General features: G+C 43.1%; 5 protein-coding genes across 8 annotated transcripts; 3 read left to right on the top strand and 2 right to left on the bottom strand.

The window, feature by feature from the left end:
* The first annotated feature begins 78,067 nt into the window (after positions 1-78,067).
* On the top strand, positions 78,068-112,727 carry gtpbp4 (GTP binding protein 4). Its single transcript, XM_068007831.1, has 17 exons — positions 78,068-78,173; positions 80,899-81,069; positions 83,057-83,160; positions 83,988-84,124; positions 86,750-86,850; positions 89,407-89,499; positions 94,317-94,508; positions 96,117-96,182; positions 97,137-97,226; positions 97,920-98,030; positions 100,949-101,023; positions 101,103-101,154; positions 102,013-102,113; positions 106,299-106,499; positions 108,057-108,122; positions 109,153-109,296; positions 111,101-112,727. Exons 1-17 carry the CDS (start codon positions 78,126-78,128, stop codon positions 111,251-111,253), a joined length of 1,905 nt encoding a protein of 634 aa, XP_067863932.1. The 5' UTR covers positions 78,068-78,125; the 3' UTR covers positions 111,254-112,727.
* A 13,475-nt stretch (positions 112,728-126,202) lies between these two features.
* On the bottom strand, positions 126,203-135,649 carry idi1 (isopentenyl-diphosphate delta isomerase 1). The gene is made up of 5 exons (XM_068007825.1): positions 135,011-135,649; positions 133,938-134,107; positions 131,836-131,928; positions 130,733-130,863; positions 126,203-126,866 (listed from the first exon to the last, which is right to left on the bottom strand). The coding sequence occupies exons 1-5, from the start codon at positions 135,154-135,156 to the stop codon at positions 126,549-126,551; spliced, it is 858 nt and encodes a 285-aa protein (XP_067863926.1). The 5' UTR covers positions 135,157-135,649; the 3' UTR covers positions 126,203-126,548.
* Positions 135,650-149,965: 14,316 nt separating this feature from the next.
* LOC137334494 (leucine-rich repeat-containing G-protein coupled receptor 4-like) lies at positions 149,966-284,584 on the top strand. Its single transcript, XM_067999207.1, has 10 exons — positions 149,966-150,572; positions 185,975-186,046; positions 195,926-195,997; positions 209,000-209,071; positions 209,160-209,240; positions 237,451-237,522; positions 248,161-248,232; positions 250,118-250,192; positions 275,639-275,763; positions 283,252-284,584. Exons 1-10 carry the CDS (start codon positions 150,202-150,204, stop codon positions 283,788-283,790), a joined length of 1,551 nt encoding a protein of 516 aa, XP_067855308.1. The 5' UTR covers positions 149,966-150,201; the 3' UTR covers positions 283,791-284,584.
* A 17,074-nt stretch (positions 284,585-301,658) lies between these two features.
* Positions 301,659-430,951, top strand: wdr37 (WD repeat domain 37). 4 transcript variants are annotated; one of them, XM_068007790.1, is made up of 16 exons: positions 301,659-301,760; positions 314,568-314,735; positions 317,148-317,198; positions 347,954-348,050; positions 349,449-349,544; positions 351,364-351,428; positions 351,817-351,900; positions 362,552-362,687; positions 366,180-366,251; positions 367,041-367,085; positions 370,352-370,428; positions 373,440-373,677; positions 380,192-380,333; positions 410,642-410,776; positions 422,469-422,583; positions 427,672-430,951. In XM_068007790.1, the coding sequence occupies exons 2-16, from the start codon at positions 314,598-314,600 to the stop codon at positions 427,801-427,803; spliced, it is 1,623 nt and encodes a 540-aa protein (XP_067863891.1). In that variant the 5' UTR covers positions 301,659-301,760; positions 314,568-314,597; the 3' UTR covers positions 427,804-430,951. The 4 variants fall into 4 exon arrangements, with proteins under 4 accessions (XP_067863891.1, XP_067863900.1, XP_067863907.1 ...); XM_068007799.1 differs by lacking the exon at positions 317,148-317,198; XM_068007806.1 differs by lacking the exon at positions 351,817-351,900.
* Positions 430,952-511,327: 80,376 nt separating this feature from the next.
* On the bottom strand, positions 511,328-1,114,570 carry adarb2 (adenosine deaminase RNA specific B2 (inactive)). Its single transcript, XM_067999193.1, is given in 11 exon segments — positions 511,328-511,597; positions 530,413-530,591; positions 539,706-539,887; positions 594,547-594,715; positions 598,087-598,238; positions 623,266-623,434; positions 645,617-645,731; positions 758,398-759,350; positions 771,005-771,091; positions 833,289-833,405; positions 1,114,471-1,114,570. Coding segments are annotated over 11 exon segments (2,436 nt in total). The 3' UTR covers positions 511,328-511,384.
* Between the last annotated feature and the right edge of the window lie 29,444 nt (positions 1,114,571-1,144,014).

The raw sequence follows: 1,144,014 nt of genomic DNA, 5'->3' as shown, positions 1-1,144,014 counted from the left end.
GCATCTTAAAGGAGAAGAGAGAGGTAGAGAAGTGGAGAAGTTCAGGGAGAGAATTCCAGAGCTTGGGGCAGCTGAAGGCATAGCCGCCAATGATGGAGCGAGAGGCAAGAATTGGAGGAGAGCGGAGATCTCGGAGGGTTGTAGGGCTGGAGGAGATTACAGAGATAAGGAGGGTCGAAGCCATGGAGGGATTTGAAAACAAGGTTGAGAACTTTAAAATTGAGGCATTCCCGGACTGGGAGCCAATGTAGGTCAGCGAGCATAGGATGGGTGAACAGGACTTGGTACAAGTTAGGATAGGGGCAGCAGGGTATGAGCTCAAGTTTATGGATGGTGGAAGATGGGAGGCCAGCCAGGAGCACATTGTAATAGTCAAGTCTGGAGGTAACAAAGCAAATGGATGATGGTTTCAGCAAGAGATGAGCTGAAGCAGGGGCGGAAACGGGCGATGTTACGAAGGTGGAAATAGGGGGTCTTGGTGATGGAGTGGATATGTGGTCGGAAGCTCATCTCAGGGTCAACTAGGACACCAAGGTTGCAAACATTCTGCTTCAGCCTCAGACAGTGGCCAGGGAGAGGGATGGAGCGGTGGCTAGGGAATGGAGTTTGTGACAAGGCGGTCTTCCCAATATTTAGTTGGAGGAAATTTTTGCTCATCCAGTACTGGATGTCGGACAAGCAGTGCGACAAATCAGAGACAGTGGAGGAGTCGAGAGAGGTGGTGGTGAGGTAGAGCTGGTTGTCATCAATGTACAAGTGGAACCTGATGTGTTTTCAGATGACATCGCCGAGTGGCAGCATGTAGATGAGAAATAGGAGGGAGCCGAGAATAGATCCTTGGGGGACTCTAGAGGTAACAGTACGGGAGCAGGAAGAGAAGCCATTGCAGGTGATTCTCTGGCTACAGCTGGATAGATAAGAAGGATCAAAAGCAAAATACTGCGGATACTGGAAATCTGAAATAAAAATAGAAAATGCTGAAAATACTCATAAACGTATCCGTTAACTCTGTTTCTTTCTCCACAGATGCTGCCTGACTTGATGAGAATTTCCAGCATTTTCTGTTTTTAGATAAGAATTGAACCAGGCGAGGACAGTCCCACCCAGCTGGATGATGGAGGAGAGACGTTGGAAAAGGATGGTGTGGTCAACCATGTCAAAGGCTGCAGACAGATCGAGAAGCTTGAGGGGAGATAGTTTACCATGGTCACAGTCACAAAGGATATCATTTGTGACTTTGATAAGGGCTATTTCAGTCATATGGCAGGGCAGAAACCTAATTGGAGAGGTTAAAACATGGAGTTGCGGGAAAGATGGGCACAGATTTAGGAGGCGACAACACATTCAAGGACTTTGGAGAGGAAAGGGAGGTTGGAGATGGGGCGGTAGTTTGCAAAGACAGAGGGGTCAAGGGTTGGTTTTTTGAGGAGGGGGTGATGATGGCAGATTTGAAGGGGAGGGGGACAGTACCTGAGTTAACAATATCAGCTAACATGGGGGCCAGGAAGGGAAGTTGGGTGGTCAGCAGTTTGGTAGAATAGGATTAAGGGAGCAGGAGGTGGGTCTCGTGGTCAAGATGAGCTTGGAGAGGGCATAAGGGGAGATAGAAGAGAAACTGGAGAAAGATGTGAGTTCAGGGCTAGGGCAGGGAGGATCCGTAGAGGAAGTTTGGCTTGGCGGGTTAGGGGAAGGGAGGGAAGCATCAGAGGCAGCTGAACGGATGGTCTCAAAATTAGTGACAAAAAAGTCTATGAGCTCCTTGCACTTGTTGTTGGAGGTGGGAGCGGAGGAAGCAGGGGAGAGGGGTTTAAGAAGACAGTTTGTAGTGGAGAAGAGAAGCCGCAGGTTATCTATGCATTCCAGATTGACCTTGGAATAGTGAGCAGTTTTGGCAGAGGAGAACGGGACCCGATAGTGCTTTCTGTGACCCAGCCACATGTGGCGATGAATGGCTAAACCAGCTGTCCGCCATAAACGTTCAAGTCTGCATCTCTTGGACTTAAGGGAGTGGAGCTGACGTCCGTACCGAGGGAGCAACCAGGGTGAGAGAGAGTAATGGTTTTAATGGGGACAAGGGCATCAAAGTTGGAGGTGAGAGTGTGATTGAGCAGATTGATAGCTGCAGAAATGTCGTGGTGAATGGTGGGCCAAAGGCTAGACAGTTGGGAATTTGAAAATGCTGTTGTAAATGACTTGGAGGAGAGTTTTTTCCAGGGGCGGACACAGAAGGAAGTGGGGTTGGGAGGGGGAAGGGGGATGTGGGTGGAGAGGGATACAAGGAAGTGATCAGAGATGGCCTTATCCGCGATTGACACAATGGCAGTAGAGAGGCCATGTGAGATGGCAAGGTCGCGGAGCTGGCCGTGAACGTGAGTAGAGGAGTTTATATGGAGTACATAGTCAGTTATTTTCAGATGTATACATCAGAACCGTTGCAACTCGCTGGAGCTCTGGTTTTAGCAAAGTAAAAAAAAAATCCATTGTGATTGACCAGCAATTTTCTTATTTCCAACACAAGCCTGAGAGAGCTTTTTCTGAAATTAGGAGGAATTTCATAAATGAATGTCAACCTTCTCACATCAGACGCTAGGTTCACTTGAGAAGCACACCTTTGTCCAGAAAAAACGACAACAACTCACATTAAAATAAATTAGTGTCGACTGTGATTTTTCACATATCAGGGAACATTTCACTGAGAAAACTGTCTCAAAGTCCAGCTGTGTCGTTTGTGTGAAAAATGATGTGTTCACAACATATTTATGTGCTTATCCTCATCCTGTGGGTGAAAGAACATAGTGCTTTAAACTTATTTCTCAAGAATCCTTTATTGTATTATCAATAAACTTTATAAATAATTTCCTTTTGCTATATGTTGGGATTATTTTGAAAATGAGCATGGGAGGAATTGTCTATTCATGTGTCTACATAAGGGATAGCAAAATGTCAAGAACTGGAGAGTGCAGAAATACACGACAGGAGCTGCACCAGGCATATGTTAGAATGAGGTACCAATCTAGTGAAGCAACTATACAGGGTTACTTGCATGCTAAATGCCAAATGTAGCAGGGTACAGAAGGAACTAAGAGGTTCTATGGTCAACAGATCAGAACAAAGCCCTCTAGCCTTACTACATCCAATCAAGAATGATGGTGGGCAACCAGGTAATTAACAGAAGGAGGAGGCTCCATGAACATCCCCATCCTCAAACATGGTGGAGCCGAGCATGTGAGTGCAAGAGACAAGGCTGACATGTTTACAGATATCTTCAGCCAAAAGTGGCGAGTGTATGATCCTACTTGACCTCTTCCCAAGATTCCCATCATCATAGATACCAGCGTCCAGCCAATCTGGTTCAATTTGGCTGAGGCTATGGGCCTTGACAACATCCTGGTTGTAGTGCTGAAGACCTGCGCACCAGAAATAGCTGCTCCCCTAACTAAGCTCTTCCAGTATATCTATGATACTGGCATCTACCCGACAATGTGAGAGATTACCCAGGTATGTCTTAACCACAAAAATAGAACAAATCTAACACAGCCAATTACTGCCCTATCAAACTTCTCCCAATCACCCAGTAAAATGATGGAGGGCATCAACAATAGTGCCATCAAGTAAAACCTACTCACCAATAGTCTACTCGTTGATGCTCAGTTCAGTGGTTTCGCCAGAACTACTCAGCTTCAGACCTCATCACAGCCTTGATCCAGGCTTTAATGCAAGAGCTGAATGCCAGAAGACAGGTAAGAGAAGCTGACCTCAACATCTAGGCAGCATTTGAGTATGGCACCAAGGAGCCCTGGCAAAACAGTGGTCAATTGTGGGGGGGCGGGTCAAGGGGAAAAGCTTCCAGTGGCTGCAGTCACAAAGCAAGATGATCACAGTTGTTGGAGGCCAATTCTCACAGCCCCAGGACATTGCCGCAGGAGTTCCTCAGGAAGTATCCTTGGCCCAACCATCTTCAGCTGTTTCATCAATGGCATTCTCCCAATCATAAGGAGCTGTATGCTGACAATTCCACCGTGTTCAGCTAAGTGGCAGGTAACATTCATGCCACGCAAGTACCAAGTAATTACAATCTCGAACAAAAGAAAGCCCAGCCATTTCTCCCTTAATTTCAATGGCACCACTGTTGCCAAGACCACCCACCTTCAATATTTTGGAGATTAATATTGGCTGGAGGCCTAACTGGACCAGCCATATCAAGAGTCTACAAGAGCAGGGCAGAGGCTGGGTACTCTGTGACAGGTGGTTCATTTTCTGACATTTAAAGCTTCTCCACCATCTACAAGGTTCAAGTCAGGAGTGTGATGGCATACTCACCACTTGGATGGGTGCAGCCACAACAACATTCAAGAAACTCTACACCACCCAGGACAGAGCAGTTAGCTTGATTGGTATCCCTAACATTGGACTCAATATCCACCCCCTCCATCACTGGTGTACTGTGGCTACTGTATGTACCATCTACAGGATGTATTGCAACAACTCACCAAGGTTACTTTGACAGCACCTCCCTCCCCTGTGACCTCTACCACTGAGAAGGAAAAGAGCAGCAAGGTCATGGCAACACCACCACCTCCAAGTCACACATCTACCTGACTTGGATGTATAGCACTGTTCCTTCATCGTCTCTGGGTCCATATCCTGGAATTCCCTACCTAACACTATTGTGGAAGTAGAATCATCACAAGGACTGCAGCAGTTGAAGGAGAAAGCCTACCACCACATTCACAGGACAACTAGGGATTGGCAATAAATGTCACCTTGTCAGCCTTGTCCACATCCCAACACCAATTAAAAAATAGAATTAAAACTTTTTCTTCAACAGTATTAATGAGTAGATTCTTGCAAAGCATTGTATTCATAGTATGCAAAAGGTAGCTTACAAAAGGTAGGTGGGCAATATGCCTCGTGCTCACTGGTCTCCTAGAACATGTTTTGATTGCCTTTGGGGTAGGAAAGGAATTTCCTAGACTCTTTTTCCGATATTGGCCTAGGGTTTTTCTCTGGTTCTTTGCCTCTCCTTGGAGATTGTGTGGTCACTGGTGGTGGGGGTGGGGGTAGCTGGGGGGGGGGGTTGGCGGGCGAGGGTCAGTGGGGATCATGGTGCTCAGTTGCACAATGACAATATGGGCCAGGCTCGATGGAGGAGCTGGTCTGTACCCATCTGCCAATTTCACATGTTCGTATTTTCAGAAAAGTACCACCAATATCTTATTAGCCTCTTGTCAGTAAACTGCTGATTGGATACAGCAGTTGAAAATTATTTATTGACATTTTAGCTGATTACATGGCTGTGCTTTCTGAAAATATTACCGATTTGTAAAGTTCAGTGGATGCCATGGTACCTTGGTCCGCCAGGATGATGTTGATTGAATAGTCTTTGCCTTTTTTTAAATGCAGGCGGGAAACAAAAGCACAGATTTTAACTCCTGCGGGAGTCATGCGAGCGAGGGCCGAGGTGGACAAGAAACCCTGGAGGTTTTAACTAGGTGGGAAAAGCTAGCTGGCCGGCAGGCAAGGGCAGGATTTTAGGCAGCAGAAGGCAGGCGCCAGGGACCTGAAGGAAAAGGTCCCCAGCACTCAGGAGAAGTCTGCCAATTATAAGAGGGAGAGAAGCTGCGCAGAAGGAGACCCCTCAAAATGAATCCTTTCACTCTTTTCAAAGATGTGGAGATGCCAGTGATGGACTGGGGTTGACAATTGTAAACAATTTTACAACACCAAGTTATAGTCCAGCAATTTTATTTTAAATTCACAAGCTTTCGGAGGCTACCTCCTTCCTCAGGTGAACGATGTGGACACTACAAAGATTTGACAGGGTCACTGAATATTTTTAAGGCTGAGTTAGATGGATTCCTGATTAACAAGGGCGTCAAAGGTTATAATAGGTAGACGGGAAAGTAGGGTTGAGGTCACAGTCAGATCAGCCATGATCTTATCAAATGGCAGAGCAGGCTCAAGGGGCTGAATGGCCTACTCCTGCTCTTAATTCGTATGTTCGTATGTTAATTGTATGTTAATTCCACATCGTTCACCTGAGGAAGGAGGTAGCCTCCGAAAGCTTGTGAATTTAAAATAAAATTGCTGGACTATAACTTGGTGTTGTAAAATTCTTTTCAAAGAGGCAGCCTAAGAGATTCAAAGCAGGGGCAATAAGAAGAAAGCAGGAGATGGGGAAGTGGGAGGCCTGGTTCCAGCTGAGGGTTTGTGGCCAACTTTTCCTGTTCCTTTCTTCTTTACCTAATTCTTCACTCACTGAAACCACATCAGAAATTTAACATCAATTCTTTGTATGACATTGTGTAGGCAGCAGAGATGTTGTTGCCATCAAAGCTACATCCTTCTCTCTTCTCTTTATATAGATGTGCCACATGACATGAGGGATGGTGATATAGCTGACCGAAGGATGCAGACTTCAAGGGCCTAGCTTTGAAAAGAAGGATGGTCTCCAAGTTTGATTGCTGCAAGCATAGGAAAGTGTGCCCGAGCAGCTTTCAGCTCCAGTGTTGAGAATTCCAAAATGTATAGGTGTCAGCCGTGGCTCGCCTCTGAGTCAGAAGGTTACGAGTTCAAGTCCCACTACAAAGATTTGACAGGGTCACTGAATATTTTTAAGGCTGAGTTAGATGGATTCCTGATTAACAAGGGCGTCAAAGGTTATAATAGGTAGATGGGAAAGTAGGGTTGAGGTCACAATCAGATCAGCCATGATCTTATCAAATGGCAGAGCAGGCTCAAGGGGCTGAATGGCCGACTCCTGCTCTTAATTCGTATGTTCGTATGTTAATTGTATATAAATAAATTCCATCAATTGATGAATGATTAAATTCAGCTTGATTGAGGGCTGCATTGGGTGTAATATGAATCCTAGCAAATAAAGTTGCGAAGCAATTAAAAGTATTCAGTCCTTCACTGTCTGGCTATTCAATTCAAAGATTGGCCATACCTTCAAGGTCAGATACCTTCCCAGAGAAAGTTGCTTTAAACATTAGGATCAAATCACCTGCCTCTCTTCAGCTGAAAAAATATCACTGGGCCCAACTGAAGATGGGGATGGTCAAAACTAAAAAGAAAACACAGAAGTGTGGGGAACAGGACAGTAGATGTATCATAAAGTTATGAGGGGTTTTTTTTACAGTTAAGTATGAACTGGACAAGGTACCAATATACAGCATTTTGACTCTAATAGGCCCTGTCATTTTCCAGTTTAACATCTTGAATATTTATATCAAATAACCCTGATTTCTTGACAAGAACCTGTCTAGTTCCTTTTTGAAACCCATTATGGTTTCTTGTTCCACCAGTCGTGCCCATAATCTGTTCTACCCTTATAGTAAAAAAAAGTTCCTCCTGTATTCCCTATTTTCTTTTGTTGTCCTTGCTTTATAAATATGACCCCTTGTGCTTAAATTATGTACAAGCCAGAAAAGCTTACTTGGATCCATTTTGTCTAAACTTTTCATAATTTTAAATACTTCCATCATATCCCCTCTCAGGCTTCTCTTTTCAAGAGAGAGTAGATCCAGGGTAGTCAATCCCTCTGAATACATAATTCCCTTAAGTTCAGAGATCAACTGTTCAACCCCTCACTGTACCCCCTTCAATAACTGAATATGCTTTGTGAAATAGGAAGACCAAAATTGCATGCAGTACTCCAGATGTAGTCTCACCAGGGCCAAAGTGGTACGGTAGCATAGTGGTTATGTTACTGGACTAGTAATCCCGAGGCCTGGACTAATAATCCAGTGTAATGTAGTTCAGAATCCCACCATGGCAGCTGGGGAATTTAAATTCAATTAATTAAATAAAATCTGGAATTTAAAAAAAACTAGTATCAATAATGGTGGCCATAAAACTACTGGATTGTCATAAAAACCCATCCAGAGCCACAGCAATGTGGTTGATTCTTAATCGCCCTCTGAAATGGCCTAACAAGCCACTCAGTTGTACAATCTTGTTAAAAAAAGTCATAATAAGAATAAAACCAGACGGACCACTGGGCAAGGACACGACAAAGGCAAACCAAGCCCAGTCAACCCTGCAAAGTCCTCCTCACTAACATTGGGGGACTTGTGCCAAAATTGGGAGAACTGTCCCACAGACTGACATAGCCATAATCACAGAATCATACCTTTCAGCCAACGTCCCAGACTCTTCCATCACTATCCCTGGGTATGTCCTGTCCCACCAGAGGTGGAGGTACGGTGATATACAGTCAGGAGGGAGTGGCCCTGGGAGTCTTCAACATCGATTCCAGATGCCATGAAATCTCATGGCATCAGGTCAAACATGGGCAAGGAAACCTGCTGATTACCATCTACCGCCCTCCCTCAGCTGATGAATCAGTCCTCCTCCATGATGAGCACCACTTGGAGGAAGCACTGAGGGAAGCAAGGGCACAAAATGTACTCTGGGTGGGGGACTTCAATGTCCATCACCAAGAGTGGCTCAGCAGCCCCACTGCTGGCCGAGTCTTGAAGGGCATAGATGCCAGACTGGGTCTGGTGAGCAAACCAACACGAGAGAAAAACCTACTTGACCTCGTCCTCACCAATCTACCTGTCGCAGATGCATCTGTCCATGACAGTATTGGTAGGAGTGACCACCACACAGTCCTTGTGGAGACGATGTCCTGTCTTCATACTGAGGAAACCATTCAATGTGTTGTGTGGCACTACCACCGTGCTAAATGGGATAGATTCAGAACAGATCTAGCAGCTCAAAACTGGGCATCCATGAGGTGCTGTGGGCCATCAGCAGCAGAATTGTATTCCAGCACAATCTCATGGCCCGGCATATTCCTAACTCCACCATTGTCTACCAGCCAGGGGATCAACCCTGGTTCAATGAGGAGTGTAGAAGAGCATGCCAGGAGCAGCACCAGGTGTACCTAAAAATGAAGTGCCAACCTGGTGAAGCTACAAAACAGGACTACATGCATGCTAAACAACAGAAGCAACATGCTATGGATAGAGCTAAGCAATTCCACAACCAACGGATCAGATCAAAGCTCTGCAGTCCTGCCACATCCAGTCATGAATGGTGGTGGACAATTAAAACAACTAATGGGAGGAGGAGGCTCTGTAAACATTCCCATCCTCAATGATGGCTGAGTCCAGCATTTGAGTGCAAAAGACAAGGCTGAAGAGTTTGCAACCATCTTCAGCCAGAAGTGCCGAGTAAACGATCCATCTCGGCCTCCTCCCGATATCCCCACCATCACTAGAGGCCAGTCTTCAGCCAATTCGATTCACTCCACATGATATCAGGAAACGGCTGAGTGCACTGGATACAACAAAGGCTATGGGCCCCGACAACATCCCAGTTGTAGTGCTGAAGACTTGTGCTCCAGAACTAGCCAAGCTGTTCCAGTACATCTGCAACACTGGCATCTACCCGACAATGTGGAAAATTGCCCGGGTATGTTCTGTCCAAAAAAAGCAGGACAAATTCAATCCGGCCAATTACCGCCCCATCAGTCTACACTCAATCATCAGCAAAGTGATGGAAGGTGTCGTCGATACTGCTATCAAGTGGCACTTACTCACCAATAACCTGCGCACCGATGCTCAGTTCGGGTTCCGCCAGGACCACTCGGCTCCAGACCTCATTACAGCCTTGGTCCAAACATGGAAAAAGAGCTGAATTCCAGAGGTGAGGTGAGAGTGACTGCCCTTGACATCAAGACAGCATTTGACTGAGTGTGGCACCAAGGAGCCCGAGTAAAGTTGAAGTCAGTGGGAATCAGGGGAAAACTCTCCAGTGGCTGGAGTCATACCTAGCACAAAGGAAGATGGTAGTGGTTGTTGGAGGCCAATCATCTCAGCCCCAGGACATTGCTGCAGGAGTTCCTCAGGGCAGTGTCCTAGGCACCAACCAACTTCAGCTGCTTCATCAATGACCTTCCCTCCATCATAAGGTCAGAAATGGGGATGTCGCTGATGATTGCACAGTGTTCAGTTCCATTTGCAACCCCTCAGATAATAAAGCAGTCCATGCCCGCAAGCAGCAAGATCTGGACAACACCCTGGCTTGGGCTGATAAGTGGCAAATAACATTTGTGCCAGACAAGTGCCAGGCAATGACCATCTCCAACAAGAGAGAGTCTAGTCACCTTCCCTTGACATTCAACGGCATTACCATCGCCGAATTTCCCACCATCAACATCCTGGAGGTCACCATTGACCAGAAACTTAACTGGACCAGCCATATAAATACTGTGGCTACAAGAGCAGGTCAGAGGCTGGGTATTCTGCGCGAGTGACTCAACTCCTGACTCCCCAAAGCCTTTCCACCATCTATAAGGCACAAGTCAGGAGTGTGATGGAATACTCTCCACTTGCCTGGATGAGTACAGCTCCAACAACAAGAAGCTCGACACCATCCAGGACAAAGCAGCCCTCTTGGATTGGCACCCCATCCACCACCCTAAACATTCACTCCTTTCACCACCGGCACACTGTGGCTGCAGTGTGTACCATCCACAGGATGTACTGCAGCAACTCGCCAAGGTTTCTTCGACAGCACCTCCCAAACCCGCGACCTCTACCACCTAGAAGGACAAGGGCAGCAGGCACATGCACGTTTCCCTCCAAGTCACACACCATCCCAACTTGGAAATATATCGCCGTTCCTTCACCGTTGCTGGGTCAAAACCCTGGAACTCCCTTCTTAACAGCACTGTGGGAGAACCTTCACCACACGGACTGCAGCGGTTCAAGAAGGCGGCTCACCACCACCTTCTCAAGGGCAATTAGGGATGGGCAATAAATGCTGGCCTTGCCAGCGATGCCCACATCCCATGAACGAATAAAAAAAATACAGTTTTAAAGTTAGCTTTCTAGATTTGAATGTTATACCCCCTTCTATGCATACCAGCATTCTGTTTGCTTTTTTTAGCAGCCTGGGAACAGTGTGCTGATGGTTTTAGCAACCTGTCCACTAAAACACCAAAATATCTCTCTTGCTCTGATACCTCAAGTACAATCACATTTAGAACATAATCCATATCAACCTTCTCTCTGCCAAATCGCATAACTTCACATTTCCCTGTATTAATCTGCATCTGCCATTTCTCTGCCCACTGATCGTGCTTGTCAAGATCCTTTTGAACTTATTCATATTCGTCATTTGTAACTGTTCCCAATTTGGTATCAACTTCAAATTTGGACACAGAGTTGCTTCCTCTAAATTATTTCTAAAAGTTATAAACAGCAGCGGCCCCAACACTGAAACTTGTGGCCCTCCACTGGTAACTGGCTGCCAAACAGATACCTGCCTATGCACGACGACCCATTGTTGTCTACCAACCAACCATTGCCAATCCATTTTAATACATTCCCATCTATCCCATGGGCCTGGACCTTATGTAATCGCCTTTAATATGGAACAGTGTCAAATACCTTTGTGACATCCAGGTAAATCTACTCTCTTTCCCCCATCTACAATGTCTGTCATCTCAAAGAAATCCAATAAATTAGTCAAGCATGACCTCCCACTCAAAACCACGCTGACTGTCTCAGGTAAGTTCATCTCCCTAAGATGCTGCCTTACATTATGCCTCATAATACATACAAACACTTTTCCAACAAGGGAAGTAAGGCTTACTGATCTATAATTTGATGGTTCATCCCTCGCCCTTTTTTTGAAGATGTTACTTTCCAATTCCCTGGGACTTGGCCCTGATTCCAGTGAACTCTGAACAATATCCACTAGAGGACTCACAATTGTTTAAGCCAATACTTTCAGAACCCTGGGATGAAAATTGTCAGACCCAGGAGCCCTGTCTATCTTGAGCTTCAAAAACCTCTCCAATATGCCCTTCCTTGTGATTTAAAAATTTTTCATTCTACGCTCACCTTTAAACTATACCCCTAATATTGGCATTTCTTCCCATTATTTCTTTTGTGAACAGGGTTGAAAAATAACAGTTAAGTATTTCAGCAATTTCTCTATACGCGGACACTACTTCCTCATCATCATTTTTTGGCAGGCCAACCTCTCTTTGCACCCTAATATTTTACTGTTCTGCTTTATGTTTCCAGCTATGTTTTCCTCATGATCTCTTTTTGTAGCCTTTATCAGTTTTTTGGCATTCATCAGCCTATCTTTATATATCTTTCTATCCTGTTCCTTTCCTGAACATTTAAAAATTTGGTATGCTTTCTCTCTCTCCCTCATGCCTTTCACAACTTTGTTTGTAACCATGATGTGGAGCATGCCGGTGATGGACTTGGGTGGACAAATGTAAGGAATCTTACAACACCAGACTATAACCTGGTGTTGTAAGATTCCTTACATTTGTTTGTAACCCAAATTGGTCTTAGTCTTTTAATCTGTCCCTGAGCTATTTCAGGGAAAAATTCCCTTTACATCTTAAAAACTATCCTTTCTCTGTTGTTTTCTTTTCTTCTGGTAAGCCATAGTTGTAAAGTTAATTCTTACTTTGCATTTAATTTTAATTTTCTTCATTTTTTTAAGGTCCTTCTGCCTTTCAGTCTCCTGCATCCCTCTAAAATTAAAAAAAATCAGGTTCTTACCTGCTCCTAGATACCTTTTCTCCTGCTCCTGAGGCTTCTAGCTATCCTTTCCTATTTTATTTTAACTGTTATATCAATAATAGTAAAAATAAGTTTATTATATATAGTAGACCACCCTCCAACCACTGCCTCTGTGGGCTCTGGCATGGCAGTTGCATACCTCCCATCCCGGTACCTGTCCTTCACCCAGTTGCAGATCCCGATGCAGCTGTCCCTGTTATTAAATTGACCCCTGACGCCCACCCATTGAGTGCCTCCCCTCTACATCTTTATTTCAACCAGACCTCTGGCCAACTTCACCCGAACTGACCCAAGGTGCATCATCCCCCATCCATTATGTAGCATTCAATGCTGCCTTCCTGGAACTCCCCCCACACAGTGCAGTGAGCCCCAACTCCCAATACTTAGTACTTGTGTGGATAAGAATGAGGACTGCAAGGATGATGAGCAAACTGACCACGTCACCGTGGTATAAGGGGCCATTCAAGTGGGGGGAGTAAAAAGGAATTTGGTAGTGGTAGGGAATAGCATAGTCCCGAGGGCTATGTTGCCTACCTGGTGCCAGGATTAAGGATGTCTCCTCACAGCTGGCAAAGAACTTGGAGCACAATGGGGAGAATCCAGTTGTCATGGTCCATGTAGGAACCAACGACATAGGTAGGACTATGAATGAGGTTCTGCTAAGGGAGTTCGAGGAGCTAGGATCTAAACTAATAAGCAGAACCTCAAAGGTAATAATCTCTGGATTACTACCTGAGCCATGCACAAATTGGCAAAGGGACAAACAGATCAGAGAGTTAAATGCATGGCTCAAAGAGTGGTGAGGGGGGAAGGGGTTTTGATTCATGGGGCATTGGCACCAATACTGGGGAAAGAGGGAGCTGTTCCGTTGGGACGGGCTCCACTTAAACTGGGCTGGGACCAGTGTCCTGGCGAATCGAATAACTAGGGCTGTAGATAGGGCTTTAAATTGAAAAGGGAGGAGAGGGGTCAGGTGAGGGGAAATTTCGAAATCTAAAGAGAAAAGACAAGGCAATAAAGCAGTGTAGCAATTTGGGTAAAGATAAACATAGTGTGACAGGAAGGGACACAGAGCTTAACGGAAAAAGTGCATCAACGAATAAGGTCAAAGCAGGGAGTAATGATAAAAAGTTCAAATTAAAGGCTCTTTATCTGAATGCACGAAGCATTCGTAACAAGATAAACAAATTAGTGGGACAAATAGAGATAAATGGGTTTGATCTAATAGCAATTTCAGAGACCTGGTTGAAAGGTGACCAAGATTGGGAACTAAATATTCCAGGGTACTTGACCTTTCGGAAAGACAGGCAGAATGGAAAAGTAGAGGTGGGGGGAGGGGGTGGGTAGCCCTGATAATAAAGGATGACATAAGGACAGTAGTGAGAAAGGATCTTGGCTCGGAAGATTAGGAAGTAGAATCTGTATGGGTGAAGATAAGAAATAACAAGGGGCAGAAAACACTGGTGGGAGTAGTATATAGGCCCCCTAAGAGTAGCTATACCATTGGACAGAGTATTAGTTAAAAAATAATATGAGTTTGTAACAAAGGTAAAGCAATAATCATGGAGGATTTTAATCTTCATATAGACTGGGCAAATCAAATCGGCAAAGGTAGTCTGGAGGACGAGTTCATGGAATGCGTACAAGATAGTTTCCTAGAACAATGCTTCATGAAAACAACCAGGGAACGGGCTATTTTAGATCTTGTCTTGTGTAATGAGACAGGGTTAATTAGTAATCTCATAGTAAAGGACACTCTGGGGAAGAGTGATCATAATATGATAGAATTTCACATTGCTTTTGAGAGTGACATACTTAAGCCTGAAACTAGAGTCTTAAACTTAAATAAAGCCAATATATAAGTATGACGGGCGAGTTGGCTAAGATAGATTGGGAAATTAGATTAAAAGGTATGACGATAGATAAGCAGTGGCAGATATTTAAAGAAATATTTCAGAATTCTCAACAAATATACATTCCATTGAGAAATGAAAACTTAACAGGAAAAGTGATCCATCCATGGCTAACTTTGCAGACTCTTTGTGTCCTCCTCACAGCTTACTTTCCCACCTAGCTTTGTATCGTCAGCAAATTTGGATACATTACACTCGGTCCCTTCATCTAAGTCATTAATATAGATTGTAAATAGCTGAGGCCCCAGCACTGATCCTTGCGGCACCCCACTTGTTACAGCCTGCCAACCTGAAAATGACCCATTTATCCCTATTGTTTTCTGTCCTTTAACCAATCCTCTATCCACTCACCTGACGAAGGAGGAAAGCTCCGAAAGCTTGTGATTTAAAATAAAACTGTTGGACTATAACCTGGTGTTGTGCAAGTCCTTACATTTGTCCACCCCAGTCCATCACCAGCATCTCCACATCATGTTAATAAAGGATAGTATTAGATTAAAAGAAGAGGCTTATAATGTTATGAAGAATAGTCGTAAGCCTGATGATTGGGAGAGTTTTAGAAATTAGCAAAGGATGACCAAAAAATTGAAAAAAAGGGAGAAAATAGAATATGAGAATAAACTAGCAAGAAATATAAAAACAGATTTTAAGAGTTTCTACAAGTATGTAAAAAGGAAGAGAGTAGCAAAAGTAAAAGTTGGCCCCTTAGAGGCTGAGACAGGAAAAATTATAATGGGGAGTAAGGAAATGGCAGAGATGTTAAATAAATATTTTGTACCTGTCTTCACAGTAGAAGACACAAAAAGCATACCAAAAATAGTGAGGAACCAAGGGGCAAATGAGAAACAATTAATATCAATAGAGAAAAAGTACTAGACAAACTAATGGGACTAAAAGCCAACAAATCCCCTGCACCTGATGGCCTACATCCCAGGCTTCTAAAAGAGGTGGCTGCAGAGATAGTGGATGCATTGGTGGTGATCCTCCAAAATTCCCTAGATTCTAGAACGGTCCCAACAGATTAGAAGGTAGCAAATGTAACACCGCTATTCAAGAAGGGAGAGAGAGAGAAAACAGGGAACTACAGGCCAGTTAACCTGACATCAGTCATCGGGAAAATGCTGGAATCCATTATTAAGGAATTAGTAACAGGGCACTTAGAAAATCATAAAATCAACATGGTTTTATGAAAGGGAAATTGTGTTTAACTAATTTATTAGAGCTTTTGAGGATGTAACTAGCAGGGTGGATAAAGGGGAACCAGTGGATGTAGTAATTTGTTGAGTGTATTCAGGAGGAATTTCTCATTCAGTATGTGGATGGCCCGACTAGAGAGGGGGCAAAACTTGACCTCCTCTTGGGAAATAAGGAAGGGCAGGTGACAGAAGTGTTAGTGAGGGATCACTTTGGGACCAGTGATCATAATTCCATTAGTTTTAAGATAGCTATGGAGAAGGATAGGTCTGGCCCAAAAGTTAAAATTCTAAATTGGGGAAAGGCCAATTTTGATGGTATTAGACAGGAACTTTCAGAAGTTGATTGGGAGAGTCTGTTGGCAGGCAAAGGGACGTCTGGTAAGTGGGAGGCTTTCAAAAGTGTGTTAACCTGGGTTCAGGGTAAGCACATTCCTTATAAAGTGAAGGGCAAGGCTGGTAGAAGTAGGGAACCTTGGATGACTCGGGAGATTGAGGCACTAGTCAAAAATAAGAAGGAGGCATATGACATGCATAGGCAGCTGGGATCAAGTGGATCCCTTGAAGAGTATAGAGATTGCCGGAGTAGAGTTAAGAGAGAAATCAGGAGGGCAAAAAGGGGATATGAGATTGCTTTGGCAGATCAGGCAAAGGTGAATCCAAAGAGCTTCTACAAATACATAAAGGGCAAAAGGGTAACTAGGGAGAGAGTAGGGCCTCTTAAGGATCAACAAGGTCATCTATGTGCGGAACCACAAGAGATGGGTGAGATCCTGAATGAATATTTCACATCGGTATTTACGGTTGAGAAAGGCATGGATGTTAGGGAACTTGGGGAAATAAATAGTGATGTCTTGAGGAGTGTACATATTACAGAGAGGGAGGTGCTGGAAGTCTTAACGCGCATCAAGGTAGATAAATCTCCGGGACCTGATGAAATGTATCCCAGGACGTTATGGGAGGTTAGGGAGGAAATTGCGGGTCCCCTAGCAGAGATATTTGAATCATCCACCGCTACAGGTGAGGTGCCTAAAGATTGGAGGGTAGCAAATGTTGTGCCTTTGTTTAAGAAGGGCGGCAGGGAAAAGCCTGGGAACTACAGACCAGTGAGCCTGACATCTGTAGTGGGTATGTTGTTAGAGGGTATTCTGAGGGACAGGATCTACAGGCATTTGGAGAGGCAGGGACTAATTAGGAACAGTCAGCATGGTTTTGTGAGAGGAAAATCATGTCTCACGAATTTGATTGAGTTTTTTGAAGGGGTAACCAAGAAGATAGATGAGGGCTGTGCAGTAGACGTGGTCTACATGGACTTCAGCAAAGCATTTGACAAGGTACCGCATGGTAGGTTGTTACATAAGGTTAAATCTCATGGGATCCAAGGTGAGGTAGCCAATTGGATACAAAATTGGCTTGACGACAGAAGACAGAGGGTGGTTGTCGAGGGTTGTTTTTCAAACTGGATGCCTGTGTCCAGCGGTGTGCCTCAGGGATCGGTGCTGGGTCCGCTGTTATTTGTTATTTATATTAATGATTTGGATGAGAATTTAGGAGGCATGGTTAGTAAGTTTGCAGATGACACCAAGATTGGTGGCATTGTGGACAGTGAAGAAGGTTATCTAGGATTGCAACGGGATCTTGATAAATTGGGCCAGTGGGCCGATGAATGGCAGATGGAGTTTAATTTAGATAAATGTGAGGTGATGCATTTTGGTAGATCGAATCGGGCCAGGACCTACTCCGTTAATGGTAGGGCGTTGGGGAGAGTTATAGAACAAAGAGATCTAGGAGTACAGATTCATAGCTCCTTGAAAGTGGAGTCACAGGTGGATAGGGTGGTGAAGAAGGCATTCAGCATGCTTGGTTTCATTGGTCAGAACATTGAATGCAGGAGTTGGGATGTCTTGTTGAAGTTGTACAGGGCATTGGTGAGGCCACACTTGGAGTACTGTGTACAGTTCTGGTCACCCTATTATAGAAAGGATATTATTAAACTAGAAAGAGTGCAGAAAAGATTTACTAGGATGCTACCGGGACTTGATGGTTTGACTTACAGGGAGAGGTTAGACAGACTGGGACTTTTTTCCCTGGAGAGTAGGAGGTTAAGGGGTGATCTTATAGAAGTCTATAAAATAATGAGGGGCATAGATAAGGTCGATAGTCAAAATCTTTTCCCAAAGGTAGGGGAGTCTATAACGAGGGGGCACAGATTTAAGGTGAGAGGGGAGAGATACAAAAGGATCCAGAGGGGCAATTTTTTCACTCAAAGGGTGGTGAGTGTCTGGAACGAGCTGCCAGAGGCAGTAGTAGAGGCGGGTACAATTTTGTTTTTTAAAAAGCATTTGGACAGTTACATGGGGAAGATGGGTATCGAGGGATATGGGCCAAGTGCAGGCAATTGGGACTAGCTTAGTGGTATAAACTGGGCGACATGGACATGTTGGGCCGAAGGGCCTGTTTCCATGTTGTAACTTCTATGATTCTATGATTCTATGATTCTATATTTGGATTTCCAAAAGGCATTCGGATAAGGTGCCGCATAAAAGGTTGCTATGCAAGGTAAGGGCTCATGGGGTTGTGGGTAATATATTAACATGGATAGAGGATTGATTAAAGGAGAGAAAACAGAGAGTAGGGATAAACGGGTCATTTTCAGGTTGGCAGGCTGTAACTAGTGGGGTGCCGCAAGGATCAGTGCTGGGACCTCAGCTATTTACAATCTATATTAATGACTTAGATGAAGGGACCGAGTGTAATGTATCCAAGTTTGCTGATGATACAAAGCTAGGTGGGAAAGTAAACTGTGAGGAAGACACAAAGGGCCCGATTTTACCAGGGGTGCGGGTTCTCGGCGGGTAGGCCAGCGGGCGCATTGAAAACGCGCCCGGTGAAATTAGTGGGTTGCCCGCGCGATCGTAGCAAGCAACACACTAATTGGAGCCACTTACCTGCTCCTCCGGGTTCCCCGATGCTGATCTGCGACTCGGGCGGGCTGCGCATGCGCAGTAAGATCTGTCAGCTGGAGGAGCTCTATTTAAAGGGGCAGTCCTCCACTGACAGATGCTGCCACAAATAGACAAAATTACAGCATGGAGCAGCCCAGGGGGAAGGCTGCTCCCAGTTTAATGATGCCTCACCCCAGGTATCATTAGATGGGGTGAGGAGGAGGGGGAGGACAGAGATCTTCCCCCCGGCGGGCGGGAGGAAGCGGCCCACCTCTGCCACCAAGAAAGCCTGGCTCGAGGTGGCAGAGGAGGTCACCTGCGCCACCAACATATCGCCCACCTGCATACAGTGCAGGAGGCGCTCCAATGACCTCAGTAGGTCAGCCACAGTGAGAACACGTAGTCTTTCCCCTACACTCCGCCTGCCACATCACTGCCCCCACCCCACATCTCCATCGGCACTGCCAACACTACTCTGTCACATGATCCCTCATACCCACTCAAACCTCATCCTCATCTTACCTGCACCGACTCACCTCGCGAGTACTCACCCCGCCACTACCACGCAACCCAATCCTCATACAATCTCATGGCTCTATCCCATACTCACCCTCTCGTGCATCTCTCTCACGGCCAGCCTCACTCAACCTGCCACCACCTGTGCTGCAGCCACAAGGCATGCATCACATATGTGCAGTAGGCAGCGTAAGGCAAACGTGTCGTGAGCATGAAGGGGATGCACAAGGGTGTTTGAGGGATTGTCATGGTTCTTACTTCTATTGAATTAAAGAACAACACACATCACACATTATATTGGCACCACTACTGCCATGTCTTCGCGAATCCTGTCCGGTTTGTGCAATAATGCCCGCTCCTGGGTATCCCTATGAGGACCCACCACTGATGCCACCCAGTGTGTCACTGCAGAGTGGGTGTAGGTGTATTTGCAGGGCTCTTCTGCGCAGACGACTGAGAGACATCGGGGATGTCCCCGGTTGCAGCCTGGAAGGCTGTGGAGCAGAAGTTCGGGAGGGCAGTGGCGACTTTGACAGCGACAGGTAGGAAGATGGTGCAAGGGCCAGCCAGGTGCAGCTCGGCATGAAAGAGGCTGCAGATGTCCACGGCTACATGTCGAGTGACTCTGAGCATCCGTGTGCACTGCTGCTCAGAGAGGTCCAGGAGGCTGAGCCTCAGTCTGTGGAGCGTGTGGCGAGGGTAGTGCCCTCTGCGACGCATCTCTCTCTGCGGTTGCCCTCCCTCCTGCTGTACAGGTGGATGTGTCACAGCACTCTGTTGTGGAGCTCCACATGTCAGAGGTGGACGGCGTGGATGGCGAGGCTGGTGAGGCTGGTGATGCTGTTCGCCCTCCGAGGAGGTCATGACTGCAGCTACGGCGGCCCCCATCCGCAAGCTGTACATCTGAGGGGGTCCGCAATGTCTCCGGACCCCGGGGTAAGTGTGCAGGTTGGTGACTTCGACCATCAGGAGGAGGGTGGTGGAGGCCAAACTTTGTCCCAAGTGACAGAGCGGCCTCCTGCAATGGCTGAGGGTCTCCCCCCACCCCACCTGTCAAATGGACCTTTGCAGCTGCCACAGGCTGACAGCTGCAACACGTCCATTTCAACTGGGACTGTTTCCCCCAGTGTGTGAAACAGTCCCATGTTTATCCAAAATCACACACAGTCCCTTAATCAGGTCAGTTAATGACCTGAACAACCAAAGTAAATACACTCAAGTGGCATCCCGCTGGCTTTAATTGCCTGCGGGATTCCCACCAGCGGGGGCTGCGCACGCACCCCCGCACGTCAGCGCGGAACCCGGAAGTGGGCGGGATCGAGGCGCGATCCGGTCCCGCTCCGTGATTTCGGGATTTTCGGGGCCCCCCCGCCGAGAACGCACCCGGTAGCGGGTGCTAAAATCGGGCCCAAAGAGTCTGCAAAGGGATATAGACAGGTTAAGTGAGTGGGCAAGAAGGGGGCAGATGGAGTATAACGTAGGGAAATGTGAGGTTATTCACTTTGGTAGGAAGAATAGAAAAGCAGAATATTTTTTTAAATGGTAAGAAACTATTAAATGTTGGTGTTCAGAGAGATCTGGGTGTCCACGTACAAGAAACACAGAAAGTTAGCATGCAAGTACAGCAAGCAATTAGGAAGGCAAATGGTATGTTGGCCTTTACTGCAAGGGGGTTGGAGTATAAGGGTAAGGATGTCTTGCTACAATTGTAAAGGGCTTTGGTGAGACCACACCTGGAGTACTGTGTACAGTTTTGGTTTCCTTATCTAAGGAAGGATATACATGCCTTGGAGACGGTGCAACGAAGGTTCACTTGATTGATTCCTGGGATGAGAGGGTTGTCCTATGACTGAGGGTTGAGTAGAATGGGCCTAGGCTGTCTGGAGTTTAGAAGAATCAGAGGCAATTTCATTGAAACACGTAAGATTCTGAGGGGGCTTGACAGGGTAGATGCTGAGAGGTTGTTTCCCCTGGGGGGCATAGTCACAGGATAAGGCGTCGGCCATTTATGACTGGGATGAGGAGGAATTTCTTCACTCAGAGGGTTGTGAATCTTTGGAATTCTCTACCCCAGAGGGCTGTGGATACTGAGTCATTTAGTATATTCACGGCTGAGATAGATAGGTTTTTGGACTCCAGGGGAATCAAGTGATATGGGGATCGGGCAGGAAAGTGGAGTTGAGGTCGAAGATCAACCATGATCTTATTGAATGGTGGAGCAGGCTCAAAGGGCTGTATAGTCTACTCCTGCTCCTATTTCATATGTTCTCATGTTCTAATACCTGTCAACATCTCACGTGCACTCTCAACCCCTTCTATTTCCAACAGCCTGGACCCACTCAAGAGTGTGTATATATATATATATATATATATATATTTTAAAAATTTGCTCCTTCCTTTTTTCAACACTTCAAACTGTGTTCTTTTCGGATTTCATTTCTCTGGAGCAACATCTTTGTCCTTGAACCATGTCATTTATCCTCTCCCTTCCCCATCACCTTGCCCCCTGCTCTCCTACTTGTCATCCGTCTTTCACCCTACCTCTCCCCCTCCCCTTATCCCCTCCCAATCCCTCCCCGTTTTGGGCGCGATCCAATTTCTCGGCCACCATCTTTCTGTCGTATTTTAAAATGGTGAATGGTCTCAAGGTGCCAGTGGTACTGCACCTGTAGGTGGTGCTGTAATCATATTGTTTCTTGACTGATTGTTTTCATGATGTGGAGATGCCGGTGATGGACTGGGGTTGACAATTGTAAACAATTTTACAACACCAAGTTATAGTCCAGCAATTTTGGACTATTGCTGGACTTAATTGCTGGACTATAACTTGGTGTTGTAAAATTGTTTACGATTGTTTTCATGTGGAGAAGCGAATGTTACTTGTCAGAACCGAACTCAACCATCAGAAATCCCAATGTAATTATATTCAATAAAAAAACTGATTATGGTCATTGGAGAGTAAAATCGGACAGAGTGTAAAACGGCCGGATGATCCAATCCTGTCAGTTTTCCGCCGAGCGTGTAGATTAAAATTACTCCTTACATTTAATCTTATATCTATGTTCCATTATTCTAGACCCCACAGCCATTGGAAACAGTCTGTTTCTATCTACTCTGTCCCATCCTTTATGATTTTAAACACCTCCATCAATCTCCTCTGTTCGTTCTAACAAATACAGTCTCAATTTTTCAAGTCATTCTTCAGATTTGTATTTTCTCATATTGTGCAGCATTCCAGTGAATCTGCGCTGTACCCTTTCTATTGCCTCAACATCTTTTCTATAGTCTGGAGCCCAAAACTGTACATAGTTCTCTAATTGTGATTTTATATGGATTCACCATCACATCTCAAATTTTATATTCTATACCTCTTAAAACCATAAAACCTAGTATTCCATTAACTTTTTTATGGCCTTACTGACTTGAATTACTGCCTTTAATTACATGTGAACCTGAACCCCCAAATTCCTCTGCTCTTCCAACACAATCAAAAACAGATTTACTGTTCATTCATCTCATTTGTTGTTTGTAGGAATTTCCTGTGTGTAAATTGGCTCCATGTTTACCTACATAACAAGTCTCTGCATTTCAGAGTAATCAGTTGTATGTGAAGCACTTTGAGGAGTTTCGGAGAGACATGACAGAGTGTAATATAAATGCACACCCGTCTTTTTTAATCTACACAAATCACAGTATCATCCAGAAACAGTTCAAATAGTTTCTGAAACAACCGGTCACTGTAAAAACTTATCCAAATCATAGGTATTAGATATCTTTCCAAATGCAGGTGGTGAAAACTCTGTTAACTTAAGACGCTCAAAGAAGGGCAGAGCATTTGTCAATGATGTGTAATCTATTATGTTGGTCAGCAGAAGAATCATACAGATCAGATGTAAAAATGTTATCTGTGTATCAGCATTAAATTAGATGGCTGTAGAGTGGAACTATGATGAAAATAAGTCACAAGTCTAACATGCCACATACTAACCCTAAAATATCATTTTGACTCTTATTATGGCAATGCTCGTGGTCAACTAACTGATGAAACACACAAAATAGATTACTTCATTGTATTTTATGGAAGAGTAAAATGCCACGATCGAAGTTCAGATGTTACATTTTGGACTAGTCATAGAATCATAAAATAATACAGCACAGAAGGAGGCCATTCGCCCCAACGTGCCTGTGCCAGCTCTTTGAAAGAGCTATCCAATTAGTCAAATTCCCCTGCTCTTTCCCCACAGCCCTGCAACTTTTTCCTCTTCAGGATTTTATCCAATTCCCTTTTGAAAGTTATTATTGAATCTGCTTCCACCACCCTTTCAGGCAGTACATTCCAGATCATAACAACTCGCTGCGTGGAAAACTTTCTCCTCGTCTCACCTCTGGTTCTTTTGCCAATTACCTTAAATCTGTGTCCTCTGGTTACTGATCCTTCTGCCACTGAAAACAGTTTCCCCTTATTTATTCTGTCAAAACTCTTCATGATTTTGAACACCTCTATTGAGTCTCCCCTTAACCTTCTTTGCTCGAAGGAGAACAACCCCAACTTCTCTAGTCTGTCCACATAGGTGAAGTCCCGCATCCTTCACACTGTTCTAGTAAATCTCTTCTGCACCCTCTCCAAGGCCTTGACATCCTTCCTAAAGTTTGGTGCCCAGAATTTGACACAATACTTCAGCTGGGGCCTAACCAGTGTGTAATAAAGGCTTAGCATAACTTCCTTGCTTTCGTATTCTATGCTTCTGTTTATAAAGCCAAGGATACCGTGTGCTTTTTTAACAGCCTTCTCTACTTGTCCTGCCACCTTCAAAGATTTGTGTACGTATACCCCCAGGTCCCTCTGTTCCTGCACCCTTTTTAAAATTGTACCATCTAGCTTATATTACCTCTCCTCATTCTTCCTACCAAAATGTATCATTTCACACTTCTCTGTGTTAAAGTGCATCTGCCATGTGTCGGTCCATTTCTCCAGTCTGTCTATGTCCTCCTGAAGTCTGCTACTATCCTCCTCACTGTTTGCTATATCTCAGAGTTTTGTGCCATCTTTGAAATTATACCCTGTATACCCAAGTCCAGGTCATTAATATATATCAAAAATATTTTCTTTATTGTGGTTTGCTTCAGCAGTCAAGCATCATCTGAATCAATACAACTTCAGGACAGCTGCTAACATTGAAAATAGTGCAAGGAAGTTTGTTGTTTCCACATTCAATAAAGACGACCTGAAGAAACCGTTATATTCTCAAATTGTTATGAATCGTAAGCCTTTCAAATCCAGGTGATGCAGTGGAATGCTCATTGACATTTTATCTCCAGGAGCGAGTTCAAATCTAGCCCAAATTGATGAGTAAATCACCTCTCTCTTGGCTGTAAATGAAATGAGTTTAGTTAGTCTCACTCAAGTTTAGTAACAACAACTTTATAATAGACTGCATTTTATGATTGAGCACTCCCAGTACACCACTTTGCACGATGATAAAGTATAATGGGAATTCGGACATGGAGGTCAGTGCAACAAATCATGGCCTACATGATTTCTGTAAAATTTACCCCATAATGGAAGCAAAGTTGGACTCTGTTGCGTCCGATTTTTGATTACAAAATGGGAGGAAAAGCACCAATTTCACAGGGCAATGTGCAGGGCCCAAACAGTACTGGAAGTACGTCCATGCCATGTTGGGTCGAGCAGTATTTAGACACTCTGGCAGCTGCTTTGAACTAGTGTTAGGCCCCTTGCATATGGTGATGAAGGGCCTAATGTCTGATTCATGACCCCGCTCTGAAATTCAGCAGCACTGAGCGGAGCACATGCCAAGCATTCTCGTGTTCTTCTGCAAATTAACCAGCAGTCATAAGAACATAAGAAATAGGAGCAGGAGTGGGCCATACGGCCCCTTGAGCCTGCTCCACCATTCAACAAGATCATGGCTGATCTTCTACCTCAGCTCTACTTTCCTGCCCTATCCCCATATCCCTTGATTCCCTTTGTGTCCAAAAATCTATCGATCTCAGTCTTGAATATACTCAACAACTGAGCATTCACAGCCCTCTGGGGTAGAGAATTCCAAACATTCACAACCATCTGACTGAAGAAATTTTTCCTTATCTCGGTCTTAAATGGTTGACACCTTATCTTGAGACTATGACCCCTAGTTCTAGACTCTCCAGCCAGGAGGAGCAACCTCTCAGCATCTACCGTTTCAAGCCCTCTAAGAATTTTTTACATTTCAATGAGATCACCTCTCATTCTTCTAAACTCCAGAGATTATAGGCCCATTCTTCTCAATCTCTCCTCATAGGACAACCCTCTCATCCCAGGAAACAGTCTAGTGAACCTTCGTTGCAACCCCTCTAAGGTAAGTACATCCTTCCTGAGGTAAAGGGACCGCTGGAGGTTGCCAACAAAAACGTGGGCTGGAGGATATTGCAGTGATAGGGAGGAGCGAGGCTGTGGACAGCTTTGTAGTGAAGTACGGGGATGTACTGATGGATGGGGAGTCTCTGGTGATTAGCAAGGACAGAGGTAATAACGATCATTTCACTTTGAAAAATAGTGCATTGTGTGAAGGGCTTTAAGATGTTTCAATGTGACATTTAAAATGCAAATATTATTTATTTATTTTAGATGTGACAAATAGACATGAATCTAAAATTGTTTTTGAGTTGTTAGTAAAAGAAGGTGAATGTAAATGGGAGTTGAGCCAACTATTTTGAAATTAGTTACTGGTGATCTTATACCATTTGCCCGTTGCATGTAAGACATTGATTTAACATCACAAGAAGAATTACTTTCAGCTTCCCCCTTTTGTTGTCTTACCATCACACTGGAAGTTTCTTTGGCAGGTCATTTACGAGTTAATTTTCCATGGCATTGCTCATAGACAAAAATAAAAATGTGCATGAAATTGCCTCCCTACTTGTTTTGCACTTTAATTCTATGTATCTGGCCTTTACATTTGTTTGTTTTTCACTCTTTCTACCTTCCTCATTATTTCTCTTTCTGCCTCTATCACACTTTCTCTTGTTGTCCAGTATGTGTTTACTTACCTCCCATTATTTCTCTTATTCTTTCTCTCTGCCTTTTTAGTAATAGACTTCAAGAGGACATAGACTGGGCAGACACATGGCAGATGAAATTTAACGCAGAGAAGTGCAAAGTGATACATTTTGGCAGGAAGAAGGAGGAGAGGCAACGTAAACTATATGGTACAATTCTAAAGGGGGTGCAAGAACAGAGAGACATGGGGGTAAATGTGCACAAATCTTTGAAGGTGGCAGGACAAGTTGAGAAAGCGGTTAAAAAAGCATATGGGATCCTGGGCTTTATAAATATAGGCATAGAGTACAAAAGCAAGGAAGTTATGTTGAACCTTTATAAAATATTGGTTCAGCCACAAATGGAGTATTGTGTCCAATTCTGGGCACCGCACTTTAGGGAAGATGTGAAGGCCTTAGAGAGGGTGCGGGAGAGATTTACGAGAATGATTCCAGGGATGAGGAACTTTAGTTATGTGGATAGACTGAAGAAGCTGGGGTTGTTCCCCTTGGAACAGAGAAGGTTAAGAAGAGATTTGAAAGAAGTGTTCAAGATCATGAAGGGTTTAAATAAAGTAAATAAAGAGAAACTGTTCCCATTGGTGGAAGGGTCAAGAACCAGAGAACACAGATTTAAGGTGATTGGCAAAAGAACCAAACGCGACATGAGGAAAAACATTTTTACACAGCGAGTGGTTATGATGTGGATCGCGCTGCCTGAAAGGGTGGTGGAAGCAGATTCAGTGTGGCTTTCAAAAAGGAATTGGATAAATACTTGAAGGGAAAAAATTTGCAGGGTTACGGGGAAAGAGCGGGGGAATAGGACTAACTAGATTGCTCTTACAAAGAGCTGGCACGGGCTCGACGGGCCAAATGTCCTCCTTCTGTGCTGTAATTATTCTATGATTCTGTAAGTCTCTCCTTCAAGTGTCTCTTCTGGTGGCTTGAGGAAGAGGGAGGAAGGAAAGGACTCTACTCATTGGAGTTCAGAAGAATGAGAGGCGATCTTATTGAAACATATAAGATTGTGAAGGGGCTTGATCGGGTGGATGCGGTAAGGATGTTCCCAAGGATGGGTGAAACTAGAACTAGGGGGCATAATCTTAGAATAAGGGGCTGCTCTTTCAAAACTGAGATGAGGAGAAACTTCTTCACTCAGAGGGTAGTAGGTCTGTGGAATTTGCTGCCCCAGGAAGCTGTGGAAGCTACATCATTAAATAAATTTAAAACAGAAATAGACAGTTTCCTAGAAGTAAAGGGAATTAGGGGTTACGGGGAGCGGGCAGGAAATTGGACATGAAGCTGAGTTCGGATCGGTCAAGGCCCTGTGGGTGGCGGAGCGGGCCCAGGGGCTGAGTGGCCGGGTCATAGAGTCATAGAGTCATAGAGTCATAGAGTTATACAGCACGGATAGAGGCCCTTCGGCCCATCGTGTCCGCGCCGGCCATCAGCCCTGTCTACTCTAATCCCATATTCCAGCATTTGGTCCGTAGCCTTGTATGCTATGGCATTTCAAGTGCTCATCCAAATGCTTCTTGAATGTTGTGAGGGTTCCTGCCTCCACAACCCTTTCAGACAGTGAGTTCCAGACTCCAACCACCCTCTGGGTGAAAAAGTTCTTTCTAAAATCCCCTCTAAACCTCCCGCCTTTTACCTTGAATCTATGTCCCCTTGTAATAGAACCCTCAACGAAGGGAAAAAGCTCCTTAGTATCCATCCTATCTGTGCCCCTCATAATTTTGTACACCTCAATCATGTCCCCCCTCAGCCTCCTCTGCTCCAAGGAAAACAAACCCAATCTTCCCAGTCTCTCTTCATAGCTGAAGCGCTCCAGCCCTGGTAACATCCTGGTGAATCTCCTCTGCACCCTCTCCAAAGCGATCACATCCTTCCTGTAGTGTGGCGACCAGAACTGCACACAGTACTCCAGCTGTGGCCTAACCAGTGTTTTATACAGCTCCATCATAACCTCCTTGCTCTTATATTCTATGCCTCGGCTAATAAAGGCAAGTATCCCATATGCCTTCTTTACCACCTTATCTACCTGTTCCGCCGCCTTCAGGGATCTGTGAACTTGCACACCAAGATCCCTCTGACCCTCTGTCTTGCCTAGGGTCCTCCCATTCATTGTGTATTCCCTTGCCTTGTTAGTCCCTCCAAAGTGCATCACCTCGCACTTTTCCGGGTTAAATTCCATTTGCCACTGTTCCGCCCATCTGACCAACCCATCTATATCGTCCTGCAGACTGAGGCTATCCTCCTCGCTATTTACCACCCTACCAATCTTTGTATCATCCTGCTCCTACTTCTTGTGTTCTTTAGATTTGAGGTTAGGATCAGATCAGCCATGATCTTATTGAATGGCGGAGCAGGCTCGAGGGGCCGATTGGCCTACTCCTGCTCCTATTTCTTATGTTCTTATGTTTAAAGGAACATCGTCAGTCAGAACCATTGAGTGCTCCAGCTTCAGTATCTCTTACTCAGGCCTGAAATACTGAGGGCGATTTTAACCCTGCCTACCTGGCGGAAACTGAATGGATGGGCAGTTAAAATCGCCTGTGGAACTCACCCACCATAGTCCACCATCGATCCTGCAGGCTACAATTTTAACCTCCTCATCTGAGCAGGCAAGAAGCAGGCCCGCTGGAAACTGGCGGGATTCTTTAAATATGCAGATCAGGCTCGGATTATGTCATCAGGGCCCGACTGCTATTTTAACCAGAGGTCTGCGCGTGGAAGCCGTTGAGGATTCCCGCCAGGCCAACCTAGACGGAAGAGGCCATCGTGGTCAGAAGAGGCCCACAATAGGCAAGTTTTTTTTACTCTTTTTGACTTTCATTTGGGGCCAGGAGGAGCAGGAGTGTCATCTGGGCCCCACTAGAAATGTTATGCCTCCCCTGTCCTGGGCTCCCTGCTTCTCGATCGTGAGGCCATTCATAACCCCACCCAGCAACTTAATTGAGTGCTGGGGACTGTTCCTTTGGTCCACTGTGGAGGCCTCCTGTTGCCAGATATTGCGCTTGTTCCTGCCGGCAAACTACCACTTCCCGCCAGGTTTGGGCGGGAACCTGACTGAGGTTATTGCAGATTGTGGGCTTCAAAACCCCTTTAACAAAAGACTTTTGAAGGAAATGGTTAACTGTGCTCCTTTTAAACAAAGACATTTGAAAACCTGCAAACACAGTAATGTAGTAAAATGTGTTCTCGCAAATCCGATTTATCCTTCAATGACGCAGATGGCATCGGAGAGTATGAGTTTCGAGATTGAAGACATCGTACTGCGCGGATATATATATATATATAGATTAATAAATAAATAAGCTAGGTGGATAATATTGAGCTGAAAGGGTTGTCGGGCTTTAAAAACACATAGGCTTTTGGAAACACAAGCTTTTCATTACTGCAGGGGGTAATGTAAAAGAAAGTAACATATTGCATACATCAAAGGTTGTTTACAAATAGATATACATCGGGAAAGCAATTATACGTGTGAAAAGGCATGAGGACTCTTACATCTCTCTGGTAATCTGTTCAAAGAGCTGGGATTTGTAAAACATCAAATAGTGTTGCATCCAGCATATGATATACTATAAAGGAAAATAGTATAAGAAATCTATTTCAAACCATTGAAGGAATCAAAATTGAAGACGACAGGACCATTAAGAATGTCTGTGAATAGAAATGAAAGGGGTGATCTCTGCATGAAAGGCCATAAATAAGGGTGGTGAAGCAGCTCCCACATTCCATGGTTCGAGCACATGGTCTTTTCTACATCAAAGGAGCGACGCAGTCCAGTCACATGATCAAAGCCTAAACTGTCGATCATTTGGGCTATGCTAATGATTGAGGCGTAGCCACAGGGAGCGATTGGACAAAAAGAGTGACACTCTACGTCCTATTGGTAAAAACAATATTAAAATTAGACCTCAAGAGAAGATCGGCCTCTCCACCACACGGCAGTCACAAGGAACGCACACTGCAGTCGAACATCGCGCAAGGAGGCGAGGACCTTGTGAACTGAAGAGTTGATCACCTTCAGGCCTTGATGAGCAAAATCCTTGGTTTAAAGGTTGTATATATTACATGATTTGCCTGATGTGTGTATGAATTGTTAGGCCATTAAATAATAATGTTGTGAATTATTAAGTGTGTAACGGGATTTTGTATAATGGAATTATTAAGTGTATAACAGTACAAGGTCCTTTGCTTTTTATGGTATACATTAACGATTTGGACTTAAACGCAGGGGGCATGATTAAGAAATTTGCAGATGACACAAAGATAGGCCGTGTGGTTGATCGTGAGGAGGAAAGCTGTAGACTGCAGGAAGATACCATTGGACTGGTCAGATGGGCAGAAAAGTGGCAAATGGAGTTCAATCCAGAGAAGTGTGAGGTAATGCATTTGGGGAGAGCAAACAAGGCATGGGAGTACACAATAAATGGGAGGATACTGAGAGGTGTAGAGGAAGTGAGGGACCTTTTAGTGCATGTCCACAGCTCCCTGAAGGTATCAGGACAGGTAGATAAGGTAGTTAAGAAGGCATATGGAATACTTTCCTTTATTAGCCGAGGCATAGAATATAAAAGCAGGGATGTTATGCTGGAACTGTATAAAACACTAGTTAGGCCACAGCTTGAGTACTGCGCACAGTTCTGATCACCACATTTCAGGAAGGATGTAATTGCACTGGAGAGGGTGCAGAGGAGATTTACAAGGATGTTGCCAGGACTGGAGAATTTTAGCTATGATGACAGATTGGATAGTCTGGGGTTGTTTTCCTTGGAACAGAAGAGGCTGAGGGGTGATTTAATTGAGTTGTACAAAATTATGAGGGGTCTAGATAGCGTGGATGGGAAGGACCTATTTCCCTTAGCGGAGGGGTCAATAACCAGTGGGCATAGATTTAAAGTAATTAATAGAAGGATTAGAGTGGAAATGAGGAAATTTTTTTCACCCAGAGGGTGGTGGTGGTCTGGAACTCACTGCCTGAGAGGGTGGTAGAGGCAGAAACCCTTAACTCATTTAAAAAATACCTGGATGAGCACCTGAAGAGCCGTGACCTGCAGGGCTACGGACCAAATGTGGGAAAGTGGGATTAGGCTGGGTGGCTCGTTTCTCAGCCGGCACGGACATGATGGGCCGAATGGTCTCCCTCTGTGCTGTAAATTTTCTATGATGCCTATGATTTTAAAGCAAAGTCATATGTATGGTTTAATTTTGCTTTATGAATGCTTGTATGAATTATAACATCATTAAATAATTACTTTTGATGAACAAAATTACCATGAGTGAGGGTGACTTTCTTTGCTTGACTATTCATCCAGTTCCAAGAATCACAGGAAATAAGGATTACCCAACAAGGTGAAGCCGGTCACGTCTATTTCCACCACTGTGGTGGAACTGAGGTAATTCATTATTATCACCACAGGGAGTGGGAGGATAATACTCACTCACCCTTTGTCTGGAATGTGTAATTTGATCCAGTCTGTTGCAGAGTAATTCAAGTTCTCATTAATGTGTAATTTGATCCAGTCATTGTCAGGCAAGCTACAGAGTTCAGACAAGGCACAAAGCTAACACTACTGATTTCAGAGAATGCGTGCACCAAGGTTGTCTGCTGATGCACTAGAGACCTTGGTGCAAGAGGTGGACAGAAGGAGGGACATCTTATATCGGCAGGGGGCAAGAGGCCCTCCAAACATATGCTCAAAAGGCAGTGGGAGGTAGTAGGAGACAGTCGATACCAGGCGCATAGCACCACGCACATGGATGCAGTGCAGGAAGAAGTTCAATGCTTTGACACGAGTGGTCAGGGTGAGTGAGGTCAACTGTCAAGTGGCATCTTCTACCAACTGCACCACTAGCCGCACCCACTGCTCCACGCACTACACCCCCCATCACCCACATACCAACAAACTCTTTCCATCAGGACTCAACTCTGCCAATCAGATGCTTCATCTCACCCTTACACATTACCACTGTTGCAAGCCGCCCACCCACAACTCACAGGCCACACACACTGGCAGCTATTCAATCATGACAGGCACATCACCCAGACACACATCCTGCTTTCGACATCGTTCACCTGAGGAAGGAGGTAGCCTCCGAAAGCTTGTGAATTTAAAATAAAATTTAAAATAAAATTGCTGGACTATAACTTGGTGTTGTAAAATTGTTTACAAGATTTCAGAGAACAGAGAGCGCTAACACTACTGAGTTTAGTGAATGCACAGCGCTAACACTACCGAGTTTAGTGAATGCACAGCGCTGATACTACCGAGTTCAGAGAACGCACAGTGCTGACACTACCGATTTCAGTGAACGCATAGCACTAACACTACTGAGTTTAGTGAATGCACAGTGCTGACACTACCGAGTTCAGAGAACGCACAGTGCTGACACGACTGAGTTCAGAGAACGCATACGCTGACACGACCAAGTTCAGTGAATGCACAGCATTGACACTACCAAGTTCGGAGAACGCCCAGCGCTGACACGACCAAGTTCAGTGAATGCACAGCATTGACACTACCAAGTTCGGAGAACGCCCAGCGCTGACACGACCAAGTTCAGTGAATGCACAGCATTGACACTACCGAGTTCGGAGAACACCCAGCGCTGACACTACTGAGTTCAGATAGGAAGGGGTGAGGTCATGGAGAGATTGCAACATGAGGATAAGAATTATAAAATCAAGGTGTTGGTGAAACAAGGGCCAATGTAGGTCAGCGAACACAGGGGTGATGGGTGAACGAGACTTGCTGCGAGTTAGGATACAAGCAGCAGAGTTTTGGATGAGGTCAAGCATATTGAGGATGGGAGATGGGAGGCCGGCCAGGAGAGCATTGGAATAATCGAGTCTGGAGGTAACAAAGGCATAGAGGAGGCTTTCAGCAGCAGATGGGCTGAGGCAGGGGTGGAGACGGGCAATGTTGTGGAGGTGGAAGTAGGTGGTCTTTGTGATGGAGAGGATATCGGATCAGAAGCTCAGCTCAGGGTCAATAAGGATGCTGAGGTTGCGAACTGTCCATTTCAGACTGAAACAATGGCCAGGGAGGAGGGTGGAATCAGTAGCGAGGGAACAGAGTTTGTGGCGGTGACCAAAGACAATGTCTTTGGTCTTCCCAACGTTCAATTGGAGGAATTTGTAGTTCATCCAAGACTGAATGTTGGACAAGCTGTCTGACAACACAAAGGCAATGGAGGGGTCGAGAGAAATAGTGGTGGTGGAATAGAGCTGGGTGTCGTAAGTATACTTGTGGAACCTGACATCATGTCTTCGGATGAGAAGACATGACGTAAATGAGAAATAGGATGGGGCCAAGGATAGGTCCATGAGGGACTCCAGAGGTAACGGTGCGGGGGTGGGAAGAGAGCCATTGCAGGAGATGCTCTGGCTATGACTGGATAGGTAATAGCGGAACAAAGTAAGGGCATTCCCACACAGCTGGACAATGGAGGAGAGGCTTTGGAGAAAGATGGTGTGGTCAACTGTGTTTAAAAACTACTGAAATAAAGATGAAGAGGGAGAGTGCACCATGGCCACAGTCACAGAGGATGTCACTACTGACTTTGATTGGGGCCGAAACCTGATCGGAGAGATGCAAACAAGGAGTTGCGGGAAAGATGGCAGACAGGTATGGGACCAACCAACAGCAGCATTGCCTTCTACACCACAGCTGCAGTTAACGCACAGTGTCTTTTGAAATATAGGCAAAAACTATTCAGAATTGCAGGCAACTCAAATTGCACAGTGCCTCCTCTTCATTCCTACAGCTGCTCTGCCAGTTGGGTTATGTGTATCTATGAAGGCTGCTCATCCTTCTTCCACTGCTCCTTCTCTTCTTCATTCAAAATAAGATCACAAGATAATTATGGAGGAGGAAGGCCATTTCGCTTGCCTTGAATCAAGTGTTGGTCCCTCTTTGTGCGAAGAATGATTTCTTGCTATCATTCCTATGTTTGAATCTATGTTGCTTTCTCCTACACTAGCGATCCTCCTCCTTGTGACTTTTCTCTGCACTGGCCACAGCACATCAGTAGTTCCCTTGTGCCTCAGTGACCAGCACTGAACGAGAGAGTCAAGGTGTGGTCTGAGCAGCAGACTGTCCACAACTTCCTCTGACACAAAAGCCTAGACTTTCCTTATGAAAAGTACCCACTTCTGGGTGGTGGTCCAGCAAGTGAAATGGGGCAGGGCACCTCAGCCCAAACTCCACACCAGAATTGGTCACCTCGATTTCTGCCATGATTTCCCTCTCATGACCCCTCTGTGGCCCTGATCATTCTGCTGGCAGTGCACCCACCGGAATCAAATGAACAGGGGCGGGGGGAGGAGAATTGCTAAATCCAAACACACGGGCAGTAGCTGTTGCCACTACAGAAGTGACAATGGGCTAGAAATTGGGCCGTCTAGCGCCCAGTGTTACGGCGCTATGCGGCCTCTCGAAGTGCCAAGGTGGCGTCTTGGCTGCGTTCACACATTTCTAGCATGACGCCGGCAGTGTGAAAAGTAAGGAGAAAATGGATACAACCAGTGTGCAACGCTGATTTAAAGTGATAGACACCATTTTGGGATTTAACGCTCCACTCAACGCACAGTCTTAACCACGACCATCTGAACATGTCTTGGAGTGCCTGGAGTACCCCCACCAGTGCTATTTAAAGGGATCATGCAGGATTTACAGGTTAGTTGCTGGATTATTGCTTCTGGCTGCTGATGCATTTGTAATTATTTTTGGAGGCCTCCTAGACTTGAATGCTAGGACAAGCGGACATAGCCTAACATAGAGAGCCTGGACGTGCAGGAGTGAAGTTAGGAAATGCTTCTACATGCAAAAGGTGGGAGAAGTTTGGAACGCTCTTCTGCAAACGGCAGTTCATGCTAGCTCAATTGTAAATTCTAAATCTGAGATTGATAGATTTCTGTGAACCAAGGGTATTAATTGATATGGGGCTAAGGCGGGTATATGGAGTTAGGTCACAGGTCCACCACGATCTCATTGAATGGCAGAACAGGCTTGAGGAGCTAAATGCCACTGCCACTTGCTGCCTCCTGTTACGTGCCACCTTCTCCTGCAGAAAGCGGGATGTGTGTCTGGGTGATGTGCCTGTCATGATTGAATAGCTGCCAGTGTGTGTAGCCTGTGAGTTGTGGGTGGGCGGCTTGCAACAGTGGTAATGTGTAAGGGTGAGATGAAGCATCTGATTGGCAGAGTTGAGTACTGATGGAAAGAGTTTGTTGGTATGTGGGTGATGGAGAGTGTAGTGCGTGGAGCAGTGGATGCGGCTAGTGGTGCAGTTGGTAGAAGATGCCACTTGACAGTTGACCTCACTCACCCTGACCACTCGTGTCAAAGCATTGAACTTCTTCCTGCACTGCATCCATGTGCGTGGTGCTATGCGCCTGGTATCGACTGTCTCCTACTGCCTCCCACTGCCTTTTGAGCATATGTCTGGAGGGCCTCTTTCCCCCTGCCGATATAAGAAGTCTCTCCTTCTGTCCACCTCTTGCACCAAGGTCTCTAGTGCATCAGCAGACAACCTTGGTGCATGCACTCTCGCAGGCCTGGCACAAACTCAGATCGGCAGATTGGTGACGTCTGGCATGCAGATTTGAAGATGTGGGATTTAGTAGTAACCTTTATTCAATGTTTTAACATAACTCATCAGTTTGTAAACATAAGGATGGGACCTGCATCTGTCTTTTATATGTGCGATGTCTGATCTCCGTGCAGACAGCAGATTGTTATTTTCAGCAAATAACAGGTACCTGTTACCTTTAAGAGATTTTAAGAGACATCCTCCTTTTTAGAGATTCGGGCTCCCCCTGATGGTGGAAAGTGCACATTTCCTTGAATCCTCATGTCAGGCCTGGTTTTTAACGTTGCTGTCAGGTAAGTACTCAGTCCGGATGAATGTCTCGTCCTGCCTGGGCAGGAAGCACCGGGTGCAGGTTAGTCACGGATCATGCTACTCATACCCGATTATTGGCCTTGTCCAATTTAACCCCCAATGGCTCTTATACCCTCCTCCTAATAACTGGCTGGCAGCCACATTGATCTACTGGACTGCCACAGGAATAGGAGAAGGCCATTCAGCTCCTCGTGCCTGTTCCGCCATTCAATTAGATCATGGCTGATCTGTATCTTAACCCCATCTACCCTCCTTGGTTGCGTAACCCTTAACACCTTGCCGACCAAAAATCTATCATCTCAGTTTTGAATTTTTCATTTGACCTAGAGTCAACAGCTTTTTGGGGGAGGGAGTTTCAGATTTCCACTACCCTTAGTGTGAAGAAGGGCTTTATGCCGCCTTGTTCTGGACTCTCCCACCAGAGGAAATAGTTTCTCTCTATCCACCCTATCAAATCCTTTAATCATCATGAACACCTCAATTAGATCGCCCCTTAATCTTCCATACTCAAGGGAATACAAGCCTAGTCTTGCAGCCTGTCCTTATAATTTAACCCTTTTATCCCTGGTATCATTCTGGTGAATCTGCGCGGCACCCCCTCCAAGGCCAATATATCCTTCCTGAGGTATGATGCCCAGAACTGAATGCAATACTCCAGATGGGGTCTCACCAGAGCTCTGTACAGCTGTAACATAACTTCCACCCCTTTGTATTCCAGCTCTCTTGAGATAAAAGCCAACATTCCATTTGCCTTTTAAATTATTTTTTGTATCTGTCCACTAGCTTTTAGTTATTTCTGTCCTTGGACCCCGAAATCTCTCTGCTCATCCACAGTTCCTAACTTCTCGCCAATTAGATCTACCTTTCTTAGGTCCAAAGTGCATGATCTCACACTTTCCCAAATTAAACTCCATTTGCCACAGTTTTGCCCACTCACCTAATCTATCAATGTCCCTTTGCAACTTTCTGCTCTCATCTACACTATTGACTGTGCCACCTAACTTAGTGTCATCAGCAAACTTCGTTATACGGCCCTCTATTCCTTCATCTAAGTGATTTATAAATATAGTGAAAAGCTGTGGCCTCAGTACAGATCCCTGGAGGCCACCACTCAACACATCCTGCCAATTTCAGTACATACCCATTATCTCTACTCTCTGGCTCCTACTTCCTAACCAATTCCCGAACCAAGCCAATAGGTTGCCTCCAATTCCATGCGCTCTCATTTTTGCTAACAGTGTCTTATGTGGAACCTTGTTGAATGCTATCAGCATGATCTGTAAAAATTCTAATGAAACATCCCTGTCTGCTGGGGGAGTGGGGCCTCCACATTGCAAATAGCTGCTGGCAGGATTGCGCGGCAGGCATAAGTCCCACCCTACTACTTCACCAACACCACCCTCGTTGCTGTTTGTGGGACCTTGCTGTGTGCAAATTGGCTGCCGTGTTTTGGTTCCTTTATTTCTTTCCTTCCTTCCTTCTCTTGGTATAGCCCCCATCTTCACATCTGCAAGCCCAAGGGGCACAGGCTTGGGTATATCCAGTGCACAACACACTTAACCATTCATCACCATATCAGGATGGACAACATCAAGCGCTTTCAGGCCTCATGTTCCTCTGTCAAGACCGCCTACTAGTCCAGGGTCATCCTGGAGAACAACGATAACCCTCTGCTTCTTTATTGTACCATCAATCATTTCCATAAACTCACCCCTACCTACCCCTCACCTCCAACAACATGTTGAGAGGAACTCACTGTCGCCGTGGTACACTATCCCCCTCATCCTCAACCTCATGGCCCATAGTCATTGATCGCCATCGTGCCTGGGGACTAGCGTGGTGTGAAAGGGCATCTCAGGAGCAGCAGCAGATGTACCTTTGAATGGCCTCAAAACCGAATGAAACTACCATGAAGGCCTGCCTGCACGCTAAACACCAAAATAGCAAATAACACATAAATTTAGTGTCATACATGTTGGTAGGACCAACACAGATTATGCTATCATTTACAGAGATTAATACTGAAAGAGATTGCGAGAGAAAAAATGTAGATGTTATTGTGCACAGATCACTGAAGGTTCACGACCAATGCAGAGAAGCTGTAGCTAAAGGTAACGGTATTGGGTTGTATTAATAGAATCATTCAGTACAAATCAAAGGACCCCCTTCTGTCATTATACAGGTTGCTAGTTGGACCGCATCTGGAGTACTGCACCCAATTTTGGTTCCCCTCATATGGTGGGTGATATAGTGCCCTAGTTCAATGGAGAGCTATGAAAATAATTCCTAGCTTAAAGAACTGTAGTTACTCAGATAGGTATAAAGAGCTGGATCTATTTACTTTAGAGCAGCGTAGACTTAGATGCAACCTGATAAGAGGGATAGTGGGGAATGGGGGAGGGGAGAGAGGGACGGGGCAGGATAAATTGGGCAGAGTCAGGAACAGCAGCAAGAACATGGAGAGTGGGAGCGATGCCCAGAGAGGAGCAGCTAGTAAAGGGGTGAGTGAAACCTGGGGACCTTACTGTGGGTAAATAGTGAAAGATGATTTCCACTGGCAAGCAAGGCCCCATTCTATGGAGGGCTGAATGGCACCAATTTGTGCCAGTTGTTGTGAACCTGTCACATCACGCATGGCACACTATCAGCATGATATGTAAAAACTCCCCTATCTGCTAGAGGAGTGAGGCCTCTACATTGAGCAGCCTCTCACCTCGCTTTGACTCTGAAGACACTCCACGCCAGGCCAACTCAGCAATTGACTTGTGGGCCTCTACAAATATGTGGCCCTATGAACGGGCACTGCAAGATCATGCGTTTCCCTGAGGCTGAATTTGACAAATCTACAGCATTGACTATTTTACATAATTTGAGCTGCAAGGTTGGTTTCGTGAGGGCATTTCATTCAACGAGAACAGGTGAGGGTGATGTCATTGGAAGTGAGGTCACTAGCGGAGCTGTAGCTTTTTAGCATGCGCTGAGAGTGACGTCATTGGTTGGCCCGGTGCGTGCGCAGGAGGACGGCACGCATCGATCGAAAACCAGAAATACCCACACTGTCACAAATCACTCCGTCAAACTAAACTCGCTGGGAAAGAACTGCGGTGACTGATGTGGAATTGTGTGCAGGGCATGGATTGTTTTCAGGTTTATTGGGTATAAAGTGGAGGGGAGGGGTCACCTTTTACATTACAAAGTGAATAGTGACACTGCACCCAATGATGTCACTTGCTGTGCATGCGCCAGGCTTTCTGAGAAATCAACTCGCTGCCATTCATGCTCAAGAATGCGATCTAGGTCTAACGGGGCGGGGGGGAGGAGAACGAGATTCATCTCCCCATCTGGACCAGGTTCTCCCCATTTCCCCCCTCCCCATAGACCTGAAGCACATTCTCCCCCCCACCCCCCGACCCCATCCTCTGCTCCGTCTGGGCTCCTGTTTCACCACCCCCCCCCCCCCACCCTGGGCTCCTGCTTCACCACCCTGGGCTCCTGCTTCTGCTCCCTGGGCTATTACCCCCGAGCTCCTGCTGCCCCCGTGCTCTGCTTTCCCCCCCCCCCCCCGCATTATGGCTACCTGCATCGGCTGCATTTTTGGTGCGCGGCCTCCAGTCCGCACTATTAGTGAATGGCAGCGAGGGCAGTTGGTGACTTACAATGCGCATGCGCGGCAAGATCGCCGTCCCGTGCATGCGCAACATCGAAAAAAGGAAGTTCTCATTCACCCGGCAGTAGTGACAGCGGATGAAGCCAGGAAGTTAAAATCTCCCGGACCTCGGCCCCTTCCCACCCAACTCCCGCTCCAAGTTAAAATCTGGACTACTGTAAACTATATATAATATAAAATTGAAGTAAAGAAAGAAAGAGCTTGCATTTATATAGTGTCTTTCATGACCTCAGAATGTCTCAAAGCACTTTACAGCTAATGAATTACTTTTGAACTGTAGTCACTGTTGTATATTAGTTGACCTCCTGTGGCGTTGTACACAGTGAGTTCAGACCAACTGTAGTCTTCAGGTGAAGCAAGGTTGGAAGGTCGGGAAAATGGAACCAGGGATTGAACTGATGTGATTCATTCCCCTTTTTAAAGTCGTACATGCCGTCCTTATTTTTCTATTTCCAGTGACGGTACTGCAACACCTCCACTGGGGAGAAGGTGTAATTACAGTGTGGAAAGTTTACATCGGACCTTGCATTATAAATCTGGACAGGAACAAAAACAAAATGTCTTTGGTTATATTTGGTTTAAAATACTTTGTATTAAAAATGACTTCAGCCAGCTGTGTTTCTGGGACATGTCATGAAATTTCCCTTGTTCTGTAGCTAGGTTACTCTGTGGGTGGCCAAACCTCATGGCAGGAGGCAATGCAAATAGCATTTATCACTGTGACGTTAATTGAGAGCACTTTGTGTCAAAAGTCCATCTGAGTCATCCACAAGTTGAATTAATTAAACTACTACCTCATCAACTTTCTCAATGCAGATGCCTGACTTACAATGTATTTTTGTTTATTGTTTTGTGTTCATGTCTAGTTGCCCAAAACATAGGCCATTGTTTGTTTCAATGGCAAATTCTATAAGTGAGTGGCAATGTAAAAATATGGGGCAATCTTAACCCTGCCCTCCCTGCGGAAACTGGGCGTGCAGGCAGGCAGTTAAAATATTCCATGGGATTTAATCACTGAGGTCCCACACTCTTCCTGCAGGTTCTGATTTTAACCTGCTCTATTAAGCAGGCGGGGTCCTTTGTTAAATATGTAGTTCGGGCTCCGATGACATCATTGGGGCCGACTACTATTTTAACCAGAGGCCTGCACGGGGAAGTCTTTGTGGCTTTCCCGTCAGGTCAACCTAACGGGAAGAGGAGTCAGGCCCAGGAGAGGCCAAAGGAAGCAAAGTTTTTTTGAGCTCTTTTTGACTTTCCTTGTGGGGCCAGGAGGAGCAGGAGTGCCAACCGGGTCCCACAAGGAAAGTTTAGGCCTTCAACCCTCCCCCAGATCGCAAGGCCATTCTAAACCCCACCCCCCAAACCTCCAGGCGACTTACCTGAGAGACCGTTCCTTTGGACCCCAGCAGCAGCCTCCCGCTGCCCGACATCATTCAGCTCCCACCCACCCACTTCCCACCGATGTCAGGCGGGAACCTGACTGGGCCTACGCAGATGAGGCCCGGGGAATAAAATAAAATCTCCCAGGCCACATGCTGCTGAGGTCAGCTTGAAGTCCATCTCAGCGCCCGCCCACACAACTGCCGCACCAAGTTAATATTGGGGTGATAATTTCCAATCTTCATCCTGTGTTGTATGAGTCTAATTGAAATGTGTGAATGCTATTGAGAGGAAGCATGATTCTCAAACTATCATCTCATTATTTATTGAGATTTTAGTCTATTCAGATTCTCTTTGTTAAAGGCAATCTTCAAAGAGGTTGTGTTTTGTGGCAGTTACTATACCTTTTGCCATTAAGGATGGGTTGGATAGAGCTCTATAGCAGTGCTTATGTTTAGACTACCAGGAACTGTGGCCTCGGCTTACCATATGGGGAGTGTCTCTGAGAGGACGGGGCTTACTACTGCTTCAGAGATGCATGCCTAACCTTGGCCATTTTATTCGTTTCGAGGGTGCTCGCATGCTGGAGGCGGGCTCCCTGGCCTCTGCTGAGGAGTTTTGACTGGGGCCAGAGACCTTGCTGTGGCAGGCCTCAAGGGCCTTCTGCAGCGGGAGGAGAAAGGCAGCTTCCAAAGAGGCCAAGATGAAGCAGAGCACTTCCCCAGGGCACATTTTCTGCCCTGACTACCCCAGATTTCTTGGAAAACCATGAAAGCCTAGGCCTGTGTCTTTCTAAGAGTTGGCTGAGAAAAGCGGGAAGAACTACAGATTCTCTTTTAAAACATTAAAGAAAGAATTTACATTTCTATAGTGCCTTTCACATCCTCAGGACGTTCCAAAGAGCTTTCCCAGGCACCTGACAGTGGATAGATGGATAGTAATTATATTTGGTATGATATTGTGTTTCTGCTTATTAATAGTAAGGTGTTTTCCCAATTTTAGACTAAATTTATTATAGAGAAGAGAGGAGCCTATGTAACACAACATTGGATCTAGGTATCATACTAACAGGTAAGAAAGAAATGGAAACAACAAGTTGTAATAGAGGAGTAAGTTTGTCTGTGTTCTAGCATTGGATAAATAAACTACAGTATTACTTCTCAAACCAACTGAGGCACTTTGCAATACAATTCTAACCTGCCAGATTGGAGATTGTGACAACCATAATGGCTGAATAACAACTTTAAAGGTCGGTTAATGCTTAATTGGAGTCCAAATAGTTTTCAAGTTGGGGTTATTTGGGGATGAACTGTGGAATAAAGAAAAGAAAATTGCGTGTCATACAGGTTTATGGTTTTTTGATAAATGGTTCTGTCTTTTACTCAGATTCCAGAACAAAATGGTTGATTAATGGATTTTTATGCACCTGTAATGACCTGAAACTGGTAGTTGTAATGTTTTAATTGTCATATGCCAAGTGTGATGCTGTATGATTTATAACAGTAACGTTTGGCTTTTTAAAACTGGTATTATAATTAGTTCAAATTGTGTATAGTGGATGTGATCGAATGACATTGTGCATGGAGAAGGTGGGTTTTCTTCACTGATTCCCTCGGCAATGTGTTCTCCATCTCTGGTGGGGGTTGGAGGGGGAGGAAGAAGGATGAACCATATTTCTCCAGAGGTGGAGTGAACAGTACTTTTCCAACAAGAGGGAGAGAGAAAGCAAAGGGGAGAAACTCAAAAAGCAAGTCAACCCAATTCATTCTTAAACACCGCTTCGTGGCCATTTACAGAGTAGTACTGGCAATAGGCATCAGCATGTCATTCGGTCGTTTTTCATTGTTAGAGACCAGTACATCGTGCAGGGTGGCTGAAATAGAAAAAGAGCTAGAAATAGGAAGGAATATATTTGTTATATGTATACTAGTGGAATTCTCATGGCATTGCTTAAGGACATTTTTATGCCTTCCTAAAGCCCAGGACATGTAACAAGATAGCAGTCAACATGTATAGGGTCAGAGATAGATACTAAGATCCAGTGGGTCAGGCTGCCCAGGGGGTAGTCCAACATGCAAAGAGAGGAACTGAGGTGTTGGGGGCCAGGTTTTGAGCTAAGGAGGAAGTTGGGAGTGGGGGGGGGCGGCGGTTGGCATGCAGAATGCAGTGGGGTGAGATAGTCCGGGGCTCAGGATGAGGTTTGCGAGCAGAGCAGGGTGAGTGGTCTGGGGTCTGGGGCTACATTAGGGGGCCGGAGCTTGGGCAAACTCAATGGAAGTGAGTTCTGGGGACAACCCTTTGGCGAGCTTGGCAACACTCAGAGGGATGGGTCTGACACCATTTGGGGATGGTTTCAGTTTGGAATGACTCAGAGGAGGGCTGAGGCCTGGCAATACTTGGGAAAGGGGCAGATGATGCTTGAAATTAGCAGAGTTGGGGCTCAATACACTGCAGCAGACTCCAGGCCTGGGATGCTGTGGGAGAGTGTAGATTAGGAAGCAGTGGAGAATCAGTGGAGAATCAGACATAGCAGGAGAGTTGAGGTTGGGAGTGGGAAAGTCTGGGGCCTCATAATGATTTGAGAACAGGATCTAAAGAAGTGAGGAAGCAAACTGATGGGCTGGGGAGAGGGAAGGGTTTTTCTGCCCTTTGTATATACGTGACCAACACTAACTAGCGCTAAGGTCATGAATGCAGGGTAGAAAAACCAACACCAAGAGGTACTGATGTTACATGCTTCAATGGGCTCAAAAAATATTGGTTGATAAAGGATTCAAGCCCTGGGAATGGAGAAAAAGGCTGAGAGAGGGATGGCTTGTGTGTGATTTGTTGACTCCTGCTAGTGACTGTATACAGTCAATGTTAATAAGCTTTTTGACTAAAGGAGACCGACAATCATTATCATGTCTGATTCTGTATTCACCCACTGTCCACGCACAGTTCGAACTGGAATCACTGGATTGTGATCAGGACCAAAACCCCTGTCTGATTTCCTCCTTCCCTAGCTCCAGGACACTGAGGCCAATTGTAATGGCCTACTGCCCCTGCAGCAGAAACGCGAAATGAATTGTAAACGAGTTAAAATGCCAAGTCAGGCTACTTCAAGCATCTGCTGACAAGAAAGAAAGAAAGAAAGAATTTGCATTTATATAGCGCTTTTCACAACCTTGGGACATCCCAAAGCATTTCACAGCCAATGAAGGACTTTTGGATTGTGATCACAGTCGCAAAGTAGGAAATATGGCAGCCAATTTGCGCACAGCAAGGTCCCACTAACAACAATGAGATAAATGACCTGTTCTACTAAAACAGATGATCTGTTTTGTTAATGTTGGCAGATGGATAAATGTTGGATATGACACCAGGAGAATTCAAACAGTGACAGGGGATCTTTTACATCCACCTGAGAGGGCAGAGAGTTTAACGTTACATCTGAAAAACAGAACCTCTGACAATGCAGCACTCCCTCACTGGAAATGTTAGTCCAGATTTCTATTTCTAGGAAGCATCCCTGAAAATGGGTGAGGAAAGAAAATGCTTTTAACACTTATATGATGTAAATTTTTTAAAAATGTGTTCAACAAGCTCTCCCAGTGACCTGGTGGGTAAGATGTGGGTCAGATGCAGTGCAAAAATCACACAGATGACAAGATCCCAGGTTTAGTCCCCAGTCCATACAGAGTTGGCTGAACTCAGACAAGAAAGCATTGGAGTATATAATTGGTCTTTGTACACCTGGGGTAGGTTAAAAAAAAATGAGCCAGGATTTTTGCTCCTGTTTTCTATTGAGGAGCCCCTAGTGGAAAATAAAAATGAGTGGAGATCAGGTGAGAATAGGATTAGGATCAGCAGTGCTGTGCAAAATGGTCAAAGAGTCTGCTGACGCACACTCCCTGTGCTCAGACATGGAGAACGGCCACGAGCAAAGTATTGGGGAGCTGTTTAACCCCCCACCCCAGATCCAGCACTTTCAGGAGAGGAAAGGAGAAAAAGAAAGAAAATTGAAAAAATAAATTACAAACTAGTTTTACAATTCAATGCACATAATCTGTGTGGCTAGTGATTATGGTGGATGTTAAAGGTCCCATAGCATTATTAAAAGAGAAAGAAGTGAGTTCTTCTGGTGTCCTGCCCAACACTTCTCTTTCAACTCATGCCACCAAATAACTGATCATTCTTTGTCGTTTCTGGAATGTTGTTGTTGCAAAATGATTGCAGTATTCGCTCACACAAGTATAGTCACTGTGCTGCAAAAGTAATTTGTCATATAAAGTGATTTGAGATTCTTCAATGTCAGAAGGTGGTATATGAGTGAAAGTATTTATTTAAATCATTGCTTTCAACACCTTTGCTAGTGTAGTCTTTCATTGAGATTGGATTTCATTAGCGAGTGCTTTATAGTCGTTTTGCTAGTTGAACAACATGTTCCAAATAAATTTGAACATTCGAATCACTAACTTTGCAGCTTGTCACAGTTTTTATTTAAATTTGTCTTTTAGTAAAATAAAGGTTATAAAGAATATGCTACCATCTTCAGTACAACAATGAGTCCATTGAAAAAGTTCCAGACAAAATTGTTTTGATTCAAGCTCACTCTAAAAAACATTTTCCTCAAACCCAATGCAAACAGTCCACTTCCACAGACAAATCCTCTATCCCGATGAACCGAAACATGACCTTATGCATGAACTAATCTGGGATAGCTGCCCCAGTCGAACAATGAATCCATTTATTACCATTGGAGGGTACATGGGAATTCTACTGCGTTTCGTGTCACTTCGGAAGACACATCACATAAGTCATGCTAGACACTTTCATCAAGTAAGTTTATTAATGAACAGAGTTATTTAGGGAAGTGGGAGTATGAGCAAGATATTAAATCTGTTCAAAATCAGCTGTTTGGAGTCAGTTCATAACAGGTTAAACAAACAAAGATGAGATCATTTGAAAATTTACTTTCAAAACTTGGAATAAAACAAGTAATCTTCAGAGAAAGATAGTAATCTGTGTATTTTTTAAAAACAAACAAACGTAATACAGCTTTTGCAGCATTTATATACAGTAGGTGCATGCCCATGGAGTCAGATTCTGTCCCTGTGCCTCACAGGCAGACAAAACTGAACTGCTGAAACATGACATGTGCAGGACTTTTATACTTGTAGACCCCTTTGAAGACTGGCACTTTTTAAAACCAAAATGAATGATACTCCAAATGAGTAAGACTGGATAGACTTGGAGATGACTCTTGAGTTCCACTCTATAAGCAAGTGGTGGACAATAAGTGGGCACTTCACCATAGCGAAAGGGCAAATCAGAGCCTCCACTTACTCTTTCCCACAGTGATGCATTTGAGATTGGGAACTCAGTGTTGAAGAGTACCACAATCCAGCTTCTGCCATTTTGTATTATTGTCACTCTACGACTGCACCACGGTATCACCACAAACAACATCTTTGGTAGTGCAAAAGAAGAAAACTTTTTACTTTTTAAAAAAGGGACCTAATGGCAGCTGTCTCATGTGATGTGTGCTGGACAGGACATGCGTGAATACCAACAGATGAATAAAATTTACATGTGATAGGCAGTGGAGACTGTGTGACTGCTGATGCAGTCATCCAGTGCCTGTGGTGGAAGGGAAGAATCATGGTTGCTATAAGAACATAAAAAATAGGAGCAGGAGTAGGCCATATGGCCCCTCGAGCCTGCTCCACCATTCAATCAGATCATGGCTGATCTTTGACCTCAACTCCATTTTCCCGCCCAATCCCCATATCCTTTGATTCCCCCAGAGTCCAAAAATCTATCCATCTCAGCCTTGAATATATTCAATGACTCAGCATCCACAGCCCTCTGGGGTAGAGAATTCCAAACATTCAAGCCAGGGGAAACAATCTCTCAGCATTTACCCTGTCAAGCCTCCTCATAATCTTATATGTTTCAATGAAATCACCTCTCATTCTTCTAAACTCCAGAGAGTATAGGCCCATTCGACTCAACCTCTCTTCATAGGACAACCCTCTCATTCCAGGAATTAATCAAGTAAACCTTCATTGCACCCCCTCTAAGGCAAATATATCCTTCCTTAGATAAGGAGACCAAAACTATACACAGTACTCCAGGTGAAGTGTCACTAAAGCCCTGTACAATTGTAGTAAGACTTCCTTACTCTCGTACTCCAAACCCCTTGCAATAAAGGCCAACACGCCATTTGCTTTCATAATTGCCTGCAGTCCCTGCATAGTAACTTTTTGTATTTCTTATACAAGGACACACAAATCTCACTGAACACCAACATTTAAATGTTCCTCACCATTTAAAAAATATTCTGTTTTTCTATTCTTCCTACCAAAGTGAATAACCTCACATTTCCCCACATTATACTCCATCTGCCACTTTCTTGCCCACTCACTTAATCTGTCTACATCCCTTTGCAGACTCTTGGGAGTCAATTTTCGGATGGCCAAGCCGGTGCATTCGTGGCGGGGGGGCTCCTAAAATTGGGGATTCCCATAGTGGGTCCGGAGCCTGACTCCTATCTGCCCACTTCCGGGTTCCCCAATGACGCAAATCGGTGTGCGCGCAGCCCCCGCATGCGGGACTCCCGCCGGCAATCAAAGCCGGTGGGATCCCACTTAAGATCATTATCTGGGTATTTCAGATCGTTTACAGCCCTCAGTAGTTGGAGATTTTAGGAGGATTCGGATTTTGGACTACCCAGAGCATGTTTCCCATGCTGGGGGAAACACTCCCTGTTTATCAGACGTGTTGCAGCCAGCAGCCAGTGGCAGCTGCAAAGGTCCATTTAACAGGTGCGGGGTAAACCCTCATTCATTGCAGCAGAGCACTCTGTCACCTCAGACAAAGTTTTGCCTGCCACACCGTTGTCTCCACACTCCAAATTATTAAATCATACCCTAAACTCTGCTGTCCAAACACACTTACCTACTTTGTGGACCCCCTCACACTGACACCGTCAGGATGTGGGGGGGGTCCATTGCTGCATTCATCACTCCATTGGAGGACGAGCAACATCACCAGCCTCGCCAGGCATGCCATCCACCTCCGCCATGTGGAGCTACACAACACAGTGTTGCACAACAGGCACCTGCACAAAGTAGTCGTGCAACTACACATACACCCACTGTAGGGTGACCCAATGGATGGCATCAAGGGTGTTCATGGAGAACCTCATGAAAGGGCATTATTGCACAAGCCAGTCAAGAATGGCCAAGACGTGGCAGTAGTGGTGACAATATAATATGTAATGTGAGTTGATCAGAAAACAAATATAAGTAAAAACCATGACAAACCCTCAAACACCCTTGTGCATCCCCTTCATGCTCACGTCACATTTGCCTTACGCTTCCCACTACACATACGTGATGCATGCCCTGTGGCTGCAGCACAGGTAGTGGCAGGTTGGGTAAGGCTGACCGTGAAAGAGATGCATGTGAGGGTGAGTATGAGATAGAGCCATGAGATCGTATGAGGATTGGGTTGAGTGGTAGTGGTGGGATGAGTACTGGCGAGGTGAGTAAGTGCAGGTAAGATGAGGATGAGCTTTGAGTGGGTGTGAGGAGTGATGTGATAGAGTCGTGTTGGCAGTGCAGAAGGAGATGTGGGGTGGGGGCGGTGATGTGGCAGACGGAGTGCAGGGGAATGAGTAATTGTACTCACTTCAGCTAACCTACTTAGGTCATTGAAGTGCCTCCTGCACTGTATGCAGGTGTGCGATATGTTGGTGGTGCTGGTGACCTCCTCTGCCACCTCGAGTCAGGCCTTCGTTGTGGCAGAGGCAGGCCACTTCCTCCTATCCGCCGGGGATATCACCCCATCCAGTAGGACCTGGAGTGAGGCATCATTAAACCTGGGAGCAGCCTTCCCCCTGAGCTGCTCCATGCTGTAATTTTGGCTCCTTTCTGCAGCACAGTCAGTGGAGGACTGCTCCTTTAAATAGGGCTCCTCCAGCTGATAGCCTATGATGCGGGTGCGCGGTCCACCCGCTGCACAGCTTTCCAGCGCAAAACCCGGAAGCCAAGGTAAGTGGCTTCAATTTACTTACGATCGGGGGGGAACCCACCGATTTTACTGGGCGGGTTACCCACGCGCCCAGTGGACCCCCCGCTGGCAACCCGCCTCCCTCCTAATATCGGGCCCCTGGGCTCAATTTTCAAATTAAAAAATGGGTTGTTTGGGGTGGGGGTGGGGCATTGAGAATTGCCACCATTTCAGACCTGCCTCCAACCCGCCCATTTCTGGTTTTCACTGGGGAGGGAAGAGGGGTGGGTGACCAACCCGCTCCCAGGATGCGGGTCGGACCTTGAAGGAGGCTTTGGGCCTCCATTTTTCACTAATTCCCAATTTCAACCACGGGGCGCAGGATTCCGGGGCCTTCTGTTTTACACCTCATGAGAGGAGGCGAGAAGGCCCGAGACCAACAGGTAGGTGCCTAGAAAGGCACAGCTTGTGGGCCCGGAGGAGCAGGAGTGCTTCCCCCAGGCCCAACAAACCTACCTGCATCGACCCCCTAACGATCGCGGACCCCCGACCCCCGATCACGGACCCCCGGCCCCGATCCCCCGACCCCAATCCTCCCCTTGACCCCCGATCCCCCGGCCCCCGATCCTGATCCCCCGACCCTGATCCTCCCCCTCCAAACCCCGACCCCGATCCTGTCAATCAGGCCGGTCAGTCGGACGGGGAACCAACAAAAAAAAGACGTCCTTATGTCAAAATCGCAAGGACGTCCGGGAAACCCGGACTAATGGGTTTTCTGTCCTCAATTTGACCCCCCCGCCCCCTTCCCGGCTCCATTTTAAAATCACCCCCTTCATGTCTCCTCACAGCTTACTTTCCCACCGAGCTTTGTATCATCAGCAAACGTGGACACATTACACTTGGTCCCTTCATCTCAGTCATTAATATAGATTGTAAATAGCTGAGGCCCAAGCACCGATCCTTGCAGCAACCCACTAGTTACAGCCTACCAACCTGAGAATGACCCGTTTATCCCTACTCTCTTTTCTGTCCTTTAACCAATCCTCTATCCGTGCTAATATATTACCCCCAACCCCATGAGCCCTTACCTTGTGTAACAATGTTTTATGTGGCACCTTATCGAATGCCTTTTGAAAATCCAAATATACTACATCCACTGGTTCCCCTTTATCTACCCTGCTCGTTACATCCTCAAAAAATTCTAATAAATTTGTCAAACACGATTTCCCTTTCATAAAACCATGTTGACTCTGCCTAATCATATCATGATTTTCTAAGTGCCCTGTTACCACTTCCTTAATAATGGATTCCAGCATTTTCCCGACGACTGATGTCAGGCTAATTGGCCTGTAGTTCTCTGTTTTCTCTCTCTCTCCCTCCTTTCTTGAATAGCGGGGTAACATTTGCTACCTTCCAGTCCACTGGGACCATTCCAGAATCTAGAGAATTTTGGAAGATCATAACCAATGCATCCACTATCTCTGCAGCCACCTCTTTTAGAACCGTAGGATGTAGGCCATCAGGTCCAGGGGATTTGTCGGCTTTTAGTCCCATGAGTATGTCCAGTACTTTTTCTCTAGTGATATTAATTGTTTTAAGTTCCTCACTCTCATTTACCCCTTGGTTCCCCACTATTTTTGGTATGCTTTTTGTGTCTTCCACTGTGAAGACAGATACAAAATGTTTGTTTAACGTCTCTGCCATTTCCTTACTCCCCATTATAATTTCTCCTGTCTCAACTTCTAAGGGACAAATGTTTACTTTTGCTACTCTCTTCCTTTTTACATACTTGTAGAAGCTCTTACAATCTGTTTTTATATTTCTTGCTAGTTTACTTTCATATTCTATTTTCTCCCTTTTTATCAATTTTTTCATTGTCTTTTGTTGGTTTCTAAAACTCTCCCAATCCCCAAGTTTAGGACTTTTCTTGGCAACATTATAGGCCTCTTCTTTTAATCTAATACGCTCCTTAACTTCTTTAGTTAGCCACAGGTGGATCACTTTTCCCATGGAGTTTTTATTTCTCAATGGAATGTATATTTGTTGAGAATATTGAAATATTTCTTTAAATGTGTGCCATTGCTTTTCAACTGTCAAACCCTTTAATTTAGTTTCCCAATCTACCTTTGACAAGTCACCCCTCATATCTATTATTATGATCACTCTTCCCCAGAGGTTCTTTTACTGTGACATTACTAATTAACCCTATCTCATTACATAATACAAGATTTAAAATAGCCTGCTCCCTGGTTGATTCTATGATGTATTGCCCTAGGAAACAGTCTTGAATACATTCCATGAACTCGCCTTCCAAACTACCAATGCCAATTTGATTTGCCCAGTCTATATGCAGATTAAAGTCCCCCATGATGACTGCATTTCCTTTGTTACAAGCTCCCATTATTTCATGATTAATACTCTGTCCAACGGTATTGCGAATATTAGGGGGCCTATAAACTACTCTCACCAGTGTTTTCTGCCCCTTGTTATTTCTAATTTCCACCCATATTGATTCCACTTCCTGATCTTCCAATCCAAGATCCTTTCTCACCAATGTCCTTTATTATTAGGGCTACACCCCTCCTTTTCCATTCTGCCTGTCTTTTCTAAATGTCATGTACCCTGGAATATTTAGTTCCAAACCGTGGTCATTTTGCAACCATGTCTCTGTAATGGCTATTAGGTCAAACCCATTTATTTCTATTTGTGCAATTAATTCATCTATCTTGTTACGAATGCTCCGTGCATTCAGAAAAAGAGCCTTTAATTTTGACTTTTTACCATTTTTTCCTGCTTTGACCATACTTGTTGTTGCACTATTATTAGTAAACTCTCTGGGGGAAAAATTGGATAGGGCCTGTTTTTGGGCAGGGATAGCATGATCTGCTATTACCCCACGCCCAATTGCCCCTGTGCAGGCAGGACGAAACTTTCGTCAGGCCTCAGGACTTACCTGCAATCTGCGTTGAAAATTAGCGTTGAGCGAGGATTCCATGCGATTCGTGCTTTCCACCAGCAGGGCGAGCTCCAATCTCTTAAAGGCAGTTACAACTTTCTTAAAGGTAGCTGGTACCTGTTATTTGCTGAACTGAGTCTGAACGGAGATCAGACATCACACACGTAAAACAAAGATGCAGGTCTTGTCCCAATGGTTACAAACTGATGAGTTATGTTAAAACATTGAATAAATATGACAAAACACAGGAGATGTGTTGCTGCTGCAAAACGTGGGAGCTTGTGGACACTTTTGTCCAGGGCGACTACATCTGCAGTAAATGTCTGCGGCTCGAGGAACTTCAGCTCCGAGTTGAGGAGATGGAGTCTGAGCTGTGGACGTTGCGAGACATCAGGGAGGGAGAAAGCTACCTGAACCTTTTGCTCCAGGAGGCAGCCACACCTCTTAGATTAAATACTTTAGAATTGACACGTGGTCAGGGACAGGAGGGTGTGACTGTGAGTGAGGCAGGAACGGGGACCCAGGAGGTAGTATTGCAGGAGTCTCAGTCCCTGCGCTTGTCCAATAGATTTAAGGTTCTTGCAACCCTTGTGGACAAGTGCGGGGACTGCGGGGAGGACGGGCAAACTGACCACGGCACCGAGGTACAGGAAGCCGTTCAAGTGGTGGGGGAGTAAAAAGGAAGGTGGTTGTAGTAGGCGACAGCATAGTTAGGGGGATAGACACTGTTCTCTGCAGCCAGGAGCATGAATCCCGAAGGCTGTGCTGCCTGCCCAGTGCCAGGGTTAAGGACATCTCTTCTGGGCTGGAGAAGAACTTGGAGTGGGACGGGGAGGATCCAGTTGTCGTGGTCCACGTAGGTACCAATGACATAGGAAGGACTAAGATAAAAGTTCTGCTGAGAGAGTTTGAGCAGCTAGAGACTAAATTAAAAAGCAGAACCATAAAGGTAATCATCTCTGGATTATTACCTGAGCCACGAGCAAATTGGCATAGGGTAAATCAGATCAGAGGGATGAATGCATGGCTCAAAGATTGGTGTGGGAGAAGTGGGTTTCGATTCGTGGGGCACTGGCACCAGTACTGGGGAAAGAGAGAGCTGTTCCATTGGGAAGGACTACACCTGAACCATGCTGGGACCAGAGTTATAGCGAATCGAATAACTAGGGAGGTGGATAGGGCTTTAAACTAAGTAAGGTGGTGGGAGGGTTTTGGTGGAGAGAAATCCAAAATGCTAAAGAGAAAAGACAAAGAAGCAGTGCAGGAAAGTGATTGGGGTAAGGATAACCAGATTGTGTCAGGAAGGGACAGAGTGTACAAACAAAAGAGTGCACTAACAAATAGGGTCCGGGTAAGAAAAAAATGGTAATAAGACAAATAAGGCCATAGTACAAAAAAAATGTTAAGATGTCCAAAAATGATAAAAAGACAAATCTAAAGGCACTGTATCTGAATGCACGAAGCATTCGTAATAAGGGAGAAGAATTAACAGCGCAAATAGATGTAAACGGATATGACATAATTGCGATTGTGGAGACATGGCTGCAGGATGGCCAAGGCTGGGAGCTGAATATCCAAGGGTATTTGATATTTAGGAAGGACAGGCAAAAAGGAAAAGGAGGTGGGGTGACATAAAGGATGAAATCAGAGCAATAGTGAGAAAGGATATTGGCTCAGAAAATCAAGATGTAGAATCAGTCTGGGTGGAGTTAAGAAGCACCAAGGAGCAGAAAACACTGGTGGGAATTGTCTATAGGCCTCCAAACAGGAAGTTAGAGATGCATGTAACAAGGGTACCACAGTAATCATGGGTGACTTTAATCTACATATAGACTGGCTAAACCAAATTAACAATAATACTGTGGAGGATGAATTCCTGGAGTGGTTTTTTACACCAGTACGTTGAGGAGCCAACCAGGAACAGGCGATCCTAGATTGGGTATTGTGCAATGAGAAGGGGTTAATTAATAATCTTGATGTGCGGGGTCCTTTAGGGAAGAGTAACCATAACATGGTAGAATTCTTCATTAAGATGGAAAGTGAAGTAGTCCAATCCCAAAACTAAGGTCCTAAATCTAAACAAAGAAAACTACGAAGCTAGGAGGAGTGAGTTGGCTATGATAGATTGGGAAGCTTCATTAAAAGGCATGACGGTGGATAGGCAATGGCTAACATTTAAGGAACGAATGCATGAATTGCAACAATTATACATTCTTTTCTGGCGCAAAAACACAAAAGGAAAAGCGGCCCAACCATGGCTAACAAAAGAAATTAAGGATAGTATTAGATTCAAAGAGGAGTCATATAAAGTTGCCAGAAAAAGTAGCAAGCCTGAGGATTGGGAGCAGTTTAGAATTCAGCAAAAAAGGACCAAGAGATTGATTAAGAGGGGAAAAATAGAGTATGAGAGTAAACTTGCAAGGAACATAAAAGTGGACTGTAAAAGCTTGTACAAGTATGTAAAAAGAAAAAGATTAGTGAAGACAAATGTAGGTCCCTTAAAGTCAGAAACGAGATAATTTATAATGGGGAACAAGGAAGTGGCAGAGCAATTAAACAAATACTTTGGTTCTGTCTTCACGAAAGAGGACACAAATAACTTCCCAGAAATGCTAGGGAACCAAGGGACTAGTGAGAAGGAGGAATTAAAGGAAATTAGTATTAGTAAAAAAAATAGTGCTGGAGAAATTAATGGGACTGAAAGCCGATAAATCCCCAGGGCCTGATAATCTGCATCCCAGAGTACTAAAAGAGGTAGCCATGGAAATAGTGGATGCATTGGTTGTCATCTTCCAAAATTCTATAGATTATGGAACAGTTCCTGCAGATTGGAGGGTGGCAAATGTAACCCCACTATTTAAACAAGGATGGAGAGAGAAAACAGGGAACTACAGACCGGTTAGCCTAACATCATTAGTAGGGAAAATGCTAGAGTCTATTATAAAGGATGTGATAACAGGACAGTTAAAAAATATCAATGGGATTAGACAAAGTCAACATGGATTTATGAAAGGGAAATCATGTTTGACAAACCTACTGGAGTTTTTTGAGGGTGTAACTGGTAGAATAGATAAGGGAGAACCAGTGGATGTGGTTTATTTGGATTTTCAGCAGGTCTTTGATAAAGTCCCACATAAGAGGTTGGTGTGCAAAATTAAAGCACATGGGATTGGGGGTAGTATACTGGCATGGATTGAAAATTGGTTAACAGACAGGAAACAAAGAGTAGGAATAAATGGGTCTTTTTCAGGGTGGCAGGCAGTGACTAGTGGGGTACCGCAGGGATCAGTGCTTGGGCCCCAGCTATTCACAATACATATCAATGATTTGGATGAGGGAACCAAATGTAATATTTCCAAGTTTGCTGACGACACAAAACTAGGTGGGATCATGAGATGTGAGGAAGATGCAAAGAGGCTTCAAGGCGATTTAGACAAGTTGAGTGAGTGCGCAAAAACAGCAGATGCAGTATAATGTGGAGAAATGAGGAGTTATCCACTTTGGAAGGAAAAAGAGAAAGGCAGAGTATTATTTAAATAGTGAGAGATTGGGAAATGTTGATGTACAAAGGGACCTGGGTGTCCTTGTACACCACTAACTGAAAGCAAACATGCAGGTGCAGCAAGCAGTTAGGAAGGCAAGTGGTATGTTGGCCTTCATTGCAAGAGGATTTGAGTACAGGAGCAAGGATGTCTTACTGCAGTTATACAGAGCCTTGGTGACACCACACCTGGAATATTGTATGCAGTTTTGGTCTCCTTACCTAAGAAAGGATATACTTGCCATTGAGGGATGGCAGGACTGTCGTATGAGGAGAGATTGGGTTGACTCGACCTGTATTCACTCGAGTTTAGAAGAATGAGAGGGGATCTCATTGAAACATATAAAATTCTGACAGGGTTAGACAGACTGGATGCAGGGAGGATGTTTCCCCTGGCTAGGGGGTCCAGAATGAGGGGTCACAGTCTCAGGATACGGGGTAGGACATTTAGGACTGAGATGAGGAGAAATTTCTTCACTCAGAGGGTGGTGAACCTGTGGAATTCTCTACTACAGAAGGCTGTGGAGGCCAAGTCACTGAATATATTTAAGAAGGAGCTAGATAGATTTCTAGACACAAAAGGCATCAAGGGGTATGGGGAGAGAGCGGGAATATGGTATTGAGATAGAGGATCAGCCATGATCATATTGAATGGCGGAACAGGCTTGAAGGGCCGAATGGCCTACTCCTGCTCCTATTTTCTATGTTAACAGTTGTGCACTACCAAATCCCACATCCTCCAATCTGCATGCCAGACCTCACCAATCTGCCGATCTGAGTTTGAACCAGGCCTGCGAGACTGCATGCACCAAGTTTCTCCGCTGATGCACTAGAGACCTTGGTGCAAGAGGTGGACAGAAGGAGGGACATTCTATATCCGCAGGGGGTGGGAAGGCAGGCAAGAGGCCCTCCAGACATATACCCAAAAGGCAGTGGGAGGCTGCAGGGGATGAAGTCAATGCCAGGCGCACAGCATCATGAACATGGATGCAGTGCAGGGAGAAGTTCAATGCTTTGACATGAGTGGTCAAGGTGAGTGACGTCAACTGTCAAGTGGCGTCTCCTACCAACTGCACCACTAGCCGCATCCACAGCTCCACGCACTACACCCCCCATCACCCACATACCAACAAACCCTTTCAATCAGTACTCAACTCTTCCAATCAGATGCTTCCTCTCACCCTTACACATTACCACTTTTGCAAGCCGCACACCCACAATTCACAGGCCACACACACTGGCAGCAATTCAACCATGACAGGCACATCACCCAGATACACGTCCCGCTTTCTTACAGGAGAAGGTGGTGCATATCAGGAGACAGCAAATGGCAGTGGCATTTAGCCACTCGAGCCTGTTCCGCCGTTCAGTGAGATCATGGTTGATCTGTGACTAACTCCATATACCTGCCTTAGTCCCATATCCCTTAATACCCTTGGTTCACAGAAATCTATCAATCTCAGATTTAGAATTCACAATTGAACTAGCATCAACTGCTGTCTGCAGAACAGCGTTCCAAACTTCTTCCACCCTTTACGTGTAGAAGCGTTTCCTAACTTCACTCCTGCATGTTCTGCCTCTTATTGTTAGGCTATATCCTCGTATTCAAGTATAGAATCATAGAATCATAGAATCATAGAAGTTACAACATGGAAACAGGCCCTTCGGCCCAACATGTCCATGTCGCCCAGTTTATACCACTAAGCTAGTCCCAATTGCCTGCACTTGGCCCATATCCCTCGATACCCCTCTTCCCCATGTAACTGTCCAAATGCTTTTTAAAAGACAAAATTGTACCCGCCTCTACTACTGCCTCTGGCAGCTCGTTCCAGACACTCACCACCCTTTGAGTGAAAAAATTGCCCCTCTGGATCCTTTTGTATCTCTCCCCTCTCACCTTAAATCTGTGCCCCCTCGTTATAGACTCCCCTACCTTTGGGAAAAGATTTTGACTATCGACCTTATCTATGCCCCTCATTATTTTATAGACTTCTATAAGATCACCCCTTAACCTCCTAGGGGGTGATCTTATAGAAGTCTATAAAATAATGAGGGGCATAGATAAGGTCGATAGTCAAAATCCATGTTGTAACTTCTATGATTCTATGATTCTATGATTCTATACTTGAATACGAGGATATAGCCTAACAATAAGAGGCAGAACATGCAGGAGACCTCCAAAAACAGTTACAAATGTCTCGGCAGCCAGAAGCAATAATCCAGCCACTAACCTGTAAATCCTGCACGGTCCCTTTAAATAGCGCTGATGTGAGTCCTCCAGGCACTCTAAGAAACGTTTAGATGGTCGGGGTTAAGACTGTGCGTTGAGTTGAGCGTTAAGTCCCAAAATGGTGTCGATCACTTTAAATCAGCGTTGCACACTGATTATATCCATTTTCTCCTTACTTTACATGCTTCCGCTGTCTTGGCTGTGCACGTCACGCTGGAAACGTGCGTGTGGAGCCAAAGCGGCATCTTGGCACTTTGGGAGGCCGCGTAGCCCACAATGGACACTACACGGCCCAATTTAGCGCCTACAGTCCCTTCCTGCCACATTCTACTTATCTTTACCCAAGTCACTACGCTGTTGTATTGTCTTAACTTTTCTCATTAGATTTCTAAATTTCCCCTCACCTGACCCCTCCGCCTCCCCCCCACCACCCATTTTAGTTTAAAGCCCTATCTGCAGCCCTAGTTATTCGATTCGCCAGGACGCGGGTCCCAGTCCGGTTTAAGTGGAGCCCATCCCGTCGGAACCGCTCCCTCTTTCCCCAGTGCCCCATGAATCGAAATCCCTGTCTCCCACACCATTATTTGAGCCACGCATTTAACTCTCTGATCTGTTTGTCCCAATGCCAATTTGCACGTGGCTCTGGTGGTAATCCAGAGATTATTACCTTTGAGGTTCTGCTTATTAATTCAGACTCTAGCTCCTCAAACTGTCTCAGCAGAACCTCATTCTTAGTTCGACCAATGTCATTGGTTCCTATGTGGATCACGACAACTGGATCCTCTCCCTCATGCTATCCCTCTAAAACAGCCCAGCCACCTGATAGTGACTGTGCAAAGTAAATGTGGGCGTGATTCACGAGAGCAGCACAGAAGGAGGTGCTTCAGCCCTCAGTACTAAAGCCTTCACTTTTTATCTGTGAGAGCAATGCTACCAAATATCACTAGTCTCCATGTAAAACTGCAACACTATTAAAAACACAAAGTAATGGAGAACGATTAGCATTCCCTTTGATAAGCAGGTTAAGAATAAAAATCTATATCTATTTTCTCACTTTTGTTAACATTTATTTCCTTTCTCTTTTATTTCCTGTATCTTCGCACGGTGTACCATTCACTGGCTGAGACTCGCCCTCTGGTTTTCCCTTTTTCCCTGCAGGAAAACACCAAACATTGACTCAATACCTTCCTCTATGGCCAAACTAAGATTAGGAATCCACCATGTGGCCAATTAAATTGGAAGTGGTGTAACATATGATGCCACAGCCTTCTAAAAGGTTTTTTTTCTAGATTACTTATATTCTATTCTAAGATTTACTTTAAACATAATCTTAAGTGCAAAATAAAATGTCTGCAAGATTTAATTTTAGAAATGTCTCACTGGTATGAGACATTTTCCCTATAAAATAACAAGTGGACTTTGTATTAAGGTAAGTATTCATTGGAACAGTAAATATGATTAGGAAAAGTCAGCTACTATTATATATTATATAATAATTTCACTCAGAAATATTTGTGCCAGCTAATTAATAATATTTCAATTGGTAAGCAATCTGACTGATATAATTCTTTGAAACGTTTTGCATAATTTGTCAAAACAACTGATCTGCCAGTGTTGTTGTACATTCTTCATAAAATGGTATAAATCACCTATATTAATCTAAATGTGCCCATTGATTGATTGGCAACCCCTCCACAGTGCATGTGAATAAATTGCTGATGATCTTGGTTGAAAATAGAGTACTTTTGCATAAAAGTATGCTTTCACCAATTAAGGTAACTTGACAAATTTATGAGTATGGATTATTGCTCATAAATCTCTTCCTGGCTTGCCAGACTTCATCAGTGTCACTGGAAATACATTAATAAGTTAAAGTGGAACAGAATTAAGTTGTGATTCATGAGATAGATCAAGAGTGACACAGCTGCTCTTGCAGCACTGTGGGCATCATTTATTCATCCAGCCAAAAAAAAAATTGCTTGTGTGAGAAAGGTAACTGCAGTTCCTCATGTATGTTACTACCCTGAGTCAAAGCCAGTGCACATCTATAATCATAGAATCATAGAAATCACAGTACACAGGAGGCCATTCAGCCCATTGCACCAGTGCCAGTGGTAGCTCTTCAACTGGACCTTCTTACTCTAATCCCATTTCCCTACCCTTTCTCATTATCTTTTTATTGAATTTCTTTTCAAATATTTATCAAATTCCCTTTTAAATGGTGACCTATATATCGGCAATCATCATGCATGAACTGCAGTACACAACTACTTAACCTTGTAATCTGTTACTGCATCCAGAACCGAAGTCAGCCACAGGAAAGAACAGGTGGCGCTGCATCCAGTGTTCAATTGGGGGAAGCAGTTGGAAATACAGCAGACGCCCTATTTCCCTCATTAGCCCCTATTTCAATATTTAAGGCAGCTGCTCCTCAAGTTTTGGTTGCACTTCAGTCCCACGCTCCTGATCTTTGGCCACCTGGTGAGGAGGTGGCCCTGGAAAAGGAGCATGCGGTGTCTGCCAGTATGCTTGACCGGTGGGCACTGCAGGGACTGGCGTGCATCATTGACAAGGAAAATAAAATAATGAAATTCTTATTTAATTGGTTGTGGTGACTGACCAGTGTCATCGGTGGAGGGACTCGCTTGTGCCTAACCGGACCCCGCTCCCCACTTTTTTTAAGGGGTTTAAACAAAAAAAAATTAAAATTTCCCTCATTTAAATTTCCCACAAGGGCAGTGACATTTTAGGCTGCCAAGTATACCAAGCAGGAAGTTTCCACCTGCCTGTGCCCCATATCCACCAAAAAAAGAATGGTGGGGGATGTGAGGGAAATCTAGCACGGGAAATCTAAAGTAGGCTTTTCTCATCTACCTCCTGGTAACCAGCCAAGGTTGGCTCCAGCAACAGCCTGAGGGCAGGCCACCCATTCCAACTTCACAGATCCCAAAACATGTTGTCCGGGGTGGGGTGGGGGAGGGTTGCAATAAGAAGAAACAACATGGAAACTAGAACGTGCATACTCTCCAAAAAAAAGGAAGCTAAATTTGAATTTGGATTTTTAACTCAGGAACATAACCTATCATCGTAAATGGTTAAAGACTTTTATCTCAGGCAAAATCAGTTGCACCATCTGAAATTCTCCTAGGAACCTCACAAATTTAAATACACACATCTAACTCTTGAATTCTCAAGAGCCACAAAAAATTGAAAGAAAATCTTCCTGAACATCTTTAGGTGTACTTATTGAGAACCTATGCCTTCCAGTGACATAAATTTAAAGTGAAGATTCGTGTTCTGTGTTTTGGGGAATGCTTCATGCAGAACAACTCAAAGGATATTCCCCAGGCAGCAGCTTCAAGGACAAAAGTTTATGTCATGCCAGACTTCACAGGCTTAGATTTTCTACTGCTGCCTTTGCAGCTGCTAGTTCTGAATTAGCGTAAGGTGTAGGGAAATCACTTCATCAAGGAATGTAAAAAGAAAAGAAAACTACAAATGCTGAAAATAGAAAATTCAGGAAATAAATGGATCAATTACCATCTGAAAAGTTAAAAGTGTAGATCTTTTTTCAGTTATGAGGAAGCATCTAAATACCTTAGTATCACTGTAGGTACAGCACAGGAGGAGGCTATTTGGCCCATCGTGCCTGTGCTTTGAAAGAGCTATCCAATTAGTCACATTCCCCTGCTCTTTCCCCATAGCCCTGTAAATTTATTCCCTTCAAGTATTTATCCAATTCTCTTTTGAAAGTTACCATTGAATCTGCTTCCACCACCTTTTCAGGCAGTGCATTCCAGATCATTACAACTCGCTGTGTAAAAAAAATGTTTCCTCATGTCACCTCTGGCTCTTTTGCCAATCATCTTAAATCTGTATCCTCTGGTTACCAACCCTTCTGCCACTGGAAACTGTTTCTCCTTATTTACTCTATCAAAACTGTTCATGATTTTGAACATATCTATCAAATCTCCCCTTAACTTTTTCTGTTCTTAGGAGAACAACCCCAGCTTCTCCAGATAATTGAAGTCCTTCATCCCTGGCACCATTCTCATAAATCTCTTCTGCACCCTCTCTAAGTCCTTGACATCCTTCCTAAAGTGTGGTGTCCAGAATTGAGCACAATACTCCAGCTGAGGCCTAACCAGTTATTTTTTTTTAAAGCTTTAGCTTAAGAACATAAGAACATAAGAAATAGGAGCAGGAGTTTGCCATATGGCCCCTCCAACCTCCTCTGCCATTCAATAAGATCATGGCTGACCTACCTCAACTCCACTTTCCTGCCCGATCCCAATATCCCTTGATTCCCCTAGAGTCCAAAAATCTATCTATCTCAGCCTTGGATACACTCAATGACTCAGTATCCACAGCCCTCTGGGGTAGAGGATACCAAAGATTCACAACCCTCTGAGTGAAGAAATTCCTCCTCATCTCAGTCTTAAATGGCCAACCCTAATCCTGAGACTATGCCCGCTAGTTCTAGACTCTCCAGCAAGGGGAAACAACCTCTCAGCATCTACCCTGTCAAGCCCCTTCAGAATCTTACATGTTTCAATGAGATCAACTTTCATTCTTCTAAACTCCAGGGAGTATAGGCCCATTCTACTCAATCTCTCCTCATAGGACAACCCTATCATCCCAGGAATCAATCCAGTAAACCTTCATTGCACCGCCTCTAAGGCAAGTATATACTTCCTTAGATAAGGAGACCAAAACTGTACACAGTACTCCAGGTGTGCTCTCACCAAAGCCCTGTACGATTGTAACAAGGCTTCCTTGCTTTTGTACTGTATGCCTCGATTAATAAAGCCCAGGATCCTGTGTGCTTTTCTAACAGCCTTCTCAACTTGTCCTGCCATTTATAAAGATTTGTGTATGTGTACCCCCAGGTTTCTCTGTTTCTGCACCCCCTTTAAAATTGTACCATTTAGTTTATATTGCCTCACTTCACACTCATCTGCGTTAAATTTCATCTGCCTTGTGTCTGCCCATTTCACCAGTCTGCCTATATCCTCCTGAAGTCTGTTACTATCCTCCACATTGTTTACTACCATTGTTTGCTACATTTCCGAGTTTCGTGTCATCTGCAAACTTTGAAATTATACCCTGTATTCCCAAATCCAGATCATTAATGTATATCAAAACGTGTAGTGGTCCTAATACTGACCACTGGGGAACACACTGTATACTTCACTCCAGTCTGAAAAACAACCATTTACCACTACTCTCTGTTTTCTGTCCCCTAGCCAATTTTATATCCATGCTGCCACTGTCCCCTTAATCCCATGGGCTTTAATTTTTTATTCTTTCATGGGATGTGGGTGTCGCTGGCAAGGTCAGCATTTATTGCCCATCCCTAATTGCCCTTGAGAAGGTGGTGGTGAGCCGCCTTCTGTTGCTGGTGGTGAGCCGCTGCAGTCTGTGTGGTGAATGTTCTCCCACAGTGCTGTTACGTAGGGAGTTCCAGGGTTTTGACCCAGCGACGATGAAGGAACAGCGATATATTTCCAAGTCGGGATGGTGTGTGACTTGGAGGGGAACATGCAGATGGAGGTGTTCCCATTTGCCTGCTGCCCTTGTCCTTCCAGGTGGTAGAGGTCGCGGGTTTGGGAAGTGCTGTCAAAGAAGCCTTGGCGAGTAGCTGCAGTGCATCCTGTGGATGGTGCACACTGCAGCCACTGTGCGCCGGTGGTGAAGGGAGTGAATGTTTAAGGTGGTGGATGGGGTGCCAATCAAGTGGGCTGCTTTGTCCTGGATGGTGTCGAGCTTCTTGAGTGTTGTTGGAGCTGCACTCATCCAGGCAAGTGGAGAGTATTACATCATACTCCTGACTTGTGCCTTGTTGATGGTGGAAAGGCTTTGGGGAGTCAGGAGGTGAGTCACTCGCCGCAGAATACCCAGCCTCTGACCTGCTCTTGTAGCCACAGTATTTATGTGGCTGGTCCAGTTAAGTTTCTGATCAATGGTGACCCCCAGGATGTTGATGGTGGGGGATTCAGCGATGGTAATGCCGTTGAATGTCAAGGGGAGGTGGTTAGACTCTCTCTTTTTGGTGATGGTCATTGCCTGGCACTTGTCTGGCGTGAATATTACTTGCCATTTATCAGCCCAAGCCTGGATGTTGTCCAGGTCTTGCTGCATGCGGGCACGGACTGCTTCATTATCTGAGGGGTTGTGAATGGAACTGAACAGTGTGCAATCATCAGCGAACATCCCCATTTCTGACCTTATGATGGAGGGAAGGTCATTGATGAAGCAGCTGAAGATGGTTAGGCCTAGGACACTGCCCTGACGAACTCCTGCAGCAATGTCCTGGGGCTGAGATGATTGGCCTCCAACAACCATTACCATCTTCCTTTGTGCTAGGTATGACTCCAGCCACTGGAGAGTTTTCCCCCTGATTCCCAGTGACTTCAATTTTACTAGGGCTCCTCGGTGCCACATTCGGTCAAATGCTGCCTTGATGTCAAGGGCAGTCACTCTCACCTCACCTCTGGAATTCTGCTCTTTTGTCCATGTTCGGACCAAGGCTGTAATGAGATCTAGGTCCTTGCGAAACCCAAACTGAGCACCGGTGAACAGGTTATTGGTGAGTAAGTGCCGCTTGATAGCACTGTCGACGACACCTTCCATCACTTTGCTAATGATTGAGAGTAGACTGATGGGGCGGTAATTGGCCAGATTTGATTTGTCCTGCTTTTTGTGGACAGGACATACCTGGGCAATTTTCCACATTGTCGGGTAGATGCCAGTGTTGTCGCTGTACTGGCACAGTTTGGTACATATACAGCTATATTAAAAAAATCCAAGCTAACAGTAGGTGTGCAATACCACCAGGTCAGCACAAGAAGGAAGATAGATCACTTTACAAAGGGATAGGAAGGGTTTGTTAGAACAGGAAGTTATTTCAATGAGCAACTTCAACCAACCTAATATAAATTACGAAAACCAATAAATAGAGTCATGAAGTTATGCAAAACCTTTATAAATCACTGATTAGGCCTCAGCTAGAGTATTGTGTCCATTTCTGGGCAATGCACTTTTGGATGGATGTCAAGGCCTTGGGGAGGGTGCAGAGGAGATTTATCAGAATGTTACCAGGGATGAGGCACTTCAGTTATGGAGAAACTGGGGTTGTTCTCCTTAGAACAGAAAAAGTTAAGGGGAGATTTAATAGAGGTGTTCAAATTTATGAGTAACTAAGGAGAAACTGGAAAGTACTGCAGTACAAAGGGATCTGGGGGTCCTAGTGCAAGAAAATCAAAAAGTTAGTATGCAGGTGCAGCAGGTGATCAAGAAGGCCACTGGAAGGAGGGTCAGTAACCAAAGTTTACAGATTTACAATAATTGGCAAAAGAACCGGGAGGGAGATGAGGAGAAATTTTTGGAATGAATGCAGAAACATTTTAAAAGTGAAATCTAAGGGGCAGGGAGAGACCTGGAAAAAACATAGTTTCAGATATAAAATATAACAGTTCGAAAATCTTGCAGAATTTCTGACATAATAGTAAGAGGGCAGTCAGAGGAGAAGTGAAAACCATAAAAAATGCAACAGGCTGCAAGAGTGGAAAAAGACAGAATAACACATTTTGAATGACTACTTCTCCCAAGTGTTCATAAAGAAAGACACAAGCAACATGCTTTCCCGAACAGAAACAACAACAACTTGCATTTCTATAGCGTCCTTCACGTAGTAAAAAATCCCAAAGCGACTCACAGGAGTGTAATCAAACAAAATTTGACACTGAGCCACATAAGGAGATATTAGGACTGGGTTTTAAGAACATAATAAGAACATAAGAACATAAGAAATAGGAGCAGGAGTAGGCCAATCGGCCCCTCGAGCCTGCTCCGCCATTCAATAAAAGCATGGCTGATCTGATCCTAACCTCAAATCTAAATTCATGTCCAATTTCCTGCCCGCTCCCTGTAACCCCTAATTCCCTTTACTTCTAGGAAACTGTCTATTTCTGTTTTAAATTTATTTAATGATGTAGCTTCCACAGCTTCCTGGGGCAGCAAATTCCACAGACCTACTACCCTCTGAGTGAAGAAGTTTTTCCTCATCTCAGTTTTGAAAGAGCAGCCCCTTATTCTTAGATTATGCCTCCTAGTTCTAGTTTCACCCATCCTTGGGAACATCCTTACCGCATCTACCCGATCAAGCCCCTTCACAATCTCTCCTCATATGTCCGCCCCCTCATCCCCGGGATTAACCGAGTGAACCTTCTTTGTACTGCCTCGAGAGCAAGTATGTCTTTTCTTAAGTATGGACACCGAAACTGTATGCAGTATTCCAGGTGCGGTCTCACCAATACCTTATATATCTGCAGCAATACCTCCCTGTTTTTTTATCTATCCCCCAGCAATAAAAGCCAACATTCCGTTGGCCTTCTTGATCACCTGCTGCACCTGCATACTAACTTTTTGATTTTCTTGCACTAGGACCCCCGATCCCTTTGTACTGCAGTACTTTCCAATTTCTCGCCTTTAAGATAATAACTTGCTCTCTGATTTTTCCTGCCAAAGTGCATAACCTCACATTTTCCAATATTGTATTGCATCTGCCAAATCTCCGCCCACTCAGCCAGCCTGTCTATATCCCCTTGTAGGTTTTTTATGTCCTCCTCACTCTCTACTTTCCCTCCCATCTTTGTATCATCTGCAAACTTTGATATGTTACACTCGGTCCCCTCCTCCAAATCATTAATATAGATTGTAAAGAGTTGGGGACCCAGCACCGACCTCTGCGGAACACCACTGGCTACTGGTTGCCAGTCCGAGAATGAATCATTTATCCCAACTCTCTGCTTCCTGTTAGATAACCAATCCTCCACCCATGCCAGAATATTACCCCCAATCCAGTGATTCTTTATCTTGAGCAATAATCTTTTATGTGGCACCTTGTCGAATGCCTTCTGGAAGTCTACGTCCACTGGTTCCCCTTTATCCACCCTGTACGTTATGTCCTCAAAGAACTCAAGCAAATTTGTCAGACATGACTTCCCCTTCGTAAAGCCATGCTGACTTTGTCCTATTAAATTATGTTGATCTAAATGTTCCGTTACTGTCTCCTTAATAATAGACTCCAAAATTTTACCCACCACAGATGTTAGGCTAAGAAGCATCTTAGAGGAGAAGAGCGAGGTAGACAGGTGGAGAGGTTTAGGGAGGGAATTCCAGAGCTTAGGGCCTCGGCAGCTGAAAGCACGGTCACCAATGGTGGAACGATTAAAATCGGGGATGCGCATGAGGCCAGAATTGGATGAGCGCAGAGATCCCAGAGGGTTGTAGGGCTGGAGGAGGTTACAAAGATAGAGAGGGTCGAGGCCATGTAGAGATTTGAAAACAAGGATCAGAATTTTAAAATCAAGGCATTGCTGGACCGGGAGCCAATGTAGGTCAGCGAGCACAGGGGTAATGCGTGAATGGGACTTGGTGCAAGTTAGGATACAGGCAGCAGAGTTTTGGATGAGCTCAAGTTTATGGAGGGTGGAAGATGAGAGGCTGGCCAGGAGAGCAGTGTGACAAGTCAGAGTCCGTAGAAGGGTCGAGAGAGGTGGTGGTGAGGTAAAGCTGGGTGCTGTCAGCGTACATGTGGAACCTGACATTGTGTTTTCGGATGATGTCGCGAGTGGCAGCATGTAAATGAGAAATAGGAGGGGGCCAAGGATAGATCCTAGGGGGACTCCAGAGGTTACGGTCTGGGAGTGGAAAGGGAAGCCACTTCAGGTGATTCTCTGGCTACAACTGGACAGATAGGAATGGAACCGGGCGAGCGCAGTCCCACCCAGCCGGATGACTGAGGAGAGGCATTGGAGGAGGACGGTATGGTCAACAGTGTCAAAAGTTGCAGACAGGTCGAGAAGGATGAGAAGGGATAGTTTACCCTGGTCACAGTCACATAGGATATCATTTGTGACTTTAATAAGGGCCGTTTCAGTGCTGTGGCGGGGCGGAAACCTGATTGGAGGGGTTCAAACACAGAGTTGCGGGAAAGATGGGCACGGGGATTTGGGAGGTGGCAACATGTTTAAGAACTTTGGAGAGGAAAGAGAGGTTGGAGATGGGGCAGTAGTTTGCAAGGTCAGAGGGGTCAAGGGTGGGTTTTTGAGGAGTGATGACGGAGGGTGAAGATGGCAGATTTGAAGGGGAGGGGGACAGTACCCGAGGAAAGGGAACCGTTAACAATGTCAGCAAACATGGGGGCCAGGAAGGGGAGCTAGGTGGTCAGCAGTTTGGTGAGAAAAGGGTCGAGGGAGCAGGAGGTGGGTCTCATGGTCAAGATGAGCTTGGAGAGGGTGTGAAGGGAGATCGAAGAGAAACTGGAGAAAGATGCAAGTTCAGGGAGGATCCTTAGGGGAAGTTTGGCTTGGCGGGCTAGGGGAAGGGAGGGAAGCGGCAGAGGCAGCTGAATGGATGGTCTCAATCTTTGTGACAAAGAAATGCATCAGCTCCTCGCACATATTGTTGGAGGTGAGGGTGAAGGAGGCAGGGGAGAGGGATTTAAGACAACAGTTTATAGTGGAGAAGAGAATCCGGGGGTTATCTTTGCATTCCAGGATGATTCTGGAATAGTGAGCAGTTTTGGCAGAGGAGAGCAGGACTCGATAGTGCTTTATGTGGCCCAGGCAGATCTGGCGATGGATGGCTAAACCAGTTGTCCGCCTTAAACGTTCAAGTCTACGTTTCTTGGACTTAAGGGAGCAGAGATGAGGGCCATACCAGGGGGAATGACCAGGGTGAGAGAGAGTAATGGTTTCAATGGGGACAAGGGCATCAAAGGTGGAGGTGAGGGTGTGATTGAGCAGATCGGTAGCTGCAGAAATGTTGTGGTGAATGGAGGGCCAAAGGCTAGATAATTGGGAATTTGAAAATGCCGGTGTAAGTGACATGGGGGAGAGTTTTTTCCATGGATAGACCCCGAAGGATGTGGGGTTGGGAGGGGGAAGGGGGATAGGGATACAAGGAAGTGATCGGAGATGACCTTATCTGTGATTGACATGTTGGGAGCAGTGAGGCCACGTGAGATGGCAAGGTCGATGTGGTAGCTGTGAACATGGGTAGGGGAGTTTTTATGGAGGGAGAGATTAAGGGAGGATACGAAGACAGTGAACTCAGAGGTGTGATGGCACGATGAGTTGAGATGAAGGTTGAAATCACAGAGGATAAGAAGTCGTTTGGTGCAGAGGGTGAGGGAGGAAAGCAGTGAAGATATGAAGCAAGGGAGGAAATAGCAGAGGCTCTGACCATTTTTTTCCAATCCTCCCTGGCTACAGGCGTGGTGCCAAAGAATTAGAGGAGTGCTAACGTTGTACCGTTGTTTAAAAAGGGAGAAAAAGATAGACCGAGTAATTTTCGGCCAATAAGCCTAACCTCGGTGGTGGGCAAATTACTGGATCAATTCTGAGGGACAGCATAAATCATCATTTAGAAAGGCATGGGTTAATCAAGGACAGTCAGCATGGATTTGTTAAGAGAAGGTTGTGTCTGACTAACTTGTTTGAATTTTTTGAGCAGGTAACAAGGAGGGTCAATGAGGGTAACGCGTTTGATGTAGTGTACATGGATTTTAGCAAGGCTTTTGACAAGGTTCCACATGGCAGGCTGGTCAAAAAAGTAAAAGCCAATGGGATTCAAAGGAAAGTGGCTGGTTGGATCCAAAATTGGCTCAGTGGCAGGAAGCAAAGGGTAATGGTTGATGAGTGTTTTTGTGACTGGAAGGCTGTTTCCTGTGGGGTTCCGCAAGGCTCAGTACGAGGTCCCTTGCTTTTTGTGGTATATATTAATGATTTGGACTTGAATGTGGGGGGCTTGAACAAGAAGTTTGCAGATGATACAAAAATTGACCATGTGGTTGATAGTGAGGAGGAAAGCTGTAGACTGCAGGAAGATATCAATGGACTGGTCAGAAGGGCAGAAAAGTGGCAAATGAAATTCAATCCAGAGAAGTGTGAGGTACTGCATTTGGGGAGGGCAAACAAGGCAAGGGAGTATGCAATAAATGGGAGGATACTGAGAGGTGTACAGGAAGAGAGGGACCTTGGAGTGTATGTCCACAGATCCCTGAAGGCAGCAGGATAGGTAGATAAGGTGGTTAAAAAGGCATATGGTATACTTTCCTTTATTAGCCGAGGCATAAAATATAAGAGCAGGGAGGTTATGCTAGAACTGTATAAAATATTGGTTAGGCCACAGCTTGAGTACTGCGTACAGTTTTGGTCACCACATTACAGGAAAGAAATGATTGCACTCGAGAGGGTACAGAGGAGATTTACGAGGATGTTGTCAGGGCTGGAGAATTTTAGCTATGAGAAAATATGGGATAGGCTGGGGTTGTTTTCTTTGGAACAAAGGAGGCTGAGGGGAGATTTAATTGAGGTATATAAAATTATGACGGGACTAGATATAATGGATTGGGAGAACCTATCTCCCTTAGCAGAGGAGTCAGTGACAAGGGGGCATAGATTTAAGGTAATTGGAAGAAGGTTGAGAGGGGAGCTGAGGAGCAATTTTTTCACCCAGAGGGTGGTGGGGGTCTGGAACTCACTGCCTGAAAAAGTGGTAAAGGTAAAAACCCTCAATTCATTTAAAAAGTACTTGGATGTGCACTTGAAGTGCCACAAAAGGGCTATGGACCAATTGCTGGAAAGTGGGATTAAGCTGGATAGCTCCTTTTCGGCCGGCACGGACACGATGGGCCGAATGCTCTCCTTCCGTGCCGTAACGTTCTATGATTCTACGATTCTATATCTTGGTGAGAAAAACTTAGCCTGGTACTTGGGTGAGCGGTAGAGAATGAGAATTTTGAGGGAGAGGTGAGAGGTGTAGAAAAGGTGAGATGCTTAAAGGAGGAGAAGGTGCCAGAGGAGTAGGGGGACAGACCAAGATGTGATTTGGTGATAAGGGCCACACCGCCAACCCGGCGGACTGGGCGGAGCAAGTGGTGGAAGATATAGCCAGGCTTCATTAAGGGGAAAGATATCATCACCCGTCAGCCAGGTTTCCGTCAAGGCCATGGTGTTGATGCAATCATCCTCAATAAGCTCATGGACGGCAGGGGTCTTGTTCACAAGTGAACGGACATTCTGGAGGAAGATGTGAAGAGGGCCGATGATAGCTGAACCGCAGGCAGGATCCAGAGGGTCAGCGCTGGGAGGGTTGAGTTGGACCGGAAGGAGGTTGGCAAGATTAGCCCCTAGCGGGTGTGCTGGGCGGGTAGGTCGGTGAGAGATTCGGATGCGGCAGTTGGAGTTGCTGCTCGTAAGGAGGCATTGACAAGTGCCTCGATGGGCCCTTTAGAGGATGCCAAGAGAGGCACAAAGGGAAGTTGTAGGCTTATCTAAGAGGGTGTCAAACCTGGGACAGTGGCAGGAGAGTATGAAGGTTGAGGAGAGGTGTAGGGTTGGGGTACGGACTTGGGGGTGGGGGGGGCGCAGAGTAGACGAGAGAGGAAAACTGAAAGGAGGCATGGTGACAGGAGAGAGGGGCCTAGGAGGGGTAAAGAGAAAAGATGAAAAAAAAATGGAAATAGAAGTGATAAACAGAGTTATCCCAGGCAAAAATATTGACTTCAATATAACAGAGACTGGATAAATGGGCTCAGAAACAATGGGGGTTAAATTGGTTAACCCCCGAAAACGGACGCTGAGATCACAGTGCGCGATTGACCTGCGCCCAGTTGTTGATATAACATTTGTGTTGCCTGCTGATTTACATGATTGCTGCAGGTAGCCAGCCTGCAATGTTGAAAGGCTGCTCACCAGTGGCTCGCAGCACTTAAAGGCAGCCTGCACCTCTTAAAGGGGAGGTGCACTGTGGCTGGAAGTGGTGGAAGTCAATGGTGAAGTGAATCTGTGCTGCAATATAGTGAAGCATGGTGATGATGGGAATTCTGGAATTTTTAAGGAGCAACAACTTGGCTGCTCAAAGTTTACGGGACTCTTATATTTTCAAAATGTAAGATATGGGTCTGAACGGAGATCAGAAATCGCACACGTAAAACACAGATGCAGGTCCCGTCCTTATGTTTACAAACTGTTGAGATTTTCCAAAACATTGAATAAAGGTTACTCACAACTACATCCCACCTCCTCCAGTCTGCACGCCAGACCCTGCCAATCTGCTGATCTGAGTTTGTACCGGGCCTGCGAGAGAGCGTGCACCAAGGTTCTCTGATGATGCACGAGGCCTTGGTGCAAGAAGTGGACAGAAGGAGGGGCATCCTAAATCCGCAGGGGTGGGGGAAGAGGCCCTCCAGACATATGCTCCCGAGGCAGTGGGAGGCAATAGGGGACGAGATCAATGCAAAGGGCGTAGCACCACGAAGATGGATACAGTGCAGGAAGAAGTGCAATGATTTGACACGAGTGGTCAAGGTGCGTGAGTTAAACTGTCAAGCGGCATCTCCTACGAACTGCACCACTAGCCTCATCCACTGCTCTCCGCACTACACTCCCATCACCCACATCCCAACAAACTCTTTTAATCAGTACTCGACTCTTCCAATCAGACACTGCATCTCACCCTCACACATTACTACTGTTGCAAGCCGCACAGCCACAACTCACAGATCATACACACTGGCAGCTATTCAACAATGACTGCCACATCATCCAAACATTTTGTAGGGTACTTACCGACACACGTCCCGCTTTCTTGCAGGAGAAGGTGGCGTGTAACAGGAGGCAGCAAGTAGCAGTGGCTCCATGGAACATGAACCTGCTATCCTCTCTCAGGATGACAGCATTCCTGCCCCACCCCTGCCACTATGCCATTGCCCTTCCTGTTTCCTGTCAGATAGCCAGTCCACTCCCTATAGAGTATTGAAACTTTATTATAGAAACATAGGAACAGGAGTAGGCCATTTATCCCCTCAGGCCTGTTCCACCATTCAGTGAGATCATGGGTGATCTGTGATATAACTCCATATACCTGCCTTAGCCCCATATCCCTTAATACCTTTGATTAACAAAAATCTATCAATCTCAGATTTAAAATTAACAACTGAGCTAGCATCAACTGCTGTTTGCGGAGGAGAGTTCCAAACTTCTACCACCTTTTACGTGTAGAAGCGTTTCCTAACTTCATTCCTGCAAGTCCTGCCTCTCAGTTCTGTCTATGTCCCCTCGTTCTAGTTTGAGTCTCGGAGACCTCCAAAAGCAGGTACAAATGTATCAGCAGCCAGGAGCAATAATCCAGTAGCGGACCTGTAACTCCAGCATGAATTCTTTAAATAGTGTTGGTCGGGGGCCCTCTATGCTGTGCACAAACCCCTTTACCGAAATGGCATCCTGCGCGTGTCACTTCGGAAGAGGGAGCGCGCATCTCGGACGCCATTTTTGGTGCTTAGGAGTCCGCATAGGGCCTACATAACGGGCGCTACACGGCCCAATTTAGCCCCCCATAAATCCCCCAATGGAGGCCTTACCTTGGCCACTGATTCCATCCTCCTCCCTAGCCACTGTCTCAGGCTGAGCCAGACTGTTTGCCACCAAAATGTTCGATTTGTCCCCGAGTTTCAAATCCCATATCTCCTCTATCACAAGGACTGGCCACCTCCACCTCTATAACATCGCCTGCTTCTGTCCTTATGTCAACCCAAGTGTCGCTGAAATCCTCACGCATGCTCTTGTCTCTGCCAGATGACTATTGCAACAACAACTTAAATTTACATAACGCCTTTAATGTAGAAAAATGTGCCAAGGCGCTTCACAGAGGCATAATCAGACAAAAATTGAAGGAAGGACTTTTGAACTGTAGTCACTGTTGTAATATAGGGAAACGTGACAGCTAATTTGCACACAGCAAGGTCCCACTATCAGCAATGAGATAATGACCAGGTACTCTGTTTTTTGGTGGTAATGGTTGTGGGATGACTATTGGCCAAGACACCAGGAGAACTCCCCTTTTCTTCGAATAGTGCCATGGGATCTTTTACGTCCATCTGAGAGGGCAGACGAGGCCTCGTTTTAACCTCTCATCTGAAACGCTGACAGTTCAGTACTCCCTCAGTATTGAACTGAAATGTCAGCCTAGATTATGTGCTCAAGGCTCTGGAATGGGATTTGAACCCATAGCATTCTGACACAGAGGCAAGTGTGCTGCTATTGAGCCAAGGTTGACACTCTAAAGTGAAAAAATGCTAAGTATACCCACTCTTTAAGTTGCAAAGCTGTGTCCCATGCAACTTTCGGTGTAATTACTTGCTTTCACATGTCATAGACTTTTATCCAGGATATTTTTGAATCGTCACTTTTTGGATATTGCGTCAACTTTTTTGAAGCTGTTGCTAGGTTTCTAGTTTGGCATATAATGTGCTGTTTCGTGCATCCACATTGGGTTTGCCTCACTTTGATTTTGCCTGTAACTTTTTTCCCTGCCCGCATAAAATTTTGTCAAACTGCTTAAGTACAATTTAGACCTTTCTAAGGGCTCATAGAATTTTTGTTCCTGTATGCAATCACTTACCTTTCAGTTCTGCATCCCCTTCAATGTGAGCATCAGCCCTTTAAGAGCATGTTGGCTGGCTGGACAGCCCCTCCACACTTGAAGCATGCTCCCTGCAGCTGGGCCAATGAATTCATGGCAAACTTACAAATTACCACGAGGTTAGCTGCACTGGAAAAATGCTCAAAATGTGGGTACCGTGAATCCTAATGAAGAGACATGAAATACAGACTGTGGGCAAGTGGTGATTGATACCTCACCACATATAACCTAGAAAACTAGCAAAAGGTGACTGACGACTTCAAAAAAGTTGATATAGCCTCCAAATAGCTGAGAATTCAAAAATGGCCCTGAATAAAAGACTATGACGTGAAAGCAAGTAATTATGAGCAGTGCACTGGATGTGGATAGCTGTCCCTTCTAAAATATTCACTATGCCACAACAAATTGGTATCATCGCTACAACCACAGGGTGTTACCTTTTTTATTAGGGCACGAAGGAAGTAATCCCTGCATCCTTTGTAAACTATCTAAATACAAAGAAAGAAAAAATGAGGAAGAAGGAATTTATATAGTGCCATATCAAACTTCTCTCTACCTCTCTCTCCTCCTTTAAGATGCTCAGGAGGAATTTTTCATTCAGTATGTGGATGGCCCGACTAGAGAGGGGGCAAAACTTGACCGCCTCTTGGGAAATAAGGAAGGGCAGGTGACAGAAGTGTTAGTGAGGGATCACTTTGGGACCAGTGATCATAATTCCATTAGTTTTAAGATAGCGATGGAGAAGGATAGGTCTGGCCCAAAAGTTAAAATTCTAAATTGGGGAAAGGCCAATTTTGATGGTATTAGACAGGAACTTTCAGAAGTTGATTGGGAGAGTCTGTTGGCAGGCAAAGGGACGACTGGTAAGTGGGAGGCTTTCAAAAGTGTGTTAACCAGGGTTCAGGGTAAGCACATTCCTTATAAAGTGAAGGGCAAGGCTGGTAGAAGTAGGGAACCTTGGATGACTCGGGAGATTGAGGCCCTAGTCAAAAAGAAGAAGGAGGCATATGACATGCATAGGCAGCTGGGATCAAGTGGATCCCTTGAAGAGTATAGAGATTGCCGGAGTAGAGTTAAGAGAGAAATCAGGAGGGCAAAAAGGGGACATGAGATTGCTTTGGCAGATAAGGCAAAGGCGAATCCAAAGAGCTTCTACAAATACATAAAGGGCAAAAGAGTAACTAGGGAGAGAGTAGGGCCTCTTAAGGATCAACAAGGTCATCTATGTGCGGAACCACAAGAGATGGGTGAGATCCTGAATGAATATTTCACATTGGTATTTACGGTTGAGAAGGGCATGGATGTTAGGGAACTTGGGGAAATAAATCGTGATGTCTTGAGGAGTGTACATATTACAGAGAGGGAGGTGCTGGAAGTCTTAACGCGCATCAAGGTAGATAAATCTCCGGGACCTGATGAAATGTATCTCAGGACGTTATGGGAGGTTAGGGAGGAAATTGCGGGTCCCCTAGCAGAGATATTTGAATCATCCACCGCTACAGGTGAGGTGCCTGAAGATTGGAGGGTAGCAAATGTTGTGCCTTTGTTTAAGAAGGGCGGCAGGGAAAAGCCTGGGAACTACAGACCGGTGAGCCTGACATCTGTAGTGGGTAAGTTGTTAGAGGGTATTCTGAGAGACAGGATCTACAGGCATTTGGAGAGGCAGGGACTGATTAGGAACAGTCAGCATGGTTTTGTGAGAGGAAAATCATGTCTCACGAATTTGATTGAGTTTTTTGAAGGGGTAACCAAGAAGATAGATGAGGGCTGTGCAGTGGACGTGGTCTACATGGACTTCAGCAAAGCCTTTGACAAGGTACCGCATGGTAGGTTGTTACATAAGGTTAGATCTGACGGGATCCAAGGTGAGGTAGCCAATTGGTTACAAAATTGGCTTGACGACAGAAGACAGAGGGTGGTTGTAGAGGGTTGTTTTTCAAACTGGAGGCCTGTGTCCAGCGGTGTGCCTCAGGGATCGGTGCTGGGTCCGCTGTTGTTTGTTATTTATATTAATGATTTAGATGAGAATTTAGGAGGCATGGTTAGTAAGTTTGCAGATGACACCAAGATTGGTGGCATTGTGGACAGTGAAGAAGGTTATCTAGGATTGCAATGGGATCTTGATAAATTGGGCCAATGGGCCGATGAATGGCAGATGGAGTTTAATTTAGATAAATGTGAGGTGATGCATTTTGGTAGATCGAATCGGGCCAGGACCTACTCCGTTAATGGTAGGGCGTTGGGGAGAGTTATAGAACAAAGAGATCTAGGAGTACAGGTTCATAGCTCCTTGAAAGTGGAGTCACAGGTAGATAGGGTGGTGAAGGCATTCGGCATGCTTGGTTTCATTGGTCAGAACATTGAACACAGGAGTTGGGATGTCTTGTTGAAGTTGTACAAGACATTAGTAAGGCCACACTTGGAATACTGTGTACAGTTCTGGTCACCCTATTATAGAAAGGATATTATTAAACTAGAAAGAGTGCAGAAAAGATTTACTAGGATGCTACCGGGACTTGATGGTTTGACTTATAGGGAGAGGTTGGATAGACTGGGACTTTTTTCCATGGAAAGTAGGAGGTTAAGGGGTGATCTTATAGGAGTCGATAAAATAATGAGGGGCATAGATAAGGTCGATAGTCAAAATCTTTTCCCAAAGGTAGGGGAGTCTATAACGAGGGGGCATAGATTTAAGGTGAGAGGGGAGAGATACAAAAGGGTCCAGAGGGGCAATTTTTTCACTCAAAGGGTGGTGAGTGTCTGGAACGAGCTGCCAGAGGCAGTAGTAGAGGCGGGTACAATTTTGTCTTTTAAAAAGCATTTGGACAGTTACATGGGTAAGATGGGTATAGAGGGATATGGGCCAAGTGCAGGCAATTGGGACTAGCTTAGTGGTATAAACTGGGCGACATGGACATGTTGGGCCGAAGGGCCTGTTTCCATGTTGTAACTTCTATGATTCTATGATTCCTTAAAATTATGCTCTTTGACCAAGCTTTTGGTCACCTGTTCTAATATCTCCTTATGTGACTCCGTGTCAAATTTTGTTTGAATGTAAGGAACCTTACAACACCAGGTTATAGTCCAACAGTTTTATTAACAACAAATAAAACCGTTGGACTATAACCTGGTGTTGTAAGATTCCTTACATTTGTACACCCCAGTCCATCACCGGCATCTCCACATCAAATTTTGTTTGATAATCGCTCCTGTGAAGCGTCTTGAGACGTTTTACTACATTAAAGGCACTATATAAATGCAAGTTGTGGTTGTTTCAGAAACATCTTAAAGTGCTTCACTTCCAACAAACTTATTTGAAGAGCAGTGACTTTTGTTGTGCAGGTAAACAAAGCAACCACTTTGCTTACAGCAAGATTTCACAAATAGCAATGATATGAATGGCTAGTTAATTGGGCTAATTGTCCAAGTCAAAATTACCTCCAACCAGTTCACAATTTCGTTGCACAAAGCCCACAGATGTAATCTCATGACATTATAAAAGAAAATAAAACTAATCTCACGATGCAATGGAACAACTGCAGTTTGGAGACAATCTGGGCCTATAGCAACGAGCCAAGTTCAGAACAACAAACAAAAAAAAAAGCCCACACGTGAAATCTCCCTTGCGCTTGACGCAGGAGGACTGGCGGCGCTGTTTGTTCCTCCTCGGAGGAGGAGCGCTTGAGATTGTCCATCTTGCACACGGGCTGCTCGTTGGTAGTCCCCGCGCTCCAGCGGTTGACTGTTTGTCCGGGCGGCGGGCGCGTGGAGCAGGAATGGCGCTCTACAACTTCAAGAAGATCACGGTGGTGCCGTCCGCCAAGGTGCGTCCTTGAGGCCCCGGAGCCTGGTGTCTGATAGCCGCCCGGCGATCAATTCACGCGTTTAAAAGTCTCAGTCTGGCGGGGTTGTGCGAGCTGGAGTACGAGGGGTGAGCGGGGCTCGAGCCGGCAGGCCGCGGACACGTGTCTCTCCCCCCCCGTCCCGATCCGCTGCCAGAACCTTCTGGGGCGGCCTGGGGCGGGAGGGACCCGGGGCGGGCGGGCGGGCGGGCGGGGGGGAGAAGGGAAGGGAAGGGAAAGTCTCCCACCCTTTACATTAACTGTTCGCGGCTTGACCCCGGGAACGGTGTTTATATCTTTAAAAATGTTCACAAGCCCGCACCGGGCGGGCGCTCAGTTTCTCCGTTTGTTTTTTTGCGCTGAAAAGACGACGTTCATTATAGGATTTTTAAAAAAAAAACACAAGTTGTATAAGTTTTAAAAATATCCCGGTGCTGATGGCAGTGAACGATTTCAATGCTCAGAGTAACTTCACTTTACCCCGCCCCTCCCCGTGCTGCAGATTATTTCCCGTCGGATTGTTCCGGCCTCCAGTTAAAGGGACGTCCCGAGTGCAGAGACACGAAGGAGCTGACACCGGGCCCTTCGCGTGTTTAAATACCTCCTCCTCCTCCTCCTGCTGCGTTAATTTTCAACTTGCTTCGTGTGTCGCTTTCCACTGCGGTCGAGTGAATTTTTAAGCAGCTGAAAAAGTTAATCATTTGCCAGAATGATATTCCTGATACCGAATTCCAGATTTTGTTTTGCCTTTTTTAAAAAAAAATTGGAAAAAATGCACGTGTCTTTGTTGGACAGGGTTTGCTGGGGAAAAAAAGTTTTATTGTTTGGACTTGTTAACCATTTTATTTGCCTCATGACTGTCGTGCTTTACATTTTCCCTAAAGGAGAACATGTCCACATCATAAGTTTAATATGCAGTCCACTTCTCAATTGAAGGTTATTCAATTCTGTTAATTCAAAAAAAAAACTTGATGCTAGATTCCCAGTTTTTTGTTATTTATATTGTGTAATTTATATTAATTTTAAATTTGTAATGTACAAAATGAATCAGGTGCCCATAAGACTAAGAAAATTAGAGAAATCATAGCTACCTTGTGGCTAATTACTTGCATTCCATTTTCAGATATTGATTATTTTGATATTTAAGCTGAAAACAATTATAGCTGTTATGTAATGGATGTCAGTACAGTTAGTATTCTCGTGCTACAGATCATGTTATAATATCTCGAGTCCAAAAACGTTGATGAAATGTGAATTTTCCTTTTTATAATTTTCTGAATTTTGAGTTAATAACAGCCTCCATGGTCACAGTCACTGAGCACGTCACTTGTGACATCAGTTTAGGGTCGTTTTAGTGCTGTGGCAGGAATGAAAATCTGAGTGGAGAGATTCAAATGGAATTGCAGGAAAGGAGGTCACAGATTTGGGAGTTAGGGTGGTATTTTGCAGGGCAGTGGGTCAAGGGTGTTTTTTTTGAGGAGGGGGTGGCGATCGTTTTGAAAGCGAGAGGGACAATATCAGAGGAGAGAGAACCATTTACATCTTCATTAGCATGGGGGCCGGGAAAGGAAGTTGGGTGGTCAGCAGTTTGATGGGAATAGGGTCAAGACACAGGAGGTGGGTCTTGTGGAAAAGATGAAATCGGAGAGGGCATGAGGGGAGGTTCGAGAGAAACTGGAGAAAGTCTCTCATCCTCCACCCTCTTTAAACTTCATGTCATCCAAAACTCTGCTGCCTGTATCCTGTCACGCACCAAGTCCCGCTGACTCTTCACCCCTGTTTTCACTGACCTATTTTGGCTCCGTCCCTCAACACCTCAGATTAAAAATTCTCATTCGCATGTTTATATCCCCATATCTCTGTAACCTCCAAAAAGAACCCTCCCTCAAACTCTTCATGCCTCTTGTGCACACCCACCACATTCCACCATTAGTGGCTGTGGCTTCAGCTGCCTAACTCCCACGCATTACAATTCATTTCTTAAATCCTTCTGCCTCTCCTCCTTTAAATCTACCTCTTTGACCATGATTTTGTTTACCCCCCTCCAAATATCTCCTCCTTTGGCTTGGCGTCCATTTTTTCTGATTACACCCCTGTGAAGCACTTTGGGACGATTTGCTATATTAAAGGTGTTTGTTATAAAGCTACATAAAAATTTGTATACGTGACTCTCCCTCAGTGTTAATTTGCAGTATCATAAACATGATTTTCCGTGCTGTGTTTCCAATTTCAGCTGAATTTTCCAGGATGAGGTGTTTTTCCACTCGCATTTAAAACTTAACTGATAAGCTGCCAAAAAAAACTCCCCAATACAAAAAATACTGTATTGGTTGATCTGGAAGGCTGGGGGCAATGCACATTTTAAAATACTATACAGAACACATCTCAAGTTGTTTTCATGCTGTTGAAGAGGTGAAGTTTACATTGCAGTTAGAAATCCTGTGGTGTTGGTGCATTTTCGAAACTTACTTGCACTACATTGCATAGGTAGTAAGAAAGTAGTGGGAAATGCAGCCAATATGCTAATCCTAGAGAAACATGCTCAATAGCCTGATTTGCTGCAGGATGATCTTATTTTTATGCATTCATTTGAACGAGAGGCTTTTGGGATGTGATAAAATGATTTATGAAGTGCAAAAATATAGAATGTCACTGTTTTGGTCAGAAACTCTGCTATTGGTCAAAATTTTGTGTCTTTTTGTTTTAGGACTTCATTGACCTGACGTTGTCAAAAACCCAGCGGAAGACACCAACTGTGATTCACAAAAATTATCAAATTAACCGAATTCGTCACTTTTATATGCGAAAGATTAAGTTTACTCAACAAAACTATCATGATCGTCTAAGTCTGATTCTAACTGATTTTCCGAAACTTGATGTAAGTCAATTATTGTTGCGTGGCAGCTTTTTAAAAAAAAAGGCACAATGTATGTGCTGAAAAGTCATCTTATATTACTTCAATTACAATTCAGTTTAAAGCACTTATGTTTGTTTTGTCATATGCAGCTAACACTTATGGAATTGATATGTTGGTAGTTCATAGCATTACATTTAGTAAAGAGAAAGCCTTACTCTTGTATATTCAACATTTGAAAGTTGGCTGAAAAGGTTTGTTGTGATTTTTGTTTTAAAATGGCTTACTTTTGGGAGTCCTGGGTGTGAAATATTGTTAATATTCTTTTGTTCCATATAGTCAAAACATATGGTGAAAGTACTTTCAGATGTGGGCACAGTCATTGTTTAAACTAAGGCCATTACAAAATCTCACGGCAAAAGGTGTTTTTAGGTAGTGATGTACCTAATTAATCCTTAAGCATTGTTTGTATTGTGTTATGAGTTTAAAACCTCCTGTTCTGCTATTTTTAACACTCAAAAGCCAGAGGAGAATATTGGATGCCTAAAACCCCAGAAAAAAATCAGTATTTATTTGGAGCATTGGTAAGAGTCAAGAAAAGAAGCATGGGACTTAAACATAATTAAGCCAAATGTTAAGTTACAATTGCTTACACAATTCACAGATGAACTCTTTTACTGTAATTCCAAATATTCCAGTGACAGAAGGATTGTTTTCTTCTCTGACTCGTGCCAGGAACTTGCATTAACATGAGAATCACTGTACAATAAACAAATGTTATTTTAATTCCATTACTTGTGCACCTATTTCCTGCTTAAATAGTTTTCCTCTGAGACTTGTCCAATATTTTTTCTGCCTACCAAATACACGATAAATTCCACTGAAACACAACCGACTCCAACATAATGCTATTTCAAACAAGGTAAATATAACCGCATTGTACAGACTCAGCAATGTCAGTTATATTACTGGCCTCAAATTTGTTGTTATTGCACAACCCATACACAATTCTGACCTACTGTATATGGCGACTACATACACAGCTGACCTCCAGGATTTGTGTCAAAATTGGAATCAGAGAGACACATACACATTATCTGCACGATGAGAGGTGATCTTATTGAAACATACAAAATTCTTACAGGGCTCAACAGGGTAGATGCAAGGAGGATGTTTCCCCTGGCAGGGGAGTCTAGAACCAGGGGTCACAGTCTCAGAATAAGGGGTAGGCCATTTGGGACTGAGATGAGGAGAAATTTCTTCACTCAGAGGATGGTGAATCTTTGGAATTCTCTACCCAAGAGGGCTGAGGATGCTCAGTCATTGAGTACATTCAAAACAGAGATCGATAGATTTCTAGATATTAAAGGCATCAAGGGATATGGGGATGGTGCAGGAAAATGGCGTTGAGGTAGATGATCAGCCATGATCTTGTTGAAAGGCGGAGCAGGCTCGAGGGGCCGGATGGCCTACTCCTGCTCCTATTTCTTATGTTCTTATGATATCAACATGCAGTGCGTTTTGGATGCGATACATGTGCATTTTTGGACCCGATCTTTAGTATGAAAGATTTTGGATTCTCTTATTAAAAACCATAAATTTATAATAATTGGCTAAAAGATTTTTCATTGATGCTTATTAATCCTATAACCAATTGGGGGGTTCGCGAACTGAACTGATGTCAGTGAACGGGAACATTCTTTCAATAGAAATCTTTTGTGATACCAGTTGATTCTCAATGTATTCAATCCCGTACTAATACAATTGGAGATAAAATTGGAAAACTTCATTTTCAACAGAAGGATTCCCCAATTAATTGGCTTACCCATACTCTACGCTAGCAATGGCTGGAAATCTCTGGTAGCTCAAAACATAACTTGTCAGATAACCCAGTTTAAATCTGTGTGTCATTCGTAATTTGAAGCAGCTGTTTTAAAGAACTGAAGTGTCATAAAATGTTAGAAATTATTGCGCTTTTCAGAATAGTCAAACCATTCTTGTTTCTTTGTAGGACATACACCCATTTTATGCTGACTTGATGAATGTGCTGTATGACAAAGATCACTACAAGCTGGCATTAGGGCAGATTAACATTGCAAAGAACCTCATTGACAAGTAAGATTTACATTCATCTCTGTTTTCTGCAAGTAGTATGGCAGTGGTCCTGCACTTGCTATCCAAAATAGTTGGATTGCTGTTATGGATTGTGTCATTGTAGAATAGGGTGCTGTGCAGCAATCTTGATTACGCAAGTTTGATTCCTTGCTTCAAGTGTCACTTGATCTCTTCTATCCCCAGTGGAATGTTTTGTTAGACTTGCAGCAGTGTTCCATCTCAGTGAAGGAAAAAGAATTTTCTGACAGTCCTATTCAGGCAATGAAGCACAGCTTCAGCTGGTCTGATGATGGTTGTGACAAAATCTGTAATTCAGATATTCCTATCTTCCTTGATTTATGTTTAAAAAAGGAAATAAGGAGATAAAATTGAAGTAATTTTAAAGCCTTAATTCTTCCAATGCCTCAGGTCAGATGTTACGTTGCATGTTTGTATAAAAACATGTCAAAAATTTATTTGGTTGCGCCTGTGATGTGATTAAACATATGTGATAGTTATGTTGCAGTAATAGTTTTTGTTTCACTGTCACAGTGCACAAAAGCTTTCTTTTAAAAAAAATCCAGTGGGAAGATAATTTCCCTGGGCCAAGTTTGAGATTCTGTATATTTAACAAATTAGTGATGGAATAATGCAAATATTTTTAATGTCAATTTGATGCATGAATTAATGAATTGAATTGTATTTAGCAATGAACAATGGAGATTAGATTTCAATCAAAAATTGCTTTTGAATTTGTTCTATATCAGATTTTTTAATGAATTAATTTATTCTGAAAGTATTATTCCTATGTTTAGTTGGACCTAAACAAAAGTCTAATTTTCAACCAGTGTTGCTAAGGACTACGTACGTCTGATGAAGTATGGTGATTCTCTGTACCGCTGCAAACAACTGAAGCGTGCGGCGCTCGGGCGCATGTGTACTATTCTCAAACGACAGAAGCAAAGTTTAGAGTATTTGGAACAAGGTAAGTGCCAGACTTTCATTTACTCATTTATTAGGGTTCAAGATAATTTTGTTTAGAGATTTTTTTTTTAGATGACTCGAAATCTATAGAATCTGTATTTCAACACTTAAGCTTTTTTTTAAAACTGATTTGGTTTTATTGGTTTGATAGCATGGTGTTTGTGTATTTCCTGTGGTTCCTCATGGGAGACATTCACTTCCTAACAGTTTATCCCAGTTGGCAGTACTCTCACCTCTGGGTCAGTAAGTTATGCATTTGAACCCTGGTCTAGGACTAATCTCTCCTGATGCTCCTGCACAGTACTGATGGCATGCTCTGTCATCAAATTTGAGGTTCATCGGATGAAATCCCATCTGCCTGTTCAAGTGGACGTTAAAGATCCGTGGCATTGTTTGAAGAATACGAGGGAGTTTTCCCTCAACCATACAGTTTTAAAAAAAACAGGTTAACTGATTATTTATCTCTTTGCAGTTTGTAGGACATTGGTGTCACAGAATAATGACAGCAACGTCCTACATAAGAAATCACTGCACTTCAAAAGTAAATCATCTTGTGAACCATTTTAAGATGTTTCAACCTGATAAGGCACTAAATAAATGTAAATATTCACAAGGAAGAGAGTCAACTCAAGTATTTCTCAGACACTTCCTGGGGCAGTTATAAAAGTGTGAGAGTTGAGCAGACTTATTGTGGTTTTCAAAACGATGGATATGAATAAAGTCTATGGCTGGTAACTTCCCCAAAGCTGTTCCCACTCTACTGCCATTACGCCGTTGGATGTGTGGCAGAAACCTCGCTTACGGGGTTTCTGCTGCACGTTCAGTGAAGTTATGGCAGCAGAGTGGCAGCAGCAACGAGGAAATTTCTGGCCTATGTTTTTAGATTAACATATTCACCCACACCTTTTCAGAATTTTTTTGAAGTAAAGCTTCATTTAAAAATTTAGTGTATTTAAGTATCAGTGATTGCCTCTTACCCAACCGTTTAGGATTGATTAGACATTTTAAATCTTTGAATCCTTTTCTCCATGAATTGGGCTAAAACTCCTGCCTGGTCCTCAATAAAAATGAGTTTCAGCAGCACCTCCCATTGTTTTTTTTTTAAGTGATTCAAGTATCTGATGGCTTAGAATGTTAAATCCTCCCTGGCTACAGGCATGGTGCCGGAGGATTGGAGGACTGCTAACGTTGTACCGTTGTTTAAAAAGGGAGAGAAGGATAGACCGAGTAATTATAGGCCAGTCAGTCTAACCTCGGTGGTGTGCAAATTATTGGAATCAATTCTGAAAGACAGTATAAACCGTCATTTAGAAAGGCACAGATTAATCAAGGACAGTCAACATGGATTTGTTACGGGAAGGTTGTGTCTGACTGACACAATTTTTTGAGGAGGTAACAAGGAGGGTCATTGAGGATAGTGTGTATGATGTAGTCTACGTGGATTTTAGAAAGGCTTTTGACAAGGTCCCACATGGCAGGCTGTCAAAAAAGTAAAAGCCCATCGGATCCAAGGGGAAGTGGCAAATTGGATCCAAAATTGGCTCAGTGGCAGGAAGCAAAGTGTAATTGTCGGGTGTTTTTGTGACTGGAAGGCTGTTTCCAGTGGGATTCCGCAAGGCTCGGTACTAGGTCCCTTGCTTTTTGTGGTATATATTAATGATTTAGACTTAAATGTAGGGGGCATGAATAAGAAGTTTGCAGATGATACAAAAACTGGCCATATGGTTGATAGTGAGGAGGAAAGCTGTAGACTGCTGGAAGATATCAATGGATTGGTCAGGTGGGCAGAAAAGTGGCAAATGGAATTCAATCCAGAGAAGCGTGAGGTTGTGCATTTGGGGAAGTCAAACAAGGCAAGGGAGTACACGATAAATGGGAAGATACTGAGAGATGTAGAGGAAGAGAGGGACCTTGGAGTGCATGCTCACAGATCCCTGAAGGTTGCAGGACAGGTAGATAAGGTGGTTAAGATGGCATACAGGATACTTTCCCTTATTAGCTGAGGCATAGAATATAAGAGCAAGGAAGTTATGCTAAAACTGTATAAAACACTACTTAGGCCACAGCTTGAGTACTGCGTACAGTTCTGGTCACCACATTACAGGAAAAAAGTGATTGCACTTGAGAGGGTACAGGGAAGATTTACGAGGATGTTACCAGGACAATTTTAGCTATGTGGAAAGTTTGGATAGGCTGGGGTTCTTTGTAACAGAGGAGGCTGTGGGGTGATTTAATTGAGGGGCCTGGACAGAGTGGACAGGAAGGATCTATTTCCCTTAGCAGAGAGGTCAATAACCTGGGGGGAAATATTTTAAAAGTAATTGGTAGAAGGATTAGAGGGGAGCTGAGGAAAAATGTTTTCACCCAGAGGGTGGTAGGGGTCTGGAACTCACTGCCTGAAAGGGTGGTAGAGGCAGAAACCCTCATCACGTTTAATAAGTACTTGGATATGCACTTGGAAGTGCCGTAACCTACTAGGCTATGGACCAAGTGCTACAACGTGGAATTAGGCTGGGTAGCTCTTTTTCTACCGGCACGGACACTATGGGCCGAATGACCTTGTTCTGTTCTGTAAATTTTCTATGCTTCTGATGTGTTCAGTGCTTTAATATTCCTTCTCTTTCAGTGCGACAACATCTTTCTCGACTGCCAACAATTGATCCCAACACGAGGACGTTATTGCTCTGTGGGTACCCTAATGTTGGAAAATCCAGCTTTATCAACAAGGTGCGTGTTATTTAAAAAAAAAATGATTTGCCTATTGTGCCTTGTATCAGCTGTTAAAACAATCTGTCATTATAGACAAAGTACAGTGATAAGCTTATAATTAACAGAAGCACAAATAATCTAATTTCTGCCTGTTAAGTAGCATAACTAATCCAAGTTATTAATTTGATAAATGGCTTATGGCAGTAGTTCAGAAGCTGTTCTGGTTCTTTGATAGTTGATATGTTCAGTGCAATAATATTGTTATCTTGGGGATAGTTTAATGCCCACGGAGCTTTGCATTTAGGTTGCATTCATACTGGACTTATGAAGATACATGCAAGGGGCTCACTGAGCACCTGTCCCATATCTTTAATCACCCTTGAATGGATATTATTTAGACCTGGAGCCCTATGAATTTTGAGCTTTCCTCAATGACATCCACGATGACATTACAATCTTTTAATAATAATGCTATTCTATACCGAGAACCCCCCATCTAGAACTTAAGCATCATCTACAGGAGTATAGGCTGATGTGAAATAATCATTTAGCAGCTCTGCCGTAACCTGAGAATCAATGTGAATTTGCCCTACAGTATCCTTAGTGGCTCTATATAGTCCTTAATGGTCTTCTGATCTGATATAGCTGAAAAAGCTTTTGCTAGTACTGCCACAGTTGTGCAGCATCTTCTTTTCCAAAGATCTTATGGCTGCTCTTCTCTCTCTCTCTTGCATGGTACTTGTTTCTATGAGTTAAATTCCTTAAGTATGCAGAATGCCTTCTGTTTTGATTTGATTTGCCTCAGCACATCCCTTGTCAACCATTATGGCTCTGTTCTGTCATGTGCCCTTCCAGTAACCATTGGGACATACATGGCTTCATCTTGTTAGTGGTTTTAAATAGAACCCATTTATCTTCAGTACCTGATTGCCTATCTAGTAGGGTTGCCCGCTTTTGCCAGATCTTCAGCCGTTTTTGTAATATGACGTGGCAGTTCCTTTCCTTTTCCTTCTGTGTATGGAAGCTATGTGGCCTGACTCTTTAAAGGCTTTGGACAGACTCTGGAACGTTGATAAGTACCTTCAAAAAAAGACTTGGACCAAGCAGTTTCAAACTTAAATTTAAAAAATGCCACCACTAAAACACCTATTCAAATAAATCACAGATAATGTTTGTATTTGAATTGAATGGCTTGGTCCCTTGCTTGGATACCAGGCACAGGTAAACCCACTAAAATCTGTAGCAATTGTATCAAGTTATGCTGGGACATGATTTTTGTGGGTAAAGCTGGTCTTCAATTCTGCTACCATAACAATTAAAGAAGCCAATACCATGCTATATCTTAGATTTAAAATATTTAATTTTTGTTACACTACCTTTCTTCTGAACTTTAAAAGCAGCTTCTAAACTTTTTGACACTATCTTTGGTCACCTCCCCAACTTTGTCCCCTATTTTCTGGTTAATATGCATTGCTCCTTGAGATGTTTTGTTATGTGAATGGAGTTTTGTAAATGTAATTTTTTTATTATAAGAATATATTTTTCATAGATTCAAAACTTCAATTTGGCCAAATTATCATGAATCATAACACATGCCCAAGCTTGAAGAAAATGGTAAAGAATGTCAATGTAAATCAGAATTAAACAGACATCTAACCTTGTGTAATAATATATAGGTATACAATACCAACATTTATTACAGCTGTATTTAAGATATTTAATCCACATAATCATAAGTTCAAAACTGATTAAATGTATATGCATCATTGCGAGTCTATGACATTTTTAGTAATGATGCCTGTCCAGTGCTACAGTGACACTGTGTGCATTGCTGTAAAGTGGAGGAAGTCAATGCTCAGATCGTGCACATTCAGATTCTTGCACAGAGTTGTTACCTGCAGGGCTCTGTTATTGGATAGCTTCTAAGGAACAGTCCGCTCTCTTCAGTATGTAGAAATTGAAAGACTGGCTGCTGCATTACCGGGGCTTTTAAAAAGTAAAATCATGAACAGGATATATAAAATAATAAATTACATATAATAACCAAATTTTTATTCTTGTGGTTTTAGGACATGTGTGTTAAAATATCAAGATTTGTTTTAAATATTTAGGCAAACAACTTTTAGCTATACTTCACACATGATGTACTCTCCCACACTGACCTGTCCAATGGGGGGAGAATACCCATAAAATCTGTTCCTGGCTAACAACTCACTTTGTATAATTAATTTGCTTCTAAATTACAAATGTTTTTTCTGTATTTAGAATGTGCAAAGTTCTGTTGGCCAGAGAGACCATTTTGGGCTAAATAACTGGGTTCTTTACAGCACAATTCTAGGCACAGAAGCCCGTGCCAGCTTTGCTGATTCTGAAAGTGGAATAATATGCGGTAATGAACAAGACCCTCCATAATAGCTGCTGATGAATTGTTTTAAAGCAATCCTAAATTTTCTGTTTTGATGCAATAAATATGAAGAACTGTCTGCAACTTTTATATTCTATGTTCTGTTTTGTTACATTAAAATCTTGTATTTGCAATTACAGATATATTATTAGCTTAATGTTTGCTTGCAGATTACTCGGGCGGACGTTGAAGTACAACCATATGCTTTTACCACAAAGTCATTGTTTGTGGGACATATGGATTACAAGTACCTACGCTGGCAGGTTCGTGTTCGCAAACTTATAAAATATTTTCTCATGTATTTGATATAGTTATAGATTTCTATTATAAAATCCTATCTTGTGTATTGTATCTTAAAGGTTCACGTATACACTTGTGTGCTTTGAATTTGTTGCCATTTGTTACAGATGCAAAACATTAAGAACGATAGTCATTTCCTGCTGTTTTTCTGACCTTCAGAAGGACCCAGGGACATGAGGCTGCCACTCTAAAGAGAAACAATGGGGTTCATTTTAACCCTCCCAGGGCGGGTAGGGGGTTAATTTTTTTTAAATGGCAACCCGATTCCAACCTGCTCTCTTCTGGTTTTAATGGAGGTGGATTGGGGGGGGGGGGGATCGACCCACCAGGCTGCGGCTTCCATTTTAAGTAAAGTTTTATTTTTAACGCCATTTGTCCGGGTTTCCCGTCCACAAATCTTCTTTCCCTCCTTGGAGCTATTGTCGGGGCCAATGACTGTCTAATTGACCTCCGGGTGTGACTGTATACTGCAATTAGACCATGTGGCCTGAAAGGGACAGAGCTCCATCTTAACTGCAGAATAAGATATATTATAAAATAACACCGCAATAACACAAGAGGTCTGCTAACACTCTCTAAATATTTGAAGACTAATATTTCCTAGGTTCATAATTGTTTTGGTACCATAACTGTTGCAGATATATTTTAGAATCAATTTTACTCGTCAGCAGGACTTCATGTGTTAAACACTAATTATACAAAGCTGTCCCGATGACTTAGAGGTGAAGTTTTCATCTCAGCCATAGAGACCATGAAGTTCCCAAAATGATCCCCAGTTTATGCTGAGTTAGCTGATCTCAGTGGGATTGCCGTAGTAGCGCTGCAACTGGTCCAGTACCATTCGGATAGGGAGGGTAAAAATTGGCCAATGACCCTGTTCCTGCTTGACATCCCTGCTAGAAGTGCATGTATGTGGATACTGAGTGAGGCTGGGGTTGGACTTGCTTATTATGTCCTTCACAGACAAGTATGCTGACGTAACTTGCTGTTGATGTTCACTCATGAATAGTGGTCACTTAGCCAAGATACTGGAGGGTGGTAGTTAGTGAGGGAGGAAAACACATTATTGTGGACCAGAAGGTGGAGGCATTGAAAGGGAACAAAGCAGTCAACCAAATGATGTATCTTATAGCAGTACTAGAGGTATTAAAAATAGAGGAACTAGGAATGCAAATCCAGCTAGAGGAGTATGATATGGTGGCAATTGGAGACCTGGCTGCAGCCTGGGCAAGATTGGGAACTGAATATCCCAGGATACAAGATTTCTAGTGGGGGCAGGAGTGAGGGGGGGGTTTGCAATATTAATGAAGAACACAATCATGCTGCTGAAAATGAGTGGGTGGAATTACACAAGGAATAGAAAAGAATGCAAAACACTAGTGGAATTTTCTCGATGTGCTGACTTAAGAGAAATATGCATATCAGGGAGGCCTATAAGATGAAAAATGTAATAATGGGAGACTTCAACTTGTAGTTTGAGAGGGAAGTAGCAGGATAAGTAGAAACTGGAATGTATATTGAATGTTTTAGAGATCATTTCCCAAAGCAGCATGTCTTAAAGCTAACAAAGGAGTGGGCAATATTTGATTTAGATATTAGTTACAAACCAGTAGGGGAGCATCTTGGGAATAGTGATTATAACATGGTTAAACACACATTACTAGACTCAAAGGGACTTGTGCTGGCGACAAGTTCATTTAGTTCAAAAGTACATCTATAAAGTTAGTGGTACAAATACATTTCTGAACCTGGCAGACTTTGCAATTTTCATATATTTATATAGTACTAGTGAATCTCATGTGATGGTCAAAATAATATTCTATTATACAAGCACTGACTTGTTTTTAAACGAACATTGCTTTAATTCCCAACACCTAAAATATACCAGCAACAAGACATTATCCATTTTACTATGTAACCTTCTCCTTATCAAACAATGTGCATATTTGTACATAATGAAGTCATAGTATGTTCAGGCTCAAATTCAACTAACACTGCTGTGTAATTAAAAACTCAATTTCATTTATTCAATTGAAGTAAATCAGTGGCTGTCACAATATATTCTGTGTGCTATGGGGTAAATCAGCATATTTGACTCATGAGCAATACCATGGGACATTTGCTATATGTAAAAAAAAAGACCTACTTTGGGAATGGAGGGGAGAGATTCAGTTGATACGTGCTATTCTTGCCCCTAAGTTAGTAGTTTGGGTTCAAGCTCCAATGCAGGATTTGAGCACATAAGCTAGGATGTCAGTTCAGTACAGTGCTGAGGGAGTGCTGCATTGTCAGAGATTTCTGTCAGCTGAGATGTTAAATCGAGGCTCCAAGAGCCAATTCTTGTGGATGTAAAAGATGCTGTGGCAATAGTCAAAGAAAAGCAGAGTTCTCCAGGTGCCTTGGTCAGCATATCTCTCTCAAAAACATCAATGTTGGCTGGGCATTCATCTCATTGTATGAGAGATCTTTGTGCACAAATTTGCTGCCACATTTGCCTTCTGTATAGTAATTCATTGGATATTAAGTGCTTTGGGATGCCCTGAGAAATAAGATGCTATATAAATGCGAGTTTCTTTTATAAACTAAAATTGCAGATGACGATAGACAAAGATGTGGGGATGAGAGCAGAAAATTACAAAAGGTTAAGTGAGTAGGTGGGACAATGGAAGATGTGCAGATCAAAGTAAAGTGTGAGGTAATGCACACTCTATTCCCATCTGCTATTCTCACTTGCAAGGTAAACTGGGAAGCACTGGGGTGCGGGAAGATGATCCTGTTACACACATTGTTAAAAGATAGCTCAGGTGCAAAAGTGATTTTAAAAAAAGGAGTTAGTGAGATTCTGGGATTCAACACAAGAGGTAGCAAAAATAAGAGCAAGGAATTACGACAGCGGCTCTATAGAGTGCTGCTCAGACTTCGTTAGGACATGGGGACACAGGTTCAAACTAGTAAAAGGTAACTAGGACTGATATCAGGAGGTTCTTCATATCGAGAGTGATGAACATGGAATGGATTTCTGGGCAGAGTGGTGGAGGCAAAAAGTTTGGAATCTCAAACAATGATATATAACATTGAGGGGGGTGGGGTGGAATGTTGGGTTCTTCTGTATGGATGATTAAGATGGGCTGAATGGCCTTCCTTGTCTGTAAGGATCTTGTGAATATTGTGTTCAGTTTTGGCTAGTCCACCTCAAGAAGGATGATACACAGATGAAGTGACTTAGCTATGATGAGAGACTGGATAAACAGGTTACATGACCTGGAGCTAAAGAGTTCGAAGTATTTAAAATAATGAAAAGAATTGACTCGGCAGATGGGGAATAGTCCATCCCCAGCAGGGAAATCTAGAACAAGGAGACATGTATAATAAGTGAGTTAAAAGTGAAACCAGAATTTTTTTTTCACATGAAGGATTGTGAGAATGTGAAATGTGCTGCTGAGAAGGCCAAAGTGGCAGAAGATATCATTTTTTTTGGAAAAGGAGGTGGATATTTACTTGGAAAGCAAGAGCATTGGCAGACAATTGGGATTAAAAAGATGGAGCTTCCATGGCTAACAAACTGGCCGAGTGAGCTCAATGGGACAATGCTGGCTTCTCACGATCATGCAGGGCAAATGGCCTACTCCTATTCCTAATTTTGTATTTGCAATGGTTATAACAGTCTTTTGATTAATCAAAATGTTCTATTCAGAGGTGATTAGATTCCAAAATCGGAATACCTCGGACGCTGGAAATACTCAGCAAGTCAGGCAGCATCTGTGGAGAAAGAAACAGTTAACATTTCAGGTTGATGACCTTTTGCCAGAACTGGAAGAAGTTGAAGATTAAACAGTTTTTAAGCAAGTACAGAGCCAGGGAAAGGTGGGGAGGAAAGAACAAAAGGGAAGATCTCTGATAGGGTGGAGGGCAGGAGTGATTAAATGACAAAAATGACTAGATTCCTATTGCATTTGTATCTGGTGAAATTTTAATGTGGTGATGCAACCAAAGCAATGCAAAGTTGTTAGATCCGACTTTATATAATGAAGGGTTGTTATTGGGGGACTGTTCAACAGGAAATCATTTCTGGTTTTCAGAAATTGGGTTAATATTTTAGTATGGCAGTAATTTTAATGGAGGTCTTTTATCCCTTCAGGATTTTTTTCTGTTTGGTTGCTCTGAGAAATTCTGCTTGTGCTGTTTCACAATATCAGACATGGTAGTGCCCTATAATCAGTGTAAAGCTGAAAATTTTTCACAGTGTTACCCTTGTTCAAAAAGACCAGAATTTTACGTAAGTGTTTTCTGGAATGGTTAGTACCAGAGTAAAATGTTGATGTGCTTTTATTCAGTGACTGACTGGTGTACAATAGGCTCGTATAGGACATGACTGATGTCCATTGATTTGTGTTGACATATTCAATGTTCTAGTTAATTATTAAATGAAAAATAAAACATTCGGAGGAGCTACATCATTAGATAAATTTAAAACAGAAATAGACAGTTTCCTAGAAGTAAAGGGAATTAGGGGTTATGGGGAGCGGGCAGGAAATTGGACATGAAGCTGAGTTCGGATCGGTCAATGCCCTGTGGGTGGCGGAGAGGGCCCAGGGGCTATGTGGCCGGGTCCTGCTCCGACTTCTTGTGTTCTTTAGATTTGTGGTTGGGATCAGATCAGCCATGATCTTATTGAATGGCGGAGCAGGCTCGAGGGGCCGATTGGCCTACTCCTGCTCCAATTTCTTATGTTCTCATGAAAGGCTGCTACTAAAGATGGTAACCCCTTATCCTGGATTAGGTGGTTGATACTCCAGGTGTTTTGGATCATCCATTGGAGGAGCGGAATACCATTGAGATGCAGGCGATCACTGCGCTGGCTCACCTCCGTGCTGCTGTTCTGTATGTGATGGACGTGTCCGAACAATGTGGGCACACTGTGGAGGAACAGCTAGATCTCTTCAAAAACATTCGGCCCCTCTTTGCCAACAAGGTAAAATCTTCATTTGAATTTATAAAATTTAGTTGAAACACTTAATGATTTTGACAGCCTATAAATACATGCAGCAACCTGTATAATTTCATTGGGGTGAAATGCCTGTCTGATAATTTTGCTGAGAAAAATGATATCAGTATAAAACAGTGCTTGCTGTCTCTTTTGCTGAAATTAGAGAATTTCACTTGTGTTAATGCTGTTATAGATTTAATTTAGGCAAGTGTTTGCAGTTTTTTAAATGGTACACAAGCAAAGAATAGTTGGGTTGAAGTCCCACTCCAAAGACTTGAGTACAAAATCTAGGCTGACACTCCAGTGAAGTACTGAGGGGGTGCTGCACTGTCAGGTGCCGTCTTTCGGATGAAACGTTAAATCGAGGTCCTGTTTGCCCTTTCAGGTGGATGTGAAAGATCCCATGACACTATTTGAAGAAGGGCAGAGGCGTTCTCCTGGTGTCCTGGCTAACATTTATCCTTCAACCAACATCACTAAAAACACATTATCTGGTCATTCTTTCATTTCTGTTTGTGGGAGCTTGCTGTGCTCAAATTGGCTGCCGTGTTTCCTACATTACAGCCAATGAAATACTTTTGAAGTGTAGTCACTATTGTAAAGTGCCTTGAGACATCCTGAGGTTGTGAAAGGAGCTATATAAATGCAAGCCTTTCTTTCTTAATCTCGTTGTTTTCCTTTGACTTTGCACTTATTACCTACGATTCAGATACAATTGGATCAGTTTTCATTTGAACAGAGGAAATTAAGATGATTTGATAGTGTTTAAAATTATGACTGTCGATGGAAGCACAGTTTTCAGTGGTTGAAGGGACATAATTGTAAAAGTAAATGCAAGAGATTTAGGACAAAGAAACTTTTTACAAAGGGTTGTGAGGCTGTGGAATGCACTACCAGAATTAGTGATTGTGTTAACTTGTAAGAATAGGTTCTTTAGGTGGTTGAAGGAAAGAGGGATAAAGAGATTTGCGAATAGGGCAGACACATGGCATTAAGACTACCGCTTGTGTGAAGGATAAATACAGTCCCCACCACTTACACCGTCCGCACTCAACACGGACAGCTGCCTATATCGGGCAAATGGAGCTAACCATCTGTCGTTACCATAGGCGTCAATTACAAAGGTGCCTATTAAAACGTATTAAACGTGCCAACTATTGTGCAGTTCAGTACTTATTGATTTAAAAGCTCTGCTGATTTCAGGCAAAACCAGCTGATTTTGAAGCTGCTTGAAGTCTCCGCTTTCTGACTGCCTCCTGTCATGGATAACAGTTAACAGGGCAAACGGCTGATGGAGACTTCAGGCAACTTTATTCACCTGTTTGCACTGACAACGGGAAGCAGTTGGAAAATGGAAATTTGGGCAGCTTCATTCAGATGGTTTTACTATCCACCTCGCATAACTGGCAAATCGCATTAGCACGAACATGCCCGCTATATGCAGTGGGGACTGTACCAACGTGGACTGGTTGAGCCAAACGGCCCACTTCTGTGTTATAAACCTTTGTAATTCCACATATGATCTTTCGATCAGTGTTTCTGTATGGAAGAAAATTGGCTTGCTTAATTTCACTGATTACTTTTTCGTTTCAGCCCCTGATTATTGTTGCAAACAAATCTGATGTGAAGAAGATAAATGAACTTTCTGAAGAGCGGAAGGTCAGTACCTTATTAGGTTGGTGGTGTGCAGCATTAAAGCCGTCAATTACTGCACATATGCACCCCCATTTTTAAATAATTATATGATCCTTTTTTTGTGGTGCAGGTGGTGACTGGTCTGTTTCCTCCCACTCTGTCGAAAATATAGAAATGAAGTGTAAACTTGGAAACCCATGTAGAGAGGTCACTTTTATACACCCAATCTAAATTCTTTTTGATAAAATATACTCCAGGGTGAAGCTCCATAATTGGTATCCTATCCTTAGCATAATGTTACTGTAGGCCTGTATTATTTCACTAAGTCTAATTTAAAAAAAACACTTCTTTGTTGGCATCTTGATTGAAGACATTTTCCTGATAATTGTACAACGTTCTGTGCATACTTGCATTCAAAGGTGCGGTAGTGTCGTTATGTTATTAGACTAATAACCCAAAGGCCTGGACTAATAATCTAGAGAATGAGTTCAAATCACACAATGGCAGTTTGAGAATTTTAATTCAGTTTTTAAAAACCTGGAAAGAAAAGTCTGGTATCAGTAAAAGTGACAATGAAGCTATCAAATTGTTGAAAAAGCCCAACTAGTTCACTAATGTCCTTTAGGAAAGGAAACCATCTGTTCTTACCCAGTCTGGTTGACTCTTAACTGCCCTCTGAAGTGGCTTAGTACACTCTGCAGGACTTGATACTGTTTCTAAAACGTCCCTGAAAATGATCAGGGAGATTTGCCTGTCTGATTTTTGTGGTTAATGTTCAGTGGCCATTGTGAGACCTTCTCTCAGCATTTATAAAGCTGCCATCCACATTTGTATTCAGTTTCATTTTTAATCAAATGCTGCTTAAGATCACCCATCTATTGAGGACTGACAATTGAGGACTCCTGGTGTAGGATTTCATTGTTCAGACTGAACTACCATGACTATTTAATCACAATTAGGGTTTATCTGTTCTTACAGAAAATCTTTGCAGAATTAATGGCAGAAGGAATCACTGTAACAGAGACAAGCACCTTAACAGAGGAGGGGGTCATTAAAGTTAAAACTGAGGTGAGTCTTTGCTTCTGTGTTTGAATTTCTCATTTCAATTTGGGGTAAAAAATGTACATAGTAATTAGTTGGGTGCCAATGGCAGAAAGAATAAGTTTACTATTGTATCAAAAAAATTCAAGATTGATACAAAAACAAACTTGGGTGTTATTTGTAAAACTAACATTTCAGCTGGGTTGTATTGCTCGTGGGTGTAATGAAGCTCAAAGGACGTTTCCACCCAATTATAATTGAGTATCCTGTAAGGTAACTTGTTCGGGTTGGCCTTAACCAGGGGTATTACAATCTAAACAAAGTGCTTGAACTGGAGACTTTCTAGCTTCCTAGCTTTTCTGGGAGTAGGGTGAAATGAACTGACCTGAGGGGTTAAGGGAAGATGGAGCTATTAATCTTGGGATGGAGGGGGCAGGGGCAGCGGCAGCAGGATTTAAAAGTAGAATTGGAAAAAACAGTTGCAAGAGCTACTATCTGCCACGGGATGTTATTTTCAATTACGTTTTCAAAAACTTGAGTAAGCTGCCTCCGGCTACCTAATCCAGCAGATTAATTAAAATTAGTAGTCCGAAGGCTTGTTAACTAAAGGATGGAGTTTCTGGGTGAGCATTTAAATGTTTTTATTATATAGTTATTCTATACTTTAGAAAAAGCAACCTTCAATTTGTTAAAACCAATCTACAATTTACCTATGATTAGGCTTGTGATAGGCTACTTGCTCATCGTGTTGATATCAAAATGAAAGGAAAGAAGGTGAATGATTTACTGAACAGACTCCATCTAGCTGTCCCATCGAAGAGAGATCATAAGGTGAGTTAAAGCATTGTTCCTTTCTGTTAAATCATCTGTAATAGAGACTTCTTAATGATGTGTTGTACAACAGCTCTTTAATATAACTTTTTAAACGGATGGCTTAATTTTATGGAGAGGTGAACTGTGATTGCATTTGATATGCCCTATTTTACTTTTGGATTATATAAATTTTTCATTTTGTCATTTCTAAAAGTGACTTTTGTCGCTATGTATGTGAGGTCATCAATATAAAATAGTCGCCAATAAATCCAATAAGGAATTTAGGAGAAACTTCTTTACCCAAAGAATGTGGCCTGTGCAATCATAAGGAGTAGTTGAGGCAAATAGCATAGATAAGCACATAAGGGAGAAAGGAATAGAAGGGTATGCTGATAGGGTTAGATGAAGTAGGGAGGGAAGAGGCTCACTTGGAGCATAAACGCCGGCATAGACCAGTTGGGCTGAAAGGCCTGTTTCTGTGTTATAGTTTCGATGTAATTCGATGATGGAGAATGGTTTTATGGCAGCAGCAATCATCGGGTAATTCATCCAACTGGCCTTTCTTCCTGTCTGAGCTCAGATGGTGAGTGGGCTACACGAGTGTAGAAGTCATATTGTTTTCATTTGGTGTCCACACTTGCGTATTTCCCGTAGGGTAAACTGTAGCAGATATCAGAGCGTTTTTTTTTCTTGTGGACTTCCTTATCACCCTGGCTGAAGTATTACTACAACAACAACTTGCATTTATATAGTGCCTTTAACATAGTAAAATGTCCCAAGGTGTTTTACAGGAGCGTTATCAAACAAAATTTGACACCGAGCCACATAAGGATGTATTAGGACAGGTGACCAAAAAGTTGGTCAAAGAGGTACGTTTTAAGGAGCATCTTTAAGGAGGAGAGAGTGAGGCCATGAGGTTTAGGGAAGGAATTCTAGAGCTTAGGGCCTAGGCAGTGGAATGCACAGCCGCCAATGGTGGAGTGATTAAAATCGGGGATATGCAACAGGCAAGAATTGGAGGAGCGCAGAAATCTCGGCTGGAGGAGTTTACAGAGATAGTGAGGAGTGAGGCCATGGAGGGATTGGAAAACAAGGGTGAGAATTTTAAAATCGAGACATTCCCGGACCAGGAGCCAATGTAGGTCAGCGAGCACAGGGATGATGGGAGAACGGGACTTGGTGCAAGTTAGGATACGGGCAGCACAGTTTTGGATGAACTCAAGTTTATGGAGGGTGGAAGATGAGAGGCCAGCCAGGAGAGCATTGGAATACTCCAGTCTAGAGGTAACAAAGGCATGGATAAAGGTTTCAGCAGCAGATAACCTGAGGCAGGAGCAGCGACGGACGATGTTACAGAGGTGGAAGTAGGCAGTCTTAGTGACGGAGCGGATATGTGGCTAGAAGCTCATCTCCGGGTCAAACAGGACGCCGCAGTTACGAACAGTCTGGTTCGGCTTCAACTGTGGCCAGGGAGAGGGATGAAGTCGGTGGCTAGGGAATAGAGTTTGCGGCGGGGACCAAAGACAATGGCTTTGGTCTTCCCAATATTTAGTCGGAGGAAATTTTTGCTCATCCTGTACTGGATGTCGGACAACCAGTGTGATGAATGAGAGATAGTGGAGGGGTCGAGGGAAGTGGTTGTGAGGTAGAGCTGGGTGTCGTCAGCGTACTTGTGGAATCTGACGTTGTGTTTTTGGATGGTGTTGCCGAAGGACATCAGACCAGGGATTGAACCAGGAACCTTCTTGGTCTATGCAGCTTGTATTGTATGATGCAGTATGTTACAAATTGGATAACCCGGTGATGAATAGAATACTAGAGCCTGGTCTTCAGTTGCTTCCAAGCCTTTATTCACAGAGCTCCACATTACACGCACCGTACCCTAGATAAGCTCTCTTTTATATGCGGATACAAGAGAGCCCCAATTGATACACACCACCTTAGTACAATGAACACTAATTGATATAAATCACATGGATACAATTAACACAGTACATTGACCCACTAAAATTGATAGGAAATATAGGAACAGGAGTAGGCCATTCAGCCCCTCGTGCCTGCTCTGCCATTTGATAAGATCATGGCTGATCTGTGATCTAACTCCATATACCTGCCTTTGGCCCATATCCCTTAGCTATCTATCTCAGATTTAAATTTAGCAATTGAGCTAGTATCAATTGCCGTTTGCGGAAGAGAGTTCCAAACTTCTACCACCCTTTGTGTGTAGAAATGTTTTCTAATCTCGTTCCGGAAAGGTCTGACTCTAATTTTTAGACTGTGTCCCCTACTCCTAAAATCCCCAACCAGCGGAAATAGTTTCTCTCAATCCACCCTATCCGTTCCCCTTAATATCTTATAAACTTCGATCAGATCACCCCATAACCTTCGAAACTCTAGAGAATACAACCCCAATTTGTGTAATCTCTCCTCGTAACTTAGCCCTTGAAGTCCGGGTATCATTCTAGTAAACCTACGCTGCACTCTCTCCAAGGCCAATATGTCCTTCTGAAGGTGCGGTGCCCAGACCTGCTCACAGTACAACAGGTGCGGTCTAACCAGGGTTTTGTATAGCTGCAGCATAACTTCTGCCCCCTTGTACTCTAGTTCTCTAGATATAAAGGCCAGCATTCCATTAGCCGCCTTGATTATTTTCTGCACCTGTTCATGACTCTTCAATGATCTGTGTACCTGAACCCCTAAGTCCCTTTGGACATCCACTGTTTTTAACTTTTTACCATTTAGAAAGTACCCTGTTCTATCCTTTTTTGATCCAAAGTGGATGACCTCACATTTGTCTACATTGAATTCCATTTGCCACTATATCTTTTTATGTACAGTAACACTTTCCCAGTTTATAGTACATAAATTAGTGTTTTCAGATGTGTCTAGTTAAACTTGTGTCCAAAAAGATTACATTTTTTCTTGTACTGTTTCAGGAGAGGCCACCCTACATACCTGAAGGAGCTTCCATACGCAGAAAAATGGAGGTGGATGCGCCAAGACGTAAATTGGTTAGTGAGGGTTTTGGTTGTAAACAATTGATCCAAATTTCTTTGATTACTTTGTCATGTAAGATGCTTTCTTTGACAGGAACGAGACTTGGAGTTAGAGATGGGTGATGATTATGTCCTGGATCTCCAGAGTAAGTAATTTTCTCATTCTGTTTTCTAGTGTTTGGTAAAATGACAGCTTGTAAATTTTAAAAATGACGAGATGTACATTTAAGGAACTTTATTCCCATTAAAGTTTGAAAATTGCTGTCTATTAAAGGGTAATCTACAATAGATAAATATAAAGTGACAAAAGTTTTAAATAGGAGCAGATCCAAACGTTCCTGTTCAATAGTGATTTTAGGATGACATGTATGGTAATTTGTAAATAAGCGGAGTCAGGAGGAACTGGGTAGAAAGAAAGGCAACTTTTGTTGCATGTTCTGTATAGACCTGTGATTACTAACTTGTGATTTTGTAATTACAACAAACTCAGAATTCAGTCAAGCTTCACAATACTTTGTCATAACAGGCATTGGGCTCCTTTCATGTGGGCATGCTGGGGCTGTGTATGCTCAGTTATCCATTGTTGATGTGCTTGTCCATCAGATTGGCATCATAAATATGGCTGTCTCTTGTATTTAGGATGACAAGATATGTTTTGAGGGTCCTCTGATGACTGACAGGCCTGGTATCTTGGCACTTCCATAACATCACTTGTGTTAATGGACTTTCACCAAGCTTTACTTAAAGTTTGTATTTGAAGGCCTGGCATGTGGATATCTCTGTTGATGCTGCTTTTTGATTACTTTATTGGAAAGTGCTATGTGGGAAGGAATCCTTTCCAGACATTCCCAGCAACATTGGTAAAATTACTTTCCAGCTGAACACTGAGTACCCACGTGACTGGAATTTGAGCTTTGGCTTGTCTCCTTGTTGAGTACTGTTGTGGTTATCGAGCTACTGAGGTATCTTTACATCTCAATATATGGTGTCCTTTCACTCCTTAGAATACTGGGATTTGATGAATGAATCGGAGAAGCAAGATCGGATCCCAGAAATATGGGAAGGTCATAATGTAGCTGACTACATTGACCCTGACATTATGACGGTGAGTTAGAATTGTATTCTACAGTTCGATTTTAATTAGTTTGGTGTTTTGTCAAATAACTAGAACTATAATGAGGTTAATTTTATGAACAAACTAAAACCTATTTGGAAACAACAATAATGCTGTATTATTTTGCTATAAGTTGGGGCTTGTTTCAGTGATCTGCATATACTTCAAATTTTATTACCATTTTACAATCTAAATATCTGAAATTGGGCCACTTCTGTGGCTTTTAATCTATGGGGTTGGTAATCTATTCTCAATCACAATTACACTGTTACCCTTGTGGTCAACATAGAATAGAACCATAGAAGTTTACAACATGGAAACAGGCCCTTCGGCCCAACATGTCCATGTCGCCCAGTTTATATCACTAAGCTAGTCCCAATTGCCTGCACTTGGCCCATATCCCTCTATACCCATCTTACCCATGTAACTGTCCAAATGCTTTTTAAAAGACAAAATTGTACCCGCCTCTACTACTGCCTCTGGCAGCTCGTTCCAGACACTCACCACCCTTTGAGTGAAAAAATTGCCCCTCTGGACCCTTTTGTATCTCTCCCCTCTCACCTTAAATCTATGCCCCCTCGTTATAGACTCCCCTACCTTTGGGAAAAGATTTTGACTATCGACCTTATCTATGCCCCTCATTATTTTATAGACTTCTATAAGATCACCCCTAAACCTCCTACTCTCCAGGGAAAATAGTCTCAGTCTATCTAACCTCTCCCTATAAGTCAAACCATCAAGTCCCGGTAGCATCCTACTAAATCTTTTCTGCACTCTTTCTAGTTTAATAATATCCTTTCTATAATAGGGTGACCAGAACTGTACACAGTATTCCAAGTGTGGCCTTACTAATGTCTTGTACAACTTCAACAAGACATCCCAACTCCTGTATTCAATGTTCTGACCAATGAAACCAAGCATGCTGAATGCCTTCTTCACTACCCTATCCACCTGTGACTCCACTTTCAAGGAGCTATGAACCTGTACTCCTAGATCTCTGTTCTATAACTCTCCCCAACGCCCTACCATTAACGGAGTAGGTCCTGGCCCGATTTGATCGACCAAAATGCATCACCTCACATTTATCTAAATTAAACTCCATCTGCCATTCATCAGCCCACTGGCCCAATTTATCAAGATCCCGTTGCAATCCTAGATAACCTTCTTCACTGTCCACAATGCCACCAATCTTGGTGTCATCTGCAAACTTACTAACCATGCCTCCTAAATTCTCATCCAAATCATTAATATAAATAACAAATAACAGCGGACCCAGCACCGATCCCTGAGGCACACCGCTGGTCACAGGCCTCCAGTTTGAAAAACAACCCTCTACAACCACCCTCTGTCTTCTGTCGTCAAGCCAATTTTGTATCCAATTGGCAACCTCACCTTGGATCCCGTGAGATTTAACCTTATGTAACAACCTACCAAGCGGTACCTTGTCAAAGGCTTTGCTGAAGTCCATGTAGACCACGTCTACTGCACAGCCCTCATCTACTGCACAGCCCTCATCTACCTTCTTGGTTACCCCTTCAAAAAACTCAATCAAATTCGTGAGACATGATTTTCCACTCATAAAACCATGCTGACTGTTCCTAATCAGTCCCTGCCTCTCCAAATGCCTGTAGATCCTGTCTCTCAGAATACCCTCTAACAACTTACCCACTGCAGATGTCACCGGTCTGTAGTTCCCAGGCTTTTCCCTGCCGCCCTTCTTAAACAAAGGCACAACATTTGCTACCCTCCAATCTTCAGGCACCTCACCTGTTGCTGTCGATGATTCAAATCTCTCTGCTAGGGGACCCGCAATTTCCTCCCATAAAGTCCTGGGATACATTTCATCAGGTCCCGGAGATTTATCTACCTTGATGCGCGTTAAGACTTCCAGCACACCTCTCTCTCTAATATGTACACTCCTCAAGACATCACTATTTATTTCCCCAAGTTCCCTAACATCCATGCCTTTCTCAACCGTAAATACCGATGCGAAATATTCATTTAGGATCTCTTGTGGTTCCGCACATAGATGACCTTGTTGATCCTTAAGAGGCCGTACTCTCTCCCTAGTTACTCTTTTGCCCTTTATGTATTTGTAGAAGCTCTTTGGATTCTCCTTTGCCTTATCTGCCAAAGCAATCTCATGTCCCCTTTTTGCCCTCCTGATTTCTCTCTTAACTCTATACTCCGGCAATCTCTATACTCTTCAAGGGATCCACTTGATCCCAGCTGCCTATGCAGGTCATATGCCTCCTTCTTCTTTTTGACTCGTGCCTCAATCTCCCGAGTCATCCAAGGTTCCCTACTTCTACCAGCCTTGCCCTTCACTTTATAAGGAATGTGCTGACCCTGAACCCTGGTTAACACACTTTTGAAAGCCTCCCACTTACCAGACGTCCCTTTGCCTGCCAACAGACTCTCCCAATCAACTTCTGAAAGTTCCTGTCTAATACCATCAAAATTGGCCTTTCCCCAATTTAGAATTTTAACTTTTGGGCCAGACCTATCATTCTCCATAGCTATCTTAAAACTAATGGAATTATGATCTTGAAAATCCCTTTGTGGAAGAAGAATTAAATTCATAGCTCAAAATATTTATGTACTAGAGCAATGCACTCATGGCTGTGAATCGAGTTTTGCTCCATGATGGAATGATAAAGCATAATTGCTGATGACACTCTTATCATTGCTATTTGTCATTTAAAATCAATATTAATTCTTGCATTTTGAGCAATTAAAATTTTTTTTTAAGAATCAGCTCCTCAGTCATTCTTAACCTTGGGACTTGTTTCCACAGCATTAGGTTGTGGGGATAAACAATACATTTCAAACTTTCAGTTCTATCCCGGGGCCTCACTCTGAAGGGAAAAAAGCATAGAAGGAGGCCATTCGGCTCAGCATGCCAGTGCCGGCTCTTTGAAAAGAGCTATATAATTAGTCCGACTTCCCCGCTTTTTCCCCACAGCCATGCAAATGTTTCCTTTTCAAATATATATCCAATTCCCTTTTGAAAGTTACTATTGAATTTGCTTCCACTACCTTTTCAAGTAGTGCCTTCCAGATCATCATAACTCACTGCATTTTTAAAAAAAATTGTCCTCATCTTCCCTCTGGTTCTTTTTGCCAATTATCTTAAATCCGTGTCCTCTGGTTACCGACCCACCTGCCAGTGGAAGCAGTTTCTCCATAGTTACTCATAAATTTGAACACCTCTATTAAATCTCCCCATAACCTCCTCTGCTCATCAGAGAACAATCCCAGCTTCTCTCATCTCTCCTCATAACTGAAGACTCTCATGCCTGTTATCATTCTGGCAAATTTCCTTTGCACCCTCTCCAAGGCCTTGACATCTATCCTAAAGTGGGCTGCTCCCCAGCTGGTCTAAATCCACCAACGAGGGAGCAGTGTTTTCTAGTCCTCTGGGCTTGTGAAACTCAAAATACTGCTACTTGCGGGGGAGTAAACTTATAGGAATGAACAGGCATGTAGAAAGAAAAGGTCCAGAGCTTTGCAGGCCAGATAATGGGAGCTGGCAAGGCTTCAAGTACTCACTACCAAAATCAACCACCCAGTTAACATGGCCCTTTCACCTCACTGACTCACCTATCTAGTCCAGTATTAACCATTGTCCTTAATAATGTCTTCGTTTCTGTGAATTAATGTAGCCTCCTGTCCAAGGCCATAATCCTTTTCTTTTAACTTAATGATAGTCAGTCATCACATTTGTTCCCCCTTCCTTGACAGATTATCAATTGTACCTAATATCCCACAGCAAACATGCTTAATGTCTTAATTTTTCATGTAGATGCTAAAATTCTAATAATCTGCAATATTGATCTACAGTAAATCTCCCTCAGTTGTAAACCTGGAATTTAGTTCTTTGAGTCCTAAATGCTGCGGAGGGTTTTCTGTTGTATGTATTTATCTGTCGAATCTAACAGTCTGTGTTACTGTTTGTTGAATTGTCCTTAGATTACTGGTTAAATTGATCTCATTATTTTTATGGAGTAGAATACAAATGGTTAAAAAGGCCGAGTGATTTGTAATACTAATACCTTTACTATCCAAAGTATATTTTGGTGTAATTTTTTAATCTTTGTGTGTTAATTGTCAATCTTCACCAATTTTAGGATTTGGTGTCTAACTTTTAAAAAAAATGTAAATGCACCTTTTCAGAAACTAGAACAGCTGGAAAAAGAGGAGGAACTGAAACATGTAGCGGGTGAATATGATTCAGACTCCGAGAGTGAGGACGAAGAAATGAGAGACATTAGACAGTTGGCCACTCAGATAAGAGAGAAGAAAAAGATGCGAATCTTGGTGTCCAGAGAGAAACAAACTAAAAAAGGTCCCAAAATGCCTAGAACTGCTAAAAAGGTAAGTACTTTTGTCTGTGTCTTATTAAAATATAGGTTCTTAAATAACATTCATATATTGGCTTTTAAAGTTCCCATGTATGTCAGTGTACCAGTGGTCACTTAGTTTTCCCACCTTGCAGTAATGTCTGTGATCATCTGAGCTTACAGGACAAGTGCGAATGTCATTCTAAACGTGTTCACTGTATGTGTTTGTTATATTATGTATACCGGTAATGGAGTTTTGTGTTCAAATTTTTGTTCTTCAGTGTGAATGTTATTTTGCACCAATAATACAGAGTACCCTGTGCATAATATGTAGAAGTTTGAGTATACAAATTGAAGATCTATCATATACTGCAAATAACCACGGGTTGAATTGTAAATCCTTAATGTCTATGGTTTTCATTTCTAAAACATGTTAATATTGGTTTGTATACTGGAGAAACAGATTTATTTGGACTCATTTTCTGGGAGCTGTCACTTTTTTTCTTGGTAATTTTTCCCCCTCCTCTTAAGGTGTTAACTTCTTGCTTGGGTATGGTTTCACAGCCACCTTGCCCAGATAGCCATTATTAACACGTAGGCCAAGACAGAGAGTGTTACTTCTACCAATTGTACTTGCAGCCTTTGAGTGAGTTTGCCAATATATACCACATTCTAAGCCAATCGGTATCAAATTCTAATTAATTTTCAGCTGTAATTTTGTGCCTACTTGATAGTGGATTGAGATAACCAGTATAATTGAGTACAAAAGCAAGGAAGTTATGCTAAACCTTTATAAAACACTGGTTAGGCTGCAGCTGGAGTATTGTGTTCAATTTAGTGCACCACACTTCAGGAAGGATGTCAAGGCCTTAGAGAGGATGCAGAAGAGATTTACTAGAATGGTACCAGGGATGAGAGACTGGAGAAGCTGGGATTGTTCTTCTTGGAACAGAGAAGGTTATGGGGAGATTTGATAGAGGTGTTCAAAGTCATAACTGGTTTTGACAGTAAATAAGGAGAAACTGTTTCCAGTGGCAGAAGGGTCGGTAAACAAAGGACACAGATTCAAGGTGATCGGCAAAAGAACCAGAGGTGACATGAGGAAACGTTTTTTTACGCAGCGAGTTGTAATGATCTGGAATGCACTGCCAGAAAGGGTGGTGGAAGATGATTCAATAGTAACTTTCAAAAGAGAATTGGTTAAATACTTGAAGGGAAAAAAATTATAGGGCTATGGGGAAAGAGCAGGGGAATGGGACTAATAGGATAGTTGTTTCAAAGAGCCAGCACAGGCATGATGGGCCAAATGGTGGCCTCCTGTGCTGTACCTATTATGATAAATGTATGGCCCTTAAATGTGGCAGAGAGAAGACGGGCCAATGAAGCTATTATGGATACTTTACCCAGTTGTGAATTGGGTTGTAAAGGTCAGTGTGTTGGCCTGTTGCACTACAAGGTCCTTTGACCATTATAATGTTCATATTCTCAACAGAACAATGAATGGTGGTTAATGGATAAAGTGGGTGAGAAGAAAGAGCATTCTTAAAGCTTAAAAACAAATCTTTTCATAACATTTTGCCTATTTTCTCAGGTTGAACGAAAAACATTGGAAAAGGAGATGGGATCACTTGGTTTGGATATGGACAACAAAGATGAAGTAAATTTCTTTTTAATAATTACTATTTAAAATTGAACAGTTTATTTCAAAAAGAGAGAAACTTGAATGCTGTAACCCATTGCCAATTTATATCTATGTCTTCATTGTGTTGTTGGGGTTCTTGTAGAGATGCCCTGTGGAGGCGTGGTGCTTCCTCACAGGAAGGCAGGAGAAATATGAAGAATCCTTTTCTTTCATCTCCTCCCCCACTCAACTTAAACCCCACCACTCCAGTGCACTACTTAGCAGCTGATTCACACAGTTACTGTCCCAGATCATGGAGTAGGTCTGCCCCTTGGTTAGAGAATGGCTTGTGACACAGGCCTAAAAGATAAACAAAAAAAACTACCTGAATTATAAGTTTATATAATTAAAATCAGTGGACTATGGCTACAGTATTTGCTTTGAGTTGACAAAATATGGTGCTGGATATTAATGTCTTGTTCCCATGCATATTAGCTTCTGATATGTATTGTATTTTCACAGCCCCAGAGTAGCAGAGAAATATTCACAGCTGATATTGTCAGTAGAGTAAATAACAATATAGAGCTAATGTGACCAGCAGTGACGCACAGGGCAGTGGAGCTATGAATTCTCCTAGCTGTAACTCTTAAGATTATCCTCTGATATAGTGAGTCAAGTTCTATTGTGCCTCGGGAGTTATTGATAAATATATTATAGGTATTGAAAGGAAATAGTCGAAATTGGGCATTTATATCCCGTTTTGAAATCCAATAATTTGACGGTCACAAACTGCCCTTGAAAGTTGTGGCAATTTGTAAATTGGCTTATTGTGAGATTCCTTTGATTACATTTTTATATAACAATATGATTATTCATACACCACTGCAGCAATTTCGAAGTAAAAGTAACGTTCTTAATTTGGGTATCGCGTATATAACTAATGTGGCAAATTATTAGTTTATAAATGCATAAAATGTTGATATTTTTATTTAAAATATTTTAATGCTCAGAAACTACTTAAGTGTGCATTCAACTCGTATTTGTCTTTTTTTTGGACACTATTTAGACACACTATGCACAGCAAGCTCGACGATCTAGAAGCGTCACCAGAAAGCGCAAACGTGAAGAATCTCAACCACCAACATCTAAAGTACGCAGTCGCAGCACTTCTCGCACTCCACGTGATGTTTCTGGTGTGCGTGATGAAAAGGTTTGTTCCCATTTCACAACTAAATTTGTGTTTTGTTTAATAGCACAGTGTAAAGAATCAAAATGCTGTGGTGTGGTCCATCTCAATTCAGCAGAAACAAAAGCATATGAGTAACTTTGAGACAGCCATCATTAATTTTGTGCGCATATCTGCAAGAGAAATGTACTCAACACTGGTCATGTAGGCAAAGTACTGGAGAATTGTGAGCCAATGGTGATTAGTTTCTTGGATGGAATTTGATCAGCTTGAATTAAATTGAGACTTTGTCTTTTTAATATTCCTTAGCAGAACTTGAGATGATTGACTTGTTTGCAGAAGACTTTGACATTTTTTGCCTTAGATGATCTGATCTGTTGCAAAAAAAGTAATGCTCTGTTTCTGCTGTTCTGAATAAACATCAGCCTAGACTAGTGTTTAGCACAGTGGGTAAATTAGATAATTGCAGTTAATTTGGTGGATAACACATTCCCACAGAAGCATGCAAGTGGGACTCTTGCACGCGTGATAAGTGATAACCCCTAGCAGGGAATACAGTAATGAATATAGCAGGTGTAATTGCTTGGCAATATTCAGTCTGGTGAAAAGAAATATAGAGCGCCATTATTATTCTCTAATCTCTTGTCTGCCCAAGAGTGGTAGAGTTTCCTCCTCGTGCCTACTTAAGGGCTTGATTGCCATTCTTCCATCTACGGCATATCTTTGCCATTGATTATAGATAACCTTTTCCTTTGGAAGGAAAATACAGGTTTAGAAAGGCTATCTATTGTGGTATTTCTTTCATGTGCAGACTATGCAGCGATCTCTTCAGTTTTCGCTCAAACACTACCACCATTGGTTTCAGTAGGTAGGATCAGGGACGGTAGGATGTGTGGTTGGGGGGGTTGTCGGTGAGGTACCATGTCCGTATTCAGTCTTGTGCCTCTCTTCATTTATGGGCATGGATGCTGTAGAGGTGAGTCATGCTTCCAACATTTCTTCAGCATCTGTACTCGTGCCTTATTTTGGCCAACTTCACAAAGGACATTGAATCATTTCTGGCATTCTATTGCCATTCATGGAGGCATTGAGGTGACACTGACTGCCTGAGCTACCTTCCTCCATACTGCCTTCACCATCCATTCTTAGGGCTTCCTGTCTTCAGTGCCACAGAGCCTATCTCACCTTGCCCTTATCTCTGCCAACACTCACCTGACGAAGGAGGAAGCCTTCGAAAGCTTGTGATTTCAAATAAAGCTGTTGGACTATAACCTGGTTTTGTAAGACTCCTAACATTACCTCCATGGAAGCTTCTGAGATTCTTGGGGCTTTGATCACAGCAAATACCCCTGATGCGCCTCCTCCTGCCATTTGAATCCTCTTTGTCTTCTCACATTCTCGCACACTTTTCTGTGCATTTTGGGCCTGGACATTGCAGCAGGCTTTTAAGTGCTGCAGCTAAACTATATTTCCCTCCCTCCTTGCAATTCATTCAGGAAAGGGATACCTGATTTAAAGTCACCCTGCATGTGAAATTAAAGGCCCACCCCTCCCTCATATACCCGCTGGGGTCACGAGCAGTTCAACCTCGCTATTTTTTCTGAAAATCCAGGCCCAAATATTGGTTTTGTGTTGTGGATTGGTGTGCATGGGTTCGATCAACCTAAGTAATCGATACTATAGGGAATAAAAGATAAAGTCCTGGTCATTTATTAGTCTATCCTGATATTTTATGTTTGTATTGGTGGACCTTTTGTATGACACTGTTTCATCCCCCTCCTTTGTTTTTTTCCCCCCTTTTTAACTTTAATGTTTTTATTCTGCTTAGATGCTGAAGAAGGTTAAGAAGATGATGAAGAACTCCCAGCAGGATATGAATCGCATGGGCAAGAAAGGAGAGGCTGACAGACACGTATTTGATCTTAAACCCAAGCATCTTTTTGCTGGCAAGCGGAAAATGGGCAAAACGGACCGTAGATAAACTGGAAAATAATATTGTACTCCAGATCGCAGGACTGCTATGTTCAATTGTAATCCATCAGAAAAGGAGCTAATGCATCTTGAGTAACCTGTAGTATAAGGACGGAATGGTATCTCATTGAGATGAGATCTCGAAGACATAACAAACTCATCAAGCACATAATTGTGCATTTTGTGATTTTAAAAAATGAATTCAAATGTTAAATTCAAAAGGGTTCGATTTGCTTATTCGTGAACATATTTCCTGACCTCCAGTAAGAAGTATGTATAAGAAAAATGAGGCTAACAAATAATGTGTTTCAAAACTAAATTACAGTGCAATTTAGCAAGGAATGGTCGAACCCTACTTGGAAAAGTGCCAAATGGTATCAAGTGTTCTCTTTTGACGGTAATTTGATATTCTGCATAGGATTTTAGTAATATGTATTGTAAACCAGACTATCAACTCTTGCATTGCTAACTATAAGATTTCTTGTGTTCAGTGAATGGATCTGATTTTCAAAGTGGGTTTATTATTTGTTTTATGGTTCCATGATACCATATTTTTATAATCCAATCCACCATCAGCACAAAAATTAAAGAAAAAAACAAAAACTTGGTTTTAAATTTCTTTACATTTCTGCACTGTTTATTTACTTCAGTACAGATTTTGTATTCTGATGACATCATCTATTGATGCATATGCAATGACTACTCCACAGATCATTATGGGAGTTCTTGTCTTCTACTGCTTTTGAGGTGGTGCCCACATTATTTTGTGTTTCTTAAAACTGTAAGCAAACCTGTAAGTCTTATATCCGCCTTGGTGGTAATTTTTCCCACATTTTAGGGAAAATTTATTTTTTGACACTTCACCTTTTTCATTAAATGATTGTTCCCTCAAATAATTTTCTGTTGTGACTTCTACAACATGAAATGAGATTACAAAAAGCTGCTTGAACCTTTTTTCTATTAAAAAAAAGACTAAAATAAGTTATTTTCTTATTTAGTGCATTTTCAACGGTCTTTGCCCATTAAACTGGATAATAAAAATATTTAAAAATTGGGTATACATCTATAATTTAAAATGTTTTAATGCTTAAAATACATTCAGGTGTTCTTTCAAAGGAACATTTGCAACATTAAATCATGTAAATACTCTAAATAGTAATGCTGTTAATCAGCACTCTAAAGAACTTGCATTTATATGTATTCCGTCAGTAGTGTTGCAAGAAATGGGTAAATTTGAGGATTTCAGCTCTCATTGAGTTGGGCTTTTCCAACCAGTTCTGACTCAGTTAGGTAGTGATAGATTCGAGAACAGCAATCAACCCATCTCCTAACTGAGGAAAATTGCTTGGATATAGAGTGTAACCATAGTGGGTTTTTCTTTCCCCATCCCTGAGAGCGGGGTGGGGGCGGGTACTGTTAAAATCCTATTCTGTGCATGCATTCATGCACAGTTCTATCCCTCTTAAATAAAAATATTGCTCAAATTTGCTGTGTCTTTTGAGACTTTTTCCCCCACGTTTTAATCCTTAAACATTTCAGGTTTCCAGTGTGGGCTGTAGTTGACCATTTGTGTTGTATAATATCCAGATACTTTACCTCTATCTTCTCAGTTGATGAAAAGACTAGCCAGCATATGTGATGAATGGAACTTAAAGATGGTATAAATAGTAAAACGGTAGTCAAAGGAAGTGTGGGACTGATTTGGGACAAAAGAAATCTGTGGAGGCAGAGGACATGGCTGAGGCACTAAATGAATACTTCGCATCCATCTTCACTAGAGAAGAAGATACTACCATTGTAGCCATAAAGGAGGAGTTAGTAGTGGTATTAGTTAGGATAAAAATAGGTAAAGAGGAGGTACTTTAAAGATTGGCAGTACTCAGCAGAAAAGTCACCTGGTCCAGATAGAATGCATCCTAGGTTACTGAGGGAAGTAAGGGTGGCAATTTTGGAGGCTCTGGCCACAATCTTCCAATCCTCCTTAGACTTGGGGATGGTGCTGGTGGATTGCAAATGTTACACCCCTGTTCAAAAAAGGGGAGAGGGATAAACCTGGCAATTACAGGCCAGTCAGCCTAACGTCAGTGGTGGGGAAACTTTCAGAGACAATAACCCGGGACAAAATAAATTGGCACTTGGAAAAGTATGGGCTAATAAATGAAAGTCAGCACGGATTTGTAAAAGGAAAATCGTATTTGACTAACCTGATTGAGTTCTTTGATGAAGTAACGGAGAGGGTTGATGAGGGTAATGCGGTTGATGTGTATATGGATTTACAAAAGGCATTTGATAAAGTACCACATAATAGACTTGTTAGCAAAATTAAAGCCCATGGAATTAAAGGGACAGTGGCAGTGTGGATACAAATTTGGCTACGGGACAGAAAACAGATAGTAATGGTGAATCGTTGTTTTTCAGACTCGAGTGAAGTTTACAGTGGTGTTCCCCAGGGGTCAGTATTAGGACCACTGTTCTTTTTGATTTTTATATTAATGACCTGGACTTGGCTATAGAGGGTATAATTTCAAAGTTTACAGATGACACAAAACTTGGAAATGTGGAGGATAGTAACAGACTTCATGAGGACAGAGACAAATTGATGAAATGGGCAGATAAAATTTAATGCAGAGAAGTATGAAGTGATGCATTTTGGTAGGAAGAATGAGGAGAGGCAATATAGACTAAATGGTACAATTTTAGAGGGGGTGCAGGAACAGACCTGGGGGTACACATACACAAATCTTTGAAGGTGGCAGGGCAAGTGGAGAGAAGGCTGTTCTTATATATAAAAAAAAGCACATGGTATCCTGGGCTTTATTAATAATGGCATAGAGTATAAAAGCAAGGAAGTTATGCTAAACCTTTTATAAAACACTGGTTAGGCTCAGCTGGAATATTGTGTTCAATTCTGGGCAGCACACTTTAGGAAAGATGTCAAGGCCTTAGTGAGGGTGCAGAAGAGATTTACTAGAATGGTGCCAGGGATGAGGGACTTAAGTTATGTGGAGAAGTTGGGTTTCCTTGGAAGAGAGAAGGTTAAGGGGAGATTTGATAGAGGTATTCGAAGTCATGAATGGTTTTGATAGAGTATCTAAGGAGAAATTGTTTCCAGTAGTAGAAGGGTCGGTAACCAGAGGAGACAGATGTAAGGTAATTGGCAAAAGCCAGAGGCGACATGAGGAAACGTTTTTTTACACAGCGAGTTGCAATGATCTGGAATTGATAACGTAAATAAAGAGAAACTGTTTCCAGTAGTAGAAGTAGTATTACACACATTGGGGTTGCATTCTCTAGAGTTTAGAAGGTTAAGGGGTGATCTGATCAAAGTTTATAAGATAATAAGGGGAACAGATTAGGGTGGATAGAGAGAAACTATTTCTGCTGGTTGGGGATTTTAGGAGTAGGTGGCACAGTCTAAAAATTAGTGCCAGACCTTTCAGGAGTGAGATTGGAAAACATTTCTACACACAAAGGGTGGTAAAAGTTTGGAACTCTCTTCCGCAAACGGCAATTGATACTAGCTCAATTGCTAAATTTAAATGTGAGATAGATAGCTTTTTGGCAACCAAAGGTATTAAGGGATATGGGCCAAAGGCAGGTATATGGAGTTAGATCACAGATCAGCCATGATCTTATCAAATGGCGGGGCAGGCACGATTGGCTGAATGGCCTACTCCTGTTCCTATGCACTGCCCGAAAGGGTAGTGGAAGCAGAATCAATGGTAACTTTCAAAGTTTGAGCTAACATCTCGTACATACCGCACCCCAAGCTCCAATGATTTGAACACTATGATTTGTTTGCTGGAGGGGCTGGATTTTGACATATCTCTGCTCTTCTGGGTAGTGATCTTGGAGACCACGACTAGCTTTGCAATTCTGGAGGACGTAGCCCAACTACTCACTGGAGAACAAGGATCGACAGTTCTTGCTACTAGCTACAATAAGAACGTCTCTACTGTTACAATGTACGCCTCCTCAGGTGGCTGAGATCTTTTCCAATACAAGCGTGTGACCTGTGGTCTCCAGCTAGAAATAGAGAAATATCAAGTAGTCTTGGGTGTTCCTTGTTTAACACAAACTTCCTTCCCTCCCCCATAGCTGCCAGGGGACAAATGCAGTCTATAACGATACAAATCAACCCACAGACAGGCAGTGATCCCAATTAACAGGAATACTAGCAAGCAGCACGCTACTCTCCTGACACAACCACACAGCTGACAGCAAAAACAAATTGCTTCAACTCAAACATAAATTATCCCGAGTAAGCAACCACACTAAGAAATCTGCATGTCAATGCAAGTAGTGTAATGAAAATGTACAATGGCTTCATGAAATATGTTATGGTAAATTCTGTGGAAGTCAAATATACCATTATGGTTAGCTTATTACAGTGAGGATCTTGTTAGCACAATTTCTTTTCACCTCTGAAGCCCAGATTCAAATTTAGAGAGAAAGGATGAAAGCCACCTCTGTGCTAGCTACACGGGTCCTGTATGAAATGAATTGTTCTCAACCCAATTCTGGTTCTAGTGGAGTTACAGAACAAAACTGCCCTTAATTTTGCATTCTTAAAGATCACAATAATGGCAGTGTGGGAAAGAGTATCACACTGGTGTAAGTAGAGGGTGCTCCGCTGAACTTTACTTTGCAGCTTACTGTGCAAAGTCTCTCCTGGGGTTATTTGCTTCTAGCATTGGGTGTCTGAACCCATCAATTGTTTCATTCCCTAGTTCCCTGGCTGCCTTGGTATGCACAAAAAAATTGCATATTATTATCTCTTGGGTTTTGTTATGCTTATGATCGATAACTGTTCTCATACTATTATACACACAGTTCAGAGAAGCAGTTTTTCAGCAGTATAAAATAGTTTGTGTTAAATCCTTGCTATTTTCCCAAGCGAGATAAAAATTAAAACAGCAACTCTTAGTGTTGCATTAATTTGCACTAGGACTGACTGATAAATGGATGTGTGTGTATGTGTATATATATATATATATTCTTTATGTAGGGACAACACTTGGCCAAAAATTAGACATCACAATACAACCTTAGACACAAGTCTGAAGCTATTCCTCCTGGTTGAGAGATAAATATTGGCCAGGACACTAGTAAAACTGATCTTGTGGTTTTCCAAATTTATTGCATACAATTACACATAAATTCATCAGCCTCCACCCTCCAAATCGCCCATTTTTCTCCCTTTTCCCCCCACCTCTCTGCTGGATCTGGTCCTTAGCCACTGACTCCATTCCTCTCCCTGGCCACTATCTGAGGCTGAACCAGACCGTCTGCAACCATGGCCTCCTATTAGACCCTGAACTGAGCTTCTGACCCCATATCCTCTCCATCACCAAGACCGTCTACTTCCACCTCCATAACATCGCTCCTCTCTGCCCCTGCCGTAACTCATCTGCTGCTGAAACCCTCATCCATGCCTTTGTTACCTCTAGGCTCGGCTATTCCAATGCTGTCCTGACTGGCCTCCCACCTTGCACTCTCCGTAAACTTCAGCTCATGCAAAACTCTGCTGCCCGTATCCTAACTTGCACCAAGCCCCATTCACCTATCACTCCTGTGCTCGCTGACCTGCATTGGCAACGCCTTGATTTTAAAATTCTCATCCTTGCTTTCAAATCCCACCATGGCTTCGCCCCCTTCCTATCTCTGTAACCTCCTCCAGCCCTACAACCCTCCGAGATCTCTGCGCTCCGCCAATTCTGGCCTCTCCTGCATCCACGGTTTTCATCGCTGCACTATTGGCGGCCATCCCTGCAGCTGCGTAGGTCCTAAGCTCTGGAATTCCCTCTCAAAACCCCTCTTGCCTCCTTTAAAACGCTCCTTAAAACCTACCTCTTTGTCCAAGCTTTTGGTCACCTGTCCTAATATCTCCTCATTTTTCTCGGCATCAAATTTTGTTTGATAGCACTCCTGTGAAGCACCTTGGGACCTTTTACAATGTTACAGGCACTATATAAGCAGCAGGCGCATGCGAACACCACCACCTCCACATTCTCCTCCAAGTCACACACCATCCTGACTTGGAAATATATTGCCGTTCCTTCATCATCGCTGGGTCAAAATCCTGGAACTCCCTTCCTAACAGCACTGTGGGAGAACCTTCACCACACGGACTGCAGCGGTTCAAGAAGGCGGCTCAACACCACCTTCTCAAGGGCAATTAGAGATGGGCAATAAATGCCGGCCTTGCCCACATCCCATGAATGAATAAAAAAATATAAATGCCAGTTGTTGTTGGATCCAAAAGCAGACTAGTATGTGAGATGAGTGTATTGCAGTGTTAATAAACTAGCCCTTGCCTAGCTGTTAACGTAGCACTGTGCTGCCAGCCTCCCTATGTGAGCAAACGCATTTTAATTCCTGGCATCAGGTGAAGAAATGACTTGCATTCATATAGTGCCTTTCTCAAAGTCCCAAAGTGCTTCACCATTGAAGTGAACTCCCCTGCTCCTCCTTGAATAGTGCCATGGGATCTTTGTATACAGAAAGATGGCACCTTCTACGGTACAGCATTCATTCAGTACTGCATTGAAGTTAGCAATCTAAGGATTACTGCCAACACAGGAATAGCCAGATTAGGGAGGTAAACGGCCAGAGGAGCGGTGTACGAAGGAATGGTCGATATATCCTATCGCTTTGGGAGCAGTTCTGGAGCAGAAGGTTGCATACCAAAGGGATGACCTAAACCTGAACAGAGCTGGGAGCAATATGATGTTAATTATAGCTGTGGAGGAAAGTTTAAACTCAATGCAGGGAGAGGGGAAAGAAAGAGAGTAGAGCAGGCTGCTCAAAAGGGAGAATAAGCTTTCTGAGTGTATAACAACAGCAACTTTAGATGAGGACTATTATTTTAAATTGGATCTGTTGGAATGGGAAGCCAATGTAGTTAAGTGAGGCTGGGGTTGATGGACAAGCAGAGTTTAGCACAGGGCAAAGTTTTGGAGTTTATAGAAACTGGAAGGTGGGAGCGCATGGACAAGTCAAGTACAGAAATGGTTAAGAGTTGCGGTGGCTGCAGAGATAAAGTGGGAGCAACGGTGAGCAACATTATGGAGATGGAAGTAAACTTGGTGATGGATGGGATATGGGGTTTGAAGCTCACCGATGGGCTGAGAATAACACCAAGGTTGCGTGCAGCCAAGTACAGCCTCAGCAAACTGCCAGGAAAAGAATTGGAGTTGAGGCTGCAGAGTTTGGTGAGAGTGGAAAATTATGGTTTTGGTGTTGTAGATCTTCAGTTGCAGGAGATTCTGACATAACTACTACTGAAGGTCAGACAGGGAGTCTGACAGCTGGGGTCGCGGGAAGTGGTGGAGAGATAAAGTGGGGTATCGTCATAAATGTGGAAGTAGAACGAATGTCTACGGATGATGTCACCGAGGGGCAGCATACAAAAATGATGGGACAGGAAAAGACCAGCTGGTACATTGAGCCTGTCTCATACAGTTATGTTTCAATCAAACATCATGCTCCCACCCAGCAGCAGCCTTGTATTTAGGCAGAAGAAAAAGCCATCAGCCAATTCGGGGAAAAAAGAATTCTGAGAAAATCCTCTCCGACTTTCTAGGCCGATCAAAACATGTTCATGAGGCCACAATAATCATCAGGCATATCAAACAGCAACTCACCTACCTTTTGTACGCAGCGCTATCAGCCTCAGACAGGAACTCGTCAGCTTTCCTTTGAACGTTTGCAACAAATCCACACTGACTGCACGATCTGTCAACTTGTTCCAGAGGCTGATGATCTTCTACCAAAAGAAAAGCCTCCTGACATCTAACCTATCTTTGCTTATACATGTTATACAGATTCTCCTTGATCTATCTAATTTAAATAGTTTATCCTCAATCAAATCTTATCAAAGTCTATGCTCTTCTGGAGTAAGAAGACCCATCTTTCTAAACCTATAGTGATACCAGGGCTTTTAAACTAAGTGTCATTCTAGTGGGTCTCCTCTGAACCTTTGTCAGGGTCTCTATATCTCCCACCATGTGAAGGGACCAAAACTGGACACAATATTCTAAATGAGACCTAACCAAGGTCCTGTACAAGAACATTACAGTTTCACATTGGATCGTCCGAGCAAATACATCCAAGTACTTTATTAGCCTTTATTATAGCCTTGTGGCACAGATCACGGACCTTTGGAGACTCATACACTATAACATCCATATCTCTTAACATTATTTATCAACATTAAATGTCATTTGCCAGACGCTGGCCAATTTCCCCATCGCATCTAAATCTGATTGCAGTCTTTTTTTCCTCACCTGGGGTTTTAACAACAGTGCAAATCTTTGTGCCATCTGTGAATTTACTGACAGCTCCCCCAATGTCTTCATCCAGATCATTACATAGTGAAGAGAAACGGTCCTAACACAGACCCCTGTGGGACTCTCCATGCTGGGAAATTAGGTCAATTTTAAAAGAAGCATCTAGCACTTACTGGGCAGGTAATAAAAAAGAAAGCTGGGAGAAATGTAAAGATTATATAGGAAAGCAATAGAAAGGGAGATTAGAAAGGCTGAGTCAATGGAAAGGAAGTTCGCAGAAAATGAAAGGCAATAAAAAGGAATTCTATTGGCATATTTGTAGTCGGATAGTCAAGGTATGGATATGGCCAAAGATAAAGGAGGTAGCTTAAAATTAGACAGTTGCTTGAAAAAGAGTAATACGAGGGGGCGGGTGGGATTAGGCTAGGTCACTCATAGCAAAAAACTGACTGAAAGGCTTATTTCTGTACTGTAACATTCAGAGTCAGACGACCAATGTGAGGCAAAGGATATAGGGTTGGAGAATGTTACAGATAGGAATTTAAAGATGAGGCTGAAGATTTTTAAAATCTGTTGAGGGATAAAGTGGCCAGTGTAGGTCAGTGAGTACAGGGTGATGGGACTTAGTGCAAGACAGGTTAAGTACAGCAGTGTCTTGGATAAGTTGGAGTTTATGGAGAGTGATCGATGGGAAGCCAGCAAGGAGAGCAAGGGTAGTTGAATCTGGAGGTTACAAAGGCAGAAATAAGGGTTTTGGTATTAGAGGTGAGCTACGCTGCAGAGGTGGATGTGGTATTGGTGATGGATGGGAAGTAGAGTTTGAAGCTCAGTTCAGGGTTGAACAGGACACCATGTTATGAATCATCGAATTCAACCTGAAACAATGGCTCGGGTGGGGGATGAAGAGAACCGAGGTTGTGGGTGAGGCCAAAGACAATGACTTTGGTCTTTCTGATGTTGAGCTGCAGGAAGTCATGACTGATTCAAACTTAATGACAGATGAGCAGTCTGACAGCACAGATGCAGGAGAGGGGTCCTGAGGTAGTGAAGAGGTAGATTGGGGTGTCATCAGTGTACATGTGCAAGCTAGCCCTATGCCTGTGGATGATGTAACCAAGCAAGTGGTTGGTGTGGGAGATAGATCCTTAGGATATTCCACAGGTGGCAGCATGGGGGAGGGGAGAAAAGATATTGCTGGAGATGCATTAGTGGATAGGTAACAATGGCATCATGCAAGAGAAATGACATAGGAAGTGTTGTGGGAGGATGACATGGTCATTCAGCCACCAGGATCATTTTTGAACATGCAATTTTTTTTATTCGTTCATGGGATGTGGGCGTCGCTGGCAAGGCCAGCATTTATTGCCCATCCCTAATTGCCCTTGAGAAGGTGGTGGTGAGCCGCCGCCTTGAACCGCTGCAGTCCGTGTGGTGAAGGTTCCCCCACAGTGCTTTAGGTAGGGAGTTCCAGGGTTTTGACCCAGCGACGATGAAGGAACGGCGATATATTTCCAAGTCGGGATGGTGTGTGACTTGGAGGGGAATGTGCAGGTGATGTTGTTCCCATGCGCCTGCTGCCCTTGTCCTTCAAGGTGGTAGAGGTCGCAGGTTGGGAGGTGCTGTCGAAGAAGCCTTGGCGAGTTGCTGCAGTACATCCTGTGGATGGTAGGCACACTGCAGCCACGGTGCACCGGTGGTGAAGGGAGTGAATGTTTAGGGTGGTGGATGGGGTGCCAATCAAGCAGGCTGCTTTGTCCTGGATAGTGTCGAGCTTCTTGAGTGTTGTTGGAGCTGCACTCATCCAGGCAAGTGGAGAGTATTCCAACACACTCCTGACTTGTGCCTTGTAGATAGTGGAAAGGCTTTGGGGAATCAGGAGGTGGGTCACTCGCCGCAGAATACCCAGCCTCTGACCTGCTCTTGTAGCCACGATATTTACGTGGCTGATCAAGTTAAGTTTCTGGTCAATGGTGACCCCCAGAATGTTGATGGTGGGGGATTCGGCGTTGAATGTCGAGGGGAGGTGGTTAGACTCACTCTTGTTGGAGATGGTCATTGCCTGGCACTTATCTGGCGCGAATGTTACTTGCCACTTATCAGCCCAAGCCTGGATGTTGTCCAGGTCTTGCTGCATGCGGGCACGGACTGCTTCATTATCTGAGGGGTTGCGAATGGAACTGAATACTGTGCAATCATCAGCGAACATCCCCATTTCTGACCTTATGATGGAGGGAAGGTCATTGATGAAACAGCTGAAGATGGTTGGGCCTAGGACACTGCCCTGAGGAAATCCTGCAGCAATGTCCTGGGGTTGAGATGATTGGCCTCCAACAACCACTACCATCTTCCTTTGTGCTTGGTACAACTCCAGCCACTGGAGAGTTTTCCCCCAATTCCCATTGACTTCAATTTTACTTGGGCTCCTTGGTGCCACACTCGGTCAAATGCTGCCTTGATGTCAAGGGCAGTCCCTCTCATCTTACCTCTTTTGTCCATGTTTGGACCAAGGCTGTAATGAGGTCTCGAGTGGTCCTAGCGGAACCCAAACTGAGCATCGGTGAGCAGGTTATTGGTGAGTACGTGTCGCTTGATAGCACTGTCAACGACACCTTCCATCACTTTGCTGATGATTGAGAGTAGACTGATGGGGCGGTAATTGGCCGGATTGGATTTGTCCTGCTTTCTGTGGACAGGACATACCTGGGTAATTTTCCACATTGTCGGGTAGATGCCAGTGTTGTAACTGTACTGGAACAGCTTGGCTAGAGGTGCAGCTAGTTCTGGAGCACAAGTCTTCAGCACTGCAGCCGGGATGTTGTCGATGCCCATAGCCTTTGCTGTGTCCAGTGCACTCAGCCGTTTCTTGATATCACGTGGAGTGAATCGAATTGGCTTCTGTGATGGTGGGGATATCAGGAGGAGGCCGAGATGGATCATCCACTTGGCACTTCTGGCTGAAGATGGTTGCAAACACTTCAGCCTTGTCTTTTGCACTCAGGTGCTGGACTCTGCCATCATTGAGGATGGGGATGTGCACAGAGCCTCCTCCTCCCGTTAGTTGTTTAATTGTCCACCACCATTCACGACTGGATGTGGCAGGACTGCAGAGCAGATCAGGGAGTAAATTACAGTGCAGCTTGACCAGGTCTCCAAGATTATTTTCTGGTGCATTATGCATAGCTTTTCCACCCAGGGAAGCCGAACAATGGGGAAGGCAAATGAACAGGTTCACCCACAAAGGCAGAGCAGGACCCTGCTAATGACTCAGAAGATATTCCTGCTTTATATGAGAGAGTCTCATAAATGTAAATGCCTGATCTCCTCAATGCATATTCCAGTGGTGCAATGCACCTTCACCGACATTATCCCCTGCACTAAGTCAACTACCAGGAATGCTCATCCTTTGATCTGCTGTTACCATGGGCCAGATTTTGCTGGAGCAGGGCACCTCACGGCATACCCCATTGGTTAGACTTATTTGTGCACATTTAAATTTTAAAGTTTTTTGCCCACAAAGTTGCTGGAAGTGTGAGCTGATAAAGGGGCAGCGAGGGAAACCGGGCATCTGGGACCTTGGTGAACAACGGGACAAACAGTGTATCTCCTTAATCAATGAGATTTAAAGATTGAGAAATAAACAGAGGAAGGACTGAGAAGGAGGGTGAATTTGAGTGGGTGAATTCAAGGTCAAATCAGGTACAGAAAGAAAAATTAAGGAGAGGGAAAGAAAGATTGGATTGAGAGGGAGAGAGAAAAAAAGAGGAAAAGTAAAAATTTTTTTAAATTTGACATTTTTAAAATTTAAAACAATTCACAACCTAAAGGAATGAGTCTCCACTAGGCTAGTATCATGTGCTCCTGTTCTGGCTTATTCCACTTCTCACTCACTGACACACAGGCATACACAATATCATAGCACATAATTACTAACTTACAATTGTTTACATTCTGGGCAAGAGAGGTTTATTGACTATCATTAACAATTATGACATCATTAAAAGGGTCCTTGGAATGATAATCATTAGATTTAACTTTCTGTGGTGAGTTTAATGGGCAATTAATGTGCAAATGCAGCAACTTCATGAAAATCACAGGAAGGTTAAAAGTGTGAGATACCGTTTTCGCGAAGCTAACAGTGGAGCAGCACAAATCGGCCAGCAACCTGTGGCGATTCGGAATTTATGGGGTATCTCTTCCTCGCTACAAGTTGCTGGCTAATTTGCGTATTAATAACTGCATGCGCCATTCAGAGGTCGTTATTTTTTCAGCAAAATTTGGCCCCTTATTTTGAATCACTAGAAAAAAAACCTCTGGTCACAGTTCCCACCAGACCTTGTAGAGTGTTTTACGCTCTTGAATACCAGCCTTCTTTTTATTTGCAGCTTTATGCGGTCCTAATCCCTGCAGTGTCACCACTTCATGCATCGCCTCACGTGCAACCCCCTCAAGTTCACTATCCTCAAGGATGTGTATATAGCTGTTGGTGCTTGCAAATGTTAGCAAGAGGGTGCAATGTGTTGGTTTGTTCCAAGCCGACACTAACAGAACTGGAATGTGTTAGATTGCTGGATCCGAGAGACAGTTCCAATCAGAGTGTGAGTCAATGAGGGAGAAGGGGAATAAACCAGAACAAGAGCAAATGATACTAGCCCTGAACTTGAAGGTGTAAGGCATGAAACCTCCTCCTCCCCCCCAACACATTATGATATTGATTTCCTCAAATGGGCTTAAAGGTTTGTCATTTTGGACCCTTCAGTTTGGGTCTGTTAAAATTGTATTATGTGCCATCTTGTGCAGGATAGTAGCCTTGAGATGTTATATGATTCAGGAGCACACAGTGACAGGTGTGCCAAATGAAGCCTAGCCTTCAATAACTGACCATACAACTAGGTTGTGGTCAATGGCACTGTGCCAGAAGTTTTGGTTATAATATGCATTTTGAACATGTTGCCTGTTGCAATATGGCAGGGACCAGCAGTAAATGTGCAACAGGGTAACCAGCAACACTTCACAGCATACATACTTGGACTTCTTATATGGTACTGTTGGATAGCATTACTTTGGCAGCTTCATTGAAGTCTGGCAAGTGTATCTGCATCTGCCCTCAGGTCCTATGGGAGGTATATCCTGGCTACAACCTCCTGTCAGGCATGGTGCACTGCAAGGATACAGCAAACATGGCAATTTTTCCTCACACCCACCTCATGCTGCAGCACCTCCACTCCCCCCTTCCCTAGGATGGATGGATGGAAAAGAGAAGGAAAGTAAGAGAGAGAGTTCTCTACCTGTACCATTCCATTAATTGGCCCAACTCATTTTCCAGCCTCCAGCCATTTTTGATCCCCAGAGACCCATCTACCTTTCCTGGCATCAACGTTATTTTGTCCTCCAGTCGTCGCTTCCTTTTAAATACTAACTGCAGGTCTTCAAGAGTGCCAGATTTCCCACCTAGCCCTGCTGAAGCTCCCACGAGGTGCACAATTGAATGGTTGGTGCTCAAACTGCGTACGTAACAAAGCTGACCTTGGAAGATCTGCCTGAGTCCCTCCCCATCTCTGTAACCTCCCATAGCCCTACAAATCTCTGAGATCTCTACACTCCTCCAATTCTTGCCTCTTGCACATCCCCGATTTTAATCGCTTGACCATTGCCAGCCGTGCTTTCAGCTGCGTAGGTCCTAAGGTCTGGAATTCCCTCCCTAAACCTCTCCGCCCCGCTCACCTGCTTTAAGATGCTCCTTGAAATCTACCTCTTTGTACAAGCTTCCTGTCCTAATATCAAATTTGGTTTGTTAACAGTCCTGTGAAGCACCTTGGGTCGTTTTACCAGGTTAAAGGCACTATAGAAATACAAGCTGTTGTTGAGTCAGCACATTCTAGTTTATATATCAGTACAATGGTCACAGTGTGACGATCAGAACTTAAAGATACATCCTACAATCTCATGCAGGTTCTTTCTTGATATTGTTCAAGTACCTTGGGACGTTTCCTACATTATAAGTGTTAATGCATCTGGCTTGTACAAGTTGCTCTGACTGATACATTGTTGGTCATAACTGGTGTATAAAATTGTGTTGCTAACACAGAGGTGTACATTGTTCTAGAAATCCGGGAGGTCCAGTAACGTGATCTGCCATAAGTTGCTTAGCTGACACCTGACTTGAGTTAGTTCACTCTGGTGAGCGCTGCTCGTTATGCAACAGATCCTCCACTCCCACATCTAAAATCAGACCTGGCAGAAGGTGTCTCCCTTGCCTTCTCAAAACAATTTAAATAAATAATGACACTTCTCACTCACAAACAATTACGTTTTAGAAGTTATGAAAAGATTCCACACTTTCTCCAGTGTTTAACGTTGCAGGCAAATACTGTTCACAATGTGGCATCCAGTGGGAAAAAACCACCATGCAACTCCACTTCCAAAATACTTAGATAATGAAATCTCACCAGTTGATTACTGGACATTGCTCAATGATGAGAGATTCTGGCAAATTTTTGGTTGCTGGTAAGGAAAATAATCACACGCTTATCAGCAGAGTGCCAGAAAGCAGCACAACCAGCCACATTATTACTGAAATTAGCTTATTTGAAAAGTCATTGATCACTATGGAGTAGGACGAGCTAGGAGATATCAAAACAATGTTTACCTAAATTACAATAAACACATCATTTATTTAGGACCATTTTAATTTGTTATTTACACTCACTTTAGTCTCTACACAGAAGTTTTGGGGAAAAAAAACTATCATTTGCTACAGTGCCTCAATCTGTACAAATATTAAATTAAAACATGCTTTTATTTGAACATAAATTTTGAGACGCACCTCCCACCTTCAGTTTTCTGTTGTTCACTGGAGTAGTTCATCTTCATTGAAAGGTTAATTCTGGAACATCCATTTTCTCAACACTTCACATTGCAAATAGATTAGAGTGAAAGTTTTAATAGTGTATGAAAGATTATGCTCTTGGCAAGTCAAATTTTACAGTTACTCCATTCAGAAAACCAAAAAGCATTCTACATTCGGTGAATTTTTTCATGATTTATGAACTGCTTCAGATTATGTAGACTATCCCACCAGGTGAACAGAAACTTCTCAGCAATAAGTTTGAACCACGGTGTGATTTTCACTTCCTTGTTCTCTGCCTTTTCCAACAGATCCTTCAGTTCGTCTTTAGTCACATAGCAATAACTTTTGATCTCATTGGGGTCAGGTTTCAAAGTTACATCCTTCTGCATAAAGATTATGTAATCAATTTCATGTTCTCCCCAGATCCCATCAGACTGAGCCTTGTAGTGAATACGGGTCAGGTAATTCATCTCTTCCGGAGGGACCTGGGGTCAAACGCAGCCAAAAAAAAGGTTAAATATGGAAAAACGGAAGTATTAAATTGCTCCATAATCTTCAAATATTTTGAAGAGTGGATATCTGTTCTCAACTGCAGACTCATAATTGATTACATAAAATGTATAGCGCAGAAACAGGCCATTTGGCCTGTGCCGGTGTTCATGCTCCACACGAGCCTCCTCCCTCCCTCCCGACTTCATCTAACCCTGCGATCCTTGTTCCCTGGCTTTGTACTTTATAAAAAGTTAGTTCAAAGTTAGGAAGAGAGATTTTGTGCACTATCCCTACTGATCCCTGTACAATATTGTACTCTGTTGCAATCAGTGGGAACAGGCAGCACTGCCTGTTCAGTGCAGTAAAACTTCACAAGCTCACATCAAATGAGTTAGTTCTATGTAAAAGATCGGCAGAGAGCACCTCAAAACTCTCCATTCTTAAAGCATATAAAAGCACCAACATCAAGATGACACACAAATTATTAAGTATACAAATGCCCACATGCAGGTGATTTGACAGCTCAATACAATATAATTAGCAAAATTAAATGAAAATGTGAATTCTATCTGCAAAAAAAAAAGTAATTTCAACCTCCTTGGAGCCAGCTGATGAGAACTTAAGCCAGGGGGAAAGAGAGTAGCATAGCATGAGTACCCATTAGTACATCTAGGCCACTCCACTTGCAAATAAAAACTTGCATCAGTTTCATGTAGAGCTGTTTTTTTTCCCTCTTCTTTATGCCATTTATAAATCACTATCCCTTTAGCTTCATCATCACATATAACTGGAGATGACAGCCCATTGCACAGATGTTTTGTTTCCTCTGCTGACGTACATTACTGATTGAAGAAACACACAGGTCTCCTGTTGGTTTGCTCATGCTGAGTCAGAGTATATGTCGTTTTATAACAATAAGGACGTCATCAACAAAGTGCGAGTGATTAACTGTTACCCATACAGGACTTGCAAGTGAATCTCCTGTGGCCTTGTGTACAGTTAGTTAGTTGATATGGTACTTTTAGCCCCATTTGTTGTCAAAAGCTGAGAGAGATTATAATGTCAACACTGAAGCAAGTAAAAAAGAAAAAAAATTGCTCTTACATAGTGCCTTTAACATAGATAAACATTCCAAGGTGCTTCAGTAACAGGCCACTGCAGCGTTACCCACTGATTTGAATGAACGGGTGGGGGAAGGGGGCATGACAGTCGTGAAATCTGTACAAACTGACACCGCCAAAAAACAGACTCATTGACTGTCCCAACTAACTTGGTAATAGACACAAGAGGCATCTTGAAACCACGGCCACTCGCAAATAACGAACTACGGACCAAGTTCGTTTACAACTTGAAACACGGGACACACAGGTAAGTGCCAGGCAGCAGCGGGTGAAAAACAGCTTTTGTGGAATGGAGATCTCTTTACCCAGTGTCAATAGCGGCAGAGAAACCGCTCTATCTCCGGCACTAGATGCTTGCACGGCTCTATCCCAGGGATAGAGTGGTTTCTCTGCCGCTATGGATGCTGGGTAAAGAACTCCCCATTCCACCAAAGCCGGGAACTGCCTGCCCGGGGGTTTGGAGGAAAAAAAAGGGAGCTCGAAAGAGAGATGGAGAATGGTTTCCCCTTTCCCCTGCCCTCGGTTTTCTCCTCTTCGCTCGGTTACAGGTGGCTTCCTGCATCTTGGAACGTCTCACACAACAGCTGCTGGTGTGAAACAACAGATAAAGATTCTCAACTGCAGGGGACCCAAACTTTTTAAAAAGTAAATCCAACATTTGTTGTCATGAGGTCTGACATCCAGGAATACCTCCAACACAGTTGGCAACCCTACGCCACCAGTACTTCAGGCACTGGTGAGCTGCTAACAACCCCCTACCTACCCACCCCCCCCAGCATGGAATCCAGGGTGCCTTGGCACTTTGGATACAAAACTGGCTTAGTGGCAGAAGGCAGAGGGTGATGGTCGAAGGTTGTTTTTGTGACTGGAAGCCTGTGGCCAGTGGGGTACCACAGGGATCGGTGCTGGGTCCCTTGCTGTTTGTGGTCTACATTAATGACTTGGATATGAATGTAAAAGGTATGATCAGTAAGTTCGCTGATGATACAAAAATTGGTAGGGTGGTCAATAGCGAGGAGGGTAGCCTCAGTCTGCAGGACGATATAGATGGGTTGGTCAGATGGGCGGAACAGTGGCAAATGGAATTTAATCCGGAAAAGTGCGAGGTGATGCACTTTGGAGGGACTAACAAGGCAAGGGAATACACAATGAATGGGAAGACCCTAGGCAAGACAGAGGGTCAGAGGGATCTTGGTGTGCAAGTTCACAGATCCCTGAAGGCGGCGGAACAGGTAGATAAGGTGGTAAAGAAAGCATATGGGATACTTGCCTTTATTAGCCGAGGCATAGAATATAAGAGCAAGGAGGTTATGATGGAGCTGTATAAAACACTGGTTAGGCCACAGCTGGAGTACTGTGTGCAGTTCTGGTCGCCACACTACAGGAAGGATGTGATCGCTTTGGAGAGGGTGCAGAGGAGATTCACCAGGATGTTACCAGGGCTGGAGCGCTTCAGCTATGAAGAGAGACTGGGAAGATTGGGTTTGTTTTCCTTGGAGCAGAGGAGGCTGAGGGGGGACATGATTGAGGTGTACAAAATTATGAGGGGCACAGATAGGATGGATACTAAGGAGCTTTTTCCCTTCGTTGAGGGTTCTATAACAAGGGGGCATAGATTCAAGGTAAAAGGTGGGAGGTTTAGAGGGGATTTGAGAAAGAACTTTTTCACCCAGAGGGTGGTTGGAGTCTGGAACTCACTGCCTGAAAGGGTTGTGGAGGCAGGAACCCTCACAACATTCAAGAAGCATTTGGATGAGCACTTGAAATGCCATAGCATACAAGGCTACGGACCAAATGCTGGAATATGGGATTAGAGTAGACAGGGCTGATGGCCGGCGCGGACACGATGGGCCGAAGGGCCTCTATCCGTGCTGTATAACTCTATGACACTTCAAACATTAGCAGCTGCAGCACATGGAGGGAGAGGGTCCGTAGGACATTAATTCCTCCCCAATTTGGCTGGAATCTCCCAGGCATGGCCCTACAGCAGCCACCTTGCCATGTGCAGGCTGCCAACATAGCAGATCCCAGGGTCAGGACATCCCTCCCTCAATGCCATACCGGGGTCCTTTTCCAATGAACTGGGAAACCCAACGAACAGAAAACGAACTCAAATCACCTCCCGCTGGCAGAGCTCCGGAATTAGGCACGATCACCTCCAAGGGCGAAAAAAAGGAAAGCTGCAGGAGATACAGCCAATCTGGGATATTTGGCTCATCTGGTTTACTGTACATACAATGACCATTTTGAAAATAAGGACACCTGATGCAAGTCCCTTGGGTGTCCCTAATTTACAGGTTTAACCGTATCATCAACTAAAGAACACGGGAGTCAATACCATGTTATTTTTAAGGTCAAGCCGATTGCAGACAAATATTGTCTGTCAAGCATTTGAAGCCATTCAGTTAATTTACCCAAAACACACATTACAGGTCAGTTTCAGAAATGGGAGTCAGGCTGTGATAGTTAACTCGGTTATAGATTTGCTGTATGTCTTAACGATAAAGTTAATAGAATTACTTGCAAACACATCGCTATATTTCTCAGCACAGTAAACATTAATTATTGGTTGCGTTTAGTTTCTGGTAGCAAATTAAGTTCACGTAAAATAGTTAAAGCTGCCTAGGACAACATAGCTGGCAGGCCTGGTTAACAGAAGAGAGTCTTGGGCACGTGAATAATGTGACCAGATTAGTTCTGATGCTTACTTTATGCAGAAGGTTTGCAGCATTTCTTACCTCTTGCACAGGTATTCCAAACTCTTCTTTTAACCTGCGCTGGGCTGCTAGTCTTACACCGATAGCATCTGTCTCCTCTATTTCTGTTGCAGTGCTGAGAGGGTGGCTGCAGCAAGTGTTTGTAAAACAACCTGAAAAAAGCATCTCCTTAAAATGACAAATTTATTCAACTGCATTGTTAGCCCAAGATCCACATGAAATCAAGTCTCCATTACCAGGATGGCTGACAGCCCAATCCCAGACCTTCAATTGGCCCACTTTAGCCAACCAGGAAGTACACGGTACTAGTCAGGCTGGACACCCCCCATCATCCCTGGGAGGGGAGTGGGGACTAGACACTGCAGCTTTCACCCAGTATGGCTCAACAGAATGGGTAAGAGAAACCTGGACCATCTCAGGGCACTATCATGCACAGATCCGTAGAGTTAGCTCCAATACGTATATTGGAGATAAAGGTGTGTATACAGGAAAACAATTGCATGATTACTGCTAAAAACCAGTTATAAATAAAACTAATTTGCAAGACGTCAGGCTTGGTTGAGTGGTCGCACTCTCGTCTCTGAGTCAAAGTCCTGGGTTTAAACCTCACTTGAGACTTGAATGCATAATCAGGCCGACACTTCAGTGCAATACTGAGGGAGTGCTACACCGTCGCAGGTGCTGTCTTTCAGAGGAGACATTAAACAGACCACATCTACTGTCTCAGGGATTATGAAGTTGAGGTACAGATTAGCCGTAATCTAATTGAATGACGGAACAGGCTGAAAGGCCTATTCCTGTTCCTATCTTTCCATGTTCTTACACATCACCTTTCCCTAATGCCTCCATTCTGTTCTGCCATTCATTCAATCAGATCCAGGTATAGAACAAGCTCGAGGGGCTGAATAGCCTACTCCTGTTCCTATGATATCCCCGTATATATTATATTTACAATCGTGGGTAAAAGAATTGAAGCCCGAAAAACCCACGTAATTGAATAGAAACAAAGCGCAAGGACTGGAGAGTTTCTCTGACAATGAGCAGGGTTCTTTAAAAGATATTGGGTTAAGATACAAAGTTATTTTGATTTACAAAACACAGCAAAATGAAATGCTATATTGTACCTGGGAAAGTGATCTTTGCATCAGACCTCTGTTGCAGCAAAAGTTTCCCCTCACTGTTGAAGATGAAGACACTGAAAGCTCTGTGAAGTAAACCTAGAAAACCAAAGATGAGTTATCTGTGGCTCTTTCACTTCAGAGTTACGGTACTGGCTCACTCCCAACAGCTGAAAGCACTTGCACACTGACATATCCAGCAACTGCAGTGAAAATGAAGGCTATTAATCACATTAAGTGAGGAATAGGTTTAAGAAAATAACATCAGTGCAAATAATTAATCCCAGAAGCTGCCTTTATACTTGTAAATATTTAGTACAGTGATGTATGGAAGATTTAATGCTTGGTCATAAAGTTGCACAGATTTATATCCTGTTAAAACTACTCTTCTGCTCTCTTCCCCAATAACCTCCTTGCTTTTCTCCTTTTTGAAAAATGAATTTTCTTCCCTTGTTCCTCCCAAGTTTCAAAGTACATCATCTGACATCCCACAGACAGACGGTCATCTAAGCAGGTCCCAGGTCTCTGCTGATCGAGGAAGCAACTAGAGTTATTCAAGGTATAGAGTACAAAAGCAAGGGAGTCATGATGAACCTTTATAAAACACTGGTTCGACCACAACTAGAGTATTGTGTTGAGCTATGGGCACCGCACTTTGGGAAAGATGTAAAGGCCTTAGAGAGGGTGCAGAAGAGATTTACTAGAATGATTCCAGGGATGAGGGACTTCAGTTACATGGATAGACCGGAGGAGCTGGGGTTGTTCTCCTGGGAACAGAGAAGGTTGAGAGGAGATTTGATAGAGGTATTCAAAATCATGTAGGGTCCAGACAGAGTAGATAGAGAAAAACTGTTCCCATTGGCGGAAGGGTCACGAACTAGAGGACATAAATTTAAGGTGATTGGCAAAAGAACGAAAAAGGTGACATGGGGGAAAACTTTTTTTAAAAAAAAAAGTGAGTGGTTAGGATCTGGAATGCACTGCTTGAGGGGGTGGTGGAGGCAGATTCAATTGCAGCTTTCAAAAAAGGAACTGGATAAGTACTTGAAAGAAAAAAATCTGCAGGGCTATGGGGACAGAGCAGGGGAGTGGGACTAGGTGGATTGCTCTTGCATAGAGCCGCATGGACTCGGTGGGCCGAATGGCCTCCTTCCGTGCTGTAATCTTTCTATGATTCTAAGTGCGGTGATGGGGATAGGGGCTTTATTCCCACTCCCCCCGCTGTCCTGAAGTACACAGCGCTTTGTTGTTCTTCCCCCTCTCCTCCAAGACAGAGATTGTGAGCTCCACTATGGATGGATCTCACAAACAAACAACCTGCTATTCTGAAAGACTTGAGGTCAAATATTACAGGAGCACAGAATGGTACCACACAAAAACTGACCACTCAGGCCATCAAGTTGGTGACAGTGTTTTTCTCCACATTAGCCACCTAGTCTCCCATTCTCCTCACAAGTCAGTGAAGGATCCATTTTGTGTTGTGGAAATATAATTTACTACAAACTGAATTTATTTTTAAAAATTTGCCTTAAGAGACTGTAAGAGTAAGATACACAACAGTACCACAAGCAATCTCCATACCACTATATTCTCAATCTGAGCCGCACCATTGTAGAGAGGGGCTCGAGGTGGACAGGGGCTTCATTAACAAGAATTATTTCCAGACTGCACATGCTCACCCCTCCCAGCAGTACTGGAGGGTCGAGAAATGGCCAGGAGGGGGAGAAATTAACTAACAGATTGTAACCTCATTAAAACATACATAACTTCTGGCACATGCATGATGGGCCAAAGAGCCTCCTTTTGTACTGTAGCATTCTAAATCTTCTTCACCCAGAGTGGCAAGAATGTGGAACTCACTACCACAAGGAGTAGTTGAGGCGACTAGCGTAGATGCATTTAATGGGAAACTAGAGAAACACATGAGGGAGAAAGGAACAGAAGGAAATGCTGATAAGGTTAGATGAGGTAGGGAGGGAGGGGGCTCGTGTGGAGCATAAACACCGGCATGGACCCGTTGGGCTGAACGGCCTGTTTCTGTGCTGAACGTTCTATGTAAATCTTGAAAAACACCCGAAATGCACATTGACCAAAAACAGTTCATTCACCTTTATTGATGTTCTCATTAAGATGGCAATTTTTCTTAGTGTCTGCCCCAATTCTCGTATCATTCTCATCAATCAGGATGCACATTTCAGCCAGTAGCTGGACCTGTTTTTCATCCAGGTTGTCAGTGTTTATTTCTGGCATTGTTGCTGTGCTCTTACTTCCAATAAACCTGGGGGGGGAGGGTGGGAAGAAATAAAAAGCAAGGAAAGAAGTATCCTTTAATAGTACATCATTCTAATGATCCTAACTTTTAGTTGCAATATCTACACAGACCAATTGTTTCACAATTTAATTGGAAAAAAAATTACCATACTTAACAGGGATTTTTTTTGTTGTTGCATAATTTAGCATTAGATGAATTAAGAGTATCAAACTTTAAAAGCTTAAGTTTAGTTTCTTCTGCAGCATGTTGGTATCTCGATACTGTGCAAAGCATTAGCAGCCTCACCATCCCACTGTAACTTCCCAAATTCAGCCAGGTTATCAAAAGGCTAACAAGCCACTAGAAGAGGAAAAAAAGGGGACTGGCACGGGACGACAGCTGCATGGATCGTGTGACTTCTTACAAAAAGGTCACGTGTATCTCAAGGCAACAGCTTCTGGCTGGCCTAAAAGAGCGGGGTATTCTGGTGAAAAACTGTAGCCACTTTTGTACTGGTGCTCGTTCAGATTCCAGGAGACTGGTGCCCATGAGCCATCTCCTTTTTCCTGCCAGCACAATCGCAGACCTAGTTTTTCCAGTGGGAAAAATGTTTGGGAAGTTTGTGTGGCCAGACTGTAAAGACACTAAATGAGCAGGGACATTAGTAACAAATATCAATCAATCGATCGATAGATAGATAGATGCAGCAGGGCAGACTCTCTGACTATAAAACACTGTATATTAGATATGCCCAGCCCATGCACTACAAGCAGTGAGTGAGTTTGGCCCACAAAGCCCAAACAACGCAACTAAAACTCCGTCAGTGGCGGGGGGGGGGATCACAGGCTTAAATATAAACTGCGTCGATTATAATTGCGCGTTGCTGCAAAAAGCAGCCAATAATACACGATGTTATGAAGTGCGACTCACCAGGATTGCCGGTGCGGTACCAGTCCACCGCTACACACTGCCCACCGCTGTTTGCAACTGGTTTGTCCCCTTGCGCTCTCCGGCCCCGCCAGCTTCAGCCACAGACTTCCGCCTTGACGCACACGCGTCAACGCCGCCCGCAGCATCGTTCCAATCGGCCGCAGCCAATCCGCCCGTCCCCCTTCAGCACGCCTTCACCAATCTTTCGATCGACCGGCCAATCAGCGGAATGTGGTTCGAGTTTGTCACCGCACCAGGCGGAGAAACAAAAGCGAGCAGCGGGACAGCAGCCCGCCCGCCGCCAGCTGTCAATCAACCCGCGGACTCCGCCCAGGCATGGCTGCGTCGCCACCACGGAACGTTCCGATCGAACCTGAAATGTATCAGTCAACAATCGCACGCGTTCCGATCGAACCTGAAATGTATCAGTCAACAATCGCACGCGTTGTGATCGAACCTGAAATGTATCAGTCAACAATCGCACGCGTTCCAATCCAACCTGAAATGTATCAGTCAACAATCGCACGCGTTCTGATAATGTATTGAATTGAACCTGCGTCCGGACAGGATTCTTTGGCCTGTTTCTCTTTGATTTTCTTCAGTGGGGAATGAAAAAAAAATTCCTTCCGCGAGTCCTTTTCCACCCCCCCCCCCCCCGCCCTTGCACGGTCTGCTTACGTGCTGACGTTTCACGTTATACTGCACCCCACCTACTGAGGAAACGTTCTAGTTACATCACAGCGACGTTGTTGTATTTTTAAAATTATACCAGTTCCACCAATCGGTTACGATTATTTGGAGCATGAATTTTTAACAGAGTGGGTCCGGGAGTGTGGAAATTCCTACTCCTGAAGATTCTTAAATTCAGCCCGATGGTAATGCATTTAAAGAATGATTTTCAGAACAGCAATTAAGAAGCAAAAAGGTGAAAATCTGAAAGAAAAACAGAAATGACTGATAATACACAACGGGTCAGTCAGCTTCCTCAAAGAGAAAAAAACATGTTAACATTTCAGAACGGAAAACTAAACGATAAAGAAGCATTTTAGCTGGGTTGGGGAAAAAAGAGAAAAGTGAGTGTGAAAAACAACAACTTCAAACAGAGAGGGAATGATTTACAAACTGCTTAATAGGAAAGATCATCAATGAGGTGATGGAAAGACATTAAAATAACATACAAATGGGAGGGTAAAAAGACATGGGAGAGGCCCACCCAACATGCAGGGAAGAAAATGGGGGCAAGTACTAAAAAAAATCACAGCTAAATGACATTCAATTATTTTACCTTAAAGGTTCATATGTTGTTTGTTAGCAGACCTTATGTTTTTTTTCTCTCTGTAAGCATTTTGCATATATTTTCTCTCACGTATTACGTTTCCCAATGAGTCACTGCTTTTGTACATCTATCTATAGATTATCTTTATCATCCGTTATATAAAAAAAACTAAAGGTCTTCTGTATGCACCCACTTCCTGTCCACAAACCTTATTTCTGGCTGTCATAACTTTAATGTCGCACTCTAATGTCAACATTTAATGAATTGTCTATGTAAATAACTACAATGACAATCCCAATGTAAACATTTGCTTGTAACTCATTGTTGGTGAACCAAATTACTCAAAATTCTTTAAAAAGAATAATTTGCAATTTTTTCAATAATTGAAATTTATAATATCCAAAATAATGTTTTAAACAAAATTTAAAAGTCAAAATGACATATTTCACAATAACAATCAAATTTACCCTTTTGCATCCTTTAATACTCTCATTAAAGTTTTTACTCCATGTCCTCAGTTTCTATCAAAACCCCGGACTTTCAATGGATATTTTTACTTAACACCAGTTGGAAAGAGCTTTTAACCACATCTGTGCATTCTAAGCATGTGTAGTTTACCCAATTTCCCAGTCATGTCTTTTTCTATTATAAATTCCCATGTTCATATTTATAATGAAAGCTGCCTTTGTAAACTTGTCACACAGATTATACCCTTTTGCCAGTGTGGATGCTATATGGGGGCGGGGGGGGGGGGAAGTTCAGGTCAAAAAAATGGTCAGTGGGAGGCGGGGGGAGATTTTGAGGGGTTGAGGCCTCAAATCTTGCTCAGTGGTGGGGGTAAGGTTGAGGTCCAAAATCTTGCTTACAGTCTCGGGGCGAAGGGTTTGTGGGCCTAGATGTTGCTTGGTGGGAGGTGGAGAATGAGGTTGCAGACTATTTATTTGCTTGGTGGGGAGGGGTTAAAATGAAACTCAGGATGGGGGAGGGTTTAAAAGTCAAAAACTTGATCATTGGCTAGGGGGCCATGAGATCTGAAGTTTCGCTTAGTGATTGTGGGGGGGATTGGAGCCCATAAACTTGATTGTAGTGTTGTGAATTTGAGGACTTGCTAGGGGGGTTGTTTGATGTTGAAATCCTGCTTGGGGAGGGCAAGGGAGTAAGGGGTTGAGGACTGAAATCATGCTCAGTGGTGGTGGGAGTGGAGGGCAGGGTTGGAAGATGCAGTCCAAAAAATTGGTGCATTTAGGGTGGGGGGTTGAAAACTTGCTCAGTGGGAGGGGGCAGGGGTTGGGGACCAAAACTTGCTCAATGCAGACAGAAAGTCTTTTCAGTTAGGAGCTGTCTTGCACCGTTAAATCCGACTCCTTCATAATTCATTGGTCACATAACATTACCTTTAATCACCACCTCCAGATATCAAACCTTTGGAACCTTGAGACCACTCATCATTTCTAATATTTCATTGATGGCAGGATGTGTCAATGTTATTCATATTATTTATGCTATTTTTAATAAAAGATGTAATTTTTACTGGATACTGAGAAATAAATCTCTTCTCTATATTAAGTAATGATAAAAAGGGAGAGAAATTATCTGATTAACAATTGAGAAAAGCGTATCAGGTAAACCTGGCATAATGGCATGAAGAATGGTCGTCCTGCAGTTGGGGACAGTTTTTATTTAATTACTGCAAATGCTAGTGGAAAGGAGGTAGAGGAAGAAATATGTAAGCAAATATGTGAAATGAGTAAAGGGCATAGAATAATAATCATGGGAGTTTTTAACGACCCCAAAATAAACTGGCAAGAGGAGGTAAAGGGGTACAAGGAATGGAGTTTTTACAATGTGTGCAGGACTCATTTCTCACCCAGTATATAAAAAGGCCAACAAAAGAGGAATCACTGCTGGATCTAGTAATGGGAAATGAACTAGAACAGATAAGAGAAGTAAGTGTAGGAGAACATCTAAGCAATAGCGATCACAACATAATAAGGTTTAAGATAAAGATTGAGAAGGACATAAATAAGACAAAGACCAAAGTAATAAATTGGAAAAAAGCTGATTTTGTGGGGATGAGAATGGAACTAGGAAAAATAAACTGGAAAAATTTATTGACAAACAAAGAAATAGAACAGCAATGGGAAACGTTTAAAACAGTGATCAATAGAGTCCAGGAGAAATATATTCCACTAAAAAGCAAGAACAAACTAGCCAGTAATGACACACCATGGATGAATAAAGAAATAATGGCAAAATTGAAATTGAAGACAAAGCATTCACTAAGTATGTAGTCAACAAAGGAGAGGATGACAAAAAGGAATATGAAGAGGTTAGGAAAGAAGTCAAAAAAACAATTAGGAAGGCAAAAAAACCCACGAAATTAAATTATCAAGGAATATCAAAAAAATAGAAGTATTCTACAGATACATAAACAACAAAAGAAAAATCAGGATAGGGCCACTAAGGGATACATATGATAAACTCACAGACAATGACAGTGAAATGGCAGTAATATTAAATAATTACTTTGCCTCAGTATTTACCAGGGAGACTAATGTGGTGGGCATGACATTAGAAGAAGAGATCAAAAAAGTTATAAAGACATTTAAGATGGAAAGATGGGGGGGGGGGGCGATAATTGATAAACTAATCAAATCTAGAGAGGATAAAACCCCAGGTCCAGATGGATTGCATCCGTGCATATTAAAAGAAGTTGGGGAAGAGATAGCAGAGGCACTGTTATATATATAAAAATTCATTAGAAAAGGGAATAGTGCCACAAATCTGGCGGACAGCTAATGTGATTCCTATGTTTAAAAAGGGAGATAAAGCAAGTCCAGGGAACTATAGACCAATTAGCTTAACATTGATGGGAGGGAAGATAATGGAATCCATACTCAAAGATGTAACAGAGAAACATCTAGAAACCGAAAAGGTAAAAAAGAACAGTCACCACGGATTTCAAAAGGGAAGGTCATGCTTGACCAATCTTATTGAATTCTTTGAAGAAGTAACAGAAAATGTAGACAAGGTCAATGCAGAAGATGTAATATTTTTGGATTTTCAGAAGGCCTTCGATAAGGCAGCACGTAGTAGACTCATGACTAAGGTCAGAGCATGTGGAGTCAGGGGACAAGCAGCAGAATGGATAGCAAGCTGGCTACAAAACAGAAAACAGAGAGCAGGGGTTAAAAGTAGTTACTCAAACTGGCAAAAGGTGGGAAGTGGTGTTCCACAAGGATCGGTGCTGGGACCACTGTTCATTATATACATAAATGATTTGGACTCGGGAATTGGAAGTACAATTTCAAAATTTGCGGACAACACCAAATTGGAGGGTATAGTTAATACTGAGGGGAACTGCGACAAAATACAGGAAGACATTAATAAACTTGCAGAATGGGCGTGTAATTGGGAAATGAATTTCGATATAGATAAGTGTGATGTGATACATTTTGATAGGAAGAATAAGGAGGCCACATACTCCATGGAAATTAAGAGTCCAAATGGGGTAGAGGGGCAAAAGGATTTAGGGCACAGATACACAAATCACTAAAAGTAGCAATGCAGGTTAATAAGACAATAAAAAAAAGCAAATCAAGCACTGGGGTTCATTTCTAGAGGGATAGAATTGAAAAGCAGAGAAGTTATGCTAAACGTGTACAAAACCTTGGTTAGACCACAATTGGAGTACTGTGAACAGTTCTGGTCTCCACACTATAAAAAGGATATAGAGGCACTGGAGAAGGTGCAAAAAAGATTTACTAGGATGATACCAGAAATGATTAAATAGGCTGGGCTCTTTTCTCTAGAAAAGAGAAGACTGAGGGGTGACCTGATAGAGGTCTTTAAGATTAGAATCATAGAACCATAGAAAATTTACGGCACAGAAGGAGGCCAGCTGAGAAACGAGCCACCCAGCCTAATCCCACTTTCCCGCATTTGGTCCGTAGCCCTCCAGGTCACAGCTCTTCAGGTGCACATCCAGATATTTTTTTAATGAATTAAGGGTTTCTGCCTCTACCACCCTCTTAGGCAGTGAGTTCCAGATGCCCACCACCCTCTGGGTGAAAACATTTTTCCTCATTTCCGCTCTAATCCTTCTACCAATCACTTTAAATCTATGCCCCCTGGATATTGACCCCTCCGCTATGGGAAATAGGTCCTTCCTATCCACTCTATCTCGGCCCCTCATAATTTTGTACATCTCAATCAAATCAACCCTCAGCATCCTCTGTTCCAAGGAAAATAACCTCTGCCTATCCAATTTGTCATCATAGCTAAAAATCTCCAGTCCTGGCAACATCCTCGTAAATCTCCTCTGCACCCTCTCCAGTGCAATTACATCCTTCCTGTAAAGTGGTGACCAGAACTGTGCGCAGTACTCAAGCTGTGGCCTAACTAGTATTTTCTACAGTTCCAGCATAACATCCCTGCTTTTATATTCTATACCTTGGCTAATAAAGGAAAGCATTCCATATGCCTTCTTAACCACCTTATCTACCTGTCCTGCTACCTTCAGGGATCTGTGGACATGCACTCCAAGGTCCCTCATTTCCTTTACACCTCTCAGTATCCTCTCATTTATTGTGTATTCCCATGCTTTGTTTGCTCTCCCCAAATGCATTACCTCACACTTCTCCAGATTGAACTCCATTTGCCACTTTTCTGCCCATCTGACCAGTCCATTGATATCTTCCTGCAGTCTACTGCTTTCCTCCTCACTATCAACCACTATTATGAAAGGGTTTGATAGAGAAGATGTTTCCACTTGCGGGGAAGACCAGAACTAGGGGCCATAAATATAAGATAGTCACTAGTAAACCAATAGGGAATTCAGGAGAAACCTCTTCATCCAGAGAGTGGTAGGAACGTGGAATTCGCTACCACAAGGAGTAGTTGAGGCAACTAGCATAGATGCATTTAAGGGGAAACTAGATAAACACATGAGGGATAAGGGAATAGAAGGATATGCTGATAGGGTTAGATGAAGAAGGGTGGGAGAAGGCTCACACCGGCATAGACCAGTTGGGCCGAATAGCATGTTTCTGTGTTGTACATTCTTTGTAACTCTTTGCTATTGAATAATGTCAGATTTTCAAGTGCTTGACTTTCAATCAGATCAGATAATTCTAAGGTAATGTGTAAGTGGAGGAAAATAATATGGAGAATATGAGTTCTAAAACAGAAATTAAGAAAGAAAGAACTTGCATTTTTGCAGCATCTTTCACAACCACATAACGTTCCAAAGCGCCTTACAGCCAATGAAGTAGTTTTGAAGTGTAATCATTGTTATAACGTGGGAAACGGAACAACCAATTTGCACAGAGCAAGATCTCACAAACAGCAATGAGATAATGACTAGATAATCTGTTTTGGTGATGCCAGTTGAGGGATAAATATTGGTGAGGATCCCGAATCTTCTTCAAATAGTGCTGTGGAATTTTTTACATCCACCTGAGAGGACAGATAGGGCCTTGGTTTAACATCTCATCTGATGGCACCTCCGACAGTGCAGCACTGGCACAGTACTGCAATGAAGTGTCAGCCTGGATTATATGCTCAAATCTCTGGAATGGGATTTGAATCCACAACATTCTGACTCACATGTGAGAGTGCTACCACTGAGCCAAGGCTGACAGTTCAATTAAACAAATTAAATATAATCAGCTATAAAGAAAATTTAAATCAGACTCAGAGAATTTCAAATTAAATGTGACTTCATTATCATCAGTACATTGTTATATTTCTTAATAGGAGAACAGGCAGATATTTAACAACTGGTGATGTTCCAAACAATGTTTTCTAATATACATGTGCTGTTTTGTAATTATACCACTGTGGTGTCAGCAGTATAAAAGTCTTGTCGTTTTGTTTTTCAGCCACAGACCTGAATTTATATTCTTAATTTAGAACACAAGAACATAAGAAATAGGAGCAGGAGTAGGCCATCTGGCCCCTTAAGCCTGCTCCGCCATTCAACAAGATCTTCTACCTCAAAGCCATTTTCCTGCACTATCCCCATATCGCTTGATGCCTTAAATAACTAGAAATCCATCGATCACTGTTTTAAATGTACTCAATGACTGAGCCTCCACAGCCTTCTGGGGTAGAGAATTACAAATGGTAAAAAGTTAAAAACAGTGGATGTCCAAAGGGACTTAGGGGTTCAGGTACATAGATCATTGAAGTGTCATGAACAGGTGCAGAAAATAATCAAGAAGGCAAATGGAATGCTAGCCTTTATATCTAGAGGACTAGAGTACAAGGGGGCAGAAGTTATGCTGCAGCTATACAAAACCCTGGTTAGACCGCACCTGGAGTACTGTGAGCAGTTCTGGGCAACGCACCTTCGGAAGGACATATTGGCCTTGGAGGGAGTGCAGCGTAGGTTTACTAGAATGATACCCGGACTTCAAGGGTTAAGTTACGAGGAAAGATTACACAAATTGGGGTTGTATTCTCTCGAGTTTCGAAGGTTAAGGGGTGATCTGATCGAAGTTTATAAGATATTAAGGGGAACAGATAGGGTGGATAGAGAGAAACTATTTCCGCTGGTTGGGGATTTTAGGAGTAGGGGGCACAGTCTAAAAATTAGAGCCAGACCTTTCAGGAGCAAGATTAAAAAACATTTCTACACACAAAGGGTTGTAGAAGTTTGGAACTCTCTTCCTCAAACGGCAATTGATATTAGCTCAATTGCTAAATTTAAATCTGAGATAGATAGCTTTTTGGCAATCAAAGGTATTAAGGGATATGGGCCAAAGGCAGGTATATGGAGTTAGATCACAGATCAGCTATGATCTTATCAAATGGCGGAGCAGGCACGAGGGGCTGAATGGCCTACTCCTGCTCCTATGTTCCTACAAAGATTCACCACCCTCTGAGTGAAGAAATTTCTCCTCATCTCAGACCTAAATGGTCTACCCCTTATTCTGAGACTGTGATCCCTGGTTCTCAACTCCCCAGCTGGGGAAACATCCTCCCTGCATCTACCAAGTCGAGCCCTGTAAGAATTTTGTATGTTTCAATGAGATCACCTCCCATTCTTCTAAACTGTAGAGAATATAGGCCTAGTCTACTCAATCTCTTCTCTACAACAATCCCACCATCCCAGGAATCAGTCTGGTGAACCTTTGTTACACTCCCTCTATGGCAAGTATATTCTTTCTTAGGTAAGGAGACCAACACTGTACACAATACTCCAGGTGTGGTCTCACCAAGGCCCTGTATAATTGCAGTAAGACATCTTTTCTCCTGTACTCAAATCCTCTTGTAATAAAGGCCGACATACCATTTGCCTTCGTAATTGCTTGCTGCACTTGCATGTTAGCTTTCAGTGACTCATGTACAAGGACACCCAGGTCCCTTTGAACATTAACATTTCCCAATCTCTCACCATTTAAATAATACTCTACATTTCTGTTTTTCCTACCAAAGTGGACAATTTCACATTTTTCCACATTATATTCCATCTGCCATGTTCTTGCCCACTCACTTAGTCTGTTTATATCCCCTTGAAGCCTCTTTTCTTCAATTCACATTCCCACCTAGTTTTGTGTCATCAGCAAACTTGGAAATATTACATTTGGTCCCCTCTTCCAAATCATTGATATAGATTGTGAATAGCTGGGACTTTTATATTTGCTTTAGAATATAAAATAATTCTCTTATACTTCTTTGGTCAGGGTTGTTTGGGATGACTGACGAAGAGCATTTTGTACTTGGACCATGGTGGTTGACATATTGCAAGCTGCCCTATATAGGTCCTTCCATCATATTGAAGGCAGATGTCTGTCTTATAGTTGATGAGGAAACTGAGATTTGGGCTGACAGATGCTGGAAAGTGTTACTTAAAGGCCAAGTATGAGATTATATGGTGATAGTTTGCCACCTACCATGAAGGGGTGGCAGAGAGCCAACCTGCTACACCTCCAATTGGTGAAATCGGCATTCAATTGGGTATGGTGTATGAAGGATTTGGACTTTTCAATATGGACTTTTAATACCAGTTTTTAAAGAAAACTAAAGGATGGGCTAGAAACCCTGGATTACTTGCTAAAAGAGCAGAATTTGGTTAAAAGTATTAACAAAGAATAGAGCACAGAATTGTTAAACTTGACTGAAATCAGAAGGCATGCTGGGAAGCTTGACCACATTCAAAAGGCATCATGGATTATTATTATTGCTTCAAACTGTTGAAGATTAACTGCTGTGTTCAAGAGACTTGATGTACTTTCGCGGAGATAAGGGCGAGGTTAAAGATAAGACTGCTGCCAGGCTAGACCTTGGAAGACTGTGAGAAACTGTCATACACATTAGTAAGCTGTTTTTGCAGCAACAAGAAAAATATAAAAACAATCATTTTGCAATAACTTCTAGGAGACAAAGAAGGAGCAACTACAACAACTTGCATTTATATAGCGTCTTTATTGTAGTAAAACATCCCAAGGCACTTCACATGAGCATTATCAGACAAAATTTGACACCAAGCCTCATAAGGAAATATTAGGAGAGATGGCCTAAAGCTTGGTCATAGCGGTAGGTCTTAAGGAGTGTCTTAAAGAAGGCGAGAGAGGTAGAGAGGTTTAGGAAGGGAATTCCAGAGCTTAGAGCCTAGGCAGTTAAAGGAACGGCCGCAGGTTCAAAGAAACATATCAACAAAGAATTAACACCTCAGTCTCCTGAAGCCGAAGAATAGATCATTCGAATTGTACTACTGACTGAGGTTGTAAGCATCTCTATCTGTAAAACTGTTGTTTTTTAACATTAATAAAACCAATTATTTGGAAAAAATTTCAGCCACAGTTGATCCTTACCTTTTGGTACTGTAAAACAGTAAAGAGAGAGTTAAAACCCCTTACAGTGTGTGTGTGTGCCTGTCCTTTACTGTGGAGGATGGTGGCAAAGCATTCAAGCATTTTATAGTGAGTTGTGATTTGCACTATAGAATTATTGAATCATGGAATGATACAGCACAGAAGGAGGCCATTTGGCGCATTTTGCCTGTCCCGGCTCTTTGAAAGAGCTATCCAATTAGTCCCATTCCCCCTGCTCTTTCCCCATAGTCCTGCAAATATTTCCTTTTCAAGTATATATCCAATTCCCTTTTGAAAGGTACTATTGAATCTGCTTCCACCACTCTTTTAGGCAGTGCTTTCAAGATCATAACAACTTGCTGTGTAAAAAAAAAATTCTCCTCATCTCTCTGGTTCATCTCTGGTTCGTTTGCCAATTATGTTAATTCTGTGTCCTCTAGTTACCAACACACCTGCCAGTGGAAACAGATTCTCCTTATTTACTCTATCAAAATCCGTCATAATTTTGAACACCTCTATTAAAGCTCCCCTTAACCTTCTCTGCTCTAAAGAGAACAACCCCAGCTTCTCTAGTCTATCAACATAACTGAAGTTCCTCATCCCTGGTATAATACTGGTAAATATCCTCTGCACCCTCTCCAAGACCTTGACATCCTTCCTAAAGCAGAATTGGACACAACACTCCAGCTAAGGCTTAATCAGTGATTTATAAAGGTTTAGCATAACCTCTGTGCTTTTGTACTCTATGTCTCTATTTATAAAGCCAAGGATTCCATAAGCTTTTTTAATAGCCACCTTCAAAGATTTGCGTATGTTAACCCCCAGGTCTCTCTGTTCCTGCACCTTCTTTAAAATTGTACCATTTAGTTTATATTTCCTCTTCTCATTCTTCCTCCCAAAATGCACAACCTCACATTTCTCCGCATTAAATTTCATCTGCATGGATCTGCGCATTTCACCAGTCTGCCTATGTGCTCCTGAAGTTTACGATTATCCTCCTCACTGTTTACTACATTTCCAAGTTTTATGTCATCTGCAAACTTTGAAATTATACTCTCTGTACCCAAATCCAGGTCATTAATATATATCAAAAAGAGCAGTGGTCCTAATACTGATCCCTGGGGACACCACTGTATACTTCCCTCCAGTCTGAAAAACAACTGTTCACCACTACTCTCTGCTTTCTGTCTCTTAGTCAAATTTTGTAATTAAAATGTTACATCAATATTCTGCCTTCTTAGCAGGCATGGCACTTGCACTTTCTATTTCATGAGAAGTAGATCAGAACATAGGAACGGGAAAAACTCATGGATGAGAAAGACCATTCTGAGCATCAGTCTCTCATTTTGGCATTTGGATGTATTTTGAATGTCCCCAATGATTTTTCCTCCATTACCCAACCTGGCAAATTATTCCAAAAAATTATCATTCTTTTGGTAAAGACATTCTTCATATTGTCTGTTTAAAATGTACTTTTCACTAAATTTAATTGTAATTGCCTGCTCCTACATTCCTGGCTTGTTTTGAAGTAATATTCCTGAGTTTACTTACCCACAACATTCAATATTTTATATACGTTGATGTGGTCCTTTAACTGTTTTATTTATACACCACAGAACTTCAGCTACTTTACTATATACCAAAAAAAATATTCATAGTCAAAGCTGTTGCAAGGGGAGCACATCATTTAATATTGGAGCACCATAAAAATCTAAGCAGTGATAGGTGCAATCAACCTGACATGTGGGATAGTGATTTTTTAGATTTAAAAAAAACATAATTTTTGCTTCTACAAACTGTCAGATACCAGATTTTTTTTTATTCGTTCATGGGATGTGGGTGTCGCTGGCAAGGCCAGCATTTATTGCCCATCCCTAATTGCCCTTGAGAAGGTGGCGGTGAGCCACCTTCTTGAACCGTTACAGTCCGTGTGGTGAAGGTTCTCACACAGTGCTGTTAGGAAGGGAATTCCAGATTTCTAGCGACGATGAAGGAACGGCAATATATTTCCAAGTCGGGATGGTGTGTGACTTGGAGGGGAACGTGCAGATGGTGGTGTTCCCATGTGCCTGCTGCCCTTGTCCTTCTAGATGGTAGAGATTGCGGGTTTGGGAGTTGCTGTCGAAGAAGCCTTGGCGAGTTGGTGCAGTGCATCCTGTGGATGGTACACACTGCAGCCACTGTGCGCCGGTGGTGAAGGGAGTGAATGCTTAGGGTGGTGGATGGGGTGCCAATCAAGCGGGCTGCTTTGTCCTGGATGGTGTCGAGCTTCTTCAGTGTTGTTGGAGCTGCACTCATCCAGGCAAGTGGAGAGCATTCCATCACACTCCTGACTTGTGCCTTGTAGATGGTGGAAAGGCTTTGGGGAGTCAGGAGGTGAGTCACTCGCCGCAGAATACCCAGCCTCTGACCTGCTCTTGTAGCCACAGTATTTATATGGTTGGTCCAGTTAAGTTTCTGGTCAATGGTGACCCCCAGGATGTTGATGGTGGGGGATTCGGCGATGGTAATGCCGTTGAATGTCAAGGGGAGGTGGTTAGACTCTCTCTTTTTGGTGATGGTCATTGCCTGGCACTTGTCTGGCGCGAATGATACTTGTCACTTATCAGCCCAAGCCTGGATGTTGTCCAGGTCTTGCTGCATGCGGGCACGGACTGCTTCATTATCTGAGGGGTTGTGAATGGAACTGAACAGTGTGCAATCATCAGCGAACATCCCCATTTCTGACCTTATGATGGAGGGAAGGTCATTGATGAAGTAGCTGAAGATGGTTGGGCCAAGGACACTGCCCTGAGGAACTCCTGCAGCAATGTCCTGGGGCTGAGATGATTGGCCTCCAACAACCACTACCATCTTCCTTTGTGCTAGGTATGACTCCAGCCACTGGAGAGTTTTCCCCGATTCCCATTGACTTCAATTTTACTCGGGCTCCTTGGTGCCACACTCGGTCAAATGCTGCCTTGATGTCAAGGGCAGTCACTCTCACCTCACCTCTGGAATTCAGCTCTTTTGTCCATGTTTGGACCAAGGCTGTAATGAGGGTCTAGAGCCGAGTGGTCCTGGTGGAACCCAAACTGAGCATCGGTGAGCAGGTTATTGGTAAATGCCACTTGATAGCACTGTCAACGACACCTTCCATCACTTTGCTGATGATTGAGAGTAGACTGATGGGGCAGTAATTGGCCGGATTGGATTTGTGCTGCTTTTTGTGGACAAGACATACCTGGGCAATTTTCCACATTGTCGGGTAGATGCCAGTGTTGTAACTGTACTGGAACAGCTTGGCTAGAGGTGCAGCTAGTTCTGGAGCACAAGTCTTCAGCACTACAGCCAGGATGTTGTCGATGCCCATAGCCTTTGCTGTGTCCAGTGCACTCAGCTGTTTCTTGATATCATATGGAGTGAATTGAATTGGCTGAAGACTGGCTTCTGTGATGGTGGGGATATCGGGAAGAGGCCGAGATGGATCATCCACTTGGCACTTCTGGCTGAAGATGGTTGCAAACGCTTCAGCCTTGTCTTTTGCACTCATGTGCTGGACTCCACCATCATTGAGGATGGGGATGTTCGTGAAGCCTCCTCCTCCCGTTAGTTTAATTGTCCACAACCATTCATGACTGGATGTGGCAGGACTGCAGAGCTTTGATCTGATCCGTTGGTTGTGGAATCGCTTAGCTCTGTCAATAGCATGTTGCTTCTGCTGTTTAGCATGCATGTAGTCCTGTGTTGTAGCTTCACCAGGTTGGCACCTCATTTTTAGGTACGCCTAGTGCTGCTCCTGGCATGCTCTTCTACACGCCTCATTGAACCAGGGTTGATCCCCTGGCTTGTTGGTAATGGTAGAGTAAGGAATATGCAGGGCCATGAGACATTTTTGTGAGCCTTTAATTTTAGGGTCAAAACTCGTCTACAAATGAGTTGAAGTTTGCTTGCATATGAACCCTTCAATTAAATTACAGTTGAGTTATTACTCTCAGCCATCCGTAATTATGTATGTGTTTTTAAAATTATCTTGAAACTTTCCATCATTACAATATTGAATTGCTCATTTTTAAACATTTTTGCTTCCGAAGTAAAATGAATAGATATTTGTTTTCCATTCCAAGCACTGTTCCATTTGTTTTAGGTTAGTGCATTCCCGTTCACTCTGCTGTTTTTACTTACGTTGCAGTGTTATTGCAAATGAAACAGGAAACTATTGTGTGGGGGAAAAACAAGCATTGACGTTTAAGGAGCTGTTCTTAGCCGTATAGACTAGGAAAGTCCAGATTCATTCCCTACTCTGTGCTGAGTTCGCTAATCCCAAATCAGGACCGTGGTAGTTGATGTTAGAATTAACTGCAGAACCTCTGGATCAGCGGGGTGGAAAAATCATCCAGACTAATGATCGCTATCCCAGTGACTCCTACGAGATGGCCTGTATGTTGTGGGAAGGTGGGATCAGTGTCAGCTGTGATGTCCCTAATGTTTGAATAGGCCCATCGCACTGACTGTCTCGTCGTGCACATTTACAAATTGGGACTTGGTCCAGTTGTGGAGGAGCTTGACTAGTTATTGCCTTTAAGCAGAGGAAAATGGGCAGACGATTAGAGTATTTTTAAAAAGGACCGATCCTTTAAATCAATTAAAAGCAAAGACACTGTTTTGCATTCAAAGACAAATTGACTATATAGTTTTAAAAACCCAATTTTTCAAGACGGGAAAGATTAAGTGTGCGCTGATGAACCATTTTTCAAAGTGTTACACAAGCCAGCGTGGAATGAGAATGAGCGAGCGTGGCCGGGGCGCGGGCGCGAGGGCGTTCTCTTTGTTTTGATGACGCGGCGCTCGTCTCTAAGCGACGAGCCGCCCGAACAAAGGGGGCGCAGGCGCTGGGTGTCGGGGGAAGGAGGCGCCGGGACCCTCACTCACCATGGCAACGGCTGGCTTCTAGGCCGCAGGGACCGAAAGACCCCCTGCGTTTGCGGTCACGGCGGGGGGGAAAAAAGGAAAGCAATAAAAAAGAGACCCAACCACCTCCCCTCAGGGGCAACATCTTCTTTTAAATGTGTTTTATTTCCGTGGCGGGGAAGAAGAAAGGGATGAGAGAGTAGGAAATGTGGAGCAGCACTGGCGTTTTGACCCTGGCTTCGTGCCTTTTGCTTTCCTACTGCACGGAAACGAAGAAGACGATGGTGGTGCTGCACCACAACAGCTCGAGTGAAGTGGAGCACGCCATCTGCCCGACCCTGTGCCGCTGCTACATCAACATCCTCTCCTGCCACCCGGAGAAGCCGGTGGGCTCGCACTCCCACGACGAGACCACTAACCCTTTCGAAACAGGCCCGGCCGATGGGGCCACCAAGCCGCCGCACGAAGCATCCAAAAACAAGACGACGATGGAGCATCTCATGGACGCGCTCATCCTAGTGCCCGAAGGAATCCGAGGCACCATGTCTGGCAATGTCTTGACACGGTTCACCGTATTGTAGGTTTTAATAATGTTTCTTTTTGCAAAGTTATTTTTTTTAAAAATGGGGTTAACAAAAAATACGATTAAGTGGGATTGTTAAATTGAATGGTTAAAACATGTTTCTTTCAAATCTGGGTGTTAACAGCTACTTCAGTAACGCAATGTCCTCCCCATTTTGCATGGCTTAGAGTGCAGACCTTTTGCTGTGTGCCAGATAGAGGGAGAGAATCAGTTAAATTAGCGGCAGACATGTGCCAACATGCATGTCGGAAAAATGTATATGAGAATGAAAAGGCCATGTAACCCATCCAGCTCACTCCATTCTCAGTACACCTGTTTCATCCTATGATGTGGCCTGTTTCCTACCTCAAAACCATGTGCTTCTAATCATTAATTGGAAAACAATCGTAACTCCCGTTATCATGGGACTGCATTTATGTTGCCACTTTTGCGTAGTAGTTTTGCATAGACTACAAAAGTGGCTGTGTAACTTGGGAGATTACGAAGTGTACTAAAGCCCCGAGGTGTGAAGCCAACTCTTTCTCCAGAGTGCAGTATGAATCCAGCATTATTACTACCATTTGGTCCACTTTTACGGAACTGTGGTACTTTTATTGCACAAGTCAACTATGGAAAAGTTAGACGTTGAGTTTAGTTCATATCGTATATAGTTTACTGTTCAGTCCTTTGTTTTGTTTAACAATTCCTGTACTTATTTGTACACCTTGTTCATACATCTTTCTCCATGTACACATAATCCCGTTGTGTATCAGAATGCAAGGATGCCGCGTTGCCATTTTCAAACAGCTTGCTTTTAGACCAGAGGAATCCAATGTATAAATCTCACGCCTAGTGACCATTCATTAACTGTTCATCGCGCTGCTACAAGCATCAGTTTTGACAGAATTTCATAAATAGTTGCTTATGCATTATCGTCAGAGACACGGTATTTGCAGACGTTGGTCAGGAGGACCTGGAAGAGCAATGGACTCTTAACAATTTATGTCACACACTTATTATTCGGGTATGGCAATTGTTAATTGTTAGACCTGGGCAGAATGGCAGGGAGTAAAAGACACAAGTTTCAATTTATAAGAGGTCTGCTTAAGTAGATTCCTGTCAAGCATTTAACAAGAGAGGTGTTAGAAAAGTAGCCTTTGTCTGAAGATATCGTTAATGACTGGTAGAGATTTTCTTTCAGTCCTACAAAGGAATTATATAAATAATTAAATAATCTAATGAGTTTTAGAATAAGTAATACATTGATAAAGTTGGTGCATCATTGTACAAACATTTGGAATGTTGAAGTGCACGCTAAGTTTGTTGACTGCTATGGTATTGTATTTCATCATGCCCCTTTTGAAGGTTTGTCAGGTATCTCACATGTTATGTGTGGAATATTGTTATTCATTGTATGACCTTGATGGACCTTCCTCTGGAGTGACTGTGGACTACAAACTAACCATGAAGATTCATAATTACCATAAAACTAATGAAGATCAGAGTGGAGTGAAGAACAAAAGAAAATTATATATAAAGGATTATTTACAGATAATGCCCTACTATCCCTGTTTATGTGGAGTGATGGTGGAAGAATTGGAGCTTGGAACCTACATGGATTTATGGACCACTGAGTCACACTGGAACATGAGTCCAAAAGGTGGAATCATTTGTTCATGTAAAAAAATATGTTGGTAGTGTTCTACTACCTGTAAGTAGGGCACTTGATGATTTGCCTGCTGGAAAGTGCACTAACTACAGATCTAACTAAAATACTTGTCGTACATTCTCAGCTGAAAATCAGAGGTCAGCAATGTTACTGCTAGTAGAGGCTTTTTCTAAGTTTGTTAAAAGTAAAAGAATAATTGAAGAGAAAGTGGGACTGTTCAGGGAAAAAGGAAGAAATTAGTTGTGGAGGATAAAGAATTTCATAAGTAGCTGCTTATGCATTAGCGTCAGAGACATGGTATTTGCAGAAGTTGGTCAGGAGGACCTGGAAGAGCAATGGACTCTTAACAGTCATCTCCATTCTATCTATCTACCTATAATATTTTAAATTTATGTCACACACTTATTATTTGGGTATGGCCATTGTTAATGAATGGGCAGAATGGCAGGGAGTAAAAGACACAAGTTTCAATTCATAAGAGCTCTGCTTACGTAAATTCCTGTCAAGCATTTAACAAGAGAAGTGTTAGAAAAGTAGCCTTTGTCTGAAGATATAGTTAATGACTGGTAGAGATATTTTTCAATCCTACAAAGGAATTAAAAATATAATTAAATCATCTAATAAGTTTTAGAATAAGTAATAAATCTTATGTTTGCATTCACTTCCTGTTTCTGGCACTTGACTTCCTGTTGTCACAACATTGTCACATTTTTTGTCACATCTTTTTCCATTCTAAACCTCCATGTCCATCTTTATCAAGAAAAACATTATGTAAAATTGTCACTTGGATTCTGTAACCTGGCCACTGGGTTCCCACAGTTTTCTCAATGTTTTCTGAAATTTTTCATGTGCTTTTTTTTCCCCTCATAACTGAAATTTCCAATGTCCAAAATAAGAGTTTAAACAATTTGTAAAAAATTTACATTTTTCACAATAACATGATTAAATGTATCCAATTGTTGTCTTTTATGCCTTTTAATGCCTCATTAACGTTTTTACTCGAAGGCCTCTGTCTCCTCCAAAGGCTTGGGCTTGGAGTTGATAGTTTTGTGCAGAGCTGTGGTGCTGTGAGCTAAATTTGGATTTGTGCTTTAATTGGCTTGCAGAGTTAGTGAATTGAATGAAATGATTGTTTATAGGTTGTACATAATTTGGCATTCTACTTAGGTAGTTCTTTTGATTCTCTGTTTTCATTTGGGTCAAGAAATTGCCCCAACATTTCATTTGTTGCCACATCAGTTGCAAGTGAAGCATTTTTACTATTTAAAGTTTATATCCCCTAGGTTAAGTGCTGTACATCCCTAAGTTACTGTTAAAAATTCAGGTGTGCTGGAGTGGTGTCAGTCGTTCCTGTATGTGGATCCTACTCCACACCATTTAGGTGCCGGAGTAGACTCATACTGCTCTATATCTACTTATGATAGCGTCGTCCAGGAGTGTAACAATGCTACCCCGTTGTAATCTTACCAATGTATTTGTGTCTTTCACATGTGCCACCATGTACTCTCCAATCTTTTTGAAGGCGGACTGAGAAAACATTTTGTAGGACGGGGCCAGATAGACCTTGTTTATTTGAATTGAAATAAAGCAACTTATCATACAGCACCATGTTAATAATCACTCCCTTCACCACCGGCGCACCGTGGCTGCGTTAATAATCACTCCCTTCACCACCGTCGCTGCAGTATGTACCATCCACAGGATGCACTGCATCAACTCGCCAAGGCTTCTTTGACAGCACCTCCCAAATCCGCGACCTCGACCACCTGGAAGGACCAGGGCAGCAGGCACATGGGAACAACACCACCTGCACGTTCCCCTCCAAATCACACACCATCCTGACTTGGAAATATATCGCCGTTCCTTCATCGTCGCTGGGTCAAAATCCTGGAACTCCCTACCTAACAGCACCGTGGGAGAACCTTCACCACATGGACTGCAGCGGTTCATGAAGGCAGCTCACCATCATCTTCTCAAGGGCAATTAGGGATAGCAATAAATGCTGGCCTTGCCAGCGATGCCCATATCCCATGAACGAATAAAAAAAAAGCACAATATGATCTGACTCACTTAATTCCATCAGTATAACTTGTCTTAGTGTAATAATAGAAAAATAATGAACACACTAGGCGGTCCCCACATCATTGAACCATAGGAATAGGAAGGACTTTCACAACCCTTTGTGTGAAGAAGTGCTTTCTGATATCACCCTTGAATGGCCTAGCTCTAATTTCAAGATTATGCCCCCTTGTTCTGGACTCTCCCACCAGAGGAATTGGTGTTCTTTATCTACCCTATCAAACCCTTTAATCATCTTTAATACCTCAATTAGATCACCCCTTAATCTTCTGTATTAAAGGGAATTTTAGTCTATGTAACATGCCCTGATAACTTAACCCTTTTAGCCCCGGTATCAATCTGGTGAATCTGCGCTACACCCCCTCCAAGGCTGTTATATCCTTCCTGAGGTACAGTGCCAACAACTGATTGCAGTACTCCAGATGGGGTCTCAACAGGGCTCTGTACAGCTGTAACATAACTTCCACCCCTTTGTATTCCAGCTCTCTTGAGATAAACATTCCCATTAGCCTTTTTAATTAAACAATCTTCCTTGATTAAACAAAATAACTCCAGACTACCCTGATGCATTCTCCTTCTGAGCTTGGCGATAATTTGCATCCGCCACTTTCTGTTTAAAAACCTCATTGCCTCTGTTTCTATCTTTTTATATTGAGTTGAAAACCTAGGTGAGACAACCTCTGTTCTACAGCTGCTTTGTAAACATTATGGGGTTGAAATACCACAGGGGTTCCTGGCAGGAGACCAGCGACACAGCCAAGAAAATGGAGGAGACCTGGTTGTCCTCCGTCCTTCCATTACAATGACAGCCAGGGAGTGGAGCCAGATCCTGGGACTCCGTAAGGTGGGGATTACTGCTTCTAAGACTGGAAGTAGTTGAGGCAGGAGCGCTGAGTGAGTATAAGTATACTGGCCTCTACAGGGGCATATGAGGGCCACACACTGGAAAACCAGGCCAGGCAAACAGCCTGGATCCCTGAAGAGTAAAAAGTTTTCTTGAATTTTGTTTTGTAGACTCGCCCCTTTCAGATGGATCAGAGGTGGGGCGGTGCGGGCAGGGGGAGGGGAGGCTGGGCACCCCTTCCCACGGATGGATGGGTGTTAGAGTCTCCTGTAGGCATAGGTAGGTAGACACTCAATGTGCCTGAAGTGGCACTTGCGTCCGCCTGACCCATGCTAATGAGGTGCTCTCCCACTGATCCTCCAAGCTCCAGGAAGTTCGGGGACTATAAATTCAAAGCTGATGGATATCTCTCTTTCAACTTTGAATTGATCATGTTTACAAGGCTGTCACTGAGCAATCCTCTGTCACATGTACCAAGCATTACTGTATAGATGTGATTGCTCTACAGGATCATGTCTTCAGCAGGTCTGTCCTGGCAGTTGTATTATGGCTCTTGTTAAGGTGTCGTCTTCTGGAATTATACTACTCAGTTTTCTGGCTTGTAGCATGGTTTCTCAGTGCTGGATGGCTCTGAAACAACTCTTGAGCTGGTTTGACATGAGTTACTCAGGGACCTTCCTCATTAATGATGCCACTGGAATAGCCTAGTAGGGAGGGAGATCAAACTCAACTTTCTTCTTGGCAATCAAATTGGGGTTTTTACTAAAATGTCAGAAGAAATATTTGGTGAGACTTGTTATTTTCTTAAATGAGAAGAGGGAGTACTTTGAACAAAAGCCTCCCATCTTTCCTTCCCCTTTAATTTATCATGTCCATTATTTCTATATTAATTTTATGCATGTGATATAGGATTGATATTTCAAACATTTTTAAAACATACAACCATTGGTCTAATACTGGTTTCCTTTTGGAGCTGAATGCTTATCAAGCATAATAATTCAAGTTTGTTGTTTTCGCATCATTTGTATCAGTGAAATGTATTACAAAAGCTCTAAAATTTAATATTGACTGCTTCTTAATTCTTGCCAGTGATATTACTGTTTTCAGTCACAGCAATGCTGGCACCTGATATGGGGATTTTCCTAGAACAATATTAAATCTTAACTTTGCTTTATTTCTATTGATCCAATACTTCATGAATCTTATTGATATAGGTGAGATATTGATCATCTCAACATAGGAAGAGAAGCAACTTAATAGTAAGTCTTTTTAATGAGTCACCCATGATAGTTCAGTTTGTTTTTCAACATTACTTTCCTCTCCTTTAGATACCTTTTGGAATGCATATTGTTCTCAATTCATGAGGGTGCGAAGGTGACCGCCTCTTGGGCTTTTACCTGTATAATTAGGAGGTATTAAGATCCCAAGGCACTAATTGAAGAAGAGCAGGGAGTCTGCCATGTGTCCTGGCAAACAATCTTCCCTCAACCAACACCACCAAAATTAGATTAATTGGTCATTTATTTCATTTATGGTTTGTGGGACTTGATATTCACAAATTGGCTCCCATATTTGCCTACATAACATCACTGATTACACTTGAACAGTAATTAATTGGTTGTAAGGTGTTTTGGCATGTCCTGAGCACGTGATAAGGTGCTTACCTTTTCTTACTGTACTGCAGAGGTCTGGGTTGATTTGACCTCCAGTTTTTCCTCTCTGCCGTGAGGGTCACGTTGTTGTTAATCTATGCCTTAACCAAGACAGCCTAGCAACATGTGGGGAATTGCAGGCCCAAACCACGTCCTACCCATTGTTGTGAAATATGTTTGGTTTACCAATGAGCTGAGGCATTAGTTTGTCTGAATCACTCCTGTCAAAAACTGCTGTCATCACCCTACCTCAAGAAACCCACCTTCAACTCTGTCCTCTCAAGTCCTTAAACATGTTGTCAAATCTGTGCCCATCTTTCCCACAACGCTGTTTGAATCTCTTCAATCTGGTTTGTGCCCCTCCTATAGTACTGAAACAGCCCTAACCAGAGTCACAAATGACATCCTCTGTGATTGTGACCGTGGTGCATTATCCTTCCTTGTCCTCCTCACCCTCTCTGCAACTTTTGGCACCATCCTCCACCAACTCCTCTCCTCCGTTGTCCAACTCGGTGGGACTACCCTCGTATGCTTCCACTATTACCTATCTGATCGTAGCCAGAGCATTGCCAGCAATGGCTTCCCTTTATTATCCCAAAATTATCTCTGAAGTCCCCTGAGGACCTATCCTAGGCCCCCTTCTCTTCTTCATCTACATTCTGCTCCTTGGTTGTCATCATCTGAAGATATGGGGTCAGTTTCCACATATACACTGACGACATTCAGGTCTACCTCTCCACCACCTCTCTACTGCCTCTGTGTTCTTGTCTGACATCCAATCTTAGATGAGTTTCAATTTCCTCCAGTTAAACATTGGGAAGACTGAAGTCATCATCTTTGGCTCCCACCACAAGCTCCCCACCCTTGCCAACAACTCAATTTCCCTCCCCAGGCACTATCTGAAGTTGAACCAGACTGTTTTCAACCTTGGCATCTGATTCGTCACTGAGCTGAGCTTCCGACTCCGTATCTTCTCCATTACAAAGACTGCATACTTCCATCTCCACAAAATAGTCCATCCCTACCTCAGCCGACCTGTCATTGAAACCCTCATCCATGCCTTTGTCACACCCAGATTTGACTATTCCAATATTCTCTTGACCATCCTCCCATCCCTACTCTCGGTAAACTTCAGCTTATCCAAAACTGTGCTGCCCCTATCCTGTCCCACACCAAGACCTATTACCCCTGTCTTTGCTGACCTGTAATGGCTTCCAATACCCCAATGCCTCCAATTTAAAACTTGCATCCCCATGTTTAAATCCCATCATGGTCTTGCCCCTCTCTGCCTCTGAAATCTCCTCCAGCCCTACCCTTCATTCCCCTTCCCCCCGCCCCTCGAATTAATTGTTCCTCTGACTCTGGTCTCTTGTGCAACCCCTCCCTTCATCCCACCATTAGTGGCTGTACTTTAAGCTGCCTAGGCCCCATACTCTGAAATTCTCTCCCTAAATCCCAGTGCCTCTCCAACTCCCTCTCTTTTAAGACCCTGCTTAAAACCCACCTCTTTGATTAAGTTTTTGGTGACTACTTTTAATATCTCCTTCTTTGGCTTGTTCCTTTTTTTGATACCTCAATGAAATGCTTTGGGATGTTTTTCTACATTAAAGGTGCTATATAAATGCAAGTTATTATTTGTTAATAATTGACACATGTGAAATAACATTTGCTAATTAGCATAAGTCTTTTAAAGTAGGAGCTGCTCAGAATCAATCCTTGATGGTTATATAAACTCCGAGGCCCTTACAGCTAGGATCCAGTCTCTTGTCATCTGAGATAATATAAACATTTTCGGAAGTATGCCTACGCTTGTGCTGGGTCATCTCTTCATCTGATTTTACTTCCTCAATAAAAACAGCAAGCCAACACACTCTCGGTGTTTTGCAGCCTGCTAACTTTGAATCCAGCACCTGATAAATATCCTGATTATGGAGCAAAAAGATGAATTCTGATTTAAATAAGTTACAGAACTGACTCAACACATTTGACATTGATTCTAAATTATTAGAACTATTAGATAGAAGATTGTGTATCTAAGATGGAGATTCTAGCATACAGTCTGTTCTTTGGATGTAGTCAATTAACTGGGTTAAGCATATTGACAACATGCAGAAAAAAGGATGACATAAAAATCGTAGGAGTTGCAGTCTCAAAAGAAATTCTGGAACTTAATCGTAAAGTGGCTCCTTTTCTGAAGAGAATCTTAGATGAGTTTATCTCCCTCTCAGACCTACACCCTGTCCATCTTAAAGGACCCATCCACTTGGCCACAGACAACCAGATAAGTACAACTCATCTTCTTTTTAAGAAGATAAGGAGTACATTATTGATCTTGCTGAATCTGAAGACATTAAGTTGACAAGTGAAACAAATTCAAATGTGCAAGGCATCAATAAGGAACAAATGATTTCCATTTGGTTTATCTCATTCTGCCATAACAGGTATCTGGCTCTAGTGATTATGGGACAAAGGTTAAGTACACTCTGGTCTAAATATTTATAGAAAATAGTTTATCAAAGACAAAATAATCCTTTCAGAGAGCAGTAGAATAAATGTTGTCAAGCACTCAATTGAGGACAGGTACAGAAAGAGGAAAGGAGAATAACTTCTCATGCAAAACTGTAGTTAGATTACATCTTTTTAAAATTTGTTTTATGTAATATTCAAATAGTTTTGTACAAAGGACCAGGCATTGCTTAAACTATATTCAGTCACTCTAAAGTGGTTTTGAGATAGGGATGCACAGTTAAACAAATATTTGTACCTTTGAGTTACCATTTTCCTCTAGTGATTGTTTGATTAATTAACTTAAATACTGTCTGTTAATGGCATATTTGGCATGTGACAGTCTTAGTCTGACCTGAAGCTTGTTTAATACACAGCAGTCCTTAAGCTGTGTAGAGAATATAGGGTCTTTCTCCCAATGTCCAAAATCCTTACAGCTATGATTTAAAAAAAAGTTATTTATGGAATCTTACAGCGCAGAAGAAGGCCATTTGGCCCATGGTGCTTGTGCCAGCTCTTTGAGAGAGATATCTAATTAATCCCACTTCTCTTTCTCCCTGCAAATTTTTCCTTTTCAAGTATATATCCAATTCCCTTTTGAAAGTTACTATTGAATCTGCATCCACCACCCTTTCAGGCGGTGCATTCCAGATCATAACAACTCTCTGTGTAAAAAGGTTTCTTCTCATCTCCCCTCTGGTTCTTTTGCCATTTATCTTGAATCTATGTCCTCTGGTTACCGGCCCGCCTGCCAGTGAAAAGTTGACTACTTAAAGCTGACTACAGACATTTCCACAACATTCACCTGAGGAAGGGGGAAGCCTCCGAAAGCTTGTGAATTTCAAATAAAATTGTTGGACTATAACTTGGTGTTGTAAAATTGTTTACTACAGACAGAAGGCACTGAATAAAACATTTAATCGAACTTGGCAGGTCAAACTCCATAAAGCATTCAGCACTTATTCTCTAGGTGTCATTTGGTCAGGTGCATCCACTGGAGAAATGATCCCTGGGGCTCTCTCTGTGCCCATCTCTCACTAAAAGTTGTCTCAATACCAGGGAGCCAACAAGTGTTGTTGCTTTAGAGCAGCTGGTTAGGAATATGGAGGTCGATTCTAATCCGGAGGGGACAGGGTAAGGGTGAAATACACTCTCTAGCCTAAGTCACACAGTGTAAGTGTGTCACTGTGGGATCTGGGATCTGAGATCCAGTTGTTGGAACTATAACCAAACTACTTGAAAGTGGCCAATGCTCTGACATTGTATTTCATGCTCCTGTTTGTTGATTCTGTTACCAAGATGTTTCTGGAGTATTCAAAGAGTTAAAGGTAACATTGTTCGAGTTTGTGAAGGATGGAATTCTGCGGTTCCATGGCTATAAAATCCACTCCAGGATATTGCAGGAAACCAGTACTATCTGAGAATCATGAACACTGCCTCCTATACTGGATGACCCAGTAATGCTGAGAATAATGAACACTGCCTCCTCTCCTGGGTGACCCAGTAATGCTGAGAATAATGAACTCTGCCTCCTATACTGGATGACCGAGTAATGCAAAGAACAGCAAACACTGCTTCCTATGCTGGATAATGCAGAGAATAGTGAACGCTGCTTCCTGTATTGGATAACCCAGTAATGCAGAAAATAGTGAACACTGCCTCCTGTATTGGATAACCCAGTAATGCAGAAAATAGTGAACACTGCCTCCTGTATTGGATAACCCAGTAATGCAGAGAATAGTGAACACTGCCTCCTGTATTGGATAGCCCAGTAATGCTGAGAATAGGTTGCTACTGGAAGTGACAAATCCTTTTCCTCCTGGTCCATTTTTCTTCTTCCATCTCCCCATAGCTCTCCATGGTAATTTATTAAAATTAATATAATAGGAAAGCATTATTTTCCACACAGTGATCATCTCTTTATAGTCATTAAAAATGTCACTTTATTAAATATGTGTAAGATTATGTAACTTTTTGGACTAGGGAATCAATTTATAACAAAATCAAATAGGGTGAGATCATGGATACTCATTTCTGGCTTGCTACTAGACAGCATTTGTCCAGTTTTACTTTTTTGCTTGACTGCAAAAGGCATCAAATACTCAGGAATGAGTGCCAGATTGATCTGTGAAAGCCATGTGCTCAGAGCTTTGGCAAGACAGTGTAGGCCATTATAATAGGACTTGTATGAATTATGTTACACAGTGGTCAATAAGATCACTCTCTGGACCCATAACTACTTAGTGCTAACAAATATTTAGTCCCTAAATAAGTACTTTATGTGTGTTGTCCTGTTCTGAATCACTATATTTCCCTTTAATGAAACTATACGAATTATGTGATCTTGAAACTAATCTATACTCTTTTTATGTGTTCCCTACAGTGACTGAAGTCAGGTTGCTGCATCCTCAGTGTAGTTTTTTATATTTGTCCTTGGGATGTGAGTGACACTGGCAAGGCTGCATTTATTGCCCATCTCCAGTTGCCCTGAGGGCGTTAAGAGACATAGGGCTCAATTTTAAAAGTGAAAAACAGGTGGGTTAGGGGTGGGGGGGCATTGAAAATTGCCATCATTACAGACCCCCTTCCAACACGCCCATTTCCAGTTTTCATCGAGGCAGGAAGAGGGGCGGGTGACCAACCTGCTCCCAGGAGGCGGGTTGGGCCTTAAAACCTTTCAAGGAGGCTTCGGGCCTCCATTTTTCTGGATTTCCCGATTTCAACGCCGGGGTCGGGGGTGGGGGCGGGGGGAGCCGGGATTCCCAGGCCTTCTGTTTTATGCCTCGTGAAAGGAGACGAGAAGGCCTGAGACTAACAGGCAGGTGCCTAGAAAGGCACAGCTTGTGGGCCTGGAGGAGCAGGAGTGCTTCCCTCAGGTCCAACCAGTGTACCTGCTCCGATCCTCCCCCCCCCCCCCCCCCCCCCCCAATCACGGACCCCCGGCCCTGATCTTCTCCCTGCCCCCACTCCGATCCTCCAACCCCCGGCCCCGATCTTCCCACCCCTGACCCCTGATCCTCCCCCTCAACGATCGCTGCCCCCCACTGTGACACCCCGCCCCCCTATCCATACAAACAAAGACTTAGCTACAGACTTACCTGAGCACGTCCTCTCCCTGGCTGGTCTCCCGTCCGACTGAGACCAGCCTGTCAATCAGGCCGGTCAGTCGGATGGGAAACCGACAAAAAAAATAAGACATCCTTACATCAAACTCATAAGGACCTCTGGGAAACCCGTACTAATGGGTTTCCCGCCCTCAATTTGACCCCCTGCCCCCTTCACGGCTTGGTTTTAAAATTGAGCCCATAGTGTGGAACTGAAGTCACATATAGGCCAGTTCAGGTAGGGAGAGCAGGTTCCCTTCTCTGAAGGACATTGGTGAACCAGTTGGGTTTTTTGCGATAATCAGTCAACTTTCGTGGTCATTTTCTGGTGCTGGTCCAAAAATTAAAGAAAGAACTTGCATTTATATAGTGCATTTCATTATCCTCAATACATTCCAAAGCGCTTTACAGCCAATAAATTACTTTTGAAGTGTTGTTACTGTTGTTACGTAGGCAAATGCGGCAACCAATTTGTACTTAGTAATGTTCCATAACTGGCAATGAGATAAATGAACAGATGTTCTGCTTCGGTGGTATTGATCGGCTACCACAGAACCAAGGGTGACACTGTCCCAGATTTTTTACGTTCAATTTCAAAACTTGCCATGGTAGGATTTGAACTCCTAACCTTTGGTTTACTTTTCCTGTACTATAACCACTAGGCTAGCATTTAGCATCCTTTGGCACTGAAGTAGCCCTCTACTCTTCGAGCTGACGCCACAATGTCTGCAGCTGTGGGAACTGCCTTGTACTTTATACTTTCTGGCACGTATACAGTCACTAAAGAGGGGTGGTGGGAGGGTCTGGTGTTGAGCTGTCCAGAGAGACTGCATCCCGATCTGTGCTAGCTCCAGTCATGTCACTGCCGTTGGTCCCTGGCTCACCGTGCCCACTGTTCTTCACAACAAGAGCCATGATGACACCAATGATTGTTGAATGTGACCATCATCCCTGTACAGAATTGGCCTGTGACTCCTCTGCAATGGCCGTCAGCCCTTCCATATTGATAGGCACAGTGTCCTGACTACAACATGCTTCTGGCTCAGAAAGCATCCTTCTTTTAAAAGCAGGCCCTATGAAGCTTATCTCTCATGCCTATTTAGCTGTGGGAGGACATGAGCTGTCCCTCAGACAGTAGATTCTTACTCCTGCTTTGCATCCACCACCAGCTCTTCATGCTCATTTGTGCTTAGGGAAGCACCAGGTGACTCACAATCACTGTAACTAAAAGAATATCCAGGATGGATGGGAATGAGTAGCATTGACTGCTGTGAAGTGCTTGGGAGGTCCAGGGTAGTGGCCTAATGAAATTGTTCCACACATAGAAAAAGGAATGGTTAAGTCACAAGTGACAAAAGTTCCATGTCTCACATTCTTCTCCTTGTGTGTGTGCATTGGTAACATTGAGTTAGTAGATAGAGTGAGAATAAAGAGATAATAAAAATGGCACTAGCCCTAGCTTGAGTGGGGTTCTTTAAATTGCCCACCCTCACTCCCTCCACAGTCTCTGTGCCAAGCAGCCCTAGTATTGACTTATCAAAAAAAAAGTGACTGGTCATTCTGCAGCCCTCTTCCTGTAAGGATCCGTTATTGGCAGTTATGTACTGTTCTGTACTGCTGATTTAACACTTCCATATAAATGTCTATGACAAATAGCATATCATTACTGTATACTGCGTAAGACTTAATGCAAGTTTCTCCGTTTATATGATTGTGTATGGGATATATAGTACTTATAGTAAACTCTGTTCCAAAATGGCCGGGAGGCTGGATGATGCAGTTTGTTAAACACTGGCCTTTTGAGGCATAGGCTCAAATCTGTCCCACACTGGTGGGATGAAAGCCTGCTTGGTTCATTGGGTGTAAGATTTCTATATGAAAAGAGTTTGCGCAGTCCTAATCTAGTGGACATGGATGCACAGCACAGCACAGCACAGAATTGCCCCTAATTTAGTATTTGGTGTAATTAGACTGACTGGTAGCTGCAGTTAAGGTTTTGGTCTGGCAGTACCCTGGCTGAAATTTCAATTCTGCGAAGCTGGAGAGAGCTTAGTGGAAACATGCTTACACGCTGTGCAGAGATCCTCTTCCAGCAATTACATTTTAAATGTTTAGGGTGTGGATAATAATTTCCTCACTATCTAAACAGTTAAATTAATTGCTGGTAGTTTTAAAAGTGTTGAGAAGGTCCAAGTTTGATACTGCACTGGAAGTGTGCTCCATGGTGTCAAACCAAAGAAGTGTGTGATTGCCTCCTCCAGGGCATCTGTCACTGCTTTGTTCCAGAGTTGGGTCAGGTTCTGACTCCAGAAAACTGTACAGAAGATAACATAAGAAATAGGAACAGGAGTAGGCCATGCAGCTCCTCAAGCCTGCTCAGCCATTCAATGAGATCATGGCTGACCTTTTACCTCTACTCCACTTTCCTGCCCTATCACCATGATTCCCTTAGTGTCCAAAAATCTATGGATCTCAGTCTTGACATCTGACCCCTAGGCTGCAAGGGGTGGGTGTAACTATCTTTCATTGTGCCCCCAAAGGCTGCCTTTTTGGAGCAGAGACATGGCTTTAACATGTCCCACCACATTACTCACTCCCATCTGTCCTCGCCAATCCCAATTATGCAGCATCTTGCTCTAGACCCTGAGAAACTTCAAGGGCTTTGTGTGAATGGACACTAAACTGATAATCTAACTCGTAGATGTCACAGGATAGCTGATGCAGAAAATAAATCCCGTTGAAGTATCGGATGCTCTTCTATATTTGTGGATTACATGCATTGTTTGGGCTGATTATAGAAGATTTAATCTGATCTTCAAGTTCTTGATACTGGATGCCCAAAATGGAAAATGCTCCATTCTCCAGCAAGAACATCCTTCACCCAGTTAGCATAAAATTTACAAAATTTAATTGTTGAATAGAATTTATCTTACTGTTGTGCACAAAACCCACCAAATCAAAAAACAAGGTCCAAGTACGACATGAATACTGGTCTTCTATCTGAGGAGGCTCTTTTACTCCCTCTCTAATATCCTGTCCAGGAGTGTAATAAAACACTTATCTGATAGACAACCATCAACCCACCTCTCCTAGTTACAACTTTTATTGTGTCTCTATTTAATCAATACAATTTTAATAGGAATGCAGGAATAGAGAGACCTGGGCTTGCATATACACAAATCTTTGAAGGTGGCAGGAAGTTGAGAAGGCTGTTAAAAAAGCATATGGGATCCTGGGCTTTATTAATAGAGATATAGGGCCCGATATTAGGAGGGCGGCGGGTTGGCAGCAGGGTGCGTCGACTGGGCGCGTGGGTAACGCGCCCAGTGAAATCGGGGCGCTCCGCATGCAATTGCAACTTGATTGAAGGTACTTACCTTTGCTTCCGGGTTTCCCGTCCTAGACCGCATCACAGGCTGTCAGCAGGAGGAGCCCTATTTAAAGGGGCAGTCCACCAATGTTTTTCCTGCAGCAAGCAACCAATTTAAGAGCATGGAGCAGGCCAGAGGAAAGGCTGCTCCAAGGTTTTCGGACTCCTCACTCCAGGTGCTGCTCGATGGGGTGAGGAGGAGGAGGGAAATCTTTTTCCCATCTGATGGGAGGAAGTGCCCTCCCTCCACCACCAAGAAGGTCTGGCTGGAGGTGGCCGAGGAGGTCACCAGCAGCAGCAATGTGGCCCGAACTTGGGTGCAGTGCAGGAAGAGATTTAATGACCTAACTAGGTCAGCCAAAGTGAGTATACTTACGAATTCTCCCACACTCCATCTTCCACATCACCTCCACCACCACACAACCCCTTCTGCACTGCCACCACAACGCTCTTGCCACACTCCACACATCCACTCAACTATCATCCTCACCTTGCCTGCACGTAGTTACCGCCGCAGTTCCCATTCGAACACTACCACGCAACCCAATGCTCATACAATCTCATGGCTATGTCACACATGCACCCCCTCCCATGCATCTCCCTCACGCTCAACCCCACCCACACCAATGCATGCAGCGGCCACCATGCAACCATCACTCAATCATGCCTCTGTGTTTTGCCTTGATAGGAGAAGAGATGCCAGAATGCCCGGGAGAGGGCAAGGACCGGAGGGGGCCCACCACACCAGGTGGCATTAACAGATGCAGAGCAGCAGGCACTGGAGATAAGCCGCACGCTGGAGTGCCTGTCCGTGGCGGATGCCGAGACTGGGATTGCACAAGCGGCTGGTGACTGAAAGCTTACACTCAGTACTCATGATAGTGAATGATCTTAGCATCACTTGGCATCTGCAGCACCTCAACATCTGTCCAGATGGTTAATATTGCTTTCTGTTCTCTTGCAGGGCCATCTGCGACTGCCGTGACCGTGGAGGGCGATTCCTCGGAGGACCTGCCGGCCTCTGAGGGTCCATCGTCACATCTGAGCCATCCATCCACCAGGGCAGATACACACACCTCGTTGGGTCCCCGTCCTCACTTAGTTGGGCGTGCACATGGTGAGTCACCACGCACATGTGAGCACGAGCAGACCCTGGTGGCAGGGGCAGCCGTGGAGAGTCCGCGTCAGTGGAAACACTCTTCTCCAGGCTCTGCTCAGCTGGACCCAGATGCTGAACCCTGGGGGCCAGCCGTGAAAAGGAGAGTCATCGAGGGGCAGCAGCACATTGCCGAGGTACAGTTGCCACGCGCACTCTCCACAATCGCGCAGAGGATGGAGGAGTCCAACTCCTGCATGAGGGGAATGGTGGCACAGGTACAGGAGGGTATCTCCGAGATAGTGTCACAGGGACGTGAAGGCATCTCTGAGATAGTGTGGCGGGTAGGTTTGGGAATGTCTGCGATGGAGGAAAGGCTAGCCTGCCTCAAGCGTCAAGCACGGCTCAACAATAAGTCCATTCAAGCCCTGACAACGGCCGTTCGGATTCAGGGTGAGCAACATTCTACCGCCTTAAACAGGCTGACAGATACTTTACAACTGGCCTGCCAAGGCTTCACACAAGTCCTCCAAACTGTTGTCCAGCAGGGTGGAGGGAGTGATGTGGGCCTGGGCCACGAGTGGGATGATGGTGAAAGGGGACATTGAAATGGGGACGCCACTCAAAGTGCTCCCACGTCTCACCTGTTGCCCCCCTCTCAACCAGTACCCGCAATGCTGCCCCCTCTCCAGGTGGCCGAGTCTGCCCCTGCACAGGTGCAGGTGGAGCAGTCTTTGGAGGGGCACTCATGGGCACCGAAACCCAGAGGGCGTCTGCGCAAAGCATCTCATCGATCAGGGCATGGACAAGAGCAACCTGCCACTACCTCTGCTGAAGCCAAAGGGGTAGCACCACGTAGGGGTTCCCGTAAACGTAAGGCAAAAGTTTTGTGAGCACAAAGGGGATGCACAAGGGTGTTTGACGATTTGTCATGTTTTTTATTTATAATTGTTTTCTTCCACATTCACAATAAATTTTATTAGTATCACCACTACTGCCACGTCTTGCCCATTCTTGACTGGCTTGTGGAATAGGTCCCTTTCATGAGGTTCACCATGAACACGCACACTTAATGCCACCCATTGGGTCATTCTACAGTGGGTGTAGGTGTAGTTGCACCACTGTTTTGTGCAGGGGGCAGGGGATGGGGCTGGTGTGGCTACTCCTCTGTCCAGGTGATGAGAACTGGACTCTTCACACAGTCTGATGTTAGGAGAACTGTTCACATATCAGTGACTCCCTGGCCTCACAATCAGCCAGGTGAGCCGCTGTTCTGCCCATGGGTTGTTCCTCCTCCTCGTCTTCTTCCTCCTCGGCCTCCTCCTCCTCCTAAATATGGGTGGCAGATGTGGATGGCCTCTCCTCCAGTGGCACCCCTCTCTGATGTGCCGTGTTGTGCAGGGCACAACAGGCAACTATAATGCGTCTCACTCTGTGTGGCGCATTTTGAAGCGCTCCCCCAGAATGATCAAGGCACCTGAAGTGCATCTTGAGCAGCCCTACAGCCTGCTCAATTGTAGACCTGGTAGTGATGTGGCTGTCGTTATATTGACGCTGTGGCTCGGTGGTGGGGTTCCTCAGAGGTGTCATAAGCCACGTGTGCAGGGGATATCCCTTGTCCCCGAGGAGCCAGCCCTTGCAGGTGTTGGGTGAATGGAAGAGGGGCGGGACGGTGGACACCCTGAGGATGAAGGAATCGCGGCAGCTGCCAGGGTATCTGGCGCACACGTGAAGGAATCTCTTGCGGTGGTCACAGATGAGCTGAGTGTTCATGGAGTGATAGCCCTTCCTGTTGACGAACAGTCCTGGCTCATGTGGAGGTGCTCGTATTGCTATATGGGTGCAATCGATTACACCCTGCATCCGTGGGAAGCCAGCCACAGCGTGGAATCCCACTGCCCTCTCCATCTGGCTGAGGTCATCCATGGGGAAGTTCATATAGTGCGAGGCACTGCAGAACAAGCCGTCGGTGACCTGCCTTATGCACTTAACATAAGAACATAAGAAATAGGAGCAGGAGTAGGCCAATCAGCCCCTCGAGCTTGCTCCGCCATTCAAATAGGTCATGGCTGATCTGATCCTAACCTCAAATCTAAATTCATGTCCAATTTCCTGCCCGCTCCCCGTAACCCCTAATTCCCTTTACTTCTAGGAAACTGTCTATTTCTGTTTTAAATGTATTTAATGATGTAGCTTCCACAGCTTCCTGGGGCAGCAAATTCCACAGACCTACTACCCTCTGAATGAAGAAGTTTCTCCTCATCTCAGTTTTGAAAGAGCAGCCCCTTATTCTAAGATTATGCCCCCTAGTTCTAGTTTCACCCATCCTTGGGAACATCCTTACCGCATCCACTCGATCAAGCCCCTTCACAATCTTATATGTTTCAATAAGATCGCCTCTCATTCTTCTGAACTCCAATGAGTAGAGTCCCAATCTACTCAACCTCTTCTCATATGTCTACCCCCTCATCCCCGGGATTAACCGAGTGAACCTTCTTTGTACTGCCTCGAGAGCAATTATGTCTTTTCTTAAGTATGGAGACCAAAACTGTATGCAGTATTCCAGGTGCGGTCTCACCAATACCTTATATAACTGCAGCAATACCTCCCTGTTTTTATATTCTATCCCCTGAGCAATAAAAGCCAACATTCCGTTGGCCTTCTTGATCACCTGCTGCACCTGCATACTAACTTTTTGATTTTCTTGCACTAGGACCCCCAGATCCCTTTGTACTGCAGTACTTTCCAGTTTCTTGCCATTAAGATAATAACTTGCTCTCTGATTTTTCCTGCCAAAGTGCGTAACCTCACATTTTCCAATATTGTATTGCATCTGCCAAATCTCCGCCCACTTACCCAGCCTGTCTATATCCCCTTGTAGGTTTTTTATGTCCTCCTCACTCTCCACTTTCCCTCCCATCTTTGTATCATCTGCAAACTTTGATATGTTACACTCGGTCCCCTCCTCCAAATCGTTAATATAGATTGTAAAGAGTTGGGGACCCAGCACCGACCCCTGCGGAACACCACTGGCTACTGGTTGCCAGTCCGAGAATGAACCATTTATCCTTGTGTGCAGACGACTGAGAGACCCCGGTGATGTCCCTGGTGGCACCCTGGAAGGATTCGGAGGCGAAGAAGTTGAGGGCAGTGGTGACTTTGACAGCGACAGGTAAGAAGATGCTGCTCGGTCCATCCGGGAGCAGCTCATCATTAAGGAGGCTGCAGATGTCCGCGACTACTTGGCGACTGACTCTGAGCATCTATATGCACTGCTCCTCAGAGACGTCCAGGAAGCTGAGCCTCGGTCTGTAGACCCAGTGGCGAGGGTAGTGCCCTCTGCGATGCATCTCTCTCTGCGGTTGCCCTCCCTCCTGCTGTGTAGGTGGATGTGTCACAGCACTGTGTTGTGGGGCTCCACGTGTCAGAGGTGGACGGCGTGGCCGGCGAGGCTGGTGATGCTGTTCGTCCTCCGAGGAGGTCATGACTGCAGCTACGACGGTTCCCATCTGGAAGATGTACGTTTGAGGGGGTCCGCAAGGTAGGTAAATGTGTCCGCACACCGGGGTTGAGGTTCCAAGTTGGTGAATTGTAGTGTTAGGCGGAGGGTGGTGGAGGCCAAACTTTGTCTCAAGTGACAGAGTGGCCTCCTGCAATTAATGAGGGTCTTCCCCCCACCCCCCCCCCGCCCCCCAACAATCACTTGTCAAATGGACCTTTGCAGCTCCCACAGGCTGGTGGCTGCAACACGTCCATTTCAACTGTCTCAGTTTATTTGAAAATCCCACCCCTCCTAAAATATCAGGTCTGTAAACGACCTGAAGTACCTAGTTAATTACTTTAAGTGGCATCCCGCTGGCTTTAATTGCCGGCGGGAGTTCCACATGTGGGGGCTGCACGCGCATGTAAGTGTGTCACTAGGGAACCCGGAAGTGGGCGGGTTGGAGCCGGGCTCCGGACCCGCCCCGGGAATCCCGATTTTCGGAGCCCTCCCGCCACGACGCACCCGCTTGGGGGTGCGAAAATCGAGCCCATAGAGTACAAAAGCAAGGAAGTTATGCTAAACTTTTATAAAACACTGGTTTGGCCACAGCTAGTGTATTGTGTTCAATTCTGGGCATCACACCTGAGAAGGATATCAAGGCCTTCGAGAGGGTGCAGAAGAGATTTACTAGAATGGTACCAGGGATGAGGGACTTCAGTTCTGTGGAGAGACTGGAGAAGCTGGGATTATTCTCCTCAGAGCAGAGAAGGTTGAGGGGAGATTTGATAGAGGTGTTCAAGGTCATGAAGGGTTTTGATAGAAGCTGTTTCCAGTGGCAGAAGGGTCAGTAAACAGAAGACACAGATTTAAGGTGATCAGCAAAAGAGCCAGAGGCGACATGAGGAAACATTTTTTTATGCAGTGAGTTGTAGTGATCTGGAATGCACTGCCTGAAAGGGTGGTGGAAGCAGATTCAATAATAACTTCCAAAAGGAATTGGATAAATACTTGAAGGGAAAAAATGTACAAGGCTATGGGGAAAGAGCAGAGGGTGGGACTAATTGGATAGCTCTTTCAAAGAGCCGACACAGGAATGATGGGCTGAATGGCGGCCTCCTGTGCTGTACCTACTATGACATTACTGCAGCAAAAGTGAAGTATTTTTGTCTGATGTTATTAGCTGCTTTCTTTCTGTTAAGGTACATACAGGTTAAAAACCAGATGCACTTAAAGAAAATGGCCCAGCTTGCTTTGACACTGTAGCCCAGTTGGTGATGACTTGTACACAACAGATGTTTGTTTCCCTCGGGTATCTGGGGGGGTGGGGGGCGGCAGAGCCATTCAATTCAAATACAAGCATCCTGTGGACTTTGTTTGAAAATTATTTGACAGATCTATTTGAGTTTAAAGGGCACAGAATTAAATTTCTTGGTCCTGGTTACATTTTTAAAAGTATTTCTCAGTTCATCTTGTTTCAACTGAAGGTATGAAACACACACACATATACACACACACATATACACACACACACACACACACACGTGAGAGAGGCAGGCAAGCCAGAGCTGGTCAACAGGAAACTGCAACATAAAGAATAATATTGAAAGACTGTGCACCCAGTCCAGTTCACATTGAAGTTTAACATAGCAGCTGTTATCGTTACTTCCTATCTTTTGAGGAGAGATAGTTAAACTTGTAACTACTGAAAATCAACAATGTGTCTTTGATACTGTTCACTTAGTCGTTTACTGTTTAAAACACTTGTTTGGCAGTTTATAGCTCACGTCACAGGCTAGTGGAGTGATTATTCTGCCACCTTCTTAAGTCATAGAAAATCACGTGAGGGTATGTGATAGAACCAGTAAGCTGAAATACAGTGATTAGGAGTTTCTGTGTGACCCTTATGCTCACTGCAAATTATCATGATATTTGACAAGTAAATGCATATAGTTCATAAAATACAAGAGCTCACGGAAGGGTGTACGTGTTAAACCCAAGAACTATATCTGAAATAAAAATTCAGAAATGTAATACAGATATACTCATTAGTTTGTTCCAGTATGAATCGTGTGCTTCTAGTTGTCATATGGAAAAATACTGTGGTCAGAATTGAGAGATCTCATTTTCAGGAAGAGACATCAGGTTATTGAGGGAGAGGAAATATTTTAATTACCGGACAAGATGTTAAGGGACTGAGGAAAGTTTCAAGCATCCCCAACAACTACAGGGAAATTACGATACCTGACAGGGATCCTAATGGCTAAGATGTTCCCTTAATAATTCCTGGCAAAAGTTATCAACTTTCAGCTGATATACCTAGTCAAATGAATAAATAACACTTTCGTTAGGAGATGATGTTGGTAGTCATCAAGTAGAAGAAAGTAAACATTTTCTATTTGGAACTTTCTTGTGTAGTTTGATCATCTCTTCCAATTTAAATTATATCAGGAACTTTGGCAGCTCTGAGCAATCCAGGCATAGTTTTCATTGTTAATCCATACCCTATATTTATTATTCCACTAGCAATAATGTATCAGTAGCTGCTATGCCACAACAAAAGGCAAGCCAACAGAAGGGAAGATTTGGAGCAATCAAGCCTTTGCCATTACCTGGATTGATTTCACATCAGTTATTTGAAATTGAAGATAGCTATCCTGCTTTGTCAACTTAATAGTTCATAGCTAAAATAATCCTCATCAAAATGGATAATGGTACCATCATGCGCTGACTCAACAAGATAGGACCCTTTCTATGGATCGAGTTTCTTCACTAGGATTACCAAAAGAAAATAAAGTTCATTTGAATTTTTGGAGCTAACACCAGTGGGGCATAATTTTAACATGGTGGCGGGAACTCAATGGGGGTGGTGGTGGGGGTGGTGAATAGTCGCGTGGGAAACTCGGAAAAATTTTCTGTGCGTCAGCTCGAGCGATCGCGACTAAATTGAAGGCCCTTAGTGTTACTTCCGTGTTTCCCATCTCCAAGTTGCGCAGTGGACATACTGTGCACCCAAATGACATGCTGGGAACTGGAGTATTTAAAGGGCCATTGCAACCATGGATTTTGAAGGAGAAAGAAGGAATGTGCAGAAATGCGGCATCACAGGAGTAAGGCAGCACCACGTTTTAGCAACTCCTCTCTTGCGTTGCTACTGGCTGGTGTGAGGAACATTAGGGACGTTCTATACCCGGTTGACCAGAGGAAGCGCCCTGCTTCTGCCACCAAGAAGGTGTGGCTGGAGGTAGCAGAGGAGCTGAGCAGCAGGAGCATGGTGGCAAGGTTGTGGGTGCAGTGCAGTAAGTGCTTTAATGACCTAACTAGGTCAGGAACAGTGAGTACAGTTACTGATTCACCTATATCGTATGATGTGCATTACCCCCCTCTCACTTTGTCTTGCCAAGCCTACTCCATCACATCACTCCTCACACCCACTCATGTCTCATCATCAACTTGCCTTCACTTTCTGTGCACTTCCTCACCTCCCCATTTCTGAACCCACCACTCCCACTCACCCCAATCCTGACACAATGTGATGAATCTGTTGGATACTCACCCTCTGATGTTTCTCTTTCACTGGCAGCCTCACCCAAAGCAATGCATCCATTGGGCGACCACGTCACCGTCACTTACTCACACGTCTGTCCTTTCTCCCCTTGTAGGAGAAGAGAGCACAAAATGCCTGGGAAAGGAGTAGGACTGGAGAGGGGCCACCACAAATAATGCCCCTTACAGATGTGGAGGAGGAGGCATTGGATCTGAGATGCACGGTTCAATGCCTGTCCATCGGAGATAGCGAGACAGGCAACCCGCTGATTATAGAACTTTAACATCCTTCACACACATCATGAATTGATGCTATCAATGATTGACCTGTTGCACACCTCAGTACGCTCATTGCAAACTAACTTCTGTGATGATTGTTCATATGTTATCTTCCAGGGCCTTCAAGAACTGATGATAAGGCACGCTCCATGGAAGAAGGCAGTTCCTCAAAGGAGCTCAATTCCTCTGGGCGCACCGTCACATCACATCCAGCCATACACCAGCACAGATTCTGGCACTTCGGTGGATCCTGTTCGGCAGATAGTTGGGTTGTCACCTGGTATTCAGCACTCAAGTGTGCACAAGCAGACACTAGTGGTGGGGCCAGCTGTGGAGAGTCCGCATCGGGGGCGGGGGGGGAGGGGTGCACTCGTCTCCAAGCTCTGCTCAGCTGGACCCAGATGATGAACCCTGGGGAACTCGTTGAGAGTCAGAATGATTGAGGTACAGCTCCATCATTGCGAGATAATGAAAAAGCACACTCTGTATGATAGTGGATAGGATGGAGGAGCCCAACTCCATCGCTAATGGGTTAGTGGTTCAGGTAAGTGCGGGAATGTCTTCCATGGAGAGAGAGGAAGCCTCCATTGAGCTTCAGGCTCTAATGAGTCTATGCAGGTCATGACAACGGCCATGCAGATTCTGGATGTCAACATGTCTGCTGCCTTAAACAGGCAGACAGAAACTTCATCCATGGCCTGATAAAGCACCACATCTCCTTACCAGCCTGCTGCCCAGCAGAGTGTTGGGAGTGATATTGTGCCATCCCGGGAGAGGGATGATGGCGAAAAGGGACATAGAAGTGTGGACTCCACTCGAAACGCTCCCACATCTCGCCCATTGATCCCCAACCAGTACCTGCAATGGTGCCTCCTCTCCCAATGACCTGCACTGGTGCAGGTGGAGCAGTCTTTGGTGGGACCCTCACGGGCTCCAAAACCCGAAAGCATCTAAGCAGTCAGGGCATGAATCTGAGCAACCTGCCACTACCTCTGCTAAAGCCACATGGAATGCACCATGTAGAAGTGCCAGGAAGAGGAAGGCTAAGGTTTTGTAATCATCGAGGGTATACACAAGGGTGTCAGACGGAATATCATGTTTTTCATTTAGGTATGGTGGGTATAATGGGTATGGTAGCATTGTGGTTATGTTACTGGAGTAGTAATCCGAAGACAAGAGTTCAATTCCCGCTACAGCAGCAGTGGAATGTAAATTCAGTTAATTAAATAAAATCTGGACTAAAAAGCTAGTATCAGTAATGGTGACCATGAAACGATTGTCGTAAAAACCCATCTGGTTCACTAATGTCCTTTTAGGGAAGGAAACCTGCCGTCCTTACCTGGTCTGGCCTATATCACAGCATCTTGGTTGATTCTTAACTGCCCTCTGAAATGGCCTAGCAAGTCACTCAGTTGTACAATCCCGCTACAAAAAGTGCCTCACCATCACCTTCTCAAGGGTAATTAAGGATGGGCAATAAATGCTGCCCTACCAGCGACACCCACATCCCATGAATGAATTTTTTAAAAATTGTTTTTTGTTGAATGCACATTAAATGTTATAATTGTCACCATCACTGCCATGTCTTGCCCATTCTTGAGTCCCTTTTGTGAAAGAGCCCTTTCACATGGTTCATCTTGAACGCCAAGAATTGATGCCACCCATTGGGCCTTTGTTCATTGGGTGTATGCATGGTTGAAGGACTGTTTTGTGCAAACGGAGGGGGTGGGGGCTGGTGTTGGTGGCAATAGTTGTTCCAGGCCGTCAGAGTATGATGGTGGATAAGCATTGGCAAACATTTAAAAAGATATTTTATGACTCGCAACAAAAATATATCCCTGTGAGGAGGAAAGACTCCACAAAAAGGGTGAACCAACCATGGCTAACTAAGGAAGTAAAGGATTCTATCAGGTTAAAAGAAAAAGCAGACAACATGGCAAAGGTTACTGGTAAGCCCGAAGATTGGGAAAACTTTAAAAACCAGCAAAGGATGACTAAAAGAATAATAAAGAGGGAGAAAATAAATTGAGAGTAAACTAGCAAGAAATATAAATGCTGACAGCAAAAGCTTCTACATGTATATAAAAAGGAAGAGGGTAGCTAAAGTAAACATTGGTCCCTTAGAGGATGAGACTGGGGAAATAATAATGGAAAACAAGGAAATGGCATAGGAATTGAACCGATATTTTGTATCTGTCTTCACAGTAGAAGACACTAATAACGTACCAATAATAGTAGATAATCAAGGGGCAAAGGGGAGGGAGGAACTAAAAACTATCATTATCACTAGAGAAAAAGTACTAGGTAAACTAATGGGGCTAAAGGCTGACAGGTCCCCTGAACCTGATGGCTTGCATCTGAGGGTCTTAAAGGAAGTGGCTACAGAGATAGTGGATGCATTGGTTGTAATCTTCCAGAATTCACTAGATTCTGGAAAGGTCCCAGCGGATTAGAAAACCGCAAACGTAACACCCCTATTCAAGAAGGGAGTTAGACAGAAAGCAGGATAGACCAGTTAGCCTAACATCTGTCATTGGGAAAATGCTAGAATCCATTATTAAGGAAGTAGTAGCAGGACATTTGGAGACTCATAATACAATCAAGGAGAGTCAACATGGTTTTATGAAAGGGAAATCGTGTCTGACAAATTTATTGGAGTTCTTTGAGGAAGTAACAGGCAGGGTGGATAAAGGGGAACCATTGGATGCAGTATATTTGGATTTCCAAAAGGCATTCGCTAAGGTGCCACATAAAAGGTTACGACACAAGATAAGAGCTCATGGAGTTGGGGGTAATATACTAGCATGGATAGAGGATTGGCTAACTAACAGAAAACAAAGAGTCGGGATAAAAGGGTCATTTTCAAAATGGCAATCTGTAACGAGTGGGGTGCCGCAGGGCTCAGTGCTGGGGCCTCAACTATTGACAATATATATCAATGACTTGGATGAAGGAACAGAGTGCCTTGTGGCCAAATTTGCTGATGATACAAAGATAGGTGGAAAAGCAAATTGCGATGAGGACACAAAATGTCTGCAAAGGGATATTGACAGATTAAGCGAATGGCAAAAATTTGGCAGATGGAATATAAGGTGGGAAAATGTGAAGTCATCCACTTTGGGGGGAAAAATAAAAAAGCAAAATATTATTTGAATGGAGAAATACTACAAAATGCTGCGGTACAGAGAGATCTGGGTGAGCTCGTACGTGAGACATAAAAAGTCAACATACAGATGCAGCAGGTAATCCGAAAGGCAAACGGAATATTGGCCTTTATTTCTAGGGGGATAGAGTATAAAAGCAGGGAAGTCATGCTACAACTGTACAAAGTGCTGGTGAGACTACAGTTCTGGTGCCTTATTTAATGAAGGACATACTTGCATTGGAGGCAGTTCAAAGAAGGTTCACTAGGTTGATTCCGGGTATGGAAGAGTTGTCTTATGAAGAAAGATTGAACAGGTTGGGTCTATACTCATTTGAGTTTAGAAGAATGAGAGGAGATCTTATTGAATCATACAAGATTCTTAGGGGACTCGATAGGGTAGATGCTGAGAGGATGTTACACTTCATGGGGGAATCTAAAACTCGGGGGCATAGTCTCAGAATAAGGGGTCGCCCGTTTAAGACGGAAATGAGGAGGAATTTCTTCTCCCTGAGGGTCGTGAATCTTTGGAATTCTTTACCCCAAAAAGCTGTGGAGGCTCAGTCATCGAATACATTCAAGGCTGAGTTGGACAAATTTTTGATCAGCAAGGGAGTCGAAGGATATGGGGAAAAGGCGGGATAGTGGAGTTGAGGTAAAAATCAGATCAGCCATGATCTCATTGAATGGCGGAGCAGACTCGAGGGGCCGAATGGCCTACTCCTGCTCCTATCTCTTATGGTCTTATGATCTTGTGGACAGGAAATGTGTGCCCACCAGGCCCAGCCCGGAGCAGCTCTGTATGAAGGTGCGTGCAGATGACTGTGACCACCTGGCGACTCAATTTGAGCCTCCAAAGGCACTGCTTTTCAGAGATCCAGGAAGCTCAGCCTCTGTCTGTACACCCTCTCACATGGGTAGTGCCTCCTGCGACCTTGGCCCCTCCGTTGGTCCCCTCTTTGCTCTTCTGCAGGTTCTTGTGGCGCACCTCTGTCTTGTGCACCTGCACATCGTGCCTGCCACAAATGGTGATGTGCCTCCTCCTCAGATGTACTGTGGAATAAATCCATTGCACTCCCTCCCATCCTGATGTCAGTTTGAGGGGATCCAAAATGTAGGTAGATACGTCTGAACACAAGAACTCTGAGTGTGAACAAAGAAATCTCAGTCTAAACACACAGAACTTCCAGCCAAAGGTTTGTCTGAGAGAATTGATTGCTCCGCTGCAAACACTCAACTTTTATTCACATGTGTCAATCACTGGTTTAAAGGCCCAAATGAGATTAGCTGAACTCCCTTCCGTTTCCTTGGCATGTTTCAGAGACCTCAGGAGAAGTTAAAATGGTTTGTGTAACTCAATGCACAAAAAGTTAATCCTCTTAAGTGGTCTAAATGCCTAAATTGTTCCTTTTAAATATCAGCCCGTCGGCTTTAAGTGCCGACCGGACTTCCCAGTGTCAGAAGCGCGCATCCAAACGCATCTGGGTCAAACCCGGAAGTGGGCGCATTGGAGCCGGGATGTGGTCCCGCACCGAAAACTTCGCATTTTCACTACCAACACCCCCCCCCCCCCCACCCACTCGTTCTTGGGGGTTAAAATTTAGCCCCTCTGCTCCTGTATGGGAGCTTTATGTCAAAGTAGAATACTGGATCGTATGTCCAAATGGAGCATTTGTATAAAGCTATTTATGTCACAGGAGATCACTTAGTTCTTTTTCTATTGATTTGTACTTCACTCCATTTTGTCTAATAATGGAACATTTTTCCATTGGTTGAAGGATTCTTGTTCACTAGAAGATAGTGAAGCGAAAAAAACCACGATAACCTTCCTAGCTAGCTAATGACCTAGAAAATTTTGGACATGGTATTGTTTGATTATTGCTAAAACACTTTTTATTATTGTTGAGGAAGGACCACTTCTCTTATAATGGAAGGTAAATGAATCACATCCTGCCATATTTTGCTAATTGTGTGAATCTTGAAAGGATGTGAGAATTTGATTTATTGATTATAGCCGGCCTTAATTTTATCATTGTAATTTCTTGTGAAAATCATGGAATAGTTGTGATTAAAAATATCAACAGTCATGGAAATCATAGTAAAAAAAATCTTGAAACGTTATACACACTTTTGTAGTTACCAAAATACATTTTTGTAGTAACCAATGAAGTTCACAGCATGCAGGAGGGTATTTGGCCCACCATATCTATGCTGGCTCTTTGCTAGAGCAACCCAAAGTTTATCCCACTGCCCTGCTTTCTCCCCATAGCTCTGTATCTTCTGTTGCTTCAAATATTTATTAATTTTCCCCTAAAAGATACAATGGTCTCTGCCTCAACCACTCCCTGTAACAAAGCATTCAATGCTCCAACAACCTGCTGCATAAAGAAATTTCTCCCAGCTTCTCTTATTGATAATTTTAAATTGATGACCCCTCGTTCCTGACTCCTCAACTAGAGGAAGTAGTCTTTCCCTATTCACTCTATTAAAGTCCTTCATAATTTAAAAAAAGCTCTATTAAATCTCCTCTTAGCTTTCTCTGCTCCTGTGGAAATAGTCCTAGTATCTCCAGTCCAACCTTGTAACTATAGTTTCCCAACCCTGGCAAGATCCTGGTGAATCTATGCTGTATGTTCTCTGTGGCTTTACTATTCTTTCTATAATGGGGTGCCCTACATTGCACACAGTACTCTAACTGTGGCCGAAGCCATATTTTGTTGAAATTGATCATACTTTTTTACTCTTGTACTCTATGCTCCTTTTTATGGCTTTTGCTGTCTAGCTCACACTGTCAGAGAATTATGCATTTGAAATTTTCTGTTCATTCACCCCCAACAACAACTTGCATTTATTTAGCATCTTTAATGTGGTAAAATGTCCCAAGACCCCCTTCTGTGCCTTTCGAAGTGTAAACACCTGATAAGTGTATAATCAGAAACTAACAGATAGGGACTTTACCAGTGAACAACAATTTCCACCTGTATGGTGCCTTTAGCACAATAAAATGTGCAAAATACTTCTTAAGGTGGAAAAATAACCATAGACTGAGAAACGGAGGAAGAAATATTAGGGGTGATAGATTGAAGAGGTAGGTTTTGAGGAGACTTTTGAAAGGGGGGGAATGGTAGTAAGGCAGAGGATGTTTCAGGGTGAAGGGTTGAAATGGTGAAAGGTGCTGCAACCAAAAGTGGAGTGAAAAGATGGGAGGATGCAAGGAGGCTAGAATTAGAAGAGCTGAGAATTCATACAGAGGGCTGACTTTGGTTGCAGAGCTAGGGAAAGGCAAAACCATGGAATAATTTATAGTTGAGGACAAGAATTTTGAAATTGATAGATAGGCTGTGAAGGTACCATGGATAGGGACGATAAGGGAATGGGACTTAGTGTATAGGGTGAGGGAGGCAGAGTTTCAATTTGTGGAGGCTATTACTTGGGAGATCAGCAAGGAGAGCATTAAAGTAATTGGACGTAATTTTGACTTTGTGCGTTAGTCTAAAATGGGTGATAGCGAATCGACAGCCCATTTTATATCTCTTCTGATTTTTATTTCCATTTCATCGAAAATAAAATTCTCATCTTTAGGTTTAAATCCCTTTGAGGCCTTGCCCCTTCCACGCTCTGTAATCTCCTCCAGCCCGACAACCACAGACTCTTTGTTTCTTTGACTCTGGCCTCTTGTGCGTCCCCCCATAAACAGGGTTTCTTTCTACTGGCAAAGTTACGGCAGCAGAGCGGGAGTAACTCCGACGAAATTCCCGGCCTTGGAGTGTTCAGCCTTGAAGGCCACTGTATCTATATACCTTATTCAAAAGCTTGTGTATGCATGCACTTCCTGTAAGTAACTAACTACTTCCCGTTGTCACCATTTTTTGGCATGCTTTTATGACAATATGTAACATTGAAATGCCTATGTAAATATTATAATGGTTTTCCGTATGCAAACAGTGCCCGTAATGCTGTAAATGCAGGCTCTGGCTACCAGATGGGTCGGTGCAGCAATTTTCAATTTACTGATGTATCTCTTCAAAAACTGTCTCCATCTTGTTTTTCTCTTTCCAGATAAGAAAGCTTCCAAATCAGTTTTTAGCTTTAAAATGTTTATTTTTAAATGTAGATTTAATTCTCCTGATATAATTTTAAATTCCCTGCTTTCTGTGGGCCTTAGGCTGTCCGGCTTCCCCTCCCCATGGCTGACCTCACTCCATCATTGCAGCACAGTTCTAGCAATGAGCAGTTGCTGTTTATTCTCTCTTCACTCTTGGTCTGACTTCTCCATCCCACACCTTGTTATCTCCTCTTTCCACAGTTATTGGCTCCCCCCTCCCCCTGACTGATCGCTGCTCCCCTCCTATTTTTCTGAGCTTCCGGCACCCGTGGGCTTGCTGCATCCCAGACCATAGGCTTGTTCCCCAGTCACAGGCCTCATCCTCTCTCTCCCTCTAATGGTAGTCTGACATTTCCAGGTGTGACAGAGCAGAAAGGTTCATTCTTGGTTTGCTCATCTGTCATTTCCTTGGGAATGCTGAAGTGTTGCACATAATTATGGCATTTTTTAAGAAGCAAGAAAAGTTTTACTGGCAATAGATGGGTAACTATAGATTAGTTAGTCTAGTATCAGTTGTAGGTAAACTCTTAAACCCCAGTTTTAACTCCCGGCAGGAGTCGTGCGGGTGGGCGCTGAAGTTGACCAAAACCATCCGGCCCTCCTCAGCGTGAGGCCCTGGAGATCTTAACTCCATGGCTTTAACTGTATTGGCCCCATCAGTCTCCTGCCCAAACCCGATGGGAAGTGTTAGCTGGCTGATGGGCAGGAGCGGAATATTGGGTGGTAAGAGGCCACCGCTCCATCCCTGGCAGTCTGTTAAGTGGTTAGGAGGTGGGTCAGGAGGGCCTTGCAGTTGCGGAGAGAGGGAAGCCCCCGCGGGGCAGGGGAGGTCCAAGTTTTCTGTGTGGGATCAGAGGCAGACAAGCTTAAAATTGGCCCTTTAGAATCCATAATTTGGGATAAAATTAGTACACATGTGGAAGTGCATGAGTTAAGCAAAGACAGCCAACACAGATTTGTTAAAAGCAAGTCATGTTTGACGAATCTAATAGAGTCTTTTGAAGGAGTAACTGATTGTGGAAGGATAGATAAAGGAAATGCAATAGATATAGCAGATATGAATTTATAGAAGGCGTTCGATGAAGCGTCTTAAGAGGTTTGCTGAAAAAATTTCAGTGTATGGTGTAAGAGGAAATGTAGCAGCATAATAGAAAGTTGTTCTCCTGGCTGGCCTGCCATCCTCCACTCTCCACAAACTTCAGTTCATCCAAAACTCTGCTGCCTGTCTCCTAACTTGCACCAAGTTCCTCTCACATCACATCTTTCCTCACTGACCTGGATTGGCTCCCAGTCCCCCAATGCCTTTTAAAAAAAAATTCTCATCCTTCAGTTTAAATCCCTCCATGGCTTCGCCTCTCCCTATCTTCCTCCAGACCCACAACTCTCCCTTCCCTGTTCTGACTATTTCTCTGATTCCAGTCTCTTGTGCATCTTCACCTCCTTAAAAACCACTGCTTTGACCAAGCTTTTGGTCACCCCTCCTAATTTCTCCCTCTTTCGCACAACGTCTGTTTTCCTTATGCCTCTATGAAGTGTCTTGGGACATTTTCTATCGTAAAGGCACTATATAAATGCAAGTTGTTCTTGGCTGATGGACAGAAAACAGAGTTAGGATAAATGAGTGGTGGATCCACTTTTGTTCACTGTAGATATAGATGATTTGGACTCAGGTATAGGGAATGCAGTCTCGAAATTTGCAGATGACTTAAAAGTAGGAGGTTTGGCAAACAGTGAGGAATATTGTAAAAGGTTTCAGGAAGACATCAACAGGTTAGCCAAATGAACAGATAGGTAGTAGATGCAATTGAGTACAGGTAAGTGTGAGGTAATACATTTTAGACAAAAAATAAGGAATGGGAGTATACACTGGAGCAGAGAAGGCTAAAAGGAGATTTAATAGAGCTTTTTAAGATTATGAAGAATTTTGATGATTTATCAAGAATTTTCCCTGGTTGAGGAGTCAGTGATGAGGGTCAGCAAATGAAAATTATTGCTAAGCGAGGGAGGAAAGAAGTTAGGAGAAATTTCTTTACGCAGAGGAAGATGCTGTGGCATGGAATGCTTTGCCACAGGGAGTGGTTGAGGCAGAGACTAATGCATCTTTTAAGGTAAATTGGATAAATATTTGAAGCAGAGAAAGATACACAACTATTTGGAGAGAGCAGGGCAGATGGAGTAGCTTTCATAGTATTATTGAAAGGTTACAGCAGGGAAGGAGGCCATTCGGCGCATCGAGTCCGCGCCGGCTCTATGCAAGAGCAATCCAGCTTTCCCCATAGCCCTGCAGATTTTTTCCTTTCAAGTACTTATCCAGTTTCTTTTTGAAGGCCATGACTGACTCTGCCTCCACCACCCCCTCAGGCAGGGCATTCCAGATCCTAACCACTCTGGGTTGCTCTCGCAAAAAGCTGGCACAGATGGATGGGCAAAATATCCTTCTTCTGTGTTATGATATTCTATGGTTCTGTGGCTCTAAGAGACTGACAATAATATGAATGTCCACTGAATGGATAGAGGTCTTCAGTGGGCGACTGTAACATGCCCTGTGCAATTTACTAGTCGAGCTACATAACGAAAGATAGAAAGAACTTGCATTTATATAGTGCCTTAAAATATCCTCAGGATGCCCTAAAGTGCTTCACATCCAATTAATTATTTTTGAAGTGCAGTGACTGTTATTTCAGGCAAACAATATAAGATATTAAGTGGTATAGAGAAGGTTAATCCTGAGCGCTATTTCTGCTGGACAAGGTAACTTAGGTACAAATTGGTAAAAGGAAATCTTGGGGCTGATATCAGGAAACATTTGTTCACATAAAGAGTGATTAAAAACTGGAATGGTCTTTCTGGTAGGTTAGTGGAGGCAAAAATTCGAGTCATTCATGACACAGTGTAATGGGGTACCGTAGTGCTCTATGGAAAGGTGATATGGATGGGATATATTTTCACAAAAATATGTACAACTGAGGGAACACGGTTCTTGACCTTCCACAAGAATTGTGCTTCCTGTCCCAACTACACCCATAGAATGTTTACTTTCTAGGCCTAGGAAATAGAGTTCAAAGTGGCTCAATTTTATGATGATTCTGTGGTAGGGCCAAATAGGTCCTTAACCTTGGTCTGCATAGCTGTGGCACACAAACCTACCTGGCTCACTACTCCAAAATGTTGGACACTTCTGTCACAGTGAACAAAATTTTCTTTATCTTTTAAAGGAATCTGGTTCCCTGGTGGCCTGGTAGATAAGTGAGTCAAATGATGTGAAAATGAGCCATACAAACCAAGAACCCCCCAGATTTAAACCCTGTTCTATGCCAAATCAGCTCATCTCATTCGAGGTGGCAGAGGGAGTGCTATGGTTAGTTTGAGTGCTCCAAGGCTGGGGTGAGGAAGGGGGGAAATGAAAGGAAATTGGCCTGAGCACCTGATCCTGATGACTATCTAGTTCCCCTTCCCAGAAAGTGGATATGTGTGGATGTTGGGTGGATAGAGGATTAGGCTTGTCAGTGATGCCGAATAATGGAATAGCTTGTGAACACTCAATGGCCCCGATATTTGCGGGGAGGCCGAAAATGGACAAAGATCCCAGATCGGCAGGACCTCGTTATCAATTTTTGTTCCATTTCCCCCTGCCAGCCGGCCAAATTGATAGCCTGGCCGACGGCTGGGAGGGAAAACCAACGGTAGGAGGTCGCAGCCAGGGACCCTTGGGGATGGTCCTCGGCAATTGGGAGGGAGGAAAGTTGGCGATTGGGCCTGGGGGGGGGGGGGGCGGTGTAGAGTTAGGCCGTCGGGGCTGTAGGGAGAGAGGCCATCGGGGCTGTAGGGAGAGAGAAGTCATCGGGGCTTCAGTGGGGGAGGTCGGCAATCGGCAGGGGAGAAGACAAAGGCTTCCTTGAGTGGCCGGGGGGAGCACTCGTCCTCCTCCTGGTCCACATGGAGTGCTGGAAAAGGCACTTACCATGTGGAGCCGGCAGCTCCCGCCTCCCTTTCACTGCCGGATTTCCAGCCCCCTGGGAAACCCGTGCAGCAGCAGTGAATTTCAAATTGGGCTCCCAATTGTACTGTGGGAGCCTGATTTAAATATGTTAATGAGGTGTTCCACCTCTCCATGCCGGGACACTCGGACACCCAGATATCCACCGCTGTAAAAAAGGCGGTGGCACATCCACTGCGTGTTAGGGCTATGGTCCCCATGTTTAAGTCATTAACACCCTCCCCCCACCCCGACCCCCTCCCACCTGTCGTGGGGGAGTTAATATCGAGGCCATTGTCTCTGTTCACATGCCAAGAATAGCAAATTGGGTAAGGTACAGGAGCACGGCTGCTGATGTGAAACTGTTACCCTAGCAGGTGCCACTGCCTTGCACGGCTCATAAGTTATTTTTAAAGTAAGACAAATTATGTCTCGAATCTGAGGTAACTTTGAGATTTGTGACATGAGAGAAATGTAATAAATTAAGATAGTAAATTCTTCAACCAATTTTATTCTATATTGATGTTTGATCTGAGCTGTAATGTTTACAGTGTTTATTTTCACTTTAGGGATTTTCGTGATAACAACATTACAATGATATGGAAAGATAACTGGCTTCTTTATACAAGTGCAGAATATGTGTGAGTATGCTTGTGAGTTACACTAATAATAAAATTATTTAGCAGAAGCTATGTTCTATTCTTTGTTCCCTAACTCTGCCTGACTGTCAGCTTAAGAATTCAACACTAACTCTCAGTAAGAGTTGACGGTTAATGAAAAATCCTGAATAATTAATCCATTACAACACTGGGTTGTTTGCGTTGACTTTATTTTCAACCAATTCACTTCATTCCACATTACATTAAGAAACAGCTGAGGGTATTGAACACAGCAAATGCTATGGGTGTGACAACATCCTGGCAATAGTGCTGACGACCTGCGCACCAGAACTATCCGTCCCCTGGCCAAGCTATTCCAGTGCAGCTATGACATTTGACGCTTGACAAGGTGGACAATTTTCCAAGTATATAACGATCTGAAGGTAACAAAGGCATGTGAAGGTTTCAAAGGCAGGTGGGCTAAGATAGGGATGGAGGTAGGCAATGTTATGTAGAAGTGGGCGGTCTTTGTGTTAGGAAGGATATGGGGTTGGAAGCTCAGCTCAAGGTTGAATAGAATGCTGAAGAGTGGAACAGCCTGGTTCAACCTGACAGTAAGATGGAGTTAGTGGTGAAGGTATGGAGTTTATGGCAGGTGCTTCGGTCTTCCCATTATTTTAAAATAAATGTCATTGGGAGGCTGGTGAGCAGTACGCTATGGATGCTTTTAAGAACCATCCAGGGAGCCCTGACTTTACCAACTTCACGATGAGCAGACATTGAAAATGTTCTTTCCCTTGCATCACTATGGAACAGTTTATTCTTCATTATTCAGTGCAGTATAACCATGGCATTATTGGACTTGCTTCATTTAACCTCTTTATTTCTTCATGGTCTTTTTTTCTCTCTTTTTGTCTTCACAGCCACCTGGTTGCTAATGCTGATATTACAAGCTTTCTCTTGATGGAGAACTTTACTTGCTAATTAATTTCAGTGTTTTCTGTATCAAGAACATTTTAGTGTTCTTAGTTGAGTGATCTGGTTGTTCTATTTGACTTTCATAAGAACATAAGAATATAAGAAATAGAAGCAGGAGTAGGCCATACGACCCCTCGAGCCTGCTCCGCCATTCAATCAGATCATGGCTGATCTTTGACCTCAACTCCACTTTCCTGCTCAATTTCCCCATATCCCTTGATTCCCCTAGAGTCCAAAAATCTATCTATCTCAGCCTTGAATATATTCAATGACTCAGCATCCACAGCCCTCTGGGGTAGAGAATTCCAAACATTCACACCCCTCCGCATGAAGAAATTCCTCCTCATCTCAGTCTTGACTGGCTGACCCCTTATCCTGAGACTGTGCCCCCTAGTTCTAGACTCTCTAGCCAGGGGAGACAATCTCTCAGCATCTACCTTGTCAAGCCCCCTCATAATCTTATGTGTTTCAATAAGATCACCTCTGATTCTTCTAAACTCCAGAGAGTATAGGCCCATTCCAATCAATCTCTCCTCATAGGACAACCCTCTCATCTCAGGAATTAATCTAGTGAACTTTTGTTGCACCTCCTCCAAGGCAAGTATATCCTTCCTTAGATAAGGAGACCAAAACTGTACGCAGTACTCCAGGTGAGGTCTCACTAAAGCTCTGTACAACTGCAGCAAGACTTCCATACTCTTGTACTCCAACCCCCTTGCAATAAAGGCCAACATGCCATTTGCTTTCCCAATTGCCTGCTGTACCTGCATACTAACTTTTTGTGTTTCTTGTGTGAGGACACCCAAGTCTCTCTGAACACCAACATTTAATAGTTTCTCACCATTTAAACAATATTCTGTTTTTCTGTTCTTCCTACCAAAGTGAATAACTTCATGTTTCCCCACATTATACTCCTTCTGCCACCTTCTTGTCCACTCACTTAATCTGTCTATATCCCTTTGCAGACTCTGTGTCCTCCTCACTGCTTGCTTTGCCACCTAGCTTTATATCATCAGCAAACTTGGATACATTATACTCGGTCCCTTCATCTAAGTCATTAATATAGATTGTAAATAGCTGAGGCCCTAGCACCGATCCTTGCGGCACCCCACTAGTTACAGCCTGCCAACCTGAGAATGACCGTTTATCCCTGCTCTCTGTTTTCTGTCCTTTGACCAATCCTCTATCCATGCTAATATATTACCCCCAACCCCATGAGCCCTTACCTTGTGTAACAACCTTTTATGCGGCACCTTATCGAATGCCTTTTGAAAATCCAAATATACTACATCCACTGGTTCCCCTTTATCTACCCTGCTAGTTACATCCTCAAAAATCTCTAATATGCCCCTAGTTACCACTGACTCCCATTCCGGAAGGCCAAGGTTTGGATTCTAATAACAACTGACATCACCTTTTAAATTAGAAAACATTGCAAAGTGCTTTAATTGGGGGAAGGAGAAGAAGAAAATAAATAGGCAGAAGGAGTAAAAGAGTGGATGCCAAATCATAGTATGAGAATTAGGAGAGGTGACCAAAAGCTTGTTTGAAAAGATGGGTTTTGAGAAAGTTTTTAAAGGTGGAGAGGCCAAAGAGTATGGAATGAGGTGGGTGAGGAATTGGAGGGATTTCAAGATGAGGATTTTAAATTTAATGCAATGGGAGTCAGGAGCTAATATAGCTCAGTGAGAACAGCAGGGATGTGTGAATAGGACTTAGTGTGGGTGAGTTTAAAGCATCTGAGTTTTGGACAAATTTGAGGTTTATAGAGGATGGGAGGCTAGCTCGAAGAGCATTGGAGAAATTGAATGTAGAGGTAACAAAACACAGATAAGGGTTTCAGCAGTAGCGTGGGTGAGGTAAGGGCTGAGGTGGAAAATATTATGGAGGTGAAATAAAGTATTGGTGATGGATATGTGGTAGGGTTTACGGCTCAGCTCAGGGTTGAACAAGACCCCATGATTTTGCATGTTCTTGCGACCTCTACCACTTAGAAGGACAAGAGCAGCAGGTACATGGGAACAACACCACCTGCACGTTCCCCTCCAAGTCACACACCATCCCGACTTGGAAATATATCGCCGTTCCTTCATCGTCGCTGGGTCAAAATCCTGGAACTCCCTTCCTAACAGCACTGTGGGAGAACCTTTACCACATGGACTGCAGCGGTTCAAGAAGGCAGCTCACCACCACCTTCTCGAGGACAATTAGGGATGGGCAATAAATACAGGCCTCGCCAGCGACACCCACATCCCATGAACGAATAAAAAAAAAGCTTGAGAAAGTGGCCAGGGAGGGGATTGGAATCAGTGGTAAGAGTCTGTAATTTATGGCAGGCTCTGAAAATGATGCTTTCAGCTTTCCTGAAGTTCAATTGGAGGAAACTTTGACTCATCCACAACTTGATGTCAGACAGGCGCCTGATAGCACAGAGATGGGTGTGGGGTTGAGAGAAGTGGTAAAGTGGTAGAGCTGGTGTCATCAGCATACGTATGGGAGCTGAACTTTAACTGTAATAATTAACCTTTAACTTTGAATTGTAAAGCTTTTTGCTTGTCAGATGTCATGAGCAACTGGATACAGCTTTATGGTAAATACTATGGTGTTTGATCAGTTGTCTTTATTCCCACTTCACTAACATAACAATCCATTCATAATCCAGTCAGTTGCCTTTCCTAAGTGACTTGTTAATTCAGTTGCTTTTCTTACTCCTATTTTGTTTATTAAATGTGACTTAAAATGCCAGACCTTCATATGTTCGGAAAAAAAATCTTGTTAAATTGCAGTAGATCTTTTCATAACTGTCCGTAAGACCATCTACATGCATGTCTGTAGAAGTTTTTTGAATGGATTTGTATTTTTGACAGAAGTGTAAAAAATGCATCATATTTAACCAAGCCTTGGTTTCCACTCCAGTTTAGAATCATAGAATCATAGAAAGGTTACAGCACGGAAGGAGGCCATTTGGACCATCGAGTCTGTGCCAGCTCTATACAAGAGCAATTCAGCTAGTCCCACTCCCCTGCCCTATCCCCGTAGCCCTGCAATTTTTTTTCCTTTCACGTACTTATCCAGTTCCCTTTTGAAGGCCATGATTGAATCTGCCTCCACCACCCCCTCGGGCAGTCCATTCCAGATCTTAACCACTCGCTGTGTAAAAAGGTTTTTCCTCATGTCACCTTTGGTTCTTTTGCCAATCACCTTAAATCTATTCCCTCTGTTTCTTGACCCTTCCGCCAATGGGAACAGTTTCTCTCTATCTACTCTATCTAGACCCTTCATGATTTTGAATACCTCTATCAAATCTCCTCGCAACCATCTCTGTTCCAAGGAGAACAGCCCCAGCTTCTCCAGTCTATCCACGTAACTAAAGTCCCTTATCCCTGGAATCATTCTAGTAAATCTCTTCTGCACCATCTCTAAGGCCTTCACATCTTTCCCAAAGTGCGGTGCCCAGAACTGGACACAATACTTCAGTTGTGGCCCAACCAGTGTTTTATAAAGGTTCATCGTGACTTCCATACTTTTGTACTCTATGCCTCTATTTATAAAGTCCAGGATCCCGTATGCTTTTTTAACCGCTTTCTCAACCTGCCCTGCCACTTTCAACGATTTGTGCACGATTAATTACAGAAATATTGGCTGCTTTCACTCTTAGGCATACAGAAGTTTTGACTGGCCTCCATAAATATAAACTTGGCTCCAAGCTTCTGCTATAGGCCATGATTGCTGTGTTATTTGTTTTCAATTTCAACATTTTCTGTAAGAACCATATTTGGATCTGGATTTTGCTGGCACTATTTTAGTCTATTATATAGACCAGAACAGATGTGCTAACAATCCTCCAGTGAGTCACTGCAGCCAGCGCATTACAGAAAATATCTCTTCCATAACTGCAATACTCCTGTATGAGCAAAAGACTGGAATATTGTAGATGTTTATCTGGATCTGTTGTGTATGCTTATTGTAAACAATAGAATACAATTAGGAAGAAAGCCTTGAAAAATTGGGTCTTTTTTTGTTAGCACAACACGATTATGGAACAAAATGATAGAAGTGTTTAAAATTATGAAAGGATGGGACAGGGTGAATAGAAGCAGACTGCTTCTACATACTAGATTAAATGTAAGAAATTCATAACAGAAAGCAGGAGAAACTTGTTTACTGAAAGAGTTGTGAGGCTGTGGAATTCACTTCCAGGGCTATGTGGATGAGGCAGAATCTAGGTCAAGATTCAAGACTAGATTGGATACGTGGATGAAGGAAAAGGGGTTGAAGAGATATGGGAATAGGGTGGGTAAATGTGATTAGAACTATTTACTTGCGTGGAGGGTAAACACCAACGTGGACTGGTTGGGCCGAATGGCATATTTCCGTGTTGTAACTTCTATGTCTTTCTAAACCAAACAAACCAACCCTTTTTAAAAATACTGAACCATGGTTCAACAAATAAAGCAAAGCATGTTAGTGTTTTATTTAATACAATAATTATCCAACGAGCATACTTGAAGTTGTAATCTTGTACTTCTGTTATTTGTTTGGGTATGCTTGTTTGATATACTTACTAGAACCCGACATGCATTCTATGTTTAAGCCACATGTGTTTTCTGAAAACTTGATATTTTTAATACGTCCATTGTAGTGATGTAAGAACAAATAGGAGGGAGGAACTGGTGATGCAGTGGGATATCGTACTATTCTGGAACCTTGGTCAAATCTAGCCTGGCTAATTGGTTGAAGATCTTGGGGGTGATTTTAACTTCCTCCACCTGGCAGAAACTGGATAGTATTAGAGTTAAAATCGAGGTGATTGATTTACTGCCCCGTTCCTATTCTGTCATATGCATCGGGGCCTTCCGCTCGGTGGCCCAGCCTGAATCAGACAGGCACCTCATGAATCTATGCTAGTCGGGGTCCTATGATATACATAGAACCCTGATGAAATTTTAATAGCCTACTGGGCGGAACATGCACTGTGGAAATTCCATTCAGCAAAACCTGGTGGGAAAGTGGAAGTGGCCCAAAAAGGTAAGTGTTAAAATTATTTTTATGGGACCAGGAGTGCTTCTCTGGGCTAGACAGATTAATGCGGTTGGCCTCTTACACTGCCAATGGGCCGCCAGATGGTTTCTCTCATGTTTCTCCTGGCTGTAAGCATCCTGTGTGAATTGAGTTTGTTCGGTCTCAACCCAATTCCTTGTGGACATAGCCTCATAGCACAAAATTGCCTTAAGGTGATATTAATTGGCAGTCACATTGATGGAGAATACAAGGATGGAAGTATCACACAGTGGTAGGAATTATCTCTGAGGTTAATGCTAAGGCTCACAGACTGTGAAGAGCAGAGTGCGTCACTGGGTGCCCAAAATGGAAATGTGGTCTATTCCTCAGTGCTAAAATCTTTTGCTTTGAGGTGCACAAAATGTACCAAACAACCCCATGAACCTGTTTTTAAATGATTTTTTAAATAGTTATTCGCAGGATGTGGGTATTCTTGGCAAGGTCGACATTTATTGCCCATCCCTAGTTGCCTTGAGAAGATGGTGGCTGCAGTTGTGTGGTGAAGGTGCTCTCACAATGCTGTTAGATAGGGAGTTCCAGGATTTTGACCCAGCGATGATGAAGGAATGGCGATATATTTACATGTCAGGGTGGTGTGTGATTTGGAGGGGAACTTGGAGCAGATGGTGTTCCCATGCACCTGTCCTTCTAGGTGGTGGAGGTAGCAGGTTTGGGAGGTGTTGCTGAAGAAGACTCGGTGAGTTACTGCAGTGCATCCTGTAGAGAGTACACACTGCAGCCACAGTACGTTGGTGGTTGAGGGGGAGGATGATTAGTCTAGTGGATGAGGTGCTGATCAAGTGGACTGCTTTCTGTTGGATCATGTTGAGTTTCTTGAGTATTGTTGCAGTTGTACCAGTCCAGGCAAGTGGCGAGTATCCTATCACACTCCTGACTTGTGCCTTGTAGGTGGTGGAGAGGCTTTGGGGAGTTAGGAGGTGAGCCATACGCCACCGCATATCCAGCCTCTGCCCTGCTGTAGTAGACTTAGCATTTATGTGGCTAGTCCAGTTGAATTTCTGACCAATGATGATCCTCAGGCCGTTGATTGTGCAGGACTTGACAATGGTAGTGCCATTAAATGCCAAGCGGAGGTGGTTAGGCACTCCCTTGCAGGAGATGAATGTTGCCTGGCACTTGTGTGGCGTGAATATTACTTGCCACTTATCAGCCCAAGCCTGGAAGTTGTTCATGCCTTGCTGCATGCAGATATGGACAGCTTCATTATCTGAGGAATCATGAATGGAGCTAAACACTGTAATCATCAGCAAACAGTCCCACTTCTGACCTTATAATGGAGGGAAGGTCATTAGTGAAGCAGCTGAAGATACTTGGGTGTCGGATGCTGTCCTGAGGAACTCCTGCAATGATGTCCTGGGGCTGAGATGATTGCCTCCAACAACCACAACCATCTTCCTTTGTGCCAGGTATGACTCCAGCCACTGGAAAGCTTTCCCCCCGGTCCCCATTGACTTCAGCTTTACTTGGGTTCCTTGGTGCCTTACTTGTTCAAATGCTGCCTTGATGTCAAGGGCAGTCACTCTCAACTCAATTTTGGAATTCAGCTCTTGTCTCCATGTTTGGACAAAGGCTGTAATGAGGTCTGGAGTTGATTGCTCATGGTGGAACCCAAATGTAGGAGCGGTGGGCAGCTTATTGATAAGTAAGTGCCGCTAGATAGCACTGTTGACGACTCCTTCCATCACTTCGCTGATGATTGGGAGTAGGTTGATATAGCAGTAATTGGCAGGTTTGGATTTCTCCTGCATTTTGTGAACAGGACATAACTGGGCAAATTTCACATTCTCAGGTAGATGTTAGTGTTGTAGCTGTACTGGAACAGCATAGCTAGGGCATTGTTTGTTCTAGAGCACAGGTCTTCAGCACTACAGTTGGGATATATTAGAGACTTCTTAATCATGTGTTGGACAACAGCTCTTTTTAATATAACTTTTTAAACGGGTGGCTTAATTTTATGGAGAGGTGAACTGTGATTGCAGTTGATGAATTCCCCCCCTTGCATTTGATATGCCCTGCTGTTTTACTTTTGGATTATATAGATTTTCCATTTTGTCATTTCTAAAAGTGTGCCTTTTGTCACTATGTATGTGAGGTCATAAATCTAAAATGGTCGCTAATAAATCCAATAAGGAACTTAGGAGAAACTTCTTTACCCAAAGAATGTGGAATGTGCAATCATAGATGCATTTAAGGGGAAGCTAGATAAGCACATAAGGGAGAAAGGAATAGAAGGTTATGCTGATAGGGTTAGATGAAGTTGGGAGGGAAGAGGCTCATGTGGAGCATAAACGCCAGCATAGACCAGTTGGGCCGAATGACCTGTATCTTGCTGTAGTTTTGATGTAACTCGCTGTTGTCAGGGCCAGTAGCCTTTGCTGTATCCAGTGCACACAGCCTTTCTTGAAGCTATGTGGAATGAATCGAATTGGTTGAAGACTGACATTTCTGACGGAGACGGAAGAAGTGGCTGAGAAGCATCGTCCACTCGGCACTTCTGGCTGTAGATGGTTGCAAGCGCTTCAGCTTTATGTTTTGCACTTAAGTGCTGGGCTTTGCCATCATTGAGGATGCGTGGTTCATGAAGCCTCCTCCTCTTGTTAGTTGCTTAATTGTCTACTGTCATTCACATGTGGCAGGGCTGCAGAGCTTTGACCTGATCCATTGGTCGTGGGATCATTTAGTTCTGTCTATAGCATGTTGCTTTTGCTGTTTAGCATGCATTTAGTCCTGTCTTGCAGCTATACCAGGTTGCACCTCATTTTCAGGTATGGCTGATGCTGCTCCGAGCATGCTATTCTACATTTCTCATTGAATCAGGTTTGGTCATCCGTCTTGATGGTGATGGAGGAGTGAGGTTGTGAGATGTGGAATGAGGAGTGAGATTAACATGATGGAAGGTGTCCTCATTTTGAAGACGAGATTTGGTTCTCATTGTGTGGTGGTTACTCCTGCCAGTGCTGTCACCAACAGATGTGTCTATGACAAGTAGATTGGTGAGGACAAAGATCAAGTAGATTATTTGCTCGTGTTGGTTCTCTCAGCACCCGCTGCTAGCCCAGTCAGGCAGCTATGTCATTCACAACTCGGCCAGCTTGGTTTGAAGATGCGGTTAAAAAAAATATATAACTATCAGTAATGAGAAATGTGTCAACCTTGTGAGGCTGGCCAAAGCTCCTGTGATTGTGTCACTTGCAAGTTCTCCAATCAGTCTCAAGTGCAGGGTCATTTATCACACATTACTGCTGGCCATAATATAGTCTCTATCCCTGCAAGGGTCTTATCTCAAAAACATGAGGTAGTTGACTGTATAAGGCATCTGATTGCTGACAAACTATATTTATCCTCTGCGATAAGGAATCCAGTGCAAAGATCCGCGCACGGAATTTCCTCAGTGTTCTTCCGATCGGCCAATGTAACTTTGGCAGAAGATGGGCAGAAACCCTGTTTACATGTGCATCTGGGGTTACGTGTGCATCCGGGGTTACGTTTGTATCTTTTGCCCAAGTTACAGCAGTTACTTAGGAGCATCCCCGATTAAATTTCTGGTGTTGGTCTTTCCAGCTCCAGGAGTAAATGCCAGACATCTAAAAAAAAGTAGTATGAAAGCATTTCTCAGGAGCTCTGTATCAATGGAACCTGGTTCACAGAATTTAGGTGTTTCCCTCTTTGACCCATCCTTCAATTAACTTACCCTTTCACTTTACCTCTTGCAAGCTGTTGTGACAAAAGTAGTTTTGTGGAGCTAAAAGTTAATACAGTACCTCTGTGACTGCCACAGGTGAGTTTTAGTACTTTTTAGCATGATTAAAAACCATCCTATTAGACAGCATGAAGCTCATTGTAAAATGTATTAACTTTCAGAAATTTAAAGGGGAATCGTTTAACGGATCTGATTCCGGAAACCTTTGAAGGTCTCCCACATTTGAAATACTTGTAAGTTTCAAACTTTACTTACTGCTTTTGATGCATCGTGGGTTTAGTGATTTATGGCTTTTGTTTTCCAACAAGATGAGGATAGCTGCCCGTGTTACTTAAAGCTGCTTGCTACGGGTAAGATAAATTTCATAATTTCTCGCCCAAATATCTCATTGTAGTAGATTGTTGCACCTCGGGGAAAAAAAGCTACATTGTCTTGCTATTCTGCAAGTTAACTCCTGTCAGTTAACTATCGATTAGCATTAATAGTAATTGAGTGGACAAAGCTTGGGGTTGCATGATTTCCTAGTTGCAAGAGATAGTATAGAACTGAAATGCTAAATGAGGAGTAAAGATGAAAATAGAGTAGAAAATCTATCTGTAATACCGTCAGAAGAATCTATGAACAATGGTGGTTTGCTGGTAGTGTGTTTGAGATTTCACCTCTGTGACCTGGTACAAATCCAGCACAGACTGGTGGGGTGAAAGTGCTGGCTGTAAAAGTCCTGAGTAAAATTCTTAGAAAGTTCAACATGAGCTGTAACAAAAGAATTTTACATTTGGCAAGTTTCAATCAAGTTCCTAGTAAGCATAAGTCCAGAGGACAAAACTACCAATAATTCAAAACCAATTAGCACTAAATTGGTAGTTTCACTCAAAAGGTCACTATGATAGTTGGGATGTGAAATAGAAAATTCACACTGCTGCAATAGTTGTATGATATTGCGGCTAAGGTACATTGTTGCAGCAGTGCGTGGGAAACATCTGGCCATTCTTGATGCAGACAATAGCGGCTATAAATGAGAAACTGTTCCACTCTCCATCACCTGAAATCCTCGACATTGTTACGTGCAAAAATTCAAAAACAAAATAATTTTCAAGAATGTATGAATAAAAAAGGACAATTCAGTACATTGAGCTCATCTCATCATTTAGATGCACTTTCAATATTTTAAGAATAAAAGTAAATGTTTTGTAGCAGTATAATCAGATCTCAGTAGTGAAATATAGCACATTATAATGTTACATTGATTACATAGAACGTACAGCACAGAAACAGGCCATTTGGCCCAAACTGGTCCATGCCGGTGTTTATGCTCCACACGAGCCTCCTCCCCCCTCTTCATCTAGCCCAATCAGCATAACCTTCTATTCCTTTCTCCCTCATGTGTTTATCTAGATTCCCCTTAAATGCATCTATGTTATTCACCTCAGCTACTATTTGTGGCAGTGAGTTCCACATTCTTACCATTCTCTGGGTAAAGAAGTTCCTCCTGAATTCCCTATTGGATTTATTAGTGACTATCTTATATTTATGGCCCCTAGTTTTGGTCTCCTCCAGAAGTGGAAACATCCTCTCTATGCCTACCCAATAAAACCCTTTCATAATCTTAAAGACATATGGGCTTGGGCTGTATCTGTATCTTTCAGCCGGAAGATAATGTCCAGTGTGAATATTTTTCGTAGAAGTATTTCTATTCCTTATGTAGTTCCAGAATATACTGAACTCAGCAACAAAGTAGAGTAGAATGGGCCCACCATTGTTGTCAGCAAAATGTCAGCAAGTTACTGCTGATGGTGTAACTCCTTTTCTGTACATTATATAACTGCATTAGGCAGTGGCTGTATTATGCTTGTCATATTAAGTATATAATAATAAGTAATAAAAAGATAGATTGATTTGTGGCCCTTTCATTGTTGCCTTTATGTAATCAGATTGGTTTCTGTCACTTAACTACTAATCAGATTGCAGAAAACAGTTGGTGCTCGGTGAAGTGAACACTGAAAGCTTACATAAACGATCTGCTTTTTCTTTCTATATATTCTATTCTTTTTCCCCTTACTACTATCTATGTGAGAAATCATACAAAGCAAAATAAATTACGCTGACCGAATGATTGTCCCTTGGCCTTACACTAGCTTCCAGGTGCCAGGGTCCAGTCTCAGTTCCCTCAGCAGTGGCTCCTCCAGTTCTGCAATCTTGTTCCTTGCTGTAATCTGTCTTTTAAAAAAAATAAATAACTGGAAGTCACAGCGAGGTCCAAGTCTTTGCTCTCCTAATTTGATCCAATCAGTACATTCAACATTTATATACCTCCTTACACTTGTATAGTGTCTTTAACAGTGCATTCCAAGGTGCTTCTCAGGGGCAAAGGAAACTGAGTCTGACTTGGGGAGGTGACAAAAAGGGTAGTCAGATAGGTTTTGATAAAGCATTTGAAGGCTGGGAGAGAAGGAGCAAGGTGAAGAGGTTTAAGAAGAGAATTTGGGAGTGCGAGGTGATGATGGCTGAAGGCTCTGCCGCCAATGGTGGAGCGGAGGGGGAGAATGTACAGAGTCGAAAGAGGATGTGGGTTGGGACAAAATGTAAGTTGCAAACAAGGATGAATATTTTGTCATCAAAATTTAAAATTGTATTGCTCTAGTTTATTTCAGTTTCAGAATTATTCATTAAAATAATCAGCTCCTTTTAAAAAAAATAATGTTTTTGTGATTTAAGATTTAATTTCATTACCAGCTTTGGGATTCAAAATGTAGAAATTTAAATGAGACTTTAGGAAGTAATTTATTAAAAGAGTGCAAATAATTCTGCATATTTAAATTGGTTAATTGCAAATAGGGCTATATTCAAAATTTAAAGAAAGAACACATGGGTATTTTAGATTTTTTTTTTAGTTGGGGGAGAGAGGGAGTTGATGAAGGGAGCATGAGAGAGACAGATGCTGTTGAGGTGGGAGAGATGTTGTTAAGGGGAGGGTGATTGGGAGAGACATGTTGCTGACGACAACCTGCATTTCTATACTGCTTATATGCATGAAGACATCTCGGAGCACTTTACATTGAGGACAAAACAGAAAGGGAAAAATAAATGTTTAGGGTTGTGGTGTGTGAAAACACGGTCAAAGAATGTGTTTGAAAGCATGGAGGGACGAGGCAAAGCAGTGATCCAGATGAGAGGTAAAAGACCCTGTTGAGGGTAATGGGATGGGAGAGGGACCCCACTGAGTGAGAGGAGGAGAGATGGGAATAGAGAAAGATTCAGTTTAAAGGAGGAGAGAGCTTGTTGAGGGGTATAGTTTGAGAGAGAGAGAGAGAATAGAGAGATATCCTATTTTGAGAAAGGTTGTGAGCAAGATCTTTCCAACAGGTTGGGAGAGACCCGGCAGAGTGAAGGGGGAGGGAAGAAAAGAGTCGGGGAGAGAGACAAAGGTGAGCCATGTATTTATATTTTCTACATATTTATCCCTCTTACACCTGTCATACCTGTCAACCAGCAAGAGGAGGGAAAGGTCGTGGCCACGGCTGGTTATACAACTTAGTGTGATCTGGGGAAAAATGAGACCAATGTGGGTGTTTCAGACTGGTGCATCTCTGGCCCCAGGTCATCCCACCTGGCCTGTTCTTCCACTCCAATACCCATCCTTTAAGTTCTCTTGTACACCCAACTCTGCCCCCTCCTTGCCCAATTAAGGTACCTGCCTCAATCTAACATATATTGGTTGCCATCCTGCTGTGTGCCCTGGCCTTTAAAAAAGATAAGAACCACGTAAATCAATGAATGAACAGGTGTAAACAAAATGCAGAGACTGTTGGAGATTTTACAGAAGAGAGAGGAGACAGAAAGAACTTGTACATTTTGTGCAGTTGCCGAACTTACACTGTAGCATTGTGAATCCTCTCATGTAGTACCAGCTGTGGGGTGCATACTGCTGACACTTCTTACTGTCCTTGGTAAGAAGGTGTGGAATAAGAAAAGACCACTCAGTCCATTGCTTCTAATGGACCATGTACAATTTTCCATTTTTATGGTTTCTTTTTAACTTATTTATATTTCCTAAGACAGGTAATTAAACGGAAGTAATACTTCTAAGAAATATCTCTATCAGGTCACCCCTCAGCCTTTTGTTTTCCAGAGAAAAGAGCCCCAGCCTGTTCAGCCCAATTGATACCAGAACTGAGAGGATATCCTTATCAAGAAAGGCTGAACAGACTTTTTTCTCTAGAAAAGAGAGGCTGAGGGGTGACTTGATAGAGGTCTTTAAGATGATAATAGGGTTTGATAGGGTGGATGTAGAAAAAATGTTTCCACTTGTGGGGGAGTCCAAAACTAGAGGTCATAAATATAAAATAGTCGCAAATAAATCCAATAGGGAATTCAGGAGAAACGTCTTTGCCCAAAGAGTGGTAAGAATGTGGAACCTGCTACCACAAGGAGTAGTTGAGGTAAATAGCATAGATGCACTTAAGGGGAAGTTAGATAAGCCCAAGAGGGAGAAAGGAATAGAAGGATATCCTGATAGGGTTTGATGAAGTAGGGAGGAAGGAGGCTCGTGTGGAGCATAAATGCCGGCATAGATGAATTGGGCTGAGTGGCTTGTTTCTGTGCTGTAGTTTCGACGTAACTCAATGTAAATCTTTGAACTGTCTCCAGATAATATTTCCATGTCCTGCAGAATGTGCTTCTTTATGCTCCAACAATTATTTAATCATATATGCCTAAATTTATCTTTAGGCGTATATGCTAGTGGTGAGAATGTGGAACTCGCTACCAAATGGAGTGGCTGGGGTGAATAGCATGGATTTACTTAAGGGGAAGTTGGATAACTACATGAGGGAAAAAGGAATAAAAGGATATGTTGATAGGGTTAGATGAAGTAAGGTGGGAGAAGGCTTGTGTGGAGCATATACATCAGCATAGAACTGTTGGGCCGAATGGCCTGTTTCTGTGCTGTAAATTCTACATAACCTTAAATCCCATTTCTAGCCAGATAATTAGCTACCTCTTTTTTAAAAACAATCATTGGATGTTGCACTAACTTTGATGGAATTAAATTCCATACATTAACCACTCTGGAGAAGAAAATTCTATGAACTTTGAGTCCTGCATGATTTTTGACTAATGTGTATTTATGACCTCCAGTTAAGGAAAAAAAATCTGTTTGCATCTGTATCCAGCCTTTTCTTCATTTAAAGACCTGTATCATGTTGTCTCCCAACCTTTTTTTTCCTACATTGAAAATTTCAGTTCTGTCATCTATCCTTACAATTTAGAATTTTGAGTCCAGGAACATCCTTGCCATTTTTCTTTGAACCCTCCTCAATGCGTCTATGTACTTTTGCAGATAAGGTGAATAAAACTTCACACAGTATTCCAAACATGGCCTTAACAATGAGTTATAAAGATTTGAAATAACCTTTTTTATATTTGTAATCAATTGATATTGATATTGTTTCTTTACATAAGAACATAAGAAATAGGAGCAGGAGTAGGCCAATCAGCCCCTCGAGCCTGCTCCGCCATTCAATAAGATCATGGCTGATCTGATCCTAACCTCAAATCTAAATTCATGTCCAATTTCCTGCCCGCTCCCCGTAACCCCTAATTCCCTTTACTTTTAGGAAACTGTCTATTTCTGTTTTAAATTTATTTAATGATGTAGCTTCCACAGCTTCCTGGGGCAGCAAATTCCACAGACCTACTACCCTCTGAGTGAAGAAGTTTCTCCTCATCTCAGTTTTGAAAGAGCAGCCCCTTATTCTAAGATTATGCCCACCAGTTCTAGTTTCACCCATCCTTGGGAACATCCTTACCGCATCCACCCGATCAAGCCCCTTCACAATCTTATATGTTTCAATAAGATCGCCTCTCATTCTTCTGAACTCCAATGAGTAGAGTCCCAATCTACTCAACCTCTCCTCATTTGTCCGCCCCCTCATCCCCGGGATTAACCGAGTGTACCTTCTTTGTACTGCCTCGAGAGCAATTATGTCTTTTCTTAAGTATGGAGACCAAAACTGTATGCAGTATTCCAGGTGCGGTCTCACCAATACCTTATATAACTGCAGCAATACCTCCCTGTTTTTATATTCTATCCCCCTAGCAATAAAAGCCAACATTCCATTGGCCTTCTTGATCACCTGCTGCACCTGCATACTAACTTTTTGATTTTCTTGCACTAGGACCCCCAGATCCCTTTGTACTGCAGTACTTTCCAGTTTCTTGCCATTAAGATAATAACTTGCTCTCTGATTTTTCCTGCCAAAGTGCATAACCTCACATTTTCCAATATTGTATTGCATCTGCCAAATCTCCGCCCACTCACCCAGCCTGTCTATATCCCCTTGTAGGTTTTTTATGTCCTCCTCACTCTCTACTTTCCCTCCCATCTTTGTATCATCTGCAAACTTTGATATGTTACACTCGGTCCCCTCCTCCAAATCGTTAATATAGATTGTAAAGAGTTGGGGACCCAGCACCGACCCCTGCGGAACACCACTGGCTACTGGTTGCCAGTCCGAGAATGAACCATTTATCCCAACTCTCTGCTTCCTGTTAGATAACCAATCCTCCACCCATGCCAGAATATTACCCCCAATCCAGTGATTTCTTTGCTTTGTGCTGACTGCCCGAGGTTTAGATATGGAACCTTTCACTCATAGACAAAAGGAAAAAGAAGGCCCTAGTTCAAATTGCTGAATGATTTTATAATATAAGATTAAAATCTTGTTACAAGAATAAACTATATGCAGCATTCTGTTTGGGCACTACAGCCAGTCCAGTATCATTGTACTTAATGTAGATTGTCAAATAGCAATGTAATTTGGTGATTCCAAAACTCAGAATGGAAAGTTTTTATCCTCTGGAAAAGCTCTGGCACTAGGGCTCTTTTTTTGGAATTATTTCTTTGCAGTATGCTTTTAATAAGTCTTTCTACCACATTGAATAAGGTTTGCCCGGAGTATCTCCTCCAGACGTTCTCATCCTCCTGTTTCTGTAATTTCTGGTTTATACTTGCTCGTATCTGTGCAACTTTTTGCTAATTTGCAAACTTGCAGTTCACCCCAGAGAGCAGTGGGAGCTAGTATTTAGAGGGAAGAGGAAGGCTGAGAAACAGGAGCTGGCACTTGGGATCAGAGGGAGACAGAGCAGCTGGAACTGAAATTTATATAAAATTCTGGGATCTATGACTCCTGAAACACCCATAATAAAAGTACAGTCTCATTCATCACGAACTCCCAACTGTATCAGTCATGCATCATATCAATGAATATGCTATAGGATAAATATTGAATCTGATGAGTCTTCATATATCCCTTCTATTTATACTTGTCTTGAAGAACGTTTTCTGAGAAATTGGATGCAACCACACTTCAACTGGTTCTTTGGGCAATCTGCACCATAACATATTAATGATGAAGACAGAAATTCTACAGATGAACTCCAGTTCTAAGAGAAATCATGGATTAAATCAATATACTGGATAGAGACTGTCAAAGATCCTTTCTTGTGATTATTTCCAAAGGGGTGGCCACTTGGCAGCTCAAAAACCTGGGAAATTGGAACAGATCATTCACAAGTTACATAGGAACAGGAGTAGGCCAATTAGCCCCTCGAGCCTCTTCCGCCATTCAGTGAGATCATGGCTGATCTGTGACCTAACTCCATATACCCGCCTCAGCCCCATATCTCTTAAATTTTTTGTTAACCAAAGGTATTATCAATCTCAGATTTAAAATTAACAATTGAGCTCGCATCAACTGCCATTTGTGGAAGAGAGTTCCAAACTTCTACCACCCTTTGTGTGTAAAAGTGTTTCCTAGCTTCACTCCTGAAAGTTCTGGCTCTAATTTTTAGGCTATGTCCCTTAGTCCTAGTCTCCCCGACCAGCGGAAATAGTTTCTCCCTATCTACTCTATCAGCTCCCCTTAATATCTTGAAATCTTCGATCAAATCACCCCTCAGTTGTCTAAATTCCAGGGAATATGACCCTAGTTTGTGTAATCTCTCCTTGTAATTTAACCCTTGGAGTCCAGGTATCATTCTAGTAAATCTACGCTGCGCTCCCTCCAAGGCCAGTATATCCTTCCTAAGGTGAGGTGCCCAGAACTGAACGCAGTAATCCAGATATGGTTTAACCAGGGCTTTATATAGCTGTAGCATAACTTCTACCCCCTTATATTCTAGTCCTCTAGATATAAAGGCCAGCGTTCCATTTGCCTTTTTGATTATTTTCTGTACCTGTCCATGACATTTTAATGATCTATGTACATGGACACTTAAGTTTCTTTGGACCTCCACTGTTTTGAACTTTTCACCATTTAGAAAAATATCTTGGCATCCACTGCCTTGGGGGAGAGAGTTCCAGATTTATACTACCCTTTGTGTGAAAAAGTGCTTTCTGATTTTGCTTCTGAATTACCTAGCTCTAATTATTAGATTATGTCCTCTTGCTCTTGATTCCCCCACCAGAGGAAATAGTTTCTCCATATCTACCCTATCAAATCATTTTAATGTTTTAAACACCAAACAAATCACCCTCAATCTTCTATACTCGAGGGGATACAAACCAAGTTGATGAAATCTGTCCTCATAATTTAATTTAATCTCTCTTTCAAGATTGTGAAATATAGGCTCAAACACCTGGGGATATTATCTGATAAACTAGAAACCAAAACTGAAGCAAACTCTGCCCTTTATTAGCTAAGAGTAGGATAATATATGCATATTAGTGCAACTCCATGATCCATTAAATTTATCAGTTGATTGGAGGAAAGGTATGTATGCTGATGGCAAAATTCAATTTTCCTTTTGTTTAGTTTGAACATTTAACAACATCAGATTATGTTAAAGCTGTAATAACAGCTGGATCCTGATACACATTGGCTACAACAATGCTGTACTTCAGTAGCCATTCTGTAATCGTAACCTATTCCAGGGTAGTATTATCATTTTTTTTAGTATTTTGTATGTTTCTGGATGTTATTCCAGCTCCATATTAGACTAAAATGCTTCTGCTCCTCCCTTTTAGGATTTATTTTTATCTCAATGAATAATAACTTAAACTTATTTTCTCGATCAGCAATTTGCAGGATCTCTGGTAGCCATTTACCTAATGTGTTAAAACTCAGATCTTCATTTACACCATCCTGGTTTTGAAGTTCCTTTTGATTGATGAATTTAATGGCATTCTCTAAGCAATGCCAGAAAAAGAGTTGCTCAGCAAATCTCCTTGGAATTTGCAGACTTCGACACTTCACTGCACATCTCCAAATTACAAGCAACCAAATTAGAAATTTAATTTTATCCTGACTTGGTTCTTGCATGAGGATTCACAGGCTCTAGAATCTCCAACTCTGGTAAGTGAGATTCAAAAGACAGTTACAGAACTGTACACTGGTAATGCCCCAGGACTCATTAGGAAGTTAAATCTGAAATCTTAACTTGTATCTTCTGCAATTCCAATCCTTCATTAGAGTGATTAATTTGGGCATAGCAATCTTGTCGATTCTCCAGAAGATTGAAACTTCAATAAGATCACCCCAAAATCTCTTTTTCATTAAAATAGACCAATTATCTTAACTGTCTCATAACTTGAATCCTTGATACCTGGAATTATTTTTGTTGTATGCCCTTGTCCTCTGAATTGCAGTAATATCCTTCCGATGATTAACTGGCCACAACTGGCATTGAGTACTCCAGACAGGGTCTGACCGCTTATGCAGCAACAATACCACGCCTTTAAAATTGCACTCTCTTTCTCTGTTACACATTTGTTACACTATTCCTGGAGTGTCAGCAGTGTTCATGTAATAGGAGTCAGACCCAAGCCCATTTGTCACCTGATTGCAAATTCTTTTCGTCATAATTTGAGATAGTTTTCTAGAACAATATGTTGAAGAGCCAACTAAGGAACAGGCTATTTTAGATCTAGTATTGTGTAATGAGACACAGTTAATTAGTAATCTTATAGTTAAGGATCCTCTGAGGCAGAGTGATCATAATTTGATCGAATTTCATATTGAGTTTGAGAGTGATGTTGTTAAGTCTGAAATTTAAGGCCTTAAATATAAACAAAGCCAATTACGTTGGTATGAGGGGCAAGCTTGGCTAAGGTAGATTGGGAAATTAAATTAAAAGGTCTGACAGTAGATAAGCAATGACAAACATTTAGAGAAATAATTCATAATTCTCAACGAATATACATTCCCTTGAGGAATAAAAACTCCACAGGAAATGTGATCCAAACGTGGTTAACTAGAGAAGTCGAGGATAGTATTAAATTAAAAGAAAAGCTTACAATGTTGCCAAAAAGAGTAGTAAGCCTGAGGATTGGGAGGCTATTAGAAATCAGCAAAGGATGACCATAAAATTAATGAAGAGAGAGAAAATTAAATATGAGAGTAAACTAGCAAGAAATATAAAAACAGATTGTAAGTATGTACAAGTATGTAAAAAGGAAGAGATTAGCAAAAGTAAACGTGGGTCCCATAGAGGCAGAGACAGAAGTTATAATGGGGAATAAGGAAATGGCCAACACATTAAACAGCTATTTTGTATCTGTCTTCACAGTAGAAGACACAAAAAACATACCAGAAATAGTGGGGAACCAAGGGTCTAATAAGAGTAAGGAACTTAAAGTAATTCGGATTAGTAAAGAAAAAGTACTGGAGAAATTAATTGGATTAAAAGTCGACAAATCCCCAGGACCCGATGGCCTACATCCTAGGGTTTTAAAAAAGGTAGCTGCAGAGATAGTGGATGCATTGGTTTTGATCTTTCAGAATTCCCTAGATTCTAGAACAGTCCCCGTGGATTGTAAGGTAGCAAATGTTACTCCGCTATTCAAGAAAGGAGGGAGAGAGAAAACAGGGAACTATAGGCCAGTTAGCCTGACACCATTAGTAGGGAAAATGCTAGAATCTATCATGAAAGACATAGTAACAGGGCACTTAGAAAATCATAATATGATTAGGCAGAGTCAACACGGTCTTATGAAAGGGAAATCGTGTTTGACAAACTTATTAGAGTTCTTTGAGGGTGTAACTAGCAGGGTAGATAAGGGGGAACCAGTGGATGTAGTATATTTGGATTTTCAAGAGGCATCTGATAAGGTGCCACACAAGAGGTTGTTACACAAGATTAGGGCTCATGGGATTTGGGGTAATATATTAGCATGGATTGAGGACTGGTTAACAGACAGAAAACAGAGAGTAGGAATAAACGGGTCATTTTTGGGTTGGCAGGTTGTAACTAGTGGGTTGCTGCAAGGATCAGTGCTCGGGCCTCAGCTGTTTACAATATATATCAATGACTTATATGAAGGGACCGAGTGTAATGTATCCAAGTTTGCTGACGATATAAAGCTCGGTGAGAAAGTACGTTGTGAGGAGGACATAGAGTCTGCAAAGGGATATAGACAGGTTAAGTGAGTGGGCAAGAAGGTGGCAGATGGAGTGGAATGTGGGGAAATGTGAAATTATCCACTTTGGTAGGAAGAATAAAAAAGCAGAATATTTTTTTAAAATTGAGAGACTAAGAAATGTTGGTAGTCAGAGGGATTTGGGTGTCCTTGTACACAGAATCACAGAAAGTTACTCATTGTTAGAGGTGGGTGGGGGGGGGCGGGGTGCAATGAAGGTTTGCTCGATTGATTCCTGGGTTGAGAGGGTTATCCTGAGAGGAGAGATTGAGTAGCATAGGCCTATATTCTCTGGAGTTTAGAAGAATGAGAGGTGATCTCATTGAAACGTGTAAAATTCTTAGAGGACTTGACAGGGTAGATGCTGAGAGACTGTTTCCCTGGGTGGAGAGTCTAGAACGAGGGGTTATAGTCAAGATAAGCGGTTGGTCATTTAGGACCAAGATGAGAAAAAATGTTTTCACTCGGAGGGATGTGAATCTTTGGAATTCTCTACCCCAGAGTGCTGTGGATGCTCAGTCGTTGAGTATATTCAAGACTGAGATCGATAGGTTTTTGGACACTCAGGGAATCAAGGGATATGGGGATAGGGCAGGAATGTGGCGTTGAGGTAGAAGATCAGCCAGGATCTTATTGAATGGCAGAGCAGGCTCGAGGGGCCATGTGGCCTACTCCTGCTCCTATTTCTTATGTTCTTACATTCTTAATAGACCATCTGCAAGGCAGCTGTTAGTGACAACCCAACTGGCTTTGGAAATGACCTTTATTGGCATATTAAAAATCTAATGATATCATCCTGGTTTATCTCTAGGAATGGATACAGTGGCACAATAAGATGTGAAGCCTCTAGACACAGCTACTTCTTTGAGCTAACTTGGTCTTAACTATGACAGAATAAAAATACACCATGGCCAAAATGTTACATTTTGCCACAATGGGTATGATCCAAAATAGCCTTAAGAGACGCCACGTGAGACCTGCCCCAATATACATAATAAAAGTTTTGTATATAGTGTGTCTGTCACTTGAAAGTATCACATATGCAAAGTCTGTCACACTTGCTCCTGATTGCTTCATAAATATGATATTTGAGCCATCAACAAATCATAACTGAACCATTTAAAAAAAAATTAGTTAAGCCCATAATTTCTTAATCGTTTATGTGACCTTGATAATCTGCCCTCTCTCCAAGGGGATTTACAGCAGCTGCCAATCTAGAGAAATTTTCCATAGCCAACCTCAGTCTCTAATTGACCTCAAGGTGTACCCATTTAGAGGACTTTATTAGAAGGAGCGCACTTTGTGTTCTTAAAGGAGTAGGCTCCACTAAACTCCACTTTAGCAAGTAAACATCACAACTGCGTTCCAAACCCTAGCAAATTTGATAAATAAGCTCACACTTAACTTAGAGATATCACCATACTTGTTTATATGCAGTCACATTGTTGGCCTCCTTTGATATATAAAGACGAATGAATTCGGAAGATGGTTAATATTATTACTTATAAAGTAACTCGGTGAATGGCTTAAAGAAATCCCTTCTATTATTGCTGCTCTCCCCCAGTGTGCCGCCCATACCATATGTAATATTTATTTCTGAACCATTTATTATTCATCCCTGAATTCATGAACTGCTTCTACTGGAAGAGAAACTGATCTCAATCATTTATGTTCTTCAAATTCCTGTTGTGTGTTGGAACTGTTTAAATGCTAATCATGTTTTTTGCTGATGGTGTGTTCTATTTATTCAGTGGGCTAAAGGGCCACCTGTTTTATGGAACTGTATACTCCTTCATGTTCTTCTTTTTTTATATCGCAGGTTTTTATCTTATAATCAGATTAGGTTTATTGCAGATTATATGTTCCAGCCTACTCCAGAAATTGAACTTATGTAAGTTTAATTAAAACATTAAAAAAAATTAAATCATAGTATGGTACAAAAGACTTTACATATTAAAATGCATCCTTTCTTTCAAAAGTGATATAAGCAACAACAAGTTGTTTGCCGTACAGAGGGATCTCTTTAGGACAAAGCATGGATTACGCTTCCTGAAAGTCTTGTAAGTAATTTATAGAATTTTTTGTCTTTTTTCCAATTATCTCCTCCTAAGAGCAATGACCCAACCCAGGGTATGGTTTCACAGACAGCATTAGCCCTCCAGTACTCTGTGCAATGGACCATTCTTTTGTGAGTCTAGACAGTATCAGCAGGCTGTTTGGTGAGGAATTTAAACAAAAGCTGTTTCCTTTCTGAACATTGATTACAGCTGTATCCTAAATATTTTCATCTTTTTATAGTGTAATTAAGTTAAATATTCACATCATTTCCATGACTTGCATGTTGCAACCAAAACATCTGACTCTGAAACGGCCTCACTAACTTTAACAGTTTATTTACACAGAGGACATTTTTAAAATTTTAGCCAGTTGTGCCTGGAGAATCAGACTACACTCCTTGTGGGAAGGCAAGTAAGAGGTCCTTTCGGCTCAATATAGCTTCATGATCACATGCTTAGTGATGGAAATTTGAAACCAAGTTAACCCTCTGTGACAGGCTCAAGACAGGCAAGTCTGTAGCGTGCAGAGCATTGTTGATAATTAGCCAGTCAACCAGGGTCACCAATGGAACCTGGAGGGATACCCACTCTACTGCACATAATCCTGGTTGGACAAGCAGTGCAAACTTGCAGTGATCGGTGCTGGTAAGCTAAGCGATTTTAGCTGGTTGAACTCCAGCAGTATATCTGCACACTATGCAGGTCCCCCCTAATCCTTGGCTCTTGTCAAGCTGCACCTAAGTTTTCCAGACTTAGGTAAGTTTGGTGTATCCTTAAGGGGAAAATGTGTGCACCCCAGAAATTTTGTCTGGATGGACTTCTCACTCACTTAGTTTGGAGATTCTTAAACATCATGATGGATTTCTATGCATGTCAGATATCCAGCTAACCAAATAAAATGTCTGCAGAGAATGGCAAGAGACAACTCTTATGATATAATGGTGATGATCAAACTGTCCTATGCATTTTTAATAATTATAATTTAAATGAAATCATAACATTTTATTTTATTTCTGTTATCTTCCAGTGAGTTCACTGCAGTGGACATGTTCCAAAACAGTCACTTAATTTGGAGACTCTTAAACATTATTGTCTCTTTAAATATATTTTTATGCTTGTCACATTAGGGCATTGCACCTGTAATGTTTCACCACCAACCCCCAGTGTAAAGGAATACCACATTCACAGAACACAACTTTTTTTTTTCTAGCAGCATGGATTGAGGTACATCATGTGTTCATTTTTGATCAAATTTAGACTTAAAATGAATTATAATCAGTTTTATAAATAATTTGTGCCAGTTTTGAGTTTCTGTCCTTTATTTGGCACATAGGTGGAGAGTCAGTTGGGGAGTCACAATTTGTTGAAATAAATCTTTGAGAAACCGAGATTTGACCTTGAAGGACAAATCTAGCTATTGCATATTAGGTCACACTGGCAACAAGCCTAGGCATGGTTAGAAGTCCTTTGTAGTTTCACTTGACGTAATAGAGCCCAAACCAAGATCTTGCTAGCAAAGAATGAAGGCTGAATAGTCTTCCTATGTTTCAAAGGTCATTTGCAAATCCGTCTGAAAACAAAGGGTGAAATGGGTGTTCTCCAGTGTTACCATGTGGCAGGCAAGAAAAATTTGGACTCCAGGGACATTCCATTGAATCCAAAGCTGGTTTCACAAGATCACAGAGTCACAAGGTAGATTCAAACGAGGAAGAAAATTTGGCCCATCTCAGCTCATCTATTTGGGAAAAGAAAACAGTTCCTCTTTGTATGGTCTGCTTAAATCATTCCAGGGTTTTTATCTTCACTACCCTACGTAACAGTCCATTCTACACGTTGATCATTTTTTGTTTGAAGAAAAACGTATTGACATCATTACTTTGCCTCTCTCTTGTTTGAACCTCTACCCTTGTCCTACAGTCACAATTTAACTTAAAGTCGTGCTCTGGTTTTATCTTCTGTATATTCTTTACTGACTTGTATGTCTCAATGAGGGCCCCTTAGTCATAATTTTTTGAGGCTTAGTACGAAAGATTAAAAAGTGACCATAAACCTGTCAGATTGTTGTAAAAATCCACTGGTTCATTAATATTCTTTAGGGAAGGAAACCTGTCATCCTTATTCAGTCTGGCCTATATATGGTTGACTCTTAACTGCCTTCTGAATTGGCCGAGTGAGCCACTCAATTGTATCAAACCGCTCCTCAGCAGTTCAAGAAGACCCACCGTCTTCTCAGAACAACTTGGGATGGGCAATAAAAGCATTTTGAAGTCAGATTATGTCTTCTCTCAAATGTATTTTCTGTAATGAAAACATGTTCTGTGAGTGTCTATCCACAAATTTATGGAATAATCCTTGTAGTTCTTTCCACTGAAAACAAAAAAAATGTGGCTGGGAAGAGGTATGTTTCACAAATATCCTTGAAATGGTGGAAAAATGCTTGTTGTCCACTGCATTCTGCTTCAAACTGAACCCTCTACAACATATCAATATATTTTTGAAGGTGAACTGCCCAAGACTGAACGCAATATTCTAACTCTGGTCTCACCAATGATCTTTATATAAGGCCAAAATAACCTGTTTTGTCTCGTAATGAAATCATCTTGAGGTAAATCCGAGTACATGGTTATCTTGTTGATAATAGTTTAAATTGACTGGTTACATATAATGAATGATCCCATATAAAGGTGCTGATGCTGTGTCAGTTATCATATTTTTAAAAAGAGCAAGATTAATATCTAATTAGAAATCAAATTAAGGGTTACAAGTATAGGTAGAGAAAAGCAAATACTATGTAGAATGTGACAGTTCTTGAGAAAGAGCAACCATGAAAATATGAAGTTCATTTATATAGCATTCCCAGGACATCATAGAGTGCTTCACAGCCAATGAACTACTTTTTGCAGGCAAATGCGGGAGTTAATTTGCAGGCAAATGCGGGAGTTAATTTGCACACAGCAAGGTCCCACAAACAGCAATGAGATAAATGACCAGTTAGTTTGTAGTTGGTGGTGTTGGTTGAGGAAGGAATGTTGGCCAGAACATCGGGAGAACTTCGTCCTTCTCTTCACCAAAGTGCCCAGGAATCTTTTACATCCACTAAAGAGGTAGGCAGGGCCTTAGTTTAACATCTCATCTGAAAGACACCACCTCTCACAATGCAGCGCTCCCTCAGTTCTGCACTGAAGTGCCAACCTAGATTATGTGATGATATTCTGGGGTGGGCCTTGAACCCACAACCTTCTGACACACAGTGAAAGTGCTACCAACTGAACCAGTTATTGACCCAAAGATAGAAACTGGTTTAGAATTTTTCATGTTGGATATAACTTTATATAGGTATTTTGGAGTTTTGCTTTATGAACCTTTGGGTGGTAGGGAGAAGCTAGCTTTTATCTTGCAGGGAATAAGCCCGAGAGCGTGTTAAAGATCATTTCACTCATTCCACGGATGCAGCCTCAGCATCCGTCAATCCGATTACAATTGATAATATCTGTAAAGCTGCAACTCGTAGTAATCTTCACACATATATACTAAATATTACTGTTTAGATTGGACTTGTGCACACTTCTTTGGCCTGTTCTGGTAGCTGATGTTGCATTTCCTGTGAAGGGCCTCTCCTTCCTCAATTGTAGTACTCTTGTATGTTCCTACGATATGTAGAGGATGCTTATTAAAGATAGATTACCTATCTTGTAGGGGCTTCTTAATTCTTTGAATGACATGCATCCTCTACACATCATGATCCTACTCATTCCTCAGGCTCTGCAGGGATGTTAGTTTTTGGGACTAACAATGAGTAAGTTTTAGTTTATCTACAGACCAAAATGAACCGGTGTTGTTGTGCACAACCTGTGTTTAGGACATTACCTATCATAATGATCATATTTTTATGAGCACATAATGGGGGGGAGGTGGTTCCGCTTTTTCCCTATTACTTCGGTGGAAAAGCTGCGGGAACCCTGGAAAAATAGTCTAAACACCATTTCCACAACTCTTCTGCTGAAATTACAGCAGACAATCAGGAGAAACCCTGTGGAAATTCACTCCCATTGCTGCCAAGAACCTGTCAAACTATGCTTCACTGTTAAGGTGTACAAATTGTTCAAAGAATGAAGATAACTCTACAAAATAAGTGATCTATTTATTTACTTTTTGGGCTAGGTAATGGAAACACAGTGGTTATCAATGGTAAATGTTCTATTTGGGCAACTCTGGACCTGTGTAGTTTCCTTCGAATCTTTTGAGGGCATTTCTTATCCATTATGTGTGTTGTAAATCAGGTGCTGCTGATTAATCTACTTTCTTTAAAATCCACACTTAATAAAGTTAACTTCACAAACTAAATTAAAAGCAATATTTAACAATTTAAAAAAAAATTGTAATGGCACTTGAACAAATTTGTCTCAATGTTGAGTTCCAAGGAAGTCTTTCAGAACCACTCTATGCAGAGGTAAGTTCCCCACGTACCATCATAAAATCACATTGACCTTCAGAAAGGAATTGTAGTTAGCATATACATATATAGAAATTTCAAGATATCACCCTATGTGGGGAAGCAGGATATTCTGGTTAAGGATCTTATTTAGGAAGATGGAGGAGGATGACTGACAAATGGTATTTGATAACATTACTATAAATTTTCTCTAATAGAGCTAAAGATAGAAAATATTTACACAATAAGGGTAGATTAAATAAATACAAAAATGATTGGGTGTACTGCAATCAGCTAGATGGACCATTGTTTGTTTTTCTGATCCTGTAGTTCCTATTTCAATGCTAATTAAATGTTGCAAGTATTATCTTGTGGGACACCAATTGCCAAGGCAAAAATAATGTCTAGGTATATAAGTGCTACATGAGTAGAAGTGTAAAAAGTGTATACATATTATCAGACACTAATCAGACCATGCATGGGAGGAGTGCCATGTCTTGACTGATGGTAACTTTTCATCAATTTACTGCTAAGTGAACAAAGGCAGTTAAAGCAGTAAGACTACTTTGGGCAGTTACCATTGGTTCAAGAATTCTAACTAAGTTTAACTCAACACTAACTTTTATGAACTAAAAATACGAGTTGAGACAATTAGTGAAGGGTTTTAGTCATGCTGCAAATTCCAAGTAGTGCATTTACATACATATAATTAATATTCAAACCAAGTTTTAACGTACTCTACTCATTGGAGTTCAGAAGAATGAGAGGCGATCTTATTGAAACATATAAGATTGTGAAGGGGCTTGATCGGGTGGATGCGGTAAGGATGTTCCCATGGATGGGTGAAACTAGAACTAGGGGGCATAATCTTAGAATAAGGGGCTGCTCTTTCAAAACTGAGATGAGGAGAAACTTCTTCACTCAGAGGGTAGTAGGTCTGTGGAATTTGCTGCCCCAGGAAGCTGTGGAAGCTACATCATCAAATAAATTTAAAATAGAAATAGACAGTTTTCTAGAAGTAAAGGGAATTAGGGGTTATGGGGAGCGGGCAGGAAATTGGACATGAATTTAGATTTGAGGTTAGGATCAGATCAGCCATGATCTTATTGAATGGCGGAGCAGGCTCGAGGGGCCGATTGGCCTACTCCTGCTCCTAGTTCTTATGTTCTTATGTATGTCACTACACTAAAGTCAATATGATTGAAGTGTTTTTTATTAAATGTCATCATGTGTCAGTTAAAATGAGTGTTTACTTATACTGATGTATGTAGCCTACAATACTAGAATACTAGTGGTGCACACCTTAACATGTGCACCACCATTATACTTGACCGTTGTTCTGAATGCATTGTCGGACATTGATGCAAATGTAGTATTTATGTAGAGAAGACAATTTATCTGTTGTAACTGGGACAAGTCAAGATGCCTTGCATATCAATATATTAATAATAAAAGGACTCACAGGATAAAAGAGTGACATATGTGACTGAACATTCCAGAAAATGTTACAGTTACATCCAGGAGAATGAATGGGCAACATGTGAAAGGTTGCGTTCCACCTATAAACCAGAATTTGAAAAAGTGGCAAAGAGGGGACAAATGGATACTGGAGACAAAAACCAACAACAAATGTCATTTACTTCGCCATCAGAAAAATATTACAGGTGAATTCAATATCAGCTTGTGTTGTAAAACCAAAATATATTTTATCGGTGTAGTTACCTGATCTATTTTAACTGTTTAAAAAAATGATCTTGACTGCAAAAAATGAGACTGTCCTGAAACAATCTCTGCAGTGTTACAGTAACTATGTTCACTGCTTTCTTTTTTAGAAAATCTGAGAAACCAAGGTGATGAGCAAGGCCCGTAGTGCAGGATACCACGAAGTTTGAAAATAGTAGATGAGGCAATTCAGGAAATAGTGATTAGTTGATACTAAGCCTGGCTTTTAAAAGCCTAAAGATTGTATGAGAAAGGAAAGATTAAGATATAAGGGGCTTTGAGGAATGGGAAAGAATGAGTTAGGATAGTAGGTTGTGATTTCAATACCATAAGGATATAAGAAGGGGGAAGAGAATGTTGGAAAGTGTATTTACAGCTTATTAGAACAAAGGACGAAAGTCCTGGAGATCACTGTGCATATTAATATTGACAAAATAAAGACAAAAAATGTAATAGAGAGAGTGATTGGAGGCTATAAGTGAGAGAGGGATTGCATATCAGTCAACAAGCCGTTTCTTCTGCTTAGGCACGTACGAGAGATGTTAGAAGAACTGCTGAGATATTGGGAGAATATTGTAGAGTATTCTCGGATGGATTACAGTTTATGAGGCAGTGTGTAGGGTTAGGTTGAGGAATGAAGGAGATGTGGGATCAAAGGTTAAAAGGTTAGACTTGAAAGGCACATCCGGGTAATTTTAAATGAGTTGAGGGTTTCTGCCTCTACCACCCTCTCAGGCAGTGAGTTCCAGACCCCCACCACCCTCTGGGTGAAAATTTTTTCCTCATTTCCATTCTAATCCTTCTACCAATCACTTTAAATCTATGCCCCCTGGCTATTTACCCCTCCGCTTAGGGAAATAGGTCCTTCCTATCCACTCTATCTAGACTCCTCATAATTTTGTACACCTCAATCAAATCACCTCAATCAAATCACCCTTCAGCCTCCTCTGTTCCAAGGACCTACCTTTCACAAATCCATGCTGGCTCTCTCTGATTAACTGAAAATTCTCGAGGTGTTCAGTCACCCTATCCTTAATTATAGACTCCAGCATTTTCCCCACAACAGATGTTAGGCTAACTGGTCTATAATTCTCTGGTTTCCCTCTCTCTCTCTCCTTTCTTAAAAAGCGGAGTGACATGTGCAATTTTCCAATCTAGAGGGACAGATCCTGAATCTAGAGAACTTTGAAAGATTATAGTTAGAGCATCTGCAATGTGCTCACCTACTTCCTTTAAAACCCTGGGATGGAAACCATCTGGTCCTGGGGATTTGTCACTCTTTAGTGCTATTATTTTCTTCATTACTGTTGCTTTACTTATGTTAATTTTATCGAGTCCCTGTCCCCAATTCAACATTAGTTTTCTTGGGATTTCCGGCATGCTATCCTCTTTTTCTACTGTAAATACTGACGCAAAGTAATCGTTCAACATGTCCACCATTTCCCCATTTTCAATGACAATATCCCCACTTTCAGTTTTTAAGGGGCCAACACTGCTCCTGACCACCCTCTTTTTCCTAATATAACTATAAAAGTTCTTCGTATTGGTTTTGATATCCCTTGCAAGTTTCATTTCATACTCTCTTTTTGTAGCTCTTACTATCTGTTTTGTGACCCTTTGTTGATCTAGCTTTGATCTGGATGTATCTTTCCCATTCATCAGGATCTGTGCCATTTTTTGCCTTTTTGTATGCCCTTTCCCTACGTCTTATACTGTCCCTTACCTCTTTAGTTGACCATGGCAAGTAGAGTTCTTGCCCCTCAGGGGTAGAAACCGATTCTGTATCAGGTTAAATGTTTCTTTAAATATTTCCCACTGATCATCAGTCGTTTTACTCATTAACAGATTTGCCCAGTCTCTGTCTCTGTCTCTGTCTCATCCCATTGAAGTCGGCCTTACCCAAGTCTAGAATCTTCGCAGTTGACGCTCTTTTTTCCCTTTCAAACACTACATTGAACTCGATCATGTTATGATCGCTATTGGATAGATGTTCGCGTACAGTTAAGCTGTTAACTAAATCTGGTTCATTGCTCATTACTAAATCTAGTAAGGCTTGCCCCCTTGTTGCCTCTCGGACATATTGCTGTCGAAAACTATCCCGGACACACTCAAGAAATTCACTACCTTTCTGACAGTTGCTAGTCTGCTTTTCCCAATCTATGTGAAGGTTAAAGTCCCCCATTAAGACCACTATGCCTTTCTTACACGCTTGTCTAATCTCTGCATTTATACAATCTAGCACTTCAGAGCTGCTGCCAGGGGTCCTATACACAATTCCCACTGTCGTCTTAGATCCTTTCCTATTTCTCAATTCAACCCATAATGTCTCTGTTATCTATCTCCTTCTTGAATACATCTAATGACTTGACCTCCACTGCCTTCTGTGCTAGAGAATTCCATCGCTTCACCACCCTCTGAGTGAAGAAATTTCTCCTCATCTCGTTTCTGAATTGCATACCCTGTATCCTGAGACTGTGACCCCTGGTTCTGGACTCCCCAGCCATTGGGAACATCCTCCCTGCATCTGGTCTGTCTAGTCCTGTTGGAATTAGAATTTCCAGAGATGCATGACATAGTCAAGAAGATCACTAGTAGAACAGCCATTTTAAAAACTATCCTGGTAATCCTAGGTTGGACCAGACCTTTCATGGTGATGAATATTTTGAGAGCTGCCATAATTTTGGGAAGCACTGTTGCAAGGACAATCGGCTGTGGTTAAAAGGTATCACCTTTTTCGGGATGGGATGAAAATGAGTAAGGTGAAGGAAAGATATACTGAGAGTAAGAAGTTGAAGAGATAACCAGATAAATTCAGAAGCATGCTTCATAATGGTGATGGGAAGGATTTCATCAGAACTAGAGATCTTATTGCAGTCCATGGAGTGACAGACCTAATGAGGATAAATGGTGGGAATAGTGATGAAACAAAATAAGACAGAATGATGTTAGATGCTGCAAGATTCAATTTGGAGAAGTAAACTTAGAAAAGGTTAGCTGTGTCTTTAGGAGAGCTAGTGGCTAACATTTGGATGGAAGATGGTAGAAAAGAAGATCCATAGAAGTTACGAGAAACAGTTTCAGCAAGGACCAGAAGAAGCAACTGCTGGAGAAGCAAGAAGACAGCAGTAGATTTTTAACAGGTCTAGCTTTAAGAAAAAGTGACTGTCACTGTTGTAACTTGAGAGGTGATGCTGCTGCCTGGACATAGCTGCAGATTTTCACATGTTTATATGGCAGCTTTTCAAAACGTTGTTGACGGGTTCAGCCCCTTAATAATCAGGTGGCTGTGTATGGACACACATTTGACAACTGTACCCTTCAATACGAGCAGCCCTCCCAACACCTCAAGCATTGATGAAACGTCGCAGGAATAAAAGCAGGGGAACATACACAAGGATCTGAGGAATCAACAGGGGTGGGGGGAGAAACCAGCTCAACAGAATGATTATAAGAATGAGACAAAACAAATGTGGAACAAGAACAGTTTTATCAGTATATGATATCATAATGTGATCTTTTAATTAAAGTGATATAATTTTGATCGATTCATAGATTTACAAAATACTGACTGCTAAGCTTCTGGAAAACCTGACGCTGGAAGGATCCTCCACAGGAGTGGTGGAAGGAGGGGTTCACCTCAGCCACGTGGGAACAGGATGCTGGTCTCAAAATCTGCACAAAAATGCTCTGAATAGTAATATTCTGGAGAAGTGTGAAGAGACTTCTGGGCTGTGAATCAGTATGATGAGCAGCTTGATTAGAGAGCCAATCTGCTCTGTCAGTTTTGCCAGGCATGGATACATAATTAATGTTATGTACTATGATCGTGTCAGTGTACTTCTGGGTGTTGCAAGACTGCCTACTGGCATGAACATCGTTAATTATGAAGCGTACCCTCCTTGGCAAACTTGGATTCAGGTAGCCGAAGGCCAACTTCTGTTTCATGGGGGTGATGTGCTCCCTGGTGTGTTATTGGAAATCCTCCAGTTTGCATGGCGTACTCTAGCGGAAGTCCTAAAGAAGATCTGGTAACACTTAAAGATTTTTTTCGGTTTTCAGTCGTGCCACATGCACTCTTTTCCCTGGATGGCAGGTGCTTGGTGGCTGATGGGATTTGTTCATGGGATTTGGGCATCGCTGGCAGGGCCAGCATTTATTGCCCATCCCTAATTTCCCTTGAGAAGGTGGTGGTGAGCTGGTAGGTAGGGAGTTCCAGGTTTTTGACCCAGCGACGATGAAGGAACAGTGATATATTTCCAAGTCGAGATGGTGTGTGACTTGGAGGGGAACGTGCAGGTGGTGTTGTTCCCATGTGCCTGCTGCCCTTGTCCTTCGAGGTGGTAGAGGTCGCGGGTTTGGGAAGTGCTGTCGAAGAAGCCTTGGCGAGTTGCTGCAGTGCATCCTGTGGATGGTACACATTGCAGCCACAGTGCGCTGGTGGTGAAGGGAGTGAATGTTTAGGATGGTGGATGGGGTGCCAATCAAGCAGGCTGCCTTATCCTGGATGGTGTCGAGCTTCTTGAGTGTTGTTGGAGCTGCTCTCATCCAAGCAAGTGAAGGGTATTCCATCACACTCCTGACTTATGCCTTGTAGATGGTGGAAAGGCTTTGGGGAGTCAGGAGGTGAGTCACTCGCTGCAGTATACCCAGCGTCTGACCTGCTCTTGTCACCACAGTATTTATGTGGCTGGCCCAGTTAAGATTCTGGTCAATGGTGACCCCCAGGATGTTGATGGTGAGGCATTCGGCGATGGTAATGCCGTTGAATGTCAAGGGGAGGTGGTTAGACCCTCTCTTGTTGGAGATGGTCATTGCCTGGCACTTGTCTGGCACGAATGTTACTTGCCACTTATGAGCCCAAGCCTGGATGTTGTCCAGGTCTTGGTGCATGCGGGCTCGGACTGCTTCATTATCTGAGAGGTTGCGAATGGAACTGAACATTGTGCAATCATCAGCAAACATCCCCATTTCTGACCTTATGATGGAGGGAAGGTCATTGATGAAGCATCTGAAGATGGTTGGGCCTAGGACACTGCCCTGAGGAACTCCTGCAGCAATGTCCTGGGGCTGAGATGATTGGCCTCCAACAACCACTACCATCTTTCTTTGTGCCACGTATGACTCCAGCCACTGGAGAGTTTTCCCCCTGATTCCCATTGACTTCAATTTTACTAGGGCTCCTTGGTGCCACACTCGGTCAAATGCTGCCTTGATGTCAAGGGCAGTCACTCTCACCTTACCTCTGGAATTCAGGTCTTTTGTCCATGTTTGGACCAAGGCTGTAATGAGGTCTGGAGCCGAGTGGTCCTGGCGGAACCCAAACTGAGCATCAGTGAGCAGGTTATTGGTAAATGCCGCTTGATAGCACTGTCGATGACACCTTCCATCACTTTGCTGATGATTGAGAGTGGACTGATGGGGCAGTAATTGGCCGGATTGGATTTGTCCTGCATTTTGTGGGCAGGACGTACCGGGGCAATTTTCCACATTGTTAGGTAGATGCCAGTGTTGTAGTAGTACTGGAACAGTTTGGCTCGAGACGCGGCTAGCTCTGGAGCACAAGACTTCAGCAGTACAGCTGGGATGTTGTCAGGGCCCATAGCCTTTGCCATATCCAGTGCACTCAGACATTTCTTGATATCACGTGAGCATTCAATATCCTCCTGTACCTCATCACTATCTTACTCTAAGGCGTTTGCCACAAGAATACATGCAGCAGATGAAGATGACTAATCTGTGGATACATAAAAGAACAGTTTCTGTTAATGATTTAGACTACACTATAAATTCAAATGGTATGCTGCAGATGCTACAGAGGAACAGTATAATTGTAGTCGTTCAAGTACAGCTGAGCAATGCAAAGAAGGGACTTTATTCATTCAAATGAATAACTATACAAACTGATAATAGCAAAGTAAAATGGATAGTGCTTTAAAACTACTAGAATAGTATAGGTAGATTTTAAAAAAAATGCATTTCACACTTTTCAGACATGTAACATACTACAACCCTTGTAGATAAGATTGGAGATCATGCATTCAGGTCATCTAAATGCTTCTTTTTCACATGCATTTCGTGGCTTTTTTTTGTCTTATGGATGTTTATTTATTATATTCTATTTTCCTCCTTACCACCCATTTGAGATCTTTTATTTGCTTACAGGAATCTTGTGGAATTTGAGAAAATGTCAATACTTTGTTGAGACTGTATATATACTTGATCTTACTCTTCTATAACTCGGAGAGTTGATTTTGTTCTAAAGAAAGTGTTCTTTCATGTTTATAAGTTTAATCAAAATAAACAGTTGGGTCTCTGTACAAGATGGTTACTGTTACACTTCAGTCTTAGTTTTCTTAGTTTATTCTTTACCACTAGCAGTGCATGATATCACAAAATTTAGTAGCATTTGGCTAATGGCTCATTATTCACATTGAGGAACATAGGAACAGGTGTCTGCCATTCAGCCCCTCGAGACTGCTGCGCCATTCAATTGGCTGATCTGTACCTCAACTCCATTTACCCGCAATAGCTCCATTTTCCTTGATACCCTTACCTAATAAAAATCAATTAATCTCAGTCTTGAAAGCTCTAATTGTCCTAGCATCCACAGCCTTTTGGGGGCAAGAATTCCAGATCTCTACTCTCCTTTGTATGAAGAAGTGCTTCCCCAAAGCCTTTCCACCATCTACAAGGCACAAGTCAGGAGTGTGATGGAATACTCCCCACTTGCCTGGATGAGTGCAGCTCCAACAACACTCAAGAAGCTCGACACCATCCAAGATAAAGCAGCCCGCTTGATTGGCACCCCATCCACCACCCTAAACATTCACTCCCTTCACCACCGGCGCACTGTGGCTGCAGTGTGCACCATCCACAGGATGCACTGCAGCAACTCGCCAAGGCTTCTTTGACAGCACCTCCCAAACCCGCGACCTCTACCACCTAGAAGGACAAGAGCAGCAGGCGCATGGGAACAACACCACCTGCACGTTCCCCTCCAAGTCACACACCATCCCGACTTGGAAATATATCGCCGTTCCTTCATTGTCGCTGGGTCAAAATCCTGGAACTCCCTTCCTAACAGCACTGTGGGAGAACCGTCACCACACGGACTGCAGCGGTTCAAGAAGGCGGCTCACCACCACCTTCTCGAGGGCAATTAGGGATGGGCAATAATGCCGGCCTTGCCAGCGACGCCCACATCCCGTGAACGAATAAAAAAAAAAAGATTTCTCTCCTGAATGACCTAGCTCTAATTTTAAGATTATGTCCCCTCGTTCTTGATTTTCCCCCACCAGAGGAAATAGTTTCTCTGTATCTACTCTATTGAATCCGTTTAACATTTTAAACACCTCATTCATATTACCCTTCTGTACTCAAGGGAATACAAGCCAAGTTTATGCAACCTGTCCTCATAATTTAACCCTCTAAACCCCAGTATTATTCTGGTGAATCTGCGCTGCATCCCCTTCAAGGCCAATATATCGTTCCTGAGGTGCGGTGCCCAAAACTGAACACAGTACTCCATTTGGGATCTGACCAAGGCTCTATACAACTGAAGTATAACTTCCTCCCCTTTGTAATCCAGCCCCCTTGAGATAAAGGCCAATATTACATTAACCTTTTTGATTGCTTTTTGTACCTGTCTACTAGCTTTAAATGATTTGTGTTCTTGGACTCCCCAATCTCTTTACTCCTCGACAGTTCCTAGTTTCTCATCATTTAGAAAATACTGAAATTTATCTTTCTTACATCCAAGTGAATGACCTCACACTTTCCCACATTAAACTCCATCTGCCAAATTTTGCCAACTCATTTAATTTGTCTATGTCCCATTGCAACTTCTTCCTCCCATCTGCACTACCTACTGTCCCTTCTAATTTAGTGTCATCTGCAAACTTGGTTATACAACTCTCTATTCCTTCATCCAAGTTATTAATACATATGGTGAAAAGTTGAGGCCTGGGGAACACCACTTGTCACATCTTACCAATCTGAGTACCTACTCTTCATCCCCACTCTCTGTCTCCTACCTCCCAACCAATTTCTAACTTGTCAAAGGCTACCTCCAATTATGTGCACTTTCATTTTTGCCAATAATTTTTTGTGTGGAACCTTATCAAATGTCTTCTGGAAGTCCATATAAATACCATACATAGACACTCCCTTGTCTACCTTATTAGTGACCTCAGAAAATTCAACTAGATTAGTCAGACACGACTTACCTTTAACAAAGCCATGCTCGCTCTCTCTGATCAGCTCATACTGATTTAAGTGCTCAGCCATTCTATCCTTAATGACAGATTCTAGTAGCTTCCCCACGACTGACATTTAACTGACAGGCCTGTAGTTACTTGTTTTTCTCTCCCACCATTCTTAAATAATGGAGTGACATTAGCAATTTTCCAGTCTAATGGCACAATTCCCAAATGAAGAGAGCTTTGAAAGATTACGGCAGTAGGTTTGAATAATTTTAACTAATTTCTGACTGGTTGTCATAACTTACTGTCAGGGGTTGATTTAGAAGTTGTGTATCAGAATTTACAGGGTTTCCAGCTGGCAAATGTAACCACTTGCTGCCAGAAACCTGTCTAAAATGCCTAAATGTCTGCTAGTCTGGACATTGCCTCCTTGGAGTAATATCTACTTTTGATTTCCACATTTAAGAAAAAAGCGCTACAAAGAGCATGAATGGAACTCTACTGAGATCTATAAGTAATGAAGAGAGGCGAAAGGAGCTCCATCTATCCTCTTGGGCAAAAAAAGAGTGGGGAAAATGAGAGAATTGGTGTTAGATGGGGTTTTTACATGGAAAAGGGTTTTTTAGGTGGAACTGGTCGAAGCAGGGAATATAATTGTAAACTGGGAGCTAAACTTAAAAAAGCACTTTCATTAATAATTTAGATTTTAGGCTCAGTAGGAGAGGTCAAACTTTCTCATGTCACTCCTTGAGAAGTTGGAATTTTTGGTTTCTCGGAAACAGATGTATGAATCTCAGAGATTGAAAACAGTCATTTTTCTTTGTGTATAGGGAGAAAAAAAATGTAGACGGAATGATGATAAAATACAGTTATGAACATATTGAGAACTTTCACAGATGAAAAGGCCCAGCAAATGATGTAGACTCATTTTGTAAAAGTACTCCTCTTTGAGATTTAGAAAAATCATCTTCCCTGCCATAATTTCATTATGTGGAGATGCCGGTGATGGACTGGGGTGGACAAATGTAAGGAATCTTACAACACCAGGTTATAGTCCAACAGTTTTATTTGAAAATCACAAGCTTTCGGAGTTTACCTCCTTCGTCAGGTGAGTGAGTGAAGCTCCGAAAGCTTGTGATTTTCAAATAAAACTGTTGGACTATAACCTGGTGTTGTAAGATTCTTTACATAATTTCATTAAGTACAGTTAACAATTCTCAGCTGTTCTGCATGCCATTACAAATATATCAGAACTTTAAAGGTGTTGGAGAGGTCTATCTATTACACACATCTAACTGTTATGCAGAAGTAATTAAAGCAGTCCTTGCAGTTATTTTGGCTAATAAGTAAAAGCCTAGTTTTCAGTATGGTTTTTGGAATGATTCTTTTGTTAAGGAAATCAAAAATCTGCATGAAAAGAATGAGAACACAATTTTTTCCTGCTGATTTCCATTCTACTTGTCCCTAACTCTGCAGCTGGGAGCTGTAATTATCAGACTCAAAAATTAGCATATATTTTAGATACCGACTCCCTTTTAAATGTTATGATTTCTTTGTAGGTCATGATTTAGAAATCATAGAATCATACAGCATAGAAGGTGTGCCGGCTCTCTGAATGAGCTGCCAATTTGCCCCACACCCCTGCTCTTTCCCCATGGCCCTGCAATTTTTTTCCTTTTTAAATATATATCCAATTCCCTTTAGAAAGTTACTATTGAATCTGCTTCCACCACCCTTTTAGGCAGTGCATTCCAGGTCATAACAACTTGCTGAGTAACAAGATTTCTCCTCATCTCTTCCCTGGCTTTCTTGCCAATTGTTTTAAATCTGTGGCCTTTGGTTACCGACCCTCCTCCCAGTGGAAACAATTTTTCCCTATCTACTCTATCAAAACCCCTCATAATTTTGAACACTTCTTTTAAATTCCCCTTAACCTTCTCTGCTCTAAGGAGAACAATCCCAGCTTCTCTAGTCCCTCTACATAACTGAAACCCATCATCCCTGGTACCAGTCTAGTAAATCTCCTCTGCACCCTCTCCAAGGCCTTTCTAAACAGTGGTACCCATAATTGGACATAACATTCTAGTTGAGGTCTAACCAGTGACCTATAAAGGTTTAGAAATAAGTTGTAATTCGAGTAAATGTTGATTTTTTTTTTAATGAAACGGTATTTTGCCACCTTGCTTATTGCAAGTTCATAAAATTAAGTTTTTCCACTATACAAATGAAAATTCTATTTGGCATCCCTTGAAATTCAGCCACATGGAGACCCTGAATGCAGTCATGGGACAACACCGCAGCTTATGTATATAAATTTAAATTTAAAAATGTGAAAATTGGGTCCTATATTTTGACCTGCAGGTTTATGGATATTTAAAGTAGCCTATATATGGACAGCCACTGTGCCCAGTAACTGCTAAGTCACTTATACTACTACAAGGAGTAGTTGAGGCAACTAGCATAGGTGCATTTAAGGGGAAGCTTGATAAGGGAGAAAGGAGAAGGATATGTTGATGGGGTTAGATGAAGAAGGGAGGAGCTCTACCTTATTAGTGACCAGAGCATAAACACTGGCATGGACCTGTTGGGCCGAATGGCCTATTTCTGTGCTGTACATTCTCTGTAATTCTACGTATACTCAATGTTTGGATCCAGTGCTTTTCAACTTACTGTCAGTGGTAAGATGAGCTGTTCAGTAAGAAGTTGAAACAATTCCAATTTACTACTTCAGCAACTGGAAATGAGCCATTCAGGCTGGTTGTAAAGGATGAGAAATAATAATGGCAAGAAAGACACAATGCAGGGCACATTTTACTGAGACTGAATTGTTTATTATAGTAAAGAAGCACATAGAACAGAAACATTTATTCCTTGGGGAAATAAACAATGCCTACAGTGGAGGACTGTCAAAAGGTCTGGGCAATTATAGTGAATAAAGTGAGCCAAGAAGATTTTTGGAATGTGGAGGGCTGTAGATTTGGGTTTTGCATTCAATTCAATATAATACATAATAAAAGCTGCTTATTGATGGAGAAACACAAGTTACATGGCCTCTCTTCCAAAATTCTGCATGGCTATAACAATGATTTGACTGTTTATAATCTTCTAGGCAAGGGAGCAAATATGTCGTCTAACCCTTCCATTTCTGGTAAGTGATTTTTTTTCATTCCCAGCATTCTTCACACATTGTCGAGCTTGCTGGGAACGACCTTTGCTGCATAGAAAACAAAAGGAGCTACACTTAAAGACATTTTTGAATTCAATGATGTCATGACTTTGTAACAGCACCCATATGATGCTGCCTTCTCCTGCATGCTATAAAGGGCACACTCCAACTTGAAGACACCATTTTGTTTATTCGAATCAGAAAATATTCCTCTCCTGTGAATGAGGAAAGTTGATTGAGATTGTTGCCACAATTTCAGTTTTATGATATTGTTTTTATATTTCCAAGCTTTCTTCAGTCCCTTTTGGTAGGTTTTGAAACTTCCTTTTCTGGAATTTCTTTAGCAAAATTCTTTTAAGTCTACATTGTATGCTGTGGCTAGTGACTTCAAACATTGCACGATTTGCCTGTGTCTTATGATGGTTTTATTTGTTACCTGAGGGCCTGTTCTGTAAGCATGATATGGCCTCTGCCAAATATGCCTTGGTTTCTCTGCCTGTTTCAGGCAGGATTGGCTCCAACAGCTTGAAGTTATTATTGACGACAAGATGAAAAGGGTGAAAAGAAAGTGTCATGCTCATTATATACTGTTTATCATTAGTCAGCATCATGCCGCCTTTTCTTAAAATTGAGTCACTTGAGCAAAGAGCAAAGGCTCCGACTGTAGACATTAAAAGCTCACCGGCTTTGGGATTGATACGCAAATATATGATGACACTGCCTACACCTAGCGATACAAAATCTCTTTCAGGTGCCGCTTTCAAAAGATAAGCTTCCTAGTGGGACCTTTGCCTTTCCCTTGACTTTACAGCAGGCCCTATTGTTCCTTGGCTTTCTTAGAAACCTACTTTTTCCATTTCTGTAGCTTTTGCAGGATTTGCAATTGACAGGAAGTGGACAAGTGTACTTATTGCATAAACAGGTCAGTGACAGTCTAATGCCTCGAGGTTCCGACTTTATTAGTTTCTCGATATAAAGTTCCTCCAGCAACTCTGCAAACTTCCTTTCTTAGAAATGTTCCCACTCCTTCTTGGATATGGAGGAACAGCTGCCCAAGAGACTGCCAAGGCTCTTGAAGGTATTCAGCACCTTTAACTGCAGTGTGGGTTATACTCCAAATGTGGGCACCCTTAAAAACCTCAACCCTGGAAGTGGAGCCTTTGGTCCACATCCATGGTAACTCCATGTTTGAACCTCTCCAATCGGGTTTCCGCCCCTGCCACAGCACTGATCAAAGTCAAAATGACATCCTCTATGACTGTGACCATGGTGCACTAGCCCACCTCATCCTTCTCAAACTCTCTACAGCCTTTGACACAATCAAACCATCCTCCTCCAATGCATCTCCTTGTCTGGCTGAGTGGGATTTCCCTTGCCTGGTTCCACTCTTACCTATCCAGTCGTGGCCAGAGAATCACCTGAAATGGCTTTTCTTCTTGCCCCCACACCATTACCTCTGGATCTATCCTTGGCCTCCTCCTATATATCATTTATATGCTGCCTCTCGGCGACATCATCCGAAGACATGACGTCAGGTTCCATGTGTACGCGGACGACACCCAGCTCTCTCACACCACCACCTCTCTCAACCCCTCCACTGCCTATGTATCGTCAGACTGCTTGTCCGACATCCAGTCCTGGATGAGCCGCAATTTCTTCCAATTAAATATTTGGAGGATCAAAGCCAATGTCTTCAGCCCCTGCCACAAACTCTGTTTCCCCAGCATCGATTCCATCCCCCTTCCTGGCCACTGTCTCAGGCTGAACCACACTGTTTGCAATCTTGGTGTCCTATTTGACCTTGAGCTGAGCTTCCGACCCCATATCTGTTCTGTCACAAAGATTTCCACCTTCGTAACATTACCCGCCTCTCCCCCTGCCTCAGCTCATCTGTTGCTGCTTTTGTTACCTCCGTACTCAACTATTGCAGTGCTCTTCTGACTGGCCTTCCATTTTCCACCCTCCATAAATTTGAGCTCATCTAAACCTCTGCTGTCCCACTCACTCATCACCCCTGTGTTTGAACATAAGAACATAAGAAATAGGAGCAGGCGTAGGCCATATGGCCCCTCGAGCCCGCTCCACCATTCAATAAGGTCATGGCTGATCTTCGACCTCAACTCCACTTTCCTGCCCGATCCCCACAGCCCATGTCCTCCTCACAGCTTACAATCCCACCTAGCTTTGTATCGTCAGCAAACTTGGATATAATACACTCGGTCCCTTCATCTAAGTCATTAATATAGCAAGCACTTCCCTTGCGGCACCCCATTAGTTACAGCCTGACAACCTGAAAATGGCTCGCTTATTCCTACTCTCTGTTTTCTGTCCCTTAACCAATCCTCAATCCATGCTAATATATCACCCCCAAACCCATGAGCCTTTATCTTGTGTAACAACCTTTTGTGTGGCACCTTATCGAATGCCTTTTGAAAATCTAAATATAAGGGGTTACATTTGCTCCCTTCCAATCCACTGGGACCATTCAAAAAATCAGGGAATTTTGGAAGATCACAACCAATGCGTTATAATGAGGAATAAGGAAATGGCAGAGACATTAAACAAATATTTTGTATCTGTCTTCACGGTAGAAGACACAAAAAATACACCAGAAATAGTGGGAACCAAGGGTCTAATAAGAGTGAGGAACTTAAAGTAATTTGGATTAGTAAAGAAAAAGTACTGGAGAAATTAATGGGATTAAAAGCTGACATACCCCTGGACCTTCCGGTCTACATTGGCTCCCGGCCCACCAACACCTCGATTTTAAAATTCTCTGTGAGAAGCAAATTACGATTAAATGCTTTAAAACTAGTTGTGTAATCTTCAAAGTGCCAGACTTGACTCGGGGGTCTACAAAAAAAACGTAAATCGGAAATGATTTATGAAAGTAACAGTTCTGGCAGCTAGAGAGCCTTCTAACAGGAGGAGTGCTCATGTACTGAGTTTATTGGTGGCAGAGGTCATGAGGACAAAAATCATCTTTTTTGAACTGGCGGTATAGATTTCCCAATGTTCAAAGTTGGCCAACATTACAAGAGGCTGGCACAAATCAGCAGAAGGAACACAATCCTCAATCCAGCTACCCCAGAAGAGTTTTCCCACTCTTAATATTATAAAACTTTTGTGGGATGAACTAGAAAAAGGCCATCACGATGCCCACATCACTGCTTGGTTTACTATGTAGTTATGACAAACATTGTGCCATTGGCAAATTATGAAGTACACCAGACAGCTTGAGATGTCCAAGGTACAGTGACTGAGACAGCTTCCTTCCTCCAGCTGCATAGGTCAATGTGGATCCATGTGAGCAACTACTCCGTACATTCCAAATACCTTTTTTCAAAAAATTCTATAGTTGATACAGCTTAATGTTCTTTTAATGCCATACAGTCACAAGTACAGTGTTTACATAGCTATTAGGCATCTACATGCTGGGTAACATGGGCTGTCATGCTGGTGGAGTTGCATTTATTTTATAGTAATTTTTCATTGCATCATTGCCCCTGACAATTTTAACTCACAAGCAACAGATGTGTTCCTGTAAGGGGGAGTACCTGAATATGGAAAATGGATCATGTCCAGGTGGATTTGGCAGAGCTTATAAAAGAGGCAGTTAAAGAGATTATGCTGATGTGTGAGGAAAGCCAGATTCAGAGTGGATATTTGAAATGTAATTTTGGGAATGAGTGATTACACAAGAGGTGGTAGATGGAGTTCAGTTTAGCATTGAAGAGGTTGACCAGGGTTCCATAGAGGGAATGATGGGAGGTTAGCAGCAGCTGGATCTGGTTTTGGGCAATGAGGTGGGCCAAGTGGAGCAAGTGTCAGTGGCGGAACATTTAGGGAACAGCGATCATTGAACCATGAGGTTGAAATTAGCTATTGAAAAGGAGAAGGAGAAATCTAGAGTAAAAATACTGGAGGAGGGCCAATTTCAGTGGGTTGAGAATGGATCTGGCCTGGGTAAATTGGAATCATAGATTGGTAGACAATACTGTAATTGAACAATGGGCGGCCTTTAAAGAGATGATGGTTCAGGTACAGTCTAGGTACATTCCCACGAGGGGGAAAGGTAGGCCAACTAACGCTGGAGGTCCCTGGATAACGAAAGAGAAAGAGAGTAAGAAGAAGCAGAAAAAAGGGGCGTATGACAGATGTTTGGTTGATAATACAAGTGAGAACCAGGCTGAATATAGAAAATTCAGAAGGAAAGTGAAAAAGAAAATAAGAGAGGCAAAGAGAGATTATGAGAATAGACTGGTGGCTAACATAAAGGCAATCCAAAAGTCTTCTCTAGGCATATAAACAGTAAACGGGTAGTAAGAGGAGGGGTGGGACTGATTAGGGACCAAAAAGGTGATCTAGGCATGGAGGCAGAGGGCATAGCTGAGATACTAAATGAGTACTTTGCATCTGTCTTCACCAAGCAAGAAGATGTTGCCAAAGTCACAGTAAAAGAGGAGGAAGTTGAGATACTGGATGGGATAAAAAATGATAAAGTGGAGGTATTAGAAAGGTTAGCTGCACTTAAAGTAGATAAGTCACCCGGTCCGGATGGGATGCATCCTAGGTTGCTGAGGGAAGTAAGGGTGGAAATTGCGGAGCTACTGGCCATAATCTTCCAATCATCTTTAGATACGAGGGTGGTGCCAGAGGACTGGAGAATTGCAAATGTTACACCCTTGTTCAAAAAAGGGTGTAAGGATAAACCCGGCAATTACAGGCCAGTCAGTTTAATCTCGGTGGTGGGGAAACTTTTAGAAACGATAATCCGGGACAAAGTTAATAGTCACTTGGACAAGTGTGGATTAATTAAGGAAAGCCAGCACGGATTTGTTAAAGGCAAATCGTTTAATTAACTTGATTGAGTCGTTTGATGAGGTAACATAGAGGGTCGATGAGGGCAATGCAGTTGACGTGATGTATATGGACTTCCAAAAGGCGTTGGATAAAGTGCCGCTTGTCATCAAAGTTGAAGCTCATGGAATAAAAGGGGCAATGGCAGCTTGGACACAAAATTGGCTAAGTGACAGGATACAGAGAGTAGTGGTGAACGGTTGTTTTTCGGACGACAGTGGTGTTCCCCAGGGGTCGGTACTAGGACCACTGCTTTTCTTGATATATATTAATGACTTGGACTTGGGTGCACAGGGCACAATTTCCAAATTTGCAGCTAACACAAAACTTGTAAGTGTAGTAAACGGTGAGGAGGATAGTAATAGACTTCAAGAGGACATAGACAGGCTAGTGGAATGGGCGGACACATGGCAGATGAAATTTAACGCAAAAAAGTGCGAAGTGATACTTTTTGGTAGGAAGAATGAGGAGAGACAATATAAACTAAAGGGTACAATTCTAAAATGGGTGCAGAAACAGAGAGATCTGGGGATATATGTGCACAAATCTTTGAAGGTGGCAGGGCAGGTTGAGAAAGTGGTTGAAAAATCATACGGGATCCTGAGCTTTATAAATAGAGGCATAGAGTACAAAAGCGAAGAAGTTATGATGAACCTTTATAAAACACTGATTCGGCTACATCTGAAGTATTGTGTCTAGTTCTGGGCACCGTACTTTTGGGAGGATGTGAAGGCCTTAGAGAGGGTGCAGAAGAGATTTACTAGAATGGTTCCAGGGATGAAGCACTTCAGTTATGTGGATAGACTGGAGAAGCTGGGATTGGTCTCCTTAGAGCAGAGAAGGTTGAGAGGTGATTTGATAGAGGTATTCAAAATCATGAAGGGTCTAGACAGAATAGATAGAGAGAAACTTCCCATTGGCAGAAGGGTCAAGAACCAGAGGACATAGATTTAAAGTGATTGGCAAAAGAACCAAAGGTGACATGGGGAAAAACTTATTTACACAGCGAGCGGTGAAGATCTGGAATGCACTGCCCGAGGGGGTGATGGAGGCAGATTCAATCATGGCTTTCAATAGGGAATTGGTTAAATACTTGATGGGAAAAAAAATTGAAGGGCTACGGGGAAAGGGCGGGGGAGTGGGATTAGCTGGATTGCTCTTCCAGAGAGCCGGCATGGACTCGATGGGCCGAATGGCCTCCTTCCGTGCTGTAACCATTCTATGATTCTATAAAAAGGCTATTCATCGATGCTTTTAAACAGCATTCAGACTCACTATCATTCTAAAGCCATATTCCTATCATATCTTTATAGGTGATTCAGCTATTCATTAACAGAATGTGATGATATTAATATGTGTACAAGAGAATACACCTTATTTTTCCATAAGAGATTCTTGAGATTGAGATGGCCATAGTTCCCCAATACCAGCTGAGGCACAAAAAATCTTATTTTTCATACTTTCTTCTTGGTGAGTTCCCACTTTTGTTAACAGGAAAAAATTCATTCACATTATAAAATTTACTTTTTACTGAGTTTTTGTCTCCTTGCCCCTCATTGCTTTGGTCTCTGCTTCTCTTCCATTTTTCTGATTTTCTAGGTTTTTTTTGCTATTCTGTTTTTCTTTGCTTTCTATCTCTCACTTTATTTGCTTTCCTTGTGGCTTTTGTGCATTTCTTTACAAGATACGTAAAAATGAGGAAGACCATTTCGCCTATCTTAGCTCTTCATCCTACAATCCCCTCCATCCCGTTTTGGTGGTGCTGTTGGTTGAAAAAGGCATGTTAGCCAGGACACCAGGAAAACTCCATGCTTTTCTTCAAAAATTGCCATGACATGTTTTGCATCCACCTGAACAGGCAGATGGGGCCTCAGTTTAACATTTCATCCAGAAGGTGACTCCTCACCAATGCAGCACTCCCTTAAAGAAAGAAACAAAGAATGAACTTGCATTTATATCGCGCCTTTTGCGACCTTAGGATGCTCCAAAGCACTTTACAGCCAATGAAGTACTTTTGAAATGTAGTGACTGTTGTAATGTTGGAAACTGTGACTTCATTGAAGGGTCAGCCTAGAATATGTGCTCAAATTCTATAGTGGAACATTTTAGCATATAATCTAGGCTGATGAGGGTGAGTCGATCTCATGATTAGACTGATATTGATTCAAATACAGGCAATGTTTTAATTTAGAGGATAATATTCTAGTCCTTGACAACACTCAATCAATTGTTCTGGGAGACATTTGAAGGTTCAGATAGCTTTGATGTTTTATGCATGTCTATCAAATTTTAAATCGTAATTTTATTGATGCTTTAGCTAAGTGATTAGAGTACAAATTAATATTAGGACATATTTTGTTGCAGAATTGTGTACTTGTAAGTTCTGATAAAATAACTCTTTTTATATAATGAGACTTATCCTCCCAGTTTATCAAAGGATCTAATTTTAAATTTTAAATTTGTCAACTACAATCCAACTACAAGTCAATTAAGATTCAACCGGGAGGGGTGGGGGCTGCAGAGATTGCCACAAACTGGAGTAATGGGGGTTGACAACTTATTTACAGAGTCCTATACTTGGAAAGTATGAACTGTCGTTAGATTGTTTTTATCTTGGGCAGGTTGGATTAGTGATCCACGAATGGCATTCTAAAAACCCCTGGATGACATAGACACCTTTCTCTATCCAGACCTATTTTCAATCCATGGGTGACATTCATTATAGGAAATGATATTGTAGTTATGCTGAATATAAATATATTTTTATAGAAGAAATATAGAATTTAAGATTGGAAAGTACTGGTCCTCATTCACTCTTGGAAAGCTGTAATTTTGAGGTTTTTATCATTCTTGTCCATAGCTGTTTCAAGATAATCCCACTACATGCTTTGTCTAGCTCCTGAATTTATTGGGAGAGGGGCAAATATCTTCTGAAACATATATAAGAGGCATGTAAGGATGTTAATTTTAATAGCATGGATTTTGTACAAAGTGAAAAAAAATTCAGTAATCTTTTACTATTCTGGGATTAACTTATCATTTCCAGATCGAATATGTAGCATTAATTTTGCTACTTAGAAAGATTAAGATGATGAAAAAAAATCTATTTTAATGCCATGTTTTTTGGACAGCTATGTGGAAATCCATGTCCTGACTTAAGAGTCACCAAACCAAATTATTGAACATGCACAGACATAAAGGAGGTGAATTTCTGCAGGGGATCTTGCGTTCATCTGTCATAACTTCAGTGGAAGTGCTGGGAAACACTGGAATAACAGTGTTAATACCACTTACGCCATTTCTGTGGCTCTCCCGCTGAAGTTACAGCAGACAAGTAGAGAGAATCCTCGTGGAAATTCACTCCCAAAATTTCTATTTGGCTGATATGGAGTGCACACTTTCCTCATTGAGACAAAATTCGCTTACCTTAGCCCATAAAACTTAGATGCAGTTTGGCAAGTACCATGGTTCAGCAATGCCCAGTATGTGTTAGGGTAATGCTGGATTTTAACGGCAGAGAACACTGGTAAGCTTCCTACTGCTAGGATTACTTTACCTGTTGGGGCATTGATTTGCAAGATTATCTGGAGACATTTGGGAATAATCTAGGCTCCCTCGTGATCGGTCTACCTCGCCATGATCCATCAAACAGCTGGGCTAGCTGGTCTGTCATCAACGGTTCCCTGAGCTAACTGAGCTCCAAAGAGACTTGCTTACTCCCCCCTTCTCCCGAGTATAAAATAGCAAAGCACCATACCAGTTGTAATAGAAGTCCATTATAGTTTCCTTGTGAATTCTTTTAAGGATTTATGAGCTACAGCTTCAAATAATAGGCTCTGTCATGTGACAAAGGGAAACCGACAAATCTTAAAAAGATACAGAACATAGATCCAGATGTAGGTTGCTTTTTTACTTAACAGCTATCAAACCAATCGCTTTAACCTTCCTGCTTAAGTGAGAATTGGCAAAGTAAAATAGTCATGGGTCCGGCAATGAAAATTGATAACACTTTTGTGATAACACTTCTAGTAACACATCACCTGCATATTAGGAAAATGGAAGCATTTATTATAGTCCATGTGCATGCAAGTATTATAATCATTGAAACCCAAGATGTTGTGGAAGTCAGTAACGGCAAAGAATGGCTCTTGGCTCTCATTTGCTGCTGCTGGGATTTTAGGTTGGGAAGCTGATGCAGCGAGGTATACTCCTGAGCGAAGCACCAGTGATGTGAAATATTAATTTAAATACAGCTGACTGTTACCAACACTTTATCTGAAAGGATCTGAAAAGTTGTGGTTTCTTAGAAGGCGAATGTAGTTTTCACATTCACAAATTTCTTCCCCTGCTGGTAGGATGTGAGCTACATATTCCAACTCCTATTTTAATTGGTCATCCAGGATTTCCAAAGTTAGGTGGTTCAATCTGAATCGCATAAAAAGTAGGGTCAGACCAGACAATAGATACAGTATCTGTAAATTTGAGGAATGCCACTGTTTCTGAAGTCTGAGTGTTATTTTGAAATCCAGCAATTATTTTATAGGGTATTCTGTCATTTATTTGGCTGCAGAACAAAATCAGAGGCTTTAAGCTATTCTGTTAAATATTTTTGTGTGAATGTACATACATTCTATGGAAAAATGTTCCATAAATCTGCAAAGTGCAACAATGGGTCTTCACCAAAAAAATAAAATGTGGTGCACACACAACAATCAAACTCTTCTTGGTCATTGCTCAGTTTGCTGATCTCAGCCAGGGTGTAGTAGAGATTCTACAATTGGCCACAGCATCCCCTAATTAGGAAGGGGAAAATCGGCCAAGCTCCCTGCTCTAGGCTGCTAGCCAGCAGTACAATCTGAAAAGTATGCATGTGTAGATGTTGGATAAGGACAAGATTGGGCTCAGCTGTGATGGCTCGACTGCCAAATAGCTTGCCATCACTCACCATTACGTTCACACATAAAGAATGGCCACATAGCTGAGATACCAGAGAGTGTCCCTGGAATCGAATTTCAGCGGGAGTCAATGTTTTCAGGAGCTGAGGGGAGAAAATTGACAAACTAAAACCAGCAAAAATAAAATAGAATGCAGAATGTGTTGAGGCACTTTTTCTTTTTGGTTTGTGCTACTGTCGGTAAAGATAGCAGCTGGTCTTATTTCATTGTCTTATTTCTGCTGTCAGTGATAATTTCTGCTTCCTGAGTTTACATAGATATTATAGCCTTACATCCTGTCCTCAGTGGCCTCTGGCACCTATATGGGACTTAACTCTGGACATAAATTAGTTCCCTGTCTGTGCCTTTGCTTACTATAGGCCTGAAACTATTATCCGGGAAAATTACACTAACCCTAACTTTAGTTTTAAATGAATGATGTCAAGAAATTACATGTTCTAGTGCATGAACCACTCTCACTAGGTGGGGCATAAGGTCATGCTTCACGCAAAGTGGGACATAAAGTGGTGCTTCACATCTGAAATTCCTGTCTATGTAGAATATATAGTTCCTGAATTTGAAGAATGGGAACTACTAGACTAAAGTTGTATTTTCATTATCGAACATATAATGATGGGATGTATCAAAATACTCTGGGAAAATAAAAATAATGAAAGCATAAAATAATTTTAAAAAGATATATTTATAAACAAAGCATAAAAAGGGGAACTAATAATATTTCATATATTACCAAGCTAATGTTTTGCAAGTATTTGTTTGCCACTTATTACATATCAGTCATTGGCCACTTGGCTTTTTTTCCATTATGCAGGTGAGAATGATTTTGTATGCATATTTTATGTACTGAATCACATATTCTGTTTATGTTTTGCACCAGGGATCTGAGCAATAATAATATATTGGTTTTGGGTCCTGGCGCCTTTTCACAGCTATCAAGCTTACATTTCTTGTAAGTATTTTTCTAATGGTTTTGTGTTGAAACTGCTAAAACTTAATGATATTGAACTAAATGTTGGACCAAATAGCATACTTTGAAAATTTTGATTGTCATTGAGTGCCTTATTGAAATGCTCAAAATCACATTCCTCATGTGAAATTTTATTAGCACAATGAAGTTCCTTTACTCCTTTTCTTCATTGTTTCACTGAATTATGTGATTTAAACAAATAATGCAAGGGGTATTGCTGATTCTCACTAATGAGAATATCAATGGAGCAGTGCACTAAAGTAGTTAAAAAGTTACTTTTGATAACTGGCATAATAACTTGAACTGTGTATTTAATTTGAGTTTTTGAAAGGTACATACAGCTATTGTAACTTATAGCAACAGATAAAGAAAACTGCAATATCATATTTAACCTGATCTGCTTCAATAACTTGCAAAATTCATTGGAAAACATGATGAAAGTAAATCGATTAAAAATTAATTAATCTGCAAAAATAGTGTATTGGTAATTAGGGTAAAAACAAATATTTAAAAGAGGAAAAAATAGCAATTTATCAACTATTCTCATTGACATTATGAAATACAATATTCAAATTGAATTTTATGACTACTTACATGGAAGAATTATAGCATGGACGCGAGTCTAAGTTTGGTATTATCAGTAGAGTTAATTAAATATTGCATATTTTGTTATTTTTGTAGCCGAGAAAAGAGCATGAGTTAAAACCTATGTAAAAATATTACAAACTGCTGTATTGCCCTCGCTGCCCTTAGCTATTCATTTTATTAAATTTGTTCAGTAAATTATGGTCTAAACCGCAGCCTAATAGAGTATTTACTGTTCCACTTTTCGAAGTCTAGATGATCACAAGGGGGTTCGTGTCCAGTAAGCTAAATACAGTTTCTGTTTGACCTCTGGGTAACACTACATTACCAGATATTGTTCATGCAAAGCCATATTCTAATTTGCAGGGAACAAGGGCTTGCTTGAGTGCGGTCTTTGGCACACAGCACAAGAGAAATATCTAGGTAACACTGCAAGTTGTGAGTGTCGGTACAGGGTTTGCATCCTGGATCTCTTTTGTGACCCAACATTTCAATCTTGGAAATCCACGGATCCCTGGGTAGGGATCGGGATTACTAATTACCGCTGCTTTAATAATGCTTTCAGAATCTCTCTCTCTCTCTCTCTCTCTCTCACCTGCTCCTCATTTAATATTTATAAGCTACTTGCTTCATTGTCAGACAGAAGTGCAACAGCTCCCTGCATATGGAGCCAGTGCAATCTGTCAAATATTTAAATCAGCTGATCCAGTAACCTGATAAAGAAGAAAAAAACTGCAAATACTACTGAAACAGAAATAGAAAATTCTGGAAATACACAGCAGGTCAGTCAACATCTGTAAAGGGAAAAGAGAAGTTAATATTTTGAGGGTAACCCTTAGTCGGAACTGAAAGTAAGGTTGGAAAAAATATAGACAAACGGGAGTGGAGAAACAACTATTGCTCCAATCATGGGAGGGGGAAATATGACTTGCAAACTGCATAATAAAAAACTTTTAGTGATGTAAAAGTTTATCGGTGAAGCAATGGAAAGACATTAAAAGAACAAAAGACTATACAAATAGTTGGTTGAGTACAGCTCCAACAACACTCAAGAAGCTCAACACTGTCCAGGAAAAAGCAGCCCACTTGAATGGCGCCCCATTCACCACCCTAAACATTCAATCCCATCACCGCTGGCGCACCGTGGCTGCAGTGTGTACCATCTACAGGATGCACTGCAGCAACTTGCCAAGGCTTCTTCGACAGCATCTCACAAACTTGTGACCTCTACCACCTAGAAGGACAAGGGCAACAGGCACATGGGAACAACCCCTCCTGCACGTTCCCCTCCAAGTCACACACCATCCCGACTTGGAAATATATTGCCAATCCTTCATCGTCGCTGGACCAAAATCCTGGAACTCTCTACCTAACAGCACTGTGGGAGACCCTTCACCACATGGACTGCTGTGGTTCAAGAAGGCGGCTCACCACCACCTTCTCGAGGGCAATTAGGGATGGGCAATAAATGCCAGCGATACCCACATCCCATGAACGAATAAAAAAAAAGATGATGAAAAGATATAGGAGAGGCCCATATAAACACAAAGATGGGAAAATTAGGCTAATTGGTGAAAGAGGAAAAAATAACTGTGATCCAGTAAACCTATAATTTTTGCTTCTGAAGCCTGTGGTGCGTATTGCAGTGCCTAACTCCTGCTCAAAGCATATCAGACTTTCACACTCCAACATATCCTATCTCTTCTCCCTCACTCTGGCATTTCTCTCTATGGACACCATTATATTGCGTCTGGTCACTCTCTCACTTATGTGTCCACAGTCTCTATTCTACAATATCTTTCCAGTTCTTCTCTCGCTCTTTCCCTCTCTCTCCTCTTTTCTCTCTTGCCTGGTCTTGTTTTTGCTCTCACTTGCTGTCCTCTTCAGTTGTGTTTCCTTTTCTCATTCACCTCAGCCTCTCTCCCTCTGTGTCTCTGTTTCTGACAATGGAAAGGCAACTCATAACAAGGAAGAGTTGGTTTCCTGACCTGTTGAGGATGATAAATGGATACGCATTGTCCCAGATGCTGTAAGTTTTGGTGTAAGTTCTCACTGATAGAGATGTATTGATGCTCAAACTTGTTGTTGAAGGAGCTTATGGCAATGGTGAGCTGCAGGCATCTTTCCAGCATTTGACACAACTCTCACAGTCTCCCTGGATAAGTTTAGCCTACATACACACTGTTCATCGGACATGTTCAAGCAAGTCCACTGTATGTAGATATATGGTTACAGCGGGTGGTTGCTGTCCTCTGGTGCCATCTTGACTGCCTGGCATCTTCTTTGCCTCCTGCTCTTCTTCCTCCAGAAAACATAAACATGTTGGAATTCCCAGATGGAAAGCCATTATCCCAATTTGAAGGACCAAATCAAAATAGGGCAATGCCACAACCCATGGCAGAACTAAATGGCTAAACAAAAATGCTTGCAACAAAAACTGCAGCTTAGAAAGCTTCAAAACCACTTACTACTTGCACTTTTAAACCAATTTTTTATGAAGAATTTTATTCGATATTTAGGAAGGACAGGCAAAAAGGAAAAGGAGGTGGGGTGGCATTGTTAGGAAAGGATGAAATCAGAGCAATAGTGAGAAAATCAAGATGTAGAATCTGTCTGGGTGGAGTTAAGAAGCACCAAGCGGCAAAAAACACTGGTGGGAGTTGTCTATAGGCCTCCAAACAGTAGTGGTAATGTAGGGGATGACATCAAACAGGAAATTAGAGATGCATGTAACAAGGGTACCACAGTAATCATGGGTGACTTTAATCTGCATATAGACTGACCAAACCAAATTAGCAATAATACTGTGGAGGATGAATTCCTGAAGTGTGTACGAGATGGTTTTTTAGACCAGTACGTTGAGGAGCCAAAAAGGGAACAGGCTATCTGAGATTGGGTATTGTGCAATGAGAAGGGGTTAATTAATAATCTTGTTGTGTGGGGTCCTTTCGGGAAGAGTGACCATAACATGATAGAATTCTTCATTAAGATAGAAAGTGAAATAGTCCAATCCGAAACTAAGGTCCTATATCTAAACAAAGGAAACTACGAAGGTATGAGGAGTGAGTTGGCTATGATAGATTGGGAAGCTTCATTAAAAGGCATGACGGTGGATTGGCAATGGCTAACATTTAAGGAACGAATGCATGAATTACAACAATTATACATTCCTTTCTGGTGCAAAAACACAAAAGGAAAAGCGGCCCAACCATGGCTAACAAAAGAAATTAAGGATAGTATTAAATCCAAAGAGGAGTCATATAAAGTTGCCAGAAAAAATAGCAAGCCTGAGGATTGGGAGCAGTTTAGAATTCAGCAAAAAAGAACCAAGAGATTGATTCAGAGGAGAAGAATAGAGTATGAGAGTAAACTTGCAAGGAACATAAAAGTGGACTGTAAAAGCTTCTTACAAGTATGTAAAAAGAAAAAGATTAGTGAAGTCAAATGTAGGTCCCTTACCGTCAGAAATGGGAGAATTTATAATGGTGAACAGGGAAATGGCAGAGCAATTAAACAAATACTTTGGTTCTGTCTTCACAGAAGAGGACACAAATAACTATCCAGAAATGCTAGGGAACCAAAGGACTAGTGAGAAGGAGGAATTAAAGGAAATTAGTATTAGTAAAAAAATAGTGCTGGGGAAATTAATGGGACTGAAAGCCGATAAATCCCCAGGGCCTGATAATCTGCATCCCAGAGTACTAAAAGAGGTAGCCATGGAAATAGTGGATGCATTAGTTGTCATCTTCCAAAATTCTATAGATTATGGAACAGTTCCTGCAGATTGGAAGGTGGCAAATGTAATCCCACTATTTAAAAAAGGAGGGAGAGAGAAAAGAGGGAACTACAGACCGGTTAGCCTAACATCAGTAGTAGGGAAAATGCTAGAGTCTATTATAAAGGATGTGATAACAGGACATTTAGAAAATATCAACAGGATTAGACAAAGTCAGCATGGATTTATGAAAGGGAAATCATGTTTGACAAACCTACTGGAGTTTTTTGAGGATGTAACTGGAAAAATAGATAAGGGAGAACCAGTGGATGGGATTTATTTGGATTTTCAGAAGACCTTTGATAAAGTCCCACATAAGAGGTTAGTGTGCAAAATTAAAGCAGATGGGACTGGGGGTAGTATACTGGCATGGATTGAAAATTGGTTAACAGAAGGAAACAGAGAGTAGGAATAAATGGGTCTTTTTCAGGGTGGCAGGCAGTGACAAGTGGGATACCGCAGGGATGAGTGCTTGGGCCCCAGCTATTCACAATATATAACAATGATTTGGATGAGGGAACCAAATGTAATATTTCCAAGTTTGCTGATGACACAAAACTAGGTGAGATCGTGAGTTGTGAGGAGGATGCAAAAAGGCTTCAAGACGATTTAGACAAGTTGAGTGAGTGGGCAAATACATGGCAGATGCAGTATAATGTGGATAAATGTGAAGTTATCCACTTTGGAAGGAAAAACAGAAAGGCAGAGTATTATTTAAATTGGGGATAGATTGGGGAATGTTGATGTACAAAGGGACCGGGTGTCCTTGTACACCAGTCACTGAAAGCAAATATGCAGGCGCAGCAAGCAGTTAGGAAGGCAAATGGTATGTTGGCCTTCATTGCAAGAGGATTTGAGTACTGGGGCAAGGATGTCTTACTGCAGTTATACAGGGCCTTGGTGAGACCACACCTGGAGTATTGTGTACAGTTTTGGTCTCCTTACCTAAGAAAGGATATACTCTTCATAGAGGGAGTGCAGCAAAGGTTCACCAGACTGATTCCTGGGATGGCAGGACTGTCGTATGAGGAGAGATTGGGTCGACTCGGCCTGTATTCACTAGAGCTTAGAAGAATGAGAGGGGATCTCATTGAAACATATAAAATTCTGATAGGGTTAGACAGACTGGATGCGGGGGGTATTTTCCCCTGGCTGGGGGGGTCCAGAATGAGGGGTTACAGTCTCAGGATACGGGGTAGGACATTTAGGACTGAGATGAGGAGAAATTTCTTCACTCAAAGGATGGTGAACCTGTGGAATTCTCTACCACAGAAGGCTGTGGAGGTCAAGTAACTGAATATATTTAAGATGGAGCTAGAAGATTTCTAGACACAAAAGGCATCAAGAGGTAAGGGGAGAGAGCAGGAATATGGTATTGACATAGAGGATCAGCTATGATCATATTGAATGGTGGAGCAGACTCGAAGGGCCGAATGGCCTACTCCTCCTATTTTCTATGTTTCTATGTTAATTGCACCCTTGTTACAAATGTTACACCCTTGTTCAAAAAAGGGTGTAAGGATAAACCAGGCAACTACAGGCCAGTCAGTTTAACCTCGGTGGTGGGGAAACTTTTAGAAATGATAATCTGGGATAAAATTAACAGTCACTTGGACAAGTGTGTATTAATTAAGGAAAGCCAGCACGGATTTGTTAAAGGCAAATCGTGTTTAACTAACTTGATTGAGTTTTTTTCGATGAGCTAACAGAGAGGGTCGTTGAGGGCAATGCGGTTGATGTGGTGTATCTGGACTTCGAAAAGGCGTTTGATAAAGTGCTACACAATAGGCTTGTCAGAAAAGTTGAAGCCCATGGAATAAAAGGGGCAGTGGCAGCATGGATAAGAAATTGGCTAAGTGACAGGCAACAGAGAGTAGTGGTGAACGGTTGTTTTCTGGACTGGAGGAAGGTATACAGTGGTGTTCACCAGGGATCGGTACTAGGACCACTGCTTTTCTTGATATATATTAATGACTTGGACTTGGGTGTACAGGGCTCAATTTCAAAATTTGCAGATGACACAAAACTTGGAAGTGTAGTGAACAGTGAGGAGGATAGTGATAGACTTCAAGAGGACATAGATAGGCTGGTGGAATGGGCAGACACATGGCAGATGAAATTTAACGCAGAAAAGTACGAAGTGATAGATTTTAGTAGGAAGAATGAGGAGAGGCAATATAAACTAAAGGATACAATTTTAAAAGTGGTGCAGGAACAGAGGGACCTGGGGGTATATGTGCACAAATTGCTGAAGGTGGCAGGACGGTTGAGAAAGCGGTTGAAAAAGCACACGGGATCCTGGGCTTTATGAATGGAGGCATAGAGTACAAAAGCAAGGAAGTTATGATGAATCTTTATAAAACACTGGTTCGGCCACAACTGGAGCATTGTGTCCAATTCCGGGCACCGCAATTTAGGAAGGATTTGAAGGTCTTAGAGAAAATTTACCAGAATGGTTCCGGGGAAGAGGAACTTCAGTTCCGTGGATAGACTGGGGTAGCTGGTGTTGTACTCCTGAGAGCAGAGATGTTTGAGAGGAGATTTGATAGAGGTTTTCAAAATCCTGAGGGGTCTAGACAGTGTAGATCGAGAGAAGCTGTTCCCATTGGCAGAAGTGTCAAGAACCAGAGGACACAGATTTAAGGTGACATGTGGAAAAACTTTTTTATGCAGCGTGTGGTTATGATCTGGAATGCACTACCTGAAAGGGTGATGGAGGCAGATTGAATCATGGCTTTCAAAAGGGAATTGGATAAGTACTTGAAGGAAAAAAAGTTGCCGGGCTAAGGGGAAAGGACTAGCTGGATTGCTCTTGCAGAGAGCCGGACCCGACTCGATGGGCCGAATGGCCTCCTTCTGTGCTGTCACATATCTATGATTCTATGATTCTAATGCACACCTGCCATAGCTACTAGGAAATTACACGAATGTCTAAATTACATCATATCCATTTCATCATTTTACTATAATTAAGCTCCTGACTATTCCATCAAATCCTTGACCAGAAATACTGTGGTGTGCTTTATGATTATGTGACAAAATCTACAACTGCAGGTTTTGGCTGATGCCAGAATATGAGACTCATGAAAGCCATGTGTGGTAACATTCCTTCCATTATCAATCCTAACAGCACATGTCTAGATTGTTAAAGGATATTCACATTTACTCTCTGATGGAAAGCAGCTATTTGGAATTCAAGCGTAAGCAACTTGAATGACCCAAACAAGCATGAACAACAATAACATTATAGCATTTATATAGTGCCTTTAACAGAGTAAAAGGTCCTATGGCGCTTCACAGGAACGTTATCAGACAAAATTTGACACTGAGCCACATAAAGAGTTATTAGGACAGGTGACCAAAAGCTTGGTCAAAGAGGTAGGTTTTAAGAAGCGACTTAAAAGAGGAGAGAGAGGTAGAGAAGTGGAGAGGTTTAGGGAGGGAAATCCAGAGCTTAGGGCCTTTGCATAGGAACTTAGGTGCATAGGAACAGGAGTAGGCCATTTAGCCCTTGGAGCCTGTTCCGCCATTCAGTGAGATCATGGCTGATCTGTGACCTAACTCCATATACCCATCTTAGCCCCTTAATACCTTTGGTTAACAAAAATCTATCAATCTCAGATGTAAAATTAACAATTGAGCTCGCATCAACTGCTGTTTGCGGAAGAGAGTTCCAAACTTCTCCTACCCTTTGCGTGTAGAAGTGTTTCCTAACTTCACTCCTGAAAGTCCTGGCTCTAATTTTTAAACTATGTCCTCTAGTCCTAGACTCTCCAACCAGTGGAAATAGTTTCTCTTTACCTACCCTATCAGTTCCCCTTAATATCTTGAAAACTTCAATCAAATCACCCCTTAATCTTCTAAATTCCATAAAATACAACCCTAGTTTTTGTAATCTCTCCTCATAATTTAACCTGTGGAGTCGAGGTATCATTCTAGTAAATCTACGCTGCACTCCCTCCAAGACCAATATATCCTACCTAAGGTGCAGTGCCCAGAACTGAACACAGTATTCCAGGTGTGGTCTAACCAGGGCTTTGTATAGCTGTAGCATAACTTCTACCCCCTTGTAATCTAGTCCTCTAGATATAAAGGCCAGCATTCCTTTAGCCTTTTTGATTATTTTCTGTACCTGTCCATGACATTTTAATGATCTATGTATATGGACCCCTAAGTCTCTTTGGACCTCCACTGTTTCGAGCTTTTCACCTTTTAGAAAGTACTCTGATCTATCCATTTTATGTCCAAAGTGGATAATCTCACATTTGCCTAGATTAAAATCCATTTGCCACAGTTTTGCCCATTCACTTAATCTATTAATATCTCTCTGTAATTTTATGCTTCCATCTACACTGCTTTTACAATGCTGGCTATCTTTGTGTCATCGGCAAACTTGGATATGTGGCTCTCTATGCCGTCATCTGAGTCGTTAATAAATAGTGAATAGTTGAGGCCTAAACACAGATCCCTGTGGGACACCACTAGTCACATCCAGCCAATTTGAGTACTTACCCATTATCCCTACTCTTTGTCTCCTGCCGCTCAGCCAATTTCCTAACCAGTTCAATAATTTGCCCTCATTTCCATGACCTTCACCTTTAGCTTATAGTCTCTTATGTGGGACTTGATCGAATGCCTCCTGGAAGTCCATATAAACAACATCCATAGACATTCCCCTGTCCATTAATTTAGTCACCTCGTCAAAAAATTCAAATATGTTCATCAGGCATGACCTACCCTTTACAAATCATTGCTGCAGCTGAAGGCATGGCCACCAATGGTGGAACGAAGGAAATCGGGAATGCGTAAGAGGCCAGAATTGGAGGAGCACAGAGATCTTGCAGGGTTATAGGGCTGGAGGGGGGTACAGAGATAGGGACGGACGAGGCCATCAAGGGATTTGAATACAAGGATGATAATTTTCAGATCGTGGCGTTGCCGGAACGTGAGCCAATGTAGGTCAGCAAGCATAGGGATTCATTTGTTCTATATGAAAAGGCTCAGTCCCTATTAAAAATGCAGAACTGGCATCAGCTTAGATGCCAGCCTCGAAGAGTAGCGAATGCTGACCAATAACTTCCCAAAAGCTGACACAGCAGCAAAAAAGCTGACAACTCAAAAACAGCCATGAACGTGAGCTAGTGACATGTAGTTAGACTGAAAGTGCAGTGGAGCAGTGGTTTGTAATACCTTAAGCTGCAGATTACTTGTATAGCAGAATTTAGCAATGAAATTTTTTTTAGATTTTCCTTCATCTCTTGTTGAGATATTGTAGAGTAGTGTGGATACGTATTAGTTGCTGTTGCTAGATCTGATAAATTGGTTTAAAATTGCTTATATGGGTGTCACAATGTAATTGGAGGCACTCTTTCCTTCCATCTCCCTGCATCATGCCAGCACTCTTCTACCTCTACCTTCCCAGTTCTAGCTGACACTCACCTCCCCTTTGAACCCCCACCCCACATTGGCATTCTTCTTCTCCCTCAACCTACCAATTCATGCTGGTGTTTTTCTTCCCGTTCCACTTAATTTTGGCATTCTTTTTCTCCCTACAATCCCCCATTCATGTTGACAATCTTCTCCTCCCTTCCCAGTTCATACGGGCCCTCTTCTTCTCCCTCCCAGTTCTCTTCTTATCCCCCCTTCCACCCAGCTCACATTGATACTTTTCTTCTCCCCCCACACCATGTTATTGCTGGCACTCTTCTTCTCCCCCTTCTCTTCCCTGTTCACACTGGCATGCTTCTTCACTTCCACTCGTATGCTGGCACTCTTCTCCCCTCAAACGTCTCAGTTCACACCATCGCTCCTCCTGCCTGAATTCATGGAGGCACTCTTCCAGTTCCCCTCACCCCCAGTTCACAATGGCCTTGTCTTCCCTGCTTTTTTTCCTTCAGCCTTATCCGGAACACATTTGCAGTATGTGAATTTGCAAGATGTGTAAATGTCAGGGTAGAATTCCAAATGTAGAAGTGACATAATTCAGAGACCAAGTGGAGCTAGAATTCAGTGGAAAACTGCAAAGTTGACTTGAATATAAAGTGATATGAACACGCAGTGATGGGGAAAATCAACAGAGTAGGCCATTTTAATCCATTTCAAATAAAGCTATTACTTATATTAAGTCCATAATTAAAAAGATTATTTTTAAGTAAACTTAATTCAAAGAAAGTGATTGTATAAACCTTGAATATGGAGAATGTATACACCATGAAGTTACATGTTTTTTGAAATATTTAACAATTTATGCTCTTTTTTAGGAATATAAGTGATAATTATTTAAGCTTAATAGGTAAAGGAGCTTTTGATCATCTGTCTTCAATAATCTACTTGTAAGTATGTTTCTGATGTTATTATTAAAATCAAGATAATTAAATTGCTAATTTTTAAAAATATCTATATTTCTATATATGTGTGTGAATTACTTTAAAAAAGTTTTTACAGTTTTGTGCTTCATTGCTATCCTGTTGACTGATACATTTAGATGTTAAATTGTGGTTTTGAATATGTAAATTGAACTCTTAAGTTCTTCTGTGGCTTTGGAGATAAATGCACTGCAGATTGTAGTGCTGGACCATACAGAGCAGAGCGATCCCATGTTTTATCATTGAACTATGCTGAGTTAGCTGATTATATTTGGGTTAGTAGTACGAGGCAATACAGTTAGCTTCAGCGCTCCTGGGCTTGGACAGATAAAATCAAGCAGGATTCCTGCTCCTGATCGTGAAGCAATGGTGGAAAGTATGAAAGTCTGGTGAGAGCAGGATGGAGTTCAGATATGATATTTCCCAAGGTTGAATAGTCTGCTGATAGTCACTGTCTGGGCTCACATAGGAAGAATGGCTAATAGGGCAATAGGCTGGCACCCATTAAACCACACTCCAGCATGATTCAGTACTTTGTGGAAAATTAGGGAAATGATTGACTCCTTAAAAAAAGAAATAATTTTGTAAGCAACTTTGAGTTATTTGTTGGATTAGGACATACACATTTAGCCTCAAACTTATGTATGTCTATGTAAATTCAAATCTGTAAAATTGTCTCCTTGTGTGACTTCTCCATGTTGGGAAATGTGACCTTCCCCACAGTGCTGTACCCCATCACCAGTTCTTATATTTCTCTGCCGTAAAGCATTATTGAAATCCTTTATTATTGAGATTTTTTTCAATTTACTTTTATTATTAAAGTGTAAATTATTTAGCAGTTAGTTGATGGGCAGCTCTCAGATTAGGAAGTAGGGGAATAATTTTGACTTTGGGTGATAGTGTAAAATGGATGATATCGATTCAGCTGTCTGTATATATCTCACCATTGAAGTCAATGGAGGTGAAAATGGGGAGAGATGTATAATGGGCGGCTGAATCAATATTAACTGTTTTACACTATCACCCAAAGTCAAAATTACCCTGTAGGTATTTTTAAACCTGACTTTCCAGGTCTTTGACAATTCTGCCATTGAACCAGCCATAAATAGGTGCGGTTTAGTTTGATTTGCCGTCTAATTTTTCCTATCTTCCTTGCACAAAATTCTGCCCATGTAACATTTTATGTTGGAATGGGAAGACTGCCAAACAGCATTCATTACCTGCCACGTGTTGAAATTGCAAAAGGAGGAATGAGACAGATTCAGTTTTTTGCAATTGGTATACATGTTTACAATGCTATTCCTTAAACATCTGGCTCTAGTAAAAATTTTTTGGAAAAACAGGTTTTTGCATTTAGTAGTTATTTCACTTTAAAATTGAAGTGACATGTCGTGTTAGAGCACTAACCCACAATGTCATGGAGAGATCAAAGCCAGATTCATATATCCACTCTCATTTCCCAATTTTAGCCATGTAGCATTGAGAGACATCATACAGAAGGCAAACGCTTTCCGACAATGGGGGAGAGAAAAAATGTCGGGTGGGGCTGAGGGCAAATTAATCTAGCACTGCTGTCATGCACCTCCTTCCACCCACTCAGAGTTACATTTATGGAGGTCTTGGAGCAGGTTGCTACCTTCCCTCGTGGCTGCAGATGCTGCATTGCCTGGGATATCTGAATTAGTGGAGGGAAAAATAATAATAAAAAAGGAGGGAATATGGGAGTATGTAACTTATACACACATGCATACAAAATTAAAATGAACAAACATAAGCTATTTCTCAAGCTACTTATGATGTATTAAAAATTGGTCATATATTTGAAAGTATTATAACATTTGTTCATTTTTAGGGACCTTCGAGCAACTTCCATTTCTCTTGATGTTCTCAAAAATATTTTAGAGAACACAATAAATATCGTCAGCCTGTAAGTATACCTGTTTTCAGTAATTACTACTAGTAAATGTTTTTACTGTGTTCTGCATTAATATCAAATATTTACTATATACACACCCAAGTATATTTAACTTATCTATGTTTCAGCATTAGCATGTTGGGAGCTTTTGAGGCACTAAATACCAACTTATTAAATATTAGTGCACAGGCCAAGTAGTTTCATAAAAGTGCACAAACCATATACTGTCAAAGATGAATGGTGATTATCTTTATTTTACTATATTTTAGGAATCAAGTTTTAACTTTATAATCTCTAAAGGCATGATTTTAAATGGGAGAAATGGGTGGGTTGGGGGCGGGAGGGGGCAGTAAAAAATTTTTAAAATCTAAAACCCGACCCCAACCCGCCTCCAACCTGCCCACTTCCAGTTTTCACAGAGGCGGGACAAGGGGTGGGCGACCAACCCACTCTTAGGAGGCAGATCAGTCAGTAAAAGCTTTCAAGGAGACGTCGGGCCTCCATTTTGACAGTTTTTTTGTTTTTAACCTCTGGGGCCGGGATTCCCAGGCCTTCTACTTCACACTACATGAGAGGAGGCGAGAAGGCCCTAAACTGCAGGTAAGTGCCTTTATAGCACAGCTTGTGGACCTGGAGGAGTGGGAGTGCTTCCCCCAGGCCCAACAAGCCTACCTGCAATGACCACCCCCTCAATCTCCAACCCCGCCCCCCCGATGACTGAGCGCCACCTTCCCCCCGTGACTGACCCCCCGATGACTGAGCCCTCCCGATGACCCGCCCCCATCTAACACTTACTGTTAACGTCCTCTTCCTTCCTCTTCTCCGGTCCAACTGAAACCAGCCTGTCAATCCGGCCTGTCGGGCAGGAAACAGTCAAAAAAAAATTAATGATATCTTTACATCAAAATCGTAAGGATGTCTGGGAAACCCGTACTTCTGGATTTCCCGCCAGGAATTCCACCACCCCCCACCTCGATAAAATCATGCCCAAAAAGTTAGAATCAATTAAAAATTTAAGACACACTGATGCACTCTGCATATTGGTCTGTTCGTATATATTACTATTATCATACTACTGAAAAGATGTTGCTCAAGAGGTCGTGGGTTATAATTGGCCATATTTACAGCATACTGTATAAAAGCTGATATCTGTATTTTTAGTGCAGCTACAATTTTTCATCCCTCGTTCTCTGTTTATTACTTATTTGTTGGCTTCATTAAATAAGTGCAAATTCCACTGCCCTAGTTATATGGGGCATAACTTTTACTCGAAGCCGGGTACCCTATGTGACCAGATATTCGCATGGGGAACCCAGAAGCAAATTGAGTCCATCGCAATCTGCAATCGCAACTCAATTGAAGGTGAGTATTTGAGCTTCCGGGTTTTCCACGCACCAGGCAGCCCGATTGACAGGCTGATTGCCCGTTGGCAGTGTGGCAGTGAAAGGAGCTGCAAATCAGAAAGGGAAGGGGAGGGAGAGAAAGATTATCGGGCTTGGAAAAAAATCGGAGGGGTGGGGGGACGCGGACAACATATGGCGGGTCAGCCTGCATCGGGGATCGGTGGTGGGGGGCTGGCGTGGGGTCAGCCAACATCGGACATCGGGCGGGTCAGCCAGCATCGGACATCGTGGGGGGGGAGGGTGTGTCAGCCAGCATTGGGGATCGGGGTGGGGGGCTCAGCAAGGGACGACATCGGGGGATCCAGCTAGCATCAGAGATTGGGGAGTTGGGAGGGTCGGCCGATTGCAGGGGTCCTGTCGGCCAGGTGAGCTTGTTGGGCCTGGATGAAGCACTCCTGCTCATCCGGGCTCACAAATAGTACAATAAAGGAACTCGTGGATTCGGCCCTTCCCGCCTGCTTTCACCTGACGTGAATCGGAAGCGATGGGAAACCTGAACAGGTAAGGTTAAATTAATTTTGAGTGACCAATACACAAAATATTAAGTACCTCAAGTAGCTCAATGAGGTACATTGCCCTTTTAAGTATTGGCCTGCCGGCTTTAAGGGGGATCGGGACTTCCTGGTGTCTGCTGTGCTCACACACACAAATCTGCCTAGGTTAAACTCAGAAGTGGGTGAGTTGGAGCCGGGATGCAGTCCCGCTCTAAAAAGCTGTTATTTTAACCTCCCACCTGCCCCCAACCCACCCGTTCTTGTGGGGTTAAAATAATCCCATGATTTACAATCGACAGCATACAAATCACCCTTCTTTATCATAGAAGACAATGCTATTTCTGGTCGCTGTGTTTGTTAGATGCCTTGTAAGCTTCAGGTTTCAGTTGGATCAGTTAAAGTGTACTTATATCAAATTTCTAACTACTTCTCTGCACACCTAGGAAGAGCAATTTAACTCTGTTTTGCCCGTTTCTTAGGCATAAAATGAAGGACAGGGGGACAAATTTTGGTCGTGACCTCTCCCACCCTATCTGCCCTATAAGTGTGCTGGTCACCATATTAAAAGCGGGCACCTGCCTGAAACAGGCATTAGGAGCCTTGCATATGCAAATGGTTCCTAACGCTGGTTGTAGGACCCCGATGCACCATACAGTCTCTGCCTAGTTGTACCAGGTCTCGAGTGGCCCATTCAGCGATCTTTAATGGGACTGCAGAAGGCCGCTCAGGACATGAGCACAAACCTTTTTAAAGTCTACATTTATTTGGAGCTAGAAGGAGTGTTCCTTCTGGTTCCACAAAAATACTACGGGCCACTGATGGCCCGGGCTTGCCAGCCTCCACTTTGCATCCTCCCCCAGGACCTAACTGCAGGTCGGCTCGGTACTGAAGCCAGCCAGAATTCATCAGGCCCCGACCAGTGAACTGCATCGGGATGCCCAATTTGCACCCACAGATCACGTGTTTCATTCAAATGAGGTCCAATGCTGAATTTTGCTCGGGCTGGCAGGGAACAGTGCGGAAGCAATTTCTTTGCCAACTTGCCTTTTCGGCACAAGTCTAATTTTTCCACCTAGCCTTAATTGTAGAATGCACTCCTAAGACTGTTTGCAGGGTAATTTGTTTTACCCAGATTGTACTAAACCCTCATAGCCTTCAGATGCATCAGCTTTCATATAGTTTAAAGATGGCTATTTCATCACGAACCAACATATAATGTTAAATAAATTATGGAGAATCCGTAACAAATTCGCTAGCTGGTAAAATATCATAAAACATCAAAGGGTATATTTTATGAGTCCTTGTCTATCACCAGCATGTATCAGAAAATTATGGTCTGTTGACGATAGATTTTCCAATAAATGCTAGCAGTTGGTGAGGTACCTTGCCACTGGTGAGGACTTGGAAAATCTACCCTGGAGAGTAAACCTACAAGTGGGGGAATTTCTACTTTAGCAGCATTAGTTACACTGCACTGGAAAACGAGAAAAGCTGCAGGATATTATTTGCATACATTCTCCAAATATAATTTCAGCCATATTCTTGAAGTCACACTGTGGTTCAAGAACTGAGGCAAACATGATTCAAGACCTCGAGAGGTAATCTGCTTTTTGCACTGGCTCCCATATATTTGGGAGTAGGCTTGGGGGGGTGGGTGTGGATATGTATGAGAGATGCATTGGGTGTACTGTGAATCTCAGCAAATAAAGTTTATAAGCAACTAAAAGTATTCAGTCCTTCACTGTGGCTATTCAGTTTGAGCAGTATGTCCAGTAAAAGAACATTATTCCTCTTAGAGAAGAAGCATAGGCAGCTGGATTCGTGAAGTGAAGACATTTTTTACAATTTGCACCCCAGCTACCAAATACAATGGGCAGGTTTATCAAAGCAGAGTCATATAGATTTAATCTGTGATAGAATTGACAGGAGCACCATTCACAGACCCTCTACAAGATGCCCAGAGTAAGCCCATTTACGTGGCAGTTTTTCCTCATCCTCTCAACAATGATAACATTTCTCCAATTTCATTTTGATGATAAAGATGACCAAAGTAGTAAACTGTTCTCAGTCGTTTATGGATCACTGGAAATTCATTATTTAGTTTCTTGGGGGAGGGAAAGCGTACAGTTGATCTTAAACTTAAGTTGGGATTTCCAAAGATCAGAGGAAACAGCTTAGGTTGTTTGACTCTTGAAAACATTCCTGATAGATGTCAAGGATTCATACTGCCATGTGGCAGTTCAACCACAGCACTGGAAATCTTGAGGCTCTGTGTAAAATGGATTTGTTACAAATATAAGAAACTCCCCATCTCATTCTCCTTGACACTCAATAGTGTTACTGCCTGACCATGGAGTATGACCACCTGGTGTCCACCGGTTTGCTTGAAGCCTTCTGTGATTGGTGGGCATCGCAGGACATTGACCATTTATTTGGGCTAAATTTCCAGATTATCATTTAAGTTACTGCCATGCATTTTTTGGTGTTGTCTCTACACCTGTCTCTTTGGGGAGGAGCAGGTCAGCTGAGTCCTCCTCCAATGCAGGCATGTGTCATAACTCTTCCTCATCCTCTAGCTCCCTGAGGGAAAGAGGTATTCTCAAGTCCCATCTTCACATTGTGTCATATTCTAAGTAGGATAGATTAAGAACAGATCTAGCAGCTCAAAGCTGGGCATCAATGGGGGGTCATCATCAGCAGCAGAATTGTATACCACCACAATCTGTAACATCATGGCCTGGCTTATCCCTCACTCCATCATATTCAAGCCAGATGACCAACCCTGGTTCATTGAGTGCAAAAGAACATACTGGGAGCTGCACCTGAAAGTGAGGTGCCAACCTGGTGAAGCTACAACATAGGCCTGTATGCATGCTAAACAATGGAAGCAGAATGCTATAGACAGAGCTAAGCAATCCCACAACCAACTGATCAGGACAACGCTCTGCAGCCTTACTACATCCAGTCGTGAATAGTGGTAGACAATTAAACAACTAATGGAAGGAGGAGGTTCCATGAACATCTAGATCCTCAACGATTGCAGAGCGGAGCTTGTGCGTGCAAATGACAAGGCTAAAGCATTTACCATCTTCTAAAGCCAGAATTGCTGAGTGGATGATCCTTTGCAGCCTCCTCCTGAAGACCCCAACATTACAGATGCCAGTCTCAGCCAATTCGATTCACTCCATGTGATTTCAAAAAAACGACTGACTGCACTGGACACAGCAAAGGCTACGAGCCCTAACAATATCCTGGCTGTAGTGCTCAAGACCTGTGTTCCAGAACTAGTCATACAAGGTGTTCCAGTATAGCTACAACACTGGTAGCTACCAATGGAAAATTGCCCACGTATATCCTGTCCACAAAAAGCAGGACAAATCTAACCCAGCCAATTATCACCCTATCAACCTTATCCCAATCATCAGCAAAGTGATGGAAGGAATCGTCAACAGTGCTACCAAGTGGCAATTACGCACCAATAACCTGCTTACCAACATTCAGTTTGGGTTCTGCCAGGACCACTCGGTTTCAGACCCATTACAGCCTTGGTCCAAAGCTGGATACGAGCTGAATTCCAGAGATGAGAGTAACTATCCTTGAAATCAAGGTAGTTTTTGATTGAGTGTGGCACCAAGAAGCCCTAGTAAATCAGTGGTCAATAGGGAGCAGGGGGAAAACTCTCCAGTGGCTGGAGTCATACCTGGCACAAATGAAGATTGTTGTAATTATTGGAGGCCAATCATCTCAGCCCCAGGACGTTGCTGCAGGTGTTCCTCAGGGCAGTGTCCTAGGCTCAACTATCTTTGGCTGCTTCGTTAATGACATTCCCTCCATTATAAGTTCAGAAGTGGGGCTGTTCGCTGATGATTGCATAGCGTTCAGCTCCATTCAGAATTTGCACGCAGCAACACTGGGACAACATCCAGGCTTGGGCTAATAAGTGACAAGTAACATTTGCACCACACAAGTGTCAGGCAATGACCATCTCCAACAAGAGAGAGCTTAACCCCATCCCCTTGACATTCAGTGGTATTACCATTGCTGAGTCCCGCACCATCAACATCCTGGGGTTCACCATTGACCAGAAACTCAACTGAACCAGACATGTAAAAACTGTAATTCTTAGACCAGGTCAGAGGCTGGGTATTCTTCAGCAAATGGGCCACTTCAAAACTTCCAAAAGCCTCTCTACCACTCAGTAGGCACAAGTCTGGAGTATGATGAATCACTCTCCACTTGTCTGGATGGGTGTAGCTGCTTTAATATGCAAGAAGCTCGACAACATCTAGAACAAAGCAGTCTACTTGTTTGGCACTTCATCCACTAACCTAATTACCCATCTCCTCCACCACCGACGTGCCGTGGCTATAGTGTGTACTATCTACAGGATGCACTACGACAATTTGCCACTGCTTCTTCAGCAGCACCTCCCAACTCTGCGACCTCCACTACCTACCTAGCAGGATAAGAGCAGCAGGTGCATGGGAGTTCCTTCACCTTCAAGTCACACACTATCCTGACTTAGACTTATATTGCCGTTCCTTCATCGTTGCTGGGTCAAAATTCTGGAACATCCTACGTAACTGCATAGTTGGAGATCCTTCACCTTATGTATTGCAGCGGTTCAAGAACAAGGCCAACCACCACCTTCTCTGGCCACAAAGGGATGGGCAATAAATGCCAGCCTTACTAGCTAAGCCCATCCTATGCTATGGGATCTGTTCCTTGGCAGAAGCAACTGACCAGATCAGTAGGTGCATAATCAAAAAAAAGACAAAGATCAGCAGGAAACCAAAAACTGACAAAAACGAATGAAAGCAAAAGCAAGGTAACAATAACTAACCTAAAAGTCGAAAAAGGCTATTGCTCTGTCACTTGCAATAGCCAGACATTACCATCACAAGCTTCCTCAGGGAGGTTGGCAGAAACCCCAATAGATGCATAAACGGGGTTTCCGCTGATATTTCGCTGAAGTTAAAGCGGCCAATCTGGTGAACCCCTGAAGAAATGCCCGGTGTACAACTTTAACAACTCTTGAAAACAGACTTGCTGGTCTGCAGTATAAGGGTGCCGGTTATGTACAGGCGTCTCGCAATGACATTGCCCTGTTGGAACAAACCAGCAGAAAATGTGGGGCAGGGAAGCCCCACTCTCATTCACATATTTTTGTGATCTTTAATTAGGTTTGCGCACTGCAGAAGCATGAGCACCTTGAGCCTCCAGTGCTACTGGGTCGGAAAACAATAGGATGTGTGCTCCCAGCACATTTCTAATGCTCGGACTCGGTGTCTGATCTCTGCTTGGTGCATTTGTGCTTCTGGTATATTGGAGTGGAGAATCTCCCCTTAATTTTGTAGAGATGTAGATTGTTCAGCGTTCTTCAGTTCCTCCTGGTAATCTGAAGGCTGTTCAGAATAAATATTTCAAGTGAAATATTTTAGCTGAGAGAAGCAATTGTTTTATTCCAGAAGACCGTTCTTTCTAATGGCGATGTGTGTAGACTGAATAATTAAGTTATATATTGAATAATGATAGAACATTTACAAGAGTTGTTGCACCTCATGGCCACCAGTTCAGGTCCAGGTTTTACTCCTGCTGCCCATTCAGTTCCCGCTCCATGCTATTCTAATTTGGTTGACATCCAATAAAGGAGCTTAGGTGGGAGGGTGTCATGAAAAAATTGACACAAAATATTGGAAGTTGTTCTGTTAGCTAATCTAATTCACCAGTAGACTGACATTTAACATCTTGCGCAAGTTTATAGAGTGAAATGCTTACAGAGAACAATACATACAGGTTGGAGAGCCTAAAGTAGAAGAAAAGACTGCGTGAAGAATAAAAGAGAAGAAAAGAAAGACTTACATTTATATGACCCCTTATCATGTAGAATCAGATAAATTTTCAGCACAGGAGGCCAATTGGACCATTGTGTCTGTACCAGATCTTTGCTAGAGAATCACCAAAATAATCGCACTACTCTGTTATCTTTCCATAACAGTTTCCATAACACTTTATTGGCTTTAAATGTTTATCTACTTTCCTTTAAAAGATACAAAGATCTGCCTCAACTACTCCCTGGGTAAATAAATTTCTCCTAATCTCTCTTCTTGCTCTCTTAGTTGGCAATTTTAACTTGATGATCCTTCTTCACTGATTCCTCAACTAGAATAGTGCTCAAATTTTCCACAAATAGTCTTTCCCTATTCATTCAATCAAAACTCTTCATATTAAATCTCTTTATCTGTTCCATTGGAAGTAAGCCCAATACTTCAAATTTCTCCTAACTGTAGTTTCCCATCCCTGGTATCAGCCTCATGAATCTATGCTTTACAATCTTTATGACCTTTATGTTCTTTCTATATTGGGGCATCAAAAATTGCATGTAGTACTCCAACTGTAGGCTAACTATTAACTTGTGCAAATTTATCATAACTGGGTGTATTCTATAGACCACCAACTATTGCGAAGAATATAGAGGAGCAAATTTGCAGGGAATTACAGAGAGCTGCAAAAGCTATAGAGTAGTGATAACTGGGGACTTCAACTATCCTAATATAGACTAGGATAACAATAATAATACAAGGGGCAAAGAGGGGGAGGAATTTTTTTGAAATGTGTTCACGATAACTTTCTTAACCAGTATGTTTCCAGCCCAACAAGGAAGGAGACATTGCTGGACTTGGTTCTAGGGAATGAGGTGGGCCAAGTGGAGCAAGTGTCAGTGGGGAAGCAGCAATCATACTATCATAAGGTTTAGAATAGCTATGGAAAAAGACAGAGAGTAAAAATACTCAATTGGAGGAGGGCCAATTTCAGTGGGATGAGAACAGATCTGGCCTGTGTAAATTGGAATCAAAGATTGGCAGGCAAAACTGTATTTGAACAGTGGGCGACCTTTAAGGAGGAGATGGTTCGGGTACAGTCTAGGCACATTCCCACGAGGCACAAAGAAAGGGCAACTAAAGCCAGAGCTGCCTGGATGACAAAAGAGATAGTGAATAAGATGAAAAAAAGGGCCGTATGACATTTGCCAAGTTGATAACACAAGTAAGAACCAGGCAGAATAGAGAAAGTTTAGAGGGGAAGTGAAAAAGGAAATAAGAGGGGCAGAGAGAGAGCATGAGAATAGACTAACGGCCAACATAAAAGGGAATCCAAAACTCTTCTACAGGCATGTAAACAGTAAGAGGAGGGGTGGGGCTGATTAGGGACCATAAAAGAGATCTACGCATGGAAGCAGAGGGGATAGCTGAGGTACTAAATGAGTACTTTGCATCTGTCTTTACCAAGGAAGAAGATGCTGCCAGAGTCTCAGTAAAGGAAGATATAGTTGAGATACGGGATGGGCTAAAAATTGATAAAGAAAAGGTACTTGAAAGGCTAACTGTACTTAAAGTAGATAAGTCACCCAATCCGGATGGGATATATCCTATGTTGCTGAGGGAAGTAAGGGTGGAAATTGCGGAGGTACTGGCCATAATCTTCCAAACATCCTTAGATACGGGGGTGGTGTCAGAGGACTGGCGAATTGCAAATGTTACACCCTTGTTCAAAAAAGGTTATACCCAGCAACTATAGGCCAGTCAGTTTAACCTCAGTGGTGGGGAAACTTTTAGAAACGATAATCTGAGACAGAATTAACAGTCATTTGGATGAGGGTGGATTGATTAGGGAAAGCCAACGCGGATTTGTTAAAGGCAAATCGTGTTTAACTAACCTAATAGAATTTTTTGATGAGATAACAGAGAGGGTCGATGAGGGCAATGCAGTTGATGTGGTGTATATGGACTTTCAAAAGACGTTTGATAAAGTGCCGCAAGGTAGGCTTATCATCAAGATTGCGGCCCAGGGAATATAGGGGGCAGTAGCAACATGGATACAGAATTGGCTAAGGGACAGGAAACAGAGAGTAGTGGTGAACGGTTGTTTTTTCGGACTGGAGGGAGGTGCACGGTGGTGTTCCCCAAAGGTCAGTGCTGGGACCACTGCTTTTCTTGATGTATATTAATGACTTGGACTTGGTTGTACAGGGCACAATTTCTAAATTTGCAGATGACATAAAACTCGGAAAGGTAGTAAACAGTGAGGAGGATAGTGATAGACTTCAAGAGTATATAGACATGCTGATGGCATGGGCAGACACGTGGCAGATGAAATTTAACGCAGAAAAATGCAAAGTGATACATTTCGGTAGGAAGAACGAGGAGAGGCAATATAAACTAGAGAGCACAACTCTAAAAGGGGTACAGTAACAGAGAGTTCGGGGCGTATATGTGCACAAATCATTGAAGGTGGCAGGGCAGGTTGAGAAAGTGGTTAAAAAAGCATACTGGATCCTGGGCTTTATAAACATTTACCTGAGGAAGGAGGAAGTCTCCGAAAGCTTGTGAATTTAAAATAAAATTGCTGGACTATAACTTGGTGTTGTAAAATTGTTTACAATTGTCAACCCCAGTCCATCACCGGCATCTCCACATCATTTATAAATAGAGGAATAGAGTACAAAAGTAAGGAAGTCATGATGAACCTTTATAACACACCGGTTTGGCCACAACTGGCATATTGTGTCCAGTTTTGGGCACCGCACTTTAGGAAAGATGTGAAGGCCTTAGAGAGGGTGCAGAAGAGATTTACTAGAATGATTCCAGGGATGAGGGACTTTAGTTATGTGGATAGACTGGAAAAGCTGGGAATGTTCTCATTGGAACAGAGAAGGTTGCGAGGAGATTTGATAGAGGTATTCAAAATCATGAAGGGTCTGGACAGAGTCGATAGAGAGAAACTGTTCCCATTGGCAGAAGGGTCAAGAACCAGAGGGCATAGATTTAAGGTAATTGGCACAGGAACTAAAGGTGACATGAGAGAAAACCTTTTTACACAGTGAGTGGTTATGATCTGGAATGCACTGCCCGAGGGGGTGGTGGAAGCAGATTCAATCATGGCCTTCAAAAGGGAACTGGATAAGTACCTGAAAGTAAAAAAATTGCAGGGCTCCGGGCTAAGGCAGTGGAGTGGGACTAGCTGGATTGCTCTTGCATAAGAGCCGGCGATGACTCAATGGGCCCAATGGCCTCCTTCCATGCTGTAACCTTTCTATGATTTCATGATTCTATCAAGAACAAGACGTCATAGACAGAAGATTAATCGAAGATTTAGAACAGAGGGCAGGAGAAACGTCTTTACTCAGAGATTTGTGAAGCTTCCAGGGTTAGTGGATGAGGCAGATACTATGTCATTCAAGATCAGATTGGATAGGTGGATGATGGAAAAGGGTATGATGGGATATGGTAACAGGGTGGGTAAATGTGATTAGGACTATTTGCTTGCGTTGAGGGTAAACACCGATATGCTTACCCTCAACCACACATTGGGTTGAATGGCCTGTTATAACTTCGATGTATTTCTATGTGTGTATTCATGCTTTCAACTAAACATGGTGAGTAGCTGAGTGCTATTAGCCTAATTTTGCCGCCAGCTTAAATGGGTTTTGCTTGATTAATGAAAGAGATTTTAACTAAAGTCCCACCATGGTAGCTGAGACCTTGATGGGATCTAAAAAAATAATACTTTAATAAGGCTTACAATTGAAAATATTTTGTACATGCCAGATAATTAATCATGTGAGATTTAATCTGAGCAGTTTTGCAATCTGTGCTTGAAATTAAGCTTTATGTGAATGTACATTTCAGCTGTTTCGGTCTTTCCCTCCCCTCTGATGAAAGCTCAGTGGAGTAACTTAAATTTATCTATTGCTTTGAGAAGTGACTGAAAATGTAGCTCTTGTAATACTTTCAACACTGCATATATGGGACCTGGATTTGGTCCTAATGTATTTTCTTTCTGAACCTTTCTAGTCTTGTGACTTAAAGGGGATCTGTTTCATGGTCGTAGAATTGTCGTTGGGCTTGTAAATTTTAGGTTGCGATCTCCCATGCCCAATCTACCCTGTAAGAGCTGGACGCCATATTGGATCGGGTGACTTTTAGTCGTCCAGGGCGATTGCCTGAAAGCAGCAGGGGCCTCATGAATATATAAAAATTAGGGTCTTGTGCCTGTTTAAAGACCCTTTTACCAAATTGAACTGTGGGAGCACTGGATGCGTTTGGGAAGGAGGCTGCATCAATGTTATTTAAAGATATCCTCAGCTGCATTCAGACTTATAATGGGCTTTTAGGCTTTTTTTGGCTGTTCTAACCGAGATTAAAAGTTTAAGACAGTGACTTCATGGAGTTGTGGGATACATTGTTTGCGGGGAATTTTGCATAAATTTATACTCTGCCAATATTGGTGTGCTGCTTGGTCTGTCATTGGGGCTGGTGGATGAGGAGGAGCAATTCACAGTACAGAGACCTGCAGCTCCTGGGAGGGGAGGTTGTAGGAGGCCTTACACCATGCCTATGTACAAGAACAGAAAATCTTACCTGCACAATATTATGGAGCAGTGTGTCCATTGACTGCTTCAGCAGGGTGGCCGTGACAGAGATATGTCACCTGTTGCAGCACCAACTGCAGTCCAGCACTAGGTCGCACACACATTGCCTGTGGGTCTGAAGGTGACTGCGGCCCTGACTTTCTATGCCTCGTGGTCTTTTCAGGCTGAAACAGGTGATATTAGCAACGTTAGTCAATTTGCAGTGCATTGCTGCAGCAAGCAGGTGATGAATATACCCCTCGCTAAGCACAATGAATTCATACATTTCCCCATGGAGGCAAAGAAGCAAGAAGAAAGAGCCATGGGCTTTACCAGAATAGCAGGCTTCCCACAGATACAAGGCATCATTGACTGCACCCACATAGCCTGTGTGCTCCATATGAAGACCCTGAATTATTCCTAAACAGGAAGGGCTTCTACAAACTCAACATTCAGCTGGTGTGTGATGACAGGTAACGTATCATGCAGGTCTGTGCCAGTTTCCTCGCAGTTGTCTTGATGCCTTTATCATGCACTAGTCCTCAATCACCCACTTTGTTCCACCCAAACCATCGGTGTTCGACTGGCCGCTTGGGTATGCCCTGAGTACGTGGCTTGTGACACATCAGGAGTCCGAGCACAAGCACCGAGGACCTGTACAATGAATGTCACATCTCGAGCAGAGCTCTGATTGAGCAAATGATTGGTACTCTTAAACAAAGGTTCCACTGCCTGGATAGGTCTGGGGGTGTCCTACATTACAGCCCTGAGAGAGTCTCCAGATTTGTGGTGGTATACAGCATGCTTCATAATGTTGCCCTCGGGAAGAAGAAGTGGAGGGGTCGGAGGATGCAGATCAGCAGGAATCTGCGGATGAACAGGAAGAGCAAGGGCCGCCAAACCTGCCAGCTGCCAGAGCTCTACAGCAGCAAATCATTGATGAATGCTTCAGTTGAATTATCCTTCTCCCCGTCCCCTCCCACCCCCAACCCCCTCCACCAACAGTCCCTCCTACCATCACACCCAGTCCTTACACCCTTCAGATGAATGCCCTAAAATTCTACATCTGCAAAGGTTTTGGAATGGCATCACTTGGCATGGTCAAACAAACACCAATGTAAAGAAACTAAACAACAATAAACTGCTTCAGAACAGTTCATTTGAGAAATGTGAAAAACACATTTGAACACTGGAAATCACTCTACTGCAAACCCCTTGGGCTCAATTTTAAAAGGGTGGCGGGATGGCAGCGTGAGGGTGAAGATGCACGTGGCAAACCCGAGTTTTAAAAAAAACTGACCTTTTCCGACGCGATTGCGATGTAATGGATGGTGATTAAAGTTGTTTCCCGGTTTCGCGCCCAGCAGCCAGCATGATTGATAGGCTGGCTGCTAACAGGAGCTGCAACGCCGAAGGGGGTGGGAGGAAGAGAGAGAGAGAGATGTCATCCAGTGCTGGAACAGAGAGTGGAGGGTGCTGAAGATCGGGGGCAGATTGGAGGTGGGAGAGAGAGGGGTAGATTGGAGGTGGGGGAGAGAGGGGGAGATCATGGAGGGGAGAGGGGGAGATCGGAGTAGGGAGAGGGAGAAATCGGGGGCTGAGAGCGACATTGGAGAGGGGGACATCGGCGCAGGGGGGTGCAGGGGACATCGGTGGAAAGGTAGGTTTAATTTGTTTTTTAACTTTGTGCAATGGTTTTTTATTTAATTTATTTTGTTTATTTTTGCCTGATCCGGCCCTTCACGCCTGGTTTTACCAGGAGTGAATTGGAAACCGTGGGAAAGCTGCCCAGGTTAGTTAAAAATCGATTTAACTATCTCCTAGGTCAGAAATAAAATACCCTAAGTACCTCAATGAACATAGGAACAGAGGAACAGGAGTAGGCCATTCAGCCTCTCATGCCTGCTCCGCCATTTGATAAGATCATGGCTGATCTGTGATCTAACTCCATATACCTGCCTTTGGCCCATATCCCTTAATACCTTTGGTTGCCAAAAAGCTATCTATCTCACATTTAAATTTAGCAATTGAGCTAGTATCAATTGCCATTTGCGGAAGAGCGTTCCAAACTTCTACCACCCTTTGTGTGTAGAAATGTTTTCTGATCTCACTCCTGAAAGGTCTGGCTCTAATTTTTAGACTGTGCCCCCTACTTCTAAAATGTAGGTTCATTTGCAAAATGAGGTACAATTGGTTCTTTAACTATCATCCCGTCGGCTTTAATTGGGATTTTACTGATTTTCGCAGCAACCCCCCCCGCCTCCACCCCCACGCACCCGCAATTTCATTTGAAAATCGGGGCCCTAGTGCCTGTCTTAAGTGCTCTTTTGCCTAATCTGATGCTTCAACGAGATGCTACCCTAGTTGCTACAGCATGGAAGTTGGAAGGCTGCTGAGGGCACTTTAGAAGGCCATAGTGGGCAACCTCAAGGAGCTGTGGCCTTAAAGGGCCTGGCTATTACCAGCACAAATCTGGACACTCTCTTAGCTGTAATGTAGGACACCATCAGAGGGCCTGGCTGCAGACTGCAGCATCTTGGTGTGGACCAGGGCTGTCTGGCACCTACACAGGCGCCGATTGAGGGGCTGATGGAGAGCAGGCGTGCTGTCACCCTGAGAGAGGACAAAATGTCCCTCTCCCATGGCACCACCATCACACTCATGGGTCTGCACCTCAGTACTCCCATTGCTCTGCGCAACAGGAGTGATGTGACTCTTTGGAAGCCCCTATCCATGCTCTTCTTCATACTTTAAAAGTCGGAGGAGATATTGCCAATATGGCAGCAGTCTAAGCTTCCATCAAACCTGCCAGAGCTGTTACCAGGTGAGCAACTGAGGGCCCCGCTGCAGTGTTCGTAGAGCTGACCACACACTCTATGGTTGCCTGTATTGTTTCCGTACCCTGCACAAATACCTACACAAGTTGGAGCTGCACTCTTCAATACTCTTTGACATTGTGCGCAGGCTCCCTGGCAGGTAGTCCAGTGCACTGAGCAGTTGGTGGTGCACATCCATCAGTCTTCCTTTTTAGGCTGGGTCATTGAAGTCAGCATCTGAGCCCTCTGCAGCAGGGCCAGGTTGCAACCTTGGTTGGTTGCAAGCTGGTTCCTGGACCATTCTATCCCTTTGCCTTTGTTCCTGTTCACTTGTGCTCAGCAAATCTCCCAGTACAGATCTCTCTAACTGACCCTATGAACTATGTGGGGTGCTGATTTCTGAGCATGAGACTCCGGAAGGCAGGTCCTGCTCTTCCTCTGCTGCATCTACTTCTGACTGACCTGGAAAGGGAAAAGAGGGACAAGGGTTAGCTGTTAGTGGCAAGCGTTAGTAGAGACAGACTCAAAGCAGCACCACTGCATCATGCAGAATTTGTGAGGGAGAGATTTCAGTAAGGTAAGGAAAAGTGGGTAAGGTAGCCAAACACCCTGCAGTGCGTATCCTCCAGCCTCACCAGTTGCGACACCCTTAATGTGCCCTGCCTCTATTTCCAAGGCCGCCTCTTCTAATGGGGGACAGGATGTGGATGGACGGTGGCCCTCCTTTTGTCTGCACCTGCTGCCTGATATTGTGTGCTAGCTTCTCCTGCAAGAAGAAAGAGAGTGTATTAGTGTGTGGGCTGGTGAAAGGCTGTGAGGATGTTGTATCAGGGTAGAATAGTGTTGATGATGCATGACAGATGGCATAGGTGTGAGGAAATGAGAGACGTCAGTGCGAAGTGCAGTGTTTGCCAGAAGCAGCAGAAAGCGATTCAGTGAAGTGTGCAGCTGTGATTGGAGGAGGAAAGTGATGGGAAGCAGGCAAAAGGAGGTTTGTGGGTGCTGGGTTTACAGGTGATGCAGAGCTAAGTAGAGAGTAAGAGTAATGTGAGTTGGGAGACTTACCTTTGTATCCCCGGCCAGATCATTAAACTTCGTTCAGGGTTGCAACCAGGGCCTGAGTGGACCTGTTCAGCCACCTTTTTAAAAAAATTCATTCTTGGGATGTGAGCATCGCTGGCATATATTGCCCATGCCTAGTAGCCCTGAGAACATGTTGGTGGGCCTTCTTCTTAGACCTATGCAGTCCATGTGGTGAAGGTGTTCCTCCACTGCTGTTAGGTAGGGAGTTCCAGGATTTTAACCCAGCGGCGATGAAGGAATGCCAATGTAAGTCCAAGTCAGGATGGTGTGTGACTTGGAGGGGAACTTGGAGATGATGGTGTTCCCATACACCTGCTGCCCATGACCTTCTAGGTAGTGGAGGTAGCAGGTTTGGAAGGTGCTGCTGAAGAAGCTTTGATGAGTTGCTGTAGTGCATCCTGTAGATAGTACACACTTCAGCCACGGTACACTGATGGTGGATAATTAGGCTAGTGGACGGGGTACTGATCAAACGGACTGCTTTGTTTTGGATGATGTCGAGCTTCTTGAGTGTTGTTGCTATTGCACCCATCCAAGCAAGTGGAGAGTATTCCATCACACACCTGATATGCCTTGTCGGTGGTGGAGAGACTTCGGGGAGTCAGGATGTGAGCCACTCACCTCAGAATACCTCTGACCTGCTGTAGTATGGCATTTATGTGTCTGGTCCAGTTGAGTTTCTAGTCAGTGGTGATCCCCGAGATGTTGCTAGTGGTTGCCTTGGCAGTGGTAAAGACATTGAATATCAAGGGGAGGTGATTATGCTCTGTCATGTGGGAGATAGCCATTGCGTGGAACTTGTGTGGTGCAAATGTTATTTGCCACTTATCAGCCTAAACCTGGATGTTGTCCAGGTCTTGCTGCGTGCGGGTATGGATTGCTTCGTTAGCTGAGGAATTGCGAATGGAGCTGAATACAGTGCAAATATCAGCGAACAGCCCCACTTCTGACCTTAATATGGAGGGAAGGTCATTGGTTAGGCAGCTGAAGATAGTTGGGCCTAGGATACTGCCCTGAGGATCTCCTGCTGCAAAGCCCTGGGTTGCCTTCAACAACTACAACGATCTTTCTTTGTGCCAGCTATGACTCCAGCCACTGGAGAGTTTCACCCATTCTCCAATGACTTCAGTTTTACTAGGGCTCTTTGGTGTTCAAATGCTAACTTGATGTCAAGGGCAGAGTACTCTCACCTCCCCTCTGTGATTCAGCTGGTGTCCATATTTGGATCAAGGCTGTAATGAGGTCTGGAGCCGAGTGGTTCTGGACCCAAACTGAGCAGTGGTGAGCAGGTTATTGGTAAGTAAGTGCCGCTTGATAGCACTGTTGACCATTCCTTCCATCACTTTGCTGATGATTGAGAGTAGGCTGATAGGGCTTTAATTGTCCGGGTTGGATTTGTACTGCTTTTTGTAGACTGGACATACTTGGACAATTTTCCATTGGTAGATACCAGTGTTGTAGCTGTACTGGAACACCTAGTCTAGGGGTTTGACTAAATCTGGAGCACAGGTCTTCAGCACTACAGCCGGGCTTATAGAATGGCAGGATTCCCTAAAGGCCAAGGTGTCAATGATGGTAGTCGTAAAGCCTTGTGTGCTCCAGCATACAGGAGTGTCCCATACACAAACTACAAGAACTTTTGTTTTGTCAGTGTTCATCTTGTGTGTCACTACTTGCACCAGATATTGCAGATCAATGCCAGATTCCCCAAGACGTTTCTTGACTGCCCAACATGCCACATTATTTGCAGATACCCAGAAAGTCAAGGATACGTTCCTGGGATTGAGAATTTTAAATTTGAGGGTTTGGGGAACTGGGAACCAATGTAGATCAGTTAGGACAGATGTGATGGGTGAACGTGACTTGGTGTGGAATTGGATATGGATAGCAAAATTTTGCACGAGCTTAAGTTTATGGAGGGTGGGAGGCCAGTCAGGGGGAGTATCGGAGGAATTGAATTGAAGGCATGAATGAGGGTTTCAGTGGCAGACTGGCTGAGGTATGGGAGGAGACGGGTGATGTTGTGGAGGTGGAAGTAGGCGATCTTTGTGATAGAGACATTATGGGGTTGGAAACTCAGCTCGGGGTCAAACAGGATGCGGTCAATTTTAAAGAATCCGTATATACTTTTACAGATTTGTTAAAACTAATGCACAAAGGAATATATTGGTAAGATTTACTTTGAGTTGTGCTTGAGCAGCTCGTTAGCCACTTAAGATGTTGAAACTGACCATCGTTGCAGGTACTTGCTGATTGACAGTTTCTAATAGGCAAATTCCTATCGGACAAATGTGCCACTATTTGGAATAATGGATGTCAAAAACAACCAGAAACACGATGATTTCCATTTTTACCAAAAGAAAAATATACCCCAAAGTGTTAAAGACCAGGTAAATGCTTTATAACAGAAGATAAATAGAAATAAGTCTTAAATGAATCCTTCACATCAGTCTTCACAAATAAGATATGCATAAATTATAGATCCAATTATTTAGACACATAAATCTATATCATATTTAATGGCAACTAAAGCATATGTTATGAAGAACAGAGGGGCTAATATTTTGAGTGCTAGTAATTTTTGTATTGATTTTACTGCCACGTGATAAATGGAATTATGGCTATTTTGAACATTATTACTCAGAAAAACAACCTTGGGGGTAATTTTCAACTTTGCCTCCTGGGCAGTAACTTGGTGGAGATATCAAAGTATTTGCAAGTTATGCTCTTGCAGGAGTACTATTCGATCTGAACCTAAGGTAAAGTTCTTTCTGATTTGCATTTGAAGTAAAATTTTTTTAAAACGTGCAAATGTTTTTTCCCATTTGATATCAAGCTTAGTGTTCCCAACCAGCAGCAGTTTGTGCATTATATTTATCAATTATTTGAGGATGGCCAGCAAATATACTTTCAAATGGATCTGATCTAAATAAGTGGGTGTTTTAGGGCCCAGACTTGGTGCTGCGGAGGCAACGCACGTCCAAAGTAAGGGGCCCGAGGATTGATGGAAATTGGTCTTAGGATCTCATCTGAACAATTGGGCCGTGCCTCCACAGGCAGATTGCCCGACAAGACCTGTCAATTTCAGGCCGCCTGCATTGCTGGAAGTGGCCCTCAGGTAAACACTGGGAGTGTGGCGGTGGGGGGAGTTGTTGGAGCAGGCTAAAGGGGCACAGATTGTGCAGAGTTGTGGATTCCTTTGGTTGGCGGGGGGCCACTGAAGAATCTTGACATCTGCCCCACTCATCAATGCCAAACTTGTCAAAGGGGTTCATTAACAGGTGTTAGGCCTCTAATTTACATATGCATGGAGCCTAATGCCTGTTTGAGGTATCCTCCCGGAACGCCTAAAAAAATTGGCTTCACGAATTTGGGAGTGGGACCAACACCTGCGCACATTGGGCACAGGTCATGCCACTGCTAAATTGGTATGCCTTGCACCCGTTTTGCACCTGAAAAACGGGTGCAACGCATACCAATTTGTACCCTAGTTAGTGGGTGCACATAGCTTCTTTCAGCCTGGTCTTAAATGCTATGGCAGCAGCTCGCAATCAATATTGAGGATGGAAATGAGACTGTCACTCAACAAATTATTAAATTTGGTGAGTTTAATAGTCTTATTTATTTCATACTGTACTTGTTGATGTCCTTATGATGCCCACCACATGATTTTTGTTACCATATAAAAGACATTTTCCCAGGTGAATGAATCAATTTATTTTCTAAGTTATCAGCAGAGCTGCTGTCTTGTGTCAGAAAGTTAGCCATGTTACCTTCATTCTTGATTGTTTGTTTTGAATTTATTACCGTATATTGTGAGTGGCTTTCACAGGCCATAAAAGCATGAATGGGGGAATGCATTTATTTTGTTAACGACCACATCCATGCTGCTCTTCAAAATACAAAAAATGAGGAATAATTGCTTTGGTTGCTATGTGGAGGCGCATCATAAATGTATTCACGATGATTTCTTCTGGTCATTATTTCCAGCAAAATCATAAGTGTTCTTTTTGATTGTAGTTACGATTTTGCTATAGGTACTAACCTGAGGTAATCTTCATGAACACACTTACAATGTTGCTGCACACCTTCTCAAGGGCAATTAGGGATGGGCAATAAATGCTGGCCTCGCCAGCGACGCCCACATCCTGTGAACGAATTTTTTTAAAAAAGGTAGTTTTGGTCTTCGGCGGTCACTCGAAATGGGCAATAGCGAATCGGTAGCCCGTTTTACACCATGCGTGAATTTCTTTTGCATTGACTCCAATGGAAAATAAATTAGGGCGCAGTGTAAAACAAGATGCTGATTCACTCTACTGGCGAAGACCAGTTTCAACCCCAGAGTTACTAAAGCATTTCTTTCCCTCTGGTATTCTGTAAAATGTTTTGGCCTGAACTGGGCAGGATCATCTAAAAAGGTAGGAAAGAATTCCCGGGACAACAATAGTGATCTTGAAGGATGTATGTATCTCTTCAGGATAATTGAGAACCACTGCAATGTTCTCCCATTTGGCTGAGATTGGATTCTACAGCAATTCTGTGGACACTGTTCACTTCTGTGGACTCAGCTTTATGTCCTCAGCACTGGCTAGTTTAGGGAGTTGAGCTGGTCCTGCGACAGCTCTAGTGTGATGTGCAGGGAAAACTCAGTAGTGGTTGGTTATAGGCACAGGAGGAGAACAACGATATAGTAATGGATCAGCCTTTGGCACCTTATCAGCTGTGACTGGCAAGATCCATCCTCTCGCGAAAATAGAATTTTTAGTGATTTGATTCTTTAGAGGTAACCTACATTGGCTCCCGGACTGGGAATGCTTCGATTTTAAAATTCTCATCCTTGTTTGCAAATCCCTCCATGGCCTCGCCCCTCCCTATCTCTGTAACTTCCTCCAGCCCTACAACGTTCTGAAATCTCTGCGTTCCTCCAATTCTGGCCTCTTGTGCAGCCCCGATTTTAATTGTTCTGTCATTGGCGGCCGTATCTTCAGCTGCCTAGGCCCTAAGCTCTGAAATTCCCTCCCTAAACCTCTCCACCTTTTTACCTCCCTCCTCTTTTAAGTCGCTTCTTAAAACCTACCTCTTTGACCAAGCTTTTGCAAGTTGTAGTTGTATAGTATTTCTCTATCCTATTAGGTTAATGCTTCCTTTCCTGGATCTTAGTTTGGTTGGTTTTGCATTCCAGCTCAAGTAATCGATCCTGTTACTTTTATTATACCTCAAAACACATGTTTTCAAATTGAAAAGCAAAGTATTTACAGAGCATTATTATGCTTTGATACAACCAAACTCTTTCACTCTTCTGGTCAGCTATGTGTTTATACAAGTAGGAACAGTGGGTCACCTCATTAAGTGGATACATTCAAAATGGAGAATATTTTATTTTGCTATTCACTAGCAAACAAATCTTGTTGAATCCTTATTAAGGACCATTCCACTGGAGGCACTGCCTCATCCGCAGTTATCTTGACCTCTACGCATAGTTATTATGAAAGAGCTATGTAAATGAGCTGCTTTGACCTTACTTTGCATTTTTTCTGTTCTCTACACCTTCAACTTGGCTAGCCAGTTTTCATTTCAGTGCTCAACTGAGCCTTGTCACTGTATATGTTTGCTCCACCTTCTGAGACATGTTGCTGGGGTATTATTAGAGAGAGAGTCTGTCACATCTTTGGAGATGGGAAAGACCTGATCTGCATGGAATAATATTTGCCATAATCATTGTTTCTTTCTCAGATTCAGTAAATAATCTGTAAATAATTTACATTTTTGTTTTTAGAGCCATTCTTTTCCATCCCAATAAATGTGAAGCCACCAACAACTTCATTATTAAAGAGCATTATCATATTTTTACAAAATAATGTGGTACGAGGGTAATCATGAAGGCGGTGGAAGGCAGGTCTGTGGTCATGATTCCTTATATGGTGAATTGCTAATCTCTGATGAATCATTGTGCGAACAGAAAACAGGTGCTTTAGGGAGTAAGTACATAACTCTTCTATGTACAGAGTGACATTAGCAAGAGACAGAAAGTAAGTTGCACATCTACATTCTAAAATGGGGATGAATCACAGAAATTAAAGTACAGAAGGTAGACAATCAGCCTAAGGTGATACCTCTTCAAACAGCACTATCTGCTGTAATCTTATTTCCCCCATATGATTGTAACACTGTGAGATTAAGGAAGAAGAGAGACAAAAAATATAAAATAAACAAATGAAAGAACTGTAGATGATCTAAAAACTCTAATAGCTGTCATGTGGTTCTATGATCCCATATATTTTTGTAAGGGTCCTATATAGTGTTGAATGAAAATAAAAATCAGGCCTATGAAATCTGTCATAGTCGATACTGACGGAATGAAATTGTAATTTTTTGCTTTGCCACCCCAGGGACTTCATCATTGTGCGGTTAATTCTTAGCTTCAGTTTAACACTTCTGTTGTTTTTTTTTGCTGGCGAATGAGAGAAAGCAAAAGGTGGGCTTATCAAAAGCATGCTTAAGCCAAATGGCTCCATTGACATTAGAACCTAGGACAACCTCACCTCCTTAAGGGAAAAAGAAAAAGAAGCACAATTACAGCCCTTACAGTCAAGCAGGATGAAGACTTAAAGAAATACATTTATGGAGTAATTTTTCGCTGGCAGTGAGGATGTCAAAAAATCATGGGCAGCTGCCTGCGATTGCCCTTTAAACGGTAGCGATGTGTACTTGGAAAGTTAACATCTTTGAAGGATGCAGTGTCAGCTTTAATTTTGCAGCGATGCAGGCAGGAGCAGTATTTTCACTGCCTGCTTGCATCACTGTGCAGCTGGGGAAGGCAGGGATCCTTGTATGGCAACCAGACATATCCCTAATGCACTGCTCACTGACTGCTCGTTACCATTGTGATATTTAATAAGTAAAAATAGCTCACAAGTTAGTCAATGCTTTCAATCATTAAAATGTGAATGATGGTAGAGCAGGCCACTAAAATTTACTTTAAAAGTCTACCTTAATTGACAGAGCTTTGCATCAGCAGGTTTTATGCTCCAGTCAGGGCTTACAATTTCTAATGTGAGATCAGCTCTTCCAATTAGCTGAAAGCACTGCCTCTGAGCAGCCACATCAGCGCTTTTGAGCAGCCACTTCAGTGGTGACGGTACAGTAAACTCAGATTAAGTAAGAGTATTTACCTCTGAGCCTTTACCAGGATTGTTCAAAGCCCATTGTACTACATAGAGCATCACAGCCAAGCCAATACTGTCCTCTCCCAATGTGTGCATAGTGCACTTCCAGCAATGATCACTGGATAGAAGTGGGAATCCTGATTGATTTTCCCTTCCCTAACTCATGAGCTCAAAGTCCCTACCTCGACCCAGCCAAGATAACTAACTCAGTACAGATCAAGGATTGAGCCAGGGATCTTTCTACTCTCTGTGGCTCAGCTACTCACTAGACAGACTCACTGAGCCAATGGGGAACCTGTTTGCTGCTTTTAGCTTTGTTTCAGTGTTTGGTACGAGGCAAAGCTTTATGTATATGGCTGACTGCTGAATCATGATGAAAAGCCCTCCCTTACACAACTTTGATAAAACATTAAAACACTGGAAGTACTATTTTTTTTAAATGACTCCTGTTTGTTGGGCCAAAGAACTAAAAGCAAATAGAATAAATATTTATGCCTAAATATTCCCAAGAAAACAATGGCCTGAAATTCTGGGGTACATGCTCTGCCTCTGGAAGTGCGGCAGAGCAAGACACCCAGCCAGCAATGGCAAATGCCATAGACTCCCAAATCACAAGGAATTGGTCATTTAAATAGCTGGAATGAGCAGCCTGCGCCTGTACGGGTGTAACAGAAGCTGCTTCGATGGCGAAACCAGAGGCTGTTAAGAGACTGGAAAAAGATTGCAAAAAGTTTTCTTGCGTTCTTCGAAGAAAAAAGGCCAAGTGAATCTTTTGGGATCTTTGGCAGGCCCAGTACGGAATCTATGCCAGTCAGTCAGTTGGCACAGGTCCTGCTGGGCCTATGGAAATGTGATGGGCAGAATTCTTAGGGTAGCCTGGGGAGTTCCCCAGACATGCCCTCAGAGTTGTCAGTGGACTTGGGGAGGGTGGATGAAAGACTTGCCCAACCTCCCCCAACTGGAATTTGGACTGCACGATGCAAATGGAAGAACGCCGGCAGATCTGGGTTCCACCCTAAATTACACCCTGCCACCTTACTGGAATTTTGGGGCCAATAAAAGCACACATGATTGATTTACACAGTCGTATCAGCTAATTTTTTGCAATGTTGGATCGTTTTCAACAGAGCTTTTGTATCTTGTAGCAAATAAGCACATACTCACAACCCAAAACCAACAGTGGATTGTTTCAAACTTTAAAAGGGTTGAGGATATCTACAATCAGTACAGTGAAGAAACTTATAAAATGGAAGAGATAGAAATTAGAATTCAGCCCAGTTTCAATGAGTGAAAGTTTCCTGTTTCTGGTGATTGTGAAGGTTTAAGTGAATGAGCTGCATGCACATAACTAAAACGTAGTACACGACTTAACACTGGCAAACGTCAGGGATATGAGGGTCTAGCTTGCAAACATAGATTGGAGTCAGTACTCAAGGATAAATGTGTCAAGCAACAATGGATATCCTTCAGAAACATTATTGGGCGCAATTTTAAACTGCCAGTCACCCGTTTCTCGTCTGAAAAATGAGCAGTCGGCAGTTGAAAATGGGGTGGGGGAGCAGCTGAGCTGCCCTGTTGACGACCAGGCCCACCGGATGCAATTTTTAGGCATGCCTGTAAAATGGGCAAGCAGCATGCCTGCCTGTTTTGGACGTAAGGCTGTTTACATATACAAATTGGAGTCCTACACTGGCTGGAGATTTACAAGCAGCTGCCGATACACAGAAACCTCCCTCAGCCAATAGTCTCTAATTCATCTTTTGTTGTGCCTGTTTAGGCCACTTCTCATGGGGATACCTGATTACTTAAGAGCCAGGACAGATTAAATACAGCTCCATTTTTGCAACTAAAGAACGCAACCTGTGCTCCAGTCCCCAGATGACCCATGAACAATCCGATGGGTGGTGTTTAAAAAAGCACATACCCTGCAGCTATTCCGACAGACTTATTACTTATATTTTCTAGAAAAATTAATTTGAAACACTTTTTCTGTTCAGGCAAGCACAAGATAGATTTAGCTACAGTTTCAAGGTTTGTTTGTTTCAACCAGTATCACTACAGTCTTATTTATTTTTCATTCTGCAGTTATATATCCCATACTCTGAAATGCTGCTTATGCAAGTTTCCACATCTGAACAAGCTTATTCTTACAAGAAGAGTGGAGATTAACTGCAAGAATATTTTTTGCACTGTATCACTGATGCAATGTTGTAAGTTGCTTATGCCTGCTGTTGATTAGTTATAATTTTAAACACTAGAATACCTATGTCATGCAATAATGGGTACTTTAAACACTAATGTATCTTATCACATGCAATATTAATTATTATTGTAAAATGTATGTTTTGCATACAATATAATTTATTATTATTCAATCTCCTGTGGTGTTGCACAAAGGTGAAATGGGGTTGGAGGGTGGGGTATAGTTGGACCAGGGAATAGAGACGTATTTCAGAGCCCATTTTAAAGTTATACAATTTTGTATAATGCTTGAATCATAGAATCATAGAAGTTACAACATGGAAACAGGCCCTTCGGCCCAACATGTCCATGTCGCCCAGTTTATACCACTAAGCTAGTCCCAATTGCCTGCACTTGGCCCATATCCCTCTATACCCATCTTACCCATGTAACTGTCCAAATGCTTTTTAAAAGACAAAATTGTACCCGCCTCTACTACTGCCTCTGGCAGCTCGTTCCAGACACTCACCACCCTTTGAGTGAAAAAATTGCCCCTCTGGACCCTTTTGTATCTCTCCCCTCTCACCTTAAATCTATGCCCCCTCGTTATAGACTCCCCTACCTTTGGGAAAAGATTTTGACTATCGACCTTATCTATGCCCCTCATTATTTTATAGACTTCTATAAGATCACCCCTTAACCTCCTACTCTCCAGGGAAAAAAGTCCCAGTCTGTCTAACCTCTCCCTGTAAGTCAAACCATCAAGTCCCGGTAGCATCCTAGTAAATCTTTTCTGCACTCTTTCTAGTTTAATAATATCCTTTCTATAATAGGGTGACCAGAACTGTACACAGTACTCCAAGTGTGGCCTCACCAATGCCCTGTACAACTTCAACAAGACATCCCAACTCCTGCATTCAATGTTCTGACCAATGAAACCAAGCATGCTGAATGCCTTCTTCACCACCCTATCCACCTGTGAGTCCACTTTCAAGGAGCTATGAATCTGTACTCCCAGATCTCTTTGTTCTATAACTCTCCCCAACGCCCTACCATTAACGGAGTAGGTCCTGGCCCGATTCGATCTACCAAAATGCATCACCTCACATTTATCTAAATTAAACTCCATCTGCCATTCATCGGCCCACTGGCCCAATTTATCAAGATCCCGTTGCAATCCTAGATAACCTTCTTCACTGTCCACAATGCCACCAATCTTGGTGTCATCTGCAAACTTACTAACCATGCCTCCTAAATTCTCATCCAAATCATTAATATAAATAACAAATAACAGCGGACCCAGCACCGATCCCTGAGGCACACCGCTGGACACAGGCATCCAGTTTGAAAAACAACCCTCTACAACCACCCTCTGTCTTCTGTCGTCAAGCCAATTTTGTATCCAATTGGCTACCTCACCTTGGATCCCATGAGATTTAACCTTATGTAACAACCTACCATGCGGTACCTTGTCAAATGCTTTGCTGAAGTCCATGTAGACCACGTCTACTGCACAGCCCTCATCTATCTTCTTGGTTACCCCTTCAAAAAACTCAATCAAATTCGTGAGACATGATTTTCCTCTCACAAAACCATGCTGACTGTTCCTAATTAGTCCCTGCCTCTCCAAATGCCTGTAGATCCTGTCCCTCAGAATACCCTCTAACAACTTACCCACTACAGATGTCAGGCTCACTGGTCTGTAGTTCCCAGGCTTTTCCCTGCCGCCCTTCTTAAACAAAGGCACAACATTTGCTACCCTCCAATCTTCAGGCACCTCACCTGTAGCGGTGGATGATTCAAATATCTCTGCTAGGGGACCCGCAATTTCCTCCCATAACGTCCTGGGATACATTTCATCAGGTCCCGGAGATTTATCTACCTTGATGCGCGTTAAGACTTCCATATATTGAAATTGACAATATTTGTATAATACTTGAAATTGATATTATTATTTATAAACAGCAAAATTATGGCAATTTGGGAAGCAGGCCAAAGAAATAGAACAGCAGTGGGAAACATTTAAAAGGGTGATCGAGCCCAGGAGAAATATATCCCACTAAAAGGCAAGAACAAACTAGCCAGTAATGATACACCATGGATGAATAAAGAAATAAGGGCAAAATTGAAACTAAAGAGAAAGGCATACACTAAGTACATAGACAACAAGGGAGAGGATGACAAAAGGGAATATGAAAAGGTTAGGAAAGAAGTTAATAAAACAAATTAGGAAGGCAAAGAGAAACTACAAAATTAAATTATCAAGGAATATAAAAAGTAATAGTAAAATATAACAAAAGAAAAATCAGGATAGGGATAGGGCCATAAAGAGAAACACATGATAAATTCAGGTAATGACAGCAAAAATGGCAGAAATATTAAATAATTACTTGCCTCAGTACTTACCAGGGAACATCGGAACATAGGAACAGGAGTAGGCCATTCAGCTCCTCGAGCCCGCTCCGTCATTTGATTAGATCATGGCTGATCTGTGATCAACTCCATATACCTGCCTTTGGCCCATATCCCTTAATTCCTTTGGTTGGCAAAAAGCTATCTATCTCACATTTAAATTTAGCAATTGAGCGAGCATCAATTGCCGTTTGCGGAAGAGAGTTCCAAACTTCTACCACCCTTTGTGTGTAGAAATGTTTTCTAATCTCGCTCCTGAAAGGTCTGGCTCTAATTTTTAGACTGTGCCTCCTAGTCCTAGAATCCTCAACCAGCAGAAATAGTTTCTCTCTATCCACCCTATCTGTTCCCCTTAATATCTCATAAACTTCGATCAGATCACCCCTTAACCTTCGAAACGCCAGAGAATACAGCCCCAATTTGTGTAATTTCTCCTCGTAACTTAACCCTTGAAGTCCGGGTATCATTCTAGTAAACCTACGCTGCACTCCCTCCAAGGCCAATATGTCCTTCCGAAGGTGCGGTGCCCAGAACTGCTCACAGTACTCCAGGTGCGGTCCAACCAGGGTTTTGTATAGCTGCAGCATAACTTCTGCCCCCTTGTACTCTAGTTCTCTAGATATAAAGGCCAGCATTCCATTAGCCTTATTGATTATTTTCTGCACCTGTTCATGAAACTTCAGTGATCTAACATGGGAGATTAACATGGTGGCCATGACATTAGAAGAAGAGATCAAATAAGTTATAGAGACATTTAAGATAGAAAGGGGGGAGATAATTGATAAACTAATCAAACTTAGAGAGGATAAGACCCCTGGTCCAGATGGATTGCAACTGCGCATACTAAAAGAAGTTAGGAAAGTGATTTCAGAGACACTATTACATATATATAAAAAAATTCATTAGAAAGGGGAATAGTGCCAGAGGACTGGTGGACAGCTAATGTGATTCCTAAATTTAAAAAGGGAGATAGAACCAGTCCAGGGAACTGTAGACCAATTTGCTTAACATTGGTGGTAGGAAAGATAATGGAATCCTTACTCAAAGATGTAATAGAAAAACATCTAGAAACTGAAAATATAATAAATAATAGTCACCACAAATTCCAGAAGAGAAGGTCATGCTTGGCCAACCTTATTGAATTCTTTGAAGAAGTAACAGAAAGGGTGGACAAGGGTAATACAGAAGATGTAATATATTTGGACTTTCAAAGGCCTTCGATAAGGAACTGCATAGTCGACTCATGACTAAGGTCAGAGCATGTGGAGTCAGGGGACAAGTAACAGAATGGATAGCAAGCTGGCTACAAAGCAGAAAACAAAGAGTAAGGGTTAAAGGTAGTTACTCAGACTGGCAAAAGGTGGGAAATGGTGTTCCACAAGGATCGGTGCTGGGACCACTGTTGCTTACCATTTACATAAACTATTTGGACTCGAGAATTGGAAGTACAATTTCAAAAATTGTGGACGACATCAAATTGGGGGGTATAGTTAATTTCGAGGAGGACTGCGACAAAATACAAGACACGAATAAACTTGCAGAATGGGTGTGTAATTAGCAAATTAATTTCAATATAGATAAGTGTGATGTATTACATTTTGGTAGGAAGCATAAGAGGGCCACATACTGCTTGTATAATAAGAGTCTAAATGGGATAGAGGATCAGAGGGATCTGGGGGTACAGATACTCAAATCACTAAAAGTAGCGACGCAGGTTAACAAGGGCATAAAAAGGTAAACCAAGCACTGGGGTTCATTCCTGGAGGGATAGAATTGAAAAGCAGAGAAGTTATGTTAAACTTGTACACAACCTTGGATAGACCACACTTGGAGTACTGTGAACAGTTCTGGTCTCCATATTATAAAAAGGATATAGAGGCACTGGAGAAGGTGCAAAAAAGATTTACTAGGATGATACCAGACTGAGAGGTTATACCTATCAGGAAAAATTGAGCAGGCTGGGGCTCTTTTCCCTAGAAGAGTAGACTGAGGAGTGGCCTGATAGAGGTCTTTAAGATTATGAAAGGGTTTGATAGGGTCGACGTAGAGAAGATGTTTCCACTTGCGGGGGAGACCAGAACTAGGGGCCATAAATATAAGATAGTCACTAATAAATCCAATGGGGAATTCAGAAGAAACTTCTTTACCCAGAGAGTGGTTAGAATGTGAAACTCGCTATCACAAGGAGTAGTTGAGGCAACTCGCGTTTAAGTGGAAGCTAGGTAAACATATGAGGGAGAAAGGAATAGAAGGATATGCTGATAGGGTTAGAGGGAGTAGGGAGAGGGAGGCTCGTGTGGAGCATAAACCGGCATGGACTTGTTAGGCAGACTGGCCTGTTTCTGTGTTGTACATTCTATTTAATCGGAGTCTTTTTGCAGTACAGGCTGAGGAGGTTGCAGATGCAAAACTAGAGCACCACCACTGATAGGAGGGTGTAAATACAGTGTGACAAATTTAGGCATTGAGGCATGGGCAGTTCCCATTATAAAGGTGGACATAGGAATCTTTAAGGCACAAGGCAAGTTTAGTCCTCCCCTTTCCCTACTACCCCCCCCTCCCCCACCACTGCCACTGATCGCGAGGGCCTCCTGAAAACTACCTCCCCGCGGCTTGCCTGAGTACTAGGGATCGTTCCTTCGGTCCACGCCAGTAGCCTCCTGCCACCTGACATTCTGCTGCCACGGGCCAGTCAGCTGCCTCTTCCCGCTAGTTTCAGGCGCACAACTGAACAAGTGAATGCGAATTATGCCCAGGCATTAAAATTGCCCAGGCCTCACGCTGCCGAGATCAAGATGGCTGGCCGCCCGCCTCGGCCCCTGCCTGCCCGATTCCCGCTCCGAGTTAAAATCGGGGCTATAATATTATCGGGAGTCCGACTTTACTCAATGGTTCAGATAGTGAGATCATCAGAGGGCCATCTAGAGACGTCATACCATTAGAAGGTTATGACCACTCACTGGGGGCAATTTTAACTTGAGATGCATAACGGGCATGTGTGGAGTGCGCCTGGCGCACGCCCGTTGTTACTGCTGTGAGGCTCGAGCCATTTTGAGACCCAGGCTAGTGAGCTGTGGGTGCTCCCAGGCGACTCAGCAGTCAGTCGAAGCCTTGGGGAGGGGAAGGTGATCCCGCGGGAAGCCTTGCACAGGTTGGCAGTAGGATGGAGTTTTCTGTGGGTCCAGAAGGTGCACTTCTGCTCTTCCTGGCCCCACAAAAATAAAAGATAAAAAGAAACTTGGGCCGTTTACTGAGCGGCCAAAGGGACCGCTGATTGGGGCCACTCAATGTTGGTCCAAAGGGCAGAACGTGAGCAGCACACACCCTGCCAATTTGTAGCTCAAAATTGCGATTGGGGTCCTGTGTACATCATGGGACCCCAATTTGCACATTAGAAGTGGCCTTACGCTTGAAACAAGTGGGCGTTCCGGCCACCCTTCTCAAGACTCTACTCAAGATGGTGGTGGCTGGACCGCCAGAGTAAACGGGTGGAAAGTGACCTCGTGCCATTTTTAGGTCATGACCACCCTGTTTACACCAGATGGAGGCCCCACTGTTTTCAATATATAATAGGTATAGTTAATAAACTCTATTGTATCTATTGCATGCAATATTAGTGATTATTTTAAACACTAGTTAACCTATTGCATGTTATGTAAGTTATTATAAGTTATTTTAAACACTAATGTACCTACTAATTGCAATGAGTTAATTGCAATATGAGTTATTATTTAAACAGTAAAGTATTTACTGTGAACAATGTTAATTATTTTAAACAATAATATATTTATACCATGTATTAGTTATTTTAAATACTAATGCACTTATTGTATATAATATTAATTATCTGACTAACTTGGTTGAATTTTTCGAGGAGGTAAAAAGGAGGGTCGATGAGGGTAGTGCATTTCATGTAGTCTACATGGATTTTAGCAAGACTTTTGACAAGGTCTCACATGGCAGGCTGGTCAAAAAAGTACATCCCATGGGATCCAAAGGAAAGTGGCAAGTTGGATCCAAAATTGGCTCAGTGGCAGGAAGCAAAGGGTGATGGTCGACGGGTGTTTTTGTGACTGGAAGGCTGTTTCCAGGGGGGTTCTGAAGAGCTCAGGACTAGGTCCCTTACTTTTTGTGGTATCTATCAATGATTTGGACTTAAATGTAGGGGGCATGATTAAGAAGTTTGCAGAGGTTACAAAAATTGGCCGTGTGGTTGATAGTTAGGAGGAAAGCTGTAGACTGCTGGAAGATATCAATGGACTAGTCAGGTGGGCAGAAAAGTGGCAAATGGAATTCAATCCGGAGAAGTATCAGGTCGTGCATTTGGGAAGGGAAAACAAGGCAAGGGAGTACACAATAAATGGAAGGATACTGAGAGGTGGAGAGGAAGTGAGGAACATTGGAGTGTAAGTTCACAGATCTCTGAAGGTAGCAGGACAGGTAGATAAAATGGTTAAAAAGGCATACAGGATACTTTCCTTTATTAGCCGAGGCATAGAATATAAGAGCAGGGAGGTTATGCTAGATCTATATAAAACACTAGTTAGGCCACAGCGTACAGTTCTGGTCACCACATTACAAAAAGGATTTAATTGCACTAGAGAGGGTACAGAGGAGATTTACGAGGATGTTGCCTGAAAGGATGGTAGAGGCAGAAACCCTCATCACATTCAAAAAGCACTTGGATATGCACTTGAAGTGCTGTAACCTACAAGGCTACGGACCAAGTGCTGGAAAGTGGGATTAGGCTGGGTGGCTCATTTTCAGCCAGCGTAGACACGATGGGCTGAATGGCCTCCTTCTGTGCCATTCTGTAAATTTTCTATGATTCTATGATTAATTATTTCAAATATAAACACACCCATTGCATGCAATATTAGTTATTATTCTAAATGCTAATTCTGTTGCCTGCAATATTAGTTATTTTAAAAACATATTTACCTAATATATGCAATATTAATTATTATTTTAAACATTAATGTATCTATTGTATGCAACAATTATTTTGTTCTGCTTTTAAAATGTTGTTTCCAGAATCTTCTTTATTTTGGGGAATTTTGAGCTAGGTTATAGATATTAATGAATATTACCAATGCTACTTACAGATACAAAGGAAGTCAAAAAACAGAATTTATTAAAAGATAAAGAAAGAATTATTGAAGAAATGGAGGCAGTCAAAGCTGGCACAGTTACATCATTATCGGGAGAGAAACATGTTGATGGAGCTCAAAATAGGCTAATTCAGTTGGAACGTTCTCGACATCCTGAAGTACGTGTTTTGAATTCCACTCGAATACAACCAGAATTAGGTCTCGAAATTCTTAATAAGGATTTACAATTAGGTGACAAACAGGCGGAAATGAAAGATGAACTGTTGAACAAAAATACCAAGTTGAGGGACAAACTAAGGAACGAGGAATCAGCCAGGGACGCAGAAAGAGAGAAACTGAAGACATACAATATGGCTAAATTATCTTCACCTTCACATTCACAACGACCAGAGCTGCCTGACTTAGGAAGTGAAGAAAATACTTTGGGCAGACTGCATAGATTGAAAGAAGCTTTAAAGTCACTTTATCACTATGCTTCTCACCGAATCGCAAACAGAGGTGATGATCAGTTTACAGTTAAACTTGAGTCCTAAAACAATGAAGCATTACAGTTTGAACAGGACAGAACAGGAAAATCAAACATTAAATTGTGATATAGCAATTAACACAATACAAAATAATTCATTTTTTGTGATTAAGAAATAATCCAAAAATAAATTGGGGCCAACATTTAAAGTAAAGGTAAATTGATTTTTTAATGCTTTATGGTTGCCAGCCCACACAAAACAAATTTATCTGCACTGCAACATTATTAAAGATTTTTCTCTATGACAAAAATATTGCTGTTTTATATTTAAAATGAATTGTAGCATTTTTTTTACCAAATGTATCAAAACATTTAGAAAGTTACAATCAGCTTCCAGTTTAGGCAATGAATTCATCAATGCAATAAAGGAAAATGCTTGAAAATGTCTCACTGTTGCCATAGAAAATTTATCAACTTGATCCCATTTTCATCAAGCAATGAGCAAAACCAAATGCGTGCTCAAAAATAGCGACAAGGTAGAAACACGAAAACTGCCCAATGCAACAAATAAGGGAGAGATGGTAACAGCAGAAGCAAAGAAACATGGAGGAAGTACGAAATTATGGAAGATGAGGAAAATAAATAAAAAGACCTTTAGAATGCTATTTACATTATTTATGACACAGAGGACAGTTATATGTGTGCCTATAGATCAAGTGTGAATATAAATACATTTTGTGCATACTAGTATTATTTAGTTTAAAGTAAACCCAATAGAATATGCCTTTTTACTTTATAGGAAGAATTTAGGCATCTGAAATAATAAAAGGTCAAGAACACATTTCAAATAGATTTATCACAAACCCCATATATTTATATTTAAAATATATTTAAAAACTAAAGTTATAGATTTCCTAAAAGAAAATTTTGTCACCAACTAATTATCAAATTATACAGTATCTGTTTGGAGCATTTAAATGTTACACAGTTTACGAGATTTAGTTTTGTCCTCTGTTATTGCAAATAAACATCAGATTCAGAGTTTTTCATGGAGGTAAACATCATATCAAATCCTTGGAAAATATTGTTCACGATATATATATATATATGCTCGATTGTACATGTATCGACTCTTTATTCATACATTGCACACATTGTAGGTGGTACTTGTGCTTTTAAACAGATTAATAAAGCTTAGCAAACAGCAGAAAGTAAATTGTGTGTTCAGTGATTAAGCAGCAATTGATAAAAACAGCTATTTTTCTATGACAAAGTTTGAAGAATTAAACCTCACCAAAATAAACTTATTTAAATACCGTATGTGTTAAAAAAGAAATTATCCTTCCTTATTTCGGTCCTCAGCTCAGTTGAAATCTCTGAGTGTTTAATTTTGAATATCAAATGCTCATTTATCCAAACAAATTCATTGACTCTCGAACTGTTTGGATAAACAAATGTGTAATTTACAGCATCATAACAGAAAATTGGAATAGCCTCTTAGGGTTAAAGGTAAAGGAAAATCACAAAGTTAAGTACACGAGGAAGGTCATTCAGCCTATTTAGCTCATTCTTCTTCATTAGCTATGGAGCTTCCATTAACTGCCTTATGAATGATTCCAGAGTTTTTGCCTCCAACACTTGAAAGACTGTTCCAGGTATTGATCCCGTGTTGGTCCCAATTTTCATTCCACTTTTCGGTTGGGAACGGGGTGGCAACATGCTCAAAATCGCAATGGAATACTTACTGCCTGTTCCCACGGTATTTCTGTTAGGATGGGGCCTCCGCATAGTTGGCCATAGCTCCTGCCAGAAACAGGTGGGAGCCTCATTATACAATGCAAATTGGCATCATATGACATCAATAATGCAACGCAATTTTCAAGTACCAACAGGCAGTCCGCGGGCACGCTGCTCCAAACAATTGAGCAGATAGTTTTGCTCCTGCTGCCCCCACAAAAAATCGATCCTCTGGATGCCAGACCCTCCGTAGCCTTCCTCCAGGATCGCCTCCTCCGACACTTAAACAGACCTCGACCGTGCAGGAGCCATTCGATTTCCAATGCACCTGATCCATGAGCGGCTCGGAATGTGCGGGTAGCTTGCCACAAATATGGTAATGAGGCCTGACCATCAAATTGGCTCGCTCCGCCTGCCTCCTGCCCGATGGAAAGGATCACATCAAAATAGGCCCAGTCGTGTGAAGTAATGCTTCCTGATATCAGTCCGGAACTTGATTTTCACCAATTTATACCTATGTCCTGTTTTCCTGAATTTATGGTTTAACTTGAAATAAGGTTAACTTTTTCTATTCTACTCTACTACGAGGTCCCCTCTCATTTATGTCCTGTCAGGGCTGAGGAGTCCAAGGCTCTGATATTTACGGGGAGGCTGGGAGGGTGCGGAGGAGGCCAAAAACGGCCAAAGAACGGCCAGAGAGGGTCTAACCACCTCCCCTTGACAGTCAATGGCATTACCATCGCCGAATCCCCCACCATCAACATCCTGGGGGTCACCATTGACCAGAAACTTAACTGGACCAGCCATATAAATACCGTGGCTACAAGAGCAGGTCAGAGGCTGGGTATTCTGCGGCAAGTGATTCAACTCCTGACTCTCCAAAGCCTTTCCACCATCTACAAGGCACAAGTCAGGAGTGTGATGGAATACTCTCCACTTGCCTGGATGAGTGCAGTTCCAACAACACTCAAGAAGCTCGACACCATCCAAGATAAAGCAGCCCACTTGATTGGCACCCCATCCACCACCCTAAACATTCACTCCCTCCGCAACCCCGCATTGTGGCTGCAGTGTGTACCTTCCACAGGATGCACTGCAGCAACTCGCCAAGGCTTCTTCGACAGCACCTCCCAAACCTGCGACCTCTACCACCTAGAAGGACAAGAGCAGCAGGTATATGGTAATAACACCACCTGCACGTTCCCCTCCAAGTCACACACCATCCCGACTTGGAAATATATCGCCGTTCCTTCACTGTCGCTGGGTCAAAATCCTGGAACTCCCTTCCTAACAGCACTGTGGGAGAACCTTCACCACACGGACTGCAGTGGTTCAAGAAGGCGGCTCATCACCACCTTCTCAAGGGCAATTAGGGATGGGCAATAAATGCCGGCCTCGCCAGTGAGGCCCACATCCCATGAACGAATAAAAAAAACTGCCGAGGCCAGGGAGGTCCTGCTAAACTTAACGTTAAAAAGGAGAGGCTGAAGGCTTCCTTGAGGTGCCTGGGGGAGCACTCCTGCTCCTCCTGGCCAACAAGGACTGCTGAAAAAGACACTTACCTTGTGCAGCTCCCACCTCCTGATCCCTGGGAAACCCGCGCAGCAAGAGTCAATTTTAAATTGGGCACCTTATTGCAGCGTGGGAGCCCGGTTTAAATACGTTAATTAAGTATCCCGTCTCTCCACGGCGGGACACTCGGACGCTACGATATTCGGCACCGTAAAAAAGGCAGCGTGCGCGGCGTGTTGGGGATGCATGCCCCGTATTTAACTCTTTAACAACCCCTTCCCACCCCCAGTGACCCTCTCCCATCCATCGTGAGGGGGTTAATATCGAGGCCCAAATTTTTCTAATATTTCTTTGTTCTTCAGTCCTCTGACACTAGGATCTGGATATTCCACTTTTGAGGAATCCTGGCACATCTTTTCTGGGGCAGGATTTCCACCCGCCATAAGGATGCACCATGACCCCGTCCTCGGAGATCTGCCATGGCACGGCATCACCAGCAGCCTCTGTGCTACCCGAAGTGTTTTAACAATTGTACCATAGCCTGTGCAAATCGATCGTCCTTTGATCGCTTGCATAGTCCTTCCAACTTTTTTTTAATTCCCCCCTCTGCTGCCCATAACAAGCCTGGATACTAGGATTAGCATTGTGGCTTTTCTCTGCAAAGAAGTTTAAGGTTTGGATGTTTCCCTGTGCTTTAGTGACCAAAACAGAATGCACTATTTGAGGTGCATCCTGACAAGAGCACTATATAACTTTAGCATGACTGCAACAAACTTTTTGTGGCAATATAGTTCAGCATTCTGTTTGCTTTGTTGATTCCTGGCTGGATATGGTCACCATCGAGTCTCTTATGACTTCCAGATGTCTTTCAATTCTTTCCTGAGCAAGTCTGACACCTTTTATTAGGTATGTGCCTCATAATTTCTTTCAGTGTGGAAGACTCTGCACTAATCTGTATTGAATTTGATCTGCCATAGTTCTGCTCATTTACAAATATTGTCAAGGTCTTTCTGCAACCCCGCGGCTGCTTTGTTAGACTCTAGTGCCCAAGTCTAGTTTGTATTAGTAGCACATTTGACCAATTACATTAATATGAATAGAATCAGGTGTTCCATTCCACACTTTTGGCAATGTTAAAATTCTTTTACCTGTAAACCTTACTGGGTAGTTTTCATTCCGTTAGTTTTATATTAATACTCTAAAGCTAACAATTAGTTATTTAATTAATAGTAATTGGTTATTTAATTAGCCTGTTGTGGACTCAATTGGACTAACATGAGTGTAAACATTTCCATACTAATTGATCTCTGTCCCCTGGCCAGCTGACAGTGACATGGCAGAGATCTTAGCCTTCATTTTCCTTTTCTGGATCGTCACTTCATTATTCATTTTCCCAGACAGTTTGATACATATTATGTGTTAGTTGATCTCCCATGGCATTGCACATGGGTTGGCAATACCTAGTGCAGTATTCAGGTCAAGCAGGACTAGATGGCAGGGGAACAGGAGGTGAAAGAGGAAGGTGGGCAGGGGGGAAAGAGAAAGAGAAAGGATGGGTGGGGGAGGGGGAGGGGGCTTCCCTTCATTCTTCTGATGCCAGATTTTTAACTCAACATGAGAGTGAGGGGAGGTAAGCATTACATTTTGGCAGGCAGGGGTTTTACTCTCATGTCAATGGTGGGGGGAGGGGGTGTGATGCTTTCCTCTATTGTGTTGGGGGGGGGGCGGGGGGGAGGGTCAAAGCTGTCGAGCGAGGGAATCTGTGGTTCATGGCAACATCTTTTAGTAAGGCCGATGAAGACTACACAATTTATCCTTTGGGTCCAGGATGTGTTCTCAACAGGAGTGGAAGTGGTGGTAAACAATCATTTTTTTCTCTTAATCAGGAAAAGCTAGCAATGGGAAGAGGGAAGATTGAACACAAAAATCTTGGAAATGGGATAAATATGGGGCTGCAGCAGTCTGAAGTAGGATAGCAGGAGCAGAGTTTATTGAGTTGTGCCTTTGGGTAGGATCCTTGGAGTGTTCATGAGGCAGAAATCATGAACGTTCATGAACTGGGGATGGGCAATAAATGCTGATCTTGCCAGCGATGCCCATATCCTCAGAATGATTTTAAAAAATTCAGGGGAAGGTGATTTTTAGCACTTTTCCAGCTGAACCCTGGGAAGCATTTATAAGTTTTGAACCTTTATTATTTTTTCACTCTTCAAATTTGGCACACTACAAAAGACAATTACGTGATGTACCTGTACTGTGAAGGTTTTATGAGAGGAAAAACATTCCTGGTCAACCACCCAGTGGCTTTGCAGTGGAACCGCATGCTGACTCAGAATATCACCAAACTGTACCAGTAGTGGGTTTTGGAACCAAACGTTATGTGACAGGTCTTTTACATTGTAAAGGCCCTCACAGCACAGCCTGTAGCTGTAACTTCAGGTAATCGTTTACACTTTTAATATGGTTTTCCCATTGTCAAAGCCTAACGTAGAGGTTTTCAAAGTATTTTGAGACGAAATGTTGCACTCCGCTCATCATCTAAAAAAAATTACACCGTTGCATTCAGCTACATACCAGTTTTTCAACTGGAACCATTCACTGTTCACAGGTTTCAGTTACACATTGTGGCCTAACTAGGTATCACTTCTGAATCCACTGTTCAGCCATCAGAACATCTCAAGGATGATAAGTTGCACTGAAATTGAATACATTTTGGTAGATAAAGTGTTGACTTTTTAAAATTGTGGGGATGGAGAAGGAAACATTCTTCTATTTGCTATTTACAGCAAGGTTGTAAGCATGTTCTTTATACTCATGTTAATGATTTTGCTACAGATAGGACAAAACTCACCTGATGTTCACTTGCTCTGTTGGGAATTGTGGACACAAGGCCTTACCTCACATTTGTGATCTATTGCACTGGTATACCATTGCGTTGCTCCATTGTTTTGTTTTGGCTTGAATATATTTCTGCTCTGTATTGGGTAGCAGCTGTGGCTCAGTGGTAGAACTCCCACCTTTGACTCACAAGGTTGTGGTCCCACTCCAGAGACTTAAACATAAAATCTAAGCTGATGCTGCATGCAGTAGTGAGGGAGTGCTGCACTGTCAGAGGTGCCATCTTTCAGGTGAGATATTAAATCAAGGCCCTGACTGCCCTCTTAAGTGGAAGCAAAAGATCTCATGGCACTATTTCAAAGAAGAGCAGGGGAGTTTTCCTTGGTGTCCTGGGCAATATTTCTCCCTCATCCAATGCCTAAAAACAGATTATCACATTGCTGTTTGTTGGAGCTTGCTGTGTGCAAATTGGCTGAAGCATTACAACAGTGGCTACACTTCAAGAGTCCTTCATTGGATTCAACCATTTTGGGATGTCCTGAGGTCATAAAAAGCACTATATAAATGCAAGTCTTTACTTTTTTTCTTTTAGCACTTCTTGTGATATTATTTACAGTGTTTGTTATATATTAAAAATTGTCTTCATTTTTTTCAAGGGAAGACAAACAGCAATTATGTAAACTATTATCTAGGAATTTGATTTAAAATTCAATGTATTGCTAAAATAAGTATTAAAATTCCAAGCATAATAAATTGTTTTTCTTATCCCATTATTTAAATGTCTTTCTTTGCCCATTTTATTTGGTTTCCCTGTGACAGCCACAATACTCTAACTGAAAGGGTGAGCAGGCACACTGCTCCAAGGCTTTTGCCAGTGCTAACTGAACCAATTGGTTGAAAGTGGACAAGCACAGTGTAGGTTGAGTCGGGCTCAGATTTGTATTCCCTCCCTCAAGGAAGCACTTAATTCGCCTCTGTTCAGCAACTTCCACCTCTGCCCAAAAACATACAAAACCTCTTGCCAATACCATGAAATATTAACCAGCTGATTTCCCATGACATTGCTAATGGGTTGTTTATAAGTTGACTACAGAATATTTTTTATGGTTCTCGGATAGGATTGTTCAATGTTAACCGCATGCAGCAAGACCTGGACAACATCCAGGCTTGGCTGATAAGTGGCAAGTAACATTCGTGCCAGACAAGTGCCAGGCAATGACCATCTCCAACAAGAGAGAGTCTAACCACTTCCTCTTGACATTCAACGGCATTACCATCGCCGAATCCCCCACCATCTACATCCTGGGGGTCACCATTGACCAGAAACTTAACTGGACCAGCCTCATAAATACTGTGGCTACAAGAGCAGGTCAGTGGCTGGGTATTCTGGGGCGAGTGATTCACCTCCTGACTGCCCAAAGCCTTCCCACCATCTACAAGGCACAAGTCAGGAGTGTGATGGAATACTTTCCATTTGATTGGTACCCCATCCACCACTCTAAACATTCATTCCCTTCACCACCGGCGCACAGTGGCTGCAGTGTGTACCATCTACAGGATGCACTGCAGCAGCTCGCCATGGCTTCTTCGACGCACCTCCCAAACCCACGACCTCTACCACCTAGGAGGATAAGGGCAGCAGGTACATGGAAACAACCAAGTCACACACCATCCCGACTTGGAAATATATCTCCGTTCCCTCATCTTCGCTGGGTCAAAATCCTGGAACTCCCTGTCTAACAGCACTGTAGGAGAACCTTCACCACACGGACTGCAGCGGTTCAATGAGGCGGCTCACCACCACCTTCTCAAGGGCAATTAGGGATGGGCAATAAATGCAGGCCTTACCAGTAATGCCCACATCCCATGAACGAATAAAAAAAAAATTACATGCGTTAGTCAAGACCATTTAGAAACTAGCAGGAATGATACATTCATTCTTACAGACACAAAACATTTTATTAGTGAGATAATTTAACAATTCTCAAACCTTTCCAAGTCTGGCACCACCACCTTAAGCATCATGGGCTGGGTCCCAACAAAATAAATTCTGATAAACCCTTTTGTATCCCACTTGTAAAGTGTAAGTCATGTTTTTTTTTATTCATTCGTGGGATGTGGGTGTTGCTGGCAAGGCCAACATTTATTGCCCATCCCTAATTGCCCTTGAGAAGGTGGTGGTGAGCCGCCTTCTTGAACTGCTGCAGTCTGTGTGGTGAAGGTTCTCCCACAGTGCTGTTAGGAAGGGAGTTCCAGGATTTGGACCCAGCGACGATGAAGGAACGGCGATATATTTCCAAGTCGGGATGGTGTGTGACTTGGAGGGGAACGTGAAGATGGTGGTGTTCCCATGTGCCTGCTGCTCTTGTCCTTCTAGGTGGTAGAGGTTGCGGGTTTGGGAGGTGCTGTCGAAGAAGCCTTGGCGAGTTGCTGTAGTGCATCCTGTGGATGGTACACACTGCAGCCATAATGCGCCGGTGGTGAAGGGAGTGAATGTTTAGGGTGGTGGATTGGGTGCCAATCAAGCGGGCTGCTTTGTTCTGGATGGTGTCGAGCTTCTTGAGTGTTGTTGGAGCTGCACTCATCCAGGCACGTGGAGAGTATTCCATCACACTCCTGACTTGTGCCTTGTAGATGGTGGAAAGGCTATGGGGAGTCAGAAGGTGAGTCACTCGCCGCAGAATACCCAGCCTCTGGCCTGCTCTTGTAGCCACAGTATTTATATGGCTGGTCCAGTTAAGTTTCTGGACAATGGTGACCCCCAGGATGTTGATGGTGGGGAATTCGGCAATGGTAATGCCGTTGAATGTAAAGGGGAGACGGTTAGACTCTCTCTTGTTGGAGATGGTCATTGCCTGGCACTTGTCTGGCACGAATGTTACTTGCCACTTATGAGCCCAAGCCTGGATGTTGTCCAGGTCTTGCTGCATGTGGGCTCAGACTGCTTCATTATTTGAGGGGTTGCGAATGGAACTGAACACTGTGCAATCATCAGCGAGCATCCCCATTTCTGACCTTATGATAGAGGGAAGGCCATTGATGAAGCAGCTGAAGATGGTTGGGCCTAGGACACTGCCCTGAGGAACTCCTGCAGCAATGTCCTGGGGCTGAGATGATTGGCCTCCAACAACCACTACCATCTTCTTTGTGCCACGTATGACTCCAGCCACTGGAGAGTTTTCCCCCTCATTCCCATTGACTTCAATTTTACTAGGGCTCCTTGGTGCCAAACTCGGTCAAAGGCTGCCTTGATGTCACGGGCAGTCACTCTCACCTCACCTCTGGAATTCAGCTCTTTTGTCCATGTTTGGACCAAGGCTGTAATGAGGTCTGGAGCCGAGTGGTCTTGGCGGAACCCAAACTGAGCATCGGTGAGCAGGTTATTGGTGAGTAAGTGCCGCTTGATAGCACTGTCGATGACACCTTGCATCACTTTGCTGATGATTGAGATTAGACTGATGGGGCGGTAATTGGCCGGATTGGATTTGTCCTGCTTTTTGTGGACAGGACATACCTGGGCAATTTTCCACATTGTCGGGTAGATGCCAGTGTTGCAGCTGTACTGGAACAGCTCGGCTAGAGGCGCAGCTAGTTCTGGAGCACAAGTCTTCAGCACTACTATGTCTGCTTAATCTAGTTGAATTTTTTGAGGAGGTCACTAATAAGGCAGATAAGGGAGTGTCTATGGAGGTTATCTATATGAACTCCCATAAGGAATTCGATAAGGTTCCACACTAGAGATTATTAGCAAAAATATGAGTGCATGAAATTGGCGGTTGCCTTTTGACTTGGGTTGTAAATTGGTTGGGAGGTAGGAGACAGAGAGTCGGGATAAAAGGTAGGTACTCTGGTGGGATGTAACAAGTGGTGTTCCCTAGGGTTCTGTTCTGGGGCCTCAATATTTCACCATATTTATTCATGACTTGGATGAAGGAATAGAGAGTTGTATATCCAAGTTTGCAGATGACATTAAGTTAGGAGGGACAATAAGTAGTGAAGATGGGGGCAGGGAGTTGTAAAAGAACATAAACAAATTAAGTGAATAGGCAAAACTATGGCAAATGGAGTTCAATGTGGACAAGTGTGAGGTCATCCCCTTTGGACCCAAGAAAGATAAATTGGAGTATTTTCTAAATGGTGACAATGTAGGAACTGTAGAGGAGCAGAGCGATTTGGGAGCCTGAGTGCAAAAAGCATGAAAAGCCAGCTAACACATACAAAAAGCGATCAAAAAGGCTAATGGAATTTTGGTAGGAAGAATGAGAAGAGGCAATATAAACCAATTGTTTCATTTTAAAGGGAGTACGGGAACAGAGAGACCTGGGGGTGCAAATACACAAATTTTTGAAGGTGGCAGGACAAGTGGAGAAGGCTGTTTAAAAAGCATATGGGATCCTGGGCTTTATTAATAGAGGCTTAGAGGCCGATTTTTGGATGGCGGAGCGGGTGCGTTGGGGGCGGGGGGGCTCGTAAAATGGCAGAAATCCGGAGTGGGTTCAGAGCCCAGCTCGAACCTGTTGACTTCCGGGTTCCCCAATGACGCGTTCGGGTGCGCGCGCAGCTCCCGCATGCGGGACTCCCAACGCCAATTAAAGCCGGCGGGATGCTGCTTTACCTAGTCAGGCAGATAGTTGAGGTACTTGAGAGACCTCATTGAGTGGACATTTTGGCAGGGGTGCTGTGGGAAACACTCCCTGTTGGAGCAGACGTGTTTCAGCCAGCGGCCAGTGGGAGATGTCAAGGATTATTTGACAGGTGGGGAGAAAGCCTCATTTATTGCAGCAGGGCACTCTGTCACTTCAGACAAAGTTTTGGCTACAAGTCTTTTCACTCAAAATTCTTACTTTACAATTAAAATTCTGCTGTGCAAACACATTTACATATTTTGCGGACCCCCTCAAACTCACACCATCAGGATGGGGGGGGGGGGCGCCATGGCTGCATTCATCACTTCATCTGAGGACGAGCAACATCACCAGCCTCGCCAGGCACGCCGTCCATATAGAGCTCCACAACACAGTGCTGTGCCACAGGCACCTGCACAAGAGCACGGAGGGCAACAACAGAGAGAGCAGGAGGCACTACCCTCGCAATTTTGACTTTGATCCTCTGTACGCGCTGCTCCTCAGAGAGGTCCAGGAAGCTGAGCCTCTACAGACCGAGACTCAGCTTCTTGGACCTCTCTGAGGAGCAGCGCGTACAAAGGCTCAAAGTCAGTTGCCTGGTAGTCGCAGACATCTGCAGCCTTCTTCATGCTGAGCTACTCCCGGCTGGCCCGAGCAGCATCCCCTTACCTGTTGCTGTCGAAGACACCACTGCCCTCAACTTCTTCGCCTCAAATGGTTCCAGGGTCCCACCGGGGACATCGCCGGGGTTTCTCAGTCATCTGCACACAATTGCATAAGGCAGGTCACCGACGGCTTGTTTCACAGGGCCTCGCACTACATCAACTTCCCCATGGACGACCTCAGCCAGACGGAGAGGGCAGTGGGATTCCACGCTGTGGCTGGCTTCCCATGGGTGCAGCTGTAATCGATTGCACCCATATAGCAAATCGAGCACCTCCACACGAGCCAGGACTGTTCATCAACAGGAAGGGCTATCACTCCATCAACACTCAGCACATCTGTGACCTCCGCAAGAGATTCCTTCACGTCCGCGCCAGATACCCTGGCAGCTTCCACGATTCCTTCATCCTCCAGGTGTCGAACATCCCCCCCCTCTTCCACGCACCGAATACCTGCAAGGGCTAGCGCCTCGGGGACAAGGGATACCCCCTGCACATGTGGCTCACGATACCTCTGAAGAACCCCACCACCGAGCAACAGCGTCGATATAAGGACAGCCACATCGGCACCAGGTCTACAATTGAGCATTCTATAGGGCTGCTCAAGATGCAAATTAGGTGCCTTGATCGTTCTGGGGGAATGCTTCAATTCGCACCAAACAGAGTGGGACGCATTATAGTCAAGTGTTGTGCCCTGCACAACATGGCACAACAGAGAGGGGTGCCGCTTGAGGAGGCCCCATCCACATCTGCCACCCATATTGAGGAGGAGGAGGAGGATGAGGAGGACGAGCAATCCATGGGCAGAACAGCGGCTCACCTGGCTGCTCGTGAGGCCAGGGAGTCACTGATATGTGAACGGTTCTCCTAACATCAGAAAGTGTGAAGAGTCAAGTCCTCAGCACCTTGACAGAGGAACGGCCACACCAGTCCCCCCACCCCCCCCTCGCTCCCTGCATAAAACAGTCCTGCAACTACACATACACCCACTGTATAGTGACCCAATGGGTGGCATCAAGTGTGGGCATTCATGGTGAACCTCATGAAAGGGCCCTATTACACAAGCCAGTAAAGCATGGCCAAGACGTGGCAGTAGTGGTGACAATAATATTTAATTGTGCGTTGAACAAAAAGCAAATATAAATAAAAAACATGACCAATCGTCAAACACCCTTGTGTATCCCCTTTGTGCTCACAAAAACTTCGCCTTTCGCTTCCGACTACTCCTACGTGGTGCATTCCCCTGTGGTTGCAGCAGAGGTAGTGGCAGGTTGCTCTTGTTCATGCCCTGACCGATTAGATGCTTTGGGCCTACGCCCTCTGGGTTTCAGTGCCCGTGAGGGGCCCTCCAAAGACTGCTCCACCTGTACCTGTGCAGAGGCAGACTCGGCCACCTGGAGAGGAGGCAGCATTGTGGCTACTGGTTGACAGGGGGGCAACGGGTGAGACGTGGAGCGTTTTGAGTGGCGTTCCCACTTCCATGTCCCCTTTCGTCATCATCCCTCCCCTGGGCCAGGCCCACACCACTCCTACCACTCTGCTGGATGACAGTTTGGAGGACATGTGTGAAGCCTTGTAAGGCCAGTGCTACAATATCTGCCTGCCTGCCTAAGGTGGCAGAATGTAGTTCACCCTGAGTCTGAAGGGCCGTTGTCAGGGCCTGAATGGTCTCATTTGTGAGCCGTGCTTGAAGCTCCATGGGGGCTCGCCTTCCCTCCATTGCAAACATTCCCACACTTACTCGCGACACCATCTCAGAGATGCCCTCACATCCCTGTGCCAGTATCTCAGAGATGCCTTCCCTTATCTGTGCCACCATTCCACTCATGCAGGAGTTGGACTCCTCCATCCTCTGTGCGATTGTGGAGAGTGCACGTGGCACCTGTTCCAGTACCTCACAAATGTGCTGCTGCCCCTCGATCATTCTCCTTTTAATGGGTGGCCCCAGAGTTCAGCATCTGTGTCCAGCTGAGCAGAGTCTGGAGAAGAGTGCTCCCACCGATGCGGACTCTCCACAGCTGCCCCCGCCACCAGTGTCTGCTCGTGCTCACGTGTGTGGTGACTCACCATGTGCGACCCCAACTAACTGAGGACGGGGACCCACCGAGGTATGTGTATCTTGGATGGCTCGCTCAGATGTGACGGTGCCCCCTCAGAGGCCGGCAGGTCCTCTGAGGAATCGCCCTCCGCCGTCACAGCAGTCGCTGAAGGCCCTGTAAGAGAACAGAAGGCAATATTAAGCATGATGACAAATGTTGAGATGCTGAAGATGGCAAGACATGTTAACATCAATTGATATTGTGAGTGCTGAATGTTAAAGTTCTGACACCAGATGTTTGTCGAAACTATCGGTGTCCCCGACGGACAAGCACTCGAGGGTGCGGCTTATCTCCAGCGCCTTCTGCTCCACGTCAGTGAGGACGACTAGATGATAGGGTCCTCACCCTCTCTCGTGCATTCTGGGCTCTCTTTTCCTATAAGGGGAGAAAGTAGAGTGGCGTGAGTGAGTGATGGTGACGTGGCCAACCGATGAATGCATTGGTTTGGGTGAGGGTGACCGTGAAAGAGAAGCATCAGAGGGTGAGTATGAGACAGAGCCATGACATTGTATGAGGATTAGGTTGAGTGGTAGTGGTGGGGTGACTAATGGGGAGGTGAGGAAGTGGTGAGTAAGTGCAGGTTAAGTTGAGGATGAGCTTTGAGTGGGTGTGAGGAATGATGTGATAGAGTAGTGTTGGCATTGCGGAATGAGTTGTGGGGTGGGGGTGGTGATGTCGGAGAATGAGTAAGTGTCGGGGAATGAGTAGGTGTACTTATTTTTGCTGACCTAGTTAGGTCACTGAAGCACTTCCTGCACTGTATCCAGGTGCGGGAGATGTTACTGCTGCTGCTGACCTCGTCTGCCACCTCGAGCCAAGCCTCCTTGGTGGCAGAGGCAGGCCACTTCCTCCCGTCCGCCTAGTAAAAGACATCCCTCCTCCTCCTCATCCCATCCAGTAGCACCTCTAGTGAGGCATCACTGAATCTAGGAGCAGCCTTTCCCCTCTTAATCAGTCCGTTGGTCCTTTTTTGCTCCTCTGCTTTGATTCTCTCTCTTTCTGATCCTATTTGCCTTTTTTGTCTTTTGGCTGCTTTGCTTCTGTCTCAATCTCTCCTTCACTTCTGTGTCTTTCTTCTTCTTCGCATTGGTTTCTTGTTCTTTCTTCCTTCACTTCTGTTCTCACTCTCTCCCTGTTCTCTCTCTTCTCCTTCACTTCTGTTCCTCTCCGCTGTTTCTATCTGCCTTCCTTTTCTTCTGCTTCTTGCTGCTCTCTTCACTTTTCTTCCCTCCTCCCCTTCTGCTGCCTTACTGGAGGGATCTGTACAGCAAAATTTAGGGACTAAAAGAAAACAAAAAATAATGAAAAAAAACTTATGTGCTGGTGTCCCAAAACGCTTCACTGGAGGGGTGTGGCCATAAAGGGATTTAAACACATGGATTGGAGGCATTGGGGGAGCGGAAGGTAATGCAGGTCAGCAAGCACAGGTGTGATGGGTGAGCCGGACTTAGCGCGGGATGGGATAGGGACAGCAGAATTTTCATAGAATCATAGATTCATAGAAATTTACGGCACAGAAGGAGGCCATTGGGCCCATTGTGTCTGTGCCGGCTGTAAAGAGCTATCCAGCCTAATTCCACTTTCCAGCTCTTGGTACTGTAGGTTACAGCACTTCAAGTGCATATCCAAGTACATTTTAAATGCGATGAGGGTCTCTGCTTCCACCACCCTTTCAGGCCGTGAGTTCCAGACCCCCACCACCCTCTGGGTGAAAAAAATTCTCTTCAGCTCCCCTCTAATTCTTCTACCAATCACTTTAAATCTATGCCCCCTCGTTATTGACCCCTCTGCTAAAGGAAATAAGTCATAGAACCATAGAATCACAGAAAATAGGAGCAAGAGTAGGCCATTCGGCCCTTCAGGCCTGCTCCACCATTCAAAATGATCGTGGCTGACCGTCTAATTCAGTACCCTGTTCCCGCTTTTTCCCCACCTCCCTTGATCCCTTTAGCATTAAGAAATATATCTATCTCCTTCTTGAATATATTTAATGACTTGGCCTCCACTGCCTTCTGTGGTAGAGAATTCCACAGGTTCACCACCCTCTGAGTGAAGATAGGATAGAGTGGATAGGAAGGTCCTTTCTATCCACTCTATCCAGTCCTGTCATAATTTTATACACTTCAATTAAATCTCTCCTCAGCCTCCTCTGTTTCAAAGAAAACAACCCAAGCCTATCTAATCTTTCCTCATGGCTAAAATTCTCCAGTCCTGGCAACATTCTCGTAAATCTCCTCTGTACCCTCTCTAGTGCAATCACACCTTTCCTGTAATGTGGTGACCAGAACTGTATGCAGTATTCCAGCTGTGGCCTAACTAGTATTTAATACAGTTTTAGCATAACCTCCCTGATTTTATATTCTATGCCTCGGCTAATAAAGGAAAGTATCCCGTATGCCTTTTTAACTACCTTATCTACCTGTCCTGCTACCTTCAGGGATCTGTGGGCATGCACTTCAAGGTCCCTCTGTTCCTCTACACTTCTCAATATCCTCCCATTTATTGTGTATTCCCTTGCCTTGTTTGCCCTCATCAAATGCATTACCTTACACTTCTCTCGATTGAATTCCATTTGCCACTTCTCTGCTCACCTGACCAGTCATTGATATCTTCCTGCAGTCTACAGCTTTCCTCTTCACTATCAACCATACGGCCAATTTTTGTATCATCTGCAAACTTCTTAATCATGCCCCCTATATTTAAGTCCAAATCATTGATATATACCACAAAAAGCAAGGGACCCAATACTGAGCCCTGCGGAACCTCATTGGAAAAAGCCTTCCTGTCACATGAACACCCAATTTTGGATCCAACTTGCCACTTTCCCTTTGATCCCAGGGGCTTTTACTTTTCTGACCAGTCTGCCATGTGGGACCTTGTCAAAAGCTTTGCTAAAATCCATGTAGACTATATGAAAAGTGCTATCCTCATTGGCCCTCCTTGTTACCTCCTCAAAATATTCAATCAAGTTAGTCAGACACGACAAATCCATGCTGACTGTCCTTGATTAATCTGTATCTTTCTACATGATGATTAATACTATCCATCAGAATTTTTTCCAATAATTTGCCCACCACTGAGGCTAGGCTGACTGTACTTAGTCTATCCCTTTCTCCTTTAACAATGGTACAACATTTGCAGTCCTCCAGTCTTCCAGCACCACGCCTGTATCTAGAGAGGCTTGGAAGGCAATGGTCAATTTTGGATGAGCTGAAGTTTGTGAAAGGTGGGGTATGGTAGGCTGACCAGGAAAGCATTAGAATAGTCAATTTTGGAGGTGACAAAGGCATAGATGAGAGTTACAGCAGCAAATGGGCTGAGATAGGGGCAGAAGCAGGCAATATTATGGAGGTGGAAGTCTTTGTGATGGAGAACAAATGGGGTCGGAAGCTTAGCTCGGGACTCAATAGGAGGCTGAGGTTGCAAGTAGTCTGGTTCTACCTGAGGTAGTGGCCCAGGAGGTTGATGGAATCAGTTTCCTGGGTATGGAGTTTGTGGTGGGGGCTGAAGACGTTGGTTTCAGTCTTTCCAATGTTTAATGAGAGGGACATGCGGCTCATCGAAGACTGGATGCTGGAAAAGCAGTCTGAAAACACAGAGGCACTGGAGGAGTCAAGATAAGTGGTGGAGAGGTACAGCTGGGTGTCATCATCCTACACATGGAAGCTGACCCCATGTCTTCAGATGATGTCACCAAGGTGCAGCATATAGATGAGGAAGAGGAGGGGGCCAAGGATAAATCCTCGAGGCACTCCAGAGGAGACAGTGCAGCGACGGGAAGGGAAGTCATTGCTGGAGATGCTCTGGCTATGATATGACAAGTAAGAGTGCAGATCTCTATACTAGGTTGTAAGGATTCTGAAATGTTGAGTGCCTTGCCAGTCAATGACAGTACTATCCCCACGATGCAGATGTGCCTTGGAGAAATTGGTATAGATTTGTCCTTGACTCCATGCTGATCTAGAGCCTGTAGAACCAATTTCTCATGATGTGGAGATGCCGGTGATGGACTGGTGACGAAGGAGGAAAGCTCCGAAAGCTTGTGATTTTCAAATAAAGCTGTTGGACTATAACCTGGTGTTGTAAGACTCCTTACAATTTCTCATGGGCATTTGCAGGTAGGAATACCAGGGGCAGCATGTATTGTTTCAGTGCACAGCACCTTCACTACAAGGACTGCAGCAGTTCAAGGAGGCGGCCCACCTCCACCTTCTCAATGGGCAACCAGGGATGGGCAATAAATGCCATCGTTGCCAGTGACACATACATCCTAAGAATTAATTAAAAAATTCATCCTCATTAGAGCATGCAAACATTTTACAAAGCTAAAAATAACCGACTGATCGGAAGTGTGCGGTTGCAATGAATGAATGAATGAATGAAGTGAAACGAATGTGTAAGAGGTGCAGCAGTCTGGAGCCAGTGGGGAAGAACATGAACAGACACGGCTGCTTGGGAATTGATCTCCTGCGCTTGCGCAGACGGGCGCGAGTCTCTGCCGCCCTTTCACCTTTCGCAGTGACGGAGCCCGGATGAGTTTTGCAAGATGTCGTTTTGAAGGGAGGTGAGAAATGGAGAAAATTACAGAACCGCTGGTTAATGAGAAAAAGGGAGGAGAGAGGTGGGGAGGTGGGGGTCCGGGTCCGGGTCCACAAAGGGGCGGCCAGCCTGAAAACAGCTTCGTTTAAGTGTCGGCTCTGCACCGTTTAAAGAGCTCCGATGGCGGCCGTCAGGGGGAGAGGGTCAAGCAGCTCCTTGTATTTATCAAAATCTTCGGGTTTGTTGGGTGGAGCCGGTAGAGAGGAAGACCGTTGCAATTTTTATTTATATTTCGTGCATTCAGCATTGGAATAATTTCAAGGTCGGGTGGTCATACAACAAGTTTAATGTTTTTTTTTGGTTGTGAGGGAGGGTCTTACACCTGGAACATTAACCAGTCTGTTCTCTTTGCAGATGTTGATAGACCTGTTGTGTTTTTTTTGTTTTGATGACTGTGCTGAATTTTAAGGCTGCTTATGAGAGAGCCGAGCCCTTCTGCATGTTTGACAAGTTGCTGTTCACTTTTTCCCCCTCTTGCCACTTCTCCCTCAGGTCACTGTCTTGATTCTCAGAACGATTGACATTGCTGTTCGCCAGCTCCTGCAATCGTCAGTGAGGTGTTCCTTGCTGTTGACACTATTATACAGTTTGAGCTTGCCCTCGTATCTGATTTTCTGATCATCCTGCCTTTGCTTGCCCTCTTCCAGTTTGCTACACAGAATACTTTTTGGCATTCTTGCATCTTGCACCTAGTTGACATGCCCTGATCAGCATAGCTGTGCTTTTGTTAGCATCATCACAATGCGGATGGTCTTGGTGCATTCAAGGATATCACAGTTGGTAATTGCAGTTAGTAATTTTGTCCTGCCTTTAAATGCACATAAAAGGTATCATGAATTGGAGATGGTACTTGTCAAGCTGCTGAATATGATGATTTTAGCATGTCTAGGACTCATATCTATATAAACTTTCAGCTTTATTGTGAGCTTGACCCCAGACATACCTTTTCAGTCTTCCGAGTGGAGACACTTGAACTGTGGAAAATTGCCCAGCATCAACAATGCAACTATAGATTTTTCTCCCTTTGAATATTTTGAGCTGTATAATATTTGAGTAAAGTGTTGATGGATATAATTCTGTTACTAGTAGGCTGACTACCATTTACTCAGAATGGCACTATGCATCTAAAAAAGGGTGCGCACATGTGAAATAGGAACTATTTGTGCATGTACAAAATAACCTGCAAATGCAAAATGGGCTCATTTTTGTATTTGCAAGTGTATGACAAGACTGTTTTGTGCATATACATAGCTTCTTCTCAAAAGCCACTATTGAAAAAGATTTTTTTTTTGTCTGTTTTTCAAATGTAGCAATTATGACTGCCATGTCCAAAATTGGATAGCTGGTCACTGGTGGGGGTGATGGGTGAAATTTGAAATTTGTAATTGAGTATTATCAGAAGTCATAGAGTCATAGATTCATAGAGTCATAGAGTTATACAGCACGGATAGAGGCCCTTCGGCCCATCGTGTCCGTGCCGGCCATCAGCCCTGTCTACTCTAATCCCATATTCCAGCATTTGGTCCGTAGCCTTGTATGCTATGGCATTTCAAGTGCTCATCCAAATGCTTCTTGAATGTTGTGAGGGTTCCTGCCTCCACAACCCTTTCAGGCAGTGAGTTCCAGACTCCAACCACCCTCTGGGTGAAAAAGTTCTTTCTCAAATCCCCTCTAAACCTCCCGCCTTTTACCTTGAATCTATGTCCCCTTGTTATAGTACCCTCAACGAAGGGAAAAAGCTCCTCAGTATCCATCCTATCTGTGCCCCTCATAATTTTGTACACCTCAATCATGTCCCCCCTCAGCCTCCTCTGCTCCAAGGAAAACAAACCCAATCTTCCCAGTCTCTCTTCATAGCTGAGTATATTGCACAAATTAAAGGTTATTTAAAGGTGTATCTTTTGCCCTGAAGAATACTGGTACCAACATGTAAAGTGAGTCTGGTGACAACGCTGCGCATTCCTGCTGTGCTGTGCTGCTTATGTTTTAAAAAAAAACTTTTAAAAAGAGAACAGGACAACACAGCAGTTGCTTTTGATTTATTTTCTGTGCATGCAGAAAAAATATGTTTTTAAAAATGTGAAACAAGGCCATGCAGCCAATAAAATCAATTTCCTTCATAGACCATGCATAATTTATCATGGGACTCAATCTCCTCTGTTTGGGAACCAGCCACAGATAAACCATGGTAAACCAACTTTCTTAAATTTCTTCCCAGCTAATTGAGCAAAAATCCCAAATGTGAGTCCAACATTTTAACCCAAATTAACAACTATGACCATCTGCATTTCACAAGCATTCCCAGCAGCAAACGATTTGTCATGTTCCATGTAGTAGTTAATCATCTTTGTCTTTAATTATTCTTACTTTGACTATCTCTCTCCATGCAGCTTTTCAAAAAAGTGAATTGACACAGAATCAAGTGCTCTGTGAGGGAGGGTGTTTGCTGATGTTCTGTGATTGCAGTTTTAAGATACTCTACTAATGTCCACATTATCTATCCCTTTCATAATTTTTTTAAAGATCTAAATTGTGTCACCCCTCAATCTTTCTGTAACAACAAGGAAATTTCAGTTCAGTTATTTGTAGCAATAGTGTGCCATTGATTGCAGTTGTGCAGCACTCTTGTAATATATGGGAGACAAACTGCACATCTTTGACAACATCCAGAACCTGATGTTTCCCAGGTCCAAAGAGAGGAAGTGCAGAAAATGTGGGGCTGCTTCCTGTTGTCCCTACAAGGGATTGTCAGCACACTGGTAATTTGAAGGGAGAACAGTACTTGACAGTTGTGGATTTCTGCTTGAGCATTACTTTCCTGTCATTTTAATATCAATATAAAATTGCCTTTAGCTACTCTTTTCTGAATGCTGTCTAATGTATCAATATATTTTTGGAAATGGCATGTCCAACATTGCACAGAGCATTTAAACAACATACCAGTGAGTTGATTTCCGTTCAAGGTCACTGATTTAATTAGAGTTGAAAACATGTCCAACGCTATTACACAAATTAAATAATCTCTCATCATGCAACTGCTGTAACATGCAGTTTAAGACACATATGATAACAATGGTCAGTTACTCCTGCCACTTTTGATATTTTTATAACGTGACAGGAGTTGGTCAACTTAAGATTCTTTAACCTCCATTCCCATTGTTTAATATGTTGATAATGGCTCCTTACTTTACCACAGTGTGAGATTTAACTGAACGATGCAGAGGCAAGCTTTTCTGACTTTGCTTGATTCAATCTTGATTGTGCGTGTTAGGTTATTTTTCAAGATTTCAAAATCTTGTGGCCAGCTGAGTTGTTGTGTGAATAGAAGCTACGACCGTGAGAAGTGCTAGGTTCTACATTGGGAAAAGGTCAATTTTACTAAGCTGAGAAGTGATTTAACAAAAGTAGACTGGAAACAGCTACTTGAAGGTAAATCAGTGTCAGAGCAGTGGGAGGGATTCAAGGGGCCAAATCTAGATCCCCCTGGATGACAATGAGCAGACAGGGTAAGATAAGGCAAAAAAGGGAAGCTTATGTCAGACACCGAGAGCTCAACACTGCAGAAAGCCTAGAGGAGTATAGAAAGTGCAGGGGTGAAATTAAAAAGGAAATTAGGAAAGCAAAGAGAGGGCATGAAAAAATACTGGCAAGTAAAATTAAGGAAAACCAAAATATGTTTTATAAATACATAAAGAGCAAGAGGATAACTAAGGAAAGAGTAGGGCCTATTAGAGACCAAAAAGGTAAACTATGTGTGCAGGCGGAAGATATGGGTATGGTTCGTAATGAATACTTTGCATCTGTCTTCACAAAAGAGGGGTACGATGCAGAGATTGTAGTTAAGGAGGAGGAGTGTGAAATATTGGATGGGATAAACATAGTGAGAGAAGAAGTATTAAGGGGATTAGCATCTTTGAAAGTAGATAAATCACCAGGTCCACATGAAATGTATCCCAGGCTGTTAAGAGAAGCAAGGGAGGAAATGGTGGAGGCTCTGACCATCATTTTCCAATCCTCCCTGGCTACAGGTGTTGTGCTGGAGGATTGGAGGACTGCTAACATTGTACTGTTGTTTAAAAAGGGAGAAAGAGATAGATCGAGTAATTATAGGCCAATCAGTCTAATCTCGGTGGTGGGCAAATTATTGGAATTGATTCTGAGGGACAGCATAAATCATCATTTAGAAAGGCATGGGTTAATCAAGGACAGTCAGCATGGATTTGTAAAGGGAAGATCATGTCTGACTAACATGATTGCATTTTTTGAGCAGGTAACAAGGAGGGTCGATGAGGGTAATGCGTTTGATGTGGTGTACATGGATTTTAGCAAGGCTTTTGACAAGGTCCCATATGACAGACTGGTCAGAAAAGTAAAGGCCATGGGATCCAAGGGAAAGTGGCTAGTTGGATCCAAAATTGGCTCAGTGTCAGGAAGCAAAGGGTAAAGGTCGACGGGTGTTTTTGCGTCTGGGAGGTTGTTTACAGTGGGGTCCCTTGCTTTTTCATAGAATCATAGAAAATTTACGGCACAGAAGGAGGCCATTCGGCCCATTGTGTCCGCGCCGGCTGAGAAATGAGCCACCCAGCCTAATCCCACTTTCCCACATTTGGTCCGTAGCCCTGCAGGTCACGGCTCTTCAGGTGCATATCCAGGTGTTTTTTAAATGAGTTGAGGGTTTCTGCCTCTGCCACCGTCTGAGGCAGTGAGCTCCAGACTCCCACCACCCTCTGGGTGAAAAATCTTTTCCTAATTTCCGCTCTAATCCTTCTACCAATCACTTTAAATCTATGCCCACTGGTCATTGGCCCCTCCGCGAAGGGAAATAGGTCCTTCCCATCCACTCTATCTAGGCCTCTCATAATTTTGTACACCTCAATCAAATCACCCCTCAGCCTCCTCTGTTCCAAGGAAAACAACCCCAGCCTATCCAATCTCATCATAGCTAAAATTCTCCAGTCCTGGCAACATCCTCGTAAATCTCCTCTGCACCCTCTCTTGTGCAATTACATCCTTCCTGTAATGTGGTGACCAGAACTGTGCGCAGTACTCAAGCTGTGGCCTAACTAGTGTTTTCTACAGTTCCAGCATAACATCCCTGCTCTTATATTCTATGCCTCGACTAATAAAGGAAAGCATTCCGTATGCCTTCTTAACCACCTTATCTACCTGTCCTGCTACCTTCAGGGATCTGTGGATATGCACTCCAAGGTCCCTCACTTCCTCTACACCTCTCAGTATCCTCCCATTTATTGTGTATTCCCTTGCCTTGTTTGCTCTCCCCAAATGCACTACCTCACACTTCTCCGGATTGAACTCCATTTGCCACTTTTCTGCCCATCTGACCAGTCCATTGATATCTTCCTGCAGTTGATGAAAATTGGGGATGCGCAAGAGGCCAGAATTGGAGGGTTGGACCTCACAAATCTAGTTTGCTGGGAAGGTAGCATTAGGCACTTCCTTTTCTTCTGCTCCATGTTCAATACAAATTCAAGAGCATGCTCTGAAAAGCTTCACCTTTCTTTAAGCCATGTACAGTATTTCAATTGGGCATCTATTGAGGATCTCGAGAGAAAAATCTAGACTCTCTTATTGATTTGGCTCACCACCATCTTCTCAAGGGCAATAAGGGATGGGCAATAAATGCTGGCCTTGCTAGCGATGCCCACATCCCATGAATGAATTTAAAAAAAATTAATACTCTGAATTAAACACTTTTGCACTGTGAATGTTTCACAAGCTGCTTGCTTAAGCTGTTGTGTTCTTTGTCAAAACAAATTGCTAAAGGTAATTCTTTTAACAGTTTGGGGGATGAGCTGCAAGTTGTTGAAATATCTATTCTGAATTGAAACAATATTGAATTGCTTTGATTTTTGTTTAAACTTTGACTTGGGTGGATTAGTAAGTTTTTGTGTCTGTGTCATTCATGTTGTGACTTGCTGTAATTTGACAAGCAAAGATTGAGGATAAGTTTATACCAGTATATTTGTACAGGGCATATCTTGTAAGACCAATGGAATATGGCCATTAATATGACTATAATGTACTTGCTTATTTCATGACCGACCTTTCCCTCTAACCTGCCTCTTGAAAATCTAATTCTCAGGGACAGAAGTAACAAAATTAAGGAAGTAGAAACCTGATTGATACTTAATTTTAATAGTTGAAAGTGAAAGTGTATTTGTTTTTTTTAATAAAAGGTAGATCACACCTTATATGGGAGTGACTACATTTACAAGAACAGACATGTTGAAAATGTAATGCTGGTTGATTCAATTTCAAAATTGTAACATCTGGAAAATTACATCATGTAATGAAATATATATGATATGAATGCTGTTTGTATTTGGGCTATAATAGAGCCTTAATCTTAATTTGTCAAACATATCTTTGATGCTTATGGGTCTCTAATAGTGCATTCCGAGTTCATTAACACCCACAGCTTTGAAGATTCAGTTCAAAGCACGAGATCCCCAACACTATCATTAAATCAGTGAGGTTCATGTTCAAGCCCATCATGTGAAGCTGTATAGTGATCGGGTCAGACTTCATCATGAATACTGTGTTTAATTCTGGTCACCAAAGCAGAAAGGGAACAACCGAGCCCTAGAAATGGTGCAGAGAAAGGCCAAGGTAGATCCGCAGTATTAGAGGACTGAGTTCTGAGGAAGACTGGAAAAACTTGGATTCCTCAGCCTTTGATGGAGGCAACTGAGAGGAGACATTATAAAGGGACGCAGAAGTTTAATCCTGAGCACTGTTTCAAGTTAAACCACAACAGCAGAACAAGAAGATAATAGGTACAAACTGGTAAAAGGCAGCTTTAGGACTGATGTCAGGAAGGACTTCTTTGTCCAAAGAGTGATTAAAACAGGAATGGTCTTCTGGATTAGATAATTGAGACAAAAACTCTGGAGTCAGTCAAGATACAGTTAGATGTTAGAATGTGGGTATCATAGATTTCAACGGAAGGATGAGCTGGAAAGGCTGAATGGCCTTCATTGGATGAAGAAGGGCGGGAGGAGGCTCTTGTGGAGCATAAACACCGGCATGGACCTGTTGGGTTGAATGGCCTGTTTCTGTGCTATACATTCTATGTAATACTTATCCTTGTCTTTGAGAGACCAGAGAATGTTTTTTTTTGCTTCCACCAAATAGTGTGCATGTTTTGTACTTCTCAACATATTTAGTATTGTGCCAAACAGCTCTGTTCTAAAATCTTGCTAATAAGAGATTATAAGGTAATGTAACTAAGTTCTGATGCATGGAGCAAAATAGTAGTGGTCATGGGGGGAATATGGGAATATTATCCGTGGATCAGGGTAAAATAATGAATACAAGCTATCCTAGGGGATTTCACATGATTCTTTTTTGGTCAAAGCAAAACATCAGCATTTCTATTTGTGTTTTATCTGTGGTTACTTATTTCCTTCAAGTGATTAAAAATGCTGTAATATCCATGACCATGCAAGTTGTAAATATTCTGTTTTGAAAGAGTGGGCTCACTAAGCTGAGGTGTTTGTCTTTACGTGCCATGTGGTGTGTATATTAGGGCTGAAAAATCCTAGTATCTCTTGGCATTGCATTTGCATTGGATTTTTTGTAGCTGCAGGATTATTAGCAATCTGGGGATTTTTGTTGATGCATATTGTGTAAAGCGTTTTATCAGCTTAAATGCTTGTAATAGTTTATAACTCCCTGTTGGCACAGTTGAAACATATGCATCCTCTGTACCCATTCCAGCAATCAGCACCCAGGCAGAATCTGCTTTTCAGCTGATTCTGCTCCTACCTGCTCTCCTGTTTATTGTTCCCGTTTCAAGTTTCTTTTGAGTTGTCATTGAAGTGTCATGAACAGGTGCAGAAAATCATCAGTAAGGCTAATGGAATGCTGGCCTTTATATCTAGAGGACTAGAGTACAAGGGGGCAGAAGTTATGCTGCAGCTATACAAAACCCTGGTTAGACCGCACCTGGAGTACTTTGAGCAGTTCTGGGCACTGCACCTTTGGAAGGACATATTGGCCTTGGAGGGAGTGCAGAGAATGATACCCGGACTTCAAGGGTTAGGTTACGAGGAGAGATTACACAAATTGGGGTTGTATTGTCTAGAGCTTCGAAGGTTAAGGGGTGATCTGATCGAAGTTTATAAGATATTAAGGGGAACAGATAGGGTGGATGGAGAGAAACTATTTCTGCTGGTTGGGGATTTTAGGAGTAGGGGGCACAGTCTAAAAATAAGAGCCAGACCTTTCAGGAGCGAGATTAGAAAACATTTCTACACACAAAGGGTGGTAGAAGTTTGGAACTCTCTTCCGCAAACGGCAATTGATACTAGCTCAATTGCTAAATTTAAATGTGAGATAGATAGCTTTTTGGCAATCAAAGGTATTAAGGGATATGGGCCAAAGGCAGGTATATGGAGTTAGATCACAGATCAGCCATGATCTTATCAAATGGCGGAGCAGGCATGAGGGGCTGAATGGCCTACTCCTGTTCCTATGTTTCCTAGAAGAATTTATCATTTTCTACCGTCAGTTTGAACAAATTTGAGGGTTTTTTTTTAAATACATTTTTCCACTGAATGTCATTTGAACATTCAAGAGCTTTTGCAATACGCTGCAACACCTTAAACTTCACAGCACTATATGAAGGATACCTCAACGATGAAGGAAATATCTTAGCTATGCCAATATCAATGCCCAAGACCTCTGTAAAGGCAGATAGCATTAGGATTTTAGGGATATTGGGAATAGAAAAGCAAGACAGGACAAAGAATAAGACAAAGGCAACAATTGGGTAAACACTCAAAAGGAAAGTACCCTGTTCTATCATTTTTTGACCCAAAGTGGATGACCTCACATTTGCCACAGTTTTGCCCATTCACCTAATCTATCAATATCCCTTTGTAATTTTATGTTTTCATCTACACTGCTTACAATGCCACCAATCTTTGTGTCATCGGCAAACTTAGATATGAGACTTTCTATGCCTTCATCTAAGTTGTTAATAAATATTGTGAATAATTGAGGCCCCAAGACAGATCCCTGCGGGACTCCACTAGTCACATCCTGCCAATGTGAGTACTTACCCATTATCCCTACTCTCTGTCGCCTTTCGCTCAGCCAACTTCCTAACCAAGTCCATACTTTTCCCTCGATTCCATGGGCTTCTATCTTAGCTAACAGTTTCTTATGTGGGACCTTATCAAATGCCTTCTGGAAGTCCATATAAATAACATCCATTGACATTCCCCTGTCCACTACTTTAGTCACCTCTTCAAAAAATTCAATCAGGTTTGTCAGGCACGACCTACCTTTCACAAATCCATGCTGGCTCTCTCTGATTAACTGAAAATTCTCGAGGTGTTCAGTCACCCTATCCTTAATTATAGACTCCAGCATTTTCCCCACAACAGATGTTAGGCTATTCTATTCCCATTGCTATTGTCTTGGGAATCTCTGCTAGCAATTTGATAGCATTCTTCTATTTTTGTTTTGCACTAAACACCAGATGTCAAAGTACTGTAAGTTTAGAAAGTAGAATCTGAGTGCAAAAATTCTGTTATGTGAATGCTCTATTTCTAAGGATTTTAAAATTGTACTGTACCATATCAATGTCCTGTTGGAAAGTAGGAAAGCTGCTTTCCTATGACTGTCATTTAAGTAACAAAACTGATATCACTGTCATGGGCTTTGCATAGAAATAAGTCATCAATTTTGCAATTTTGACAGTGGAAGAAGATCTGCATAAAAATATGCATGCAGTATTTTTAGCTAGGGAAAAATCATCTGGGGCCTTGCTTCTGACTGCAAACAGTGACCCTGCTGGAATGTGTTTCTGTGGATGTTGTGGCCAGGACCGTACTCAGCTGTGGTGTCCCATCCCCTCCAATGGTCGAATAGCCTGTCAAAGCTCACTGGGCTGAGATTAAAAAATGGCTACTTCAGTGTTGTGTCAGAGGGCTGCCGGTGCCAATGGAACTGTACTTCAGCAAGAACTGATTCTCTGGGGGTTGGGGGAGAAAGAAAATGGATATTATTTGAGGTAAAAGGGACAACACTAGGACTATGTCAACGTTAATTTAACTTTAAAGCTTACTGTAAATTGACTAAATTTGTCCCAACAAACTCAAGTTGTTTATATTGCATATAGTAACATGGACTTGGATGTGTCTCAAACCATTTTGGTGTGTATTACTGTCTTCAGCTCATAGAGTAACCTCTATGATGCAATAAACTGGTAAAAATTCTTGGATAAATGTTTATACAGTCTCTTTCTGTTATGCTATTATTCTTACTTGTTCAGTTTCTGTTCCTCAGCTAGTACATAAAACTAGTACAATGATGTCAGTTAGTTAATTTTATGTATATTTTATCATACAGCCGATTCCCTTTATTTTTAAGTTTACCAAATCCAGGCGTGGGACTTGAATCCACAGCCTTGATTTGAATACGTAATCTAGATTGACATTTTAGTGCAGTACTAATGACGTGTTTCAGTGTTGAAGTTGCCATCTTCACAAGGGACATTACACCAAGCCCCTGTTTGTCTTTTTAGGTGAACATGAAGGATCCCATTTCAATTTTTTGAAGAAGAGGCTGAATATAGAAAGTTCAGAGGGGAAGCGAAAGAGGAAATAAGAGGGGCAAAGAGAGTATGAGAATAGACTGGCGGCTAACATAAAAAGGAATCCAAAAGTCTTCTATAGGCATGTAAATAGGTAGCAAGGGGAGGGGTGGGACTGATTAGGGACCAAAAAGGAGATCGAAGCATAGAGGCAGAGAGCATGGCTGAGGTACTAAATGAGTACTTTGTATCTATCTTTACCCAGGAAGAAGATGCTGCCTGAGTCTCAGTAAAGGAAGATGTAGTTGAGATACTGGATGGGCTAAAAATTGATAAAGAAGAGGTACTAGAAAGGCTGGCTGTAGTTAAAGTAGACAAGTCACCCGGTCTGGATGGGATGCACCCGAGGTTGCTGAGAGAAGCAAGGGTGGAAATTGTGGAGGCACTGGCCATAATATTCCAATCGTCCTTGGATACGGGGGTGGTGCCAGAGGACTGAAGAATTGCAAATGTTACACCCTTGTTCAAAAAAGAGTGTAAGGATAAACCCAGCATCTATAGACCAGTCAGTTTAACCTCGGTAGTGGGGAAACTTTTAGAAATGATAATCCGGGACAAAATTAACAGTCACTTGGACAAGTGTGGATTAATTAAAGAAAACCACCACGGATTTGATAAAGACAAATCATTTAGCCAACTTGATAGAGTTTTTTGATGAGATAACAGAGAGGGGAGATGAGGGCAATGTGGTTGAAGTGATGTAGATGGACTTCCAAAAGGTGTTTGATGAAGTGCCGCGTAATAGGCTTGTCATCAAAGTTGAAGCCCATGGAACAAAAGGGGCAGTGGCAGCATGGATATGAAATTGGCTAAATAATGGGAAACAGAGAGTAGTGGTGAACGATTGTTTTTCAGACTGGAGGGAGTGGTGTTCCCCAGGGATTGGTACTAGGGCCATTGCTTTTTTTGATATATATTAATGACTCAGACTTTGGTGTACAGGGCACAATTTCAAAATTTGCAGTTGATACAAAACTTGGAAGTGTCATGAACAGTGAGGAGGATAGTGATAGTCTTCAAGAGGACATAGAGGCTGGTGGAATGGGCAGACATGTGGCAGATGAAATTCAATGTAGAAAAGTGTGAAGTGATACATTTTGGTAGGAAGAATGAGGAGAGGCCATATAAACTAAAGGGTACAATTCTAAAAGGGGTGCAGGAACAGAGAGATCTGGGGGTAGATGTGCACAAATCATTGAAGGTGGCAGGGCAGGTTGAGAAAGCGGTTAAAAAAGCATACGGGATCCTGGGCTTTATAATTGGAGGCATCGAGTACAAAAGCAAGGAGGTTATGATGAACCTTTATAAAACACTGGTTCGGCCACAACTGGAGTATTGTGTTCAGTTCTGGGCACCGCACTTTAGGAAGGATGTGAAGGCCTTAGAGAGGGTGCAGTAGAGATTTACTAGAATGATTCCAGGGAAGAGGGATTTTGGTCACATAGATAGACTGGAGAAGCTGGGGTTGTTCTCCTTCGAGCAGAGAAGGTTGAGAGGAGATTTGATAGAGGTGTTCAAAATCATGAAGGATCTGGACTGAGTAGATAGAGAGAAACTGTTTCCATTGGTGGAGAGGTCAAGAAAAAGGTGATTGGCAAAAGAACCAAAGGCGACATGAGGTTTTACACAGCGAGTGGTTGTGATCTGGAATGCGCTGCCGGGGGGTTGGTGGAGGCGGATTCAGTTGTGGCCTTCAGAAAGGAATTGGATAAGTACTTGAAGGGAAAACATTTGCTGGGCTATGGGGATAGGACGGGGGAGTGGGACCAGCTGGATTGCTCTTGCAGAGAGCCAGCATGGACTTAATGGGCTGAATGGCCTCCATTTGTGCTGTAACCTTTCTATGATGCTAAGAGCAGGAAGTTTTCTGGCCAACATTCTTCCCTCAGTCAACACCTCTAATTTCATCTTATTGCTGTTCGTGGCATCTTGTTGAACGCAAATTGGTGGTCACATTTGCCTGCATAACAACAGTGATTACACATCAAAAAATAATTCAGTGGCTGTGAAGCGCTTTGGGTTGCCTTGTGAAATGGTGTGATTAATTGAGGGATGTTTACAGTGAATTAAAAATAAGTATGTGGTTGGTATTTGTAAATCGATGCATATGTGACATATAGTAAGTTCTTAAAAAAATAATCTTTGTAGGAGACCAGGTGAAGAGAGCACCAGGAAGTGATGCCTATTGAAAGTGGAAACAGTGCAGCTGCACGGCAGGTGAAACAGAAACGTAAATCGCATACTCTCTCTATTAGAAGGACAAACAGCTCTGAGCAGGAACGTGTCGCATCACAGCGCGAAATGCTGGAAGGACAGGTATTGTAAACTAATACTGGTTATTGGTAACTTGGAAATTTTGATGGTATTCGTGGCATGATCTGACCGATTTTAAACTCATTGGCTATTATGTTGATTGATTAAAAATGCATTTTTTTTTACAACTAAAATTAGTTTAGTTCCAAAAGGAAGAATTTAGTTACTGGCCAGACTCGACTCTCGCCTGCACATGCTGGAAATACACAGCAGATTACGGAACCATCTAAAAAGAGGAAGAAACAGGTTAAGATTTTGGGTTGAAACCTTTCAAGCAATCCTGTAACATTAACTTGTTTTTTTTCTTAGATCTTGAAACTGCTGTGTATTCCCAACGTTTTCTGTTTTTATTCCTGACATTTTTGTTAGTGATGTATGTTAAATAAAGCAGTATGCAGAAACTTAATGGAGTGACTTTGCAGCAGAATTTGAGTGTAATGCCTCCACCTATATTTAAGGTTAAAAAGCTAAACACTGTGATCTTGCTGTTGTGTGCTTTTGCTGTTAAGTGTTAAATGGGTTATGTGCATCCTCGCTGAAGTATGAAGAAAAAGTTGAAGTGTGAAATAAATACCAATCTCATGGTGATTACAAACAAATATATTTGCAATAAATGAATGGAAGAAATACTTACCCTATATCACAATTTACTGTTACTGCACAGAGAAAATATAATTATACATGAAGCAAAATTGTAATTTCATCAAATTATATATAAATTATATACATTGTATCAATATACAGTAACATAAGAACATAAGATAGGAGCAGGAGTCCCGAGTCCACCCCACCATTCAATAAGATCATGGCTGATCTTTGACCTCAACTCCACTTTCCCGTCTGATTCCCATATCCCTTGATTCCCCTACAGTCCAAAAATCTATCGATCTACTCTTGAATATACTCAACGACTGAGCATCCAAAGCTCTCTGGGGTAGAGAATTCCAAAGGTTCACAACCCTCTGAGTGAAGAAGTTTCTCCTCATCTCAGTCCTAGGGATGGGCAATAAATGCTGGCCTCGCCAGCGACGCCCACATCCCATGAACGAATAAAAAAAAAATGGCCGACCCCTTATCCTGAGACTATGCCCCTTAGTTCTGGACTCTCCAGCCAGAGGAAACAACCTCTCGGCATCTACCCTGTCAAGCCCTCTCAGAATCTTATGTTTCAATGAGATCACCTCTCGTTCTTCTAAACTCCAGAGAGTATTGGCCCATTCTACTCAATCTCTCCTCATAGGATAACCCTTTCATCCCAGGAATCAATCTAGTGAACCTTCGTTGCACTGCCTCTAAGGCAAGTATATCCTTCCTTAGGTGAGGAGACTGAAACTGTACACAGTACAGTTTGGCACAACATGTTTAATTTGTGAGCATGCACAAAAATATACCTTCATAGTTAAATATTTGGAGTGGCTTAATTAAATCTTTTATTCTAACCAAACTTGATAATTCATAACGTTGTAGAAATGAGTATAATCCACTTAATAGATTTTGTTACGTTGTATAGTCCTGTTAAGTCTAGATTTAATATAGGCTTTCTCAGTAAATGTAACTTTTTTGACAAGGAAACTTGTAATTGCACAAATTAAGACACAGGTCAGACTTGTACACGCGTGATTGTTCCCTATTTACGGGACTACAATTTAGGTTTTGTTTGATGGTTGAAAATGGGTGTTCTGAGCATTTTATACATAAGTCATTGTGGTGATTGGTTCTGTAGCTCACTCTGGGAAATTGTGCATACCTGCTGCTAGCCCGGTCCCAACCTCCTATCTGTTCTGGACTTCCAGCAACACTCGCCTCTCTCCTGCTCCTAGTTTTCTGCTCTCATTTCTCTTGCTTCTCATCTTCTATTCCCTGTCTGTGCACAGTGGTGGCAGCATGTGGAACAGTCAGTGTGCATGAAAGTCAAACTTCCTGCTTTTTGGTGACTGATGAGGTATCTTTTGCGTAGGTTATAACTTTATTTTTTAAAGGGGCATATGTGTGCATATGTGGCAGAATTATCATTATTAATGGTGAGAACGGAGGTAGAGCTGGTAGAACTGTACACTTAAATTTATCTATATATTATGATAGAAATGAGAGATTGTCATTTTAACAGGAAAAACAATGGACAATTAATGGGAGTAAATTATATCAGTGGGAATTTTAAGAAATGTTATGCATGAAATGGTATCTTTCTGATCTCATAACATTAAATAAAGCTTAATATGTACATAATGTATATTTGGAAAGTGATAAATACTTAGGAGTGAGTTGAGTCTAATTGGGGAATTTTGATATTTTAAACCAGTTCTGTATTATCACCGCCCTCTGATGGAATTTTAACCTTTCATTCCCTCCCAAGCTTTTGTTTACATTTTTTTTTAAATGTAAAAATATTGCCATTCGTTTTCTTGCTATTTGTAGGGAGCGATGATGTCGGCTGTCTGTGAGGAAGTCTGTGTGCAGTCAGTGGAGGTTGGTGTAAATGTACTGAACGTGGCTAGAGAGCTGTGGTGGTGTGCACGTTTTAATTTTCTTTTAATTCCTTGAAATGAATGACAGACGTTCGTGAAGATCATAATATACAAACGTTCCTCCTGATGTTTAGTAACCTAGTTTTTGACGACCATATGTATTTTGTTAGTTGCTGATCTGGGATGGGAAGAAGCCAAGAGAACGGGTGGCAGGGGTGAAGTATTAAACTTGGTTGATTACAGTAATGTATGGTGGTTTTGAAGTGTTATTTTTGAAGTTGCTTTCGATCTGATCTGTTCATTGGGTAATATAGTAGATTCACATAAATTTATTCCACAATTATGGGAATAGAGATCATTTTGCTTGTTGTTCTTACACAGTACAAAAAGGCCAGGTTACCACTGATCAAACCCTTGACCTGCATTTGTTACTAAGCAATAATCCTGTCATGAAACATTAAGCAATTACACTGCTTGGCAATAATAGACTCTCAATTGCACTACAAGTTCTCAGTAACAGCTTGTACATTTCCACTAAATCTGTAACACCTTTCTTTGCTCTGCAAAATAGGCTGTCCTTCTTCTGCTTCTCATCCAGCAGCATCTCAAATTGCTACTGTCACACCGTACGTGCAGTGGGTCCTTCATATAAAACCTCCTTAAGCTGCCCTAAAGGTAGTTTTTTTTTTTCTCAGCTCAAAATAGTGCACTGAATTTGCTAGCATCCTTGCTTGTGAGTCAGAAGGTTCTGAGCTGAAGCAGCTCTCCAGGACCTGAGCACATAATCTAGACTGACAATTTAGCACAGTATTTAGGGAGTTCTGCATTGTTGGAGGTGCTCTCTTTTGTGTAGGACATTAAACCGAGGCCCTGCCTGGTTGTTCATAGTACTTTTTTGAAGAGCAGGGAGTTCTCCTGGTGTTCTGACCAACATTCTTCCCTCAACCAAAATCATCCAAAACAGATCATCTGGTTATTTTTCTCATTTGCTGGTTGTGTGCAAATTGGCTGCCATGTTTACTTGCGTAACGGTAGATTATACTTCAAAAAGTAATTCATTGACTGTGAAGTACTTTGAGACGTCCTGAGGATCTGATAAGATGCTTTATAAGTGTGAGTTCTTTCTTTTAAAATCTGTAATCAGGCGACCTGACTGAGCTCAGTTTTATTTCTACTTGCACTCTTGTACCAAATTGTGTTTTCCTCGCAAGAACTCTAAATTTTCGATAACACCCAAGGCTTCCCAAGACTTGAATACTGCTCTGGAGAGGCCCTTCTGATATCTTTGCACTCCTAGACAGGATATAAGAAAAACCTAGTATTATAGGTGATCCATCTCCCAACTCTCTCCAGTCACACATTTCTTCTCTGTTTTGTTGATACCAATATGGTTATTGCTTCTCTGAACTTCCCTCTCTTGTTCCTCCTGTTCCTACACTGTCTTTATGATTTCTGTTATCTTTGCTGTGCAGAAATGGAGACTCAGTGCAGTCTCTTACTCCTAAATTAAACAGGAAATTAGAGAAGCATGCAATAAGGATACAACTATAATCATGGATGACTTTAATCTACATATAGATTGGTCAAACCAAATTAGCAATAATACTGTGGGGGGGGAATTCCTGGAGTGTGTACGTGATGGTTTACTAGACCAATACGTTGAGGAACCAACTAGAGAGCAGGCGATCCTAGACTGGGTATTGTGCAATGAGAAAGGATTAATTGACAATCTAGTGTGGGGTTCCTTAGGGAAGAGCGACCATAACATGATAGAATTCCTCATTCAGATGGAGAGTGAAGTAGTTGAATCCGAAACTAGGGTCCTGAATCTAAATAAAGGAAATTACGAAAGTATGAGGTGCGAGTTGGCCATGATAGATTGGGGAACTTTACTAAAAGGGATGACGGTGGATAGGCAATGGCGAATATTTAAAGAATGTGTGCAGGAATTACAAAAATGATTAATTCCTGTCTGGCGCAAAAATAAAACAGGAAAGGGGGCTCAACCGTGGCTTACAAAAGAAATTAGGGATAGTATTAGATCCAAAGAGGAGACATATAAAATTGCCAGAATAAGCGGCAAGCCTGAGGATAGGGAGCAGTTTAGAATTCAGCAAAGGAGAACAAAGAGATTGATTAAGAGGGGAAAAATAGAGTATGGGAGTAAACTAGCAGGGAACATATAAACTGACTGTAAAAGCTTCTATAAATATGTCAAGAGAAAAAGATTAGTGAAGACAAATGTAGGTCCCTTACAGTCAGAAATGGGGGAAATTATAATGGGGAACAAAGAAATGGCAGAACAATTAAACACATACTTTGGTTCTGTCTTCACAAAGGAGAGCACAAATAACCTGCCAGAAATGTTAGGGAACCAAAGGTCTAGTGAGAGGGAGGAACTGAAGGAAACCAGTATTAGTAAAAAAAAATAGTGCTAGGGAAATTAATGGGGCGAAAGGCTGACAAATCCCCAGGGCCTGATAACCTACATCCCAGAGTACTAAAGGAAGTGGCTCCGGAAATAGTGGATGCATTGGTGATCATCTTCCAAAATTCTATAGACTCTGGAACAGTTCCTACAGATTGGAGGGTGGCAAATGTAACCCCACTATTTAAAAAAGGAGGGAGAGAAAAAACAGGGAATTACAGACCAGTTAGCCTAATATCAGTAGTGGGGAAAATGCTATTTAATGTCTATTATAAAAGATGTGATAACAGAACACTTGGAGGGCATTAATGGGATTGGACAAAGTCAGCGTGGGTTTATGAAAGGGAAATCATGCTTAACAAATCTACTGGAATTTTTTGAGGATGTAACTAGTAGAATAGATAGGGGAGATCCAGTAGATGTGGTGTATTTGGATTTTCAGAAGGCTTTTGATAAGGTCCCATACAAGAGGTTAGTGTGCAAAATTAAAGCACATGGGATTGGGGGAAATATACTAGCATGGATTGAGAATTGGTTGACAGACAGGAAACAGAGAGTAGGAATAAACGGGTCTTTTTCTGGGTGGCAGGCAGTGACTAGTCGGGTACTGCAGGGATCAGTGCTTGGACCCCAGCTATTCACAATATATATCAATGATTTGGATGAGGGAGCTAAATGTAACATTTCCAAATTTGCAGATGACACAAAGCTGGGGTGGAATGTGAGCTGTGAGGAGGATGTAAAGAGGCTCCAATGTGATTTAGACAAGTTGGGTGAGTGGGCAAGAACATGGCAGATGCAGTATAACGTGGATAAATGTGAGGTTCTCCACTTTGGTTGTAAAAACAGAAAGGCAGATTATTATCTGAATGGTGGTAGATTGGAAAAAAGGGAGGTGCAGTGAGACCTGGGTGTCCTTGTACACCAGTCGCTGAAAGCGAGCATTCAGGTGCAGCAAGCAGTTAGGAGGGCGAATGGTATGTTGGCCTTCCTTGCAAGAGGATTTGAGTACAGGAGCAGGGATGCAGTTATACAGGGCCTTGGTGAGACGACATTTGGAGTATTGTGTGCAGTTTTGGTCTCCTTATCTGAGGAAGGATGTCCTTGCCATGGAGGGAGTGCAACAAAGGTTTACCAGACTGATTCCTGGGATGACAGGACTGACGTATGAGGAGAGATTGGGTTAACTCTGCCTGTATTCACTCAAGTTTAGAAGAATGAGAGGTGATCTCATTGAAACATATAAAATTTTAACAGGACTAGATAGACTAGATGCAGGGAGGGTGTTCCCGATGGCTGGGGAGTCCAGAACCAGGGGTCACAGTCTCAGGATATGGGGTATGCCATTTAGAACTGAGATGAGGAGAAATTTCTTCACTCAGAGGATGGTGAACCTGTGGAATTCTCTGCCATAGAAGGCTGTGGAGGCCAAGTCACTGAATATATTTAAGATGGAGCTGGATAGATTTCTAGACACACAAGGCATCAAGGGATATGGGGAGAGAGCGGGAATATTGTATTGAGATAGAGGCTCAGCCATGATCGTATTGAATAGCGGAGCAGGCTCGAAGGGCCGAATGGCCTACTCCTGCTCCTATTTTCTATGTTTCGATGTTCCTAACTCATTCTTTGTATAGACCTGAAAACTGGAAAAAGCCCTTATTACCCTTCATCTTCCCTTCCTCTTCCCTTCCTCTTGGACCTTCAGAATGCATGCCAACTTTGAAAACTGGCAAAAGCTGATCAACAGCTTAGAAAAAGCTGACGCAGCCTCAAGAAGCTGTGGCTACACCCCTGTTATCAACTGGCTCAACTCACATGCAGTTGACCATAATTATATATATTTTTTGTTCTGACTATTCCTCCCACCCCACTCCCAATTCATGAAGATGTTATCTCGTTGGCGTATAAAGCCATGGCAGCCTATTCGACTGCCTGGGCCACCAAGCCCAGGCAACTGTGCATTTGAAGCTTATGTTATTCACTTAAGATAAAGGGTAAAAAACCTAACCCTTTATTACTTTTTCCTGCCTCAAGGATGGCCCACTTTGTAGTGCGCATACTGCTTCTTGGCTGAGTTCAACTAACTCAACTTAGATAGGGGATCAAACCTGTGATTTTTCTAACCTTTGTTGCTTAATTACTCATAGCCTTCCCCGACTGACCATTGTATTTTCAAATGGTTGAAAGTGAGGTGACATATTATAATAAATAAAAAGGAAATAATTTTATTGACAGTGGATGTGTGCCAGAGGACTAGAGAGTAGGCAATGTGATATCCACTTTCAATAAGGGAGACAGAGCTGACCCGGATAATTGTAGGCCAGTTAGTTTAACATCTTTTTGATTTCTATTAATAACCTGGACTTGGCTGTACAGGGCATAATTTCAAAGTTTGCAGATGATGCGAAACTTGGAATTGTAGTAAAAATGTGGACTTCAGGAGGACGTAGACAGACTAGTAAAATAGGCAGACACGTGACAGATGAAATTTAACGCAGAGAAGTGTGAAGTCATTAATTTTGGTAGGAAGAATGAGGAGAGGGAATATAAACTAAATTGTACAATTTTAAAGGGGATGCAGGAACAGAAAGACCTGGGGGTGCACATACACAAGTCTTCGAAGGTGGCAGGACAAGTTGAGAAGGCTGTTAAAAAAGCGTATGGAATCCTGGGCTTTATAAATAGAGGCATAGAGTACAAAAGCAAGGAAGTTATGCTAAACCTTTATAAAACACCGGTTAGGACCCAGCTGGAGTATTGTGGCCAATTCTGGGCACTACACTTCAGGAAGGATTCCAAGGCCTTAGAGACGGTGCAAAGGAGATTTACTAGAATGGTGCCAGGGATGAAAGACTTCAGTTATGTGGGGAGACTAGAGAGGCTGGGGTTGTTCTCCTTAGAGCAGAGAAGGTTAAGAGGAGATTTGATAGAAGTGTTCAAAATCATGAAGGGTTTAGATAAAGTAAATAAAGAGAAACTGTTCTCTTTGGCGGAAGGGTCGAGAACCAGAGGACACAAAATTAAGGTGATTGGCAAAAGAACCAAACGCGACATGAGGACATTTTTTTTTAACGCAGTGAGTAGTTATAATCTGGAATGCGCTGCTGAAAGGGTGGTGGAAGCAGATTGAATCGTGGCTTTCAAAAAGGAATTGGATAAATACTTGAAGGGAAAAAATTTGAGGGCTACGGGGAAAGAGTGGGGGAATGGGACTAACTGGATTGCTCCTACAAAGAGCTGGCATGGACTCGATGGGCCGAATGGCCTCCTTCAGTGCTGTAACCGTTCTATAATTAGAAGCAGCCAACACAGATTTCAGAAAGGAAAATCTTGCTTGACAAACCTGATTTGTTTCCTCCTTTTTTGAACTGACTGTTAAGGTAGATAGAGGAAATGCTATGGACTATGCATGGACTTTCAGAAAGTTTTTGATGAAGTACCATGCAGGAGATTACTCGAGAAGATTAAGGAATTAGGGGGAGGGGTAGAAAATTGGATTAAAGATTGGTTAGATGGAAGGAAACAGAGACTAGGAATTAAATGCAGAATCCGAATGTTTGGAAGTAGCTAATGGTGTTCCACAGGGTCCTGTTCTGGGATTCCTTCTGTTCGCTGTGTATATCAATGATTTGAATTCAGGGCTAGAGGGAACGGTGTCAAAATTCGTAGATGATACTAAAATAGGAGGCATATGAAATACTTCTGAGGGCCACAGGAAGCTGCAAAAGGTCATTGATTAGATGGAATGGGTAAAAAAGTGGCAAATGGAATCCGTCGGTAAATATGAGGTGGCACATTTTGATATGGTAGCATAGTGGTTATGTTACTGGACTAGTAATCCGGAGGCCTGGACTAATAATCCGGAGTCATGAGTTCAAATCCCGCCACGGCAGCTGGGGAATTTAAATTCAAATAATTAAATTCAATTAATTAAATAAAATCTGGAATTAAAATACTAGTATCAGTAATGGTGGCCATGAAACTACCGGATTGTTGTAAAAACCCGTCTGGTTCACTAATGTCCTTTAGGGAAGGAAACCTGCCGTGCTTGCCTGATCTGGCCTATATGTGACTCCAGACCCACAGCAATGTGGTTGATTCTTAATTGCCCTCTGAAATGGCCTAGCAAGCCACTCAGTTGTAAAATCTCGCTAAAAGAAGTCATAATAAGAATAAAACCGGACGGACCACCCGGCATTGGACCACAAGGCACCGGACATGACAAAGGCAAACCAAGCCCAGTCGACCCTGCAAAGTCCTCCTCACTAACATCTGGGGACTTGTGCCAAAATTGGGAGAGCTGTCCCACAGACTAGTCAAGCAACAGCCTGACACAGCCATACTCACAGAATCATACCTTTCAGCCAAGGTCCCAGACTCTTCCATGACCATCCCTGGGTATGTACTGTCCCACCGGCAGGACAGACCCACCAGAGGTGGCGGTACAGTGATATACAGTCAGGAGGGAGTGGCCCTGGGAGTCCTCAACATTGACTCTGGACCCCATGAAATCTCATGGCATCAGGCCAAACATGGGCAAGGAAACCTCCTGCTGATTACCACCTACCGCCCTCCCTCAGCTGATGAATCAGTCCTCCTCCATGTTGAACACCACTTGGAGGAAGCACTGAGGGTAGCAAGGGCACAGAATGTACTCTGGGTGGGGGACTTCAATGTCTATCACCAAGAGTGGCTCGGTAGCATCACTACTGACCGAGCTGGCTGAGTCTTGAAGAACACAACTGCCAGACTGGGCCTGCGGCAGGTGGTGAGCGAACCAACACGAGGGAAAAATTTATTTGACCTCCTCCTCACCAATCTACCTGTCGCAAATGCATCTGTCCATGACAGTATTAGTAGGAGTGACCACCGCACAGTCCTCGTGGAGACGAAGTCCTGTTTTCGCACTGAGGACACCATCCAACGTGTTGTGTGACACTACCACCGTGCTAAACGGGATAGATTCAGAACCGATCGAGCAGCTCAAAACTGGGCATCCATGAGGTGCTGTGGGCTATCAGCAGCAGCAGAATTGTATTCCAGCACAAAGTGTCACCTGATGGCCCGGCATATTCCTCACTCTACCTTTACCAACAAGCCAGGGGATCAACCCTGGTTCAATGAGGAGTGTAGAAGAGCATGCCAGGAGCAGCACCAGGCATACCTAAAAATGAGGTGCCAACCTGGTGAAGCTACAACTCAGGACTACATGCATGCTAAATAGCGGAAGCAACGTGCTATAGACAGAGCTAAGCGTTTGCACAACCAACGGATCAGATCAAAGCTCTGCAGTCCTGCCGCATCCAGTCGTGAATGGTGGTGGACAATTAAACAACTAACTGGAGGAGGAGGCTCTGTAAACATCCCCATCCTCATGATGGCAGAGTCTAGCACATGAGTGCAAAAGACAAAGCTGAAGCGTTTGCAACCATCTTCAGCCAGAAGTGCCGAGTGGATGATCCATCGTGGCCTCCTCCCGATATCCCCACCATCACAGAAGCCAGTGTTCAGCTAATTCGATTCACTTCACGTGATATCAAGAAACGGTTGAGTGCACTGGACACAGCAAAGGCTATGGGTCCCGACAACATTCTGGCTGTAGTACTGAAGACTTGTGCTCCAGAACTAGCTGCGCCTCTAGCCAAGCTGTTCCAGTACATCTACAACACTGGCATCTACCCGACAATGTGGAAAATTGCCCAGGTATGTCCTGTCCACAAAAAGCAGGACAAATCCAATCCGGCCAATTGCCGCCCCATCAGTCTACTCTCAATCATCAGCAAAGTGATGGAAGATGTCATCGACAGTGCTATCAAGCGGCACTTACTCACCAATAACCTGCTCACCGATGCTCAGTTTGGGTTCTGCCAGGACCACTCGGCTCCAGACCTCATTACAGCCTTGATCCAAACATGGACAAAAGAGCTGAATTCCAGAGGTGAGGTGAGAGTGACTGCCCTTGATATCAAGTCAGCATTTGACCGAGTGTGGCACCAAGGAGCCCTCGTAAAATTGAAGTCAATGGGAATGAGGGGGAAAACTCTCCAGTGGCTGGAGTCATACTGAGCACAAAGGAAGATGGTAGTGGTTGTTGGAGGCCAATCATCTCAACCCAGGGCATTGCTGCAGGAGTTCCTCAGGGCAGTGTCCTAGGACCAACCATCTTCAGCTGCTTCATCAATGACCTTCCCTCCATCATAAGGTCAGAAATGGGGATGTTCGCTGATGATTGCACAGTGTTCAGTTCCATTCGAAAACCCTCAGATAATGAAGCAGTCCAAGCCCGCATGCAGCAAGACCTGGACAACATCCAGGCTTGGGCTGATAAGAGGCAAGTAACATTCGCACCAGACAAGTGCCAGGCAATAACCATCTCCAACAAGAGAGAGTCTAACCACCTTCCCTTGACATTCAACGGCATTACCATCGCCGAATCCCCCACCATCAACATCCTGGGGGTCACCATTGACCAGAAACTTAACTGGATCAGCCATATAAATACTGTGGCTACAAAAGCAGGTCAGAGGCTGGGTATTCTGGGGCGGGTGACTCACCACCTGACTCCCCAAAGCCTTTCCACCATCTACAAGGCACAAGTCAGGAGTGTGATGGAATACTCTCCACTTGCCTGCATGAGTGCAGCTCCAACAACACTCAAGAAGCTCGACACCATCCAGGACAAAGCAGCCCACTTGATTGGCTCACCATCCACCACCCAAAACATTCACTCCCTTCACCACCGGCGCACCATGGCTGCAGTGTGTACCATCCACAGGATGCACTGCAGCAACTCGCCAAGGCTTCTTCAACAGCACCTCCCAAACCCGCGACCTCTACCACCTAGAAGGACAAGAGCAGCAGGCACAAGGGAACAACACCACCTGCACGTTCCCCTTCAAGTCTCACACCATCCCGACTTGGAAATATATCGCCGTTCCTTCATCGTCGCTGGGTCAAAACCCTGGAACCCCCTTCCTAACAGCACTGTGGGAGAACCTTCAGCACATGGACTGCAGCGGTTCAAGAAGGCGGCTCACCACCGCCTTCTCGAGGGCAATTAGGGATGGGCAATAAATGCCGGCCTCGCCAGTGACGCCCACATCCCATGAACGAATAAAAGAAAATAAGTCATAATTTAGGGAAAGTTTTGAGGGGACATAGATATAAGATTAAAAGTAAAAGATTTAGGACAGAAATCAGGAGAAACTTTTTTACACATAGGTTTATGAGGCTGTAGAATACACAACCAGAGATCGTGATTGAACCGGAGCTGTGTCAACATTAAAGAATAGGTTAGATATGTGATTGAAGGAAAGGGAGAATAAAGGAATATGGGAACAGGTTGGGCACATGTGATGAGGACTACTGCTCATGTGGAGGATGAACACCACTACACAGGGGGCCAAAAAATCTGTCTCCATGTTGTAATTTCTATGTAATTATCTCTCTCTTTCTCTCCCCACCCCCTACAAATAACTCCCCTTCTCTCTCCTCTCCTTCTCCCTCCTGCTTTGTAGAACAAGAGGATACAGCCTGCACTTGCAGGGGGATAAATTCAAAACTCTCCTGCACAGACATTATTTCAGTGAGCGAATAGTAAATCTATGGAACAAGCTCCCGAGGAAGTTGGTGGAAGCAAATAGTGTTGATTCATTAAAATGCAAATTAGATTTTTCACTACAATATTGTGGGATACAGTATATGAGTAATTTGAGACATGACATATGGTAAGTGTAGCAGTTTGGGAGGAACAAATAATTTTGGACCTATCGTTCCCAAAGTTTTGTCATCTGGGTCTGTTGTCGATTAATTGACAGAGATTGATTGCGATGATTAGTCAATTTAGTCCATTATTGTAATATTATGCGACTATTAGGATGGTTGTTGAGCATTTCTTATGTTCCGATGCCTCTCTTGCCAACCTTCTTAGTTCCCTCTCTCTCTCTTCCCCCCTCCCCCTCGTCTCTCCTCTCCCTGTTTGAATAAGTTGTGGGATGCTCCTCCATAGATCAGCAAAGATTTTCAAGATAATCATGATTTGCTGCACATATGCACGGTTTTGCAATATGAAGAGAATGAGTTTGTAGCATGATTGAGGAGAACTGTGTTTCAGCAGAAATCAAGGAGGAAATGGTGAAATCAGTAGTGCATCCTGGTTGATGGGTACATCAGACACTGTTTTGAGTGATTGTTAGATCTGCCCTCTACATGTGAATTGCAGATGAATGAAACATCACACAGTGTATACAGAAACAAGATGCTGTACAGGTCCATGTACTACTTTTTTGCAGCATCCGGTGCTGGGTCATCAGATGTTACGGCTGGAACTATATCTGATAAAGCATCTGCCTGCTAGCTTTAGTTCATCAGTCCTTTGATGGGGCAGGCTGGATGGTATGCATTTGCAATCACCTTGAGAGGAAACTGCCTCATCTGCTCCTTTTCCATGCCAATACGAATTTCTGCAACCGATTACTCAGCCCGTCCACTGTGACGTTGAGAGACTCCTATAAGACTCGTAGTATTTGCACTCGCAGCACTTGAGAGGAACTGTTTTGGTTTGGTCCCTCTATCCTCGGGAACTCCTTGCTGAGGAATTTCCGGGACATTACCAGGCACCCAGGACATGTTTCAACAGACAGATCAGAGGTGCGTCCTTTCACCTTCACCAATCACTCAGGATGGTCGTCATACTCTGAAAAAGATAGCATCAAGTTTTTTTTGGTGGTTGATCAACCTCTTTGAAGGTTGCTTAAATATTTCCTTGGCTGTCACCTCCATCTACTCCTCACTTGCAATGGGCATTTCTTCTAGTACTACCTCTTGAGAGATGCCCAGAGCCATACCTTCAGAATGGGTAATCCCTTTGTGCAGCTGCTCCACCATCAATGTGCTCACGGTTGTATGCAGCCTTCTCCTGAAGCACATAAAAGACATCTAAATGTTAGAAATTGGCAGCACACTCAGAAAACAGGTGAGCAGACGACATCCCCGTCTGCCCTCTTCAATGAACGTAAAAGATCCCATGACATTATTTCGCAGAAGAGCAGTGGAGTTCTCCCTGGCGTCTTAGCCAACATTTATCCCTTAACCAACATCACTAAAACAGATGATCTGGTTATTATCATATTGCCGTTTGTGGGACCTTGATGTGCGCAAATTGGCTGCTGCATTTCCTACATTACAACAGTGACTAAACTTCAAAAAGAAAAAGTAATTCATTGGCTGTAAAGAGCTTTGGGATGTCCTGAGATCGAGAAAGGCACTATACAAATACAAGTCTTTCTTTCCTTGTGTGAGTGCAGTGCAGCATGCATGCATGTCAGTTGTGGTGGCAGAGTTGGTTGTAAGCACACCTTTCAGCACTTAGGCATCAGAGATCGCATTATTCGCGTGCCCCACTAAGTATGGCATGCACTTTTTTGAAAGAACGAAAGAACTTGATTTATATAGTGCTTTCCCCCAGGACATCCCAAAGCACTTCATAGCGAATGGAATACTCTTGAAGTGTAGTCACTGTTGAAATGTAGGCAAACGTGGCAGCCAATTTCATACAGCAACGTCCCACAAACAGCAATGAGATAAATTACCAGATAATCCATTTTTCAGTGATGTTCGTTTGGCAATAAAGAGAGTGTAGAAAAGGAGAATGGTTGTCTCCAATGGTTTAAATCCCTTTGGCTACTGCACTTTACAAGTTGGGTTTATGTTGTGAATGCTGGTCCCTTCCCTCTCAAGTCCTTGAACGTTTTGACACCACCCAAATCGACGCCCATTTTTCCCGCAACTCCATGTTTAAATCTCTCCAATCAAGTCTCTGTGTCTGCCTCAGCACTGAAACCTCACTAATCAAAGTCACAAATGATATTCTTTGTGACTGTGACCGTACATGATCCCTCAACATCCTTCTCAACCTGTCTGCAGCCTTTGGCATGGTTGACCACACCATCCTCCTCCAGTCATGGCTGTTAAAAATTGGATAGCCATGTGGTGAAGGATAGAACACCACCGCCTGGTCTTTAGTTGCTTCCAAGCCTATTTCACAGATTCCCCTTACGCACACACCACACCCTTCTTATCCAACATCCAGTTCTGGATGAGTTGCAATTTCCCCCTGTTAAACATTGTGAAGACTGAAGTCCCCACCCACACAAACTCCATTCTTTCACCACTGATTCCAACCCGTTCCCCTGCCATTGTCTTGGGCTGAAGCAGACTGTTCGCAGGCTTGGTCTCCTATTTGACTCCCATCTGAGTTTCTGACACCCATATCCTCTCTATCAGAAAGACCGCCTACTTTCTGCTCCGAAAGGATTGTCGCTGTTTGCTGCCTCTGCCTCAGCCCATTTGCTACTGAAACCCCCATCCATGCTTTTGTCCCCTCCAGACTAAAGACTTCCAGTGTTCTCCTGGCAGCCTCTCATTCTCCATCCTCCATAAATTTGAACTCATCCAAAACTTTGCTGCTTGTATCCTAACCCACACCAAGTCCCACTCATCCATTACCCTTTGATCGCTGACCTGCATTGGTTCCCAGTTCCCAAATGCTTTCAATTTAGAATTCTCATCCTTGTGTTTAAATCCCTTCATGGCCTTGCCCCTGCCTTTCTCTGTCGCCTTCTCCAACCCTACGACCTTCTAATAACTCTGTGTTCCTCCAACTCTGGCTTCTCGTTTATCTCCCACTCCCTTCGCCCCAACATTGGCGGCTGTGCCTTCAGGTGTCTAGGCCCTAAGGTCTGGAATTTTGTCCTTAAAGCTCTCTGCCTCTCCACCTCCTTCTCCTCCTTTAAACCCACCTATTCGACCAAGCTTTTAGTTACTCCCTCCAAATATTTCCCTTTTTGGGTAGGTTCATTTTTTTCTGATGATGCTTCTGTGAAGCGACTTGGGACATTTTTCTACATGAAACGCGCTATATAAATGCAAGTTTTTTTTGGATGAGTTACTTAGTCACATATTTCCTGATATTTGACCTTGGTTTACAACCTACTTCATGTTTAAGTGGGTGAAGTATTACGACTGTTGGTATCTGTTATACATATACTTATATACATACCCATTGTAAAAAGTCTTTCAAATATCATTCACAAAGATGTATAGTAGCAATGTGTACAAAGTTCCCTAGTAGGACCAATTTAATTGGGAGATTTTTGTTCATTTTTAAATGACTAAATTTTGTTGTCTGCTGAGGCTGTTTCAGTGTAAAATACTAATCTGTACAAAGGCAGTGATGTGCTCCTATTTCTTGCCTGCTGAATGCTGTCATTATTACTGGTTACTAAGGCGACTTTTACCTTCCACCACATGATTCAGCAGCTTAGAAAGAAGAGAGTGTTGTGTTTGCTAATTGCTGATTTCAATGTGTGTTTACATATGGCGTTGACAGGATGGAGAATAGCTAAGTTCGGTTTGACGTAGGCGTTTGTTCATTGGCTATCCTGTTGTGTCTGTAATGCTTGCTGTAGCTCACTGGGGATAATTCTTCTCTGTAGATTGAAGCCCAGAGTTTTAATGCAAAGCTATTTCATTGTTGGAGGTTTCCTTGCTGAATCATTTTAAGGACTGCACCAGCTCAAACATTTGTCGTCTTGTTAAATTCCTTTAGCTGTGATGTGGATAAATATGGAGGTAAGACAGAAATCTTTTCTTTTGGGGTTGGTTAATGTTGTGCACGTTGGTGCCTTTTTTTTCATTTAAATTTAAATTGGTTTTGGTTTGGAGTATTTACACATTTTCAAATAGGCACGGTTTTGTGAGCGAACAGGTCTGGAAAAATGCTCAGTTTAGTAGCTATAACTGAAAGACTGTTTTGTTTTCAGCTAGTAATTATAAAACATGATATGCTAGTGTATTGCTGAACAATTACCTAAGTTTGAATCCAGGAGAAGCTTTTTTTTTTACTTAGTGAATTTTTGACATGGATATTTGCTTATGGTACAAATAACTATTTGTGTGTGAATTTGTAAAGATATTAAATATTTGCTTTGTTATATAATCTTCTTAATATGTGACTTTGAGATGTCCTTGTGCAGAGCAGCCAAAATAGCTCCAACTACAAATGTCTAACTGAAATGGGTTGATGTCTTGAACTCCCCATCCAAATTCTTCTTTGTTTTTGGTGCAGGGGGGTAGTAATGTCAGATTTTTGTTCTCCTGCATAGATGAAGACAGATTTCTCACCTGTAACATAACTGCTTGTGTCTCTTTGCACTGCTGCTTTTCACATTGGTTTACCATGTCCATTATATGTTTAGCACACTAATTCTGTTCCTCGATACAGTACCCACTTGCACCCTTCAATTTGAGGGCCTGAAGCTTGAGTGTACCTGATGCACGACTGCCTTGGTTCTTCACAGCTAGCTCTGGCTGGACCTCCTTAAACAATATTGCTTCTCCCTCTCAATGGCCAAATCCTCCTCCTACTGCAGTATTATCCCAGAGGCTGAAGATAATCCCAAACTCCTTTTTAATGAAAAACTGCTACTCCCACAAACTCATCCTCCAAAACTTTTCTTACCTGCATTCCTATCCACTTAAATTCTACTCCCCTATCACTCCCGCCCTTGCTTACCTCCATTGGCTCCCCATTTTCAGTGTATTGAATTCAAAATCTTTGCCCTTGTTTACAGATCCCTCCAAAGCCTTACCCTTTTTACCTTGAGATGAATCTATCAATTCTTTCACACCTGAAACTATTAACAAGGTGTTATGCTTATCCCCACTGGGACTGTTGCTACCAGCTCACTAGTAGTTAATTTATCAGTCCTGATTGCAAATGTGTAATAACGCATTATATCACACATTGAGTACACCAGCATACTAGAGGGAATAAAAACAGTACAGCTTTGAAATGTATTCAGCTTAAGAGAAAAATTTCCATCCATATTTAGGAACATAGGAACAGGAGTAGGCCATTCAGCCCCTCGTGCCTGCTCCGCCATTTGATAAGATCATGGCTCATCTGTGATCTAGCTCCATGTACCTGCCTTTGGCCCATATCCCTTAATACCTCTGGTTGCCAAAAAGCTATCCATCTCACATTTAAATTTAGCAGTTGAGCCAGTAACACTAAATAATAGCACTAAAGAGTGACAAATCCCCAGGACCAGATGGTTTCCATCCCAGGGTTTTAAAGGAAGTACGTGAGCAGATTGCAGATGCTCTAACTATAATCTTTCAAAGTTCTCTAGATTCAGGATCTGTCCCTCTAGATTGGAAAATTGCACATGTCACTCTGCTTTTTAAGAAAGGAGGGAGAGGGAAACCGGGGAATTGTAGACCAGTTAGCCTAACACCTGTTGTGGGGAAATTGCTGGAGTCTATAATTGAGGATAGGGTGACTGAACACCTCGAGAATTTTCAGTTAATCAGGGAGAGCCAGCATGGATTTCTGAAAGGTAGATCGTGCCTGACAAATCTGATTGAATTTTTTGAAGAGGTGACTAAAGTAGTGGACAGTGGAATGTCAATAGATGTTATTTATATGGACTTCCAGAAGGCATTTGATAAGGTCCCACATAAGAGACTGTTAGCTAAGTTAGAAACCCATGGAATTGAGGGAAAAGTACGGACTTGGTTAGGAAGTTGTCTGAGCGAAAGGCGACAGAGAGTAGGGATAATGGGTAAGTATTCACATTGGCAGGATGTGACAAGTGGAGTCCTGCAGGGATCTGTCTTGGGGCCTCAATTATTCACAATATTTATGAACGACTTAGATGAAGGCATAGAAAGTCTTATATCTAAGTTTGCCAATGACACAAAGATTGGTGGCATTGTAAGCAGTGTAGATGAAAACATAAAATTACAAAGGGATATTGATAGATTAGGTGAATGGGCAAAACCGTGGCAAATGGAATTCAATGTAGACAAATGTGAGGTCATCCACTTTGGATCAAAAATGGATAGAACAGGGTACTTTCTAAATGGTAAAAAGTTAAAAACAGTGGATGTCCAAAGGGACCTTGGGGTTCAGGTACATAGATAATTGAAGTGTCATGAACAGGTGCAGAAAATAATCAAGAAGGCTAATGGAATGCTGGCCTTTATATCACGAGGACGAGAGTACAAGGGGGCAGAAATTATGCTGCCGCTATACAAAACCCTGGTTAGACCGCACCTGGAGTACTGTGAGCAGTTCTGGGCACCGCACCTTCGGAAGGACATATTGGCCTTGGAGGGAGTGCAGCGTCGGTTTACTAGAATGATACCCTTCAAGGATTAAGTTACGAGGAGAGATTACACAAATTGGGGTTGTATTCTCTAGAGTTTCGAAGATTAAGGGGTGATCTGATCGAAGTTTATAAGATATTAAGGGGAACGGATAGGGTGGATAGAGAGAAACTATTTCCGCTGGTTGAGGATTCTCGGAGTAGGGGGCACAGTCTAAAAATTAGAGCCAGACCTTTCAGGAGCGAGATTAGAAAACATTTCTCCACACACAGGGTGGTAGAAGTTTGGAACTCTCTTCCGCAAATGGCAATTGATACTAGCTCAATTGCTAAATTTAAATGTGAGATAGATAGCTTTTTGGCAACCAAAGGTATTATGGGATATGGGCCAAAGGCAGGTATATGGAGTTAGATCACAGATCAGCCATGATCTTATCAAATGGCGGAGCAGGCACGAGGGGCTGAATGGCCTACTCCTGTTCCTATGATCGCTAGTGCCTAGATGTTCCCCTACACTTCTTTACCTGTTCAGGTTCATTTCCCATTACTAGATCCAGAAGTGATTCCCCTCTCGTGTTTCTCACATACTGGGTAAGAAAGTAGTCCTGTACGCACTGTAAAAACTGCATTCCCTTTTCCCCTTTCCCTACTTCTTGCCAGTTTATTTGGGGGTAATTGAAATCTCCCACTACTATTATTCGATATCTTTTGCTCATGTCATGGATTTGCCCTCATATTTCTTCCTCTACTTCCCTTCCACTATAAGGTGATTTGTAGAATACCCCTATTAATGTGATTGATCCCTTTTCTTTTGTCACAATCCATATGTTAATGTTAGTTATGTCCCTTTTTGTACTGCCATTATGCTGCCTCTATTTAGTATAGCTACTTCCTTCCTTCTTCCTCTTCCCTCCCTATCCTTTTTAAATGTTATATCCTGCAATAATTAACTGCCAGTCCTATTCTTCCTACTACATCTGGCTCCTCGCTCCGAATTATTGCCACCAGTGCCCCTGTTTTGTTTCGGATGCTGTGCACATTGCTGTATTCGCAATCTAATTTGTTTTTATTAATTGTTTCCCTCACTTTATTTTAAGTCATTTGATCCTTATGTTCTATAAGTGTTTTTGTTCCCTACCTGTTTATGTTACCTTTATTCCTTACCTTGATCTGTCCTAGAATCATCGAAAGGTTACAGCACAGAAGGAGGCCATTCGGCCATCGAGTCCACACCTTTACTCCTTTTTCTTTTATCTTCAGACTTTGTTATTTTCATCAGATCCCCACCCTGTCTTACTATTTTAAAGTCTTAGCCACAATCTTATTTATTCCTTCTGCTAGGACATTGGTCCTTTGAAGGAAATTAGTGATGTGAATGTGGAGAAATACATCCTCAGGATGCCCCAAAGCACTTCACAACCAATGAAATACTTTCCAAGTGTATCACTCTTGTATTGTAGGGAAACTATGAATGTCAGCAAACATGACTCTGCTCATCAGCATGTAAAATCTATAGCACGGGATGGAGAATTACTTTTCATTATCTTCGCCATCACAGAATGCCAATCATGAGCCAGAATTGGGCCCTTGTGATTATGCACAAACTCCACACATGCACAGAGTGTAGTGGTGACCTCAGAAGAGAGTTAAGGATTGATGGATTTTTGTCAGCAAACGTTGCCGCATCTTGGTGTATGTGTGCAGTCCAGCAGCTGAACCTGGAAAATTCTTGGTTTGTGTGGCTCATTACTAGAAGGCAATGCATTTAGCCTCGATTAATGTTGATCAAGTTCCCTAACTACCAGGAGAAGATTAAAGAATGGTTGCTATTCAGAATAAGACTATCAATTTTGGTTGTACTATTTAGCAAGTTCTTATTTTTGGATTGCAATCTAATTTGATGTGGTTGCTCAATAGAGGAGAGGTCATTCATTTCTCTTTGGGGAATAACTGCACAGCACAATTGAATAGTTTGCAATTTGCTCATCAGTCTGCCACTGGGTGTTGATCACTAACCAGCACAGCACCCATGTGCTGGTGCACGCGGAAAGGCAAACATAAGAACACGTGAAAATGGCAGGTAGGAAAAGACCAGCTGGTCCATCACGCCTCCCCACACTTGTGGATGACTACAGCATTATGACTAGACACTTCCTACCACTCAGCCCCTCAGTCAAGATCCGGTACAGCTCCCTCTTGAAGGCATGCAGAGAGTCAGCACACACCGCACCAGCCGGCAACGCAGTCCAGAGGCTCACTACTGTCTGGGGGAAAGAAGAACTGCCTAACATCCAGGCTGTTTGTACTTTTTGCGTAATTGAAATGCATGCCCCTGGTCTTCCCCAATCTGTCAAACTGGAATAATCGATCAATAGGCACACTATCCAGCCCATCTGTTGTTTTATAAACCTCTATCAGGTTGCCTCTAAGTTTATGTTGCTCCAGAGTAAATAGACCCAGTTCTTTAAGCCTATCTGAGTAACTAAGGTAACACACAGTCTGTGCATGTGCGCAAGCAATTTGTAGGGCCTGTTGCAGCAACTTTGGCAAAGGGGCCAAAGGCAGTTGGAGTGCTGAGCTGCAGACTGAACATAGTAAATGTTGAATGCCAGTTACATTTTTAGTAAACTTGCAGTGCATGTAAATGAATCCAGGAAGTCAGTTCAGTATTGTATTTGGCCAAGCTGAGAAGTGTACTTTATCAAAAGCAAAATACTGCAATGCTGGAAATCTGAAATAACAACAGAAAATGCTGGAAAAGCTCAGCAAGTGAGGCAGCATCTTTGGAGAAAGAAACAGAGTTAAGTTTCAGGTCGAAGACCTTTCATCAGAAGTGTACATTATCTCCTGATATTATCAAATCAACCGTGGTAGGATGAAAATATTTGCATTGTTATCGAAATTGAATATTGCTCAAATTTCATGTAAACTGGATACAGCTACAGGACATCCTTAATTCATAAATCGACTAGTTACTTTAAAACTTGATTTGTATACAATTTATTCAGTTTAAAAGGGAGCACAGTGATATTTTGTTCCTTTTTTAAAAAAAAAGTCGAGGGTACCCAGCTGGAGAAATGATGCATGGGGAAACTTACAGCTAGGACACCTTTTTCCCATTCGGGGGAAAATACAAGAATAGTGAAAGCCCATGTACTGATATTTGTCATGAATGTTTTATATTAAATTGGAGAGAAATAATCCCCTGTTAATATGTTCAGTAACTGTCTGTGGCTGCATAATGCATGTATGGTAAACTGAACTCCCACAACAAGCTGGTGGTAAATGTGTACTGTAAGAATAGCCTACTCTTCATTCATTCATTCATTCATTTATTTCAAAGTATCTGATAGTTCATTTTTTTAGCACTAAATTCCCACTTTGCATTATCAACATTGTTTCATTTAAATTATTTTAGTGCAGAGGATGATTTTAAAATATTAGTATTCTGTAAATGCACTTTCATTATCCTTTTTAAGTATTTTCCTCTCTCTTAATGGAAAAATTTGTGTTAGCTATGTGTTTCCCATCCAAATTTTCTCCTGCTATTTTGCTGGGCAAGCAACTTGCTTCCAGGCCTCTGCCAATACGCCTGGTTTCTTGGCTAGCAGGAGATCATATTTAGGCTGACTTCCTATGCACTTCACTTGACTGAAATGGAAATTTTACCATATTGAGTATTAGTCATGATCTTACATCTGTGTGTTAGTGCATCAATGCGCTACATCACTAGCAGTTTGTGGATATATATATATTTATATTATGTGTAATGGTTTAACAGCTTGGGCTTCTGTGCCTTTTTTTCAGAACAATTTTCAAATATTGCTGTGGTGGCATATGCTGCAAAAATGCACTGAAATGTGATCAAATATCCTGCCTCCCCCAATCTGTTAAAGAAATAGTCACTGATTCTGATTTTCATTTGGCATTCCACAATTTACTGATTAATGCACAATTTACTGATTAATCCCCACTGGTAAGATTGCCACTTCCAAGTTCAGTTGTAAATTATACTGTACTTGTAATTATATAGCACCTTATTGAATCAAAGCACTTCATATAATGAATCAGCTTTTGAAATGCAACGATTGTTATGTAGATAGCTGTTTTGGGCAGCAGCAAGCCACAAATATCAATCAGATGAATGACCAGTTAAACTGCTTTTGAGGAAGGAATGTTTGCCTAAACACCAGGAGAACTCCCAGCTCCTCCTTGAAAAGTGCCAAGGCATTTTCGGACAGGTTACTTGCTACCGTTACCTAATCTGCATTGTTCTCACATGCCAGAGGCTGTTCAACTTGGATACTTGCTGCGGACATAGTTACAGCCTGGTCGGTGCGAGATTTACACCATCTCCCCTGGATTTTCAAGGACCATCTGGATGGTGTGGAAATCGCAATGCTTTCTAAGGCACGTGGCTCTCTCTGTGGGGTCAAACCCATTACAGGGCAACTAATCTCCACAAAAGGGAAAGAACGCTCCTTGGGGCTCTCGCCTGCTTCTCAGATCATTTGCATTGCATCACTGGACCACCGTAAGATGCCTGACTTTGCCACGCCGGATTAGGGTATCTGAACCCAATGCCCTGCTGAGGGCAATGGAAGCCATTGCCTGTCGCTTCAGAATGGGATTCCCAATCTTATGGGACTGACCCACGTGCAACTGCAGTTCATGTGGAGCCTGTCTTTACTTCTAAGTTCTCGTTTGAATATTTTCTACTACCACCAAGATCTGCACCTGCGGCGACTCCATCCAGGCTCACACCCTTGGCTTTCCTGCTCACTGCAATAGGTCTCCTACTTGTTGTAGTTTAATACTCTCAATTCTGTCTCTTTATTGCCAGTGCCTGATGCTCATTTTCAGGGCGAGTTGATTCAGCAGCTGACTTGTTCCACACTCTTTAGTGCATCCTGACTTCTGTGGCCAACGTCCTGCTGTCGATATCAGCCAACACCTTTTAAGGTGTCTAACGAGTATTGGCATTGGGCGCCTTAACCCAGTGTATGGTTCACCCTGCAGCTTCCGTTCTGCTGATTAAAAGTGGCTTGGCTAAACTGCTCAGCCTAATAGTTAATTTTATGGTGAGGATGAGTGCTATAGAAGTGACTCCAAAAACTATTGTGAATAATAGCCATTTAATTACAAAATAAAATTTCTGAACCATTGCACAGAAATGCTCTTTATGTGACTGTTAATTACAGCAATATTTTATTATTGGGAAGAGGCAGGGGATTTGAATCATTAAGACAGCTTTGTAGAGGCCAAAGCTGTCATAATTATATGACGAAAGCCTTGGTCTTCAAATATTTACATAATGCCACTCAACTCTTAATATTTTTTGTATAGATTTCAGACCAATTTTTCAAAGCTTATTTTGCTGTGTCCATTTTGGTATTTATAACAACTACTTTTTTTGGCCCCTATGCTTTTTTGTCAAGGAGAGTGGGATACTGTTCCATAACTGAACCAAAGTGAAAGCCACTTGGCCACTCAACGTGAGTTGAGCTTCTGTGAGATGAAACCTTGTATTCCAGCAGAAATTTGGTTGTCCTTATTTGCTATATTTAAATGTACTGAAACTAGTTTTGGGACTACTGTTTGATAACTCTTCACTCTACTGCTGGAAGCCTGGTCCTAGCTCAACTTTTCAGGAGTATTTTTTTCTTTGTCATCGGAACAGGAGTAGGCCATTTAGCCCCTCGAGCCTGTTCCGCATTCACTGAGATCATGGCTGATCTGTGACCTCACTTCATATATCCGCCTTAGCCCCATATCCCTTAATACCTTTGGTAAACAAAGATCTATCAATCTCAGATTTAAAATTAATAATTGAGTTAGCACCAACTGCTGTTTGCGGAAGAGAGTTCCAAACTTCTGCCACCCTTAGCGTGTCGAAGTGTTTCCTAACTTCACTCCTGAAAGTCCTGGCTCTGATTTTTAGTCTGTGTCCCCTAGTCCTAGACTCCCCAACCAGTGGAAATAGTTTCTCTCTATCTACCCAATCAGTTCTCCTTAATATTTTGAAAACTTCGATCAAATCTTAATCTTTTAAATTCCAGGGGTACAACCCTGGTTTGTGTAATCCCTCCTCGTAATTTAACCCTTAGAGTCCAGGTATCGTTCTAGTTAATCTACGCTGCACTCCCACAAAGGCCATTATATCCTTCCTAAGGTGCGGTGTCCAGAATTGAACACAGTACTCCAGGTATGGTCTAACCAGGGCTTTGTACAGCTATGGCATAACTTCTACCCCCTTGTACTCTAGCCCTCTAGATATAAAGACCAGCATTCCATTAGACTTTTTGATTATTTTCTGTACCTGTCCATGACATTTTAATGATCTATGTACATGGACTCCTAAGTCTCTTTGGATGTCCACTGTTTTGAGCTTTTCATTTAGAAAATACTCTGATCTATCCTTTTTAGGTCCAAAGTGACATGTTGGCCTTTATTACAAGGGTTGGAGTACAAGAGTAAGGAAGTCTTACTGCAGTTGTACAGGGCTTTGGTGAGACCTCACCTGGAGTACTGCATACAGTTTTGGTCTCCTTACTAAGGAAGGATATACTTACCTTATAGGCAGTGCAACGAAGGTTCACTAGACTAATTCCTGGGATGAGAGTGTTGTCCTATGAGGAGAGATTGAGTTGAATGGGCCTATGCTGTCTGGAGTTTAGAAGAATGAGAGGTGATCTCATTGAAACATAGAAGATTCTGAGGGGGCTTAACAGGGTAGATGCTGAGAGGTTGTTTTCCCTGGCTGGGGAGTCCAGAACTAGGGCATAGTTGGGGTCATCCATTTAAGACTGAGATGAGGAAGAATTTTTTCACTCACAGGGTTGTGAAACTTTGCAGTTCTCTACCCCAGAGGGCTGTGGATGCTGAGTCGTTGAGTATATTCAAGGCTGAGATAGATAGATTTTTGGACTGTCGGGGACTCAAGAGATATGGGGATCGGGGAGGAAAGTGGAGTTGAGGTCAAAGATCAGCCGTGATCTTATTGAATGGCGGCGCAGGCTCGAGCTCCTATTTCTGACGTTCTTAAATCTCATTATTAAATCTAATATGGCCTGCCCCCTTGTTGGTTCTAGTATATTTTTGAAGAATAAATTTGCTACTTTTCTGACATGAGCTTGTCTGCTTATCCCAATCAATATGAAAGTTAAAATCCCCCATTCAAACCACTCTGCTTTTACTACATGCTTGTCTATTCTCTACATTTATACATTCTGCCACTTCACAGCTGCTACAGGGGTCCTATACACAATTCCCACTACAGTCTTATATCCTTTTTTTATTTCTTAATTCTACCCATAATGTCTCTGCTGCCTGCTTACCTCTTGTTATATTGACGAACCGGATTCTTTCCCCTCAGTCTGGTTCAGTAAAATCTGAAGTCGAATACATTTTAAAGTTCATCGCAACTTTAATAGCAGGGTTCTTAGTCTGCAGCATTGATTTGAACTCCTGATAGAGTCCCTCTATGCTGGCAGAGCAAGAACAAAAACATACAGAAATCCACACGTTTTTATACAAATCAATAGGGTTGGAACATACTTAACGAGGGTCAACACCAATCATAAGCCGGGCACAGGTTGCCATGCGAGGTTACATTATTTCCGGCCAATCATAGATAATCATGTGCTGACCATGTTGCTGTTAGACATCAAAGGGGATACTTCCTCACCTTCCAACTTGGAATGTTCTTCCCTGTCCCTTCTGTTCCTTATCTCCCAACCTGGAATGTCTTTCAACTTTGGCTAAGCTCGTTACCTATATTGATCTGCCATAAACATGGAGACATTCAGACCAGTCCTTGAATCACATCAAAGACTCTACATTGCTAAGACCATGCAAACCTGCTGACTACGCAAACATATGGCCCAGCAGGAGGCCAGGCCACCTGTACCAATCTCAGTTACTAACTAATTAACCCTTTCTAATCATTTTGCATTCTGCTTCTTTGCCACGTAGGCATCTTAATATTTTACTGAAAACTGACCACGTAGGGATTCTCAATATCCTCTCTTATGATTGAAGTAATTTCATCCTTAATCACTAGTTCTTGCGAAAATATATGCATTCATGTCTGAGTGAGCCTAACACAACTCGTGCTTATAGCCAAAAGCACATTGCAACTAATAGCAATGTAGAAAGGTGAGTTAATGGGAAACCATCTGGTCTTGAATTAACCTTGAACATGCTACAAAATATTTTTGCAGCCATTAAAGATTGCAAGGTGTGTGGTTGTTGATTATAATGAAAATGAGCGGTTGACCTTGGCATTTTTGACTGTATTCATTCTGTTGATTGATCAACCTATTAATTGCTCACATTTATTTGTTAGGTTTTGGGTAGCAAGGGAAATCATTTTTTTTACACAAGGTATTTGGAACAAGTTTGCTTATAAAATACATTTTTCTGCATTTCAAAGTACTTTGGAAGCTTGGTGGATGTTACTTAGATTTCAGTAAAGCTTTTGATAAAGTATCATTGGTCCACAAGGTAGGAAGGCTGACATTGATGATGGAGTGCTTCTCAAATAGATCAAAATTGGCTAAAATGGAGGAAGCAACGGGTTGTTTTATGTGGAGCTGGATCAACCTGGAAGGAGGTAACTAACATGTTGCATCAAGAATCAGTGCTAGAGCTGTTGCTGCTTATAACGTTATATAAATAACTTGGAAATCTAACAGGAACAAAATCTCTCCCACGTTTGCGATATACCAAACTGGGAGGACTGTAAATTACAAGAAATGGACTGATCGAATATAGAAGGACTGGATAGATTGGGGAGCTGGGCTAATGTTTGGCAGAAGTCATTTTATGTAGACAAATTTGCATTATTTTTGCTTTCTGCCCCTGCAGAATGCTTGGACTTGTGGATTAATGATCACAATTGGAATACTGCTACTGGATTAAATGTAGCCTTGTGTTATGCAATGACACTCTGGATAAATGGAATACATTGTATACAGACCAGAGTTATGACAGGCTGAAACAACTACTGAATTAGGTTTATTTACAAAATCAAACTGAACATATTGTGGAGTATAAGGCAACTATCATTTACAACATAGAGATCATCAGAGTTCTTCTCTAGTAATTAGAATTGTCACTGAAAATGAAAACAAAGTCATGATGACTGGCATAGTGAATGTTAACGTTAACAGTCTAGACTTCTCGAAGCCCTTGGTAACAGAATATTGTCTTGAACCATATCCCTTGATTAAAGAGTTTCACATGAAATACATAAAGTAAATACTCCCAGATCTTTAGACTGAACATCCTTCAGAATCCAGCAAGAAATAAAGATTCTGTAGATTGAAGCTCCTTTTATCTTCTTCATTTCTTTGAAGCAGGGAGTCAGAGAAACTTTGAAGACATTACCAAATTAAAATGAAATAAATTTAGGATAGTGCCTGGCTATTGTCACCCTACCAGTTAACAGAGAACCGCAACAAAATTACATATCTGTCTGGCATTATATAATAATGAAATTCATATAAACAATAACTGATTCTGAACTGAATGATTGGGACCAATTCACAGACTCCCATCCCTTTAAGGTGTGCAAAACACAGGACCTGACCTGTACCATAAGCTAGTTAACTAAAAGCAAAGGCAAGCAACCTCTTTTTGAAAGAACAAAAAAGTCAGTATTTCTTTTTGGAAGAATGTGGTGCCATTTGTCTGCCTACTTAATCTATCTAACTTGTATCTCCCGTGGTATTGTTTATAGTAAGTCAGTTGATTCACTGTTTTGTAATGACAGGAGTGTTATATTGGGTAATGTATAGTGTTTTATTCTGCTGTTAAGGTGAGGCTGAATCCCTTTAAGGTCACAAAAGTCGAATTGCAGTTGGTAAACACAGGGTACAGTCAGTCACAATTTAATTGCTCAGATTCAAAGCTTCTTGCAAATTTTAGGCTGCAGGTCAGAACTCTGGATGAAATACCTAAATTTCTGTTTTTTGGTCTGATTGCTGAAGTGAGTTAGAGCCTACATACATTCTGGTTCCTGTGTCAATAAGGTTTATGTTGTTGTGAGTGTTTCATGGTACATTGCAAATGATTGGCATTCTGTATCTTTAAATACTTTTTTTTTGAACAGTGTCACTGAAATTTACATATACACTCTACTCTGCATAATTCAAAGCTAATTTTGTGCAAACAAATATGAATTAGCAGTGCAAATAAATTGAGTTTAATGGAACAGCACATAATACACTACAGCAAAAGTTTTTAAAAAAAAGTCATAAAACATGAAAACAATTACTAAAATACACATGATCGAAACTTGAGCACCATACAATCTGTGCACTATACAAGACTTTATCAACATTAACAGTGAATGCAAAACATATCTCTGGTCGTCACAATAGAGAACTCTTGCTGCACGCGTCGGCCCTCAATGCCTGTGTAGGATCCTTAACTGTGTCACGTCGCTGCTCGCTGTGCTGGTGGGATGAATTTACAGTGCAGTTGGCAATCGATTCCACTTACAGATCCTCTCAAAGAATCATGTGCATTGCCTGCAGAACTTCCACCTAAATTAGCACACATGTATTATGAGTGGTAATAACTTCGCACCAAACATTTCTTGCAGTGGTGTTTCAAAGCATAAATCAAAAAGGCATCCATTAGTTGCATCGGACGTTGTGTTAAGTGGTAAAAACAGCTCTGTTATATTTAGATGCGGGCACTTTATATGGGTCCTACAATTACCAACAATCAAAGCAACTTTTCCACTTTGCAGTGCCATGCTTCGATCAAAGTGGTGCAGTCACTTCCAAAAAAGAGCACCAGTCATACATGCTGTTTTGTTACTCTTGTAGATTACTGGCAGAGTAAAAACACTATGAAAACATTGAAGGTTTTTGGAATTACCAATCACCAACGGCATTCTTTTTCCCCCAGTCATGCTAGCGCAAACTATGATGGTAATTCACTACTTTTTTTTCATCGAGCACTAACATCGAACTTGGGTACAGCTTGTAAAAAAAATGTCAGTTTCAATAACAATTTACATTTATATAGCCCTTTAAGGTAGAAGGGTGCATCACAAAGCCAAAGAAGTGGTGACCAAAAGCTTGGTCGAAGAGGCGGGTTTTAAGGAGATTAGGCGGAGATTAGGGAGGGAATTTCAGAACGTGGGGCCTAAGCGGCTGAAAGCACGACCACCAATAGTGGGACGAAGGGAGTGGGGGATGCATAGGCAGAGGAACAGGGAGTTTGAGAGGAGGAATTGTAGGGCTGGAGGGGGATTGTAAGGCTGGAGGGAAGGGCAAGGCTATGAAGGGATTTAAACACGAGGATAAGAATTTTAAATTGGAGGCATTGGGGGACCCGTTGCCAATGTATGTCAGTAAGAACAGGGGTGATGGGTGAGCAGGACTTGATGTGGGATAGCATGCATTCGAGTTTTGGATGAGCGGCCACGAGAGCATTAAAATAGTCGAGTCCGGAGGTGACAAAGGCATGGATGTGGGTTTCACCATGGCTGATGCAGGGGCGGAGATGAATGATGTTATGGAGGTTGAAGTAGGTGGTCTTTGTGATGGAGAGGATATGGGGTTGAAAGCTCAGCTCAGGGTGAAAGAGAACACTGAGATTGCAAACGGTATGTTTCAGTCTGAGAAAATGACCAGGTACTGGGATGGAATCAGTGGCCAGAAATTTGTGGCAAGCGCTAAGATGATGACTTCAGTTTTCTCAATGTTTATCGAGGAAATTGCCGCACATCCAAGACCGGATATTAGACGTGCGTTTTGACAACACAGGCACAGGAAGGGTCGAGAGTGGTGGTGGAGGAATAGAGATGGACAACATCAGAATACACGTGGAAGTTGATCCCATATCTCAGGATGGTGTTTCATCTGCACTAAATATGTCTTTGGGCTTATTTTGAGATAAGATTTCATGCTTTTATCATCCCATTCAGTTGTTGATGCTTTCTGTGGGACTGTCACTTGTCTCTCCATATGTGGACCTGAATTTGAAGCGGTTGACTCACAGTGCAGAAACAAGATTGGTTCCAAATTCTTTGGCCTGTTTACTTGCCTTTTCCAGCGTACCTGGAGAAGGTTAGCTGCTCTGACGTGCTTGAACGAGCTCACCAAACCTGATTTGAAATTGGCACAAGCTGAGGTGCGCATCCTCGTCTTTGGCTGCAAAAACTCGGCCGGTAATCAGCAGTGATTCTCTTCTAGTTTTTCGGGTAGATGGCAAGAGTAGTTGGAGGATTGTTAAATTTCTGTGCTCCTCTACATAGTTGATGATTTATTTTTCCTCAGTGGTGAAAGGTCTTGTACTTCTGACATGTTCTCAAACTGCTCTCTGTTCCCACTCAATGACACACTGAACTCAGGTGGGGGAGGGCAGTGGATGGTGAGCATGTATTGAATTTGAATAAAGTGGTGTATTTCATTGGTCAAGCCCCGATTTTGGCACCAAGTCACACTAGAATTATTTGACCTTTTAATGATAATGAAGCAGTCTGTGCCCGCATGCAGCAAGACCTGGACAACATCCAGACATGGGCTGATAAGTGGCAAGTAACATTTGCGCCAGGCAATGACCATCTCCAACAAGAGAGAGTCTAACCACCTCCCCTTGACATTCAACGGCATTACCATCGCCGAATCCCTCACCATCAACATCCTGGGGGTCACCATTGACCAGAAACTTAACTGGACCAGCCTCATAAATACTGTGGCTACAAAAGCAGGTCAGAGGCTGGTTATTCTGGGTGAGTGACTCACCTCCTGACTCCCCAAAGCTTTGCCACCATCTACAAGGCACAAGTCAGGAGTGTGATGGAATACTCTCCACTTGCCTGCATAAGTGCAGCTCCAACAACACTCAAGAAGCTCGACACCATCCAGGCCAAAGCAGCCCGCTTGATTGAAAGCACCCTAAACATTCACTTCCTTCACCGGCGCACCGTGGCTGCAGTATGCACCATCTGCAGGATGCCCTGCAGCAACTCGCCAAGGCTTCTTTGACAGCACCTCCCAAACCCGCGACCCCTACCACCTAGAAGGACAAGGGCAGCAGGCACATGGGAACAACACCTCTTGCACGTTTCCCTCCAAGTCATACACCACCCCGACTTGGAAATATATCGCCGTTCCTTCATCGTCGCTGGGTCAAAATCCTGCAACTCCCTACCTAAAAGCACTGTGGGAGAACCTTCACCACACGGACTGCAGCAGTTCAAGAAGGCGGCTCACCCCACCTACTCAAGGGCACTTAGGGATGGGCAATAAATGCTGGCCTTGCCAGCGACGCCCACATCCCATGAACGAGTTTAAAATTTTTTTTTACCAGAATTCATGATAACAGCGAATTTTCAATACATGTTCGTCGGAGACATTTTTGGCATGATTTTGTTTTGCATTAAAAGACATCTCGAATAAAATTTAAATGAAGCAGAGCAGACTAGAGAGGCGTGATGGAAAAAAGGCCCGCTAGATGCACTGTAATATTTATTAGTACCCAATTTCACAATTCGTGACCACTTTCAATAATTACTTTAAGCTTACATACGCCTTTATCAATTAAACTGTTCATGGAAAAATGGGCGTACTGTATCTACTTTTTTATCTGTACTACACACAATATGCTAACAATTTCTTACATATTGAAGTGTCTTTGTAAGCTAAAAAATTATTCAATATGAAAGGCTCACTGCGGTTCACATTGTGTTAACATTTCCTTTGTGTTGTAATTCTTGGTTGGCTGTCTCTCCTCTTACACCTCCTGCCAAAATTGGTGGCTATTTGTGTACTTTTTACTTTTGAATGTATTTGCTGAGTATTTCAGAACCAACCTAATACATGGTTGGTTTTAAATCATTCATCTTTTCACTGTAAACGACAACTTTAGAACCTATGCCTTACAGCATATAAGAAGTGCTGCATTGAAGTACAGAACTCCTTTCTCTCTGCAGAACTTATCCCAGCTGTAGAGAAAAATGATGTGTCATCTGCCCAGATATGCTAACAGAATAAAAGACCGGTGAAATTCTGAATAAAATGGCGATCCTTCAGTTACAGTTTACAGCACTGATCTATAGTGGGAATAGTTTGTTTTAAATATTGCTCTAATTAAAAACCAGCAAGTGACTCTTAAAGTTTCTTCTTTCCCTAGGATTCCAAACTGCCACCATCAATTCGGCAAACTTTGCTGGAACTATTTGGACAGATTGAGCGAGAATTTGAAAATTTGTACATTGAAAATTTGGAATGTAAGTATCACCTGTGTACAGGTACTTGAAGGACTACAGTCAAAAGACAATTTAGCCACTTGTTACATGGGAAATGAGGAATCTCAATGTGTTAGTCTTGATACAAACTTATAACTGTTGTTCTGTACTTATATGATGGGTAAAATTGTTATGTTTAATGTTCCAATGTGGATCATTGCAGGCAGTATAACTCTATACTGTAGAATTCAGCGGTTACGGTAGCTCCCACAGTTTCAAGATGCTGTAATATTCAAAAACTCATGAAGTGGTGTCTCCACAAAATATTCACTATAATTGCAGCCAAAACCATTATCAATTTAGTTTTTGAGAAGGTAGATTCAAGGAGGTAGTCTCATGGAAATTACAACACGGCAAAGGCTGTTTGGCACAACCAGTCCATGTTGATATTTGTCCTCCATGTGAGCCATGTGGGCTTACTCAGACGTTTAATAGATTTACCATTACATTTCAACTTTTATATTCTGGCCCTCTCGCCATAAAACCCAGTATTCCACTAGTCTTGTGCTAATTGATCTCCACACAAGCTGCAGCAAAACTGTAATGGAGTGAAGCCAACTTTTTTAAATTACAGAATTTTAATTTTTTTTAATGTTCCAATGTGAGAAGACCTGGCAAGAAAGTTAGCTCTCAAAGTTTTGTTGCTTCATTTTCCACTTTTTTTGTTATGCGGAGATTCAAGCTGGAGTGGAGTTCCACAGCTGGCAGCAGATCATGCAAGTGGGCCGCCTTCATGTTTGAGCCTAGAGATAAGTGTCAGCAAACATTTAACCGCGGTTAGCAACGTGGCCAAGTCTAATCCTATTTTCATCTGCTGTTCATACATGTGCACTTTCCAGCAGAGGCCAATGATAGCAATTACGAACAGAAACCTAGCCGATTTTGCTCCCCTTTCAAAAGCCCAGGACCCTGATGCTAATTGTAACCCCCACCCTCGACAACTGCTATCATGTTCAGGAGCTAACTTGACAGAGATTGAGGATTGAACCTGGGTGTTTCTGAACTGTCTGTATAGCTTGGTATCACACCAAACAGACTATCATTGTATGGTTATCAGTAATCTTAGTTCTATAAATTATAAGGCACTTATCCCTTAAGATATTCCCATTGCCTTTTTCAACTCATGAAATATAGTTGTGCACAATTCATTTTTCTGGCTTAACAGTACAGTTTTTTCATTTGTTACTACTTTAACTCAATATGAAAAAAGTAACTGAATTTTAAATACATTTCCTTAAGTTGCTTATTAATTTTTATTTGTTTCGGGTCCCTTATCTCAGTAAGTTCAAATGCACTCCATTTGCAATGTACATAACAAAACTATACTTTGTATAATTGGATCGCAATGATTGTGCAAGTTTTTTTCTCCTTACCTTGCAGTGCGAAGAGAAATTGAAACTTTGAATGATCGTCTCACAGCTGAAGGTCAAACAGTGGATGGGGGAGATTTAAGCAAAGGACAATTGAAGGCAAAAGGTTAAGAAAATGAAGCTTTTAGCTGTGTTTATATTAAGTATGGATATATTGGGAATCTAAATATATAAAGTGGTAGAATTTGCATTTACTGCATTTACAAGTCAATCTCCTTTTTAAACCACAATATGCTGGGCTACAGTTGGAATGTTGCATATAGTTTGACCAACCCATTCTAGAAAGAATATTGGAACCATGGAATAAGTGCCCTGTATATTCACTAGGGGGATACCAGCGGTGATAGGATATAATTATGATGAGAGAACAACTCTAATTTTTCAGTGTTTTTAAAGAATTTTAAAGGGGCCTCTAATAAAAGTGTTTGAAGTTCTGAGAGTTTGAAAGGGAACATAAATTTGGAATTAATAGTAGAAGTGTAAAGGGAGACATTAAAGGATTTTTTTCCCACAAAGGATTGTTAGAATATGGGTTGCATTACAACACATGGCTATTGAAGTTGAGTCAATCATGACATTTAAGAGGGAAAAAGTAAGATATTAAGGATGAAGGTAACAAAATGGGGAATGGGATTAAAATAGGTAGTGCCGATGTGAAGCTGACTTGATGGGCCAAATGGCAGCTGCTTGTGCTGAAATTTCCATGATACTATTCATTTGGCTGGATTTTATCAGTTAAATACTACTTGCATGTCTTTGAGCTTTTACTCTGACCTATATGTATCATTCATATATGGTATGTACATCAAACATGATTATAACATCTTAAAAGTTAATGTTTGAAAAGTGGAATTTAAATCTGTAAATGTATTGTTGTTTGGCTTTCCACTATACTTAAGGTTTACCTAATAGTTTATATTTCATTTGACCTGCTGTGTTTTATAGAATTGTTTGTACCATTTTGACTGAAACTAGGTGAAAAATAATATGGAGGGGCTTTTTAATTAATAGAGAAGGGTTAAGTTTGGTCTATTAATCACCAGTTCTCTTCCGTCATTTTATTTTTGTTTCCATACAACAGCAGCAACAAACTTGCATTTATATAGCACCTTTTAATGTAGAACAACATCCTGAGGCACTTCTCAGGAGAGAAACTAGCATGGTGTGGAGCTTAGAGGAGATGTTCAAAGCGTGGTCATATAGGTAAAGTTTGAGGAGGCACTTAAAGACGGGGAGAGAGATGGAGCGGTTTAAGGAGGTAGTTCTAGAAAGTAGAGTCAAGAAAGCTGATATCTGTGTCATTAATGATGGACTGAAGGGAGGAGGGGAATCAACAGAATGCCATAGTTGAAAGAATAAAGGGCTTGGGCCATATATAAGGATGGAGAAGGCCACAGACGTAGGATGGGGTGGGAATTATACACTTTTTTTAAACTGGTAGATTATATTTCATATCAGTAGTTAATGATGGCAGATGACACTATTCTTCAGTCTCAAGTGAAACAGGATTTTGTTGGACGAATGAGTTTATTGTAACATAAAATTTCTAACTGTTGTGCTCAGTTATGTGCCATACTTCAATTCAAAAAATTGCGCATTTTTGACATAAGGTTGCACTTATGATTTTCCCCAACTTTGCGAATTTCCCATATGCCAATTTCACGCTTTCTTTCAAGTTTTATTCATCCCAGCCCTAACAGTTGGCTTGTACATTTAAAAAAAATCTGTGTTGATTTGCTCGCAGTATCATTTGTACCAATTTTGGTCTCTGTAGGAAGGTGTTTAAAAGAAAACAAGGCACTGTACCCTTTGTTTCTTTTCATGAAACTCTGATAGGCATTTTAGGTTTGGTTAAGAATTGATTGAATGTCTGTTTTGCACACATCATTCAATGGTTGATAAAAGTTCTGTTCATGTTTGTGTAGCCAGCCACAGTACCAGCCAGTTATCTCAAAAACTGAAAACAACTTACAAGGCCTCTACTAGCAAGGTATGTTGTTGATATGTATGCAAGGTATGCAGCACAGTTTCTGCCGAAACTGAACATACATAAGCTAATATTCCACTATAACTTATTGCAAAATGATGGCAGCTCATTGTACTAATTTTAAATGGTCTACTTTTTATTCTGTTAATCTTTCAGTTTAAAAAAAACTTATTATTAAAAAAAATACACATTAACAAATGGTTGGAAAGAAAAATGTTAACTATGTTTGGTGATTTATTTTTTCATGTACTTTAAACTAAAAACATTTGTTTGATGAGATGACTTTAAATGAGTGTGTTGCAAATTGATGATCTGAAAATGGTATAGTCTTACACTCGTGTATTCCCAGCAATCAACAAACCTCAAGCCTTTTCTTCTGCTTATGATATAGCGGTCAAACTCTTTCCCACGCAAAGCAGTTGGAGCACGCAACTTCAACATGGGAAGTTGGGAGTTGTGGGGTGGAGACTCGTGGGTAATTTGTTTTCCAGTGAATCCATGTGCATGTTGCATCTAATTGGTAACAGTGATGGAATTGCTGCAGCCTAGTGGACTTCGACATGTGTTTTGGAAAATATAACATAAAAATGCATTTGGTGGTATGTAATACATTTTTAAAACAATGGTAACCTTGTGTATGTTTGATATGTGATTAACAGCAGAGAATGAACAGATATGTGTGTTTGAAGTTAATTTTGTTCTTTTTAACTGAGTGTAAAAACAGTAATAAAATATAAGCTTGCTAACAAGAAGTTGGTCATCAACTTTCATAAGGTGGTTTCTTTTACAGTTTGGGGACAGCAGGATGTTAAATGTGGGTCTCAATGACCTTTTATGGCTGCAGTGGGTGGGGGTAGAAAGTTCTGGAGGAAGAAACTCCTCTCCATTTCTTAAACTGCATCGTTCTGTTCCTAAGCTAGAAACGTTAGGGTATGCTCGTAAATCTCCGGTGGCATTGCCCATATTACGTGAAGAGCAGGACCTTGCTGAACGTTCCAGATAAGAATGAAAGGAGGAATGTTGGAGACAAATGTAGATAGGATATTAAAACTCAGTCACAAAGTTCAATAAGTAGTTCCAAAAATTGAGAACCATGCTTAATCATGACAGCATATTATTGACAGAGGAAGAAAGGGAATTCCCTTTATCAATAGGCTCTTATCCACCTTTGTTCTGATGAAGAGAGCTCTAGTTTCTTCAGTCTTTTCATAACTAAAGCCTCTCACCTCTGGCATTGCCTAAGTGAATCTCGTATATACCCTCCTCATGACATTGATATCCTTCCAAATGTAAGGTGCCCAAACTGGACAAAATATTCTACGTGGCCTAACCAATGATTTGTGTAGGCTCAGGAGTACCTCTTTGCTACATTTTTTAACAGCGTTATCAACTTGTCCTCCCCCTTTCACAGATATGTGTATTTGAAATTCTAAAAGGAGTAGGGGAACAGAGACACTTAAAGTTTTACCAATTAATGCATATATCTGTCTTCTCTTTTCTACCAAAATGTATCACCTCACATTTCATTTGATATCTATCTGCTCACTTTACTAACTTGTGTATGTCCTCCTTAGGTGGCTTACAATCCTCTTCACAGTTAACCACGCTTCTTATTTTTGTGTCATTATGTTATGTGCCTAGGACGATAAAAGGCCATTGGGCCCAAATGCACTCCTCAATTTGCTTTGCCCCACTGTTTTAAGGGGACAGTGGTGATGTGTTTTCATTACATCAAGCAATTGCTTTTATGAACAACAATAAGGCAGGTTTACATGTTGGTGGGGGCCCTTTTTAAGAGCAGGGCAAGTAGGCATTGAGTGAGATTTGGAGGGATCATGAGACCTGACGCTTCCTAGATCTTTGTCCACAAGGGATACAGGCTGGAACGTGAGCACAGTGTGTTCAACCTGTTTTTGTCATCTATGAACACTCAGCTATAAGGTTTGGTTGGAATTTATGGCATCTGTGTGAGCGATGGTACATTCAATGCAGAGGTTTGAACTGGTCCTTTCATTCTGCTGCAGGTAAAGGTCGCAGTTAATCCGCTTGCTTATTCTCCATGTCCTCCCCCATTCTTCTTTCACATCGAAATTACAGCGCAGAAACAGGCCATTTGGCCCAATTCATCTATGCCAGCGTTTATGTTCCATACCAGCCTCCTCCCTCCCTACTTCATCTAATCCGATCAAGATAGCCTTCTATTTCTTTCTCTCTCATGTGCTTATCTAGCTTCCCCTTAAATGCATCTATGCTATTTGCCTCAACTACTCCTTGTGGTAGCACATTCCATATTTTTACCACTCTTTGGGTAAAGAAGTTTCTCCTGAATTCCCTATTGGATTTATTAGTGACTATCTTACATTGATGACCTCTAGTTTGGACTCTTTTTTCCCCCCCCCCCCTCCAAAGTGGAAACATTTTCTCTACGTCTACCCTATCAAACCCTTTCATTATCTTAAAGACCTGTATCAAGTCATCCCCCAGCCTTCTCTTTTTGAGAGAAAAGAGTCCCAGCCTGTTTGTGGGTAGCACCATGCTAGCTCCCAATAGTTATACAGACACTCAATTATTATCTTTTGTTATCGTGGATATCGTAGAGTAGAAGTCCATTGTGCTTTGAGGAGTCAATAACTTTTTGTAGTGGGGAGAAAGATGGGGTCCTGGAGATAGTGTTGGATCTATAGGAACTTCATGTGGTCCTGTTGCTGATGTGGAACTTATTGGCAAGCTGCTGGAAGGACATAATCTGGCCCTTGTGGAGCAGCTTGCTTATTTTGGTAATGCCTCTTCCTGCCTTGCCCCTACTTTCAGTGAATGCCTGTGGGAGATTATTAAACGAACATCGCATTGACAGGACTGAGAGGCCGACAAACATTTTTCATGTGCTACAAGCTGCTCTTCGGGCCACCAATGCTATGGGGTGTTTTGAGATTCTTGCAGATCTATTTTGGGGTTTGTGTTTGTTGGCATACAAGGTGGCACTTAGCTTCATGCTTAGGCAGAGGTTTTGTGGGGAGAATGGGTCCCAAGCAATGATTTCCTGGTATTATGAGTTATAATGCTTGAAGCTAGGGAAACTTAACTCACCTTCCAAGTGTGGGGAGTTAAAGCTGCTGCATATAGAATCATAGAAGTTACAACATGGAAACAGGCCCTTCGGCCCAACATGTCCATGTCGCCCAGTTTATACCACTAAGCTAGTCCCAATTTCCTGCACTTGGCCCATATCCCTCTATACCCATCTTACCCATGTAACTGTCCAAATGCTTTTTAAAAGACAAAATTGTACCCGCCTCGACTACTGCCTCTGGCAGCTCGTTCCAGACACTCACCACCCTTTGAGTGAAAAAATTGCCCCTCTGGACCCTTTTGTATCTCTCCCCTCTCACCTTAAATCTATGCCCCCTCGTTATAGACTCCCCTACCTTTGGGAAAAGATTTTGACTATCTACCTTATCTATGCCCCTCATTATTTTATAGACTTCTATAAGATCACCCCTAAACCTCCTACTCTCCAGTATGATGCCTTAGTTAGCTCACTTTGAACTGCCATATGTAAGGCCTTAACTCTTACTTGCCAAAGGCATCAAGGAATGAGTCTGATATAGAGATGCATTAGCTAAAATAATTTTATTTAACCATATCTGCATTAATATGATTAGTACTGTCACAAGTTACAGTACAATGAAACTGATAATTAATATGTCAACAGAATCTAAATCATTGTAAGTACAGCAAAAATATATAGTATCTCAGCCATAGCTGGGTTTTGCTTAGTAACAGTATAACAGCGCTACATTGATTGTCCTCGATTGCAGCATAGACTAAGCAAAGCTTATAGTTCATACTCAATGCATTGTTGAGTAGGATTCCATTGTGTTGAGAGCATAATCATCCAACCTCTCCTTGAGTAGCAGGCTGCTATGACATCACTCTGTTACCTGGAATGCTCTGACTTCATCTCTTCTGCAGTCGTCTACTTTGCTTCCTAACTTTAGCTAATATTTCATAAGCACAAAAAGGGAGGACAAGAAGATACAGATGCTCCATCAACCCTGTTCCAACTTGACATGGTGCAGTCTAGATGCACCATCAACCCCAAATCTCCATAGTCATGCAAATTCCTGGGAGAGGCAAAGAAAAAATAAAAACAACCATAGGGCAATTTGGAGGAAAAAAAATTTGTAAATTCTTCTCCAACCTCGGAAGATGGTCAAGTGCTAGTACTGTATCTTTGTTGGTAGTTATACTGTGCCTTCTCTCTGTGCATAGGCAAGGGATATGCAAGCTTATTGGGCCACATTTCAATATTATGCTCCCTATACCGAGGTCCAAATCACCTCCCTCTCATTATCTCTATCTGTATGAGAACAAAAGTGGACCGTGCACTGATTCTTGGGGTTTCATTGCTTCCTATCTTTCTCTAATCCAGGCAGCACTCATTAACCTTAACACTTTGTTTCCTGTCTATCGACCAGCTTTCTATCTATCTGCTGCTCTGTTTATGTTTAAACTATACGCCTCAATTTTTATAATGAGCTTTCTGTGAGACACTTTATCGAACGCCTTCTGAAAATCCATATACACTACTTATACTGCATTCCGTTTATCCAATTGATCACTTCCTCAAAAAACTCCACTGAATTTATCAAACATGATTTACCTTTATACATCCGTGCTTTCTGTGCTTGATTATCTCATGCATTTCTAAGTGCATCTCTTTATTCTGCAGTACCTTTTGCTGCAGGGATGTCTTACCTAATTATTGGCTGCGGTTTTGATGGTTTTTGGATGTCTTGCTGTGTGTAGAAAAACCGAGGCAGCAAGATGAATTTCTGTTAAACAAATGGGGAAAACCAAAAAGGGGAGAGAAAAGAGTAAAATGTGTTTATTTTCTATTTTTTTTAAAAAGTTGTACATTGAGATAGATTACATGGTCATTGCAAGAATGGGCCTTATGGACTCCTGGTGATCCAATTTTGTTTTATTTTTATGGCTCCTATGTTTTCACTAAAAATGTTTGCCATCTACTTGACTCCTTTCTGCACTACATATTGTTACCACACAGTGGTAGTGTTCTATTTGTATTTTTCCTCGTTTCCTCCATACCATGTTAATTTACATTAATTGATGAAAGACATTCTTGATTTGACATCTGCCCAATTCCTGTTTCACATTATGTGTGGACTTCCATGTCTAATATTTCATGATATTTGCAACAGTAAATAAAAATGGCATTGTAGTCAGGATGTTCAAGATCTTCCAGTATTTGAATGATGCAGTTTTGTTTTCTTTACCCAACAAGATTTTTCTGTAATTGTGTGGTTTTAGTGAGTGTGATAAAGGAGGCACACTTAAAATATGAATACCAACAAGTTAAAGTACTAAGTATGCATTACTTTGTTCAAGAAACTCAGTGGTTAGAATATGGAACTTGTTACCACATGGGGTAGTTGAGGGGAATAGCCATAGATGCATTGAAGGGGATGCTAGATAAGTACTTGAGGGAGACAGGAATGGAAGGATATGTTGATAGGGTGAGATGAAGTAAGGTGGGAGGAGACTAGTGTGGAGCATAAACACTGGCCTGGACCTGTTGGGCTGAATAGCCTGTTTCTGTGCTGTAAAATCTATGCAAATCGCTGCTGTAAAGTTGACACCACTAACATGACTGTGCATGATTACCCAGAACAATGTTCCCTGTGACTTGTGCTACTGGTTTTATATTGCGATTGTAAAGACCATCACAAGCATCTGTGGATAATCTTATACCCTAGTGAAATCCCCTCAGCAGACTACAGTCGATGAATGGTATAGTATTCAAAGGACCAGTCGATTTACTTTTCAGCACACTAGGTTGTCCCTCACGTAAATTTATTTTCAAATTCACTGTATACTGCCTTCTGTACTACAGAACATATTTGAAATCAAAGTAATTTAACTTAGTATAATTGACATGTATATGTGTTCTTGCCTGAAATCACATCATATTTGAAATTTTTTTGACCAATTTGCAGCTTTTGGGGTATATTGAGTGACTTCTGCATCCATTGAGAAAGGATACAAATGTGCTGTCTTGTCTAGGTCTCTGGTTCCCTGTGTGTGATTTGAAATTTTTCATTTAATTTCTTCTGTTTATTTTCTCTCTTTACATTTTTGGAGTCGACTTCATTGTGATCCTTTCTACAAACTACAGTAACAACTTTGATTATTTTGAGTATTGTAACAGAAACAGGCACTTTCTCATTTTGAAACCAATTCTACTGCTGTTCTGAATGACTGGAGATGGTGGCACGGTAAACTTAAATGAGGAAACTGACTGGCACAGTGAATTTTAAAAAGTTGCCCTTTCATCTCCAGGACCTGAATTTGAATGTAGCCTGGATAGATCTCAGAGGATTCCCCTTTCTTCTGCTTTAAAAGGTCCCAAACTGCTTATAAATCAACAGTGCTTGCAGTCTTTCTTGAGATACCAGAGAAATAGCTGTTGGAAATGGAAATGTCACGTTGGTGCAGTAGTGGGCGTCCTTTTGAGGTTGTGGTTCAGATTGGAATAGTGTAGAAGGTACTTAATATTGCACTAGAACTTTCTATGCCTGACCTGGGAGTGCTTGACACTGACATAGGGAACCACAAAGTAGAAATTATTCTATTCCCTGGCATTGAGATCATCATGTGTAAAATTGTTCACTTTTTAAAAATTTGTTCTTGGGATATGGGTAACAAGGGACAGTCATTATTTATCACCGATCCCCAGAGTCAGCCACATAGTGTGGACCTGGAGTCACATGTAGGCCAGATCAGGTAGGGGGTGGAAGAGTCTTAGTGAGCCAGTTGGGTTTTTATGACAATCTGGCAACTCTCATTGTCATGTTCTGGTAACAGCCTACAAATTACCAGATATAGAACCATAGAAAAGATACAGCACAGAAGGGGGCCATTCGGCCCATGTTGTCCGCGCCGGCTCGAAGAACAACCAGGTGCCCTTTCTAATCCCACCTTCCAGCACCCAGTCTGGGACCCAACACTGAGCCCTGTGGCACACCACTGGAAACAGATTTCCATTCGCAAAGACATCCATCGACTTTTACCCTTTGTTTCTTGTTACTGAGCCAATTTTGGATCCAATTCGCCACATTTCTCTGAATCCCATGGGCTTTTACCTTTCTGACCAGTCTGCCATGTGGGACCTTGTCAAATGCCTTACTAAAATCCATGTAGACAACATCCACTGCACTACCCTCATCAATCCTCCTTGTCACTTCCTCAAAGAATTCAATCAGATTTGTAAGGCATGACCTTCCCTGAACAAATCCATGCTGACTATCCCTGATTAAACCATGCCTTTCCAAGTGACAGAATCAATACTGAGAGATAGGATAAACTAGTAGTTTGCCCACCATCGAGGTAAGTCTGACCGGCCTATAATTGTTCGGCCTTTCCCTCGTACTCATTTTAAACAATGCTACTACGTTTGCAGTCTTCCAGTCCTCTGGTACCTCCCCTGTATCTAGTGAGGATTGGAAAATGATCCTCAGAGCATCCGCTATTTCCTCCCTGGCTTCCTTCAATAGCCTAGGAAACAATCCATCCAGCCCTGGTGATTTATCAACTTTCAAGGATTCCTGTTCCTCTAGTACTTCCTCTCATTATGTTCACCTTATCCAATATTTCACACCTCTCCTCTTTAACTACCACATCCGGATCATCCCTTTCCTTTGTGAAAACAGGAGACAAAATATTCATTTAAAAACCTACCCACATCCTCTGCTTCTATACACAAGTTACCCTTATTGGCCCATGATAGGTCCCACCTTTTCCTTAGCTATCCTCTTGTTCTAAAATATCTTTGGGTTTTCTTTAATCTTACTTGCTAATATTTTTTCATGCCCTTTCTTTGCTTTCCTTATTTCCTTTTTTATGTCATCCCTGTACTTTCTATACTCCTCTAGGCTTTCTGCAGTATTTAGTTTTCTGTGACAGTCATAAGCTTTCTTTTTCTGCTTTATCTTGCCCTGTATACTTTTAGACAACCAGGGGGCTCTAAATTTGGCAGTGCCACCTTTTTTCTTTGAGGGTACATGTCTGCATTGTACCTGTAGAATTTCACTTTTTAGTGCCTCCCACTGGCATGCCACTGATTTCTCCTCAAGTAGTTGTGTCCAGACCACTTCTGCCAAATCACCTCTTAGTTTTGTAAAATTTGCCTTCCTCCAATTTAAAACGTTTACTCCTGATTTAACCTTGTCCTTTTCCATAATAATGCTAAAACTAACTGAATTGTGGTCACTATCCCCAATATGGTCACCCACTGTCACTTCACCCACTTGCCCATCTTCATTTCCCAGGACTAAATCTAGAATTGCATCCCCTCTTGTTGGGCTTGTCGTGTACTGGCTAAAAAAAATTCTCCTGGACACCAATCCAGAATTTTGCACCCTCTGTGCCCCTCACACTATTTGAATCTCAGTTGATGTTAGGGTAGTTGAAGTCCCCTACTATTATTGCCCTCTTATTTTTGCACTCAGAAATTTGCCTACATATTTGTTCTTCTATCTTCCTTTCGCTATTCGGCCTATAGTACACTCCCAGTAGTGTGACTGCCCCTTTTTTATTTCTTAGCTCAACCCATGTGGCCTCGACTGATGATCCATTTAGCATATCATCCCTTCTCACAACTGTAATTGATTCTTTAACCAATAATGCTACCCCCCCTCCTTTTTTATCATTCACTATATCCTGCCTGAAAACTCTATATTTATTGAATTCAGTTTCACAACTTGGTATGGTGGACTTGAACTCATGTCCTTTGGGTTTAGGCCTAATATTGCAACCACTGGGCACCATACTTATGCTCCCCGATAAACCTTGTATATTTGAAGTGCAAACCATGTTACTTGTTGACTTTACTCTCCTAGTAGATGGAGAGTTTTTTTCTAAGTGGCAGTCTTGGCACAGTGGTAGTACCCTTGCTTCTGGGTCAGAAAATCGTGGATTCAAGCTGAACTCCATAGACTTGAGCACATAATGTAAACTGACCTGGAGGGAGTGCTGCATTGTCAGAGGTGCAGTCTTTCAGATGAGATGTTAAACCAAAGCCCCAACTGCTGCTTCAGCTGGGTGTAAAAGATGCCATGACACTATTCGAAGAAGAGCAGGGGAGCTCCCCCAGTGTTCTGACCAACATTTATTCCCCAACCAGCATCACTTTTTAAAAAAAAACATTATTAGGTAATTTATCTCATTGCTGTTTGTGGGACTTTGCACTTAAATTGGCTGCTGTATTTCCCTACATTACAACAGTGGCTACAATTCAAAAGTACTTCTTTGGCTGTGAAGTGCTTTGGGATGTCCTGAAGTTATGTAAGGCACTATATAAATGCAAGTTTGTTCTTTCTTTGAATGTAAACATGGGGCCCATAATTCATTTTTGTGAGATCCCTTAATACAATATACTTTTACTGCACCCATGCCCATTTAAATTTATTCATCCAGTGATCATTATCTTCAAGGGTTTAACCTAATAGTTTCCACGTGTGAGCCATCAAAAATCAGGATGTAAAGAGTTTTTTTTTGATATCACTAGATGCTGTAAAATGGAGCCAGAGTTTGCTACCCAAGAATGACACTTTGCACTAAATAATATTTGAATACTGATACTGGATTGTGTGTTTTCTTTTAGCTAATTGCAATTTACTAATTTGTGTACAGGTCTTTGGAATGATTTGTTGATCCCTTCATATGTAATAATTGAACAGGTGATGTGCCATTTCCCTGCTTTGATTACCAATCCTAACCTTTTCTAATACCAAACTCATAAACTACCACATTTGTAGAAGATACATTGTTGAATTCTGATAATGAGGGCAAGCTTGGAATTCTGCCTAAGCTTCTTGAAGTCTTTTTTGTCAAAATTTTCATTGAATGCAATAATTACATGACTTGTAGCATCCACATTGTATTCTGCACATAAGCATAATTAATGGAAGCAGAGAGGAGCAGTTAATGGAAGCTTTTTCTGTTGCTATCCTGTAGGATATCCTGTGCCATCACCAGCAACTATAAAATGGACTCTCATATCAATATTTTATGACACTTTCCAATAACTTTTACATCAAAATTGTTTTGAAATTCTCATTTAAAATGCTGAAAAATGTTGATAAATATAACATACAAAAAAAACTATTGAAAAACATATTTATAAAAAATGAGTAAAGAAAAGCAAAAATCTCCAAAGAAAAAGAGATAAACATTGCATTATACATAGCAAAATAATTGTATTGCAACAATAACAAACTTGACCTAATTGGAAAGTAAAATCGGGCAGGGTATAACACAGGTGGCCAGAGCCTTCAGAATTCCATCTAAATAAATTGTTGGAGGAAGCTTGGACTTCAGCTGTCTAACAGCCAGAGAAGTCATTCAGATTTTATAATGGAATATGATGTGTTACCATTTTATTACCATCTTGATTCTCTCACTTCATTAAAGTGGGTACGCTTAGAGGCGCACACACTTCATATTCAATTCTGTAGTCAGCTCCAGGTTGACCACCTGCTGTAACACTGCGGCTGTGTTTTTGTGATTCTTGTGCATATGTTTGTACAGCATATAATACAGAACTAGGAGGGTGAAAAGCTGTAGTGCAGATGTATTCACATACAGTTTCTATGTATGCTCGGTGAAGATTTATTCTTAATAACCTCACTATAAGGCCACATATATCCTTTGGCATTTCTCTCAGATGGTCTTTTTATAGCTGTGGCTGTTGAATTGATTAATTTCAAATCCAGCTGCAGGGTTGTGAGTATGTCTTGAACATGTCAAAAGTTGTTAGAAAATTTTGCTCCCCTAAAGTAACTCTGTCACACTCCAGACTCTGACAAAGGTATTTTGCAGAACAGAATATATGGCAGGATAAATCTGTCTGCAACTATTTATCAAGTGGAGTGGGAACTTTCTCCAAGAAACAATGTGGGGCTACTAACCTGGCAAATGGTGCTTTTTGAATAACATTTGATTGTAACTTGAGATGGAGTTACATTTTGTGGCTCTTTTTTAAAAAATAAACATTTTATAACTTCGATAGATTAATGTCCTACTTTCAATTTTTTTTATTTTTAAAGATTGTTTCTAGTTTCAAGACAACAACTTCTAGAGCAGTCTGCCAGTTGGTGAAAGAATACATAGGACATAGGGATGGGATTTGGGACGTCAGTGTTACCCGATTACAGCCTGTGGTGCTGGGCACAGCATCAGCTGGTAAAATTTTACTTTATTTCAAACTCTGCTTTCTGACTTTTTTTTGTAGTGATTATTTCCACTATAATATCAGTTTTCATTAATTCTGTCACAACAGATGTGCACAGTATCATCCATTTCACCATTTGCATGTCTTATTTAACACTTTATTAAGATAAGTAAAATGCTTGTTGTATAAACAAATGCTCAGTGGATGATGTGGAATGCAGATTTTATTTTACTTATGAAGACTAGCTTTCTAATTTATCTATAAATTTATTAATCATGGAATCATCTTCGTATTTCTCAGTTCCTTATTAAGTGTGGGTGTTCACATTGTCATCAAGTAAGCTGGTTATGAAATTTATTGAAATGTGGAAACATATTTATTTTAAAGATGTATATTATATATTTGTGAATGGATGTTTGTGATGTATCTGACATTGTACAGTGGAAGTTTCCCCCAGAAGTTGCCCTCGTCCATTTTTAGTTACGTGGAAACTTTAGTCAAGTAAATTATTCAGCTCTTAAATTAACTACTCTGAATCTGTTGGAACTTTTTTTTTTGCACAGAGTATTTGTAAGCTTTGAATTATATACCCATGTTGTAGGTGCAACCTATCTTCTCCCCTGCCCCTCCAAAAAAACTTCCAGGCTTGCAAGTGCAACTGAATTTGTATATCACCCACTGTTGGGTGTTGACTATCACTCTGGACCAGAGGTGCCCCTCAGTGACCCAGTCGGAGGCTTTTGATCCCTATTCCCCAAACCATTTTTGGATGGTTCTGAAGAACTGTTTCCTGATTGTCCACTGCAGTCCATCCAGACACACATTTATGATTTTGAGCACTCAGCACATGCAGCTTCTGAAGTACGTACACAGATCCCACGAGCTAAAACTCAGACTCCTTAAATCTTTGTCCAGACAGATTTAGCTGAGATGACCCAAACTTCCACTGCAAGTATGTCTTGATCACTTGCCCATTTGTATCTGTTCAATTTGCCTGGAATATCTCAGGCCTGGAACTTCAGAGGTAATGAAAATCCCTTTGGTAGTGTTGCTCTCTGCTTTTTGGAGGTTCACCAGTTAAAAGCCATGAGCTTGGGATCTAGAGTGGCACAGCAAGTGATTATGTAATTGTGAATTCATACTCTGTTTTCCAATCGCATTGTTCAGCATCACTGGGAAATCTCGGAACACTGGCCAGTTACTTTTTGCATCACCGGGGCAGCTTTTAGTTGTCTTAGGCAAGATGCTGGCCTAGAATCAGAAGGGGGCTGCCCAGTCAGAGTGGCTGATAGCCATTTGTGCTTTGAGCTTTTGGGCCAAAGTGCTCTTCCACGAAAGGGATATTGGTGACCATGAAGTCTGGAAGGGGACTCTGTGATTATCAGTAGAGCAAACTAAACGGCAAATGATGTGGCCAATGATTTCCTTGCTTCAGCAGCTGAAATTATAAACAAACTGAAGGTAGAACCTGTTAGCCATTCATCCATTGAACAGCACCCTATTCAGGTAACTATAAAGGGAAGGAGACTTACTTGGCCAAAGTGGAGGGCTCTTAAAGTGATACTTGAACCCTAAGGGGCTGCTACAAAGGTAGATAATGATGTAGTGTATCACAGGTCTGGTGGACCATTAGTGAAATGAAGCCGGATCAATGAGTTTTAATTATCCACAACGGGGTGCAGTTGCACAAAGATGATCCTAAATAATTTTTCCTTTGGCTATAATCATCATCAGTATGATCAAAAGGGCTCCTTTGGCCAAGTGCTCCCCAACAGACCAGGGAGGACATTCTCTGAGTCAAGAGAGACCATTATATTGAGTTTGCATTTGACCAAACATTGCAGTAAGGACACATTTGCATGGAGTCTTCAGAATGGCTCCTAGATGATATACCTGGCAAAGGAAATTTGGAACCAAATCAGCCCCCTGTTGCAACCATAGTAATCCGATACCTGAAACTGTCAGGTTTGTAGTAGTTTATGACGCTGTTTATTGACCAGCAAGTTTGGAGGGATTGTTCAATCACTGGGGGCTACCGTTCCTCCCACTCAGCCCCAGATCATCCTGCAGGCCAACGAAGGATGAACCCTGATAAGCTGTGTGGTTTTAATTGGCTGAAACCCAGCAGTATCCTTGCGCATACTTCAATTTCCTAAGCCTTTGCTGTGCCAACCTATACCTAAACTCCCTGGACTTGGGTAAGTGGAATGTTTGGGAGAGTGTGCGCAGTCCATATTGAGAATGCTGACAGGTGGGTGTGGATTCCTCAGTAACTTGATTAGGAGACTCTTAACCATGGCAGTGGGGTTCCATGAGTACCAGGCACTCAGATGACAAAAGATGTAAAATGGCGTATGTCCTGAAAAAACAGACTTTCTTGGTTATAATTTTTTCCTTTGGTTAGTAGAATGTTGAGTATTTTGGAAAGAGGTGATAGTTTTCAACAATTACACTTGGTTTTCATCTGAGTTAAAATCAGGCTTTTTCTTTCCAGAACACAGCTGAAATGGTGAACCTGTTTTGCTTCGTTATGAATGAAATGTATATGTAAATAGATGGATCAATCTCTAATCTGGGATGTCCTACAGGAGGAAACATTGGTTATGTTCCCAATTAATTCTTGTCTAAGTCTGCTGCTTTTGGGACTTGACAGATTGGATGCAGGGAGGATGTTTCCCCTGGCTAGGGGGTCCACACTCTCAGGATACAGGGTAGGACATTTAGGACTGAGATGAGGAGCAATTTCTTCACTCAGAGGATGGTGAACCTGTGGAGTTCTCTACCACAGAAGGCTGTGGAGGCTAAGTCACTGAATATATTTAAGAAGGAGCGAGATAGATTTCTAGACACAAAAGGCATCAAGGGGTATGGGGAGAGAGCGGGAATATGGTATTGAGATAGGGGATCAGCCATGATCATATTGAATGGCAGAGCAGGCTTGAAGGGCTGGATGGCCTACTCCTCCTATTTTCTATGTTTTCTTTAAAGATCACAGTGCCATGTTGTGGAGCATTGAGATAGGTTCAAACTTCAGAGGCCATAGGTGGTGCTGTTTTGATTCGCCCTTTAATTCTAATGTGAATAAAAGAGAATGTTCCACTTTTAAAAAAAATTGGACAATCCTTTTAGTATTATACATGATTGTGTATTCATAAACACCTCTGTCCTGATGTGTTGCTGCATAAATGCCTTTGTCTGTGTTCCCAAACTCGTCTTGCTTTTATTCTGTCACTTATTAATTGCTTCACACACCATATGTCAGATTTTGTAGATTTGCATAATATGTTTAAAACCCTTACCTTTTATGTGCATATTTAGTCGATAAATGTGACGACGGCCTTTGTTCACATGGATGCTAGTACTGTAATCCTTTTTAGCTTGCCTTTTAAGAACAAAGGAATTGCTTAGGTGTATATATACTTAATAAAGGGCTATCATACAGGAGGAGACATTGCTTATGTTCCCACTTAGCTCTTGTCTAAGTCTGCTGCTTTTCTTTAAAGATCACAGTGCCATGTTGTGGAGTATTGAGACAGGAAAGTGCCTCTTGAAATACGTGGGTCATGCAGGATCAGGTGAGATCGTCTTTATATTAAATTTTGTAAAATCCTTTGTAGTAATTTGGTTTTATAATGTGAGTTATATGTGTAGATATAGCACTTTAGTATGTGATACATTGATCTTAAATGCTTTTGAGCCTAAAACTGAAGAGAACGGGGGTGAAATTGGTCTTGGGTGGTGGCACAAAATGTGCGATAGTGAATCGGCAGCCTGTTTTACATCCTGTTGGATTTTATTTTCCATCGACTGCAACAGAAAAGAAAATCGGGTGCAATGTAAAATTCGCTGCCAATTTACTATTGCCCATTTTGTGCTACTGCTGAGGACCAATTTCACCACCAATATCAAGGTTAACTTGAAAGAGTATTAATGCAGTTAAATGCTAAAAGTCAAGGTTGGGAATTAGATGCATGTTCATCAAACCAAACTGTGCTAGAAAGCCAACGTGCTGCGACATGGTAGCTCATGGCTTCAATGCCTATCGTCCCTCACATTGAGCTGATCTCAGCTATAAAGAGGTGATTAAGCATGTCCCCACAGAGGAAGTCAATAGGAGAGTCCTTTCGGAGCTGCTTTCACATATTTCCATGAAGTTGGGTTTAAACATTGGAAGTCTGGAAACAGGTTGCCCACTTGTTCTCAGTCACGTATAGTGCATTCTATGGGGAGGCCAATAAGGGATGGGAGTGGGAGAAAAATTCCCCAAAAAGGTGGAGTGTTCCCCCTTAAATAAAATGTTAACTTCTGCATATTAGGAGCTTTAGATACATTAATTGCCTTTTATTTCCTTTTTCTTCCTCTAGTGAATTCAATCAAGTTCCATCCTTCAGAACAGGTCGCTCTCACAGGTACAGTATACAGAATTGTGCTTCTAATGTTGCAGAATATGAAATTATTTTATAAAATTGGTAATCCTAAAAATAGATAACTGTATACTGCACTATTAACCTGCAGATTATTGAACATCTCAGTAATGTGTACACTATAGGAGTCTTAACTGTCAAATAAGTTGGATGTATTGAATGAGATGAATTTGGGCTTAAGATACTCTGCCTGCATTGGTACATTATAGGTATGAAGCCTACTTTCCTGTCCTTTTGTGTGTATAGTAAAGGTATGAAACTTTTACTATCTTGCATACTAGGTTCAGTGGTAAAGAGCTGGTCTTACTAAGGATACTATGTGAGACAGTAATGCTGAACATTTGTACAGCAAAAGCTGTGAATAACTTTTCAAGACTCTCTGACTTGGTGGGCTGCAGTGGTCATGTGTGTTTTCATAATCGCACAGCTGAGATTGGAAGAGGTGCTGAGTGAAGGTCGGGCACCCTTTGGAACCAAACTGGCAAACTTGGTTAAACATTCGCCTTTTATCTCAAATCCAGACCATATTGCTGGGCTGTGAGTTTCTTTCTGCTGTCTAGTGAGAAGGAGGAATTAAAGGAAATTAGTATTAGTAAAAAAAAAAGTGCTGGAGAAATTGATGGGACTGAAAGCCGATAAATCCCCAGGGCCTGATAATCTGCATCCCAGAGTACTAAAAGAGGTAGCCATGGAAATAGTGGATGCTTTGGTTGTCATCTTCCAAAATTCTATAGATTATGGAACAGTTCCTGCAGATTGGAGGGTGGTAAATGTAACCCCACTATTTAAAAAAGGAGGAGAGAGAAAACAGGGAACTACAAACCGGTTAGCCTAACATCAGTAGTAGGGAAAATGCTAGACTCTATTATAAAGGATGTGATATCAGGACACTTAGAAAATATCAACAGGATTAGACAAAGTCAACATGGATTTATGAAAGGGAAATCGTGTTTGACAAACCTAGTGGAGTTTTTTTGAGACTGTAACTGGTGGAAAAGATAAGGGAAAACCAGTGGATGTGGTGTATTTGGATTTTCAGAAGGCTTGATGAAGTCCCACATAAGAGGTTAGTGTGCAAAATTAAAGCACATGGGATTGGGAGTAATATACTGGCATGGATTGAAAATTGGTTAACAGACAGAAAACAGAAAGTAGGAATAAATGAGTCTTTTTCAGAGTGGCAGGCAGTGACTAGTAGGGCACTGCAGGGATCACTGCTTGGGCCCCAACTATTAACAGTATATATCAGTGATTTGAATGAGGGAACCAAATGTAATATTTCCAAATTTGCTGACACAAAACTAGGTGGGATTGTGAGTTGTGAGGAGAATGCAAAGAGGCTTCAAGGCGATTTAGACAAGTTGAGTGAATGGGCAAATACATGGCAGATGCAGTATAACATGGATAAATGTGAAGTTATCCACTTCGGAAGGAAAAACAGAAAGGCAGAGTATTATTTAAATGGTGATAGATTGGGAAATGTTAATGTACAAGGGGACCTGGGTGTCCTTGTACACCAGTCACTGAAAGCAAACATGCAGGTGCAGCAAGCAGTTACGAAGGCAAACAATATGTTGGCCTTCATTGCAAGAGGATTTAAGTACAGGAGCAAGGATGTCTTATTGCAGTTATACAGGGCCTTGGTGAGACCACATCTGGAGTATTGTGTGCCGTTTTGGTCTCCTCATCTAAGAAAGGATATACTCTTCATAGAGGGAATGCAGCGAAGGTTCACCAGACTAATCCCTGGGATGGCAGGACAGTCGTATGAGGAGAGATTGGGTTGACTAGGCCTGTATTCACTAGAGTTTAGAAGAATGAGAGGGGATCTCATTGAAACATACAAAATTCTGACAGGGCTAGACAGATTGGATGCAGGGAGGATGTTTCCCCTGGCTGGGGGGGGAGGCCTAGAACGAGGGGTCACAGTCTCAGGATACAGGGTAGGACATTTAGGACTGAGATGAGGAGTAATTTCTTCACTGAGGGTGGTGAATCTGTGGAATTCTCTATCACAGAAGGCTGTGGAGGCCAAGTCACTGAATATATTTAAGATGGAGCTAGGTAGATTTCTAGACACAAAAGGCATGAAGGGGTATGGGAAGAGAGCGGGAATATGGTATTGAGATTGAGGATCAGCCACAATCATATTGAATGGCAGAGCAGGCTAGAAGGGCCCACTGGCGTATCCCTGCTCCTATTTTCTATATTTCTATGTTAGGGTCTTACATGGCATGAGTATGGACAGTCAGTCCAGTTCCTAGAGGGTATGGGACAAAAGCACAAAATTGATGCTCTGCTGACAATCTCATTCAGAAGAATGACTGGTGTGGGAAATGCGAAGTGTCACATTGTTGCATTTGGAGTTGTTGTTCTGAGCAAATGGAGCATTTAGAGGCAGCTCTACTTTGCATCCAGCTCCAAAAAAAGGAGACATGACAAATAACGAAGAACAACCAGATTCAGAAGGGTTTACACTTTTTTTGGTAATTGGGTCAAAAGGTGACAGATGTAATTCACTGTGGATAGGTGTAAATTAGCACATAAGCAAGGAACCAATTGATGCATCATCTTTGTGTAGAAAATTTTTATTTTAAATTGGGGCATTCAGCAAAATGTAATGCAACGAAATAAAGTGCACTTAGAAGTGCATTGTACTGGCACTCCAATCACTTTGTTAGTTATTTCATGTTGACCATATATGGTGTCATGTGGTGCAGCAGTGCAAATTCTGCGCAAGTTGTCATCGGGGCCATATCAACTGATGACTCTTAATTTCCTCGATAGACTTTGGAAGCAAATGGCACTGCTGCTGATTGACAATGTAAGTGCATGCAGTGCTAAATTTAGTCTTTACTTCTGAAAGCCAACTATAATTGGAGCATTATTTTTCTCGTAGCTGCAATTTATTTTAAGAATAATAAACATTTTACTCATGCTAAAAATTTGCTTTCTTTAAAACTTTGAAGAAATCAGCAGAATTTGTTTGCTGCTTTTGAATTGCCATATGCACTTCCGTTTACACATTAAAATATTTTGAATCAGTGGAGCTGGAGATGTTGCATTGTATCCAAGTTATTCAGAGAGAAGTTGAAAGATTTAATAAGCATAGTATTGTGAAGGCTTTATTTTTTGTTACGTGAAATGACAATTTTACATTTGTTGTGGCTCGTTTAATATGACAAAAATTAAGGCAGGTACAAAAACAAGTGTAGATTGATTTTTTAGACTATTTCTGTTTGTACTTGAAGCATCTGGAGATCAGACGGCTCATATCTGGCGATACATAGTGCAACTGCCCACCCCACAGCCTGTAACAGACACAAATGTGAGTAACGATGTACTTGTATTATTTTGAAGTTAAAACAAGTCTAATTTAAAAGCCAGCACATTCCTTTATAATTCTGTCTTTTCTATTTTCTGTGAATCCAAACTATTGAATGTGATGAACACTACTACTGCTGCCTCCTCCTCTGAGATAACTCCCAGGGCCCTTTATTCAAAACAAATGCATTGTCATGAAATAATACTGGTTACTTTGTTTGGAATATATTGAGCAAGAAATGGATAATATGCAGTCAACACCTTGAAATGCATTAATTGTTTTGTTTCATAGTAATAGGTTGCAAAGATTATGACTTAAGGCATACAATCTCATTTATCTTAAAAAAAAATGTTTATTTCTGACCTTATAATACCAAACATGTTTGAGTTGCTGCTTATGTTCCTCTTGTTGTTTCAGCTGTAATGTTGAGAACAGACTTTCCTCACTAATTGGCTTGTCTCAACTTAGTAATGGCCCCTGTCATGTAAAATTTGGTATACAAATTTTTAAAAAAATGTTTAGGTGAAATCTAAGAAATGTTTTGGTAGGAAAATTGAAATAGTAACCTGGAAAATGGATTTAATTATGTATGTATATATTTTAACATTGACATCTGGCTGTGTGACATGCTTTGATTGCTGTTTTTTTTGCTGAGACTGCTTTCACTATGAAGACAACTACATTTTGAATGGATGGATGTTAGGCTAAAAATAAGAAATAAAAGGAACGTTTTAGACAGAATGGCAGGCTGTTCACTTTGTAGATGAATTTACAAAATTACTTTATTAATAAACAATTTGATGGAAAGAGCAAAAGGCAGGGGAAGAATTTTGAAAGTCCCTATCATTTAGTTCTAGGTGACAGGTTCCATTGGTTAGGTCATAATCTTAAACTGTTTTTTGAAGAGCACTCATGGATCTGAAGTGGATTGGTCTTATAAATCAAGGTTATTCCTAATTTCTTCAATCTCCACATAAAATTGGATATTACCTGTCCTCCACTGGGGAGGGGGACAGTGAAAAGAAGGGGATGTCAAGAGTGTGATGGAATACTCTCCACTTGCCTGGATGAGGGCAGCTCCAATAACACTCAAGAAGCTCGACACCATCCAGGACAAAGCAGCCCGCTTGATTGGCACCCCATCCACCATCCTAAACATTTACCCCCTTCACTACCGGCGCACCGTGGCTGCAGTGTGTACCATCTACAGGATGTACTGCAGCAACTTGCCAAGGCTTCTTCGACAGCACCTCCCAAACCCGCGACCTCTACCACCTAGAAGGACAAGAGCAGCAGGCACATGGGAACAACACCACCTGCACGTTCCCCTCCAAGTCACACACCATCCTGACTTGGAAATAAATCGCCGTTCCTTCATTGTTGCTGGGTCAAAATCCTGGAACTCCCTACCTGACAGCACTGTGGAAGAACCTTCACCCTACGGACTGCAGCGGTTCAAGAAGGCAGCTCATCACCACCTTCTGAAGGGCAATTAGGGATGGGCAATAAATGTTGGCCTTGCCAGCGACACCCAAATCCCATGAACGAATAAAAAAAAAAAATTCTTAAGGATATTTGCACATGTCACATGTTTTAAGATTGACTTTATAAATATTGTAATTTATGGGGACTACTTATTGCGATGGTCAGAAGAAATTTTGTGACCTGTGGCAATGAATTGTTCATTTGTATGGTGTCATAATATTGCAGGCAAGTTGCATGGGAGCTGCGACATTCTTGGAAAACTTAACTGTTTAACGAGCTATTAAACCTCAAGAATTCAGTTTTGCAGCGGTTGACCTGGGATGTAACAAAAATTAAAAATGAAATGGCAACATGAAAACGATGTGCTGCCTCAACAATATGATCAAATTATTTAAGAACATAAGAAATAGGAGCAGGAGTAGGCCAATTGGCCCCTCGAGCCTGCTCCGCCATTCAATAAGATCATGGCTGATCTGAATTTCTTGAGTACAAATGAACAACGCTGGAGTGGCAATAAATTAAATAGGAGAAAACAGTAATTGAAAAGTACATCCATTTTCCGTTCCACTCAGTGTATTCTTTACAGCTACTGTTATGAGTAAGCTTCAGAAACCAATGGGAAGAGCAACCCCTCTTTTGACATGATTACTCCTAGTTAAAATCAATATCTCTCTTTGGTGGTGTTGGTTACGAAAAAGAATTAGAAACGCAGGAACAGGAGTAGGTCATTCAGCCCCACAAGCCTGTTCTGCCGTTCAATTAGATCATAGCTGATCTGTATCTTAACTCCATCAACCCGCCTTAGTGCCATAACCCTTAATAGCCTTGTCTAATAAAAAAAAATCTATCTATCTATTGAATATTGGTACTACCCTGAGAAAGCACACCTGCACATTGTTGAAGGAATACTGTCATTTTACCGTCTGACTACAAATCCCACGAGGTATCCACACAGCAGTTACAGCATCTTTTACCAAAAGAAACCTTTGGAAGATATCTCCTTCGTCACGTGTGAAGGGATTCTGTCATATAGGGAGTTGAATGTGGTCCATGTGTGAATGATGTTAGTGGTCCTTTCAACATCAAAATTTCTTAATTCAAATTTTTTTTGAGCACTAAATTCCCACTTTGTTGTGTTATTTACATTGCTTAATTCAAATTGTTGGATAATCCAATTTTTTTAGTGCCAAAAAAATTGAATTATAAGGGGTAGATCATATTGTTTGTGATTCTCCCTATGGTTTATCTAAACTTCATATGATCTGTTGGGAATTGGTGGACTGACTACCCCAAGGTGGGTGAACCTTGCACTGTGTTCAAGAATCTGTCAACAAAAGTTCAGAAAAGTTAAATTTTTTTCTTGTTCCTTACCGAGCAGCAAGGAAATTAATCCTTTGGTTTGCTGCCACTGTTGTCTTATTCAACTAATTGCTTTAATGACTGGCCAGATACCTTCAGTGCTACTGCTAATATGGGTCCAGTATTCTAGCTGCTGGTTGTGCTCAATTCTCCTCTTTAATCTGTCATAGCAAATGTCTGGGGAGGAAGAAGTTGATTTCTCAGACAAAGATGAAGCAGATGGAGATGTGGAGGGTCCCAATGAAAGCCCAACAATCCGAATTCCATCAACTACACTCAAGAGTCACCAGGGTGTGGTCATAGCAGCTGACTGGCTTGTTGGAGGCAAGCAGGTGGTCACAGCATCCTGGGATAGAACTGCAAACCTTTATGATGTGGAAACATCAGAGCTAGTGCATTCTCTGACAGGTATGGGTGAGGTATAGGAGACTGCGATATGCCTCTGCGATCCTTCTAGTTAAGACATATATTTCTGCGCTAAAAATGCAAAACTAAGCTTTGAGATGTTAAAGAAACTGCTTGCCAGAATGATTCCTGATATGCAATGTCATTTTCTTTTGTCACTAGTCAACGCTAGTAATTTGTAACGGCTGTATAGTAGAACATTTATAAAATGCACCCGAGCGTATAGAGAAAAGTTGCTGCATGAATTGTTCACATCACTGGAAGAGTACATTAAGTTTAATATTTTATATGCATGGTACAGTGTTAAATTTTTGAGACAGTGGTCTTGCATATCAGACTTAAAATGTTTCAGTGCCATCTAGGGGCTGTAGTGTTATGCACCTGGCTGGCACAGTAACTGATGGGAGACGGAAAAATGGACTATTCTATTGAGCACTTGTTTTCTGTGTCTAAATGTTCTTCTCCCTATGTATCTTTCTCTGATATTTTTTCTTCCTTCTCCCCACCTCAAAATGCATGTCTTGTGCAGGAGAAAGCAGAACTGGCTGCATTACAGGACTTGCCCACCTCTATTTCTGTTTGCCTTGCTATTGGTTAAGAGCCAAACACCCATTCTGCGCATCCTAGCTCACATTGAGCATGTTTATCAATGTCTGACAGTCACTGCGAGACACCCACCCCCCCCCCCTCCACCACCACCACCACCTTCCATTTTGTCGTGCTTTGTAACTGCTGGTCAGAGGTAGACTGAGAGCTGACATTTTGTGCAGAATCCCCTGCACCCTGTGACCCCCATAAGCAGGGAGTCCACAGTTCCCATTCATTACATCAGCACAGAAGTCCATGCCATCTGTTGAGGGGGAATTCTGGGCAAAGTGTGTGCGTTCAGGCAGTCTGTGGGTAGCAGTTGTAAAACATGAATCACAACAACAAGGACGTGACTGGGTGAATCTGTTAGGTATATAGATATTGCTTTTGTAACGTTTAGAAATATAGTTTCATAGTTTCATGATATGATGTAGCACAGAAGGAGGCCATTCGGCCCATCGTGCCTGTGCCGGATCTTTGAAAGAGCTATCCAGTTAGTCCCACTCCCCTGCTCTTTCCCCATAGCCCTGTAAATTTTTTTCCCTTCAAGTATTTATCCAATTCCCTTTTGAAAGTTATTTTTAAATCTGCTTCCACCACCCTTTCAGGCAGTCCATTCCAGAACATTACAACTCGCTGCGTAAAAAAAAATGTTTCCTCCTGCAGCCTCTGGTTCTTTTGCCAGTCACCTTCAACCTGTGTCCTCTGTTTCCGACCCTTCTGCCACTGGAAACAGTTTCTCCTTATTTACTCCATCAAAACTCTTCATAATTTTGAACAGCTCTATCAAATCTTCTCTGCGCTAAGGAGAACAACCCCAGCTTCTCCAGTCTCTCCAAATAACTGAAGTCCCTCAACCCTGGTACCATTCTATGGCCTTGACATCTTTCCTAAAGTATGGTGCCCAGAATTGAACACAATACTCCAGCTGAGGCCTAACCAGTGTTTTATAAAGGTTTAGCATAACTTCCCTGCTTTTGTATTCTATGGCTCTATTAAAGCCCAGGATCCCATATGCTTTTTTAACAGCTTTCTCAACTTGTCCTGCCACCTTCAAAGATTTGTGTATGTGCACCTCCAGGTCTCTCTGTTCCTGCACCCCCTTTAAAATTGTACCATTTAGTTTACATTGCCTCTCCTCATTCTTCCTCCCAAAATATATCACTTCACACTTTTCTGCAATAAATTTCATCTGCCACATGTCTGCCCATTTCACCAGTCTGTCTATGTCCTCCTGAAGTCTGTTCCTATCCTCCGCATTGTTTACTACATTTCCGAGATTTGTGCCATCTGAAAACTTTGAAATTACACCCTATACACCCAAGTCCAGGTCATCAATATATATCAAAAAGAGCAGTGGTCCTAATACTGACCCCTGGGGCACACCACTGTATACTTCCCTCCAGTTTGAAAAACAACTGTTCACCGCTACTCTCTGCTTTCTGTCCCTTAGCCAATTTTATATCCACTATCACTGACCTTTTAAACTCAATGGCTTTAATTTTGCTAACAAGTCTATTATGTGGTACTTTATCAAATGCCTTGCGAAAGTCTATATACACAACATCAACCACACTACCCTCATCAATCCTCTGTTATTTCAGCAAAGAATTCAATAAAGTTAGTCAAACACGATTTTCCTTTAACAGATCCGTGCTGACTTTCATTTAGCAGTCCATACTTTTCTAAGTGCCAATTAATTTTGTCCCGGATTATTGTGTGTCTCAAATTTTTCCCTCCACCAACGTTAGGCTGCCTGGCCTGTATTTGCTGGATTTATCCCCCTCCCCTTTTTTGAACAAGGATGTAACGTTTGCAATCTTCCAGTCCTCTGGCACCACACCTATATCTAAGGAGGATTGGAAGATTGTGGCCAGAGCCTCTGCAATTTCTACCCATACTTCCATCAGTAACCTAAGATGCAGCCCATCTGGACCGAGTGACTTTTCTACTTTGAGTACTGCTAATCTTTAAAGTACCTCTTTATTTTTTTCCTATCCAATTTCCCTACAACCACCTCCTTTACTGTGAAATTGGCAGCATCCTCTTCTTTAGTGAAGATGGATGCGAAGTATTAATTTAGTACATCAGCTATACCCTCTGTCTACACAAGACGATCTCCTTTTTGGTCCCTATACGGCCCCACCCTTCCTTTGACTACTGTTTGTATGTTTATTAAAGACTTTTGGGTTCCATTTTATGTTAGCCGCTAATCTATTCTCATACTCTCACTTTGCACCTCTTATTCCATTTTTTTAGATCTCTGTACTTTGTGTTCAGCTTGGTTCTCATCTGTATTATGAACTTTACATTTGTCATAAGCCTCTTTTTTCTGTTTCGTTTTAATCTATATATCTTTAGTCATCCAGGGAGCTCATCCAGGAAATAAGGGTGGAATTTGCGGAGGTACTGGCCATAATCTTCCAGACATCCGTAGATGCGGGGGTGGTGCCAGAGGACTGGAGAATTGCAAATGTTACACCCTTGTTCAAAAAATGGTGTAAGGATAAACCCAGCAACTGTAGGCCAGTCAGTTTAACCTCAGTGGTGGGGAAACTTTTAGAAACGATAATCCGCAAAAGAATTAACAGTCACTTAGACGAGTGTGGATTGATTTGGGAAAGCCAGCACGGATTTGTTAAAGGCAATCATGTTTAACTAATCTGATAGTTTTTTGTTGAGGTATCAGAGAGGGTAGATGAGGGCAATACAGTTGATGTGGTGTATATGGACTTTCAAAAGACGTTTGATAAAGTGCTGCACGGTAGGCTTATCATCAAGATTGCGGCCCATGGAATAAAGGGGGCAGTAGCAACGTGGATACAGAATTAGCTAAGGGACAGGAAACAGAGTAGTGGTGACCGGTTATTTTTCGGATTGGAGGGAAGTGTACAGTGTTGTTCCCTAGGTGTCAGTGCTGGGACTGCTGCTTTTCTTGATACATATTAATGACTTGGACTTGGGTGTACAGGGCACAATTTCAAAATTTGCAGATGATACAAAACTTGGAAAGGTAGTAAACAGTGAGGAGGATAGTGATAGATTTCAAGAGGATATAGACAGGCTGGTGGCATGGGCGGACACGTGGCAGATGAAATTTAATGCAGAAAAATGCAAAGTGATACATTTTTGTGGGAAGAAGGAAGAGAGGCAATATAAACTAGAGGGCGCAATCCTAAAAGGGGTATAGGAATAGGGAGATCGGGGGGTATATGTGCACAAATTGTTGAAGGTGGCAGGGCAGGTTGAGAAAGCGGTTAAAAAAGCATACTGGATCCTGGGCTTTATAAATAGAGGGATAGAATACAAAAGTATCGAAGTCATGATGAACCTTTAAGTTGTGGTTCGGCCACAACTGGAGTAGTTGTCCAGTTCCGGGCACCGCACTTTAGGAAAGATGTGAAGGCCTTAGAGTGGGTGCAGAAGAGATTTACTAGAATGATTCCAGAGATGAGGGACTTTAGTTATGTGAATAGACTGGAGACGCTGGGGTTGTTCTCCTTGGAACAGAGACGGTTGCGAGAAGATTTGATAGAGGTATTCAAAATCATGAAGGGTCCAGACAGAGTGGATAGAGAAACTGTTCCCATTGGCAGAAGGGTCAAGAACCAGAGGGCATAGATTTAAGGTGATTGGCAAAAGAACCAAAGGTGATATGAGGAAATCTTTTTTATACTGTGAGTGGTTAGGATCTGGAATGCACTGCCCAAGGGGGTGATGGAGGCAGATTCAATCATGGCCTTCAAAAGGGAACTGGATACGCACTTGAAAGGAAAAAAATTGCAGGGCTATGGGGATGGGGGGGTGAGTGGGACTAGCTGGATTGCTGTTGCATAGAGCTGGCGCGGACTCGATGGGCCGAATGGCCTCCTTCCGTGCTGTAACCTTTCTATGATTCTCTAGCTTTGGATGCCCTTCCATTCCCTCTCGTGGGAATGTGTGTACTCTGTACCCGAACCATCTCCTATCTCCTCCTTGAAGGCCTCCCATTGTTCAATTACTGTTTTGCCTACCAATTTATGATTCTAATCTCCACCTGGGCAAGATCCCTTTTTAACTCACTGAAATTAGCTCTCCTCCAGTTAAGTACTTTTATGATTGATTGTTCCTTGTCCTTTTCAATAACCATTCTAAATCTAATATTATGATCACAGTTCCCCAAATGCTCCCTTACTGAAACATACTCCATTTGCCCCACTTCATTTCCCAGAACTAGATCCAGCACTGCTGCTTTCCTCATTGGGCTGGAAACACACTGATCAAGAAAGTTCTCTTGTACACGTTTCAGGAATTCTTTCTCCTCTTTGCCCTTTACACTGTTACTGTTACCAGACTATCTTGGGATAATTATCATTCTCTATAGTTCTTGCATCTTACTGTAATTTGCCTGCAAATTGCTCCTCTATCTCCTTCCCACTATTTGATGGTCTATAGTATACACCCAGTAGCGTAATAGCTCCTCTATTGTTCCTTAATTCTAACCAAATAGATTCTGTCTTTGACCCCTCAACTGCATCATCCCTTTCCAGTGCTATAATAGTTTTTTTGATCAATACTGCCACCTCCCCCCCTCCTTTCTTTCCTTCCCTATCTTTCCTGAATATCTTGTTGCCAGGAATATTGAGTACCCAATCATCCCCTTCTTTGAGGCAGGTCTCTGTTATTGCCACTATATCATAATCCCATGTGGCTACTTGTGGCTGCAGCTCACGAACCTTATTTACCATGGCATGTGCATTTACGTACATGTACTCCAAACTCATCCTAGACTGCCTCTCATTTGCCCCCTGTCTGATCCCTCCTATTTCTGAACTATTCTTTACTCTAGTGCTTTTTGTCTCTCCCAGTCCTCTGTGCACCTTGTTTCTCCTCTCTAATGTTTCATCCTGATGCCCAGCCCCCTGCCAAATTAGTTTAAACCCTCCCCCACAGCACTAGTTAACCGCTCCATGAGGACTTTGGTCCCAGCTCTGTTGAACTGCGATCTGCTCATCTTGAGCTGATCCCAATGCCCCAGGAATCTGACTCCCTCCCTCTGCACTATTTCTCCAGCCACACATTAGCCTTTCTTATCCTACTGTTCCCATACTCACTAGCACATGGCACTGAGATTAATCTAGAGATTACTACCTTTTGAGGTCCTGCTTTTTAACTTCCTCCCTAGCTCCTGAAACTCTGACTGCAGGACCTCGATCCCTTTCCTTCCTGTGTCATTGGTTCCCACATGGACCACAACTTCTGGCTGTTCTTCCCTCTCATAATATTCTGCATCACCTCAATGATGTCCTTTACCCTGGCACCAGGGAGGCAACACACCATGCGGGGCTCATGTCGGCGGTTGCAGTAACGACTGTCTGTCTTCCTGACTATTGAATCTCCTATAACCACTGCATTCCGACACTTTGCTATGCCCCCTTGTGCCATGCTCCGAATGAGGTGTTGTCACCCTCACTGGTATTCAATACTGAAAACCCATTGAGACAATTTAGTAGAGTACACTTCACACCAAGTATTTTACGTGATTTAACCTTTTTAAAAATATTGTTGCAGTTTATCTCCTTTGAAATTTTTATTGTGGAATTCCTTAAACTTAAACCCTGTTTGTCGGATGGTTGCTGTGTCATAATTTTTTTCAAATTCCTATGTTCGTGTCTGTTAACAGTTACTTTTGTAACTTGTAGCTTGTAAGATTGTAGCTTCAACCATTTAGCAAGGATAATGTAGTGTCATACTAAATCAACCTGCTAAGTTTATTTCTGCATCTAAACTGACTGTTGAGAATACCTATTAGTGACTTCCAAAAGAGCAAGGCTGTGGCTTGCTCAGGGGTTTAAAAAGAAATCTAATACAATTTTGATTTCATATTATAAAATAAATTGACAGCACAATTTATGCTGCTTCTCCCCCTCTTTGTCTCCCTCTTTGTCAGGACATGACCAAGAGTTAACTCACTGCTGTACTCACCCCACTCAGCGCCTTGTGGTAACATCATCACGTGACACCACCTTTCGTCTCTGGGATTTTCGAGACCCTTCAATCCACTCGGTGAACGTCTTTCAGGGTCACACAGAGTGAGTGTCTTGAAATTTTTAATCTTTAAAGGGCTACAGTCGTTCTTCTCCTGCGAGCCTGAAAACAGTGTGAGATTATATTTGTATTTGCATTGGTTATCAGACCACAGTGCAAAAGTGCATCTTGAGTCAGCTTGAACACATCTTTTTGGGCTGAGCGAAATTACATCTATGTTTATTAAAATTAATCTTTTGGAAGTTGTAAACCCACTACATCTTACCATGTAGACATAGAATATGTTTGTCAGATTCAGCAGAATACTTATCAGTATTTTTGTTCATTCTATGACCTACTCAGGAACCATTTTGTAACATAGTTAAGAATCCAAAATAAACTTGGACTTTAAGCTTGGTCAGGGTTTTTGGTTTTCTGGTATGTATTTTTGGTAGAAACCTCAGAATGCTTCGGGGAGTAATTAATCAACATCAACATTTGCATTGCTATTTGATTATCAATGAGCATGCAGTGATTTGGGGATGGTTGTTATGAGAGCTTGGCCTTGACTGAGAGATTTGTTTGGTTCGGCTTTATTTTGGTGATTATGTAATTTTTGTCTCCTGTTTTATAGTTGGTGGGTATTGTTTTTTTTGAGGAAATATCAGAATTTTATCATGAAGATTTTAATAGTGACTGGTTGTGTCCCTCAGGAGTGATTTGAGCTGAAGGAGAAAATTAGCCTGTGGAGCGGATGGCCTGGATCTCATTCAGTACTTTTAAATAAAAGTTGCTCTCATCTAGCTTTTTGAGGCAATGGGCATGAACATTGGCAATGGGCAATACCAAAGGGTGCCACACTCCATAATAAGAATCACTACATAGTATATATAGCATATTATATAGCACTAAGCTATATAAATGGAAAAGTCTCAGTTTGAATCTCTGTTATCTGCCTTTAGCCTATCTCATCAAGGACATGACTCACCTAAATGTCATAATATAGACACCTGTGAGGTACTGCCCCACCATTGCCTCAGGAGGAGGAGGACATGTGGGGAAAAAATCTGAGAAAACTGAAAGATTCATCAATTAGAAATCTTTGATAACATGTTTTATCAATCGTAACTTTTTTACAGTTTAATTTACGAATCTTTGATTTTCTCTCTCGCTACTCGTTTCCTGAAGGCATTGGTGGGGCACTTTTCTTAGTGCTTCAGATAAGCATTCCAATAACTTGTTCAGATAAAAGAATTAGTTACACCATTCATATGACACGCAGCTCCTTTAAAGTGTCTTCTAGTGTGCTCAGGTTGAATTTTGTTGTATAATTCAAGATCTAATTTTTTAATGGCAATTTGGCGATAGTATAACTACTGATATGTATTTTGATTCCACATTGAAAAGACTGTTGTATATGGGTTTGTCTGTGCATTGATAGGCTATGAAACCTGTCTGTGTTTGTGGATTGTATTTATATTCATGAGTTCTGATTACCTCCTCATTCTCGGTCACACTCTGATATTCCAGAACGTTTCAAACAATAGGCTTGGAGAAAGATGATTTGAGCCATCTGCATTTTTAGTAAAACATGGAGGACCTTTTAATATTTAAAACCTTTTTAGGTATAAATCAGTCAAGGAGATTTTAAGTAGGTAACCAACTGTAAAAATGTAATGTAGTTGGAACTATAATGGTTCAAATTTTGAAACTGAAATCCCTGTGCAAGGATTTTTTTTGAAACCATGATTAAACAGCTGTGGAGAAGGACTATAAGTAGATCCAAGAGAGAAGCACGTACATGGTTAAAAACTTTGATATAATTTTTGTATTTAATATTGACCCAAGGCATGCAAAAAATGGCAAATTGGTTATTCGCTCAACTGGAATAAACTATAAAATTAAAACCACGATGCGGTGTGGTGGAAGGTGGGGGTAAAAGAATTGGGAAAAGGAGGAGATACAGTCTTCCTCACATGTAACTAGTATGTTGATGCCAGCCCCCAAAAGAAGTAGGCAATTATTTGGTATTCTATAATTTAGTAATCTTAAATTACTTGATAGATTATTGCAGTTTTATCAAACTGTAATCTTTAATTGTTACTGGAGTTGTTTTACAGCTGTCTGGTTGCACAGATTATATCCATGATGTGGAGATGCCGGTGATGGACTGGGGTTGACAAATGTAAGGAATCTTACAACACCAGGTTATAGTCCAACTGTTTTATTTGAAAATCACAAGCTTTCGGAGGCTTTCTCCTTCGTCAGGTGAGCTTTCACTTTCGTCAGGTAGGCTTTCTCCTTTGTCACTCGCTCACCTGACGAAGGAGAAAGCCTCCGAAAGCTTGTGATTTTCAAATAAAACAGTTGGACTATAACCTGGTGTTGTAAGATTCCTTAGATTATATCCAGTAGATGGAGCTAATAAGCTATATTTTTCTCTGCCACAGAAATGCTTACAGTCAGATTTAAAATGGGCTTTTTTTCCCATTCTGCTGTTAACAGTACTTCTGCAGGTTTAATTGCTTTAAAATGAAATATGGATAAAAAGATTTAGCTTTTTCCAGCATTAAAAATTTACATTATAAAGATATTGAAAGAAAGAACTTGCATTTATCATAGAATCATACAGCACAGAACAAGGCCATTCGGCCCATCGTGTCCCACTCCTCTGATCTCTCCCCATAGCCCTGCCAATTTCTTCTTTTCCAGTACAGATCCAGTTCCCTTTTGAAAGTTACTATTGAATCTGCTTCTATTACCCTTTCAGACAGTGCATTCCAGATCATAACAACTTGCTGCGTAAATAAATTTCTCCTCATTTTCCCCCTGGATTTTATATATCTCAGGACCAAAGCACTTTACAGCCAATGAAGCACTGTTATAATGTTTAATGTCTCATCTGAAGGACCACACCTCCAACATTGCAGCTGTTCCTCAGTACTGCACAGAACTGTCACCTTAGATTATGTACTCAAGCCTCTGGAGTTGGATTTGGACCTTCTGCTACCACTGAGCTAAGACTGAGACAATTGGGCAAACTTATCTTAAAAAATAAATTGCTTTTGCATATCGGCATCGTTTTTACTTTCCCCTCTTGTGTAAAAGCGTAGGGTATGGAATAACGGTGTTTCACAGTGCCTTGTCAAGCACCTAACTCTGAAGTTAGCCCCGCCTCTTTTCTGGTATTGAATTGTCTTTTTAAAACAAATGTTTCTGCAGACGGTAATTTTTTTGGAACTAGTTTTGCGTGTTGCTAACGTGCTTGTTGTCTTCTAAGTAGCTGGTGGATATATTGCTGCACTGATTCCACATACAGTACTCAAGTGTGCAGTTTCATTTGATTATATGAGATATCTTAGCCCATAGTGAAGCTATGATTTTGTGCAGAGGATTCTCGATATGCAACAACAGAATACTGAATCAATTCCACTTGTGAAAGAGGTCTGATAACTCACGTGCAACAACAATTGTGATCCAGTAACATCCTGCTGTCATGGTTCTGAATTGGTTTTACTTAAGCGTGGGTTAGTATTGTTTTGGTAAAATGGTTGTAAAATATCAGCTTCGCTTGCTAAATCAGTAGAAAATAAACAAATCAATAATGCACTATTGGGTAGAAACTAAGGTTAGATTTATTCCATTCCACCCTTGAGCTCTACTGAAAAATGGGATCATTACGGAAAGATGTGATAAAAATATGATAGTGACCACACTCTGGTGCTAATGCTTAGTGGTGTTCTGCAAGGATCTGTTGTGGGTCCCCTGTCATCCAGACTATTGATAAACAATATGGAGAGGGTACTATTGTGATATAGAATTATGAAATTACAGTACAAAAGGCCATTTGACCCATCATAGCTGTGCTGATGCTAGCGCTTTAGCTGGAGCTGTCCATTGTAGTTCCATTACTCTGCCCATTCCCTATATTTTTTGCATTCTTTTCAAATATTTAAATTATGTTACAGTCTCTGGTTCAAAGGCCACCCTGTCGCAAGGCATTCCTGGTTCTATTAATGCTCTGTATAGGGAAATAAAATGAATCAACCCTGCAAAACAATCAAATCACTTAAAAAAACATTTAAAACTTCAAATCCTTTTACTGCTATTTTTTTCTCAGTGAGTGAAAATTTTAATCTCCAAAATAAGGATTTAAACATAAAACATGAAAAATTACATATTTCACATTAACAGAATTAAAGTTGCTGTACAACTTTTTAATGATCTGGTTTCCCCCCACCTCCCTCTCAAAGTTTTGGTTGTCTGCCAGAAGCTTCTGGTGCAATTTGCCCGTATTTGCAAACCCCCACCCCAGGGCAACCAGACTGTCAGTCGCTACTTCCCAATGCTGCCAGATCCAGTAACCCAGAACTTCCAGAATCCAGGACCCCTCTGAGTTCGACTGCATCCATAACAGACCACAGATCCCGAGAGCGCGCATTATTACCCCAGACCACAGAAAACTTGTCCCCATCATAGTCTACTCCAGGACTATGTCCACCGCAGTCCCAGTATAAACTAGACTCCGGTTTATCCATTGCTGCCAAATCGTATGGCCCCCTCCCCTCCACATTACCCAGTCCTATGACACACCTGATGCCTACTTGTAACCCGGTACATACTCCCTTCCGCCTTCTGTGTACCTTTCATTTTCAAGAAGCTAAGTGATGAAAATAGAGTGCATAATCAAAGTCACTGAGAAATATGTTTTTCACATCAAAGATGGATAAAATTGTAAATTCGATACTCAAAACAATCGTAAAATGCCACAATATCTTGTGATAAATTACAATTTCTGTTATTCAGCCACCATAAACCAGTGACAATAATACTGCATGCAGCAACACCACCATTGAAATTACTGAAAGAATTTCTTACTGCTGTTTTGCATCAACACCCTCCGGTCACTCTTAACATATTTTGCTATGTCATTGAACCTCATCCCCTTTCTCCTTGCAGGATTTGTGGAGGTTTTTTTTTTGTTTTAATTACACTTTTGATTTGTTTATTCATTAATTTAAACAAACCAAAAATGAAATACAGAGGTAAAATGATCAATAGGAGGATCAAAGCCATTGTTTCCATCCCCAACGAAAATGCCACACCCTTCCCGTCAACCTCATCCTCCTCACTGGATGCGGCCTCATGCTGAACCATATTGCACGCAAGCTTGGCATTCTATTCAACCCAGATCTGAGCTCCAAATCCAATATCCTATCCACTGCCAAGACAGTTTACTTCCTCTGCAGCATTGTTCCCTTTTGCCCCACTGCATCTGAAATATTTATCCATGCTGTTGTCAACATTAGACTTCTTCTCCAACACCCTTTTGGCAGCCTTTTGACCTCCATCCTCTATAAACTCTAAATTGATCAAAACTGCACCCCTACATCCTGTCCTACGTTAAACCCTGCTCGTCCGTTACCCTCATCCTCCCTGACCTAAATTGGCTCCCCATCCCCACTGATTTGAATTTGAAGTCCTTGTCCTCATCTAGAAGTTCCTTCATGGCCTTACCCCCTCTACTCTCCACCCTTCTCCAGCCTTATGTCCTCTTCAGCATCTTCCACTCCACTGGCTCTGGCCCACTCTCCACCTCCAACTACACTCTCAGTGGCAAAGCCTTCACCCATCTCGGTGCTACTCTTTGGAACTGCCTCCGCAACCCTCTCTACCTCCCTCCCACTTTTCTCAAAACACTTCTGCTTGACCAAGCCTTTGGTCATGCCTGATCTTTTTTCAAAAGTTCAATCCTTACTCCTTTATAACTATGACAATTTCCATTTATATAGCACCTTTTAAGGTGCTTCACAAATGGGTGTGATGAAAACAAATGTGGAGTCAGGAAGAAGATGATTAGGAATGGTGTCTGAAAGCTAGTTTGAAAACATGGAGCTTGAGGAGGCTCTTAAAGGCAGAAAAGTTCAGAGGCAGAAAGGTTTAGGGAGTTCCACAGAATAGTGCCGAGGCAGCTGAAGGTTCTGCCACAACTGTTGCATCAAAGGTTGGAGGGAATGCACAGAAGGCCAGAGTTGGAGGAATGGAGCTTCCAGAGATGATATAGAGCTGGAGGAGATTGCAGAGATAGGATGGGCAAGGGCCATGGAGGGATTTATAGATGAGAACATGCATTTTCAATTGAATGTCTTTCAATCTTTGATTCCATTTTACCTGGGCCAGATCCGTTCTCAACCCATTGAAATTGGCCCTCCTCCAATGGGGGATGGAAAGCCAGTGTAGGTCAGTGAGGATGGGGATATGGGTGGGACTGAGTATGGGAAGGGACACAGGCAGCAGAATTTTGGGCAAGTTAGAATTTATGGGAGGCCAGCAAGGAAAGTATTCGAGTAGTTGAGTCTGAAAGTAACAAAAGCATATACAAAGATTTCAATGAGGGGAAGGACAGGACTATGTTTTTGGAGTTTTATGCTAGATATTCTACTTGGGCTCAGTGTCACCTACCACTCCTGTAATCAAACTTCTCGTCCCCCACGATCCGGAGTGTGCTTAATTAATGGAGAACAAGTAAATGAATAGTACTTAGTGGAACACAGTGTATTAAGAAACAATAGAGGTGCCATTACACTACTGGTATATTCTACAGGCCACCAACTAGTGGGAAGGATATAGAGGAGCAAATTTGCAGGGAAATTAGAGAGGTGCAACAGCCATAGAGTAGTGATAATGGGAGACTTCAATTATCCTAATATAGACTGGGATAGCAATAGTGTAAAGGGCAGAGAGGGGGAAGAATTTCTGAAGTGTGTTCAGGAGAACTTTCTTGATCAATATGTTTCTGGCCCAACAAGGAAGGAGGCATGGCTGGATCTGGTTCTGGGGAATGAGTTTTTTTATTCATTCATGGGATGTGGGCATCCCTGGCAATGCCAGCATTTATTGCCCATCCCGAATTGCTCTTGAGAAGGTGGTGGTGAGCCGCCGCCTTGAACCGCTGCAGTCTGTGTGGTGAAGGTTCTTCCACAATGCTGTTAGGTAGGGAGTTCCAGGATTTTGAACCAGTGATGATGAAGGAATGGCAATATATTTCCAAATTGGGATGGTGTGTGACTTGGAGGGGAACGTGCAGGTGGTGTTGTTCCCATGTGCCTGCTGCCCTTGTCCTTCTAGGTGGTAGAGGTCGCGGGTTTGGGAGGCGCTGTTGAAGAAACCTTGGCGAGTTGCTGCAGTGCATCCTGTGGATGGTACACACTGCAGCCACGGTGCGCTGGTGGTGAAGGGAGTGAATGTTTAGGGTGGTGGATGGGTTGCCATTCAAGCGGGCTGCTTTGTCCTGGATGGCGTCAAGCTTCTTGAGTGTTGTTGGAGCTGCACTCATCCAGGCAAGTGAAGTGTATTCCATCACACTCCTGACTTGTGCCTTATAGATGGTGGAAAGGCTTTGGGGAGTCAGGAGGTGAGTCACTCGCCACAGAAATGGGTCAAATGGAGCAAGTGTCAGTAAGGGAATATTTAGGGAACAGTTATCATAGTTTCATAAGGTTTAGATTAGTTATGGAAAAGAGCAAGGAGCAATCTCGAGTAAAAATACTTAATTGGAGGAAGGCCAATTTCAGTGGGTTGAGAACTTATCAGGCCCAGGTAAAATGGAATCAAAGATTGGCAGGCAAAACTGTAATTGAACAATGGGCGGCCTTTAAAGAGGAGATGCTTCAGGTACAGTCTAGGTACATTCCCATGAGGGGGAAAGGTAGGGCAAACAAACCCAGAGCTCCTTAGATGACAAAAGAGATATAGAATAAGATGAAGCAAATGTCAGGTTGATAATACAAGTGAGAACCAGGCAGAATATAGAAAGTTCAGAGGGGAAGTGAAAAAGGAAATAAGGGGGGCAAAGAGAGAGTATAAGAATAGATTGGTGGCTAACATAAAAGGGAATCCAGAAGTCTTCTATCAGCATATAAATAGCAAATGGGTCGTATGAGGAGGGATGGGGCAAATTAGGGACCAAAAAGGAGACCTACACATGGAGGCAGAGGGCGTGGCTGAGGTACTAAATGAGTACTTTGCATCTTTCTTTACCAAGGAAGAACATGCTGCCAAAGTCACAGTAAAAGAGGAGGTAGTTGAGATACTGGATGGGCTAAAAATTAATAGAGGAGATACTAGAAAAGCTGGCTGTGCTTAAAGTCGAAGTCACCAGGTCCCAATGGGACACATCCTAGGTTGCTGAGGGAAGTAAGGGTGGAAATTGTGGAGGAACTGGCCACAATCTTCCAAACATCCTTGGATGCAGGGGTGGTGGCAGAGAACCGGAGAATTGCTAATATTACACCCTCATTCAAAAAAGGTTGTAAGGATAAACTCAGCAACTATAGGCCAGTCAGTTTAACCTCGGTGGTGGGGAAACTTTTGGAAACGATAATTTGGGACAAAATTAACAGTCACTTGGATTAATTAAGGAAAGCCAGCACGGATTTGTTAAAGGCAAATCGTGTTTAACTAACTTGATAGTGTTTTTTGATGAGGTAACAGAGAGGGTTGATGAGGGCAATGCGGTTGAGGTGGTGTATGTGGACTTTCAAAATGGGTTTGATAAAGTGCCACATAATAGGCTTGTCAGCAAAGTAGAATCCTAGAAAGTTACAGTACAGGAGGAGGCCATTTGGCCGGCCGAAAAAGAGCTGTCCAGCTTAATCCCACTTTCCAGCACTTGGTCCGTAGCCCTGTAGATTGCGGCACTTCAAGTGCACATCCAAGTACTTTTTAAATGAGTTGAGGGTTTCAGCCTCTACCACCCTTTCAGGCAGTGAGTTCCAGATCCCCACCACCTTCTGGGTGAAAAAATGTCTCCTCAGCTCCCCTCTAATCCTTCTACCAATTACTTTAAATTTATGCCTCCTGGTCACTGACCCTTCTGCTAAGGGAAATAGGTCCTCCCTATCCACTCTATCTAGTCCCATCATAATTTTATATTCCTCCATTAAATCTCCCCTCAGCCTCCTTTGTTCCAAAGAAAACAGCCCTAGTTTATCCAATTTTTTCTCATAGCTAAAATTCTCCAGCCCTGGCAACATCCTTGTAAATCTCCAGTGCAATCACATCTTTCCTGTAATGTGGTGACCATAAGAACATAAGAACATAAGAAATTGGAGCAGGAGTAGGCCAATCGGCCCCTCGAGCCTGCTCCGCCATTTAATAAGATCATGGCTGATCTGATCCCAACCACAAATCTAAAGAACACAAGAAGTCGGAGCAGGACCCGGCCACATAGCCCCTGGGCCCTCTCCGCCACCCACAGGGCATTGACCGATCCGAACTCAGCTTCATGTCCAATTTCCTGCCCGCTCCCCATAACCCCTAATTCCCTTTACTTCGAGGAAACTGTCTATTTCTGTTTTAAATTTATCTAATGATGTAGCTTCCACAGCTTCCTGGGGCAGCATATTCCACAGACCTACCACCCTCTGAGTGAAGAAGTTTCTCCTCATCTCAGTTTTGAAAGAGCAGCCCCTTATTCTAAGATTATGCCCCCTAGTTCTAGTTTCACCCATCTTTGGGAACATCCTTACTGCATCCACCCGATCAAGACCCCTCACAATCTTATATGTTTCAATAAGATCGCCTCTCATTCTTCTGAACTCCAATGAGTAGAGTCCCAATCTACTCAACCTCTCCTCATATGTGCGCCCCCTCATCCCCGGGATTAACCGAGTGAACCTTCTTTGTACTGCCTCGAGAGCAAGTATGTCTTTTCTTAAGTATGGAGACCAAAACTGTATGCAGTATTCCAGGTGCGGTCTCACCAATACCTTATATAACTGCAGCAATACCTCCCTGTTTTTATATTCTATCCCCCTAGCAATAAAAGCCAACATTCCGTTGGCTTTCTTGATCACCTGCTGCACCTGCATACCAACTTTTTGATTTTCTTGCACTAGGACCCCCAGATCCCTTTGTACTGCAGTACTTTCCAGTCTCTCGCCATTAAGAAAATAACTTGCTCTCTGATTTTTCCTGCCAAAGTGCATAACCTCACATTTTCCAATATTATATTGCATCTGCCAAATCTCCGCCCACTCACCCAGCCTGTCTATATTCCCTTGCAGGTTTTTTATGTCCTCCTCACTCTCTACTTTCCCTCCCATCTTTGTATCATCTGCAAATTTTGATATGTTGCACTCGGTCCCCTCCTCCAAATCGTTAATATAGATTGTAAAGAGTTGGGGACCCAGCACCGACCCCTGTGGAACACCACTGGTTACTGGTTGCCAGTCCGAAAATGAACCATTTATCCCAACTCTCTGCTTCCTGTTTGATAACCAATCCTCCACCCATGCCAGAATATTACCCCCAATCCCGTGATTTTTTATCTTAAGTAATAATCTTTCATGTGGCACCTTGTCGAATGCCTTCTGGAAGTCTAAATACACTACGTCCACTGGTTCCCCTTTATCCACCCAAACGTTATATCCTCGAAGAACTCAAGCAAATTTGTCAGACATGACTTCCCCTTCATGAAGCCATGCTGACTTTGTCCTATTAAATTATGCTTATCTAAATGTTCCGTTACTGTCTCCTTAATAATAGACTCCAAAATTTTACCCACCACAGATGTTAAGCTAACTGGCCTATAATTTCCAGCCTTCTGCCTACTACCCTTTTTAAATAACGGTGTTACATTAGCAGTTTTCCAATCTGCCGGGACCTCTCCTGAGTTCAGGGAATTTTGGAAAACTATCACCAAAGCATCCACAATCCCTACTGCCACTTCCCTCAAGACCCTAGGATGGAAGCCATCAGGTCCAGGGGATTTATCCGCCTTGAGTCCCATTATTTTACTGAGTACCATCTCCTGAGTGATTTTAATCGTATTTAGCTCCTCCCCCCCGAGAGTCCCCTGTTTGTCCAGTGTTGGGATATTCTTAGTGTCCTCTACTGTAAAGACTGAAACAAAATATTTGTTCAGCATTTTTGCCATCTCCATGTTTCCCACCATTAATTTCCCGGTCTCATCCTCTAAGGGACCTATGTTTGCCTTAGCCACCCTTTTTCTTTTTATATAACTATAGAAACTCTTGCTATCTGTTTTTATATTTTTTGCTAATTTCTTTTCATAATCTAACTTCCCTTTCTTAATCAATCCTTTAGTTACTTTTTGCTGTCTTTTGAAGAATTCCCAATCTTCTATCCTCCCACTAAGTTTGGCTACCTTATATGTCCTTGTTTTTAGTCGGATACTATCCTTGATTTCTTTACTTAGCCACGGGTGGCTGTCATTTCTTTTACACCCTTTTTTCCTCAGTGGAATATATTTATTTTGAAAGTTGTAAAATAACTCCCTAAATGAACACCACTGCTCATGTACCGTCTTACCCTTTAATCTATTTTCCCAGTCCACTTTAATCAATTCCGCTCTCATACCATCATAGTCTCCTTTATTCAAGCTCAGTACGCTTGTTTGAGAATCAACCTTCTCACCCTCTAATTGGATATGGAATTCAACCATGTTGTGGTCGCTCGTTCCAAGGGGATCCTTAACTAGGACATTATTAATTAATCCTGACTCATTACACAAAACTGACCAGAACTGTACACAGTATTCAAGCTGTGGCAGGAACAGAGAGACCTGGGGGTATATGTGCACAAAAGCCCATGGAATAAAAGGGGCAGGGGCAGCATGGATACGAAATTAGCTAAGTGACAGGAAATAGAGAGTAGTGGTAAACGGTTGTTTTTCGGACTGGAGGAAGGTATTACAGTGGTGTTCCCCAGAGGTCGGTACTAAGACCACTGCTTGTCTTGATATATATTAATAACTTGGACTTGGGTGTACAGGGCATAATTTCCAAATTTGCAGATGACACAAAACTTGGAAGCGTAGTGAACAGTGAGGAGGATAGTAATAGACTTCAAGAAGATATAGACAGGCTGATGGAATGGGCAGACACATGGCAGATGAAATCTAACGCAGAGAAGTGTGAAGTGATACATTTTGGTAGGAAGAATGAGGAGAGGCAATATAAACTAAGTGGTACAATTCTAAAGGGGGTGCAGGAATAGAGAGTCCTGGGGATATATGTGCACAAATCGTTGAAGGTGGCAGGGCAGGTTGAGAAAGTGGTTAAAAAATTCATACGGGATCCTGGGCTTTATAAATAGAGGCATAGACTACAAAAGCAAGGAAGTTATGATGAACCTTTATAAAACGCTGGTTCAGCCACAACTGGAGTATTGTGTCCAATTCTGGGCACCGCACTTTAAGAAGGATATGAAGAGAGGGTGCAGAAAAGATTTACTAGAATGGTTCCAGGAATGAAGGACTTCAGTCATGTGGATAGACTGGAGAAGCTGGGGTTGTTCTCCTTAGAGCAGAGAAGGTTGAGAGGAGATTTGATAGAGGTGTTCAAAATCATTGAGGGGTCCATACAGAATAGATAAAGAAAAACTGTTCCCATTGGCAGAAGGGTCAAGAACCAGAGGGCACAGATTTATGGTAATTGGCAAAAGAACCAAAGGCGACATGAGAAAAAACTTTTTTACGCAGCGAGTGGTTATGATCTGGAGTGCATTGCCTGAAAGGATGGTAGAGGCAGATTCAATCGTGGCTTTCAAAAGGCTATGGGATAAGTACATGAATGGAAAAAATTTGCAGGGCTACAGGGAAAGGGCGGTGGAGTGGGACTCGCTCGATTGCTCTTGCACAGAGCAGGCATTGGCTCGATGGACTGAATGGCCTCCTTCTGTGCTGTAACCTTTCTATGATTCTATTTAGAATCTTTGCCCTCCTTTACAATACATCAAAACAGCAAAGCTACCTTTGAACGCACCTAGATCCCTGAAGACATTTGGTCACTTCTTACGTGGCAAAATGCGGTCACAGAGACAAACAAGCACCGATGATCTGTAAAGCATGTTTTTTTACATTGAAGGCACTATATAAATGCAAGTTGTTGCTTTTTTGATGAGGCATATTGTTCAGGGTTTCTGGAAGGAGGTTTGATGGGTCAAACAAACTTCTTCTCCTTCCACACTCTCTTTGTTGTGCTATAAATGATGGGGGCCAGACTTGATTGACATTGTTGGTGTGTTTTAATCATTTTGGCATTCAGTCATTCAATGAATTATATACTTGGAAATTGAGATTTTAGGTAGGGCACTAAGTTTTCTTTTTTTGTGTGTGATTTAGTGGAACGTACTACCGCCGACAGATGCGCTTAATGAACTAGACTCTACCAGATGAAGTGAAAATCTGGTCGATATTTGTACAAGTATTAAATGTATCCTTGCAGACATTTAGAAAACTGCTGTGCAGGCCTTTTAAAGTAAAATGGACATGGTTAGAGAGTAACCAGTTTAAATTTTACTTAATCTGGAGAAGCCTTCAGATGGATTATTTTTCTTTATGTTCCAAGCAGAATATTATTTTGTGCACTGTTAACTGTGTAAGAAAAATAATCTCTTCCAGACCATGCCGTTCCATTGGTACTAACTTGATGAAAATCTGTTCATAAGAATAAGTTAATTTAAAATCACCGGCTATTTAAAAATTTTAATTCATCCATTTTACTCAGAAAAATGAATGTTAGTAGAAAATCCATTTTTCAATTAATTTCGAAACAAAATATTAAAGTAACTTGCAAGAATATTGTAATTGTTCAAGGTGATTATCAAACAGGAGTTAGTGGTAGAATCAGTAACCGTGACTGCTCGTAATTTTTTTTTAAAAAAGTTAATCTTTTTGTAACTTTCTTTACTTCCTTTGTGGAGACTTTGGCTTCAAGGACCGTTAGTGCTTCACCTGAAGTTATTATATCAACAATTGCCATGAAATGTAGAAAAATGAAGTTTTACCAAACAAAATTCTTCCTAAGTAAAAAGGCCTTGAGAAAACCTGCAAAGGAAACAATTGGTCGACTTAAACATATTGATGTTTTTCTTTTATTATTTGAGTTTAACTCTTATTTTACTTATTATTTTGCAGTTTAAAGTTTATAGGTCCGCTCTAGTCCTATAATAACATTCCAATTGTGTTTTTACAGTTGTTTTGTTTTAAAAATGTTTTTTCTTACTTTAGGTATGTCTTGTGACTGATTCTAAGAGCTAAACCGCAACTTCTTTCCCTCATATATTTTAAATGCTGATCAAATTTTTCCAAATGTCAAATGCCAAAATACAGTGGGCATAGCATTTCAATGAGGAGTTATTTTTAGATGTTTTGAAGATCTTAAATTACATTGTAACCATTTTATTGTGTAAAGTTTTAGCAGATTGTTATGCAGAATGGTTTCTGGTCTTTTTAACTGTTGAGACAGCTGTTGGTTCTAATGAGGAGTGCTAGCATTACAGTATTTTCAGTGATTGAGACCCGCTCAGGGAACAGAATGTTCCAGAACAGTCAGTGGTGTGTGAGGAGAAACTGCCGCACTGTCAGCTGGAAGTGTATGCTCCGTTGCTCTCTAGGACAAGATAAATGAGTTTTGCTGTGCTTTGGCAGAGACATCAGCTTTGCCTGGGAATAGCAGTATCATAGTGTACCCCAGTGGGATTCTGCTTTTAAATTTATGGGCTATGATTGATAAAGCAAATGAGGGGCCTTATTGCTCTTCAGGTGTGACGAGAGGGATAGTCCTCACTACATTACAGATTTATCTCTTCACTGAATTTAAATGATAAACCAACTGTTTCATGGAACTTCACTGTTCACTACTTTTATAACCATGATACTTTTATAACAAAATAGCTGGCATATGAACTCTTGGTCTTTATGGATGTGTTATTCTTGCTGGAGTTCTCCAAAATTATCATTTTTAGTCAGCTGCTTTGGCAAATCATTGCAGTTCCATCATCAAATGTTTTTTTTTGTGTTGGATCGCGCAAATGGTAATTGGTCCTTATTCTCCGACCCCACAACACATTTGGTTTTATTCTAGAAGACTCTAGTCAATACAGTGCTTTCCCACTGCTTTAGAGAGGTTTCCTTAGGTGGGTAGGGCCTTGCCTGTGAACTGATCTTGTATTGAACTGTCCTCTTCAATTTGCCTCTCATTCTCTTTGGGGAAAACTTTTCGTTGAATGCGATACGTAAGTGAAACCAGTTTAAGATTTTTTTCCATATAAAAATTTATGCTCAAAATAAAGCATTTAAAATAAAATTGAAGATTGCTATTCTGGTAATTTTAATTTCATAAGCATTTGACTTTATTAGCTGACTTTCTTTTCCTCAGTTTCTGATTGATTTAATTAAACAGGGTTTCCACCTGGACTGTGCGACTTGTCGGCATGAACGCAGTCACTGATTTAGAAACTAATGATTGAGCAGTATAAACTTCGACCGGAATTAAGCAGCTGTCTTTCCGTGCCGTAATGACCACTGTAGTGGTTGTGTTTTGATCATAAACCTGAAATGAACATAATCTTGCCTTTTTAAATGCAATCAAAAGCAAAATACTGCAGATGCTGGAAATCTGAAATAAAAACAGAAAATGCCGTAGAAGCTCAGCAAGTCAGGCAGCATCTGTGGAGAAAGAAACAGAGTTAACGTTTCAGATCGATGACCTTTCATCAGAACTGGAAGATGTTGAAGAGTTAAAGTTTTTGAGCAAAATCAGAGCCGGGGGAGGGGAGGAAAGAACAAAAGGGAAGGTCTGTGATCGGGTGGAGGGCATGAGTGATTAAATGACAAAAGGGATGATGGTCCAAGGCAAGGAAGGTGGTAATGGGACATGTTAAGAAACAAAAGATTGTTCGGGAGTAGCTGTAAATGGCAGCAGCAGAACCATTACCAGCATTAGCGGACCGAAAAAATAGGAGCAGTGGTTATGATCTGAAGCTATTGAAATCAGTGTTGAGTCCGGAAGGTTGTAAAGTGCCTAAACGAAAGATGAGGTGAGGTTCCTCGAGCTTACGTCGTGCTTCATTGGAACAGTGTAAGAGGCCGAGGACAGAGAGATCAGAGTAGGAGTGGGAAGGGGAATTAAAATGGCAAGCGACTGGCAGGTCAGGGTCATGCTTGCGGACTGAGTGGAGGTGTTCAGCAAAGCGATCACCCAATCTGCGTTTGGTCTCCACAATGCAGAGGAGACCGCATTGTGTGCAGCGAATACAGTATACTAAATTGAAAGAAGTACAAGTAAATCGCTGTTTCACCTGGAAGAAACTTGGACCCTGGACGATGGGAAGGGAGGAGGTGAAGGGGCAGGTGTTGCATCTCCTGCGCTCGCGTGGGGAGGAGAGTGGACTTTGCGGGTGATGGAAGAGTGGACTAGGGTGTCGCGGAGGGAGCAATCCCTTCGGAATGCTGAAAGGGGAGGGGATGATGTGTTTGGTGGTGGGATCGCGCTGGAAGTGGCGGAAAGGGCGGAAGATGATACGTTGAATGTGGAGGCTGGTGGGGTGGAAGGTGAGGACAAGGGGGGCCCTATCATGGTTCTGGGAGGGAAGGGAAAGGTGAGGGCAGAAGTGTGGGAAATAGGACGGACACGAGGAAATAGGAAGACATACCGGAAGCACTGGTGCGGAAGGTGATATCGTCAGAACAGATGCGATAGAGAAACTGGGAGAAAGGAATAGAATCGTTACAGGAAGCAGGGTGGGAGGAAGTGTAATCAAGGTAGCTGTGGGAGTCGGTGGGCTTATAATAGATATTGGTTGACAGCCTATCCCCAGAAATGCAGGTAGTGAAGTCGAGGAAGGGAAGGGAGAGTCGGAGATGGACCATGGGAAGGCGAGGGAAGGGTGGAAACTGGAAGCAAAGTTGATGAAATTTTCCATTTTGGGGCGAGAGCTGGAAATGGCACTGATAGTCATTGGTGTACCTGAAAAAGAGGTGAGGGACGGAACCTGAGAAGGACAGGAACAAGGGCTGTTCCACATATCCCACAAAAAGGCAGGCATAGCTGAGACCCGTATGGGTTCCCATAGTGACACCATTCATTTGGAGGAAGTGAGTGGAGTCAAAGCAGAAGTTGTTCAACGTAAGAACAAGTTCAGCCAGGCGGAGGAGGGTGGTGGTGGATGGGGAATGATTGGGCTTCTGTTCAAGGAAGAAGTAGAGGGCCCGCAAGGCCACCCTGGTGGGGGATGGAGGTGTAGAGGGACTGGACGTCCATGGTGAAAAGGAGATGGTTAGGGCCGGGGAACTGGAAACTGTTCAAGTAGCGGAGGGCGTCAGAAAAGCCGTGGATGTAGTTTGGAAGAGACTGGATAAGGGGAGAAAAAAAGAGTTGAGATTATCTTGGCCCCTTAAAAACTGAAAGTGGGGATATTGTCATTGACAATGGGGAAATGGCGGACATGTTGAATAATTACTTTGCGTCAGTATTTACAGTAGAAAAAGAGGATAGCATGCCGGAAATCCCAAGAAAACTAATATTGAATCGGGGACAGGGACTCGATAAAATTAACATAAGTAAAGCAACAGTAATGAAGAAAATAATAGCACTAAAGAGTGACAAATCCCCAGGACCAGATGGTTTCCATCCCAGGGTTTTAAAGGAAGTTGGTGAGCAGATTGCAGATGCCCGAACTATAATCTTTCAAAGTTCTCTAGATTCAGGAACCGTCCCTCTAGATTGGAAAATTGCACATGTCACTGCTTTTTAAGAAAGGAGAGAGAGGGAAACCAGGGAATTATCGACCAGTTAGCCTAACATCTGTTGTGGGGAAAATGCTGGAGTCTATAATTGAGGATAGAGTGACTGAACACCTCGAGAATTTTCAGTTAATCAGAGAGACCCAGCATGGATTTGTGAAAGGTAGGTCGTGCCTGACAAACCCGATTGAATTTTTTGAAGAGGTGACTAAAGTAGTGGACAGGGGAATGTCAATGGATGTTACTTATATGGACTTCCAGAAGGCATTTGGTAAGGTCCCACATAAGAGACTGTTAGCTAAGATAGAAGCCCATGGAATCGAGGAAAAAGTACGGACTTGGTTAGGAAGTTGGCTGAGTGAAAGGCGACAGAGAGTAGAGATAATGGGTAAGTACTCACATTGGCAGGATGTGACCAGTGGAGTCCCGCAGGGATCTGTCTTGGGGCCTCAATTATTCACAATATTTATTAACTACTTAGATGAAGGCATAGAAAGTCTCATATCTAAGTTTGCCGATGACACAAAGATTGGTGGCATTGTAAGCAGTGTAGATGAAAACATAAAATTACAAAGGGATATTGATAGATTAGGTGAATGGGCAAAACTGTGGTGAATGGAATTCAATGTAGACAAATGTGAGGTCATCCACTTTGGATCAAAAAAGGATAGAACAGGGTACTTTCTAAATGGTAAAAAGTTAAAAACTGTGGATGTCCAAAGGGACTTAGGGGTACAGGTACATAGATCATTGAAGTGTCATGAACAGGTGCAGAAAATAATCAATAAGGCTAATGGAATGCTGGCCTTTATATCACGAGGACTAGAGTACAAGGGGGCAGAAGTTATGCTGCAGCTATACAAAACCCTGGTTAGGTCGCACCTGGAGTACTGTGAGCAGTTCTGGGCACCGCACCTTCGGAAGGACATATTGGCCTTGGAGGGAGTGCAGCGTAGGTTTACTAGAATGATACCCGGACTTCAAGGGTTAAGTTACGAGGAGAGATTACACAAATTGGGGTTGTATTCTCTGGCGTTTCGAAGGTTAAGGGGTGATCTGATCGAAGTTTATAAGATATTAAGGGGAACAGATAGGGTGGATAGAGAGAAACTATTTCCGCTGGTTGGGGATTCTAGGAGTAGGAGGCACACTCTAAAAATTAGAGCCAGACCTTTCAGGAGCGAGATTAGAAAACATTTCTACACACAAAGGGTGGTAGAAGTTTGGAACTCTCTTCTGCAAACGGCAATTGATGCTAGCTCAATTGCTAAATTTAAATGTGAGATAGATAGCTTTTTGGCAACCAAAGGTATTATGGGATATGGGCCAAAGGCAGGTATATGGAGTTAGATCACAGATCAGCCATGATCTTATCAAATGGCGGAGCAGGCTCGAGGGGCTGAATGGCCTACTCTTGTTCCTATGTTCCTATGAGATAGCACAAAATAAGTTCTGTGGGGCAAGAACAGGCTGAAACGCATGGTCCAGGGGGAGGTAGAAGGAGGTGTCAGAGTTAGCGTTCAGCCTTCATAAGGTCGAGGTCTGTTAGCCACACATTGCAAAAGGAACTGCTTACACCATCTCACCTAGCAATTTACAGCATTGTTTATCTGCTGCAGCTTTATAAACATAATTACCTTCAACACCAAACTCTACTATATTCGAAATCCATTTTCACAAATGCTTCCACTTCTGCTTTCTCTCTATGTAGCTAATGGGTGAGTCGCGGTGAGAACAGTGGTGGCTCAAAATGTATCAGTGAATAGATAATTGTCATCTAGGTGAGGAGAGCGCAATTTGTCAGGCACTGCAGATTACTGTGATTTGGCTGGGGCAAATTGAATTGACATATGTATTTTGGTGCAAGGTATACTCAGAATCTCTTGACACAAAGTAGGGATGGATTGTACTTGAAGGTTATTTTTGTGAAATAATGCTCTAGTTCCTGGGATATATCGTGAGCTCAGTATCGCTTTATTTTGCTTGAACTATAAAATTCTGGCCTTAAACTTATTCACGTGATTGATTTTCTGGGAATGCCCATAAAAATTGCAGGTGCAATTTGTATGATACCAGTGCAATCAATATGCCTGTTTTCACAGTGCAGTGAAAAAAATTTCAAAAGTTCATGTTTCTATCCATTTTGTACACAGTCATTTTATAAAGCTTTCATCTATTTTCTAATTTTGTAAAAAAAAACTGTTGACAAAGTCTGACTGCTAGAAAACTGTGTGTGATACATGACAACCGTTAGCATTTCGGAGACCCAGTGAGCATGTCAGCATTGGCTGATAAAACAAAAATCAGCACAGATTGTGACCCTCTTCTATCTCCCCACTCTCTCTCCAACCCGCCCCCCCCCCCACTGCTCATAGATTGGTGTCCCCCCACAATGTTCTGCTCATAGAGGTCCTTCCCCCCCCCCCACCACCAAAAATGTTTTTTCTGCTCCTGCATAGGTACCCCCACCTTCTCTTTCTCCCCCCCCCCCCCCCCCCCAATGTTCTGTTCCTACATAGATGTCTTCCCCCAATGTTCTGCTCGCACATGCATGTTCCCCCCCCCCCCCCCCACCCCCCCGGCAAATGTTCTGCTCCTACATAGGTCCGGCTGCTAATGTATAGGACCAAGTTCCACTCTCCTCCTGGTACTACTGCCAATGCTAATGGTGGTGATTGAATCCTCTCTAACTACAGGCAGCAAATTCTTGCAAGACCACGAGCTTTTGCCAACTCTATACAGGGGACACAATCCTCATGGAGGGGGAATAGATGACATTGATGGCGAGAGGGAGGGGGGCAGTAGCTTGGGAGTGAGCTTTGGAGGGAAGAGTGGCATTCATGTGTCTATACTAGTCTTTTATGTATGTCGATTTAGTGTAATCTTTTCTTAAGTTTTAGACATTTCTTGGCCTTTGCAATAAAAGCTCATATCCTAAACAGACGAAGTAATAGCAAACTGCTGCTCGCCCATATTACATGCAGAGATATCTATCTTAAGTGGATGGGGAAAGCATTATTTTCCAGTCCAAAATGAAATATTTTACTGTTTCTGAGGAGATCACTTACAAATTTCATTCCAAATTCTTCCAGTGGAGGTAGCCAATTGGATACAAAATTGGCTTTACGACAGAAGACAGAGGGTGGTTGTAGAGGGTTGTTTTTCAAACTGGAGGCCTGTGTCCAGTGGTGTGCCTCAGGGATCGGTGCTGGGTCCGCTGTTATTTGTTATTTATATTAATGATTTGGATGAGAATTTAGGAGGCATGGTTAGTAAGTTTGCAGATGACACCAAGATTGGTGGCATTGTGGACAGTGAAGAAGGTTATCTAGGATTGCAACGGGATCTTGATAAATTGGGCCAGTGGGCCGATGAATGGCAGATGGAGTTTAATTTAGATAAATGTAAGGTGATGCATTTTGGTAGATCGAATCGGGCCAGGACCTACTCCGTTAATGGTAGGGCGTTGGGGAGAGTTATAGAACAAAGAGATCTAGGAGTGCAGGTTCATAGCTCCTTGAAAGTGGAGTCACAGGTGGATAGGGTGGTGAAGAAGGCGTTCAGCATGCTTGGTTTCATTGGTCAGAACATTGAATACAGGAGTTGGGATGTCTTGTTGAAGTTGTACAAGACATTTGTAAGGCCACACTTGGAATACTGTGTACAGTTCTGGTCACCCTATTATAGAAAGGATATTATTAAACTAGAAAGAGTGCAGAAAAGATTTACTAGGATGCTACCGGCACTTGATGGTTTGACTTATAGGGGGAGGTTAGATAGACTGGGACTTTTTTCCCTGGAGAGTAGGAGGTTAAGGGGTGATCTTATAGAAGTCTATAAAATAATGAGGGGCATAGATAAGGTAGATAGTCAAAATCTTTTCCCAAAGGTAGGGGAGTCTATAACGAGGGGGCATAGATTTAAGGTGAGAGGGCAGAGATACAAAAGGGTCCAGAGGGGCAATTTTTTCACTCAAAGGGTGGTGAGTGTCTGGAACGAGCTGCCAGAGGCAGTAGTAGAGGCGGGTACAATTTTGTCTTTTAAAAAGCATTTGGACAGTTACATGGGTAAGATGGGTATAGAGGGATATGGGCCAAGTGCAGGCAATTGGGACTAGCTTAGTGGTATAAACTGGGCGACATGGACATGTTGGGCCGAAGGGCCTGTTTCCATGTTGTAACTGCTATGATTCTATGGATATGTGCACTATTTCAACACCCATCTCCCACTTTCATACCCCACCTTGCAACATCTTAAACTGATTCACTACGAGCAATACCACAGTGAATAAATATTAAGATTTTTTAAACAAATGAAAAGTACGGTATTTCTGGTCCTCCTAAACAAATTGTTTGCGCCCATTGAAATCTGCAATAGTCTTTTAAATATCAGATTGCAATTCTTCCAAATAATTTAATCTCTTATTAGCCAGAAATAGGTATTCACAATGCTTTTAAACCAGATCTGTTGCAGCTTAAATCAAAGTGGATTGCAGGTTACTTGAGCAGGGTTTTGCCACTTGACCACCTCACAGAACCTTTGCACTGTACAAGCTAAGATGGTCACAGCGAGATCAGAAATCATTCTTGCTCCATGGAACCTGCCAGTGGTATGTAAACAGCGATATTGTGCCACGCGGTGTCTGATAACACTTTGTGCTCTCCATTCATTGGCAATTTTGAACAGTCAAGTTTGCAAGACTAAAAGCAGCTAATTAGCCTCTTTTGTTGTTGTGGGTACAATTAGCAGTCTTCTGTGTTATTTTGTGTTTCATGACTTCGCTATGAGGAGAGTACAGCTGTTACACTATTGAAACAAGTGGTAGGAATTACAGTATTTTTCCCCTGCATAATTTTGAAATTTTACTGTGAACTTGGAGCTTCACTGCTTGTGTGGAGACTGTGCTTTAATGCATTTTTCCTTTAATAATTGAAAGGCGTGGGTATGCAAGTAGAAATTTGGCATCAGAATACTAAGATTCTAATTCATGTTGTATGCAGTGATTTCCTAGTATTTCAATATCATACCTAGAAATGGAGCAAAAGTATGTCGATCCTGTATCACACTTCCTGTATCATGAACTGTCATGATTGGTTGAAATTATAAACAAATCAAAACATTGTAACTATCCAGCTACAGATGTGACTGTTGTAACTGTGCAGATGTATGAAAATTTATTTAAATAGAAACTCTATCAATTAAATCACTTGGAATACTTCTTTGAAAAACATTTTCAGCTGAATGTTTGCTCCCTCAGTCTGCCATCTAAAGGTTCGAAATAAAACATTTCAAAAATTATATATTTCAGAATAACATGATTTACGTTATCTTATAGCAGTGTTTTTGTGTCTTTGAGTATCTTAAAGGCCACAGTTACTCTCAAAAGCCAGGACTGGAGGTAGTTATTTTTCCCAGAGCTGTCACACTGCCTCCAATTCCTTGGATTCCTCCGTCTGAGCAGGTGTAGCATTTCCCAGCATTAAGCAGCACGATTGTCTTAATGCAACTACCAAGGTCTGGCCTTATACTGCAACAGGATTTCTGAGTTCCTTTGTTTTTCCAAATGATTTGAAAACTAGCAGAAAATTAATTTTAACAGCCTTATTCAGGCAAAATTTTACATTTAATTAAGTGTTAAATTTTCACTTCAGAGAGAGAGCATAGCTCAGAGACAGGCAGTTGAATTGAACACCTATGTTTTCCTTGATTTTTCTTTAGTATTCAAAACAATTCCCAGCCCCCTTAAGATGAAGGCCAACGTTCCATTAGACTTTTTGGTTACTTCTTGTACCCCTGCATTAGCTTTTAGTTCCTTTTTTTAATTCATTCTCTGGGTGTGGGTGTCACTGGCAAGGCCGGCTTTTATTGCCCATCTATAGTACCCCATGAGAAAGTGGTAGTGGGCCTTCTTGAACCTGTGTGTGGTGCTCCCACAATGCTGTTAGGTGAGGAGTTCCAGGATTTTGATGGAGATGAAGGAATGGTGATGTATGTCCAAGTTAGGATGGTGTGTGACTGGGACGGGAACTTCGAGAATGTGGTGTTCCCATGCACCTGCTGCCCTTGTCCTTCTAGATGGTAGAAGGATTAGAGTGAAAATGAGGAAGGATTTTTTCACCCAGAGGGTGGTGGGGGTCTGGAACTCGCTGCCTGAGAGGGTAGTAGAGGCAGAAACCCTCAACTCATTTAAAACAAAATATGTGGATGTGCACCTGAAGAGCCGTGATCTGCAGGGCTACGGACCAAATGCGGGAAAGTGGGATTAGGCTGGGTGGCTCGTTTCTCAGCCGGTGCTGACACGATGGGCCGAATGGCCTCTTTCTGTGCTGTAAATTTTCTATGATTCTATGGTGGAGCTCGCGGATTTGGGAGGTGCTGCTGAAGAAGCCACGGTGACTTGCTGCAGTGCATCCTGCAGCTATGGTGCGCCAATGATGGAGAGAATGGATGTTTTTTTTATTCGTTCATGGGATGTGGGCATCGCTGGCAAGGCCAGCATTTATTGCCCATCCCTAATTGTTCTTGAACCGCTGCAGTCCATGTGGTAAAGGTTCTCCCACAGTGCTGTTAGGTAGGGAGTTCAAGGATTTTGACCCAGCGACGATGAAGGAACGGTGATATATTTCCAAGTTGGGATGGTGTGTGATTTGGAGGGGAATGTGCAGGTGGTGGTGTTCCCATGTGCCTGCTGCCCCTGTGGCAGGGGTCGTGGGTTTTGGAGGTGCTGTTGAAGAAACCTTTTAGCCAATCATGGTAAAAACAGCATTCAAGCAACAGAAACCAGCCCTCCCACTGCCCTCTTCCCAACCAACTCATGAGTGAAATTATCTTGTGCATTAAAAATAATACGTGCATTAAGTGGCGGGAATTTTTAACTTTTATCGTTAGGTGAAAAACAGATAATAGCGAATCAGCAGCCCGTTTTACACCGTGCTATCTGTATGGTCTACCTGAATTTTTGCCCGGAGATGAAAGTTAAAATTACCCCCAGTGTGTATCAATGGGCAATATTTTGGTACATTAGCAGTAATGGAGCATTAGTTCATTTTTGCCCACTCTCCCAAAATTCCTGCTGGCTGTAAACCAATTTAATGCACAGACCCAGCACTGTTTTATTGCCCTGGTATAAGATTACTAAGCATCAATTAAAGACAAATGTGCAAACTTACTTGGGGGTGAAAATGGTTTTGGTTAGTAGGACAAGACGGGCAGTAGTGAATTGGCTGCCTGCTTTACACTCTGCCCATTTTCAAATTGCGCTTCCTTGTTGGTGATGGTCATTGCCTGACACTTGTGTGGCGCAAGTATAATGAGCCGATTGGTTTTGGCGGAACCCAATCTGAGCATCGTTGAGCAGGTTATTGGTGAGTAAGTACCACTTTGATAATACTGTTGACGACTCCTTCCATCACTTTGCTGATGACTGGGAGTAGGCTGATGAGGCGGTAATTGACCGGGTTGGATTTGTTCTGCATTTTGTGTACAGGACATACCTGGGCAGTTTCTCCATTTTTGGGTAGATGCCAGTGTTGTAGATGTACTGGAACAGCTTAGTTCTGAAGCACAGATCTTGAGCACTACAGCCAGGATATTGTCAGGGCCCATAGCCTTTGCTGTGTTCCTAGTCTCTCAAAATATTTGTCATTCTTGGATCCAAAGTGGATGACATCATGTTATGTCCTCTCAACCTTACAGCTCTCATTGCAGACCATACAGATATATAGGGTACACATTACAGCTACAATTTACAACTCGAAGCATTGGCACTGTTAAATCTTCCAAGGGATGTATACAGTGGTGTTCCCCAGTGGTCAATATTAGGACCACTGCTCTTTTTGATATATATTGATGACCTGGACTTGGGAATAGAGGGTATAATTTCAAAGTTTGCAAATGACACGAAACTCGGAAATGTAGTAAACAATACAGAGGATAGTAACAGACTTCAGGAGGACATAAACAGACTGGTGTAATGGGCAGACAGATGGCAGATGAAATTTAACGCAGAAAAGTGTGAAGTTATGCATTTTGGTGGGAAGAATGAGGAGAGGCAATATAAACTAAATGTTACAATTTTAAAGCGGATGCAGGAGCAGAGAGACCTGGGGGTGCACGTACACAAATCTTTGAAGGTGGCAAGACAAGTTGAGAAGGCTGTTAAAAAAGCATATGGGATCCTTGGTTTTATAAACAGAGGCATAGAGTACAAAAGCAAGGAAGTTATGCTAAACCTTTATAAAACACTGGTTAGGCCTCAGCTGGAGTGTTGTGTTCAATTCTGGGCACCATACTTTAGGAAGAATGTCAAGGCTTTCGAGAGGGTGCAAAAAAGATTTACTAGAATGGTGCCAGGGATGAGGGACTCCCAGTGGAGAGACTGGAGAAGCTGGAGTTGTTCTCCTTTAGAGCAGAGATGGTTAAGGGGAGATTTGATGTAGGTATTCAAAATAATGAACAGTTTTGACAGAGTAAATGAGAAATTCTTGCTAGTGGCAGACGGGTCGGTAACCAGAGGACACAGATTTAAGGAGATCGGCAAAAGAGCCGGAGGCAACATGAGGAAACATTTTTTTACGCAGCGACTTGTAATGATCTGGAATGCACTGCCATGAAAGGGTGGTGGAAGACGATTCAATAGTAACTTTCAAAAGGGAATTGGACAAATACTTGAAGGGAAAACATTTACAGGGCTATGGGGAAAGAGCAGGAGAATTGGATTCATTGGATAGCTCTTTCTAAGAGCAGGCACGATGGGCCTAATGGTTGCCTCCTGTGTTGCACCTACTATGATGACTTTTCATGTAAAAGCACTGACAATTTATGTTAGCTACACAATTAAAACAATTTACCAGAAGGGTCTAAAATTAAAAATAGTAAATTAATACAATTAGCTAAACAAACAAAAATAAATGGATTTTACAGTGTCAAAAATTGGAAATATATATTGAGTTCATTAAAATTGGCTGCTTCAGAACCTTTATTCTGAGACTTTTTACATATGTTTTTCATCAGAAACATGAAAGGGCCTACTAAAGGCCCAGATGTGCGTACTTAATTAGGCTCGCAATCAAAATAAGCGGGAATGAATTAAACGGGTTAAGGTTGGGCATAATCCCAGCAAGGGCCAGCAGAAGTGACAGCCCACCAATTTCCAGGCCCTTGCTCACCCAGTTTCACTGCTGAGATCTATCCTCATATGTCTATTTCTCTCATAAACACAGGCTGCAAGAGTCTCTCGGTAGATCTTGGCCGCCAAGCTGGAAAGTAGAATTGTCACTTTAATTGTAACTTGCAGGAAGAGTGAGACAGCAGAAATTAGGTTTTGGTGGCTGCTAGAATGATTACCGAAGCTTCGCTATTTGTGTTGTCGTCAGAATCTGCAACAGCAATTATAAGGGAACATGCCAGAACTGAAAGTGTTCATGTGTCATGCACCAAGTCTATAAAACCTCGCTCTACCCAGGTAATTTGTTTATTTTTAATCATTATATATTTTTTTCTCAGTGCAACTATTGAAGAATTTATCATTACCAGATTTTTGAGCGATCGGGACAAAGTAAAGCGATTCCTTTGTCAGAATTGTGTCATCAAGGAGAACAGGCAAAATTATTTTGATTTTTTTTTGGTGGCTTGTCAGAGAGCTTTTACATAAATATGAATTCAATTGTAGACCGGTATTTAGAACCTTTTGTGAATGACATGGGTAATAACTTGTACTGATAAAAATCCCCTATGCGCTATCCCTCGAGTTGAGGGTTGGAAATGAACGAAATTAGAATATGTTTCCAGAGTCAATTATTTAAGAAACTTCGTCATTCCAGACAACAGAAAGGTATTTTTGAAAGATGTACCCTTTTGGAAACTTAGAAATTTCAAATGATTGATCACCTGCAGACTTCTGGTAAATTGGATTCCCAGTCTGTATTATTGAATATAACAATTATCGTTCCTGATCTGTTGTTTTGTCTCTTTTCTCCACCCCCATCCCAGGGGAGCAAGTAACATGACACAGGAAGTGGTTAGAGGAGTGATTCTGAATTCCTTTTGAAGTATTAGAGATCTGTGAAACAAAAGACTGCAACAAGTGAATGAAATGTGAGGTGACTTAACGCCAGCCTCGTAACAATTTATCGTATTAGTGCAAATATTTTATTTTCTACACAAATCATTATACAATAATATTGCCAATTTATCTCTCTTGTGCGGAGATCTATGCCCATTACAAATTGGTATCCAACTGCCCAAACTCAATTTGTATAGATTCCTATAGCCAAGAGTGGGTTCACCCTAATAGTTTGAACTGGATTCTAGGTCTAAGAGATGAAACTCAGACATATGTATAATGTTCTAAAATAAAAACAGAAAACGCTGGTAATGCAGAGCAGAGTTTGTCAGAAATGCTCACCTTTACTTACTGTTACTCTTTGTTTTCATCAGCTAATTATGATAAGAGTTCCCTTTTATCCAGGTTTTACGATGGTTTTCTACCTGAAGGGTTTATTTTTTTTTCTTTTCAAGAGGCTAATTGACCTGTGTATTTCAACATTGTCCACCTTTAATTAAGTTGCTGGCATTTGCAGTTTAAAAAATGTTTTGTTTATGTATATGTTATATTTATAAGTGCAAAGAGTTGAGAGATTAATGTACTCCATCTTGTCCACCAGTTTAAAAATAAAACTTAATACAGCTTTCACACTGAGGGTGACCCCCCCCATGCTAAAGTACTATGCTTTAGCTTTAGGGTGACATTAAATTAAAAAATCTTGCTCCATTTACACACAGTAGTTTAATCCTTATTAAACCTTAATTTAATGTCAATTTGAATTAAGTGTGCCTGCGTAAAAGGGCCTCCAGTGGCTTGGATGCTGCTAAATTCAATCAGCATCCAGATCAGTGTGTGAAGTCTGCATTCCTTAAGTAGCACATCGACTGGGACAACTGACATTGTAAATTACAAAATATTAAACTTCATTAAATGTTCAAACGTGATCTCGTCCTTTTAGTAGGTCCATCGGTCCTAGATGAAAGATGCAGACAAGAAACACATTTAAAATTCACTTAAAGTAGTAGCATGCCCTGAGAAAAATATTTGCATTGCATTTAAAATCGACATTTTTGGAAGAAAGACTTGCATTTATATAACGCCCTTCACGACCGCGGGACGTCCCAAAGTACTTTTGAAGTGTAGTCCCTGTAATGTAGGAAATGTGGCAGCCAATGTGCGCACAGCAAGGTGACAATGACGAGATAATTTGCTTTTAGTGATGTTGGTTGAGGGATATATATTGGCCAGGACACCGTTGAGAACTCCCCTGCTCTTCTTTGAAATAGTGCCATGGGATCTTTCACATCCACCTGAGAGGGCAGACGGGAACTTGGTTTAATGTCTCACCCGAAAGACAGCACCTCTGACAGTGCACCACTCACTCAGTACTGCACAGGAGTGTCAGTCTATATTTTTGTGTTCAAGTCTCTGGAGTGGGATTGAAGCCCCCAACCTTCTGACTCAGGCGAGAGTGCTACCAGCTGAGCCACGGCTGACACCTGGATGCACTAAGAGGATGCACATTTGTTGTTTTTTGTACATTATTTTTGCCCAGTTTGTAAGCAATTTCCTCTTGGAAGGCAGGGTTGCAGGAACATATTCTCCTGTTTTGGTATTTTGCCTAAACTGGTGAGTCTGAAGATTCTGGACCCGCATTTCATAAAGTTGAAGTTTGCGTGTGATGGTTTTGTCAAAGTTTGACAGATTTTCATCTTATCCGAATTTTGCCTGGGAAATCTAGTAGCAACCACGGCTTATGGATTTGATTTTCATACTTGGTGTGTTTTTTTTTATTTTTAGAAGTCCTAATGATAAGTCTAAAAATTACTGCAAGTAATATTGAAAGATAAACCTTTAACGTAGTCTTACAACATTATCTCCTATCTATGTGGCGGCATTAACCCATTTAAAATAAATGGGTATCAGAGGAATGTCACACAAACACGTTGTTGATGTCAGCTGATGAATGTTCAACAATAATTTCTAAGCTGTATATTCTGAATGTTAGACTACACAGTAGTGGTATGCTGGATTGTCCTGTTGTTTCAATAAACCTATTTGTGCATTTGTTGAACTCAGCAGTTCGTGGAGACCCTTTTGAACTTTGGGAGTATTTGAATATTCTACTTTAAATGGCAAAAACACAGTTGAATTAGTTTGTTACAAATTTATCAGACATGTGCCACATGAGGATTTGAGCTCGATCCTAACATTAGTGAGATTTCAGCTAATTGTGCATAAAAAGTTGAGAAATATAAATCAGATCTGAATGTAAAAGTAACATGAATTTTTAGAATAATAAATCTGGGTATCACAGAGGTTGACAGACCAACTAGTCACCTCTTGGGCTTTGGTTTCATCTAGTCCAAAGACGAAATCCATCAATCGCTCTTTCACCTCTCGCTCTCGCTCTATCTCTGTGTGCCTGTGCACCATATGGTTGTGGGACATGCTGGTGTAGTAAAAGCTGAGGTGAGGTTTAGTGCATATTGATATTGGAAGGAGCTTTACTCTGCATCTGCCTTGGACTGTATATGACCTGACATCTTAATACTGATGCATGGTATCTAAGATGGAAAAGTATTCTGTTTGTCAGTACCAACATCCGTTGACTGGATATATACAATGATTTACTCAGAAGAATGAGGCATATAGTGTATAAGAGAAATTATAGGAAACCTAGGTAGCCATTTAATGCTTCAGCTAGAGACAAATCTCCAAAGTGTTGGTGTTAAGTTATTTAATGGTTATTTACTGTTTGTTTTTATCTCTTTCAGTACTGTAACATCTGCTGTCTTTACTGTGGGGGATAATGTTGTATCTGGCAGTGATGACAGAACTGTGAAAGTCTGGGATCTAAAGAACATGCGATCTCCTATAGCAACAATTCGTACTGACTCAGCAGTCAACAGGTAAATGATTTTAAATGAACTTTTATGTGATAAATCATAATTGATCACCAAAGGAATAATTTCACCTCTTTCTCCTTCTCCACAGTTGTTATTCTTCATTCATTCTCCTGTGCTCTTGCTGTTGTTCTCCTTCTCTCCTAGGGGTGAAAGAAGGACCTGTGTTATGGTGACATCTGTCTGGCCATGAACATTAACTTAAAAAGACTCTCTGCCATGTATTATTCCTAGACTGAGAGAAAGGGTGGGTGGTTTACCTGTTCATAGCCCTCTATCAATGTTACTCTGGAATCAACTTTGAGGAGATATGCTAGTGGACTCCTTTCAACTTTCCCTCCTTTTACTTAGGGAAGCATCTTAAGGTTGCTCACAGAGAACTGCTAGCTAGCCATGATCTGAAACACCATATATGGAGAGATCATTTAAAAGCATTTTTTCAACAAAAAAAATGCACTCAATCCTGTGCTGTTTTTGCGACACTATTGGGAGGGTACTTAATTTAAAAACATTTTTTTAGGTAGCTGTTAACATTTTAATAAGTAGATGTTACATTCCAGAAAGGTTGTATTTGATTTATGGTACGATGATTTTCAGAACTTTATTATGAAAGTCCTTAAATCGCTCTATGGTCTTGCCCCTCCCTATCTCTGTAACCTCCTCCAGCCCTACAACCCTCCAGGATCTCTGCACTCCTCCAGTTCAGGCCTCTTGTACATCCCCGATTTTAATCGCTCCACTATTGGGGGTCATGCCTTCAGCTGCCTAGGCCCTAAGCTCCGGAATTCCCTCCATAAACCTCTCCGCCTCTCTGCCTCTCTCCTTTAAAACGCTCCTTAAGTCCTACCCCTTTGACCAAACCTGTCCTAATATCATCTTATGTGGCTCGGTGTCAAATGATAATACTTCTGTGAAGCGCCTTGAGATGTTTTACTACATTAAGACCAGTACGTTTCCGGCCCAACGAGGAAGGAGGCATTGCTGGATCTGGTTCCGGGCAATGAGATGGGCCAAGTGGAGCAAGTGCCAGTGGGGGAACATTTAGGCAACAGTGATCATAGCTATTCTAAACCTTATCATACTATGGAAAAGGACATGGACCACTCTAAAGTAAAAATACTCAATTGGAGGAGGGCCAATTTCAGTGGGATGAGAACAGATCTGTCCCAGGTAAATTGGAATCATAGATTGGCAGGAAAAACTGTAATTGAACAATGGGCGGCCGTTAAGGAGGAGTAGGTTCAGGTGCAGTCTAGGTACATTCCCACAAGGAAGATAGGTAGGGCAACTAAAGCCGGAGTTCCCTATAACGAGGGGGCATAGATTTAAGGTGAGAGGGGAGAGATACAAAAGGGTCCAGAGGGACAATTTTTTCACTCAAAGGGTGGTGAGTGTCTGGAACGAGCTGCCAGAGGCACTAGTAGAGGCGGGTACAATTTGGTCTTTTAAAAAGCATTTGGACAGTTACATGGGTAAGATGGGTATCGAGGGATATGGGCCAAGTGCAGGCAATTGGGACTAGCTTAGTGGTATAAACTGGGCGACATGGACATGTTGGGCCGAAGGGCCTGTTTCCATGTTGTAAACTTCTATGATTCTATGATTAAAGGTGCTATATAAATTTGTTGTTGTTAATAATGGAATTTAGTTTATACCAAAAACCCAACCATGCTGTCTAAATATTAAGGGTGTGAGCCGATCCGTTTAGTGGTAAATCTTTGTGCTGAGGAAAGTCAGTTTCCAACAGTGATTGGATATGGGATGTCCTCTATAATTCCTCACGAGGTAAGTTCAAGACCTTATGGCCATTTTGAGGAGGCTCCTTCTTAGTAAAGAAAAAGGAGAAAATAGGGAAGAAGGGCAGGGAAAACAAGGACTGCGTTCACACATTTAAATTGCATGAACAGAGTACAGAATGGAGCTAATCTACTGGCCCAGTAGATGGAGGAATGGTATAGGACGATGGGATGAAAACATAAAATGGAGGGAGGAAGATATAACACAAAAAAGGTACACATTTTCAAATAGCTGCCTTTGAGGACATATAAGCAGACAGAAAATGGAGTGCACCTACATTATTAAAAATATTGAGCTTTGAAGCTGTTGCCTTCTGCCAATCTGGTCTGTGCACACCATGTGATGAAGCTGTGTCTTAGTCTACTGCTGTGATTAGTCTGTTGGAAACATGTGACAATTAGCTTCTTGCGGTGTTTCTAAGAAAGTGTTTTGCTTTATGTTAATCTGATTATCCATGAGAACCAAGTGCCCTGTCAATGCTTCTAACATTAAAACTGGTAGCATATGAACCACATGATTAAAAGTCAACTCAGCCTTTCACCAGATAACCTTTTATACATGTGTGGTTTTCTGCAAATTAATGAATATTAATTATGATAGATTGAATGTAATTCTTACTGAAGTGGGGTTCCCTGTTAGTTGTCCGCATATAATTACTGTATTTCCTCTTGATTTATTTTGTTGTGAATTTAGTGCTTCTCAAGAGACGTTAGGATAGAGCTCTATCCATTTCAGGACACATTGACAGGATCAACCACTCCCAGGTCACATATAACAAGGTTTGATGCAGAGTAAAGCTCCTGCCATGTGCCTTCGCCCCTAGCAATTCCAACTGCCCCAGTATGATATTTTTCCATTCTTGTACAAGATAGTCTATGACCACTCTGAGTGAGATTGCCACTTAGTGCTGAATAAGGGATAGTTTTTTTTGCTATGGGCTTCCACTCTGAACTGAGTTCAAACTTCCCAAATTCATTTCTTGTAGGACCCATACATCCAGCAGACAGATAAGACGAGCAGTGCATCGATCTGGGCTGGAATTAAACCTGGGTCTCAGAGCTGACAACTAGAGCATTGCACCACCCAATCCCCTGTATTTCATAAAAATAAAAACAGAAAATGCTGGAAACATTCAGCAAGTCAAGCAGCATCTGTGGAGAGATGAAGGCAGCGTTAACGTTGCAGGTCTATGACCCTTCGTCAGATCTGGAGGATATTTTAGATAAACCCCTGTATATCATATTTTTAGGAAGAAAAGTTGAGTAGAGGTTCTAATTAGGAAAGAAATGGAAAAGTGTTACAATGCTTGTGAACTTCCCTGCTGCAGTTAATTTATTTAAATTCTAGTTTTCTAGTTTCCAAGTTTCCAATTTTCTTATTTAATACCAAACCTGACTTAATAAAGAAACTTATCTATGAAGCACACCCATAAAATTGGGTGAAGATCAGCGGTGCCACTCGAGCAATTCTGCTTCTGTCATTTTGGCATGGATAGATAGACAGAGCCACTACTATATCCTTATTCTGATAGTGAGGAAAGATAATTATTGTGAAAGTGGAATTAAATTCTAATCATTCATGCCTACATCATTTTACAGGATTTTAAGGTCACATGCTGCAGTACATTCACAGCAATATTTATTGGGTTTCTATTCAGTTTTGTACTGTGAAAAAATATTTAACTGTTTCCAATGCCTCTAGGGGGGAAAAAATAGCATCAATACCTTTTCAAGTTTTCATTAACTGGTAAACCAGAAATCTAATCTTTCATTGAAAAATCTCATCTTTCAGTTTATCTATAGATTGCACTGTTCATGAGCCTATTTATATAAATCCATCCTCTGACTATACATATTTGAAGAAGAACATTTCTTATAGAAGTCAATGATGGGTTGCTGTGCTGAATTGAATGCGAACCATTTGTGGTTCATTTGTATAATTTTAAATCTTTCTTTAGAAGCAAAGTTGGAAAATTATCGGTGTTGGCTTTCAGAATTAAGATGCTTTATTTTATTATTCAAATTTGTTATTTGAGGACTCTCATTGAGTTAGAAGGTTTGTTCTTTGCTTGATTTGTAGGTTGATACCAGGACCCACTTTTGCCAAAGTGGCCGTAATTCATTAACTCACTTATTTTAGCACTGACTGACACTAAACCAGAGGTAGAATTTGTGAATATTTCATTTCCTCCACTACATGCAGCAACTGTAGCTCCAGAAGGAATGGTGCTGCCTCATTTAGCTCATGGGGGGGGGTTGCTGTTCATTTTGATCCGTGATCTGTGTTGAGTTAGATGGAGATTGTGCATTTGACTATACAGTAACCCTGGGCAAATGAGAGACAATCACCCAGGGTTTCTATTCTGATCTCCATTTCATGACTCCTGCCTGAAAGTGCATGGTTGTGAACATCAGGTAAGGACAACATCATATGAATTAAGAGCAGGAGTAGGCCATTCAGCCCCTCGAGCCTGCTCTGCCATTTGATAAGATCATGGCTGATCTGATTGTGACTTCAACCCTATTTTCCCATCTACCTACTATAACCTTTGACTCCCTTGTTAATCAGGAATCTAACTCAGCCTTAAAAATATTCAGTGACTCTGCCTCCACCGCTCTCTGGGGAAGGGAGCTCCACAGACTCACGACCCTCTGAGAGAAAAAAATTTCTCCTCATCTCCATCTTAAATGGGAGACCCCTTATTTTTAAACCGTGGCCTCTAGTTCTAGTCTCTCCCACAAGGGGAAACATCCTCTCAGCATCTACCCCTTCTAGTCCCTTCAGGACCTTATATGTTTCAATAAGATCACCTCTCATTCTTCTAAACTCCAGTGTATACAGGCCCAATTTGTCCAACCTTTCCTCATAAGATAACCTCCTCATAAGATAACCCCCTCATCCCAGGAATCAGTCGAGTGAACCTTCTCTGAACCACCTCGAAAGCAATTATGTCCTTTCTTAAATAAGGAGACCAAAACTGCACACAGTATTCTAAATGTGGTCTCATCAATGCCCTGTACAACTGTAGCAAAACATCTCTACTTTTATATTTCATTCCCCTTGTCATAAATGACAATATTCCATTTGCCTTCCTAATCACTTGCTGTACCTGCATACTAACTTTTTGTGATTCATGTACTCGGACACCCAGATCCCTCTGCACCTCAGAGTTCTGCCATCTCTCTCCATTTAAATAATATACTGCTTTTCTATTCCTCCTGCCAAAGTGGACAAGTTCACATTTTCCCACATTATAATCCATCTGCCAAATTTTTGCCCACTCACTTAACCTATCTATATCCCTTTGCAGACTCCTTATGTCCTCTTCACAACTTACTTTCCTACCTACCTTTGTGTCATCAGCAAATTTAGCAACAATACATTCGGTCCCTTCGTCCAAGTCATTGATACAGATTGTAAATAGTTGAGGCCCAGCTTTGATGTCTTTCCTCACCCCAAAATCTGAATAGCCTGCCAAACACCCATAGCCTAGGAATAAAAACAGAAATGCTGGAAAACGCTCAGCGGGTCAGGCAGCAGCTGTGGAGAGAGAGAAAGAGAGTTAACATTTCAGGTCAACGACCTTTCAACAGAACTGGAAGATGACCATAGCCTAATGTCACATATGAAGAATGTTCACGTGGAGGAGGGTGGCTCTTGACATAAAACCGTATCCAATATGAGTCAGCATTTTAGGAGAGGAGGGAACCGTATTGGGAAGTGGGGGGTTGGGTGGGGGGAGGATGGAAGCTGCCACTGACATTCTGAGCATTATTAGTGTAATAATAGATGATTCTTGTGAGATGGAATCTTAAAAATAAAATATAGCTGGTCCAGCAGTACAAAGTTGAAAAGAAATTCCAGCACTGTAAAGGTTACTGATTAAAGTAAAAGTGGAAAAGCAAAGCTTTAAGTAAATTTTGAACTGATGGTTTTTAGTTTACAACGACATTTACACATCTGTGTGTACTTTCGTTCTTATTAGATCTGGATTACTGTTAGAATCCAAAAATGCCTTTGTCAACGCACTCTTTGCAGGGAATTTTTGTGAACTTTGCTCATTTTTGTCGTTCATTTTTTAAAAATTGTAATTATCCTGTAATATCCCATGAAGCTCACCAGAGACAGATGGGATACATTTGCAATGCTTCTCTTGTCACCATCCTGTTTCAGACGTGATACTTTTTTTTTTACACACTTCAGATGGTGCTTAGCTGGAGTGTCAAGCAGCATTTAACTCTCAGACTGAGCAAGTTTATTCAATAAGTGCAAACATACAAACAATGACAATACCTTGTATAATCACAATATATACACCACCCACCCCATCCGAAACAATGTAATTTCCTGGGAGAGGCGAGAAACCAGATAAAATCTGGGAAATTCCTCTCCGACCCTGTAGATGATCGAAACTAATCCAGGAGATCACTTTGGCCCTGATAATTCTACACGGTACCTACCTTTTGTACGAGGTGCCCTCCGCCCCAGCCAGAAACAGGTCCTGCCCTCACTTGAAGGAATTCAGCAAATCGGTGTCCACCACTTAAGCCAGCAGCCTGTTCCAGAGTTCCACTATTCCCTGGGACAAGAACCACCTCCTGACATCTAACCTGTTTTTGGTTTTATACAACTTAAAATTGGGATCCCTGGTCCTCCCTAACCTATTTAATTGGATTAAACTGTCAACTTAAACACAATCTATTCCCTACAACATATAAACCCTGATCAGATCACCCCTCTTCAGTGTAGAGTCCCACCTCTTTTTTAGCCTATCTTGATAATTAAGATGCTTTAAACTTGGAATTAATCTGGTGGCCCTCCTCTGTGCCCTTTCCAAAGCCTCAACATCACCACCATGTGAGGAGAGCAAAACTGGACACAGTATTCCAACTGAGGCCTGACCTAGGTCTTGTACAAAGACAAAATAGTATGCTTTGTCTTGAATTGTCCTATAAATGCACCCCAACACCCTATTCGCACTAGCTATTGCTTCACGGCATTGCTGATGAACCTTTAGCAATCTATACACTAGCACACCCAGATCTCTCTCTCTTTCTCCACCGTTAATGCTTTTCCCTGAAGGGTGTATGTATGTTGAGCATTTGCCCTGCCCACATTTATAACACTGCACTTTTCCAAAGTAAACATAATTTGCTAGTCACGAGCCCAAACCCCCAAAATATCAAAATCCGCCTGAAGCAGTCGAGCATCGTCTACTGTCCTGAACACTCGCACAGATCTTGGTATTATCTGCAAATTTGCCGAACATGCCCCCAACACTCACTTCTAGATCGTTAATAAAAATAGTAAAGAGCAGCAGTCTCAACACTGATCCCTGTGGGTCACCACTGGTGACTGATCTCCAAACAGATCCAAATCCATCTGTAACTACTTTCTGCCTACAATCTTCCAGCCAATTCTCAATTCAGCTCAATATATTACCACTAATACCAAAGGCAATGATCTTGTAGTGAAGCCTCTTGTGCGGTACCTTATCAAATGCTTTTCGCAAGTTTAGAAGGATTAGAGGGGAACTGAGGAAAGATTTTTTCACCTAGGGGGGTCTGGAATTCACTGCCTGAAAGGGTGGTAGAGGCAGAAACCCTAGTCACATTTAAAAAGTACCTCGATGTGCACCTGAAGTGCCGTAACCTACGAGGCTACGGACCAAGTGCTGGAAAGTGGGATTAGGCTGGGTGGCTTATTTTCGACCAGTGCAGACACGATAGGCCGAATGGCCTCCTGTGTCGTAAATTTTCTATGATTCTAAGTAGACAATGTCTGCTGGGCTCCCCTCATCCACCATCTTGGTGACTTCTTCAAAAAATATAATCAAATTTTATTAGACATGACCTTTTTTTGAAGCCATGTTAGGGGCATCTAATATGTCCCTCACTATCCAGGTAATCATAAATTGCATCCCTAATGATTCCCTCACGCATCTTTTCTATTACTGATGTCAAACTAATGGGCCTATAATTACCCGGGTCCATCTTGTCTCCTTTTTTAAAGATGGGGACTACATTAGCCTCCTTCCAGTCTACAGGAACTATCCCAGAGTGCAGTTAGCTATTAAAAATACGGGCAAGGGGCTCGCACAGCACATATCCCGTCTCCCTGAGGACCCTTTGATGGATATCTTCCGGCCCAGCTGCTCTATCTATTTTCAGGTTCTTAATTCTATCTAAAACAATATGTTCATCCACGTTAATATTACTTGTTTTATTATTGACGAGTGAAGACCGATGCAAAGTACTCATTTAATATTTCCGCCATACCCAGTGAGTCCTTCGTAACCTATCCTTGAGCATCCTTCAATGACCAAATACAGTCTTGAACAGTCCTCTGATTCGTCACATAACTGAAAAAGCTTTTCCCATTACTTCCACAATTGTCTACAATCCTCTTTTCCGTTATCCTTTTAGGTGATCTAATAGCAGCCTTGGTTTTCTTTAGCTATTCATTGTACTTAACTGTTTAGTTGAGTATTAGATTGTAGGAACATTTTTGTTTACACCTTATTTGTCTTTGTACAGGTACAAGTAGCTGAGTCATACAGACCAGGTCCTGAGTTCAATTCTTGGTCTCTGGCAGGTTGGCTGATCTCAGTAGGGTGATGGTAGGAGTGTTACAATTTGCTTCTGCCAGTGGGTTAGGAGAGGGGAGAAACATCAGTTAGACTCCTCACTTCTGATCACTACCTCAAGATCATTATTGGAAGTGCACGTCCCTGAATGTTGGATGAGGACAGAATTGTGATGTTCTCCACAGTTGAATAGCCTGCAAATACTTGTTGACAAGGCTCATGCATGGGTAACGGCCAATTGAAGATACAAAAGTGCAAACAAACCCTAGGAACCCATAGCCCAGTGAAAAGTCATCTTGGACAGAGGAGAACATTGAGAGCAGGGAACTTGGATTGCCAACAGGCCTGGGGAAATCCTCATCTTACTGTAATGCCTATTTTTCAAAAATGTTTTCAGCTCCTGAATTATGACACTGCAAAGAATATGGATATAGTAATAAAGCTATTCAAATATCATTAACAATTTTACTTGTGTAACCTGAAACTATAGAAATTCAAAATTTTACAAACCTCTCAATTGTTCCATTGTTCCTTCCCCTCTTTTCTCTTTCTAATATATCCTATTCTAAATGTCAACTTGGCTCAGTGATAGAGTCTTGCTTCTGAGTCAGAAGATTGTGGGTTCAAACCCTACCTCAGGACTTGACCATATAATGCAGGCTGGCACTTCAGTGCAGTACTGAGAGAGTGCTGCATTGCTGTCTTTCAGATGAAATGTTAAACCAAAGACTGTTGAGGTGGATATAAAAGATATCATGACACTTTTTTTAAAGCAGCAGGGGAGTTCTCTAGATGTCCTCGCCAGCGTTCGTTGCTGTATGCAGTCTGTTTAGTTAGATGTAAAACATCCCATGACGCTGTTCAGTGGAAAGCAGGGGCATTCTTGTGGTGTCCTGACTAACATTTGTCCCTCAGCCAACACCACCAGAACAGATTAACTGGTCATTCATCTCGCATCTTGCTGTTTGTGGGACCTTGGTCTGCACAAATTGTCTGTCGTGTTTGCCTACAAAAGAGTGACTACGTTTCAGAAACATTGGCTGTGAAGTGCTTTGGGACATGTTGTGAAATGCACTACATAAACGCATATTCTTTCTAACTGTTCTAGACTTTTTTTAAAAAAAAGCTTTACTTGCCTGCCTCTCTCTGAGTTCTGTATCCCATTATCAATTTTAGAGGTGGGTCAGCATTGGAAAAATTGGCCTCCAGCTGAAAACCAGCTCTCAACACTTCCCATGCTGCTGGATCGAGACAGTGCCTTGATATCATTCTGCTAGTGAAAATATCACGTGGGTTGATGCCATTTTAAGATGTTTTTGATGGCGTGATATTAAATGATGAATAGTGCTAGGAAGAATTGGAAGACTTCCACTTCTCAATACAAAAAAAGGCAACTATCGGCCATTGCAGCTCTTTGAGTCGAAGTGCAACCTAAGAATAGGTGTCAATTAACATGCTCTGCTGCCTCTTGAAGGTCACATTAGGAGCCTAATTATTATAGGAATGCTTATTAAGGTAGTCAGTGTCTTGATATTGAATGTCAGAGGTTGAATTTTAGTCTGTAGAGTTTTTTAAAAAGCCTTTTTAACAAAATTATCCTGTTTAAGCAGCAGTAGGATGTTTTAAAAATGGAACAATTAATCTTACAAATCATTTCAGATACTACAATGTGCTTATGCTGAATGCAAACTGGAATGAGGAGGGTGAAAAGTGTCTTCGCACTGTCAGTGGTTTACATTTTAGTGTTAGTACTATCACAAGATAATGAGAAATGAGGAAGACCTTTCAGCCCATATTAATTCAACAGGGAGAAAGATGATGATGATACCTGGTTTGATATTTTGCCCTGTAATATTCCTAGAAATTACAGCATAGAAGGAAAACATTCATCCATCATGCCTTGCTAGCTCCAATTGAATCTAACTACTTTAATCCCATTTTCCTGCCTTTCCCTCTATCTTTTAAAAAAAATTATTATTTCCTTTACTCATTCATCTGACTGTCTTTTTCTGATTTCAATTATAACTTGCATTTATCGAAGTGCCTTTAAAGTAATAAAAATGTCCAAGTGTGCTTCACAGATAGTTATAAGGAAAATGGACACTAAGCCAGGAAGGGAAAGATTAGGTGTGATGACCAAAAGCTTAGTTGAATGGATGGGTTTTGAAAGAGCTTTTAAAGGAGGAGAGAAGCAGAGACGTTTACGGAGGTCATTCTAGACAGTAGATTCGGGTAGCTCTGCCATCAGTGGTTGGGTAGAGGGGAGAGGAGTTACGCCAACAGCTGGGACTGGCTGATTTCTTATACAAAGAGCTTCTTTCCTACCTGCCATTTTTTTTCAGTTTTAGATGCATTATTAAATCTGTAGCTTTGACCAAGTATCTCGAGTTGGTTTATTATACTGTAGCAACTGCTTTCTATAATTGAATTCAAATGCAACTAAAACTGTTGGTGAACATTTTCAACACAGGAAACAACATTCTTGTTGCCTTCCATTGAAGCACAAGTTGGACATGTGTGTGCGTGTGTGTGCACACGAGAGAGGGAACTCATTCTTCTCCATCCCCTTGCCTTCAGTGTAAGGGAAGCGATCTTAATTGACAACGTTGCCAAGGAGTGTTGGCCTGCGGAAGTTGAAAGCAAGTTAGTGGGACTGAGCTTAGAAAAGTCACTGACGCATTTCTCCAGTGCAAACTTACATGTAGGAGAACAACTGTTTTGGTGACACTGGGGTGTACTGCAGCATCATTTTAAAAAAAAACACACACACACACTAAGGAATAGTGTATTATAATTTGACAAACCATATAGAAATTAAAAATAATGTATATCATTTTGGGATTGAGCAAGATATTTTTGCATTATCCCCGAGTTCCTGTAACATCATGGAACAGATTGTTGTTGTAAAAAATATTTTTCTTCTTTGACTTGAACATTTTAGCTGCAAGATAAGGCAGTAAGTAGCATGTGAACATTTTCCAGTCTGAAGTAAATGGATTTTTTTCCCCTGCTCTTTATGCCTCATTGGCCGTTGCTGTATTGATTTATCATTGATCCATTGTATAGAACAGTTACAAAGGCAGAAAACTCAGAATACTAACCATTTGTGCTAAAAATGTACACAATAAGTCACAGCAACTAAGCTGTCCATTAGCCATATCATGTGCAGCTGAAAGGATACCCAGTTAAACTGCTTTGTCTAAGGTTAAAAGATTCTGAATGTATCCATTTTGGTGTAGAATTCTAGCATAACGCTGGTATATTGAAATGTGCACTTGATTTGATGTATTCATGAAATGACTGTCCTCCTTGCAGGATAAGTGTTTCTGTTAATCAGAGGATTATAGCACTTCCTCATGACAATCGTCAAGTTCGATTATTCGATATGTCAGGAGTACGTTTAGCACGTCTGCCCCGCAGTAATCGTCAGGTAATTCCATTTTTATTTCAGTACTTAATTTTTCTCCCTTTAATAGACCCCAATTATCATTTGAACTGATTATTGTCATGCTAAGGTTATAAATAACAGAATTAGGATTGTCTTAAGGTTTGTAAAAATGAATGGGTGCATTTTAATGACTTGGCAATGAGAGCCTGTGTGTATCACTGTAAAAGCCATTTATTTAAACCTAGTTGTTGACAAATCTTTGTGTTTCTTTAGAAAGTTTTAATTGACAAATATTACAATATTGCAGAACCGTAAAAGTCAAAAGACTAAAAAAATTGAGCGCCATTCTTTTTGTCAAGGAAACTTGTAAATCTATCACAATGAAACAATAGTGACGTTGCATTGAAATTCCAAAAAGTTGAGGAGAGGAATAGTTTCTTGCAAAATTAGAACTTAAAAGAAAGTGACAAACATGTATGAAACTGTGAAATAATGCATAAACTAAATCAGACGTTGGGATGTACTAAAAGGTGAATATTGACCCGAAATAGTGAGGAAATCCTGCCATTTTACAAATCGTTGGTGCGATCGCACTTACAATACTGTGTACAGTTTTAGTTGCCCCAGTACAAAAACGATATTGCAGCTATGAAAAGATACAGAATAGAGCTACCAGAATGATTGAGGGGATGGAGAGATTGAATTATGAGGAGCGATTACGTTAATTAGATATGTTCTCACTGGAAAAGATGTTTAAAGGTGATAAGATTGCTGCTTTTAGAATCCTAAAAGGACTAGATAATGTAGACCATGACAAGCTGTTTCAATTTGACCAGAACAGTAGATTCAGAGGAGGTGGTATGCATTTGAAGGGGGTAAATTCAAAATGAATCTGCGGAAACATTATTTGTGAGCGAGTGGTCAATCTATGAAACAAGCGTTGGAAGGTGGGGGGTGCGTGTTAGCTGTACTAATTTGAGATACCGTAATGGCAGTCGAGAAAAGGGACGTAAGTAACATTAAGATAGAAACAGAATCCATATGGATTGAGACAAAGGATAAGAACATAAGAAATAGGAGCAGGAGTGGGCCATAAGACCTCTCGAGCCTGCTCCGCCATTCAATGGGATCATGGCTGATCTTCTATCTTAATTCCACTTTCCCGCCCTATCCTCATATCCCTTGTTTCCCTTAGTGTCCAAATATCCATCGATCTCAGTCTTGCATATACTCAACGACTGAACATCCAAATCTCTTTGGGGTAGAGAATTCCAAAGATTCAGAAGCCTCTGAGTGAAGAAACTTTTCCTCATCAGTCCTAAATGGCCGCCCCCTTATCTTGAGACTATGACCCCTAGTTCTTGACTCTCCAGCCAGGGGAAACAACCTGTCAAGCCCACTAAGAATTTTTTATGTTTCAATTAGATCACCTCCCATTCTTCCAAACTCCAGAGAGTAGAGGCCCATTCTACTCAATCTCTCCTCATAGGACAACCCTGTCATCCCAGGAATGAATCTAGTGAACCTTCGTAGCACCCCCTCTAAGGCAAGTATATCCTTCCTTAGGTAAGGAGACCAAAACTTTACACAGTACTCTAGGTGTGGTCTCACCACAGCCCTATATAGTTGCAGCAAGACCTCCTTACTCTTATACTTCAACCCCCTTGCAGTAAAGGCTGGCGTACCATTTGCCTTCCAACGGGGTAGGACATTTAGGACTGAGATGAGAAATTTCTTCACTCAGAGGGTGGTGAACCTGTGGAATTCTCTACCACAGAAGGATGTGGAGGCCAAGTCACAGAATATTTTTAAGAAGGAGATAGATAGATTTCTAGACACAAAAGGCATCAAGGGGCATGGGGAGAGAGCGGGAACATGGCATTGAGATAGAGGATCAGCCATGATTATACTGAATGGCGGAGCAGGCTCGAAGGGCCGAATGGACTACTCCTGCTCCTATTTTCTATGTTTCTAATTGCTTGCTATATCTGTATGTTAACTTTCTGTGATTTATGTACAAGGACACCTAAATCCCTCTGACTAACGACATTTCTTAGTCTCTCACCTCTTTAAAAAATATTCTGCTTTTTTATTCTTCCTACCAAAGTGGATAATTTCACATTTCCCCACATTATACGCCATCTGCCACCTTCTCACCCACTCATTTAACCTGTCTATATCCCTTTGCAGACTCTTTGCATCCTCTTCACAGCTTACTTTCCCTTCCTACCTTTGTATCGTCAGCAAACTTGGATACTTTACACTCGGTCCCCTCATCTAAGTCATTGATATATATTGTAAACAGCTGAAGCCCAAGCACTGATCCTTGCGGCACCCCACTAGTTACAACCTGCCAACCCGAAAATGACCCGTTTATTCCTACTCTCTGTTTTCTGTCTGTTAACCAGTCCTCTATTGATGCTAATACATTACTCCTAATCTTATGTAACAACCCCTTGTGTGGCACCTTATCGAACGCCTTTTGAAAATCCAAATATACTACATCCACTGGTTCCCCCTTATCTTCCTTGCTAACTACACCCTCAAAAAAACACTAATAGATTTGGCAAACATGATTTCCCTTTCATAAAGCCGTGTTGACTCTGCCTAATCATATTATGATTTTCTAAGTGCCCTGTTACTACGTCCTTAATGATAGATTCTAGCATTTTCCCTACTACTGATGTCAGGCTAACTGGCCTATGGTTCCCTGTTTTCTCTCTCCCTCCTTTCTTGAACAGAGGGGTTTCATTTGCTACCTTCCAATCCACGGGGACTGTTCTAGAATCTAGGGAATTCTGGAAGATTGCAACCAATGCATCCACTTTCTCTGCATCCACCTCTTTTAAAACCCTAGGATGTAAGCCACGTGGTCCAAGGGATTTGTCGGCTTTTAGCCCCATTAATTTCTCTATACTTTTTCTTCACTAATATTAATTACTTTAAGTTCCTCATTCTCATTAGACCCTTGGTTCCCCACTATTTTTTGTGTCTTCTACTGTGACGACAGATACAAAATATTTGTTGAACATCTCTGCCATTTCCTTATTCCCCATTATATAATTTCTCCTGCCTCTGCCTCTAAGGAACCCACGTTTACTTTTGCTAATCTCTTCCATTTGCATACTTGTAGAAGCTCTTACAATCTGTTTTCATATTTCTTGCTAGTTTGCTCTCATATTCGATTTTCTCCCTCTTTATCAATTTCTTGGTCATCCTTTGCTGATTTCTAAAACCCTCCCAATCCTCAGGCTTACTACTCTTTTTGGCAACAGAATTTTAGCTGAGGAAAGATTGGATAGGCTGGGGTCGTTTTCTTTGGGAACAGTGGAGGCTGAGAGGAGATTTAATTGAGGTGCATAAAATTATGAGGCGCCTGGATAGGGTGGATAGGAAAGACCTATTTGCCATAGCAAAATTGACCTCTCTGCTAAACAAATTTCAAAATTTGTGGACGACACCAAATTGGAAGGTGTATTTAATACAAAGGAAGAATGTGACAAAATACAGGAAGACATTAATAAACTTGCAGAATGGATGTGTAAATGACAAATGAATTTCAGTATAGATAATTGTGAGGTGGTGCATTTTGGTTAGAACAATAAGGAGGCCACATACTGCTTGGATAATAAGAGTTTAAATGAGGTAGAAGAGCAAAGGGATCGCGGGGTACAGATACACAAATCACTAAAAGTAGTGATGCAGGTTAATGAGGCCATAAAAAAGGCAAACCAAGCACTGGGGTTTATTTCTAGAGGGATAGATTTGAAAAGCAGAGAAGTTATGTTAAACTTGTATAGAACCTTGGTTAGACCACACTTGGAGTACTGTGCACAGTTCTGGTCTCCATATTATAAAAAGGATATAGAGGCATTGGAGAAGATGCAAAAAAGATTCACAAGGGTGATACCAGAACTGAGAGGACATATTTATCAGGACATGCTGGGGTGCTTTTCTCTAGAAAAGAGAAGACTGAGGGGTGACCTGCTAGAAGTCTTCAAGATAATGAAAGGGTTTGATAGGTTGGAAGTAGAGAAAATGTTTCCACTGGTGGGGATGTCCATAAATATAAGATAGTCACTAATAAATCCAACAGAGAATTCAGGAGAAAGTTTGTTACCCAAACCGTGGTAAGAATGTGGAACTCCCTACCACAAGGAGTAGTTGAAGTGAATAGCATAGATGCATTTAAGGGGAAGCTTGGTAAGCACATGAGGGAGAAAGGAATAGAAGAATATGCTGATAGGGTTCGATGAAGAGGGGTGGGAGATGGCTCGTGTGGAGCATAAACGCCAGCATTGACAAGTTGGCCCGAATTACCTGTTTCTGTGCTGTAGACTCGATGTAAGCTCCTAGGGTGGAAGCAGAAAATGTTGATTCATTGAAATGCTATTGAGATAGATTTCTTTCAGAATATAATATTTGGTGATACAGTATATGAGTAATTTGAGACATGATATGCACGTATAGCATGTTTAGGAGGAACAGGTGACTTTGGATCTATGGTTCCTCAAGCTTTCTACCACTGGGGTTTTTTCTTTCCTCATGTCTGGGTCTGTTGTAGACTAATTGATGGAGATCGATTACCATGATTCGTCTACAACTCCATTATTATATCATGTGACTACCAAGAAGGTGAACTAGATGGACCGTGATTTTTTTTTTGCCTAACGATTCCTAAGTTCCTACAGCTTGACGTCAGTGATACAGAATAATACGGAATAAACACAATATTTTAAATGGTGGGGCTGCTGAATACTAAACTGGAAACTATCACAAATTGATCAGCTAACAGAAAGATTCAATAATTCACATAAATCTGATTTGTAGAAAATCGTGAAATTAAGACTGCTGAAAGTCTCTTGCACTTAATTTCACGAATGAGAATAGTAGTGTTTATTTTCGAGAAAACTTTCCTCTCCTTTGTGATGTGATCAGTTACATTACTGCCAAAGCTCGTCTTATCACGAGAAGCAAAACTGCTTGGCAGAATTCTAGCATAATACTGGACGACTGCAGCAGCTGAAGAAATTAATTCAAACAGAGAAAGCTCAGAACCTGCAAGGGAAACTAATTTATTCTGGGCCAAGCTGTCTACCAGCTTCTAACTCCTTTTATTTTCTAATACAGGGTCATCGGCGTATGGTGTGCTGCACAGCTTGGAGTGAGGACAATCCCATCTGCAACCTTTTTTCTTGTGGTTTTGATCGTCAAGCCATTGGTTGGAATATTAATATCCCAGCACTTTTGCAAGAAAAATAAGATGCCATCAAGTGTTTCAGAAATAACTTTAAATGACTCCAAACTTTATACGCTTACTATGTTTCTATTGCTATTGCTGTGAATCTTCCAGCTAAGAAGAAAGCATTGTGCGATTGGTGTTAAATGGCTTGACATGCATAATCTGCATGTAATGCCTATGAAACTGTGCTTGGTTAATAAACCAATCTTGTGTGCAACCATGCATATATTATAAATATTTCTTTTGTTTGTAATTTATGTGTTCTTCGCTGGTCGTTAGAATTGGTTGACCTTATTGCATAGAACGTATAAATGATTTGCACAGAAGTTATAGCTGGATTCTGTAGCAGTGTGAGCAGGGCATTTTTGAATGACTGAAAAAATGTGAAGTTCTGCTAAGTGTAAATTATGTGAAGGTTATAGTTGTGTTTGTTGTTACCTGAAAATTCTACATATCTGCCCTGTTATGTTGTAGAAAATGCAGGGTTAGAATACAGTAATTTTGATGTGATTTCACACACAGTGTGCTATTCTTTAGCAGTCTCTTTACATACAGTAAGTATATGACTGTACCAATATACTGCAGTGCATTTGTGACATATGTATTTAGACCTTTTCTAATTTCAGCAATGTTTGGAATTCGAAAAATAACCATTTGAGTGTCATACAAGTAGGCAGTAGTGTTCAATCTACAGGATTGTACCTTAATATGATGTAGTTATTCCTCTAATAGTCAACCATATGGCCAGGCTCCTATATGTATCTTGTCAAAATGTACACTAATGGAGTAGGAATGCTATTGATTTTTTGTAAGCAGTTTACTCTGAACTTTGTGACTCATAAGTCAATATTAAATGCACAGAGCCCTACCTCCAGTCTAATTACATTCTGTGTGAATGAGAAAATATGGTTAGTGTTGTAATGGCTGGTGTCAGGATGGTCCCTTTAAAGACTCAGAAGATCAGTAAAGTGAGAAGTGGGAAAAGGCAAACTATTTGTAGTTGTGAGTCAGCTGTGGGGAAGACGCAAGGAGCCTGCAAAGGGATAGTGACAACGAAGGTGGCAGATGGAATATAACGTGGGGAAATGTGAATTATCCACTTTGGTAGGAAGAATAGAAAAGCATAATATTTTTTGAAAGGTGAGAAACTAAGAAATGTTGGTCGTCAGAGAGATTTGGGTGTCCTTGTACATGAATCACAGAAAGTTAACATGCAGGTACAGCAAGCAATCAGGAAGGCAAATGGTATGTTAGCTTTTATTGCAAGGGGGTTGGAGTATAAGAGTAAGGAGGTCTTGCTGTAATTATATAAGGCACTGGTGAGACCACACCTGGAGTATTGTGTGCAGTTTTGGTCTCCTTACGCAAGGAAGGATAAATTTGCCTTAGAGGGGGTGCAATGAAGGTTCGCTAGATTGATTCCTGGGATGAAAGGGTTGTCCTATGAGGAGAGATTGAGTAGAATGAGCCTATATTTGGAGTTTAGAAGAATGAGAGGTGATCTCATTGAAACGTATAAAATTCTTAAGAGGGCTTGACAGGGGAGATGCTGGGAGGCTATTTCCCCTGGCTGGAGAGTCTAGAACTAGGGGTCATATTTTCAAGATAAGGGGGTGGCCATTTAGGACTGAGATGAGGAAAAGTTTCTTCACTCAGAGGGTTGTGAATCTTTGGAATTCTTTACCGCAGAGGGCTGTGGATGGTCAGTTGTTCAGTATGTTCAAGGCTGAGATTGATAGATTTTTGGACTCTAAGGGAATCAAGGGATAAGGGGGTCTGGCGGGAAAGTGGACTTGAGGTAGATCATCAGGCATGATCTAATTGAATGGCGGAGCAGGCTCGAGGGGCTGTATGGCCTATTCCTGCCCCTATTATGTTCTTATGTTCGAACACGAAAACTAACTTTGTCCAGCCATATGAGACTAGATTACATCTTTTTGATCTCAATGGCTAGGATATTTGAACACACACGTAGGTTAAATTTCAAACTTAAACTCTTTAGAACCAAATATGTTTCAAATTTAATGTATAATTGCACATTTTTACAAAGTTAAGCAAATAGTGCTCAATTTTAAGAGATTTGATCTGTAGCCAATTCAAGAGACAAAGCATTATAGTGCTATCCTATGCCCGGCTTGCTGTCAATCCAGTAGCCCAATTTCATTAACCATTTTGTCTCCTTCATTATTCCAAGTTACTCTTGGTACCAATCAGATTTTTATTGGCAGGTATGGATCTAATTGTAATTAATTTTCTTTCATTAACCCCAAAGATTAGCGATGTTCAAAACTGCAGTCTATTAGCTGCCTAAATCTGCTAAAATCTGTTATTGCACGTTGTTCATAATCTGTGTTTCAGCTGATGTCGGCTTTAGTGCACTTAATGGTTTTCCAGTGTCAGTAGTGTATTTATAATAATTCAGGAGACAGTTTTGTTTTCCAAAGATTTGACAATCCTATTTGTGTTCTTTGAAGTTGATATCAGCAAATGAATGGTTGATTTTGAGATCAGCAGTCCATAGCTGCCTTGGAACTTCCTATTGGATAGATGCATATTGCATCTGGGCGAGTATGATTATGATACTGTTACAAAATATGGCACTTTACAAATAGAGTGCTGGGTATTATTGTTTAGGCAGCAGATTGTTTTTGGCATAAACTATAGAGTATACTATGGTATAAAGATCACTGAACAAACTGTTCAAACTTCTTTATCAGTTTTTGTTTGCTTGTGTTTGATTTCTATTCGTTTCCTTTGTGTTCCATGGCAACTCAGTAAAAAAAAATGTAGTTATTTCTTTTCATTAAAGCATTAAATATGTGAATTATAAATTACATTTCCAATACTCTGGGTCTACTGTTGCAAATGTAGCATAGAGGTGTGACAGCAACTTATAAGCAAGTAGAATGTATCCAGAGATAACCGTAACATTATTCATAAGCAGTCCTAAAAGCTGCCAAGAGCATTTCTACAAAGGAGAACGTATCTGTTGCAATAGATTGCTGAATCAGACAGTAAATGGGATTTCTGATCCAAGGTGATGCATGTAGTTAACTGCGTGCTCGTTTTTGTACGGTTTATTCAGAATGCAGCACATGAACACTGTATTGTGAAACAGGTGGGGAAAGATGTCTTACTTCTGTATTAAAATAAAACACTTATGCATTACATCTGTTTCTCTAGAAGAACTCCACTCCATTTCACCTACCAAAGAGTATTTTAGCATTTCAATGTTTAAAATTATTTTTTAAAAGCTTGAATAGACAGCGTCAAATTAAAGGTGTAACAAAAAGGATCTTGTTTTGGCCGAATTGTGATTATTTCTATTGCAGGCACTGCAAGATGATACTGTATTTCAATGAGACTATTCTAATGCTCTCCTGGCCGGCCTCCCATCTTGCATATCCATAAACTTGAGCTCATCCAAAGTTTTGTTCACCTGCCACCCCTGTGCTCGCTGACCTACATAGACTCCCAGTCTGGCAACGCCTCGATTTTAAAATTCTCACCCCTGTTTTCACCTCCGTCCGAGGCCTTGTCCCTCCCTATCTCTGTAACCACCTTCAGCCCAACAACCCTCCTCCAATTCTGGCCTCTTGTGCGTCCCCAATTTTCATGGCTCCACCGTTGTTGACCCTGCCTTCAGCTGCCGAGGCCCTAAGCTCTGGAATTCCCTCCCTAAACCTCTCTGCACCTCTATCCCTCTCTCCTCCTATAAGACCTTCCTTAAGACCTACCTCTTTGACCAAGCTTTTGATCACCTGTGCTAATATCTCCTTATGTGGCTCGGTGTCAAATTTTGTTGAATAACACTCTTGTGAAGTGCCTGGGGACGTTTTACTACGTTAAAGACACTATATAAATGCAAGTTATTGTTGCATTGCCCAGTGATTTCTCACCTAACAGCTATATTTATTCTTAGCGGAAGCCATGATGGATATAACCACAATACCTGCAAAGGTTTGTTGTCGAAGCTACTCTAATTTTTTTTTGCTGATAAAGGCCATTTGTGTTCTTTCTGTACATATTACTTTTTCTGCTGTGCCATTTCACAGTGGAAATGTTGCCTGATGAAGAAGCTGCTTATATTTTTGCGTATAAATTCTCGTGGCTTATGACACAATAAACAGAAGACAGCGATCAACAGTGTATCCCAGTCGAACTGAATCGATTCCTCCAAGCTAGTTGACAGTTGGTGTTTTATTTTTTCTTTGCAGTTTACATACTTTTTGCAGTAACTTGCTTTAGATTGAAGTAATGGGATTGTGAGTATTCTTAATCAGGAACAAAGGTGGGAGTCTTTAAGAAAATATGCGATCTGTACTGTTTCTGTTCTGTAAAATCAGCTGCCACTTTTTCATGAAATAATAGTTGTATTTTTTTTTGGAATGCATTGTGCCAAAATGTTCTATTTGCAGCTTACAATTGTAGTTTTTAATTATAGTAAGTATTCCTCAATATTTTGTTTGTAGGGGTCTATAAAATCCTAGTATAAATTGAGCCTTCCATCAAGTTTTTATGGCATGTAAATATAAATCAATGTGATATACAGGATTTTAATGAAACATGAACTATAATCAGGATGCAACCTATTGACCAGAATTTAAGATAAAAGTGTCTAAGAACCTCTGATTTTAAAGATTTATTTTCAGTTCAATCGATGTTTCATTTGTAATAATTCAGGTACAAGAAGTTACATTTTCAAGCCTCTCTTTACAAAGCATTTATGCGACCTGCAAGGTTTTCCTATATAATGAAAATATTAAAAGTGAACTATGTTTCTAACTTTTCCTCACAAAACTAAATTTTGTAGGTTGACTTATGTAATTGGAGAAGTCATTTTGACTAAGGTACTCTGCAGTACTTCCTACCGAAAGAAGCTTAAGAAGTTTATTCAGTTTTCAAAATGGATGCTTGGTGCCTAATAACTCTATGATCAATTCTGTACATTGTGCCTTAATACTGTATAACTTTGGTATTTATCTGCCACACTCTAGATTGCGGAAGCCTTAATACACTCAGAAATCTCTGTCATTGCTCTCACTGGCGTCTGGTGTATAGTTGTGATCTTTAGTTGCAGTGGCAGAGCTGTGTTGAACCTGGCCTGTCCCTTTAAGACTGCTGTTCAAGTAGTCCCTGTGGGGGAAGTGTTCTGAAACAGCAAATCAAGATAATTGTATCGGCTTGTAAACCCTTTGGAAATTTCAGGTTTTAGGCCAAAAGAACCTGGCATTAAAATACTGGCTATCTTTTTGTAAAAAAAAATTGTTTTGAATTTATAATGAGTTGTGTCACTTTGAAGTGTGACAGACACACAGTGGAGTAGATTTTCAAAACTTACCATCCAATATTCCCCATTGATTTCCAATCAAAATCAGGCGGTTTCTATAAGGGGTAGCCGATCTGCAATGCCAATAGATGCAAGACATACATATATATTTTAAATGGTGCAAATCGGGTTCCTATATTCAAAAAGGAAAATTCAAAAGTACTTCATTGGCTGTAAAACACTTTGGGACGTCCTGAGGTCATGAAAGGTGCTATATAAATCCAAATTCTTTCTTTACAAACTTTAATTAGCCTGATCTCAATCATAAGGAAATTAATGGAATCAATAATCAAAAACACAATGGAAGACTACCTTTATGAAAATAAATTAATAAATGGGAGCCAATACTGTTTTAAAAAGGGCAGATCTTGCTTAACCAATCACAAAGTTTTTTGAGGAGGTGACATCCCAAATTGCTGAGGGGGAGAAATGTTGCAGTGATCCTAGACGTATAAAAGCCTTTTGACCGAGTATCACGAGAGACTCCTTTGCAAACTAGGGTCAATCAATATCAATGGTAAGACAAAGATGTGGATCAGTAACTGGCTGAAAGGAAGAAAACAGAGAGCAGCAATAAGAGCAACTAGGATACAATGGGGGGAGGGTGTATTTAGTGGGGCGGCCGAGAGATCTGTGCAGAGTCCCTTCCTGCCCCCTGTATACATTAAATGACCTGGAAGCGGTGTCCATTCCAAGTAATTACATTTGGAGCTGACAAAAAGCTTGAGCAGGAGTGAAACAGATTTTGAAGAGGCAGCCAAGAACTTACAAAGAGAGCTTTGCAGGATTTGCATCTGAGCTGATCAGCAGCAAATGAAATTCAATGTAGACAAATGCGAGGTACTATATATTGGGGGGGGAAAAATTAAATATGGGGATTCACATGGCTAAGGGGGAAGTTGAAAGAAACCCAGGAGTGTTGGTTGAGCCATTGCTCATTATGTCTAAACAGTGGGATGTGGCAATAAAGCAAATAGGATGCTGGGTTATGTTGCCAAATCAGTTCAAATTTAGCTTGTGCTAAAGCTGTACTGTGCCCTGCTGACGAGCATTACAGATATTTCTGGTCACCACAACATCCAGATCCCACAGGCAGTGACGAGGAAAGCAACTAAGCTGATCATTGGTATGAGGGAAGTCTTATGATGGATGACTTAATCGGTTAGGGATTTTCACCTGCACAGAAAAGACATTCTCAAAGGGGTTGGCCTTGGCTTGGGTCTGGGTTCGAGCCCCACTCCAGAGACTTGAATCTAGGCTGACACTTCAGTGCAATACAGAGGGAGGGCTGCATTTTCAGAGGTGCTGTCTTTGAATTAAATATTAAACTGTGACCCCATCTGCCCTCTTAGATGGACGTAAAAGATCCTATGGCACTATTGGAAGAAAAGGAGGGGATCTCTCCCAGTGTCCTGGCCGATATTTATCCCTCAACCAGTATCAGTACATAGGAACATAGGAACAGGAGTAGGCCATTCAGCCCCTCGTGCCTGCTCCGCCATTTGATACGATCATGGCTGCTCTGTGATCTAACTCCATATACCTGCCTTTGGTCCATATTCCTTAATACCTTTGGTTGCCAAAAAGCTATCTATCTCCGATTTAAATTTAGCAATTGAGCTAGCATCAATTGCCGTTTGCGGAAGAGTGTTCCAAACTTCTACCACCCTTTGCGTGTAGAAATGTTTTCTAATCTCACTCCTGAAAGGTCTGGCTCTAATTTTTAGACTGTGCCCCCTACTCCTAGAATCCCCAACCAGCAGAAATAGTTTCTCTCTATCCATCCTATCTGTTCCCCTTAATATCTTATAAATTTCGATCAGATCACCCCTTAACCTTCGAAACTCCAGAGAATACAACCCCAATTTGTGTAATCTCTCCTCGTAACTTAACCCTTGAAGTCCGGGTATCAGTCTAGTAAACACACGCTGCACTCCCTCCAAGGACCATATGTCCTTCCGAAGGTGCGGTGCCCAGAACTGCTCTCAGCAGTCCAGGTGTGGTCTAACCAGGGTTTTGTATAGCTGCTGCATAACTTCTGCCCCCTTGTACTCCAGTCCTCGAGATATAAAGGCCAGCATTCCATTAGCCTTATTGATTATTTTCTGCACCTGTTCATGACACGTCAATGACCGATGTACCTGAACCCCTAAGTCCCTTTGGACATCCACTGTTTTTAACTTTTTACCATTTAGAAAGTACCCTGTTCTATCCATTTTTGGTCCAAAGTAGATGACCTCACATTTGCCTACATTGAATTCCATTCACCACAGTTTTGCCCATTCACCTAATCTATCAATATCCCGTTGTAATTTTATGTTTTCATCTACACTGCTTACAATGCCACCAATCTTTGTGACATCAGCAAACATAGATATAAGACTTTCTATGCCTTCATCTAAGTCGTTAATAAATATTGTGAATAATTGAGGCCCCAAGACAGATCCCTGCGGGACTCCACTAGTCACATCCTGCCAATGTGAGTACCTTCCCATTATCCCTACTCTCTGTCGCCTTTCGCTCAGCCAACTTCCTAACCAAGTCCGTACTTTTCTCTCGATTCCATGGGCTTCTATCTTAGCTAACAGTCTCTTATGTGGGACCTTATCAAATGCCTTCTGGAAGTCCATATAAATAACATCCATTGACATTCCCTTGTCCACTACTTTAGTCACCTCTTCAAAAAATTCAATCAGGTTTGTCAGGCACGACCTACCTTTCACAAATCCATGCTGGCTCTCTCTATCCTTAATTCTAGTCACCCTATCCTTAATTATAGACTCCAGCATTTTCCCCACAACAGATGTTAGGCTAACTGGTCTGTAATTCCCTGGTTTCCCTTTCCTTTCTTAAAAAGTGGAGTGACGTGCAATTTTCCAATCTAGAGGGACAGTTCCTGAATCTAGAGAACTTTGAAAGATTATACTTAGGGCATCTGCAATGTGCTCACCTACTTCCTTTAAAACCCTGGGATGGAAACCATCTGGTCCTGGGGATTTGTCACTCTTTAGTGCTATTATTTTCTTCATTACTGTTGCTTTACTTATGTTAATTTTATCGAGTCCCTGTCTCCGGTTCAATTTTAATTTTCTTGGGATTTCCGGCATGTTATCCTCTTTTTCTACTGTAAATACTGATGCAAAGTAATTGTTCAACATGTCTGCCGTTTCCCCATTGTCAATGACAATATCCCCACTTTCAGTTTTTAAGGGGCCAACACTGCTTCTGACCACCCTCTTTTTCCTAATATAACTATAAAAGTTCTTTGTATTGGTTTTGATATCCCTTGCGAGTTTCTTTTCATACTCTCTTTTTGTAGCTCTTACTATCTGTTTTGTGACCCTTTGTTGATCTTTGTATCTTTCCCATTCGCCAAGACCTGAGCCATTTTTTGCCTTTTTGTATGTCCTTTCCTTATGTCTTGTACTGTCCCTTACCTCTTTAGTTATCCATGGCTGTTTTTTTTGGCAAGTAGAGTCTTGCCCCTCAGCAGTATAAACCGATTCTGTATCACGTTAAATGTTTCTTTAAACATTTCCCACTGATCATCATTCGTTTTACCCATTAACAGATTTGCCCAGTTTACTGTGGACAGTCTTTGTCTCATCCCATTGAAGTCGGCCTTACCCAAGTCCAGAATCTTCGCAGCTGATTCACTTTTTTCCCTTTCAAACATTACCTTGAATTCGATCATGTTATGATCGCTATTGGATAGATGTTCACGCGCACAGTTAAGCTGTTAACTAAATCTGGTTCATTACTCATTACTAAATCTAGTATGGCTTGCTCCCTTGTTGCCTCTAGGACATACTGCTGTAGAAAACCATCCCGGACACACTCAAGAAATTCACTACTTTTCTGACAGTTGCTAGTCTGCTTTTCCAAATCTATGTGAAGGTTAAAGTCCCCCATTAAGACCACTATGCCTTTGTTACATGCTTGTCTAATCTCTGCATTTATACAATCTAGCACTTCCGAGCTGCTGCCAGGTGTCCTATATACAACTCCCACTATAGTCTTAGATCCTTTCCTATTTCTCAATTCAACCCATAAGGTCTCTGTTGGCTGCTTACCCCTCGTTATATCCTCTTTTATCATTGAAGTGATTTCCTCTCTAATCCCTAAGGCGACTCCTCCCCCTCTTCCATTTTCCCTATCCTGTAGACCTTATAACTTGGTATATTTAGTTCCCAATCCTGACCATCCTGCAGCCATGTCTCAGTAATAGCTATCATGTCATACCCTCCAATTTGAATTTGTGCGTATAGTTCATTTAATTTATTCCTTATACTCTGTGCATTTGTATATAAAACTCTTAATTGGGCCACACACCCTAGCCTGACCTTCAGCTTTGATGCTGGGTTAATCGCTTTACGCCTTCTAGTTGTCACTTTATCTGTAGTGTCTAAAATACACTTTCTGCTGCTCTATGCATTTCCCTTTCACTTGTTCTTGAACAACTGTTTGTACTATTTGGTTAACTGGTCATCTATCTCATTGCTTTCTGTGGAACCATGCGATGTGCAAATTGGCTGCGGTATTTCCCCATAGTACAACAGTGACTACACTTCAAAAGTATTTCATTGGCTGTGAAGCACTTTGAGATGTCTTGAAGGTGTGAAAGGCACCATATAAATGGAAGTCTTTCTTCTTTACCTAAGTGGATATAGAAAGTAAACACAAAGCAGTACTTTCAGATATGTCAGAGCAGCAGGACCAGGCTGCCCAAGTCCATTGTTAAGGACAAATTTAGGATAGGCGTTGAAGTATTTCTTTACACAGAGGGTGAGCAACAGCTGGACACTGGGCTCATTTAAGAAACACTAGATTTTTTAATGAGAATACTGCAGGGTTATTCTCAAAGAATGAGATCAAATAGGCTGAAAGGCCACCCTCATTTGAATTTATGATGTGCTATACATCTAGTAATTAGTTGCTGTGAAGTGGTTTTGCTGTAGGTTCAAATCAGCATTTATTATATACTTGGAACTGACTGACTTCAATTAAAACTTTGGAACATTTGATCTGGCAACCAATTAATTCACCATTAAAATAAGAATTGGCTGCTTTCACTATTTAACTACACCCGCTTCTATGGCAGAATTTTGACGAATGTATTGGATTTGATCTTCTGAGTATTAGGATATTACAACTCAGGTTTCTTCCTCATTCACCTCCTCCAAGTCCAACAGGACTAACCCAGATTATTCATGTCAAAGAATCACAGACAGTCCATTTAAGATGTTTTTGAAGATAGGACTGTGCTTACTGTTACAAGTCAGACATTCTCCAAGTACTTTTTTTCCTGCCCAGTGCAAAGGATTGCTTTCACATGCAAGCCCATGCTTCCTACTAACTGAAATAACCATTGAGTAAAATAATCTGGGAGGCATTGTACCTGAGGTGAAGAATAGATGCATTATGCTGCTGATAAATTCAATGGAAATTAGTACAAGATGCCTCATATTCAATTGGTCTCTCTGACGGATGGACAAATAATACTGTGCACTGACAGACCATATATTTCAGGCTATAAACAATGAATCGGGTTTAATGAGAAGTAAAATTAAACATAAGCCATAAAAAACACAGCAGATTTCCTTAGATTATGGTGCCTCGTTATCTCTAAGTGCTTATTTCAAAACAAAAATCAAGAATAGATCTCTAGTGTCCGGCAGTACTTTAAATAGCTTCTGTTCTTGATTATTCACTTTTACATGAGATAGGGTAACTTCACTGAGTCCTCTGTTTACATCAGTGGGCATACAGTGATGAATTGAACTAGTGTTCTGGGGAAAGCGTTGCCACACTTATATCCAGGGCTGTCAATCAAAAATAATTTTCAAAGAAACCTCCAACGCCTCTTTACAGCCCTTCCTTCATTCCCGAGACCAAGTCGAGCTGTGTGCCTGATAACGAGGGCTCCCTGTTGAGGCAGCAATCACAGCCGGTGACCTTTTGAAAGCCTGGTACAATAGTAAGTGAAATAGACTGCAAATTAGGGGAGAATAGAATCCCCATGCTCTACATTAATTACTTCTATCCCCTAGTTGAACTTGAGGAGTTTATTTTTCACTGAATAAAAAGAAAGGAAGAACAAAATGTATTTATATAGAGCTTTATATGACCTCTGGTTGTCACAAAGCACTTCACAGCCAATGAAATACTTTTGAAATGTAATCAACATAAGAAATAGAAGCAGGAGTAGGCCATACGGCCCTTTGAGCCTGCTCCGCCATTTAATAAGATCATTGCTGATTTTTTTTTTAACCTCAACTCCACTTTCCCACCCGATCACTGTTGAAGTAAAACATGGCGGCCGATTTACGCATAGCAAATTCCCACAAACAGCAGTGAAATACATGACCAAATAATCTGATTTAGCGATGTTGATCAAGGGATAAATGTTGGCTTGGAAACTCTAGGCCAATGTGTCTAATTCTTCCCCTCATTATACTTCTAAATCCTCTCCTGATTGCTTTATATGCTGTACACAAATGCCACAAGTAGTTGAGGCCATCCTGCTTTCTCTTATTATGGAAGTTGGTTACTCAATCGTGATAACAAAAAAACTGCCATAGTATATCAGCCCTGCCTCACCATAATTTCCAATAATTTTCTCCTCTAAAGTCACAAGTGGTCATAACTGTTGCTGATAATGGAGGAAAAAGAACTGAAGGTCTGCATTGTCTCAGTGAGGTTGTGATGAAACAGATTGAAAAAATAATGTGATATCAGTAGCACAATTTTCTTAAAGGGTTAGGATTCCTATATCATCTTTCCCATCCCCAACTATGGGATGATCTTTGAATTTTCAAAAGACATTTGATAAGGTGGCATATAAAAGGTTGTTACACAAGGTAAGTGCTCATGGGGTTGGGATAATAGCATGGATAGGATTGGGTAAAGGACAGAAAACAAGAGAGTAGGGATAAATGGGTCATTTTCAGTTTGACAGGTTGTAACTAGTGGGGTATTGCAAGGATCGGTGCTTGGGCCTCAGCTATTTACAATCTATATTAATGACTTAGATGAAGGGACCGAGTGTAATGTATCCAAGTTTGCTGACGATACAGAGCTTGGTGGGAAAGTAAGCTGTGAGGAGGGCATAAAGTACCATCCGTAGCTAACAAAGGAAGTTAAAGATAGTATCAAATTGAAAGAAAAAGCATACAATTCCACGAAGATTAGTGGCAGGTCAGAAGATTGGACAGAATATAAAAAACAGCAAAGAATGACTAAAAGAATAATAAGGAGGGAGAAATTTGAGTATGAGAGAAAGCTAGCTAGAAATATAAAAACATAGTAAGAGTTTCTACAGGTATTTAAAAAGGAAAAGAGTAAGTAAAGTGAGGGTTGGTCCTCCAGAGAGTGAGTCTGGGGAATTAATGAAGAATAATGAAATGGCGGATGAATTGAACAGATATTTTGCATCCGTCTTCACTGCAGAGGATACAAATAACATGCCAGAAATAATTGTGAATCATAGGAATATAGGAACAGGAGTAGGCCATTTAGCCCCTCGTGCCTGCTCCGCCATTTGATAAGATCATGGCTGATCTGTGATCTAGCTCCATATACCTGCCTTTGGCCCATATCCCTTAATACCTTTGGTTGCCAAAAATCTATCTATCTCACATTTAAATTTAGCAATTGAGCTAGTATCAATTGCTGTTTGCGGAAGAGAGCTCCAAACTTCTACCACCCTTTGTGTGTAGAAATGTTTTCTAATCTCACTCCTGAAAGGTCTGGCTCTAATTTTTAGACTGTGTCCCCTGCTCCTAGAATCCCCAACCAGCGGAAATAGTTTCTCTCTATCCACCCTATCTGTTCCCCTTAATATCTTATAAACTTCGATCAGATCACCCCTTAACCTTCTAAACTCCAGAGAATACAACCCCAATTTGTATAATCTCTCCTCGTAACTTAACCCTTGAAGTCCGGGTATCATTGTAGTAAAACTACGCTGCACTCCCTCCAAGGCCAATATGTCCTTCCAAAGGTGCGGTGCCCAGAACTGCTCAGAGTACTCCAGGTACAGTCTAACCAGGGTTTTGTATAGCTGCAGCATAACTTCTGCCCCCTTGTACTCCAGTCCTCGAGATATAAAAGCCAGCATTCCATTAGCTTTCTTGATTATTTTCTGCACCTGTTCATGACATTTCAATGATCTATGTACCTGAACCCCTAAGTCCCTTTGGACATCCACAGTTTTTAACTTTTTACCATTTAGAAAGTACCCTGTTCTATCCTTTTTTTGATCCAAAGTAGATGACCTCACATTTGTCTACATTGAATTCCATTTGCCACAGTTTTGCCCATTCACCTAATCTATCAATATCCCTTTGTAATTTTATGTTTTCATCTACACTGCTTACATTGCCACCAATCATTGTGTCATCGGCAAACTTAGATATGAGACTTACTATGCCTTCATCTAAGTTGTTAATAAATATTGTGAATAATTGAGGCCCCAAGACAGATCCCTGCGGGACTCCACTAGTCACATCCTGCCAATGTGAATGCTTACCCATTATCCCTACTCTCTGTCGCCTTTCGCTCAGCCAATTTCCTAACCAAGTCCGTACTTTTCCCTCGATTCCATGGGCTTCTAACTTAGCTAACATTCTCTTATGTGGGACCTTATCATATGCCTTCTGGGAGTCCATATAAATAACATCCATTGACATTCCCCTGTCCACTACTTTAGTCACCTCTTCAAAAAATTCAATCAGGTTTGTCAGGCCTACATTTCACAAATCCATGCTGGCTCTCCCTGATCAACTGAAAATTCTCGAGGTGTTCAGTCACCCTATCCTCAATTATAGACTCCAGCAATTTCCCCACAACAGATGTCAGGCTAACTTGTCTATAATTCCCCGGTTTCCCTCTCCTTAAAAAGCGGAGTGACGTGCAATTTTCCAAACTAGAGGGACAGTTCCTGAATCTGGAGAACTTTGAAAGATTATAGTTAGGGCAACTGCAATGTGCTCACCAACTTCCTTTAAAACCCTGGGATGGAAACCATCTGGTCCTGGGGATTTGTCACTCTTTAGTGCTATTATTTTCTTCATTACTGTTGCTTTACTTATGTTAATTTTATCGAGTCCCTGTCCCCGATTTAATATTAGTTTTCTTGGGATTTCCGGCATGCTATCTTTTTCTCCTGAAAATACTGACGCAAAGTAATTATTTAACATGTCCGCCATTTCCCCATTGTCAATGACAATATTCCCACTTTCAGTTTTTAAGGGGCCAACACTGCTCCTGACCACCCTCTTTTTCCTAATATAACTATAAAAGTTCTTTGTATTGGTTTTGATATCCCTTGCAAGTTTCTTTTCATACTCTCTTTTTGTAGCTCTTACTATCTGTTTTGTGACCCTTTGTATCTTTCCCATTCGCCAGGATCTGTGCTATTTTTTGCCTTTTTGTATGCCCTTTCCTTATGTCTTATACTGTCCCTTACCTCTTTAGTTGTCCATGGCTGTTTTTTTGGCAAGGAGAGTTCTTGCCCCTCAGGGTATAAACCAGTTCTGTACCACGTTAAATGTTTCTTTAAACATTTCCCACTGATCATCACTCGTTTTACCCATTAACAGATTTGCCCAGTTTACTGTGGACAGTCTCTGTCTCATCCCATTGAAGTCGGCCTTACCCAAGTCTAGAATCTTAGCAGCTGACTCACTTTTTTCCCTTTCAAACACTACATTGAACTCGATCATGTTATGATTGCTATTGGATGGATGTTCACGCACAGTTAAGCTGTTGACTAAATCTGGTTCATTACTCATTACTAAATCTAGAATGGCTTGCCCCCTTGTTGCCTCCAGGACATACTGCTGTAGAAAACTATCCCGGACACACTCAAGAAATTCACTACCTTTCTGACAGTTGCTAGTCTGCTTTTCCCAATCTATGTGAAGGTTAAAGTCCCCCATTAAGACCACTATGCATTTCTTACGTGCTTGTCTAATCTCTGCATTTATACAATCTAGCACTTCAGAGCTGCTGCCAGGAGTCCTATACATAACTCCCACTATAGTCTTAGATCCTTTCCTATTTCTCAATTCAACCCATAAGGTCTCTGTTGGCTGCTTACCTCTCGTTATATCCTCCTTTATCATTGAAGTGATTTCATCTCCAATCACTAAGGCTACTCCTCCCCCTCTTCCATTTTCCCTATCTCTCCTGTAGACCTTATAATCCGGTATATTTAGTTCCCAATCCTGACCATCCTGCAGCCATGTCTCAGTAATAGCTATCATGTCATACCCTCCAATTTGAATTTGTGCCTGTAGTTCATTTAATTTATTCCTTATACTCCGTGCATTTGTATATAGAACTCTTAGTTGGGCCACACACCCTAGTCTGACCTTCAGCTTAGATGCTGGGTTAATCGCCTTACGCCTTCTAGTTTTCACTTGATTTGTAGTGTCTAAAGTACACTTTCTGCTGCTCTACACTTTTCCCTTTCACTTGTTCTTGAACAACTGTTTGTACTATTTGTATTGTAAATTTCCCCTGGGTCTTCCCCTCTCTTGCTGCTCTCAACTTTACTCCCTTCTGACTACCCGCTATGGTTCCCATCCCCCTGCAATCAAGAGGTGAAAGGGAGGAACTTAAAACATTTACAATCACCAGGAAAAGGGTTCTGAAAAAAAATATTGGAACTAAAAGCTGACAAGTCCCCAGGTCCTGACTGACTTCATCCTTGGGTCTTAAAAGAAGTGGCTGGAGAGATAGTAGATGCATTGGTATTAATTTTCCAAAATTCCCTAGATTATGGAAGCGTCCCATCAGATTGGAAAATAGCAAATTTAACTCCTCTATTCAAGAAAGGAGGGAGACAGAAAGCTGAGAAACTGCAGGCCAGTTAGCTTAACATCTATCATAGGGAAAATGCTAGAATTTATTATTAAGGAGGTTTTAGCAGGGCATTTAGAAAATCTCAATGTAATCAGGCAAATTCAACATGGCTTTGTGAAAGGGAAATCGTGTTTGACTAATTTATTAGAGTTCTTTGAGGAAGTTACAAGCAACATGGATAAAGGGGATCCTGTGGATGTGGTGTACTTAGATTTCCAAAAGGCTTTTGACAAGGTGCCACATTAAAGGCTACTACACCAAATAAGAACTCATGGTGTAGGAGGTAACATATTGGCATGGATAAAGGATTTGTTAGCTAACAGGAAACAGAGTAGGCATAAATGGTTCATTTTCAGGTTGGCGAGATGTAATGAGTGGAGTGCCACAGGGATCAGTGCTTGGGCCTCAACTATTTACAATCTGTATCAATGACTTGGATGAAGGGACCGAATGTATGGTTGCTAAATTTGCTGATGACACAAAGGTAGGTAGGAAAGTAAGTTGTGAAGAGGACATAAGGGGTCTGCAAAGGGATGTAGATAGGTTAAGTGAGTGGACAAAAATTTGGCAGATGGAGTATAATGTGGGAAAATGTGAACTTGTCCGCTTTGGCAGGAGGAATGGAAAAGCAGTATATTATTTAAATGGAGAGAGATTGCAGAACTCTAAGGTACAGAGGGATCTGGGTGTCCTAGTACATGAATCACAAAACGTTAGTATGCAGGTACAGCAAGTAATTAGGAAGGCAAATGGAATGTTGTCATTTGTTGCAAGGGGAATGGAATATAAAAGTAGAGATGTTTTGCTACAGTTGTACAGGGCATTGGTGAGACCACATCGAGAATACTGTGTGCAGTTTTGGTCTCCTTATTTAAGAAGGGACATAATTGCTTTGGAGGCGGTTCAGAGAAGGTTCACTCGACTGATTCCTGGGATGAGGGGGTTATCTTATGAGGAAAGGTTGGACAAATTGGGCCTGTATACACTGGAGTTTAGAAGAATGAGAGGTGATCTTATTGAAACATATAAGGTCCTGAGGGGACTAGAAGGAGTAGATGCTGAGAGGATGTTTCCCCTTGTGGGAGAGACTAGAACTAGGGGTCACAGTTTAAAAATAAGGAGTCTCCCATTTAAGACGGAGATGAGAAATTTTTTCTCTGAAGGTCTTGAGTCTGTGGAACTCCCTTCCCCAGAGAGCGGTCAAGGCAGGGTCATTGAATATTTTTAAGGCTGAGTTAGATAGATTCCTGATTAACAAGGGAGTCAAAGGTTATAGTAGGTAGATGGGAAAGTAGGGTTGAAGTCACAATCAGATCAGCCATGATCTTATCAAATGGCAGAGCAGGCTCGAGGGGCTGAATGGCCTACTCATAATTCCTATGTTCGGAAAGAGTCTGCAAAAGGATACGAACAGGTTAAGTGAGTGGGCAAGAAGGTGGCAGATGGAGTATAATGTGGGGAAATGTGAGGTTATTCACTTTGGCAGGAAGAATCGATAAACAGAATGTGTTTTAAATGGTGAGAAACTATTAAATGTTGGTGTTCAGAGAGACTTGGGTTTCCTCACACATGAAACACAAAAAGTTAGTATGCAGGTACAGCAGGCAATAAGGAAAGCAAATGGCTTTTTGGCCTTTATTGCAAGGGGATTGGAGTACAAGAGTAAGGAAGTCTTACTACAGTTATACAGGGCATTAGTAAGACCTCTTGGAGTACTGCGTACAGTTTTGGTCTTCTTATCTAAGGAAGGATATACGTGCCTTCGAGGCGGTACAACAAAGGTTCACTATATTAATTCCTGGGATGAGAGGATTGTCCTATGAGGAGAGGTTGAATAGAATGGGCCTATACTCTCTGGAGGTTAGAAGAATGAGAGGTGATCTCATTGAAACATATAAGATTATGAGGAGGCTTGACACTATAGATGCTGAGAGATTGTTTCCCCTGGCTGGAGAGTCTAGAACTCGGGGGCATAGTCACAGGATAAGGGGTCGGCCATTTAAGACTGAGATGAGGAGGAATTTCTTCACTTGGAGGGTTGTGAATCTTTGGAATTCTCTGCCCCAGCGGGCTGTGGATGCTGAGTCATTAAGTATATTCAAGGCTGAAGGGGATAGATTTTTGGACCCTCGGGGAATCAAGGGATATGGGGTTCGGGTGGGAATGTGGAGTTGAGGTCAAAGATCAGCCATGAACTGATTGAATGGTGGAGCAAGCTCGAGGGGCTGTATGGCCTACTCCTGCTCCTATTTCTTATATGCAAGTTATGAAGAGAATCCCAGATTGTATCTGGAAATTGGCTTTGTCAAAAAATGAAGACTGTATTGATAGGGGAAGTAAATTACTGTTTTAATATTTTCCAGCCAACTCAAGCAAAGAGTAGTGAATGCCCATGGTCAACTTTGGTGTGGTTCCTTGGTAAATGGGTCAAGCTTCCTTTCCAAATACTATCATGGGGTGGGAGGAGAAAGAAGCTTACAACGCAGGGAGTGGTGTCTCAGGAATATGAGGCCAGGATGATTTGTTGAATAGAATAATAGCTTGTCAGTGCTGCACTGTTTGAATAGAGGCTCAAAGGGTTCTCTGGAAAGCCCCATTGTGGGGGAAAAAGGGAGGAGCTACATTATTTGTAATGATTACCAGGGCATACCCCTTAATGTTGTGTAAGTATTTCTTGGTCAGAATTGACTAACATTACTCCAATATGAATGGGCTGTTGAGAGAATCATGGAGGCAGAGAATTTGGAAAGGGTGGTCGGGATTGAAATTATCTCTACCTTCAAGGTACTCCAACAAGAACTCCCATTTCTGTTTTGTTTACTTCGTCAAGGCCTGTGAGCCTTTCAAATCCCCACAAATGTAGACTGACCTCCATGCCTTTGGTATCCTTAACCAAATGATTACTTTCAAAAGTCTTGAGGCGAGATGAGCTTGGCTGAAGCATATGTCCAGGGAAGAGATGGGATAGTGTACCATGGGGGACTTGACGCATTGTTGACTGTCTACCTATTGCCTCTGGCAGTGATTAAACTAACTTCTCTGGAGGTGGATACTGCTGGATGACTTTGTTTCTGCTGTTCTCCAAAAATAATAGGAAAGAGGTGAGATGCTCTGGACACTGCAGAACAAAAGGGTTGTCTTGATGCAGTAAACAGGGTCGACGGGGGCCCAGTTGATTATGCAAACCTAGGCAGAATGCTAATACAATATAAAAACAGAAAATGCTGGAAATACTCAAGTCAGGCAGCATCTGTGGAGAGAGAAACAGAGTTAACGTTTCAGGTCGATGACCTTTCGTCAGAACTGGAAGAAATTAAAGATTTAACAGTTTTTAAGTAAGTACAGAGCCAGAATGCTAATATGTTGGTTCCATAATGTTTCATCATCAAGCGTTTGAAGCTTCCTGTGGTCTTGATACTTAACAGGCCTGGCATGGCACCATTGATGTGCCAATACCATTAATAATGAATCGGTGATGATGTGGCTATGGAGAATAGCATGTATGAATAGTTAAACATAGAGAACAATTATATTTGCATCCTTGTCAACACTCTGTCTGAAGTAGCATATTCTCTCTTTCGTGCCGTCCCCCCCCCCTCCATTGTAGAAAGCAATTATTCTTTCCTGTAACCACAGCAATAGTTTTCTCCAGCACTGGTGCGGGTAATGCTTGAATGAACTGTGCGTGGCTTTAAGGCTCCACCGTAATAGTGGAATTCCTTAAGCAATTAATATTAGATACATGCTAATTAGCTATGGAAGACCTGATGATTCTCAAGTAGCAAACTTGTATGTTTGGTTTGATCGTGGGCTTACTGTTGAAGACTCATCAATAGTAAAATCATATGCAGTGCCTTAAGGAATCCAGCACCCCGTAGCTTTGAACTGACACTAACATTATAGCAGCAGATGTTTTATTTCCAGTTTTATCTGACTCTACCAATTAAATGTTATGCCACAGTTCAGCTATCCATATGTGTGTATAAACTAGATTATCATTACTGATTGTTAGTATACAAATGAAGCACACAGATGATCACAACTTCTCATTTCCAGTGTAAAATGTTAAAAAAAAGGCTTATTAGTGATTGCACTGAAATAACCAGTAGGGGGCACACTAAGCAAATGTGTTTTACAGAATTATCACCTATGTTTGAGGTATACAGTATATAAAGCATTAGGAAATTGTGATATCTCTTTCTGCAGAAAAAAACATCAAACATTAAAATTCCCAGCTGACCCATTTTGTAATAACATAGCTACAAAGAGCCTGAAGCTTTCACTACCATAAATTATGGAAAATAACTAATATAACAGAACTTTATAGCCATAACTCAGTGTAATTATTCAAGTAATTTCATTGGGGATCAACAAATTGTAATAAAAGTCACTTATATGCAAACGTACTGATTTTTAAAATCTCTGCCTGTAGTCTGACGAGTGCAGTCATGTGGTGACTTCATTGACAGATTAGCAAGTTAATTTTAAAATGTGGGGAAATATGTAAAAGATTTATTTATTTGTGCAAACGTTAATTAATGAGTAGCAAAAGAATGGAGTCTATTTAGTTAAATAAATAGCAGATGACAATTCTTCCTCCATCTCCCCCCTCACCCCCAAACACACACATTGAAAATAATGACAGAAAGTTACCTGTGTGCATGGACATCAAAGGGCTAGACAAATGAACTTCGAGGCATAAAATACTAGAAACGTCCATATACTATATTCACGAAAGGAAAGTCTAGGAGTTAACCTGTAGGATATTTACAAATACCATGTTTGAGGGACAACAACTCTGCCCAGCATATGTTTTTTAAGGAGACACAAAAATGATTCCAAAATTTCTTGCATCAAAAAGCATCACGTAACTAAAAGAATAAATAGCTCCATTTATCACTTCCTTTACATGATGTGGATAATGCTGATTCCTTCTAAATACATTTGACTCTAGTTGGCAAAATACAACAAGTCACTCTCGCCCACTTTACATAGAATCATAGAACGGTTACAGCACATAAGGAGGCTATTCGGCCCATCGAGCCCATGCCAGCTCTTTGTAAGAGCAATCCAGTTAGTCCCATTTCCTTGCTCTTTCCCTGTCGCCCTGCAAATTTTTTCCCATCAATTATTTATCCAATTCCTTTTTGAAAGCCACGATTGAATCTGCTTCCACCACCCTTTCAGGCAGCGCATTACAGATCTAGATTCCAGATAACTACTCACTGCGAATGTCGCCTTTGGTTCTTTTGCCAATCACCTCAAATCTGTGTTGTCTGGTTGTCGATCCTTCCACCAATGGGAACAGTTTCTCTTTATTTACTTTATCTAAACCCTTCATGATTTTGAACACCTCTATCAAATCCCCTCTCAACCGTCTCTGCTCTAAGGAGAACAACCCCGGCTTCTCCAGTCTATCCACGTAACTGAAGTCGCTCATCCCTGGAACCATTCTAGTAAATCTTTTCTGCACCCTCTCTGAGGCCTTCACATCCCTCCTAAAGTGCGGTGCCCAGAACTGGACACAATACTCCAGTTAAGGCCAAACCAGTGTTTTATAAAGATTCAACATAACTTCTTTGCTTTTGTACTCTATGCCTCTATTTATAAAGCCTAGGATCCCGAATGCTTTTTTAACCGCTTTCTCAACCTGTCCTACCACCTTCAAAGATGTGTGCACATTTACCCCCAGGTCTCTCTGTTCCTGCAGCCCCTTTAGAATTGTACCATTTACTTTATATTGCCTCTCCTCATTCTTCCTACCAAAATGTATCACTTCGCATTTCTCTGCGTTAAATTTCATCTGCCACATGTCCGCCCATTCCACCAGCCTGTCTATGTCCTCTTGAAGTCTATCACTATCCTCCTCACTGTTCACTACACTTCCAAGTTTTGTGCCATCTGCAAATTTTGAAATTGTGCCCTGTACACCCAAATCCAAGTCATTAATATATATCAAGAAAAGCAGTGGTCCCAGTACCGACACCTGGGGAACACCACTGTATACCTTCCTCCAGTCCGAAAAACAACCGTTCACCACTATTCTTTGTTTCCTGTCACTTAGCCAATTTTGTATCCAGACTGCCACTGCCCCTCTTATTCCATGGGCTTCAATTTTGCTAACAAGCCTATTATGTGGCACTTTATCAAACGCCTTTTGGAAGTTGATGTACACACTTCAACTGCATTGCCCTCGTCGACCGTCTGTTACCTCATCAAAAAAACTCAATCAAGTTAGCTAAACACGATTTGCCTTAACAAATCCATGCTGGCTTTCCTTTATTAATCCACACTTGTCCAAGTGACTATTAATTTTGTCCCGGATTATTGTTTCTAAAAGCTTCCCCACCACCAAGGTTAAACTGACTGGCCTGTAGTTGCCGGGTTTATCCTTACACCCTTTTTTGTAACTTTTTTTGGTGCCATCATCATGTATAGGAATAATGGAGATTTCTCAGATGTGCTTAACACATGAAACCAGTAAACCTGCCAATTAATGACTGCCTCAAACAGAAAATTTGGCAATTAATTTAGTGACAAGATCCCATGTTTTAGCAACATCTCAAGTACAATCAACAACATGCATTTATATAGCGCCTTTAATGTATAAAAGGTCCCAAGACTCTTATCAACGATTAATCAACCATTTGATCAGCAAGTCTCAATGAATAGTTTATAAACTAGTTTTCCAAATTTGATTTTTGATCCCTCTGAATAAGTAATGAATAAACCATCCTGTGTTACTGGGGCAGAAATTGCTTGCAAAATAATGGTGAGCTCAACAGCACTCACTGTTGTTACTGGCAAAATGGAGGAGCAAGTGTTTGCACGTGTGCAGTGAAATGTGGAAATCCAGAACTTGCTGTTACTGGCTCGCCAGTGATTTGACAGCTTCGAATTAAAGGTATATTGGCCGCTGCAATCAGGGAAATTATTGAAAAAGCACCAACTTGCTCATCTGCCCAGCTGTAAAGTAACTAATATCATCTCACACAGGTACGCTTAAAAATACCAGGTCTAAACTAACTTTTAATACTGCGATAAGTATTAATGACTGCCAAACAACTAAGAGTTAACTTTTAAAAATGTGGAGTCTCATTACTCCTTATTGTAATCATCTTTGGTCATTAAAAAAAATTTAAATTATAAAAAAAAATTCTTTACTTCTCCCTCTGTCTCCTTTATTTAATTCAATTATTTCTTACCCTCTCTTTATTACGCTGTCTAACAGTTTTTACAATGATTTTAATCTTGTACCTTTTACTTCCTGGTTTTCATATTGGAAGCCTGCAGAGACAGTGAACACAGCTGTTAAAAATGCTGCGATCTGATTGGTCAAGGGGAGATCGGTCCTCTCGTTTCTCCCAGGGTCCTAGCTTCACCTGAACTGACCCTGAGCTCTTCTCCGCTTCCGATTCGAGGAAGTGCCTGAAGTAAAGACCGCGTAAGTTAGTGGGTTAGTCTAAATCTATGGAGCAGTGAGCACTGTTGGTTTGCCGCTCTGAGCAATTTCTGCCCCATTATCTTGCATAATCCATTCAAATTTGATTAAACATCAAAACTAGACATGGCCTATTTTGTTGCTACACAATTTCATGCAAGTAGGCTCAAGACTCATTACTTCGAATTGCACTGTGAAACTTTGCAGTGTTTTGCACAGTTGACAGATTCTTGTTGCACCAGGTGTCACCTTGTTGAAGTAGATCTGAGGTAGTGTTGGTTTCAAATAATGGAACTGAATCCTATCTGACACCATTTTGATGCTTTCAACTTTTTCCAGTTGGGTTTCTTGTACCTGGAAGCACTTATATTTTGTTTTTGGTTTCTATGCTTAAAATTAGCTTGAAGTGGTGGAAAATATGAAGACAGTGAATTCCTCCTAAAGGGATGAATTGAATTCAAACCTCTTTGCTTGTCTATGGCTGCTGGTGTCTGTAAAAATTGAAAGTGGGAATGCTTCACGGTGTCAGTGCGCTGGTAGATTATAAAGGGGTGGAATAAAGCATTAAGAGCTGAAAAATATTATACATAGTCTCCTGAACAGCTTTTTCTTGCTGACAATGCATCCATTAAATTCCAGAATTTATTGAGAGCTGTAAACTAGCAAACTAGGACATGATGGACATTTATTAGAGTTGAGGGTATGTGCAGTATCTAGTAAAGGAGAGAAGCAAGTATCACTGCCTAGTAAGGCTGGCATGAACAAATCAGTGCATCATTTATTTCTTTTAATTGCAGACAATGATTTGTGTGTGTGTTTCTTTTGCTGCTATGTTACTTTGGGTTTGTGTTTTTACCATGCTAATGTGTTTCATTTGAAGTGCATTTCTGAAGCATTTTCAATAGTAGACAGCTAATTCTTGTGACTATTTAGATCAGAGCAAATGTCCTGCAGATGATTCTATCTCACTGGTCATACAGATTTCATGGCTGCCCTGATGCGTGCAACTGCTTTGCTTCCACTATCTAATGATTACATAGTTGTCCACTATCTAAATAAAATATATCTAAAAATGGTGTTACACTGTCTTTACACCCTCTTCACATTGGAGGTGCAGCAACGCCTCCACTGGTATGAGGGTGTAATTACAGTGTGACAAGTTTACATACATAATTTTCATTATAAATTTCTATATCCACAATTATAATGGAAGTATAAAAATAAAGACGTGATGTACGATTTTAAAATGAAGACTGAATTATATTTGTGTGTCCTGGTCCAATTAACACTCACCCTCTAATCCCACTTCACCTGAAGATTACATTTGGTCTTGAGTAGCTGTGCAGAACATTGACTCGTAATATATTAAAAATCTTACATCTGTGTGCACTTATAAATGTTGACATAGGCAGCTTTCATTATATTCTAAATTCCTATGTAAACTTGTCACGCTGCAATTACATCAACTGTAGCACCTCAGCCTGTACTGAAGAGAAGCTCCCATACTCCGCTACTCTGCTACCCAAGTTGCCATAAGTTTCAGTATTTAACTATATATAATACTTTTGGATCTTATAATGAAAAGGACAGAATGGATGGACACCATGGGTCAAATTATCATTTGTCTTCTAACCCCATTTTAATTGAAGATTGCACTTGGTCTTCACTCCCCATGCGCAATACCACGAGAGATCAACTAATACATCATAGAAAAAGTTTGTTTGCTAAGTGGGGATGCTAAATAAATGCAATAACTTACATGGTATAATGGAAAGTAGCAGGGAATTATAGATCAGCTAGCCTAGCCTCCAGAGTGGGATGCTTGAGAACATATTTTATGGGATGCTGTTAATTTACATATAAAGAACACAGAAGCTATAATGTGTACTCAACATGAATTGAGAAGCACAAATGGATCATGCCCCACTAATTTGCTGTAATTCTTGAAAGGGGTAACTAAACAAGTGAATAAGAGCACAAGCCTGAGCACTCCATGGCTCAGTATACTGGCACACCAGTAATTAATGGTTTAAATCAAAGCTGCGTCGCGGGAGTTCTGGGTACGGATGCATATCTTAGGACCAAGGAGCTTGTTATGCCACTGAATGAGCTAGTGAGGAAGAAAATCACACTTTTTGTCGTCTTCAGATTTCAACAAAAGTGACCGTGAGGGATTCTTGTCAGGAGTAGTCACTTCATACAATCGCCCTCAAGAGCACCTGCATAAAATAACTTTAATCATCCTATTTCAAACGAGGAGCCAACTGCCATCATACTACAAGGTTATGGATAAGAACCATTGCGCAGGAATACTTAAGCTAAGCGGAAAACTATTAATCGACCATCAGAAACTGACAGATTCATTGAGACTCAACAGCAAGCCAGAGACAACTCAAGTCCTGGAGGATTTTCCACACAACGCCGTATGGGCATGACAGAAATATTAATCATGTATAATCCCCTGTGCAGCAAAAAAAAATCTCCTATGTATAATAATCACAAGCATTTCTCTTTTTCACGGATGCAAACTAAGCTGTGGCTTTGGTAAGAATTAGAATCTACAACAACAGCAGCTTGCATTTATATATTGCGTTTAATGTAGTAAAACATCCCAAGGCGCTTCACAGGAGCAATAATCAAACAAAATTTGACACTTAGCCATATAAAGATATTAGGACAGATGACCAAAAGCTTGGTAAGAGAGGTAGGTTTAAAGGAATGTCTTAAAGGGGGAGAGAGAGGTAGAGGCCGAGAGGTTTAGGTTGGGAATTCCAGAGCTTCTGGCCTGGGCAGCTGAAGGCACGGCCGCCAATGGTGGAGCGATTAAAATCAGGGATGCGCAAGAGGCCAGAACTGGAGGAGCGCAGAGACCTCAGAGGGTTGTAGGGCTGTAGGAAGTTACAGAGATTAGGAGGGACGAGGCCTTGGAGGGATTTGAAAACAAGGATGAGAATTTTAAAATCGAGGAGTTGCAGGACTGGGAGCCAATTTAGGTCAGAGAGGACAGGGGTGATGGGTGAACGGGACTTGGTGTGAGCTAGGATATAGGCAGCAGAATTCTGGATGAGCTCATGTTTATGGAGGATGGAAAATGGGAGGCTGGCCAGGAAAGCATTGGAATAGTCCAGTCTATAGGTAGCAAAGGCACAGATGAGGATTTCAGCGGCAGATGAGCTGAGGCAGGGGCAGAGACAGACGATGTTACAGAGGTGGAAGTAGGTGGTTTTGGTGGTGGAGCGGGTATGTTCTCGGAATCTCATCTCGGAGCCAAATAGGGCGCCCAGGTTGCGAATGGTCTAGTTCAGCCTTGGACAGTGACCTGAGAGAAAGATAGTGTCGGTGGCTAGGGACCGGAGTTTGTAGCGGGGACCGAAGACAATGGCTTCGGTCTTCCCAATATTTAGTTGGAGGAAATTTTTCCTCATCCGGTTGAACAGGCAGTGTGACAAATCAGAGACAGTAGAGGGGCCGAGGGACATGGTGGTGAGGTAGATCTGCATGTCCTCATGAACCTAGGGAACCTGACGTTTTTTCGGATGATGTCACCGAGGGGCGGCATGTAGATGAGAAATAGGAGTTGGCCGAGGATAAATCCTTGGGGGGACTCCAGAGGTAACGGTAATCTAGTCCTCCAAGTGAATATTAACGAGAAGTTTTCAGAAACAATTCATTAACCCGTAGGAGTGAAAGCCAGTATTTTTTTGAAGAAGTGGTCTCTGTGGGTGAAGACACTCGGCCAAAATCAGTAGCAATGCTCTCGGTTTGATTCCTGATCCATGCTGATTCAGGCAACCCCCACTAGGGGTGTACCTCTGGCCGAGGAGGAGGAGAATTTCAGTCCCTGATCACTAATCACTGGTAATCTCTGGGCAACAGAAGGGAACGAGGTTCGCCTCAAACGTGACGCCCTGCGCTGATCGGGTGAATGCTGGAAATGTACACCAGCGTGTAGCACTATCTTTAGGATGAAAGGGAAGAAAATATTTTTTAAAAAGCCGATGAAATATATTCTGCGGCTCATCCAGGATCGAAACACTGTAAAATATTAAGAATAATGGGCTTGGCTTTTGGAAAATGAACTGATTGCTAATGAAATCATACCCCCTTACTCTGGGATCCGGAAAGTCTTGTTTCAAAGCAGGATTTTGTTTGGTACAACTTACTGATGCCGAAATTATAAGGAGAGGAATCTCTGAGGGGTGATGTGAGCAATTCGTTTCTATTTAAAGCCCTGCTTCCCAGATGGGTGATTTCTACCTGAAATCCAGGTGATGTGAAATTATAATTGTGATCCTTCTGTGTCTCGCCCAGGGACTTTCCAACGACATGATTCATAAGTGCTTCTAAATCATTACTGTTCTTCTAACTGTTAAGTGGTGAACATCCTTAAGAAAAAACAATAGGTCAACACTATGTTTCCCCGTAATGGTAATTTCATCCTGTCATCATCATGCTCAATGCCCTGCTTTTATCCTGTCAGAGGACGCAACCCATTGCTTCAGTGAAAGGATTCAATATTAGATGTGGGTCTCATTGAAGCCGGGGCAAAAAAAAAATCCTCTCCACAAAAACAAACAAAGGATAATGGATGAACAAATGGCTTGCAGGAGCACTTGTGTGTAATGTGTGAAAATTATTGTACCCCGTTCCGCAGCTTAATGGTGAAGTGAAGATTGGCCTGATTCCGTTCCATCAAAGAAATATCTGTATAGTATAATCTTACATTGCGTTTCCTACATTAGGACAGTGGCTACACTTTAAAAAAAAGTACTGCATTGGCCGTGAAGGCTTTGTTGATGTCCTGAGGCCGTGAAAGGTGCTATATAAATGCAAGTCTTTCTTCTTCTGCCCACACTCAGTTCTAACCACTGAGCCATAATTTAATTCAGTTACCTCTTCATCTCACCTTTCTGTTGATTTTTCAGTAGTGGCTGACCCTTCCTCTCCTGCCCCTCCCTTCCCCTCTCTCTTCCCTCCCCCACACCTCTCTACTTAACAGTCTGTATAATCAGCGACTCCAGTTTGGAGATAAAAAAAGAAAACTTCCAAATGTCAGAAATCTGAAATAAAGGCGATAAAATGCTTAAGTCAGTCAGCATCGGAGAGAAGATAGGTTCTTTTCAAAAGTCACGCCCGAAAAGTTCATTTTTTTTCCACTTCTGATCAATCTGCTGTGCACTTCCAGTCTTTTTCCTTTTATGTGAATTAGTTTGGAGATGTGGTGTGTACCTGTCTGTTTTGTCCTTTGCAGAACATGTTCCTTTTTTACTAAATTGCATAAATGATTTTTCACATTTTTGTGCACTTGGAAAAACGGAAGCATGTGTGAAGTCTACTTTCATACTGGAAGTAATTCATATACAAACAAGATATTTTGGGGCTGAAAATCCATGGAGGTTCCAGTGGTCTCCCAGTGTAACTCTGACCGAACCCCCAGGAAACTGGTGGAATTGGCCATTCTTGGGGGGGTTCTCCTGGTCTTCCGCCAGAGTTACGGTGTAACCCCAATAAGTTTAGCACTGCTTCAAAAGCTTAGGGTGTAATCATTATATTGGCTAGATTCTATTATATGTAATCATTACAATGCCTGGACTGTAGTGGATGTGATGATTACAATAGCGGACTGTAATCACTACAATGGCTGGACTGTGGTGGAAGCAATGATTATAATGGTGGACTTAGATAAATATAATATGATGTGCATATGGACTTTCAAAGGCATCTGATAAAGTACCACATAATAAACGTGTTAGCAAAATTAAAGCCCATGGAATTAAAGGGACAGTGGCAGCATGAATTCAAAATTGGCTAGGGGACAGAAAGCAGAGAATATTGGTAAACGGTTTTTCAGATTGGAGGGAAGTATACAGTGGTATTCCCCAGGGGTTGGTATTCGGATCACTGCTCTTTTTGATATATATTAATGACCTGGACTTTGGTATACAGGGTATTATTTCAAAGTTTGCAGATGAAACAAAACTTGGAAATGTAGTAAACAATGTAAAGGATAGTAATAGACTTCAGGAGGGCATAGACAGACTGGTGAAATGGGCAGACACATGGCAGATGAAATTTAGCGCAGAGAAGTGTGAAGTGATACATTTTGGTAGGAAGAATGAGGAGAGGCAATATAAACGGTGTGCGGATACACAGTGTGCTGAGAGTTCGGTAAGTGTGGGAGTTGAAGGGTTAATCTCTTTAAATCTAGTGCATATTGCTTCAACTGTTTAAGGTCAATTTAAAAGTTTTAATTTTTTAAGTTTCTGTCAGGCTTCAGCAGAGAGCTGCTGTAGCAAGTTAATTGGTTAGCTAGATTCAACTGGTACTTGAAGGTGGGGCAGGCCTGACTCATCTGAGTCTCAACTGTAGAAATACAGGGGCCTGTCAGTGCGGACTGCACGGTGTGCGGATACACAGTGTGCTGAGAGTTCGGTAAGTGTGGGAGTTCGGTGAAGTGGGGGAAGGAGGTGCTGCTTTGCCTTGCTTTTTCCTAACTTTCCCCGCAGAGCGGCAGTGGACCTGAGCGTAGAAGACTGAGATTGTGGAATAAAAGCAGCAGCAGACCTGCACCAAGAGACAACTACTGTGCGACATCACAGGTGAGGCAGGAGAGTCCGAGAGGTGAGCAGAGTATAAAAGGGGAGGCCCAGAGCGGGAAGAGAGTCTAGGAGTCTAAGGCAAGTCATGGCAGCACAGCTCGCACCCGTGATATGCTCCTCCTGCACTATGTGGGAAGTCATGGACACTACCAGTGTCCCTGGCGACCATGTGTGCAGGAAGTGTGTCCAGCTGCAGCTACTGGCTAATCGTCTTTCGGAGCTGGAGCTGCGGGTGGATTCACTGTGGAGCATCCGCGATGCTGAGACTATCGTGGATAGCACGTTCAGTGAGGTGGTCACACCGCAGGTAAAGAATACGCAGGCAGCAAGGAAATGGGTGACCGCCAGGCAGAGTAAAAGGACTAGGCAGGTAGAGCAGGAGTCCCCTGGGGCCATCTCCCTCTCAAACAGATATTCTGCTTTGGATAATGTTGGGGGAGATGGCTTATCAGGGGAAAGCAGCAAGAGCCAGGTTCGGGGCACCACGGGTGGCTCTGCTGCACAGGAGGGGAGGAAGAAGAGTGGCAGGGCTATAGTGATAGGGGATTCCATTGTAAGGGGAACAGATAGGCGTTTCTGCGTCCGCAAACGTGTCTCCAGGATGGTATGTTGCCTCCCTGGTGCTAGGGTCAAGGATGTCACAGAGCGGCTGCAGGGCATTCTGGAGGGGGAGGGTGAACAGCCAGTAGTCGTGGTCCATATTGGTACCAACGACATAGGTAAAAAAAAAGGGATGAGGTCCTGCAAGGTGAATTTAAGGAGTTAGGAGATAAATTAAAAAGCAGGACTTCAAAGGTAGTGATCTCAGGATTACTACCAGTACCACATGCTAGTGAGTATAGGAACAGGAGAATAGACAGGATGAATGCGTGGCTGGAGGGATGGTGTAGGAGGGAGGGATTTAGATTCCTGGGACATTGGGACCGGTTCTGGGGAAGGTGGGACCTGCACAAGCGTGACGGGTAACACCCGAGCAGGACCGGGACAAATGTCCTCGCGGGGGTGTTTGCTAGTGCTGTTGGGGAAGGTTTAAACTAGAGTGGCAGGGGGATGGGAACCTGAGCGGGGAGTCAGAAGGGAATAAAGTTGAGAGCAGCAAGAGAGGGCAAGACCCAGGGGAAATCTACAATACAAATAGTACAAACAGTTGTTCAAGAACAAGTGAAAGGGAAAAGCGTAGAGCAGCGGAAAGAAAGTGTACTTTAGGCACGACAGATAAAATAAAAACTAGAAGACATAAGGCGATTAACCCAGCATCAAAGCTGTGACAGGGGGTTGGGAACCTGAGCAGGGAGACAGAGGAAAGCGTATCAGGAAGGGACAGAAGGTATGGAGTAAAAGGTAAAGTGTCAAAAAAGGAAAAAGCAGGAACTAAGTGTCACAAAACATATTTGAAAGTTCTTTATCTGAATGCACGTAGCATTCGTAACAAAATGGACGAGTTAATGGCACAAATAATGATGTATGGGTATGATCTTGTGGCCATTACAGAAACATGGATGCAGGGTGACAACGATTAGGAATTAAATATGCCAGGGTATTTAACAATCAGGAAGGACAGGCAGGAAGGAAGGGGAGGTGGGGTGGCTATGTTAATAAAGGAAGGAATCACTGTAATACAGAAATGATATTGGGACAAAGGATCAGGATAATGAAACAGTTTGGGTAGAGATAAGGAATAATAAGGGGCAAAAAACACTCGTGGGCGTAGTATATAGGCCTCCTAATAGTTGCAACTCTGCTGGAAGAAGTATTAATCAGGAAATAGTCGGGGCATGTAATAAGGGAACAGCTATAATTATGGGGGATTTTAACTATCATATTAACTGGACAAATCAAATTGGGCAGGGTAGCCTTGAGGAAGAGTTTATTGAGTGCATCAGGGATGGATTTCTTGAGCAGTATGTAACTGAACCAACAAGGGGGCAAGCAACCTTGGACCTGGTCCTGTGTAATGAGCCAGGATTAATTAATAATGTCCTAGTTAAGGATCCCCTTGGAATGAGTGACCATAACATGGTTACATTCCATATCCAATTAGAGGGTGAGAAGGTTGGTTCTCAAACAAGCATACTGAGCTTGAATAAAGGAGACTATGATGGTATGAGAGCAGAATTGATTAAAGTGGACTGGGAAAATAGATTAAAGGGTAAGACGGTACATGAGCAGTGGTGTTCATTTAAGGAGTTATTTTACAACTTTCAAAAAATATATATTCCACTGAGGAAAAAAGGGTGTAAAAGAAATGACAGCCATCCGTGGCTAAGTAAAGAAATTAAGGATAGAATCCGACTAAAAACAAGGACATATAAGGTAGCCAAACTTAGTGGGAGGATAGAAGATTGGGAAGTCTTCAAAAGACAGCAAAAAGTAACGAAAGGATTGATTAAGAAAGGGAAGATAGATTATGAAAATAAATTAGCAAAAAATATAAAAACAGATAGCAAGAGTTTCTACAGTTATATAAAAAGAAAAAGGGTGGCTAAGGCAAACGTAGGTCCTTTAGAGGATGAGACCGGGAAATTAATGGTGGGAAACATGGAGATGGCAAAAATGCTGAACAAATATTTTGTTTCAGTCTCTGTGGTAGAGGACACTAAGAATATCCCAACACTGGACAAACAGGGGGCTCTAGGGGGGGAGGAGCTAAATACGATTAAAATCACTAAGGAATTGGTACTCAGTAAATTAATGGGACTCAAGGCGGATAAATCCCCTGGACCTAATGGCTTACATCCTAGGGTCTTGAGGGAAGTGGCAGTCGGGATTGTGGATGCTTTGGTAATAATTTTCCAAAATTCTCTGGACTCGGCAAAGGTCCCGGCAGATTGGAAAACTGCCAATGTAACACCCTTATTTAAAAAGGGTAGTAGGGAGAAGGCTGGAAATTATAGACCAGTTAGCTTAACATCTGTGGTGGGTAAAATTTTGGAGTCTATTATTAAGGAGACAGTAGCAGAACATTTGGATAAACATAATTTAATAGGACAAAGTCAGCATGGCTTTACAAAGGGGAAGTCATGTCTGACAAATTTGCTTGAGTTCTTTGAGGATATAACGTACAGGGTGGATAAAGAGGAACCAGTGGACGTAGTGTATTTAGACTTCCAGAAGGCATTCGACAAGGTGCCACATAAAAGATTATTGCTCAAGATAAAGAATCACTGGATTGGGGGTAATATTCTGGCATGGGTGGAGGATTGGTTATCTAACAGGAAGCAGAGTTGGGATAAATGGTACATTCTCGGACTGGCAACCTCTAGCCAGTGGTGTTCGCAGGGGTCGGTGCTGGGTCCCCAACTCTTTACAATCTATATTAACGTTTTGGAGGAGGGGACCGAGTGTAACATATCAAAGTTTGCAGATGATACAAAGATGGGAGGGAAAGTGGAGAGTGAGGAGGACATAAAAAACCTACAAGGGGATATAGACAGGCTGGGTGAGTGGGCGGAGATTTGGCAGATGCAATCCAATATTGGAAAATGTGAGGTTATGCACTTTGGCAGGAAAAATCGGAGAGCAAGTTATTATCTTAATGGCAAGAAACTGGAAAGTACTGCAGTACAAAGGGATCTGGGGGTCCTCGTGCAAGAAAATCAAAAAGTTAGTTTGCAGGTGCAGCAGGTGATCAAGAAGGCCAACGGAATGTTGGCTTTTATTGCTAGGGGGTAGAATATAAAAACAGGGAGGTATTGCTGCAGTTATATAAGGTATTGGTGAGACCGCACCTGGAATACTGCATACAGTTTTGGTGTCCATACTTAAGAAAAGACATACTTGCTCTCGAGGCAGTACAAAGAAGGTTCACTCGGTTAATCCCGGGGATGAGGGGGTGGACATATGAGGAGAGGTTGAGTAGATTGGGACTCTACTCATTGGAGTTTAGAAGAATGAGAGGCGATCTGATTGAAACATATAAGATTGTGAAGGGGCTTGATCGGGTGGATGCGGTAAGGATGTTCCCAAGGATGGGTGAAACTTGAACTAGGGGGCATAATCTTAGAATAAGGGGCTGCTCTTTCAAAACTGAGATGAGGAGAAACTTCTTCACTCAGAGGGTGGTAGGTCTGTGGAATTTGCTGCCCCAGGAAGCTGTGGAAGCTACATCATTAAATAAATTTAAAACAGAAATAGACAGTTTCCTAGAAGTAAAGGGAATTAGGGGTTACGGGGAGCGGGCAGGAAATTGGACATGAATTTAGATTTGAGGTTAGGATCAGATCAGCCATGATCTTATTGAATGGCGGAGCAGGCTCGAGGGGCCGATTGGCCTACTCCTGCTCCTATTTCTTATGTTCTTATGTTCTTAAACTAAATGGTACAATTTTGCAGGAACAGAAAGGGGGTGTATGTACACAAATCTTTGAAGGTGGCAGAACAAGCTGAGAAGGCTGTTAAAAAAGCATATGGGATCCTGGGCTTTGTTAATAGAGGCATAGAGTACAAAAGCAAGGAAGTTATGCTAAACCTTTTTAAAACACTGGTTAGGCCTCAGCTGGAGTATTGTGTTCAATTCTGGGCATCACACTTTCGGAGGATGTCAAGGCCTTAGTGAGGGTACAGAAGAGATTTACCAGAATGATACCAGGGATGAGGGACTTCAGTTATGTGGAGAGACTGGAGAAGCTGGGGTTGTTCTCCTTGGAGCAGTGAAGGTTTGATAGAGGTGTTCAAAATCATGAAGGGTTTTGATAGAGTAAATAAGGAGAAAATAAGGTTTCCAGTGGCAGAAGGGTTGGTAACAGAGGACACGGGTTTAAGGTGACTGGCAAAAGAGCCAGAGGCGACATGAGGAAACATTTTTTTTAACGCAGTGAGTTGTAATGATCTAGAATGCACCACCTGAAAGGATGGTGGAATCAGATTTAAGAATAACTTTCAAAAGGGAATTGGATAAATACTTAAAGGGAAAGAAAATTACAGGACTGTGGGAAAAAAACAGGGTAGTGGGACTAATTGAATTGCTCTTTCAAAGAGCCGGCACAGGCACGATGGGCCGAATGGTCACCTTCGGTGCTGTACCATACTATAATAATCATTAACAATAGCGGACTGTAGTAAATATAATCATTACAATGGTGGACTGTAATCATTACAATGGCTGGACATTGGTAGATAAATGAACAATCAGCAGATTAGTATTTGCAGATGCAAAAATGAGAGGCTGGGAAACTGAAAATATAAAGAAGAGTGTCCCTTGTGCTGTACACTTTACAGAACAGGCTTATGTAAATATTAACAGTGGAACATTTTGGCTTTCACAGAACTACACATTTAAAGGGCTGGTGTAATGGCACATGGTGTGATGTAGGACTCTCCACATACTAACTGGTCTCTGCTGAGCCTCTGTGGACAGGTGCTAAGCCCAGCATTTCTCCCAGGATAAAAGGTTTCTCCCACTTAGGTTCAAGTGTCCAATTTCAGAAGAGCATTTGAGAAGAGACAGTCTCGGCTGGGGACAGTGCAAGAAGGTCCAAAAACAGGAAAAATGAGGAGCCTTATATTAAAAAAGATTACACAAAGTAATAAACTTGCTGAATGAGTGTGTAATTGGCAAATGAATTTCAATATAGATAAGTGTGAGGTTTTACACGTTGGCAGGAAGAATAAGGGGGCCACATATTGCTTGGATAATAAGAGTCTAAATGGGGTAAAGGAGCAGAGGGATCTGAGGGTACAGATACACAAATCACTAAAAATAGCGACACAGGTTAATAAGGCCATTTAAAAAAAAAAGCAAACCAAGCACTCTGGTTCATTTCTAGAGGGATAGAATTAAGAAGCAGAGAAGTTATGTTAAACTTGTACAGAACCTTGGATAGACCACACTTGGAGTACGGTGCACAGTTTTGGTCTCCATATCATAAAAAGGATATAGAGGCACTGGAGAAGGTGCAAAAAAGATTTACTAGGATGGTACCAGAACTGAGAGCTTATACCTATCAGGAAAGATTGAGCAGACTGGGGCTCTTTTCTTTAGAAAAGAGAAGATTGAGGGATGACCTGATAGAAGTCTTTAAGATTATGAAAGGATTTGATATGGTAGACATAGAGAAGGTGCTTCCACTTGTGGGGGAGACCAGAACTAGGGGCCAAAAATATAAGATAGTCACTAATAAATCCAATGGGGAATTCAGGAAAAACCTCTTTGCCCAGAGAGTGGTTAGAATGTGGAACTCGCTACCACAAGGAGTAATTGAGGCGACTAGCATAGATGCATTTAAGGGGAAGTTCGATAAGCACATGAGGGAGAAAGGAATAGAAGGAAAAGCTGATGGGGTTAGATGAAGTAGGGAGGGAGGAGGCTCATGTGGAGCATAAACACCGGCACATGGACCTGTTGGGCCGAATGGCCTGTTTCTGTATTGCTTAATTTGCAATTGCAGGCGATAGAAGCACTATTGTTGTGATTTGGCCACCAGGAATCCACTGAACAGAAGCTTATGTATATTTAATGGTTTTTACCTTTTACTTTCAAGCAGTATCATAATAGGTACAGCACAGGAGGAGGCCATTTGGCCCATCATGCCTGTGCTGGCTCTTTGAAAGAGTAATCCAATTAGTCCCCTGCTCTTTTCCCATAGCCTTGTAAACTTTTTCCCTTCAAGTAGTTACTAATTCCCTCTTGAAAGTTACTATTGAATCTGCTTCCACCACCCTTTGGGCCTGCTCCACCATTCAAAATAATCATGGCTGATCGTCTAACTCAGTACCCTGTTCCTGCTTTTTTTCCCAGATCCCTTGATTCCTTTAGCATTAAGAAATATATCTATCTCCTTCTTGAATACATCTAATGACTTGACCTCCACTGCCTTCTGTGGTAGAGAATTCCACAGGTTCACCACCCTCTAATTGAAGAAATTTCTCCTCATCTCAGTTCTAAATGGCATACCCTGTATCCTGAGACTGTGACCCCTGGTTCTGGACTCCCCAGCCATCGGGAACATCCTCCCTGCATCTAGTCTGTCTAGTCCTTTAATATGTTTTGATGAGATCACCTCTCATTCTTCTAAACTCTAGTGAATATAGGCCTAGTCGACCCAATCTCTCCTCATACGTCAGTCCTGCCATCCCAGGAATCAGTCTGGTAAACCTTCGTTGCACTCCCTCCATGGCAAGGACATCCTTCCTCAGATAAGGAGACCAAAACTGCACACAATACTCCAGATGTGGTCTCACCATGGCCCTGTATAACTGCAGTAAGACATCCCTGTTCCTGTACTCAAATCCTCTTGCAATGAAGGCCAACATACCATTCACCTTCCTAACTGCTTGCTGCACCTGAATGCTCGCTTTCAGCGACTGGTGTACAAGGACACCAGGTCTCGTTGCACCTCCCCTTTTCCCAATCTATCACCATTCAGATAATAATCTGCCTTTCTGTTTTTACAACCAAAGTGGATAACCTCACATTTATCCACGTTATACTGCATCTGCCATGTTCTTGCCCATTCACCCAACTTGTCTAAATCACATTGGAGCCTCTTTGCATCCTCCTCACAGCTCACATTCCACCCCAGCTTTGTGTCATCTGCAAACTTGGAAATGTTACATTTAGTTCCCTCATCCAAATCATTGATATATATTGTGAATAGCTGGGGTCCAAGCACTGATCTCTGCGATACCCCACTAGTCACTGCCTGCCACCTGGAAAAGACCTGTTTATTCCTACTCTCTGTTTCCTGTCTGTCAACCAATTCTCAATCCATGCCAGTATATTCCCCCTAATCCCATGTGCTTTAATTTTGCACACTAACCTCTTGTGCAGGGCCTTATCAAAAGCCTTCTGAAAATCCAAGTACACCACATCCACTGGTTCTCCCCTATCTATTCTACTAGTTACATCCTCAAAAAACTCCAGTAGATTTGTTAAGCATGATTTCCCTTTCATAAATCCATGCTGACTTTGTCCAATCCTGTTAAAGCCTTCCTAGTGTTCTGTTATCACATCTTTTATAATAGACTCTAGCATTTTCCCCACCACTGATGTTAGGTTAACTGGTCTGTAATTCCCTGTTTTTTCTCCCTCCTTTTTTAAATAGTGGGGTTACATTTGCCACCCTCCAATCTGTAGGAACTGTTCCAGAGTCTATAGAATTTTGGAAGATGATCACCAATGCATCCACTATTTCCAGGGCCACTTCCTTTAGTACTCTGGGAGAATGAAAAAAATGTTTCCTCTTGTTGCCCCTGGATCTTTTGCCGATTACCTTAAATCTGTGTCCTCTGGTTACCGACCCTTCTGCCACTGGAAACAGTTTCTCCTTATTTACTCTGTCAAAACCATTTATGATTTTGAACACCACTATCAAATCTCCTCGTAACCTTCTCTGTTCTAAGGAGATCAACCCCAGCTTCTCCAGTCTCTCCACATAACTGAAGTCCCTCATCCTTGGTACCATTCTAGTAAATCTCTTCTGCACTCTCTCTAAGGCCTTGACATCCTTCCTAAAGTGTGGTGCCCAGAATTGAACACAATACTCCAGCTGAGGCCTAACCAGTGTTTTATAAGGGTTAGCATAACTTCCTTGCTTTTGTACTCTATGCCTCTGTTAATAAATGTAAGGAATCTTACAACACCAGGTTATAGTCCAACAAATTTATTTTAAAATCACAAGCTTTCGGAGATTATCTCCTTCGTCAGATGATTGAATGAAAAGGTTCTCAAATCGCATATCTTATACGATGTTGGGACAGCATCACACCAATCAAAAGGTGTCGTTGTTATTCAAACAGGCCAGTCACGGAGAACAGAACGTCCCAGTACACTCGATATACATTGTGTCTTTTACACAGGCAAGCAGAAAGAAACTTAAAATGGCAGAGAGAGAGAGAGAATTTTAAAAAACATATAAATTTTTTCCCCCTTTTTGCTGGTGGGGTTACGTGTAGCGTGACATGAACCCAAGATCCCGGTTGAGGCCGTCCTCATGGGTGCGGAACTTGGCTATCAACTTCTGCTCGACGATTTTGCGTTGTCGTGTGTCTCGAAGGCCGCCTTGGAGAACGCTTACCCGAAGATCGGTGGCTGAATGTCCTTGACTGCTAAAGTGTTCCCCGACTGGGAGGGAACCCTCCTGTTTGGCGATTGTTGCGCGGTGTCCGTTCATCCGTTGTCGCAGCGTCTGCATGGTCTCGCCAATGTACCATGCTCCGGGGCATCCTTTCCTGCAACGTATGAGGTAAACAACGTTGGCCGAGTCACAGGAGTATGAACCATGTACCTGGTGGGTGGTGTCCTCTCGTGTGATGGTGGTATCCGTGTCGATGATCTGGCATGTCTTGCAGAGGTTGCCGTGGCAGGGTTGTGTGGTGTCGTGGACGCTGTTCTCATGAAAACTGGGTAACTTGCTGCGAACGATGGTCTGTTTGAGGTTGGGTGGCTGTTTAAAGGCGAGCAGTGGAGGCGTGGGGATGGCCTTAGCGAGGTGTTCGTCGTCATCCAAGGCGGCCTTCGAGACACACGACAACGCAAAATCGTCGAGCAGAAGTTGATAGCCAAGTTCCGCACCCATGAGGACGGCCTCAACCGGGATCTTGGGTTCATGTCACGCTACACGTAACCCCACCAGCAAAAAGGGGGAAAAAATTTATATGTTTTTTAAAATTCTCTCTCTCTCTCTGCCATTTTAAGTTTCTTTCTGCTTGCCTGTGTAAAAGACACAATGTATATCGAGTGTACTGGGACGTTCTGTTCTCCGTGACTGGCCTGTTTGAATAACAACGACACCTTTTGATTGGTGTGATGCTGTCCCAACATCGTATAAGATATGCGATTTGAGAACCTTTTCATTCAATCATCTGACGAAGGAGATAATCTCCGAAAGCTTGTGATTTTAAAATAAATTTGTTGGACTATAACCTGGTGTTGTAAGATTCCTTACATTTGTCCACCCCAGTCCATCACCGGCATCTCCACATCTGTTAATAAAGCCAAGGATCCCATATGCTTTTTTAACAGCCTTCTCAACTTATCCTGCCACCTTCAAAGATTTGTGTATGTGACCCTCAGGTCTCTCTCTTTCTGCAATCCCTTTAAAATTGTACCATTTAGTTTGTATTGCCTCTCCTCATTCTTCCTACCTAAATGCATCACTTCACACTTCTCTGCATTAAATTTCATCTGCCATGTTGTCTGCCCATTTCACCAGTCTGTCTTTGTCCTGGAGTCTGTTACTATCCTCCACAGTAGGGGGTGCTCTTTAGAGGCTGAGGCTAAGGCACATTGTTGGGGTGAAGTACAAGGAGCTGTGCTATATGTGAGCTAGAAGTGCTTGATGCTGACAGAGTGCCTGAAGTAGAACATGTTCCAGGGTCATTCAGGGGTGACGTCAGGAAGCAATTCTTCACACAAAAGGTAATGGATATCTGGAACTCTCTTCCCCCAAAAAGCTGTTGAGGCGAGGTCAACTGAAAATGTCAAAACTGAGATTGATATATTTTTGTTAAGTAAGGGTATTAAAGGTTACAGAAGAGAGGCGGGTAAATTGAGTTAAGATACAGATCAGCCATGATCTAATTAAAGACGGAACAGGCTCAAGGGGCTGAATGGCCTATTCCTGTTCCTACGTTCCATTCTCCATCACTCACCTTGACGGCGCAAAGAAAGTCACATGAAAAATATGTTTTGAATGGGAAGAGGAGCTTACATGAAAATAATATTTGAGGCAGAAGGCTGACAGCTCCTTTTTATGTGTATCTTGTTGACTGAATCACTGGATTTTTGTCCCATTGACCTGCTGTTCAGCTGAAGAAAGACATGTGGGTCGGTGAGTCGATATGATTAGAAAAGGAAAGATTAGTTCAGTTTAAAGAAGCAAGAACAGAATTTAAAAAAAAAGAGAACAGGAAGAATCAAGAGGTTAAAATATCCCAATTCAGAAGAAATATTGTTGATCAGATCAAATCCTCATTTTTTTTCAAAGGGTATATTATTTATCCTTGATCATTCCACCCTTACTGACTTCCATAATTAGCACTGACGAATCGGAGGTTTTCTGAAAGGTGCTGTTTGAAGTTAAATGTTAAATTGGGCAGGACAGAAAGGAGTGGGAAATCTGCTCCTAAAGATCATGGCCTAGATTTTCAGATTGTAATATAAACGGTGACCCATTAAAATGAATAGGTTACTGTTGGTGTTATGATTGGAAAAACCTAGGCCCTTAAGTTTATATCTTGTGATTTTTCCCTTCCACTCTTTAAGTCTCCTGATGCTTCGCACTGTGAGGAGGGACAGGCACCCTAATCCTATCCCCCAACCAACAAGTCTCTGTAACCAGGTTCTGGGAGGTGCACTGCAGCAGCTGGGCTCACACATCTCAGACTCCCTCCCCCCTTTTTTTTTTGAGAAGGTCTCTTCCCAGCTGAGATCGAGAACTCACTTTGTGAGGAATTGTCAGTGGCATTGCTCATCCCACTTCTGTATGGCACATCAATAATGGGACACAAAACACCAAGAGAAATCTGTATTTCTAATGACAATGGACTGGAATTTGCTGGAGAAGGGCATCTGGATCATGTGGAGCATGCCTGGTTAGTTAGATATTTTTCCTGCACCCTTCAACTAAAAATTTTTTTGTCGACAAAGTTGCTGGAAGTGCGAGCTGATAACAGCACAGCGAGGGCAACAGGGCATTTGGGACCTTGGTGATCAATGGGATGAACAGTGTATCTCCGGAAACAATGAGATTTAAGGATTGAGAAATAAGAAGGGGAAGGACTGAGAAAGAGGATGAATCAGAGTGGGTGAATTCAATGTCAAATCAGGTACAGAAAGAGAAATAAGGAGAGGGAAAGAAAGATTGGATTAAGAGAGCGAGAAAAAAGAGACAGAAAGGAAAAGTAAGAAAAAAAAATCTCCGACAACAATTCACTACCCGAAGGAATGAGACTCCACACTTTGAATTCTTCACTTTCTGGGCCAGAGAGGATAATTGGCAGTCATTAACAATTATCATGTTGTTGATAATACCTGCGCTATTAATTACACATAACTTAACTTTCTGTGGTGAGTTTAATGGGCAATTAATGTGCAAATGCAGCAACTTCCTGAAAATCACAGGGAGGTTAAGTGCAAGATGCCGTTTTCGTGAAGCAACTTGTGGCGATTCGTAATTCATGTGGTATCTCTTCTTCGCTACAAGTTGCTGGCCAATTTGCACATTAATAACGGCGTGCATCGTTCACACAATGTTATTTTCTCAAATTCTGGACCATTACCTTTGTGATGCTGTAGTTTGGTAAATTCCAATGTTGTGTAATCTAATATTTCTACAACAGAAGAAACTTCCAATGTACTAACAATGCATACATTATAACTTTAATATCATGGTTAAATAATGTGTGAGAGCATTCACCAAGAAAAAAGTGAGAACAGCAAATGTGCAGCAATAATGCAGATCTACTCAGGCAATTTCATCAGTGCGTGAAAATAATGAAATAACAGGTTTTATACAACTGATCAGGAATATGCAGAAGAGACCAAGATACTTTTTTAATAGAGAGCAATCAGCATCGATGTGTAATAATGTACAATACAAAATTCTTCCTTCTACTTTGTATGCTGCATGGAAGGATCACAGCGATAAATTTGCATTTTACATTTTTAAAATAATTTACATCCATCAGTAAAATATTGCCGCTCAATAACAGTTAATAACTAAGAAAGAGGTTCTGCTGAGACAGTTTGAGGAGCTAGGGTCTAAATTAATAAGCGGAACCTCAAAGGTAATATTAGGGATGGGCAATAAACGCTGGCTTTGACACCGATGCCCACATCCCATGAACGAATAAAAAAAATCTCTGGATTACTATCTGAGCCACATGCAAATTAGCATAGGGATAAACAGATCAGAGAGTTAAATGCGTGGCTCAAAGAGTGGTGTGGGAGACAGGGGTTTCGATTCATGGGCCACTGGCACCAGCACTGGGAAAAGAGGGAGCTGTTCCAACAGGACAGGATCCACTTAAACTGCGACCAGCGTCCTGGCGAATCGAATAACTAGGGCTATAGATAGGGCTTTAAACTAAAGAGGAGGGGAGAGGGGTCAGGTGAGGGGACATTTAGAAATCTAATGAGAAAAGTTCAGACAATAGAGGAGTATAGAAAGTGCAGGGGTGAAATTGAAAAGGAAATTAGGAAAGCAAAGAGAGGGCATGAAAAAATACTGGCAAGTAAAATTAAGGAAAACCCAAAAGTGTTTCATAAATACATAAAGAGCAAAAGGATATCTAAGGAAAGAGTAGGGCCCATTAGAGACCAAAAAGGTAACGTATGTGTGGAGGTGGAAGATGTGGGTCTGGTTCTTAATGAATACTTTGCATCTGTCTTCACAAAAGAGGGGGAGGATGCAGAGATTGTAGTTAAGGAGGAGGAGTGTGAAATATTGGATGGGATAAACATAGTGAGAGAGGAAGGGGTTTAGCATCTTTGAAAGTAGATAAATCGCCTGACCTGGATGAAATGTCTCCCAGGCTGTTAAGAGAAGCAAAAGAGGAAATTGCGGAGGCTCTGACCATCATTTTCCAATCCTCCCTGGTACAGGCGTTGTGCCGGAGGATTGGAGGACTGCTAACGTTGTACCGTTGTTTAAAAAGGGAGAAAGAGATAGATCGAGTAATTATAAGCCAGTCAGTCTAACCTCGGTGGTGCGCAAATTATTGGAATCGATTCTGAGGGACAGTATAAATCATAACTTAGAAAGGCATGAGTTAATCAAGGACAGTCAGCATGGATTTGTTAAGGGAGGGTCCTGTCTGACTAACTTGATTGAATTTTTTGAGCAGGTAACAAGGAGGGTCGATGAGGGTAACGCGTTTGATGTAGTGTACATGGATTTTAGCAAGGCTTTTGACAAGGTCCCACATGGTAGACTGGTCAAAAAAGTAAAGACCCATGGGATCCAAGGGAAAGTGGCTAATTGGATCTAAAATTGGCTCAGTGGCAGGAAGCAAAAGGTAATGGTCGATGGTTTTTTTTACGACTGGAAGGCTGTTTCCAGTAGGGTCCCGCAAGGCTCAGTACTAGGTCCCTTGCTTTTTGTTGTATATATTAATGATTTAGACTTGAATGTGGGGGGGCTTGATCAAGAAGTTTGCAGGTGATACAAAAATTGGCTGTGTGGTTAATGGTGAGGAGGAAAGCTGTAGACTGCAGGAAGATATCAATTGTCTGGTCAGGTGGGCAGAAAAGTGGCAAATGGAATTCAATCCAGAGAAGTGTGAGGTAATGCATTTGGGGAAGGCAAACAAGGAAAGGGATTACACAATAAATGGGAGGATGCTGATAGGTTTAGAGGAACAAAAGGTCCTTGGAGTGCACGTCCACAGATCCCTGAAGGTAGCAGAACAAGTAGATAAGGTGGTTAAAAAGGCATATGGGATATTTTCCTTTCTTAGCCGAGGCATAGAATGTAAGAGTGGGGAGGATATGCCAGAAATGTATAAAACATTGGTTAGGCCACAACTTGAGTACTGCGTACAGTTCTGGTCATCACATTACAGGAAAGATGTGATTGCACTAGAGAGGGTACAGAGGGGATTTACGAGGATGTTGCCAGGGCTGGAGAATTTTAGCTATGAGAAAAGATTGAATAGGCTGGGGTTGTTTTCTTTGGAACAAAGGAGGCTGAGGGGAGATTTAATTGAGGTGTATAAAATTATGACAGAAGAGGTGCAGAAAATAATCAAGAAGGCTAATGGAATGCTGGCCTTTATATCTAGAGGACTGGAGTACAAGGGGGCAGAAGTTATGCTGCAGCTATACAAAACCCTGGCTAGACCGCACCTGGAGTACTGTGAGCAGTTCTGGGCACCGCACCTTCGGAAGGACATATTGGCCTTGGAGGGAGTGCAGCGTAGGTTTACTAGAATGATATCCGGACTTCAAGGGTTAAGTTATGAGGAAAGATTACACAAATTGGGGTTGCATTCTCTAGAGTTTCGAAGGTTAAGGGGTGATCTGATCGAAGTTTATGAGATATTAAGGGGAACGGATAGGGTGGATAGAGAGAAACTATTTCTGCTGGTTGGGGATTCTAGGAGTAGGGGGCACAGTCTAAAAATTAGAGCCAGACCTTTCAGAGTGAGATTAGAAAACATTTCTACACACTAATGGTTGTAGAAGTTTGGAACTCTCTTCCGCAAACGGCAATTGATACTAGCTCAATTGCTAAATTTAAATGTGAGATCGATAGCTTTTTGGCAACCAAAGGTATTAAGGGATATGGGCCAAAGGCAGGTATATGGAGCTAGATCACAGATCAGCCATGATCTTATCAAATGACGGAGCAGGCACGAGGGGCTGAATGGCCTACTCCTGTTCCTATGTTCCTATGACTAGATAGAGTGGATAGAGAGGACCTATTTCCTTTAGCAGAGGGGTCAGTGACCAGGGGGCATAAATTTAAAGTAATTGGTAGAAGGATTAGAGGGGAGCTCAGGAGAATTTCTTTCACCCAGAGGGTGGTGGGGGTCTGGAACTCATTGCCTGAAAGGGTGGTAGAGGCAGAAACCCTCAACTCATTTAAAAAGTACTTGAATATGCACTTGAAGTGCGTAACCTACAGGGCTACGGACCAAGTGCTGGAAAGTGGGATTAAGCTGGATAGCTCTTTTTTGGCCATCACGAACACGATGGGCCGAATGGTCTCCTTCAGTGCCATAACTTTCTATAATTACAGAGACATGGTTGCAAAATGACCAAGGTTGGGAACTAAATATTCCAGGGTACATGGCCCTTAGAAAAGACAGGCAGAATGGAAAAGGAGGGGGTGCAGCCCTAATAATAAAGGATGACATAAAGACAGTGGTGAGAAAAGATCTAGGCTCAGAAGATCAGGAAGTAGAATCAATGTGTGAGGAAATTAGAAATAACAAGAGGCAGAAAACACTGGTGAGAGTAGTTTATAGGCCCCCTAATAGTAGCAATACCATTGGACAGAGTATTAATCATGAAATAACAGGAGCTTGTAACAAAGGAAATGCAGTCATCAGGGGGGATTTTAATCTGCATATAGACTGGGCAAATAAATTGGCAAAGGTAGTTTGGAAGACAAGTTCATGGAATGTATTCAAGATGCTTTCCTAGAGTAATACATCAAGGAACAGACTATTTTAGATCTTGTGTTATGTAATAAGGTAGGGTTAATTAGTAATCTCACAGTAAAAGAATCTCTGGGGAATAGAATCTCTGAAAGAAGAGGCCTATAATGTTGCAAAAAAGTAATAAACCTGGGGATTGGAAGAGTTTTAGAAACCAACAAAGGATGACCAAAGAATTGATAAAAAGGGAGAAAATAACATATGAATGTAAACTAGCAAAAAATATAAAAATGGATTAGAAGAGCTTCTACAAGTATGTAAAAAGGAAGAGAGTAGCAAAAGTAAACATGGGTCCCTTAGAGGCTGAGACAGGAGAAATTATAATTGGGAATCAGGGAATGGCAGATGCGTTAAGCAGATATTTTGTATCTGTCTTCACAGTAGAAGACACAAAAAGCATACCAAAAATAGTGGGGAACCAAGGGGCAAATGAGAGTGAGGAACTTAAAACAATTACTATTACTAGAGAAAAAGTACTGGACAAACTAATGGGACTAAAAGCCGACAAATCCCCTGGACCTGATGGCCTAAATCCTAGGGTTCTAAAAGAGGTGGCTGCAGAGATAGTGAATGCTATGGTTATGATCTTCCAAAATTTTCTAGATTCTGGAACGGTCCCAGTGCTCTAGAAGATAGCAAATGTTACCCCACTATTCAAGAAGGGAGGGAGAGAAAAAACAAGAAACTACAGGCCAGTTAGCCTGACATCAGTCATCGGGAAAATGCTGGAATCCATTATTAAGGAAGTGGTAACAGGGCACTTAGAAAATCATAATATGATTTGGCAGAGTGAATATGGTTTTATGAAAGGAAAATCGTGTTTGACAAATTTATTAGAGCTTTTTGAGGATGTAATTAGCAGGGTAGATAAAGGGGAACCAGTGGATGTAGTATATTTGGATTTTCAAAAGTCATTCGATAAGGTGCCACACAAAAGGTTGTTACACAAGGCAAGAGCTCATGGGGTTGGGGGTAATATATTACCATGGATAGAGGATTGGTTAAAGGGCAGAAAACAGAGAGTAGATAAACGGTCATTCTCAGGTTGGCAGGCTGTAACTAGTGGGGTACGGCAAGGATCGGTGCTTGGGCCTCAGCTATTTACAATCTATATTAATGACTTAGATGAAGGGACCGAGTGTAATGTATCCAAGTTTGCTGATGATACAAAGCTAGGTGAGAAAGTAAGCTGTGAGGAGGACACAATGAGTCTGAAAAGGGACATAGACAGATTAAATGAATGGGCAAGAAGGTGGCAGATGGAGTATAATGTGGGGAAATGTGAAGGTATTCACTTTGGTAGGAAGAATAGAAAAACAGAAATGGTGAGAAACAATTAAATGTTGGTGTTCAGAGGGACTTGAATGTCTTCGTACACGAAACACAAAAAATTAGTATGCAGGTACAGCAGGCAATTAGGAAAGCAAATGGCAGGTTGGCCTTTATTGCAAGAGGGTTGGAGTACAAGAGTAAGGAAGTCTTACTACAATTGTGCAGGGCTTTGTTGAGACCTCACCTGGTGTACTGCATACAGTTTTGGTCTCCTTATCTAAGGAAGGATATACTTACCTTGGAGGCCGTGCAACGAAGGTTCACTAGATTAATTCCTGGGATTCCTATGAAGAGAGGTTGAGTAGAATGGACAATACTCGAGTTTAGAAGAATGAGGTGATCTCATTGAAACATATAAGATTATGACAGAGCTTGCTGAGAGATTGTAAATGCTGAGAGATTGTTTCCCCTGGCTAGAGTGTCTAGAACGAGGGGGCTTAGTCGCAGGATAAGGGGTCGGCCATTCAAGACTGAGATAAGGAGGAATTTCTTCACGCAGAGGGTTGTGAATATTTAGAATTCTATATCCCAGAGGACTCTGGATGCTGAGTCATTGAATATATTCAAGGCAGAGATAGCCAGATTTTGGGACTCTAGGGGAATCAAGGGATATGGGGATCGGGTGGGAAAGTGGAGTTGAGGTCGAAAATCAGCCGTGATCAGATTGAATGGCGGAGCAAGCTCAAGGGGCCGTATGCCCTACCCCTGCTCCTATTTCTTATGTTCTTATGTTCTTACTTCATTTATCTAAATGTCCATCATTACTGTTGTGCCAGATTTAAGATGAAGGAAGGATCTTTACCTAAAATATTAACCGATATTTTCTCCCTTCAGTTACTTATGGATCTGCTGTGTATTTACAGCTTTTTCTGCCATCATCCCTTTTTCTTCATGTTAATGCTGCGACCATTCTCAGACCGGCAGCTCAGTATCATTCCCAGCCACTCAAAATTATCTACTTCTGCCCATATGACAGGTAGAGTTAGGTGAATACACAGAGCTCCTCTCCCAGTAGTTAGACTCTAAATGTTTAGAGTGTGCGAGTAGCAGTGTCTACACCGTGTAAACCCTCAAATTAACTCCAGGTAGATTTAAAAAGAGATCAGGACATTCAAGGGGGTGAAATATTGCTTCACCCGCAGGCCGATCGGCCCCCCATTTTACATTCTGACTGTCGTTTCCATTGACTTCAATCTGCTACCAGCAGTAATAGTGAAAACTCCCCCCAAGGACCCCCCTTCCTCCATGCACACCCTTTTAACCCAATTTGACCCTCTACTGGAGTTGCTCTCCTTGTGATGTCAAACCCAAGCCCCCGCGAGCAAGCCTCACATCACCTCTCCCCCAACTCAGGTGAGGCCCCGACTTCGAATTTATTTCAACGTGTTTTCACCTCCCAAATCCGTGCCCACCTTTCCCGCAACTCCATGTTTGAATCCCTCCAATCAGGCTTCTGCCCCTGCCACAGTACTGGAACAGCCCTTATCAAAGTCACAAATGACATCCTATGTGACTGTGACCATGGTAAACTATCCCTCCTCATCCTTCGTGACCAGTCTGCAGCCTTTGACACAGTTGATCACACCACCCTCCTCCAACGTCTCACCTCCGTCGTCCAGTTGGGTGTGACTCCGCTCGCCTGGTTTATTCTTATCTATCCTATCACAGCCAGAGAATCACCTGCAATCCCACTCCCGCACCGTTACCTCTGGAGTCCCCCAAGGATCTATCCTTGATCAACTCCTATTTCTCATCTACATGCTCCCCTCGGCAACATCATCCAAAAACACGTCAGGTTCCACATGTACGCTGACGACACCCAGCTCCACCTCACCACCACCTCCCTCGACCCCTCCACTGTCTCTGATTTGTCACACTGCTTGTCCGACATCCAGTACTGGATGAGGAAAAATTTCCTCCAACTAAATATTGGGAAGACTGAAGCCATTGTCTTTGGTTCCCTACCACAAACTCCGGTCCCTAGCCGCTGACTCCATCCCTCTCCCTGGCCACTGTCTGAGGCTGAACCAGACAGTTTGCTACCTTGGTGTCCTATTTGACCCTGAGATGAGCTTCCGACCATGTATCCGCTCCATCATCAAGGCCGCCTACATCCACCTCCGCCACATCGCCTGTCTCCACCACTGTCTCAGCTCATCTGCTGCTGAAACCCTCATCCATGCCTTGTTACCTTTAGACTTGACTATTCCAATGCTCTCCTGGCCGGCTTCCCATCTTCCACCCTCCATAAACTTAAGCTCATCCAAAACTCTGCTGCCCTTGTCCTAACTCGCACCAAGTCCCATTCATCCATTACCCCTGTGCTCGCTGACCTACATTGGCTCCCGGTCCAGGAACACCTCAATTTTAAAATTCTCATCCTTGTTTTCAAATCCCTCCATAGCCTCGCCCCTCCCTATCTCTGTAACCTCCTCCAGCTCTACAACCCTCTGAGATCTCTGCGCTCCTCCAATTCTTGCCTCTTGCACATTCCCAATTTTAATTGCTCCACAATTGGTGGCTGTGCCTTCAGCTGCCTAGGGCCTAAGCTCTGGAATTCCCTCCCTAACCTTCTCCACCTCACTACCTCTCTCTCCTCCTTTAAAACGTATCTCTTTGACCAAGCTTTTGGTCACCTGTCCTAATAGCTCCTTATGTGGCTCGATGTCAAATTTTGTTTGAAAATTGCTCCTGTGAAGCGCCTTGGGACGTTTTATTATGTTAAAGGCGCTATATAAATGCAAGTTGTGGTTGTTATTTCATGAATTAAAAAACAACAATAATCTGAACTCTGGGCAGGAGGCTGACTTATTCATATGTTTGTATCACATTCCATAGGCAAAAAAACTTAGAACAACACATTTACCTGCATGTAATTTGGTGATAAACTTTATTTAAATAATGTCCATGCTGCCACTTCAGAGCTTTGCAAACCATTCAAATCCTTAATTTAATTGGTTAAGGAGATAGACGATTGGTCGCAGATGCCCCGTTGACCTCACTGCGCCATTATCAATTTGCATTTCCAGCAATTTGCGGCATAAAATTAATTGGAGCTGAAGGGTGGGGTTAAAAATTGAACTCACAGCGCTCATCGTGAGATGCTCCATCCAGCAAATTCTGGACCATTGTTTGTTCCTACTCCTCAATGATTAGTACTAAAGCTGAATGCATTGTGGGGATTTGTTGGTTCCTACCTCTGTGAGATTGGCGTTATTTGTATTTAACACACTAACCAGCATTCTGTTTATTAATATAAAATTGCAACTAAATAAATGTTCTGTGCATGGTATTTCCTCTTTATTTTAATAAACATGAAAATCCCAAAGAATTTTTTTTCCTCAAATAACACATAACAGAAATAATGAGTCAGCGATTGTACTGGTTTCATAAGAAATGCAATCAAAGCAGCCGCACTCTCTGCGGCAACTTTTGAGTCGAATTATTTAAGGTAATTTAAATCTTTCGTGTAGGCCGTGTGCTTTGCAGAAATGATGATGTGTGATTCCTACTTCAATCTATTGAAGTAAACAATAGGTCAGCTCAAGGGGAGAGTGATAAGGCTTGTATATATCAGTGAATAGCAGTAAGAAAGAACAATTATATAAGACTTCAGTCCATACTGAAAGCCACTATCTATCTCATTGTGTACGCAGGCTGTTGTACATCTGGCTACATTTTCATTAGTAATATATGAGTACAATGATTGGTGAGAAAAATCAGAGCCATAGAACTTCATTTCTTACTTTACATTCTTGCTCCTTGATTTCTCCTTACTCCCCACCCTTTCCAAGACTCTGGGAGACATGGCAAATAGTCCTACATGATTTCTGATGCAAAGGCTGATTCCTGCCCACTCGGCAGAAGTGACTGTTGCTTTGATTACTTTTACACACAATGGTCCCATTGACTGCTGTGCAGTAGTGTTAGATCCACTGTATGAAGCAATGTATCCAGTGGATGGTTGACAGTCCAAGGCGACACTGTAAAACGGATCAAGGGTCTCTAAATTGGAAAGCATGTCAATGTAATGATAAATAATGGTTGCTGCAGTATTAATGATCAACCACTAGCTGTCACTGGCACGTTCATGAATCCTGTATTGTACAAGATTTCGAAGAAGAAATGATGAGAGCCATAATACAGGATAGTAGCAAGATTGCACATTAAAGTGCTGTATGTGGTGGGGGTTTCCTTTCCAAAAAAGCACGTATAGGGATACCCAACGTTTCTTTACTGCGTGTAAATATCTGTGAGGGAATCATGGGAGCTGCTAGATCATCAGACTGATGTCCATCTGAGACTAAGCATACCATGAGTTATGAACGCAGCAGAATGCAATACTTTATCTGTATTTGTTGACTGACTAGCCCATTGTTTCTGTTGAAGCTCACCGGAAGCTCGAGGAACAGCACCTCATCTTTCTATTAGGCACTTTACAACCTTCCGGACTCAACATTGATTTCAATAACTTCAGATCATAACCATGCTCCCATTTTCTCGGACACCCAGTGCTGGTAATGGTTCTGATGTTGCTATTTATAGCTCCTCTAGACCCATCTTTTGTTTCTTTACTTGTCCCATTACCACCCCCTTTTGCCTTGCACCATCATCCCTTTTGTTCTTTCCTCCCCTCCACCTTCCCCCCCCCCTTTCCCTGGCTCTGTACTTGCTTAAATACTGTTAAATCTTTACTTCTTCCAGTTCTGACGAAAGTTCATCGACCTGAAACGTTAACCTTGTTTCTTTCTGCACAGATGCTGCCTGACCTGCTGAGTATTTCCAGCATTTTCTGTTTTTATTCCATTGTTTCTGTTGCTGTGAGCCAGTAAAACATTTTCTGCAATGAAAGTACTATTTTCCTCTGGGGAAACGACACTGTCTCTTTGACCTCACTCACCTGGCGAAGGAGAAAGCCTCCGAAAGCTTGTGATTTTCAAATGAAACTGTTGGACTATAACCTGGTGTTGTAAGATTCCTTACATTTGTCCACCCCAGTCCATCACCGGCATCTCCACATCTTTGAAGTTAGGACAGCGGGTTATGGCAGTGAATCTATAGTTGCAGGGTTTTTATTTTCGGGACTGCACCAAGATTTGCAGGGGTTTTTCCGGGAGTGTATCAATAGTTGCCGGAGGGTGGGGGTGGGCGGGGTTTCTGCAAAGAAAAGTCTGACAATCACTGATGTGAACAATCCAGGACGACCCTTGCCTATTGCCTCTCATCCATGTAATCTGAAGTACAGCAATTCACAACGATGCCTTTGAATGTTTAGATGTTACATTTTTTTACGATTCTTTTTCCAAGCTCTAATCTACCTCTTTGTCCAGAATTTTGCTTTATGTTGTATATTGAGTTGAAGGTGATTTCCTCAAATTAGTTACAGGTTTCGGGAGCTGACATAATAAAGTGAAGTCCTTTCTCATTTTAATTTATCATTTATAAACCCCTTGTGTGTCTCGCTGTGATGTCATTTATCACTGAATTCACCCCTCATTAACCCCTTAAACTGCAGAAACCTATATTTAGATTCAAATGAATTCCTCTCCAGATGGCCCAAGCCATTATTTCTGCTTAATCTCTAACTTTATTCCATAACTTAAACAATAATATTTCCCTTTACCAGTTATTGAGTGGGTAAGTACATTGCCTGGTGTGCGACTGATCCATGCGAACCAGAAGGTCCTAGGTATGATCCCCAGCCTGTGTTGAGATTGCTGACCTCAATTATAGAATCATATAAAGGTTATAGCACGGAACGAGGCCGTTCGGCCCATCGAGTCTGCGCCGGCTCTATGCAAGAGCAATCCAGCTAGTTCCACTGCCCCACCCTATCCCCATAGCCCTGCACATTTTTTCATTTCAAGTGCTTATCCAGTTCCCTTTTGAAGGCCATGGTTGAATCTGCCTCCACCACCTCCTCGGGCAGTGCATTCCAGATCCTAACCACGCGGACTTAGGGACAGCAGTATGGGTGCTGCAATTACAGCACAGCAACAGGCCGTTTGGTCCAACTGGTCCATGCTGGTGTTTATGCTCCACACGAGCCTCCTCCCACCCCTCTTCATCTAACCCTATCTGCATAACTTTCTATTCCATTCCTCCTCGTGTTTATTTAGCATTCGCTTAAATTGGCCTCAGTACCCCTCAATTAGGGAGGGGAAAAAAGCCATCAATTATGGTCGCTGCTGGAAAGTGCTTGTGCATGTCAGGTAAGGACAGGAGCGGTCTCGGCTGCGATGCCTACTGCAGTTGAATAGACTGCGGACACTCACTGTCTGAACTCACAGGTGAAGATTAACCATGGTATTTGTTGACTGACTAGTCAATTCTTTCTGTCGCTGTATGCCAGTAAAAGAATATTCTGCAATGAGAGCTCTACTCTGGGGAAAAGATGCTGTTGTTTTGAAGTTATGGCTGGAGAATGCTCTGTGCAAACAAGAGTTAGCGCCTTCAGGGAAGGAGGGTAAACAAGTTGGAACAAAGTGCACAATATTGTTTCACATCTATGTGGTGTTCCATGAGTGAAACATATAGAAACCGTCACATAAAAGAAAGATTGCTGTCTACCAAATAAAAGCTGTATGCCATTTATATAGCACCTTTCACAACCCCTAGGACTTCCCAAAGTACTTTACAGCCAATGAAGTACATTTGAAGTGTAGTCAATGTTGTAATGTAGGAAATTCGTCAGCCAATTTCCACACAGCAAGGTCCCCCAAACGGTAATGTGATAATGACCAGATAATCTGCTTTAGTGATGTTGGTTGAGGAATAAATATTGGCCGTGGGATATTTTAGGTCCACCACAGAGGGCAGATGGGGCCTCAGTTTAACGTCTTATCCGAAAGACGGCATCTCCGACAGTGCAGCGCTCCCTCAGCACTGCACTGAAGTGTCAGCCTAGAGTTTGTGCTCAATGCTCTGGAGTGGGGTTGAACCTACAACCATCTGACTCAGGCGAGAGTGCTACCACTGAGACATGGAATTAACAATGTTTGGTAATTAGCAAAACAAAAATACCATTGAACGATAAGGTAACAGCAGATACTGTTCAGTGTTGAACTGGGAGTTTCTGCCTCCTCTCAACTGGGCTGTGAGAAGGTTGGAAAAGTTGTATCAAAAGAACTACTTTGTATTCTTTAACATTAGATTTCTATTTGAAGTATTTTTGCTTGCTTGTTATGTACGCATGCACCTCTTTTTGTCTCTAAATGGCAAGGGCTACTTGGTGAAGCTATTTTTCTGTGTAATGCATGAACTCAGGATCTCTGATCAGAACCTCCCTGCTCACACCCAATCGTAGCGAGACTAGTGCAGCTGGATCTCTCAGGACTACAATTTCTTTTCTTCATGCGCTCATCGATATTTCATAGAAGGTTCATTCAGTCAATCCCGCTTACGGTGCTTCAAAGTCTGCTGTTCACCACATCCAATCACTGTTCTTGCATCCCCATTTGGCCAGGCTCTCTGCAACTCCCACCAATGCTGACCTTACAGAACTGAGGATTGTTTCCTTGCTAGCTCTTGTCTAGGCAGTGACTCTCCGATGGGTTGGATTTTCAGCACTGAGTGCTGAAAACGGCCACTGTCAGCCCAGCCTGCACTCCCCATCTCAGCATGAGAGTGGAACAGTACTATTAAGTGATATCTTGACTGAATGTGTCTGGAAGTGGATGCATGACTGAATTAAGAAGGTGGCATTAAAAGTTAATAAGATTCTAGATATGTCAAGCCTCACAATTCTTTTAATGAGTCTTATCATATATAATTCTTTCAAAGGGTTGTCTAGATGTTCCCCAGTTTACCTGGATCACTGCTAATTGTCGTATTGATTAATACTGTAAAAACTGGTGCAGGGTTAAGAACCTGAAAAGGCAAATCACAGAACCGTATCTACAGTCATGATTTTATTAAAACCGATTCTCCTTCAGCCTTGTGTCGTCTGCAAGGCAGGATTTCAGCTGAGTGTCTCCCTGGTATTTAAATGTCTTTATTATCTTCTCTTTCCCCACATCCAGCTGTCTCTCCTCCTCTCCAGAAGGTGCTGGCTCATGATGTGGTACAGTTCTCGGCTGCCCTCTAGTGCTTTACAGAGGTGGACATTCTTTTGTCAGCCAGACAGTGAGTGTCACCAGGCTATTCAACCATGGGCATCACACCCGCCGCTGATTCTGTCTTCATGTGTACTCTCCAGCAGTGGTCATTGGATAGCAGTCAGGAGATCCTCCCCCCACCCCCCCGCCCCAAATCCCCATGGGTGCTGAGGTCAATTTTAGTTCTCCTGCTGTTCCCCTCCCCCCCAGCTAACAAAGCCCAGATCATGGATTGAACCTGTGAATGTCTAAGTGTAGAATGCTCAGTTCCACATTGAATTTACCGACTGGGTCATAGGCTTAACTGACATTCAGGTGGTCTTAACGCTCCCGACCGACCCGTATTTCATTGTTGAGCTGGACGCCTGTTCTTCCCATTCTGTTAAACTTATTTTCACTTCGGGCACTGAAATACTTGAACACTGATAGTGACAAAGATATTCAAAATACCCCTTTACTGTCAGAATCAGAAAATAGCAGCAGTGGAAACCATGGTTATTTTCACTGGTGTAATTTCTGCCATGCACCAATGGATAAATTCCCATCATATTCCAGAGATGTCATTCAAAATGACCAATCTTTTACTAATTGTAGATATTGGACTGTTTTTGATCTTGTTTAAGAAGCCTTGGGGTAGGAACATAGGAACAGGAGTAGGCCATTCAGCCCCTCGTGCCTGCTCCGCCATTTAATAAGATCATGGCTGATCTGTGATCTAGCTCCATATACCTGCCTTTGGCCCATATCCCTTAATACCTTTGGTTGCCAAAAAGCTATCTATCTCACATTTAAATTTAGCAATTGAGCTAGTATCAATTGCCGTTTGTGGAAGAGAGTTCCAAACTTCTACAACCCTTTGTGTGTAGAAATGTTTTCTAATCTCACTCCTGAAAGGTCTGGCTCTAATTTTTAGACTGTGCCCCCTACTCCTAGAATCCCCAACCAGCGGAAATAGTTTCTCTCTATCCACCCTATCTGTTCCCCTTAATATCTTAAAAACTTCGATCAGATCACCCCTTAACCTTCGAAACTCTAGAGAATACAACCCCAATTTGTATAATCTCTCCTCGTAACTTAACCCTTGAAGTCCGGGTATCATTCTAGTAAACCTACGCTGCACTCCCTCCAAGGCCAATATGTCCTTCCGAAGGTGCGGTGCCCAGACCTGCTCACAGTACTCCAGGTGCAGTCTAACCAGGGTTTTGTATAGCTGCAGCATTTTGCATTTTCGAAAGTTTCAATAATTTTAAGAAGACGGGCTTGTTAGCCTGGGTTGAAAACCAGCCTGGAACGAAGGGATGAAATCTCTTCCTTTCTCTGACTCTCTCCTTCTCGTTCTCTCTCAACTTCACATTTTCTATCTCCTGGTTGTAAGAGTCCTCAGTGACTCGAGACTGGGCAATTGACTCCAAGTGGTCCACAGAATGAAAGAGCTACAATTGAATCTAAAGCGCCAAGCTCACTCAAATGGGCCACAAGAAAGACTAGTGTGAAGAGTGGGAACATTCACACTGGTAAGGCAGGAGGTGTTGTTCTGAGGTTGATAGTTAAGTCACTTTGCTGGACAAAGTAGAGGGATTTTATTCTGCATCGAGTCTGTGCTGTACCAGACCTGGGAGTGCGTGATGCAGCAAAGTGTACTGACAGTCCGCACCTGAAGGAGACAAAAATATACACCCAAAATATAATTTAAAAACTGCTTTCATCAAGAATAAAGAATGACAGTTTACTGATAGTCATTTATTTGCACTAAAAAAATTAATTATCCTGGAATTTGAATTAAGCAACATAAATAAGTGGGAATTTAGTGCTAGTTTTTAAAAAATTATCAGATAATTTGAATTAAGTAACTTTGAATTGAGGGGAGTAGACAGCATAGCTAATAAAGTGAGTTCTTTAATTTCAAGTATTGCAGTAGAACACACAGCCACTGGTTTGAGGCCTTGACATTGCCTTTGATATTGTGGGAATGAGAGAACTTGGTCTACTTTGCGTAATACCTAACAAATTACTTTCTGCAAATTGAAGCTTCAAGGTCGGGCAAGATGTGGAAGAAGAGAACCCAGGCTAAAACTGAGGAAGTCCCACCTTAGGCTGAATATCAGCCAGGAGGTTATGCAAAGAGTGATTCACACTTGGAATGGTCTTCCAGGTCAGGTAATGGACCTTAGATGAACCTTAGATTAATTCAAGATACAATGTGGGTGGGGGTACGGGGGAAACTACGTTTAGTTCTGGGCACCGCACCTCAGAAAGAATATATTGGCCTTGGAGGGGGTGCAACCCAGATCCACCTGAATCACACCAGGGCATAGAGGGTTAAATTATGAGGACAGGATGGATAATCTTGGCTTATATTCCCTCAAAGATAGAAGATAGAGGGGTGATCTGATCGAGGTGTTTAAAATGTTAAAGGACTTGATAGGGTGGATAATAAGAAATTATTTCCTCTGGTGGGGAAATCAAGAACAAGGGGACACAATCTTAAAATTAGAGCTAGGCCATTCAGGAGTGAAATCAGGAAACATGTTCTCACACAAAGGGTAGTAGAAATCTGGAACTCTTTTCCCCCCTCAAAAAAGCTGTGGATGCTAGGACAATTAGAGCTTTCAAGACTGAGATAAATAGATTTTTGTTAGGTAAAAGTATTGAGGGATATAGAGCAATAGTTTGTAAATGGAATTGAGGTGCAGAACAGCCATGGTCTAATTGAATGGCTTGAGGGGCTGTTCCTATGTTCCTAACTATATATATTTTTTCCCCCTGGCCAAATGAGCTAAAAAGGGCCAAAATGGTTCATCTCATCTGTATTTATCTTGTGATCTTAAAAATTGTAATGCAGTCCCATAACCAGATACAAAGGCACAAATATTACAAGCAGCAGGATAATGCGGACAGACTGAAAACGAGAAGAAGTAAGGTCAGAAGAGGTTCTGCGGCTGTAGTGGTGGAGTGTTTGGAGTGCCACTTGGAAGCTTTCAACTGTTATTTCAATTTAATTTAATTTCTGCTCAGGCCGTTGCATGGAGACTTTCTGATGTAGAAGTATCTTAATCTTTTTGTGGGGAGACAAGAAAGTGAGCAGGAGGCAATCTTACTGCACACCGCCCATTGGGCAATGATAGAGGGTGACTAACAGCAGAGGAGCACAATTTGTGGTGCAGCCTTCCTCTCTCTGCCTCTGGAAGAAGAAACTAGCAACAAATTTAGTGGACGAGGAACAAGAGACAAAAATTTGAGTAATTGGACGCATAGGTGCGGAAATTCTAAACAGCTCTCTAATTTCAGAGAAACAAAGTGCAGGAAGTATTCTGAATCCTGACGAAGGGTCTACATCCAAGATTTAAGCAGATCTTTTCTCTCTCCAGATGCTGGCGACTCTCCTGTGCTTTTCCACTATTTTCTCATTTTTATTTCAGGTTCCCAGCATTTGTGGTAACACACTCCCAGCTCCATGTTAATATATATATTTTATATATATATATATATATATATATATCAGTAATACAACAGAAGACTACAGATTACAACAACAACTTGCATTTATATAGTGCCTTTAACATAGTAAAAGGTGCTTTACAGGAACGTTATCAAACAAAATTTGACATCGAACCACGTAAGGCAATATTAGGACCGGTGACCTTGGTCAAAGAGGTAGGTTTTAAGGAGCGTCTTAAAGGAGGAAAGAGAAGTTGAGAGGCTGAGAGGTTTTGGGAGGGAATTCCAGAGCTGAGGGCCGAGGCAGTTTAAGCCAAAGCTGCCAGTGGTGGACCGATAAAAAAACAGGGATGCACAAGAGGCCAGAATTGGAGGAGCGCAGAGATCTCGGAGGAGTGTAGGGCTGGAGGACTACGGACTACAAGTACTGAGCTGTACAGCCACATCATATGAATCTTACACTCTGCCCCAGATAATTAAAAAAAAAATGAGGACTAAATTCCCATTTATTTATGTTGCTTACAAGATATTGTTGTACATTGATTTAAATAAATTCATCTCTGGTGGCACTCTGAAATCAAAGCTCCGGGCTTTGGTGAAGGTGTCTGATGTCCTGTTTTAATTTGGGCTGATTTGATTTTTTTAATATTTATAAACCCAGAAATTACTGCTGCCAACACTAATGGACAAACACTTGATGGGGGTCATTTTTACTTTGGATGATGGTGTGAAACGGGCGATATGGAAATGGCCACCTGTTACACATCGCCCGAATTATCCTTCCATTGAAAATCGGGAGTGGTGTACAATGGGCGTACATTCTGATATCGCTGGTTTTACAATGATCCCCAATGAGTTCAATATGACATTCGTCTGCCCACATTAACCCCTTTACATTAATTGGGTTAATGCCTCAGCTAAAATAGTGGGCAGAAGAGTGGCATGTGACTGCTAATTTCTCACTTGTCCTGTCCTCAACTGGCGAGAAGGTACTGGGCATCAGACTACAGCCGTTTCTGTATTTTTTTTATCCGAAAGCTGTAAATACTTGGAGCGGTTTTAAAGACTGCGTTTAACCAACCCTAATACAGCTTCAGAACCTGCTGTAGAAATTTGGTGCTAAGCAGTTATTACTGCTGCTTCTGATCGACATAAAATATACATGGAACCTGTGGGAATGGGCAAGGCAGTACCCAACCTCTGATCAACATACCACCTTGCAATTGCTGGCTGCATCTCTACCCAGCGCATGTGTCTAGCTAATTTTTATATACTACAGTGACTTCAGTTCCAACTGAACATGGAGACTGAAACGGCTAGAACACCTGGAAAAGTCTGGCTCGGGAATATGGCGAATCCATGCCATGAACTAACAGGACCTACTTGCATCCAGATGCTCTTGTATTATAAAGAAAGACATGCTGACACATCTCTTTCTATTCCCCTCTTCATCTTTCTTTAAAATATTCAGTTGGATCCAAGAACCTCTGCTCTGAACTCTTGGGAGTGCTGTTACCATTTCTCCAGTGATGGAGGTCAGTGCTTGGCGTCAGTTGCTGCCTGAAGTTACACAACCGTCCCAGAAAAAAATTGTATTGGTGACACTGCGGAGAGGGCAGCACTGAAAATGGAGCAGTCACACAGCTTGTGATGCTTGCAAGGAAATTTTCAAACGAAGTACTATTCATTTCCCTCCACCCCTGAGATAGTGGAGTATTACTGAGTATACTTACTGAGCCAGAGCCTGTAACACAATCGGGCGGTATCTCTTCCCATCTCCCCAGTCTGAAGTTGGATGTCAGCCATGGCTCTGAGTCAGAAGGTCGTGGGTTTAAGAAACTTGAGCACAAAATCTAGGCTGATACTCCAGTGCAGTACTGAGGGAGTGCTGCACTGTTGGAGGTGCCGTCTTTCAGATGAGGCGCTAAGCCGAGGCCCCGTCTACCCTCTCAGGTGGACGTAAAAGATCCCATTGCACTATTCGAAGAAGAGCAGGAGAGTCAGGTTTCGTGGCCAAAATTTATCCCTCAACCAACATCACTAAAAACAGATTATCTGGTCATTATCACAATGCTGTTTGTGGGACCTTGCTGTGCGCAAATTAGCTGCCGCATTTCCTACATTACAACAGTGACTACACTTCAAAAAGTACTTCATTGGCTATAAAATGCTTTGGGAGGGTAGAAAGTGCTTTGGGAGGGTAAAATAGGTAAAAAGAGGGATTAGGTCCTGCAAGCAGAATATAAGGAGTTAGGAAATAAGTTAAAAAGCAGGACCTCAAGGGTAGTAATCTGAGGATTACTCCCAGTGCCACGTGCTAGTGAGTATAGGAATAGGAGAATAGACCAGATGAATGCGTGGCTGGAGGGTTGGTGTAGGAGGGAGGGATTTAGATTCCTGAGGAATTGGGACCAATTCTGGGGAAGGTGGGACCTGTACAAGCCGGACGGGTTGCACCTCAACAGATCTGGGACTAATATCCTCGGAGTGGGGTTTGCTACTGCTGTTGGGGAGGGTTTAAACTAGAGTGGCAGGGGGATGGGAACCTGAGCGGGCAGTCAGAAGAGAGTAAAGTTGAGAGAAGCAAGAGAGGGGAAGACCCAGGGGAAATTTACAATACAAATAGTACAAACAGTTGTTCAAGAACAAGTGAAAGGGAAATGCGTAGAGCAGCAGAAATAAAGTGTACTTTAGACACTACAGATAAAGTGAAAACTAGAAGGTGTAAAGCAATTAACCCAGCATCAAAGCTGAAGGTCAGGCTAGGGTGTGTAGCCCAACTGAGAGTTCTATATACAAATGCACGGAGTATAAGGAATAAATTAAATGAACTACAGGTTCAAATTCAAATTGGAGGGTATGACATGATAGCTATTACTGAGACTTGGCTGCAGGATGGTCAGGATTGGGAACTAGATATACCAGGTTATAAGGTCTACAGGAGAGATAGGGAAAATGGAAGAGGGGGAGGAGTAGCCTGAGTGATTAGAGATGAAATCACTTCAATGATAAAGGAGGATATAACGAGAGGTAAGCAGCCAACAGAGACCTTATGGGTTGTTTTGAGAAATAGGAAAGGATCTAAGACTATAGTGGGAGTTGTGTATAGGACTCCTGGCAGCAGCTCTGAAGTGCTAGATTGTATAAATGCAGAGATTAGACAAGCGTGTAAGAAAGGCATAGTGGTCTTAATGGGTGACTTTAACCTTCACATAGATTGGGAAAAGCAGACTAGCAACTGTCAGAAAGGTAGTGAATTTCTTGAGTGTGTCCGGGATAGTTTTCTACAGCAGAATGTCCTAGAGGAAACAAGGGAGCAAGCCATTCTAGATTTAGTAATGAGTAATGAACCAGATTTAGTTAACAGCTTAACTGTGCGTTAACATCTATCCAATAGCGATCATAACATGATCGAGTTCAATGTAGTGTTTGAAAGGGAAAAAAGCGAATCAGCTGCTAAGATTCCAGACTTGGGCAAGGCCGACTTCAATGGGGTGAGACAGAGACTGTCCACAGTAAACTGGGCAAATCTGCTAATGGGTAAAACGATTAATGATCAGTGGGAAATGTTTAAAGAAACATTTAACGTGATACAGAACTGGTTTATACCCCTGAGGGGCAAGAACTCTACTTGCCAAAAAAAACAGCCATGGACAACTAAAGAGGTAAGCGACAGTATAAGACATAAGGAAAGGGCACACAAAAAGGCAAAAAATAGCACAGATCCTGGCGAATGGGAAAGATGCAAAGATCAACAAAGGGTCACAAAACAGATAGTAAGAGCTACAAAAAGAGAGTATGAAAAGAAACTTGCAAGGGATATCAAAATCAATACGGAGAACTTTTATAGTTATATTAGGAAAAAGAGGGTGGTCAGGAGCAGTGTTGGACCCTTAAAAACTGAAAGTGGGGATATTGTCATTGACAACGGGGAAATGGCAGACATGTTGAATAATTACTTTGCGTCAGTATTTACAGTAGAAAAAGAGGATAGCATGCCGGAAATCCCAAGAAAACTAATACTGAATCGGGGACAGGGACTCAATAAAATTAACAAAAGTAAAACAACAGTAATGAAGAAAATAATAGCACTAAAGAGTGAAAAATCCCCAGGACCAGATGGTTTCCATCCCAGGGTTTTAAAGGATGTAGGTGAGCAGATTGCAGATGCCCAAATTATAATCTTTCAAACTTCTCTAGATTCAGGAACCGTCCCTCTAGATTGGAAAATTGCACATGTCACTCTGCTTTTTAAGAAAGGAGAGGGAAACCAGGGAATTACAGACCAGTTAGCCTAACATCTGTTGTGGGGAAAATGCTGAAGTCTATAATTAAGGATAGGGTGTCTGAACACCTTGAGAATTTTCAGTTAATCAGAGAGAGCCAGCATGGATTTGTGAAAAGTAGGTCGTGCCTGACAAACCTGATTGAATATTTTGAAGAGGTGACTAAAGTAGTGGACAGGGGAATGTCAATGGATGTTATTTATATGGACTTCCAGAAGGCATTTGATAAGGTCCCACATAAGAGACTGTTAGCTAAGATAGAAGCCCGTGGAATCGAGGGAAAAGTACGGATTTGGTTAGGAAGTTGGCTGAGCGAAAGGCGACAGAGAGTAGGGATAATGGGTAGGTACTCACATTGGCAGGATGTGACTAGTGGAATCCCGCAGGGATCTGTCTTGGGGCCTCAATTATTCACAATATTTATTAATGACTTAGATGAAGGCATAGAAAGTCTCATATCTAAATTTGCCGATGACACAAAGATTGGTCAAATGTAAGGAATCTTACAACACCAGGTTATAGTCCAACAGTTTTATTTGAAAATCACAAGCTTTCGGAGGCTTTCTCCTTCGTCAGGTAAGTTCTTCACCTGACGAAGGAGAAAGCCTCCGAAAGCTTGTGATTTTCAAATAAAACTGTTGGACTATAACCTGGTGTTGTAAGATTCCTTACATTTGTCCACCCCAGTCCATCACCGGCATCTCCACATCACAAAGGTTGGTGGCATTGTAAGCAGTGTAGATAGAGATAGCAGTTGGGATAAAGGTTCTGACAATGTATCCCTGGGAGGGGACAAAACTGCAAATGCTGAAAATTCAAAATAAAAACAGAAAATGCTACAAAGGCGCAACGGACCTGGGGGACAAATTATCACAGGGTGTTCTCTCCCGATCGCTCGCTGTAACTTCGCCAGAAGAGCTGTGGAAACCCTGGTAAAACGGTGTAAATGCGTGGCTATTCTCCCGAGAGAACCAACCCCGCCCCCCCCCCCCCACCGGAAAATCATCCTCTTCGTGTCCACTGAAAGATGTTAACCCTGTTTCTTCTCGTTACCGGTGACGATTGACCTGCTGTGTATTTCCAAACAGTCTCTGTTTTTGTTCGAGATTTTCAGCATTGGTCGTGTTCATTTTTTCCTTCTTTTTAATCTGTCCCTGAAATAAGATATTTGAAAACCGGAACACCTGTGCTCCCCACGTGTGATTCCAAATCTGACCTGGGGTACGTTCACGCAACAGAGAGGCAGGAACAAAATAGATGTTTTAAAAATTTGAAGCAAAGCTGTGATAATAATATTGAGTGTTTTAGTGGCATAGAACTTTTAAATAATGGCTGGTAAGAATTGTACCAATTTGTTTGTATTTTATACTATAATCTTTCTAATAGTATAAAATTAGTTCTGTGGACCCTAGGGTCCAGAAAGGGTTAGGAACATAGGAAGTTGGAACCAGAAATAGGCCATTTGGCCTATTGAACCTGCTCTGCCATTTTGGTTGCCACGGCAGCTCGATCTTATAAATCTCAATTTCCTTAATGCCTTACCATGCATATAATTATCTTTTTCTCTTTTTAAGCGCCATGATTGACTTTGTATGTATGCTCTTCTGTGGCAGTGCATTCCATGTTCTCATAACCCTTTGTGTGAAGACATTTTTCCTGGATTCACTTTTAACTGGAATTCTAAAATGATGTCCCTTGTTCTGGATTCTCCTACTAGAGGGATGAGTTATTCCTGCTCCACCTTGTCTTTTCTTTTCATTATTTTAAACACTTCAATCAGATCGGCCCTTAACCTCCAAGGCAATAGAATCCAAGTTGACCCAATGTATCACCACAGCTCAATCCCTTTATCCCAAGTGTCATCCTGGTAATTCAGTGTTGGACTTTCTCCCAAGGTGGCAGACCCAAAACTGAATACAAAATTCGAAATGAAATTTAACCAGTTCTCTGTGAAATCTCAGTAACACTTCCTTGTTTCTATATTTTACATATTCTACATTCTGAAGCTTACCATCCCATTAGCCTTTTTGATTGTCATATCGCACTTGGGGCTAATTTTTAATGACTTATGTTTGGACCGCTAAATTCTTTGGTTCATCTACCTCATCTTTCCCCATAAAACTGTACTCCCATCTGCTATTCTTAAATCCAGAGTTTACTACCTCACATTTTGCTTTGTTAAACTGCATCTGCCTTTGTTACACCAACTCACTTAATCTATTTATGTCTTTTGCAATTTTGTGCCCTCATCTTCACAGTATCTCCTCATTTAGAAAGCTTGGATATGCTTTCCTCTATTCTCAAATCCAAGTACTTTATATATGAAGTGAAAAGCACGGGCCCCAGTAATGATCACTGAGGACACCACTTGTCAATACCATCAATCGAAGAACGTCCTCTTTGTCCCAACTTTCTGCCATCTACCTCCAACCCAGTTATGTGATTGTCTCCACTTTGTGTCCCTCAGTTTTAGCTAGCACTCCTTTATGCGAAACCTTCCGAAAAGCCGTGATATGACATCCAATGCTCCACCACCTCAGAGTGACTCTGCCAAAGGACTCTATTAGTTAGACATGACCTACCTTTCACAATATCATGCCGACTCACCCTAATCAGCTTGTCCTCTTCGGAGAACTTAGCTGCTTTTGTCTCTGACAGATTTTAACATTCGTTCTACTACTGGTGTTAAACTCACTGGCCTGTAGTTACTCGATGTGTCCATTCCTCCTTTTTGTAGTAAGGGAACCCAGGGGATCTGTGAGCTCATGTGTTTTCTGTCCTTATTGGGCTGGGCCTCCCATCTGATGCAAGCACAGCGTCTTTAGAATTGTATAATTCTATGCTTTTTGCTGTATTTGTTGACTTGCTGACATTTTCTTATTAATAAAGAATGTTTTCTGCAATCTTTTCCATTAGGTAGCTGACACAGTCATTCGGAAGTTAGAACAGTGGGTGCTTGGGAGCCTGCCAGTATTTGTAAGGGTCTTCCAGGACAATTTCAGTATTTGCAAGGTTTGAACCATCCTTCATACAAACATAAGCATTTGAAGATCACCAGGATGGAATACTAAAACACTCAAACCTATATCTTTCAAAATATTTTTATCAACCCTTCTAGATTAAAGCTCTTCAGCTGTTCACAACTGCACACATATCTCATTATTTTCACACCTAGCCAGGCCATTTAATGGACATCTAATTACATTATCATATTAACAGAGATATGAAGAGCCCTTGAGTCCAGCCATTACATTTGTGAATAGCAATAATTAGTTTGACTGCCCACATTAATGTATTAATTCTGATCTCATCAGGTTACCCTTCTGATCCATTTGACTTCCAATGTATAGCTCAGTCTTGCCTGTTCTCATGTAGCAGAGTTGAAAACAAATTTTTCATATTCTAGTACATTATATAAGGGCCTTGGGACATTTTACTATGTTAAAGGCCCTATATAATAGCACGTTGTTATTGTTGTGATAAGATAGAACAGAAAAACTGCAGATGCTGGAAATCGGAAATAAAAACAGAAAATACTGGAAATACACAGCAGGCCAGTCACTATCTCTAAAGAGAAAAGACAGGTTATAACATTTAAGGTGTGTCCCCTTCATTAGAACTGCAGACTGAATTATGATTGGGCAGTTTAGTGAGGTTCGAAATAATAGACAGAAAAAGGGGAAGGGGAGAGAACCAACAGGTACACTGATCACTGGGAGGGAGTTAATGGGTTAACTGAACTATTAACAGAAAATTGTTAGATGATATGACAGATTATCACTGAGATGATGCAGCGGTACAAACAGGACGAAAGAAGAAGCAAATAGTGTGAGGACAGTGAAAAGACAGCGGAAAGGTCCGTACAAACAAATGCAAAAGAAAATGAGTGAAAATAGAGAAAAAGAAAAAAAAACACAAGCAGCAATTCTGAAATTAAAACAAAATCTGCAAGTGAGATGCCATGGGCACGATTTTAAGCTGGAGGCAGGAAGGGAGCGGTGGGTGGGGTGGGGTGGGGGAGGGGATGATAATCGAGACCCAGAAGGTAAATTGGCGCGTTGCAATTTGTGCTCGCAACCTCATTGAGATCAATAAATTTTACTGCCGGGCTTTGCGCCCGGTACCAGTTTGGTTGACAGGATAGCAAAGGCCGGGGATCCGAGAAGAGGGAGGTTGGGATCATGGGCTGTGGAGGACATGGGGGTGAGGGGGGTCTGATGCTGGGAGGAGATTGGGTGGGGGGGGGAAAGAGGATTGGGGAGGGGGGCTGATGCTGAGAGGAGATCGGGGGGGGAGAGGATTGGGGAGGGGGGGATAATGCTGGGAGGAGATCGGGGTGGGGGGGAGAGGATTGGGGAGGGGGCTGATGCTGAGAGGAGATCGGGGGGGAGGGGATTGGAGGGGCTGATGCTGAGAGGAGATCAGGGGGAGGGGATTGGGGAGGGGGGGATGATGCTGAGAGGAGATCGTGGGGGGAGAGGATTGGGGAGGGGGCTGATGCTGAAAGGAGATCGGGGGGGAGGGGATTGGGGGGGCTGATGCTGAAAGGAGATCGGGGGGAGGGGATTGGGGGGGCTGATGCTGAGAGGAGATCGGGGGGAGGGGATTGGGGAGGGGGGGATGATGCTGAGAGGAGATCGTGGGGGGAGAGGATTGGGGAGGGGGCTGATGCTGAAAAGAGATCGGGGGGGCTGATGCTGAAAGGAGATCGGGGGGAGGGGATTGGGGGGGCTGATGCTGAGAGGAGATCTGGAGGGAGGGGATTGGGGGGGCTAATGCTGAGAGAAGAACGGGGGGACTGATGCTGGGAGGAGATCGGGGTGGGGTGGATGGTGGGGGGTGGGGTTGATGCCGGGAGGAGATCGGGGAGGAGTGGATGGTGGGGGGGGAGTTGATGCCGGGAGGAGATCGGTGGGGGGACTGATGTCGGGAGGAGATCGGGGGTAGGGGGACTCTTGCCGGGAGGAGATCGGAGGGCGGGAGGGTGCTGATGTCGGGAGGAGATCGGGAGTGGGGGGGGGGGGGGACAGATGTCGGGAGGAGATCGGGAGTGGGGGGGGGGGCAGATGTCGGGAGGAGATCGGGAGTGGGGGGGGGGGGACAGATGTCGGGAGGAGATCGGGAGTGGGGGGGGGGACAGATGTCGGGAGGAGATCGGGAGTTGGGGGGGGACTGATGTCAGGAGGAGATTGGGAGTGGGGGTGGGGGACAGATGTCGGGAGTGGAGGGGGGGACAGATGTCGGGAGGAGATCGGGGTGGGGTGGATGGTGGGGGGGGGTTGATGCCGGGAGGAGATCGGGGGTGGGGGGTGCTGATGCCGGGAAGAGATCGGGAGTGGGGGGGGACAGATGTCGGGAGGAGATTGGGGGGGGGAGTGGATTGAGGGGGTGGCTGATGCTAGGAAGAGATCGGGCGGGGGGATGGGGGAGCTGATGCTGGGTGGAATCGAGGGGGATTGGGGGGGCTGATGCTGGGAGGAGATCGGGGTGGGGGGATGGGGGGGCTGATGCCGGGAGGAGATCGGGGGGCTGCTGATGCTAGGAAGGGATTGGGCGGGGGCATTGGGTGGCGGGGGGGTTTACACCGGAGGGAGATCGGGGAGGTCTGATGCCAGGAGGAGAGCGGGGGGAGGAGGGGATTGGGGCGGGGCTGATGCTAGGAGGAGATTGGGAGGTTCTAATGCCGGGAGGAGATGGCGGGGGGGAAGAGATTGAGGTGGGGCTGATTTTGGGAGGAGATCGGTGTGGGGGGGGGGGGGGGGTGGAATTGGGGCAGGGTTGATTAGGAAGAGATTGAGGGGGAGGGCTGATGATGCCGGGAAAAGATCGGGGGGGGGTGGTGGGAGGAGATTGGGGGGTGGGGGCTGATGTTGGGAGGAGATCGGGGGGAGGGATGATGATGCCAGGAAGAGACCGGTGGTCACTTGAAGAGATTGCAGAGGCTGGTCGCAGATCAGGAGAAGTGATCGGTGGTGGGTTCACCATCTGGGGGGGATCCAGCATCGGTGGGGGAGGGGATCCAGCATCGGTTGGTGGGGGGGGTGTCAGCATTGGGATAGTCCAGCATTGGGGCAAGGCGGGGTTAGTCAATCGTGGGGGTCCTGTCGCACCAGATGAACTTGTTGGGCCTGGATGAAGCACTCCTGCTCCCCTGGGCCCACAAGCCATGCAATAAAAGCCCTCACCTCATGGATTCGGCCCTTCCCAACTGCTTTCACTTGACGTAAATCGGAAGCGATGGGAAACCTGTATAGTTAAGGTTAAAGTTAAGTACCTCATCTATTTCAATATTAAGTTGTGGCCTGCTGGCTTTAAGTGGGGGCGGGATTTCCGAGTGTCTGTTGCATGCGCATCCAAACACGTCTCTGGGTCAAACCCGGAAGTGGGCGGTTTGGCGCTGGGGTGTGGACCCTCTCCAAAAATTACTGCCCACCCGCCCCCAACCCGTTCTTGGGGGTTAAAATTACCCCCCATGAATCCACTAGTCAAAACAAGAGCAAGAAGACCAGGCCCAAACCATGGGCTTGGATGCCCCCCCCCACCAAGCTCTGGGCTCTGATGAAGGGTCTCCATTTTTCCAACTTTACTAACATTCCAGTTTAACTTTCAGTCTTCAATTCTGATGAAGAGTCCGCACCGGAAATGCCATAATCTGTCTTCTTGATTAATTTTTTTTAGGGATTTCTTAGTTAAACAACAAAGATTTTGATTGATTGGGTCATTTATGAATACGTCAAACACATGATAATATGTAAAATTTCTTCCTGCACTGTAAAAGAACAGTTGGAGGAGGAGTAATAACTCAAAGATAGAAGTAACCTTGAAGTTAAAGAAGGTAAGTAGTTTTAAACATTAAATGGATACTTCACTGGAGAGGATGATACTAACTTGCTATCCAATTTCTGTGGTACACCCAGTATCCTAGAGAATTCTGAAGTCAGCCTGGCAGAGGTGCTTGTTAAGTTAGCAGGTCTTAAAATTCCCAAACCTCAGGGCCAGATGGTACATACCCTAGGAGGCAAGGGAATACATTTCCATTTCTGGGCCATTGGCTGTCATCTTGGGAGAATTGCTAAGGTGCTGGAGAAACAGACTTAAGCTCTGAAGAGGGAAGGCAAACAAACAGTTTAGATAGAATCATAGAAATTTACGGCACAGAAGGAGGCCATTCGGCCCATCGTGTCTGTGCCGGCTGAAAAAGAGCCAGCCAGCCTAATCCCACTTTCCAGCTCTTGGTCCGTAGTCTTGTAGGTTGTGGCTCTTCAAGTGTATATCCGAGTGCTTTTTAAATACAATGAGGGTTTGTACCTCTACCACCCTTTCAGGCAGTGAGTTCCAGACACCCACCACACTCTGGGTGAAAACATTTCTCCTCAACTCCCCTCTAATCCTTCTACTTAACACAGAGAATAGTGAAGGTGTGGAATAGACCGCCAAGGACAACAGTGGAAGGGAATAGTGTCAGCAGGTTCAAGTGGGAGCTGGATAGTATAGAAAAGACAGACCAAATGGAAAAGGAGGAGGTGTAGCCCTAATAGTAAAGGATGAGATAAAGACAGTGGTAAGAAAGGATCTTGGCTCAGAGGATCAGGAAGTAAAATCAGTATGGATGGAAATAAGAAATAAGAAGGAGAAGAAAACATTGGTGGGAGTAGTTTATAGGCCTCCTAATAGTAGCTATAAAGTTGGACAAAATATTAATCATGAAATAATAGGAGCTTGTAACAAAGGTGAATGTAGTCATCATGGGGGACTTTAATCTTCATATAGATTGGGCAAATCAAATTGGCAAAGGTAGTTTGGAAGACGAGTTCATAGAATGCAATTGAGACAGTTTCCTAGAGCAATATATCATGGAACTAACCAGGGAACAGGCAATTTTAGATCTTGTATTGTGTAATGAGACAGGGTTAATTAGTAATCTCACAGTATTGGATCCTCTGGGGAAGAGTGATCATAATATGATAGAATTTCACATTGAGTTTGAGAGTGACGTACTTAAGTTTGAAACTAGAGTCTTAAACTTAAATAAAGCCAATTACATAAGTATGAGGGACGAGTTGGCTAAGGTAGATTGGGAAATTAAATTAAAGGGTAGGATGGTTGAAAAGCAATGGCAAACATTTAAAGAAATATTTCAATATTCTCAACAAATATACATCCCATTGAGAAATAAAAAATATAATCTTTCAAAGTTCTCTAGATTCAGAAACTGTCCCTCTAGATTGGAAAATTGCACATGTCACTCCGCTTTTTAGAATCATAGAATCATAGAAGTTTACAACATGGAAACAGGCCCTTCGGCCCAACATGTTCATGTCGCACAGTTTATACCACTAAGCTAGTCCCAATTGCCTGCACTTGGCCCATATCCCTCTATACCCATCTTACCCATGTAACTGTCCAAATGCTTTTTAAAAGACAAAATTGTACCCGCCTCTACGACTGTCTCTGGCAGCTCGTTCCAGACACTCACCACCCTTTGAGTGAAAAAATTGCCCCTCTGGACCCTTTTCTATCTCTCCCCTCTCACCTTAAATCTATGCCCCCTCGTTATAGACTCCCCTACCTTTGGGAAAAGATTTTTAAGAAAGGAGAGAGAGGGAAACCAGGGAATTATAGACCAGTTAGCCTAACATCTGTTGTGGGGAAAATGCTGGAATCTATAATTAAGGATAGGGTGACTGAACACCTCGAGAATTTTCAGTTAATCAGAGAGAGCCAGCATGGATTTGTGAAAGGTAGGTCGTGCCTGACAAACCTGATTGAATTTTTTGAAGAGGTGACTAAAGTAGTGGACAGGGGAATATCAATGGATGTTATTTATATGGACTTCCAGAAGGCATTTGATAAGGTCCCACATAAGAGACTGTTAGCTAAGATAGAAGCCCATGGAATCTAGGGAAAAGTACGGACTTGGTTAGGAAGTTGGCTGAGCGAAAGACGACAGAGAGTAAGGATAATGGGTAGGTACTCACATTGGCAGGATGTGACAAGTGGAGTCCCGCAGGGATCTGTCTTGGGGCCTCAATTATTCACAGTATTTATTAACGACTTAGATGAAGGCATAGTTAGTCTCATATCTAAGTTTGCCGATGACACAAGGATTGGTGGCATTGTAAGCAGTGTAGATGAAAACATAAAATTACAAAGGGATATTGATAGATTAGGTGAATGGGCAAAATTGTGGCAAATGGAATTCAATGTAGACAAATGTGAGGTCATCCACTTTGGATCAAAAATGGATAGAACAGGGTACTTTCTAAATGGTAAAAAGTTAAAAACAGTGGATGTCCAAAGGGACTTAGGGGTTCAGGTACATAGATTATTGAAGTGTCATGAACCGGTGCAGAAAATAATCAAGAAGGCTAATGGAATGCTGGCCTTTATATCTAGAGGACTAGAGTACAAGGGGGCAGAATTTATGCTGCAGCTATACAAAACCCTGGTAAGACCGCACCTGGAGTACTGTGAGCAGTTCTGGGCACCGCACCTTCGGAAGGACATATTGGCCTTGGAGGGAGTGCAGCGTAGGTTTACTAGAATGATACCCGGACTTCAAGGGTTAAGTTACGAGGAGAGATTACACAAATTGGGGTTGTATTCTCTGGAGTTTCGAAGGTTAAGGGGTGATCTGATCGAAGTTTATAAGGGGAACAGATAGGATGGATAGAGAGAAACTATTTCCGCTGGTTGGGGATTTTAGGAGTAGGGGGCACAGTCTAAAAATTAGAGTCAGACCTTTCAGGAGCGAGATTAGAAAACATTTCTACACACAAAGGGTGGTAGAAGTTTGGAACTCTCTTCCGCAAATGGCAATTGATACTATCTCAATTGCTAAATTTAAATCTGAGATAGATAGCTTTTTGGCAACCAAATGTATTAAGGGATATGGGCCAAAGGTGGGTATATGGAGTTAGATCACAGATCAGCCATGATCTTATTAAATGGCAGAGCAGGCACGAGGGGCTGAATGGCCTACTCCTGTTCCTATGTCCCTATGTTCCTAAAAGTGATCCTCCCGTGGCTAACTAAAGGAGTTAAGGATAATATTAGATTAAAAGAAGAGGCCTATAATGTTGCCACATCCAGTTGTGAATGGTGGTGCACAATTAAACAACTAATGGGAGGAAGAGGCTCTGTAAACATCCCCATCCTCAATGATGGCACAGTCCAGCATGTGAGTGCAAAAGACAAGGCTGAAGTGTTTGCAACCATCTTCAGCCAGAAGTGCCAAGTGGATGATCCATCTCGACCTCCTCCCGATATCCCCACCACCACAGAAGCCAGTCTTCAGCCAATTCGATTCATTCCATGTGATATCAAGAAATGGCTGAGTGCACTGGATGCAGCAAAGGCTATGGGCCCCGACAACATCCCAGCTGTAGTGCTGAAGACTTGTCCTCCAGAACTAGCCGCGCCTTTAGCCAAACTGTTCCAGTACAGCTACAACACTGGCATCTACCCGACAATGTGGAAAATTGCCCAGGTACGTCCTGTCCACAAAAAGCAGGACAAATCCAATCCGGCCAATTACCGCTCCATCAGCCTACTCTCAATCATCAGCAAAGTGATGGAAGGTGTCGTCGACAGTGCTATCAAGCGGCACTTACTCACCAATAACCTGCTCACCGATGCTCAGTTTGGGTTCCGCCAGGACCACTCGGCTCCAGACCTCATTACAGCCTTGGTCCAAACATGGACAAAAGAGCTGAATTCCAGAGGTGAGGTGAGAGTGACTGCCCTTGACATCAAGGCAGCATTTGACCAAGTGTGGCACCAAGGAGCCCTCGTAAAATTGAAGTCAATGGGAATCAGGGGGAAATCTCTCCAGTGGCTGGAGTCATACATAGCACAAAGGAAGATGGTAATGGTTGTTGGAGGCCAATCATCTCAGCCCCAGGTCATTGCTGCAGGAATTCCTCAGGGCAGTGTCCTAGGCTCAACCATCTTCAGCTGCTTCATCAATGAACTTTCCTCCATCATAAGGTCAGAAATGGGGATGTTCGCTGATGATTGCACAGTGTTCAGTTCAATTCACAACCCCTCAGATAATGAAGCAGTCCGTGCCCGCATGCAGCAAGACCTGGACAACATCCAGGATTGGACTGATAAGTGGCAAGTAACATTCGCGCCAGACAAGTGCCAGGCAATGACCATCTCCAACAAAAGAGAGTCCAACCACCGCCCCTTGTCATTCAACGGCATTACCATCGCCGAATCCCCCACCATCAACATCCTGGGGGTCACCATTGACCAGAAACTTAACTGGACCAGCCACATAAATACTGTGGCTACAAGAGCAGGTCAGAGGCTGGGTATTCTGTGGTGAGTGACTCACCTCCTGACTCCCCAAAGCCTTACCCCTATCTACAAGGCACAGGTCAGGAGTGTGATGGAATATTCTCCATTTGCCTGGATGAGTGCAGCTCCAACAACACTCAAGAAGCTCAACACCATCCAAGATAAAGCAGCCCGCTTGATTGGCACCCCATCCACCACCCTAAACATTCACTCCCTTCACCACCGGCGCACTGTGGCTGCAGTGTGTACCATCCACTGGATGCACTGCAGCAACTCGCCAAGGCTTTTTCGACAGCACCTCCAAAACCCGCGACCTCTACCACCTAAAAGACAAGGGCAGCAGGCACATGGGAACAACACCACCTGCACGTTCCCCTCCAAGTCACACACCATCCCGACTTGGAAATATATCGCCGTTCCTTCATCGTCGCTGGGTCAAAATCCTGGAACTCCCTACCTAAAGCACTGTGGGAGAACCTTCACCACACGGACTGCAGCAGTTCAAGAAGGCGGCTCACCACCACCTTCTCAAGGGCAATTAGGGATGGACAATAAATTCTGGTCTTGCCAGCGATGCCCACATCCCATCAACGAACAAAAAAAAGAATAATAAGCCTGAGGATTGGAAGAGTTTTAGAAACCAGCAAAGGATGAGCAAAAAATTGTTGAAAAGGGAGAAAATAGAATATGATAGTAAACTAGCAAGAAATATAAAAATGGATTGTAAGAACTTCTACAAGTATGTAAAAAGGAAGAGAGTAGCAAAAGTAAATGTTAGTCCCCTAGAGGCTGGGACAGGAGAAATTATCATGTGGAATCGGGAAATGGCGGATGCGTTGAACAAATATTTTGTATCTGTCTTCACAGTAGAAGACACAAAAAGCATACCAAAAATAGTGGGGAACAAAGGGATAAATGAGAATGAGGAACTTAAAGTAATTATTATCAGTAGAGAAAAAGTACTTGAGAAACTAGTGGGACTAAAAGCCAATAAATCCCCTGGACCTGATGGCCTACATCCTAGGGTTCTAAAAGAGGTGGCTGCAGAGATAGTGGATGCATTGGTTATGATCTTCCAAATTCCCTAGATTCTAGAACAGTCTCAGTGGTATGGAATGTAGCAAATGTAACCTTGCTTTTCAATAAGGGAGTGAGAGAGAAAACAGGGAACTACAGGTCAATTAGCCTGACGTCAGCCGTCGGGAGAATGCTGGAATCCATTATTAAGGAAGTGGCACTTGGAACATCATAATATCATTAGTCAGAGTCAACATGGCTTTATGAAAGGGAAATTGTGTTTGACAAATCTAATTGAGTTTTTTGAGGATGTAACTAGCAGGGTAGTTAAAGGGGAACCAGTGGATGTAGTACATTTGGATTTTCAAAAGGCATTCGATAAGGTGCCACGTAAAAGGTTGTTACACAAGATAAGGGCTCATGGGGTTGGCGGTAAAATATTAGCACGGATAGAGGATTGGTTAAAGGACTGAAAACAGAGAGTAGGGATAAACGGGTAATTTTCAGGTTGGCAGGTTGTAACTAGTGGGGTATTGCAAGGATCGGTGCTTGGGCCTCAGCTATTTACAATCTATATTAATGACTTGGATGAAGGGACCGAGTGTAATGTGTCCAAGTTTGCTGATGATACAAAGCTAGGTGGGAAAGCAAGCTCTGAGGAGGACACAAAGAGTCTGCAAAGGGACATAGACAGATTAAGTGAGAGGGCAAGAAGGTGGCAGATGGAGTATAATGTGGGGAAATGTGAGGTTATTCACTTTGGTAGGAAGAATAGAAAAACAGAATATTTTTTAAATGATGAGAAACTATTAAATGTTGGTGTTCAGAGAGACTTGGGTGTCCTTGTACAAGAAACGCAAAAAGTTAGTATGCAGATACAGCAAGCAATTAGGAAAGCAAATGGCATGTTGGCCTTTATTGCAAGGGGGTTGGAGTACAAGAGTAAGGAAGTCTTACTACAATTGTACAGGGCTTTGGTGAGACCTCGCCTGGAGTACTGCGTTTAGTTTTGGTCTCCTTATCTAAGGAAGGATATACTTGCTTTGGAGGCCGTACAACAAAGGTTCACTAGATTAATTCCTGGGATGGGAAGGTTGTCCCATGAGGAGATTCTCTCTGGAGTTTAGAAGAATGAGAGGTGATCTCATTGAAACATATAAGATTCTGAGGGGGCTTGACAGGGTAGATGCTGAGAGGTTGTTCCCCATGCTGGAGAGTCTAGAACTAGAGGGCATAGTCATAGGATAAGGGGTCGGCCATTTAAGACAGAGATGAGGAGGAATTTCTTCAAGTGGAGGGTTGTGAATCTTTGGAATTCACTATCCTAGAGGACTGTGGATGCTGAGTCATTGAATATGTTCAAGGCTGAGATGGATAGATTTTTGGACTCTTGGGGAATCAAGGGATATGGAGATCAGGCAAGAAAGTGGAGTTGAGGTCGAAGATCAGCCATGATCTGATTGAATGGCGGAGCAGGCTCGAGGGGGCGTGTAGCCTACTCCTGTTCCTATTTCTTACGTTCTTAGGAAGAAAGAAGTGATTGTGGGATAAACAATAAGGAATGGTGGTGAATTTTTTTGAATTGTTATATTTCTGCTTATCAAGAGCCTATGTTGTCCTAATCAACATTCATCCCCCAAGCAACATCATCAGAACAGATTAATTGTTCAGATTTACTGTTTGTGGGAACTTGCTGTGTTCAAATTGGCGGTGTGTTTGTCTCAATAACAACAGTGACTATATCTCAAAAACAATTTGTTGGCTGTGAAGTGCTTTGGAACATCATAAGGATGTGAAAGGTGCTAAATAAATGCAAGTTTTTTTCCTTCATTCTAATATGCAGCAAGGTGATCAAGATCTGTTAATATCTTTGCGCATCCCTGATTTTAATTTCTCCACCACTGGCGGCCGTGCCTTCAGCTGCCTAGGCCCTAAGCTCTGGAATTCCCTACCTAAACCTCTCGGCCTCTACCTCTCTCTCCTCCTTTAAGACGCTGCTTAAAACCTACCTCTTTGACTATGCTTTTGTTCACCTGTCCTTATGTCTCATTATGTGGCTCGGTGTCAAATTTTGTTTGATAATTGCTCCTGTGAAGCGCCTTGGGACGTTTTACTACATTAGAAGTGCTATATGAATGCAAGTTGTTGTTGTGATAAATATACTGCTCGTTGCATTGCCAGCATATAATTCTTCACCAGGAGGCAATTGCTAATATTGATGGCCACAGGGAAGGTAAGTGACTCTGAAGATCATAATATTACCAGGCAATTTATAATCCTTTCTGTTGTTGGGTTGATCTTTGCTCCTGGGGACTAGCTGGAGTTACCAATAGGTTTTACTTCCATATTTTTAATTTAATGTAACTATTTCTCTCTTTTTTTTTTAAGAGACTTGAAGGCCAAGATCTTTGGAGTGGAATTTTAGGTAGTTGTGAGTGTGTGGGTGGCAGGACAAGTCTCAGATCAATGTAGCTGCACATCTGGGGCGGAGAAAGTTCTGTACTGTGCGTTCAGTATCAAACGCACGTTTGAATGGCATTGCTCCTTCTTGAAGAGCAGTGAGCCTGTTGGACAATACTGGTGCTGAACCCCATATCCAACAACATTTTGCTTCTGTTTCCCTCTTCCACGGTAAACCAGTGTGGTCAACGGGCTTGGATTTTCCTCCAGCATCTGCTTTTAATTTTATAGGAGTAAGGAAAGGAATGTGGCACCTCTCTGAAAGGATGTAGATTTTTATCACTTCCGAGGATAAAAGTAGCCAGCCATAGCCCTCTGACCCCATCAATGACTCAGTATTAAATAGACCTGTCCTCTTTCTCATGTGACATCTTCTCTGTGCAGTTTTTTCTGTTACCCATCCGCACACACCAAATTTACTCATTTCTCACTGTTCCTTTTGGAGAAAAAAACCCCCTCACCATGATAAAGTTTACTGAATGAATACCAAAGTAAAACCATTGGTAGTCGGCAGTACAAAGGTTAGAAAATTAGGTCAAAGGTTACACAGGCCCCAGGGCAATGGAGTGAGGGAGAAATGAGGACCATTTCTTAATATATTCTACTCTAACCACTGGTTATTAAAAATACAATTAGGTGCTATAGTGGGATAATTAATGTATTAAAAGGATGAGCTTCATTCCACTGATGGGCCTGTTTTCATCCTTCACTTTCTTGTATTCTTTTTCTTATAACTGACCAGTGATTTTTGTCATTCATCAGTTCTAAAGTCTTCCCATTTATGATTCAGGTTTGATTCTACACTGTTCCTCCCTGTGCATCCTCTGTATATTCCACTAACTTGCTAATATACCTGTAGCTACATGTATTATTGCTCAGCCATATTTGTTGGAAGCGTCAGCTTAATATTTGATTTAATGACTCATGAAAAGTGGTAAAAGTGAGCCCCACAATGTTATGTCTTTAACTGCGACTTCAAGATTTTTTTCCCCACTCTCTTAAAGGAGAAGGCAACTCTGCTATCGCCAGCCTATATATTTTTTATATATTTGTTTTCAGAATGTGGGTGTCATTGGCATGGCTGGCATTTATTGCCCACTCCTAGTTTGATACAACTGAGTGGCTTGCAAGGCCATTTCAGAGGGCAATTCAGAGTCAACCACGTTGGGGTGTGGGGCTGGAGTCACATATAGGCCGGACCGGGTAAGGACGGCAGGTTTCCTTCCCTAAAGGACAGTGGTGAACAATCCAACAGCTTCTTGGTCATTTTTTACTGATTCCAGGTCTTTTATACTGAATTCAAATTCTCAAGCTGCCATGGTAGGATTTGAACTCGCATTCACTTTAGTCCAGGCCTCTGGATTATTAGTCCAGTAATAGGATCACTACACTACCGTACCCAATATGATCCGATATGTGAGATCAACAAAGGGAAATGGCCATTCAGCAATCGCTGAAGGAGATCCAATGGTTAATGTTACCTCAGAGTGTTCATTCCATATAGCCTGTAAGAGATGGAAGATGACTAAAATCAATGGATGAGCCTGTAATTCCAGATGATTATGACAATGAAAAAACATAAGAAATATGGAGGAACTGCTATGGAGTACCTATAAGAATAAGCACCTAGGTGTGATGACGTTGAGTCCTTCAATGGTTCCTTTATGGCCTCAATTATGTTACAATATTTGTATAGTAGTTCATGACTTGCTGCCCGAGGTAACTCTCGCTTGTTATCACATGTATTCCACATAAGCAATGAGCTAAACTGATAGCCTGAAGTGACCTGGATTTCAGCAGAACCAATAGAATGCTGAAGTATACAGAGAACTGGATGCAGTACTCAAGATGTAGTCTAACCAGAGCTCTGTACAGTCTCATCATGACTTCCTCTGACTTATATCCTATTGTTTTGACTTTATGTGAAAAAAATGGCCTCATCGTCACTGTTTTAAGCAAAGTTCAACAGAACGTCTATATTTTAAGTTGCATGTTCAATATTTTATTATATATACATGGCTCCAATTGCATTACACACTTTTTACATCCTCAAAAAAGGCTCATATATTCTCAGATGCTAACAGAGCCGAACAAAAGTACCCAATCTTGTTACATATCGTGTCATATGACAAGGAATATTAATCTTTTTACATTTGTTAAATATGAAATTTAAAAATTTGAAGACAGCAAAAGTATCAGGAAATGTGCAGTAAACTCGATATGGACAACACGATTTCATGTGATCATAACTTTAAAGACCACAAAACAAATTCCAGACACAAAACTGGAGGAAAAAGGAAATGCTTTTCTGTTATTGGAATTAATATAGAATTGAGGAAGAAAAATGTGCTCGGTGCCACATGGTTTCATAGCAGAAATTTTGAAAGATAAAGCTGCCACTTTACTTTCTGTCGTACCTGAGCTCTCCAGTGTCTCTCTATTCCAATAACCGACTCGTGGTATCCAGTCATTCGAAAGTAAGACCAATTCATTGACGAGAAAGCACCCCAACAAGTGTGAGAAACGACAAACAGCTCCAAGTTCTGCATGTCTCAGATATTTGGTGTAATCTACAGTAAAAATTACTAAGGGGGTGATGTTAAACCCCAAAAAAACAGGTGAGTTGGGGGCGAGTGGGAGTTGAAAATAGTTGTTTATTTTGGGTCACAACCTCAAAATTTTTGTCATGATGTGGAGATGCCGGTGATGGACTGGGGTGGACAAATGTAAGGAATCTTACAACACCAGGTTATAGTCCAACAATTTTATTTTAAAATCACAAGCTTTCGGAGATTATCTCCTTCGTCAGGTGAGTACTCACCTGACGAAGGAGATAATCTCCGAAAGCTTGTGATTTTAAAATAAAATTGTTGGACTATAACCTGGTGTTGTAAGATTCCTTACATTCAAAATTTTTGGACTCGGCATTCCCAGTGGGAAGCCTGTACTTTTCCGCGCCAACGTTAAACCCGGAAATAAAGCCGGGTTGCGGTCGCGACCCAAAAAACAACTATTTTCAACTCCCACCTGCCCCCAACCCACCCGTTGTTGGGGTTTAAAATCACCCCCTAAGTGTCTGTTCAAAAAAAAATGAATGTGTGAGTCTTCCTTTCATGAAGAAAATCAATGGTGGGTGCGAAGCACTGAAAAGAAATGTTGTCTTGAGAAGATGCTAAAGGGCACGGGAGGGTCCTGAAAATCCATGGGCCGAGATCCCGATGATCATGCCAGGATCCTGCTCCTTGGTGCCCCTCCCCAGTGCTGACTCCGCCAGAGTTTGCAAGGTCAGTGGGGCGGCATCTAGTTAGCATATGGCTGAATGATACCATGGTTGCCTACCACCGGGGAGACAGGCAGAGGGAAATCGGGTGAGGCATCTTGGACGCTCCTTGGACGGCCAAGGTCTGCCTGATCCAATTTTCAGCTGGGCTTTTAAGTGGGCACCCAGCGCTCCCACCCAAAAGGGAGGCTGTTTAAATATGCAAATTGAGGTCCTATGCTGGTTATCGAACTCTTATTGCAATTTTAATGTACAAGTGGATGGAGCATACACACTAGGCCCAGTTTTACCAGATGTTGAACGGCCTAACCTACCGGTTCTTAAAGGGACTGTTGGAGGCTGCTCAAGAATGGTCTGGGAATTTTTCTGGGGTGGGGAGTAATTTTTTGTGTTAAGAGCCTTCCTTGTGAGGAAGCATTCGTTCCCTTGCATTAGGATGGATTCAAATTCAGATTACCCAAGAATATCAGGTAGCTCAGTCCTACTTCCCTTACTGCCGTGTTCATATCTCATAGCATGCCGTCTCAGCCAAGCACGTCATCCAATCTATTTTGAATTGACTTGGAAAATAAAAACCTGCATCTTTTAAAGAGTCTCGGCTATAACGTTCCATTGACAAAGTTGTGGTGACACTTCTATTCCGAAAGAGAAACTATTGTAACAAGATGGGGTCAAATTGAACTTTGGGGTGGCCTCGTCAAGCCGGCCCGCAGGTAGGTCAAAGCCGAGGAGGGGACAAGCCTGGGCTGGCAGCGGCCTGCAGTATTTTTGTGGGGCCAAGGAGGAGCACACCTGCTACTTCCGGCTGCACAAAGAAAAAACTGAAAAAGTTTTGTTGTCGTTTTTTGAGCGGTCTCTAGCAGCCCCTTTAAGGACCGCAGGTCGGGCCGTTCAAGACCGAGTTCAACCGGTTGTACCCGAATATTGCATCCGGGGTTCTATAACTGGCATAGGATCCCGATTTGTACAGTAAAGCAGCCTTATGCCTGTTTCAGGCGCGTGGGCTGAACGCCCATTTACAGGCCTTCCTGAATATGGCATCAGGCAGGTTGTAAGCGTCATTGGACCCCTCCCCCACCACATTTTCAACTCCTGGTTGCCCGTATTTCAGGCGCAAAAGCGGAGAGCTGTGAGTTGAATTTCTCCCCTCTTTTCGTCGTGATTTAAGCAGCTCAAGCCTGGCTCGATGGTCTCGGGCTGTTTGTTAGAGAAGACTTGACCAATTATCCAAATGCGAACCCAAACTGTATCAGTACAATTCTCAAACAGCCTCTTTATGAGCTTCAGTCTCCTTTGTTTCTGTTTCACCTGTGGTCCATCCAAAGCCCCAGTGTGCAGGTCACTCCCAACTTAAAAAAGGATTGTTGTGCTTCAGTGGACATCTCACTACTTGGTTTTATTTCACCCATGTCCAGTGTAGATAGTGACACAAAAATATTTCCCTCTGCAATAAACTGTATTGAACCAGATAGATGGAGGCTGTTTTTTGTTGTGCTAGCTCAGTTTCAATTCATTTTAAATCAAAGTTTAATAATCACTTCAAACCAATCAATGTTTGGACAATAATTGGAAAAGATCCGTTAAGTCATGTATCAGAAGACAGCCTGAATATAAATAACAGATTAATAAGAAATTGATTATAAAATTGTATATAATGGCCACCACAAATGCAAATGAGCATGTGGAAAGAAGCACCTTTTCAGAGAAATAGATGAAAGACGGATTTTACAATTTATTTTTGCCCTTAAAGTGCTTGTCACACCATTTGTTTGGCCAAGTGCTTGCACTCCTGACTATATGTTATTGATTTCTTAGTACTTTCCACTGACTTTCAGCTGCAACATAAGAAATGGAGGATTCTGTCAGGCAATTCATTATCAACAGGGCGATGGAAAGGGGGAATTGTCTTTTTTACCTCCACGTTACTATGAACATCTTTTGAGTCTTGTCGGAACAGTGGGTGCGGCGAGGCGATGGCATGAAGCTGTCTTCAGAAGAAATAGGGAGATTTTTGAGGTTAGCTTTCTTTGTCCTTTACTAAAGTCCCTATTAAATATTACAAGCCATTGTCTGTATCTGTTGTCTCTACGCAGCCGGCAGAAACTGATCTTGCTCCGGTGGTTTCTTCACCCACGTGCCCAGGTCAGCTTTCCGCAATGCTTTAAACAGCTGCTGCTTGGCGGCCTGGTAGTTTCCGGCTGCCAGTTTGGCTTCGCAGTACATGGATGGCATTCCCCGATGGTTCGAGGCTCGTGTGCTCAGCTGTGGAGGAGAGCAAAACAGAACGAATGAGCTGGCACAAACAGGAGACTCAAACAGCTGTGTAATTTCCACATTTAATTTTCACAAGCGGTTTCATTTCCCGCACACCTTGTGGGCTTGTTTACTTTCCATAAAGATGATAAAAAAAATAATGTAATTCTGGTTGCTGCTGCTGCTGGTGTAGTGAAATGTTACAGTGGCAGGTGGGTTTAAAGACTAAAACTCCATCTGTGCTCTAATTGAAATGATTTTAAAGGAGGAAACAGTGTGGACTGAAGTACTTCCTATAAAAGAGCTCCCTAGCTCTGTAATATTTAAAAATAATATAAGACTTCTTTGATGCAAGATAGGTTGATGAAGGTAGTGCAGTAGATGTTGTACATATGGACTTTCAAAAGGCATTTTGTAAAGTACCACATAACAGACTTATTCGGAAAATAGAAGCACGAGATTAAAGGGACGGTGATTACTTGGGTTTGTAATTGGCTAAGGGATCGGAGGCAGAGAGTAGTGGTGAATGGGTGCTTTTCTGACTGGAGGGAAGTGTGCAGTGGGGTCCCCAAGGGTCAGTATTAGGACCATTGCTTTTCTTGTCACATAAATGACCTGGACTTGGGTATAGGGAGTACAATTTTGAAGTTTGCAGATGATACAAATCTTGGCAACATAGTGAATAGTGAGAAGGATAGTAACTTCAAGAGGAGAGAGACAGACTGGTGAGATGGGCAAATGCAATTTAATGTGGATAAGTGTGAAGTGATGCACTTTGGGATGAACAACATGGAGAGGCAGTATAATCTAAATGGTACTATTTTGAGGGGGGTGCAAGAGCAGAGGTACTTAGGGGTGCATATTCACAAATCTTTGAAGGTGAAAGAGCGAGTTGATAAGGCGGTTAAGAAAGCGTATGGAATACTTGGTTTTGTAAATAGGGGCACTGAATACAAAAACAACAAAGTCATGCTAAACCTTTACAAATCACTGGTTAGGCCTCAGCTGGAGTAGTGTGTACAATTCTGGGCACCACACTTTAGGAAGGATGTCAAGTCCTTGGAGAGAGTACAGAGGAGGTTTACCAGGATGATACCAGGGATGAGGGACTTCAGTTATGTGAGAGAATGGAGAAGCTGGAATTGTTCTCCTTAGTGCAGAAAAGGTTAAGAGGAGACCTAATAGAGGTATTCAAAATTCTGAGGGGTTTTGATACAGCAAATAGGGAGAAACTGTTGCCACTGGCAAGTGGGTCGGTAACAGAGGTCATCGATTTAAAATAATTGGCAAAAGAACTACAGGGGAAATGAGGAGAAATTTTTTCATACAGAGGTTTGTTAAAATCTGTAGCGCACTACCTGAAATGGTGGTGGAAGCAGATTCCATCGGAACTTTCAAAAGACAACTAGACATATACTTGAAGAGAATTAACTTACATACGAACATACAGACATACGAAATAGGAGTAGGCCATACGGACCCTCGAGCCTGCTCCGCCATTCAATCAGTTCATGGCTGATCTTCGATCTCAACTCCACTTTCCAGCCCAATCCCCATATGCCTTGATTCCCCTAGAGTCCAAAAATCTATCCAGCTCAGCCTTGAATATATTCAATGACTCAGTATCCACAGCCCTCTGGGGTAGAGAATTCCAAAGATTCACAACCCTCTGCGTGAAGAAATTCCTCCTCATCTCAGTCATGAATGGCTGACCCTTTATCCTGAGACTATGACCCCTAGTTCTAGACTCTCTAGCCAGGGGAAACAATCTCTCAGCATCTACCCTGTCAAGCCCCCTCATAATCTTATATGTTTCAATGAGATCACCTCTCATTCTTCTAAACTCCAGAGAGAATAGATCCATTCTACTCAACCTCTCCTCACAGGACAAGTCTCTCATCCCAGGAATTAATCTAGTGAACCTTCATTGTAACGCCTCCAAGGCAAGTATATTCTTCCTTAGATAAGGAGTCCAAAACTGTACGCAGTACACCAGGTGAGGTCTCACTAAAGCCCTGTACAACTGTAGTAAGACTTCCTTACTTTTGTATTCCAACCCTTTTGCAATAAAGGCCAACATGCCATTTGCTTTCCTAATTGCCTGCTGTACCTGCATATTAACTTTTTGTGTTTCTTGTACGACGACACCCAGATCTCTCTGAACACCAACATTTAATAGTTTCTCCTCATTTAAAAAATATTCTGTTTTTCTATTCTTCCTACCAAAGTGAATAACCTTACATTTCCCCACATTATACTCAATCGGTCACCTTCTTGCCCACTCACTTAACCTGTCTATATCCCTTTGCAGACTCTTTGTGTCCTCCTCACAGCTTACTTTTCCACCTAACTTTGGATCATCAGCAAACTTGGATACATTACACTTGGTCCCTTCATCTTAGTCATTGATATAGATTGTAAATAGCTGAGGCCCAAGCACTGATCCTTGTGGAAACCCACTAGTTACAGCCCGCCAACCTGAGAATGACCCATTTATCCCTACTCTCTGTTTTCTGTACTTTAACCAATCCTCCATCCATGCTAATATATTACCCCCAACCCCATGAGCCCTTACCTTGTGTAACAACCTTTTATGTGGCACCTTATCGAATGCCTTTTGAAAATCCAAATATACTACATCCTCTGGTTCCCCTTTATCTTCCCTGCTACTTACATCCTCAAAAAACTCTAATAAATTTGTCAAACATGATTTCCCTTTCATAAAACCATGTTGACTCTGCCTAATCATATTATGATGTTCTAAGTGCCCTGTTACCACTTCTTTAATAATGGACTCCAGCATTTTCCTGATGACCGATGTCAGGCTAACTGGCTTGTAATTCCCTGTTTTCTCTCTCCCTCCTTTCTTGAATAGCAGGTAACATTTGCTACCTTCCAGTCCACTGGGACCGTTCCAGAATCTAGAGAATTTTGGAAGATCATAACCAATGCATCCACTATCTCTGCAGCCACCTCTTTTAGAACTGTAGGACGTAGGCCATCAGGTCCAGGGGATTTGTCGGCTTTTAGTCCCATTAGTTTGTCCAGTATTTTTTCGCTAGTGATATTAATTGTTTTAAGTTCCTCACTCTCATTTGCCCCTTGGTTCCCCATTATTTTTTGTATGCTTTTTGTGTCTTCTGCTGTGAAGACAGATACAAAATATTCATTTAACACATCTGCCATTTCCTGATTCCCCATTATAATTTCTCCTGTCTCAGCATCTAGGGGACCAACATTTACTTTTGCTACTCTCTTCCTTTTTACATACTTGTAGAAGCTCTTACAATCCGTTTTTATATTTCTTGCTGGTTTACTTTCATATTCTATTTTCTCTCTTTTTATCAATTTTTTGCTCCTTTGTTGGTTTCTAAAACTCTCCCAATCTTATTACCCTTCTTGGCAAACATTTTCGGCCTCTTCTTTCAATCTAATACTATCCTTAACTTCTTTAGTTAGCCACGGGTGGATCACTTTTCCTGTGGAATTTTTATTTCGCAATGGAATGTGTATTTGTTGAGAACATTGAAATATTTCTTTAAATGTTTGCTATCGCTTTTCAACTATCAATCCCGTTAATTTAATTTCCCAATCTGCCTTTGACAACTCACCCCTCATACCTATGTAATTGGCTTTGTTTAAGTTTAAGACTCTACTTTCAAACTGAATGTGAAATTCTATCGGATTATCTTGCAGGGTTATGTGGAAAAAACTGGGGTTTGGGACTAAATTGGTCAGCTCTTTCATAAAGCTGGCACGGGCACGATGGGCCGAATGGCCTCCTCCTGCGCTGTAAGATTCTATGATTGATTCTGGTTTAATTGTCCATTATTCCCTTCATTTCTGGTCCCCTTGTGGTAGGGTGTTGGTCACTGATGTCAGCTGACTATAGGCATATCGGAGTCTGACTCTATGGGCAATGCTGGACTTTGGTGTAAGAACAAGTGGAGACTGGTTAGGGAAGTGTCTGAACCGGGAAAGAATACCAGCTGAATACATAATGATCCCCAGCTTGGCTACCTCCTGATCAGCATACAGCTTGCCCATGGTCTCTGGAATTCCTTCTGGATTTACTTCCCGGTTCACTTGATGCCATTGTTGTGGCTCCTTGGTGCAGGCAGACAAGTTGAAAATGGTGGTTGTACACAGCAATGAAATTAGGAACATCTCCAACTGGGGGATTCTACCCAAGTGTGAAAAATACTCCACACCACAGCTGGTGCTACTTTTCTCTTGCTATGAATCTCTCACGTTCAGGCTATTTGGTAGAAGCACTGCAATTTTATATCTAGTGAGCGATTTTAACCCCACAGTTAAAATTGTCCAGGTCACTTCCTCATCGGAAACCTGTCAGGAACTCACTGTGCCGAATTTTAACCTGCTGTACTGAGCAGGAGGCAAGGACACCCGTCCAAAGGCAGCGGGGTCCTTCTTTACATACGTTTGTCAGGTCCTGATGATATCATTGGGACCTGACTGCAATTTTAACTGGATGGCCTGAGCAGGAAATCACTGTGGCTTTCCTGCCCGGCGAAGACAGTGGGGAAGAGAAAACGGACCAGAAGGTTATTTGGTGATTTGCTATAATAATAAGAAAGAAAAGCAAGAAGGAACTTGCATTTATATAGCATCTTTCACAATCTTAGGATGCATTTATATAGCATCTTTCACGATCTTAGGATGCATTTATATAATATCTTTTATATAGATGCTTTATAAAAAGTGCTTTACAGCCAATGAAGTACCATTGGAATTTTCATTGATTTTTCTATTGAAGTTTTATTGATTCTCTATAATAAACAACCTGGCCCTTTTAAGATATATTTGCAATATTCACATCAAGAACTGTAAAGTTTAATAATTTTTATCCCTCTTTCACTGACCAGCAGGGAAAAATGGGTAACTGAATAATAAAATCAAATTGAAAAAAAAAAGTAACAAGTCACTGCTTAGTTGTGACGAGGATATTGACTATCACTAACTAGTGATGATGTCCACATACATCCTCTGATTAACAGCTGCAGGAAATCCATGAAACACAGAACACCCATTACAACTTAAACCAAGTTTGATTCATGCCTGTGAAGTGAGATGTCCTAACATGCTTTGGGCATATGTACTGAAGCTCTGACAGCAGCAGAGTGACAAACGACTTTCAATGGCAACTCCTTATGGGATTGAAATTCCTCTGTGCACTGTTTCAGTGCACTGGTTAACATGTTAGCATCAAAGATGTGGGTGAGTAGCATAGTGAGTAAAGTAGTGGGTGAATTGAAATTAAAATTTAGTTTGAAATTTAACATAGAACTTTAAAGGAAACTGCAAGTTAGGTAGCAGTTAACAGAAACTGCAAGTCAGTGGCAGTTAACAGTTAACAGTCAATTAGCTGTAAGTGATTGTCTGAATAGAGGGTAATTACTGTGAGCTGGAAGCTGATCGAGCAGTTGTAAGTGCTGTTCTCAAAACGTGTATAAAGTCGAAGGTATCTGCAGAAGCACAGAGCGAACGGAGTGGATTGTGAACAGAGTGGAAACTTGAGAATTTGATGAGGGGGCAGAAATTAGGTGTAGAGGGGAAGGACAGTGAACAGAGAGGTAGAGCTCTGAGAGCAGCCGAGGCGAGGACCAGAGCGGCAGAGGCAAGTAAATAAAAGTCGGGATCAAAGGCTTAAACTCACTTGGAGCAGCGGAGGCGGAAAATTGTCAGGATGAATTCGGTGGGATCGAATAAAACAATCAATGAGTGACGTCACAGGACAACAGGTAGGTGAGTGGTTGGTGAGTATTACTGCTTTTTTCTCTCTAAGTTAGGGCAGGGGTTTAACTAAGAGCTTAAATCAATAACTTAAACTAGATAAATTAATTAGTTAATAAAACCATGAATAGCGAGAGATTTAAAACTCTATAAAGTATATAAATAAATTCTGGTTCGACAAGCGATGGCAGGGCAGGTGTTGTGTCGTAACTGCAACATGTGGGAGTTGGTGGAGAGCAGCGTGATCCCAGGCAACCACATCTGCAGTAAGTGTCTGCAGCTGGAGGAACTTCAGCTCAGAGTTGTTGAGCTGGAATCTGAGCTTCAGACATTGCAATGCATCCGGGAGGGGGAGAGTTACCTGGACACTTTGATCCAGGAGGCAGTCACACCTCTTATATTAGGTAGTAGTTTAGATTCGTTCAGTGTTCAGGGTGAGGAGGGTGTGACTGCGAGTCAGGCAGGTATGGGGACCCAGGATCTAGTGATGGAGGAGCCTCAGCCCTTGACCTCGTCCAACAATAATGAGATACTTGCTACCTGTATGGATGAGAGCAGAGACTGCAGGATGGGCAAACTGACCATGGCACTGTGGTACAGGAGGCCATTCAAATGGGGGGAGTAAATAGGAATGTGGTAGTGGTAGGGGATGGTATGATCAGGGTGATAGACACTGTTCTCCGCAGCCACGGCCGAGAGTCCCGAAGGCTGTGTTGCCTGCCCGGTGCCAGGGTTAAGGACATCTCCTCGCAGTTGGAAAAGAACTTGGAGCATGAGGGAGAGGATCCAGTTGTCGTGGTCCACGTAGGAACCAACGACATAGGTAGAACCAGGAATGAGGTTCTGCTGAGACAGTTTGAGGAGCAAGGGACTAAATTAATAAGCAGAACCTCAAAGGTAATAATCTCTGGATTACTACCTGAGCCACCTGCAAATTGGCATTGGGAAAAACAGATCAGAGAGTTAAATGTGTGGCTCAAAGAGTGGTGTGGGAGACAGGGGTTTCAATTCATGGGGCACTGGCACCAGCACTGGGAAAAGAGGGAGATGTTCCAACGGAACGGGCTCCACTTAAACCGGGCTGGGGCCAGTGTCCTGTCGCATTGAATAACCTGGGCTGTAGATCGGGCTTTAAACTAAAAAGTGTGGGGGCCGGGGGGGGGGGGGGTGGTGCAGGGTCAGGTAAGGGGAAATTTAGGAACCTAATGAGAAAGGTTAAGACAATAGAATAGTGTAGTGACCTGGGTAAAGATAAGCAGAGTGTGGCAGGAAGGGACAGAGAGTTTACCAATAATAGTGCAACAACAAGGTCAAAGCAGGAATAAAATGGTTAAAAAGTCAAAATTAAAGGCTCTTTATCTGAATGCATGGAGCATTCGTAACAAGATAGATGAATTAGTGGCACAAATAGAGATACATGGGTTTGATCTAATAGCCATGACAGAGACATGGGGCTCGATTTTTTCCCAGGAAATTGCAGGTGCGTTGGGGGCTTTGAAAATCGGGGAAATCCTGTTTGGGTTCGGAGCCGTCTCCAACCCGCAGACTTCCGGGTTCCCCATTGACGCGTCCGGGTGCGTGCACGCCTCCCAAATGCGTAAGTCCCACCGGCAATTAAAGCCGGCGGGATGATACTTTACACAGTTGTTGAGATAGTTTAAGTACTTGAACTACTTAATCATCTCCACATTTTGGTGATTTTGAAGCATCCTCGGGGTGTTTCTCGTGCTGTGGGTACCACTCCATGTTGCAACAGATGGGTTTCAGCCAGTGGGAGATTCAAATGTTTATTTGACAGATAGGGAGAAAAGGTCACTTATTGCAGTAGGGCACTCGGTTCTTTCAGACAAAGTTTTGGCTGCAAGATCTTTGTGTTTTCACTGAAAACTCTTACTTTCCACTCAAAATTCTGCTGCTCAAACATATTTAACTACTTTGCTGACTCCCTCAAACTCACACTGTCAGGATGGGGGCGCCATGGCTGCATTCACCACTACATTCGAGGACGAGCAACATCACCAGCCTTGCCAGACATGCGTCCACCTCCGCCACTTGGAGCTCCACAATACAGTGCTGCGCCACAGGCACAGAGGGCAACAACAGAGAGAGCAACGTCGCAGGAGGCACTACCCTCGCCACAGGGTCTACAGACAGGGTCAGCCTCTCTGAGAAGCAGTGCATAGGGAGGCTCAGAGTCAGTCACCAGGTAGTCACAGACATCTGCAGCCTCCTTCATGCTGAGCTGCTCCCGGCTGGGCCGAGCAGCATCTCCTTACCTGTCGCTGTCAAGGTCACCACTGCCCTTAACTTCTGTGCCTCCAGATCATTCCAGGGTGCCACTGGGGACACCGCCGGGGTCTCTCAGTCGTCTACACACAAGTGCATAAGGCAGGTCACCGACGGCTTTTTTCGCAGGGTCTCGCACTATGTCAACTTCCCCATGGACGACCTCAGCCAGATGGAGAGGGCAGTGGGATTCCACGCTGTGGCTGGCTTTCCACGGGTGCAGGGTGTAATCGATTGCACCCATATAGCAATATGAGCACCTCCACATGAACCAGGACTGTTCATCAACAGGAAGGGCTATCATTCCATCAACACTCAGCTCATTTGTGACCACCGCAAAAGATTCCTTCATGTGTGCACAGATTCCCTGGCAGCTGCCACGATTCCTTCATCCTCCGGGAATCCAACATCCTGCCCCTCTTTCATGCCTTAGGGGCTGGCTCCTCAGGGACAAGGGATACCCCCTGCCAACGTGGCTCATGACACCTCTGAGGAACCCCATCACCGAGCAATAGCGTCGATATAACGACAACCACATCGCCACCAGGTCTACAATTGAGCAGGCTATAGGGCTGCTTGATCGTTCTTGGGGAGCACCAAACAGAGTGGGACGCAATATAATAGTATGTTGTGCCCTGCACAACACAGCACAACACAGAGGGGTGGTGCTTGAGGAGGCCCCATCCACATCTGCCACCCACATTGAGGAGGAGGAGGCAGAGGAGGAGGAGCAGGAGCAACCCATGGGCAGAGCAGTGGTTCACCTGGCTGCTCGTGGGGCCAGGGAGTCACTGATATGTGAACAGTTCTCCTAACATCTGACAATGTGATGAGTCCAGTCCTCACACCACCTGGATGGAGCAATGTCCACACCAGCACCCCCCACCTCTCCCTGCACAAAACAGGCCTGCAACTACACATACACCCACTGTAGAGTGACTCAATGGGTGGCATCAAGTGTCGTCGTTCATGGTGAACCTCATGAAAGGGCCCTATTAGAAAAGTGAGTCAAGAATGACCAAGTCGTGGTAGTAGTGGTGACAATCATAATATTTAATGTGAGTTCAACAAAAAGCAAATATAAATAAAAAACATGACCAACCGTCAAACACCCTCGTGCATCTCCTTCGTGCTTACAAAACCTTTGCCTTTCTCTTCCGACTACTCCTACGTGGTGCTTCCCCTGTGGCTGCAGCAGAGGAAGTGGCAGGTTGCTCTTGTTCATGCCTTGACCAATTAGATGCTTTGGGCCTACGCCCTTTGGGTTTTGGTGCCCATGAGGGCCACTCCAAAGACGGCTCCACCTGCACCTGTGCAGGGGCAGACTCGACCACCTGGAGAGGAGGCAGCGTTGCGGGTACTGGTTGAGAGGGGGGCAACGGGTGAGACGTGGGAGCGCTTTGAGTGGCATCCCCACTTCCATGTCCCCTTTCGTCATCATCCCTCCCCTGGTCCAGGCCCACATCACTCCTACCACCCTGCTGGACAACAGTTTGGAGGGCAAGTGTGAAGCCTTGTAAGGCCAGTGCTAGTGTATCTGCCTGCCTGTTTAAGGTGGCAGAGTGTTGTTCACTGTGAGTCCAAATGGTCATTGTCAGGGCCTAAATGGACTCATTTGTGAGTTGTGCTTGAAACTCAATGGAGGCTAGCCTTCTCTCCATCGCAGACATTCCCGCACTTACCCGTGACAGTATCTCAGAGATTCTCTCCCGTACCTGTGCCACCATTCCACTCATTCAGGAGTTGGATTCCTCCATCCTCTGCGCTATTGTGGAGAGTGCACGTGGCACCTGTTCCAGCACCTTACGAATGTGCTGCTGTCCCTCGATCATTCTCCTTTTAAAGAATGGCCCCCAGGGTTCAGCAGCCGCGTCCAGCTGAGCAGAACCTGGAGAGGAGTGCGTCCACCGACCCAGCTGCCCCTGCCACCGGTGTCTGCTCGTGCTCACGTGTGTGGTGACTCACCAGGTGCAACCCAACTAACTGAGGACGGGGACCCACTGGGGTGTGAGTATCTGCGCTGGTGGATGGCTCGCTCAGATGTGACGGTGCACCCTCAGAGGCCAGCAGGTCCTCTGAGGAATCGCCCTCTGCCGTCACAGCGGTCGCTAGAGGTCCTGTAAGAAAACAGAAGGCAATATTAAGCATCATCACAGATGTGCCATGTTGCGATGGGCATACTGAGGTGCTGAAGATGGCAAGGCATGTTAACATCAATTCATATTGTGTGTGCGAAACAGACATTTTTTTATTGGGCCGGTTACCCATGCGCCCAATCACCCCCCCCTCCCGCTGCCATCCCGCCTACACTCTAATATCGGGGCCATGGTTGCAAAATGACCAAAGTTCGGAACTAAATATTCCAGGGTACGTGCGATTTAGAAAAGACAGGCAGAATGGAAAAGGAGGGGGTGTAGCCCTAATAATAAAGGATGACATAAGGACAGTGGTAAGAAAGGATCTTGGCTCGGAGGATCAGGAAGTAGAATCAATATGGGTGGAAATTAGAAAGAACAAGGGGCAGAAAACACTGGTGGGAGTAGTTTATAGGCCCCTTAATAGTAGCAATACCATTGGACAGAGTATTAATCATGAAATAATGGGAGCTTGTAACAAAGGAAATGCAGTCATCATGGGGGGATTTTAATCTACATATAGACTGGGCAATCAAATTGGCAAAGATAGTTTGGAAGTTCATGGAATGTAATCAAGATGGCTTCCTAGAGCAATACATCATGGAACCAACTAGGGAACAGGCTATTTTAGATCTTGTATGATGTAATGAGATAGGGTTAATTAGTAATCTTGCAGTAAAAGAACCTCTGGGGAAGAGTGATCATAATATGATAGAATTTCACATTCAGTTTGAAAGTAACGTACTTAAGTTAGAAACTAGAGTCTTAAATTTTAATAAAGCCAATTACATCAGTATGAGGGGCGAGTTGTCAAAGGTAGATTGGGAAATTAAATCAAAGGGTTTGACAGTTGAAAAGCAATGACAAACATTTAAGAAAATATTTCAATATTCTCAACAAGTATACATTCCTTTGAGAAATAAAAACTCCATGGGAAAAGTAATCCACCCATGGCTAACTAAAGAAGTTAAGGAGAGTATTAGATTGAAAGAAGAGGTCTATAATGTTGCCAAGAAGAGTAATAAGCCTGGGGATTGGGAGAGTTTTAGAAACCAACAAGGACGAGCAAAAATTGATAAAAAAGGGAGAAAATAGAATATGAAAGTAAACCAGCAAGAAATATAAAAATGGATTTTATGAGCTTCTACAAGTATGTAAAAAGGAAGAGAGTAGCAAAAATAAACGTTTGTCCCTTAGAGGCTGAGACAGGAGAAATTATAATGGGGAATCAGGAAATGGCAGATGCGTTAAACTAATATTTTGTATCTGTCTTCACAGTAGAAGAAACAAAAAGCATACCAAAAATAATGGGGAACCAAGGGGCAAATGAGAGCGAGGAACTTAAAACAATTAATATCACTGAGAAAAAGTACTGGACAAACTAATGGGACTAAAAGCCAACAAATCCCCTGCATCCTAGGGTTATAAAAGAGGTGGTTGCAGAGATCGTGGATGCATTGGTTATGATCTTCCAAAATTCTCTAGATTCTGGAATGGTCCCAGTGGACTGGAAGGTAGCAAATGTTATCTGCTATTCAAGAAAGGAGGGAGAGTGAAAACAGCGAACTGCAGGCCAGTTAGCCTGACATCAGTCATCAGGAAAATGCTGGAATCCATTATTAAGGAAATGCTAACAGGGCACTTAGAAAATCATAATATGATTAGGCAGAGTCAACATGGCTTTATGAAAGGGAAATCATGTTTGACAAATTTATTAGAGTTTTTTGAGGCTGTAACTAACAGGGAAGATAAAGGGGAACCAGTGGATGTAGTATATTTGGATTTTCAAAGGGCATTCGATGAGGTGCTACATAAAAGGTTGTTGCACAAGGTAAGGGCTCATGGGGTTGGGGGTAACATATTAGCATGTATAGAGGATTGGTTAAAGGACATAAAACAGAGAGTTGGGATAAACGGTCATTTTCAGGTCGGCAGGTTGTAACTAGTGGGGTGCCGCAAGGATCGGTGCTTGGGCCTCAGCTATTTACAATTTATGTTAATGACTTAGATGAAGGGACCAAGTGCAATGTGTCCATGTTTGCTGACGATACAAAGTCAGGTGAGAAAGTAAGCTGTGAGGAGGACACAAAGAGTCTGCATAGGGATATAGACAGATTAAGTGATTGGGCAAGAAGGTGGCAGTTGGAGTATAATGTGGGGAAACGTGAAGTTATTAACTTTGGTAGGAAGAATAGAAAAACAGAATATTTTTTAAATGATGAGAAACTATTAAATGTTGGTGTTCACAGAGACTTGGGTGTCCTCGTACAAGAAATACAAAAAGTCAGTATGCAGGTACAACAGGCAATTAGGAAAGCAAATGGCATGTTGGCCTTTATTGCAAGGGGGTTGGAATACAAGAGTGAGGAAGTCTTATTACAGTTGTACAGGGCTTTAGTGAGACCTTACCTGGAGGACTGCGTACAGTTTTGGTCTCCCTATCTAAGGAAGGATATACTTGCCTTGGAGGCGGTACAACAAAACTTCACTAGATTAATTCCTGGGATGAGAGGGTTGTCCTGTGAGGAGAGGTTGAGTAGAATGGGCCTATTCTCTCTGGAGTTTAGAAGAATGAGAGGTGATCTCATTGAAACATATAAGATTATTAGGGGACTTGACAGGGTAGATACTGGGAGATTGTTTCCCCTGGCTGGAGAGTCTAGAACTACAGGGCATAGTCACAGGATAAGGGGTCGGCCATTTAAGACTGAGATGAGGAGGAATTTCTTCACTCAGAGGTTGTGAATCTTTGGAATTCTCTACTCCAGAGGGCTATGGATGCTGAGTCATTAAATATATTCAAGGCTGAGATGGATAGATTTTTGGACTCCAGGGGAATCAAGGGATATGGGGATCAGGCGGGAAAGTGGAGTTGAGGTCAAAGATCAGCCGTGATTGGATTGAATGGTGGAGCAGGCTCAAGGGGCAGTATGGCCTTTTCCTGCTCCTATTCCTTATGTTGTTATGTAAAGCTGTTAACCTGGGCTAAGATGATGTATGGCTGTCCTTGGCCAAATTTATCGTTGTAATCTGATAAAAATAGCACCCAATGACATTTCAACTCTTATTTTTTTTGTTCTAACATTCTTGGAGTTAAATCGGTATTAAATTTGTTACGGAATGCATGTTACAGTGCTCTATCGTTCTACCAATTTTCATTTGTGTGAGATATTACAGTTGCTTTCAGGGCACAGGCGTATTAGATTAGGACCAGGATTATATGAGGGTTCTACCTTGTTCACAATCACAGTCAATCCTCTACTAAGTCTTACAACTTTTCATTGTTCTAAGAGTTACAAATGTAAAAACCTGGGAAAGCAAAAAAAGAGACGAAGAGTAGATAAATAAAAATATACACATGCCCTCAATCCAGTGGCAAAAATAAACACAAGGGTATAAATGTATCTAAAAGTGGACTTACATTGATGGCCGATGCGTGGTACTCCTGTTATTAGCACAGGTCTCCATGAGCTGTAGTTGAGAATCCAGTTAAAACTATAACCACCGAGTTGGATTCCCTCCCTTTTAACAAGGTGTCTCCAATTTGGAGTGGTAGCAGGAAGAAAAGTTAACTTAGGGAGATTGTGCCATGCGGTGCTCTGTGCCTCTGAGCACTGATCTCCCAGCACTACTTTTATAATTTACTGGTTGACCTCACATGGTGTTGCACGCAGGGACCCAACACCGAAAGTAGTCTTCAAGTGAAACAGGGTTAGAGGGCAGGGGGCAATTGGATCAGGACGCACAGATATAATTCAGTCCCCATTTTAAACTACTATATTCTGGCCTTAGTTTTGTATAACTAGCCAATCTCCATGGAGTTGCTTACGGTAAGTCAGAGAATGGGGTCATTCTTTTACCTGCTGCTGATGTCTTCGTGTTGCCGTTTCTCTGTCTCTCCTCTTCTGCTTCTGTCTCTTCTCTGTTGCTTCTCTCTCCTTAACTCTTCTTTTTGTTTCCCTTTCTGCCACCTGCTTCTCTACCTGTTTTCTTCTTCTTTGCTTTCAGGTGTGATACAGAAAAAGTCACCAACGACTGCAGGCTCCCCCCAATTGCTTGCCTCCATTCTCTCACTCCCATCATATCCCTTACCCCTTCACCTTCCCACTACCCATTCCTCTTCCTACCACCCCCTCATTCCTATCATTGCCCCTACTGCTTCTCCTTTGAACTACCCATTCAATCCTTGTAACTCCCCTCCCTATTGCTACAGTCACTCAACTCACCATTAACCCTCTTTCCACCTGCCCATTCCCTCCTGTTCCCTTCAAGGGTGGGTGATGAGGGTGCAGAAGCCCCCCCACCCCCCCCCAAAAAAAAAATCTCAAAGTGCATATTAATGAATTGCTTTGAAGTGTTGTTATGTAGGTAAACTGCCAAACTCAAATCAATTAGGAATTCGGAAAATTAACCCCAAACCGCCGCCTTCTGATCAGTTTGTGTTGGATTCGAACCTAGATACCGGGAGAAATTACACAGTGCTCACCAACTGTGTCACGCAGTCTCATCATTGTCTCGAGATATGTGGATAGAAATCCAGAACTCACATGTCTTGCAGTTAAAGTGGTGGTGCATGTTCAGCTGAAGCCTGACCGGTTTCTTTTGTTACTGTGCTGAAGGCTTTATGCCACATTATCATTCCAGATGCAGTTGTAGAGCAATGTTAAAAAGCTCCAATCCTTTAAATTCCCTCCAAAACACTAGACGCTCCCTTTAGGGAAACAGCATGTTCTACAGGGGAAACTTTCAAAATGTCAGATCAATAATTTATGAACAAAAAATATTTCCCCATCAATTAAGTTTAACAGAATCTCTAGATCTTTCGGAGCCTATGATTTTAGCATGCCAACATGTAATAAATTAAACAATAAAACAATTTATGTTCCACCAACAGAGGATTGGATATCATGTATTTCAGAAATATATCCAATAACATTACTATTAAAATTAGAATAAAACTTTTATTAATAGAGCATTTGTAAAGGATTTAACTAAGGGAAACATTACTTATAATGCCACTGAAAGGAAATTCAAAAGGATTTAAATTGAGTTGAAGAGCTTCAGGCTCAAAGTTTTGAGGCTTCCCGATATTAACAAGACTTTGTGTGGAGAATATTGATGCCGTTGCATTGAGCTTGCTGCATATGTATCACTTATGAGCTGCCAGAAATAATTTTCACTGAACCTGACTACACAGAAGTTGTTCTTATCACTTAGCGCTAGAAGCCAGAAAACCTCATCCATGACATTTATTAAAGTACTGATAGATCCCCTCAAGGATGTATATTTGTAGCTGATAATGTGTAAATCCAAAAAAAACATATTTTATTGAGGAGGATGTAATGTTGAATGGGAAATTTCATGCAAGTAGTCTGTAAGGCTTGAGAGTTCTGTGAATGACTCAATTGTACAAACAGACTTTGGTTGTGTCATTATATGTAGCTTCTCCGTCAAGCTACTTATATATAGGTCATTATCTCATTGTTGTTTGTGGGAATCTTGCTGTGCGTATATTGGCTGCCACGTTTCCTACATTACAACAGTGACCACACTTCCAAAGTACTTAATTGGCTGTAGAGCACTTTGGGATGTCCTGAGGTCGTTAAAAGAGCTATATAAATGCAAGTTTTTCTTTCTTTTTAAGAGGATATGCATTTGGGAAAATCACAATACACAAGTTATTCCAAAACTGATGAAAATCTCAAAGGAACGCAGGAATTGCTAGACGAAAAAAGACCAAGGTCCATCTAGTTCGCCTTCTACCATCCTGGTAGCTGCATGATACAATGATAATGGAGCTGTTGATTAATCATAGCAATCGCTCTCTATCAATTAATCTACAACAGACCCAGAAATGACACGTGCAAAAACCCCAATGGTGGAGAGCTTTGGGAACCATAGATCCAAAGTCACCTTTTCTTCCCAAGCACACTATACTTACCACATGTCTTGTCTCAAATTACTCATATATTGTATTTCAAAATGTTATTTTCTGAAAGAAATCGGTTTAATTTGCATTTGATTGGATCAATACATACTGCTTCCACCATCTCCCTAGGGAACCTGTTCCATAGATTGACTACTCGTTCACTGAAATATTGTTTCCGCATTTGGGAACGGCACAATATACAGGTAATTCCAAAAGCGATAAAGACCTCATAACCCACGAGTATTAAGCCACAATTAGTGATGCCCAAGTTCTGCAGGAATTAAAGAGGAACTGGATAAATATCTGGTTGCAAATGTGACAGGAAGTTTTATGAATAGATATATGTTCAGATAAGCAAATATTCCACAGGGCACAATTATTCTTCCATTGTTGGGGCGGGGAAATAAAATCTGTTGGGAGGATAGCAGGCCAGAGTTGAGTAATGAGTTCTGAGGAAGGATGAATATTCTGGAGGTTTGCTTTATGTACCTTTGGGGATCGTGGACTATTTAAGCAGAAACAAAAACAGAAGCTGTTGGAAACACTCAGCAAGTCAGTCAGCATCTGTGGAGAGAGCAGATGAGTCAATGATTTGGGTGCGGACCCTTTGTCGGAACAGGATGCCGACTTCCCTGCTTAATGTTTCCAGCACTTTTGTTTCTGGATTTCCAGCAGGTTTTTTTTTGTTGCTATTCCTCTCTAGAAATACATCTAATTAGGGCAGGTTTTCAACTTGCTACCTGGGTGTAAAAGTAGCGTTGTGAATCGGCCGCCTGTTATAGAAAACGCCCGCTCTTCACCTCCACTGAAATCAAATGGAAATGAAAATCGGGCGGTTTCTATAACGGGCGGAAAGTTGAAGATCTGCCCCTTTGCCTCTTGAGCCTGTTTATACTGCCAGCTTCAGTGGTCTTCCTTGGTAACTTATTCCACAAGGCAATCATAAGTATGAGCAAAGGAAATGTGACTCTGGACACAGAGCTCAGTTATTCCACCTTCCATCTGCAAAATATCACTCCTCAGCAGCAGTGATGCAGTTTATAAAGGATCATGAAAAAATTCTGACAGTCCAAGGATCATTTTTTAAAATCCAGTTTTAAAAAAAACCCTCAAAATCCTAAAGCTAGATGTTAACAACACAGCACTCTATTTGCCATTGGGTTATCACAGCTATTAGCTAGATGTTATTGCCAAAAATTAAATAGTAATGATATAGTTTGTAGTTTTCTTCAAAGGAAGTGTTTCAGTGGGTGGCATGGTGAATTGAAGATCGTGGGGGTGAATTGAAGATCGTGGGGGTGAATTGAAGATCGTGGGGGTGAATTTCTGATTGTTTCTCTCACTTAGTCCACCATAACTTTGGCGCAAGAGCTGCAGAAACCTGGAAAAACAGGATGGATGGTGCTAACACCGTTTTTCTGGGGTTTCCGCGGCTCTTCTGCCAAAGTTACCAGGGACAAGTGGGAGAACTCCCCTCCCCCCAGAAATGACCATAACTGATTGCAGCAGACAAACGTATCGTCCGTTGATATGACATTACTGTGGCTACTAATTAATGGAGGCATTTACTTTAAATAGTTTAATACCTCCACTAAAATAGTGGACAGTGGATTGCGATTTAAACACAATGAAGCCCTAAATTTCCATGGCAACTCTACCAGTGTTCGGCCATAATTCTGGCGGGACACTGACAAAACAGCCAGGGATACGGTGTAAATGGTCATTTTCAGCCATTTATGCCTGAGGACTCTGTTGGCCTCCCACCAGAGTTAAAGCGAGATACCAGTAAATCTCACACAGAGTTTCAGGACCTAAGTCTTTGTCTACTTATACTGTCAACAGTAATTTCTAGGCTTAAATCATGTTGCTAATAGCTGTGATAACCCAGTGGCAAATAGAGTGCTGTGTTGTTAAAAACATTCGTACACTGGGGTATTGAGCTGCGATTCTGCTCTCACTTAGTGCAACTAATTTGAGTTTTCCTCTGCCAACTCTAATTCACTCAAAACTGTTTCCGTTAAATGTAATGCAACCAAAGTAATTGAAGATGTCAATATGACAATGAACATCCACCACTACACTACGTTCCCCTCCCTCCATCATGGTTGCTCCCTGCTGTGTGCCATTGTTAAGCTGCAGTTCACTCAATTAACTTGCAGATGCCAATTTTACTTTGTGCTTGGGAATACAATGGGAGGCAAGCTTGCTGTGGAATGTGATGAACATACCTGTGTTTTAGATGAACAGTAGGGGTTTTGGAATTGGTGTTTGTTTGTTCATGTTTGAGAAAAAAATCAGCATTGCTCCCGGTTCTGCCCCCTCACTGATACTTTGGCTCCTACTGATGCTGTTCCAAGGCATGGAACTCTGCTCACACTGTGGCCGGGACTTCTTGATCTTGCAAAATGATCATGAACTGGGAGGCAAAGGGAGAGGAAGGGGGAAGACGTGCTGGTGTAAACGGGGCGGGGTGGGGGGTAAGGAGGAGGGGAATGCCAGGATGAACTCTGGTTGGGGGTTGGAGGGAGAAAAGTACTCTAGAGTCAGTGCGCATTGACCGCATCATTTAATGTAGTGACACAGGATCTCACTGAACATTGAGTTTGTGACGTAGACTTTGCCAGCATTGTTCTTCGTACATTACAGTGAGCTACCAATTTAATATTGACTGCTGTAGAATGCAGCGCAAGAACATACAGAGGCATGTTCTGTATTATTACCTTGCCGTAAAGCTTTGCCCACCGGGTATAAAGTGCACGTTTGCAGAGTCTGGACGAACAACCCAGGTCCCCCTTTCCTGTTGTGGCATTAATGACCTCCAGGTCGGGATCACCTACTGTCCAGTTTACACTGAAGCTAGGAGACTTTCCCTGCTGACGAAATCCAGTGCTGCTGATCCCTGCAGAGAGATCAAAACAAGTCAAATCAGAATAGAAGTAAAGGCCCAAGTGGAGAATAGATGCAGAAAATAGGCACATGGGTTTTCTACTGGTAAGCAAAATGTTGAGAACTTTTGTAATTTAAAACGCGTAGGAGGAAAATTGTGGAACATGTGTTTCTCTCCGGGCTCACACTTCCCCATTTCATTACATGCCATGTGTAAAGCACGTGTTGTCAGAGGGCATTTCGAGCAATTCTTGGATCACAGTACTGTCGGAGTGTGGAACTCAAACCAGCTTCTCACGAAACCTACTCATGTAGCAACTTGTTTTGAAACATTTTAATGGAGTGAATGTATCTTAAGGGAATGCATCTTGCCTTTAAGGTCTCTTGGGAGTCAAATGTCACTTACAAAGGGTTCTAAGGAGGAGAGAAGAGCTCTTGGTGCCTCTTACTCTTCCTTGTACTAGTTTTGTTTGAACACATAGATTTCCCAGTCAATTTGTGATCATAGAATATCAGTTGTGATTGCTGCATGATCTAATTTGAGATTAAAATGAATGCGACTACTAAAAAGTGTGTAAATATGGATAAAACACGGACTAGTGTTGGCACCTGTGTGGTTTCGAATCAGAAATTTCAGAAGCCAATTCTTTGGGCCGCTCAAGATCTTTAAATTGCCGACGCTAACCCTTCAATTGCAACTGCCAGCTTCAAATGCTGCTCTGTTTCAGCCTGTGTGCCCCTGATCTGCTTTTCTACAGGACTCTAATCTGTTGCCTGTCTCTCCATAGGCTCCATGATCTGTTGCTTCCCCCACCTGTGGATCCATATCGCAATTGGCTCTGCCTCTTTTGAGTCCAAATTCTGTTTAAAGTTAAAGTAATAAAGTGATACAAATATGAAATAAATTAAAACAGCAGATGGACCACAGGGGAATAAACTTTCAAAGCTACTACTCTTATATTAAAAAAAACTTTATTGCAAAGTAACTGTTACTGGGGAAAATAAGGTTTAAAATAAAATTAGTTGTCTTAGCAAAAATTACCCTCAATGGTATTTAGGGGTTGGAACTCCATGGATATCAAAGGACAGGAACTGAATTCATTATTTACCATTAAAGAGTGTGCTGCCCCTCCCCGTCATTCCTTGGCTTAAGGTTCTGGTCCCAGCTGTGCTTTGTCCTAAGCTTGAATTCCCTCCAATCATTCAGGGCTAAGGGAGGGGGCACCTGGGGGGAAGTTTGGCTTGGTGGGCAAGGGGAAGGGGGCCAAGCAACAGAGACAAATAAGTCCATGAGCTCCTTGCACTATCCTTGGCCCCCTCCCATTTCTCATCCACATGCTGCCCCTCATCCGAAAACATGTACGCTGACGACACCCAGCTCTACCACATCACCACCTCTCTTGACCCCTCCCCACTGCCTCTGATTTGTCAAGCTGCTTATCCAACTGGATGAGCAGAACTTTCCCCCAATTAAATATTGGGAAGACCGAAGCCATTGTCTTTGGTCCCCACCGTAACTTCGTCCCCTAGCCACTGAGTCCATCCTTCTCCCTGGCCAGTGTCTGAGGCTGAACCAGACTGTTCACAACCTTGGCGTCCTATTTGACCCTGAGCTGAGCTTCCGACCACATATCCTCTCCATCATCAAGACCGCCTACTTCCACCCCTGTAACATCGCGTGTCTCCGCTCCTGCCTCAGCTCATCTGCTGCTGAAACCCTCATCCATGCCTTTGTTTCCTCTAGACTTGATTATTCCAATGCACTTCTGGCTGGCCTCCAATCTTCCACCCTCCATAAACTTGAGTTCATCCAAAACTCTGCTGCTTGTATCCTAACTCGCACCAAGTTCCGTTCTCATCGCCCCTGTGCTCGCTGACCTACATTGGCTCCCGGTCCGGGAACGCCTCAATTTTAAAATTCTCATCCTTGGCCTCACCCCTCCCTATCTCTGTAACCTCCTCCAGCTCTACAACCCTCTGAGATCTCTGCGCTCCTCCATATCTGGCCTCTTGCGCATCCCCGATTTTCTTCACTCCATCATTGGCGGCCGTGCCTTCAGCTGCCCAGGCTCTAAGCTCTAAAATTCTCTATCTAAACCTATCTGCCTCTCTATCCTCCTTTTAAGACAATCCTTAAAACCTCTTACCTGTCCTGATATCTCATTATGTGGCTCGGTGTCAAATTTTGTTTGATAACGCTCCTGTAAAGCACCATTAGACGTTTTACTACATTAAAGGCGCTATATAAATGCAAATTGTTGTTGCACTTGTTGTTGGAGGTGAGGGTGGAGGGGGCAGGTGAGATGAATTTAAGGAGATGGTTGGTTAAGAATAAAACAAGGTGGAGGTTATATTTTCTTTCCATATTGATCCTGGAATAGTGGGCTGTTTTGGCAGAGGAGAGTGAAACCCATAGTGCTTGATGTGGTCCAGCCAGATCTGATGATGGCTGGCTCAGCCACGTTTATATTATTACTAAAACTGATTCCACTAGGATAGGTTCTATTTTCCTGATTTCTCTCTGTTCATGTCCTTCTCTTTTCTACTTTCTGCTTTCTCAATCACGTTTGTCTCCCTCAGGACATCAGTGTTTTCCATCATTTCTGAGTTTGAAAAGCTAAAAATGACAAGCTGTATACATAGCAATATTTCTGGTCTCTCTTGACGTTTACCTTTTCTGCATATAAATAGAGAATGCTGAATGTGTGAAATGGCCTGTCCAAGGATGCAGTGGAGATGGACATAGTCAGCAAATTGAAAAGGGAGTTTGGTAATTTTTTTGCTGAAGGAGTCGATTGAAGGGATATATTGTAGTCTTTTTTGTACTCTCGGGATCATCCAGTGGTGTTTTCTGATACGGGATACCTATTGCTTCTCATAATTCAGCAACTACAAAATGTGTGACTCTGAATGTAGGTCTCCCTTTGTTGCTCTCCTCCATTTTTACTCCACCCAGTGCTGATCTGCACCAGGTGTCGGGCAGAAGAGGAGCTGTCAAATCTTTATCGCCGTTAGAACAAAGTCATTCATGCAAGTTTATATTGTTAGCTGCCGCTGAAGGGGAGAGAGCCACATTCTGGATTTAAATGTAAAAGTACCCATTAACTTGTAGAAACCAGACAACTCCAGGAAAAAGGCCTCTCGCCCTCAATGAATGATTTCGCCGGGGTCTGACTTTGAAGAGTTACTGAGGCCGACAGCGTGACTAAGCTGAACTAACATTACTGCAATTTTTAATAAGAGCCTGGGTTAATGACTGTTAATGACACCATGGATAAATAAAAAGGTAAAGGTAAAACTGAAACTAAAAAAGAAGGCATACTCTAGGTACATCGACAATAAAGGAGAGGATGACAAAAGGGAATATGAAAAGGTGAGGAAAGAAGTTAATAAACAATTAGGAAAGCAAAGAGGAGCTACGAGATTAAATTATCAAGGAATATAAAAAGAAATAGCAAAGTATTCTACAGATACATAAAATAACAAAAGAAAAATCAGGATGGGGATAGGGCCACTAAAGGATGCACTAGATAAACTCACAGGTAATGACTGCGAAATGGCAGAAATAGTGAATAGTTACTTTGCCTCAGTATTTACCAGGGAGACTAACATGATGGGCAGGACATTAGAAGAAGAGATCAAAAAAGATATAAAGACATTTAAGATAGAAAAAGGGGGAGATAATTGATAAACTAATCAAATCTAGAAAGGATAAAACCCCTGGTCCGGATGGATTGCATCCGCAAATATTAAAAGAAGTTAGGGAAGAGATAGCAGAGGCACTATTACATATATATAAAAATTCACTAGAAAAGTGAACAGTGCCAGAGGACTGGCAGACAGCTAATGTTATTCCTATATTTAAAAAGGGAGTTAGAACAAGCCTAGGGAACGATAGACCGGTTAGCCTAATGTCGGTGGTAGGAAAGATAATGGAATATTTACTCAAAGATGTAATAGAAAAACATATAGAAACCAAAAATATAATAAAGAGTAGTTAGCAAGGATTTCAGAAGGGAACTATCCTTATTGAATTCTTTGAAGAAGTAACAGAAAGAGTAGATAAGGGTAATGTAGTAGGTGTAATATATTTGGATTTTCAAAAGGCCTTCGATAAGATACTGCATTGTAGACTCAGGGCTAAGGTCAGAGCATATGGAGTCGGGGGACAGACAGAATGGATAGCAAGCTGGCTACAAACCTGAAACCAGAGAGTAGGGGTTAAGGGTAGCCACTCAGACTGGCAAAAGATGGGAAGTGGTGCTCCACAGGGATTGGTGCTGGGACCACACTTGTTCATTTACATTAACGATTTGGATTCGGGAATCAGAAGTACAATTTCAAAATTTGCGGACGACACAAACTTTGGGGGGGTATAGTTAATATAAAGGAAGAATGCGCCAAAATGCAATAGGACATAAATAAACCTGCAGAATGGGCATGTAATTGGCAAATGAATTTCAGTACAGATAAGTGTGAGGTGGTGCATTTTGGTAGGAAGAATAAGAAGACCATATACTACTTGGATAATAAGAGTCTAAATGGGATAGAGGAGCAATGTGATCTAGGGGTACAGATACACAAATCACTAAAAGTAGTGACGCAGGTTAATAAGGCATTAAAAAAGGTAAATCTAGCACTAGGGTTCATTTCTAGAGGGATGGAATTGAAAAGCAAAGAAGTTGTTTTAAACTTGTATAGAACTGTGGAACACTGTGCACAGTTCTGGTCTCCATATTATAGAAAGGATATAGAGGCATTGGAGAGGGTGCAAAAAAGATTCACAAGAATGATACCAGAACTGAGAGAATATCCTTATCAGGAAAGTCTGAACAGGCTGGGGCTCTTTTCTCTCGAAAAGAGAAGGCTGAGGGGTGACCCATTGGAGGTCTTTAAGATAACGATAGGGTTTGATAGGGTAGATGTAGAGAAAATGTTTCCACTTGTGGGGGGAGTCCAAAACTACAGAACATAAATATAAAATAGTCGCTAATAAATCCAATAGGGAATTCAGGAGAAATTTCTTTACCCGAAGAGTGGTAAGAATGTGGAATGCACTACTACAAGGAATAGTTGAGGCAAATAGCAGAGATGCATTTAAGGGGAAGCTCGATAAGTAAATGAAGGAGAAAGGAATAGAAGGATATCCTGATAGGGTTAGATGAAGTAGGGAGGGAGGAGGCTCGTGTGGAGCATAAACGCCGTCATAGTCCAGTTGGGCCGAATGGCCTGTTTCTGTGCTGTAGTTTTGATGTAATGCAATGTAACTCGATGTAATTCAGCTCCTTCATACTGTCAAATTGTCAGAATCAGTTATTTCTCCCTGTCTGGTCCCCTGATAGCATCAATGCTCACTCTTTAAAATCAAAAATGTCAAGAGAAATAGACACAGAGAAAAAAACTCAAAAGGAAGTTAGTTAAAAAGAATTAAGATCTATCCTATTATTAAAAAAACCCAGGATCTCTCTTTAATCTCTAAATGTCACCTTCTATTTTCTGAAATTAAACAAAAATCTACCACTATGTACCTAAAATGAAGTGTCAGAAAATGTCAAAACATGTAAAAAAAAATCTACTAATGTCAAAATAAATATTGTAAAAAAAGTTACATTCACAAGTATGGAATAAAAATACCTGTTTTAAAAAAAAATAAATTCAGTAACATACTTGTAAAGGGAAGTGGCTAGCTCAGTGGGTTAAGATGCTTTTATATGATACAGTAGTGTAGTGGTTATGTTGCTGGACTAGTAATTCAGAGAATGTGAGTTCAAATCCTAGTTTAGAAATTTGAATTCAGTTTAAAAAATTCTTGAAATAAAAAGCTGGTATCAGTAAAATTGACCGTGAAGTTATAAAAACCCAACTGACTTAGAGGGGGAAAGGTGCCATCCTTACCCAGTCTAGCCTATGTGACTCAAGTTCCACACCAATGTGGTTGACTACTGCCCTCTGAAGTGACCTAGCAAGCCATTCAGTCAAATTCAGGACAACTAGGGACGGGCAATAAATGCTGGCAAGATTAGATGACATTGTTGAAAAGTCAGACCAGCTTCCAGGTACATGTCTGACACTGTTAATATGATACACTGTTTTCCTGTAAGAGTGGACCTTGTTCTATTTTCGTGGCAACAGTGACTGCCAGTATGACTATACTGCAACAACAGGTTACCTGTGTACGATGACATTCATAGACAATCATGGCGTCATCTGCCATTGATTGCTGGGAAATTTAGTGTCAAGATTTGTTAGAATTAAATATTCTAAAGAGTTTTGACAAAATTTGCTGTTAATAAAATAAATCAGATTAAAATGAAAACTCATTTTAATAAATGAACATACTCAGTAACCATTCAACGATGGTTCTTTTTCATTGTTTCACTGCAACATTAGAAAGCTTAATATTTCCAAATTGTGTGCTCTACCCAAGTGCCAATGCTTCATTAAATTGGCTTCTGTCCAAGTAAGCAATTAACTCTAAAATGCAAATTAAACTTAAATTAAGAACTTAATGGCTGACATTTTAAAGATAATAGAAAAAATCATTTATAACATTCAGCAACAGTATGCACGGGTTAGAAACTAAAGGCATAAAACAGAAACTCTAAACCCGTTTTTACTTTATTTTTAACATGGGGTCTCTAGGGATTCATTACTACAATGGCCTCTACCCATCTATATGTGTGCCTGTGAATGACACTAATAACAGCTGAAATAAATTACGTAGCTATAATTTAGCAAGGCATTAGACAGCAGAAAGAGAAAAATGAGTATGGAGTATGGTGACTTTGTAGTTCTCGCAGTTGAGTGCTTTGTTCTCAACCCTGAGTTAGAGTTTGAATTGAACTTAATGCAGCTGGATGAGTTATTTCAGTTCTCAGTTCAGCTGCTGGACAGAAAATCAACCCTGAGTTAGAGTTTGAATTGAACTTAATGCAGCTGTTTCTATGTTTCTGCCTCTCTCTCTCTCTGTTTTTTTTTGGTTGTTTGTATATTCGGTGGCCATGTAGGTAACACCTCTCTGTCTGCACACTGTGATTGCCTTGGCAACGGGCAGTTGGAAAGACTATCTGTAATCACCAGGTATTGTTCTGTGATTTATAAATGCGAAGGGTTCGAGGATTTCATTTCCACATTCACCTGAGGAAGGAGGAAGCCTCCGAAAGCTTGTGAATTTCAAATAAAATTGTTGGACTATAACTTGGTGTTGTAAAATTGTTTACAATTGTCAACCCCAGTCCATCACCGGCATCTCCACATCACAGCTGGATGAGTTATTTCAGTTCTCAGTTCAGCTGCTGGACAGAAAACTGTGCAAACATAAGAATGGAGGAAGAACTTATACTGTCCAGATACAAACATACTTCACTTGCATATCCTACAGGCTGATCTGAGAGCGGACATGAAGTTTATGGCCAATGCAAGTTCCACACCAATGTGGTTGACTCTTTAAAAGCCAATATTAACAGTCTAGGAGAATTAGGAGACGATACAAATATTGTTCAGTACTTTAATCTATACTGCAAAATATGGCAACTTTTAGGTAATCAAATGGGTTATGAAATTAAAGAATAAGGTAGGGCTGCAAGTAGGCATCATCACTGAAAGGAGCCGCCCTTTGATGAAATACGCAAATAAGTGTGTGAATATTAATCTAAAGGCCAACTTTTTTATTGTTGGGGAATAGAAAGAATAGTTTGTGCTACTAACATGGAATCAATGCATGTAGATAACGATTTTGGAGCTTGCTGAAGCCATGTGTGCATCAACATGTGACTGACCAGAAGGTTCTGAAGTTGTCAGAGCAGAGGGCACAATTAGCCAACAGCCAGAGCAGAACTATGCAAGATTTAGGACAGAAGTGCCCAGTACTGCTATGTACTGTTTTACTTTGCTTTAGAAAAGCCACAAGAGAGTGCATTTATTCGTAAGTTGATTTTCCTTTTTTTTCAAAGAGTGTTTGCTTGAGTGTTTATAGAGTTAAAGGCATGGCAATTTTATGCAGAAAGTGGATTACAATTATGCTTAAATAGGAAATAATGGCAGAAACAAATCAGGACTTAAAACATCCAGATAGTTGGACTTTTGGTTCTGAATATTTGGTTGAATATGGAAATCTAACTTTCCAATCTAACTTTTATGGAGTTGTACAGGATATATTATTAAGATTTATTCAGTAAGTCAGGATATTGTGTTGAATTCATGCTAATCCTAGTTTTTGGCATTTTGCAAATGTGTACCAGTGGTTCAGAACAGTTCTGTGCAGACAGTACATGCAAACAATGAATATACAGCACCTATTCTTGATTTAAAATTACAGGGGTAGAAATTTATCTTGGTCCTGTAGCACAAAAGGGGCGCTATCGTCTTGGTTGCCTGTTGTAGGCCCCGCCTGATATTCAATACCGCCCGTTGTAGGCCCCGCCTGATATTCAATACCGCCCATTGTAGGCCCCGCCTGATATTCAATACCGCCCATTGTAGGCCCCGCCTGATATTCAATACCACCTGTTGTAGGCCCCGCCTGATATTTAATACCGCTGTTACAGGCCCCGCCTGATATTCAATACCGCTGTTATAGGCCCCGCCTGATATTCAATACCGCTGTTATAGGCCCCGCCTGATATTCAATACCGCTGTTATAGGCCCCGCCTCATATTCAATACCACTGTTACAGGCCCCACCTCATATTCAATACCGGCTTTTATACATCCCGCCTGATATTCAATACCGCCCGTTATAGGCCCCGCCTCATATTCAATACCGCCCATTATAGGACCTGCCTGATATTCAGTACTGCCCGTTATAGGCCCTGCCTGATATTCAGTACTGCCCGTTATAGGACCTGCCTGATATTCAATGCCGCCCGTTATAGGCCCTGCCTGATATTCAATACCGGCCATTACACACCCCACCTGATATTCAATACCTCCTGTTTTGCACTGCGGGCCGAGGTTTAATTTCTACCCCACAATGTTCACTCCACTAACTATCTGGGTTCTTATTTACTCAGGAGGGAAAAAACTTAAGCTCTGCCTGTAGTGCAGCGATTACTGAGGCCGCTGCCACGCGTCACAGGCCTCAGTGTGGCATGGCACTAGCCCAGCTTCTTATAAGACTGATAACATACCACTGAGAAGAGGCTGGTTGTATCGATAGGGTGGCGGCAGCTGACCAACATCCTCTAGCCGTTGGCACACTGCACGCGAAAGGTGACCAACGTGGTGAGTGCTTCCCAGGACGATGCTCTGCAGGTAGATCGGCTCAATGAAATGACTCAGGAGAGATCCTTGAGCACCCAAAACGTTCCACCTGAAATACAGTTGTAGCGGGAGAGGTTTAACGAGTTAGCAGAAATGTACTTGATTTTTACTTCCTTTAGAATCGTTTCAGTGTCAGGCTGTCTTTGTTTGAAATGGGGGCCTCAAACAGATTGCTCCCAGCTGAGCACTTTTCATTTGAACTTGTAGTTAATTTGGCGCAGCCAGCTTCTCGTCTGCTAATTGCGCTACACTGCAATTAAGTGATGAATGGACAGTAGGGCTAATAACAATTTAGTACAGACAGTTGTCCACACGTGTCCAATAAATTTGTGACCTGTATTTTTACTTGAGGGAGGGATTAAACAAAGGAGTAGCAAGATTAGGGACAGTGTTAATATAGTGGGTTCACAGAGCAGAAATGTAGATATACAGCCTGATTTTATAATCACAATTAGCTACTGTAGCCCTTCTAGTGACATTTTGAGTCATGGATCTGGATATTTTTTGTCTGAGTGCAGCACTTCCTTATAAGTTAACTTTCTCCTCTTTCCCAAATTGTGTCCCTCTGGACCATGCATAATTAATGTACAGCCTGCTCCAATTGTCTCTAAAACATGGACACACAGACACATGGTAGATGAAATTTAATGCAGAGAAGTGCAAAGTGATACATTTTGGCAGGAAGAACGAAGAGAGGCAATATAAACTAAATGGTACAATTCTAAAGGGGATGCAGGAGCAGAGAGACCTGGGGGTATATGTGCACAAATCTTTGAAGGTGGCAGGACAGGTTGAGAAAGTGGTTAAAAAAGCATACAGCATCCTGGGCTTTATAAATAGAGGCATAGAGTACAAAAGCAAGGAGGTTATGTTGAGCATTTATAAAACACTGGTTCGACCACAACTGGAATATTGTGTTCAGTTCTGAGCACCGCACTTTAGGAAGGATGTGAAGGCCTTAGAGAGGGTGCAGAAAAGATTTACTAGAATGGTTCCAAGGAAGAGGAACTTCAGCTATGTGGATAGACTGGAGAAGCTGGGGTTGTTCTCCTTAGAGCAGAGAAGGTTGAGAGGAGATTTGATAGAAGTGTTCAAAATCATGAAGGGATTAGATAAAGTAAAGAAAGAGAAACTGGAAGGGTCGAGAACCAGAGGACACAGACCTAAGGTGATTGGCAAAAGAACCAAAGGCGATGTGAGGAAAAACTTTTTTACGCAGTGAGCAGTTATGATCTGGAATGCATTGTCTGAAAGGGTGGTGGAGGCAGATTCAATTGTGGCTTTCAAAAGGGAATTGCATAAGTAATTGAAGGGAAAAAATTTGCAGGGCTATGGGGAAAGAGCAGGGGATTGGGACTAACTGGAATGCTCTTACAGAGAGCCGGCACAGGCTCAATGGGCCGAATGGCCTCCTCCTGTGCTGTGACGATTCTATAATTCTATGAACCAGCTACTGGGAATTGAATGCAAGCAGTCTGGCTCTGACCTTGGCCTGGAAGCTCCTCGGGGGCTCAATCCCAGCTTTTACATAGAGTCTGTGTCTACGGTGAACTCCGCTAATGACCTCAATAGAGTTTGTGTGGTCGGGGATGAGTGGGCCTTTAGTGGGTTGGGGGGGGGGGGGCTTCATCTGCAGTGCCTCTCTGCTGAGAAGGCCAGAAATGCTGGTTGAAACTTGCCGGGGTGATGGTGGTGGGAGTTGTACAGCTCCCCCCACCCCGACCCCCACTCTTACCCACACAGGAATAAAACACGTCCAGTATGGGTTTCAATTGGCCTCAGCACCCCTGGGTGAGGGTGTGGAAAGCTGGCCAGTGTTCCTTGCTAGCCAATGCCCTTTACTGAAAACACATGTGCATGGATGCATGGTAAGGAGAGGTTTGGGATTGAATATAAAGAAAGAAAAAGAAATAATTTGTATTTATTGCACCTTTCATGAGAACTCCCCTGCTCTTCTTCGAAATAGTGGCCATGGGATCTTTTATGTCCTCCTGAGAGGGCAGACAGGTCCTCGGTTTAACGTCTCATCCGAAAGATGGCACCTGCGACTGTGCAGCACTCCCTCGGTGCTGCACTGAGTGTGGTCCAAAAAGCCAGCTGACACTCACAATCAAGGATCAGACATGAATAATGGCCACATGGATGAGGTAGTGGAGGGTGACTGACACCTGAGGAACTAAACCCTGGCAGTAGACCTGGCTTCAGATGAGGGATGGGTGGAGATTTTTTCTTTTGGTTGGGAATTTCCTCGGCTGGAACTTCACTGGAAGTGCAGCGGGAGACTCGATTTACGCGTGTAAACGGTGTGAAACCCGATGACGTTAAGGCGGTAGCAGCTCTGAGGAAATTCCCGGCCACACAATTTGATCAACAGCTCAACAAATCAAAATAAACGGTTCAAGGCCCTTGCAGAAAACATTAAAAATCAGTGCGTAACGGTGGTTAGAGTATTGGAAAGGTTGCGTCCCGTTTCACTGACAGTGAACTAGCAGGAGCTGAACTGATAATGTGCTGCTGATTTGGCTCTGCTCAAATCCATGTGGAGGTAATTGGCTCTATTGCGGGCAGGGTTAATAAAATGCACATGTAGGGGCAACTTAGGCAGGCAACAGAATATACTGGAACACAAACCATGATGTCCTGTGATGGTAGTCCCTATCTGCCCTTCCTCCGCACCTCTGAGCTGTGTGCTAAGGGGAGACACTAGAGGAGGCCAGGGGCCTCTCCAATGGTGGGAGGGAGGGAGGGGGGGGCATGGGGGTGGGGGAAGAGAAAGTCCGAGGGAGAGCTGTTGTTCTTTATTTTGTATTCTTTTTCTCTGGCTTTGCTCTGGCCGTTGGTTAAGATTACGTGACATTTGTTTTGTCAGTTGGGGGCTGAAGGGATGATGCCCTGAGGGGGGAAAAATAACCAATCTATCAAAAAGGATTTACACATGAAAGATTAACATTACATCAACCATTTTTATGCTGCCAAACATAAGGAAGTGGTTATATACTGTAAACTCCTCTTTAAAATGCAAACCAAATGAAACAAAAGGAAATTAAAAACACTTTTGTCATACTTGTCAAATCTCATAAATATTCTAATCTGTATGTATTGTAATCCTCTCCATTGAGGCTAGCAAACTTCAGAAGAGAGACAGGCATACACATGGCCAACCGCAAGCTCATATGGAAAATTAAGTTATAGCTAGGCAGCCATGGCCAATATTTTCGCTGTACCTTCCATTTTGGGCACACAGCCCATATCTTTTTCTTTGATCTACCTCCTTATAGCAAAGCTATTACTGAATTGAAGAATATTAGCATTCATTACTTTAGCATAATTGCTACCAGTGGTTTGTTCGACAACATGAATTTGTACTATGAAATGTTCTCATATAATTCAAGCTGGAGCGGCTGAAATTCCTTGGCCGTTCCAGCAGATTCCTCCTGTGACTTTGGCTTGAGTCTGTTGGAACAGTCGCAAACTTCACAGGGACTCAGATACAGGGCAGAGTTTCCAGTATCGTCTTGTGATGGCGAGACTCCGCCCCCCCACCACCACCACCTTCACAAGGCCATCATCTGAAAGTGGGGGGGATCGCAAGGCCAGGGGCAGGGACTCGCTTAAATAGTTGATGGCTGTTTTTGCGACTGGAAGGCTGTTTCCAGTGGGGTCCCGCAAGGCTCGGTACTAGGTCCCTTGCTTTTTGCCGTATTTATTAATGATTTGGACTTGAATGTGGGGGGCTTGATCAAGAAGTTTGCGGATGATACAAAAATTGGCCGTGTGGTTGATAGTGAGGAGGAAAGTTGTAGACTGCAGGAAGATATCAATGGACTGGTCAGGTGGGCAGAAAAGTGGCAAATGGAATTCAATCCAGAGAAGTGTGAGGTAATGCATTTGGGGAGGGCAAACAAGGCAAGGGTATACACAATAAATGGGAGGATACTGAGAATGTAGAGGAACAAAAGGACCTTGCAGTGCATGTCCACACATCCCTGAAGGTAGCAGGACAGGTAGTTAAGGTGGTTAAAAAGGCATGCGGGATACTTTCTTTATTAGACGAGGCATAGAATATAAGAGCAGGGAGGTTATGCTAGAACTGTATAAAACATAGGTTAGGCCACAGCTTGAGTACTGCAGACAGTTCTGGTCACCACATTGCAGGAAAGGTATGATTGCACTAGAGAGAGTACAAAGGAGATTTACGAGGATGTTGCCAGGACTGGAGAATTTTAGCTATGAGAAAAGATTGGATAGGCTGGGGTTGTTTCCTTTGGAACAAAGGAGGCTGAGTGGTGATTTATTTGAGGTGTATAAAATTATGGCGAGACTAGATAGAGTGGATAGAGAGGACCCATTTCTCTTCGCAGAGGGGTCAGTGACCAGGGGACGTAGATTTAAAGTAGTTGGTTGAAGAATTAGTGGGGAGCTGAGGAGAAAATTTTTCACCCAGAGGATAGTGAGGGTCTGGAGCTCACTGCCTGAAAGGGTGGTCGAGGCAGAAACCCTCAACTCATTTAAAAAGTACTTGAATGCGCACTTGAAGTGCCGTAACCTACAGGGCTACGGACTAAGTGCTGGAAAGTGGGATTCAGCTGGATAGCTCTTTTTTGGCCGGCATGGACCCGATGGGCCGAATGGCCTCCTTCTGTGCTGTAACTTTCTATGATTCAATGTCCCAGCCTCACAGGAACCCAGCATAATTTTGGAGACTGGTACGCCAGAGTGAGGAGTACCAACCTCTTGAAGGCCAGAAGTGGTGGGCCCCACAAGGGGCCACTTGGGGTGATGTTCGTGTTTTTAAAGCCCCCTGTCCATCTGGCAGCCAGAGGCTGGGTTTCCTGGCAGTTTGGGGCTGGTGGGTACCCGAGATGAGCCCGCAATGCCTCATTTCCATTCACTATATCCCTCTTCCTCCAAGTGGCGTGGCTGAGATTGGGAAATCACTGTATGAGGGGACATGACCATAGATTCACACACTATCACTCCATAACACAGTGTTTTCAAGTGCACTACATCTGCTTTGTGTGACGGTCACTGCATTTCAAAAATATGTGAAGCAATATAAATGCTTCTGAGAGACATGATAAGATGCTATATGATTGCAAGTCTTTAGCCCCAATTTTAACTGAGGGTGAGAGCCAGGCGGGCGGGGGCCGAGGCAGGTGGCAAACTGTCCCAACTTCAGCAGCGTGAGGCCCAGGAGATTTTAACTCCTGCTCCTCCCGGCCCCGCAAGGAAAGTAAAAATAAGTAAAACCACTTAACCTTTCAGGCCTCTTCTGGTCCCAACTCCTCTTCCCACTAGTTTGGCCTGATGGGAAGAGGAGTTGGGGCCTTCCCCACGCAGGCCTTTTTTAAAAAATAGCAGTCGGGCCCCAGTGAAGTCATTGGAGCTTGATCTGCATATTTAAAGAAGGACCCCACTGACTTCCAGCGGGTGTCCCTCTCACCTGCACAAAAGAGCAGGTTAAAATAGGAACCTGTGGGTAGACAGCGGGACCTTGGCGGTTAAGTCCCAAGGGTGATTTAAACTGTCTGGTTTCCACCGGGCAGGCAGGGTTAAAATATTTTTTTTCATTCGGACTCACTTGCAAGTGAAGTCTGTTAATACTCAGACTGACCAATAGATGATGCATTAAGCAAATATGAAAATTACTCATTATGAAAGGGAGAGAATAACTGGCATAATCCACTCAGTGCGCTGCCATAAGGATTGGCTTGGCAATGGTTGAGGAGGCGGTCCAGAGCAACCCCCCTTCCGGCTGTAGGAGGATGTAATTGGGAGAAAAAAGAAAATATATTTGCGATAAATAAAGACACTGTCACAGGCTCACAGTTTGACCATTTGAGGATAGAACCTGTGTAAATTTTGCCCGGTTACTCTGCATCTTCATTTATCCCAAGCTTGAAGAATCTTTCTCTTCATTCTCAGGATGTTGGCAATGCTGGCAAGGCCGCATTTATTGCCCATCCCTAGGTGCCCAGAGAAAGTGGTGGTGGGCCGCCTTCTTGAACTGCTGCAGTGTAATGGCTTGGTACAACTGAGTGGTTTTCTAGGCCACTTTAGAGGGCAGTTAACAGTCAACCACTCTGGTGTGGGACTGGAATCACATATAGGCCAGACCAGGTAAGAATACCCGTCTACCCAGATTTCCTTCCCTTAAGGACATTAGTGAACCAGTTGGGTTTTTACAACAATCTGACAGCTTCATGGTCACTTTTATTGGTACCAGCTTTTTATTTCCAGAGTTTTGAAACTAAATTCAAATTCTCAAACTACCAAACTCATGTTCTCTAGATTATTAGTCCAGGACTCTGGATTATTAGTCCAGTAACACAACCACTACACTACTGTACCCATTAAGAAGAATCTTACAGCTACAACTTTGCTCTTGCAAGATAATTCTATCTCTATGTATTTGCACACAACCTAATGATGGTGAATCAGACACTTCCAAGCTGGAGCGAGGGGACAAAATCATAAACAATAAGAATTCATACAGCAGTCTAAATGTGAATGTATTTATACTTCATTTTCTTTTTAATAGAATGGTAATATCGCTATTGTTAATAATGCTGATAAACCATTACCATAAATCATTAACATCTTTTAATGAAACCAATATTATATCACTGAAATAATTTGCAATATTTCAGTTAAGCTACCAAATATAATCAGTTTTATAAGTTTAGTAACATTGAGTAACATGGGTTATTAATTTTATAATAAACATTAGCTATGAAACAAATTAAAAATGTGTTTCTATCAATTGTTGTGAAATTACATTTAATTCCAGTTCTCCACTAAATAGTTCTTACATTTTGTTTAAATATAGCTTAAATATTCCCTGTGGGAAAAATAACAAACCACACATTAACCTAATCCTTACAACAGCAAAAACAACTTGGGTTTTTACAGTGCCTATCACATAACACAAGGTCCCAGGGCACTTTGCTTTGGGGCTTGGGGAGGAGAGTAGGGGGGGGCGGTTAAGAAGGAAGAGAGAGATTTGATGTTGATCATAGTATCGTAGTAGGTGCAGCACAGGAGGAGCCATTTGGCCCATCGTGCCTGTGCCGGCTCTTTGAAAGAGCTATCCAAATAGTCCCATTCTTCTGCTCTTTCCCCATAGCCCTGTAAATTTTTTCCTTTCAAATATTTATCTAATTCCCTTTTGAAAGTTACTATTGAATCTGCTTCCACCACCCTTTCAGGCAGTGCATTCCAGATCATTGCAACTCGCTGCGTAAAAAAATTGTTTCCTCATATCACCTCCGGCTCTTTTCTGATCGCCTTAAATCTGTGTCCTCTGGTTACCGACCCTTCTGCCACTGGAAACAGTTTCTCCTTATTTACTCTGTCAAAACCGTTCATGATTTTGAGCACCTCTATCAAATCTCCTCTTAACCTTCTCTCTTCTTAGGAGAACAACTCCAGCTTCTCCAGTCTCTCCAAATATATGAAGTCCCTCATCCCTGGCACCATTCTAGTAAATCTCTTCTGTATCCTCTCTAAGGCCTTGACATCCTTCCTAAAGTGTGGTGCCCAGAATTGAACACAATACTCCAGCTGAAGCCTAACCAGTGTTTTATAAATGTTTAGCATAACTTCCTTGCTTTTGTACTCTATGCCTCTATTAATGAAGCCCAGGATCCCATATGCTATTTTAACAGCCTTCTCAACTTGTCCTGCCACCTTCAAAGATTTGTGAATGTGATCTTTTTAATAAAATTACAGATTTATCTTTAACAGTGTGATGGAATCCTAAAATAAAGCGTTACTTTGGGCTAGTTTGGAGTGATGAGTCACAGTATGAGTCAGGTAACAAAAAGGGTAGATGAGGGCAATGCAGTTGATGTGGTGTATATGGACTTTTAAAAGGCGTTTGATAAAGTGCCGCATGGTAGACTTATCAGCAAGACTGTGGCCCATGGAATAAAGGGAGCAGTAGCAACACGGATACAGAATTGACTAAGGGACAGGAAATAGAGTGCTGGTGAACAGTTGTTTTTTTGGACTGGAGGAAGGTGTACTGTGATGTTCCCCAGGGGTCAATGCTGGGACCACTGCTTTTCTTGATATATATTAATGACTTGGACTCGGGTGTACAGGGCACAATTTCAAAATTTGCAGATGACACAAAACTTGGAAGGGTAGTAAACAGTGAGGAGGATAGTGATAGACTTCAAGAGGATATAGGCAGGCTGGTGGAATGGCCGGACTCATGGATGATGAAATTTAACGCAGAAAAATGTGAAGTGGTACATTTCAGTAGGAAGAACGTGGAGAGGCAATATAAACTAGAGGGCACAACTCTAAAAGGGGTACAGGAACAGAGAGATCTGGGGGTATATGTGCACAAATCGTTGAAGGTGGCAGGGCAGGTTGAGAAAGTGATTAAAAAAGCATACTGGATCCTAGGCTTTATAAATAGAGGCATAGAGTACAAAAGTATGGAGGTCATGATGAACCTTTATAAAACACTGGTTTGGCCACAACTGGAGTATTGTGTTCAGTTCTAGGCACCGAACTTCAGGAAAGATGTGAAGGCCTTAGAGAGGATGCAGAAGAGATTTACTAGAATGATTCCAGGGATGAGGGACTCATGTGGGTAGACTGGAGAGGCTGGGGTTGTTCTCCTTGAAAGAGAGACGGTTGCGAGGAGATTTGATAGAGGTATTCAAAATCATGAAGGGTCCAGATAGAGAGAAACCATTCCTATTGGCGGAAGGGTCAAGGACCAGAGGATGTAGATTTAAGTGATTGGCAAAAGAACCAAAGGTGACATGAGGAAAAACTTTTTTACACAGCGAGTCGTTAGGATCTGGAATGCACTGCCCGAAGAGATGGTGGAGGCAGATTCAATCACGGCTTTCAAAAGGGAACTGGATAAGTACTTGAAAGGAAAAAATTTGCAGGGCTACGGGGATAGGGCGGAGGAGTGGGACTAGCTGGATTGCTCTTGCAGAGAGCCGACGCGGACTCAATGGGCCGAATGGCCTCCATCCGTGCTGTAACCTTTCTATGATTCTATATATCTGCAATCAATTCATCTCATCTTTATCCTTTCTCACAACCTAAATAGTTCAGGATGGGGAACTAAATTTTACATAATGGAATGAAATTTTATAGCAGGACTTTTTTTTACTGTCTATAACTAGAGTTTATTATAAAACTCAATGTGTTATAAATGATATAAACAGTTCTATGTTTACAGGGGGACTGAAATTTTCTCGGAAGACTTTTTACATGTTAAACATGCTTCTAAATAATTGTTACAGTGTTAATACCACATATACTTTATTAAAGAGGGTGCATTATAGTTCTAGTTTACAGCAGCACTTATGGGGATGTGTTGCCTATTTATTTCAGTGACATTGATTCAGATGGATATTCCAGTACATACAAGCACACTGAACACGTAAAGCAGAAATGATCTGGTAAAGTACCTTGAGAGATCCTTGCAGCTTCGTGAGGCGAGAGGAGGAAGATGTATCATATTTTCTCTACCGTCTCCCTGGCCCTTGTCAAATCTGTGTCCAACAGGACGAGCAGGTGGCTTATTCCCAGGCCTTCACTAATACCGCTATAATCTGCCTGCTACCAGTTGCGCAAGAGTGGCCCAAGTATAGTTCCTGCTCTCATATTTTCTTCCCTGTTGGGAGTGCACCTGGCCATGGCAGAGACTCAAAAGAGCCAGAGCACAGCAACTTGGGGTGATAAAAACCTGCTGTGCAGCCTGCCTCTGACACTGAGTCAAACAGAGACAACGTTCTGTGAAAGTTGAGGCTGCAGTAGATAAAATTCTGCCAGTCTGCCCCAGCACCAGAAAGAAAGAACTTGCACTTAGGATGTCACAAAGCGCTTTACAGCCAATGAAGTACTCTTGACATGTAGTCACTGTTACAATGCAGGAAACGCGACAGCCTATTTGCGCACAGCAAGGTCCCATAAACAGCCATGTGATAATGACTAGATAATCTGTTTTAAAGATGCTGGTTGAGGGATAAATATTGGCCAGGACACCAGGGAGAACACCTCCGCTCTTCTTCGAATTGTGCCATGGGATCTTTTACATCCGCCTGAGAGGGCAGACAGGGCGTCAGTTTAACGTCTTATCTGAAAGACGGCACCTCCGACAGTGCAGCACTCCCTCATTACTGCATTGGAGTGTCAGCCTAGGTTTTGTGCTCAAGTCTCTGGAGTGGGACTTGAACCCTCAACCTTTCGGCTCAGAATGCTACCATCTGATCCATGGCTGATACCTTAAACAGCCCACTCAGTGACATGAGTCATCGACAACCAGCTGCATTTTGAAAGCGAGCTGTGTCCGATTGGTCCAGGAGTGACTACCTGAAAACTCTATAGTGCAGTGACAATGCTCATTTTCTAGATTACTTTCAATGGAAATATGGTTTATTTATCAATTAATGCCTGCCTTTCACATAAAAATGGATACCAGAACCTTTCACCAGCTTATAGAGTCATAGAGAGTCAGAGAGTCATAGAGTTATACAGCACGAATAGAGGCCCTTCGGCCCATCGTGTCCACGCCGGCCATCAAGCCCTGTCTACTCTAATCCCATATTCCAGCATTTGGTCCGTAGCCTTGTATGCTATGGCATTTCAAGTGCTCATCCAAATGCTTCTTGAATGTTGTGAGGGTTCCTGCCTCCACAACCCTTTCAGGCAGTGAGTTCCAGACTCCAACCACCCTCTGGGTGAAAAAGTTCTTTCTCAAATCCCCTCTAAACCTCCCGCCTTTTACCTTGAATCTATGCCCCCTTGTTATAGAACCCTCAACGAAGGGAAAAAGCTCCTTAGTATCCATCCTATCTGTGCCCCTCATAATTTTGTACACCTCAATCATGTCCCCCCTCAGCCTCCTCTGCTCCAAGGAAAACAAACCCAATCTTCCCAGTCTCTCTTCATAGCTGAAGCGCTCCAGCCCTGGTAACATCCTGGTGAATCTCCTCTGCACCCTCTCCAAAGCGATCACATCCTTCCTGTAGTGTGGCGACCAGAAGTCATTTTTATCTTTACAGAACATTCTAATTTTCTGTCACAAATTGTAACTCCAAATTATATCATTATTCTATTAGGAGGATTATTACTGCGTGGAATTCTTTTCATAGGAATTTGTGTCTAACGTAGTTACTTTGATTATACCTTCATGAAGTGCCTCGAGACGTTTTTCTATGTTAAAGGCCCTATGTAAATGCAAGTTGTTGTAGTTATACTGCTGTAGGTGCATAGCTGGAGCAGTGCTAGAACATAAAGTGTTCTCATTTCATTAAGTGCCTTCATGCACGAGTTATACTATAGGTTTTGCATTGATGGGAACATTGAAACAACAGTTTACATCTCTGTAGAGTCTCACATAACAAACAAGGTACATTGCAGGAGATTAGAGGACACTGAGCAAGAAGTGGGAGAGAACGGGAAGTGTCCAAAGGCATGGTCAAGAGAGCTAAGTTTTGAGGAAGATTTTGAAAGGTGGAAAGCCCAAATAATTTAAAGTGACAGGGGTTCTGTGGCTGAAAGTTTGTCCGCTGGAGGGAGGGTTGGAGGACATCATGTCGTAGACTTATGAGTTCTACTTTGGTGTCAGCTATGGCTCAGTTGGGAGCACTCTTGCCTCTGAGCCAAAAGGTTGTGGGTCTCAAGTCCCACTCCAGTGACTTCAGCAATCGAGGCTGACACTTCAGTGCAGTACTGAGGGAGTGCTGCACTGTCGGAGGTACCGTCTTTTGGATGAGAGGTTAAACCAAGGTCAGCTCTCTTAGGTGGATGTAAAAGATCCCACACAACTATTTTGAAGAAGAGCAGGGGTGCTCTCCCTGGTGTCCTGGCCAATATTTATCCCTCAACCAACATCACTAAAACAGATTATCTGTTTGTGGGACCTTGCTGCGCACAAATTGGCTGCCGCATTTCCCATATTACAACAGTGACTACACTTTAAAAGTATTTCATTGGCTGTAAAGCACTCTGGGACATCCTGAGTTTGTGAAAGGTGCTTTATAAATTCAAGTTCTTTCTTTTGCTTATGAGGTCTTGGCTTACTTGGAATTATATTGATAAATGCAATACGTAAAAAAAGTTCCAGACTGTACTGACGGTTTCACCCATAAAATCATAATGAAAGTCCCACCATTATCGCACTTTAAACAGTGTGAACTATAACAACAAAGCCTGGCATCTATCTCTCAGTGAGAGATTCACAGTATGGACGCAGTAACAATCTCCAGCACTCCATTGCTGCCATGCACACTAATGAGTTCCCAAAGCATATTAAATCAGTGGCTAAACATTATGTACCTAATTTTTTACATCATTGTTCTTTTCATTAATTAACGTTTCTCCGTCGTTAGTGCAATTATTGCAGTTGCCTCGCCGCTGTACATCTCCTTTCATGATTAATAAGTAGTCATTATATTTAGCTTCCCGAATCAGTCAATTAACAGAGAATACTTTGCGATAATTACAGACTGTTAAAGGCAATGTTCTGTACCTGGAGAGCAATCTGGTTTTTTGGAACCTGCGACACTGATCGCCATAAAAAAGTTCCTTCAGTAATTTTCTAAAACAGAAACAATTTACTCCGCTGTATTAACTCACCGGCAGAATCAATACTGTGAATTGGAAACATCTTTTAATATCATGCAAGAAAAAGCAACCATCTGGCATTAGTGATTGAGGGAGGAAGATCTCTGCCGGTACAGGTCGTTAAGGTAACATATTCATCTACTTAAATTCCAGTCTGAAAGCTCACATCAAATTGAAGATGATATTCATACATAAATAATTAGTCCATTTTGCCGCCTTCAGGAAACATTTGCTGCATTCCGTCAACATAATTTGCATAATTGCGCTTAATCCATGATCTAGTTGTATTTAATCCAAAGTAAATGTGACGTAGTCCATGGCACAAAAAAATTCCTTTAGTGGAAGAAATGTTGCCATTCAGTTTATATGGACTGTTTTGCATTGTTCATGCACTTATTTATTATTTAAGAGTATTACAATCTTTTAGCTTTAGACACAATGGATTCATTTCCACCCAGCCCCGGTATGGATATGGAGTGACAGGACTTTGCAAATCCATCTCTATACCAGTGGTACGTGGTCACGCTGCTGCAGAATCTCCCCCATTGTTACTTATATCCTGTGTTTTGCAGAAGAATAAAATGTGTAACACAACGATAGTGAAATATTATCGTTTGATGGCATTAAAATCATGGGGCCAATTATGCACACCCTTGGCAGTGCACTCTCATAGGAACATAAGTAGGCCATTCAGCCCCTCAAGCCTGTTCTGCCATCCACGAGATCATGGCTGACCTGTATCTTAACTCCATCTAACCGCCTTGGTTCCGTAACCCAGAGTGCAGAGGAGGTGCCGGACATTGAGTCAGAAACTAGATATACCAGTTCCAGGCCTCTGCTCCAAATATCCACAGGGGCCTATTTGAGGCAGAACCTCCATCCAAGGATAACACTGTCCTTGATGTCAGAAGGGGCGGGGCCAGCAGAGAGATTGCCCTAGGTAGGAAATCCTTACCCCTGGCCTGAGTTACACCAAGCAGCTAGCGCTTACAGGTCCTTGGCCTAGTGTAGGTGTGGCCCACCAGGGCCTCCAGGCCTAAGTCATGGCCTGCATCCTCAAAATAACTTCACCACTCTCCTGCCTTTCCTGAAGGGGCAACGGTAAAAATTAATAATTGGGTCGGTGGCACTGGCAGTTTCCCCAGTGCTGCCCTTTCCCACCTCCCTTGCTCTGGTGGGCGACCAAGATGTGCCGATAGTTGCGCAGTCACCTGCCAGTAATATTTAAAGTAGGTGACCTCCTCCTGACCCCGGATACTTTGGCAAGGTCAGGAGCGGAGGTCACGGGCAGGACCTCCCGGCACTTAGGTGGAGAACTGGGGTTAAGACCTTTCAGATTCACTACACTTCAAGGCAGCAAAGAGAGGAGGCTCCCTGGCCTGGTCTGAATTTAAACCCACAAGGCAGAAGTAAAACGATAACGATATAACTAGCTGTGCTCCCCAGGTTTGTTTGTCACGATAGCGTCCTGACTCACAGCAGCATTTCCATAGAACAGACTCCTTACATTCCATTTGCTTTGGTTGTCCCATGTACTTCTGCTTCTGTACTTCACTCCTATGAATTTTAACTTGAGGGTGTTTCTCTAGTGAATGAGCAGATTTTATCACAGCCATTTATTGACATATGGTACATCTTGGCGTTATTGCTTCTTCTCAGCAGAGGGTACTGTTGTACAATGTTACAATTAATAATAAATTTGTGTTGCAGCAGGCATGGACTATTTTTGCTTTACAGTCAATAATGATTAATATAAATTCCAAGAGGAAATACAACCCTTTTTTATCCTGAAAGTGGAAAATTTTGAGGAAGCTTCCACAATAACAGCTCCGGGAGAGAGCAGGTAAACCCATAATAGTATCAGCCAATCCAGAGTACACTGCAGCTACAAGGTTAGGTAATCGACCAGGAACGTTGGCCCCGATATTTACGGGGAGGGAGCGGGGGTCCCTGTCAGCGGCCGGGAAACCTGGACATACGGGAAAGTCAGGACCTCATTGAATTTCTTTACTAAGTTTCCCACCTGGCGGCCGGCCAGTTTGAGAGGCTGGCTGGCTGCTGGGCGGGACAGCCTGTTATTCGAAGTCATGGCCGGGAACCGGAGAAGAGGGAGGGAGCGAGAGATCGCGGGGCGGTGGGGGGAGAGATCACGGGGAAAGAGATCGCCGGTGGGGTGGGGGGGGGAGGGTGGTGAAGAGATTGGATTGCTGGGAGTCTGAAGGTCACAGCAGGTTTGCTCAGGGGGCACGCCTTCTCCTCCTGGCCCACCTACAGTGCTGGAAAAGCACTATCCAGCAGTTCTCGCCTCCCTTCAGCTGCTGGTTTTCCTGAGCCCCGGGAAACCCGTGCTGGAGGCATTAAAGCCAAATGGTTGACAAAATCTGAGGCACGGAGCCTCATTAACATATTATAATTACCAACCCGCCTCTCCAGAGCGGGTTACTCGGCCGATCCCCAATCCGCCGCAGTAAAACCGGAAGGAGGTGCGTTCGCCACGGGGTGGGGTCGGGTTTCCCATTTTTAACAATTTAACCCTCCCCTGCCCCTCTCCCACCTGTCCTGGGGTGGGGGGGGGGTGTTAAAATGACCCCTAGCTCTCCTTGGGGGGACTAAAATTATCCCTAACTCTGTTTCTCTCTCTCCACAGATGCTGCCTGACCCGCTGAGTATTTCCAGCATTTTCGGTTTTAATTTCAGACTTCCAGCATCCGCATATTTTGCTTTAGTTTTAAGGTTAGAAGCTCACCTGGTGCAGAGAAATCGCAATGTTACCAGAGCATTGCATGATTTAGAAAAAGTGATGGGGAAATGTGTTACCTGCAAACTACACCCCCCTCCTGCCCCTCCCCTCCCAGCACTGGATTGCCACTATTTTTGTGTGAACACCATTGCACAATTTCTAGGATATTAAGTCATTCAAAAATGAAGCCGACCTCAGGTTTGCACTCAACTAAGAAAGTAAGAGCTGATTTTCTTCAGACCGGACTGTCATATTTCCAGGACTGTCCAAACCTATTGGCAGAGGGCAAAAATAGTTCTATTGCTGATAATAGCATCAATGTTTGTCTTCCAACTAACTGAGAGTTTGATTTTGAAGATTCACTCACAAAACAATTTTATTCCAGTAAAGGTTGTTCAGATGTGACAGGAATTAAGCTATTTTTGAGATTGTGAGGTGACACAGGCTCCAATAGCTCACACCTATCATTAGACCACACGACAGAGAGGGGAAAAGCTTTGAACACGGCATTTGTCAGTTGTCCTTCAGAAGTTGAAGAAAACTACAAACTTGGGTAAACCATTGGCAATCTTTTCTGTATAGCAAGCCTTCAACCCAATGCTAATCAGTAATATTTCAAAGAAGTAACATTGTATGTTAAGATTACAGACCGTAAAACCTTGAGAAGTCATTCTCCCGCCCCGCCCAAATGTCTTTTTTTATTAAATCAAATTGTTGCGGGAAATTCTCTTCTCCATGAACTCTTGATCATTCTCATTGATAAATACACCACGTTTTACATCTGGTGCACACGTCACACCAGTGCTGACAAATTGTACTGACCATGCATGGGACCACCTGTGCCCTGTGAACCATTTCACTCAGTTCCATTTACTGACTATGGCTGCAAGTCAACAGCAGTAAAGGATAAAATGTGACTGAAAAAAACAACATTGTCCAATTTTACAACTTGCCCTGCACTAGGTTATCTAGTTACAGTCATTTTTGTTTATATATATATAAGCAGCCTCCGACCAGTTCTGACCTAAAGTAGCAATCGGGGTCCTATTTATGTCATAGGACTCCGATTTCAATATTAAAATGGGCCTATCGTATGAAACAGGTGAGCCCATTGGACACCTGGCAGTTATGCCCCTTCCAAAATGGAGCCGGCCACATCGCCGGTGTTAATGGGGAGGTAAGGATACTGACCCCATCATGAGGCTGTTATTGCCCAGCTAACGCCAGGCGAAGGCAGTGAAGATCCATCCCAATGATTTTTAGGTGAATATTCAAACAACTTCGGATTCAATTCATACTATCAGTAACATCAATTTAATTTTGTAAACAGGCCTATCCACTGCTCTATTTGCTCCAGCCCTGGATTGGAAAGAAAGAAATAAGATAGTAAGACTTGTACTGACACACTGCCTTATTATGTTTCTTGGAAACATCTCAAAGTGCTTCATGTACAATGTGATTACTTTGAAGTGCAGTGACTGTAGTTAACAATGGCACATTGTTTGCAACACTGCACCAAGACGAAACATTGGCCGCAGATGTAAAAAAAGATCGGAAAAGAAAAATAAGCTACAGTTTACTTTTCCATCTTCTCCTCCCCCCAATTTTTTCACAACTCACACTGTGGTTCAGTTCTACACACACTGTGGTTCAGTTCTACACACACTGAGGTTCAGTTCTACAAATACTGAGGTTCAGTTCTACACACATAGGGGTATAGATCTACATACACTGGGGTTACAGTTCTACATACACTGAGTTATAGTCCTACACGCACTGGGTTACAGCTGTACGTACACTGGGGTACAGTTCTAGGTACACTGGGGTACAGTTCTGTGTGCACTGGGGTACAGTTCTATGTACACTGAGGTAAAGTTCGACATACACTGGGGTACCTTTCTACGTACATGTGCACTGGGGTACAGTTCTAGGTCCACTGGGGTACAGCTCTATGTACACTAAGGTACAGCTCTATGTACACTAAGGTACAGTTCTACGTGCACTGAGGTACAGTTCTACATACACGGGTAGAGTTCTAAATATACTGGGGTACAGTTTTACATACACTGGGGTACTGTTCTTTGTACACTGGAGTAAAGTTCTATGTATACTGTTGTACAGTTCTATATATACTGAGGTACAGTTCTACGTATGCTGGGATACAGTTCTATGTTCACTGGGGTACGGTTCTATGTGCAGTGCTGTATGATTCTACGTGCACTGGGGTACCGTTCTACTTGCACTGGGGTACCGTTCTACGGGCACTGGGGTGCGGTTCTACGTGCACTGGGGTACCGTTCTACTTGCACTGGGGTACTGTTCTACGTGCACTGGAGTACCGTTCTACGGGCACTGGGGTGCGGTTCTACTTGCACTGGGGTACCGTTCTACGTGCACTGGGGTACCGTTCTACTTGCACTGGGGTACCGTTCTACGGGCACTGGGGTGCGGTTCTACGTGCACTCGGGTAACGTTCTACATGCACTGGGATGCGATTCTACGTGCACTGGGATGCGGTTCTACGTGCACTGGGGTACCGTTCTACATGCACTGGGATGCGATTCTACGTGCACTGGGATGCGGTTCTACTTGCACTCGGGTACCGTTCTACGTGCACTGCGGTACCGTTCTACGTGCACTGGGGTACGGTTCTACGTGCACTGGGGTACCATTCTACGTGCATTGGGTGTGGTTCTACGTGCGCTGGGGTATGGTTCTACATGCACTGGGGTGCAGTTCTACATGCACTGGGTTACCGTTCTACGTGCATTGGGGTACGGTTCTACATGCATTGGGGTACCTTTCTACATGCACTGGGGTACTGTTCTATGTGCACTGGGATATCGTTCTACATGCACTGGGGTACTGTTCTACGTGCACTGGGATATCGTTCTACATGCACTGGGGTACTGTTCTACGAGCACTGGGATATCGTTCTACGTGCACTGGGGTACTGTTCTACGAGCACTGGGGTACCGGTCTACGCGCACTGACTATCCTCTAAGACTTTAGTCATTCTTCAAGTGTGAGTCCGTGAGTTGTCAACAGGTTATTCAACCACAGAACTATAAAAGATTATAGCACAGGTGGAGCGTATTCAGCCCATTGTGTCTGTTCCAGCTCTTCGCTACAGCAATCCGACACTAATCCCCATGCCCCGTACTCTCTCCCCTGTATATTCTTCTGATTTAAATATCTTTGCACTTTTCTCATAAAAGGTGCAATGGTCTCTGCCTCAACTACTTCCTGTAGCAAAGCATTTCATGCTCGTACAACCTCTGTCAAAGGAAATTTCTTGTAACCTAGAATCATAGAATCATAGAATCATAGAAGTTACAACATGGAAACAGGCCCTTCGGCCCAACATGTCCATGTCGCCCAGTTTATACCACTAAGCTAGTCCCAATTGCCTGCACTTGGCCCATATCCCTCGAGACCCATCTTACCCATGTAACTGTCCAAATGCTTTTTAAAAGACAAAATTGTACCCGCCTCTACTACTGCCTCTGGCAGCTCGTTCCAGACACTCACCACCCTTTGAGTGAAAAAATTGCCCCTCTGGATCCTTTTGTATCTCTCCCCTCTCACTTTAAATCTGTGCCCCCTCGTTATAGACTCCCCTACCTTTGGGAAAAGATTTTGACTATCGACCTTATCTATGCCCCTCATTATTTTATAGACTTCTATAAGATCACCCCTTAACCTCCTACTCTCCAGGGAATAAAGTCCCAGTCTGTCTAACCTCTCCCTGTAAGTCAAACCATCAAGTCCCGGTAGCATCCTAGTAAATCTTTTCTGCACTCTTTCTAGTTTAATAATATCCTTTCTATAATAGGGTGACCAGAACTGTACACAGTACTCCAAGTGTGGCCTCACCAATGCCCTGTACAACTTCAACAAGACATCCCAACTCCTGCATTCAATGTTCTGACCAATGAAACCAAGCATGCTGAATGCCTTCTTCACCACCCTATCCACCTGTGACTCCACTTTCAAGGAGCTATGAATCTGTACTCCTAGATCTCTTTGTTCTATAACTCTCCCCAACGCCCTACCATTAACGGAGTAGGTCCTGGCCCGATTCGATCTACCAAAATGCATCACCTCACATTTATCTAAATTAAACTCCATCTGCCATTCATCGGCCCACTGGCCCAATTTATCAAGATCCCGTTGCAATCCTAGATAACCTTCTTCACTGTCCACAATGCCACCAATCTTGGTGTCATCTGCAAACTTACTAACCATGCCTCCTAAATTCTCATCCAAATCATTAATATAAATAACAAATAACAGCGGACCCAGCACCGATCCCTGAGGCACACCGCTGGACACAGGCATCCAGTTTGAAAAACAACCCTCGACAACCACCCTCTGTCTTCTGTCGTCAAGCCAATTTTGTATCCAATTGGCGACCTCACCTTGGATCCCATGAGATTTAACCTTATGTAACAACCTACCATGCGGTACCTTGTCAAATGCTTTGCTGAAGTCCATGTAGACCACGTCTACTGCACAGCCCTCATCTATCTTCTTGGTTACCCCTTCAAAAAACTCAATCAAATTCGTGAGACATGATTTTCCTCTCACAAAACCATGCTGACTGTTCCTAATTAGTCCCTGCCTCTCCAAATGCCTGTAGATTCTGTCCCTCAGAATACCCTCTAACAACTTACCCACTACAGATGTCAGGCTCACTGGTCTGTAGTTCCCAGGCTTTTCCCTGCCGCCCTTCTTAAACAAAGGCACAACATTTGCTACCCTCCAATCTTCAGGCACCTCACCTGTAGCGGTGGATGATTCAAATATCTCTGCTAGGGGACCCGCAATTTCCTCCCTAACCTCCCATAACGTCCTGGGATACATTTCATCAGGTCCCGGAGATTTATCTACCTTGATGCGCGTTAAGACTTCCAGCACCTCCCTCTCTGTAATATGTACACTCCTCAAGACATCACTATTTATTTCCCCAAGTTCCCTAACATCCATGCTTTTCTCAACCGTAAATACCGATGTGAAATATTCATTCAGGATCTCACCCATCTCTTGTGGTTCCGCACATAGATGACCTTGTTGATCCTTAAGAGGCCCTACTCTCTCCCTAGTTACCCTTTTGCCCTTTATGTATTTGTAGAAGCTCTTTGGATTCACCTTTGCCTGATCTGCCAAAGCAATCTCATATCCCCTTTTTGCCCTCCTGATTTCTCTCTTAACTCTACTCCGGCAATCTCTATACTCTTCAAGGGATCCACTTGATCCCAGCTGCCTATGCATGTCATATGCCTCCTTCTTCTTTTTGACTAGTGCCTCAATCTCCCGAGTCATCCAAGGTTCCCTACTTCTACCAGCCTTGCCCTTCACTTTATAAGGAATGTGCTTACACTGAACCCTGGTTAACACACTTTTGAAAGCCTCCCACTTACCAGACGTCCCTTTGCCTGCCAACAGACTCTCCCAATCAACTTCTGAAAGTTCCTGTCTAATACCATCAAAATTGGCCTTTCCCCAATTTAGAATTTTAACTTTTGGGCCAGACCTATCCTTCTCCATAGCTATCTTAAAACTAATGGAATTATGATCACTGGTCCCAAAGTGATCCCTCACTAACACTTCTGTCACCTGCCCTTCCTTATTTCCCAAGAGGAGGTCAAGTTTTGCCCCCTCTCTAGTCGGGCCATCCACATACTGAATGAGAAATTCCTCCTGAATACACTCAACAAATTTCTCTCCATCCAAGCCCCTAATGCTATGGCTGTCCCAGTCAATGTTGGGAAAGTTAAAGTCCCCTACTATTACCACCCTATTTTTCTTGCAGCTGTCTGTAATCTCCTTACATATTTGCTCCTCAATTTCCCGTTGACTATTTGGGGGTCTGTAGTACAATCCTATCAAAGTGATCTCTCCCTTCTTATTTTTCAGTTCTACCCATATGGACTCAGTGGGCGAACCCTCGGATATATCCCCTCTCACTACTGCCGTGATGTTCTCCCTAATCAAGAACGCAACTCCCCCTCCTCTCTTACCTCCTGCTCTATCTTTCCTATAGCATCTGTACCCTGGAACATTGAGCTGCCAGTCCTGCCCCTCCCTTAGCCATGTTTCAGTAATAGCTATAACATCCCAGTCCCATGTACCCATCCATGCCCTGAGTTCATCTGCCTTGCCCATCAGACTTCTTGCATTGAAATAAATGCAGTTTAATCTAGACTTCCCTTGGTCTTTGCCCTGCTTTCTCAGACCATCTGTCCGGTCATGTTCTGTACACTCTCCCTTACTGCCTTTTGTTTCTGTCACCACTTTATTTCCCACTGACTTCCTGCATCGGTTCCCATCCCCCTGCCACATTAGTTTAAACCCTCCCCAACAGCACTGGCAAACACTCCCCCTAGGACATTGGTTCCAGTCCTGCCCAGATGCAGACCGTCCAATTTGTACTGGTCCCACCTCCCCCAGAACCGGTTCCAATGGCCCAGGAATTTGAATCCCTCCAGCTTGCACCATCTCTCAAGCCACGTATTCATCTTAGCTATCCTGTCATTCCTACTCTGACTAACCCGTGGCACTGGTAGCAATCCTGAGATTACTACCTTTGAGGTCCTACTCTTTAGTTTAACTCCTAACTCCCTAAATTCAGCTTGTAGGACCTCATCCTGTTTTTTACCTATATCGTTGGTGCCTATATGCACCACGACAACTGGCTGTTCACCCTCCCCCTCCAGAATGTCCTGCAGCCGCTCCGAGACATCCTTGACCCTTGCACCAGGGAGGCAACATACCATCCTGGAGTCTCGGTTGCGTCCGCAGAAACGCCTGTCTATTCCCCTTACAATCGAGTCCCCTATCACTATAGCTCTGCCACTCTTTTTCCTGCCCTCCTGTGCAGCAGAGCCAGCCACGGTGCCATGAACCTGGCCACTGCCACCTTCCCCTGGTGAGCCATCTCCGCCAACAGTATCCAAAACGGTATACCTGTTTTGGAGGGAGATGACCGCAGGGGACCCCTGCACTGCCTTCCTACTCTTCCTCTGTCTGTTGGTCACCCATTCACTATCTCCCTCAGTAATTTTTATCTGCGGTGTGACCAACTCACTGAACGTGCTATCCACGACTTTCTCAGCATCGCGGATGCTCCAAAGTGAGTCCATCCGCAGCTCCAGAGCCGTCAAGCGGTCAAACAATAGCTGCAGCTGGACACACTTCCCGCAGGTGAAGGAATCAGGGATACAGGAAGGAGCCCTGAATTCCCACATCCCACAAGAGGAACATGACACGGCGCTGGGATCTCCTGCCATGACTTAACCCTTAAATTAGCTGAAGAACAACTACAATGTCAAGAGAAAAAAAAAGGAAAGAAAAACTACTTACCACTCCCTTTAAGGAGTTTACTCCTTTAAATTGATTCACTAAAAAATAAACGCTACTTCCTATAAGAATTTAAAATAAAATTGCTGGACTATAACTTGGTGTTGTAAAATTGTTTACAATCCTATAAGACCTGCAGAACTTCCCTTTCCTTTTACTTCAGTTACTGTAGATAAGGAGAAATACTCACCTGAACCTACTCACCAATCAGGTGCCTCCCCTGTGTCGCGTCCCGATCTGATTCCTGACGTCACTTCGAACTCGGTCGCAGCTCCGCTCGGCTCCTCTCAGCGCTCTGAAATCCCGCCTTTTATCGGACGCTCCCTCCGCTCGGCTCGGCTCCTCTCAGCTGTTCTCAGCGCTCTGAAATCCCGCCTTTTATCGGACGCTCCCTCCGCTCGGCTCGGCTCCTCTCAGCGCTCTGAAATCCCGCCTTTTATCGGACGCTCCCTCCGCTCGGCTCGGCTCCTCTCAGCTGTTCTCAGCGCTCTGAAATCCCGCCTTTTATCGGACGCTCCCTCCGCTCGGCTCGGCTCCTCTCAGCTGTTCTCAGCGCTCTGAAATCCCGCCTTTTATCGGACGCTCCCTCCGCTCGGCTCGGCTCCTCTCAGCTGTTCTCAGCGCTCTGAAATCCCGCCTTTTATCGGACGCTCCCTCCGCTCGGCTCGGCTCCTCTCAGCGCTCTGAAATCCCGCCTTTTATCGGACGCTCCCTCCGCTCGGCTCGGCTCCTCCTCACTCGCTCTGTGACAATTTTGTATGGATGATCTCTTGCTCCTGACTCCACAACCAGAGGAAATAGTCTTTCCCTATTCAGTCTATCAAAAGCCTTTATCATTTTAAAAACTTACATTAAATCTCCTCATGGCCTTCTCTGCTCCAGTTCAAATCATCCTACTATCCTAGGTCTCTCCTCAGATGGTTAGTCATTCCAAAAGACGACTCCTCAAACAATGTAGCACTCCCTCGATATTGCACGCCTAAATTATGTGCTCAAGACGTTGGACTAGGGCTTGAACTTATGACCTTCTGGCTCGGAGGCGAGAGTGCTACCACTGAGCCAAGTACTCTATGTCCTCACTTATAAACCCCAAAGTGCTGTTGGCCTTTTTTCATTGTTTTAGCTACCCATATTCACACTTTCACATCAAGGGACAACTCAGTCCTGCCCTGTCCTCCCCATGTTCACTTTCAAGAAGGGGTGACGAGATAGCAACTAGAATCTGAAACCCTGGTTGACTTTTTTTTCAGCCTCACTACTCCAGAAGCACTGAGGCCAAATGTGGAAACCCTAACACTATTCCTACTGAGATCACTCAATTCGGCACGGAGCCGAGATTATACTGGGATTTTCCCAGTCTGTATGGCTGACTTCCACACAGTGCATTTCCATAGTTAGCCACCAGGAAAGCTGGTTCCCAAGGAGAAAGAACCCCGGAGAGATGAAAATGATTAATTGCTGCATTGTTCTCAGATTAAGTTCTTCAGCAAGAACATATCCTCAAGCCCACGAGCTTTTGCAGGAATTGATTTGACACTGAATTTAATTTCAGTCTTGTTTTTCCTTTGATGTACTTCGAAGATGGCGTTTGCAGAAATAGTTTGGAACAAAAGTGCAGTACTCTTACCATTTTTCATGTTTTATATTTGTTTATAATAGCATCATAGTACATACAGCACAAGATGAGGCCTTTCAGCCCATCATACCTGTGCCGATTCTTTGAAAGAGCTATCCAATTAGTCCCATTCCCCTGCTCTTTCCCCATTTTTTTTCTATATATATATCTCAATTTTCTAAAAAAGCACTTTTCAAATCAAAGTTTGAAAGAGCAGACAAACAGTAAAAACTGACATTCTCTCGCACAGAAATTTCACATGAAATAGCAGCTGCTGTCATGAAATAGCAGCTGCTGTCTGACCCTGTCTCAGTGCTGCTTTTAAGGAAGTATGGAACGAGAAATGGATATTCAGCCACCAAGACTGTTCGCTTCATGATCCAGATACACTTAGTCCTGTTGTGGACTCTACCCAACCCGCGATCTGCCCATGTCCACCTCTATCAGAATTTAAAGGACCATTGCAAATGGAGCAGAATTCTGGTATAACTTGGTTCTGTCCCAAATTCCTGCCCACCCCACTCCAAACTGGGCAGAAATGGAGATCTTTTTTTACCCACTCCAGCTCCAAAAATTTCTGGGACACTGTTCTTTAACCTTGCCACTGCCTGCCATCTCCTTGATCCTCTAATCATTTGTCTCTTGATTCTTGCTATCATTTTTATTTCCATTACTCTCTTTCATTTTACCACTGACTGGTGCGACACAGTACCGATTCCATTTTGTTGAGTTCTCAATCTCAGCCTGATTGCTGTGGGAAAAGGCCTGTGGGAATAGGCCTGGGTGCCTCCACACAGTAGGATGGATAATTAAAAAGGAATTGTTACCAGGCTGCTCTAATACCGGAGAACAGGTCGTTCACCCATCCTCTTAACCACAGGAAGTATTTGGCCTGGAAAAAGGGAAAAAAGTAAGGAAAAAAACAGAGGAGGTGATAACTTCGAGCACAAGAAAAGAAAATCGTCATGAGGTTCTTCAAAATACTCAGAGAAAATAACTATTTTAAGTGTGGCCATCTTGAAATTATATAAGGAATGGCAGAATAGAACCTGCGGTTTAGCAGGATTTTCTATTTCCTTGCCTGAATCAATTTTTCAGTCTTAAATCCTGTGAACTATTACAGTTCCCACGTTTAGAATCACTGGAATCCCAGTTCTTTATGGCTGCAAAGCCCCATATAATTGACTCAAAATAGCATTTGCCCACATAAGCACCAGTTAAAAGAAGCTTACCCATTTGAACATTTTCATCCTAAATGTGTCTGTTAAAAAGATATTTTTTGCAGCAATGGTCAGTTTCTAGGAATGCACACAGTGTTCTGACGTCAGATATTTAAACTCCTGCTCCTACTTATCATAAAGCCACATTCAAGATCCAGTAAACAACCAAATTGGCATTCACCGCAAACACTTCAAAAGTCCGTTTTAATGCATCTATTATCCAACAGCAATCTGAACTCGAATAAGCGTGAAGTATCTTTGGAATGTAAGGCCAAATTCAGTGCTCCCACATTTCCACGCTCGAAGGGTGAGAGAAAGGGCTACAACACGGTAGTCCTGATTCTCTGAACAATGCTCCCTTTGAGTACAACTCTCCATTGGGAGTGTGGTATCAGTGAATATACCCCATAGGTCAGTGGTTCAGTTGTTTGAATGGTGGATCGGGACCTGAAACCTGTGGGGAAAAGTTATGTGATGGAAGCTAAATTCTGTTCTGCTGCAAAATATAAAATTGTGCTATTATATGTTTTTCTTTTCTTTTATGAGAAAATAATAAAATAAGTTTATGCCAGTGAATGCCAGTTTGGCTACTTGTCTGACATCCAGTACAGGACAAGCAGAAATTTCCTTCAAGAAAAATTGGGAAGACTGAAGCCATTGTCTTTGGTCCCTGCCACTAACTCCTCTCCCGAGCCACTGACTCCATTCTTTTCCCTGGCCACTGTCTGAGGCTGAACCAGACCATTTGCAACCATGGCATCCTATTTGATGCTAGAATAATAGAAATCATGGAAAGGTTACAGCACGGAAGGAGGCCATTTGGCCTGTCGAGTCTCCCACTGTTATCAATCTATGAGTACAAGCCCCAAGGCTGATACCCTGATCAGGCACTCCCGACGAGGAATAGCACTCAGAAGGTGCGTTGATTGGTGAATCCTGGGCTTACAGCTGTTGATTTTTCACCAATAATTTAAATGGATATTATATCGAGGCTGTTGGGCCATGACTTTCTGACCAGTGCTCCCTGCAAGCGCCGCTCCTCAATAGGAAAACTCGATTGGGGAAGGAGCCCTTTTGATCCTTCATCGATGTTTCTCAAATTAAAAAAAACGTGTTTCAGATTATGCCAATTCAACATGATTAAACACTAACTTCATAACGAGACACTAGATCAAGCCAGTTGCCACTCTATTTTTAACTCAGTGTACAACTTGTGTTATAAACATTAAAAAAAAGCATCAATTATGGTAATTAGATTTATGTTGCACAGGCTGATTAAGTTAATTAGAAAAAAAAGACTTTCGTCTAAAACTCAGTATTCACAAACCCTTTCCTTATGAAAGTTGAAGGATATATCCATTATGCTATCAAGTGAAAGAGATGACTGAATTATGCTAACTCGAACTACTTTACATTTGTTAATCAGCCTAATTAGAAAATAGATTTCCCCCTACAACAAAGAAGGGAGCTGGAGTTAAAAGTTAACTCAATGTTTTCTTGGTCAGCTTTGTTGTCGGTTATTTAAAACCCGTTGCGTATTTAAAACCCCCCAGCAAACACAGCTCACCACATTCACTTATAAACTTTCTTTTGTGATGGCAAACTAATAATATATGCATTTATTCAGAATAATCATTTCCCAATATGTCACAAACATCGACTTTATTTTGCTGTTTGAAACACTGTAATGAATAGCAGATTAACAGTTGCGTTAACAAGAGTTAATTTACATATGGAGATCTGAATAATTGAAGAGAGACTTTCTCTGCATTCTGAATCAATGCATTTAAAAAACAAGCCAAACAAAATAGTGTCATGGTTGTTAATATCCTGGTTCGTGGGTGTGCCAGTGACAGTATCACATAAACTTGTCACCAGCCTCTCACTTGAAAGGCGCTTTGAAGTGCTGAAGACCATTGGATGTACAGTATTAGTTACTGACAAACCTTGATGGTTGTGTAACATTTAAATTACAATAAATAATTCTCCATGGAGTAAGCCATCTCTAATTATCTTCACAAGTGTGGAAAAGCTGTTAGTGAACAGTTATTGATTAAGAAGGCAGGAAACCTCACTCCTCTTCCTCTGTCCTGTCATCCGATGTGAGAGTTGTAAACTGATTTTTTTTGCCTCGAGGTTTATGCCTGTGATTGCATAGAATCGTAGAATCATAGAGAGTTATGGCACAGAAGGAGGCCATTCGGCCCATTGTGTCCGTGCTGGCCGAAAAAGAGCTTTCCAACTTAATCCCACTTTCCAGCACTTGGTCCATAGCCCTGTAGGTTACGGCACTTCAAGTGCACATCCAAGTACTTTTTAAATGAGTTGAGGGTTTCTGCCTCTATCACCCTCTCAGGCAGTGAGTTCCAGACCGCCACCACCCTCTGGGTGAAAAAATTTCTCCTCAGCTCCCCTCTAATCCACCAACCAATTACTTTAAATCTATGCCCCCTGGTCACTGACCCTTCTGCTAGGGGAAATAGATCCTTCCTATCCACTCTATCTAGTCTCATCATAATTTTATATACCTCAATTAAATCTCCCCTCAGCCTCCTTTGTTCCAAAGAAAATATCCCCAGCCTATTCAATCTTTGCTCATGGCTAAAATTCTCCAGCCCTGGCAACATCCTCGTAAATCTCCTCTGTATCCTCTCTGGTGCAATCACATCTTTCCTGTAATGTGATGACCAGAACTGCACGTAGTACTCAAGCTGTGGCCGACCGGATGTTTTATACAGTTCAAGCATAACCTCCCTGCTCTTATATTCTATGCCTCGGCTAATAAAGAAAGTATCCCGCATGCCTTTTTAACCACCTTAACTACCTGTCCTGCTACCTTCAGGGATGTGTGGACATGCACTGCAAGGTCCTTTTGTTCCTCGACATTCTCAGTATCCTCCCATTTGTTGTGTACTCCCTTGCCTTGTTTGCCCTCCCCAAATGCATTACCTCACACTTCTCTGGATTGAATTCCATTTGCCATTTTTCTGCCCACCTGACCAGTCCATTGATATCTTCCTACAATCTACAGCTTTCCTCCTCACTATCAACCACACGGCCAATTTTTGTATCATCTGTAAACTTCTTGATCAAGCCCCCCACATTCAAGTCCAAATGATTAATATATACCACAAAAAGCAAGGGACTTGGTACCAAGGCTTGCAGGACCCCAATGGAAACAGCCTTCCAGTCGGAAAAACACCCGTCAACCATTACCCTTTGCTTCCTGCCACTGAGCCAATTTTGGATCCAACTAGCCACTTTCCCTTGCATCCCATGGGCTTTTACTTTTTTGACGAGTCTGCCATGTGGGACCTTGTCAAAAGCCTTGCTAAAATCCATGTACACTACATCAAATGCATTAACCTCATCGACTCTCCTTGTTACCTGCTCAAAAAATTCAATCATGTTAGTCAGACACGACCTTCCCCTAACAAAATCCATGCTGACTGTTCTTGATTATCTCGTGCCTTTCTAAATGACGATTTATGCTGTCCCTCAGAATTGAGTCCAATAATTTGCCCACCACAGAGGTTAGACTGACTGGCCTATAATTACTCGGCCTATCTCTTTCTCCCTTTTTAAACAACGGTACAACATTAGCAGTCCTCCAATCCTCCTGCACAACGCCTGTAGCCAGGGAGGATTGGAAAATGATGGTCAGAGCCTCCATTATTTCCTCCCTTACTTCTCTTAACAGCCTGGGATCCATTTCATCTGGGTCTAGCAATTTATCTACTTTCAAAGATGCTAATCCCCTTAATACTTCCTCTCTCACTATATTTATCCCATCCAATATTTCACACTCCTCCGCCCGAACTACAATCTCTGCATCATCCCCCTCTTTTGTGACGACAGACGCAAAGTATTCATTAAGAACCATACCCACATCTTCCGCCTCCACACATACGTTACCTTTTTGGTCTCTAATAGGCCCTACTCTTTCCTTAGTTAGCCTCTTGCTCTTTATGTATTTATAAAACATTTTTGGGTTTTCCTTAATTTTACTTGCCAGTATTTTTTTCATGCCCTCTCTTTGCTTTCCTAATTTCCTTTTTAATTTTACCCCTGTGCTTTCTATACTCCTCTAGGCTTTCTGCAGTATTGAGCTCTCGGTGTCTGACATAAGCTTCTCCTTTTTTACCTTATCTTACCCTGTCTGCTCCTTGTCATCCAGGAGACTCTAGATTTGGCATTCCCACCCTGCCTGTGATCTGATTATAATTCTCAGCATGCACTGCTGACTGCATCACTGCAAAGGAAGACGGTAGTGGTTGTTGGAGGTCAATCATCTCAGCCCCAGGGCATTGCTGCAGGAGTTCCTCAGGGCAGTTTCCTAGGCCCAACCATCTTCAGCTGCTTCATCAATGACCTTCCCTCCATCATAAGGTCAGAAATGGGGATGTTCGCTGATGATTGCACAGTGTTCAGTTCCATTCGCAACCCCTCAAATAATGAAGCAGTCCGTGCCGGCATGCAGCAAGACCTGGACAACATCCAGGCTTGGGCTGATAAATGGCAAGTAACATTCGCGCCAGACAAGTGCCAGGCAATGAAAATCTCCAACAAGAGAGTGTCTAACCACCTCCCCTTGACATTCAACGGCATTACCATCGCCGAATCCCCCACCATCAACATCCTGGGGGTCACCATTGACCAGAAACTTAACTGGACCAGCCATATAAATACTGTGGCTACAAGAGCAGGTCAGAGGCTGGGTATTCTGCGGTGAGTGACTCACCTCCTGACTCCCCAAAGCCTTTCCACCATCTACAAGGCACAAGTCAGGAGTGTGATGGAATACTCTCCACTTGCCTGGATGAGTGCAGCTCCAACAACACTCAAGAAGCTCAACGCCATCTAGGACAAAGCAGCCTGCTTGATTGGCACCCCATCCACCACATTCACTCCCTCCACCACCGGTGCACTGTGGCTGCAGTATGTACCATCCACAGGATGCACTGCAGCAACTCGCCAAGGCTTCTTCGACAGCACCTCCAAAACCCGTGACCTCTACCACCGAGAAGGACAAGAGCAGCAGGTACATGGGAACAACACCACCTGCACGTTCCCCTCCAACTCACACACCATCCCGACTTGGAAATATATCGCCCTTCCTTCATCGTCGCTGGGTCAAAATCCTGGAACTCCCTTCCTAACAGCACTGTGGGAGAACCTTCACCACACGGACTGCAGCGGTTCAAGAAGGCGGCTCACCACCACCTTCTCGAGGGCAATTAGGGATGGGCAATAAATGCTGGCCTTGCCAGCGACGCCCACATCCCATGAACGAATAAAAAAAAAGATAATTCTGCAGAATATTATTTTAATCTTAACCGGATCCAAATAGTAACGTTAACTGTCTGAATATATTACAATACAGATAAAAAATTAAGATCGGAGCCTTTTCCATTGGCAGCCAGTCTTGGCACCCCTATTCTTTCTAATCTGCCGAATGACTCAGATGGATGATACCATGCTGGGGAGGGAAGGAATCAAGTTGGAACAATTAGCTTGAGATCAGAAATAATTTAGATATAATCTGTAAACAGGCACAGCAATTGCAGATGACATTCAATATAGATGTAAGTATATGGTATTGCACATTAGAAGAAAAAAATGGTGCATACGTAGTCTATTAATGGTGTTGAACTAGCTAAAGAAGATATTGGAAGAGAGCTGAGAGTGTTTCCATGTTTAGCACTTAACGTAAATCATTGTGGAGCATCCATCAAAAAACCAAACAGAACATTGAACCAACTTGCAAATCACTGGAATATAAATTGAAGCAGTTGATGCTTCAATTGAACAATGTTTGGCCAGATTATATCATGTCCAGTTTTGGTCACTGACACCAAGGGGAAACATTCAGGCGCTGGAGGCAGTACTGAGAATATCCATGATGCTAATCCCAGCACCAGAGGATTAAGATGTGAGGGAAGACTGGAGAAACTAGGGGGTAATTTTAACTTAACTTACCCACTAGGAAACTAAAAGGATCAGATCGGCCACCTGTTTTACACTCCGCCCGATCAATGGAGAGTAAATTTGTGTGGGGTATAAAACAGGTGGTCTATGCGATCCCATCTGTTTCCCATCGAGTGGGTTAGGTTAAAATTACCCCCCTAGGATTTTGTAGCCTTGAGGGAAAGAGACCAAGAAGGGACCTATCAGAAACATAAGAGATAAACCATGACATTAGGACCAGGGGGCATAGATTCAAACTGATGAAAGGTGAATGTAAGACTGATGTCAGGAAGAATCACTTTACAGTAATCAGCACTTGGAATAGACTTCTGGATAGGGTGGTGGAGACAAAAACCTTAGGGGCTGATTTCAACCACCTCCATCCAGCGGGAATGGGGCAGTGGCACCCTGAAAATCACGAGGGTACACTTACCGCTCAGTTACTGCCTGCCACCATTTTCCCGAGGGCCTCTACACGAGAGGCCCTGTGCCTGCCTGTTTCGTAAGGCTCTGATGCCAATTTTGAATTTCCAATCGGTCGACCGTGAACATACACACTCCGTTCCTTAAAGGGAACGCTGCAGGTCACTCCAAAACCAGGAAAGTTTCTGTTTTTTTAAAAAAAGATTTTTGTGCTTCTCCTGGCCCCACACAAATTTTGGCATCCGCTGCCATCCCCTTCTGCGGTCTCTCCCCCCACAATCCCCCACCACCCGCCATTGCGCGTCTCCCCCCCACCCGCAGAAAAAACTTCCGGCTCATCTCCGTGAAGGAGTGGCTGGATTTCCCGCTCACCCCGATTGGCGAGCTTGCCTGTGAGCGCTGGTTCGGTGCTCGCAGTTTGTCGATTAAATGTAAGTGAGACCCGGCCCCCGGGCCATCACGCCAAGGACGTCAGGTGTGTGTGGCGCGATTCCACCGCCCGCCTTGGGCCAGGTGATCACCCGGGGTTAAAATCAACCCCATAGTGTCATTTGGACACTGTGATTGGGGAGACTGTAGGTTCTTGCTCTCTGGATGGATGAGCTAAGATGTCAGCTCCTCCTTTGTGTTCTCTTCTGAATGTTGAATGTAGTGAGAATCATAGTTACTTCATGTGGTTTATTATCTATGACTTTCTTTGTCTGCATTTATCTTGTGAGTGAGTAATAAGCAAATGCAGCACTTCACCACGTGGCGATGACCTAACCTGTCAGATAAAATCATAAGAAAGGATGGAACGAGGAAAGGGCTATTCCATCCACCAAGTGTACTCCATCCATACACCAGTACCTAGTGATAATTACATAATCAGTATTAAATGAGACCCCTACAGGGCGTCATTGATATTGAATCAACAAAACTGACGTGTCATATCCACTATTGACAAAATTTCAGAGCTAAGCATCTAATTATAATATCCGTTATATCTTTGTTAACACAAATTTAGCTATGATTTTTCAAAGCATTATTAGCAACTGGATTCCTTCCTCCTAAGTTTAAATTTCAGATCCAATAAACAATAATGAACCACATCTCCAAATTTGTCAGACAGACACACGCGTCCACTCTATTGATAAATTACCAGTTAGTTTTGAATTTATTAGCTGTACTATTAAGTTCTGTAAATTTAACTTGGTATCAATTAGTTAATGGACTAATGAACTAATTGGTGTATATTCACAGCATATAGCCAGATAACCCAATTTGATTTTATACAAGCGTGATGTTCAGTTTGGGGGGGTGGGGAAGTGAAGTAAACACTACATTCAACATCTGGAAGAGCACACAGGGGCATCTGACAACACAAAGTCAGAGGCTCCCCTACACACCCAGTAACCTCCAGGAAGGCTGCCACAAGACTCTGACAAACACAGTACTCTATATATTCCGTGATGGATTCTGGCTGTAGAATTTCCTGCTGCTCAACTACGTATTATTTCTTATTCAATCTTACAACAATGATAGCATGGCTTTTTAGCCTTTCAGTCTGAATGTCATTGGCAGCATGGAGCCTGCACCTAAAGAGAGCCCTGAAATGGAATCGAGCACACTTTTAACATTAACAGCATACTTTACCTAAAAATAAGATACCTTGGAGTGATTTCATGCAGTAATCTAATCTCTGTGTTCAGGTGACTGTTATAAACCATTTGAGCTTCACTGTTGCAGCTCATGCCATCAACTGAATGTCTTGATGAGATTACTGCCTTGCAATCATTTCCATTGTTCTGTGCTTACTCTTGGATTCACACCAGTGTGATTCTAGCTGCATTAAATCGTTACAAGGAGCGTAATAGTTATTTTTATCTGTAATTTCAGTTATTACTTTATTCTAGTTATTAAATAGTTTTAGTTTTATCATTTCAATTAAAGGGAATTATTTATTTTTTGTGTCCAGTGACTTGTTGACATATTGCCTCATATTAATCTCTTTTGGTGTACTGTGATTGGTGCTGGGGATGATGCTGACACCGCAGTGATTGTAAATTAGAGATGACAGGTTGTCCTCCCTCATCATCCTGCTAAACAAACTAATATATTTTCTTTGTTAAACCACCGTATTTCTTGTGCTGCAGGTTTGTGACCATGATAGATGAACTGGGGGCTTTGGACTGTTTGTTTGATCGATCACTGTTGCTGTAATCTTAGACAAATTGGTCATTGGGCAGATTTTTTAAATTGTTTTTTTGGGATCCGGGTAATACTGGCAAGGCCGTATTTATGGCTCATCCCCAGAGCAAATGGTGGGCCTTCTCCTCGAACTGCTGCAGTCCTTGTGGTGATGCCGCTCCCAAAATAGGGGATTCCAGGATATTGACCGAGCGACGATGCAGGAGTGGCAATATATGTATGTCCAAAGGTGGTGTATGGCTTGGAGGGAAGCTTGGAGGTAATGATGTTCCCATGACATTGCTGCTCTTGTCCTTTTTGTTTAGTGAAGGTCACAGGGGAGGGAGCTGTTGTTGAAATAACCTTGCCGAATTGGCTGTAGTGCATCCTGTAAATTGTACAGCTAGAATACACTGGTGGTGGAGCTAGTGGATATTGAATTCAGTGGCAGGGCACCAATCAAGCAAACTGTTCTGTCCTGGATAGTGTTGAACTTCTTGAGTGTTGCTGTGGCGGCACCCGTCCAGGCAGGTGGTGAGCATTCCATCACACTCTTAACTTGAGCCTTGTAGATGTTGAAAAGGCTTTGATGGGTCTGGAGGTGAGCCACTTGTCACAGAGTACCCAGCCTTTGCCTTGCTTTTTTACCCAAGGCATGGCTGGTCCAGTTCAGCTGCCAGTCAATAGTGACCCCTAGGATGTTATGGGTGAGGGACTCTTGACCATTCAAAGTCAAAGGGCGATGCCTGGTCTTTCCCTTGTTACAGATGGTCATTACCTGGCACTCAGTCAGCCCTAGCCTGGATGCTGTCCAGGCCCTGCTGTCAGCTGGCATGGGCAGCTTCATTATTGGAGGAGTTATGAATGGAACTGAACACTGAACTACTGACCTTACAATGAAGGGAAGGTCATTAATGAAGTAGCTCAAGATGGCTGGGCCGAGGACACTTCCTGAGGAGCTGCTGCAGCAATATCCTGGAGCGGTGGTGATTGGACTCTAACAACCATAACCGTCTTCCTTTGTGCTAGGTATGACGTCAGCCATTGTAGGGTGCTCCCTTTGACCCCTATTGACTTCAGTTTTGCTAGAACTCCTTGGCGTCATACTCAGTCTAACCACTTCCCCTTGACATTCACAATTGATGACACCTTCCATCACTTTACTGATGATTGGTGGTCAGCAGTATAAGGAGCAGAAGGCGGATATCATGGCGAACATGAGCTCGGAGAGGGCATGAGGGGAGATAGGAGAACAATTAGAGAAGAATGCAGGATCAGGACTATGGCAGGGGGAAGCCTGGGTGGGGGGAGGTTTTGAATGGTAGGCAAGGTGGGGAGGGAATCAGCAGAAGCAACTGAATCTTAATGAGAAAGAAGTCCATGAGCTCTTTGCACTTGTTGTTGGAGTTGAGGGAGGAGGGGGCAGGGGAGAGGGGTTTAAGGAGCCGGTTGGTAGTGGAGAAAAGAAGATGGAGATTAACAAGTCTGCACCCCTTGGATTTGAGGGAGAGAACAAATGGGTGGCTTGCTAGGCCACTTCAGAGGATATTAAGTCTGTAACTTAATATATCTTATAAAAAATATTATTAAGTATGAAGTTGAGTCTAGAACTAGGGGGTAGAGTCTCTGGTTAAGGGGTCGGCTATTTAGGACAGAGATGAGGAGGAATTTCTTCACTCAGAGGGTTGTGAATCTTTGGAATTCTCTCTCCCAGAGGGCTGTGGATGCTGAGTCATTGAGTATATTCAAGGCTGAGATAGATAGATTTTTGGACTCTAGGGGAATCAAGGGATATGGGGATCGGGCAGGAAAGTGGAGTTGAGGTCAAAGATCAGCCATGATCTTACTGAATGGTGGAGCAGGCTCGAGGGGCCATATGGCCTACTCCTGCTCCTATTTCTTGTGTTCTTTGCTCTACAGGATGATCCTCGAATAGTGGGTGGTTTTGAGAGAGGAGAATGAGGCCAGATAGCAATTGGTCCAGCCAGATCTGATGATGGATGGCCAAACCAATTGTTTGTCAGATACGCTCAAGTCTGCACCCCTTGAATTTGAGGAAGAGAATAACTGGGTGGTTTGCTAGGCCACTTCAGAGAATATTAAGAGTGTGACTTAGTATATCTTATAAAAAATATTAAGTACGAAGATGGGACTGAATAGCTAAGTGAAAGAATTAGTGCGCGGTAGCCCAATGGTTATGGGACTGGATTAGCATTCCAATTTAAATAAGTTTAAAATGCCACCGTGGCAAATTGTGAAACTGAACTAAAAAAAAATCTGGTAAATGGTGGGCTAGCATCAGTAAGTGCTGATTTGTCATAAAGGCACAACTCATTCACTAATGCCCTGCTTGGTCTGGCCTATACATGACTCTAGTCCACATTATGTGGTTGAATTTTAATAGCCTTAGGGCAACTAGGGTTGTCTGGGCAAAGCAAACTGACTCAATATGCAAAACAGACAGCTTCAGTCTAGATAATGGAGAGATGATCAGTATCATTGGCATAAAAGAGTTAAGCTCTGTATCATCTAGCAGACAGGTTTATCATAGAATCATAGAATGGTTACAACATAGAAGGAGGCCATTCAGCCCATCGAGCCCGGGCTGGCTCTTTGTAAGATCAATCTAGTTAGTCCCATTCCCCCGTTCTTTCCCTGTAGTCCTGCAAATTTTTTCCCTTCAAGTATTTAGCCAATTCCTTTTTGAAAGCCATGGTTGAATCTGCTTCCACCACCCTTTCAGGCAGCGCATTCCAGATCATAACTACTTGCTGCGTAAAAAAGTCTTTCCTCAAGTCACCTTTGGTTCTTTTGCCAATCACCTTAAATCAACCTCTGGTTGTCGACCCTTCTACCAATGGAAACAGTTTCTCTTTATTTACTTTATCTAAACCTTTCATGATTTTGAACACTTCTATCAAATCTCCTCTCAACCTTCTCTGCTCTAAGGAGAACAACCCCAGCTTCTCCAGTCTGTCCACTAACTGAAATCCCTCATCCCCATTCTAGTAAATCTTTTCTGCACACTCTCTAAGGCCTTCACGTTCTTCCTAAAATGCGGTGCCCAGAATTGAAGACAATACTCCAGTTGTGGACGAACCAGTATTTTATAAAGGTTCAACATAACTTCCTTGTACTCTATGTCTCTATTTATAAAGCCCAGGATCCCATATGATTTTTTAACCACTTTCTCAACCTGTCCTGCCACCTTCAGCGATTTGTGCACATCTACCCCCAGGTCTCTCTATTCCTGCACCCCCTTTAAAATTGTACCCTTTAGTTTATATTGCCTCTCCTCATTCTTCCTACCAAAATATATCACTTCACACTTCTCTGTGTTAAATTTCATCTGCCATATGTCCATTCCATCAGCCTGTCTATGTCCTCTTGAAGTCTATTACTATCCTCCCCACTGTTTACTACACTTCCAAGTTTTGTGTCATCTGCAAATTTGGAAATTGTGCCCTGTACACCCAAGTCATTAATATATATCAAAAAAAGCAGGGTCCTAGTACCGACCCCTGGTGAACACCACTGTATACCTTCCTCCAGTCCGAGAAACAATTGTTCACCACTACTCTCTGTTTCCTGTCACTTAGCCAATTTAGTATCCATGCTGCCACTGTCCCTTTTATTCCATGGGCTTGAATTTTGCTGACAAGCCTATTATGTGGCACTTTATCAAACGCCTTTTGAAAGTCCATATACACAACATCAACCACATTGCCCTCTTCAGCCCTCTCTGTTACTTCATCAAAAAACTCAATCGTGTTAATTAAACACGATTTGCCTTTAACAAATCCATGCTGGCTTTCCATTATTAATCCACACTTATCCAAGACACTATTAATTCTGTCCCGGATTATTCTTTCTAAGAGCTTCCCCACCACCAATGTTAAACTGACTGGCTTGTAGTTGCCAGGTTTATCCTTACACCCTTTTTTGAGCAATTCTCCAGTCCTCTGGCACCACCCCCATATCTAAGGAGGATTGGAAGTTTATGGGCAGCACCTCTGTAATTTCCACCTTTACTTCCCTCAGCAACCTAGGATGTATCCCATCCAGACCGGGTGACTTATCTACTTTAAGTACAGCCAGCCTTTCCAGTACCCCCTTTTCATCAATTTTTAGCCCATCAAGTGTCTCAACTATCTCCTCTTTTACTGTGACTTTGGCAGCATCTTCTTCTTTAGTATAGACAAATGCAAAGTACTCATTTAGTACCTCAGCCGTGCTCTCTGCCTCCATGTGTAGATCTCCTTTTTGGTCCCTAATCGGTCCTACCCTCCTCTTGCTACCCGTTTACTATTTGGATTCCTCATTATGTCATCGTCTGGAGATTGCGGACAGGTTCACTATTCTGAATAAAGAACACAGGTACAGTGTTGTCTGGATAAAGCATTTGGGATCTATGTCATCTGAATAAAGCAGACAGATTAAGTGTTGTCTGGAAAAAGCAACAGCACCAATGTCGCCTGAATAAAGCAGACAAGTTTAGTGTTGTCTGGATAAAGCAGACAGGAACAGTGTCGTCTTACAAAACCAGACAGTTTGTGTAGTCTGCGTTAGACAGATAAGATTACTGGTGTCTGGATAAAGCAGCCATGTTTAGTGTTTTCTGGGAATGGCCCCTCCAAGAGTTTTTCTATGAAATTCTATCTGCTATTTTGTGTGATGTCTGTGTCATGTGTTTATTACCTGCTCCTTTAACCAAGTTTAGGAGAATCAAATTAAGATGAAAATGGGGCATATTAATAGCCGGCATCCACTCTATTATTTACAGTTGATTTGAATTACTGTCAAACATGAATTTTAAATAGTTTTTCTTTTGTCTGACTGTGTAGGGCAGGCTACAGAGGTGTGACAATCTGCAAATTTTATGCACATATTTTCTAGTGTTAATTACTGAAGCAGGCCAGTGAGCAACCAAATTCTGTGCAAAAAGCTGGGATTCTTAATTAAATGAGAACATGAGAGAAATGACAAATTTAGGAATAATTAATTTCTTTAGAGTTTAAAAGTGAAAACTGAAATACTTAGCAAATATTAACCAGAATATTTCTAACTTATTTCTGAAACGAGTAAATGCTAAAGACACTGGGTCTATTAATGGAAGATGAATGGATTAATCTGTGGGGTGTGACACTTCAAATATTAGGGCTAATCTTGTGAGTCTGTGGGGAGGTCTCGCCGGAGGTCATACCATATTGAAAATTCAGGTGCAGGTTACCATGGTTTTCGAACCCTTAAGTGTCGGCCTTGGCTCAGTGGTCGCGCTCTCACCTCTGGATCAACGGGTTGCAGGTTCAAGCCCCACTCCAGAACTTGTGCACATCATCTAGGCTGTCATTTCAATTCAGTTACTGATGGAGTGCTGCGGTGGCATAGTGGTTATGTTACTGGACTAATAATCCAGCAGGCCTGGACTAATAATCCGGAGTTATGAGTTCAAATCCCGCCACGGCAGCTGGGGAATTTAAATTCAATTAATTAAATAAAATCTGGAATAAAAAAAAGACTACTATCAGTAATGGTGGCCACGAAACTACCGGATAGTTGTAAAAACTCATCTGATTCACTAATGTCCTTTAGGGAAGGAAACCTGCCGTGCTTACCCGGTCTGGACATTCTGGAGGGGGAGGGTGAACAGCCAGTTGTCGTGGTGCATATAGGCACCAACGATATAGGTAAAAAAACAGGATGAGGTCCTACAAGCTGAATTTAGGGAGTTAGGAGTTAAACTAAAGAGTAGGACCTCAAAGGTAGTAATCTCAGGATTGCTACCAGTGCCACGGGCAAGTCAGAGTAGGAATGACAGGATAGCTAAGATGAATACGTGGCTTGAGAGATGGTGCAAGAGGGAGGGATTCAAATTCCTGGGCCATTGGAACCGGTTCTGGGGGAGGTGGGACCAGTACAAATTGGACGGTCTGCATCTGGGCAGGACTGGAACCAATGTCCTAGGGGGAGTGTTTGCTAGTGCTGTTGGGGAGGGTTTAAACTAATGTGGCAGGGGGATGGGAACCGATGCAGGAAGTCAGTGGGAAATAAAGTGGTGACAGAAACAAAAGGCAGTAAGGGAGAGTGTACAGAACATGACCGGACAGATGGTCTGAGAAAGCAGGGCAAAGACCAAGGGAAGTCGAGATTAAACTGCATTTATTTCAATGCAAGAAGTCTGATGGGCAAGGCAGATGAACTCAGGGCATGGATGGGTACATGGGACTGGGATGTTATAGCTATTACTGAAACATGGCTAAGGGAGGGGCAGGACTGGCAGCTCAATGTTCCAGGGTACAGATGCTATAGGAAAGATAGAGCAGGAGGTAAGAGAGGAGGGGGAGTTGCGTTCTTGATTAGGGAGAACATCACGGCAGTAGTGAGAGGGGATATATCCGAGGGTTCGCCCACTGAGTCTATATGGGTAGAACTGAAAAATAAGAAGGGAGAGATCACTTTGATAGGATTGTACTACAGACCCCCAAATAGTCAACGGGAAATTGAGGAGCAAATATGTAAGGAGATTACAGACAGCTGCAAGAAAAATAGGGTGGTAATAGTAGGGGACTTTAACTTTCCCAACATTGACTGGGACAGCCATAGCATTAGGGGCTTGGATGGAGAGAAATTTGTTGAGTGTATTCAGGAGGAATTTCTCATTCAGTATGTGGATGGCCCGACTAGAGAGGGGGCAAAACTTGACCTCCTCTTGGGAAATAAGGAAGGGCAGGTGACAGAAGTGTTAGTGAGGGATCACTTTGGGACCAGTGATCATAATTCCATTAGTTTTAAGATAGCTATGGAGAAGGATAGGTCTGGCCCAAAAGTTAAAATTCTAAATTGGGGAAAGGCCAATTTTGATGGTATTAGACAGGAACTTTCAGAAGTTGATTGGGAGAGTCTGTTGGCAGGCAAAGGGACGTCTGGTAAGTGGGAGGCTTTCAAAAGTGTGTTAACCAGGGTTCAGGGTAAGCACATTCCTTATAAAGTGAAGGGCAAGGCTGGTAGAAGTAGGGAACCTTGGATGACTCGGGAGATTGAGGCACTAGTCAAAAAGAAGAAGGAGGCATATGACATGCATCGGCAGCTGGGATCAAGTGGATCCCTTGAAGAGTATAGAGATTGCCGGAGTAGAGTTAAGAGAGAAATCAGGAGGGCAAAAAGGGGATATGAGATTGCTTTGGCAGATCAGGCAAAGGTGAATCCAAAGAGCTTCTACAAATACATAAAGGGCAAAAGGGTAACTAGGGAGAGAGTAGGGCCTCTTAAGGATCAACAAGGTCATCTATGTGCGGAACCACAAGAGATGGGTGAGATCCTGAATTAATATTTCACATCGGTATTTACGGTTGAGAAAGGCATGGATGTTAGGGAACTTGGGGAAATAAAAAGTGATGTCTTGAGGAGTGTAGATATTACAGAGAGGGAGGTGCTGGAAGTCTTAACGCGCATCAAGGTAGATAAATCTCCGGGACCTGATGAAATGTATCCCAGGACGTTATGGGAGGTTAGGGAGGAAATTGCGGGTCCCCTAGCAGAGATATTTGAATCATCCACCGCTACAGGTGAGGTGCCTGAAGATTGGAGGGTAGCAAATGTTGTGCCTTTGTTTAAGAAGGGCGGCAGGGAAAAGCCTGGGAACTACAGACCAGTGAGCCTGACATCTGTAGTGGGTAAGTTGTTAGAGGGTATTCTGAGGGACAGGATCTACAGGCATTTGGAGAGGCAGGGACTAATTAGGAACAGTCAGCATGGTTTTGTGAGAGGAAAATCATGTCTCACGAATTTGATTGAGTTTTTTGAAGGGGTAACCAAGAAGATAGATGAGGGCTGTGCAGTAGACGTGGTCTACATGGACTTCAGCAAAGCATTTGACAAGGTACCGCATGGTAGGTTGTTACATAAGGTTAAATCTCATGGGATCCAAGGTGAGGTAGCCAATTGGATACAAAATTGGCTTGACAACAGAAGACAGAGGGTGGTTGTAGAGGGTTGTTTTTCAAACTGGATGCCTGTGTCCAGCGGTGTGCCTCAGGGATCGGTGCTGGGTCCGCTGTTATTTGTTATTTATATTAATGATTTGGATGAGAATTTAGGAGGCATGGTTAGTAAGTTTGCAGATGACACCAAGATTGGTGGCATTGTGGACAGTGAAGAAGGTTATCTAGGATTGCAACGGGATCTTGATAAATTGGGCCAGTGGGCCGATGAATGGCAGATGGAGTTTAATTTAGATAAATGTGAGGTGATGCATTTTGGTAGATCGAATCGGGCCAGGACCTACTCCGTTAATGGTAGGGCGTTGGGGAGAGTTATAGAACAAAGAGATCTGGGAGTACAGATTCATAGCTCCTTGAAAGTGGAGTCACAGGTGGATAGGGTGGTGAAGAAGGCATTCAGCATGCTTGGTTTCATTGGTCAGAACATTGAATGCAGGAGTTGGGATGTCTTGTTGAAGTTGTACAGGGCATTGGTGAGGCCACACTTGGAGTACTGTGTACAGTTCTGGTCACCCTATTATAGAAAGGATATTATTAAACTAGAAAGAGTGCAGAAAAGATTTACTAGGATGATACCGGGACTTGATGGTTTGACTTACAGGGAGAGGTTAGACAGACTGGGACTTTTTTCCCTGGAGAGTAGGAGGTTAAGGGGTGATCTTATAGAAGTCTATAAAATAATGAGGGGCATAGATAAGGTCGATAGTCAAAATCTTTTCCCAAAGGTAGGGGAGTCTATAACGAGGGGGCACAGATTTAAGGTGAGAGGGGAGAGATACAAAAGGATCCAGAGGGGCAATTTTTTCACTCAAAGGGTGGTGAGTGTCTGGAACGAGCTGCCAGAGGCAGTAGTAGAGGCGGGTACAATTTTGTCTTTTAAAAAGCATTTGGACAGTTACATGGGGAAGATGGGTATCGAGGGATATGGGCCAAGTGCAGGCAATTGGGACTAGCTTAGTGGTATAAACTGGGCGACATGGACATGTTGGGCCGAAGGGCCTGTTTCCATGTTGTAACTTCTATGATTCTATGATTCTATATGTGACTCCAGACCCACAGCAATGTGGTTGATTCTTAATTGCCCTCTGAAATGGCCTAGCAAGCCACTCAGTTGTACAATCTCGATACAAAAAGTCATAATAAGAATAAAACCGGATGGACCACCCAGCATTGCGACACGACAAAGGCAAACCAAGCCCAGTTGACCCTGCAAAGTCTTCCTCACTAACATCTTGTACCAAAATTGGGAGAGCTGTCCCACAGACTAGTCAAGCAACAGCCTGACATAGCCATACTCACAGAATCATACCTTTCAGCCAACGTCCCAGACTCTTCCATCACCATCCCTGGGTATGTCCTGTCCCATCGGCAGGACAGACCGACCAGAGGTGGCAGTACAGTGATATACAGTCAGGAGGGAGTGGCCCTGGGAGTCCTCAACATTGACTCTGAACCCCATGAAATCTCATGGCATCAGATCAAACATGGGCAAGCAAACCTCCTGCTGATGAATCAGTCTTCCTCCATGTTGAGCACCACTTGGAGGAAGCACTGAGGGTACCAAGGGCACAGAATGTACTCTGGGTGGGGGACTTCAATGTCCATCACCAAGGGTGGCTTGGTAGCACCTCTACTGACCAAGCTGGCTGAGTCCTGAAGGACATAGATGCCAGACTGGGCCTGCGGCAGGTGGTGAGCGAACCAACACAAGGGAAAAACCTACTTGTCCTCACCAATTCCTGTCAAAGATGCATCTGTCCATGACAGTATTGGTAGGAGTGACCACCGCACAGTCCTTGTGGAGACGAAGTCCTGTCTTCACACTGAGGACACCATCCAATGTGTTGTGTGGCACTACCACCGTGCTAAATGGGATAGATTCAGAACAGATCTAGCAGCTCAAAACTGGGCATCCATGAGATGCTGTGGGCCATCAACAGCAGCAGAATTGTATTCCAGCACAATCTGTAACCTCATGGCCCGGCATATTCCTCATTCTACCATTACCAACAAGCCAGGGGATCAACTCTGGTTCAATGAGGAGTGTAGAAGTGCATGCTAGGGGCAGCACCAGGCGTACCTAAAAATGAGATGCCAACCTGGTGAAGCTACAACACAGGAACTACATGCATGCTAAACAGCAGAAGCAACATGCTATAGACAGAGCTAAGCGATTCCACAACCAACGGATCAGTCCAAAGCTCTGCAGTCCTGCCACATCCAGTCATGAATGGTGGTGGACAATTAATGAACTAACGGGAGGAGGAGGCTCTGCGAACATGCTCATCCTCAATGATGGCAGAGTCCAGCACGTGAGTGCAAAAGACAAGGCTGAAGCGTTGCAACCATCTTCAGCCAGAAGTGCCGAGTGGACGATCCATCTCAGCCTCCTCCCGATATCTCCACCATCACAGAAGCCAGTCTTCAGCCAACTCGATTCACTCCAAGTGATATCAAGAAACGGCTGAGTGCACTGGATACAGCAAAGGTTATGGGCCCCGACAACATTCCGGTTGTAGTGCTGAAGACATGTGCTCCAGAACAAGCCGCGCCTCTAGCCAAGCTGTTCCAATACAGCTACAACACTGGTATCTACCCAATAATGTGGAAAATTGCCCAGGTATGTCCTGTCCACAAAAAGCAGGACAAATCCAATCCGGCCAATTACCGCCCCATCAGTCTACTCTCAATCATCAGCAAAATGATGGTAGGGGTCATCGACAGTATTATCAAGCGGCACTTACTCACCAATAACCTGCTCACCGATGCTCAGTTTGGGTTCCGCCAGGACCACTTGGCTCCAGACCTCATTACAGCCTTGGTCCAAACATGGACAAAAGTGCTGAATTCCAGTGGTGAGGTGAGAGTGACAGCCCTTGACATCAAGGCAGCATTTGACCAAGTGTGGCATCAAGGAGCCCTTCAATTGAAGTCAATGGGAATCGGGGAAAACTCTCCAGTGGCTGGAGTCATCCGTAGCACAAAGGAAGATTGTAGTGGTTGTTGGAGGCCAATCATCTCAGCCCCAGGATATTGCTGCAGGAGTTCCTCAGGGCAGTGTCCTAGGCCTAAACATCTTCAGCTGCTTCATCAATGACCTTCCCTCCATCATAAGTTCAGAAATGGAGATGTTCGCTGACGATTGCACAGTTCTCAGTTCCATTCGCAACTCCTCAGATAATGAAGCAGTCCATGCCTGCATGCAGCAGGACCTGGACAACATCCAGGCTTGGGCTCATAAGTGGCAAGTAACATTCGCGCCAGACAAGTGCCAGGCAATGACCATCTCCAACAAGAGAGAATTCCACCACCTTTACTTAACATGCAACGGCATACCATCGCCGAATCCCCCACCATCAACATCCTGGGGGTCACCATTATCCAGAAACTTAACTGAATCAGCCACATAAATACTGTGGCTACAAGAGCAGGTCAGAGGCTGGGTATTCTGCAGCATGTGACTCACCTCCTGACTCCCCAAAGCTTTTCCACCATCTACAAGGCACAAGTCAGGAGTGTGATGGAATACTCTCCGCTTGCCCGGGTGAGTGCAGCTCTAACAACACTCAAGAAGCTCAACACCATCCAGGACAAGGCAGCCTGCTTGACTGGCATCCCATCCAACACCCTAAACATTCACTCCCTTCACTACTAGCGCACCTTGGCTGCAATGTGTATCGTCTACAGGATGCACTGCAGCAACTCGCCAAGGCTTCTTTGACAGCACCTCCCAAACCTGCGACCTCTACCACCTAGAAGGATAAGGGCAGCAGGCATATGGGAACAACACTGCCTGCACGTTCCCCTCCAAGTCACACACCATCCCGACTTGGAAACATATTGCCGTTCCTTCATCGTTGCTGGGTCAAAATCCTGGAACTCCCTACCTAACAGCACTGTGGGAGAACCTTCACCACATGGACTGCAGAGGTTCAAGAAGATGGCTCACCACTACCTTCTCAAGGGCAATTAGGGATGGGCAATAAATGATGGCCTTGCCAGCGACGCCCACATCTCATGAACGAATAAAAAAAAACTGAGTCTGTCTGTTCAGGTGGATGGAAGGGATCTCATGGCACAATTCAAAGATGAATGGGGGAGGTGTCCTGGCAAAATTTATCCCACAACCAAATCAGATTAATTGGATGTTTATCTCAATATTATTTGAGGGACATTGCTGTGCGCAAATTGGCTGTCATATTTGCCTACATAACAACAATGAGTACACTTGAAAATAGTTCATTGGCTGTGAAGCACTTTGGGATGTTGTGAGGATTTGAAAGTGCATTATAAATTCAAGTTCTTTCTTTCTTCTATGAAATAAGTTAGTTGGAAAATTGTGGATAGTGCATGACTGAATTTCTGACATGTGCTGCCAGTTGGGTATGCCAACTCTCCAGGAATTGAAGATTAATCTCCAGAACTAATCTGCAGGGAGCAACCCTGGAGAAAAATCATAGGGGTATTAAAAAAAATCATTTTCTTTCAACTCTCTTGTTTATTAGTTATAAAAATATTGAAGTTTGACTGACAGTCAAGAATCATCCAATCAGGTAATGAAGAGTCTGTTCGCTTTCCAAGTGGCGTGGCAAGGTGGGACGCCATGAGAATGGACATGTTGGGCGACCAATGGGGGGAACGCAGGGGCAGTTGGAGGGTGGAGCTCATGTGATGAAACCTCCTGGAATACATCCAACCAGAGTTGGTAGCTCCAGCTGCCAGCCCGTGAGGCTCCCTGTCAGTAGTGTGGGCTCGTAGATTGGGCCTTGCTGTATGCTCACCAATAATTCTTTAAGAATACTTCAATCTTGAAAATGAGTTTAAGTAGAACTATACCCAATGCTCCATTTGTTTGTTTCTATTTCCAGTGATTTTAGATTGCGTGCAAAAAGTGAGTGCTGCTGAGGACATCAGGGGAGCAATCTGAGAGGAGTTACTGAACCCGAGGAATCAAGGGAATGGAATTAACACTGGCAAGGCACACTCATTAATTTTGTCTCTTCAATGAAGTTATGTCGATTCAGCTCCCTTGTGTTCTGAGGCTCAGCAACTCCTCTGAACTAGTTTCCCTGAATATGCCATCAATGCTAATTGTTTCTGTCCAAATATTCTTAAAAAAATCGAAGCTCCCCTGTGGTTCAGTGAGTAGATACGCCACCCACTGTGGTACTGAGCTACAAGATCAGCAAGATCGCGAGTTCAAGTAGTGTTGAGTTAGTTTATTTCGGCAGTGGTGTGGTCACTATAATTAGCCTCAGTGTGCTTGTGCCGGATAGAATCGGCCGGGACTCCTGCTCCTGATTGCTATACAGTGACCTCTGCTGTAAAATGCTTTGTGTGTGGATGATGGGGTGGGGAATAGGGGGTGGGGAACAAGATCAGGCTCAGCTGTGATCCCACCTCCCCCACAACTCAGCCTGGTCATGTCACTTCCTGGTCCACAAACAAAAGTCCGAGACAGACACAATAACCAATGGCAATAAATTTAAGCAGCGAATTGTAGTGGTAGTCATGGGTAGATTCTTCTCCAGCCTACAGTTTGGAATGTCCAACTCCTTTTACACATTCATTAATTAGAAACATAAATACGTGCAAGCAAACATAAAAATAAATTTGATTACGCATCTGAGGCTGTGCTGACTTTACATTTAAAAAAAAACTTGAACATATTAAGAAAGAACGAACTTGCATTTATATAGCGTCTTTTACAACCTCAGGACATCCCAAACCGCTTTGCAACCAATGAAATACTTTTGAAATGTAGTCATTGTTGTAGTGTAGGGAAATGTGGCAGCCAATTTGCACACAGCAATATCCCGCACACAGCAATATCCCACAAACAGCAATGAGAAAATGACCAGATAATCTGTTTTAGTGATGTTGGTTGAGGGATAAATGTTGGCCAGGACACCAGGAGAACTCCCCTGCTCTTCTTCGGATTGTGCCATGGAATCTTTTACATCCACCTGAGAGGACAGACGGGGCCTTGGTTTAACATTTCTTCCGAAAGACGGCAGTGCAGTACTCCCTCAATACTGCACTGAAATATCAGCTTAGATTAAGTCTGTGGAGTGAGACTTGAACCCACAACCTTCTGACTCAGAGGCCAGAGTGATACCACTGAGCTACGGCTGACACTTTTCCATCACTGCCAGCTAAATCACAAATAAGTAAGACTGAAAAATGTAAATTTGAGAGATAAGAAACCTTTTTTGAGAGGGTGATGGGTATAGAATTACATAGAAATTACAGCACAGAACTAGGCCATTCGGCCCCACCGGTCTATGCCAGTCTTTATGCATCATTCCAGCCTCCGCCCACTCTATTTACTTCATCTCACCCTATCAACATATTCTTCTATTCCTTTCTCCCTCATGCACTTATCCAGCTTCCCCTTAAATGCATCTATGGGAAAGTCCAACCATTTCTTTAACCAGAAGAAAAATACAATCAATTCCTGTTAGCCAACTAACTGTTCTCTTCAATATTCTATTTATTAGTTAGGAACTCAGAATAAAATGACTGTGATGTTTCTGTCACATATGGGCGTATTTTTCTCTGTTCGATAATTTTATTAAAATGATAAACATGAGTAGAAAGCACTAATGGATTATTTGTCCACGTTTAGCAAAACTCTGAGGAGTCATAACCCTCCCAAATTGGATTGACGAATATTAGCGAAGCCTGCAACAAAAAGACTCTTTTACTTGTTCAGGCTTCACTAAAGATTATTGATGAGGAACTCATACAGAATTCTGTAGCTGCACAGTTAAATTGAAAAGTAAATATTTTATTACAGTTCAGCCCAGACATTAGAAAAAATGATAACATTTTGAAGTACCACCACAGCAATAATAGAAGAGAATAACACAGAGCAGGTTTTTGTCAGAAAGCAGGGGTGTAGTGGCTATGGGAAAGACTTGCATTTATATATCGCCTTTCACGACCTCGGTATGTCCCAAAGTGTTTTTCTAGCAATGAAGTATTCTTGAAACGTAGTCACTGTTGTAATGTAGGAGACGCAGCAGCCAATTTGCACAGAGCAAGGTCCCACAAACAGCAATGTTATAATGATCAGATAACCTGTTTTAGTGACTTTGGTTGAGGGATAAATATTGGTCAGGACACCAGGGAGAACTTCCCTGCTCTTCTTCAAAATAGTGCCGTGGGATCATTTACGTCCACCTGAGAGGGCAGATGGAGCCTCAGTTTAATGTCTCATTTGAAGGGCGACATCTCTGACAGTGCAGCACTCCCTCAGTACTGCACTAAAGTGTCAGCCTAGATTTTGTGCTCAAGTCTCTGGAGTGGGACTTAATCCCGTGACCTTCTGACTCATAGGCAAGAGTGCTACCACTGAGCCGCGGCTGACACCGTAGGTATATTGTCGTGTACCAGGAGGAGGAGGAGAAGGTGGCCCAAGAGAAACAAGGATTGCAGGGGGTAATACTAGATAATAACAACAACTTGCATTTATATAGCATCTTTAATATGGATAAACATTCCTAGGTGCTTTATTAAGGGAAAAGAGGAACAGCTGCCAAACTGTGGTGGGAGAATTAGGAGAGCTGACCAAAAAGATGGATCTTAAGCAGGCTTTTTAATGTGGAGAGAGCAGTAAAGAGGCAGAGGGATGTAGAGATGGAGTTCCAGAGAATAGGGACAATGGTCTGCCACCAATGGTGGATGGGAGGGGAAGGGGTGGGATGCACAGAGGTCAGAGTTGGAAGCCCGAAGGTACAGGAGGAGACTTAAGGTTGGAGGATATTGCAAAGAAATGATGGGGCAAGGCTGTGGAAAGATTTAAAGATGAGGATGAAGATTTTAAAATCAATGTATTGGGGGACAGGGAGCCAGTTTGGCACAACAAGAGCAGGGCTTATGAGCGAGTAGCACCAGGGTTTCAGCGGTGGTGTTCTTGCATATCTCTCTGAACTGTCTGTAAATCTCCACCTCTATTTCATCTCCACTGTTTGATGGTTTGTCATGTACACCATTTTCCCATCCTCATGTGGATTCTGCCTTAATGTAACCTCCTAGGCAGTGGAGAGGAGATTTACTAGAATGGTACCAGGGATGTGGGACTTCAGTTACGTGGAGAGACTAGAAAATCTGGGATTGTTCACCTTAGAGCAGAGAAGATTAAGGGGAGATTTACCAGAGGTGTTCAAAATGATGAAGTGTTTTGATAGAACAAATAAGGAGAAATTGTTTCCACTGGCAGGAGGGTCAGCAACAACATCAACTTGCATTTATAAAGTGCCTTTAATGTAGTAAAATGTCCCAAGGCTCCTCACAAGAGTGTAATCAGACAAAAATTGACACCAAGCCAAAGAAAGAGATAGTGGGACTGGTGACCAAAAGCTTGGTCAAAGAGGTAGGTTTTAAGCAGTGTCTTAAAGGAAGAGAGAGAGGTGGAGAGGTTTGTTGATAACCAGAGGGCACAGATTTAAGATAATTGGCAAAAGAACTAAAGGGGAGATGAGGATAATTTTTTTTTAACGCAGTGAGTCGTCATGATCTAGAATGCACTGCTCGAAAGGGTGGTGGAAGCAGATTGAATAGTAATTTTCAAAAGGGAATTGGATAAATACTTGAAAAGAAAAAATTGCAGGGCTATGGGGAAAAAGCAGGAGAGTGGGACTAATTGGTAGCTCTTTCAAAGATCCAGCACAGACACATTGGGCCAAATGGCCTCCTTCTGTGCTGTATGACTCTATAACATCCTTTTTGTTGTAACGCTGTCGTAGAATTCTTTAATAATATTTCAAACCACCCCCTGTTTTTCCTCTTTATCATTCCTGAAAATGTTATAACCAGGAATATTACGTTCTCAGTCCTGTCCAAATCTAAGCCACATCACTATTATGGCTACGTTATACTCTTCCACAGCTATAAATGCTTCTAATTTGTTCAAATCTAAAAAGATTGTTTTTTCTTGCTGGACAACGGGTTAAACTGCCAAATGCACAGATTTGAGTAAAAGCTATCAAGAGAATACATCTGGAAATCAGCCGTTACTGTGTTAAGGATTTGACTGGTAATGGTACAGCCTACCATTCGCTTGGATTTAAGCAATGCCATTTGAATTGAAGTTGAAGCTGCAATCAGTAGTTGCACAGTATCTCAAGCCCCAGTATTACCTTTCCAGTCCTCCTCCTGCCAGTTTCAGATCAGTTTAATAAATTTAAAATCAACCACCCGGAGAGCTCTGTGTTGTGGGCTGGTGCAGGAGTGGAACTGTCACTAAATAGACCGCTGCAGTGAGTCTTAGAAGAAAGTGAGTTGCATACATAAAATTGGAAAACAAAATTCGAAACTTTAACATTTAGTCCAATCTTTATTTGCCTGTCTTCCACTTTGTAACTACAGGTCCATCGAACCTGCCGTCCACATTGGTTAAATGTCCAAGTCTCTGGAGTAGGTTTTAGCACTCCCCCCCCCCCCAGCAGGTTTTGTGCGGGCTTGATGCGGGTGAGTGCAAACCACACTCGCGGGCCTGAGTTCTAGGCCCGGAGTATTTTAACACCTGGGTCTCACCTGCATGCCGTCGGTCAGTTGCCCAGTCCAAAATGGGCGGGAAGTGGCAGCCGGGCGGGAGGTTCGGGCGGCCGGAGGCACCAGAGGAACGCTCGCTGGCCAGCAGGTAAGTTGCGGAGAGAGTGGTTTTAGGAGGGTCTCGTGGGAGAGAAGGTGGGAGTCCCCGGGCAGGGAAGGCCGTGACTTTCCTCATGGCTCCTGCTCCTCCTGGCCCCACAAAGGAAAGTTGTTAACTTACCTTGGATGGCCTCTTCGTCACCCCGACAGCTGCTGGCCTGGAAACCATCACGACTTCCCTGCTCAGGCCCAGGTTAAAATGCGATCAGGGTCCGCTTGACATCATGGGACCCTGATTTGCATTGATTTATGAGGTACCCGTCTGAGTCCGGGCTGGGCGCCTCATCGTCGCCAAACCAGCGGCATTAAAATCCGAATCCGTCGGGAACAGAGTGGGAAATGGAGCCGCTCCAATGTAACTTTTCACCCATTCCCTTCCCACCCAGCAGGGGAAGAGTTACAAATTCCCCTCTTTTTCTGTGTTTTTCTCCGATTTAATTGGTTATTTTCCACTTTTGTAATATTTTTGTTATTCATCAATCATATCACGCAAAACCTTCCTCCCAACATCTTCCAACCCCTTTGACAGGCAGCAAGACACATCCTGCCAAGCCTCTGAGCTTCCTGGACTGCAGGAATACCCAACTCCACAATGGTTCCATAAATTATTTGTATGAAAATACACCTAAATGCCTAATAGCTTCGTGAAGTATAGATGTGAATGTACTTTCTTGAGAACCCAATAATAAAAAAATAATAGCAAACAAAGAAAATGGAATGCCGATGCAAATTTAATACATAGCAAACCCAAATTAATGTTTGAAATGGGGAATCCTAAAGGGGAACTTCAGCTTCCAGGCAGGACACTCCTTCAATACCTGGTTCCCAGCACTAATTCACTTTAATCGTTTTATCTACTTAGGAAAGAAAGTTTCAAAGTGAATGCTTTGCACTTATTGAGTGCAGCAATTGACTTTGTGAAGGGATCATTATATCACACTGCTCTTTTCAGGCTGAAATTAGATGCAAACGCATGTTTTCAAAGTTTTGAAATGGAACATCACTCTGGGGGGGGGGGGAGGGGAAGCACTTTCAATGTAACGTGTTCCTCCCAGAAACACTGTTGAAATAAAGTGATTAAATATAGGGACGAAATTCAATGGCCCTCTGGAGGTAGTGAGGTGGAAGGTCAGAAAATGGCCTGGTACCTGGCCCAACCTTGCCTGGAAGTTCCTGTGGCCCGGATCCACTTCCCATCACAAACAAGGTCAGTGATGGGGAGGGGGGCAGGGCCAAGGATGGGTACTTCCTGCACTGGGAGTTCCGGTAATCCAGGCCTCTCAGGGACTTGTATGGTTAGGTTGGAGGCTGATACACTCAGTGAGAAGAAATGCAAAAGCCTCCTGAAGGTCAGAAATGGGTCATACAAGGAGGGGTCCAGGCGGGGAACCCTAAGGATTGCAAGGTGATTTTTTTTTAAAATGGATTGTTTGGTGTTCGAGAAGCATCCTGAGTGGTGCGGGCTCCCACCAGGCCCATTAGCATTGAGTGCCCTCCTCCTGTCCCTGCACTGGAGGTCACGATCCCAGCACAACTGCTGGGATTGTGGCCCACAGAACTTTGGCGCTATATTTTCTAACTGAGAGAAGATAGTCCTATTTATGCAAGTCCGCGTGGAAACCCACCAGGTCCAGTCTCCCAGCCAGATAAGACTTAGCTATACGATTTAATCCAGTCAGTCCATCCCCAGCCTGCTGATATCGAGGTGAGCAGGAACTGGCATTCATTCCGCTCCTTAATTCCAATTCGAATCCTTGAACATAAGTCAAAATCTCAGCATTGGCTCGGACTCAGGTGTGACTTACATCTGAGTAATGGGAGTGATGCTCACCTTCATTCACCAGAGTACCAGCTGGCCACAGACCATGAGCTTTCACTTTCCTTAATAATATTTCTGAAGATTATTTTAAGAAAGTATTTTTCCTCCAGAGAGATTTCTTTTCTTTAAAATGTTCAAATGCACGATTGTAGCGAAAAAGCAGAAACAGGACCAAGGAAGGGTAGAAATTGCACAAGCTGATTCCACGGTATATTAAAACAATCGAAGGTCAGCAGTAGAATAAACACATATATGCGAGGAACCAGAGGTCACCCATTTCTCCAGCCAACCAAGTTGAAGCATTGTCGAAATGCAAGAAATGCTAAATATCACTCATCAAAAGACATGGTAATTGTCAGACAGTAATTATGGAAGAATGAGAACAGGGTGAGAGTAACAGAAAATCGAAAGGGAGATTTCCCTCTTCAATTTCACAAGACCACAAAATAGGTGTGGATGAGAAGACCATTCAGCTCTCTGAGCCTATCCACGGAGAAAGTATCCATGATTCCCCACCCCCCCATCACTTCCAGCTGTTTTTTTGAACGTTTCAAGGGTCCTGCCTTCATTACTCTGCTGGGAAGTCTGTCCCATGCCTTTGTCACTCTTTGAGGATGATTTTCACCTTCACTGCTAGGACGGAAATTAAAATCTGGCGGTTTCTATAACGGGTGGGCGATCGGCACCACCGGTCTACCACCCAAGCGGTGAAGATGAAAATTACACCCTTTGTGTGAAGAACTTCATGGCATCAGTCCTAAATTTGTCCTTTGCTCGTTTAATCTGTGGAGTGCATTTGCACACAAATCAGTCTCCTCCAACACACTTAAAATCCCATAAGTAAAACTGCCCTCTTTATAGCCTCCAAATGTATATTAACCAGCAACAGAAAATGTGTGCCACCATCACCTGATGATAAAAGGCTCCTAATTTCTACAGTGCACCTTACGGCCTCTCTCAGTAAGTGGAAAACATTTACTGCAAATCTACTGTGTGCTTTTTTTTGCTGTGTAGATGAAATGATAAAATGAATTAGTGCAATGAACCAGATATCAAAGGAGAGGTCAATGTTATAAACAGCAGTTGTTTGGAGCCTGCAGTTCCCCTTCAGTGTGTAAGTGTGTCTGGTTTACCTGTTAATCTTGTCAGTGCAGGACATTGTGAGCAGCTGCTCTCCTTGTAATACTCCATCCCACGTCTGGATGGTGTTGCAGGATCGGATTGGAATGGTGCCTTCTCCGGATTCAATCTTCGTTCTTAGATGTCCCTGGACTTTCCTGTTCAATGGTCTACTGTTGTGCACTGGAAAACAGAAAATGCTGCCTTCAATCCATGCATTAAAGACTTAGTGGAAAGAAAGGTTATCTCAGATAATAAGGAGCTGATGGAAATTAAGGGCCGGAAGTTCCTGAAGGCCTGTTCCGGCTCCCAGCGGTGCCTTAACCCTTAACTGTCCCAAATTCTAGAGATGGAGCCGTTTGCACAAAGGAGGTGGGTGGCCGCACTACTTAAAGCACTCTATGGGCATTTCTATCCTTCAAGGGGGACAGGGTGCCAGGAATACTGGAGCAACACCTTGCTGCTCTGTCGCTTGAAGGCAGGCCATTCTGGCTGAAGATTGTAAGACTTTAAAAAAGAAACAAAATCCTGTGCAGCAGCTGGATTCCTAATGACAACTGATTGTTCTGTCATCGATTGCCATTAGGAAGCCAGCGTCGTGGGCCCCACCTCTGACAGTGGAGCACATGCTGGCGTACTTTGCTTGTTAGGCAACGGTGGTAGAACGGGTGGGAATTTTAGCAGGTAACATCATTGCAGCAGCCCCCACTTCTATTCTGATGGAAGCATGGAGGGACGGCGCAGTGAGAAAAGGTTTCTTGTCAAAATTTCTTGTACGGCAAGAACAAATGCATTGAAGACCAGTGGAAATGGATCCTGCCCCAAGTTCTGCTTCCCTGCCCTGCATATGTCCCTGTAGTCCCCTCCCAGGCCTATAAAGTTCAGGCTCTAATACTTTAGTGAGGACCAGCTATTTACAAAGGGATCATTTAACTATTTAACTCAACCCTTTCGTTTTTTTCCCTTAATTTTCTGTCCTTGGCTTCCAAAGGTACTGATTTATGCTGGGATATAGTTCCCATGACTGCCTTGTGGTACTTGACCTAATGACTAGAGCTCATGTGTGAGTCTAGACGATGAGTGTCGGCAGGCTACAACAGCCAAGCCCTATCCTACTTATGCACATATGCACTTTCCAGCAGGCGACCAGAAACAGGAACCCTGGCTGATTCTCTTTTCCATTCCCTAGCCAGAGGTGATGAGGCAAGTTTTGGAACTCCAAGTGCTGCCTTGGCTGAGATCAGATAACTCAATACAGGCCACGGACCTAGCTTGGAAACTTCCTGATCTGTAAGTCTGAGGATCACACCAAGTGCTGATTAAGACTTCCGCAAGTGTGGAGGATAACCATCAACAAAGACTATTTGGACCAAACAGCCTATTTCTGTGTTGTAGTTTCTATGTAATTCACCCACAGGAACCTATTGGGCATTTTAGACCGGTTTAGTATAGTTAGATGGTCTGTTTAAAGTGTTCAAACTAAGTCATTTTGAACATTACAAACCAACTATCTAACTGCATCAACCCTCTCATCTCGCCTGAAAAAAATTGATGGACAGAAATTCAGCCCAGCTGATTAATGTCATCTTCCACTCGAATATGTATAAACATGTTGTCATCAAACTCACTATTTGTTAATATGCAGTAAGCAATGTTGTATTTCCTGCTATTTAAATGTATCTGCCATTATATGTTTGTAGAGTACCAGGTGGGTATATGGAACTGCATTTAATTTTAAACCGTTTGTTTTCCTATAAAGCGGTTACATTTATATCACAGAAACATTAACCAGCTGTTGAGGTAATATTGGGGTATTTTTGGCAAAAAAAGGGTTAAATGCCATTTTCATGATTTACAACTTAAAAAACAAAATTATGCGAAACATGGTTTTGTAATTTATGATTTCATCGAATGAGATTTCATTAGCGGGAACAAAAGAAAACAGCCAATTTTTATGCGCCTAGAATGATAAACAAGCAACTAATTAACTGGGAGAAACGACTAAAAGTTGGTCATCTAGCTCTGAGAGGAACAAAATATTTGCAAAACAGCTGAATTTGAAAAGCCCACTTTTTTCCAATAATGACCAGCTTGTCACAGGGAACATTTTTTAATGATAGGACCATTGAAGTGTATCAGAAGCAAGATGGGATCGGAAAACTGTGATCTTTGGAACTGATCCCAATGGATGGAGATGGTAGAGCCTTGTCCTATATGGTCCTTTGTTCTTGAGGAAATTGGGACATATGGGAATGGGGGGGGAGGGGTGTGCGGGAACTAGTTTAAATATGTCTAGTGATGCATCATGGTCTCCTGGAGCTTGCTTGATTCCTTACAGAGCTGGGAAGGAATTTTCCAGCATACATACATATATCTAAATGCTGTACTCACACAGAGAAATGTTTGCAAGAGTGTAGCAAGTAAGATAGCACATGTAAAAAGTCACAGGGTTATGCAAATTACAGTATACATATGATGGACAGAGAATACACCGTATAGAGTAATGTCCATGGGCTAAATCACCTCATCTCAAAGTACACTGCTCTCATGTTTAAAGGCAAAACTCACACAGAGTGCAACAGGTGGTTGACTCTACCAGTGGAAACTACTGATTAGATAATTGTAAACAATTTTACAACACCAAGTTATAGTCCAGCAATTTTATTTTAAATTCACAAGCTTTCGGAGGCTACCTCCTTCCTCAGGTGAACGATGTGGAAATTTAAAATAAAATTGCTGGACTATAACTTGGTGTTGTAAAATTGTTTACAATTGTCAACCCCAGTCCATCACCGGCATCTCCACTGATTAGATAGTGAGAGAATAGTGGATTTTGTCAGGATGGAGGCTGTGGAAGGCCTTTGTGGCAGATATAGATGGCTGCAGAAATAAAATGGTATGTACCATATTAATCATATCATCTGTGATTTGCATATATTACATCAATGTGTCTATAAGCACATAATAGTGCATATGATGGTAATACCATACCCAACTAGATGAGCATTTTCATGAGCTCATTCTGTCCTATTTATTCTCTTCATAGAGCAAAGAGAAACCGATGGTCTACAAGGTACATGTAAAGCATACCCCTCACCACAGCATGAACTATCACCACCCATATTTGAATCAGATACATTACAACATCCCACTCCAGGGACTTCAGCGCATATTCTAGGTTGACACCCCAATGAAGTATTGAAGGAGTGCTGCACTGTCAGAGGTGCCGTCTTTCGGATGAGACATTAAACAGAGGCTCCTCTCTGCGCGGGTGAGATGTTTCAGCATATGAACAGGAGACAACTCACAAGGTGTTGTGGGGTGATTGTAAAAGGTCAGAAATTTGCGAGCATTTAGGCTTCTGCCCAAGTAGCACAAATACAGGGCCAAAACACTGACCGCTTGCTCTAAAAGCCTGTGGTTGGTGACACATAAATGGAATATATACAACTACAGTACTTCGAATGTGCATGTTTTATGTATGACTTGCATTTGTTCCTGAATTACACAATCACTGTGGATACCCTGCACTGATAAACCATGTTTACACTTACATTCAGCCCTTGCTTCTCGGTGAGAGTTCAGGCGTGCGTCTCCACATGGAGGTGTGCTGATGTATAGATGGAAAAGGACGCTCTCTTTCAGCTTGTAGCCTCCATCTTTCTGATGGGCAAAGATTGATCGTTCCCAGTCATCTGGCTGTTTACTTTTGGAAGCAAAAAGAGATTAGATCAGTGCATTAATTTAATGAATTCCCTATGAGCAAACTGCATACAGTTCTCAGCAAGAGGGGTTTATCTAAATTGTTTCACTTACAATTTGTGTAATATTCTTTGCAGAGTTTAAAAATAATACCACTGTTTGCACAATGTGCAGAATAGCTGTGACTGTATTTATCTGCAGTGTGCTAATTATTAAAAGCAAGTATCCCGATTACTATATTCTGTGGGGATTTAACCCTTTAATTGTCACAAATCCTTTCTCCAGAGCAGCATAAACCAAAATATCGGGAAAGTGCAAAGGATTGGATTTCCTGAATTTGATTTTCAAATTGGATGATGGGTAATCACAATGTCATTTTCCCCTTGTTCCTTGAAAAACAAAATTAATTTTGTAGTATTTTCTTCAGGTTTTAATTTATTTACATAAAGCAATTCACAATAAATCAACTCAATTACATGAACAAGGTTGGTCCAGGCCTAGTTCATTGAAAATCCTGGATGGTTGCTAAGTTACTGTATTAATGGGACATTCCATTAAGTTAAGCTGTAATGATAAAGACGCCATCTTTGAATTTGCTACAGTGATTATACCCAGACTAGGGCAGGAAAATTCCAACTGATGCCGAGTTATTTTTTTTTTAGCTTGTGCAGTCTGAAAAACAGCAAGTTGCTAGTTTGCTTGAAACATATTTCAGTTTCTCCAATTCTTGATTGATTCTTTTTCTGCCTTCTTGCTGCATTTGATCCTTTGTAAACAACTGCAGCTTTCTCTGCTTCCCTCAACAGCTTCTTGTGTCCAATAAAAGTCTTTTTGGCGGAACAAAAGGTTAATTTTAGTGAGGTCAAAAAAAACATAGTTTTCAAAAGATGAGTAATTTTGGTCTTGTTTTCTCTCCTCTTCCGCTGCAGGTGCATACTCATTGCTGGTATACAGTTTATCAGGCACTGACAGCCCTCTTGTACTTTGCCCAAGTGGCAAAACATTTTCTACCGCCGTATTCCCCCTTTCAGGCTCCCCAGATTAAAGAAAACCTTCAATTCGACCAAGTGACACTGTGCATCTGAGATACTAGAACGGACAGGATTCCAGTGGAAGCCAATAATAAAAGTTATGCAGTTCATAATCTTCCACTTTTGGGGAAGATATATGACATTCTTAGTATTATCGTGAAGCAGTTCTTGGCTTCATGGCAATGCAAGATGTGGCATATAACTGGAGCCAAGCCAGCAGAGATACAGCTTTGGGTATGAGACCACTGTACACAGTTAGATCTTCACACTGGCCGCAGCTTAACTTCAACAAGTATAAAGCGACACTTGAACCTTAAAACGAAATTTGAAATACCTCCCTGGTAGTCTGCTGGACCATTTTTATCTTTTTAATGTTAAGGGCTAAGGGAAAAGAGCAGGGGAGTGGGACTAATTGGATAGCTCTTTCAAAGAGCCGGCAAAGGCACGATGGGCCAAACGGCCTCCTCCTATAAGAAGTAGCAGGCCATATGGCCCCTTGAGCCTGCTCCGTCATTCAATAAGATCATGGCTGATCTTCGATCTCAACACCACTTTTCCACTCGATCCCCATATCCCTTGATTCCCCTAGAGTCCAAAAATCTATCCATCTCAGCCTTGAATATACTCAATGTCCGAACATCTGGGGTAGAGAATTCCAAAGATTCACAACGCTCTGAGTGAAGAAATTCCTCCTCATCTCAGTCCTAAATGGCTGACCCCTTATTCTGAGACTATGCCCCCTAGTTCTAGACTCTCCAGCCAGGGGAAACAGCCTCTCAGCATTTACCCTGTCAAACCCTCTCAGAATCTTATATGTTTCAATGAGATCACCTCTCATTCTTCTAAACTCCAGAGAGTATAGACCCATTCTACTCTATCTCTCCTCATAGGAGAACCCTCTCATCCCAGGAATTAATCTAGTGAACCTTCGTTGCACCACCTCTAAGGCAAGTATATCCTTACTTAGGTAAGGAGACCAAAACTGTACACAGTATCCCAGGTGTGGTCTCACCAAAGCTCTGTACAATTGTCGCAAGACTTCCTTACTCTTGTACACCAACCCGCTTGCAATAAAGGCCAACATGCCATTTGCCTTCTTAATTGCTTGCTGTACCTGCATGTTAACTTTCTGTGCTTCCTGTACAAGGACACCCATAATCTCCCTGAACAGTAACATTTAATGGTTTCTTACCATTTAAAAAAAATTCTGTTTTGCTATTCTTCCTACCAAAGTGAATAACCTCACATTAAACTCCATCTGCCACCTTCTTGTCCGCTCACTTAACCTGTCGCTATCCCTTTGCAGACTCTTTGTGTCCTGCTCACAGCTTACTTTCCCACCTAGCTTTGTATCATCAGCAAACTTGGATACATGAAACTCAGTCCCTTCATCTAAGTCATTAATATATATTGTAAATAGCTGAGGCCCAAGAACTGATCCTCGCAGCACCCCACTAGTTACAGCCTGCCAACCTGAAAACGGCCCGTTTATTCCTACTCTCTGCTTTCTGTCCGTTAACCAATCCTCTATCCTGTGCTGTACCTACTACGATACTATGATAAAGAACCAACAGAGCAGTAAAATCTCTTTTTCACCACTTTCAAATAGTGGCTGCATTGACAGCTCCTGAAATGTGAATTCTCTGAAAGTTTAACTTAGTCTTCTTTTAATATCTATTATTATGTAACCCTTCATAAGCTTTTATCTAGATCGGAGAAAGTATTGCATTTCTCAGTGCACACAGAAAGCCAGACAGAGATGGGTATTATCCTTTAGAAGGTTCTACTAAAAAGGGACGCAGCTATAAAGGGACAATACCACATTGATGAGATGGGCTGACTACCAGTGCAGAAAATTCGAACCCTTTCAGAGCACAGTGTTGGATCACACTTCTTCTATCTGCTTTCTTTGGTGAGATTAATGAAATATAGCACCTTCTCTGACACCGTCACAGAAAGAAAAATCTAATTTAATCAGTATGCTTTAAAAATATCAGGCTTGCCACTCATTTTCCTTTCCAGAGTATTTAAACCTTTGTCGCTGTGGTTCCAGACATGCTCTTGCTGTTTTGTTTATTTAAAGCCTTAAAAGGCACTGTGCTGGTTACAGTGGGTCTAGTTTAAAAAAAACCTGTGTGTATTCAGTCCGGTGGGGTTGCTGAATCATTCTGCTGGGCCAAGGGGAAAGGGCAGGGGGTGGGACTAATTGGATAGCTCTTTCAAAGAGCCGGCACAGGCACAGGCATGTTGGGCCGAATGGCCTCCTTCTCTGCTGTATCATTCTATGATTCTATGAAATGTCTATTCGGATCCTCCAAAATGGGACCTTTAGAGATGGTAAAATGACACAGGTGCCCACTGCAGAGGTCAAAAAACTTGCCTGACTTTATTGTCACGACAGCTTTTTCTTAGTTAAAAAAATTTAATGAAGGCTTTTGTTTCCATTGCTGCTGCTAAGGAACCATTAAAGATCTGATTTCACAGCTATTTCAGACATCCTGTTGATGTGAATAGCAAAACCAGTTCAATGTAAATGTAATTTCTTCTGAACTGAACTCGGCAGTAGGTGAAATCCATGGAGTAGGAGAGCAATGAATCTCCATGCATTCCAAATTACTCAGTTATGAAATACCACTTGTGCGTTAATTCATTAAGCACTTCTGATTTGTGCATAACTCTTCCTGGTGTGGAGAGGCTCCCATTTTGGCAGCCACAATCTGTATGCTTAGTAAATCATAGAATCATAGACTCTTACGCCACAGAAGGAGGCCATTCGGCCCATCATGCCTGTGCCAGCTCTTTGGAAGAGCTATCCAATAGTCCCATTCCCTTGCTCTTTCTCTATAGCCCTGCAATTTTCTCCCCTTCAAGTATTTATCCAATTCCCTTTTGAAAGTTACTATTGAATCTGCTTCCACCACCCTTTCAGGCAATGCATTCAAGATCATAATAACTTACTGTGTAAAAAAAATTCTCTTCATCCCACCTCTGGTTCTCTTGCCAATTACTTTAAATCTGTGTCCTCTGGTTACCGATCCTGGAAACAGCTTCTCCTTATTTACTCTATCAAAACCATTCATGATTTTGAACGCCTCTATTAAATAGTACCAAATCTATTTGGGATCAAGCCTAACTCTCCTTGGCTGATAACGATTTGGCGGAAGGCTTTAGTTGGCTTTCACAGCTGTACAATCAATTTGGCTTCTTGCAGACAGGTTAATATGCAAACTACTATAAATCTTTATCCTAGCTATTCCTTTCTGACGTTGGAGGTCTTAAAGAACAAACATGGCTGGATTCAGATTTTTTTTATTCCTGTGGTGCCAGATTGGTTATTTCCATCTAAATTGAACCCACTTCTCAAAGAAAAAAAAAAGAATCTGAACAACATTCAGTTGCAAGCTTTATTTGTTACTAGGTGCAAAGTAAAGCTCCTTTTACTCTGCCCTGACTTCAGACGGGTACTTCCCACTCATGTGACATTATTTCCAATTCCTTGTGGCTTCTTTGAGCAAGGCCACTCTTTGGGGTATAAATCCATCTTGGGCGGCAATGCAAAATGGGCGATAGCGTATCGGCAGTCTGTTTCGCACTCTGCTCGATTTTCTTTACCATTGACATCATTGGAAAATAAAATTGGTCAGAATGTAAGACGGGCTGCCAATTTGCTATCGCCTGTTGCGCGTTATCATGCAAGACGGGTTTATATCCCTTTGAGTGATCAATCAATGTCATTTTGGTGCCAGATTGAGCCTCCCTTCATATGAACCGTCGCTAGCTAGCAGACAATGGAAACTTTCATCCCATCAGTCTGGGTTGGATTTGAATCCAACTCGCAGAAATGAAAGCCCATCATCCAGCCTACTGTGCAAGTCAGCTTTTAGCTTTTTCTTAAGTGACCAAATTGCTCGTCCAAGAGGGACATTGAAACAATGGAAAGGAAAAGGTTTAAGTGTGGCAGTCAATTCAGTGACTATAAACAGATGCGCCATGAGAGCGCTGCGAGTGAAAATTTTAAATAGATTACACCAAAATTTTGTGAGACGAGTTTTTTGACGTGGAGCCTTGCCACACTGGGAGTGTGGACTGAAGAATCAGCCGGGGTGGTCAGTGTGTCTGACGCATATAGCTCCTGATTCTTTAGGCATTAAAACTAATTACCAGAAAATTGGAAGCACCACGAATTGGGATTGCTGATCGCAGCAACCCGATTCTCTGATCCATGCTCCCGAGGAGTGAGGCTCCATTGCTGGGACCTTTTCCTCATCAAATCCACCCTTATGTTCCAAAAAGGATCTACTGGTTATCAATTGGGCACATACTGATGATATTACGTCAATATGTTCTGACCCCAGTCTATATGTTTTATAACAACCAAAAAAAAAGGAACATTCACCAATTATTTCCAAAGGAGTCCTCCTGATCTTTCACTCTAACTTCAGTGCAAAGTCAGCAGAAACTGTGGAGAAATGAACTTCTTATGACTAGGAAAAGTTGTCATCAGTGAGAAAAACACTAAAGACCTTTTAGGGTCTGAACGAAAATGAGGTGCCACAAATTACTTTTGTGGAAGTATTTTCATATTAATTTCATTTCTTGCACTTGATGTCCAACAAAAATCCTATTGGCTGTGGATCTCTTTGCTGTGAACTCACTCTGCTTTTCCAGAAGTATATTGTCTACAACACTGATTGAGAAGATAATTGAAGAGCACCCCATCCAGAATCTTACTGGTAATAGACAAGAGGGAGATGCCTTGGCAGTTACTGCACCCATACTTGTTCCCATTTTGTTTGTATATGTTAACTGTGATGGAACTGAAACCAATCCTATTTCAAATCATAAAATTTTAATGTTATAATTTAAGCTGGGTCAAAGTTGGCAAATTTAAACCTATTTGTGTTGACTGCTGTCTGGGAGAGGCTCCGTCTGCCTTTGTGTGGGTGCAGGTGTTCGTTTTGAAGAAATAACTAACATTTATATTACACCGTTTCACATCCTCAGGACAAGCCAAGACACTTCACAGCCAATTAATTACTTTTGAAATGTAATCATTGTTGTTTTGTAGGGAAACAAGGCAACCGATTTGGTTCCACAGACAGCAAATGAGATAAATAACCAGATCTGTTCTGTTGGTGTTGGTGTTGCCCAGATCACTGGGGCAACTCAATGCTTTTCTTCAAATTGTGCCATGGGATCTTTTTCATCCACCTGAACAAGCAGATTTAATGTTTCATCCAATAGATGAGATGTTAAATATATACCATCCTATCTGGAAATATTACGTTTGATGAAACATTTAAACTGATTTCTGTTAATTGCTTTCTGGAAAGAATTCTGTGTCTATTTTTGGGGTGAGGGAAATAGACAGACCCTGATCATAGGGAGGGAGGAGGTTTGTGTGGAGCATAAACGCTGGCATAGAGCAATTGGGCCAAATGGTCTGTTTCAGTGCTGTGGACTCGATGTAATTCGATTGTCCAGCTACTATCGCCAAGGCGTGGCAAACCTCGGTTTATATTAATTACTTGAAGATAGTTCCCTATCAAGATAAAACTGGTTTGATTAATTCCTCAAACAATGCTTTCATTTTAGCTACTCAAGAAAAAGACAGAATCATTATCCGCAATGTATATCCAATTGGAGGGGGGGGGGGGCTAGGAAGCAGGCAGTGTATCAAAATTTGCATCTATGACAAGAAAGGCCTCTTTTGACATAGAGGACTTCTGCTCATCTTTAGTTCACTTCACTTGGATCAACCACACTTCCAAGTCACGGAAGCATGGCAAGAACTTTAAGAGCACTAAGGCAGGTGCCTATGTAAGAAAGCATCAAAGATCTCAGTTCAAATTGAACTCTGGCAGGGGACTAAGAATCTCAAAATAATTTATTATGTTGGACTCTGTAAACAATCTAACCTGCCAATAGAAGTTAAATACAGTGTTGCAATTTTTATCTGCTGATTTTAACTTGCTTCAGTGTATATTTTTTTTTGTAAAAAAACATTTCATGGTTTAGTTCCAAACATATGCTCTGCCAGGTATTATAAGAACCATAAGAAATAGGAGCAGGAGTAGGCCATATGGCTCCTCGAGCCTGCTCCGCCATTCAATCAGAGCATAGCTGATCTTCGACCTCAACTCCACTTTACCGCCCAATCCCCATATCTCTTGATTCCCCTAGAGTCCAAAAATCTATCCATCTCAGCCTTGAATATACTCAACGACTGAGCATCCACAGCCCTCTGGGGTAGAGAATTCCAAAGATTCACAACCCTCTGAGTGAAGAAGTTCCTCCTCATCTCAGTCTTAAATGGCCAACACCTTATCCTGCGACTATGTACTCTAGTTCTAGACTCTCCAGCCAGGAGAAATAACCTCTCAGCATCCACCCTGTCAAGCCCCCTCAGAATCTTATATGTTTCAATGAGATCACCTCTCATTCTTATAAACTCGAGAGTATAGGTTCATTCTACTCAACCTCTCTTCATAGGACAACTCTCTCATCCCAGGAATTAATCTAGTGAACCTTTGTTGCACTGACTCTAAGGCAAGTACATCTTTCCTTAGATAAGGAGACCAAAACTATACGCAATACTCCAGGTGAGGTCTCACTAAAGCCCTGTACAACTGTAGTAAGACTTCCCTACTCTTATACTCCAACCCCCTTGCAGTAAAGGCCAACATGTCATATGTACCTGCATACTATTTGTGTTTCTTGTATGAGGACACCCTCTGAACTCTCTGAACATCAACATTTAATAGTTTCTCACCATTTAAAAAATATTCTGTTTTTCTATTCTTCCGACCAAAGTGAGTAACTTCACATTTCCCCACATTATACTCCATCTGCCACCTTCTTGCCCACTCACTTAACCTGACTATATCCCTTTGCAGACTCTTTGTGTCCTTCTTACAGCTTACTTTCCCATCTAGCTTTGTATCGTCAGCAAACTTGGATACATTACACTCGCTCCCTTCATCTAAGTCATTGATATAGATTGTAAATAGCTGAGGCCCAAGCACTGATCCTTGTGGAAGCCCACTAATTACAGCCTGGCAACCTGAGAATGACCCATTTATCCCTACTCTCTGTTTTCTGCCCTTTAACCAATCCTCTATACATGCTAATATATTACCCCCAACTCCATGAGCCCTTACCTTGTGTAACAACCTTTTGTGTGATACCTTATCGAATGCCTTTTGAAAATCCAAATATGCTACATCCACTGGTTCCCCTTTATCTACCCTGCTAGTTACATCCTCAAAAAACTCTAATAAATTTGTCAAACATGATTTCCCTTTCATAAAACCATGTTGACTCTGCCTAATCATATTATGATGTTCTAAATGTCCTGTTACCACTTCCTTAATAATGAATTCCAGCATTTTCCAGCATGTCAGGCTAACTGGCCTGTAGTTCCCTGTTTTCTCTCTCCCTCCTTTCTTGAATAGCGAGGTAACATTTGCTACCTTCCAATCCACTGGGACCGTTCCAGAATCTAGAGAATTTTGGAAGATCGTAACCAATACATCCACTATCTTTGCAGCCACCTCTTTTAGAACCCTAGGATATAGGCCATCAAGTCCAGGGGATTTGTCGGCTTTTAGTCCCATTAGTATGTCCAGTACTTTTTCTCTAGTGATATTAATTGTTTTAAGTTCCTCACTCTCATTTACCCCTTGGTTCCCCACTACTTTTGGTATGCTTTTTGTGTCTTCTACTGTGAAGACAGATACAAAAATATTTGTTTAACGCATCTGCCATTTCCTGATTCCCCATTATAATTTCTCCTGTCTCAGCATCTAGGGGATCAACGTTTACTTTTGCTACTCTCTTCCCTTTTACATACTTGCAGAAGCTCTTACAATTTGTTTTTATATTTTTCGGTAGTTTACTTTCATATTCTATTTTCTCCCTTTTTAATCAGTTGGTTTCTAAAACTCTCCCAATCCCCAATCTTATTACTCTTTTTGGCAACGTTATAGGCCTCTTCTTTCAATCTAATACTCTCCTTAACTTCTTTAGTTAGCCGCGGGTGGATCACTTTTCCTGTGGAGTTTTTATTTCTCAATGGAATGTATATTTGTTGAGAATATTGAAATATTTCTTTAAATGATGTTCTTCCACTAATCAAGAAATGAGGATAAATTTTCATCTTTAGTGTTCCAGGCACAGAGGTGCCTATATAAGATTGTGAAGGGGCTTGATCGGGTGGATGCAGTAAGGATGTTCCCAAAGATGGGTGAAACTAGAACTAGGAGGCATAATCTTAGAATAAGGGGCTGCTCTTTCAAAACTGAGATGAGGAGAAACTTCTTCACTCAGAGGGTGGTAGGTCTGTGGAATTTGCTGCCCCAGGAAGCTGTGGAAGCTACATCATTAGAAAAACAGAAATAGACAGTTTCCTAGAAGTAAAGGGAATCAGGGGTTACGGGGAGCGGGCAGGAAATTGGACATGAATTCAGATTTGAGGTTAGGATCAGATCAGCCATGATCTTATTGAATGGCGGAGCAGGCTCGAGGGGCCGATTGGCCTACTCCTGCTCCTATTTCTTATGTTCTTATGTAAACCTCTGTGCTGGGAGTGCTACAGATGAATATTTACTCCTAGGAGCATACATGGACAATCTGTACTATATCTGATATAATCCAGCAGCAAAAGAGTAGATTGTTAACCATGAGGCATGCTACACCCCAGTCACTGCACACATAAGATTATGTTCCAGTTCGTAAAATGCACAGGCCTGCTTAAGGGAGCTGTTTGTTGTGACAGGCACAAATGAAAGAGGTTTGGGCGATGGCTTGAGTGGTAAAAACAACAATGTTTGCCTCTTCAGGATCGTAAAGGAGTACACCATCTGAGATTAATTGAAAAAGTGAATGGAGCTGTATGGATGGAGCTTGCCACCTACATTTGTGGACCTCTGGTGGGATTTCATCAGAACCAGGAGCTTTTCCATTTTTCATCCTCTTAGCTGCTGTCTTAGTTTCTTCAACGCCAAAAGAACAGGGCAGAAGCTGGTGATTCTGTGACGAGTTGCTCACCTCCTGACCCCTCAAAGCCTCTCTACCATCTGCAAAACTCAAGTTAGGAGTATGATGGAATATGTACGGCTCACCTGGATGAGTGCAGCTGCAACAAAACTCAAGAAGCTCAACACCATCCAACACAGAGCAGACCATTTGGTCACCGCTGCTGCCACTGGGTTCAATATGTACCCCTCCACTGAAAAGAAGTGAGCTATTTCTGTATTGTTTTCATCAAACCAATCCTGTGCCTTTTCTTGACAATCGCCACGGAGCCTGCTGCAGCCTGGCATACAATGGCATAAAATCCTCCACTCCAGCCTCAGCTTAATTCGCCGACAATCACCACCAGCATTTGCTAAGAGAGACCTGATTATGCTGTTGGCCACAATTGTGAGTGATGTCCAGCTAATGAAAGCAGGCAATGTTTAGGGCATCTTTTTTTTAAACCCTTTCCCTGTGAAGAGTGAGCAATGTGATTCTGAACAGGGTGCTCGGATATCCAGGGTGCTACCGAATGCAACCCATGGCTATTGGTGGATATTTGAAAGCGCCAATCAATGTGCTAGCGGTCATTGACATTTTGGCTGGCCAGCACCGTGTTTACTGGTTCCAGAACTGCCCTCAGCACACCTCATGACTTGCCTTCGTTGCCAATGGGACATCCTGGCCAGATCCAATGTTGACGTTTCCATGCACTGAGAGGAGTGAGGCGTGCCTGGTCACTGGTAGCTAACCTCCTAGCTGAGATGTATGCTGAAGTTGTGGCTGTTCCAGTGCACTAGCAACTATTTTAAACCACAAGACCACCAAGGCCAATGAGTCATTGTACTGGGGTGCTGCCTTTGGAAAAACACCCCGAGATAAGTATAATGTAACACTTTATAATGTGTGCTGTTAATTAGAAAGAGTGGTCCATTCAGAAATTTACTTCAACCGGCTGGTTTCATTTCTTGAGATTTGTTGCACCAACTCTGAGAATGAATACAAAATTCAAAGTTTAATGTGACGCTACTTCCTCCTACTTACTGGAATCTCTCCATCCCTAAACTCTGAGCATACTCACTAACTGACCCCATCCCTGCTGCCTAATTTGATCTGTAATGGGTTATGAAAATGAAGGTTGCCAGACACTAGCTTTCCCCGATGTTGTACAGTTCCTTAACCTTGAGGCACCCAAGGAGTGATGATAACAGCTGCAAGTGCACACACTGCAACTTAACAGCACTGTTACTTTGAGCTATGAGGCGGAATGAGTACAACCAATTACGTCCCTCCAGTTGGGCAGTGGACTTTTCAGGCTGCATGGTGCACATTAATTCTGCAGAGTTCATGCAGGGAAAAATGTGAGACCAGGCAGCAAGGCAATGGCTTTATTTGAACAACAGATTGCAGTAAACAATTATACAAGAGACTGCTGGGAGAAAATCAAAACCCACGCCATGATGGATCAGTCCCCCCCCCCCGCCCCCCCCAACAACCCTATAAACAAATCTACTGCACGGTCTTGCATGTGCAGAACCCAAGATGATCTGCAGGGATGCTCCCAACATGAGAAAAAGATGTCGGGTGAAGTTCGGCACAAATGTCATCTGTCAACCCAATTCTCCAAAACTGTCAGGCTTTTGTTAACCACTGAGCTAAGAAGGTCGAATTGGGAAAATAGCCAAAGAAAACTTTTGATCTGATAAAAATGTCTTTTAATACAAATAGCACCCCGCTGCCTCTAGGTAATATTATACTTACATAGTGCCTGTCACAACCTCAGGATGCTCCCAAAGTGCTTTACAGCCAATGAAGTACTTTTGAAGTGTAGTAGTATAGGAAACATAGCAGCCGATATGTGCACAGCAAAGTCCCACAAACAGCAATGAGATAATCTGTTTTAATGATATTGGTTGATGGGATAAAATGTTGGTCGGGACACCAGGAGAATTGCCATACACTTTTTCGAAAAATGCGATGGGATCTTTTATGTCCACCTGAGAGGGCAGATGGGGCCTCGGTTTAACATCTCGTCCAAAAGACGGCAACTCCGACAGTGCTGTACTCCTTCAGTACTAGATTACGTGCTAATCTAGCACTAGATTACGTGCTGGATTAGCACATAATCTAGTGTCAGCCTAGATTATGTGCTCAAGTCTCTGGAATCCACAACCTTCTGACTCAGAGGTGAGAGTGCTACCACTGGGTTGAGGTCGTGCCCAAATCATCAGTGAAAAGCCCAAAAGAGGTTCAGATGTTTGGAATGAATGTTCAGTCAGGGCAGAAAAAGTTGCAGCATAGTACACCCACCCGTATGATCAACTCTGATATTATCCTCCGTAACTACAAGCTGAACAGCAGCTTATTCAGTATACTGACTTAGAATGGATGTCTGATGCAGATTTATTGTTGCTGTATGCAAACGTGGATCTGTGTAACCGTACTTGATGTACTTTGGAAAGTAATACTATATTGTTTCACTTTGATAGGAGTACCATTGTTCATGCTGAGAGATAATAAAACCTCATCGCACTCATGTGGTTGGCAGATTTGCGTGACAGCTTCTGCCAGGACATGTACCCATTGTTCCATTTACAGAGCCAGTCCTGATTCAATTCATAACTTGCTGATGTGAATCACAGCATGTTTAGACAAAGCAAGCCAGCAGATCCAATTCACAACGGATATTGTTCACTCCTGGACCTATGCTAGCACATAGTGCGGGCATGACGTCATGCATAAGGGTGAGCAGACATTTGCCAACAGCTCCACCCAGGATAACGCAAACCGGGACAGGCAATTTAATTAATCAGCGCTGGGTTCTTCATATGGTAGCAAATCAAATTTGTTGTGGTCCATTAGTAAATCTGCACCCTGCAGCTCGGATGTTCTTTCTGATCTGTAAAGAGTCATATCTTTGACTAGTGGATGCTTACATTTTTTCCACCTTATCTGCTCAGTTCTTGATGCAGCAGCAACATTGAATTGACAGGTGAGTTCCATGCCCACCTACTGTGGAATTTTTCAAGAGGTGACAAATCTAGTGTCAAAGTGACCTGACCTCTCATCACTTCATTAACATTGATGTGGAGATGCCGGTGATGGACTGGGGTTGACAAATGTAAAGAATCTTACAACACCAGGTTATAGTCCAACAATTTTATTTGAAAATCACAAGCTTTCGGAGGCTTCCTCCTTCCTCCTTCGTCATTCACCTGACAAAGGAGGAAGCCTCCGAAAGCTTGTGATTTTCAAATAAAATTGTTGGACTATAACCTGGTGTTGTAAGATTCTTTACATTCATTAACATTGGTATTCTGGTTTCTCAGATCGTGTAATGTCTGTCTGCTGGCCATCCTCACCATTAAGTATCACTGCAGGAACATGGCCATTCTGCATTAACTGCTATGATACTAGGCAACCAAAACTTCAGGGTTTTCTTTAATACAAGCACAAAGAGTAACACAATTTTCCTTTTTTTCCAATTTCTTTTCTTAAAGGGGCATTGTTAGCCAACTTTTCAGCCTTGCAAATCACAAATTCCTGATGTAAAGCACCCACTCCTCAGTAGTTTCACAACTCCTAAATTTACATTGATTAATGTAAATTAAATGGTGCATTCTTTGAATTTTGTATGATGCTAAATGGCATGCTTAAACTCATTAAAAATTACGCTGGACTCAAAATCCACTTATATTGAGCACAACCACCATTACCTTTTACCTAGAGAGCGGTTAGAATGTGGAACTGGCTATCACAAGGAGTGGTTGAGGCGAATAGCACAGATGCATTTAAGGGGAAGCTGGATAAACAAATGAGGGAGAAAGGAATAGAAGGATATGCTGATTGGGTTAGATGAAGAAGGGAGGGAGAAGGCTCATGTGAAGCATAAACATCGGCATGGGCCATTTGGGCCGAATGGCCTGTTTCTGTGCTGTACATCTTATGTAATTCTTTGTAAGGCCTCTAGCAGTTAGGCTGTTCTAGGTGGCTTGGCATTACAGCCTAAAACGGGTGGGGGGTGTCCAAGGTTTTCAACTTTCTGGGCTGCATAGGTGCGTACCATGAGTCCTTAGCAGCCACAAATTAAATTTAAATCCATGTCACCATGTTAATTTGCATTTTCAGGCCGAGAATTAGCAGCGGCACGTCCCAACCGGGAGGACAGCAATCAGCCCGAATTTGGGCCTCAGGTCTCATTTCAATAACTTAGACGAGCTGCCAGCACCCGACACACCTCCACAGGCAGCTCGCCTGTTGCAGCACGAGAATTTCGGGCCGTATGCCTCATGGGCAGCAGCCGTCAGGTAAGTGCTGGGAGGGGGTGGAGGATAGCAGGAGTGATGGGGGAGGGGGCGGGGGGGGGGGGGGGGGTGCGATCGCAGCCGCCAGCAGCCATCAGGAGTGTGGTGGAGCCAGCTGGTTCCTGGGCCCACATTCACACCCAGAAGACCTGAGCAGAGTAGGCCCGATGCCTGCTCTGCTCAGGGCAGCCCAATTTCTCAAGGGGTGTTTAAACAGGCCGCCCCGGATGCTTAAAAATCATCTGCGGCAAACATGCGGTCAAATGTCTGTCACGTGTCCCTGGGGCGCAGGGTACAACCCTGTGAAATTCATCATTTTTGCTCATGTTTTCTCTCTGGAAAACGGGCACAAATATGACCAGTTTCTACTCCATAAGATCAAACAGACACAGAAACATAGAAAATAGGAGCAGGAGTAGGTCATACGGCCCTTCGAGCCTGCGCCGCCATTCAATATGATCATGGCTGATCCTCTATCTCAATACCATATTCCCGCTCCCTCCCCATACCCCTTGATACCTTTTGTGTATAGAAATCTATCCATCTCCTTCTTAAATATATTCAGTGACTTGGCCTCCACAGCCTTCTGTGGTAGAGAATTCCACAGGTTCACCAGCCTATGAGTGAAGAAATTTCTCCTCATCTCAGTCCTAAATGACCTACCCCGTATCCTGAGACTCTGACCCTTCGTCCTAGACCCCCGCCCCCAGCCAGGGGAAACATCCTCCCTGAATCCAGTCTGTCTAGCCCTGTCAGAATTTTATACGTTTCAATAAGATCGCCTCTCATTCTTCTAAACTCGAGTGAATACAGGCCGAGTCGACCCAATCTCTCCTCATACGACAGTCCTGCCATCCCAGGAATCAGTCTGGTGAACCTTTGCTGCACTCCCTCTACGGAAAGTATATCCTTTCTTAGGTAAGGAGACCAAAACTGTACACAATACTCCAGGTGTGGTCTCACCAAGGCCCTGTATAACTGCAGTAAGACATCCTTGCCCCAGTACTCAAATCCTCTGGCAATGAAGGCCAACATACCATTTGCCTTCCTAACTGTTTGCTGCACCTGCATGTTTGCTTTCAGTGACTGGTGTACAAGGACACCCAAGTCCCTTTGTACATCAACATTTCCCAATCTATCACCATTTAAATAATACTCTGCATTTCTGTTTTTCCTTCCAAAGTGGATAACTTCACATTTATCCACATTGTACTGCATCTGCCATGTATTTGCCCACTCACAACTTGTCTAAATCGCCTTGAAGCTTCTTTGCATCCTCCTCACAACTCACAATCCCACCTAGTTTTTTGTCGTCAGCAAACTTGGAAATATTACATTTGGTTCCCTCATCCAAATCATTGATATATATTGTGAATAGCTGGCCCAAGCACTGATCCCTGCAGTACCCCACTAGTCACTGCTTGCCACCCTGAAAAAGACCCATTTATTCCTACTCTGTTTCCTGTCTGTTAAGCAATTTTCAATCCATGCCAGTATATTACCCCCAATCCCATGTGCTTTAATTTTGCATGATGTGGAGATGCCGGTGATGGACTGGGGTTTACAAATGTAAGGAGTCTTACAACACCAGGTTATAGTCCAACAGTTTTATTTGAAAATCACAAGCTTTCGGAGGTTTTCTCCTTTGTCAGGATGAAGGAGAAAGCCTCCGAAAGCTTGTGATTTTCAAATAAAACTGTTGGACTATAACCTGGTGTTGTAAGATTCCTTACATTTAATTTTGCGCACTAACCTCTTATGTGGGACTTTATCAAAGGCCTTGTGAAAATGCAAATAAACCACATCCACTGGTTCTCCATTATCTATTCTACCAGTTACATCCTCAAAAAAACTCCACTAGGTTTGTCAAACACGATTTCCCTTTCATAAATCCATGTTGACTTTGTCTAATCCCGTTGATATTTTCTAAGTGTCCTGTTATATCCTTTATAATAGACTGTAGCATTTTCCCTACTACTGATAATAGGCTAACCGGTCTGTCGTTCCCCATTTTCACTCTCCCTCCTCTTTTAAATAGTGGGATTACATTTTCCACCCTCCAATCTGCAGGAACTGTTCCATAATCTATAGAATTTTGGAAGATGACAACCAAAGCATCCACTAATTCCATGGCTACCTCTTTTAGTACTCTGGGATGCAGATTATCAGGCCCTGGGGATTTATCGGCTTTCAGTCCCATTAATTTCTCCAGCACTATTTTTTTTACTAATACTAATTTCCTTTAATTCCTCCTTCTCCCTAGACCCTTGGTTCCCTAGCATTTCTGGGAAGTTATTTGTGTCCTCTTCCATAAAGACAGAACCAAAGTATTTGTTTAATTGCTCTGCCATTTCCTTGTTCCCCATTATAAATTCTCCCGTTTCTGACTGTAATGGACCTACATTTGTCTTCACTAATCTTTTTCTTTTTCTATACTTGTGGAAGCTTTTACAGTCCGCTTTTATGATCCTTACAAGTTTACTCTCATACTCTCTTTTTCCCCTCTTAATCAATCTCTTGGTCCTTTTTTGCTGAATTCTAAACTGCTCCCAATCCTCAGGCTTGCTACTTTTTCTGGCAAATTTATATGACTCCTCTTTGGATCTAATACTTTCCTTAATTTCTTTTGTTAGCCATGGTTGGGCCGTTTTTTCTTTTGTGTTTTGCGCCAGAAAGGAATGTATAATTGTTGCAATTCATGCATTCGTTCCTTAAATGTTAGCCATTGCCAATCCACCGTCTTGCCTTTTAATGAAGCTTCCCAATCTATCATAGCCAACTCACTCCTCATACCGTTGTAGTTTCCTTTGTTTAGATTTAGGACCCTAGTTTCGGATTGGACTATTTCACTTTCCATCTTAATGAAGAATTCTATCATGTTATGTTCACTCTTCCCTAAAGGACCCCGCACAAGATTATTAATTAACCCCTTCTCATTGCACAATACCCAGTCTAGGATACCTTGTTCCCTGGTTGGCTCCTCAACGTACTGGTCTAAAAAACCATCTCATACACACACCAGGAATTCATCCTCCACAGTATTATTGCTAATTTGGTTTGGCCAGTCTATATGTAGATTAAAGTCACCCATGATTACTGTAATACCCTTGTTACATGCATCTCTAATTTCCTGCTTGATGCCATGCCCTATGTTACCACTACTGTTTGGAGGCCTATAGACAACTCCCACCAGTGTTTTATGCCTCTTGGTGCTTCTTAACTCCACCCAGACTGATTCTACATCTTGATTTTCTGAGCCAATATCCTTTCTCACTATTGCTCTGATTTCATCCTTTATGCCACCCCACCTCCTTTTCCTTTTTGCCTTTCCTTCCTAAATATCGAATACCCTTGGATATTCAGCTCCCAGCCTTGGTCGCCCTGCAGCCATGTCTTCGTAATCGCAATTATATCGTATCCGTTTATGTCTATTTGCACTGTTAATCCTTCTACCTCATTACAAATGCTTTCTGCATTCAGATACAGTGCCTTTAGATTTGTCTTTTTAACATTTTTAGACACCTTAATATTTTTTTGTACTATGGCCCTATTTGTCTTATTACCATTTTTTTCTTCCCCGGACCCTATTTGCTAGTGCACTCTTTTGTTTGTACGCTCTGTCCCTTCCTGACACAATCTGATTATCCTTACCCCAATCACTTTCCTGCACTGCTTCCTTGTCTTCTCTCTTTAGCATTCTAGATTTCTCTCCATCGGGACCCTCCCCCCCCCACCCCACTTACTTAGTTTAAAATCCTATCTACCTCCCTAGTTATTCGATTCGCTAGAACTCTGGTCCCAGCATGGTTCAGGTGTAATATGTCCCAAAGGAACAGCTCTTTCTTTCCCCTGTACTGGTGCCAGTGTCCCACGAATCGATACCCACTTCTCCCACTACTGTTTGGAGGCCTATAGACAACTCCTACCAGTGTTTTATGCCCTTTGGTGCTTCTTAACTCCACCCAGACTGATCCTACATCTTGATTTTCTGAGCCAATATTCTTTCTCACTATTGCTCTGATTTCATCCTTTATGCCACCCCACCTCCTTTTCCTTTTTGCCTGTCCTTCCTAAATATCGAATACCCTTGGAGCCACACATTCATCTCTCTGATCTTATTTACCCTGTGCCAATGTGCTCATGGCTCAGGTAAAAATCCAGAGATTATTACCTTTGTGGTTCTGCTTTTTAATTTAGTCCCTAGCTGCTTAAACTCTCTCAGCAGAACCTTTTTCTTAGTCCTACCTATGCCCTTGGTACCTACATGGACGTCGACAACTGGATCCTCCCCCTCTCACTCCAAGTTCTTCTCCAGCCCTGGCACCAGGTAGGCAAAATAGCCTTTGGGATTCATGCTCCTGGCTGCAGAGAACAGAGTTGCCGAGGCCTAGAGGGCTGGATGGCCAGGACTTGGGGACTGCATGTGGGCCATGGACTGTAGTTTGGACATTCTGCTCTAGAACACTGAGCTTTCAACTGGAAAGCTGAAGTTTGAATCCCATTTAGACTGCAGCTGTCTCCGAGGAAGCAAGTTTGTTCACGTTGGTAAGGCCACCAATGAGATGGAGGGAAAAACTGCACAATTGAAAGGATCCATGCCCAAACCACTCATGACTGCTTTTGGGTTGATTGAGGAACAGCTTTGATATTGATAAGTGTATTTTTGCCGGTTTGTTATTTTTAGTAAAAAGCAGAAGCATGTTTAAATTGGTATATCCTCCTTTACATGTGTTTTTATTTGCTAAAATTAGCCAACAGATAAAAATAGGGCTTCGATGTAGAACTGTCTGTGGATTGAACCATTTTGCCATTCCAACTAGAGAATAATGTGAACATGGAAGGCACATTTGGGTAGGGAGGGAAAAGATATTACATTATTTTTAGTTGTAGATACTCTAATTTGTGCCATAATGAGTTTTCTTCCTTCTCTTCCCAATGGGATTATAGTGCCTCTTTAAACCCAAGTTTTGACCTCTCGATCTATTCTTCAATTATTGATAGCATTTAAATTACTTTCAAATCCTTTTACTATCATTAGTGGTTCTAGTCTGAGATGTGCCTTAATTGATTGGATGCAAGAAAAAGTAAAATAGTTTGTAAATTATTTATCCTCCCAATATTTGTTTACAGTAATAAAAAGCGTTTCCTTTCTTCTGTTGTAAATCATCTGATTAAGGAGCAATATATTTGACAAGAGCATTTGCTATTGACAAACTAGTTAAGGAGGGAATGCTATATTTACAGACTATTCAATACAATGATTTCACACTTTAATCTCAGTTTGCTGAAAAATAAATGTGTCTTATCTTGGTTAAAGTTCTTATTCGCTCCATCACGACACAGGTTAATAAGGCCATAAAAAAGGCAAATCAAGCACTAGGGTTCATTTCTGGAGGGATAGAATTGTAAAGCAAAGAAGTTATGTTAAACTTGTATAGAACCTTGGTTAGACCACACTTGGAGTATTGTGCACAGTTCTGGTTTCCATATTATAGGAAGGATATGGAGGTACTGGAGAGGGTGCAAAAAAGATTTGCAAGGATGATAACAGAACTGAGAGGATATACTTATCCGGAAAGGCTGAACAGGCTGGGACTCTTTTCTCCAGAAAAAAGAAGGGTGAGGGTTGACCTGATAGAGGTCTTTAAGGTAACAAAAGGGTTTGATAGGGTAGACGTAGAGAAAATGTTTCCATTTGTTGGGGAGTCCAAAACTAGAGGTCATAAATATAAAGTCGTCACTACTAAATCCAATTGGGAATTCAGGAGTAACTTCTTTACCCAAAGAGTGGTAAGAATGTGGAACTTGCTACCACAAGGAGTAGTTGAGGCAAATAGCATAGATGCATTTAAGGGGAAGCTAGATAAACACATGAAGGAGAAAGGAATAGGAGGGTACCCTGATCGGGTTAGATGAAGTAGGGAGGGAGGAAACTCGTATGGAGCATAAATGCCACCATAGACCAGTTGGGCAGAATGGCCTGTTTCTGTGCTGTAGTTTCGATGTAACTCGATGTAAATTGCAGAACATTAAAAATGTTTGTCGCCCAAAATATTTGTCCAAGAAAGTATTGATGTGCAAGCAAGTATGTCCCTGATTGTGAAATTGAATACACATTTCTGAGAAAGAGGAACCTGGAAAATTGCTGTTCTGAGCCTTCGAAATGTTGCCATGGCAACCTGCTTATACATAGAACATTTCATATTGCTCACACAAATACAAAAAAAAGTCAATTGATGCTTTTTTTGCAATGTCCAGTCCTTTCCCCCTCCCAAAGTAGGTCACCCAAACTCATACACCATTTTCCATCCTACGGGAACATGTGCAAACCTGTTCCCAGGCTCTTGTACTGTTTGCTAGAAGGTGTGTAGGGTTATCCCTACAAGGTGGGCACACTTCATTTTGTTGGAAAAAATTGTTGAAGCTTTGGAGCAAAATGGTTTTATTTTCAAGTTTTGTAAACACCTCCTCCTGAGCAGTTTCTTGTGTGCCTGAACAAGTCTCTCCACATACACTGTGTGTCTCTTTTTCTCTATGAGCCTCTCTCTCCCTTTGTGTCTGAACTTCCTTCTCTCTGTGTCTGAACTTTTTTCTCTCTCTCTCTCTCTCTCTTTCTTTTTCATAATCATTAGGAAAGATGAGATGCTGGGGTTATTTCCACTGGAGTAGAGAAGGCTTAAAGGAGATTTAATGGAGTTTTTTTTAAAGTGATGAAGGGTATTGTTGGGGTGAAAACTGAATCACTGATGGGCAATCATCAATTTAAAATTGTCCTGGAGAGAGTGGGGAGAGAGGTTAGAAGACATTTTTTACACAGAGATTTATTACACCGTGGAATAATTTACCAAAAAGAATAGGTGAGGCTGAGACCAAATATACCTTTAAAGAGAAAAAGGGAAATGAGCAAGGCAGTGGGATTAATTTTGGATTGTTCTAGCAAAGAGCCAGCACAGATACAATGGTCTGAATGCTCTGAATGACATCCTTACGTGCTGTAAAATTCCATGATTCTTTTGTTTGGTCTCTAAATGTCTCTCTCCCTCTTTCTGTCTTTTTCTCTCCCTCCCATTCGTCATGTGTGAACTTGTCGCTTTTTTTCCCCTGAGGGTCTGAATTCTCTCTGATTTTCGCTGTACGTTTGATGTCTCTCCCGTTGCCCCCCGTGTCTGAACTCTTTCTCTTTTCCCATGTATCCAAACTCTATCTTTCTCTCTTTCGCTGCCTATCTGAACTCATTCTCTTTCTTTGCGTTTCTGAACTTTTTATCTTTCCCATGAGTTTGAGCTTTCTATTTCCCTTAATATCTGAACTCTCCCTCTTCTCCCTATGTCTGGCTAGACCGCACCTGGTGTACTGTGAGCAGCTCTGGGCACCGCATCTTCGGAAGGACATATTGGCTTTGGAGGGAGTGCAGCGTAGGTTTACTAGAATGATACCCGGACTTCAAGGGTTAAGTTACGAGGAGAGATGACACAAATTGGGGTTGTATTCTCTGGAGTTTCGAAGGTTAAGAGGTGATCTGATCGAAGTTTATAAGATATTAAGGGGAACGGATAGGGTGGATAGAGAGAAACAATTTCCACTGGTTGGGGATTCTAGGAGTAGGGGGCATGGTCTAAAAATTAGAGCCAGACCTTTCAGGAGCGAGATTAGAAAACATTTCGACACACAAAGGGTGGTAGAAGTTTGGAACTCTCTTCCGCAAATGGCAATTGATACTAGCTCAATTGCTAAATTTAAATGTGAGATAGATAGCTTTTTGGCAATCAAAGGTATTAAGGGATATGGGCCAAAGGCGGGTACATGGAGTTAGATCACAGATCAGCCATGATCTTATCAGATGGCGGAGCAGGCACGAGGGGCTGAATGGCCTACTCCTGTTCCTATGTTCCTATGTCTTAACTCCCTTTTCACTACATGTCTGAACTTGCTCTCCCTCCCTATGTGTCTTGCCATGAAAGTCCACGGGAGCCACTAGTTGTTGTAAGTGCCAGTACGTTCCCAGTCAAAGCTGTCAATGCTGCCCCCTCCAAAGGTCACACAGTCGGCGAGGGAGGGGGAGGAGAATGGGGGGTGGGGGGGGGGGAACAGGAGAAACATATCGCCACCTGGGAGTGCATCAGGACACACCCTAGCAGAAGGGGCCTCATGCATCAGCATAAGTGGTTGGCCAGGATGGTGCTAGCCCATCCCCCCGCCAACCACACAAACATTCATGCTTTTAAATGTGTTATTAAAAAAACCTTGGTTTGGACCCCCAGGTAGGCCTCACTTTTGGTGGAGTTAGGGAGTTCCGGATTTAATGTGGCGCACATCTGCTCCTCCTGGCTCCATAATAGGGCAAGTATAAAGATTACTAAGATTAAAAGCACTTTGAGCTGGGGGGATGGGGATGAAGCCACTGAAGCACACTGCTGGGGAGAGGTTTCGGGGTGGGAGGGAGGGGCTGCTTCTTCTCTCACTGATTACACTCGTTCACCTGACGAAGGAGGAAGCCTCCGAAAGCTTGTGAATTTAAAATAAAATTGCTGGACTATAACTTGGTGTTGTAAAATTGTTTACAATTGATTACACTGGAGCAGTGACAGGGAAGTTCAGAGCTGCGCCTGTCCCACGATGCTGCCTGCTGCTGACCTCTTGCTCCATTGCTTCTACCTGCTTGAATTTTGCAGTGCCTTCAGGCTTAGGGATCGTTCTCTTGTGCTGCTATTGATAGATTTAAAAATGATGTGCAACACCTCCCATACCTCCAGGCCCATGGAATTCGAAACAGGTAGAACCAGAGGAGCACGACGTCAGCAGCAGCCAGCACCATGGGACAGGAGTGTGCAAATGACCATTTTCACCATGTGCGACAGGATGCCCACACCTCTCCATGCCTGTGATCAAGGATCTAACCTCCCCTACTCATTGTCTCCCTTCTGATAGCTTGGCTGGAATCAAGAACTCTGCACGTGGAGAATCCAGGCCCTTAAGTGGAGTCCAACTTTTGGTGGTCCAGCGTGTATTCACCACAAAGTGCTGTGCCAGTAAACAGTCAGTTACTCACATGGAACTTTTGTATAACGAATGAACCTGACTTAACATGGTAACTCATGTCCTGGGTGCTCCTGGGAGAACATTTATTTACTGTTTAAATAAAAGCCCTAAGGGATTTTTCATTTTTGGAGTTTTAGGAGAGCACTTCTATAGAAGCCTCGAAAATGGGGCTTTCAAATAAGATATTCCTCACTAAACCGTGAAGGGAATTAATGCCTCTGCCACCTATCCCCTTAAAACCACAATGAAAATTTCTATTGTAGATACATAGCCCCGTAGACAACCAGAAAACTCAGATACCAGAAAAATGGACATCTTTAAAACATAGATAGATCACCATGGAAATCAAATAGATTGTATGTTTACAAAGCAGTCAGCAACCCAATAAACTACTATAGACTTCAGACGCTTAGGCCCAGATCATCAAGAAAATAAGACATCTTGCATGCATTGTCACTAGATTGCCATGCAAATGAGACAACCTGGATACTTACAACATAGTTCTAGGATACCAGGAACATGCACATGTTGGATGTATATCGCACTAAACCACTATGAAAGTCACACGGAAGAGATGTATAATTCCGACAGTTACCAGGGAAATGGACTGATTGAATTAGACCACAGGTTTAATTATAGGATAGAAATTCCAAAGCCCATCCATTTATCCTCACACAGATCCCATCCCGAGTAATGTTACCGCTGGGGCAGCTGCCCCACGGAACCAGCAGGATTTCAGAGTGGTGCCTTGTTGCTCTGTTGGGAGGAGAAACTTACCAGGTCAGTCTGGCCCAAGTTATAAAACTCTTAAAGTAACTCCCTTACTAGTCTGCTGGTATCCTAAAGGTAAATGATCGCTCTTGGATCGATTGCCATTTGCATACGACATTGTGAAGCCCACTTAGGGCCACCAGTCCCACCTCCAATAGCAAAGTCACAATGGGGGTGGGTGGCAGAAGCATTCGCCAGCCCCCGTCAGAATTTCACACTGATGCCCGGAAGGGGCAAGTACCAAGCCAGATTCTTGCTCCCTGCCCCGATTATGCCAAATTTCTAAACTTATGTTTTTATTGATTTACAAATACACTAGAGCTACTTCCAGTGACTGACATGGGCAGGGTGGGGGAAATGTCCAGATCTCATCTGAGTGCTACGTGGAGTGAAATTGTAAAAAACTTGTTTACGATTTTTCTTCACAATCTGTACAGAAAACAATAGAGAAACACGAGGCTGTGCTAAGTATATTGGCGTATTACCGTCAATGCGGCATCACAATATTAAATATGGGATAGAAAACAAAACATCACACTTTGCAAGTGCAGGGCAACTTTTTTTTAAGGGGACAGGCCGTCTGAATCAAAATCATTTAATCTAAGCCATAATTCTGATTTTGCTCCTCTGAATTATCCTAAATTACACAAATATTAAAAATCGCCCCAACTATGGGCCAAAGTTGGGATGACTGGGATATAACATTCTGTTTGAGGCTCATCCACACGATAAATAGAGTTGTTTGTCTAGCAGGCAGAGACAATCTGGAGAGCACTATAGCGCTGGGTCTCATCTGGTCTTCTTTCTGAAGTTAATGGGAGAGCAAAGAGTTAAGATGAAAAACGACCAGAATGTTTTTTTCTTTGTTTACCTTAAATGTAGGTCCAGCTGAGAGTAAAGGAAACGAACAAAAGATCTTCGTGCAACAATTTCAGCATGGCAATCGTTAAGTGCAAGACCCTGGTTACTAATGTATTCTCCGTTTATACATTTTGTCCCTGTTGACAGTGCAACAACCTGGGCTTCCTTCATGTTTAGACCTGCAAGAGGAAACAGCAAAAGAAAAAAGTGTTTTTTTTAATATATCACTGATGTAACTGGACAGGGTTCTATTTAATCTCAAGTGAGCTGGTTACCAAAAGTTCGCAGTCAATAAAATTGCTTCTTTTTGTCTTTGTTTGATAACTAACCATGGGGGGCTGTTGAATTTCCTTTTGGTCACTATATGGAGCAACATGGTAAATGCATTGGTGAAGGTTTCTCTCTGTTTGGTATTCCTAGCAAAATCATAAATGTTCTTCTTGAATGCATTTAAGATATCACTTCACATTGCAGCTGGAGTTCGTTCCTCTGTGTACTCTAGCTTCTAATCACAAGACAATTACAGATAAGGGAAACCATTCGGCCATTCTTAGTTCATCCATCCAGAAATACCTAAAGTCCCCCTCACTGCAGTTTCCAATTGGTTATTAAATGATTACACGCCTTTTGCCTCCACTGCAGAGTCCCATTCCATGTATTGACCACTCGTTGTGCGAGAAACTTCCTGCTATCAGTTGTAAATTTCCCCTTTACTAGTTTGAACATGTTTCCCCTTGTCCAACCCACTCAAGTTACTTTAAAGTAAATGCTTTTTTAAAAAACTGTTAACTATCTTATATACTTCGATAAAACCATTTCTTGGTGGTCTCCTTTCCGGACTAAAAAGCCCAAGTTTCTCCAATCTGTCTTCATAACTCGGACCTCCAACACTGGGGATCAGTTACGTGGCTCTTCTTCGCACATATAGTGTAGGAAGCGAATGGCTCCTCTGTCAATAATTTGAGGAAAAAATAGTCACTTTATCAGCAAGAGGAGCTTCACAAAAGGGGTTATAGGCTTGCAGTTTCTGCACCGCAAAGCATTTTAATGAGATTAAGTTCCAAGCTTCAATGCAATACCAGGCTCTGTGCCTTGACAGCACATCTCACCTGTGTGAGCGTCACTTTCGATGGATAATTTCTAAATCCCTCAAAACAGCACAGATTTCCTGCCTCAGACATTACCAGAGGTACAATCTGAACTTCTGTTCTAAGTACTGCCTGAAATACATGAACCCATCTGTAGCATTCTCTTTGGAGATTGCGAAGCTTTTAGGATTTGCACTGCAAAAGCTTCTGATTCCAATTCCTTGCTTTGCCCTGGTCTTAATGTGTACTATCACAGTCACGAATCAGAACATGTTCAAATCTCTGGCATCAGAGCAACCAGCACAATCACATCTATGGAGTTTCATGCTACAAAGGACTCAGTGCTCCATCACTGAAATTCTTTCAAATTAGAGTCAAACAGTTTGATAGTTTAATATTTCAATTATTATATGGGACGCAATGAAACTTTCAAATGTTGCTGAGTGCATATAATTAAATTTCAGTAATGCAAAAAGCATTTCATTCTAATGATCTAGGTAGACTTTTATCAAAATAGCATCAGCAAAATTCAATAGCAAGCAGACTAGGTTCTAATAAAGTTAGGTTTAAACATCCACAGGCCTTTTTGCTCTAAACAAGGTCCCATGGAAAGTACTAGTGCAGGCCGGGACCCAGCGTACCTGGATTATAGTCGAATTCATGGGTCTTCCACTGCATTCCCATCTGACTTACAGAGAGAATGTAATGGTCGGTCTGTGGAATTTACGGGACTTATCATCAGTCACGTAAACCTATACTACAAACACCTACGTGGAATGCAGTAATGAGGCTGATGGTCATGCTGCCTGGACGTGGCCTTTAGGGACACTGTCCAGCAGTGACACTGATGGAGCTGACTCCATTCGGCTCGCTCTGTTGGCAGCTGTAGAAATTAAGTTACTCTAACAGAAAATGCTGGGAATACTCAGCAAGTCAGGCAGCATCTGTGGAGAAGGAAACAGAGTTAACATTTCAGGTTGAGGACCTTTTGTCAGAACTGGAAGAAGGTGAAGATTAAACAGTTGTTAAGCAAGTACAGGGCCAGGGAAAGGGGGGAGGGGGGGAGGTGGAAGGAAAGAACAAAAAGGAAGGTCTCTGAAAGGGTGGAGGGCAGGAGTGATTAAATGACAAAAGGGATGATGGTGCAAGGCAAGGAGGGTGGTAATGGGACAAGTAAAGAAACAAAAGATGGGTCTAGAGGAGCTGTAAATGGCAACATCAGAACCATTGCCAGCGCCTGCTGTCTGAAAAAATGGGACCAGTGGTTATGATCTGAAGTTATTGAAATCAATGTTGAGTCCAGAAGGTTGTAAAGTGCCTAATCAAAAGATGAGGTGCTGTTCCTCAAGCATCCGTGAGTTTCATTGGAACGGTGTAAGAAGCCGAGGACAGAGAGGTCAGAGTGGGAGTGCGACGGGGAATTAAAATGGCAAACGACCGGCAGGTCAGGGTCACACTTGCGGACTGAGCGGAGATGTTCAGCAAAGCGATCACCCAGTCTGCGTTTGGTCTCCCCAGTGTAGAGGAGACCGCATTGTGAGCAGCGAATACAGTAAACTAAATTGAAAGAAGTACAAGTAAATCGCTGTTTCACCTTGAAGGAATGTTTGAGGCCCTGGACGGTGGGAAGGAGGAGGTGAAAGAGGCTGATGTTGCATCTCCTGTGCTCACACGGGAAGGTGCCATGGAAAGGAGAGTGGGTGCTGGAGGTGATGGAAGAGAGCGGTCCCTTCAGAATGCTGAAAGGGGAGTGGAGGAGAAGATGTGTTTGGTGGTGGCATCGCACTGGAGGTGGCGGAAATAGCTAAAGGGTGACACCTTGAATGTGGAGGCTGGTGGGGTGGAAGATGAGGACAAGGGGGACCCTATATTGGTTCTGGGAGTGAGCGGAAGGAATGAGGGCAGAAGTGCAGAAAATGTGACGGACATGGTCGAGGGCCGTGTCGACTACAGTGGAGGGGAATCCTCAGTTGAGGAAAAAGGAAGACATATTGGAAGCACTGGTGTGGAAGGTGGCATCGTCAGAACAGATGCGACGGAGACAGAGAAACTGGGAGAAGGGAACCGTCCAGGATCCCAAACATTCCTTCCAGGTGAAACAGCGATTTACTTGTACTTCTTTCAATTTAGTATATTGTATTCGCTGCTCACAGTGCGGTCTCCTCTACACTGGGGAGACCAAACGCAGACTGGGTGATCGCTTTGCTGAACACCTCCACTCAGTCCGCAAGTGTGACCCTGACCTGCCGGTCGTTTGCCATTTTAATTCTCCGTCCCACTCCCACTCTGACCTCTCTGTCCTCGGCCTCCTACACTGTTCCAATGAAGCTCAATGGAAGCTCGAGGGACAGCACCTCATCTTTCGATTTACAACCTTCTGGACTCAACATTGATTTCAATAACTTCAGATCATAACCGCTGCTCCCATTTTTTCGGACAGCAGGCGTTGGTAATGGTTCTGATGTTGCCATTTGCAGCTCCTCTAGACCCATCTTTTGTTTCTTTACTTGTCCCATTACCACCCTCCTTGCCTTGCACCATCATCCCTTTTGTCATTTAATCACTCCTGCCCTCTGCCCTTTCAGAGACCTTCCCTTGTGTTCTTTCTTCCCCTCCCCACCTTCCCCGACTCTGTACTTGCTTAACAACTGTACTTGTTTAACCTTCAACTTCTTCCAGTTCTGACGAAAGGTCATTAACCTGGAACGTTAACTCTGTTTCTTTCTCCACAGATGCTGCCTGACTTGCTGAGTATTTCCAGCATTTTCTGTTTTTATTTCAGATTTCCAGCATCTGCAGTATTTTGCTTTTAAATTATTCAAAGCTTTCTTCGGTTTGGTCCCTTCCTCTTTCAGCTGGGAGCTTGAGGTAGTCTGTACTGGGCATTAAAGGACTCATGTCGCCAATTCTTCCCTCTTGCCTTGCTTCCACTGTTTAGAGTGGTCCAATGTCCTGAAGTGCCTGGCTTGACAAAGGAAAGTTGAATTTGAATTGTAGTTGAGGATGGAGCCCAATAGATGGCAGTCTGTGCTCTTCTTGCAACTTGTTCAGGATCATTCCCAAGCACAGCTACCTGAAAGTACACCGACACATGTAAAGTTTTTTCCCCCCCTTTCACTTCCAAGAGGTCGGTGAAGTATAACCTGAGCAAATCATGGAAGACCTGCTCTATATCTACACTAAGGATTAAAAAGCAGTCCAGCACTGAGGGTAGTAATTACAATTCATGTTCCAAACCAGAGGTCACATCAAAGCCTTCAGTCCTGAAACTGGCTGACTCGTGCATCTGCCAGCCTCAGCTAAGTTGAGTATTGTAAATTCTCTGCTGGGTTGAGTATTGTAAAGTCTCTGCTGGTTTGAGCATTGTAAATTCTCTGCTGGGTTGAGCATTGTAAATTCTCTGCTGGGTTGAGCATTGTAAATTCTCTGCTGGGTTGAGCATTGTAAATTCTCTGCTGGGTTGAGCATTGTAAATTCTCTGCTGGGTTGAGCATTGTAAATTCTCTGCTGGGTTGAGCATTGTAAATTCTCTGCTGGGTTGAGCATTGTAAATTCTCTGCTGGGTTGAGCATTGTAAATTCTCTGCTGGGTTGAGCATTGTAAATTCTCTGCTGGGTTGAGCATTGTAAATTCTCTGCTGGGTTGAGCATTGTAAATTCTCTGCTGGGTTGAGCATTGTAAATTCTCTGCTGGGTTGAGCATTGTAAATTCTCTGCTGGGTTGAGTATTGTAAATTCTCTGCTGGGTTGAGTATTGTAAATTCTCTGCTGGGTTGAGCATTGTAAATTCTCTGCTGGGTTGAGCATTGTAAATTATCTGCTGGGTTGAGTATTGTAAATTCTCTGCTGGGTTGAGTATTGTAAATTCTCTGCTGGGTTGAGTATTGTAAATTCTCTGCTGGGTTGAGTATTGTAAATTCTCTGCTGGGTTGAGTATTGTAAATTCTCTGCTGGGTTGAGTATTGTAAATTCTCTGCTGGGTTGCTAAGATGGTGGAGGAGGATCTCTTTACAACAGGTGGAGGAAACTACAATTCCCACCAGCCTTCACTCCATTAGGATGCAGAGTTATAGAAATCATAGAATCATACAGCACGGAAGGAGGCCACTCAGCCCATCGTGTCTGTGCTGGCTCTTTGAAAAAGCTACCCAATTAATCACACTCCCTTGCTCACCAAACTGTCTATGTTCTCCTGAAGTCTGTTACTATCCTCCTCACTGTTTGCTACATTAACAAGTTTTGTGTCATCTGCAAACTTTGAAATTATGCCTCCTATACCCAAGTCCAGGTCATTAATAAATATCAAAAAAAGCAACGGTCTTAATCCCGACCCCTGGAGAACACCACTGTATACTTTCCTCCAGTCTGAAAAACAACCGTTCACCACTACTCTCTGCTTTCTGTCTCTTAACCAATTTTGTATCCATGCTGCCACTGCCCCTCTAATCCCATGGGCTTCGTGGATTAAATCTTCATGGTCTTGGCCTCTCCACTCTCCAAATGGATCCGCGAATCCATGTTAAAAATAACAGCGAAGAAGAATTGAGGTGTAGAAGATAAAGCTAAAAATAAATGCTTTTCATACAAATGGAAAGTAGAGCACTGTGAATTACATCGAGTGGTTCTGGGCTTGCTGCTGATAGCAGTTCACAGCATCTATGCAATGAAAACAATATCCATTTGACTCACCTTAGTTATGTGATTGGAGCTAAGGTCCATAATTAAATTATAACTGCATGTTGATCACTCAGAAAAAAAAAGTTAGCCATATCACACTGCTCTACCTGTGAGTGTCAGTCAGGCATTAATACTTCACGCGTCTGCACTTGTTTACGTATTGTCAAAGTAATTCACTCCTCTCATTTCTCTTTCCAGAGACACGATGAAATCGCTCTGTCGAGTTCTACAATCATAAAAAGGACAGCTCCTTTGTCCTGTCTGCTTTGCAGAATAGCAGCCCCAATCTGCCTATTCACTTTCACAGTGAGCGTGATTGTCACTTCCAACAAAGAGATGAGAAGAAATGGAGCTGGACTGTGACAGATTCATATGGAGCTAAATGGCAGTACAAGAGAGGAAGATGGACTTTCGAAAGCCTTCCATTTTAAATGAGATTTTAAAAATAACTTGCGTGGAATTAAACCTGTCAAGATTTATCAACCAAACCCAGAAGGGGGACAAAATTAAACGGTCAACCATGTCTGTTTGTGTTGATTATATATGTGCAGCAGAAAGTTATTTATGAGTTGCAACTTTGGTTGCCTAAGGGTGGAGGTTAAGGATTGAGATCCTGAGATAGAATGTGAAAAGGACAACTCAAGTCTGCTGACATAGTGTGAAATCGTTTATAATATATAATAATTAGAATACCGACTGGCCATTTAAAATTTATATCATGCATTTGGTCTAAGATCCGATGGTTTACTTGCAGTTGCAACAACCTGGGCTTCCCTGAAACAAGTCTTCTTACTGTAATGTACGATCTTGTAACCTTGAACTAACACTGATGTCACTGATGACCTTGGCATATGTGGGCTCCTGATCAGAGAGGAGCAGCGAATCTTCACAGGGTACAGTGGCCCAATTCATTTTAAAGTTAATGTGTGTGAAATAAAGTTTTCAAGCTTTTTCTGCTGCTCATTACCGCACGATGACAGAAAGAATGAAAGAAACAGTGACTGTGTGCAATTTTTATCATTTAGACATAAAGTGACAAAGATTTAATGCTGAACCAACAATATCTGTCAGTGATTTTCTCTCTTAATAAATAATCCAGTCACTTAGACTGCGGTGACACCGTGGCTCCTGATTGGAGACTGGTGGCTGTAGCGGACAATATGCAGCCAGCAACTCCCAAGTTAAACTGCAAGCTGCAAATTGCATCCCATTGGCCAGGAGAGACATAAGAACATAAGAACATAAGAAATAGGAGCAGGAGTAGGCCAATCGGCCCCTCGAGCCTGCTCCGCCATTCAATAAGATCATGGCTGATCTGATCCTAACCTCAAATCTAAATTCATGTCCAATTTCCTGCCCGCTCCCCGTAACCCCTAATTCCCTTTACTTCTAGGAAACTGTCTATTTCTGTTTTAAATTTATTTAATGATGTAGCTTCCACAGCTTCCTGGGGCAGCAAATTCCACAGACCTACTACCCTCTGAGTGAAGAAGTTTCTCCTCATCTCAGTTTTGAAAGAGCAGCCCCTTATTCTAAGATTATGCCCCCTAGTTCTAGTTTCACCCATCCTTGGGAACATCCTTACCGCATCCACCCGATCAAGCCCCTTCACAATCTTATATGTTTCAGTAAGATCGCCTCTCATTCTTCTGAACTCCAATGAGTAGAGTCCCAATCTACTCAACCTCTCCTCATATGTCCACCCCCTCATCCCCGGGATTAACCGAGTGAACCTTCTTTGTACTGCCTCGAGAGCAAGTATGTCTTTTCTTAAGTATGGAGACCAAAACTGTATGCAGTATTCCAGGTGCAGTCTCACCAATACCTTATATAACTGCAGCAATACCTCCCTGTTTTTATATTCTATCCCCCTAGCAATAAAAGCCAACATTCCATTGGCTTTCTTGATCACCTGTTGCACCTGCAAACTAACTTTTTGATTTTCTTGCACTAGGACCCCCAGATCCCTTTGTACTGTAGTACTTTCCAGTTTCTTGCCATTAAGATAATAACTTGCTCTCTGATTTTTCCTGCCAAAGTGCATAACCTCACATTTTCCAATATTGTATTGCATCTGCCAAATCTCCGCCCACTCACCCAGCCTGTCTATATCCCTTTGTAGGTTTTTTATGTCCTCCTCACTCTCTACTTTCCCTCCCATCTTTGTATCATCTGCAAACTTTGATATGTTACACTCGGTCCCCTCCTCCAAATCATTAATATAGATTGTAAAGAGTTGGGGACCCAGCACCGACCCCTGCGGAACACCACTGGTTACAGGTTGCCAGTCCGAGAATGTACCATTTATCCCAACTCTCTGCTTCCTGTTAGATAACCCATGCCAGAATATTACCCCCAATCCAGTGATTCTTTATCTTGAGCAATAATCTTTTATGTGGCACCTTGTCGAATGCCTTCTGGAAGTCCAAATACACTACGTCCACTGGTTCCCCTTTATCCACCCTATACGTTATATCCTCAAAGAACTCAAGCAAATTTGTCAGACATGACTTTCCCTTTGTAAAGCCATGCTGACTTTGTCCTATTAAATTATGTTTATCCAAATGTTCCGCAACTGTCTGCTTAATAATAGACTCCAAAATTTTACCCACCACAGATGTTAAGCTAACTGGTCTAAAATTTCCAGCCTTCTGCCTACTACCCTTTTTAAATAAGGGTGTTACATTGGCAGTTTTCCAATCTGCCGGGACCTTTGCCGAGTCCAGAGAATTTTGGAAAATTATTACCAAAGCATCCACAATCCCGACTGCAACTTCCCTCAAGACCCTAGGATGTAAGCCATCAGGTCCAGGGGATTTATCCGCCTTGAGTCCCATTAATTTACTGAGTACCAATTCCTTAGTGATTTTAATCGTATTTAGCTCCTCCCCCCCTAGAGCCCCCTGTTTGTCCAGTGTTGGGATATTCTTAGTGTCCTCTACCGTAAAGACTGAAACAAAATATTTGTTCAGCATTTTTGCCATCTCCATGTTTCCCACCATTAATTTCCCGGTCTCATCCTCTAAAGGACCTACGTTTGCCTTAGCCACCCTTTTTCTTTTTATATAACTATAGAAACTCTTGCTATCTGTTTTTATATTTTTTGCTAATTTATTTTCATAATCTATCTTCCCTTTCTTAATCAATCCTTTCGTTACTTTTTGCTGTCTTTTGAAGACTTCCCAATCTTCTATCCTCCCACTAAGTTTGGCTACCTTATATGTCCTTGTTTTTAGTCGGATACTATCCTTAATTTCTTTACTTAGCCACGGATGGCTGTCATTTCTTTTACACCCTTTTTTCCTCAGTGGAATATATATTTTTTGAAAGTTGTAAAATAACTCCTTAAATGAACACCATTGCTCATGTACCGTCTTACCCTTTAATCTATTTTCCCAGTCCACTTTAATCAATTCCGCTCTCATACCATCATAGTCTCCTTTATTCAAGCTCAGTACGCTTGTTTGAGAACCAACCTTCTCACCCTCTAATTGGATATGGAATGTAACCATGTTATGGTCACTCATTCCAAGGGGATCCTTAACTAGGACATTATTAATTAATCCTGGCTCATTACACAGGACCAGGTCCAAGGTTGCTTGCCCCCTTGTTGGTTCAGTTACATACTGCTCAAGAAATCCATCCCTAATACACTCAATAAACTCTTCCTCAAGGCTACCCTGCCCAATTTGATTTGTCCAGTTAATATGATAGTTAAAATCCCCCATAATTATAGCTGTTCCCTTATTGCATGCCCCGACTATTTCCTGATTAATACTTCTTCCAGCAGAGTTGCAACTATTAGGAGGCCTATATACTACGCCCACGAGTGTTTTTTTCCCCTTATTATTCCTTATCTCTACCCAAACTGTTTCATTATCCTGATCCTTTGTCCCAATATCTTTTCTCTGTATTACAGTGATTCCTTCCCTTATTAACATAGCCACCCCACCTCCCCTTCCTTCCTGCCTGTCCTTCCTGATTGTTAAATACCCTGGCATATTTAATTCCCAGTCGTTGTCACCCTGCAGCCATGTTTCTGTAATGGCCACAAGATCATACCCATAATTGTGCCGTTAACGCTTACACACTTGCACACAGCTCTGCTCCTAACTAGCAAATCTTCAATGCTTTGAGAATAAAAACGTCCACATTCTTAACACATTGGGGTGCATTTCCAAAGAGGTTCTCCTGCTTGTCCGGCGTAAATTCGGTGGAAGAGCCTTGGAAAGCCCAGGAAAATGGCGTAAACGGTGTTTGCCCTGTTGTATCCATGGTTTTCACGGCTCCTCTGTTGAAGTTATGGCAGAAGAGCGGGAGAACTCACAAAGACATTTACACTCATTGGCCTGGAACTTGGTTCGCCTGCCGATCCCTGCGCCGGAATGCGTAGGCCCGAGGCACACCCGATGTTCGGCCTCAGGTCTCAATTACATGAGACCGTCGAGCTGCAGGCGCCTGCTGGGAGTCCCAAGCAGTTCGCCGGCAAAGGGGCTTTCAATTTCGGGCTGCTGTGTCTCCGGCAGCAGTCCTGAGAAAGGTCCTGGGAGTGGGAAAGTGATCGGGTGGGAGTGGTCGATCGGGAGGGCGCGAAAGCGATTCGGAAGGAGGGGGATAGCGATCGAGAGGGGGGCCAAGCAGGGACTGGCAATGATGTTCGGTGCCGCAGTGCAGTCAGGAAGAGCAGTCCTGCTCCTCCCGGCTCCACATTCAGGTAAATACTTTTTCAAAAATTTACCTTTTTGGTGGCAACCTCCTGCAGTCAGTGCCAGTTGAGTGCAGGGCCTTAAACAGAGGTTCTGCCCCTATTTGCATATGCAAAGATTGTAATGTCTGTTTCAGGCCTGGGCCCTGGACCCTTCATTTTCTACCTTCACCAATATGGCGGGCAGCGCACTTCTGGCGTGGAGTTAGCATGCGCACACCGCCCGCCATATTGGATGCTCAGGTGCCAGTTTTGCGCCTTAAGACCTATTGCGGCTTCAATATGCAAAACATAAATTATGTTGGGTCCAATGCTTCTGCCTTTGCTAATTTTAGTGAAAAAATAGATGGGAATGAAAAGTGGCGGAATATTGGAGAAAGTGCCATCCATATTTAGTATTAAGGCCGACATCTGTTCCTCTCCAAAAATGGAATTAAAAGGACTTAGGAAAAGTAAGAGAAAAGTTTGATTTTGATTGTCGAGCCTTTATTAAAGGTCAGTAATGAAGAACCTTTGCAGCTTCTCAAGATTGTACAATCAAATCAAAAAGTGAGTATTTTACTCTAAGTCATACCTGAAGTTAGTGACAACAACTTGCCTTTATATCGCACCTTTAACGTAGTAAAACATGCCAAGGCGCTTCACAGGAGCGTTATCAAACAAAATTTGACATCGAGCCACATAAGGACATGTTAGGACAGGTGACCAAAAACTTGGTCAAAGAGGTAGGTTTTAAGGAGGAGAGAGAGAGGTGGAGAGATGGAGAGCCAGAGAGGTTTAGGGAGGGAATTCCACAGCTTTGGGCCTAGGCAGCTGCAGGCACTGCCGCCAGTGGTAGAATAATGAAAATCGGGGATGCGCAAGAGGCCAGAATTGGAGGAGCACCGAGATCTCGGAGGGTTGTAGGACTGGAGGACGTTACTGAGATAGATAGTGACAATAAAGAGGGGGAAGATAGGAACATAGGAATGTGCTGAACCAGAACAGACCATTTCATTCCATTTAGTGGGCCCCAGATTTCAAAAACAAAATCCACAGCTCACCACCCATATTCCTGAACTAATTTTATGCCAAATGCCTGTCCAACTCCCCCTCAAAACTATTGATGCTTTCAGCCTCGATCGGCTTCCTGGGCAGTCCATTCCAAACATTAACCACCTTCTGTGTGAGATAATGATATCTGATCTGTCCCATTCAGATCCTTTTCCTGTGCTGTGTCCTACAGACTAACATATTGTAGTTTATAGTTCTAATGTTCATTTGCATATCTTAGTCTCATCACTTTATACTTGCTAACAATGAATTCCATTTGCCATTTCTCAGCCCAGCTTCCAACTCTATCTGGATCCATCTGCTCCTGATAAGCATACTCTTGATTGTTTGCAAGCCCAACCTTGTTGTCATAAACACATTTTGACAGTTTGTCTCCATTCCCATTTGCAAATTATTGATGCATAACATGAAACACAAAGGTCCAAGCATTGATTCTTGGGGAAACCCACTAGTCACCCATGGCAGATGTCAGGTTCACTTGGATTAAATTTCAAAGTATCAACACAGCAGTGACAGAAGTGAATAGTGCAGAGGAGTTTTCTGTTCAAGGACGTGTTGGAGTGCCCATTGGCAAGTCTGTTGCAGTGGAGCATCAGGACGAGAGGGTGACTCAGAATCAGAGACCATAGAGAGGCACATGACTCACAGCAGGTGTACTCCCACAGAGTCAGCCACATGGGCAAAGTGGGGGACCAGTACCTGAGCAGGCCCAAGCTTACCAGGGTGAGTATGACTGAGTTGTCCCACCTGGTTCAAGAAGACTTCTAGGGACAGTCAACCATCCATATGGGTCATCGTGGGACTCAGCCACATTGCTTGCTTGGCTTTTGGAGAAAGAAAGAATGGCAGACTGCAAGATACATTACAAGTGGAGTAATGCTATTCAGTTGTTCAGAGTTCATGGTCAACATGTTTAGTGTATTTGGCTGTCTTATTTATCACTTGCGTGTTGTGCAATTCCCCATATTGTTTGTGAGTATGTCTTAATATTAAGTGGTCCCCCAGCTAATCTGGCCGAATGAATAGCCATTTAGCCAGCTGCGAGGGATAAAGAAGTCTTCTTACCTGCATCTGCAACTAACCATGATGGATTTGTTTTAGTGCCAGGGGCCTGCTTCACTGTGGTAGTAGTGAGCTGATTATTTTCAAAGGCAATGGCTTTTTATCATGTTCCACTCACATTGCTTTGATCCCTATCAGTGGTCCTGAGTCTAATACTGCAGTGGGAGATACATAGAAGTTACCACATGGAAATGGGCCATTCAATCCAACTAGTCCATGTTGGGGTTTACCGTCCACACATGCAAATAGTTCTAATCACATTTACCCCCGTGTTCCCATATCCCTTTAATCCCTTTTCCTTCATTCACCTGTCCAATCTACTCGTGAATGTTGACTTAGTTTCTGCCTCAACCACTAACCCTGGAAGTGAATTCCACAGCCTCGCAACTCTCTGCAAGAAGTTGTTTCTCCTGCTCTCAGTTCTAAATCTCTTATATTTAATCTTGTACCTATGGCCCCTCGTTCTTGACCCCTCAACTACTGGAAACATTCTGCTCCTTGGCGATCAACAGAGGCTGGTGATCTGGGCTTTGTAAATCACAACTTTAACAGCTTAGAAGCCAAAATTGAGGCCGACTGAACAGTCGGCCCTAAATGGAGAGGTTAAACGCTGTACTATGTTGATCCGTGTTCCATCTTTCTCATACCTGGCATTATTTTGAGTTTTTTGGCTGCTCTTAGGTAGGGGCCCATTGTAAACAAACTTTCAAGGTTAACTGGTCTATTAAACACAGATTTACTAATAATTTAAGATACAATGTTGTTTCACCAATTTTTGATGTTTTAATTGTTAATCTGATCGGTGCCGATTTGCAAATTACCCATTGCCATGACAATTGGTGATGAGGTAGTTGAGCTAATAGATGGCCTGAGGGCACTGATAATATTACTAATGCAGTTAGTATCAAGATGAGTGCATGTAATATTAAGTCAAGGGAATTGTTAAACATTTAGGGGGATGTTTTCCACTTTTAGAAGCTGGGATATTATTGTCGCTATGCTTTGTTAATTTTAACGCCAAAGAATAGAACTGCTCATGATTTTGTTTACCACTGGGTGATTACATTCTATAGGATTTCTTTAGCCTAACTGACAGAAACTTGGCCAATCTGGATCTGCCTGCAAGAATGCACATTTTGTGTCTCTCGTGGCTTAACAGCCACCAAACTATTCAAGTGAGGGTCAGCTCCAGAGAGCGGGAAACTGAGATTTCTGATTTCATATAAGGAAGAAGGAAATGGACAGCTGAACAGTGCATTACTTTTCAACAATTTACTGCTTATATTTAAACTATCCAGTGGGCGCATCTGCTCAGCTGATTGAAGTGTTGGTGACTGCAGTGCAATAGACTCTAACAGTAAAAGTGCAATGGTTGTTGGTGAGCTGGATGCTTATTCTCTCGTAAAGGTTGCACATCCTCTCTCATCAACATCAACACTGAACCAGTTATTGTAACAACTACTGTAAAATCGATGTTGAACAAAAAGTTTAGCTGCTCTATCATCTGTCCAGCTGAAAGGGTGAACTACCGCCTACCCGACCGTTTTTATTTCCCACAACTGCTGTATTTTTCTCTGGAAGTTCATTAGCAAGGCTGTTACAAATTTTGGGTGTGCCCTTGAGTTCAGCATCACCAGTCTCTCCCATAACTTAAGCCTGCGTCCCTTATGATCAGGAGTTTGTCCGATATCCAGCCATAAGATAGCGTGACCTGGGGTTGTAACAATGAAATCCCTTGTTATGTAAACTGCATACAGTAATCTCGCATGTGTCTTCAAGTTTGTTTGTCCTACCTTATGGAAGGTGAACTCATGAACACTCTAATGAGACAAGTCCTATTGTAAACCAACCAGCATTTGTAATATGTAAACAATCAGAGGGCAGCTGGGTTGAAAGTGATTAGATCCGTAGAACCGCCACGTGCTAGAAACGTGTATTATAGGATGATGTTTCTCGCAGACCACTTTGGTTTGAGAAAATGATGTTTATTAACACATTCCTGAAAGGAAATTCTGTGTAATGTATTCTACCTCTAACTCCGTAATACCACCCGTCTCCGTCACTGCCTCAGCCCATCTGCTGCTGAAACCCTCATCCATGCTTTTGTTACCTCCAGACTTGACTGTTCCAGTGCTCTCCTGGCCGCTCGCGCATCTTCCACCCTCCATAGACTTAATGAGGACCCGGACTATTTTGGGCAGAAGCGATGGATGCCTATTTCCTGGCCAAATTCTTGTCTTATAATCTTACCAACTACGGGAACTACTAATCTCCTCATAGTTTCAGACTATCTTTCTCTGATTTGAACAGTCCAACCTAACTAAATACCCTTGCAACAATTGTTGCGGTTTTGTAAATTTGAATAACTGTGAGTTAAATTTAAAAGGAGCTACCAACCATATATATATATATAACTGAACAAATCGACAATTGATTATGTATAAACTGTAAAGTTTGGCTCCTCCCTCGAGAAACATGTCCTTGCAACATATGTATTGATTTAGGTTAGGAATGTAACTGTGAATTGCATCTCCTTTAACCAAGAGAGGGATTCAAGTGAGCGGGGGATGAGGCGAGTGCAAAACCCCTGCCCCTCCCCTCAGCAGCATAAGGTCCAGGGCCTCATCTGCATGGGCCTCATGGGCCTCCTGGGCCTCATCTGCATGCCACCGGTTGATTGTCCACCTGAAACGGGCAGGAACAGAAGTTCAGGCAGCAAGAGGCTGCTAGCCGGCATCAAAGGGAGGCTCACCGGCACTCAGTTAAGTCATGGGGAGAGGGTTTCGGGAGGGTCTCATGGGAAGGAAGGGGGAAAGGCCGGGAGGACAGGAAAGTGAAATAAACATACCTTTTTGGGTCTCTTTTGGTCCCAGATCCTCTTCCCGCTGTCTTCACCTGATGGGAAAGCCACAATGGCTTCCCCACTCAGGCCACATTTAAAACTGCAGTCAGGACCCGACGACGTCATTTGTACCCTGATTTGCATATTTAAAGGATCCCACCAGCTTCAGGTGGACGTTCGTGCCGCCTATTCAGAAGAGCAGGTTAAGATTGAAGTTGCCCGGATCCATGAGTAAGTCACCTGGCCAATTTGAACTGCCCACCCATCCGGTTTTCGCCTCCCTTATGTATTGTGATTGAATTAAAGGGATTACTAGATAAAAAAGTTTGATCTTTGTCACAGGGACATTGATGAATCATTCCATGGTCTTAGTTGAAGATAATTATGTAAATGCGAGGAATCCTTGGAGAGGTAGAAAATGGCATTAGATGTAAACTATTTCTAACTACAGAACCCAATGAAGAATATCTCCAATAACATAACTTTCACTTTAACATTAACGTATCACAAACCTATTTCTGTGATTTTATTTAAAGGTATATTCATTCCTTTTTCCACAGTAAAATTAAATTGATTCTGTCATAAGAACATAAGAAATAGGAACAGGAGTAGGCCATCCAGCCCCTCGAGCCTACTCCGCCTTTCAACAAGATCATGGCTGATCTTTTACCTCAACACCATTTTCCTGCACTATCCCCATAACCTTTGATGCCTTTAATATCTAGAAATCTATCGATCTCTGTTTTGAATGTACTCAATGACTGAACCTCCACAGCCCTCTGGGGTAGAGAATTCCAAAGATTCACCACCCTTTGAGTGAAGAAATTTCTCCTCATCTCAGTCCCAAATGGCCTACCCCTTATTCTGAGACTGTGACCCCTGGTTCTAGATGCCCCAGCCAGGGGAAACATCCTCCTTGCATCTACCCTATCGAGCCCTGTAATAATTTTGTATGTTTCAATGAGATCACCTCTCATTCTTCTAAACTCTAGAGAATACAGGCCTAGTCTACTCAATCTCTCCTTATACGACAATCCCGCCATCCCAGGAATCAGTCTAGTGAACCTGCATTGCACTCCCTCTATGGCAAGTATACCTTTTCTGAGGTAAGGAGACCAAAATTGTACACAATACTTCAGGCGCAGTCTCACCAAGGCCCTATATAATTGCAGTAAGACATCTTTACTCCTGTACTCAAATCTTCTTGTAATAAAGGCCAACATACCATTTGTCTTCCTAATTGCTTGCTGCACCTGCATGTTAGCTTTCAGTGACTCATGTACAAGGACACCCAGGTCCCTTTGAACATCAACATTTCCCAACATCTTACCATTTAAAAAATACTCTGCATTTCTGTTTTTCCTACCAAAGTGGATAACTTCACATTTTTCCACATTATATTCCATCTGCCATGTTCCTGCCCACTTAGCCTGTCTATATCCCCTTGAAGCCTCTTTGCATCCTCCTCACAACTCACATTCCCACCTAGTTTTGTGTCTTCAGCAAACTTGGAAATGTTACATTTGGCCCCCTCATCCAAACCCTTGATATAGATTGTGAATAGCTGGGGCCCAAGCAACGATCCCTGCGGTACCCCACTAGTCACAGTCTGCCAACCTGAAAAAGACCCGTTTATTCCTACTCTCTGTTTTCTGTCTGTTAACCAATTCTCAATCCATGCCAGTATATTACCCCCAATCCCATGTGCTGTAAAACTTTGTTCACCAACCTCCTGTGTGGGACCTTATCGAAAGCCTTCTGAAAATCCAAATACACCACTACCACTGGTTTCCCCTTATCTATTCTACTAGTTACATCCTCAAAGAACTCCAATAGGTTTGTCAAACATGATTTCCCTTTCATAAATCCATGTTTTGATCAAAATTATGTTGTAAAATCGTACACTATAAATGTACAGGTGTGAGTTGTCCAACGAACCTTCTCCCACATATCCCATTGTGCAAAGTTACCATGACTTTAGATAGTGACATAACAAATAGCAACATTCATCAGTTACTGCATTGTTGTCAGCCTGAGAGAACACTGAATAACGGATACATTTAACTAGGATTCAATGGACTAGAGCTGTCTTCAGGCTGCCAAGCTGTGGAATTTTGCGAACAGCTATAGGTAAACAGTACTGATTAATTACTATCAACAGAGACAGCAGAGACATGCTTGTCATTTCGGTGTTCGTGGATTCCAGCTGGATTATTACATGATGGGGCACACATGATTTGTGAAATGCAACTCAGTCAACTATAATTTAGAACAATGACAATGAGTATCTTATGATCAGATTTTTCTGTCATTTACGTCAAAAGAAAAATGCAAGCGTGCAGGTTCAAAATCCGCTGAGTAATTCGGCGCTCAGAGGGAAATAAAATTCACCTTCTGTCAAAGAGTCTACAAAACAAAGACTTTGTTTTTTTATTTATTGCCTCTGGGGTAGAATCTGTAGGTTTACACCTTATCGAAGGGACTTTAACTCACTCTTTAGTTCTCACTATCATTCCATAGTAAATCGTGACTGCTAATATAATAATCAATTTTGCTTATGTCTAACAGAGACACCATATAAAACATATGCTCCATCCTCTTTTATGTAACTCCCACATGTAATGTATTTCATCTACTTACCCCAGATTAACTGACTTCTTTATTGTTTAAACTTCCAGGCAAAAACCTGGGAATCAATGGCCTAGATTTTGCTGTAGCCGGTCAACGAATGGTGCCTGCCATTAGTTAGACTTGTCCTTACCCGTTTAATTTCCATGATATTTTGCACTGGAAGTGCAACAACAACTATCAAGACCTGAAGGAATGAGACTCCACACTTGTAATAGTTAATTTTCAGTGCCAAAGAGGTTTACTGGCCCTCCAAGTCACACACCATCCCGACTTGGAAATATATCGCCGTTCCTTCATCGTCGCTGGGTCAAAATCCTGGAACTCCCTTCCTAACAGCACTGTGGGAGAACCGTCACCACACGGACTGCAGCGGTTCAAGAAGGCGGCTCACCACCACCTTCTCAAGGGCAATTATGAGATGGGCAATAAATGCCGGCCTCGCCAGCGACACCCACATCCCATGAACGAATAAAAAAAAATTAACACTTATCACGTCATAAAAAGGGTACTTAGGCTGAAATGGGCAAGTCCTAACTCTCTGTGGCGAGTTTAGTTCGTATCTACTGCGTAAGTACAGGAACTTCACGCCGTTCAATGCGTTTCAATGGTGAGTCAGACAGCGAGGTGCCGTTTTCGTGAAGTTAATGGCGGAGCGGCACGTCTTGGACACCAACTTTTGGATTTTCGCGTTTAACTGCGAATCTGCCCTTGCCTGAAGTTGTTGTGCAATTTGCACATAAATAATGGTGAGTGCCGTTAGTCTCACCGTTATTTTGACAGCAAATTCTGGGCCATTATTTTAAATTAAACTATGGGAGTAGAATTAGGGAGCAGAGGTTCAAATTAGTAAAAGGTAATTTTAGAACTTATGTCAGGAAATTCTTCACAACTTCTGCTCCCTAATTCTACTCCCATTTGATTTAAAGTAATGATTTTCATTTTAACATTTTTTAAACCGTTAACAATCTTACATACCTCTATAAGATCACACCTCAGATATCTGCTTTCCAGGCTGAAAAACCCGTCTATCCAATCTTTCCTCATAACTCAGACTCCTGACACAAGGGTTCAGTCTTGTGGCTCTTCTCTGTACTGCCTCCACCACTTGACTCTCTCTTGTTTCTTGGTGACCAGAACTGGTGCAATATTCAAAATGTGGTCTGACCAGAGCACAATACAATTTGATTTATAGTCTACTCTGGCTATGTAGTTCAACATCCTATTAGTTAGATGCAACTCCTGCTCTTTCACCTCTTCCCTTCCCACTGTCCAGGGCCCCAAACACTCCTTCCAGGTGAAATAGCGATTTATTTGTACCTCTTCCAACTTAGTGTACTGTACTCGCTGCTCACGAGGTGGTCTCCTCTACATTGGGGAGACCAAACACAGATTGGGTGATCGCTTTGCTGCACAACTCCGTTCAGTCTGCAAGAGTCACCCTGAGCTCCTGGTCATTTGCCACTTCCCACTCCCATTCAGACCTGTCTGTCCTTGGCCTCCTACACTGTTCCAATGAAGCTCAATGCAAGCTTGAGGAACAGCACCTCATCTTTCGATTAGGCACTTTACAGCCTTCTGGCCTCAACGCTGAGTTGAGCAACTTCAGGTCACAACCAGTCCAGGGAACTTTAGGCCAATTAGCTTAACATTGGTGGTAGGAAAGATAATGGAATCCATACTCAAAGATGTAATAGAGAAACATTTAGAAACCGAAAATATAATAAAGGATAGTCAGCACGGATTTCAAAAGTCTTATTGAATTCTTTGAAGAAGTAACAGAAATTGTAGACAAGGGAAATATAGTAGATGTAATATATTTGGATTTTCAAAAGGCCCTTGATAATGTACAGCATAGTAGACATGATTAAGGTCAGAGAATGTTGAGTCAGGGTACAAGTAGCAGAATGGATAGCATGTTGGCTACAAAACAGAAAACAGAGAGTAGAGGTTAAAGGTAGTTACTCAAACTGACAAAAAGTGGGAAGTGGTGTTCCACAAGGATCAGTGCTGTGACCACTGTTGTTCACCATTTACATAAATGATTTGGACTTGGGAATTAGAAGTACAATTTCAAAATTTGCGGACGACACCAAATTGGGGGGTATAGTTAATACTGAGAAGGACTGCAGGAAGACATCAATAAACTTGCAGAATGGGCATGCAATGACAAATGAATTTCAATATACGCAAATGTGAGGTGGTAGATTTTTGGTAGGAAAAGTAAGAAGGCTACATACTCCTCGGAAAATAAGATTCTAAATGGGATAGAGAAGCAGAGGGATTTAGGGGTACAGATACATGAATCACTAAAAGCAGCGACACAGGTTAATAAGGCCATAAAAAAAGCAAACCAAGCACTGGAGTTCATTTCTAGAGGGATAGAATTGAAAAACAGAGAAGTTATGCTAAACTTGTACACAGCCTTGGTTAGACCACACTTGGAGTATTGCAAAGTTCTGGTCTCCACATCATAAAAAGGATATAGAGGCACTGGAGAAGGTGCAAAAAAGATTTACTAGGATGATACCAGAAATGAGAGATTATACCTATCAGGAAAGATTGAATAGGCTGGGGCTCTTTTCTCTAGAAAGGAAAGACTGACGGGTGACCTGATAGAGGTCTTTAAGATTATGAAAGGGTTTGATAGGGTAGACATAGAGACGGTGTTTGCCCTTGAGGGAGAGACCAGAACTAGAGGCCATAAATATAAGATAATCACTAATAAATCCAATAGGGAATTCAGGAGAAACTTTTTCACCCAGAGAGAGTAAGAATGTGGAACTCGTTACCACAAGGAGTAGTTGAGGCGACTAGCAGAGATACATTTAAGGGGAAGCTAGATAAACACATGAGGGAGAAAGTAATAGAAGGATATGTTGATAGGGTGAGATGTAGAAAGTGGGAGGAGGCTCGCATGGAGCATAAACACCGGCATTGACCTGTTGGGCTGAATGGCCTGTATCTATGCTGTACATTCTTTGTAATTCTTTGTAACCACTGCTTCCATTTTCTCGGACAGCAGATGGTGGTAATGGTTCTGTTGTAACCATTTATACCTCCTCTAGACCCATCTTTTGTTTCTTTATTTGTCCCATTACCACCCCCTTTTGCCTTGAACCATCATCCCTTTTGTTATTTAATCACTCCAGCCCTCCACTCTAACACAGACCTTCCCTTTTGTTCTTTCCATCCCTCCCCCCTTTCCTTGTCTCTGTACTTGCTTATAAACTGTTAAATCTTTAACTTCATCCAGTTCTGATGAAAGGTCATCGACCTGAAGCGTTAACTCTGTTTCTCTCTTCACAGATGCTGCCTGACCTGTTGAGTGTTTCCAGCATTTCTGTTTTTATTTCCTATTGGCTTTGTTGATTGCTGCTCTTCATTCATAGATTCAGAGAATCCTACAGCACAGAAGGAGGCCATTCGGCCCATCGTGCTTCATCTTTAGCTTTCAACACAATTCATGAAGTACATCCTTCGTATGTGTAGCACTTTATACTAGTCTGCATTAAATTTCATCTGTCATTGTTCTTCCCGGCCAACTACCCCTCAATCCCCGCACCCTCCCCACCTCCCCGTAAATATTGGGGCCTAAGTTTTGGAAAGTACAGGAAAGGTGTTCACCAATCCAGACTTATATTACTTGTTTAAATTGATATTTGACTGATTGATGATGGGCTACAAAAACCTAAATTATCTATTGACAGCTCCCTCAGCACTAGCTAAATTGGCAACTCACTGGATATCTCTTCCTCGCCACAAATTGCTGGGTTATTTACACACTCACAACGGTGTGCACATTAAACTCGCCGTTACTTTCCCAGCAAATTCTGGGCCAATCGTTCACTTCTTCTATCAACATGGGGCCCTTCTCTCAGAGAATGTGCAAAACCATCCTCGAGGAAATTCATTTATTGTTTGTGAATTTAGATGTTTGTCAGAGATAATCTATAGGAATCCAAGATTACAATTTGGTTCATTTAGCAATACCTTTTTAATCTAAAACAGTGTTTTAAAAATATTTTAGTAGCATTTGGTATTTCAGGCAACTGCATTTATTTACAGCATGCCACATTAAGCACGACTGTAAAATATTAAAAATAATACTTCAAAGCTCTACAGCCAGCTGAAAAGGAGGTGCAACATATACTTTAAATGCGAACAGTATCTCAGAAAATAGACTAGACAATAAAAATACATTAAGCATTTTTGTCCAATAAAAGTAAGAAAAAGAAAAAGTATCCTCCAGAGTACGACATTTTGTATTAAGGAAAAATAGCCCTCAGGGTTTAGACTTGCCTTACCTCTGGTCATTACGATTCCTGCCAGCACCTTATGCCGCGCATGTGAGGAGGTCAAATTGTCTGTCAGCTCTTTGAATTTCTCTGTGACCAGCTGGAATACTGCATCAGCAAACTCCTGAAAGACACGGATACATTTCATTGTTGTGAGGTTGTTTTCGCTCGATCTTATGTTGTCCACTGCGGTACAATACTGAAGGCTTCCAATTCCATACTTCTCTTCCTGAGCAATTGTTGAGATGAAAAGAAAAACAAGTGATTTTTTTCCCCCTGTTAAATGCTGGATAATTCACTTGCCAATTGAGTTACTTTCTATCTTGAGCAGCAAGGTAATGGGTCTAGTCCACTCAGTGTGTAACACCTTCCCTCGTCCTTGTTATTTCTCTATCTACACCGCTGTCTCCGGTCACATGTTGTGGCCTGTTATAAATCTTCCCTTCATCTTTCCAATTCACTTCTTATATCACACGCAAGTTTTAAATCCTTTTTAATGATTCATTTGTTCAGGTTAAAGTTCAAATAGGGACAGTCGAACTTGACAATTGCAGATCAAGTTTTGCATATCCTCAGGTATGAATTTTTTTTTCTGTTTCTGCGAATAAGAAGTGATGAATAACACTGTCCTTAGCCTGTTGTTACCACTATTTCATAATATGGGACGTTTTGCAATTCTCATGACATTCATCTCAGTGATAGCATTTAATGGTATTTATACCTAATAGAAGTCAAGTGATTTTGATACCTTTATGCTATAAATCTAGATTTTTGCGATTAACGTATAATATCCTCTGCATGAGAATGTGCATATGCCTGTGGACATCTCAAAAAGTTCCTTGGATTATTAATTCCAGCAAATAAATAAAAACAAAAGATTGTCTTTACATCTTTGAAATGTACTCACTACCTTTAAGGCAGAAATCACTAAAAGATGAGAATTTCTCATTTTCTTTCTAGTAATCAATTTGTAAAAGAGGTTAGATTTTTTTTTGTTGTTGCCTGGATCATCTTGCATGTGATGTTACTGTGCACTAACTGCTGCTCTGCATTTTCAACATTATCTTTAAATGGCCTCTAATGGAACATCACATGTTGCCTAAAAAGCAATTAAGGCAGTTATTTAGAGCAGATCTCATCTGAATGTCAGACAGACATTGCCTGCTTTATTGGAGCCACTGAACAAATGCCTCCTAAATCAGGTTAAATGTGGGTTTAATCCCTCCTACAATCTCACACCAATTATGCAGATACATATATATTTTTACACCCAAGTATCACTCATCTGTGAGTCATTCAACTATCATCAATAATGATGATGCAAAACCTGATATACTTTGGGTGGTTTGATTAATATTTGAGCTTTTAAAAGACAAATTAGATTACACAATGCATCTGATTTAACGGAACACAGCAATCTATATATTTATTAAAGTCCTGTGTTTTGCCTGTCACGTATCAGGTGTCATACTTTGACACATGTCAATTTCTTTGGCACAATTACATAATTGACAGCAAGACAGGCCATTCACAGAACGCAGCAGGCTTTGATAATTCTAGTCCTTGCCCCTGTTCTCCATTCCTGGAAAATGAATGAGGCAAGACCATTTTCAGGAGCAGTGAATGTAGCCAAAATTATTATTTTTTGTAGAAAACATCAAAACAAGGTAAACGCTGTAAAGCAGAATCTCTTCGATTTTTTTTTCCCCGAAGTAGCTTTGTTGAAAAAAACAACACAAATTAAATGATTACCAGATAAAATGCTAATAACATGCAACCCTTAATAAAAGGTTCTATCGCTAAATGTAATAGATTTGGCATCACTTGCATGGTTGTTCTATGATGTGGAGATGCCGGTGATGGACTGGGGTGGACAGATGTAAGGAGTCGTACAACGCCAGGTTATAGTCCAACAACTTTATTTGAAATCACAAACTTTCGGAGCTTTGCTCCTTTGTCACCTGACGAAGGAGCAAAGCTCCGAAAGCTTGTGATTTCAAATAAAGCTATTGGACTATAACCTGGTGTTGTATGGTTGTTCTAGACAGGCTTAAAGTGCTCAAAATTACAGATGTTATATACCAGAGGGTGCTAAGCGACACTAGAAACAAAACTTACACAATGCTGATGGCAATTATGAGAGTCAATAGCCACAGAGAAGGTCCCATTGGATTGGAAACACGCCAACGTGAGCCCTATTCTCAAAAAAATGGAAGCAAATAAACCTGGCTAACAATTGGCCCATTAGTCTCATAACCCAGTTAACCTAGTTTCAGAAGAGGTACTTCCCGCCTGACTATACTTCATGATTTTTTTTTGACGAATTGACATCCTTAGTGCGTGTTGGAAAGCCTTATAATACAGTGTCCTTCGACTTCTAGAAAGTCTTCAGTAAAGTGCCACATGAAAGGTCGCTCACAAGCTTAAAGCAGCGGGCGTCCTAGGTAAAACTTGAAGGGGAATAAGGAATTGGATGAAAGAAATCCAGTCAGCAGTTACTAGTTAAAGGAGTTTACTGGGGAGATGTACTGAACCGAGTAACCCAGGGAGTGATGTTGAGCTCCCTGTTGTTTCTAATCTAAATAAATGCAAATTGATCAGATTAGGTGAGAGGGCCAATATAGTCTGATGTGGCAGCTAAGGAACTACAGAAGGACCAATACAAAGTGGGCAGAACTATGGAAAATGACATTCAGTACAGATAAGTACAAGTTACACATTGGCAGAAAAAATATCGGACATACTTACTTAATGAATGGTGTTGAACTGGCGCGGGTGTGGTAAATATTGAGTCTACTATCACTCCCAGGTCTCTTCCAGCATCTTCCCAAGATTGCTTATGATTCACCACATTAATGCCTTGAAATTAGGCTCGGTTAATATTAGCATATGATTGCTTGCATGAAATTCTGTTGCTTGCTATTTTAAGAAAGCTGCTAATCGATTTGAAATAATCAGGTTAATCCCTCTGTTAAAAGGCAGGTAAAAGAATTTTAGATTAATGGGCCAGAAATCGCTCTCGAAGTAACAGAGGAGCTCAACAGCGCTCTCAGTTCGAATTGAAGGAGCAAGTTCCCTCATTTGCATGTGCGTAGTAAAACACGGAAATTGTGAACTTGCTCCTGGTGGTTTGCCAGTGATATGACAGCTTCGAATTAAAGGGACATCGCCTGCTGCAATCAGAGAAATCATTGAAAAAGCACCAACTTGCTTATCTGCCCAGCTGGAAAGTAACTAATTACACCACCAAACCGGCATGCTTAAAAATACCAGGTCTAAACTAAATTTTAAAAGTGTGGTTAGTCTTAATGACTGCCAATCAACTAAAAATTAACTTTTAAAAATGTGGAGTCTCATTACTCCTTATTTTAATATTTTTTGGTCATTAAAAAAAGTTAAAATTAAAAAATTATTTTTTTTTACTTTTCCCTTCTGTCTCTTTAATTTAATTCAATTATTTCTTTGGCATTCTATTAAAAAAAATTAAAATTTTTATTTACAATGGCATCCAGAATACTAATTTAAATGAATGAAGTCTGCTTGCCTGTTTGAGCGATGCAGCCTGAATCTGTGGGCGTGACTTCTCTTCCTGACAGATTTTGTGGGCGTGTCGTCTCCTCACAGACGTTTCCAGCCGTGCGGCAACTCGCGCTGCTCAGAGGCCGGGTTGATAGCGCACGTTTTGTGTAAGCTTCAAATTCAAGCAATTGGACGCCACAGAACCCGCAGTAAGTATTTTGTTAATTAAATTTGCAGGAGCTGCGGTGAACGTTGCCTCAACGTTCTGCGTGATTTCTGGCCCAATGTGTTACGTGCTCGCATGCTAATATTCAAGGAGCCTAATTCAAGGTATAAGAGTTAACCAGGTGATAAATTACACAGCCTGGACAAGATTCCCTCCTTTGCTGAATCGGGGCATTTGTGGTAAGTTAATGGCACGGGCTAATTTGACCTTCCAAGCAGATGAAGATTCTGCCCCAGTATTACGAGGCAGTCCTATCGTCCTTCTTGGTCATTTTTGGACTTTGCTCAAAATATCCCCAGCCAAAGGTGACACCAGATAAAGGAGAACATCATAATTTTATTTCGAAGATGCTCAGAGAGTTGGTTAAGTTTGAATTCCCCTGCTTTGGCTTTAGTCTTCTCTATGGACCAGGATTCTCTTCATGATCACATTCTGAGGACTTCATCCTTGTACTGTCTGATACAACATAGCTGTGATAGAATTTGGACATCCTTCTTCCCCACCTAGCTTTGTTTGACCACCTCTCTGTCATTCAGATGTTGCGACAACTTTTCAAAACACTTGTCACTGTGGAAATATACTTCTGTGGCATCTTTGGATTTGCATTGTACTTACAGTCCTGCAAGCCAAAAGCCCAGAATTTGCTGTAGCCGGTCAATGAATGGCACCAGCCATTCGTTAGACTTGCCCATGCCCGTTTAATTTCCATGATAATCTTGCACTGCAAGTTGCTGGAAGTGCGAGATGGAAACAGCACAGCACCCTGTACAGAGCATCTAGGATCTGTGTGAACAAGGCAAGCAACTGTGTATCTCCATAACCAGTTTGAAGGATTGTTAAATGAACAGTGCGAGGAAGTGTAAGTTAGAATGGGTGAATTCAATGTCAAATCAGGTGCAGAAAGAGAAATAAAGAGAGGGAAAGAAAGATTGGATTAAGAGAGAGACAAAAAAGAGACAGAAAGAAAAAGTAAAAAAAAAAATTAAAATTAAATTCCAAAAAAGCCCAGGAATCAATGACCCAGAATTTGCTGTAGCCGGTGAATGAACGGTGCCTGCCATTAGTTAGACTTGCCCTTGTTCATTTAATTTCCGTGATATTTTGTACTGGAAGTGCAACAATAATTAAAACCTGAGGGAATGAGATCCCAGGCTTATAATAATTTTCAGTGCCAGAGAGGTTGTTTGGCAGTAATTAACATTATCACGTCCTAACTTTCCGTGGCGAGTCTAGTTTGCACGTACCGGAACTTCACACCGTTCAATGCATTTCAATGGTGAGTCACGCAGCGAGATGCCATTTTCGCGAGCTAATGGTGGAGCTGCGCATCTTGGACAGAAACTTTTGGATTTTTGCGTTTAACTGCTCATCTGCCCTCGCCTGAAGTTAGTATCATAGCATCATCGTACGGTACAGCACAGAAGGAGGCCATTCGGCCCATTGTGTCTGTGCCGGCTCTTTGAAAGATCTGTCCGATTAGTCCCACTTCCCTGTTCTTTCGCTGTGTGATTTGTGCATAAAGAATGGTGAATGCCATTAGCCTCACCGTTATTTTGACAGCAAATTCTGGGCCAAATATGTTTCAAACTGTGTAACAAAATCATGTGCAAACAAAACTCCAGGGTGTTTACATACAAATCTGATGTGCTTGCACCCCTAACTGTTTTTTTTAAATTAACTTTTTCTCCTGCACATCCCGGGAGAAGTGACAGCTTGAGTTCTGCTGCCTTCTAAAACTCCGAAAGTTGTCTGAAGTGTAAATTAAGACTGCAACTCCAGATTCTTAACAATGACAGGTTACAGTGTAGCAAATGTAGACTCTGTGATGTTATTATATTAGAATTTTCATCAATCCTGCCATTTTGAGCAAGTTTTAACAATTTTTTCACACTGTCTCCAAGGACTGCTGTCTCTGCTACGTGATGGCAGTGAAACTAGAGGCAGGCAGTGTTATAATTGATGATTGCATGACCCAGGAGACGCTGTTAATAACAAGGAGTCACTTGAAGTAATGTGCAACCATCTGACTGAAGGGAGAAATGTCGGTTGCTTATTTGTTTGTTTTTGTTTGGAAACTCAACATGAATAATTGCATCCATCTACATAATCATCGTTGGAACACCTTTTTACATTAATTGCCCACTTTGATTGCCTTTAGGTTGTGTGACATTAGGTGCCTGGTTGCTCACCTGATTTGCTGCTATCACTTATACATTGACAATTTCCTAAGCTGTGAAGTTTGGATGGGATTTTTATAAGTCTAAAAATTACTATTTGTGATATGCTTAACATATCTGCATGACATTTTAAAAGCAGCACAAAAATTAAGATTTCTATATTATATATTTCATATGACTTTAGTTAGACAGGATAAATGTGATTTATAAATCGGCTATGACAGCGTGACTTACCCACCAATTGCCTGCTGCTCCGCGCCAATCCCGATTTTAACTTGCTCTTTTGAGCAGGCGCCAAAGGCAGCCACCTGCAACTGGCGGGGTCCTTCTTTAAATATGTAGTTCGGCGTCTGATGACATCATGGGCTGATGCGGGGAAGCTACCAGGTGAAGACAGTGGGAAGTGATCCGGGAACAGAAGAGGCCATTGGCCCCAAGGAAAGTTGAGGCCTTCCCCAGCCCTGAGCATCTACTCCATCCCCACCCACCCCCCCCTCCCCCGCCGCGACTTACCTCCTTACTGGTGAGCCTTCCTTTGGTTCCGGCCGACCGCCTCCTGCTGCCAGAATTTCCACCCCTGCTCACCGGGCAGCTGTCCGAATTTCCGCTCCTGCCCACCGGGCAGCTGTCCGAATTTCCGCTCCTGCTCACCGGGCAGCTGTCCGAATTTCCGCTCCTGCTCACCGGGCAGCTGTCCGAATTTCCGCTCCTGCTCACCGGGCAGCTGTCCGAATTTCCACTCCTGCGCACCGGGCAGCTGTCCGAATTTCCGCTCCTGCCCACCGGGCAGCTGTCCGAATTTCCACTCCTGCGCACCGGGCAGCTGTCCGAATTTCCGCTCCTGCCCACCGGGCAGCTGTCCGAATTTCCGCGCCTGCCCAACGGGCAGCTGTCCGAATTTCCGCTCCTGCCCACCGGACAGCTGTCTGAATTTCCGCTCTTGCCCAACGGGCAGCTGACCAAATTTCCGCTCCTGCCCACCGGACAGCTGTCCGAATTTCCGCTCCTGCCCACCGGGCAGCTGTCCGAATTTCCGCTCCTGCCCACCGGGCAGCTGTCCGAATTTCCGCTCCTGCCCACCGGGCAGCTGTCCGAATTTCCGCTCCTGCCCACCGGGCAGCTGTCCGAATTTCCGCTCCTGCTCACCGTGCAGCTGACCGGCGACATATAGATGATACCCGGGCGTTAAAGTCACCCGGGCATCACACTGCCAATATTGGGGAATCTGCTCTTGGAACAGATTGACAGCTTCATGTGACGGTAAGAGCTGGGACTGGCAGCAAGGAACCACCGGGGATCTGTTTGGGAGGGAGGAGCACTACAGAGGGAAGCAGAGTGTTTCTGGGGGTGTGGTGGCAGGGAGAACCACAGCAAGGGGAAGCAGCAGGGAGCACGGTTACTTTTTGGTATTTATTTGGTCATGGACAGGCTGCAGTACCAAAGATAGAAGGTGGCAACATTTTTTGATTAAGCAAAAGGTTCTACACAATGAATCTTGTAACTGCGCTATGGAGGCACCGTCATTTGAAGCATATTTTAAAAATAAACTTCTTGACCTTCGACTGGCCACTTGACCACTGGGCAGTTTTTAAATTTAAAAGAGGATTGTTGAACATAAGAAATAGGAGCAGGAATACGGCCCCTCCAGCCTGCTCCGCCATTCATTAAAATTATGGGTGATCTTCTACCTCAACTCCACTTTCCCGCCCGATCCCCATTCCCCTTGATTCCCTTGGATCTATCGCTATCAGTCTTGAATATACTCAACGACTGAGCATCCACAGCCCTGTGGGGTAGAGAATTCCAAAGATTCATAATCCTCTTGCTGCATTGGCAAATTTTCAGGCAAACTAAATTCCTCTTGCTGTGAAACTGAACTGGTCATCGTGTTAAAAGTGCATTGCACTGTCTGCTGGAGGTTATAATGGAGACGGAGAGGTTAGTGTTATGTTTGCTTTCAATGCCAATCTGATCAAATGCAGGCACATTGCACACTTCATATATTTCAGCCTGTCTGCACTGTTAGGGCCACTAAGGGATTTCAGCAAAGAGCAAGTTTTCAGAAATAGGTAAAAATGTTCTCAAGCACATAATTCATTAATAAATACCGTTCAAAAATTATGAGGCATAACTGATGAAAATTTGATAAATATAGAAGCACTGGGAGTTATGAAAGAAGCCTTCTCTTGACTCTGTACAATGCACTGGACTGCTCAGCTAATGCCTTGCATTTCCACAGAGTGGAGAACAAGGCTCAGAGGTATCGTTACAAAATTCTACTGTTATAATCAGTGCCTGTCAAAAAAGATGCAAAGAGGACAGCGACAAGAGAGAGCATCTTAAAAAGGAAGCATACCTTACAACAGCCTGCGGAGCAACGTGTTAGCAGCTTGCATGAGACTGGGGTTAGCAATTTAGAGGTAATTTTCCAACTGCGTGCTTCCGACTGAGCAACTCATCTGCTGGAAGCAGACAGTGAAAATATCAGATGTGCGGTGAGTATGATTTTCCAAAACATTTGCGGGCGGGGCGGGGGAGTTTGCCTTGATGAGCAAGGCAAAGCAAAGTAGCAGAGGTTGGAGATGGGCTGGTAGTTTGCAAGCACAGAGGGGTCAAAGGTGGATTTTTTGAGGAGAGGGTGATGATGGCGGTTTTGAAAGTGAGCTCGACTGTATCTGAGGAGAGGGAATCATTTACAATGTCAGCAAGCATCATCGTGTTTAAGCCACTTCATGGCCTTATGCCTCCCTATCTCTGTAACTCTTCCAACCCTACAACCCTCTGAGAAGTCTGCGTTCCTCTAACTCTGGCCTCTTGCATCCTCAATCCCTTTGCCCCACCACTGGTGGCTGTGCCTTCAGCCATCTTGGTCCCACACTGTGGAATTCCCTCCCTAAAGCCCTTTGCCTCCCTTTCCATCTTTAAGACCCTGATTAAAACCCAGCTCTTCATCCCTCCTAATATCACCTTCTGTGGCTCAGTGTTAAGTTTAGTCTTATTACACCTCTACACCTCTGTGAAGAACCTCGGTACATTTTTCCTATGTTAAAAGCGCTGTATAAATGTAAATTTTTATTGTATGGAATGTGCTGGGATTTGATCACAACGTCATGGCCATTCAGTACAATTCTTTATGAACTGATGATTATTTCCTTCTGTTCTAGTTGGGTAGTGTTATTATATAGAATTACATAGAACGTACAGCACAGAAACAGGTAATTCAGCCCAACAGATCCATGCCAGTCTTTATGTTGCACACGAGCCACCTCCCACCCTTCTTCATCTAACCCCATCAACATATCCTTTCTCCCACAAGTGTTTATCTAGCTTCCCCTTAAATGCATCTATGCTAGTCGCCTCAACTACTCCTTGTGATAGCGAGTTCCACATTCTAACCACTCTCTGGGTAAAGAAGTTTCTCCTGAATTCCCTATTGGATTTTGGATTTAACGAATTAATTGTAGTCTAATTCCATTAGTCTTCTGCAGTTGGCAGTGCAGTGTACGGTGGCACTACATTTTATTATAACTACCCAAACTTCATACGAGGGAGAGAATAGACACAGGAATGATATTCTTCACAACCGTGGTGTGTGAATGCTGATGGGATTTCCTCCCACTCAGTTCTTTGCAGATCAGCTCATCCTTTCCAATTTGAATTTAAATGATTCTCAGTCCCGTTCAGAGTCTACAAAGAATGAATCTCAAGACTAACCCGGGTTGACAGAAATAACATTTTAGTGAACCGAGTATTAAAACGGTGCTACTTACAAATTTCTGACACATCTGCTGCTGCATTTACCCTGGTTCCTGCTCATTGTTCCTTAAGGGAGAAATTATTTGGTTTCATGACCCCTCAGGGTCCATTTCTGGAATTTATTGCTAAAGTAATGTAGAATGCCAATGCCAATCTTGCAGAACTCTTCTCAAAGTCAATATTGTGTGTGCTAACAAATGTCAACAGGAAATTTCTCTGCTGCTCTTTAACCCAACTGCCTTTCCCTACAGGGAGTTATCTGAGGTAGTCTACAGGTGCTGAATAATTTAAACAATGAAGCAGGTTTCAGACAGAGGGATTGTTTCTGAAATAGTACAGGGCACAAAGATTTTCAGCTGATCAAATACAGAGGCTTTAGCCTGGTTTTATGTTGAGGAAAGACTGTGACAGTGGACACGGTGTTGTTGACAACTTTATAATATAAAGAGCTCACAATAACAACAAATCAACAACTTGCATTTATTGATGTCTTTGGAACCCGACCTGCATATTTAAAGAGGCCCCCGCTGGCTGGGGTGGGGGTGGGGGTGGTGTCCTTGCCGCCTGCAATTTAAAATTTCAGTTAGTCCGATTGGGGCAGGAAAGGAGTAGGTATGTCTCCCGCTCCATTTTAACTGGAGGCATTTAAAATCGAAGCCTATATGGAAATTGAAATTTTAGCGTAGAAGGAAGCTATTCTGCCTTCCTTGCCCATACTCAATTTGGGCCTGTCTTAGTGAGTTGATTTCACATAGTCCCATTTTCTCGCCTTTGTCCTGAGCCCTGTTATATTCTTCTTCTTTAAGTAATTATCCAGTACTCTTTTGAATGCTGCAGTCATTTTAGCATCGATTATTGTGACAAAGCATTCCACATTTTGATAATTTGTTGCAGAAGTTTTACACAGTACCCTTTCTATCTAATCATCTTTTTCAAAGAAAATTAAATATAATTTGTGGTATGCTAAGGTATAGCTATGTATAGGAAAATAGTACACCTGACTAAGTAGATTCAAATATAAAGATAAATTTATTGAAGCTACGTTCCCAATGTAGAGTCTCACTTCAGGCCAGAGATCAGAGAACCAAGCACAGAGGTCATTAACTGTAATGACCAGAAAACTGTGCATCAGACGCTTTGACCTCTGTGCCCAATTCTATGATCCGTGCTTCCATTGAGTGAGGCTCTACGCTGAGAGCATGATCTTGCTGAATTTCTCCTGTAACATCAATAAAATAAGATAGTAAAAATTGTGCTGTCAGCTTTTGCTTGAAAATAATTATAATATATTGTGGATCAAAATGTATTCTCTCAAGTGAAGTGCCAACCCTCAGCAGAAACTATCTAGCGGTACTAGATTGGGCGTATTATAAGGCAGTGTTCTTCTCTAGTTCTTTGTCAAGGGCTAAAACTCCAAGCAGTGTCTTGCTCAAAGGCTATGCTCATACACATACAGTGTACTGTAACATGGAGTGGTGGGGTGCAGGTCTTTGCCTGCGATTCTTCATACTGAAACTCTCCCAATTCTGGCCTCTTGCGCATTCCCAATTTTTATTGCTCCATCATTGGCGACCGTGCCTTCGGCTGCCTAGGCCCTAAGCTCTGGAATTCCCTCCCTAAACCTCTCCACCTCTCTCTCCTCCTTTAAGACGCTCCTTAACACCTACCTCTCTGACCAAGCTTTTGGTCACCTGTCCTAATATCTCCTTATGTGGCTCAGTGTCAAATTTTGTCTGATAACGCTCCTGTGAACCACCTTGGGATGTTTTACTATGTTAACAACAACAACAATTTGCATTTATATAGCACCTTTAACATAGTAAAACGTCCCAAAGCGCTTCACAGGGGTGATTATCAAACAAAATTTGACACCGAGCCACATAAGGAGATAGTAGGACAAGTGCTATCAAGCGGCACTTACTCACCAATAACCTGCTCACTGATGGTCAGTTTGGGTTCCGCCAGGACCACTCATTACAGCCTTGGTTCAAACATGGACAAAAGAGCTGAATTCCAGAGGTGATGTGAGAGTGACTGCCCTTGACAACAAGGCAGCATTTAACTGAGTGTGGCACCAAGGAGCCCTAGTAAAATTGAAGTCAATGGGAATCAGGGGGAAAACTCTCCAGTGGCTGGAGTCATACCTAGCACAAAGGAAGATGGTAGTGGTTGTTGGAGGCCAATCATCTCAGCCCCAGGACATTGCTGCAGGAGTTCCTCAGGGCAGTGTCCGAGGCCCAACCATCTTCAGCACCTTCCCTCCATCATAAGGTCAGAAATGGGGATGTTCGCTGATGATTGCACAGTGTTCAGTTCCATTCGCAACCCTCAGATAATGAAGCAGTCCGTGCCCGCATGCAGCAAGACCTGGGCTGATAATTGGCAAGTAACATTCGCGCCAGACAATTGCCAGGCAATGACCATCTCCAACAAGAGAGAGTCTTACCACTTCCCCTTGACATTCAATGACATTACCATCGCCAAATCCCCCACCATCAACATCCTGGGGGTCACCATTGACCAGAAACTTAACTGGACCAGCCATATAAATACTGTGGCTACAAGAGCGGGTCAGAGGCTGGGTATTCTGCAGCGAGTGACTCACCTCCTGACTTCCCAAAGTCTTTCCACCATCTGCAAGGCACAAGTCAGGAGTGTGATGGAATACTCCCCACTTACCTGGATGAGTGCAGCTGCAACAACACTCAAGAAGCTCGACACCATCCAGTACAAAGCGGCCTGCTTGATTGGCACCCCATCCACCGCCCTAAACATGCACTCCCTTCATCACCGGCGCACCGTAGCTGCAGTGTGTACCATCCACAGGATGCACTGCAGCAACTCACCAAGGCTTCTTCAACAGCACCTCCCAAACCCGGAATCTCTACCACCTAGAAGGATAAGGGCAGCAGGCACATGGGAACAACACCACCTGCACTTTCCCCTCCAAGTCATACACCATCCTGACTTGGAAATATATCGCTGTTCCTTCATCGTCGCTGGATCACAATCCTGGAACTCCCTACCTAACAGCACTGTGGGAGAACCTTCACCACACAGACTGCAGCGGTTCAAGAAGGCGGCTCACCACCACCTTCTCAAGGGCAATTAGAGATGGGCAATAAATGCTGGCCTTGCCAGCGACGCCCACATCCCGTGAACGAATATAAAAAAAAGTGATCAAAAGCTTGGTCAAAGAGGTAGGTTTTAAGGAGTTTCTTAAAAGGAGAGAGAGGCGGAGAGGTTTAGGGAGGGATTTCCAGAGCGTAGGGCCTAGGCCGCTGAAGGTATGGCCGCCAATGGTGCAGTGATTAAAATCGGGAATGCGCAAGAGGCCAGAATTGGAGGAGCGCAGAGATCTCGGAGGGTTGTAGGGCTGGAGGGGGTTACAGAGATAGGGAGAGGCGAGGCCACAGAGGGATTTGAAAACAAGGAAGAGAATTTTAAAATCGAGGCGTTGCCGGACCGAGAGCCAATGTAGGTCAGTGAGTACAGGGGTGATGGGTGAACGGGACTTGGTGCGAGTTAGGATATGGGCAGCAGAGTTTTGGATGAGCTCAAGTTTATGGAGGGTGGAAGATGGGAGGCCGGCCAGAAGAGCATTGGAATAGTCAAGTCTAGAGGTAACAACGGCATGGATGCGAGTTTCAACAGCAGATGAGCTGAGACGGGGCGGAGACGCGCGATGTTACGGAGGTGGAAGTAGGCGGTCTTGGTGATGGAGCGGATATGTGGTCGGAAGCTCATCTCGGTCAAATAGGATGCGAAGGTTGCGAACGATCTGGTTCAACTTCAAACAGTAGCCAGGGAGAGGGATGGAGTCAGTGGCTAAGGAATGGAGTTTGTGGCGGGGACTGAAGACAATGGCTTCAGTCTTCCCAATACTTAGTTGGAGGAAATTTTTGCTTTTCCAGTACTGGATGTCGGACAAGCAGAGACAGTGAAGGGGTGGAGAGAGGTGAGGTAGAGCTGGGTGTCATCAACGTACATGTGGAATCTGACTTTGTGTTTTCTGATGATGTTGCCACGGGGCAGCATGTAGATGAGAAATAGGAGGGGGCCAAGGGTAGATCCTGTGGGGACTCGAGGTAACGGTGCGGGAGCGGGAAGAGAAGCCATTGCAGATGATTCTCTGGCTGCGACTGGATCGATAAGAACGGAAGCGGGCGAGTGCAGTCCCACTCAGTTGGACAACGGAGGAGAGGCGCTGGAAGAGGATGGTGTGGTCAACCGTGTCAAAGGCTGCAGGCAGGTCGAGAAGGATGAGGAGGGATAGTTTACCACGGTCACAGTCACATAGGATGTCATTTGTGACTTTGATATGGGATGTTTCAGTACTGTGTCAGGTGCAGAAACTTAAAGGTGCTATATAAATGCAAGTTGTTGTTGTGATCTAAACCGTGCTCCATGAGCAATGAGGTGCTGAGTAGAGACCAGATACTTCCCTGCAGAGAGCAGATAAATATAAGTGACAGTTAGCCAACACGGATCACATACACATACATGCATGGCTGTACATGCAACATTGGCAGAAGCCTGGGAGAACTACAGGGAAGAAAAAGATATAACCTTTGGGGTGGAGAACCTTTTTTCTTTTTCTCTTCCTCTTGTTCTTTCTTTTGCCCTCTGAAGGTTTGTGCACAACTCCCTGGTCTGACTGACCAATAGAACATTACGCGTCCTTTGAATGTACAGTTAGATGCAATAACTTACATCAATTCAAGAAAAGGAAGAACTTATATTTCTGGGACGTCTTGCTCATGCTCAGGGTATCTCCAAACATTTCACAGTCAATTAACTATTTTGCGGTGTAGTCACGATTGTTATGAAGGTAAATGCGGCAGCCAATTTCTGCACAGCAAGATCCCACAAACATCAATGAAATAAATGACTGGTTAATCTGTTTTGGAGTTGGTTGAGGGATTAAAGTTGACGAGGAGTAGATGCCATTTTTAAGCTTACAATCCGGGGAGATGCTGATCCTAAGTGACCATGGTTGGGGAGGGACTCCCATCCTCATGCGCTTGCCCCTATTTTTCATCCCTTCCATCTGCCATTCTGCCTCTGTTCCTGGCCCGCATGCCACTGGATAACGTAGATTCAGCATTGTTTTCTCTTATTCTCCAGTGACAGAAAGCAAAGAAACAGTATTGAGTGGTGTGGTTGTGTGAGCACTCAGAACAAAAACTGAAAAGGCTTTCGTAAAGTACATTACCCGTGAGTAATTTGGGGCCTGCAACCCCTCCATACATTTAGTTTTGCTAGTTCCTCACCTGATTGCGAGCCTTTTTCCACCTGATACGTATTGGAGTTCCCATCCTGGCCACATGTGCCTCCATATTAAGTATCACAGTTCCTCATTCCTTTTGTTCTCACTGAGAATCAGGGATGCAAGTGGAAGAAAGGGCTCTCCCAGCATCTCATGTGGCATGAAATGGATCTAATCTTACTGGGTGGTAAGATGGAGTGGAGGGGAAGCTGGGATAGATCTGCTTCCCATTAGGGTTCCTGAGTTGGTGAGAGAGCCAGCAGGAGTGGGGGAGGGAGGAGGGAAACAGTTTTTGAATACTGGTAAATGCGAATTCACTGAAGACTTACCTATGTATTTGTGAATATGACTCACATAAATTAACTACATGACATGTGCTCTTTAGCAAAAGGTTAGCAAATAGCCCTGCAAAAATAGGACCGTTTAGCTTTATTAGAGTCCTTCCATTTGATATTGAACAGATTAACCTTGACTGTTAATAGTGCTCTGTTGTGTTTTTCCCCACTGAGGAATCTGTGGGAGATGGAGCAGCACTAAAACCCAGCTTTGCAAACATCTGCAGCTAGGCTGACAGGAAGTGAAAGCACAGTCAGATGGAGTGGTGGGTTTGCCAGCCCGGGAACATATGGGGCAGCAAGACTTGAGGGCTACCACTGAAGAGAAGCCAGAGTTGCTTTGAGCATCACCATTTTAAGGAAACCGGAGGAAGATTCAACGGACATCTACCTATTCATTTTACGAACCCTCCCATTGGGAAGCAAAGTCAAGGAAAGCCAAAGCTCCTTTATCCTGACTATATCTACCCCTCCCCCCACATGTGCTGGCTCTCTCACACCAATTCAGGAGCACTAATGGGAAGCAAGTGTATCTCAACTTCCCCTCCACTCCACCTGTTCCTCCCAGTAAGATTAGACCCATTTCACATCACATGAGATGCTGGGAAGTGGGGTTCCACAGGGATCGGTGCTGGGACCACTGTTTCTTAAAATTTACATTAACGATTTGGATTCGGGAATCAGAAGTACAATTTCAAAATTTGCGGATGACACCAAATTGGGGGGTGTAGTTAACACAAAGGAAGAATGCATCAAAATGCAAGAGGAAATTAATAAACTTACAGAATGGGCATGTAATTGGCAAATGAATTTCAATTGTGAGGTGGTACATTTTGGTAGGAAGAATAAGGAGGCCACCTTCTGCTTGGATAATAAGAGTCTAAATGGGATAGAGGAGCAGAGGGATCGCGGGGTTCAGATACACAGATCACTAAAAGTAGCAACGCAGGTTAATAAGGCCATAAAAAAAGGCAAACCAAGCACTGGGGTTCATTTCTGGAGGGATAGAATTGAAAAGCAGAGAAGTTACGTTAAACTTGGTTAGACCACACTTGGAGTACTGTGCACAGTTCTGGTCTCCTTAATATAGAAAAGATATAGAGGCACTGGAGAGGGTGCAAAAAAGATTCACAAGGACGATACCAGAACTGAGAGAATATACTTATCAGGAAAGGCTGAACAGGCTGGGACCCTTCTCTCTAGAAAAGCGAAGGCTGAGGGGCGATCTGATTGAGGTCTTTAAGATAATGAAATGGTATGATAAGGTAGACATAGAGAAATGTTTCCACTTGTGGGGGAGTCCAAAACTAGAGGTCATAAATATAAAATAGTCGCAAATAAATCCAATAAGGAATTCAGGAGAAACTTCTTTACCCAAAGAGTGGTAAGAATGTGGAACGCACTACCACAAGGACTAGTTGAAGCAAATAGCATAGATGCATTTAAGGGGAAACTAGATAAACATATGAGGGAGAAAGGAATAGAAGGGTATGCTGATTGGGTTAGATGAAGTAGGGAGGGAGGAGGCTTGTGTGGAGCATAAACGCCGGCATAGACCAGTTGGGCCGAATTGCCTGTTTCTGTGCTGTAGTTTTGATGTAATTTGATGTATCTCTGGCTTGTGATGATAACACTGAGTTTGATACCCAAGATTCTACCCAAGACCTGAGTAGGGCGATTAGTTTACTGCGTGATGAGGAGTAAATCAAAATCAACAGAATAGTTCTGTTCATTAGCACAGACAGAGGTACTTACCTATGTCTATGTAAATTGACCCTCTTCTGGGCACTCGGAAATTACTTAGCCAATACCTTGCAGCTCTATTACACTGGAGAAGGTTTCTAGTACATGCTGCAGTCTATAATATGCAGTACTCAGAGGTAATTTTGCCCATAAATTTGCATTATTTTCCAACTGTGTCCTGCTGTAGTGATTAACCAAGTTATTAATATGCAAATTATATATTAGTATTTCCTTCATATTCATTGACAGCTTTGCCACTAACTGTGGATGTCCTTCTAAGAAGACCACTTTGTGAAGAGTGCTAATACTTGGGGTTGCAACGGAGGCTGTGAGTTATGTAAGAGCAGCGATCTCATGGGAACACCACCCCCTCCGACTTCCCCTCCAAGTCACACACCATCCTGACTATATTATCGTTCCTTCAATGTCGCTGGGTCATTATGCTGCAATTCCCTATCTGACACCACTATGGAGCACCATCAGCACAAAGACTGCAGTGGTTCAAGAAGAAGCCACATCACCATCTTCGCAGGGCAACTAGGGATGGGCAATAAATGCAGTTTTGCCAGTGTCATCCACATCCTGAGATAAATTTATAAAAACATTTAATCTTGCAGCTATATTGTTGAGAATAACATTCAATTTAATACTTGATAAACTATTTATTTTAGAGAGTCCAGAAACAAGTTATAAATAATATTGATGATTAAACATTTCCAATTATTGCAACCAATAATTGCTAAATTTCAATTAGTGCTCACCTTGTAATTAGATTTTTTTTTAAAAATTGAGTACAGACTGCATTCAGCTATACCCTGAAGTCTTGCGATTGATTATTTTTCAAATCCAACTTACAATCCTGTTTCTCCCACTCCCAATCCGGAATTCCTCCAGTTTCGACCACCTATCCCAGCAGTAAAATGTTGTTGTCAAATGTAGTCTTTTTATTGAACCTCGATGTCTTTTCCACGTAAAGCTCGCAAGGGACTGCTGAGCAGCAGAATATAGCATATCAAACCAACTGATCCTTAATGAACACTGATGACTGCAGATCAGAAGGGTTAAACAAAAAGGGAACACTGCTGTTTGCTTGCTAGAAGGTTACAATTTACTTTGTAAATGCGGTGGAAACAATTGCTTGACAAGGTGACGTACAGGAGCCTTGTGAAAGCCTTATTCTCACCAGCTCCTTAAACACAAGATCTTTTCTTGCATTCTGCAACGCGTCTTTCAGTGTTTGATTTTGGTGGAGCTTCTTTTTTTTTTGTTCCGTGCTACCACTGACAAGAGCTCCTGAAGGGATTACTATTTCTGTCCGAAAGCTTTTGTTTATCTCTAGGTTATTGCCTGGTGCCTGATAAAATTTCAGCAGTTGCGCTGGCGTCTGGTTTGGGCTCAATAGGCAGATTTCAATGAGCGTCAGTGCTTTAAACCTCAATTTAACCTTTTCAATGTGCAGATGGCTACACAGCCTGTGCATCTGAGTCTTTTCACTGATGCTCTATCCATGTTAGCAGGACAGGGGCCAGAATTTGCTGTCAAAATAACGTTGAGACTAATGGTGCGTGCCGTTATTTATGTGCAAATGCTACGGCAACTTCAGGCGAGGGGCAGATGTACGGTTAAACGCAGAAATCCAAAAGTTGCTGTTCGACATGTGCCGCTCCACTGTTTGCTTGTGAAAACGGCATCTCGCCGTCTGCCTCACCATTGAAATGCATTGAACGGCATGAAGTTGCTGTATTTGCACAGTAGATACGAACTAAACTTGCCACAGAAAGTTAAGGCCTATCCATTTCAGTCTAATTTCCCTTTTCACAACGTGATAACTGTTAATCAACCTCTCTGTCACTGAAAATTAACTATTAGGATTGTTGAGTCTCATTCCTTCAGGTTTTAATTGTTGTTGGAGATTTTAAAAATGTAAAATTTTAAATTAAAAATTTTTTTAGTTTTCCTTTCTGTCGCTTTTTTCTCTCTCTTAATCCAATCTTTCTTTTCCCTCTCTTTGTCTCTCTTTCTGTACTTGATTTGACATTGAATTCACCCACTCTAATTTACACTTCCTTCTCAGTCCTTGCGCTGTTTATTACTCAATCCTTTAATCTGATTAGTTAAGGAGATACACAGTTGCTTGCTCTGTTCACTCAGGTCCCAGATGCCCTGTTTCCCTCACTGCGATGTTATCAGCTCACACTTTCAGCAACTTGCCACACAAAAAATTTAAAAACCTAAACGTGCAAGGGCAAGTCTAACTAACAGCAGACTCCACAACAAATTACGGCCCATTGTCATAGTACCATAGTAGGTATATTCAAGACTGAGATCGATGGATATTTGGACACTAAGGGAATCAAGGGATATGGGGATAGGGTGGGAAAGTGGATTTGAGGTAGAAGATCAGTCATGATGGCGGAGCAGGCTCGAGGGACCGTATGGCCTACTCCTGCTCCTATTTCTTATGTTCTTATGTACAGCATAGGAGGAGGCCAAATGGCCCATCATGCCAGTGCTGGCTCTTCGAAAGAGCTATCCAATTAGTCCCATTCCCATGCTCTTTCCACACAGCCCTGTAAATTTTTTCCCTTCAAGTATTTATTAAACTCCCTTTTGACAGTTACTATTGAATCTGCTTCTACCACGCGTGTAGGCAGTGCATTCCAGATCATTACAACTCGATGCGTAAAAAAATTGTTTCCTCATGTCGCCTCTGGCTCTTTTGCCGATCACCTTAAATCTGTGTGCTCTGGTTACCGACCCGTCTGCCACTGGAGGGAGGCACTGATACTTGTCTATCAGTGTTGTTAAGCATACAGCAAAAAATAGTGCTTCAAACAGGCCAATTATTGAAAACATGAAAAAAAAACGCTGCCAATAACACATTCCCATCTGATTTTAAAGTAGCTGCTAGTGCTCAGAACAGAGAAACAACTGGCAGCAATTTGTAACTGCCTTAGGACAGAGCTGTCTATCAGCAAGAGGAAGGTGGATTGATTTATCCACAGGGAGTGCATCAATCTTCCTGGCGATAACGTCATCTTCTTTTGTTTTTCATATCTAGGCGGCTTTTGGTGACGAGTTTAAAAAAAAAATTGTCCTTAAATGTAAATTTCAGAACCAATGGAGGTGAAGGCACTGCCTGGTGTGATACGAAGCCATGGGAAGGCCTGCACTGAATTAGCTGATCTCAATCAGGGCAGCGGGACTGCGACAAATGGCCTCAGCACCCTTGGGTTAGGAAGGACATAGCCAGGGTTTCCATTCCTAATCATTATCTAGTGATGAAAAGTTTGTGTATGCGGATTGAGGTCAGCTAGGGTGACCCTCCCCCATGGGTGAATAGTCTCATCGAATAGGCTCACACATGAATAATTGCTACTAGGGCAGCGGCTGGCACATGGTACCTAAACCAAGTATGAGGCAGAGCCTACAGGAAAGGAAGGGAGAAAGCTGAAGGGAAGAAAATGCAATTTTCAGTCATTGGTCCAGATGCTCTGGCTCCAAGATCAGTACATTGCAGGATTTTTCTTGACAGACGATCCTGCCAATCTTCCAGGGTCAGCCTATTTATTTATGCAGCGCAAAGTCTTAGAGTGGGTTGTAATCTGTGCTGGGAGTTCACATTAAAGGGCTACCTCACCAAGTCCTGGGCACCCATCACCCCTGTGCTCGCTGACCTACATTGGCTCCCGGTTCACCAACGCCTCAAATTTAAAATTCGCATCCTTGTGTTCAAGTCCCTCCATGGCCTCGCTCCTCCCTATCTCTGTAACCTCCTCCAGCCCTACGACCCTTTGAGAACTCTGCGTTCCTCCAATTCTGGTTTCTTGCACATCCCCGATTTCGTTTACCCCTCCATTGGCGGCCGTGCCTTCAGCTGTCCAGGCCCTAAGTTCTGAAATTCCCTCACTAAACCTCTCCGCCTTTCTCTCCTCCTATAAGATGCTCCTTAGATCCCAACTCTTTGATCAAGCTTTTGGTCACTTGTAATAATGTCTCCTTCTTTGGCTCGGTGTCAATTTTTTTTTGTCTGATTATATTCCTGTGAAGCGCTTTGGGACGTTTTACCACATTAAAGGAGCTATATAAATGCATGTTGTTGTTGTTGTTGTTGTTGTTGTTGACGACAATACCATTTAAAGGGAAAATGGCCATTTAAGGGGAAGTGACCACTGTGGAGAACAAAAGAATAGGTCTGGCTGCCACAATTATGTGGATAGCAAAAAGGAGGGCTGGTTCAACCATCTGGGTGGCCAAAAATTTGTGGAGGCAAGAAAAGGAGGCAAGACCATTAACCAAGTTGTGAAAAATACTGCTCAAAGTGACTTCTAAACGATAAAGAAAAACAAAACAGAAAAAGAATGAAAGATTGCACATCCACAATTAGCATTTCTTCTCTCCTGCATTATTAGTCTGATCCTTACAACTATCATTCAAGCGTTTCCAATAGTACTAAAGGAAATCCATCTTTATTACTGTCGTTTGAGGAACAGTCAGACTTCATGTTCTTGTCAAACAAGAATACAATTATTTTTCAAATCACTGGACTGACTATTCTGTAATCAGGCCTTCTACTACTCTTGAAAGAAAGCAACCTCCTAATGGCAAAAGTTTGTTACAGGTAGATTGTAAGTGTCAGGCGGCTGACTGTTGGAGTGCTCTGACCGTCGGCCCGATTGTGCCAGCCGGAGGCTCAGCCCAATTTGAGGGCCGGGCCTCATTACCATGCCGCCGGTGGGCTGCGGGCACCAAATTGGTGCCTTGCTGTAGCTCGCCGGCTCCAGGCCGTGCAATGTCAGGTGGCCCAAAGGCCGACAGCAAGGTAGGTCCGGGAAGGGGGGGGGGAGGGGACAACGATTGTGGGGGAGGGGACCCCGGGCGGCAGCGGCCCACATTATTCTTGGGGAGCCCAGAGGAGCATTCCTGCATCAGTTGGGCTGGCGGAAAATGCATGATTTTTCTGTTCTTCTTCTGTCCCACTAAAATAACTTTAAACTTACCATTTTTGATCCTGTTGTGCTGTACTGCCGAGTAAAGCTGGGTGGAGTGTGCATGGTGCACGATTTACCGAATTGTCTTCCTAAGTGGCAATTGGGCTCCTATGTATGTCATAGGATCCCCAATTTGCATATTAAAATGTCTTACTGCCTGAAACAGGCACCGCAGTAGTCCCATTTCAGGATTGTATCGGCTGGATCCGGAGCGAAATGGGATGGCAAGTTTCCCCCCTGTGAATTTTGTGGTGCTATCGCCCTGTTCCAGCCCCACAGAGCCAGTGAAAATCTCTTTCCCCACCCCCTTAAATATTATAGCTCATCTCAGGAAAAAGATGTCACTTATTCAGGCGAGAACTTACCGGAGTCAGTAAATTCCAGAATGAAATGGAAACCAGGCAGTCAACAGGAACAGAATAAGAAGAGGAAAAGCAAGCATTTTCTGGCAGCCCAACTGAGTTGTATTGATTAGGTCAAATATGAACATAGGACAAAAGAAGTCTTTCAAGGCTGTTTGGCTTCACGCTGTCACAGATACCTGCTGCATTCAACTTGACATATTAGCAAATTGTTTCCTCTTGTGCCACACATTCCTTTTGTGATATTTTGTAATGCACTACAAGTGTTCAGCTTCTCCAGGACTGCTGGCTGTGGGGAAGTCAAAGCGGAAAAACTATCCTATTGGAGCCAACTGAGGATGACCTTTTGTTGCTGACAGCACTGTAACCCACGGTGCCAAGGAGGAATCAGGGTAAGACCACGACTAGATGGAAAACGTTTAAATGAGGGAGTCTGATATTTTTTATGGAAGTCCAGCTGAGATTAAAAGAACACAAGAATGTGAAAAGAGGTCCATTCAGTCCATCGAGCCTGATCCTTCCACCAACCAAGCACAGCTTCTCTGTCGTGGACACAAGGTAGGGAAGGACTGGGGACTTGTGGGAAGCAGTTACAAATGAAGTTCAGTACAAACACATGAAGGTTCCGCCAATTGGAATTAGGAATGGGAGACAAGTGTACCCTAAGGACAGGTTAAAACTTGCTAAAGTGAAAACTTAAAGAGATCTAGGTATGTTAATTGACTCGTTGGTCACCATGTCTAAACAATGAGAGGTGGCAATAAAGAAAGATACAAGATGCAAGGTTACAATGCCACGTCAGTTGTTCAAATCACCAAAGGTCATGCTGAAGCTACTTTGGTCAGGCTCCACCTGGAGTACTGTGTACAGTTCTGGCCCCCATGATGTAAAGAAGCCAACTAGGTCTTAGTGGCAGTGTGGAGGAGAACAACCAGGCCGATCCCTGGCATCAGAAGAAAGAGCTGCGAGAAAGGATTTGAAGATAGGCCTCTTCAACTTCAAATAGAGATGTCTCAGAGGTGACTTTTCTAGAGTATGGGATGCTTAATGAAACAGAGAAAGTAAAGCTGAAATATTACCTTTAGATAGACAGGAGCAGCAGGGAATAAGGGAAAGAAGCCATGAGTTTAGAGGACAGAATGAGGAATTACTTTTGTTTACACAGAGGGTGATCAACAGTTGCAATTGGTTGCCAGGAAGAGTGATTGAGACCAGGACATTGGACTCATGTAAGAGACAACCATATGCTGTAATGGAACAGCAGTAGTGTTGGTATTCTGAAAGGATAAGATCAAATGGCTGAAGGGCCTTCTTCATCCAAACTGATTTTTACCCACTCAGTCTCCTGATAGAGGTTACCAAACGCAGGCAAAACTTCGAGAAGTTAAATCCCTGAATGCCAAAGGTAATTGAGCCAAACTCCAAGCTATCAATCGAACTATACGTCCTACACTATTCAGCTCTAACAAGTTGCATTCTATAGATGGCACATATAGAGAGCTGTACAGGAACCATTGCACTCCATACAGTAATTGTGGCCATCCATATCTATTCTTATATGCTTGAATTTATCCAGTTTTTTTTTAAAGAGAGTTTATATAGTGCTATCGGCTTTTGCTGGGAGTTTATTCCACATATCCACTATTCTGTGGGGGGAAAAGTAATCTAATCTCTAGTCTTAATTTTGTACTCATGTTCTCTACTTTTCTGACCACAGTCTAAGTTAATTAGCCTGCTTATGTCTACATTACGCCTCTGATCATTTAGAGACCTGGGGTTCTCCTGAATATGAGATAAGACCATAAGAGATAGGAGCAGGAGTAGGCCATTCGGCCCCTCGAGCCTGCTCCACCATTCAATGAGATCATGGCTGATCTGATTTTTACCTCAACTCCACTTTCCCGCCTTTTCCTCATATCCACCGTAACTTCGGCAGAAGATCTACAGGAATCCCGTAGAGACGACAAACCGTTTCTCCGGTGTTTCTGCGCAAGTTACAGAGGACGATCAGGAGAATTCTATGATTCATTCTAACCCCTGTGGCTATTCAACCCTCTAATTCATACGCTTGCCCAATTTTCTTTACTTCAAATGTGAAAAACAGTTCGAGTCTGCATGTCTTTCCTCCTAACTTAGAGCTGGGAATAATCCCAGTAGTTCTTCTGTAAACCATCTCGAATGCATCAATGTATTTTCCCTTACTAATGATTTACACAGTGTTGACATAAATAGATTTTCCACCAATTATCTGATCAGAATCACAGCCAAATGTCAGGTTGGCTCAGTTGGTAGCATTTGTGTCTCTTGTCAGTAGGTTGGGGATTCAAGCCCATTCCAGAAATTGAATGCAAATTATCGGCAGGAGCTTTAGTGCAATGCAGAGGGAGCACTGCATTGTCTGAGGCGCTGTATTTCAGAAGAGGTGTTGTCTGTTCAGGCTGTAAAAGATCTCATGGCATTATTCAAAGAGGAGCAAGGAATTCTTATAGTCCAAGGCCAACATTCCTGTCTGAACCAACATCAGCGTAACACCCAGCTCCAAATTCTCCACAATTCTCTGCAATCCTTTCTAAACAGCAAAGTTGTGAAGGGTGCAGCAAGCAACCGCGATGTGATAGACCCACTTCAAAGCATATTGCAGTACCCCATCTGATCCATCAAGGAAGCGAAAACTTGCCTTCAGAATCCCCAAAGTTCTCTCAATGACCACCCTAGGTTGATGGGTGGACCTCATTTTATTAATGTTCTGCTGGTGAGTTTGGCAGTTGAAGTTGGGTAAAGAATCATGGAATCAAGTACACCTTGTCTCCAGAAGCCATCCTGACACTTCACAGTCCTCAACAGAGCTAAGAAAGTCGACTGCCTTAAGACAGTGTTGTGCCAATTCTATGTAAGCTTGGCATTGATATGAAGGATTCATTACAGCTGATCACCAACAATTTGAACATTGAGGGGATGGAATTAATTTCTATTCAAGAAATTCAGTGGGCCCAGAGTGGGAGCCCGCAGTGCAGTATGATGCTACCTATAGCACCCTGAACTTTGGGGAAATAGCATCATGGTGGAACTGAATGAGTGGTGAGAATGTGGAACTCGCTACCACATGAAGTAGTTGAGGCGAATAGCTGCCTCACTCTCTTTTCTATTCTCCTCTTCCTCCTCAAGATTGCAAACGGGGCAGTCCACTTAGGTGTCCCTCATTGTGGGTGGGAGCTAAAAACATGCTGATGACCAGTGAGCTCCTAACTAACAGTTTGAGGTGCAGCTCTGTAGTTCCCTCGCCCCCTCCAAAAATGCAGACAAAGGTGAGAAATGGGTAAAAATTGTCCAGGCTGTAGGCACCTTTAAATGGACCATTTTGGGCGGGCGGATCTGCTCATGACGGCGATGCTTCTTCCATCTGTTCCTAAGCTACACTTAGTGCATTGGGGTCTGACATCCATCCCATTTGCACGTCCACACTGGTGAAGGGGTGAATGGAGGAATCTGCCCCTTCCGCTTGGACTGGAAGTTTCAGTGGAATCAAATTGGGATATAAACCTGGCAAAAATGGGCCCATCCAAAAATCCAGCCCTGAAAATCGAGCTGCATCCACATTATGCTTCTAACTCACCAAAAGCAGTGCAGATCTTTTGAGGCCCTTAATTCCAATCTAAATATGACACGTGTGGATCATGTTCAAAAATTTGCTTGCCTTCTCATCTCATTCCTTCTTATTCAAACCTTAAAATGGATACAAGAGTTACTGAATAAATACATTATGTGTCTGCTAGATGCAAGGAGGCTTCAACGATAAGTCAAATTTACATATAAAAGTATGCAAATGCCCTGTAAGACTGCAAAAGAAAATTGGAGGCTTTGATTTAACCAAAGTCTGGTAAACAAGTCAGTGACATACCTAAAATATGTAAATGCTTAGTAAGATGTCTGCAATTTCACAACCAAATTGGATCTACAGCTATTGTAGTCAGCCCTGTCAGCTGCACACATTGTAACTCCAACTGCATATTTATTGTAAGTGTACAATTTAAACTATTCCTGAAGACATAATTATACACATAATCCCATTTTGTGTTAAGACCATTTCTTAGGTTGCTTTTGTGGAAAGCAGTCGATATGTCACATTAACAGATGGTGCCCAGGCCCGCTGAGAGGATGGGGGTGCCAGTGAGAAGCTTCTTTCTTTTTAAATTCGAGGCTGCATTCTTTGAGTAGCAGTTAGCACCGGTGGAAGGTGATGAAGTTAATGCACTGATAATTAAAATTGTATGATTTATTTTTCAATGATGGCAGAATAAAAGTGTTTCCCCCCCCCCACCCCCCCCCCCAAAAATAAATAATTCAATAAGCAGCCTCTGGGAATGAATTACAAGGCTGTAAATCTAATTCAGAAATTCAGATGCAGCCTTAAAACTGTGATCGGGCAGTTCAATCCTTTTATAACCACCCCTCTGTATTCTGGAAATAAGTCACAATCTTCAACTCATTCCCTGACATCTTACTTTTAAAAAAAAATAATGTAAATGCTGTTTGGTTTAGTGTGCGTGTGTGTGGTGGGGGAGGTGTGTGTGGGTGGGAATGGGGGGGTGGGGGAGGTGTGTGTGGGTGGGAGTGGGGGGGTAGGGGAGGTGTGTGTGGGTGGGAGTGGAGGGGTGGGGGAGGTGGGAGTGGGTGGGAATGGGGGGGTGGGGGAGGTGTGTGTGGGTGGGAGTGGAGGGGTGGGGGAGGTGTGTGTGGGTGGGAGTGGGGGGGTGGGGGAGGTGGGAGTGGGAGGTGTGTGTGGGTGGGAGTGGGGGGGTGGGGAGGTGTGTGTGGGTGGGAGTGGGGGGGTGGGGGAGGTGGGAGTGGGAGGTGTGTGTGGGTGGGAGTGGGGGGGTGGGGAGGTCTGTGTGGGTGGGAGTGGGGGGGTGGGGAGGTCTGTGTAGGTGGGAGTGGGGGGGTGGGGGAGGTGTGTGTAGGTGGGAGTGGGGGGGTGGGGGAGGTGTGTGTGGGTGGGAGTGGAGGGGTGGGGGAGGTGGGAGTGGGGGAGGTGTGTGTGTGTGGGAGTGGGAGGTGTGTGTGGGTGGGAGTGGGGGGGTGGGGGAGGTGTGTGTGGGTGGGAGTGGGGGGGTGGGGGAGGTGTGTGTGGGTGGGAGTGGAGGGGTGTGGGAGGTGTGTGTGGGTGGGAGTGGAGGGGTGGGGGAGGTGGGAGTGGGGGGGTGGGGGAGGTGGGAGTGGGGGGGTGGGGGAGGTCTGTGTGGGTGGGAGTGGAGGGGTGGGGGAGGTGTGTGTGGGTGGGAGTGGAGGGGTGGGGGAGGTTTGTATGGGTGGGAGTGGGGGGGTAGGGGAGGTGTGTGTGGGTGGGGGTGGAGGGGTGGGGGAGGTGTGTGTGGGTGGGAGTGGGGGGGTAGGGGAGGTGTGTGTGGGTGGGGGTGGAGGGGTGGGGGAGGTGTGTGTGGGTGGGAGTGGAGGGGTGGGGGAGGTGTGTGTGTGTGGGAGTGGGGGGGTAGGGGAGGTGTGTGTGGGTGGGAGTGGGGGCGTGGGGGAGGTGTGTGTGGGTGGGAGTGGGGGCGTGGGGGAGGTGTGTGTGGGTGGGAGTGGAGGGGTGGGGGAGGTTTGTATGGGTGGGGGGGTAATTCCTTTATGTATTCTGCTAGCAACAGCAGTATTATTTATCCGGTAAATTTTGTGAGACTCCGGGATAGATTTTAATGGGAGACGGGATTGATGCATGCGGGGCAGGAAACGGAGCAGTGCACCCGGAAGTAAGGAAAGAAGTGAGGCTCAGCCTACTTTCACTACCTGGCCACATTTACATGGAGTTTGTCGCCATCCTGGCCGAACCCACTGCCTGGCCGGTTGGCGGGAGCAGGATTTAGGATGGGCAGGAGTCCCCTGTCAGGCACAGTCCCTGGCAATAAGGTAGGTTGATCTGAGGAGTGGGGGAGGGTGAGGGTTCGGCAGGTGATCGCGGCTGGGGGAGGGGGAGAGCCCGGGACAGGGGAAGCCCAGGTTTTGTCCCCCAAGGGCGCTTAAGAACATGTAAAAGAACTTATCTTGCTGGGCCTCTTCTGGCCCTGGGTCCAGCTCCCGGCATGTTCGGCTTGGAGCAAGAAGCCAGCACTTCTCCCCCAGTGAGGCTTCAGTTTAATATTGCAGTCGGACAGTTAACATTTATAGTGCACCCCTGGCTGTAGGAAAACAACAAGGTTCACCCTTCACTGGACGGGATTAAGTCCTGGGTGAGGGTGCAGCCGTTTATTAAATGCACCCAACTCACGTCCGTTCAGACCCGACGTCCTCCTCGTGCTCCCCTGATAACCTTGTCAATGCCCCCACCCCAGCCCCAAACCAGTTTGGGGACATCTGTCCTAGTACAATGGCAGTTGCTCATCTCCTGGGTCACTGAGGTTTTCACTTCAACCAACCACTTTCAGTTAGTGGGGGTTTGACTGATTCCATGCACTGAGTGCTCCAGGACTGGTGACTCACTGGGCTGTGGAGATATAGATGGCACCATCTACCTGCTGGAGTCTGGCACACTAGTGGCAGTTGTGTGATTGCCTTCTGGTCTAGTGCATGGTACAGTTAAACTACGGGGTCTGGATGGTCCATGTTATCCATGGAAAGTGCACAAGGCTAAATATAGCTATATAAACGCAAGTTGTTGTTGGTGTTGTGTTTCTCACCTGTACAGGTACAACACAAAATCTAAAGTAGGCTTCCCGTCCAATACATTTTGCACATTCAAATTCACCATCGGCAAAAAGCATCTCTCGTCGTTGATTTTCCATCCTGTATCTAAAGTTGCTGGTCAGCACATCTGTCTGAGGGAAAAGCTTTTTGGGTGTTGGGTAAGAGGCTTATTTCCTGCTTGTTACGGCACTAAACTCTGTTAATTGCTGCTCTGTTGTGACTAGTTTAAAACTCTTTCCCAATCTTGACGAATAGTGGGTAACATGGGGATACTTGGAGGAAAGTTTAGCATTCGCATCTGTTTATAAATTCTTCACATTCGGCTCCCCCTGTGGCTCAGAGGTAAAGTTCCTGTCTGAGTCATGCAGACCAGGGAGGTCCAGGTTTTGATCCCTGATCGGTGATGAGTTACCTGATTTCAGATGGTCCTACGATAGGGGCATAACCATTGATCACAGAGTCCTTGAGTTAGAAAGGGAAAATCAGTCAGGGTCCCCACTCTTAATCATTCTACAGTAAAAATGCATGGGTGAGCAAAGGTTTGGACTTGTGTGGTCTTCCACAATTGGAAGGCTTGGAGACACTCACTTGCAAGGTTGAGGTAAATAATATCCAATTAGGCAAGGCATTGGAAGGCAACCGTGGGCATATACCCCATTAAGGCAATCGCTGCCTCTGGAGAGAGGGAGGGAGAAAACTGGACAGAAAACAGTTTGTTGCATTTGATGACACATTGTTACTAAGTCTCATATTTATGACATGGAATTTCATACTTAAAGGCAACAGAAATAGTGGGTGTTTCGTACAGCAAATTGAGTGGTTTAGTGCGACATATAGGGGGGAATTTTAACTCCCCCAGGACAGGTGGGAGAGCGTCGGGGGGTTAAATTGTTAAAAATGGGAAACCTGACCCCAACCAGCCGCGAACGCACCTACTTCTGGTTTTACTGCGGTGGTTTGGGGATCGGCCAAGTAACCTTCTTTGGAGGAGGGGGAGGAGGTCAGTCATTATAATATGTTAATGAGGCTACGCTCCTCAGATTTTGGCAGCCGGCCAGAGTGCTCCTCCCCGCATCACAAGGAGGCCTTGGGCCGGCCTACCCTCTCCTGATTGTGGCCAGATTCTTCCCTGCCCCCTCTCCCGATCGTTCCAACAACCTTCTCCCCTCTCCCGATCCCTTCCACAGGCTTCTCCCCTCTCCCAATCGTGCCGACATCCCTCTCCCCCCTCCCGAACGTGGCCAGATGCTTCCCCCCCACCCCCCCCCAACAACTGCCGGGGACCGTTCCCATGGGTCCCCGGCAGTGGTCTCCTGTCGCAAATTCCCACTCCCACCCACTGACCAGGCAGTCAATCTGGCCGGGCGTCGGATGGGACTCTGCATACTTTTATTTAAATAAGGCCTGGCCATTAAGATGAGCAGGACCTCCACGTCCCTTGCCTTGTTGGGTTCATCATCCGCTCCCGGACTCCCCTGCACCCTCCCCGCCTCCCTGTTAATATCGAGGCCATTGTACCAGGAGTCAGAGGGCTCTAGTTTCAAATTGATATTCTTCATATTCGTTAAATTCGGCAGGACCTCCGCCTTCCCAGTATTTCCGGGTTTCCTGGCCGCTGACATGCTCCCCCTCTCCCTCCCTGCCTCCCCGTAAATATCGAGGCCATAATGCCATTATGATCTGGTAGTGATCAGTTAATAGGTCTCACAAGGACATTAGCTTTGAGTGCCTGCCAGTGGTTTTTTCAGAGCATTTGGTGGTAATTTTCTTCTAAACATAATTCAAAGATAATTCAATGAAAAGGGATATTCATTATAGTCTCAACAAAAAAGGCCTAAACCTTGAGGTGACTGGACTATGCTTTAACGGCAAACTGTAAAAAGCGAAAAAAAAAAATTCATTCAATCAATGCTGCTGCTTTATAATTAGAGTTAGTAATGCTGCTGAGCTCAGTGCATTAAATTCTCCCACTATGTACATGATTCTTACATTCATTTACTGCAGGAATGAGCATGCTACGGCTGGGCGAGTGCAAAGCATACTGGGTGTCATATTTGGAAGGGTCGCACTTTCTCAGCCTTCCAGCTAACCATACATCATGAAATATTGATATGGTTCCACTAGGCTGCCGCACCTGACATTTGATTTATAGCTTTAGGTGTTCTTTTTTAATTCTAAACAGTCAAGCAGGGATCAAAAGCAAAATGTCAAATTTGCACTATTCTGAGACCGGAGTGGCGCGGGCAGGCTGGTTGGAGGAGTGCCCTAGGTCACCTCATTTTGATTGGGTGCTCCTTACCTTTTCCCTGATTATGTTTGGAAGCCCTTTTATTAGTCAATCTGCTTCACTTTTCCCGCACCTGAAATATTTATCACCTTAAGATATCAACTATCTGTGTGCTGCATTCATTCCACCTTTCACGGTTTTATGACTTTTTATTATTACTGGAGAAAAATAAATAAATAGGGAAAAGTCTTAGACAGATGCAAGAAAGCATGTAACAATCAATAATTGGACTCAGGCAGAATTAAAAATATTCTGCAATACTTGAATGCTTTTCACATTACTTTAGCGACAGTAAATTTTCAATGCAAAACTTTTTAAATGGCACTTCCTGTGGAGGGATGCTTTAGAAAGAAACAATGAAAATGGAAAAGTTGAGTCTCACAGTAAATGAAGGTGAACTTTTAAGCTTTTCAGCTCATCTTTATTTTACGGCAATAAAACATAGGAACAGGAATAGGCCATTCAGCCCCTCGAGCCTGCTCTGCCATTCAGTTAGATTGTGGCTGATCTGTACCTCAACTCCATTTCCCCGTTTTTGTTCCATATCCCTTAATACCCTTACCTAACAAAAATCTATCAATGTCAGTGTTGAAAATTTCAATTGACCCGGCATCCACAGCCTTTTGGGGGAGTGAGTTCCAGATTTCCATTGCCCTTTGTGTGAAAAAGTGCTTCCTGATTTCACTCCTAAATGCCCTAGTTCCAATTTTAACATTATTCCCTCTTCTTCTAGATTTCCCCACCAGAAGAAATAGTTTCTCTGTATCTACCCTATTCAAATGGACGTAAAAGATTCCATAGTACCAAATGAAGAGCAGGGAAGATCTCTCAGGTTCCTGGCCAACATTTATCCCTCAACTAACATCACCAAAATAGATAAGCTAGTCATTAATCTCGTTGCCATCTGTGGGACCTTGCTGTGGGCAAATTGAAACAAAGAAAGAAAGACTTCCATTTATATGATGTGGAGATGCCGGTGATGGACTGGGGTTGACAATTGTAAACAATTTTACAACACCAAGTTATAGTCCAACAATTTTATTTTAAATTCACAAGCTTTCGGAGACTTCCTCCTTCCTCAGGTAAATGTCCATTTATATAGCACTTTTTATGACCTCAGTATGTTACAAAGCACTTTACAACCAATTAAGTACTTTTTGAAGTGTAGTCACTGTTGTAATGTAGGAAACACAGCAGCCAATTTGTGCACAGCAAGGCCCCACAAACAGCAATGTGATAAAGACCAGATAATCTGTTTATTAGTGATGCTGGCTGAGGGATCAATATTGGCCAGGGCACAAAGGAGAACTCCCCAGCTCTTCTTCAAAATAGTATCATGGGATCTGAGAAGGCAAATGAGGCCTCAGTTTAACGTCTGATCCCAAAGACGGCCCTTCTGACATTGCAGCTCTCCCTCAGTACTGCACTGGAGTGTCAGCCTAGATTTTGTGCTCCAATCTCTGGAGTGGGACTTGAACCCAGGACCTTCTGATTCAGAGGCGAGAGTGCTAACACTGAAGCACGGCAAATTTGCCTATGAAACAACAGTGATAACACTTCATACAGCACAGAAGGGGGCCATTCGGCCCAAAGAGCCCATGCCAGCTCTTTGTAAGAGCAATCTAGTTAGTCCCATTCCTCCGCTTTTTCCCCGTAGCCCTGCAAATTTTTTCCCTTCAAGTATTTAGACACAATACTTCAGCTGAGGCCTAACCTCACAATTGAACACGATACTCCAGCTGAGGCCTAACCAGTGTCACCCATACCCATATATAGCCGTACGGGTGTGGGTGCCAATTATCTTATACTGCTGTATATAGGTACGATTGCTATACATGGGGAACAATATGTCATGGGTATGATTGCTAGTTGTGTGATATTGACAGAAACGTCTATCGAAGTAGGTTGAGGAGTATCCTCATGTTTATACAGGTAATTGCCACCCATACCCATACATACAGCAGCATGAGAAAATTGACAGTCATCCTTATTGCTTATCGTGACACTTTCCTTCAAATCCAACAACAACTTCTTTATATCCTTCCAAGCATGGCAGGTTGTGACGACCCCATCCAACTCCCATACGGTTGCCTCACATACCTGCTAGTGCCTCTGTTTAATAAGAGTTGCTCTTCCAACAATGGAGGATATTTCTCCACTCCATCATTTTGTTCAATAATCCAAAGAGCCTCCACATATTATTTTCTTAATTAGTGCTAAAGTTTGCGCACTGTAGCTGACTCGGTGCAGTTAGCATTCTGTGTAGCACTCAGATCCTTATTAGGTGTCAATGGGTGATTCAGTGCCAGTATTCCACATTTTTCTGATTGACTACTCAGTTGTACATTAATTGTAATGTTGCCAAGCGCTGAAAATGCATCATGGGGTAAATTCAGTGCTCCTAGAGATCTCAGCATGGAGCTGCACTGAAAAGGAGTGTGGCTCAGAGATAGGGCTACAACACAATAGTCCTCACTTTCTGACCCGCGCTCTCTTTGACCACAGTTTCTCATTGGGAGCACTGAATATGAGTAAACTTGTTTTCCTGCAAGTGTATCGGTGAAACAGGAGAAAAAATGAACTCTAGTTTAATGTACAATCAGTGCACTCACAGCAAATTACATTCCCATGTGAGGAGACAAAAGCATGTGCATTAGAGAATAAAAATCCCAGGGACCCAAAATATAATCATAAATATCAAGGGAGAGGGGTGAGTTATGCATATATTCTTGAATAAGAAGACTATAGCCTAGAAATTATTACCAATGTTCTCGTACAAATGGTTCATGTCAAAATCTTCTCTCCTCTATTTTAACGGAGACATTAACCCATTTATTTTAAGCTTTCACGTGATAGCATCACTGACAGTAATTTCTAGGTTTATATTTGTGCCAGTGTAATTAATTTTAGTAAAATTCTAGACGTTAATCCAACAGAATCAAATCCACCCCAAATACGAACAGAAAGGGCTGATACACCAGGTAGAATGAAGCTCTCCATCAGTGAGGGTATCTAACCTCTGTGAATATTTTTGTACTGTAATCTTTTAGATTATTGTCTCTTGATGCATAGCACTGGACCATCTGGCCACACACACACAAATGTGGATGATCAGAATTTAAGGAGTCCACAGTTTTTCTGAGATGGGCTTCTAGGCATGAAGGTCAGTTGCTGGATGAACTAAATTGCCAGAGTGCAGATTTCTGTTAAATTAACAGCAGCCCTTCAAGGGTACCCGAGACTTGTCTAATTTCCTTGCCACAGAATATGGTGGGAGCGCGGGTCAGAGATTGAGCTACAACACAATAGTTCTAGTTGCTTTGCGCACAGTGGGAGCAGAAACTGCCTCCACTGGCGGGCGGGTCGGTAACCAGAGGACACAGATTTAAGATAACTGGCAAAAGAACCAGAGGGGTGATGAGGAGAAATGCTTTTACACAGCAAGTTGTTATAATCTGGAATGCACTGCCTGAAAGGTTGGTGGAAGCAGATTCAATAGTAACTTTCAAATTGGATATATATATGTAAGGGGAAAGAGCAAGGGCATGGGACTAATTGGATAGCTCTTTTAAAGAGCCAGCACAGGCACTCTGGGCCAAATAGCCTGCTTCTGTGCTGTAGGATTCTATGAGATACTACCAGTGAACTTAGATCAGCCCTTCTCTCTGATCTAGCAGTTGTGTCGTTCATACGTGAAATTGTTGTTAGGGTCCCTGATAACCGATTATCGAGTAACAAAGGGGGAAAAAAACACTAGATTTAGTATGGTTGTGGACAACTTTGCATTCTGCAGCTTACTGCTGCTTACAAACTCTGGTCCTGAAATTACACCTTCGAATCCCAACATATGAAAACTTTTGTTGGAATTTCCTCTCTCTGCCATTTTAGCAGAGGCATTAATCTGTTAAAAAATAAATAGATAAATGCCTCCGCTAACATAGAGGAGAGCAGAATTTCAGACGTGCGTTAAGTGTTTGTAAGATAGTATCCCGCATTATAATTTCCGAGCTGACGTATACAGCTTGGATATAACGGAGCATTGCTTCTTAATAAATCGTGAGCATGCACCCAATAATTTTCCATCCATTTGGGCAGAAAACCACAGGCTGTGCACCCACAATTTACCAAGATGCACTCCCTGTGAACACCACTCCCCACTATGGGCACAGATCATGGAATCGCTCATTGGCACATAAGGGAACATCTCTAAATGTTTACGCTCAAACTTATATATCAGTATAGTAGTGGTAAAAAAGTACAAATGAAAATAATTACATTTATATAGCGCCTTTCATACCCTCAGAACGTTGCAAAGAGCATCACAGCCAATAGAATCATAGAAAGGTTACAGCACAGAAGGTGGCCATTCGGCCCATCGAGTCCGCGGCAGTTCTCTGCATGAGCATTCCAGCTGGTCCCACTCCCCCGCCCTATCACCGTAGCCCAGCAAATCTTTTCCTTTCAAGTACTTATCCAGTTCCCTTTTGAAGGCCAAGATTAAATCTGCCTCCACCACCCCCTCGGGCAGTGTATTCCAGATCATAACCACTCACTGTGTAAAAAGGTTCTTCCTCATGTCATCTTTGGTTCTTTTGCCAATCACCTTAAATCAATGCCTCTGGTTCTTGACCCTTCCGCCAATGGGAACAGTTTCTCTCTATCTACTCTGTCTAGACCCTTCATGATTTTGAATACCTCTATCAAATCTCCTCGCAACCATCTCTGTTCCAAGGAGAACAATCCCAGCTTCTGCAGTCTATCTACATAATTAAAGTCCCTCATCCCTGGAATCATTCTAGTAAATCTCATCTCTCTCGAGTGAAGTTCCAAAGAGAAGTGATCAGACCGTTCAGAACTACTACAAAAGGCTGGAAAAGGCATGCTAACAGCTGAGAAAGTGCGTTCACTGAAAGTACGCGGCTCCTGCATCTTCAGCACACAAAGTATTTGATATTTAATTCTAACAGACCTGACAATATATACACTATGGTCAGCCTTTCCTTCCCTATGCAAAACTAAATCTGAAGCATTATACTGTACTTTCCTTTGCGGAGGAACACGGCCTTCAACAGGCACCACAGTGCCAGGACTGGTGATGGAATATGATGTATAAAACCTTCTATTTGCTATGAGCAGGCAATTAAGATGTCATAGTCTGTGAGGTCCTTGTTTGTGCAATGATAATCACAGACATTTACTGTGGCAATGATTTCTATTTCCATCAAGCTATGTACAAGCAAAGTAACAACCTGTTCCTGCCAGATCTGAATGCTTAACATGAGTTAGAAATATTTACCTCCAGCAGCAAGTTTAGGGGTACGTACACACACACACATACTAATGACAAAGTGACTCCCCTGCAACTTGCAGTTAGTGTGCCTGCTACTTCTAATGAGCAAATCAAATTACATCTTTTGCTCGATTAGTGATTCCATCTGTCACACGGCACCAAGTGGAGAGCAGGAATGTCTCCACGGGCAAGGAGGAAAAGTCTGAGGCTGAGTCAACCCCAATCACCTTCAAGCGATTCCTGAGGGACCACAGGAGGACTCACCTACAATCAGCACTCCATTCCAGGCCTTGCATGTGGAATCAATGCAATTCACACTTTCCACCACCAGAGGTCTCAATCTCTTAAAGGGAGGGTGTTTCTTAGAAATCTCTTAAAGATAGCTGGTACCTGTTATTTACTGAAAATAACAGTCTACTGTCTGCACGAAGTCTGAACAGAGATCAGACATCGCACACGTAAAACACAGATGGAGGTCCCATCCCTATGTTTACACACTGATGAGTTATGTTAAAACATTGAATAAAGGTTGCGCACTACTAAATCCCACATCCTCCAAACTGCACACCAGACCTCACCAATCTGCCAATCTGAGTTGATACCAGGCCTGCGAGAGTGCATGTGCCAAGGTTCTCTGCTGATGCACTAGAGACCTTGATGCAAGAGGTGGACAGAAGGAGGGACATCCTATATCCACAGGGGGGTTGATGGGGGGAGGGGGAAAGAGGCCCTCCAGACATATATCCAAAAGGCAGTGGGAGGCAGCGGGGGATGACGTCAATGCCAGGTGCACAGCATCATGAACATGGATGCAGTGCAGGAAGAAGTTCAATGCTTTGACATGAGTGGTCAAGGTGAGTGAGGTCAACTATCAAGTGGCGTCTCCTACCAACTGCACCACGCACTACACCCCCCCATCACCCATATACCCATCAGTACTCAACTCTTTCAACCAGATGCTTCCTCTCACCCTTACACATTACTACTGTTGCAAGCACCCACCCCACCTCACAGGCCACACTTACTTGCAGCTATTCAACCATGACAGGCACATCACCCAGACACATGTCCCGCTTTCTTGCAGGAGACGGTGGCGCATATCAGGAGGCAGCAAGTGGCAGTGGCATTTAGCCCCTCGGGCCTGTTCCACCATTCAATGAGATTATGGTGGACCTGTGACCTAACTCCATATACTCTCCTTAGCCCCATATCCCTTAATACTCTTGGTTCACAGAAATCTATCAATCTCAGATTTAACATTCACAAGTCAGCTAGCATCAACTGCCGCCTGCAGAAGAGCGTTCCAAACGTCTCCCACCCTTTGCGTGTAGAAGCATTTCCTAACTTCACTCCTGCACGTCCTGGCTCTAAATGTTAGGCTATGTCCCCATGTCATGGTATTCAAGTCTAGGAGACCTCCAAAAACAGTTAGAAATGCCAGAAGCAATAATCCAGCCACTAACCTGTAAGATGGCGTCCAGCGCACGTCACGCTGGAAACGTGCATACGCATCCAAGACGCCATCTTGGATGTCGGAGAGGCCGTGTAGCGCTACACAGCCCAATTTAGCGCCCTCTCTCTCTTATATCCCTCAGTTGCTTTGCATAACATTTTTATAATGCTCATTGCACCCATAATAGTCAATGATATTTTCCATAACACTCGTTACACATGTGGCCAGCAAATTCACATGAAAGTCTACTTGTGACTGCAGTGGTGTGGAAGTAATATTTACCTTCTTGGACAGCTCAAAAATTCTGATGCTGTGACAGTATATGGGGCAGGAAAAAAAATTATTACTGTGAATCCTGGAGGTGTTATTTCTGTATTCAGGCCACATCAACTCACAGTGATAACTCTCCCTGAACTGCTGACTTCAAAACTTGCCATTTAATCAGACATAATGATTCGTATTTATTAAGTATATTAAGCTACTACACAGCCTGAAAAATAGAGATTGCAAACTGTACAGTAATATGAGTTAGCATACAGTGTATCACCTCTGTTAAATTAACAAAGAAACGCTACCCGTTACTCAGGAGAATAAGAAATCTATATGGGTTATTAGCGCGGTATAAATGTTGTTATGGCCATAATTACTTTATCCTGAAGTGTATAATTGCTAAAGTAGATTTTCTTGTTATGGCAGAAAAGAATTAATAAGCAATTTTACTAAAGAAGAGTTAGTAACCTTTGAAGCTGCTAGCATGACAGTCTATGGTGCCCCACATATATGCTGCTTATCCTGTTCTGATAAAGGATCCATATAACTTGTTTATTCTCTTTCCAGATTCTGTGTATTTCCAGCATTTTGTGTGTTTTTGTTATGTTTGAGTTTTTTTCTTTCTTAACCCCTACGAGTACCTTTGCTATCGTCAAGCATGTGGTATCCATTCTGTTTGGTCAAGGCTCTGTGATAGGCAGCAGCTTGTGATGCAGGATGGATGCTCAACGATCCGTAAACACACTGCACTCGAATGGATCAATCTAACCTTCAGAAAACCAAGTAAGTATCTTTGAGAAAGGTCGTATTTCAAATGTGATTTTGTATTGTTAACTGTCAGGATTGGGGAAATCTTGGGATTGAGATTTATTATCAAAAAGAGTGAGGCAGATCACAAGTTCATTTAAACATTTCAAGACATGTTTACTTTTTTCGAGTGATACACGTCAAACTAGGTGGGGCTTTGTTGAAAAGGCAAATTTCTCTCTCTTCCCCCCACGAAGGTGACAACACCTCACTGGAGCATGGTTCCATGGACATTGGTCATCATCATGTACTTCACCTCCTGGCCACGTGTAGGTCTTGACACTGGGGCCCCGATTTTAACTCAGGGCAGGATCGGTAAGTGCGAGGCGGGACGAGCGACAAACTCGCATGTCAAGGCCCAGAGAGATTTTAATTCCTGGGCCTCATTTCCATATTCATCCTCGGACTCCCGCTCGAACTGCCTGGCGGGCAGACGGGAGCGGGAATTCAGGTAGCAGGGGGCCGCTGCCTGGGACCCCCGGCAATGGTCTCCGGCAGTCAGTTAAGTGTTAAAGGGTGTCCAGAGGTGATCGCAATTGGGACGGGGGAGGAAGAAGCCCAAGGTTTTCTTATGGGTCCTGGAGGAGCAGGATTGCTGCCTCTGACCCACAAGGAAACGTAACCTTCTCTGGCCCTCGATGCAGCTCCCGACAGGTTTGGCCTGACGGGGGGAATCCACCGCTGGTCCCCCGAAGTTCAAAGGACTAAAAGGGAAAGCAAGCTAAATATGAATGGAACGATTAAGTTTTGGAGGAACAAGAGAATAAAGTTCAGAACAGGAATAACCATAGTAGAATTGATAAAATAGTGGGAAATGAGAAAAGTTGCAAGAGGGAAAAATGATCAGAGGTGAGAGAAGACTCACTAGTCATGTGACAAGATTTTTCTTATATCCTGTCTGGGAGTGATGGAGAGGTGTTAGAAGAGCCTTTCCAGATTTGGCCACTGTGTTTAATCAATGGGCTTTCATCTAATGGAACTGAACTGAACAGGTGGACAGGGGGCCTGTAAAGCATGTCACCTGCATAATAAAATTCTATTATGAAACTCATGGAGTGTGGAAAAGTCCCAGTAGTTTAAAAATTGCAGCGGTCAGTGAGTCGGCCACGATCTGAGACATAGCAGTTGTTCCTGACTCAGAAATTAGGTTAGTTAGGAGTTTCCAGTTTATAAGGTAAACCTTTTGATCTTAGGTTATCTTCTGGAGAGTTCTGTTTAATCGATATATATATCTCACAGTCTTTTTTTTCTATACATTTCCAAATCTCTAGCCATAAAACTATAGATGTTTACAGTATAGAAGAAAGTCATTCAGCCCATCGTGTCCATGCCAGCTCTTTGCTAGAGCAATCCAAAACTAAACCCATTGCTCTGCTCTCTCCCCAAAGCCCTGTATCCTCTTCTGTTTCAAACGTTTATCCATTTTTTCCTTAATAGCTGCAATGGTTCGTGTCTCAACCATTTGATGTCCTAACAACTCTCCGCACATATCTCCTAACGTCTCTCTTCACTCTCCGAGTGACAATTTTAACTTGCGGATCCCACATTACTGACTCCCCATACGGAAAAAATAGTCTTTCCCTATCTGTCCTATAATAATACCCTCATAATTAAAAAAAACTATTAACTTTATTAGCCTCTCTGCTCCACTGGAAATAATCTCTCTTCATATAGTTTCTCATCCCTGGCATTATCCTGGTGAATCTACTTTAGCTTTAATGCTCTTTCTATGCTGGGACATCCAAAACTACACACAATACTCCAACTGTGGCCTGACCATTGCCTTGTACATGTACAATACTGACTCCATTCTTTCTTCTCATCTCTCATTCTCGGCCTGGATTCTCTTTTGTCAGTCACTTTTCTTTCACCTCATCCATTACTCCTCTCTACGTTCTTTCACTCTCTAGTCAGCTCTCTTTTCCATTCAGTCTCTTCTATTATCAGCCTATTGCGCTTTCAGCTTCCTCCAGTCTATTTCTTTCTGTTTACATTTCTCTTTTGCCGTTTCTATTTTTCTGGCTATGACGTGTGCTGTGCCTTTACTGAATTTAACACAAAAAGATTGTGAAATATTTCGTCAACCATTTACTTCCAAGCCAAGGAATAGAATTGGATTAAACTGACTGTCCCTGAAAAAGTTGCATATTTTCTGTACTAGATCCCTCTATAGGTTTGATGCCTCATAGCACACAAATACACTAAGGCAGATGTGAGATTACAATCTACACAAACAAAAAAGTTAATTGCTTCCACATGACATGTGAAGTAAGTGTAAAGCCTATTTTGTACTTTTCATGTATGCAAAAGTAATACTCCTGCTGGATTTCATGACTAAAGTGGTGTAATATTCAAAGCGCTGTATTGTACTTACAGAATCACAGCTGCTTCGTAAACTCGTCTCCTCAGGACGTGTTTCATCATTTGCAAAATGAAATCTCCAGCACTTGGGACTGCCCTGTCAAGAGAAATTAGCTCATTTCTGTACTTCCCGCTGTTAGTAGTCAGCCTCCAAATACAGGAGATTTCATTTTTCCCTAGAAGACCCGGGCTCACCAGCTCTCCGTATTTGCTGGGAGTCTCACAGAGGGTGATTGTGGTCTCGTGCCCACCCAACTGAAGATTATGATCTTGTATCATTCCCTTCGCTGCTAATTCCTCGCCTTTCTGTTATTCTCTCTTGACGGGAAAGTGAGAGAAAAAACAAGAGATTTCTGTGAGGGCAGGGATACCTCGGAATTCACAGCGAGAGGAAAAGCCTTGGATTAAAACTTTAGGGCCTCTAGCTTTAATAGCTCCCACCAACACTAAAGGGCAGATTTTATAAACGCCCGCTTTTGGCAGCCAATCTTGCCCACTGGGGAGCTCAAGTTGAGAAAACACAGGTGTGCCCTCCATGATTTTCAGTTTATTAAAATAAGTTGACAGAAAATCACGAGGCGTGTACATGGTAAACCTTCCGAGTCCGTGTTGATGGTGAGTTACCTCCCTGCCGGCATGGACTGGGAAAGTTTGATACATCCTCCAGGCAGGCAAGCTTCCCCACTGGGAGCGTGTATTCATAAAATCTTCTCTTATGAATGCTAGGAGAGCAGTGTCCTCCAGCGAGAGAAAGCAAATGATAAAATTTGCAAATCCCACAGCCTGGTGGGCTGTAAGAGGAGATAGAGAAGTACAAAATATGCACAGATAGATAGAGAAATAGAGAATAGAACTAGGAGACAGAAATACACTAATGCTACTTGGTTGTCTCTTGTGACTCCTTTGACATAAGGGCTGTGCTCCTTTAGCACAAATATTTCTGGCAGGAATTGATGCTTCAGGTACATGGCTCATTGCTGAAAACCTCACCTCCAGGATTTGTCCAGTGTTGACAGTTACTTTAAGACTACTTTAAATTTAAGGAGCCCAAGTATAACCCGTGGAATAATTAAGTCGTCGACTTCAATAGAAAACAAAATTGTGCGGGGTGTGAAACGGGCTGCCAAGTCGCCATCGCCCATTTTGCGCTACTGCCGAAGACCAATTTCACCCCCAATATTTCACACCGCTAAAGATAATCATTACCTTCAAAGTTAATTTACTTTCGATGTTAATTAAACATTGACCACCGCAATAACTGAAAACATATAATGTCAATTTATTAATTAAGCCCTCACTATCCGCCACTGTGTTTTATATACAATGTCTTGCAAAAATTAAAATAGCACAAATTCTGTAATTTGTGACAATTTTAATTAGACCTCTTGTGTGTCTATAGTTAGGAAAGATACCTCACTAACAACTCTAAACTATAACCCCTATCTCAATGAAACTTGGCAAGTACAACTATTAATATATTAGGGACAATACATTAACACATTGTATTAATTGCACCAATTTACATAAGCAAATTTTAAAAATCTGGTTAATTAGGAAACCGGGTTGCCTCATTAATTCAAGTACCATAATTCCTACCTTTATGAAACTCAGATATCATTGTTGTGCAATTAGTATAATATATAAATTAATTATGCAAATTGCCTCTATTAACATATGTAAATTCAGTTAATTGCAAAATTAAAAATTCCTCTACAACACAAAAATGTCAGCTCTCTTTTATGAAATTTGGAGTGCGTACAGGAAAACCCTCACTGACCTAACTAGAGAGTGGCCCAATGTCACTTAATCTATTATTAGAACGACGCTTTGAATTGATAATTTACCTCATATGACATTCCCCTTTTCACTGTTTCACTGCAGACATTAACCCATCTATTTTAAATGGGTTTATGTCTCCACTAAAAGAGGGGACAAAAGTACAGGATACAAATACATTAAGTGTTCACTAATATCCCCAACATTAATCTTTAGGTTTGATATAATAACTGACTTGGGAAGTGGAAAAGAAAGAATTTACATTTATATAGTGCCTTTTATAACCTCAGGATGTCCCAAACAGCCAAAGAAGTACTTTTTGAAGTGTCGGGAATTTCTTAATTAACCCCTGACTAGCCGCTGCTGTTTTTATACACGCTGCTTTTCTACCTCCCCCTTCTTCTTTAAGACCCTTCTGGAAACTGACCTCTTTAACCAATCGTTTGTCCACCCGTCCTGATCTCTCCTTCCTTAGCTTGGTGTCCAATACTCTCACATTTCTGTGAAACAGCTTGGGACATTTTTCTATGTTAAAGGAATTATATAAATGTAAGTCGTTGTTTTTGATGTATATGTGCTCTGACAATCAGGGTGTGGTAAGGTTAATCAGCACACACCAAACATGGCACAATCCTATGATGGTCTAGAGGTTTCACAGAGATCCCTCCACCAAGGATCATCATGCTGTCAAATTCAAAAGAGAAACATAATTTGTAGACCTCAAGGTAAAGTCAATCAACCAACTTTGTTAGAATGTCTGACTTTCTTCTTGTCTCAGTAACTGGATCGGACAACATCTCAGAAACTGTGTAAGTGGCATTTGCCATTCAGACTACATTTAAGCCATGTGCTAGCAAAGGCCACTTTTCAAGCCAAAACAGCAAAGTAAATCATATTAACTGAAAAAGAGTACGTTAACAAAGAATGGTTCAGAGATCTGGAAGCACAACACAAACTACAAACAATTGGGGAAGAGTTAGTGAATGAAGAGAAAATGATTACACTTTCTAGAACCCACAATAAACCCAGAGCATTATTCGACAAATTATAATCCAGGAAACACTGCACCATTTATTTGATTAACAGAACAATAAAGTGGTAATTCAGTCAACAATTTCACAAACATAATAAACATGTTCCAGATGAAGTTAGAATCATAGAATCGTACAAATTACAGCACGGAAGGCAGCCATTTGGCCTATCGCACCTGTGCCAATGCTCACTTTTCAACCGGAACTTCTACTCCAAACGCATTTCCCTGACCTTTTCTCGTATCCTTTGCATTCTCCTTTTTAAAATACTTGTCTAATTCCTTTTAAATGTTTTAGTCAACTGTCTGAATTGCTATTTGAAGAGAAAGCTTTCCACGTACTAATAAAGCTGTCTGTAAAACAATTTCTTCCCCCTTCTCCTATGCCCTCGTGAAGATTGACTAATCTGTGCAAATAATCTCTCTCTCTTCACCCTTCCAAAAACCTTTCATAATTTTGAAAACCTCTATTACATTCCTGCTTAACCTTCTCTGTTGCATTGGGAGAGCCCCAATTTTCTGAGCCTTTCTTTATAACTATACCTCTCATTCCTAGTCATGTTCTGCTGAATCTTCACTATAGCTTTTCCATGACTCTAATACCCTTGGTAGAGTCAGGGTAGCACAACCCCCATCACGTACGTCATCCCCGAAATCACCATTCTGGAAGTCATCAAAACTATCAAGAAACTTGGAAAGGTCATGGATTTGATGAACTAGCATAACTGGTGCCATTATTTTGGCATCCCATATCAGACATTTCATTGACAGCATCAGAAGGACATGAAGGTTGGCAATTTCACGAAAGAGATCAGTGGTCACACCTATTCATTAAAGTGGTGGCAAACTACTAAAACACAAATCACCATCCTGTAAAACTATCACTGTTCATTTAGCAAATTAGCAGACTAATCTATAATCAAGTAAACAAATGCATCTCAGCACTAATTTAGCTCCCAGCTGGGAGTGTCTATTGAATCAATTCTTCTCTGCATAGTGAATAGCATATTGTGGAATACAGACCAAAGAAAAATCATATTATACAGGTTATCTGACCTCATCAGAACATGTAACTGTATCGACCTAGTGATATGGCTTCGACAATACTGCTCCTGAATGGTTCTACAGTTATCTAGTTCATTAAGCAAGGCATCTCATTAGTAGAGCCTAAGGCCACAATTTCATGGCCACCCCAAGGATCTACCCCGAGCAGATTGCTATTCCTTATCATGTTTAATCACCTACCTTGAATTTATTTGCATCTACAAGTTATTATGTTTGCTTATGACACCAGTGAAAGGTCTCATATTTGTTTTGGAAGTCCCTTGACATGCAAAAGTAGGAATTAACAGTCATATTAATTTGAATTTTGGATTTTGAATTGTCATATAAGTCCCCCTTTTTGGAACATAAGGAACAGGAGTAGGTCATTCAGTCCCTCGAGCCTGCTCCGCCATTCAATTAGATCAGGGCTGATCTGTACTTCAACTTCATTTACCTGCCTTTGCTCTAAACCCCTTGATACCCTAACCTAACAAAAATCTATCTATCTCAGCCTTGAAAGTTCCAATTGTCCCAGCATCCACAGCCTCTTGGGGGAGAGAGTTCCAGATTTCTACTACCCATTGTGTGATAAAGTGCTTCCAAATAGTTTTTTTGACATGACTGAGTGAATTTCTGCACTCACCAAAGTCAGGGATGTGAATGTTAGGCAGTGGGACATTGTTCCAGTTTGGAAGGCAAGTATGCAGTATCAGCATCAGCATCAATTAATCCCAGGTTTAAGTATAGTACAGATGGCAGAAACTGGGTTTTTTTTTATTCGTTCACGGGATGTGGGCATCGCTGGCAAGGCTGGCATTTATTGCCCATCCCTAATTGCCCTCGAGAAGGTGGTGGTGAGCCGCCTTCTTGAACCGCTGCAGTCCGTGTGGTGACGGTTCTCCCACAGTGCTGTTAGGACTTTTCGTAGTGAGATTTTACAACTGAGTGGCTTGCTAGGCCATTTCAGAGGGCAATTAAGAATCAACCACATTGCTGTGGGTCTGGAGTCACATATAGGCCAGACCGGGTAAGGGCGGCAAGCTTCCTTCCCTAAAGGACATTAGTGAACCAGATGGGTTTTTACTACAATCCGGTAGTTTCATGGCCATCATTACTGATACTAGTATTTTAATTCCAGATTTTTTATTTTAATTAATTGAATTTAATTTAATTAATTGAATTTAAATTCGCCAGCTGCTGTGGCGGGATTTGAACTCATGACTCTGGATTTTAGTCCAGGCCTCTGGATTACTAACCCAGTAACATAACCACTATGCTACCGTACCCAGGTGGCAGTGTGGATTAGGGTACTGAAATGGGAAGAGTTCCATTCCCCAGCATTAATGTCCTTCTGCTGGGTGAGATGTAGAGTAAAACGCTATCTACTTTGTCAACAAGTGTGGAATCTCAAAATGAGTACCTTACCGAAGCATTAAGAATTGTCTATTTGGCACACCAAACCATTCTGAGACCTCTCTTTGTGAGATTATCAAATAGTGTTGAATTATGGACAGTATTGAGCTGTGATTTTTCAGGTGCTAAGAAGGATGAGGATGGCTGAACCCATTTTAGGACCTGGCAGTGACAGGAGATTCTGAGCTGTATTTTAATCAAGTTCCAGAGATGAAAGAGCAGCAGCCTAGCCCCCTTCAATGTATGTAAATTTTTAATAAAATGTTAACTCTTAGGCCTTCACCGGTAATTCTTTGAGTTGAAGACCATAAGTTGCACAATCATGGCCTTGGATGGCTTCAAGTCCAGTTTTCTTTCTTGGATTGCACTTGCAGAGAGCCGGCACGGGCCCGACAGGCCGAATGGCCTCCTTCTGTGCTGTAATCATTCTATGATTCTTTGATTCTAACCTTAGTGCCCACAGTCCATTGCTGACTTGAAACACCAGCGTATGGGATTGCAGAATTGGATTCATGTTCCCCCATTTAACTATACCATGTATTGGTGCTGGGTCATCACATAAATATTTTGTTTAAAAAAGCAGCAGATGCATATTCCACCATTGCCATCAGGAATACTGACACACAAAACACAAAGAACAAGAAAAGAGTAGCTGGCCCATCATGCTTGTCCCACACAGTCGTGGTGCAACTTATGCGTATCATGACCCCAGTCCTCCCCTCCACCCACTAGCTATGCAATTTTCTGGGAGAGGCAAAAAAGTGGATAAAACCTGAGCCAATTTAGGAAAAAACTCTAGGAAATTCCTCACCGGTCCTAAAGACAATCAAACAAGTTCTAGGAGACCACAGTGACTGGGAGGCACAACAACAACAACAACAACAACTTGCATTTATATAGCGCCTTTAACACATCTCCTAATATCCACCTATCTTCTATATGTAGCCATGTTGGCTACACTCAAACTCATCCGGCTCCTTTTTGACTGTTTGCAGCAAATCCGCACTCACTGCAAAAAGCTGGTAACTTCTTCCGTAGGTCAACGACCCTCTGTGAAAAGAAGTACATCCCGACATCTAACCATCTCTATGCTTATGTAACTTTAACCCATGTTCCCTGGTCCTCCCTAACCTATCTAAATCAAATAGCCTATCGACGTGGATCGAATCTAATACTTTTGTTATTTTAAAGATCTCTTGACTGAAAGGAATTAACTCCTCTCAGTGCACCAGTAGGTAATTTTAAGTTAATTATATTTTTTCATACCTAATTTTTCTCCCTTCCCATTTCCTTGCTAGGGTATGGTTCCATGAGACCCGGAAACCCCTGAAACTTGCCCAGATGGCCATTATTCATTTATGAGCCTTGACAATGAGTGTTGGCAGGCTATTTGACTGCAGGGGCACAATAGCCAAGCAAAAACCTTCCTTTGCCACACGTGCACTTTCAACTGGGTTTTTTTTTGTTCATGGGATGTGGGCATCACTGGCAAGCCCAGCATTTATTGCCCATCCCGAATTGCCCTTGAGAAGGTGGTGGTGAGTCACCTTCTTGAACCGCTACAGTCCGTGTGGTGAAGGTTCTCCCACAGTGCTGTTAGGAAGGGAGTTCCAGGATTTTGACCCAGGGATGATGAAGGAACAGTGATATATTTCCAAGTCGGGATGGTGTGTGCAGGTGGTGTTGTTCCCATGTGCCTGCTGCCCTTGTCCTTCTAGGTGGTAGAGGTCATGGGTTTGGGAGGTGCTGTCGAAGAAGCCTTGGCGAGTCGCTGCAATGCATCCTGTGGATGGTACACACTGGAGCCACTGTGCACCGGTGGTGAAGGGACTGCATGTTTAGGGTGGTGGATGGGGTGCCAATCAAGCGGGCTGCTTTGTCCTGGATGGTGTCGAGCTTCTTGAGTGTTGTTGGAGCTGCACTCATCCAGGCAAATGGAGAGTATTTCATCAAACTCCTGACTTGTGCCTTGTAGATGGTGGAAAGGCTTTGGAGAGTCAGGAGGTGAGTCACTCGCCGCAGAACACCCAGCCTTTAACTGCTCTTGTAGCCACAGTATTTATGCAGCTGGTCCAGTTAAGTTTCTGGTCAATGGTGACCCCGACGATGTTGATGGTGGGGGATTTGGCGATGGTAATGCCATTGAATGTCAAGGGGAGGTGGTTAAACTCTCTCTTGTTGGAGATGGTCATTGCCTGGCACTTGACTGGCGCGAATGTTACTTGCCACTTATCAGCCCAAGCCTGGTCACTGGATCCTATCAGTATGGGAACCCTGGTCCACTTACCCCTCCTTAACTGAGGGGCATTGAATCTAACTGTAGTGCCCTAACCATTACCACAGCTGAGATCAGCTAACTAGTTGGGATTGAACCAGGAATCTTCCTGGCCGAAATGACTCAACTACTCACCAGGTAAACTCACTGAGGACAATTTATTTTATATCTATTATATATTAAAGTTGCAGAGTGGGCCACAACATTCCATTTCAAAATGCAATGAAAATTCCAATGTCAGGCTTCACCTATGGGGAAAACAAAATTCTAAAAGTATCAATATCTACCTGCAGTACCAGACTTGCTTGTAGGTGGCACTGTGATGGGACTCTGCCACGTTAAACGGGCATGTAACGTTGGGTCAGAAATTAAATGTTGCTGCTGATGTGTTGTGTCTGAGTAATTTATCTGGCAGTTACTTAGCCAAGCCATCTGATGGCTGTACACCAGGATTATTTCAAATTGTTCTACACTGGCCTAGCACTGAATAGGATCTTGAACTACTTGGTCATTTACAATGGTGTAATTTTTCAGTATAACAAAGAAATGTGCTGTGGCTTTTTAAAAACACAGCCTTTTTCTTTACTCACTTGCTCAGGGCAGCTTTTGAATGTCTCCTCAGGACTGCAATACATACCATTTACTGGGCTGAATCAAAGTCTAACATTTTTTTAATGCTTCTGTTCAACCCATAACCCTCCTCCACTGAAAGAACTAACAGTGCATGACTTCCCTCTCTCCCTGCACAGCTGAGTGACACAGCACCTCTATGCCCGCAAGTATGTGGTCCGCTTATGCTGGACCTTCATCTTTGAAATCTCCGCAGTAATGGTGCACCTGGATTCCCCTATTGAGCATGCCTTGCTAAAGGGATGGTAACCAATCCCCCGAGCTCATTAAGAGCCCATTCTGAACCTGCAGAATCAATAGTGGAAATGTCCTGCTCCCAGCTGCTGAGCTAAAATTATGGGACTGCAGGAGGGGAAGGTGGTGATTCCCCACTTCCCACTGTAGGAAAAAAAATCAGGGACTACAGGAGGGGAAGGAGGTGCTTGTCCATCCTCTCCCAGCACAGGTAAAAATCAGTGCCTTAAAAGGTACAAATTAAAGAATGAAGACAAGCTCAGGTATTTAGCAACATGTGAACACATGAGAAATGTCGGCCAGGAAAGATTTGCTGGTCCATCCAGCCTGCCCCATAGGGTTGTGAAGAATAAATACACTCCCCAACCCACCCGAAAGCCATCTTGGGAGAGGTGACAAACCAAATAAAATACCTAAATAAAATCTGGAAAATTCCTCTCCGACCCCCCCCCCCCCCCCCCCCACTTAGGTGATCAAAACTTGTCCAGAAGATCACTCTGGCCCTGGTTAATGTTACAAGGTAGATACCTCCTGTACAAGGTGATCTCTGCCCCAGCCAGAAACAGGTCTAGCTCTCGCTTGAAGGAATTCAACAAATCACCGTTCACCACATGAGCCGGCAACCTATTCCACAGGTCAACTATTCTCTGGGAAAAGAAAAACCTCCTAACATCTAACCTAGTTCTGTCCTCGTGTAACTTGAGAACGTGATCCCAGGCTCCCCCTAACCTATTTAGTTGAAACAATTTGTCAACACAAACACAAGCTAATCCCTTCATCATTTTATAAACTTCAATCAAATCATCCCTAAGGTTTCGCTTCTCTAAAGTGACAAGACCAGTTCTGGCAGTGACCATGAACCTTTAGAGATCTATGTACTAGGACACCCAGGTCTCTTTCTTTCACCACTGGCTTTAGTTCTTTTCCCTGAAGGGTATATGGATGTTCAACATTTGCCCTGCCCACATGCATGACACTTCACTTTTCTAAGTTAAACATCATTGACCAGTCACGGGCCCAATCCCCCAACGCATCTAGATATGCTTGTCATAGTCGAGCATCCTCGACAGTCTCGAATCCCGCACATATCTTAGTATCATTTGCAAACTTGCAGATCATTCTCCCAACACCTACAGCTAGATCATTAATGAAAATAGTAAATAGCAACGGTCCCAACACCGATACCTGTGGGACACCATTGGTGACCGGTCTCCAATTAAATCCAAATCCATCTACAGCCACTTTCTGCCTATGGGCTTTCAGCCATTTCTCAATCCAGCGCAGTAGATTGCCACTAATTCCAGAAACTTCAATCTTGTAGAGAGGCCTCTTGTGTGGTACCTTATCAAAAGCTTTCTGAAAGTCTAGGTAGAAAATGTCTACTGGGTTCCCTCATCCACAATCCTGGTAATTTCTTCAAAAAATACAGTCAAATTAGTAAGACAGGATCTTCTTTTTTGAAAGCCACGTTGCATGTCCCTAATTTGACCGTCTCTGTCTAAGTGGTCATGGTGCATCCCTAATGAATCTTCCCTATTACTGACGTCAAGCTAATGGACCTATAGTTACCTGGATCTGCCTTGTCCCCCTTTTTAAAGATTGGAACTGCAGGAGCGTAAACCTGGACCCAGTTTAACTTAAATTGGCCCAAATTTTGTTAGTATGGATCAGAATTTGGTTCAATGCTCATCAATGGAGATCTAAGAATAAAAAATAATTATGTATCATCCAGTGCAGTGAAAACAGTCACATTCATAATTAATACCAACACATCTGATCCTTGCATTGATGCAGAATTATTACTGTCGGTGCCAACCAGTTCAAATCTATAAAAGATTGCACCACACACCTTGATACCATCTGATAAGACTTTTTCATTTGACTGCCATGTCAACAAGCTTGTGAATCAATATAAAAGCAAACTCACTGAAATTCCACAGACTGTATTGAAAACACTGTCAGAAAAATGGTTCTGAGTAACCTGGGTCCTGGTTTATGCTACAGCAGCCTGGGTCAGTATTGATAAGCTCCTTAGTAATCAGCTACAGCTGGTTACAAATTTTTTGACACTAAATACATGCTCAGATGCCAATAATATGATTATGCAAACTTTCCCATCAAAAGGCTTAGATGACTGCAGACTGTCAGCATAACTAAAATGGAAACATATCAGCTTCAGCTGGAATATCTCTGTCCCAGGCCAATCACTGGCTTTCTGTGTCCTTTGTATTCTCCTAATGTTTGGCAAATGTTATTAAAGGAGAAAGCATTCACCTACCCGTTCAAACTAACTCCAGAATATGTTATTTAGAGATATGGGCCAGGATTTCGTCTCGGAGCCAGGAAGGGGGCCGGGGTGGTCGAATCGCGGATGGGAAATCTGGAAGTACGGGTTTCCCGGACATCCTTACGATATTGACGTAAGGACGTCATTTATTTATTTTTTGTCTGTTTGCTGACAGAGCAAGGAAGAGGACATGAAAAGGTAAGTGTTCAGGTAAGTCTTAGATTGTATGGATGGGGGGGCTTGGGGGGCATCGATGGGCATGGAGGCACCGGGGGGCATGGGGGTCACGGGACAGGGAAGGGTCAGTCACTGGGGAGCCAGTCATTGTGGGGGGGGGGGGGTCAGTCATCAGGGGTCATACTTCCGTTAGGGACAAGATAAATTACTTGCTCCAGGGTGAAATTAGAACTAGAAAAGAACAGCTGATCCTAATTGGATCAGCTAGTTACATTGTGTACAGTACTATCCCCATACATACCACCGGATTGTATAAAGACTCTGGACGAGCTGCATTCTTTATATCGTTCCTTCCTAGCACAGTTATAGTTATTATCTCATATCAATAAACTTTCCATGACAGGTTTATGGAATGTGGGAAACCTAATAATTATTAAAAAGGAAATATTTATTTCAATGTAATGGTCCTTCTTTGCATGGAAAATCCCCTTCATCATTATGGTTTGATCTTCCTCATGGTGCAGAATGGTGGATAATTAATTTTATCATTTATGCAGGGCTGGAGACATTGCGCTGGTCCTGTCATTAAAATCAGGAGAAAATAAATACAAAAGGAAGGTCCTAATATACAGAGTGCACGACTGATGCATGCTGTTTGAGCAGAAAAGATAGGGCAGACCTGGTGTACTGTGCCTGTTGTGCAGCCAGCTTCTTAGAAAGGATGCTCAGGGGATGATAGGGTGTCAGTCACCGAGGGGGGAGGTTGGGATTGGGGGGGTCATCGCGGGGGTCCGTGATCGTTTGGAAGGGGGGGCACCTGCGATCTTTGGGGGCCCTCTGCGATCGTTGGGGGGGTCCGCGATCGTTATGGGAGTTGCTGCCAGTAGGCTTGTCGGGCCTAGGGGAAACACTCCTGCTCCTCCTGGCCCACAAGCCGTGCCAGAAAGGCACTTACCTGCAATTTCAGGCCTTCTCACCTCCTGTCACGTGGAGTGAAGGAGAAGGCCCGGAAATCCCGGACCCCAGGGGTTGAAATCACTAAACCTTTGAAAATGGAGGCTCGCAGCCTCCTTGAAAGGTTTTATTGGCCAACCTGCCTCCTGAGAGCGGGTTGGTCACCCGTCCCTCGTCCCGCCCTGGTGAAAACTGGAAATGGGTGGGTCTGAAATTGTTGCAATTTTCAATGCCCCCCACCCCCAACCCTCCCGTTTTTCCCAGTTAAAATCCTGCCCATGACGGCACAAAATCTACAATTGGTTCCGATCAGTGGTGGAAAAACTATCTTGTTCCAACCACCTGAGCATCCTTTCTAAGAAGCTGGCTGCACAACAGGCACAGTACACCAGGTCTGCCCTATCTTTTCTGCTCAAACAGCATGCATCAGTCGTGCACTCTGTATATTAGGACCTTCCTTTTGTATTTATTTTCTCCTGATTTTAATGACAGGACCAGCGCAATGTCTCCAGCCCTGCATAAATGATAAAATTAATTATCCACCATTCTGCACCATGAGGAAGATCAAACCATAATGATGAAGGGGATTTTCCATGCAAAGAAGGACCATTACATTGAAATAAATATTTCCTTTTTAATAATTATTAGGTTTCCCACATTCCATAAACCTGTCATGGAAAGTTTATTGATATGAGATAATAACTATAACTGTGCTAGGAAGGAACGATATAAAGAATGCAGCTCGTCCAGAGTCTTTATACAATCCGGTGGTATGTATGGGGATAGTACTGTACACAATGTAACTAGCTGATCCAATTAGGATCAGCTGTTCTTTTCTAGTTCTAATTTCACCCTGGAGCAAGTAATTTATCTTGTCCCTAACGGAAGTTAGAGGTTCAGTGATACACCTCCACAATCTGTTTACAGAAACAAACACTGGTTTTCATGATCAGAGGAGAAGCTTGGGGTAGATTCTGATAGGGTAAACGGGGTGATAGAGAATCGACATTGAAGTCAGTGGAAATAAAAATCGGAAGAGATGTAAAGCAGGCAGCCGATTCGTTATCACCCGTTTTACACTAACGCACAAAGTCAAAAATCTACCCCAAGGCAACTACAAAGGGAAGCACTTACCATTATTTATAATTTGAGCATGCTTAGTTTTAAAATCTTCTTCTTACAGACGGTTACGCAATCATACTTAGCCATCACTCCTGTCAGTAATACACCAAATGTTTTTGGTGTAGCTTTATAAAATGATTTGCAACTCATGATCACCCATGTAGCATAGGAGCATACCAGGCGGAACAGACCACTTCTGGTCCCAGCTATATTAGGCACTATTCTTTGTCTTTTACACACTCACTGACAATCTCCTGCAGAGACACAAGTGAATTGCACAGGCTCACATGAAATGGCAGTCTGGCAAGAGAGAAACAATTAAACTCGTGCCGTGAGTCAGGGGATGCAGTTGAACTAAAACAATTCCCGATATGAGGAGGAAAATTCCTCCAATTTCTGCTATGTGTTAACAAAATCACAAACACAGCAGCGTGATCTCCTCCGACCATTATTTCTAGCAAAATTGTAAACGCCTTCTAGAATGTTTGTATGATTTTTGTTTGAAATAGGGAACATAGGAGACCTCCTCCGATTGATGAGGTTATGTTATGGAGGCAGACACTCACTTTCCACAGGGAGGGAAAGATGAGCGAGCCAGTAATAGACCTGTAGTAATGGAGTGGCATTGTAGTAGCCTGAAAATGGGTCATATTTTGCTGCTTTCAGGGAATGAGTGATGCAGGGATAGGGACTAAAAATCAAACTGAGAATAAATAAAACATAGGAACAGGAGTAGTCCATAGCCCCTTTAGCCTGTTCCGCCATTCAGTTAGATCATGACTGTTCTGTACCGTAACTCCATTTACCCACTTTTGCTCCACGTTCCTTGATTCCCTTACCTAATGAAAATCTATCCATCTCAGTCTTGAAAATTTCGATTGACTCAGTATTCCACGGCCTTTTGAGGGAAAGAGTTCTAGATTTCCACTATATGAAAAAGTGCTTCCTGCTTCCTGATGGGCCTAAATGGCCTAGCTCTAATTTTAAGATTATGCTCCTACTACCACTACATTCCTACTAACTCCCTCTATTTGAATGGCTTCCTGTACCATGGTGCCACTGTCAGTTGGTTCATCTACCCTGCAGCCCCCGCTTTCGACCATATAGGCTGCAAGCACCTCAAACCTGTTGGACAATTGCAAATGCTGAGGCTCCTCCACTTCTACCTTCTCGATCCCCTTACCTGCCTCGCTCCCAGTCACACCCTCCTGTCCCTGACCACTGACCAAAAAAGGTGAGATCCTGCCTGTATATTACAAGTTCATTGGCAAAGTTAATATAGCCCCTATGCTATTCTTCAGGTAGCTTGCTTCTTCAGATCTAGCATTCAATTTTATATTCGTGCTTTTAATAATAGCTGGTTGGGTGATATCTAACAGTCCTTGGTAAAATCGTAATTTCTGTACTGCTTGAATGTTATTCCTGCTGCTTTGCCATTGTATTTTACCTATTATTTATATGCTTTTCTTTTTCACCCACAGCAATAATCCTAATTTTTAACTGTAACTGCAACATTTACTGCAAGTTTAAACTGTAAACTGTGATTTCCAGAATAAATTTTAAACTGAAATTGTATTACATTAATGTTTATAGCTCCTTCACTAACAGCAGGACCAGATAAAACATAATATGTAATTGGCCCCCTGGCATATCACACATTTTGTACAGCTCCCAGTGAATGTGTACTGTAAGTATGCAACATTATAGCTGTTGGTTTATATAGTTCTGTAGTTGACAAAGGAGGCTCATGTGAAGCATAAACACCGGCATGGACCTGTTGGGCTGAATGGCCTGTTTCTGTGCTGTACATTCTGTGCAATAAAGTAAGTCTGCACAGCTGGAAGAATAGACATTTCCTGTCTTTAGAAGGTGAGGTACTGGCCCAGTGGACCACAATGGTCTTTTCTGGTCCTACACATTCTTTGTTCACAAGATCGCAGATACTTACGGATGAGGACGGCCAAGCAGCCCGTCTTAATGCACCCAGAACAATCCTTCACTCCCCTCATTACTCCATCCAAGTGTTTCTCAAACAAATTAACAGCGCAAATAGATGTAAACGGATATGATATAATTGCAATTACAGAGACATGGCTGCAGGGTGACCAAGGCTGGGAGCTGAATATCCAAGGGTATTCGATATTTAGGAAGGACAGGCAAAGAGGAAAAGGAGGTGGGGTGGCATTGGTAGTAAAGGATGAAATCAGAGCAATAGTGAGAAAGAATATTGGCACAGAAAATCAAGATGTAGAATCAGTCTGGGTGGAGTTAAGAAGCACAAAGGGGCAGAAAACACTGGTGTGAGTTGTCTATGGGCCTCCAAACAGTAATGGTAATGTAGGGGACGGCATCAAACAGGAAATTAGAGATGCATGTAACAAGGGTACCACAGTAATCATGGGTGACTTTAATCTGCATATAGACTGGCCAAACCAAATTAGCAATAATACTGTGGAGGATGAATTCCTGGTGCGTGTATGAGATAGTTTTTTAGACCGGTACGTTGAGGAGCCAACTAGGAACCAGGCTATCCTAGACTGAGTATTGTGCAATGAGAAGGGGTTAATCAATAACCTTGTTGTGCTTTAGGGAAGAGTGATCATAACACCATAACATGAGAGAATTCTTCATTAAGATGGAAAATGAAGTAGTCCAATTCGAAACTAGGGTCCAAAATCTAAACAAAGGAAACTCCGAAGGTATGAGGAGTGAGTTGGCTATGATAGATTGGAAAGCTTCATTAAAAGGCATGACGGTGGATAGGCAATTGCTAACTTTTAAGCAACAAATGCATGAATTGCAACAATTATATATTCCTTTCTGGCGCAAAAACGCAAAAGGAAAAGTGGCCCAACCATGGCTAACAAAAGAAATTAAGGATAGTATTAGATCCAAAGAGGAGTCATATAAAGTTGCCAGAAAAAGTAGCAAGTCTGAGGATTGGGAGCAGTTTAGAATTCAGCAAAAAAGGACCAAGATATTGATTAAGAGGGGAAAAATAGAGTATGAGAGTAAACTTGCAAGGAACATAAAAGTGGACTGTAAAAGCTTCTACAAGTATGTAAAAAGAAAAAGATTAGTGAAGACAAATGTAGGTCCCTTACAGTCAGAAACGAGAGAATTTATAATGGTGAACAAGGAAATGGCAGAGCAATTAAACAAATATTTTAGTTCTGTCTTCATGGAAGAGGACACAAATAACTTCCCAGAAATGCTGTGGTACTAAGGGACTAGTGAGAAGGAGGAATTAAAGGAAATTAGTATTAGTAAAAAATAGTGCTGGAGAAATTAATGGGACTGAAAGCCGATAAATCCCCAGGGCCTGATAAACGGCATCCCAGAATACTAAAAGAGGTAGCCATGGAAATGGTGGATGCTTTGGTTGTCATCTTCCAAAATTCTATAGATTATGGAACAGTTCCTGCAGATTGGAGGGTGGCAAATGTAACCCCACTATTTAAAAAAGGAGGGAGAGAGAAAACAGGGAACTACAGACCGGTTAGCCTAACATCAGTAGTAGGGAAAATGCTAGAGTCTATTATAAAGGATGTGATAATTTGACACTTAGAAAATATCAATGGGATTAGACAAAGTCAACACGGATTTATGAAAGGGAAATCATGTTTGACAAACCTACTGGAGTTTTTTTGAGGATGTAACTGGTAGAAAAGATAAGGGAGAACCAGTGGATGTGGTTTATTTGGATTTTCAGAAGGCCTTTGATAAAGTCCCACATAAGAGGTTAATGTGCAAAATTAAAGCACATGGGATTGGTGATAATATACTGGCAATGGATTGAAAATTAGTTAACAGGCAGGAAACAGAGAGTAGGAATAAATGGGTCTTTTTCGGGGTGGCAGGCAGTGACTAGTGGGGTACCGCAGGGATCAGTGCTTGGGCCCCAGCTATTCACAATATATATCAACGATTTGGATGAGGGAACCAAATGTAATATTTCCAAGTTTGCTGACGACACAAAACTAGGTGGGATTGTGAGTTGTGTGGAGGATGGAAAGAGGCTTCAAGGCGATTTACACAAGTTGAGTGAGTGGGCAAATACATGGCAGATGCAGTATAACATGGATAAATGTGAAGTTATCCACTTCAGAGGGAAAAACAGAAAAGCAGAGTATTATTTAAATGGTGATAGATTGGGGAATGTTGATATACAAAGGGGCCTGGTGTCCTTGTACACCAGTCACTGAAAGCAAACATGCAGGTGCAGCAAGCAGTTAGGAAGGCAAATGGTATGTTGACCTTCATTGCAAGAGGATTTGAGTACTGGGGCAAGGATGTCTTACTGCAGTTATACAGGGCCTTGGTGAGACCACACTTAGAGTATTGTGTGCAGTTTTGGTCTCCTTACCTAAGAAAGGATATACTTGCCATTAAGGGAGTGCAGTGAAGATTCACCGGACTGATTCCTGGGATGGCAGGACTATCGTATGAGGGGAGATTGGGTCGACTCGGCTTGTAGTCACTCGAATTTAGGAGAATGAGAGGGGATCTCATTGAAACATATAAAATTTTGACAGGGCTAGACAGACTGGATGCAGGGAGGATGTTTCTCCTGGCTGGGGGCTCCAGAATGAGGAGTCACAGTCTCAGGATATGGGGTAGGACATTTAGGACTGAGATGAGGAGAAATTTCTTCCCTCAGAGGGTGGTGAACCTGTGGAATTCTCTACCACAGAAGGCTGTGGAGATCAAGTCACTGAATATATTTAAGAAGGAGCTAGATAGATTTCTAGATACAAAAGGTATCAAGGGGCATGGGGAGGGAGCGGGAATATGGTATTGAGATAGAGGATCAGCCATGATCATATTAAATGGCGGAGCAGGCTCGAAGGGCCGAATGGCCTACTCCTGCTCCTATTTTCTATGTTTCTACGACTCTGGGGTTCTTGCCTCCAACACTCTACCCTGATGTCCATTCCAGGTGTTGATCACTCTGTGTGTGAATAAAAACCTCCTTATATCAGTCCTAACGTAAAGGTTCTGTGCGGCGGGGTGGGGTGGGGGGAGGGGGCGGTGGAATTGCAGCAGTGCCTGCAAATATTGTCCCCAATTTTCATCCCCATTTTCAGGTGGGAGTGGAACTGTATCATGTTCAAAATTGCAGATCAGAACTTATCTCCCTTTTCCCATCAGTGTTCTGCCAGCTGCCATTTTAATTGGGGACCTTCAGGTAGGCGGCCAAGGCTAATGTCAATGGGATCCCAATGCAATTTCCAAGTACCATTATTACTGGACACTGTAGACCATTCTAGATTGGTATGTTGCCTCCCTGGTGCAAGGGTCATGGATGTCACTGAGTGGCTGCAGAACATTCTGCGGGGGGAGGGTGAATAGCCAGCGATCGTGGTCCATATCGGTACCAACGACATAGGTAGAAAGAGGGATGAGGTCCTGCAGGCAGAGTTTAAGGAGTTGGGAAAGAGATTAACAAGCAGGACCTCAAGGGTAGTAATCTCCAGATTACTCCCAGTGTCATGCACTAGTGAGTATAGAAATAGGAGGATAGAGCAGATGAATGCGTGGCTGGAGAGATGGTGCAGGAGGGAGGGTTTTAGATTTCTGGGGCATTGGGATCGGTTCTGGGGGAGGTGGGACCTGTACAAGCCGGACGGGTTGCACTTCAACAGGGCCGGGACCAATATCCTTGCGGGGAGGTTTGCTAGTGCTGTTGGGGAGGGTTTAAACTAAATTGGCAGGGGGATGGGAACCTGAGAGGAGATTCAGAAGGGAGAGTAACAAAACTGGAAGTGGAAGGCAGAAAAGTAATGTGAAATTGGAAGGCAGCAGAAACAAAGCCCAGCAGCAAATAAGGTGAAAATAGGAAAAAATGTTAAAAAGGCAAAATTAAAGGCACTTTATCTGAATTCACGCAGCATTCGCAACAAGGTAGATGATTTGACGGCACAAATAGAAGTAAATGGGCTCGACCTAATTGCCATTAGAGACGTGGCTGCAGGGTGACCAACGCTGGGAACTGAATATTCAAGGATATTCGACATTTAGGAAGGACAGGCAAAAAGGAAAAGGAGGTGGGGTAGTGCTGTTAATAAAGGATGAGATCAGTACAATAGTGAGAAAGGATCTTGGCTCAGAAGAACAAAATGTAGAATCAGTTTGGGTGGAGCTAAGAAACAGCAAGGGGCAGAAAACATTGGTGGGAGTTGTTTATAGGCCACCAAACAGTAGTGGTAATGTAGGGCATGGTATAAAGCAGGAAATTAGAAGCGCATGTAACAAGGGTAATAGAGTAATCATGGGGGATTTTAATCTACAAATAGATTGGGCAAACTAAATTAGGAGGACGAATTCCTGGAATGTATACAAGATGGTTTTCTTGATCAGTGCATTGAGGAACCAACTAGTGAACAGGCTATTTTAGATCTAGTATTGTTCAATGAGAAAGGATTAATTAATAATCTTGTTATAAAGGAGTCCTTAGGGAAGAATGACCATAATATGATAGAATTCTTCATTAAGTTTGAAAGTGATGTAGTTCAATCCGAAACTAGGTTCTTAAAATCTAAACAAAGGAAACTACAAAGGTATGAGGCGCAAGTTGGCTGTGGTTGATTGGGGAACTACATTAAAAGGTAGACAGGCAATGATTAGCATCTAAAGAATTAATACATAATTTGCAAGGTGAAAATGCTAGAATAGATTATAAAGGATGTCATAACAGAACAATTAGAAAATAGTAATAGGATTTGGCAGAGTCAACATGGATTTATGAAAGGGAAATCATGTTTGACAAACCTATTGGAGTTCTTTGAGGATGTAACTAGTAGAATAGATAAGGGAGAACCAGTGGATGTGTTATTTTGGATTTTCAGAAGACTTTCAATAAGGTCCCACACAGGAGGTTGTTGAACAAAGTTAGAGCACATGGAATTGGGGGTGATATACTGGCATAGATTGAGAATTGGTTAACAGACAGGAAACAGAGAGTAGGAATAAACGGGTCTTTTTCAGGTTGGCAGACTGTGACTAGTGGGGTACCGCAGGGATCGGTGCTTGGGCCCCAGCTATTCACAATCTATATCAATTATTTGGATGAGGGGACCAAATGTAATATTTCTAACTTTGCTGATGACACAAAACTAGGTGGGAATGTGAGTTGTGGGGAGGATGCAAAGAGGCTTCAAGGGGATATAGACAGGCTAAGTGAGTGGGCAAGAACATGGCAGATGAAATATAATGTGGAAAAACAGAAATGCAGAGTATTTTTTAAATGGTGAGCGATTGGGAAATGTTGATGTTCAAAGGGACCTGGGTGTCCTTGTACATGAGTCACTGAAAGCTAACATGCAGGTGCAGCAAGCAATTAGATTGGCCTTCATTACAAGAGGATTTGAGTACAGGAGTAAAGATGTCTTACTGCAATTATATAGGGCCTTGGTGAGACCGCACCTGGAGTATTGTGTACAATTTTAGGTCTCCTTACCTAAGAAAGGGCTCCTATGGAGGGAGTGCAACGAAGGTTCACCAGACTGATTTCTGGGATGGCGGGATTGTCGTATGAGGAGAGATTGAGTAGACTAGAGTTTAGAAGAATGAGAGGTGATCTCATTGAAACATACAAAATTATTACAGGGCTCAATAGGGTAGATGCAAGGAGGATGTCTACTTTTGCTGGGGAGTCTAGAACCAGGGATCACAGTCTCAGAATAAGGGGTAGGCCATTTAGGATTGAGATGAGGAGAAATTTCTTCACTCAGAGGGTGGTGAATCTTTGAAATTCTCTACCCCAGAGGGCTGTGGAGGCTCAGTCATTGAGTACGTTCAAAACAGAGATCGATAGATTTCTAGATATTAAAGGCAATAAGGATATGGGGATAGTGCAGGAAAATGGCATTGAGGTAGAAGATCAGTCATGATCTTGTTGAATGGCGGAGCAGGCTCGAGGGGCCGGATGGCCTATTTCTTATATTCTTATTTTCTTAAAAATGGGGCAGGTTTCTTTAGTGATATTTTTGGGACAAGGAGGAGCATTAAAGCCTCACCCAGGATTACCTACTCCTACCCCCCACTTAACCTAACTCAACCACCTTGGCTCGGCAGAGGAACTGCCGGAATTCCAGCCCCCTGATCGGCAAGCTGCTCCGAATGCATGAGCAATTAGTATGGTAATGAGGCCCCACCATCAAAACAGTTTGAGCCTCCGACAGCTTTGACGAGGCAGGAAGTGGGCTCACTCCGCCAGCCTCCTGTCCGATAAAAGGAATCACATTAAAATTGGCCCCATTGTCTTTATTTTTTCAAAGTGAAGCTTCCTAACTGATCTTCATGATGGGCCACTTCCACCTGGTCTACAAACCTTGGGTGAGGTATGATTACTGCTACAAATACATATCAGTGACAGAGCTGTTCTACCCTATAAAGCAGTTAGTTCCCTTGTAATAAATCATTTCTTTCTAACAATAATACACTGATTAATTATATCCTGGTACCCTCGCACTCTGCAGCATCTCCGGGCCAATTTCTGCCGTTTGCAAATGTAGATTCTGCAGCAAATTTCTCCAGTCCCTATCTCAATATTTTAAAAATATTTTATAGAAACATTTAAACTGGTGGCTGCTGTTTAGAAAAAAATGTGCATTTTAAGCTGTTTGCAAGCAACTTACTGAGCTTATTTTCTGAGTCTCGAGTAATGGCTGTCACTTATCATCTAGCTGTCTCAATTGACCTTTCACCAGGCCCATAGCACAGAACTATCCCTAATTTAGCGCTAATTGCCTCACGGAGGCCTCAGTTTGCTGACCCTCCAGGATTGTCCTGGAGTCTCCAAGAATTAAAGATTGATCTCCTGGACATTGCTGCGAGCAACCCGAGAGAAAAAGCATTGGGGCATTAAAAAAAAATGGGGGTTTTTTAACATTTGAAAACTGTTAAATCACCAACATCTTCCAGTTCTGATGAAAGGTCGACTTGAAAGGTTAACTCTGTTTCACTCTCCACCAATGCTGCCTGACCTGCTGAGTGTTTTCCAGCATTTTCTGTTCTTATTTTTTTTTTAAATGGTGTGTTTTTTTAAATTTTCTTTGAACGCTTTTGTTTATTAGTTATAAAAATATTGGAGATGGGAAAAAAAGGCTGGTTGACTAGTGGGGGGAGTGGGGGGGGGGTTTGGGGGTTGGAGGCCAGAGGTCATGTGATGGAACCTCCAGGAATACATCCAACCAGAGATGGCAACCCTATTTGAGGCCTCAGAATGGCTGATGTGGGAAACGGAAAAAATTGTCACACTGGTGCAATGGAGGTGTTCTTCTGAGGTTAGGGCTCAGGTATGTTGTAGGGGCTGAGAGGGACTTTTAGTCTGATTCTGGCTCTGCTGGTCTGGGAGTGCTGGATGCTGTTCCCAGCATTAAACTCCCTCACCTTCATGATTTTCCTTTAATAAACATAGTTAAAAACATGTTTTTAAAGGGATTACTGTCCATCTTTCAGATGAACACGTCAAACATTAGGATGATAGCAACCTGTTTAATTCCAGTGTGCCAGAATGGAATTGAGCTTACTCATTACAATTAACTTCATTTGATGGAAGACACAGTGAGATATGGATTTGAGATGCAGCTGCACATTGATTAACAGCATGCCAGCCTTCCAGTTACCAAGCCCCTAAACAGCAAATGCCTCGTGTCCATTACCATTGACAGAAAACTAGCTGCTGTCTCTCATTACACACAAAAAGGCAGAGCTTCTTTCAAATCACTCTGGGTTGATTTTTCTACACAGTAGGGTCTTTCAGCAGATTGTTAGAGCAATAGAATTGCGCCATATGCACATGCTTAAATAGTCAAAGGTTTTGCAATGTGATTGCCTGCATGAAATCAGAATGCAAATGGCATTCTTTTATGCTAAACTACTTTGTAGAGGTTGGCCGCGCTGGGTGTAGGAACTGGCCATAATCTTCCAAACATCCTTAGATATGGGGGTGTTGCCAGAAGACTGGAGAATTGCAAATGTTACACCATTGTTCAAAAAAGGGTGTAGGGATAAACCCAGCAACAATAGGCCAGTCAGGTTAACCTCGGTGGTGGGGAAACTTTAAGAAACGATAATCCGGGACAGAATTACCAGTCACTTGGACAAGTGTAGATTGATTAGGGAAAGTCAGCACGGATTTATTGAAGGCAAACTTGATAGAGTTTTTTGATGAGATAACAGAGAGGGTAGATGAGGACAATGTAGTTGATATGGTGTATATGGACTTTCAAAAGGCGCTTGATAAAGTGCCGCATAATAGGCTTGTCATCAAGATTAAAGCCCATGGAATAAAAGGGGCAGTAGCAGCATGGATACAGAATTGGCTAAGGGACAGGAAACAGAGAGTAGTAGTGAGCGGTTGTTTTTCGGACTAGAAGATGTACAGTGGTGTTCCCCAGGGGTCGGTGCTGGGACCACTGCTTTTCTTGATGTATATTAATGACTTGGACTTGAGTGTACAGGGCACAATTTCAAAATTTGCAGATGACACAAAACTTGGAAGGATAGTGAACAGTGAGGAGAATAGTGATAGACTTCAAGAGGATATAGACAGGCTGGTGGAATGGATGGACACGTGGCAGATGAAATTAATGCAGAAAAATGTGAGGTGATACATTTCGGTAGGAAGAATGAGGCGAGGCAATATAAATTAAAAGGCACAATTCTAAAAGGGGTACAGGAACAGAGAGATCTGGGGTATATGTGCACAAATCATTGAAGGTGGCAGAGCAGGTTGAGAAAGTGGTTAAAAAAGCAAACAGGATCCTTGGCTTTATAAATAGAGGCATAGAGTACAAAAGCAAGAAAGTCATGATGAACCTTTATAAAACACTGGTTCAGCCACAACTGAACCAATGTGTCCAGTTCTGGGCACCACACTTTAGGAAAGATGTGAAGGCCTTAGAGAAGGTGCAGAAGAGATTTACTAGAATGATTCCAGGGATGAGGGACTTTAGTTACGTGGATAGACTGGAGAAGCTGGGGTTGTTCTCCTTGGAACAGAGAAGTTTGAGAGAATTGATAGAGGTATTCTAAATCATGAAGGGTCTAGACAGAGTAGATAGAGAGAAATTGTTCCCATTGGCAGAAGGGTCAAGAAGCAGAGGGCATAGATTTAAGATGATTGGCAAAAGAACCAAAGGTGACATGAGGAAAAACTTTTTTACACAGCGAGTGGTTAGGATCTGGAATGCACTGCCTTCAAAAGGGAACTGGATAAGTACTTGAAAGGAAAAAATTTGCAGGGCTACGGGGAAAGGGCGGGGGAGTGGGTCTAGCAGGATTGCTCTTGCATAGAGCCAGCATGGACTCGATGGGCCAAATGGCCTCCTTCCGTGCTGTAACCTTTCTATGATCCTATAATAAGGTTCCGTAAGGATTTTACTTCAAAAAGTCAGACTGGGGCCAATACTTTCTGGGGCATTAACTTTGGGGTCAATATACCCTTGGATGGAGGATGAAACCCCAGTTCAGATCATCTTGGGGTGGGCAGAAAGGTGAAGCACCTGTCAGAATTTGGAAGCAGAGGAAATGCATTAAGGTTGATCAGCTTCTGAAAGAGAAACATAGGCTGATGTTTCAGCTTTGCACCTTCCTCAGACCTGCCATGTATCTGTAGCATTTTCAGATTTTCAGCATTGCCAGCATTTTTTTTGCCTCAACTATTTTAGAATAATTTGGGACGATTTTAACTGGTCACAGTTAGCGTTAACAGTGCAGTAATGGCCTCAAAGTGGGTTCGGTAGTCACAGCCCCATTAAAGCCGGCACTCTGGTCGTCGCCGTTTTGTAAGGGGCCTTCTCATGGCTGGCTGGAGAGCCTGCCTCTTTCAGGCGCTAGGCCTCTTGATTCTGAAAATCGGGTTCTATGAGGTAGTTACGACCCTGATTGTTATTTTACGGGACACATGGATGGAGCGTGCGTCGCGTACCCTCCGCCCATGTATCCTGGTGTTGAGCGGCCGAAGCTGCAGTCCTTAAATACTTCGGGCCACTGCCAGTCTGGACTTGCACCCTCCACTTTGCCTCCCCCCACTTACCAGGACCTTTCTACTTGCTAAGCTTGGCGTAGGAGCCAGCTGAAATTCCTCAGGCCAGAAACTGGCGAGCTGCATTGGGTAGCCAGAATCATAGGAACATAGGAACAGGAGTAGGCCATTCAGCCCCTCGTGCCTGCTCCGCCATTTGATAAGATCATGGCTGATCTGTGATCTAACTCCATATACCTGCCTTTGGCCCATATCCCTTTGGTTGTTAAAAAGCTATCTATCTCAGATTTAACTTTAGCAATTGAGCTAGTATCAGTTGCCATTTGCGGAAGAGAGTTCCAAACTTCTACCACCCTTTGTGTGTAGAAATGTTTTCTAATCTCGCTCCTGAAAGGTCTGGCACTAATTTTTAGACTGTGCCCCCTACTCCGAGAATCCCCAACCAGCGGAAATAGTTTCTATCTATCCACCCTATCTGTTCCCCTTAATATCTTATAAACTTCGATCAGATCACCAAATCTGCCCTACTCTTGTCGTCACAATGTGGTCTAGTTATGCTTCTGGTCAATGGTAACTCCCAAGCTGTTAATGGTGGAGGACTCAGTGATGATGGTGGTGCCATTGAAGATCAGGGGAAGAAGGCTGGGCTTCTATTTTGTTTGTTCTGTGAATCTGTGGCATGAATGCCAGCTGTCATTTGTCAGCTCAAGCCTGGATGTTATCCAGATCCTACTGTAGGATGGCATGTGTGGGGTCACCTTTGGAGGAGTTGTGAATTGAACTGAACACTGTGGAATTGTCAGTGAACAGCCCAATCCTGACCCTATGACACATAAATAATAGCCACTTAGGTGAGTTACCAGAGTGTGACTACTGTCCGTGGAACTGTATCTCAGTGAGGAGTCAATTCTTTTAGGTGAGGAGGGGGAGGGGAGAAGAGAAAATGTTTTAAAAAGCAGTATAAATGGGCCAGAACTTGCACAGAGCGGCTTGGCAACGCTCGCCGCAGCTCCTGCAAACTAAATTAACTAACGTACTCACTGCGGGTTCTGTGGGCATCGACTTGCTTGATTTTGAACTTTAAAAAAATTGTGCGCTATCAACTCAGCCTCTGAGCAACGTAAATTGATGCGCATCGAACAGTCTGTGAGGATAGAAGACACGTCCACAAAATCTGTCAGGAAGAGAAGTCGTGCCCACAGCAGGCAAGCAGACTTCATTCATTTAAAGTTAGTATTCTGGAAGTCATTATAAATAAAAATTATTTTTTTTTAATTAAAATTTTTTATCTTATCGGGGAGCGGGCAAGAAATTGGACATGAAGCTGAGTTTGGATCGGTCAAGGCCCTGTGGGTGGCGGAGCGGGCCCAGGGGCTGAGTGGCCGGGTCCTGCTCCTACTTCTTGTGTTCTTTAGATTTGAGGTTAGGATCAGATCAGCCATGATCTTATTGAATGGCAGAGCAGGCTCGAGGGGCCGATTGGCCTACTCCTGCTCCTATTTCTTATGTTCTTATGTTCTTAAAAAGCCAAAAAAAATAATTGAATTAAATTAAAGAGACAGAAAGGAAAAGTAAAAAAAAGTTTAATTTTTTTTTAAATGACCAAGAACTACTAAAATAAGGAGTAATATGAGACTCCACATTTTTTTAATTTAATTTTTAGTTGATTGGCAGTCATTAAGACTAACCGTGCTTTTAAAACTTAGTTTCAACCCAGTATTTTTAAGCGAACCTGTTTGGTGGCGATATTAGTTACTTCCCAGCTGGGCGGATGAGCCAGTTTGTGATTTTTCAGTGATTTCGATGATTGTAGTGTGCGATGGCCCTTTAATTCGAAGCTGTCAAATCGCCAATGGACCAATAGGAGCAAGCTCACGATTTCCGTGTTTCACTGTGATGTGCAAACGTGGGAACTTTCTCCTTCAATTCACCACTAAAAACAGAGAGCGCTGTTGAGCTCCTCTGTTATTTCAGGAGCAAATTCTGCCCCATGGTCTTTTCGAGGGTGACACTTCTAAATGAGTTTAACAACATAAAATAAACTGTGGGCTGATTATGAAGTGTTGAAGATGATCTTATATATGAAGCAGAATATTGCAAAAGACCTCGAGCAGTTTTAACACTAACCATTTTACACTTTCTGGTGTATTGCTTTCGTGAAATATAATATCTGATTCGGTAATTTCCTCTTCAGATCTACTCTTTCTTTAGAAAAGCAAGAAGCAGTCCAATTAGTGTTGATGGTTTCCTTGACGACCATTTACCTTCTGACTGCTTTTAAAGCTTTCACATTTTTTTTGGTGGAAATACTTCTTTTAAATGAAAGGATTGGAGGTGACATGGTGGCACAGCGTGTTGGTGCCCCAGAGTGTCGCTCTCCAAAGCGAAAGAATGTGGTTCACACCCAATATTGACTATGTCAAATAAGAAGAGGTGTGGAGCAAAAGCTCGGCCCTTTGGTGTAGGGTCAGCCACTCCGAGCCCCTCTTTCGCGCCTCTTAGTGGTTGCCTCATGAGATGTGTTGGCAGAGACCTGGGAATACATGGATTTCCTGGATCTAAACTACTATATGGCGGGCAATCTGGAGGAGGACTTTAAGAGAACAGGAGAAGCAGAAATAATTTGAAATGGTAGAAAAAGGTTAGTGACTATTTTCAAGGTAGGATATCTATAGAGTGAACGATATGCTTTTTGGTCGTAAGAAAGAAAGAACTTATACGTCTTTCACGTCCTCATGACATCCCAAAACAATCCACAGCCAAAATATAGTCACTGTTGTCATGTAGGGAATTGCGACAGTCAATTTGCACAAAGAAAGGCCCCACAAACATCAATGATATAAATGACTGGATAATTTGTTTTTTAGTGGTGTTGATTGAAGGATAAATGTTGGCCATGTTTTACATCCACCTGATAAGACAGATTAGGCCTCGGTTTAACGCTTCATCTGAAAAACAGCAACTCTGACAGTGCAGCGCTTGCTCACTGAAGTGCCAGCCTAGATTACGTGCTAAAGGTCTGAAATGGGGCTTGACTTTCTAACTTAGAGGGGAGAGTGATACCACTCAGCTAAGACTGACACCGTAAAAGGAAATCTTTAAGAGGTCTTGATATAACTTTCTTATGCTTCATTTATAGATAAATAGCAAAACTTATGGCAACTTGGGAGGCGGAGAAGAGTTGGTCAGAGTTTAGGAGTTAGCTGGGAGATGTAAAACTGAGGCTCTACACTGCCATCATTGGTGGAAGGATATAATTACGGTGTGACAAGTTTGCATCGGCAGTTTCTATTGTGTGGACATAAGAATTTATAATGAAAAATTTTGACAAAAAAGTGTGGCACAAATATAACAACAGGAAGTAAGGTTTTGTAGGCAAGAAGTGCACACAGACATAAGATTTATAACATATTATAAATGCACCTGGACTAATAAATCACTTTGTTCATCTGATCCCCACCCATTCCCGAGCACTTCCCTAGGATTTGCAGTGCCACTGATTTACAATGACTGAATAAGTTAAATGTAGCTTTTATTACAAGGGACTCTGAGGTGTTTACCAGTGCTTTGGGGATTAGATATCATGATTCCATACATTTTTCTGTGAAAACCATAAATCGGTGGCTTTGCGTTGTGCCGTACTGTAGAGGTAAGGCACAGGTCTGAGCCACATGAGGGTTAATTTGCCCTGTCCATTCGAGCTAGTGCACATGCTAATTGTGTAATATAGGCAAGGATGTTTGTGATTTGGCATTAATTGAGCAGGAGTTAACCTTTGCAGTTGCTCCTAAAATTACTTTCGGGAGTAAATATTTCTAATGTACATTAACAAACGACTCTGGGGTTAAAGCTTTCTTATTGCTCATTAACTGGTTGTTAAGCAGCAATTAATATGGATGGACCCTGCATATTTTCTCAGCAACTACTTCATTCCTATAATGCGTTCATTACTGCCATTTAAAGCTGGAGTTAGAGCAGCGGAGGAAGTTAGCAGGAGATATTGCCTAAAGGAGGAGTCTTTCGGCGATCTTTGCAGCATTTGTGTCGCATCAAATCCGTCATAAAATACCTTGGAGAAAGAACAGCAATACCCGTCTCTAGCTTGGGGGATGGGGGGTGGGGTTGATACCATAGGAAGTGATGCAGCATGAGTACTGCTGACAATGTCACCTACCTGGGTGTTGGCAAGGAATAGTGTGTTAGGAGGCTGCTACCTAACAGCGATGCTATCTCAGTTCTGTGTCACTTCCTGGAACTAGGCAAATAGAACATCAGGATGGCACTGTCAGTGGAAGTGAAAGTGGCCACCATATTTGACTTCTACACCACTGGATGCTTTCAACAAGAGACATCACTCGGATCAACCAGCAGGCAGCTTATCGTTGCATCACTAAGGTAACAGATGCCCTCCCCCTCTATGTATTGTCAAACGTCAAGTACAACAGTGGCATTGCCTGAGTACAAGGCATCATCGATTCACTCACATTGCCATTCATGTATCTCCTGTTTTTGTCAATAAGAAGACTTATTGTCTCTCAGTTCTAATTCTGTCCTCACTGAATGTTCAGGTGAGAACATTTTGTGACCTCAGTGAACAGGAATGGAGACCCTGGCTGCTTTCTTCTCCCTTCCATGTTACTGAGACCAGTTGCGGTTGCAGTTCTGGTGAGATCAGTTGACTCAGCACTGACCAAGGATGAAACCTGGGAAAACCTTCTGGCCTGCCTGTCAGCAGGTTTTGACACAAAAGGAACAACAACGTTTATTCGCATCCATCTTGATTACTAATTCTAAATACTGTGAACGAGGAACACAATAACCATAATAAGTAATTAAAAATATTGCCAACAGTGTGAAAATGAGAGGGACCATCAAAGCCACTCCAATTAAACCTGAAGCACTTAACAGTTTAATATTTTTACACGAGAACTTGAGCTGCTAGTAAATGCCTCAAGGAACGCAATGGATAGCAAAGCAATCGAAAGTAAAGAGTGTTTCATATTAAAATAATTGCATTCAATCCCAGGGTTGTTGAGGGCTTTAGTCCTTCCACTGACACCTACATATAAGCAACAAAAATCAAATAAACATTAGCATTCGGGGCTGAGTTTACAAACGTTAATGTCGAACTAAAACAAAAGGGCAGTTTAACCTTCTGACTAACAGCCTCTTGCCTCCCAGAGCACATGAGCCCAGAGCAGCCACTGTCAATATCAAATTTAAACAAAAAAGGTTTTAAGCAAATTTTAAAATGCAATTAATTCCTAACACTGAAAAGCAATAATTTGCAACAACAAAATTGCAGTTGGAGAAAAAAAATGGAGTGACTGATGGGATCCATTTAATATCACTTTAGGGAGTTGGTGGGATGTGATCGGGAATGAATGGAGTTAGGTTTGAGTGATGCCAGTTCAATTTGGATTCAGATGATTAAAACTGGAAAATCCCCCTAACTACATCAAATTACAGAACCTATTGGGGCATGTCGTGGGTTAAATGACTCCATCCTGCTGGTTTTATATTCCTTGTGACCGGGCCTGTGCCACCTACACTGGCACAAATGCATTTTAGAGCTGTCACCAGAAAGCACATTATAAATGGGTTTCGGCACTAAAGGCTAAGCTTTCGTACTCGGCCATGTCGGGGAAGGGGAGATGTCTAAACGACATGAGTGACAGGAATATTATTTTATATTGTTGCAGCTAACACATACCAATTTTATATTTTTGACATGTAGCACAGGAGTGCAGGAGAGAAGCAGCGTTGATGGAGGGCATCCCTATTCTACGTCCCTAATAGTTCTAATTCTGTATTGAGTTGAAATTGCACTGTACAATATGTTAGTAATGAAAATGCTCTGGGATCGGGACAGGTTGGGAAGATGGCAAATGGAAATTACATAGAATTACATAGAATGTACAGCACAGAAACAGGACATTAGGCGCACCAGGTCCATGCCAGTGTTTATGCTCCACATGAGCCTCCTCCTACCCTTATTCATCCAACCCCATCAACATATCCTCCTATTCCTTTTTCCCTCATGTCTTTATCTAGCTTCCCCTTAAATGCATCTATCCAGTTGCCTCAACTACTCCTTGTGGTAGCGAGTTCCACATTCTTACTACTGTCTGGGTAAAGAATTCCTCCTGAATTCCCCATTGGATTTATTAGTGACTATCTTATATTGATGGCTCAGTTCTGGTCTCCCCTGCAAGCGGAAACATCTTCTCTATGCCTACCTTATCAAACCCTTTCATAATCTTAAAGACCTCTATCAGGCCACTCCTCAGGTCTCTATCAGGTCTTCTCTTTTTTTTAGAGAAAAGACCTCCAGCCTGTTCAAACTTTCCTGATAGGCATAACCTCTCAGTTCTGATATCATCCTAGTAAATCTTTTTTGCACCTTCTCTAATGCCTCTATATCCTTTTTATAAGACGGCAACCAGAACTGTTCACAATACTCCAAGTGTGGTCTAACCCAAGGTTCTATACAAGTTCAACATAACTTCACTGCTTTTCAATTCGATCGCTCCAGAAATGAACCCCAATGCTTTGTTTGCTTTTTTCTTGGCTTTATTAACCTGCGTCACTACTTATAATGATTTGTGTATCTGTACCCCCAGATCCCTCTGCTCCTCTACCCCATTTAGTCTCTGATTTTCCAAGGAGTATGTGGCCTCCTTATTCTTCCTACCAAAATATACCGCCTCACACTTATCTATATTGATATTCATTTGCTAATTACATGCCCATTCTGCAAGTTTATTAATGTCTTCCTGTATTTTGTCACAGTCCTCCTCAGTATTAACCATACTCCCCAATTTGGTGTTGTCTGCAAATTTTGAAATTGTACTTCCGGTTCCCGAGTCCAAATCACTTATGTAAATGGTGAACAACAGTGGTCCCAGCACTGATCCTTGTGGAACACCACTTCCCACCTTATGCCAGTCTGCCACCTTTAACCCCTACTCTATGTTTTCTGTTTTGTAGCCAGTTTGCTATCCATTGTGCTACTTGTCCCCTGACTCCACATGCTCTGACCTTAGTCATGAGCCCACTATGCAGAACCTATCGAAGGCTTTTTAAAAATCCAAATATATTACATCTACTACATTACCCTTGTCTACCCCTTCTGTTACTTCTTCAATAAGGTTGGTTAAGCATAACCTTCCCTTTTAGAATCCGTGCTGACTATTCTTTATTATATTTTCAGTTTCTAGATGGTTTTTCTATTACATCTTTGAGCATGGATTCCATTATCTTTCCTACCACTGGCATTAAGCTAATTGGCCTATAGTTCCCTGGACTTGTTCTATCTCCCTTTTTAATCACATTAGCTGTCCACCAGTCCTCTGGCACTATTCCCTTTTGTAATGAGTTTTTATATATATGTAATAATGCCTCTGCTATCTCTTCCCTAACTTCTTTTAATATGCGCGGGTGCAATCCATCCGGACCTGGGGTTTTGTGTGCAAGGAAATGAGACTAGGGAACAGAAATAAACAGTAGGAATATAAACTAAATGGCTCTAGGCCACTGGGCACAATGGAGGAGAAGAGTCTGCGGCTACTCGTGGACAGCCCACTGAAAGCAACAGCAGAGTATGAGGCAGCAATAAGGAAAGCGAATCACATCTTGGGATACACAGCTAGAGAGAAAGAGTGCAGTCCCGGGAGGTGATAATGAGCCGATACAAGGCACTAGTTCAGCCACACCTGCAGTAATGTGTACAATTCTGGATATCCAGGCATTGGTAGTGCAGAAAAGGGCAACCAGATTTACACCTAGCTTAACTATGGGGACGAGGATGGAGATCCTGGAATTGTCCACTTTGAAGATAAGGCTCAGGGAGATATTTTTAAGGAAATTGATAAATTGAACCCTTATAATATGTTCAAGATTGCCATAAACTCAAGATCCAGCAGACACATGCTCATCCTTAGAAGAAGGAAAGTGCACAGTTCAGATTTAACTACTTGAGGCAGAGGTTTGTGGTGGAATGGGCTAACCAGGAAGGCAGACAGTATGGAAACATTTAAGGGAGATTGAGAGGTATTATATTTGAGGGAGAGGGTGATTGAGAGGTATTAGCTCAATTGATTGCTGGTCTTTTCTGACCCTCTATTTTCCTATGTAATATGTTAACACATTCTTATGAATTCCTTTGCCTGCTATTCCAGTGAAGACGTTAATGTGTTAAAATAGCAGACAAGTGTGCTGACACGTTGGTTACTAATATTGCTGATGTAATTTTATTCTCTGTGTTCTCTCCCAAGTGATTGAGAGCCATAAGTCAACATTTATCCCTCAACCAACACCTAAAACAGATCATCGAGTCATTTATTCCATTACTGTTTGTGGGAGCTTGCAGTGCGCAAATTGGCTGCCACGTTTCCTACATTACAGCAGTGACTACACTTCATAAAGTACTTATTTGGTTGTAAAGCGCTTTGAGACATCCTGAGGTCATGAAAGGCGATATAGAAATGCAAGTCTTTTTTCTTTCTATTTGATATTGAAGAGACAGGGGAAGAAAAACGGGAAAAAAATAGAATTTCAATTATTATTTTCACTTGTGAATTAGCACCATTAGCTCCTGTGAATATAAATAAACATACATGCATTTAATAGTAATTTATCACATGAAAACATCCCAAAATACCTCACAAAATTAATTACTTTTGAAGGTCTGTTGCAAATGCAACAACAATTCTGTGTCAGTGACACTGACAACTTGCATTTAACATAGAAAAACACCTCAAAGTATTTCACAGAGGTATAACGAATAAAAATGGACACCAAACCAAAGAAGGAGATATTGAGAGGGGTGACAAAAATCTTGATCAAAGAGGTGAGTTTTAAGAAGGAACTTAAAAATGAGAGGGTGATGGAGAGGCATAGGGCTTTAGGGAGGGAATCCCAGAGTTTGGGATGGAAGAAATGGCCATCAATGGTAGGGCAAAGGGAGGGGGCATGCACAAGAGGCCAGAGTCAGAGGAATAGAATGGTGTGAGGGGTGGTTGGATTGTAGGGCTAGAGGAGGTCACAGAGATAGGGAGAGAAGAGACCATGAAGAGATTTAAACACGAGCAGGAGAATTTTAAATTTAAGATGTTGGGGACCGGGAGCCAATGTAGGACAGGGTTGATAGGTGAGTGGGTCTTGCTGCAGATAGGATATGGGCAGTAGAGTTTTGGATGAACTGAAAGTTTCAGAAAGTAGAAGATAGGAGGCCATCCATGAGAGTATTGGAATAGTCTAGTCTGGAAGTGACAAAAGGCGTGCATGAAGGTTTCAATGGCAGATGAGCTGACACAGGGCGGAGACTGGTGATGTTATGGAGGTGGAAGTAGTCAGTCTATGTGATGGAGAGGATATAGAGTTAGAAGCTCAGCTCAGGGTCAAATAGGACACCAAGGTTGCAAACAGGCTGGTTCAACCTGAGACAGTGGTCGGGGATGGAATCAGTGGTGAGCGCACAATGTTTGTGGCGGGGACTGAAGACAATGGCTTCGGTCTTCCCAATGTTTAGCTGGAGGAAATTGCGACTTAATGTCAGACAAGCAACATACAGGATAAACAGTTAATCTATTTCTTTGGTGATGTTGGTTGAGGGAGGAACTCCCTCTTGTTCAAATAATGCCATTGGACCTTTAACATCCAACTGAACAGGCAGACAGGACCTCGGTTTAACATCTTATTCCAAGTGGGGACATTTTTGCCAACGCAGTGCCCCTCAGTACTGCACTGAAGTGTTAACCTAGATCATGTGCTCAAATTCCAGTATGGAGCTCAAACCCACAACCTTCTGACCTGGAGGTGACACTGCTACCAACCGAGACAAGCCGACTGCAATAATCATAGGATACATGGTACACAGACACGGTGTTCTGTATAGTGCAAATTTTTATTGTACGGTGATAATAATAATCATATGATACCGATATCCCTTCCATGAACTAAACATATTTCTTACAAAACTGAACAAATCTCCTCCCAGGAACAAAGAACGAGCAGCAGCACAACAGATCTGGTAGCATCGTTACCATGGGAACCACCAACATTAGCACTATTCCTCAAGTACAGAATAGGAAACTAGATATAACATTTAAGCAGGTTTAATCTAAAATCATTTTCAACTCTTTCTTCACATTTAAACAGGAAGGGGTGTATAAGAGACAAAGAACGGCACCTGTACATTAATAGGTTTATTTTTTAAAATTCATTCATGGGATGTGGGCATCGCTGGCAAGGCCAGCATTTATTACCCATCCCTAATTGGCCTTGAGAAGGTGGTGGTGAGCCCTTGTGAGAGAGGCCACATCATCCACTTACTGGTTTGGTATTAGCGATTTATGATTTTTTTCTTTCAGACCCCTGAGGTAAACTCGACTACCACTGGTGCAACATACTCTATAGGACCGATTTCAATTGAGGGCGGGAATTGGGAGTCCAGTGGCCGAAGCGGGCAAAGAACCATCCGCCTCCCCGGAACATGAGGCCCAGGACCTCCCAGGCCTCATTTCCAGTCCCCAGCCAGGGGGAATGATGTCACCGTTGGCAGGCGGGAGTCAAATTTGATTGGGGGTGGGGGGGGATGCGGGAGGTCAGAAAGTCCGCTACTGGGCAAGTTGGAAATCTACATTTATGTTTCCATGAATGCATCCAATATTCTCTTGAACTTATCGGGACCATCGCCTTCAATTAGGGTTACCAACTCTGGTTGAATGTAATCCTGGAGGTTTCGTCACATGACCTCCTGCCTTCAACTGCCCCTCCCCAATTTGGTCGCCTAACACGTCCACCCTGACGACGCATCACCTTCCCACACTGATCGGAAAGCGAAAAGACTCTCTTCATTACCCGACGGGATGTTTTTTAACTGTCAGCCAAACAGCACCTTTTCCCATTTCCAATATTTTTATAACTAATAAACAGAACTGTTCTAAGAAAACAAAAAAATATACAATTTTTTTTAATGCCCGTATGATTTTTCTCCAGGGTTGATCACAGCAGTGTCCTGGAGATTAATCTTCAATTCCTGGAGACTGCAGACCAATCCTAGAGGGTTGACAACCCTACCTTCAGTGGCCTTCCCTGGTAATGTATTCCACAACTCGAGTACCTTTGGGTTAATAAATTCTGCCTGACTTCCTTTATTGCTCATAACTTTCTAATTTTTAACTTGTGTAACATGGTACTTGAAACCTTCACCGTAGTGAACCACATGCTTGGCCAAACTTTGCCAATCCCTTTTTATTTATAATTCCAAAATCTTCAATGAGGCCACCTTAAAGTTTCCTCTTTTTATAAAATAGAAAACATGCCCAGCTTCCTTTGCTTTTCCTCATAGCTTATGTTCCTTATTTCTGGAACTATCTCAGTGGTTTGTCTCTGTTTTTTTTTATATTCGTTCGTGGGATGTGGGTGTCGCTGGCGAGGCCGGCATTTATTGCCCATCCCTAATTGCCCTTGAGAAGGTGGTGGTGAGCCGCCTTCTTGAACCGCTGCAGTCCGAGTGGTGAGGGTTCTCCCACTGTGTTGTTAGGAAGGGGGTTCCAGGATTTTGACCCAGCAACGATGAAGGAACGGCGATATATTTCCAAGTCGGGATGGTGTGTGACTTGGAGGGGAACGTGCAGGTGGTGTTGTTCCCATGCACCTGCTGCTCTTGTCCTTCTAGATGGTAGAGGTCATGGGTTTGGGAGGTACTGTCGAAGAAGCCTTGTGGAGTTGCTGCAGTGCATCCTGTGGATGGTACACACTGCAGCCACTGTCCGCCGGTGGTGAAGGGAGTGAATGTTTAGGGTGGTGGATGGGGTGCCAATCAAGCGGGCTGCTTTGTCCTGGATGGTGTCGAGCTTCTTGAGTGTTGATGGAGCTGCACTCATCCAGGCAAGTGGAGAGTATTCCATCACACTCCTGACTTGTGCCTTGTAGATGGTGGAAAGGCTTTGGGGAGTCAGGAGGTGAGTCACTCACCCGCAGAATACCCAGCCTCTGACCCGCTCTTGTAGCCACAGTATTTAAATGGCTGGTCCAGTTAAGTTTCTGGTCAATGGTGACCCCCAGGATGTTGATGGTGGGGGATTCGGCGATGGTAGTTAGGTGGTTAGACTCTCTCTTGTTGGAGATGGTCATTGCCTGGCACTTGTCTGGCGCGAATGTTACTTCCAACTTATCAGCCCAAGTCTGGATGTTGTCCAGGTCTTGCTGCATGAGGGCTCGGACTGCTTCATTATCTGAGGGGTTGCGAATGGAACTGAACAGTGTGCAATCATCAGCGAACATCCCCATTTCTGACCTTATGATGGAAGGAAGGTCATTGATAAAACAGCTGAAGATGGTTGGGCCTAGGACACTGCCCTGAGGAACTCCTGCAGCAATGCCCTGGGGCTGAGATGATTGGCCTCCAACAACCACTACCATCTTCCTTTGTGCTAGGTATGACTCCAGCCACTGGAGAGCTTTCCCCCTGATTCCCACCTTCCATCACTTTGCTGATGATTGAGAGTAGACTGATGGGGCAGTAATAGGCCGGATTGGATTTGTCCTGCTTTTTGTGGGCAGGATATACCTGGGCAATTTTCCACATTGTTGGGTAGATGCCAGTGTTGTAGCTGTACTGGAACAGCTTGGTGAGGGGTGCAGCTAGTTCTGGAGCACAAGTCTTCAGCACTACAGCTGGGATGTTGTCGGGGCCCATAGCCTTTGCTGTATCCAATGCACTCAGCCGTTTCTTGATATCACGTGGAGTGAATCGAATTGGCTGAAGACTGGCTTCTGTGATGGTGGGGATATCGGGAGGAGGCAGAGATGGATCATCCGCTCAGCACTTCTGGCTGAAGATGGTTGCAAACGCTTCAGCCTTGTCTTTTGCACTCACGTGCTGGACTCCGCCATCATTGAGGATGTTTGCAGAGCTTCCTCCTCCCGTTAATTGTTTAATTGTCCACCACCATTCACGACTGGATGTGGCAGGACTGCAGAGCTTTGATCTGAACCGTTGGTTGTGGAATCGCTTAGCTCTGTCTATAGCATGTTGCTTCCGCTGTTTAGCATGCATGTAGTCCTGAGTTGTAGCTTCACCAGGTTGGCACCTCATTTTTAGGTAAGCCTGGTGCTGCTCCTGGCATGCTCTTCCACACTCTCCCAGGGTTGATCCCCTGGCTTGTTGGTAATGGTAGAGTGAGGAATATGCCGGACCATGAGGTTACAGATTGTGCTGGAATACAATTCTGCTGCAGCTGGTGGCCCACAGCGCCTCATGGATGCCCAGTTTTGAGCTGCTAGATCTGTTCTGAATCTATCCCATTTAGCATGGTGGTAGTGCCACACAACACGTTGGATGGTGTCCTCAGTGCGAAGTCGGGACTTCATCTCCAGGAGGACTGTGCGGTGGTCACTCCTACCAATACTGTCATGGACAGATGCATTTGTGACAGGTAGATTGGTGAGGACGAGGTCAAGTAAATTTTTCCCTCGTGTTGGTTCGCTCACCACCTGCCGCAGGCCCAGTCTGGCAGCTATGTCCTTCAGGACTCGGCCAGCTCGGTCAGTAGTGGTGCTACTGAGCCACTCTTGGTGATGGACATTGAAGTCCCCCACCCAGAGTACATTCTGTTCCCTTGCTACCCTCAGTGCTTCCTCCAAGTGGTGTTCAACATGGAGGAGGACTGATTCATCAGCTGAGGGAGGGCGGTAGATGGTAATCAGCAGGAGGTTTCCTTGCCCATGTTTGACCTGATGCCAAGAGATTTCATGGGGTCCAGAGTCAATGTTGAGGACTCCCAGGGCCACTCCCTCCTGACTGTATATCACTGTACTGCCACCTCTGGTTGGTCTGTCCTGCTGGTGGGACAGGACATACCCAGGGATGGTGATGGAAGTGTCTGGGACGTTGGCTGAAAGGTATGATTCTGTGAGTATGGCTACGTCAGGCTGTTGCTTGACTAGTCTGTGGGACATCTCTCCCAATTTTGGCACAAGTCCCCACATGTTTGTGAGGAGGACTTTGCAGGGTCGACTGGGCTTGGTTTGCCTTTGTCATGTCCGGTGCCTAGTGGTCCGTCCGGTTTTATTCATATTGAGACTTTTTTAAGCGAGATTTTACAACTGAGTGGCTTGCTAGGCCATTTCAGAGGGCAATTAAGAATCAACCACATTGCTGTGGGTCTGGAGTCACATATAGGCCAGACCGGGTAAGGGTGGCAGGCTTCCTTCCCTAAAGGACATTAGTGAACCAGATGGGTTTTTACGACAATCCGGTAGTTTCCATGGCCACCATTACTGATACTAGTATTTTAATTCTAGATTTTTTTATTTAATTCATTGAATTCTCTCTGAAGGGTCCCACACCCCTCATACAATATTTCAACCATGGACTGTTTTATTTAAAAAAACAATATGACTATTTATAGAGGTACTAGCCACAATTTTACTGGTGTAAATTGGGCAGTCCGCATTGGAAAGTAGGCCTAAGTTCCGCTCCTATTGGGGCTCTGCCCAGTTTAGTGCCCACTTTAGCTCCCGCCCTGTTTTCTGCTGTCATTGTCGGCGGTCAAAACACCTGGGCTAAAACAGGGCAGGGGCTTCATCTGAATATTAATCTGGGGGCACGATTACCCAACATTTCCTGACATTCTATTGAACTGGCATCGTTTCTTTATTACACCCATGTGAATTGCACATCCAGGGTTGCTAGGCAATGGCAGGTATATCAAAGTTCATTTAAAGGACACGATAATGTTAAAGTAAATGAATTTCAACCATTTCTGGAACATTTTTCTTTTCCTACTGGCACTCATTTTCTCATGAGCCTCTGTGCCACTAGTTCTCTTTTGTTTTGCCGCCCGCACCATTACCGTCAGCAATGGGTTTTCCAATGCGAATCCCCCATTTCTGATGTATTTGTAACAGCAACAACAACTTGCATTTATATCGCACCTTTAACATAGTGAAAAAAGGAGACCTGGGCCAACGGAGGGATGTCAGAGAGATCAGGCTGCATGCGAGCTGGCCTGTGCCTGCCCACTGGAACTGTACACCTGCATCTGCAAACACAGGTGAATGCATCTCCCCTTGGAAGACAATTGGTGCAGGTGGGGGACTCCTATTCACAAAGGAAGCCGGGACAGCAGACCAGTTAGCTCCATTAAGGTATGAATGTCGGTCTAATCTCAGAAGAACCCCGTCACAGTGGTCTAGACTCTGTTCTATACAATGGGGCAGGACTTCCTCCCGCCACTGTAACCCACCGTAACATGAACTCATTTCCCTGGGTCGAGGCCATTTGGCGTTGCAGGGTGAGCTCCCGGCGGGATCCCCTCCATTGAGAGGGAGCCCGCTGCTGGAGAAGAGGAGAATCCAGGCGGTGCTGCAATGGGAGCACTGCTGGAGAATCCAAGGCGTTCCTACAGTAGGAAGTGCTGCTGCAACACCAGAAGAGTTGGCCGGCCTTTTAAAGGTGTGGATGGAGGAGACCTGGAGAGGAAACCAAGATTTTTTTTTTATGCCTTGGCCGAGGTACATCTCTGGAGCTGTTGTGGTGGGAGAGGAGGCCACTAGTAGGCCCTTACCTGCCAGTGAAGGTCTTACTGCCACAGCCCAGGTCCTGCCTCCGCTGTTTTTCCTGACGGTCCCTGGGGAGGGTGGAGACAGCGGTGGTGAGGAGGAAAATGGACCAGGAGCCCAGGCCCTGCCCTCTCACCCCGACTGGCATTTACGTGTAGCAAGTGGGGAAGGACTGCCAGCGACCTTCCTGGTGGGGGCAGGAAAGTCAAGGTCTAGGCAGGAACAGGGTGGCATATACCTCACCACCCAATTTATGCCCCTTTCCCGCTGGCGATCGACCTAATTTGGGAAGGATAGTGGAGGAAAGTTCAGCCCAGCACGTCAAACTTTAAGTGGCATCATATGAAATAAAGCATGGCAGGCCGATCAAGAGCCAGCATAGCTGGATTTGCCCCACTCACCAAGGTGCCATCAGCCATATCCACAGGCAATGTTACACCTGCCCGGGGACAACCGTGGGGAACTGTCTTCACTGAGGCAGAGCTGTGCCATCTGCCATGAGGATATCTGCAGTTACCATGTCGGACTGGGTTGCCATGAGGATACAAATGATGTGCCGGAAATTTGTAGATTTATTTGGCAACATCAAATTAGTGGTGGCAAATGAAATGCCACTTTAAGGGTATCATCATGTGAAAATGGACTATGTGTCAGCATCACATATATCTGACACACCCTACTACATCTGGTACATAATATAACATCTGGCACACTATTTTAGTGTATCTGGTCATTTTCAAACTTCCATTCATTCAGTTTGAGCTCTTACTTTAGTTTAATCAGTATAGAAGTTCATCTGATATACTTTGCTGATTTAATGGCATCATCTGTGCTGCATCTGACATTTCTTTACAGGCTGTTCCTTTTATTCCCCTCCTCCCCTTCATGCCTCTTGCACCATCCCTGGATAAGAAGGAGGTGGGTAGGGTTGCTAACCCAGATTGGATGTATTCCTGGAGGTTTCATCACATGAACCCCCACCTCCAACCGCCCCACCCAGTCAAACAGCCTTTTTTCTCCCCTCTCCCATATTTCAATAACTAATAAATAAAAGTGTTCAAAGAAAATGAGGAAAAACATACAATTGTTTCTTAACGCTCCAATGATGTTTCTCCTGGGTTGTTCAGAGCAGTGTCCTGGAGATTAGTTCCTGGAGATTCTAGGACAATCCTGGAGAGTTGGCAACCATAGAGTGGGGATGTGGGGGGGGGGGGGGGGTCAGGCTGTTGACCTGGCATTCAGTCCAGAACTTCATCAAGGTTGAAAATAATAAAAGAGACGGTGAGATAAATCAGGGAGCGGTGATCGGGTCACAACAAGCTTATGTTTTATAAGGGCTGAAGATCATACGAGCAAGCAGAAGCTGAGGGAGGTAAGGAGACCACAATCCCGAGGACCTGTGAAAGGATAAGCTAGACTGGGAGACATTGCAACAAGTCCTGATTTTAACACAGTGAGGATGTAGGATGGGAGAGGATGAGTTTTACTTGGACAGCTTATTTACAGCTTAGAAGGAACAAGAGATCGTAGTGGTTACGAGAACTGCATGAGAATGATGTGGGCAGTTAAGCCCGGCACTAAGTTGTAACGTAAAGCCTCGCTGAGCTTTGTCTTTGGGAACTTAATTTTGAGTTACAAATAAAAAATACTAATGTTTTGAACTTGCTCTGAGCAGTTCACAAAATTACTCATTTTTTTTTAATAAGCAGCATTGCTCAAGTAGCTTCTGCACTTCCAAATCCGTAATGATATAGTGTGATGAATAATCTTGTCTCAGTTATTTATGAGGATGAATGAAAGTCAGGGCAATGCTAATGTGCCCCCATTAGGGTTAGTTTATTTAATCTAGGCCAAAGGCAGTTTTCCTCAGAACAGTGTTTAAAAATAGAAAATCCTTGGAGATGACATCCTCCGATTTTAACACCCCTCCCCCCACTCCACCGCCCGGTGAGAACGAGGATCGGGGGTGGGGTGGGGGGAGGATGGTGTGCTTGTTCTTCGCTGACATTGCGCCATTTAACGGGTGCGTTCCCGCCATCCCAGTGGAGCCCTTGCCTCGGGCAGCCGAGGGCCTCATTGAAATTCAAAAGTCGGATATATTCAAGGCTGAGATAGGTAGATTTTTGGACTTCTAGAGGAATCAAGGGATATGGGATCGGGTGGGAAAGTGGAGTTGAGGTCGAAGATCAGCCATGATCTTATTGAATGGCGGAGCAGGCTCGAGGGGCCGATTGGCCTACTCCTGCTCCTATTTCTTATGTTCTTATGTTCGATGATGTCATTCAGAGCGACAGCTGCATTTGGTGCCTAGTGCCGGCCTCACCAGGAGCACCGGGCATGAAGGAGCAGCAGGCCCAGATGAGGGCCGAAGTGGTAAACACATTTTTTTAAAAAAGGTTTCCTTGTGGGCCAAGAGGTTCAGGAGTGCTGCTCAGGGCCCCTGATCGTGATGCAGGGGTTTATATTGGCTGGAACCTATCAGGCATTGATTTGATGTCCAGTAAATGTGACCTAGATACTGGGGGATCTAGCAATAACTGGAGGTCCACCATCCGCAAGGCTGTGCAGTAATTTTTCTATGCCACGGTCGAGTGGCTGCTACAGTTGTATCTGACACTTGTCTTACAGAAGTGGAAAGCAGACTGTTGATGTACTGAATTATGTACTGATGGCTGAATCTGCAATGACTTAAATATGTATTGTTCTTTGTCAGAACATTCAAAGCCTATTACAATCAACTTGTAACAAATATTTAAAAAAATGTCACTGGCGTTCAGGTGCCAGAGAGCATCTCTCTCACATTGTGTTCTTAAACAATGCTGCTTTCTGTCTTGGAAACAGAGCGAAATGGGGAGCAAGATGGGAAGAGGCTCGTGTGGACTATAAACATCAATGTAGACCAGTTGGGCCGAATGGCCTGTTTCTGTGATGTAGATTCTATGTAATGAACTATAGGATTGCAGTGTCTTGGGACAAGATTTCCTCCATTTGCCATTTGCAGTGAAACAGTAAACAAGTGCATAAAGTATATGTTTACGACTTCGCTACAAAGAGTGGACAGAGAAAACCGTTCTCCAGCCCAATGAATTTGAGATAACTGCAACACCCTCTTCCAGTTTTCTCAGTATCACCCATCTGGAACAGAAGCCTTACAACTAGCAGAGCGTTGGGTATACCAGGATTAAGAGTTGGGTTCTAACTGTACATTCCCAATGCTGACCACGTGATCAACATATCCTTCAGTTGCTCTTCCATTAATAACCAACGATCCATGCCTGTCCCTAGATGCAGTCTACACGAGCTGGTCAATTCTATGAGCGTGATTATTTTGGATAGTGTTACCATGCTGTAGAATACAAATGCTCTTTTTCCCTACAGGTTGTCTGGCAAAATAGAATGCTATATAATTAAAGTAATCAGCCCTTCACAAAAGCCTTTCTACAGACAACGTTTGAAACCCTGATGATCTCCAGTAACATTTTATCGCGGTCTACCGGAATCTGCCATTTTCTTTCCGGCAGAGCTTTTTTTTCAAGCACGTATGTTTGAAATGTTGTTATGATCTGGAATGCACTGCCTGAAAGGGTGGTGGAAGCAGATTCAATAGTAACTTTCAAAAGGGAATTGGATAATTGCTTGAAGGGGAAAATTTTGCAAGGCTATGGGGAAAGAGCAGGGGAATGGGAGTAATCGGATAGCTCTTTCAAAGAGCCGGCACAGGCACGACGGGACGAGTGGCCTCCTTCTGTGTTGTTATCATTCAATGGGGGTGATTTTAGGGGGCAATTGCGGGTGCGTTGGGGGCTGTGGGGCTCCGAAAATCGCGGAAATCCCGATCGGGTTCAGAAGCCGGCTCCAACCCGCCGACCTCCAAGTTTTCCAGGGACCCACCTGTGTATGCGCAGGCGACCCGTAAACGGAGGTCCCGCCGGCAATTGAAGCCGGCGGGATGACAGTACCTCATTGAGATACTTAAGGCACTTTACCTGTGACAGATGAAGTAATTAGAACAATTTTTAACTTACCTGGGCGGCTTGCCCACCCCTTCTGATTCACACCTGGTGAAACCAGACATGAAGGGCCGGATCAGGGAACAAGAAACTAAGTAAATTACATAAAACACCATAGACGGAAGTGAAAACACGAAATGAACCTACCTTTGCACCCTGCTCCGATGTCCGATGTCTCCCGTTCCAATGTCCCCCTCTTCACCCCCAGATGTCCCCCTCTTCACCCCCACAATGTGCTCCCGATGTCTCCCTCTTCACCCCCCTGATGTCCTCCCGATGTCCCACTCTTCAACCCCTCGATGTCCTCCCGATCTTCCTCCAATCTTCCCCTCTTCCCCCCCTGATCTTCCCCTCTCCCCCCGATCTTCCTTTCCCCCCGATCTTCCCCTCACCCCCCCGATCTTCCTTTCCTCCCGATCTTCCCCTCTCCCCCCGATCTTCCTCTCTCCCCCCCGATCTTCCCCTCTCCCCCCCGATCTTCCTCTCTCCCCCCCGATCTTCCTCTCTCCCCCCCGATCTTCCTCTCTCCCCCCCGATCTTCCCCTCTCCCCCGATCTTCCCCTCTCCCCCCGATCTTCCTCTCTCCCCCCCGATCTTCCCCTCTGCCCCCCGATCTTCCCCTCTCCCCCCCCTAATCTTCCCCTCTCCCCCCCCGATCTTCCCCTCCCCACCCCGATCTTCCCCTCTCCCCCCACCCTCCGATCTTCCGTTCCAGCGCCGGATGACGTCTCGCTCTCTCTCTCTCCTTTACGCGCCCCCCCCACCCCACGTTGCAGCTCCCGACGGCAGCCAGTCTGTCAATCAGGCTAGCTGCCATAACCCGGGAGCGAAACCCGGAAAGGAGGTTAATCATCAGCAATCAACATGCGATCACGTCGGAAACGGTAAGTTTTGTCCATGCGGGTTTGCCACGCGCACCTTCACCATCCTGCTGGTTGCCAACCCGCCACCATTGCAAAATCGAGCCCACCATAGCATGGCTTGTGCTCTGCGATTCTGTGCACTTTTCAGAGTCTTGCACCTGATGGGAGTTTACACCCAAATCATTGGCATTGTCACTGAGACCTGTATCGATCTGGATCTGTTCCACAAGTATCTATGCAGTATAACGCACCACTCCATCAACACCGAAATCACAATCTACATAGCCCTTTGCTGTATTTTGTCAACTTTGCTGCCGATGTAGTGCTGGAATTCAGTCATTCAGGAACTCCCCTAAGCTGTTTCTCCCAATGATATCGTCAGCACTCACTGTTAAATACAAAAAGAATATTAAGGAAGGATGTTTCGGTCAACAATATTTCTTTGTAACTGCTTTTTTTAGTTCCTTTAAAATATTAGCCACCATGCTTCGGCCTCCTGGAACTTCGCCCCTAGATCCCTACATGTTGTAACCACTCTCTGTTTTCAAAAGCCTCCTCAAAGCCTTTCTCTTCAACTATGCCTTTGTCTCCCCCCATCCACCCTTGCAGGTTTCCCTTATTCTCCTGCTCGGGATCCATGGATCTTCTCAGTATAAGCTGCTTTGAGACATCTTCCTGTATGTGAGGAAAGCTACAGTATTGTACGTTGTTGTTAAATTGAAGATGCTGTTGGTGTACTTGGTTTTTAAACAGGATAAAGACAGCAATAATTCAACATCACAAGCATTGATCTAATATATACGCCCTGATATATATGTTACCCCTACAGCAAGTGGGAAAAAACTCACTGGTCGCTTTGCGCAGTGACATTGTGAATGTGTTTGTTCCAGTACAGCTATGACACTGACATTTACCCAACAATATAGATGATTGCCCAGGTATATCCTAGCCACAAAAATCAAAACCCCTTAAAGTCTCTCCACCAAGCCAGGAGTGTGATGGAATGCACATCACTCACCTGGATGGGTGCAGCCACAACAGCATTCAAGAAGCTCGACCGGGACAGATAAAATTTGCTTGATTAGTGTCCCTGCCACTCGACTCAATATTTACCCCCTCCATCACTGACATACTATGGCTGCAGTATGTATGACCTACAGGATGCAATGCCATAACTCACCAAGGTTACTTCATCAGCACCTCCTCTCCTGTTACCTCTACCACTGAAAAGGACAAGAGCAGCAATGTCATGGGAATACCATCACCACCAAGTTCCACTCCAAATCACACTTACCTGACTTGGACATATATCACTGATCCTTGGTCATCGCTGGGCCAATATCCTGGAATTCTCTACCTAACACCATTATGAGAGCACCACCACTACAAGGTCTGCAGATTTAAGGAGAAGGCCGACCATCTTCTTGGGCAACTAGGGATGGGCAATAAATGTAGCTTTGCCAGCGTAGCACATATCCCAAAAACAAATAAAACTTCGGTTTTCAATTCTAGTGAAATCGTAACAGTGCTCTAATACCAAACAGTGAAAATCATCACCAATATTTTTATGCAGCGACCAAAGGTATTCTTATCCCCAATATCACTCTGTACTATTGTTGGAGTCTGCAATCCATCACTCTTCACTGTGCATTCAGCTGTGAACAAAAATGAACCTCAATGAAAATAAGATGAAACTACCCACGTGAACTGCATAGGTGAAGGACACCTTGGGATTCAGCTCATATCAACAAAATGCTCAAAGCTTCAACTCTCGCAGTTCATTGAAATCACTTGACTTGTTAGCACCTTTCAGCTCACTCCAAACCATTTGTTAGCCTCTGTGACTAACTTCTAAAGAGAAAGCAGTAAAGTGCTGTCAGTAGGATTGTGAGGGGTAGATCATGACTTTGTTTGATAGTGTAAAACGGATGATAGCGAGCCGGCAGCCCCTTATAAATCTCTTCCGATTTTTGTTTCCATTGAAGTCAAAGGAAATAAGATGTAAAACGGCCTGCTGGCTCGCTACCACCCGTTTTACAATATCGCACAAAGAACTACCCTTAAGTTAGTTAGAGGAAACGAGTCTAAAAATGACAGTACCACCGTGACAGAACCTCTGATTTTTCACAAGTTGTCAGAGTGCAGTATTTTGAGTAGCAGGACTCTATGTCACTTCCACTCATCTCCATTAAACACTGAAAAATAGCAATGTATAAACACTCTGGTGCTTCTGTGACCATGATTACACACTTCAATTTGACGCCGTCAGTGTGAGCTATTAACACAGAATACACGCTCATTAAATATGTGCTGCTTTCTCCAGCTCAACCCAGATGGGATCGGTGAATTTGCATATTTTGACTTGTACCTGGTTTCTTTTTTGCTTTACTGAAATTCATGAGCTATCCCAATGGTAAATTGGGTAAATGTGCTGCCGGACCAGTTTCTTGTAACAAGTTTTCAACCTTATCGTCAACCATACAGGCCAAGAGGTTCCCTGGTTCAACCTTGGTCTGTGTTGTTCTTAGCCAGACCTCAGCGCCCCATGGATAGGGAGAGGAAAATTTATCCAGAAGCCCCTCTTCACAGAATCATAGAAAGTTACGGCTCAGAAGGAGGCCATTCAGCCCATTGTGTCCGTGCCGGCCGAAAAAGAGCTATCTAGCTTAATCCCACTTTCCAGCACTTGGTCCGTAGCCTTGTAGGTTACGGCACTTCAAGTGCACATCTAAGTACTTTTTAAATGAGTTGAGGGTTTCTGCCTCTACTGCCCTTTTTAGGCAGTGAGTTTCAGACCCTCACCACCCTCTGGGTGAAAAATTTCTCCTCAGCTCCCCTCTAATCCTTCTACCAATTATTTTAAATCTATGCCCCCTGGTCACTGACCCCTCTGCTAGGGGAAATAGGTCCTCCCTATCCACTCTATCTAGTCCCATCATAATTTTATATACCTCAATTAAATCTCCCCTCAACCTCCTTCGTTCCAAAGAAAAAAATCGCAGCCTATCCAAGCTTTTCTCGTAGCTAAAATTCTCCAGTCCTGGCAACATCCTTGTAAATCTCCTCTGCACCCTCTCTAGTGCAATCACATCTTTCCTGTAATGTGGTGACTAGAACTGTACGCAGTACTCAAGCTGTGGCCCAACCAATGTTTTATACAGTTCTAGCATAACCTCCCTGCTCTTATATTCTATGCCTCAGCTACTAAAGGAAAGTATCCCATATTCCTTTTTAACCATCTTATCTACCTGTCCTGCTACCTTCAGGGATCTGTGAATCTGTGGTTCCTCTACACCTCTCAGTATCCTCCCATTTATTGTGTATTCCCTTGCCTTGTTTGACCTCCCCAAATGCATTACCTCACACTTCTCTGGATTGAATTCCGTTTGCTATTTTTCTGCCCACCTGACCAGTCCATTGATATCTTCCTGCAGTCTACAGCTTTCCTCCTCACTATCAACCACATGGCCAATTTTTGTATCATCTGCAAACTTCTTGATCAAGCCCCGCACATTCAAGTCCAAATCAATATATACCACAAAAAGCAAGGGACCTAGTATCTAGCCTTGCGGGACCCCACTGGAAACAGCCTTCCAGTCGCAAAAATACCTGTCAACCATTACTCTTTGCTTCCTGCCACTGAACCAATTTTGGATCCAACTAGCCACTTTCCCTTGGATCCCATGGGCTTTTACTTTTTGACCAGTCTACCATGTGGGACCTTGTCAAAAGCCTCGCTAAAATCCATGTTCACTACATCAAATGCATTACCCTCATCGACCCTCCTTGTTACCTGCTCAAAAAATTCAATCAAGTTAGTCAGACACGACCCTCCCTTAACAAATCTATGCTGACTGTCCTTGATTAACCCGTGCCTTTCTAAATGACGACTTATGCTGTCCCTCAGAATCGATTCCAATAATTTGCCCACCACTGTAGCCAGGGAGGATTGGAAAATGATGGTCAGACCCTCCTCTATTTCCTCCCTTACTTCTCTTAGCAACCTGGGATACATTTCATCCGGGCCTGGTGAATTATCTACTTGCAAAGATGCTAATCCTCTTAATACTTCCTCTCTCACTATGTTTATCCCATCCAATATTTCACACTCCTCCTCCTTAACTACAATCTCTGCATCATGCCTCTCTTTTATGAAGACAGATGCAAAGTATTCATTAAGAATCATACCCATATCTTCCGCTTCCACACATAGATTACCTTTTTGGTCTCTCATAGGCCCTACTCTTTCCTTAGTTAGCCTCTTGCTCTTTATGTAATTATAAAACATATTTTGGTTTTCCTTAATTTTACTTGCCAGTATTTTTTCATGCCCTCTCTTTGCTTATCTAGTATCCTTTTTAATTTCACCCCTGCACTTTCTATACTCCTCTAGTCTTTCTGCAGTATTGAGCACTCGGTGTCTGACTTAAGCTTCCCCTTTTTGTCTTATCTTACCCTGTCTGCTCCTTGTCATCCAGGAGGCTCTAGATTTCACAGCCACACCCTTTTTCTTTGTGGGAACATGTTTACTCTGAACCCCTTGAATCTCCCCCTTGAATGCCTCCCACAGCTCTGTGACTGATTTACTTTCAAGTAGCTGTTTCCAGTCCACTTTGCTAAATCACATCTCAGCTTAGTAAAATTGGCCTTTCCCCATTTTAGAACTTTTACTCCTGTTCTATCTTTGTCCTTTTCCATAACTGTGATAAATCTAACTGAATTCTGATCACTACCACCAAAATGCTTTCCCACTGATACTCCTTCCACCTGCCCAGCTTCATTCCCTAAAACTAAATCCAGAACTGCCCCACCTCTTGTTGGGCTTGCCAAGTACTGGCTAAAAAAGTTCTCCTGAATGCAATTTAAGAATTCTGCACCCTGTATACCTTTTGCACTGATTGTATCTCAGTTAATATTAGGGTAGTTGAAATCCCCTACTATTACTGCCCTATTGTTTTTGCACTTCTCAGAAATTTGCTTACATATTGGCTCTTCTGTCTCCCCTGACTGTTTGGGGGGTCCAAACTACACTCCTAGCAGTGTGACTGCCCCTTTTTTGTTCTTTAGCTCAACCCACATGGCCTCATTGGATGATTCTTCTAGCATATCATATCTCCTCACAGCTGTAATTGTTTCTTTAACCAATATTGCCACCCCCCCTCCTTTTTTATCCCCCTCTCTGTCTCGTCTGAAAACCCTGTAACCAGGAACGTTGAGCTGCCATTCCTGACCCTGTTTAAGCCATGTTTCTGTACTAGCTAAGATATCGTACTTCCACATGTCTATCTGTGCCCTTAACTCATCTGCCTTATTCACTATACTCCTTGCATTGAGGTATATACCATTGAGCACTGCCAAACTCCTTTGTTGTCTTGTTTCTAACCTTTGTTTCCTCTGCCTTCCAAACTCACTAACTAATTTTCTGCCTTCCATTTCCAGCTCTGCTTCTCTCCCTTTTGAATCTATGCTCAGGTCCCCATCCCCCTGCCAAGCTAGTTCAAACCCTCCCCAACAGCACTAGCAAACCTCCCCGCGAGCGCATTGATCCCGGCCCTGTTGATCATTATCCAGTGATGTCTGATGCATCAGTACATATGGATGCTGCTGGATGACAGGATTTGGCTCAGCTGGGATGCCTCACACAGTGAAATGGCCTACTGGCATCCGCTGACTAGGATTACAGGTGAAGAATGGCCATATGGATGAGGTATCGGAGGACCGACAGGGCCTGATATATCCCAGCATGTGTCACTGCCTTCCGGAGAGGAGAAGAGAATGGATAGTGACAAAATTACTCTCAGTACCAGCTACCTTACCACTTATCACATGCTGGAGTATTCATCTATGCCCACAGTTAAGGCTGATCTGCTATCCTCCACAGATAACAGCAATCTCTCCCCAACTTCCTGCACCACACAGCCGCACCAGCATAGGAGCCATGATCAATTACATTAAACAGAGTGAAAAGGCAAATCGGGCAGGGTGTATAACGGGCGGACTGTTCCATTACCACATGTTTTGTGCCCCTGTCAAAGTTGAACTTCACCCCATGTGTGTCGGTTATGTTTTATCCCATATACGCAGCACTTTGTCTGCATTAAGTTTCATCTGTCATTGTTCCGCCCACTTATGTATTTTCATCCAACTCATTCTGTAATTTCTGAGCTGACTCCTCTGATTCCACTGCTCCTCCTAGTTTGGCATCGTTTGTTCATTTGACCACTTTTGGGTTTCTGAATCCAAGTCATTGATGTAAATTAGAAACAATCGTGGTCCAAACACCAAGCCGTGAGGCGATCCACTCAGTACTTCCTCCCACTCGGACATAACTCTCTAACAGGTACTCATTGTTTTCTACCCTTTAGCTTCTTTATGATTCCCACCATTTACACTGAATCCCACCTGCTTTGAACTTAATTAGTAGCCTGTGACATGGAACTTTACCAAATTACTCTTGGAAGTCTAAGTATACAATGCCATAGGATTGATCACAATCCACTTGGGTTGAAACTTCCTCAAAGAAGCTGAGGAGGTAGGTCAGGGAGAGTCTTCCCCTTCCGAATTCGTGCTGCCTGCACGTACTAGATTATTATTGGCCCAGAATTTGCTGTCAAAGTAACGGTGAGGCTAATGGTGCTCACTGTTATTTATGCACAAATCGCACAGCAAATTCGGGCAAAATCCGAAAGTTGATGCCCGAGATGAGCTGCTCCGCCATTAGCATCATGTAAACGGCATCTCGCTGTCTGATTCACCGTTCAAATGCACTGAACGGCGTGAAGTTGCTGTATTTGCACGGTAGATACAAACTAAACTCGCCACAGAAAGTTAGGGCTTGTCCATTTCAGTCTAAGTTCCCTTCTAATGATGTGATAAGTGTTAATTACTGCCAATCAACCTCTCTGGCACTGAAAATTAACTATTACAGATGTGAAGTCACATTCCTTCAGGTTTTAATTGCTGTCAGAGATTTACATTTTTTTTTAATTTACATTTTTTTTCACTTTTTCTTTCTGTCTCTTTTTTCTCTCTCAATCTCTTAATCCAATCTTTCTTTTCCTCTCTTTCTGTACCTGATTTGACATTGAATTCACCCACTCTAATTTACACTTCCTACTCAGTCCTTGTGCTGTTAATTTCACAATCCTTCAATCTGATTGGTTAAGGAGATACACAGTTGCCATTTCATCTCCCACTTCCAGCAACTTGCGTCACAAAATATCATGGAGATTACACGGGCGAGGGCAAGTCAAACTAACGGTGGGTGCCGTCTGTCTACTGGCTGCAGCAAATTCTGGGCTAATATTGTACATGCAATCTTCCAGTTTACTCTTACTAATTGATTCCATTATTTTACATTGAATTAAAGTAAGACTAATGGGTCTGTAGTTGCCTGTTACTATTTTGCCTCCCCTTTTGAATATGGGCACCACTTAAACCTGTTTCCAGTTTACTTTTACCTCCCCAGCATCCAGTGACTCCCTCATATGGGACAAGAAGCTGTTTGGCTGGGCAGGATGGTTGAAGGCAGGAGAGTTCACAAATAATTTCCCTAGTCTCTCTAGGATAAATACTACCTTTCTCTGGGGTTCTATTTGTTTTTAGCATGTCTTCCATGTCATTTATATTGAAGTCTTGATTTTACTGATGTTATTTCTGTTTGGGAGGTTACATTGTTCACATCTCTTGTGAATAGTTGGAGTCTGGTGGTTATGGTATTGGACTAGTAATCCAAAGGTTATGAGTTCAAGTCCCATCATTGAATTCAAATTCAATAAATCTGGTAATTTGTGGGCTGCCTCTACAGAAAAAAATTACCGTGAAAGCTTTTGAATTGTCGTGAACTCCCAAATGGTTCATTAATGCCCTTCAGGGAAGGGACTTGCCATTTCTGCCTGATCTGGCCTACATGAAGATTATGCCTTCACTAAAGGTCAGCAAATTTGTTTGGAGACAAGAGGGTTGATTTTCATGTATTGGTGCGATATCAATTCTAAACGATTTAGAAGTGGTGCCAATAGAAGGATGCCAATAGCACTCAGTTTAACGTGATCAGCCCATTTGCACAGGGTGGAGGGCAGGAAGAAGTCTGCTTGCTTTTGTTTAGTTGAAGGTTCCCATGTGTAAATGGAATGTGTCTACTGTATACTGTGGGTTGAAACTGTGTCAAATTGCCCAGATCTAGTTAATTGTATTCATATTCAAACCCCCCCCCAGATGATCATTCTCATGCCTTATTGTTGGTATTATTTGATCATCACCCTTCGGGTTGCCAATTCTGGTTGGACATATTCTTGGAGATTTCATCACATGACCTCTGGCCTCCAGCCAGCCTGCCCAGTCAAACAGCCTTTTTTTCCCATCTCCAATATTTGTATAACAAAAGTGTTCAAAGAAAATGAAAGAAACCCACAAAATATTTTAATGCCGCAATGATTTTTCTCCTGGGTTGCTCACAACAGTGTCATGGAGAGTCCAGAACAATCCCAGAGGGTTGGTAACCTAATCACCTTTATCTGACAGATCAGCTTTCAAAGCAAGTATCTGTTCTTTAAAGGACTTATGACTATAAAAAAACAAATTTTGTGTGTTAGCAGCTTGGTTTGTCTTATCACGAACATGAAGATGAATTATGGTCCATAAACTTGTAGTTCTCACAAAGACTATTTTCTGCTTCCACTGAGGAACATGATTGTACATTTCTTACCAACAAATAGCTTGAACTTCTGTAAAAGCACTTCAAGAGGATTTAGACAGGCTGGTGGAATGGGCGGACACGTGGCAGATGAAATTTAATGCAGAAAAATGCGAGGTGATACATTTTGGTAGGAAGAATGAGGAGAGGCAATATAAACTAAAGGGCACAATTCTAAAAGGGGTACAGGAACAGAGAGATCTGGGGGTATATGTACATAAATCGTTGAAGATGGCAGGGCAGGTTGAGAAAGCGATTGAAAAAGCTTACGGGATCCTCGGCTTTATAAATAGAAGCATAGAGTACAAAAGTATGGAAAGTCATGATGAACCTTTATAAAACACTGGTTCGGCCACAGCTTGAATATTGTGTCCAGTTCTGGACACCGCACTTTAGGAAAGATGTGAAGACCTTAGAGAGAGTACAGAAGAGATTTACTAGAATAATTCCAGGGATGAGGGACCTTAGTTACGTGGTTAGACTGGAGAAGCTGGGGTTGTTCTCCTTGGAACAGAGACAGTTGAGAGGAGATTTGATAGAGGTATTCAAAATCATGAAGGGTCTAGACAGAGTAGATAGAGAGAAACTGTTCCCATTGGCAGAAGGGTCAAGAACCAGAGGTCATAGATTTAAGGTGATTGGCAAAAGAACCAAAGGTGACATGAGGAAAAACATTTTTACACAGCGAGTGGTTAGGATTTGGACTGCACTGCCTGAGGGGGTGGTGGAGGCAGATTCAATCATGGCCTTCAAAAGGGAACTGGATAAGTACTTGAAAGGAAAAAATTTGCAGGGCTACTGGGATAGGGTGGGGGAGTGGGACTAGCTGGATTGCTTTTGCATAGATCCGCACGGACTCGATGGGCCAAACGGCCTCCTTCCGTGCTGTAACCTTTCTATGATTCTAAGTCTAAATTGTAACATCCCTCTCGCACCTGGTGAAGGATGGTCAGAAAATAAAGTTGTAAACCCTGACTTAAAAATTCAAGTTAAAAATTCCTCGGACAGCTATGTGTAGCAACAATGCAAATACATTCATGAAATCCTCTGTTGAATATTTCTAGAGCAATTGTAAATGTGTTTCTTTAGAATTGAGCAATTCAAATGGCGAATTATGGACTGCGTCCTGATTGGGAATCCCTTACACCCAGATCTCGGCTTGACTGGTGCTCCCGTCTGGTTTTCTGCTGCTTTTGCTGGCCCTGGACCTGATCTCACTCTCTCGCACTGTCTCCATTTATACAATTCCTCTGTGATGTGTGAACACTGTCAGGCCCCATTGGGCTGATCCTTCATCTGCCTGCTTTAGAATGAGATTACAAATTTGCTAGAAATATTGTACAGAGGGAATCTTTGCAAATGCATTCAAAATGTAGCTACACAAAGTCACCAGAGGAGTTTTCACCTTGTACATATGTTTTTGTGCCCTCCAATTTAAAAGAGATAGATTCCAGAGCAGCAGGACCCTCAAACTACATTACAGAACCACTCCAACTAGTAGTTCATTAATATAAGAACAGCATTGGACAAGCAGAATGTTTCATCCACTATCATGCTGTAACATTTTTACACTTACACTCTGCCAAGACAACACGCAGTATGGCAGAACAAAACGACAAACAAATGTCTCAGGTAGCGAGAGTGCCAACACCCTGCAGGAGTCCTGATTTGTGTCTGATGGCAGACAAACAGTGACAACAGCAGGCAGTCAGTCTGGAGAGCGAGAGCCACGGCAGTGACTGATAGTTGAGCGTACGGCAGTCCCAATCCTCAACACGCTGAGATCTATTAGCCAACAACAGCTTGAAGTTTTACGGGTGTGCTGTAAAACGCTCTTGCTCACATGCAGCCACTGTGTTGTTTTTTGCTGAACAGCAATTTACCATTTCCTCTTGATGGAGTTTTGCTGTAATATCTAAACTGTCAGTGTTACTGTTAATACATATTTTGTACAGTATTCTCATTTGATTCTTTTTTAAGTCTTTTAGTTCCCGCCTCTCTGTTTGCCTCTCTGTTGCAATAGACCAGTTGAGAAGGTGACCAGAAGGCCTAAGTCTACATCAGATTTTTTTTACAGCGGTGTTGAAATTCACTGTAGTATTTTAGCTCCTGTGCACTAGAATCAATTCAGCTTTCAAATGTTAAACATTAGGAGCCCGATAGTAATTCCGGGTGGCCAAGGCATTTTTACACTACCTGTGCTCCTGTTTGGGCACAGCTACCTCCCTGTGCTACTCTCCCCTTTTTACATTTGGTTTTTATGTCTCATGTCAGCTGTGGCTCTGTTGGTAGCACTCTGGTCTCTGAGACTGAAGGTTGTGTGGTTCAAGTCCCACTCCACAGACTTGTGATTCCAAATAAAGCTGTTGGACTATAACCTGGTGTTGTAAGATTCCTTACATTTGTCCACCCCAGTCCATCACCAGCATCTCCACATCATGTCCACAGACTTGAGCATAAAATCTAGGCTGACACTTCAGTGCAGCACAGAGGGAGTATAATATCCCTCTACTATAAGTTACAGTGTGACATCTCTACACTATAAGTTACAGTGTAATATCACTCAACTATATATCTCTGTACTATAAGTCATTCAGAGCAATGTTGCTACACTATAAACCATAGAGTGTGCTATCCCTGTATTATAAGTTACTGTACAATAAGTTATATTGCAATACCACTGCATTATGTCATACAGTGCAACACCCCTGCACAATTTGTTTTAGTACACTATCCCTGCATGATAAGTTATAGTGCAATATTCCTGCATGTTAAGTTACAATAACACTGTACTATAAGTCATATAGTATATTATTGTACTGCAAGTGTTGCAGGTCAATAACACTGCAGAAGGAGTTGTGCAGTATAATAGTGCTACAAAATAGACTTTTTGCTGTAATAATTATTGAACTTGGAATAATGAGACTTTTTTATTTATTGATTATATGTAATAAAGCGCAAATTGCTGTATTCCTTGGGCTTTGGAGAAGCATGGCAAACCACTCTGCTTCGCCTTGTAGAGGATGATGTCATTTGGACCCCATGATGTGTACAGCATTGTAATAAATCCCAAGTTATACCTTATCTTGTATTTAATGGCAAAAGTGAATAATCCAACTGGTTCTTGACTGGAATAAAAGGTAAAGCAAGAAATATCCTGATACCTGGAATATAAGCCTGCGTTATGCAGACACCATGTAGAAAATGATAATTCCACATCCCATTTACTTAAAGATGTAGACCAAGGTCAAAAGGACTTTCCTACATTTTGTTTTGCTGTATAAGCAGGAAAATCTGACCTCAAACAAGTGAATGAGATCACTGTGTGTGCCTACAGATATTTTTTTTTATTCGTTCATGGGATGTGGGCGTGACTGGCAAGGCCAGCATTTATTGCCCATCTCTAATTGCCCTTGAGAAGATGATGGTGAGCCACCTTCTTGAACCGCTGCAGTCCGAGTGGTGAAGGTTCTCCCACAGTGCTGTTAGGAAGGGAGTTCCAGGATTTTGACCCAGCGACGATGAAGGAACGGCGATATATTTCCAAGTCGGGATGGTGTGTGGCTTGGAGAGGAATGTGCAGGTGGTGTTGTTCCCATGTGCCTGCTGCCCTTGTCCTTCTAGGTGGTAGAGGTCGCGGGTTTGGGAGGTTCTGTCGAAGAAGCCTAGGCGAGTTGCTGCAGTGCATCCTGCGGATGGTACACACTGCCGCCACAGTGCGCCTGTGGTGAAGGGAGTGAATGTTTAGGGTGGTGGATGGGGTGCCAATCAAGCGGGCTGCTTTGTCCTGGGTGGTGTCAAGCTTCTTGAGTGTTGTTGGAGCTGCACTCATCCAGGCAAGTGGAGAGTATTCCATCACACTCCTGACTTGTGTCTTGTAGATGGTGGAAATGCACTGGGGAGTCAGGAGGTGAGTCACTCGCCGCAGAATACCCAGCCTCTGACCTGCTCTTGTAGCCACAGTATTTAAATGGCTGGTCCAGTTAAGTTTCTGGTCAATGGTGACCCCCACGTTGTTGATGGTGGGGGATTCGGTGATAGTAATGCCATTGAATGTCAAGGGGAGGTGGTTAGACTCTCTCTTGTTGGAGATGGTCATTGCCTGGCACTTGTCTGGTGCGAATGTTACTTGCCCAGTTCCATTCACAACCCAATGTTATCAGCCCAAGCCTGGATGTTGTCCAGGTCTTGATGCACGTGGGCACGGACTGCTTCATTATCTGAAGGGTTGTGAATGGAACTGAACACTGTGCAATCATCAGCGAACATCCCCAGTTGTGACCTTATGATGGAGGGAAGGTCATTGATGAAGCAGCTGAAGATGGTTGGGCCTAGGACACTGCCCTGAGAAACTCCTGCAGCAATATCCTGGGGCTGAGCTGTTTGGCCTCCAACAACCACTACCATCTTCCTTTGTGCTAGGTATGACACCAGCCACTGGAGAATTTTCCGCTGATTCCCATTGACTTCAATTTTACTAGGGCTCCTTGGTGCCACACTCGGTCAAATGCTGCCTTGATGTCAAGGGCAGTCACTCTCACCTCACCTCTGGAATTCAGCTCTTTTGTCCATGTTTGGACCCAGGCTGTAATGAGGTCTGGAGCCGAGTGGTCCTGGCGGAACCCAAACTGAGCATCGGTGAGCAGGTTATTGGTGAGTAAGTGCCGCTTGATAGCACTGTCGACGACACCTTCCATTACTTTGCTGATGATTGAGAGTAGACTGATTGGGGTGGTAATTGGCCGGATTGGATTTGTCCTGCTTTTTGTGGACAGGACATACCTGGGCAATTTTCCACATTGTTGGGTAGATGCCAGTGTTGTAGCTGTACTGGAACACTTTGGCTAGAGGCGCAGCTAGTTCTGGAGCACAAGTCTTCAGCACTACAGCCGGGATGTTGTCGGGGCCCATAGCCTTTGTTGTATCCAGTGCACTCAGCTGTTTCTTGATATCACGTGGAGTGAATCGAATTGGCTGAAGACTGGCTTCTGTGATGGTGGGGATATCGGGAGGAGGCCACGATGGATCTTCCACTCGGCACTTCTGGCTGAAGATGTTTGCAAACGCTTCAGTCTTGTCTTTTGCACTTACGTGCTGGACTCTGCCATCATTGAGGATGGGGATGTTCACAGAACCTCCTCCTGTTAGTTGTTTAATTGTCCACCACCATTCACGACTGGATGTGGCAGGACTGCAGAGCTTTGATCTGATACCGTGGGTTGTGGAATCATTTAGCTCTTTCCATAGCATGTTGCTTCCGTTGTTTAGCATGTCATGTAGTCATGGAGTTGTAGCTTCACCATGTTGGCACCTCATTTTGAGGTACACCTGGTGCTGCTCCTGGCATGCTCTTCTACACTCCTCATTGAACCAGGGTTGATCCCCTGGCTTGTTGGTAATGGTAGAGTGAGGAATATGCCGGGACCACGAGGTTACAGATTGTGCTGGAATACAATTCTGCTGCTGATGGCCCACCTCTGGTTGGTCTGTCCTGCCGGTGGGACAGGACGTAGCCAGGGATGGTGATGGAAGAGTCTGGGACGTTGGCTGAAAGGTATGATTCTGTGAGTATGGCTATGTCAGGCTGTTGCTTGACTAGTCTGTGGGACAGCTCTCCCAATTTTGGCACAAGTCCCCACATGTTTGTGAGGAGGACTTTGCAGAGTCGACTGGGCTTTGTTTACCTTTGTCGTGTCCGATGCCGGGTGGTCCGTCCGGTTTTATTCATATTATGACTTTTTTTAAGCGAGATTTTGCAACTGACTGGCTTGCTAGGCCATTTCAGAATCAACCACATTGTTGTGGGTCAGGAGTCACGTATAGGCCAGACTGGGTAAGGACGTCAGGTTTCCTTCCCTAAAGGACATTAGTGAACCAGATGGGTTGATACTGGTTTTTTTAAACTTCAGATTTTTATTTAATTAATTGAATTTAAATTCCCCAGCTGCTATGGCAGGATTTGAACTCATAGACCCTGGATTATTAGTCCAGGCCTTTGGTTTACTAGTCCAGTAACATAACCACTATGCTACTGTACCCTTCTCATTGGAAGAATGGAGGATGAGGTATCAGAAAATATCTTTGCATTGTACTTGTGTGATGACATCACCAGAATGTCTAAATATCGCCATGTTCTGGGTAGGATCAGTTCCTTGGGATTTGTTAGCTCTATTGTTAAGGTTAGTTTACTGCAGGCGGCAAGGAAAATAATTGCATGCGTTCTGAATACTTTATGCCAATTGTGTTCATGCTCCCGGCCCGAGGGTTTAATGAGATGAATTACTTATCACACATAATTGACCACAAAATGTACAAGCTCTTTGCCCCCAGTCATTATTGACTCATCTGTTGATTTAAGTCCTCTTTGTACAAGCAGTTATAGGGTTAAGCAGCTTAAGCAGCTTCACAGATTTTCATTCCATCTTGCGTCTGCTTTTAAAGCAATACTTCATGGGGATAAGCATTTAGTTTTGGCGGTTGCATTCACTGTATTTAAGAAATGGCAAGTCTACATAAACTGCAAAGGAACCTGGACACATGCTGTTCACCAACTAAACTGCATGGAATCAAAGCCTCATTGATACCCTCTCTCTTACTGCCAAAATCACCAGAGCATATACTCACCATGACCAAACACAGGCCAGGACTGCTCTTCTTCGAATAGTGCCTCTTGTCAGTGACTTGTCAGCCTAGATTATGTGTTCAAGTCCGTAATGGGACTTGATTCCTTGACCTTCTAACTCAGAGGTGGGAGGCCTACCACTGACATTCAAAGGGCATCATTTTCATGATAATTTTTATTCGGTAAACCCTTTTTTTAAAATTCAGGCAACTCACAATCACATGACGCAGGGCTGTAAATGTTGTCAAAAGCACATAAAATAAACGAATTGTTAGCGCATGGAGCGGAAATTTTAAGGCCTTTTGCCCAGCGGAAATTGGGGGGTTGTGGTGCTGGGGTAATGCTTCAATAATGGTGGGGAATAACTTACCACCCTGATCCCACCATCGCTGTGGCAGGTTGCATAGATGTGACTTGTATTTCCTTGAGTATAAGAGTTCTAGTGGTGATCTAATTGAGGCATTAAAAGGATTTGATAGGATAGATACAGAGAAACTATTTCTTCTGGTGGGAGAAATAAGAACAAGGGGATATAATCTTAAAATTAGAGCTAGGCCATTCAGGAGTGAAATAGAGAAGCATTTTTTCACACAAAGACTAGTGGAAATCTGGAACTCTCTCCCCCACAAGGCCATGGAAGCTAGGACAGTTGGAGCTTTCAAGACTGCGATAGATAGAATTTTGTTGGGTAAGGGTATCGAGGGATGTGGAGCCAAGGCTGGAAAATGGAGTTGAGGTGCAGATCAGCCGTGATCTAATTGAATGGCGGAGCAGGCCCAAGGAGCTGAACGGCCTACTCCTCTTTCTAATGTTCCTTTGCTCCTATGTGGGCGCGGCAATGTTCCTCCATGCCTACAGCAGGGTGGCCAAAGCACCCCTCGAATCAGGCAGTAAGCTCATTTAAAATTAAATTTGGGGCCCAATGACATACATGCATTACATGTTTCTGGATCCCCCACCCCCAGACACTTATACTGGACTTTCTGACTTAGTGGCGTGAATGCTCGTCAAAGGAAGGGAAATGAAGTTAGCTCCTTCTAACCATACAAACGTTTGGTGGGGTCAGCGGTGGAGGCCCAATGCTGGTGCAGCTCGGCACTTGTGCTGGGACGTGCTGCTCCACAGATTTTCAGGGGCCTTTGTGTTTTCATTGTGGTTCATCCGAACATACGATTTAAGTGCAGGAGTAGGCCATTTGGCCCCTCAAGTCTGCTCTGCCATTTGATAAGATCATGGCTGATTTGATTGTGACCTCAACCCTACTTTCCCGTCTACCTACTATAACCTTTGACTCCCTTGTTAATCAGGAATCTATCTAACTCAGCCTTAAAAATATTCAATGACCCTGCCTCCACCGCTCTCTGGGGAAGGGAGTTCCACAGACTCACAACCCTCTAGGGTTGTGAGTCTGTGGAACTCCCTTCCCCAGAGAGCGGTGGAGGCAGGGTCATTGAAGGAGGAGATTGCGGGGGCTCTGACACATATATTCAGAACCTCTCTGGCCACAGGGGATGTGCCAGAGGACTGGAGAACCGCTAATATAATACCATTATTCAAGAAGGGGAGTAGGGAAAAACCGGGGAACTACAGGCCAGTGAGCCTAACATCAGTGGTAGGAAAATTATTGGAAAAAATTCTGAAGGACAAAATTAGTCTCCACTTGGAGAAGCAAGGATTAATCAGGGATAGTCAACATGGCTTTGTCAAGGGAAGATCATGTCTGACTAATTTGATTGAATTTTTTGAGGGGGTGACTAGGCGTGTGGATGAGGGTAACGCAGTGGATGTGGTATACATGGATTTCAGTAAGGCCTTCGATAAAGTCCCGCACAGGAGACTGGTCAAGAAGGTACGAGCCCATGGAATCCAGGGTGCCTTGGCACTTTGGATACAAAACTGGCTTAGTGGCAGAAGGCAGAGGGTGATGGTCGAAGGTTGTTTTTGTGACTGGAAGCCTGTGGCCAGTGGGGTACCACAGGGATCGGTGCTGGGTCCCTTGCTGTTTGTGGTCTACATTAATGACTTGGATATGAATGTAAAAGGTATGATCAGTAAGTTCGCTGATGATACAAAGATTGGTAGGGTGGTAAATAGCGAGGAGGATAGCCTCAGTCTGCAGGACGATATAGATGGGTTGGTCAGATGGGCGGAACAGTGGCAAATGGAATTTAACCCGGAAAAGTGTGAGGTGATGCACTTTGGAGGGACTAACAAGGCAAGGGAATACACAATGAATGGGAGGACCCTAGGCAAGACAGAGGGTCAGAGGGATCTTGGTGTGCAAGTTCACAGATCCCTGAAGGCGGCGGAACAGGTAGATAAGGTGGTAAAGAAGGCATATGGGATACTTGCCTTTATTAGCCGAGGCATAGAATATAAGAGCAAGGAGGTTATGATGGAGCTGTATAAAACACTGGTTAGGCCACAGCTGGAGTACTGTGTGCAGTTCTGGTCGCCACACTACAGGAAGGATGTGATCGCTTTGGAGAGGGTGCAGAGGAGATTCACCAGGATGTTACCAGGGCTGGAGCGCTTCAGCTATGAAGAGAGACTGGGAAGATTGGGTTTGTTTTCCTTGGAGCAGAGGAGGCTGAGGGGGGACATGATTGAGGTGTACAAAATTATGAGGGGCACAGATAGGATGGATACTAAGGAGCTTTTTCCCTTCGTTGAGGGTTCTATAACAAGGGGACATAGATTCAAGGTAAAAGGCGGGAGGTTTAGAGGGGATTTGAGAAAGAACTTTTTCACCCAGAGGGTGGTTGGAGTCTGGAACTCACTGCCCGAAAGGGTTGTGGAGGCAGGAACCCTCACAACATTCAAGAAGCATTTGGATGAGCACTTGAAATGCCATAGCATACAAGGCTACGGACCAAATGCTGGAATATGGGATTAGAGTAGACAGGGCTGATGGCCGGCGCGGACACGATGGGCCGAAGGGCCTCTATCCGTGCTGTATAACTCTATGACTCTATGACTCTCTATGAGAAAAAAATTCTCCTCATCTCCATCTTAAAAGTGAGACCCCTTATTTTTAAACTGTGTCCCCTAATTCTAGTCTCTCCCACAAGGGGAAACATCCTCTCAGCATCTACCCCTTCAAGTCCCCTCAGGATCTTATATGTTTCAATAAGATCACGTCTAATTCTTCTAAACTCCAGTGTATACAGGCCCAACTTGTCCAACCTTTCCTCATAAGATAACCCCCTCATCCCAGGAATCAGTCGAGTGAACCTTCTCTGAACCGCCTCCAAAGCAATTATGTCCTTTCTTAAATAAGGAGACCAAAACTGCACACAGTATTCCAGATGTGGTCTCACCAATGCCCTGTACAACTGTAGCAAAACATCTCTACTTTTATATTCCATTCCCCTTGCAATAAATGACAACATTCCATTTGCCTTCCTAATCACTTGCTGTACCTGCATACGAACTTTTTGTGAATTCATGTACTAAGACACCCAGATCCCTCTGTATCTCAGAGTTCTGCAATCTCTCTCCATTTAAATAATATACTGCTTTTCTATTCCTCCTGTCAAAGTGGACAAGTTCACATTTTCCCACATTATTTCCACCTGCCAAATTTTTGCCCACTCACTTAACCTATCTACATCCCTTTGCAGACCCCTTATGTCCTCTTCACAACTTACTTTCCAACATACCTTTGTGTCATTAGCAAATTTAACAACCATACATTCGGTCCCTTCATCCAAGTCATTGATACAGATTGTAAATAGTTGAGGCCCAAGCACTAATCCCTGTGGCACTCCACTCGTTACTTGCCAACCTGAAAATGGCCCATTTATGCCTACTCTCTGTTTCCTGTTAGCTACCAATCCTTTATCCATACTAATATGTTACCCCCTACATGAGTTCTTATTTTGTGTCGTAGCCTTTGATCTGGCACCTGGTCAAAAGCCTTTTGGAAATCCAAGTACACTACATCCACAGGATCCCCTTTATCCACGTTGTTTGTTACTTCCTCAAAGAACTCTAATAAATTAGTCAAACACGATTTCCCTTTCACAAAGCCGTGCTGACTTTACCTGATTGCATTGAGATTTTCTAAGTGCCCTGCTAAACCTGCTTAATAATAGATTCTAGCATTTTCCCTATGATAGATGTTAAGCTAACTGGCCTGTAGTTTCCTGCTTTCTGTCTCCCTCCTTTCTCGAATAGAGGAATTACATTCGCTATTTTCCAATCTGATGGGACCCTTCCAGAATCTAGGGAATTTTGGAAAATTAATACCAATGCATCTACTATCTCTGCAGCCACTTCTTTTAAGACCCCAGGATGAAATGTGTCAGGACCTGGGGACTTGTCAGCTTTTAGTTCTAATAATTTTTTCAAAACCCTTCCCCTGATGATTGTAAATGTTTTAAGTTCCTCGCTCCCTTTCACCTCTTGATTCACATTTATTTCTGGCATGTTATTTGCATCCTTTATAGTGAAGATGGACGCAAAATATCTGTTCAATTCATCCGCCATTTCCTTAATATCCATTATTAATTCCCAGACTCACTCTCTAGAGGACCAACGCTCACTTTACTTACTCTTTTCCTTTTTAAATACCTGTAGAAACTCTTACTATCTGTTTTTATATTTCTAGCTAGCTTTCTCTCGTACTCTAATTTCTCCCTCCTTATTATTCTTTTAGTCATTCTTTGCTGCTTTTTATATTCTGACCAATCTTTTGACCTGCCACTAATCTTCGCGTAATTGTATGCTTTTTCTTTCAATTTGATACTATCTTTAACTTCCTTCGTTATCCACGGATGGTACATCCTTCCCCTAGAGTCTTTCTTTCTCACTGGAATGTGACTTTGCTGAGTGTTATGAAAAATGTCATTAAACGTCTGTCACTGCATCTCCACTGACCTATCCCTTAACCTAAGTTCCCAGTACACTTTAGCCAGCTCTATCTTCATGCCCTCATAATTGCTCTTATTTAAGTTTAAAATACTCTTACTCTTCTTACTCTTCTCCCCCTCAAACTGAATGTGAAATTCAATCATATTGTGATCTCTGCTACCTAGAGGCTCCTTTACAATGAGGTCATTAATTAATCCTGTCTCATTACACATTACCAGATCTAGAATAGCCTGCTCTCTGGATGGCTCTAGAACATGCTGCTCTAAGAAACTGTCCCAAAAGCACTCTATGTACTTATCTTCCAGGCTACCTTTGCCAATCAGATTCTTCCACTCTATATGTAGATTAAAATCACCTATGATTATCACTGTTCCTTTCTCACAAGCCCCCATTATTTCTTCCTGTATACCCTGTCCTACAGTATGGTTGTTGTTAGGAGGCCTATAAACTACTCCCACAAGTGATTTCTTGCCTTTACTATTTCTTATCTCTACCCAAACTGATTCGACATCTTGGTCTTTAGAACTAAGGTCATTTCGCTCTATTATACTCATGTCATCCTTAATTAACAGAGCTACCCCTCTACCTTTTCCTAGCTCCCTGTCCTTCCGAAATGTCAAGTACTCTTGAATATTCAGGTTCCAGCCTTTGTCATCTTGCAGCTATGTCTCTGTAATGGCTATCAGATCGTACATATTTATTTCTATTTGAGCTGTCAATTCATCCATTTTGTTACGAATGCTACCCGCATTCAGATCCAAAGACTTTAGTGCTGTCTTTTTACTATTTTTGCAACCTCTAGCCTTATCTGCTGGCGCACTCTTAAGTTTGCATGCTCTGTCCCTTCCTGCCACTCTCTGATTATCATTTCCCTTATTGTTGCCTTGCTCTCTTGTGTTGTCTTCTTCCTTTAATTTATCACATCTCCCCTCACTTGATCACTCACCCCCATTATTTAGTTTAAAACCCTCTCTACCGCCCTAGTTATACGATTTGCCAGAACACCAGCCCCAGCACGGTTCAGATGAAGGCCATTCCCAACGGTACAGCTCCCACTTTCCCCAGTAGAGGCACCAGTGCCCCATGAATCGAAACCCATTTCTCCCACACCAATCTTTGAGCCACAAATTTAACTCTCTAATCTTATTTACCCTGTGCCAATTTGCTCGTGGCTCAGGTAATAATCCAGAGATTATTACCTTTGAGGTTCTGCTTTTTAATTTAGCTCCTAGCTGCTCATACTCTCTAAGCAGAACTTCTTCCCTCATCCTGCCTATGTCGTTGGTACCTACGTGGACCACGACAACTGGATCCTCCCCCTCCCACTGCAAGTTCCTCTCCATCCCAGAGCAGACATCCCAGAGCCTCTGGACTCTCCTTCTTGGCTGCAGAGAATTGTGTCTATCCCCCTGACTATACTGTCCCCTATTACCATTACATTCCTACTAACTCCCCCCCCTTAGAATGGCTTCCTGTACCATGGTGCCATGGTCAGTTTGCTCATCCACCCTCCCATCCCTGCTTTCGTCCATACAGGCTACAAGCACCTCAAACCTGTTGGACAATTCAGCGCCTGTCCCTACTGCTTCAGCCATGTCAGCCATGGCTCAGTAGTTGCAGTCTCGCCTTAGAGTCAGCCCAGTGCTGAGAGAGTGCTGCACTGTCGGAGGTGCCGTCCCTCGAATAAGACATTAAACCGAGATCCTGTCTGCCCTCTCAGTGGACGTAAAAGATCTCACGACACTATTCGAAGAAAAGCAAGGGAGTTCACCCCGGTATCCTGGTCAATATTTATCCCTCAACCATCACCAAAAAACAGATTATCTGGTCATTATCTCATTACTATTTGTGGGATCTTGCTGTGCGCAAATTGGCTGCTGCGTTTACAACAGTGATTACACTTCAAAAAGTACTTAATTGGCTGTAAAGCGCTTTGGGACTTCTTGAGGGCATGTAAGGTGCTATATAAATGCAAGCTCTTTCTTTCTTTTTACCCAAATACTGATTTAAAGCTGAGCACGTTTGTGATATAGTTTTCTGTGTCTTACCATAGGTTTCCCAGCATATCAGTGCCCAGGGGCTGACAGACAGTGATTGAAGTCACAGCACCGGGAATAATCTTAAATATAACAATCTTTTCTTAAAATGAAAGAACAAAGAAATCTTTTGCGCCCTCAGGTTGCACTGAAGCACTTCACAGGTAATGAATTACTTTGGAAGTGCAGTCACTGTTGTTATGCAGGCAAATGCGGCAGCACTAATGAATGTGTGGACAGTGTAATATGGGATGTGTTTGGACACCAAAATGAACAACTAGAAAATTGTTCAGATGATCCTTTAAAGGGCTTGTAAATTGTTATAAAACAAATTACAGTTATGTATACAGTGAAATGTGTAAAACCCGTGATATTTGTATAATTTGAACTTTGCCGCTTATAAGTTGGTAAACAGTGGCACTTAAAGGGGCTCTCCTTGTACAAAGAAACATTTGACATTTAACTTCTCTATTGAATTCTTCCTACATGCCGCTGAAACCCACTTTTTGCATGAGAAAGGAAAATAGCTTGAAGAAACCATTTTCATTAAGATGGCACCATGTACATGTGACTCAGTAATACTTTTTGACATGATTTGTTATCGCATTATTGAATTTAAGCCAAGAAAAAAGGGCTGTCATGCCTTTCTTTTTCATGTAGATAGTGCCCCTTGAAGGGCTCTGTGTTTAATCACAATACTGACTCAAGTTCCTGGGGTCTATTAATAGAGGTATAGAGTACAAAAGCAAAGAGGTTATGCTAAACCTTTATAAAATACTGGTTAGGCCTCAGCTGGAATATTGTGTTCAATTCTGGGCACCACACTTTAGGAAGGATGTCAATGCCTTGGAGAGGGTGCAGAAGAGATTTACTAGAATGGTATCGGGGATGAGGGACTTCAGTTATGTGGAGAGACTGGAGAAGCTGGGATTATTCTCCTTAGAACAGAGAAGGTTAAGGGGAGATTTCATAGAGGTGTTCAAAATCATGAAGGGTTTTGATAAAGTAAATAAGGAGGAACTGTTTCCAGTGGCAGAAGGGTCAGTAAACGGAAGACACAGATTTAAGGTGATCGGCAAACGAGCTGGAGGCGACATGAGGAAACATTTTTTTTACGCAGTGAGTTGTAATAATCTGGAATGCACTGGTGGTGGAAGCAGATTCAATAGTATCTTTCAAAAGGGAATTAGATAAATACCTGAAGGGGAAAACATTTACAGGACTATGGGGAAAGAGCAGGGAAGTGGGACTAATTGGATAGCTCTTTCAAAGAGCCGGCACAGGCACGATGGGCCGATTGGCCTCCTCCTGTGCTGTACCTACTATGATACAATGATAAGCTAATTAGGGTGCAAGTCCGAGTTTGGGCTTCCCATACAATTCCCTGGAATTTCAACATTTATAAGAACCCTTTTGCACTGCACTGGAATGACAGCACGGGCCCCCGAAACTCCCTGAGCCCTGCTCCCTTGCTGGAAATGCGTTGGGCCAGGCTCGGACTTCCGGTTGCCATTCTGCCCCGGCGTGACCACATCCCCAATTGCAGGGACAGATGTGGGCATCTGCGCAGTTTATGGCATTTTCATGGATGTCCATTCCACGTCGGGGGAGGAGCAGAGGACGTCAAAGCAGCTCAATGGCACTCCATCGGGGGGGAGGGTTGTTTGTCATTTTGACAGAAGTTGTTTATTTCCCCCAAAACGCTGCTGCTTCAGTGTTGCTGCTTCCTGGGATCAATTGCCACTAGGAAATCATTCCCACTTCCACATTTGTTCATTAGCTGTACTTTCTGTTGGCCACAAGAGAGGCGGAACTGGAGACATCAGCCCACCTGCCCTGTTCCTTTGAGTGATGCCTGTCCCCCTCTTCCGAATTCTTCGTAGTGGATAGAACTGGGTCCCAGCTCAAATTTCTGTACATCCTGGGACTTTTTTAGAATTTAGTTTCACAGCATTACATAGAATTTTACAGCACAGAAACAGGCCATTCGGCCTAACAGGTCTATGCCGGTGTTTATGCTCCACACAAGCCTCCTTCCACCTTACTTCATCTAACCCTATCAAAATATCCTTCTATTCCTTTCTCCTTCATGTGTTTACCTAGCTTCTCTTTAAATGCATGTATGCTATTTGCCTCATCCACGTGGCAGTGAGTTCCATATTCTCACCACTCTCTGAGTGAAGAAGTTTCTCCTGAATTCCTTATTGGATTTATTAGTGACTATCCTATATTTATGGCCTCTAGTTTTGGACTTCCCCACAAGTGGAAAATATCTTCTCTACGTCTACTTTACCGAACCCCTTCATCATTTTAAAGACGTCTATCAGGTCACCCCTCAGCCTTCTCTTTTCTAGAGAAAAGAGCCTCAGCCTGTTCAATCTTTCCTAGATAGGGCATAACCTCTCAGTTCTGGCATCCTGCTGTCTGCACTGATTGCTATGTTGACTTACTTTTATCTTTCGCAACCGTCAACGTGAGGGAATCTTCACCCTCCTGGAAACAAAGCTGGAATCAGGGAGATGAGGGGCAATAACTGACACTGCGGGGCCAAATTTAACCGCTCCCCGACCGGGCGGGTGGAAACGGTTAAAATCAGGCGAGTTGACTTACCGGCCGAGGTCGCTCCATTCCCGCCTGGCAGCATTTTATCTTCGCCGACTTTCAAGTCGGTCGAGACTCCCGCTACAGGCAGGGGCTCAATTGAGGTGTAAAAGTCGCGACTTGACAACATAATTGGCCTCGACGCTATCTTTACTGGAACTCGGGGGAGGCCTGTCTGGTGGCAAAACCGCCAGAGAAACCTGGCGGGGGGGGAGCAGAGAGGCCAGAAGAGGCCAAGGTAAGTTCAGGTTTTTCATTTGTGGAAGGATTCCTTGGGGGCCCAAGGGAGCAGGTGTGCTCTTCTGGGCCCCGCATTGAATCCTTGTTGCCCACCCTTGCCACAATCTTTCCTCTCACTCCCTCGACTGGTGTCGGCTCTGCAACCCCCACCTCGGTACTTACCTTATGCTGGGGGCTGGTCCCTCGGGTCCCTTGGGCAGCGCCCGGCTCTCTCCCAAATTCCCGTTCCTGCCCTCCAGCCCTGACGTCACTCCCCTCACCCACCCCCCCCAACCCCGGTTTTTGGGCGGGAGACAGTGCTGCACTATTCACTGTGACTGCCTGTCCACAAACAGCTGCTCAGGAACTAGGGGACCGGAAAGTTCTTTTAAGGTGATATTCCGTTTAAAAAAGAGTGATCTTATATTACTGGTCATTTGCGAGAAGCAGCATAAGGCCTAATATTCCACAGCACTTATTTCGGTGATTTTTAAAATATATATATATAGGAATTAGTAGTTTTTACCTCAGAATGTGACCATCTAATATATATTTTGTGTACTTCTACTAGTGTTTTATTGACAATTGAACTTCAAAATTTGTAAAAAAAAAATTAATTTGACTGCAGAGATGACAATTCATCGCATTAAATTTTCATTAATTTACCAGGATACTGCAAATACAAGATAGGTTAAAATGTGCTCATTCCTCAGCACCTCCCAATTAATTCACATCATTTCTCTCCCGCCCACCAGTCTGTGTAAATGGAGGTTACCTGAGGTCGGCCAACAATTTGGTGTGAAATTCTAAGGCCTGCCAATAGCTGGCAGGCAATTCTCACCTGTGGTAAATGAGGACATTTATTCCTGCCAGGCATCTGACAAGGCTTTCCACTGGGTACTGGCTGGATGTTAAAGAGAGTCTGAAGAGCAGCCTGTGCAGTTTGGGCTTTTGCCAGCTTCTTGCTGCGTCCCGAGCCTTCAAACGTTCTCCCTTCAACCCTCACTGCCATCACAAAGCTCTTGAGACGCTTCTCCACAGTCTCCGAGAGGCACACGTACCTCAGTCCCGGTCGCAGCTCATTTAACATCTCTACTGGATTCTTCCGGCTCGCTGCTGGGAACGGCATCTTGTGCTTGTTTTGTTTGGCTTGGACCATTAAATCCAACGTGTGGCAGAGTAATCGTCCGTGTCGGCAACCGCTATATAGCAATTCATTTTCGGCGGGGCTGCAGCAAGGCAAGCAGTCACTTTGAGTCGACGGCTCAAACTCTTTGAACAGTGTGTTGGGGAAATCGGCCTGGTCGGATGTGAAATCTGCGGTGGGATTTACGCAGTTCCCCATGGCGAAATGAGCCTGGGAGGCATTTGGAAACTGCACAAAAGACTGCAGGGCCATCTCTGCCGCCCTCATCTTTGCTTTCTTTTTGGTGGGTCCCGTGCCTTCAAATACCAAACCATTAACTTCGACTGCAATAGCAAAAATGGGTGCATGCACAGGTCCAGTCTGGGAGACCATCTTATACTGTAATCCTGGCTTCAGTTCATTTAGCTGCACTAGGGCATTCTTTGGTGTCACCGACCACGACAGTTTCTTACATTTCAGCTGCACCTTTGGGTGCATGTGTCCATTATTTCCTTCCTCCAGCGGTCTTTTCCTTTTCAGACCAGATGTTCCGCTTCTAGAAACATCCGAACAGCGGAACACCTGCCGATCGCTGGATGCTCGAGCGTGATCGTCCAATGATAAATTACCCACATTGCGATTCTCTTTTACCTCTACACTACTGGTGCCTGTTAAAACACAAGGAGATGGTACAGTTACTGTGCGAAAAACACTCATTTTTCAACCTCCTTTTAACCATACCAGTAAACTAGGCTTCAGTGCAATCCTTCTGCTTTTTGGTGAAGAGGAATCTTGCAGTGTATGGTTTCACAGCTGCCCTCAGGTGTTAATTAACTATTACAAATTCCAGTAGATATTTTCATGTGTTCAGTGCCACCAGTCATTGCTGTAAGCAGATGCCATGTCCTCTATGATCTGGTGCACACCTTTACTGCCCAATATGTAGTTGAATGGTGATGTTACCCGGGGATCGTAACAATAGACCTCTTGTTTCATGTACTATGATCTCACACATGCTGCCACGTGTACTCTCCTATCTTTTTGCCAGGCAAACTGAAAAGCTCTCTACTGAGACAAGACCGACTGTAAATAAGCTGCTTTATTTGAAATGAAATGTCTAACAACAACTTGCATTTATATAGCACCCTTAACACCTTTCACAGGAGCGTAATCAGAAAAATGGACACCGAGCCTAAGATGGAGATATTAGGACGAGATATACAGACAAAGTACAGTTTTTAGTGAGAAACATCTATTTTGTGCCAATCCTCGTAACACAAAACAGTAAGATACGTTCTCCTGTCCTGATTGTGGACTAAACTCACTCACAAGTCAGTGGTCCGTGGACTAACTGCCACCAACTTTTTCTCTGACGAGCTGTTTGCCTTTGTGCCTCAGCCTGGAGTCTGACAGCCTCCCTCAATGACTAGAGAGTGACATCCTCTGTCTCAGTGGTTACTTCAGACTGTTTCAACTAGACTGTAAATTTCAGACTATTCTGGTCCTGTACATTCCTTTATTCTTATTAATGGAGAATTGGTTAGATATTTGAGGGAGTGGGTGATTGACAGGTAGATTTGATACTGGGTAGATGGACCGCGTGGTCTTTTCTTGCCCTATACTTTCTCGTGTTCCTATTCTACACTGGGGCCAGTGCAGCAGAGTCCAATCCTATCCTCATTCTTTTGTATTTTCAAAGGCATTTTGGGATCTTAGAAGAAATGGTGACATTGTAAAGAACATTTGTTGTGTTGACTTAGTAGTCTGTCGAAATATAACCTGGCACCGTTAAAACACTTGAAGGAACCGGATGCTGCAGTGCATGAACACAGTCAAAGCATTGGAACACAGTCTGGAACACTGTCAAAACAGATGGGATGAAATTCTCCTCGCTGTGCTGGCTGGAAGGGTCCGATGTGAATAAGTCTGGGCAGCTTCAGTCTGACCCCTGTTAGGTGTGGGTCCACAACATATACTTTGGTATGTGTTGGTACTAAATTGGCAATCTTATTCAGGATAATTGGAGTGTGAAGTAGAAGAGTTCACAACGAAAAAGGAGGGCTTGCTATTTCTGAGATTGGGAGCGAAGGTGCATAGTTAGGGCAGCGCAGGGAGAGTTTTAACTAGTTATACCTGAACTGGGAGCATTTGATGCTGACACTAAGGCCCCAGTACATATGGGGAGGCGGGGAGAAAGCAGGGGAGTGTGTTTGCTGGGGCGAAACCCGGAAATCCTGGGGAGGCTGAGGTCCTGCCAATATTAATGGCAGGACCTCATTATAATATTTTTCTTCTGTTTCCCAATGGGCAGCCGGCCAGATTGACAGGCTGTCCTGCTGCAGGGCGGGAAAGCCAATGGCAGGAGGCCGCATCTGGAGACCGTCCCCAACAGCAGTCGGGAGGGAATGGGGGGGGGGGGGAGGGGGGAGGTCAATCGCAGGGCAGGAGGCTCGAGATCAGGGTTGGAGGAAGGGCGAGGGAGTGGGGGGGGGGGGGGTCGCCAATCGTCGCAGCGAGGAAAGGCCGTGATCGGCAGAAGGGAGGCCGAAGGTTTGCTAGAGGGACAGCGAGGGGAGCACTCCTGCTCCTCCTGGCCCACGTGGACCTTCTGCAAATGTTGCTCCCGTCTCCATTTTGCCGCCAGGTTTTCCAAACCCCGGGAAACCCACCCGGCAGGTGTTAAATTTAAATCAGGCTCCCAATTGCACTCTGGGAGCCTGATTTAAATATTATAATGAAGCGTCCCGTCCCCTAAGACGGGACACACGCGATATCAACCCCTAACTGTCAAAATGTTCCATTTCAGCGTTTAAGCCTGAATACAAATTAACCAAAAATACATATATTGCAACATGCTCAGCATTTGAGCCAATGGGGTTTGAGTACAGAGTGTTTGCATCAACTGGAAGAGACAAGTGCAGCCAGCTCCCAGAATCCTCTGCAGTGATGCTACATTTGCTACCAGAGGACGTTCTCATCACAACAGATGGTAAATCTGCTTCAGCCCAATGAGTTTAATCTATTTTGACATTTGTTCCTGAGAATCTGAGTAACCCGATTACTTTTTAATTTTTAGCGTTGATGTCAGCACTGACATTCACTTTAAGTATCTGCTTGGTTTGTTGGTCATTTGATGGTGCTCTGGGAGTCTTAACAGTAATGTGGTACACTGAAAATAAGGGGAAATATACAAAAAAAATACTTCAGAAGAATCCATTGAAATAAACTAAAATGAATTATTTTCAAAGAGAGAAGGAATGACATGTACACTGGCTGTCACGTTTCAGGATGTTTTGACCGTTTTTCCACAGATAGGATTTTGCAATCAGAGCTACTTTTAGTGTTGGTTTTTATTTTAAGGAAAGCAGATTCCCACAAGTTTAAAAAAGGGTTAATATGCTAAATGGAAGTTGTCTCCCCCAGAAATGAAACAATCTGTTAATTTGTCTTGGTAACTGAAAAACAAGTTACAACCACTGTTTTGGAAAGTCCTTTGTCTCTCCCTGTCTGCAATAAATGGGAAATAAGAGAGAAATAGATTGGGTTTTTGGGAGACAAAATGGCTGCGAGGGCTTTTGAACAGCAAGCTGTAAAAGCTTTAGGATGGCTTAGAAAGTCAGAAATGCTGGAGGAAACAATAAGAAGACCTCTTTTTTAAGTCAAGAAAGATGATCCACTAATGTGGGAAAGCATGGTGTGTTCTTTATTTTGTATCATTGCATGAAAATAAATTGTTGTGATTGAAGGCAGTGAATCTGATCATAACTGTAGTTCTGCACTTGCTGTGACATAAAGTAGCTTAACGATTTGTATCAAGCCTTGCTTCATAAAATGTTAACTCTGCCTTTAGAGAGATTGAAAACGTACATGTGCAAAAGATATGTTCAGTCCAGATCACAAGGGGAAGCTATTGTTATATCTCTGGGTTAAGTTACCAAGCAAATAGATATAGGGTACTGTGAGGAACAAAGGAACATAGGAACAGGAGTAGGCCATTCAGCCCCTCTAGACTGTTCCGTCATTCAATGAAATTGTGGCTGATCTGTATCCTAACTCCATTTACCTGCATTGGCTCCATATCTCTTAATGCCCTTGTCTAGCCAAAATCTATCGATCTGAGATTTAAAATTATTAATTGAGTCAACTACTATAAAAAAGATGCTCAGAGTACTTACAGGAGTGACTGATGCCACTGAACCTGAGAAAGTATCTATGGCAGACCCGAATTTGTAACACTGCGTATAATATACCTTGACAAGATGTGTACACCACTGACAGTATTAGCAGAAAGACACAAAAATGCATTGTTCCAAAATTACCAGGAAGAAAGATTTTAAAATAGGACATCACCCATGTCAGTAACAATGTCCGCCTCCGCCCCAACCTCAGCCCATTTGCTGCTGAAACCCTCATTGTCTGTCACTTCCAGACTCGGCTATTTGCTTTCTTGGCCGGCCTCCAATCCTCCACCCTGTGTATGCTTCAGTTGATCCAAAACTCTGCTGCCCATATCATGACCAACACCAAGTCTCACTCTCCTATCACCCCTGACCTTGGTGACCTACATTGGCTCCTGGTCTTCCAATGCCTCCAATTTACAATTCTCATCTTTGTGTTTAGATCCCTTCATGGTGTCGCCCCTCCCTTTTGGTAACTTCCTCCAGCCCTACAACACACCCTCCCCCACCCCGAACTCTCAGTTCCTTCAACTTTGGTCTCTTGTGCATCCCCCGTCCCTTTGCTCCATCATTGGCAGCCGTGCCTTTAGCCACCTAGGCCCCCGTGTTCTTGACGTTCCTGCCCCTCTGCCTCTCCACCTCCCTCTCCTCTTTTAAGACCCTCCTTAAAACCCACCTCTTTGACCAAGCTTTTGGTCACCCCTCCTAAAATTTCCTTCTTTGGCTCCATATTCATTTATTTCTGATTATGCCACTGTGAAGCACCTTGGGACATTTTTCTACGTTAAAGGCGCTATATAAATTCACGTTATTGTTATTATCAATGCTTGTTATCAGCATCTGAAATGAGTGCAAAGTAGTTAATACCCTCATGATAAAATCTTTCTCCTCTTAATGCTCGAGCTGGAAACCTAACACTGTAATTGTTGCAAAGAGGGGAGGATGGGTACCAATCAAGAGCTTCATGCACCTAGCTATTTTCATATCCACTTTGAGGACATGGACTTCAATAGCAAATTGAATATTAATTTTTCCCATAGAGTGTGGCTGATCACACACTATCACTTTACTACAGCAAACTGACATAGATTCAATGCCATTTTACACCACTTCACATGGTTCTGCATGCGCTTACTGAGGACTGAAATATGACAAATAAATTATTGGCTATCTCAAGGAACAAAAGTCCTTTGAAAAAGAACTCTTTAGATTTGATTCAAAATTCTGACGGTTTTGTGGAAGGATGTAAAATGATAGTTTGATAACATTTTTCTGAACCAGTCAATGTAGGACAAGAAAACAGAAATAAAAACAGAAAATGCTGGAAATACTCAGCATGTCAGGCAGCATCTGTGGAGAGAGAAACAGAACTCCGACGAAAGGTCCACGACCTGAAACGTTAACTCTGTTTCTTTCTCCACAGATGCTGCCTGACTTGCTAAGTATTTCCAGCATTTTCTGCTTTTATTTCAGATTTCCAGCATCCGCAGTATTTTGCTTTTGACAAGAAAACAGACCTCTTTTCAATTTTATTACAATTAAACTGGCGCAAATTATATTTTGTGCTGGATGCCATTTCAAATTGAAATTTGCCACAAACACCTAATGAAGAAATTTTGTTGCTGATTTTAGCATCAACAATAATGGGCACAACCGTAGCGCAGATTTAGTGAGATTTAGGCTCCCTGTTTGACTCATGTGAAATAAAAACTTTACTGGCCTAGCAATTTGATCGTGCCTGAAACAGACAGGCAGCGGACACTGCATGCGCCTGCTCACATGGACATAGGGACAGGTGAAATTGGTGCTGGCAGCTCACTATAATGGGTCAGACATGCTAATTATTGGCTGCGTACCTGTTTGGAGACACGGGAAATCAGGCATCTCTGACACCACTTAAAAGGCAGCCTTAAAGGGGTAGTGCACTCTGGCTGCAAACAGGAGGAACCCTTGTAAAGAGAGAAATGGCTGCAAGGCCTGTGGATCGTGCCTCCAGGTTCTCCAAGGCCACTTTAGAGACCTGGCTGAAAGATTTTTAATTACTTTTTGGTTGAATTTTATGAGGATAAAAAATGTGTGGGTTATCTTATGAACCAGAAGTTTTTATTACACAGTTATAACATTTGAAATTGTGTGCTGTGATGGAACCTTATTAAACCGTGGACTGCACCAGAATACATGTAATTCATTCCTTCTTAAGACGCCCTGCATGGATAAAGAGAATCCTCCAATGTTATAATATGAAGATCATCTACACCCTAAAGAGGTCTTCCAAAATTAACTTCCAAGTGGTTTTTGATGGTGGCACAGAATTGCTGAGGCAACAGGGAACTTTCATTTATCTTTTAATTAAACATTTAAAAGAAAATGCAATGAAAAACAATTCATTAGCTCAGCTTCCTCTGGTAAACCGAGGGATCATTCCTCATGCAGGGAACGGTTATTTTTTAAATTCCCGAGTGTTAATTACAGCTGTCTAATATAAGTAAAATATTGGAAGATTCTCTCTTTATCACTGCACCGCGTTTTAAGACAAAAAGAATACCACGTGTCCTGTCACGGCCTACAGTTTAATAAAGTGCCTTCAATTTAAAATTTAACTTTGTAAAAAAAAAACCCGTAAAACTCAAACAAAAATGATTAGTAATCTTTCGGTAGCTTCCTCTTCCCCAGCGTTCAGACTTTCTTGATTATTGGGGTGAGATTTTATGTGGTTCAATCTGTGGTCTTCTGCGCTGATAATGTCCCTGTTATTCCCTGGTTGATTAGACGAGAGGTGAGTATGACCATTGTGAAAGGACCCTCCAGTTGGTGTTTTGTAAATGTGGCAAAGTTTCACATCAGGTTGAGTAGGAACACTTACACACCGTCCCTTAGCAATCAGTGACTGACAAAATAGAGCAGAGAGTAATGCAATGCAAACGCAGTAAGTGCCCGCCTGCTAATATTGTCAATGGTCATTTCTAGTTTGTTGTCTTGTCGACTCACTCCCATCCCGAACTGTTGGAGTGCATGATGTAGTTGTTTCATGTTGGCTGTATACTTTCTCTGAACCCAAGCTCTTTCACAGCACTTCCCTGGGTACAGCTGTTAATGTCATTCTCTGAACACAATCACACTGTGACTCTGACTGTATGAGCGATACAGACAACAGCACAACATGGATCTGCAGACTGCACAGAGCATTTGGACTGGAGATATTGAAAACAGCTCAACAGAGAAGGCCACATGTCTCCCTCACATTCTCTCTCTCTCTCTCTCTCTCTCTCAAGCTGTAAAGAATTACTTGTAGCTGGTGGTGGGGAGGGGGGGATGGTGGACAAGTTGGCAATATTAGAACAATACAGTTATGCCCAGGAGTTCTTACAAATTAAAATCCCCTGTCAAAGCGAACTGAATATTTTATGGTCTAAACTGGTTATTTTAAGTGTACCCTGGTTAGGTATAAATTACATTTACTACACGTTCACAATCAGCAACTCGCAGTCATAGCAGAGACGGCCTGAATGTATACAGGCATCAGTAATCCCACAGTCCCAGATTACCAATGACTTAGAAGAGCTTCACTCTTTCCATACCACTGTATTTTTATTTAATTGATGATTTTGCTTGTACCTTTTTGTTGTGGAGACACACAATGAACTTTGTCTCTGTCACTCATGGCTTTTATACATTAAACTGAGTTTATACCTGAGTCTGTGAATTTCATTCATTTACAATATACTATTTGATATTAAAGGAACTATGGGGATGACAGTTCCCCTGTTGATTTTACCACAAAGGTTATGTGAGTACAAAGAGGGAGACCCTGCTTATACTCTCACTGACCTTTTCAGCTCAGTTATCAACAGGATGAATTGAACCCCATACATGTGCTAATTTGGATATTACAATTCCACTATTTTTACTTTTTTTCTTGCTATCTTCTCCCTACTCACCTCTAGATGTTGATTCACACTGGAGTACAATGCCACATACAACAACAATTTGCATTTATACAGCGGCTTTAATGTAGAACAATATCCCAAGGCGTAATCAAAAAAAATGGATGTCAAGCCAAGTAGAGAGATATTAGGAGGGGTGAGCAAAAGCTTGGTCAAAGGGGTGGGTTTTTTAGGTGGGTCTTAAACGGGAAGAAGCAGAGGGGTTTAGTGAGGGAATTTCAGAGCATGGGGTCTAGGTGCCAATGGTGGAGCAAAGGGGGAGGGGATGCATAAGAGGCTAGAGTCAGAGGAATGGAGAGCTTGGGGCCAGGGTTATAGGGCTGGAGGAGGCTACAGAAATAGGGGTTTCAGCAGCAGATGGGCTGACATAGGGACAGAGAATTGCATGGAAATACATAGAACTTACAACATGGAAATGAGCCATTTAGTGCAACATGTCCGTGTCGACATTTACCCTACACACAAGCAAGTAGTTCGAATAATATTTACCCACCCTGTTCCCATGTCCCTTCATCCTTCATCCACCTATTTAATCTAATCTTGAATGTTGACATTGTTTCTACATCAACCGCTAACCCTAGAAGAAGATTGCACAGCTTCACAATTCTGTGTAAAGAAGTTTCTCCTGTCCTCTGTTCTAAATCTGTTACATTTAATCTTGTATCTATAGCCCCTTGTTCTTGATCCCTCAACTACTGGAAAGTGTCTGCTTCTATCTATCCTGTCCCATCTTTTCATCATTTTAAATACTTCTATCATATCATCCTGTAATCTGCGTTGTACTAATGAGAAAAGACCCAACTTGTTGGAGCTGCACTCATCCAGGCAAGTGGAGAGTATTCCATCACACTCCTGACTTGTGCCTTGTAGATGGTGGAAAGGCTTTGGGGAGTCAGGAAGTGAGTCACTCGCCGCAGAATACCCAGCCTCTGACCTGCTCTTGTAACCACAGTATTTATGTGGCTGGTCCAGTTAAGTTTCTGGTCAATGGTGACCCCCCAGGATGTTGATGGTGGAGGATTCGGCGATGATAATGCCGTTGAATGTCAAGGGGAGGTGGTTAGACTCTCTCTTGTTGGAGATGGTCATTGCCTGGCACTTGTCTGGCGCAAATGTTACTTGCCACTTATCAGTCCAAGCCTGGATGTTGTCCAGGTCTTGCTGCATGCGGGCACGGACTGCTTCATTATCTGAGGGGTTGCGAATGGAACTGAACACTGTGCAATCATCAGCGAACATCCTCATTTCTGACCTTATGATGGAGGGAAGGTCGTTGATGAAGCAGCTGAAGATGGTTGGGCTTAGGACACTGCCCTGAGGAACTCCTGCAGCAATGTCCTGGGGCTGAGATGATTGGCCTCCAACAACCACTACCATCTTCCTTTGTGCTAGGTATGACTCCAGCCACTGGAGAGCTTTCCCCCTGATTCCCATTGACTTCAATTTTACTAGGGCTCCTTGGTGCCACACTCAGTCAAATGCTGCCTTGATGTCAAGGGCAGTCACTCTCACCACACCTCTGGAATTCAGCTCTTTTGTCCATGTTTGGACCAAGGCTGTAATGAGGTCTGGAGCCGAGTGGTCCTGGCGGAACCCAAACTGAGCATTGGTGAGCAAGTTATTGGTGAGTAAGTGTCGCTTGAAAGCACTGTTGACGACACCTTCCATTACTTTGCTGATGATTGAGAGTAGGCATGTGTTTCACGTACGAGGACACCCAAATCTCTCCGTACCGCAGAAGGATACCGAGGCTTTAGCGATGCTGCTTGGTTTGAGGAAATTCTTCCATCCTATCATCATCCCTTTGCAGCTTCCTTTGATCTTCTAAAGAATGAACTATACCTCCTACTTTGGTATCATCAGCAAATTTCAACATCTCTAGGCCTGTATCTAAATCATTGATATACACAGTGAACAGATGTGGCCCCAGAACTGAACCCTGAAGAACACCACTACCCACTTCTAATCACTCTGAGAAATTGCTCTTAGCTCCTATTCTCTGTTTTCTCCCTTTTAATCAATTTTTAAATCCAGTTTGCTATCCTCCCCATAATTTCATACACTTAATCTTTTCTCTAATGTTGTACCTTGTCAAAAGCTTTCCCAAAGTCCATCTATACCATATCCATTGCAAGTCCCTCATCTACCTTGTCTGTTAACCCCTCACAGAATTCTATGAGGTTTGTCAAGTTTTGAAATTCGCACTGGGTACTTCTAAGAGGTGGCAAAAGTTACAGAGGTTGGACTACTCAATCTTTGTGATGGAGAGGATACAGGGTCAGAAGCTCAGCTCTGGTTGAATAAGACGCAAAGGTTCATTCTGAGAATGTGGCTCGGAGCAGATTGTAATTGGCAGATAGGATATAGAGTTTGTGGCAAAGGCTGAAGATGATGGTTTCGGTCCTCCCGATGTTTAACTGGAGGAAATTACGCTTCATCCAAGACTGGATGTCGGACAAGCTGTCGGACAAGCAGCCAGACAACACATGCAGTGGAAGGGTTGAGAGAGGTGGTGGAGAGGTAGAGATGGGTGTCATCTGCGAACATGTGGAAGCTGACCCCATGACTGCCGAGGATGTTGCTAAGAGGTAACATGTAGATGAGGAAGAGGAGGAGGTCAAGGATAGGTCCTTGGGGGACTCCAGAGTTAATGGTGCGAGGAGCAGGAAGAGAAGCCATTGCTGGAGATGCTCTGGCTATGATCAGATAATAGAATGGATTCAAATAAGAACAATCCCACAGAACTGGGCAATAGAGGAAAGGCAACAGAGGAAAGGGGGAATAGTTTAGTTTAGTGGGATTAGGGTCAAGGGAGCAGGAGGTGGGTCTCATTGACACAGTGAGCTTGGAGAGGGTATGATGGGAGATGGAGAGAAACTAGAGGGAGATACGTGGATTCAGGGTTAGGGCAGGGTAGAGTCTGATGGGGGAAGCTTGGGTTGATGGGCAAAGGGAAAGGGGGAGAGCAGCAGAGGCAGCTGATCCTTCGGTCTTAATCTTAGTGACAAATGCTCCTCGCATTTGTTGTTGGAGGTGAGGCTGGAGGAGGCAAGGGAGAAAGGTTTAAGAAGAATGGTTGGCAGTGGAGAAATTAAGCTGGAGGTTATATTTGCTCTTCAGGATAATCCTGGAGTAGTGCATGGTTTCGACAGAGGAGAGTGAGGCCCATAAGCGTTTGATGTGGCCAGCTAGATCTGATGATGGACAATCTACAGAAGACAAAATTTATCCTGTGAGAGAGTGAGGCTAAATAAATCATGTTGATAACTCTCATGGCTGATATAAATCCAACATTGAACAGCACACTATTGAGCATTCTGCTTCTGTGATGAAAGACATATAGGATATGGTAATTCCATTTTTAAAATTATATTATTTTATAAATATATATTTTTGTATGCCAATTTCCTCCCTTCCTGAGGGTACGGGTTCTTGGTGGGGCACGGTTCCATGGATGCCAACAGCCTTCAATACTTTGCCAAACTGGGCACTCTTTGTATATTTGCCTAGAGTATGAGTGTCGGCAGTGGAGGACTCGAGCACACCTTCCAGCGGGATCACACGCTGGTGATCAGAAATGGGAGCCCTCTCCTCTCTAGACCTCACCTGTTGCTCCAACTAACTCAGCGTAGACAGGCAATCAAACCTGGGACCTTTTGGACGGTGTGGCTTGTTCTACACTAGGCGGTGTGTTTACCCACTAGGCCACTGGGGTAATTGTGCAAGAGCTATTTTAATAATTTTCTTATTTAGTACATTCAGTTCTAAACCCTCCATTTTATGTGATGTAGCTGCTTTGTGGCAGCTGTTTAGATTGGCGTTTATAAACTAGGACATATGGTCAACTGGTACTAAATGTGCTGGCTTCACAGCCAGATGGTCTCGTGTTTGTGTGCTAGGGCTCTTTACTACTCGATTCTGCCTGTCACGACTCTTGGCCATGATGCTGGATAGAGCATCTTACATACTTTTTATAAGAACAAGAAAAGGTGAACATTTACAGCTAGAAATTACATTTGTTCTGAATTGATTTTAGCTTCGTGTTTTTGTATGACATTCCTGTTTCAACACAAGTATTAACCCGTAAACTTAAAATGCAGACACGTGATTGTGTTAGGGTTTGTTCGCTAATATGGCGTGCTTTAAATTCCATTGAGGTGGCATCAGTGAGATTCTCATCAAAAAGGGAATGATACTTACTCAAATTGTCCTCATCCTCAGTATTTTCCAAACCAGGGCTGAAATACTTGAATGGACCGATGAATGAAGAAAGTGTATTTAATTTATCTGAAAAAAGAAGCATATAATAGAACATTAGTTTTATTAGACCCTCATCGTCTTGGGTTCCTAATATCCCATTTATACAGCATTATGGGTTATAATTTCCTCTGTTTGAGAAAAATGGGAGAAATGCCTGTTATTCATGAAATTAATGACCTGCTAATAAAATCGCAGGCATGTGTGGTTTAGAGATGTGTGATTCCTCTGAATGTGTTTTTATAAGTGGGAATGACTAAAAATAACCAATCACCGTGCTTCTGCAATAATAATCCTGTAACATTTCTCATGTGCGACTCAATCACAAATGTCACAAGAGTTTTTTTTATCCAGCAATGGAGTGCACCCTTTTTATGACAAATAGATCAAAGCCAAATTCAGTAGGCCCGATTTACAGACCAGCCCCTGGAAGCACTGGTCACTACTGTAGTAGAATGAAATGAGCAGAGTTTGGTACAGAAAGGAGGCTGCTAGTATGGTGGGATGTCACACGTTGAGTCAGCATGGTCTCAATGGTGGGAGGTCTGGAATAAGTTCCACAAAGAAAAAGATCACAAATGTAGAGTAAGAATATCACTGTAAAATAGGACAGGACTTATATGTGTTCTCAAAGAGAAATGTTAGCAAAGATGTAACCTTTGGAGATTGAAGGTCAGAACAGAATTTATGGTATACACTATGTAACATCAGTGTGTCCACACAATGTGATCATTCACAAGTACAAAATAGTTCCTCTAAGGATAATACAGTAATTACTTAGATAAGTGTGCCCATGTACTCATTATGTACCATCTACTTTCTTCACAGAACAAGGAGAACCCAGTACTCTCGAGTCGAACCACTCAGCAGAGCACCGAGCATCATACTACTAGTTGAATCAGCACAGATACATACAGAGGAATGAATTTTGAGACCTCACAGATGCCTGCTGTTCTGTGCTCAGTGGACATTATGGGGAATAGGATAGGAGCAGCCAGTTGGTATTCATATCAGCGGCAGTTCTGTGCAATCACATGGCCATGAGTAAATGGTGGTGGACACTGCCTCTAGAAGCATGAATCCACAAACAATATCCATGATACTGATGCAGGTACCAAGAGTTAGTCACAGGTACAGGCCAGGTGGCTTTGCAGTCACCCAACAATGGTGCTCCTTCAACCACAGGACAACATTAACAACTGCCAACTAGAAGTTTACAGAACACAAGGGAAGAACGCGGCAGTTAAAAACATTAAACTCGCACACCAAATGTATTGACACACAAAATCAAACGACTTCACTTTCACTATATCTTGCAGTCTGTCATCCTTTTGTGGTGCAGAAAAGAAAGCGTCTGTTGTCCAAAAGGCAAGAAATAAAGCTGCTGACTCCAGAGCTGCCCAATGTGAGCGGCTGGAAGATCCCCATAGCACCAACGAAAAGGGCCGCGGTGACGTTCATTGCCACCAGTGCATGGCAGATGGCTGACTGTCCCTGCAGGTCTTCATGGACAGGTGGCACAGCTCAGTCACAGCTTCCCTGAGCCTGCTCATGTACTGCTCTTCTGCCATGCCCAGGTAGCTGATTCTATTGTGGTAGCATCATTGCCTGGGGTAGTACCAACTGTGAGCCATGCACCTCCTGTGCCTTCGGCACTCCCTCTGTTTGCTGATTTTAGCAAGAAAAGTTGGCCTATGAAACAGTGATGCATTAATGGTAGAAAACTATTTGTCCTTGTTTAATGCTCTCAAAACATTCCTATCTCTGTAAAAGGGATTAACAAAATAATAGGAAAAAGTGTCCCCTCTCCTGCTGCATTGTGATACATCCGCCCATGACCATTACACCTATGCTCTCTGAGAAAAACTGCTGTACACTTTTCACTTCTGTCACCGTTGTGCTGCTGGTTCCAAATCTTCTCCCTCATTAAACCCACTAATGCCAGGTCTGACCTGCAGTAAAATGCTCAATATTTGATTTGACTGCGGAGCTCCATAATGCTGGGTGAGACCATCATTAATGGCTTTTAACAACCACTTTTCACTAATGTTTGGTAATCCATTTTGCAGGGATGGGAATGCTCAGAGCTGTGTGAAGCCTGGATTTTCCAATTGTAACATTGACAGTAACCCATTTAAAATGAAGGGGTCCCCGTTGGTGTTACAATCGGAAAACCTATGCCCCTAAAGTATACTTTTACACCAAAATCAGCAAACAGAAGAGAATATGGTCCCATATATCAGCAGCCTCACTGAAGAAGTTTCTATGGACAAATCTCACAAAAAAAGCAAGCTATCTCAATAATGAGCCTGCGCATCTGTGCTGGGTCCAGTCCCTGAGATCTTTGGCTTTATTTTCCTGCTGCCTCACTTCTCGTCTCACTGCAGGCAAAGTTCAGAAAGTACAGGTGGAGTAATCAGCAACTTTAAAAGATGTAGACAGTTACTTCACCACATTAAACAAGAGTCTGTTTAAATTCAATTTAACAGCTTCTGTTGCAGCTACACAGCTCATTAATTTTCCATAAGCAGAATGTTTTCTGTCCTCCTGAAGCTGCTTCCAGCCAGTAGCCACTGGGTGAAATATTTAAATTTCCGCACTACAGTCTTCTGCCCTGTTTCTTTTCCCAGCTTTCACTTCACTCCTGCCCAATTCTTATATTTCCAGTAATTCTGCCTCTTTATACTTTTTGCTTCAGGTTGGGTACAGGTCCGTGTTCAGCTTTTACCTCTTCATTGCTCCTTTCCTCTCTCTGGCATGCTCACTCATTGCCACTCCCACTTACTATTTTGTCCAACTTTTTCAGGCTGTCTCCTCCCTCCTCTGCTTCTCAGCTTGCTGTCACCTCCCGTTAAATCCATTTTACTTTCACCTTCAGTTTCTCATCCCCCCGTATTGCTCCGGTCTGAAAAAATCTTTGAAGCAAATGTTTTATTTTTCGCTAGAAATAAAAGCTTAACACAATTTTCCAGTTACAACAATAACTTGCATTTATATAGCACCTTTAACGTAGTAAAACATCCCAAGGCACATCACAGGGCCGTTATGAAGCAAAATGTGATACCGAGCCACATAAAGCGATATTAGGACAGGTGACCAGAAGCTTGGTCAAAGAAGTAGGTTTTAAGGAGCGTTTTAAAGGAGGAGAGAGAGGTAGAGAGATGGAGAGGTTTAGGGAGGGAATTCCAGCGCTTAGGGTCTAGGCAGCTGAAGGCACGGCCACCAGTGGTGGAGGGATTAAAATCGGGGATGCGCAAGAGGCAAGAATCGGAGGAGCGCAGAGATCTCGGAGGGTTGTAGGGCTGGAGGAGGTTACAGAGATAGGGAGGGGTGAGGCCATGGAGGGATTTGAAAACAAGGATGAGAATTTTAAAATTGAGGCATTGCTGGCCCGGGAACCAATGTAGGTCAGTGAGCACAGGGGTAATGTATGAACTTTAGCAATAAGGATGTTCATTTTTAATATAAGAAAGCTAAAACAAAACATGGGAGCAGAGAGCTTGAACATTTGGGAAAATGGGTCATTGACCAGAAACTTAACTGGACCAGCCACATAAATACTGTGTCTACAAGAGCAGGTCAGAGGCTGGGTATTCTGTGGCGAGTGACTCGCCTCCTGACTCCCATGCGTCTTTCCACCATCTACAAGCACAAGTCAGGAGTGTGATGGAATATTCTCCACTTGCTTGGATGAGTGCAGCTCCAACAACACTCAAGAAGCTCGACACCATGCAGGATAAAGCAGCCCGCTTGATTGGAACCCCATCCACCACCCTAAACATTCACTCCCTTCACCACTGCCGCACCGTGGCTGCAGTGTGTACCATCTACAGGATGCACTGCAGCAACTCGCCAAGGCTTCTTCAACAGCACCTCCCAAACCCTCAACCTCTTCCACCTAGAAGGACAAGGGCAGCAAGTACATGGAACAACACCACGATCTGTACGTTCCCCTCCAAGTCACACACCATCCCGACTTGGAAATATATCGCCGTTCCTTCATTGTCGCTGGGTCAAAATCCTGGAACTCCCTCCCTAACATCACTGTGGGAGTACCTTCACCACATGGACTGCAGCAGTTCAAGAAGGCAGCTCACCACCACCTTCTCAAGGGCAATTCGGGATGGGCATTAAATGCTGGCTTGCCAGCGGCGCCCACATCTCATGAATGAATTTTAAAAAACGTTTCCGCTGATGACTCAGAGGTAAGCGCCTAAAATTAACTTTGTCTGAAGATCAGCAGACGGCCCGAGAAAAGGCATAAACACTCGTTCCCCGTTTCTGCGCGTTTCCACCAAAGTTTGTTTCTTTTTTTAATTCATTCTTGGGATGTGCGCGTCGCTGACAAGGCCGACATTTATCGGCCATCCCAAGTTGCCCTCAGAATGTGGTGGTGGGCCACCTGAAAGCTCCACTGAGATTCTAGCCCAAACTCTCGATCTCTGAGCCAGCTAGTTCCAAGTTTCCCCCCTAATTTTTGATGACTGACTTGATCTCATCCAAGACTGTAGGACAGGTGCTACACTTGGTCACAGCACCCATGGTTTGGGTGGGGGGGGGAGGGGGGAAAATTGGCCAGGCGCCCTGCTCATGATTGAGATATGGTGACTTCCGCTAAAAGTGAAAATGTGTGGATGGCGTGACAGGAGAGCCTTGGGGACAGCTGTGAAGTCCTTCACAGTTGGATAGCCTGTTGGCATTAACTGTCAAGGCTGGCACATGAATAAATGGCACTTGCATGAGGCCTCAAAGGACGAACACAGCGAATGGAACCACACTCCAGGGAGGGAATTAATGCCTTCAGGGGAGGAGGGGAGGGCAAAAAATTGGAGTGAAAATTTTAAAAAAAGATTGCTCAGGTAATGGGAGATAACGACATGAGATCAAGGCATCTATTCATGAACAATATATCTATATATAATTTATAAAAAGATATAAAATTACACTGGCAGCACTAGTATAACCTCTTTACTCTGCCTGTGTTCTAGATCTAGTTAACACCGAGTTTGGGTGAGACTTTGCATGGAATTACATAGAACTTACAGCACAGAAAGAGGACATTTGGTCCAACAGGTCTATATGCTGCATGCACAACCTCCACTCACCCTAATTCATATCACCTGTTCAGCATAAACTTCTATTCCTTTCTCTCTCAAGTACGTATCAAGCTTCCCCTTAAATGCATCTGTGCTATTTGCCTCAACTACTCCTTATGGTAGCAAGTTCCACATTCTAACCACTCTCTGGGTAAAGAAGTTTCTCCTGAATCCCCTATTGGATTTATTAGTGACTATCTTATATTTATAACCTCTAGTTTTGGACTCCCCCACAAGTGGAAACATTTTCTCTACCTCTACCCAATCGGACCCCTTCATAATTTTAAAGGCCTCCATCAGGTCACCTCTCAGTCTTCTCTTTTCTAGAGAAATGAGCCCCCGCTTGTTCAGCCTTTCCTGATAAGTATATCTTCTCAGTTCTGGTATCATCCTTGTGAATCTTTTTTGCACCATCTCCAAAGCCTCCATATCCTTCTTATAATATGAAGACCAGTTCTGTGCCCAGTATTCCAAGTGTGGTCTAATCAAAGTTCTATACAAGAACATAAGAACATAAGAAATAGGAGCAGGAGTAGGCCATCCGGCCCCACGAACCTGCTCCGCCATTCAACAAGATCATGACTGATCTTCCACCTCAATGCCATTTTCCTGCACCATCCCCATATCCCTTGATGCCTTTAATATCTAGAAATCTATCGATCTCTGTTTTGAAAGTACTCAATGACTGAGGCTCCACAGCCCTCTGGGGTAGAGAATTCCAAAGATTCACCACCCTCTGAGTGAAGAAATTTCTCCTCATCTCAGTCCTAAATGACCTACCCCTTATTCTGAGACTGTGACCCCTGGTTCTAGACTCCCCAGCCAGGGGAAACATCCTCCCTGCATCTACCCTGTCGAGCCCTGTAAGAATTTTGTATGTTTCAATGAGATCATCTCTCATTCTTCTAAACTCTGGAGAATACAGGCCTAGTCTACTCAATCTCTTCTCATACGACAATCCCACCATCCCAGGAATCAGTCTGGTGAACCTTCGTTGCACTCCCTCTATGGCAAGTATATCCTTTCTTAGGTAAGGAGACCAAAACTGTACACAATATCCCAGGTACAGTCTCACCAAGGCCCTATCTAATTGTAGTAAGACATCTTTACTCCTGTACTCAAATCCTCTTGTAATAAAGGCCAACATACCATTTGTCTTCCTAATTGCTTGCTATACCTGCATGTTAGCTTTCAGTGACTCATGTACAAGGACACCAGGTCCCTTTGAATCAACATTTCCCAATCTCTCACCATTTAAAAAATACTCTGCATTTCTGTTTTTCCACATTATATTCCATCTGCCATGTTCTTGCCCACTCACTTAGCCTGTCTATATTCCCTTGAAGCCTCTTTGCATCTTCCTCACAACTCACATTCCCACCTAGTTTTGTGTCATCAGCAAACTTGGAAATATTACATTTGGTCCCCTCACCCAAATCACTGATATAGATTGTGAATAGCTAGGGCCCAAGCACCGATCCCTGCGGTACCTCACTAGTCACAGTCTGCCAACCTGAAAAAGACACGTTTATTCCTACTCTCTGTTTCCTGTCTGTTAACCAATTCTCAATCCATGCCAGTATATTATCCTCAATTCCATGTGCTCTAACTTTGTTCAACAACCTCCTGTGTGGGATCTTATCGAAAGCCTTCTGAAAATCCAAATACACCACATCCACTGGTTCCCCCTTATCTATTCTACTAGTTACATTCTCAAAGAACTCCAATAGGTTTGTCAAACATGATTTCCCTTTCATAAATCCATGTTGACTCTGCCAAATCCTATTATTATTTTCTAAGTGTCCTGTTATCACATCCTTTATAATAGATTCTAGCATTTTCCCTGCTACTGATGTCAGGCTAACTCCTTTCTTAAATAGTGGGGTTACATTTGCCACCCTCCAATCTGCAGGAACTGTTCCAGAATCTATAGAATTTTGGAAGATGACAACCAATGCATCCACTATCTCTATAACCACCTCTTTCAAAACCCTGGGATGTACATCATCAGGTCCTTGCGATTTATTGACTTTCAGTCCCATTAATTTCTCTAGTATTATTTTTTTACTAATACTAATTTCTTTAATATTAGTTTAATATAACTTCTCCAACTTTCAAGGCTACATTCTGAAAAAAACTAGAAAACTTTGGCCCGGAATTTCCTCGGAGCTGCTCCCATACTGCGCTTCCGGCAAAGATACGGCAGTGCAGTGGGAGCAGCTCCGACTTGTGTTGGTGTTTGTCGTCTACTACAGCCTTATGCCCCAAGTACTGTTCTAGCATCTGAAATAGTGTTACTTGGAGAACTGGTGATCGGTAAGACTGTAGCTGAGACCAGTGATACACATGTGTGCAAATGATAATGAGACTCAGCTCTTTGCTAGCTTTAAGAATGTAACAAATAAAAATGAAATTTGTAAAGATCACCTGAGAAGCTCCTATAGTTTGCATCCAGGTGGTCTTACACTAAATTAAAAGAGTGATTCTACCATCCTGTGCTCATACCGACCGCGAGCTAGAGAATCAGGGCTCCCCGCGAGCACAGCTCTCTGCTCAGAGCTCTGGATGGCAGAATCGCCCCTTAAACTTCATGTCACAAGTGCACATGCAAAGGACACAAATGTCTGTAACAGGTGCCCAGATGTTATTATACAAGTTGTTGTATAGTGTCAACCTTGGCTCAGTGCACCCTCGCCTCTTAGTCAGAAGGTCATGGGTTCAAGCCCCACTCCAGATAATCTAGGCTAACACTCCAGTGCAGTACTGAGGGAGTGCTGCACTGTTGGAGGTGCTGTTTTTCAGATGAGATGTTAAACTGAGGCCCCATTTGTCCTCTCAGCTGGATAAAAAGGTCCCATGCCACTATTTGGAGAAGAGCAGGGGAGTTCTCCCCAGTATCCTGGCCAACCAACACTTAAATCAAATGATCTAGTAATTGTTTCACTGTGGTTTGTGGGAGTTTGCTGTGTGCAAATTAGCTGCTGTGTTTCCTACAGTGACTACACTTCAAAAAGCAAAAAGTTCTTTGGGACGTCCTGCGATAGAATCATAAAAAATGACTACATCACAGAAGTAGGCCATTTGGCCTGTCGAGTCTGTGCCAGCTCTCTGCAAGAGCAATCCAGCTAGTCCCTATCCCTGTAGTTCTACAATTTTTTTCCCTTCAAGTGCTTATCCAATTCTCTTTTGAAGGCCACGATTGAAACTGCCTCCACCACCCCCTCGGGCAGTGCATTCCAGATCACAACCACTCGCTGTGTAAAAAAGTTTTTCCTCATGTCGCCTTTGGTTCTTTTGCCAATCATCTTAAATCTATGTCCTCTGATTCTTGACCCTTCTGCCAATGGGAATAGTTTCTCTCTATCTACTCTGTCTAGACTCTCAATGATTTTGAACACCTCTATCAAATCTCCTCTCCATCTTTTCTGCTCGAAGGAGAAGATTGTGAAAGGCGCTATATAAATGCAAGTTCTTCCTTTTCTTTTTAAATTTGAGTGATCAAATATTGGGTATGATTAAACACATTAGATTGAGGCGAGGCCTAAACCGTTTGTGGATGCAAAATGTACACAACAGGACGAGTAAAGCTTGGTAAAGTGCCAACAAAATCATTCTTCTGGTATGAAACATAAATCTTATTTCACCTACTAGAAATTCTTATAAAGATAAGTTCAAGTTAGTTGAGTATCTACTGAACTGGTTTAGACTGGTGTCAATTAGAATTTAGAGTAGGATACCAAATGCTGGCACACAGCATATAATCAGCTTTCAAATAAAGGGTCGTCAAATTTTACTTCATACCACTTCTCTGCCATCATCAGCAACCTGCCTTTCAGCACTGTCTGTCGCCGAGTCTGGTCAACGTCTGAGGAAGCAGTGGTGTTATTCATTGTGAATTACAATAATTATATAGACAAGAAGTGAGAGCAGGGAGCATTGTTACTAGCCAGAAGCATGCTCCAGGGCCTCGACTTACGTCATATACCATGAAAACAAAGGTTAAGCAGTTACAAAGCCAGCTAAACATTATTGATGCTCACAATATTAGCTCTTTTTAAAAGTTTTCCTGTTGCAGTTTACATCTTCTGTCACTAACACTAAATATCACAGCCCCAAAAATCTATAGCTGTTCCACCGTACTCCTGTCATAACTTCAGCAGGTTCCGCTAGTTATAAAGTTAGTTATGATGAGTCCAGGCTTTTTTCACTGTTTCCTGTTGGCCATCGTCATAAAGGGGGATGGGGATTCCCCTAGATTGGGAATTCCCAAGCTCTGGGCCTTCAACAGGCTCTGGCATATGGTCATACCTATCCAACCACCAGCATTTGTGAGGCCCATGCGGGGATTGTGATCAGGCTCCTGAAAATTGGGAGGGGGGATCTTTAAAAATTTTTTTTAAAAGGAGCTTACAGGGGCATTTATAGATTGTTTCCCAGGGTGGGGAATCCTGGCATCCCTCAGCAAGAAAATCTATGGCCGAACTTTATAGCCTCTTCAAAACGTAGCCACCCTCCGATGCCTTTCAACCAGAGAACATTTCCTTTATTTCTACTCTGTCTCCTACCTCCCAACCAATTACCAACCCATGTCACGAGGTTCCAAGAATAAAGGCTTCGTACTCTCGATTGGAGGGATGTGACAGGGCAGTGTTTCCCAGAAAGCTAAGTTATTTATCAATGACTTGGATGAAGGAATAGAGAGTTGTATATCCAAGCTTGCAGAAGACGCTGGGAGGCACAGTAAGTAGTGCAGATGGAAGCAGGAAGTTACAAAGGGATATAGACAGATTGAGCGAGTGGGCAAAACTGTGGCAAATGGAGTTCAATGTGGGGAAGTGTGAGGTCTTCCATTTTGGATCCAAGGAAACCAAATTGAAGTATTTTCGAAATGGTGAGAAACTAGGAACTGGGGAGCAGAAAGAGATTTGGGTGTCCATGTACACAAATTACTAAAAGCTAGTGGCCTGGTACAAAAAGCAATCATAAAGCTAATGGAATGATAGCATTCATCTGAAGGAGGTTGGAATACAAAGGTGAGGAAATTATACTTCAGTTATGTAGAGCCCTGGTCAGACGACTGCGCTCAATTCTGGGCACCGCACCTCAGGAAGGGTGTGTTGGCCTTGGAGGGGGTGCAACGCAGATTCACCAGAATGATACCAGGACTAAAAGGTTTAAATAATTTGGGCAAGTTGCATAAACTCAGTTTGAGGGATGATCTAATCGAGGTGTTTAAAATGATAAAAGGATTCGATAGAGTAAATACAGAGAAGCTATATCCTCTGGTGGGGAAATCCAGAATAAGGGGGCACAATCTTAAAATTAGAGCCCGACCATTCAGGAGTGAAATCAGGAAGCACTTTTCCACTTATTGGAAATGTGGAATTCTCGCCCCCAAAAGGCTATGGATGCCGGGTCAATTGAAATTTTCAAGACTGAGAGCGATAGATTTTTGTTAAGCAGGGCTATCAAGGGATACGGAGCAAAGATGGCTAAATGAAGTTGGGGTACAGATCAGCCATGATCTAATTGAATGGCAGAACAGGTTCGAGAGGTTGAATGGCCGGTCCCTCTATTCTTATGCTCATTCCCCATACTTTATAATATTCCTCTATTTTAAATATCTATTACATTACCTTTTAAAAATAGCAGAGTTATGCAAATTCCATCACACATTGTAAGATAAGAGGGAGAATGTATTTCAGGAAGCCGTTTCCATGGGCCAAATCATCCTGTCTCAATACTTGTTGCATCCAGGTCTAAAGGCAAATCTTGCTTGCATCTGATGGAGCCCCAAACCAGGAAGTTGTAATGGCCTACTAGGAGGAAGCCATCGTAAATCTTTTCTGAAGGTTGGAGGAAAGTGCAGAATTGTGTGTATTGTGTTATTCAGTTATTCTGATTTGCACTGTATGCTATCTGAACTTTTCCACGCACAGTGATTAGGCACGAGCTCATAATGGAGCAATTAATGTCAGTACCCAAATGGATAAGTGTGCTTATTTTCTCATAATATACCATCTGCTGCTGTAGCAGAGCAAGAAGAACAGTTGCCCACTAGAATCTAAAGACTAACGTTAACCAGAACACCCGTCAGCACCACATTTACATTAAGCACTGGCACAGATACAGACACATTGCAAGAATTAGATAACAATGTCGCTGTGGAATTACAGGGTGAGGCATTGAACACTTCTGATGAAGAGATAGCACCGGCAGTGGTCGATAAGTGGCCAACTGATGAGCTCCATGATGATAAAGAACATAGCAGCCCTCCTTTCAAACTGAGGCTGTTACAGCAGAAGTACAGTCACGTATCTCCTTGTACAGGAAACCATAGGGAAGGGCTCGGAGAACTTATAAACGTCTACTATTTTGTGCTCATACAGATAGAGTGATCAGGGTGAGAAGATATTCTCCTACAGAGGCACGTATGGAGCAGCAGAGCAGTGTTGGTTCACACATTAGTCAACTAACCCTGCACAGGTTTGAACAGATAACACATAAATACTGTGGCTACAAGAGCAGGTCAGAGGCTGGGTATTCTGCGGCGAGTGACTCACCTCCTGACTCCCCAAAGCCTTTCCACCACCTACAAGGCACAAGTCAGGAGTGTGATGGAATACTCTCCACTTGCCTGGATGAGTGCAGCTCCAACATTCAAGAAGCTCGACACCATCCAGGACAAAGCAGCCCGCTTGATTGGCACCCCATCTACCACCCTAAACATTCATTCCCTTCACTACCGGCACACCATGGCTGCACTGTGTACCATCTACAGGATGCACTGAAGCAACTCGCTAAGGCTTCTTTGACAGCACCTCCCAAACCCGCGACCTTTACCACCTAGAAGGACAAGGGCAGCAGGCACATGGGAACAACACCACCTGAACGTTTCCCTCCAAGTCACACACCATCCCAACTGGGAAATATATCGCCGTTCCTTCATCATCGCTGGGTAAAAATTCTGGAACTCCCTACCTAACAGCACAGTGGGAGAACCTTCACCACATGGACTGCAGCGGTTCAAGAAGGCGGCTCACCACCACCTTCGCAAGGGCAATTAAGGATGGGCAATAAATGCTGGCCTTGCCAGCGACATTCACATCCCATGAACGAATAAAAAAAATGATGTCTTAGAAAGTAATGAGCCCACAGCAAGTCCAGCAAAGGACAGCGTAGGCACTGATGCAGGTCCATCAGGGTTCAAAACAGATGCGAGTAGATCTCTTCTGTACCCCATGGCACTTATAAGTTGACTATGCAGCCAGCCACCTGTGCTACTCTCTCAACTAGTGGAGAAATGCTCACAGGAACAGAAAGGGGTGGAAGTTATGGGACAGTTGTATAAAGCTCTGGTGAGACCCCATCTGGAGTACTGTGTTCAATTCTGGGCATCGCACCTCAGGAAGGATATATTGAGCTTGGAGGGGGTGCAGCGCAGAGTCACCAGAATGATACCAGGGCTAAAAGCGTTAAATTATGAGGACAGGTTGCATAGACTAGGCTTGTATTCCCTTGAGCATAGAAGACTAAGGGGTTTAAGACAATTAAAGGATTTGATAGGGTCGATAGAGAGAAACTATTTCCTCTGGTGGGAGAGTCCAGAACAAGGGGGCATAACCTTAAAATTAGAGCTACGCCGTTCAGGGTGATGTCAGGAAGCACTTCTTCACACAAAGCGTAGTGGAAACCTGGAACTCTCTTCCCCCAAAAAGCTGTTGAGGCTAGGTCAGTTAAAAATTTCAAAATTGAGATTGCTTGATTTTTGTTAGGCAAGTGTATTAAGGGATATGGAACCAAGGCGGCTAAATGGAGTTAAGATACATATCAGTCATCATCTAATTGAATGGCGGAACAGGTTTGAGGGGCTGAATGGCCTACACTTGTTTCGATGTTCCGAGGAAGCAACACACACAGGGTCACAGGTAACGATGGCTCCTTGGCCCCGATATTTCTGGGGAGGCGGGGACGGAGCGTTGGTGTCTGTCAGCGGCCGGGAAACCCGGAACTACTGGGAAAGTGGTGAATTTTTTATTACTCCGTTTCCCGCATGATAACTGACCAGTTTCAGGGGCGGGCCGCTGCCGGGCGAGAGAGCCTGCTGTACAAGGCAGCAGTTTTTTTTATTGATTCATGGGATGTGGGCGTCGTTGGCGAGGCCAGCATTTATTGCCTATCCCTAATTGCCCTTGAGAAGGTGGTGGTGAGCCGCCTTCTTGAACCGCTGCAGTCCGTGTGGTGAAGGTTCTCCCACTGTGCTATTCGATAGGAAGTTCCAGGATTTCGACCCAGCGACGATGAAGGAATGGCGATATATTTCCAAGTCGGGATGGTGTGTGACTTGGAGGGGAACGTGCAGGTGGTGTTGTTCCCATGTACCTGCTGCTCTTGTCCTTCTAGATAGTAGAGGTCGCGGGTTTGGGAGGTGCTGTCGAAGAAGCCTTGGCGAGTTGCTGCAGTGCATCCTGTGGATGGTACACACTGCAGCTACTGTGCGCCGGTGGTGAAGGGAGTGAATGTTTAGGGTGGTGGATGGGATGCCAATCAAGCAGGCTGCTTTGTCCTGGATGGTGTCGAGCTTCTTGAGTGTTGTTGGAGCTGCACTTATCCAGGCAAGTGGAGAGTATTCCATCACACTCCTGACTCGTGCCTTGTAGATGGTGCAAAGGCTTTGGGGAGTCAGGAGGTGAGTCACTCGCCGCAGAATACCCAGCCTCTGACCTGCTCTTGTAACCACAGCATTTATATGGCTGGTCCAGTTAAGTTTCTGGTCATTGGTGACCCGCAGGATGTTGATGGTAGGGGATTCGGCAATGGTAATGCTGTTGAATTTCAAGGGGAGGTGGTTAGACTCTCTCTTGTTGGAGATGGTCATTGCCTGGCCCTTGTCTGGCGCGAATGTTACTTGCCACTTATGAGCCCAAGCCTGGATGTTGTCCAGGTCTCGCTGCATGCGGGCTCGGACTGCTTCATTATTTGAGGGGTTGCGAATGGAACTGAACACTGTGCAATCATCAGCGAACGTCCCCATTTCTGACCTTATGATGGAGGGAAGGTCATTGATGAAGCAGCTGAAGATGGTTGGGCCTAGGATACTGCCCTGAGGAACTCCTGCAGCAATGCCCTGGGGCTCAGATGATTAGCCTCCAACAACCACTACTATCTTCCTTTGTGCTAGGTATGACTCCAGCCACTGGAGAGTTTTCCCCCTGATTCCCATTGACTTCAATTTTACTAGGGTTCCATGGTGCCACACTCAGTGAAATGCTGCCTTGATGTCAAGGGCAGTCACTCTCACCTCACCTCTGGAATTCAGCTCTTTTGTCCATGTTTGGACCAAGGCTGTAATGGGGTCTGGAGCCGAGTGGTCCTGGCGGAACCCAAACTGAGCATCGGTGAGCAGGTTATTGGTGAGTAAGTGCCGCTTGATAGCAGTTAGGGACTGGAGAGGAGGGAAGGAGAGACTGCAGGGAGGGGAGAGATTGCGGTTGGGGAGGATGTCTGGAGATCGCAAAGGGGTCGACAGCTCGCAGCAGGTTAGTTTGGGGGGCCGGGGGGAAGCACTCCTGCTCCTCCTGGCCCACAAGCAGGGCTAGAAAAGCACTGCTGGATCCAGCTGTTCTCGCCTCCCTCCAGCTGCTGGGTTTCCCGAACCCCAGGAACCTGTGCTGGAGGCGTTAAATCCAAATGGCTGACAAAATGTGAGGCACTCATTAACATATTATAACCTCATTAACATATTATAATTATCGATCTGCCTCTCCAGAGCAGGTTACTTGGCCGACCCCCCAAACCGCCATGGTGAAACCAGAAGTAGGCGCATTCGCAGCAGGTTGGGGGTCGGGTTTCCCATTTTTAACAATTTGACCCCTCTCACCCTTGCTAGTTGTCCCACTTTTCCTGGGGGGGGGGTTAAAATTCTCCTTGTTATCACTGAATCCCCAATCAGAGGAAATAATCTTTCTTTACTCACTCTATCAAAACCTTATATAATTTTAAAATCACTTCCTAGCCTACTCTGCTCTAGTGAAAATAGTCGAAGTACCTCAAGTCTCTCTTCATAGCAATAGTTTCTCATCCCTTGTATCATCCTGGTGAACCTACGCTGTCTATGGCTTTAAGGTCCTTTCTATGAACTGGTGCCCAAAACTGTAAACAGTACTCAAACTCTGTCCCAATTATTGCCGTGTACAAATTTATTATCACCTCTTTGATCTTGTGCTTTATGCTTCTATTCGTGAAACCTAACATGCTACAACGATGCACTGCCAGTTTCCATGGCGATGGGGGCTGGAGGTCGGGGGGGGGGGGGTGGGGGGGTTCATAGGCAGGAACAACATTTGGAAGGAATGTGTACAGTGCTTAATTTGCTACTTACAATTCTGACTAGAATGTTCCTCTGGCCAATAAGACAGGATCAAATTCCCTCGTTGTTATTAGGCAATTTGAAAAAAAAAATCAATTGAATCTTTTTTTTCTCTCTCTCTCAGTAATGGATTTTCTGTTGCTACAGGGCGAAGGAAGTTTTTAAACTATAAAGAAAAATAATTAATTCCGAAAATAGCAAATAGAGCAAAGTTTTCAATGAAATTTGTTAAGTATGAGGAATTACATTTTGCTCGGAAGAATAAGGGGACCACATGCCGCTTGGATAATAAGAGTCTATATGGGGTAGAAGAGCAAAGGGATCTGGGGGTACAGATACACAAATCACTAAAAGTAGCGACGCAGGTCAATAAGGCCATGAAAAAAGCATTGAGGCTCATTTCTAGAGCGATGGAATTGAAAAGCAGAGAAGTTATACTAAACTTGTATAGAACCTTGGTTAGACCACACTTGGAGTATTGTGAACAGTTCTGGTCTCCATATTATAAAAAGGATATGGAGGCACTGGAGAAGGTGCAAAAAAGATTTACTAGGATGATACTAGAGATTATACCTATCAGGTAAGATTGAACGGGGTAGAGATCTTTTCTCTAGAAAAGAGAAGACTGAGGGGTGATCTAATAGAGGATGTTTCCACTTGCGGGAGAGACCAGAACTAGGGTCCATAAATATAAGATAGTCACTAATAAATCCAATGCGGAAGTCAAGAGAAACTTCTTTCCCCAGAGAGTGGTTAGGATGTGGAACTCGCTACCACAAGGAGTAGTTGAGGCAACTATCATAGCTGCATTTAAGGGGAAGCTAGATAAACACATGAGGGGGAAAGGAATAGAAATAGGATTAGGTGAAGTAGGGAGGGAGAAGGCTCATGTGGAGTATGAAAACCGGTATGGACCTATTGGGGCAAATGGCCTGTTTTTGTGCTGTACATTCCATCTAATTCTATGTAACTCTATGTAAATTGAGCATATTTCCCATCCCAGATTTTAAAAAAAAATCAATGCCCATTGTCATTGCAGGCTTCAAAATGCTGCCCAGCCCCACATGATCTGGCATTGGTTATGTATTGTGTCCTTCTGCTAGCAGATAGAAAGGACAAATGTTGGAATAAGGAACAGAAGAGAATATTTGTGTCACTCAGGTGCCTATATCAGTAGCCACCTTATGCTTAGTGTGTGAACAGGATACACTGCAGCAACTCACCAAGGCTTCTTCGACAGCACCTCCCAATCCCACGACCTCCACCACCTAGAAGGACAAGGGCAACAGGTGCATGGGAACACCATGAGCTCCAAGTTCCCCTCCAAGTCACACACCATTCCCGACTTGGACATATATCGGCGTTCCTTAATCGTTGTTGGGTTAAACTCCAGGAACTTCCTACCTAACAGCACTATGGGAGAACCTTCACCATTCGGACTGCAGCGGTTCAAGAAGGCGGCTCACCACCAACTCCTCAAGGGCAGTCAGAGATGGACAACAAATGCTGGCCTTGCTGGTGATGCCCATATCCCGAGATTGAATTAAAAAAACTTGCAAGTGTGGGCAGGGTGCTTGGTGCATGTTGCTTGCCACATTTCATGGACTACAGGGAAATGCATTGTGATAGCAGCAGTGTAGAATGCGCTGGTAAAACATGGGCATGCCTGTGCATTATGAAAATAGATGAATAGTTGTTAAACTGTTGTGCAATATCCCTTCACGATGCTGCACCAAGTTACAGTGAAATGCTATTAAGATGCTTTCTAAGATAACATTGTTAAATGAATGCAAAGTGTGAGCACCAGCTCCCAGATTAGGGCCACAGGTGAGATAGCATTTACTCACTCAGCAATCTCCATCCAGGCTGCTCAAATGGAGTATGCCCCCCTCCATTACGAAAATACCTACCCTTCTCTGCAAGCCCTCCAAAGCTGCTGTTGTCCCTCAGCGCCTTGCTTCTACCATTTTAAAACATTTGCAGCCAGTTCTCCTTTAAGGATGACCAGCAGCCGTTTAAGAGCTGCCAGTGCCAGACATTCTGCCCCCAACTCTTGCATCGTGCGTCAATCGGCATGAGTACCAAAAATTAACTTAAATGAGGTGCTCTCTACAGCTTTGAGGTCAGCCCAGTGCGTTACAGGTGCATGCAGTGCCCAAGAAGTGATGGTCCCGGTTTCTCCGCAGTCTGACTGCATCATTGACCTATGATTTAATTCCTCCGATAAAATGAGGGATAGTAGAGTATACCTACAGTTTAAGTTAGGAGCCCGTGTCCCACTGCACTTTCAGTGTCATTACTTGTTTTCATTTAACTTCAGGGCATTTTTGAGTTGCCAGATTTTTTGCAGTAGTGTTTTATTAACTGACCTAGAATCTGACTCCCCGTGTATTGTCTCCATGAATGAGATAAAAGTATATCATTAAAAAGAAAAAAAACTGCAGATGCTAGAAATCTGAGAAAAACAGAAAATGCAGGAAATATGCAGTGGGTCAGTCAGCATCTATAAAGAGAAATCACAGGTTACGATGTGTGTGCCCTTCATCAGAAGTGAAAGAATTTCTTTCTTGTTCTTTATTGCAAAGGATTTTGTATTTCTCCCATTGCTTAGAAGTGGCTGAATTTTGTAACTGTGTCGGGTCATATTGCAGTTACACTGAAGCAACGTAGGAGCACAACTCCACGACCTCTGAACTATCCTGGCATTTTACTCTGTGCTTACCTTACACCAGGTCCAGTGAGCTCATTTTGTAAATTGTCCCACATTACCACTGGATCAGATAAAGGTTCCACATGTGGTGCAGGATCCCACTCAAAACCTTCACCTGTGCTTCTCTTAAAGATGCCAATTGACCTGCTTTGCGTGAACAGCGCTTTGTGTTTTCGTTCCATGCCTTACAAGTTCTGTTAAGTTCTTGACGTTTATTCCATTTATTTGGTCCTCATTCTTGGCCTCCTTCAAACAGGGTTAAAATGACAGAAAGCTGCTGGTGGAGACGAAGAGTCGGCATGCACTCAACTGGAGTTGGAGAAGTTCAGAATTAATTATCAGCTTGAATTATTCATGAGCTACAAATTATTCCACATCCTTTTAGTTTTCAACGTTAAAGTAAGAGCACGGTGGGCTTGTAATGCATAGGGAGGAAAGAAAAAACATGCCATACTTAATGATGGACAGGAGAAAGGAAAAAGTGTTTTGATAAGTTTTTCTTGTTTGTGTAGGGAGAAAAGTTAGAAGAGGCATATCTCATTTCCGTAACAATGATGACATTGTATGATTCGATAATGCCAGCTATAGAGCCTTCGACTATAATAATAAAAAGATGTTTGTGGAGGAATATCAGCATTCAGCCCTTCTGATGAAGGGTCATCGACCTGAAACGTTAACTCTGTTTCTCTCTCCACAGATGCTGCCTGACCTGCTGAGTGTTTCCAGCATTTTCTGTCTTTATTTCAACCCTTAACTGGCTCCATTTGAATACAACATCTACTAGGACGATTTATGACTATTTATGACAAGCGACCCATTAAAGGACTGAATAATGTACGTTCTGCCAGGCCAGGCCCTCAAAACTGGGAGCCTGATTGAGAGGAGTGTGGTGTATGCAGATGGTCGGCATTTACAGTGAACCTTTACTAGAACAGAAGTCAATCATCGGATGAAGTTTGCAGTATGCTCCTTTGCCAGGGAGCTAATGAGTGCTATTAATAACTGCTATTAAACTGCACGCACTAAATACACAACATGGATTAGCCAGATGGCCCCCAACAATCTAGAGCATCAGAATAAGTCATTTTACGGATTCAGATCAGCCATCCTACTCTAACTGATTGTTATAAGCTGCTTTACGTACATAAGACGATCTATCTATCTTACTAAAAAAATCTACACATCAACATTTATTGTGATGTGGTAAACAGTCTCAACTTAGCTAAAAACACTATGTGTGTAGCTGAATGAAGTGTTGCATTGTATTAAGACAAACCATGTACAGCACAGACTATTTTTCTCCTTGCAGAATTAGATGGTGAGGCATATTACTCATTAAATGAATGTATGGGTACAAGTTGGTCCATCAGATTCTGCCAATCCAACAAAAGAAAAGAAAGCAATGTTACAAGTTTGTTGGAAATGATCAAAAGTCAAACAGCACGAGGGCAGAATGTAACTGTAACAGTTAGTGGATCCTTTATGAAGCCACTTTGAACCCACTGTTCAAAACTTCAAAATCCTCAGACTACATGTTAAATTTTATGTTGCTCCACTCTTTCTAAATCATAGAATCATAGAATCATACGGCACAGAAGGAGGCGATTCGGCCCATCGTGCCCGTGCTGGCTCTTTGAAAGAGCTATCCAATTAGTCCCATTCCACTGCTCTTTCCCCGTAGCCCTGCAACCTTTTTCCTTTTTAAGCATTTTTCCACTTCCCTTTTGAACGTTACTATTGAATCGGTTTTCTCCACCCTTTCAGGGGCAGGACATTCCAGATCATAACTCGCTGCGTGAAACAATTTCTCCTTATCTCCCCCTGGTTCTTTTGCCAATAATCTAGCTCACTCAGTGGGTCTTAACGTAGTGTTGCAATGTATCACATATCTTTAATGAATCGATTGCCATGATAAAACACCTCAAAATTTCAAAAGCTTCCCAGAGCTAAAAAGAAGCAGAGATGTCAGTTTTTCAATCAAATTAGATTGAAGTAGTTTATTTCTGTTTAGTTAAGTGAGGATTAGAGGAATTAATTCAGATTGATTGAATTTGATTTAACAAATTACAACATTCCTTCAATAACAGTTTTTCTTTTTATAGCCATTTATAAATTTAAAGCTCTCTTCAGTTTATTATTAGGTTTGGATGCAGCACTTTATCCATCATAATATGAGTAAATATTTAAAATAGACTTATAAAACATCAATTAACTGCAAACACACACAAGGGTATTTGAACTAAGACAGTCAAAGTGAACCCAGGAAAAATTTCTTCACACAAAGTAACTCACTGGCCATGAGGGTGTGAATATTAAATTCTTTCCTTTCAAATGTCCGCTGGCAGACTTTCCATGTTGCAGTAGCATTTTCATTAGCTGTACCTGGAGCACAGTAACTGGCTTCTCCACTCGAGAGGTAGTTGTGCCTTTATGTATTTAAACCTTGCAGTAATGGATAGGACTCTAGACATGCAGTGGCGTCCTCCTTCAAACAGGAGCAACCACCAAGATAGAAGAAATATCAGACAACAAATCGAGATTACAACCGGCCCCAACTCTTCATGAGCTGGGCTGCCCAATGCCCCAACCTTTATATTGCACTCCTGCCCTACACCCCAGCTACTGCCAGCATTGAAAAGTGGCGAAGATTGCAGGGAAAAAAGAAAGAAGGACTTGCATTTATATAGCACCTTTCATGACCTCAGGATGTCCCAAAACGCTTTACAGCCAATTAAGTACTTTTTGATGTGTAGCCACTGTTATAATGTAGGAAACCCAGTAGCCAATTTGCGCACAGTAAGGTCCCTCAAATAGCAGTGTGACAGTGACCAGATAATCTGTTTTATTGATGCTGGTCGAGGGATAAATATTGGCCAGGACACCAGGGACAACTCCCCAGTTCTTCATCAAAATAGTGCCATAGGATCTTTTACTGACCTGAGAGGGCAGACGGGGCCTCGGTATAAAGTCTCATCCAAAAGACACTCTGACAGTGCAGTACTCCCTCAGTCCTGCACTGAAGTGTCAGCCTAGATTTTGTGCTCAAGTCTCTGGAGTGGGACTTGAATCTACAACCTTCTGAGTCGGAGGCGAGAATGATACCACTGAGCTTTGCATACACCTAATTGCTGAACAGTAGTTTTATCTAAACAGGTCCACAAACACAAGTGGTCTCTAAAATGCACTAGGAGAATAGATTTAAACTACATACCTTTTATTGAGATTAGGATCTACAGAGCTCTGCAGGTTTAATAGAAAATAATTTAGATATTTTATTCCTGCTTTTACTTCCTGCTATAATTCATTGGTCAGTTATTTTTAAAGGGAAATAATATTCTACTGAATTGCTCCATACTCCTAATTGTTATGAAGCGAGCTATCTCTACTGTGTCTCTAAGTTGTCCCTTGTTGCGCTGAATTATACTTTAGAATTGCCGGTGAGAGGCAACCTGGGAGATGGCCTTTTATGTAGAACTCCTTTTATGTGACATGGTAGCGCTTCCCAATCATGGTGTGACCGCAGCAGACATTAAGATGTCATATAAGGGAAGGCTCCATTCATAATGACTGCTTTCAGACAGCCCCTAACCAGCAGTTCCCCACACACTAGCAACAAGGGGCAACTTGAAAGGTACCAGTAAGTGAGCACACATTTCCCTTCACAACATTAAGGAATTATGGAGAAATTCAATGGTCTACTTTAACATTACTGTTCCTAAGGTACCCTTAAAAAATCTTTTATTTTACCTCCTTTGAGCAAAATTCCAATATCAAACAAAACTAAAGTAACCCTGATATAATGTATTAATAAACATTTCCCACCTGCAATGACCTTTCTACATTTGTGTTTCCTGTTCTTGTTGCATTTCAATTTTCTTTCCTGGCAGATTTTCAAAGCCTTCTCTCACATTCTCGAGAGAGAACTAAATGTGGATACTGTTCCCTTTTCAAGAAACCATTTGGGCTTCTTATTGTTCTTCTTTCCAAGCGAAATGTTAGTTATGTTCTGAGCTGGATGTGTTGCTCCAGTGTTTGCAGCTAAATTTGGCCTTACCTCAATTAATCTCTGTTGATATAAAGGGCTGCATATAAAGTGAGTAGTCAATCCATACAGTGATGTATGTACAAAATAAACAATAGAACGAGATCTATGTTAGGCCTAGATAACCAGGCCTGTGTAAATGTATTGCTTTGTAGCGTGGGTTAAATCCAAATTAAATTAAATTAAACCTAGAGATCAGAGATTACAGTCAAATTATCAGGAAAGTAAATGTTTATACTAGCGATTGGACCTTATACAGTGAGTTAAGTAAAGATATTTGACCAGGGCAGGTCATCAAGTTGACCCATTAGAGAGAGAGAGAGTAAACATTCTGCTCATTCTCTCATTTCTGTCTTTAGTTGAAGTTCTGGTCACTGCTGGCAATGAAATTACTTTATGGTGAACAGCTGTGGGCCAATTTATTTGCAGCAGAGGTCAGTCTTTGTGGATTAGAGAATGGAGGCGCAAGACAAGTTAAGAAATTAAGATGAATGTAAAAGGGAAGACAGAGCTGAAGCCTAGACGTGACTTCCTGGCTGTAAATTATTACAATTATGTGAGTAAATCTTATCGGCAAAAGGTAATCTCTGCAAATGGACTGCAACTTGGGTAAAAGCAACAAGCCCCTGAAATTCTGTGTGGATTGTCCTGGTCTCCTGTTGTAATTCTGATCGGAGGCTTGGGAAACCTCCAAAATGATGACGGAGACCAGACTCGAGTTCGCCCTCTGGCGAGCTACAGTTTTTTCTGGGCTGTCTCTTCCACTTGCTGCTGCTCCTGCTCACTTGTGCTCTGTAAATCACTCTGTGCAGACCCTAATAGCTTACGAACTATACCATGCGCGGTGCCTGAAGAGTTCAGAAGGCTGTATATTCACTACAAGCTCTTTAAAATCATTTATGTGGTCCTAAACTACTGTCTAAAACTAGTAAGAGAGAGAGTTCAGTATCCCTTTAAATAGTGCTGGGAATGACTGCCTCCTGACCTGCACTGGGTGGGGGTTGAGGAAGTAACAGTGGCAGCTTGGGTTAGGATGAAAATGGTGTTGGGTGTTCCTGACAATGTCAGTTGACCACTATATGCTTATATTTATTCGACTCCCGCCAGTCTTAGGCGGGAGTGCTAGCCGTCTAAATCGGGATCTGCCCAAAATTCAGAAAGGGCGGAGCTCCAATGGAGGTCAGTGTTTTTCTTTGGCAGTTTCCTCTCACATTTACGGGTGTAAAAAGGGTGATGACGAGCTGAAAATGGACCCTCAGGTCTTAATGGCCAGGGTACAGTTCCTGATGGTAAGAGTAGATGCTAAACATGAGAGAATAAGGGAAAACAGGAAATGTCCGGGAGGCAGGGGAGCTGAAAGCCCGGTCAAAGAAAAGGGTTTTTAGGATTTTTTTTGAAAGAGGGGGACGTGGGAAGGTGAAAGGTTTTGGGGAAGGAGCTCCAGAGGGCTGGGAACATAGGAACATAGGCCATTCAGCCCCTCGAGTCTGTTCTGCCATTCAATTATATCATGACTGATCTGTATCTTAACTCCATCTACCTGCCTTGGTTCAGTAACCCTTAATACTGTTGCCTAACAAAAATCTATCAATCTCAGTTTTGATATTTTCAATTGACTGAGCCGCAACAGTTTTTTGGGGGCGAGAGTTTCAGATTTCCACGATCCTTTGTGTGAAGAAGTGATTTCTGACATCACCCCTGAACCAGCTAGCTCTAATTTTAAGGTTATGCCCCATTGTTCTGGACTGCCCCACCAGAGGAAATCATTTCTCTCTATCTACCCTGTCAACTCCTTTAATCATCTTAAACACTTCAATTAGATAGTGCCTGAGTGGCCATATTGAGCTTCTTGCCTAACCATTGTTTAGTTTAATACATGTTATACACTGATTTAAAAATGGACAATGAATAAGTAACAAGCACAATGCAGTTTCCTACCTATGGGCTTTCAAATAAATTGGATCCTTTTGATTGACCACTAGATTACACACAAATCACTGAAAAGTCCACTTTATACCAAGAAAATGAGATCTCGAGCTATTTAATTTTGTTTGAAGAGCCAGGCTTTACTCCAGACTATCAGCATCCAGGTGTCTAACCGCTGAATCCGATGTAGGGAGGATCAGTTCACTGGCACCTCCACCTCAGCAGCAATCAAATGATATAAAGTTATTACACAACCAAGTGTTTTGTGCATTAGTTGAATCACTTCTTATACACTTGGGATTTTCTCTTATCTGCCTGAGGCTTCAGCAAGGCAGGCTGTGGAAATGACAACTTTTTTTCCATGTCACACTGTCTATTAAATTTTAAACTAAAATTCTCTTTTTAGGGTTATTAAAAAAATTCTTTACTTTCTAGCTGACATTATTTTCCACTAAGATAAATGATAAGAAAGTTGACTTTTCTTTGTATTCTTTCAGAAAAATTCAAGAGGAAAGGGATTTCACACGAATAAAATACTCAGCCGTGCTTTGACGGATAAGGAAATGGTGACAGCCTGCCAGTTGATCGGGAAGGGAGGGCTGCGCAGGCCGCAGTCTTAATGTCATTGCAGGAGGAGCACTCCTGCTCCTCTTGGTTATATGTTAAGGTATATTAGTAGTAGTAGTAGTATAGTATCATAGTATCATAGTATGATACAGCACAGAGGGAGGCCGTTCGGCCCACCATGACTGTGCCGGCTCTTTGAAAGAGCTATCCAATTAGTCCCACAACCCTGCTCTTTCCTCATAGCCCTGAAAATTTCTCCTTTTCAAGTATTTATTCAATTCCCTTTTGAAAGTTACTATTAAATCTGCTTCCACCACCCTTTCAGGCAGTGCATTCCAGATCATAACAACTCTCTGCGTAAAAAGAAATGTTTCCTCATGTCAGACCTTTCAGGAGTGAGATTAGAAAACATTTCTACACACAAAGGGTGGTAGAAGTTTGGAACTCTCTTCCGCAAACGGCAATTAATACTAGCTCAATTGCTAAATTTAAATCTGAGATAGATTCCAAACTTCTACCACCCTTTGTGTGTAGAAATGTTTTCTAATCTCGCTCCTGAAAGGTCTGACATGAGGAAACATTTTTTTTTACGCAGAGAGTTGTTATGACCTTGAATGCACTGCCTGAAAGGGTGGTGGAAGCAGATTTAATAGTAACTTTCAAAAGGGAATTGCCTTTTTGGCAACCAAAGGTATTAAGGGATATGGGCCAAAGGCGGGTATATAGAGTTAGATCACAGATCAGCCATGATCTTATCAAATGGCGGAGCAGGCACGAGGGGCTGAATGGCCTACTCCTGTTCCTATGTTCCTATGTCAAATCTGGTTCTTTAGCAAATCACCTTAAATCAGTGTCCACTGGTTACCAATCCTTTTGCCACTGGAAACATTTTCTCCTTATTTAATCTATCAAAACCATTCATGATTTTGCACACCTCTATCAAATCTCCCCTTAACCTTCTCTGTTCTAAGGAGAACAACCCCAGCTTCTCCAGTCTCTCCACATAACTGAAGTCCCTCATCCCTGGTACCATTCTAGTAAATCTCTTCCGCACCCTCTCCACGATCATGACACCCTTTCTAAAGTGTGGTGCCCAGAATTGAACACAATACTCCAGCTAAGGCCTAACCAGTGTTTTATAAAGGTTTCGCATAACTTCCTTGCTTTTGTATTCTAGGCCTCTATTAAAAAAGCCCAGGATCCCATATGCTTTTTTAACAGCCTTCTCAACTTGTCCTGCCACCTTCAAAAATTTGTGTACATACACATCCAGGTCTCTTTGTTCCTGTACCCCTTTAAAATTGTACCATTTAGTTTATATTGCCTCTCCTCATTCTTCCTACCAAAATGCATCACCTCACACTTCTCTGTGTTAAATTTCATCTGCCATGTGTCCCCCCATTTCACCAGTCTGTCAATGCCCTCCTGAAGTCTGTTACTATCCCTCACATAGTTTACTACATTCCCGAGTTTTGTGTCATCTGCAAACTTTGAAATTATACCCAAGTTCAGGTCGTTAATATATAATCAAAAAGAGCAGTGGTCCTAATACCGACTTCTGGGAACACCACTGTTTACTTCCCTCCAGTCTGAAAAACAACCGTTCACCACTACTCCCTTAGCCAATTTTATATCCACGCTTCCACTGTCTCTTTAATCCCATGAGCTTTAATTTTTCTAACAAATCAATTCTGTGGTACTTTATCAAATGCCTTTTGAAAGTCCATATACACAACATCAACCGCACTACCTTTTGAAAGTCCATATACACAACATCAACCGCACTACCTTTTGAAAGTCCATATACACAACATCAACCGCACTACCTTCACCAAGTTAAAAAAACATACTTACAGACTTGGTAACACAAGCTCTGACTACTTTTAATCAATTTCCCGAACGGGTCCGGAAATGGGCACTGCAGCATCATTTCAATATTGAAATGAGCCTTGTGCTCATGTCAGGTGGCAGCCACCACAGCCACCTTAAAAAAAAAAGCCCCTGCCGAGTTTAGTAGTGGCCCGGGCGCACGCGCATATCGGGCGCAGGCCTACCCATTGCTAAATTTGTCATTGTTGCCCCCGTTTTACGCCCATAAAACAGGCACATCAATGTTGAATTTAGGCCCTTTTAATTCTTAGCTGCACCACTAGATGGTGCATTACATGGAGGTAGGATATTCCCACAAGTCATGTTCTTCCCGATTGCCCCAAATCTCCCAGCCTGTCCCAGTCTCTCAGACTGTCCTGTTCACTCACATTATCCCACACTTCCAGATTGTACGATATTCTCTGAAAAGGATGAACTATCGGAAGAAAAAAATCACAAAAACAAATATTTTTGAGAATAGAACGTTTAAATTGTTCCATCAAGAAAGAAATCTTACCAAAGATAATATTATGCTTGCCATTGAAAAGGTCCAGTTAGAAAATATATCAATTGATTTAATTTCTAAATCATTGCTACATATTTAATATGTTTAATATGAAAAAACAGTCATTGTATTTTAGAAGTTATTCATGGAATGAAGCACCCTGAAACAATTGATGTGATATGGAGCTATGATATGAATAATTGCAAGTATTATGATTGTGATTATTATTTCAGGACAGTAGTCAGAGGATTATATGAAAGAGTCAACAATTGCAGTTTCTTTTGTTTTTAAATAAGATGTAATTTTCCCTTCAGGCTTTCCAACTCAAACAGGGCAAGTGAACCATTCTTGCAAATACTAGTTCCGTACATAATGGCTATGTGACAGTAATATTTAGCAGGCTACCATATTTGAACATTTTAAAGGATCTTTGCTTTGTAACAAATTCTGTAGCAGAAGTGGAAAATGTAGATGCAAAAACAAAACCCGCGAAAGCTGCAAATCTAAACAATAACTGAAAGTTCTGGAAACAGCAGGTTGGCCAGCCTTGGAAAGAGAAAGACAGGCCAATGTTGGTATTACCACCACACATGTATATATGCCTTAAAAATGTGATGTGCATGTGTGTTTCAATTTTAAACGACAAAAGTTGAAGTAATATTAATGAACAGATTCAAAACAGTGGGAATGTTCCAGGCTCCATATAATTTAATATCTATGAGGTTACACAGCTTTGCACACTTTACAGTTAATGAAGTGATAGGTAGTGGCACTAGTTTGACTCCACATCTAGGCCCATTGAAGTGATACTGAGGAAGAAAATTATGAGTTTATAAGAATTAAATTCTCTTCACGCTGTTATTTTTTTTGAAGCTGCTTAATGCAGATTAATCAGGCAATAAAATGAAACTAGAAAACCCACTGTCATCTATGGGGTGTGAGTCTTTGATCTCCCAAACACTGGTAAAGACAAATGTTATTAAGTCTCAAGTTATGTGATGTGTGCCTCACTCGCAGTGAACAAGAAGAATTTTCGGAAATGTCTTCAAGTTCCCCTCCAACCCATTTTATTGCTGCAATGCGTTATCTCATTATTCCTTTCTCAGAGATTTCCAGCAGAGCTCTGTGATATACGTGACTGACCAATGCTCAACGTAAGGCAATATGTACAAGTCTAGGATATTTGCCGTCCCACAAATCATAACACACCGAGGCTCATTTTTATGTACGTGCTGAGGTTAATTTTCATATACACGAAGCTCATTTTCATGTACACACCGAAGTTCACTTTGATGTACACACCGAGGCTCATTTTCATGTGCTAATCAGCAATTTCTATTGGGCAAAGTTATTTTATAACGATAAAACGGGTACAATGTCGTGTAGGACAAAACATCAGAGCCACTGATTCACAGTGACTGAATAAATTAAATTCTGTCTTCATTGCATTAGTAAATGAGTATCCTCTATTTTACACATACTCCTTTACCTATGTATTTTTAGTCATTTCTATTTTTAAAGCTGAGGATACACAGAGAGATGGTAGGCAAGATGTGCCAGTTCGAGCTAGGCACCTGGGCGCCGCAATTCTCATGAGCCCACTCCAAGGGTACAAGTGCGGCAGAGCTGGGCACATGGGCAGAGCTGGGCACATAGCTGCCCAAATGAAGGCCTCCGACCTCATCCCAAACGGCGTGGGGCAGGATCATTTGATTGTTTGGGGCAGGCTCATTACACCTGTAGGGGTTCCATTGGCGGCACCCATTCCCCAACTGAGGCCCGGAATAGGGGTTCAGCATTATGCTGTTCCGATGCAGCAGGCTAGACCCGGGGAAGGCCGCACCATAAAAAGAGAGGTCTCAACGCCTTAGCTCCCAAATGGAGCTGTCCCTCCCTGCAAGGTAACAAATCCAACTCCAGCATCAATCACTTACGCCTTCCAGCATTCTGGGGCATTTACTCTAATCAGTCACAGGTTCCACCAGGCTTAGCAGTCGGTGTACTGGGATAATATCCTGGGAAGCCCAGAAACTCCCTCAGCCGCACCATCTTACTGTGTGCATGGTGGGGGGTGGGGTGGGCGGCAGCAGATAGGCCCATGTCAGCACCTACTGGAATTTCCCACGGGGCAGAATCCTGGGGGTCATTTTCCTCACCCCTCCCCCACCCAGCAGCAAAAACTCGAGAAGCACCCAGCGCAAGGGCGGAATTTCAGACCTCTGATATTTGGCACTACTGGGGAGGTGGTTGGGGATTGAGCTGCACTGGGATGCAGTCCTGGGCTTTGGTAGTGCTGGGAGCGATTCTGAGCTTTGGTATCATTCGAGAAATGGTCCTGAGGTTTGGGAAAGCTAGCACGGGAGTCCTGGAGTTTGAGGGTACTAGAGCGAGGGGGTGCTGTGGTTTAACACTGTTTGTGAAAGGGGAACCTGAGGTTGGGCAGAACTGGGTGGTGAAATGTGGGATTTGGCTCAATTGGCAGATTCCTCAGGTCTACCAGCACTGGCTTGTAAGTTTTTAAGAAATTGTTCCAAACATTAATTCCGTGGTTTGTGATTGATTCCTGGACACAAGTCTCTCTCTGGGCGTGGGAATCTGTGGGTCACGATACTGGTGGCTGCACTGGCATCGTGCCTGCTGGTGCCCTCCAGCGCTGACTCTGCTGGAGTCAGCGGGAGAGCACCTCATTACCATGGAACAGGTGGGCACACGCACCACTTCGGGTGCATCTTCAGCGCCCGAAACAGCTGGAAACTCTGGTGGCACCTGCCCGCTCTTGGGAGGATGGGAGGTCGCTAGTTTCCAAGTATGTCACTTGACAATTTTTTGAATGAATCAATTGGCTACTTTGCAATCCTTAGAAATCTCTCTCGAATGTAACGAGAAACAAGCCTGAAGCCTAAACCTGAAATATTGCCCACAATTCACAAATAGATATTGGTATTAGCTTTATATTAATTTAAAAAATTATATAAGGGTAGAACTTCCAATTGGCACAGTTCAAGTACAAACGTTTAAGGTGTTCATGTTACATTCCTGCGTGTTCTATTTATAAAATAAATGGGTAATGCCTGGGTAAAAATACTACACACAGGAATGTAGACGTGGACATTAAACGTTTGTCCTTGAACTTTGCCAATTGGTAAATCTTCCCTGTACTTTTCTTGCTGAAGGTGCATGCTGAGGTGGCAATTTTAAAACTGAGCTGACGTGATGTAGGACTTGCAGTATCGCTGTTTATTTTGGCTTCTTCCGGGTCTGTGTGTGTGTGAGTGTGTCAGTTCTACAATAAGCAGCGCACTTAACCAACTGAGATACCGGAAGATCCCACATTGTCCGATTTTCCATCAGGGCGGGTATCAGGTGGGCGCCGGGCGGTGCGGTTGTGCTGCCTGCCCGATATGCTTGGCGAGAGACCCGAACCATTTTTATTGGCCAGGTCTCATCAACGAGCAGCGAGTGCTGAACCAGTGCTCACAGGCTGCTTGCTGAGCGGGAGAATCTGGCGGTTCTTCCGCAAAGCCAAGCTGGACGTTCGGAGTTAAAGGGTGGAGGGTTGGAGGCAATAATGGGGGGCAGGCCCACAGTGGATGGGAGACTCATGGTCCTCCTGGCCCCTCAAAAATGATTGCCACAGGTGTTTTGCCTCATTTTCTGAGCGACCTGCAGAAGTCCCGCAGGTCAGGCTGCTCTACACAAAATCAATAGGAGGAGCTTACACAGTGCACCACGATGGGTTGGAAATGGCGGTGGGCATATAAGGAGCAGGGAACAGGGAGGTAAGTTCAGCGCTGCAATTTTCAGAGCACTACTGCCCCGTTCCCGCCCAGCGGAGGCCGTGAAAAATGGCCCCACAGTGTCAATGCTTGATGCTAGGTGAAGGTCCGTGGCATCATGTGATAGGACCTGTAATGTTTCAAAGTTACACGCTGGCTGTGATTCGCTGCTTTATATAGGACTTGTTACATAATCCTTTACAATATATTCTGTCAGCAAAGTTGAAGCCCTTGAAATAAAAGGGGCAGTGGCAGCATGGATATGAAATTGGCTAAGTGACAGGCAACAGAGAGTTGTTTTTCAGACTGGAGGAAGGTGTACAGTGGTGTTCCCGAGGGGTTGGCACTAGGACCACTGCTTTTTTTATATATATTAATGGGTGTACAGGGCACAATTCAAAATTTGCAGACGACACAAAACTTGGAAGTGTAGTAAACAGTGAGGAGGATAGTGATAGACTTCAAGAGGACATAGACAGGCTGGTGGAATGGGCGGACACATGGCAGATGAAATTTAACACAGAGAAGTGCAAAGTGATACATTTTGGTAGGAAGAACAAAGAGAGGCAATATAAACTAAAGGGTACAATTCTAAAGGGGGTGCAGGAACAAAGAGACCTGGGGGTAGATGTGCACAAATCGCTGAAGGTGGCAGGACAGATTGAGAAAGCAGTTAAAAATGCATACAGGATCCTGGGCTTTATAAATAGAGTCATAGAGTACAAAAGCAAGGAAGTTATGTTGAATCTTTATAAAACACTGGTTCGGCCACAACTGGAGTATTGTGTCTAATTCTGGGCACCGCACTTTAGGAAAGATGCGAAGGCCTTAGAGAGGGTGCAGAAAAGATTTACTAGAATGGTTCCAGGGATGAGGGAATTCAGTTACGTGGATAGACTGGAGAAACTGGTATTGTTCTGCTTAGAGCAGAGAAGGTTGAGAGGAGATTTGATAGAGGTGTTCAAAATCATGAGGGGTCTAGACAGAGTAGATAGAGAAAAACTGTTCCCATTGGCGAGAACCAGAGGATACAGGTTTAAGGTGATTGGCAAAAGAACCCAAGGTGACATATCGAAAAACTTTTTTACACAGTGAGTGGCTATGATCTGGAATGCACTGCCTGAAAGGGTGATGGAGGCAGATTCAATCGTGGCTTTCAAAAGGGAATTGGATAAGTACATGAAGGAAAAAAAATTGCAGGGCTATGGTGAAAGGGCAGGGAGTGGGACTAGCTGGATTGCTCTTGCAGGGAGCTGGCATGGGCTCGATGGGCCGAATGGCCTCCTTCTCTGCTGTAACCATTCTATGATTCTGTGCGTATACATCTATAATATATTAAAAATCTTAAGCATATTACTACTGTCATGTTTTCTGTCGTAGATTTGTATGTCCACATCTATAATGGCAACTGCCTGTAAACTTGTCACATTGTAATTACGCCCTCCCACCAGCGGAGGCACTGTAGCGCCACCACTGGCAGGCAGTTGTTATTACAGCATGAGACAAGTTAGCAAAGCACTTCTTTGCTTCAGAGTCATCGAGCCTTAAGACCCAATTGCAATCCACAAATTTAGCATTGGTGCGAAGCTGAAGCCCCTTTCTACTGATACTAATCTTGTAGCATAAACGTGCCAACATAAAACAAAGAAAACTGCAAATTCAAACAGTTACAGCAAGCTGCTCAACTTGAAATTGCTATAACGTTAGCACTGATTGAAAGAGCGAATCAAAGACTTTTAAAAAATTCTGACAATGCACTTTGTCCTTTGCCTTTCCAAGTTGTGAGGCTGACTTGATATTGCTATTTAAAATGAAAAAGATTCTGATCCAAGACTGGCCTGTTCCACAGTTGATTCAGAATTATTCATTTAAAATTGAGTAATTAAGAGATCCACTCAGTACAGAGACAAAGATGACTGTTTTATGACTGGAGGCAACAATTTCTAGTGATGTGTGAGGCACATTTCCCATCTCTTCGTGGGATGAACAATGGCAGATTAGTGCTCAAATTCTCTTTATAAATAGACAATATTCAATTGTATCCATTACGTTGCTTGACAAGTGATTTGGGATGTTGGGATTGTTTCACCATAAATGGGGCTTCCCTGGATTAGATTTCACTATAAACAAGTGACAATAACAAGCTGCGTGTTTAGCTTGAACCGCTGTGTTGAAACCCACAGGAAAATACTCTGCAACCAGACAGCAAATTTAATTTGTTCCAAAGTGACTGAATAGCTAATTTTGGAACCAAAGCTGGTTCAATTCCTACTTGGCACCAGGCAGCATTCTGTTTGCCCACTGCTTTTATCATGTAACAATGAGCATCCTCATGTGCTTTATGCTGGAATAAAAGGCCAACACACCTGCACCTTGTCCATCAATCAGCTCCACGTTCCAAAATCTCAGCATAAAACAGGCTTGAACATTTTTCATCATCGTCAGTAGATAAAGTAAATCACATTTTACTATGGTTCAAGTCCCACTCCAGAGGCCTGAAACTGTAACATCCTGGAACTGGAAATACGTAACCTTAACTGTAACATCCTGGAGCTGGAAATACGTAACCTTAACTGTAACATCCTGGAGCTGGAAATACGTAACCTTAACTATAACATCCTGGAGCTGGAAATACGTAACCTTGGCTCAGTTGATAGCACACTGAGTTAAAAGGTTGTAGGATCAAGCCCCACTCCAGGGACTTGAGCACATAATCCAGGCTAACACTCCAGTGCAATACTGAGGGAGTGCTGCACTGTTGGAGGTGCTGTCCTTTGGATGAGATGTTAAACCGAGGCCCCAACTGTCCTCTCAGGTGGACTTAAAAGATCCCATGGCACTATTCGAAGAAGATCAGGGGAGTTCTCCTTGTGACCTGGCCAATATTTATCCCTGCTGTATAAAACACTGGTTAGGCCACAGCTGGAGTACTGTGTGCAGTTCTGGTCGCCGCACTACAGGAAGGATGTGATCGCTTTGGAGAGGGTGCAGAGGAGATTCACCAGGATGTTACCAGGGCTGGAGCGCTTCAGCTATGAAGAGAGACTGGGAAGATTGGGTTTGTTTTCCTTGGAGCAGAGGAGGCTGAGGGGGGGACATGATTGAGGTGTACAAAATTATGAGGGGCACAGATAGGATGGATAATAAGGAGCTTTTTCCCTTCGTTGAGGGTTCTATAACAAGGGGACATAGATTCAAGGTAAAAGGCGGGAGGTTTAGAGGGGATTTGAGAAAGAACTTTTTCACCCAGAGGGTGGTTGGAGTCTGGAACTCACTGCCTGAAAGGGTTGTGGAGGCAGGAACCCTCACAACATTCAAGAAGCATTTGGATGAGCACATGAAATGCCATAGCATACAAGGCTACGGACCAAATGCTGGAATATGGGATTAGAGTAGACAGGGCTGATGGCCGGCGCGGACACGATGGGCCGAAGGGCCTCTATCCGTGCTGTATGACTCTATGACTCTATGACTCTATGACTCAATTGACATCACTAAAACAGGTAAAACAAAAGCAAAATATTGCAGATGTTGGAAATCTGAAATAAAAACAGAAAATGCTGGAAACACAGACAGCACCTGTGGTGAGAGAAACATAGTTAACGTTTCAGGTTGGTGACCTTTCTTCAGAACTGGAAGAAGTTAGAGATTTAAAAGTTTATAAGCAAGTACAGTGCCAAGGAAAAGGGGAGAGGGTGATGGTGAGGAAAGAACAAAGGGAAAGGTCTGTGATCCTTTGCTATCTGTGGGACCTTGCTGTGCGGAAATTGGTTGTCCCATTTCCTACATTACAACAGTGACTACACTTCAAAATTACTTCATTGGTTGTAAAGCACTTTGGGATGTCCTGCGGTCATGAAAGGTGCTATATAAATGTAAGTTCTTTTTTTCTTTAAAACTTTTTTTTTTATTCATGGGATGTGTGTGTCACTGGCAAGGCCAGCATTTATTGTCCATCCCTAATTGCCCCTGAGAAGGTGGTGGTGAGCCACTTTCTTGAACTGTTGCTGTCCATGTGGTGAAGGTTCTCCCACAGTGCTGTTGGGTAGGGAGTTCTAGGATTTTGACCCAGTGACGATGAAGGAACGGCGATATATTTCCAAGTCGGGATGGTGTGTGACTTGGAGGGGAATGTGCAGGTGGTGGTGTTCCCATGTGCCTGCTGCTCTTGTCCTTCTAGGTGGTAGAGGTCGTGGGTTTGGGAGGTGCTGTCGAAGACGCCTTGGCGAGTTGCTGCAGTACATCTTGTAAACGGTACACACTGCAGCCACTGTGCAATGGTGGTGGACGGAGTGAATGTTTAAGGTGGTGGATGGGGTACCAAGCGGGCTGCTTTGTCCTGGATGTGTTGAGCTTGTTGAGTGTGCCTTGTAGATGTTGGAAAGGCTTTGGGAAGTCAGGAGGTGAGTCACTCGCCGCAGAATACCCAGCCTCTGACCTGCTCTTGCAGCCACAGTATTTATGTGGCTGGTCCAGTTAAGTTTCTGATTAATGGTGACCGCAGGATGTTGATGGTGGGAGATTCAGTGATGGTAATGCCATTGAATGCCAAAGGGAGGTGGTTAGACTCTCTCTTGTTGGAGATAGTCATTGCCTGCCACTTGTCTGGCATGAATATTACTTGCCACTCATCAGCCCGAGCCTGGATGTTGTCCAGGTCTTGCAGCATACGGGCACGGACTGCTTCATTATCTGAGGGGTTGCAAATGGTACTGAACACTGTGCAATCCTCAGTGAACATCCCCATTTCTGACCTTATGATGGAGGGAAGGTCATTGATGAAGCAGCTGAAGATGGTTGGGCCTAGGACACTGCCCTGAGGAACTCCTGCAGCAATGTCCTGGGGCCTCCAACAACCACTACCTTTGTGCTAGGTATGACTCCAGCCACTGGAGAGTTTTCCCCCTGATTCCCATTGACTTCAATTTTACTCGGGCTCCTTGATGCCACACTCGGTCAAATGCTGCATTGAAGCCCCTTGGGACGTTTTTACTACGTTAAAGGCGCTATATAAATGCAAGTTGTTGTTTATTTAATCTTTTAGAACCGCTCTGTATTCCTCCAATTCTCGCCGGTGGCACATCCCCAATTTTAATCCCTCCACCATTGGTGGACTTCAGCTGTTTAGGCCCTAAGTTCTGGAATTCCCTCCCTAAACCTCTCTACCTCTCTCTCCTCCTTTAAGACATTCCTTAAATCCTACCTCTTTAACCAAGCTTTTGGCAACCTGTCTTAATACCTCCGTATGTGGCTCGGTGTCAAATTGTGTTTGATTATCGCTCTTGTGAAGCACCTTGGGATGTTTTACTACGTTAAAGGCGCTGCATAAATGCAAGTTGTTGTTGTTGCCTGTTGCATGTGGGAGTTCATTACACCCAATCTAACTTAGACTGTAATGATTGAAAATGTAACAAAAGAAATCATTCAATCAATGCAGTTTAATTTGAATACGCCCACCCAATTTCCTGCCCCTGCCGGCCTCACGGGCAGTGTGAAGCAGAGAAAAATCTGACCATCTCTTATTTTGCATTGATGCCTGTTCCTATAATTAATATGAACATAAGAACATAAGAAATAGGAGCAGGAGTAGGCCATAAGGCATCTCGATCCTGCTGCACCATTCAATCAGATCATGGCTGATCTTCATTCTCAACTCCATTGATTGTTGAGTTGCTCTTTTACCTGCCCAGTAAATAGGGGTTGAATTGGTTAACCCTCGGATATGGGCGATGGGACGCAGTGCGTGGTTAACCCGCGCCCGGTCGTTGAGATGCAGACAGCACGTAACATTCGTGCTGCCTGGTGATTGCGGTGATTGTTGCGTGCAGCCAGCGCTACCTGCACTGTTGATTGGCTGCACGCACCAGCACGAGGCCCCGCTATCGGGAGTGGCCAGCACTACTTAAAGGCAGCCTGCACCTCTTAAAGGGGACGTGCACCGTGGCTGCAGGGAGACCTGGAATTGGTGTGGCAATTAACTCTTTTCTGGAATATACTTTAGAATGGCTGGGCCTGCGAGAGACCGTGCACCGAGGTTCTCGGATGACGCACTAAAGGCCTTGGTGCAAGAGGTGGACGCACTGAGGGGCATCCTTTATTCGCGGTGGGGTGGGGGGTAGGAGGTCCTTCAGACACATGCTGAAGAGGCAATGGGAGGAAGTGGTGCACGAGTCGAATGCCAAGAGCATCGCACCACGCATGGCTGCAGTGCAGCAAGAAGTTCAATGATTTGACACGAGTGGTCAAGATGAGTGAGTTCAACTGTCAAGTGGCATCTCCTACCAACTGCACCACTAGCCTCATCCACTGCTCCACGCACTACACCACCCATCACTCACCTATCAACAAACTCTTTCCATCAATACTCAACTCTTCCAATCAGATGTTGCATCTCACCCTCACACAGTACCACACTTGCAAACCACACACCCACAACTCACAGGTCACACACACTGGCAGCAATTCAACCATGACAACCACATCACCCAAACATCTTGCAGGACACTCACTGACACACTTCCCTCTTTCTTGCAGGAGAAGGTGGAGCATAACAACAGGTAGCAGGAAAGAGCTGGGGGAGGACAGGCAAGCCTACACGTCCTCACCCCCATGGAAGACACAGTGCTGTCGATCATTGGAAGGGCTGTCGCTGCAGCCGTGGCCACTGGCAGTGCTGGAGGTATCGATGATGAGGGTCTCTGCATATCTAATCCTCCTTCTCGCTCCCCACTTCTCCCTCATCCCACAATTTGTTCTGACTCACGTGCTGCAGATGATGTAAGCACACACGTCTTACTTTCTCCTCTCCCCTCACCACAATTCAACCCATGACCCTTTGTCATTTTAGATACCCAAGACCTGGAATCTGCCCAGTCGGAGGAGGCAGAGGAAGATGACAGTGATGACGAAGACACACCGTCACTCGATCTTACAATCGCAGCCACCAGCTCAGATACTGACACTGCATGTGCTGTAGAGGCGAGGATCGAGGAGGGATCTTAATGTGGTGAGATACCGAGCACAAGCGCGCAGGAGCCATGGCGGGGGGAACGGATACCACAGGTGCCAGCTCGCCGGAGGGCGAGGACGCTCACTAGTTCTGCTGCAGAGGAGTCGGATGAGGACTTCGATGGGCCAGGCTACAGTAAAAGGCTGATGGGCGTACACCACCAAGTGCTTGGTGCACTGGAAAGCCCGCCAGAAAGTCCGCGCACAATGAGAAGGGGCATGGAGGAGTCCAGCTCCAACTTGGCACAGGGCTTAGTGCAGAGCTTGGAGTCCATCCTTTCCCACATGGAACGGGTGGTCACCTCCATCAGCACACCCGTGGAACCCACCGCAATGCGGCGTCTGATGGCCGATGTCACAGACTCAATTGCAGCACAAACATCTGCCATCCAAGATCTGACTGCTGCCTTGGAAGCTCAGACTGCTGCTATCGTGGCTCTGGGGACCATTGTGGAACGGGGCCTCCGGGGCGACAGAGCAGGCCAGCAATCTGTTCTCCAGCTGATCACCAGGAGTGCTGAGGCACCGCCCCGGGAGAGTGGCAGTGGCGCCATGTCAGTCGGACCTGCTGTCCTCTCTCAGGATGACAGTATTCATGCTCCCATCCCTGCCACTCCACCAGTGCCCTTGATGTTGCCTGTCAGCCAGCCAGGCCAGACTGCTGCTGTCCAGGCCGAGATGGTGCGGTCTGCTGCGGGGCCCTCTTAGTCCAGAGCTGCTTGAGGTCCTCCTCCAAGGCCGCCTGCACGCTCCTCAATTGAAGGTCAGCAGCCTCCCACCACCCATGCTCCAGCCACTGGGGATGCACCTCGTAGGAGCAATAGGGTAGGTAAAGGCACACGAACAAAAGGCACTAAGGGAATGCACAAGGGTGAATAGTCTCATTTTGTTTCAATTATTCATAGAATCATAGAATGGTTACAGCATGGAAGGAGGCCATTGGGCTCATTGAGTCCATACAAGCTCTCTGCAACAGCAATCCAGCTAGTCCAACTCCTTCGCCCTTTCCCCGTAGCCCTGCAAATTTTTCCCTTCAAGTACTTATCCAATTCCCTTTTGAAAGCCATGATTGAATCTGCCTCCACCACCCCCCCTGCCGGCAGTGCATTCCAGATCACAACCACTCGCTGTGTAAAAAGGATTTTCCTCATGTCGCCTTTGGTTCTTTTGCTAATCACCTTAAATCTGTGTCCTCTGGTTCTTGACCCTTCCGCCAGTCGGTCTACTATGTCTAGACCCTTCATAATTTTGAATACCTCTATCAAATCTCCTCTCAACCGGCTCTGCTCTATTACATGTGTTAATTCCGTGCGGTAACCTTTCTATGATTCTATGATTCTATAAATTTGGATTTGAATTTGCATCTGGTGTTGGTTTTCATTTCTGCGATGAGCTGAGGGAGGAAGCAATGTGTCATCATAAGGAGGACGATTTGATGGTCATGTGGGAGCGGAAAGGTAAGGAGTGTGGGACTGTTGGTGAATGGGGAGGTCTCATTGAGGTTACTGGTATCGCCCATTAATAATCTGATCACGAAGAGTCCTGGCACACAGGGCCTGTCTACCTTATTGCCTCCCTGCCTCTTCCCCCACTTTCTGCTGCACATCCTCCTCCTCCTCTTCCACTTTCTCCTCCATCTCTTCCTCCTCCCCCTTCTTTGCCGCCTCTTCCTCTGGCTCAGGTTCTCGCCGGATAGGCAGTGGAAAGGACTGTTCCCTCATAATGGCGAGGTTGTGCAGCATGCAGCATACAACGACAAATCTTGATACCCACTCAGCTGGGTCCTGCAGGGCTCCTCCAGAGCGGTCCAGGCAGCGGAAGTGTTGCTTGAGGACGCCTATGGTGTGCTCGATGATGTTTTGTGTGGCAGCATGGCTCTCATTGTAGGCCTGCTGTGCACATGTGTGCGTGTGTTCTGGACTGGAGTCATGAGCCATTTCATGAGGGGATAACCCTTGTCTTGCTGTGCTGGTTGAAATATAGGTGGCACGTTGGACTGCTGCAGGACGAAGGAATCATGACTGCTGCCAGGACAGTGGGCATTGACCTGCATGATACGCTGTGTGTGGCCTCACACCAGCTGCACATTGAGGGAGTGGAATCCCTTTCTGTTCATGAATATGGCCGAGTTCTGATGTGGAGCACACATGGCAATATGGGTGCAGACAAAGGCACCCTGCACCATGGGGAAGCCTGCAATGTTAGCAAACCCTCGTGCTCGCTCATGCTACTTGTCTTTGTTAAGAGGGAATGAGATGAATCTGTTTCTGAGTGTGTACAGAGCCTCAGTGACCTCCCTTATACAGCAGCGCACTACAAACTGTGAGACGTTGCTTATATCACCAGCAGCAGCCTGAAAGGAGCCAGAGCCGTAAAAATGAAGTGCCATGGTTACCTTGACAGCCACAGGCAATGCTGTCCTCGCCCTGCTCTGAGGCGGCAGTTGTGACTGCAGCAGTTGTCAAATCTCAGTCACGACCTCTTTCGTGAACCGCAGCCGTCGGATGCACTGGTCGTCGCTGAAGTTGAGGTCAGAGAATTGGTCCCTGAAGGCCCCAGTTGGATATAGCCTCCTGCTGAGTGTCCTGCGCCTACTACTCCTCCCCCCTCTTCTGGCAGGTTGTCCTGCTCTGCGAGGCCTCTCTAACTGCTCCCAGTCATGCTTAATTCCCAGAGGAAACCCTAGCAGGCCACTCATGTCTGGCAGCAATCTTGTTCAGCACTCTATTTTAAATGCCACTAACAATACTGCATGACCAGCCAGACCACTCTCTATATAATATTGTAACCTTCTCCAAGTATAGGAAACTTCCACAAACACTCACAATTATACCAGCTGCCAGAGGAAATAATCCAGCAACTAACCTGTAACTCCTGAATGCTCCCTTTAAATATCGCTTGTGGGGGTCCTTCACGCCCTTTAACTCCTGTTCAGCTGTGCGAGGTTAGGACAGTGCATAGCCTGGAGCAGGGAGTTCCAAAATGCCGCCAGCTGCTTCAAATCAGTGTTGCACACCGGTTAACCTCATAATCTCCCTACTTTACATGCTGCCGGCGTTCGTTAGGTGTGCATGCGCAAACACCCGTCCCAGGATGACGTCCTGCGCACGCCGAGCGCATCTTGGACGCCATTTTTGGGGCTTAGGAGTCCGCGTAGCACCTACAGACTGGGCACTACGTGGCCCAATTTAGCCCCCATAGTCTGTTGACCTTAGAATTACTCTCTGGAGCTTTAATAAGTCTGTTACTACTGCTAAGACTTTAACATTGGTCACAGTGTTTGAGGTTGTCTTTCTATTTGTAAGAGAATCACATATAATTATTCTGGCCTATAATAAAAAGCTAGGCAAAAAAAATAATAATTTCAATGAAAAATATACAATTCAATGCTGCATTCAGTAGTAAAATGGCCACTGGATTTACTCTAGAATCTGATCTTCTTGCAGTCAGTAGGGACAAAATTTAGCAGCTGGCTTCCCTACTCCTCCCCTCCCTACATGGTTGGCTGGCATCTCCGCATAATGGTCCTTTTTCATTTTAACTTGGCTGTTGGGCAGTTACTGGATGAAGAAACTACAGTTACACGTTTTTCTTTTAAATTGGTGTTTATCTGGAAATGCTACGAAAGCGTAAAATGCACAAGCATAGTACTTGTGCAAATACAGTGACCCAAATCCAACAGTGTTCTGAAAGACTAAATGCAGCAATGTGAAAGCTGGTGTTTAACTATAATGACAGTTTAGTAAAAGGCATCATCATTTGCTTTGTCTCTCTTTATATATAAGCGTATACATATGTTTTGAAATATATCCATCATGCTTCAGCTATCACACTTTATATCAACACCAACATATCCCTAAGCAATCCTAGAAAAAGACAAAAGAAGCCAGTAATCAGTCTCTAGTTGATTCATAATGTGCTTAACAGCAATTAGCCTGTAACGAATCTCAGGGTGTGTATTGACTGCAATTAAATTTTGTGGTCTTAAAGTGACAGGTCAAATTAAACACAGCTTTATTTTACAACTACAGCAACAACTTGTATTTAGTGTAGGAAAATGTCCCACGGCATGTCCCAGATGCGTAATCAAAGAAAAATTGACACTGAACCAAAAAAGGAGGAGGGACTAAAAGCTTGGTCAAAGAGATAGGTTTTAAGGAGAGTCGTAAAGAAGGAGAGAGAGGCAGAGAGGTTTAGGGACAGAATTCCAGAGCTTAGAGCTCCGAAGACTGAAGGCACGACCGCCATGTGAGGCAAAGGGAATGGGGGATATGTAAGAGGCCAGAGTTGGAGGAACGCAAAGTTCTTGGAGGGTTGTAGGGCTGGAGGAGGTTACAGAGATAGGGCAGGACAAGGCCATGAAGGGACTTGAACAACAAGGATGAGGATTTTAAATTGGAGATGTTTGGGGACCAGGAGCCAACATAGGCCAGCAAGCACAGCGGTGATAGGTGAATGGATCTTGGTGCGAGTTAGGATATGGGCAGCAGAGCTTTGGATGAGCTCAAGTTATGGAGGGTGGAGGATGGGAGGCCGGCCAGAAGAGCATTGGAATAGTTGAGTATGGAGTTGACAAAGGCATGGTTGAAGGTTTCAGCAGCAGATGGGCTGAGGTGGGGCAGAGATGTTTAATGTTACAGAGGTGGAAGTAGGCGGTCTTCATGATAGAGAGGATCTGGGGTTGGAAGCTGTGCTTGAGCTCAAGTAAGACGCTGAAGTTGTGAACAGTCTGGTTGAACCTCAGACAGTGGCTGGAGAGGGGCATGGAATCGCTGGAAAGCATATGGAGTTTGTGTGGGGAGACCGTCCTCTTTGGTCTTCCCAATGTTTAATTGCAGGAAATTGCCGCTCATCCAGGTCTGGATGTCGGACAAGCTGGCTGACAACAAGGCAGTGGAAGGGTCATGAGAGGTGCTTGTGTGGCAGAGCTGGATGTCATCACCGTACATGTGGAACCCGATGTCTTGTCTTCGGATGATGTTGTTGAGTGGCAGCATGTAGATGAGGAATAGGAGATCCTTGGGGGACTCCAGAGGTGATGATGTGGGGTGGGAAGAGAAGCCATTGCTCGAGATGCTCTGGCGATGATTGTAAAGATCAGAGTGGAACTAAGTGAGGGCATGATAGGACTCTATTCCCTTCTCCCAGTTCCTCCGTCTCCGTCGCATCTGTTCTGACGATGTCACCTTCCGCACCAGTGCTTCCGATATGTCTTCCTTTTTCCTTAACAGAGGATTCCCCTCCACTGTAGTTGACAGGGCCCTCGACCGTGTCCATCCTTTTTCCTGCACTTCTTCTCTCACCCCTTCACCTCCCTCCCTGAACCATGATAGGGTCTCCTTTGTCCTCACCTTCCATTCATTACCACCCTTCTTGCCTTGCACCATCATCCCTTTTGTCATTTAATCACTCTTGCCCTCCACTCTATCAGAGACCTTCCCTTTTGTTCTTTCCTCTCCTCCCCTTCCTCCTCCCCCCTCAACCTTTCCCTGGCTCTGCACTTGCTTAAAAACTGTTTAATCTTCAACTTCTTCCAGTTCTGACGATAGGTCATCGACCTGAAATGTTAACTCTGTTTCTTTCTCCACAGATGCTGCCTGACTTGCTGAGTATTTCCAGCATTTCCTGTTTTTATTTTAAGATTATAAGTGAGGGCAGTCCCGCTCAGCTGGAAAAGAGAAGAGTTGTAGGAGGGTGGTGAGGTTGACCACATCGAAAGCTGCAGAGAGGTCGATAAGGATAAAAAAGGATAATGTACCACGGTCAAAGTCATAGAGGATGTACCGTCGTGTGGTGGTTATATTGCTGGACTAATAATCCAGAGAATGTGAGTTCATATTCCCAATATGATAGTTTAAGAATCTGAATAGACTTTAATAAATTCTGGAAATAAAAAGCTGGGATTAGTAAAAGTGACCACGAAGCTGTCTGATTGTAGTAAAAGCCCAACCAGTTCAGTCATGTCCTTTAGAGAAGGAAAACTGCCATCCTTTTGCAGTCTGACACACCAATGTGGTTGACTCCTAACTACCATCTGAAGTGGCCTAGCTAGCCACTCAGCTGTACAGGGCAACAAGGGATGGGCACGAAATGCCAGCGTTGCCAGCAACACCCATATCCCGAGAATGAATACTAATGTTTTAAAAAATGAGTGCTCTTTCAGTGCTGTGGCAGAGGCGGAAACCTGATTGGAATGATTCAAACATGCAGTTGCGAGAAAGATGGGCACAGATTTGGGAGGCGACTGTTGGAGATGGGTAGTTTGCAAGGACAGAAGGGTTGAAGGTGGGTTTTTTGAGGAGGTGGGTGATGATGATAGAGAGGGGGACAGTACATGAGGATGTCAATTATCATGGGTGCCAAGAAGTGAATTTGTGTGGTCAACAGTTAAGTGAGAAACTTTTTCCTTCAGCGCCAAAGTATCTTTGATTAAAATGAGAGCTTGCATTTAGTTGCTGACTCAGTAATAGGCATACTATTGTAACCTCTCTTCCTAAAATTTGGAAATTATTTCCATCCTCCATGTATTATGCAGACACTTATAAAAGTTTGACCTTAATATCTGTGAAAGGACATTATGGCTGACCTTCAAACAAATAAGCATGAAATTGAAAAGAAAGACCCTTTGTTCTGATTCATTCAAACACTTTACATAACTGACAGAAAATAACCAAGGTTCCTTTCCACTGTAGTATACTTCATGCTAGAGAGCTTTACAGAATATCATTTATTGCTCTTAACATTCGGTTCTACTATGTGCTAAAGATTTCACTGAAGCTGATCTCCATAATTCGTGGACCATTCTCCCTTTTGTACTTCGATTGCAGTTTTGAGAGAAGGCTAACCTGAGATATTGTAAATTCTATTATCTAAAAGGAGCTGGGCTGAAATGATGTCCCAAAAAGGCTTTTTGTAAACATAAGATAACTAGATCCTTACCTCAAAAGAAACAGTAGAATCCTAGTGGGATATGATAATTAATAACCAAAGAATCGCTGACGTCTTTAATGATTTCTGTGTAAGTATTTGCAAAAGAATCTGAGAACTATGATCTACATACACAATTGGTATTTGAAGATAGATGGAAATATTACTCATGAAGAAATGATAGACAGTCTAAGGGCATAAAAAGAGAACAAGGCATCCAGCACTGATAGACTTCAAAAATGAGCATTGCAAGAGGTGGCAAATGAAATCGGTCTAAGATTGATGGAGATCGTTAAATATAGGAGTTGTGCCAAGGGATTGGAAAGATGCAAATGTGATGCCAATTTATAAAAAGAGTTTCAAGAATAACAATGGGAACTGTCGACTTGTCAGTTATTGATAGATGGGCAAATCATAGAAATAATTGAAAGTATCCTGACAGAGAGAATAGTAAAGCGTCAGGAGAAACATAGATTGATTAAAAAATAGTCAACATGGATTTTCAGGTGGCAGATCCTGCTTGACAAATCTACAAGAGCTGCTTCAGTTGCTGCTACCTTGCTCTATGCAAATTGGCACATTTGCTTGTGGCTCATTGGTAGCACTCTCACCTGTGGGTTAGACAATTGTGGGTTCAAGCCCCACTCTAGCAATTTGAGCACATAACCCAGGCTGACACTTCAATGCAGTACAGAGGGAATGCTGCACTGTTTGAGGTGCTATCTTTTGGATGAGACATTAAACTGAGTCCTTGTCTGCCCTCTCAGGTGGATGTAAAAGAACCAACGGCATTATTCGAAGAAGAGCAGGGTGTAAGTATAGTTGTACCAGGTAGAATAGCCATAATAAGCTTTTAAAATATATACCCACATATTAGTACTTATTCTGCTATGGCTATGCAAGGTCAGGCCTGGATCAATGGAGACATTACCTCATTAACCATCCACGAGAAGAGATTAAGAAATAAAGTAGGTGTATAGTAAATCAGTTGAAGTGACTGTAGGAAGGTAATCTGGTACGAATAAGCTTGTTATGAGTGTACTGGGAAGAGATAAGAAGAAGGCCATAACTGATCCATGGTTTCTCATTAGTGAAAAAAACAGACTCATTGAAGGGAGATTAACCAGATGTAGTTTGAACGCGTGGACATAATGGCATTACGTTAGGACGTAATTAAACATATAAAGATACAGACACTGGAGCTCCTTGGGGACTTTTTGATCAAGCCTTGCTGAGGCTAGCATAAACAGTCAGAATGATATGCTTTCGATCTCATGAAGGAGTGAGTCCCTGGTATGTGATTTATAATATTATAGTTGGTACCTATGTCTCATATACACTGCATGTAAGGGGTTGTGTTTTATTTTCTCATTGACTTGATTTAATAAAGAGTTTTAACCAGACGTTTCAATGTTGCCTAGTCCTCAAACCAAACTTGTATTAGAGGTAAAGGATGTATGACAATAACCTTTAATACCTCCACACAAGGGCAACACCCTATGGCAATATCCTACGTAAACCCAACACAGGTGTCCTGGCCATCATCTCATTGTTGTTTGTGGGAGCTTGCTGCATGCAAATTGGCTGTCGTGTTTTCCTACATTACAACTGTGACTACACTTCAAAAGTACTGCATTGGCTGTAAAGTGCTTTGGGATGTCCTGAGGCCGTGAAAGGCGCTATATAAATGCAAGTCTTTTTGAATTATTTTTACAAAAGAACAGTTACTGCACTTTGAACATTATCCATTAGTTGAAAAGTTTGACCTTAATATCGTTCCTTGATTAAAAATAAACAACCCATTGACAGTGTTACAGCTTGCCTGCTAGGAAGTGGAGATATGTTTCAGCTCACAACTGTTCATTTCTATCACTGGGTGCACCTACCCTGTATCTCATAGTAGCTGCAGGCAGAGAGTCTTTTCGGGTTTGGGGTCTTTTCTATGCTTATCACTATAGATTATTTCACCTCTCATATATTAGATCACTCTCACGAACAAGTCTCGAATCCTCATAGCTTTGAGAAGATCTATCCTACCCTTAAGAACTGGCTAAACATTAGGTAACATTTCCAGGATAATGAAACAGAAAACTTGTGTGTTAATTACTTTTAAACTACTGGAACTTATCCATAGGATCTCTTCAGTCTTTGAACGTGGTAGAGCATCCCATCAAACTTCATTTTAAATTTAAACTATTAAACTAATTTATTAAACAAACACAGAACAAATGAATAACCTAACATCATCCCCTTTGTCATTTAATCACTCCTGCCCTCCACCCTACCACAAACCTTCCCCTTCGTTCTTTCCTCCGCCCCTTCTCCTTGGCTCTGTACTTGCTTAAAAAGTGTTAAATTTCTAACATCTTCCAGTTCTGATGAAAGGTCATTGACCTGAAACGTTAACTCTGATCCTCTCTCCACAGATGCTGTCTGACTTGCTGAGTGTTTTCCAGCATTTTCTGCTTTTATTTTGAATAATCTAACATTGATATAACACAATTCGATACTCACAATAGAAAGTCTATAATCTAATGCCTCCAGTGGGGGAAAGAAAGTCACAATCTAATGTTAAACTATCCTTTTATAGATAACTTTTATACATACATGCTCCTTTCATCTTTTGTAATCTTTTCTGATTACGGAGTCAGCTAGTTTACCTCATCTTTTCCTGTGAAGATTCCAATTGGTTCAACTTTCTTCTATTAACTCAACTTAATGGACAGATCCATCCATTTAAATACCCTTCCAAGCTCTGGCTTGTTTGGATTTTCATAGCTGACATTTAGATTCGAAAATAATTGGCTGTCACACTTATAACTGAAAAAATTGCACAATCTTTGTTCAAAAGTAGCTCGGTTCCTCCCCTCAAGCTTAGTGTTCAATTTGAATCGACCTTGCAACATATGTATTGAATTTGGCTAGAACATTTTTTTTTGTTAACTGCAGCTGGCTTTAAACTCCTTGCATACTGTGACTGAATTTAAAGGAACAGCTGTCAAACCAAAAGTAGACAGTTGAAAATTCTACATTCTTTTCATGGTGTTCTTGCAGTACATGTCATGGCTCTGTATCCAGCTCTCTGCTGACCCCAATCCGATGAAGACAGTTCCTCATGGTCAATGCCAGGTAGATGAGTTAGGGCCTACAGATATAGTTGGTGGCACATTGGTGGGTGACATACTGTGATTGGGGTGCTTCTGAGAAAGCATCCGACATTATGGTTCATCGGGCATTCATGTATCTTGGTGGAGCCAGTGGGCCTGCTGTTCCAGCTTTCTTGGGGAAGAGAAGTCTTTGCATGTACCAGTTGTTTGCCAAAGTGGGGTCTGGCCAATTCTGTCTGCAGATGTGGGTGTGAGGGTCCTTGCGATTGGGCACAGATCAGCTCTCGTGCAACCTCACCTGCCTGGCATCCCTTTGTGGGTCTGTTTCTTCTTCCAAATACCTTAGATGGGGAAGGAGGGATTTGAATGACTGGCACATGGGTTCGTGAGAATCTGGGTGCCAATGGAAAAAAACAAAAACAGTCAAAAGATGACTGAAATGTGAAGGATTGAAGATATTTACGTGGGCCCTTTAAATCAGCTGCTACGACAGCTGATTCCCTAATGTCCTTTAGAGTTGACATCATGCATGCCAAAATGCCAGGAAATGGTTAAGTGGTTTTGCAGGATGGATACACCCTCAAACGCAGGCCCAGAATTTCCACAGAGCTTGTCCTGATCTCCTGTTGTAACTTCAAATGGAGATTGGTGGAGCCCCCAGAGAAACAGCGTGAACAGCTGGAATTGGCCATTTATGCAGAAATTCAGGGCCTAAATGTTAGTGAAGTTCCAAACCAGGAAACCGACCAAGAGCAGAAAAACAGCTTCAAAAAAGGTAACAGCTCAGAAGTAGCTCTAAATTTGGGTCTTTTGAAACATGAAATTAAAAGGAGTTAGACTGAAAGTGCAGTGGGACATGCGTTTGTTAATACTAACAACCTCCAATCCCAATGAAAAAAGCTGATTTTCTTGTGAAATGCTGACAAGCTGACATATGGGTTCAAATGGTGACTGTGACATACATGATAATAACATATATGGCAGTGAACCCATTCCAGCTATTGCTTATAATGTACAACAAGGGACTTACATAGAACTACATAGAATTTACAGCATAGAAACAGGCCATTCGACCCAACTGGTCAGTGCTGGTGTTTATAGTCTACACAAATCTCCTTCCACCCAACTTTATCTAACCCCTCTATTCCTTTCTACCTCATGTACTTTTCTAGCTTCCCCTTAAATACATCAAAGTTGGTATCAACCAATTAGATCATTTGTAAGGTGGGGCTGGAGGCTGTCTGAAATTGATTGTAGGGCAGGACTGAAGGTTGTTAGAACCAATCTCCATGGAAGATGGTAGTGGTTATTGGAGGCCAATCATCTCAGCCCCAGGACATTGCTGCAGGAGTTCCTCAGGGCAGTGTCCTAGGCCCAACCATCTTCAGCTGCTTCATCAATGACCTTCCCTCCATCATAAGGTCAGAAATGGGGATGTTCACTGATGATTGCGCAGTGTTCAGTTCCATTCGCAACCCCTCAGAAAATGAAGCAGTCCGTGCCCGTATGCAGCAAGACCTGGACAACATCCAGGCTTGGGCTGATAAGTGGCAAGTAACATTTGCACCAGACAAGTGGCAGGCAATGACCATCTCCAACAAGAGAGAATCTAACCACCTCCCCTTGACATTCAACTGCATTACCATCACCAAATCCCCCACCATCAACATCCTGGGGGTCACCATTGACCAGAAACCTAACTGGACCAGCCACATAAATACTGTGGCTACAAGAGCAGGTCAGAGGCTGGGTATTCTGTGGCGAGTGACTCACCTCTTGACTCCCCAAAGCCTTTCCACCATCTACAAGGCACAAGTCAGGAGTGTGATGGAATACTCTCCATCTTGCCTGGATGAGTGCAGCTCCAACAACACTCAAGAAGCTCAACACCATCCAGGACAAAGCAGCCTGCTTGATTGGCACCCCATCCACCACCCTAAACATTCACTCCCTTCACCACCGGCGCACAGTGGCTGCAGTGTGTACCATCCACAGGATGCACTGCAGCAACTCGCCAAGGCTTCAGACACATGGGAACAACACCACCTGCACGTTCCCCTCCAAGTCACACACCATCCCGACTTGGAAATATATCGCCGTTCCTTCATCATCGCTGGGTCAAAATCCTGGAACTCCCTTCCTAACAGCACTGTGGGAGAACCTTCACCACACGGACTGCAGCGGTTCAAGAAGGCGGCTCACCACCACCTTCTCAAGGGCAATTAGGGATGGGCAATAAATGCTGGCCTTGCCAGCGACGCCCACATCTCATGAACGAATATAAAAAAAAAATCAGATATTACTTTCCCCCTACTGTTGGTTGTGCATCGGTTTAAGGCAGGACATCTTAAATGCGCTAATGAAACGCTGATGGCTGGCATTATGACAGTAACATATACTGCAATAAACTTGTTGTGACTGTTGCTATACCATGCACTACTGACAACATGGGGTCGAAATGGGGAGCCTAATGTAAGTCTTTTATACCATGAGAAATCTACAGAGTCCAGAACATAACTTTAAAAAGAGAAAAGCAAATGAATCCAGCTTCTTGAATGACTGAATTATTGTGGTAAAGGCCCTGGCCACAACTAACCTGATTTGAATCAGACTAGACTGGAAAGTTTTAAATAATCGATGAAGTAAAATTTTACCTTTAGTTTTGGTTTAACTATTCATTTTGATGCTAAGATTTGAAGTATCATTGTAAGATACAGCATTGAAGGAGGCCATTCAGTCCATTGTGCCTGTGCCGGTAATAAAGTGTTAGTAATAAAGTGAAGTATCTGAGCAAGTCAGCGTCACTTGTCTCTTATACACTTATTCCTTGACTATAGTCTACAAATGATTGTTAGCAGTATTAGTGGTTGAATGCTTAATGTTTGTATGACATTTCTCTGTCTCTATTAAGCCGCCAACATTTATTTTTAGTGTCAGCCTTGGCTCAGTGGCAGCACTCTCGAGTCTGAATCAGAAGGTTGTGGGTTCAAGTCCCACTCCAGAGACCTCAGCACATCATTTAGGCTGACATTTCACTGAAGTACTGAGTGAGTGCTGCACTTTTGAAGGTGCCATCTTTTGAATGGGATGTTAAACTAAGGCCTATCTGCCCTTTCAGTGGATGTAGAAGATTCCATGACACTATTCAAAGAAGAGTTGAGGAGCTTTCCCAGTGTCCTGCTCAATATCGCTAAAACAGATTATCTGGTCATTTATCTCATTGCTGTTTGTGGGACCTTACTCTGCACAGATTGGTTGCCTACATTGCAATGGTGACCACACTTCAAAAAGTACTTCATTGGCTGTGAAGTGTTTTGCGATGCCCTGAGGTCATGAGAGGTGCCTTGAGGTCATGAGAGGTGTTACTTTCTTGCTTTCTTTTCCACTTTCCATGTCAGTAATTGTGATGAACCTAGAACCTATTGTTGAGATTAGTGAATACTTTATGCATTTGACCTCAGTTTTGCTAGGACTTCTTGTTGCCAGACTCAGTTAAATTCTGCCTTTATATCACAAGCTGAGTGCTGGTGAACAAGTTACTAGTGGTTAGGTGTCACACGATGCCATGATTGATGACTCCTTTCAGTACTTTATTGATAATTGGGAGGAGGCTAATAGGGTGGTAATTGGTCAGGTTAGATAGGCCCTGCTTTTTGTTGATAGTACTTAGCTGGGCAATTTTCCACATTGTTGGATAGATGCAAGTGTCATAGCTACACTGTAATAGCTTGATGTGGAGATGCCGGTGATGGACTGGGGTTGACAATTGTAAACAATTTTACAACACCAAGTTATAGTCCAGCAATTTTATTTTAAATTCACAAGCTTTCGGAGGCTTCCCCCTTCGTCAGGTGAACGATGTGAAAATGAAATCCTCGAAATGAAATCGCATTTATAATTCACAGAACAATGCTTGGTGAGTACAGACAGTTTTTTCAACTGCCCGTTGCCAAGGCAATCAGTGTGCAGACAGACAGGTGTTACCTGCCAGGTCTCACAGAATATACAAATTATACAGAGTATATACAGAGTAATAGCTTGGCTAGGGAGTGGCTAATTTCATTGTGAAGTTCTTCAGCACTGCAGCCAGGATATTATCAGGACCTTTAACTGTTGCTGTGTCCTGTTTACTCAGCTGTTTCTAAATGTCACATGGAGAGAGCCAAATTGGCTGGATAGTGGTATCTATAAGGGTAGGAGTAGGAGTTGCTTCTTGGCACTTTTGGTTGAAGATACTTGCAAACAGATACACGCTGGGCTCTTCCACGGTTGAGGATGGGGTTTTTCGTGGAGCCTCCTCCTCCGAGTTACCTGGCTGAAGATGGTAGGACTGCAGAGTTCTGCTCTGATCTATTGGTAGTGGGACCACTTAGCTCTGCATTTAGCCTGTTGCTTTTGGTGTTTAGCCGGTAGGTAACCCAGTATCATAGCTTCACTAGACTGGTGACCCAGTCTAAGGTATGCCTGGTGCAGCTCCTGGCATGCTTGTCTACACTCCTCATTGAACCAGGGCTGATGTTCTTGAAAGTGATAAAGTATTGAGGAATGTATCAGGCCATTAAGTTACAGATTAGGGCAGTATACAAATCATCTGCTGCTGATGGTCCACAGCGCTTCATGGGTGCCCAGTTTTGGGCTGCTAGATCTGCCCTTAGTCTGCTCTGCTTACCACAGTAGTGGTGCTGCATTACATGTTGGAGATTGTTTTCACAAGGATTGTGTAGCGGTCACTACCATCACTCCTCCCCTGAAAAGAGATGTTTGCAACAGGTAGGTTGGTGAGGATGAGGTCATGTAGGTTATACCCTCTTGTTGATTCCCTCAATACCTGACATAAGAACATAAGAACATAAGAAATTGGAGCAGGAGTAGGCCAATCGGCCCCTCGAGCCTGCTCCGCCATTCAATAAGATCATGGCTGATCTGATCCCAACCACAAATCTAAAGAACACAAGAAGTCGGAGCAGGACCCGGCCACATAGCCCCTGGGACCTCTCCGCCACCCACAGGGCATTGACCGATCCGAACTCAGCTTCATGTCCAATTTCCTGCCCGCTCCCCATAACCCCTAATTCCCTTTACTTCTAGGAAACTGTCTATTTCTGTTTTAAATTTATCTAATGATGTAGCTTCCACAGCTTCCTGGGGCAGCAAATTCCACAGACCTACCACCCTCTGAGTGAAGAAGTTTCTCCTCATCTCAGTTTTGAAAGAGCAGCCCCTTATTCTAAGATTATGCCCCCTAGTTCTAGTTTCACCCATCTTTGGGAACATCCTTACTGCATCCACCCGATCAAGACCCTTCACAATCTTATATGTTTCAATAAGATCGCCTCTCATTCTTCTGAACTCCAATGAGTAGAGTCCCAATCTACTCAACCTCTCCTCATATGTCCGCCCCCTCATCCCCGGGATTAACCGAGTGAACCTTCTTTGTACTGCCTCGAGAGCAAGTATGTCTTTTCTTAAGTATGGAGACCAAAACTGTATGCAGTATTCCAGGTGCGGTCTCACCAATACCTTATATAACTGCAGCAATACCTCCTTGTTTTTATATTCTATCCCCCTAGCAATAAAAGCCAACATTCCGTTGGCTTTCTTGATCACCTGCTGCACCTGCATACCAACTTTTTGATTTTCTTGCACTAGGACCCCCAGATCCCTTTGACACAGGTTTTGTCCAGGGATAACAACCTTCAGAGTTTTAGGGAAAACCAGAGTACCTAATTGTGCAACTACTCCTTGAGGTCAGTATTAGGGTTTAGCATCCAGTTCCTCATGAGTCCACAGAATAAAATTGTCCTGAATGTGACCACAATTATTGTGAAATTGGTGAGATCATAAGGAAGGCACATGTGCGCAATGGAAATGTCGCTGTTACACTGCATTGTGTACATTGGAAAATTTCTTCTGACCGCCATGTGTTATCAACATTGTACACATAGCATGACGATATTCTCTAACCACTATTTCTAGTGTGATCGTAAATCAATTGTTTGAGTGTTTCAAAGGTTTAGCCAGAAATAGCGAAGAATAGAGAATCTTTCCGCACTCCTTACAATGTCACTTAAACATTGCAACCAGAGAAAATCTTGCCTCACTGATGGGGCAGATTAGAGGAAGCTTTACCGAACATCTGTGAGGGCCTAATGCTGATACTTGGACATATAGGAAAATGTTCCATTTCTTAGCACTGACATGCTTCAACTTGATGAGCACAAATTCAACAAAAAAGAGTTTACATTCAAAGTGGAAAAAGTGTAAATCTGACAGTTAATTAAGAGAACCAGCAGCAGCTGAGCCTTTCTCTGCGAAGGTGTGCAGTCACCTTTAATTATTTCATCCTTGTGCAAACTCCAACAGGATTTCAAATGATATAAAACAGCAAACCTCTCCAAACCCCACATTATTAAATCATATCAATTAGAAAAATAGGTCAAGAAGTTATTTACCTTTTGAAACTCCAATCAACCACAAATGGTAAGTACTTCATAGAATTAGAATTAAAAAAAAATAATTATAATAATTTTATAAACACTTCACAGTGCTCTCTGTGACATAAACAGAACACCACATTATCCATCTCATAGGCCTAATGGGGATATCACACAATTGGTTTCACTCACTGTGTAAATGAGGGCTGCATATAGTGACACCACTATTCCTGGCCAGAATGGAGATGATTGGGTAATTCCCCCGTCAATTAATTACATAATTTATATTATAGAACTATCCTCCGCTCACTGCATTTTGCTGGAGTAATAATCAATTTGTATTATCTAGCTATCCTTCACTCACTTCATTTTGCTGGAGAAATCGCTGTGCTTTTATCAGGAGATGTAACCACCCTGCTTCGGTCATGAGTTCTGTTTCCTATAGTTCATAGGGACTCTTTTTAAGTAGACTTTGTCGACTGTTCATGGTAGTGTGCTGTAAAAGTAGACTCTGTTTGGTGTAAAATAGATTATTTGCTGTAAGCCCTGCTGTAAGTACCGTCCTGCCTCCGACTGACACAGTGCAGCTCGTTGGCTGACACAGCGGTGACAATAGACACTCTGATAAATGAGACCCATGTGGACCCTCATTTGCACAGTTTTTTTGCGCCTGATATTATTACTGGGAAATAGGCTGGGTTGAAGCAACATGCGCTCCCTGTGGGTGAGACTCTATATCCATTTGCCTGTGCAAAGCATCTATCTGTAGGTGGAATTCCATGATTCAGTGCTCCCAGTGGTAAGTGATGCTCGCAGGGAAATCATGGGTCTGTGGTCTTCCGTGCAGCGTTTGCAATCTACTTTCTGCCCAGCTGCATTCTGGAACATTGTCCTTTTCGCTTTCCTCTGTATCATGGGCTTTCAAAAAGGTAAGAGATAAAACTAACGACATAATTAAACATTCAAATAATAATAATCAACGTCACTGATTTGCACTTTTCTCGCAAACACGCACACAGTCGATCGAGCATCATCCTAAAATACCACTAACCGTTCCATAATACTGCATAATAGAATCACAATTTAACATAAAATCACCATGGGCCCCGATTTAAGAATGGAGGCGGGATGGCAGCGGTGGGGGGGGTGGGGTGAATGGACGCGTGGGCTTAACCTGACCAATAAAATATGTCCGCTTCCCAAGCGATCGCAATGGAATTGGTGCCACTTAACGTGGCTTTCGGGTTTGCCGTCAGATTGCCTTGGCAACGGGCGGTTGAAAAAACTGTCTGTAATCACCAAGCACTGTTCTGTGAATTATAAATGCGATTTCATTTCGAGGATTTCATTTCGTTCACCTGAGGAAGGAGGAAGCCTCCGAAAGCTTGTGAATTTAAAATAAAATTGCTGGACTATAACTTGGTGTTGTAAAATTGTTTACAATTGTCAACCCCAGTCCATCACCGGCATCTCCACATCATGTCTGAAAGAAGTGAGTGCCCTGCTGCAATAACTCGCCTTTTCTCCCCATCTGTCAAACAAGCATTTGAATGTCCAACTGGCTGCTGGCTGAAACACGTCTGGTAGAACATGGAGTGTTTCCCACAGCACGGCTTCAAGTACTTCACCTATCTAACTAACTGTCTTAACTGTCATCCCGCCAGCTTTAACTGCCGGTGGGACTTCCCCATTCGGGAGGCACGCGCGCACCCAGACGCGTCAGTGGGGAACCCGGAAGTCTGATGGTAGGAGCCGGGTTCCGAACCTGCTCGGAATTTCCCCAATTTTCGGAGCCCCCCCTGTCCCCAGTGCACCCGCACTTGGATTCCAAAATTGAGCCCCATAAGTCAATGGCTCTGTTAGTATTTGTATGTTACTTGAGATAAAACAGTATTTAAGGGGATACTAGATAAATATGTGAGGGAGAAAGGAATATCAGGTTCTGCTAACAGGGCGAGATGAAGAGGGGTGGGAGGAGGCTCGTGTGGAGCATAAATATCGGCATGGACCAGTTGGGCCTGATGGCCAGTTTTTGTGCTGCACTTTGTATGTAAATCTATGTAATTCTAAATAGTATGTCCGCTGACTCACAGGAGATCTGCTGGAGATAAAGTAAGGGATAAAAGCGAGCGAGTATAAGCCTATAACCTAACCTTCAGCTTTAGATGGCCTCTACGCACCTCTCCCAATGCCTTTGCATCTCTTCGATCTCATTCCATTCTTGTACTAGCAGGTATCCATTTTAATCTATATTTACCTGATTTCAGGTGACTATTTAACACAATAATCACCTGCTGTCATAGGCAAATTTCTGAGGTATTTTCCCCGGAGACGAACAAGCTCTCAAATGATGCATTCATCTATCATTCAGAGGTTTCTGGTAAACAATCTGTTTTTAACTGTCTAGCATGGTTGAAAATGCATTGATGAATGACAAGGAGAGAGAGATCACTGCACTTTCAAAGATGCTTATTACAGCTTCAATTTATAATACTTAAAACGTACAGCTGTGCTTTAGCATTTTGTTCTGCACTGACAATAAATGACCCAAGTACTTTTTTATGATGAGATCCATCTGAAGTGCTTTAACTAAAATGTGCGATGCTTATTAAAGGGAGGAGAATAATGCTAGGGACTGGATACTCTTCCACTTTCTACACTTCCCCCCAGTATCTAGTTAAAGTTGCATCAGGAAGAGTAGATTCCAAATCGTGCTTTTCTACTGAAGAGTTGGATTTGACTCTATCACATCGAAGTTTAGAATCACAGCGGTTTAAATACACAGAAGGAGGCCATTCAACCCATTTTGTCTTTGCTGGCTTTTTGAAAAGAAAGAAAGACTTGCATTTATATCACTCCTTTCACGACCTCAGGAAGTCCCAAAGCGCTTTGCAGTACTTTTTTGAAGTGTAGTCACTGTTGTAATGTAGAAAATGAGGCAGCCAATTTGTGCACAGCAAGGTCCCACAAACAGCAATGTGATCTGACCAGAATATCTGTTTTTTAGTGATGTTGGTTGAGGGATAAATATTGGACAGAACACCAGGGAGAACTCCTATTCTCTTCTTCGAAATAGTGCCATGGGATCTTGTACATCCGCCTGAAAGAGCTGACGGGGCTTTGGTTTAATATCTCTTCTGAAAGATGGCACCTCCGACAGTGCTGCACTCCCTCAGTACTGCATTGGAGTAATTAAAGTTTGCTAGAGTGATCCAAAGCTAATCCCGTTGCTCATCCAAATGCTCAGTTCCCATAGCACCGTATCTTCTTAAAATTTAACATGGATTGCAAATGTTAGCAGTAGATAATGATTGCTCTATTGAACTTGGATCTGCGAAGACCCTCTGCTTCTACGTCCATTAGTGTCACAGTCAAATGACACTGTACCTGTGGGTAACACCATTGGCGCTTTATGGTGGCAGTTACTAACAAAAGTGCTATCTCAGTGGTGACAGTAACGAGTGTTTCACTGCCTCGTACAGAAGAATAGATTGTGTCCATTGGTTTGTTGCAATCCAATAACTGCATGTGCAAGTAGCCATTATTAAGGGGATGCTAGGTCAGTACATGAGGGAGCAAGGAAGAGGAAGCAATATGCTGATAGGTTTAGATGAAGTAAGATGGGAGGAGGCTCATGTGGAACGTTAACACCGGCATAGACCTGTTGGGCCAAATGGCCTGTTTCTATGTAACTGAAGAACAATATATCTGTGAGAGATTCGATGTGAGATGACGGGTAGAGCTCAAATACTATTTTAGTATTTCGCATGCTCGTTATTTTTGTATCTGCTGCTTTATTTTAAGTGCTGCTAAATGGTTTCAATGCAAATAGCCTGCGATCAGTAATTTGTCCCAACGTCTGTAGGCTTGAAGGAAAGAGGAACATAAGAGTAAAAGGAAAGGCCGAGAGTAATACACTGATAGCTGAAAGTAATTACTACAGGCATTATCTGGGACAAATCTGTTGGCAAAACAAAAAGGTTTTCCTGCAAAAAGGAAACAGGATCTTAGATGAGAAAAGTAAATAAAAAACAGCTGACAGAAAACTTCTGATAGGCAGCAGAAAATAAAAACCGACACTTGTGACTAGAATTTATAAATTAGTACCAATTGTTCCTTGGTCAAAAGGGTGACTTCGGGCCCCGTACAAAAGTATGTATTGTATGTACAGAATTATGGCCTGGCCATTAAACATACCTATTAATGGGTCAAACATTGGCAAATTCTTATTAAGTGCAGTCGACAACTACACAAAACCACGAGCACTTGACAACACTGATAGCACGCAGAAGGCACAGATGGGAGTTTGACAATTTTTCATTGCTTGTTCCATTTCACAGAATTCAACACATCTGGTATTCAGTAGAAAGCATCTTTGCACTAATTTGTTTGTCACTGTATATTGAAACTACTATCTGTCATCTTGTCATGTTTTATGTTGTCCCAAGCTGTATGAAGACATGGCAAGTCACAAGCTTCAGTTGTTGGCCCCCTTGGGACTCAGTCGTGCAAAGTGCCACCTGTTCCAAACCTCAGCACCTTCTGGGCCACTGCAGATGCTGGCAGATGAAAGCACGAGTCAGCATTCTTCCCACAGCTGATGGGACCGTACGCACTACACCCCGAAGCTCAGTAATGGCTGTTGTTTTCCTTTAGGGCATTCATCAATAATGCAAACTGACACAGTAGCTACATCGTTGGCACATCATTTATTTATGTGCTGTTAAACGCTGCTACTTTGTTTTTATAAGCTGTGTGTATGTTTAATGTGATAAAAGCCTGGCCTATGTCTCTTTAGATGCAGTTCCTACCAAGCAGTATAATTATTATTATAAGCCATCATTTATCTGCTAGCTATATTTAAACACAAATAAGTATTTTTGTTTTGTTACATGTATTAACGTGTTTCTTTCTGAAAGGCTTTTTTTAAAGAAAAGATTCTTGCTTTATTAATGTGTAATATTTTATTTATATTACACTTGCTTCTTTCTCAAAAGACCTGCTTTACAAGAGTTCTGGAGAGTTGAGATTTTAATGACTAAAATGTGAGAATTGAAACAAATGGTTTAGCTGAAGACCATTCCTAATCTGTAGATCACAAGTAGCACTCAGGCAGGCAGGAGGTCCTCATCTCCCCCCCCATCCCCACCCCACCCCCACCCTGATATCTCTTCACTGCTCGGTCTTTGGAAAGTTTTGGAGGTTAGTGATGTGAAGGATCATCAGTGAAGAGTAGATTTGGCAAGAAATGGCCGAGAGAGAAAACTAACAGATGGGAAGACAGGGACAGACAGGTGGGTGTGGAGACAAATAGACATATTAGCTTAGAAATTACTTTGTGCAATATCACCTTATGAACACTTATTCCGCTGTGCACTATTTTAATGGAGATGTTAATCTGTTTAGTGTAAATAGATTAATGCCTCCATTAAATTACCAGACAGAGTAAATTCATATGAAGGTGTTAGATGTTCGTACCCTACAACAACAACAACAACAACATGCATTTATATGGCGCCTTTAACGTAGTAAAATGTCCCAAGGCGCTTCACAGAAGCGTAACCAGACAAAAAAAAATTGAGATCAAGCCAAAGAAGGAGACATTAGGACAGGTGACCAAAAGCTTGGTCAAAGAAGCAGGTTTTAAGAGAGTCTTAAAGAAAGAGAGGAGTGGAGAGGTTTAGGAAGGGAATTCCAGAGACGCTAATATTGCACATTATAATTTCTAGGGTACAGTATCGCCGGGATAAGGAAGGGTGGAAAAGCAAGGACTAGCCAGGCGTCCTGCTCCCGATCATCGAGTTCTGCTGGAGTATAAGGGGGTTAAATTTGATAATCCCCGAATCCGGGAGCGGGGGTCACGGTGCGCGATTAACCTGTGCCTGCTCATTCTGATGAGATTCGTACTGCCTGCTCATTTAACTGATTTCAGTGCGAGCAGCCAGGCCAGTCTGCGTTGTTCAGTGACTTCTCATCAGCAAAGGAGGGGGCGGGGGGAGCCCAGATATCACGTGAGTGGCTCGCACCTCTTAAAGGCAGCCTGCACCTCTTATTTGCAAACAATAAGATACGGGTCCGAACAGAGATCAGACATCGCACACGTAAAACACAAATGCAGGTCCCATCCCTGTGTTTACAAACTGTTGAGTTATGTTAAAACATTGAATAAAGTTTGCACACTACTAAATCCCACATCCTCCAATCTGCACGCCAGACCCCGCCAATCTGAGTTTGTACCAGGCCTGCGAGATAACGTGCACCAAGGTTCTCCAATGATGGACTACAGACCTTAGTGCAAGAGGTGGACAGAAGGAGGGGCATCCAAATCGGCATGAGGGCAAGAGGCCCTCCAGTGGGAGGCAGTAGGGAATTAAGTCTATGCCAGGCACATAGCACCACGAACATTGATGCAGTGCAGGAAGACGTTCAATGCTTTGATACAAGTGGTCAAGGTGAGTGAGGTCAACTGTCAAGTGGCATCTCCTACCAACTGTACCACTAGCTGCATCCATTGCTCCACGCACTACAACCCCATCACCCACATACCAACAAACTCTTTCAATCGATGCTCAACTCTTCCAATCAGATGCTTTCTCTCACCCTCACACATTGCCACTGTTGCAAGCCGCAAACCCACAACTCACAGGTCACACAAACTGGCAGCTTTTCAACCATGACAGCCACATCACCCAAACATCCTGCAGGACACTCACCGACACATGTTCCGCTTTCTTGCAGGAGAACATGAGAACATAAGAAATAGAAGCAGGAGTAAGCCATATGGATCCTCAAGCCTGCTCCACCATTCCATCAGATCATGGCTGATCTTCGACCTCAACTCCACTTTTGTGCCCAATCCCCATATCCCTTGATTCCCTTAGAGTCCAAAAATCTATCAATCTCAGCTTTGAATATACTCAACGACTCAGCATCCACAGTCCTCTGGGGTAGAGGATTCCAAAGATTCACAAATGAGTGAAGAAATTCCTCCTCATCTCAGTCTTAAATGGCCGACCCCTTAACCTGTGATTATGTCCCTTAGTTGTAGACTCTCCAACCAGGGGAAACAACCTCTCAGCATCTACCCTGTCAAGCCCTCTCAGAATCTTATAGGTTGCGCATAACAGTAGGCAACAAGTGGCAGTGGCATTTAGCCCCTCGAACCTGTTCCTCCATTCAGTGAGATCATGGTTGGTCTGTGGCCTAACTCCATATACCCACCGTAGCCCCATACCCCTTAATCCACATGGTTAACAAAAATCTATCAATCTCAGATTTAAAATTCACAACTAAGCTAGCATCAACTGTTTGCAGAAGAGCGTTCCAAACTTCTACCACCCTTTGCGTGGAGAAGCATTTCCTAACTTCATTCCCGCAAGTCCTGGCTCTAAATGTTAGGCTATGTCCCCTAGTTCCAGTATTCAAGTATAGGAGACCTTCAAAAACAGGTACAAATGCACCAGCAGCCAGAAGCAATAATCCAGCAACTAACTTGTAAATCCTACATAGTCCCTTTAAATAGAGCTGGTGGGGCGTTCTTCCAGATCATCTACGACATGTTCAGCTGTTCGTGGTTAAGACAATGCATTGGCTGAAGTGTTGAGTCCCAAAATAGTATCTATCACTTTAAATCAGCATTGCACACTGATCTAAGGCATATTCTCCTTACTTTATATGGTACTAGCTTTTGTAATCTGTGCGTGTGTAAATGCCTTTACCAGGATGGCGTCAGGCGCACGTGCACGTGCATTCCGGACGCCATTTTGGGACCTTAGGAGGCAGCGTAGCGCCTAAAAAGCGGGCGCTACATGGCCCAATTTAAAGCCCTATATGTATAGATGTTGGGTTTGGCTGGGAGCCCCCCATGGTTGAAAAGCTCAGCGACACTTACTGTCTAGGCTCACGCATGAAAAGTACTCTGTTCAGTGAGGGACTTGAGGCCTGGCGGTGCAATGAAACCGTAGCCCAGCACGAGTCACTGTCTTAAGAACAGGAGGAGAAGAACAAACTGGAGGAAGAAAAAGGAATGGGAGACTGTGTCAGCTCGGCTCATTTGGTAGCACTGTCCGCTCTCCACCCAGCTTTACTCTATTGAATCGTACAAAGCTCTCCTCAGATACAGACAGTGGGCCTGAAAAGCCCTGGGCTACGATCCCGTCACTTATTCCGAGATTGTGCTGCTGTATCAGTGGGAGTGCACCTCATTTTGCAATCCCTCGGTGGGCACCCGTGCCACTATGGCCATATCTTGGGCATCTGGCAGCCCCACGCTGCTGGAAATTCTGGTGCCTGCCTGCCAGCAGAGGGAAGTGCGCCACTAGAAAAGATTTTGGTGCCCCATTACCAAGGAGGCGGATACTTAAAAAATAAATAATAAAATTACCTTCATCTTCGAGCATCCAGGCCATTTCCCTGGCCTGAACCTCCCACTGATCCCCTTCCCAAGGGCCTACCTGTGTTCTTCTGGGGCATACCGGCCTCTAGACATATGCTGGGTCCCATTAGGGCCAGCGTAACAGGAACTCCCAGCGCAAGGAGCCCTCGCCCCCAAATCTGTTCCCTGCTTGTGTCATCGCCCCTCCTTATCTCTGTAACCTCCTCCAGTTATACAACCCTCCGAGATCTCTGCGCTCCTCCAATTCTGGCCTCTTGCGCATCCCTGATTTTAATCGCTCCATCATTGGCAGCCGTGCCTTCAGCTGCCTAGGCTCTAAGTTGTGGAACTCCCTCCCTAAACCTCTCCTCCTCTCTACCTCTCTCTCCTCCTTTAAGACACTCCTTAAAACCTACCGCTTTGACCAAGCTTTTGGTTACCTGTCCTAATGTCTCCCTATGTGGCTCGGTGTCAAATTTTGTTTGAAAATCGCTACTGTGAAGCGCCTTGGGGCCTTTTACTATGTTAAAGGCGCTATACAAATGCAAGTTGTTGTTGCTGTTGTTGACCTTGTTTGGACAGGGCTCCACCCCCAAACTCTTGTTTTTTCCACCCCCAAACTCTTGGAAACTCATGTTTAAAGCTGGGGGCCTAAGGGCCTATAAATTGGATGGCGGCCAAATTGGGTCGCGGAGGTCCTGAAGAGAATCTGGGGGGGTGGAGGAGGGGAGGTAATCGGGATGGGACGAGCGGTGGCCAGCAGCGGCCCGTGGATTTAATGAGGAGCCAGGAGGAGCAGTGCTGCTCCTCCCGGTTCCACGATAAGGTAAGTATCAAAGTTGAAACTTACCTTTCCGGTGGCAGCCTCCAGGGGTCCCTTTAAGGATCGCTCGTTTGGCTGCCAAGTACCTGAAGAAACTGACCACAGCTTACATGCGCATAATGCGGTCAGTCGCAATCAAATTTTACAAAGCAAGGCCTCACACAAGTGTTAGGCCACCTATTTGCAGATGAAAAGGGCCCAATGCTTGTTCCAGGCGCATGGCTAGGACGTCTGCGGAGGAGCCCTAACCAATATGGCGGGGCGTATAGGTTTTATGGGTTTCGGGTGGGGTTTCCTGCCGTTATGGTGGGATTCCATCCGAACAGCTGAGTAAATTTGGCCCCAATATTCTTTGGATAATAATCAGATATAAGCTATTTTCAGGTGAAGCAGTGGTGATGATTACTGTAAAACATTGTGAAACAGTGGGGACCATTTAAAAAACAGCTCAGCGGTATTAGTCAGAAGGCAGCCTCGATGTTCTACAATGCTTCTATCCACCCAGTGAAGGAATAGTGCAGGTCGTTTTGGAAGGCTGCAGAGAAGACACACCCTCCTGGCCTCAATACAGCCCAAAAACCATGCAGCCTAAACAACTGGATGAGAATGGCCTGCTCCATCCTATACACAGGATGCACTGCAGCAACTTGCCAGTGACGCCCACATGCCATGAACGAATATAAAAAAAAACCTCATTGGCTGTAAAGATCGGAGAATTGTGGCCAGGCTGGCAATCTTTTATAATTAAAGAATTTGCATTTATATAGCATCTTTCATGACCTCAGGATGTCCCAAAGTGCTTTACAGCCAATGAGGTATTTTTTTAAATATTCGTACATGGCATGTGGGCATCACTGGCGAGGCCGGCATTTATTGCCCATCCCTAATTGCCCTTGAGAAGGTGGTGGTGAGCCGCCTTCTTGAACCACTGCAGTCCGTGTGGTGAAGGTTCTCCCACAGTGCTGTTAGGAAGGGAGTTCCAGAATTTTGACCCAGCGACGATGAAGGAACGGCGATATATTTCCAAGTCGGGATGGTGTGTGACTTGGAGGGGAACGTGCAGGTGGTGTTGTTCCCATGTGCCTGCTGCCCTTGTCCTTCTAGGTGGTAGAGGTCGCGGGTTTGGGAGGTGCTGTCGAAGAAGCTTTGGCGAGTTGCTGCAGTGCATCCTGTGGATGGTACACACTGCAGCCACAGTGCGCCGGTGGTGAAGGGAGTGAATGTTTAGGGCGGTGGATGGGGTGCCAGTGCAGTCACTGTTGTAATGTAGGAAACACGGCAGCTAATTTGCGCACAGCAAGATCCCACAATCGGAAACGAGATAAACGACCAAATAATCTGTTTTAGTGATGTTGGTTGAGGGATAATTATTGACCAGGACTCCTGGGGACAACTGCCCTGCTCTTCTTCAATTGTGAACACAACAGATATTCTGACACTTACAGCCAAGCATTCCTGTTTATGCCCGGAACACAACAGCTGCTGCAGATATACTTCAGCTTTCTGCAGCAGACCGAAACATCTGAATGGGACACCAGTTGTGAAACTCCATGTGTCCCTTCTCCCGCCTGCGGGAGCTCTCCCTCTCTCCCCCTCTCTCTCTCTCGCATGCAGTGTAGCTCTGTCCACTGTAGGCAGGGGTTTAAATGCAGAGTTAGTTATCCTTTGCTGGAGCCGGATTGCTGGAGCAAGTCCTGAGCTACAGGGAATTTCTGGCACCTCGAGATAATTTCAGATCTGTCAACAACCACTGGAGTCAAATCAGTGAGTCACTTATCCTCATTACAGTTGACTCCAGCTATGCCCTGTTGTTGTGCCACTTGATACTGCTTGCCAGGTGAAGTTGGCACAAAACATAAAATCGAGCACAAATGACTGAGAGCAGCATCCCTGCAATACTAAAGGCACCATTTGGGTTTCGTCCTCTCTATTGCTTCTGATCTTAAGAAGGCACCGGAGATTAATGGTGTCATTATTACAGCTTTGTGTGCACAGCAATGTCATAATGAGAGCTTCTAGTGAACGAGTAAAACCCTTTGCTATTAATAGTCGTGCTTTAAGCACACATGCCAACCTAAAAAAACTCACAAAAGGCCAACCAACAGCTTCAACAAAAAAAAGGTGGCACAGCCTGACAAGCTGACAACTCAAAAACAAAACAACCGACAACTCAAATAGGCCCAAAGCCTGGGCCATTGCTTTGGGCCGGATCTCGCTGGAGGGGGACATCTTGCGGCATATATCGTTAGTTAGACTTTTTCCTGCAGCCTTCAGCTCGAAATATTTTTGCACCGTAACTTGCTGGAAGTGTGAGTTGAGGGTGGGGCTGCCAGACGCCCAAGGTACTCCCATAGTGGCACAGGTGCCCACCGGGGAAACGCAAATGCACAGACTGTCGGCCTGCCCAAGCCCCGCCTCCAGGCCCCGACTGCCGGCTGCCGACCAACTTCCTGCCTTCCCAGAACCTTCGGGCTGCAGAGGATTGCCCGCATTGGCGCCCACAGCTCGCCAGCGGATTGGAAACAAGGCCTGGGCCTCTAAAAGGCGTAAACTCACCTGGGAGGACACCACTGGCAGAAGATAAACATTTGTACTGCCTGGATGATTTCAACGATTGCTGCGTGCAACCAACGCTACCAATGCTTTTGAGTGGCTGCCGCATCAGCAGGGGGCCCCGATATCGGGAGTGGCTAGCACCATTAAAAAGCAGCCTGCACCTCTTAAAGGGGAGGTGCACTGTGGCTGGAAGTGGTGGAAGTCAATGGTGAAGTGAATCTGTGCTGCAATATAGTGAAGCATGGTGATGATGGGAACGCTGGAATTTTTAATGAGCAACAACTTGGCTGCTCAAGGTTTGCCGGACTCTTATATTTTCAAAATATAAGATACGGGTCTGAATGGAGATCGGAAATCGGACACATAAAACACAGATGCAGGTCTCGTCGTTATGTTTAAAAACTGTTGTTTAATTTTAAAACACTGAATAAAGGTTGCACACTACTAAATTCCACATTCTCCAATCCGCACACCAGACCCCACCAATCTGCCGATCTGAGTTTGTACCGGGCCTGCGAGAGAGCATGCACCAAGGTTCTCTGATGATGCACTAGAGGCCTTGGTGCAAGAGGTGGACAAAAGGAGGGGCATCCTAAATCCGCAGGGGGGGAAGAGGCCCTCCAGATATGTGCTCTTGAGGCAGTGGGAGGCAGTGTGGGACAAAGTCAATGCAAAGAGCGTAGCACCACGAACATGGATGCAATGCAAGAAGAAGTGCAATGATTTGACACGAGTGGTCAAGGTGCGTAAGTTAAACTGTCAAGCGGCATCTCCTACCAACTGCGCCACTAGCCTCATCCACTGCTCTGCGCACTACACTCCCATCACCCACCTACCAACAAACTCTTTCAAACAGTACTCAACTCTACCAATCAGGTGCTTACCCTCACCCTCACCCTCACACATTACCACTGTTGCAAGAAGCACACCAACTCACAGCTCACACATACTGGCAGCTATTTAACCATGACAGTCACATTGCACAAACATCTTGCAGGACACTCACCGACACATTTCCCGCAGAAGTTGGCACACAACAGGTGGCAACAAGTGGCAGTGGCTCCGCTCATGGAACGTGAACCTGCTGTTCTCTCTCAGGACCTGCCACTCCGCCAGTGCCCTTAATGTTGCCTGTCAGCCCACTCCCTATAGAGAATTGAAACTTTATTATCGGAACATAAGAACATCGGAACAGGAATAGGTCATTTAGACCCTTGAGCCTGTTCCACCATTCAATGAGATCATGGCTGATCTGTGACCTAACTCCATATACCCGCCTTAGACCCATATCCCTTAATAACTTTGATTAACAACAATCTATCAATCTCACATTTAAAATTTACAATTGAGCGAGCATCAACTGCCGTTTGGGGAAGAGAGTTCCAAACTTCTACCACCCTTTGCGTGTAGAAATGTTTCCTAACTTCACTCCTGAAAGCCCTGGCTCTAATTTTTAGGCTATGTCCCTTAGTCCTAATATTCAAGTATAGGAGATCTCCAAAAACAGTTACAAACGTATCAGCAGCCAGAAGCAATAATCCAGCCACTAACCTGTAACTCCTGCCTGATCCCTTTAAATAGCGCTGGTCGGGAGGTGGGGGGGGGGGGTCCTCCATGGTGTTTAAGATCTGTTCAGCTGTGCTTCGTTAAAACAGTGCGTTGGCTGGAGCGGGAGTTCCAAAATAGCAGCGGTCCCTTTAAATCAGCATTGCCATGGACCAGAAAACGGTGCGGCACCTTTTCCCAACCCCCTTTTGCATACCCCCTAATGAAGCTTCCTCTTGCTTCAGGCAGGTGCTTCAGGCGCCCGTCCCAGACTCGACTGGAAGATAGAAAGGGGCCTTCAACCAGTGGCAATCTGGCAGAACTGAATTCCGCCGGATTTCCTGACCTCTACCATCCGGTTAGCGCCCTAAACCTTCGGTTATATTGGGTGAGTTAGAACAACGTTTTCACTTGTGGGACCTTAAACTGATCTTGACCGATCTGCTGTCCGACCGAGAACTGTGGGGAATTAAGTTCTGGCAGCCTCAACCCAGCTTCTATTTGGGGATAGCCCAGTGCATAAAACTGCTTATAATTCAACAGTAATTGAAACAGAATTCACGAGCACTTTCAGAGAAAGCATAAGGATAGGTGGTGTGGGAAATGGAAATGTCGCACTGGCACAGTTGGACGTGCTTGTGTGAAGTTGAGGTAAAAGTAAATTGTTGAGGCAAAGCAAAGGGAGCTTTGGCTTAAATCCAATCCCTGTCATACCTGATGGAGCAGCACTGTCACTGTCCAAAATACTGTGGAAACACTCTATTCTGCACAACCAATGTTGATGAACACAAACATTTATCCTCACAAAGCATAAATCTTATTTATATGAGACATGGAATTTCTTGTACTATGTTTAAATCCTTTCACTGTGCTGCTATCTAACTGCAAGTTCAGTTTACACGTGTCATGCGACAGTATTAGTTTTTGTACAAATGAATACTTTCCGGCTGAATTAAAGTGACATAGAAGGTCGGCATGATGTTTTACAAGCTAATCACGTCTGAGGAGCTGCAGTCCATATGGGAAATATTTGAACTTCCCCTGCCCTTGGAACAATTCCCATTAAGACTGAATTTAAAAATACCAACACATTATTTGATTTCAAAGTTATCTTGATTCCATTGTACAAAGCACACAATTGGAAACAGCAGCCATTTGCTGTTAACGCTATTTATTCCACCCCAGAGTTATTAGGTCTTCCTCACTCATGGAATAAATCCCATTACAATTTTATCTTCGATTTAACCCCTTACGGTGCCATGGATAAGTTTACTTCAGTTGATGTGATTGGGCTCTGGTGGCTCGTGATGAGTTTGCTCCTCTGGTAACAACCCTTCCTGTCTTGAAGCATTTTTACTGGTTAGAGAATGGCCTGCTTAACCTTTGGACTTTAGGCCTTTGGTTGACTGAAAAACTGGGCTTTGGGTGCCAGTTTTCAGCCAATGAAAGCCCAGTTTGTTTGGAAGTTGAGCCCACCTCCAAAACTGATGGCCAGAACGAGAAGACTGCTCCCTACTTTAAATTTAGTTTTTGTTTCAAAGGTTAAAGGGTTAGAAGGGATAGTTCAGACAGAAACATAATATTTTAAGTTAGTTATCAGGGTCAATAGTACAATAATAAAATTACTCCCCAACTTTGAGTAAACTTTATTAGAGAATCATAAAATCATAGAAAGCTAACAGCAAAGAAGGAGGCCATTTGGCCCATCGAGTCCGCGCTGGCTCTATGCAAGAGCAATCCAGCTAGTCCCATTCTCCCGCCCTATTCCTATAGCCTTGCAAATTTTTTCCTTTCAAGTACTTATTCAGTTCCCTTTTGAAGGCCATAATTGAATCTACCTCCACCATTCCCTCGGGCAGTGCATTCCAGATCCTAACCACTCGCTGTTGTAGTAAAGTTTTTCCTCATGTCGCCTTTGGTTCTTTTGCCAATCACCTTAAATCTATGTCCTCTGGTTCTTGACCCTTCCACCAATGGGAACAGTTTTTCTCTATCTACTCTGTCTAGACCCTTCATGATTTTGAATACCTCTATCAAATCTCCTCTCAACCTTCTCTGTTCCAAGGAGAACAACCCCAGCTTCTCCAGTCTATCCACGTAACTAAAGCTTCTCATCTCTGGAATCATTCTAGTAAATTTCTTCTACACCCTCTCTAAGGCCTTCACATCTTTCCTAAACAGATCTGGACACAATAGTTCAGTTGTGGCCGAACCAGTGTTTTATAAAGGTTCATCATGACTTCCATACTTTTGTACTCTATGCCTCTATTTATAAAGCCCAGGATCCTGTATGCTTTTTAACCGCATTCTCAACCTGCCCTGCCACCTTCAACGATTTTACACATATACCCCCAGATCTCTCTGTTCCTGTACCCCTTTTAGAATCGTGCCCTCTAGTTTATATTGCCTCTCCTCATTCTTCCTATTGAAATGTATCACTTCCCATTTTTCTGCAAAAATTTCATCGATCACATGTCCGCCCACGCCACCAGCCTGTCTATATCCTCTTGAAGTCTATCACTAGCCTCCTCAATGTTTACTACCGTTCCAAGTTTTGTGTCATCTGCAAATTTTGAAATTGTGCCCTGTACACCCAAGTCCAAGTCATTAATATATATAAAGAAAAGCAGCAGTCCCAGCACTGACCCCTGGGGAACATCACTGTACACCTTCCTCCAGTCCGAAAAACAACCATTCACCACTACTCTCTGTTTCCTGTCCCTTAGCCAATTCTATATCCATGTTGCTACTGCCCCCTTTATTCCATGGGCCGCAATCTTGATGCTAAGCCTAACATGCGGCACTTTATCAAACGCCTTTTGAAAGTGTACTTTCTGTAATTTTAGTGTTTGTTTCAGCATCATAACTGAAAACTTTAAAAGCTGCCTTACTCAGGGAGACTTTGGGGGTGGGGGGAGAAATTGGACTTTGGCAAGAGTGCAAAATGACTGATGTTGAATCAATCGGCATCCCGTTATACGCCCTGCTCGTTGGTGGGGCTGGGTCTAAAGTGGGCTGCTGATTCAATGTCGCTCGGTTTGCACTACCGCCCAAGACCAATTTCCCCACCCCCCCCCCCCCACCACCCACAGTCACTTCCATGGTTCAGACAGCAATTTGTGGGTTCAAAGAGACATAAGGCTTGAAACCGCAGCGAGTCAGCAGAGCGATTGCTCCTGGCGCGAGAACCACACCAAATTCGGCACCGGGCCTCATCTACATATGCGATTTGAGAACCTCTCATTCACTACTCACCTGACGAAGGAGATAATCTCCGAAAGCTTGTGATTTTAAAATAAAATTGTTGGACTATAACCTGGTGTTGTAAGATTCCTAATATTAAAGATGGCAGTGGAGGATGTGAGTCCCTTGTGATACAGATATTTGTTGACAGTTTGGAAAAGGGTGGTCTTTATGTAAAATTTTAATATGAACATTGCACTTTTGAAACTGTCAAACTATTGTGTCCAATTCTGGGCACCACACTTTAGGAAGGATGACAAGGCCTTGGAGAGGGTGCAGAAGAGATTCACTAGAATGGTACCAGAGATGAGGGACTTCAGTTATGTGGAGAGACAGGAGCAGCTGGGGTTGTTCTCCTTAGAGCAAAGAAAGTTAAGTGGAGATTTAATAGAAACAATCAAAATCATGAAGGGTTTTAAATAGGGAGAAATTGTTTCCAGTGGCACAAAGGTCAGTAACCAGAGGGCACAGATTTAAGGTAATTGGCCAAAGAACCAGAGGTGAAATGAGGAGAAATGTTTTCAAGCAGCGAGTTGTAATGATCTGGAATGCACTGCCAGAAAGGGGATGGAAGCAGATTCAATAGTAACTTTCAAAAGGGAATTGGATAAATACTTGAAGGGGAGGAAATTGCAGGGCTATGGAGAAAGAGCAGAGGAGTGGGACTAATTGGATAGCTCTTTCAAAGAACTGGCACAGGCATGATGGACAGAATGGCCTCCTTCTGTGCTGTAAGATTCTATGATTCTATGAATAATATGTCCCACCATATATGACATTACTCAAACTAGCTTCTCTCTGAGCAGCAGTATTAGTGACGCGATCACATTAAAGGCTGATCACTGGCACAAAGTCATAATGTTGTGTAAAATGGCATGTTCTGACTTGAGTTTTGAATTCTGCAAAAATATGTCCTCATCCATAAAAAAAAGTAGGCCAAAATCATCGTCTTCGGTCCTGGCACAAACTCCACTCCCTTTCATCAATTCCATCCCCTACTTGGCCACTCTGCCAGGGTGAACCAGACTATTTGTAACTTTGGTGTCCTATTTGGCCCTGAGCTCAGCTTCAAATACCAGATTCTAACCATGACCACTTACTTCCATCTCTTAGGCATTGCGCCCTCTCCACCTCTACCTCAATCTCTCTGCTGTGGAACCCTCGTAAATGCCTTTGTTGCCTGCACACTTGACCATTCTCATGATCTTTTTGCTGTCCTCTCATCCTCCACCATCCATAAACTCCTGCTTGTCCAAAACTCTGCCACCCAAATTCTGTCCTGCATTAAGTCCTGCTTGCCAATCATCACCATCCTCACTGATATGCAATAGCTCCCAGTCCAAAAAGCATTAATTTTAAAATTCTTCTCGCCTTTAAATCTAAATATGGCCTCACCAAGCATGATATGTGGTTGGTGTATCATCCTTGGAAAGAACAGGTGATTGAATTCATGGTTCCCAAAGCTTTCCACCTCTGTGGTTTTTCTTTCATGTCTGGGTCTGTTGTACACTAATTGATAGAGATTGATTGCTATGATTAATCAACAACTCCATTATCATTGCATCATGCAACTACCAGGATGGTAGAAGGTGAACTAGATGGACCTTGGCCTTTTTTCGTCTGGCGATCTCTGTGTTCCTATGTAACTCTATGTCTGCAATCTCCTCCAGCTATTTGTTCCCCTTCCAAACACTTCATTCCTCTAACTCCAGTCTTCTGTGTATCGCCCTTCCTCCCTCTTCACCCCACCATTCCTGGCAGAGCCTTCAGTTGCCTCAGTAATGTTAGAACCATAGAACCATAGAAAAGATACAGCGCAGAAGGGGGCCATTCGGCCCATCGTGTCCCTGCCGGCTCCAAGAACAACCAGGTGCCCATTCTAATCCCACCTTCCAGCACCCGGTCAATGTTCTGTGGAACTCCCACCCTGAACCTTTCCATCTCTCCCTCAGCCCACAGTGATTTTTTTTCGGCACAAGTAGCTCTTCATTGGTTTCCTGGCAGTTCCAAAGTGCTGACTCCAATGGACACATGGAAGCCAATCCATGACACATGAGAGTGGTTCCAGTAACTTACATCACCGGAACAGCTCAGTGGAGGAGCAGAGACCCGACAGGTGGGTCTTCATGAGGACATAAAATACCGTACTAAACTGAGGATATTCCCGAATAGAAAGATGATTTCCATAGGGGATTGAGTTATCAAGAAAGGCTTAAGTGTCTAAACTTTGTGGAAGAAAAGAAGACTGAGTGGAGACCTAATATGGTGCTTGAAAACAATGAAAGATCTAGGTGAGATGGAAGTAAACAAGGTACTTACGTTGGACACAGGTACTAATATTCATAAGTCTTGAGCAAGGTTAGGGAATAGAATCGTAGAATTATACAGCATTGAAGGAGGACATTCGGCCCATCGATCCTATACCTGCTCTTTGAAAGAGCCATCCAATTAGTCACACTCCCCTGCTCTTTCCCCATAACCCTGCAAATTTCTACTTTTCAAGTATATATCCAATTCCCTTTTGTGGGTTACAAAATTTAGAAAATTAGAAAAATATTTTCTTCCCACAGTACAGTGGCTGTGTGAAAAAAAACCTCCAGAGGGGGTACTTGATTTGGGGTCAATTGCACCTTGAGATGCAGAATTGAAGATTATAGAGATATTTAACAACACTGCTTTTATTTTCAGGAGGAGAAAGGGATGGAAATGAGTGTTCTCTAAATCAGGTGGTGTGGAAGGCAAGTCCACGACACACTAATCATTCATGGGCTCTGCATGGAGTGGGCTTGATGGGCTGTGTTGCCTTTTCTTTTGATTTTGTGCTGTTATGTAATAGGTATTAGATATTTGCCTATATTCTCTATTGTCTGTTGTTGGCATTAAAAGGGGATAGGAAGGTTAGGAAACCAGCAATCCAAATGTTGGTCCAGTTGATTTTTGTAGTAAAGTGGGTCAGCCACACTAGCAACTTTCTGTTTCCCACTCAGCACTTAATGTCGTTTAGCATTGGTTTTCCTACTTAAGTGACTGTAAAGCTGTTTGAAAAGTGGAAAACAGGTCACTCAACATTGACTAACTTTCCATCATTAACTTTTTCTCCAAAAAGGGGAAATACTTCTTCCAGTGGAAAAGACAGGGTTACCAAAGCTCCAAAAAGTAGAAATCATATCTTAACTGTGTTTTATTGCTTGCTCTGCCCCTCCACCTTCATGTTTTCCTCTCCTGATGAGCCCCGGATACTGCTTCACATACACTTGCTGTTCTTCCACCAATCCATCAGGAGGACTCACTATATTTCAGTTTGTAGATTCTTCTTAAGTAAATACTCTCTGTCAAATCACAATCTTATTATATCCAAGGATTACAGGTCCTGAAATCAAAATTAAAATAGTCTCTAATAAGTTATATTATATTGTTTCATGTGTATGTTGAGGAAGAGTGATATATGTAACCAATTGCTTGGTAAGAATTGTGGTCAGGTCCACAGGATGCGATGCAGCAACTTGCCAAGGCTTCTTCGACAGCACCTCCCAAACCCGCGACCTCTACCACCTAGAAGGACAAGAGCAGCAGGTACATAGGAACAACACCACCTACACATTCCCCTCCAAGTCACACACTATCCCAACTTGGAAATATATCGCCGTTCCTTCATTGTCGCTGGGTCAAAATCCTGGACCTCCCTTCCTAACAGCACTGTGGGAGAACCTTCACCACACGGATTGCAGCGGTTCAAGAATGAGGCTCACCACCACCTTCTCAAGGGCAATTAGAGGTGGGTAATAAATGCTGGCTTCGCCAGCGACGCCCACATCCCATGAACGAATAAAAAAAAAAGGTCTATTAAGTTGCTGAAAATTGATAAGATTCCTTAGAACTCTAAAAATTGAGCCTGTTTATAATCTGGATTAGAAAAGATGCTGAGCTCATGTAGAAAATACTCCACTTCATGATCCAGGAGGAAATATTTTGGAAGCTTTTATGGCAGATTTATACTCATCCATATTGTCTTGTTTTTTTATTTTGTGAGTCTCCAGTCTCTCTCTTTTTATCTTAGCTGATTCATGGTGTCGCAGCTTGATATATTCTCTAGCAGATGGAAGATGAGACAAGAGGAAAAGATTCTAATATCAAAGACTCTACCACAATGTCCAAAGCCATTGCATTTTTTGGATTAGTGACAGAATTTCCATTCACAATAGTTTAACTTGACTGAGTGTCAGCTTTTCCAGAAAGATTGTCTAAAAGCCCAACACAGTAGGAGTGTAATATAAATAACTAGAAGAGCAAGGTTTAACTACAATGACCATATTTTCAAAATGGGCCATGTTTTTCCTGAGTTATTTTTTCATTTTGTCTATGTTGCGTTTGCAAAGTACATCTGTGGTCAGCACAAACTTTAGTAGTTCCAACTTATGTGAGTATAAGTGCATTATACTTCAAGCATGACATCTCCCCTCAATTCTGTACAGTCCAAGACGTTTGGCCTAGCATCAAAAACATGCTCCTGAAGAACCCATTGTTTCCACCCCAACTGGGATCAGCTTGGGCCAATTTCTAAAGATGCTCCTGTGCAGTTTATGCACTGGGGCCGATTATCCATGGAATAAATTGCTTCAAATATCACTTGAAAAGATGCATACTTTCAGATGTGAAAAATTAATTAATTTTGTAAAAGAAAAAATAATCTGTTTTGGAAAATAAAAACCAAAGCAGGAAAGATAACTATCTCCCTAAAGTATAAAGTTTCTGAGCATTATGTTAAAGGGGAAAACTGTCTATGGCTTTGTTTTAGATTTCTGCAAAGTGCCCTGACTCACGGTTAAAAAGGAACAATTTGCACTATTGCTCTGGCACACTGAACCTCTGTAACATGGAGATGTCATTTATAAAAGGGCACGGGGCTGGCCTGGTGCGCCAGTGTACAAAGTTTTCTTAAACATCTGCCAGGAATGCACAAGAGAAACACAGGCCAGTGCGGGAAAGGGCAGAGAATTCCAGCTGTTTTTAAACGTTAGCCTCTCATAAGGTACCCTTTGTATGAGGTTTAACCACCGTCACACCATCACAAACTCCTTCCATATGTTCTGCTGGAAACTGCCACTGCTCATTAATATTAAATATCTAATTATGCCTCCTTTTAGTGCACTATTATTGCTCTCTGTTAAGTGAAAACATTGTATTTTACAGTAAGAAACATGCATTTCTAAGCAGTAGGGTAGAGTGCCTTACCACCATGAGGGAATACAATAAATGACTGAGCAGGCCTCAGAGCTGCACAGCGCGCCTGGTTACCACAGTGACCGAACCACTTCAAAGAAAATAAAATATATAGTCTTAAAAAAAACCATCCACTGTATAATCTAAAATGGCATTTAGTAGACTTCTCCCTCAGGGCACCATGATTACTATTTGTGCGTTGAGTGGATTTTACTTCCTACTTTCTATTTATGAGTCTTTCAGGCTTTGCGCATTAAAAACCTTTTAGTTTAAAATTGCTGCAATGTTTTACAGCAGCTTTCTCGTCGTTCCTGCGCTGCACACCGTTGGTAATGAGTAAATATTGGCAGAGTTCAATGTTAAAGGAATGTCCACATGAGTTTGTGTAACACGAAACAGTACCATTTAGGAACACTCTGTGTACTTTAGGGTGTAAGCACCTGTTCAATTCTGTGCGTTTTCAAGAAGTAGGAAGTGGAACATTTTTTAGGATGGCAACATTGATGAGCTAATGCAATTTTATAGATAATAAAAAAGCACTTTAACTCTGCAACAAATTTCAGCCACAAACGTTTATTTTGCACTGACATCTGAGATTTAATTTCAAGTGTCACGAAAGAATGTTTGAAATCTCCATCAAGGATAGATTGCGTCAAAGCCAGAAGTGGGATAGACAGACATGGATTACACAACAAATGAATTTCAGGCTACCTACCCTACTTAAAGATGGAGTGGGCCTCAAGTCTACTTCAAGAAAATTAATTGTAAGAATTATGGCTTTTTTAAAAAATCAATGTTTTATCATAGAATTGTAGAATCTTCCAGCACAGGAGGAGGCCATTCGGCCCATCGTGCCTGTGCCGGCTCTTTGAAAGAGCTATCCAATTAGTCCCACTCTCCCGCCCTTTCCCCACAGCCCTGCAATTTTTTCATTTTTAAGTATTTATCCAATTCCTATTTGAAAATTACTATTGAATCTGCTTCCACCACATTTTCAAGTAGTACATTCCGGATCATAACAACTCACTGCGTAAAAAAAATGCATTAATATAATGTCTTTCACCCCCCTCAGGAGCTCTCAAAGCACTTCACAACAAATATTTTGAAGTGTGATCTCTATTGTTATGTAGCCAAACACAATTTGTACACAGCAAGGTCTCACAAACAGCAGTGAGATCAATGATTAATCTGTTTTGAATGAGGGATAAAGGTTGGCCAGATTACCAGGAGAACTCCCCTGTTCTTTTTAAAATACTGCCATGGGACCTTTTACATGCTCCTAAACAGGCAGATGGAATTTTGGTTTAACATTTCACCTGAAAGATGGTGCCTCTGACAGAGCAGCAGGAACCTCAGTATTGCTCTGAAGTGTCATCCTAGATTATGTACTCAAGTTCTAGTGTGGGGCTTGAACCTACAACCTTCTGACTACAACTGGGAAGCAAATTTACCAGCTGAGCCATCAGTGAAGCCACTTTTTGGAAAAAAGACAGAAATGGGGCATTTGCTCTGTTAAGAAAATTCTTGCCTTAGCCTTCTCTTATATTTGCTTTTATTTTAACTACAGTGTCCATATTTCTGATGCCCTTCCCTTGTTCATAAAGCTCAGGGATCAAGTACTTAACTATATATCAATATTTATGATTAAATTGCCAAATAATATTTTAGTCCATTACTGTATTATTTTTCAATTTTGTTATATGTGCTATACTTATTGTTAATTTTCTTCAGGAATAAAGAAGCATATGGGATCCTTGGCTTTATATATAGAGGCATAGACTACAAAAGCAAGGAAGTTATGCTAAATCTTTATAAATCACTGGTTAGGCCTTAGCTGGAGTATTGTGTCCAATTCGAGGCACCACACTTTTGGAAGGATATCAAAGTCTTGGAGAGGAGATTTACTAGAATTATACCAGGGATGTGGGACTTCAGTTATTTGGAGAGACTGGAGAAGCTGGGATTGTTCTCCTTAGAGCAGAGAAGATTAAGGGGAGATTGAATAGAGGTGTTCAAAATTTTGAGGGGTTTTGGGAAGAGTAAAAAGGAGAAACTGTTTCCACTGTCAGCAGGGTCGGTAACCAAAGGACACAGATTTAAGATAATTGGGAAAAAATCCAGGGGGTAAATGAGGAGAATTTTTTTTACGCAGCCAGTTGTTATGATCTGGAATGCACTACCTGAAAGGGTGGTGGAAGCTGATTCAATAGTAACTTTCTAAAGAGAATTGGATCAATACTTGAAAAGGAAAAATTTGCAGAGCTATGAGTTAAGAGCGTGCGAGTGGGATTAATTGGATAGCTCTTCAAAGAGCCGGCACAGGCACGAAGGGCTGAATGTGCTGTAGGATTCGACGATTCTGAGGTCACATTCTGTGGTCAGGGGGGAGAGGGGACGGGGGGATGAGGGTGGGAGTGAGTAAATTGTGAGGAGATTCACTGAGGAGGCATCGATGTGAGGATGGGTTGAGATCCAGAGGAGTAGTTGATTGGAGTTTGAAAGGGTCGTAGTCAAATAATTTTACTATGAATTGGGAGTATTAATGACATTTTCTTTCTTGTTTCGTTACAGTATTACTTTCATTATTGCCATTCATCACTGACAGATTATTGTGCCATGCTGTGTATTTTTATTCACTTTACTTCCTCTTTACTAATACTTCACCTCATTAATTTACTTTGGTTATTTATCATAGCCACTATTTGTGCGTACAATAAATAGTCCAGCACCAGATATGCCTATATATCATGTGATAAATTTGTTTTATTGATGGAGGAAATCATTGTTAAATAAGGTCTCAAAACCAGTGTCTGTGACGAGTCTCCCTTCTTCCCTCTTAAAATTAAAATACCCATTAGTCTCAGTGCTTGTCAGGATAGAAGTGAATTGCATCACTGATGTGCAGAAATCCTTCTTGTCCTATTTTCAAATCACCTGTACAGTCTCGATTGTACTTTTCTGGTGTTAAGGGGATATTTCCAAAAATTGTGTTTGGCTACATAACAATAGAGACCACACTTCAAAATATTTGTTGTGAAGCGCTTTGAGAGCTCCTGAGGGGGTGAAAGACATTATAATAATGCAATTTTTTTTACGCAGTGAATTGTTATGAAACTCAAATAGTGAATCCTTTCGATTGCATTGTCTTTGAGGAGCATGGTATAAAATAACGTTTTACATATTTTCTCTATTAGTGATACAACAAAGGGGTTATTTTAAAAACTTTAAAAAACTTGTGTGGACATTTTGTGTGCATCATTTCTCATACCAGATGGAAGCTATCGTTTAAAAAAAACATAATAATTCCAACATCTTTAGTCTGATGTAACTATATATTGGTTTCCATTTGGAACTTGGGATGATGCAGTTGGCTTCTGACTGTGATGAATGCATCATTATTGCATGATTAACGTAGCATGACTGATTGGTCAGATACAACACAATAGTGGAAATGAAAAGTGCTTATTTGCTACTTTTGCTGCACAAACTATGTTAGTGCATGAATTGGGTAACATAAAAGAAATTCCGCCAGCAGTGTCATGAATGAGTGTCCATTAAGAAAAGTGCAAAAGGAAAGGATTTTGGAGTGTGATTACTGAAAGGATTGGGCTTCGAGTGTGATTCATTGAAAGTATCCAATCAACGTGAAGTTGATAGCAACAGGAATAATCAAGCGCTGCAATACCTCTCAAGGGTGTTTGATTAATAATTGAAACAAATCATTTTAACCCTCTATAACTCATTGTAAGACCACATTTGGAATACTATATGCACTTTTGGACTCTTACTTTCAAAAGAGCATTGGTGCATTGACAGGGGTCAGAGAACTGCGGTATGGATAATTCTAGAATTTAGGATTCTAAGTTATGGATAGATTGTAGAACTAAAGTTGTTTTCATTTGGGGGAAAAGATTCAGTGGGCACAAGATTTAGCTCTTCAAAATATAATGCGAGGTGTGCATTATATAGATGTAGGCAGGCTATTTAACTTAGACTGTGATTACAGATCGAGCGGACATCATACAAGCCTCAAATCATACGGCAACTTGGAAGATGTTTTTTCCTCAGACGAGTCAATGTTCAATAGACTCCTACCAAAAGCAATCAATATTGATTAACTATTGCAAAAACAGAACTGGATGAATAATGTTTCAGAGCTGGGTAGAAGATTATAAGGGTAGAAAAATATGGTCAAATATTCAATGGGATATGATGGTTTCTGTTCTGCTGGGACTAGGGATGAGTCACCTCTGGAATATAACAGGTCATGGTTGTAAATCTGTATGGTTTCAGTAATATTTCTTCAGGGCGTCTAGGAGAAATTGCTCAGGCCTTTATGTTCTTAGAGGTTTCACTTCCTGTTGGTTGTCTCACTCCAGAGATTAAATAGGTTTGATAGATTCGTCAGTCATGTGAATTATGTACAGTCGGTGGAAGGAATGGGCTTGATGGGTGAGTGACCTTTTTTCATTATGCGCTTTCCTATTTTCTTCTGTATTATTGAACTTTGTAATGTATGCGAGATGTATTTTCGACCCTAATTAAGAACACAGATCACCATGGGCCCGATATTAGGAGGGCGGCGGGTTCGGAGAGGGGGGGTCGACCGGGCGCGTGGGTAACGCACCTGGTGAAATCAGTGTGCTCCGCACGCAATTGCAGGCTAATTGAAGCCGGCTTCCGGGTTTCGCGCTGGAAAGTTGCGTGGCGGGTGGACTGCTCATGCGCAGCATAGTCTGTCAGCTGGAGGAGCCCTATTTAAAGGGGCAGTCCACCAATGCTCCTCCTGCAGCAAACAACCAATTTTGAACCATGGAGCAGGCCAGAGGAAAGGCTGCCCCAAGGTTTTCAGACTCCTCACTCCAGGTTCTGCTCGATGGGGTGAGGAGGAGGAGGGAAATCCTTTTCCCATCCGATGGGAGGAAGTACCCTCCCTCCACCACGAAGTAGGCCTGGCTGGAGGTGGCCGAGGAAGTCACCAGCAGCGGCAATGTGCCACGATCCTGGGTGCAGTGCAGGAAGAGATTCCTGCACTGCACCCAGGATCGTGGCACATTGCCGCTGCTGGTGACTTCCTCGGCTCCCTCACGCTCCCTCACGCTCAACCCCACCCACACCAATGCATGCAGCGGCCACCATGCAACCATCACTCAATCACGCCTCTGTGTTTTGCCTTGATAGGAGAAGAGATGCCAGAACGCCCGGGAGAGGGCACGGACCAGAGGGGGCCCGCCACACCAGGTGGCACTAACAGACGCGGAGCAGCAGGCATTGGAGATCAGCCGCACGCTGGAGTGCCTGTCCGTGGCGGATGCCGAGGCTGGGATTGCACAAGCGTCCGGTGACAGAAAGCTAACACTCAGTACTCATGATAGCGAATGATCTTAGCATCACTTGGCATCTGCGCCACCTCAACATCTGTCCAGATGGTTAATATTGCTTTCTGTTCTCTTGCAGGGCCATCTGCGACTGCCGTGACCGTGGAGGGCGATTCCTCGGAGGACCTGCCGGCCTCTGAGGGTCCATCGTCACATCTGAGCCATCCATCCACCAGGGCAGATGCACACACCTCGTTGGGTCCCCGTCCTCACTTCGTTGGGCTTGCACATGGTGAGTCACCACGCACATGTGAGCACGAGCAGACCCTGGTGGCAGGGGCAGCCGTGGAGAGTCCGCGTAGGTGGGAGCACTCTTCTCCAGGCACTGCTCAGCTGGACCCAGATGCTGAACCCTGGGGGCCAGCCGTGAAAAGGAGAGTCATCGAGGGCCAGCAGCACATTGCCGAGGTGCAGGAAAAGGTGCCACGTGCACTCTCCACAATCGCACAGAGGATGGAGGAGTCCAACTCCTGCATGAGTGGAATGGTGGTACAGGTACAGGAGGGTATCTCCGAGATAGTGTCACAGGGACGTGAAGGCATCTCTGAGATTGTGTCATAGGTAGGTGCGGGAATGTCTGCGATGGAGGAAAGGCTAGCCTACATCGAGCGTCAAGCATGGCTCAACAATAAGTCCATTCAGGCCCTGACAACGGCCGTTCGTATTCAGGGTGAGCAACATTCTGCCGCCTTAAACAGGCTGACAGATACATTACAAGTGGCCTTCCAAGGCTTCAAACAAGTCCTCCAAACTGTCGTCCAGCAGGGTGGAAGGAGTGATGTGGGCCTGGGCCAGGAGGGGGATGATGGTGAAAGGGGACATGGAAATGGGGACACCACTCAAAGCGCTCCCACGTCTCACCCGTTGCCCCCCTCTCAACCAGTACCCGCAACGCTGCCTCCTCTCCAGGTGGCCGAGTCTGCCCCTGCACAGGTGCAGGTGGAGCAGTCTTTGGAGGGGCCCACACGGGTACCGAAACCCAGAGGGCGTCCGCGCAAAGCATCTCATCGGTCAGGGCATGGACAAGAGCAACCTGCCACTACCTCTGCTGAAGCCACAGGGGTAGCACCACGTAAGGGTTCCTGTAAATGCAAGGTGAAGGTTTTGCGAGCACAAAGGGAATGCACAAGGGTGTTTGACGATTTGTCATGTTTTTTATTTATATTTGTTTTCTGCCACATTCACAATAAGTCCTATTATTATCACCACTGCTGCCATGTCTTGGCCATTCTTGACTGGCTTGTGGAATAGGTCCCTTTCATGAGGTTCACCATGAATACGCACACTTGATGCCACCCATTGCGTCACTCTACAGTGGGTGTAAGTATAGTTAAGAACATAAGAACATAAGAAATAGGAGCAGGAGTAGGCCAATAGGCCCTTCGAGTCTGCTCCGCCATTCATAAGATCATGGCTGATCTGATCCTAACCTCAAATCTAAATTCATGTCCAATTTCCTGCCCGCTCCCCGTAACCCCTAATTCCCTTTACTTCTAGGAAACTGTCTATTTCTGTTTTAAATTTTTTTAATGATGTAGCTTCCAATGGGGCAGCAAATTCCACAGACCTACTACCCTCTGAGTGAAGAAGTTTCTCCTCATCTCAGTTTTGAAAGAGCAGCCCCTTATTCTAAGATTATGCCCCCTCGTTCTAGTTTCACCCATCCTTGGGAACATCCTTACCGCATCCACCCGATCAAGCCCCTTTACAATCTTATATGTTTCAATAAGATCGCCTCTCATTCTTCTGAACTCCAATGAGAAGAGTCCCAATCTACTCCACCTCTCCTCATATGTCCACCCCCTCATCCCCGGGATGAACTGAGTGAACCTTCTTTGTACTGCCTCGAGAGCAAGTATGTCTTTTCTTAAGTATGGACACCAAAACTGTATGCAGTATTCCAGGTGCGGTCTCACCAATACCTTATATAACTGCAGCAATACCTCCCTGTTTTTATATTCTATCCCCCTCGCAATAAAAGCCAACATTCCATTGGCCTTCTTGATCACCTGCTGCACCTGCATACTAACTTTTTGATTTTCTTGCACGAGGACCCCCAGATCCCTTTGTACTGCAGTACTTTCCAGTTTCTCGCCATTAAGATAATAACTTGCTCCCTGATTTTTCCTGCCAAAGTGCAGGAAAAATCACATTTTCCAATATTGTATTGCATCTGCCAAATCTCCGCCCACTCACCCAGCCTGTCTATATCCCCTTGTAGGTTTTTTGTGTCCTCCTTCACTCTCCACTTTCCCTCCCATCTTTGTATCATCTGCAAACTTTGATATGTTACACTCGGTCCCCTCCTCCAAATCGTTAATATAGATTGTAAAGAGTTGGGGACCCAGCACCGACCCCTGCGGAACACCACTGGCTACTGGTTGCCAGTCCGAGAATGAACCATTTATCCCAACTCTCTGCTTCCTGTTCGATAAGCAATCCTCCACCCATGCCAGAATATTACCCCCAATCCAGTGATTCTTCATCTTGAGCAATAATCTTGCACCACTGTTTTGTGCAGGGGGCAGGGGATGGGGCTGGTGTGGCCACTCCTCTGTCCAGGTGATGAGGACTGGACTCGTCACACAGTCTGATGTTAGGAGAACCATTCACATATCAGTGACTCCCTGGCCTCACAAGCAGCCAGGTGAGCCGCTGTTAAGCCCATAGGTTGTTCCTCCTCCTCCTCGTCCTCAATGTGGGTGGCAGATGTGGATGGGGCCTCCTCCAGCGGCACCCCTCTCTGTTGTGCCATGTTGTGCAGGGCACAACAGACGACGATAGAATCATAGAAGTTTACAACATGGAAACAGGCCCTTCGGCCCAACATGTCCATGTCGCCCAGTTTATACCACTAAGCTCGTCCCAATTACCTGCACTTGGCCCATATCCCTCTATACCCATCTTACCCATGTAACTGTCCAAATGCTTTTTAAAAGACAAAATTGTATCCGCCTCTACTAGTGCCTCTGGCAGCTCGTTCCAGACACTCACCACCCTTTGAGTGAAAAAATTGCCCCTCTGGACCCTTTTGTATCTCTCTCCTCTCACCTTAAATCTACATCCCCTCGTTATAGACTTCCGTACCTTTGGGAAAAGATTTTGACTATCGACCTTATCTCTGCCCCTCATTATTTTATAGACTTCTATAAGATCACCCCTAAACCTCCTACTCTCCAGGGAAAAAAGTCTCAGTCGATCCAACCTCTCCCTATAAGTCAAACCATCAAGTCCCGGTAGCATCCTAGTAAATCTTTTCTGCACTCTTTCTAGTTTAATAATATCCTTTCTATAATAGGGTGACCAGAACTGTACACAGTATTCCAAGTGTGGCCTTACTAATGTCTTGTACAACTTCAACAAGACATCCCAACTCCTGTATTCAATGTTCTGACCAATGAAACCAAGCATGCTGAATGCCTTCTTCACCACCCTATCCACCTGTGACTCCACTTTCAAGGAGCTATTAACCTGTACTCCTAGATCTCTATAATGGGTCCCACTCTGTGTGGCGCGTATTGAGGCGCTCCCCCAGAACGATCAAGGCACCTGAAGCGCATCTTGAGCAGCCCTATAGCCTGCTCAGTTGTCATAGAGTCATAGAGTCATAGAGTTATACAGCACAGATAGAGGCCCTTCGGCCCATCGTGTCCGCGCCGGCCATCAAGCCCTGTCTACTCTAATCCCATATTCCAGCATTTGGTCCGTAGCCTTGTATGCTATGGCATTTCAAGTGCTCATCCAAATGCTTCTTGAATGCTGTGAGGGTTCCCGCCTCCACAACCCCCCCAGACAGTGAGTTCCAGACTCCAACAACTCTCTGGGTGAAAAAGTTCTTTCTCAAATCCCCTCTAAACCTCCCGCCTTTTACCTTGAATCTATGTCCCCTTGTTATAGAATCCTGAACGAAGGGAAAAAGCTCCTTAGTATCCATCCTATCTGTGCCCCTCATAATTTTGTACACCTCAATCATGTCCCCCCTCAGCCTCCTCTGCTCCAAGGAAAACAAACCCAATCTTCCCAGTCTCTCTTCATAGCTGAAGCGCTCCAGCCCTGGTAACATCCTGGTGAATCTCCTCTGCACCCTCTCCAAAGCGATCACATCCTTCCTGTAGTGTGGCGACCAGAACTGCACACAGTACTCCAGCTGTGGCCTAACCAGTGTTTTATACAGCTCCATCATAACCTCCTTGCTCCTATATTCTATGCCTCGGCTAATAAAGGCAAGTATCCCATATGCCTTCTTTACCACCTTATCTACCTGTTCCGCCGCCTTCAGGGATCTGTGAACTTGCACACCAAGATCCCTCTGACCCTCTGTCTTGCCTAGGGTCCTCCCATTCATTGTGTATTCCCTTGCCTTGTTAGTCCCTCCAAAGTGCATCACCTCGCACCTTTCCGGGTTAAATTCCATTTGCCACTGTTCCGCCCATCTGACCAACCCATCTATATCGTCCTGCAGACTGAGGCTATCCTCCTCGCTATTTACCACCCTACCAATCTTTGTATCATCAGCGAACTTACTGATCATACCTTTTACATTCATATCCAAGTCATTAATGTAGACCACAAACAGCAAGGGACCCAGCACCGATCCCTGTGGTACCCCACTGGCCACAGGCTTCCAGTCACAAAAACAACCTTCGACCATCACCCTCTGCCTTCTGCCACTAAGCCAGTTTTGTATCCAAAGTGCCAAGGCACCCTGGATTCCATGGGCTCGTACCTTCTTGACCAGTCTCCTGTGGGGGACTTTATCGAAGGCCTTACTGAAATCCATGTATACCACATCCACTGCGTTACCCTCATCCATACGCCTAGTCACCCCCTCAAAAAATTGAATCAAATTAGTCAGACATGATCTTCCCTTGACAAAGCCATGTTGACTATCCCTGATTAATCCTTGCTTCTCCAAGTGGAGACTAATTTTGTCCTTCAGAATTTTTTCCAATAATTTTCCTACCACTGATGTTAGGCTCACTGGCCTGTAGTTCCCCGGTTTTTCCCTACTCTCCTTCTTGAATAATGGTACTACATTAGCGGTTCTCCAGTCCTCTGGCACATCCCCTGTGGCCAGAGAGGTTCTGAATATATGTGTTAGAGCCCCCGCAATCTCCTCTTTGCCTCACACAGTAGCCTGGGATACATTTCGTCCGGGCCTGGGGATTTATCCATTTTTAGGCCTGCTAAAACCGCCAATACCTCCTCCCGCTCGATGTTAATATGTTCGAGTGTATCACAGTCCCCCTGCCGTATTTCTATGTCTACATCGTCCTTCTCCATCGTGAAAACAGATGCAAAAAATTCATTTAGAACCCCTCCTACATCTGCCGGCTCCACACACAGATTGCCATTTTTGTCCCTAATGGGCCCTATTTTTTCCCTAGTCATCCTCTTACCCTTAATATACTTATAAAACATCTTAGGATTTTCCTTTATTTTGCTCGCCAGTGTTATTTCATGGCCCCTCCTTGATCTCCTAATTTCTTTTTTAAGTATCCCCCTGCACTTTTTGTACTCCTCTAGGGCTTCCTCCGTCTTTAGCCTTTTGTATCTGCCAAAAGCCCTCCTTTTCTTCCTAATCCATTCTCGTATATCCCCTGACATCCAAGGTTCCCTGGAGTTCTTGGAACCACCCTTGACCTTTACGGGAACATGTTGCCATTGTATGGTCTCAATCTCCCTTCTGAAAGACTCCCATTGCTCCGATGCGGATTTTCCTTCAAGCAGCTGATCCCAGTCCATTTTGGCCAGATCCTGCCTTATCCTATTAAAATCGGCCTTCCCCCAATTTAGAACCTTTATTTCCGGCCCCTCCCTATGCTTTTCCATGACCACCTTAAATCTCACCGAATTATGGTCACTGTCACCAAAGTGCTCACCTACTAGCACTTCTTCCACTTGGCCGGCCACATTCCCTAGAATTAGGTCCAGTACCGCCCCCTCTCTTGTAGGACTTTCTACATGCTGGCTCAAAAAGCTCTCCTGGATGCACGTTAAGAATTTTGTACCCTCTAAGCCTTTTACACTCTGAGTATCCCAGTTAATATTGGGGAAGTTGAAATCCCCCACTATTATTACCCTATTATTTGTACAATTTTCTGAGATTTGCCTACATATCTGTTCCTCGATCTCCCCCTGACTGTTTGGGGGCCTATAGTACACTCCCATCAAAGTGCTTGCCCCCTTTTTGTTTTTAAGCTCCACCCATATGGCCTCATTAGAGGAACCTGCTAATATATCATCCCTCCTTATGGCAGTCATTGATTCTTTAATTAATATTGCAACCCCCCCCTCCTCTTATACCTCCCCCTCTGTCTCGCCTGAAGATTCTGTACCCCGGAATATTGAGCTGCCAGTCTTGCCCCTCCCTCAACCATGTCTCTGTGACAGCAACAATATCATACTCCCATCTGTTTATCAACACCTTCAGTTCATCCACCTTATTCGCAAGACTCCTTGCATTAAAATAGATGCCATCCAGCCTTGCCCTCACATATTTGCCCTGTCTTCCAAGCTGACTTGTTTTTTTCTCTATATTTGGCTGCACATCACCCCCTATTGTAGCTCCACTCTGTATCCCATCCCCCTGCCAAGTTAGTTTAAACCCCCCCAACAGTGCTAGCAAACCTCCCCGCAAGGATATTTGTCCCGCTCTGGTTCAGGTGCAACCCGTCCGACTTGTACAAGTCCCACCTTCCCCAGAAGCAGGCCCAGTGATCCAGGAAACTGAAACCCTCCCTCCTGCACCAACTCTTTAGCCACGCATTCATCTGTTCTATCCTCCTATTTCTATACTCACTAGCCCGTGGCACTGGGAGTAATCCAGAGATTACAACCTTTGAGGTCCTGCTCTTTAATCTGCTACCTGGCTCCCTAAATTCTTGATGCAGGACCTCATCTCCCTTCCTACCTATGTCGTTGGTCCCAATGTGGACCACGACCTCTGCCTGCTCACCCTCCCCCTTGAGAATGCCCTGTAGCCGCTCAGTGACATCCATGACCCTGGCACCAGGGAGGCAACAAACCATCCTGGAGTCACGTTTACGGCCACAGAAACGCCTGTCTGTTCCCCTTACGATAGAATCCCCTACCACTATAGCTCTTCCACTCTTTTTCCTCCCAGCCTGTGCAGCAGAGCTACCCCTGGTGCCAGGAACTTGGCTGCTGCTGCCTTCCCCTGATAAGTCATCCCCCTCAACAATATCCAAAGCGGTATATTTGTTTGAGAGGGGGACGGCCACAGGGGACCCCTGCACTGCCTGCCTGCTCCTCTTACTCTGCCTGGTGGTCACCCAATTACTTCCTGCCTGTACAACCTTTACCTGCGGTGTGACAATCTCACTCAACGTGCTATCCACGACGTTCTCAGCATCGCGAATGCTCCTTAATGAATCCATCCGCAGCTCCAGTGCCACAATGCTGTGTGCAGGTGGATATGTTGTGAGGCTCCACGTGTCAGAGGTGGACGGCGTGGCCGGCGAGGCTGGTGATGCTGTTCGTCCTCCGTGGAGGACATAACTGCAGCTATGGCGGCACCCATCCGGAAGATGTACATTTGAGGGGGTCTGCAAGGTCGGTACATGTGTCTGGACACCGGGGTAAGTGTGCAAGTTGGTGAATTTTATTGTTAGGAGGAGGGTGGTGGAGGCCAAACTTTATCCAAAGTGACAGAGTGGCCTCCTGCAATGAGTGAGGGTCTCCCCCGTCCCCCCACCTGTCAAATGGACCTTTGCAGCTGCCACAGGCTGATGGCTGCAACACGTCCATTTGAACTGGGAGTGTTTCCCCCAGTACGGGAAACAGTCCCAATTGTTTGCAAAATCCCACCCCTCCTAAAATGTCAGGTTAATCAGGTCTCTAAACGACCTGAAATACCTTAATGAGTACTTTAAGTGGCACCCTGCCGGCTTTAATTGCCGGTGGGAGTCCCACATGCGGGGGCTGCGCGTGCATGTCAGCGCGTCACTGGGGAACCTGGAAGTGGGCGGGTTGGAGCCGGGCTCCGGACCCGCCCAGGGAATCCCCGATTTTCGCAGCCCCCCCGCCACGAACGCACCCGCTCGGGGGTGCGAAAATCAAGCCCCATGTTGTGGTGGATACGTTGAGGGAATTCTTACTTTACCATATGAATAAAAGTAAAAACAAAATCCCTTCTGACTTTTTACCTTAGGTAAACAAAATAATTCCAATGAAAATACAGTTTACATTAACATTCAACTTGTTTGACTAAAAGTAAAAACATTTAGTGCACAAAATGTCATAGTGCAGTACATAAGTGCTGTAAAATTAAATCAAAGCGTTTGTTAAAAAAAAAGTTTGTGCCAAATCAATTGCCAAAAAAGCTTATTGGGAATAAAGGGGTAGAAGTTATGTTGTCTAAAATGTCCCCAGTTAATATTTTGAGTTTGTCTGGATTATATTTGGCTTCGGCTTGGTAACAGATAGATTCTGGCTCTTAAAACTAGGCCCAAATTATGATTTATTTGATGACAGAAGCAACTTTTTCCCACTGTTGGATGTGCACAGACATTTTAAGATTAGCTGATGTTTTCTGAGAGTTACAGTTACAGATGTGCTCATTCTGTGCATGTCTCCAAATAAGTTATATAGAACCAATAATCTGCTAAAATGCGGCTAATAAAAAACTTTTCATTTTCTTCAAAGCGATATTCTGGCATATATTTGGCTCATGAAAGTTTATCTTCTTGAAGGCCAGTTGCAGGTGCTTTTTTGAGATAAGTAGGCTGTTTCTTAGACTGAATGCAAAGAGTCGCTTTATTTGAGTATTTGAGACTGCACTTGCAGAGTTGCCAGAGTTTAAAAATTAAATAGGGCATGGCGATGAATGTTAGTGTCATTTTTTTTTGTTAAATGAACTAAGATTCCCATATACAGAGTTTTACTACAGTGCGCTGCTGTGATGTGTGATGCAGACCATCGAATTGGTTTGTTGGTGAGTTGTAGAGCCCAGTTACTTTCTACAACTTTGAAAGCTGTTTTCGGTTTGTTTACGCACACAAGCTGGAGGTGTTTTGTTACGTTGCAGTGACCAAGGTGAGAGGCTGCACCATCTGTATTAGAGCAGTCAACATCCATGGGGAAATGTGAGCAGTGACATTAATAATCAATAACAGAACAACATTACAAAGCATTGACTGGAGGCAATCAATCAGGTCCACCTGACAGTACAAAGTTGTGCTCCCGTGTGCCTGTACCTCCCAATCATGTTTCCTTCCCCTTTAATTTTTTTAATGATTGCAGTGTATGATGACTTTACCTCCAGTAAAATAAAAGCTTTTATGAAATGATCAAAAGAGCAGGTTGGAAAATGCTATTAGCTGATGAATACTTAACACGTTTGTGTGATATTCCTTTAACACAGAGGGAGCCAACATTTTTATTTTAAGCCCTCCGCTAAATAGCAAACAAAGATACGTCACATGAATGTGTTTAGTGTAAGTCTGCTATTATTGGCAACAGTAATTTTTAACCTCATGTTAAAAACAGAAAATATTTGAAATGTGCAGCAAGTTGATCAGCTTGTAATAGAGGGAAAGACAAGTTAATGTTTGTGTCTGATCTTTCATCAGAACTTGGCTCTATGGTTTTGTTTTGATATATTGCTTCACCTTAATTCCTCCTGGAACTACTAAGTATCCACGTTGTCCACCACCAGTGCACTGTGCCTGCAGTATATACGATCTACAGGCTGCACAGCAGCAACTCACCAAGGTTACTTCAACAGCATCACTCACCCTGTGACCTCTACCACCGAGAAGGACAAGAGCAGCAATGTTGTGGGAATGTCATCACCTCCAAGTCATACACCATTCTGACTTGGACGTATATCACCTTCCCTTCCTCGTCGCTGGGTCGGTATCCTGAAATTCCCTTCCTAACATCATTGCGGCAGCACCATCCCCACAAGGACTGCAGTGGTTCAAAGAGAAGGCTCACCACCACCTTCTCAAGGGCAATTAGAAATGGGTAATAACTGCTGCCTTGCCAGCAACGCCCACATCCGAGACTAAAAATAACCCTTAAAAAGTAAAAGTGGTTAAATCAGTACACCCTCAGTCAAGGTAATGCTCTGCCTGCCCCTGTGGAGCCTGAGACAGCAACAGGTGAGCTAGTTATATCTTGTGAATGTAGAATGCACTGTGCCAGTAGGAATTATTGTAGATGCAGGTTGTAAAAGGGTTCAGTTCACAAATTAATATATATTTTGGGATAGTTACCAAGTGAGAGCCACTCTGTTAAATTGTACTGAAAATTGTACGACTACTTTTCTTTTCATTTTTAAAATATCTGTGAGCCTTCCAGGAAAAGTTAGTTTTTGCTTAAATTGCAGAATACAGTCAGTTCCAAAATATTGGAAAATGCACCAAATAAAGTGTCAAAAGTCTAAATTTTCAGAGGAAGAGATGCCCCCCAGATCTAGAAAATAAATTTCATATCTTCAGGACTCACACCCCTTGCCCCCTTCAGTAATTTCTAAATTCATCATAGCTGCAAATTTAGTGGGGCTTTTTCTTGCAATAAAAATCAAGGAATATTGGATGTATATGCAATTTAAGTTATAACAAACACATTTTCCACTGCATTTTCAGTCTAAACCCCTTGTCTTCACATACCATAAGGACTATATTCAGGGCTGGTTTTGAGCTATTAGCTTTTACAAAGATGTTGGTCAGCTTCTGTTAGCTTCCAGGTTAGCGTATATGGGAAATGGTGATTTGAACAGTTCGTACTTGACAAGGATTTGGTTGTGATTCAATGATCCCCAATCTTCAATTCTGAAAGAAAATAAAGTTACCAAGCACTGAGGAAAGAGGATTGCAGTGTTTATGGCAGTGTAGACATTTCAGCCCCTGCAAAGCATAAGAGTGATTTGAGTGTAAGTATCTGAACCTTTGATGGTTCATGAAACATGTCAGGCAAGGCATGTAGTCACATTTTGAAGTGCCGAGGTCTGTCAGCCTCCCTGCTCTACCGTACTGCAAGCTTCATTACTCAGTGCTTTATACTTTCAGCCGCAGGGATTGTTGAACAAGGAAAGATGTACTCCAGAAAGGATTGAGAATTGTGGACTTTCAGCACGTTGGTTTCTTTAAATGGTATGATAAATAAATTAGTTCGTGATGCAACACACCACTGTCGGATTTAAAGGCTCCTGCCAGCAGCAACTGTATAGATCCCATGAGTCTCTCCAAACATCCATCATATATTGGAGATGTGAGACAATCCAGTAACATGCTGCAGCAACCCTTCTACCTCTGAGGTAACAGACTTGTAAAACCTTGTTACCAGTTTCAGAATAATGTCACATTTCATCTGATTTCATCACAAAGCCTTATAACACCCTTTCACTGAGCTCACATGGTATAGCGCTCAGAAATGAAGGAAGTGGACAAATATGGAAAATGGGAAAGGCAACGCTTATGTTAAAAATATCAAAAAACTATTGTATTGCTCCAGTATATATATAAAATACACCGAGTTCATTTAAAGCAGTGATCAATCTTGGTTATATAGATGAAGCTCTTGAGCTAAGTTTCCTCAATGCCTCAGCAGCAAAATAGACCCAGTGTAGAACTGAGCTATACAAACCAAGAAAGTCCTGGGTTCGATCCCTAATCTGTGCTACAGTAGCAAAAGTTGAGACACTAAAATGGGCCTCAGTCCTCCAGCACTAGGAACAAACGAGCTCCTGATTGCGGATACTGGCCCCTGCTTGTGTGAACATTGAGCGAAGACAGGTTTTGGCTTAGCTGTGATGCTTTCCAAAGTTGAATTGCCAGCTAACACATCACTGTATGGACTCACACATAGAATGGCACTTGGGTGCAATACTGTAGGGTTGCTGGTATCTGTGAAACTGTTCCCCAGTAAAATTCAGGGCCTTCAGAAGAGATGGGGAAAAATTGAGAAGAGAAAAAACATACTTGACCCTTATGTGTCGTTTCCAATATCACTAAAACCCTTTTATTGTGTTACTGCTGCCTTGCCTTTCTTTCCTGGTTGTCTATTATCAGTAAGCAATTGAAATAAATGAAAAGCACAGTATTTGCCTACTTTAAAAGCTTTTATTCCAACTTAGATAAAGACAATCTACACTCACCCCATCAGAATTTCTATAGTTAGAAGCACAGAATTTTACAACACAGAAGGAGGTTCTCGGATGCAGCCTTGGAGGCACCAGTTCCAGGGTGTCGACAGGATGAGGGATATCCTGTTCCCCCGGAGGACAGAAAGCCTTCCAGGCACACCTTCACTGGCAATGGAAAGAGGCTGTAGAGGAGGTCAATGACAGGACCTTAGATCCCAGGACATGGCTGCAATGCAGGAAAAAATTCTACGACCTCACCAGAGTTCTGAAGGTAAGACTCTTACCTCGCACATCAATTACTCTCTACTCACACCTCCAACACCTCACGACCTACAACACTTGCCTCCCCCGCATCCCTTCATTCTCCTACAATCACTGCACTGCACCCCACTCCACCTCCTCCTCCTCACGTTCACACACTCTACAACTCCTACTCTGACCACCAATGCAACCCTCACATCCCCACACCTCACATCTTCCACACAGTATACAAACTATTTGACCATGGCAGGCATATTCTCAAATCTCGCAAGGGTGTCACGAACACGCTCCCTTCTTTCTTACAAGAAAAACTCATGCACAACAGGCGGCAGGAGGCTGCCACTGGAGGAGGCCGAGGCTGCCTGCACACTCTGACTCCTCTGGAAGCAAAGATGCCAGCCATCACGGGCAGGGGGAGGCTCATGGCCGTGGCAAGTGGCAATGCTGGAGGAGACATCACACAGGGTTTCTTCATGCTTAATTCTCTTTTTCCCGTCTTACTTCTATCGCACCCCTACACGCTCTGCATGACAAACTGCAGCTGCTTTCACCCAGCCACTCATCTCTCTCTCTGCTCTCTCTTCACACTAAAAGCTACCCCTTGTCCCTCTCTTTCATTTCAGGTGCTGAAAACTTCGACTCCCTTCTGCCACTCAGGAAGATGTATGTGAGCGTCACTCGATCTGACCCACAGAGACTGCCACCATGTGTACTTTAGAAGCTAGGCTAGAAAAAGTGTACAGGAGCAGGGGCACAAGCACACTGGCAGGCTGCCCAGTGCACCTAGCATTTCCCGATGGATGCCCATCAGCTTTCTTCGGTAGCCTGGGCCCTCTAAGTCTACATCTGAGTCCTCTGCAGCAGAGCTAGTAGGTGATGTTGCCCTCTGGCGAGCTGGCATGTGTGGGGTCCTATCCCCCTGCCCAACTCCTACACACTACCCGTGTTATTCATTGGTCACCGTTCCTTAATTAAGGATAGTGCTAAAAGAAATTGAAATGTAGACTAAATAGGCTATCGGACAAAGGTGCCGTCTGGTACATGTTAATACTTATTGGTAATTTCCCAGTAAAATTAACCTTAAATATAAGTGCCCCCTTTTTGATAGAACTCTTAATAAATTATATTTATAAAACACGGTGAGGATTCAGAGAGCTGACATCATTAACCAGCCTTGCATTGTTCTAAAAAAATACACATTCGACTCCAATTTGAGTAAGGGTACTTGTGAAAATGGAAGAAAATCAAGTGCAGAATAGTGGAACTGTGCTTCACTTAAACAAGGAAAAATGTCTCCACAGTTTAATTTTGTTGTCCATCATTGAACTCGTGCTAAAACTGAAAGCATCTGCCTTCTGTAGAATGTTGAGTTTCCTCCCTTAAGGAAGCTGTGCTCATTTTCAGTGAGAAAATGTCTATTCATCTCAAAAGTTTACAAAAGACACAGTGAGACAGCCTCATTAGGATTAGGCTCATTAGCATTAGGTCCAGTTTAGTCAATGAATTAAGAACAGAAATCTGCCAACGACAAAGTCTTTAAGTGTAGATGTTTTTAAAAGTCTAATTTTACCTGATTCTATTTCTTTTAATTATAATCAATGAATATATTAGCGTATTTTAATATTTATTGTCATGTGTAAATGTGATCTCTTTAGCTTCGAGTTAGCTCCAAGATGGCTGGTGATGGGAGATTGAAACTAAGTTGATCACCTAAGGGAGATTCAGTAAATGCGACACAGTCCCTAAGACAGGCAGGTCTACAAGGCCACCATTGATGGTCGAACAAGCAACCTGGGACCTGGCAGGGTAGACTTTGCCCTGGGGACTGGGGCTGGGATTGTTCCTAATTGACTCCAGGTAAGCCTGGAGAACAATGCCTTAACAGGCCAAGATGTGGAGATGCCGGTGATGGACTGGGGTGGACAAATGTACGGAATCTCAAAATAAAATTGTTGGACTATAACCTGGTGTTGTAAGATTCCTAACAGGTCAAAGTTGGACAAGCAGGAAGCTTACCAATGCTCTGTGTTAGTAAGCTTTGTGGTTTTAGTTGGTTAAACCTGAGCAGAGGGGAATGTCTAAATCTCAGTACTGGCCAAATGGTCCTTAAGCTTTCTGGGTTTCGGTAAATGGGGTGCATCATTATGTGGGAGAATGTGTATTCCATAATGGGCAAAAATAATTAATTATATGGATTTAGGAGCAGTTTCGGGTGGAGACTCTTAATGTAGAGATGGTTTTCCATATGCAGCTAACTTAAAAAAAAGGTCAAGCAATACACAAAAGATTTTCACTATCTATCTATGAGATCTTGCAGTTGTTAGTGTGATGGATGTGCTGCAGCTCTGTCTGTGTGAGGTGTGTGTCTGGTCTAGTGATTGTAATGGTGTCAGTGTGAGGTGTGTGTCTGGTCTAGTGATTGTAATCGTGTCAGTGTGAGGTGTGTGTCTGGTCTAGTGATTGTAATAGTGTCAGTGTGAGGTGTGTGTCTGGTCTAGTGATTGTAATGGTGCCAGTGTGAGGTGTGTGTCTGGTCTAGTGATTGTAATAGTGTCAGTGTGAGGTGTGTGTCTGGTCTAGTGATTGTAATAGTGTCAGTGTGAGGTGTGTGTCTGGTCTAGTGATTGTGAGAATGTCAGTGTGAGGTGTGTCTCTGGCCTAGTGATTGTAATAGTCTCAGTGTGAGATGTGTCTCTGGTCTAGTGATCGTAATAGCATCAGTCTGAGGTGTGTGGTTCTTGTCTAGTGATTGTAATAGTGTTGGTATGAGATGTGTAACTCTGGTCTAGTGATTGTAATGGTGCCAGTGTGAGGTGTGTGTCTGGTCTAGTGATTGTAATGGTGCCAGTGTGAGGTGTGTGTCTGGTCTAGTGATTGTAATGGTGCCAGTGTGAGGTGTGTGTCTGGTCTAGTGATTGTAATGGTGCCAGTGTGAGGTGTGTGTCTGGTCTAGTGATTGTAATAGTGTCAGTGTGAGGTGTGTGTCTGGTCTAGTGATTGTAATAGTGTCAGTGTGAGGTGTGTGTCTGGTCTAGTGATTGTAATAGTGTCAGTGTGAGGTGTGTGTCTGGTCTAGTGATTGTAATGGTGTCAGTGTGAGGTGTGTGTCTGGTCTAGTGATTGTAATAGTGTCAGTGTGAGGTGTGTGTCTGGCCTAGTGATTGTAATAGTGTCAGTGTGAGGTGTGTGTCTGGTCTAGTGATTGTAATAGTGTCAGTGTGAGGTGTGTGTCTGGTCTAGTGATTGTAATGGTGTCAGTGTGAGGTGTGTGTCTGGTCTAGTGATTGTAATAGTGTCAGTGTGAGGTGTGTGTCTGGTCTAGTGATTGTAATGGTGTCAGTGTGAGGTGTGTGTCTGGTCTAGTGATTGTAATAGTGTCAGTGTGAGGTGTGTGTCTGGTCTAGTGATTGTAATGGTGTCAGTGTGAGGTGTGTGTCTGGTCTAGTGATTGTAATGGTGTCAGTGTGAGGTGTGTGTCTGGTCTAGTGATTGTAATAGTGTCAGTGTGAGGTGTGTGTCTGGTCTAGTGATTGTAATGGTGTCAGTGTGAGGTGTGTGTCTGGTCTAGTGATTGTAATAGTGTCAGTGTGAGGTGTGTGTCTGGTCTAGTGATTGTAATGGTGCCAGTGTGAGGTGTGTGTCTGGTCTAGTGATTGTAATGGTGTCAGTGTGAGGTGTGTGTCTGGTCTAGTGATTGTAATGGTGTCAGTGTGAGGTGTGTGTCTGGTCTAGTGATTGTAATAGTGTCAGTGTGAGGTGTGTGTCTGGTCTAGTGATTGTAATAGTGTCAGTGTGAGGTGTGTGTCTGGTCTAGTGATTGTAATAGTGTCAGTGTGAGGTATGAGGAACGGGTCCAGTGTTTCTCCTTTAGAATCTACCACACAGGGACCAACCTTAGTGGATGAAGTAAAATCTAACTTGTTGAAATGTCTGCTGTTAATTAAAAACAGTCTGATAATAACAACCAAAACTTTAAGTGATATAATGCCATCTCTAAGTTTGGGTTTGCTATTTTTCTCATCTTTAACGTTTTAAAATGTCCTGTTTCCAGGAAGTTCTAGTCTGCTCTCTGAGACCTTTATTATACAGTCCTAATAAAATGTGTTTTAAATTGTACTCGCTAGTTCTGTATCGCAGTCCTGAATGAGATTGGGATGAATCCATTGACAAATTGAATCTATTGATCCGTTATCTAATAACATGCCGCCTTTGTGCGAAAAGAGCTCAGTGGAGTTTTACTTCCACAACTTCCATCTTTCTAATTTTTCTTTCTGCTTGGTTCTTCAGAGTTCAGGATTTACACAGAAGGCTGCTTGCCTGTGCAGGTTTCCTTTTGTAATAGTATTGATCTGTCTTGTTGCACGAAGCCAGGCTTTGTTGGGAGTTTGATATACTTCAATTTCTTCTCTGTTCTTGGTTTTGCAGTGGATGGTTTTGCACTGCTTTTTTTTTATCTCCAATGTCGTATTGATTTCTGTTCTTATGGACTATTCCCTTGGGTTGCATCATACAATCCTCTATTTGTTAGGTCCTGTTAACCACTCACTTGAATTTGTACAGTTCATTTGCTTCATGGGTTCAGTAAGTAAGGGGCTCATTGCATTTAACAATAAAAGTGGACTACAAAGAACCCAATGATGCATCTCACAAAGAGTACATTAAATAAATTAAACCATGCAGCTTCAGATTTGCACAGAAACTAGTTAATGGTGTAATTATTAGAAAGAATTGCACTATTGCTAAGAATCAGGTGCAGAGAGTCTCAATACAATTTGAAACTTCTAGCATTTATTTTCATATTCACAGAGGGTGCAGACATAGCAAGCCAGTAAGAGAACAAAATCGCTTTTTAACATCTCCATGCTACATTTTCCATGATGATAAACACTGATGACTGCCAAGACTAGTACAGATCAATAAAGACTGAAGTGATGTTCAGTCTGTAATCCAAAAGCCTAGCACCAAACATGTAACAATCAGGCACTTTATGAAGCAAGGAGGTTTTCATCAATTAAAAGCCAAATCAAGTTCTTTGTAGCAGAGTATAACGGATTACATACCTTCAGCTCTATCCTTAGTGTATATTGGGAGTTCTGTGGGCTGGTTTATTATGCCCTCTATTTTTCATGACCTATGATTAATTAGCTGTTGGGTTGTAACTGGTCCAAATTTTCAGCCTGCTTGATAGTGTTCAAGCAGTTAATCTGTGTGACTGACAAACTTGCAGTGAAATTAGATGTTGCGCAGCATAAACCACCAGCAAGTCTCCTTCAATCAGCCTGTTTACACAGCAGCACTAAATGTCAATATTGTCTGTTAAGAATTAGTGAGGTGCATCAACGAACCAGCAAACTATAAAGGTCCCGAAGCATGGAATGGATTATTTAATAAAATGTAAATGTACTCAAAGAGTACTTTCAGCACGAATATCTCTCAGAAAGGAAATGTTATTTGGGTTTCCGTAGTGTCAATGACTGATTATATGCTTCAAAGCCCTAGCCTTTTAGATTTTACTGCTACATGCAATTAATATTCGTTGAACTTTGCTAGAGTATTCCACATACTCAGTACACTATGGTAGCGTAGTGGTTATATCACTGGACTAGTAATCTTGAGAACATAAGTTCAAATCCTACCATGTCAGTTTGAGAATTTAAACTTAGTTTCAAAAAGTATCTGGGAATAAAAACTAGTATCAGTAAAAGTGATTATGAATCATAGAATGATACAGCACAGAAGGAGGCCATTCAGCCCATCAAGCCTATGCTGGCTTTCTTTGAAAAAGCTATTCAATTAGTCTTTTTCCCCATAGGTCTGCAAATTTTTCCCTTTCAAGTATTTAACCAATTCTCTTTTGAAAGTTAATGGGCCATAAATTGCTGTCAAAATAACAGTGAGGCTAATGGCACTGTCCGCAAATGGTGCAGCAACTTCAGGAGAGGGGCAGATGTGTGGTTAAATGCAGATTTCCAAGAGTTGCGCCGCTTCACCGTTAACTTCGCGAAACGGCATCTCGCTGCCTGGCTCATCATTGCAATGCATTGAATGGCGTGAAGTTGCTGTATTTGTGCAGTAGATAAGAACTAATCGTGTCATAGAAAGTTAAATCTTGAGCATTTCAGTCTAAGTGCCCTTTTAATGACGTGATAAGTGTTAATTACTGCTAGTCAGTCTCTTTCGCACTGAAAATTAACTATTACAAGTATGGAGTCTCATTCTTTCAGGTTTTAATTGTTGTTGGAGATTTTAAAAATGTAAAATTTTAAATTTTACACTTTTTTTGAACTTTCTATTTTGTTTCTTTTTTCTCTCTCACTTAATCCAATCTTTCTTTCCCACTCTATTTCTCTTTCTGTACCTGATTTGACATTGAATTCACCCACTTTAATTTACACTTCCTTCTCAGTCCTTGCGCTGTTCATTTCACATTCCTTCAATCTGATTGGTTAAGGAGATACACAGTTGCTTGCCCTGTTCACTCAGGTCCCAGATGCCCTGTTTCCCTCACTGCGATGTTATCAGCTCGCACTTTCAGCAACTTGCCACGCAAAAAATGTAAAAACCTAAATGAACAAGGGCAAGTCTAACCAATGGCAGGCGCCTTTAGATAACATGCCACAGCAAGTTATGGCCCATTATCGAATCTGCTTCCTCCACCCTTTCATTCAGTGCACTCCAGATCATAACAACTCACTGCGTTAAAAAAAATTCTCCTCATCTCACCTCTAGTTCTTTTACCAATTACCTTGAATCTGTGTCCTCTGGTTACCAACTCTTCTGCCACTAGAAACAATTTGTCCTTATTCACTCCATCAAAACCCTTCATGATTTTGAACACCTCTGTTAAATTACCCCTTAACCTTCTGTGCTCTAAGGAGAACAACCCCAGCTTCTCTAGTCTCTCCACATAACTGAAGTCCCTCATCCCTGGTACCATTCTAGTAAATCTCTTCTGCACCCTCTCTAAGGTCTTGACATCCTTCCTCAAGTATGAAGCTGTCAGATTGTCATATAAACCCAACTGGTTCATTAATACCCTTCAGGAATGGAAACCTGCCATCCTTACCCAGTCTGGCCTATTTGTAACTCCAGTCCCACACCAATGTGGCTGACTCTTAACTACCGCACTGAAGCTACTCAGTTGTGGTGATTAGGGATGGGCAATAAATGCTGTCCTTGCCAGCAATGCCCACATCCCGAGAATGAATAAACGAAACAATAGTGAAAATTTGTTTGTCAAGTTTTCTTTTGATGAGTTTTACAATGACTGGTAAAAATCTTACGGTTTCAGTAAATCTGGAGTTATTGCAATACCTAAACTCAGATGTAGTACATTGAGAGAAGCTTCAAGCACTATAGACAAGGAACCATATCAGATATACTGAAAACCTACATCACAAGAGTCACTGTACTTCAAAAGTTTGGCATTGTTCGGAGTGTTTTGAAGTATTTTGATGCAATAGGCAGTATATAAATACAAATATTTTTCTTTAAAGCACTGTTAGTAATAAGTATTAATGCCCAATATCAAAATATTAAAGTGATAATACTCAAGCCTTTTGTTAAAAATATTTTTCATGTGATATTTGAACAGCAGTGAGCTTGCAGGCCTCAAAGTCTATCCCTAAGACAACAGATTGAACATCCATATCATATATATTTACAATATAAACATCTAAGGGTTTATTTTAAATAAAACATCTGAATTTGTACATATCATTTATGTTGCTGCTTTGCAAAACATTTTGCTGTGTGTATAACAAAGACAGTAAAATGCTAGAAGGCCCATAGACTAATCGGGCTTGATTTAGATTCATGGCAAATTCATCTGCGTTTGAAGGAAGAATCTCTTAGTTCAATAGCATGTTACGAGACAATGTCCATGCATATCTTGCTCTCCTAAGTTATGGCCCCTGAACCCGATGATTCCAATTTTGCTGTCACAGAGAGAAGTGATTCATCAACCCCCACATTACTTAGTGAGCCAAATGGCAGGAGGATATTCATCTCTTTCCATGTCACAGGTCAGCTATAGAACTGATAGAAAGCCTCGACATGTAATAGCAAAAGCCTCTCTGATCAGGAATACTGTGAGATTTATATCTACTCTCATATGTGCTCAATACTCTTTAAAATATGCCTCCTGGACCAACATTGCAATTTGAATTTAAATTGAAATCAACACACAGATCCACTCGAATGTCTTTTCACTTTTATCTGCTATTTATGTGCTTTTATTTCAGACTGCAGATTGCGATACTTTGTAAATATTTTACTTAAATAAAAATGCCCCACAATCAAGAGGAATAAAGAAAATGGTCACCCGTGTAATATGGGAGACTGAACTGTTGAACTCTCCCTGGAAGATGTCACTGGCACTTCATTGTAGACTTTTAAGCAAAAATAATTAAAAGAGAAGCAAACTATAGCAAGTACTTTGCCACATAAATGTCCCTTTATTGTAAGTCTTTGAAAAATATCAATATATAAACATTATAAAAATGAATAGCATGTTGGTCAGGTAAACACATTCTGTAATAGCTGTCATAATCATTTTATCATCCGATGAAATGTCAGTATGGACTGAGGTTTTGACTTTGCTATGAGCTGCATATAGGCTTTTCCAAAGAAGAAACCAAAGTTGATGATCTCTGTCTGTTATTTTAACAGAGGTGTTAACCCATCCTTTTTAAACTCATCTCTCTTTACAGTTATTTGATTGAAGGAAATTTGACTACAGCATCCAGGTAGAAGCACTAGGGTTAATTCAGACTTTGGTTCAGATTTGATTTTGGATGGTTTCCCTGTGCTTCAAAAGTACTTCGTTGTTCGAACCCCCTGAATCCAAATCTACATTCTCAACATTAAGGACGTGCAGTTTGCAGGTTGAAGTAGCAAACGTTCTCATCCATGCTCTTTACAGTATCAATAAAACATTCTGCACGATCACAGAGCACTTTCAGCTGCATTAAGAATAAATCAGGAACTCCTAACCTGCGCATTGCATGCTCCTTAACATAAGACATCAATGCAGTTGAGCAACTTGACCTCTGTAAAGGAGCATGGGCCTATTTTGATGAGATATATCAGCACTACAAAGTCACTTCCCCTCCCCATTCATGTTAGACTGCCAGACATTGGACAGATACATGACTGCAATACTAGTATGTATATCCCTTCTTCAATTATAACTACTGGGACTTAGAGTTATAGAATCACACAGCTCAGCAGGAGGCCATTCTGCCCATCATGTCTGTGCCGATCTATCAGATCTATCCAATTAGTCCCACTCCCTTGCTCTTTCCCCATAGCCTTGCAAATTTTTCCTTTTCAAGTATATATCCAATTACCTTTTGAAAGTTACTATTGAATCTGCTTCCATCACCCTTTCAGGCAGTGCATTCCAGTTGACCCATCATTGCAGCAAAATTTATCATATACCACCCCTACCAACCAGACATTGATATCACAAGGCTACCAAGGATAGAAGGCAAAATGAAAAGTACTGACTATGTCCTTCACCAAAACTTTCGCCTTCTATCATGAGTTGACCCCACTGCAGGAATCAAATGCCATCAGGTAATTAGAATCAACAACAAAAATTAGCCACGTCATACTATTTATATTTTTTTTATTATTCGTTCATGAGATGTGGGCATCGCTGGCAAGGCCAGCATTTATTGCCCATCCCTAATTGCTCTTGAGAAGGTAGTGGTGAGCCGCCTTCTTGAACCGCTGCAGTCCGTATGGTGAAGGTTCTCCCACAGTGCTAACAGTGGGATAAGGGAAATAACATGATGCATCCATGACATTTTGTTTCTGTGCACAAGTGCCACCATCTAAAAATGGGGCCAAGCATCTGAATCTGATGTTCATGAGTTGAATTCAGACATTGAAAGATTTAACCCAAAAGTTGTTGCAAGTCAGGTTATCTAGGATTTAGAGCAACTGAGTGCTCATCCCAAACATCATCTAAAACTAGCAGCAGTCCTGCTGCCTCTAACATCAGGTGCACTACCTTGGGAAGAAACTAGATTAAGATAATGGCCCAACTCAGATTGTTGACCCCATACTTTACTGGACGATGTGTCTTGGTAAGTCTATGTAAGGTGTGATTGTTCCTCGACACTGGTTAAAATTCTAGGCAGAGTCCAAGAGTGCAGTCCATGTGATAAGAAACTGTGAACCTATTTATTATTATTAGTCCTGGTATCTGGATTACTAATCCAGCTATGTTACTGGATTAGTAATCCAGAGGGCTGGATTAATAACCCAGAGAACATGAGTTCAAATCCCACCATGGCAGTTTGATAAATAAAGAGCTGGTACCAGTAAAAGTGGCCATGAAGCTGTTGGATTGTTGTAGAAACCCAACTGGTTCACCGATGTCCTTTTGGTAAGGAAATCAGCCGTCCTTACCCGGTCTGGTCTATATGCAACTCCAGTCCCACACCACCAACGTGGCTGACTCTTCATTGGTTTGGCAAGTCACTCAGTTGTATTGAACTGCTACAGCAGCAGTTCAAGAAGAAGACCCACCACCACATTTTCAGGGCAACAAGGGATGGTCAATAAATGCTGGCCTGTCAGCGATCCCACATCCCGAGAATCAATAAATGTTGGGCTGAGTCTTGCTGGAAAAATAACGGCATGTTAACGACGCATGCCGTTATTAATACGCAAATTGGTCAGAAAGTTCAGAGGATTAAGAGCTACACTGTGACGAGTTGTGAATCTCCAGAACTTGCTGGTCAATTTATGTCACTATGCCCTTTATTTCGCATAAACGGTATCTTGCTCTTAGTCTCGCCATTATTTTTAAGAACTTGCTGGATTTGTACATTAATTGACCATTAAACTTGCTGCAGAAAGTTGGGGCTGGTGATTAAGAGCGTAAGTACCATTTTAACAACGTGATAATTGTTAATGCAATACCAATCAACTTTCTGGCCCAGAAAGGGAACAATTTAAACTGTTCAAACTCATTCCTGCATGTAGTAAATTGTTGCTAGAGATTTTAAAAAAAACAAATTAAAAATGTTTAAATTTTTTTCTTACTTTTCCTTTCTGTCTCTTTTTTTTCTCTCTCTCTTAATCCAGTCTTTCTTTCCCTCTCTATATTTCTCTTTCTGTAGCTGATTTAGCTCTAATTCACCATCCTCCATCGTTCCTCTGTTTCTTTCTCAATCCCATTGGTTAAAAATATACACCGTTGGTCCCGCTGTTCACTAAGGTCCCAGTGGCTCTGTTATCAGCTCACATTTCCAGCAAGTTACGGTACAAACATTTTTTGAGCTGAAGTGTGCAGGATAAAGTCTAACTAATGGTGTATGCCGTGAGATGCCCCACTCCTGCCAGATCTGGGCAATGATATATATGTGTGTGTGTGTGTGTGTGTGTTAATACACAGCATTTCTTATATTTAAAAATGTTGTTAACATTTGTTGCTAAATCTAACCTCACTCTTCAGAGTCTCTCTGATGGCTCATGGCTGTAAAATAAAGGATGGAATCCCAAGTTTGTGTTCAAAATGAACTGCACAAGTTGAAATGACCCCATACATTTATCAAACATCAGCAACATTTACACAGAACAAAATCCAGGGAGTATTGCAGCATGTTTAAATACCATCTATCTCAAGCACATGAGCTTAATCCAGCCCAAACATTTAGGATGGAGCCTATTTTAATTGGACCAGCAGGGATGGCACTGGGAACTCCAGTATCACTGGACAGCAATCAGCACCACAAGTGCCCCTCTAGGATGGTACCACTAATGACATAATCCAACCCGAGGTCAAATCGAAGGTAACATGAACTAAATCAGAATTTCGCTATTGAGGTCAATTATATAATTAATGTCCTGTGGTGCCCACCAGTTGCGGAAGATCTCGATTATTTAGGATGGAGGTTGTCTCTTTCTGACAGCTTTTGACAATCTAAAGTGAAAAGAATTCAGGAAATCTCAATTCGTTTCCCATAATACACAAGTCCATTTACTGAAATAAACTGTCCACCAATCTAACCTTATTTTTCGTTTGCTTAGTGTGGTGTAGAGAGTCCCAGCTACATTGTTAAGGCGTTTTAAGAAAAGGAAAATGTTTATGATGCACTTAACCTGTGCTGTATTCATTCTGAGATGACTTGACACTAGAAGTGAAGTGGAATAATGATCCATTTCCAAACACTGCCATCTCTCACTGCGACAAATGCATACATAGAAACTGCACTTAGGGACAAGTGTTCATTGAGAACGCAATGAGGCCGGAAAGATGTGTTTTGAATTTCGGGCCACTGCAACCCTTAAGTCGGTATTGGTAGGGGGGCAGGGTGGGGGGAGGGCGCAATTGGGAGGGAGGTGTGCAATCAGGAGATGGTGGGAGGCAGCGACCAGGAGAAGAGGGGAGGCAGCGACCGGGAGAGGTAGGGGGGGTGTGAAGCAGATCTCATTAGCTCGAGCCAGTATAGTCATCTACAAAAGCAACTAGCACCACCAGTAAGTCCCGTCATAATGTTCCATGTTTTATACCTCAGGTTTAGCCATGTGATATTAATAGGATGGTGGGCAGGGAAAAATGGCACCAACTTTTGAAATCACCTTGACAGCTGCTTGCAAAACTGACCTAGTCTTGTAGAGTTTGAGTTCTTAAATTCTACACTACTTTGATTTATTTTTTGATAAATCACAATGCTTGTTTGCATATCTTAGGACAAGATGGAGGCATCAAACTTTTGATGTCTTATTTGAATTAAGTTGCCAGGGAGTTACAGGTGCCAGTAAAGGACATAGTAAAGGTTGTGCTTTCAATAGTGTTTTTGAACATTAAGCTGAATGTCTTTAATTTGGTTTAGTGAAGCTTTCAACTTATAATTTTCTATCTCAAGACAACAGTCCCTTGAATAAGAGTCCAGAAAAGGAAAACTGCTGTGTGGCTGGGAGGTACAGTGATTCTAGGACATTTAGGGCTTCACATTCCAAATCTCAATAGACACAAGCAGGCTCACCCCACAAACATTTGTGTGACCAACTTGTCGAAGCTATAGGTAGCTGTATGACGAGGAGGCTAATTGAAGTTTAACTAACCCAGATTTAACAGTCCTTTGTCTGAAGTCTGTCCAGCAAGTTCAGAGTGCCTCCTGCTGCTAAGGTTTTCAGGAGAATCTGAAATATGCTAGGAAGAATACCAAGGTGAACTATAAATCACAGCCAAACTAAGTCTGGTTGTTGAAATGCCCATTAGATAAGCAACATTTAAAGAAAATGAAAATAGCTTTGCCCATTCTATTATGTTAAAGACACTTTATTAAGATATGAATTACATTGCAATGTATAGCAATGAGAACCACAAACTGATCCTGCGCAGAACCTTTTAGGAAGCACAGTTCAAGTATGCAGAGTAGTATAACACTCCTAGAATAACTGATTCATAGATCACCCTCAATTACATATGAATTCTCCACTGTTATCTTAACAGACAAAAGCACTTGGAGCTAAGCCATATTTTCACTTGTATTATTGACTCGAATAACAATTTTAGTGTTTTGGATCAGGTCCAAGTTTGGAGGCCTGGGGGCAGTTTGCATTGAATTGAACTGAATATCCAGACAACGTTTGCTCATCTGTGTTGCTGGATGCCTGCAGCCACGGGGACCTTGCATGAATGTACTGTCAAAGGACACTTGTGACAGAGAGCATGTAAAACAAAGACACTTAGGTCGGTTAAGACACTTAGGTCTGTTAAGCATGAAAGACTTTGCCCTATTTTACTGTTCAAAAGATAAGTTCAGGTCAGGAGTAATCAGCCTGCCAGCATCGGCAGGGACAATGGATACGTAATCTGGCACGACACCACAAAGGATCCCCCTAGATCACCAGGGAAAATGGATAGCCACAAGTTGCCTGAAATTCTTTTCCTTCCTCTCTCCTTTCCTCCCCTCCCCCGCCCCAACGAGGTTAATTAAGTAACAGCCACAGATACAAAAAGTGGCATCTGCCTTTATCACTATGGCACAAGCCACATCTGGTTACTTCTGTTTACCTGATGCCCAACAATGATGAAAACACTTAGCAATTATAAAATACTGCAGATGCAGGAAATCTGAAATAAAAACAGAAAATGCTGGAAATATTCAGCAAGTCAGGCAACATCTGTGGAGAAAGAAACAGAGTTAACGCTTCAGGTCGATGACCTTTCATCAGAACTGGAAGAAGTTGAAGATTAAACAGTTTTTAAGCAAGTACAGGGCCAGGGAAAGGGAGGGGAGGAAAGGAGGGGAGGGGGGGGGGGGGGAAAGAACAAAAAGGAAGGTCTGTGATAGGGCGGAGGACAGGACTGATTAAATGACAAAAGGGATGATGGTGCAAGGCAAAAGGGGGTGGTAATGGGACAAGTAAAGAAACAAAAGATGGGTCTAGAGGAGCTGTAAATGGTAGCAGCAGAACCATTACCAGCACTTGCTGTCCGAAAAAATGGGAGCAATGGTTATGATCTAAAGTTATTGATATCTGAGTTGAGTTCGGAAGGTTGTAATGTGCCTAATCGAAAGATGAGGTGCTGTTCCTCGAGCTTCCATTAAGCTTCACTTGGGCCGAGGACAGAGAGGTCAGAGTGGGAGTGGGACGGGAATTAAAAAGGCAAATGTCACGCTTGTGGACTGAACGGAGGTGTTGAGCAAGGTGATTAGCCAATCTGGGTTTGGTCTCCCCAATGTAGAGGAGACCGCACTGTGAGCAGCGAATACAGTACACTAAATTGAAAGAAGTACAAGTAAATCGCTGTTTCACCTGGAAGGAGTGTATGGGGCCATGGACCTGAGAAAACTTATGATGGGCTGAGAAATGGCAGTTTGCTTGTGCAGAGGGATGCTTTATCAATATGACTTAGATAACACAATAGAGATCCATATATCCAAGTTTGCCGATGACACAAAGATTGGTGGCATAGTAAGTAGTGTAAACGGGAACATAAAATTACAAAGAGACATTGATAGGTTAAGTGATTGGGCAAAACTGTGACAGATGGATTTCAACACAAGTAAGTTTGAGGTCATCCATTTTGGACCGAAAAAGGATAGATCCGAGTATTTTTTAAATGGTGAAAAACTAGGAATAGTGGAGGTCCAAAGAAATTTAGGGTCCATGTACAGACTAAAATTTAGTAGTCAGGTACAAAAAAAATCAAAAAGGCGAATGGAATGTTAGCCTTTATAACTAGAGAGCTAGAATATAAAGGGGAGGAAGTTTTGCTACAGCTATACAAAGCCCTGGTTAGACTACATTTGGAGAGCTGTGTGCAGTTCTGGGCACCTCACCTTAGAAAGGATATATTGGCCTTGGAAGTAATGCAGTGCAGATTCACCAGAATGTTACCATGGCTCCAAATGTTAGATTATGAGGAGAGATTACATAAACTAGGCTTGTATTCCCTGGAATACAGAAGGTTAAGGGGTGATTTGATTGAGGTTTTCAGGATTTTGAAAGGAATTGATAGGGTAGATAGGGAGAAACTTTTTCCGCTGGTGGGCAAGTCTAGGACAAGGGGACATTACCTTAAAATGAGAGCCAGGCCATTCAGGAGAGAAGTAAGGGAACATTTCTTCACACAAAGGGAGGTAGAAGTGTGGAACTCTCTCCCACAAAAAGCAATCGATGCTAGCTCAATTAATAATTTTAAATCTGAGACTGATAGATTTTTGCTAGCCAAGGGTATTAAGGGATATGGAGCCAAGACGGCTGGATGGAGTTACGATACAGAACAGCCATGATCTCACTGAATGGCGGAACAGGCTCGAGGGACTGAATGGCCTACTCCTGTTCTTATGTTCTTATGTAGAACGGGCTGCCGATTCACAGTTGCCCATTTTATACTATTGCACAAAGTCAAAATCTACCCCGATGAGTTTAGAAAGAGAATTCCAGAGGATAGGGTCATGATAGGTGAAGATTATTCCACCGATGTTGGAACAAGAGGAAGGGGAAATGCATAGTATCCCTGAAGAATGGACGGTATAAGCCGGTATAGGGCTGAAGGAGACTGAAGGTGATTGAGGTCATGAAGGGATTTGTAAAGTGAATGTGGACATTGAATTTAATGCATTGCGGGAATGGGGAGCCTGTGACAGTTGGCCAGGACTGGGCTGATAGCTGAGTGGTACATAGTGTGAGATAGGAAACAGTAGCAGCGTTGTGGATTAGATGAGTTTTTTGTCAGTTGGCTAGAAGGGCATTAGAAAAGTTTTGGCCTGGAGGTGTCAAATGGGTACATGAGGGGTTCACAGCTCTGACAGTGATGTTTTGGAGGTGGAAGTAGATGGCATTGGTGATGGCGGAGATGTGAGGTTTGAAGTGCAGCACAGGGTGGAGCATGAAAACCAAGGAGGTGCATTGTTAGGCTCAGCCGAGTGAGCAGTTGAGGAGGGGGATGGAAATGAGGCAGATTTTCTGATGAGAACCAATCATGGAGGCTTCGAAACCAAATAAAGGAAATCAGTTAACGGGGGAAGGAAATCCAAAAGAATGGAAAGGGAACTAAATAAATGGGAGTGGAAATCCTATTAAAGAACTAAGGCAAAAATAAAAAGTACCATTTACAGATTGATTTTCTCACACTCTTGGAATAGAAACTTAGGAGAGTTAGATGATTATCTTTTTCTGCACGATTTCTTTCAAGTAAGATTAAACCTGCTTTATTTTAACCCACCCACCTCTGTTGGGGATTTTCCAATGCTGAAGTGTTCAAGTTTAAAAACACACGATATAATCCATTAAATAAAATCTTGAAATAAGTAACGTCATCCCTTAGAGAAGTGATCTAATTCTGATTATTTACCAAACTGTTTCAAGGTTAATTGTAGATTGCGATATTACAAAATATAATTACATTACAATGAGTAGAATGACTATAACTTAAATTCAGATTAAACTTAATTAGCTTTTTTTAAATGGTTCCTTTGGCAAGTTGTGCTGCCTTGATTATGGCATTAGCATGCTAGTAACACTAACATACTACGACACATTGCAATAATTCTTTTTCCATTGAAATCAATATGAAATGAAGTGAGCATGTTGTATTGTATGTGTTCCCGTGCCTTGCCATTGCAGAGGTTTTCCATGTTTTGCTGTACAGACTCCCCAGAGTCGATCTATAAAGTATAATTTTGTTTCTAATACTAAGGATGGTGCTAGCTGGCTAAACTTGGTGAGTTATTTCATCATACACCTACCTACTACAAAAGAAAAAGCTTGTCTGAATTATGGTGCTGGTTTTCACCATTATCAGTTGCTCTTTACTGCGTTACTGGTCTTTTCACATTTCATCTTTCCAATTAATCACCATCCCCCTTTCTCCCTCCCTCCTCCACCCTCACCCCACACACACACACACTCTCACATGCAGACGAGGAGTTGTGATTGGATTTAAAAGAAAGAAATGCCTTGCATTTATCATAGAATCATACAGCACAGAAGGAGGCCATTCAGCTCATTGCACCTGTGTTGGCTCTTTGAAAAAGCTATTTAATTATGCCTACTCCCCTGCTCTTTCCCCATAGCCCTGCAAATTTCTCCTTTTCAAGTATCTATCCAACTCCGTTTTGAAAGTTTTCTTTTATTTGTTCATGGGATGTGGGCGTTGCTGGCGAGGCCAGCATTTATTGCCCATCCATAATTGCCCTTGAGAAGGTGGTGGTGAGCCGCCTTCTTGAACCGCTGCAGTCCGTGTGGTGAAGGTTCTCCCACAGTGCTGTTAGGAAGGGAGTTCTAGGATTTTGACCCAGCGACGATGAAGGAACGGCGATATATTTCCAAGTCGGGATGGTGTGTGACTTGGAGGGGAACGTGCAGGTGGTGTTGTTCCCATGTACCTGCTGCTCTTGTCCTTCTAGGTGGTAGAGGTCGTGGGTTTGGGAGGAGCTGTCGAAGAAGCCTTGGCGAGTTGCTGCAGTGCATCCTGTGGATGGTACACACTGCAGCCACAGTGCGCCGGTGGTGAATGTTTAGGGTGGTGGATGGGGTGCCAATCAAGCAGGCTGCTTTGTCCTGGATGGTGTTGAGCTTCTTGAGTGTTGTTGGAGCTGCACTCATCCAGGCAAGTGGAGAGTATTCCATCACACTCCTGACTTGTGCCTTGTAGAGGTGGAAAGGCTTTGGGGAGTCAGCAGGTGAGTCACTCACCGCAGAATACCCAGCCTCTGACCTGCTCTTGTAGCCACAGTATTTATATGGCTGGTCCAGTTAAGTTTCTGGTCAATGGTGACCCCCAGGATGTTGATGGTGGGGGATTCGGTGATGGTAATGCCGTTGAATGTCAAGGGGAGGTGGTTAGACTCTCTCCTGTTGGAGAGGGTCATTGCCTGGCACTTGTCTGGCACGAATGTTACTTGCCACTTATGAGCGCAAGCCTGGATGTTGTCCAGGTCTCGCTGCATGCGGGCTCGGACTGCTTCATTATCTGAGGGGTTGCGAATGGAACTGAACACTGTGCAATCATCAGTGAACATCCCCATTTCTGACCTTATGATGGAGGGAAGGTCATTGATGAAGCAGTTGAAGATGGTTGGGCCTAGGACACTGCCTTGAGGAACTCCTGCAGCAATGTCCTGGGGCTGAGATGATTGGCCTCCAACAACCACTACCATCTTCCTTTGTGCTAGTTACTACTGAATCTGCTTCCGCCACTCTTTCAGGCAGTGGATACCAGATCATAACAACTCACAGCGTAAAAAAAATTCTCCTCATCTCCCCTCTGGTTCGTTTGCCAATTATCTTAAATCTGTGTCCTGTGGATACCAACCTTTCTACCAGTGAAAACAGTTTCTCCTTATTTACTCTATCAAAACCCTTCATAATTTTGAACACTTCTATTAAATTTCCCCTCAACCTTCTCTGCTCCAAGGAGAAACATGCCAGCTTCTTTAGTTTCTCCATATAACTGGAGTCCCTCATCCCTGGTATCATTCTAATAGTCCTCCTCTGCACCCTCTCTAAGGCCTTGACATCTTTCCTAAAGTGTGGTGCTCAGAATTGGACACAATACTGCAGCTGAGGCCTAACCAATGATTTATAATGGTTTAGCGTAACTTCCTTGCTTTTGCACCTTTCACATCCACAGGACATCCCAAAGTGCTTTACAGCCAATTAATTAATTTTTTGAGTTGTAATGTCAGAGGGATAAATATTGGCCAGGACACCAGGAGAACTCACCTGTTGTTCCCTAGATTGCAATCCAGACACAGTGGGAGTGCACTAAGCCGTTGCAAATCTGTATAATGCACAAACCAAAATAAAGTGAATGACCAACATCTGCAAATATTTGCTCAGCAAACTTTATGTAAAGTTCACCCATACTGGTTATAGCCATATGGAAATCATTTCCCAAATCAGCCTGCCATTTCAGCTGAAGGAGGGCACTGTGGATGTAGAAATACAAACAGGGATAAAACACGTTTGGCAGCATTCTCCTCCCAGCGACAAATTCCGCCCACCCCTTCTGACTTTATCTCTCTCAAATCTGAGACGTACTCAACGGTATGGATAGATCGCTCTATTGACTTTGTTATCTCTGAGATGGAGCCCTCTGCCATCAAAAGGTGCTTCATCTAACAGCCTGCCTGTGAACCAGTGAAACTCATTCAGTGAGGTGAATGACATCTGAATAAAAATAAAGCCTGAGATTCTGATGAACAACAACAGTAACTTGCATTTATATAGCACCTTTAATGTAGGAAACCGTCTGAAGTCACTTACGTAGTTCCCAAGAGATGTGTAAAGCAGCCTGGTTTGCTCACCCTTTCATGTTCCTATCCTCTCTGTGTGGAAGCACTTTACATCTGTTCAACACCTTCTCATCGCCAACTAGGGCTGTGAACTCACCGTTTTGGGTAAGTTCAGCTTATGTTAAATATCTTGGGGCTGAAATGTTCTTGTTCAAAAAATGCCTGTTTGAGATTAAAGAATGACTAACTAAATTATGGGAATGCATATTTATGAAATACACAACATCTGAGCATACAATTTCATTAGCAAAAATGAAAAAAAATGTGGCTAATCATGATGCACCTGCAATAATGATCCTTCAATGTATCTCAATCAACTAACAAGTCACTTAACCAGTGTCTTCCTGGCTCAGTTGGCAGCACTATTGCCTATGAGCAACAAATTGTAGATTCAAGCCCTACTCCAGGACTTGCACATATAACCTAAACTGCTACTTCAGTGCCATTGTGAGGGAATGCTGCCATGCCAGAGGTGTTGCCTCTGGATGAGATGTTAAAGCAAGATCCTGGCTGCCTACTCAGGTTGATGTAAAAATACAATGGCACTATTTTGAAGAAGAACTGGGAGCTTTCCCAGTGTCCTGGCCAACATTCCTCCCTCAGCCAACACCAATGAAACCAATTATTTGATCATTTAGCTCTTGCTTTTAGTGGGACCTTGTTGTGTGAAAATTGGCTGCCACGTTTCCCTATGTTAGAACAGTGATTAGACTTCAAAAAGTACTTCATTGGCTGTACAATCACTTTGGAACATCTTGAGTTCATGAAAAGTGCTATATAAATGCAAGTTCTTTCTATTTGCTGATTGTGGGACCTTGTTGTATGTTAATTGGCTGTCATGTTTGCCTACATAACAACAGTGACTACACTTCAAGAGTAATTCATTGGCTGTAAATTACTTTGGGACACCTTGAGGACATGAAAGGTGCTCATATAAATACAAATTATTCTGCTTTAACTCATAATGGTGTTGGAAAGTTTGTTAATTTAGCTGAGGAATGTGCAACGGTACTAAAGGAGGTCTCAACAATATTCCTTTAACCAGCCTACAATAGATTTTTAGAAAAAAACTTAGCTGCTTAAATTTACTACCAGAACTGACAGCAGAAATTACTAAACGGTATCATAGTATCTAAAGAGTAGCCTTCAGAAAAAGCCTTCAGATATTCTTGAAATTCTATTCCTGGAATTTCAGTAATCCATAAACCATGAAAGAATCGGTTGTAGGAGCATTATTCTTGAGCTCATCATTTTTCTCAATGCCGTTTAATATCTCATTATATCTCTATAAGACTATAACCTTAAAAGATGTGTTCCAGGGGTATGTTAGCAGACACGGTTCATTTAACTGCAAAGCGCAAAAGATTTTGCCCTTGAGTAGTCCCTTTGTCAGCATCTGATTAGAGTTGTATGTGTCTCTACATATTAAGCACACAGCATGGGTAACTCACTGGAATCCTCAGTCTTCATTCATGTCTGACCAGAGAAGGGAGAATTTGGTTTTAGTTTTGCCGAATCAAGGCGAGACAACTTTGCACTTCTTATTGCATTATCAACACAGCAGTTTATAGCTCAGCCCTTTCGTTAAGTGAGGTCTGGAAATGTTCAAAGCTCCTACACTTCTTAAAATAAGTTGGTGCAGGAAAATAGCGAGACACCATTGATTTGTTTGCCAACGAATTATAAATATGAAACTGACTGCAAACTTGTTTCATTTGGAGAATCTATTCTATTTTTTAAAAAAGATTATCCCAGTTATATCATGAGTGTGTTGCAATCTTGCAGAAGTATTTGTTGCAGAGGTATCTGCTAAAGAGTATTACATGTAGCTCCCTTGATGGTATGTATATTCCTTAGTAAGCAACAGAGTCATGCAGACCAGGAAGGTATCAGGTTCACACTACAAGTGTAGCATCGGTGCAAAGCAGTCTCCTGATGGAGGGAGTCTTACTTCGCTTCATTCTGGAATTAGGTTACATTACATAGAATGGCATTGTATTTACAGAACAGAAACAGGCCATTCGGCCCAACAGGACTATGCTGGTGTTTATAAGAAAGAAAGAATTGCATTTATATAGCGCCTTTCACGACCTCAAGACGTTCCAAAGTGATTTTACATGAAGTAGTTTTGAAGTGTAGTCACTGTTGTTGCTTCACACGAGCATCCTCCCACCTTACTTCATCAGGTTGGGTGAAAGTTGTGCTTTAAATGCATCGAATAGTCTCCTGCAGCGATGTATACCGACCTTTTCAATTGTAAACAATTTTACAACACCAAGTTATAGTCCAGCAATTTTATTTTAAATTCACAAGCTTTCGGAGATTTTCTCCTTCCTCAGGCAAATGTTTCAAGATCTCCTTGAAGCCTACGCATTTATACATATTGAACAATAATAAATGGTGTTTACAGACTGCCCCTGCAACTGCCCGTTGCCAAGGCAATCACCGTGTTCAGACAGAGAGGTGTTACCTGCAGAACCTCCGAATACACATTCAATAAAAAAACAAACAGGGAAAAAAAACAGAGAAAAAAAAACACAGAGAGAGGCAGAAACATCCGGAAGGCAGAGAGAGCCAGCAAATGACCCATTATATTAAAAACAGATAACATTTGTTCGCTGGTGGGGTAACGTGTAGCGTGACATGAACCCAAGATCCCGGTTGAGGCCGTCCTCATGGGTGCGGAACTTGGCTATCAATTTCTGCTCGACGATTTTGCGTTGTCGTGTGTCTCGAAGGCCGCCTTGGAGTACGCTTACCCGAAGGTCGGTGGATGAATGTCCATGACTGCTGAAGTGTTCCCCGACTGGGAGGGAACCCTCCTGTTTGGCGATTGTTGCGCGGTGTCCGTTCATCCGTTGTTGCAGCGTCTGCATGGTCTCGCCAATGTACCATGCTCTGGGGCATCCTTTCCTGCAACGTATGAGGTAGACAACGTTGGCTGAGTCACAGGAGTATGAACCATGCACCTGGTGGGTGGTGTCATCTCGTGTGATGGTGGTATCTGTGTCGATGATCTGGCATGTCTTGCAGAGGTTACCGTGGCAGGGTTGTGTGGCGTCGTGGACGCTGTTCTCTTGAAAGCTAGGTAGTTTGCTGCGAACGATGGTCTGTTTGAGGTTGGGTGGCTGTTTAAAGGCGAGTAGTGGAGGTGTGGGGATGGCCATAGCGAGGTGTTTGTCCTCATTGATGACATGTTGAAGGCTGCGGAGAACATGGCGTAGTTTCTCCGCTCCGGGGAAGTACTGGACGACAAAGGGTACTCTGTTGGTTGCGTCCCGTGTTAGTCTCCTGAGGAGGTCTATGCGATTTTTTGCTGTGGCCCGTCGGAACTGTCGATCGATGAGTCGAGCGTCATATCCCGTTCTTACTAGGGCGTCTTTCAGCGTCTGTAGGTGTCCATCGCGTTCCTCCTCGTCTGAGCAGACCCTGTGTATTCGCAGGGCCTGTCCATAGGGGATGGCCTCTTTGACGTGGTTAGGGTGGAAGCTGGAAAAGTGGAGCATCGTGAGGTTGTCCGTGGGCTTGCGGTAGAGTGAGGTGCTGAGGTGCCCGTCTTTGATGGAGATTCGTGTGTCCAAGAAAGAAACTGATTCTGAGGAGTAGTCCATGGTGAGCTTGATGGTGGGATGGAACTTGTTGATGTTATCGTGTAGTCTCTTTAGTGATTCCTTGCCGTGGGTCCATAGAAAGAAAATGTCGTCGATGTATCTGGTGTATAGTGTTGGTTGGAGGTCTTGTGCAGTGAAGAAGTCCTGCTCGAACTTGTGCATGAAAATGTTGGCGTATTGGGGTGCGAATTTGGTCCCCATGGCTGTTCCGTGTGTTTGGGTAAAGAACTGGTTATCGAAGGTGAAGACATTGTGATCCAGGATGAAGCGGATGAGTTGTAGGATGGCTTCCGGAGATTGGCTGTTGTTGGTGTTGAGTATTGATGCTGTCGCAGCGATGCCGTCATCGTGGGGGATACTGGTGTATAGTGCCGAGACGTCCATCGTGGTGAGAAGTGTTCCTGGTTCAACTGGTCCGTGGGTACTGAGTTTTTGTAGGAAGTCTGTAGTTTCACGACAGAAGCTGGGGGTTCCCTGTACGATGGGTTTCAGGATGCCCTCGATGTATCCAGAGAGGTTCTCACACAGGGTTCCGTTGCCTGATACGATGGGACGTCCGGGTGTGTTGGCTTTGTGTATCTTTGGGAGGCAGTAGAAGTCTCCCACGCGGGGATTACGTGGGATGAGAATGCGTAGGATGCTTTGAAGGTCTGGATCGAAGGTCTTGATCAGTTTGTTGAGCTGGTGGGTGTGTTCTTTGGTCGGATCTGCGGGTAACCGTCTGTAGTGTTCCTGGTTGTCCAGTTGTCGGTATGCTTCTTTGCAATAGTCTGTTCTGTTCTGTATGACTATGGCTCCTCCTTTGTCCGCTGGTTTGATGACGATGTTGCGGTTGGTCTTGAGAGCGTTGATGGCGTTGCGTTGTGCTCGGGTGACATTCTGGACTGTCTTCTGAGTGCGGCTGATGAATCTGGCATTGACGCATTTCCTGACAGCTTGAGCATACATGTCCAGCTGAGGGCAGCGACCCTCCGGAGGAGTCCAGTTTGACTCTTTCCTCTTCGGTCGCTGTACCGCGGATCCCTCTGTCTGCTGTTCCGGATCGTCGATTGTCTCATTGGGTTCGCTGCTGAAATCTTGGGGTTTGTGGTAGAATTCCCGGAGCCTCATTCTCCTGATGAATTCCTCTGTGTCTGCCTCTCTCTGTGTTTTTTTTTTCTCTGTTTTTTTTCCCTGTTTGTTTTTTTATTGAATGTGTATTCGGAGGTTCTGCAGGTAACACCTCTCTGTCTGAACACGGTGATTGCCTTGGCAACGGGCAGTTGCAGGGGCAGTCTGTAAACACCATTTATTATTGTTCAATATGTATAAATGCGTAGGCTTCAAGGAGATCTTGAAACATTTGCCTGAGGAAGGAGAAAATCTCCGAAAGCTTGTGAATTTAAAATAAAATTGCTGGACTATAACTTGGTGTTGTAAAATTGTTTACAATTGTCAACCCCAGTCCATCACCGGCATCTCCACATCATGACCTTTTCAATGGCATTCTCACTGTATTTCACAAGTCTTATTACTCTTTATGCAAAAACATTCCTTGTGATTTTCCTTCTTACTCTTTAACCAAGTTGTTTAACTATTGCCCCCTGTTATTTTAGCCAAAGTGAATAATTTAGCTGGATCAACTTTAGATGGAGAAATACCAATCTTGGAAAAAGCACCTTTGGGACATGTTAGCAACCAAGTCATGGTGCTAACTAAATCATTACGCCAAAAATGGAATTATGAATGATTTGGCGAACAGAGTTGGAACACCTGGGCAAACTTAAAGCATATTGTCCAAGTAATGTTGCATCGACTATTTGTCAGAAATCACAACTGCTTCAGGGCAATCAAAAAAAATGGGGATTGTATATCAAAACACAAGCTATGTCATAAATGTTTTTACTGTGCATGAAAAAAATATAAACTTGCTTCATGGTAAGGCTCCTACTTGGTCCCATTTTGGTGGCTTTTTAAATTTACTGCTATAGATTGTAATTAACTACAGCAGTGATCAATCCTGAGAGAAATCAGCATTTGTAAATAATTGTGTCCAGCACTTCAATCCCCCTTAGGCTTCTAAACTCTGTAAAAGTCTTCTCTTCTCCATTATCCAAAGCTTTGACAGATGCCACAGGTAATGCCATATTCGAATAGTTGATCATAGTCCAATATTCTGTATCCACATCATGGAGAACACTGCTAACTGTTCTGATATGACTTGGGAAGGGTGATAAATTGACATGCTCATCTGCCTGTATTGTCTTTTGCTTCACCATGGTAAAAACAGCATTCAAGCACCAGAAACCAGCAACCCCCCACCCCCTCCCCAACCTACTCGGGAGTGAAATTAACTTGTGCGGGAATTTTTAACTTTTATCGTTGGGTGAAAAACAGGTAATAGCGAATCAGCAGCCCGTTTTACACCGTGCTATCACCCGATTTTTGCCTGGAGATGAAAGTTAAAATTACCCCCAGTGTGTATTAATGGGCAATATTTTGGTACATTAGCAGTAATGGAGCATTAGTGCATTTTTTGCCCACCCTCCCAAAATTCCTGCTGGCTGTAAACCAATTTAACCCACGTTAATGCACGGACCCAGCATTGTTTTATTGCCCTGGTAAAAGATTACTAAGCATCAGTTAAAGGCAAATGTGCAAAGTTACTTGGGGGTAAAAATGGTCTTGGGCAGTAGGACAAAACAGGCAATAGTGAATTGGCAGCCCGTGTTACACTCCACCCAATTGAAAATCGGGCAGAATGCAAAATGGGCTGCCGATTTTCTTTTTTTAAATATCATTCTTTCGAATGTGGGTCTCACTGGTAAAGCTGGCATTAATTGCCCATCCCTAGTTGCCCTTGAGGTGGTGGTGGGCCTTCTTCTTGAACTGCTGCAGTCCATGTGGTGAAGGTACTCTCACAGTGCTGTGAGGTAGGGAGTTCCAGGATATTGACCCAGCGATAATGAAGGAATGGCGATATACGTCCAAATCAGGATGGTGTGACTTGAAGGGATACATGGAGATGATAGTGTTCCCATGCACCTGCTACCTTTGTCCTTCTAGGTGATGGAGGACATGGGTTTGGGAGATGCTGCTGAAGAAATCTTGGTGACTTTCTGCGATGCATTCTGTAGATAGTACACACTGCGGCCATGATACACTGGTGGTGGAGGGAGTGGATGTTTAAGCTACTGGATGGGGTGCCGATCAAGCGGGCTGCGTTGTCCTGGATGGTGTCGAGCTTCTTGAGTGCTGTTGCAGCTATACCCATCCAGGCACATGGAGAGTATTCCATCACATTCCTGACTTGTGCCTTGTAGATGGTGGAAAGGCTTTGGTGAGTCAGGAGGTGAGTCACTCACCACAGAATACCCAGCCTCTGACCTGCTCTAGTAGCCACAGTATTTATGTAGCTGGTCCAGTTGAGTTTTTGCTATCAACCATTTTTACCCAAGACCCTTTTCACCCCCCACTTATGTTTCTCTGGGGGTCATTTCAACTTTTATGGCCCAGTGATAAAAGTTAAAATTCCCCTCACTACCTCTTCCCTACCGAGTTTTCTCTACCTTTTATAGGTGACCTTAAAGGAACCCCAAACATGAATGTCAGCAGAGGCCAGGATTAGAACTCTCCTGGTTGACAGTCCAAGCTTCTGACACTTAAGAACATAAGAAATAGGAGCAGGAGTAGGCCATATGGCCCCTCCAGCCTGCTCCGCCATTCAATCAGATCATGGCTGATCTTCGAGCTCAACTCCACTTTCCCGCCCGTTTCCCATATCCCTTGATTCCCCTAGAGTCCAAAAATCTATCTATCTCAGCCTTGAATATATTCAATGACTCACAGCCCTCTGGGGTAGAGAATTCCAAAGGTTCACAACCCTCTGCGTTTTCTTTTATTCGTTCATGGGATGTGGCAAGGTCAGCATTTATTGCCCATCCCATGGTTGACTTAGACCATCAGATTTCTGTCATTTTAACACCAATGAAAAAATCTAATGAGATTCTTATGTTCTATTCACATTGTTGTGTTATAATTAAGAATGTATTTTCTCTTCTTAAAGCTGCTCTAAGTCATGGCCATAGGGACAATCTAAGGCCTGGCCGTGTCTTTGCTGTCAAAACCATTCCCACACTGACCAACAGGAGCTGTGATTCAAGCAGGGTGAGCCAAACAATAGAAGCAAATACACAAATAGTACATCTATATTCTCTTTGCAAAGCATGCAATCAATGTGCGAAAGGCAAGCTCCTACTGTTATTTCTAAAAAGGACATTGAAAATCATGGGATTTTTAAAAAATTGTTCTCCTGATGTGGGCGATGCTGACAAGGCCGGCATTTATTGCCCATCCCTGGCTGCCCTGAGAAGCTGGTGCTGGGCCTTCATGAATAGCTGTAAACTTTGTAATGATGGTACTCCCACATTGTGTCACATAGGAAATTCCAAGGTTGTGACCTGGCGACAATGAAGGAATGGCGATACATGTCCTAAGTCAGGATAATGTGTGATTCAGGAAGGGAACTTGAAGCTGTTCCCATGATGTTGCTGCACTTTGGTAGAGGTTGAGGGGATGGGAGGTGCTGTTGAAGTAAACTTGCTTACTTTGATTAAAAAAAGACCAAAGAGCCGACTAAATTACAACATTTATTATGTTTATATTGCAACTTCATTTGATTCCCTCTTTAAAATGTTTTCTGTGATTTGCCTTCTTTCCAGTCTCTGCTGAGATAGATGATCTAAGTCAAAGGGCCCAGCAAGTGGGCTAAGGAGGGAAAAGTAAAACAGTCAGGATTCATACTTCTGATCACAATCTAGTGACCTGGAAAATGCATTGGGTGGAAATCACCTGATGACAGGGTGAAGCTCAGTTGCGATTCCCCTGTGACTAGCCTATGGACACTTACTTACTGTCAAGGTTTAGCGTGACCATTTCAATGAGGCGCCAGAGGTTGGCTACTGCCCGTGGATCAATACCGCAACTGTCAGTGCATTCAGGAGGAGAAAACTGAGAAAAGCATTACTACTTTTTTAAAAAAAGGACGAGGACCTTGCTTCCTACACTGGAATGAGATCAACTGTTTTGTACTTTTTCAGACAACAGCATGAACCAGATTTCCTCAGCAGTTCTCTTGGACAATGGCGGGAGTCTGGCGGAACTGCTCAGTAATTGGTAGAGAAATCCTGGATGGTCTTCTAAGAAGGGGTGTGGGAGGAGTCTCTGCCCACCCTTTAATAGGCCAGCCACGTCACAGGAGGCAAGACCAGGGGTAGGGACTCCCTAAGCTGGTGATCCTGCTTCCCTGGCCTAAAAGGGACCCAGTGTAACCATGGAGGCAAGTACAATGAATGAGATGAGATGCATTGGCCTCCAGAATGGTGGAAGGGTGGAAGTGGGCCTACCATGGAGAGGGGGTGGTGGGCATCAGATTGGGGAGACAGGCTGGATCCCTGAAAAACAGGTACGTTTAAAAAATACAGCATTGCCGCACCCACCCACCCCCACCCCGCACTATACGACAAGCTGAGGAGAGACCTGCATGGAGTCTGGGGAAGTGAGGCTGGACCCTCCCCTGATGGCTGCCAAGTGGTGAAGTTTCTAGCAGCATTGCACAGCCATTGCCTGAGATGTGCCCATTGTCATGCAGGCACCTGCCAGCCCTATGTAAATGAGTTGCCCTCCCACTGACCCAGCAAACTCTGATGAGGTTAGCGCTGGAAGGCACAGGGCAGGCATGATCCCAGGATAACTGCTGGGATCGCAGCCCATGGATTATCGGGATCAACGTGTTTTTACCTGTGTCAGTGTCCCCTCTCCTAACGTGGAATGCATTGCGATCAGATGGCGGTCTATTTGGCCACTTGGCTGTTAGCTGATGAGACTTGCCCAGCTAAGGTTCACGGTGCTGGAACATCAACTCATCACTGTCTAATTAGGACCCAATTAGTCATCTGTTTGAGGTACTGGATCACACCTACACTGTTGCCAGAATAGTAAAGAATAAGGTGCAAAATGTGACAGGTTAGAAATGTGCACCAAAATAATCAGATAAAGAAATGAACTGTAGTTTACAATCAAAATGTATTCTGTTAATATTTGTCACAAATAACATTGATGTTGACTTGTAAGAAAGTCACTGAAGTAGAATTGAAGGTCCTGCAATCGAAACTGTGCAGACAAAAAGCTAATGCTTTGTTGAAAGCACATGACTGGATCAGGGCATCCAATGATCTGTATCTGGCCAACTAAAGTGTGATGTATTACCCCTGATACACCTTCTGCAAGCGAACAACCTTAATTATGGCTGTATGAGAGTATGACCTTCAGCGTTTGCATTACACAGCATTACTGAAATGCGACAGAAGTGCAGAATATGGTATTATTTTGAGCCCTATTAAAATCCTCAAACCAAATAGTTAGGTTCGAGTCAGCCAGAAGAGAGTTTGTCCAAACACAATAATTAAAATGATGATTGGGCTGTCCTGCTGGATTTTATTGTGCCTCTTGAGTCCTGAGTTCAAGTCCGGTCTGGATGGATAATATGCAGGTTTCCTGCCTGTCAAAAGTGCTTTGAATGAAATGGTTTTGGGGCAGTCTTGAAGCAGCTCCCAGCAAAGACAGTCCACAATACAAAACAGCCTGCAGCTATCACTAATTGGCCAGTGAATGTGGAACTCAAGCTGGTGTTGCAGGGGACTCTGAGGTTGTGATTTAGGTACTTTAGGTACTTTGCCAGGGTAATGCAGTGGGATCTTTGTGCTGCATCAGGCTTGTGTTATACCAACCAGAGAGTGTTCAATGTTGTCACTTAGTGTATATGTAGTGGACAAATATTCTATTGCCAGAGCATTGTCACTTGCAATGCACTCACACGATTAACATAAATATTGACTGAAGCAAATGCCTATAAAATCAGGACAGCCTCATTTGAGGGGATGCTGTTGTTGCGAATGTGATAAGGGTGATAAAGAGTTCTCTGTGACTATTTGTAAAGTGTTCCAAAAGTGGAAGGACCCTTGCAGTTTGCATTGGAATGGGCGGTATATGCAATACACCTTATATATCTCTTCTCTAAGGCTCCCCAACACTTTGAAAATGTTAAATGCAAACCATCCCTCACTATCTGACTTTTACAGAAGGGGTTGATGGTAACGGAACACTGTGGAGATTGAAACATCCCAGCCAGCTTCATTGTACAACTGATTAATGTTTCCTCAGTAAATTACATAGCTTTTTGTGGGTTGCACATAGCATTTAATTGTGTCCTTTTTATACTGCAAACTGTTTATGACCCCCCTCCCCCTCCTCCTCCACACCAGATGGATTCTGCCCTGCTCCTCTTGTGTCAGATCTCCATTATTTACAGAAAAGCCAATGGTCATTAATTGTACAGCAGTCAGTCCTCAGCTCAGCATTTGCCCAGAGCAACTCCAAGTGAGATTTTTCTTGCAGCTGAGCACAACCTAGACTATCGTTATTATTACAGGTGACAAGGCCATTCTGTAGGCACTTACATTTTTAATCATAACAGTGCTCGTTACACTACGTTATACTGGGAATGGTGCTGGAATTAAGAAGTATTTATAAAAGAAATATTTGATTCTGCAGCAACGGCAAATTTTCATGAACTCCATTGTTGTTATTATCCTATTAGAATCAGAGAATCAGAGAATGGTTACAGCACAGAAGGAGGTCATTCGGCTCATCGAGCTCGTGCAGGCTCTTTGTAAAAGCAACCCAGTTAGTCCCATTCCCCCATAGCCCTGCAAATTTTTTCCCTTCAAGTATTTAGCCAATTCCTTTTTGAAAGCCATGGTTGAATCTGCTTCCATCACCCTTTCAGGCAGCGCATTCGAGATCATAACTACCCGCTGTGTAAAAAAGTTTTTGGTTCTTTTGCCAATCACCTTAAATCTGTTTCCTTTGGTTCTCAATCTTTCCGCCATTGGGAACAGTTTCTCTTTATTTACTTTATCTAAACCCTTCACGATTTTGAACACCTCTATCAAATCTCCTCTTAACCATCTCTGCTCTAAGGAGAACAATCCCAGCTTCTCCAGTCTATCCACGTAACTGAAGTCCCTCATCCCTGGTACCATTCTAGTAAATCTTTTCTGCACCCTCTCTAAGGCCTTCACATCCTTCCTAAAGTGCGGTACTCAGAATGGGACACAATACTCCAGTTGTGGCTGAACCAGTGTTTTATAAAGGTTATAAAACAGCCCTTGCTTTTGTACTCTGTGCCACTATTTATAAAGCCCAGGAGCCTGTGTGCTTTTTTAACCACTTTCTCAACCTGTCCTGCCACCTTCAATGATTTGTGCACATATACCCCCAGGTCTCTCTGTTCCTGCACCCCCTTTAGAACTGCACCCTTTAGTTTATATTGCCTCTCCTTGTTCTTCCTGCCAAAATGTATCACTTCACACTTCTCTGCGTTAAATTTCATCTGCCATGTGTCCATCCATTCCACCAGCCTGTCTATGTCCTCTTGAAGTCTATCGCTATTCTCCTCACTGTTTACTACACTTCCAAGTTTTGTGTCATCTGCACATTTTGAAATTGTGCCCTGTACACCAAAGTCCATATATTAACATATATCAAAAAAAGCAGTGGTCCTAGTGGCGACCCCTGGGGAACACCACTGTATAACTTCCTCCAGTCCGAAAAACAACCATTCTCCACTATTCTCTGTTTCCTGTCACTTAGGTAATTTTGTATCCATGCTGCCACTTCCCCTTTTATTCCATGGGCTTTAATTTTGCAGACAAGTCTATTATGTAGCATTTTATCAAAAGTCTTTTCAAAGTCCATATCAACAACATCAACCCTTTCTGTTACCTCATCAAAAAACTCAATTCAGTTAGTTAAACAGGATTTGTCTTTAGCAAATCCGTGCTGACTTTCCTTTATTAATCCATACTTGTCTAAGTGACTACCAATTTTGTCCCGGATTATCATTTCTAAAAGCTTCTCCACCACTGAGGTTAAACTGACTGGCCTATAGTTGCCGATTTTATCCTTACATCCTTTTTTGAACAAGGGTGTAACATTTGCAGTTCTCCAGTCCTCTGGCACCACTCCCATATCTAAGGAGGATTGGAAGATTATAAAATTTCCACCCTTACTTCTCTCAGCAACCTAGGATGCATTCCATCTGGACCGGGTGACTTATCTACTTTAAGTACAGCCAGCCTCTTTAGTACCTCCGCTTTATCAATTTTTAGCCCATCCAGTATCTCAACTACCTCCTCTCTTACTGTGACTTTGGCAGCATCTTCTTCCTTGGTAAATACAAATGCAAAGTACTCATTTAGTACCTCAGCCATGCCTTCTGCCTCCATGCATAGATCTCCTTTTTGGTCCCTAATCGACCCCACCCCTCCTCTTACTTCCCATTTACTATTTATACGCTTATAGAAGACTTTTGGATTCCCTTTTGTATTAGCCGTCAGTCTATTCATATGCTCTCTCTTTGCCTCTCTTATTTCCTTTTTCACTTCTCCTCTGTACTTTCTATATTCTCACTTGTGTTATTAACCTGACATCTGTCATACGCCCCCTTTTTCTGCTTCATCTTACTCACTATTTCTTTTGTCATCCAGGGAGCTCTGGGTTTGTTTGCCCTACCTTTCCCCATCGTGGGAATATACCTAGACTGTACCTGAACCATCTCCTCGTTATAGGCCACCCATTGTTTGATTACAATTTTGCCTGCCAATCTTTGATTCTAATTTACCCGGGCCAGATCCATTCTCAACCCACTGAAATTAGCCCTCCTCCAATTAAGCATTTTTACTCTAGATTGCTCCTTGTCCTTTTCCATAACTAATCTAAACCTTATGATACTATGATCACTGTTCCCTAAATGTTCCCTCACGGACACTTGCTCCACTTGATTCACTTTATTCCCCAGAACCGGATCCAGCAAGGCCTCCTTCCTCATTGGGCCGGAAACATACTGATCAAGAAAGTTCTTCTGAACACACTTCAGAAATTCCTCCCCCTCTTTGCCCTTTACACTATTACTATCCCAATCTTTTTTAGAACAGTTGAAGTCCCGCATTACCACTATATAGTTCTTGCACCTCTCTGTAATTTCCTTGCAAGTTTGCTCCTCTATATCCTTCCCACTGGTTGGTGGCCTATAGAATGCAACCTGTAGTGTAATGTCACCTCTACTGTTTCTTAACTCTAACCAGTAGATTCTGTCCTTGACCCATCAAGGACATCCTCTCTCTCCAGCACTGCAATATTCTCCTTAATCAATACTGCCGCCCCCAATCCTTTTCTTCCCACCCTATCTTTCCTGAACACCTTGTATCCAGGAATATTTAGTACCCAATCCTGCCATGTTTTGAGCCGGGTCTCCGTTATCGCCATTACATTATATTCCCATGTGGCTATTTGCACCTGCAGTTCACTAACCTCATTTACCATGCTTTGTGCGTTTGTACACATACACTCTAAATCTATCTTAGATAGATAGATTTAACTGGTCCCAATGCCCCAAGAATCTGAAGCCCTCCCTCTTGCACCATTTCTCTAGCCATGCATTAACCTGCCTTACCTTCCTATTTCTATAATCACTAGCGCGTGGCACTGGGAATAATCCAGAGATTACTACCTTTGAGGTCCTGCTTTTTAACTTCTTCCCTAGCTTTTAGGGACAACCCTGAGAATATCAATGTTCAGAACTTTCTATGGTACTGTTAAGTTAAACAAGGTGCAACAGTGGCAAAGGGACTTAAAAAATGGAACATGTGTGGATTCAATTTGGCATACATAAAGTGAGTGTGATTTTCAAGATTAGGATTTTTAAAGATGGGACTCTGAAAATCAAAGTTGTGGGGTGGGGGGTGGGGGGAGGGGGTGAAGCGCATCCCAGCATAAGTGCTAAGATATGACTGCCCAGGACCATTGCAGCTGACCTGTCAAAGTCCATGGGGTCAGAGAGCTGTCCCTGGCAGGAGCCTGCAGCTAATAATATTACATACTGTGAGTTCAACCCAGCAATCTCAAATATAATTGGCAAACCATTCTAGGTCACACATGAAAAAGAAACATAGATGTTATAAGAACGTGGGACCTTTTTCAGGAAAAGGAAAACATCATTATACCCAAAATGCCTGTCACTTTTTGTACAGCACAGAAACAGGTCCATTCCAGTGTTTATGCTCCACATGAGCCTTCTCTCACCCTACTTCAGCTAACTCTATCAGCATATCCTTCTATTCCTTTCTCCCTTGAGTGTTTATCTAGCTTCGCCTCAACTACTCCTTGTGGTAGCGAGTTCCATAGTCCAACCACTCTCTGGGTAAAGGAGTTTCTCCTGAATTCCCCATTGGACTTATTCGTGACTATCCTATATCACTTTGTTCAATCCTGAAATTTGCTTTTATCACATTGTTCAATCTTTTTCATAATCTTGAGCTTCTATTAGGTCACCTTGAGGTCTTTTCTATTCCAAAGAAAACAAGCCCAACTTCCTCAGCCTCTCCTCCTTTGATTTCTAATGCCTGGATTACCTCCATACCCTTCTAAGAGCAACAATATCCACACTGTAGTTGGGTGATGAAGAATTGGAAATGGTGCTCCAGGTGGCATCTATCCAATTGTTTATATGACAACAATGCTTCCTATTCCAGAGATATCCAACAAAGTTACTTGATTTCGTTTTCAAGGAAGAGGGGAAGGAACTTGGTGTCCCTAAAGTAGAGAATCAACAAGAAGTGTGGGAAGGAATTCCATTATAGAATAATCATATATGGACTCTGGAAAAAGTGAGCTTCATAGGTCAAATGGCCTTGACCTGCTCTGTATTTTCTTATATTCTTTCTCGAGTATGGTTTCACACATTTCTAAACATTTACTCTGTCTCTTAGGTTGTTATTTTCTACAAACTTGAAGCTTTTACTTATAATACCCTAGTCCAAAACCAACTTGATAAGTTTCTTTACCCCATTTCAAGACTACCAACCTTAGCCTTCAATAGATGTAAAATCTTGTCAAAAGCTCTGAGAATCCAAGCATATAATAACTGCATTTTCCTTTTTTATCAAGCAAGTCCTGTTTGAAACTTTAACAGCCTGGAGCTGGAAAAATGCAACCGTGGCTCAGTTGGTAGCACACTCGCCTCTGAGTCAGGAGGTTGTAGGATCGAGCCCCACTCTAGGGACTTGAGCACATAATCTAGGCTAACACTTCAGTCAGTACTGACTGAGTGCTGCACTGTCGGAGGTACCATCTTTCAGATGAGACGTTAAACCGAGATGTCTGCCCTCTCAGGTGGACGTAAAAGATCCCATGGCACTCTTCTTCTGAAGAAGAGCAGGGGGTGACCAATATTTATCCCTTAATTGGCTGTAAAGAGCTTTGAGATGTACTGAGGTTGTTAAAGGTGCTATATAAATGCAAGTTGTTGTTGTAATGGGAGGGGGCTCGAAGGGTTAAAGAAAAACTTGCATTTATATAACACCTCTAACATAGTAAAACATCCCGAGTTTGTTTGTAGGAGCCTAATCAGACAAAAAAATTGACACTGAGCCATAAAAGGAGACATTAGGACAATTGACCAAAAGCTTTGTAACCCAGGTAGATTTTAAGGAGCAGCTTAAAGGAGGAGGGAGAGGTGGAGAGGTTTAAGGAAACACCATGAAGACTATACATCAGGCTGAGACCCAGCCTGATCTCAGGTCTCGGCCTTACATCCGGGATTGCAAGGCCTTATAAGGGGCAAAACCTCAACAGGCCCCTTACAAAGCCAGCAGCATAAGAGGGAGCAGATACTCCCAATGCCAGGAGTCTCCACTTCCCTGGATCTCAGAGGAACTCGCCATACCAAGTTGTTGAGTGGCAGAATTGGATCCCAATTAGGGGTCCAGGCCAGGATCGTGGCTTGGAAAGACAAAGAAGAATGAAATAATTTTTTTAATGTTTTTTAAATGTGGCCCCACTCGCGGCTGAGGCCGGTTAAAGTACTTTGTGGGGAGGGGTGGGCCATGCCCACACCCTGGGCAGCCACTCTTCAACTGAAATTTGGGGCCTCTTCAGCAGGCATGTGCCCCAGATGTGCCCATATTATTAAATGAAAGGGTTTGATAGGGTAAACATAGAGAAGATGTTTCCTCTTGCGGGGGAGACCAGAACTAGGGACCATAAATATAAGATAGTCACTGATGAATCCAATAGGGGATTCAGGAGAAACTTCTTTACCCAAAGAGTGGTTAGAATGTGGAACTTGCTACCACAAGGAATAGTTGAGGCAACTAGCACAGATGCATTTAAGGGGAAGCTAGACAAACACATGCGAGAGAAAGGAATAGAAGGATATGCTGATAGGGTTAGATGAAGTAGGGAGGGAGGGGACTCGTGTGGAACATAAACATCAGCATAGACTTGTTGGGCCGAATGGCCTGTTTCTGTGCATTCTATGAAATTCTATGCAATTATCGTGCTATTAAAATAGTAGCCAATGACTACATTTGTGCAATCGATCGCAAATTTGAAGAACGTAGTCGTGCATTTGTATTAATTATTACATCCCAGTGCAGAGATCCAGTATCAAGCCAGACAAGGCTGCATTCCTTCAAACCATCAGCCATTAGCTGGTAAATAAAATAAAATCCCCGTTGTCATTTTCTATCTAATCTGCAGAATAGAACAGTACTCCTGGGAACTATAAGCCTCGTGTTAAATTAGGAGCTAGAAGCAAAGGAACTATTAACGTGAACTGCGAAGCCTGGCAAAAAGCCATCAATGAACCCCAAGTGACTGATTCAGGAAATCCAAATGTGGGACACACCTCCTGACCCAGGATAGACAAATTCAATAGTGTAAATTAAAAGGTACGTAGCTAGATTGTAAACTGTTTATCATATACTAACCATTCATTTTATAGAATTACATAGAATCTTACAGCACAGAAACAGGCCATTTGGCCCAACTGGTCTATGCCGGTATTTATAAGAACACAAGAACACAAGAAATAGGAGCAGGAGTAGGCCATACTGCCCCTTGAGCCTGCTCCTCCATTCAATAAGATCATGGCTGATCTTCGACCTCAACTCCACTTTGCCGCCCGATCCCCATACCCCTTGATTCCCTTAGAGTCCAAAAATCTATCAATCTCACTCTTGAATAAACTCAATGACTGAGCATCCACAGCCATTGGGGTAGAGAATTCTAAAGATTCACAACCCTCTGAGTGAAGAAATTCCTCCTCATCTCAGTCCTAAATGTCCGACCTCTTATCCTGAGATTAAGGCCCCTAGTTCTAGACTCTCCAGCCAGGGGAAACAGCCTCTCGGCATTTACCCTGTCAAGCCCTCTCAGAATCTTATATGTCTTATATGTTTATACTACACACGGGCCTCCTCCAACTAATTATATCTTCCCAACCTGCCCGTTTCCCTCTATTCCCTTCTCCCTCATGTATGCATGAAGGCCACCCTTAAGTGCATCAATGCTATCTGCTTCAACCACTTCATGTGGCAGCGAGTCCCACATTCTCACCACTCTCTGTTAATAGATATTTCTCCTAAATGCTTTATTTGATCTGTTAGTGGCTATTTTATTTTTATGCCCACTTATTCTGTACTCACCCACAAGTGGAAACAATTTCTCCAACTCCACCTGATTGAACCCCTTCATAATTCTAAAGGCCTCTATCAGGTTTGCGCTTAGTCTTCTCTTTTCCAGAGAAGAGAGCCCCAGCCTGCTCAATCTTTCCTGATATTGTCATCCTCTCAATTCTAGTAAAATTTTTGTAAACCTTTTCTGCACTTTCTCCAGTTCTTCAATGTCCTTTTTCGAGACCAGAACTGCACACAGGCTCCCAGTGTGGTCAAACCAAGGCTCTATATAAATTTAACATTTCCTCTCTGCTTTTGTATGTTATTCCTCTAGAAATGAACCCCAGTACTTAGTTTGCACTCCTTATGGCCTTATCAATTTGTGTTGCTACTTCTAGAATTTATGTATCTGTATTTCCAGAACTCTTTGCTCCTCCTACCCATTAGTTTCTTACCTTCCAAGAAATAAGTAGCCTCCTTATCCCTCCTTCAAAACGAACCACCTCACACTTTGCTATATCGAATGTTATTTGCCAATTATCTCCTCACTCTGCAAGCCTGTTTATATCTTCCTGTATTTTGGTGCTGTCCTCCTATCATCTGCAAATTTCAACATCTTGTGCTAGAAATTCAGGAGCGCCCATTTTTGGTCAGTGAGGTCCAAGGAGCCTCGGATATTGGGCCTCAGACCTCATTGTCATAGAGACGGCGCTGTGGGAGCTCTGGAAGTACGGGCTGCTACTAGCGTCGCATCGGTCCACAGGTAAGTGATTGGTGGCCGGGTTGGGATCATGGGTCTTGAAGGGGAGATCCCGGATCAGGGGCTGGGGAGCTTGGAGGTCGGGGATCTCAGGGCTGGGGAGGGAGGCTGGGAGTGGCCGTGATCGGGATGGTGCTTTACAATTTACCTTTTTTTGGCAGGCGATCTTAAGGGTTGATTTCCCTGACTGCAGCCAACTCTGGCTCCTACCTGTGTTTTTTTTTGTCTAGTTGCCATCTTTCAATCCATTCTGTTGCCTGGCCCCTGATTCCACAGGCTTTGTCATGCGTTTCTTATGTGACACCTTAATGAAGGCCTTCTGAAAGTCCATGTCGACCACATCCAATGCATTGCCCTCATCTATCCTTTCTATCAATTGTTCAAAGAATTCAATAATGTTGATTAGACATGACCTTCCATTTAGAAATCCATGCTGATTGTTTTAAATTTTGAATTCACTTTGTTTAAGCTACACTTTTTGATTCAGAAATATCTTCTTTACTCTGAAATGTTAGTTGGTGAAAACGAGAAAACACACATTACATTCTTGGATAAAGTGTTCCATGGCTCACCCCTCCCTATCTCTGTGACCTCCTCCAGCCCTACAACCCTCTGAGATCTCTGCGCTCCTCCAATTTTAGCCTCTTGCATGTCCCCAATTTTCATTGCTCCACCATTGGCGGCCGTGCCTTCAGCTGCCTAGGCCCAAAGTTTTGTAATTCCCTCCCTAAACCTCTCCACCTCTCTACCTCTCCCTCCTTTAAGATGCTCCTTAAAACCTACCTCTTTGACCAAGCTTTTGGTCACCTGTCCTAATATCTCTTTATGTGGCTCAGTGTCAAATTTTGTTTGATAATGCTCCTGCGAAGCATCTTGGGACATTTTACTATGTTAAAGGTGCTATATAAATGCAAGTTGTTGTAGTTGTTTCTCAGGCCTCAGCTTTATTTGCAGCCATTATCTGTCTTTAATTTGTGTGTATAGATGACGAGTAACCTCACGCTTGGGCAAAATGCTCTTGTTCTAGGTCGTTTGCTTTTATTGCATAGTTTGTTTTTCTTTGGCAGTGTAGAGTTAAATGCACATCTGTTTTATTTACTGGCACAGTGGGAGATACATTCATATTTCTTGGTCGTTCAGGAAACTGCATTGCTGTATTGAGCACTGAGGTGGGATTCTGATGATCAGCTTGAAAGTACCAGAATTGTGGATCTGCAAAGTCAAATCTTAGATTAAAAAAATACAACAGTCTAGTTACAGTGTTACATCAAAACAAAACCTGGGGGTGAATTTGCACTTCTCCCGCAGTGTGGAAAACAGGTGATTTATGCCCCACCCAATTTCCGTTTCCATCGAGGTCAGTGGAAAAGGATACCGAGGTCATCGAGAAAATCGGGCGGTGTGGAAAGTGGGCTGCTGATCCGCTGCCGCCCGTTTTCCGTTTGGCGGTCACGGTGAAAACCCACCCAATGGATTCTTATTCTGGGACACAATGTTAAACTTGAAGGAAAATACACACCCGAAATCTGGCACAATCTATTATTTGGTCCCTTTTCACTGGGCTGAGCCGTGTACCAAGCACTACAGGGATTTCTCGCAAAATAAAGAAAGAAAGAACTTGCATTTGTATTGCGCCTTTCAGGACCTCAGGACGTCCCATTGTGCTTTACAACCAATGAAGTACTTTTGTAGTGTAGTCACTGTTGTAATGCAAGGAAACTAATGTAGCAAACTGTTGTAACTTAGAAAATGGTGAAATATTTACATATGGAGTAAGCTTGTACATCAATTTTGAAAGCAATACGACTGTTTGAAGCGAAGTATGATGGATTTGGATCAATTTATTCCTGCCAATTCTATCGCAGTTAAATGATCAAGAATAAGTCTAAATAATATGATTATGGGCCATTCACAAAATTGGAACAGAGTTACAAAAATAGAGCCTTGATCGTTTCTTTTTGGAGGGGGATGATTTTCTACGTGCGCAATGTCTAACAAAATCGTAAACATGTTCTTTATAAACTGGTTTGCGGTTTTCTTACACATGGCAGACTGAAGAAATCATCCCTGATGTTGCCATAAACATTTATGCAGAGTGTCATAACTCACCAGTTATGAACGGATGAGGTCAAAGAAGAATGTGCTAAAAAATATTGAGTGTTGCTGCCGTCAAGTCCATTGCCCAGGAACTGAAAACATTTCTCACAGTTTACACCCACTATATTGTCAGTACCAAGCAATCCCAGATTTGGTATGGCACAGGTCAAATGCAAGGTAAAATATCCTCTGCTCCATTTCAACAATGTGCCTTCGCCTCATTTCCAGGGGAGCTCCAAAGCCAGCTCTGTCTCCACCACACCAGAGTGACATTGCATAGGTTCACTGCTGGCTCTCTGCAAGAGCAATCCAGCTAGTCCCACTCCCCTGCCCTTTCCCCGTGGCCCTGCAAATTTTTTTCTTTCAAGTACTTATCCAATTCCCTTTTGAAAGCCATGATTGAATCCGCCTCCATCACCCTTTCAGGCAGTGCATTCTAGATCATAACCACTCGCGGTATAAAAATTTTTTCCTCATGTCGCCTTTGGTTCTTTTGCCAATCACCTTAAATCTATGTCCTCTGGTTCTTGACCCTTCTGCCAATGGGAACAGTTTTTCTCTATCTACTCCATCTAGACCCTTCTTGATTTTGAACACCTCTATCAAATCTCCTCTCAACCTTCTCTGCTCTGAGGAGAACAACCCCAGCTTCTCCAGTCTATCCACATAACTGAAGTCCCTCATCCCTTGAACCGTTCTAGTAAATCTCTTCTGCACCCTCTCTAAAACCTTCACATCCTTCATAAAGTGTGGTGCCCAGAATTGGACACAATATTCCAGTTGTGGCCGAACCAGCGTTTTATAAAGATTCATCATAACTTCCTTGCTTTTGCACTATATGCTTCTATTTATAAAGCCCAGGATCCCGTATGCTTTTTTAACCCCTTTCTCAACCTGCTCTGCCGCCTTCAATGACCTGTGCTCATATATCCCCAGGTCTTTCTGTTCCAGCAACCCCTTTAGAATTGTACCCTTTAGTATATATTGCCTCTCCTCATTCTTCCTACCAAAATGTATCACTTTGCACTTCTCTACGTTAAATTTCATCTGCCATGTGTCCGCCCATTCCACCAGCCAGTCTATGTTCTCTTGAAGTCTATCACTATCCTCCTCACTGTTCACTATACTTCCAAGTTTTGTGTCATGGGCAAATTTGGAAATTGTGGCCTGTACACCCAAGTCCAAGTCATTAATATATATCAAAAAAAGCAGTGTTCCCAGCACCGACTCCTGGGGCACACCACTGTACACTTCCCTCCAATCCAAAAAACAACCATTCACCACTACTCTATGTTTCCTGTCACTTTGCCAATTTCGTATCCATGCTGCCACCGCCACTGCCACTATTCCACGGGCTTCAACTTTGCTGACTAGCCTAATATGTGGCACTTTATCAAACGCCTTTTGGAAGTCCATATACACCACATCAATCGCATTGCCCTCATCTACCCTCTCTGTACCTCATCAAAAAACTCAATCAGGTTAGTTAAACACGATTCGCCTTTAACAAATCCATGCTGGTTTTCCTTTATTAATCCACACTTGTCCAAGTGACTGTTAATTTTGTCCTGGATTATTATTTCTAAATGCTTCCCCACCACTGAGGTTAAACTGACTGGCCTATAGTTGCTGGGTTTATCCTTACACCCTTTTTTGAACAAGGTTGTAACATTTGCAATTGTCCAGTCCTCTGGCACAACCCCTGTATCAAAGGATGATTGGAAATTTATAGCCAGTCCCTCTGCAATTTCCACCCTTACTTCCCTCAGTAACCTAGGATTCAGCCCAACCGGACCAGGTGACTAATCTACTTTAAGTACAGCTAGCCTTTCAAGTACCTTCTCTCTATCAATTTTTAGCCCATCCATTATCTCAACTACCTCCTCTTTTACTGTGACTTTGGCAGCACCTTCTTCCTTGGAAAAGACAGATGCAAAGTACTCATCTAGTACCTCAGCCATGCCCTCTGCCTCCATAAGTAGGTCTCCATTTTGGTCACTAAATGGCCCCACCCCTCCTCTTACTACCCATTTACTATTTATATGCCTAAAGAAGACTTTTGGCCTCTATATCCTTTTTATAATATGGAGACCAAAACTGTGCACAATACTCCAAGTGTGGTCTGACCAAGGTTCTATACAATTTTAACATAACTTCTCTGCTTTTGAATTCTATCCTGCTAGAAATATACCCCAGTGTTTGGTTTGCCTTTTTATGGCCTTATTAACCTGTGTGTATCTGTATCTTGAGATCCCTTTGCTCCTTTACCCAATTTAGACTCATATTATCCAAGTAGTATGTGGCCTCCTTATTCTTCCGACCAAAATGCACCACCTCACAATTAGCTATATTGAACTTCATTTGCCAATTACACGCCCATTCTGCAAGGTTATTAATGTCTTCTTGCATTTTGACCCAATACTTTCCTTTATTAGCCGAGGCATAGAACATAAGTGCAAGGAGGTTATGCTAGAACTGTATAAAACACTAGTTAGGCCACAGCTTGAGTACTGCGTACACTTCTGGTCACCACATTATAGGAAAGATGTGATTGCACTGGAGATGGTACAGAGGAGATTTACAAGGATGTTGCCAGGGCTGGAGAATTTTAGTTATGAGAAAAGATTGGATAGGTTGAGGTTGTTTTCTTTGGAGCAGAGGAGGCTGAGGGGTGATTTAATTGAGGTATATAAAATTATGAGGGGCCTAGATAGAGTGGATAGGAAGGACCTATTTCCCTTAACAGAGAGGTCAATAACCAATGGGTATAGATTTTAAGTAATTGGTCGAAGGATTAGTGGGGAGCTGAGGAGAATTTTTTCACCCAGAGGGTGGTAGGCGTCTGGAACTCACTGCCTGAAAGGGTGGTAGAGGCAGAAACCCTCATTGCATTTAAAAAGTACTTGGATATGCACTTGAAATGCCGTAACCTATAAGGTAATGGACCAATAGCTGGAAAGTGGGATTAGGCTGGATAGCTCTTTTTCGGCTGGCACAGACACAATGGGCTGATTGGCCTCCTTCTGTGCCGTAAATTTCTATCATTCTATGATTCTTCCTTTCTATTAACTATGCTCCCCAATTTGGTGTCGTCCTCAAATTTTGAAATTATACTCCCGATTCCCGAGTCCAAATCATTAGCATGAACTAGGATACAATGTGGGCTAAAGCTCCTATTTCACTACATATATGAAAATATTTTTTTGTGGGGCTGGAATGTTAATTTAATTCCACTAGTTTTATGTACATCATGTTCATTGATAAATGCTGAAGAATGTAGTTACGTTAACCACGACTCACTAGTGATGCAGCCAAAGGCTGGCAAAGTCTTCCGGAGAGGAGAACCTCCAGTTAATAACTTGGTTCCTAGCTGGGAACCTACCTAGAATCTAACAAAAAAGTAATTGTTAATCCTGTGGCATGTTAACCTATTTACTCCACTGATAAGTTTATAAATTTTGAATCATAGGAGATGCACATCTGCATGTGAAAATTTCCTTTTGCAATGAAGTGAATAAAGGTTGGTAGAAGAAGGCTCAAGCTGCAAGGGAAATGTTGACCAGAGCACTGGGAGAACTCCCTGCTCTGCTTTGGATAGTGCCATGGGATCTTCATCCACCTGAACATGTTGATGAGAGAGCAGTTTTTGCTTCTCATTAGTAGAATAATGACAGGAAATGGAAAGAGATAGAGAGAGTTTGGAGGCTGGAAATGAGAGAAGTATTGCCTATCAGATGACAGGTTTCTTCTTCCATCTCCTCCCAGACTGGGAGATGCGAGGTTTGAGAATTTTACTGGGAAGCTGGTGGATTAAATAAAAAGAAAACAACTGTAAGTGGCAATAAACAATATATAAAATTGAAATTCTGCCATGCTGAACATAAATGGTAAACATACAGATCAATCTAAGTGTTTCCTTCAGGGGGTGACTAATAACATTTTATTACTTTACTGTCACAGCCAATGCCATTACTAAATCTGATGAAATATTCTTCTGAGAGTTTCTTTTAATTTTTTTTTGATGTTCATAGAGGACCATAAGTGAAAAATTTACTTTAATACCTTTCTGCTATTAACTAAGTCAGAATAGATCCTCTGGGGCAGCTGGGCCTGAAATGAATACACTTCAAAGGATTTTTGCAGGATATTGAAACAGATATTCACCATGGGACAACGGTTTAAATACTGATCAGCTACTGTTTTCTTTATGATTAGAGCTGCAACACGGATAAATGCTGTTTAGATGAACACTGAGTTCCAAAGGTTTTGTTACACCGTCTTTCTAGATTCATAGCGAGGCATTATTACTGGTGGGGATTTTATTTTATTTGAGAAGTGATTGAAGTTTATCAGTCTGCAGCACACAGTCATGGTCTTGTTCTTAGGTAATGGAAAGTGCAAGATCAACCACTGCTACTGTCCTTGGTTAGCAATGGCAGTGCCAAGCAAAAAAAACACAAGGAGAGGTGCCCAACTCTCCAAAACAGCCACCACTTTACAGTTGGAGCACCAAGTCAACTCAAACTACCACACTGGCCTGGCATTCCACGAATTTTCACAGTCTCGTTAATGCCTACCCTTTGGATTGTGTCGTACCCACTGCCCTTAGTTTTTCACACAAAGGGTAGTGGAAATCTGGAACTCTCTTCCCCCAAATTGCTGTTGAGGCTCGGTCAATTGAAAATGTCAAAACTGAGATTGATAGATTGTTGTTAGGTAACAGTACTGAGGGTTATGGAACCAAGGCGGATAAATGGAGTTAAGATACAGATCACCCATGATCTAATTGAATGGCTCGAAGGGCTGAAGGCCTACTCCTGTTCCTTGTTTAATTTTTGGCAGAAAGATAATACATACACCCCATTTATTATTTTCAGTCATGATTTTTATTGTGGATTTGTTCTTTTTCTCTTTTAAACAGAATTTTTGTTTCTTTGAGTTGGGATATCTGCTCAGAGCAGCTTCAAGCACAGCTCAGAACCCCCATTAAGGCTTTGTGTAAATGGCCTTTACGGATGCTTTTGTGCATCTGATCAAACATTTTCACAATACCAAAGTGGTGTCTTTTCTGGTGTCCTGGTGAAATTGTAAATTAGTCCATCTGAAGCATCTCATAAGATCATTTTGAGAATGACCTGAGAAAAGTCGAAGAAGGGGCATCTGAAAGTAGCATTTGAGACTATCAATGAAGTAGAAACTACGGATCTTTTAAAAAAAACCTTTCTGGGACAATTCCAATAAAAATAAAAAAGCTATCTGCTATACCCCAAACATTCATTATCTCTAGGACTGGCCTCTTCAATGCTCTCCTTGACAATATCCCTCCTTCCACCTTCCACAGACTTCAGCTAATCCAAAAGTCTATGGGACATGTCCTCTCCTGCACAAAGTCCCACACACCCATTAGCCCCACTGCTCGCCCAGCTCCACTGGTTCCACACACTCCAGTGAATTGACTTCAAGATTCTTGTTCTCATCTTCAAATACTTTCGTGGTCTTGGTGCACCCTATCTGAGCTACCTTCTACACTTTTCCTGAATCCTCTGCTTCTCTAACACCAGATTGCAGCTTGTTCCCCACTCCCTTTGGTCCAGTAACAGAGACTGCTCTTTCATTCACTACTAAAATCACTGCTTTCCTCTGATGTTCTCTCTAAAAAAAAACAATTTACCTAATTACCTCACTTCTGGTCTTCAAAAGCCCCCAAAACCTTTCTCTTCGACTACTCTCCCACCACCACAATTTTCCTCCTAATTTTGCTTGATCTTCCACTCTTCTGCCTTGTTAAATGCTCTGAGATGTTTTGTATGAGGGCACTATATGAATGCAAGTTTTTATTTCACATTGCCATAAGAAGGCATTGATGCAGTAATGATTTTATGCTTTCAACTGGATTCATGCTGAGGTTGTCAATTCAAATTAAAACTGAATCAGCTGTTTATTTGAATTAAAGAGTGTAGTTTAAACAGAGCATATTGGTTCCAAAGTCAGAATTTAACAAGGATGACCTGTGCTGTAATATTTGATCTGTATCAATTCTGAGAGCAGGTAGAGGTTCCGATCAAGGCTGAATGTGGGCCTCACAGTTACAGGGTGCCACTCTAAGACTTTGCTGACGCTGCCCCTATTATTTATATGACCCGTTTGTGGGATTTGGGACAGTGTTATAGTGGAGTTAAAATAGCGGGCAAAAGTTCTGCCTTACTGCATTTCTATGGTGCTACCGAATAATATTTAGAAAGAAAGCCAATTGTGTCTTTGTTAACATAGAAACATAGAAAATAGGAATGGGAGTAGGCCATTCGGCCCTTTGAGCCTGCTCTGCCATTCAATATGATCATGGCTGATCCTCTATCTCAATACCATATTCCCGCTCTCTCCCCATACCCCTTGATGCCTTTTGTGTCTAGAAATCTGTCTAGCTCCTTCTTAAATATATTCAGTGACTTGGCCTCCACAGCCTTCAATGGTAGAGAATTTCACAGGTTCACCATCCTCTGAGTATTTTACATGTCCAGGTGTGTAGGGCAACATATCTCACTGTGAAAACCTAGTGCTGTTAATTCATATATCTTATCCAAATAAACCATTTGATAGAGTTCTTATCCAGTCTGCCATCCATAAAAAGGGGGAGATGTGTGACAGCATGTGATACGTTCCAGCAGCCAGTGTATGCAGCAATACCTTGAAATTATGCTCCCAGTGCCAACCTATCATTTATCTGGATTTTGGACAGAAAAAGGGTGCACTCCGGATCATATGGGGCATGAGATCTCCTCAGAGGATTGGCTGTTAATGCTGAGAAAATATCTAGCACAAAAACATTGAGCAGAAAACCCCCAAAATTGAGACAAGCATGTTAAGCTATACATTATTATGCATTCCTTTTTTGATTTTACATATAATCTTTCCCATGTTAGCAGCATAAAAAATATTCCTTCCTACCAACAGAGCTGACTGCCCAGTTTCCATTTGTTTCTCCCCTGTTTTAAGTAGCTGGTTGATTATCCAACAGTGTTAGTTAAAATAAAAACACAATCATTTCACATTTTCTCAGAGAATCTCACAGAGCCCTTTTAAAAATAGGCAAGAACCACAGCATCAAAAAACCCCTACAGATTAGCTGGTTTTGCTGCATTTCTGTCCACATCTGTATTTGCATTACGAATCCGGATAGGTCTATGACAGCTGCAACTGCAATTAACATTTATTAGAGCAAATTAAAGGGCAATTGCCATATGCAGAATTTGTTATGTAAAACTGGGGGCAGGATGGACAATAGAAGGATGAGTCGATCAGGTAAGCAGCCTATCCTTACTTTAGTCACACAGCAACCACTCAGGCCATTAAAATATTACTTGTACTTTATTTTTCAATTCCATGCTTTTTACTAGTTTAACAGTATACAGCTGCACCCACACTGCCTGTAGTTAAGTTCGGTTGGATATTTCGAAGTATTATGTTGCTGTGGATGTATCTTGCCATAGATAGAGCAATGCACCATTGAAAACAGAGGACACCCTTCAGCCAGTCAGCTTTCAATATTTAAATGAGAAGTGATTAAAGAGCTGATTCAAATATTCAGCTCACTATCCTGAATCTGGTGACATTGTGTAAATAGGCTTTTATAGACCTTCCTGTCCAATTGTTTTAATCCCTGATCGTCGTTAGGATGTCAACCTGCTTGTAAGACGGACCAATTGTGAAGACTTGGATCTGTTGCTTTGTGGATATGATATGGGTTCTCCTGAGACATTTTCAGTTCTACAAAGTAAAGCCAGTAAGACCCCTGTTGTATTATGGGCTGCTTATGGTGTATACAGAGCTACACTCACTGGTGGGTAAATTTTGAATGCTTTGAGAGTACAGACACAGCTTCCTCAAAACATTTACATTTGTAACATGTCCGAGAAGTCCAAGTGCCTGAGCACTTTTTTTTAAAGTTGCCTTGACACCACACTGGAGTTCTACAACACAGTGTGCCAATCACAAATGGTGTGAGATGGCCTTCCTGAGGGTTGTCTTACACTGCTCAGTCCAGATTCAGAACAGGTCCTGACTACAGAGTTATACAGTCAGGAAAGATTGGGCAGGCAGTGACTGCTTTCTCTGGAATAGAGAAGAAGAGAAGACCTGATAGAAGTCTTTAAAATTATGAAGGGGTTCGATAGCATGGATGTGGAGAAACTATTTCCACTTGCAAGTAAGTCCAGAACAAAAGGGCATAAATATAAGATAGCCACGAGCAGATCAAATGAACAATTTAGGAGGAATTTCTTTACCCAGTGAGTGGTGAGAATATGGAATTTGCTGCCACATCAAGTGGTTGAAATAAATACCATTTAATGGGAGGCTTGCTTCATGAGGGAGAAGGGAATAGAGGTACATGGAGCAGGGTGGGAAGAGTTAATTAAAGTTTGAAGAGGCTCATGTGGAACATAAACACCGGCATGTACCAGTTTCTGTGCTGGAGATTCTCAGCAATCTATTTAATTTTTGTGCTGATGGACAACTAAAATCGTACCAGACCGATACAAAAGGGAAAGCATAACTGCACCCGTGGAATCCTAATAAATGATAGTAAGTGTCTATCCAGCTCAGCAGGGACAGATGTGGAAACAAAAAGGAAAAATAACCTTTCCAGTCAGCAGCTGTACACACTTCATTCATTGGCATACAGTGACTAAGATGGAATATTTTACTTCTTGTTCTTGTGGCACATGTTTTTCTGACTTAATAGTTGTGTTTAAATCAAAATGCTCTCTTTTGGAGCACGTCATACTCGAGTGTGGTTTTTAAGCGAATAAAGAACATAAGAAATAGGAGCAGGAGTAGGCCATACGGCCCCTCGAGCCTGCTCCGCCATTCAATCAGATCACGGCTGATCTTTGACCTCAACTCCACTTTCCCACCCAATCCCCATATCCCTTGATTCCCCTAGAGTCCAAAAATCTATCCGTCTCAGCCTTGAATATATTCAATGACTCAGCATCCACAGCCCTCTGGGGTAGAGAATTCCAAAGATTCACAACCCTCTGCGTGGAGAAATTCCTCCTCATCTCAGTCATGAATGGCCGACCCCTTATCCTGTGACTATGCCCCCTAGTGCTAGACTCTCTAGCCAGGGGAAACAATCTTTCAGCATCTACCCTGTCGAGACCCCTAATAATCTGATATGTTTCAATGAGATCACCTCTCATTCTTCCAACTCCAGAGAGAATAGGCCCATTTTACTCAACCTCTCTTCACAGGACAACCCTCTCATCCAAGAAATTAATCTAGTGTATCGCTTCCAAGGCAAATATATCCTTTCTTAGATAAGGAGATCAAAACTGTACGCAGTACTCCAGGTGAGGTCTCACAAAAGCCCTGTACAACTGTAGTAGGACTTCCTTACTCTTGTACTCCAATCCCCTTGCAATAAAGGCCAATATGCCATTTGCTTTCCTAATTGCCTGCTGTACCTGCATACTAACTTGTTGTGTTTCTTTTACGAGGACACCCAAGTCTCTGAACACCAACATTTAATAGTTTCTCACCATTTAAAAAATATTTTGTTTTGCTATTCTTCCTACCAAAGTGAATAACCTCACATTTCCCCACATTATACTCCATCTGCCACCTTCTTGCCCACTCACTTAACCTGTCTATATCCCTTTGCAGACTCTTTGTGTCGTCCTCACAGCTTACTTTCCCACCTAGCTTTGTATCATCAGCAAACTTGGATACATTACACTCAGTCCCTTCATCTAAGTCATTAATATAGATTGTAAATAACTGAGGTCCAAGCACCGATCCCTGCGGCACCCCACGAGTCATAGCCTGCCAACCTGAGAATGACCCATTTATCCCTACTCTCTGTTTTCTGTCCTTTAACCAATCTTCCATCCATGCTAATATATTACCCCCAACCCCATGAGCCCTTATCTTGTGTAACAACCTTTTATGTGGCACCTTATCGAATGCCTTTTGAAAATCTAAATATACTACACTGACTCGTTCACTTTTATCTACCCTGCTAGTTATATCCTCAAAAACTTTAATAAAATTGTCAGACATGATTTTCCTTTCTTAAAACCATGTTGACTCTGCCTAATCATATTATGATTTTCGAAGTGCCCTGTTACCACTTCCTTAATAATGGATTCCAGCATTTTCCCGACGACTGATGTCGGGCTAACTGGCCTGTATTTCCCTGTTTTCTCTCTCCCTCCCTTCTTGAATAGCGGGGTAACATTTGCTACCTTCCAGTCCACTGGGACCGTTCCAGAATCTAGAGAATTTTGGAAGATCATAACCAATGCATCCACTATCTCTGCAGCCACCTCTTTGAGAACCCTAGGATGTAGGCCATCAAGTCCAGGGGATTTGTTGGCTTTTAATCCCAATAGTTTGTCCAGTACATTTTCTCTAGTGATATTAATTGTTTTAAGTTCCTCGGTCTCATTTATCCCTTGGTTCCCCACTATTTTTGGTATGCTTTTTGTGTCTTCTACTGTGAAGACAGATGCAAAATATTTGCTTAACACATCTCTGCCATTTCCTTACTCCCCATTATAATTTCTCCTGTCTCAACCTTTAAGGGACCAACGTTTACTTTTGCTACTCTCTTCCTTTTTACATACTTGTAGAAGCTCTTACAATCCGTTTCTATATTTCTTGCTAGTTTACTCTCATTCTATTTTCTCCCTTTTTATCAATTTTTTGGTTGTCCTTATATTCAGAGTGATTTCCATTTTAAAACATGGCGGGGGGAGATTTTAACTGGGAGCTGATTTAAGGCAGGTGGGAGGGGGGCGAGTTCCAAACTCGCCCGACAGCATCAGTTTGAGGCCTGGGCTATTTTAACTCCCGGGCCTTATTTACATCCCGGCGGCCAGCTGCCCGCCTGAAACAAGTGGAAAGAGGCAGCTGGCTGGCTTCAGGCAGGTTAAAATCGCAGGGCCCGGGGCCGCCTGCCAGCACCAAGGAAATTTGCATGGTTGGGGAGTGGGGAGCGGCGATCAGGGTAGTTGTGCAGGTGGGAAAGGGAGGAGCCTGGGGCAGCAGAGCCCCAGACTTTCCTTGTGGGCCACTCCTGCTCCTCCTGGCCCAACTAAGGAATTTTTTTGACTTACCCTCGAGGCCTTCCGCTTCTTTCCCAACAGTAAGCCGTTAAAACTATGAGGACAGGTTGCATAGACTAGGTTTGTATTCCCTTGGATATGGAAGATTAAGGGGTGAACTAATTGACCTGTTTAAGTTGTTTAAAGGAGTTAAGAGGGTAGATTTTTTAAAAATTCATTCATGGGATGTAGGCATCGCTGGCGAGGCCAGCATTTATTGCCCATCCATAATTCCCCTTGAGAAGGTGGTGGTGAGCTGCCTTCTTGAACTGCTGCAGCCCGTGTGGTGAAAGTTCTCCCACAGTGCTGTTAGGTAGGGAGTTCCAGGATTTTGACCCAGCGATGATGAAGGAACGGCGATATATTTCCAAGTCGGGATGGTGTGTGACTTGGAGGGGAACGTGCAGGTGGTGTTGTTCCCATATGCCTGCTGCTCTTGTCCTTCTAGGTGGTAGAGGTCGCGGGTTTGGGAGGTGCTGTCGAAGAAGCCTTGGCGAGTTGCTGCAGTGCATCCTGTGGATGGTACACACTGCAGCCACTGTGTGCCGATGGTGAAGGGAATGAATGTTTAAGGTTGTGGATGGGGTGCCAATCAAGCGGGTTGCTTTGTCCTGGATGGTGTCGAGCTTCTTGAGTGTTGTTGGAGCTGCACTCATCCAGGCTGGTGGAGGGTATTCCATCACACTCCTGACTTGTGCCTTGTAAATGGTGGAAAGGCTTTGGGGAGTCAGGAGGTGAGTCACTCGCCGCAGAATACCCAGCCTCTGACCTGCTCTTGTAGCCAGAGTATGTGGCTAGTCCAGTTAAGTTTCTGGTCAATGGTGACCCCCAGGATGTTGATAGTGGGGGACTGCAGCGGTTCAAGAAGGCGGCTCACCACCACCTTCTCAAGGGCAATTAAGGATGGGCAATAAATGCTGGCCTCGCCAGTGACGCCCACATCCCGTGAACGAATATATTTTAAAAAATTTGGCGATGGTAATGCTGTTGAATGTTAAGGGGAGGTGGTTAGACTCTCTCTTGTTGGAGATGGTCATTGCCTGGCACTTGTTTGGCGCGAATGTTACTTGCGCCAGACAAGTAACATTTGATAGAGAGAAACTATTTCCTCTGGTGAGGGAATGTAGAACAAGGGGGGCATAACCTTAAAATTAGAGCTAGGCTGTTCAGGGGTGATGTCAGGAAGCACTTCTTCACACAAAGGGCCGATGAAACCTGGAACTCTCTCCCCCAAAAAGCTGTTGAGGCTGGGGGTCAATTAAAAATTTCAAGACCGAGATCAATAGATTTTCATTGGGCAAGGGTATGAGGGGTTACGGAACCAATGCGGGTAAATGGAGTTAAGATACAGATCAGCCATGATCTAATTGGATGGCGGAACAGGCTCGAGGGGCTGAATGGCCGAATCCTGTTCCTGTGTCTTTCCTATGTTCCTAAAATGCCATTGGGGTGCTATGGATGTCATTGGGCCCTGATTAGCATATCTTAATGAGGTTCCTGCATAACTCAGGCGGGCGTCTTTGCATCTATAAAAAGGGCGCAGTTACAATGGCGGCGGGGAGAAGGGGATTTGAGCGGGAACGGGGAGGTAAGTCTTTGCACCGCTGTTTTAACTGCACGCAAACCTTGTTCCTGCCAGGCTGGGTGGGTTAAAACTCCCTCCTATTAAGTTGTTTATTTAAACCGACACCTCTGCGTGTTAAGCTTTTTTGATAATTCTACGCTATATTGAAGTACTCATTTTACAGTGGACTATCTCCATATTAATTTTTTTAAACATACATTGGAAAATGTCTAACTGCACATGACACTTGAAAGTATATTATAACAGAAGAAATACTGTACAATTTTCACCATATCATTGTGTGGTGTGCACTCAGTGTGCACTGTGTTGTACGAAACACTACCATGGATTATGTAGGGCTGTCAACACATATTCTGAGGGATCTAAGTACTGTGACAAATAATGAAACACAATAGAGCATTTGACAGTATAAAAAAGTACCTCAGAATTTCAAAAGGAAAATCAGACAAAGGTTACTAAATACCACACATAATAATACTGTTCAGTTTTATAAAATAACAACCAGCCTTTATATTTAAAAATCGATCTGCTGAAGGACGTTTTTACAATGGAGCTTCCTTAACAAACCCTACATGTGCTTTCGTATCTTAAGGTTTTATGTTGTATTTTATGCACAGAAAATGGAATTTTAATCTAATCTGCCCATCGGAGAACTGACACTGGTTTCACACCCTGTCTTATATTACTCTCCATCGAAGTCAGTGGAGAGTAATATTGAGTGGGGTTCCACTCCATCCCATGGGTTTCTTGTCCGGCGAGTTAGGTTGAAATTACCCCAATATTTCAGAGGTCGTGTTCAAAGGATTCTGACTGAATATTGTGTAAGCACTGTCAGAATTAATTTTTATAACAAATGAAAATGATGTTGCACTAGTTATTGCAATGCAGAGCAGCAAGCCCTGCTCTCAGATTTCACCAACTGGTTTAATATATGTTTACATGGCCCAAGGTATCATCTTGCACATGGCAACAAGAGAACCAGTACAAACATCTTCTGTCTTGAGTACTACAAATATCAACTCTACTCGTTCAACATATTTTAGTTATAAAGTGATAAACAGCTCCAAGCGTCATTTTGACTGATTTTATTCATGCATACTTTCCCTAATCTTCTTACTTTCAGGTCCCCAATGCTGCCTCCTTCAGCCAACAGCGTGGGATAACCTGTTTTTTTTATTATTCATGGGATGTGGGCGTCACTGGCAAGGCCAGCATTTATTGCCCATCCCTAATTGCCCTTGAGAAGGTGGTGGTGAGCCGCCTTCTTCAACCGCTGCAGTCCGTGTGGTGAAGGTTCTCCCACAGTGCTGTCAGGATTTTGACCCAGCGATGATGAAGGAACGGTGATATATTTCCAAGTTGGGATCGTGTGTGACTTTGAGGGGAACGTGCAGGTGGTGGTGCTCCCATGCGCCGGCTGCCCTTGTCCTTCTAGGTGGTAGAGGTCGCGGGTTTGGGAGATGCTGTCGAAGAAGCCTTGGTGAGTTGCTGCAGTGCATCCTGTAGATGATACACACTGCAGCCACAGTGCGCCGGTGGTGAAGGGAGTGAATGTTTAGGGTGGTGGATGGGGTGCCAATCAAGTGGGCTGCTTTGTCCTGGATGGTGTCAAGCTTCTTGAGTGTTGTTGAAGCTGCACTCTTCCGGACAAGTGGAGAGTATTCCATCACACTCCTGACTTGTGCGTTGTAGGTGGAAAGGCTTTGGGGAGTCAGGAGGTGAGTCACTCACCGTAGAACACCCAGCCTCTGACCTGCTCTTGTAGCAAGAGTATTTATGTGGCTGGTCCAGTTAAGTTTCTGGTCAATGGTGACCCCAGGATGTTGATGGTAGGGGATTCGGCGATAGTAATGCCGTTGAATGTCAAGGGGAGGTGGTTAGACTCTCTCTTGTTGGAGATGGTCATTGCCTGGCACTTGTCTGGCACGAATGTTACTTTCCACTTATCTGCCCAAACCTGGATGTTGTCCAGGTCTTGCTGCATCTGAGGGGTTGCAAATGGAACTGAACACTGTGCAATCATCAGCGAACATCCCAACGTTTGACCTTATGATGGAGGGAAGGTCATTGATGAAGCAGCTGAAGTTGGTTGGGCCGAGGACACTGCCCTGAGGACCTCCTGCAGCGATATCCTGGGGTTGAGATGATTGGCCTCCAACAGCCATTACCACCTTCCTTTGTGCAAAGTATGACTCCAGCCACTGGAGAGTTTTCCCCCTGATTCCCATTGACTTCAATTTTACTAGGGCTCCTTGATGCCACACTCAGCCAAATGCTGCCATGATGTCAAGGCAGTCACTCTCACCTCACCTCTGGAATTCAGCTCTTTTGTCCATGTTTGGACTAAGGCTGTAATGAGGTCTGGAGCCGAGTGGTCCTGGCAGAACCCAAACTGAGCATTGGTGAGCAGGTTATTGATGAGTAAGTGCCGCTTGATAGTATTGTCGACGACACCTTCCATCACTTTGCTGATGATTGAGAGTAGACTGATGGGGCGGTAATTGGCCAGATTGGATTAGTCCTGCTTTTTGTGGACAGGACGTACCTGGGCAATTTTCCACATTGTCGGGTAGATGCCAGTGTTGTAGCTGTATTGGAACAGTTTGGCTAGAGGTGCGGCTAGTTCTGGAGCACAAGTCTTCAGTACTACAGCCGGGATGTTGTTGGGGCCCATAGCCTTTGCTGTATCCAGTGCACTCAGCTGTTTCTTGATATTACATGGAGTGAATCAAATTAGCTGAAGACTGGGTTCTGTGATGGTGGGGATCTCATGCGGAGGCCAAGATGGACCATCCACTCGGCACTTCTGGCTGAAGATGGTTGCAAATGCTTCAGCCTCGTCTTTTGCACTCACATGCTGGGCTCTGCCATCATTGAGGATGGGGATGTTCACGGAGCTTCCTCCTCCCGTTAGTTGTTTAATTGTCCACCACCATTCACGACTGGATGTGGCAGGACTGCAGAGCTTTCATCTGATTTGTTGGTTGTGGAATCGCTTAGCTCTGTCTATAGCATGGTGCTTCCACTGTTTAGCATGCATGTAGTCCTGTGTTGTAGCTTCACTAGGTCAGCACCTCATTTTTAGGTATGCATGGTGCTGCTCCTGGCATGCTTTTCTACACTCATCATGGAACCAGGGTTGGTAATGATAGAGTGAGGAATATGCCGGGCCATGAGGTTACAGATGGTGGTGGAATACAATTCTGCTGCTGCTGATTGCCCACAGCGCCTCATGGATGCCCAGTTTTGAGCTGCTAGATCTGTTCTGAATCTATCCCATTTAGCACAGTGGTAGTGCCACATAACACGTTGGATGGTGTCCTCATTGTGAAGACGGGACTTCGTCTCCACAAGGACTGTGCGGTGATCACTTCCACCAATACTGTCATGGACAGATGCATCTATGACAGGTAGATTGGTGAGGATGAGGTCAAGTAGGTTTTTCCCTCATGTTGGTTCTCTCACCACCTGCTGCAGGCCCAGTCTGCCAGCTATGTCCTTCAGGACTCAGCCAGCTCAGTAAGTAGTGCTGTTACCGAGCCACTCTTGGTGATGGACATTGAAGTCCCCCACCCAGAGTACATTCCGTGCCCTTGCTACCCTCAGTACTTCCTCCAAGTGGTGCTCAACATGGAGAAGGACTGATTCATCAGCTGAGGGAGGGCGGTAGGTGGTAATCAGCAGAAGGTTTCCTTGCCTATGTTTGACCTGATGCCATGAGATTTCATGGGGTCCGGAGTCAATGTTGAGGACTCCCAGAGCCACTCTCTTCTGACTGTATACCACCATACCGGTGGGACAGGACATACCCAGGGATGGTGATGGAAAAGTCTGGGACATTGGCTGAAAGGTATGATTCTGTGAGTATGGCTGTGTCAGGCTGTTGCTTGACTGGTCTGTGGGACAGCTCTCCCAATTTTGGCACAGGTCCCCGGATATTAGTGAGGAGGACTTTGCCGGGTCGATTGGGCTTGGTTTGCCTTTGCCTTTGTCTTGTCCGGTATTGTCTTGTCCGGTATTCAAGTCTTGTGGTCTGTCCGGTTTTATTCTTATTGTGACTTTTTTTAGCGAGATTTTACAACTGAGTGGCTTGCTAGGCCATTTCAGAGGGCGTTTGAGAATCAACCACATTGCTGTGGGTCTGGAGTTACATATAGGCCAGACCGGGTAAGGACGGCAGGTTTCCTTCCCTAAAAGGACATTAGTGAACCAGATGGGTTTTTACAACAATTCGGTAGTTTCACGGTCACCATTACTGATACTAGCTTTTTAGTACAGATTTTATTCAATTAACTGAATTTAAATTCCCCAGCTGCTGTGTCGGGCTTTAAACTCATGTCTTCGGATTATTATTCCGGGCCTCTGGATTACTAGTCCAGTACCATAACCACTAGGCTATGGGGTTGCAGGCTTTGCTTTCCTCCTACCCATTTTGTTTCATTTTCTCCTCTTCTCTCTCTCTCTCTTCCTGCTAAGGTATGGTTTCTTGGCTGCTGCCATCCTTCATCCAAGCAGTCACTTTTCAGGTATGAGCCTAGTACTAAGTGTCAGCAAGCTGCAGTATTGGAATATGTTTGACCAAATCTGCTCCCGTCTGTGCCCAACTTCCAGACAATCCCACTTTCAAGTAGGGGGTTATTGGATAGCCATCAGCAGTGGGATGTGTTTCTGCTTCCTCTTCGCCTCCATCCAGCCCAGAGAAGGTTAGGCCAGCTGTGGTGTCCCTGACTCTTAGCCTGGCTGAAATCAGCTAACTCAGCACAGGCTGGGGATCAACTCTATGATCTCCCTGGTCTGTTCGGTTCAGCATCTGATAGCCCAATGCATTCACCTACTAAGTTATTGAGGTAGCTGCCACAATCACCAGCTGTTCTCTGTGTGTTTCTGTAATTCGCAGGCAAATACTGTGAACAACTGGCTTCTTTAGTAATCCCACTCCTTTGAATAAAATGTTTTCTCTACCGGCTTTATCCAGGAACCGGCAAAACTTAACTAAAATAAAGTAAGGGAACTCAAGTGACAATTGTGACTGAGATTTAACAACAACAACTTGCATTTATATAGCGCCTTTAACATTGTAAAATGTCCAAAAGTGCTTAACAGGATTGTAATTAGATAAAAATTGACACCGATCCAGAGAAGGAGACATTAGGACAGGTGACCAAACGTCTGGCCAAAGATGTAGGTTTTAAGCAGCGCCTTAAAGGAGGAGAGAGAGGTAGAGAGGCGAAGAGGTGTGGGGAGGGAATTCCAGAGCTTAGGGTCTAGAGGGTGAAGGCACGGCCGCCAATGGCGGGGCGAAGGAAGTGGACTATGCACAAGAGGCCAAAGTTGGAGGAAAGCAGAGTTCTCGGAGGGTTGTAGGACTGAAGCAGGTTAAAGAGCTAGGGTGTGGAGGGATTTGAACATGAGCATAAGAATTTTAAAATTGAGGCGTTGGTGGACCAGAGGCCAATGAGGTCAGTGAGCACTTAAGATCTTAAAGTAGAATTAGCAGGCTGTCCACATTTCCATTGAATGGAGTAGCAAATAGTAAAGATTACAACATTATTTCATTTCTGATATCCAATTTGTAATAAATATTATTGATAGCAACATCGAGTCCTTTAATACGCAGAACCCTGAATTTTCCGTGTTTAATTTTACATGACAAATACAAGTCCCAGAAAGTATATAAAACTGCTCATAAGATTTGAAATATGTCTTCATATTGTAGCAAGGTCTGCAGTTTAGGGTAATGGTCTACAAATTGTTCAGATGACATCAAACATCATTCAGTAAAAGTTGAAGAATGCAAAGATAAAATGCAGCTTTTTTACAGGCAAATCACAAGAAGCAGTACTGCAGCTGAATTCTGTGTAAACAGAACACACTGAGATGATATTGTTCTGTTCCCTCAGATTAAATATATCTCATCCAAAGATTTATACGGGCACTTTATGGCTTCTGCAAATGACTGTCTCAGCGCTGCAAAGTAATTCCAGCCTGTCATATTTGTCTTTAGAAATTGTAACAAATTACGGTGATTTATAACATCAAACTCTTCTCTTCCATTTTTCCCCAGATGGGATTGTCGCTGATGGCAAGATTCTAGGCCATCCATTTATTCTGTGCACTGGGTGACAGCAAGACATGTTTCATCTCTCCCCAGATGACAACTCTCCTTCCCTTTGAGGGGAGGTTGTCAACATAACTCAAACTGTCAGAGTCCTTTGTTAGGCCTGAAAAGAAATCTGTGGCTGTAGCCTACTTCACTACCTGCAAACCTACTAATGAGGTGTGACTTCTCTGAAAGCCAGGTCCAGGCAAACCTCCTTGCTAATGACCTGTGGTGCCCCTTCGCTGGTCAATGAATGTCAGTGGACTACCCATCATGTTTGTAGAAGAGCTTTGATTCAGAGGTTTCCTGAAAACCCCTTCATATGGAACCAAAGGTTCTGGAAATATTTTCCAATATTGTTGATGTCCAAGAGCTGGAAGAATATTAAAAAAAAAACATTATGAGGGATTGTGTTTCAGGTGCTCATTTTCCATTCAATTTATGTTCTATTTTCATGGTCACTAATGTACATATATTGATGCTCCTGCTGAAAGATTGGGCAAATAGGCTCGAGACATTGTGGATCGTGGCACCTTCCTCGCAACAGAGTTCAGCTGGTAGGAGGCATTGATACCGTCTGTGTGTGTACATGCACTCAGCTAGATGAAGGGTGACAGCACTGGGAAATTGAACTATTTTCCACTTTGCACTTAATGACAGCACCGCTTTCAAATCAAATACATCACAGGTAAAATCCAATGTAGAGCTCCCCCCTCCCCACTCCGTATCACACGAACAATGTGACTTAAAGTCTAACCTGAGAAGAACACCTCCCATCTCAGTGCAGATTGAAGCATCCGTTTGCCATATTCTCTTTTCCTCAGGTCTCTTTGAACTCAGTTGCTAAATGAATGCCAATTATAGGCATATTCTAAGAGTGGTTTTTGTACTATGTGCTTATTCACTGGGAACATGAGAGTGCACTCATCTAATTTACGACCGTTGAGAGTCACCAGAAAGAGAAAGGCATCATCCATTCTGTGTGGACTTGATTCAGGCATGAGTCCAAGTGTGATGGGGCTATCAGGAAGAATCAGCTGGCACTAGCTCCATCCTAGATCCTGGATCTGAATTTTTAAGCAGTCTTATGAACATTACCTGAAGCACCTAAATCCTTTATTATTTGATTGGATTAAGTGTTGATGCTACAAAGAATGTTAAAGATGAGGCTTGATGATTGGATTGTTATCTAATTTTGATGGTGCTAGGTTGATGGAGCATTGTGTTCGGCCACAACTGGAGTATTGTGTCCAGTTCTGGGCACCACACTTTAGGAAAGATGTGAAGGCCTTAGAGAGGGCACAGAAGAGATTTACTAGAATGATTCCAGGGATGAGGAACTTTAGTTACGTGGATAGACTGGAGAAGCTAGGGTTGTTGTCCTTGGAACAGAGACTGTAGCGAGGAGATTTGATAGAGGTATTCAAAATCATGAAGGGTCTAGACAGAGTAGATAGGGAGAAACTGTTCCCATTGGCAGAAGGGTCAAGGACCAGAGGACATAGATTTAAGGTGATCAGCAAAAGAACCAAAGGTGACATGCGGAAAAACGTTTTTACACAGCGAGTGGTTAGGATCTGGAATGCGCTGCCCGAGGGGGTGGTGGAGGCAGATTCAATCATGGCCTTCAAAAGGGAACTGGATAAGTACTTGAAAGGAAAAAATTTGCAGGGCTATGGGGAAAGGGTGGGGATGTGGGACAAGCTGGATTGTTCTAGCATAGAGCTGGCGCAGACACGATGGGCCAAATGGCCTTCTTCCGTGCTGTAATCTTTCTATGGTTCTATGATTTATTAATAGTATTTGCAGATCTGAACAACTGCTATGTAGTCAGTATTTTCCAACTGGATACACTGTCTCCTCAAGAGGTGAAATGAAGTCGGGAGGGAGGAGGCTCTTGCGGAGCATAAACACCAGCTTGGACCTGTTGGCCGAATGTTATTTTTGTGCTGTAAATTCTATGTAATTCTATATAATACATTCAATCCTAGAAAATACATGGATCAGTGCATCAATGCAAGTTCTTTCTTTTATTGAGTCTCCATCAGTAGAGTAACATGCATAGTGACCTGGTTGAGTACCATTGATACTTGTTTGCCTCCCTCCCTGAGTTACTTAGTACGATGCCTAGTGTAGAGCTGAATCTTACCTACCAGGGAGGTCCCAGGTTTGATCCCTGGTCAATGCTGAGTAAGAGCATCTCAGCAGAGGTGACAGTAAGGACGCTTTAATTGACCTCAGCGTTCCCTGGCTAGCACAAGGGGAAAAAAAAATCAGCCAGGAGTTTTGTTCTTATCAAGTGACTCCTGCTAAAAAATGTGTGGCTGTGGCATTTTTTCACATGTGACCCTGAACTACTATAGTCAGGATCTAGCTGCACCAGAGCCATGCCCCAATCCAGTCATCACATGGGTGCACTATTCCAGCAGAGGTTACTGAATACCAATTCGCAGCAGAAACCCTGGGTGATTTCCCCCGCCACTTAGCCCATAGGCAGTGAGCTCAATTATAGTGCCCTTACCACCACTCTGGCTGTACTTTTCCCCTTACTTAAAAAAAACTGTCCATGATTGGGTGGGGAAGACTAGGGTGAGTCATAACACTGGGAGGAAAGAGGAGAATGATTAGTTCAGCAGTGAAGTGCTGCAGTGTCACTGAGTGGGGGAGCGGGGGTAGATATTACTATCAGGATTCAACGCTTCCTTCTGAAATATTTTTTTAAGGCCTGTCATGCTTCCGGATATTTGTTGACCATATTTCCACAGAAAGGATTTGGAAAAGAAAAACACTTTTAAATGTGGTGTTCTAAAGCATAGTCCTTTAAGACGCTCCTTAAAACCTACCGCTTTGACAAATCTTTTTATCTCCTTATGCGGCTCGGTGTCAAATTTTGTTTGATAACGCTCCTGTGAGGCCCCTTGGAACGATTCACTATGTTGAAGGCGCTATATAAATGCAAGTTGTTATTGTTGTAGTCATACAAGTTTTTGAAAAAAATGTTCTGAAATGATAGGTGTTAAGATTCTAATGAGCCAGTATTAATGTTGTTTCCCCATAGACTGCGAGTAGTAAGCACTTCATATCTATTGTGTTGGCAAATCTTGGGTCTCGGGGGAGGAATCAGCAGCGAACGTCTGGCAGGCCTTGCTCACCAAGTGTTTGCTCGCTCCACCTTCAGAAAGATTGAACAAGTGCACATGCAAAAGGCACAAACATCTGGATCAGGTGCCCAGATGTTATTGTACAAGTTGTTGTATAGAGAGTGGCAGCTGTGTCTCAGTGGGTAGCACTCTCGCCTCTGAGTCAGAAGGTTGTGGGTTTAAGTCCCACTCCAGAGACTTGAGCACATAATCCAGGCTGACACTACAATGCAGTACTGAGGGAATGGTGCACTGTCGGAGGTGCTGTGTTTTGGATGAGACGTTAAACTGAGGCTCCATCTGCTCTCTCGGGTGGACATAAACGATCCCATGGTATTATTAGAAGAAGAGTAGGGGAGTTCTCCCTGGTGTCCTGGCCAATATCTATCCCTGAACTGACACCACTAAAATAGATTATCTGGTCATTTATCTCATTGCTGTTTGTGGGAGCTTAAGTACTTCATTGGCTGTAAAGCGCTTTGGGACATCCTGAGGTTGCGAAAGGTGCTTTATAAATGCAAGTTCTTTCTTTCTTGTTACAAGGCAGTGTGAGTCAGCTCCCCTAAAGTAAGGTTCTTAGACTACTTAAGGGAGCAACTGACACCACTAAACCAGAGAAGATATCTGTGGCAGACCTGAATTGGCAACAAGCAGGTTTAGTATAGAAAAATGTTCCAGGCACTTCACAGAGAAGAAAGGGGGCAGACATTGAACTTTTGTGGGAGAATTTGAAGCAGTGACTGAAAGCTTGGTCGAAGCAATGGGTTTTGAGAAGGCTTTTATAGATAGGGTGGGAGGTAGGGAGGTGGAGTGGGTTAGTGAAGCTGTCATGTTTTGAGATTTCTTTTTACCATTTTTTCCACAGAAAAGATTTTAAAATAAGTTACATTTAACTGGTGTGTTTTGAATGAACGCACGTTCACATAGGTTTAAAATTCCTTTTGGAGCCTTGTGCTGTAGCCGCTGATACAGAAAGGAGTTTACTTGAAGACATGTATTAAAGGTAGACAGATCAGTATGTGGACTCTTACTAATCACAGATCAGTTCAAACTGAAACAGTAAGAGTCAATTGATCTATAGTCATAATGGCCCCATTAATTTTGAGAATAGCAGAAGATGGTTTCTAGGGATCTATGCCCCTAGCAGGTGGGCAGTAGCCAGTTTTATTGACAGGCCAACTGGTGAATCGTTGAATGGGGAAAAAGTCAGAGGCACAGACCTCCCATTTCCTGGGGATGTGGGGAAAATAATGACAAAGGGACACATACAAAAGTCAGTAAGTCCAGTTAGGTCTGTCAAACAAAGGCAAACTTACTCGTCTTAACATCAGTGCCAATCAGAACCAGAAGGCTGACCAGGATAAGTTAATTTATCCCACTAACGTGTGATATGAATATTATGTTTATTTATCTTATTCGTGAGGAAAGGTTTGAAGTGAAGTAAATGACTTTTGATTATAACTATCACTGTGCACATTTACTTTTTCTGTAAAATAAAGCATATTAATGTAACATCTGTCCTTGTCTCACTAAAATATTTTCAGTCCAACTATTAAAAGATTCGAGAAATGCACACGAGGACTTATATGAAAGACATGATATCCAGTTCATATCAAAAGAGATACTATTGTTACACCCCTGGGTTATGCTATTTTATTTTTAGATATTGGGCAGTATGGGCACACTGCTGAATATAAGATGAGGGGACTCGAGTGAGTATCTAAGGCAGGCCCAACATTTGTAACAGAGGGAGTTACAGAGAATAGGACCAGGATGCCTGAAGGCTCTACTAGCAAGTAGAACGAAGTGGGATATGCACAGAAGTCTGCAGTAAAAGGACCAGAGGGTGCAGGAGGGACCTAAGCCATGAGAGATTGCAGAGTTAGGTGGTGTGAGTCCATGCAACGATTTGTAAACGAGGATGTGAATATTAAATCGAATGCAATGTGGAAAGGAAGTTGTGGAGGACAGCAAGGATGGGGTGATGTGCAAATGGGACTTAGTGTGGGATAGGAAAATGGGTAGCGGAGCTTTCGATGAGTTGAAATATATGGAAGGTGGATGTCAGGAAGTCAGTGGGGAGGTCAATGAAGAAATTTGGGGGTAATTCTGGACGATAGCTTGGCCTCCCATTAAACACCTCTCCCGATTTTCATTTTCATTGACGCCCAAAGACAAAATTACCCTATTGAGTCTAGAGGTGACAAAAAGCATGGATAAGGGTTTCAGCAGCATTGGGAGTAAGATTGGTAATGGATAGGATATTTGTTTTGAAGCTCAGCTTTGGGTCAGAATCAGGAAGCAGGTAAAATAGTAATAAATAGGGAAGTCACGAAGCAGGGACAGTGATCAGCAAGTGTTTCAAAATTCAATAAACGAAAGATAATTTTCTGCAAATGCTACCATCATAAAATAGCAACATCACATTACTATTAATGTGTTGTGTTTTCAAAATGAAGAAAGGGTCCTCGAATGGTAAGTAAACTTTCAGTCATGCATCAAAGGATAGGTTCTAACTTAGCTTTCCTTAGGCATAGAACAGTTTCTGTAAACACTCAGTTGGTCTATTCTTTTATATAAACAGCCCCCAAGACACCAATAATCACACCAACTCACTGCTTTCCTGCTACCAGGCAAAAGAATTGTCAGTTTAGCAGTGGCAGGTTCTCTACTAAATGGCCAACTGGGAACAAAAGCCTAAATGTCATATACATGCATAAGGAAAGGCGGACTGCACTGTAAGGACACTTGTATACTTGCCACTGATTAGTGAGTGGTTTACCCATAAAATTCTTATTAAAGTAGTCTGCCTGTGACCTCTCCCCCCATCCCCAACAACACTGTCACATAAGTGTAGTATTTATACACCAGTACTCAGATGAATGTACACTCAAGTGAAGCTCATTTGGGAATTCCAAAGCTTCCCTGGGATTTTACAATAAATTAATATTACTAGTGAGCCTTAAAATTGTTAATAAAAATTGTTAAATCTATTTGCTGACTTTGAAAGTTAATGTCTATTTCAATTGATGCCTGTGAGGCCATTAGATAGATATTTCTCTTCGACTCCAAAACCTACATTATTAAAAACTGAGTTGATTTTTTTTCCATGTCAGAATACTCAGCAATAAATCTCTGTTCACCGTACATTTAATCTTTAAGGTAACATTACAGGAGCATCAGTAGAGCACCGAAAGGCAGAAATTAGCAAGGAATAAAGTATTAGACACTAAGACGGGCAAAAAAAAAAATCTACTACATTATGGAAATGGTATCTGTGGGTGGATTGAACAATGGATGCAAGCTTCCTGTGACAGAGGTGAGAGGCTCATACCAGTTTATTACTGAACTGATTCTGAGTTTGGACTAAAAACTCATGTGCGGCCTGATGGTGAAATGTGTTCCTGTGTTGTGGCTCGGACGAGGAGATCCTGTAAAAAACCTGAGCCTGAGCTGACATTTGCACTTGAGCTTCCCCTTCATAGTTATATGTGGTGCTACCTTCAGTGGCCACTCCCAGCAGCATTACTAGAGAGTCACAGAGATACTTGTCTGACTCCACGCCTGGAGCCAGTGCTCAGGAGAATGCAAGGAGGAGAAACTGGAAGGTGAAGTGCATAAAGCTAAAGTAATCTATTTCTATATTATATTAGAAGTCTTGCATCTGGGGTACACTTTGCATCCCAAATGTTTTACTTGCTGTTGTCACAATCTTTGATTAACATTATTGGGCCAGAATTTGCTGTCAAAATCACCGTTATCCAAACAGTACAGCAACTTCAAGCGAGGGGCAGATGCGCGGTTAAACTCAAATATCCAAAAGTTGCTGTCTGAGTTGCGCCGCTCCGCCAGAAAATGGCATCTCGCTGACTGCCTCACCATTAAAATGCATTGAACGGCGTGAAGTTGCAGTATTTGTGCAGTAGATACAAACTAAACTCGCCACAGAAAGTTAAGTCTTGTCCATTCCAGTCTAAGGAACAGGGTACTGAGTTAGATGATCAGCCATGATCATTTTGAATGTTGGAGCAGGCCTTAGAGCCGAATGGCCTACTCATGCTCATATTTTCTATGTTTCTATGTAAGTACCCTTTGAATAATGGGATAAGTGTTAATTACTGCCAATCAACCTCTCTGGCACTGAAAATTAACTATTACAAGCATGGATTCTCATTCCTTCAGGTTTTAATTGTTGTTGGAGATTTTAAAAACTTCAAATTTCAAATGTTTTTCTTTCTGTCTCTTAATCCAATCTTTCTTTCCCACTCTATTTCTGTTTCTGTAGCTGATTTGGCATTGAATTCACCCACTCTAATTTACACTTCCTGGTCAGTCCTTGTACTGTTAATTTCACAATCTTTCAATCTGATTGGTGTCCCAAATGCCCTGTTTCCTCACTGTGACATTATCAGCTCACAATTTCAGCAACTTGCCATGCAAAAAAATTTTTAAGACCTCAACATGCAAGAACAAGTCTAGCTAATGGCAGAAGCTGTTAGATAACCTGCCACAGCAAATTACGGCCCCTGATGTCACTATTTTAAGATCAACATTAATATTGGCAATTCCTATTTACCTATGTCAACAATGGCCTGTCACATTAGATTGCTAGACCTCCATACAGTAGGTGGCACTGCAGCAGCCTCTCTGTGCAGCTTCCAGCTACTCACTTTTTACTGACCACAGTTCTGAATCTGCTCTCTTCTGCTGAGCTGAAGCCTGTGCCTTAGATGTCAATGACAGTTTGTTATTTTTGCAACATTTAAATTCACATTTTGCACATTTTTATTAAAGTATTTAATTTCTCTCCTTAAACTTTCATCTAGTTTGCACCCAGGTGTGTTGGAATGCCAAATTCAGGCCTTTTGCCCAGGCTGTTCCCTGGGGCTGTTCCCTGGGGCTCTGCTACCAGGCTGTTCCCTGGGGCTGTTCCCTGGGGCTCTGCTACCGGCCCCTGAAGTTTGTACCTCGCTGATATTTTAATAGCTAACTCGGGGCTTCGCCCCTTAGCTGCCCAGGAAATATTCCATTCGGTCACTGGTACTGGCTTCAGACCCTGGCCCCCTCATGGCCCTAGTCCACAATTTCCTGGCCCTGCTCTGACATTGCTACCAGCTATGAGGTTCTGCTCAGAAATCTCCAGGCCCTGTTCTAAAGTTTTATTTCTGCATCTTGTGCCCGGCCCAGTCCCAAGCTTGCTCTAACTTTGTTCCCAATGGGTGTTGCATCCTGTTTGTGCTCTAATTGTTTATTGTGCCCTGTCGCAGTGTCGGCTCCACTATCATTTTTATGTCTTTGTCCATCCCACAGGCCCACACCATCTATTTATTTATGAAATGGCTACCTCATGGCCTTCCTCCATTACTGAATTGCTATGCTCTGTGCACCCCGAATAAGGCCTTCTATGAATTGCAATTAATGCTTTTAGTCTCGGTGATTTGGTGAGAAGGGGCCTACTTCTTTCCGATGCCTGTTATACCAGCTTTTATCCCAATGGCTCTTCCCTGAAGGTCCCTGAAATCTGCTGGTTGATTGGATCTGCCACACTTCCTGCACTTATATAAAAAAAGGCCATTCATTTACAGTTTTCAAACTGTGGAATTTGATCCCTAAAGCACCAACCAAATCCCAGATACTATTTAATAAGGTCAAATTTAACTCAGTAAGAACTGTAAAACAGTTGCCCTGATGTCACCCACTACATGGCATAAAGACTCAATTGTTATTAAACAGTGCTCACCGTGAGCAATGCTGCAGGGCGTCTACTCTGTTTATATAAAAAGTCTCGCTGTGACTATTGACACCACTGTGTCAGCCAATGAGTTGGAGGCAGGGCGGGGACTGACAACCAGTAAGATTTACGTGACTTTTACAGCAAAACAGAGCAAACCACAAAGCAAACAAAGTCTATTTACAAGATCTATTTAAAAATAGTCTCTACCAACTGCAGCAAACTGAAATCCTCCTTAAAATCAATCCCAATCGCTTACAGCAGTGCGGTCTCCAGGCGTGATTGATGGGAGAATTACCCAATCACCTCCGTTCTGGCTGGGAATAGTGGTGTCACTGTATGCAGCCAAAAAGTCTAGCCTATAACACATGCTTCTTGCTGAGTGTCCCATTTAGTTCTTGCAACACTTTCCCCATCATGCTTTTATGATGTAACAGCCCTGTTGTAATAGAACAGCGCATCCTGCAACTCACCACGCGCAATGCCACGGGAGCTCTGCTGGTAATAAAGGAAAATGATGTGCCTCAGCGTAGCTTAGTGAAGTCAGTTTGAAATCCTACATTGTACTTTGCAGTCACCAGTTTTATCTGATGATTCTATTTTTTTTTACAAATTATATACATCACTTACTTTGTTCTCTGTCAGGGCTGCAATAATCATTCAAACTCCTGATTGGTAATTTGCAAGAACAGTGGAACGCTGTCACCTTTGCTGAATAATCACAACCTTTCTCTTACTTTGCTTTTTTTCACCAGCTCCAGCCACTGTTTTCTGACAGGTTTTTTTTTTACAATTTCCACTGTCATATGTAGTTTAATCCTGCAGCATCATCTCAGTTATGTCAGCCGCTGTTCTGAAATCAGCAAGGATCCTTGATGTTTCAGTGCACGATTAAGCTACGCTGAGGATACATTTTCTGCTCATTAGAGTGAGGCCTGGCACGGCAGCACTGCAGAAAGTGCTGTTTTCTGAACGAGCTCTGCAGGGATTCACCAACACAATGGATCTGTTGGTTGGTCTGACCCTGTGTGTATGTGAGCCTATTACTGGTTCTGAGCAACAGACACTTAATCTTCTTTCATTATGAATGGCGCTCGGTGAAGACAGTCATAGAAATGACTTGTGCACTGACTATCAAGAGACCCCCACTACGTAGGGGAACTTGTATTTATTTAAGAAAGAAAGAACTTACATTTATATTGCGTCTTTCACGACCCCAAGATGTCCCAAAGCGCTTTACAGCCAATTAAGTACTTATGAAGTGTAGTCCCTGTTGATTTAATGCTCATCACTTTTCTTAGGACATCCCAAAGCGCTTAAGCCCCATTGTGTTAGTTTTGAAGTGTAGTTACTGTAGCTGTGTAGGAAAATACAGCAGCCGATTTTTGCACAGCAGGATGCCACAAGCAGGCAGGGCTGTGGTTTAACACCTCATCCAAAAGACTGCACCTCTGACAATGCAGCACTCTTGCAGTACTGCACTGGAGTTTGGCTCAGTAGTGGCACTCTTGCCTTTGAGTCAGAAGGTAATTTCTCTCACTGTTGTTTTTGCAGCCTTGCTGTGTGCAAACTGGCTGCTGTGTTTGACGACATAACAACAGTGACTACACTTCAAAAGGAATTCATTGGTTGTGAAGTGCTATGAGAGTTGCGATATAAATGCAAGCTCTCTTCCTAAAGTGTCAGCCTAGTTTATGTGCTGATGCACATTAGTAATCTTTCAAGTTGAATTGAACCCAGACAAATCAAGCCTAGTGCCTACTGTGTGGTGTGAACATTGCAACTGAAAGGTGAGCTAAGCCAATAATTTAAATGTAAACCTAAAAAGTATTTATGAACTGCTGTAGTCATGCAGCATAATTCATGTATTTTTTGAGTAAGTTGCATTTGCAAAGGTGTATTTAGTGCTTAATATCCAACATTTCATCCTGCTTGAACGCACTGTAATTCTTAAAGAAAGGCATGGATGAGGATCGACGCATATTTAAGTCTCACTTTATTGGGTATCCGATCTGTGCATTGTTGGGCAGAGGTTGCTGTGTTTTCCAGCAAGAGAGGGGCAAAATTGAGGGGAAGTTATGCCTATGTGGTATCTGCTACTTCCCAGCAGCCGTCTATGGGCCATTGGTGGTGATATGGGAGCATGCCATACATCTGCCTTCACGCCTATAGGTACCAGGTCAGATGAAAGAAGAGAGAGAGGGTAAAATTACAAAATAAAGGGGGGAAACTTAGCTAAATCCCACCAAAATAAATTAAACTAAAATGTTACATAAACGATTATTCCCAATTGCTGACAGGCATCCCATGAATATTCTGCCCTCAAAAGAAAATTTTAAAACCATAAGAGTGATCCAAGTTGTCAATAAATATGAAAATTACTTCATGACAGTTATAACTGGTCACAAAATCTGCCAAATGTCAATAAAAATACAGTTTAATAATGTACTACTCGTTCTCGGAAATGGGCCAACATTCAAGAGATTCTTTTCACTTGGAAAGGGGATATGCCTGGTTGTTTGACTTTCGAAGTTGTTATTTAAAGGAGTAACTTCTTCATGGAGCCAGGAGAGCCATGTGCCACCATGATGTCATTTGCTCGTGAGGTCACGATGTGCTCTCTGTGCTGGTGTGCCACGTGTTTATAAATAATTGAAAAGTGTACATTGCAAGAAGCCTTAGGCTTTGCTCAATGCTTCTCCACAACAGTGATCAGGAACTCACTAATTGGGGAATCAGGGGGCGTAAACTTTCATCCTGCCACTCTGTGGGGAAACATGTTCAAACCCTAACCTATTGTGTCATTTTTATTGCCCCTAATACTGTCTTATTTTAAATTTTCCACAAATTCTCTTTGATCTCTTGGAGCTGGAATGCAACAAAGTCGTGTTTGAACCATGACTTCAACAGAAGAATGGAATGGCATTCTAAGTACTGCAAATGCCTCATTTAATATAATTACATAAGAATATAAGAAAGCACGCAACAAAAAAAAAGCCATTCAGCCCATTAAGTTAATTCCTTCCTCACACCATATCATGGACTCTACCCCACCCATTTTATTTCCTGAGTATAACTTCTTCCTGGTCTCTAAGAGGCAATGAGCAAAACTCCAGAATATTTGACTATGGGCGATAGCTCAGAAAACCTCTCCACAAACATCTACAGAAGCACACGTTCCAGTGCTCAGAAGCAGAAACCCAGCCTGATTGTCCCTTTGTCCCTTTCTCTAATTCAGGGACAATTAAGACAAATTTTAGGACCTCAATTGCTGATCGGGCTGAAACTCAGCACAGACCAGGTTTGGAAATCTGGGACCTTCCTGGCTTATATAGCTTAATGCCATATCAAGTTTTTACTCATTAAGACCATTTGGATCCTAACACTGCAGGCAAACCTTCCAACTGCACAGCACCACACAGGACAATGCAGTATTTGCACTTGGGAGGTAGGTCTGCAAAATCAGAGGGTCCGTATGTTGAATGCCCATGCAGAGCTTCGCTGGACGGGAATGTAGGCTGGAGATTCAGATGCAGAGGTCAGCGGGCTCCAAGGGATTTTCTGTCCATCGATATTAATGGACAACCCCCACACCTGAATTCCCAACATGAGCTCCCGGCCGCTGAAGCTCTGCCCTCGAAGTACAAATTTGTAAAATTTACCCTCCTGCAGTTGCAATCTGCCACGGTTGGCACAGGCGATCCAGGAGTCCTTCCTGGTGTTGCCAGCCCAGCATTGTCTCCAGGAATTGAAGATTAATCTCTAGGACAATTCTGCAAGCAATCCGGGAGAAAAATCATAGGGGCATTTAAGAGTAATTGCCTTTTTTTTCCATTTTCTTCGAACACTTTCATTTATTAGTTGTAAAAATATTGGAGATGGGGAAAAAAGGCTGTTTGACTAACAGTCAAGATTAATCCGACCGGATAACAAAGGGTCTGTTCGCTTTTCAATTGGTGTGGGAAGGCAGTGTGCTCGGAGATTTCATCACATGACCTCCCACCTTCAACCGCCCCGACCCCAGGAGTGTGGGGTCGGGGCGGTTGAAGGTGGGAGGTCATGTGATGAAATCTCCAGGAATACACCCAACCAGAGTTGGCAACCCTAGTCCTTCCGGATGAATTGAGAGACTCGTAAGGTATTAAGATGCACCATCGGGGAGCTCAAATTCATTTAATAACAACACTGCCTCTCATCTTGTTGTTTCCAAGTGCCTCCTCCCTTCAGGTCGAAAGGAACTGCTATCAATTGCAGTCTTGTTTCATACTTTCACTCACACATACAAGAAACAAAGCCTGAGGGATTTCCTGATCAGTAATAGCTGTGTTCATTCAATTCCAACAGGAAACACAACATGAAAAGCCAAGCTGGCAGATTTATTGATTACAATTCAGCACCGACGGTCAAGAGACACAACACTTGAAAATCCCCAAAGGTGATCATTACCAATGAACGACTGGTGTCACAAGACATTAGTGGCATTGTTAGACTGTAAGTAAAAGAAGCAGCAGATTCTAAACGTGTTAGTCCTTGTGTCATTTCCTCAGTGACTATGAACTTGCTGACGGAAGGCTGCGGATATTGGAGATTTAACAATGTTTGATGAGGTGCATTACTGCTTTATTCTTCACTGTAAAAAAAAATGCTTACTACTTGCAATCATCAAATTGGGGGATGTTAAAAAACTAGCTACTGTAATTTATAAGCAAATATGGCAAAAGGGATAAAATGAAACAATACTGCATACAGTATCAGTAGAGTGTCGGTCTTATTAATGGTATTCTCTACAAAATAATGTTTCTGATATAAATTCTTTACGTGACCAAATTTATGCCAGTATGAAAATACCACGGGCTCTACTTTGGAGAAACTTGATAGCCTAAATATAGATATGTGGTTCATTACGATGGTGTGATAGCTGGTACCATTACAATGTTAAATACAGATTCAGCCTGAAATTGGACTGATCTTCAGATTTGTCTCCTGTGCCCGGACTACAAAGGAGTGCAGCGTGGGGACCTGACGTCAGCGCTCAGTTATCTCTCCTCTCTACCTGTGTAATTGGATTGAAAAAGGACCAAGGTCAGCAGCAGATCGGAACCTACCTGATCGAGTGAGCCGATCACAGTCACTGTGACTGTACAGCCTGAGTGCAGCACAGTATATCTTGCGTGATGATGCCCATTTAAGATCAGCTTTGCTTAAATCAAGTCCTCCTTACAATTAAACATTTTCCACATAGCAGAAAATACTGTTCATGAAGAAAACGATTTTGCCAGATTAGTAACCTGTTTACTTTCTAGGCCCAAACTTCGGCCATTTAAAGACGAAATCCCAAGCCCTCTGTCTGCACCAGGATAATGTGTTAATCAGTTCACTGCACTTCATTGCTGCAAATCGACAGCCTGATTTGGAAATAGATGTGCAGTGCAGGCAGAACTTGCAGCGTCTGCAACTTTCCTCCTGTCAGCGTCTTTCCTGTCTTTTAAACTGGAGCCAATTTCTGTAACTTTAGTATTTAGTAACTTTTAATAATGCAAAAGTGACAAATGAGAGTACTTCCCTCCATATTTCCACTGTAACTCCAGTGTGCACAGTCTTAGTCGTGCAGTAGAAAGATTTTGGATGGGGGTGGGGGGGGAATATTGTCCAGAAAGTATTTATCCAATTGAGGAGTTGAAACAGATTAAGTGACCTTGCAGCACTTTTTCTTTCTTAGTTTAAATGTTAAAGTTACTTTCCATTTCCGACCATAATTAAACCTGATTTCAGATGACATAAATATAGTGGAGAATAAACTAAATGATGCGAGATAGACTGGAAATATATGGTTATGCAAGTTTGCAACCCTAATCCATGCCTTTAACACTTCAGAACCTGACTTTTTGAATGCTACCCTTATTTCCACCCTGCAATAACTACAACTCATCCAGAATGCTGTGACCTGCACAAATCCTGAATCCCCATCACCCCTATCATCATTAATCTCCACCGACTCTCTGTACCTCAGTGAATCGACTTTAAGATCCTTGCCCTCCATCTTCAAATTCCCCTTGAACCTCGCCCCATCCTACCTTCAGCTTCCATCCCCGTCGACTTCCTCCACTCCTCTGATTCCGACTTGCTCCTCTTTTTCTGTTCTCTCCACTTCCTCGAGGGGGTTTGCTCCTTCAACCATTATGGCCCCACTCTCTGGATCTCTTTCCCTCAGCACCTTCGTCTTGTCACCTCTCTACTTTCAAAAATTCTCCTCATGATCACTTGTTTTCTCCCTCAACCTTTCTTTCATGGGTCCCAAATTTATTGCTCTGAACTGCAACAGAGGCACTATTAAATGTTTTTAAAGTGGCGACATAGAACTGAGATAGTTTTCAGCATAAAGAAAGGCTCAATGTATATTTGGACCACCAGTGAAAACTGGGAATAATACTATGGGCTAGATTTACCAACCATTGACCGTGAATGAGTCTAATCTCACATCTCTGGACACCTCATGAAGGTCTTTAATTCTATTGATGAATCAAATGGTAAAAGGGCAAAGTTTAAAGAAATAATGAAGGATCTGACCCAAATTAACTGGGCAGAAAAGTTAACAAACACAGCAATAAATTGGCAGTGGGGAATTTTCAAATATGAGATGGAAAGAGTAAAAAAAGGTGTACGGCAAAATGGAATGCATCAAAGAATAGAGTTCTGTGGTGAAATAGAGAGATTGGGATAATTTTGACTCTGAGTGATGGTGTAAAATGACTGATATTGATTCAGCCGCCTGTTATACGTATCTCCTGAATTTCATTTCCATCGCGAATCCCCGCAGGACGGCCCAGCAGTCAATCCCACCACTTACCTTGTTTTGGTGGACCACTTCCGAGCCTTGTGGTTTTCTGCCACTTCCCTCCCGGAACGTGTGGGAAATCAGCCGGCAGGATTTAAATGAGGCCGGGGAGCTAAAATGCCTTGGCCTTTTCTCGTCTAGCAATTCCTATGTTCCTAACACAACATTTTATGTGAACAGCAACTGAACCACTAGAAAAAATGTTCAAGCACAGAGAAGATCTTCAAATGAAAAATCAATTCACAGTCAGCACAATAACAGCATCTAAACCTTCTCGAACTGGTACTCTGCAAGGCTGAACCAAATGTATGATCTATATGTATAACAAGTGCCAGGTTAACTCCGTGGTAGCATTTTTGGCTCTGAGTCTTACGGTTGTAGGTTCAAGCCCCACTCCAGGACTTGAGCACAAAATCTAGACTGACACTTCAATGCAATACTGATGGGAGTGCTGCACTTTCAGAGGTGCTGTCTTTCGGATGAGACGTTAAACCATCTGCCCTCTCTCTTGGACGTAAAAGAGCCCATAGCACTATTCGAAGACGAGCATGGGTGTTCTCCTGGAGTCCTGGCCAACATTTATTCCTCAACCAAACTCACCAAAACAGATTATCTGGTCATTATTTCACTGCTGTTTGTCAGACCATGCTGTATGCAAATTGGTTGCTGCATTTTCCAACATTACAACAATGACTACACTGTAGAAGTAATTAATTGGCTGTAAAGTACTTTGGGCATCCTGAGGGCATGAAAGATACTAATAAAATAATCCGTCTTCAATTTAATACATGAGGTTGGAACTTTCCATTATTTAACCTTCATTGCAATCTGATAAGTATCGTATACATCTCAAACAGTTGCACTCATAAGTCATTGAATAGGTTACAAAAAATTAAAAGAATATGGCTACAGTTAACTACAATTATCTATGATTGATGTGAATAATTATTTAATGTTTGCCAGAACAAGAACAACTTGCATTTATATGGTGCTTTTAATGCAGTAAAACAACCCAAAATCGTTCACAGAAACAGAAACACATCCCAAGCAGTGGTGGGAGAAGAGTTAGTGGAGGTGACCAAAGACATGGGGCCCGATTTTACCAGGGGTGCGGGTTCCCGGCAGATGGGCAAGCGGGCGCGTTGGTAACGCGCCCGGTGAAATTAGTGGGTTTCCTGCGCGATCGTAGCAGGCAACACACTAATTGGATTCACTTACCTTGTCCTCCGGGTTCCCCACTGCTGATCTGCGCGTCGGGCGGGCTGCGCATGCGCAGTAAGATCTGTCAGCTGGAGGCGCTCTATTTAAAGGGGCAGTCCTCCACTGACAGATGCTGCAACAAATAGCAAAAATTACAGCATGGAGCAGCCCAGGGGGAAGGCTGCTCCCAGTTTAATGATGCCTCACCCCAGGTATCAATACATGGGGTGAGGAGGAGGGAGAGGACAGAGATCTTCCACCCGGCGGGCGGGAGGATGCGGCCTGCCTCCGCCACCAGGAAGGCCTGGCTCGAGGTGGCAGAGGGGGTCACCTGCGCCACCAACATATCGCCCACCTGCATACAGTGCAGGAGGCGCTCAAATGACCGCAGTAGGTCAGCCAAAGTGAGTACACGTAGTCTTTCCCCTACACTCCATCTGCCACATCACTGCCCCCACCCCACATCTCCTTCGGCACTGCCAACACTACTCTGTCACATCACCCCTCATAACCACTCAAACCTCATCCTCATCTTACCTGCACCTACTCACCTCGCCAGTACTCACCCCGCCACTACCACGCAACCCAATCCTCATACAATCTCATGGCTCTATCCCATACTCACCCTCTTGTGCATCTCTCTCACGGCCAGCCTCACTCAACCTGCCACAACCTGTGCTGCAGCCACAGGGCATGCATCACATATGTGCAGCAGGCAGCGTAAGGCAAACGTGTCATGAGCATGAAGGGGATGCACAAGGGTGTTTGAGGGTTTGTCATGGTTGTTACTTATATTGAATTTCAGAACAACTCACATCACACATTATATTGGCACCACTACTGCCATGTCTTCGCCAATCCTGTCCGGTTTTTGCAATAATGCCCACTCCTGGGTATCACTATGAGGACCCACCACTGATGCCACCCATTGTGTCACTGCAGAGTGGGTGTAGGTATATTTGCAGGGCTCTTCTGCGCAGACGACTGAGAGACATCGGCGATGTCCCCGGTTGCATCCTGGAAGGCTGCGGAGGAGAAGTTGTTGAGGGCAGTGGTGACTTTGACAGCGACAGGTAGGAAGATGGTGCACGGGCCAGCCAGGAGCAGTTCGGCATGAAAGAGGCTGCAGATGTCCACGGCTACATGTCGAGTGACTCTGAGCCTCCGTGTGCACTGCTGCTCAGAGAGGTCCAGGAGGCTGAGCCTCGGTCTGTGGACCCTGTGGCGAGGGTAGTGCCCTCTGCGACGCATCTCTCTCTGCGGTAGCCCTCCCTCCTGCTGTACAGGTGGATGTGTCACAGCACTCTGTTGTGGAGCTCCACGTGTCAGAGGCGGACGGCGTGGATGGCGAGGCTGGTGAGGCTGTTCGCCCTCCAAGGATGTCAAGGCAGCCCCCATCTGGCAGCTGTAGGTCTGGGGGGTTGTGCACGGTAGAAAAGTGTGTCCTCGCACAGGGGTTGCGGTTCCACGTCAGTGAATCTTCTTGCTTGGAGGAGGGTGGTGGAGGGCAGGCGTTGCCCTATGTTACGGAGTGTCCTCCTGCGTTGGTGAAGGCTCTCCCCCCCCACCTGTGGAATGCACCTTGGCAGCTGCCACAGGCTGCTGGCTGCACCACGTCCGTTTGGAGTGAGAGTGTTTCCCCCAGTATGGGAAACAGCCTCAGTTCAAGGTAAAATCCCACACTTCCTAATAAAACAGCTCAATCAGGTCAGTTAATGACCTGAAATAGCTAAATAAATACTCTCAAGTGGAACACCGCTGGCTTTAATTGCCTGCGGGATTCCCACCAGCGGGAGCTGCGCGCGCACGCCGGCGCGTCAGCGTGGAAGCCGGAAGTGGACGGGATCGAGGCGGGATCCGGTCGGGGTCCTCCATTTCACGATTTTCGAGGCCCCCCCCGCCGAGAACGCACCCGAGAGCGGGTGCTAAAATCGGGCCCATGGTTAAAGTGAAGATTTTGTGGAAGATTTTGAAACAGAGAGATGTAGCAAGGTGGAAGCATTTATGGGTTTAAGAAGAGAGTTCCAGACTGTGGAGCCAAGACTGTTGAAGGCTCTGTCACCTAAGATGGAGTGGAGGGAGCAGGGAGCAATAGAAGCCACATGCTGGCACATAGGATGGAGGAGGTTGCTGAAGTAAGGAGGAGGTAAGGCTTGGAGAAATTTTTAAACAAGGATGAGGAATTTTAATTCAGGATATTGTCGAGAACAGTGGGAATAGGAGAACGGCACTTTGTGCAAGATACAATAATACTGGCAGAGCTATGGTTGAGTTGTTGTTTCTGTAGGATGGAACTTGGAAAAGCAGAGAGGGGAATGCTTGGGTAGTGATGGGGTATGGGTTTGGGGCAAAGGTTGAATTGGAGGTTTTATTGATGGATGGTTATGAGGTTTGAAAACAACTCAGGGTCAAACAGGACATTGAGTTTGTGCATCGAGGAAGGAGCCAGGGAAGGGGATGGAAATGTGGGGTAGGGTGTGGAGTTTCACTGGTAGTCTTGTCAATATTAAATTGGAGAAAGTTCTGACTCATCCAGGATTTGATGACAGACAAGACAAGACAAGACAAGCAACCAGACAACACAGTTCTGGTTATGAAGTCCATGTTCATGGCTGGGCATCATCAGCATACGTAGGGAAGCTGACCCCATGCAGATGATGTTGCTAAGGGTAGCATGTAGATTAGGAGCCAGTGGGAGTAGGAGGAGATGCCATTGCAGTTTATGTGCTGGATTTGTTGATTCAGGTAAGCAGTGGTGATGCCTTAGAAGAAATGGGGAGGATGGAGTGGTCAACTATGTGAAAAGCTGACAAGGAGGGATACAGCACCAAAGTTATAGTCACAAAGGGATATTGTAGTGGCTTTGACCAGGGCAGTCTCATTACTGTGGGCAGGGTAGAAACCAAATTGAAGGCTATCAGAGAGGGACACTGGAGAGATGACTACAAAGCTGGGTGGTGACACATTCGAGAACCTTAGAGTGTAAAGGGAGATGGGGCATGTAATTAGGGAGGATGAAGGGGTTGAGCATAGGCTTTTTGAGGAGGGGGAGGTAACGACAGATTTGAAAGGCAGAGGAGAAGATCCTGGGGCAGGGAGGAGTTGATAATGTTAGCAAATATTAAGCCAAGGAGAGGTAGAATTAATATGAACACTTTATATAACCGTAGTAAACTCCCTACAATTACACAGTTTGTAATTTATGTCATGTTTATAGACTTAGGGTTGAGGATGTTATCTAAAGAAGTCATTAAACACACTGAGCACATCAATACCAAGCCTGCCCTTATAATAATAACAGCCTGCATAGCAAAAGTGACTATACTTCAAAAGTAATTCATTACCTGTGAAGTATTTTAGGATGTCCTGAGAATATGACAGGTCCTATATGAAGGCAAGTCCTTTCTTCTTTCTTAGCGCTACTTTTGGCTACAGATGCAAGATCAATGACAATGGCCAGCCCCTTATTTTATTGTTACCAATAAGTCTTGCATCTAACTTAAAAATGTAAGTGTAAATGTGATGCATGCAGTCATTGTCATACTTGTACCTGACTGGCTCAAATATCAAATTTATAAAGCAGCAACAAATCACAAAAGAAACCAAGCCTTCCAATCAATAAGTGGCATCTTAGAAAAATATATAAAAAAGAAAGTAATTAGCTTCCAATGACCCTAGGATGTGCCTAAAAGCAATTATCCTTCAATTGACTGCTGCATGTGCTTATCCACTTCGTGGTCCTAAAACTATTATACCCAGCTACACCTTAGCAACAGAATTATATATTGTGTGCTGCCTGGTGTAATACTCCTGTTGCTATAAGATAACACATTATCTGACTTACTGTGAATAAGTCTGATAAAATAAAGTACAGATAGTTGTCAAAGTCAACTTTTCATTCTTCAATAAAATTCACCTTAAGATGACTTGACTGTGGCGGCTATAGAATTATTTTACATTGTTCTGTTTTAGTAAATAGTATAAAACAAAAATCATCCTATGACAGGCGACAACCTTGACGAGTCTGTGACTACATCAAATCTGAACTGTAAAACTGTAATTCCCATGCAGGTTGAAAGTAGCTTAAATACTCAGAAGAGAAGAGAATAGATGACGTTTTATAATGCAATCTCACTCTGGTTGTGCTAATTCAACATCACCTTTTCACATTCAGAAATCAGAACCTGGTACTTGCTTTCACAACAAAATTACACAGAATAGAGAAAACATTTTAAGAAATTCTAAAGTGACAGCTTCCTTTCAGTCCATTGCTTATCAGCAGAATGCGTGAGGCATGAATAAAAATCAGTCACTGCTTATTTGAGCGTTGTTCTAGCTAATGCTTGCACCACTGAGTAATAAAACTTGTTTTATAATTTGAAAAACACACATTGCTTGCAACATCTTTTAGTTAAATATCTGATCGTTTTTGAATCGCAAATTAAATAGTCAGCTCAAAGACCCTATGTCGCCTAAATTCAAAAAGGCTGGAGTTCTTATTTGTTGTAGGAAACCTGTTTCTTTTTATGTTAAATCAAATAAACTGCAGCTTGCAAATACAGTACCGAGCCAATACCTAGAATAAACTGGCCAATAATGAAACACCATGGAAGAATAGAGAGATAAGGGTAAAATTGAAGCTTAAAAAAAAGGCATACTCTAAGTACATAGACAATAAAGGAGAGGACGACAAAAAGGAAATATGAAAAGGTTAGGAAGGATGTCAAAAAAACAATTATGAAAGCAAAGAAGAAGGACAAAATTAAATTATCAAGGAATATAAACAGAAATAGTAAAGTATTCTAAAGACACACGAATAACAAAAGAAAAATCAGGAATGGGATAGGGCCACAAAGGGATGCACAAGATAAACTCACAGGTAATGACAGCAAAAAGGCAGAAATATTGAATAGTTATTTTGCCTCAATATTTACCAGGCAGACTAACATGATGGACAGGACATTAGAAGAAGAGATCAAAAAAGATATAAAGGCATTTAAGATGGAAAGGGGGAGAGATAATAGATAAACTAATCAAACTTAGAGAGGATGAAACCCCTGGTCTGGATGGATTGCATCCGTGCATATTAAAAGAAGTTAGGAAAGAGATAGCAAAGGCACTATTACATATATATATAAAAAATCATTAGAAAAGGGAATAGAGCCAGAGGACTGGTGGACAGCTAATATTATTTCTATATTTCAAAAGGGAGATAGAACAAGTCCAGGGAACTATTGATGAGTTAGTTTAATGCTGGTAGTAAGAAAGTTAATGGAATCTTTACTCAAAGATGTAATAGAAAATATCTAGAAAATGAAAACATAATAAAGAATAGTCAGCACAGATTTCAAAAGGGAAGGTTATACTTGACCAACCTTATTGAATTCTTTGAAGAAGTAGCAGGAAGAGTAGACAAAGGCAACGTAGTAGATGTAATATATTAGGATTTTCAAAAGATCTTTGATAAGGTACCACATTGTAGACTCATGACTAAGGTCAGAGCATGTGGAGTCATGGGACAGGTAGTAGAATGGATAGAAAGTTAGCTACAAAACAGAAAACAGAGAGTAAGGGTTAAGGATAGCTACTCAGACTGCCAAAAGGTGGGAAGTGGTGTTCCACAGGGATAGGTGCTGAGTCCACTGTTGTTCACAATTAGCATCAACGATTTTGACTTGGGAACCGAAAGTGCAATTTCAGAATTTGCAGATGACATGAAATTGGGAAAGGAAGAAAGCGTTAGAATGCAAGAAGACATTATTGCAGAATGGACGTGTAATTGGTAAATGAATTTCAATGTAGATAATTGTGAGGTGGTGGATTTTGGTAGGAAGAATAAGTAGGCCACATATTGCTTGGATAATAAGAGTCTAAATTGGGTAGAGGATCAAAGGGATCTCGGGGTACAGAGACACAAATCACTAAAAGTAGCAACGCAGGTTAATGAGACCATAAAAAAGGCAAACCAAGCACTGAGGTTCATTTCTAGAGGGATAGAATTGAAAAGCAGAGAAGTTATGTTAAACTTATATAGAACCTTGGTTAGACCACACTTGGAGTACTGTGCACAGTTCTGGTCTCCATACTATAAAAAGGATATAGAGATATTGGAGAAGGTGCAAAAAATATTTACAAGGATGACACCAGAACTGATACTTATCAGGAAACACTAAACAGGCTGGGGCTTTTTTTTTAGAAAAGAGAAGGCTGAGGAGTGACCTGATAGAGGTCTTTAAGATTATGAAAGGGTTTGATAGGGTGGAGAGAGAGAAAATGATTCCACTTAGAATCATAGAATGGTTACAGCACAGAAGGAGGTCAATCAGCCTGTCAAGCCCGTGCTGGCTCTCTGCAAGAGCAATCCAGCTAGTACCACTCCCCTGCCCTTTCCCCGTAGCCCTGCAAATTTTTTCCATTCAAGTTCTTATCCAGTTCCATTTTGAAGGCTACGATTGAATCTGCCTCCACCACCCTTTCAGGCAATACATACCAGATCATAACCACTTGCTGCGTAAAAAAGTTTTTCCTCATGTCGCCTTTGGTTCTTTTGACAATCACCTTAAATCTGTGTCCTCTGGTTCTCAACCCTTTCGCCAATGGGAACAGTTTCTCTCTATCTACTCTGTCTAGACCGCTCATGATTTTGAACACCTCTATCAAATCTCCTCTCAACCTTCTCTGCTCTAAGGAGAACAACCCCCTCTTAAAGTCATAGAATCATAGAAAGGTTACAGCATGGAAGGAGGCCATTCGGCCCATCGAGTCCACGCCAGCTCTATGCAAGAGCAATCTAGTTAGTCCCATTCCCCTGATCTATCTCCGTAGCCATGTACATTTTTTCCAGTCTATCCACGTAACTGAAGTCTCTCATCCCTGGAACGATTCTAGTAAATCTTTTCTGCACCCACTCCAAGGCCTTCATATCCTTCCTCCACATCCAACTCCAGTTGTGGCCGAACCAGTGTTTCACAAAGGCTCATTATAACTTCCTTGTTCTATTTATAAATCCCAGGATCCTGTATGTTTTTTTAACCGCTTTCTCAACCTGCCCTGCCACCTTCAATGATTTGTGCACATAAGAACATACATAAGAACATAAGAAATAGGAGCAGGAGTAGGCCAATCGGCCCCTCGAGCCTGCTCCGCCATTCAATAAGATCATGGCTAATCTGATCCTAACCTCAAATCTAAATTCATGTCCAATTTCCTGCCCGCTCCCCATAACCCCTAATTCCCTTTACTTCTAGGAAACTGTCTATTTCTGTTTTAAATTTATTTAATGACGTAGCTTCCACAGCTTCCTGGGGCAGCAAATTCCACAGACCTACTACCCTCTGAGTGAAGAAATTTCTCCTCATCTCAGTTTTGAAAGAGCAGCCCCTTATTCTAAGATTATGCCTCCTAGTTCTAGTTTCACCCATCCTTGGGAACATCCTTACCGCATCCACCCGATCAAGCCCCTTCACAATCTTATATGTTTCAATAAGATCGCCTCTCATTCTTCTGAACTCCAATGAGAAGAGTCCCAATCTACTCCACCTCTCCTCATATGTCCACCCCCTCATCCCCGGGATTAACCGAGTGAACCTTCTTTGTACTGCCTCGAGAGCAAGTATGTCTTTTCTTAAGTATGGAGACCAAAACTGTATGCAGTATCCCAGGTGCGGTCTCACCAATACCTTATATAACTGCAGCAATACCTCCCTGTTTTTATATTCTATCCCCCTAGCAATAAAAGCCAACATTCCGTTGGCCTTCTTGATCACCTGCTGCACCTGCATACTAACTTTTTGATTTTCTTGCACTAGGACCCCCAGATCCCTTTGTACTGCAGTACTTTCCAGTTTCTCGCCATCAAGATAATAACTTGCTCTCTGATTTTTCCTGCCAAAGTGCGTAACCTCACATACACCCCCAGATCTCTTTGTTCCTGCACCCCCTTCAGAACTGTACCCTTTAGTTTATATTGCCTCTCTTCGTTCTTCCTCCCAAAACGTATCACTTCGCACTTCTCTGCGTTAAATTTCATCTGCCACTAGTCCGCCCATTCCACCAGACTGTCTATGTCCCCTTGAAGTCTATCACTATACTCCTCACTGTTCACTACACTTCCAAGTTTTGTGTCATCTGCAAATTTTGAAATTGTGCCCTGTACACCCAAGTCCAAGTCCTAGTATCGACTTGTTGGGGAGTCCAAAACTAGAGGTCATTAATATAAGATAGTCACTAATAAATCCAATAGGGAATTCAAGAGAAACTTCTTTACCCAAAGAGTGGTAAGAATGTGGAACTCGCTACCACAAGGGGCAGTTGAGACAAATAGCTTTTAAGGGGAAGCTAGATAAGTGCACAAAGGAGGAAGGAATAGAAGCATACGTTCACAGGATTGGACGAAGTAGGGAGGGAGGAGGCTGGTATGGAGCATAAATGACGGCATAGGCCAATTTGACGAATGGCCTGCTTCTGTGCTGTCGACTCAATGTAACTCAATGTACCCTTATTTTGTACGGACCCATTCCCTCCCTTTTAGAAAAAGTAGAAATTTATATGAAAATATAAATTTGGCAGAAATGCCACGGTAGAGAATGTCTCCAGAACAGAAGCTGGTGCTAAAGATACTCAACGGGTTAATGGATAAATATAACTGAAGTAAAAAAGGACGGAATGGAAATAATAAAATTCATCCATCATTGCATTATAGCCAGGGGAAAATACAAAGTAACAAAGTCAATCAATTACATGGAAAGAACCCGGCTCCCCATCAAACATACACTACATCTTTACGCTCTCCTTTATAATACATCATGAACTCTCCAGATGGAATTCTCATATCCGTATGTATTATTCAGTTTCACAACGCTCCCATTTTATGTGTTTGTCACCTTGTACTATTTAGGAGCCAAACGCAGAAGATAAGCCCCTGGTTTTGTTTTCTTTCTGTTTCAAAATTGAAAAGTGTTCTGATCTGGCAGTAACTGCAGTGATTATTTAGCAGCAATGCTACTTTAATGGTAAAATGATATAATGTGTTATTAATTGACTGTAAATCATTACTCATTGAAGTCTAGTTAACAGACGTAAGTAGTTGGAAGATTGTCTCATGCACAGATTAATTTATGATAATTGTAGGAAACTGCCCAGACTCACTGCAACAGTTTTGATAAAAATAGGGTTTAATTTGATTCAAATCTCCTACAAAAACTGCAGCCATGTAGCTGCAATTATTGCTGTTATTACACCGATAAAATCTGCTTTTAAAAAAAATTAATCATCATTCAAGCAGCCAAATTGCTTTGTATTGTTGACATTTATCTTTTTTTTAAACAAAGTCACATTGCTGACAATAGGGCCCTATTGGAGCAAAGATCAGTGAGGATGGTGCTTTGTCCAATAAACGACAAAATTATTTATTCCTGCTGTGCAATTTGTCCTAAGTGACTAGTGATAAACTGACAAGTTTAGATTCTGATAAAGTCATTATCGTAAACTGGGTGGAATAAAAGGCCCATCAGTAGACAGGAGCAATGTGCAATCTGGAAATAAAAAGCTGGCTTCAGTAAAAGTGAACATGAAGCTGTCAGATTGCCGTTAAAAACCCAACTGGTTCACTAATGTCCTCTAGGGAAGGAAACCTGCCATCCTTACCCAATCTGGCCTATACGTGCTATCTTTTGGGTGAGACGTTAAACTGGGGATTTGTCTGCCCTCTCAGGTAGACATAAAAGATCCCACGCACTATTTCATAAGAAGAGCAGGGGAGTTCTCCCTGATGTCCAAGCCAATATTTTTCCCTCAACCAACATCACTAAAATAGATTATCAGATCATTATCTTTTTGTTATTTACAGGACCTTGCCATGCACAAATTGTCTGCCGTGTTTTCTGCATTACAACAGTGACTACACTTCAAAAAATGTACTTCATTGGCTGAGATGCTGCTTGGGACGCCCTGAGGCCGTGAAAGGCGCTATATGATTACAAATTCGTTCTTCTTTCTTTCTTCAGTTCCACACCAATGTGGTTGACTCTTAACTGCCTTTTGAAATGACCTATCAAGCCACTCAATTGTATCAAACTGTTACTAGCAGTTCAAGAAAAAAGCCCCACCGCCACCTTCTCAGGTCAACTAGGGGTCGGCAATAAATGTTGTCCCTGCCAGCGACGCTTCCAACCAGAGAATGAATTACAACATTTTTTTTAAATGGTTAAGGCAGTGGCCATTAATGCCTAATATAAACAATTTAAAACAGCAGTAACATCTGATGCAATTGATGTGATCGCTTAAACGGTCACTAATGTTTACTTTTACACTATTTATTAATGTTCTGACACTTTGGTGTTACATAAGAGCATAAGAAATAGGAGGAGTAGGCCATATGGCCCCTCGAGCCTGCTCCGCCATTCAGTAAGATCATGGCTGATCTTCTACCTCAACTCCACTTTCCGGCCCGATCCCCATATCCCTTGATTCCCTTAGAGTCCAAAAATCTATCGATCTCAGTCTTGAATAGAACTCAATGACTGAGTATCCACAGCCCTCTGGGGTAGAGAATTCCAAATATTCATGATCCTCTGAGTGAAGAAATTTCTCTGCATCTCAGTCCTAAATGTCTGACCCCTTATCCTGGGACTATGTCCCCTAATTCTAGACTCTCCAGCCAGGGGAAACATCCTCACAACATCTACCCTGTCAAGCCCTCTCAGTATCTTATATGCTTCAATGAGATCACCTCTCAGTCTTCTAAACTCCAGAGAGTAGAGGCCCATTCTACTCAATCTCTCCTTATGGGACAACCCTCTTATCCCAGGAATCAATCTAGTAAACCTTTGTTGCACCGCCTCTAAGGCAAGTATATCCTTCCTTAGGTAAGGAGACCAAAACTGTACTCAGTACTCCAGGTGCGGTCTCACCAAAGCCCTGAACAACTACAGCAAGACTTCCTTACTCTTGTACTCCAACCCTCTTGCAATAAAGGCCAACATACTATTTGCCTTCCTAATTGCTTGCTGTACCTGCATGTTAACCCTCTGTGTTTCATGTACAAGACACCCAAATCCCTCTGCACACCAACATTTAATAGTCTCTCACCATTTAAAAAAGATTCTGTTTTTCTATTTTTGCTACCAAAGTGAATAACCTCACATTTATTCACATTATACTTCATCTGCCACCTTCTTGCCCACTCACTTAATCTGTCTACATCCCTTTGCAGACGCTTTGCGTCTTCATCACAGCTTACTTTCTCACCTAGCTTTGTATTGTCAGCAAACTTGGACACATTACGCTTGGTCCCTCCATCCAAGTCAGTAATATAGATTGTAACTAGCTGAGGCCCAAGCACCGATCTCTATGGCACCCCATTTGTTAAAAGGAGGTAGTATCAAAAGTGGATAGGATAAAAATAGGTAAAGAGGAGGTACTTTAAAGATTGACAGTACTCAAAGTAGAAAAGTCTCTGGTCCAGATGGGATGCATCCTAGGTTACTGAGGGAAGTAAGGGTAGAAATTGCAGAGGATCTGGCCACAATCTTCCAATGTTCCTTAGATATGGGAACATTACCGGAGGACTGGAGGATTACAAATGTTACACCCCTGTTGGAAAAGGGAGGAGAGGGATAAACCCGACAATTACAGGCCAGTCAGCCTAACGTAGGGAAACTTTTAGAGACAATAATCCAGGATAAAATTAATTGGTACTTGGAAAAGCATGGGCTAATAAACGAAAGTCATCATGGATTTATTAAAGGAAAATCGTGTTTGAATAACTTGATTGAGTGTTTTGAAGAAGTAGATTTGGTGAGGGTAGTGTGGTTGATGTGTATATGGACTTACAAAAGGCAAATGATCAAGGCATAACAAACTTATTAGCAAATTTAAAACCCATGGGATTAAAGGGACAGTGACAGTGTGGATACAAAATTGGCTAAGGGACAGAAAGCAGAGAGTAGTGGTGAATGGTTTTTTTTCAGACTGGAGGGAAGTAAACACTGGTGTTCCAAGGGTCAGTATTAGGACCAGTGCTCTTTTTAATATATATTAATGACCTGGACTTGGGTATAGAGAGTATAATTTCAAAGTTTGCAGATGAGACGAAACACTGAACTGTAGTAAACAATGTGGAGGATAGTAACAGACTTCAGGAGGACATAGACAGACTGGTGAAATGGGCAGACACATGGCAGATGAAATTTAATGCAGAGAAGTGTGAAGTGATACATTTTGGGAGGAAGAATGAGGAGAGGCAATATAAACTAAATGGTACAATTTTAAAGGGGGTACAGGAACAGAGAGACCAGGGGGTGTATGTACACAAATCTTTGAAGGCCGTAGGGCAAGTTGAGAAGGTTTTTAAAACAGCATATGGGATCATAGAAACATAGAAACACAGAAAATAGGAGCATGAGTAGGCCATTCGGCCCTTCGAGCCTGCTCCGCCATTCAATATGATCATGGCTGATCCTTTATCTCAATACCATATTCCCGCTCTCTCCCCATACCCCTTGATGCCTTTTGTGTCTAGAAATCTATCTAGCACCTTCTTAAATATATTCAGTGACTTGGCCTCCACAGCCTTCTGTGGTAGAGAATTCCACAGGTTCACCACCCTCTGAGGGAAGAAATTTCTCCTCATCTCAGTCCTAAATGTCCTACCCCGTATCCTCAGACTGTGACTCCTCATTCTGGAAACCCATCCAGGAGAAACATCCTCCCTGCATCCAGTCTGTCTAGCCCTGTCAGAATTTTATATGTTTCAATGAGATCCCCTCTCACTCTTCTAAACTCGAGTGAATACAGGCAGAGTCGACCCAATCTCTCCTCATACGACAGTCCTGCCATCCTGGGCTTTATTATTTGTGACATTGGGCCCGATATTAGGCGGGAGGTGGGTTGGCAGCGGGGGGTCAACTGGGCACGTGAGTAATGCGCCCAGTGAAATCGGTGGGTTTGGCACGCAATCGTAAGTAAATTGTAGCCACTTACCTTGGCTTCTGGGTTTCGCGCTGGAAAGCTGCGCAGCGGGCGGACTGCGCACCCACATCATAGGCTGTCAGCTGGAGGAGCCCTATTTAAAGGGGCAGTCCTCCACTGACTGATGCTGCAGAAAATAGGCAAAATTACAGCATGGAGCAGCCCAGGGGGAAGGCTGCTCCCAGGTTTAATGATGCCTCACTCCAGGTCTTACTGGATGGGGTGAGGAGGAGGAGGAGGAGGGTGATCTTTCACCCGGTTGACGGGAGGAAGTGGCCTGCCTCTGCCACCACGAAGGCCTGCCTCGAGGTGGCAGAGGAGGTCACCAGCACCACCAACATATCACGCAACTGCATACAATGCAGGAGGCGCTTCAATCATCTAACCAGGTCAGCTGAAGTGAGTACACTTACTCATTCCCCGACACTCTGTCTGCCACATCCCCACCCCCATCCCACATCCCCTTCTGCACTGCCAACATTACTCTATCACATCACTCCTCACACCCACTCAAAGCTCATCCTCATCTTACCTGCACTTACTCACCTCGCCAGTACTCATCCCACCACTACCACTCAACCCAATCCTCATACAATCTCATGGCTCCGTCTCATACTTACCCTCTGATGCATCTCTTTCATGGTCAGCCTCACTCAACCTGCCACTACCTGTGCTGCAGCCACAGGGCAAGCATCACATATGTGTAGTAGGCAGCGTACGGCAAACGTGTCGTGAGCATGAAGGGGATGCACAAGGGTGTTTGAGGGTTTGTCATGGCTTTTACTTCTATTTGGGGCTCGATTTTCGCACCCCCGAGCGAGTGTGTTCGTGGCGGGGGGGGGGGGGGGGGGTGGGCTGCAAAAATCGGGGATTCCCGGGGCGGGTCTGGAGCCCGGCTCCAACGCAGTTAAAGCCGGCGGGGGGCCGCTTAAAGTAATCATTAAGGTATTTCAGGTCGTTTAGAGGCCGGATCAACATGACATTTCAGGAGGGCTGGGATTTTACAAACAACTGGGACTGTTTCCCGTACTGGGGGAAACACTCCCAGTTCAAATGGACGTGTTGCAGCCATCAGCCTGTGGCAGCTGCAAAGGTCCATTTGACAGATGGGGTGGGGGGAGACACTCACTCATTGCAGGAGGCCACTCTGTCACTTTGGACAAAGTTTGGCCTCCACCACCCTCCTCCTCACAATAAAATTCACCAACTTGCTCACTTACCCCGGTGTCCAGACACATGTACCTACCTTGCGGACCCCCTCAAATGCACATCTTCCGGATGGGGGCCGCTGTAGCTGCAGTCATCAACTCCTCGGAGGACGAACAGCATCACCAGCCTCGCCGGCCATGCCGTCCACCTCTGACACGTGGAGCTCCACAACACAGTGCTGTGACACATCCACCTGCACAGCAGGAGGGAGGGCAACAGGAGAGAGAGATGCGTCGCAGAGGGCACTACCCTCGCCACAGGGTCCACAGACCGAGGCTCAGCTTCCTGGACCTATCTGAGCAGCAGTACACACGGAGGCTCAGAGTCACTCGACATGTAGTCGTGGACATCTGCAGCCTCCTTCATGCCGAGCTGCTCCCTGCTGGCCCGAGCACCATCTTCTTACCTGTCGCTGTCAAAGTCATCACTGCCCTCAACAACTTCTCCTCCGCATCCCTCCAGGGTGCCACCGGGGACATCGCCGACGTCTCTCAGTCATCTGCACAAAAGAGCCCTGCAAATACACCTACACCCACTCTGCAGTAACACAATGGGTGGCACCAGGTGTGGGTCTTCATAGTGATCCTCAGGAAAGGGCATTATTGCACAAACCAGACAAGATTTGCAAAGACGTGGCAGTAGTGGTGACAATAATATAATGTTATGTGAGTTGATCGGAAAATAAATATAGGTAAAAACCATGACAAACCCTCAAACACCCTAGTGCATCCCCTTCATGCTCACAACACGTTTGCCTTACGCTGCCTACTGCACATATGTGATACATGCCCTGTGGCTGCAGCACAGATAGTGGCAGGTTGAGTGAGGCTGACCGTGAAAGAGATGCATGAGAGGGTGAGTATGAGATAGAGCCATGAGATTGTATGAGGATTGGGTTGAGTGGTGGTGGTGGGATGAGTACTGGCGAGGTGAGTAAGTGCAGGTAAGATGAGGATGAGCTTTGAGTGGGTGTGAGGAGTGATGTGATAGAGTAATGTTGGCAGTGCAGAAGGAGATGTGGGGTGGGGGTGGTGATGTGGCAGACGGAGTGTAGGGGAATGAGTAAGTGTACTCACTTCGGCTGACCTCCTTAGGTCATTGCAGCGCCTCCTGCACTGTATGCAGGTGCGCGATATGTTGGTGGTGCTGGTGACCTCCTCTGCCACCTCGAGCCAGGCCTTCGTGGTGGCAGAGGCAGGATGCTTCCTCCCGCCCCCCGGGGGGGAAGATTTCTGTCCTCCCCCTCCTCCTCACCCCATCCAATAATACCTGGAGTGAGGCATCATTAAACCTGGGAGCAGCCTTCCCTCTGGGCTGCTCCATGCTGTAATTTTTCCTATTTCCTGCAGCATCAGTCAGTGGAGGACTGCCCCTTTAAATAGGGCTCCTCCAGCTGACAGCCTATTTTGCGCATGCGCAGTCTGCCCGCTGCGCAGCTTTCCAGTGCAAAACCCGGAAGCACAGGTAAGTGGATCCAATTAGCCTGCGATTCTGTGCAGAGCACCCCGATTTCACTGGGCACGTTACCCATGCGCCCAGTCGACCCCCCGCTGCGAACCCGCTGCCCTCCTAATATCGGGCCCTTGATTTCTGATCAACTCACATTACATATTATATTGTCACCACTACTGCCACGTCTTGGCCATTCTTGACTGGCTTGTGCAATAAGGCCCTTTCATGAGGTTCTCCATGAACACCCTTGATGCCACCCATTGGGTCACCCTACAGTGGGTGTATGTGTAGTTGCACGACTACTTTGTGCAGGTGCCTGTTGCGCAGCACTGTGTTGTGGAGCTCCACGTGGTGGAGGTGGACGACATGCCTGGCGAGGCTGGTGATGTTGCTTGTCCTCCAATGGAGTGATGAATGCGGCTGTGGAACTCACTCCCACCCCAACCTGACGGTGTGAGTGTGAGGGGGTCCACAAAGTAGGTGAATGTGTTTGGACAGCAGAGTTTAGGGTATGATGTAATAATTTTGAGTGTGGAGACAATGGTGTGGCAGGCAAAACTTTGTCTGAGGTGACGGAGTGCCCTGCTGCAATGAATGAGGTGTTCCCCCCAATTGCATCGCCCAATGGCTGCTGACTGAAACACATCTGCAACAACAGGGATTGTTTCCCACAGCATGGGAAACACGCTGAGGAGAGTCCAAAATCACATCCCTGCTAAAATCTCTTCCCAATGAGGTCTGTCAACGACCTCAAGTACCTCCCTAACTATCTAAACTGTCATCCCGCCAGCTCCTGACCCGCTCCGGGATTCCCCAATTTTAGGAACCCCCTGCCACGAACGCACCCGCCCAGCCATCCTAAAATTGACCCCATAGAGTACGAAAGCAAAGAGGTTATGCTAGGAACGTAGGAACAGGAGTAGGCAATTCAGCCTCTCGAGCCCACTCCGCCATTTGATAAGATCATGGCTGATCTGTGATCTAACTCCATATACCTGCCTTTGACCTATATCCCTTAATACCTTTGGTTGGCAAAAAGCTATCTATCTCAGATTTAAATTTAGCAATTGAGCTAGTATCAATTGCCGTTTGCGGAAGAGAGTTCCAAACTTCTACCACCCTTTGTGTGTAGAAGTGTTTTCTAATCTCACTCCTGAAAGGTCTGACTCTAATTTTTAGACTGTGCCCCCTAGTCCTAGAATCCCCAACCAGTGGAAATAGTTTCTCTCTATCCACCCTATCTGTTCCCCTTAATATCTTATAAACTTCGATCAGATCACCCCTTAACCTTCTAAACTCCAGAGAATACAACCCCAATTTGTGTAATCTCTACTTGTAACTTAACCCTAGAAGTCCAGGTATCATTCTAGTAAACCTATGCTGCACTCCCTCCAAAGTAGGTTTACTAGAATGATACCTGGACTTCAATGCTAAATCTTTATAAAACACTGGTTAGGCTTCAGCTGGAGTATTGTGTTCAACTCTGGGCAGCACACTTTAGGAAGGATGTCAAAGCCTTAGAGGGGGTGAAGAAGAGATTTACTGGAATTATACCAGGGATGAGGGACTTCAGTTATGTGGAGAAACTGGAAGAGCTGGGGTTGTTTTCCTTAGAAGAGAGAAGGTTAAGGGGAGATTTGATAGAGGTGTTCAAAATCATGAACGGTTTTGGTAAAAAGGAGAAACTGTTTCCAGTGGCAGAAGGTTCAGTAACCAGAGGGCACAGATTTAAGGTGATCGGCAAAAAAGCGAGAGGCGACATGAGGAAACATTTTTTTACGCAGCGAGTTGTAATGATCTGGAATGTACTGCCTGAAAGGGTGGTGGAAGCAGATTCAATAGTAACTTCCAAAAGGGAGTTGGATAAATACTTGGAAGGGAAAACATTTATAAGGCTATGGGGAAAGAGTAGGGGAATGGGACTCATTGGATAGCTCTTTCAAAGAGCCAGCACAGGCACGATGGGCCAAATGGCCTCCTCCAGTGCTGTACCTTACCGTGATACTATGAAAAGATAGGATTTCTGGCACTTCCCTCTGTTCTGTGCTGAAATGTCAGCCTAGATTACGTACTGGAGAGTGCCCTGCACTCTCAACCTTCTGACTCAGGTGAGTGCACTACCAAATGAGCTTATCTGATTCTTCTTCATGCTGGTGCCTCTTTCTTTACATTTTTTTTCGTGGTGACCTTAACATTCATTAAGGTGGAGGGTTCATGGCTGGGGAAGAGAACAACTTCCTACATTTTTTGCATTCAGTGTCAACGTATAAGGTTAGAAATTACTGTTGGCGAACACTTAATGCATTTGTATGATAGTCCTCTCTGATATTTTAACCGAGGGATATCGTACCAATATACTACACTTCCTTCTCTAATACTGCCAACAGCAATTTCTAGCCTGTAGATTTCTTCATACCAGAAAAATACGTGAAATCCGATCAACAACTCAGGTATCAGGGTTTAGTCATAGAATCCTAGAATCATGCAACACAGACGGAGGCCATTCGGCCCATCGTGCCTGTGCCGGCTCCCTGAAAGAGTTATCCAATTACTCCCACTCCCCTGCTCTTTTCCCCATAGCCCTCCAAAATTTTTAAGTATGTATCCAGTTCCCTTGTCGAACCTGAAGATATCTGGAAAATGATGGACATTATTCAAAGCTTACAGATATTAGCATTAAGAGTTATATATTGGGAGAAAAGAAAATATTCTCTGGTCACATCAATGTGACTAGATGCAGCACTTGATAACGAATTAATTCATGTTATATTCCAGAGACTTTGGTAAGAACCTTTAGGCGATTAACTCAATTGCAGAAAATCCAATAGCTCCTTCATTTTTTTTTCCCCAAGCATGAATTAAATGCCCCAAAAATGTAACGATCGGCCTCACAAATTGCCTGCCCTTTAATGTCAGCTGCAACGCCCACTCAGCAGGAGTGTGAAAGGGAAATGTCTGCAGCTGCTGGGACAAAGTTTGAGCTGTCTGATCATTACTGACTAAATTAAGTACAATGCAGCCTATAAGCAGCTGGCAGTTTTGGATTTGCCTGTGCTGCAGGAGATAGTGCTAAGTGAAAGTTCAGACCCACAGGGGATCACCTGGCTCTTATTTACTTTAACGGAGTCAGGTTTTGCCTTGTGCTACACCTGCTGCAGACGATGTGAAGTGTGTGTACTGTGCACACAGAGAAGGTGGTCCACGCGACTATTAACCCTCACTGGGATTTGAGGCTGAGATCTCCCTTTCTGTGTGATTTGACCAGGGATCATTTGTCCACCCAATAAGTTAACAAAGTATCTCAGGCACATAAGAGGAATGAGAGGTAAAGCTTAATGTTTGCTACGGTCTTCTTTTTTTAATTATCAAAACTTTAATACAAGATTTTTTCTTGTACAGGTGTATTCAAGTATAGGTTAAAGAGCCTCTCCAAGCACCACATTTTATGAGCTAGTTTGAGCACTAAAGAGAAATATAGGATGTTTTTCACACTTGTTTTAGGAGTGGACATGTACAATTAAAACTAGTGGAGAATCATAGAGTCATACAGCACAGAAGGAGGCCATTTGACCCATCGTGCCTGTGCCGGCTCTTTGAAAGAGCAATCCAATTAGTCCCATTCCCCTGCTCTTTCCCCATAACCCGATAAATTTCTCCTTTTCAAGGATTTATCCAATTCCCTTTTGAAAGTTATTATTGAATCTACTTCCACCACCCTTTCAGGCTGTGCATTCCAGATCATAACAACTCGCTGCGTAAAACAATTTCTTCTCATTTCCCCCCTAGATTTTTTGGCAATTAGTATCATAGAATCTTACAGCATAGATGGTGGCCATTCAGCCCGTCGTGCCTGTGCCAGCTCTTTGAAAGAGCTGTCCAATTTAGTCCCACACCCCAGCTTGTTCCCCATAACCCTGCAAATTAGTCCTCTTCAATTACATTTCCTTTTGAAAGTTCCTACGGAATCTGCTTCAGCCACCCTTTTAGATAGTGTGTTCCAGATCTTAACAATCTACTTGCCAGAGGAAACAGTTTTTCCCTACTTGCTTTATCAAAACCCCTCATCATTTTGAATACCTTTTCTAGGTCTCCCCTTAACCTTCTCTGCTGTAAGGAGAACAATCCCAGCTTCTCCAATCTCTCCACACAACTGAAGTCCCTCATCCCTGGTATCATCCTGGTAAACCTTCTTTGTACCCTCTCCAAGGCTTTGACATGATTTGGTTAACGACCCATCCACCAGTGGAAACAGTTTCTCCCCATCTACTCTATCAAATTCCCCCTTAATCTTCTCTCTCTAAGGTGAACAATCCCAGCTTCTCTCGTATCTCTGGAATTGGAAGATAAACTCAAACTACCACTTTCTTTTCCTTCCTTCACTGCTCTTTGCTTTCTGCCCCTTCCAAAAGAGGAGTGAATACTTTTTAAGGTTTGTTCAGGGAAAGAAACTGCAGTTTTTCACTGGGGAAAATTCAAATGTTGGGATAGATAGTTACTCATCTGCTCAGCAGGAGTTAATTCCACAATAGAGCAGCTAAATTGTTTGGCACAATATTTTACCAACATGGATTTTCTTGCAGCTGCTCTATGACCTGGTTCAGTGATGCTGTTGGCTGGAGAAGTCTACCAGCGAGCGTAGGCTCCAGCAGGGATTTAGCATCCAACCCAACAACTACCACTGAGGTTTTAAACTGCTAGCAAGTCCCAATTGGTCAGGTTTTTGCTGGTAAGGTTAACAAATCCTATAGAATGAAGACACCCAGTGGAACACAAGTAATTAGCATTTCTATTCATTGCCGATAAAATGAGCAAAATGCAGTGATATTAATTATTAGGTTTCTAAAAGTGCAAAATCCCCCAATTTCTCAATTTTTACTATTCAAGTTCTTTTCCCTCTTTAGCATATTTGTGGGATGAATTCATTAAGATGAAAGATGTCAGTGCTAAAAAAGGGAACGACCTCTTACCTTTTTACATTGAGTGTCTCAGATCAGGTAACATTCGGTTAGACACAGAGTAAAATTCTCTCAACAATGGGGGTTGAGCTGCTATGTGTAGTGACATTGCCAATGCACTGGTGAAGATTTCCACTAATTGATATATCTTATGACATTCCAAACATGTTCTGAAAGATATTCTGGCCAGAGGAAATCTTCACAAACTCATTTACGATGACACTGCAGACAGAGTTTTTAGTCCTGTGTGCTTTAGGTCCCAACTCAGAAGTGAATTCCCTACTGAGTGTCCATTTCCCAAAGCCAGCCATTGATCTTATGGCTTCTGTGAGTGAGATTGCCAGTCTAATACCCATTAGTGTCTAATTATTGGCGGTTTCATGTACAGCTTCATACTCATCAGGAAATGACTGACATCCCAAGCTCATTTAATTTATGACTTTCAAAACAGTAAGAGCAACAGGATATTCATCAGGGATAGATTCTGGGAAAGAACAATATTCCAACTCACTATGCCACCATAAAAGAACTTGGGCTAATTTTAATGGTATTCAACCCTGACCAGGGGCTCGAATTTAGCAGGCCTGCGGGTTCCCAGCGGGTGGTCCTCCGGGAGCGTGGTCAACACGCTCGGCGAAATTAGTGGGTTGCCCGCGCGATCGTAGCAGGCAACACACTAATAGGAATCAATTACCTGCTCGTCCGGGGTCCACGGCGCTGGCCTGCGCGTCGGGCGGGCTGCGCATGCGCAGTACGATCTGTCAGCTGGAGGCTCTCTAGTTAAAGGGGCAGTCCTCCACTGACAGATGCTGCAACCAATGGGACAAATTGCAGCATGGAGCAGCCCAGGGGGAAGGCTGCTCCTAGTTTAATGATGCCTCACCCCAGGTATCATCAGATGGGGTGAGGAGGAGGGGGAGGACACAGATCTTCCCCCCGGCGGGCGGGAGGAAGCGGCCTGCCTCTGCCACCAAGAAGGCCTGGCTCGAGGTGGCAGAGGGGGTCACCTGCGCTACCAACATATGGCCCACCTGCATACAGTGCAGGAGGCGCTGCAATGACCGCAGTAGGTCAGCCACAGTGAGAACACGAAGTCTTTCCCCTACACTCCATCTGCCACAACACTGCCCCCACCCCACATCTCCTTCGGCACCGCCAACACTACTCTGTCACATCACCCTTCATACCCACTCAAACCCCATCCTCATCTTACCTCCACCTACTCACCTCGCCAGTACTCATCCTGCCACTAACACGCGACCCAATCCTCATACAATCTCATTGCTCCATCCCATACTCAACCTCTCGTGCATCTCCCTCACGGCCAGCCTCACTCAACCTGCCACCACCTGTGCTGCAGCCACAGGGCATGCATCACATATGTGCAGTAGGCAGCGTAAGGCAAACGTGTCGTGAGCATGAAGGGGGTGCAGAAGGGTGTCTGAGGGTTTGTCCTGGGTGTTACCTATATTGAATTTCAGAGCAACAAACAGCACACATTATATTGACACCACCACTGCCATGTCTCCGCGAATCCTGTCCGTTGTGTCCAATAATGCCCGCTCCTGGGTATCACTATGAGAACCCACCACTGATGCCACCCATCGTGTTACTGCAGAGTAGGTGCAGGTGTATTTGCAGGGCTCGTCCGCGCGGACGACTGAGAGACATCGGCGGTGTCGCCGGCTGCACCCTGGAAGGATGCGGAGGAGAAGTTGTGGAGGGCAGTGGTGACTTTGACAGCGACAGGTAAGCAGTTGGTACTGGGGCCAGCCAGGAGCAGCTCGGCATGAAAGAGGCTGCAGATCTCCACGACTACATGTCGAGCGAATCTGCGCCTCCCTGTGCACTGCTGCTCGGAGAGGTCCGGGGAGCTGCGCCTCGGTTTGTGGACCCTGCAGCGAGGGTAGTGCCCTCTGCGTTGCGTCTCTCCCTGCGGTAGCCCTCCCTCCTGCTGTGCAGGTGGGCGTGCAACAACACCGTGTTGGGGGGCTCCACGTCTCTGCGGCGGACGGCGTGAACTGCGAGGCTGCTGGGGCTGGTCATGCTGTTCGTCCTCCGAGGGTGTCCACGCACCACCCATCTGGCAGGTGTTGGTCTGAGGGGTTGTGTAGGGTAGGTGGGTGGTTCCTCGCACTAGGGCTGCGGTTTCGTGTCGGTCTGTCCTCTGGCTTGGCGGGGTGGTGGAGGGCAGGGGTTGCCCTATGTGACGTGGTGGCCTCCTGCGTGGGTGAGGGCTCTCCCCCGTGGAGTGCACCTTGGCACCTGCCACAGGCTGCTGGCTGCAACACGCCTGGTTGGAGAGAGACTGTTTCCCCCAGTGTGGGAAACTCACTGCCTTGAACCCAAAATCCCACACTTCCTCTTTTGACAGCTGCTTCAGCTCATTAACTGACCTCAACAAGCAAGGTAAGTACTCTCAAGTGGAACCCCGCTGGCTTTAATTGCCTGCGGGATTCCCACCAGCGGGGCTTGCGCGCGCAGCCCCGCACGTCAGCGCGGTACCCGGAAGTGGGCGGGATTTCGGCGCGATCCGGTCACGTGACCGGATATCGGGATTTTCGGGGCCCCCCCGCTGGAAACCCGCAGGTAACCCGACGCGAAAATCGAGCCCCAGATGTATGTATATCAAACATTTCCAGAGTCCCGGCAGCACATGAACCATTGTGGTGTATCAAGTATTTAACCATTTATGATTGTTCTTACATTTAACCCTACTTCCAAGCAGAAATTTGGCTGAGAAATACATTGATTTCTACTTGGCCATCTATTTAAATACAGTTACTTCAGTTTTCCAATGCTGTACAAAGCAATTTTCTTGCTCCACAAAAGAATCCTCTCACTTTCTTATCCACTTCCTGTCCAGTGGCAGATGGGAGGGAAAGTAGAGAGTGAGGAGGACATAAAAAACCTGCAAGGGGATATAGACAGGCTGGGTGAGTGGGCGGAGATTTGGCAGATGCAATATAATATTGGAAAATGTGAGGTTATGCACTTTGGCAGGAAAAATCAGAGAGCAAGTTATTTTCTTAATGGCGAGAGACTGGAAAGTACTGCAGTACAAAGGGATCTGGGGGTCCTAGTGCAAGAAAATCAAAAAGTTGGTATGCAGGTGCAGCAGGTGATCAAGAAAGCCAACGGAATGTTGGCTTTTATTGCTAGGGGGATAGAATATAAAAACAAGGAGGTATTGCTGCAGTTATATAAGGTATTGGTGAGACCGCACCTGGAATACTGCATACAGTTTTGGTCTCCATACTTAAGAAAAGACATACTTGCTCTCGAGGCAGTACAAAGAAGGTTCACTCGGTTAATCCCGGGGATGAGGGGGCGGACATATGAGGAGAGGTTGAGTAGATTGGGACTCTACTCATTGGAGTTCAGAAGAATGAGAGGCGATCTTATTGAAACATATAAGATTGTGAAGGGTCTTGATCGGGTGGATGCAGTAAGGATGTTCCCAAAGATGGGTGAAACTAGAACTAGGGGGCATAATCTTAGAATAAGGGGCTGCTCTTTCAAAACTGAGATGAGGAGAAACTTCTTCACTCAGAGGGTGGTCGGTCTGTGGAATTTGCTGCCCCAGGAAGCTGTGGAAGCTACATCATTAGATAAATTTAAAACAGAAATAGACAGTTTCCTAGAAGTAAAGGGAATTAGGGGTTACGGGGAGCAGGCAGGAAATTGGACATGAAGCTGAGTTCGGATCGGTCAATGCCCTGTGGGTGGCGGAGAGGGCCCAGGGGCTATGTGGCCGGGTCCTGCTCCGACTTCTTGTGTTCTTTAGATTTGTGGTTGGGATCAGATCAGCCATGATCTTATTGAATGGCGGAGCAGGCTCGAGGGGCCGATTGGCCTACTCCTGCTCCAATTTCTTATGTTCTTATGTTCTTATGAAAGTAGATTCCTCTGTGTAACTCTACATTGCATGATTGTTAGTGCTTCCATCCAATTTTGCCAGGCCATTTGTTTCAATCTGCCGCAAGTATTCTCTTTCCACATCAGGTGCAGTGGCATCCATTTGAGGGGTGTGCACAAAATGCCTCCTTCATCCAGTCTCAGTAGTTGTGTCTCAGTGGGTAGTTACCTTGTTTCTGAATCATGAAGGTTGTGGGTTCAAATCCCACTCTATGAGACTTGAGCACAAAATCTAGGAGGTGCCATCTTTCAGATGAAATGTTAAACCTGCCCTTAGGTGGATGTAAAATATCCCATGGCACTATTTTGAAGAAGAGATGGGGAGTTTTCCTCAGTGTCCTGGCCAACATTTATCCCTCAACCAACATCACCAAAACAGATTATTTGATCATTACAACATTGCTGTTTGTGGGACTTCGCTGTGTGCAGATTGGCTGCTGCGTTTCCTGCAATACAATAGTGACTAAACTTCAAAAGTGCTTTGTTGGCTGCATAGCACTGTGGGATGTCCTGAGGTTGTGAAAGGCACTGTACAAATGTAACTTCTTTCTTTTTAGATAGCTGATCCTTCTTTGACAGATTGTTCTTTGTTTTGGTAGTCTATTCAGCCCAAACATTTTGCATAATTTTCTCAGCTATCCATGAAGGAATTGCTATGGGAAATTCCCTTAATACTAACTTTCCAGTAGCATTATTTTAATGTCAACATTAAATGTGATAATTTAATCTTGACAACACTTTTAGCAGTTTCTATTTGTATTTTTCATCTCGCCTCTGTTGTCTGTACCTCATTGACTGAGCCTTTGAAATTGCCTTTGGCGAGGTGAGCATCAGTGTGTCTAGTTTAATAACATTAAATTGAGCTAAAATTGAATTGAAGTGAATTAAGCATTGGACCCTTTACACAAAGCTTTTGACTTCAGATATCTAAAGGAAAAGGAAGCATTTGGTGTTTCTGGGTGGATTAGTTCTAACCACCTCACACACATGACTCGAGGCTAAACTAGATAGCTGTTAATAACTGAACCTGCGACCCATGCGATATCAGGTGCGTGTGTTGTTGCCTTTCAGTCATGCTGTGCATTAAATTGTATTAAAATATTTTGCATACAAATTTCTCAAGTAGTATCCTTTTTCAGCATTCTACAGGGTCTAACAAAATGTATTGAATCAAATAGAGCAAATATAGACATATTGGCAAGTCGGCAGTCCATTTTACATCTCTTCCGGTTTTTACTTCCATTGAAGTCAAAGGAAATAAAAATCGGGAGAGATGTAAAACGGGCTGCTGACTCATTCCTTTTAGCACATGCATGGCGTGTGCAGTGAGTTACACAGAATTGCATAGAATGTACAGTGCAGAAACAGGCCATTCGGCCCAATTGGTCCAGGCTGGTGTTTATCCTCCACACGAGCTTCCTCCCACCTCAGTCTCTTAGCACAACCTTCTATTCCTTTCTTCCTCATGTCATATTCCAGCTTCCCCTTTAATGCATCTGTGCTATTTGCCTCAACTACTCTTCCACATTCCAACCACTCTCTGGGTAAAGAAATTTCTCCTGATTTCCCTATTGGATTTATTAGCGATTATCTTATACTTACGGCCCACCAGTTTTGGTCTCCCCTGCAAGTGGAAACATCGTCTCTACGTTTGCCCTATCAAACCCCTTCATAATTTTAAAGACCTCTATTAGGTCACCCCTCAATCTTCTCAGAGTTTCACAGGCCCACTAATTATGTGGAACAAGTTTCCATTTTCTAACTGCTGGCACTGGTAATGGTTCTGCTGTTGCTATTTACAGCTCCTCTAGACCCATCTTTTGTTTCTTTACTTGTCCCATTGTCACCCTCCTTACCTTGAACCATCATCTCTTTTGTCATTTAATCACTCCTGCCCTCCACCCTCCACCCCCGCCCCCCACATTCTCTGGCTCTGTACTTGCTTAAAAACTCTTAAACCTTTAACTTCTTCCAGTCCTGACGAACGGCTATCGACCTGAAACGTTAACTCTGTTTCTTTCTCCACAGATGCTGCCTGACTTGCTGAGTATTTCCAGCATTTTCTGTTTGTAGTCCATTTTCTAACATCTTGCTCTGCTTTTGGTTTCTGATATATTTTGCCTGCTTATAGCAGCATCACTAACCATTGTGCAAGACAGGACAACAAACCTTTCAGATAATTAATACAGCAGGGTTACCCTCACCATTCGTAACAGCTCACACACTGTGTGCTCTAAACATTTCCTGCTCTTGCTGTTCTGACTCTGACTCAGCAAATACGATTTGCACAGGCACCTTTCGGTACCTAACTTGAGCACCCATTATTGTGGCATAAGCCTCGACAGTATGGGGGTAAGTTTAATCTAACCCGCCTGGCAGATTTAGGGTTCAAATCAGAGTGTAAAATCGGGTGGCGTGTAAAACAGGCGTCCAACCCAAGCCTGACCCATTCCCATGAGGTGGGTTGGGTTAAAATTAACCCTTTAGTGTCTGCATGCATTATGACCACAGTGGAGGAGAGCTGATCCTCTCCTCACCTGCCATCCACCAAGCACACTTGCAGCATGTGTGACTGGATACTGATCGGGAATGGGAACTGTGCCTGTTTTTTCCCCTTCCTAAACATGGGTGTAGTGCCCCTACACCCCTCCCCACCAAACAGACAAAGCCTGACACAGCCGCAGAAGGAATATTTTGCAACGGGGGCTACCAGTGCAACACCCAAAAAGCTGGGAACCATTTCAAAGTGGGGGCCAAAGAAACCTAAAAATCAGCATTCAATTTTTTTTGTTTGGGCCTTGGACCAGGCCTTTATCCAATGCATAGCTGGAGCATCAGCAGAAGGAGAGGGTTCTACTGCTACTCCAAACTGGGGTCCACTGGGGCTTCTGCCATTGCCCCAAGATTTACCACCATCCCTCCCTGGTCGTCCCTGAGGTCGGAGGGATCAGCTGTGGAGGGCAGGCCACGTTGCCAAGCTCCTTGCCATCATTTACAAGTGGCAGGGTGGTGAAAGGGCAGCTGGCGGGGTGAGGAAAATGTAGGTTGGAGTGGGGAGGTGGTGGTAGGCCTTCCTGCCTGATTTCCCTGTTTCCGCTATTATTCCACCTGATTTGAGGCGGGATATATATGAGGAGGAAATTACAGGCCAACATGTCTAGAGGAAATAGAATACAAGAGGGTAGAAGTAATGCTACAGTTATACAAAGCCCTGGATAGACTATAACTGGAGTATTGTGTTCAGTTCTGGGCACTGCACCTTAGGAAGGATATAATGGCCTTGGAGGGAGTGCAGCGTAGATTTACTGGAATGATACCTGGACTCCAAGGGTTAAATAATGAGGAGTGACTAAACAAATTAGGGTTGTATTCCCTGGAATTTAGAAGATTAAGAACATAAGAACATAAGGCTGATCTGATCCTAACCTCAAATCTAAATTCATGTCCAATTTCCTGCCCGCTCCCCGTAACCCCTAATTCCCTTTACTTCTAGGAAACTGTCTAATTCTGTTTTAAATTTATTTAATGATGTAGCTTCCACAGCTTCCTGGGGCAGCAAATTCCACAGACCTACTACCCTCTGAGTGAAGAAGTTTCTCCTCATCTCAGTTTTGAAAGAGCAGCCCCTTATTCTAAGATTATGCCCCCTAGTTCTAGTTTCACCCATACTTGGGAACATCCTTACTGCATCCACCCGATCAAGCCCCTTCACAATCTTATATGTTTCAATAAGGTCGCCTCTCATTCTTCTGAACTCCAATGAGTAGAGTCCCAATCTACTCAACCTCTCCTCATATGTCCACCCTCTCATCCCCGGGATTAACCGAGTGAACCTTCTTTGTACTGCCTCGAGAGCAATTATGTCTTTTCTTAAGTATGGAGACCAAAACTGTATGCAGTATTCCAGGTGCGGTCTCACCAATACCTTATATAACTGCAGCAATACCTCCCTGTTTTTATATTCTATCCCCCTAGCAATAAAAGCCAACATTCCGTTGGCTTTCTTGATCACCTGCTGCACCTGCATACTAACCTTTTGATTTTCTTGCACTAGGACCCCCAGATCCCTTTGTACTGCAGTACTTTCCAGTTTCTCGCCATTAAGATAATAACTTGCTCTCTGATTTTTCCTGCCAAAGTGCATAACCTCACATTTTCCAATATTGTATTGCATCTGCCAAATCTCCGCCCATTCACCCAGCCTGTCTATATCCCCTTGTAGGTTTTTTATGTCCTCCTCAATCTCTACTTTCCCTCCCATCTTTGTATCATCTGCAAACTTTGATATGTTACACTCGGTCCCCTCCTCCAAATCATTAATTAAGGGGTGGTTTGACCGAAGATTTCAAGATACTAAGGGGAACTGATAGAGTAGATAGAGAGAAACTATTACCGCTGGTTGGGGAGTTTAAGACTAGGGGACATAACCTAAAAATTAGAGCCAGTACTTTCAGGAATGAAGTTAGGAAACACTTCTACACACAAAGGGTGGCATAAGTTTGGAACTCTCTTCTGCAAACGGCAGTTGATGCTAGCTCAATTGTTAATTTTAAATCGGAGATTGATAGATTTTTGTTAACCAAAGGTATTAAGGGGTATGGGGTTAAGGCAGGTGTATGGAGTTAGGTCACAGATTAGCCATGATCTCATTGAATGGCGGAACAGGCTCAAGGGGCTAAATGGCCTACTCCTGTTCCTATGTTCCTAGTTTACATTTAAATTTTTTTGACGCAGTTAACTTAAAATTCTAATCACATGTTCCGTCTGGAACCAGATGGTGGTAAGTCTAAGTGTGTGTATTTCTTCAAACAGTTAAGCTAATCTACAGCATTGAATATACGTCAAGTGGCACCTTGAGAACAGTGTCTAGTTTCGGCCACTAAGACACAGAGGGGAAGTTCAAGCTCTGCAGAGAAGAGCCACCAGACTGATCTCCAGCATCAGAAAAATTAGTTATGACGAAAATTGGGAAAAAAACTAGGAAACCTGTTCGAGAAATAAAAAAAGCCAGTGAGTGGAATAGAAAAGATAGATCCGGAACACCATTTCAAATTAAACTGTGACTGCAGGACAAGGGAGCACAGGCTCAAACTAGTGAAAAACAAATTGATGTCAGGAAGTTCTTCCTCACACAGAGAATGATCAGCACATAGAATGGAGGCAGTAACCCTGGAATCAGTTAAAAAATAGTTGGATGCAGTGGGTTGCGGGGAGGAGAGAAACTGTAGTTTATTTGTAAATCAATGAGCTACAGTAGGCTGAATGGCCTTCCTCTTCTGTATATTTCTTGTGATTTTGTGGCCTTTCTGGTCTAATAGATATTTGTCTGAATAGTTAATTTGAAAAGGTTATTAGTGGGACATCAGTAGACAGCATTAGATCCAACTCCAGTGAGCACATTACAGGAATATTGGTGTATGTTAGTGTATAATTGACTAATATATTGGTATGCACTGATGTTAATGCAGTATTTACTTTGACAGAAGGTTGGGTTTACATGCTTGCTAGGGAACGGTGCTCAGTTTCTAATAATAAATTCCCAGCCATTATTTTCCCAATTCAGCCTTTTAATTTTGTTTGTACAGCAGTTAAAGTCAAGTCAGGAATGGAAATTGATTTTCTTGATTCAACTGCTGCGGTCACAAATTAAAAGACCAAATAATGCCTCGGAATTTACTATAAAAGTATGTAGATTGTTCTTAGTCAGATTTTTTTGGTTTGTTTTTTTCCCTCATTGGGGATGAAATTCAACTTCACCAGGGGCACAAAATGGCTGCTAGCGGATTTTCCGCCCGATATACACCCCCCGCCCGATATACACCCCCCGCCCGATATACACCTCCCGCTCGATTTTACTTTCCGTTGGAGTCAGTGGAGCGGAATATTAGGCCGGGTGTATAACAGACGATCGATCCGCTACCGTCAAATTTTCAGCCCTGGTGAAGTTGAATTTCAACATTGTCCGAGATGATTGGAAATGGGAATATAGGCGCATTCTAGCTGGCAGTGATGGGGAGGTGACTATACTTTTCTCATAGCCACCATAGAAAAAAAAAGCTATAGGTCGGTTAGTAAATTAATCCCCAGTGCTATACTGAGCCATGGAAATGAAGAAGGCCTCAGGAATTCATCCTGCTTATGTGCTTAAATCCCTGGAGTGGAATTTGAATCCACAACCATTTGACTTAGAGGCGAGAGTGGTACCACTGGGCCAAGCTGACTCTAATATTTATTGAGTGTAATTTTCAGGACCTAGATAGCAAAATATTGTGTGAAAATATTCCATACCTTGGTTAAAAATGGAAGAATCCTGCAATGTCTTCCATTGGAACAAGAGGGCCTGGTAACCTCTGCCCATTTTTAATCAATCACTAAGAGATGCAGGAGATTAACCGGTGGTAACTCATGAGCTAAGGTCCCCAATTTTGCCATCTCAGGAAGCATTTGACACTTGCTTGGTGCCATCATTTGATGAGCCGGCTGAGATCAGCAATGTGAGATCAGATCAGACGTATTCCATTTACATTGCAATATTAAATAGGAGTTTTAGTTCCTGGGTGCAAAGAAGAGGAAAAAGGGGGTGGGCAACCCTGCCGGGCCCTGCCTCCTTTATGTTGCTCAGGCATTTCCCAGTGATCTCCGAGGAGGGAGGGGAACAGAATGGTTACATTCCAAGCAGATGCAGTCCATGCAAATGAAATGGGGGAGGCCAATGGGGCCTCCCTGTTCATTCCTCCAGGAAGGTAGAGTGGAGAGGTGCCAAGAAGAAGCCAGCCTTAGGACTTGTCTCCAGCCCCGCTCAGATGGGAGGATCTGATTGGGGCCTATGTGCCGCTGGAGGCCGGCCAGGGGCAACAGGAAGACTGTCCCGGGGCTGTGGAAGACATTGCAGCTGATGTCATTACCGCTACTGCAGGGTGTTCAGTCCTGCAGTTACGGCTACATTTCTGCCCAATCATCGGAGCAGGCCTTTGCCAAGGGGAGGGTCTGTGCCTGAGAAATGTTGGACCTAAACTAAAGGCCGGAACCCAGAAATACAGGAGGGCTGACGTTCTGCCTTGTAGTGGGCTATGCAAGTATAAAAGGATTAAAATTATCTCCAGAGTTCCAGATTAACTTAATTTAAATATTACAACCATAGGAATTACCACAACAGATTGCAGACTATTAAATAGAAAATTCTTGTTTCAGGAATAAGTGGTGCATTTACCATTTCACTCATAAAATGAAGCCCATAGACACTAAAAGGAGTAACTTCTTTAATACTTTATACATCTTTTTCATTTTGTAACATAACTGATAGTGGATTCCATTCTCACATAAATCCTTCGACATTGACAACAAATTGAAGCTATTGCAATAAGTGAGCATGGCAAATCAAATGTTGGGATGCATTAAAAGGTCAATATTGAGCCGTAATAGTAAGATGTATCAATGGTGTGACCGCACTTAAAATACTGATTACAGTTTTAATCGCCATAGCACAAAAAGGATATTGCAACCATCGAGAGGCTACAGAAGAGGGCAACCAGAATGATTGAGGGGATGGAGGGATTGGATTATGAGGAGCGATTACATAAATTGAGCATTTTCTCACTGGAGAAGAGAATGTTGAGGGGTTGCAGTTTTTAAAATTCGAAAGGGACTAAATAATGTTGCCCAGAACAGTAGAACTAGAGGGCGTGTCTGGTCTTGAAAGCCTGCAGAAAGCAGGTAAATTCAAAACTAATCTGCGGCAACATAGCAGGGAATTTTATGAAATGGCATATGGTAAGTGTAGTATATTTGAGAGAAACAGGTGATTTTGGACCTATGGGGGTAGAGATTCTGCTTTGGGCGCAATCAGGAAATTGCACCCAAAATGTGCTTGAAATTGCACTGGTTAGGTTACAGTTCAAGTTCCTGATAAAATTCATCAGCACAATCACAAAAGTAAAATCTTCCATGAACCAGCTGAATCAGGCAGCATAACAAAACGTAATCGTTTATTTTTCTTTCTTTCCATTAAAAAGTATTCCTGGATGTATTTACGGATGGTAACCTGGTGCAGTTTTATTTATAAAGCTGAAATGGGTTTATCACCAAAAATAAGTGTCCAGTCCTCCACCTGTGAGTAACATGATTTAAAATCACTGAAAATGACTTTGAAAAACTATATTGAAACATTTATTAGTTTCATTGATGTACACTAGTCAGTTTCTTAGAAAATTAAACATTTTAGATATGAAAATACTTTTAAAACATGCCTATTGGTGCCGGTGCGCCTAAGAAAATGAACGCAATTTGAAGAGCCTTCCCAAACCAGCGCAATCGGAGGAAACTCGCAATGCCTACCTGGGGGCGTGGCCAGTTTTGTGGGCGGGGCCTGATCTGGGCGGATTGAATACTTAACCAGCGTAAAAGATCGTGGAAAACACGAACGTAAACGGTTTTGGACGTAACTCACTAACGTTTAAAATTCCTCGATCTTTTGTGCTGGTTTGGCCGATTGCGCTGGAATCTGGGCGTAAAACGGGCCGAAGCAACTGGAAACTCTACCCCATGGCTCCCAAAGCTTTTTACTACTGGCAGATTTTCCTCGCCTCATGTCTGGGTCTGTTGTAGACTAATTGATGGAGATTATTTGCGATGCTTAGTCAACAACTCCATTATCATTGTGCCATACGACTACGAGGATGGTAGAAGGTGAACTAGATGGACCTTAGTCTTTTTATGTCTAGCAATTCTTTAGCTAAAGATGAATTGTATTATTTTATAACAAAATATTCTAGACAAGGACATTCTGAATGCGCTGCAGCTGCTAGATTTTTCCTTGCATTTTTAAAGCCTTGCTGTGTCCTTACTGCGATCTTAGTCATTGATTTTGTCAAACTGAGGGGCGGTGCTACTGTTACAGGATTAGAGCTGCTTCATGATATTTTTATCCAGACTTTTTATTTCTTCATGACAGGAGGATTTGTTTTTTTAGTGTTGCAGGATTCCAGGCATCCTGGCTAATTTCCCCCCTCTAATTTAAAAAAAACAACTGCAATTATATCTCCCCCGCCCACGCCCCAATTCATTTGTTTCCAGAAATCTGAAATCAAAGCAGAAAATGATGGCAATGATGGCAGGTCTGTCGGCAGCTGAAAGACCGAGATGGGTTAGCATTTCGAGTGGGATCCCTTGTCAGAGCGAACCCTTCTGACGAAGTGGCTCTATCCACGATAACAATCTATATTTACCTTTTTAGATGCTGACAGACTTGCTGTGTATTTTCGAACATATTCCACCATTCTTAAAAGGCTGTTAAAGTCGTTTTTTTATTTGATTAAAGAACCTGGGCTTTTTTAGATGTTTTTCAAGTTCCATTTTTAACGTCGAAAAGTGGGAGAAAAATCGGGGGATTGGAGTGGGGGGAGGTATTTTGGACCCCAAGAAGCTCGGGTAAATTCAGAGAAAATCATTATTCATTTAGAACATCACTAAAACTCAAGAAAACAAGCTAGGGACTAATGAAAAGCTGTTGCTTTGGTGATGAACACAACTATCAAGTCTCTGGACCAGTTGTAAAAGACACAACCAAGCCAGGAACAAAACTATATTCTGGAGGTGAAAGAACAATTTTACCCACAGCACCATTCTTAATATTTTTTTTGACTTTTTCAAGTGGCGGCTGCCGATTTAGAATCAAGGCTCAGATGAGTTGGGCCCAAAATATCACTGTATTCAGGTAAGCCCGGAGATTGTTGTTCAGATAAATAATGACGGGTGGGCTATCGGGTATTTGTGAAATTCCTCTGTGAAGCAGTATCCGGAGACTTGAGCACAAAATCTAGGTTGACACTCCAGTGCAGTACTGAGGGAATGCTGCACTGTCAGAGGTGCCGTCTTTCAGATGAGATGTTAAACTGAGGTCCCGTTTGCCATCTCAGGTGGTCATAAAAGATCCCATGACACTATTTCGAAGAAGAGCAGGGCAGTCTGGTCAATATTTATCCCTCAACCAACATCACTAAAAAAAAAGATTATCTGCTCATTATCACATTACTGTTTGTGGGACCTTGCTCTGTGGAATTGGCTGCCGCGTTTCCTACATTACAACAGCGTTACACTGCAAAAAAGTACTTCATTGGTTGTAAAGCACTTTAGACGTCCCCAGGTTGTGAAAGGCACTATATAAATGCAAGTCTTTTTACATTGAAACATTCCCAACTGTTAAGGCTGAAAATATGGTCCCAAGATGTGCAGGCATCACGTGTGTGATGCCAACATGCACAATGTGTGTTGTAAATACTTTACGTTGTACACGCAACGTATGAATCGCAGCTCGTGATAATGTCATCGATGTGATATGCACCTATCTTGGGACTTAATTTTCTGCATGAAGAACAAGGAGATTTTGGCTTTTAAAAAAAAAATCAGGAAACAATATTTTTTTAAAAATCCATCCATCTACCAGAAAAAACTAAGGGACTTTATTGTGAAAATTGGTAAAAATGGACTTTATTGACTTCTTTGGCTCTTCGATTCTTACCACTCTTCTACTTCCTCCATCAATCGGGGAGAGCCACTGCCACCATTGGTGCTGCTCCATAATATGCTGACAAGAATTGTGTTTCTGCAGGGAGAGTGTGCGGTCTTGCATCTGTCTCCATTCCCCGTTGGGAGAGTTCCTGGAACGGTTGGTGTCCCATTCAAATCCTTAACTAATAACTGGCTAAGCTCCATCAAGAATGGCAGACAGGTTTGAACGCAAGTCAAGACTGCAATTGGATCTCATTATCTTCTGGGAGCACAAAGTTTGCTTGCTATAGGACAGTCCAGTTTTCATGAAACAGTCTGGTTTTCCCCAATATACAGATCTTGCTACTAATAATTTGAACTATATTTTTCCTTCTTTGTATTATTGGAAATGTCAGAGATTACTGTCATTTACGATAGCAAAAAAAAACTCCTCATCATGATTCCTGTGCACTGACACATCCACATATTGTGGTATTATAGCATACCTGCTGGGAAATAATCACATCAATGTTTGGCCTGCGTTATTTAATATTGTGCTATCTTGGCAATGTTTTTTTGCATTAAAAATCTGAAGAATGTGTTGAATTTCCTTGAAATGGGTTACATCGGCCAGGCTGAAGAGGCTGGGGCTCTTTTCTCCAGAAAAGAGAAGGCTGAGGGGTGACCTGATAGAGGTCTTTAAGATTATGAAAGGGTATGATAGGGTAAACGTTGTGGGGTTCAAAGCCCCTTTGACAAAAGATATTTGAAGGAAAGGGGTTAACTGTACCCCTTTTAAACAAAGACATTTGGAAACCTGTAAACACAGTAATGAGGTAAACTGTGTTCTGGCAAATCCTGTTTTTCTCTCACTGACGCCGATGGCATTGGAGAAGTATGAGTTTTGGGATCGAAGACATTGTACTGCAGATAGTCATCTAGATTATTAAATATATAAGCTACATGGATAATATTGAGTTGTAAGGTTTTCAAAACACATAGGCTTTTGGAAGCACAAGCTTTTCAACACAGCAGGGGGTAATGTAAGAAAAGGCAACAAGGGCATACATCAAAGGCTTCAGATCAGGAAGGCAATGATAGATGTGAAAAAAAGCAAGGGCCTCAAATCATACATACATCAGGCAAATCATTAAAACATATACAACCTTTAAACCAAGGATTTTGCCCATCGGGCCTGAAGGTTGATCAGCTCTTCAGAACTCGGTATCCTCTTCTTCTTGCATGATGTTCAACTGGTGTGTGTTCCTTGTGACTGCTGGCTGGTGAAGAGAAGAGAAGAGAGCCCATTTGTCTCTCAAAGTCTTTTGTTGTTGTTTTTTACCAATAGGTTGTAGGATTGGGGAAGGTCATTCTGTTGTGCCCTGTTGCTTCTCCAGAACGATCAAGGCACCTAAATCACATCTTGAGCAGCCCTATAGCATGCTCAGTTGTAGACCTGGTGGCGATGTGGCTGTCGTTATATCAACGCTGTTGCTCGGTGATGGGGTTCCTCAGAGGTATCATGAGCCACGTGTGCAGGGAATATCCCTAGTCCCCGAGGAGCCAGCCCTTAAGGGTATTTGGTGCATGGAAGAGAGGCGGGATGTTGGATTCCCTCAGAATGAAGGAATCGTGGCAGCTGCCAGGGAATCTGGTGCACACGTGAAGGAATCTTTTGCGGTGGTCACTAATGAGCTGAGTGTTGATGGAGTGATACTCCTTTCTGTTGATGAACAGCCCTGACTCGTGTGGAGATGCTCTGATCGCTATATGGGTGCAATCGATTACACCCTGCACCCATGGGGAGCCAGCCACAGAGTGGAATCCCACTGTCCTCTCCATCTGGCTGAGGTCATCCCTGGGGAAGCTGACGAACTGTGAGGCTCTGCAAAACAAGCCGTCGGTGACTTGCCTTATGCACTTGTCTGCAAATGACTGAGAGACCCCGGCAATATCCCCGGTGGCATCCTGGAATGATCCGGAGGCGAAGAAGTTTTCGGAGCCCCCCCTCACCCCCAATGAACCCGCTACTTCACTTGAAAATCGAGCCCCATGTGTTCGAACAATGGGTTGCAAAAGGCTCCTCACATTTCGATATCCAAACATTCTTAATGGTCCTTGTGTCTCCAATATTGATTGTTTCAATGGCGTCAAATCCATTCCTTATACTGTTTGACCATATGCTGGGTGCAATACTGTTGGATGTTTTACAAATCCCAGTTCTTTTGAACAGATTACCAGATAGGAATGAGAGGCCCGTGCTTTTTTTTCACACCTATCATTGCTTTCCCAATCCGAAGCCTTTGACGTATGTTCTTGTTGCCTTTTCTTACATTACACTCTGCAGTGTTGAAAAGCTTGTGCTTCCAAAAGCCTATGTGTCTTGAAAGCCTGACAACACTTTAAGCTGAATATTATCCATCTACCTTATGTATTTAATAATCTAGATTATATATCTGCAGTACTACCTCTTCGATCCCGAAACTCACACTTCTCCAATCAGTGTCAGTGAGAGAAAAACAGGATTTGCGAGAACACAGTTTATCATATTACTGTGTTTACAGGTTTCCAAATGTCTTTGTTTAAAAGGGCTACAGTTAACGCTTTCCTTCAAATATCTTTTGTTAAAGGGGTTTTGAACCGAATCATGGTATTTCAGAATAATACTGGAGCTAAAGCTGTGAGAGAAACATAGGGCCCGATTTTACCAGGGTTGCGGGTTCTCGGCGGGTGGTCCATCGGGCGCGTTGGTAACGCGCCCGGTGAAATTAGTGGGTTTCCTGCACGATCGCAGCAGGCAAACCACTAATTGGATCCACTTACCTGCTCCTCCGGTTTCCCCACTGCTGATCTGCGCGTCGGGCGGGCTGCGCATGCGCAGTAAGATCTGTCAGCTGGAGGCGCTCTATTTAAAGGGGCAGTCCTCCACTGACAGATGCTGCACGAAATAGCAAAGATGACTGCATGGAGCAGCCCAGGGGGACGGCTGCTCCCAGTTTAATGGTCCCTCACCCCAGGTATCAATACATGGGGTGAGGAGGAGGGGGAGGACAGAGATCTTCCACCCGGCGGGTGGGAGGAAGCGGCCCGCCTCTGCCACCAGGAAGGCCTGGCTCGAGGTGGCAGAGGGGGTCACCTGCGCCACCAACATATCGCCCACCTGCATACAGTGCAGGAGGCGGTCCAATGACCTCAGCAGGTCAGCCACAGTGAGTACACATAGTCTTTCCCCTACACTTCGTCTGCTACATCACTGCCCCCACCCCACATCTCCTTCGGCACTGCCAACACTACTCTGTCACATCACCCCTCATACCCACTCAAACCCCATCCTCATCTTACCTGCACCGACTCACCTCGCGAGTACTCACCCCGCCACTACCACGCAACCCAATCCTCATACAATCTCATGGCTCTATCCCATACTCACCCTCTCGTGCATCTCTTTCACAGTCAGCCTCTCTCAACCTGCCACCACCTGTGCTGCAGCCACAGGGCATGCATCACATATGTGCAGTAGGCAGCGTAAGGCAAACGTGTCGTGAGCATGAAGGGGATGCACAAGGGTGTTTGAGGGTTTGTCATGGTTGCTACTTATATTGAATTTCAGAACAACTCACATCACACATTATATTGGCACCGCTACTGCCATGTCTTCGCGAATCCTGTCCGGTTTGTGCAATAATGCCCGCTCCTGGGTATCGCTATGAGGCCCCACCACTGATGCCACCCAGTGTGTCACTGCAGAGTGGGTGTAGGTGTATTTGCAGGGCTCTTCTGTGCAGACAACTGAGAGACATCAGGTATGTCCCCGGTTGCAGCCTGGAAGGCTGTGGAGCAGAAGTTTGGGAGGGCAGTGGTGACTTTGACAGCGACAGGTAGGAAGATGGTGCTCGGGCCAGTCAGGAGCAGCTCGGCATGAAAGAGGCTGCAGATGTCCACGGCTACACGTCGACTGACTCTGAGCCTCTGTGTGCACTGCTGCTCAGAGAGGTCCAGGAGGCTCAGCCTCAGTCTGTGGACCCTGTGGCGAGGGTAGTGCCCTCTGCGACGCATCTCTCTCTGCGGTTGCCCTCCCTCCTGCTGTTCAGGTGGATGTGTCACAGCACTCTGTTGTGGAGCTCCACATGTCAGCGGTGGACGGCGTGGCCGGCGAGGCTGGTGAGGCTGGTGATGCTGTTCGCCCTCCGAGGAGGTCATGACTGCAGCTACGGCGGCCCCCATCTGCAAGATGTACATCTGAGGGGGTCCGCAAGGTAGGTACATGTCTCTGGACACCGGGGTAAGTGTGCAAGTTGGTGACTTTGACCGTCAGGAGGAGGGTGGTGGAGGCCAAACTTTGTCCCAAGTGACAGAGCAGCCGCCTGCAATGGCTGAGGGTCTCCCCCCCACCCCCCCCCCCCACCCCCCCGACCTGTCAAATGGACCTTTGCAGCTGCCACAGGCTGACAGCTGCAACACGTCCATTCGAGCTGGGAGTGTTTCCCCCAGTATGGGAAACAGTCCCATGTTTATCTAAAATCACACACAGTCCCTTAATCAGGTCACTTAATGACCTGAACAAGCAAAGTAAATATTGTCAAGTGGCATCCCGCTGGCTTTAATTGCCTGCGGGATTCCCACCAGTGGGGGCTGCGCGCGCACGCCGGCGCGTCATCGGGGAACCCGGAAGTGGGCGGGATCGAGGCTCGATCCGGTCCCGTACCTGGATTTCGGGATTTTCGGGGCCCCCCCCCGCCGAGAACGCACCCGGTAGCGGGTGCTAAAATCGGGCCCATAGTTTTCTGCGGGTGAAAGGTATTACAGAACAATACTGGAGCTAATGTTTAGACAGAAACATAGTTTTCTGTGCAGGGATGGGTGGAACGTATAATAGGAAGGTTAAAGGGCAATGTTTGAAAATCAAAAACAGGTAGAGACGGGTGAAATGTAACAATGGAAGCGACAATTCAAAAATGCATAGCAATGGAGTTACCAAGGAAACAAACAAAACAGACTGAAATATGGCTACATACCATCAGCAAACAAAAGTGATGAGAAGGAAAAGCAAAGGTTAGAAACAGAAGTAGCTAACCTAAAGAAAGATTGTAAGAGGTTGAAAGATGTTTGTAAGAAGGAACAGGAGGAGAAGGGGCAATTGTTAGAGCATCTTACATTGGCTAGGGCAAATAACGTTATCTGTGCGGAGACTTTAAAAGAAAGAAGTCAAAGCTGTGAGGTATTGGAACAAAGTGCATTGGAAGTGTGAGAGAGGAATGACCTGAAGGCAGCCATGCGAGTACAGATGAGCGCCAACAAAGAAAGCTGTAGAGGGCCAGAAATATCTCATTCCCGTTGTAAATGTGGGATAGATGAATTCGGAAAATCCCTGCAGGCCTGCACCACACAAGCTCCAGCATGGGAAAATGAGGGTCCTAAAAAAGAGGGACCCAGAATAAACATCTATGCTGATAAGAAATGTTACAACTATGGTGAAAAGGGACATTTTGCCAGAGATTGTGGAGCACCCCCGCAAGACGGTAGGACTTGGGGGAGGGGAAGAACTCGCCAAGCTCTGTCCCAGTTTGGCAGACATGAAAAACTGTATCAAGGATAAATTAGTCTGATGGAATAGAGAAGGAGAAAGGAGAAGATCCTGCCCCCTTCTACTTTTTTACAAGCTACAGAATGTGTTATTTTGTTTTCAGTACACTGCATCTTTAGAAAGCGTGTGTGGCTTTTACTGTGTCTTTCCTTTAAACAGCTTGTGTGGCTGTACTGCCTCTTTAAAAAGCCTGTGTGGCTGTACTGCCTCTTTAAAAAGCCTGTGTGGCTGTACTGCCTCTTTAAAAAGCCTGTGTGGCTGTACTGCCTCTTTAAAAAGCCTGTGTGGCTGTACTGCCTCTTTAAAAAGCCTGTGTGGCTGCACTGCCTCTTTAGAAAGCCTGTGTGGCTGTGCTGCCTCTTTAAAAAACCTGTGTGGCTGCACTGCCTCTTTAAAAAGCCTGTGTGGCTGCACTGCCTCTTTAAAAAGCCTGTGTGGCTGTACTGCCTCTTTAAAAAGCCTGTCCTCATTATAAGTGCATTCTTTTCGCTGCTGTGGACTATGGCCCCTTTTTAATGCTTGTTATGTGTTTTCTTCTTTTGTGTAATGTAACAAAGATTTTGTTTAGCTGTGAAAGCAGTTATTTCCAGTATTTTTGCAGTTTTTTGGAAAGGCACGCCTGAAGAAAGAACGAAATGAAAGACAGTGTAATGTATTGGGTTTTAGTAAGCATCTGCTGCATTGATAACTTTATCTGTTCTGTCATGTGTTTAATTCTGATATTGTTGAGTTAAAATTGGAGTTATTGAGGTTAACTTACCGATTAAACTGTGGAAACCGGACTTTTATTGTGGCCAAGTAAAATTCTGGTTCTTAAAAAAAAATGTGAGCGTCTCAAATTCCGGACATGAGATTATCACATAAAAATTGGCATTTCGAATTTCTTAAATGCTTTACAATTCGAAGTTTTCACTGTTATAAAAGCACAAAGACTTTTTGGAAAAAGATCAATTTGATCTTCTTTAAAGCACTTGTGTTTTAAAGGGGGTACAGCTAAAAAAAAAACTGCTATTGTGATTGACTCTTCCCCCACCCCGAGCCTCCAGCAGATTAATCTGCTGACTCATAAGCAGTTTTATTATCCCTCCGTGAGTTCCAAGAGAGAGAGAGAAACTTTGGGAGTGAGAGAAAAGCTAGTCAGTCTCTCCCATGTTCCTCTGGACACATTTTTCAGTTTAAAGGGATTATCCTTTAAGATAGATCATTTAGCGCTATTGTCGTGGTGCTTGAGATAAGCGTATAAGATTTTTAAGTTTCTTAATTTAAGTGGATATCTCCCCAGGTGATAGAAGGAAACATTGGGAATTGTTTGTTATTTTTAACCCCTTGGACTCTCAAGAGGAGCCACAATGGATTTCTTATTTTTCTTTTACACGGGGAATTATTGTTTTCGGGACTGCAGAAGTGTTGTTGGGGAAGCCATCCAGCGGCTTTAGGAATTTAAGACCTTATCTACAGACATCGGCAGATATCAAATGTCACAACATGGTGACATTTGGAGCAAAACTTTGCCTCTCAAAGGCTCAGTTTTAACCAATTCAGGGTTATTTGTTATTTTCCAAGACAGAGTGTTTGAGGAGGGAAAGATGTAGGAATAATTAAAAGTAATTTCAAGCACTTCTGTCTTTTCTGTAAAACCACTAAGCCTGATTATAATTTGTTTATGAAAGTGAAATTGGTAAGACAATTATAATTGATGTGAGTTGCTGTCCAAGCACTCGAAGGGAAAACTTACTTAAAATTTAAGGGGATGATCAAATTAATTTAAAACAAAAGGAATCTAGTCTAAGTGGTGCCTGTCCAGTTTTATGTATCAGAGGCAGTATTTTGGGAAATAAAATTGTGCATTGACAGGTCCTGTCAGTCCCATCTAGGGATGGGATAAGTTTGAAATGATACAATGGACTCAAATATTTTGGGAATAAACATGGTCCAAGAAGAGTTTAGAAAAAATAAACAAATGTGTTAAAAGTATAACTTGGACAAGGTTGCGAATGTTTAATCTATGTTTTAAGGGTTAATGAAAATATTGTATTGGAAAGTAAAATTCCTCTCGGGATCATGCAGGGAGAGATGAAATGGTTAATGTGGCCCAGGAGAGTGAGAACTTTTAACAAGGGCACTGACACATGCTCCATAGAGAAACCGACTGATTAATGAAATAATCAGGATGGAGTTAAACACATTGGTACCCATCAGAGGGATTGGAACTAAAATAAAGAGGGACATAGAAATTTGGATTTCCAAATTCAGGGTTGGGTTCCTTTGAGTTAACAATGAAATTGGGACCAAGGCTAGGGAGCCACCCTGCCCAATCCTAAATCCAGGACCCGGAAACGGTCTGGTGACATTTTAAATTTGTGAATGGTTATATAATGTAAGATAGTCATTATCCAGATTTGACAAGGAGTTTGTAATGATGTCTGTTATGAGTTGGTACCGGTGTTGATATCTCTGTCAGAGATAGCCTTTCTATCAGGACTATGACATCAAGTCCACTGTAAATTACATAGTGCAATGCTACAAGAGATAATGCATAACTTTCACCAATGAAATGCAGGTCGGGATTTAGACCAAGCGTGGCTCCCACAACCTCACAAACCAGGTCATAAAATACATAAAAGGGTGTAGCTGAGTAGATAGGTATCGGGGTTACTGCAGGCACTTCAGCATGGAATAGATCAGATATTGAATCAATGTGGGAACATGATAGATCGATGCGGAAACAACAGAAGGGTATTTTACAAGGCATGAATAAGGGGGATGAGGACCCTAAATGCCTGGCGAAAGTTATCAATCAGTGGTTGGTGCCCATGTGGCCTATCAAACCTGAGGTCAGTATTGTATAACCACCAGTGACGTTACGACTTGGAAATATATTGCCGTTCCTTCATTGTCGCTGGGTCAAAATCCTGGAACTCCCTTCCTAACAGCACTGTGGGAGAACCGTCACCACACGGACTGCAGCGGTTCAAGAAGGCGGCTCACCATCACCTTCTCGAGGGCAATTAGGGATTGGCAATAAATGCTGGCCTCGCCCGCGACACCCACATCCCGTGAACGAATAATAAAAAAATAAAAAAAATTCAGGCATGGTACTACTATCTGTCCTTTCACTTATTCCCCTTTCTTTCTCACCCCCACGGAAATTACCCGGGTTGAAGAATACTCTGATGCCAATGCGACCACACAATGTAATGGAGATTCATGTTAATCTCACTTCACCACCTGGTTGAAATGAAACAAGCCAATGCGCTTATAGAATGAACAGTACAAATGCTCAGAGACCAAGTGGTGGGAAACATTATATAATGTTGGACAACACCCATGGGTTAGAATGATCAGTATGATTTTGTTATGTATGCAATGTATACTTGTGTTTATTATGATAATTTGCTTATGTGTAATGCAATATTTAATCAGAAAACATGGAAAAGAAATATTCTTTTTGCATATGTCACGGCAAACCCGTCCTAAACGGGAATCAATGATAAAAACCTAATAACCAAGGAAAATGCTCAGGGTAAGAAGTGGATCAGTCAAAAGATTTAACAGAGCCACTTGAGGAGGGAATGTGAGTTTCATAACCTCTTTAACAAAAGATATTTGAAGGAAAGGGATTAACTGTACCCTTTTTAAACAAAGGCATTTGGAAACCTGTAAACTCAGTAATATAGTAAAGTGTGTTCTTGCAAATCCTGTTTTTCCCTCACTGACGCTGATGGCATTAGAGAAGTATGAGTTTCGAGATCGAAGGCATTATACTGCGGATAGATATCTAGGCTATTAAATACATAAGCTAGATGGATAATATTCAGCTTAAAGCATTGTCAGGTTTTCAAGGCACATAGGCTTTTGGAAGCACAAGCTTTTCAACACAGCAGGGGGTAATGTAAGAAAAGGCAAGAAGGACATACATCAAAGGCTTGGGATCAGGAAGGCAATGATAGGTGTGAAAAAAAGCAAGGGCCTCACATTCCTATCTGGTAATTTGTTCTAAAGAACTGGGATTTGTAAAACATCAAATAATATTGCACCCAGCATATGGTCAAATGGTATAAGAAATGGATTTGAAGCCATTGAAGCAATCAAAATTGGAGACACAAGGACCATTAAGGATGTCTGGGCATAGAGATGTAAGGGGCCTTCTATAACCCATTGTTCGAACACATGGGGCTCGATTTTAGGAGGGAGGCAGGTTGGCAGCGGGGGGGGGGGGGTCAACTGGGCGCGTGGGTAACGCGCCCAGTGAATTCGGGGTGCTCCACACTCAATCACAGCCTAATTGAAGCCACTTACCTTGGCTCCCGGGTTTCGCGCTGGAAAGCTGCACAGCGGGCGGACTGCGCAGCCTCATCATAGGCTGTCAGCTGGAGCAGCCCTATTTAAAGGGGCAGACCTCCACTGACTGATGCTGTAGAAAGGAGCCAAAATTACAGCATGGAGCAACCCAGGGGGAAGGCTGCTCCCAGGTTTAATGATGCCTCACTCCAGGTCTTACTGGATGGGGTGAGGAGGACGACAGAGATCTTCCCCCCGGTGGGCGGGAGGAAGTGGCCTGCCTCTGCCACCACGAAGGCCTGGCTCGAGATGGCAGAGGGGAGGTCACCAGCACCACCAACATATCACGCACCTGCATACAGTGCAGGAGGCGCTTCAATCACCTAAGTAGGTCAACCGAAGTGTGTACACTTACCCATTCCCCTACACTCCGTCTGCCACATCACCGCCCCCACCCCACATCTCCTTCTGCACTGCCAACACTACTCTATCACGTCACCCTTCACACCCACCCAAAGCTCATCCTCATCTTACCTGCACATACTCACCTCGCCAGTACTCATCCCACCACTACCACTCAACCCAATCCTCATACAATCTCATGACTCCATCTCATACTCACCCTCTCATGCATCTCTTTCACGGCCAGCCTCACCCAACCTGCTACTACCTGTGCTGCAGCCACAGGGCATGCATCACATATGTGTAGTAGGAAGCGTAAGGCAAATGTGTCATGAGCATGAAGGGGATGCACAAGGGTGTTTGAGGATTTGTCATGGTTTTGACTTATATTTGATTTCTGATCAACTCATATTACATATTATATTGTCACCACTACTGCCACGTCTTTGCAAATCTTGTCTGGTTTGTGCAATAATGCCCTTTCCTGAGGATCACTATGAAGTCCCACAACTGATGCCACCCATTGTGTCACGGCAGAGTGGGTGTAGGTGTATTTGCAGGGCTCTTTTGTGCAGACGACTGAGAAATGTTGGTGATGTCCCCAGTGGCACCCTGGAAGGATGTGGAGGAGAAGTTGTTGAGGGCAGTGATGACTTTGACAGCGACAGGTAAGAAGATGGTGCTCGGGCCAGCCGGGAGCAGCTCGGCATGAAGGAGGCTGCAGATGTCCATGACTACATGTCGAGTGACTCTGAGCCTCCGTGTGCACTGCTACTCAGATAGGTCCAGGAAGCTGAGCCTCGGTCTGTGGACCCCGTGGCGAGGGTAGTGCCCTCTGCGACGCATCTCTCTCTGTGGTTGCCCTCCCTCCTGCTGTGCAGATGGATGTGTCACAGCACTGTGTTGTGGAGCTCCACGTGTCAGAGGTGGACGGCATGGCCGGCGAGGCTGGTGATGCTGTTCATTCTCTGAGGAGGTCATGACTGCAGTTATGGCTGCCCCCATCCGGAAGATGTATGTTTGAGGGGGTCCGCAAGGTAGGTACATGTGTCTGCACACCGGGGTTGAGGTTGCAAGTTTGTGAATTTTATTGTGAGGAGGAGGGTGGTGGAGGCCAAACTTTGTCCCAAGTGACAGTGGCCTCCTGCAATGAGTGAGTGTCTCCCCCCCCTCACCCGTCAAATGGACCTTTGCAGCTGCCACAGGCTGGTGGCTGCAACACATCCATTTCAACTGGGAGTGTTTCCCCCAGTACGGGAAACAGTCTCAGTTGAGTTGAAAATCCCACCCCTCCTAAAATATCCTACAAATCAGGTCTGCAAACGACCTGAATTATCTAATTAATTGGTTTAAGTGGGATCCCGCCGACTTTAATTGCCGGCAGGAGTCCCACATGCGGGGGCTGCGCGCGCATCTAAGCGCGTCACTGGGGAACCCGGAAGTGGGCGGGTTGGAGCCCGGCTCCGGACCCGCCCCGGGAATCACCGATTTTCGGAGCTCCCCCGCCACGAACCTGCCATCTGGGACGTCCGAAAATCGAGCCCATGGTCTTTTCTGCATCAAAGGGTCTCCAGTCACATGATCAAAGCCTAAACTGTCAATCATTGAAGTATGTGATTGATTGAGGCATCGCAACAGGGAGTGATTGGACAAAAAGAATGACCCTCCCCAATCCTACATCCTATTGGTAAAAAAACAACATAAAAAGACTTTGAGAGATGAACGGGGGCAGAGCTCTCCTCTCTTCACCACCCGGTAGTCACCGGAACGCACACTGCAGTTGAACATCACACAAGAAGAAGAGGACATCGAGTTCTGAAGAGCTTATCAACCTTCAGGCCCGATGAGCAAAATCCTTGGTTTAAAGGTTGTATATGTATTAATGATTTGCCTAATGTATATGATTTGTGATGTGTAGGAATTGTTAAATCATTACATAATAATGTTGCGAATTATTAAGTGTGTAATGGGATTTTATAGAGAAAAGTCATATGTATGGCTTGGTTCTGCTTCATGAATGCTCATATAAATGATAACATTAAATAATTACTTTTGATTCACAAAACTACCGTGAGTGAGGGTGACTTTCTTTGCTTGACTATTCGACCAGGGTCCAGGAATCACACAAAATAGGGAATTCCCTACAACGTAGAGAAGATGTTTCCACTTGTGGGCGAGACCAAAACTAGGGGCCATAAATATAAGACAGTCACCAATAAATCCAATAGGGAGTTTAGGAGAAACGTCTTTACCCAAAGAGTGGTAAGAATGTGGAACTCGCTACCACAAGGAGTAGTTGAGTTGAATAGCGTAGATGCATTTAAGGGAAAGCTAGATAAGCACAAGAGGGAGAAAGGAATAGAAGGATATGCTGATAGGGTTAGATGGAGAGGGGGGGGAGGAGGCTCATGTGGAGCATAAATGCCGGCATGGACCAGTTGGACCGAACGGTATGTTTCTGTGCTTTACACTCTCTGTAATTCTATTTATATTCATGCATTTTTGGCACAAAAAAAAGAGCAGGCGAACAGAGTGCTGGATTGATTATGTTTGTACAGTGGTCTCATATAGATAGCGCTGCTTCTCCTGCCCTCATTTTGTAGGTATAATGTTACCTGTCAAGTCTACATGATAGACTTTAATCTTCGGCGTAAGATTAGAAAAGATGTAAGCGTAAAGATGAAGGCAAATTACTTCAAAACGGTAATAAGATTGCAGCTGTCAGTTTTCTTTGCATCGAAAAAAGGTATTGTGTGGCTCAGCGTTTTTCCTTTTTATCAAAGATTAATGTTAATATTTCACTGGGGCTTTTTTTTTATAAATAACTTGAATTGATGTTAAAATGCTTATGACTTTTTTGTAGCTTTAAAATATTTTCAACTTGTCATTGAATGCTGCACCTTTAATAAATACTTCTCCAGGCCGTAATAAAAATAGGCAAATATTTCCTTAGAATAGAAGATCACTTATTTAGTAAATGTTATATTCTATTGATATGTTAATGTTAATACTAATATCTTAATAAAAGTTGTCCAAATGGATTTAATCTTAAAAACCAAGTAATAAATAACACATAACGGGTAAGAGTTCATCTGGTCACTATGCATCATTCTAGAAACACCAAACAGAGAAAACCTTTACAAAAGCATTTACAATCTCACTATACATAGTGACCAGAGATGCTCTTACCTCAATATTTATACAATTGAAAGCTTTACTTGTCATGTGAGTGCCTCCATCATGTCCCACAAAGGCGTCAGACTGAAAATGTCACAACTCAGGGTTGCATACCTCAAAGAGTCATCCATCGGACAAATATTAGTGATTGGCTGAAATTAGCACTTAAGTTACTAAGCAAATATCCATGAATATCCCAAACATGAATGAATAAAACAGTTCAGTTCAGTTGCTGGGTACCATGAGGAAAGAGTGAACATCAATTAAATTGCTTCATTTCTTTTGAACGGCAGCAACCCCCAACTAGCAAGTAGCAGAAACTGACCAATCAAATTGCTCAAATAATTTTGTGGACCCGATTTGAGCCACTATCTTGATTTTTATAGCTGCTTGAAAACATATCCATGTAAATAACTTTTATAACAAGAACAAAGAATCTTTCGTGCGAATTTGCTTGGTGTAATATTATTCAGTTCAGTAAAATAGGAGCGATATTTGATTCATTTCATGTGATGCGATATATTCCATTTACTTCATGTGGTCTGGTATATTTGAATAATTTGATGTGTTCTGATATTTTCCATTTATTTGATGTGTTAGGAGAGGTGTAGAACGGGCTGCCAATTCACTACCACTTGTTTTGTGCTACTGCCGAAGATCAATTTCATCCCCATTCTGTTTATTTGATGTGTTATATTCTATTTATTCAACATGTTTTGATATTCCATTTATTCGATGTGGTGAGATATATTCCATTTATTCGATGTGGTATCTTATATTCCATTTACTTTGGGACACATTTTATTCATTAGATTGGGTCTCATAGTCCATTGATTTTCTGTGGTTTGATATTCTAAATAAATTATGAGCCTCAGCAATGCAGAATATTTTGCAACATATTCAATACACTATGGTCTAGAAATTGGATCACGCCCGAATACAATTCGCCTAAAGAGGCTGGCGGCAGGGCCGAGGGAAATTGGTCCTCTGGCTTCACCAACCTCATTGATATATGATGGGCGAGCTGCGGGCACTAGTCGCAGCCCTAGAGGCACCTCGTCGGTTGTGGGCTGATCGAGAGCAGCCGAATGAAATCATAGAATCATCGAAAGGTTACAGCACGGAAGGAGGCCATTTGGCCCATCGAGTCCGCGCCGGCTCTATGCCAGGGCAGTCCAGCTAGTTCCACTTCCCACCCTAGCCCCGATGCCAGCTAGGAGCAGCAGATTAGTCCGGCGGAGTGGGGGGGCCGAGGGGTGAGTGAACTAAAGTTGCAATGTGCTCCTCCTGGCTCCACATTTGGGTAAGTATATCAATTGTTTACCTACCTTTTTGGTGGCAGCCTCCAGCGGTCCGTTTAAGAACCATTGGTTTGGTTGTTGTGCATCTGAGACAACTGCCCACAGTGTATACATAAGATATCCACAGCCCTCTGGGGTGGAGAATTCCAAAGATTCACAACCCTCTGTGTGAAGAAATTCCTCCTCATCTCAGTCTTGAATGGCCGACCCCTTATCCTGAGACAATGCCCCCTTGTTCTATATTGTCTAGCCAAGGGAAACAATCTCTCAGCATCTACCCTGTCAAGTCCCCTCATAATCTTATATATTTCAATGAGATCACCTCTCATTCTTCTAAACTCCAGAGAGTATAGGCCCATTCTACTCAATCTCTCCTCATAGGACAACCCTCTCATCACAGGAATTATTCTAGTGAACCTTCATTGCAAGTATATCCTTCCTTAGATAAGGAGACCAAAACTGTACGCAGTACTCCAGGTGAGGTCTCACTAAAGCCCTGTACGACTGCAGTAAGACTTCCTTACTCTTGTACTCCAATCCCCTTGCATTAAAGGCCAACATGCCATTTGCTTTCCAAATTGCTTGCTGTACCTGCATACTAACTTTTTGTGTTTCTTGTACGAGGACACCCAAGTCTCTCTGAACACCAACATTTAATAGTTTCTCACCATTTGAAAAATATTCTGTTTTTCTAATGTTCCGACTGAAATGAACAACTTCACATTTCCCCACATTATACTCCAACTGCCACCTTCTTGCCCACTCACTTAATCTGTCTATATCCCTATGCAGACTCATTGTGTCCTCCTCACAGCTTACTTTCTCACCTGACTTTGTATCATCAGCAAACTTGGATACATTACACTCGGTCCCTTCATCCAAGTCATTAATATAGATTGTAAATAGCTGAGGCCCAAGCACCGATCCTTGCAGCATCCCAGTAGTTCCAGCCTGCCAACCTGAAAATGACCCGTTTATCTACTCTCTGTTTTCTGTCCTTTAACCAATCCTCTATCCATGCTAATATATTACCCTAACCCCATGAGCCCTTACCTTGTGTAACAACCTTTTATGTGGCACTTTATCGAATGCCTTTTGAAAATCCAAATATACTACATCCACTGGTTCATCTTTATCTGCCCTGCTAGTTACTTCCTCAAAAAACTCTAATAAATTTGTCAAACACGTATTATGATTTTCTAAGTGCTCTGTTACTACTTCCTTAATAATGGATTCCAGCATTTTCCTGACGACTGATGTCAGGCTAACTGGCCTGTAGTTTCTTGTTTTCTCTCTCCCTCCCTTCGTGAATAGCGAGGTAACATTTGCTACCTTCCGGTCCACTGGGACCGTTCCAGAATCTAAAGGATCCACTATCTCTGCAGCCACCTCTTTTATAACCCTAGGTTCCATTAGTTTGTCCAGTACTTTTTCTCTACTGATATTAATTGTTTTAAGTTCCTCACTCTCATTTACCCCTTGGTTCCCCACTATTTTTGTTATGCTTTTTGTATCTTCGATTGTGAAGACAGATGCAAAATATTTGTTTAACGCATCTGCCATTTCTTGATTCCCCATTATAATTTCTCCTGTCTCAGCCTCTAAGGGGCCAACATTTACTTATGCTACTCTCTTCCTTTTTACATACTTGTAGAAGCTCTTACAATCTGTTTTTAAATTTCTTGCTGGTTTACTTCCATATTCTATTTTCTCTCTTTTTATCAATTTTTTGGTGGTCCTTTGTTGGTTTCTAAAACTCTCCCAATCCCCAGGCTTATTACTCTTCTTGGCAACATTATAGGCCTCTTCTTTCAATCTAATACTCTCCTTAACTTTTTTAGTTAACCACAGGTTGGTAACTTTTCCCCTGGAGTTTTTATTTCTCAATGGAATGTATACTTGTTGAGAATATTGAAATATTTCTTTAAATGTTTGTCATTGCTTTTCAACTGTCAAACCCTTTAATTTAATTTCCCAATCTACCTTTGACAACTTGCCTCTCGTACCTATGTAATTGGCATTATTTAAGTTGAAGACTCTAGTTTCTGACTTAAGTACGTTACTTTCAAACTCAATATGAAATTCAATCATATTATGATCACTCTTCCCCAGAGCTTCTTTCACTGTGAGATTACTAATTAACCCTATTTCATTTCACAATATAAGATGTAAAATAGCCCATTCCCTGGTTGGTTCCATGACGTATTGCTCTAGGAAACCATATCGAATACATTCTATGAACTCGTCTTCCAAAGTAAATTTGCCAAATTTATTTGCCCAGTCTATATGCAGATTAAAGTCCCTCACGATGACAGCATTTCCTTTGTTACAAGTTCCCATTATTTCATGATTAATACTCTGTCCAACAGTATTGCTACTATTAGGGGGCCTATAAACTACTCCCACCAGTGATTTCTGCCCTTGTTATTTCTAATTTCCACCCGTATTGATTCTACTTCTTGATCTTCCGAGCCAAGATCCTTTCTCACCACTGTCCTTATGTCATCCTTTGTTATTAGGGCTACACCCCCTCCTTTTCCATTCTGCCTGTCTTTTCTAAATGTCATGTACCCTGGAATATTTAGTTCCAAACCTTGGTCAGTTTGCAACCAAGTCTCTGTCATGGCTATTAGATCAAACCCATTTATCTCTATTTGTGTAATTAATTAATCTATCTTGTTACGAATGCTCCGTGCATTCAGATAAAGAGCCTTTAATTTTGACTTTTACCATTTATTCCTGCTTTGACCTTACTTGTTGTTGCACTATTATTGGTAAACTCTCTGTCCCTTCCCGCCACACTCTGCTTATCTTTACCCAAGTCACTACACTGTTCTATTGTCTTAACTTTTCTCACAAGATTTCTAAATTTGCCCTCACCTGACCTCTCTCCCACCCCCCAATTTTTAGTTTAAAGCCCTGTCTACAGCCCTAGTTATTTGATTTGCGAGGATGCTGGTCCCAGCCTGGTTTAAGTGGAACCCGTCCTGTCAGAACATCTCCCTCTTTTCCCAGTATTGGTGCCAGTGCCCCATGAATTGAAACTCCTGTCTCCCACACCACTCTTTGAGCCACACATTTAACTCTCTGATCTGTTTTTCCCAATGCCAATTTGCAGGTGGCTCAGGTAGTAATCCAGAGATTATTACCTTTGAGGTTCTGCTGATTAATTTAGTCCCTTGCTCCTCAAACTGTCTCAGCAGAACCTCATTCCTGGTTCTACCTATGTCGTTGGTTCCTACGTGGACCACGACAACTGGATCCTCCCCCTCATGCTCCAAGTTATTTTCCAACCGCAAGGAGATGTCCTTAGCCCTGGCACCGGGCAGGCAACACAGCCTTCGGGACTCTCGGCCGTGGCTGCGGAGAACAGTGTCTATCCCCCACTATACTATCCCCTACCACGACCACATTCCTTTTTATTCTCCCCACTTGAATGGCCTCCTGTACCACAGTGCCATGGTCAGTTTGCCCATCCTCCATGCAGCATTGCTCTCATCCATACAGTTTGCAAGTACCTCGTACCTGTTGGACGAGGTCAAGGGCTGAGGCTCCTCCATCACTAGATCCTGGGTCCCCATACCTGCCTGACTCGCAGTCACACCCTCCTCACCCTGAACACTGAACAAATCTAAACTACTACCTAATATAAGAGGTGTGACTGCCTCCTGGATCAAAGTGTCCAGGTAACTCTCCCTCTCCCGGATGCATTGCAATGTCTGAAGCTCAGATTCCAGCTCAACAACTCTGAGCTGAAGTTCCTCCAGCTGCAGACACTTACTGCAGATGTGGTTGCCTGGGATCACGCTGCTCTCCACCAACTCCCACATGTTGCAGTTATGAAACAACACCTGCCCTGCCATCGCTTGTCGAACCAGAATTTATTTATATACTTTATAGAGTTTTAAATCTCTCTCTATTCTTAGTTTTATTAACTAAATAATTTATCAAGTTAAAGTTACTGATTTAAGGTCTTAGTTAAACCCCTGCCCTAACTTAGAGAGAAAAAAACAGTAATACTCACCAACCACTCACCTACCTGCTGTCCTGTGACGTCACTCTTTCAATTTCTGCCTGTGGTGAGTTGACTCCAAATGTGACTCACTCCCACTCTCACTCTACTCTCGGGCTTTATCACCCCCCACTCTCGGTCTACTCTCGGGCTTTATCACCCCCCACTCTCACTCTACTCTCGGGCTTTATCACCCCCCACTCTCGGTCTACTCTCGGGCTTTATCACCCCCCACTCTCGCTCTACTCTCGGGTTTTATCACTCCCACTCTCACTCTACTCTCGGGCTTTATCACCCCCCACTCTCACTCTACTCTCGGGCTTTATCACCTCCCACTCTCGGTCTACTCTCGGGCTTTATCACCCCCCACTCTCACTCTACTCTCGGGCTTTATCACCTCCCACTCTCACTCTACTCTCGGGTTTTATCACCCCCCACTCTCACTCTACTCTCGGGCTTTATCACCTCCCACTCTCACTCTACTCTCGGGCTTTATCGCCTCCCACTCTCTCTCTACTCTCGGGCTTTATCACCTCCCACTCTCGCTCTACTCTCGGGCTTTATCACCCCCACTCTCACTCTACTCTCGGGCTTTATCACCCCCACTCTCACTCTACTCTCGGGCTTTATCGCCTCCCACTCTCCCTCTACTCTCGGGCTTTATCACCCCCCACTCTCACTCTACTCTCGGACTTTATCACCCCCACTCTCGGTCTACTCTCGGGCTTTATCACCCCCCACTCTCACTCTACTCTCGGGCTTTATCACCCCCCACTCTCACTCTACTCTCGGGCTTTATCGCCTCCCACTCTCGCTCTACTCTCGGGCTTTATCGCCTCCCACTCTCACTCTACTCTCGGGCTTTATCACCCCCACTCTCGGTCTACTCTCGGGCTTTATCGCCTCCCACTCTCGCTCTACTCTCGGGCTTTATCGCCTCCCACTCTCACTCTACTCTCGGGCTTTATCACCCCCACTCTCACTCTACTCTCGGGCTTTATCACCCCCACTCTCACTCTACTCTCGGGCTTTATCACCTCCCACTCTCGGTCTACTCTCGGGCTTTATCACCCCCCACTCTCACTCTACTCTCGGGCTTTATCACCTCCCACTCTCGCTCTACTCTCGGGCTTTATCGCCTCCCACTCTCACTCTACTCTCGGGCTTTATCACCCCCACTCTCGGTCTACTCTCGGGCTTTATCGCCTCCCACTCTCACTCTACTCTCGGGCTTTATCACCCCCACTCTCACTCTACTCTCGGGCTTTATCACCTCCCACTCTCACTCTACTCTCGGGCTTTATCACCCCCACTCTCACTCTACTCTCGGGCTTTATCACCCCCCACTCTCACTCTACTCTCGGGCTTTATCACCTCCCACTCTCTCTCTACTCTCGGGCTTTATCACCTCCCACTCTCTCTCTCCTCTCGGGTTTATCACCTCCCCCTCTCACTCTACTCTCGGGCTTTATCACCCCCCACTCTCACTCTACTCTCGGGCTTTATCACCTCCCACTCTCTCTCTACTCTCGGGTTTATCACCTCCCACTCTCACTCTACTCTCGGGCTTTATCACCCCCACTCTCGGTCTTCTCTCGGGCTTTATCGCCTCCCACTCTCACTCTACTCTCGGGCTTTATCACCCCCACTCTCACTCTACTCTCGGGCTTTATCACCTCCCACTCTCGGTCTACTCTCGGGCTTTATCACCTCCCACTCTCACTCTACTCTCGGGCTTTATCACCCCCCACTCTCACTCTACTCTCGGGCTTTATCACCTCCCACTCTCTCTCTACTCTCGGGTTTATCACCTCCCACTCTCTCTCTACTCTCGGGCTTTATCACCTCTCCCTCTCACTCTACTCTCGGGCTTTATCACCTCCCACTCTCTCTCTACTCTTGGGCGCTTGCTGTGCTGAGTCATGATCCAATTTGGCAAAGGGATCTGAACCAGGCACTAGGCCCATTGCCAATACAAATTGGGTGCCTAACGCCCATTTCAGGCAGACGCCCGGGATGCCTAAGGGCACCCTAAGCAATATGGTGTACATCGCATTTCCGGCGTGGATTGAGCATGTGCACGCTGCATGCCCCATTGGACCCTTCAGTGCCCGATTTTTGCCCGCAATCGAATTTCTAGACCTATATGTATCAGGAGTATCCAAATCCATGTAGAAAATGGCAGAAGGGAGACCTTTGGTTTCACAAGTAAAATGAATATGTGGCACTGCCTCACCTAAGTATCATTTTGTAGGGTGTAGTTGACAATTCAGATGTTATCAATGTCACTCTTACTTAACTCAGTTGTTCATCATGCCTCTAATGACCGCTGCTATATCTCCATAACCAGCTTCCCTCTGCCCCGGTCTCAGCTGTTTCTCTGTCATTGCCGAAACTCCTAAATCCTCCTTTCTATTATTCCACCAGCTGCTTTTGCTTGTCAATTTGTGCTGTAATGTCATCACCTATCCTGCCTATTTCATTTACCTTTTCTTTATCATGTCTTTTACCGGTAGCTGCTCTGTTGTAATCCGAACGCTTACTTCTGTATAAAACAAGTACTGTATAATAAACTAGATAACTCAAGGAAAGTTATGAAGTTTATAAAGATGGCTGACTAGTTCTCGATACAACCAGAAGAATACTAGAACATTTGGGACACAGGAAATAGTTCTCTCACTTCTATAATAAGTGGTGTAACGGACATAAGCCCGGGTGCTATTGAAACATTTCACAGAAAAAATAGCCAAATTACTTTGCTTACAGGGATGCATCCTGCATTCTTGCAAATAGAGGAAACAGGCCACTTGGTAGGTGATTGAAAACCATCAAGCATACATGTGGACATGGACCATGCTTTTTTGTCTACTCTCTTGGTTTTTTCCTCTTCACTGTCCTAACTCTGTCTCTATCACTCCTTCACTCCTTTCTAGCTATATAACTAGAACAAGTTATATAAATTATACAAATTGGCTGCCACGTTTCCCTACATTACAACAGTGACTACACTTCAAAAAGTACTTCATTGGCTGTGAAGCACTTGGAGACGTCCTGAGGTTGTGAAAGGTGCTATATAAATGCAAGTTCTTTCTTCTTTCTAAGGGGAACTGTTTTGTGCAGGTAACTGTACAAAAGTGTAAAAAATACATGGTTGGAGATTGAACCAGCCTGTATATGGTATAACCGTGAGAGCTTGGTTGTACTGAGTGAGCCCTGTGGGAAGGGCAGAGTCATCAGGGCAAGAACAGTTTAGGCTACTGTCTGTAGTGACATTGTAAATGCCTTGAGAAGATTTCCTCTGTTCAGTTTTTCCAGTTTGTAAAGAACGTGTTTACAATCTCACTACACATTAGGGGAAGATTTCTTCTGTGCGCATTGTATCCTACGTTATATGCAAACTTGAATTCAATGGATTTATCCGTGTTTTGGGAGAGGAAACACTAGGAGAGGCAACACTAGGAGAGGCAAGCTGCAGACCCCTGCGTCATATATATTATATCAACTCCTGCTTTTCTTCTTCACACAAAACAGAAGCAATGTAAAGAAGATCTCATCTGCCATTATGTTCTTTAACCTGGAGACGAGTATCTATGCAAGGGTGAGGTTTCCAGTCACTGTTACAGAGTTGCCACACCACCCACTATTTTACTGAGGATTCCCAGTTATTTACCAGTTTAATTTCAAACAACTGCTATTGCCCTCAAATTTGTTAGATATTGGTTCTACTCTGAAAGAGAGAGTGTTGTGATGGGATTTAGTTGAGTATGTTAACCAATTAAGAGAGGTCCTGATATATTGATACAGTAATTACAATATTGTAGAACCTCAATAAACCAGTTTTTGTAAATGGAACCCTTTTGTTGAGATAAAATGGTTTATAGGCCTGTTTGGGTTTGTTACAATTATTGTTTATAATTACAATATAAAGTATAACCAATTTAAAGAAAAAGCTTTGGACAAATGTTTTACACAACAATTTGCATGCCATTACTAGCAATAATCTGGTTTAATTCCTTTTATTAAGATTGCAATAACTGTACAATATCAGTCTGCTGTCTCCGAGATCACCTTTTCATTGTACGGAGAACACATCAAACACAATTTTCCTTCCTATTTTTGAACGTACAATGACCTTATTACAGGGCAAGGCTATAAATGAGCCATTTGGGACTCCTCAGTAAAATAGGGGAAAATTTTACAGGGCAATGGAGAAAGAGCAGGGAAGTGGGACTAATTGGATAGCTGTACTAAAGAGCCGACACAGGCACAATGGGCCGATTGGCCTCCTTCTGTGATGTATCATTCTATGATTCTATCCTCTTTAGAGGCCTTGAAGAACTTGAAACAGTTCTCAACGAGTAGTTACACAATGTTTGAATAAAATAAAATATTACAATGGAGCAAAAATAAAACAGCCAATCGATTCTCCTGGGTTCTGTGTACTTCAATATGGAGTATTGTGATATCACAGATTCGCTTAAATAAAAAGTATATTATTTAGAATTAAACTTCAAAGGAATTCTTAACTCTCTTTTCTTTCAAGCTCTTAAACTGTTAATACTGATGGGGCTTATTCTGCATCCTCTAGAAAAAAGCACGCATGGAAAGCTGATTGTAAATTAAAATTAACTGCATCAGAAACCCAAAAGGTAAAGCAGGTTTGGCGTAGTGTGGAAAATATCTTTCAGCATTCATGCCTGACCCTGTTCCTTACAAAAGCATTTCTCTGATTTGTTCAGGTCACAAGTGGGATGGAAATGAGGCCCTGTACTGCTTCTCCAAACATCCGGATTTAATAGACTTTTTCCACTGATAAAAGACCGCTAATGAGTTCATTTTCAAGCTATTAAATTGGCTATAATAGCTAGTTCTACTGATGATTGCGCAGAGACATGCTGGTCACAGTGGGTTTTGTCTTTCCCTGATTTTAACTCTTTCGTTAACAGACTTTAAAAGAAAAAAATTGCATGTAGATTCTATGCAAAGCTGCACAGAGGATTGTACAAGGTCACAAGGCTGTAGCTCTTAATGTCCTTTCTGGCAGATAAAACTTAATTGAATTTACCTTGGTATTTTTAAATGCCTGAGGGTTAGTCAAGTGTGTTGTTATATGTACACATTACCCAGTAGAAAAGCAAACACATGCTACAATTTCTAATTATGGTGTTTAAATGAGATTTCTGCATCGACGTGGGCAAATAACTACCATAACATTCATAGCTGCTTTTTCAAAGATTACAGATATTTGTGAATACAGATATAAGAATGTTTCAAATATTTATACCAACGGATCTCCCATGGCGTTAATCACTGTGAGTTGGAGGGTATGCTAGTTCATAATAGGGGTGTTATGCCATGTAAAGCACAATGTATTATTAACAAGGACACTGATCTATGGTGATACTTTCAATTTTTTTTAATTGGTTGATTTTCATTACTCCTTACGGTTACAGAGTTCTGATTTGTTGCAGCTTTAGGAATATGGGGGGTGGTGGAGGGGTGGAATTAACCGTTAGCGGGGGCGCGAAATGGGCGGTCGCGGGTTGGCTGCTCTTTATACACCCAGCACCATTTTCCTTTTTATTGAAGTCAGTGGAAAGGAAGGTTCCTGCTGTATAAACGGGCAGCCGATCCACCAGCGTCTATTTTGCACCCCTGCCAAAGTTGAATTGCACCCCTGTGAAATTTGAGCAAATCAAAAAGTGCGATGCTAGAGCTCGATATCAGAATGTGATGCCTCAAGTGTGGTGGAGGGGAAGTGCACGCAAACATACCATTTCTATCAATAATATGGTCTTGGGGGCCATGTAGGTTGGGATTCTTGATTTTTTTTTTACACAGGAGAGGTTCCTAATCTCAGACGGATCAGCAAGAAAGGCAAAAGGTAAAAGTCAGTCATTTCCCTACAGTTGCTCTTGTGAACCTCTTAATGGCCAGATAGTGAGCAGCACAGGCAGAGATTTGACAATGTTCCGACTGATTACCCTTTTAGCCAGGCCATGGTGTGTAATGTAGGGGGACAGCAAGGAGACTCTTAAATAACTGGACCAAATTCCAACCAATTACTTTTATGTAATCTGTAGATGTGTGTGAATTTTCTTATATTGCTTCCTTCAATGGTTGTTAACATAGAAAATAGGAGCAAGAGTAGGCCAATCAGCCCTTCGGGCCTGCTCCGCCATTCAAAATGATCATGGCTGATCATCTAACTCAGTACCCTGTTCCCACTTTTTCCCCATATCCCTTGATCCCTTTAGCATTAAGAAATATATCTATCTCCTTCTTGAATACATCTAATGACTTGGCCTCCACTGCCTTCTGTGGTAGAGAATTCCACAGGTTCACCACCCTCTGAGTGAAGAAATTTCTCCTCATCTCGGTTCTAAATGGCATACCCCGTATCCTGAGACTGTGACCCCTGGTTCTGGACCCCCCAGCCATCGAGAACATCCTCCCTGCATCTAGTCTGTCTAGTCCTGTTAGAATTTTTCTTAATTTAATGCTGCTGTTACTTTTTGCTTGATAAAATTTACAGAACCAGAGAGGTTAAACGGCACAGAAGGAGTCCATTTGGCCCATCACGTTTTTGCTCCAGAAAAGAACCAGCAATCTAAAACTAATCCAGGTAGTATTGTGAGATAGGTGGGTGAGGAGAATGAAAGGTTTAAATTTATCCAATTGAAGTTTAATCCGTGAGTAACATTCAATGACAGGGTTGAGACCACTGATTATGGTGGAAATCTTTTACAGATAATGGGGGGGCTATGAGGAGGAGGTCATCAAAAGTAATCATAGAGGCTAATGGAATGTTGGCCTTCATCTCAAGGGGATTGTAATAAAAAGGGGAGTTATGCTTCAGTTGTACAGAGCCTTGGTCAGACCCCATCTGGAGTATTGCATTCAGTTCTGGGCATCACACCTCAGGAAGGGTATATTGGCCTTGGAAGGAGTATAGTCTGGATTCACCAGAATGATACCAGGGCTTAAATTATGAGGACAGGTTGCATAAACTTGGATTGTATTCCCTTGAATTGAGGGGCGAACTAAACAAGGTGCTTAAAATGAAAAAATGATTCGATAGGGTAAATGCAGAGAAACTATTTCCTCTGGTGGGGGAAATCCAGAACAAGGGGGCATAGGAACATAGGAACAGGAGTAGGCCATTTAGCCCTCAAGCCTGTTCCGCCATTCAATGAAATGATGGCTGATCTGTGACCTAACTCACATACCCGCCATAGCCTCATATCCCTTAATACCTTTGGTTAACAAAAATCTATCAATGTCAGATTTAAAATTAACAATTGAGCGAGCATCAACTGCCGTTTGCGGAAGAGAGTTCCAAACTTCTACCACCCTTTGCGTGTAGAAGTGTTTCCTAACTTCACTCCTGAAAGTCCTGGCTCTAATTTTTAGGCTATGTCCCCTAGTCCTAGACTCCCCAACCTGCGGAAATAGTTTCTCTCTTGAAAACTTCGATCAAAACACCCCTTAATCTTCTAAATTCCATGGAATACAACCCTAGTTTGTGTAATCTCTCCTCATAATTTAACCCGTGGAGTCCAGGTATCATTCTAGTCAATCTACGCTGCACTCCCTCCAAGACCAATATATCCTACCTAAGGTGCAGTGCCCAGAACTGAACACAGTACTCCAGGTGTGGTCCAACCAGGGCTTTGTATAGCTGTAGCTATACAATAATCTTAAAATTAGAGCTAGCCCTTTCAGGAGTGAAATCAGGAAGCACAATTTCACACAAAGGGTAGTGGGAATATGGAACTCTCTCTTCCAAAAGTCTGTGGATGCTGGGTCAATTGAAATTTTCAAGACTGCGGTCAATAGATTTTTGTCATGTAAGGACATAAAGGAATATGGATCAACTCCTCAAATAGAGTTGAGGTACAGATCAGCCGTGATCTAATTTCATGGCGGAACAGGCTCAAGTGGCTGAATGGCCTACCCCTTTTCCTAACAGGCAAATCCCTATAGGGTGATTACAGGCTAGGTTCATTTCATTGAATTATAAAGAATGTACAGGACAGAAACAGGCCATTCAGCCCAACAGGTCCATGCCGGTATTTATGCTCCACACGAGCCTCCCTCTCTCTACTTCATCTAACCATATCAGCACGTCCTTCTTTTCATTTCTTCCTCATGTTTTTATCTAGCTTCCCCTTAAATGCATCTATGCTAGTTGCCTCAACTACTCCTTAAGGGAACGGGTTCCACATTCTAACCACTCTCTGGGTAAAGAAGTTTCTCCTGAATTCCCTATTGGATTCATCAGTGACTACCTTATGTTTATGGCCCCTAGTTCTGGTCTCCCCTGCAAGAGGAAACATCTTCTCTACGTCTACCCTGTCAAACCCTTTCATAATCTTAAAGACCTCTATCAGGTCACCCCTCAGTCTTCTCATTTCTAGAGAATAAAGCCCCAGTCTGCTCAATCTTTCCTGATAAGTATAACCTCTCAGTTCTGGTAGCATCCAAGTAAATCTTTTTTGCATTTTCTCCAGCGCCTCTATATCTTTTTATAATATGGAGACCAAAACTGTTCACAGTACTCCAAATGTGTTCTAACCAAGGTTCTATACAAGTTTAACATTCTCTGCTTTCCAATTCTATCCCTCTAGAAATGAACCCCAGTACTTGGTTTGCTTTTTTATGGCCTTATTAACCTGCATTGTTACTTTTAGTGATTTGTATATCTGTACCCCCAGATCCCTCTGCTCCTCTACCCTATTTAGACTCATTATCCATGCAGTATGTGGCCCCCCTTATTCTTCCCACCAAAATGTAAAAACTCACACTTATCTATGTTGAAATTCATTTGCCAATTACACACCCATTCTGCAAGTTTCTTAATGTCTTCCTGTATTTTGTCGTAGTCCTCCTCAATATTAACTATACCCCCAAGTTTGGTGTTGTTTGAATATTTTGAAATTGTACTTCAGATTCCCAAGTCCAAATCATCTATGTAAGTGGTGAACAACAGTGGTCCCAGCACTGATCCTTATGGAACACCACTTCCCACCTTTTGCCAGTCTGAGTAACTACCTTTAAACCCGACTCTTTGTTATCTGTTTTGTAGCCAGCTTGCTAACTGTTCAGTTACTTGTCCCCTGGCTCGACATGCTCTGACCTCAGTCATGAGCCTACTATTCGGTACCTTATTGAAGGCCTTTTGAAAATCCAAATATATTATATCTACTACATTACCCTTGTCTACAATTTCTGTCCCTTCTTCAAAGAATTCAATAAGGTTGGTCAACCATGACCTTCCCTTTTGAAATCCGTGCTGACTATTCTTTATTATTGAATGCGTGGTTGGAGAGATGGTGCAGGAGGGAGGGCTTTAGATTCCTGGGGCATTGCGACCAATTCTGGGGAAGGTGGGACCCGTACAGGCTGGACGGGTTGCACCTCAACGGAGCTGGGACCAATGTCCTCACGGGGAGGTTCGCTAGTGCTGTGGGGGTGGGGGGGGGGTGTTAAAACTAATTTGGCAGGGGGATGGGCACCAGAATGTAGCATTGGAAAGGAGAAACAAGGGGCACAAAGGATCGGGAGAGAAAGATAACACTAGAGCAAGAAATAGTACAGTATTAGGTGGGATCAGACAGAGAGAGTACAAGAAAGTCTAAGACTGGTTTGCAGTGCATGTGTGTAAATACACGAAGCGTGTTAAACAAGGTTGGTCAGGTGCAGGTGCAAATAGCCACATGGGAATATGATGTTGTGGTGATAACGGAGACCTGGCTCAAAAAAGGGCAGGATTGGTTACTAAATATTCCTGGATACAAGGTGTTCAGGAAAGGTAGGGAAGGAAAGAAAGGAGGAGTGGCAGTATTGATTAGGGAGAATATTGTAGTACTGGAGAGAGAGGGTGTCCCAGAGGAGTCAAGGACAGAATCTATTTGGTTAGAGTTAAGAAATAAAAGAAGTGCCATTACACTACTGGGTATATTCTATAGGCCACCAACTAGTGGGAAGGATATAGAGGAGCAAATTTGCAGGGAAATTACAGAGAGGTGCAAAAGCCATAGAGTAGTGATAACTGGGGACTTCAACTATCCTAATATAGACTGAGATAACAATTGTAATATAAGGGGCACAGAGGGGGAGGAATTTTTGAAATGTGTTCAGGATAACTTTTTTAACCAGTACGTTTCCAGCCCAATGAGGAAGGAGGCATTGCTGGACTTCATTCTAGGGAATGAGGCGGGCCAAGTGGAGCAAGTGTCAGTGGGGAACATTTAGGGAGTAGCGATCATATTATTATAAGGTTTAGAATAACAATGGAAAAGAACACGGACCACTCTAAAGTAAAAATACTCAATTGGAGGAGCGCCAATTTCAGTGGGATGAGAACAGATCTGGCCCGGGTAAATTGGAATCAAAGATTGGCAGGCAAAACTGTAATTGAACAGTGGGCGGCCTTTAAAGAGGAGATGGTTTGGGTACAGTCTAGGCACATTCCCACGAGGCAGAAAGGTAGGGCAACTAAAGCCAGAGCTCCTTGGATGACAAAAGAGATAGTGAGTAAGATGAAACGAAAAAAAGAGCGTAGGACAGATGTCACGTTGATAATGCAAGTGAGAACCAGGCAGAATATAAAAAGTTCAGCGGGGAAGTCAAAAAGGAAATAAGAGGGGCAAAGAAAGAGTATGAGAATAGACTGGCAGCCAACATAAAAGGGAATCCAAAAGTCTTCTACAGACATGTAAAGAGTAAATGGGTAGTAAGAGGAGGGGTGGGGCCGATTAGGAACCATAAAAGAGATCTACTCATGAAGGCAGAGAGGATGGCCGAGGTATTGAATGAGTACTTTGCATCTGTCTTTACCAAGGAAGAAGATGCTGCCAGATTCTCAGTAAAGGAAGATATAGTTGAGATACTGGATGGGCTAAAAATTAATAAAGAAGAGGTACTAGAAAGACTAGCTGTATTTAAAGTAGATAAGTCACCCGGTCCGGATGGGATGCATCCTAGGTTGCTGAGGGAAGTAAGGGTGGAAATTGCTGATTTACTGGTTATAATCTTCCAAATAGATATGGGGGTGGTGCCAGAGGACTGGAGAATTGCAAATGTTACACCCTTGTTCAAAAAAAGGGTGTAAGGATAAACCCAGCAACTATAGGCCGGTCAGTTTAACCTCAGTGGTGGGGAAACTTTTAGAAATGATAATCCAGGACAGTATTAATAGTCACTTTGACGAGGGTGGATTGATTAGAGAAAGCCAGCACGGATTTGTTAAAGGCAAATCGTGTTCAACTAACCTGATAGAGTTTTTTGATGAGGTAACAGAGAGGGTAGATGAGGGCAATGTAAGTTGTTGTGGTGTATATGGACTTTAAAAAAAGGGTTTGATAAAGTGCCGCACGATAGGCTTATCATCAAGATTGCGGCCCATGGAATAAAGGGGGCAGTAGCAACATGGATACAGAATTTGCTATGGGACAGGAAACAGAGAATAGTGGTGAATGGTTGTTTTTCGGACTGGAGGGAGGTGTACAGTGGTGTTCCCCAGGGGTCAGTGCTGGGACCACTGCTTTTCTTGATATATATTAATGACTTGGACTTGGGTGTACAGGGCACAATTTCAAAATCTGCAGATGACACAAAACTTGGAAGGGTAGTAAACAGTGAGGAGGATAGTGATAGACTTCAAGAGGATAGAAACAGGCTGGTGGCATGGGCGGACACGGAGCAAATGAAATTTAACACAGAAAAATGCAAAGTGATACATTTTGGTAGGAAGAATGAAGAGAGGCAATATAAACTAGAGGGCATAATGCTAAAAGGGGTACAGGAACAGACAGATCTGGGGGTGTATGTGCACAAATTGTTGAAGGTGGCAGGGCAAGTTGAGAAAGCTGTTAAAAGAGCATACGAGATCCTGGGCTTTATAAATAGAGGCATAGAGTACAAAAGTATGGAAGTCATGATGAACATAGGAACAGGAGTAGGCCATTCAGCCCCTCGAGCCTGCTCCGCCATTTGATAAGATCATGGCTGATCTGTGATCTAACTCCATATACCTGCCTTTGGCCCATATTCCTTAATACCTTTGGTTGCCAAAAAGCCATCTATCTCAGATTTAAAATTAGCAATTGAGCTAGCATCAATTGCCGTTTGCGGAAGAGAGTTCCAAACTTCTACCACCCTTTGTGTGTAGAAATGTTTTCTAATCTCAATCCTGAAAGGTCTGGCTCTAATTTTTAGACTGTGCTCCCTACTCCTAGAATCTCCAACCAGCGGAAATAGTTTCTCTCTATCCATCCTATCCGTTCCCCTTAATATCTTATAAACTTCGATCAGATCACCCCTTAACCTTCTAAACTCTAGAGAATACAACCCCAATTTGTGTAATCGCTCCTCGTAACTTAACCCTTGAAGTCCGGATATCATTCTAGTTAACTTACACACCCTCCAAGGCCAATATATTGTTGACCGGAGGTCACCCATTACGGTTATTGGCTTAGTACAAAGAGGAGAAGAGTCAATTCTCTATTAACTCTCAATTCACTTTATTCACGCCGTTAGATCATATACATATAGCTTATATGTCTGGTTAGATATAGACATGCAGTTTGCTCCAGGTTATACAGTTTTATTCCCAAACTATGATCTAAACGCACACCCACTAGCTTTCTCTGACACTCCCTGTGGTCACAGAATATAAAGGATAATACCCGAAAAGGAGAGCTGACGCTGGCAAGGCGTTCCATTCTCTCTCTCTCTCTTGACATCGTCTCTACGTCCCTGACGTAGGTTCTTCTACTTCCACGATGGTTGGTCTCCGGATTCTTCGCTCTGGCTCCACGCCCCAGATTCTTCATTCTTGTTCCGAATCTTATCTCTTCAAGCTGTGCAGTCTCTCCCTCCCTCCCGTTGGTTTAGGCTTGCTCGCCTAGTCTGTGTCTTCTCCTCATTGGCTCTGTCCCAAGGACTTAGGTAGCATTACCTCATTACTCCTTTTCTAAATAAGGACTTGTGTCTTATCACATCTCCTTTGTCTTTCACAAAACTTAGCTAATTCAAACCGATTCCAGCCAGCTCAGGCCAGCAACTGAACTCAGGTTACTTCAGTTCAAAAGTTGCTTTTGCCTGTGTGTCAGCAGTTTGGAATAAACTCGGTAGTTTCTGCATCCCCTGGCCATCAATGTCCTTCCGAAGATGCGGTACCCAGAACTGCTCACAGTACTCCAGGTGCAGTCTAACCAGGGTTTTGTATAGCTGCAGCATAACTTCTTCCCCCTTGTACTCCAGTCCTCTCGATATAAAGGCCAGCATTTCATTAGCCTTATTGATTATTTTCTGCACCTGTTCATGACACTTCGATGACCTATGTACCTGAACCCCTAATTCCCTTTGGACATCCACTGTTTTTAACTTTTTACCATTTAGAAAGTACCCTGTTCTATCCTTTTTTGGTCCAAAGTGGATGACCTCACATTTGCCTACATTGAATTCCATTTGCCACAGTTTTGCCATTCACCTAATCTATCAATATCCCTTTGTAATTTTATGTTTTCATCAACACTGCTTACAATGCCACCAATCTTTGTGTCATCGGCAAACTTAGATATGAGACTTTCTATGCCTTCATCTAAGTCGTTAATAAATATTGTGAATAATTGAGGCCCCAAGACAGATCCCTGCGGGACTCCACTAGTCACATCCTGCCAATGTGAGTACCTACCCATTATCCCTACTCTCTGTCGCCTTTCACTCAGCCAACTTCCCAACCAAGTCCGTACTTTTTCCTCGATTCCATGGGCTTCTATCTTGGCTAACAGTCTCTTATGTGGGACCTTATCAAATGCCTTCTGGAAGTCCATATAAATAACATCTATTGACATTCTCCTGTCCACGACTTTAGTCACCTCTTCAAAAAATTCAATCAGGATTGTCAGGCACGACCTACCTTTCACAAATCCATGCTGGCTCTCTCTGATTAACTGAAAATTTTTGAGGTGTTCAGTCACCCCATCCTTAATTATAGACTCCAGCATTTTCCCCTAAACACAAAACTCTGGTTCGGCCACAACTGGAGTATTGTGTCCAGTTCTGGGCACCGCACTTTAGGAAAGATATGAATGCCTTAGAGAGGGTGTAGAAGAAATTTACTAGAATGACTCCAGGGATGAGAGGCTTTAGTTACGTGGATAGACTGGAGAAGCTGGGGTTGTTCTCTTTGGAACAGAGATGTTTGCGTGGAAATTTGATAGAGGTATTTAAAATCATGAAGATTCTAGACAGAATAGATAGAGAAAAACTGTTCCCATTGGCGGAAGGGTCAGTAACCAGAGGGCATAGATTTAAGGTGATTGGCAAAAAAACCAAAGATGACATGAGGAAAAACTTTTTTTACACAGTGAATAGTTAGGATCTGGAATGCACTGCCCAAGGGGGTGGTTGAGGCAGATTCAATCATGGCCTTCAAAAGGGAACTGGATAAGTACTTGAAAGGAAAGAAATTGTAGGGTTACGAGGATAGGGCGGGGGAGTGGGACTAGCTGGATTGCTCATACATAGAGCTGGCACAGACTCGATGGGCTGAATGGCCTCTGTCTGAGCTATAATCTTTCTATGATTATATTTTTGGTTTCTGGATGTTTTTCTATTATATGTTTGAGTAAGGATTCCATTATCTTTCCTACCACCGACATTAGGCTAATTGGTCTATAGTTCCCTGGACTGGTTCTATGTCCTTTTCAAATATAGGAATAACATTAGCTGTCCGCCAGTCCTCTGCCTCTATTCCCTTTTCCAATGAGTTTTCATATATGTAATAGTGCCTCTGCTATCTCTTCCGTAACTTGTTTTAATATGCACGGATGCAATCCATCCGGACCAGGGGGGTCTTATCCTCTCTGAGTTTGATTAGTTTATCAATTATCTTAGATGTCGTCATATCTTTTTTGATTTCTTCTTCTAATGTCATGCCCACCATGTTAGTCTCCCTGGTAAATACTGAGGCAAAGTAATTATTTAATATTTCTGTCATTTTGCTCTCATTATCTGTGAGTTTATCATGTGTATCCCTTACTGGCCCTATCCCTATCCTGATTTTTTTTTGTTATTCATGTGTCTGTAGAATACTTTACTATTTCTTTTTATATTTCTTGATAATTCAATTTCGTAGATGCTCTTTGCCTACCTAATTTTTAAAAACTTCTTTCCTAACCCTTTTGTATTCCTTTTTGCCATCCAAAAATTATATATTTCAATTTGTTGTCTATGTACTTGGTGTATGCCTTTTTCTTTAGTTTAAATTTTGCCCTTATTTCTTTATTCATCCATGGTGTATCATTACTGGCTAGTTTGTTCTTGCTTTTTAGTGGGATATATTTCTCCTGGACTCTATTGATCACCTTTTTAAATGTTTCCCACTGCTGTTCTATTTCTTCATTTGTCAATAAATTTTTCAAGTTTATTTTCCCTGGTTCCATTCTCATCCCTTGCAAATCAGCTTTTTCCCAATTTATTACTTTGGTCTTTGACTTACTTATGTTCTTCTGCATTTGTACTTTAAGCTTTATTATGTTGTGATCGCTATTGCCTAGATGTTCCCTTATGCTTACTTCCCTGATCTGTTCTGGTTCATTTCCCATTACTAGATCCAGCAGTGCTTCTTCTCTTGTTGGGCTTTTTACATACTGGGTGAGAAATGAGTCCTGTGCGCATTGTAAAAACTCTATTCCCTGTACCCCTTTACCTCTTCTTGCCAGTTCTTTTGGGGTTAGTTAAAACCTCCCATAATTATTATTCTATGACCTTTACTCTTTCATATATTTTCTTACATATTTCTTCCTCCACCTCCTTTCCACTATCAGGTGGTCTGTAGTATACCACCATCTTCAGCTGCTTCATCAATGACCTTCCCTCCATCATAAGGTCAGAAATGGGGATGTTCGCTGATGACTGCACAGTGTTCAGTTCCATTCACAACCCCTCAAATAATGAAGCAGTCCGAGCCCGCATGCAGCAAGACCTGGACAACATCCAGGCTTGGGCTCATAAGTGGCAAGTAACATTCTTGCCAGATAAGTGCCAGGCAATGACCATCTCCAACAAGAGAGAGTCTAACCACCTCCCCTTGACATTCAACGGCATTACCATCGCCAAATCCCCCACCATCAACATCCTGGGGGTCACCATTGACCAGAAACTTAACTGGACCAGCCATATAAATACTGTGGCTACGAGAGCAGGTCAGAGGCTGGGTATTCTGCGGCGAGTGACTCACCTCCTGACTCCCCAAAGCCTTTCCACCATCTACAAGGCATAAGTCAGGAGTGTGATGGAATACTCTCCACTTGCTTGGATGAGTGCAGCTGCAACAACACTCAAGAAGCTCGACACCATCCAAGATAAAGCAGCCCGCTTGATTGGCACCCCATCCACCACCCTAAACATTCACTCCCTTCACCACCGGCGCACTGTGGCTGCAGTGTGTACCATCCACAGGATGCACTGCAGCAACTCGCCAAGGCTTCTTCGACAGCACCTCCCAAACCCGCGACCTCTACCACCTAGAAGGACAAGAGCAGCAGGCCCATGGGAACAACACCACCTGCACGTTCCCCTCCAAGTCACACACCATCCCGACTTGGAAATATATCGCCGTTCCTTCATTGTCGCTGGGTCAAAATCCTGGAACTCCCTTCCTAACAGCACTGTGGGAGAACCGTCACCACACGGACCACACCACCTTCTCGAGGGCAATTAGGGATGGGCAATAAATGCTGGCCTCGCCAGCGACGCCCACATCCCGTGAACGAATAAAAAAAAAACACTATTGGCATGATCAATCCCTTATCTTTTATTTCAATCCATACGGATTCTGTTTCTATCATTCTGTCAGCTATGTCCCTTTTTTTCTAGTGCCAATATATTATCTCTAATTAGTGGAGCTACTCCACCCCGCTTCTTTCTTCCCTATCCTTTCTGATTAGGTTATAACCTGCAATATTTAGTTGCCAGTCCTGTTCTTTATGCAGCCATGTTTCAGTTATTCCTACTACATCTGGTTCTTCACTACGGATTATTGCCTCCAGTTCCCCCATTTTGGTTAATACTGGTCAAAGGAAAGGATAACAAAAATATAACAGCGTCCAAAAATTATGTACTTCAATTTCACAGTTTCTGATGTGCTGGCTGCCACAATTTCAGTGCTATGATATTACAAATGTAGACTGTTCGAACAAGAGACACTGGGTGCCAAGGCTCCCTTTAACATTCTGACATACTTGAAAGAATTGGTTGACCCTGAACCCAAATGTGGAGGGATAAAGGGAACCGTGTTGCCATATGTGTGTGCATAAGCTGACTACTGATTATTCGATAGACTTCTCCACTTACTGTAGTATTAGACATACAGGTAAAACTATTTTTTTGACCTTTAAAGAAGGAAAGAAGGAAGGAAAGAAACATTTTCAAAATTGAATATGAAAAGTATAACGCATGAAAAGTATTAGTTCAAAATCAGGCAGAATGGCATATATGTATTGTAAAAAGCTCTTTTTATATTTATGGGTCCATCAGGTTAATTCACTTTTCATTTTTTGTATTATTATCCCCCTTTTATCTTTTTCCCTGCCTGGCGCCTTCTGCCAAGAACATGGGTGCTGTGCCTGCTTCCAAACCCTCATTAATGTCCCCTCTAACCCACTTGCAGGGAGTGCCAGGCAACATCCAGTGTGCTTCACAGCTCCAATCTTCCACCCTGGCTGGGAGATACTGCAGGCTCTTCCCACTGAATCCAGCTCAGATCTGAAACTGAGCAGAGCACCATACTGAAGCCTGCATCTGGCCCCACTTCATGGCATTGTCCCCATTTCATGGCAGTGAGCATTAGCTGACGTGTCACCCCAATAGTTTTCGTAAACTACAGAAAATTCAGATTCCACTGTTATGAGGTACAGTACGATACACAGTACACAGTTGAGTCAATACAAAAATGTTAATCTTGAGCAAAGGTCTCACTGCATCCCTGCTAAAAAATACAACGCGTGTACATTCTTAGACCATTGATTTAATCAATAATCTTTTAATTCTGTTTATGCGACTATTCCGGCTTTTACAGATTTATTTTTTAAATTCAAAAATCAAGGTGAAGAGCCAAGGCAGACAAGGGCAGGGCACACGCAGAGAAGATGAAGCAAATCAGAAAGAGGTGATTAGATAATGTTAAGCTTGGGTTTTAAACACCTGATGACTAGAGAAGGAAGGCAGGAATGAGGGAGGTAAGGCATTCTATAGATATGAGGTCCTGTGAAAGAACGAGTTAGAGTTGGAGAATGTGGCCTGGATTTCAATACTGTGAGGATGTAGGGAGGAGCAGCAGTGGGCTGAATGGAATATTTGGACTTTAGAAGGAACAGGGGTGGGAAGTTCAGAGGAACACTGAGCACTACGTTGTATTATTGACAGAACAGGGAGAGACAAGAAAGGTCACAATGGAAATTTTTGTTAGGCAAGGGTATTAAGGGTTACAGAACCAAGACGGGTAAATGGCATTAAGATACAGATCAGCCATGATCAAATTGAATGGTGGAACAGGTTCGAGGGGCTGAATGGCCTACTCCTGTTACCACGTGGATGAAGAGATTGGAGGATAGAGGTGGAGGATAAAAAATGACAGCCTATTAGATGACAAACTTTTTCTTACTGGCCGCATGAGAAAACTGGATAGTGCATTTTACTCCATGGTGGGTGGGGAGCCATTCAACAGAGAAGTTTTCTGTATGGCTTTCCATCCATTAGATTATCAGCTGGAAGGATTTGCGTTGATATAGTGCCCTTTCATATCTCCATGCAGTTCACAATGATTTTTTTGACTTGCAGTGACTATTGTTAACATGGCAACCATTTTGCACACAGCAGGATCCCACAAACAGCAATGAGAGGGATGACCAGTTAATCTGATTTTTTTTGATGCTGTTGGCTGAGGAAGGAAAGTTGGCCAGAAAACCGGGAGTAGAATCAAAGAATCATAGAAAGGTCACAGCACAGGAGGAGGCCATTCAGCCCATCGAATCCGTGCCGGCTCTATGCAAGAGCAATCCAGCTAGTCCCATTCCTCCGCCCTATCCCCGTAGCCATGCAAATTTTTTCCTTTCAAGTACTTATCCCGTTCCCTTTTGAAGGTCATGATTGAATCTGTCTCCACCACCCCCTCAGGCAGTGCATTCCAGATCCTAATCACTTGCTATGTAAAAAAGTTTTTCATCTGGTTACCTTTGATTCTTTTGCCAATCACCTTAAATCTATGTCCTCTGGTTCTTGACCCTTCTGCCAATCAGAACTGTTTCTCTCTATCTACTCTGTCCAGACCGTTCATGATTTTGAATACCTCGATCAAATCTCCTCTCAATCTTCTCTGTTCCAAGGAGAACAACCCCAGCTTCTCCAGTCTATCCATGTAACTAAAATCCCTCATCCTTGGCATCATTCCAGTAAATCTCTTCTGCATTCTCTATTTATAAAGCCCAGGATCCTGTATGCTTTTTTAACCGCTTTCTCAACTTGCCCTGCCACCTTCAATGATTTGTGTACATACCCTTAGATCTCTCTGAACCTGTACCCCTTGTGGAATTGTGCCCTTTAATTTATATTGCCTCTCCTCATTCTGTCCTGGATTATCATTTCTAAAAATTTCCCCACCACCAAGGTTAAACTGACTGGCCTATAGTTGCTGGGTTTATCCTTGCATCCTTTTTTGAATAAGGGTGTAACATTTGCAATTGCAATTTCTACCCTTACATCCCTCAGCATCCCATCCGGACCTGGTGACTTACCTACTTTAAGTACAGCCAGCCTTTCTAGTACCTCCTCTTTCTCAATTTTTAGCCCATCCAGTATCTCAACTACATTTTCCTTTACTGAGACTCTGGCAGCATCTTCTTCCTTGTTAAAATCAAATGCAAAGTACTCATTTAGTACCTCGGCCATCCCCTGTGCCTCTACGAGTAGATCTCCTTTTCGGACCCTAATTGACCCCACCACTTCTCTTACTACCCGTTTACTGTTTACATGCCTATAGAAGACTTTTGGATTCCCTTTTATGTTGGCCGCCAGTCTATTCTCATACTCTCTCATTGCCCCTCTTATTTCCTTTTACACTTCCACTCTGATCTTTCCATATTCAGCCTGGTTCTCTCTTGTGTTATCAACCTGACATCTGTCATTTTTTCTGCTTCATCTTACTCTCTATCTTTTTTGTCATCCAGGGAGCTCTGGCTTTAGTTGCCCTACCTTTCTGCCTCGTGGGAATGTGCCTAGACTGTACCCGAACCATCTCCTCCTTAAAGGCCGCCCACTGTTCAATTACAGTTTTGCCCACCAATCTTTGATTCCAATTTACCCGGGCCAGATCTGTTCTCATCCTAATGAAATTGGTCCTCCTACAATTGAGTATTTTTACTTTAGAGTGGTCCGTGTCCTTTTCCATAGCTATTCTAAATCTTATGATAAGATGATCACTATTCCCTAAATGCTCCCCCACTGACACTTGCTCCACTTGGGCTGCCTCATTCCTCAGAACCAAATCCAGTAATGCCTCCTTCCTCATTGGGCCAGAAATGTACTGATCAAGAAATTTCTCCTGAACACACTTCAAAAATTCCTCCCCCCTCTTTGCCCCTGATGTTACTATCCCAGTCTATATTAGGATAGCTGAAGCCCCCATTATCATTACTCTATGGCTTTTGCACCTCTCTGTAAATTCCCTGCAAATTTGCTCCTCTATATCCTTCCCACCAGTTGGTGGCCTACTCCCTGCTCTTCTTTGAAAGGTGCCACAAGATCCTTAACATCCACCTCAATCACCAAAACAGGCAGGTGGGGCCTTGGTTTAACATCTCTTAGAAGGATGGCACTTCCAACAATGCAATACTCCCTTAGTGCTCGAAGTGTCATCCTAGATTACAGCTGTTTTAATATTGTACTCCTAGCATGCTAGTGCCTCAGGTTCCTGCCTTATGGATAGCACGCAGCTGATGGCCTGCTGGCCAAGTAAGGAAAAGGATCTTCTCAGTCGGTGGTCTCAGCAAATCTGGCAAGTTTACTGCAATGTTGCGCTCATCTGTGTAAACCCTGGGCATCAGGAGGTGGCAGCGGAAGCTGTTATGTCCTTAAGACCGAGGGGGCAATTTTTAAACCACTGCCCAAAACTGGAGTGAAGTTGGTGGAACAACTGTGCTGCCCCCTACCCCCCGCCCCCTCCAATGCACCCCCCACCACGCCCCTACGAATCCAGAACAAAAGGCCAGTCAAGTTCGAGTCTCATCAGCACAATTTGGCCGAGCTGCCCAGTAGTCAGTGAGCGCCAGTTTGCAGCTTGCCACGCCGTGGGCCGGGGGAGGCCAAAAGTCCGGCGGCTCCTCAAGCGAGCCAAACTGGCAGTCAGCGCCAAAATAGGGAGAGGAGGTATACCGGGGCCTACCCAGCAGCCGAAATTCGGCTGCAGCATTTTTGCTCCTCCTGGCCCCAGAAAGATTCCACCCAGAAAAATTCCAGGCCATTTTTGCAGAGGCCTCCAGCAGTCCCTTTAAGAGCCGCTGGCCAGGCTGCTCAAACTTGGTACAAATGGGCAGAACAAGAGCGGTGCACACTCTGCCCATTTGCACCTCAAACTTACAGACAGGCTCCTACAACCAGCGTAGGACCCCGATTTGCACATGTATGTAAGCAGCTCCTGCTGGTTTCGGGTGGGCACGCTGTTCATCTGATCAGGTGGGCCTTGGGTGTCCAAGAGCTGGCTGAGGTGCCCCCATTATTTTCCACTGCTGAGTGCCTGTTGTTTCAGGTGAGACAGCATCCACCACCCTAAACATTCACTCCCTTCACCACCGGCACACTGCGGCTGCAGTGTGTACCATCCACAGGATGCACTGCAGCAACTTGCCAAGGCTTCTTCGACAGCACCTCCCAAACCCGTGACCTCTACCACCTAGAAGGACAAGAGCAACAGGCATATGGAACAACACCACCTGCACGTTCCCCTCTCCAAGTCACACACCATCCCGACTTGGAAATATATCGCCGTTCCTTCATTGTCGCTGGGTCAAAATCCTGGAACTCCCTTCCTAACAGCACTGTGGGAGAACCGTCACCACACGGACTGCAGCGGTTCAAGAAGGCGGCTCACCACCACCTTCTCAAGGGCAATTAGGGATGGGCAATAAATGCTGGCCTCGCCAGCGACGCCCATATCCCATGAACGAATAAAAACGTTGAGAATCACCCCTTGAAGCAGGACCAGAACCCACAACCTTCTGACAAAGGGTCCTACCAAGGTGACACACAGATTGGGGGGTGGTGGGGGGGGGGGGGTGAGATTGGACAAAAACGGGCAATAGTGAATCGGCAGCTTGTTTTACACCCTGCCCAATTTTATTACCCACTCGCTAGCACCCGTTTTGCGCTACAGCTGAAGACCAATTTAACCGCCACAGCTACAGATGTAGTAACGACTGCATACTTCAGAAAGAGGTTCCACGGTCTGTTGTTTGTTTAGTTGCTTAGGAAGCTGTATCCCAAACCAAATCTAATAGGGAAATTAGGGTAATTTTGTTGTTGTGTATTCAACTCTTCCAACATGGCGGCAGATTGATCACTTGCTCGTAGATTTGGTATTCGTCTGCAGCTGCAGATGATTACCATTTGAATAATTAAATAATCATGACATCCTTTGCTCTTAACATTATGCCACTGTTTCTAAATGAGCAGTTTTTACCCTTTTGCAAGAGTCGGTCTCTGTGTATGTATCGACTCTCGCTGGTGTGCAGCTGAAAATCGGTAATGCTAGGAGTAGCACACCAGAGGTTAAACACGCAGAAGGAATTTGATGTATTCAAGTAGTTTATTTCTTCAGGCTTACAAATTTGATTACCATGGTGTACAAAGCTATTAAAAAATATGACCTTTCCATACAGTACATGCTGGAAACTAGCCAAATAATAACTTGTGTTGACTTTGTTACCATGATAGAGTACTTGTTCTGCAAGGGGAAAAATGATTGGCTTTTTGCCGAAAATTATACCAGTGCATCTTAAAAAAATCTGTCATGTATAGGAAACGCACAAAGCCATAAATTTACCACATAATGTATGATAAAGGAAAAATCATATTTTATGTAAGAAATTATAAAAATGTCTTTAATGCGAAAATGCCTCAGATGTCAACATGTCACTGATTTTCCTAGCTCTGGGGAATTATGCTTGACATGTACTGGAAGTAAAATAAATTACTGATTGATCAAGCTCATATTTCAACCGGGTGCTTAGGAAACTATTCCGTTCCTGCTTTTGTTTTACTTTAGTGCTATCAAACTTTTCAGACTGTTGCAGCGGGAAATGGTCCGCACAAGGGCAGTTTCCAGTTATGTTTTGCACAGGTGGTACAGCAGCTTGAAGCTCAACAACAACAACAACTTGCATTCATATAGCACTTTTAACATAGTAAACCATCCCAAGGCACTTCACAGGAGCGATTATCAAACTAAATTTGACACCGAGCCACATAAGGAGATATTAGGACAGGTGACCAAAAGCTTGGTCAAAGAGGTAGGTTTTAAGGAGTGTCTTATAGGAGGAGAGGTCAGGAAGTGGAGGGGCTTAGGGAGGGAATTCCAGAGCTTAGGGCCTAGGCAGCAGAAGGCACGGCCGCCAGTGTTGGAGCAAAGAAAATCAAGGCCAGCGAGAAGTGCTGCAGAGTGAGAGGGTGGCAGTTCATAACCACCCAACCCCCCTCCCCCTGTTCTCTGGACAATTAGCTCCTGATCATAGTCCACCACATTATGGGTGCCACTGAACAACAGCCAAGCACTTTCCTATAGGGTCATAATCAGCCTGGTCTTAAATGTTACAGGATGTTAACGTTGTGTACTTTCTTCTGCCAGCTGCCTGATCATTGTCATTCTTTCTTTCAGACCTTCCCATAAACATGGCCAGCACCTCAGCTTTGGCCTTATATGTGGTCATTTTCAAGCTGCGACTCATGCTAGGAGACAATATTCATCCATATGAATGTGCCTGTGAGCTGTGATCTTGAAATGTGAAATTAATCCTTGCATTTATATTACACTTATCACACACAAGTTTCCTTCCTTACAAAAGGACATTTGTGAACCAGTTGGATTTTAATGACAATTATGATTTCAATGAAAACAAAAGTTGGGTGGGTTTATAACAGACAATTCTCCCCCCTCCATGTGGCACAATTTGCTGCCTGGTTGCCACTATTTTAGAGGTAGTGAAAATGCTGCTTTCTGAGTGGGGGGGGCGGGGTCTGAGCAATGACAAACCAATGGTCGTACTGATGGGGAAGGGACATTTGAGATGCATTTGGCTGTGAGTCAGGATGCCACAGATTGCGAAAATGCCCAGGAAAGTTTACAAATCACTTTTAAATCGGGACTCTAGTTTCAGTTTAGTTCAGGAAATAGGCAATAAAGATCATCCCTCAATTAAAAGTTACCAACTTAACTAGCTGGTCATCCAGAAAATAATTATAAAATACTACCGGGAGAGGTCAGCACTGAACATGTAAAGAATAAAACTGGCATTTACCATGGCGACGGGTTCTTCCAAATGTACTTTATTCATTTCTATTAAAAATAAGAATACATTCAGGCATCACGGAGGTGAAACTGGTCAACGGCCGTAGCGCAAAACGGGCTGATAGCGTAACATAGAATATTCCCATGTAACATATAGTAGTCCCACATAACAAATGGTATTCCAACATTTCAATTGCAGCATCCTAACATTCCAGTATTTTTTTATATAAACATGTTAAGGTATTCTGCCAAGATGCTAATGCAAATATTGATAGACTTAACAGTAGCAACGCCAGTTCACACAATAGCAATTTACTCTCAGTGATTAGTGCATGCAAAAACTGAGCTGAAGGGCTGAACATATGCTTTGAAGTAGTTTTGTGCCAGAGCTTCACAGAGGACAGCAATCAGCATTCTGGCTCTCGTTTGTCACCCTGGGATGATGTGCTTTATTGCTTGTTGTCATCTCAGTGCGACAGATTAAAGGATGAGAAGCAGCTCTTTACGATACTGGTTTCCTTCGAGACGTGCAGTGACTGAATACATACATGTGTGATTGTCAACATATCAAGACTCAACTAGTCTCAGGATACATCCCTCCCAGCTGTCGAGACAGAAAACCCCTTAAGTACTTATACAAGGAAGGATCAAAGAGGTCAGTCCATCAGTGTTTACTGATAACTCCCCACAAATCTTGAGCTCCTTGGATAATATTTTCCATTTAGTGCATTCAGCCTCATTTAATGCATTATGCTTGTTATTAGTTATAATTAACTGGTCATCCACTTCATCCCGGTTTGTGGGATCTTGCTGTGCACAGAATAGTTACCACATTTACCGATATAACAGTTTTCAAAGTAATTCATTGCACTTGGATTCATTGCTGATTGATCTGATAAGTTTGTTATAAAATGGATGTCTTTCTTTTTAAACAAGACAACAACAAAAAGTATTGGAAATACACAGCAGGTCCATCAGGCCTCTCTTCTCCCGTGACAGCAGTCCGCATTTTGACTCTTAGCTTCATTGAGTTGTTCTCTTCCTCACACCTCTTCTCTTTTGTTTCGTCCGATATTAAGGGGTTTGCGTCTCTTCCTATTTCCAGTTCTGACACAAGACCTACACCTGAAACATTAACCTGCCTTTTCCCTTCACAGATACTGTGTAATTCCAGCATATTCTATTTTTATTTTAGACGTCCAGCATTTGCAGTTTTTAAAATTTATTTTTATTTATTTTTTGACAGCCTTTGCACTTGCTGTAGAGGGTACTTATTACTGTGTACAGCCAGAAGGGGTCATTTGAAAAAGATTCATCGACATTGAGGCATTAAAGATGACTGAAGTACAATTAATCATTTCTCCCATTTCTATTCTGTAAACTTGAAGAATATGTGATGTAACATTTTTCCGATGGTTGTTGGTGAAAGATTTGTAACTGATAGCTCTACCACAAAAAACACAAGTCTACAATTTGTATTTATTTAAGCAAGATTATTTAGGAAAGACTGTAGATGATAAAATGTTCCTTAGTTTGTTACATTTCTGTTTATCCCGTAATTAATATTTACAGACAAACATTCACATGATATGCAACTGAAAACATTTATATTTAAGAACAGGCCACCTGCAAATTAAAGTTTAAACTTTCCAGCATGCTAAGAGGTATGAATGAGGAAAAGACATTCACCTATCAAGTTATCCCTGATTTTTAGTCCTCTGTTTAGGACCACACAGATTGACTTAATTCCTTCCTGTCGGTGTCAGGCTTGTATTCCTCTCTAAGGACCCAAAAATGCAACGCGCAGCCCTGTATTAGCAGGTTTTGGAGTAAGCCTGAGGATGATAAGCTGACTGGGAGAAGTGCTTGAGGAGCCTGTGCATCAATTCCAATGATGGGTCATTTACCTGCCTTCACCTTCTGCTTTGCCAGAGCATGGAAGATTGCATTATTTAAATACCCATTGGGAGTGCATCTTGGGCACCTGCTAGCCTACACAGGCCAGACAATCCAGTGCCTGCTGCCATCCATGGGCACTGGCCTTCAAAGATGCCACAACATAGGGAAGCTCCGCCATCGGCTCTACACCCTCTGCTTCATTGACCTTGTAAAAGGCGAGCGGAGGATCCATACTTTACAAGGCCATTCAAGAATTTCCAGCAAGGCCGGGACCCAGTGTCCTTTTTAATATACCGATAAATAAAATTAAAATAACTAGAATTTTGTATCGTTTGAATGACAGTTTGTGTGCTTGTGGTGATGAGGGAAGGTTGTGTTTATATTGGTGAGGGTCTAACAGTCATTAGGCAGGAAGTTGGCATCAGATATTTTTAATAGTGATCTCACGTGCAAGTCTCAGCATCGGGAGCACTACATCAGAAGTTCGGCCCATGGCTTTTAATGGATGATTTGTTTTCAAAGGGGATGAGTTGAGATGACTGACCAGTTAATCTGTTTTTGGTGCTGTTGGTTGAGATAGAAATGTTAACCAGGACACCAGAGCTTCTTGCTCATCCTTGAATGGTAACACAGGATCTTTAATTATTCCACTACTAATATAGCTGAGGTTGACACTCTAGTGTTGTAACAAGGGAATTAAGGAGCGTTGCGTTGTTGTAGGTGTTGCTTTTCAGAAGACACATTGAACTAAGTTCGATATGCCTGGTCTGGCAAACATAAATGATCTGATGGCACTATTCGAAGAGCAAGGAGTTCTCCCAGTATCCTGGCCCACATTCCTCCCTCAACCAACATCACCAAAAAAAGATTTCAGCCTGTACTTGGGAAAGCTACTGGCTCCAGTACATGTTTGACACAATCTCATTTGCTGTTTGTGGGATCTTGCTGTCTACAAAAATTGGCTGCCATGCTTGTCTACATAACAATAATACACTACACTTCAAAAAAGTAAATCATTGGTCATGAAGCGCCTTGGGACATTCTGAGAGATGTGACGAGGGGCTATATAAATGCAAGTTCTTTCTCTTTTGCAATATTTGCATTTTACGTAACATGAGAAATAGGAGCGCGAGTAGGCACAAACACAGTGGGCTGAAATGCCTCCTTCTGTGCCGTAACTTTCTATGATTCTATGATATGGCCCCTCAAGCCTGCTCCGCCATTTAATAAGATCATGGCTGATCTCCGACCTCAACTCCACTTTCTTGCCCAATCCCCACTCTCAAATACAATAAGAACTAAGTGAGTGTATGTATATATACACATATATACATACATACACACACAATATGAATTTGCTCATAAAATATTATGCTTTATTATCTGCTGCTGAAATTATCCATGCCTTTGTTACCTCTAGATTTGACTATTCCAATGCTTTCCTGGCTGGCCTCCCACTTTGCACCCTCCATAAACTTGAGCTCATCCAAAACTCTGCTGCCCGCATCCCAACTCACACCAAGTCCTGTTCATCCATCGTAAGACGCTCCTTAAAACCTACCTCTTTGAACAAGCTTTTGGTCGCCTGCTTTAATATCTCCCTATGTGACTCGGTATACGCTCCTGTGAAATGCCTTGGGATTTTTTACTACATTAAAGGCATTATATAAATGCAAGTTGTTGTTGTTTATATGACTCTGCCATATAATAAGTCAAATAAACCAGAGTTTCAGCGGTGCTGGTGAGAGGAACAATAGTTAAAGAAGCTGTGCAATTAGCAGGAAAAGCTGGGTACTTTGGTTAAGAACTTGCAAGACTTTGGGAAGAATGCGTATACAAAGTTTATAGCAATAATCCGTTGAAAATTTATTCAAAAACAAAATTGGGCAGTACGGATATTTAAGCTTTAGAGTTTGCAAAATTTTATGAATTTCATTAGCTCTTGGACCAGTGGCAGAGAAAGGCATTATCAGAGACTAGCAGTGGTATTCAAAAATCTCCATAACAAAGAGAGGATTTAATAGACATTAACATTGGAATTTAAGATATTCCACAACAAAGGAAGTTGAACGGAGAATGTCCAGGAAGATAAACCAAGAGATGAAAAAGGGAATTAAACAAAAACAGAGTTAAAATACCTGTGAATGTACACTGAAAAAAACGTCTTTTCATAAATCAGGGAAGAGGTAAATTGAGATAATGAGATGTTTAGAGAATAAGCTGTGGGGACCTAACTTCTTCGCCTTTAATGTGCTCCTAGACTTTTGCCAATGGCATTCCATGGCTCTTTTTATGCTTTTACATTGTGTGAGGTGTGTGCTGGAGCCGGTAGGTTTCCCAAGTGCAAGCTGCAGGCTGCAAGCCAAATAAAAACTGTCGAGACTTGCTAGGACTGGCTGCCCATTTTTTACAGCTCTTCCCGACAGCCCACCCAAGCAAATCCTGGCATTTTTATATTTAACTCGCAGCCAGCTGTGTGCAACCTGATCCAGTTTGGATCCAAGAATGACAAATTGGAATATTTGGGACTGGGAGCTGTGGAGGAGCAAAGGGATTTAGGTGTCCATGTATACAAATCACTAAAAGCTAGCGCACAGGTACCAAAAGCAATCACAAAGGCTAATGGAATGTTGGCCTTTATCTCAAGAGGGTTAGAATTCAAAAGTGAGGAACTGATGCTTCAGTTGTCCAGAGCCTTGGTCAGACTCCATCCGGAATACTGCGTTCAGATTCGGGTACCAAACCTCAGGAAGGATGTATTGGCCTTGAAGTGGGTAACAGCGCAAATTCACCAGAATGATACCAGGGCTTAGAGGGTTAAATTATGAGGACGGGTTGCATATAATTGGCTTGTATTCCCTTGAGTTTAGAAGGTTGAAGGGTGATCTAATCGAGGTGTTTAAAATGACAAAAGGATTCAATAGTGTAGATACAGACTATTTTCTTTGGTGGTGGAATCCAGAACAAGGAGGCACAATCTTAAAATTAGAGCTAGGCCATTTAGGAATGAAATTAGGAAGTACTTTTTCATCCAAAGGGTAGTGGAAATCTATAAATCGCTCCCCCAAAAGGCTGTGGATGCTGGGTCAATTGAAATTCGCAAGACTGAGATTAATAGATTTTTGTCAGATAAGGGTATCAAGGGATATGGAGCAAAGACGGGTAAATGGAGTTGAGGTACAGATCAGCTAGGATATAACTGAATGACAGAACAGGCTCGAAGGGCTGAATAGCCTACTCCTGTTCCTATGGTCCTAGGTCTTATTGCAGCACAATACTAAAGCACTAGCAAAGCTCTCAGTTTTTTGTAGTTCTCCGATTCTGCTACCAGGAGAAGGGAGCTCGACCGAACACCGACCCCCCACAAATATAATTTGCACTGATGAAAATCTCCATCGAATCTGTGCTGCCTCCTTTCCCACCTCCAAAGGTCAGAGTGATACTAGCCGAGCCACCCTGATAAACAAATCATAGAACTTTACAGCAGAAAGGGAGACCATTCAGCCCATCATCATGCCTGTGCTGGCTCTTTGAAAGAGCTATCCATTTAGTCCCACTCCCCTGTCCTTTCCTTTTAAATTTCTGAATTTCAAATATTTATCTACTTCCTTTGTAAGCTATTCCGAATTCTGCTTCCTGGTAGGCCTTTTCCATTTCCTGATAACCCTCTGTGTAAAAAAAAAAAAATCTCCTAACCTCACCCTTCATTCTTTAAGTGATGATCTTATATTTATGTTCTCTAGTGACTGGCTCACCAACCAGTGGAAATAGTTTATCTCGATATACTTGGCAAAAATGCTCACAATTTTGAACAGCCTTATCACATCTTCTCTTAACCTCGGTTCTAATTAAAAGAGCTCTAGTTTATGCTCAAAACTAAAACCTCTCATCCCTGGTGTCACCTTAGTGAATCTCTTCAGTACCCTCTCCATGGCCTTGACACCTTTCCTAAAATGAGGTGCCTAAAACTGGACACTCAATATTCCAATTGCAACCGATCCAATCATTCATATGGGTTCAGCATAATTTCTTTGCTTTAGTATTCTGATACTCTTATAAAATCTAGAATCCCATATTCATCAACTTGTCTTTCCCCCAAATCTATCTGCTTCTCGACTCCTTTTAAAGTTTAACCATTTAGTGTATATTTCCTCTCCTTATTCTTCCTCCCAAAATGTATCATTTCCCATTTCCCTGCATTAACTTTCATCCAACAATATGTGTTAAGTTCTACTAACCTGTCTGTGGGTGCTCAGTTATTGAGGATTCAAAACTGAGATCGATGGATATTTGGTCACTAAGGGAATCAAGGGATATGGGGATCGGGCGGGAAAGTAGAGTTGAGGTAAAAGATCTTATTGAACCGAGGAGCAGGCTCGAGGAGCCGTATGGCCTACTCCTGCTCCTATTTCTTATGTCCGTGTCCTCCTGGTTGTCCTTTACAGTTCCAAACAGACAACTGAAAGCAATAAGTTGCAGTAATTTGACTGCACCATATTACAGCAGTTTATTTCTCCCACTTTGCTGCATTGGTGACAACCCTTGCGGAAAACAGCACAGCAATTGCGGCGATAACTATATTGCTCTACACTGATCTGACTGCTAGAATTCCAGTGAGAACAAGTACAACAGACAGCAATAAGCTATTTCTGTGAATGTGTTGCTCCACCGTTGAAATGCCTGCTCATCATCAAATAGTGCCACGGAACCTTTTACGTCCACCTGAGAGGGCAGATGGGCCCTCAGGTTTAACGTCTCATCCAAAAGACGGCACCTCCGACAGTGTAGCACTCCTTCAGTACTGCACTGAAGTGTCAGCATGGATTCTATGCTCACTAGAATAGGGCTTGACCCCATGATCTTCTGACTCAGAAGAGGGTGCTACCATTGGACCAGGCTGAAACCTTCATTAATAATTTTGTGGAATTTACCCTGCTCGGATGAGTACAGCATTAACAGCTCTCTCATGTCAGCATAATCTTCACAGCAGCTGTCAAGGGTGGGCTGAAGTCAGTCTTTCGATGTATGAATTACTGTTTTAATCTGTGAGTTCAAGAAAACGCTTTGAAACATGTTGGTTGAGGGCCAATTTCAGTGGGATGAGAACAGATCTGGCCCGGGTAAATTGGAATCAAAGATTGGCAGGCAAAACTGTAATTGAACAATGGGCAGCCTTTAAAGAGGAGATGGTTCGGGTACAGTCTAGGTACATTCCCACGAGGCAGAAAGAAAGGGCAACTAAAGCCAGAGCTCCCTGGATGACAAAAGAGATAGTGAGCAAGATGAAGTGGAAAAAAGGGGCATTAGACAGGTGTCAGGTTGATAACACAAGTGAGAAGCAGACAGAATATAGAAATTTCAGAGGGAAGTGAAAAAGGAAAGAGGGGCAAAGAGAGAGTATGAGAATAGACTGGCGGCCAACATAAAAGGGAATCATAGAAAATCCAAAAATCTTCCACAGGCATGTAAACAGTAAACGGGCAGTAAGAGGAGGGGTGGGGCTGATTAGGGACCATAAAGGAGATCTACGCATGGAAGCAGAGGGGATAGCTGAGGTACTAAATGAGTACGTTGAATCTGTCTTTACCAAGGAAAAAGATGCTGCCAGATTCTCAGTAAAGGAAGATATAGTTCAGATACTGGATGGGCTAAAAATTAATAAAGAGGAGGTACTTGAAAGGCTAACTGTACTTAAAGTAGATAAGTCACCCAGTCTGGATGGGATGCATCCTAGGTTGCTGAAGGAAGTAAGGGTGGAAATTGTGGAGGTACTGGCCATAATCTTCCAAACATCCTTAGATACGGGGGTGGTGTCAGAGGACTGGCGAATTGCAAATGTTACATTCTTGTTCAAAAAAATGTGTAAGGATAAACCCAGCAACCATAGGCCAGTTTAACCTCAGTGGTGGGGAAACTTTTAGAAACAATAATCCGGGACAGAATTAACAGTCACTTGGATGAGTGTGGATTGATTAGGGAAAGCCATCACGGATTTGTTAAGGGCAAATCATGTTTAACTAATCTGATAGAATTTTTTGATGAGATAACAGAGAGGGTCGATGAGGGCAATGCAGTTGATGTGGTGCAAATGGACTTTCAAAAGACGTTTGATAAAGTGCCGCACGATAGGCTTATCATCAAGATTGCAGCCCGTGGAATAAAGGGGGCAGTAGCAACATGGATACAGAATTGGCTAAGGGACAGGAAACAGAGAGTAGTGGTGAACGGTTGTTTTTCGGACTGGAGGGAGGTGCACAGTGGTGTTCCCCAGGGGTCAGTGCTGGGACCACTGCTTTTCTTGATGTATATTAATGACTTGGACTTGGGTGTACAGGGCACAATTTCAAAATTTGCAGATGACACAAAACTTGGAAGGGTGGTAAACAGTGAGGAGGATAGTGATAGACTTCAAGAGGATATAAACAGGCTGGTGGCATGGGCGGACACGTGGCAGATGAAATTTAACACAGAAAAATGCAAAGTAATACATTTCAGTAGGAAGAACGACGTGAAGCAATATAAACTAGAGGGCACAACTCTGAAAGGGGTACAGGAACAGAGAGATCTGGGGGTATATGTGCACAAATCATTGAAGGTGGCAGGGCAGGTTGGGAAAGCAGTTAAAAAAAAGCATACGGGATCCTGGGCTTTATAAATTGAGGCATAGAGTACAAAAGCATGAAAGTCACGATGAACCTTTATGAAACTCTGGTTCGGCCACAACTGGAGTATTGTGTCCAGTTTTGGGCACCGCACTTTATGAAAGATGTGAAGGCCTTCGAGAGGGTGCAGAAGAAATTTACTAGAATGATTCCAGGGATGAGGGACTTTAGTTACGTGTATAGACTGGAGAAGCTGGGGTTGTTCTCTTTGGAACAGAGAAAGTTGCGAGGAGATTTGATAGAGGTATTCAAAATCATGATGAGCCTAGACAGAGTGAATAGAGAGAAACTGTTCCCATTGGCGGAAGGGTCAAGAACCAGAGGACGTAGATTTAAGGTGATTGGTAAAAAAAAAGGTGACATGATGAAAAACTTTTTTACACGAGTAGTTAGGATCTGGAATGCACTGCCCGAGGCGTTGGTGGAGGCAGATTCAATCATGGCCTTCAAAAGGGAACTGGATAAGTGCTTGAAAGGAAAAAAATTACAGGGCTACAGGGATGGGGCGGGGGACTGGGACTAGCTGGATTGCTCTTGCATAGAGCCGGCACAGACTTGATGGGCTGAATGGCCTCCTTCCATGCTGTAACCTTTCTACGATTCTAATTTTGTGGATTCTGAAGTAAAGCTGCACATGCTAAATCCAACTGACTTGCTACACATGTTACGCTTCACTAAGTTAAAGGTGGTTCATTCAAACAAACATTGCCATTGTGGCTTCAAGTTACTTGGCAAGAGTACCTAATACTGCATAACACTAATACCTCATCTGCCTACTTATTTACGTTAGTGACATCATTGTGCTCTGCACAGTATAGCACCAACAACGACTTGCAATTATATAGCTCCCTTAACATAGTAAAACATTCCAACACACTTCACAGCAACGTAATCAGACAAAAATTGACACCGAGCCAAAGAAGGGGATATTAGGACAGGTGACTAAAAGCTTGGCCAAAGAGGTAAGTTTTAAGGAGCTTCTTAAAGGAGGAGAGAGAGGTGGAGAGGCTGAGAAGTTTGGGGAGGAACTTCCAGAGCTTAGGGCCTAGATAGCTGAAGGCATGGCTACCATTGGTGGGGAGAAGGAAGCGGCAGATGCAAAAGAGGCCAGAGCTGGAGGAAAAAAAGGTTTCTTGGAGGGTTGTAGGAGGTTACAGAGATAGGGAGGGGCAAGGCCATGGAGGGATTTGAACACCAGGATAAGAATTTTAAAATCAAGGCGTTGGTAGGGCCTGGAACCAATGTAGGTTAGCAAGCACAGGGAGTCATGCAAACCAGGTGCAATGCCTGGTATGCGATGAGCTAGCTGAACTCAGAAGAGTAATTAAAACTGGCCTTAGTAATCCTGAGTTAGGAGAGGCAAAAAATGATCCAAGGTCCTCTCCCTTGAACCCTATCCGGTGACCACCAGTGAAAGGTGCACCTGTGTGGATGCCGTGCGAAGAAAGGATTGTCCTCCACTGAATAGCTGACTGTCATTTTCCCGGGCTCACTTGGGGCAAGATCCTGGAGAATTGCCAGTTCTTGTGGAGCTGTACCTCAGCAAGAATCAAAGCCTTTGGTGGCGGAAAGGAGACAAAATTGGAATCATTTCTTTTGAAAATTTGGAATATTGAAATGGGTCAGCCCAGAGCTGCTGTGAATGACTTCACTGCTGATGGAATAACGTACCCTCCCAGCTGGCTATTAATGCAATATCTGAACTTTGCATACCTTTTCTCAATATCTCTTTTCCACGCTCGATAGATCAATGAATATTAAAAAGTGCAAACACCAAACAGCAAAAGCCATGCTGCACTCAAGTCAGGATGACTTTAAATATCTCAGGCCCTTTCATTAACATCCAAATGTCAGGCATGCTAGATTTACAATGACTTTTGGACTTAAAAATCGGTTAAATGGTCGAAAAACTGTGCTGATAGGCACAGCAAGCAAGCAGCTGCTATCGATCTGCTGGAACCTTTCTCGAGGAAAACTGCTGGACTGGAAAGGGTTTATGGATTTACATAATGCTTTGAAAATCAATAGGAGTGATGTATGGGTGAAATATATCACTTTTGGTGGAGAAAAGTAAATTTGTTGATGAAATATTTTGTTGAGGGGCAGATACACAATTGCCACAAGGGCTAGGTTAGCTTGCTAACAGAGGCTGCAGCTTTCAATCCACAGCTCCTATTAAACGTGGCCACTGGGGGGGAAGACTGTGATGGCCTCCACAGTTGAACAGCATATGAAGAATGGCCACTTGGGCTAGATAATGGGGAAAGTGGCTGGGGTTGGTGGGGGCGTTGGTGAGTGGAGCTGGTAGTGCCGGTGGAACCATCCTGCAGTGACAGCCAGCCTGCCAAAAAAAAAGGTTACAAAGAGAAAGAAAATGGACAGTACTTCTCGAAGCTCAATTGCAACATTTGCTTACGAGAGACTTAACACGACGAAACACATTCCATTGATCCATCGAGAGTATGGCCATCAGCGACAGTGTTTGATACTGTCCCTTATTCCCAATCTGTTCAGGTAAATTATGGGATGACCCTTGTAAATGATAGTCAGCCAGAGAGTGATTTGACTTGCAGGCCATATTACTCTGGCGCCTGATCTGGATATGGCAGTATTTGCAGGCGTGCCACGCATATCAGCCTCTGATTTACTGTGCTGGAAACAGCACTCCATCATGGCTTCTAAGCTGCCACTACTATCAGGTTTTTTTTTTGGTGTCCCTTGGCTGGTTGCTTACAGCAGCAAATTATTTACCTGCTCGTATATTATATATATATATATATATAAAAAAAAAACACTCTATTTTTAGCCGCCCACATTTATCACGGCACGTCTCTTACTGGGCCGAGGAAAACATATACAAGCCTTATCCATAACGACACAGGCCTCGAATGCCATGGGTTATCGTTACAATTGACAAGGAGACATGTAGCCTGCTCACAGACCTGTCAGTGGAGCTTTACCATTCCCACCAGCACAATGCTGCTACAAGAAAGAGTTTATGATTACCACAGTCTGTAAGCAATTCATCTTGCCTTCATTCCCTCAGCTCTTTTTACCGTACATTCTTCACCCGTAATCGGCACCTCTGTAATCTTCCTCAGATCGCGTCAAAGGAAAGCTTTACAGACGAACCAAGAAATATAACGTGTTAGAAAGAAGGGTGTTTGCAGCAGGGTGTGGACAGTCATCTGCGCAGGACCTAAGCGTGGGTTTAAAGGATGGGCAAGCTTAATGTGTTAGACTGGCTCAGTGGGTGCACAATCGTGTCTTGAGTTAGAAAGTCGTGAGTTCAAGTCCCACTCCAGAGACTTGAGCACATAAATCAAGGCTGACTCTTTAGTGCAGTACCGAGGAAGTGCTGCACTGTTGGAGGTGCCATCTTTCAGATGCGATATTAAACCAAGGCTCCATGTGCCCTCTCAGGTGGATGTTCAAGATCCCATGGCACTATTTTGAAGAAGAGCAGGGGAATCATGGCCAACATTTATCCCTCAACCAACATCCCTAAAACAGATGATCTCATCATTATAACATTGCTGTTTATGGGACCTTGCCCTATGCAAATTGGCTGTTGTGTTTCCTACATTACAGTACTTCAAAAAGTACATAATTGGCTGTAAAGCGCTTTGGGACGTCCTGAGGTTGTGAAAGGCGCTATATAAATGCAAGTCTTTTTTTTAAAGAAAGCAAGCTAAATCAGCGAGAGGATGCCATGCTCGAACTACATGACATGCATCAGACTACATCTTGAGTGCTGGCCATTCAACACATTCAAGTTCTGGGGATGGTGCAGAAAAGAGCCTCGAGGTTGATCCCCACCATCAGAGGACTGACTGGAAACTGGCTGATGCATTTTCTACATTACAACAGCGATTATATTTCAAAAAAGTACTTCATTGGCTGCAAAGCACTTTGGGACATCCCGAGGTCATGAAAAGCGCTACATAAATGCAGGTCTTTCTTTCATTTTAAAATGACCTATGCGGCTTTTTTTCTAAACTGCTGCCTGCTTACGCAAGTTGAAATATTCTGATTGTCAATGCACCTTTACCTCATTAAAACACACTGGCCCCGAAATTCCTGGTGGTCCTCTCCGCCAGTGGAAGTGCAGTGGAGCTGAACCCCCACCTTCCCTAACTCCAGGTCAGAGCCACAATCCCAAATCATAGAATCACAGATTTACGACACAGGAGGAGGTCATTCGGCCCATCGTGTCCTTGCCGGCCGATAAAGAGCTATCATGCCTAAATCTCAGGGTAAGGCTGGGGTGGGAATGTTGAGGCATCACTGTGCTGCTCCCACAGCAGAGTGAAGGCCCGGCGAGGCCCTGAAGAAACTCCCCTCCCCATGCAGCAATCTGACCTCTTTTGAGAAGTTAGCAGAACCCCTCTGGGATCGACTACCTTCCATACAGGCCTCAACTGGACACACGACAGTTCTGAGCTGGTATGAGTTTCACTGTGGCCATAGGAAGAGTGTGAAGGGCAGAGTTTGGTGGGGAAGCCCAGGAATTCTCCCATACTTGTCCCCTTGAGGAGTGGGGTGTGCACGGAATATCTGTTCATAGGCCCCCACCCTTTTAAAGGTCCAGTCGAAATGGTACAAAATTCGGTCGGAAGCGGGTTCGTACCCAAATTCCAGCCCCCCGCCAGCGTAAATCGGGTTTTCCACCTTTGACCTCACGAATTTTGAGGCCATCATCTCTTATTCCGACTCATTCTTTCCCAGGACCGTAAAACTGATGAATTCCCTTACTTTCACTCAAGAAGCTCGACACCAGCCAGGACAAAGCAGCTGCTTGATTGGCACCCCATCCACCACCCTAAACATTCACTCCCTTCACCACCGGCGCACTGTGGCTGCAGCGTGTACCATCCACAGGATGCACTGCAGCAACTCGCCAAGGCTTCTTCGACAGCACCTCCCAAACCTGCGACCTCTACCAAATAGAAGGACAAGAGCAGCAGGCACATGGGAACAACACCACCTGCACGTTCCCCTCCAAGTCACACACCATCCCGACTTGGAAATATATCGCCGTTCCTTCATCGTCACTCAGTCAAAATCCTGGAACTCCCTTCCTAACAGCACTGTGGGAGAACCGTCACCACACGGACTGCAGCGGTTCAAGAAGGCGGCTCACCACCACCTTCTCAAGGGCAATTAGGGATGGGCAATAAATGCCAGCTTCGCCAGCGACGCCCACATCCCATGAACGAATAATAAAAAAAAACTTTATCCCTTCCTCCTACAATCAGCAGGTTTCAAACTCCAAGTTTGGCATCACCTGATCGCTTATGCTCATTTATTTAATCCTCTCTTTTACTCTTTTCAACTTTGTTGGTGTCCTGCTCTATGTGCCATGGCTCTTCACTTTGATTTGTGAATTAAAAATAAATCGGTAAAGGCCAGAGTGGTCTCAAACAGAATTACAAGATTATCAATTTAATTAAAGATCTAGGGGGCTAAATGGGTTCACCTATGAAAACAGGCACTGGGATCGTGGCGCATGATTAACCCACGCCCGTGCGTTGAGATGCAGAAGGCACGTAACATTCGTGCTGCCTTGGTGATTTCAATGATTGCTGTGTGCAGCCAGCGCTACCTGCACTGTTGATTGGCTGTATGCATCAGCAGGGGGCCCTGATATCGGGAGTGACTTGCACTGCTTAAAGGCAGCCTGCACCTCTTAAAGGGGATGTGCACTGTAGCTGCAGGGAGAGCTGGAATTCATTTGCCAACTAACTCTATGCTACAGGAAAGTGAAGAATGGCTGGGCCTGCAAGACAGCATGCACCAAGGTTCTCGGATGACACACTAGAGGCCTTGGTGCAAGAGGTGGATGCACGGAGGGGCATCCTTTATCCACAGGGGGGGCAGAAGGCCCTCCAGACACATGCTGAAGAGGCAGTGGGAGGAAGCCATGCACAAGATAAATGCCAGGAGTATCGCACCACGCACATCGATGCAGCGCAGGAAGAAGTTCAATGATTTGACACGAGTGGTCAAGGTGAGTGAGTTCAACTGTCAAGTGACTTCTCCTGCACCACTAGCCTCAGCCACTGCTCCATGCACTATACCCATCACCCACCTACCAACAAACTCTTTCCATGAGTACACAACTCTTCAAATCAGATGCAGTATCTCACCTTCACACAGCTCCACACTTGCAAGCCGCACACCCACAACTCACAAGTCACGCACACTGGCAGCTATTCAACCATGACAGCCACATCACCCAAATATTTTGCAGGACTCTCACTGACACTATTCCCTCTTTCTTGCAGGAGAAGGTGGCGCATAACAGGCAGCAGGAAAGACCTGGGGAAGGACAGGTACACCTACACGCCCTCACCACCTTGGAGGAGACAGTGCTGTCTATCATTGGACATTGTGGCTATTGGCGGTGCTGGAGGTATCGATGACGAGGGTCTCTGCATATCTAATCCTTCTTCTCCCTTCCCACAATCTTTTCTGACTCACGTGCTGCAGATGGTGCGAGCAGGCACGTCTTACTTTCTCCTCTCTCCGCACCACAAGTCAACCTGTGTTCCTTTGTCATGGCAGATACCCAAGAACTGGAACTGGCACCGATCGAGGTGGGGGGGGGGGGGGGGGGGGTGGGGGGAGATGAAGACGGCAGTGATGATGCAGTCACACCCCCACTCGATCTTACACTCGCAGCCACCAGCTCAGATACTGTTACTGCACGTACTTCAGAGGGGAGGATAGAGGCGGGATCTGCACTTGGTGAGACACCAGGCACAAGCGCGCAGGAGCAGGGGCGGGGGAACGGATACCGCAGGTACCAGCTCGCCGGAGGGCGAGGTCACTCACTAGTTCTGCTGCAGAGGAGTCAGGTGATGACGTCGATGGGCCAGGCTACAGAAGGTGGTTGATGGGCGTACAGGACTAAATGCTTGGTGCACTGGAAAGCCTGCTCACAATATCAAAGGGCATGGAGGAGTCCAGCACCAACTTGGCACAGGGCTTTGTGCAGAGCTTGGAGCCCATCCTTTCCCACATGGAACGGGTGGTCACCTCCATCAGCACACCTGTGGAACCCATCATGATGCAGCGTCTGATTACTGATGTCACAGCATCCATTGCAGCACAAACAAATGCCATCCAAGGTCTGACTGCTGCTTTGGAAGCTCAGACTGCTGTGTTACAGGCTCAGACTATTGCTATCATGGCTTTGGATTCCACTGTGGAGGGAGTCACAGCAGTCCAGAAATCTGTTCTCCAGCACATCACCAGGATTAATGAGACGCCGCCTCAAGAGAGTGGTAGAGATGCCATGGTAGTCGAACCTGCTGTCCTCTCTCAGGATGACAGCATTCCTGTTCCCACCCCTGCCATTCCACCAGTGCCCTTGTTGTTGCCAGGCCAGGCTGCTGCAGCCCAGGCCGAGATGGTGCAATCTGAAGCCGGGCCCTCCCAGCCCAGAGCTGCTTGAGGTCGTCCTCCAAGGCCATTTGCACTCTCCTCAATTGAAGGTCAGCAGCCTCATAAACCTATGCTCCAGCCACTGGGGAAACACCACGTAGGAGCATTAGGATAGGTAAAGGCACACGAACAACAGGCACTAAGGGAATGCACAAGGGTGAAGTGTCTCATTTTGTTTGAATTATTACATGTGTTAATTTATAAATTTGGATTTGAATTTGCATCTGGTGTTAGTTTTCATTTCTGCAATGAGCTGAGGGAGGAAGCAATGTGTCATCATAAGGAGAACGATTTGATGGTCATGTGGGAGCAGAAAGATAAGGAGTGTGGGACTGTTAGTGAATGGGGAGGTGTCTTTGAGGTTACTGGTATCGCTCATTAATAATCTGATCACGCAGACCCCTGGCAGACAGGGCCTATCTACTTTGTTGCCTCCTTGCCTCTTCCTCCACTTCCTACTGCACATCCTCCATCACCTCCTCTATCTTTTCCTCCTCCTCCTCCTCCTCCTCCTTCCCCATCTCTTCCTCTGGCATATGCGTGTAGTCAATGACACCCTGCACCATGGGGAAGCCTGCAATGTTAGCAAACCCCATGCTCACTTATGCTGCTTGCCTCTGTTAAGGGGGAATGTGATGAATCTGTTTCTGAGTGTGTACAGAGCCTCACTGACCTCCCATATACAGCAGCACACTGCAAACTGTGAGATGTTGCTTATATCACCAGCAGCAGCTTGAAAGGAGCCAGAGCCGTAGAAATTAAGCGCCACGGTTACCTTGACAGCCACAGGCAATGCTGTCCTCGCCCGGCTCTGAGGCTGCAGTTGTGGCTGCAGCAGTTGTCAAATCTCAGTCACGACCTCTTTTGTGAACCGCAGCTGTCGGATGCACTGGTCGTCGCTGAAGTTGAGGTCAGAGAATTGGTCCCTGAAGATCCTCCTTGGATATGGCCTCCTACTGAGTGCCTTGTGCCTCCTCCTCTTCCCTCTTCAGGCAGCTTGTCCTGCTCTGCGTGGCCTCTCTGAATGCTCCCAGTCATGTTCAATCCCCAGAGGAAGCCCCAGCAGGCCACCCATGTCTGGCAGCAACCTTGTTCAGCACACTATTTTAAATGCCACTAACAGTAATGAACAACCACCCAGACCACTCTCTATATAATATTGTAACCTTCTCCATGTATAGGAAACTTCCATAAATACCCACAATTATACCAGCTGCCAGAATGACTAATGCAGCAACTAACCTGTAACTTCTGCATGATCTCTTTAAATAGCGCTGGTGGGGGGTCCTTCATGCCCTTTAACTCCTGTACAGCTGTGCGAGGTTAGGACAATACGTTGGCTGGAGCGTGGAGTTTGAAAATGCTGCCAGCTCCTTTAAATCAGCGTTACACACTGATTAAGGTCATAATCTCCCTACTTTACATGCTGTCGGTGTTCGTTAGGTGTGCTTGCGCAAACGCCCTTACCAAGATGGCGTCCTGCACACATCACGCCGGAAGTCTCGGACGCCATTCTCGGGGCTTAGCTGTCCATGTAGCGCCTACAGAATGGGCGCTACGCGGCCCAATTTAGCCCCTCTAGGGTCTTTAATTAAAGCTCAGCCAGAATTTGGGCATGGCCGGTCCTGGCCTCAAGTGGGAGTTTCCTGGATGGCCTTATAGGGAGTTGCCTCTACATCAAAATAAAAGTGCACAAAAGCACATCCGTAAAATCCTTTCTACGATGGGGCGCCCAAGACTATACACACACAGTAGACAAACCACTGTCTTGTACAGATTTGTTATTATCTCGTTGCTTTTGTATTCGATGCCCCATTTATAAAACCTAGAATCCCACACTACTATTTCTGTCGGTCACCCTACTATTAAACATTTGTCTATCTGTACCCCTAGGATTTCCCTGAACCTCTACATCATTTAGATTAAATGTGTTAACACCAATGCTGTGGCTCACCATTAATTGCACTCTTATTATCCGCCATCCTGGCTTTCCACCAAAATTCTCTCAGAATAAAGTCTTGCATGGAACACCACCTCATTACACAGCTTCTTTTGTTAACTGTACTTCATTTCTTCCTTAGTGAATAAACCCATAAAATGTTTCTTTGATTATTTGTCCTGTACCCGTTTTTATTTCCATGCTCAGGCTACCACTATACCATGTGTATACGATCAAAATTTAAGGACTTTCAATTATCCGTCAACTGCCGCCAGAGGCCCATGCGTTATAATGGGATGTGGCTATCCACTGTATCCAAGGATGCATTGTAAATGAGCAGCTTGGAAGCCTGGCTTCCCTCGAGTGCTTTAATTTTTTTTAAACGGAACGCTGAAGATGGTAAACAATTTTGATGCACACTGAAAAGATTTGAAAGTGAAGTTGAGGTATCTCAGGCGAGTAAACATTATGGGGCACATTTTCCAGTCAGAGTACAGACTGAGCAGGAGTTAGACACGGCAGGTATGGTACCCGAAGGAGGGAGGACTCTATTGGAATTTCCAGGATCAGCCTCATCATTGCAATGGCAACAAGACCCCACTGTGAATTATGCCTGCCATTGGGAGCTTGCTGTTGGGAATTGGAGGGTGGAAATGTGCTTCTGCTGCAGGATTTAAACAGCTGCAGCATCTTAAAGGGGAAGTGCATTTTCAATTTTAATTGATACAACTAAAAACACTGGTGTTAAAAAAGTCTTGGCCAAAGACTAGCAAACACTAATGGGTATGGTAATGTAGTGGTTATGTTCCTGGACTAATAATCTGGAGAACGCAAGTTCAAATCCCAGTATAGCAGTTGAGAATTTGCTTCTATTAGAGAAAGACCCAGCATTTCTATAGCACCTTTCATGTTCTTGGGATGCCCTAAATTGTTTCACACCCAATGAATTACTTTTGAACTGGAGTCAATATTGTTATCTAGGGAAATGCAGGGAGCAATTTGTGCACAGCAAGATCCCATAAGCAGCAAATGAGATAAATGATAAGTTAATCTGTTTTTCTTAGTGTTGGTTGAAGATTAAATGTTGGCCTGGGCACCAGGAGAACTTCCTGCTCTTTGAATAGTGCCATGGGATCTTTTATATCCACCTGGATGGGGCCTCGTTTTAACACCTTATCTGAGAGACAGCACCTCTGACAATGCATGACGATTTTCATTCCATTGATTTCACTGCACTGAAGCATCAGCTTAGATTACATATTTAAATCTTGGACTGGCAATTGAGCCCTCAGCCTTCTGACTCTCAGGCAACAGCAGTCTGTGTACTGTGTAGTGGAGAGGTTTTAACAAAGAGAGCATAGGAACACGAATAGGCCATTCAGCCCCTCGAGCTTGCTCCGCCATTCAATTACATCATGACTGAACTTTACCACAACTCCACTTACCCGCCTTTGATCCATATCCCTTGATAGCATTACCTTATAAAAATCTATCGATCTCAGACCTGAAAGCTCCAATTAACCCAGCATCCACAGCCTTTTGGGTTAGAGAATTTCAGATTTCTACTACACTTTTATGTGAAAAGAGTGCTTCCTGATTTCCCTCCTATATGGCCCAGCTCTAAGTTTAAGATTATGTCCCCTCGTTCTTGATTCCCCCACCAGAGGAAGTAGTTTCTCTAGATCTACCCTATTGGTATATCTGTGAGTCCTACATAAATAATTGCTCCAATACAAACTTAGCTGGTTTAGTCAAACCGGACTGAAACTAAACTAGGTCAAAGTTTCTGGGCCGATTTCCAAAAAAAACCCTGCAATTTTGCAAAGTAATTTCTTTGGCCCTTGTAGCTCAAAATTTATTGCAAATGAGCTTTACATCATTTTGCAGCCTGTGACATATTTTAAAATGTTGGTACCAAACAGGACATGAATTGCATGTTTCACTTGATTACCTTTGGGGATTAGGGAATACTTATGCAGAATTTCACCTTGGGGAGATTAAATGGGTGGGGCAGAGTTTACACTTGGAGAGACTGTGCATGGCCTGTGGAATAAGACGGCTGAATGACAGTCCCTGTTTCATGTTTCGCCATGTTCAACAGTCTAATGCATTCTTCGGCAAATAATGATCGACTTTGATATTTAACTCTACGTACAAAAAAATGGAGTTTCAGATGACAATGCTATCTGGGATAAGTCAATGGGGTCAATTTTTGTCTTCACTGCAAGGGCTTTATAGAACCCTCCCGATTTTGACCATGTGGTGAAGATGAATATTTACCTCTATATTATGTAATTACACATTTATCCAGTAGAGGGACCCTGGTCTTGGAGGTAATGCTGTCATTCATTTAATGAGCTTCAGGTTAGAACATGGCCGATAAAAAAGTGATCGGGACTGGAATAAACATAAATTGAAAGGAATGGTTTGTGTTTTATATGTGCAAACAGAGATGCATTTTCTAGGCTTCAAGGACTGAATTGCCAGAGCTCAGTGTTGTAGAGAGTCTGCACGGCTTTGGACTATAAGTCCAGAAGAAAGAGATCAGTTTTCTCTGCAGCCGGCCAACAAGGCCACAATACCATTCCTGAACATGGACAAGCTTTGTAAGAGCCAGGCTGCAGAGGTGCAACCTGCAGCTTGTCATTTCTTAAGAGTTGGGTTGGAACCCTAATGTTGAAAACAGATTTGACCATTTCATGGTGCTTATCTGGGGGGCTCTGTTTAGAGCGGAGCTCAGTCTTGTATATCTAACCGTGACACAGTCTTTTCATATTGAGACTTAGCATAGAGTAAGGCTTCTCTGTCCTTTAGTTGCCTAATCTACCCCATTTACCAAAGCATTTTAATTTGTTTGGCTAATGCTGCAGCACATCTTTTATTAAACCAAAGCTGTGGGGCCAATGCCAATCTTTACATGCTTGAATGTAATATGCTGTGCTTGGTCTCAGCCCAGATGAAGTACAGACTTTTTGACTGGTAATTGGATGCTAGCCCAAGGAAACAACTTGCTCCTTGAGACTATTATGGTTGGTCCAGACATATAGGCCAAAGAAAGATATTTCTTTCAAGAAAAAGGTCAATTGGATATAGACAAACTGATGGTAAGGCATGACAACTGTATTTTATTGAGTGGTTTCAGGTGATCAGGGGACTCAAGTCAACGTAAGGTCGGAGTTGGCATTACTCCAGTTGGACAGCAGAGCAGCTGGGTGAAGCTATTAGCAACTGTGAAGAAGAACGCAGCACCGCCATGGTGCAAGCCTGCCACTGTCGGTATTGCACGCTAACAGTCAACAGCCACAGTGTTGTGCCCACACGTCAGCACTTCCTGATCAAATAAACAGCACTTCCAGCACTAGCCTCTCTCTCCTCCTTTAGACACTCCTTAAAACCTACCTCTTTGACCAAGACTGTCCTATTATCTCCTTATGTGGCTCGGTGTCAAATTTTGTTTGGAAATCACTCCTGTCAAGCTCCTTGGGACGTTTTATTACCTTATAGGCGCTATATAAATGCAAGTTGTTGTTGCTACGATGAGAGGGAGATGATTGCTTGCATAGGCCAAGGTGGTATATAAAAGATTGATTTTCATTTTGTGGCAGCCTTTGAGGCTGCTGGCCATGCCACGCTGAGGGAGGGGCTCAAGGCCTGTTGAAGCCATTCTCTGCCTTAAAATAGCTTGGGCCCTGATAATCAGCTTAGGGCAGGGACAGAGGGAAGTGCAACCCCTACCTCCCATTGAGATCCTGCCATACCAGAAAGTCTCGGCCACTGTTTATATCAAAGCAGTCCTACCTTGTATGCATGTACCATAAGTGAATGATGTAACAATGTAAGAAATCGTGATGGTACAAAGATCAAGAAGCAATTTTAACTTCCAACAAGTACTTAACTGTAATCCTTTCAGCATAGCTTTATTTTGGCTTGAAAGGCAGAGTCCCAGAACACTCCAAAATACTGGAAAATGTACAAACAAAAAACATTTTTAAATCAAAATTTCTGGCTAGTGTGGCATATCTCCAGACTCGCCCCCACCCCCACCGCAGCCCCCTGGCTCCACCGCCCCCTCCTGGGAAATAATTCTTGTTCTGTTAATCTTCACATCCCCATTCAGAAATGTCTAAATCCAGAAGAATTAAAAATGCACTTTTCTACACTTTTGTTTTCCCCTGCGCTTCAAGTGATGGCAAATCGGTTACAGCTGCAGCTTAACTTAAGAAAGCCCCAAGCAATTGCTTGTTTTCACATATTCAGGCAGTTGTCCTGGAAAATCAGGACAAATTGCATAATGTGTTTCCCAAACAACTGAGGAAAATGCCGGAATCCCATGTAATAAAGCAGAATTTAATTTATCAAGTAAAGCAGTGGCTCTGCTCCTGTGTTCAAAGCAATTTTTGATTGTCAATTGCTTTATGGATTGTCAAGTATCTGGAGTTGTTTCTTTCAGCCGTTGAGTTTTCTAGGTTGGCATGTACAACGAGGGCTTAATTTCTGAATGATCTTATCCTCATGGTGCCAACTAGAATCACTAATGAGAAGGTTTCACTTAGGGGTAAATGATTTAATTTTGACAAAGGTATTTGACAGACAGGTGTAAATAGAATCATCAACAGATGGCAGATAGTAAACTGTAGCCAAAAGGGTCTTTCTTTGCTTCAGCATGAAAGGATGTCGAAGGTATTGGATTCTAAATCTTGCTAACAAGAAGCTGCCAGCCTCTATTTGGAATATTAGACCCCATCTTTTCCATGGTGCTACTGAAAGAGGACATACTCCTTTTCATAAACCTTCTGCAAGCCCACAGGCTTCTAGAAGGTGAGATCAGCCAGGGCTCAGTGGGTAGCACTCTCGCCTCGGAGTTTGAAGGTTGTGGGTTCAAGTCCCACTCCAGAGACTTGAGCACAAGATCTAGGCTGACGCTCTGGTGCAGTATTGAGGGAGTGCTGCACTGTTGAAGGTGCTATCTTTCATATGAGACATTAAATCGAGGCCCTGTCTGCCCTCTCAGATGGACATAAAAGATCCCATGGCACTATTTCAAAGAAGAGCAGGGGAGTTCTCTTCGGTGTTCTGGCCAACATATATCCCTCAACCAAAACCTAAAACCAATTAGCTGGTCATTATGCCTGAAGACCCTGAAGATTTGCTCAGTGACACTCCTTGTCTTGATGCATACCTAGTTGTGTACTGATTGTCTGATTCTGTATAAGGGATCCTAAGTGGAGGCATAAACCAAGGCTAATGCACCTGTAACCCTTATCTGCTAGATACCATCCTTTCACTCAACTGAAAAGGAGGAGCATGCAGGATTGTCACACAATGAACTGTCATATGAATGGGTGTGGAATTGGGCATTGGCACACTTGACCTGCTGCTAATGGCCATGTACCACTTGTACTTTGAGAAAATCCAATCCTTTGTGGCTGATTCAAGGGCCTGGATTGTGCATCTGGCTACTTGGGTGCAAAGAGAAATTCCTTGCACCCTACAGAAGCCATACATTTAAGCCTAGAGATAATCATAGAATCATAGAATGATGCAGCACAGAAGGAGGCCATTCGGCCCATCGTGCCTGTGCTGGCTCTTTGAAAGAGCTATCCAATTAGTCCCATTCCCCTGCTTTTTCCCCATAGCCCTGCAAATTTTTCCCCTTCAAGTATTTATCCAATTCTCTTTTGAAAGTTACTACTGAATCTGCTTTCACCACCCTTTCAGTCGGTGCATTCCAGATCATAACAACTCGCTGCGTAAAACATTTTTTCGTCACGTCACCACTGGTTCTTTTGCCAATTAGCTTAAATCTATATCCCCTGGTTACCAATCCTTCTGTCACTGAAAACAGTTTCTCCTTATTTACTCCATCAAAGCCGTTAATGATTTTGAACACCTCTATCAAATCTCCCCTTAACCTTCTCTGCTCTAAGCACCCAGCTTCTCCAGACTCTCCACATAACTGAAGTCCCGCCTCCCTGGCACCATTCTAGTAAACAATTTTACAACACCAAGTTATAGTCCAGCAATTTTATTTTAAATTCACAAGCTTTCGGAGATTTTCTCCTTCCTCAGGTAAATGTTTCAAGATCTCCTTGAAGCCTACGCATTTATACATATTGAATAATACATGGTGTTTACAGAATGCCCCTGCAACTGCCCGTTGCCAAGGCAATCACCGTGTTCAGACAGAGAGGTGTCATCTGCAGAACCCCCGAATACACATTCAACAAAAAAACAAACAGGGAAAAAAAACAGAGAAAAAAAAAACACAGAGAGAGGCAGAAACATCCGGAAGGCAGAGAGAGCCAGCAAATGACCCATTATATTAAAAACAGATAACATTTGTTCGCTGGTGGGGTAACGTGTAGCGTGACATGAACCCAAGAATCTCCATCAAAGACGGGCACCTCAGCACCTCACTCTACCGCAAGCCCACGGACAACCTCACGATGCTCCACTTTTCCAGCTTCCACCCTAACCACGTCAAAGAGGCCATCCCCTATGGACAGGCCCTGCGAATACACAGGGTCTGCTCAGACGAGGAGGAACGCGATGGACACCTACAGACGCTGAAAGACGCCCTAGTAAGAACGGGATATGACGCTCGACTCATCGATCGACAGTTCCGACGGGCCACAGCAAAAAATCGCATAGACCTCCTCAGGAGACTAACACGGGACGCAACCAACAGAGTACCCTTTGTCGTCCAGTACTTCCCCGGAGCGGAGAAACTACGCCATGTTCTCCGCAGCCTTCAACATGTCATCAATGAGGACAAACACCTCGCTATGGCCATCCCCACACCTCCACTACTCGCCTTTAAACAGCCACCCAACCTCAAACAGACCATCGTTCGCAGCAAACTACCCAGCTTTCAAGAGAACAGCGTCCACGACGCCACACAACCCTGCCACGGTAACCTCTGCAAGACATGCCAGATCATCGACACAGATACCACCATCACACGAGATGACACCACCCACCAGGTGCATGGTTCATACTCCTGTGACTCGGCCAACGTTGTCTACCTCATACGTTGCAGGAAAGGATGCCCCAGAGCATGGTACATTGGCGAGACCATGCAGACGCTGCGACAACGGATGAACGGACACCGCGCAACAATCGCCAAACAGGAGGGTTCCCTCCCAGTCGGGGAACACTTCAGCAGTCATGGACATTCATCCACCGACCTTCGGGTAAGCGTACTCCAAGGCGGCCTTCGAGACACACGACAACGCAAAATCGTCGAGCAGAAATTGATAGCCAAGTTCCGCACCCATGAGGACGGCCTCAACCGGGATCTTGGGTTCATGTCACGCTACACGTTACCCCACCAGCGAACAAATGTTATCTGTTTTTAATATAATGGGTCATTTGCTGGCTCTCTCTGCCTTCCGGATGTTTCTGCCTCTCTCTGTGTTTTTTTTTTCTCTGTTTTTTTTCCCTGTTTGTTTTTTTGTTGAATGTGTATTCGGGGGTTCTGCAGATGACACCTCTCTGTCTGAACACGGTGATTGCCTTGGCAACGGGCAGTTGCAGGGGCATTCTGTAAACACCATGTATTATTCAATATGTATAAATGCGTAGGCTTCAAGGAGATCTTGAAACATTTACCTGAGGAAGGAGAAAATCTCCGAAAGCTTGTGAATTTAAAATAAAATTGCTGGACTATAACTTGGTGTTGTAAAATTGTTTACAATTGTCAACCCCAGTCCATCACCGGCATCTCCACATCATGACTACCATTCTAGTAAATCTCCTCTGCACCCTCTCCAAGGCCTTGACATCCTTCCTAAAGTGTGGTGCCCAGAATTGGCCACAATACTCCAGCTGGGGCCTAACCAGTATTTTATAAAGGTATATTCTTGGACCCCTTCTTGGAGCTGAATTCTGGTGTAGTTGAGGTGGAGACATTGGAATTTGGGGTTGAACCTGGGTTTGGGAGTGCGTCTGGGAATGTTCATAGTCTACGCTGGGAAATCAGCCAGCTATGCCCCCATTACATTCAGCAGTACCTAGCAGCTGAGAGAGGAGGTAGGAGTCATTTTGGGCTGCAAGTGAGCTCCACATTTACAACTGCAAACTTTTGTATTCAGAGCCTGCATGGGACTGACAAGGTAAAAAGATTTCTGCTACTGGCATGAGCACTCATCCCTATTATATTAATGACCTCATCCCCAGGACTCAACAAGGGGTCATGGAGAGTCCAACATAACAGGTGGAAATTCTGCTGCAATGGAATCTTTACCCTGTAGTCTTTGTCTGCTTGTTATGTTATCCCAGGCAGATGGTGATGCCGATTACTGTGTGATGGAATAGGAGGGATGGATTCTGCAGCCGTGTGTCCAGAGGGAAGTGGCGCTCACGGAGAACGGACTTCAAGAAATCATAGGCAAGCAGCCCGTGATTTCACTGTCCATTATGTCAGCCGTGGCTCATTGGTAGCACTCTTGCCACTGAGTCAGATGGTTGTGGGTTCAAGCCCCACTCTTGAGACTTGAGCACATAATCTAGGCTGATACTCCAGTAAGCCCTCCTTCCAAAGCTGTTACCATCTTTATACCAACTGGCAGGGTGGTTAGTCCTATATGGCAGAAGGGTTTTTATATGTCTCTGTTAAAATAGCGAACAAGGGAATTTCATATGAACACATTAAACATTTGTACACCAATATCACACAGCGTGATTTCAAGGCCATTTTGGCTTTGGCTTGGCTTGGTCTTTTATTTAACTGGCTGTGGAACGTTGCTTAGCTTGTATTTTACCTTGCCATATTCGTGTTTGGAGCATTGAATCGCACAGATGGGGATTCAGCTTTAGGATTGATGGGCTTTTCGTTAATTCTGTTTCGACACAATTGAACACAAGTTTGCTATGCCTTGTATTTTACTACAAATACTCAGAGTATGTGGGAAAAAACATATTGCAAAGCATTCTAAAATGCAGAAAGTAATTGTTCTCAATAGGACCTGTCAAATACATATTTTCTTGATCACACACAAAAAGGTGAAATCTCATATGGAAAGAACCTGCTCTCAGTAAGTTGCTCCAAGCTATGGCCACTTGTATGCGGCAATTTCCTGTTTGATGTCAGAGCTTGACAGGAGTAAAAAAGACTGATTTATGGCCTTGCTGAATATTTACCTGCAAAAACCTTTCCTAAAGGTCATTTACCACAGTCTATATTAAAAATGGTTAACTTTGGTGTCAGCCTATTTTTGCAATTGTGGTTCAGTCAGCATTCCTTTCACATTATGACATTCCTTTTCCTCAGAAACTTTAATGAATGATTTGACAAGTTAACTACAGCAGGGATTTTTTTTTTAAACAAAGGGACTTGCTCACAGCCTGATTAACTAAAGAAACAGGGAAATCACTTAATTGAAAGCCAAAAAAAGTACAGTACCAGCTATTTCAAACTCCCCTCCAGTTAGAGGAAAGAATTTTGTTTTCAGAATGGTATTGCGGTCCATGGAATAAAGGGGGCAGTAGCAACATGGATACAGAATTGGCTAAGCAACAGGAAACAGAAAGTAGTGGTGAACGGTTGTTTTTTGAACTGGAGGGAGGTGTACAGTGGTGTTCCCCAGGGGTCGTTGCTGGGACCATTGCTTTTCTTGATATGTATTACTGACTTGGACTTGGGTGTACAGGGCACAATCTCAAAATTTGCAGATGACACAAAACTTGGAAGTGTGGTAAACTGTAAGGAGAATAGCGATAGACTTCAAGAGGATATAGACAGGCTGGTGGCATGACCGGACACATGGCAGATGAAATTTAATGCAGAAAAATGAGAGGTGATGCATTTTTGTAGGAAGAACGAGGAGAGGCAATATAAACTAAAGGGCACAACTCTAAAAGGGGTAAAGGGACAGAGGGATCTGGGGGTAAATGTACACAAAATCATTGAAGGTGGCAGGGCAGGTTGAGATCCTGGGCTTTATAAATAGAGTTAGAAAGTACAAAAGTAAGGATGTCATGATGAACCTTTATAAAGCACTGGTTCTGCCACAGCTGGAGTATTGTAGCCAGTTCTGGGTACTGCACTTTAGGAAAGATGGGAAGGCCTTAGAGAGGGTGCAGAAATGATTTACTAGAATGATTCCAGGGATGAGGGACTTTAGTTATGTGGTGAGACTGGAGAAGCTGGGGTTGTTCTCCTTGAAACAGAGAAGGTTGAGAGGAGATTTGATAGAGGTATTCAAAATCATGAAGGGTCTAGACAGAGTAGATAGAGAGAAACTGTTCCCATTGGCAGAAGGGTCAAGAACCAGAGGACATAGATTTAAGGTGATTGGCAAAAGAACCAAAGGTGACATGAGGAATGGCTTTTTTTAAAAACACAGCAAGTGATTAGGATCTGGAATGCACTCCCTGAGGGGGTGGAGGAGGCAGATTCAATCATGGCCTTCAAAAGGGAATTGGATAAGTACCTGAAAGGAAAAAAATTTGCAGGGCTACGGGGATAGGGCGGGGGAGTGGGACTAGCTGGATTGCTCTTGCATAGAACTGACGTGGACTCGATGGGCCGAATGGTCTCCTTCCATGCTATAACCTTTCTATGATTTATTATTTAATTTTCATGAGGTAGACAATCTCTTTCTATGCATGTAAGAGACAGGTTACCTGTAGAAGTCTCATTTGTTTAGGTTCCAACCACTGATGCTTTATAGATATTGGAAAGAGATGAGGCAGCCAAAGACTGGTTTCAAAATAAGGTGTGTTAATAAAATCTTTGTGAAGCACTAAGGAAGGTTTTTGACACTAAAGCATGAAAACATAGTTCAATTATCCCACCTAGACTAAACCTCAGAATATTGAATGTCCAAATGCATGCACATTTAACCTCGTATGGCTAGGGCAATTCATTCAGTGTAGCACAGCATCCCACAAATGTCGACTTACCATGTGTTGTGTGATTTGCTGCCCAAGTCAGGGTTACTGCATTAAAAAGTCCCAGAGGCAAAAAAATGTTGGCTTCCTACCCGATTTCAGCGATAACAAATCACTTGTCGCGACAAATTGCTTGCCGATTTATAGTGGCCACCGATATTATTCTCTGTAAATTTCTACTTAAATACTCAAGTGTAACCATATATAGTGCAATGGGGAATTGAGAATAGACTGGCCAATGGAAGATCAGAGCGAGTCTTTCAATGGACTGCACTGCCCCAATTCCAAACTACAGAGCCTGTCATTGTAATCTAATCATACCTTGAAATGCACAGTACTCTACAATAGATCTGAATTGAGACTATTCGTTTGAATAACCTGTAAAAATTAAGCTGTTGTCTTCAGCTTCTGTTTTGCTGCTGAAATGTTCCCAAAGACTTAGGGACTGGTTTCAGTCACTTTTACACTTAAGGCAGGTTTAATCATTAAAGAAAAAAATATGAAGGATAAATAGGAAAATAAACTGTTTCCACTAGTTGGCGAGTCGATAATTAAAGGCCTCATCTCTAAAGATCATCAAGAAAAGAATGTACCGGGGGGGGGTGGTGGAATTTTCTTTTGCAGATGGTTGTTACGACATGGAATACACCACCAATAACGGGGGTGGAAGCTGAATCCATAATAGCTTTTAAAAAAGAAGCGGATAAAAATTTTGAAAAAGAAAATTTTAAAAGGGTAAAGGGAAAGAGCATGCGAATGGGCGGATAGCTCTTTCAGAGAGCACAGGTACAATGGGCTGAATGGCCTCCTTCTGTCCTGCAAAATTTAATGATTCTCTCTTTCCCATATATTTGTTCAGCATGGGCAGTTTTTTTTTTGTTAAACAAGTTCCCAATATGTTTCTATACTGACATCAATGGCTCCACAGACACTTACAACTGAACTCAACTTTAAACAAGTACAAATCTTCAATTTCTTTTTATACTGAGTGGGGATCCCTCATAGTACAGCCGAACCTATAGTTCAATGGACGTATTCCCTTTAAGTGAGGCGACAGTGTCTTCGATGGGACTCACCAATGAATAGTTTAACACCAGTAAAGAAAGACTTAAGTCTGATATTTTCATTTTCCTTTCTATAAAATAAAACTTGATATTTAGAGGCGAGAAATGTGAAACTCCTGTTATCAGAACTTAAAATTAACTGAGCAAATAAATGGCCTTTAAAATCAAAAAATCCCCTGCAAATCTGACACATTTTCAAATGTAGATTAAAGGAGTGATTGACATATTTCCTGGTGAGGTTGTTTGAAGGATACGATGGGCTGAGGAAATTTCCTACTTGATATGCTGCGCTGATGCACTGTAACACTTCTATGGCACACAGCCATTATGTTGTGAGACAGATTGCTGATGCTCTTCTTGGGCTCTGAGTCACTCGCTTGCCAGTCATCAGGCTGCAGGATGACAAATTACATTCTCACCAGTATCGGAGCAGGGAAGGTTTCCCCCCCCCCCCCCACCTCATACTCTACCAGATGTGCCTAATTAAACTATTAGCCAATGAGCAAGGTCTGATGGCTCCATTAGGAATCACTCAGCGCTTAAATAAACTGCTAAACAGTAGTTTGCCTAATAGTATTGAAGCCTTCGACGGAAGCATGTGTGCTGCTGCTCTGTAATGCCTCAAACATTCCAGTCAGGCGGGGATGGATTATGCCTTCAGCATGTTTAGGATCTTCACAAACTGGGTAGATTTAGCCTTTTTTGGCAGGCGATAGCAGACAGCTGTTAAAGTTGATGGTCCATTAACAGAGAGACGCTACTTTAAATAAATAAAAAACTTTTCTAGCCACCTTCCCCCTTCGCAAATGAACTTCCCCAGTGTACCGACCACCGCACAGAATAGAAGCAGCCTCTCGACAGGAGGCAAGCTGGTTTGATTGCAGAGGAGTTCAGACAGTGGGGAAAGCTCCTTGGTGATTATTGTGCATGTTTGATGCCATTTATGACATTTTTAACACTGGGCTCACGTTCAAAACAGATACTTTTTTTTTCTCCGTATAAATAAGATCGACCTAAAATACCACTGGTGCCTTTGCAATTTATTATGCAACGTGATCATACTCGGGTTAAGTAGATGGTCAGTAAATGGATTAACAGGGAATACAAAGCATCTGGTGAAATCCTGTACTGCACATCCTCTTAACCAGTTGTTTTCCAGATCATTAACACAGAGTCAAAAACGTACTTGGAATGATCTCTCTCTCTCTCGCGTTGAAAACTTAAATATCAGCACTGTTGTATGTTATCTTAAATGTGTATCAATGGCGCTAGTGGCATAGTACGGAGTTTGTGCCAAGGACCCTTGCTTGTGCCAAGGACCCTTGCTACCGACTGTATACCCCCTCCTCCTCCTCCTTTCATGATGTGGAGATGCTGGTGATGGACTGGGGTGGACAAATGTAAGGAATCTTACAACACCAGGTTATAGTCCAACAGTTTTATTTGAAAATCACAAGCTTTCGGAGGCTTCCTCCTTCGACGAAAACTGTTGGACTATAACCTGGTGTTGTAAGATTCCTTACATTTGTCCTCCTCTCATGGCCACTGTCAGTGGGGGCAGGCGCTGATTCAAGTGAGACGGCCTCTGAAGCTGTTTCACTATGCACCATAACCACCACTATATATATTTTTTAATTTAATGGTACAGACGGCCACCTTTCAACTTCTACTACCTGAAGAGTTAACTGTCACATCTTATCTCTCCTCAATAGATAGATAATGACTGTCAGAGACTACTATTCAGTATTATACAGATATCTAAGTATATATGTGTGGACTCTTCCTTCCCTCGCACCACAGTGACTTGAGATAACATTGGCTCTCCTCACATTGGCCCACAAGTGGTGTGCAGTGTAAAGCCCACACCACATTGGAAGTACGATAAATTACCATAGAGGCCCTGTACATCGACATATTGGCTGGGGTTCTGGTAGAAGGCTTTCACTACTGCTCAGATAGCCCTACCTCCACAGCGGTCTCTTGCTTTTTTGTAGGGGCTTTTATGAGGATCAAAATAAAACACTAGCAAATTCCACAACCAGAATGGAAAGAAAGAAGTACACAAGAGAAAGAGAGCGCAAGAAGAAGAAATAACAAAAAAAAAGTACCTTAATGCCACTTGGCCGTCATGTGTCAGCGGCAGCTTGCCACTTTTACCCACGTTTGTTTGTTTCTGGCATGAATGCACACCTCAGGTATTTGGCTTCTGATTGAAAATCTCACACTGAGAACTTGTCCAATGCTGACAGCTCTCGGCTAAATTATTTTCGCAGCCGTAGTGATGTTAACGTTGTGTTCGGGGCGGAATTGGAACTGGGCTTGAATCTTGAGTGAATTTGGCATTTGAGTAGGCAGTGAAGATTCACTTGGAATCACAGCTGTATTCTGAAGATATATCGAAATGGCAGTGGCTACCAGTAGGGGCCTTTCATCTGCGGTCCCTGGCACAAGCTCCGTACCCTCACCACGACACCATTCCACCCTCCGCTCCTCCATGGTCACTGTCCCGACTGAACCAGACTGTTTGCAATCTCAATATCCTGTTGGAAGCTGAGCAGAGTTTCTGACACCATATCCTCCACTAGACAAAGACTGCCTACTTCCAACTCACTACCATTACTTGCCTTCTCCCCTACCTCAACCCATCTGCTGCGGAGACATTCATTCACACCTCAATTACCTCCAGACTCAATTGCTTCAATTCCTAACAGGCCTTCCACCCTTATAAACTTCAGCTCATCCAATGCTCTGCTGCTGATATCCTATATAACACCAAATCCTGCCTGCTGACCTAAACGGGCTCCTGGCTCCCCCAATGCCTCAAATTTAAAATTCTCATTTTGTGTTTAAATTCCTCCATGGCCTTGCCCCTTCCTATCTCTGTAAGCCGTCCGTTCCTTTGAGAAGAGTAAGACTCCCGGAAGCGACGGCTTACCGGTGGAGTTGTACTCGGCTCTGTGGGACTGGATAGGCCCAGACCTGCTGGAAGTGTACGGGGGTATGCTTCTGGCAGGCAGCATGTCAGACTCCATGCAAAAAGGCATCATCACCCTCATCTACGAAAGGGGGAGAGGGAAGAAATCAAAAATTGGCGACCCATCTCACTACTTAACGTGGACTACAAAATTCTGTCCAAGGTCATCGCCAATCGGGTCAAGTCAGCCCTGGAGGTGGTGATCCACCCCGATCAAACCTGCACCGTGCCCGGCAGGAAGATCTCTGATAGCCTGGCGCTACTCAGGGATACAATCGCCTACGTACAGGACAGGGGGGTGAATACCTGCCTGATCAGCCTGGACCAGGAGAAGGCCTTTGACAGAATATCCCACACGTACATGATGGACGTGCTCTCCAAAATGGGGTTTGGGGAGGGAATCCGCAATTGGATCCAACTGCTCTACACAAACATCAGTAGCGCTGTTTCAATCAACAGGTGGGAATCAGAAAGCTTCCCGATCAAATCTGGAGTCAGGCAGGGCTGTCCTCTCTCCTCCGTCTTGTTCGTGTGCTGCATTGAACCCTTTGCCGAGTCCATCAGGAGGGATGTGGGCATAAGAGGGGTGACAATCCCAGGCAGCAGAGGCACCCAGGTCAAGGCCTCCCTGTACATGGACGACGTCGCCGTCTTTTGCTCGGATCAGCTGTCGGTCCGCAGATTGATGAGCATCTGCGACCAGTTCGAACTGGCCTCGGGGGCCAGGGTAAATTGCACCAAGAGCGAGGCCATGTTCTTTGGGAACTGGACCGACCGATCCTTTGTCCCCTTCACCGTCAGGTCGGATTACCTGAAGGTGCTGGGGATCTGGTTCGGGGGGGCCGGGGCATGCACCAAGAACTGGAAGGAGCGTATCTCCAAGGTGAGGCAGAAACTGGGACTGTGGGATCGACGATCCCTCTCGATCGTGGGCAAAAACCTGGTCATCAGGTGCGAGGTGCTCTCGGTGTTGCTGTACTTGGCACAGGTCTGGCCCATACCTCGCTCCTGCGCCGTGACAGTCACCCGAGCCATCTTCCGCTTTATCTGGAGATCAAAAATGGACCGTGTCCGCAGGGACACAATGTATAAATCTCTGGAGAAAGGGGGGAAAGGCGTGCCCAACGTGGCCCTCATCCTGAGGGCCACTTTCGTGTGCGGCTGCATCAAGCTTTGCGTGGACCCTTGGTACGAAAACACAAAATGTCACTACGTGCTGAGGTTCTACCTATCCCCGGTGTTGCGAAGGATGGACCTGGCCACGCTGCCACGGAACACTCCGTCCAGTTGGACCGTTCCGCCCCACCTGTCCTTCGTTGAAATGTTTATGCAAAAAAACACTTTCGACCACAAGGCGATCAGTAAGTGGTCCGCACGTAACGTCCTTGAGACCCTGCAGGAAAAGGAGACGATGGATCCTGTCAGTTGGTTCCCCGAGCAGACTGTCAATGTCATTTGGCAGAACGCCTCATCGCCAGAACTTTCAAACAAGCACCAAGACATAGCTTGGCTGGTGGTGAGAAGGGCCCTTCCTGTCAGATCCTTCATGCATTCCCAGACTCTCAGCACCACCGCACACTGTCCCCGAGGAGGCTACGGTGCAGACGAAACTGTCACCCATCTCCTTCTGGAATGCGCCTTTGCAAAGAAGGTCTGGAGAGAGATGCAGTGGTATCTGTCCAGGTTCGTCCCAAACAGCTCCGTAACACAGGACTCTGTGCTCTACGGGCTGTTCCCGGGGATGCACACCGAGACAGACATCAACTGCTGCTGGAAGACCATTAACTCGGTGAAAGACGCCCTGTGGTCTGCCTGAAACCTGCTGGTCTTCCAGTGCACGGAGCTGTTCTCGACCGAGTGTTGCAGACTGGCACATTCCAAGGTCCAGGACTACGCACTGAAGTTAGGTGCGGCCGCCGCAAAGGCTCTATGGGGAAAGGCAACCATTTAGAGCCTTGTATACCGAGGGGCTGCAATCATGGAAAAACCCCCCTAGGCAGAATGTAAAATTCAAATTGCTGTAATGTACCTGTAATGAATCTGTAATGTACCTGTAATGAATCTGTAATGAATAATCTGTATTGAGTATAATGCAATGAGCCACCCCTGAGTGTCATGAACTGTAATTATGCACAATATGTTCATTGAACTGTACTTGATTTAACCTGCAAATTGTATAATCTGTATTGTGTACGTTTGGAATGTGATATAACAACTGTATTGTATGTTTTTGCTACACATTTTATGAATAAAGTATATTTTTTGAAAAAAAAATCTCTAACCTCCTCCAGCAATGCAACTCCCTCGTACACTCTCTTACTCTGCCTCTGGGCTATTGTGCATTTCCTTCCCCCATCCTCTCACATCAGGCACCTTGGTTCCACTCTCTGGAATAGCCTCCTTAAACCTCTTTGCCTCTCCTTAAACCTCATCTTTTGCCAAGCTTTTGGTTATCTCTCCTAATGTATACATTACAGAGCAGATGTGTAACCACAGCGAGTGGAAACATAAAATGGACCAGAAAGAGTTTTTACAGTTGCGCCCCATTTGGATGCGGTGGGAGGAGCAGGGGCAGCATTTGGAACCATCCCCCTGCAGTGTTATCACATTCCAGTGGTTTGTAAGTAATGGCCTATTACTCCCAAGTCAGCAACAAAATTATTAGAAGATGTTTCCACTTGTGGGGGAGTCCACAACTAGGGGCCATAAATACAAGATAGTCACTAATAAATCCAATAGGGAATTCAGGAGAAATTTCTTTTCCCAGAGAGTGGAACTCACAACCACTGGAGTATTTGAGGCGACTAGCTTAGATGCATTTCAGGAGAAGCTAGATAAGCACATGAGGGAGAAAGGAATAGAAGGCTATCCTGATAAGGTTAGATGAAGTAGGGAGGGAGGAGGCTTACTTGGAGCATAAACACTGGCATAGACCAGTTAGGTCGAATGGCCAGTTTCTGTGCTGTGTAATTCTATTTAATGTCCCCCCTTTTTTTTAAAAAAAAGGAACCAAATAACCAAATTCAGCTCTGACCTAAATACTTTGGAGAAAGCAGAAAATCTGGAAATAGTAAATCCCTGTGGATTGAGGTCCATTAGTATTGTGGCCTGGAAATCCTGAATATGTGTCATGTGCTTTCAGAGATATGTATGTTATTGTTTCTTTCTGCCCAGAAATGCCACTAATTTCATCTGGTCTCAATTGAATTGAAGCACTGATCTGTGCCTCAGCCAGCTTACAAAATATCTGATAACAGATGTTGACTTTTATAATGTAAATCACTGGAAATAAATGTACCAGACAAAAGCAAAATACTGCGGATGCTGGAAATCTGAAATATAAACAGAAAACGCTGGAAACACTGGGCAGGTCAGGCAGCATCTGCGGAGAGAGAATCAAGAGTTAACGGCCCCGATATTTACAGGGGATGGAACGGGGGCGCATGTGTGCGGGGGAAGAGGGGAAACCCGGAAATACCGGGGACGCGGAGGTCCTGCCGAATTTAACGGCAGGACCTCATTATCATTTTTTTTTACTCCGTTTCCCGGCCGGCAGCCAGCCAGATTGAGAGCATCGGCTGGACTACTGCCCGACGGGAAAGCCTGCGGTAGAAGGCCGCAGATGGGGACTGTTGGGGACAGTCCCTGGCAACCCAGAAACATCACGGGGTGGGGGCTCACCCGATCGAGGCAGAAGGTTTGCTTGAGGGGCTGGGGAGGAAGCTCTCCTGCTCCTCCTGGCCCACAAGCAGTGCTCCAAAAAGTACTTACATGCTGGATCCGGCTGCTTCCGCCTCCATTTAGCTGCCGGGTTTCCCGAGCCCTGGGAATCCCGGCCGGCCAGCGTTAAATTGAAATGGCTGCCAAAATCAGAGCCCTATTTACATACTATAATCATGCACCCGCGTCTCCAGAGCGGGTTACTCAGACGCTCCCAAGCCCGGTTAAAACGGAAGTATGAGCGTTTATGGCGTGTTGGGGTTGGGTTCCGCATATTTGTTGATTTAAACCCCCCCCCAACCCCCCCCACTGACCCTCGCACGTCGTGGCTGGTGGGTGGTTAAAATTCCCCCCAGTGTTTCAGGTTGTTGACCTGTCACCGGTACTGGAAAATGTAGTACATACCTGGAAGATGTAGTGTGTAGAATATATGTACCAGGTTGGGTCAAACCTGTTCGTGACAGGTCCCCGAGGCCTAGGAGGATATTGGGTTTTGATTAACTATGAGAGGCCTTTCACCATTCGATGAGACAAGTCATCTCCTCAAATCTTTGGCGGCATGTTACAAATGAGTTGACTGTGCAACCTCTCCCCCCTCCCTTTCAAGCAATATGGGTTTGTTCGATGACTGCCAATAAAAAAAAAAGGCAACATTAAAAAATCACTTAAGTAGTAGTTAACAAAACACCACAGAGACATGTCAAATTAGCAGTTCTGTAAATCTCCTGTTAATTGTCAGTCTAATTAAAGAATTGCTAATTATAATGTTTGTAACCTCAAATAATAGCTCAGCTATAAAGTTTTGCTGTCAGGTGCGAGTGAAGCACATGACATGTGGGGGGGGGGGGGGGGAAGTAGGGAAAAAATAATCAATGTGCAGCTGTTAATTTAGCCAGAGCTGTATAGTAAATTAAAAGCGAGTCGCTTTAATGTACTAGAAGTCTGCATCATGATAACAGAGCAATAAAATTTAACACCTGCTTAATAAATGATAATGTGCATCTTTAGTGGTTAGCTGCAGGGTATCTCATGCCAATCAGACTCAACTCTGTCTAACCAGCAGAGACTGGGAGATTTGGGTTTTTTTTTGGTTTAAGATCATATAAAAAACTGATTTTTTTTTTAGATTGCACAAATCCCTGGGAGCAGAACTGATGGGCTTGTGGATAGCGACCAGAAAACGGGACGCACATTTTCAGGAAACAGAAACGAGTTTTATAGTGGAAAGGCGCAGAGTTTTTCTTTGTTGACTCCATGGGATGCAGGCAATTATTCAGTTATTCAGGCTGCATTCAACTGTGAGTTGTGCAGGTGCGTGGGCTGTTTAATGTTTCACGTAACAAAACGATCATTTCTCTGCAATTACCGAGGTCTACATCATAATCTGTTGAGTACCCCATTATTTTCACAAGGCTTCAGTACTTAAAATAAAAGAATAAGTCATTTTTAAAGAAGCAATATTATAAACATTGCAGCAGACTTGTGTGCTTGGCCACTGTCTATGGTTTCCTACACGGCAATTTCTGGCTTGCAAGCTGGAAATTCCCAAAACAAAATCATAAAATGTCGAAGCAGACTTGCCACTGTTATTCCTATGAAAAAAAAATTGAGCCTTTAAGAATGCTCTGATGAGGAGGTAGATGATCTCAGTCTGGATAAACATTAAAATTAGCCTCATTGTCCCTGACCAGGCAGGGGAAAAAATACTTATTTGCCAGGGTTTCTGCTTTTGATAACAATCCAATAACCGCTGGTGGAGAGTGGGTGTGTGAGAATGTCAGATGAGGACAGGATTGGGCTCAGCTGTGATGTCCCTGTGACTGAATAACCACCAACGTTCAATGTCTAAGCTTCCGAATTAAAAAACAGGCCACTTAGGGTGAATTACCAGAGGATGCCCAGCACCTGTGGAGCTGCAGCCCAGCAAGAGTAAGTGTCTCTTGGAAAGAAGGGGAAACATGTTTCTTGCCTCTTGGGCGTCCTCGATTTTAATCACTCCACCATTGGTGGCCACGCCTTCAACTGCCTAGGCCCTAAGCTCTGGAATTCTCTCCCTAATCCTCTGTTTCTCTAACTCTCTTTCCTCCTTTAAGACGCTCCTTAAAACCTACCTCTTTGACCAAGCTTTTGGCCACCTGTCCTAATATCTCCTTATGTGGTTCAGTGTGAAATTTTGTTTGTTAACTTTTCTGTGAAGTGCCTTAGGATGTTTTACTACGTTAGAGGCACTATATATATGCAAGTTGTTGTTATTATATATTATTTGATTGCAGGATGTGGGCAGCACTGGCAAGCCAGCATTTATTGCCCATCCCTGGGCCACCTTCTTGGACTGCTGCAGTCCCTTGTGGCGATGGTGCCACCAGGATGGCGTTAGGTAGGGAATTCCAGGATGCTGTCCAGGCAACGATGAAGGAACGGTGGTATAAGTCCTAGTCAGGATGGAGTGTGACTTAAGAGGGGAATTTGGAGGTGATGGTGCTCCCATGACATTGCAACTCTTGGTATGGGTCATGGGTCAGAGAGTTACTGTCGCAGTGCATCCTGTAAATAGTATATACTGCAGCCAAATGCACTGATGGTGAAGGGAATGGATATTGAGTGCAGTGGTAGGGACAACAATCAAGTGAACAGCTCTGTCTTAGATGATGTTGAGCTTCGAGTGTTGTTGCAGCTGCAACAAGGGGCTATATATATATATTTAAAAACAATATAGCAAGAATGCTTTAGGACGTTCCAGCAAATATTTGGAATTTTTTGAGGCCACTTCCACCTTTAGCCCAACACAGACATGAAGAGCAGTGTTATGTAACAAATTTGCCTGCAGTGGGATCTGTCTGCATGTGGAGGCTTCAGATTAAGTCACACTAAAGCCAGACAAATATTATACTACAATGATTTAAGTCACTAGGAAAATGATTGCATTCCAAATCTTTTTTGTTCCTTATAATTTTCCTTAAGGCTTCAGTAGAGGTGACTAGGAAACTTGAAAAAAAAAACAGAAAGCACTTGAATTACACAGCTGGCCCGTCAGCAACAGAAAGAGATTAGACAGGTTAACATTTTGGGTTTAGACACTTGCAGTTCTGGTGAAAGGTATACACTTGAAACATTAATCCATCTTTTCTCTTTTCAAATGTTGATGAACCCGCTTTGTAATTGCAATGAGCTTGGCTCAGTTGGTAACACTCTGAACTCGGAGTCAGAAGCTTTTAGGTTCAAGCCGTGCTTCAGGACTGGAGCATGTAATCTGGCTGAAAATTCAGTGCAGAATTGAGGGAGTGCTGCCTTGTTTGCACTATTTAACAACAACAACTTGCATTTGTATAGAGCCTTTAACATAGTAAAACGTCCCAAGGCGCTTCACAGGAACGATTAGCAAACAAAATTTGACACCGAGCCACATAAGGAGACATTAGGACAGGTGACCAAAAGCTTGGTCAAAGAGGTAGGTTTTAAGAAGCATCTTAAAGGAGGAGAGAGTGGTAGAGAGACGAAGAGGTTTAGGGAAGGAATTCCAGAGCTTAGGGCCTAGGCAGCTGAAGGCACGGCTGCCAACGGTGGAGTGATTAAAATAGTGGATGTACAGGAGGCCAGAATTGGAGGAGCGCAGCGATCTCGGAAGGTCGTAGTGCGATAGGAGGCATGAGACCATGGAGGGATTTTAAAACAAGGATGAGAATTTTAAAATCAAGACCCTGCCAGACCGGGTGCCAATGTAGGTCAGCAAGCACCGGGGTGATGGGTGAACGGGACTTGGTGCGAGTTAGGATGCGGGCAGTAGGGTTTTGGATGAGCTCAAGTTCATGGAGGGTGAAAGATGGGAGGCCACCAAGAGATCATTGGAATATTCAAGTCTGGAGGTAACAAAGGCATAGTTAAGGGTTTCAGCAGCAGATGAGCTGAGGCAGAGAGCAGGGAGTTCCCCTAGTGTTTTGGTCAACATTCCTCCCTCAACTAACATCACCAAAACAAATTAACTGGTCATTTATTTCATTTGTTGTTTGTGGGACCTTAGCATGTCAGCCTACATAACAACAATAGTAACTATACTTTAAAAAGTTATTAATTAGACATGAGGTGATTTGGAATATCCTGAGGATGTGAAAAGGTGCAAGTTCTTTCTATGAGGTGGGCCTTTGTTGTGGGGTGAAACAAGATGTATAAATATGTGGACTGCGAATGTAAAATCTTGTAGTAATACTTTCAAAGTGGCAGTAAAGCTCACTGCTTCAGACTTGACCTCAAGATGTTATTGATTTCTCTCAAGAATAAACATATAATTTTACATTGCATACATTATAATATGTGCACAAATTATCTTGTGTAAATATATTATACTGATTATGAGTATGATATATACTCAGTATCTATTGCTACTGAAACACAAAGGGCTCGAATTTAGCAGGCCTGCGGGTTCCCAGCGGGTGGTCCTCCGGGAGCGTCGAAAACGCGAACGGCGAAATTAGTGGGTTGCCCACGCGATCGTAGCAGGCAATCCACTAATAGGATCCAATTACCTGCTCCTCCGGGGTCCACGGCGCTGGCCTGCGCGTCGGGCGGGCTGCGCATGCGCAGTACGATCTGTCAGCTGGAGGCTCTCTAGTTAAAGGGGCAGTCCTCCACTGACAGATGCTGCAACCAATGGGACAAATTGCAGCATGGAGCAGCCCAGGGGGAAGGCTGCTCCCAGTTTAATGATGCCTCACCCCAGGTATCATCAGATGGGGTGAGGAGGAGGGGGAGGACACAGATCTTCCCCCCGGCGGGCGGGAGGAAGCGGCCTGCCTCTGCCACCAAGAAGGCCTGGCTCGAGGTGGCAGAGGGGGTCACCTGCGCCACCAACATATCGCCCACCTGCATACAGTGCAGGAGGCGCTGCAATGACCGCAGTAGGTCAGCCACAGTGAGAACACGAAGTCTTTCCCCTACACTCCGTCTGCCACAACACTGCCCCCACCCCAAATCTCCTTCGGCACCGCCAACACTATTCTGTCACATCACCCTTCATGCCCACTCACACCCCATCCTCATCTTACCTCCACCTACTCACCTCGCCAGTACTCATCCTGCCACTAACACGCGACCCAATCCTCATACAATCTCATGGCTCCATCCCATACTCACCCTCTCGTGCATCTCCCTCATGGCCAGCCTCACTCAACCTGCCACCACCTGTGCTGCAGCCACAGGGCATGCATCACATATGTGCAGTAGGCAGGGTAAGGCAAACGTCTCGTCAGCATGAAGGGGGTGCAGAAGGGTGTCTGAGGGTTTGTCATGGGTGTTACCCATATTGAATTTCAGAGCCACAAACAGCACACATTATATTGACACCACCACTGCCATGTCTCCGCGAATCCTGTCCATTGTGTCCAATAATGCCCGCTCCTGGGTATCACTATGAGGACCCACCACTGATGCCACCCTTCGTGTTACTGCAGAGTAGGTGCAGGTGTATTTGCAGGGCTCGTCCGCGCAGACAACTGAGAGACATCGGCGGTGTTGCCGGCTGCACCCTGGAAGGATGCGGAGGAGAAGGTGTGGAGGACAGTGGTGACTTTGCCAGCGACAGGTAAGCAGTTGGTGCTGGGGCCAGCCAGGAGCAGCTCGGCATGAAAGAGGCTGCAGATCTCCACGACTACATGTCGAGCGAATCTGCGCCTCCCTGTGCACTGCTGCTCGGAGAGGTCCGGGGAGCTGCGCCTCGGTCTGTGGACCCTGTGGCGAGGGTAGTGCCCTCAGCGACGCGTCTCTCTCTGCGGTAGCCCTCCCTCCTGCTGTGCAGGTGGGCGTGCAACCACACCGTGTTGGGGGGATCCACGTCTCTGCGGCGGACGGCGTGGACTGCGAGGCTGCTGGTGGTGGTCATGCTCTTCGTCCTCCGAGGGTGTCCACACACCACCCAACTGGCAGGTGTTGATCTGAGGGGTTGTGCAGGGTAGGTGTGTGGGTCCTCGGACTGGGGCTGCGGTTTCGTGTCGGTCTGTCCTCTGGCTTGGCCGGGGGGTGGTGGGGGGCAGGGGTTGCCCTATGTGACGCGGTGGCCTCCTGCGTGGGTGAGGGCGCTCCCCCGTGGAGCGCACCTTGGCACCTGCCACAGGCTGCTGGCTGCAACACGCCTGGTTTGAAGGGTCCTGTTTCCCCCAGTGTGGGAAACTGACTGCTTTGAACGTAAAATCCCACACTTCCTCTTTTGACAGCTGCTTCAGCTCATTAACTGACCACAACGAGCAAGTTAAGTGCTCTCAAGTGGAACCCCGCTGGCTTTAATTGCCTGCGGGATTCCCACCAGCGGGGCTTGCGCGCGCAGCCCCGCACGTCAGCGCGGTACCCGGAAGTGGCCGGGATTTCGTCCGAATCCGGTCACGTGATCGGAGATCGGGATTTTCGGGGCCCCCCCGCTGGAAACCCGCAGGTAACCCGACCCTAAAATCGAGCCCAAAGTGCTTGGAATACACAGCAAGTATCTGTAACAATGAAAGAAAAGTTAGCATATTGGATGTAACTCTTTGTTTGAACTCTATATTGTTACATCCTTAGAGTTTGCTGCCAAATATTACCATATTTTTTCAGAAGCTGACCGACCTACTGAGTATTTCCAGCATTTTCTCATTTTATTGAAATTTTCCAGAATTTTCAGTTTTTCTTTTTACCTCTAATATATTTTATTTCAATTTTGTAAAAGTTCTGGATTAAAACTGCATCTTTGAAGTACTTAGAATCATACAGCACAGAAGGAGGTCATTCAGCCCATCGTTCCTGTGCCGGCACTTTAGTCCCACTCCCCTGCTCTTTCCCCATAGCTCTGCAAATTTTTCTTTTCCAAGTATATATCCAATTCGGTTTTGAAAGTTACTATTGAAATCTGCTTCCACCACCTTTTCAGCCAATGCTTTCCAGATCATAACAACTCGCTGCGTAAAAAAAAAATTCTCCTCATCTCCCCTCTGGTCCTTTTGCCAATTACCTTAACAAAAAAAACTTCAGGCTGACATCACCTTAGATAATGTCAATGCTCTTGATAACAGTGGAGCATGGGGTTTCAGCTCTTACCATTCTCATCCACATCATTACTTGTCCAGCTTGACCAACACTGACCCTTAACATGTAGCATTTCTCCCTTTTGTGTACTCCTGACCCATGGTGAGAAGGTCTCATTGTAACACTAAGGTTTAAACCAGTGTTAGTGAAGTCAACATAACACGCAGGTCTCCACTACACATGAACACCAATGTAACTACTGACAACGTTTTTTTCCCCAAAGAGAATTACATGCTATTTTCTTTCTAAATCTTAATACTGGAGCAAAAACAAACTGTTTTGAGCTGTGGGCTGCAGTGCTGTGGAGGAATTAGGTTGCAATGCTTAGGTAAGGGTTGCCATGGGTTTACCATCTTTGTGCATACTGGGAAGGATAGCATAAATGTATTCAGATCACTATAACTGGTATTCATTTTGCGTATTTTATTTCTGGGAAGATAAGTACCCTTGCTTGTGTAAAAGATGTACCTCCGCTATTTTCCTGTGTTAGTTTTAACAAATCCATAAACATGTTTACAGAATCGTTAAAGCCAAGACACAGAGGAAAATATTGGCTATAATGTCATAAGTTGGAGTTCTTGTGATACAGCAGCACATAGTTCATTCAGAACACTTGTCAGAGAGTAACATGGATAAAATGTTGACCATTGAGGAAAAACACCACTCAATCTTTTCTTTATCCCATCAAAAGGATGCTTCAAACATTTTTCCTCTTCATAAACATGTAATATACTGAAACTTCTGACCTTATAGATGGACTTAATGCATACACTGTATCAACTAGTCACACTTTAATCCGCACAAAGTTGTAAGAATATTTCATCAGCACCATGAGCCATTTTGTGGCAGCAATTCCATTTGCACATTCAGGTTAAAAGCAATCTTCATGCTTCTCTCCAGGCTTTCTGTCTATAACAATATATACAATTGCAATGATTCTCTTTCAATTTCTGTCTCCAGCCTACTGCTCAAGGGTTTAACCCTTTGAGCCCTTTAACTGAAGAAACTTGAGTCTTACTATTGTTAGAATGAATGTTAGCGTGTGTGTGTTGTAAAAGAAAGACAGTCAAAACCACATACACACAAGACAAATTTCAACTATCGTTGAGAGAATTAAAATATTTCTACCCGAATGATAATACAGATGTAAAAGAAAGAACTTGCAGTTATATGATGCTCTATCATGTCTTCAGGAAGCCCCAAAGCAATGGATTGCTTTCTGAAGTGCAATCTCTGTTTTGTAGGAAAACATGCCAGCTAATTTGTACACAGCAAAGTCCCAAAATAAGTGAATGAAAGAGCAGATAATCTGTTTCTGCTGGTGTTAATTGAGGTTGGAATGTTGGCCAGAACACCAGGAGAACTCGCCATGTGAAATTCATACTCCTGCTAATTAATTACTTTTATTATCATTCAGACTGTGTTATCTAAATGAAGGAATTAACCATACTCAAAAATAGGAAAAGAGCAAACAAAGATTGGTTTAGGTTATGGGTACGTGTGCAAAGTGTTTTACAGGTATTTTTAGATGCCTTAAGGACTGATCATGCAGATTGAGCAATTAAACAAATTATTCTTCATCTTTTTTCTGCTTGACTGAACTTATTAATTATATATTTCATGGTATAGTAGGTAACGCCCAGGAGGAGGCCATTCGGCCCATTGTGCCTGTGCCGGCTCTTTGAAAGAGCTATCCAATTAGTCCCATTCCCCTGCTGTTTCCCCATAGTCCTGTAAATTTTTTTCCTTCAAGTATCTATTCAATTCCCTTTTGAAAGTTACTATTGAATCTGCTTCCACCATCATTTCAGGCAGTGCATTCCAGATCATTATAACTCGCTGCGTAAAAAAATGTTTCCCCATGTCGCCTCTGGCTCTTTTGCCGATCACCTTAAATCTGGGTCCTCTGGTTACCGACCCTTCTGCCACTGGGAACAGTTTCTCCTTATTTACTCTATCAAAACCGTTCATGATTTTGAACACCTCTTAACCTTCTCTGTTCTAAGGAGAATAACCCCAGCTTCTCCAGTCTCTCCGCATAACTGAAAATCTCTTCTGCACCCTCTCTAAGGCCTTGATATCCTTCCTAAAGCGGGGTGCCCAGAATTGAACACAATACTCCAGCTGAGGCCTAGCCAGTGTTTTATAAAGGTTTAGCATAACTTCCTTGCTTTTCTACTCTATGGGGGAAAAATTGGATAGGGCCTATTATTAGGTGTGGGTAGCGCGATCCGCTATTACCCTATGCCCAGTGGCCCCTGTGCAGACAGGACGAGACTTTTATGAGGCATGAGGTCTTACCTTCAAGCAGGGTTCTGAATCAGTGTTGGAATGAGGATTCAATGCAATTGGCACTTTCCCCAATCCCTTAAAGTCAAGTTGTCTTTTAAAACTCTCTTAAAGGTAGCTGGTACCTGTTATTTGCTGAAAATAACAGTCTGCTGTCTGAACGGAGATCAGATATCGCACATGCAAAACACAGATGCAGCTCCCGTCCCAATGTCGACAAACTGATGAGTTATGTTAAAACATTGAATAAAGGTTGCGCACTACTAAATCCCACATCTTCCAATCAAATGCCAGACCTCACCAATCTGCCGATCTGAGTTTGAACCAGGCCTGCGAGAGTGCATGCACCAAGGTTCTCTGTTGATGCACTAGAGGCCTTGGTGCAAGAGGTGGACAGAAGGAGGGACATCCTATATCTGTGGGGGGTGGGGGGGTGGGGGGGCAGGGAAGAGGCCCTCCAGACATATACCCAAAAGGCAGTGGGAGGCAGTGGGGACAAAGTGAATGCCAGGGGCACAGCATCATGAACATGGATGCAGTGCAGGAAGATGTTCAATGTTTTGACATGAGTGGTCAAAGTAAGTGATGTCAACTGTCTCCTGCCAACTACACCACTAGCCGCATCCACAGCTCCACACACTACACCCCCCCATCACCCACATACCAACAAACTCCATCAGTACTCAACTCTTCCAATCAGATGCTTCCTCTCACCCTTACACATTACCACTGTTGCAAGCCGCCCACACACAATTCACAGGCCACACACACGGGCAGCTATTCAACCATGACAGACACATCATCCAGACACACGTTTTTTTTATTTTTTTTATTCGTTCACGGGATGTGGGCGTCGCTGGCAAGGCCGGCATTTATTGCCCATCCCTAATTGCCCTTGAGAAGGTGGTGGTGAGCCGCCTTCTTGAACCGCTGCAGTCCGTGTGGTGACGGTTCTCCCACAGTGCTGTTAGGAAGGGAGTTCCAGGATTTTGACCCAGCGACAATGAAGGAACGGCGATATATTTCCAAGTCGGGATGGTGTGTGACTTGGAGGGGAACGTGCAGGTGGTGTTGTTCCCATGCGCCTGCTGCCCTTGTCCTTCTAGGTGGTAGAGGTCACGGGTTTGGGAGGTGCTGTCGAAGAAGCCTTGGCGAGTTGCTGCAGTGCATCCAGTGGATGGTGCACACTGCAGCCACAGTGCGCCGGTGGTGAAGGGAGTGAATGTTTAGGGTGGTGGATGGGGTGCCAATCAAGCGGGCTGCTTTATCTTGGATGGTGTCGAGCTTCTTGAGTGTTGTTGGAGCTGCACTCATCCAGGCAAGTGGAGAGTATTCCATCACACTCCTGACTTGTGCCTTGTAGATGGTGGAAAGGCTTTGGGGAGTCAGGAGGTGAGTCACTCGCCGCAGAATACCCAGCCTCTGACCTGCTCTCGTAGCCACAGTATTTATATGGCTGGTCCAGTTAAGTTTCTGGTCAATGGTGACCCCCAGTATGTTGATGGTGGGGGATTCGGCGATGGTAATGCCGTTGAATGTCAAGGGGAGGTGGTTAGACTCTCTCTTGTTGGAGATGGTCATTGCCTGGCACTTATCTGGCAAGAATGTTACTTGCCACTTATCAGCCCAAGCCTGGATGTTGTCCAGGTCTTGCTGCATGCGGGCTCGGACTGCTTCATTATCTGAGGGGTTGCGAATGGAACTGAACACTGTGCAATCATCAGCGAACATCCCCATTTCTGACCTTATGATGGAGGGAAGGTCATTGATGAAGCAGCTGAAGATGGTTGGGCCTAGGACACTGCCCTGAGGAACTCCTGCAGCAATATCCTGGGGCTAAGATGCTTGGCCTCCAACAACCTTTCTTGCAGGAAACGGTGGTGCATATCAGGAAGCAGCAAGTGGCAATGGTATTTAGCCCCTCGAGCCTGTTCCACCATTAAATGAGATCATGGTGGACCTGTGACCTAATTCCATATACCCACCTTAGCCCCATAATCACTTAATACTCTTGGTTCACAGAAATCTATCAATCTCATATTTAGAATTCATACTTGAGCTAGCATCAGCTGCCGTTTGCAGAATAGCGTTCCAAACTTTTACCACCCTTTACGTGTAGAAGCATTTCCTAACTTCACTCCTGCACGTCCTGGCTCTAAATGTTAGGCTATGTCCCCTAGTTCTAGTATTCAAGTATAGGAGACCTCCAAAACAGTTACAAATGTCTCGGCAGCCAGCAGCAATAATCCAGCCACTAACCTGTAAATCCTGCATGGTCCCTTTAAATAGTGCTGGTGGGAGGAGACTCCCGGTCAGAGAAGAGCAATGGGTGGGTGGGGGCGGGGAGAGGGATAGCTCGGGGCAGGAGAAGCTCCAGATATCCTTGTGGGAGCCGGAGGAGAACTCCTACTCCTCCTGGCCCACAAGGAAACCTGTTTTTTTAAAAAAAAACATTTTTAAACCATCTTACTCTCTAAACCTCTTCTGTCCCTGGCTGCTGCTCCCGACGGATTTTGACTGGCGGGGAAGCCACCAGTGCTCCCCGCTTGACCCTCTGCCCCATTGTCTCCCTCTGCCTCCCTGGCACGCCGCAAATTTCAACCTTTACTAATGAACCACCAACCTTCTACGTTTAAAACAACAGAATCTTTAACAGACTGTAGTTGAGTTTCTGTGTGAAATGTACATTTATGCTCTTTCTTTTCATTATTTTGACTTTATCTTGCATCGTTTCATTGCCAAATACAGCTGTGCGCTATATATTGCCTTACTCTGTCATTGTGCCCCTCTGTTTTACTACATTGTCTTCGTCTGCCTTAATGCTTTCTGCTGTCTCATTGCCTCACTCTATCCCTGCCTGCTTCAGAGTGATCTGCATTTATTTCCTCTAGTAATTTTGGTTACGGCACTTTCCTATGGTAAGAACAGTTATCTATATCAAATATAACTGCGTTCCTGTGACGCTCTCTTGGAAGGTAACAGTCTTCTTAAGCTTTTCTACTATAATTTTAGAGAAGATTTTAGATCACCGGATTTCACTTTCTTGCCACATATGTAAACTGACTCCAAACTATTTTTCTGAATTACAGGGCCTATCACCATCACTGTCTGATTCCTTGAAGCATTCTTTATTCTACTTTTTCAGTTTCCTGAATCCATGGAATGTTACTGCTGAGTTTTGTGGTATGACCGCCACTCTAAGTCATTATTTCTCCTTCATCGAAGTTCTGTGCCTTGGCTTCAGTCTTTGGCCGTGAAGTTCCTCAGAGCTGCTCCTGCTCCCCCTCCGCCGAATTTCCGGCAAAGTTACGGCAGCAAAGCGGGAGCTGCTCCAAGGAAATTCCTGTCATTGCTTTCATTCCTTCAAAAATTTCTCCCATTTTGAGACGTTGAATAATTTTGCTTGATTGCCCTCATCGTTTTCTTTAATTTTTCAATTTGTCCTGCAATTTTACCAAATTCCACCTTAACTCAAAATTTGCTTAATCTCTCGTGACAGGCCTAGATTAAGGATTTGTTTTGCCCTTGCCCACTTGGCCCCCTAACATTCCACCTATCTCAGCTCAGTAGCTCTCATGCACTTTTGAAAGCAACTTGGTATTATTATTAGTTATATTTATTCAGTTGATGTACATTTACAAACAGATTGTTACCAAACCCATAGACACAGCTTCAGCACTTTGCCACCATGGAGCAACTGCAATGTGTAGGTACATGAACTAGATGCTTTAAAGTGAGCTAGATGAGCACCGGGAGCAGTTTGAACTGTTTGTGGATTTTCTTGAGTGGGGAGTGATACATCCTTTCACTAGCAGCCATTGCTATAAAGCCATCTCCCTCTCCATTACTAGTAGGGAGGAGGGGAGAGAAAGATGCACAAATTGACTGAGAGAAAAGAAACCAAATGATGACAAACGGCCCTGGTAGATTCCATGCACACCAAGGATCCAGAGTGGTTCAAGCCCAAAAGAGGTACTCCTCAGCATGACCACATCTTAAAATCAATGTTCCTTGAGGTTCTCCTCATCGTGACCACATCTTAAAATCAATATCCAATGAGATGCTCCTCATCGTGACCACATTTTAAAATCAATGTTCTTTGAGGTTCTCCTTATCGTGACCACATCTTAGAATCAATATGCAACTCCTTATCCAGTCAGAGCGAAAAATATACATTGGGCAGTGTGTTCCCTATTTCATTGTGTTAGGATTTTACAGAAGCTGCCTCTCTCGTGCCTGCACTCTGTTTACACTTTTCAGTGGCTCGCTGAAATTCTGGGCTCATCATTACTCCAGATTAAAGGCATCTATTTACAAACCGCATGGCTCCTTATGCTGAAAACCAAGACTCGTACTTATTACAATTATCACGGTTGGACATCAATTCATAAAGGCATTGATAACAATGGCGGTCCATAATTGTCATTTCTTTCACCAGTTTACAAAGAGTGTTGAGTTATTTCACCCTTCCCTTTCCAAAAAAGGGAAATATTGAAAAAAGAAACTGAAAATGGAGCATTATTCCTGCTCCCACTCATATCACTCTTATAAAATGTTGACAATTATGAATAAGTTCTAAGTAGTTGATTAGAATAACATTTTTACAATGGCATTAATGAAATCTGGGCTGACAATTTAAAATTCTCAAAATTCCAACATATTCAGTAATGTTATATATTGATCCAGCAAAAGTTGTAAAACTAAAAGCGGTGCCACAGCCATAATAATCATGCAGCTAGGATGCACTGTCAATATTTTTTCTAGTTGTATAAAATTTGGTATACTTATTAGTCAGGATGTTTTCTTAGAGAGACTATGATTCGATAAAAGAGTTTGTTGATTGGCCTATTCCTGCTTGTTTTGAGAGCCCAGGAGATCAAAGGGTGCTGCATTCTAGATTGGTAAACTTTATTTATCTTTTGCTTTGAAAAGTCATTTATCAGAGCTCGGTCAATGAGTTCTTTCAAAGTACATCTCAGACTCCATTAGTTATGTGCCAGTGTAAACATTGCTCTCTTTGTGTATCTGCACACAAATTGGAAAACCATCATTGTGATATCAAGGTTTCATCTTGTGTTAGTAAAACCAAGATAATGCAGGGTCTTAATCTTGCATTATCTAACAATGTAACTCAGACCAAGGTCCTTTTAACACAATGCCCAGCTAGCTTGGCAATTCTAAATTAGGAGAGAAATTTGTAAAGTAAGGACCATAGCACAATCTTTAATAATGGAATGTAAAACAATTAGATGGAGTTTATCGAGATCAAATAAAGTTCAAACACATTATTTAACCAGTTGCCCCGCTGCACTTCAGGGCTTTTGAATATGGCTACAAAATTCTTCTACAAACCCCAACTTAACTCATTCTTTTTTGGACCACTCACTCAAAAGTAGAAGGGAAGCTCTTTATTCATAGAACTCCTCCATTTTTTACAGTAAAATAATAAAACATGATAATTTTGATTGCTGTTTTTATAAAAACGTCAGTTTTCTTACCTGTGTGGTAGACCCAAGAGTCGGATCTTCCCTGTATGGATGCCCACAAGTTTGGTCTCCCTCCTTGCTAGGCCATTCCAATGATGCCATTTATGGGGCAACGCCCATGTGTGGTTCCATTGTAAACAGTAAATGTTGCGGCTTTTGATCGGTCTACGAGCCAAATTGGAGTTGCAAGACCTATAAAACCACATTACTGGCGAGAAATGCAGTTTACCGGAATTCCGTAACTATAGATCGGTTGCAGGCTACTTATAAGTTACAGTCCTCATTATGTCATATGGAACCATTTAGGGTGCAGTCTAGCAGGAATAGAGACCTGACTCATTAAAATTGGCCTTGCCAACTCTGGACTAGGGAGGAGCGATACTGGGCCAGGGTTTCTGCACCGGATCTGAGTAAAGAAAGGAGGCTGTGACTTCGGACTGGAATAAGCACTGATCTGGAGACACCAGACCCAAGAAAGCATGCTGAGTTAAGTGCTAGAAACCATGTGTGTGGGGGTGTTGGATAATAATAAGGTGGGTTTAGCTGTCAACACTCACTTGCTAGGATCACCATCCAGAACGGTCATTTGGGTGAGGCACTGGAGGTCTGCTAGTGCAATTAGGAGAGGAAAGGGGAGAAAATCTGGAAAAAGTGAGAGTCCCATCCTAATGGGAAAAAACACTGCAGCACTGCTCAAGATCCTCTATTCCAGTACAGAACAAGATGTGCCGTGTTAATTATGATCATTAGTAAACAGACAGTAATACAGCTTGTTGTTGGGACTGTGGGCACACATTAATGCCCACTTTCCAGTTAATAGGATCACCAGGATTCACGCCACATTAAGAAACTGAGTCACTGCCTGAGATGACTAAAGATCAGATGGCAAAACAAGATCGCTGACACCGAAGTTCTTAAATATAGCTGAGATGCCAAGCATAGATGCTCTGATCAAGAAGGTACGGCTACGATGGTCAGATCATGTGGTGCTGATGGCACTTCGTCTGATGAACGAATCCCTAAGAAGATCTTTTACGGTGCATTGACAACTGGGAAGGGATCTCGTGGTGGATAGCAAAAGAGATATAAAGACTGCTTAAAAGCGATTCTGAAACAGTGCAAAATAGACATCCATTAAGTGGGAACAACTTGCTCAAGATAAGAAAGCATAGCGAGAAACCATCCGTGAAGGTACCTCCCACTGTGAGGCCCGTCGCATTGCTGATGCTGAATGTAAACGTCAGCTGAGGAAGTCTCACTTGAAAAATCAACTTGGTGTATCCGGGATCCACTGTTCAATCTGCGGACGCACATTCCGAGCAAAAATAGGACTCAGTCATCAAAGCACTCACTGCAAACAATGAGATGTTATTCCGGCTGCCTTCTTCGATATGGAAGGACAAACGCAGATGACGAACCTCTAACAAGCTAGATACTTCTAACATTGATATGTATATTACAAATCATTATACTTAGTGGCTCCTTAAAAAGAGTAGGGTTTTCCTTTTTCTAAAATCTAGCAAATGGCAGATGTTTGTCTTCGAGGGGTCTAACACACAAAATTGTAACTCAAAAGGATTCTTTTGCCCTGAAACTAGTCGCTTTGAATATTAGTGTATCTATAACGTATCTATATGAAATTTCTTTGTTCACTATTTTTCAGAGCCTAATATTCAAATAGCCTCATTTCAAGGCATTTGTCTTTAAGAAAGGAATCTCACATTATGGGACCACATGTATCAAATTAATAATTACCCAACCAGCAAAAAGAATGTCACTAACTGGAATTCGGATCTATTGATAATCAAGTGTTGCTCTTTGACGATTCAGCGCATTGCGTCTGCCAACTTCACTTACTACATTGACTGCAGATTCAGAATTCATGAGAACTATTACAGAATATCAGAAGTGCAGTCAGTGTGCCAAGACTTCCTTTATCTCAGGAGAGTCTCCACTTGTAAGCTCTTTTCATGTCTTGTAAACAACACTTTCTGTCTCCTGCTCAGATAGAAAATTACCATATGTTGGAACGATGTTGGCCTCTTTCTCCTGATAAAAAGTTCCTTCACACTGACAGTTTATGACAACCAAGTCTGTTTTGTGGAGATTGTCTACTCTTTCACATTATGTAATGCCCCAGTCAATTATTTGCATTTGGTTGAGAGATGTACCAGAGTAACCCTTTCCAACCTAAACAAGTCAAAAGTCCTTGCATGAGGTACCGCCATGATCTCAGGGACAGGGCACTTTACACATTAACATTAATCCATGCTATACATGCATACTTGGGTGATAGGACTGTAAAATATATACATTTTATCTCCCCAGTTTTATCCCCTTTTCTTGCCTCTTCGGCTGAAAACAGTGACTCATGGAGGGGTATAGTTTTATGGGCACCAGCAGCCCCCCATTACATGTCTCAAGTGCCCGTTGTCTATACAGTGTATGCCAACAGGTTATTTGTCTAAATAGGTGTACTGTGACCAAACTCAATTTTAATCCTACCCAACCTCTAAACATGCACATTTTGTTTCCCGTGAGAAGTCACTTCATAGCATAGAATCATAGAAGTTACAACATGGAAACAGGCCCTTCGGCCCAACATGTCCATGTCGCCCAGTTTATACCACTAAGCTAGTCCCAATTTCCTGCACTTGGCCCATATCCCTCTATACCCATCTTACCCATCAGAAGTGATTTTTATCCCCTTCCATAGTTCAGCCACAGAGGCCAATTATAGCATCCCCACTGTTGCCTGGCTAAAGTTGGCTAATTCAGCACAGTGAGGGGATGATGTTGGGTCTTTCTTGGTTTATATGGCTCATTACTATACCAGGCAATGCTGTTACTCACTGAGCCATTAGGATACCCAATCTATACACCTTTAAATATAGAAAGGTGAGATAGGTATGAGAACCAATGGAAAGTTCACCTGCAGCAGAATAGAGTGCAAACATTTTCCAGTGCATTGGAATTCTGAATGATCCCAGGAGTCAGTCAGAGAATTGTAGCTGGAGCAGCCCTCCAAGGCAGTAAGAGACAAAATCTGAAAACAAGAAGCTATTCTTCTGGTAGGAATCAAAGGCAGTCTTTTCTGATGGAAAAGTCTAGTGTGTTAAAGGATGAAGTGGCCAGGCAGCAAAGAACAACCAACTTAAGTTACATATTTGTGGAGCACCATCACCACAAGGAGAAAGCCCACCACCATCTTCTCAGGGCACAAGGTATGGCCAATAAATGCAGCTTTGCCAGTGTTGCACGTACCCCAAAAACAAATATAATAAAAAGATCTGTGTGATTGTTACTGTAGTTAAAATGGACCAGAAGAGTTCAGTGTGCCGTTCCAGTTACTTTTCATTTGGGTACTTCATAGTGCAGCTTCTTATTGTGAGACTAATCCTATTGCCTCGTGCAGTTGCTTCCAGTGGCAGATTACCACCGAAAAGCAAAAATACAAATAACTGGCAATGACATCCAGTCAGGCACAATTTTTTAAAAAATGAGCTGAAATTGCCCCTTCCTGCAAAACAAAAAGGCTTACTGATAAAAGAATGTATTTTCCTATCAAATTATAAACTTTCCTACTGTCATCTGAAATTTCTGACTACGCATTAGACACATCTGTTGAAAAGGAAACATATTGGGCTCGATTTTGCAATGGTGGCAGTTTGGCAGCGGGGGTGGGGGGGGGGCGGGGAGGTGAAAGTGTGCGTGGCAAACCCACATGAACAAAACTTACCGTTTCCGACCCGATCGCACGTTTGATTGATAGTGATTAACGTCCTCTCCGGGTTTCATGCCCGGCAGCTAGCCTGATTGACAGGCTGGCTGCCATCAGGAGATGCAATACGAGTGGGGGGGGGGGGGTGAGAAAGAGAGAGAGCGAGACGTCATCCGGCGCTGGAACAGAGAACCGGGATGGGAGGGGAGAGGGGAAGATCCGACGCTGGACTGGGAGACCGGGGTGGGGGGGGAAGAGGAGGAGATCGGGGGAAGATCGGGGGGGGCGTAGAGGGGGACGTTGGGGGGGGGGGGCGTAGAGGGGGACGGGGGGGGGGGGGGGGAGCGTAGAGGGGGACGTCGGGGCGGGTGAAGAGAGGGACGTCGGGGGGGGGAAGAGAGGGACGTCGGGGTGGGTGAAGAGAGGGACGTCGGGGCGGGTGAAGAGAGGGACGTCGGGGCGGGGGAAAGAGGGACGTCGGGGGGGGGGAAAGAGGGACGTCGGGGGGGGGGAAAGAGGGACGTCGGGGGGGGGGAAAGAGGGACGTCGGGGGGGGGGAAAGAGGGACGTCGGGGGGGGGAAAGAGGGACGTCGGGGGGGGGGAAAGAGGGACGTCGGGGGGGGGGAAAGAGGGACGTCGGGGGGGGGGGAAAGAGGGACGTCGGGGGGGGAAGAGAGGGACGTCGGGGGGGGGGGAAGAGAGGGACGTCGGGGGGGGGGAAGAGAGGGACGTCGGGGGGGGGGAAGAGAGGGACGTCGGGGGGGGGGGAAGAGAGGGACGTCGGGGGGGGGGGGGGAAGAGAGGGACGTCGGGGGGGGGGGAAGAGAGGGACGTCGGGGTGGGGGGAGGAAGAGAGGGATGTCGGGGGGGGGAAAGAGGGACGTCGGGGGGGGAAAAGAGGGACGTCGGGGGGGGGAAAAGAGGGACGTCGGGGGTGGAATAGAGGGACGTCGGGGGTGGAAAAGAGGGACGTCGGGGGTGGAAAAGAGGGACGTCGGGGGTGGAAAAGAGGGACGTCGGGGGGGGGGGGGAAGAGAGGGACGTCGGGGGGGGGGAAGAGAGGGACGTCGGGGGGGGGGAAGAGAGGGACGTCGGGGGGGGGGAAGAGAGGGACGTCGGGGGGGGGAAGAGAGGGACGTCGGGGGGGGGAAGAGAGGGACGTCGGGGGGGGAAGAGAGGGACGTCGGGGGGGGGGGGGGGGGAAGAGAGGGACGTCGGGGGAGGGGGGAAGAGAGGGACGTCGGGGGGGGGGGGGGAAGAGAGGGACGTCGGGGGGGGGGGAAGAGAGGGACGTCGGGGGGGGGGGAAGAGAGGGACGTCGGGGGGGGGGAAGAGAGGGACGTCGGGGGGGGGGAAGAGAGGGACGTCGGGGGGGGGGGGAAGAGAGGGACGTCGGGGGGGGGAAAGAGAGGGATGTCGGTGGGGGGGGCGGGTGGGAAGAGACATAGGATATCGGAGTAGGTTTCAGCGATAGGTTCATTTAGTGTTTTCACTTCCTTCCATGGTTTTTTATTTAATTTATTTCATTTCTTTTTGCCTGATCCGGCCCTTCACACCAGGCGTGAATCAGAAGCGGTGGACAAGCTGCCCAGGTATGTTAAAAATCTTTCTAAGTATTTACTCTGTCACAGGTAAAGTGCCTTAAGCACCTCAATGAGGTACATTTGGCTCTTTAACTGTCATCCCGCCGGCTTCAATTGGCAGCGGGACTTCAGTTTTCGGGTCGCCTGCGCGCACACAGGTGGGTCCCTGGGAAACTCGGAAGTTGGCGGGTTGGAGCCGGCTTGAACTCGAACGGGATTTCTGCAATTTTCGGAGCCCCCAATGCACCCTAAAATTACCCCCATTATTTGTGAATTATATCTACATAGCATTTTGTGAGAAAGTCAGCACATTTTATGCATTTGGGGAGTGTGCAAGGATTCTGGGAAATGTAGCCAAAGAAACCCGTGTACACAAGTTCCAGCAAGCTGTATAAAAATGGTCAAAACTGGATATATGAAGGAGGTTTGGCTGAACAGTAACTACAGCAGCTTCAAACCTTTGAGGTCTCCTCCATTTTCCTGCCTGTCTCTTTCATTCACTTTACCACTTTCCATTTTGGAGCTGTCTTATTCACCTTTTTTGCCTGAGATGCCCTTTGTAAGAAATCCAGCAGTTCTCACTTCTTTCAAGCATCTAATAATAAAACAAATCTGTTCAGGGGCTCCTGGATCCATTAGCAGTTCTTTGTACCAATGTTTAGCATATTGACTGGGGTAGAATCATAGAATCATAGACGTTTACAACATGGAAACAGGCCCTTCGGCCCAACATGTCCATGTCGCCCAGTTTATACCACTAAGCTAGTCCCAATTGCCTGCACTTGGCCCATATCCCTCTATACCCATCTTACCCATGTAACTGTCCAAATGCTTTTTAAAAGACAAAATTGTACCCGCCTCTACTACTGCCTCTGGCAGCTCGTTCCAGACACTCACCACCCTTTGAGTGAAAAAATTGCCCCTCTGGACCCTTTTGTATCTCTCCCCTCTCACCTTAAATCTATGCCCCCTCGTTATAGACTCCCCTACCTTTGGGAAAAGATTTTGACTATCTACCTTATCTATGCCCCTCATTATTTTATAGACTTCTATAAGATCACCCCTAAACCTCCTACTTTCCAGGGAAAAAAGTCTCAGTCTATCCAACCTCTCCCTATAAGTCAAACCATCAAGTCCCGGTAGCATCCTAGTAAATCTTTTCTGCACTCTTTCTAGTTTAATAATATCCTTTCTATAATAGGGTAACCAGAACTGTACACAGTATTCCAAGTGTGGCCTTCCAAGTTGGGATGTCTTGTACAACTTCAACAAGACATCCCAACTCCTGTATTCAATGTTCTGACCAATGAAACCAAGCATGCTGAATGCCTTCTTCACCACCCTATCCACCTGTGACTCCACTTTCAAGGAGCTATGAACCTGTACTCCTAGATCTCTTTGTTCTATAACTCTCCCCAATGCCCTACCATTAACGGAGTAGGTCCTGGCCCGACTCGATCTACCAAAATGCATCACCTCACATTTATCTAAATTAAACTCCATCTGCCATTCATCGGCCCACTGGCCCAATTTATCAAGATCCCGTTGCAATCCTAGATAACCTTCTTCACTGTCCACAATGCCACCAATCTTGGTGTCATCTGCAAACTTACTAACCATGCCTCCTAAATTCTCATCCAAATCATTAATATAAATAACAAATAACAGCGGACCCAGCACCGATCCCTGAGGCACACCGCTGGTCACAGGCCTCCAGTTTGAAAAACAACCCTCGACAACCACCCTCTGTCTTCTGTCGTCAATCCAATTTTGTATCCAATTGGCTACCTCACCTTGGATCCCGTGAGATTTAACCTTATGTAACAACCTACCATGCGGTACCTTGTCAAAGGCTTTGCTAAAGTCCATGTAGACCACGTCTACTGCACAGCCCTCATCTATCTTCTTGGTTACCCCTTCAAAAAACTCAATCAAATTCGTGAGACAGGATTTTCCTCTCACAAAACCATGCTGACTGTTCCTAATCAGTCCCTGCCTCTCCAAATGCCTTTTATCTATTCGTCCCTCCCTTTCTTGGTCAACCCCATTGAGCAGGAGTGTACGCGCTGTTTGTCTTTGTGGGCTGCATAATGTGCACCATGTGGCCTCAGGGTTCACATATAAAATTTAAATTCATGTTTCCATTAATCTCTAGTTGATGATATTGATTTTGATTTAAGATTTATGAGGTAACAATGCTGAGAAAGACCCATTAAATTAAGAACAAAGGACTTGCCAGACGAGAAAAAAGGTACTTCTTGATCGCCTTCTACCAACCTGGTAGTCACAAGATGCAATGATAACACACTTATTGATTAAGCGTAGCAATCAATCTCTTATCAATTAGTCCACAACAGACGCAGACATGAGGCGAGGTGAACCCCAGTGGTACAGAGCTTTGGGAACCATAGGTCCAAAGTTATCTCTTCCTCCCAAGCAGGCTACACTTACCACATGCCATGTCTTAAATTACTCCTATACCGTTTCCCAAAATGCTATTTTCTGAAAGAAATCTATCCAATTCAAACAGGATAAGCCAGTGAATAAGAAACATAAGTGTAAATAGGATTATATTGCCTGGGCTTCAAGGGCTGGATTGCCAGCGTTTGGAGGTGGGGGTGGGGGTCGCGTGTGGCTATAGAGGGAAGCCAGAGTTTTCTGCTTGCCGGCCTGCAATTTTCCTGTCCAATAAAATAAATGGGGAGGAAAACTACAGACTGGTGAGTGTGCAGGTGGAAAGTCATGGCTGGAATCTCATACCATTTCTTTCCAGTCCGGATAATGGGTCTCTGCTCAGAACGTGGACTTGTCTTGCCTTTTATTCAGACGCTGACTGACCTGCTATAGATTTCCAGAACTTTTGTGTTTCTATTTCAGATGTTTAGCATTTGCAGTTTTTTTTAAAAATAAAATGTCCTTTTATTTCCATATTTCTTGCGCCTGAAATGAAAGGCTTACACAATCGGTGCGAGTTTTACATACACTGTATTTGCCAGCAGTCATACCTTTGCTTAAAGTGAATGGTGCCATTTGTAACAAACTTTAATTAATGTATCCTTTATTACAGCACAATTTCAATGTAAAGCGCACACTGCATGAAATTAACTATTGATCAATATCAGCCGCACGCAGTAAATTTGTAACTCACGTGTCAACATACCTCTGATCTTCCTCATCATCATAATGGGGGCGGAGCCCAATCTTTTGCATATGCAGAATTTACAAAAAAATGACTAATAAGACATGACATACATGACAACGTCCCTTTCAGCATTCTTACCCGTCTTGACAAAAAAAAAAAATCCCATCCCATTATTATTAATATTCTCGGAGAAGTTGACAGCAAGTAATGAAAATGCTATTTGAAGAAAAATAAACCGAAATGTTTGCAAAAGCTGGCAGACATTGATAAGGAAGGTTGTGCAGATTTTATGTTGAGTAATTGAGAAATGCAGCCTGCGTCGGCTGACAACCGACGCTTTTACCCACAGAGGTGCTCGACTGTAAATTCAATACCTCTGCTAGGCAATAACATCCTTTCGTTTTCTATAATTAAATGGCTCAATGTTCTAATTTAAACCGACCATATATTTTAAGCCATTCAACGGTTCTTCTAGAGGCTTTAACGACAGGCACTTAGAGATTAGCTGCATTAGAACACTGTGCTGGCAAGAGTCTTCATCTTATTGCTATTAGGAGTAGGAGCAGAACGCTTAGAAGACTAGGGCTCCCTTTAAACATTTTTTTTTAAACTGGGGCTGGAACTTCTTATAAAGAGAAAGAACTTGCATTTCCAGAGCGCCTTTCACAATTTCAGGACCTCCCAAAGCGTTTTACAACCAATGAAGTGTAGTCACTGTTGTAACGTGGGAAACTCGGCAGCCAATTGGCAATGAAATTAATGTCCAGATCATCTTGTTTTCGGTTCTGGTTGAGGGATAAATTTTGGCTGGGACATCGGGTAGAACCCCCCCCCCCCTCCTCTTCGAAATAATGCTGTGGGATCGTTTACTTCCATCTAAGAGAGCCTCGGTTTAACATCTCTTCCTTAAGCTGGCACCTCCAACAGTGCAGCACTCCCTCACTACTGCGCTGGAGTGTCAGCCTGGATTTTGTGCTCAGGGCTCTGGAGTGGGAGTTGAACCCACAACCTTCTGACTCAGAGGTGAGAGTGCTATCACTGGGTGAGGTAGTGCCCAAATCATCAGTGAAAAGCCCAAAAGAGGTTCTGATGTTTGGAATGAATGTTCAGTCAGGGCAGAAAAAGTTGAAGCATAGTATACTAGTATAACATTATGAGGGGCCTAGATAGAGTGGATAGGAAGGACCTGTTTCCCTTCGCAGAGAGGTCAATAACCAGGGGGCATAGATTTAAAGTAATTGGTAGAAGGATTAGAGGGGAGTTGAGGAGAAATTTTTTCACCCAGAGGGTGGTGGGGGTCTGGAACTCACTGCCTGAAAGGGTGGTAGAGGCAGACACCTTCATCATGTTTAAAAAGTACTTGGATACACACTTGAAGTGCCGTAACCTACAAGGCTGCGGACCAAGAGCTGAAAAGTAGGATTAGGCTGGGTGGCTCTTTTTCGGCAGGCATAGACACGATGGGCCGAATGGCCTCCTTCTGTACCTTAAATTTTTATGATTCTATGATTTTATGATCAACTCTGATATTATCCTCTATAACTACAAGCTGAACAGCAGCTTATTTAGAATACTGACTTGGAATGATCAGGTTGCTTGAATGTAAAACTGTTCTCTTAAAAACTTTTTGCTAATCCTTCTCTCCCCTCTCCTCAACCCCTTCCCTGACCTACCCTCTCACTAGTCAGGTTTCACAGCAAAGTCCTGCTGACAAAAATCAATCTACCGTCAAAGTTACTTCATGGTGGAAAAGCAGCAAAATTTACAGGTTTCTTATTAATGTCACTCTCGGAATGTGATTACGGCCAGGGTCAACCAGCACCTGCCTTCTCTATTACTCTTCAGAGCAAATACTCTTGTGAAGAGATTAGAAGCTTTGTTTCTTTCCTGGAATCAGCACTTTGAGTTTTAAAAAAAAGGAATGTTTTATCCAGCGGTTTTACATCTTTGGAACCTGAACATTGCTGGGTTATTTTTATATCACTTTGTCCCACTTTTATTGTTCCGCTACCGTAAATGTTTGGGAAGCAAACACCTGGTGACTTTTTATCGTGTCAGGAGCTGCTTTCTGCTCAGTTTTCCTCTTACGAAATTTGGCCTTTGCTCCTGACATTGTGGTGCTGTTCTGTTATTTTTTTTCTAAGTCTTGATTTATGCTTTGAAGAGGAAAGATTTAAGTCCCAGACGTATACTGCCTGTGAACAGAAATTTTATCTGCTATCTACTCGACTCCAAGCTACAGACATTAGCAGGCTTAACCTTAAAAGGGCCCTGTTTGTATGCAAAAGTGTTTAGCAAAGCTTTACTATTTTGGAAGGGAGAAATGGCTAAAGAGCCGGACACTTTTTATCATAACGTCACGCACATGTGAGGCAAAAATGTGTTTTGAAATATCTTATTTCATCACATAGTGTGATTCTATATATAGTTTTCCATTCATGTTCTATTTAAATAATGTCGCTTTAATGAAGGCACATCTGAAGCCTTACTGACATTTTTAACACTGGATCAAGAGAGGAAGAAAATAAAAATAGCTCGGATTTTCTTTTAAATTTATTAACTTGTCCTTCTTGATGTGAGGAATGTCAATTATCTCCTGGCTGGGGAATCTAGAACTAGGGGGCATAGTTTCAGGATAAGGGGTCGGCCATTTGGGACTGAGATGAGGAGGAATTTCTTCACTCAGTGGGTTGTGAATCTTTGGAGTTCTCTACCCCTGAAGGCTGTGGATGCTGAGTCATTGAATATATTCAAAGCTGAGATAGATAGACTTTGACTCTAGGGGAACCAAGGGATGTGGGAATCGGGCAGGAAAGTGGAGTTGAGATTGAAGATCAGCCATGATCTTACTGAATGGTGGAGCAGGCTCGAGGGGCCGAATGGCCTACTCCTGCTCCTATTTCTTATGTTCAATGCTGAGGATTTTCCATTTTTGTGACCCATTGTGCGCATCAAATGCTTCCAGGTCAGATATTCTGCACAGAATGGTGCAGAATGAAAGTTCTTTCTGCTCTACTACAACATACGTTAAGTGGGAACTGGGAGGCATGTTAGGGAAAGTGACCAAAGGCAAGGTCGAGGAGGTAGGTTTGTGCAAGCTGAGAGTCGCAGCCAAGTGCAGGGATTTAGGAAAATAATTTCAGAAAGCATGTCCATGATGGCTGAAGGCTATATCATCAAAGTGGTGCAAAGAGGGATGAGAAACTCACAGTAGACAAGACGTCTTACAGCAACATGGTGCCAGTTTGTTGGAAGTCGGAGAGATAAAGTTGGGAAAGGCCATGTACGGATTTATCAACGAGGTTAGGATTTTGAAATCAAAGCATTAGGGTTGGGAAATCAATAATGGGGGGAGTTAACCCAATAATGCACCTCAAACTCAAACCTGAGTCAGATAAAAACCTCTCCAGTGCAGAGCTGTTACATTTCCATTTCTCAGACCAGTCATCCTTATGACATCTCTGAATCATATGACTAATTAGTGTCAGATTATGGGCAGTGTTTTGCAGTGGTACCGTGCCCACTAGGATCTGCGATGTGATGGCCTGGACTCATTTCACTTTAGACAGTCATATCGGTGAGAGAAGGGTTCCTTCTGATCAGTCCAGCCTGGATTAAAGCCTAAAACCCTCAAGCGCCAACCCATTTCACGACCTGGGCATGTGGAATGGATGCATTCTCTGTCTTAGTCCTCGATCTTTGGAGAATCAGGGATCTTTTCAAATTTCAAACTATAATCTCTTCCATATAGCATCTTTGAAAAGGATTCTATGTTTCGTTAGTAGTTCAAACCATTTTCTAATTCACTGTGTTCACGGAAAAAACTTTAAAAAAACAGTTCTGTGTTTGTGATTCAGGCATAGAAATGCTGTTGGGGGCTTCTTTGAAGAATTAACCCTTCAAGTACTACAGTAGCATTTGTGCCCAAGCATCAAAAAACTTGGTCACAGTGTTGGACCTAAACACTTATAAATTTAGTAAGAGCCATACTCTTTGTGGAGAGGTCATAAATATAAGATAGTCACTAATAAATCCAATGGGGAATTCAGGAGAAACTTCTTTACCCAGAGAGTGGTTAGAACGTGGAACTCGCTACCACAAGGAGTAGTTGAGGCGAATAGCATAGATGAATTTAAGGGGAAGCTAGATAAACACATGAAGGAGAAAGGAATAGAAGGTTTTGCTGATAGGGTTAGATGAAGTAGGGTGGGAGGAGGTTTATGTGGAGTATGAACACCGGCATGCACCAGTTGGGCCAAATGGCCTGTTTCTGTGCGGTACATTCTATGTAATTCTACAGCTTAAAATCCCACCTTTAAACTGAAGATTTCAGCTCAAACCACCATACAATTAAACTGTGAGCCTAGGCCAGCCTGAGCGATACTATGTTTAAAAAAAAAAGTCATTACATTCTCAATCAGGAACCTGTAGCTGAGTATAGTAGAAACAAAAATGAAAACAAAAAAACAAGAAATGCTGAAAATTTGAAACAAAATCAGAAAATGTCAAGAAAAAAAACACAGCAGGATTATCAGCATCTAGAAAGAAATAAAGGCAGGTTGATAAATAGGAATCTTGTAACTAAGATAAAGGCTTATCCGTGGCCAAACACAACTTTGCATTATGGTTACTCTGACAAAAGGCATTCAACTGAACAATTTGAAGCAAAAGATTGAGCAATAAATATTTAAAAAGTACACAGTAATGTGGAGCTCCTGAGACTATTTGGTGGAATAGCTTGATGATCTAAATGCATAGCGAAATGATTAATGTGATATGTGAATTATGCAGATTACTCCCTTAAGCTATACTGTATGAAACCAAAGATGGCAGCATGCTCGCTACCAGTCCCTAAAGTAAGAGACTATATAACTTCTATATTATAATAATTATAACATAATATTGTGGTGCACTTCAAGGGTATAGTGAACTAATGTGCAGTCTGTGAGTCTATTATTAATAGGAATTTCAAATGTTGCTTTTACAGATTTACGAATGGAACAATGCGTGCAGATGGAAAGCTGAAAAGGCATTATTCTCTCTCTCTCTCTCTCTCTCTCCTCTACTTCAATGTTATTTCTCTTGGTAACATCCTTTATAAATATTCCATGAGAAAATGATGAACTGTGTAATTTTCATGGTAACTCTAATTATGTAAATATAAGACTCGGACTGACATAGAATGCATTGGAGTGACAAAGTGGTGCCTGAGAGATCCTTTCAGTCTTTCTCAGACACATAAATGTTTGATAATGTACTGAAACATGTACCTGGACTTGTTCCATTTTCTCCCCTTTTAATCTTTATTTCAACGGTATTATTAATTCTTTATAAGAGTTTGGGAGGAATTAGACTTTTTCTTATCCAAGATGGATTACTCTCTTCTATAACAATAAAAAGAAAGCCACTGTGCAAATATATGCAAGCAAAAATGTTTTAAAAATCAACTCACTTATCTTAAATGAAGCAGATCAGCTGCCCTGATTTATTTAAGGTAAATCAGGAGGATGCTCATCCATAATCTAACTTATAGGTTATATTTTAATAAATATTATAGTTTTTTTTGAAAACCTAAGCAGTTAATGCATCAGGCTCCTGTACAATGTTTTGTATCGACATTAGCACTATTGTACATTTAAAAAATAAATTGAGAATAATTGAGTTCTTATTTTTGACTGGTCAGGTATCACCATTACATTATAGTTGTCCAACGATTTTTCTGTTCACTTTTTCCCTCCACACTCTGATTGTCAATTGTTCTGTATCTGTATTCCTCTCTATCACACTCTCCATGGCCATTAATTTTATCTTTCTGACTTGGTCTCCTGGGTGCTTGCCTGTGTCTCTGTCTCCCTCTACCTCACTGTCAAATGTTTTCTCTCTATTTTTTTTGCTGTGTGTCTGTCCTTTTTTAGCGTTGTGGGGTTTTTTTCTCTCTCTAATATTCATGCTATCATCTTTCCTGATAACATTTTTAAAAAACAGAAAATGTTGGAAATGCACAGATCTGTCAGCATCCGAAAAGAAGAGATATAGGTTAATATAACAAGTAGAAACTCTTCATCAGAAGTTCTGACAAAGGATCTATATCTGAAATGATAATTCATTACTCTGTTATCAGATACTGTGTATTTGGGCATTTACTGTTTTCATTTCAGATTTTTAACATTTGCAGTTTTTCTTTTTGCTTTCTTGCTTGCACACACACACACACACACACACACACACACAACATACTCTCTTTCACACACAAACACACACACACGTTCAGCCTCTGATATGTGCAGGTTTTTTTTAAAACCTAAAACAGATGATTACCCCCAGTAGCTCAGCTGTGTTATTGAGACATTTCAGCGTGAAATTTGTTTTTCCTCGCTGAACTTTAAACAGAAATTCAAGTGCCAAGTCTCTAAATCCAAGAGGAGCTATTAGAAGATAATTACTAATTATGCTAATTTGTGAAGTTGTGCTATTTCTTCCTTGGTCATTTTATCTCCAGCTCTCCAGAGAATACAGTCACCATTCACTAGTAATAACCTTTTATGCTAAACATTAGGTAGAGGACGGAGAGTCCTAAACCAGGGAATATTTTACTGCTAATCTGGTTGTGACTGAATTAGAAACTGGATTTCTACAAGAACACAGCAAATGGCCTTCATTAACCTTCCAAATACCAGGAGTGTTTGATCTTGATTAATAGAATGACGTAGCGTTAGCAAATTGCCTTTCAAAGGTACACTTTATCACAATCTTCATCCAAATCATTTATCAGTGAAATTATATTTGCTCATCAATGCAAGGAGTAAAAGGTGGAAGACATTTTAGAAGGAGCACAGCTTATGGATATTTGCATAGTATGGTATTTATACAACTCAAAGACCTGAACACAGAACATAAAAATTTACTATAAGCTGAGTGCATTATTGTCTAATTGGCTTCATGAGACATATAATAGTCTTTTTACTGTATCATTGACACCAGTGCTGTGTTGACATTACTTTGGCAGTGATGCCAATAGGGTAGTACAAGATTACTGTGGGCTGGTATAGAACAACCGAGATCACCTCTCAGAGGTGTCTGGTTTCCAATGCAAAACCTATTTTTTAAAAAAAAGCTTACTCTGCTTAAAAAGCTTTTGAATATTTTTTTTTTACTAAGCTCTGGCAGTGCAGCGAGACATGCTTTAATGACCAATTCAAAAAAATTGACATTCTCTATCGGAAGCAACTGAACTGAGTTAGGAGCCAAAATGCAGGACTCCTTGCAGGTATCGGAGCGCGCAAGTGCAAAGTGCAGCCTGCTCCCACTCCACAGTGACTACTGTGGCTCGTAGAATATAAAGACAGCACAAATATATCAGATCAGTGCTTGTGGAGCATGCAACTTATACAATTAAATATAAGAATAATTCAATAGGACAAAAATACTTCTGTACAATATATTAATTTAATTTCAGTGTGAGCTCCATAGAGAATGATACTGTAAAAATATTTTTTGGTGAACTTTGTGGTGAGGGATGTTAATATTGGATATTTTACCATTCTGGGCACCCAGTGTCGACATCAAGCACTCAGGTTAGATGCAAAATAAAATTCCCTTTTCTTTGCTTCAACAATGTGCCTCACAAGATCGCTCCATAATGCACATTAGCTGATCTTTTTTATTTACTCACCAGCCATATTGTGGCCCCTCTAAGTGAGATTGCCAATTTAATGCCAACTAGTGCCACATTAAATGTAGTTTTGTACTGTGAGCCCATGCGCACTAGGAACAATTGAGACAGCCCAAACTTCATTTCACATTGGACCTTTACAGCCAACAGATAGAGAATATTTTCATCCCAGTACAAGGGATTGGATTTAAACCCAAGGTTTAGGGACAGAGAGAGCAATTTAATTTGGAGCGATGTTTTATACAGTGAATGAAAGGGGAAAAGTCATCCCTTTGATCCTGTTAACGATATTTTGCCCTCCTTAGTATGGACTTGCACGTTCATGTCGGAGGAGCAGTATCCAGCGCAGTCCATCGACCTTGTCTGATATATACTATTGCTATGGCGTTTTACAAAGATGTTTTGATATACTTTGAGACTTGGCAGCTCCATGGTTGTACAGTCACTTTCTAAGTACAAATTCTTTTCACCTACCAGGGGAGCTTTTCCCCTCCCCTGCACCGAGGTGTTCTCCAGGCACAAGGCAGAAGAAAAAGGGGGGGAGAATATTTACATCAAGTCTAAAGCAGAGATCAATAGATTTCTAGATATTAAAGGCATCAAGTGATATGGGGATAGTGCAGGAAAATGGCGTTGAGGTGGAAGATCAGCCATGATCGAGGGGCTGGATGGACTACTCCTGCTCCTATTTCTTATGTTCTTATGTCTCTACCCCCAGTGCACTGGTCCAGAATTTCCTGGGACTCCTTCTAGTGATGCAACTGGGCCTGGGAGTGTTGTAGGAATATAGGAACAGGAGTAGACCATTAAGCCCCTCGAGTCTGTTCCGCCATTTATTTAGATCATGGCAGATTTACCCACCTTGGTTCCATAACCCTTAATACCCTTAACAAAATCTATCAATCTCAGAAGTTTTCAATTGACCTAGCCTGAACAGCTTTTTGGGGAAGAGAGTTCCAGACTTCCAACACCCTTTGTGTGAAGAAGTGCTTCCTGACATCACCCCTGAATAGCCTAGCTCTAATTTTAAGGTTATGCCCCCTTGTTCTGGACTCTCCCACCAGAGGAATTAGTTTCTCTCTATCTACCCCATCAAATTCTTTAATCATTTTAAACACCTCAATTAGGTCACCCCTTAATCTTCTATATTCAAAGGGAATACAAGCCTAGTCTATGCAACCTGTCCTCATAATTTAACCCTTTAGCCTCTCAGCATTATCACAATGAGGTGAGAAAACGATGGTGGGTCTCCACCAGCATCTGGAAACCCTGATCTCAAGAGGCCCGAGATATAGCTGTTTTTGCACTTTTTTTTTTTAAGTGCAAAGCCCATCCAGAGGGCAGACCTGTGCTTGGAATTCTACTGGGCCACGCAAAGCATGCGCCATTCTGTCCTCTCAAGTGCACACTGGGTGCTCGGAGAGGAAAAGAATCTATATTTTTCTTCAGGAGTCTGGCTGAACTGAGCCATTGTTAGAAACATTTGACTGGGCCTTAGAAGATGGGAGAATGAGATGATCCAGGTGCACTTCACAATTGGCATTGCATGACCTTACAAAATGGAGACTGTCAATGTCTTAAAAACTGCAGCACATTTTATAAGGCGGTGAAATGAATGCTGCGGGATAATAGCACTTAAACGTTTAACGTGTTCAGCGAAAATACTTTTGTTTGCTATTTTAGCGGAGGCGTTAACTTGCAATGGGGCAAAGCTCCACTGAACTAGCAAACAAAGACAATTTCAGATGAATGCATTAAGCGAATACATGCTATCATCCCACGGTGCAATTCCAAGGCCAATGAGACTTGGAACTGCTCTATAAATTGACAGATTGTGTGTTAAACAAACATCAGCTTCCAACACTAACAGCTCATTTAATAGTAATGGGCGATAAGAAAAAAACAATAGCGAAGCAAACAAGCTTCTTGAAAGCCTAGAAAAGACCTGTAAAAGGAGAAAACATTTTCATACCTTAAGTTTATTTTCCCCTTGTTTACCAACACATAGAGGGATGACATAAATCATACTGAAACGCATCACTGTATCAACATGATAAATCATAATTGGTTCTTCTGGAGATTCGTGCTTCATGAAGAGAATATAGTTTGCCAAATAGTTTCTCATGAAGACACTGCCCTCTAACAAGAGGTGTAGGGGTTCAGGTTTTAGACCCAGTGGGGGGGGGGAAAAAGTTCGATAAGGGCCATTTTCGGGAGTGGGTAGCATGATACGCTATTACCCTACACCCGATAGCCACTACGCAGGCAGCAAATGAATTTCGAGCTGCCTGCTACTTACCATATCCCCCAAGCAGCCAGTGCTACCCGCTGAAAGGCTGCACGGAAAATGAGGAAGTTGGCAATAGGGCGTGCTCAGCGCACGTCATCAGCAGCCTGCACCTCTTAAAGGCACAGGAGGACATTTGAAGTGGGACAGTTCACTAGGAGGGGGGAAAAGATGGCAGCAAGGATGACAGGACCGGCATGAGAGAGGGCCCCCATGCTTTTCCGATGATGCACTGGAGACCCTGGTGGAAGGGGTGGACAAAAGGAGGGGCAACATGTACCCGCAGGGTGGCAGGAGACTCTCTAGACTCCAGCTCCACAGGCATTAGCAGACTGTGTTGCAGGACATTGCTGCAGGAGTTCCTCAGGGCAGTGTCCTAGGCCCAACCATCTTCAGTTGCTTCATCAATGATCTTCCCTCCATCATAAGGTCAGAAATGGGGATGTTCGCTGATGATTGCACAGTGTTCAGTTCCATTCGCAACCCCTCAGATAATGAAGCAATCCGTGCCCGCATGCAGCAAGACCTGGACAACATCCAGGCTTGGGCTCATAAGTGGCAAGTAACATTCTTGCCAGATAAGTGCCAGGCAATGACCATCTCCAACAAGAGAGAGTCTAACCACCTCCCCTTGATATTCATCGGCATTACCATCGCTGAATCCCCCACCATCAACATCCAGGGAGTCACCACTGACCAGAAACTTAACTGGACCAGCCACATAAATACTGTGGCTACAAGAGCAGGTCAGAGGCTGGATATTCTGTGGCGAGTGACTCACTTCCTGACTCCCCAAAGCCATTCCACCATCTACAAGGCATAAGTCAGGAGTATGATGGAATACTCTCCACTTGCCTGGATGAGTGCAGCTTCAACAACACTCAAGAAGCTTGACACCATCCAAGAAAAAGCAGCCCGCTTGATTGGCACCCCATCCACCACCCTAAACATTCACTCCCTTCACCACCGGCGCACTGTGGCTGCAGTGTGCACCATCTACAGGATGCACTGCAGCAACTCGCCAAGGCTTCTTCAGCAGCACCTCCTAAACCCGCGACCTCTACCACCTAGAAGGACAAGGGCATCAGGCGCATGGGAACAACACCACCTGCACGTTCCCCTCCAAGTCACACACCATCCTGACTTGGAAATATATCGCCGTTCCTTCATCGTCGCTGGGTCAAAATCCTGGAACTCCCTACCTAAAGCACTGTGGGAGAACCTTCACCACACGGACTGCAGCGGTTCAAGAAGGCGGCTCACCACCACCTTCTCAAGGGCAATTAGGGATGGGCAATATATGTCGGCCTCGCCAGCGACGCCCACATCCCATGAATCAATAAAAAAAAGAAAGTGAACACTAGGAGCACGGCACCACGCACGTGGGTGCAGTGCTGGAAGGAGTTCAATGATTTGACACGAGTGGTTAAGGTGAGCGAATGCAAGTGTCAAGTGGCACATCCTACCAACTGCACCACTTCTCCACGGATTACACCCCCCATCACACTCCCACCAACAAACACTGCCCATCCATACGCAATGCTGCACTCAACATGCTGCATCTCACCTGCACATAGTACCACATTTGTAGGGCACACAACCACCACTCACAGGTCACACACACTGGCAGCTATTCGACCACAACAGGCACATCACCCACACACCTTGCAGGAGACTCACTGACGCACTGTCCTCTGTCTTGCAGGAGAAGGTGGCGCATAACAGCCGACAGCAGGAGGGACCTGAGGGTGGACGGGGAGGCTTACACATCCTCACCCCCCTAGAGGAGACAGTACTTCGGACCATTGGGCGGGCCATTGCTGCAGCTGAGACAACATGCCGCACTGGAGGTCCCAGTGAAGGGGGTCTCAGCATATCTAATGCTCCTTCTCCTTTCCTGCATCTCCCTCCTCCCATAATCTTTTCTGACTCACGTGCTGCAGATGCTGTTGGCCACGCACATCTTACTTACTCCTCTCCCCGCTCCACAACTCAACCTATTTCCCTTTGTCATTGCAGATATCCAAGCATATGTGGCGGCACATCCGAGGAGGAGGAGGCACTGACACTGAAGCCACACCGTCACTCGATCTGACACTCGCATCCACCAGCTCAGAGACTGACACTCCGCGTCCTTTACAGGTTAGGTTAGAGGAGGGATCTGCATGTGGTGAGACACCGAGCACAAGTGCGCAGGAGCCCGGGGCGGGGGGAACGGATACCACAGGTGCCAGCTCGCCGGAGGGCGAGGTCGCTCACTAGTTCTGCTGCAGAGGAGTCAGATGAGGACTTCGATGGGCCAGGCTACAGAAGACGGCTGATGGGCGTCAAATGCTTGGGGCACTGGAAAGCCTGCGCACAATGAGAAGGGGCATGGAGGAGTCCAGCTCCAACTTGGCACTGGGTTTTACACAGAGCTTGGAGCCCATCCTTTTCAACATGGAACAGGTGGTCACCTCCATCAGCACACCCGTGGAACCCACCATGATGCAGCGTCTGATGGCCAATGTCGTGGTTTCCATTGCAGCACAAACCGATGTCATTAAAGGCTGCAAACTACGGTTGCTGCTCAGACTGCTATAATGGAAGCTCTAACTGTTGCTATCATGGCTGCAGGGACCACTGTGTAACGGGGCTTCCAGGACATCACAGCACTCCAGCAATCTGTTCTCCAGCTGATCACCAGGATTGCTGAGGCACCGCCCTGGGAGAATGACAGTGGTGGCATGGCAGTCGGACCTGCTGTCCTCTCTCAGGACTACAGCATTCCTGCTCCCTCCCCTGCCACTCTGCCAGTGCCACTGTTATTGCCCGTCAGCCAGCCAGGCCAGACTGCTGCAGCCCAGGCCGAGATGGTGCAGTCTGAAGCCGGGCCCTCCCGGCCCAGAGCTGCTCGAGGTCCTCCTCCAAGGCCATCTGCACACTCCTCAATTGAAGGCCAGCAGCCTCTCACCACCCATGCTCCAGCCACGGGGGAAGCACCTCGTAGGAGCACTAGGATAGGTAAAGGCACACGAACAACAGGCACTAAGAGAATGCACAAGGGTGAATAGTTCTGTTATGTTTTCATAATTTTATTTATTCATTGATAAATGTGACTTTGATTTTGCATTTGGCGGTGGTTTTTATTTGTGCGATGAGCTAAGGGGGAAACCAATATGCAATTAGATGGAGGGTGATTTGATTGTCTTGTGGGAGCGGAAAGATGGGGAGTGTAAGACTGTTGGTGAGTTGGGGGATGTAGCTGACATTATTGATAGCGGGCCTGGATCAGGCGAGAACGCAGAACCCTTGCAGACAAGGCGTGTAGTTCCTGTTGCACCCTTGTGTCTTCCTCCACTTCCTCTTCTGGCTTCCCACCGTCCTCAGCCTCCTTCTCCTCTTCAGCCTCTTCCTCAGCCTCCTCATCCTCCGCCGCCTCCTCCTCCTCTGGCTCAGGGTCTTCTCCGATCATTGGTGGCAAAGCCTGGTCCCTCATGATGGCGAGGTTGTGCAGCATACCACCACGAATCTGCCCACCCGCTCAGGGGAGTACTGCAGGACTCCTCCAGACTGGTCCAGGCGGTGGAAGTGTTGTTTGAGGAGGCCTATGGTGTGCTCCATGACGTTGCGTGTGGCAGCATGGCTCTCATTATAGGCCTGCTGTGCAAATGTGCGTGGGTTCCTGACTGGAGTCATGAGCCACGGCGTGAGGGGATAGTTCTTGTTGCCCAGTAGCCAGCCTTTGACTTGCCGAGTCGGGTGAAAGTTAGCTGGCACGTTGGACTGCCGCATGACGAAGGCATCGTGACTACTCCCAGGGTAGCGGGCATCAACCTCCATGATTCAATGCTGGTGGTCCACCCCAGCTGCACGTTGAGGGAGTGGAAGCCCTTTCTATTGATGAAGACAGCCGAGTTGATAAGCGGGGCATGCAGGGCAATGTACGTGCAGTCAATGGCACCCTGCACCATGAGGAAGCCAGCAATGCGGGCGAACCCCCATGCTCACTCGTTCTGCTTGTCTCTGTGGAGAGGGAAGGTGATGAACCTGTTCCTCACGTGGTACAGTGCGTCTGTGACCTCCCTTGTGCAGCAGTGCACTGCACACTGCGAGATGTCGCATATGTCGCCAGCAGAGGCCTGAAATGATCCTGAGCTGTAGAAATTCAGCGCCACGGTGACCTTCACAGTCACAGGCAATGCTGTCCTCGCCCTGCTCTGAGGTTGTAGTTGTGGCCGCACCAGTTGACAGATCTCGGTCACGGCTTCCTTGATGAACCTCAGGTGTCAAATGCAATCCTCCTCGGTCATGTTGAGGTAAGAGAATTGGTCCCGGAAGGCCCTCATTAGATCGGATCCCCTAGTCAGTGCCCTGCGTCTCCTCCTCCTCCCTCTCCTCACAGCTTGACCTGCTATGCGTGGCCTCTCTGCATGCTCCCAGTCGTGCTCAATGCCCAACGGGAGTCTTAGCAGACCACCCATGGTTGTCAGGAATGTTGTTCAACCACGGTTGTAACTTTCCATACCTGCCAAAACACTCTCTAATATGCTCTAGGAATTCTCAGTTAGAATAGAGAGCTTCAAAAAACACTTCCTATTCCACCAGCAGCCAGAAGCAATACTCCAGCAACTAACCTGTAAACCCTGCATGGTCCCTTTAAATGGTGCTGATGGCGGGGGGCGGCAGGGGGGGGTCCTCCAGGCACTCTAAAACACATTTAGGTGTGCTTGGTTAAGACAATGAGTTAAGTTGAGCGTTAGACACCATTTTGGCACTTATCACTTTAAATCAGCGTTGCACACTGATTGCATAATTTTCTCCCTACTTTACATGCTTCCGGCATTCGGTATTTGCGCCTGCGCTAACTCCTATACCAAGATGGCATCCGGCCCACGTCACGCTGGAAATGTGCGTGCAGGAAACAACGGGCGCTACACGACCCAATTTATTTCCCAGTGTTCTGTTCAATCTGAACTCCTCTGAAGTTTTAAAATAAGCTCCTTTATCACATTTATCAGGCTAAAGAAGTCTTTCCAGTTCTTTATAATTAATCAGTTGTTACGTGTTCCATCAAGACTGCTTGCCAACTGGACTATATTATGATAGCAGCTATATCTTAAAGGGGCACCATCTTCAAGGAGAAGTGTTGGCCAGCATTTTTTTGAGGGGGAGCAGGGTCATGTGATTCAGTGATGCATTTCAACAACATTTTTATTACTGCATTTGCAGACAGAAAATTATTTTCCAAACACAAATTTATTACTTTAAATAATTGGCCTTTAATCTAATATTAGTATCACCATCAGTGCCTCTGAAAAAAAATTACAAAGCATATTATGGTTTACTTTAAGTTTGTTTGTTCATGCCTTCTTGTTGAATTAAGGTTTTTTTTCTTGTTTGAATAATGAACTCTGACAGCAACATCAGGGAAATGGGTTTGCAGGAGTTATTGAGCCCAACATTGTAACAGAAGTTAATATCAGCTCACCTCTCCCTATCTCTGTAACCTCCTCCAGCCCTCCAACCCTATGAGATCTCTGTGCTCCTCCAATTCTGGCCTCTTGTGCATTCCCGATTTTAATTGCTCCACCATTGGCAGCCATGCCTTCAACTGCCTAGGCCCTAAGCTCGGGAATTCCCTCCCTAAACCTCTCGCCTCCTTTAAGACACTACTTAAAACCTACCTCTTTGACCAAGCTTTTGGCCACCTGTTCTAATATCTCCTAATGTGGCTCAGTGTCAGTTTTGTTTGATAACGCTCCTGTGAAGCGCCTTGGAATGTTTTACCACATTACAGGCACTATATAAATGCATGTTGTTAACTTGGGCTCCTGTAGCAAATCATCTCATTTCACCGGATGTGCTAAATAGACTTCCAAAAGGCATTTGATAAACTACCACATAATAGACTTGTTAGCAAAATTAAAGCCCATGCTTTTAAAGGGACAGTGGCAGCGTGAATTCAAAATTGGCCAGGGGCCAGAAAATAGAGAGTAGTAGTAAACGATTGTTTTTCAGACTGGAGGGAAGTATACAGTGGTGTTCCCCAGAGCTTAGGACCACTGCTCTTTTTGATATATATTAATGACCCGGACTTGGGTATAAAGGGTATAATTTCAAAGTTTGCAGATGACACAAACTCGGAAATGTAGTAAACAACATGGAAGATAGTAACAGATTTCAGGGGGACATAGACGGACTGGTGAAATGGGCAGACACATGGCAGATGAAATTTAATACAGAGAAGTATGATGTGATTCATTTTAGCAGGGAGAATGAGGAGAAGCAATATAAACTATATGGTACAACTTTAAAGGGGGTGCAGGAACAGAGAGACCTGGGGGTGCACATACACAAATCTTTGAAGGTAGCAGGACAAGTTGAAAAGGCTGTTAGAAAAGCATATGGGATCCTGGGCTTTATTAATAGAGGCATAAAGTACAAAAGCAAGGAAGTTATGCTAAACCTTAATAAAACACTGGTTGGGCCTCAGCTGGAGTATTGTGTTCAATTTTGGGCACTTTAGGAAGGATGTGAAGGCCTTAGAGAGGGTGCAGGAGAGATTTACTAGAATGGTGCCAGCGATGAGGGACTTCAGTTATGTGGAGAAACTGGAGAAGCTGGGATTGTTAGAACAGAGAAGGTTAAGGGGAGATTTGATAGAAGTGTTCAAAATCATGAATGGTTTTGATAGAGTAAATAAGGAAAAACTGTTTCCAGTGGCAGAAGGGTCGGTAACCAGAGGACACAGATTTAAGGTAATCGGCAAAAGAGCCAGAGGAGACATGTGGAAACATTTTTTTTAGGCAGCGAGTTGTTATGATCTGGAATGCACTGCCTGAATGGGTGGTGTAAGCAGTTTCAATAGTAACTTTCAAAGGGAATTGGATAAATACTTGAAGGGAAAAAGTTTGCAGAGCTATGGGGAAAGAACAGGGGAATGGGACTAATTGGATAGCTCTGTCAAAGAGCCAGCACAGACACGATGGGCAGAATGGCCTCCTCCTGTGCTGTATCTACTATGATACTTTGACTCAATAACCTCCCCAACAGTTCCCTGGTCATGTTGGGGGGTGGGGATGGGGAGGAGATTGCTCTAGTCACTCACTATGTGCAGTGGTATTGTAAATCCGTTCATAAATGTGATTATTATTTCACTGAACATAGTAATCCATCTCTCCTGATGTCTTCAGCACTTACAATTTAAAGAAAAATTTAATCAAAAAAAGGAAATGTAGGAAAACAAAAAGGATGTTAAAAATAATCTTAATTCTTTGTAACTTTTTTTAAACAAGGGTGCTTATTTGCTCACTCACTTTTTAAAGGGATATTATACTTCAAGAATCTTTAAATAGAGGAATGCACTTGATGTAATCAGTGGTAAGAAGATTTCATTACCTCACAAATCAAGTCTGTAGCTCCTTTTTTCTTCCTTAAAGTGAATTTGTTTTGTGCTCATCAGGATGAGAGATGCCAGGCCTGGGGAATATAACATTTTTCCTTTTCTCTGCATCCATTGTCAGCACCGAGCACTTCCAGGTCAGTGTTGAAACAAAGTATAACTTTACACCCATCAAAACATTTTAACACCAACCTCTTCTGTGACAGTGTGACTTATCCAGTTTCCTTGTGGCTTTTCTTCATGAAACCACCAATCAGAGCCCCAGACTCATCCAGCTAGCAACTACTTCGAAACTGTTCAAACGCACTTTAATTATGGGCCTTGTAGGAGAATTTCAGTCTGCGCTGCATTCGAACCAAAAGTGAAAGCAACAGTATTTTAATTCACTACACCACTCCTTCCTGCTAATATAAAATGTTGAAAATGTGAGCACTGACCCTAGTCAGTTTATACTGCAGGTGATCTAAAATCTGCCATAGTGCAAAATTATCTTAGCAACAGGCCAATATTCATGCAAACATTTAAAGCCATGTTGTTCCAGGAACCAAGCCCACCTAAAAGAATTTGGTAACGATGGAGGCAAATATTTTTGCCTCATTTTACTTCAAATTATACATGGTAAAGCTTTAGCAAATCTTCAGTCTTTAGAAGTTACCTGGAAATGTATTACAGGATATGCAAATCCATGGAATCCTGCTGCATACGACTGGTTGAGATCGACATAACAAGATCTTTCATAATGAGACTTGTATCTCACTTGACTAACTCTTCATTTACACAGATGGAGGTTGGAGTAGAATGTATATCTGTCTAATTGCCATCTTCAACAGATGATATAAACAGGCTGCATTCTGTTCATCCACATACAAACCCACCTTTGAGGCAGGTTTTATAACAAGGACCAGTACGCAATAATGTTGTGCAAACTCCAGGTAAATTTTTCCTGAGTCCCGGCTGAATCTGCCTGGAGCATTTTTCCTATTCTATCCACTCCGTACAGTCTTATGAGCTTTACTCTGCTCAGTTTGTTCCTGCCACTCTGCCTACCTCATCAGCCCCATTCTCCTCCTCTCATTTCACTTACTGCACATAATCATTCTGCTCAAATCATCAATTACATTCAATCTGTCATTTAAATTGTTTAACCTAAGAAAGTAGTAGCATATAGTAGTAGCACATGTCACTCTGCTTTTTAAGAAAGGAGAGAGAGGGAAACCAGGGAATTATAGACCAGTTAGCCTAACATCTGTTGTGGGGAAAATGCTGGAGTCTATAATTGAGGATAGGGTGACTGAACACCTCGAGAATTTTCAGTTAATCAGAGATCCAGCATGGATTTGTGAAAGGTAGGTCGTGCCTGACAAATCTGATTGAATTTTTTGAAGTGGTGACTAAAGTAGTGGACAGGGGAATGTCAATGGATGTTATTTATATGGACTTCCAGAAGGCATTTGATAAGGTCCCACATAAGAAACTGTACGCTAAGATAGAAGCCCATGGAATTGAGAGAAAAGTACGGACTTGGTTAGGAAATTGGCTGAACGAAAGGCGACAGAGAGTAGGGATAATGGGTAAGTACTCACATTGGCAGGAAGTGACTAGTGGAGTCCCACAGGGATCTGTCTTGGGGCCTCAATTATTCACAATATTTATTTATGACTTAGATGAAGGCATAGAAAGTCTCATATCAAGTCTCGGAAAGTTTGCTGATGACACAAAGATTGGTGGCATTGTAAGCAATGTAGATGAAAACATAAAATTACAAAGGGATATTGATATATTAGGTGAATGGGCAAAACTGTGGCAAATGGAATTCAATGTAGACAAATGTGAGGTCATCCACTTTGGATCAAAAAAGGATAGAACAGGTTATTTTCTAAATGGTAAAAAGTTAAAAACAGTGTATGTCCAAAGGGACTTCGGGGTTCAGGTACATAGATAATTGAAGTGTCATGAACAGGTGCAGAAAACAATCAATAAGGCGAATGGAATGCTGGCCTTTATATCTAGAGGACTGGAGTACAAGGGGGCAGAAGTTATGCTGCAGCTATACAAAACCCTGGTTAGACCGCACCTGGAGTACTGTGAGCAGTTCTGGGCACCGCACCTTCGGAAGGACATATTGGCCTTGGAGGGAGTGCAGTGTAGGTTTACTAGAATGATACCCGGACTTCAAGGGTTAAGTTACAAGGAGAGATTACACAAATTGGGGTTGTATTCTCTAGAGTTTAGAAGGTTAAGGGGTGATCTGATCGAAGTTTATAAGATATTAAGGGGAACAGATAGATTGGATAGAGAGAAACTATTTCCGCTCGTTGGGGATTCTAGGAGTAGAGGGCACTGTCTAAAAATTAGAGCCAGACCTTTCAGGAGTGAGATTAGAAAACATTTCTACACACAAAAGGTGGTAGAAATTTGGATCTCTCTTCTGCAAATGGCAATTGATACTAGCTCAATTGCTAAATTTAAATCTGAGATAGATAGCTTTTTGGCAACCAAAGGTATTAAGGGATATGGGCCAAAGGCAGGTATATGGGGCCTGATTTTAGCACCCGCTACCGGGTGCGTTCTCGGCGGGGGGGGCCCCTAAAATCCCGAAATCCAGGTGCGGGACCGGATCGCGCCTCGATCCCGCCCACTTCCGGATTCCCCGATGACGCGCCGGCGTGCGGGCGCAGCCCCCGCTGGTGGGAATCCCGCAGGCAATTAAAGCCAGCGGGATGCCACTTGAGAGTATTTACTTTGCTTGTTCAGGTCATTAACTGACCTGATTAAGGGACTGTGTGTGATTTTAGATATTGTAAACAATTTTACAACACCAAGTTATAGTCCAACGATTTTATTTTTAATCCCACAAGCTTTCGGGGGCTGAACCTCGGTCTGTAGAACGTGTGGCGAGGGTAGTGCCCTCTGCCACGCATCTCTCTCTGTGGTAGCCCTCCCTCCTGCTGTACAGGTGGATGTGTCACAGCACTCTGTTGTGGAGCTCCACGTGTCAGAGGCCAAAATGTCCACACATCATGATTTTAGATAAACATGGGACTGTTTCACACACTGGGGGAAACAGTCCCAGTTGAAATGGATGTGTTGCAGCTGTCAGCCTGTGGCAGCTGCAAAGGTCCATTTGACAGGTGGTGGGGGAGACCCTCAGCCATTGCAGGAGGCCACTCTGTCACTTGGGACAAAGTTTGGCCTCCACCACCCTCCTCCTGATGGTCAAAGTCACCAACCTGCACACTTACCCCGGGGTCCGGAGGCATGTACCTACCTTGCGGACCCCCTCAGATGTACATCTTGCGGATGGGGGCCACCGTAGCTGCAGTCATGACCTCCTCGGAGGGCGAACAGCATGACCAGCCTCACCAGCCTCGCCATCCACGCCGTCCACCTCTGACACGTGGAGCTCCACAACAGAGTGCTGTGACACATCCACCTGTACAGCAGGAGGGAGGGCTACTGCAGAGAGAGATGCGTCGCAGAGGGCACTACCCTCGCCACAGGGTCCACAGACCGAGGTTCAGCCTCCTGGACCTCTCTGAGCAGCAGTGCACACGGAGGCTCAGAGTCACTCGACATGTAGCCGTGGACATCTGCAGCCTCTTTCATGCCGAGCTGCTCCTGGCTGGCCCGTGCACCATCTTCCTACCTGTCGCTGTCAAAGTCACCACTGCCCTCCCAAACTTCTGCTCCACAGCCTTCCAGGCTGCAACCGGGGACATCCCCGATGTCTCTCAGTCATCTGCGCAGAAGAGCCCTGCAAATACACCTACACCCACTCTGCAGTGACACAATGGGTGGCATCAGTGGTGGGTCCTCATAGGGATACCCAGGAGCGGGCATTATTGCACAAACCAGACAGGATTCGCGAAGACATGGCAGTCGTGGTGCCAATATAACATGTGATGTGAGTTATTCTGAAATTCAATATAAGTAACAACCATGACAAACCCTCAAACACATCTTGTGCATCCCCTTCATGCTCACGACACGTTTGCCTTATGCTGCCTACTGCACATATGTGATGCATGCCCTGTGGCTGCAGCACAGGTGGTGGCAGGTTGAGTGAGGCTGGCCGTGAGAGAGATGCACGAGAGGGTGAGTATGGGATAGAGCCATGAGATTGTATGAGGATTGGGTTGCGTCGTAGTGGTGGGGTGAGTACTGGCGAGTAGGTGCAGGTAAGATGAGGATGGGGTTTGAGTGGGTATGAGGGGTGATGTGACAGAGTAGCGTTGGCAGTGCCGAAGGAGATGTGGGGTGGGGGCAGTGATGTGGCAGACGGAGTGTAGGGGAACGACTACGTGTACTCACTTTGGATGACCTACTGAGGTCATTGGACCGCCTCCTGCACTGTGTGCAGGTGGGCGATATGTTGGTGGCGCAGGTGAACCCCCTACCACGTCGAGCCAGGCCTTCCTGGTGGCGGAGGCGGGCCGCTTCCTCCTGCCCGCCGGGTGGAAGATCTCTGTCCTCCCCCCCCTCCTCACCCTATGTATTGATACCTGGGGTGAGGCATCATTAGACTGGGAGCAGCCTTCCCCCTGGGCTATTGGTTGCAGCATCTGTCAGTGGAGGACTGCCCCTTTAAATAGAGCGCCTCCAGCTCACAGATCGTACTGCGCATGCGCAGCCCGCCCGACGCGCAGATCAGCAGCGTGGAACCCGGAGGAGCAGGTAATTGAATCCAATTAGTGGGTTGCCTGCTACGATCGCGCGGGAAACCCACTAATTTCACCGGGCGCATTGAAAACGCGCCCGATTGACCACCCGCCGAGAACCCGCACCCCTGGTAAAATCGGGCCCATGGAATTAGTTCACAGATCAGCCATGATCTTATCGAATGGCGGAGCAGGCACGAGGGGCTGAATGGCCTACTCCTGTTCCTATGTTCCTATACACATCTGTAATGGTGCTCTGATTACAAGTTTGCAATATCTGATTTATATACACAATTTCTTACGTATGTGTATGCTCAGCATTACAGTGTGAGCAAGCAGCGAAAGATGTTTGCAAAGGTGCTCAGCAAAGAGATAGGAATGCAAAGAGATTTCTTCCGCTCAAACAGACACTGCTGATTTTACTGCCAAAGTTGGAATAAGGACTTGGTGTGAGCAAAATGTGAACTTGGAGCAAATTGGGATATGCTGAAGTTATGCAGCAATAGTTTCTCAGTAATGTCCTTGTGCAGAAGTAGATTTCACCACAGATTCATTCCAAAACTGCATCATATCTATGGTGCAAGTTGATCTCCTATTGATTTGCTGGGAAATAAAATCAGGTTAAATATACTACCAGGCACTTAATACCACATTATCCTCTTTATTACGCTTCCAGATTGGTCATGTTACTGCATTCAGCAAGCCTGCTGGATAATAGTGAGAAAACACAAAATCTTGAGCATGATCTTAAAATAAGCATTAAGCTTATAGAAGAGAAAGCTCAAGAAATATCTGGCAGTGAGTTTGAGGCAGTAATTCAATCTTGTGGTTTATGACATCCAAGGGAACCGCTGGATTGAATTACTGCCTTGTAACTCACTGCCAGTCATCTATTACCCTATGTGTAACTCACTTAATGGAAATCATATCGGAAGGCAGTTGGTTTTTGAGATACTCGTGAGTATTTCACAAGGACATCACTGTCTCTCACATGCACCCGCGCACAGATTAGAGTAATATCAGTCTCTTGCTGCTAGTTTCTCCCAATTGGAGGGGCTGTGGATCCAGTTTCACAGGACTGATGTAACAGTAATTTACAAACACAAACATGAGTGTGAGATAATCGATCTCTCATAAAAAAAAATGTCAATATCTTCAAAACCAAATGCATTCCAAACATGAGTTTAAGTGAGTGGATTATTTAAATTCTTATCTTTAAAACTACATAAAGCAGTATATTGATGCTTTGTAATCCTGATAAGTGAACCAATCTAAATTTTTAGCAAATGGGTTATTTACTTAATATAAATCAGCTATATATGCATAATATAACATAACTGCTGCATATTAATTCATTTTTATATGTAGAATAAGCAGAGCAAATTATCCCTTTGATAACTCCAGAAAATACTTGATTTAAAAATAGTGCAGATTCAAATTATCTCTGCTTCTCAGACTGTTCTATAGGAACAGCGTGTTAAAGGGACTATACTTAGTTCTGGGCAATTTTGCATTGTGCTTATGCAGTCACTTGCCCTCAAAAGATTAATGTTGCTGGACTGAGGTTTCTTCAGAATTCTAATCCTTCAGCTATGAAATCTCTGAGTGCTCAATATACAGTGACTGCTACATTGATGACTCTTGCATTTATATAGTACCTTATCCAAGATATCAAGATGCCATGGAGTTTTTCACACAATGCTTTACTTTTAAAGTGAAGTGACTATTATTAGATAGGCAAATGCAGCGATCATTCAGCCCCAGCAACATTCCACACACAAACAATTAAATCAGGTTTTATTTGGTGCTGTTGCTTGAAGGAGAAACGTTGACCAGGGCTCCAGAAGAATACCATGGTCTTCTCTGAGCAATGCAATGGGATCTTTAATATCCACCGGAATCACCAGAATAGATTTAATGTCTTCCCCCCCCCCACCCCAATCCTCCTCTCCCACCACCAACGATGCAGCACTTCGTAATAGGGTAGATGCAGATAAACTATTTCCTCTGGGGGAGGAACCAAGAACGAGGGGGACATAATCTTAAAATTAAAACTAGGCCATTCAGGAGAGAAATCAGGAAGCACTTTTTCCACACAAAGGGTAGTAGAAATCTGGAATTCTCTCTCCCCAAAAGGCTGTGGATGCTGGGTTAATTGGAGCTTTCGTGACGGAGATCGATAGATTTTTGTTAGGTAAGGGTATCAAGGGATATAGAGCAAAGGTGGGGATATGGAGTTGAGGTGCAGATCAGCCGTGATCTAATTGAATGGTGGAGCAGGCTCATGCAGCTGAACTGCCTACTCCTGTTCCGATGTACTGCACTGGGATGTTAACCTAGAATACAAGCTCAAACTCCCACTGTGGGGCTCAAACACACAAACCTGATAGCAGAGTCAAGAACGCTACCAACTAAGCCAAGCTAACACATGCAGCGTGTTGTCAGCGAGTGGAATTATTTCCTTAATTTGATTATTTTGAATAATTATTTCCTCTTGGTTTGTGGAACTCTGTGCCAATTAAATGACAAAAGCTGCTTTAACATGAAGCTCATTTCATTTTCTTCATACATCTTTAAAAGTAAAGACTGACGGCATGGTCTTTGCTTTTAAGTTTGTGCTGATTGTCTAAAATCGAATGGAGGGGGGCGAGATCGGAAATGATACTCTCGTTAAACATGCCAAGGCACATCACAATGAGAAGAAGATGTGACTTTGGTAAGTACAAGGTGCTGGTTAATTTGCTCAGTACGATTTCTGAAAAAGAATAATAATCAAAATAATAAAGTTCTGATGAAGGATTCACACCTGAACTGTCAACTTGTCTGTTCCCTCCATGGCTGCTGCCTGACCTGCTGAGCGTTTGCAGCATTTTTTGTTGCGGTAATAATAAACAGGATTATTCTACACTTCCAGGGAACCCTGTTCCTACTGTGCAGTACAATCTGTGTTAAATTGACTGCGTGTCCATTAATAACCTATAATATAAAATGGGGGGAGGGGGATTAAAGGAAGCTGGCACACTGATATAATTGGGCCTGTGCCAGCACAGACTGCAGCGACCAACACAGGCCTATGATTATCGGGGAAAGGGGTGGGAGGGGGGGTGGGAGGGGGCCCCTGTCAAATTCTTCATAATCTTTCCATTTTTTGTTAAAGTGTAAGAAAAAAAAGTGTTTACTGCCAAAATATGTGGAAACGATCATGTTCAGCAGCAAACAACAATCGTTTCCCCTGTTAACAAGGCTGAATGTGATTTTGTTCTGAGCAGGGAATCTGTATTACACTTACAAGCCTGTCCGGTTTATGGAGCTATGTCGTTCAGGAGCGAGTAAGCAGTAATAGGAACATAAATGATGCGAACTTCGATGGCAGGTCTTGATTGCCAGCCAACATTAATCCTGGATGCAACCGAGGGAAGGTTTCAAGAACAGCAGAAATATGCATCAAAATTTATTTTTAAAAAAACCATCCATTTTTCTTTTCTATAACCTTTGCATCTCTCTGTACAAACGGAACAATAAGGGAAAGCAACTAATTCACATATCATTCGATATGGACAATACACACCTTCTATTAATGACACATGAAATGACTTCTACTTTGTGTTTGCTGCGTATATTGAACTAGATGATAAGCAACTTACTTATTTTAATCTGGAGCAATATTGACCGTAAATAGAATCACTATTTACTGCGCAACAGCAGAAAACCTCTCTGAGGTAATGTTTCACATGATTTACTTATATTCCATCCATAGTAAAGAATCGTTCCCTTTTAGACAAATTTTATGCAGACTGGTTAACTGAACAACAAAGAGCTCTGGCAACCTAATAGTCCACAAAATTAAAGCATTTGTAGGTCATAGGAGCAGTCTGGCTCTTGACCTAACTCTCATATCAGTGTGCATGCTTTTTTATTGCAATGGATCAATTTATTTTACCTTTACTGAAATTAACCAATGTTCGTTTTTTTTAAAAAACATTCGCTGTTTGGTTAATTGTGTAATTGTGCACAGTCTAGTTATGTAACGCAAATAAACAGAACATTCTAGTTAAATGCATTGTGTTTTCACAATATGTATACAATATTTTTTGGCCAGCATCTGAATTTCTGCTTTAGAACTTTTTTAAAAAAATAGAATCTTCATCCTATTTAGGAGTAACTGCCACTTAGCTCAAATCTAATTTTCAAAGGTTTGGTTCAATTTAAAAAAATAAATGAAACAATTGAAATAAAACACGTTTAGTAAAACACAATAACATGACATCCAGTACTCCACCAAATCCCACCACAGTCTATTGTTCCAGCAGTCACTTCAAGCACTAGAATTTATCGTTCCAGCATTGACTTCAGGTTTTATAGGTTGTACTGACTTTACTCACATTACATACTTTTGTTGCATAGATTTAAGAGCACAGAGTGAGATACTGAGGCTAAATAACCAGGAGGTATTCAATACGATTTATATCCCACGAGTGAACTTATTGGGAATGAATCACACGGACCGTATTCTATGATTTCTTATTTCATATTTTGACCTTGAAATTATGCAGCGGAACGCTTAGCATGTTTAAATTAAATTCCTTCTGCTGTTTTGATGGAGATGTTAAATATACGAGTTAATGTCTCTTAAGATAGTGAATAAGAAATTTCAAACAAGCACATTAAGCGTTCCTACACTAGTATCCCATGGTGTCATTTAGGGATCATGGTTTATATCGCACATTAACAAAGTAATTAAAATTAAATTGACGAGTGGAACTATTCATTTTAAATCTAATCCATACCGAGGGGCAGATCGCACAAGGGTTTCTGTCAAACAATCTCTCTTACAATGAAATCCATTCTGAAATATGAGAAATATTCCACAGCGATAGCACCACGGTTTGTGGTAAAAGTTATTGTTATAAACCGCAATTTAAATCTATTGTATCTTAAGCAGTTAAGGAAATAAAAGAATACTTGCATTTATAAAGTGCATTTATTTATGTTGAAACATCCCAAAGAGCTTTACACAGTGAGTTACTTTTTGGGCTACAGTACCCATTGTTATGTAGCTCTTCTTATCAAGAGTTCATCTTACTGATAGGGGCTGAACTCTCCTGAAGACAGGGGAAATGAAAAGGAACTGGAGAAGTGTTTTATAACATATTCCTAGTTTGTATCAGGCAGAGTAAGGCTTGCTGCTGGTGAGGGGACTATTCTGAGGCAAACACACCGTCTCCCACAGAATGTTCAGGGATTGTGTAGATATTGCGTCGTCATAGCTGTAATGTCAAGCGTACAGCTTTTCTATTAGTTTTCTTCCCATTTTCCCCCTCTTATCCTGAAGGCACTGTTTTGTGCTGGTGCACCATTGTACAGGACACATCACCAAGTGATACCATTCTTCTTCATTATGTGAACCTAGACTGTCAGCGTTGACGGACTATTCATTCACATGGGGCATCACAGTTGAGCAGGATCCCGTTTTCACCCAACAATGTACAAACACTTTCTGGCAGATAGTGAGCGAGAACAGGAACCTTGGTTGATTTTATTTTTTCCCCCCTCTTGACCACAAATCGTCAAGACCAGCTGCATTGGACTCGTTACTGCCTTGGTTGAGATCAGCTAACTAAGTACAGACCAAGGGACGAACCTGCGAGCTTCCTGATCTATGTGGTTCTGTACCACCCTGGGCAGGGCACTTACCTGCTAAGCCATCACTGTAGCTATTTTATTCTACCGAATAAATAAAATGACCCTTTACACCCTTGAGCGACAGTTCCCAGCTTATTTTAGTGACAATGAAATTAATGCTTTGAGGTCTCAATATCTTTCAGATTCTTTTTCTATTTACTGCTTTGTACATTTTTTTTGGATTCATCAAAAGTCTGGCTCGACCAATTTCTTTTAACCAAACGCAACTCTGACCCAAAATACGGGCAGGAATCCACCAAATGGGCAAATGTAAAAATCAAATGAAATCTGCACAAAATCTGCTTACAGCTGCTGACCAAAACCATCGCATTAGTCTGCAACATTTCCTAGAGATTAGTCCATCAAATACATGTCTGCTTAATCTTAACACATATCCACCTACTGTGGAAAGTATCTGAATAGCAGAATGTGCTTATGGATAAATGGCATGTTACACTCACATCATACAATGCAGATATAACATTTAAGCTGTACTGTTGTAAAGCAAGCTGATCAAACCAATACCACGGAACAGACTAGGCATGAATGGGGTCAGATCAGAGCTATCCTCTTGCATCCCTTGTACTCGTATCCAACATATTTAGCTTGTATCAGACTCAAGCCATGATCAGAGTTACTTAAATTGCTCAGCTAAAGCCTACAGTATCGGAGAAATTTGGAACCATCAAGATATTTTTTTTTGGTGAGGTGTGGGTTGAAATCTTTAGACAAATCTTCTTACAAGACATCAGAACTAGTGTGATTACAGTCAACAGTGTCCTGCCCGATTCGATCAGTCATGTTAGAGTGCGCTGCACTGGTACCGATTTTATATTGAGATTATCTCTCATTTTCTACAGAATGTTCCAGCACACTCTAGTAATGACTGCATTATTTTTTGGACACTAAGGGAATCAAGGGACATGGGGATAGGGCGGGAAAGTAGAATTGAGGTCGAAGATCAGCCATGATCTTATTGAATGGCGGAGCAGGCTCGAGGGGCCATGTGGCCTACTCCTGCTCCTATTTCTTATGTCCTTATTGGAGTTGGGATACAGAATATTTCTTAGATTGTAAGAGTCCCAATGAGGGGTGCTGATGAGGTTGTCCTCCATGACAGCAGTTGGTAAGAGTCAGTGGGTCCCTGAGATTGCTCCAATCCAACTGTAATTTCCCATAACTGTGCATGATATCTTTATTCCCCCTCCAATTTCTGGCTTGTTGCTTGGACTCGCTGAGCCCACCGTCGCCTCTCAGAGTTATGGGGTCGGCCAGGCCAACCTTTTGAACATGCGGGCAATTCTTTCACCAGTGCCAGAAGGGGGAATTGAAACAGATTTTATGATGAAAACCCTCACTTACAGCCATAGCATTTAGCATTTAACATTTTTATTGTAATAAACTTATTGAATTACACTTGGAAACTTTTACTCAGCTCTGATTTATTCATGGGCTTATCTTTAATTTTTGAGTGAGAGACAATTGAATGAAATTGCATCAACGACCTCTCCTCCCCATCCCATTGGACGTGGCTATGACTTTACATAGTTCAGTGAGATTGGAAGCAATGAAGTGAAATTTAGTAATACTGCGGGTGTCCCATTATCTGTTATATTAAATGGCAGAATTATGGGCAGCATTAATAAAGCTGCCTTCGACCACACTTAGCAGATCCAAACCCCCACTGATATCTGCAGATGTCAATGAAAACTAACGTTACACAAACGATGAAAGGTCTGATGAAAGACCATTAGCTTGAAACGTTATCTCTGTTCCTCTCCCCACAGATGCTGCCTGACCTGCTGAGTATTTCCAGCATTTTCTGCTTTTAATTCAGATTTCCAGCATCAGCAGTATTTTATTTATAAGGAAATAAATATTTATTTAAAAGGAAAGGGTTTCCAGGATGAGGCAGGCTGCTTTCAATCAAAAAAGTATTTTTACTTCTTATGTTTGGCATAGACTTGGATCATCAAGGCTGTTGAGGATAATATCTGGCACTTCTGTTGCTCCCAACGATGGATGTTTAGTTAAAGCCAAATTGCTCCGCAAACATCACTGAATCCCGTTCGGAAGCACGACCGAGTGGAATAGTGAAATTCAGCACCATTTCATTTTTAAACGGACAGTTGGGAGCCACAATTAACTTGGAAGACTGGCCCTGTCCTTGGCTGGTACTAAGCTACAAGGAGAAACACAATGGATCCCAAACAGCATTTAATAAAACTATGCTAAACTCCACTCTGCACAGTGGGTCATGCTCCTTTGTGAGTCTCTTCAGTGATACAAGTTCACTCTCAATAAGATGTCAGCTTCATCCAGTATAGTCTCTACATACAAAAGTTAAGATTAAAAAAAAACAGGCTACGGGACACGCAAGAGGATCATTATTCAAACCCATCAGCTCCCTTTGATTTGGAATGAGAATCAGACGGGTTTGAAAATGTCACCTATTTTGACACATCTAACTCAAAAAAAAATAAACAGCTACACAGGGGGGTCATTTTATGAAATTACACTCCTGGCGCAGAGTCTTACCCGCTGGAAGCACATATTGAGAATTCAAGCAGCAGAGATGATTTTTTCATCCGTTACTTTATTGGACCGAAAATCACGGGGAGCATGCGCCCGAATTCCTGAGCACCTCAGGCAAAGCTCCTTGTCGGGAGTGTGATTTCAAAAACTAACCTCTCCTGTTTACATGGATCTCAAGTATAATCTCAACATTTCTGATCATAAAGTTCACTCCTAACACTCCCATAATGTTGGCATCTCTGTAAATACACTAAAAGTCCACCTACTCCAGTCTCAAAACACAACTTGCATGCTAGTTACTTATTAAAAGATTATTTAAAAATCTACAATGAAAAGTTTTGGTTTTTATGCTTATCATAGCGTATGTCCAATTTCCCTTTTTTACTTCCCTTCTGCTGCCACCCCGTGTTGGGCTTCTACCTCAGTGCAGAGGGGAGATGATTGCAGACGTGTGTGTGTGTTACCGGGAGGTGTCCTTGTGCAGAGTACGGCTGTTCCTGCCAGCCTTCCTTGCTCACTCAGATGGAACTCTCCCCTGCCATCAGCTCAAACGAGAGCCAGCCAAAACCCGCTCAGCAAGAGCAGGGAGTTCAACCATCAGCCAAGGCTTAGAGCATGAACCCACAACCCTCAATTTGCGAGGCTATGCTCCACCACTGGGCTATGGCGGCAGGATTAATCACCTTTAAACACTGCTGATTTGCTTCCTTGTAAATTAACATTTTTTGTGCCATTTCTACAGACGCACAACTGTAAATCATTAAAGGCAAAAATCAAAATATTTAACATCAAATAATGAATGAATTTTTAAAAAAGTGAAGAATATTATTCCTATGAGTACTTTTGGTGTGATTTTGGATTGAATTCAAAAGTGTAATGATGGAGTTAATGTGTTTTGGGGAGTTTTTTTTTGGGGGGGGGGGAAATAGAAACAGAATGAAGGAGTCATTCAGAGTATGTAACACCAGTTATTCCTCATTGCCCCCTCCCTCCACACCATCTGCCGTTCTTTCAGCCATTGGACTCCGTCCTCTGGAACTCCCTCTCCCTTAATCCCTCCACCTCACCTTTGATTTCAAAAGTGTCCTTAAACCCCATCTCATAAACCCCTCTCTAACCTCTGTTTTTTTCTCTCCTGCTCATGCCCACCTCTTGTATAACATTCGGACACCCTGTTCTCTACACCAGGGGGGCTAGAGAAATGTTAAGTCGTGTTGTCAATAACTCCATGCCCTTTTGTCAACTCCACTCGGGATACGTGGCGTTGTCTTCCCCACATCCCTGCATTTACTTTATTCCTTCGGTCCTTTCTTTTCTTGTCCGTTCGTTCCTTTTCCTTTCCTCGGCTTTTCTGCGCTTTCTTCACCTCCCCAAAGACGGTGCTGAATCAAGGGTAAACTCCCCAATGATCTCCCCCACCCCTCCAACTAAATGCATCCTGGGAAGTGTGAGAACTCCTTGCTTCAGTGACAAGATTGTGTGTCTGCTCTTCGTCCCATTCTCCTACATAACAGGCGGCTTTATTATCGTGAGTGGGGAGATCACAGAATGTAAAGGGCGCGGGGAATTTTTTTTTAAAAGCAACGAACGTTGACTCAACCCAACTCTGGACTGCTCATCAGAACCCAAGTGTACGGTTAGAGATTAGCGAGGAAATTCAAGGAGGGGGGTGGGGGTTAATCCATAAAAACTAGCACTGCACATAGTGTGAGTTTTGCTAAGTACTTCTCCCAGTCCTTTCATTGCAAGCAATTAAAATTCAAAGCTGTATTTTTACAGCAGTAAAATCAACTGCCGGGATATCAATCAAGGCAACTAGGAGTTCAGCAAGCTATTTAAAATCCACGGGTGCCTGAATGATTCCGCACTCGTGAAGAAAGGGATTGTTTGGTGTAGAAATCCGGATTGCAACGTGGAAATCTCCCACTCAAGTCGGGAATAACATTGGGAGAAACTGGAGGAGGAGGAAGGAGGCGGATCCTTTTTAACATCACCAACCTTGGTTGCATGGAGCTGGGGCAATTTTTATTCTATTATTTTAGTTCAGCCATCATTTGGCTAATGCCCTTGATGCAATCTCAAATTGCTGTCATTACACGGATCACTGGGAATGAAGGGCGATTGTAAAAGCTTGGAGGAATTAGACGGGAGGATAAAGATTTAATCGATTTAATTTTATCATCAAATCCACTCTGTCCCTCTTCAGCTGTCAGCAGTGTGTGTCGGCGATAAGCGGGGGCCACGTCTGCAAGAGCCGAGCCAGCCCGACTGTGGAGAGCGACACAGAGAGTTCTATCTCTGAATCCAGCTAGGATGAAACATGCTCATTTACTACCTTACCTATTGCAGGGGAGACGGACGGCCAGGGATGGTTTGTCCGGCTCCTAGGTGCGATTTTTAAAAATATTAATTTTCCATAGAATTGTAATTCAGAAGAAAAACACTCGACATGCTTCTCCAACGCTCCATTCAATGTGCTCATCTTCCCACACCATTTATTTTCATTTATTTATCTCCCGTTATTTTCTCCTTATCCCTTCACTCACTCCGTCTCTATTCTCCATCATTAGATTATTATTATTTTCTTTTCATTTCTCAGAGTTACCCTGCTCTTGTTATCGGTGTCGTTTCCCATTATATTTCCTTTATAACATGATGTTTCATTTTCCTCTGTTGCACTCCAACTCCATCTCACTTTGCTTCATGTTCTGCTTTACTTTTCTCTCCTGTTAAGTTTGTAAATGCCGCTGCAGCTTTCTAAAGGTTTACTGAACATTTAATTTAGAAGCAAATTATAATAATAAAACAGAACGGGACCAAAATTAATTATTATGACTAAATGCGTTCTACAATATTTTGTAGAGGGAGGTATAATTCTACATTTTTCACAGATAATTTAAAAATAACCCAGGAGGGATGAATTGTGAGAATAAAGCCTCAAATATATATTTTTAAAAATCAGATTTAAAAAGAAAATCCTGGCCATAGTTTTTTTTTATAGAGTAGTAGAGAAAGGGCAGAATACACTCTGAAATATTATAAAAGTTTATGTGCGACATACCTTTAAGGTAAGATTTAGAATAAGTGATTCAGAATCAGGACCAGATTGATGCAGCACAAAATGCGCAGACAGCTCTTGCAGGACAGCGGTCTGAAGTTTGTGAGGTTGTCACCCAGGCTGTAAGGGAATGTAGACCAGTTCGTGGTCTAATTTTTGTTATATCTAATATATTCCAGAATCTGGGATATCAGTGTCCCCTCTCCAATTACTGTGAGTCTACACTGGACCAGTTTGGCCCGGCGCAGCACAGATTCCATGCAATCGTGACAATAATACTGGCTGAAACGGGTTCGGTTCAGACGCGGCTTTGTGTTGTCCCTTTTAGGATCAAAACAGTTTTTTTTAAATGAGTGTAACAACTAATATAAAACAACGGCTGGGAGGAGGGGGGGGCGGGCAAGAGAGAGAGAGGGAACAGTTACCTTTTCCTAAATTCAATATAGACACAGATTCCAACTCAGTATGGATATAGTTATTCTTGAAACAAATCCTAGAACTTAAAAGGTAAGCTTCGGGGAACAAACAAGTTTGTGTTTATGTTCCGTTTCCATGACGACTTTGTGCTGGTGTCAAACCTACCGTATTTTGCGATTTGATTTGTTTGTTTGAAATGGCAAAAAGCAACTGAAGATAACTTCTTTTCTCAGCAATAGATCACGGTGAATGCACACGTTGTTTAAAATGACACTTACTTATCCCAGAGCTGGCTGACTGTTGACTGTGAAAGCAGCAAAAATTGGGACTCAGTACCCAATTTGCCTGGATCAGGCTAGGAGTTCGCTTATGACCAGGTGCTTATACTGTATTAGGGTTTTTGATTGCAATTTCCAGTTTCGTTTCGCTTATTCTAACTTCTATTCTCCACTTAATTCGTTGCATTTGCTTTACCAGTTTAGTCCGAGTTTGCGATTAGCTGACGATTAATGCTAATATTCTCCATCCTTTTATTTCAACCTGCTCCACGCACAGAGAGCCGAAATGATGTCTCAACTTCAAAATATCAACTTCAGTCATATTAACATTTCCAAAAATATATATATATATATATTTTAAAAAACAACTGATTTTTTGTATCATTGTCTTTAGAGCTCAGGCAATTGACCAAATCCGAGAGGGGAAAAAAGGCATCTGTCAACTTTAGTTTTACAACTGGACAGGGTACAGCCAAGCCACATAAACATTAACTGTCACCGCGGAGGAACGATGAACTCAGACAAGAGATAGTTGCTCCTAGCATATAAAATGTGATTTATTTAGTAGCCTCACACAACCAGATTGTTCCTCGTGGCAATAAAACAATAACGTATACAGTCTTTTATAGTCAGCAGAATGGAAAATACCTATAGTTAGAAACCACCACTTATCTCGGTTTCCCTTCCTCCAGAGCGGTGAAACGCACTGACCGCGCCGACAATCAGTGACTAGATAAACACTGTTCTCTTCAATTATTCACCAATTACACTTTTATCTACCGACTGTCTTGGAATATATCATTATTATCTCCAGCTAATAGAAACGTGGAGTGGGGTGACACGGCTCACTCAGTCTGCCCGCATAATAGCCCAGGTCTGAAATGACACACGCTCTTAAAATGTTAGGAAACGTATCTTACCTTTCCTCTTCGATCTCCTCCTTCTTCTCCTCTTGAACTTGCATTTGAGCTGGCTGCCCGGAGTTCCCGAAGCTCTGTTGCTCACCAGCACTGATGCCATTGCTGCAGTTTTGCGAATACAGTGCTTCAGAGTGCTTTTAAATGTGTCTCTCTCCTTCCTCTCTTCCACTCCACTTTTGTTTTTTGCCTATTATTTGTGACCTTCCCCCCCCCCTATTACACTTCCACCCCTTACAGTCCCCTCTCCTTTCTTTCTTTCTCTCTCTCCCTCTACCCTTGAAGCTGCTCTTTCCTCATTAAACACTTCGCAGAGTGAGGTGGCACTGACTAAAGCTGATTTACAAGCCAGTCGTCAGACGGCCCCTTATACTAAAAGCTGCAACCTCTGGCGGGCTTTGAATGCAACAATCCTACTTTCTGCTCTTCTGTTAGTTTTTTCTCTCTCTCTCTCTCTCTTGGCACCATCCACTTTGAAGCCAATCGTGCAGAGAAGCTTGTCTATTTGCTGCTGCAAATTATAATTAGATCCAATCATGACTGTCTCTTGGCTGTGACATCAACAGCACCAGCCCCCCCGCCCCCCCTTCCCTCCCCACCACCTCCCTGTCAGTTGCAAACTCAGCTCCCATTAGGCTGATGGATGCCCGGGACCTGAAGGCGAGAACTGCGCTGCAGGGAATAAAAACAGCCTGCCAGCTAACGCCAATCCTGGGCGAAGCCTGAGGCACCGTTTATAGGAGCAACGCTGCATAAAGGGAGATTTCAGGGGCTTTATTCTTTGCTTTAAACTGTGTCGATGTCATTAAACATAAATGCACTTTTTTTTACACAGATGTAGCAATTCTTCTTGTAATCAATTAGCAGTTAATTATGCCCAGGAGTGACTGTAAACATTTTGCACTTAAATGGATCATTTTCCTGAAATTTCAAACAAATAAAGCCTTTATTTTTTAAAAACCTCCACTTCATCCCTCTTTTAGGTCCCAGTGATTCTTTGTACTACTGATAAAAAAAATAACTTCTGCAACACCAACTGCAAGGATCACTTTCACCGAGCAGGATGTTTTAACACAGTTTCCCCCTCCCCTGTTCCCCCAATTTAGCACATTGCTGCTGCACCGTGCTTCACTCTCATAAGCGAGTTAGAAAGTGTGGGAAAGGCATCCCGTGTGGATACTGGATTAGAGCTAAGCCGTTCAGGGGTGATGTCAGGAAGCATTTCTTCACACAAAGGGTAGTGGAAATCTGGAACTCTCTCCCCCAAAAAGCCTTTGAGGCTTGGGGTGAATTAAAAATGTCAAAACTAAGATTGATAGATTTTTGTTAGGCAAGGGCATGAAGGGTTACAGAACTTAGATGGAGTCAAGATACAGATCAGCCATGATCTAATTGAATGGTGAACAGGCTCGACGGGCTGAACGGCCTATTCATGTTCCTATGACACTCGACTTCAAACGTTGATGGGGGCTGGGATTAAAACTCACAACCGAGGCCACTAGTCGATGGGCAACTGGATGGGATTGATCCCCAAAACCATTGCTGGTAGACCTACAGTCACATGTAATAAGAACGGGAGTTTGACTTATTCAGTCACCAGAAACCAACAACCCTGTTCACCATCTCTAATTCAGTGACATACAAGTGCCATTTCTGGACTGATTCAAAAGAAAGAGTTCTTAAAACAGAAAGGGGAAAACAAAAGTATAATACTGTGGATGCTGGAAATCTGGAATAAAAACAGAAAATGCTGGAAAAGCTCAGCAAATGAGGCAGCATATGTGGAGAAAGAAACAGAGTTAACGTTTCAGGTCGAAGAACCTTTCGTCAGAACTGGGGAAACAAATACTTGTATTACAAACAGAAAAAATGCACGTAGCAGGTAGATCAGAAACTGAAATAAGAAAGAAAGCTAACAGTTTTGGTGTGACCCTTCTTCAGAACTGGAAGAGTAGCAGTAGTAGTTTCCCCTTTTACCAACATATTCATGTCTTTGATTAATAAAACACTACAGTACAAATGGCCATTACTTTGTCATCAGAATCATTTTACTTGTTTTTGCATTATCTTATTGTCAAACTTGTTCTGTTTTTTTTATCTATGATTTATAACATAAAAGAACATTGTGGCTTGTATGATTTATAATAACACAAAGTGAGAACTTGCACTTGTCAGGTCTGTCTAAGGCAATAAATGGTCCCTGTGCTGGTTAAATACCCTGGCTGAGGGACAGCCATTTAGCCACAGAAGAGGATTATTTTTTTGTCAGATCAGTTATTGTTGTACTATTTTATCAATTAGATTTAAATATACAATGCATTAAACCTAAGCAAATTTAAAATGAAAGTTGCCGAGATTTGTTATACGCTCATTCCTACATTTGAAGAAATTCAGATATTGTTAAAGAAATAGAGAAGTAAATCAAAATAAAATTAAAAAGTCTCATTGCCAAATACAGTGTCGCACTTCACATACAAAAGGGATCTGGTGATGAGAGATGTCATTGTGATTTCATGATGTTATACAATAGTTGCTCATTTGAAATATGCTCTCAACTTCAATTAGGTTGTCATTATACTATCAATTGTGATAAAATAAATCGGGTATAACAAGAATCTGACTCACTAGCACATTTTGCCTCAAGAATTGAATCCCTCTCTGGCTTCATAGAAGAATCATAGAAGTTACAACATGGAAACAGGCCCTTCGGCCCAACATGTCCATGTCGCCCAGTTTATACCACTAAGCTAATCCCAATTGCCTGCACTTGGCCCATATCCCTCTATACCCATCTTACCCATGTAACTGTCCAAATGCTTTTTAAAAGACAAAATTGTACCCGCCTCTACTACTGCCTCTGGCAGCTCGTTCCAGACACTCACCACCCTTTGAGTGAAAAAATTGCCCATATCAGGTGTAGTATAAACTTGGATCCTATGTGAAGCTGCTTTTATGAAATTGGGCAGCCCAAAACCATACAAATTTATATCAAATTAATTTTAATGCCATGAATGTGTGGGCACTCCAGCCTGACATATTGTCAAAACATTAAAACATTACTGGCTGGGGGAGCAGAGTTCTGTGCATGCTTCTAAGTGCACACGCACAGAACCCTGTCCTGGCTGAGCCCAATGGCAGATTTGCAAGTGTCAGCCTTGGCTAGGTGATAGCACTCTCACTTCTGAGTCTGAAGGTTGTGGATTCAGGCCTCACTCCAGAAACTAGAGGACATAATCTAGACTGATGTTCCAGTGCAGTACTGAGAGAGTGCTGCAGCATCGGAGTCGTTTGGATGAGCCATTAATCAAGGGCCCGTTTGGCCTCTCAGGTGGACGTATAAGATCCTACAGCACTATTCAAAGAAGATCAGAAGACTTCTCCCAGTGTCCTGGCCAATATTTATCCCTCAACCAACAGCTGAATCAGGTTATCTGGTCATTTATTTTATTGTTGTTTGTGGGACCTTGCTGTGTGCAAATTGGCTGCCACATATCCTACATCACAACAGTGTATTACAACACATTACAACACTTCAAAGTACGTAATTGGCTGTAAAGTGCTATGGGATGTTCTGAGGTTGTGAAAGGTGCTATATAAATGCAAATATTTATTTTTTCTTTTTGATGACACATAGCTTTCAGTATAACTATGCACTGTAAGATGTACATTGCAATCTACACCCACATCAGCAGATGTAACATAATGGCAATCCTCTGTTTCCTGAATCTCTTCCTTCTTTCTCTATACTCTCTCACATTCCTCCCTCTTCTGTTTCTCTTTTCTTTCATTTTGTTTTTTTTTATTCTTCCCCTTCTCTCCTTTTTAAGTCACCATTAGCTGAAACGAATGTTCATGTTACAGGTCCACAAGTTACTGTTCTATTGCACTATTTTGTTTTATTTTTTATGTCATATCATAAATCTATAACACCCATTTGATACTTCTAATAAGAACAAAGAATGCTGGAAAGGTCTGTCAGCATCTGATGAAACCCTTACGCTCGAAACACTAATCTATCTTTTTTCTCTTTAGCGCTGATGGACTTGCTGTGTATTTCCAGCATTTTCTATTTAAATTTCTCCTTTCCAGAATTTGCAGCTTTTTCCTCTTCACCTCTGCTTGTGATACTGTTGGGTTTTATTGGAAACTGGTTATTGATGTTCTGTGATGTTCACCTGACTCCATTCCCATTTTGTGACTACGTAAAGATTACATCATGCATTACTGCATCATCAGGCAGCCAATAAACCTAGCACTCATAATATCGCTGAATTAAATATAGATTAATAAATGGTTGGCAGTGACTTAGTAATTCAAACCAGTTCTAATGATGTGTTAAATATAAGAGTGCAGCTCAGGTGGTTTATGAATGTTAAAAGCACCCTGAGATTGAATTACAACCTTAAAGTTACTGCAGCTATTTGTTACTTTTTTTTAGAAATAGTTGTGTATAGTTCACTCTTACAAAAACAACCTTCCTTTGCTGCTTTTCCTCACTGCTGTGCGGCAGGAACGCCATGATGTACAGGCAGCATAACGCAGGTGAAAGGGTGAGAAAGACAGCAGCATGGGGATCTGAAGGGATATGGCACAATTTGGCTGGTAGTATACCGTGACAAAGTTCTATTTGGCAGCGGATTACCCACTAATGAAATACTCACGTTATTCCTTTGGTCATGCGGAGGCTCTGGGCTTGTCCCCCAAACACCTCAGCATGAATTTTTTGGATCTTTTGTGTTCTTAACAGCCACGAGGGTCAATGTCATAAGACATCTGTTCTTGTTTCAGTTCCTCCAGCTGCTTTCGATCGCGCTGCCCCCTAATCTACAAAATAAATATAATATACAATGATTACACATCCTGCTGTCCAATATCACAGGATCTCTGGTGTTACAAGTGCTCTCGCTCAAAATGTTATATTAATGTTAAAAACAACATTTGTTTTTGATACTGTTTTAAAATCTAGTGTTGGTCATAAATCTGTGGTGTAAATAGAATACTTGCTGTGTCTTCTGTTCCCTTGCTGAGGAAAATCTTTCTAACTCTGACGTCCTCCTTGTTCATGGAATAATACCTCATATTAATGATGGTGATTTTGCGTGTGGAGCAGTCACTAATGGAGTCCTGCCGGGATCAAAGTTGGGGCAGTTAGTCTTCTCCACCTTAGATGAGAAAAATAGATTGTAGGCAGATCTAGAAGTGATGGGGGAAGGGGTTTGTAGCTGGCCGATGTCTTTTAATACAGATAAGTGTAGCATTATGCACTTAGCATACAGCATGTATGTATCCACACCATGCAGGATCGCACACTCAGTGCTACTGAGTGGAAGAAATACCTGGGTCTTATAGTGCGTAGTCATTGAAGGTCCATGACCAGTGCCGAGAAGCTATTGCAGAAGCAAATAGATTGTTAGGGTGTATTGCCAGGATGATTAAATACAAAACAAGACATACTAATCCCTCTCTGTAGAAGGTCTTGGTCAAGTATCTCTATAATACTGGGTTGAACTTCCAACTTTAGCAGGACAGATTGGCCACCTGGTATTCACATTGCCCGATTTCCCATTGACTTCATTGCCTTTAATAGAAAGGAAAATTAGCCGGTGTGTATAATGGGCGGCTGATCCAATACCGACTGCTTTAAGCCCCCATCGAAGTTGTAAGTTCTGCCCACTGTGTATAGTTTTGATCCATTTGCAAGTTGGGTGATATAGAGGCCCTGAAAAAGATTCAGAGGAGGGCTACTAAAGTGATACTTAGTTTAAAGGCCTAGATAGGTTAAGGAAGACCAGGGGCATGTATAAGTAACAACAGGACATGGTTACTTATACATGGTACTTCTTTTCGTAGAGAGCCATCAACCTCTGGAACAAGCTGTGAGTGTGGACTCGCTGCAAACATTCAAGAGGGATCTGGATGAGTTCTTGAGTGTGACGAACGCGACTGCATGTAGAAGGTGGGTGGGTATTGGGGGATGTGCCTCCTAGTCACCGTGGTCACTTGTTTGATCGCCTCCAGGGGTCAGAGAAGAATTTTCCAGAGCTTTATCCTAAATTGGTTTAAAGTTTTTCTCTGTTTTCTTGCCTCTTCCAGGAGATTGCATGGCTGGTAGTGGGTGGGGAGGGTTGGGGGGGGGGTGGTGGGAGCGGATGGGGTTGATGTGTGCAGAAGTTACACAATGACAGCATAGGCAGGCTGAATGGACCAGCTGGGGTTTACCTGTCCTTTTTTGTATGTTCGTATATTCTGTGTGGAAACAGTAGGTTTTTTGTCTAATGTATATTAACTGTCAGCCACTGTGCTGATTCATAGTTAAAATGCAAATAGCGAGTTTCACGTTTCTGTTAGAACACACACAGAAAGGCTCACTTGCCTGTACAAATCCTTGACCTGCACCTGCAACACTTGTGTGGCATAACCGCTAATGTCATGCACAGTCACACCCAGTAGAAACAGTTATCATAACATTCCCAGTGAGGCATACTCAACAGGATTACTCAACGGTCAACTCAAGAACGTTTTGAACAAACAGTATCTGCAGTCCGTTACAGGCCTCTGTATCGAGGTATATCCAGTTCATATTTTGTGGTAGATCCAGTCTCTGCTAGATCCAGTCAATATTTCATAAAATGCGCTCTTGGTTAGGTGATTGACACAGAAATTGTTCACTGAGGGTGTGAGTTAGGGGATGTATTGAGGAAGATGGTGTAAATGGAGTCCTGCAGAGGTCAGTGCTTCGATTCCTGTTGCTTCTAATTGACATAAATAACCTAGATGTCAAAACCAGTTGTAAGCTTGTCAGATCTGTAGATGACACTAAAATAAAGAGAGCAGTAGAGATAGAAGATGCACTTAAGGAATGGCAGAAGGATTTAGATCAGTTGTATAACTGGACAGATCAATAAGAAATGAAACTTAACATTGAGGAATGTAAACTATTGCTCATTGGGTGAAAGAGTAAAATTAGAAAGACTTAGAAAAAGACCTAGAAGTAATAGTAGACTTTTTACTTGCAATGTCTTGAAAGTGTGGTGCAGCAGTTATAAAAAAGCACATAATATGCTGGGACATAGAGCCAGAAGAGGCTATACTGAAGCTTAACAATGCAGCGGTCAGACCACACTTGGAGCACTGGGTTCAGTCCTGGTTACCATACTATAAAAAGGATGTATGTACATTGGAGAGGATGCAGAGAAAAGCAACAAGAATGATCCCAAGTGCAAAGGCGATGAGCTATGAGAAAGATTAGGGAAACTTAAGCTGTCAATCCAAAGCGAAGGTTATGAGGGAGTTCAACGAGATATATAAAGCATTAAATAATATAGATAAGGGAAACCTGGAATATTATTTCAAAGTAATTTAGGCTAATAAGACATCAGGACATAAATTTAAATTATTGAAAAATAAATTTAGAACAGATATTAGGTAGTATGAAATTGTGACAGTGTTTGGAATAATCTGCTAGGCTGGGCTGTAGGGACAAGCAGGGCTATTAAAATTCAGCTGAATGCCAGATTACGAGAATTAGGGAACTGAAGGCAGGAGCTTGGTGGGATGAATGGTCTTTCTCATGATTGATTGTTCTTATGAACAGTATGTACAATATGTACAATATGTCTGAGCTACTTTGCCAGAAGAATATCCTGTATGCTTCATTCAATGGCTGAACACTACAATGTATGGTGAGATGTGCTGCTCACCATGCCATACATGAGGAGCTGCTAATATCTGCTGCCTGCCTAGTGAGGGTTCAGACTTGAGCTTGTTGGTTGCCCAATGACCATTTAATGATTATACTTTGGGGGGGAGGAATATGATCTTTGGGATTGAGTTGCTCCAAGATGAAATAACTGGTACTGAAAGATTGGAACAAAGACAACCCTCGGTGGCAAAATTGGTAGTCCTGTTTTTCAGCCAGGCAGCTTTGCAGTAGTCCAAGGCACTGATGATTGACCACTAATCTGACTTACTGTTCAATCGTGGAGGGGTAGACCTGTCACTGGGGCCTGGCATTCTCCCACTTGGCTCCAGAGAATCCTGCCAGCCAATATCTTAACAGATGGAGTGGTTGTAGCTGGGTAAGCAGCAATAAGGTTACCAGTGCTCTGAGCCAGTGAGCTGTGTGGTTTTAGCTGCTTAAAACCGACCAGCACCCTTCACCCAGGTTTAAGAATCCCTAAACCTTCAGCTCTGCCAAACTGCGCCTAAGCTCTCTCAACTGAGGTAAGTGAGGTGTGTCCCCAGAAAGCGAGAGACTATGCCTACACTCCATTTCACGCACTACCTCAGTAGTTTAGTTTAGAGACTATTAATTATGTCTTTCAGTGTGAATCAGACATCAGACTGACCCCCCCAAAAAACCTTCACTGTTGTTCTATCAGTCCTCATCATCAAAGAGTCCTCCATACCTCACTCATAATTATAAACACTTTCAAGTTATGGGCCCTCCTACTTATGAAGGGACAATGGTACTTCAGTGTAAGTGCAGTATCTTACAAGTAATATACATTATTATGAAATCAGTATCAGTGCTATTGGAAAATCGCTCGTATACTCATTACAATCTTAATTTCTAAATTTGAATTGTGCCCTCTGGATGCATCTGTCCACTGTTGGTGAAACTAGTCAGAGGCTTAGACAGTTATAATTATATTTTGAGGCAGTAATTGATTCTTACATTCTGCTTTGCTCTGTACATGCTACACTCCACATGCCAGGCACTATGTCTACTGCTGTCTGTAGGTGTTGGATTCTGCGCACGCTGCCTTCTTAACATTCTACCATCACTACACATTGGTCTATCCATATTTTCTCCCCTGCTGCCATTCACATGCACCATCTTCTCCCTGTGCTGCCCTTCACTTGCCATGTGCTGTCCATATGTTATTGTATGCTGAGTTATGCTCCTCACAAGGAGTTCCTGGTACCTGCTGTCTTCTTAATGACGGATCAAACCTGTTCTTGTTGGTTGTTTGATGACCAATTAGTAATTATCCTTGGGGGGGGGGGGGGAAGAGCAGAACATTTGCTGTTTGGGATTGTGCTGTTCCAAAGTGAAGTGACTAATGATGGAATATTGGAACCAAGTCAAACCTCTGTGCAAATTGGCTAATGCAATACCTAAGCCAAGCAGGTTTGCAGTACTCCAAGGCACTGTCGATGATTGACCACTAGTCTGGCTTACTAGCAGAATCTGGAAGGGTAGACCTGTCATTGGAGCAGGGATTCTTCCCACTTGGATTCCAGATAATGCCATAATGGGTAGGGTCGTCCATTTGCTGCTCCCTTCCCAAGCATTTTCCACTACCATTCACTCCCATACTGCTCTCTCTTAACATGCTGTACTGGCCCTGAGCTACCTTCTTTCCATGCCCCAAACTTTTCCCATGCTGCCCCCCACTCCCTGTACCCAGCTCTTCTCATGCCGTCCTATCTCCACACCGGCTCTCTCCCCATGCTGCCTTCGCTCCATGTGCTCTCTCTCAATGGACTGTGCCTGCCCTGTGCTCCCTTCTCTCCATGCACCACACTTTTCCCATGCTGCCCAAATCTTCTGGTGCTGCCCATCTCACACAGTGCACTATTGGCACAAGAACAAAACAGTCATTAAAAGCAGAACAGGGGTGAACCCTCACTATGGGGACCATCAAACTTAGTGTAAATCTACAAATATAAAATAATGTACAAACATGTAAAAAGTTTTGACATAACAGTCTCCTATCTTTGTGATTTTTCTACATTCAAACATTAACAGATATAGAAAAGATGGAATATATCACTAATACCAATGCAGAACTGGGCTTATTTCACTCATGATAAAAACTTCATAAACAGAAGCTGTTTGAGATTCCAGCAAAACAATATCACCAATGCAACATTCTCAGTGTAATATATTAAACCTACCACACATGGTGGTGTTACTTTGCAGTAATCCACTGCAGATTAAATTCTGATAATCTTGCAGTTATTAAATCACAAATTTAAACTTTGAACAAGCATGTCATCACACATCAATTGATTGGAGTCTCAGTGTCTGCCATGACACCTGGCACTGAATCAAACTGCCCTCTGCATGGCAAGAACAGGCCAAACTTAAGTTATTTTTTGGTTAGGAACAACAGTCCGATATAAGAACACTCAGTGGGTGGGAATTACTATCATGAAAGGAAATGAATGTTGTTTTAATAGTTACTGATGTCATCTGAACCCCTCAATGAGAACATGTTCTTGTAATCACTCAACCTGCCCTACCCTCTAATCTCAATGTAATTTCATATAAATGTTTGCAAATTGGATGTGACAGTAGGTTGGAAACTCCCCTTTAAACTCTGGGAGCGAGAAATATATATATCGAGGGAGAGACAGACAGACATCAACCCACAGAGGTCAGCTTTCTTTAATCACACATTTGGTCTGTTTGAATGCAACGCTGATCCTTATTTCCATTTCGGTGTAGCCAGGAATATCGGGAGGCAGATACTGCAGTGGTGTGACAAGCACAAGACCAGTCTCTTGCCTTCACCTCCGTGACTTGAGATTAAATGCAGCTGAGAACGAGGGGATGAAGATCTCCTCTCCCTGTTGGCAGTAAGAATGCTGAATGAAATGACTTCCATCAACTCAGCTCAGTTTCAATTAAGTGAAGGTCCATATAATGAAACTGCTGATAATTCAGAACTTATTACCATTACATTGTTACTCTTGCAAAGTCCATACTGATGATGATTGGTGTGGGAAATGAAAATGTCACACCAGTACAGTAGGGGGTGCTCTTCCTCTGAGGTTGGGGTTGCTCTATACTGTTGGGTACTCTGCCCCTAATATATTTTATACCACATCTAAGGTACTTGATCTTGGGTGCAAAAATGTGGAAATGTGTTTCATTGCCCAGAACAGGCTTCCTTCTTTAATGGACAAAAAGCTCCTCCTCCCCAACAAGCTGAACAAGAACAAGCTGAATAACCACACAATTTTCTTTTAAAATGTGAAAGACAATATCACCTGGATAGAGGTCTTCCCCTTCTCATGCTCTCCTTCAATGCATCAAGGAAGATTTCTTCTGATTGCTATTCATTGTAAACATAGCAGGAAATTTTCCGATGTTTCCTATTTCTAGTAAAAGTGTTCTAAAAGCACTCATTTATTTTTTTCATTAGAAATAGTGATTAGGGGAATTCTTTGCATTAGGTTTACAATATCGCCTACAGAGAATGACACAGATATCTGGAATATCAGAACTCATACTGTCCTGCCTCACAGGGTAAATACACAAAAAGATTTTCCAACACAAATACGATACAAGGATTCTCCCAGTCTGTGAAGACCGATCATTTTTAATTCTTAACAGGCTTTCTTTCTTTATTTTCACCCTCTTCTTAATCTCTCTTTGTCTGCATGTTCTTAAAAATTAAGTTATGACTTATTATTCTTGATGACTTGTTATGGTATCATAATAACCATCACTGGACACCCACAGGATTTCTGCACTTGGCATAGAACCTAAACTACAACTACACCTTTTTGAATTTACCTCATGATATAATTAGGATGTAATCTGTGACTCAGATGTTATTGCTTTGTATAGTTGCCCTCCTGTAAAGTTTTTTTAATATAAATGACACAAAATCAGGAGGCACCTTTTGGCTGAAGTGTCGCAAGTGATTGGCTGAAAATTAGTCATATTCTAATGGTAAATTTTACAGCGAGCTAGAAATTCACTTTCAGTGAACAATATTTCTCAATGATTGACACCAGATCTTGAAGAATAATGTTCAAGTGAACACCCATTGCCTTCGCACAGCATGGACTTCAGGATATCTAACTATAATTGAGGTTTACAGTAAATGACGTAGCTCATTCAAACCAAATTTTAAATGAAGGGCCGTGTAATGCTGCTCCCAGCATTGGGCTGATGTGGCATTATTGAGTTGTTCAGTAATCATTTGGAAAATACGTTAACCCTTTCTTATCAGCAATCAGAATATGGTTTCACCTCATGGTAAAGAGGAAATGTTGGTGCTTCGAGTAGTTTTCAGAAAGGTCATTTCTTGAAACAAGCTGCTCTAAAAAATTCTGCTGAGATGCTAACACTTTTTTTTCAATGTCTCTTTTACTTGTCTCCTGACGGCAGTGGTAATTCAAGGTAAAGTATGGTTCCATGGATGCCAGTAGTCCTTCAGTACCTTGTCCAAGTGGCCATTCTTCATGTTTGACCTCTTCCCTTGTCATCCACCCCATACAATCTTTTGCTGATGTGTCTATTCTACATTCACCAACATCCTTCAGGTGACATGCCCCGAGTACTCACAACCTTCATCCCTCTCACAGGTGCAGTGGTTGAAAAAGATTAGTGAAGACAAATGTAGATCCCTTACAGTCAGAAATGGGGGAAATTATAATGGGGAACAAAGAAATGGCAGAACAATTAAACACATACTTTGGTTCTGTCTTCACAAGGGAGGACACAAATAACCTGCCAGAAATGTTAGGGAACCAAGGGTCTAGTGAGAGGGAGGAACTGAAGGAAACCAGTATTAGTAAAAAAAATAGCGCTAGGGAAATTAATGGGGCTGAAGGCTGACAATTCCCCAGGGCCTGATAATCTACATCCCAGAGTACAAAAGGAAGTGGCCCTGGAAATAATGGATGCATTGGTGATCATCTTCCAAAATTCTATAGACTCTGGAACAGTTCCTACAGATTGGAGGGTGGCAAATGTAACCCCACTATTTAAAAAAGGAGGGAGAGAAAAAACAGGGAATTACAGACCAGTTAGCCTACCATCAATAGTGGGGAAAATGCTAGAGTCTATTATAAAAGATGTGATAACAGAACACTTGGAGGGCATTAACGGGATTGGACAAAGTCAGCGTGGGTTTATGAAAGGGAAATCATGCTTAACAAATCTACTGGAGTTTTTTGAGGATGTAACTAGTAGAATAGATAGGGGAGAACCAGTGGATGTGGTGTATTTGGATTTGCAGAAGGCTTTTGATAAGATCCCACACAAGAGGTTAGTGTGCAAAATTAAAGCACATGGGATTGGGAGGAATATACTGGCATGGATTGAGAATTGGTTGACAGACAGGAAACAGAGTGTAGGAATAAACAGATCTTTTTCCAGGTGGCAGGCAGTAACTAGTGGGGTATCGCAGGGATCAGTGCTTGGGCCCCAGCTATTCACAATATATATCAATGATTTGGATGAGGGAACTAAATGTAACATTTCCAAGTTTGCAGATGACACAAAGCTGGGGTGGAATGTGAGCTGTGAGGAGGATGCAAAGAGGCTCCAACGTGATTTAGACAAGTTGGGTGAGTGGGCAAGAACATGGCAGATGCAGTATAACGTAGATAAATGTGAGGTTGTAAAAACAGAAAGGCAGATTATTATCTGAATGGTGATAGATTGGGAAAAGGGGAGGTGCTACAAGACCTGGGTGTCCTTGTCCACCAGTCGCTGAAAGCGAGCATTCAGGTGCAGCAGGCAGTTAGGAAGGCGAATGGTATGTTGGCCTTCATTGTAAGAGGATTCGAGTACAGGAGCAGGGATGTCTTACTGCAGTTGGTGAGACCACATCTGGAGAATTGTGTGCAGTTTTGGTCTCCTTATCTGAGGAAGGATGTCCTTGCCATGGATGGAGTGCAACGAAGGTTTACCAGACTGATTCCTGGGATGGCAGGACTGACGTATGAGGAGAGATTGGGTCGACTAGGCCTATATTCACTGGAGCTTAGAAGAATGAGAGGTGATCTCATCGAAACATATAAAGTTCTAACAGGACTAGACAGACTAGATGCAGGGAGGATGTTCCCGATGGCTGGGGAGTCCAGAACCAGGGGTCACAGTCTCAGGATACGTGGTATGCCATTTAGAACCGAGATGAGGAGAAATTTCTTCATTCAGAAGGTGGTGAACCTGTGGAATTCTCTACCACAGAAGGCAGTGGAGGCCAATTCATTAGATGTATTCAAGAAGGAGATGGATATATTTCTTATTGCTAAAGGGATCAAGGGATATGGGGAAAAAGCGGGAATGGGGTACTGAATTAGACGATCAGCCATGATCATTTTGAATGGCAGAGCAGGCCCGAAGGGCCGAATGGCCTATTTTTGCTCCTATTTTCTATGTTTCTATTAAATCCTGATTTCCTCCATGCCCTTTGATAAGGCAATGAAAATCTTGTTTCTTTCAATTCTTCAAAGACGTGGTTCCTTTATCTCTTTCAAAAGTTCATCCAGGAGCTACAATCTTTTACCTCTACTCCTAACTCATCTTAATTTATCGACATTCTGGATCCCACTGTTTCCTCCGATCGCAAATGGAACTCTCCCTCTCCACCATTGCTAACACTGCCTCCAAGGAGCTCAACATCTTCTTCTGTGCCAAAACTTCTTTTCCAGTCAACAACTCTCCCTGTGCAGCCTAATCTATACAAAAGTTAAATAATGTTCCCTTATCTTCTAAGGATCTCTCTTCTATTCCCGAGCAGGATTCAGGCACCTTGGGAAGTCCTGAGAACATGAAACGTGCTATGTAAAAATGCAAGGTCTTCTTTTTCTTCTTTCTCTGAACTTTCCTCTCTTGTTCCTCTTAAGCTTCAAATATGCCATCCTACATATTCTTCCTCCTCTCTGCATCTTCCTATCAAGAAGTTGAAATCAAGATTTATCACACCACTTCCTATTCTAACTTATTCTTTCTCAGGAGCTTGAATTTGTAGACCTCCTTACCTCCCTCATTCTTCCCTACTTTCAATAATCCACAGGCTTTTAAAACCCACGTTTGATCATTATTTTTGATTTACCTCTTCTTCTCTACTACTGTTTCCTACTTTGGTGGTGTCCTGCACTGTGGCCTTTGACCTTTCACCTTGGCTTCTCAATAAGAATGAAAAAAATGTTTGAAAGGAAGTGCGAGGAAACCACTGAACGCTAGGGAGGCTTTATCGCTGAGACTGAGCCCGATCCTATCCTTGCCCCGTGTTCATATATGCATATTTTCTAGCAGGGATAGCAATCCGGGGTGGGAACTATGGCGGAGATGCTGAGGTCAGTTGTAGCAACCTCTACCGCTGCCCATCTGAGATCAGCTAGCTACGCACAATGGAGCAATTGAACTCTGGAAGTTTCCTGGTCTGTATGACTCAGTACCAGAACAGGGAATCCAGTAGATCCCGTGCAGCATGAGCTTGCAGAGTGGTGCTCTGGTTTTTGTTGAAATTGTGATAAGAACAATCTGGAGTGGCAGATGTTGTGAGTGATAAAATGATCCTATCACCTCACCGTTTGCCTTAACGCCCCCTCCTCTTCCTGTAGTAGACGAGGTAGCAGCACCCTATTAAAAAGGCAGACTTTCCTTCTACTTGCTTGAACATTAAGCTCCAGAAAAGGATATGAATTATGTTTCAGCATGGGAGGTGGGGGGGGGGGGGTGGAATTCCGATGCTCACACTGGGCATCACATCCACTGCACATGCACTTTGGTGTGGGTGTGTTGCCATCACTAGACTAATAGATGACCTATCATATTACCTTATGCTGCACAAGCATCTTCCTGGTATTAAGCAGTCCTAGAATGATAAGCCAAACAACTGGCTAATGAGATGCCAAAAAGAGAAGAACCAGTTGCAAGAACACATCCATCTTAACACCACTGCACTATTCTACTAGAAGTTGTGCCTCTGCATGTTTTATGTGGACCACTTGCTTTGCTTACGAATCTTGCACTGTTGATCACTAATTGCATGGTCAGCCTTAGTTTCATAATAGCACCTGAGTGGCAATTCTGCAGTAGCAGCTCTGGAGTTATATACTAGCCAATGCTAATTAAACAATGTGCTTGAATTAACAGGGCCGGTATAGCATCACACCTAACAAACATTATGGCTGAAAATGTTTCCTATTTTCCTATCGCTTTTATAGCGTCACGCTGGGATTGATCAGGTTGTTTAATCCAGTTTAAATCGAGGTAAAAATGCATTCTTCAAAAACTAAGCAAACTCTCTCCCATTTGAAAATCAATTTTAAATCCCATTATTCATGGCAAAACGCGAAGTGGACAAAAGCACTGGAATTTTCTTGACCTTTGCAGCAACCTTGGGCAGCTCAGTGTTAATATAAGCAATCGAAAAAGATCACCGTGACAAACAAGACATTTAAGATTATGGAATCGCTCTATGCACAGAGTTGTTGTTTTGACAGCAGCATCTCTACTTTGCTGCTGGTGGTGCTGCTTGAACATCTTTGCATCTCTCCAGTCATGCCGCGAGGTACATGGCTCTCTAAACCACCGGCTCATCCAAGGGACATCAATAGATTGCAGGGGGAAAGTCAAAGAAAATTCATGTAAATTGTAGCTCGAGAGCAATCAATAGATGTGACAAGCTGCCAATGCCAGCATCTGGAAACATAATGAAGGTGTGACTGTGTAAAAATACAACTAACAATGCTCTGGGAAATTATAGGACATTGCTGTATTGAATAAATGTAATGTGAAATGAGCTGCAGCTCTCAGGTCATGCCTTTCTGCTGTTGAAGTGACTCTCGCTCTTGTCCTTTGTAATTGTAAGTGGCAGTGAAGCCCTGCTGAATAAGTTGAGGGCATGTATTCAGCACTTATACACCCTGAATTACAATGCTGCCGGAGCTGTTAATAACCATTCTTCAGTGTCAGCGACCCTCTTCATTCACATTTTACCACATTAAAATGCAGATTTGCGAGTCACATGGCATCATTTCGCATCTGAGGCTCCTGATGGTGTTTTTGCAGGAGGTGGAGTTGCAGAAGAGATTTCATACCAGTCGCTGTCCATGGTCCTGAAACCGAAAGAAATCATACAATTGTAGAATTATAGAATCTTACTGCATAGAAGGAGGCCATTTGGCCCATCGTGTCTGCGCTGGCTCTTTGAAAGAGCTATCCAATTAGTGCAACTACCTTGCTGTTTCCCCATAGCCCCGCAATTTTCTCCCCTTCAAGTATTTTCTCCCCTTCAAGCAGAATGTTCTCAAACTCGCAAAAATGGCAGAGTTTAAATGTTCTAAGAACCAGGAGAGCCCTCTTTAATTTAAAAAAAAATCACATTATGTACCAACCTGCTCTCTTAGTTTAGCGTAAAGTTTCCATAGTGTTCGGTGTTCCTAAAACTGATTCCAAAAATTGACACTGAGTCAAAGATGGAGATATTAGGATGGGTGCTTAAAAGCTTGGTTAAAGAAGTAAGTTTTAATGGGGATCTTAAAGGAGAAGAGAGGGGTGAAGAGGCAGCGAGTTGTAGGGAGGGAATTCCAGTATTTAGGGACTAGACAGCTGAAGGCACGGCCGCCAATGGTGGGCTGAAGGGAGTGAACAAGAGGCCAGAGTTGGAGGAATGCAAAGTTCTTGGAAGTGTGTAAGGCTGGAGGAGGTTACAGAGATAGGGAGGGATGAAGCCATGAAGATATTTGAACACAAGGATGAGACTTTTAAAATCGAGGCTTTGGTAGACTGGAAGCCAATGTAGGCCAGCGAGCACAGGGGTGATGGGTGAGCGGGACTTGGTACAGGTTAGGATATGGGCAGCAGAATTTTGGATGAGCTCAAGTTCATGGAAGATGGGAGGCTGGCCAGGAGAGGCTGGAACAGTTGAATCTGGAGGTAACAAATGCATGGACGAGTGTTTCAGCAGCAGATAAGCTGAGACAGGGGCAGGAATGGGCAATGTTACAGAGGTGCAAGTAGTTGGTCTTTTTGATGGACAGGATATGAGGTTGGAAGCTCAGCTCAGGGACAAATAGAATACCGTGGCTGCAAACACTCTGGTTCAGCCTGAGACAGTGGGTAGGGAGAGGGTTGGACTCAATGGCGAGGCAACAAAGTTTGTGGCGGGGACCGAAGATGAAGACTTCAGTCTTTCTAGTGTTTAATTGGAGGAAATTGCGGCTCATCCAGGACTGGATGTTGGACAAGCAGTGTGACTACACAGAAGCAGTAGACGGGTCGAGAGAGGTGCTGGTGACGTAGAGCTGAATGTAATCAGTGTACATGTGGAACCTGATGTCCTTTCTTTGGATATTGTCACCAAGGGGCAGCATGTATTTAATGTATTTCCTGATATTAATTCGACACTTCCATTTTATAACATTTTTCATCAAGCTACAGTAAATCTTCAGCCAAGAGAGCAAGTGAATAGATCTTTAGAATTCTATACAAATATTTGGTTTTCAAACATAGTGGTGTGGCAAATATTAATAATCTAATGGAAATCCCATACAAATATTAACACATTCATGGAGATGATGTGCAAACATTGACACATTTCCTCTGACTCCATGCAAACATTAATACATTCTCACAGATCCCATGCAAACCCGGAAGGCATCTCGCTCTCTAACTGGTATTCACTTCTGAATACTGGTGAGGGCGAGAGTTCCTCTGGGGAATGCAGCCACAGCCAAGACCATAGCAACATGGATGGATCAGCTGTACGGGGGGAGGGGGGGAGCAGACAGGTATTCCTGCGGCCGCAGAAGTGATTCCAGGATGGTATGTTGCCTCCCTGTTGCCACGGTCAAGGATGTCACTGAATGGCTGCAGAACATTCTGGATGGGGAGGGTGAACAGCCAGAGGTCATAGTCCATATCGGTACCAATGACATAGGTAGGAAGAGGGATGAGGTCCTGAGGCAGATTTTAGGGAGGTAGGAAAGAGATTAAGAAGCAGGACCTCAAAGTTAGTAATCTCCGGATTACTCCCGGTGCCACACGCTAGTGAGTATAGAAATAGGAGGATAAAGCAGATAAATGCCTGGCTGGAGAGATGGTGCAGGAGGGAGGGTTTTAGATTTTTGGGGCATTGGGACCAGTTCTGGGGAAGTTGGGACCTGTACAGGCCGGACAGATTGCACCTCAACGGAGCTGGGACCAGTGTCCTCGCGGGGAGGTTCGCGAGTGCTATGGGGAGGGGGGTTAAACTAATTTGGCAAGGGGATGGGCACCAGAATGTAGCATTGGAAAGGAGAAACAAGGTGCACAAAGGATTGGGAGAGAAAGATAGCACTAGAGCAAGAAATAGTACGATAGTAGATGGGATCAGACTAAGAGAGAGTACAAGAAAGTCTAAGATAGGTTTACTGTGCATGTGTGTAAACGCACAAAGTGTGTTAAACAAGGTTGGTGAGCTGCAGGCACAATTAGCCACATGGGAATATGATGTTGTGATGATAATGGAGACCTGGCTCAAAAAAAGGGCAGGTCTCCGTTATTCCTGGATACAAGGTGTTCAGGAGAGATAGGGAAGAAAAGAAAGGAGGGGGGTGGCAGTATTGATTAAGGAGAATATTGCAGTGCTGGAGAAAGAGGATGTCAAGAACAGAAACTATGTGGTTAGAGTTAAGAAACAATAGAGGTGCCATTACACTACTGGATGTATTCTATAGGCCACCAACTAGTGGGAAGGAGTTAGAGGAGCAAATTTGCAGGGAAATTACAGAGAGGTGCAAAAGCTATAGAGTAGTGATAACAGGGGGGCTTCAACTATCCTAATATAGACTGAGATGGTAATAATATAAGGGGCAAAGAGGGAAAAGGACATGGACCACTCTAAAGTAAAAATACTCAATTGGAGGAGGGCCAATTTCAGTGGCATGAGAACTGATCTGGCCCGGGTAAATTGGAATCAAAGATTGGCAGGCAAAACTGTAATTGAACAATGGGCGGCCTTTAAAGAGGAGATGGTTCATAGGAACATAGGAACAGGAGTAGGCCATTCAGCCCCTCGTGCCTGTTCCGCCATTTGATAAGATCATGGCTGATCTGTGATCTAACTCCATATACCTGGCTCTGGCCCATATCCCTTAATACCTTTGGTTGCCAAAAAGCTATCTATCTCACATTTAAATTTAGCAATTGAGCTAGTATCAATTGCCATTTGCGGAAGAGAGTTCCAAACTTCTACCACCCTTTGTGTGTAGAAATGTTTTCTAATCTCACTCCTGAAAGGTCTGGCTCTAATTTTTAGACTGTGCCCTCGACTCCTAGAATCCCCAACCAGCGGAAATAGTTTATCTCTATCCACTCTATCTGTTCCCCTTAATATCTTATAAACTTCGATCAGCTCACCCCTTAACCTTCTAAACTCTAAAGAATACAACCCCAATTTGTGTAATCTCTCCTCGTAACTTAACCCTTGAAGTCTGGGTATCATTCCAGTAAACCTATGCTGCGCTCTCTCCAAGGCCAATATGTCCTTCCGAAGGTGCGGTGCCCAGAACTGCTCACAGGTTCAGGTACAGTCTAGGCACATTCCCATGAGGGAGAAAGGTAGGGCAATTAAAGCCAGAGCTCCCTAGATGACAAAAGAGATAGAGAGTAAGATGAAGCAGAAAAAGGAGCATATGACAGATGTCAGGTGGATAATATAAGTAAGAACCAGGCTGAATATAGAAAGTTCAGAGGGGAAGTGAAAAAGGAAGTAAGAGGGGCACAGAGAGAGTATGAGAATAGATTGGCGGCAAACATAAAAGTGAATCTAAAAGTCTTCTATAGGCATGTAAACAGTAAACGGGTAGTAAGAGGAGGGTTAGGGCCAATCAGGGACCAAAAGGAGATCTACTCATTGAGGCAGAGGGCATGGCCAAGGTACTAACTGAGTACTTTGCATCTGTCTTTACCAAGGAAGAAGATGCTGCCAGAGTCTCAGAAAAGGAAGATATTGTTGAGATACTGGATAGGCTAATAATTGATAAAGAGGAGGTACTAGAAAGGCTAAAGTAGATAAGTCACCCGGTCCAGATGGGATGCATCCTAGGTTGCTGAGAGAAGTAAGGGTGGAAATTACTGCGGTACTGGCCATAATCTTCCAAACATCCTTAGATATGGGGGTGGTGCCAGAGGACTGGAGAACTGCAAATGTTGCACCCTTGTTCAAAGAAGGATGTAAGGATAAACCCAGCAACTGCAGGATAGTGGTGGGGAAACTTTTGGAAACGATAATCCGGGACAGAATTAGCAGTCACTTGGACAAGCGTGGATTGATTAGGGAAAGCTAGAATGGATTTGTTAAAGGCAAAGTGTGTTTAACTAACCTGATTGAGTTATTTGATGAGGTAACAGAGAGGGTCGATGAGGGCAATGAGGTTGGTGTGGTGTATATGGACTTTCAAAAGGTGTTTGATAAAGTGCCGCATAATAGGCTTGTCATCAAAATTGAAGCCCATGGAATAAAAGGGGCAGTAGTGGCATGGATACAAAATTGGCTAATTAACAGGAAACAGATAGTAGTGATGAATGGTTGTTTTTCGGATTGGAGGGAGGTGTACAGTGGCGTTCCCCAGTGGCCGGTACTAGGGCCACTGCTTTTCTTGATATATATTAATGACTTGGACAAAGGTGTACAGGGCACAATTTCAAAATTTGCACTTGACACAAAACTTGGAAGTGTAGTAAAGAGTGAGGAGGATAGAATCATAGAATCATAGAATCATAGAAGTTTACAACATGGAAACAGGCCCTTCGGCCCAACATGTCCATGTCGCCCAGTTTATACCACTAAGCTAGTCCCAATTGCCTGCACTTGGCCCATATTCCTCTATACCCATCTTACCCATGTAACTGTCCAAATGCTTTTTAAAAGACAAAATTGTACCCGCCTCAACTACTGCCTCTGGCAGCTCGTTCCAGACACTCACCACCCTTTGAGTGAAAAAATTGCCCCTCTGGACCCTTTTGTATCTCTCCCCTCTCACCTTAAATCTATGCCCCCTCGTTATAGACTCCCCTACCTTTGGGAAAAGATTTTGACTATCTACCTTATCTATGCCCCTCATTATTTTTTAGACTTCTATAAGATCACCCCTAAACCTTCTACTCTCCAGGGAAAAAAGTCTCAGTCTATCCAACCTCTCCCTATAAGTCAAACCATCAAGTCCCGGTAGTGATTGACTTTAAGAGAATATGGACAGGCTGGTGGCATGGGCAGATGAAATTTAACGTAGAAAGATATGAAGTGATATATTTCAGTAGGAAGAATGAGGAGAGGCAATATAAACTAGAGAGCACAATTCTAAAAGGGGTACAGGAACATAGAGATCTGGGGATATATATGCACAAATCATTGAACGTGGCAGGGCAGGTTGAAAAAGCAGTTAAAAAAGCAAACAGGATATTAGGCTTTATAAATAAAGGCATAGAGTACAAATTTACTAGAATAATTCCAGGGATGAGGGACTTTAGTTACATGGATAGACTGAAGAAGCTGGGGTTGTTCTCCTTGGAACAGAGATGGTAGCAAGGAGTTTTGATAGAGGTATTGAAAATCATGAAGGGTCTAGACAGAGTAGATAGAGATAAACTGTTCCCATTGGCGGAAGGGTCGAGAACCAGAGGACACAGATTTAAGGTGATTGGCAAAAGAACAAAAGGTGAGTTGAGGAATTTTTTTTTTATGCAGCAAGTGGTCAGCATCTGGAATGCACTGCCAGGGTGGGTGGTGGAGGCAGATTCCATCATGGCCTTCAAAAGGGAACTGGATAAGTACTTGAAAGGAAAAAACTTGCAGGGCTACGGGGATAGGGCGGGGGAGTGGGACTAGCTGGATTGCTCTTGCATAGAGCCGGCACAGACTCGATGGGCCAAATGACCTCCTTCCGTGCTGTAACCGTTCTATGATTCTATGATAAACATTAACACATTCTCAGAGATCCCAGGCAAACATTAACACATTCTCAGAGATCCCATGCAAACATTAACGCACTCCAACACATCCCATGCAAACATTAACACACTCCTGGAGACTCTGTGCAAATATTAATACAATCCTGAAATTTAATGATCTCATCAGTGGCTACAGGCGTGGTGCTGGAGGATGGGAGGATGGCTAACGTTGTAGCATTGTTTAAAAAGGGAGAAAGGGCTAGACCGAGTAATTACAGGCCAGTCAGTCTAATCTCGGTGATGGGCAAATTATTGGAAACAATTCTGAGGGACAGTATTAATCATCATTTGGAAAGGCACAGATTAATCAAGGGCAGTCAGCATGGATTTGTTAAGGGAAGGTCATGTCTGACTAACTTGATTGAATTTTTTGAGGAGGTAACAAGGAGGGTCGATGAGGGTAGTGGATTTGATATAGTGTACATGGATTTTAGCAAGGCTTTTGGCAAGTTCCCACATGGCAGACTGGTCAAAAAAGTAAAAGCCCATGGGATCCAAGGGAAAGTGACTAGTTGGATCCAAAATTGGCTCAGTGGCAGGAAGCAAAGGGTAATGGTTGACGGATGTTTATGCGACTGGCAGGCTGTTTCCAGTGGGGTCCCGCAAGGCTCAGTACTAGGTCCCTTGCTTTTTGTGGTACATAGCAATGATTTAGATTTAAATGTAAGGGGCATGATTAAGCAGTTTGAAGATGATACAAAAATTGGCTGTGTGGTTGATAGTGAGGAGGAAAACTGTAGATTCCATATCAATGGACTGGTCAAGTGGGCCGAAAAGTGGCAAATGGAATTCAACCCAGATAAGTGTAGGTAATGTTGCCAGTACTGGAGAATTTTAGCTATGAGGAAAGATGGGATAGGCTGGGGTTGTTTTCTTTGGAACAGGGGAGGCTGAGGGGAGATTTAATTGAGGTGTATTAAATTATGAGGTGCCTAGATAGAGTGGACAGGAAGGACCTCTTTCCCTTAGCAGAGAGGTCAATAATCGAGGACATAGATTTAAAGTAATTGGTAGAAGGATTAGAGGGGAGCTGAGGAGAATATTTTTTCACCCAGAGGGTGGTGGGGGTCTGGACCTCACTGCCTGAAAGGGTGGTAGAGGCAGAAACCCTCATCACATTTAAAAAGTATTTGGATATGCACTTGAAGTGCCGTAATCTACAAGGCTTTGGACCAAGAGCTGGCAAGTGGGATTAGGCTGAAAGCTCTTTTTTGACCGGCACAGACAAGATGGGCCAAATGGCCTCCTTCTGTACCGTAAATTTCTATGATTCTATGATCAAAGTAAGACTCCCCTTCACATCTCCTATTCTTTTTGCACATCCCTGCAGGACCCCCATCTTCATCTTTGCACAATCAATCCTTTCCTTCACTTCCCATGGCTGTTGCTAAGTCAGCAACAAAACTTCAATGCAAATTTCTACTTTCACCCACAACCTCAAAAGTTGTTACTGCTCTCACAACTACATGTTCCTCTGGCCATACATTGTCTTGTCACCATGCACACCATGGCAAGCTGGCTCATACATGGCAGGGGTTTCTCATAGCAAATAGTTACCCACTGTGACTCTTCTTGCAGAAGAAGTTTGCACACATGAGGGAGACAACCAACACAGGAGAAGATTCTGCAACTCTACAAAGAGTCATCCCTTTGGAAGAGACCACCAGTGACACAATGGGAAGAGAGACATCAGGCAACATCAGAGATGGCAAAGCTGAAGGTCTGGTGTCATAATAGGGTTTGTGGGCATCTTCCTTACCTTTTCCCTCTCTATTTAACGCACACTCATTCATTTCCTGAATACGCCAACTGCTGTGCCATGGAGCTGCCAGTGATCTGCCAAATGCTTGCCATCGATAGTACATCCTAACCCTTAAATTTGCACAGGGGTACCGCTGGCATTTAACCAGATAAACCCATACAACTTACCGACGCAGAGCACTGGCAAGTTCTCTGTTGAATGTTCAGCCAGAACTGTTCTACCCATTAGGACATGGACTTGCAAGGTTATTTGGAGCTTTATGGTAAGAATCCAACACCAAGTGACTTGTATATCCCTCCATGTTGCATTATTGAGCTAGACTGGTTACTCAGTCATTAACAATATCTTGGAGTACTGCAGATCAGTCTGGCTGATGTATCAGAATGCTGAGCCTGGTACAGAGGACTCACTTTCAATATCTCATCGTAAATGGATAAATACTTGGGCTATCGGGAAAGCGCAGGGGAGTGGGACTAATTGGATAGCTCTTTCATAGAGCTGACACAGACACGATGGGCTGAATGGCTTCCGCCTATGCTGTAAGATTTCATGGCATCCAAGAGCCATCTCAACTCTAAAATGATGATCATTAGCAGGTTATTTGAAAACTGACATTCATTACATGATACATATCTGCCTTCAACATGGTGACCGGATCCACACAGGATGGTTTGTGATGTGGCAACCACTTGATGTGCTAGACTTGATGTTCCAACCCCTCAGATAATGAAGCAGTCCGAGCCCGCATGTAACAAGACCTAGACGACATCCAGGCTTGGGCTGATAAATGGCAAGTAACATTCATGCCAGACAAGTGCCAGGCAATGACCATCTCCAACAAGAGAAAATCTAACCACCTCCCCATGATATTCAACGGAATTACCAGCGCCGAATCCCCCACCATCAACATCCTGGGGGTCACTATTGACCAGAAACTTAACTGGACTAGCCACATAATTATTGTGGCTGCAAGAGCAGGTCAGAGGCTGGGTATTCTGCGGCGAGTGACTCACCTCCTGACTCCCCAAATCCTTTCCATCATCTACAAGGCACAAGTCAGGAGTGTGATGGAATACTCTCCACTTGCCTGGATGAGTGCAGCTCCAACAACACTCAAGAAGCTCGACACCATCCAGGACGAAGCAGCCCGCTTGATTGGCACCCCATCCACCACCCTAAACATTCACTCCCTCCACCACCGGCGAACAGTGGTTGCAGTGTGTACATCCACAGGATGCACTGCAGCAACTCACCAAGGCTTCTTCGACAGCACCTCCCAAACCCGCGACCTCTACCACTTAGAAAGACAAGGGCAGCAGGCACATGGGAACAACACCACCTGCACGATCACCTCCAAGTCACACACCATCCCGACTTGGAAATATATCGGCGTTCCTTCATCGTCGCTGGGTCAAAATCCTGGAACTCCCTTCCTAACAGCACTGTGGGAGAACCTTCACCACACGGACTGCAGCGGTTCTAGAAGGTGGCTCACCACCACCTTCTCAAGGGCAATTAGGGATGGGGAATAAATGCTGGCCTTGCCAGCGACGCCCACATCCCATGAACGAATAAAAAAAAAATCCAAGTCCAATGGCATACACAAGGATTGTCATCAAATGCTTGATCTGAGTCTTCATGTAGGGAGCTTTGGCAAAGGAACATACCTGCTGTGAAGCTAACTCCCCTTTCACAGTGCTGATCACGGGTTGTTGTCGGCCAGAGTCTTTCCTTTTTGCAACCATTTCCCCTTTTAGTCAAAAATGCACCTCACAGCTAGGCCCTGAATCTTACACGTGAGTTGAAGGAAGTCATTCTGTTGTATGACTAGCACCTTTGACCTTGAAGAAGAACTGTTTTGGATACACATCTTATGCATTATCTTGACAACACTGAAACTGGTCTACAACTTGTAAAAGTTGCTGCCTGTACTATATAAAAGTCTTAAGAAACTGGTGATTCAGATTTTCAGATAATTTATGCAGAAAGTGTCACCGAGGACTAATCCTTGAATCCACATTTAGCAGTCATTTAGAAGCTTCACATTGGTTCTTGTAGCAGGCAGGAAATGGAAAGTAGCACAAACCGTACAGATTAATGTATTTTGCTATTTTCTTGGTTTCAGGAGCGTGAGGATCCAATTTGACATTAAATACAGGAATCCAACAGTAATTAGACCAACGTATTGCGTTCAGATCCAAGTGCATACCTTCAGTTCTATTCCATTCATTTTTAAGAAATCATTTGGTTCTCTCTGGAACAGATTCAGCATTCACTTTGGTTGATGGTAGGTTAGTCTATAAATTCACAAAGCTTGAGGGAAAGGGGAGAAATGTTCTCTTAACCTGTACTGACAATGATATTCCCAGTTCTTTGATTCTTAGAAAGAAAGAACTTGCATATATATCATGCCTCATAACACGCTTGTCGTCAGGATGTCTGCAAACGCTTCACAGCCAATGAATTTCTTTTGAAGTGCAGTCACTGCTATGTTGCAAACACAGCAGCCAATTTTTGCACACAGCAAGTTCCCCCAAACAACAAATGTCTGATGAGATAAATAACCAATTAATCTGTTTTTTTTTTCATGTGGTGTTGGTTGAGGGAGAAATATTGGCCAGGACACCTGGAGAATTCTTCTTCAAACAGTGCCGCACCATCTTTTACGCCCACTGGAACAGACATTGCCTTGGGTCAACATCCCATTTGAAAGATGGCGCCTCTGACAATGCAGCAGTTCCTCCGTACTGTACTGAAGTGGCATCCTAGATAATATGCTCAAATCTTGTTGTGGGCTTGAATTCACATCCTCTGACTCAGAGGCAAGAGGGATTGAGCAAAGCAGATATTAGTTAGTCATAACAACTTCCTAAATTTCAGTTTATAGGAACATAGGAACAGGAGTCGTCTATTAGGCCTCTCGAGCTTGTTCCGCCATTCAGTTAGATCATGGCTGATCTGTACCTCAATTCCATTTACTCGTCTTTGCTCCATATCCCTTGATACCCTTACCTAACAAAGATCTATCGATCGCATTCTTCAAAATTTCAATTGACCAGGCACCACAGCCTTTTGGGGAAAAGAGTTCCTGATTTCCAATACACATTGTGTGAAAAAAGGCTTCCTGATTTCTCTCCTAAATGGCCTAGCTCTAATTTTAAGATCATGCCCCTTTGTTCTAGATTCGCCCCACCAGAGGAAATTGTTTTTCTGTATCCACCCTATTGATTCCCTTTATTATTTTAAGGACCTTCATCAGATCACCCCTCAATCTTCTAGATTCAAGGGAATACAGATCAAGGTTAGTCAACCTGTCCTCATAATTTAATCCTTTAAGCCCTGGTATAATTCTTGTGAATCTGCAAAACCAATATTTCCTTCCTGAGGTACAGTGTCCAAAACGGAACACAGTTCTCCAGATGGGGTCTGACCAAAGCTCTGTACAACAGAAACATCACTTCCTCACTTTTATATTGCAACCCCCTTAGCATAAGGGCCAACATTCCATTAGCCTTATTTTTTGTACCTGTGCACTAGCTTTCATTCATTTATGTACATATTTTGTTTTTCTATTTGTTTTGTAATTTTAAACCCTTGAGTTCCTGTGTGAGGAACATAGGAACAAAGGAACAGGAGTAGGCCATTCAACCCCTCGTGCCTGCTCCACCATTTGATAAGATCATGGCTGATCTGTGATCTAACTCCATATACCTGCCTTTGGCCCATATCCCTTAATACCTTTGGTTGCCAAAAAGCTATCTATCTCACATTTAAATTTAGCAATTGAGCTAGTATCAATTGCCGTTTGTGGAAGAGAGTTCCAAACTTCTACCACCCTTTGTGTGTAGAAATGTTTTCTAATCTCACTCCTTAAGGGTCTGGCTCTAATTTTTAGACTGTGCCTCCTACTCCTAGAATCCCCAACCAGCGGAAATAGTTTCTCTCTATCCACCCTATCTGTTCCCCTTAATATCTTATAAACTTCGATCAGATCACTCCTTAACCTTCGAAACTCCAGAGAATACAACCCCAATTTGTGTAATCTCTCCTCGTAACTTAACCCTTGAAGTCCGGGTATCAATCTAGTAAACCTACACTGCACTCCCTCCAAGGCCAATATGTCCTTCCGAAGGTGCGGTGCCCAGAACTGCTCACAGTACTCCAGGTGCGGTCTAACCAGGGTTTTGTATAGCTGCAGCATAACTTCTGCCCCCTTGTACTCTAGTCCTCAAGATATAAAGGCCAGCATTCCATTAGCCTTCTTGATTATTTTCTGCACCTGTTCATGACACTTCAATTATCTATGTACCTGAACCCCTAAGTCCCTTTGGACATCCACTGTTTTTAACTTTTTACCATTTAGAAAGTACCCTGTTCTATCCTTTTTTAATCCAAAGTGGATGACCTCACATTTGCCTACATTGAATTCCATTTGCCACAGTTTTGCCCATTCACCTAATCTATCAATATCGCTTTGTAATTTTATGTTTTCATCTACACTGCTTACAATGCCACCAATCTTTGTGTCATCGGCAAACTTAGATATGAGACTTTCTATTCCTTCATCTAAGTCGTTAATAAATATTGTGAATAATTGAGGCCCCAAGACAGATACCTGCGGGACTCCACTTGTCACATCCTGCCAATGTGAGTACCTACCCATTATCCCGACTCTCTGTCGCCTTTCGCTCAGCCAACTTCCTAACCAAGTCCGTACTTTTCTCTCGATTCCATGGGCTTCTATCTTAGCTAACAGTCTCTTATGTGGGACCTTATCAAATGCCTTCTGGAAGTCCATATAAATAACATGCATTGACATTCCCCTGTCCACTACTTTAGTCATCTCTTCAAAAAATTCAATCAGGTTTGTCAGGCACGACCTACCTTTCACAAATCCATGCTGGCTCTCTCTGATTAACTGAAAATTCTCGAGGTGTTCAGTCACCCTATCCTTAATTATAGACTCCAGCATTTTCCCCACAACAGATGTTAGGCCAACTTGTCTGTAATTCCCTCGTTTCCCTCTCTCTCCTTTCTTAAAAAGCAGAGTGACATGTGCAATTTTCCAATCTAGAGGGACAGTTCCTGAATC

Source organism: Heptranchias perlo, chromosome 2 (genome assembly GCF_035084215.1).
Source record: "Heptranchias perlo isolate sHepPer1 chromosome 2, sHepPer1.hap1, whole genome shotgun sequence".
NCBI lineage: Eukaryota > Metazoa > Chordata > Chondrichthyes > Hexanchiformes > Hexanchidae > Heptranchias > Heptranchias perlo.
The sequence above is the reverse complement of the archived record's forward strand: the minus strand, read 5'-3'. Positions and strand labels throughout refer to the sequence as shown.

Coding starts and splice junctions, on each gene's coding strand:
- gtpbp4 (XM_068007831.1), top strand. CDS start 78,126: ATGGCGCTCTACAACTTCAAGAAGATCACGGTGGTGCCGTCCGCCAAG. Junction 96,183..97,136: donor AACTTTCTGAAGAGCGGAAG/GTCAGTACCTTA, acceptor CTGTTCTTACAG/AAAATCTTTGCAGAATTAAT. Junction 101,024..101,102: donor ATGCGCCAAGACGTAAATTG/GTTAGTGAGGGT, acceptor TTTCTTTGACAG/GAACGAGACTTGGAGTTAGA.
- idi1 (XM_068007825.1), bottom strand. CDS start 135,156: ATGCTGCGGGCGGCGTTGACGCGTGTGCGTCAAGGCGGAAGTCTGTGG. Junction 131,929..133,937: donor TAATGAGAACATCAATAAAG/GTGAATGAACTG, acceptor TTGGTTTTCTAG/GTTTACTTCACAGAGCTTTC. Junction 130,864..131,835: donor TGCAAAGATCACTTTCCCAG/GTACAATATAGC, acceptor TGCTTTTTTCAG/GTTGTTTTACAAACACTTGC.
- LOC137334494 (XM_067999207.1), top strand. CDS start 150,202: ATGTGGAGCAGCACTGGCGTTTTGACCCTGGCTTCGTGCCTTTTGCTT. Junction 209,072..209,159: donor ACTCCAGAAATTGAACTTAT/GTAAGTTTAATT, acceptor TTCTTTCAAAAG/TGATATAAGCAACAACAAGT. Junction 250,193..275,638: donor ACAATAAATATCGTCAGCCT/GTAAGTATACCT, acceptor TTCATTCTGCAG/TTATATATCCCATACTCTGA.
- wdr37 (XM_068007790.1), top strand. CDS start 314,598: ATGCCTATTGAAAGTGGAAACAGTGCAGCTGCACGGCAGGTGAAACAG. Junction 351,901..362,551: donor TGTGGGGTGGAGACTCGTGG/GTAATTTGTTTT, acceptor TTATTTTTAAAG/ATTGTTTCTAGTTTCAAGAC. Junction 410,777..422,468: donor ACTGACTCAGCAGTCAACAG/GTAAATGATTTT, acceptor TCCTCCTTGCAG/GATAAGTGTTTCTGTTAATC.